Consider the following 903,407-nt stretch of genomic DNA (forward strand, 5'->3'; position numbering starts at 1 on the left):
ATCCCATGAAGTCCACGTGCAACTGGCTGCTTTCTGTGAATTAACAGGAGACACCAGTATTCAGAATACTACGATTTCTAGGGCAGCTTCAGACATATTAAATAACAGTCACCTGCCTCCCCCTTTCAGATATACAGAAGAACAATAATGAGGCTGCTTGCACCACCAACCAGAGTCTTGCAGAAGTGAACAACTTCATTACAAATAATGCAACAACCTTTCTTGACAAGGCACCGTCGGTGAATGCACACAAAGTCAACTGAACATAGAAACCTCATATGCAGTGAAACACCAATACATAATAATGCAATAGTGAATACACCCATGTCATAACTGACATGTCAATTCCTTGTGAAAGACGGTTCATAGTCAAAACCTCGAAAATCAAAATGTCGAAAGTCAAGTATAACTTTTACGAGAGCCAAAAAATAACTATAAATAAAAAAATAAATGATTCGACTTTTTTTCAGACTTTTTTTTCGACATTTTTGTCATTCGCCATTTTTTTCCGATATTTTGACTGCACACCGTGAAAGACTATTATTTAGAAAGCCAGCAACAACATATTCCAGACGTGAACACACTCAACTAGAGCTGCATAGTTCACTGAGATATATTAGCTCTGCCAGAGAGCTAAATCGATCTTCAGACAGACTAGAAAGCAATGACTACAGTACCACCAATCATCGAGCTGTGCGTTTTATTCCTTAAAAGAATATCAGATGTCTATCTGTTTCACTTCATATACAAAAATAAGAGTTTTTGGTTTCCTGATGCAAGTAGGTGCAGGTGGCATGTTCTTCAATGTGGCTGCAACACTGAAAGCGTAATACAATCTTTGAAAGACTGATGTCTGAAAGAAAAGAAAACATGTTTTAGTGAAAGATGCCGCGATTTCATCGGCAACTGAAGAGGAATTATACTATGAGACTAATCTTCCCCTGATTTTCTTTAAACTTAATCTCGTGCCAGCACGTTTATGGGTTTCGATATGGAGTAATGAACACACTGTTTTAAACAAGTTGATTTTAAGGGATGTCCTGAGTTAAAAAAATGCTCAGAACATCCTTTGGCTGTGCTACGTGAAAAGAGCATCGAAAGATAGTGGCCTGGCCCATTTGTGTAGAACCACACTTAATGGCCAAAAGCTCTAAGCATGTGTTGGGTAAGGCTATATCCTTAATGAACATCAGATTGTTATGTGTTTGAAGGATCACAATTCAATGGTTAAATCTGATCTCCTGCATCAATACAGTTCCAAGGTTAAATTGGATATCTATTTGTTACATGCATCTAAAAGCTATACTAGGAAATTAATCACTAAACTCTGGTTTCACCAGCTTCCCCCTTGCTGCCAATAAACAAGCTTAGAATAAGTTATAAACGAATGTTTGCACATGTGACAACACATCTATGGAATCTAATATGCACGTTATTTTGTTGTAAATGTTATGAATTGCCACATAAATGCTTTTTGATACCCTTTGAAGGATTCTTTAATTTTAGACATTGTCATGTTGTTTATTTTTACATTATGCAACGCGCAAGATGTCTGCACTTGTATTGCATTGGAACGTTTTTTTAAACCAACATGATGCATTTTAGGAAACTGAACTCTATTTTGGTATAGTACAATATTTATTTTATGTATTATTTTATGGTAAATCAGCCTTTAACACACACAATCAATTAACACATTTAAAATACATCTCAAAATGTCATACAGCAAATTCATTATTTATCAATTCACCAACAAATACAAAATATAAAAAAAAATATTATTTCATGCAGCTCTATTCATCTGTAAGATTAAAAAACATACAAAAACCGAAAGTCATCAGAATTAAAATTTCATTCAGTTGCACATTCAAGTAGCTCCAAGCTTTTAATGAAACCGACCACAGCTAACACCATGGAGGATGTCAGTCCAGCAAGAACAACAATCACTACCCGCTAAGTACTGCATGCTAGTACATTTCCTAAAATGGCCTGTGCGCTTCCATTTCAATGCGGGACAAGCAGTCATCCGATGCTTTACATCGTCTATGTCCGCTGCCCTACTAAATATACAGTTAGCTGATTCGGGAAAGAGATTCCAACAACATTTGTGCACGTTATCCTGCCCGGTCAGAGAGAATATCCAAAAGGGCTCTGAGCTGGCTTGGCCAGAGCACCAAAGTTGTTTTCTTTGCCAATTCATCATCAGCAGAACCATGAAAAGCTCAAAGCCATCATAGGGAAGGTCCGGTATTTTGGCCTGAAAATCCCACAGGAATGTGGCTCCTCTGGGCCAGGACGAACATCTCATGTCAGTGCCTAAGCAGTGCCATTTCCCTTGCAGCAGTGTTTACATAACATAACCAACATGTCTTGGCCAATAATGCAAACATCAAAGAGAAAAAAGAAAGGCCACTTGATGCACAGTAGAAAGCGCCCCTTGGAAATCTGCAATTTCCGACCAGAGCCTCTGATGAGCAGCAGCCAGCATAGTATCACCATTAGCCTGCTTCAAATACAAAGCAAATTAGCATAAACTTGTTTTGCCAAGACCATGCAGTATCTTTTCCTCCTTACATGGCGGGGCCAAGGAAGGATTAGAGGAGCATGCTCCCACTGCCAACTTGGAGAAGAGGAAGGCAGTAGCCATCGTTGAAGATGATGGTTGAGGGCACCCAGACAGACAAATCTTGTTCTAAGCTAGCTGTCTATATCCGAGGTCTAACTTTTTATTTACAGGCTTTATGGTGCATGGCTTCTGAGAAAACCGTTGCCACCTCAGCTAAAATGTCTTTTTATGATGGCATACTGGACCTGTTGGGCACACCCAACCCTACTACGACTCAGACGAACTGTGCTGAAGAACTCGGTGTGAGCAGGAGTCGCAGTCACAGGCCATCCATCCTTCCTAGCAATGAACTGTCTCCGGGTAGAGTATGTGTGGATCATTCACTGACACCCGGCATGCACAAGACATGCAGGAAGAAGAAGAACTGGCTCGTTCGGACATGAACCAGCACAGAGGCCAAGGAAAAATAAAAACAAAACAGATTAAAAATGGAAGAAATGTGAAAGGATAGTGAAGGAAAACTAAAAGCAATCAACCATTGCTGAGCAACCAATTCCATCCATGTAGAAAAAAGGATTGGTAGGCATTGCCTGGTGGCAGAGTTAGCATGTGTCGAGGCCATGCCTCACAAATGTCCGCTGCATCGTCATTCAAATATTATCTAAGGAAATTTGCTGTAAAAAAAAGGGTCCACTTCCATCCCCAAAATTCAGACTATCTAAGTATAGGGGAAAGGGGACAGGATGTAAGAGCAGTTGGAAGCATTACCATGGAAGTACTATACTTCCTGCTTTGGTGGTCTCGATGCTGTTGCTTCCATATTAATCTGCCCTCTGCCATGATATTTCATGGTAGGTGCAGAGCCTGTGACATTCCCTCTGGGACAACAAACACTCAAGTGGATCTGTGAACTTGGGTACATGTGGACTCCTTAATGGTTTGAGCGCATTGTTAGTTGCTGAACCTACCTTACCCCTGGACAAAGCATTGGATTTTCGGGCGATTTGCTCCAAGACAATAAAATGGCAAGTAAGAAAAACAAGCGGAGAACAGCCTTCAGTGTGGATGCTGAGGACTGACACATTGTGCCACTTTGAGAAAGGAGATGGGTCGCTCCCTCAAAATAATGCCACATAGGAGTGAATCCTCTGCTTTCGTATATAAAATAGTTGCACAAAGAGGCTGAGATACACTGCACATGACAGGCAAAGGGATTTAGAAACCCACTGATTCTTATTTTGGGCTATAACTGCCCTCCTACCCCACTGGATGCATGAGCTTTGAGCATGTTGGGCGCAGCTTCAGCGACAATATTTGTTAAAGGGAAAACTTATTTTTTTTAATCTAAGACCAATTCTTGTGAATCAAACATGTGAATGGCGTAGTAGTGTGTGATTAAAAAGTAGTATGGAGCCGAGTTGGAAACGTGCGCAATCTAAAATCATCTTTACCTGTGCCACGTACATTGGAATGGGCCACTCTAAGGTTGCCTTTACTTTCTGCTCATCCATCTGTAAACCATTCGGCGTATGCAGCTCAAGTAGTCAGCTGTGAGTACAAGAATGCAACATTTCCCCATCTTCCTGTAGAGTTAGTATTGCTGTAAGCTTTCCAGCACGGTTATTACAAATAACACATGGTCGGGTGTGCAGAATATGCCCCGACCTGAGAACCTGATTCATAAGAAATGTCATACTCTGCGGAAAATATTACTTTCTTGCTGTGCATTTAATCGCAATAATACGTACAGTCAGGCATGAGGAACGTAACGCTTCTGATGGGTCTAATCAAATAAACAACATCAGCCTCATTGGAATCTGTTTCAAGGACTAGGCTTTATCTCTGTGCCACCCTTGCTTTAAGAAAGTGACAGATCAGAAAGACAGACCTTCCACCTAACAACCTTGGAGAGGTCTGTGAAGGCATCATGAAGTTAGACACAGACAGCAGGTTCAAGATTGGTTTTCAAATGTTTTAAAATCATGGTGCACTAAGGCCTAACTTGCCCTAGGCTAAGGTGGGATTTCCCTACCTGAAGAAAACTAAGAATAGTCTGGGCCTCATTACAAGTGTGGCGGTAGCCTTGCCGGTAAAACCCGCAGGCTGCCGCCAAACTTGCGAATTTCTCCGGCCTCTGGCAATAGGGAAATACAGGGCCATTACAACCCTGGCAGACCCTGTATTTCCCCATTGCCAGGCGCCGGAATCCTTTACTCCCCATTCCCATTGACCCCCATAGGGCTCCATGGGAATGGGGAGGCCGTATGCACCGGCACCATTCAGAATGGTGCCAGTGCATCCGACATGCTCTGCTCGCGGGTGGCGTTCCGCCTGCCAGGTCCGACCTGGCAGGAGAAAAGGCACCCGCGAGCAAACTCTTAGTTTGCTGGTCCGGTAACTACAGTACCGGCAAGCTTACCGGTACCGTAGTTACCGGACCGGCAAACTTGTAATGAGGTCTATGTGTCAGGAAGTCTTAATCAAAAGTCTGTCTGCGTCCAAAACCTATATAGTTGCCCTAACAACTGTACACAATGTTTAGGGATGTCAGCATCAAAATAAATAGTGTTCAGAATACAGTTTCGAGCTTCTTCCAGCTCTTGGCTTATATTCAGCTTCTCTTTCCCCAACTTCAAAACAGTCCACAAAGTATCTGGGTTTCCTTCCCCAAGAGTTCAATTCTTCCAGCTTTTCCAAACAACACAATTCTTTGAGAAACTGCCCGCTCCTTTGACATCAGTTCAAAAGAACACAAGTCCTTGGGGCAGTTCCCAGCTCTTATCATCCATGCTTTTCACTGGTTCACATAGATTGTTCTGTTTCTTGACTTCAAAATCACATAGGCTGATGCAACAGCAAGACACAAGCTTCTTTATGTATGCTTTCATTGGATTTTCCTATACAGGGAGGCACTTGGTCTATGCACAGTTGTTGGACTACACAGTACACCCGATACCCCTTCTTGTCTGCTTTCCATCAACATTTGGCCACTGCCTTCCTTTTACAGTGAACCTTGATTCTTTCATCAGTGTCGCACTCTTCTAACAATTCACGATGCTTGTTCACCACCATGCACTTTGTTACACTTTCTGCATTCTCCTGGCTCTTGCCAAGACAGGTTTCCTCTTAACCTGCAGTCCCTTGAACTCTTATCTTTGGCCAATACTTGTTTTCTCATCTCATATCCTTCTTTGTATTCTCTTGGCTTTGCCAACACTTGTGTCTTAAACAATTCAATCCGTGGTATCTGCCACTTGCACCACCTTTCTTTCACTGCATTCAGATGTGCTCATAACTTGTTTTTGCTCTGTGCGGTATTCAAAAGTGCTTACAACGGCTTTCAGTTGGTTCGATATTCAAAAGCACTTGTCTCGGCATTCAAAAAGTGCTTATAACAACTTTGTTCAGTATTCAAAAGTGCTTGGATCAAGTTCCCGGAGCGCCCCGGTAGGAGTGTTTCCCTGTTTCCACTCACCGGTTGCATACGGCAGCTCCCTTCGGTCTCGATCCACTGCTCGCTCTGCTTTCCGGCTTCCAATAGCTCTGCACTTCTCTCGTAGAGGCCACAGAGAGCATCACTTGCTCTCCTGGAGTCTCATGGCATCTGGTGTTCTTCGGCGTCCCACAGCTCACGCTGCGTGCACCCGATAAGGAGGGCTGCAGGGCTTCCACGCCCTCTCACGGATGGCCTCAGGGCATCCCCATCTCCTGCTCGACACGGCTCCCGCTCCTGTGTCTCCAGCTCCTCTCTCGCCAGGCCGCACCACTCCAGTTCACTTCCCACTCTCCTTGTGCTGTGCAGCAAGGATTTATATATCCATTCGGCATGTTAAGTGACCTCATGTGTGGGTCATTAAGGCTAATTGCCCGACCATGGCGGAATCAAATAGGTGGATGTGCCTGGTTGTCCCACCTGTAATCCTCCATAGCCCTCTTCTTTGTCTCAGTACCAGAGTGGTGTTTGTAGAGGTTTGAATTAAAGGAACTGTGCATAACTCTGTGTTGTTTCCTCCTCGGCTTGGTACTTGACAGATGTGTGCATTAATAACATAAGGCTGATATATGTTGGTGTCACCCAAATGAGGATGTGTCCTCCTAGTTGGTCTCTTCCTCGTACCGGTGTTGAGGTGATGTTTCTAGGGAACATTTCGGGCGGAAGAAAAAGGAAAGGGCTGAAAGTAGCCAACAAAGGCTTGAGGAATAGAGGGTTCATTCTGAAAAGGCAAAGGGGGATATGTGAGAAATCAGAGGGTGTCTCACCCGCTAGTTCCCCGAGGACTTGTCATCCAGGTGGCCAGGACCAACCATCACTTTTGGATCCAGTTCCTGTGGGTGGGGGAGGATCACCTGGATGAGGGGCCCTATAGGCAGCGGGAGTGGGACACCGGATGGTGAGACGTGGTATCCCTCTCGTCCCTGTAACACCTTTATCCCATCTTACCCGATGGGATATTTAGAAACTCACTCCCCCACCCCCCTTTTACTGTACAAACACTTTCTCACGGACATCCCGCTCTGGGAGAAAACAGACACGAGCCATGTACATGACCTTTCCCAACACTATGGTCAGGCGAGGTCAGGCAATTATCGATAATCACTCACACCTGTATTCCATTACACTTCCCGAAACGGATAAAAGATGGAGCACGAGAACAAACTCTGAGCGAGGCAAAACACACGAAGGTACAGCATTTTCAAGTTGGCAGTTGAACGAGGGGAGAAAGACGGACAGTCACGGGAGGTTCGTGAGAGGGGCAACACCCTTGACCTCACTGACAGAACGCCGTTACTGTCAAGAAACATTCAAGGCAGAAAACGTAAGGCCAGGAAACAAAGCTAAAGAATCCTGCATTGTGTGTCGGAGATATCGAGGGTCCTCCTGCGTACCTGACCAAGGCAGGGAGGAGCAGTAGACGAAGTGGTATCGTTCTTGGCGCCAAGAACAAAGAAGCGACAGAGAAAAACACAGCCGGTGAGTTGGGGAGACCGGTCTGTGTTGAAGTCAAGGTTGCAAGCAACAACATTGTAAAGTGAGCTGTGAGAAACCTGGAGTTGTCTCACCCACTAGTCCTGGGGGATTTGCCATCCAGGATCCAGTTCCTGGGGGTGGACCAGTGCAGGAGGATCACCTGGATGGGGCGTTCTTCGGGGAGTGGAAGAGGGACACCGGATGGCAAAACGGGGTCACCCTTCCCGGTAAAACCTTTACCCCAACCTACCCGGTAGGATACGTAGCAACTCAACCCTCCCCCAGGTCCCCCTTTCCCAACTCGAATACTTTCTCACAGACAGCTCACCGTGAGCGGAAAACGGACTAACACCAGAGTTGTATACCTGACATGTCCCAATACAATGGTCAGGCAAGGTCAGGCAATTACTGATCATTACACACAACTGACTTCCATCACACTTCCCCACACAGATAAAAGGCAGAGCACGAAAGCACACTATGAGTAAGGCAAAGCACACGAGGATGCAGCAGTTTCAAGATGGCAGTTTAATACAAGGTGGAAGACGTTAAGACTGAAGAGGATTGCAAGGAGGGAAATACCCTTGAACTTTTCACCGGAAAACCGCATCTTTCATGATCCTTCAAAAGTAGAAAGTGTAAGACCCGGAATTTAAGCTTAAGAATCCTGCCTTGTGTGTCAGAGGTACTCGGTGCTCTCCCACACCGATAGTCAAGGCGAGGAAAAATGCTTGCCACTGTGGTAGTGTCTTTGGTTTCTACAACAAAGCAGCATAGCCGGTGAGTTAGGGAGACCGATACCAGACCTGTCTGTGTGGAAATCGGCAACATTGTGTGAAGATTATTAAAACAGAAGACGAGTGAATTAACTTTGAAGCAAAAATACAATACCATAGACAGAGTGGTCTGGCATCACGTGCATCCTCATTCGAAGGTCTCTGTCAGGTATCCATCCGGAAGGGTATGAACGTTAAAGAAAGAGAATTGTGAAATCGAAGTGGTCCTGTAACGGGTCAAGCCAAACCCTGTGCACATTGGAAAGTCTTCGATACTTGATGTAAAATTGACATTGGTCTGAGCCCGGCTGAGGGAAACAAATGGTGTAGAAAGGATCTGAGCCCAGCTGAGGGAGATCCGGGGTGAACCGTGAGTCACCTGAAAGGGAAGAACCTACGAACATTGTGTGACAGGCTCGAGCCTGGCAGACGGAAGCTTGTGCGGAACTTTATGCTAAAAGCATCTGAGCCCGGTTGAGGGGGACTGTCATGATCTCTGCTTCCAAAAGGTCAGGGTTTTCCCAACTCCCTTGGAAGCAGATCCATAACCCAGGTTCCGAGTGCCAACCAGTCCCAATTGGGACCTTTTGGACCCAGTCCTGGCGCCAGTGGCACCAGGCTCATAAATATGCCCAGTCCCAGCGCTGGAAGCGCCGGGCTCATAATGCTTGGGTGGACTTACCTGCAGCAGACCATGCTGCTTGCTTGCCTGCCAGTTGAGCCTCTGATCCTCTTTTGTTTGGATCTACTTTTCCTGTTGGGTGGGGCAGGAGCCACTCCCTAGATTCAGAACACGAACTCTTCTGGAAAGCAGGAACTCTTTTCTTACCTAGGCGTGGCTGTGGAAGGAGACACCTAAGCACTACAGGAGGCTATTTAAACCACACCCGATGGATGAATCTTGCTTTGCGTTATTCTGCATCCTCTGCAGCAGAACGCTCATCGTATCTTCTGCATCTGATCCTGGGCCTAAGGAAAAAGGCTTACCATCCTGAATCCAGTCTTCAGCAACACCTATAAAGACAAGAAAGAACAGGTTAGCATTACGGTCTTCAGTGACAGCTCTTCACTTACCAGGTCCATCGGCTGTCACCAACGCCTCGCGCTGCATTCCGGCATCTGAAAGACAAAGGCTTACTGTTAGGAGGTGGTTACATTTACTTCACTGAGTTTACAATCACATCAATTCAGCTGCTGCCATGTAACCTAGTTACCAAGGAACCTTTGTTGTTATGATTAAGCAAAGGTTCCACATTCTAGCAGCAGAGAGAGAGAGGATTGAGAGCAGGAGGACAGCCACAGCTGGGGGCCTTTCTCTTGGATGAACTAAAGAAATAAAGCCTCTCTATAAAGACAAGCATCAGCGTGAAGCGTGGTCATTTACATATTAACATTGGCGACGAGGATTGGGCCAAGGAGAAAAGGCCCCCAGCAGCAGCAACACTGCAGCAATATTGATTACAGTTTGGATGCAAATGGACGGAGTGTTACACTAGATGTGTTGTGTAATAGCAGGCGAGAAACACGGCCATCCTCCTGGAGCGGAGTAAACCAGCAAAGCGCATTTTGGAGCGGAGCACCAAGAAAGAAGTCAGTGCCTGGCAGTGGAGAGAACCATAAAAGCATACTGGAGCTGAGCACGAATATTGAGGAGGTTGGATGACCTATGGATCACAAATTGGATCACCTGTGGATTACGGAGGAGGCTGACCTGTGGATCACAAATTGCAGCTACCACAGACAGCGCTGACAATATCAGCACAGGTTCCACCTGAAATCACACCTTATAAAATTTAAGTACAAGTAAGTGACAGTGTGGCTGTGTAAGGTTTCCTACCTGTGGGTGACATTAATTAATTCACAACATGGCAAACGTCCCAGCCCCAATTTTCTTCCTGCCTACACCAGGTGAGCCCAGAGTGCGTTGGATAGACTGGAAAGAGGGTTTTCAAAAATATGCACTGGCAGCATTTGGACCCAATTTCTCCAATGAGCGCAAAGAGGCGCTCCTATTTCACTGTTTAGGTGCCGCAGGACAGGAAGTGGTCAAAAAACTACCAGAACCTCCAGACATTCCTGATGGGGGTCCATATGAGAAAACATTAGCAAAATTAGACAAACACTACCGTGTTGAAGAAAATATAATTCTTGAAAGGTACAAATTTGCCACGAGAACTCAAAAAACTGGAGAGAGTATTGAGGAATTTGTAACTGCTCTTAGAGGTTTAGCCATCAAATGTAGATTTGACCATTGTCGAGATGAGCATGTCAGGGACCAACTCATGATTAAGTGTTCTAATGATAACATCAGGAAGGAGTTATGGAAGGAAAGAAATCCTTCTCTTGATAGAGCAATTGAGATAGCGAAAATGATAGAACACACAGACAAATGTATACAAATGCTTCAAGTGGATAATACATCTCAAGATAAGCCCAAAACTGATGACAATGAAGCTGCCATACATAAGGTTTCGAGAGTGATGCAGAGAGGTGCGGCAACTGCGCGTCGCACTTGGCAAATGGGTAGGAGACCTGAGGGTCGCCAAGGTCCCTTTACCAGAGCATGGGGACAAGGATCATCTACCAGAGGGTCGCCCAGTGAGAATGTTACATTCAGGGGTGGCAGGGACTCTGGTTATCCTAGAGGTGCATCAATTAGGAGGTGTTTCAGATGTGGGAGTCTATATCACAAAGCATCTGACAAATAATGTTATGCATCAAACATTATATGTAATGAATGTGGGGTCAGATGACACATGGCTAGATGCTGTAGGAATTTTTATACCGCCCCAAGTCAAATACATGAAGTCAATGCAGATCAAGAATTTATATCAATTGATGATGCTGGTAGAGAAGTTATATTTTCAGTCAATGCCATTGATGGGAAGGTCAAGAAAAAGAAACCATATGCAACTGTGTTAGTTGGAGGGGTGCCAGTATCAATGCTCATGGACAGTGGAGCAGATTATACTTTGATAAGTGTGCAAGTGTGGAAGGAGAAATTTGGATGTTGTACATTGTGGGAGAATGTAGTCAGAGCAAATGCTTATGGAGATGTGCCCATAGAAATTTTAGGGTGCTTTGAAGCTGAGCTCCAATTCAAAGACAGGAAGGCGTTAGGGACTATCCATGTAGCCAACAGAGGTGGAGAGCTGTTGTCCTGGAGCGATCAGGCAGAGCTCAAGATAAGACTTGAAGCAAGCCACCCAGAACAGGTTTTGACTGTTGAAGGTGGAAAATCCGGTGGAAAATCGGTCTCGAGCATTGTTATGGAAGGGGCCAGAGGGCATATGAGTGGCACTAAGTTAGGGTGCTTGAAGGGATTTGTGCACAAAATTCGTTTGAAAAGGGATGCCATTCCCAAAGTTGCCAAATTACGGACCATTCCCTTGGCCCTGAGAAAAGATGTAGAGAGTGAATTGAATAAAATGGAAAGTGAAGGGGTGATAGAGAGAATTGATTCCTCAGAGTGGGTTAGTCCTATTGTAATAGTGAGAAAGAGCAGTGGATCTCTGCGGATATGCATAGACCTTAGACACCTGAATAAAAATGTAGTGGCTGACAAATTTCCTTTACCCAGAATAGATGATTTATTGGCAGGGGTGTCTGATTCCAAAGTATTTTCTCTTATTGACCTCAAATCTGCATATCACCAAGTAGAATTACACCCTGATTCGAGAGATCTCACAGCTTTCATTACCCCTATTGGCCTTTTCAGATGTATAAGAATGCCATTTGGATTGATTTCAGCAGCTAGTGTATTTCAGAACGTCATGTACAGATTACTGGGAGGAGAGAGAGGTGTCATGTGTTACCAGGATGATGTGCTAGTATGTGGGAAAAATGAAGCAGAACATGATAAAAGGTTAGAGAGAGTGTTGAACATATTCAAAGAGGCTGGCCTTACAGTATCGTTAGAGAAATGCATATTCAAAACTGACAAAGTTGAATATCTAGGTCATGAAATTACAGGTGAAGGGATCAAACCCAAAGAAAAGGCCATAGAAGCTATTCGCAAGATGGAAGCACCAAAATCCAAAGCAGATATACTATCTTTTCTAGGTCTGGTTGAATTTTATGGCAAGTTTGTTAGAGGGTTGGCAAATTTGTCAAGGAACATGAGGATGTTGACTCGTAAAGGTGTTACGTTCAAGTGTAATGAATCTTGTGAGGAAGAGTTTGGTAAGATTAAAGATGCTTTAGTCAATGCACCCATCTTGAAAACGTTTGAAGAAAGTAGACATTCATTACTATTTGTGGATGCAAGTGACTATGGTATTGGGGCAGTCCTAATGCAGGAAGATCAGGAGGGCTTACACACCATAGCATTTGCCTCTAGATCTCTCAAAGGACCTGAGAACAGATATTCAGTGGTAGAAAAGGAAGCATTGGCTTGTGTCTGGGGAGTGGAAAAGTTCAAAAGATATTTGTGGGGCAGAGAATTCACAGTATGTACAGACCATAAACCCCTAATAGGAATATTTACCAAAGGTGGTCTGGAGGGAGTCTCCAGACGCATCATGAAGTGGGTGACATCCCTACAAGGCCTGCAATATGATATGCTTCACATTAGTGGTGAAACCAACGTAGTTGCTGATGCCTTATCCAGATCAGTAGTGAGAGAAACAGTGTCTGAGGAGTCTCCTCTGACTCGTGAGAAAGGTGTTGACATATTTCAGGTTCATGAGTCAGTAATGAAAGAGGAGTGGGACAATGCATGTTCAGAGGATGAATTGTACCAGAGAGTTTTAACATTGGTGACGCAGAACAGAATAAGAAACTATATTGGTGATTTAGGCGGGTTTGCCAAAGTTAAGGAAGAACTCTGGATTGATAAAGGATACTTACATAGAGGACATCAGATGGTTGTACCTATTAAAATGAGAAAATTAATAATTGAGCTAGCTCATGTTGGGCATTTGGGACTGCCTAGAACCAAAGGCTTGGTTAGAGCAGAATTTTGGTGGCCTAATCTTGACAAAGACACTGAAGAAGTGGTCAACAATTGTTGTGATTGCATTGAAGGTAATAAGGGTCTCAGGATTCAAAAAGTACCCATGACTGTTAGAAAGCCATCCACAGTTCCATGGGATGAGGTTGCTTTAGACTTACTAAGGCCTTTCAATATCAAGGGTGGGAGAGACACCTATGTACTGGTTGTCATAGATTTATTATCCAAGTGGCCCGAAATATTTACACTAAGAGACATATCCAGCAGTAGCATCATTAAATGTTTGGAGCAATTATTTTGGAGAGAGGGATTCCCCAGAAAGTGTTTATCAGATAATGGGACCCAATTGGTTTCCAAGGAATTTAGAGAGTTCTTGAGTAACCATTGAATAGAACAAGTAACCACTTCATTATATCATCCCCAGACCAATGGGTGTGTAGAACGCTTCAACCGCACTCTCATGGATGCAATTAGAATTGCGGTAGCAACAGGAGGTGACTGGATCAGGACCATAATGGAGAGAACATTCCAATATAGACTAGCACCACACAGTGTTACGGGTGTATCCCCATTTGAACTACTAAGAGGGAGGAAACCTAACTCACACATGTGTCCAGGCTGGATGGGAAGGTCAAAATTCGTAGGAATAGATCTGGAGGGAGTGAGAGAGAAGATATTTGAATCTGGGGTCAGATCCAAGGAGCAATATGACAGGAAGAATGCTTGTAGAGAATTCAGTCTTGAGGAAGGTGATTGGATCAAGATCAAACTTCCCACCAAGGTGCGCAAAGGTGCATCCATATTTTCACAGCCCAAACAAGTTGTTAAAGATTTGGGATCTTCTGTGCTTGTTAAAGGGGGTGGGGTCTGGAACAAGGAGAGGATAGCAATTTGCAAAAAGGTAAACAACAACTTGTAACTGCACTGCAAGGTATTTAAAGCAATTTAATTATTTCTTCATATAGCGGTGTATCAGATACTATGTAAATAATGAACTACTTATGTTCAATGAAATCTATTATCTAGTTTAGGCAAATACTTATATTTTGGTAAAAGGAAGGGAGGTGTTAGGAGGTGGTTACATTTACTTCATTGAGTTTACAATCACATCAATTCAGCTGCTGCCATGTAACCTAGTTACCAAGGAACCTTTGTTGTTATGATTAAGCAAAGGTTCCACATTCTAGCAGCAGAGAGAGAGAGGATTGAGAGCAGGAGGACAGCCACAGCTGGGGGCCTTTCTCTTGGATGAACTAAAGAAATAAAGCCTCTCTATAAAGACAAGCATCAGCGTGAAGCGTGGTCATTTACATATTAACACTTACCTACTCTTCGTGCGCTCCGGAGGTCTTCACGCTGCATTCCGGCATCTGAAGGACAAAAGCTTACCAACTCTTTGCACGCTCCGGAGGCCTTCGGCGCTGCATCCCGCATCTGAAAGACAAAACAAGGTGCATTTAAAGACATTGGGGAACTTTAATACTCACGTGCCATTACTCCTTTCCACATCTAACCCAGTGGGTATTCCGGCACCCTGCAGCCGCTCCGAACTTGTACCTGCAAAATAAAAAGACAGTTAGAGCGCATTGTGAAGCAGGCAACAAGCGCTTACTTACGTGCTTCCAGGCGCTTCTATTCATCACACGGGCTCCATCTTCAACTCACTTCAGCCCGTCATCCGCCATCGCCGGAACCCTGCAAAACAAGAGACATCATTACTAAAGACTTTAAAGACATTAGAATTACTCGAAACTTACCGTTCGTGCAGTAAACGACGGACAGCAGTCCTCTGAAGTCAAGAGGCCTGCTCCCCTTATCCAGTGAAGAAACTGGTTACAGCACCCTGCCCCGAGGCAGATGGAGAGCACGGCGTTCACTTACCTAAGGTGAGAGCGTTAACCTTTGGGGTTCTACAGGAGAAGAGAAAGGGAAGAAGAGAGAGACATTCAATAACCCAGTTCCTTAATCCCATATTTTCTATCTGCAGACATCTTACCCTTCGAGTCAGACATACAGTGCACAGAGGTCCAGCCCAAAGAGCCAGCCGTGTGTTACACATCACCTTTGAAGATACGGTATACGCCCAGTCAAGACCGGCGCCTCTACGGGAATCAGGTGAGCGTTACAGAACGCAAAGCCTACCACAAATCTCCCATCCAGGGGCTATGGAAACCTCGGATACCGACCAGCTAGCCCAGTTACTTGGGGAACTAAGCGCAGAAGTGCATGCAGCCCGTCAGGAAACGACCTCGCCCGACAAGAATAGAGGTCCTCTTGCCGAGCGTGAAAACCAGTTCCGTGACCTCGCATTTCGTGATACCTATGGTCCTCATTAGCCCTGATAATCCGGATCGATTACATGCAATTGAAGCTTACGTCGACAGCGGTGCCATCGGCAATTATGTGGATCATGAAATGGTTTTGAGGATGAATCTAACTCTTTGTCCCAAGGCTGTAAAGGACGTCATTACTACGGTGGATGGTACGGAGATAGCCTCCGGGCCAGTAACACATACCACTCAAGAAGTGACGCTAGTAAGTCAAGATGGACACCATGAGAAGATCGTGTTCGATGTGATCAAGGCCCCTCAGTTTCAAATTATTCTAGGAATACCTTGGTTAGAGAAACACAATCCTCTGATCGATTGGGGAGCAAGAACGGTCCAGTTTCCAGAATGTGTCTCTACTTGTCACCCTCCACCTGGTGTTGCACTGGCAGCAATTTCTTCAGAGACTCCCCAGTTACCTCCCGAATACCTAGAATACCAAGATGTTTTCCGGAAGGATCAGGCTAACTCTCTACCTCCTCATAGGTCTTATGACTGCCAGATAGACCTGATACCTGGATCTACTCCTCCTTGTAGTAGAATTTATGCCCTCACCGAGCCTGAGAACCTTCACCTTCGACAATACCTGGATCAATACCTGGCAAATGGGTTTATTCGTCCTTCCAAGTCCCCTGCTTCTTCAGCTTTGTTCTTCTTTCCAAAAAAGGAAGGAGACCTTAGAACTTGTATAGATTATCGCTCCCTGAACCAGATCACCGTTAAGAATAGATATCCGTTACCTTTGATCCCTGAACTCCTGGACCAAGTCAGAAAAGCATGCATATATACAAAGCTGGATCTTAGAGGAGCTAACCACTTGGTACGAGTAAAAGAGGGCGATGAATGGAAGACGGCCTTCCGCACCAAGTATGGGCTATTTGAATATCAGGTCATGCCCTTCGGACTTTGCAATGCCCCGGCCGCCTTTCAATATTTTATGAACGATGTCCTCAGAGAGCTCATAGATGTGTGTGTTGTTGTTTACATTGATGACATCCTCGTTTATTCTTCATCGGAATCTGAACATCGGAAACACGTGAAAATGGTCCTCGAAAGATTGCGTCAACACAAACTTTTCGCTAAGTTGGAAAAATGTGTTTTCAACGTGACTGAAGTTGAATTCTTGGGATTCATATTATCACCTGGCGGAGTGCGTATGGATTCAAAGAAGGTCGATGCAGTTCTGAAATGGCCATCACCATCCTCCGTAAAAGGTGTGCAAAGCATGTTAGGCTTCGCTAACTTTTACCGCAGGTTTATCCCCGAATTCTCTCGAATAGTCCAGCCCATCACTGCCTTGTTAAAGAAAAACAAACGTTTTGAATGGTCTACCGAGGCGGAACAAGCTTTCCAGGATTTGAAGACTAAATTTATCTCTGCACCAATCTTAAAACACCCTCGCCCCGAACTCCCCTACATCGTGGAAACTGATGCTTCAAGCCTTGCAATGGGGGCAGTTCTATCACAAAAGGACCCGGTAACCAATCAGTTGCATCCCGTGGCATTTTGGTCCCGCAAATTCTCGCCTCCTGAAATCAATTACACGATTACTGACAAGGAACTTCTGGCTATCAAGTCTGCCTTTAAGGCTTGGCGGCATTATCTGCTGGGGGCCCGACACACTGTTACTGTGATTACGGATCACCGAAATCTGCAATATTTGAAAACCGCAAAGCCCAATCCTCTAGACAACTCCGTTGGGCATTATTCTTTGCCGAGTTTGACTTCATAATTACCTATCGACCTGGTACAAAGAACGGTAAAGCTGATGCCCTTTCTCGGATGGGAGTGGAAGAACACTTGATCAACCCTAAACCTGTACCAATCATTCCCGAACAAAGAATTCTGGGTGTAATTGCCACAGAATCCATAGAGGAAGTTAAGGATAAAGCCAGGCAACTTGTAACTCCAGCAGACATACAGAATTGGCATCTGCAGGGAAAGGACTTTGCAGTAAAGGACAACTTATTGTATCTCCAAGAACGATTATACCTACCCAGCACAGATTTACAGAAAAAAGTAATCTCTTGTTATCACGATTCTTTAATGGAAGGACATCCTGGTATCTAAGACCTCAGAAAAGATCAAGCGCTACTTCTGGTGGCCGTCTTGGAAAAAAGATATCAGAGACTTTATAATGTCCTGTGGAGTATGCGCCCAAAACAAGAGCCAAAAGGAAAGACCAGCAGGCCTCTTACGCCCTAGTGACATCCCACCTCACCCTTGGCATACGCTTTCTATGGACTTCATCACCGATCTACCTCCATGCTCCGGATACAATACGATTCTAGTAATCGTGGACTTCTTCTCCAAGATGGCGCATTTCATTCCGCTCAAAGGCTTGCCAACAGCAGCAACTCTGGCCCGAGAATTTCTCGAAAACATCGTCTGACTGCACGGTTTTCCTTCGGTTCTAATTTCGGATCGAGGCAGTCCATTTATTTCTCATTTTTGGCGAAGTTGCTGTCGGTCGGCTCAAATTGATGTGAGACTATCGACCAGTCACCACCCTCAGACAGACGGACAAACCGAGAGGACCAATCAAACTCTGGAACAGTATTTACGCTGCATGCTGCAACAAACTGAAAAAACTTGGAAAGACATCCTTTGGATAGCCGAATATGCCTACAATAACTCTGTCCATTCGGGAACGGGGAAAACCCTGTTTTTTCTTTTGTACGGCAGTCACCCTCGAACCTCGGAGTTGGATCCCCTCCAAGATCTTGAAACACCAGCAGTAGACTACCTGCATTCTACAATCACCCAAGCCTTTAAGGAAGCTGTTTCTCACCTTCAAAGGGCTAAAGAACAATACAAGAAAGGAGCAGATCAACATCGGAAGGCAGCCCTTCAATATCAAGTAGGGGATCAAGTCTGGTTATCCACCAAATATCTACCTCTAAAAGGGCCACGCACATTCAACCCAAGATACCTTGGTCCCTATTCCATCACTACCATAGTAAACCCAGTAGCGGTCAAGTTGGACTTGCCCCCGCACATGAAGATACATCCGGTCTTCCACGTCTCTCTATTAAAACCCGTGCAACCTCAAACCCGACGAACTAAATCTCCAAAACCTATCCTAGTTGATGGAGAACTCGACTTTGAAGTCAAAAGCATTCTGGACTCCAAGATCTCCAAATCTAAACTATTTTACCTAATTGACTGGAAAGGCTACGGCCCCCAAGAGAGATCCTGGGAACCTGCTGAATATGTCCACGCTCCTCGCCTAATCAAAAGATTTCACCAAACATTTCCTGACAAGCCAAAACCCCCGGAGAAGCCCGGTTTGGGAGGGGCCTTGAGGGGGGGTACTGTCATGATCTCTGCTTCCAAAAGGTCAGGGTTTTCCCAACTCCCTTGGAAGCAGATCCATAACCCAGGTTCCGAGTGCCAACCAGTCTCAATTGGGACCTTTTGGACCCAGTCCTGGCGCCAGTGGCACCAGGCTCATAAATATGCCCAGTCCCAGCGCTGGAAGCGCCGGGCTCATAATGCTTGGGTGGACTTACCTGCAGCAGACCATGCTGCTTACTTGCCTGCCAGTTGAGCCTCTGATCCTCTTCTGTTTGGATCTACTTTTCCTGTTGGGTGGGGCAGGAGCCACTCCCTAGATTCAGAACACTGGAACTCTTCTGGAAAGCAGGAACTCTTTTCTTACCTAGGCGTGGCTGTGGAAGGAGACACCTAAGCACTACAGGAGGCTATTTAAACCACACCCGATGGATGAATCTTGCTTTGCGTTATTCTGCATCCTCTGCAGCAGAACGCTCATCGTGTCTTCTGCATCTGATCCTGGGCCTAAGGAAAAAGGCTTACCATCCTGAATCCAGTCTTCAGCAACACCTATAAAGACAAGAAAGAACAGGTTAGCATTACGGTCTTCAGTGACAGCTCTTCACTTACCAGGTCTATCGGCTGTCACCAACGCCTCGCGCTGCATTCCGGCATCTGAAAGACAAAGGCTTACCTACTCTTCATGCGCTCCGGAGGTCTTCACGCTGCATTCCGGATTCTGAAGGACAAAAGCTTACCAACTCTTTGCACGCTCCGGAGGCCTTCGGCGCTGCATCCCGCATCTGAAAGACAAAACAAGGTGCGTTTAAAGACATTGGGGAACTTTAATACTGATGTGCCATTACTCCTTTCCACATCTAACCCAGTGGGTATTCCGGCACCCTGCAGCCGCTCCGAACTTGTACCTGCAAAATAAAAAGACAGTTAGAGCGCATTGTGAAGCAGGCAACAAGCGCTTACTTACGTGCTTCCAGGCGCTTCTATTCATCACACGGGCTCCATCTTCAACTCACTTCAGCCCGTCATCCGCCATCGCCGGAACCCTGCAAAACAAGAGACATCATTACTAAAGACTTTAAAGACATTAGAATTACTCGAAACTTACCGTTCGTGTAGTAAACGACGGACAGCAGTCCTCTGAAGTCAAGAGGCCTGCTCCCCTTATCCAGTGAAGAAACTGGTTACAGCACCCTGCCCCGAGGCAGATGGAGAGCACGGCGTTCACTTACCTAAGGTGAGAGCGTTAACCTTTGGGGTTCTACAGGAGAAGAGAAAGGGAAGAAGAGAGAGACATTCAATAACCCAGTTCCTTAATCCCATATTTTCTATCTGCAGACATCTTACCCTTCGAGTCAGACATACAGTGCACAGAGGTCCAGCCCAAAGAGCCAGCCGTGTGTTACACATCACCTTTGAAGATACGGTATACGCCCAGTCAAGACCGGCGCCTCTACGGGAATCAGGTGAGCGTTACAGGGACCCAGGGGGTATATTGAATCACCCAATGTGAATACTTGTGAAAATCTGAAAGGGGAAAATAACTTGTATATTTGGTTACATCAGGCTCTTTGAGAGAAGAGACTTTGGGAAGCAAGAAATCTTACGCCCCAGAGGCCCTGATGCCGATGAGTGAACTGCAACCTTGTGCTAACGAAGCCAGAGACAGTGCTATGCTCGAGTGAACCGCCTTATCCTGTGCTAAAAACGCAGGAAGGGAGGCCAACGGCCTGAAAACCTGACATATCATTTTTGAACAAGTCTTTCTTTTTCATAACAATATTTCCCACACTATTTGTATTTAGCGCTAAGGATTGGTAATCGTTTCTTTTAGAATACGCACTTTAATTTTGACAAGACACCACTAGGAATGCAGTATTATTTGATGGTCATAGCTTGCTCCCATCTGTAGATTTAGGATTAGATATGCATTTATCTCACCCTTATTTGAAGTTCAATAAACAACCTTGAACTGTGGTCACTTGTGTCTCTCTTACTGTTGATGCCATGCCTTCCTTACAGAGTGCTGGAAGGAACATTGTTCAATGCTTATGATGAACGATATGAGTGAAGCTAAATTGCTGGTGAATATTTGAACATTAGAAGAAAAGATACAATACCATTGACAGAGTGGTCCGGCACTGTGAATGTGCTCAAAGGTCTCTGTATGGTATCCTAATGAAAGGAAACAAAAGCAGAAAAGCAATATGAAATGTAAATTGTGTGAAGTGAATCGAAGTGGTCCTGTGACGGTTTAAGCAAATCCCTTTGCGCATTTGAAAGTCTTCGATTCTGATATCAAAAGGGGATCTGAGCCCGGATGAGGGGATCCATGGTCCGAACCTGAACGAAGATGACCAAGTTGTGAATCTTGTGGAACTTCAAGGATCTGAGCCCGGGGGAAGGGGATCCATGATCCGAGCCCAAATGAGGGAGATCAATCTTGAACTTGTGAAAGTGAAACCGTGACAAAGGAAAGGAACTTTTGTGTTTTGTTTGCTGTATCAGGCCCTCTGGATTGAGAGACTGTCATTGCGAGAGAGACTTTGGTGAAAGGCCCTGATGCCTATGTGTTGAACTATTACCTCGTGGCTAAGAATCCTGAGTGTGTGCGAAGCCTGCACATGCCACCTTGCCCTGTGCTGAAAACGTGGGGAAGGAAAGCTAACTGCTCAACTATCCTGACATATTATTTCTTGAACACTTTTCTTGTGCGTACATGGTTATCCCACATCATTTTGTATTTAGCGGTAAGGATTGGCATTAGGTTTATTAATATAGGCCCTTTAATTTGACAGACTCCACTAGGACTGTATTATTATTTGATGGTTGTAGCTTGCTCCCATCCTTAGATTTAGGTTTAGATAGGCGTTTTCCCAACCCATTGAAGTTCAATAAACACCCTTGAACTGTGATCACTTCTGTCTGTCTTCACTGTTGGATACCATGCCTTTCTTACAGATACCATGTCTCATCTAAGGATGTCCTCTCCCAGTCCCCAAATTCCCTCCACCCAGGTGATCCTTCCTCGCATATCCACCCCCAGGGTCAGGATCCAAAAGTGATGGCCCAGGCAAAAGAAGTGAGGACACCCTCAGGTTCCTCACAGGTCACAAACACCCATTAACGTGCACTGAGGGCATGTGACTGTGCCTGGGGAAGATGCAAAACAGTAATAGAACTGAATTGCAGAAGAGATTACACGGCATATTTTGTAAGCCCAGGTGATGTAAAATGAGTGTATACATGAGGAGTAAAAGACTTTAACCAATCTTTACACTGATTTCATCTCCCCTGTACATTTGCCCCTGACATTGATGTATGGCATTCACATTGTCCACGGAACTGAGTCATGCTTCATTCCACTGACCCCTTCATTGTCCAGGGAATTGTCACTACCCTAAGATATTATCCATATGAAATCCCTTTGCCCCATGGTACACACATTGCCACAAAACAGTCCATTGCTTTATCATATTGCTTCCTAAATTGCCCATGGCATTCAGATTGCTCCCATAACTGCTTCATCCAGTGTACCACTGGCCCTGAATTGCTCCATGGAACTCACATTTCCGCATGAAATGTCCCATTGCTGCAAGACATTCTTTGCCCCAAGTAGTACCAGGTCAGGACCCATAGCCCATTGAGCTCATATTGACCACAGATCAGCCCCAGGTGCGTCATGCCAGCCCCAGAACCACGCCACCTCATATCCCCGTTGGCACGCCCTTCCACTTCCTTCTCAAATAAGACTTACCAGAGCACAGCAATATGTCCCTTGCCGTCCTTACACAGGTGAGGAAAGGGACATGCAAAAAGAAATCCACTCTTACATGCAACTTAAGTTCCACTGTGCCAGGAGGATCCGGTTTGGATTTTGAAGTGGGGTTGCAGAGATCTGCTCCCTAATGATAAGCAGATATTGATGACTGAGTGTCTGCAATCCAGCGATCAGCATGCAGGTAATTATTATTATTATTATTATTATTATTATGGTATTATTATGGTATTTATTGAGTGTGGACCCAACTTAGAGAAGCAACAAACAGAGGGCTTTACAGAGATATACAACAATACAGATACATAACAGAGCGCTTTACAGAGCTAACAGAACAGATATACAGCGGGGGGTAGGATACAGAGGGGCACAGCTGTACTGGGTGGCGGGGAGGAGAGGGATGGGTGGTGTCTAGCGAGTCAGTTGGAGCGATGAACGACATGATGGCCTAGGTGTTGAGGAGGAGAGATGCCTTGAAGAAGTGTGTCTTGCGTTCTTTTCTGAATTATATGTGCGAGAGGGCGAGTCTGATGCCCGACGGGGAGGAGGTTCCAGAGTTTTGGGACTTGGGCATAGAAGGCTGATTAAACCCTTTGGTTAATTGAGATTTACACAGACCTCTTTGTAGAAACTTCTGCAAAGATTCTACCCCAAGATAAACCGTGACCACCGCCAGCCCCATTGCATCATCTACACCTACCAGGGCCCTCTGGCATCTACTCTCCTTGCCTACAGGTACATGCAACTGCTGCCTCCTAGTACAGCATGCCTTCAAGTTAGTCTCACCTCACCCTGCTCTACTGCACACTTCCTCCTATGACTACCTGATCTCCACTTACCTCTGGTAAACAAACATCACCACGTTGACCAAATGAAAAATCTGTCTGAATACCAGGAAGGTGGTCTATGTCAATGCTCACTCCATAACATTTTTTAAAAACATTGCATATCTTCTTTCATTGAGGACCACAACTTAAATGTTCTGCTTAGAACAGAAAAGGGGTTCACTGACAACTTCACCTCCATACTTATTGTCTCCTCGCTGAATACTATATGGTCCAGTGTTAACACAGCGATTCGAAATAGGGACTATCAGAGTCGACCTCCTCTCTTTCCACCCTCTCACTCCGCAGAACAAGTGGCTGTAAAAGGCAGAGTTAGCAAGCATTCCTCTACAACACCCATTGTAGTTCATCTCCCCATGTCAGGTTTTCCCTTATTTCAGATTCTATTTTTGCATTAATGAAAATTGTCTTAAATCTATTTTTCTGCATAAAGGTGTGGAAATGATATTCACTGAACGGTCGTTTTCGTTTCTCCTAAAGAGAAACTCAGCGCGCACTGTCCCATTGCTAGGGAACAGTGGAGTGCCCGGGCAAACGTGTCAAGAAACCTTTCTACTACTAACGCGACTGCATAATGTTGCAGCTCACGCCGGGAAGTTGCCGCTGCAGGAATAACAGTTAGCGCATCTGTTTCCCTTTGTCTGGTAGCATTTTGACTTTGCCTGAGTGCATTTCTCCATTTGTTGTGTGTACTGACTTTTTCCATTTGTCTGAGGAGACGGGAAGAGCACGGGAAGCGCAGTGACTGATTTGCAGCTGGAACGTCAAAAACATTTTGCTGGCAGCAGTCCTATTGAGTGCTAGTTCAGCGTTCAGTTCAGAGTTTCTGCTACATCTAATGTTTTGTTTTTATTTTTGAATGGAAACAAGTGAACTTTAAGACTTTGGGCCTCATTATGACTGAGTCCTATTGAGTGCTTGATCAGCGTTCAGTTCAGCGTTCTGCCTCATTAAATGTTTGTTTTTTCAGCTGAATGGAAACAAGTTAAAATACATTTTCAAAGTGTCTGATCTGAATGCTAAGGTACTATGGTTGAACTATATCCATAAGTAACTAAAAGTGAAATCCTATGTATAACGCACAAGAGAGACTAAAGTAAACTATATCTGCGCAAGGGCTTCTTGTTTGGAAAGTTATCAAGAGTTAAGTAAAGTGCCCTGCATACTTCAAGAAGTTTATTCAGGGTCACAGCAAATTCTCCTCTGGGCCTATTGAAGAGGAGATTGAGGTATATTGTAAAGTATAACTTAAGGGAACATAATTGGGAGTTAGGGTTAATTTAATGTGTTTCCTTTTTCCTCTATCCTGCAGATTTCCGTGTGATTGCAGAGAGGAGCCTGACTTTTTTACTTTATCCACGGGAGGAGTTGAAGGATGCTTTAGCTGGTATTATGGAGACGCCTCTACCTGTGAGGAATTAATTGATTTGGATTTTCAACTTGATTTTCATCAGGAAGAAAGATGAGCAGAGCGCAGGAGAAACCATGGAGACATAAGAAAAACTTTCAGAGGGGATCATCCCAGAATGGAACTTCTAAATAGGGAGGTTAAAGGAAGAAGTACAGAACAGATGATAGTAAGGCGTTCCGGTAAGCAGGGGTCTAAGTTGAGAGGGACTATAACCAAGGAAGAGAAGGAAAGAAGAAGGGCAAATAATCGGTTTTTGTACTGTGGCAGGAGTGGTCATTTTTTAGACAACTGCCACTATACACCCAAAAGATTCCAGACACCAATGACCAGGACGCAACAGGTGGCCAACATCTTGCAGGAAGCCGTACCTCACATTACAGTAAACGTAACTTTGTTTTTTGATCTTCCCTGAAGGGCCCTGTAGTCATCAACTGTGGGGCTAAGGGGACATTTATGGAATGGTGGCTGGGGGGGGGAGGGCGGTGAATGCCTTGGGTCTTCCCATTAAAAAAAAGAAGAGAGGTTGTGGAGCAAGTGCGGGTGGTGGATGGTACCTCTTACTTTGGGACCCATTACTCATGAAACAGATGTGCAGATTTTGGTTTTATCAGGAGGTAATAAGGAGATTTCTTTGGAATGAATTGATGCTCCACAAATGAAATTAATTTTGGGTATGCCTGGGCTTATTATGCATAAGCCCAGGATCGACTTGTGTAGGCGAGTGGTTGAGTTACAATCTTAATTTTGCTTAGAACATTGTTTGGAAGAACAGTTTCAGGAATCTCCATTGGAACAGATTGGTTTGGTTTCTTTGTTTCTAGCTGATGAAGGTGCAACAAGCTATTCAATAAGAGCTTTACAGAGGGATTTACCGGAATGTTATCAAGAGGTTTGTGAGGTTTTTGATGAGAAAGTTGCTGGTGAGTTACCTCCTCACAGGCTAAAGGTTGTATTCGCCATTCAAGGTCGCCTGCGACCTCCCTATTGTTTTCTGTCCCCAAGCCTGATTCTAGTCTTAGAACTTGTATTGATTACAGGGCGGCTAATAGAGTGACAGTCAAGAACTGGTATCCTCTCCCCCTTTAATCTCAGATATGCTGGATCAGATCCAGGAAGCAACATTTTTTTCCAAACTGGATCTTCGGGGTGGGGGCCTATCATTTGGCCAGGGTTCAGGAGGGAGATGAGTGGAAGTCAGCTTTCAAGATCAGGTTTGGATCAGACAAGTACCAGGTGATGCATTTTGGACTCTCTAATGCTCTGGAAGCATTCCAGCATTTTATTGATGAGGTGCTTCGGGAGTATTTTAATGTTTTTGTCATCGTTACATTGATGATATTCAAATTCTTTTTCAGGGATTGGAGCAACATAATAATCATGTCAAGTTGCTATTGCAGAAACTTCGAGACAATCATTTGTTCGCCAAATTAGAGAAAAGTCAGTTCTAAACGACTGAGTTTTTTAGGGTTTGTGATTTCTCCCAAGGGGTTCGAAATTAAACCTAGAAAAGTTCAAGTAGTTTGTGACTGGCCAGCACCTACAAAGGTTAAGGAGGTTCAAATCTTTCTGGGCTTTGACAATTTTTCCAGGTGTATTCAGGGTTTTTCACAAATCATTACACCAATCACTAGGCTTCTCAAAAAGGGAGTCTGTTTTGTTTGGGATCAAGAGGCAGAAGAAGCTGTCCAGTTGTTGAAGAGTTTTTTTTATCTCCAATCTGATTCTGATTCATCCGGATCCTTCGAGACCGTTCTTTGTCGAGGCTGATGCCTCAAATATGGCTGTGGGAGCTGCACATTCCCAGAGACATGAGGAAACTGCTCAGTTACATCTTGTAGCTTTCTTTTCTAAGAAGTTTACAATGGCTGAGATGAATTACACAATTTCGGATCATGAGTTGCTAGCTATCAAATTGGCTTTTGAGGAATGGCACCATCATCTAAAAGGGGCTAGGCATACTGTCACTGTGATAACAGATCATCATAACCTTCTGTTTTTAAAATCTGTGAAGACCTTGACCCCAAAACAGCTAAGGTGGCCATTGTTTTTTGCTGGTTACGATTTTGTGGTCCCGTTTAAACCAGGAAATCTGAATGGAAAGGCGGATGCCTAGTCTCGCCAGGTCCCCGGTAGTGAAGCTAAGTCCAGCTGCGAACCTTTGCCTTTAATTGCTTCAGAATGTTTTATTTTAGCTGGTACTCAGGAAGCATGGGATTTGTCAGCGGATGTCCGGAAAAGTATGCTGTTGCTGGAGATGGAGAATTGGGCGCATCAGGATCCCATCTGGAGAGTAAACAATGGTTTATCTTTCCAAGATGAAAGACTTTACTTACCCACTGTGGAGCTTTGAGAGAAAATCTTAAAGGATTGTCATGAGTCGGTGATGTCTGCACATCCAGGCTTCCGAAGGACTTTGGAGTTGGTCAGAAGAGAGTTCTGGTGGGAGACTGTTTGACGTGAGCAGTGTGTGCATGTGCTAAAGGCCAAGTAGGAAAGCCAACTGGTCTTCTGATGCCTTTGCCCATTCCTCCATGCCCCTGGCACACCCATTTCAATTGATTTCATCACTGACCTTCCTAAAGATCAATGCTGTTTGTCAATGTTAGTGGTTGTCAACCTTCTCTCTAAGGAAGGTAATTCCATTCCGATTAAGGGAGAGGTTACCGTGGAGAGTGTGGCACATTGTGTTTTACAGGGAGTGGTCAGGTTACACAGTTTGCCCAGTCAGATTGTTTCAGATAGAGGTTCCCAGTTTGTTTCTAAGTTCTGGAGAGCTTTTTGTAAAAGTTTGGGAGACGACATTAGCTTGGCTTCTGGTTATCAACGATAATCTTTGGACAGGTAGAGAGGGTTAATCAGGAACTAGAAAAGTATCTTAGATGTTACCTTCACAAGGGGAATGTTTGGGTGGATTCTATTTGGATGGTGGAGTTTGCCTATAACAATTGTGCTAAAGATTCTACATCCATGTCTCTGTTATATTTTGGAAGAGGATACCATCCTCGGATTTTGAGTAGAGAAGTGCGTTGTGATTCTAACTCTGGTAATCCAGCTGTTGAGGATAGACTGCAGGTAATGCAGTCTAATTTAGAGAGAGCACAGAAGGTTTTGCAAGAATCTAAGGCAAGGTACATGAAGTTTGCTGATGTAAGAACGAAAGCGGGACCGGAGTATAGGGAGGGTGATCTAGTTTGGCTTGCGACAAAAAATTTGATTAAGGGAAGAAATAAATTCAGCCCTTGATTTGTTGGCCCTTTTGAAAAATCGAAAGAGTGATAAATATGGTGGCTGTTAAGTTGAAGTTACCTGCTAGTCTTAAAGTACACGCAACTTTCCATGAGAGTCTCCTAAAGTCTGTTTCTGAGGGTAATAGGTTAATTTCCCTTACCCCTCCTATTTTACTTGAGAAAGGGTCTGAGGAATTTGAAGTGAAAGGGATTCTTGATTCTCTGAGAATTTGAGGAAGGCTCCAATATTTAACTGTTTGGAAGGGTTATGGTCTAAAAGAACACATTTGGGAGGATGCCTCAGATGTACATGTACATTTAGTTTCCAGATTTCATAGAAAATATGTTTTTAAACCAAGCCCTGAGACAGGCCTTAAATGGGATTTTCAGAGTGCCAACAGTTTCCCAAGCCAAGATGGAGGATCTCACTCTGGTCCCCGATTAGCTGCGGAATGCCCAAGGTCAGTTGCAGGACTCTTTCAACTGCCTTTCAATGTCAACAGCCGAGCTGAGTGGAGCAGGAAGTCGAGAGCTCCAGGTAAATATGAGGCCTAGCAGGTTAAGGTGGGGATAGGAGAGCAGGATTGGAACCCATGAAAAGGGCTGGTCAGAAAACTAAGTTAAGTGAATGGAGAAATCCAAAATGAGTAGTTGAAGTTAAAAGACAGTAATTAAGGAAATGGAGTAACTGGATTTTGGAAAATAATTCTTAGAAGGCTCTGAGTTAAAGTTTATTTTATTCTCCTGAACGTTCTCAGGCTCATTAGCCTTGTTTTGTTTGAACTCTGTTGGGTTAATTGCAAGGCACTTTGTTTTTAAATACCGTTCCTTCACTGAACGGTCGTTTTAGTTTCTCCTAAAGAGAAACTCTGCGCGCACTGTCCCATTGCTAGGGAACAGTGGAGCACCCGGGTAATTGTGTCAAGAAAGATTTCTACTCCTAACGTGACTGCATAGTCTTGCAGCGCAAGTCAGGAAGTTGCAGCCACAGAAATACCAGATAGTGCATTGGTTTCCCTTTGTCTGGTAGAATTTTGACTTCCCCTGAGTGCATTTATCCGTTTGTTGTGCGCAGTGACTTTTTTGTCTGAGGAGACAAGAAGAGTGCCGGAAGCGCAATTACTGATAAGCAGCTTTTTGAAAATATTCAAAAATATTTTTCTGGCAGCAGTCCTATTTAGTGTTAGTTCAGCATTCAGTTCAGCGTTCTGCCTCATCAAATGTTTGTTTTTTCAGCTGAATGGAAACAAGTTAAAATACATTTTCATAGTGTCTGATCTGAATGCTAAGGGACTAAGGTTGAACTATATCCACAAGTAACTTCAAGTGAAATCCTATGTATAACGAACAAGAGAGAGACAAAAGTAAAGTATACAAGGGTATCTTGTTTGGAACGTTAACAGAGTTAAATCAAAAGTTAAGTGCACTGCATACTTTAAGAAGTTTATTCAGGTACACAGCAAATTCTCCTCTGGGCATATTGAAGAGGAGATTCAGGTATATTGTAAAGTATAACTTAACAGATATTTAAGGGAACATAATTGGGAGTTACGGTTAATTTAATGTGTTTCCTTTTCCCCCCTATCCTGCAGATTTCCATGTGATTGCAAAGAGGAGTCTGACTTTTTTACTTTATCCTTTTCCCCACGGGGTGTTCCGTATCCAACTGTGTATTCTATCCAGTTGGGGATGTTACGCTCTAGGTCTGCTGGGGTTCAGCAGCTTCTGCTGACAACAGGACAAGACTCAGCCTGACAACGCCCAGGGCCTAAGTGTGCGCTCCTGGAGGATTGAATAACGTTTACTCATTGGCCAATTCTTTAGACCTCACATTCACATTCTTTTAGCACTAGTTAATTTTAAACTATGGTTCAATGACTTCCTCCAATACTGACACAGAAGATTGCATCAAAACATGACAAACCTGTCCTTCTCTCAATGGAATTCAATTGCTCAACACCACAGTCATACCACTGATCTGATTTTCACCCAAAGCCTCTCTCTCACTAAATCTGTAAGACTACGGTCTCCTGGTCTGCCCACCTCCTGGTCTCCGGTCTCTTCTGTAAAACCAACACAATCAAAAACCTAATAAAATCCTGCATCCTATGTCCACCTTCAGAGTCTGCATAAACATTCCTAAGGAATCCTTCGACAATAGCTACCTTCCTCCCCTGAGTGCATGCTTAAGTCACTGCATGAGGAAAACCTCAAATCTCTACACTCCCTAGCACTGTCAGTGATTAGGGAAAAATGAGGGCTCCCATCCAATAAATGGTCTAACAGAAAGCTGGTAGATTTCAAAAGACCGGTGAGGAATCTGGAATGCAGATGGGCAAAGTGCTTGGCAGGTGACAATTTTACAGCTTGTAAGTTACATGTGTATACATACCAACAAGCCATTCTCCCTAGGAAGAATGAGTTCTCCAGGAGGGCATTGTCAATTGTGACAAGGTGCCAGAAGCAGGAGTCTGACACAACAGTGGCATGATTCAAAGGGAAATTTATTTATATAAAAAAGAAAACCCAACTTTTCCTAAATCAAGAGGGATTCCCCTAGTGAATAAACAATCATCTTGGGTCAGTCTGTTCAGAATGTCCGTTCAACTAATAAATCTGTCCTCCATCAAAACTCTGTATCTAGTGTGAAGAATCCTGCAGATCCCTCAATGAAACCCTTCCTAAAGTGTCCTCCAAGGTAGCCATGGGAAGACAGTCCCTTCCTGATCCCAACCCTGGGAGTTGTGTACAGCAGGAGGATCACCTGGGTAGAGACAGGGCCCAGGGTGGTGAGGAGATTCCGTGGGATGAGACATAGTATTTTTCCTCTAACAGGGAGACTCTTACCTCTGTGCCAGAAGAGGTTATGGCTTATTGCCATTTTAATGTCTCTCAACCTCTTATTAAATCTAAGCTGGTAAACCCTAAATTTGTAACACCAAAGCATATTATCCCAAAAAAAAGAATCTTTTTGGTTTCTAAAATCTAGTGCCCTCCTCAATACCAATGAATGGCGGAAATGTTGTCTTCTCTAAACCATCTTTCTCTAGCAAAGTTAAAACCTACTGCCCCTACAGGAAGTAAAAAACCATAACTTTGATGAAGTAAACTACATGTCCCAGACTCATACAGGGATTGAGACGATGGCTGAAGAGACATGTAGATGTAGTAGTCAGGCAATTAGGACTAACAGCATTCGCCAGGGTCAGGCAAATGAAACTAATGGCTCACACCTGAAGCCAATTGCCAAACCTGAGAGGGAAACAGGCTGCAGTAGTAGAGGCGAGAAGCAAGGAGCTGGAGCAGGAGTTTGGAGGTTGGCAGTAGTAGTAGTAGAGCACAAGGGTGGCAATTCAGGAGGAAATGTTATCACAGAAAGGACGCCAGAACGTGGAGACAGCAGATTTCACCTCCAAGTTCTGAAAGGGTCCTGTGTTCTCAGAATCTGCATGGCCGTAGCTGCACCAAGGAAGACGTGCTGAGAGTGTAGTTTTCCCCCATGTGCTCCTAGTTGTTGTGATTGCAGAGCCGTGACCGTGCTGAAGCCCGAGGTCTATAGCAGAAGGCAAGCTGAGGGACTGAGGAATGAAGGAGACTCTCAATTGGCATGGCTGGACCGGAGACAGCCATGCTGCAGAAGGGTGCGAGTCCCAAGTGTGCCCAAAGCATTACTAGAAGCCGAAGAAGTCGTAAAAGTGAAGCAGCCCAAAACCGCAGTGTTCCTGGAGCCGGTGAGTGAAGTTCAGCGTTCAGGTTCACTCAGCAAGCCTTGCTGATAACTGCTACTGGATGTAAGTGGCTGGTAGATGGTTTTGTTCTTTTTGTCTCGTAATCCGCATTAAGTGGCGGATTACAGGTTGTTCCCGATTCTCGAGCCTCCTGATCCCAGCTGCTGTGCATCTTATGCTGGTCCCGTCTAATAGGGGTTTACTCTGTATGTCTATTGCTCTTCACATTGCCGCTTACAACTCGAGATTTTAAAAGTGGGATCGGGACGCATGTGCGTCTCTCGGCTCGTTACTTTATGCACCAATGGTACTGTCCTGGCAACAGAATTTTTCTCCTGTTCTTTAAATTTAGCAATCAGGTGCTTATGTTTTTCAGCCAGCGTAAGGACGGGGAAGCCCCCTGTCATGTCATTGGTTCAGATAGGTGGAGAGCTGTGGGCATGGTCATCCCAAACAGGAGTCAGTGGGGGTGAGGGGGTCGCTTCACCCACTGCTGATTCCCTTACTTTATCTTTGTCACTCCTTGTAGGAATATCTTTTTTGTTTTTGTCAAACGAATAGACGGATAGATCAAGGAGGGAATTATGTTCTCCCTGGGTAATCTGGTCTGCGTCTTCCTTTTGGTAGACTTGTGCCTTCATTTTACTAATCGGTTTCTTAACTTTGAGGGCTCTTGTCTTCCCCTATTGCTTGCTGACCGTCAGAGGCAATGATAGTTTTTTAAAGAAGTTTTTTGCTTCATTACCATGGAGACGGTGTGTAGTTCTTTGAGGGATAGATGTCGGGACCTTCTTTTTATTTACGTAAAGAGGGTAGATTTTTTTCTCCCTCCCTCTTATTGGTTTTGTTAGAATTGGGTGCTAGTTCCAGACAGGTGTACATATAACGTGGTCCACTATCTTGATCGGCTCTTTATCAGTGTTGTTCGTTGCAGTGCCCTCCTCAGAGCCAACCTCGGTGGTGGAACTCTCCAATAGGGTGATGCTCCCTTGAGTAGGTTTTTCACTAGGTAGGTTAGGTTCTTTATGTAGTTCTTTGATAGGGGTTCTCGGATTGGGTTGGCGTTCTATCGTAGAATTTACTGTGTTACTCTTCATGTTTCTCGTGCCAGATTCCGATACGTCGTCCGCCTCCCACTGGTTCTTAGCCGCTATGTAGCCGTCCATGATAACATTTTAGAATGCATCATTGCTACTAGAGTGGTGTGGTTAGCCAGTGTGTCGTGAATAGCTTCCTAAAGCTTCATGTAAGACACAATTGCAATGGTGATCATGGACATTCTGGTTAGGGTATCTTGTTTTGATGTCCTAGAATGGTTGGCATCTGGTAAGCCTGTTGAAGATTCCTTGTTGTTTTATTTAGTCTCCATAGTAGAGTAGTTGCGATTAGTGCTGGTAAGGTTTGGGTCTGAGGGCAAGAGGGGGGGGGCTGAGTGGACTAGCTCATAAGCTAGTGATGTGGGCTTTTGCCCTCTGCTCTCTATTGCCTTGCCCAACAACCTCTGGGTTTAGACTTGGGGTTCTCTCCCTTTCAGCTGGAGGTTCTTCATTTGGTGCAAGCATACGATTGTTTGTATTCCACCTTTTCCATAATACCTTTCCAGTCACCTCTTCCTTCCGCATGGTGTCTAAGGTTACAATCCTTGCTCTCAAGGCCTCAATATCCCGTTGTACATCTGCTATTGAGGTGTTAGAATGGTCCAATCAGTCTTTTACTGATCACTCTTTACTAAAAGACTGGTTATAATATTCAGTGGCTGCTACAGTCCTTGAGTCGATAATGGAATCAATTCGTTGTTGCTCCTGCCCTTCCAGTAGGGAAGAATTTGATTATAATCTGGGTCATTTATGCGCTTGCTGGTTTCTTTCGGTCAGCTCCTCGTGGTTGGAATATTTAATGTAGGAGCCAGCTGGCAGGGAGGAGTCTGGGAGATGGTCAACTTCATCCATAGTACCCTCCAATGGTATCTAGTCAATTCATCTAAACCCATTCCAACTAGTACCATTCCATCAAAATATTTCCATCTAAAAAATGTCCATCTAATGCATGTTTTTGGGGGGTAAAGGGTTAATTTTTGTTCAAGTGCATTAAAGGGTAAAAAACAGGGCTTTGGGGGGCCCAAAAAGAACAAAAAATGCATTAGATGGACATTTTTTAGATGTTAAAGGTATTTGTACTGCGCACTGTCACCTACAGAGTTGGTCCCAGGCACTCTGGCGGATCTGCAAATGAGAAGGTGGGATGGGTTAGTAGGTGAAGCGGGAGTAGGATAGTGAGAGGAGTGGTGTTCTGTTGGCAGCTTCAACTCGGTATACACCAGGTGCTGAGCTTCGGTGCGATTATTGGATCGAGGTCAGTCCTCGTGTGCTGTTGGTGTTGCTTATGTGTTGTTGCGGTGTTGTGAAGTGCATGCAGGTTGTTGTGTGGGTTGTGTGAGATTTTGAGTGAGATAAGTCTGCAGAAATGCTGACTTTTCTGTTAGTCGGTTGTATGAAGGTTAACAGAAGTTCAGAAATCTGTCCGAGTGTGGCACTCGCCAATCTTCCCAATTTCATCCGGGTGGGCAAATGGGCTACGCCTGGCAGGGTTTGGTTTGTGCGGGGCGCTCCCTGTGCTGTTCTAACGCGCTGGATGGAAACATTTAGATAGAATAGCATTAGATGCCTATAGTTTTAGATTAAATGACCATAAACCCCCTCCAATAATTTGTGATCTGTTAATTCAATCGAAGCAGTTTCAGCAGTGAGCTTGATTCCATCATCTTTCGGATGCCAGTTCTTAGACAGGATTGGTGATTGTATTGAAAGTTTTCTTGCAACCTGATCAGGCCCGTTATGCATAAGGGAGTTGTTTAGCCCTTTCACCTGACTCACTGGGCCTGCCCATTTCCATTTCAACAGTGACAGAGCTGCCAGGGTTGTCTTTGTGGTGTCTGAGGGGCTGGGTTTAGCAACTCTAGATCCCAATGAAAAGGAAGCCACAGCCATTGGTCGGCAGATCGCTCGACTTTCTTCGGGCCCACCATCTTCCCCTTCAGTATAGTCATCATCGTTAGTCATAGTGTGACATAGATCCACTCTTAAGTCTTGGTCGTCTGCTAACGGAAATATAGCTCTGGCTTGTTTTTCGGGAGTTAAGACTCTGTATTTGTTGGTGTCGCTTGGGGGATTATTGGCAGGGTGGATCTGTAGCGCCTTTTCAGAGGGTGAAGTCAGATTGAGAACGGTAGCCCCCAGGGTTGTAGGATTAGCCAGCACCTCCATTCCAAGGCACAATAGGCTTAAGGGGTCTTGGGTATTGCATAGACTGGGCTGGGAGGGATCCAAGTTTGAAAGCATTAACCCATCCCACTTCCCTATGTTTGTGTTAGGGCCCGCCGGAGTAAAAACCAAGTCTGTGGTTGTGACAGGCAAAGGAGGGCTGTTTGAGTGGGCCGGGGGGGGACCAGTGGGTTGTTTTCCACAATGTGGGGGGAACAGTCATCTTAGATTACGAAGTAACAGAGCCCGGTGCGGTAGGAGGGCTTAGTGCCGTCCCCTTTTCCTGTAGCGCTGAAGTAGAAGACTTTGTGTTTCAGCTGGCTTACTTGCCATCACGGGCTGTGCTGTGTTTGTAGTATTCACGGTATCAGGTGCAGTTGCAGCCTTTGCTACACCGTCTTCTTGCGGCAATGGGCGGGAAGATCAGATTTCATAGACTTGCTGCGCGGCCCATAGACCCTCTGGAGGCCGGCGGGTCACTTCTCCGTGCTTTCCTAGACATTGTCGGTTCTCCGGTGGTCCAGCCGCTAGGGACAGTCGGTTAACTGGCGAGTGACTGGACTCAACTCTGGACTCTGCGCTTGCTCCAGGCAGTTATAGATTTTCTTAAAGCGACAGCTCCCAGCAAATAGACAGTCAGTGAATGCTGGTCCTTGCAGAGAGTATACAAACAGTCATTCTAGCAGCCTATTTGCCGAGTGACTGGACTCAACTCAGGACTCTGCGCAGGTGCTCCACGCTTGCTCCAGGCAGTTATAGATTTTCTTAAAGCGACAAATCCCAGCAAATAGAGAGTCAGTGAACACTGGTCCTTGCATTCTTTCTGACAATGGAAATTTAACACGCGTGCTAAATACGTAAGCCGTAGTGTTTGCGTGTTCCTAATTAGAAAGGGAACTCTTGCTAAAAACCATTCCAAAAAGCTAACAGTGACTTTCCCAAGATCTACAAGTGAATGTTGCATCAAAGGAATGTCACGTGTGGCCAAGTGTATTTTCCGAAAGGAGTTTGAAACGATCTCTGCGATATTACATGGTAATACAATCACTTGCAGTCGTTTAAGGTTTAAGACTGACCCTTGTAGAATTTTAAACACTATTCTTTAAGTCCAGAGGTTCTTGTACGAGGAGAACAGGCAATACCAAGCCAAGAGGTGAACCCTTTTCACAGTGGAACAAGCCCCATTTAGATCCGTCCGCCTGATCTACAAGGTTATTTAAGGTCCAGTGTCATTTGATTCATGTGTGGCATTGTTCCCTGAAGCTGGAAGAGTGGCAGTACACTTCTGGGTTGTTACTGGGACCAAGAAATTGTGAGCAAAGCTGGGGAAGGGATCTGAATGCTTATAAAGAGGATTAATAAGACTGCTGAAGTTGAGGGATAGTCAGTCATGGGGTAGATTATACTTGTGACAGTAAGGCAGACAGAAGAGGCAACGAGGCTGCCCTTTTCTTGGAGTATAGGAAAGAAGAATGTCTTGCCTACCTGTAGAGGTTGAAGAGTCTTGTCTTTATATGCCTAATAATTCTGAAGTATAAAGTTGAAGCAGAAGTACCTGAATTGTGGTGGTGTATGAAACTGTCAGTAGATGTCACTTTGAAGTTGGTTGGAGTAGTGGCATACTGTGGATAAAAGGAGTCTGTTCTTACGGTAACAGTAGTAAGTGGGTGGTTGGCAAGGAGAAAGAAACAACCCAAAGAGAAGCATTCTGACAATTATACCAAATATACTGCAGAGGTCCTAACTAATTGTGAAGTTGGAGGAGAAGAAGTTGTTAACCTATTCTTTGAACTGTATCAAATAATCTTGGAAGAAGATATCCAGGGTTACCATTGGTGCTATTTTCCTGGCTGGAATTGGAGGGGGATCTTTTCAACAGAAAGCTGAAGAATTGTTACCAGCGGATTCTTGTTGATGAACTTTTGTTTTGATGTAGAACTGGTTTTAAGACTTTTCTTTCCTTTTGGAACATTTGGAAAGTTGACTTTGGGAAACCCTGGGGAACGGATTTACCAAGGACAGGTGAAGGTCATCCAAATACTGCTTAATTATTGTTTATTCTTTCTGTTGTTTATGATTATCTTTGAATGTGTTGTTGTTTAGTGTGAGAGCCAGTGTGTTTATGTTAGGAGTTATTCCCTTCCCCTTTAGGCCAGGTAGGGAATTCACTGATAGAGTAGGACAAGGGAAGATTTATTTGTCACTTTTCTATTTAATAAAATGTTTACTCTTGAGAAAACTACAAGTAGTTGCGCGCCTCGCATTAGTGACCCCTCACACTGGACCTATTGCTATTAACAGAAAATGACAAATAAATTCAGGTGGATGACTCCCTCCTCCTGATTAACAAAAGATTTTAACCTTCCAATACTAAACACTTAGAATTCAAATCGGGGTGCCAGGAGAATGACTCCTTTCTCCGGACTCAGTTCCAACAAAGATTTCCAACATTTTGGTTCGTCTGTTACTCTAGGTTCCAATTTGCCAACCAGGAGAATGCCTACCTTCTCCTGGTATAAATAGCTCCTTGGTATAATCAATAAAACACTCTTCATCAGGCATTGTAACTCCCGCCACAGTTCCCCCAATGAATTTTGCATGTTCCTCCTTTGTACCCTTGGTAATGGTCCAAAGATCTTCTCTTTGGTTCTCTGGTGATTTACCAATGATTCCCAACTTCGAACGGTATCTCTCTTGGTGAGATTAGTCTGAGGGAGTTTACTGTGATGGGGGAGACCACCCCCAGCGTCGAGATTATAGTTCTTTGCACCAGTGGCTTCATCTCCACCACTGGGCCAAAGGAGTCACAGTCTCTTTCACCAGTAGCCTTCTCTCTGCCACTGGGCTGAGGGAGATTACTCCTGATGCATAGATCACAGTTTTTTTCACTAGCAGTCTTTCACTCTGCCACCACCATATTCCCACCAGCTCTTCTGTGCTTCCCTTTACCTTCTTCTGGGCTGGGCAGATCACTGGTTCTTTCTGGGACTGGGTCCGTGTTGGCGGCTGCTCGGGCTCCTCTGTTCTGTATCTGCTGTTCCCTGATGGCTCTGCAGTCTTCGTCTTTGGACGGTGTCAGTGTAGTATTCGACCAAACGGTCCACCTCGTTGAGGTCATGCCACAGTTTCTCTTCTCTGGTCCTATAGTTGGGTCTGTTCCTGATAGACTCCCGCAGATCTCTCTCAGCTTGGTGCCAGCTTCCTCCGTTCTGAAGTCTGTCCTGAGAGTTTTTAACTCCCACCTCTGGTCTGCTCAACTCCTTCTGCTGTTCCCTGCTGGACTGGACACTTTGTTAAGTCCAGTGTCTCTTTTTATACAGTGTTACCAGTGCCTCACACATATTACCACCCTAAGGAGGGTTTTCTTATTGGTTAGATGCTGCACCACTCTAGCCTTACAGGGAAGGTCTCCCTCCTGGGGATAAGTGACATCATCCAATGATTCGTCACACAATGCTTGCCTACAATGAACAATCCTCGCCAAGCACTCTTCATTATAACACTGAAGAAACTTAGAAGTTGGCCAGTGTCTCAGATGGCCTAAAGAACACACCAACTCTCAGAGACAGTTCAAGGGTTTTTTATTTGGTTAAATGTCATGGGCTTTCTAAGGGTTGTCCGTCTCTATCTAATCTGGGATGGGCCTAACACCCTAACTCAGATCTCCCTCAACCTCAAGATGGTAATTAGAGATCGGTAACCCCTACTATTTAAAGCCACTCTGACTGGCAGTGATGGCCTAAAGGTAGGCTTTCTGGCTTTAGCTGAATCCGATAAGACCCTGAAAAACACCATTGGGGGGGGAAAAGCGCCTCCATGGGTTGAACTGAAAAACACTAACCCCCACCCATCCAATGGTACCATAGTGTGAGCAAGGATGGGAGGAGGCTTGGGGGTTGAAGGGGTGGCTGGAGAGCGGACTTGGCATACAAAAGGAGAAGGGCCCTACCTCCGCCCCCCAGTATGCCTGTATGCTTTCTCCCACGGCTTCCTGCTCTGTCCCCTGACCTTATTCAAAAACCCTGTGCGTTCTTTGTCATCATTGTTTTCTTTGTTACAAAATCTTTGGAAGCAGTCAGGGACTATTTGAGATATTGTAGACAAATTTATGTGGCCGATCCACGTCTCAAAATTGGCCAAAATACCTCAAAATAACCCTTGATCATTGACAAATATTTGTATTTACAAAAAATGGTTTAACATGTGGTTTGCAGTGTCTCTATTTGTTCCCCAGACCTCCTTTTCCACTCCCTTAAATGTAGGGTTTGAATAAGACATGCACACATACCAAAATATGTACTGTACATCATGTTATTGTAAAAGAAAGCATTTGTCAGTGCGCAGGTGCTTCTTTGTGCAATTGTAGCCTATTTTGAGCCTTTTCATGTACCCATGAATTCACGCACTTCTACAAATAAGCGTATTTGAAATGGTCACAATTCCTTAAAATAGCCCCCAACTAATGATGATGATAATGATGTGTTATTTATATAGCGCTTACGCCTAAGCGCTTTACATAGACCATATATACATACAATATAAATCAAAACAGAGCGGGGGGGGTGTCTGGGAAACTCTCTACCAGCACGAACAAAGCCCATTGACTTGTTCTTGGGTGGATGGACCCTGGGAGAGTCTCAACCAAGTCTTTAGCTCACTGTTCTTTTCACAGAGAAGACATATCCCCGCATATCAGTCTTTGTCCTGCCCAGCGGCAGTCCTGCACCGAAATGCTAGGCAATTCTCCTCTGAACAAGAGTACCACAGCAATGATGATGATGCCCAACTAGGCTGAAACACGAACGAGTATGGGGCTGCTGTGGTACTCTTGTTCAGAGGAGAATATGGTTACTGTCCTTAATAGCCGCTAGAGATCTATGTTAACGATCGACCTAGCAAGTAGCATCCAATCCATTTAGGGCAGAACCCAACCAGCTAAGTCTACCCCCCCCTTTCTTTCGGGAGACAGTTTGAATCATGCAGGGGCATTATCTATGCTCTGCTGAATTAATCAATCGCTAGGGTATGTAGACCCACTACCTATTTTGTGTTAAACACACCAATAAGTTGGCCAATTTACTCATATCTAAAGTCGCTAAAAACGCTGCCCGGTAGTTCCTGTCTAGTCTAAATTTCAATTCATCTGCCATCCACAATGTCCAACTCATTCCAATGTGAACATAGATGGATACCTTGAAAACTGTTGGCCGGATAAAATCTTCCGCTCCTCAGAGACCCTTGTGCCGTGCTGGCTTTATGAAGGATCACATTAAGTCCTTAGTCACCAGCCTGACTGCTCTGAAAGAAGCAGAGATAGTCTGCATCTTTAAAAAAGCCAGCATCGACCCCTCTCACCCCCATCAACTGTCACTGTATCACCGACCTATCCCTGAAAATACTAGAAAGCTGGCCTTGCTCCAAGTATAGTTTTTCAGAAAAGACAATACCATCTTAAATGAGTCAATCAGGGTTCCACCCCTCAAGAGACACTGAATTGAGGGTGGTGTATACAAGGGTAAATCTCCTGTGCTCTTTGGACAGTAACCACCTTTTAGACCTCTCTGCCCACTATAAGGCAGTGGAGCACCTGATCATCCACCACTGCCAAGATATGATTAGTATCAGCAGAGATGTCATCAAATGGTTTCAATTGTTCCTCAGCACCTGCCTGCTAAGTAAAACTGGGTAAAATTCTTTAAAACAAATGGATCTCTTCTTGCAGAGTTCCCCGAGGTTCACCTATCTCACGCTGGCTTTTCAACATGTTCATGAAAACCCTGGTACCCTCATTGATTCCTTTAAAATACCGTCCCAAATGTATGCACATAACATCCAGGTGATGATATGACTAGCATCTAGCAAACAACCCCAAGAAAACACTTCTCCTCTCTGGAGTATAGAGAAGTAAATATACGCCAGTTGCCTATCCCTAAATAGCAATAAAACAGAAATCATTCTCTTTGGTTCTTCAAAGCTCAACACACTGCCATTTTACTAGCCAAACTCGCCTCCTACCAAAAGCCCCCAAGACGGAAATCTCCGAGTCATCTTTTATGCATTCCTTTCCTTCATACTATAAGTGAACATGGCCAAGAACTATCCAGATACACATTGAAAACCTACCACACTTGTACTTTGCCTGGGCTCTTATCCTCCAACATGTGGAGTACTGCAACAACATCTTTGCTAAAACATCTAAGAAGCTTATTAGGCAATTGCATCTAATCCAGAACAGGGCAGCTTATATGAGAACAGGTAGCACGAGACAAGAGCACATTTGCCAAGTCTTTAAAACTCCTCAATGGCTCCTGGTGGAATACAAGACCAACTTCGAAGAAATCTGCATTATCCAAGGGGCCATCTGTAACTGTGGCCCCCAAATATCAGACTACCTTCACAGCTCTGTATGCCACTTCAAGGAACTTGTAGTCAGCCTCCAAGGACCTCACCTGGTTAGGCACTTTCACATAGATACAGACCAGCGCAGGCTGCTGTCATCAAAGACTCCCCAAAAAATGGAATGGCTTCACTGAGGCCTTGAGACTCCACATTCAAGAAGTCACTCAAGACACATCATTTCATCCAGGCTTGGTAGCATGTCTGCAATGACATCCCACCCACCCTGCCAACCTGCTGGCAGGCAGTATCACCCTTTGCCATGCCATCCCTCCTTCCGCATGCTGTTCTTTGTCCTTAGACTGAGGCAAGGCTTTCGTTCTCCAGGAAGTGGTCTTAACTACCCCTTCTATACCATATTTGATATGCCTTTAAATAATCCTATGAATCAGCTATGCATTATATCTATTGTAGGTTATCAAAAGTGTATTTTATTCTACAATATAATAAGCCCTTAAATTACCCGAAGTGAGACTATGGTTTAGCTATGACTCTATGACTGATTATTGCACCTCCTGTACATTACTATTCCCCTCGGCACTCTGAAATTCCCTCCACACATATAAAAAGAAAATAAATGTATGTGTTGTGGTGCCTTGTCTGGCACTAAGCACTACAAGGACGATGGCACAAGGGCATGTGGGTCTCCCTGAGCCAGTGGGTATGGGGACAGCTCCCAGGTCACCAATCCTTGGTTTCCAAAGCATGGCTAGGGACAGTCACAAAACCACCATGAGGGGCAATACAAATGCATTCTTTCCCCAGCTGAGCCTGAAGCTCTCTCTAAGCAGACCCAAAGCTCCAGCATAGGAAAATATACCTTTACCATTAAGAGCAATCATTTCCCTTCACTAGACGATGGTAGCGTGCATTTCAAAACAGTTTCAGCCTCACAAGCCACAACAAAAAGTGAATTCACTAGGCTTGCAGGATTTTCAATGAACTCGAAGCCTTCTGGATGCAATGTTCCTAATCTGCAGCTTATTGAGCTCTGAGAAGGCACTGCAGGAGGTAAAGCTACAGAAGTATTGTTCCATTGCAAGCGATTCTCATGTCAGGAATAAAATGCTTCAATGTCACGGCATGCACAATACGAAAACAAACATGGAGTGGTTACAGAGCTTATGCAGTGGGTTTCCAACATCTAATCCACACGCTGCAAACACAGGAGACCTCAAACCAGCACAGGCACGAGGAAGGGTCATAGGGAAAACAAACCTTGAAGTTGGTGGATAGACAGATTTGGTTCCGCCCCCTAATTCCAACGCAACCCCCCGGTGCAGTCAGGAACAACAACCAATCCCAGCCGTCACTCACTTACAAGACGCAGGGCCAGATCCTCTTTGAAGTTCCATCCCGGTGGAGGAGAACACAGTATATAAGCCACAGCCCCAGTTGGTCAGTGTGGGTTGTTGGAAACGTGGCCAGTGGTGAGAAAATGCTGGAGTCAGTATAGAGGAGTGATGAAGAGGTGCTGGAGATGAAAGGAGGAGAATACAGCAGCTGGAAGTCAGATTGTAAGAAGTGGTGGTAAAAAAGGAGGTGGGGTTTATCAAGAGAGAAGGAAGTAGTAGTAGCAGAGGAGGAGGAGGAGGACGTTTTTATAACCGTAAGGCAGGTGGCAACAAGAGAGGAGGAAGTAGGGCTAATGAAAGAACCAGCTTCTGGGAAGGAGGGAAAATTCTTAGCCAGAAAGAGTAAGAAGGTGTGAGTAAGGCAGGTTGAGGAGGCAGGCGTAGGAAGGAGATCTAGGCAAGGAGGACAGAAAAGAAGTAGTCAGGGTAATGATGAAGAGGCTCCAAGACTTCAGGGAGGAGAGAACGCAGAATTGAGGGTAGGCAGAGTGTTAACAGTCTGCAGCGGCAACCCTTTAACCCTCCGCACCCAGACAGAAATACTGGGGCTATATCAGCAATGGATCCAAGAGACAGACCAAATAAGTGAGAGACATTTTGCACCCAAGGAATGTGATCAGAAGAAAGGGTTTGAGAACCCCTGGGAATCCTGTAATGCCACAGGGAGGTGAGAGACTTGGCTTTTGTTTCATCATTCACCCAATTTTATAGTTGATTTGTGTATCAATAAAAGTCAACTACCCTTCCAGAAATAGTATTTTGAACATACTGCGTGGGACAAACATACAAATTACAAGTGCGGGAGATGAGATATGAGCAGGACAAGGAGCAGCACTAGAAAGTACGGTGAACGTTGGCGGATCGACACGACATATATCCGTCCCAAATCACACTGGTCTGTACTTGGCGGTGTTTTATCACCACCAGTACTGACCTAGCCAGGTATTGCCCGGACGATGGACAATATGTCCAAAAAGCATTAGCCTTTTAGCACATTGGCATGGGCCACTGTAAATTGGATTTCTTTTTGTTGTAAAGTACAGAGTGATTTTGCCTCAAATATTATTTGGAGTTGTCCTTACGCCATGAATGAATTTGATTGAAGTCACAGTTACGTTTTAAATGAATGTTACTCTAGCAATTACGCTAGACTCAGGGTGTGCACCCCTCACCGCTGGCTTTTCGAGCCAAGGTCCACAGTTCTGCCAATAAACAAATAACCCCATTCTTAATACTGTGACCACACTGGTCAGCAGTCTGTCAGGTGCAGGCCAGAGACCCAGCCAGCAGAAGAGCTAGCCAACTCGTTTGTATCAGTCTCAAAATGAGGTCTGCCTGGGCACTGTATTCTGCTGCTTACGGGCATGCCAACAAGGGCACATCATGCTGTTGAACCTCTTGCAACAAATCTTGGCGTCTTCTACATATGCTACACACATTTCCCTGTTGTCTCTTTATGCAGTTCCAAAATTGAATCAGCTTGCCTTTGATGTAAGAAGCAAGTAGTGACAGTCATTTTAACAGCGGACCACACAAGCTGGTTTATATGCCACTTTTTTCTGTTGAAATACAAGACCACCGATGAAAAGCACTTCCGAGGTTGCTCAATAGACATACCCAAAGGGTGTTTGGATTACTTATTGGGGATGAAATTTAAAAAGAATACTCCCTCTGGAAGAAAAAAAACAATTTGAATTGAAACCAGTTCGGTATTTATGAATAGGAAGTGCGTTTTTCTTAGACAATCTTCTTGTAATAACCCCTGGGCCTGGCACATGCCATGTCTTGTGAACGACACTAGACGAGAGCAGAATGCCATCATGCCCAGTAATTGTAGCATAGTCTTTTTTTTTTAACAGAATATCCTGATCTACATGGGGTTTTATGTCAGGACACCAGAGGGGAACCTTTCTTCGGACGCAAACCCTCCAGGGCTGCTCACTACAATGCAACTGACATCTTGTTAGGTATCAGGCTTGGCGTCGTGGGAGAAGGGGGCAAGAATAGAGGCAAAATGGGGAATGGAGACTGAAAAGTGCTCCAAGATGGGAGCTGGTGTTAGACAGACACAGGCGATAAAAATGCTTATGCGTTAAGGAACTAGAGTTAGATTCTAAAGGCTGACAAGATGGTGGTCCAGTGCTTGGTACCAAACAGCATTGTGTAGCTTAGATTACTTTTACCATTTTGGTCTGGTCGGGTTTTGGAGAGCTCTCTCTCTCCTAACCTTTGTCATTTGCTTTCTACATCTTTGTGCCCTCTTTGTCTCTGCTTTCTCTTGGTTTCTTCCTCTTTCTTACTTGTGTCTCATTGTATGTTACTTGTCAGCTCGGTATCCATTTTCCATCAAAGCGCTCCAGCTCCTGCACACGACATCTTTTATGGGTTCTCTTCTCTGAAACGTGTGGAGCGCATCCCACTCAGAAGCCTTCAGTGGCACGGTTCTCTCCTGTTCCACCCTGCCATGCTGGGGGTAGTGTCTAGTTCCAGGATTTATCGGGTCTTCATCTACCTTTGTTTACCTTTGCTTGCTTAACTTGCCAGAGGTGCAGGTTCTTATCCTGTTTGCCAAGCGTTTTCCCCTGCTGTACTCTGTTTCGTCCCTCCCTACTTACCCTATGATCTGAGTCCTGTAGGACCGGTGAGGCTGGGCCTCGGTTGTCTTATACTGGGCAAGTCCAGTAACCCCCTAGGGAATAAGCAAGAAGGGGGGAGTGATTGAACATATGGAAATCAGTTAGACCAGTATCTAATCTACGTAGTGTTCTATTTTAGGCAATCCTGCTAGCAACACTGACTTGGCTCTCCTGTGCAGTGTATTCCCCATTACCTCCACACCTGGAATATTAAACGAGGAATTAGTAGAGCCATCACCCCATCAAGACCTTGGTGGGGAAAAGGGGGATTGTCAATGAAGCTCCACAGAACACTACAGTCCTAACATCAGCTAAACTGCTCACAGCCCACGAGAAAAATCACACAACCCAGAGCCTCCAGATGGTTTCCAATGTTCTTCTCCATTGTTGCTTTTGTTAGTTAGCCACCCAAGAATGAGCTGTAACATCAGCCATGAACATTTTGAAAATGTAAGTAGAGCTGAGCCCAATGTGGCCCCACAAAAACATTTTGCTGGGTTCTAGAACGGATATCCTATCTGAGCCGACACGGTCAGGTCAGACAGGTCTTCAAGAGAACCAGACTTAGTTGAAAATTAAGTCAAACCAGGGGGTGTTTCAACTGTTGCAGCATGGTTTCCATATGAGGAGCGAAAAGTATTAGCCTCAGAGGGCCTACTCATCTTTTGGGATTATTCATTCATTCATAATGAACATACAACATTCTACTTCAATGTAAACTCAGCTTACTAAACATCTATGGGAACATGTGCCCACTCGTAGAATCATAAATCCATCAGTTGTCCATCAGATCATGTAACTCATAATAAGGCCATCTTCATGTAACATCATGTGCTACTCTACCAAATGAACTATCTACTGGATAAGGTAACCCAACAGAGATTTCAACCAGCCTCCTACCACATTACATGCACTTACATGGCAGTCCTTTGCTATCTCGGTTACCTATTCATCAAACGGTAACCTAATCAAAAAGGCTCCTGAAACCTGAATTGGCTAGATTGTCATCCATTAAATCAGTGGGTGGAATAGACCCTGAGTAGCGCACAGAAGGCAGGACTTTCCCCTGACCTCTGAATATTACAAAATTGGCCAGTCAATCAACCACAAGGAATCAAGGAAGTTCACTCGGCCAATCCAATAGCAGCCCATGTTGGTGGGACATACCCTCACAGGTCCCTATCAATGGCTCAAACAAACCAGAACAAGTGTGATAGTTACCAGGGGGAGAGGGCTAGACACCAGGAGGGGATAAGTACAAAAACGACAGAGCAGAAAAACTTTGCTGTTGCAGGATGACCTTTGTAGATTTCACTGGATGATACACCTGCAAACGCAGAGACCGAGGCAAACTGAAAAACCATAGGAGGATGCTGAAGACAAGCCCACTGAAATAAATCAAGACATCAGAGGACCTGAGAAGCTACAATCTGAGAGTAACCTGAGAGACTGGAGTCCCTGGAGTAAAATCTGCCCAGTATAGTCAACACATCCCGAGGTCAAGAATATCAGGGTTTGGCTGCAAGACTGAGCAGGATGACATATCCTCAACGGCATAGTGAGCTGGGCATATATCAGCCTATCATGAAGAGAGCTGGGAACTACACTCCTCGAAGTTGCAAATAGTGAGCTTGCTGCTAACACCCTGAGCCTATCTGAGAGTGGGCTGACCACGATATCCATGGGAGTTTACAAGAAACATGCTGGACGCTTTATCCCCAATACTGTTAAGGAGTTGAGAAATGTGCAGGGCTATAACCAGGCGACACAAATGACCTACAGAAGCAGATGGAGACCAGCATCCCTGCCAGACAGGATACCTCTGATGCACTATAGGTTATACTATCACTTTGCATTTTGTTCCACATGTTCAGAGAGAGTAACAGCTTTTTTAGTTCAAGATTTCAAGAAAAGCACTTTCAGTAAAGGGCATTTATCCAGTTACTCATCTTGACCAGAACAAAACCTTTTTGAAATATATCGCTTCATGTGCAGATGATAGACCACAGAGGTCCAAGAAGACCAGACATGTCCATGAAGGGAAAGGGAAAAGAAAACCAATATGGATTTTTCAGGCTCCAAATCCGCTAGCAGTTCAAGCTACCATTACGTCCCCACCAAGACTCTTGAGAAGACCTATTGCCAACTGTGAGTCGCACAGCGGAAAATCTGCAAGAGAGCCAGGAAGGAGGAGTTGGGTTATGGGAGAGGCAACCCCACAAAAATACTACAGCGTGTGGCAGGCACAGTCACATGCAGCAGTCACAGGAAACTGAAATCCCTAATCAGATTTCTCTGGAGCCCCAGGAATCACTCCCCGAGGGTTTAGCACATAGGTAGATAGAACAATGCAGATCGAATGAGCTGAATGCTGTTACTAGACAAGCATGTGTAGTACAGCGTCAGCAGCACAGTAGCAGTGCCAGCTCAACAGAGTATCCTCTTCACATTGTTGAAATAATAACAGTATTTTATTTCTGAAAGGCCCTGGCAGAGCAAACCCACAGTCATGTTTGGGAGGATAAGATGACCGTGCCATGTGTAGGGAGGTGGCGCAGTGAGGCCTCTGATTGATTGACATGCAAGTGGAAGCCAATATGTGTGTGCGAGCATCACGTTAGCCTCTGCCTGGGCGCAGTTACTCTCAGTGACGTTCTTGACATCAGAATTGCACAGGTCGTACACTGTGCTGCAAAGCAATGGCCGCTAAAAATTGGAGGATGTTCTGTTAAAACATTAATTGTTAATGTAGCTCAATATATCTTACACATTTTTCTGTATGAGGGCTTTGAGTAAGGCCCTATAACAGGGCTGCAAACTGAGGCTCTGTAGATGTTTTGGACTAAAACTTCCATAATCCCGCCTGTTGACTATGCTGGCTAGGGTTCATGGGAGCTGTAGTCCAAAATACCTGAAGAGCCAAAGGTTGCACGGCTGTCCTTTAAATACCCCATGGATTCTGTGGTTGAGGGTCACATATTTGGGAAAGGAGTTCTCTGCTAGTTTCCCAGTCCATGCCTGCATAGAAATACATTTTGTCGCTACTTTTGCTGCATGGGGTTGATTATTTATAGACAGATTTCCAAGATTCTACAGTATATACTGGTCCATGCTGATGTACTGCACTCTCAACGCATCCAACCTGCCCATGGAGTCCCAACAGCGTCCTGCATGCCGCTTTAGTTCTGCTACTGAAGCCTCCTCTCCCTGCTTGGATTTAGCTTCAGTGGTAGAAGTATCCTTTTTGTAAAACCAGAGCAGATGGTGCGGTGGTATGTATAATATGTATATTCATCCAGCAGTCAGGAACTTACTTTTACACCCCCTACCCCGCACTCCTCTTTCTCTAGGCTATTGCTTGAAGGGCATCCAAGACCAGCAGTTGCATCACGTATCAAATCACCACACTTAATATTCTACTGAATCATTGTGCTCTCCAAAAACCCATCTACCTAATCGAGAGTATGTACTTATTTGATATGAACCTGAATAACTCTTCAGGCTATGGGTTTACAGATAAAAATCAACCTGCAATGGATAATTCTAAACAGAGCAGGCTTGTGGGCTAATTGCAGGGAATGCTTACCCCCTCTGCTCCACAGAATGTACTTTATTTCGGACACTCCGGTTCGATGTCTTTCTCCATGGCGACTTCTTCAACGGGCTCTTCTTTGCGGAGCCTTGCTGCCTCACACATCACCTGCTCAGCCCCCTCTAGAATGACGCGATGAGCTGCTACAGTGTGCTTCCTTTGGGCATGTCTTACTGTTGTGGACAAAAAGAAGAGTTCTAAATTCCTGCTGTGTAAAACGATTGCATTACAGACGATAACAGTATACATTCAAAGAGATGTTCCTAGATATCTGAAAGGGGAAAGTGCCTAAATGGGAAAGGGTAACCGTTGAAGCTAAACTAAGAAATCCTACTAGACTTGTCAGTTTCCTTAAGAATATATCCATCTTTTACCTGTTAAACCCATGAATCCCGGAAATATAGACCATCACCATTCGGATAAAATATATTCCCAACAAGAAATAGGAAGGAAAATCATTACTTTATAGCAATAAAACAAAATGACAATTAAAAGGTTACAAAAAAAATACAACGTTCTAAGAGCTGTTAAATGCCAGCAAACCAATACTGTTGCCAAACAATGATTGAGGACGAAAAATACATTTTCAAGAAAAGACAAACAAATCCGCCCAGTGTATACAATATCTTTTTTAGAGAATGAGCAGCAGTAAACTCAAAGTGCGTTCAGTTAATCCAGGCCCTAGTATGCACTGGTTTTTAACAGACGATCCATTATTTCATGAGAACTTCGCCTTCCAGACGTAAAGTGACAAGGTGGCTCTATTCTTCAGATCAAAAAGGGGGTCCACAGGAAAAGACCCTGCTTAGGAAATGCATGGCACGTCTTTAGCACTACCTTCTCCGTGCAAAGGACATGATATGGACATATTCAATGATAAATGTGTTAGGGGTGCAGCAGAATTCCTGCTGCAGCTAAAGGTTTAACGCATACTCGCTGTACCCTTTGTCGATCCTTGGAATCAGGGCAAATGTATGCAATGCAGGTGCTGCATTCAAATCTCTTTGGAGCTCTTTGAAGTGCAAGGTCCTCTGTGGGTAGAATTCAAACCAGAGGAACACTGGTGGAAAATATCAAACCATGAACACTTGCTGGTCACTGTTTATTTATTTATTTTGCAATTTATATAGCGCACCCAACCCGGATGCATCTAGGCACTGTTCTTACAAGAAAATGGGCATTCAGAAGTACAAAGGTTACATAGTTACACAAGTACCAGACACACAAGGAGAAGATACACAATCCAAAAGTGCTGAGGTTACAAAGTAGCACATGTGCAAGTCAAGTAAAGAGCTAATACTACACGCTATTCTATAGGTTCTCTTAGCGTGGGGTGATACATATATAGCTAGCTTACAGGCTTAGTTACATGGTTCATGTGTAAAGAAACAGGTTTTCAGCTGTCTTAGGAAGGTCCCAAATGCATCTTCTGATCTAAGTTGGTCTGGTAAGGTATTCCAGTGTCTAGCAGCAATGGATGGGGAAACTGCTACCTCCAGCTTTCTGTAGTTTGTATCTCGGTGTGGCAAGCAGGTGTGCAGAGTGTGTGGGTTTGTTGGATTGGGATCTAGAGAATTTGTCGGCCAGGCAGGTGGGGGCTGAGTTATGTAAGCATTTGTGTGTCAGAGTAAGAGTTTTGAAGAGGATACGCTCTTGAACAGGAAGCCAGTCGGCGTTCATGCTTGTGGTGGAGATTTGAGCGTTTTGGGGAATATTTAGAGCTGCTCTGAAGGCATTGTTTTTTTATCACCTGTAGCTTTTTGATGTTTTGGATCTTAGTGCCAGCATAGAGGGCATTGCAGTAGTCAAGTCTTGACAGGATGAGAGCTCTGGCTAGAGTGACACAGCTGTCAGGTGAAAGAAAAGGTCTACAAGCAGTGATAAGCTTCGATGTGTAAGCTACTGCTGACACTGTAGAATTGACTTGATTAGTTAATGTCAGGGCTGAATCCAGGTAAAAACCTAGCATTTCTATTGCCTTAGCCACCTCAATGGTGTTGCTGTCTATATTGAAGGCTTTAAAGGAGTCATTGAGTTTGTTCAGGCGGAATTGCGAACCTAAGAGGAGAAGTTGCGTCTTTTCATCATTCAGACATAGGCCATTGTGGGCCATCCAGGTTTGGATCGTATGGTAGATGGCGTTGAGAGTGGCCGAGTTGGTGTCATGGAAGCCCGTAATGGGGATGAGGATTTGGGTGTCATCTGCCTAGTTGGTGTAGGTGACACCCAAATTATCCAGGCGGTTGAATAGTGGTTTCGTAAAGATGTTGTATAGAGTCGGTGAGATGCAGGAGCCTTGAGGAACACCTCAGGTACTTGGGCTTGGCTGTGCTGCTGCACTCAGCGAGAAAACTCTCATTGATCTGTCCGTGAGGAAGGATTGTATCCATTGGATAGCTTTTGGTGAGAAGTAGGCTGCTGAGCAGAGAGGTTTACAGAGTATATCATGATTGACCAAATCAAATGCTGCAGAGAGGTCGTGTAAGAGGAGCAGGGCTAATTTGCCTTTGTCTTTGAGCTCGTTCATTTGAATTTTTAAATCCAGAAATGCTGTTTCCGTGCCATGTCTAGGACGGAAGCCTGATTGACATAGGCCAAGGAGGTTGTTGATTTCCAAGTAGCTCGGTCTAGGATTTTCAGTAAGAAAGGCACTGTAGTAATGGGTCTATAGTTGGTCGGTATGTTGGGGTCGAGCCAAGGTGTTTTAGTAGAGGGAGCACCCACGCATTTGTAAGATTGGAGGGGACAATACTGCTTTCAAAGGAAGCGTTGATTAGTCTTTTGATGAAAGGGGTCAGGTCAGACGCACAGTCCTTGATGACCACTGCACGGCACCTTGATGGTTTGAGACTGGAGATAATTTTTAAGACTTCTAAATTGGATACAGGGCTAAATTTGAATTGTGGAAGCAAAATATTGCCTGTGCGGGTAGTAGTCAGCAGAGGTAGTTGGGCCGGTTACAGGCTTTTTTCAATTTAATTTTGGATTGTACAAGGGCAATTTTGTCAAAGAGGGCACCAGCTTGCATCTTTGTTGCAGACTTCTTGTGTTGGTACTGGGGACTCAAGTTCTCTCAGGATGGCGAAGAGTTCCTTAATCCCTGATTTGGCATTGTTTTAGGTCTTCAGGTGATTTTTCCCAGTTGGCCTCGGCTGTTCTCTTAGCGCTTCTCAGGGTTTTTAAAGTTGGTGTGTACCATGAGTTAAGATGAGCTGATGGCTTAGCTTTGCGCATGGATAGAAGAGCTACTTTGTCAATGGCTGCAAGTACCGTTTGGTTGACAAGGACAGGAGGGGTCATTGATGCCCAAGTCTTGGTATGCCATGATTGGGTGTAGTTGGTGGTAGTATATTGCTCGCTGTAATGTTGCGTTTATTTCTGGACAGGGCTGCTAGGGCCAGCAAAGGGGAATTGCTCAGCCCCGAGTTCCTGGTGATATTGAAGGTAATGATGTGGTGGTCTGACAAAGGGCAATGGGCAATGGGCATTACACGTAATGACAGTATTGCAGTTGAGGTTGGCAAGCCAGTCGAAGGTTCGACCTTTGATGTTTGTAGAATTATTGATACGGTGCATGAAGCCTAGTGCCGAAATGGTGTTAGCAAGTGCCAGAGCATTGTTATGCTTGGGGTCGTTGAAGCCTAAGTTAAAGTCACCTAGGAAAGATTGGGACCTAAGTTTGGTGTTGATAGAGAGGAGCTGGGCTATGTCGTCCTCGAATGACAGTATCGGGCCAGGGGGTCTGTAGATCTAGTGAACGTTAAGTGTAGTAGTGTGTGAAAGGGCCATTTTGACTGAGTATTTCACCAGAGTGGAACGCAGTGGGTGCTATTTCTCTGATGAGGGAGTTTTTGGCAATGATGACTACCCCTGCCCCCCTCCTTTGGCTGTTGGTCTGTCAGTTCTGTGGATTGTGTAGTTTTCCGGGACAGCTAATGCGAGGGCAGTTCCAGCCGTGACATGGAGCCACGTTTCAGCGATTGCCATAAAGTCAAGATTCTTAGAAGTAATGAGGTCTGCAATGACTAGGGCATGTGCGAGGAGTGACCTGGCGTTGATGAGGGCTCCCTGTATGACTTGGTTTTCTATGCTCATACTATTGTATGCTAGGCTTGCTGTTGGACTAGAAGGTAAGTCTACAAAAAAGTATTATCCAAAGAAATGTGTAGTAGCCACCTGGAAAAGATTCATGATATTCAGTAGCTGGCTTGCTTTTTACCAACCTTAACGACCTGGAAAGTAAATGTGTCTAGATTCAAGTCCAGTTTACGGTCTATTAAAGGGTGTGCAAACTGTGGCTCTCCAGAAGTTTTGAACTACCACTACCATGATCCCTCTTTATTGACTATTCCGACAAGGGCTGATGGGAGTTGTAGTCCAAATATCTGGACAGCCAAAGGTTGCAGACATCTGGTCTATTTGTTACTGGGCAAGCTTCAGTCAACGTGTGATCACACTTGTAAGAACAAAAATGCATTCGCTGATAGCAAAAAGATGTTGTTGCAACAGGTCGATTTCATTAGCAGAATTCAGTTTGTGAACACAAAGACATCAGGGCATGTTAAAGGACATGGGAGTAGCAGTGGTCCTGCTGATAGCCCTACTGCATGGAAAGCTCTGCCATGCCCACCAAAAGTATAAGAACACTCATTCTACAACCTGCACGCTTTGATTACACTCAGTTCACTCTAAGACCACTTGAAGGCAGATTCTGACCAGCCTTTGACTCATTCCTTATTTTTATACAGTATTTAATTGTGTGTACTTTATTAGATGGTTCTATTATACACTTGTGCTACAATTAGGCCTCTTTGGAACACTATCATTGAATGCAATCTAACCTCACACAAATATGCAAACATAACTCCAAATTCTGCTGCAAGGGTGGTATATTTTAGGACTATACAGCTATGTCAAATATAGATACTTCAGTGTACTCTGATGTCCACATACTGCATAAAGTATATACTGCTAATCCCTTTGCACCTGGAAGACAAATCAATTCAGCCATTTTAACAGAATCAACCTTTCCATACTCCAGATCAGTTAGTTATTATAAAAAGTGTTACATTTTGGACACAGTCAAGTTAACCTTCAAAAATAATATTTTCATATATGAAGATGAGTATACACGAAGAGACCAGGACCAGCCATGTGTACTAGTTTTGCTCCTTCGTGAGCCAAACATTTCTTGAGCAGGGAAGAAGACTGAGTGCTAAGGGATGACGCACTATACACACACTCCTTGCCGGCACGCACACTAGGCAGCCCTCTGTGCCAGGACTTGTTTACTGGACTTGATGTAGATGCTACATGGAAATTTGGGCTACATCTCGTGAGCCCAAATCTTATTCTTTCAGATTGTGAGATTAGGAACTCTACTGTTCCTGCAAACAGATTGCTTACTTGACCCCCTCACAGAAACTTAACCAAAATGGAGACATATTCTGTCCTTACTTCTATTTTCTCACATGTAGGATTTAGTAATCTCAGTTATTTTTCTCATACATGTCTACAGTTTGTGGTCCGAGTACTAAACTGTACAGTGGCTGTCTTGGAAAAGGGCAGAGGGCATGTCCTTCCTACCCCTTATTGGTGTCTGCCTATGACCCATTTTGATTATGTTCTCTTATCTTACAAGGCACTTTGGGGTTGGTGGGAAACAGCCCCATACCAGTGACATCAAGGAGGAGAATCGGATAGAAGGGAACATTGGAGGGGAGAAGGAGTGGATTAAAAAGGTGGTCAGAAGAGAAGTGTAGTCTGTGGACCCTCGGGGCCCTGTTAGGGTGGCTACATGCTTGTCCCCTGAGGGAACACCTACAAATAAAGATGCAGACCCCAGCGTAATAAAGGTTTTTTTTATTAAAAGTGTAGTGTATGTTTTATTTATTTATGTGTCCTATGCGTGTGTGTTTTGGACTAAACAAACCAGCCACCATAAAGCTGGATGGAATGTTTAGAAAGAAAAGAAGAAAGGAATTGCCCTGCCCAGGAATGGGCTGGGCATGGGAGAGAAAATAATCCAATGAGGATTTTTTTAAAAAGACAGTTGAAAAAGGACAGTTTGAGAAGAGAGAAAGAGAGGCAAACCAGAGACTTACCCGGGGCGTCGCTGCCTCGCTCAAGCAGCCCTCCCAGAGCTTAAATGCCTGAATATGGACCCAAGCGGCACGTGGGGAGTTGCCCTCAGAGAGGAATACAAGGGGGCCAAGCTAATAATGTCAGGAGTAGCTCTGCTGCCCCAGGGCTGTGGCAGATGTCTGCCCTTCTGGGTGCCAGACCAGATGGGCCAGCAGTATACCAGGCCCAGGCAGCATGCAAGGCGAGGCGAGCCCTTCGTTGAAGTCCTTCCGAGTTGAATATGCTAGGTGTAGCCTTTGGGGTGGTGCGGTGAGAACATCAAGTCCTAGGTTGGCCTTAGCAGCCAACTGTCAGGCCCAGGGGCAGAAGGTTATAAGTCTTACCTGTGTGTGTGCTGGGTCTTTTATTATAATTTCTCAGTATTTATGCTGGCCTTGGTTTAGGCCTTCACTCTTGTGCTCAGAGTAGGGAAGCATCCCCAAGCCAAGGAGGAAGATAACCAACATGCTGATTGGCTACAGTGATACCAAAGACCCTTTGACTAACATTCCAAACTACCTTACATTAGTTTTACCCAAGTGGCAGGTCATGCTTTCTGAGCTCACTTTAATTTAGGCCCTAGAAACCCCAGCAGCAAGTTTTGGCTGTTTGTACTTCCTGGAAGAATGATGGGAGTGAATCAGGAGTCAGGTGAGCAGTGAAGCAATGAAGAAGAAAGCAGCTTCAGCTAGAGAAGGCAGCAGCTAAGTTCGTATTTGCTCTTGCTCTCTTATTTGAAACATTTACGGGATTGAAATCAACAGGAATTCAATTTTACCAAGGCCTGTACTCATATGTGCCTGAGAGAAGTCGAGTGAGAGAAAATGTTGTGTCATTGACTAGTGTGGTGACAGTGCCATGTAGAGGGCGTCCTCTGTTACTGTAAAATAGCAGTAAAAGATTTTCACTTTCTGTTTTTTAACTTTTGACATTTTTCTGGATGCGAGGTTGGCGCGGTATTAAGGAATGCAACCAGAAAATAATATTTGTAAATAGTTACTCTTATTAATGCTTGAAAACAAAAGCAGATATTCAGGAATTGAAGAAGCAGAGTTATGCAGAAGCATATGTGAGCAACAAAGACAAACTACTCTCTTGAAGGCTGATGGAAGCAAAGAAACCAACTTTTGGAAACCTTAACTTTTAGGAGTGATCTAGCCAACTGTTGAGAAACCTTTTTAACAAGATGTTATAACTGCAAAATTCCTCTGGGTATAGAAGAGGGAAATTTAGGTAAAGTTAGTGAGTCACCAGGGAATAAAGTAAGGGGGCGGGAGGAGGTAATTAAGTTGTATATCCTAACTCGTTATTCTCTCTCGTCCCATGGCGATATCCTCCTGGGTCAAGGCCTGGAATCTGAACTGTTGGTTGTTTTATCCACTTTCCCTTGGGTGTGTTCCAGGCTCAGCCGTTTATAACTTGGTTGAGAGCGTAACATCTTGGAGAGACTGTGGAGTTCAGCAGCTCCTGAGGACATCTCGTAAAAACAGACATGACAGAATGAAAAGCCACACTTCAGATCCTCCTGAGCTGACTTGAACCCTACTGAGTTCAATATGGAAGACCTATGGGAATTAATTAAGGAGCTGAGAGAGGAGATGCAGGAAGCTCAAAGAGAGAATGTAGTTTTAGGGAAGAAAGTTGAGGAGTTGAGTGAAAAGGTGGATCAAATTCAGGTGGTCTCTAGTTCCAGGGGTGTCGATGCATGGCTTAGGGAAATGCAGGAACCCCCAGTCTTGGAGGGGGAAAGTCAAGGAAGAAATACGGTAGAAGATAAGAGGGCGGAATGGGGTTTAGGAGCGCTCCTTTTGCCAGAAGCAGAACAGTTTAGAGGGGATTCAAAGAAGTTCAGAACCTTTTTAACTCAATGTGAGTTACATTTTCTGAGTAGGCCAAAGGCTTTTTCCTCTGAAACAGCAAAGGTAACTTTAACCCTGTCGTATTTGTCCAGTGAGGCAGCCACATTGGTGGGGGTATTAGTCAGTAAAAGGCATGCAGCTTTATGGGATTATCAGCTCTTTCTATTGGAATTTAGTAACATGTCTGATAGAAGACCGGTTACGCAGAAGGTGGATGGGGAGCTCTTGGAGTTGAGGCAAGGGGGTATAGATTTAGTCAGTTATATCACTCACTTTAAATCTCTAGTTCTTGAGAGTGAGTGGCCGAAGGAGAAAAGGGCATCCCTGTTCTACCGTGGTCTATGGGAAGGTTTGAAAGATACTTTATCATCAGTAGTTAATCGGCCGACATCTTGGGAGACACTTATAGATTTAGTTGGACTTTCGTCTCAGGGAAAGTAAGGGAGAGCATAGGAGGGTTTTTGGAGATGAGAAGACAAATCCTCAAGGGGAAAGACCCAAGTTGGAGTTTTTAAATAACGAAAGTAAATTCAGGACTCAAACTGGGTGGTAGGGTTTAGAGGGTCTCAGTATAAGGGAGAAAAGAATAGGAGAAGGGAAATAACTTGTGCTTGTACTGTAGTAGGAGTGGGCACTTCTTAGGTAATTGTCCCAACACCCTCAAGCAATTCCTGACTCCAGCGATAAAGACTCAACAGGTTGCAAATACTCTTCTGGCTGCAGTTACTAACATAATGGTGAATGGATCCTTGTTTTTTGAGGCAACCCTGAGGGGAAGTAGTCCGGTAGTGATCGATTCGGGAGTCATAGGAAACTTTACGGATTGGGGAGGGGTCACAAAATCCTAGGGCATCCCCTTGGTACAGAAAGCCTTGGCTGGGCAGGTGAGGGCAGTGGATGGGTCTGCACTTACTTCAGGTCTCATTACACATGAACCGGCTCCTTTCACAATGATCATGGGGGGGAGAGTCATGGCCAGGAGTTGATCTTTGAGTTAATTGATACGCCACAGTTGAAGATAATTTTGGGAATACCTTGGCTCACCTTTCACAATCCTCAAATTGACTGGAGTAGGAGAGTTGTATCATTGCAAACTTATTTTTGTAAAGAGCACTGTATTGGACACCGACCGTTTGAATGGTCTAGGTTACTGGAAGCATCTGAGGCTAGAGGTTTGGCAGAGGCAGGATCTTCTTAGGCGCATTCAATTGGCGTGCTGGTAGGGGTGTTGTCAGAGTGTTATCAGGATTACAGGGATGTATTCGATGAGGTTATCACCCCATAGGCCGTTTCAAAAATTGACTTAGAACATGGATCAATTTTTACCTTGCAGTAAGGTCTATGCCTTGACAGAAAAAGAAAAAAAAAGAACCTCAAAGAATACCTTGCTGAGAATTTGCCTAGGGGATTTATTAGACACTCACAATCCACGTCTGCATATTATTTGTTCTTTGTGCCCAGAAGGAGGGAACTCTCAAGATATGTATAGCATAACGGGCGGTGAATATGGTCAATAAGGTCATAATAAAGAATAGGTATCCTTTTCCCCTCATCCAAGAGATGTTGGATCAAATTTAGGGAGCCTCCATTTCTACTAAATTGGATCTGCGAGGGCCTATCATTTGTTCGGAGTTCGAGAGGGTGATGAGTGAAAGACTGCTTTCTAGACCATGTTTGGCTTGTTTGAGTACCAGGTAATGCCTTTCGGTCTCCGCAATGTCCCTGCAGCATTTCAACATTTCATTAACAAGGTTTTGAGAGTGTTTCTTGATATTTATGTGATTGTCCATATTGATGACATTTTGATCTTTTCTCAGAGCCAAGAACAGGATCTAGATCATGTCAGGCGCGTCCTCTAGAAGTTACGAGAAAACCATTCGTATGCCAAATTGAAAGAGCCAATTTCACTCAGAATCTATAGAGTTTCTGGGTTTAGTGATACCTCCACAAGGTTTAGAAATGGATCAGAGGAAGCTACTTCCAGTTTGGGACTGGCCATCACCGACCAAGGTGAAGGAGGGGCAACGTTTTCTCGACTTTGAAATTTTTTATTGGAGGTTTATCGAAGGATTTTCGCGCATAATGACTACGATTACACTGCTCCTTAAAAAGGGAGTTCATTTTTCTTGGGATTCAGAAGCAGAGGGACCCTTTCAGCTGTGAAAGGATCACTTCACATCTGAGCCAATTATTCTACATCCTGATTCTACTAAACCATTTTTATTTTTGGCTATTTTGTGGTGCTGAAAGCGCTACCTATGAAGCTAAAACTATTGTCATTAAAATAAGAGTTTTAACATGAGAGCTTGAAATAGGGGCTTTGAATGTAGGTTTGTAATACTTTTCAATGCAGGTTGATATATGAGGATGGATATATGTAGTTTTGTTGTGTCCCACCCATTTAACACCCATTGCTAAGTGAAATCTATAGGATTTGCCTCCCATTCCCGCCCATTCTCCCTACAATCAAACCTCCTTTTGCACTCTTTGGCTCAATTTCTACTGTCTTGTAAATGTATCAGCCATTTCTACTCCCAAAATGGCAGCCACCATCTGTTCATGTTATTTAAAAGTTATTTGATTTGATTGATGATTTAAAATATATCGATTGCAGCTTTCAAGTTATGTTACACATTTTACAGTATTGTCTATTCAAAATAAATAAGGTACTGTAATAGTTTTGTTTGGGTTTAAAATGGCTGTGAAAATGTACATCTAGTGACTTGTGGGGGATTGGTCAAGTGTTTTTGATGTAAGCAGCACCTGACTGGTATGCAGTTGGTGATGTAAGTAGGATATGAATAGGTAACCAGTCTGCTTGTTTCCCCAAAGCAGACATGTTCTCCTCGACCACAGAGCCATCTGCGTAATGGGGCAGAGGCGAGTGTGCCCTTGTAACAGATGCAAGGTTGCCATGCTCCAGGTTCAGCTGGAACTGCATGCTTAAATGCGGAAATAAATCACACAGAAATTGTTGTCACTTCTGCCTCTCTACCTTCGCGGCAGAGCCTTCAGACGATGACTTGCTCTCATCGCCGTGGCTTTTAAATTAAAGTTTCATGTAGGGTGGGAGTCGCAAGGCATTTAACTGTTTGCCTACTGCCTTTTGTGTGAGAGTTGTTCTTTATCAGATGTTGCATGAAGTGAGTGTTTTTTCAGGCGATCAAGGCCCTTATGTGTATTCGACAGCTGCAGTGCCGCACCTGGCTGTGCGTACACACGATCTGTTTACAATACAGGCAGGTGTAAAAATGATACACCTCGTTGGGGACAGATAATGCCTGATCATTAGGCATGTTGGTAATTATAGCCTCGCAGCGCAGGAAACACAATCTGCACTGCTCTGGGGGTGGGGCGAGTAATCCTGTCGTTTAGCGAATTCCAGTCATGTTTGTGTAAGGAAGACATGGTATCAAAGTAAGACAGACACAAGTGATCACAGTTCAAGGGTGTTTATTAAACTGTAAAATTGGCAAGATAAATGCCTAACCTAAACCTAATTCTAAGATGGGAGCAAGCTATGACAATCAAATAATAATAATACAGTCCTTGTGGAGTTGAGCCAAATAAAAGGGCCTATACTACAAAAACTATTGGCAATCCTTACCACTATGCTACAAAAATGTGAGGGATAATGTTCACCAGAAAAGAAAGAAGTGTTCACAAATTTATAAGTCAGGATGTTATGGCCGGAGTCTCCTTTCCCCCTGTTTCTTAGCACGGGACAAGGTGGGACTTGTGAGCACAGCACACTCCTGGGCTTCTCCAGTACGAGGTTACAGTTCCTTTCCTCAATATCAGGACCTTCTGTGTCCAAGTCCCTTTCATGCAAAGTCTCTTGCTACAGAGGGCCTGATGTATCACAAATGACAAAACAAATGTTCCTTCTATTTATCTTCACGTTGGGCAATTACTCTTCACCCTTGGATCCTGCTCAGCCGGGCTCTGATCCTCCTCTCAACATTAGCCTCCCTCAGTCAGGCTCAGACCAACCATTCACTGTGGACATCCCTCAATCGGGTTCACGTTTGTCACCACAACATAGTTCACTTAACTGTTTCACCATGTGGGATTCATTTCCCTTAGCTTTTTTCACCTTTCGACCCTCAGTCGGGTTTATTACCGTCTTTCAATCGCAATCTCCTCCCTTTTAGTATTTAAATGTCTTTTTAAACAACCAGCTAGTTTAGTTATGTCCCGTTATCTGGGCTCAGAACAATTCACTTGCTAATACAGACAAAGGCTTCCAAGGGGTGCCCATGTCTCACTCTGTTATTCTCTGGCAAGTGCGCACTTCACAATTCACACAGCGTTCGCCTCATTCGGGCTCAAACGCCAGTTTCACACTTCCATATTCCTCAAAGACTTTTGCAACGTGCCAAGGACTTTTGATTGTACAAGTGGTTTGGCTTGACCCTTGTAAGACCACTTCGACAGCTTAGTTCAACACATTCTCCTCGAGGGGATTCAGTTAGGGTCCTTTGAGTGAACCCCGACGTGGCGAAAGACAGCTCTAACTGATACCTATTTTGCTTTACAAAAAAGACCTTCGTGCTTTAGTCTTCTTTCCTTATACAATTTTGCTCTTTGCGCCCTTGAGCCCAACACAGTCTGATCTAGTATCAGCTCTTTCCGACTCACTCGCTGTGTCAAGCTCTGCTGACGTCTCCTGCCTCTGTAGTCAAGGACGGTGATGGCAACCCCCTTCTCCCCTACCTGGCTATCAGTGTGGGAGGGTTCCATGTACCACTGACATCCTTCGTACCAATCGCCAGTTGCAAATCCTGGTCTTAAGTTTCCTTTGTCAGAGGCTTTGCAGGTCTGAGTTGAAAAGGGCAAGGGCAACTCCCTCCTTGAGGTACTTTCTGGTCTCGCCTTCTATCTCCTCCGTTTGAACTGCCATCCTGGAACAGCTGCTTCCTCATGCACCTCGGCCTTGCTCAGAGTGTGCTCTCATCCTCCGCCTTTTATCCCTATGGGGGAAGGGAAAAGAAGTCAGGTGTGTGCAATTATCGGCAGTTGGCGGACTCTGCCTGCCCCTTGTGTTGGGACATGTCGGGATATGGCTCTGGTGTTAGTCCATTGTCTCTCATGGTAATCGGTCTGTGAGAAAGTGTTTGTGTCAAGAAAGGGGGTGGGGTGAGTTTCTAGATATACTACGGGTTAGGATGGGGAAAAGGTGTCATAAGGAAGGGGATCCCGCGTCACACCCTTCGTTGTCCCACTTCCACTCCTAGAAGACTCCCCCCACCAAGGTGATCCTCCCGCACTAGTCCACCCCTAGGAACTGGATCCAATAGCAATAGCTGTGTCCCCCTGGGACTAGCAAGTGAGACACCTTCAGGTTTCTCACAGTTGCCAAGCTCTGCCAGTAATTCCATTATTTTCAGCTCTCCATTGTGCAGGGAACCAGCCGAATTCGGTTTTGTAAAACCGGACCGAAAAAAAAGGTCAGACTGTACTAAACAACCGAAAAATGCTACCACCAAATGTTCAAACACCAAAAGTTCGAACCTTTGGTGGTAGCATTTCAGGTAAGAAAACCTTTTTTTTTTTAAAGACTGCAGGGGCTGCGGGGTTGTCCCCTGCAACACCCCACTCACTATACTGTCTGGCATAGTGAGCAGGGTGTTGCGGGGGACACCCCCGCATCACACCCGCAAAAAAAAAAAAAGAAAAAAACGGGGGCTGCAGGGGTTTCCCCCGCAACACCCCGCTCACTATACTTTACGGTATAGTGAACGGGGGTTGGAGGGGAAACCCCTGCAGCCTCTGTAGTATGTAAGTGTGTTCGCATGAGAAAGGTGCAAACTTTTGGTAGTTTGCACCTTTCTCATGCAGATTTTCCGGCCGTGGCAAAATCAGCCATGGCCGGATCACTTAGAATCGTGGAATTCTGCATTCAGTCTTGCACTGTATCTCTCAGAGAGCCTGGGCACAAAAGGAGTGATCAACTGGTGCGCAAATTAATGCTTTGGAGAAATGTAGCCTCCAGCACAGTGGTGTTCACTGATTGATCAATTTACGATAGCTTGACATATTGTGACAGGCATAATAGCCAGAGTGAACACAAAAATCCATGGTTAACCTTAAACTGGAAATATTAGTATAGGGCGGTCTCCAGGCACCCCAAAGTCATGTAGGGATGGCATGGTATCACAAGTATGACACTGACACAATGGATAAAATCTGTAAAACCTTTATTGAAAATGTTGGTGTTGGAGAAACTCCTATTTTGCCCTAGGACTAAGATGGGAGTAGTCTTGAACATGAAATGATAAAGAATACAGTCCCAGTGAAGTCCGTCAAATCAAAATTGTCCATGCTAACAAAAAACAAATGCCTGCCCTATCTCAGGTACAAAAAGTGTGAAAAGGAGAAATGTATGCGAATGAAAAATTAGTGTTCAAAAGAATAAAGGCAGTTGAATCAGCTCTCCTCCTCACATTAAACCTCATGGAGTAAGGCTATCCTTGTAGGCAGGATGATACACTCTACCTCGGTTTCTGACACTCTAAGCAGTTCCAAACCGTAGATTGAGGCCCACCTGGCCTTCCAAGAGAAAGTCTCTTTCTTGACTCTCAAAATAGTATTCCAACATAAAGTTCACAAAGGTCCCCCTCTGCTGGGCTCAGACCTTACACCACACAGATCACGTAGGTCCTCCTCTTCCGGGCTCACACCTCTTACATCACAGTTTAACACAAACTTGTGAGGGGCTCAGGTCGTGTCTAAGTAGCCATGAGATAGGACGTGTCTCGGACTGTCTCCTGCTGAGCCTTTCAAGATCCTGAGATATATGGATGTCCAAACTGAGGCATGAGCTCCAGGAAAGCACCGGAGGCTGTGTGACATCATGGGGTACAGAATGGACGCTTTCCAGAAGGAAAGCGAACTGTGGCACTGAAGTTACGAAAGAAACAGTAGCAAGAGCGGACTGCGATGACTACAAAGGAAAATGTCGGCCGGACCCAGACAAAGAAAAAAGGACAGAGCAGATCAGAAGAGCATGCAGTGCGACCGCAATAGAAAGTGCCTGGGACCAATTATAAACACAGCGCACCCTGTGGGACTAGTGTGGACACAAACCCCCAGAGACCCGATGTGGGTGGAAATTGCTAAACGAGGGAAGGAGACGCTGGATTCATAGTCCCTGCAGAGTACCGGGCAGAACGCCGGAGCGCACCCTGCTCCCTGCAGCAGACCGCCCAAGGGAAGGGGCTCACAGGTAGTGGACATGAGAGCCTCCACCTACTATATAAGTCCTCTAGGAAGCACGGAGGGCTGCACGTCATTTCTGGACAGATCGAGTTGAACAGAGTGAGGGTTGCAAACTGAACTGGCCCGTACTGGAAGCTGTGAAGCCGTATGGGGCTGCAGCATTAGAGAGGACCGAAATAGCGCAAGTCGAGCCGCATGCTGAGGCAGGATAAAGCTTGGTTTGCCACTGCAGCACACAGAGCGGAGTACTGCCGGGATCCGAACAACAGATTGCAGTAAACAGGCAGACGCCCACTGCGTGGCCACTGCAACGGCCTGACAGGAGAGGCACCAACTACAGTTACATTTGCCGCAGCTGACAAGAGACACACAAAGTATGTGGTCAAGGTCGTGTGCGCCAGCAAGGTAAAGACACTTTTAACCGAAGACTGGGCGTGGCGCGGGAGTCGAACAATACAGCTGCTGAGCATGGCAGACCAAGGGAGGAAGTGCTCCATTTGGAGGCCAGCGCAAACAACATTGATACGGGGCTGCGCCTAGTGAAAAGTGAATCCCAGCAGTGCACCAAGCACGAAAATCTGCACAGGTGAGACTGACCTGGTGGGGCCCCCATGGGTGGTGCTGCAGAAGAGGGGCAAACAGGCCCCAAGGTGTGGGTGCATGGGAAACCCGTGACTGCGAACTGAAGCGGCAGGCAGACAAAGAACCAACTTAGTAATGCCGGGGGATCCCTTCCCCAAGCTCATTATACTTCGGGTTTACCTCAATTGGGCTTGGACCCCTTTCCCGGATGTCAGACTTTCAAATGTGCGTGGCTCTCTTTACAGACCACTGCAGGACTACTTTGACTCAAAGTTCACACTTCATTCACTTTCGCTTTTTAACTTCAAACAATGTACCTTTCACAGAGACTTTCGAATGGGCTACTTCCTTTCGCATGACAACTCTGATCTCACAGCTGCCTTTTACTTCAAAGTTCATTCACACGTCTGCCTTTCTTCACGTCTCATCTTAACACGCGCAACCTTTACTTGTGAGAAAATGTTTCTACTTCATTCGCTTTAACACACACCAGTCTCTAAGGTCGCTTGACAACTGGCTCTGTGCGCTTTCTTGTTCTGCTATTTCAAATTCACGGTTAGTACCACAGGCTTGGCCATGCCTCCCCAACTCTGCTGTTCACCCGGGAGGGTCGCTCGCGTCCTTGGAACACCATGCAATGTTCACTTGTGGGATCCGGCCTTCTCCACGTATCTTTCACGCGTCAAGGTTAGTACCAAAGGTTTCGCCAAGCCTCCCCAAACTCTGCCGTTCACCCAGGAGGGTCACTGGCATCCTTGGAACACAATGCAATCTTCACTTATGGGATATGGCCTTCTCCACATGTCTTTCACGGTCTGTCAGAGGCAACAACCTCCAGTAGGGAACCCTTGGGGTTTTCGGCCCACTATTCTCATCCCTTGGTCCATTGCTCTGCTCCAGTAGGTGTGCCTTCGTCCTGGAAGTTCTGCTCGTACTCCTGTTCCGCTTTGCTCATAGTATGTCTTTAGGTGTTGCCTTTCATTCGTGTGAGGAGAGCGTACAGGGATCATGTGTATGCACTTGGTGTAAAGTTCCTAACTTTGCCTGACCCGATTAACGGGACATGTCCAGTACGATGTGAGAGAGTTAGTCTGGTTACTCTCAGTCACAATCTTCCTCAGCCCAGTGTTTGTGTAAAAAGGGGGGGGTTGGCACTTCGGATAATCCTAAAAAATAGGATGGGGTAGATGAACAAAAAAGGGAGGAATACTGCGTCTCACCATTGGCTGTCTCACCCCAAGTCCCTGAAGGCCCCTCACCCAGGAAATCCTCTGGCACTGGTCCACTACCAGGGTCTGCATCCAAAGGCGATGGCCGTGCCCTGGTTTCACACAGTCACCAATATGTAACTTCAGAAAACTCTACATTAAAAGGGTCACATGTTTTGTCAATTACCACATTTAGTATCAGCGTGACTGTCAGACCAATGCCCATTCAACCCCTGGCCTCTTGAGATACTGAATTATCTTTCATATAGCGCTGCTACCACTTTTGTTGCTGTTGTGTAGCTCAATGAATTGTAGGCATTATAATCCCATTAACAGGACTAGGTTTATGGATCTTGTAGGATGAAGGGATTAGACGGATGTGACAAGATTTGAACCAGAGACTGGCAATATACATCTCAGCATGAAGCAATCATGGCATTTTGAGTGAACTAGGCACCAGCACAGTGGGGCATTAGACTGGGAGCAGCAGCAGCAGTGCTTGCCACCCACAGAGATCGCAAGCAGCCACCACACCGACCTAATCCCTGCCATAGTCAGCGGCACAACCCATGCCACATTGCTGAGTGCCCTCGGTTTCATCGTGCATGTGATTCTTATAATTAAAGACAAAAGCTTCGACGTGTATTACAAAGGGATAAACTCGGACAGCCTGCCACACTGATGGGACATGCTTGTGTGCCTGACCCAGAGAGTTTGCATCAAAACTGTTTTATAAGATACTACAGCACAGTGAAGTAATAGTTTCGCATTTACACTGTTAGGATGTCTATGCTGGGGGATTTGGTGCACACCTTTGGAGACTAAGCAGGGAGGACGTCGGGGCCTTTCAAACTTTTAGTTGAAAGGGGCCTCAGGAGGGGCCTCAACAACTGCCCCCATGTTGCCAGTCAGCAGTCTTAAAACAAGGCAATATTTATTAATTTAATTCGGGGGATTTCAAATGCGCTTTGAGCCCTTCCGGCCGGCTCTTCCCACAGGGAAGTGCTTTCACCTGGATGCCTTTTAACACCGGTTCTTCCACATCAGGCACTTGCTGACAACAGAGGATTTATAGCTTTCCAGTGGGCATTGTGTGTTTCAGCTCCCTGCTGGCTGGCCATCTCGTGATAATCAGTAGCTATTAAATATTTGCACCCCACCAGGTGCCGGAGACTGTTTTCCGCTCGAAGCAAAGGAGTGAGGAGGGGCAGCATCATATTGAAATGGCCCCACACACATCTTCAGCCTGTCAGCCTGGCTTTCAGGGACAGGGGGAGAAGATCAGGCTGTAACGCTGAAACCCAACAGCCTGGTAATGCAACACATTAGTGTAGGGAAAGTAGATGCACAACTTCCGCTCCAATGGTGGGGCTCCAAATTCAGCATTCATGGGGCGTCCGCAGAAAGGATTGTGAATATAAACGAAAAAGTTACTTAGCCCATATAACTTTCTTTCAACTGGATGTTCCTCCCACGTATTCCTCATCTTTGATATTCAATTCTGCTTACAGCTTGCTTCAGAATGTTTTTTCATAGGGTCGAGCGTTGTGCAGCATCGAATCTTGGTCCTCGACAGCCTTCGTAGCGTCCTTCGTGACGTTGATATATATTGGCACGCGCGCTGCCGTTACCTCAGTTCTTCGACTTTTCCCCTCCTTAAGTAGCATGCTGTGTTCCAGGAGGAACTAGACTTGACACTGCGAGAAAGGAAGGTGTAAGACACGGAAATTCTAGGCAAGAGGGGATGGATGGGAGGGCGATGAGGAATACATGGGAATAACATCCAGTCGAAAGAATGTTACCAGGGGTAAGTAACTTGTTCTTCGAATGGATTGTGTCCTCCCACGTATTCCTCATCTTTGATAGACTCCCAAAACAGTTTGAGTTTGACGGAGGGTGCTAAGAATGTACTTTATTTGTTAGTGTTATAGAGGACGGCTTTGCCAAATTTGGCTTCCTCTCCTGAAAAAGAATCTGCACAGCAGAATTTACTAAATGTATGCAGGGATTTCCATGTTGCCGCTCTGTACTGTTAGACCTTCAGGTGAATCCATGGCAGCCAATGAGTAACACTCAGTTATGCACATAGCAATCCATCTAGAGATGGTTTGTTTTGTGACAGCTAATCCTAATCTATGACCAGCATAACCAATAAAAAGATGATCATCTTGGCGAATATCTGCAGTCCTTGTGATATAGAAACTTAGAACTCTCTTTGGGTCTAAACAATGAAGTCTCCCTTCTTCCTTAGATGGATGAGGAGGAGGATAAAAAGATGTTAGTGCAATATGTTGTGCCAAATGAAATTCTGACACAACCTTAGGCAAGAAAGATAACCTAAGCCTTAAAACTATCTTATCCTTGGAGAAGGTCATAAAAGGTTGTTTGGAAGATGGAGCCTGTAGCTCACTTACCCTACAGGCAGATGTGATAGCCACTAATAAGGCAATTTTTATGGTAAGCATCCTCAGAGGGCACGAATGTAAGGGCTCAAAGGGAGCTCCCATAAGACCTCTTAGTACAAGGTTGAGATCCCATGATGGCACGATGAAGGGAGTAGGCGGGAACACATTTGTTACGCTTTTCAGATAGTTTGTCACAATCGGTACTTTGAAATATGATCCCTCATCCTGAGATCTTTTGAAAATTGAAAGGGCCGCTAAATAGCCCTTCACTGAGGCCACTTGCAACCCAGAATGGGTCAAGTGAAGTAGGAAAGATAAAACCTGGGGAAGTTTGCATGAGAAAGGATCCAATTTATTTTCCCTGCACCAGCTGCGAAATCTATTCCAATGGCACCAGTACAGGGATTTAGTTGTTTGTCTTCTCGCCAAAAGCAACACTTCCATTACGTCTTCCTGAATGTCCCAATCCGTATATCTCACCCTTTCAGATACCAGGTGTGAAGGTTGAGAGTCCTGGTCTCTGGGTGAAGAATGTGACCTCCCTCTTGCGAGATTATGTCTTCTCTTTGGGGAAGAAGAATTGGAGGGCAGATGGCCATTTCCAGAAGGTCCACGTACCATGTTCTCCTGGCCCAATCCGGGGCAATGAGAATCATGATTCTCCCGAACGTCCTCAACCTCCGTATTACATGAGGAATGATGGGGACTGGCTGAAACGCATACAGGAGTGGAAATTTCCAGTCCACTATGAACACATCTCCGAGAGCTCCTCTTGGGGGCACTTCCCTGGAGCAGAATAGCTTGCACTTCCGGTTGACACTGGTTGCGATCTTCCTGAGCTAGTTCCCACTCATGGGATATCTGCTCTGCCTGCTCAGAGCGTCCGCCTCTGTGTACTTTTCTCTGGCTAGATGAACTGCCAGAAGAGTTATTCCTTCTCTTAGTGCCAAGAACGGGTTAGGAAGGGCCCGTTCTGAGCTGCATTACCTCTCTGCACAGGGGCACTGACCCTACACCCCCCTCTCTTGTTGAAGTAATTCTTGCCCATTGTGTTGTCCGTCATTATCAGGCCACTTTTCTCCCGTATTGAGGGCAGGAAGGCCATCAGCCCTAGTCTGATTGCCCTCAGCTCCAAAAGGTTGATATGGAGTCAGTATCCACTTATTGAAAGCTCCCTCATGTGCGCTACCCATCCTGAGAGGGAGGCGTCCGTCACAGCTGTGGTCTCGGGTCATGGTTGCCAAAATGGTTCTCCTCTCATCAGATTCTCTCGGCCAGCCCACCAAAGGAGATCCTGGGCCACCTTTGTCGGGTCCTGGAGAAGGTCCGCCATTCTGCTGGAGAATCGAGACCACTGGGGTCTGAGAGCCCACTGAAGGGATCTCATTCTCAGATGGGCTTCTGGTACCCGAAAAATGCAGGATGGCATGATACCGAGCAACCTTAGGAATTCGTAGGTCGGAAGACGTTGGGCAGTCTGAGATTTCTGGACCACCTTCAAAAGATGTTGAGCCCTTAACTCAGGTGGCAAAGCTTTTTCCCCAAGGCTGAATCCAGGACTGCTCCAATAAATTGAAGCTTCTGAGAGGGTGTCAAATGGGACTTCCCTAACTTCAGGGAGAAGCCCAGTTCATGGAGGAGGCGGCAGGTCCGACTGAGATGATCCAGACACTGTTCCAGAGAAACAGCTCTGATCAGTCAGTCGTCCAGGTAGGGGTAGATGTGAACCCCCCCCTTACTTAGACTTGCTGCCACAACTGCCATAAGCTTGGTGAAAACCCTCGGGCGGAGGTGAGCCCGAATGGCAGAAGTCGAAAATGATAATGAGAACTGGCAACCGCAATCCTCGGGTACTTTCTGTGCTTCTGATGCATCGGCACATGAAAGTAAGCATCCTGGAGGTCCAATGACACCAACCAATCCTGGAGTCGAAGGGCCTGAAGGATCTGCGTAAGAGTTCCCATCTTAAACTTGCCCTTCCCGAGGAACACTTGTTCAAGCATCTCCAGTCGAAGATGGGTCGCACTCTTTTAGAAAGTAAGGAGAGTACCAACCTTGGTTACTCTCTGCTATAGGTACCAATTCTATTGCACCTTTCTCCAAAAGGGTGAAAATCTCCCGTTGGAGGAGTGGATCTGGAACCAAGGTTGATTTTGTTCTTTGGGGGGCAATAGGGAGATCTTTTCAGGAATGGAAGGCAGTATCCATATGCTACTGTTTGTAGGACCCATACATACGTAGTTATGCTTCGCCAACTCTGGATATGGTAAGACAGTCTGCCCCCTAACACAGTTTTGTGGTTGAAGAAGTCATTTTGATGTTCCACCTGCAGCTGAGGGTCTCTGTGGGCGCTGAACGGGGAGTCCTTCCTCTACCTCTTCCACGATAGGGCCTTCTTTGACCTCTTTGTGAAAACGGACCTCTTCCTCTAGATATGGAAGAATAGGAACGAAAATAACGACCTCTCCATCCTTGACCTGTAGATTGAGGTTGTCTTATCGCCGCCCCTAAAGATTTTGCTGCAGCTCTAGAAGCTTGCAGTTTTTCTAGACTACTATCGGCCTTCTCCCCAAAAAGAGAAGTACCGTCAAACGGCATGCCTAGCAGACATGCCTGGACGTCTGCTGAAAATCCAGATTTGCTCAGCCAAGACATGCATCTAAGCACTGTGCTGGCAGCCATGGCTATACTGGTCGAGTCCACTGTATCGAAAAACTAGATTGAAGAGATTGACTCATGGCATCTTTGCCATCTTGGATCAGGCTTAAAAACCATTTGCTCTCTTCAACCTCTGCTATGTGTTCTGCTGCTAAAGCAGCTACACCCCAAAGGGTATGTGTGTATTTCTCTAATGGACTGGCAGCATTGCCAGATTTTAATGTCATACTTCCTGCAATAAATACTCTTTTACCTAAAGAGACAATCCTCCTATCTTCCTTATGTGCTGGAGCAGAAGGATAGGCTGCAGCCTTTGAAGATGCTGTTGTTGCTTTAACCACTGAGCTTTCAGGCCTTCGGTGCCTGTTCAGAAACAGAGGATCTATGGAGGCAGTCTTGTATTGCTTTGTCAATAACATATTGACAGATGGAATAGAATCTGGTTTCAACCAGTTCTCCATTATCCTTACTCTCAGGGATGCATGGAATGGCAAAACAGCTTCCTTAATTGTCCCACTGTCTCAGATGTCAGTAAGATCAGTTTCTACAGTGGCTGTAGGTCTGGACCATCCCAGATATTCAGCTACTTTACCAATAACCATACTGTAAGAAGGATCAGTATAACCAGCTATCTCAGCATTACAAAATTCTGTTTCTGATGAGGTTTCCCAACTACTGGTTTCCTTTAATGTATTCACAAGATTCTGTATCTTGGACACATCTGAAATTAATTCTTCTGGAACATTTGGGGTTCCATATTCATACCCAAAAGGGGGCTGATTCTCTTCCTCCTCATCATCATCATCTTCAAAGATCTGAACCCATCTGCCTTAAGAAGTTAGGCCTTGGAATGGGTTGGAACAATTTAGGCTCAGGAATAGATTTTACAATCTTCAAGAGCAAAAGAATGCTCCGATGAGGTGTTATGACTTGCTGGTCGTGTAGATGATGAAACCTCCGTCCCCAAGTACCGCACGGGCAAAATGGTATTATTACTGCCCGAGCAATCTTTGAGGCCACAGGTGTAGAGTACCGTCAGCCTGGAACCAGGAACGCCGGAAGGACCCCCCCCCTGACCACTGCAAGGCAAGCAATGAGGTTAGACAAGGAACCCTATTCCAATACAAGCAATACAAGGGAGCAGAAAAAAGGCTTACCCGAATACAGGTGGCAGGGTGCCCAGGATGTGGCAAGTAGGCAGGGGTCAGAATGGACGACGGCAGTTGTGACACAGGATGGCACTCTAGTTGGAAGTCAATGGTACCTGAAGTAGCAAGGAGCATGGGCAAGAAACAATGACAGCAGGAGCCTTAAATCAGTCCAGCAAACGATCCAGGGTCAAAAAACATGAAGACAAAGTCAGTTGCAAGGGAAGATCCAAACACGTATCCAAGGAAAATCCGAGGTCAATGTTCCGAGTAATCCGAGATTGCAGAGGTACCAAAAAAGAGACGTGAAGGAGTCCGTGAAGCAGTCTGAGGTCGAAGTAATCCTGAAAACAATATCCGTGAAACGCCAAACACTACTGAAGAAAGCAGCTGTGAAGCGCTGGTTGAATGTCCGTTCACTCCTTATGAATGCGCAGGTGCGATCACATGATACGGTCACGTGACAGCGTTCCGTGTTGATGCTATGGTAAACACTTACTGGAGTCGGAACTCTTCCTGGACACGTGACTCGTGTTCCGCATCCTGCAGCTCCAGTCAGGCCGTTTCCTGGTCACGTGATGACTCGCGTGCCGAGCCCCAAAGCTGCGCCGCCGGTACCGCAGGCGTGGTGTGGCAAGGCGCCACGGCATTCGCCAAGCAAGGAAGGGAGACCGCACTGGGCGCAGGGTATCAGTGGAGTGCCATGAGGTGTCGCCCACTCGCCACCGTCGGGAAGGAACGGGTAAGTGGGACAGGGTTGGTTTGGCAGCTAACATGTGCTGTGCTAGCGGGGAAACTAACGGAGGCATGACAGGTTGAAGGTTTCAAAGGTTTATTTGACACGGTCGACGAATGTGTTGACACCTTATGTTGCTTTGAAGGCTCAATATGAATTACACGCCTCAAAGGTTCAGGTGACGAACATGATAGTTTCAATTCCTTCGAAGAAGGCTTCGTTGCGGTTAGTGAATGTTTCGAGTTAACAGACACCGGCTTTTCCTTGTGGGTCAAGGAAGATTCCTTCGATTTATGTCGAGGAACCTCTCTTCTCAGGCTCTTCGGCGCACAAGAATGGGACACATGGGACTCCCTACCGGTCTCAATAGAGGGGCGGCCACTTTTCTCAGACTCCTCTAGAGGAACACTCGGAGGAACGTGTCTTTTAAAAATGTCTAAAACTTTTAAGTGGAATTTTTCTAACTCTGCTGGCGTCGAGTTCTTTTTTGGGTAACTAACTCTTTCAGAAGAGGAAGATGAATACGATGAGGAGGCCTGCAATGCCAGTTCTTACTCTTTTTATGGGAAATGGATGACGAGCATTGTGAACCGAATCTCGAAAATGAATGTTTCGAATGTTTTTTAACAAGAGAAACATCTCTCGAGTCAGAGGACTTCCTCTTCGAAAAGGTAAAGGCTGGGGATTTGGGAGAGGGCTTACCTGCATCGAGTTTGCCCTTCCTTTCCCGCAAGGCCTTAACCGTCATCGACTGACACGAGCCACAGTCATCGACCTTGTGGCCCGATCCCAAGCACCACAGACACGCACACTGCGTGTCTGTAATCGACATCTTGGCTCCACAGTCCGAACACTGCTTGAAGCCCATCTTCGGTGCAGAGGCCATTCTAGAAGTAAAAGTAGTTTAATCGATGAGGCGAGTAGCTCCAAAGCACTCAGCAATGCAGAAAAAACAGAACTGAGGTAACTGTTAATGCACGTGCCAATATATATCAGCGTCAACGTCACTAAGGACGCTACGGAGGCCATCAAGGGCCAAGATTCCACACTGCACGACGTTCGACCCTATGAAAAAATAATTCCGATGCAAGCTGCAAGCAGACTTGAATATCAAAGATGAGGAATACGTAGGAGGACACAATCCATTCGAAAATCCACTTTTCTAGAAGCAACTAATTCGCAGGATGCCAGGACCACCTTCTGATGCGAAGCCCCAGTTAGCTGGAGGCCAGACCAATGCCAGTGAGTGACATTTCACATGCAGGCTCCCGGGCTGTGAAGAATTCACGGGGCACTAGGCCTTATTTCATATTTCGGTAATCAGAACACACACAATAGCACATGCAAGATGTTTTTTTCAGGTGCGTTTCTATTGCATTCACTTAAGTGTTTTCGATTCATTCACGCGTGTGGCAAGGGACCAGTGCCATGGAGCTTTGTGTAGAAGCTTTGCCTACCTGCTGTGTGAGTCTCGGGGGCATTGGCTGTAGAAACTCTGTTGGTGCACGTCATTGCAAATCTAGATACCACAAATGAACTCTAGGTGCGAGGCATGGCAAATTCCGGTAGCTTCGCTTGGACATTCGGTGGCACCTTCCGCAGATTATTTCGCCTATCTATGCTGTAGTTCACTTGTCTGAAAAGTTTGGAGTGCCTAGAAACAAACTGAGAAGCAGTACCTAGAACTACAAAGAAATAATACTGGGATTTGCTCACATGCACCCATAAGCAATTCAATTACCTCTCTTGAGGCTCCCTCACTCGCACAGCTACATTACACACAGTGAAAGCAACAGATTGTTGGGAAGCGGGTGCGCGGCCTCCTCCCCAAATCCATTATTTGCAGCAAACATTGTAGCATTCAATAGAAGATGGCAAAAAGTGTAACACAGTGGCTGTCTTTCTCAAATAGGAATACTGCCCACCCACCCTACATACACCCTTAATTGCACCACCTTACCTTACCATCTCTCCATATCCCCCTCATCCTTCCTCTCACACTCTCGCTTTATTTGTTACCCTCTCACTCCCCTTTTCTGCTCATATTTCCTCTTGCTCATCACCGGCCCTCTCTATCAATGGCTTCTTCCTTGCTCAATTCCCCTTGATGTTCTATTTCACAACTGCACCCCTTACCACATTCTCCTTTGAGACTTTGCACTCTCCTCCTTGCACGCTTGTGCCTATAAATGCAAAATGCAAACAGCAGTAAACACCAAAACTATTGCCATTGTCAATGCTTGTTTGTTGAAGCCGGTGCCTCGGATTTGGCCATGGGAACAGTACTGTACCAGAGACGTAGCGGGCAGCTTCATTGTGTTGTCTTTTTCTCAAAGAAATTCTCCTCGGCAGAAAGAAATTCCACCATAATTGACTGTGAACTTCTGGCAATCAATGCAGCTTTTGAGCAATAGCAACACTACTTAATTGCACATGCACCCATAAGCAATTCAATTACCTCTCTTGAGGCTCCCTCACTCGCACAGCTACATTACACACAGTGAAAGCAACAGATTGTTGGGAAGCGGGTGCGCAGCCTCCTCCCCAAATCCATTATTTGCAGCAAACATTGTAGCATTCAATAGAAGATGGCAAAAAGTGTAACACAGTGGCTGTCTTTCTCAAATAGGAATACTGCCCACCCACCCTACATACACCCTTAATTGCACCACCTTACCTTACCATCTCTCCATATCCCCCTCATCCTTCCTCTCACACTCTCGCTTTATTTGTTACCCTCTCACTCCCCTTTTCTGCTCATATTTCCTCTTGCTCATCACCGGCCCTCTCTATCAATGGCTTCTTCCTTGCTCTATTCCCCTTGATGTTCTATTTCACAACTGCACCCCTTACCACATTCTCCTTTGAGACTTTGCACTCTCCTCCTTGCACGCTTGTGCCTATAAATGCAAAATGCAAACAGCAGTAAACACCAAAACTATTGCCATTGTCAATGCTTGTTTGTTGAAGCCGGTGCCTCGGATTTGGCCATGGGAACAGTACTGTACCAGAGACGTAGCGGGCAGCTTCATTGTGTTGTCTTTTTCTCAAAGAAATTCTCCTCGGCAGAAAGAAATTCCACCATAATTGACTGTGAACTTCTGGCAATCAATGCAGCTTTTGAGCAATAGCAACACTACTTAATGGGAGCAAAATAACAGTAACTGTCTTGACGGATCATTGAAATCTACTCTTTTTGAAATCTGCTAAATCGCTTATGCCAAGACAGCTCAGATGGTTGCTTTTTTCACTGATTATGACTTTGTGATTACATTCAAGCCTGTAAGTTTGAACGGCAAGGTGGATGCTCTGACCCGGCAGTTCAACGTGGGAGAATCTGAAACAGGCCAGGAAAACAAATCCCTGCTTCCACCCAAGTGTTTTCTTTTGGGAGGAGTATCACATGAAGTAGGGTTGCGAGAAGAAATTACGAAAAGTATGATCAGGTTAGAGATGGAGAGGTGGAAACATTTATATCTGGCTCCAACACTGAACGATGGTCAGTCATTTTTGGATTCCAAACTATTTCTTCCCAGCGAAGCTCTGCGGGAGAGAGTCTTGGAGTGTCATGAGTCCACGCTTACAAGCCATCCAGGTTTTCACAAGACTATAGAGTTGGTTTGGAGCGATTTCTGGTGGAGAAATATGTGTGGATACACTCAACTTTATGAAGACATGTGACATTTGCGCACGATCAAAGAGTCAAGTGGAGAAAACATATGGATTGCTGTAACCTCTTCAAATACCTCCATGACCTTGCATACTCTATCTTTGGATTTTATCGTTGACCTTCCCAGGATCAAGGCTGTAAGATTGTTTTGGTGGTAGACGATGTGCTCACCAAGGGGGGCATTTTATTCCTATTAAAGTTGAAGTGACGGCTCAAAGTCTTGCACATTGTTTCCTTCAAGAGGTGGTGCGTTTGCATGGGCTGCCCAGTCAGGTTATTTCAGACAGGGGTGTGCTGTTTCTCTGTTTCTCTCTAAGTATTGGCAGTCTTTTTGTAAGGAGCTTAGGGTTAAAGTTAGGCTGCCCTCAGGATACCATCCAGAAACTAATGGACAGGTGGAACGGGTGAATCAAGAATTGGAGAAATATATTACCTGCAGGCCGGAGATGGTTGGGTGGATTTGATTTGGCTGGACAATTTTGAATACAACAATTCACATATCTTCTATGTCCCCATTCTTCTGTAGTAGAGGGTTTCATCCACGTTTCCTTACGGAAGAGGTCTGGAGGGAGTCAGAGTCCAGTGGTGAAGGAAAGATTGGGGGCTATGAGGTCAAACCTTGCCAGAACAGTTGAAAGTTTACAAAAGAGTAAAGAAAACTACAAGCGATTTAGTGATAAGAAGCGTGAGCCCTGTCCAGTGTATAATATGGAAGATTGGGTGTGGTCATCTATGAAAGCTCTGACAATCAGAGGGAGAAACAAATTTAGTCCCTGGTTTGTTGGCCCTTTTGAGGTTGAGACGGTGATTAATCCGGCAGCGGTTAGGTTGAAGTTACCCTTTAGCATGAAGGTGCAGTGAGTTTATTAAAACCGCTGCAAGAAGTACCTAGACTGGGTCCCATTCCTCCTCCAGTTCAGGTTGAGAATAATTCTGAGGAATATGAGGTGAGTGCTATTTTGGACTCTAGGAAACTGAGAGGAAGGCTTCAATACTTAATTGACTTGAAGGGTTCTGGTCCAGAGGAGCATTGTTGGGAGTCTGCAGTGGATGTACATGCGCCACTATAGGTGGCTAGGCTTCACTGAAGATTTCCAAGCAAGCCTGGCCTTGGGACAGTGCTGTGGAAAGGGGGTACTGTCAGGTCCAGAAGGGTATAAGTCTTGCCTGTGTGTGTTTGGCTCTTTTTATTATTATTTCTCTGTATTTATTCTGACCATGGTTTATGCCTCCACTCTTGTGCTTAGAGTAGGGAAGCTTTCCCAAACCAAGATGGAGGAAGATAACCAACATGCTGATTGGCTACAGTGATAAATACCCTTTAACCAACATTCTAAACTTCCTTTCATTAGTTTTACCCAAGTGACAGGTCATGTTTTCTGAGCTCAATTTAATGTAGGCCCTCGAAAACCCAGCAGCAAGTTTTGGCTGTTTGTACTTCCTGGAAGAATGATAGTAGTGAATCAGGAGTCAGGAGAACAGTGAAACGGTGAAGCAGAAAACAGCTTCAGCTACAGAAGGCAGAAGCTAAGTTCTTATTTGCTCTTGCTATCTTATTTGAGACATTTACGTGATTGAAATCAACAGGAGTTCAATTTTACCAAAGCTGTGTACTCATACGTGAATTCAATGTTTAAATATCACTGTTTCCAGGCAGGGCGAGTGAGAGAATATGTTGTGGCATTGACTAGCATGGCAACAGCACCATTTATAGGGCTGTTTCTATTACTGCAAGCTAGAATTAAAAACAAATCATTGGGCCTCATTACGAGTCAGCCGGTCAGGAAATAACTGTGGCGGTAAACCCGCCGCCACCTTTTTTTCTCTGGACCGGCTGATCTCGAGTTCTGCAAGTGGGAAGTGTCACTCCCGCCAGGTCTGACCTGGCGGGTTTAACACTACACGCCTGCAGGCGGACGTGGAAACACTGGCACCATTACAGCATGGTGCCGGTGTTTCCACTTCCCCATTCCCATGGAGTCCTATTGGACTCCATGGGAATGGGGATGGGGATTTACCAAATTCCGCCTCCGGAATTACCGGGCCATCGGGGTTGTAATGCCCCGGTGATTCCGGGAATCACAGAGGCGGAATGGTAATACGAGTCCGGCGGTAACCTGCCGATTTTTCAGGCTCGGTTACCGCCGGACTCGTAATGAGGCCCATTTTCTGTCTTCTAACTTTTGACAACAATATATTTCTGGATGCAGGGTTAGCGCGGTTTTAAGGAATGCAACCAGAAAATAATATTTGTAAATAGTTACTCTTATTAATTCTTGAAAACAAAAGCAGAGATTCAGGAATTGAAAAAGCACAGTAATGCAGAAGCATATGTGAGCAACCAAGACAAACTACTCTTGAAGGCTGATGGAAGCAAAGAAGCCAACTTTTGGAAACCTTAACTTTTAGGAGTTATCTAGACAACTGTTAAGAAACCTTTTAACAAGAAGTTATACCTGCAAAATTCCTCCAGATATAATAGAGGAAAATTCAGGTAAATTTTGTGAGTCACCAGGGAATGAAGTAAGGGTGAAAAGGTAATTATGATGTATAAGTTAACAAGTTACTCTCTCTCGCCCCATGCAGATATCCTCCTGAGTCACGGCCTGGAATCTAAACTGTGTGTTATTTTATCCACTTCCCATTTCCCTTGTGAGTGTTCCGGGCTCAGCCACTTACAACTTGGTTGAGAGCGTAATATGTTGGAGGGACTGTGGGGGTTCAGCAGCTCCTGAGGACATCTTGTGAAAACAGACCTGACACCAACCTGGATGAAGACGAGAGAGGTAGCCCCGGATGCTTCATTGAGCGGCTCGGGTGAAGAAAAGCACCAGGCCACCCAGCAGAGCAGCCCGTGTGAACATTGCAGGCGCTCCCCCTGTGTCTAACGAAGCGCTGCTGAGGGGGCGGGCCCAAACAAGGACGCGATGCGCAGCAGTGATCACGCTGGTGTCTCCTGTTGCCATGGGGACTCCGCCTGACCTCAACATGGCCCCGGGTTGCAGCAGTGATCACGGTGGAGTTGCCCATGGCAATGGGGATGCCGTCAGATTTCAAAATGGCGCTGCAGTGATGTCGGGTGGGCCTCCCAACCAACGGGGCCCACCCAGAAAATATAAACAATGCCACAGGTTTAGAGATGAGCGCGGGTGTGCCCCCTAGCCAATACGGCCCACTCTGAAAATAACAAAGGCCGCTGGGCGTGGTGGTGAACATGGGCAGACCCCTACTCACATAGGGAGCCACCTAGGGATGTATAAGAGTGCGGTCTGTATGGTGAGTGTGGGTGGCCCAATGCGGTGGATCGGCCACCCTGAAGGAAGAAGAGGGGCCAGGGGCCCCACATGTGTAATAGGGGATAGGCCCCTGACAACCACCAGGATCTGCCTTACCACCAGGATCTGCCAGGACTAGCTAGCCACCTTTCAGCCTTTTGTTCAGCCCTGCACCAGCCAGCAAAGAGCCAGCACCACCAGAGACAGACGTCAAGGTACTGAAAAGGGTTGACTGACTGCAGCAGTCATCCTATTGTGACATTGGCCCTTATTACGAGTATGGAGGTAGCCATGCCGCTTTTAGCGGCATGGCTAACCCCATACCGGGTACCAGGTCCGGGTCCTGCAAAAGGGGACTTACCGGGCCATTCAGTCCTTGGAGGGCCCAGTAAATCCCTTTCGCGGGACCCGGACCCGGTACATCCTGATTTCCATTTGAACCCCTATAGGGCTCAATGGGAATGGGGAGGATGCTAACAATGGGCCCGTTAATGATGGGCCTGTTAGCATCCTGGTCTGCTAGCGGGTCCCGCTAAGGACTCCTGGACTGACCAGGCGTTCCTTAGCGGGACCCGCTGAAGACCTCGTAATAGGGTGGTCCAGAATGAACGGTGCCGGTTCCTTACCGGCACCTTTAATTCTGTGGCCGCCTAGGTTTTAATGAGGCCCATTGTATTTTATGTAGTATATATGTTGTAAGTCAATGGACCTCGTTACGAGTACGGCGGTAGGGCGTTAATGCCACCGGTAAGGATGTAGGTGCTGTTAACTCCCTACCGCTGCATTCAGAGGTCCCTTAGCGGGTACCACTAGGGCCGGCTGGTTCTACCTGCCGCCCTTAGTGGGACCCGTTAAGGGACCAGGGAGCTAATAACGAGCCCGCTTTTTGCAGGCCAGTTATTAGTTCTTTCCCCATTCCCATTGAGCCCTATGGGGGCTCAAATGGGAATAGGGAATGGTTTTCAGAATGGGGACTTACCCGATCCTCCAAGGTTGGAATGACCCGGTAAGTCCCGATTCCGACTACCCGGACCCAGACACGGGTTTGGAGGCAGCCATGGTGCTAATAGCACCATGGCTGCCTCCAAACATTTTATTGAGACCCAATGTGTATATGCATGTATAGTTATATGTATATATTTAATGCTATGTAGGGTAATTGTTAAGTAGAGGGAAGTGTAGATATGGGGTAAGTGTTGGGGAGTATGTTATATATGGCCATTATTTACATAAAGTGGTAGAGGGGAGGTACTCTGGTATGAGGTAGCGGGATAGTGTGGAGGCCTACCTGACACTGTCTATCAAGATGGGACCACCCACAAAGGCCATCCTGCTGCCTCACACTCTGTTTGGGAGGTACCTGAGTTTAGGTAGGGGGTCTGTTGCGTCAGACTCATCCTGAGGGTCTCTGAGACCCTTCCAAGGAAGGATGAGCTGACGTAGCAGGTCCCCAGTCAGATAGAGCTCACGCCAGAGGAATCCTAGGGAAAATGTATGTGTTTTTTGTTAAATAAAGAGGGCTCCCATTTGGAATCACTAAACAATTCACTGTGGTGTCTGTGTCTCTTAGTGTTCAAAGAACTTAGGTATTTAGCAGGTGCCGTGCCCCTCCCTACCCAGTGGGCTGGAGGGTGGGCGGGTGGTGGTTTCCATGGGAACTGTCCCTGACCTAGGCCAGGAATGGATGCTCCCTGGCTTTGATTAGGGCTGGGAAGCAGGGACTACAGAAGGTTAAGAGGAAGCACAAGAGGAGCAGACACACCCTAAGGATGATGGGAGTGAAATTGCACTGGAGGAAGGAGAATGTGGAGAAGTGTCGAAGAGGCAGAAGAGAAAGGAGAGGAAAAAAAACAGGTCCAGTTCAAGTCCATTGTGACTCATTGAGGAAGTGGATGGGGTATCGGGGTCTAGTACCAAGGACCCTAAGACCTGGAGGTGGAGTGGGCACCCTGGTCCAAACTGTAGAGCAGCTCAGGTGATCAGCGTCATGGTGGAAGCATTGAGGCTTATCAGAGTATCAGCCAGTCACACCTTCAGCCATCATCCAAGCCCAGCATCAAAGATCCTGTGGCACCCAGAGACCCAGGCGAGGGGTCTCTCCCGAGGACCAGAAGCTGAGGACCTTTAAACTATAGAAAGAAGTGCCAAAGAAATAAGTGTGAAGGCAGGAAAAAAGAAATCCAGCCAGGACTGTGATTGGATAAGAAATTGATGATGTATCCCGCGAATTGACCCCTGTATTGTTGATTACGAAACACACAGACTTTGTTAATCTTTGTTATTGAACTCTGAGGCAAAACCATCTGATTGTTGAGTTCCATTTCCTTAGTTGTTCCACTATTGCAACAATAAAAGTGTGTTTAAAACCCTTAACCTTTGTGTGTCCCTTATATTGCTCCTACTTGGCTTTGTGACAGTATCTATGCCTCATCAGTGGGCCCTGTCCCATAAGGGGCCCCTAAGTGCTCAGTCATCTCTCTTATTTAACGTATGTCAGGCGGGTGTGGGAGGGGGGTGATAACATCTGGAGGTGTACAAAATGGTTACGGCAGGCCTGAAAAGCTATCCGACTGAAGACACCACATTGCAGGAGGCAAACTAACAGATGTTCAAATCAGACAAGACGGACACAATGAGGTTTCAGAAAGGTGACTGAAATTGGGTTCAGGTAAATTATGACCTGCCACTGGTTAATGGCATATGCTGTTTTACTGTATCCAGGTAGGAAAACTGGGAGTCCTGTTTGGCCAATGCCTCAGCACACATGCACATGTCACCACAGTGGCTATTGCAGGTTATTTTATCCTAAATATTCTCATAGATTTGCTGTTTTTCTCTCATCAGCTGACCTGGAATGATTGGTCTGTGCTGTTGTTGCAAAGCTTATGCACTAAACAAAATGTACTGTGTACTGCATGCCTAACACAATCTGTAGCTGGTGCAAAATGCTGCTTCAGGAAGGATGTGGCGCGCACTACCTCCATCCTGCTCAGCCTCCACTGGCTTCCACAGTCCTCCTTGTTAAGTACAAGCTGAGATTACAGCTTGAAAAGCTTTGCACGGCAGTGCACCAGTTTCCCTACAGTTATGAGTGGTGCACCCGTGTCAGGGTTGCTCCTGTCTGGAGTGTCTGTTCTAGAGTCTCAGGGTAGGTGATCTGGGTTGGGAAGGTAAATTGTGTGCTGCTGTCTGTCATATTTCCTATTAGGCCTTAACTTTCCTATTTCAGTCTGTGGAGTGAAACCCAAGCCAAGATGGAGGACAAAGGTAGTGGTGACCTGATTGGTTGGAATGTGGTCAGGGGCAGTTAGAAACTCAGTTAACTGCCTTTTGTTAGGGAGAATTCTCTGTTAAGGCTAATTTCCCAAACCTAGTGTGTCCCCCAGCAGCTTTGCTGGATTTTTGGGGTTTATTTTTTTTCTCCTGCTAAAAGTGAGACTCTTTTTCTCCCACTATTAGACATGATTTGAGATATCCTTTGACCTTGTAATGTGTTTTATGGGCTATGGGGTCTTTTACTCTATAGTGTTTCATGTATTTTTGGTAAGTGTGTTACACAACACCCTCAGTGCAGTAAAACAGGGGTGTCATAGTGACCCCCAAACAGAGTCCATACCCTGGGACTGACTTCTGTCTCCTAGGGCATGTAAAGTCACCATTGACTTTACTAGTCTTAAATTGTGAACAGAACCAGTACAAACCATCATATTGTGGAAGTACTGGTAGGGGTAATTAGATTGCCCCAGGGTCTGTTTTTCGAGGGGACACTGTGCAGTCCCCCCTCGTCGAGTTTCTGGCTGGTGGCAGTGGTTACCACGCAAAATATTCCACCGGAATATGTCCAATGGGATTTTCCCATTCATTTTAAACGCACCACTTTTTTGGTGCAATGTTAAAGATACCGCCGGGTTATTTATTTAATATTTATTCCCCGGTTGGGTCTTTTTGCCAAGGCTCGGTTTTAAAATGGCGTTTGTGTTCGCCTCTGTAACTCCAACCCAAGTCGAGCCCTTTGTTCCACTTTTTGCTGGGTTTCTCCACAGAAGCCTCCAAAAGTAGTGCCACTCCGTGTGGGTCTACAGGATGTGTGGGAGGGGGGTTTAGGCACCCTGGACTGAGTTGCCTACGCAACTCAAGTCGCACTCTTGTGTGATTGGCCCAGTGGTGAGCCGCCCGGCTCACCACTTAGCATGTTTGAGTGACAGCTAGGACTGATGAATGGGGGTTTTCTGCATAAAAGCAGGGCTTTGGGGACTGGAACTTCAGAAGTTGCCACAGGACCAAAGAATCCGAAGAGGGAGAAGCTGAGCCGACCTGCAACGACGACACCACCGGTGGAGCCCTGCTGAACCGTCTCACCACTTCCCAACGACAGAGAAGATCTTCATCCTGGAGAGTCTTCTTCCTCTGAACTGGCGGGGATAACCAGTTTGCCCTCTTTTCGCCTTCCTGGATCGTCCCGTGGTCGAATCGCCAGTGCCAAGCACCCCGGTGGCCGGATAGCCACGCTTCACCACTACCGCGAATAAAAGGGTAGTACCTTTTAACCGGGAAACTCAGCGGATGGTTTCTTCCCCGGCAGTGCAACGACCTCCAGCTTTCCTCCACGTCGAGACCTTCTCTTCCCCTGGACGAAGCACCGACTTGCACCCGCTGCCAGGAACAACTGCCCCCGCTGGAGCTTTCTCCCCATTTCAGGTACTGTGTCCCACCTGGTCTCCCTTGCAACAGACTGTTCAAGGTGTCCCGTAAATCCTTGACTTTCTATCCTGGGGTGACTTGGGACCTGCTAACTAACTTTTTCTGAACTGATACAACCCTTTTTTGAACTATCTGCAACGACTCTTTAAAGTACTATTCAACTGTGTGATCTTGGGCACATTCCGCCTTGCTCTCTCCAAGAGTGGGCCTGGCCTATGACTTTCTTGCTCCTCAGTAGACTCTGCCTTTTCTGACTTGCTCTGGTTCTCTTAAAGTGTTGGTATTGTGTATTTTCCTAATTCTGCCTTTTTACCTCCCTTTTTAATTAACTTATTGGAGTGCCATCTTAGGTTAAGCGCTCACCTCTGTCTGAAAATAAATGGTGTTTTAACTAAGACTTGTTCAATAAGCAATCAGGGATGTATATATATTAATAGTGACTGTGTTGGAACTTGCTTGCCATATTAGTGTTAGTGTATTTTACAAAGTGTGTTTTTAAATAAATAATTATATACTTTAATACCCAAGCTCTGGTCAGTGTTTGCTTGTGCTACTGTATTTTAGTACCTATCTTGTATACTCTATATACTGTCTAACTCTTCTTGAGAGAAGTCTGGCTGCTCAGCCACCAGGTAAATGTGGGTGGTACAGACTGCTACCAATTGGGTTTACTGCCAACACCTGTGGTCTTAAGCCTTTTGCAGTGGTCCCTAAGGGAACTGCACAGGTTTCTGCCTAACACCTTTCCTCGTTGGAATCACAGCTGAGTAGGAGGTGTTTCAGGAGTTCCCAGGTAGAAGGCCTAACAGTGCATAGAACTTTGCCAAAGGCATTGTTAAGTAGAAGAAGACAAGTCAAGTAATTAAAAGAAGAAGAAGGGTCAAGAAACTGAGCTAAGTAAAAAGAATTTGGTCATGTTATTTCTGAAGCTAAAAATGTAATTAAGAACTTCATCTGATAGTAACGTTTTACTGAACTATATATATTCAGGATTGTTGTATAAATCAACATAATTGACTTAGGCTATCTCTAAGAGAACATTGACTGTTTAGTAGAAAGTGTAGCTCGTAACACTGCAGCGCACGTTTTTTCTGTCTCGCGTCTGCATACCTTAGTCGTGTGTTTTCTTTTTTCCGCTTTGGTGGAGCTGAAGGGGTTTGCTTTATCCGACGCTCGACTCTTTGTTTGCTGTTCCTGCCAAGTGCCTTTATTTCTGTTGGCTTGTACTCAGGAAATAAATGCCGACACGGGCGGGTCTTTGTTTTGCCACGTGTCGTCTATTATGAAAGTTATTTCACTGTGCACTGAGCTCGTACAGGATTCTGACACTTGTCAGATGTATTACGAGCGTTTGTTTTGCTTTCCTGCACACATGCCGTCGCTCTCCAGGGCAGACTGCGCTGATTCACTGGCCAGAACTCTCGATTAATAGCCCAGTGAAAGACAGCAGCAATGTGTTGAATTTTTATTGCTTGTGTTAGATGTAGAGGGGTGACAGTATAATTATCTGCATTCCTAAGGAGACTGGAGGCTGCACAGTAAAGACAGCGAACATTCTGGCATTGGAAACTTGCTTGCAACCAGTATTTCTTAACATGTGAACACAGTAAAGACATGAATTACAATTATAGACTACATATGCACAGTCTTTTGAGGCAAGAGGCTACATGGACGTTTGACACGCTCTCTTTCGCTACTTGAGTTGGCTCTGATGAATAGATCTTGTCGCCGTCTCGGACGTGTATGTCTATGAGTCCCAGGGAGGAGGCCGTCCTGTAGCTGAGGAGGCATCTTCCTTTCGTTGGACTGCAAATTACGTGTATGCTTGTCGTTTTGGCACGGTTGCCGTGGATGAGGTGACGGGCGAAGAAGCCAATTGATTGTAGTGGAGTGTCGGCGCCCCATTGGTATATTTTGGACTCAGATGGCACTAAGGCTGGTTTCCTGGGAATTTGGTGGAACTCCTTTTCACCCATTTTGTTGACCGTAGCTCCTGAGTCAACCAGGAAACAGAATTGGTGGCCTCCTATTTCCATTGGTATCTTGGGAGCTTCACGTGCTTGTCCTTCATCCATGATGAGGTTGACATACTCATCTTGCCGATAGTGATCGTATTGATAACCTTCATCTTCGAGGCGTTGTTGGTCTGACTCGTAGTGAGAGATGGACGCTGGGGGCCCGTCGTATTCATCTCTTATGCGGGATATTTGTTCGTATTCTTCATTGTCTTGGGGCTCTTCCGATGGGTAGACGTCTTCAACTACTCTGACGTACCTTCTTGGGTTTTGTTGATAAGGGCGCGATTGGTAGCTTTGGCCTTGTGGATTTCTGTAGGGTATTTTAAACTGCGGGGCGACTGATGGTCTTTGGTTCGGGAATGGTTTGCCCTCTCTGCAGACCGATTGGAAATGTCCCTCTCTCCCGCAGTTGGCACATTTCTGGGACAATGCGGGGCACATCTCTGCATGGGGATACGGCATTCCACAGCGGTAGCACTGGCGTTGTGTTCTTGGGGTCGTTGAGTAGTTGAGATTCGGTCCTCTATCTGTTGTTCTGGCATTACTGGCCTGCATTGCTGCGATCGTTTCGTTTTTGTCATGTTTGGAGGAGGCGGTGCCAGTTATCTGCGTCACTTGTTTTTCGACTCTCTCCAGAATCCTTGCCATCTGACTAACTTCATCAATAGTGTTGGGTTTTTTAAGAAGTTGCTTCTTTAGTGTTTGGGATACACACCCTTCAATCACTCTCAACCTTATGGCCTCATCTAGGGAGAAAGCGTGGAACTGGCAGTTTGCACCTTTTATTCGTAGGCGGGTGATGAACTCATCGACCGTTTCGTCTACCCTCTGCGTGCACTGATTGAAAATGTATCTTTCATAGTCCCTGTTGGGTTCAATCACCAACCGTCTGTTCAGTGCTGCGATTAGAGCTGGGAAGTCAGCTTGTTCTGCTGATGGAATAGTTTTCAATAGTATTTTGATGTCGTTCCCCGCAAGGTTCAGAAACATGCTGCGTAGTCTTGGGGATTTCTCTTCCCCCGCGGCGTCTATGAAGGTGTTGAAGTCTTCCAACCACTCGACCTACCTTGGGCCTTTGTCTGCCTGTGGCATCATGGAGAAGGGGGGGGCATGCGCCATGCAGTGGTTGCTGTGCTCCCCGCTGGGGCGGGGGGGCTAGAGCCTGCTGGTCTTGGGGCGCGCTCATGGTGACGGTGAGCGGTGCGGTTCACCTGTGGGCGTCTGTCTCTGGGGGTCCGTTGCCTTAGTGGCGGGCAATGTGGACTAGCAGGCGGCGCAGGATGTCACCCACCTTTCACCGGGGGCCCGCTGGCGGTCACTGGAGCCTGGATGGTGTAGCTGGCGGATGGTCATGCACCCCGGAATAGGTGTCTTGCTGTCGGTGGCTGGGCCTGGGGGTCAGGTGCGCTGTCGAGTGCCTGGGATCAGGCCTGCTGCTGGAATCTGGGCCTGGGGTCAGGCTCGCTGGTGGGTGCCTGGGATTAGGCCTGCTGCTGTGCTGGGCCGGGGATCAGGTCTGCTGGAGCACACGTGGTGTTTTTTTTTTTTCGTTTTGCAGGCGGAGAAGGAGGAACCTTCAGGATGGCACACGCATCCTTCCCACGTGTCGCGGGAGCCGCGGAGGAGCGTTCTGCGGGCAGGGCCGGGATCGGTGCGGGGCAGCAGAGGTGGAGGAGGAGGCGGGCGCTCGCGGGCTGATGGTGCCGACGTGTGCTGCAGAGCGGGATGAGCGCCGGAGGCGAGGAGGAGGAGGACTCGGCAGCCTGAGGAAACACCTCGTCGCCAGTTGTTAGGCCCGGATGGGCCCTCGCAATGAAGGCAGGCACACCGAGGGCTGAGAAGCACGTCTTTATTTTTCCTCATACAACTTCTAACTAAAACTCTTAACCATCCCTCCCCCCGGCGTCACGCGTCACGTGTTGGGGCCACGTGACACAGTCCGTGTCTTTTAAAGAGACAAAACCAGTGTAACACTACACTCTACTAGAAACCTGATCAGGGACAAATGAACTGAGTTTCAGCAGTTATAGAACAGAGTTAGGATTTAGTTCTTTAATTGAATGTCAACAGAAGCAGTAAAGCCAGCACAACTGAACCAAGAGTGATGATAGCCCTCAAGGCTTTCAGCTGAGGGTGAACAGGTAACAGAGAATGTTTTGTGCCTTGTAAAATTGAAAATAACTACATGATAAAATTGCTTGCTTATTCAGGATTGTGTTTCCAGAGGTTCCACACACCAGATAATCTGTTCCTGTTTTTTGTGTTCTCTACTTCATGACCCACTTGTAGGTGATTTGCTATTTGACCCTAGACGTTCGTTCCAACACTTGGCTATGACAGGTTTTGTTTTGTTATGTTGTCTGTGATGTTACACTGTGGTAGGGCAGTGCTGTTATGAACAGTTGTTTTTGCTTCAGTGACAGCGGTCTAGAAAATGTTTGCTGCTGTCCTTATTCCATGTCACCTAGTTCACTTTTAAAGTCTGCATTTCTTCTCAGCACAGGTTGGCTTGGTTTTAGATGGTCCTCAGTGGCATTAGGCTGTATTCCATTCAGGCCATGTGGGGCTTGCACGTATTGGCTGCATTTTAGGCTGATTGCCCTTATATGTGTTTGTTTTCAGAGCTTGTTTCTGCATCTCTAAGCCATTGCATTCTAGCTTGTCGAGAGCCAATAATTACTGAGGCTCTATATCAAGGGTGGTCCTATGGGGGTGAAGCTTGTGCTGAACTTGTGACTTAAAGCCTTCTCACTAGCAGTGCTAGGTTGTATGTGACTCATTTAAGCAATATGTATCTAGGTGGGGGCAGGCTTTACCGCCTCATAGCGTCCCGAGCAAAGCGAGGATCGTAACCCAAGTCCTAAATTGTAAATGCCCTTAATTCATCCCACAGAGGTAAAAACTGCTATTAGCAGCACAGCCATGCAAGCCAGGGTGCTAACAGTTTTTTCCAAAGGGAATGTGGCTGCCAGCATTTTTGTGCATGCAAAATCCTCTTAAAATAACACAAACTAAGATACCCACCAATGAAATGGCAGCAGTGAAAGTGAGCCTAGCAGACGAGGTAACTGGGAGCCAAGAGCAGGGATAGGAAGACTTTGGGGGTAACGGGGGACGAAAAATAGAATGAGGGGGGAGAGGCATCGGTGGCCTGCATGGAATGCAGACTTTACAATAAAATGAAGTATGCGTTTCTGGCCACCTGATTGGCTTACACCTCTGCCTAGGATGCTAATATTATTTCTGTTTTGCTGTTTTTGAGGAGATGCCATGTATTCATCTTTCAAGTATTTTTGACATTGTCAGAGTTTACTGCAGAAAGATCGGCTAATCTCATTAGTAAACTGGAATTCCCGAGGGTTCAAGCACCTTCTAAACAATCCATCACAGCTCTCAACATATGACATAATATTACTTCAAGAAATGAGGCTCATAGAGCCTCCAGTGTGGAATGGCTTTGACCTTCAGGTAATTCCTGCTAACAAAGGAGCGCGGGGGAGGCCCACTTCTGGGCTACTGATTGCTGCTAAACAGAGCTCCCTTATCAAAACAGAATTTTTGGGCTTCACCGAATCCATTTACACAGTTAATCAGGGCGCAATATTATCTAAAGTCATTTGCCTTACTCAACTTTTATTGGAATCCTGAGGCCAATTCTGACGACAAATTTTTCGAAGACCTTGTTTTTCTCTTGGATGGGATTGTGCTTGATCCAAACATCTGTTACACTATAATTGTGGGTGATGTTAACCTTCGCTCCTTTTCTCAACAAAGTAATCACCAGAGCACGCGTTTGTTGAAATGGTTAAAATTGGCCAAATCAAGAAACTTTCTAGTTTTTAATGGCTCCCTCTCCTCTGATAATCCCCCCGAGAGCCACATGGCAGAGAGGTAATAGTGCTGGGATAATAGATTATATCTATGTTGAAGAAAAAATTATGGCACAAATGATTTCGTTTCAAGTGTTTCAGAACAATTTGAGCGATTACAACATGCTGTCCAGGAAATGGTCAGTCTCGAACTCCATAAACAAAGTACCATCTGATTACCTGAAGGGAAATTTAAGTGTAAACCCTACCCGGCAGAGATTAGCCTGTAATATTAACTCACTTGAGGCATTTGGAGACCATTATGCTGCGCTGTTTGTACAATCTAATATCAACGAGATCTGGAGGAAGTCATTTATCCAGATGCGAAACAGAAGTTCCAATCCTCCTCCACAACACAAACACAGAGGCAAAAGCCCCACTTACATTGCTTTACTAAGGAAGTCAAAGACAAAAAAACACAAGTCAGACAAGAAAAACGCCAGGCAGCTCTTCTTCCACTGGTTTCCCGACTGAAGGTCTTAAAGCAAATCCAGTTGAAATACAAAAACTGGATGAGAGCAAGGAAATCCTCTTTATATCAGATAGATGGAGCTAACATGCTGCACACTTTAAGCAGTAAAAACACCAGACAAATCTGGTCCCTGATAAATTTATCCACAGCGGGAAATCAAATAGCTTTACAGCTAAATTGCATAAATGAACAAATGTGGGCTCGGTACTTTACTAAAATATACAAACAAGAGGGAAACTTAAACACCATCACTGGCGTTGAACAAATTGGGATGTTTCATCTCCATTTTGACAGAGATGACATCTTATATTTCATAAACGAAGCCAGTAGATCGAAAGCCCCAGGGCCTGATGGGCTGTCAAATCATATGTTAAAAAAACATTCAGAAGTATGGGCCAACATATTGTTTGACATTTTCAATAACATCAATGTCACACAGAAGATTCCTCAGTCATGGAAATGTGCAATTATTATACCCATTTATAAAAAAGGAGATCGCAATAATCCGGCAAATTATCATCCTATCTCTCTGCTGGATGCATCAAGCAAGATATTTGCCCAGATTATTTTGCGGGAATTCAACATCTGGACTCAGAAAACCTTTAATCAAGATCCTTTGCAATCTCGGTTTGTGACAGGTTTGGGCACAATCCCAAATATCACGGCCTTAAATATGCTGAAAACACAATGTGCAAAGGAAGATCAAGTTCTATACATGGCCTTTGTGGACTTCAAGATGGCTTTCGATTCAATTCATCGCCATATGTTATAGAAAAAACTCCATCGATATGGTTGTCCGCCTTCCTTAATCGCATTGATAATACATCTGCACTCGGATATGCAGTTGCAAGTACGTTTGAACACAGAGGGACTTCTAACTGCCCCCATTAGTACAGAACGCGGGTTAAAACAGGGGTGCATCTTGGCGTCCACCCTTTTCATATTTTTTATAATTGACATTGGCAAAGCACTTCTATCCACTGCAGCTGACTCTCCTAGATTAGGAACTCGGAGCATACCGTGGTTATTATATGCGGATGATTTGGTCCTCCTGTCGCGGACCCCCGTAGGACTGCAAACATTATTGGATGGCTTGGCACATTATACCGATGTGAATTCCCTATCTGTTAATCAGGAAAAGACACAGATATTAATCTGTAATAAAAAAAAGTCGGTAAATCAAATATTATAAATATAACTGGTACATTCATCAAAAGGCGTTGCTTATAGTATCTGATTACAAGTATCTGGGTATACATATTCAAGACACTATGTCATATGTGAAACACTAATATTCTTGATTGTAAATTAACAATGCTAATCTCCCAAGCAAAAATTATGATTCATAAGTATGTAAACATTCTCATACAAACATATTCTGGCTTTCTATGAACAAAAAGTGGTGCCAACTTTGGTATATGGTATGGAAACACTACTAAACATTCAACAACCAAAATGGCATGTGCGGGAAGCCAGATTTTGGAAAAAGGTTTTAAGATTACCAATATGTACACCAATGCCTATTCTGCGATACGAATTGGGCTTGTCATCATTAGCAAACTATGTCATATGGCAAAGATGCGCCTTTTTCCGCAAATGTTTATTGAGTCTGCACCTGACCAACATTATGGGGATAGTAGCACATTATTTGCTGATTTCTAAACATTCTTTTTCACAACAATGGCATCTAGAAGTGTATAAAAGTCTATCAGACGCAAGTATTAGTGTGCAACTGTTGATTGAGAATCCAACGCAAACCAAAAAGAAATTGCACCAATACAATTGGATTGTGAACACAGACAAGTGTATTACATATAAAGATTTCTCTACTGCATTATTTGGACATAAGAGGCATCGCCAAATGTCGGACTATCTAGTCAAATTTCCATCTCCATATTTAAGAAATAAATACTTAAGATTCAAGTTAAATTTATGGCCTACAAATGATATTTTGGCTGAAAGGAAACAAATATCAACTGAGGAACATTTCTGCCGTTATTGTAAAAATAAACAGCAGAACGAGACACTGGAGCATATCATAGTGTCTTGCCCCAACTTGGAGTCACAGAGAAATATATTCTTTTCAAATACCTTACATATCTATGCACTGACCAGTCACGAGGACTTATGGCAACGTCTCTTCTCCACTACAAAATTTGCTGTGAGGAAAGCGATTGCCCATTTCCTAATTGGTTTATTTCCAGACTAAAATTGATAATTAACAACATTTTGTAAGATGTAAATTTACACATTGATAGACTGTAAATAGGATTATATGAATCATGTAAAGTTTTATTGTAAATACGAAAGTATGAATTATGAATTATTTTTCTTTTTTATGTAGTACTGTAAAAATGAATTGAAAAATTTGAAAGGTTGAATAAACTCAGCCAAACAAATAAAAAAATAAAAAACTATGTTTGACTTTTCACATTTCTAATTGTTTTGGTACACTTTTGCATAAATTATCTGGCATCTTTCAAAAAAATATTTAAGTAATGGAACGGGTGAAATAAGGTTTTCCTGATTACCCAGACAACATCTCAATTTCTCCAATTAACATCCTATGTCAGTAGACCTGCTGGGTCATTTCTAAAGGAAAGGAAAGCCAGGGATGCTCCTTATCTGGCTAAAAAAAGTCATGAGAAGGTGCGTTGACTCAGCAAAAAGCCACAAAAAAGAAAACATCAGACAAGCTTTTTTTCAAACGAAGCACCTAACGTCTAGAACAGTACAGGATTACCCATCAGACCAGCACCTTTAAAGAACTGAAGATACTGCTCTTCCAAGAATACATCATCCAACACAAATAAACCTTTCACCTCTGTAGCCATTGACGTTTTTTCACCTTATGGCCACCTCTCGGAACTGTACATTATCTTGAATAGTTCACTGGAGATGATCACTTTCCAGTTACCACATCTCCCATTCTCCCCTTTGGTGAACCAAATTCTCTTGCCACCTTAGGTGGCCCCCTTACTGTCACAAATATAGCAATGAAGCTTTGGATACAATCATGCATGTAGGCTCTTCTGTTGAGACTACCTTTTGATTGCTCTGGTTTGTTCTTTATACAATTATTACATTTGTTCACATTTATGACAAGCAGGACACCCCTATATTCTTATATTCTTGACTATCAACGCCTTCCTCAGTACCACATCCGATATATAGGTCTCTCTTATCTCCGCAATTTAAGTTAAGTTAACTCCCCCAGTGTAGTGAGTATTTGGATTGATGGAAATAGTTTTTGTTGTATGACTCATGTTCCAAAGGGAGTGTCAGGCAATACTTATAAAATGGATGGATGTGAAAGTGGCTGGCCAGGCAGTGCAGTAACACAGACAACAGGGTTGGAAACCTGTAGGTTCCACAGCAGGCCCTCTAAGATGAAGCCTCCTGGCAGTGGGATGCCAGTGGGAACTCTCCAACCCTGTAAGAGGGATACGAGTCGAAACTTCAAAAAGATTTCCTCTCAGGACATAGAGTCATGCTTGAACACGGTCATGCTGACCTCCACAGATGACGATCATGTAGACACCATAATAAATAAGTACAAGAAATCTTTCCAAACCATGATCAACCGCATTGCCCCTCTTCGACCAAAACATGTCTGGGTCAACCCGAGACACCAGGAATGCTTCACACCAGAATTTTCTGCCCTGAAGAAACCCAAACGATCACTTGAGGCTAAATGGCTGAAATCCCTGTGCAGGGGAAATAAGGACTCATGGAAAGCCAGGGACACTATCTACAAAGCAAAGATAGTTGAAACAAAAAAAGAACTTTCTCAATGCCCAAAAAAGAAGAGGCCCTGAACAAGCCAGGTAAACATTTTCAAATTTTTAAATTGCTAGAAAAACCTGTTGCCCTGCCACTTCTCATGTCCCCCTCAGTGGACGACTGTAAAATGGTCCAGGTGGCCTTTGAAGCAAAAATTATAAAAGCAAGGTATCAAGTTCTGTCTGCTCAAAACACTTCAAATCTCCTTAGAAATCCAAGGATGGCTCCTAGGGATTTTTCAAGCGCCCCCAAATTTGATCTAAACCCCATCAAGGTACCAGAGATGGACAAATTACTCTCCATCATGAAACTAAAATCCTGTGTAGAGAATCCACTAACCTAAAATCATCCTAGAGCATAGTGCAATCTTTGCTTCTTTCCTGTCATTTTCTCTTGAAAATCTTGGACAAAGTTCTAACATCACAGCTACAAACTCACGTTGAGACCAGTGACACATATGCTGGGGATCATGGAGAAGGGCAAGTCAGGGCTGCTGGTCCTTTTGGACCTATATGCAGCCTTTGATCTGCTTGACCAACAACGCCTTCTACATACTCTCGAATCCAGAGGCAATTGCTCTAGTGGAGTTATTGAATGGTTTCAATCCTTCCTGACCCACCATATGTTTTGTGTCAAACCTTTTCTTTAATCCACTCACCAAACATATAAACATACCTCGTACAGTACATTTGAATGCTTCCCAAACTATGTCAGATCTGACCTCTCCATTGCAGTTCTCCGTTACAAAGTATTTAATCTCATATGAAAGATTGTCCATCTCTTCTTTGTTGTCTATCAACATTGTATTCAATCTCCATGTATATGGTCTGTTCATACCAAAATCCCACTCTAAATCCATACAATGTGAGCGTGATCAGTCAACACAATATTTCCTATACTGCTTGTTTTATAATTCTGTGTTAATCCTCCAGCCATCAACAACATATCTATTCTGGAGTATGTTGCATGTGCTACGGAATAAAAGTTGTATTCTCTCATCAAAGGATTTTCAATTCTCCATCCGTCTTTCATATTGTGTTCCTCCATCAGGTCTTTCAGTGCTCGTGACTGCATGTCAATCCTTCTACAATGTCTTGTGCGGCTTCTATCTAAGGCTGAGTCAATGACCGTGTTGAAATCTCCATTTAAGATTATGTTACTTGACTTTAGATCCTGAATCACTTGTGCCACCTTTCTGAAAAAAGTACCATCATCAGTTGATTGCGCATAAATATTGCAGAAAACAACCTCTTTGCCTTGAATATTTGCCAAAATAGCGACTATTCTACCTTCCATATCGCATATTTCTTTAATAACCTTGATCAGGGCATGCTTCCTAATCAGTATGGCCACTCCCCTAGACCTTGACTCAAAAGATGATCCATATGCTCTCCCAACCCAACCTTTTTTTAGACCATCCAGATATGTCTTTAGGAGATGTGTCACCTGAAGAAAACATATATCCCCATTTAGATCATTCAAATATGACATAAGGAATTGGAGTCGAATATTAAAGCTATGACATGTGATCTGATGATTGATCCTACGAAAGTGAACTTGATTCCTGAAGTGAACAAATTGAAGAAAGAGTTGAAAACATTAATATCAAATCGAGTAGACAAAAGGTATTTTCAACAAAAGTGCACTTATTTTGAAAGAGGTGAGAAGTGTGATCGCTGGCTGGCTTTTAGATTGAGGAAGAGAGATGTAGATGCGGCTAAGGGAGACTTCCTAGCGAGAATTCAATTTCCAGAAATTTCAGTGGAAGAATCCAAGTTGCATGAAGAAACTATAACGGTGGAAGAAGTTAAAATTGCAATATCGAAACTGAATGTTGGTAAGACTCCAGGGCCAGATGGTCTGCCAGTTGAATTCTATAGATGGCTGCCTAATTCAGCATTGGTCCTGTTGACGGATATGTTTAAGACTAAAGTATAGGGAAATGTTCCCGGAGATGAATAGGCATGCAATGATTTCTGTATTCTTAAAAAAAGACAAAGATGAAACTCTGGTGTCAATGTGAACGATAAGATTCTGGCCAACATATTAGCAATAAGGCTGGAGAACCTCCTACCAAAGTTGATAGATCAAAATCAGTCTGGTTTTGTTAAAGAAAGAATGACGTCCAGCAATATGAGTTAACTGCTGCACACCATTACAATGGCATCAGAGCTGTCAGAAGACTCAGAAGTCCTCTCATTGGATGCTGAAAAGGCCTTTGACAGAGTAAATTGGCAATTTATGCTCAAGGTCCTTGAAAAGATGGTTTTGGAGTTCAGTTTAGATCGTGGATTAGCCTGCTGTACACTAAACCAACGGCTGATGTTAAAACTAATGGACAGAGATCAGAATCATTTTAATTGAAACGCGGCACGAGACAGGGATGCCCACTATCCCCTTTACTGTTTGTAATCGGAATTGAATCGTTGGCTATAACACTGAGAGCTGAAGAGGATTTACAAGGCATTAATTGCTGGGGCTTGCAACAAAAAATGTGGCTGTACGCTGATGATTTATTATTGGTCCTCAAGAATCTTGGTAAGTCAGTGCCCGGGCTTATGAACATTTTGGAAGCCTTTAACAAGTGCTCCGGATACAAAATAAAGTAGGCCAAATCGGAAGTCCTACCTTTGGTGCCAATATGTGACAAATATTTTATCACACAGTTGGGTTTTAGGTGGTGCGTGGAAAAACTACTATATTTGGGGGGGTGGATTTTGCCAAATGTTATTGATTTTGTAAGAGAGAATATGAATATGGTCTGTACTGCCTTCAAACCGGATTTGGAGAGGTGGGACTTGTTGCACCTTTCCCTTTTGGGGAAGGTGAATGCTTTAAAAATGGTGTCGACACCTAGAATAAATTTTGTACTGAGTATGATCCCGTTAGATATTGAAAAGAAGTATTGGTGTGAATTGGACAGACTTCTTCAGGATTTCTTATGGGATCAAAGACCACTGCGTCTTAAAATAAGTAAATTAAAGTTGCCTTTGTCTAAGGGTGGGCTGGGAGACCCACATTTCAGAGTCTATCATATGGCCTTCATGACACATACTTTACTCGCCTTCCTTAAAACACAGCATGATGACTGGTTGTGTGCAGAGTCTAGTCATATGGGTCCATTGTTGCCTAGGGCTTTGCTAACAACTAAACCAAACAGATCGGGGGCGGAAGATCCATTGACTAGGAGTTTAAGAACTTCTTGGTTAATTTTGAATGAATATTTGGGTTTTGATGCATTAAGAGATCCGAGTGCTTCAGTATGGATGAATCTGAGTGTGAAATATGAAGGGAAAGTTTTTTTCTGGCATGAATGGTTTCTAGCTGGGGTGCAATGGATTGTAGATCTTTTCAATGGGGTGAAATGGATGACTGCTAAAGAGATACAGACAAAGTTTGATATTTCGAATTTCTGCTTGGCAGACTATCGGAAGATTAGGAAGGCAGTAGGTGAGGTGAATATAGATGTTAGAATTAACATGGATCTGCTTGGATGGAAACCGGGAGTGGGCGGTTGTGGTCTAGTCAGCTATGTTTATAGACTGTGTCAAATTATAGGGTAAATGATTCATTGAGATTGCATTGGAATCAGAGGATTGGGGATGACATTACAGAAGATCATTGGTCACGTCTTTGTGAGAATGTCAAGTTATGTTCTTTAGGGCTGGCTGAAAGATCCCATCAAATCAAGATTTTAAACAGAGTATATTGGACGCCTGAGAGACTGGTGAAGAGGGGATTGTGTGAAAGCTCAGACTGCTGGGCGTGTGTACATGAAGTTGGCACCTTAGAACACATGCTGTGGGATTGTTCGAGAGTGAGGGGTCTGTGGTTTGAATTTGACAACATTTGAGAAAGCATTCTTGATTAAAAGATTTGCACAGATTTCAGGACGATTGCGCTTGGTAGTGATGACATGTTGGGAGATTTGACTACATCTCAGAAAAAATGGATCTTTCGAGGTGCAATGGTTGGGAAGAAATTGATTGAGATATTGGAAATCATCTGATCCGGTTACTATTGATCTGTGGATTGCGGAGATTCATATGTTGGCAGAAATGGAAAGAGTGTTGTATCGGAGGGAAAAGAAAAATGCTTTATTTGACAAGATCTAGGGAAAATGTCTCTTATTATATTAGGTATAGACAATGTTATGACTCCTTGGGGTAGAAATGTATATAGTTCAATGATTGCTAAAGTAGATATTGCATATTGTTTCTTCTTGTTTATGTTTTAAATATAATTGTTTGTAAGCAAAATAAAATTTACGAAAAAAATAATCCTTCCTGACCCACCATGTTCCCAGAATACATGGCAGATGCTTTCCCTCGTCCAATAACCATCTGTGGTGTACTGCAGGGGGCCAGCCAATCATCCGTGCTGTTCAACATGTACATCCAGCCTCTCTGTGCCCTCTTGGAGGGTGTATGGGAGTGAGGGGTCCCCGGCCCCCTCGCGCCGTACACTCCTCAGTACGAGGCTTGGACCACGTGCCTCCGGTAGTGGGATTGCCCCTTGCCCTTATGTAAAGTTAACCACGGTTGACCGCTACATAGATGGGACTACTGAGCAGGACACAGGGCATCCATCTTTTGTGCCCCCTTTCGACTCCATCTTGGGTGACCAGGCCTCACTGTGATAGTACAGCAATGCTCAGCTCCCCTTCCACCGCAGTAGCCAAGGACAGACACACACACACAAGGCGCGCAGGCAGCTGGCTGGCCCCCACCCTTGCACTCCCCCTGCGAAGGAAAGCTCTGCGCTCCCATTCTCACGCAGAAGCCGGAGAAAGTTGCAACAACCAATATGATACAGTTTTCTTCCTCTGAGATCACTGCTAGCATGAGAACCAGCATGTGAACCAGGATGAGCTAAGCACTTTCTGCTTGTTCGCCCCCATAAACGTGCAAGCCACCCACCCCCATTTAGAACAATTTATTGCCATCTTGACCCTGCGCTCCCTGTAAGGTATTTCTTTCAAGTGCCAGACCCTCGCCTGTGCTGTGAAACCCACCCAACACACCAAATACTAACCTTAAGCATTTTACTACAATATATGTTTTTACTTATACTAATAAGTCTGAAGTTTAGGAGATATGTGAAACACAGTTTGATTCTTTTACATGCACAATAAGGTCAAGGCCTCCAATTAAAGCCACGAATGACCCAATTGTACTGACAATAATTATTATATGTAACTTGTGTAGAAATATGAAAAGTAGCATAAAATGTTTTAGATAATTTATTTAGTGTTTTTCGAATGCAACATATTAGCTTAGGTAGTGACCACAGTGACCGGACCCTGACCTGCGTGGAGCACAAGATATTTGACGTCCGTCATCTCGTCAGCCACTCAGCCAACCAGAAAGAAGAGATGCCACCCACACCTACAGCACCACACCGCCTGGCCAATCGGGTCCATTTAGCATTTTTTGTTAGAGTTACTTTAATTGATATATATACAAGCACTGATGTAAATGTTGGTAGGGGTTTTTTGGGTTATTTCCTAGCTGGAGAAATAAACCATCCTTTGAACTCTTGCAGCCGGGTCTCAGTGCCTTCTTCCCCGAAAGGGGTTGGGTTGGTTATTTTATTTTCTCTCACACGTAGTAAGCCGGGGAAAGGCACCTACAAGAGCCTGGGTGTATATTTTACCAACCCACGTGGACGATACACAACTGGTCATGTAACTCAGCAGTGATTATTCCAAAGACTCATCCAAACTTCTCTCGAACTTTAATCAGGTTGAAACTATGGATGTCTGAGAATTGGATGTGTATTAACAGAGGGGAAAACAGAGTTCCTCATCATAGGCACTCCACAAGTCAGGAGTAAGCTTAGCACCAGCTATGATGTGTTTTCCATAAACAAAAACAGGATACCAGTTCAGACAAAGGTGACAACGTAGGGAGTTACTCAAGAAGCTGCTTTAGACTCGGACGAGCATACAAAAATGATTAGTACTAGCTGTAAATACTACCTCTGACCTATCAGGAACATTCAAACTGTCCTTATAGAGGAGAATGCTGCTACAATTGCACATGCTACTATTCTATCGGGGATGGACTATTGCAACGCTCTACTTCTTGCGGCTGGCAGTTCCAACTTAAAAAGATGTCAGCGGATTCAAAACGAAAAGGTACGAAATCATCAAAAGGCTACCTTGTAAGGAGCACATTTCGAAGCACCGGAAAGACCTGGACTGGCTGCCCATACTGGACTGCATCATTTCAAAATGTGCAGTATTGTCCACCGCTGCCTCTATGGTAATGCTACTTCCTACCTTAAAACAGCAGTAACTCCCTACGCCCCAGGTAGACGTTTACGCTCAGCAGACTTGGCCCTGGCCTCCTGCCCCACTTTCAAACAGACAAGGGGCCTGGGCAGATCCTTTCCAGTTGGCGCTGCCCAGCTGTGGAATTCACTTCCCGGGAGCCTGAGACAGGAGGAAAACTTCCTATGTTTCAGAGAAAACTTAAAGACAATACTCTTTAAATAATTGACATCCTAACTGGAGACCCGACCATCTCTGTGTCCTGACTTTTCTTTTCGTTCGTCTGTGTCTATGTGCACCGAGATGCCTGCGGGTTAGTCAGCGTGTTATAAATAAATAAATGTCCCAGATGTGTTACGCCTACTCTGCAAAGTAGTGAAATCCCACGAGGAGCTCTTTGCACCCCATGACACCAAACCCTGCCTTTGCCACTGATGAGCCACACCGCACAGCTACTGAATGAAGTTCACAGAGAAAACTAGAACAAGTATGTCAGACCCCATCACGTTTCCACTTCACTACCTCCCCATTGTACAGAAATGGCCGGTACAAACTCAACCTGCATGGCTTGGTGGAACTGAGAGAGTGGCCTTTGAGTGGGTGCCAAATGGTACATTGCTGCATTGTTCAAGAGTTATGGTGCCAGCCTCACTGTGGTTTAATTCATGCATACCGGGAAGCGAGTAAACTGGACAATAATCTTTATTTTCAAACTTACCAGTGCATCATCATGACAAGATCATATTAGTTTAGTGCAGTGTGTAATCAGTACTGAACATTAACACAAGGTGTAACATCATTATTTAAAGCTACTGCCCCATCATTTCAAGTACCCACCTCTCTCCTTAACCGAGCTCTTCTGCACCTCTGGAATGAGGAAACTGTAGACGAGCTCTGCCACAATCTCCTCCGACTGCAGACGTGTCTTTCTGAATATTGAACAAGAATGAAGAGATTAGTATCCACAGGATCCTTTTAGGTACATTCGTACATCAATATTTAACATGAGAAATATGGCAAGGATCCCACATCTCTAGGGGCGAAGGAGTGACAACATCACAACGAAAGATCTCGGGGTGAACCTAGGACCAAAATCTCTCCCCAGGATTTGGTACCGTTCTGCAGTTACAGGAATCATTTTAAATACCAATAATCACGCCAAACCTTTTGAGAACCAGAAAACTACAAACAAAATGAAAGAATAGGGGAATCCATGGACAATGCTTCATACAGAGCCGTAATCACTTGACCGCTCCCATTTTACCCAATCAGCATGGAGAGTAAATTAGGGTCCGTGGGTTTACAGGCAAAGCTAAGCCACCTTTTTCCACAGCCTTAGAAATCTTGGTAAACTGCCGAAAAAAGCGTCCGCCTGCATGAAATTGTTCACACAAGTCAGTGAATGAGGAAAAACAATCACCCATATATAGGTCTATACATTTTAAGCAACCACCCCTGATCCAATGGCTTACGTCGGTCATCAATACTAATTCTGCAAAGTGGGGTAAACACCACAAGAGGAAAGTATCAGCAAAGAGCTTAGCATCTCAGTTTCCAGATGGTTTTCTTCTCGATCTTACAACCTAATTGGAAAGCAAGCTACACTGCTTCGCACCAATATGTTCACCCTGCCCCAAATAATGCTCCCACTCTAGGGGATTTTTTCATCATTCATAAAACTGTGTTCTGACTGAGCTGAATGGGAGAACCATTGCGCTATAAAATGCAGCTAGGCTGCCAGGTCATTTTTTTAAATCGAGGCTTCCAACCCTCTACATGCCTAGCTTCGTTGAAGACTACAAGGGGACATATACTCCTACTTTTCTGCCCACAGAGCATCTTCAGTATTTCATCTGGTTCCTTACAACACTTGGACAGGCGCAACAACGTGAGTCTGAAAATACAAAGAACAGGCGCGGGAGAATCTGGATCTTGCCTAGCACCACTGTTTCAAATCATTGACAGAGGGTGGGGCAGCCAAAAGAGAATACGAGGAGGACACAAGGAGGTGCATTGACTCAGCTACGAATCGCCAAAAAGATTCTGTGAACATTACCATCATAACATGATTGTTGGTTTAGATATTGATTAATGCATATTTAAATGAATCTCGCGCCCACAGGATCAATAGTTTCAGCAAACCAGTCTTGCTTGCTTTTGCAAGTTTACCAATAGGGAACAAACAAGATTTGGCCAAGTTACTTCTCAGTCCCGAACATACTCAATAGTCCTCAATATCCTCCAACATCATAGTGGCCACTACAGCAGTTAAACTCAAGGAAAGGAGCATATCAACAGCATACACAGCCACTATATTTTTATTTCCTGGAAGGATGCCTCTACCTGCAAAGTTCTGTCTCAACCCTGCGACAGTGATTCAACAACTGATGCAAAAAGAAGGAGACAGAGAGTGCAGCACTGGCTATTGTCAAGCTGAACAAGTCAGCTTTCGGAAACAATCCCTCCTGTATTGATCCTAGCGAGTGGGAGGTGTACATAATCTTACTAGCTTTGAAAACTCTGAACCAAAATTCATGGCGTATAGTCAAAGGCTTTCTAATAGTCCAGGTCTGCTTACTAACATAACATGATAGTCTTCTCAAATTTGAAAGTCTTCTCCTAACTGGAATAAAAACGGAGTGATACCTACGGACCAATTCTGTCATGAAAGGCATTCATCTTTGCACCAGAATCTTACTCACAATTTTAGTATCTACATTTAATAACAATAGCAGTCTGTATGAGTGGGCCAAACCCAGTTTGGGCATTACGGATATTACTGCTTCCTTCATAAAAGGCTTTAAATTGGCTCTGCAGTAACTACTCTGCGTGCACCTGCTCAAGTTTTCAAGCCACAATATCCTCAAACCGAGAGAACACGTATATGGGAAAAGCATGTGCGCAGAGCATTTCCTCTATTCATGGAGTCGATCACATCTGATATTTCATGTGCCGTGATTGAGTAATCTAGGGCATTTCTTTGATCATCAGACAGCCAGAAAGCAAATCTTTCCAGATTGCATCTGATATCTCCTCACTACTAACTACCGGTTCTTGGGTGAGTGGTTGTTCATAATATTCCACAAAAACATCATTCATTTTCAGTTGATCAGTGACCATTTCTCCTAATCCACCTTTAACAGCCATGATAACATTACAGGAACCACAGCCATCTACCAACCATGCCGGAATTTTATCAAAACTGTCATTATACATATGCATAGTAAACACCAAGAGAAGAACAAGTTACTTCTTACCTGGTAACGTTCTTTCGATGGGATGTTCCTCCAACGTATTCCTTATCTTAGATAATTTGTCTCCAGCTTGCTGGCCTCGGAAATCTTTTCTCTGTAGAGGGCGCTGCGTGTCGACATCCGCCGAGTTGGTGTCCCTCGACCGCCACCGTATCAGCGCCGACGTCACCATACCCATAAATAGCCACGCGCGCCGTCCGTTTCTCAGTTCCATTTTGTAGCATAAGATAAGTCTTGCATGAATTGGCTATTGACCTTGAAGGAGCGTGAGCTGCAACCACAAGGGAAGTATTACTGTGGGGATGGATGGGAGGGGCGATAAGGAATACGTCGGAGGAACATCCCATTGAAAGAACGTTACCAGGTAAGAAGTAACTTGTTCTTCGAAGGGATTGTGTCCTCCGGCGTATTCCTTATCTTAGATAGACTCCCATAGCAGTGGCATGTAATTGGAGGTGGGAGTAAGAATGTCATGTATCCCTTTTAGGAATGAACCGAATGTAATACGGCTTTGCCAAATCTGGTCTCTTGACTAGCGGAAGAATCCAGGTTGTAAAATCTTGTGAATGTATGTGCGGACGACCATGTGGCAGCCGCACATATGTCTCGGACCGGTACCCCTCTTTGGAGTGGCCAAGAGGCTGCGATACACCTGGTTGAATGAGCCCTAAGATTCTGGGGGGGCTCTTTCCCTGCCAGTTTGTAACATTCCAGAATGGCCAAAATAATCCACCTGGAAATGGTCTGTTTTGTTATGGGTAGTCCCAACTTGTGACCTGAGTAGCCTACAAACAGTTGGTCTGCTTGCCTAATCCTAACCATTCTGCTGATGTAAAAGCTTAGAGCTCGCCTTGGGTCCAGCCTATGTAGCCTTTCTTCCTCTTTCCCTGGATGGGGAGGAGGGTAGAATGATGGTAAGGTAATTTTCTGAGTGATGTGAAATTCAGAAACCACCTTTGGGAGGAAATTAGGCTTCACCTGTAGGACAAGTTTATCCTTAAAGAAAATTGTATGGGGGGGTTTACAAGATAGAGCTTGTAATTCGCTCACCCTCCTAGCAGATGTTAGTGCTACTAAAGGACAGTTTTAAGAGTGAAAAATCTCAGCGAACAAGAGTGGAGTGGTTCGAAGGGAGTACCCATTAGGAAATGTAAGACTAAATTTAAGTCCCATAAGGGAACTTGGAATGGTCTTGGAGGATAAACATTAGTTAATCCCTTGAGAAATTGTATTACTAAGGGTAGTTTGAAATACGATGGTTCCTCCGCAGTGCGCTTGAAGATTGATAGCGCCGCGAGATAGCCTTTTACAGTGCCAACTTGAAGGCCTGAGTTTGCCAAGTAGAGTAGAAACGATAACACTGTTGGTGTACCGCATGAAAAAGGGTCAATATTGTCCTCTTTACACCAGCTGCAAAATTTATTCCAACGGTAGCGGTATAAAGACTTTGTTGCTGGCCTTCTGGCCGAAAGCAACACCTCGATGATGTCATCAGGAAGGTCCCAATCCTTGTACCTCAACCTTTCAGAAGCCAAGCGTGAAGGTTCTCTGGATGGAGAACCTGACCTCCCTTCTGCGAGAGAAGATTCTCTTTGAGTGGAAGATGGATTGGAAGGCAGATGGACATATCCAGAAGGTCCGGGTACTACGTTCTCCTGGCCCAGTCCGGGGCAATTAGGATCATGGTTTTCCAGAATCTTCTCAACCTCCTGATCATTTGAGGAATAACGGGGACTGGTGGAAACGCGTAAAGGAGTGGAAACTCCCAGTCCACTACGAACACGTCCCTTAGAGCTCCTCTCGGGGGAAATTCCCTTGAACAGAACAGATCGCACTTCCTGTTGGTGCTGGTGGCGAACAGATCCACCTGAGGGGTTCCCCAAAGGGTGAACATCTCTTGAAGGACTTCCTGAGCTAGCTCCCACTCGTAGGAGACACTGCTCTGCCTGCTCAGAGCGTCCGCTGTCAAGTTCTTCTCTCCGGCTAGGTGGACTGCCGATAGAGAGATTCCTTCCTGAATTGCCCAAAACCAGAGCTGCATTGCCTCTCTGCACAGTGGCAGTGACCCCACGCCTCCTCTTTTGTTGAGGTAGTGTATGGCCAGCGTGTTGTCCGTCATTATCAGGACATTTCTCCCCTGTACTGATGGCAGGAAAGCTTTCAGCGCTAGTCTGATCGCTCTCAGCTCTAATAGGTTGATGTGTAGCCTGGACTCCGATGGAGACCAACGACCGCTGATGCTCAAGTCGTTGGCATGGGCGCCCCACCCCGTGAGTGAGGCGTCTGTGACTACTGTTATCTCCGGCCATGGTTGCCAAAACAGTTCTCCTTTCAAGAAGTTCTCTGGATAGGCCCACCATTGAAGGTCGTGGGCTACCTTGTCCAGAATCCAGAGGAGATCTGTCATTCTTCCTGAGTATTGTAACCACTGGGTTCTTAGTGCCCACTGGATAGATCTCATTCTCAGGCGAGCCTCTGGCACAAGGAAGATGCAGGATGCCATGAGGCCTAGCAATCTCAAAAAGTCGAAGGTTGGGAGATGTTGGGCATTTTGAAACTTGTTGAGCATCTGCAGAATATCTTGAGCCCTCACCTCTGGTGGCGAGGCTTTTCCCAGGGAAGTGTCCAGGACCGCTCCGATGAACTGGAGTCTCTGTGATGGTATCATCTGTGACTTCTTTAAATTGAGGGAGAAGCCCAGTTTGTGAAGGAAGTGGCAGACATAATCTAGCTGGATCGGAGCTTGTTCCGAAGATACAGCTCTGATCAGCCAATCGTCTAGGTAGGGGTAGACGTGGATCCCTTCCCTCCTTAGACTTGCAGCCACTACCGACATTAGCTTGGTGAAGGCCCTCAGGGCAGAGGTCAGCCCAAATGGCAGAACTCGAAATTGATAATGAGAGCCCCCAATTGCGAACCTCAGGTATCTCCTGTGTTTGAGATGGATTGGCACATGGAAATAAGCATCCTGGAGGTCCAGAGATACCAGCCAGTCCTGGATCTGGAGGGCCTGAAGGATCTGAGAGAGAGTTACCATCTTGAACTTGTCCTTCCTGAGGAACTTGTTCAATTCTCGTAAGTCCAAGATGGGTCTCAGTCCTCCGTCCTTCTTCGGTATGAGAAAGTAGGGGGAGTACCAGCCCTTGTTCATCTCTGCTACAGGTACCGGTTCTATGGCACCTTTCTCTAGCAGGTCTACAATTTCCTGCAAGAGGAGCGGATCTGGAACTTTTAGAGAACTGTGCCCCGGTGGATGACACTGAGGGATGCGTAGAAAGGGTAGGCAGTAACCTTGGGCAACTGTCTCCAATGCCCAAGCATCTGATGTAATAGCCTGCCATTCCATCATATGGTGAGTTAACCTGCCCCCTACAGGTGTTTTGTGTGGAAAGACCTCAGAATGGTTTGGGGGCAGCTGATGCAGATGCCGAGGGTAAAGAGGCACCTGCTGCTGCTGCGGCCTTAGTACTTTTGACCCATCCACCTCGGGTGGATCTCCTTTGGCCTCTTTGAGCCGGCTGTCCTCTGCCTTTCCCGAATGCGGAATAATAGCGAAAGGACTTTACTCTCCCAGAGGTTCCTGAGGGGCGAAAAGGAGTTTCGCGGATTGCAGCTCCTAAAGATTTTGCTGCTGCTTTAGATGTTTGCAACTTTTCCAGACTGTCAGCAGCCTTTTTACCGAATAAAGAAGAGCCGTCAAAGGGCATATTCAAAAGTCTGGCCTGTACATCTGGAGCAAAGCCAGACTTTCGTAACCACGCAGCGCCTGCGGATTGTAGTACTTGCTGCCATGGCCCTGCTGATACTGTCAGCGGAATCGATGCCAGTTTGAAGAGATTCGCACATGGCATCTTTGCCATCTTTAATCATGTTAAGGAAAGCTACCCTTTCATCTCCTTCCGGTATGCAGTCAGCCGCCGATGAAGCACACTCCCACAGTGTGTGACTGAACCTGGCGAGCGTACAAGTGGCGTTGATGGACTTCAACGCTATACTACAAGCAGAAAATACTTTTTTTGCCATAGAATCGTACCTTTTGTCATCTCTGTCCTGTGGGACACTAGGATAAGCGGATCTGCTGCTTGATGAAGTTGCCGCTTGAACCACCAGGCTCTTTGGAGTCGGATGTTTTGATAAATATTCAGGGTCAGCCGCAGCTACCCTATACTTGGCTGACAATTTTTTATTGACTGCAGGGATAACCTCAGGAGTTTCCCAATTTGATGAAATCTTCCTTTGTAAAGCTGTATGGAAAGGGACCACAGGATCCTCCTGTGGACCTTTATCTAGTATGTCTGTAAGGTCATCCTATTGAAAAACAGGTGAAGGCGCAGACAAACCCATGAATTCAATAATTCTTGCCATCAGGATTCTATAGGGGGTTTCGGCATGTTCCCCTGGGTCTAGTTTGACAAATTCCACTTCTGGGTTAGTGTCCAACCCACTTGCCCCATGTAATGATTCCTGTACGTCTTTCAAACTTCTTTCTTCAGAGGTAAAATCCTCTGAAACAGGTGGTGTGGTCCTCTGCAGCCCGAAGGGTCTTTCTTGATCAGAATCCTCCCCTTCTTCATAGATTGAAGATAATCTGAGGTACTCTGACCTCGGAAATGGTGTAAAACCCGTTTCTAAAGCAGAAGGAGCCAAACTTGTCATTATTGGCCGAGAAAAAGTCGATGTCGTCGACGCCGATGTAAAAGGCTTCGAAGACGTCGAGAAAACTGGAAGAGGCCTCGAGGAATTCGAGAGGATCGGGATCCTGCTCGAGGATGTCGACGACGTTCTCAGCGTTGTACTGGAGGCTCTGGGTATAACCGTTGGCTGTGAAGTAGCCGTGTTTTTTTCTTTCATCGGCGTCAATGTTGGCGTCGACGATGGCAGCGATTCGATCAACCGATGCGTCGAAGAACCCCTCGATAATGGCGTCGATGGCGCCAATCCATGAGTCGCAGGGACTTTCGACGACGGCGTCGAAGATGATGCCTTCCTACCCGATGGCCCGTGGCGCTCTCGGGTGGACTCTTTTGCCGGGTGCAACGACTCATGGCGTTTCAATTTTTGGGGTTTTTCACCCAGGGTATCACCCTCTGCTGTCTTCGAGGGGATCGAGGCCGCTTTCTCGAAGACGCTTAGCATCTTTTTCCTGAATTCCTCCCACTCAGCCTGAGTGCTGTGTTTTGTGGGACAGGAGACCCTTTCTGGGGAAACAGAAGATGACGAGGAAGGGGATCTTCGACGTCTCTTTTTTGAGTGTCTAGATCTCGACGAGTGGTGGGAGCTACTTCGAGACCTAGAATGGGAATGCTTTCGACGGCGAGGAGACGAATGCCTTGACTCGGCCGAAGAAACTTTCGAGGAGGTTTTGACTGACTTACCTCTCTCGAGCTTCCCCTTGCACTCCTTCAAGGCTTTCGCCGTCATGGACATGCAGTCCTCACACTCCGAACAATGGTGCTCGACTCCCAACCACAAACAGATCCTGTGAGGATCCGTTAGCAACATTTTCTTTCCGCAGTCTCGACATTTTTTGAAGCCGGACCGCGGAGTCGTCGGTTCGGATGAGGAAGCCATCAAGTACAGGTTGGTTTTATCGAGGAAATATAAGTGGTTTATCTGACTGAACTGAGCAACGATATTCCGAGGCCCCACAAAGCGCGGAAAAACGGAACTGAGCAACTGACGCCGCGCGTGGCTATTTATGGGTATGGTGACGTCGGCGCCGATACGGTGGCTGTCGAGGGACACCAACTCGGCGGACGTCGACGCGCAGCGCCCTCTACAGAGAAAAAATTTCCGAGGCCAGCAAGCTGGAGACGAATTATCGAAGATAAGGAATACGTCGGAGGACACAATCCCTTCGAAGTTATCATACTTCTAAACATAGTCAAGGGCTTCTATATGGTATTTGCGATCCGCCTCCAATTCAGACTCTTGTTGACGACAAATTAGACATATTAACGTACAACTGGTTTATCGATTCTTGCCACTGCAACTTTATTCACTTGAATTACCTTAGGCCCATGGATAAACGGGTGCTGTAAAACAGAACACAAGCAATAACAACAGCAGAAACATAACCAACAGAACAGAGTAGGAAGTGTCTCAAAGTTTCAAACAATTCACAGGCAAAGAATAAGCAGGTTAAAAAACAAAAATCAAATCAATCCAATATAAGCCTTAGATTTGACGTAACCGACATATTACTTAGAAACTTACATTGTCAAAAAAACAGCGAACGGTTGCTACGGCCACAGCCGACCACAATAGTCAGTATCACGAACAGCACACCATTCCTTAATTTGTTTCCTCCTAAGAAGTATCAAATCCTGTGTTCTATTACTGCCTGGACCAGCCCTCAGGCCTAGCCAAGCGATAACCTTAAGTGCTTCACTCAGCTTGATCTTCTCAGGCTTCTCAACATTAGTAATGACAATATTTCTAGGATTCAAAAGGAGCTCTCTAAGATTTACATCAGAGGCCTCTGGCATACAGATCTTTCTAACACGAATAACCTTTTCATTGAGAGAGCTGGTTACACTAAGCACGATGGCCGTTGCATTCATAATCTTTTGAAGGGACAAAAAAAGACCACAAGATTGTTCTGCAAGAGCAGACAGAAATTGGACCGACTACTAAGCCCAAAGAGTCAGACTGGCCTTCCACAACGTCCTGAACAACAGGTGCCCCAGTTCTGGTTGTCTTCCTATCTAATTGGCAATCTTCAGCCATCCCACTAAGAGGAGTCTATATCCAGTGCATTTGACAAACTGTGTCTTTCCTGCCTGGGTATACCTGCATTGTACGCGTATGGCACAAATCAGTGACTTACATCCAGATCAGATTGGAAACATTTGTGTACCATATCAGGGTGTGCCTGCAATGTCACATTATCAATAGTGTCAACCCATAATCAGTAGTCCAGGAAGGTCTCACACAGCGTGAGATCAAGGATGATCTTTTCTTTAATGTGAAGCCAACTTACGCGATTCCTGGAACAATCCACCATCCCCTTATTCCCCGACTGGACCTGTGAAAGGGGCTCTGCAATGACAGTGTCCATACTTCTTGCATAGCCCTAAGCATAGCCAGAGATAGGTTGCCAATATTTCCAGTATGGTATAGCTGGGCACATTACATGAACTCTCAATCTGTTTGGGAGTTATTTGGTTGTATCCACCAGCTTCCTGGGAAACTTCAGGTTCTCCAATGTTCTGATCTTGCAGACGCCGTTTACGCTTAGTGTTCAACACAAGCACCTCTGATAGATGATTGCCTTCAGATAGAAAAGGGGTGGAAGGACTACTTGAATCTACAACAGCAGAGCTAGATTCCTTTATATTGGGTAAAGCCTGGAAAAACCCTCATCATGCGGCTTCGATTGATAGATAGGTTTGCCAGAGATCTTAATACCTTCATGAATTGCTCTCTTGAAGCTCAGTCTTCTACGAATACATTCACTCGTTAACATCACGTTATAAGCATCGCAAATCATACAGTTCAAATGAATAGGGCCCATAGTTATCCTGAAAATAATGAAATATGTCATCATGAATCAACTTAAAAATGACTGTGGTCATCTAGTGATTGTGCACACAGCTTCACAGAGGCTGACCAAATTTGGCCAGCCCTCATTATAGGCTGACCAAATTTTGCCCTCTATGGAGAGTGATCAGAAATCACTTTAGACAGAAAATAAATATCAGTAAAATCTAGTATTGCTCTACGAGAGGTGAAAATATCATCTTCATGAGTTTGCACTCCACAAGCCAAAGAATAATAGGAGAGTTCCATCTCTTTCAGGTGGGGCAATCTCCATAAAGCAAACCGAGCCAATTAGTATATCGCCTCACAGAGATTTGGCTGAGAGCGCTTCACAGATACAGAATGATCTTGAACTTTGTGCTCGACTAATGCATAGTTAAAATCGACCAGCCCATATGATAGTATCCCAGTCAAATTAGTGCTGTCACTAATGTTTGGGAAACGGTGTGGTGTTTCATATTCTTGTCATGTATGTTTGATAAACACTTTGGGGAGCTATTCAGACATCCAGATCTTATAACAATTCTACCCATGGCATCAGATTGGACCCTAGAAACCACCATCAGAACTTCTCAGGCAATCCAGATCATGACTCATCTGGCATACATGGAATAATTAGTGACATTTACCTTCCCAACCCATTTCCTCCTCAGTTCAGACTTAGTTGGGTGTGTCTCTAAAGGTAGGCTAATTGCCTTTGATTACAACACAAAAAAGGAGAAGATCCTGAACCTATCATAGCTGTTATTCAACCCATGCACATTCTGTGATCATATTGTTAGGTCGCCCATTCTACCGAACCTGCATATAACGTGTAACAGGTCATGGGGCGCCTCCCCTCTGGATTAAACTTGTGTTCTAAACCTTCAAGTGAGTGTACCCCAACACCCCGACCCATCGGGTTGGCTGCTCTCACCATGATACAGCAGGGATGTAACCATCCCTCTTATGTAGGCATTGTTTAGCATCACCTAGGTCAGGATCGCTTATTCTTAACACAATGTTGGTGTCTACTATAACATAAACCCTTAACTGGACAATAAAATTACATTTAGCCAACACCCTGTTATCTCCAAGGTCACCATGCACGCCATCAAGGAAAGTAAAACCGGTTGATTTACCCCCTGCGCGCGAGGAACAGGAGGAGAAAAAGATAACTCTGTCCACCATTTAGCACCTTATTAATGCAACAAATTAAAATTAACATACATGTTTAATAAGTGTATTCAACATCCAGCAGCAGTGAAGAGATCTCAACTAATAGTCAAGCTTAAAAGCAACGTCCAAGGCGGCAGCCCGTTTTAGTTCAGTTATTAATTAAGCATTAAGTCAATAAAATGCATTAATATGATTTTGCAGGAGTAAAACTACACACAGTCAGGTGAGTTCATCGGGTATGTCATCTGTAGGTGCATTACGCACCAGGCTATTCATAAAGGAGGGCAGAGTATTTGCAAAATAAAGTGACTCGGTACCAACCTGCTAGATGTTTACGTTCTGTTTCTCAAAACCAACTAAGAATTCCACATCACCGTAGAGTGCATTTCTGTGGCCGCTCTCTTTCAGTTTTGGCCCCCACTCTGTGGAACGCTCTGCCCCCGACACTGCGCATGATTCATTATAATGTTCGGTTTCATAGGGCTTTGAAGACACATCTGTTTTAGTCACTTTTTGGTGGAGGCCAGTCTCTCCCTCTCAGCGATTTGATGCCTCTGTGCCTTAGGACGCTTTACAAATACAATAAATAAATAGGATCAGTAACCTTCAGTGAGCTACACCCCATCACCTTAGTCACAATATTGTGTATTGTTCAAGCGGGACCACCTTCATCTAAAGGCAACTGCTGTGGCGAAGCAGAAGGAGTCAGACTTCAAAGGTGTTTATTTAACTTAAAAGAAAAATGCATATCTGTCCCTACTGCTATGAGTGATTTTCATTTCCATCCACTAAACTAAGCGTGCTCAGTCCAAAAACTATTAACTGCGTGGCCCTACCACTTTAAGGAAAACATTATTATATATATATATATATATATATATATATATATATATATATATATATATATATATATATATATATATATATATATATATTATATATGCTAGAGTGCTATGCCCTCTGCTCAGGCTTCTCTACCCCAGTTATAAGCTGATGTCTCAGGATTTCTTCTCGAGTCTGTGTTACAAGACCACTGCTCGTTTTCACAGTTCATCAAAGGAAAGTTCCTCAGTCTTTCTGTAGGTAATTCAAGAAAAAAATGGAAGTCTTTAAAGAAACCAGAAAAAAGTTTCAAGTTCTTTAAATGGAGTCTTGTTGGGGTTCATATTGGCTAAAAGGGCTGTGGCTATGGCCTGCAAGGCTACCGGGAGGGCCAGGATGGGTGATTGGCAGAGAGAAATGCGCATGTGGGTGTGGGCCAAAATGGATATAGGCTTACGGCGTAGTGCGCTGGAAGAGGACGGAACACAGTGTGGCATGCGGTCTGGGATAGGCTTGCACTGCGTCGGACTTGCGCCCGCCATAAATAGTGGGGGGAACCAGATTGGAAGAGGGTGGTTGATAATGTTCGGGGGGGGGGCACTGTGTGGCACATGGAATTGGGTGTGCAAGGGTGTTAGGGGATGACGTAGTAGGGGCAGGGGTGTGGGAGGAGGATTTGTGTTCCACCTCTGTTGGCTTGCTTGTATCCTGGAAGAGTGTCTGGCTGCTTAGCCGCGAAGGCCATGACAAGTTGTATGGTTAAAATGAAAAACAAAAGATGATTCCCTTAATCTGTCTCCACCAGTGGGGTCACTCGTTTTGTTGTTCTACTTGTATACAAAGGAAGTCTCTGAGTTCCCCTCGTTTCTCCTCTTGCCTTCTTTGAATGAAACCAACAGGTTCCCTTTCACAGATAGCTTGCAGGGCTCTGAAGACCCCTCTGGTCCTCTGACTTGCTTAGCTCCTCTCGAGCCTCTGCCACTGTCTAATACTCCGGTTTCTATGGCTCCTGTAACCCTCTAGCCTATTCTGTCTCTGTGAGTGGGACTGACCTGTGCATGCTTTTATTTCACTGGCTTTTCTTGCCCCGTACATGTTTTGTTCGTCACGCTTACCTCCTCTATGGACCAGAGTGACGTCCCTTGTCAATGTCCAATACTAGTGTTTCTAGGGCTCCTGTAACCCTCTGGAACATTCTGTCTCTGGTGGTCGGACTGACCCATACGCAGTTTCACTCCACTGGCTTTTCTTTCACCTATCAGGTTTTGTCTGGCTCACCTCCCTGGTCAACCCTGGTCCCTTCACGACCTTCGACAGACAAGGTATTTCTTAAAGGCAGTTCCTGATAGGAATGGGAGTCCTTATCCCTTCGAGGGGAGTCGATGGCAGTGAGGTCCTGCTTTCCCAACACCCTAGGGAGGGATTTGGGGAGTAGGCTCAACTCATTAGCCTAAAAGGGGGTGTCTCCCCTTTGAGAAGGGACGAATAACCTGGATTCATCATTCTCTACAGACTTGCCAGTGGTCAGTAGCTTTCCATGACTCTGGTCACTCGGATATCGTGGCTGTCTTCTATAAATCGCAGTTCTGACCCAGGACCAGAAAGCGGCTGATTCACACTAACACAGACTATCATAACCCTGTTCATCCAACTATTCCCGAACTTCACACGGAGTAAAAAAATAAAGTGCCATTGTGCATGGTCTCATGCTTGGCAGAACATAACATATTTGTTGTTGTAATGCCTTAGGGGTCTCTTGATTTCAAGGAATGAGTTCTTAGCTTTTTGTACAGAATACATATAGTCTAGGTAAATGAGTAACATAGCATTTCCCTCGCTGATTTTACCTTCAGTTCTGACAAATTTGATGATCTCTTCCTTATCCTAGAAATTATGGATTTTAGTGATTATTGCCCTAAGAGGAGTGACTGGTGGATGCATATTGTTCAGGGTCATCTATGTACTCTCTAAATTGCAAACAAAGATGATAAATGATAGAAGCCAAGGACCTTATGCAGAAGATTATCAGGACCGATGATCGATCCAATCCCTAGTCGCCTTCCAGCAAGCCTATGTTTTGGATGTTACTGTGTTATGTGCGGCTTTTGGAATGCTCCTGTCTTTTTTCCATGACCATCGCCTGTTGAGCATGACCTCTATGTGGTCAGTAATTTTCTGGACATTGTTATGGATCAAGGATGCCTGTACCCCATCTTTTCCTATTTGATTGTATAAAGACCCTTAGAATCTTTCATGGCCCACGAAATCTCACAGCCGCTCGGCAGTCTTATCCATATTCAGAGATTTTAGTGTTTCAGGCAGCGCTCCAGTGGCAGCGAGCGTACACTTGTGCCCAGGACATTTAAATCACTGAAGCAAGGAATGCAGGTAAGCTGCTGGCAGGAGCGATTTGCTCCTCTCAATGCGGATGAACGTCTGGAAGAAAGTCGGTGGAGCCAACCGGCCCAGGAAGCTGAAGGGAGAAGGTTGCTGCAAGCACATGACATGCAGCGAGAACACCAGAAGCCAGTGAAGGGAAAATTGGAGAACAGAGCTTTGCTCACCTGAATCTCATGTGAAGCAGACAAATGCAGAAGCAGCAAGAAAACCGTGGATAAACGGTTGCGAAGCAGAAAGCAGCAGGAGATCATCACCGGTGGACCATAGAAGAAAAGAAAAACGCCATCAAGAACCAGTGAGTCCACAAAGGGACAGAGGGACTACTGGGGCATATTTGCAGCCACGCCAAACAGATAATTATACATAGTGAAACCAAGAGAGAAAAGAAACGGTTTATGAAACCGGAGAGAGAAAGACTGAAAGAGCAGTTTTCCATGAGGAGAGACTTTCAAGTGTGTCAATGGACATTGCAAGTATACAAGAGACACACTAAAGAGGCCATATAAAAGAAACAGAGTATATTAGCCAATAAGGGAAACGAGCATAACCATTAAGGTGGGAGAGTGAGAAGGTGCTCACATATGAAACTCCCTGGCAGGAGAGTACACCAAGCAATTACAAGCATGGGGTTATAGAAAGCTCTAGAAGGGGCGTATACCAGGCAGAAATCCCTGTAGGGAAATACACCAGGTGAGTTTCAACTGAATAAGATACAAGAACTAGCCAGCAGGCTTTGTTGGTTTAAGAGACATTGGAACAAGAATCCTAGCAGGAGAGTACACCAGGTATCCCGACCACACATAAAAAGAAAATCAGTTTGAAGATTATTTTTGTTGTTGACCCAGGGGAACGTCAAGAGCTGTTAGTTGTAATCAAAGAAAATGACAAAGAATCCAGGGGAAGGGAAGAACCCTATGGAGCAAGGATACATATCCTTGCTAAACTTCTTTTTTTGTGGGAATTATACATTTTTCCTTTCTTTTGAACATTTACAAAACATTCAAGGTGTCACACTCACCTGGGTCTCTGCGGGAGCGATTAAGCCTTCCGGACCTTTCCCTGCTTCTATGGGACCTCTTCCCTGCTTACTCAGGATCCCAAGAGTTGCACCATAAAGCTACCTTGGGGATTAGTTGGGTGAACTCTCCATCCTGAACGAAGCAGGGGTGCTATGTCTCTGGAGCCCACGGACCAGTTGCTCCACTTGGTACCGGGTCTGGTATCTGTGTTGTTCAGCTCCACTGAGTTCCTTCACCCAGCGGGATTTCAGTCGTGCTGTCGCTGGTAAGTTCGGGAATCCAGTTGCTTCACTGAATACGGTGCTGTTTTCAGTTTGTAGGTAAGTATCTGAAGGTAAGTATTTGAAGCAGCGCTGACGGGCGTGGTGTAGCCTTGTGTTATGGCAAGTTCCGCATGCTGGGCCAGCGTGCATGCGGCTGTTCACAAAACAGACAGCGGATCAAGGTAAGCTGAAGTTCTTCAAGGTTTCTCACTCGGAGTCTGGATTGAGCAGGATCGCGGTGAGCGTGTTGCGTGAAGCTTCAGATGCAACACGAAGCACAGACCTGCCTTTGGGCGTGGCTTATAAAGCCAACCACGCCCAGAGACTAGAGCGTGCTGCAAGGTTCTTGAAGGGCTGTCAGGGCCCATGTTGGGTGTACAGGAAGTGTGGCTGAACTAATCAGGTTCAGCAAAAGGGGACAGTTGTAAAGTGAGCCCCATGGAGTGAGAGGATGGATGGGAGCAGTGGATGCCTGCAAGAGAATAGTGGATGTCTGCAAGGTGTGTCTAGTTTGTCAGGCCCTAACCCATCTTGCACCTGCCTGTTCCCCAGTGTATATGACACAAGGCCAGAGATGATATCCCTTTCACCATAGAATTAATGTATTTAAAGTGTGAGGGTCAGAATAGTACTTTGGACACAGACGGTTTTGTTTTGGACATTCTGACACAGACAGATCCTTAGTTTTGAGTTTAGGTAGGGCAAATCTGCTAGTGCAGGGACAGCAATGCCTTTCACCAGCCCCTTCTATGTTCTAATAGAAGTCTTTAGCCAAAGTCATGTCTTACTTGTGTCTGAGTATCATTCCTGACTCCTCACATATGGTGTCATCAGTGGGATTGGGCTCAGTTGACACAAACTGGGGATCCCACACGAATAGAGTAAACTCTAGCCCCACAGTTGTTATATCTGGGAAAGAGTGGATTAACATAACCTCTCCCACCAGTGGGTCATACACCCATGAAACCAATACAGGTTCCAGTTCCATAACTCTTATACCTGGGTAAAGATCTAAACAGGTGCTTTTTTTTTTTTCTACCGGTGGACTGGTTCCTATAGAAAGAATACAAAAGCCCCTTCCCCATCTGGGCCAAAGAGTAGTTGTTCAGTTTCTCCCCTTGACCTCACAAGCCATTTTTCCTACTAGAACAAATGTGGAGGGGAATACTTAGAAACCTTTCTTTCTGCATGAGTGCCCGATTTCCAGTAGGGATAAAATGATCATCTCCCTAGCACTAATGGTGACATTTCCTACCAATTCAGTTATTTATCTCATGCCTCTAGGTGAGAGCAGATGGAAGAACAGATTAAGAGAACTGCCTCTCCCATCTGGCAGAGAAGAGGTAAAAATGGCCCTCTTGAATTTTTCTTAAAGGCTGACACAGGTTCAGAGGGGCGAGTTGGTACGACTCTTGGTGTATGAATCCTTCTGCAAACTCCTATCCCAACTGAATTTTAGGACGGGAGATAGAAAGAGCCCAGAAAAACATGGTGGGAGGTGGGACCAAGAATTTGCTTTGTGTGGCTCGAAGCTGAAGGCAGAGAAAAACATGGACTTTAGTTACAATTGGACTGAGTGAAGACTACTAGGGGAAGAAATAAGAGCTCCTGATACCCCCATATCACGGGAGATCCCACTTCCCTTGAAAACAGAAAATGGTGACGATCCCGAAACTATGGTCGCTGTGTTATCTTCCCCAGAGAACAAGGAGCTTAAAACTCAATGTCCTCCCACAGAGGCTGACAATATTAGGGGATTTGGAGGCTGTGGGAATACCTCTTTATGCTCCAAGAAGGTTAGAAAATCTGAACAGCCAGTAGAGCCATCGTTAATCAGGATACAAGGAAAATAACAGCTTTCGCAATTTCCCACCACTAGGAATGTTTCCTGTCCCTCATAGGCAGAGGACTGCGAGGTTCCCAAGGCCCCAGAAGTTCTCTCCCTAATCCAGGATAACAGTCCGGTTACTTCAGAGAGGAAGAGGGAAGATATTTTTTCTCCTAAGAAAGATACTCTTTTTGAGTTATCAGTTCTGTTGGGGAAACCGAAAAACCTCAAATTAGGAGGAGAGGATGGAGAGCACCTAAGTTATCATCACTTACAGAAGACAAACCAGATCCCTCATGGGACATATATGGATTACCTCCGGGGTACTGCCTTTTAGAACAGAGGGAGCAAGTGCCGGGTACATGGGAAGGCTTGGGGCAAGGTCAAGACTAAGTACTAGGATACTCAGATGAGGGAGATTACAGATGGTGGCTTGCTGTTGGGGAAAGAGTAAAATGTTTTCTATTTTCCTTAATGGGCCCTCTCAGAGATCAACTGATTACAGTGCTCAAAATGGTGGATTGGGCTCTAACCCAGGCCGAGATGGTGGGTTAGCGCAGGAGTGATCCAATTTAGAATGTGAGGGCAGATTGGAAGTTCAGACTGTTTCTAACTGCCTTTCATACATGAACCTTGAAGAGTCAGGACATGTCATAAGGATTCCTTCACTGAGGCCCAATCCTTTGAAGTAACAAGACATAAGTGGAGCAGGAAAACGTGTGGAAGGAAGATTTACAGCTGGACTAAACTGGTGGGAGCGCAGCACATAGGAGAGCATAGCATTTAGTATTTTTGGAGTGAAAGCTATTGTTCCGTTATCTGTTCTGTTATTTTTTCTTTTTCTTTATGGTTATGGCTGAAAAACAATTCAACTTTTCAACGCATACAATTTCTTTAAATTCAACAAAAATACATGTACACATATTACCATAAATACATTTGACACAGACTTAATACAACACATAAGCATATTTCACAAATTTCCTCAAATACAATCTAAAAAAACTTTTCCTCAATCCACCTTAGTTAATAAAATATCTAAAGATAACCAAAACTGTATTACTGCTAAAATCACAGAAATGTGCTGTCCGGTAAAAATCCTCACCCATAAAGTATCTTCTGTTAAAAATCTATAATCCCTAAAAGAATAGTATAAAACCATTTTATTTGCTCTAGCAAATGTGTGCAAGCAACAACAATATGCCTTAACATCTCGATTTCATTTTTGTTCTTACATAATCGGCACAATCTCTATTCCTTAGAGCACTTTAACCGTGTACCTAGAATGTCCTTAGTCGGCCATAGATTAAGACTAAATCCTAATAACCAGGCTCTATATTAAGAACATATATTTTAACGTCTTGTAAATACTGCATTCCTCCCATGTGGACCTCCAACCATAATACCATAGTTTGTTCTTTGCCCAGTCTGGGTTTGTTAAGAGTAAGTATTGTGATGTCCGCTGCAGACATTGTAGCCAGACAATCCCGCTTCGAGGTCTGCAAAGAACTATCGATCTGACAACAAATGTGCAATTGCCGGGATTATTGAATTCCTGGTATGCTGATTTAAAATGCATTTCCTAAACAGAAATAAAGCTCACCATTTACTCATGATTTCTAATGATAATAGTCCTAGATCAAATCGTATAATCTGAACCGTTTGCTAGCAGGGACAAAACTTTCTTCCAATACAAGCCCTCCATTCTGATCCAGTCCGGCATACATTCAACCGTTTAAGTCTCCACCTCAAATTACTGTCAGTACAACCTTTTGTTTGAAGAACTTGATAACTGGAACATATGAAAATGTCTGTATTTCTTGTGAATAATCAAAGCCTGAGCGGCTGCTATCTCCATTTTTCGCCTAGTATCTGTTGTATATGGGGATTCTTGACTATTGTTGTTAGTATTCATTCCCAGATATCTATATTCATCAAGTACAGTTAAGGGCTTCTTATATAAAACACAACTTTACTAGATCTCTTACAGTTAAAATAATATTTGACTTGTCTACATGAATAATTGATTCTTGGTTGCATATTGCTCCAATGCCAATAGTAATCTCTGAAGTCCTACAGCGTCTTGTCTGCAAGGACTAGGTAGTCCGCATATAGGAGCCACAATATATGTGTCTTCCCGAATTTTACATGGGAAGAATTAACCTTCCCCAAGTATTCTCCAATATCGGTTATAAGTTAAAAAGGGCAGGAGCGAGGCTACACCTCTGTTTCAATCCTCTGGGCTAAAACTGGTTGTGATGAAAGGCCCTGTTGGTTTAAGCTGCCCTATATAGATGTATCTGAGTAAAGCTGAGAAATTAATGATGGAATATACGCCGGGCATGTAGCAGCTTTCATTTTTTTAAATAGTATGTCTGTTGGTACCAAATCAAACGCTAGCTTAAAATCGATAAAAGCCATATACTGCCTGGCCTGATTGAATTACCCTCAATCAGGCCAGGCAGTATATATGGCTTTTATCGATTTTAAGCTAGCTTTTATCGATTCTTTTAACTATGGTTAGTGCCAAGAGATGTATTGCTGTCCCCATGCCCGGAACAAAACCTGTTTGGTGGATGTCAAATTGTGCTGACTGCTTAACCTAGATCGTTAGATCTCGAAGTACTAGTCGAGCAAAACATTTACCCGGCACATCTAAAAGGGCTATTGGCCAATAATTCTGAGGGGATTTTCTGTCTCCCTTGTTAAATATCGGCATTATTACTCATTTTTTCCAGGGTTGGGGTATTTTATTAGTCTTCAGACCATGGTTGGAAATATAGTCAATAAGATCTTGGACCATGACTCTGGATACGTTTTTAACACAAGGTTTGTGAGGCCATCATGCCTTGGGGCTCCATATGTACTTTGTTTTTTTATTTGCATTAAAATGTCGTCCTGGTCAAAACCTAATGAGTCATCTGTATCCCGATATATCGGACTCCAGGAGGCATATCATTTTGTGACATACTGTACCCATGCTTGTTCTAGAATTGGGTTTATTTGCAAAGGTAACTGTAGATCACTATTCCCAGTTTTCAATAGAGTCCATATTGGGCACTACTCCTGGAGGCGATAGTTCACAGCATATTTTCTCCATTCTGCTGGAACATAGAAGCTCAATAACTTCTCACCCAATTATTATACCTTAATTTGATTTTTTTTTCATTAATGATCTAGAAGAAATATCCAAATGAGATATTGCTCCCAAATTTTAACTTAACTGATTTTTCTTATTCCTAACCTCTATATCAAAAACATGTTTATCTTTAAATATAGGTCGGGAACCCCCACCCCAAGTAATTTCTGCAAACAAACTAAGAGCAGCCACATAATCATCATCATTCCTAACGCTGTGTGTGTTGCATCTAGAAACGTTGTTACTTATACAGGTGAATTTATTCAATGATCTTTCAGACCATTTAAACCTGCGTCTACCCCACGTGACCGCCAAATTGAAATGATAATCTACCTGAGGCATTAGCAAAGGTACTTCCCAGGTGGCCATAGAAGCTCATAATCACTATTGGCCTGTGATATCACTTGGCGATCTTTCACATTTATAAATGCACTTGTTGAGACAAAAAAATAGTCAATATTAGCCACCTTTGCTACACGTCTCCAAGTTGGAAGGGCAAGGATATCTCCCATCTCTAAAGCCCTGTTCAACATAACGAGACATCAATTTTTCATTAATGTCAACCACTTCTATTGTTCTGTTATTGTAGTTAGCAGGTCTCTTGCCGTAAGAAACAGTTACATATTGGAGAAAAGAATCACCTTTGTGAAACTGATTAATTTGTTATTTCAAATCACCTGCTTTGCGCGCTGCAAACTACTGTTCGGAAAGGCAGCATGTCTCTTCGGAGCTTCCTATAAGCCACAGAGAGTATAGAAAAGGGCTTCAGAAGCATTTACATAATTTGTGAGGCGTAGAGAAAGTGAAGCTTTGAGGTTAGCTCAGAGCCGTTGGGCAATCGCAGCTCCTTGTGAGAGATGCAGAAAACATCATTAGAAAGCATGTGAGTCCCTGCGCAGCATGTTGGGGAACAGGACTTTATAACGAATCACGCGATTCTCCATGGAGCGAGTTGAATTCACATTTTGAAAGTCACTCAAATCACAGTGCAGCATGTTGTTTCCACAAATGTCAATACACTAAATGCTTGAGTGTTTACCCACTGTCAACAGAAGTTCTCAGATGAAGGTGTAATTCCAAAATACAGTCAGCAACACAGAAGAAGGTTCTTTGGGTCGTAGTAGCGCTTAGGAGTGCCATCGGCCATTTTGTTTTTTTAGATTCTGGGATTTGTAATTTAGTGGTGTGCACCAATTGATATTAAGACTAGGGAAGCAACTAAGGCAACGTTTTAATCACAGGTGACAGAATACTGAAAGGTTGCTACAAAGGCAATAAATATAAACTGTAAAGCAATTAAAAGAGGCAGAGTCAAAACTATGTGCTACATTTACAGGAGTCAGTAGTTTATTTAATATAACATTTCTGGTGAATAGGATAAGTAAAATCCTCTAAAGCAAAACCTATGTAGACAAGTCAAGTGCCAATGGCTATTTGAATGCTCTGGTGGTCAATTAGGTGCAATTCTATTTTCACGCTCATCAGCAGGACACAGTTTTAGGAACTGTTTTCCTCTGAGCAGGTGGCAGAGGAAGCAGAGGTAAATGCAAGCAAATGTAATAACTAAATATTTTATTTGTATTAATTAAATGTATTAACACATTTCATTGGTTGTTTCTCCACTTCCCCTTTCCCCTCAGGCTGATCTGTAATGCATGGAGTATGTAGTCTGTGGGTGCAGAACTGTCAGAGAGGGACTGTGGGCTTCAGCAGCTCCCACGGAAGGTGAGCAATCTGGGCCATGACAGCAAGAGCCATTCACCCCAGCGTTACACCTCTGTAAATTACAGTGATTAGAGACATTCAAACCACCCAAGAACTCAAGAACATCTATCACTGGGGCAAATCCTATCTTAGTAGAGCCTACTGAGGATATGATAGTACCGCCCCAATTCCACCTCGAAAAAAAATGTTATTCCTGTGGACAATACGGGCACCCAATCAAACCTTCACCCTGAGTAGAGGTTTGCCAGTATCCCACCAGTAATTTTGGCGGGATACTGCCAAACCTGCCTTACTGTCTCCCCTGCCCAATATCCCAGTATTACTGGTAGTATGGGCAGTGGAGAGCCAGGAGTCTGCTAGGACTTCATGGAATGGGATTTCCTGAATCACCGGCACCATTAGTAACGCTGCCGGTGATTCAGACATTTATTTGCCGATAGGGGCCTGAACTCTGGGCAGGTCAGGCCTGCCCGGGAGATCGGTGGCCTCCACCAGCAAACTTGAAGTGTACCGGTCTGTAAAAAATGACAGAGCTGGAATTACTGGCATTTTTTCCATGATTTTCCGGACCAGCACACTCGTAATGAGGGTCATTGCCCGTTAAATGTGCTTATACCAACTCCACTATCCTCAGACAAAAATGGCATAGGGAGTGAAAGTATTGGGCTAACCTATAACCAGATTAAGCCCAGGTTGACGAACCCAAGAATCCTGGAAAGAATGTCAGGAAGGGAAAGAGAAACCCACTGAGAAGAACCACCATTTCTCTACATACCAAGGTTAACACCACATATAGAGTTCCCGCCATTCTTAAAAAAATAAGTTTGTGCACATAGCCATGTTGAAAGATACCCTCAAATGCAAATCCCTGTCACCATCTTGGGAAAAGTGTTAACTTTAACAGTGGCTGTAATCCTTAACCTGCCAGCCCAGACAGTTATAGGAAGTAATGTTCCCCAGTTCGACCGATGGGTCTCCCAGGTAGCCAAAATAGGGATGGAAATAACAAACCCTAAAGAAAACCTACAAGGAAAAAAAAAAACCTTGCCTTATTTTCCTGGGAAAAGGGCCCTGCTAGGGACTGTCAACAATTCACCTGGTCCTTGTTCCCCTATAGACTTTAGGAAAAAAGAAGGGTTTACACCTGTAAGCCCTAGCTAGCAACGGGGAACCAAAATTGAAGAAAACACCAAATTCCTGGGGGGAACCGCAGGCCTAAACAAAAAAAATAGCCCTTGTGCGGGAAGCCCAATCTTAAGTGGAAGGATATGTGATGAAACCGAATGAGTCATCACTGTTTCTCCGGTGGTGACCTCCTCCCAGGTGGCCAGGGGATGGCAGCTGCCATCTCGTCCTGGCCATCGGGGCAGCTGCATGAGGGAGGATCACATGGGAGAAGATGGCCTCCAGGGAGATAGGACTTCATCGAATGAGACATGGTATTCCCCTTTCCTTTCTGAAGATACACCTCTGATACCCCATGCCATAATAGCTTATTGTAATACCTTCCCGCTTCCACCCATGGAGAGAAGCAAAAATCTTTTGTTACACTGCAAAGACCAACTCTCATAATCTAACCAGCCTTGTAAAATTAGGAAAGACTTTTCCCAATTCCTCATACTCTTCTTCCAAACCTAGTTTACCTTTAAATCCCATTGCAAACATTCATACAGTATTTTCAGGAAGTAACTATTACTGTCACAATCCCTACAACAATGGGATGAGGAAGAGGAGCGGAGTAATGCAGAGCACGGGAATCCACAAGCGCACACTTGTGCCCGGGATATTTACATCACTGAAGCAAGGAATGCAGGCAGGCTGCTGGCAGAAGCAAGGTGCTCCTCTACGTGCAAAGGAACGTTTGGAAGAAAGCTGGTGGAGCCAAACGGCCCAGGAACCTGAAAGCAGAAGGCTGCTGGAAGTTGATGACACAGCGAGAACGTCAGAAGCCAATGGAGGGCTCTTGGGCATTCGCCGGCATCAGCGAACAGTGCTTTGCTTACCGGAATCCCGGTGAAGCAGACGAGAGCAGCGGAAGCCTCAGGAGGCATGAAAACAGTGCAGAAATGGTCGAAAAGCAGAAAGCAGCAGGAGACAGTCACAGGTAGACCGCAGAAGAAACGAGAAATGAAATCAAGAACCAATGAGTCAACAAAGAGACAGAAGGGCATATTGGCAGTCATGCCAAATTGAGATAACTATACATAGCCAATCCAAGAGGAAAGAGGAGGAATGAAAGGGCAGTTTTCTAAGAGGGGAGACATTCAAGTTTATCAAAGCATGTTGCGAGCATATAAGAGAAACACTACAGAGGACATATATATGAAACCAAGTATATTAGCCAAAACTAACAAGGGTGGGAGAGTGAGCAGGAGCTCACATATGAAAAGCCCTGGCAGGAGAGTACACGAGGCAGCTACAAGTTTGTGTATTTGAGAGAGGCCCTGGCAGGAGGGTGTACCAGGCAGTTGTACATGTGTAAAATAAATCCTGGTAGAGAAATACACCAGTTGGAATTGAATAAGATACAAGAACTAGCTAGCAGGCTGTGTTGATTTAAGGGACTTGGGAACAAAAATCCAAGCAGGAGAATACACCAGGTATCCCGACCACACATAAAAAGAAAGACAATAAGTTTAAAGATAACTTTTGTTGTTGACCCAAGGGAACGTCAAGAATTGACCAAGAATCAAGCGGAAGTGAAGAACCCTCTGGATACACATCCTGGATAGACTTCTTTTTTGTGGGGGTTATACATTTTTCCTTTCTTTTGCACATTTACAAAACACTCAAGGCCAAAGACATTATCCTTTTCACCATAGAATTCATTTGTTTGAAGTGTGAGGGTCAATATAGAACTTTAGACACAGGACGGTTTTGTTTTGGACATTCTGACAACCAGATCCTTAGTTTTGAGGTTTGGTAGGGAAACACTGCTTGTGCAGGAACAACAAGACGTTTTCCCAATCCCTTTTATGTGCTAATAAACGTCTTTAGCCAAAATCATGTCTAACTTGTTGTCCGACTATCATTCCTAACTCCTCACACTACACAGGTGAACTTGGGTGTTAGGTTTAGGTCTGGCTAGTGATGGTTGGAGGGGCTGAGTGGACTTACTCAAACACACAAACTAGCAAGGATCAAGACAAAGCCAGACCAATAAAGAAGACACACACACATAGATGCCTCACAAGGCAGAAGGCTCTGTGGTAACGAAGACAGCAACACGACCGGGAAAGAAACCAGCAAGGGTCACAGGTCAGCCCAAGGGAGGATGAGGGAACAGCCAGCCAATCAGCAAAGGAGCCGTCCCACGACAAAGGCAACGGCTGAAGACAACACAAAATGTCCTGCAACAGACCTGCGGCAGAGCAGCAGCAAGCCATTGAGGCTAACAGAAAGACCAGGAGGGACCCAAATGTAGGTAATTTGGCTAGAAGGATGTTACTAGGTATTGTGAGGGTGCAAAAGCAAGGTTCGGACACAATGGTGGCATGTGTTTGGGTAGGAAAGTTTATTAAAATGAAAAAGGGTTGGAAAAATGCCTTTCTGTCCCTAAAATTAAGAGGGGTTTCCATGCCTCTAAGAAAACTAAGGAAATTGTCAGAATTTCCAGATTATAAATGTCACTGTGTCTCAAAAAGCCTACTTCTGTTCCTAACACTAATAACCAACTGTGCAAGGATGATCTCTTCTTAAAGTGTTCTGTGTAGACGCAACCAACAGAAAGGTTCCCAGTCTCTCGGGTAATCACAAGTGGCAAAAATAAACACATTTTCGAAAACTGTACGACTCAAGGTTAGGGTCATAGTCCTGTCCCCTAGATTCCCTTTACTGCGTTTTTCTCCATTTAGGGCCTTGCAGGCCCGTAATTGCTCATATGAATGTCAATAGGCAGTTCATAGGAATATGTTCCTTGCGCTTCTCCTGTTTATCCCAACAACTTGGCATACTCCTTTTGCCAAGCATAGGATTTGTTTGCTCAATGGATTCTTTACTTATTTTGGGTGCGGGTCCCAGACTCACAGCATTCCGATTGGCTTGGTTTCTTCATTGCCAAGCAAATGTTCTCTCATGGACTGTCCCTCTTTTGAGTGTGAATCCCAGAGTCGCAATATTACTGCTTTGTTCACTCTCCTGCCAACCAGTTATCTTTTCATGACCTTCTTATTTGAGTGCAGTCCCAGACTTGCAATATTCAAACCGGCCTGGTATACTCTCTTGCCAAGTCTTGGTCCTCTGAAGAACTGTTCTTTAGGTGCTAGTCCCAGACTCAAAACTGTCAGGAACTCAACCTCTTCCTTGTCCCTCTGACAGCGCTGGCACAAAAGACATCCGCGCTGACTTTTTACCTTCCCAAGATGGCAGAGACTGGGTGCAATAGTCTCAAACAAGGTTAACGTTGTAGTTGTTCCTCAAGATAGTACCCGGGAGCACTCAGATGCAGAGGACGCGGCACAATCACCTGGAGCAGCATATATACTGGAAGTTTAGGTGAGCTTTGTGCGTCGCTTTGTTTTTCTTACCAAGCACTGACGCTGTTTGACTTTGTGCTCTGTGTTCCTTGCTTCCTTCTTACTCCAGTTTGACACTAGGCTCCTCTTTGCTTCCCCTCCACCTCCTCCTCTCTTGCTCCCTTACCCATTCGCACTCTCTCCTCCGCTTCGACTCGCTGTCCGTCTCTCCTCTGAGAGCTCTGCCATTCAGGGACAGCTGCCTTGTGGATCAATCATTCCGGCCACATTATTTCACAAACTCCTTTTCCTTTGTGCTACTATTGAACATTCTACTATGGGATTGCCTCATTCCATTAACTGCAACCATTGAAGGATAAAAGGAAGGGCTTTTCCCTTACAAGGGTTTTTACCTTTTGGGCTTGGCCCCAGGAGCTCCTCCCGAGACCTGTTTCCTACCAGGGCTTGGGGGAGGCTTTTCTGCGCTTCTACCTACACTCATCATTGTTACTTGCTGTATCCCTCCGGCGAAGCACAGGTCAGTCCTTTTTACTGTCTGAAACATTACAGTAAGCGACGGCCAGCTCATTACAATGGACCAGATGCAACAGGTGATGAGTGCTCTCCAGGAACGTACGTAGGAAGTCCAACACTTGAAAAATGAAAATGCCACTTTACGCCAAATGGTGACAGCAGGACCAGTCAGATCTGAGCTCCCTCCAACCACCCTGGTATCGGGAAAATTTGAAGGTGACCCTAAGAAACTTAAAAGAATTAATTGAATCCTGTGTAGTACAGTTCACCTTGAAACCTTCCTTTTTCACGTCTGACTGCTCCAGGGTTAGCTATATGGTGTCCAATCTGGTTGGAGGTGCTTTGGCTTGGGCCACTCCTCTAGTTGTCACAAATAACCATATTCTTGATTCATATCCAGCTTTTCTAAACAGTCTTCAGGCTGTGTTTAATCACCAGGAACTCACCATATCTACTCAAGAGAAAGTGATGGATATCTTTTTTTTCATTTTTTTTACATTTTATTTGGTTTGTGTAAACCTTTAAAATATTTACATCAATACACAAGAAAAAAAAAAGAACACTCGAGGGCCAACATATGACATTTCCACCTAAGGTCTTCTGCCATGCATTCTCGAGAAGTCATTTGAGCCTTTTCTATTATCAAAACAAAAAAATAAAAAAAGAAAGAAAGAAAAACTGAGAACCCACCCTTTTAGTTTTTGTTTCGTTAAGATAGAGTGACTCCCTCCAAGTAGATTGGTCATTCAAATCCACTACTTGTGAGAGACAAAAGCTCTCTTATGTCCTCTGAAAAAATATTAAAAGCATAGGTTAGCTTTTTGTTTTGTCCATTGAACATCATTTGCCACTATTCCTCGCTGCTGAGAGTTTGTTGACTTTCAATGATTGACACCAGTCGTTTTGTTCTTTGAGCTTGAATGGCATTGCAAAGCAAAACCAGATGTTTCAGGGTTTCTTCGTGTTGGGAACAGAATCTGCAACTTAAGTCTTGGTTGTGATTTTTACTCCAAGTATTCAGTCTTGCCTTGGTTTTAAATGCGTTTAATCGGAAACACAAGAATGTGGATCGGTGGTGGGGAGTTGGAAAGCGCTCAACAAAGTTTGGACATTTGTTGAATCTTCTGGCTTCACATGGGACGTCCTTCATCAGTCTTTGACTCAATCTCTGTTCTTCAGTTGAGATCCAGTCAAGCCTCCAAAGTTTGTTTTTGACGGAGTCCGGATTATTTTGTAAGGTTAAACAATCTGTATCCAACTCGTTCAGTATGCTGTCACATCGTCTTGACCACTGTGTTAGTAAAGATTCTGGATTGCCATTTCTTGGTTGATACAGGATTGAAAATTGAGGGGCAGCGTCTTGTATTATGATTTTACGGTATAATGCAAGGGTGTTCCAACAAAGTTGTGCATTAAGAGAGAGAAGACCAAACTCATATCGTATACACACTGTGGCTGTCCCTTTTGGAATTTTCTAAACTTTTGTCCAGAATATTTTTTCCAAGGTTGTCCACAGTTCATGTGAGCACCCCAACGCATATTCAGCACCAAATATTAGGGCCGGGGTTGCTTTTTGGTTGTAAAAATGTATTACTGGTTTCAATGAAAATATTCTGTATTTTTTGTTGATATTGACAGCCTGGCATGCTAGCTGTCTACACTTGATTTTGGCTTTCTCTGCCCAGGGACTATCATCAATGTGAGCACTGATCTGCATCCCCAGGTATCTAGTGTTGGTCACAATGTTCAGAGTTTCCATTCCTAGTCGCCATTTAAGTTGTCTCCCTTTGGTTTTGGTTCTTAAATTCAGTAAAACCAAGATCTCGCACTTGTTCTAAATGAAGCAGAGGCCGTTGTCTTTGGCATATGTTTCTACAGCACCAAGCTTATATTGAAGACCAATCGGAGTGGCGTCAAAAAGTATAAGGTCATCGGCGTATAACAGCCAACTCACGTGGCTTCCGTGTATTTTGGGTTGAAATGAGCACACGTTTTCGATGGTAAAGCCGATATCAGCTATGAACATGTTGAAGATGATTGATGCCAAAGGGCACCCTTGTTTGACGCCACAAAATGTAGAGATCGCCGCTAACAATGTGCCAGCTTGGTCTAGGCGAATCTTAACATTTGTTCCGGTGTGTAGTTCTTTAATGGCCGCCAACAAGTCGGGTGGGCATTTCCAGTTCTTCATTTTGGTCCATAGAATTTCTCTATCTATGCCATCGAAAGCATGAGAGAAGTCAATCAGTGCCAGGTACACTTTGCCCTTAGATCTTATGGCCTCCATTTTTAGGAGATTTAGGATTAACAGGTTTAGCCCACATCCGACTCCCTTCACAAAACCAGTTTGTCTTAGATCTATATGTTGTGACTCAGAGATCCAGTTTAATAGTTTTTTATGTAGCGTAGTTGCGTACGCCTTCCCAAGGATGTCCAACAGTGCTATCGGTCTATAATCATGAGGATTTGCCCCGTTTCCTTTTTTGAATATAAGCACTATCACTGCACTTTTCCATGATGTCCGTGATCCGCGTTTTGAGTTGATATAGTCAAATAGGGTGAAGCATATTTCAGACCATTCTTCAGGGTTTTCTTTGAGGGTGTAGTTTGTAAGACCATCAGGCCCTGGTGCCCTTGAGGAGCTCATGTTTAAGATTTCTAGAATGTCGCTTTTTTTTTTTTATTCAAGGTTCCATTGTGTTAGGGCAGGCAATTCAGGTTCTGGAAAGTTACCTTTTTTTGTTATATAGCGTGCTATAGTGTTTAATCCAATCGGACTCAGATGCTATATTAGTCTGAAGTGCGACTTGTGTTCCACATTCGTTATTTAAATTCCAGAAGTCAAGTGGATTTTTGTTTTTTAGTTTTCCATCATAAGTTCTGAATCATTTTGGAGCATGATCTCATGATGCGATTTGATCCAGTTTTTATACCTTTGTTTCACAAGGTTTTTTTAAATTTTACATTCTACTGGATCATCAGCGTGGAGCTTCCTTAAGTCTTGGCGCATCAGTCTCTTTTGTCTACAGATTTCAAGATAGAATACGTGTTTTGGTGTAAATTGACGATGTTTTAGGCCCCGTTTTCTCTCAGTGTATTGGGTTAGCAAGGATCCGTATTCGACTTCGGTATGTTGTGCACAGAATTTTCTTGCGATAGAGTTTGTTTCAGTGTCAGTGAGATGAAGTCTCACTCTGTTTGATTCTACATTGACGTTCCAATGCAATGAGATGGTCTTTGGTTTTGCTGCAACTTTCATGGTCATCTTTAGCATCTTATGGTCACTATGCAGTCCGTCAAGGACTTTCATATTATCCACTTGTCTGCGTAAGTTAGCCGACACAAAGATGTAGTCCAGGACTGAGCACTGGCTCAATCGATACCAGGTATGTTGAGCTGGTATGTCACCTTTGATGTTGCCATTTAGCATATAGATGTTTCTGAAGTCCATTTCAAGAAACCAGCTATCCACAAGCTTTTCGAGAGTCGTTTTCTTTGAATTGAGACAGTTGATGTTCAGGTTGCCACAAACAATGAGTCCAGCTTTACTTGATTCTTCATAAGCTTCAACAATCAGGAAGGAAACTTGATCTATAAAGGACGTGGCGCCTGCTGCAATATGATGCCAATATAGGTTTATGATATAAATTAATCCTTGTGTTGGATTGAAAATCTCAGACATCTGTATATATGGAGATACATTGTTGATTTGATGATTCGAAAGCCTGATGTTTTCCGTACGAGCGTTAAGAGGCGGGCAATGGGTCTGCCTTTGGGGTTGCCTATCGCTGGATTAAAGGAAATCTCATTCATCTGACAAGGGCCGCTCCAAAAGCCAAGTTTCCTGCAAGCACATTATGGCAATCTCGCCCAGCCAATTATTTTGAAATAAGTGCTTGAATGCTTGAAGACTCTTGTGTTCCACGTTCCAAACTTGAGCAAAGACTCCTCCATGAAGTCTTCGCATTATGATAGTGTTTTTTAGATCTATCGCTGTTAGTGCATCAGCGAGCCAGTGCCACTCTTCCGTCTTTTGTTCAGTGCTCACAGTTGTGTCTACATCTTGAGCAATGACTCTAGATCTTGTGTCACATCCAACCATTATTTTGATTTGTTGTTTGTTAATCCAGCCATTTGTAGTAATTCTAGGCTCAGTTACCAGACAATTATAGTTTTTTGTTGTCACTGAGGGCTTGGTTGGTGTTGAGATTGTCGGAGACTTGAGACTCGTTTGTATGACTAGTTTATGACTCTTGCTCCGGTCCCTTTTTACAATATGAGGGTGTTGTTTTCCATCTATCAAGCCGATAATGTTGTGACTGATCTCAAAGATGTCAAAGTCCAGTGATAGTAACGCTGTGGTTGCTTCGAGCAGTATGTTGTATACGATTTTGGAATTCAGATGTAGTATAACTGTCGTTTTTAGTTTCTCCAACAAATTCCACGATTTTCAAATCGTCTGATACGATCGTTCTGAGGATGGGAATGTGATGGAGTAAACATAGCACGTTGTATCGATTTAAGATGAGATTGTCACTGCTTACAAGGCGTTCCAGACCCAATTTGTAAGCTGATTGTGGTTTAAGATCTGATTTTCTTGGATCTACTTTGCGATATACAGAATCACGGTTTTGACCATCACTTTCTGACAGGTGGACTTCAGCATCATGCTTTGAGGAAGGCTTTTGCAAGTAATGATGGAAATTAACTTTAGGTATAGTAGTGCAAAGTGGCGTTGATCTTGTTTCCGTGTTAGGAAAGGCCACGATGGTGCTTGCACTTAAAGCATCCTGCTGTATGCATCCAAACTGTTGGTCAAGTTTGTTCCTTCTCTCATTCAAGGTCATGAGAGTAGGATTAGGTGTTACCATTGTATTGGGAGGTAAAGACACCGTTGGATCAAAGTGCAAGTTCTTCCCACAGAGACTGCTTTAGGGTTGTCCGATTGGTCCATTAGTGATCTTTCTGGTGGAGTTATGTTAGTCTGTGCCTCATTCACAATTGAAGGGATTTCCAGTAATGTGTCTTCATGCGAGAGTCCGAGCCGTTGGTCAAGCTTATTCCATCTTTCATTCAGAGTCACAAAACTTTGGTTGCATTTGAGCCCTGTATTCTGTATGCATCAAACGTCGGTTGAATCAGAGTACATATTCTTCCCACTGAGACAGCTTTTGGATTATTAACTTGATCCGTTGCTGTCCGTTCTAATGTGATATGTTATTCTGGAACTCAGACTCAATTAGAGAGGTTTTTGAAATTTGGTCACTCATTTTGTGGGCATCCAAAGATAATGGTGGCAAGTTTTTATTTGTTAAATCAACTTTTGTAATCTCGGCCAAAGACAATGCTTCCTGAGTCTCTAAGCAGTCGTCATCATATGTCGATATATTCATCAAATCAATTGTGGTATCTTTGCAGTTAGCAGTCTCTATGGTTGGGCAGTTTTCCAGCTTTTTTGCATCCTTGACTATTTTTCTGAGCCCTTGTCTAGCAACAACATTCGTATTTACCGTAAGATTAACGGTTTTTATGTTGCGCAAGAATTTGCTCGAGCTGTTGCACATCTGGCGATTTTTTTAGCACTGATACTTTGTTTTGTTTTTTTTTTGTTCTAAGATTTTTGTCATGAGTTGCTTTGAAGATGACGCATTTTTATCAAAAATGGCAAAGTTTTCATTCATTTTTTTGCCCTTGGTAGAGCACGTGCCATTAACATCAATATTTGGCTTTGTTACATCCCACTAAGTTTCCTGAGGTGTTTGGCGGTTGATGGTCAAGTAAGTCAAGGCTTGTGGTCCCCTTAAAGCTTTGAACAGCGCTAGCAAATGAAGATTGCATGGTTAGAGCTTCAGTTGTTTCCGGTACTACAATCGAACCATCCAATATGTTTAAAGCTTGTCCATTGTGATTCGAATCTCCCACTTCTGTCGGAGTGGGTAACAGTGCTATGTACTCAAATGTTTTTTCCTGTAAAAGATTTTTTTAAACCAGTCATGGTGCCCAGTAGGATCAGAAACCAATGCATTTGCTGTTTGCATTGTGGATGCCACGGCGCTACTTGTTGTCCTTATGACCTGAGCGTCAGTGTTTTGAGTTTGGAATTCTGGGTTGTGCCCGTTTTCAATTGGTATTATCAGGGCGGCTTGTGACATCAATTCTTTTCATTTTGTAATGGTGACAATCTTTGACTGTTCAGTTTGTTTATGTTTCCCAATGGGTAATTTTTCATTTTAAGCAATGCTAAAGCTTCCTTTGCCACTTCGGCGAACAGTTTTTTTTCCACACTGCAATTTCTTTTCTGGTCCGTTAGACTGATCAACGAGCTTTCGATGCTAGCATTTATTTCATGGTAAGTATATTTAAATAGTGTGTTGTCGCTTTCAAGGTTTACCACTTTAGAATTCAGCAAGGACACTAATGTTGTCAGGTCTTTGATGTTATCATTTATTTGTTCGTATAATTTGATGAATGGCAAGATTGTTATTGCCAGAGTAGACATCAGTATTGCGCATCCTGTAAGATCTTTTTAATTAGATCTGTTCGTTCAACTTTCTTTATGCCAGTGCTGAACTTGGTTTTTCGGATTTTAGGGTATTTACGCTCCATAATTGAAGAGTCAGTTGAGGAGGAGGAGGAGGAGGAGTTATCCCTGTTTCCGATGGGCTCTTCCTTTCTATGTGCAGGTCCTTCCAAATGTATTGTTTGTTTTCCCAAGCTTCGTTATGAACAGGAAAATTGGGGTGATGGGCTTCAATCAACTCTGCTTCGTTTATTTGGGCCACTTTTCCATCTTGTTTTGGACTGTGTTTTAGAGGTGGCAGCTTTTAGGAATTTTGGTTGATTTTCATTAGCCACTTTTTCTGCGTCGAGACAAGACTCTTTGTTTTTGTCCATTTTGTTTATTTTGTTAAGGTGAGATAAATCGAGTAAGAGTTTATTCACTTATTCACGCAGTTAAGGCATTAGAGGCAGCGAAAAGAGGGAAAGAGGTTGTAGCTGCTTCGGCCACTTCAGCCACGCTACCTGTGTCAGAGTTAGCAGACTCACTGGTCTTGTCATGATAGACTAGCGGGGGAGCAATATATTGGGACGACCTGTGACGGCCGCAAGGAGGCACGCTCATGGGCCGAGATTGACTTACTTGAATTGCCTGTGAAGGAGATGATGCAGTGCACTGACCGCACTGTCCACATGCTAGCGCTTGCAGCACGCTCCTGGCGTTTTCCTCCATTTCAGTGGAGCCCAATGAACTTGCTCCAGAATTGCTCTGTGATTCTTCTTCCAGTTCTCGACGCACTTGAGCGCGCGTCTTTAATTGAATAGGGGCAGACATCAGTTGAGGGGCCATGCGGTTTTGAGCGGACTTGAGGGATAGACATAACCGCCGATTAGGCTCCGAGCTCAGAGTCTCCAGAGACTCCAAAGACTCTGCTTGACTCTGCGGTGCGAGTCGGTTCTTAAGCAGAGCAACGCCCACAAGGTGTAGACACAGAAAAGTTAATGCACAGTACTCCAGCCACTCCAGAGACTCTCCTTGACTCGGTGACCGCTCCGCGGTGCGTGTCGTTTCTTAAGCAGAGCAACGCCCAAAGGTGTAGTCACAGAAAAGTTACTGCACAGTACTTCAGCCACTCCAAAGACTCTGCTTGACTCCACGGATGGATATCAGACAAGGTTCTTTAGGAGTATTGGCATATATCACACACTTCAAAATATTGGCAGCTGAGACAGCCGGGCCAGATCACGCTTTGATGGCCCTCTTCCGTCGGGGGCTATCGGAGGAACTCAAGGATGAGATATCTAGTGCCCAGAATACCAAACCTAAAGGAGATGATCACTCTTGTGCTACAAGTGGATTTTCTTCTGCAGGAAAGATTGGCTGAGAAAAGCAAGAGCTGTGCACCTCAGTCTTCCAATTCTATCTGCCTACAGATACGACCACCTTCCAGCGAAGAACCTATGCAACTAGGCACAGCATGGGGACCACTCACCCCTGAAGAAAGGAACAGACAAAGGATATTAGGACTTTGTATGTACTGTGGTTCAGATAAACATATTCTTAAGGACGGTCCAATCAGTCCACCTCGCCTGGCGTGAAATGCCAAACCCTGTCCGTAAGGGGAACCACAGAACGGGGAGACGCAATATGTTCCCATACACAGATACCTAGGGAGACCCTTATGATGGTTCACAAAGTTGACGTTCGACTTGTGGATTCAGTATTCCCGCCCTCACAGGTTACGGAGCAGCTGGAAATTTCATTGATGATGAATGGGATGAGGAACATAATATTGCCCGGAAACCCACTGCAATACCCATACCCGAAGAAGGAGTGGATGGTAATCTTATCATCGGGACCTATTGTGGAATAAACATCTGAGTTAACAATGCACATTTCCTCACATCCAGAATCTATAGCCTTTGATATTATTAAGGCTGCTCATTACCCTATTATAGTAGGGATTCCGTGGCTCCGCCTACACAACCCCTGTATCAAGTGGATGGCTGGCACCATGTTTTTGGGATCTGAGCATTGCTTGACACATGGCCCAAATGAAGGCGCGATCGGATTTCACACACAAGTACAGATGCAGTGCAACAAGACAGTATTGCATCTGTCCATGTTACCGGAAGAATATCTAACTTACCATAAAGTATTTTCGGAAGAAGAATTCAAGGAATTACCTCCTCACAGAGCAGAGGATTGTGTCATTGACATTCTGCTGGATAAACAGGTGCCTTTTGGTAAGATGTATACCCTTTCTGAACCCGAAAAAGGAAGCTCTAAGATCTTACTTACAAACCAACTTGCAAAACGGCCTGATTACTGAGTCTAAGTCACCGGCGGGAGCGTCGTTATTTTTCATCCCTAAAAAAGGCACAAGAGAGTTAAGACTTTGTATTGACTACTGGGGTTTAAACCGAATTACTATCGAGGACAAATATTCTCTTCTTTTGATACCCGACATCCTGGGGCAGTTCCAGGAGCCTCTCTATTTACCAAATTGGATCTCAGAGGTGCTCATCACCTCATCCGGATTCGTAGTGTTGATGAGTGGAAGACGCATTTCCACACCCCATTCGGCCACTACGAATACCGCGTCATGCCTTTCAGACTGGCAAACAGACCTGCTATATTTCAAAGGTTCAAGAATCATTTATTCTCTGACATAATGCTACATTCTGTGATCGTCTATCTCGACAATATCTTTGCTTTTTCAAGATCTTTGAAGGAACATCGTTGTCATGTTTCAGAAGTCCTCTCGCGCCTCTTACACCACCATTTGTATGCTAAATTATAAAAATGCACCTTCCATAAACCGTCAGTGAGCTATTTGGGTTATGTAATAACTTCAGAAGGAGCCTCTATGGACCCTATCAAGGTCCAAGCCATTAAACGCTAGAAAGAATCATTATCTTTCAAAGACATTCAAAGATGTTTGGCTTTTCACATTTTTATAGAAAATTCATCCTATATTTCGCCTAAAAAATCCTACCCTTGACCGCTCTTCTGAAGAAAGGATCACGATTTACATGGAACGACACTAGAGGAAGAGCTTTTCGAGATCTAAATAACCTTTTCACGGAAGCCCTTATGCTACGTCTACCGGATCAACAAAGGCCATTTTGTTAGGCAGAATTATATGCAGTACCCTTTGGGAACGCCACACATAAGACTACAAGTGACAGTACAAATTCACATTTGGTACAAGCCTGTACTACACAGTTAAAGTGGTAGCAATGGCTGAGCAGCCAGACTTATCTGAAGAGTAAGTGAGCAGTATCAAATAGTTACACAAAGGACAGCAATTACTATGATTCAGGCAAACACTGATTCAAGGTTTTCAACTAAAAGAATATACCTTTATTTCACTATTCAGTTGTATAACATAACACCATTATAAGCAGTTTAAAAATCACACTCGTAATACACCACACCACTTCCCTTAAATTCCAGACAAGTTAAGCTCACAAAATAAAGTGGGAGCAAAATGGCACTCCAGTAATTTAAAAGGGAGGGAAAGACAAAGTTAATAAAAATTAACCACACCAACAGGTAAGTACTCAGGGCAATAGAGCAAGAGGAACTACAGTGATAGAATCAGGTAGAAAGGCTTAGGGCCAAAGTCAATAGGACAAAAGTCTTTTGCTGAAGATCACACGGTTCAGGGTAGTTCGCAGTAAAGTTTGTGCCACGGGTTTCAGATGAGGTTGGGTGGTAGAAAAGTTAGTTCAAAGAGAAGAGAAGGACAAGCCCTCGGATTGGAGAAACATTTCACAAACTTTCTCCGCGGCTGAACGAAACGAGCAACCGGGTTTTCACAGTACCTTAAAACGGAGACGAAGCTGTAGCTGAGGTGGACGTTCTGTCATGCTGAGAACCTGGTGTCTGCAGAAGCTGCTGAACCCCCGACAATCCACCCAAAATGTGGCACTCTGAGCTGATATATATATATAACTGCTCAGTTTACCTCACTTTCAGGGGAAAGGGGGAAGGGACAAAGAAACAAACACCAGGCTGGAAGCTATCAACTCGCTGGTTCTTCACCTGTAGTTAAAACATAAACATGCAATACACCTCATTACTCATGGGTTACTATACTAACCTTAAACTCTATATCCTTTACCAAAATAGTTTAAAAACCATACCTGGTACTTCTCTTCAGATTGCCCAGAGAAGTGATAAGCAGACAAGACTTCCTTACTTGTGGACCAGAATCTTATAGATCATTCAGCCTTCTCAGTAGGTCCATGAATGTAATTTAACTTTGTAGTTAGTCTGCTCAACCCTAAGATTCTTGAACAAGGTCTTCAAATAAGTTTAAGGAAGTTCTTTTAAGTTCTTGTGTTTGTTTTTAATATTTTCTTTGTAGAGTGTCTTTTACTCAGGAACGAATTTTTAACTTGCGATGGAATCTTCACGTGGAAAGCCAGCACACGCGCTGACAATCCAATTCGCGGGTAAAACGCACTCGCGCTAAAGTCCAAGACGCGATAAAAAATTACACGCGCTTTTCTCCAAGTCGCAAGAAATACGCACACGCGCTGACAATCCAAATCGCGGGAAAAAACACACGTGCTTTTCTCCAAGTCGCGGGAAATACTCACACGCGCTGACAATCCAATTCGCGGGTAAAACGCACTTGCGCTAAAGTCCAAGACGCGATAAAAAATTACACGCGCTTTTCTCCAAGTCGCGAGAAATACGCACACGCGCTGACAATCCAAATCGCGGGAAAAAACACACGTGCTTTTCTCCAAGCCATGGGAAATACTCACACGCGCTGACAATCCAATTCGCGGGTAAAACGCGCTTGCGCTAAAGTCCAAGACGCGATAAAAAATTACACGCGCTTTTCTCCAAGTCGCGGGAAATACGCACACGCGCTGACAATCCAATTCGCGGGTAAAACGCACTCGCGCTAAAGTCCAAGACGCGATAAAAAATTACACGCGCTTTTCTCCAAGTCGCGGGAAATACGCACAAGCGCAAAAAAACAAATCGCGGGAAAAAGCACACGCGCTTTATTTTATCACGCAGAAAAAACCCTCGCGTAAACGAACAGTAAACGTGAGTCCAAAGTTCACGCTCGCGCTTCACTCTCACGCGCAGAGACACACGCGCGGCCTCAAAGTAACGGGAAAAACTCACGCGCTAGTTTGAATTGACACGTAGCGATAAAAACAAACGTACGCGCTTCAATCTTTTTAGATACAGATTTGCGATTTCAATCCCTTAAATAAATATAACCTTTTTACAAAGTTCAACAAAACTGGAAAGTCACTTATCTTGTGATTGAGACTTGAAAACTTCTTTTCTCAGAAAATTGGAAGTTTCTGACTCCTGTCCTGTGTCTCCACCAAACTCCATACACGACTCCTGTTATACTTTCAGATTTTCCGCTCAACTGCTAGAAACTTGTCACCCTTGACCAAGTTAAGCAGGAGCTACAAGGCACACGACCTCTCGGCTGGGCAAGGACGATGAAAGGCAGTTTAGAATGTTCATTGTCCTCCCTATAAACAATCTCCAGCCAATTAGAATTTAGACTGAGAACCTCCATCTTGGCTTGGGGCAATTTCCATAGACTGCAATGAAGGTTAAGGGCAAAATTGGCTGTTTAAAAATATAACCCATAATAACTTCCTAAAACCTTTCTATACTAAATATGTGTCTCCCCTGACCCAATGTAAATGAGTATATGATACTGTATGTAAAGAATATGTCACTCCAACCTGACAGTACCTGACACGTTCCTGGTAGGTCCTGCTGGCTCACGGTTCCTGAAGCGACTGTCGGACTGACACAAAGTAGAAAGACTGGAGGGTCCTGCACTATCCAGGGAAGAAACCAGCAGCAGAGCAAAGCAACGAATAAAAGGTGCGCTCCTTAAAACCCAAGCAGGGTCCGACCTTCCGGGCTATCCGGGCACTGTAGCTCTGTACAGCGAATTTGACCCGAGGAGGGGTCCTGGCTTGCAGTTTGCACGAACTGGTTGGTCCCACCAGCTCAAGGGAAGATGTTTCCTGGAGGATGATCTCTGTCGTCAGATTCTGAAGATTTGGACCTGCAGCAGGGCTTCAACGGGCAGTTCAGTCGTTGAAGGTGGCGTCTTCCATCAGCTCCTCATTGGTTCTTTCGTTCCAGTGGCTACTATGCCTTTCCAGTCCCAGAGACCTGCTTTTTATGCAGGTTTCCCCCATTCATACAGCCTGGCTGTCAATCACACAGCAGGGTGGCTGTCTTGGCAAGGACAGTCCCCTTAATCAAACAGGAGTGCGACTTGGGTTACCGAGGGAACTCATGGAAGGGGTCCTAAGACCCCTCTCTCACATCCTGCCTATCCAGACTTTCAGGCGCCTTAAAGAGCGCTCCTGTGCAGAAGCCCGCGAAAAGACAGCAGAAAAAGGAATCAACCCCAGTTTGGCACGCAGAGAAGAACACGAGAAAGACTTTAACAAAAAGAAATGGCGAATAAACCCAGCCGGAGCCAAAATAAAATGTATTTGGTCAAGCGGGTTTATGTTCGAGGCTAATATGATAGCCTAAAACAATACCATGGTTATATAAGATTGCCACGGTAGAAAAGTTAGGGTAGTGACCACTGCCACCAGCCAAGTCTTGATGTAAAGGGAGTGAAACAGTGCTCCAAGAGACACAGACAAACAGGGATATTAATTAACCCTTTCCAATACTCCATGTAAGATGGGGTGTACTGGGTCTGCAGTTTAAAGAGACTACATAAAGTTAATGGCAACTTTACATGTTTCTGGGAGACAGTAGTCAGTCCCAGAAAAATGGAGTCAGAGATAAGTCTAAAAGACAACCCTCTGTCACTGCACTGAGGGTACTGTGTAACACACATAAAAAAATGGTGCTCACGGAGTATGTGAGGCTCCAGAGCCCAAGATCACACAAATGGTAAAAACACACACAGCAAAACACATGTAAGAGTGGGAAAAAGGCTCACACTCTTACCAGGTGAAAAAAATAAATCCTAGCAATCCAGCAAAGCTGCTGAGGGACTCATTAGGTAAGGGAAATTAGCCATTTATGAGAATTCTCCCTAACACCATTCATTTTGGAAACTGATGTATTTAATGCAGCCACTGGGGCTGTGCTCAAACAGCTTTCTGATGACAACTGTGAACATCCCATTGCCTACATGTCAAAGACCTTGCCGACCTCAGAACAGAACTACACAGTTCTGGAAAAAGAGCTTTTGGCGATCAAGAAGGCCTGCACTGAGTGGCGTAATCTCCTTACAGGTGCCAGACATCAAGTAACTGTCAGGACGGACCATCGCAATTTAAGGGTCCTACAATAACAAGAATGCCAAAATAGTAGGCAAGCCCGATGGGCGTATTTCTTTTCACAATATGACTTGCTATTTACTTTCTTACCCGGCATAGAAAACCAGATGGCAGACACCCTCTCCCACACCAAGTCATCTGTGGGATTTCTACTTTCTCACCGCGGGTTCATAGGGCTACAGACACTCAAAATCCAGACATATCCTTTGTCGTAAGAACATATGGATTGAAAGAAGAGCATGAGATATTATTGAACGATAAATCCCTCTATGTACCAACTACCTCCCTACAAAGAGAAGTGCTGCTCATGTGCAATGATGCCAAAACAGCGGGTCATCGAGGGATCCGTGTTACCCTAGACAATATCAGTAGACATTTTTGGTGGCCACAGTTCCGAAAGGAAGTCCGAGAATATGTGGCATCCAGTCTCATTTGCCAACAATGTAAGACACCTCACAGATTACCCTTGGGAAAGCCGTCTCAACCTCCTTTACCATCCCATCCTTGGCAACACATCAGCACGGATTTAGTTGTACAATTACCACCTTCAAAGGACCAGACCACGATCATGATCACAGTGGATTCCCTTACTAAGATGGCACATTTTTAGGCCTTACCACAAGTTCCTTCAGCTCAAAGGATGGCTGAACTGTTCCTGAACACTATTTTCCATCTTCATGGATTCCCGGAAACAATCTTGTCAGACTGAGAACCACAATACACCTCTAACTTCTGGAAACTACTATGTGAGAAATTGGGAGTACATAGAGCACTGACTTCCAGTTACCACCCTCAGTCAAACGGTTAAACCGAGATATTAAATCAGTCTTTGGAACAATATCTACGATGCTTTACCTCAGCTTCTTATGACAACTGGGCTATGTTACTACCCTTTGCGCAGTATTCATACAACAACGCCCTTCATTCTTCACTAGTAGTAAGTCCTTTTCTTTGTACCTATGGCTATTATCCCATATGCTTGCCTACCCTTGACACCTCTGTCATCAAGGCCCCTTCCGTTAATGAAGATACAAAAGGGACATGCAAAAGCTCTCCAATCCTTAACAGAGGCTAGAGCCTACAGTAAACAAACTGCATATAAACACCACCTACCCACACCCAATTTGACAGTAGGAGATCTGGTTTGGCTTTTGTCTCGATTCTTGCCCATACATTTGGCTCCTACCCAATTGGCTCTTTTTGGATCATTTAAAATCAGTAAACCAGTGGGTCCTGTAGCCTTTAAATTACAGTCTCATGGTCTAGGATTCACCTGGTTTTCCATGTCTCACCGTAGAAATCACATCTATATGATCGGTTCCACATATCTGATCGCTGAAATCCCCCTCCTGTCGACACCACATCTGGACCTGAATATGAAGTTAGGGCCATCTGTTATTCCAGCTACCACAGTGAAAAGTTGCTATACCTGCTGGATTGGAAAGGTTACACTGCTTCTGACAGGGCGTGGGCACCGGCCTCTGGTGTCCATGCATCTAGTCTCTTGCAGAGATTCCATCGTCTGCATCCATGGAAACCAGGTCCCTTAACTCCTCAGGGGGAGGGGGGGCATACTGTCAACCTCTTCCTGGTCCCTTGGGCAGGGATGGCGCAAAAGACATCTGCACTGACTTTTTACCTTCCCAAGATGGGGGAGACGGGGTGCAATACTCTCAAGCAATGTTAACGTTGTCCCTCAATATGGCACCTGGGAGCACTGCAATGCAGAGGACGCAGCACAACCACAAGGAGCAGCATATATACTGGAAGTTTAGGTGAGCTCTGTGCGTCACTTAATTCTTCTTGCCAAGCACGGACGCGGTTTGACTTTGTGCTCTACATTCCTTGTTTCCTTCTTACTCCCCCTCAACACTGAGCTCCTCCTTGCTTCTCCTCTGACTCCTCCTCTCTTGCTTCCCCTCCGACTACTCCTCTCTTGCTCCCTTACCTGTTTTCACAAACTCCTTTTCCTTCGTGCTACTATTGAACATTCTACTCTGGGATTGCTGCATTCCATTTACTGCAACCAGCGAAGGATAAAAGGAAGTGTTTTTCCCTTATAAGGGTTTTTACCTTTTGGGCTTGGTCCCAGGAGCTCCTCCCGAGCCCTGTTTCCTACCAGGGCTCGGGAAAGCTTTTCTGGGCTTCGACCTACACTCATCATTGTTAACCTGCCTTATCCCTCTGGCGAAGCACAGGTCAGTCTTTTTTACTGTCTGAAACATTACAGAAACACTCACATTTGCTTGGTATACTCTCCTGCCAGCAACAGTCCCAAAGTGGACTATGTCTTTTTGGGTGCGTGTCTCAGACATGCAATAGTCAACTTGGTTTTGTTTCAGTTTCCCATGTGTGTGGTTCCCAGGCTGGCAATATTCAGATTGGCTTTTGTTTCTGTGTCTCATATGGGTGTGTGACCCAGACTTGCCCTTCATTCCTAGGGTCCCAGATGCTCTTGATCCGGCTTCTGCCTTCACCGCCTTGTTCTCCCAGACCACCAGCACCACTCCAGTAACCTGCATACCTGTTTGCTTCTCTCTGGTAGATACCAGCATTTCCTGACCAGCTGCTGTGTCTTCTGAGGCTCCGGTAGCATTCGGTCTGCAGCAACTTTCCTAGCTTCTGCTACTCCCCGGATGTGTGTCCTCTCATGGACGCTTGCCCTGTGCTCTGAACGCACAGAGGCTGCACAGGTCAACAGCCCAAGAAGTCCTTGCTTCTTGGACCATGTTCGGCTTCTCGTCCTCCACTCTCAGCTTCCCTCCTGCTGGCTTGCGTCCCTTTCGCTGCACGGCTCGCCAGATTCCTCTTTTGAGGGTAGCTCTCTCTCTGACCTCCAAGCTGAGTTCTTCCAGTGAGAGATTCTCCTGCTTCCCTTAGCCCCTTGCACATTGCTGGCACTCAAGTGACACCCCACCCCTCTCCGGGAGGCACACTGGTCTTCTTGCTTCCACCAGTGAGGGAGACTCCAGCTTCCCTCAGTTCCCCACAGGTTGCTGTGGTTCAAGGTATTCCCCTCTCTCCGAGTAGTACAGTGGTCCACATCCCCTTCTGTTGCAGCAGAGGATTCCACATTCATATGAGGGCTAGCTCCCTCTCTGAAGGGAACTGGAGAAGAAATAGATGCAAGACACAGAAATGTGTGTTCCCAAAAGGTATTTCTTGCCACTGAGGCAAATCTCTACGTTGGAGCCAAAGGCTTCACATTTATTGTTGAGAGAAACTAGGGAGAAATAATGAATAAATCTGCATATTGCATAAATTAAGAAACAACAATAAAATAATATCAAATATAAAGTTTAATTTACAAATGTACAAACTGCTTTTCTTTAGAAAAAAGGCTGCCTATACAGAAAACTTAAAAGCAAAAGTACAAAAGATGCAATAATTTATAGCAATTGTGCATAGACACTAAAAACACGCCCCATCAACTGTATTGGCCAAGTAAAGAGTTCAAAGAAATGGCAAATCAACATCCACGTCAGATGTCTGGAACCTACTCTCCAACTTCAGTCCCACCTCTAATTGTCTAGACAAGCACTTCCTACGAACTGGGGGGCATGGAGCACCTAATCAATGTCTATCCAAGGAGAGGCGGGAAGAAGGGGGTAAATGCACATCAAAAGGTATACGCTACATAAACACATGTACCTCAGCATCACCTATCTAACTGTGATATATGGTAGTGTACACCAATAGATTAGAACCCATCCATCTTGGTGCATATAAACCAAAAATCAAATCCAAGGTACATTTAAACATTTCAGCGGTATCAATTATTTTCCCGATTCATCAGGACCCCGATTAATAGAGTACCCTGTAGATGTGAAAATTAAATTAAACTAATTAAAACAGCCAAAATACCCATTTTAAAATGCAAGTTGCAATAACCATCACCAAACATATAGGTCTCCATATGTGCACACCAATACCCAGGAGAGTGCCAGATACCTTCACATTAGATACTTAGCACCACGGGAATATAGTACAAATAGCTAAAAGCCCCAGTTACCATGTAAGAAGTAGCAACAATGGCAAATAGCCACGTTCCCAAACCATACACACAGTGAAACATATGTCAACGTACCTCGAAATTAAAATAAAAAAAGAAAGATAGTAATAATGAAGGTCAAGATTAGAAGAACAAAAATAATAAAAAGGACAACTCACCAGGGCAAGTGCCCCTGGGTACTGAACAGATGAAATAATGAAGAGACTCAAAGCCTATATCCAATGTATGGCTGCAGGGCCCAACCACAATTCACTAAGGCCGTAGCCCATAAGGTGAAGTTCGACCAGATCATCACAACACAAGTCAATCTAATACCTAGACGAAAAAAGAGGGAAAGAAGGGAGGAGAAAGAAAGAAAGAAAGAAGCACACTACATTACTCTAATTTGATAAGGAAAAAAATACATGAAAGAAAAGCAATTCCAACAATGATCTGCCACACCACAAAATGACTTTGAGAACAATGTCCAGGTTCCCAATAAATGTGGAGCCAGCATCCCATCCAAATTGATCCCTTAACAGGAAGCAGAGATATATCCTATAGAGCCTATATCAAACGTTACCATGAAATATGAAAGAAAATGATAAACAATAAATCCAAATGAGAAAAGCCTAAATGAGGCACTGACTTAAAAGATAGGAAAATACATGATTTAGGGAGGCTCAGACCAACCGCACTATGAAGATGGCGAAAAGATGTATAAATTAATGTTAACCGCCCAGGTTCCACGAGCAGGTAAAGTGGATCAAGGCTACAAAGGTCTTATTAATTTTGCTGAATCTGGGGCTGGTCACGTAATCCACATCTTGAATCAGCTCAAGGCTGAATTAATCAAGCAGTGATCCTTCCGTTCAAATGAAAGGCACATGGAACGCCAAATGAATACTACTATTTAGGGCGCTCCAATCAATTAATGAACAACAGAGGTGTACTCTAAATAAGCACTTACCCTAGTTCTACTGCGTGTGCTGTAACCGGCATGAAAAGTAGAAAATCTGCAGCCATTATCGCAGAGTCCCCTGTTTGTAAGATTAAATGCAGCTGGATCACATGATGCCGATCACGTGGCGGTCATTGCCAATGGGATCTATAGCTGAGAGACGACCACCTCAGCAGTGCCATCTTGGAATGGACCCAGATATTAACTTCCAAGTTCAGGAGGGCTAAAAGGATATGTATAAACCGCCACTGGGGTGGGTCCTTAAGTGAGCAGGGCAAAAAGATGTCAAGATTGGCAGTCCCAAAGCCAGGATCTATCACTATAAAACATAGAATGCACCTGACGGACTCTTAAGTGTACAGAAGTTTGTTCCTGCCTCACAGCAAGGCTGTGATAGAAATGGTGAAATAAATAATACATTGTATGGCCCCTAGGTGGAACACCATCACCTTAGGGGAGGGGTACCTGCCCATAGAGGGACTGAGGTCATCTAAATGGTGGGATATATAAACATATGAGCCCCAGGGTCTAAAGAAGGGGCTATAAGATGTCAAGGCTGGTAGAATTACATGCAAATTAACAAGGGGGGCGGTCCTGGGAGTCTCTCTGCCAGACATTAGTCCTGGTTACGAGAGATTTACACAGAGTCTTTAGCTCACTATCTTTCACGGAGAAGAAATATCCCAAACATATCAGTCTTTGTCCTGCCCTGGGGCAGTCCAGCACTGAAATGCTAGGCAATTCTCCTCTGAACAAGAGTACCAACAGCAACCCCAGACACGTGTTTCGGTCTGGTTGGACCTCATCAGTAGGGTAGAGCTGTGCCTCTCTAAGAATAGTGAGCAAGGGGTCCACGTCTGGATTCCCCTAGTAACTTAGGGTGAGACCCAAAGTTAAACATGCAAATTAATCTGCCATGTGTCCGACTTCAGTCTAGCGGGCCACAAGTGAAGCAGTGGCATTTTCACACCTAATGCATGACCTATGTTCAGTGATGCGTGTATTTACAGGTCTGGTGGTCTGTTCTACATACCTTAGTCCACATGCAGCACACGGCATAGGGCGTTTTGCTATTAGTATGGTTCTTGAGGTATCACTGTCTGCTATCTACGTCAAAGGATTTCAACTTTTTACAAAATGTACAAACTGAACAGTTACCACAGGGATAGTGCCCAAATCCCAAGGTGTACCGGTTGACCGACTCTCTTTCATCGTGGCGTAGACCAGATGGTCCCTCATATTTCTGTGGGGCTTGAGCGCGAACAATGGAATTGGTTCATTAGGAATGGTAAGTTGAACCAAAGGCCAACATTTTATTTATTTTTTTTTTCAAAACTTTACAGAAGCAATAGAACATAATACAATATCTCAAATGCACAAGGTGATACTTATTCACCCATAATTTCCTAAATAAATCTTTAAGAAACGGAGGGGAACTGAATACAGGGAGTAAGATGACAGAAGGTAAAGGAAAGAAATAAAATGAAAAAAACAAAAACAAAGCAAAATAAGAAACCTAGAACACGATCAAATATTTTAAGCGTAGAGATCATTAAATGCACCCCACATCCTCTCATATTTATCAAGCTGATCTTTTGCTTTAAAGGATATTTTCTCCCTCTTGGACAAAAGGGACAAACTCTGCAGCCAGTCATCAATGTTAGGAGAAGTATCACTTTTCCAAAATTTCAAAATCTGCTTCTTGGCTAGCAAAAGAGCTCTATAGATCCAAAACAGTTTACTTGTAGTTAAACCAATATTTGAAGGCAGTAAACCTAACACAGCAACAAGTGGATCTCTGGGTATAGAGATATCCAGAACCAACTCCATCCTCTGGAAAACACCATCCCAGAATAATTGCATTTTACCACATAACCACAACATGTGGAGTGTAGTGCCCACCTCCCTATTACAGTTCCTACAACAGTCCACATTACTCAATTTACTCATTCTCATCTTCCATGGGGACCAATATAAATAATGAGTCATTCTTTGTTGTGTATATCTCAAATCTAAATCCACTTTGTATTTATCTGGACCTGCACATATGTGGCTCCAATCAATATCCAACAATGTGCAACCTAAATCTGAATCCCAATTCCCTCTACCACACTGCGATGGTAACTTAGATGCAGAGGGTACAATCAATTCATACAAAGTAGATGCAGACAAGGGCACAGTCCTTGAGAGAACAAAAGTTGTAGGCGAGGCATGCATTGTAGCATTCAACGGCGAGAAAAGTACAACAAAAAGGTCCCACAGAACACTATATCGACAAATTTCAGACGCTTTCAGCTTATACTTAAAGTGCAGAAACTCAAAATCAACCATATTCTGACCATCATAAACCTGTCCAATCTTCCATATACCAGCTCTCTGCCACGAGACCCATGACAAGACACGGTTATTCTGTTTCACAGCCTGGTTTCTCCATAAACTAGAATCTGCACACAATAAGTATTTCTCCTCACGAATCTCATTACTTTTACGCCATTCCTTCACAAAGTCCTTTACAAAAGGCGAAGTGGTACCAAGAGACAGTCTCTTATCCATGAACAAAAGAACATCCGGTGGGATGGGAGAAACTGATTCCTCCTCTATTTTAATCCAACCTGCACAAGTACTGCGATCAGACATCAACCAATGATGCAACGCGCGCAGCGCAAATGCAGAGTGATACCGCTTTATGTCGGGAAAACCAAAGCCGCCTAGCTTCACTGATTTATAAAGAACATCTTTCGGAACTCTTGCTCTAGTTCCTCCCCCCCACACAAACTTATCCAAGTATTTATTGATACTACCTAATACATTTTATGAAAGTGGCAGAGGGAGCATGCTAAAAACATATAAACATTTCGGAAGAAGGGACATCTTAACTACGTTAACCTTCCCCCTTAAGGTTAGTTATAACTTCTCCAATCTACAGCAAAGACGGTCTACCTCTGCAACTTTCAAACGGATATTGTATGCAAGCAAGGACTCCACATCCCTATTTATATAAATACCCAAATATTTAAGACCCGACCCAACCCACATCTCCCGATCCACCCCGAACAACCCCCTATGACACGATGCTGAAATCGGATAAATCAAAGTCTTTGCTACATTAACTTTATAATTAGAGAATTTGCCAAATTCATGCAGAGTTGCTAAAAGCTCCGGATATGAACGCTCTGGGTTCGAGATTAGGACTAAGAGGTCATCTGCATACAAAAGTACTTTTGGACACATATTCCCCAAATGGAATACCCATTATATTAGGATGATGCCTAAGCATAATGGCAAGCGGTTCAATGAATAAGTCAAACAATAGCGGAGATAGAGGACAACCTTGACTAGTTCCATTTAAAATATGAAAGCACTCTGACCGACTGCCATTAACTATTACGGCAGCTTTTGCATCTCCATATAAGGCTCCAAAAAGTCTAAGAAAAACAGGCCCACAATTGATCTTAAGGCCAACATTTCTGAATACGTTTTTTACTGCAAAAGTGTGTGTATTATAAGTGAGGGCACACACCGATTTATCCTGCATCTTATGTCCCTTAGGTTGAACAGAGTCTCTCACGGTCTAGACCTTGCTCTGGCAGATGAATGTGAAATCAATTATTTAGGGTAGCCCCTCACCTTGACTCTCTCAGCCAAATTACTGGCATCTGTCTGGTAATCCGAAGTAAGCACGCAATTACTCTGAAGCTGTAGAAACTGGCCATACAGCAAGTTTTGTTTCTGGTTTCTAGGATGGAAACTGGAAAAATGTAATAAAGTATTTTGGTCCATCATTTGCTTATACAGCGAACATAATCTAGGTATCCTGTTGATTTAAGAAACAGATCTCCTGGTTAATGGTATTCATTGTAAAGTGAATATTTGTGTGACTGATTAATACAGATCAGGAATTCTCCTAGTATGTCAACTGGCCCTGTCCAAATAAAGATAATGTCAATGTAACAACGCCATAGAGAAATTATATGAAGAAAGGGGTTGATGCCAGAGAAGTACAAGCGTTCTTCGAACTCAGCAATACACAGAACCACTAGGCTGGATGTAAACGCAGCACCCATAGCCATGCCTCGTGTCTACAAATAAAACTGGTCTTTATATTTAAAAAGTTTTTTCTGCAGCGAGAGGGAGAGTAGTTGAAGATTGTACTCAATCTTGTAAATTCTCATGCACTAGAGATTCACGGGTATACTGAATTGCCTCCTCCTGGGGGATACTCATATGCAAAGCCTATATGTCCATAGCAACTAGGGTCTCCTGAGTAGGGTCAAAGCGCCCGCCCTTGAATAGTTGGATTACTGAGGAGCTGTCCCTTAGATAGGTTGCAGTACCTTGACTCAATGGCTGAAGGAACATATCAATGAATTTACATATAGCTTCCAATACGGACCCACACCCTGCCACTATTGGGTGCCCTGGTGGTTTGTTAGGGTGTTTATGTATCTTTGGTATTGCATAGAAAGAGAGAATACGATGTTCCAAATGATTAACATACCCAAATTCTTCTTCAAAGATCCACCCCCTTTGTACCAAAAAGGATGGGACTTCCAAGATTTCCTTCATGATCTCAGTTGATGGGTCCTTACGTATTTTAGTGTAACTATCAGTGTCATCCAAAAGTTATGATATGATAGTTTATTTATATAGCGCCTATACACAATGTGTTTCAAAGCGCATCAAGGCAAGGGAGGGAACAAGGGAAAATATAACCACATTCTTACAGGCCATGAACAGTAAGGATGTGAAATTAACTATCGTACTCGGCCTGACGAAATTTCAGATAGTGCAAGAGCTAAGACATAGATAAGGAAAGGAGGGGGAGAGTGGGAAGGAAATGGAAACAGACAGGCGACTACCGTACTAGGCCTGATGACATTTCTGGTAGAGCCAGAGAAAAACAAAAGGTGAGGGAGATGGGTGCAGAAAGGGAGGGGAGGAACAAAGCAAGCGACTATCATACTAGGCCTGACAACATTTCAGATAGTGCTGGAGGAGTGGTGGGGAGGAAAAAAACAGTAATGGGAGGGTGGAGGAAACAGACGAGGTTGCTATCATATTAGGTCCAGGGACAATTCTGATAGAGTAAGTGCACAGAAGAAAGTAAAGGGAGGAGATAGGGAAAGGGAGCAGGGAAAGGAGGAGAGAAAACAGAGTAAGCAGTCAAAATGAGTGGAGAAGCAAGAGTGGAGAGCGAATACAATTGCAGAAGTCAGTAGTAACACAATGTTGCAAGCCAGGGTACAAGATGAAGATGGGAACCGCATGATTCAGGGCCACCATGAGTACAAGATGCAAAGGAAGTCCAGCATGAGAGTTGAGAAAGAGTGACGCACCGTGAATGAATGAAGTCCATAAAAGTCAAATCCAGCATTGGCCACAAGACAGTAATGGTGAAGGAAGGCACCAAGTGGGCGGTGCTTGCTAAGTGGTGAAAAAGAGCAGCAGGCAGGAAGGAAGGTACCAGGTGGGCGGGGCTTAGGCCAGGTGACCTAGATCCACTTGCACCTGCTCCCCATCTGCAAAGGAAAAGAAGCTGGAGGGGTCCTTAAGTAGGGAAACAGAGCGGCAAGCAGGAAGGCACCAGGTGGGCGTGGCTTGCTAAGTGGTGAAAAAGAGCGGGAAGCAGGAAGGCACCAGGTGGGCGGAGCTTGCTAAGTGGTGAAAAAGAGCGGCAAGCAGGAAGGCACCAGTTGGGCGGGGCTTGCTAAATGGTGAAAAAGAGCGGCAGGTAGGAAGGCACCAGGTGTGTGGGGCTTAGGCCAGGTGACCTAGATCCACTTGCACCTGCTCCCCATCTGCCACAAGTTCTATGACCATCTGATGATACTGGTCTGTGTTGAATCCCTCCGTCTTTTCTGCTGGTTTTATAATCAGTTGCAGGTTGTTGGTAAGTACTTTAAGGACATTACGTTCCTTATTGGAAAGGTTGTATCTAGTAGCTTGTCTACTAGCTTACATGTTCTTAAGATCTTTGAGTACACATTTTTCAAAAGTGAGAATGTCACACGAAGTCTGATTATCCTGAGGTGTAAATGTAGACGGGGTACAAAGCCCTGTATCACTCGATGCTTCCCTTGGATCTGCATCTTTAAAGATCTCAATCGTGTTTTACGTAGGAATTTAGGGATATCAGATTCCATCATGAACCAGTCAGTAGGGGTAGCAGGGACAAATTACAATCCCTTAGATAATACCCTCAATTGTGCATTAGTGAGTGTCTGGCCTAATAGATTGAAAACTGGGTGCCAGAGTTGCAGGTTTACCTGTAGGTCACCATCCTCTTGGTTATCTGGTGTCTCAGGCTCGGTTGCCATGGGCGGTTGTAGACATACGGGTCCCATCCTTGGCCTTGTGGCTGGCTTCTTCCTACAAAAGGATAGTAGCCTCTAAAGGGAGGGAATGAAGGAGGATATCCGTACTGTGGGTTCCTGCTGCCAACTCCTCCAGGGAAGACTTGCACACTGCTTGCTCAGTCTTTCCTCCTTTTCTACTCTGTTTGAACCCATGTGCAGCCGGCAAATCACCAGACCGCTCATTATAGTTCTTAAGAATAATCCTCATGGTTGTGTTCCTCTTACTAGTGGTCATAGTATCATTCTTAGAACTCTCCCTTGGGTAGAATAGGATCGTCTCAGTACTTGGTAATGAGGCTCTATCTAGGTAGTTTCCGTTCTTCCTCGTCCCAGTACTTTTAAGGGGGAATGGTACCCAATAACCTGTAGTGTGCCACAAGGTTCTTGTGTCTCCCCTACAATGTATAATATATTCACAAAGCCACTGTTCGATGACCTAGACTATCTGGGTGTCACCTACACTAACTATGCAGATGACATCAAGATCCTCATACCTCTTTCAGGTGACTATGACAGGGACCTGGCTTTGGTGAATAAAATATACCTCAACATCCAGGCTTGGATGGCCGCACACAGCATATGCTTAAAAGCTGATAAGACCGAGCTCCTAATACTCAGCACCGTAACCAACCTCAACAAATTGAGTTTGAATTATACCTCCTTCAATATTGATGGCAACAATATTAAAGTACAAAAAGAAGTAATAACTTTAGGTTTTTACCTCGACTCTGCCTTTACATTCAACAAACAAGTCAAAGCCATGGCATCCTTTACAGATTACACTTGTAAGCTGATTAGGGCCGGCAAACCATTTCTTTCCAAAGAAAGCTGCACGACTCTAGCTAGAGCACTTATCCTCTCCAAGCTGGATTATTGTAACGCTCTGTACTTGGGGGCAACCAAAAACATCACCAATAAAATCGAAATACTGCAAAACAATGCTCTTAGAGCAGCTCATGGCATTCCAAGAAGAGAACAGATCTCACACCTGAAGAGACAGAACAAATGGCTCTCTACCAAAGACCAAATTATGCTCAAAACTCTATCACTAACGCATAAATGCCTTAACCAAGAAGCCCCCTGCTGCCTATCCGATAGAATCACCAAAAATTCCACTACACGTCCCACAAGGACAGCCAACTCAGCATGTCTGGTCGTGCCTAGACTCAGATTTAAAAAAGCAGGGGAAAGTAGTTTCCCTGTTTTGGCAGTGCAAGCTTGGAACTCCTTACCTCCCTCACTGAGAGCTAAACAACCTTTCTTCATGTTCCCTTTCTTCATGTTCAGGTGTAATGCCATAAAGTAGCTTGTTACGAATGACACAAATAGTTAGTTCCAGTCCTGCACCCACGAGGATATCCGACTTGACTTCTCTGACTCTGACAAAGTATCTTATTCTTGACTACCAATTTATTTTCCACGATACTTTGTGTATATTCCCAACTCAATCTCTATAACTCACTGGGGGTCATTACGACCCTGGCATTAAGGGTTTAATGGCACCGTAAAAGGTGTCGGCGCTGTTAAACCCTTAACGCCTGATTACGAGGTCCCTTTGCGGGACCCGACCTTAACGGCTGGTCTAGACCAGCCGTTAAAGTAGGGACCCGCAAAGGGACCTTGGTGCTAAGTACGGTACCGCAATTTGCGGTACCGTACTTAGCACCTTCCCCAGTCCCATTGAGCCCTATGGGGCGAAAATGGGAATGGGGAAGGGCCATGGTTCAATGGGGAATTACCGCCCCGCCAACCTTGGAATGGGGTGGTAATTCCCCATTGAACCATGGCGGACCCGTTACAACACCGGCACCAACCATGGTGCTAAAAGCGCCATGGTTTAGCGCCGGTGTTGTAATGAGGGCTACTGTATCCATTGTATTTTTTATATCTACTGTAACTAAGCTGAAAGTATACATGCAACCTCTTGTGTGAAAGGCGTCCAGATACCTCCGGGTCAGGTGCACCATACAAATAAATAAACAAACAACCAACAAACAGAAGTGAAGTGACCAGGGAAGGAGTATGTGTGGGATAGTGGTGTATTATCAGGGGTCTTACTCAAGACTAATCTACTAGGTTGACCTCCCAACAGACAATATTGGCAGTAACTGGGAAGGATAGTTTGGCTTGAAGGAAGAGATAGGGTCTAAAAAAGCGGGGGAATACCACATTCTCTAGGAATGGTCGTCCTGTCAGAGCTGGCAGGTGGAGGTGGCCTGTGGTGGTTCATAGAATAGGAGGTCGTTTTGCATCAATTCATAAGGTTAAGCTTTACAGGCTTCCCAAGCTAAGATGGTAGAATACAGGGCTTATCTGTTTGCTTGGAAGAACAATAGCCTGGGGTGTTTGGCTTGAACACAGGGTTCTATAACTGCCATTCATCCAGAGAGATTTTGTGACAGGTTGTGTAATTTATAGTTCCTTAATGTAGGCCCAATACAGAGCCCAGAATTCCCCCCACAGAAGTAAGAAGACATCTGCAGCAGTGAGGTTCAATATCTTAGAAGACCACAGGTGGGAGAATTTCAATTTGAGAGTCAATGGCCCTCATTAGGACCCTGGCGTTAAGGGGTTAATGGCGCCGTAAAAGGTGTCGGCGCCGTAAAAGGTGTCTGCGCCGTTAAACCCTTAACGCCTGATTACGAGGTCCCTTTGCGGCTCCCGATCTTAACGGCTGGTTTGGACCAGCTGTTAAAGTAGGGACCCGCAAAGGGACTTTCGAGGTAATTACAGTACCGCAATTTGCGGTACCGTAATTATCGCCTTCCCCAGTCCCATTGAGCCCCATGGGGCAAAAATGGGAATGGGGAAGGGCCAATGGTAAATGGGGAATTACTGCCCTGCCAACCTTGGAATGGGGGGGTATGTCCCCATTTACCATTGGCGGACTTGTTACAATACGGCAGCAACCATGGTGCTAATAGCACCATTGGTTACCGCCGGTGTTGAAATGAGGGCCAATGTTTAGAAAACATCTAAACTGAATGTAGCAGTTCATCCAGAGATTCTATGAAGAAAAAGAACAGTATGTACAGCTAGAGAAAACGCGCTGTGAATGTCATAGCAGAACAGCAGAACTGTTTTTCTTCCTAGTTAAATGTAAATAAGTTAATGTTTAATCTTTTACATATGCAATTGTTTGAACAAGTGCGTTGTATGCAAGATATTCTGTGCTGGTTCTTCAAGTATGTGCAGCGCGTGTTATAACAGCAGTTCACTGAGTCGCAGCAGCTACCCTTAAGGAAGGTGGATGTGTGGCGCGGGGCGGCGCATGCTTTTGAGGGAAGTCAGCATTGTGTTTCTTGAGCGAGTGACTAAGAGACTGCACGGCAATCTCAGGCGCGTGTCCTTTTGTACATTTTAGAGGCGCAGTGAGGTTTCGGGCAAGGAGAACAGGCAACGCGCGTGTCGTGAGGCGCAGCATAATATCACAGTGCGCGGTACCTCTAAGGACGCAACGGCGGCGGGTTAAAACATTCAGAAGAAATCTCTCGCGAGTTCGTTTCTGCGTAAATGCTCGCTTGACAATTTCTTGTCAAGAATAATTCAAGGAAATAGAAAGAGGACTACGCTTTTCATAAGGGTATATAAATGACGAGAATAATTTTATGCTTGCGGTGCTACAGTTTTCAACTAAAGTGCAACGAACAATTTATAGTAAGCCACATTGTTTTCAGTCTACAATTCCAAGTTAATGAAAAGACATTGCTTTCAGTCTACAACAGCGCCTAAGGATAAGGTATTTTTAAAGAAATTGAAAATGCCAAAAGTAACTACTCAGTAATAGTTTCTGGAAGAGACTAGTGATAACTCTTGCAAGCTTCAACTATTAACTGAATACATTAGTGTCAGTCATTTTAGGAAGTATTCTAACTAGTTAATACTACACCTCTAAGATAACAGCAGAGGCAGAACAGGTAACCGATTTATTAACTACAGATATTATTCTAGTACACATGTTCTACACTGTGCTTATATAATCAGGTGTATTTGTTCCACTACAGATACCAGACAGACCAGAAGGTTGGGAGTCTGCTGTATCTCGTTTGTTATTTTATCCACTACCCCTTTTCCCTTCTTTGTGGTTCTCGACTCAGCTGTGAATATAGGGTTGAGCAGGGAACTCCTGGTGAGGGTCTGTGGGATCAGCATCAGCTCCTGCGGATTCCAGCAAGCCTGTCATAACAGATAGGATCTAAAAAAGCAGAGGAATACCACATTCTCTAGAAATGGTCGTCCCTACTCCTATAAGGGGTTTCCTTCCCGATGCAATCCTCCTCTAGTGCACCACCCCCAAGGGGGACTGTTATGACTGGCTCTTGGTCATAGGGTTCACTCCAAGGGACACTCAGGATACACAGGCCAGGTACGCATAGTGGTTACTTTATTAGGGTTCTTCTGTTACAAGGATCAGATGTCATCATAGTTATTAGGAGATAAAGAAGAAAGGGACAGGAACCCGCTGGCTCCCACCACCCAGGCTCACTTAATCTAACTGCCTGGGTTAGAACCCATTCAACTCCAAACATTATAATCTCACACTCCAGACTCACAGCCTACATTCTGATGGTGACATCAATCCTGGCTCAGCACACATGCAAGTATAAGAGCCAACCCTAACACCTCCTTTCCTACAACAAACACACCTCAAACACACACTTGGAGGAAGCAACCCTAACACCTCCTCCTCTTGCATAAAGAACAACACACTCTTTCACAACAGCAAGACACACCTCACTCTCACCAGAGTTCCGCTAACCCCAGAGATTGAACAAACAGGCGTAACGAACATCCTACGACAGTCCCAGCCACCACAACTAACATTCCTAACCAATCAAAACATCCCAAATCACCTTCCGTTCCCCCCTGCCACAAAGGAACCTCGAACTGCCACTTTCGAGCACTAACCGCCCACCTCGGCAAACAAACCACAACACTACCAAGACCAACCAAACACAAAGCTCCTTCCGTTCCTCTCTGCCACAAAGGAACCTCGAACTGCCACTTCCGAGCACTAACTCCCAAAACCGGGAAAAACCAGGTACTGTCATAACTGCGCAAGATACTTACTAACAACCCAACAATCTACCCGGGTCACCAAGAAACCACAGTCACAACTCATGCCGCTATCAAATCCAATACAAAATTCAAGCAGCACAGACACACCTAATCACCAGTCACTCACCTCATCACACCAATAAAGAAACGCAACCAGCTGTCACTAAACAACCACCACCAGCATAACGCTACAAATGTTGGCCAGACAAATGAGCCCTTCAAAACCAAATAAACACCCCAAAGTGAACACAGCTGCAAATGAAATGTTGCCAGGCTTCTGAAATTAATCAAGAGCGGACTCAAGAACAATTCCAAAAGTCACCTAAAGTTAAAAGAAAACACTAAATGCAATGTCACTTGCATCTTCAAAATTCCAAGAAATCCCTGGACATTAACAACTCCAAGGTCACCAAAAACATCAAAGCTTCACACAGCTTCAAGTAAACTCAGCAGAGCTACACACCATCAAAAGCAATATAGAAGCTTCACACAGCTTTAGGCACTAGTCCCCTGCTAGATGCCTCTGGACTGCTCCGCAGAGCCACAATCCAAAACAACATAAAAGCTTCACTAAGTTTCATGTGAACTCCTCAGAGCCACCAATCACCACAACAACACAGCTTTGCAAAGCTTATGGTACTAGTCTCCTACTAGATACCTTTGGACCCCTCAGAGTCACTAACCAATTAATCAAAGCTCCAACTAGCTTCTATACTAGCCTACCACTAGTAACATCACTGACCCCACAGGGCCTCAAAACACCAAACACCTCCAACTCCGCAGAGTCCCCTGACCAACCCTGGTCATGTACATCAATTAAAACACATTCCAAAAAGCCCCAAAAGATTTTAAAAGATTTCAGTTGGTGCACTGGTCATGCACCAACACTAAAACATTCATATACTACTCCAACACACACATGAAATACAGGATGCTCAAAATACAGACAACCCCCACATAGATTGTTAACTGCTAAGGAGCGCTGCAGTCACTCTAGCAGTCATCATGGGTTGCACATCCATACACGCACAAACAAAACATCACGCCTACAATGTCTCAAAAATGGTTATAGTAAGCATTGCAATGACATACCAATAATCACATTATACATTGCAGATCTCATTTCCTAAAAGTCCATGTTGCCAAAACATGGGCAACTCTAAATGCTGAAATGCCTCAAAGATTGTGGTAACCATTAATGAACAACATCACTCTTATTGTGCTTTAAGATCACAAATCTCACACCACACACACACAAGCAAAACATAGTGTTAGGATGATCAGAACGTTGAAACATAGTACATCCAAGTCACATTTTCTAAAAGTCCATGTCGCCATTAAACGGGCAACCTAATATGCTAAAATGCCTCAAAACGTTATACTAAGCATAATAGGATCAACACCCTTTGATTGCCCACCTCAATCAACCTCATATGTGCCACTCACACACAAACCCTGTCACAACACAAATGTGGAAACCGACTTTAAATGAGACCTAAACGTCCATGTTGCCAACTCTAAAACCAACCTGCAATGCCTAAAAATGGTCACATCTAAAATAAAATGCATCTCCTATTCTCAGTGCAACATCATTCTCACTAATACTTCTCATGTTAATTCACTACTAATGCACAACAGCACTCTTCAGTCACAACTTGTCACATTGTTGCTCAATCCATTATGACATTTTACTTTTTAAATGAAACTCCAAAATTTCTTCTGCAAGCGTAAACTAATCATCCACAAAAACTACTATCATACCCAAACCCAAACAGTAACCGTTTTCTCATTGCGTGGTCCCCACTTCAGACCAAATCAGCATAGCGTCTATACTCATTAAAACCTTTAGCCTTACAGGTGCATAAAAAGGCACAATTACGCTTAATTGGCATGGAAATTACACTTCCCCTTTTTAAATAATGCTGGCATAGTCACTCAGGAAATGGTGGCACACTTGGGCAGCCTCATGCAACCCTGCCAATGTCTCCTCATGTACCAGGGGGCCTGGTCCTGGCAGACTCCAACAGGCCATCCTTGCCCCAGGCTCCATGGGGCAGGATGCTTCTGACACCCCTGGATGGCTGACTCAAACAGCCCTGGGTGCTTTCCATTTCTCCAGACTCTTGGCCTCAAACAGGGCACTCTGCCTTCTTCCCAGGGGTCTCCTCTGACAGGCTGTCCCTTCCAGCCCTGGTGGACTGGCTCAAACAGCCCTGGGTGGTGGGTGTAAACAGTCTATGGGGGGCAGTGGGCTCTCCCCCTCTCCTTGCATTCACTTGTCCTCTTGCCTGCACCCCCCGCAGCAGAGCCTCTTCTCCTCTCTCACATGACATCACACAGGTACCTGTATCTCCTTTTGCTTCACTTGGTGTCCACTCCAAGGTCCTCCTTCACCATACCTTGGACCATCCTCGTCGCCAATTGTTATGACTGGCTCTTGGTCATAGGGTTCACTCCAAGGGACACTCAGGATACACAGGCCAGGTACGCATAGTGGTTACTTTATTAGGGTTCTTCTGTTACAAGGATCAGATGTCATCATAGTTATTAGGAGATAAAGAAGAAAGGGACAGGAACCCACTGGCTCCCACCACCCAGGCTCACTTAATCTAACTGCCTGGGTTAGAACCCATTCAACTCCAAACATTATAATCTCACACTCCAGACTCACAGCCTACATTCTGATGGTGACATCAATCCCGGCTCAGCACACATGCAAGTATAAGAGCCAACCCTAACACCTCCTTTCCTACAACAAACACACCTCAAACACACACTTGGAGGAAGCAACCCTAACAGGGACTATTGTACTTTTGTACTCTGCATGCACCGCCCTGGCCTGATGGGGAAAGTCATTCCCTATGGGAGAAGGGACATCCACAGATTTGTCACAGGGTCTAGAAACTGCAGGCGAGAAAGGTTAAGCAAGACGAAAAAGAAAAGACCTGGTCAGGGTTCTACCAGCAAGGAGGAGCAGAAGACAGCACAAAGAAGTCAAAGTCCAGCCATGTGCCCAAGCAAGGTTCTTCAGCTGCAGCCATCTTTCAGATGTGGAAGAGATCTGAGGAATGCACAGGGCCTCTCACTGATACCACATTGGGCCTCATTACGAGGTTGGAGGTAGTCATGGCGCTATTAGCGTCATGACTACCTCCAATACCGGTACAGTGTCCGGTCCTGTTCAATGGGGACTTATCGGTCTATTCCGACCTTTGCGGGACCGGTAAATCCCCATTGAAAAACCCATTCCCCATTCCCATTTCAGCCCCCATAGGGCTCAATGGGAAGGGGGAAGATGCTAATAACGGTACCGCAATTATTAGCTCTGAAGTCCCTTAACAGGTCCCTTCCTTAACGCCTGGTAAAACCAGGCGTTAAGGAAGGGACCCGCTAAGGGATCCCGCAGTAGGGCGGTAAGGGATTGCCGGCACTGGTGCCCGCACCGGTGCCGGTAATCCCTTACCGCTCACCTCGTAATGAGGCCCATTCTCTCAGTGACTGGCCTAAGCCAGCCCACAAATCATACCCCAGGCAGCAAAGAAAGATTTTGGTGACCACCAATCTGGTTGGCCCAAAACACTGGCAAACACATAAGCACTCCAAAACTGGTTGTAGGTAGGACAATCAGGAGTACTTTAACCCAGTCCACACCTGTGCCTCTTGCAGGCTCAAGATGACCCATTCCAGTAAAAAAGCTATTTTGGCCACTCGTGGTCCATCACATAAAGAAATGGCCTAACAAATGCCAGGGAGCAGGACTTGAAAAGGTAAGAGTACCATATGGGTTCATTGGGCTACTAAAGCGGTAAAAGTGTTAAAATTGGCAACAATCCTAATGTAGCCATAGTTAATGTAACCATAGTTAAATCACAGCTGCCACCACCCTACTCCACAACACATTTTCAGGGGAAAAGAATCACCCTTGCACCAAAATAAGAGGCTTATAAAACACATCTGCACTGATAGCTATATGGGCAACCAAGGGCAGCTCACCAAATAAAGAGTTCCAGTGACATGGGGACTTCAGTAGAAGTCTATCTGGTCACAAAAGAAGAGCCACAACAACATGGAACCCATAAAATGCTTAGGGGACTGTTACGAATCCCAGGGTATTGTCACTGCTCCCATGGGGGGAGCCCATTCCCATGAGGCCAGGGAGGTGGGGCTGCTACCTGCTGCAGCTGGTGGTACTCGGCGGGTGGATATCATGGGGAGGAGAGGTCCTCCATGGGACCAGTGATGATCAGGAAAGGAATCAACCTACGCGGTACAGTCTACTAGAGGAAGCCCCGGCGATATGAAATAAGGAAGGACTGTGTACCTTGTCAACCTAGCCCTGGAGCAGCAAGGAATCACACGCTGGTTCCTTGGCGAGAGACCCAAGGAGAACAGAAGGAGATGCTGTTGAAGAGGGACAAGTGTCTCCAATAGCTCCATGGAGCAGGGACCTATCCAGTGACGGCGAAAGAGGAAATCCGGCTGGCGAAGCCAAAGCAAGGAGAAGGTGTGCAGCCGAGGACAGGAGAGAGAGCCTCCTGCTACGAAGAGGAGGTTCACCCTGAGTACCAACCTGGGGAGCGTAGGGCCAAAGAAAATGTTTTCTATCACTCAGAAAAGGAGACCGAAATAGACTAACTTGGGTCAGGATCAGACCGAAGGAGAGTCCTTGTGGGAAAATGCCAACCTTCCTAGTTCCCTAAATTCTGGGAAAGGTTCTACACCCCTTGGAATAGAAAACCATGGAATTCTGGAGTTTTAAGGCCCAGTGTCCCCCTATAGGGTTGACACCACTATGGGACTTAGAGGGGCTAAGAAAGCCCCTCCATACCCTGAGAAGGGTGAAGCACCCGAACAACCAAGGGAGAACGCCCAACTAAATCCCCTGACCAACATAACCCTAGGTATGGCCCCTACCAGGGAAAGCATCAACCACCCTATCGTCAAAGTAACGTCAGTAGCATTCATTGCGGAGCCTGTAGATAATACAGGGGAGAAGATGAAACACGAAAAACGATTTACCCTCTGATTATCACGTCCAAACACATACAATGTCCCACGGTACAGGGAAAAACTCCCAGTCTGTCGTTCTAAACCGAAAGACAGGAGGTCCTCCAAATCCATCCTGATAAAATGTCACCCCAACATAGCTTCCTGATACGACAGGAAGGAAAGGGAGAACCATCCACCCTGTTAAAACCTCCCCACAATTTCCAGAAATTAGAAAGACCTACAAGATCTGGTGATAGTGAATCAAATATCAATGCCCTCGAAATAGGAGATGAAGAAAAAGAGATGCCATTCTCTGTAAACCCATCTGTTACTCTAGATAAGAAATGCTTCACTTGTGAGGAGTTTGGCCACAAGGCGAGGTATCGCCCCATGAATAAAATGTATTTCCCCACCATCTCCTCGTTTAAAGAACACAGTCAGGAGCAGGAAGTTAAAATATTTATTACCAAACTCCCCTTCGCTAATATTCTCTATGCTCACACCCAATCAGATAAAGACTAAGAGGAGGAAAAATAAAGGTAGGAAAGACACCAAAATCTTTTTATTTACTGGGAATAAAACACAGTACAGAGTACCCACCACCCTCCAAGGAAAGAAAATCTGTGCCCAACTAAATAGTGGGAGTAGGGAATGCGCCATAAGATTGGAACTACTTCCCCAAAGGTGGATGAAGATGAGGAAAGAAAGTCGGGCATGTCCGTGGTCACATGGTGGGGTATCCCCAGGCCTGAATCACCATCAGCATCCAGGGTAAGAAACTATGGATCAGGGCGACAGTGATTCCAAATTTGCTGACCCAATTAATCATAGGTAGCACAGTACCCCAATTCAATCAGTGGATGGCTTAAATAACTAGAAACTCTGTCTTCAGCTCTAGCTAGGGAAGCTCATGAGGGAGAGGGTATGTAAGGAATCTGAGAGTATTGTCACTGCTCCCACGGGGGAGCCCATTCCCAAGAGGCCAAGGAGGTGACGCTGCTACCCGATAGTCCCCCTGGGGGTGGTACCCATTGGGAGGATCTCATGGGGAGGGAAGCCCTCCATGGGACCAGTGATGATAGCCTTTGGAGAATGCATTATATACCCCCTCCAGTTCTACCCCCTCTTTCCTCTCACCCCACTCAGTGCCCTGTCACCCCCCACATCTCTATGTATCTCTGTAAAGTAGAGGACTTCATTCATACAGCTCATCCTGGGACGAGGAAGAGTGAGGCTTACCCAGGTGGAGTGCATACAATCATTGACACGAAGAAGATCAGGCAAGGAGGCAAAAGCCCACCACGGAACCAACATATGCAGTACAGTATACTAGAGGTAGCCCCGGTGATAAAAAAGCAAGGGAGGACTGTGTACCTTGTCAAGCCAGCCCTGAAGGAGCTAGGACCACATGCCAGGACCGTGGCAAGAGACCCTTGGAGAAGTGAAGGAGATGCTGTTAAGGAGGCATGAGTGTCTCCAGTAGCTCAATGTATCAGGGACCTGTCTAGTGACGGGAACAGGGGAAACCTGACTGGCGAACCCAAAGTAAGGAGAAGGTGCACAGCTGAGGGCGCGAGAGCGCCTTCTGCTGCGGAGCTGCAGAGGGCATGACACCGAACATGGAAGAAGTACAGAAGCCCCACTCTACTGACAGGACAGACCAGAGACTGCAACAACATTTCCCGAAGGTAGGGAAAGGGTCAGGCCGAATGGTGGGACGGTGAAGGGCCAAATAGATTAAAGAGACAGATACCAATATCCTGAGAGGCAGAAAGGGATAGCGAAAGAACTGTAAAATCTGGAACAAATTTTACAACATATCCTATTTGGAACAGGAGAGTACACCAGGTCTGTTCAATTGGACATTGAGTGAAGCTGCGACAGAGAGCCCGCAAAAGCAGCACACCAGGGCCTGGGACCCATATGAAGTTTGGCGAGCGCTGAAAAAGCAGCACACAGGGGTCAAGGACCTACACAAGTTCGAAGAAGCACACAGTCAAGGAGCTGGGGCACAGAGCAAGGCAGGGAGATCCTGAGAATTAATTAAGGTGTCTGTGACCTGCACAAAAGAGAAACAAGCTACAGAACAAGATAGGGAGATCACAAGACAGCCCAAAAAGGTCTGAGATCCACATAAGAGAGGAGAGGTGCATGAAGCTAAAACAAGGAGTCAAGGACCCATTGCCAAAAGAAGAGACATTTTCTAGAATTCTAAAATGTATAGTCCAGTCCGGCAGTATAGTGAACCAGACTTGATGCTACATTTGTGAGCTAGAGAATGACTAGCGGAAGAGACTCCCCCCTGATACTTGGGAACTGTGTTTTGTGATAAGGTGGTCTACAGTCAGGTCTGGCCGGATAGTGAACCAAACTTGATGCTACAGTTGGGAGCTGGAGAAAGAACAGGGGAAGAAACTGCCATCTCCTGCCCCTCCACCCCCACTAATATTTGGAAACTGTGTTTGTGACAAGACCTACAGTCAAGTCTGGCAGGACAGAAAACCAGACTTGATGTTACATTGGTAAAAGAAGAGAAGAGACTCCCCTCCTCCACCCGCTGATACTTGGGAATTGCGTTTTTCTTTGTAATAAATAGAGACAGGGAAAGAAATGAGAGGGGCGACGATTCCCTGTTAAATCCTTTGGTGTTTTTGTATACATGTGGAGGAGCATCCAACGTCAAGAACTTTTAAGTTAAAGAACTTTTACATTTTCATCAATAACCAAACATTTGAATCTGTATCCAGAACGAGAGGAGCCTCCTTCTAAATCAAGAAGGCACCCAGTTTATCCTTAGTCTAGAGTCTAAGGGACGGAAATAGGTTTGGACACAGGACGGTGGACATTTTATTTTACTTTACTTGACATCCTAGCAGAGTCCTTAGTATTCTTGTTGAGATAGGACAACCCCTCATAGTAATTGGGCAAGACAGGTTTTTCCTTTTCTTTTACAATTAAAAGTCTTTGCCAACAAACATCTGTGAGGAGTCGGAGTAAGGTGATAGACACAGTGTTGGTTACTTCAGAATTTGTTTTATTTAAATCATAAAAGGGTTTGGAAAAATGCCTCACTAGCCGTAACTCTATGAGGGGTTTCCCTGCCTCAACAAAAGTAACTAATGTGACAGTTGTCATCAGGATGTCCAAAAACCTAATGTTCACCATCCTGAACCTAATCTGACCCTCACGCTCTTAATGCTACAAAAACATACTATAAAGGAAATATATACTGCCTTTTAGCTGCTGTCTTGGGCCTTCCTCAGTTCCAATACACAAAGTTAACTTAGCGACCAAAGAGTCCCAAAATAAAGTTCCAACAATGCTAAGGGTGACAATCCTCTTCCTGTGGTCTTTCCTGTGATTGATAATTGTGAATAATTGTTCATATAGTGTTCCCTAGTCTGTGGCAGACTTGTTTTACTCATCTGCCAAATAGTGTCAATTTGATTCAAGCACTACCATTGTGACTACCACAATATTCTCCTTTGAAGATGGATGTCTAGGTCATAGGCGTATGTAAATGAAGATGTGCAAGAGCAGGGACTCCTAAAGCTTTGAAACGCTTGAAAGAGTAATATGCACGCGCTGAAGGGCGCACAGCCAATCTGGTGCATGGCAATGATGCCGGAATCTGCCAGTGATCCTGCGTATTCTCGCAGCCACCTGAGTGCACCCCACATCTCCGGTTTTCACCTTGGTCACAGGTCACTCCCTACCTCCATGCACTTCCCCCATGAGTCTGCTGCTCCACCATCACAACCTAAGTTACCCCTTGGAATTGGGGCTACCTTCTCCCGGCTGCCACACTCCACACCGGCACATTGAAGTAGAAAAGGGTTGACCAACTTCATTTGTTTTTTTTTTAATGGGAGATTGGGAACATGCACTACAAACGCATCCCATCTCCCTTAAAAAATACTCTAAAGCTATTTGCACCCCAGAGATAGCCATGGGGTGCCAATACTGATCACCCCCATATTATGGGGGGATATTGGGCCAGTATCAGCCATTAGACCAGGGTTGTCCAACATGCGGCCCGATGGCCGCAATGCGGCCCTCCAAGCCATTTTATGTGGCACTCGAAGCCCAAGAGCACAGACAAAGCATTAGGGTTACTTTTGTACGTTTTGTATTTTTTTCAATGCAGTTGAGTATTGTGGCTGCAGTTTCAGGGTAGGAATCGTAGTCCACACACATTACGATTTCCATTGGCTGAGAAACAGCCAATGGAAATACTGTTAACATGCAAGGCAGGTCGTAGTAGTGGAAATAAATACATGCCTTGCACAGTAACATTATTTCCATTGGGCTATTTCCATTGGCAGTTTCTCAGCCAATGGAAATCATAATCACGGAATGTGTGTGGGTGGAGTGACGGGCACACAGAGCTACCTTCACACATCTGCGTTGCCGAGCCCAGGGCAGAGACTGCGTGAGCCAGCAGCTCAGCCCAGCCCAGGTTCACAGTGCCACATGCGGTGCACACCAAGGCCTAGATCTCCTTGCCTCCAGCAGTGGGAAGTACTGCCTTCTATATTTTCCGACGTAAGCTTGCGGCATGCAGTGCTTTTGAGCCTCCGAGATACTGCTGGCCAGATACACTGAAACACAAGTATCTGGCCAAAAGTATCTTGGAGGCTCAAAAGCAGTGCTGGCCGCTTTAATGTTTGAACATTCTCCCTAGGGAAGGAGGGTACAATTTGCATCACGTTTTGTCAACCCCCCCCCCTTGGGTACTGTTCAAATTGCGTCACAAAAGGAATGATTTTCCACATGATTTTACCGCATGTGGGAATTAATTCTTTGCCAAAATGGCTAGGCAACACAATCACGCCATCCATACTCGGAAAAGCAGCACAGCAGGTAAAATGCCTGGGGCTCTATCTAGTTTTTGTTTTTGCAACTGACAAGTGCTAATCTGGATGAGGCAAAACAGCCACTGGGAGGTGTCTGTGCCCCTGTTGGAGGAAGGCCAGCTGGGGAGTAAATTCTCAGAGCGCATACCACTGTAGCCCACCAGATCCAAGACACTGTGGGCTTTATAGCAGACACCATGAGGTCAATTCCCTCCCCTGTTCCTACAACATGGCCCTCAGCTCGGCTGGAGTGATCCGAGTACCGGAGCACCAGCCGCCCCTGGGCCCTGGGAGAGGAGGGTACCCGGCCATGTCTAGTTCTTCATACTTTAAGATTGTGCTCACATTGCGTTTTTTCAATTGGGTTCACCTTTGGGTGATCACTTTTCCACATTTTATCTCTTGAATTGGATTATGCTTCTTTCATTAACACAGAAGTAATGATGTGTATTACAGTAGATAAGCTGCCATATGTATTAGGCACACTGCACAGGCAGCATCAATCATTAACATAGAAGTAATTAATGTGTTTTACAGGGATATGCTGCCATATGTATTGGGCACACTGCACAGGCAGCATCAATCATTACCACAGAAGTAATGATGTGTATTACAGTAGATAAGCTGCCATATGTATTAGGCACACTGCACAGGCAGCATCAATCATTAACATAGAAGTAATTAATGTGTTTTACAGGGATATGCTGCCATATGTATTGGGCACAGTGCACAGGCAGCATCAATCATTACCACAGAAGTAATGAATGTGCACTGCAGAAATAAGCTGCCATATGTATTGGGCACACTGCACAGGCAGCATCAATCTTAACACAGAAGTAATGAATGTGCATTGCAGAAATAAGCTGCCATATGTATTTGGCACACTGCACAGGCAGCATCACTCATTAACACATAAGTAATGAATGTGCATTAGAGAGATAAACTGGCATATGTATTGGGCACACTGCACAGGCAGTATCAATCAGTAACACTGAAGTAATTAATGTGCATTACAGAGATAAGCTGGCATATGTATTGGCACACCACTGCACAGGCATCAATCATTAACACAGAAGTAATTAATGTGTATTACAGAGATAAGCTGACATATGTATTGGGTACACTGCACATGCTCAGGCAGCATCAATCATGCTCTGTACAGGAAATGCTGGCCTAAATATTGGGAACAGCCAGGATAGACATGTTGCTACAGTGGCATATTTTGAGCACAACCAGCATGACAATGTGTCACATCAGTGACAGTGCGGTCTTACATAGATCATTAAAATGTGTTGTGTTGTAAAATGTTCTTGTCTGCTGTTGGTGACATGGAATTTTCATGTTCCCGTTTAGAACTGATTGCGAACTTATGGCTTTTTAGTCACCTTTTCTGCTGTAAAATGCACATTTCGAACCAATATTTGAAAAAATATTCTTGGAGGGGGAACCCCCCCCCAAACCCTCCCTGGATCCTTATAGCTCCCTCGCTATTTCAGGAAAATATGAACACACATACACTGAAAGGAATCATCACAAGCAACCTCGGATCATTTGATGGAGGGGCTCCCTTAGATACTCACTGCCCCTGACACCAAAAGCTATCTTTGGGACTGCATGGCGCATCATTGCCTGTGATGCTATTGGGTCAAAGGTCACACAATATCGCTTTTTAATATACTGCTTTGGGTGAGGGTGTTGACTTTTGGCTCGCCGGCCCACTGGGTGACAAAAGGCTAATGCTTCGGCCCCACATTCAAAAAGGTTGGACAAGCCTGCCTTAGACCTTTCTGAGGTCTGGTGGGCCGTTACCATCCTGTACGCCCCCAAACGCTGGGGAGATCGCTACATTCAAAAAGCGGCACTTCAGTCTGTTAAAACATCCACTATACTTCATAGTAATAAGAATGGTATGGTTGCTGCACTAGGTAATTTAGTCTGCCCATATCAGTAACAAAATAACAGGCAACAAAATGACCTTTTAGGGACTACACAACAAAGAATTCATAGGTTGTACGTTCTTGGCAGATTAAATCAATGTTGAGTGTAAGTGAGACGGTGTCACAAATTATAAGAAATTGCCTTTTTGTGAGGGAGTGGTGGAGTGCTTACCCCATGCATTATATAATCATGTGGTAGGTGGATCTTCAGAGAGCTGCTACTTCTGAAGTATTTACCTTTAGGCCCCGTAAGGACTGTCTAATGCCGTGACACTAAACAATAAATCAACTGTGGATACTACAATCTAGGGACCTAATTTATTTCGGCCCTGGAGGAAAAAGAAGGTTAGCCAAGGGTTAGGAGCCCAGCGCTACAGATTCGATCCTTAGAGGATATAGGACTGATCATATGCCTTTACCTTGGGATGGTCTTCCAGTAGCAAGTAAATGTACATTTAAGAACATATTGAAATATAATGCTCAATCCTTGACATCACTAATCCGTCTCCCTATGTATTGCTTCATAATGAAAATGGTAACATATTTTGTGAGGTCGACTTGGTGATAATCTATGCCCTGTAGCACCAGCCATATACATACATATACCTATGTGGGAATTAACACATTGCTAATGGGGAACAATAAGATGTCTGATACGTTGCTGTGGTCTACTGTCCCACAAACAGAGCCTTAACCCACATGGCTTTAAAAGGTTTGAAATGTAAGCAAAATTAATACCAGACAGGTACCATATGAACTCATTAAAGGTAATGCAATGGATTTTGAGAAAACCTCTATGCACATACCTAGCTTCCATTTCATAGGCAATGTCGTTGATTTCCACAGCCATCTTTTGTATTTCTTCCCGTGCCTGTTCATCTGCGGTGCTCTCTGTCGCACTCAAGATAATGTCCTCCAAGTAGGTGTCAACGGTGCTCTGGTGCACTCGGACAACCTAAAAAAGGTAATTACCAGGCTTAGGGAGCAAAAACCACCAGCGAAGAAAGACTACCCAAAGAGCGAGAATCTAAAGAGTATACAATATCCATAGCTCTGCGCAGACTGAACAATGTACTACTCTATGCTTCCTAAACGCCTAGACACAATGCGAAGGTAGGACACAAAGGGACAGGCAGTTCCTGTCACACTAGCAAAGATATCTCAGCACATGGGCTTACAATGTCAATTTCGTTACTAGAATCCAAATGTTCCATCTGGTTTGAAGAAAACCTTGTACAGAGCGCCAAACAATCTATATGTGCTGTATGTGCTGCCATTTATATAGTGCAACCTAGCTCTGAAGCAACAGGTGCTTGCATTTGTATAGTGTAACAGTGCTCAGAAGCCAAAGACTGCTGGCCTTTATATAGTGCAACCTAGCTCTGGAGCAATAGAGTGATAGCATTTGTATAGTGTAGAATAGCTGTTTGGGCAACACAGTGATGGCATTTATATAGTGCAGCCTAGTTATGGAGCAACATAGTTCAGGCATTTACATAGTGCAACCTACCTCTGAAGCAACAGGTGCTGGACTTTATATAGTACAACTTAGCTCAGGAGTAACAGAGTGCTGGCATTTATATAGTGCAGCCTAGCTCTGGACCAACAGAGTGCTGCCATTTATATAGTGCACCTAGCTCTGAAGCAACAGAGTATTGGCGTTTATATAGTGCAACCGGGCTCAGAAGCAATAGAGAAATGGCATTTATATAGTGCAACCGTGCTCAGAAGCAACAGAGTGCTGGCATTTATGTAGTGCAACCTAGTTCTGATGCAACAGAGTATTGACATTTATATAGTGTAACTGTGCTCAGAAGCAACAGAGTGCTGGCCTTTACATAGTGCAACCGTGCTCATAACCAACAGAGAAATGGCATTTATATAGTGCAACCTAACTCTGAAGCAACAGAGTAATGGCATTTATAAAGTGTAACCTAGCTCTGAAGCAACAGGTAATGGCATTTATAAAATGCAGCCTAGCTCTGAAGAAACAAGTAATGGCCTTTATATAGTGCAACCGAGCTCTGAAACAACAAAGTGCTGGCATTCATATAGTGCAACCTAGTTCTGAAGCAACAGAGTGCTGCCATTTATATAGTGCAACCTAGCTCTGAAGCAACAGAGTAATGGCATTTATAAAGTGGAACATAGCTCTGAAGCAACAGGTAATGGCCTTTATATAGTGCAACCTAGCTCTGAACTAACAGAGTGAAGGCATTTATATAGTGCAACCGAGCTCTGAAACAACAAAGTGCTGGCATTCATATAGTGCAACCTAGTTCTGAAGCAACAGAGCGCTGCCATTTATAAAGTGCAGCCTAGCTCTGGAGCAACAGAGTGCAGGCATTTATATAGTGCAGCCTAGCTCTGGAGCAGCAGAGTGCTGGCATTTACATAGTGCAACTGTGCTCAGAAGCAACAGAGTGCTGGCCTTTATATAGTGCAACCTAGCTCTGGAGCAACAGAGTGATGGCATTTATATAGTGCAGCCTAGTTCTGGAGAAACATAGTTCAGGCATTTATATGGTGCAGTCTAGCTCTGGAGCAACAGAGTGTCTGCATTTATATAGTGCAAGCTAGCTCTAAAGCAACAGAGTGCCTACATTTACATAGTGCAACCTACCTCTGAAGCAACAGAGTGTTGGCAATTATATAGTGCAGCCTAGCTCTGGAGCAACATAGTGCAGGCATTTATATAGTGCAACCTAGCACTGAAGCAACAAAGTGCAGGCATTTATATAATGCAACCTAGCTCTGACGCAACAGAGTATTGGCATATATATAGTGCAACCTAGCTCTGGAGCAACAGAGTGATGGCATTGATATAGTGCAACCTAGCTCTGAAGCAACAGAGTGCTGGCATTTATATAGTGCAACCTAGCTCTGAAACAACAGAGTGTGGCATTTATATAGTGCAACCTAGCTCTGACGCAACATAGTATTGGCATATATATAGTGCAACCTAGCTCTGAAGCAACAGAGTGCTGGCATTTATATAGTGCAACCTAGCTCTGACGCAACAGAGTATTGGCATATATATAGTGCAACCTAGCTCTGACGCAACAGAGTATTGGCATATATATATATAGAGCAACTGTGCTCAGAAGCAACAGAGTGCTGGCCTTTGCATAGTGCAACCGTGCTCAGAGGCAATAGAGAAATAGCATTTATATAGGGCAACCTAGCTCTGAAGCAACAAAGTGCAGGCATTTTATAGTGCAACCTAGCTCTGGAGCAACAGAGTGATGGCATTGATATAGTGCAACCTAGCTCTGAAGCAACAGAGTGCTGGCCTTTACATAATGCCACCGTGCTCAGGAGCAACAGAGAAATGGCATTTATATAGTGCAACCTAGCTCTGAAGCAACAGAGTGCTGGCATTTATATAGTGCAACCTAGCTCTGACGCAACAGAGTATTGGCATATATATAGTGCAACTGTGCTCAGAAGCAACAGAGTGCAGGCATTTGCATAGTGCAACCTACCTCTGGAGCAACAGAGCGATGCAATTTATATAGTGCAGTCTAGCTCTGGAGCAACATAGTGCAGGCATTTATATAGTGCAAACTAGCTATGAAACAACAGAGTGCTGGCATTTATATAGTGCAACCTATCTCTGAAGCAACAGAGTACTGGCATTTATAGTTCATCTTCGCTCTGACGCAACAGAGTATTGGCATATATATAGGGCAACTGTGCTCAGAAGCAACAGAGAAATAGCATTTATAAAGTGCAACCTAGCTCTGAACCAACAGAGTGCAGGCATTTGCATAGTGCAGCCTACCTCTGGAGGAACAGAGCGATGCAATTTATATAGTGCAGCCTAGCTCTGGAGCAACATAGTGCAGGCATTTATATAGTGCAACCAAGCTCTGAAGCAACAGAGTACTGGCATTTATATAGTTCAACTGAGCTCTGACGCAACAGAGTATTGGCATATATATAGTGCAAACGTGCTCAGAAGCAACAGAGAAATAGCATTTATATAGTGCAACCTAGCTCTGAAACAACAGAGTGCTGGCATTTACATAGTGCAGCCTAGCTCTGGAGCAACATAGTGCTGCCATGTATAAAGTGCAACCTAGCTCAGAAGTAACAGAGTGAGGACCTTTATATGGTGCAAACTAACACGGGAGCAACAGAGTGATGGCATTTATATAGTGCAGCCTAGTTCTGGAGCAACATAGTTCAGGCATTTATATGGTGCAGCCTAAATATGGAGCAACAGAGTGCTGGCATTCATATAGTGCAAAATAGCTCTGGAGTAACAGACTGTTGGCATTTATACAGTGCAGTTTAGCTCTGGAGCAACACAGTGCAGGCATTTATATAATGCATCCTAGCTATGATACAACAGAGTTCTGGCATTTATATAGTGCAAACTAGCTCTGAAGCAACAATGTGCAGGCATTTATATAGTGCAGCCATGCTCAGAAGCAACAGAGTAATGGCATTTATATAGTGCAACCTAGATCTGAAGCAACAGGGTAATGGCATTTACAAAGTGCAACCAAGCTCTGAAGCGACAGAGTGCCGGCATTTATATCATGCAGTCTAGATCTGCAGCAACATAGTGCAGGCATTTATATAGTGCAACCGAGCTCTGAAACAACAACGTTCTGGCATTTATATAGTGCAGCCTAGCTCTAAAGCAACAGAGTGCTGACATTTACATAGTGTGACCTACCTTTGAAGCGACAGGTGCTGGCCGTTATACAGTGCAACTTAGCTCTGGAGCAACAGAGTGATGGCATTTATATAGTGCAGCCTAGTTCTGGAGCAACATAGTTCAGGCATTTATATAGTGCAACCTAGCTCGGAACCAACAGAGTGCAGGCATTTGCATACTGCAACCTACCTCTGAGCAACAGAGCGATGAAATTTATATAGTGCAGCCTAGCTCTGGAGCAACACAGTGCAGGCATTTATATAGTGCAACCTAGCTCTGAAGCAACAAAGTCCAGGCATTTATATAGTGCACTGTGCTCAGAAGCAACAGAATATTGGCATTTATATAGTGCAAATTGGCTCTGATGCAACAGAGTATTGGCATTTATATAGTGCAACTGTGCTCAGCAGCAACAGAGTGCTTGCCTTTACATAGTGGAACCGTGCTCAGAAGCAACAGAGAAATGGCATTTATATAGTGCAACCTAGCTCTGGAGCAACAGGGTGATGGCATTGATATAGTGCAACCTAGCTCTGACGTAACATAGTATTGTCTTTTATATAGTGCAACCTAGCTCTGGAGCAACAGGGTGATGGCATTTATATAGTGCAACCTAGCTCTGGAGTAACATGGTGATGTCATTTATATAGTGCAACCTAGCTCTGATGCAACAGAGCATTGGCATGTATATAGTGCAAGTTAGCTCTGATGCAACAGAGTGATGGCATTTATAAAGTGCAGCCTAGCTCTGAAGCAACAGGTAATGGCATTGATAAAGTGCAAACTAGCTCTGAAGAAACAGTTCTGGCATTAATATAGTGCAACCTAGCTCTGAAGCAACAGAGTGCAGGCATTTGCATAGTGCAACCTACCTCTGGAGCAACAGAGTGGTGGCATTTATATAATGCAACCTAGCTCTGAAGCAACAGGGTGATGGCATTTATGTAGTGCAACATAGCTCTGACGCAACAGATTATTGGCATTTATATAGTGCAACCTAGCTCTGGAGCAACAGAGTGATGGCATTTATATAGTGCAACTGAGCTCAGAAGCAAAAGAGTGCTGGCCTTTACATAGTGCAACCGTGCTCAGGAGCAACAGAGTGATGGCATTTATATAGTGCAACCTAGCTATGAAACAACAGAGTGCTGGCATTTATATAGTGCAACCTATCTCTGAAGCAACAGAGTACTGGCATTTATAGTTCATCTTCGCTCTGACGCAACAGAGTATTGGCATATATATAGTGCAACTGTGCTCAGAAGCAACAGAGAAATAGCATTTATAAAGTGCAACCTAGCTCTGAACCAACAGAGTGCAGGCATTTGCATAGTGCAACCTACCTCTGGAGGAACAGAGCAATGCAATTTATATAGTGCAGCCTAGCTCTGAAGCGACAGAGTGCTGCCATTCATAAAGTGCAAGCTAGCTCTGAAACAACAGTGCTGGCATTTATATAGTGCAGCATAGCTCTGGAGCAACATAGGGCAGGCAATTCTATAGTGCAACCTATCTCTGAAGCAACAGAGTATTGGCATTTATATAGTGCAACCTAGGACTGGAGCAACAGGGCGATGGCATTTATATAGTGCAACCTAGCTCTGCAGAAACAGGGCGATGGCATTTATATAGTGCAGCCTAGCTCTGGAGAAACAGGGTGATGGCATTTGTATAGTGTAACCTAGCTCTGAAGCAACAGAGTCATGGCATTTATATAGTGCAACCTAGCTCTGATGCAACCGAGTATTGGCATGTATATAGTGCAACCTACCTCTGAGCAACAAAGCGATGCAATTTATATAGTGCAGCCTACCTCTGGAGCAACATAGTGCAGGCATTTATATAGTGCAAACTAGCTCTGAAGCAACAAATCGCAGGCATTTATATAGTGCAATCTAGCTCTGGAGCAACAGGGTGATGGCATTTATATAGTGCAACCTAGCTCTTACGCAACAGGGTGATGGCATTTATATAGTGTAACCTAGCTCTGGAGCAACAGGGTGATGGCATTTATATAGTGTATCCTAGCTCTGAAGCAACAGGTAATGGCATTTATATAGTGCAGCCTAGCTCTGAAGCAACAAAGTGCAGGCATTTATATAGTGCAACCTAGCTCTGAAGCAACAGGTAATGGCATTAATATAGTGCAAACTAGCTCTGACGCAACATAGTGCAGGCATTTGCATAGTGCAACCTACCTCTGGAGCAACAGAGTGATGGCATTTATATAGTGCAACCTAGCTCTGGAGCAACAGGGTGATGGCATTCATATAGTGCACCCTAGCTCTGATGCAACAGAGTATTGGCATTTATATAGTGCAACTGTGCTCAGAAGCCAGAGAGTGCTGGCTTTTACATAGTGCAACCGTGCTCAGAAGCAACAGAGAAATGGCATTCATATAGTGCAACCTAGATCTGGAGCAACAGAGTGATGGCATTTATGTAGTACAACATAGCTCTGACGCAACAGAGTATAGGCATTTATATAGTGCAACCTAGCTCTGAAGCAACAGAGTGATGACATTTATATAGCGCATCCTAGCTATGAAACAACAGAGTGCTGGCCTTTATATAGTGCACCCTAGTTCTGGAGCAACATAGTTCAGGCATTTATATGGTGCTGCCTAGCTCTGGAGCAACATAGTGCAGGCATTTATATAGTGCAACCTAGCTCTGAAGCAACAAAGTCCAGGCATTTATATAGTGCAACCTAGCTCAGAAGCAACAGAGTGCTGGCATTTATATAGTGCAACCTAGCTCTGAAACAACAGAGTGCTGGCATTTATATAGTGCAACCTAGCTCTGACGCAACAGAGTATTGGCATATATATAGTGCAACCTAGCTCTGAAGCAACAGAGTGCTGGCATTTATATAGTGCAACCTAGCTCTGATGCAACAGAGTATTGGCATATATATATGTAGAGCAACTGTGCTCAGAAGCAACAGAGTGCTGGCCTTTGCATAGTGCAACCGTGCTCAGAGGCAATAGAGAAATAGCATTTATATAGGGCAACCTAGCTCTGAAGCAACAAAGTGCAGGCATTTTATAGTGCAACCTAGCTCTGGAGCAAAAGAGTGATGGCATTGATATAGTGCAACCTAGCTCTGAAGCAACAGAGTGCTGGCCTTTACATAGTGCCACCGTGCTCAGGAGCAACAGAGAAATGGCATTTATATAGTGCAACCTAGCTCTGAAGCAACAGAGTGCTGGCATTTATATAGTGCAACCTAGCTCTGAAACAACAGAGTGCTGGCATTTATATAGTGCAACCTAGCTCTGACGCAACAGAGTATTGGCATATATATAGTGCAACTGTGCTCAGAAGCAACAGAGTGCAGGCATTTGCATAGTGCAACCTACCTCTGGAGCAACAGAGCGATGCAATTTATATAGTGCAGTCTAGCTCTGGAGCAACATAGTGCAGGCATTTATATAGTGCAAACTAGCTATGAAACAACAGAGTGCTGGCATTTATATAGTGCAACCTATCTCTGAAGCAACAGAGTACTGGCATTTATAGTTCATCTTCGCTCTGACGCAACAGAGTATTGGCATATATATAGGGCAACTGTGCTCAGAAGCAACAGAGAAATAGCATTTATAAAGTGCAACCTAGCTCTGAACCAACAGAGTGCAGGCATTTGCATAGTGCAGCCTACCTCTGGAGGAACAGAGCGATGCAATTTATATAGTGCAGCCTAGCTCTGGAGCAACATAGCGCAGGCATTTATATAGTGCAACCAAGCTCTGAAGCAACAGAGTACTGGCATTTATATAGTTCAACTGAGCTCTGACGCAACAGAGTATTGGCATATATATAGTGCAAACGTGCTCAGAAGCAACAGAGAAATAGCATTTATATAGTGCAACCTAGCTCTGAAACAACAGAGTGCTGGCATTTACATAGTGCAGCCTAGCTCTGGAGCAACATAGTGCTGCCATGTATAAAGTGCAACCTAGCTCAGAAGCAACAGAGTGAGGACCTTTATATGGTGCAAACTAACACGGGAGCAACAGAGTGATGGCATTTATATAGTGCAGCCTAGTTCTGGAGCAACATAGTTCAGGCATTTATATGGTGCAGCCTAAATATGGAGCAACAGAGTGCTGGCATTCATATAGTGCAAACTAGCTCTGGAGTAACAGACTGTTGGCATTTATACAGTGCAGTTTAGCTCTGGAGCAACACAGTGCAGGCATTTATATAATGCATCCTAGCTATGATACAACAGAGTGCTGGCATTTATATAGTGCAAACTAGCTCTGAAGCAACAATGTGCAGGCATTTATATAGTGCAGCCATGCTCAGAAGCAACAGAGTAATGGCATTTATATAGTGCAACCTAGATCTGAAGCAACAGGGTAATGGCATTTACAAAGTGCAACCAAGCTCTGAAGCGACAGAGTGCCGGCATTTATATCATGCAGTCTAGATCTGCAGCAACATAGTGCAGGCATTTATATAGTGCAACCGAGCTCTGAAACAACAACGTTCTGGCATTTATATAGTGCAGCCTAGCTCTAAAGCAACAGAGTGCTGACATTTACATAGTGTGACCTACCTTTGAAGCGACAGGTGCTGGCCGTTATACAGTGCAACTTAGCTCTGGAGCAACAGAGTGATGGCATTTATATAGTGCAGCCTAGTTCTGGAGCAACATAGTTCAGGCATTTATATAGTGCAACCTAGCTCGGAACCAACAGAGTGCAGGCATTTGCATACTGCAACCTACCTCTGAGCAACAGAGCGATGAAATGTATATAGTGCAGCCTAGCTCTGGAGCAACACAGTGCAGGCATTCATATAGTGCAACCTAGCTCTGACGCAACAGAGTATTGGCATTTATATAGTGCAACCTAGCACTGGAGCAACAGGGCGATGGCATTTATATAGTGCAACCTAGCTCTGGAGAAACAGGGCGATGGCATTTATATAGTGCAACCTAGCTCTGGAGAAACAGGGCGATGGCATTTATATAGTGCAACCTAGCTCTGAAGCAACAGAGTGATGGCATTTATAAAGTGCAACCTAGCTCTGAAGCAGCAGGTAATGGCATTTATAAAGTTTAACCTAGCTCTGGAGCAACAGGGTGATGGCATTTATATAGTGCAACCTAGCTCTGATGCAACAGAGTGATGGCATTTATAAAGTGCAACCTAGCTCTGAAGCAACAGAGTGATGGCTTTTATAAAGTGCAACCTAGCTCTGAAGCAGCAGGTAATGGCATTTATAAAGTGTAACCTAGCTCTGGAGCAACAGGGTGATGGCATATATATAGTGCAACCTACCTCTGAGCAACAAAGCGATGCAATTTATATAGTGCAGCCTAGCTCTGGAGCAACATAGTGCAGGCATTTATATAGTGCAAACTAGCTCTGAAGCAACAAATCGCAGGCATTTATATAGTGCAATCTAGCACTGTAGCAACAGGGTGATGGCATTTATATAGTGCAACCTAGCTCTGACGCAACAGGGTGATGGCATTTATATAGTGTAACCTAGCTCTGGAGCAACAGGGTGATGGCATTTATATAGTGTAACCTAGCTCTGAAGCAACAGGTAATGGCATTTATATAGTGCAGCCTAGCTCTGAAGCAACATAGTGCAGGCATTTGCATAGTGCAACCTACCTCTGGAGCAACAGAGTGATTTCATTTATATAGTGCAACCTAGCTCTGGAGCAACAGGATGATGGCATTCATATAGTGCAACCTAGCTCTTATGCAACAGAGTATTGGCATTTATATAGTGCAACTGTGCTCAGAAGCAAGAGAGTGCTGGCTTTTACATAGTGCAACCGTGCTCAGAAGCAACAGAGAAATGGCATTTATATAGTGCAGCCTAGTTCTGGAGCAACATAGTTCAGGCATTTATATGGTGCTGCCTAGCTCTGGAGCAACATAGTGCAGGCATTTATATAGTGCAACCTAGCTCTGAAGCAACAAAGTCCAGGCATTTATATAGTGCACTGTGCTCAGAAGCAACAGAGTGCTTGCCTTTACATACTGGAACCGTGCTCAAAAGCAACAGAGAAATGGCATTTATATAGTGCAACCTAGCTCTGAAGCAACAGGCTGCTAGCATTTGTATAGTGCAACCTACCTCTGAAGCAACAGGGTGATGTCATTTATGTAGTGCAACATAGCTCTGACGCAACAGATTATTGGCATTTATATAGTGCAACCTAGCTCTGGAGCAACAGAGTGATGGCATTGATATAGTGCAACCTAGCTCTGAAGCAACAGAGTGCTGGCATTTATATAGTGAAACCTAGCTCTGAAACAACAGAGTGCTGGCATTTATATAGTGCAACCTAGCTCTGATGCAACAGAGTATTGGCATATATATAGTGCGACCTACCTCTGAAGCAACAGAGTGCTGGCATTTATATAGTGCAACCTAGCTCTGATGCAACAGAGTATTGGCATATATATATATAGAGCAACTGTGCTCAGAAGCAACAGAGTGCTGGCCTTTGCATAGTGCAAACGTGCTCAGAGGCAACAGAGAAATAGCATTTATATAGGGCAACCTAGCTCTGAAGCAACAGAGTGCAGGCATTTGCATAGTGCAACCTACCTCTGGAGCAACAGAGCGATGCAATTTATATAGTGCAGTCTAGCTCCGGAACAACATAGTGCAGGCATTTATATAGTGCAAACTAGCTCAGAAGCAACCAAGTGCAGGCATTTTCTAGTGCAACCTAGCTCTGGAGCAACAGAGTGATGGCATTGATATAGTGCAACCTAGCTCTGAAGCAACAGAGTGCTGGCCTTTACATAGTGCCACCGTGCTCAGGAGCAACAGAGAAATGGCATTTATATAGTGCAACCTAGCTCTGAAGCAACAGAGTGCTGGCATTTATATAGTGCAACCTAGCTCTGAAACAACAGAGTGCTGGCATTTATATAGTGCAACCTAGCTCTGACGCAACAAAGTGCAGGCATTTATATAGTGCAGCCATGCTCAGAAGGAACAGAGTAATGGCATTTATATAGTGCAACCTAGATGTGAAGCAACAGGGTAATGGCATTTACAAAGTGCAACCAAGCTCTGAAGCGACAGAGTGCCGGCATTTATATCATGCAGCTTAGATCTGGAGCAACATAGTGCAGGCATTTATATAGTGCAACCGATCTCTGAAACAGCAACTTTCTGGCATTAATATAGTGCAACCTAGCTCTGAAGCAACAGGCTACTGGCATTTATATAGTTCAACTTAGCTCTGACGCAACAGAGTGCTGGCATTTACATAGTGCAGTCTAGCTCTGGAGCAACATAGTGCTGCCATGTATATAGTGCAGCCTAGCTCTAAAGCATCAGAGTGCTGACATTTACATAGTGTAACCTACCTTTGAAGCGACAGGTGCTGGCCTTTATATAGTGCAACCTTGCTCTGGAGCAACAGAGTGACAATTTATATAGTTCAGCCTAGTTCTGGGGCAACATAGTTCAGGCATTTATATAATGCACTGTGCTCAGAAGCAACAGAGTGATGACCTTCATATGGTGCAACCTAGCTCTGGAGCAACAGAGTGATGGCATTTATATAGTGCAGCCTAGTTCTGGAGCAACATAGTTCATGCATTTATATGGTGCCGCCTAAATATGGAGCAACAGAGTGCTGGCATTCATATAGTGCAAACTAGCTCTGGAACAACAGAGTGTTGCCATTTATATAGTGCAGTCTAGCTCTGGAGCAACAAAGTCCAGGCATTTATATAGTGCACTGTGCTCAGAAGCAATAGAGTAATGGCATTTATATAGTGCAACCTAGCTCTGAAACAACAGAGTTCTGGCATTTATATAGTGCAACCTAGCTCTGGAGCAACACAGTGATGGAATTTATATAGTGCAACTGTGCTCAGAAGCAACAGAGTACTGGCCTTTATATATAGTGCAACCGTGCTCAGAAGCAATAGAGTAATGGCATTTATATAGTGCATCCTAGCTATGAAACAAAAGAGTTCTGGCATTTATATAGTGCATCCTAGCTCTGGAGCAACAGGGTGATGGCATTTATATAGTGCAACCTATCTCTGAACCAACAGAGTGCAGGCATTTGCATAGTGCAACCTACCTCTGAGCAACAGAACTATGCAATTTATATAGTGCAGCCTAGCTCTGGAGCAACATAGTGCAGGCATTTATATAGTGCAACCTAGCTCTGGAGCAACAGGGTGGTGGCATTTATATAGTGCAACCTAGCTCTGATGCAACAGAGTATTGGCATTTATATAGTGCAACTTCGCTCTGATGCAACAGAGTGATGGCATTTATATTGTGCAGCCTAGCTCTGAAGCAACAGGTAATGCCTTTGATAAAGTGCAAACTAGCTCTGAAGAAACAGTTCTGGCATTACTATAGTGCAAACTAGCTCTGAAGCAACAGAGTGCAGGCATTTGCATAGAGCAACCTACCTCTGGAGCAACAGAGCAATGTCATTTATATAGTGCAACCTAGCTCTGGAGCAACAGGGTGGTGGCATTTATGTAGTGCAACCTAGCTCTGAAGCAACAGGTAATGGCATTTATAAAGTGCAAACTAGCTTTGAGGAAACAGTTCTGGCATTAATATAGGGCAACCTAGCTCTGAAACAACAGAGTGATGAAATTTATATAGTGCAACCTTGCTCTGGAGTAACATAGTGCAGGCATTTATATAGTGCAAACTAGCTCTGAAGCAACAAGTGCAAGCATTTATATAGTGCAACCGTGCTCAGAAGCAATAGAGTAATGGCATTTATATAGTGCAACCTAGCTCTGAAACAACAGAGTTCTGGCATTTATATAGTGCAACCTAGCTCTGGAGCAACACAGTGATGGAATTTATATAGTGCAACTGTGCTCAGAAGCAACAGAGTACTGGCCTTTATATAGTGCAACCGTGCTCAGAAGCAACAGAGAAAAGGCATTCATATAGTGCAACCTAGCTATGAAACAACAGAGTGCTGGCATTTATATAGTTCAACTTAGCTCCGACACAACAGATTATTGGCATATATATAGTGCAACTGTGCTCAGAAGCAACAGAGTGCTTGCCTTTGCATAGTGCAACCGTGCTCAGAGGCAACAGAGAAATAGCATTTATATAGGGCAACCTAGCTCTGAAGCAACCGAGTGATGGCATTTATAAAGTGCAAACTAGTTCTGAAGAAACAGTTCTGGCATTAATATAGTGCAACCTAGCTCTGGAGTAACATAGTGCAGTCATTCATATAGTGCAACCTAGCTCTGAAGCAACAGAGTACTGGCATTTATATAGTTCAACTGTGCTCAGAAGCAACAGAGTACTGGCCTTTGCATAGTGCAACCGTGCTCAGAAGCAACAGAAAAATAGCATTTATATAGGGCAACCTAGCTCTGAAGCAACAGGTAATGGCATTTATAAAGTACAACCTATCTCTGAACCAACAGAGTGCAGGCATTTGCATAGTGCAACCTACCTCTGGAGCAACAGAGCGATGCAATTTATATAGTGCAGACTAGCTCTGGAGCAACATAAAGCAGGCATTTATATAGTGCAACCTAGATCTGAAGCAACCGGGTAATGGCATTTACAAAGTGCAACCAAGCTCTGAAGCGACAGAGTGCCGTTATTTATATCATGCAGCATAGCTCTGGAGCAACAAAGTGCAGGCATTTATATAGTGCAACCGAGCTCTGAAACAACAACGTTCTGGCATTAATATAGTGCAACCTAGCTCTGGAGAAACATAGTGCAGGCATTTATATAGTGCAGCCTAGCTCTAAAGCAACAGAGTGCTGATATTTACATAGTGAAACCTACCTTTGAAGCGACAGGTGCTAGCCTTTATATAGTGCAACTGTGCTCAGAAGCAACAGAGTGCTGGCCTTTACATAGTGCAACCGTGCTCAGAAGCAACAGAGAAATGGCATTTATATAGTGCAACCTAGATCTGAAGCAACCGAGTGATGGCCTTTATATAGTGCAGCCTAGTTCTGGAGCAACATAGTTCAGGCATTTATATGGTGCAGCCTAGCTCTGGAGCAACATAGTGCAGGCATTTATATAGTGCAACCTAGCTCTGGAACAAGAGAGTGGTGGCATTCATATAGTGCAGTCTAGCTAAGAAACAACAGAGTGCTGGCCTTTATATAGTGCAGCCTAGTTCTGGAGCAACATAGTTCAGGCATTTATATAGTGCAACCTAGCTCTGAAGCAACAACGTCCAGGCATTTGTATAGTGCACAGTGCTCAGAAGCAACAGAGTGCTTGACTTTACATAGTGGAACCGTGCTCAGAAGCAACAGAGAAATGGTATTTATATAGTGCATCCTAGCTCTGAAGCAACAGAGTGATGGCATTTATATAGTGCAACCTAGCTCTGGAGCAACAGGTTGATGGCATTTATATAGTGCGACCTAGCTCTGGAGCAACAGGGTGATGGCATTTATATAGTGCAACCTAGCTCTGATGCAACAAAGTATTGGAATGTATATAGTGCAAGTTAGCTCTGATTCAACAGAGTGATGGCATTCATAAAGTGCAACCTAGCTCTGAAGCACCAGGTAATGGCATTGATAAAGTGCAAACTAGCTCTGAAGAAACAGTTCTGGCATTAATATAGTGCAACCTAGCTCTGAAGCAACAGAGTGCAGGCATTTGCATAGTGCAAACTAGCTCTGAAGCAACAGGGTGATGGCATTTATATAGTGCAACCTAGCTCTGATGCAACAGAGTATTGTCATTTATATAGTGCAATCTAGCTCTGGAGCAACAGGGTGGTGGCATTTATATAGTGCAATCTAGCTCTGGAGCAACAGGGTGGTGGCATTTATATAGTGCAACCTAGCACTGGAGCAACAGGGTGATGGCATTTATATAGTGCAACCGTGCTCAGAAGCAACAGAGAAATGGCATTTATATAGTGCAAACTAGCTCTGGAGCAACAGGGTGATGGCATTTATATAGTGCAACCTAGCTCTGATGCAACAGAGGAACAAGTTACTTACCAACTGTACCGTTCTTTCGATTGGATGTTCCTCCCACGTATTCCTCATCTTAGATATATCCTTACCTTTAGGTTTTGCCTCGGAAAATGTTTTCTCTTGTCCAGCAGAGGGCGCTCCACTCGAGGCCGCGGCCTCGATGTCCCTTGGTCTGCATCCGTCGAGTATCGACGTCATCCCTCGTATAAAAGTCTCGAGCGCGCCCGTTGGCCTCAGTTCTGTTTTTTATATAGTCCATGGATCTTACTTCGCTTTAGGTATGCCTCTTTTGACCCAAGCCCTAAAAGAGTTTAGAGTGTAATACACGTAAACTGTACTGTGGGGTTAGGATGGGAGGGTCGATGAGGAATACGTGGGAGGAACATCCAATCGAAAGAACGTTACAGTTGGTAAGTAACTTGTTCTTCGAATGGATTGTGTCCTCCCACGTATTCCTCATCTGAAGCAACAGAGAAATAGCATTTATATATGGCAACCTAGCTCTGAACCGAGTGCAGGCATTTGCATAGTGCAACCTACCTCTGGAGCAACAGAGCAATGCAATTTATATAGTGCAGCCTAGCTCTGGAGCAACATAGTGCAGGCATTTATATAGTGCAACCGAGCTCTGAAACAACAACGTTCTGGCATTAATATAGTGCAACCTAGCTCTGAAGCAACAGTGTGATGGCATTTATGTAGTGCAACCTAGCTCTGGAGCAACACAGTGATGGAATTTATATAGTGCAACTGTGCTCAGAAGCAACAGAGTACTGGCCTTTATATAGTGCAACCGTGCTCAGAAGCAACAGAGAAAAGGCATTTCTGTAGTGCAACCTATCTCTGAAGCAACAGAGTGCAGGCATTTATATAGTGCAACCTACCTCTGAGCAACAGAGCGATGCAATTTATATAGTGCAGCCTAGCTCTGGAGCAACATAGTGCAGGCATTTATATAGTGCAACCTAGCTCTGGAGCAACAGAGTGATGGCATTTATATAGTGCAACCTAGCTCTGGAGCAACAGGATGATGGCATTTATATAGTGTAACCTAGCTCTGACGAAACAGAGTATTGGCATTTATATAGTGCAACTGTGCTCAGAAGCAACAGAGAAATGGCATTTATATAGTGCAACCTAGCTCTGACGCAACAGAGTGCTGGCATTCATATAGTGCAACCTACCTCTGAGGCAACAGAGTATTGGCATTTATATAGTGCAGCCTAGCTCTGGAGCAACATAGTGCAGGCATTTATATAGTGCAACCTATCTCTGAAGCAACAGAGTACTGCCATTGTGCAACCTAGCTCTGAACCATCAGAGTGCAGGAATTTGCATAGTGCAACCTATCTCTGACTCAACAGAGTATTGGCATTTATATAGTGCAATATAGCTCTGTAGCAACATAGTGCAGGCATGTATATAGTGCAACCGAGCTCTGAAACAACAGAGTGCATGGCATTTATATAGTGTAGCATAACTCTGGAGCAACAGAGTGCAGACATTTATATAATGCAACCAAGCTCTGAACTAGAAGTTACTGCAATAAGGGTTCAATGATAAAAATACAATTAGAAGGATGGAATATTGAGTGCACATTTGGACCGACACAGAGAGAGAAGGATTGGGGTACAGAGAGTTACAGGCAGGCGATACAGGTTAGGGAGGTAAAGGTGATAAATGTGTTGGTGGATCTGCAGCTGTGCTTCAGTTTACACTATATTCCTGTGAATGTTTCTGACAAAATAAGACTGAACAGTGAAGACCTTCCTTAACTGTCTCAAACTGTTTGCATCAAAACTCAGTTATAATGTGTTTAGAGATATTTTATATTTATATAAAAATGAAAAATGTGTTATAATACAATTGTTGGGCTATTTTAGTTTACAAATCCAGACTTTCTTTTACTTATCACATTACATTTTTGACATCGGATATTAATATTTGTAACCAAAACTAATTAGAGCCACGGACTAATTACCTGAACTACCATGAAGATCATTTTTGGTGACTGGACTGAGTTAAGACAAGATGACTAGTTTTTCAGATGGTCAAAAAAACAGACTCCGTTTCATCACCTCACTTATGGAACTACATTCAAGGTCTGCTTTTTTTTTTAAAGCTTTTTTTTTAATCTTCCAGGATCCCCACGCATATACAACACATATACAGTATTTTCTCTACAGCAATAACATTTTCTTTAGATACGTCATCATCCTCAGCACTCCTGTACTTTTAACCTAATCTTTGTATACTAATGACCTAACCTTGGCGACCAAACAATGAGTCACGATCCCCAAGAGGCCACTCTTTCCCATACCCTTACCCACGAATCCCCCATCTCCTCCATTCCACACCCTTGCGCCCATGTGCCTCCCAAATCCTTAAATATGCGTCTTATAATATAGAGAAGTTCTTAAACAACATTAGCCTATAGAAATGCTGTTCTTTATCTTTCACCAACTCATAAAAGGGAGACCACACCTTCTCCATAGCCAGAATCCCCCATATTTTCACCCACCATTACACAAGAATTGGTACACCTGCTGAAGTTCAACAGTGGGCAACTACTAGTTTCCCCGCGGTTAACAGGTGAGTAAGCAAAATCGCTCAGGCCCCACTTGCTGCATAGATCCCCTCAGTTACCGAGGCAACATAATGTCTGTCATATCCCTGTCATATCCCGGATATGACTCAGAATCTCCCTCTAGTAGAGTTGTGCCCACGGGCAGAACCATCACATATGGCCAAGATCCCCTCCAGCCCTCCCCACTGCATTCCCTCCAGCAAAGAGGTGAGGAGTCGCTTGTTATCCTAATAATGCGTTCAGGGGGTAAGATACCATTGAACACGGATTTTGTATGCCGGCTCTATAATTGAGGTGCTTTTAGAAGATCTAACAAATATTTTCTCACACCTCCTCCGATTTTGGGACCCCTAGTTCTCTTGCCCATCTTTCTATATACAATAGCCTATCTCCTAATGAGGTATTATCCAGCAATATGTCCATCCCTGAAACGCCTTTATAATCACTTCCTTCGTGCATAGTAATCTCCGTGCCCTCTGGCGTTCTATTATCAGTTTTCTTCACACCCTGATTCGTAATCCAATGCATTGTGTGTACCGAAAACGCTCATTTCCCCCTAGCTTGAATTGGCCCTTACATTATTCAAAAGAGTGGTATTCGCTCCCTATATAAATCTCTAATTCCAATTGATTTCCCGATATCCCATCCTCCCCAAAAGCCCTCGACCATCCCTGTTCCAAACTCAGAATTATGGCACACAGCAGCGACGATCCCCACCCAGTTGTCAAGCCTTTCAATTTTATAGCCCTATTCCAATACAATAGGGGGCACTTCGTAGTGTCTAGCAATGTACTCACACCTTCTCTTGCATCGCACCCTAAAAACAGGAGCTGTTCCAATGGGATTGACGTCTCCTCTTGTTCCACCTCACACCATCCTTTAATGCCCATTTGCAATGACCAGTCTAGCACAGGTGCAATTTGAGCCGCAATCAGATACCTTTTCTGATGTCCGGAATACCCACTCTGGCCAGCAGTTGGGGTCGTGTAAGCACCTGCCTGGATACTGTGACGAATCATGGGATCATGTCACTTCGCCCCAATGGGGGAATCCTTCTATATGAGGATAGTTAGGTGAGGCTGCTACCCGAGATTTCCCCTAGAGGAGGTAAAAAGCAGGAGGAACTCACAGGAAGGGATTTTTCTCTTGGGGATGCTGACTCCCATTCCATGATGGAATTCCCTAACCCGTTTGCCCTCGAGGCCTTATGACCTCCACAAACACCAGCTAACGAACCTGAGTGTAGTACTGTCATGTATTGTGATGCTAGTTCCTGTACTCATTTAGAGACTGACCAAAATATGACCAGGAAAAGATGAATAATGAAAAGAAGAAGGTCCAAAGAGTGATTCTGATTACTCCCTTGTCAAAGCTAGACAGTAATGAGAAGAGGAGGCCCTGAGGAGACGAAGATCACCCCATGGAAACCAGAGAAAGACTGACAGTCCACTGGGGAGGGATCAGCTTTAGAATTTAAAGAGAGAAAGGACTACGAAGAGAGAGAAGCCGGTGTGGATGCTGGAAACCCCAGAAAATTCAAACATGGGCGTGGAGAGCTGCAGAGGTCGGTCCTTGATGGAGAGGACAGAGTCCAGGTTGGAGGTGCACTCTGGAGAAGGAAGGTGCGCTCTGGGGAAGGCGGGAGCATCGAGGCAACCAGCAGCTGGAAGAGGGTCGTCGGTGGATTGACTTTGCTGAGGTGGACGTTCGGTCCAACAACTGCGCCAGAACCGAAGGACCAAGTGTAATGCTGGAAATGCATTGGAGGGCAATGCCTCCATGTCCTTGTACTGTAGTCCTTTATCATGTGTGTTCTGTGTTATTATCTGCACAGGAGTGCATGCAGGACTCCTGGCCGTGCAGCTCTTCCTCTTTTTTGATATGGTGAAAAGATCATTGGGATACCCTTATGGCACCCATAGGTGGAGGTACAACCCTGTACCCCAGTGTATGTTTTTGGGCACCTGTGTGTGGCCCACGGAGCAGGGTATGGGCTGGTGGCAGCTCCACGCTGAATTGACAGGTGCTCTGAGTATCCTCCATTCTGGGATACCCAGGCCCTGCTATTGGAATTAGTTGATTCGAAGTGTGTTGCCCAGAAGCGGGGACAACTTGACGTTGTGCCGCTCAATGACCGGAGCTATTACTCTCTCCCCTTTGCCTAAGACATTTGATTCATAATCGTCGACCACTTTGTCCGGCTGTAGAAAGTCAGAGTCGTCAACGACCTAGGAGAATCCGCCGGTGGGTTTCCTGCCACCCGAAGACCTCCAAGACGCTGCTGAAGATCCGACAGCCAGCCGTGGTCACGTCCCAATCGCCGATGACCCGACACCCTTGCTGGGCCGAAGTTCTTCATTCACTCTTTGCAGCAACAAATTATCGTAATCGAGGTATACAGCACACCTCATCTTCACAGGACGTTCACAAGCTTCCGTCAACGAGCACTGCGAGGATCGATGATGCTTCCCCAACAACCGTATTCACCTTTTCTTCACTTGGAATCTCGACGACCCGCGGCTTCTGCCTTAAAGGGAGTTCACTCAAGAAGGGCCCGTTGACGACTCATCGAAGAACTCTACAAAACCAGGTACATTTGGGTCGTATAATTTTTAGAAGGAATTGAGACCATATCGAGCATACCTGGACTGGGCTTGTCAATACGCTTTATTTACAGGTTGCCCAAGTGGGGAGATCCTCACACAGAACTGTGTCGGGTGGCACCGACCCAGTTTTCTGCCATTGCTTGATTTAACTTGCTTTCTTCCTGGGGTCTATCGCTGATTCATCTTATGATAAGATTCATATGCCATTTGAACTGTTAGCAGTTAATGCATTTCAAGGGAATCAATAGTTAAGAGTGGTGCCAGGTAGACCTGTATATATTTGCCATTATAGTATTGCCAAAGTACAAAGTGTGTTATTGTGATTGTGTATATAACTGGAACCTTATTTATATAAAGACTGTGTTTTTACTAACATAGTGTGTGGCCATTCCTTTGTAGGTGCTTGGGGACTACACTGTACTTAAGAACCAACCCGCATCGCCTCCTGACAGCTAAGCCTTGATTGCTCGCCCACGTTTTACCATAGAGAATCTTGGCTGGGGTGCTCTGTGCTTCGACTCTGCCATATAGAGTGCAGGAGTACAGATACCCCCCACCGGTCCTTTACACCAAGTACCCCGTAGAGCCTCTTCAGAGCCGCAAAGAACAGACAACAGAGAAGAATGAATGGCCAAGCGAAGCAAACAAATCCAAGAACCCAGGAAAAACCAGCGATGTGGTTCCACCAAGAAGAAGGTAACAGGGGCCATGATAGATCCGTTAAGGGCTTGGAAAGGATTAAAGGGTGCATCAGGAGTAATCTCCTCCATCACAGTAGCCACCCTAAAGCTACTGAACCTGAAGAGTACATCTGGAGTAGTCTCCCTCATCACAGTAGCCACCCTAGAGCTACTGACCCTGAAGAGTTCAATGGGAGTAGTCACCCTATCACAGTAGCCACCCTAAATCTACTGATCCTGAAGAGTGTATCAGGAGTAATCTCCCTCGTCACAGTAGCCACCCTAAAGTGACTGACCCTGAAGAGTTTATCAAGAATAATTTTCCTTGTCACAGTATTTACAAGGAAGAGTGCATCAGGATTAATCTCCCTCGTCACAAGAGAGCACTAATGAAAGTGTGAAAAGCCTTGGGAGCAATCTCCCTGGCTTTTGTGACTCTAAGGTTTGTAATCCAAGTACTTGAAGGAGAGCTTGGAAGGAGTTGCAGAAACCCTCAGGAAAAGTCACAAGAACTGTAAAGTGTTCATGATACCAGGAGACGGGAGCCATTCTCCTGGTTAGTAAATCAGACTCTTAATCAGACTATCTCATCAGACCAACGGGTTAAGCCTCAGAATAACCCAATATTATTTGGACTCTTCAATATTGGTGGAATATGTCATATCTGGAGAAGGGGAGTCATTCTCCTGATTCAATTGCAAGACTGTAACTACACTGAGCAAAGGAAATAGGGAGAGGTATGTTTTCTTTCCTTATTATTTAATAAAAGTTTGTAACCAAAAGGCCACCTCTTTTTCTGAACTCCTTCCTCCAGCATGCTACAATATCCTCGCCCTCTTCTTGTTCCATATAAAGGAGAACATTTCATTTTCTAACTTTTGTATCATCAGTGCTGGGATCAAGACCAGGAAGGCACAAAACACATACAATATTCTAGGATGGAGCGTCATTTTAATCGCTGCTATTCTAGAAAACCATGACAATTCTTGCAGGTCCCATCAATTCAGATCTTCCTGTGCTTTCTTCCATAGGGTGGAATGTTTTCCTTATATACATCCTTATATCCAGGAGTCAATGTCACCCCACGATATTCAAGTCCATCCCAAACTCAAATCAGAAGATTCTCCATACTCCATTCCTTCACCCGCTCTGGGTCCTCAGGTATATATCAAGTGCCTTCGGGTCAGTGAAAGCCCTCTGCAATGACTGATCTGTTATTTTTGCAAAAATTCAGGATATCATTCGTGTATAATGCAATTTTATGGAACCTCCCATTACACTGCACCCCTTAAATTAACGGGTCTGGTCTAATAACTCATCTAATCACACAATCAAGTGGCCCCCTCGCCATCACAAAAACCAATGGCGAAAGCGTACCTCGTTTGATGTGAATCGGGGTAGACAGCACATCATTTAGATTAATTCTCATGACCCGGATTAGGAAATTCACCAAAAAGCCCTGTGTAAATATAGGTCCAAGTCTGACCACCTCCAACATATGCTGCAGATACCCCCCAGTCCATGCTATAAAACGCTTGCCTCACATCTAATGATGCCTTAGCCAGTTAGACGCTGCATTTCTGTGTTGCTTGCACTATACTTAGTTAACTTGCACATTGCTTGGTAGATTTGTAAATATCCCCTTTCTAGATTCTAATTTTTATTACTGAACTAATTTTACTTGTTTTTAGTCCTTTATTGTGCATGAATTGCTGCTGAACCTTAGGCCCAGTAAACTTATACAGAACAGCCTCTGTCCGTGTATTTGCTGCCTGGCCTGCCTTGTTGATCGCACCTAGTGAATGCTTAGCACACAAACTACAACTCCAAATGGAGTTGTAGTCCGCGCGCCTATTTACATATTTATCAGGCACATCAGGGACTAGCAAGTCTGCGCAGGTCCGTGCCGACACTGAGCCCTGTGGGTGCCCGTTCTGTTGTGTGTGGAACAGTGGGGTAAGCTTTTGCTCTCCTTATGCGGGAGTAATATGGTAAACATCTGCACTGCACCTCCTAAAGTCCTTAAGCCCCATATGCAGGCCTCTAGCGATTTACGGGATTGTGCAGGAGAAGGCTCTGGCCTTGAAGAAAAAGATAAACCTTCATCCATAAAAATGTTACTTGTCAACACTAGATCCCTCGACAAGCATGTCCTTAATGTTAGAGACTACATATTGGATCAAGATATCGATATCATGGGAATTACAGAGACCTGGTTGTTGGAATCCAGTGAACTCAACATAGACTTAGCTACACCACCTGGCTACTCTTATTTTGGTCAGAATAGAAAGAGGGCAGGGGAGGGAGGTACGCCATTATATCCCGCACTTACCTCAAATTCTTCCAGACTCCCATAGTTTGTAGAGGATGTGAAATTCTCCTCCTTAAAACCACACCAACACTGAATAATTGTCTGAACATTATCCTGATATACTGGCCGCCCCCTCATGATACTCCCATGTTCTATGACGATCTGGCGGATTTATTATCCTCTTTACATAGTATTGGGGGATCTTAATAGATGGCTTGAGAACCCTTTAGATCCCGAAGCCGCCCGGCTTGCTTAATTATTCACCACCAACCAATTTGATATTGGGAGCGGTAGTGACCCGACACACAAGTTAGGGAATACGCAAGACTGGGTTACCAGTAAAAACCTGCCATTCGGCCATGTAACCACTCAACCCTGTATTTGGTCCGACCATTACTTTGTCAATTTTCTTTTTACATTGCCTTGTCCGATAGCCCAGAAAAAAAAACTCTTTGTACAGTTTCCAGTAGCAATTATAATAGGGTCCATCAGAAAGATTTGGAGACCTGTCTTCTCTCACTCATGGCACCCACTTTGGTTTCCACTCGCCCGACCACCTGGTCTCTGAATTTGACAGACACTTTGCTGAGCTATTAAATCGTGCAGCGCCGGTTACTTCTAAGTCCATCAGGGGGGAAAAAAACTGTATTCTGTAGCCTTGCTGGACCGCAAAAAAAAGAAAAGAGAAAAGCAGAAAGAGCCTGGCTGAAAGACCAGTCCATGGCCAAAAGGGACAAATGGAAATCAATTGAGAAATTGTATCGTACAGAGATTCTTCATGCTAAAGAATCATTTGTTGATAATGAAATTGCTCACACAGAAAATGACTCTAGGAAACTCTTCCAGTTCCTTAGGGAGCTAGAAAAACCTATGGCAATGTTACACCAAATCACTCCAACAACCTCAGACTGCGAAGCCATTCAGAAGGCTTTTGCCCCCAAAATTGAAAATTGATAATTGATTTCAATGGGATTTTGGAAGAAGCTTTAGATAATATTTTGACAAAAATGAGGCCCACAACCTGTGTGGAGAAGTTCTCCCTGCCAAAATCATTCTTAATAGAGAACATTTCCTCCCCTTTCTCATGCACCTTATCGATGCTAGCTTTAGGGACTGCTGTGTTCCCACGGCCCTGAAGAAAGTCTCTGATACCCCCTTACTTAAAAAACCAAGCCTGGGTCAAAAAGTTTATGCCAACATCAGACCCATTTCTAATGCCCCTTTCTTACTAAAAGTCCTGGATAAGGTCGCCACACCACAACTTCAGGAATTTTGGGAAACATTGGGTGCCTTTCACTCAAGATAATCAGGCTTTAGAGTGTGCTATGGCACAGAGTTCTTTATTAAATATGAAATCTGAAATGCTTCAAATCATGGATAATGGCAATGCGGGCTGCTGATGTTGTTATATCTGTCAGCAGCCTTCGACCTTGTCGACCATGATAAACTGTTACACAGACTAATGAAAGCAGGTGGATACTCAGCCAAGGCCCTGGCCTGGATTAAATCATTTCTGACCGAGCACTTAACCAGAATAGTTCTGGGCAGTGCATGTTCACTTGACGAGCCTTTGAAATGTGGTGTCCCACAGGGCGTCTGTCTGTCCCTTTCCCTCTTCAATGTGTACTGCCTCCCACTCTGCGATCTGCTGTTTTAACACCCAGCTTGTCGTCGAGTTCAGTGGCACGCACACAGAGGGCATGGGGTTTATCAACAAAGTATATGCCACAATTCAGAAGTGGATGGACAATAATGGGATGTGCTTGAATGCCACTAAAACCGAGATCATGCTGTTTGGATCATCACAGGCGAGATCCAGGCTGGTTACCCAGTATGTTGGCTTCCCCATCGAGAACCATCTTATTAAAATTGTAGGCAAGGTCAAGATACTGAGCATTATTTTTTTTTTGTTGTAAACTTTATTTATTGAATTTTGCAACACGTAAAACAGAAGAACAAAAACTGGTCCCCCCCTCCCTTCCATCCCCTCTCCCTTCCCTCCCCTACCTCCCGCCCCCCCCCCCCCAACAACGAGCAACCGATTCCCAAATCACCATTCCGCTGGGTAGGCATGTCACAATCATTGCAGGTCCAACAATCTCAGGCACTGCGGGCACCATATCACCCTAAAGTCATCTTTAAGAAACTCCAACATTTCGCCCCAATCCGCCGCAAAGCTTTGTAGTTTGTTAAGTATGGAGTAAGTTGCCCATTCCAGAGCCACTATTTCCCACATCTTACAGCCATTCCTGACACACAGGGACCTCAGCACTTTTCCACCTCTGCGCTATTAACATCATAGCTGCCAGCATCATTATCACCTTCGCTTTCTCCCTCCCTCTAGGTTCACCAGCCACCTCTTTTGTACGGATGCCTAAGAGAATGTGCACTGGTGTTCTATCATCCCCCGGGCCAAAGATCAGATCTTGTGCTCTCCGTATCTCCCCCCAAAATGGTGATATATTTGGTCATGACCACCAGATATGCTCCGCTGAGCCTACGAGGCCACATCCCCTCCAACATTTCTCAGATGCTGCGGGGTACATCCTATGAAGCCGAGCGGGGGTATAATGCCACCCGTACAATATCTTGTACCAATATTCTTGTAATTGAGATGCCTTGGCCAATTTAGGGACCTTTCACCATAGACTCTCCCAATCTGATCTATCAATCTCTCTCCCCGCTACCCGTTCCCATTCCCCCATGAAGGCCCACTGGGTGCCTGCAATCGCACTACTCAGAATTTTGTAAATGTTAGAGATTAGGCCTTTCGACCCGTCATTAGTGAGGAGAAACCGCTCGAATAGCGTTGGGTCACGAGTGGCCGCTTTTTTAACCCCTGGATGCAAAACCCAATGCCGAATTTGCGCATACCGCAACCTCTCAGTTTCAGGGATGGCGAATTCCCTCTTACAATCTAGAAACAACAACAATTCCCCCCCCCCCCCTGAACATATCCGCCAGTTTCCTGCATCCGTCTTCCTGCCACTGAATAAATGCCCCTTTTTCCATTCCCGGGGTGAAATCCCCATTACCAAAAATAGGAGTAAAGGGAGAGGGAAATGTAGTTATGCCCCCCGAGCCCATCAGTCTGTCCCAGCTATCCGCCATAAGCTTAGTGATTGCACTCTCATAGAGATGCCGGGGTCTGAGTGATTTGGGAAGCCATAGAATTTCTGCTAGGCTGCGATGCGCTACCGCCCTGTCCATCTTTACCCACAACTTATCGGTCAACCCCTCGTCGCCCAACAGCCATTCCCTAATGACACACAGCTGAGCAGCTTCATAATATCGCCGAAAATTCGGCAGCGCCAGCCCCCCCTCACTCTTGGTCGCCGTCAGAAGCCTTTAGGCCACTCTAGCCCTTTTCCCTTCCCAGATGAACCCTGTAGTGAGCGAGTCTAACTCTTTGAAGAAGGTTGCCGGGATAGGCAGTGGGACCGCCTGAAACAGATAGAGAAGTCTTGGCAACGTGACCATCTTCACCGCAGCAATCCGCCCCACCCAAGATACCAGTAAGTCTCTCCATTTTTTATAGTCTTTTTTTACCGCTTTGAGGAGCGAGGGGGGAAGTTAGCTGCATACCATCCTGTTAAAGATGCCGTGATTTTAACCCCCAAGTATCTAATCCCTCCCTGACTCCACATAAATTGCAAACCGTGCTTTAACCTGTCCCGTTCCTCAGCCCTTAAAGTCAGATTCAGCACTTCTGACTTGTTGGTGTTAATCTTCAAGCCCGAAGCCTCCCTAAAAGCTTCCAGCAACGTTACACTCGCATGGAGCGATTCTCTTGGTGCGGTCAACATTAACAACATATCCGTCCGCGAAAGCCACGACTTTCTGCTGTTCTCCCCCAAACGGGATACCCTGAACCTCCCTGGTCTCCCTGATAGCTTGGAGGAGAGGTTCCAAGTAAATTGGGTAGAGTATTGGGGAGAGTGGGCAGCCTTGCTTAGTTCCTCGCTGCAAACTAATTCGCCTCAAGGCCTTCCCATTAACCATCACCCTGATGTTGGGGTCCTGATAATTCGCCCTGACCATCTTCATAAAGTCCCCCCGAAGCCCATTCTTTCCATTACTTGAAAGAGGAAAGACCACTCCACGCGGTCAAAAGCCTTTTCCGCATCTAGCGCCACCAAGACCGTGGGAGTGTTAGTCTTTTGCACATTTTGGATTATATGGGCTACACGCCTGATGTTATCCGATGTTTGTCTACCTCTAATGAACCCGGTCTGGTCGGGGTGTATCAAGTGCGGGAGGATAGACTCGAGACGACTCGCCAGAATCTTAGTATAAATCTTCGCGTCGACATTTATCAAGGCTATCGGACGATATGAGAATCTTTCCTCTGGACTTTTATTGGGCTTGAGGATAAGGGTGACCTTTGCCTCCTCCATGGAGGGGGTAACCCTACCCGTATGCCTAAAAGAGTTAAACAGGGAGGTCAAACGTGGGGCTAACTGCGTGATAAATAATTTATAAAACGCAGCAGTATACCCGTCTGGGCCAGGGGCTTTATGCGCCAGAAGCGCCCTGATCACCTTTCGCACCTCCTCCTTCGAGATTTCTTGATTAAGGGCCTCCTGAGTATTCCTACTAATTTCCCCCAAATTCACCTTTTGTAGGAATGCCTCCTGAGTCTCGCTCTGGGGGCTCTGGGAGGTGTACAGGGAATCATAATGTTCCGCAAAAGCCTCCTGCAAGTCATCTTGTCTTGTGATCTGGGTACCAGACTCTAATTTCAGCGCTGTGATTGCATTCCTTGCCCTATTACCCCTCAATAAGCAGGCTAAATGTGCATCCGGTTTATTGGCTTTCATGTAGTATTTTTGCCTCACAGCGAGGAGGGCGCCCTCGGCCTTCTTGGTGCGCAAGAGTTCCAACTGACCCACTGCTTTTCTGTACTTCCGCATTGCCGCCCGGGAGGGGGTATCGCCCGCCGCTTGTCTAGCGGCCTCCACCTCGCCCTCCAGTTGCGCTTCTAATGATTTCAAAAGCTTCGCTCGGTGGGCCGCCGCTGCAATCAATTCCCCTCTGAGAGAGGCTTTAAAAGCATCCCACCTAATCCCCTCCCTGGTGTCCTCCTTATTAATGTCGAAGAATACCTTGATCTTCTCTTCGATATCCCTCCTAACCTCCGGGTCCCTCACTATGGCCTCAGAGAATTTCCATCCCCACAGACCTTTCACCCTCTGTCCCATATCCAAGATCATAGAGACCGTTTTATGGTCTGCTATTCCTATCGGCCCAGTATGCACCTCACGAATACTACCCACCAATCCTGCCAAGACCCAAATGTAATCAATTCTGGACTGCGAGCCGTGAACCCCCGACAAGAAGGTGTAGCCTTCCTCACCCCCCTTGCATTCCCTCCAGACATCGCGTAGCCCCACCATACTAATCCTGTCCTTCGTTTCCGCGGACATTACTGCTCCTCCCCCGTACGGGCGCTGACCCCCCCTGTCCCTCTCCCTGTCCCATGCAATGTTGAGGTCGCCCAGAAGAACGATCTGACCCCATGCCTCATCCTCTAATAACTTCAGGACTCGATGCAAAAATTGCTCTTGACGCGAGTTAGGAGCATATACTACTGCAACCGTATATTGGGCTTCTTGGTATTTCCACTTGGCTATTATATACCTCCCTTCATTGTCCCCGATCACTTCGCAAATTCTGAAGTCCATTGTGTTCCGAATGGCCAGGGCCACCCCCCTTGCCTTACTCGGGCCTGAGGCGTGGAGGACCCTGTCAAAGCCGCGCAGCTTTAATCTGCGCGGGTCCCCGTGGATCAAGTGTGTCTCCTGAAGCCCCATAATGTCCGGCCCCTCTTTCTGCGTAAAATGCTCAAGCTTCTTCCTTTTGAGAGGGGTATTCAGCTCTCTCACGTTATGCGTTAGCCACTTGAGCGAATACCCGACAATGTTTAGTCGCCATATTTGGTGACCTCGTAATTCCCCTCCTCTCAGCTGATTGCTCGTTGCCCCTCCCCCAAACCCTCCCCTCATCCCCCCCCTCCAACTCCGCCCCTGAAGGATAACTCCTTCCCGCCCTCTCTCCGCTCCAAACTCGAGCATCACGCCCTTTCCTTTCTCAAGATGGCTGCTCCACCAGCAACCTCATCGCCGTCAACCACCTTATAGAGGCCCACCACCCCTATCCCTGCCCATTTTTTGTAGGGATTTGTTCATTTTTGAGTACTCCCCTCGCCAGATCCTCCTGGGTACTGCAGACTTTTCCCCTATGGTTCTTTCCTTCGTTTATCCCCCACAGTTGACCACTCCCACACCCTCTAGCTCGGCATTTGCGTTTCCGGGCTTCGAGCTCGAGGGAGCATCCTCCAGGTCCATGCGCAGCAGGTCAGCTCCTTCTTGCAGTGATGTAATCCTCCTCTGGGCCCCTTCCCATTCAAAGAGCAGGCCAAATGGAAAGGTCCATTTATATCTTATAGCTTTATCATTTAATATCTTCAGAAGCTGGCCCATCGGCCTCCTCTTCAGGAGTGTACTGCTAGCCAGATCCTGAAACAGCGCGATCTGTTGGCCCTCGAACATAATAGGTTCCTTTAATCTTGCCGCCCTGAGAACCGCCTTCTTCTGAGCATACCTTGTGAAAGCTGCCAGGACGTCCCTCGGCCTCGCTGATTGGCCCTTGATCAACCGCCCCGTTCTATGCACCCGATCCAGCTCGAGCTTCCCCGTGTCAGTCTCGCCCAGGATATCGGCAAAGATGCCTTGAAGTACCTCTTTTAAATTCTTGTCCTTTATCATCTCCGGCAACATTTTCACTCTGATGTTAATTCTGCGGGAGCGGTTCTCAAAGTCCTCCATCTGCACCTCTAGGTTTCTAGTGGCGGTGTCCAATCTTTCAATCGCTTCGCTATTGGCAGTAGTGTCCTTGTCCACTTCTTGGAGGCCTCGCTCTAGGGTATCTGTTCGTTCGCCCAGTTGTCGCATTTCTTGTTTCAATTCTCCTAGGGCTTCGTTAAGATCTGCGCGCATCAATTGGAATTGCTCTTGAAAGGTCTTTGCTAGATTATTTTGGAAGGCTTGTAACTTCCCTAGGAATTCTTACCTATGCATTATTGCCATGTCCTCTGCATTCCCCTGGGAGGTGCCCTCTCCCAACCTCTCCCTGGGAGATTCGCTTCCATCCTTCGAAGCCTGTGCTGACCACAGATCGTGTAGGGTGCCATGGTTGTCTCCTGGGGCCTGGGGTGCCCTGGCCCCCCTCCCCTTGATCTTAGTGGTCATTTTGCTTGCCTCACCTCTCCCTGAGGCCATGATGCCGCACCTGCCCAGAGCCGAGGGCCAACCGTGCACCGCTGTGGACTCTCCACCCCCAAGCAGATAGGTTTCTCCGTAAAGCAGGTCCGCACCCTCTGTCCCACGGGCCTAGGTGTGTGTGCCACTCCAGGGACACCCTTAGCTGTTCAGTCAGGGCCCACCACTCAATCACTGACCCTGCTCAATAGATAGGGGTGGTCTCAGCACTGGGTTATGAGTCTCAGTGACTATGCTCCTCTTGCCACTCTCCGTGTCCTCCCAAGGCCTGGGCCAGGTACACTCTGTGACTGCAGACCTCGCACACTATGGTCCGGTGTCGCACACTCCACAACACCCCCGACCACCGCTCAAGACCGAGCCGCGCTCCGCTCAGTCGGGGGGAGCTGGGCCCACACACCCACCCAGGTCTCGCCACTCAGTAGACAGGACGGTGGCTGCCCCCCTCCAAGATGGCCGCCTACCTCCTCTTGAAGTTCCAGCCAGCCGGAGCGCTTCTACCGGCCAGCCGTGCTTCCTTGCCCACTGTGTTCTACGGGCCGCCTCTCCTCCAGCTCACGGGCTTTCCCGGCGCTGACACTCGCCTCCTCGCCACTCCGTGGCACGGTCACAGCTGCGGGCGGGTGCGAGTCCGCTGGCCCGCCGCTCATGAGCTTCCGCTGCCGGTGGCTTCTCCTCGTTTTGGGGCACCGGCTCCGTCCGGCCCCCGGGACCCACCTGGACCACACCAACAGGTCCAGTCCCGATGCGCACAAGACCTCTGCGGGGTAACCGGCTGGCCGCGCCCAGCCTCAACCAGCCGCTTCCGCACTCCTCCCGCCGAGCCTCCACCTCACTCCTCTCCCACGGTCACAGACGCCGCAGCACCTCGGCAAGCCGTGCAAATGGGCTGTACGGCCCGCAGCCGCTAGTCGCTCCCTCGGTCCTCCGTGATCCAAAACCCACTGCGCGCGAGTGAGGCTCCACTGGCTCTCCGATCACGGGCTGCCGTTACCAGTTGCTATTCCGTGCACCTGGGCTGCAGCCCTCTCACAGCCTCCGGATCCGAGCCAAGCTTCGTCCACCAGGACGCACAGCCTCCCGGTGGGTCCCCGCTACCGCAACCACTTCCGCTCCTACAAGCCGCAATATCTCCATGGGACCCCAGACAGGCCCCGTCCCACACCAGGCCTCTCCCTCTGATCCTCCGCTCCGACACTCCTCCGTGGCCCACACGCCGCAGCCCTCGGTAAATTGTTCGAGGGGACTGCTCAGTTTTAGCGCTCTGTGGGTCGTTGCTACACCAATCCCAAAGGTCTTGGGCCACTCGAGTCTGCTGGGAGCAGACGTTCCGGGGAGCGCCGTCGGCACGTCTACACAGTGCCGTCGGCCATCTTGGAAAAACCCTGAGCGTTATTTTTTAATCTGGTGATACCTTATGTTTCGGTAGCGAACTGCACCACTCTCGTTTGTGCCCTAATATGACTACTGCAATGCCTTGATGTTTGGGACTAGTAAAAATAGGATTAAGCACCATTAGGTGAACTGCATCATTAAAAACAAACAGACACTATCCTATTTCTGCTCACAGAACGACCCTCCATTGGCTTCCTATCGAAGCTCGGTCCACTTTAAGGCTTTGACAATTGTACATAAATGCCAATATGGCCAAGCCCCTGGTTACTGAAAGAGTGTGTCAAGGTTCACTACTCAGCCAGACTTTCCAGATCGAGTGATGGGGTCTGTTTATCGGTCCCTAGGATTAAACGTGCAAGAGGTTTGGGCCGATCTTTCACCGTTCAATCTGCCTCAAAACCTATGCGCCGAAAACAACCTGCTGAAATTTAGGAAAGGGGTGAAAATGATTATTTTTGAGTCAATCCCCCTCCCCCGCCTTAACCCTCCTGGCCCCATATTTTTTTGGCTTTCTTTCATTCTTTACTTCTCTGCGCCCCGATACCTGCGGGCTCCGGTGCATTACAAATGGACAAATCAAATCACTGTCATTTACATTCAATTAAGCTTAAATTGGACTCCCTCCTGTAAAGTATTTTCCTGGGATCTCAAAACATGTGCTCCCAAACCCCTAAATTCTTCTTCTGGGCTTCATATCACTAAGTTTAATATTGGTGACTATTTGACGTTGTAATGGTGCAGAAGTAAGGCTCGGACACAGTGGGGGCATATTTTTGGGTACGGACTTGTATTAATCAAGAAAGGGTTGGAAAAAGGCTGCCCTATCCCGAAACTTAAGAGGGTTTTCCCTGCCTTAAAAGAAAACTAGTGAAACCGCCAGGATGTCCAAGACAAAAAAGTCTGTCACTGTCGAGTCTCAAAAGCCTACCTCTGTCCCCAACACTAACAACTTAAACCAACTGTGCAAGGATGATCTCTTCCCAAAGTAAAGTGTTCAGAGCAGTGCAAACGAACAGAAAAACGCCCAGTCTCTCCGGCAATCAAAAGTGATCAAATAAACAATGTTCACAAGTATAGGATTCCATGGCCAGGGGTGTGTTCCTTTCCCCTAGACTTTCATTTCATTTGGGCTTCTGAGCCCTGTAGCCTTTTAGGTAAATGTCACTCAGTAATTCACAAGGATACACTTGCTTAGATTCACAGTTCCCGTCGCCCAACAACTTGGCACACTTCTCTACCAAGCATAGGATTATGTCCTTTTCAATGTCTGGGTCCTTAACCATCTTGTTCTCATTTTATTATGTGGCTGCGGGTCCCAGACTCGCAAGGATCTGAACGGCTTAGTTTACTCACCTCCCAAGCGGTTGTCCTCTCATGGACTGTCTCTCTTTCCCCTACAGGGTCCCAGACCCTCTTGTCCCTCGTTACTTCAGCTCTTAGCCTTTCACGTGGGTGCGGGTCCCAGACTTGCAATATGGGATTCTATCTTTGTGGTTTACTTGGCAGGAGCCAAGCATAACACTTTCCCTGGTTTGCTCCTTTTTCACTCAGACCCTCTTATTCTTGACTTCTCATATGGGTGTGCGTCCCAGACTCGCACTTTGTTGTTGTATCTGCTTGGTTCACTCCGCTACCAAACATACAATTCCTCTCTCTTGGTTATTTTTGGAGTCCCAGACCCTCTTATACATGGACTTTGATATGGGTGCAAGTCCCAGACTTGCAATGTCCCTTCAGGGTGCCAGAACATCTTATTCCTCGGGGTCCCATACCCACTTATGGTTTCGCTTTCATATGGATGCGGGTCCCAGACTCGCAATGTCCCTTCAGGGTCCCAGACCCTCTTGCTCCAGGCTCTTTCTTCACCCCCTTGCTTTCCCAGAGCTCCAATGCCTCTCGGGCAACCCACGTACCAGTTAGCTTCTGTGTTGTAGGTACCAGCGTTTCTCAGGCAGCTGCGTTGTGCTAGACTCTGGCATCGTTCGGGTAAGCAGCGGATTCTGCACTGGCTCTGCAGACAGCCCGGCTGTGCCCGGCTGTGCGCCCTTCCTCACAAGTGCTTCACCGGGGCATGGGGTGCCCAGAGGTTCTTCAGGGAAGCAGCGCGAGGGGTCCTTCCAGCTCAGACCAGGTTTGCATTATCCCCTCTCTGTTCACGGCTTCGCGTTTGGCTTCTGTCTGCTCACCACAGGCAATGGTTCCTGCAGTTCCTCCTCAGAGAATCGTTCTCCCCCTATGCATGTTAGCCTCCCTTTCAGCTTGCAAGCATGGTTCAGGGTGCATAAGGCAGGTATGAGGCGTAGGAGGGGTGCTGGTAACAGACTATTTGATTTTTGGGGTTTTCAAGCAAAGTTAATTTTTCCTCAACATTTCTTATGTAGGAGCCTGGAGTGATCCCAGCACAAGATGGAGGTAGTGGTCATTAGGATTGATTGGCTGAGAAGTATAGGAGAGGTAGTTTGTGATAAAAGTGCCTTTCATGTGAGCAGAAACGAGGAGGAAGACAGACACTTCAGCAACAGAAAGATAAGTGTTTTTAAAAAAGAAACAAAGAAAGACATGATTTACATTTATATATTAAATAGAGGTATTTAGAAATTCTAGTCAACGCAAGTTAGTTAGAAGCAAACCACAATGAATAGGCGAGAAATTATCATCTATATATCAATAAAAATGCTATTGGCAGCATTCCTGTTTACCAACTAAACAGGCATCCAGATGGTGGGGAGGTGGGTAAGAGGGAAAAGAGTGGGCATCTTCCTGTAAAAAACGAAGAAAATCGGCAATGCTGGTGGTAACGCTAATGGCCGGTGGCATGCTAAGGCAGCATTTTCATATAGAACCAGAATGGGGGTACACATATGATTTCATTCTTGGCAGGGCAAAGCAAGCCGTTTTCACTCTCTTAAAGCTCCAGGGACTGAACGTCCATGGGGCTGGTTCTGGGCAATGCTGCAGTGCCTCACAAAACGAGGCAGGGTAACTGCTGTTACCATCAGCAGGCCTGGAGAGGGGCAGCACGTCCTCTCCCCTTCTCTGCTCCTTTCCTCCCCCTCCAGTCATAGACACACAGTCTGTCCTGCACAAAGCTGAGGAAGGGTGAGGTGTCATGCAACTAGGTGCTAAGCACGAAGGACACCAACAGGCAGGCAGGGATCAGGTTCAAAGACCTGCCACCCCGGGGCCAGATAGTCGGCTATCCGGCCGGGGGCTGACACTTAACAGCCCCCACTACTATACACATCAAAGACCCAGGGCTCCCCTGGGTCTTATAAATACAGAGCGGCATGCTCTGAGAAAACACAATCAGTTTGTGGACCCTGAACGGGGACCCAAACACACAGGAGGTGCACTGTTTACTCAGTGCCTTCCAAACCTTTGCTTCTTTTACCACAAAACCCTCCCACCCTACAAATAAGGGAGAAGAACAAAGGAAAAGAAGTACAGAGCACTGTACGGTGCCCACAACAAGTCGTGGGACATAAGAAGGCGGGCACGGGCCAGAGGGGGTAACCCCAAGACCCGTTGCCCAAAAGTATTGTTTATTATCTTATGATATGTGATTATTGTTATTGGCATAACCATATCTGTACAATAAAAACCTACAGCCTTTTATTGCCAACACTTGACAAACAATGTGTGAGCCAAATTATTTCTTGGTAAGGGTATGGTTTCGGCAAAGTATAATGATGCATGCATATGGGTTCAGCAGTTATGGGGAGTTACCTGCTTGAAGATTTCATCCTCCTCGCGCCGCCGCCTCTGCTCCACCTGCCGCTGCCCGCTCTCCTCTGCTTCGCGGATTCGCCGCTGCCTTTCCGCCAGCATGGCAAAGGCGTGGATTTTCCGCTCTTCCTGCAGCCGCACCAATTCTTTGGAGAGGAAATCGAACATGTCTGAAAGCGCTCCACCTTCCAGCTCTGACAAATGGTCATCCAATGTGGACATCTTGACCGGGAAGGAAAACATATGGAGGGTTTCAGAACATCTGCACTACAATTAATGTATTCACACGAGCACTTCCGGTCAATTTACTGCTTATGACGTTTCGCTAACTATCACAAACATTTTCATGTAAATATTAACATTTCTCCAATCTAAAATCTGCAATATTGTGTGTGTTCCCACAATTTTAGGCAAAACTCACAGTAAATAGAAGAATCCACTCAGACCCCACTTTTCGGGGTGTATCCACAGCGCATATTCCAGTAAAACAACGGCGCTTCTTCAATCTTTACGCAAATGTCATCATTAAAGATGTTGCACGGAGTCAATGTACATGTTAACATCTCTGTGTCTCCAGTCCTTGGGCACAGCCCTGGCAGCAGAGCTGCAGGGCATGAAATGCTGTGCTTGAACACTACTCTAGACCTATCCCGTCTTAGGTGTGATGTTCGGATCTTTGTGAATACTGTGGAAATAAAAGCCGAAGCCCAAAACACCGATTTCTTTTACCCCTTTTTACGGCACATATATGTGGTCGAAGACCCCCGACAGCCACCCCAATAACCCTCCACCTTTTTTATTTACTCAACCCTCACAAATACATGTGGTAAAATGGGGGTATGGAATTTCAGTATTTTGGGCTTTGACATTCTTGCATAGTTGTTTTTGGTATGATACCCGATGTTCCTGTCCGCGACATAGAATTTAAAACACACAGGGGACCTGAGACCAGTTGTGACATCAACGGTTTCCAATTAACTTAACCAAAATCCAAGCATGTACTTGCTTTTACTTAAATGTGCCCCAAGAAACCTACCCTAGCTTTAGACGAAGACACAATACAATCTATTTCAAAGATATTCCTCTAAGGGAGATTTTGGACGATTTTCAGCCTTGAACATAGCATGAAGTTATACTCATCACTGATGTAAGAAAGTCTGAGTGGCTCTGCTCTATAAAAAGAAAGCACACACACACTAGACAATTGTATTTAAATGTGAGAAATGTAAAAGGTGGGACAGTTTGAAAATGGTTTGTTTCAGCGCTGTGTGGGAAATCCAACCACCCAGGGTTGCCACCTCAAACATTGCCGTTAATAGATTTGTTTTAAGGATGGTAGGTGTAAGTCCCACCCATCTTCCCAGGTAGAGAAACAGCAGGCTCCCAGCTCTTGCAACAAAGGCCTCTGAAGGAAATGGTGGCAATATTGTGTTGCGCTGCTATGCTGCGTGGACGGCACCTGTAAGCCTGTAGGCTCACAGCTCTGGCAGCGAAGCCGCTGTGGCGAAAGGGTGTTGCTGTTCTGTGGGTGTTGTGTGGCTGAATTGGTAGTATTTAGGATGGCATCCAAAAGAATGATTTCCCCCGATTTAACATCCCCAAAAGAAAAAAATCAACTTCAGTTGTCCTCCCAATTAAAAAAGCAAATTAACTGTTAAATGCAATTGTTGGGGAGTACAATCATGTTGGAGAATACCTCCAACTCCCTAAACGTGCACGAAAGTACAAGTTGCGAAAGTCACTCCGACAAAGGCACACAGCATAGTAGCGAGCAGCTCCACACAAAGAGACTTCCCTATGTGGGCCCAATAAAGCACTAGTAGCAATGCATCAGCGAGTCATAATGAATAAACCTTATATTTGACCCTAACCGTGTCCTTAATAGATACGGTAGCATTTAACATTAGTGAGGAAAATATAGAAAATCACTCATAATGATAACGGAAAGTAACCCTTTACACTAATTGAATAAACAATACATGTAGGCCTCAGGACTTAGTTAGCCACCTCACATGCATGACCTTCTTCACCCCCTCAGCAGAAACCATTAGCCAGGCCATTCCAAATTGCAACTTCCCAGAGCAAAATACTAAATGCTGCTCAGTAATGGTTTAAGGCAAGGGGGGGGGGGTGAACATCTTCCCAGGCCAGAGTTGTGGTAATGAGGTCACGAAAGAGCAACAAAGATAGATATCAGAACCCAGAGCTAAAGGACAAAATACTGCACACTGATTGGTCAAAGCACATCATCTTAGCTAAATTCCCAAATCTGTGTTCAAAGAGATATAACAATGTATGTTCCTAGGTAGTACATCAAAACAGATCATAATGAAGGTCACAAGTCAGGGTCGGATTGCCCCCTCAGCCTTTTGCCCCGTGGCCGGGCCAAAATCATCCCTGTGGAGTGAGGGCCGGTTTCTGGCCATGCCTGGGCCGGTTTGGAAGAAAAAAAAATAGCTTTTGTTTTCCCCAATTTTTTGTTCTTTTTTCAAAAGCCTTTCATCCTTCTTAGGTTGATAAATGAGTACCAACACAGGTTGGGTGATATTGTGTGCATATTTGTTCAAATAAAAAAGAGCTTAAGCGTAAGTGCTATACAATAACATTATCATTTAGCCTTGGACTTCTGCTTGGATTCACAGTAATTTAGTGTACTTAGGAACAATGCTATTTGATGCCACTTCCTGTTTTTTCAAGGGGTCAAAGGTTGTTTCATCGCTTCCCGGGATTTCACGTTTTGGGTGGGGTCATATGACATCACTTCTGGTGATGTCATCAGAGGTCAAGGGTCGTGAGGCGAGGGTCGGGCCACTTTTTTTTGGGTGACTGGGCCTATTTCTCGTCCCAGTCCGACCCTGTCACAAGTTGGTAAGAATCGAACAATGAGCAGTGAAGGATATGCTTGTCGAGACAGAATGATCAAGGTGCAACACTGCCCTCTGTAGGATAATATCGCACTAACAGAGCTCCAATTGCCAAGGATGTGCAAAGAAGTCATGCCAAACACCATTACATTTGAAGCAGAATTAATAAGTAAGTTGTGATTTTTATGGAAACTCATGAAACAAACTTTCACAGCACATGCATAATAGCAGCAGAAGGAAATGTATAAAGCCGCTAGTTATAGATATGAATATATATGTATATGTGCCTATGTCATAAGTGAATGAAGTTTTGCAAGCAGCTAAACCCCAGCACATAAGGTCCAAGACAGTGCAGATGAAATAATGAGAAAGGAAGGAGAAGCAAGTAATGTTTCCAATGACAAGTTGCAAAGTTGAACTGGCAATTAACAGTTCACAATGGTGAGAGTGGTAAGACAGTGCCAACCGATTAGGTCAATGATAAAGGATGTAAAAGTTATGTCCATGTCACACTGTCACATATCACATAGGGATTGGTTGAAACTTACTTAATCACTCACTCCACACATACTTCTTCTGGAACAACCAATTACATGTTAAATTCAGCTGATACAAGGTTAAAAGAGTATTGTCTAATCAGCACCATGAGAAAAGGGATGATCTCAATGCTAATTAGCTAACATGCCAACATTATAATCTGGTCACGAGGCTAGAATAATGAAAAACTAAAGGGAGTCCACTTCATTTTTTACACAGGAATCAAACCTAAGGGGGCAAAACAACTCAACAGTAACACCAATAAATGACCCCTGTTCCTATGGCTTACCACCTGGGAAGTAGTGTCATGGATTATCTTGGAAAACCAAATATATCCTATGAAAATAGGTAGTAAGGGTGATATTCGCTATTGATAAAAAATATTTCATAGAATAGAAAAAGTATTTCATAGAATAGGTCAACAGTAAGACAATATTGACAATAAAAATATGTATGGGTACCAAACCTAACAAAATACATGCATGCCCTAACACATTGTTGTACACAGAAGCTTAACATACAACATTAAAAAAGAAATAATCACAACAACCCTGTTGCGCTGACTGTCATTACAGCACCTTGTGATGTGCAACACACCTACTGTCTGCATTAACTAGTGATACTGTAGTGAATTGTTCTATACTATCTAGAACCAAAGACTCATGGTTCTTTTTTTTTGACTCTGCCCTCCATGTTTCAAACCACTGCGTTGGTGAAGGTTTTTTTTTCTTCAGTGGCTTTGTGGTTATGAAGGTGGTGCAGGCTTAACGAAGTTATCACCAAGGATAAGGAACAACAGTTAGGGTACAAAATATATCTTGTGTGCTGAAGTCTTTATTATAGTGCTAATGGATGCACATCTATTTTGGAAAAGGCTGTTTGTCCTTATTGTTGTGCTTCAGTTTATCTTGGTATGGAAATGACAGGTCAGTCCAAAAAGTATGGTACTTGGAAGTATCTTGGTACGTGTTGAAATTGCCAGGTTCAGAGTCCATATATTACTCGTGTATCTATTGTAGCCTTTCATGTGTTTGCCAAACCATTGACATTCTGACAGCGTTTCCCAGTACGGACCGCTGTCCTGGATGTGGCACTTAGCAGCAGCACGCAAACACATTATTTGGTGTAGGTTATATGGTCGCACTGATCAGCTCCCCGTGTGGAGCATCACTGGTGGGGGCAAGGCAGGCAGGGGCATTTGTAACACATTGTAGAGTATTTGAGGCATCACATTGTAGAGCATCTAAACATTGCATTGTGGGGTACCACTGGTGGAAGCAGGGTAGGCAATGGCATTTGTAACATCACATTGTAGAGCATTTAAAACATTTCATTGTGGAGCAACACTGGTGGGTGCGCGGCGGGCAGTAGAGTTCCACGTAACCTCTAGTTTGGCTTCACAGTTACATACGGGGTAGGCTATGGGCGCGTGTTCAATGTTCCTTGGAGTGTTACAATACATCCTGCAGTGGTTCACTGCAGACTTGGGCATGAGGCATATAGTGACATTAATACTCGCAAGTTGCCTTACAGCAGAGTTCGAGGAGCGGCGGTAGTGCCCTTTTCGGAAAGGATGTTGGAACTGGGGTTGCTCCCCACTTTGGCCGTGCTCACATTCCCAGAACATGGGCGGATTGCTGATGTGAAGGGGTTTATGCGTTATCTATGGGCAAGATAAGAGATTGAATACTTTGTTGTAATGGAGGCACCCGTTTCTGGGCAGGTAGCAGCCGGGGCTATGCTAATATAATTGGCTACCTGGCAGGGCGCTATTGCTTGGCAGTATTTGCTGGCACTATGGCAGGAGTGTTTAGGGGAATCGTTGGTGGGGGGGGGGGCGCTCCAAGTCGGGCCAACTGAGCTTAGCTGATACTGTTACGCTCACCTGGCTCCCACAGAGGCGTTGATCGGTACTGGACAGCTGCGGTCTCCACCAATGTGACGCGTAGGGCCGAGATGACGGACTGGACTGGCCCCACCTAGCTTCATTTGCTTGGCCCGTAGGAATATTCTTCTGCAAATGGAGAAAGGGAATTAACCACCCGTGGAGTTGAGCGTAAATCCCCCCACCCCTGCTGTTCTCCCCACAGATCACCTTTGATGTCCCCTCTTATAGTCTCACCTGATGGTTTGAAAAGATGAGCTCTCCATCCATCATTGAGCGCAGGCGCGCATTGATAACCAGTTGCTTCACTGGCTTGAAGGAATTGGTGAGTTCCAGAACAATATTGACTCCGAGATTCCCGGCAAGACGCCGTAAGTATAAAGTTCGTAAGAGTTCAAATGCCTGACTTTCACTCTTGTCCGATTCCTTGCAGGTTGCAGCTTGACCCTAATGAAGAGTTCCTCGTGGCAACCGGTAGTATTCTGGTAAGGATTTGTATTTTCCAACACAGTTCGATAAAATAATGCCAATATGTAACCTGTTGCTTTCTCCCTTATTCAGGCGCTGAGAGAAAGTATGAAGTCTCTGGGAATAATACTTCCGGCAGTAAAATCAGGTAAGTCTATTGTGGTGAGGAGGGTTCCCCTTGTTAGTCCCTTTGTTTCACCTTGCTGTCCTTTTGTTTTCCCTAGGGGCCGGGGTTTGGCGAAGATGCAGTGGAAGCTGCGCCGACCCGTGAAGAGGTATAGTACCCCCGGTGGTAAAATCAGGTAAGTCTATGGGGGGGTAACTAATATTCCTCTGTGTATTCCCTTGGCTCACCTTGCTGTTTTTGTCTTCTTCTTAGGTGCCGGAGTGCTGCGAGAACATGCAGGAGGATGCGGTGGAATGTGAAGATGCTGTGAAGGCCGGTGAGTTCAGCGCGGCGCTGCAGCAGGCGAGGCGACGCGCATAATAGCTTCTTTCTTCCAGCTCGAAGGTGCGATGGATCGGGAATTCAGGTAAGGATCAAAAGGTATTGCTCTTGTTCTAACCTTTTCTCCTTCTTTCTCCCTTTTTCTAGGAGCTCCAAACTCGAGGCGGGCGTGGCAGAAGGCTGGATGCAGACTTGCAGGCACGGTGAGCGTTACGCTGCTGGATGCAGAATAACGCGAAGCGTGTGCTGCTCTGCGGGCGTGGTTTAAATAGCCTCCAAAGTAGTCCCAGGTAAGTAATCCTCCCCAGCCCCGCCCGAGTAAAAAAAATAGTCCCTAAGTAAAGTAGTCCCTTCCAAGCCTCTTTTGGCTTGGAGCTCTTGCAGCATGGTCTGCATCAGGTAAATTTTAATCTATGAGCCTGGCGCCTATGGCGCCAGGACTGACTCTCCATATGAGCGGCGCCAGGACTGGACCCAAATAGCCCCTAGCAGGGTTGTTGGGCTTGCTTGGGATAACTTGATGCCTTCTTCCGGGGTTGCTGGACTTGGTCTGGGTCCCCGGGGGTAGGCATCATGACAGATACATGGGTGGTGGATCGGGCATCCTATGTTCGTGTTGGTAATGGATCTCAGGTTAGTTGGTGTTCAATTGCTCTGGCCAGGGGTTCTCATCCACAGGCAGCAGTTTCATCCAGCCACGGACGGGGTGCTGGCGACACTGATGCAGGACCATTTGCGGGAGGATGAGTGGATGCTATGATCACCCAGAGGTGCGAGAAGTGCTTGCGGGGTGATTGTTGTGGACAAAGTTCTTATAGTTCTCTTTGACGAGAGGTGCAAGCAGGGTGAAAAACGGTGTGGACATGGGTAGGTTCATATGGGGCGGTGCCGTGCGGTTGAGAGAGGCAGAAGGCTGTACCCGTGCAGTATTGGGAGGCGATCTAGGTAGAATGGACTATGGGTCGCATAGCTTACCTTTGTAGAAGCAGAGGGGTGCAGTACCGCACAGCGTGCGCTGCAGGTGCAATATCGAAGACGTTGCACGGCAGAGACTGGCAGGGACCGCATATGGCCTTAAGTAGTGGCCTTGAAATGCGGCCGGCTCCGCCATCCGGTGGGATTTCGTATTCTGTTGATAAGTTGAAGTTGGCCAATCAGGGCTTAGCAATTAGCTTAACAGGGCGTTCTGGTCGGGTGGCTTTTCAGATGCTACGGCGGTGACCATCTTAACAGTTGCAGCCTTATGGTTCTTTTCCAGGCTTCTTGTAAGCTGTTGCAGGCTGGAAAGTCCCTTGGGGGGCAGAGAGGCCAGTGGACCGGCAGAGATGGCATAAAGTAGCAGCTTTTAAATGCGGCCGGCTCTGCCCTCCGGTGGGATTTTGCATCCTGATTATAAGTTCAAGTTGGCCAATCAGGGCTTAGCAATGAGCCTAGCAGGGCAGTCTAGTCAGGTAGCTTCTCATATGCTATGGCGGTGTCCATCTTAACAGTTGCAGCCTTGTGGTTCTTTTCCAGGCTTCTTGTAGTCTGTTGCAGGCTGGAAGGTACCTTGGGGGAATGTCTCTTAGATCATTCTCGGCCTGGGCTGAGCCATAATACATTTATGTTTTTGTCATATCTCTTGCATTTTTTTTTGGCTCTTTTGGATTGATTTTTATTACTTGGAGAGGGACTTGCCTTAAATATTCTGGTGGCCAGTACCAGGAATCCAAGTTTTTCCGGAAAGCTATGAGCTCCTCCGCCGCACTTTGGGGCAAGCAGGGTCCACCTAGAGAGCAGTAGACTGCACAGAGCATAAGGAGGTAGCAGGCACGGGTTACCCAAAAGGCCTTCCGGATCGCTCTAGGCCCAGGCCCACCACCTCGAGTGCAGGCCATTGTGGGGAGAGGCAGCCCCGGAAGACTTCGAATGACCATTGCGAGCCAGTACACCTGATCCGAGAACTACAATGGCGAAGTGAGTATAAATGCAGAAGTGAAGTGAATGAGGGTGTGGGTGTGAACCACATGGTCCGTTTAGTCTGGATTTTCTTTTGCTTTTTAGTAGAAACTGAAGAGGCCTCCCATAGCGAGAAGCGGTGAAATCAAATAGTCTTTAAACTTGGTAAATGAAGTGTACACATACCTCTGTAAAGGAGGGAGGGCAGCGCTGCTTTAGAAATAAGAATGGGAAGTCCTGCACTAGCGAGCACTATACCCTCCGCCAGCAGTAAGGGGGCGAGAGGCAGAGGAAAAAAAATGGTGTATAGAACTGTGAATTTCCCTTGCATTGTACATATGGTATCGAGTGATTAGAGGTCATTAGTTGATGCGAACTTATGAGTGGGGGAAAATTGGGGTGGAGATCGTATCGGGGTGGGGGCTTGGAAATTTTGGTTATGCGCATTAGAGCACTGTGATTTTGTTTTCATGTGATTTTTGTATTGACTTCTATGTTTTTGTGGTTTTGAGGTATTTCAAGGGTGCGCCAGAGGGGGTTGGCCCTTTGAGGTGAAATTGAAGGCATTGTTTTGATCTCATTTGTTTTTATACAAAGAATAATACTGATCAGTTGTGATCATGTTTTATTGTGTAGAAGAAAAATTAGTACTCCCTTAAAGCATTTGTGTAAAGAGTTCCTAACTTAAAGGAAGAAAATATTGAAATACAATCATGAATGGGCAGTGGGAAAAGGAAAGAATTGTACAGCCTGGCCAGCTGAGGGCACCCAAGATAAGAGTATTAACGGACATATGTACACCCAAAGGGTAAAAAGTTGAACTGACAGAGTATATTAGACTTGTGGAAATTATACAGGGAAGATGCGAGTATCACTAAAGGAAAGGGCAATACCGAGGGTGCATCCACCCCGCCCCTGTCAGACACCACAAATATGTCACAGGCTTTGATGGCTGCACAGTCAGTGCTCCAGAAGAGTGTAGAGAAAAGCACCCAGTTGGCACAGGCTCCAGCACCTGCGCAGCCGACAGCTCTGCCCGTAATGGGACATTATCCCTTGGAGCCAGCGACAAGGTTTACAAACCCCCAATATAAACCCCGAGCATATTCAAAAACAAACCCAGTAAAGTGGACAAGTGCAATAATAAAGTTAGGAAATCAAGCGTGCAAGTATTTAGAAGCAGCCATACATAAGACAGAAGGGGAATTGCGTAGAGCAGCAAGGAAGAGAGAGGAGCCTTGCCCTATGGTGCATGCCAAAACGTGGGCAGCAGGAGAAATACTATTGAAGTTGCATAAGGAAGGGATAAAAGATGTAAAGGTAGAAACTGAAGAGCCAGAGCACCAGGATGTAGACTATGAATCAGAGATGACGAAATGAGGATGAGCAGGAAGAGAGTGAAGATAATTGGGAGACCGAAGAGGATCGTGAAAGAGAGGACTCCTTGAGACTGTTAAGGCCTCGCCCTAGAACAGTGGTTAGAGGGAGGAAGTAGTCTAGGAAACACTGTAGCCGAAAACAGGGAAGGTAGTTACCATTAATACAAAAGGAAGTGGGCAGATCGCAAAAAATATATCATGGCCACATATGGATAAGAATAATTTGATTAAGACTCTACCACCTCTTACAGCGGGAGCGGGTAAGTGGATCAGTGCACTAGAAAAACATACAGCAGGAGATACCCTAGCTATTGGCGTTATGAAAAGTATATTAGCCAACACAATCGTAGGTCAGACCAACACAATATGGGAACAAGCAGGATACCCAGGGGTTTGGTTAGAGAGTGATGGACATGATGGGGCTCCATTTAATAACTGTCAAGCATGTGGATGGGATGCATTGAGAAGGGTATACCCCGATAGACCGGATGTAGGTACCATAATGGCACGCACAATGAAACACAATTAGGAGCCAGCATTTCTAACGCTCATCTGGTATCCACGGGGACGTCACTCAGCCTGTTCTGACCTCTTACGACCTTCAACCCTTCCCTGGAGGCAATTCGACTGGAGACTGGGCCTGAAACACAGGATTGGTAGAGTTTAACTCCCTATTGTCTCTGTGTGCTTGAACCCCTTCTTCCCCGAGTTTCATCCCTTCCCTTTGATCCACAGCCCACATTGTTTTCTTGGATAGCGTGCTCTCCGTCCTGCTTTAAGCGCAGGGGTGCGTTGATTGATGCAGGCTCGTTGCTGCCTAGTTACTTCACTGGCAAGAGTCCGACAGGTAAGTATAATGAGTCTTTTGAACAGTTCTCTAACTTCGTTCCTTTCCTTCCTTAGATGATGCCCGGCGTCCGGGATGGCGGCGTGCTGCTGAGATGAGTAGCGCTGAAGGTGAGTGAGAGCGCGATGCGCGATACACCCCTTTCGTATTTGTATTGAACTGAGTTCTTTTTCTGTGTCTTTTAGGTGCTGCAACATTTTCAGCGTGGATGCCGGTTATGAAGAACAAATGCGGTGGGTAAGCGTGGTATGCGGAGCCTCTAGATGTTTCCACACTAACCTGGAGTGTCTTTTCCCTCTTGCAGATGGATGAGAAGTTCCAGAGACACAGTTCCCCCAGAGCGGCTCGGATTCAGGTAAGCGTTTGAAGCTCGTACAGTATTTAAAAATACACGAAGATTTGCAAAATGTTTACTAATGTCTTTTTTCTGTTCTTTTCCCTTTTCCTTAGGAAGCGGCGTGCCGGGATGGGAATGACACCACCGAAGATGCCCGCAGAACAGAAGGAGCGATGAATGATTGGCCGAAGCGCAGCAAGGTAAGGCTGTTCCTAACGGTGTTCTTGTTCTTGCAGGAGCTGAGCGCAGAAGAAAGATGCAGGCCTACTGGAGCCTGATCCGAACACGGTGAGTGTCACGCTGCAGGTGCAGAAAATGCAAATCATGTTTCTCAGCTTGGGTGTGGCTTAAATAGTCTCTGGGTATCCCAGGTGTCTCTGGGCTGAACCACACCCAAAAGACTAGACCGCACATGCAGTTCTGGGAACTGAAATATGTGGGGGCATCCATCTTGTCCCCATCAATGCACTACAAGTCCAATCCCCAATGTTATCCTATGGGAGTGAGTGAGTCTGGAGCCACAAGCGCCAAGTCTGACTAAGTGGGTCTTTGGAGGGATGGAGAGGCCTTTGAGGGCCATGTAGGTGATCGTGGCCTGGCTCCAGCCTGACATCTTGGACGGCTGATTACATGAGGGGCAGGAATTGTGACAGCATTATACATATAGTCCATACCAGAAATGTGGCGAAAAGAGACAGGGGAAACATGATATATGATATGATATGATATGATATGATATGGCATTTATTATGCGCCTATATACAAGTGTTTCAAGGCGTGACAAGGCAAGGGAGGGGGAACAGAGGGAAGACGGAGACAACTATCTTACTAGGCCTGGTGTCATTCAAATCGCGCAAACATGGGAAAAGAACATACCCTTTTTCTACCCTGTATTACGAAAAGGTCCTCCCACTGAAGTGCAAGTAGATCGAAAAGTAGGCAGGGAAGCAAAAGGATGGGGTGAGATACAAACCCACACATTACATTTCTGTAAACGGAATCATGAGAATGAGAGGGCAGCAGAACAAAAGGTGCAGCATGCAGAAGCAAATCTAGAGTAAAAGAAACTGGCTGAGGTTAGAAACTAGCTAAGGTTAGCATGGAGGGAACAGTTGTAACCAACCCTACAGATGTGCAGCAGCAGTCGGAAGCATCACAAGAATGGACAAATAATTCAGACAGCAATCACAGAGACAAGGGAGAGGTCAAAGGGGCTGGGGGTACCTCACAAAAAGGAAAAGGGGATGATTTGGGGGATTAGAACCTCAATTTGGGGGAGCATGTTGGATACTGGGAAAGATGGGACACGTGTCCAAAGATTGTCGAAGCAGACCCCCCCCCATGCAATATCACCCAGGAGCACCTCCAACTCCTTATTATGCACAAGGGCCAGCACAGGGATTTTATGTCCCAAACCAAGCCACAGCCCCAGTACAATGTATGCCCCAGGATCTGCACAACCCCAGAATGTAAGCCCGGTATAACTGATCACACCCACACAGGGACAGCCCATACAGTACCCAACAGCAAATGTTATGCAGAACGTCATGCAACAAGCTCTAGCACATGCAACTACAGTATTATGGGAGTAGAATGCCCTTCCACGAGGGACAGTTACACCCTACCCTGGAGCTAGTGCTTTAGGAAGCTATGTTTTCCCACTTCAAAGATCCAATACATACACACAATAGGACAGCCCACAGCAAGCCCTGACGTGCCCAGTTCTCTCAATCACTCCAGATGCAGACAAGGAACACAAAGTAGGGGTGTAGATAGTGAACAGACTATTTACCTTCATGGTAGACACTGGAGCTACCCGGTCATGTATAAGGGAAGGACAGTTTCCATTGACAAAATACAGTATGGATTTTCGGGGGCAATTGTAAGGGTTCCTTTCACAGAAGAATTACCCATCACAAAGGGGACTCAATAAATAGTCACACCATTACTATACAGCACATAGACACCAGTAAACTTACTAGGGAGGGATCTCCTTCAGAAGCTGAATATTACCATTTTATTCACTGCCAAAGGAATTGTGTATTCGACAGCAGGCATGCATTACAAAGAATAGCCACAATGATACAGCCCCTTTGCAGCACTAACACAATTCGAGCATTGTCATCGCCTGAGGCTCTATTTACATACGCAGTGACCATTTCGATCAGTTAGTTTCCATCTATACAAAATGTAATATTTTGCATGCAAGCAGAATTCGTATTTAGACCAGCAGTGTCACACAAGGAAGACCCAGGAACAATTTTCACATTACACATTGAGGCAGTGATCATGAGGAAAGACAGTCACCATAACAGATGAGGAACGGATGGAGTGGAGTACAGTCTTATGCATAGTCCCCACATGTCACTAAGAGATATCACAGATGAAGAGCTATTTGCAAACATGGAAACAGATGGAAAGAGAGTTTTTGAAATCATTATACCCTGCCACTTGGTAGTACGGCACAGGGAAGTGCCACAGACAATACTGGCAGCCACAGCAACACCCTTACAGATACACAAAGACCTGGCACAAGTGCCTAGTAGACTATGGACCAGCAATCCACATGACGCAGGACGACTGGCCAATATACGGGCAGCATTGCTGTACATTCATCAGCCACCATAGTCATGGGATGTCCGCTCAATTCGTACGCTGAGCATGCAGTGCTTTCCATCCTAGGAAGAAACAAATCAACCCTCACCACACAGAGAGCAAGTGGTTATGAGGTAATCTTGACAAATCCAGCCATCAGCATAGTGAGGTGCCACACATTAACCCAGCAACATACATTGCCACACCAGTTGAGCCCCAAGACCAAGGGCCTCATTACAAATGAGCTGGTCCAGAAACAAGGTGCCGGTAACGTAACCAGCACCTTTTCCAGACCAGCTCACTCCAAGTCTGCCAGTAGGGGCTGTGAACTACTGGCAGGCCTGACCTGCCAGTAGTTCGGGCCCCTAATGGCAGATAAATCACTGAAGGACCGGCACTGTTAACAACAGTGCCTGTGCTTCAGTGTTCCCATTCCCATGGCGTCCTATTGGACTCCACAGGAATAGGAATTTACTGTTCCGCCGCTGCCCGTAATATCTCGGTATTACCGGGATATCGGGTGGCAGAAACGGTAAGCCGAGGTTGCCAGTAGTCCCCTGGTACTATCGGCGGCCTACCGGCAACCTCGTAATGAGCGCAAAGTCATGTGTAGCAAATGAAGGAGAGCAAGACGAATACAGTAGGGTGATTGAAGACCCCCTTGAGACAGCAGAAATCTCTATGTAGATGGGTCATCAAGTATAGACCAAGAGAGTGGCCGAAGACACACAGGCACAGCAGTAATACAATATGGGAAGGACCAAGAAGAAGTGTCACGACTGCTGGCAGCTGGCGAGTCTGACGGAGGTGGAAACTCTGACGCCATTAGACTGTCCCGCCACGTTTCCTTGAAACGCTATCCCGCGGTCTAGTCTTTTTCCAACATGGCCACCGTCATGTATATAACCATTAGTTACTCGGCAGCTCAGCGCGTTGCAACTGTGCTTTCCCGTGTTGCGTGCGCTCCACTCTGTGATTCCTTCTGCGGTCTTAGTTCCGCCTACTTTTCCCTTTCCCCCGCTTCCTTCCTTGCTACCAGTCTACCTGTTTTTTCCTTGCCTCTTCCTCCTGGTTCCCTGCCTCTCCACCTTCTTCTTCGTTTCTGCTTATTGTTGGGCAGTTGTATTTTTCATCCTCACTCCCGTCTTGGAGAGCTCCTCCGGAGACTTCTGCTTCAGTTACGGAAAGTTACCTCTCATCGGATCAGCCTATTCGACAGTCCTCTTCGAAGCATCGTGGGGGTTTTTTATGCCCTTGTGGCTTTTTCCCGTGAAACATATCTGGCTGTCGCGGAGAGGAGTCATTGTGAATTTCTCCATATAGAGTGACGGTGGCTTCCTTTCGAGGCAGACCGTATCTGCTCACAAAGAAGAAGACTCCAGCGCGACAATCCCGAAGAAAGAAGCTAAACTATTCTACCTCATCAGGTGAGGAGGAGGAAGGGATTTTGGGGCTGTGCAGTAATTCTAGCAGTGAGGAGGACATTGCAGATTCTGAGGTCAATCCTGTAAAAGTCTGATAGTCTTGACAAGAAGAATTTGAAAAAATGATGCAACAGAGATTACCCTCACACTATTCAGCACAAGCAGCAGAATTCGTAGCACTCCCCGAGGCCCTACAAATATCAGCATATGATGATGTCTCCATTTATACAAATTCTGCCTATATGACATCTACAGTATATTCAGGATCATCAAGGTGGAAGAGGAGAGGTTACAGAAGGGCAGATGGATTACCAGTACAACATGCAATATTGTTAGTTAGGCTAATTGAAGCATTGAAAGGCCCCTTACACGTAGCCACAGTGAAGTGTGCAGCGCACTCCAAAGGGTTAGATTTAGTATCACACGGAAATACAGCTGCAGGCGCAGCTGCAAAAGAGGATGTTAGGTAAGAAATGGTGCAGTCACACTGTGTGAGACTACACACAACTTATCTGCTTGGTATTAGGTAACCCACCTTTTGGCATAGGTCTGTACAACACAAGTTGGTAGTGTCACTAAGCAGGCAGGCCTATCTCAAGAGGGTTACATGTGAGCTGTAGAGCTGTGCAGACGAAATCAGTAGCCAAGTAACACTTCTACTCAAGCTTTCAGTTATAAATAGTTATTTATTCAACATCAGTTTTAAATAAGCATTCTTTAAAAAAGCAATTGCTGGTAACAATGCAAATTAACTTTGAAATTACTTTTCAGTATTAGTCAAGCTAGTGGATCATCTTTGGATATGCTTCATACACTTCTCCTACAGCTTATGGTGACTTCAATCACAAGGATAGTATTTGCATTTATATATCACACCAATACTTTTGTAAATTCACCAGGGAATTCAAGGTCCAGGAGGTTGCAGAAGCTTTTCTTCTCAGTTTCTTCGTTGGAAGTTTCTTCCAGTGGTGGACTGTAGTCCCAAAACCTAGGCCTTTTAAGCAGATTTCTTCCATTCATGCGCAGCCTAGGTTGTCAATCACACATCAGGGCAACCAGCCAGCCAATCAGGACTAGTCTCATTCAGGCATTCCTAGAAACAAAGTAAAGGGGAGTTTCGGGTCCCTGCCTCACATCCTGTTCTTCCAGACACACTGGAGCCAGGGGCCCAGCTGAAGTCTGCCAAAGGCAGAACAAACAAAGGGCTCAAACCTGTCTCAACGCACAGAGTAAAAGCCAAGAAAAACCTCACAAACTGAAAATGGCAAAAAAAGAAGAAAAGGGCCATTTTGACAAAAAGTAGGATAAGGGGCTATTAAGTAACCTCCCCCCTCGCATCCCAGCACTCCACATAAGATGGTGTGTGCTGGACATACAAAGAGAAAAGGTAAGTAAACTCAATTTCACTTTACTATTCTTGGGAACTATAGTTCACCCAAGAAAAGGTATTTAAACCTTAAGAGAAACCCAAAGGATGTCTTAGTGACACTGCACTGAAGGTGCTGCATGTCACCATACAAAAGGCAGATGCCTATGGAGTTTGTCAGACTCCAAAAACAGTGAAATCACAGAATCCAAATCAGGAGAAAACACATGAGAGTGAGAAAAAGGTCTCATTCACTCCAGGGTTAAAATTAAAAAGTCCTAAGTCGAGCAAAAGAGCTGGGGGTCTCTAAGGTTGAAGGGAATTAGTACAGAAATGACAATTCTTGCTAACACAGGCAGCTTAGATGCCCTTTTCAGAGGAAAGCCAAATGCCTGTTACAGCAGTCCAGCAATGAAAACCACCAGAAGCGTTCCGTGCATTATCAAAAGGAACACATGATTGAGTTTCAAGAGAAAACCCCAGCAGAAGAAAAAGCATTATGGGTAAATAGAGGATTTACACTATCACCCACGCATATATCATATGGAGACAAAACAGCACAGGTAAAGTTAGTGATGGCCATAGAGCTATTAAACATTGCCCTAGAACAGCGCCACTTTCCTACGCATGCACCTAAGCAGCAGATTGCTGCTGACATGTGTCAGGACTGGTTTCTGCCTAACTTGGCCGAACGAGATGATACATGTGTGGTGAATTGTGCTACATATCAAAAGTTTCATCCTGGACATACACTCAAGACCCTAAAGGCAACACTACCCCATCCCCCAGGGCCATTCAAGAAGCTCCATATAGTATCGATTATATCGATATGGTGAACAGATGCAGCACATACATGTATGTACTAGCAGTAGTGTGCCCATATTCCCAATGCATAGAGGCAGACTCTTGTGTCAACGCAGATGCCAAATCTGCGGCACGCTTCCTTGTCAGGGAGGTGTTCCCCAGGTGGGGCATCTGTGATGTTCTGAGGTCCGATAATGGGCCTCAATGTGTAAATGAATTTCTTGGGAGGTCCCTCGGTTGTTAGAAATAAGACATAAGCTATGCACCGCAGGCGAATGGGGTAGTGGAGAGGTTAAACTGTTGGCTAAAAATGAAGTTGGCCAAGCTGTGTGACACTCTTAAAAAATAGCTGGCTCTACTGCCTGCCCTTAGCCCTGCTCATTGTGCAATCAGCAAAGCAAGGACCACCACCTGACACTCCATGAATTGGCGACAGGAAGGAGGATGCATGCCCTGGCTGTGCCCATACGAACAGTGTATGATGCACACAAATGTTCAAATTTATTGGGGGAGGAATTCAATGTATATCTTAAGAATATGTCAACCTGTGCAAAGTTAATTTCTTTGCAGATACACATCAAAGCACACAACCAGTCCCCAACGGATCAGTATGACACAGCAACAGAAGAAACTGTTCAGGAGACAGAGTCTACGCCAGAGAGCACATGCAACGTTGGAATCAACCAAAGTTCACTGGAATATTTGAGGTGGAGAGAGTAACACCAAAGGCTGCAAAGTTACAAAATCATCACGCCTGGGAGCACCTAACAGCATTGATGAGCAACAGACATTGGGACTCAAGCAACGAATACGCAATGAAAGTTGAGTATTACTAAGAAATAAAATAAATTTGCAATAAGTGAGTGAAGCACTCCCTTGTGCACTCTCGTCTTAAGAAACCCGCAGCCGACCCCTCCACAAGACATAAGCTATGCACCGCAGGCGAATGGGGTAGTGGAGAGGTTAAACTGTTGGCTAAAAATGAAGTTGGCCAAGCTGTGTGACACTCTTAAAAAATAGCTGGCTCTACTGCCTGCCCTTAGCCCTGCTCATTGTGCAATCAGCAAAGCTAACTACCGCCCAATCTTCATCGCTCCTTTCCTGGGCAAACTCCTGGAAAAGCTGCCCATATCCCAGCTTAATCTTCACACTGAATCTGTTGGTTGTCTCCGTGACCATCAGTCTGGCTTCAGAGCTGCCAGAAGCACGGAAACTGCTCTCCTGAACATCCATGAAGTCCTGCTCTCTAACCTTGATTCTAATCTCCCCTGTGTCCTCATCTTACTGGATCTCTCTCTTCTGCCTTTGACACGGTCAACCATGCCATCCTGCTCAACATTCTCCATGATAACCTGGGTATCACCGATCAGGCCCTGGCTTGGCTGACCTCTTTCCTCTCCGATCGACTCTCCCAGGTCCAACTTGGGTCCTTCCTCTCCTATATCTCTATCTCTACGTGTGGGGTTCCCCAGGGGTCTAACCTCTCTCCCTGGCTGTTCAACCTATACCTAGCACTTCTGCCCCACCATAATGCCGCGCTCTGCCCCAACTTTCAGTGCTATGCGGATGACACTCAGCTAATTTTCAGGCTCCCTTCCGCTACCTCTTCTCTGTCTCTCACCTCTGACTGTCCGCTATCCAGGAGTGGTGTGCCGTGATCTCTGCCTTAATGCTAGTAAGACTGAGATTCTCCTCATCGGCACACCTGCTCCACCCTTTCCTGTCACTCTCTGGGCGGCCTCTCTTGGCCCTCTTCCTGCTCCCACCCGTGAGGCTAAAAACCTTGGGGTCATCTTCGACTACACACTCTCTTTCTCTCCTCACATCACTGACATCTCTAAGAAGTCACACTACCAGCTGCTCCTCCTCAGAGGTATTCTTCCTTTCCTCCCCAAGAAGCTCACAGTCTCCCGAGCTCTGGTTCTCTCTAGACTGGACTACTGCAACAGCCTCTTTCTAAATCTGCCTGCTTCTATTCTCTGCCCCCTGAAACTCATCCAGAACAGGACTGCAAGACTTGTCCTTGGCCTCAAGCTCAGGGAATGTATCTCTCCAGGACTAAAATCTCTGCACTGGCTCCCAGTGGCTGCAAGGATTAAGTGCAAAACCCTCTGCATTGTCCATAATGCCTTCTTGGGCCTGGGGCCTCAATACCTTCAACTCTCTCTTCCTAAATATCTTCCTTCTCGAGCTCTTCGCTCATCCGCCTCCAACTCCCTAAGGGTCAGTCGGTTCTCCAAGCAACAAGTTGGTGGTAGATCGCCATCTTAGGCTGGGGCCTCCCTCAGGAACAGCCTCCCTGAAACTTGAGGAGAACCATCTCCAGTTCCAGAAGCACCTCAAGACCTTGCTCTTTGCTTCTGCTTTCTCTCCTCCTCTCCCCTGCTGAACTCCCGACTGAAACTGCACTGGTCACCTGGCTACCCTCTGATCTTGGGCCGAGATCCCCTCTCCCACAAGTTGCACACCTGCACTGCCTCCCGGGAAATCCTTGCACTTGGGGGCTGTTTTTGTATCCCTACAGTCCCCTATCAGCTCTTGACACTTGATTTCTGCACTTACCCCTGCACTTGCCACAAGCTGGCCGTACTTTTTACCTATTGTTTTTATTTATTTTTACTGGTGATCCTTTGTATTGCACTGCCCCCTCCCCACTTTCCCCCCAGCACTTTTCCATTTTCCACCTTACATGCACTTGCGCGCTCTCAAGGTCACCTGGCCTAGTTCGATCGCTGTCTTTGTCTTCCCTCTGTTCCCCCTCACTTGCCTCGTCGTGCCTTGAAACACTTGTGTATAGGAACGTTATTAATGCCATATCATATCATATCATATCAAGCCTTTTGGACACCGCAGAGCAAGTGCTGTGGTCAGTATCCAAGAGGCCAAAGTGAATAAACATAGAAATGTGAAAAATGCGTTTACAGGGATATGTTGTTTATTTTTCACTAATTGAACTATTGAAACTAGTTTTTAGAGGTAATAAGCATAATAATACAAAGGTAGAGAACGTACTTAGAAATAACCCAGTGACCACACACAAACGACAGTTGAGTGAGGAAGTCAATAACGTATTAGTTGAACATAATTCGGATGGTACCAATGTGTGCTACGACCTTATGAAGGCCGTTTTTAGGGCCCAGGTAAATGAGTCATGCTACATATGGGGGGGCATACCCCAAATGCAGTTGACACCCCTAGACTGTTCTTATCCCAGGAAGTGCCGACATTAGGGACACAGTGTTTGGCACATTTGATCATTTGTAGGATGCAAGGGCAATTTCAGGGGGACACAATTCAAATAAAAATGGAAAGGAGATCCAAATGTGACTGTGAAGGGATGGGGAAGTATGAAGAAGCACAGTGTCCAGCAAAACCACAAATGGTTATTGATGGTGCCACATTCTGGAACAAGAACTGGGTGAAGGGGCAGCCAGTGTGTAATGCAGATGGACTAATGGGATTTACAGAAGAAGAAATAATGCAAACTGACAACAGTTGTAGAACTATATGGGCAGCACAAGTAAATAAGTTAACCATTTTGCATCAACATGAACAACCTGTGAAAGTACAGAAACTCACTCAATCTTCATTCTGTTTCAGGGGCAAAGAAAACATGCCTGTCGGAAGTAACAACAACCGCAATTGTAAATACGTGATGCCAGCACTAGATGAGGGGACAGCCACTATCATGGATATCCTGTGGCAGTGCGGAACAAAAGCCTATATTTACCCGACACCCTCATGGAACAGATTTTGCACGTTGGTAACTTTGCATGCCACTGTGACAATGGTTCTGGAGAGTCATGTAAAACTGCCCAAAGGACAATCCCAGTCCCCTGGACTGCCCCTATGGGTTGTAGGACAAATTAACTCAAAAAGAGTGAAAAGAAGAAAATGCTCCAATTACTTTTCAAAGGAAGCTGACAAGGCCTTGGGAAAGATATCTGCACAATATAGACTGTTTCCAAAAACAGAAGTATTTTTAACCTCACTGCTAGCTCCTGGAATACAAACTGCAACAAACTGAACATGGATATATTTGTTGGAACCTGATGGAACTTTTGAATACCACAGAGAAAGGTCTCAATACAATATGCAAGGACCTTCGCACCCTCTGACTCATAGCACTGCAGAATCAAATGGTGCTCAAACTACTAACAGTGATGGAAGGTGGGGTCTGCAGGAAGATTGGCAGCACTTGCTGCACCTATGGGCCTCCTACCGATACAAACAATGGAACATTAACCCTTGCCACAAAACAACACAGTTGACAACAGACATGAAAAGAGCAGGGGGAATCATAGATGACTGGCTAGCAAACCTTACTTCACTGATGCCCCAGTGGCTCCTTAATTTCGGCCGAGTTTTGTTTCCTATCCTTATTGTCTTAATAATACTCTGGTATACTTATCAAATAATAACACATTATGTTTCTCATGAAAATAAACATAACCTCTTTGCAGTTATGACAGGTAGTGCCACTCCTCGTTGGAAAGATGAAAGCTGTCAAACAGACCTGGAACAACTGGAAGGGCGAATAAAGAGATACCCAACAGATAGACGCAGTTGCCCAGAAGATGCCATTTTGTCACCTCCCCCTGACCCACAACATTATTTACAATGATAAATTGATATAAATGCAGATTGACCAAATAGTTTCCTAAAATGCACCCATTGGGATTATGGAATATGTGGAGGAGATTTAAGAAATGTACATAAAATATGGATAACCAAGAGTGTATACCACTGCCAACAAGAAGAAGATAAATACAAAAGGGAATATGCAGAGCAATTCGCCCCTTATGGGACGAAAGGGAGGAATGTTAGGAAGTACAGTAATGCTGGAACAAATCCAATGCCCTAAACGTGCATGAAAGTACAGGTTTCGGAGGTCACTGTGACAAAGGCATACAGCGTAGAAGCGAGCAGCTCAACACAAAGACTTCCCTATGTAGGCCCAAAAGCACTAGTAGCAATGCTTCAGTGAGCCATAATGCATACACCTTATATTTGAAAGTAACCATGTGTCCTTAATAGATAAAGCAGCATTTAACATTAGTTAGGGAACTATGGGAGAGCACTCATAATGAATGATAGTAACCCTTTACACTAATTGAATAGACAATACATGTAAGCCTCGAGACTTAGTTAGCCACCTCACAAGCATGAACATTTTCACCCCTCAACAGAAAACATTAGCCAGGCCATTGCAGAGAGAAGCACACATCCCAAGTTGCAACTTCCCAGAGCAAAAGACTAAATGCCACACAGTGATTGGTTAACGCAAGTGGACGAACATCTTCCCAGGCAAGAGTATCGGTAGTGAGGTCATGAGAGAGCAACACAGAAAGATATCAGACCCCAGAGCTAAAGGACAAAACACTGCACACTGTTTGGTCAAAACGCATCAGCTTAGCTGAATTCCCAAGCCTGTGTTCAAAAGAGATGCAACAATTATGCTCTTAGGCAGTACATTAAAACGTATCATAATTGAGGTCACAAGTTGGTAAGAATTGAACAATGAGCAGTGAAGGATTTGCTTGTCGAGACAGAATTATCAAGGTGCAACACTGCCCTCTGTAGGATAATTCACACTAACAGAGCTCCAATTGCTAAGGAAGAAGTTGTCAAGGAGTTCTCCTCTTCTCACCTGGATCCGTTCCTTGTTGGGGTCCTTGGACGCTGTCTTCATGCGGATGGACCTGGCTTTCAATAAGGCTGCACGAGTCTCCTCCGACTCCAGGTTGCGTTCACTTCCGGGATCGTGGAATCCAGGAATCCAGGAGTCTTGAATGGAACCGACTTGCATGGGGATCCAAGAAACAGGAAAAAAGGGAAAGGGCTAGAAGAGGAAGGGAACGAGGACAAGGAAACAAAGCCGCAAACTAGGTACACACGTCTGGTAGCCACTTGCGATAGCATTGAGACGCGCAGAGCCGCGGAAGGTGTGGTCTATAAATAGAATAGGCTACGTCCAGCGCGTGGAGCGGAAAGAGGTGTTTACGCTGGACGGCCATGTTGTGAGTATTAGGGAGTGCAAGCCCCGTTGAGACAGGGACCAGGAAGTCCAAAAAGGGCATGCTCTGCGGTTCATGACAGCATGCCTCCTCCGAAGACCCCTTCCTCCAGGTTTGCCCGGGTGTATGAAGTGAAATCTTCTGAGTAGCCATGGAGCTTTGATATTTGATATAGGCTCCCAGGTCCTTTCACTAGGAGGATATCCTTTCCATTCGACCAGGTATTGAAGCTGGCACCGTCTGTACCTGGAATCACAGATCTGGTATATCTCATATTCCAGTTGGTTATCAACCAGTAGAGGAGGGGGTCTGCAGGGTTTCCGGGAGGAAGGAATGTAGGGTTTCAATAGAGATGTATGAAAAACTGGATGAATTCTTTTCCAGGAGTCTGGTAGTTTAATCCGGTATGAGACAGAATTTATGATTTCTGTGATGGGAAATGGACCATAGTAACGGGGGGCCAATTTGTTTGGACGTAGATGTCGGGGTAGTAATTTGGAGGACAACCAGAGTTGATCACCGATTGCATAGGAAGGCCCTGGTCTCCTCTTGGAGTCAGCATACCTCTTGGTCTGTGTTCTGGCCTTCTCTAAGTAGTCCTTGGCCTCCCGGTGTATGTTGACGAGTGTTTCAATCCAGGAGTCAACAGTAGGTACCGGTGTAGAGTGAGGGAGAACCGAAGGCAAGACCGAGGGATGGAAGCCAAGACTACAATAAAAAGGGCTGGTCTTAAGTGCTGAATGGTCAGAGTTGTTATATGCGAATTCAGCTACGGGTATCAGGAGAGACCAGTCGTCCTGGACCTTGGTGGTGAAACATCAAAGATATTGTTCCAGGGTCTGATTGACACGTTCTGTGGCTCTGTTGGTTTGAGGGTGATATCCCGAAGAGAGGGCACGTTGAATTCCTAGAATTTGACAGAGATGTTTCCAGAATTGTGAGATGTATTGAGGTCCTCAATCGGATATGATTTTGGAAGGGAGTCCATGCAAACGGAATATGTGTTCCAAGAAGATTCCTGCCAGTTCAGAGGAGGAGGGTAATTTAGGCAGGGGCGTAAAATGAGCCATATGAGTGAACAAGTCAATAGTAACCATGATGGTAGTGTATCCTCTGGAACGTGGTAATTCCACAATGAAGTCTGTAGCGATAATCTCCCATGGTCTTGTTGGCAATGTAGGTTGTAATAGAAGACCCGCGGGTCTCTTGTTATGTTTATTTTGGTTACAAACGACACAGGCTTGGATGTATCGCTCTACATCAAACTTCATTTTAGGCCACCAAAACTGTCTTTGTATAACACGGAGGGTATTGGTGATGCTGCGATGTCCCGAGTGGAGGGTATCATGACAGAGATTTGTTAATCTTTGCTGTAACTTCTGTATAGGAATGACCAATGCATTGTCCTTGAACAAATACCCATCCCTGGTCCTTAGATTCCATAGAATTCTTTTTGACGTATCCTTCTACAGATCAGAGGATTGAGTTTGAGCTCGAATTTCATCCAGGAAGTGAACTGCTTGAGCTACAAAGATTGTGGGGGAAAACATCTTGGCATATGCCTGGTCTTCAATGGTTTCGTATTCAGGATGTCGAGATAATGCGTCAGCGATTACATTTTGTGATCCAGGAACATGAGTGATGTGGAACTGGTACTGGGTGAAGAAATAGGCCCAGCGCGCCTGACGACTGTTCCTACACTCCATCGATTGAAGAATCTGGAGGTTTCGATGGTCCGTACGGACCTGGACTGGATATTTAGCTCCCAGAAGTAGGTGTCGCCACTCAGTGAAGGCTTGACGGATGGCTAACAGTTCCTTTTCTAGGACGAGTAGTGCGTTTCGCTGGGAGTCGGTGTTCGTGAAAGATAAGCAATGGGGTGTCCTAGGTAAGCAATGGGGTGTTCTAGCTTATCTTCTAACTCTTGTTTCAAGACCGCTCCTATTGCGTAATTAGAGGCATCCGTTTCCACTAGAAAGGTTCTGCTTGTGTCGGGTTGGGACAAGATTGGCGCTTGTCTAAAGGCTGTCTTCAAACGTTGGAAAGCCATTTCTTGTGATGTAGAGCAGTTGAAGGGAGTATCCTTCTTCAGGAGAGCTATGATCGGTTGTACTATCTCGGAAAAGGTGGAGATAAACTTTCAATAGAAGTTGGCAAGCCCCAGGAAGGATTGCACCTGTTTCACGGAGGTGGGAGTAGGCCAGGCCAGGATGGCCTTTACCTTTGAAGAATCCATACAGATTCCCTCTGGACTGAGGATAAATCCTAGGTAGTGAACAGAGGTGACGTGAAACAGGCATTTTTTGGGTTTGGCTAAGAGTTTGTGTTCTCAGAGTCTCTGTAGTACAGCCTTTACGTGCTCTTCATGCTTTAGAGGGTCCTTGGAGAAGATCAATATGTCATCCAGATAGACAATGACGAAAAGAAACAACATGTCCGAGAACACCCTATCCATGAAACGTTGGAATATGGCCGGGGCATTAGCTAATCCAAATGGCAGGACTAGAAATTCGTAGTGGCCAAAGGGTGTTCTGAAGGCGGTTTTCCATTCGTCACCTTCCCGGATACGAATCAAATGATAGGCACCGCGGAGGTCCAACTTGGTGAATATTACCGCGCCTCTCACGGCTTCCAGGATGTTCCGATATCAAGGGTAGTGTGTACCGGTCTTTGAGAGTACACTAATTTAGGCCGTGGTAATCGAGACAGGGTCTGAGTTCCTTGGTGTCCTTCTTGGGAACAAAAAATAACGAAGCACCAGCTGGTGCCATTTTCGAGGTTAGTATCCAGGTAATCTCTGAGAGCCTTTTTCTCGGGTTCAGAAAGGATGAACATTCTGCCGAAGGGAATCACTGCTGAGGGTTCTGTATCTATTGCGCAGTCTTCAGGTCTGTGTGGGGGTAAGGCCTGGAAAATGGCAGTCGAAAACACATCAGCGTATCCTTGATAGGCCTCAGGAACTTGTATGCTATTAGACACCATGAGCGGTGTCCGTTGATCTTTAGGCGATTCCTTTTGGGATGTTGATGAGGGTTCCAGGAACAGGCAGTGTGACATACAGAATTCCGAGCCTAGGAACAATGATCCCGCTGTCCAGTTAATGTAAGGGTTATGTTTTTGTAGCCAGGGCATACCCAATACCATGGGGTAATGGGCCAATTTAATAATATCAAACCTAATCAGCTCTTGATGGTGATTTATTGAGAGCTGAATTTCTTTGGTCTGCAGGCTTATGGGTCCTGAACTGAGAGGTCTTCCATCGATGGCCTCCACCGGTTGCATGGTACCTCGTGTTTCATAAGGAATCTGGTGGCCCGCAACCCAGTCTTGATCGATGAAGATTCCCATAGCTCCACAGTCTACCAAGGCCAAAATGGGATAGGTCTTGCTCTTGGAGGGTGATAGAAAGGCCTGGAGAATGATCAGCTTGTTTTGTCCAGGAGAGTTCAAGGATGGAATTGACGTGGAGCAAACATCTCTCTCCCAAAGCTCTGCTCCATCTAGGTTCGGGAGCTGGCGTTTCCCGAACGCAGACGAGGCGCTAGCGGACATTCCCTAAACAAATGTTTGCCCGAAGCACAATACATACACAAGCCTGTATGGATTCTTCTCAACCTTTCTTGCGGGGATATGGGTCCACGAAATGCTCCAATCTGCATGGGTTCTGATTCAGAGGCTGAATTTGGGTTATTATCCATTTTGACTGTGCTCTCAAAGGACATCTTGGTTGGATTCCCCCTAGACTTCTTCTTTTCAGCCTTCCTTTCCTGTATAGGGAAGTCAATCTGCATGGCAAGGTCCATTAGTGCCTGGAATGAGTTTGGTCGAGCCACTCTGGCCAACTCATCTTTTATCTCATCATTCAATCCTCTCCTAAACAGGGTAAAGCTCGCCTCAGAGGACCAATCGCCTTCCTTGGCTAATTGTTTAAATCGCGTCACATAAGTGAGCATATCCTGGGTACCCTGTTGAAAGTCTAACAAACGTTCCTGTGCAGTATAGACCTGTTCAGGACGGTCAAACATGTTCTTTAATGCCTGTATGAAGAAGCCATCATAGTCATCCAGGAGAGCATCGCCAGAGTTAACGAGGGGCGTAGCCCAGGTCAAGGCAATGCCGGATAGGTGGGATATAATGAATCCTACCTTGGCCCTGGGAGTAGAAAAGTAATAGGGCTTGAACGTAAAATGGACTAGGCATGAATCCAAAAATCTGCAAAGGGTTTTTGTCGAACCGTCATACTTGTCGACAATGCCACCCAAGAGGACCCCTTCTTTAGTGGCAGAATCCCTGGATAGGACCAACTGTTTAAGTGCGGCGTTTTCCGCCTTTAAGTTTCGGACTTCGGTTGATAGTTCCTGCATACGCTGCATCAAATCCTGAACGGCGGCTTCCATGACGTTATCTAGATGGGTCGGGTGGCGTCTCAAACTGTCAAGGAGTCCCCCCCCTTCTCACCTGGATCCGTTCCTTGTTGGGGTCCTTGGACGCTGTCTTCTTGCGGACGGACCTGGCTTTCAGTAAGGCTGCTCGAGTCTCCTCCGACTCCAGGTTGCCTTCATTTCCGGGATCCAGGAATCCAGGAGTCTTGAATGGAACCGACTTGCACAGGGCTCCAAGAAACAGGAAAAAAGGGAAAGGGCTAGAAGAGGAAGGGAACGAGGACAAGGAAACAAAGCCGCAAACTAGGTACACACGTCTGGTAGCCACTTGCGATAGCATTGAGACGCGCGGAGCCGCGGAAGGCGTGGTCTATAAATAGAATAGGCTACGTCCAGCGCGTGGAGCGGAAAGAGGTGTTTACGCTGGACGGCCATGTTGGGAGTATTAGGGAGTGCAAGCCCGTTGAGACAGGGACCAGGAAGTCCAAAAGGGGCGTGCTCTGTGGTTCATGACAGAAGTCCTGAAAAACACCCGAAACAGAATTAATTAGTAAGTTGTGATTTTTATGGAAACTCGTGAAATACCTTCACAACACATGCATACTAGTAGCAAGAGTACATTTATAAAGACGCCAGTTACATAGGCACATATACATATGTATATATATCTTTGTCATTATAAGAGAATGAAGTTTTGCAAGCAGCTAAGCCCCAGCGCATAAGGTCCGAGACGGAACAGATGAAATAATGAGAAAGGAAGGAAAACCAAGTAATGTTTCCAACGACGAGTTGCAAAGTTGAACAGTTCACTATGGTGAGAGCGGTAAGACGATGCCAACTAATTGGGCCAATGGGAAAGGATATAAAAGTAATGTCAATGTCACCCTGTCACATCTCACATAGAGATTGATTTAAATGTACGTAGTCACTCACTCCACGCATACTCCTTCTGTAACAACCAATTAAATGTCAAATTCGATTGATACAAGGTTAAAAGAGTATTGTCCAGTTGGCACCATGAGAAAAGAGATGATCTCAATGCTAATTAGCTAAAAACCCAATATTATGATCTGGTCACAAGGCTAGAATAAACCAATGAAGTTAGGAAATGTATGGTAATACCTATGGTGTAAATGACGATGTCCAATCAGAGGCCTGGAAAATGTAACATTTGGTATATTTTCTCTTCTGTAATTTACTATAAAACCAGCCATTTTATGTTTTACTGTTGAATGTCTCTTAGATCATTCCCGACCTAGGCGGTCCCATAATACATTTTTGTTTTTCTCATATCTCGTTCATTCTTTTTTGTCTCTTTGGATTGATTTGTATTACTTGGAGTGGGACTTGCCTTACAAAATAAACTTTCTGTTAAATGATTATAAGCACATAGTAAATGAGGAAGCAGCCAAAATGAGGTGACCTGGAACTGAAGTGGGCATGCAGGGTAACATGAAAGAAACTCCTTCCCAAAACACAACAATGCACACCATTAAATAATATGATTACTGTGGAAAGTCTGTCGCTGTTTGAAGTCCAGAGAGAAGCAGACCAACAAGGTGATCAGAATTCGTCTTTCCTAGCTGAGATACATAGGAGCAATGGTGACCCCTAAACTAATAGTTCTTTAGAAAATGTTGAAGGCGCATAACGCACTGCCTAGGCGTTTTTCTGTTGCTGAGGGTATTCATCTTACCAACAGGTTTTCGCCCTTAGCCAATGTCTCAGATAGAGTTGTCACCAGTGCCCATGGCAGCTATCACCCCATGACTGCGCATCGGAAATTTCTGAATGCAAAATGCTGAAGTTTGTAATGCAAATTTCGCAGCAATTATATGTGGGGGTGACCTAGGCCAATACATTATGTGAGGCGGTATGGGGGGCTCTGAGGGGTCTCCCCCCACATATAAATTGTATAAAAAGAAAAAATAAATGTAACCATTTCACATTCAGTATTTCTGATGTGCAGTAATCTCATAGCTCCCACATGGCACGGTGGATCAAGCTTGTTTTGATGTACACTGGTCTTGCTATCCCGGTTTCTGACCTGCCGGCAATATCAACAAGCAAACCCATGCACAATCAAAAGGACTGTAATACCAAAGCCAGTGGAAAGGACGAGAGCTGTCCTCGTTTCAACTTGCATCTTGTTAAGTATGATGAACCTAAAACATATCATTGTAACTGTCACGTTCTGCTTAATACATTAGTGACACCCACCCTAGTAAGGGATAATAGGGAAGAACATTGAACAAATGAGATAAGGGTTACAGCTCATCATGCTCCAACATGAAAAATAGATACTCATAATACTTTTACTGGACAGAATTTGCCACCGGAAGGGCAACAAAATAATGTTAAGCACAAGATAGAAAGTAAAGTCATTCAGAAACCTGTTAATTGGAATACTGAAGTGTCTTCAATGCCACTATTAAATGTTATTAATCATTTCACAAAAAAGAACAATCGTTAACGATACATGGATCCTGCCACACGAGTTAGATCATAATCAACTATGACCAACACACAGAATGCAAATTTGAATGTCCCCAAGTCTACTAACCCCTGTGTTCACACTGTTACTGTTAGTTAAGTCCAAAAAAGAAAATCTATTTAATCTAATCTACCACCAAATGTTAACTTAGCAAATGTCCCTAGCTGGGCAAACGTAAGAGAGAAGATAGGGATGCCTTAATAAATCTCTCAATGGATACACCATATGAAGAGGTGTTTATCTATTATTCACGAAGACATTTTAGAAGTGGAATGATGACCAGATCCTTTTTCGTCCAATCAGGGACATAATAATAATAGATCTTGTTGGTGAGCAGGGACGGAAGTCCCAGGCTCCTTAGAGTTTTCAGACGAGGCGATTGTAGGAGGAGATGTTGGGGAGCTGGAAAAATGGAGTGGTTTACGGGGTCACCTGTAGAGGCTGGATTGTAGTGGAAACATAGCACATTTTGGTATTAACGTCACATGGGTAGTGAGACTCCATTTTAGAAGTTAGACACCATTGTGAAATTGAGGCTTAGTGCCACAGCTGTGCCAATATGCTTAATCACGTCCCAAAGGTTTGAAGGGTGTGCATGCGCCTTTTGCTAGCAGCCCTGCAGAAGGTTAATTCATTAAAGGCACACAGTTCTTCATTGTGTTTTATCATTAGAGCAGGTAACTCCAGGACACAGGCATTTGAATCCACTGACCAGCCCAAGACCCCTGGTCATAAAAGTGTAAAGTGGCCAATCAATCAGGAGGATCAGAGAGCAGTAACGGCCTGCCCCCACCATTGGTTTACGTTATTTGTGCTGCGAGGGGCCAAGGGAGAAGGTAACAAATTTAGGGCAGCGGGTGGGAAAGTTGTGGAGGCGCCGACGTGTTGTCTGGGATTAGAGCAGGGGTTTGTGCAGTTCCGAAGAAGTTATCACAACCTCAAAAGTATCCCCCTTGCTCATTTCCTTGGTCCCAGGTGCACTGTAGAGCTATGAAAATAATTAATTATACAACTAAATTGTCAATTAAAGCCTTTGTACTTGATGACGGATGAAGAGGAAGATCCCCACGTGGAAGGAGATGGACAGAAGATGGAGGAACAAGCACCTGGCATCCAGTATAGGGCAGGCTATATGTGTATAGGGATGCAATAACCAGCTGCATGGATTTGTAACCTTTGTAATGTACGTCACTCGTGACATTATGTATCCTTAAAATCCATTGCTTATGCTGTTTTTGTCAGAGCGATCCGTGGCAGCAGAGTTCTTTGTTGGCATGTACTTGTATTTTTGTGAGATTAAACCTTGTTCTCTTTGCAAGAGGTGTGCTGGGTGTTTTCCCCTTGTGGGTTCTATTTTTTCTGGTGTGAGCGTTGAGGGGTCACTCTACAAATTGGTGACCCCAACGTGATCCCAGATTTTCCACCAGAGACAGAGGATTCCAGGCCGCACATCTGGAGAGGCAGCGCCCACCTGCAGCGACCAGTCCTAAGCAAGCAACCCTTAGTGGTGTACAGGACCCGTTTCGACAGAATTCCTGTCTGCTCTTTGGAGCAGGGGACAGCTCCTAGGATTGTGCAGGCCGTTAATGGGACCCTGTGACGAAGGAGCGTAGGTGAACATGCAGATGTAAGTACACCTCTTGTGGGCAAAAAAACCAGGAGAGGATGTTGGGAGGGACCTTGGGGAAAAGGTGTGTGTGTTTGTGTGTATTGAAGAAGAGGGTGAGAGTGTTTAGTGGAATGGTGTGTGACTGGATCGAGTAGTGTAAAAAGACCATTTGGCGGTTATTTATATTTTTATTATTATTATTTATTTATTTTTTAACTGTTTATTTTAAATCAAGGCAGGATGATAATTACAAACATTACAAGCAATGCTTTTTCAGGCATGTTGATCCCCAGTCCTTTTTTCCCCCCACCAGGCTTCCTCCCTCTCACCTCCCTCTGGCCCCTGTACCTCTTAGTTTTTGGAGGCGGAATTTTCCCTCCTGGGCTGCCCAGTTTGCGCTTTAGCGTCTATGTGTCTTCCTCAGGGCTCTCTTGGTTTTTCAGGATCCATCGGGCCCTGATAGGTTTATAAGTCCGGGCGGGGAAGCGCTGGTCGTATTCAAGCACTGGGGCCCAAATATTCTGGAATCGATGGAAAGTTCCCACCTGTGCTGCCGTCACCTTCTCCGCAATCAAAATGTCCCAGAGTTTAGTCCACCATTGGGCTATGTGAGGGCCTTCTGGGGATTTCCAGGCACGGGCCAACACCGTTTTCCCCGCTAGTAGGCAGTGTGTCAGTAATTTCGATCTGGTCCCGGAGCGCGGGTAGATCGTGGGGATCGGAGCTCCCAGCAAGACTGGTTCTGGTTCCAGAGGAATCGCCGTTCCGGTAATTTGTGTGATGGTCTCCAGGCATATCCTCCAGAACTGTTGGATCTTTGGGCAAGCCCACCACATATGGAAGAAGGAGCTTGGGTGGCCACATCCTCTCCAACAGGAATGATCCACTTGTGGGTTCATACGGTGAAGTCGAAGGGACGGATAATACCACCGCAGCAGCACCTTGTACGCACATTCCCTGTTGGTAATGCAGGTGGATGAGAGGTGTGTGTTCTGGTCCATATGTATACCCAGGTTTGGTCCTCTATTGGATGACCTAGGTCCGCTTCCCACTGGGCCATGCAGCAGGTCTTTGTGGTCAGGAAGTTGCTTAAGAAGTGCCTATATAGGGTGTATACTCTGCCCCGGGTCGGAAGGTCTCCCAGTGTGAGTTCCAAGGCGGTGGGAGGGCGTGTTGCTGCTTGCAGAGTTTGGGGGTGTGAGCACCAGTGGCGTAGTTGGATATAGGTGAATCTGTCCCTTTCCTGGCGTTGGAACTTCTCCTTACATTGGTCAAAAGTGAGGGGTATCCCTCCCATATATAGCTGGTCTATAGTCTCCAGCCCGCCTCCAGTTCCGAAAGTTGCGAGGATTCGCTCCGGGTGAAAATGTTGGGTTATGGAAGACCAGGGATCGTGGGCTCAGTCCTCTTGGCACTCCCTTTCGCTTTAGCGCCCAGTCCCAGGAGCTAAGGGTATGTTTGGTTGATAGAAGGAGGTCTCCCCAGTGTGTTCTGAGGGGGGGGCGGGATGTGTGGCAGAAATCGCAAGGGTAGGGGCACTTGTGATTGTTCCAGCTCTACCCATCTAGTGCGGTTTGTTATATTTTGTGTAGGGGAGGACTGGTCCAAGAGACCCCCCTTGCCTACATCCTCTCCCCAGGTGAGGGCTATGACTCATTGGGCGTCCCCTCATGCCACCCGGGCCCAGGTGGTGGAGGGTTCACCTGCTGAACACATTGCCCACACATATTGAATTTAGCTAGGCCTCAGAAACCATTTTGTCTGACAAAGATGGTGTGAGCTCAGCGCACTGTAGCGCGGCTCCCACCCTTGGAGAGTTTCAATTATCCCTGTTGCCGCAGCACCCTGGCAGATCCGCTGTGAGCCCGTTCCCACGAACAAGACGGACATGAGCTAGCATAAGATACGAACACTAACATTTCACCTTCCGCAGTACATCGCTGCGCCCAGCATGACCCGGTCAGCGAGGCCTGGGTGATGGGAAGAACTGTAAAATGGTCATCCGATGAAAGCAGAAAAATACCCACATACGAATGCCAAAAACTACTCGTAATACGCGTAGTCTCTCCACAATTACTCCTACTAAAGAAATATGTAAAGATGTGTAATTATTGTAGAAACGCATGTTTATATGACACTAGCAATGAAGGATCCACACTCCTGCAGGTGTGCACAAATGATAAAAAGCATTACGGGGGATAAATCTTTATATGTATCATTGAAAAACGTACACCCCGCAGCCCCACGCCATAACTGAACTAATGCTGCTAGAGTGCAGGGGAGAATGAATGCAACTATACATAAGGCTCGTGTGAAAGACGCGTGCAAATGCGCCAGTCATGTGTGTATATCTAAGCCCTTATATGCCATTACCGCCACGCACGGTGGCGGGTCTCGATCTTTATGCTCCCCGAACCACATTACTACCTCACTTAATGTAAATGTATATGCATATAACTAAATGCTGTAGTTGTTAAAATGTAATGTACTAGTAAAGTGCTCAGACTGGCTATATTCGAGAGACATGTAGTTAAGTTGAAATGTATGCTTTCAAGTGATCCAAATGAGTATTATAAGAATGTTTAAATGTTTATAATGTTCTCACCTAAAGTCGGCAACACACGAGAAAAATACCTTTGTGAATATGTGCAAGGCCATTTCCCCTCCCACCCTGCGAAGTCTGCCAAACCAGAGAGCTGAGGCCTGCGCCGCGCTGCTCCACCTCCCCCAACTAGGCTGGAGCCGCTTCAAAGATTTGTAGTCCCCTCTGCAGCACCCAAGGCCGCGGCCTGCCACCTGCATTATTTACAACCCAGCAGTAAACCTCCGCTTGAATACACAGATCCAAAGGCGCCCCCTCTTAAACCCCACAACCCACCGGATCACCTTAGACTTATGACCCTGTGCAATGAAGACACCCAATACTGTGGCAACATACAGCGGCCCATTCATAATGACTTCTAACGAGACAGAAAGACATGTACCGCCCGTCCCATGCACGGAGACTTAGCCCCTCGACCTATGGTACCGGTCAACAGGACACTGGTAACCATGCACTGATGAATCACCATCAAACCCCTCACAAGGTGCATTCCTCCTGTGTTGCATTAACCTGTAGAATAACCTATTGATAGATTTACTAAAGAAGATAATATTGCAATGACTGAATGACTGCGGTGTGCATGGCATAGGGCAACAAAGTCAGGAAAAGACATTCATCTCTGACACTGGCCACAATGGCACAACAACACCGCCCGGATGAACTCAGCCGACCTGCCAGGCCCAGCCCAACCCACGAGGCTGACCAGTGACGTCCTCCAGCCAAGGCCAACCACATCGCAGCAGCACCTATAGCTAGTCATTGCCACCCAATCCCATTGAACTTGTGCCCCCTATAGTATGTAGGTTCTTATGACGTTTTTTGTAAATATATACGCCTGTCTTTGCTATTGTCAGACAGAGCGCTCTCGGAGTTTGCAGAGTTCTTTGCATGCCCTATTCTGATTGATAAACTCCCATTTACGCTCACCCGCACTCTGTCTTGGCCTTATTCCCATCCTGGGAGAGTCCTTCATTGTCTCTCATTGCGGGGAGGATCGTGCTGGTTGGGGACGCTTGCCTTCAGTGGTGACCCCGACGTGATTTTTATTATTATTTCCTAACCTATAGCTACCGTCCCCTTTTGGCACGAGAATCTCCGGTCGAAAAGGGATACGCACGGTGGGCCGGCTCCAGAAGGCTGCCCGCCAACGGCGACCGGTACACTAAGAAGTGCGCACTCAACAGACAGAGGGTACGGGATCCCGGTTGAAAAATCCCCTTTGAGTACCGCTCCCCGGAGCCGGGGCTGACTGTTGAGCGGACGGCGACACTGCCTGGACGGACCCAGTTTCGGAGACTATCGGTTCAAGACGGGCACGTGAGTATTGAGTGCGAGCGATCATAAAGGGAGTGGAGGAGAAAATTTAGGACAGGGAACGAGGAGGGGTAGACAAAAAGAGGGGGGGCGCGCAGGTCTACTAAGGACTATCTTAGACTTTCTTTGCTCTTTTCTTTGCATATGGCCATTAGGATTAAGAGGTGAATAAGAGATAAAAGTGACGGGAACCTAGCTCCGAAAGGGGGTGGAAGGCGGCGCGGCATAGTGCTATCGTGACTAGTACTGGGAATATATGAAGAAGTGATAAAAGTGTCTGGCAAAGGGGGACACGGAGAATATATTAGTGACTGCTACTCTTTCCATTCTTTTCTTTAGGGTTGGGGGGAAAAAACAAAAGTGAGATTAGTCCGAAACCATAGAGACAAAATAAGAGACAGAGAGTCCTACTGTAAGAGTGAAGATCAAACCTGTAAATATATATATATATATATCTGAACAAGACGACAGGGACAGCCGGCCAGGGAGGAAAGGGAGGGCAAATTGAATTGCGCATAGAGTGTTACAGAGAGGTGTGTGCACATTGTATGCGTCAGGAGATAATTTGGTGTTGCGGGTGTGTATAAATTGTCATAAATGTATAGCCATTGAGTGGTCATGGTACGTGTGGCCGGATAAAGTTTCTTGAAGACAAAAAAAAAAAGACAAGGTGAAGTGAGCGTGTACGTTTCTGATTTTCGGGTTAATATTGTCAAAATCACTGATGGTTTGCTCTTGTATGTGCCCCCCAAGGAGAATAGAATAGAGACTGTGTACAGCCATTTTTGCATTGTGCAGGCAGGGGGAAGAGCACAAAGGAGCCCATTATTGAATGTGAAGTAGAAGACGAAAACTCATATTGGTAATACGTTTACATTGTAATTGTGGACGCACAGAGACACACAAGGACTAGGAAGGCACAAAGATGGGGGCCGAAACACCCTTATCACATATTTGTAAGAACCTGCCAGGGTACGCGGAGCGAATTAAGAAATATCATGACCAATGGATAACAGAGCTGAAGGGAGAGGGGTTACCCCAGATATGGCCCGAGGGGGGGTCATTTGACAAAAGTGTCCTAGATATGGTAGCCACATGCATTTGTTTGAAATACAAGGGGAAGCAGTTGCATAATAGGAGAGAAATATTAGATCTCTGGAGGTTATTTGAAGAGATACCACCGCCTAAAGCACCAGAAGTAAATCCTAACCTACCATCTACCACTAATGACCCACTAATGATACAGAAAGATGCTAAAGAGTTGCCAAATGCAGAACCACCAATAGAGGTAATAAGTTTGTACCCGATATTGAACAAGCCTGTGCCCGCAGAAGGGTACAGTGACCCCACTTATGTGCCTCCCCCGATAACTACTACACCCCACCGGCCAACTGCACCCCCGCCATATGAAAGTACAAGGGAGCGAGCCCAGGTAAATACACCAAGAGTGGACATAGAAAAGCTAACAAACGATCTGGAGTCGAGACTCTCAATAGCCAAGGATGAGCTCTCGAGGATAAAAAGTATATGTGAGCAGACAGCACACAGTGCAGCAAGATCAGAGCACACGTCTAGAGCACAGAGCGAGAGTAGACCACTTGAAGAGGGGTGGAAAAAAGGTGAGATACTGTTCAGAATTCAAGAAGAACCAACACGAATAATTGAACTAGGGACAGGAGGGGGGTGTACAGATGACGAAGAGAGGCCTATGGGGGAGAGGGACGAACTACTATGTGATATAAGAGACGATTTGGAAGAAAGCGACAGGTTGAGTATGGCAATGGGAGGGGGAAGTGAAGGGGTGGACGGTGCATGTTCAATAAGAACACTGGATGATGAGTGGACAGGGCGATTAAGAAACAGGGTGGGGAAAATGGCATCATTGGGAACAACAGGAGTGAAGACGGGAACAGATACAGCGGTGAAAGGAAAATTACAGCTCCCGCTGATACATAGGGGAGGAGGGAGGCCGAATTACATCCCATGGGCTCAGATGGACAAGGCTAATTTATTAAAGTTATTGCCCCCGTTGTCGGGAGGGGCGAGCAAGTGGATATATGCCTTTGAGAAACACACTGCCGGGGTACCCCTAGCAATAGGAGATGTGAAGAGCTTGCTTGTATCAGCAGTGGGGGATCAGGCTGATAGAGTATGGGTCAAGGCTGGTTTCCCAGGAGTAACATTAGACTGCGATCGCCATGATGGGGCCTCCTTTAACACAGTGCGTGCAAGGGTGTGGGATGCCTTGCGGGAAACGTTTCCAGACACACCAGACCTACAGTCAGTAATGCAGTGTACAATGAATGACGGGGAAGATGCTATGGATTACATTTTTCGGGTCCAAGAGATGTGGAGAGCAGAAACGGGCACGCCATGGTATCAATAGACATCTTTATTTTACTTCATTATAAAAAGGGGGCTCCCAAAAGAGGTGCAAAAAGCGCTCGACAAGATAGCAGGTATTGAAGCAAAAGGATGGCCAGAAATTCAGAGCATAATAGTACACCACTGTAAGAGGATCAAAGAAAGGGAGAAAGAGGTGGCGCAGAAAAGATTGGCAGATGAAGCGAAACTAGTGCAGACAAAGTTGGTGAAGGTCGCAGCAGCAGTAGCCGCGCTCCCACACAACAGGGAGGGAGATGAAGAGGAGGAGGGGCTGGTAGCAATACAAGGAAGGATGGCAACTAATTGGGCTGGAGCAGGACAGCGGCAGTGGAACGAGCAGGAGCAAGGCGGAGGACCACAGTGGCAAGAGTGGACCCCTCGAGGGGGACGAGGTGGGTACAGGGGCCGAAGAGGAGGTGGACCAGGGTACGGAGGAATGGGAGGAAATGGATGGCAGGGACCTAGAGGTGCGCAAGGGAGTTGTTGGAACTGTGGAAGATGGGGACATTACTCTAGGGAATGCAGAAGTAGACCCAACAACGGGTTCCAAGAGGCAGAACATTATGGCCATCCCCATCCGGGGAGCCCATATGGTCTCCCAATGGGACAACAACAACAAAGAAACCTAGGCCAGGGGCACGATGAGCAACAACAGGAGCATCAGTATAGAACACAGAACCACCCACAAAACAATGACAATATGCAGTACACGCCAGGCAACCCTTTTGCGACAACAGCAAACGGGGCCCCCGCACCAGCCCCCTACAGTGGCGTGTCAGTGGTTTCAGGGAGCGTTTTTAATCAGGGGGGGAAATGAGACACCCCGCATAGGACAGCCCACAGAGAACACTTGCGTGTCCTGTTCTATCTACCACCTACAATGCATCAGAGCAACCATTGGTGGGGGCTCAGATAGGAGACAAGCAGTTCATATTCATGGTGGATTCGGGAGCGGAGAAATCATGCATTAGAGAGGGCCGGTTCCCGTTATCTAACCGGAAGTTAGAGACGCAGGGGTTCTCTGGGGCTGTAATTGAAGTTCCTTACACAGAAGCATTGGATGTAACAGTGGGGGGCAAAACGGTAAAGACACCCTTACTGTATTATGAACACTCACCAATAAATTTACTAGGGAGGGATCTCCTGAGCAAACTCAACATGACCATATCCTTCACTGAGAGAGGTATAGTGTGTTCAACACCCGGAATATGCCCATTACGCGTAATGTTGGTAGTACAGGCGCACACAACCACACAAGAAATACGAGGTTTGCCGGAAAACGAGGAAATGTTATTGAGGTACTAAAGACATTGGCCCTCATAGTTCCAGAGTTGAGAAGGATGGATTGGAGGATTCCAGCAGAGTTCCTCTTCCGCCCAATAGTGTGCCCTGACACAGCACCAGGATCAGTGGTATCATTAGATTTGCATGCTGTACAGATATCAGCAAAAAGAATTTCTGTGATTGGAATAGATATGGAAGGGTGTGAGTGGCTTACAGTATTGTGTACAAATGCCAATATCGCCCTAAGAGACTTAACAAATGAGGATCTCTTCTCAGATGCAGAGGGGGATGGTGAAATAGTAATGGAAATAGCAATGCCCTGTGACATTTTGATTCAGGCCAGGGAAATCCCCGTTCAGCTGATGGCAGTGGTAGGAGCACCACCGTCATTCTTCGATGATGACATGAGGCTCGTACCAAATAATTTGTGGACAACAGGCCCCCATGATGAGTACAACCTGTGATAATTAAACTAAAACAGGGAGCAATTCTACCCCGAGTGAAACAGTATCCATTGTCCCGTGAAGCTGAAGAAGGGATAAAAGAGACAATAAATGCACTACTAGCACAAGGGATCATAGTGCCTTCAAATTCACCATGTAACACATGCATTTACCCAATCAAGAAAGCAAAGGGAGGGTCTTGGAGGATGATACAAGATTTACGCCCCTTAAATGATGTAATTCAGAAAGAGTTCCCCTTGGTCCCGAACCCTGCATCAATACTATGTAGCATCCCAAAACAGGCATCACATTTCACGGTGGTTGACTTGAAAAACGCATTTTTCTCCATCCCCCTGGCTGAAGAAAGTAGGTACTTGACAGCATTCACACTAGGGGGAAAGAGATACGAACATTGCAGATTACCACAGGGATACTGCGAGAGCCCGAGCATATTCAACCGCATATTACATGAAGACCTAGGGAACCTATCAGTTGAGAGCACCATAATTCAGTACGTAGACGATTTACTCGTCTGTGCACAAGACGAAGAGAGATGCAGAAAAGATTCAATAACACTCCTGACTCTATTGGCCAATAAGGGGTGCAAAGTGGACAAGGGAAAGCTACAGTACTGTCTGACAGAGGTTCTATACCTGGGACAGCTAATATCAAAAGATGGGAAAAGAATAATCCCCGACAGGGAAGAAGCAATAAGATCAGTAGGAGAACCCACAAGAGTAAAAGACATGCAAAAATTCCTGGGGATGTGCAACTACTGCCGATCATGGATATTAGATTATGCGGCATACACCAGACCCCTACTACAAGCACTCAAGGAGGCCCAACAGGAGAACAAAAAACTAGAATGGACGGAGGAGATGAGCGCCTCCTTTAAAGCATTAAAAGATTTAATTTCAAGCGCTCCAGTACTCGCAAATCCTGATTATGGACAAGAATTTTACCTGTTCTCACACTGCAAGGGAACACTAACGACAGCTGTATTGACACAGAAGACGTCCTTAGTACACAAACCTTTGGCTTACTATAGTGGCACTTTAGATGCTGTGATGCAAGGACATTTCGCGTGCGAGCAATCACTCGCTGCAGCCGCGTTCGCAATTGAGAAAAGTGCCACAATAGTAATGGGATGCCCCGTGACATTGTTTGTGGAACATTCCTTATTTGCAATACTTGAGAGGTCAAAAAGCACACTGACAACACAGCGGGCAACCGCTTATGAGATAATATTGTCCAGCGCCAATATCCATGTGGTGAGATGCAAGGCAGTAAACCCAGCAACCTTCATTACAGAAGCATGCACACTAGAGGACATGCAGGAACACGATTGTGCAATGCACAGAGGAGAAAGAGGGGAGGACACAGTGCTGTGTGAGAATGCTCTGAGCGAGGGGGAAGTGTACTTCGTAGACGGGTCAGCATCAATTGACATGGACACGGGAGAGAAACATGTGGGTATGGCAGTGGTGAGATTAGAAGACGGTGAGTATGAGACACTAGTGCAATACCGCCTCCCATCACATTACTCCGCACAAGCAGCAGAATTGATTGCACTCATAGAAGCACTACATGCAGCTAAAGGTTGTGCAGTGACAATATACACAGACTCGGCCTACATGACGACAACAGTGCATGGGGGTTTGGCATGATGGGGGCGGAGGGGGTTTCGACGAGCAGATGGAACTCCAGTGCAGCATGCAGAATTGCTAAAGGAGTTGATTGAGGCCCTGCAAAACCCCACAGTGGTAGCAATAGTGAAGTGCCAAGCACATACATCCAACACAGATGTTGTGTCTTTGGGAAACGCGGCAGCGGACGCTGCCGCCAAGGAAGCCTCCTACTTTCAGAAATTTGAAGCAGGTGAGTACATGCTGCAGCACAAGATAACCGAAGGGCTCCCAGAAGGCTACAATATGATGCCTATATCGCAAATACTAGAATTACAGGAAGGAGCTAGTGTAGAGGAAAAATTGATGTGGACCAAACGAGGGTGCAGCAAATCGGCAACAGATTTACTGTGGTGACAAAATAACTCAGGAAAAGTGGTAATGCCAGTAAAAGTATTGGAAATTGCGTTTCAACAACTACACTTCCCTGCACACAATACGAAACAACACATCGCAGCAGAGATACAGGAAGAATGGTTTGTGCCCGGTCTTCAGGAGCACATATCTCGGTTAGCACTGGAATGCACAACATGTCAGATATACAATTCAGGAATGACGTTACGTACACTCCGAGGAACAATTCCAAAACCAGTTGGGCCATTCAGAGAGCTACATATCGATTACGCGGACATGGGAGAAAGGTGTAATGGGGCACGTTACATGATCGTGGTTGTATGCCCATTTTCACGGTGGGTAGAAGCAGGCCCATGTGCACGACCTGATGCTAAAAGCGCTGCAAAGTTCTTAGTGAGGGAAGTGTTCCCGCGCTGGGGAATTTGTGACGTGATTCGCTCGGACAACGGCACTCACTTTGTAAACGAGCTCTTCAAGGAAGTAACTACATTGTTGGGGATAAAGCATAAATTGTGCTCGATTTATCACCCTCAAAGTAATGGCGTAGTGGAAAAGATGAACGGACTATTAAAAGGGAGGTTATCAAAACTATGCTTTTCATTAAAAAAGAACTGGATTTACTGTTTGCCCCTTGCGCTATTTGAGCTGAGAAATCAGCCAAGCAAAGACCACCATTTGTCCCCGCATGAAATTGTGACTGGGAGACGAATGCACACAGCACACTCCCCACTGCGCGAACACTCAGATGCACACAGAAGCGCCGCGATACTGGGAGATGAATTCACAGACTATTTGAAGAAATTGACAAGGGCAGCGCGCGCAATATCAAAGCAGCTCTCTCCACCATTCACGCGAGAGGAAGGAAACACAACAGGATCAGTTCCTACACCTGAACAACAGCTACAGCTGATGCCGGGTGAATTCATATATGTCAGGAGTTTTGTACGTCGGTGGAATGCACCACGGTTCCATGGCCCATACGAAGTAGTGTTTTGCATGCCCACAGCAGTGAAAGTGAAGGGCCTGAAGTATTGGGTGCATTTGACCGACGTACAAAGGGCATATAGTAACGTGCAGGAAGAGGTGGATGAGGAGGCACAGACAACAGCAAACAGTATAACTGAGCAGAATGTCTGAATGTGACGTGTGTATGACAGTAATACAGATGAATAAGTATTCAGTGTTTTTTTTTTTTTTCTTATGAACGTGTATATATATATATATATATAAGTAATGATATGATAAGATTGTGGAATGTTTTTTCCCCTGTCTGTGAATACCCTTCCCTGCAACCCTACCCGCTTCCATTCCCCGTCAATATATGATTGGCACTGGTAGTGCCAACAAAATGTTTACATTCATGCACTTAATGCACTTTTATATCTCGAACAGGAACTACCATGGCATCTAACGGGCAGCCTGCAACTGATAGATTTACTAGAGTTAGAGAGTGGTTAACTGAGAAATGCAGATATTGGTATGAATGTGGACTATCAGTGTGTATTACGTTGTTTTTTACACTAATGTTTGGCCTGGTTACATACTGGGTCATAGCGTTCATCTCTATTGAGATGAACGAGGGGGGAGGGACTAACAGCACTACTGTAATTAATGCAACCACGAGTGTAAATACTAAGGAAGGTAACTTCTTGGTATGGGACGGGACTAAACTTGTATGGGGTTACTATACAACACCATCCAATGCTGTCATCTCAAAAAATGAAGAGCTACAGGGTGAAATGCAAAATAACACAGTGTCTCCGCCAAAGATATCTAATTACAATGCTCACAGTTTAAACGACCGAAACCCCTCCGCCATATCCTGGTTGTATAACACCCCTACCAGACAACCTGCCCCCATAGCCATAGACACATTGTCGGATAACAAAATGGAAGAAAATGAAAGAATGAAAGCAACACATGAAATATTATATGATGATTGGGTAAAGGGGGGCGGGAAGGAGAAAGGGGGGTCTACTGTGTCTATCGCCCATGAAACCGGGAAGTATATTAGGAAAAGAAATAACAGGAGAAAAAGGGGAGCGGGCAGGAGGAAGTATGATGAGTATTATGGGTTAGGAATAGATAGAATGGAAGACCCACGACACCCCCACCAGACGAATAAATGGTATGCAGATATGAGTACAACAGCTAAACAAACAACAAATGAGAGCTGTTATGTCTGCTCCCTCATTCCCCATGCTTCAGGCACACCCAAGGTATTGTTGCCCAGAGAATTGCCTATTGTAGATGCCCAATGTCTCCTTCATCTCACGTTATGCAGGATTAAGAACACCTTCCAGGTACATGATGTTACTTTTAGAATGCTGCAGTACGAGAAGACTTGTTACCCAAAAACCGTAGGAGTGATATGCCTGGAAGAACCATTTTTTGTGATACAAGGAACACTTTTTTCGGACAACAAGTGGAAGGATGAAGAAGTACTGTGCAAAGGTGAAGCGCTGAGGGGTGTGGCACCAGAGAAATTGCAATGGATAGAAGAAATGTGCACACCAGTATGGAAGGAACACATTTCAAAACTAACTTGGGTAACAGCCATTGAAAAACCCTTCAAACTGCAGAACGAAATAGACAGTGAACTATGTTTTAGAGGAGAGGGAAAAACCACTATGGGGACAAACAAGAACTGTAACAAGACCCTCACCATCCCAGATCTGAGAAAAGGAACAGCGGCCCTGATGGATACGTATTGGGTATGCGGCAACCAGGCATACCTGCACCTCCCCCAGTCATGGAGTGGCAGCTGCTCAATGGCCACTCTGCACTCGGCCCTAATGGTGATACCAGAAAGCCACATTGATGGAAGCAAAAGAAAACGAGAAAGCACCCAACAAAGCGAGCCCCAGCTGACTGCAGAGTCACAAATCTATGTCTTATCTTCCGGGAGCAAGGAAGAGGTGCTATCCCAAAACAGACGAGCATCAAACTACATATCAAAGGCATCATCGGAGTTGCTGGCGCAGATCCCAGACAGATACCGATTATTCAGCTCGGCAGAGACATTTTTCGCCTCACTCATCCCAAGTATCCAGGCCAGAGCAAATGCAAAATGGCTCCAGATAACACGCTGGGAGCTGATCCAGTTGGCAAATGACACTGAAGAAGGGTTTAACGTAATAAAAGTGGAACTAAGAGCTTTACGATTGATGAAAATGCAAAACAGGTATGTCTTGGACCTGTTGACTGCGATGGATGGAGGTGTTTGCCGAAAAATCGGAAGTGCCTGCTGCACTTTCGTACCTTCTGAAGACGCAGAAAACGGCTCGCTGTCCCATGTGATTGAAACAGTACACAATCTAGGAGAAAGGATGAAAATGGAAGGTGGAGCAGAAGACAGCACATGGTTCGACAATATCTTCTCCTGGGTTCCCTCATGGCTGGGAATGACTGTGAAATTTGTAATGCCAACTGTGGTGTTCCTCCTCTTTATTTTTTGCCTGTGCCAGGTGGGTCTTCGATGTTGTGCTAACGCAGTACCTAATGGTGCAATGATGATGGTGACAATGGGCAACACCCGTGGTACAATACAAACTATGCAGGAAGTGCAGGTACAGACCGGAACCGATGACACACCAAGGTATCAACTAGTGCCTAGGTATCATGACAAGGATATCATAGACAAATTGTGGCACACCACCATCAGAGAGCCCCGTATACTAGAATGGTACCAGGAGGTGTGGGTAGACTTGGAAGGAGAGAGCGGATGTATATACCTGACCTGTACCCCAGATGAATATGCTAGGAGGGGAGAGAGCTTAAGGGGGGTGTGCAGAGCCTGGATGCCCATAAAAGGCACACCAGCATGGGATGAGGCAATTATGGACGAAGAAGAGTTTAGGAGATTGAATGAGTTAGAGAATTTGTTACTTAAGTAACAAAAGGGGGGAAATGTAGGGGAGGACTGGTCCAAGAGACCCCCCTTGCCTACATCCTCTCCCCAGGTGAGGGCTATGACTCATTGGGCGTCCCCTCATGCCACCCGGGCCCAGGTGGTGGAGGGTTCACCTGCTGAACACATTGCCCACACATATTGAATTTAGCTAGGCCTCAGAAACCATTTTGTCTGACAAAGATGGTGTGAGCTCAGCGCACTGTAGCGCGGCTCCCACCCTTGGAGAGTTTCAATTATCCCTGTTGCCGCAGCACCCTGGCAGATCCGTTGTGAGCCCGTTCCCACGAACAAGACGGACATGAGCTAGCATAAGATACGAACACTAACATTTCACCTTCCGCAGTACATCGCTGCGCCCAGCATGACCCGGTCAGCGAGGCCTGGGTGATGGGAAGAACTGTAAAATGGTCATCCGATGAAAGCAGAAAAATACCCACATACGAATGCCAAAAACTACTCGTAATACGCGTAGTCTCTCCACAATTACTTCTACTAAAGAAATATGTAAAGATGTGTAATTATTGTAGAAACGCATGTTTATATGACACTAGCAATGAAGGATCCACACTCCTGCAGGTGTGCACAAATGATAAAAAGCATTACGGGGGATAAATCTTTATATGTATCATTGAAAAACGTACACCCCGCAGCCCCGCGCCATAACTGAACTAATGCTGCTAGAGTGCAGGGGAGAATGAATGCAACTATACATAAGGCTCGTGTGAAAGACGCGTGCAAATGCGCCAGTCATGTGTGTATATCTAAGCCCTTATATGCCATTACCGCCACGCACGGTGGCGGGTCTCGATCTTTATGCTCCCCGAACCACATTACTACCTCACTTAATGTAAATGTATATGCATATAACTAAATGCTGTAGTTGTTAAAATGTAATGTACTAGTAAAGTGCTCAGACTGGCTATATTCGAGAGACATGTAGTTAAGTTGAAATGTATGCTTTCAAGTGATCCAAATGAGTATTATAAGAATGTTTAAATGTTTATAATGTTCTCACCTAAAGTCGGCAACACACGAGAAAAATACCTTTGTGAATATGTGCAAGGCCATTTCCCCTCCCACCCTGCGAAGTCTGCCAAACCAGAGAGCTGAGGCCTGCGCCGCGCTGCTCCACCTCCCCCAACTAGGCTGGAGCCGCTTCAAAGATTTGTAGTCCCCTCTGCAGCACCCAAGGCCGCGGCCTGCCACCTGCATTATTTACAACCCAGCAGTAAACCTCCGCTTGAATACACAGATCCAAAGGCGCCCCCTCTTAAACCCCACAACCCACCGGATCACCTTAGACTTATGACCCTGTGCAATGAAGACACCCAATACTGTGGCAACATACAGCGGCCCATTCATAATGACTTCTAACGAGACAGAAAGACATGTACCGCCCGTCCCATGCACGGAGACTTAGCCCCTCGACCTATGGTACCGGTCAACAGGACACTGGTAACCATGCACTGATGAATCACCATCAAACCCCTCACAAGGTGCATTCCTCCTGTGTTGCATTAACCTGTAGAATAACCTATTGATAGATTTACTAAAGAAGATAATATTGCAATGACTGAATGACTGCGGTGTGCATGGCATAGGGCAACAAAGTCAGGAAAAGACATTCATCTCTGACACTGGCCACAATGGCACAACAACACCGCCCGGATGAACTCAGCCGACCTGCCAGGCCCAGCCCAACCCACGAGGCTGACCAGTGACGTCCTCCAGCCAAGGCCAACCACATCGCAGCAGCACCTATAGCTAGTCATCGCCACCCAATCCCATTGAACTTGTGCCCCCTATAGTATGTAGGTTCTTATGACGTTTTTTGTAAATATATACGCCTGTCTTTGCTATTGTCAGACAGAGCGCTCTCGGAGTTTGCAGAGTTCTTTGCATGCCCTATTCTGATTGATAAACTCCCATTTACGCTCACCCGCACTCTGTCTTGGCCTTATTCCCATCCTGGGAGAGTCCTTCATTGTCTCTCATTGCGGGGAGGATCGTGCTGGTTGGGGACGCTTGCCTTCATTTGCCATGCCTGAACCTGTGCCAGTTGAGCTGCCACTCTGTAGGCCTGCAAGTCTGGGACCCCCAGTCCTCCTAGTTTGAGAGGGATTCTCACTCTCTTACCTTTCCAGATGAATTTCAGCATTTTCCTTAGGATATCCCTGAGAGTTGGTGTGGGAATCGCTACTGGAAGGGAGGCGCAGGCGTATAGGAACCTCGGAAGGAGGTTCATCTTACATGCTGTGATGCGCCCCAGCAGTGAGATCTCTTGGGTCTCCCATCGTTTCAGGTCGCCTTCCAGTTCTTTCAATAGCCGGGGGAAATTGGCTTTGTATGTGTCTCTTGGGTTAGCCGGGATGTGGACCCCTAAGTAGGGGATGGCCCTCTTTTCCCATGTTATCGGGCCCATCGCAGTCAGTGGCTCCCACACTGCTGGGGTGAGGCTGATGCCCAAAGCCGAGGATTTGTCGAAGTTTATAGTAAAGCCTGAGACCTCACCATAGATGGTGAGTTCCCGTATCGCATGTTTCAGGGATGAGTAGGCCTCTGAGATCGTGAGCAGAACATCATCCGCATATAGGGCGATTTTGTGTTGCATGGGGCCACTCTGTAGACCTTGGATTTGGTCGTTTCCCCTAATTATTTGGGCAAAAGGCTCCATGGTGAGTGCGAAGAGCAAGGGTGATAGCGGGCAGCCCTGCCGGGTTCCGCATGACAGGGGGATCGGAGCTGAGCTGTGTCCGTTGATTCTCAGGCTAGTTCTTGGGCTGTTATAGTTGGCTAGAACCATCGTTTGGAAAGTTGACCCGAAGCCGAAGGCCTCTAGGGTGTGTTTCATAAATGTCCAATCTACCCGATCAAATGCCTTGGCCGCGTCCAGAGCCACTAAGACTAGTTTCTGGGAGTTCCGGGAGGCAAGGTCCACCAGGTTCAAGGTTCTCTGTATGTTGTCACCTGCTGTCCGGTGAAGGATGAAGCCTGCTTGACCGGGGTGGATGATCTTCGGGAGGACGCTATTCAAGCGGTTTGCCAGAATTTTTGAATATATGTTTGCATCGATGTTTAAAAGTGCAATCGGTCTATAGGAGGTCAGACTCCTTGGATCCTTTCCTGGTTTGGGCAGGAGGATGGTGGTTGATTCCTGCATCGATGGGGTCACTGTTCCTGTTTCCCTGAAGGAGTTCAACAGGGTCACCAGGTGGGGGGTCAGTTGTGGCCTGAATAGTTTATAGAACCTGGTTGAAAAGCCGTCTGGGCCTGGGGCTCGTGTTTTAAGCGATTTAATGGCCTCCTCAACCTCCTCCCCTGTAATGGGCTCCTCCAATTCGTCTCTCGCTGTATCGGAGAGACGAGCACTGCTGCCTTCTGCAGATATTCCATCTGTTACGGTAGGTTCCGTGGGGTTGCCTTCATGATTTGGGTCAGGTAGTCTGTTGCGAGCCATTTCTTTTCAGGCTCTGCGTACCATGTGACCCCCTTGGAATCACGCAGACCCGCGATCGTGTTGACGCGTCTCCGCTTGGCTAGTTTGGCCACCAGGAACCTGTTCGCCTTGTTGCCCTTCGCGTAGTATGATTTTTTGGCCTTCGCCATCAGTAGAGCGGTTTGTTCCGCATAGTGGGCTTCTAGTTTTTTCCTCGCTGTGCGTATAATCCGTTGCGTCTTAGGGGACCAGCCTTTTTCCTTGCGGATTGCCTCGGCCTCTCTTAGCTCATCCTCTAGAGCTATCCGGGTCTGGCGTCTGTCCCAGTGGTAGGCCGCTCCTTGAGCAATCAGGGAACCCCTGATTATTGCCTTCATGGCTTCCCAATTATTCGCTAGCGAAGTGTCCGAGGCTGGGTTTTCGTCAAAGAAATTTCTTATCCCCGTTGCGATCTTGTCTCTAGTAGCCATGTCATTGAGGATCGGGTCGTATAAAGACCATTTACGTGTGTTATTGAGGTTGGGGTTCTGAACCGGGAGTTCCAGGATCACTGGAGCGTGGTCGGATATGGCTCTCGTGCCGATGGAAACCTCTTTGACAGAGGGGAAGGTTTGCGGGGAGATCAGGAACAGGTCGATCCTTGAGAAGGTGCGGTGGATGAACGAGTAGACGGAGTAGTCTATTTCGTCGGGGTGAAACACCCGCCATGAGTCTATTATCTCCAAGGACCTGAACAGCTGGAGGAGGCTGAGTGCCTGGGCAAAATCGCTTGGAGTCGGGGGGTGTGACCTGTCTTTAGTAGGGTCGGGAACCCCATTGAAATCCCCTCCGACTATCGTTTGGCCCTCCACAAAACTAGCGAGCGTCGTGCCCAAGAAGTCATAGAAGTGTGGTTGTCCAGTGTTAGGGGCATACATAGAGATGAGAGAGTATAGATCTCCCATTAGGAGGCATTTGACTGCTGTATATCGGCCTTCCGGGCATATTTTCGTTTCCAGAATTTGTGGGTTCAAGTCTTTCCTAAAGAGGATCGCAGTGCCTCCCTTTTTGCTTGTTCCAGAGGCAAAAAATTGAAGCGGGAATAGCCGAGAGCGAAGCCGGATCACGTCCGCCGGCAGCAAGTGAGTCTCTTGGAGCATGGCTATTGCTGCGTTTTCGTCCTGGAGTTTTAATAGAATTGCCTTTCGCTTGTTAGGGGAGTTCAGTCCATTAACATTTAGGGAGAGGATCCGCAGAACCTGGTGGTCCAATGGTGTCCCATTCTCCATCTCTCGGGTTGGGGGGGGGGGGGGGGTCGTGTGCCGGTGATTCAGCTGCCATGTTTGTCGTGAGATCTCATGATACCATCCTGCACTTCAGGTTTTAACGCGGATCCCCAACGGGGGGCGCAACTTTAACTGGCGGGTAGACCGACATTGTAAGTACGGGCGTAACCTTGGCCAACAGGGCCAACTGTCCCATCGCGTATTGAGTACTGTGGGTTTCCAAGGAACGAGAGTTGGAAAGTATCCTTAGAGTGGGTATGAACCGTGGGTATGGCCCGCCGTCTCCGCCTTCAAAGCTCATCAGTCCAAGTGTAAGGTGGCGGATCTGTATTTAGGTAAGGTCAAAAGAGCCCAGGCAAAGATGCTGTTGGAACATGGGGGCGCGGGATTGCCATTGTTCATCTCTTTCTGTTGCTCCGCTAAGTTGACGACCATGGCGAACGTTTAGGTTTTGGGGAGGGAGGCGGCCCAGAGTCCTCAGTTCCCTCCGGGTTTGGCGTGGAAAGTCCTTGGGGCGAGGCTGGATGCATGATTCTCTCTGCATCCTCCAAGTGACTAATCCGGCGTAGTGTGCCTTTATATGTGAATTCTAGAGCCGTTGGAAACAGCCATCTGTAGCGGACCTGCTGCTCCTGGAGGAACAATGCCAGGGGTCGGAGTGCTCTTCTTTTCTGAAGGGTGAATGGTGAGAGATCCTGATAAATTTGAAGTGGAGTGCTCTGGAAGGTGATCTCCTCCCCTTGGCGGCTAATCGCTCAAATCGCCTCTTTGGTTGTGAAAAAGTGGACCCTGGTGATGACATCTGGGGGGGTTCCGAGTCTACCCCTCGACGCGGGCGGAGTCTGTGGGTCCGGTCTAGCAAGAGCTGAGATTTATCTAGGTCCGGGAGGAGGGCCTTGAAGAAGCGTCCCACGTAGTCCGCTAGCTTGTTGTCAGGAACAGAGGTTGGGACGCCCCGAATGCAGAGGTTGTTGCGACGTGCCCTATTTTCAAGGTCCTCGTGTTTAAACTCCAGGATCTCGCATTAGTGATGCAGGGTGTCAATGGCTCTTTGCATTTCCCCTAGAGTGATAGTGTGATCCCGAGAGTGGTCTTCGATTTCTCCGAGCCTCTGTTCGACCTCCGTAAACCTTTGGTCCGTCTGTTCGACTTTGGTGGCGAGTTCTGAGAGGCATGAGCGAAACTCCGACTTAATGTCCGCCATGAAGGCTATCAGGCCCCCTTTGGTAGCGAGGGCTCCCCTGTCCTCCTGTGGTTTCTGTGGGTTAAGTTTAGGAGGATCTTGCTTCTTGCTTTTATTCAGTGCAGTAAACATGGTGGAAATATCTGCGCCCTTGCTAACCTTTGTTTGCCTGGACATGATGATCGTGTTGGGCGGTCTTGGCTGGAAGAGTTGCAGCGGGGACCAAAGAAGTGGGAGACGGCACACGGGGAGCGCACCGTTCTCAGCCCCTTCCCCACTCCAGGCCCGCAGAATTGTTGGTGCGGCAAGTCGTGTGCTTTCGCCGCTAGCTGCCCAGGAGTGTCCAAGCGTAGAAGTGTGAGAGAGAAGCTGGTGGGAGTAGCCGTGACCCCCGCAGTGGTCTAGGTCGCTGGCTGGGTGAATGGGCCGGGGCGCCCCAGGAAGTACTAGTGCAGGGACGATCTCAGTGGGACATGACTGGTGCAGAACGACCCACTGTTGCGTGGAGGGGGTGTGTCGCTGCGGTATGGCCCACGGGGGTCGAGGCTTCTCTGGGTAGCAGGGATTATCTCGCGGTCTCCGTATTTACCCCCCTGTCCTCACCGTATGTCAATCGCTGGGGGGGGTCTGTAATCCCTCTGTGCACCACCCGCATGTGACTCTGTAGTGCCGCCGGCTGGTGCTGGGCGGGGGGCCGGAATCGAGCTTCAGAGTGGGGGTGGGGAAGACCCCATCACTCCGTTGGTGTGTGCGTCTGGGCTCCGGGCCTGGCCAGGCAGAGAGGAGGGAGAAGGCTCCAGCGCTCCGCTCGTAGGCGAGCCCGCGAGCACGGCGTGTGTCATGCAGCAGCCGACGAGGAAGCTCTCATGTGCACTCCGGGCAACCCTGATATGATCCAGACGGCTCCGCGTTGGCGGGTCCGTCCGCTCCTCTTCTCCGGCGCTCCAGAGCCCCGTCACCACCAGGTGCGTAGTATGTTGCTGAGTTCCGGCGTGGCCTGCCATCTTGATTTCTTTGGTCGGTGACGGGGGAGAGATTCGGCTGCTAAGTTCTAGGAGAACGCTCCCGCGTTCGGAGGTCATCTTGGGCCAGGTTGTGCCGTATCGGTTCCGATCGCCGTAGATGGCATCGGTGACTCGGAAGCCCGATCAGAACCGCCAGAATTTGACGGCGGCGGCTGGCATCCCACGGGCAGCCTCAAGGGAGCGACCACATCGAAGGCGCTCTAAGCCACGCCCCATATTTTTATTATTATTATAAGTATATTAGAAGAGAAATAGAAAAAAAGGAATACTTTCTGAGGCAGGGAAGAAGATGGCACCATATTTTGAAATGAGATAAGAAAATACAAAAGTAGGGGCTCCATATAATTAGAGGGCTCAAATTCCTGTGCCCATTGTAATACGGGTAGGGGAATAAGGTGAAGTATTGCTTGTTATTTTAGCTTGTTGTTTTAGTGTTTTTTTATTTGTATTTTGTAGTAGGAGGGGGCCGAGGGAGGGCCTGTGGAAGAAGTGGTGTGGGGTGCGTGGAGAGTGTCCATGGAGTGAGTGAGAGGAGAAGGGGTGTGGCTAGGGGGTGACAGGGGAGAGGGAGTGACCTGGTAGGAATGCTTAAGACAATTTATAAGTTGCATATGGTGTGATGTTTGCATACATAAGGTCTTTCGACATGGGGGAGTAACACAGAGTACATGTGCAGCGCATTGCCATTGTATAAGGATAACATGGAAAAATATCACAAGCAGTGGGTGGCGCAGATATAAGGGGGAATGTTCCACCCATGGCTGGAGCAGGGCATGAATAATAGAGGGATATTGGAACACATGTACACATTTTTGGCTGCTAAATATAAAGGTAAAATGCTCAAAAGGAGGAAAGAGATTTTACAACTATGGAAAATGGTTGAGGACATAGAGGACAATCATGAGTGTAAATCCCAGTGTAACAATGACCCAACCCCAAGTGTTTTTCTTCAGATACTGCTGCTTTAATTAAAGTCAGCTGCACCCCCAGTAGGATGCTATCCAACCCTTCCTGCCCCTGGATATACCAATCCAACGTATGTGTCCCTGTCTGCAGGCTGAGGAAGCAAAACTAGTACAGAAACAATTAGCAAAAATAGCAGTTGAAGGGGCAGTTGTGGCAGTTACTCAAACTGACTCAGCAGAGCAGGGAGCGTCACCAACAGACGCAAGAATAGCAGCATTCTGGCCAGGTGGAGGGCAATCTCAATCACAGTACCCTGAGGGGTACCAAGGATGTCAGCAGCTAGGAAGAGAGGTGTTTCAAGGAGGAAGGGGGGCCAAGGTGGATTTGGAGGAATGGGGCCAAGAAGGGGAGCGGGACCAGTTCAGTGTTGGGGATGCAGAATAATTGGTCATTTTGTAAGGGAGTGTAGAAGCAGGATGAGAGCGGGATATCATTTGTACACTCATGCGGTCCCAATACCACAGCAACAGCATTTTCTGGGACCCCCAATGCCCACGTCCATACCATAGGAGATACACCAAGCGTATACACAGTTGCCCCTACAATCCCCTCAGGCATAACTGCCTGCCCCCCCAGTATCCCAACACAAGCTGTGCTACGAGGCCAATAATACGGTATCCAAGCGCCCGGTAGCAATGCTGTTCCAAATGGGACAGTGTCACACTACCGAGGAGCAAGTGTCATGGGAGGCAACCCTTTAGCGTTCCTGGGTACCAATACATATCCTGACTAGGGCAGCCCACAGAGAGCTCTTACATGCCCAATCATGTCCAGGACTACCCACCCAGAATGGGATCCCTTGGTGGGCACTGAGATGGGAAATAAACAATTCATCTTCATGGTTGACACGGGTGCCACTAAATCATGCATTAGTGAAGGAAACTTCCCATTATCAGGTGAAACTCTCAACACGCAAGGCTTCTCTGGGTCTGTGGCAACGGTTCCTTTCACAAAGACGTACCATTCAAAATTGGAGGCAAAGTGGTGCGTGCACCTTTATTATATTCGGAAATCTGCCCAGTAAATTTGTTAGGGCGTGACATCCTCAGCAAACGTAATATGACCATCTCCTTCACAGATTGAGGAATAGTATGTGCTACCCCGGAGCTGTGTGCTGTGAGAGCAATGATGATAATACATGCCATAGGAGGGGAGGTGGTGGTTCACAGCATTCCTGTCCACATCGATATGTTCATGTATGTGATTACAGTTATAATTAATGCAGTGCCCCAGGTCGGAAAAGTATGCTGGTGGATACCATCCGATTTTATCTTCAGACCCATTGTGTTCCCAGAGCTTGTGGCAGGGACTGTCATTTCACTGAATTTTGAAACATTGGTGGTGTCAGAAAAAAGGATTTTAGTAATTGGGACTAATTCAGACGGGGGAGAGTGGCGCACTGTATTGGGCACTGAGCTGACAGTACACTTGAAAGAAGTAGCAGATGCAGAATTGTTTGAGGACAGGGCTTATGATGGAGAGATAGTGCTGGCTATCTGCATACCCCGTCAGATAATGGTGCAATACTGTTGAGTACAGAGCTCCATTATGACCCTTGTATCAGCACCCCCTTTCACTGAAAATGACTTAACCCAGGTTCCTGAGAGGTTATGGACAACCAGCGTCCATGATGTAGGGAGTGGCATCAGTTCGGATCACACTCAAACAAGGTGCAGTGCTAGTCTGGGTGATTCAATATCGACTGTCCAAGGAAGCAGAGGAGGGGATAAGAGACACCATTTCCGCACTCCTAAATCAAGCGATTATTGTGCCCTCCAACTCCCCATGCAACACGGCTATCTACCCGATAAAAAAGGCAAAGGGGTCCCATTGGAGAATGATCTCCGACCCTTGAATGATATTGTACAGCCGGAATTTCCTGTGGTTCCTAACCCTGCGACCATTTTGTGCAGCATCCCAAAGCAAGCAACATATTTCACTGCTGTAGACCTGATGAACGCCTTCTTTTCCATACCCTTATACCCAGACTCTCAATACCTCACCGCGTTTACGCACAGGAGAAGGTGGTACAAGCACACAAGACTACCACAAGGGTATTGTGAATCCCCTAGCATATTTAACAGATTACATGCAGATTGGGAAAGATAAAGGTACCCAGCACCATCATTCCATGTGTAGATGACTTGCTAGTGTGCAGTGATAATGAACAACAGTTCTGAAATGACTCTGTAATGCTAACACAGCTGTTAGCACATAAGGGGTACAAAGTGGATAAGGCCAAGTTACGCTACTGCCTCCAGGAGGCTCTTTATTTAGACCAATTGATATCCGTCCATGTGAAGAAAATAACACATGAATGCGCTGCATCAGTGCGCAACATCCCCAGCCGAAAACTGTCAAAGAAATGCAGAAGTTTCTTGGGTTGTGCAATTACTGCAGAGCGTGCATCTTAGATTACGCTGTGTACAATAGAGCCTTATTACAAGCTCTTAAAGAAGCATAAAAGACAGACAATAAGATAAAATGGACAAAGGACCTGCTCACAAGCTGGTTATTTCCACTGCCCCAGTGTTGGCAACCCCCGACTGCACACAAGAGTTTTATTTGTTCACCTATTCTAATGGTCAGATAATGACAGCAGTACTCACTCAAAAGATCTCCATGGGCCACAAGCCATTGGCCTATTACAGTGGAATGCTGGACTCAGTAATGCAGGGGCAGTTCCCTTGTGAACAAGTGCTTGCCACTGCCTCATTTGCAATAGAAAATAGCTCCACAATCACCAAGCGGTATTCCGTAACATTATATGTGAAGCATGCAGTATTTGCCATACTAGAATGATCTAAATCAACGTTAACCACCCAGCGAGCATAATGCATATGGGGTAATTATGTCCAGCCTAAACATCCACATGGTGCGGTGCAAGACAGAAAACCCTGCCACTTTCCTGACAGAACTATGTACTGAGGAAGATAGTGCTAAGCAGGACTGTGTGACATTTGAGGGGAAGGAAGACGACATAACAAAAGCAAAACATAGCCTGCTTGAGGGGGTGGGGAATACCTTTTGTTGACAGTTCATTGACTATTAACTAGGGGACAGGCTTGAGATATACGGGTGCGGCAGTTGTCTGCCTAGTGGATGGGAAGTATGAAGTACGGGTACAAAAAAGGCTGCCCACACATTATTCAGCTCAGGCAGCGGAGCTCATAGCGCTGATTGAAGCACTTCTAGCCGCCCATGTGTGCCGGGTAACCATTTACTCTGACTCGGCCTATGAAACCACAACAGTGGATTCTGGCCTTGCAAGGTGGAAAAGGAGAGGGTTTAGGGCCAACAGGTCAGCGGTCCAACATGCTGCATTTCTGGATAAATTGATTAATGCCCTTTCCCAGCCCTCCATGACAGCGGTGGTTAAATTCACTCCCCATACAAATGATATGGACAATGTGTCAATCTGGAAAAGTGAATACCCTTCATTTGGATGATAGACGTATCTTGATGGCTGAAGGCCAACCGTCTTATGCACAGAATGCTATGCTTGACCAACAAGCGGCCATTTTAAACGTAGCAAGAATCGCTATTTTGCTTGTTAACCATTGCTCATTGCTTTCTGTCTAAACTGCTTTGCAGCTTGCAATTCTTGCGAATTCTGCTTACTCTGCTCAACTGTTAACATTGTTGTCTGAATATGAAAGGGCAAGGCCACGGGACTGAGGAGTTCGTTGAAACTCCTCATGAGCAGCCCAGAAAGGAATGCCCACACTCCCTCTCTGTAGCCTTGAGGGAGAGCTGCAGGGCATTTAATCATTTCACAGCTGCCAGCCAGTCTCGTACTGTGGTAGAATATATTAGAATAAAGCAGCTAAAGGCTTGAATTATGCTCTTCTTACGGCACCCCTTCACAAAACCCTTTAGAGCGTGTCGGCTCCCAGGACACGAATAGCACCTCATAGATAGCAAAGCTTGGAATGTGACTCTTCCCCCGTGTGCAGCTTGCTTCCAAGAACAGAAGCACCGTGTTCTGTTCAACAACTAGACGATGCCTCCGCACTTTCTAAATTGCACATTGTTACTAGAATAGACATCGAAAGTGTCATAATTGTCATACTCGTCGGAAATGTCCATCATCATCCCGATTTCAAAGAAACTCAAAAGGGGGGTATTAAACATGTCATAGCTGATTGTATGATGTGCATTTTGTATATATGTAACTGATGTACGTAATTCGCTCTCTTGCGTCCCTCGAGGTCTAGAGAATAGACGTCGCGGGGCGTGAGACCACAGTTGGCCAATTGGGACTATTTTGCTTGCAATAAACCCTAGCATTGGGAATTTGAACCTCGTGTCTGGCGCATCCTTTCGTGTATGCCTATTGCCTTGTTTCCATATCGCGAGGGACCCCTATGGCACCCGAATAGGGATCCTCCCCCACTTGCCCCTTTGTAAATGTAACGGAGTAGAGGCGGAAGAACGGCGAGGACGGGACGATCGAGCCGGGATCAAGAGGTGTACGGGGCGCCCTGTAGAAGTGAGGAGAGATTCCTTCGCAGATCTGCACACATCTGATCCCTGATCGACGTACCGGGCCAGAGGGCAAAGGAGGCGAGGGTCCCGAAACGAGGCAGAAGCCAGAGAAGCGCAGACACGACGTTGGGAGGGGTTGCGTCAGGACACAGGCGACTTGTTTTATCAGGTGAGTCATTCCCCGATTCAAACGAAACCCTGATTATTGGTAGAGTGTTGATTTTGCAAATTCAAACATCCAGAGTAAGGTTGGTTAACCAAGGGGAAGGTTAAAAACATGCCTGGAGTACTGTCCACTTTAGCGGGGCTTTTCCGCTGCGGTAGACAGTCCTTGGAAAATGGCCAAAGTGCACCGCCTGGGGGAACGCCGGCTTATGACATGTATGCAAAATATGGTGTGGGTGCGATAATATTTTGTGAAATTTGGCATATGCAAACTAGAAACCAACAGGACCATCAGTGGCCGATTAATGGTAGCTTTGAGATTGCGAGGATAGATAACTTAGAAAGGGTGTTGATAAGGGAAAAAGCGCGACCCGCAGCATTTGAGACTATCAAAGATTGGAGGAGGGAAGCAATGCTCCGACTTAGGAGTAGAGAGAAGCATGCGCGTAGGCACAAATCGAAGCTTGAGGTAGCAGAAGAAAAGGAGGAGGAGGAGTGGATGGCAAGTCTAAGACAGGAAGGGAGACGTGAGCAAATGAACATAGAAGGAATATACCCGCAGCGGGAACCAAACATAGCAGACGAATTAATGGAACATTTGTTAACCCATACGGGTCGAGGCCCAAAACCAGGATCGAAACCAAACATGCCAGTAGTGACTGCGCAGGCCCAAAATCAGTAGCTCTCATACCCCCTCCCGCAGCCCAAGCACTTCCCCTCACGCAAGCATTAACCCACGCCCCACCCACAGCTCGAGCCCTCCCAAAAGCGGAGACCGCACACGCGCAATTTCCCAGCCCCCAGCAAGGCCCTTCACAGATGCCACCTGTGTCACTTGTCCCATCCGCACCTCCCGCTCCAGAGACAGATTCAGCACCATCCGCCCCTCCCGAAGTCGAAATTGAGACCGGGGAAGCGAGAGGCGGGGCTGAAGGAACAGGATTTGGACGGGTAACTCGCAGCGCGATCAGCAAAGAAAGAAAGGTTGAATTACAGCAAGAGGCAGAAATGTACATAAAGGGAAATGATGGGATGGCAGCAGTGGCCTCATTATATGGGTACCGAAGAAGCAATGAGAGACAGATAGTGTTGGAATACTTGGGGGAATTTTTGGTGGGAGAATGGAAAAAGTTACTTGGGAATTTACTGCCACAACGATTGTTAGATTTGAATAAGTTAGCACGCAGTGAGCAAAGAGATGAAGATGTAAGAGAACATGTGCACAAACTCATTGAACTGAAAAATGAAATGGAAGACAGATATGCTGAAATGTTTGCTACACCAGAATATAGTCATGAGTGTATTAAGAAAGGTAGAAAGGAGGCGTCAAGGTTGTATATGCAAAAATCGTGGATGACAGTTTTTCCAGGTGGTGCAAAGCATTTGCCGGCACTGGGACAAATAGGTGATAAACAAAGATTGCAGGCATGGGTGGGGGAAACAATGCGATGGATGTCGAACAAAAGAACGTCAGTGGAGGAAGTAAGTGAGATGTGTAATGGGTACCCATTGGAGATGAGAAAAGAAGCGATGCAAATGATGGTAGGGGTGTTACTGCAGCAGGTAATTGGATACAATAGAGGTAGAGGAAATGCACAAGGCAGGGGAAATTTGAATAATATGCACAGGGTGTCATTGGGATTAAATCAATGTGCGTACTGTAAAGAGGAAGGACACTGGCGAGCGCAATGCCCGCACCTACAGAATAGAGGTGGGTTTGGCCAGAGAAGGCCTCAGAGGACATCAGGGGTTAAATGGCCCAAGCAGAAATAGCATGCAGCAGCAGCAGGGATATACCAATGGAGGTAATCAAAACCAATCCCATGGTCAAAACCAAGCTCAACAGAACCAGGCATTGAACCAAAGTGTTCCGAACCAAAATCAGGGCTGGCAGGGGCAACAGAGAAATGATCACAGTGGAGGACACCGAGGGGGAAATGGGAATATTTTTGATACACAGCCAAACACGTATTATAGCAGCAGCGGTGACTACACATCGGATGATGTGTTATTTTTGCAATAGGACAGCCCACGGCAGGGGTCGGAACCAGTGTCTATTCCCGTGAATCAGAGAGGACCCTACGTAGAAATGAGAGTCGGGAATAAGGAGCACCGTTTCCTTGTAGATACAGGGGCACAAAAGTGTTCGATAGACCACCACTTGGTTCCGGAGATCCCACTGTCGGGGCAAAAGAGTGTTTCTGTAGGGTTCGCATGTACACCAGTAATTAACCCCATGTCCGAAACTGTCCAAATTACAATAGGACCATTTACGGAACAGTGTCCATTTCTTCTGACAGAAAATTGTGGGGAGAACTTGCTAGGATTAAACTTGTTGAGAAAATTGGGGGCAGTTATACATTGTACGGCAGATGGGGTGTTCCTCACGATTTGGTCTCACGATGCACCGGTGACGGAATTTATGTCAGAAGCGTTACCAGAAGAGCTAAGTAGAGTACCAACATGTCTGTGGGCAATGCATGATAACGATGTAGGATGCTTGAAAATAGAGCCAGCAAAAATAACTTTGAAAGAAGGTGTTACATTACCACGAATTCCCCAGTATAAAATTTCTGTTGAAGGTGAGAAGGGATTAAAGAGTATTGTTACTGACCTGGTGAGATTGGGGGTGGTTGAAGAAATTGCAGGTAGCATGTGCAACAGCCCGATTCTTCCAGTTTACAAGAAAGGAGGCAATGAAGTACCATATTGTTTCATAATTGATCTGCGTGCATTGAACAAAGTGGTAGACCCACAATTCCCTTTGGTCCCAGATGTCACAACAATACTGACAATGATACTGGCCACTGCAGAATACTTTAGTGTAGTTGATTTGAAGAGCGCGTTCTTTAGCATTCCAGTGGATAAAAGCAGTAGATATCTGTTCGCGTTCACTCTAGGAGGTCAATCATTCACATTCACACGCATTCCACAAGGATACACAGAAAGCCCGAGCATTTACAGCAGGACACTAAAGGAACAGCTAGATATGCTAGAACTACCAACAGGTTGCGCACTCTTGCAGTACATAGATTACTTGTTACTAGCTGCTGACACAAAAGAGATCTGCAAAGAAAGTACTATATTACTATTGACACACCTAGCGACCCATGGTCACAAGGCAAGTTTGAAGAAATTCCAGTATAATCAAAAGGAGGTGTCTTATTTGGGTTACCTACTTTCGAAAGAAGGGAGAAGATTAACACCAGAACGCATAGAAAGTATTTCTAGTATGCCTTTTCCAAAAACTCGAAAAGGAGTGAGAGCTGTAATAGACATGGCCTCTTATTGTCGGCAGTGGATCAGTAATTTTGCGTTGATTGAGAAGCCGATGATAAAATTAACTAAAAAGGATGCAGTGATGTCTTTACAGTGGGATGAGGAATGTCAGAAAGCGTTTTAACAATTGAAAGTTGCATTATGTTCCGCGCCAGTTTTAGGCACACCAAACTACAAGAAAATATTTAGACTATTTGTGAGCGAGAGTGAAGGATGTGCATTGGCGGTTTTGACAAAGGAACAAGGTGGAAGAAATAGGCCGTGCGGCTATTATTCTTCCGCGCTGGACCCTGTAGCGTGCGCACTACCACGATGTTTGCGATCTGTTGCAGCGGCTGCTGCGTCAGTGAAACAAACGGAAGGAATGGTATTGGGGCATACTTTAATTCTGATGGTGCCACATGCCATAGACGTTCTGTTAAACAGAACACAGACGCAACACCTCACCTCTGCTAGACTAACAAGATATGAGCTCATCTTGTTTTCACCCCACATCCAAATTATGAGGTGTAGCGCATTGAATCCTGCAGAATTAATGCCACTGCCCATAGCAGAAATTGGTGACAACAAATCACCGCCCCATGATTGTTTAATGGTCACTGAAGAAGAGAAAAGGGAAGAGTTGATTTGAGCGACACCCCACAGAAAGTGCCAGATGGAGAGTTGTTTTGCGATGGCTCTTGTTTTAAATTACCTGATGGCACATCAACTGCCGCATATGCAATTACTACCCTAGAGAGTGTTGTAGAAAGCAGAAGAATCCCCTACAATTCGGCACAAGCCGCAGAAATAATAGCACTGACCCGAGCCTGTGAACTCTCTGAAAATTTGAATGTAAACATATATACTGACAGTCAGTACGCATTCGGGGTGGTTCATAACTTTGGTCGACTCTGGGCTGAGAGGGGTTTCTTGACATCACATGGGGCCAGGATTCAGCATGGGTCTTTGATTGTACGATTGTTGTCTGCACTCACGTTTCCAAAGCTATAGTAAAATGCGAGGCGCATAAAAAAGTAACATGTAAAGTGGGAGAGGGAAACGCATTTGCAGACAGGATTGCGAAACAAACAGCCACTGATTTGGGAAATAAATTGATGACAGTACAGACTGAGTAAGTACCTTGTATGATAGAGAATGGAGTTGCCACAGTCAAAGAAATGCAGGCTGAGGCCACGACCGAAGAGATTCAGGGGTGGGCTGAGGGCTCTGCTGAGTTAGATTTGGAAGGATGTTGGGTGGACAAAGAGACCAAGAACTGGATGTTGCCAAATTGTTACATAACCGCAATGATTACAATGGCGCATAGCCCTACCCACATTTGCGCAAAGAAGATGGTACAGCATTTATCCACAGTATGGAAAAATGAGCACATAAAAAAGAATGCAGAAAGGCTAGTGCAGAATTGTATTACGTGCCTGCAACACAATGTAGGGAAGGGAACCGTGACTCCAGTAGGTAGTTTTGGCCCACCCTCTATGCCATTCGAGGTGATCCATTTTGATTTCATAGAAATGGAAATGTGCCAGAACTACAAATATGTGTTAGTGGTGATTTGTGCATCTAGCAAGTGGGTGGAGGCATATCCTTTAAAAGACTGTACTGCCATGTCAACGGCAAAAGTAATGTTGAAGGAGTATTTCTCCCGGTTCGGGCTGCCCCGTGTCCTGTGGTCAGATAACGGCCCACACTTTGTGGGCGCAGTAGTACTACAGATCTGTGCAGGTCTGCAGATTGACAAGCGATTCCACAGCTCCAGGCATCAGAGTTCCGCCGGGCTTGTTGAGAGACATAACGGTATCTTAAAGTCAAAGATAGCTAAAATCTGTGCTGGGAGCAAGTTGAGTTGGGTGGATGCATTACCCCTAGCGCTATTGTGCATGTGCACGTCTGTGCAGGCTAAAACTGGGCTCTCTCCCTATGAAATTATCATGGGGAGACCAGCAAATGTATGGTGCGCACCGCAGCCCAAAAGATTATGTGAGGTCGAGCATCCTGTGTTAAGCACGTACTGTGGCCTTTTAATGGAGGAGTTGCATTTGATTCATCAGCAGGTGCAGGAGGCGTTACCAGTGCGATACACCGGACCGGGGCACGTGCTGGAGCCTGGAAACTGAGTCCTGATTAAAAACTTTCAACGGAAGACGTCATTAGCACCCAGGTGGCGCGGCCCCTACCAAGTACTTTTGGCGACACAGACGGCCATTCGAGTGGACGGTCGCAAGGCATGGATCCATGCGACACATGCCAAAAGATTCCCAGGAACGCTGATAACTTCCGACGACCAAAGAAAGGAAACAGTCTCGGAAACTAAAAGAAACTGTTGCCAGTCCACTGCCACAGCATCAGCCTGAGCGAGAAGTGAAAGTTGAAACAAAGCCTAAGCGAGAAGTGAAACTTGAAACAGAGCCTGAGGAGGCTGCCAGGGAGGGGAAAGGGCGAAAAAAGTGCCCCAACGTTGCTCAGCAGAAACAACATCACTGCCGAGAGACACAAACTCTGCATTGCAAACACGAGCAGAAACAACGCGTGTACCCCTTCGGCGCCCACCAGCTTCTGCAAACGCACCAAGGCCAGAGAAAGAAACTACATCATTGCCACAGCGCTCATCGCTACCCATCATTGTGCCGCAGGCTGACACTGAGCCTGATACTGGAAGTGCAACGGCACTATTCACGGATCATACAATACCAGGAGTGAAACGGTATAATTTGCGGCCTCGACAGGCAAAGTGATCCACAGATCTTTGGTGCTTTTCTTTTGCCTTTGGTTCCACTCACGGACGGAGTAGGAACCAGGGGCGTAGAGGAGAGAAGTGTGAGAGTTGTGCAAGTCGGACAATTCAAGACTCACAGCTCCTCGGTGCACTTATAATAAAGTACATGTGTCCTAAGCCAGAGCGGGACAAGCTGGATGCACATAGTACTCTGTCAATAAAGAACTGTTCAGAAATCGTCTGAGCAGTGGGAGAAAGAACAACTAATCTTGCTCGGAGGGGATAAGTGATCTAGGCTGTGAAAGGGCTGGCAGAATTGAACTGTGACATTTTCATTGAACTTTTGGCATCAAGAACGAGAGACATTTGCGACGAACTTTGCCAGCAAGAAGAAGGACGATGAAGAACAAATCAAGACCCGTTTCAGCCTCCTCCTGCACCCCTGCTGAAAAGATGATAGTTTTAGAGACTGTAAATTTAGGGGAAAAGCATGGTAAAAGGAATAAGGTACCAATTTGGACATTGGTCCTGTGTTCTCCAAGTATGGCAGTATCAACAATAATAGCTATTACACTATGGTTTCTGGAGTCCGCGTACCCATTAGAAACACTTTTGCCAAAAGCAGCTACTGAAAGCCCGGTTCATGTAATCACTGGTACTTTGTCCCCAATGGAAGAAAGACAGAGAAGGATATGGCAACAATACATTGTTGCTCATCATGAACATGACCCATGCGGTTTTAAAGAAAAAAGATTGCTGGGTTTGTGCCCATTTACCACAGCACGGTGGGAAAGGGATAGGCTGGTATGTACAACCGTTATCATTGGTTTATTCATGTGAAGTATCGTTGAGTGCAATGTTCTTTGGGAAATGGAACAAGAGTAATACGGGTCAGCTAGATGAGACCAATATGAATAAATTTGAGGAAGTGATCATGAGACCTGTGGGTTGTTCTATATTCCACAAAGCTCGCGTGTTTTCACCAGATCCCATGAGGAAAAATACACGAAAGACAACAAGACTAGATACATAGGCAGAATAGACCGACCCCGCCAGCAGAAGAAACATAAGTAATGACATTTCGAATGAGGGATGAATGGAATAAAGATGCTGTGCCCCCTGCCTATACAGTGGATTACAGCCCCATAACTGCTCCCCTATGTTTAAAGAAAAAAGGTTCCTATAAAGTAGGAACGTTTAGCAGCTGCCTGAACACAGTGGTTTTAAAGCACGAAATAGAACCTGTGTACGTAGGGGACTCTGTTTACTTTATATGTGGGGAAAAAGCATATCCATGGTTACCTAGAAACTGGGGTGGTACGTGTTACTTGGGTCTACTGTTTCCTGGAAACAGCAGAAGTAGCCAGACGAACAAAAGGTAGAACTCAAAGGAGTAGCGAGGACGGAATGATAGCAATGGATGTAGCCAAATCGTTTATACCATTCTTGGCCCAAAGCTAATTTCGATACTAGTGGTGGTACTTGGTATATTCATAACATGTTGCTGTTGCATACAATGCCTACCAATAGTTTGCACTGAGATAACTGGCGGATGTACTAAGGGATGTATGCACATGGTGTCGAGAGTAAAACAAACGCATGGCCGAAATAACAGAGACACTGATGAAACAAAAACAGTAAAACAATTCATGGCTATAGACATTAATGATGAAGATGATGCTTATGATAGCATGGAAGGTTCAGACATAGATACCCCAGACTTATTCATTCATTGTATCCTCCTCTGATGAGGATAAGACGTCTGGCATACGGCCAAAGGGAGGTTTTGTCAATCTGGAAAAGTGAATACCCTTCATTTGGATGATAGACGTATCTTGATGGCCGAAGGCCAACCGTCTTATGCACAGAATTATTAGAAATACAGACTGCTATGCTTGACCAACAAGCGGCCATTTTAAACGTAGCAAGAATCGCCATTTTGTTTGTTAACCATTGCTCATTGCTTTCTGTCTAAACTGCTTTGCAGCTTGCAATTCTTGCGAATTCTGCTTACTCTGCTCAACTGTTAACATTGTTGTCTGAATATGAAAGGGCAAAGCCGCGGGACTGAGGAGTTCGTCGAAACTCCTCATGAGCAGCCCAGAAAGGAATGCCCACGCTCCCTCTCTGTAGCCTTGAGGGAGAGCTGCAGGGCATTTAATCATTTCACAGCTGCCAGTCAGTCCCGTACTGTGGTAGGATATATTAGAAGAAAGCAGCTAAAGGCTTGAATTATGCTCTTCTTACGGCCCCCTTCACAAAACCCTTTAGAGCGTGTCGGCTCCCAGGACACGAATAGCACCTCATAGATAGCAAAGCTTGGCATGCGACTCTTCCCCCGTGTGCAGCTTGTTTCCAAGAACAGAAGCACCGTGTTCTGTTCAACAACTAGAAGATGCCTCCGCACTTTCTAAATTGCACATTGTTACTAGAATAGACATCGAAAGTGTCATAATTGTCATACTCGTCGGAAATGTCCATCATCATCCCGAGTTCAAAGAAACTCAATAAAAGGGGGGTATTAAACATGTCATAGCTGATTGTATGATATGCATTTTGTATATATGTAACCATTGTACGTAATTCGCTCTCTTGCGTCCCTCGAGGTCTAGAGAATACACGTCGCGGGGCGTGAGACCACAGTTGGCCAATTGGGACTATTTTGCTTGCAATAAACCCTAGCATTGGGAATTTGAACCTCGTGTCTGGTGCATCCTTTCGTGTATGCTTATTGCCTTGTTTCCATATCGCGAGGGACCCCTAAGGGCCCCTTTCATATGTTTCACTTGGTAACATCGCCACGCATGCAGCGGGCAAACAGGCCGCTTCTCTCCCAGTGCCTAACATTTCAGAGTATCCAGTAATAGCACGGGGCGAGAGCAAACGCCAGCACCATACACTTCACTTCCTAAAGCGCAAATTATTGAATTACAAGGACGAGCACCACAGAAGGAGAAAGAGGTATGGCAGAAAAGAGGTTGTAAGAATCCCCCACAGATTTATTACAGTGGCAAGAAAACACGGATAAAGTTGTCATGCCACACAAATTGTTGCTGGCCACTTTCAACCAGTTACATCATCTGTCTCATTTGCCAAAACAACATATCGAGTGGTTTGTCCCCAATCTGCAGGAAATTCTTACCAAGATGGTGATAAATTGCATTCCGTGTCAAACCTACAGCACTGGTCACACCCTGAGAACGATACGAGGTGCACTGCCTCGCCTTACTGGGCCATTTCGGGAGCTTCATCTAGACTACACTGACATGGGAGAGCGGTGTAATGTGTATAGGTACATGATCAGCCTTGTTGGTCCTTTCTCCCGGTGGGTGTGTTGGTTGTGGCAGGTCCTTGAGCACATTGACCTCTCTTTGCATCTTCCCAAGGCCTTCTGGTTACGTTAGCCTTTACCATTGGGTATTCTCCCAGAGTTTCCTGCGTGAGCACTCACGTGGTGTCGGATGCCTCTGTTGCTATGGCTTTCCCCCTCTTTCATCAATAGTCTCTTTAAACCTTTCAAAGTTCAAATTAGCCATTTGCTTCTTTTCGTTCAACACAGTTCTGATTTTTATCCTCTCTCTCCTCGAATCACCAGCTGTGATGAATCGCTTGGCTTTCTTCCTCTCTGGAGTCAAGGTTGGTATGACAGAGGCCGGCGTCTCCCCCCGGCATGGTTATCAGCGGAGGAGGGTCTTGTATACCGTAGACACCTGCTGCAACACACGCTGGCTATTGTTTGCGGCCTTATGATACCTTCTGTGGAGGTCTTGGTCGGAAAGGGCAAGGTCGCTTCTCTCTTTGTCACCCCCTCGGTATGTGCCGTCTTTCTCCTCCTCTTGAACTGCAGTGCTGAGTTATCTCTCACGTTGTGCAGTCTGGCTTGCTCATCCTGTGCTCTCGTGCTCCGCCTTTTATCCCTGTGGAGAAGGGAAAGGGCCTTCAGGTGTGTGTGTGTGCGATTCTGGTCAATTGCCTGGTAAACGGCTCTGGTGTTATTCCGTTGTCTTTCGTGTTGTGCGAAAGTGTTCGTGTCGGAAAGGGGGGGGGCAGTGTTTTGAATATCCTACGTGGTAGGATGGGAAAAAGGTGTCGAAAGAAGGGGGATACCGTGCCTCACCCGTCTGTGTCCCACTCCCACAGTACCCCCCATCCAGGTGACCCTCTCCCACTGGTCCCCCCCAGGAACTGGACCCAATAGCGATGGCAGTGTCCTGGCCACCTGGATGACAGATCCCCGGGGACTAGCTAGGGAGACACCTTCAGGTTTCTCACAGTGATTGTGTGGAATAACTATACTTCACAACCAGCCTTCCTCCCTTTCTTGAATTATGCCAGACTCCTCAGCTACAAGCTATCATTATAGTGTGGGTTGGTTCACATTTTGGTTGGGAATCTGGTTTTACCTTTAGGTTAGATGGTTCCACAACCCTCACCAGAGAACTGTGTGAAAATTGCCTTAACAGGGAGCATTGGAGTATCAGTAACACCCACAATAGAAAATATTTGGCATGTGTGCCAACACTTCTTACAGATGAAAGTTGCAGAAATCATTTTGCAAACTTTAGCTGCAAACAACTTGTTGATTCAATTTGTTGAAAAAAAATGTTTGATTCATTTAGAGGACATCAAAAATGTCTTTTCTAAAAACACTGGCGTTAGAATAGAGCAAATCTAGATCAACACTGCACTTGTCCTTGCGACAGAACCCATGTGAAAGGGACAGGGTCAGTTGCCAAACACTACAGAGAGAGCCTGTGGGGACATAAATGGGCCGTAGTTAGCTCTCCCAAGCTCTCTGGTGCAGCAGAGGGGTCGAAAGCGAGAGTGCCAATCATTGAGAAGGTTGCTTGGTGGAAGCATTGCTATAGTCCAAGTAGTTTGGAAAAAAATTATGGATTCGGGGTGGGGTAAGGGAGTGAAAAAAGCTGTGATCTAGAAGACTGATTGTAGTGTTTTTAGTTAGTGAAATACCACAGCCTGGCCAAAGGGGATGGGCACACTCCTAATATCAAAAAAGACATCTCAAGCTGAGGAAAAAAGGGAAACATGTAGGTGAAAGGTTCAGCAAAGAACTGGCTAATTCATTACCTCCTTTGACTTGTTTCTAAGAAGAAAGGCTTCAGTATGGAAAGCAGGAACGACTCTGGAGTAAGACAAAGCACAAGGCCAGTGGAAAACTGGCAAAGAGATGGTAGAGGTTACACAGTGGCCAATTCCAGAAGGGACAAGGAACTGGCCCACTATTTGCGTGCACATTGAGAGAAGCAGTAGCACGTTGTGGAAAGCACTCGGCACCATTGAAAAGTGAGTGCCACTAGGTTTTGAAGTGGAGAGGGCAATCAAGCACCTAGAACAATTAACCTCTTGAGTGCCAAGGGAGTGAATGTTCGTCCTGTATTCCCATAAGGAAGCTTGGTAGGTTCTGCCCACTCCCACAGACCAACTCTCTGCCTCCCACGCCATCCTTTCAAGAATCTCACACACACTCTAAAAATGGTGGCGCATAGAAGGAAACCTGGGTGTTGCAGCCGGAACTATTACTGATATGTACAGATGTCAATATGTGTTTATGTGTGCTTATAAAGCGCATATGACATACAGGCGCTATTGCTCAAATCTAAATGTATACTGTACTCTGAAATAGTGCAAGCAAGTAAAATATTAAATGCCAGTGGAACTTATCCACTGCTGTATTCTATAACAGAAGTCCCGTAAGCATGTCATCAAGAACGAGATGCTGCATAAACCATGTAGCAAAGGGGAAGACATACACATCTGGCAAATACATAAACATTTAGATTGCTTTCAAAGAAAGAAACAAGAACATTTGATAATGTCGAAAGCTAAACAATGTGCCTAAAAAGAGAAACTAGTCTAGGTATTTACTATAAAACTAAGCTTGCAGGGGTGCAATCCACAGAGGCTGAGGTCTATCTATCCATCCATCCATCCATCCATTCATCCATCCATCCATCCATTTCTTATATTGCACCACTCTCTCAATGGCCTCAAGGCGCTCACAAGACAGACAACACAAAAAAATAAAAGGAAAAGTGGTCGGACGTAGCAAGAGGAGTTTGAGCAGTAGCTATATGAGTTTAGCTTATCCCTCTATCAAAAAGAAAAGTCTTCAGGTGTTTCTTAAATTGAGTAGTTGATACACAGCCCCTGATATCCGGGGGAAGCAAGTTCCATAAAACAGGTGCCCAAGCATTGAAACCTGCGCCGCCAATCTTTTTTAAAAGGCCTTGCGGTTGATGAAGTGTAACGCTGTTATTCGAGCAGAAGGTCAGCCTGAATGGAGTTCTTTTCACTCTTGAAGAGAGATACACAGGAGCTTTGCCTACAAGACATTTAAACACCAAGACGGTGCCCTTGAACATCATTTTTTGTTCAATAGGGAGCCAATGCAATTTTCTCCGGGCCACAGGCACCAGAGATCAACAGCTTATCCCACAGACTGCACGCACTGCTCCATTCTGTGTCACATGTAACTTTCTTATATTTGCTTGAGAGGTGCCTACTAGGAGACTATTCCAGTAGTCTAATTTTGTGTTAACAATGGCCGCTGCAATCAAGGCTCTATTTGCCTCTGAAAGACAGGGGGGATCTGCCACAGTAGGTGAACATAGTAGGAGCAGGAGGACTTGAGATAGAAAACATGTTTCTTAAAAGATAGGTGCGAAATCAAAGAAGACTCCCAGTGTTTTAACAAAGTCAGAGACATAGGTTTTGCAAGAGCTTCTTTGTTCACCTTGTCATACCTTGTGATCACTCAAATCCCTCTGACGCTGCAGAGCCAGCATTGCTTGCTTCTCAGCTTTCTTCACAAGCTGCTTGTCCTCCTGAAGCGCATGCGTGGTGCGCATCTCCTGGATCAACTCCAGCCGTTTTTCCTTGCCTTCAAAGATCTGTAGAAAAAAGAAAATGACAAAGTACAAGGAGTGAAATAACAGAATCACAACGGCACAAAGGCTGCCCAGAAGATTGTAAATCAAGCAGAAGGCAAGATGACATAAGAATGTCCTAACTTACTTTCAATATTTGCTAAAATAGTGCGAGGCCCTCTACTGAGAATGAACACAGCCAAATAGTCTTTTCTCTGGTGTGGTTCCCACTCAGGTGGGTGTACATGCATGTTTAAGCATGCTGTACCTTACACAAACGAGAAACAGCCATTTGCACATCAGTCTGGTTCCGTCCACAAGGGCAGTCTTGCAAGAAATGCTAGAAAATTCAGATCTATGTGATTACTGCAAGTAAAAAATACAGACTGCAAAAATGCAGAATTTCTTTTTTTCGATTCAAGCAATAATATACAGGGGGAGACCCCTGCAGCCCTCCCTCCATACCCCTCTTACATAATTAATTACACATCTCCACCACCCACATATTTTTCCTGTGAAAACAAGGCACATTTGCGTTCAGGATTTTTGCACTCGCAGTAAACGAGTGATACCGGAAATTCAAGGGATGGAAATTCAGATATGATTAGCAGAAGCTAAAAGCAGCTCTTGAGTTTCCAGCACGCACCAATGACCAGGAGTTGCCACTGGGGAACCAGGAGCTTTTACATAGCAAATCTAACTTACACATAAGATGCAAACATATCACTTTAACCCTTTATTTATGGCCCCTAGTGCTTTAAAGGTTGTGTAGATGTGTCCTAATGCTTATTTATAGATTGTCACAAACGCCAGAGTTAAATCCACATAAGTGTTTTTGTTCGGCATCAGTAGGCCTGGGGAGCCAAACGTAGCTCCTGATAGCTGTTGATGTCAAGCTAACCAGGATCTTATCGGCTACAAGCAGGAGCTAAATAGCTCTCAGCTCACCTCAGTTTTAAACCCTGAATTCTTCTGTGAACAAACCAGCAACCCCAGCCACGTGATTCTGCCTTGTTGGGCGTCATCAACTTGACTCTAAGTTAAGGAGGGGCAACCCAGACACGAACCACCTTGCTCTCTGTGCCTAGAAAGACAGTTTTACATCACTGTTAACGCCCAACAATACAACGATGTAGTGGAAAATAGAAATGGTGCACATAGATGTACTGTAGGATGAAAACAGAAAGAGGGCACCATCTAGTAGAGGAAGCATTGGTGAGTTACAGGTGTTCAAATACATCAGACAGGAAATGTGGGGACCGCAGAGAGCGGTTTAATATTGAAGATACAGGGAAAGACAGTGGGGGTTATTTTCATTGTGAGGCCGATCAGTAAAAGTGGCGGAAACAGGGTCTACTGCCACTTTTACCAATCAACCTCATATTGCAGCATTTCTCTGGCGGAGTTGGACAACACAGCAGACAACCTATATTAGGCCAGCCTCCATTTCCCACTCCACAAGACAAATGCGGCTGCCTTACCGCCATCATGGATTTTCATCTAGGCAGTAATGCCAAGAATTTCTATGAAACCCGCCTGCAATTACCACCTGGCAAAAGAAGGCTGATAGCATAGGGCTCTGTTGTATATGCCTTCCACAATCCTTAATTGGGAAGGAGGGAAGAAGACAAATCTATACATTTGAAATAGGAACAAATAACCTTTTGTGGTGATTACATCACTTAGAACTTGCTTGTCCTCCTTTCTACTGACCTTCATACCACATTTGCAGGCGCAACCACAAAATGTTGAAGCTGCTTACTTTGGTGTAAATGAATTAACATTTTCATTTACATGGGTGTATATGAACACTTTCCTATACACCAAAGTAAGCAGCTTCAACGTTAAAGCTGCTTACTTTGGTGTATAGGAAACTGTTCATATACACCTGTTTTCTAAGCAGCATTTTTGTAAAATAACAAATACGTAGTTATTTTACAAAAATGCTGCAGAGATTTCAAGATTGTGCCCGTTATAACTAAATCAGGCGCAATACTGAAGTAGCGCTGTCGTGCACTACGAGGACGCCCAGGCCCACTTGAGGAGACTGGTGGAGCCTGGCCGTCCTCATTTGACACAGTGAATCGTGCTCGTTAGCACCATCACTGCGCCAAGTTCTGAATCGGGCCCCGAGGCCCCGATTCTCATCCTGGTGTTAAGTACCGAAAAGGTTGTTAAAAGGGTTAACAACCTTTTCGGTACTTAATACCTATTCTGAAGGTGGCGGATTCTTCCGAAGTCGGAAGGAATGCGCCACTTTCAGAATACATATTGCGGTTCCAAGTATGAGTTGGAATCCAACCTAGCAACCGTCACATGCGTAATCTGTTTTTTTGCAGTCGGTATTCTTGTGGCACTCCTCCAGTCTAATATGTGCACTAAAATAGCGCACATATACGATACCATTTTCGTGCCTTTAGACTGGGGGAGTGCTACAAGAAGCCTTGTTTGGTGTAAATGAACATGTTCCTATACACCCGTGCCGTGTATATGAACACTTTCCTATACACCAAAGTAAGCAGCTTCAACGTTGTAGCTGCTTACTTCGGTGTAAATGAATGAACACTCATTTACACAGGTGTATATGAACACTTTCCTATACACCAAAGTAAGCAGCTTCAACGTTGAAGCTGCTTACTTTGGTGTATAGGAAAGTGTTCCTATACACTTGTGTTCTCAGCAGCATTTTTATAAAATAACGAATATGTCGTTATTTTACAAAAATTCTGCAGAGATTTCAGGATTGCGCCCGTTAGAACTAAAACAGGTGCAATCCTGAAGGTGCACCGTCGTGCACTACGAGGACGCTCAAACCCACTTGAGAATACTGATGGAGGCTGGGCGTCCTCATTTGGCTAGTGAATTGTGCTCTTTAGCAGGTTCACTGCGCCAAGTTATGAATCGGGCCCTCAGAGGTTACCTCAAAGTGGGGTGGTATCCCCAGGAATGTGTCCTGAGCTTGCTGTACCTAGAAATGTAAGACACCTCACTGATGACTACCAATGCGAATGAAACAAACCTGGGGTTTCTTGTGGTCTTACGTATGAGTGATGTGACCTAGCAGTTCAGACTGAACTGGGCTTTTTCCGACCTATCCTCTTTTGCCGTCAATCTAAAGATTGTAGGCAAAAGAGGATACACACTACTATAGACTGAGACCATGGATGCTCGACAAGCCCCGGCCCATGCTACACACGAGTGTGCGCAAGAGTGCTGTGCGTGTGTATGTGGGAGAGGTGTGTGCTGTATGTGTGGCGAGAAAGGGAGGTGTGAGAGAACAAAGGAGAGCAAAATGGGCAGTTTGGGGTGCATGAAACCTCACAATTGTAAGTAAAACCCGTCAACACGGGAGAGGATGGGGGTGGAGAGAGGGGTACGGCCCGTTTTCCGAACAGGAAACAGAGATATATTGTCTTTCCCCTTCTGTAATGGCATGGCAGGCTGAAAGACAATGATCTGGAAGGTTGCCCTGAGCAATGCCAGAGGCTACGACTAATGGAAAACCTGTGCAATCAATGTCCGTTTTGCTAACAAGGAACTATTCAGGACACTGTTAGGCACCAAAGCTGCATTTTCTATTAGGAGAAAAGAACAGACTGTTGCACAATATAAACATGAAGGTGTAAAACCACAGTGGAGACTCGTTTTGTGATTATTCTACTAACAGATCATAAGATCATCTTTCTATGTAGCAATTTATTCTGAATTCTTTGTGCTTCTAAGTGCTGGTGTAAGGCTGAGCAATGACACCATCACCTGACACTTACTTGAAGGTGCAGCAAGCTTTTATTGACACACACCAGGTGTGAAAAGGATTGGATAAACACCTACAGGCTCTAAAGTCAGAAGTAGCAATAACAGACTTATCCTCAGCTGAACAGTGTGCAGGGCACATCAAGAATAATTTGTTGGGGGGAGTTGATGTCTAGCACCCGAGTTAGTTCTAGTTTAGCCCATACATTTTGTAGCCTAACCTTGCAGGTGTTTGTCTCCCTAATTGACATCGTAAAGTCCCAAAATAGACAACGAACAGTTCCAACACCAAATCTTAACAAGTCTTTTAGTCACCTAGCCACACTATGCTAACAGCACAAAATGTTCCAAGAATTAGTCCAACGCAAATGTTCATAAGCCCAGCCTTCAATGCCTGAATCTATTCTAATGTAACAAAACAGAAGTAGAAGTGTTCCTTGAGGATAGTACTTAAAGGAGTTACTCAGTTTGGCCTCCCCTTCAAGCCTCTCTGCTTTCACCTTGCTTCTACAGGTTTGCCCAGGATTCAGTTTTCACAGTTCCCTCTCCTTCAGGCTTCCTTCAGCCTAACCAGAATCATGTGACTGTTGTCTGAATACTTGGTTTCTTAAGGTTTTCTATAGGTCTCTCGTAGAACTTACTTGGATGGCCTCCTCGACCTTGGTTCCAGCAGGAGTCACAACATGTCCCTCCTGGACCTTGGCTTTCTCTCAGGATTCACAATAGGTCCCTCCTGAGCCTTGGGGTTCTCTGGATTCTCAACAGGTCCCCCCCATGACCATGGTTTTCTCAGGCTTCTCAGCAAGTCCTTCCTAGACCTTTGCTCTCTTAGTATTCTCAACAGGTGCCTTCTGGAGTGTGGCTTTCTTAGGAGTCTTAGCAGGTCCATCCTGGAACTTGGTTTTCTCAGGATTTGCTAGAGATCCCTTTCTGTATCTCAGTTATTTCATGATGCATAAGAGATACCCCCTGGGTCTTGTAATTCTCTGGATACTCTTGTTTCTCACCCCGACCTTATTAGAGTGCTTAATCTGCAGCTCATTTTCTCTGTAAAGACGGGGATTGCACTGGGTATTCTGGTGCACTGGGTATGCAAAGCTGCACACACTCTTTTGCACAGGTAAGGTTCAAACTCAGTTTCTCAGTGACTCACAAACACTGGAGGTTCACAGACTACATGTCCACTGCAATATCTAGACTGTTGCTTTGGTCCTTGGCCTGAAAATGCGCGTTGCAATGCTTCTTGGGAGATGTAGTCTGGCAGGTCAGTATCCGGCAATGGGACACCAGAGAGGGTACAATCGTATCTCAGGGGAGACAGTAAGGAACATTGGGTAGCGGCCGGTCCAGCCAGTCCCTATTGTATCTTTTCCCCCACACGTAAGGATGGGGAGTTCAGGCAGCTCACCAGAGTGCCCGAGTAATAGGTATTATTACCGAATCTAGTGGAATGACATAACATCAAAACTGCAAAGACTGATTTGGCCCTTACAGGGTTCGAACCAGTATCACTGACACAGTTGCTTAACTTGCTGAGCTAGCTTATTGGCTAATGAGTACTTGCACTGGTAACGTAGCCCTTTCAAAAATCAAAAATTGTACACACTCCTCCCTGATGGCAATCCTGGTGGGTCTACCGAACACCATCCTGTCTCTTACATGCATCACCGTCAAGATTTCAGCCCGAGTTGTTATGTGGATGGTCCCAACAAGAGAAAGTGATACCGATAGTTAAAGTTCGAAACTGATCTGAAGCCCCCTGGTTTCTTTGGGAACAAGGATGTCCCAGGAATGAGTTTTCGGATCTTCTGAGACTAACTTTATTTGTATGAAGAGAGAAGCTCTGGGATATCATGTGTTGTCAGTGAAGGAGACAAGGTGGAATATAAAGCAGATCTTCTACCAGGATTATTTGCAGAACCCAACTATTAATTGTCCGATTCACTACATTTGTAGAGCATTTCTGTAATTATTAGTTGCCATTAACAGTAAAAAAAAAACAAAAAAAATGCGTATCCTGTCCCCTACGTTCCTTGTTGCAAATAGAAAAATATCTCATCACCAAAAATACTCACATAATTGCCAATCAGCTGTAGGGGAGAGAGTGGAAATGGTTTTCTCACATTAACATTCTTAAAAGCCATAAAAGGCTGATGAGATGATTTTGATGGGACAGAATACTTTTCAATTAAAGACGTGACGGTAAGTACTTTCCGTCAGTATATAGAGAAAAATAGTAACACCCTACGATAAAAGAATGTGTAGGATTTGTAACCTTGAAGTTGCGACTGCGAAGCATTTGTTTACCACTTGTCCTCTTCTGATTAACAAATATGTCACGGCCTACTCTTCCTTTCTAAATGAGATATTTTTTATACAAGCTGACCAATTTTGGAGTATGATTTTTGAAGGAGAATCACTTATCACTTTGTCTGTGTATTTTATATGGAAGGAACGGGAGAAAACGGTCTTTGTTTGTTAATTTATTTCTATAGCGTGGCAAACCCAGAGGAATCTGAGCGCATTTACAGGTAATATTGGTTTACAGGTTGCACACATGAAAAGTTACAGTCAGTATATGTTTAGATCGAGTTTAGCATGGCTCTTTTATGAGACTGATGATATGATGTTTGAAATATAACATGTGAATTAGTAGTGTAATTTGTTTTGATAACTGCATGTGGTATGAATTCTTGCCTGGATGTGTAAAGGTTTGTATTTAACCAAACACACTGAAAATTAAAAAAATTAAAAACTAACACCTTATCTTGGGCATCAAAATGTTGACTGCGGATGCCTTTCCATACAGAACTCAGACAAACAAAAGGATTCATGGCCATGGCTGTAGCATATGCTAATTCTTAATGTGTAAAGGCTGTAAAGCAGCTTCTTTGCTTTAATGCAATGCAAAAAGAAATGTTATCTTTTATAAAACATTCTTAATTCCTGAGACAAGTCTCTAAGCACGGGACGGGGATTCGAATCTGTGTTGCTCTGTGTTGTCTTGCTTCCAAGACTAACGTGTTGCCCCTGGGATACCCTTCCGCCAAAGCCAAATTCTTCAGGAATATCCAGAGGGCAAAATTACATGAACTTGTCAAAGAGTCTAAATATGAAGACTGTAACAAAACATTATAGAGAGTGTTGATCCTTCTAGAACATTTTTGTGCTGTTAGCATAGTGTGGCATTTTTTTGGAAGGTAATGTTCCTTTGGAAAATGCAAGTTTTTGATTCCTTGTCAAGAAACACAAACCACTACAGCTGTATTGTCAGTCAGAACTAGAATATTCTTGCACGGGATCAGGGTTGGAATGCATTCAGCACAGGAAAAATGCACTGATCTGCCGAAAATGTATGTGCTCCTTGCAGTCCTGTGTGGACCATAGGCCAGTGATGGAGATACAGCCCATGTCAGCGACCTACATGAAAGGGGAAATATCTGGTCACCGTACCCAGAGGAATGACCGCCTGGAAATGAGACCGTTTCGGTATTTTGTCTGATTGGTTTAACCATACAAGATTGTCTACGACACACCAAGGAATTTGTAATACCATGCTGTAATTCCATTTATTGCAGGTCATTTTGAGTTCTGCGCATCTTGCACCTGGCTAGGGTTACTGCCACAGTACACACAGCTATGAGCCTAAGTCATTGGAAACATCATGTAGTGATGACCTTTATCAAATAAAGACTTTCGGCTGCTTGAAGAATCCAGATATTTTCAGGGGGGGAGAGGTAGGGGGATTACATTCCTTCAACTTAAGCATATCTAGGACAAAGCCGATATAGGTTAGGTATTGCGGCATCATGGAAGGCGACTTCTCATTGTTAGACAGACCCAGTGAGAAACTGAGTTGCAGAAGGCTCTGCAAAAGCTGGAGTTTCTGTGAGCGGGTAGCACAAACCTGCTAGGCTTCTAGATAGAAATGCACCCCTTAATCATGAGTTGAGCAGCCACTGTCACCATGAGCTTGGTAAAAAAACTTGAGGAGCGGGGGGCGTGGCCAGCCGAGGACCCATGTGGATGGCTCCGAGGTAGGCTCTGTGTCCCCTTCTCCGTTATGGCCCTTAACTACCCCCTAAATCGTCCGTATTTGGCTGAAAATTGAGATTTTGGTGGCTGAGCACCTTAGGCGTTGCTGGAGAAAAGACGAAGAACCGGAATGCTGCCGTGTCCGAGATCGGAGCGATTGTCTCAGACGTTCTGATCCTCCAGCCAAGATGGCGTGTCGGCACTGAAAGCTGCATTACGGCGGTTGAGGCATGGCGGTTGGTCTCGTCTTCCCCGCATGAGAGTATCACTGAACTCATCTGAAAAGGAGCACCCGGCCGCCCTCCCTGCACGAGGGCACCATCGCGCCTGAATGAGGTGGGGGACCTGGCGCCCTGACTGGGAGGAGTGAAGACGGGGTCGCAGCCTTGGAGGGGTGAGGCACCCCAGAGACCTGCTCTGGACCCATAGCTTGGCGCGCGAGTGCGCCCATCCACGGGGGACCCGGCGTGGCTACCGGGCGGTGCTCGCTGTGGGGTGGATTCGGCGGCGGCCGGCGGGGGTGCCAGGCCCCCTCGAGAGGAGAGTGGAGCCACCGCATTTGATCCCGGTGGGCAGTGGAGGCTCGATGCAGGGCTGTTGGGTTCCCGTGCTGCCGGCGGTGCGCTCCTGTCCCGCGCCCAACTGGTGACTGTGAGGTGAGAGGAGGAGGGAAGGCCCCCGGCGCGCATCGATGGGGAGTTGGCAAAGGGAGCGGACTGTCGCCATGCATATATATGGCCTGTGAAGCCCGGATCTCCTCCTCGCCCCGTTAAGTCTTGAGAGCAGGGGGACTCCTTGGGGGAGTGGGAATATCCCCAAATTAATGGAATTCAGGGGAGGAGATGGGGCATAGGAGGGAGAGACACGACATTGGAAGCCTTAATCAGCACATGTGGTGGAGTGTGTTGGGAGCAGCTCTCACATATACCTGCAGCATTGCGATTGGCTGATCCTCCTGGCGAACATGAGCAGCGACACAACTGAGGAATTGAGGACTGTGTGGCTTGGTGGTGGGGCACCCAACGGTGCAACCTAATACATCTAAAGAGGAATAGAAGAATCCAGGTCTTGGTGGGTCCCGCGTCCCCTTGCTGGCTGTACATAAGGAAGAGCGGGGACTCCCCCTCCCATAGGCATTACAACAGACTTTGCATCGGGGGCGGGCCCAACCTGACCCAGCCTGGGTGTGCTGGTCCTCCCCACACCGCTGACCCAACATGTCCAAACAAACCACTAAAGCCAAAGGGGGAGCACCGGGGGACATCAAGATGATGTTGCAGGCGGCAGAAACACAAAAGCGGAGTCAGATACAAGCTACAGCTCAGGTGCATCTCTCCCCATCAGAAGACCTGGCTGACACTTCGGACTCACCAATTCGGAAATCTGACCTTCTGGCGCTGCTTCAAGAATTAAAGAAGGATATTAAAGAAAGCGCTGCAGACTTGGCTAAGTCTATAGCTGATCTCAGCAAGGGGGTCATGGCAGCTGAGCGAAGGATAGATGAAGTCGAAACGGCGGTTGCCGTACAAAGTCATGAACAGGAGGAGCTAAGCAGAAGAGTGCAAGAGCTTGAACATCAGATGGAACGGGTCCAAAATAGGCAGGAAGATGCCGAAAACAGGTCCCGAAGGAATAACATTCGGATTCGAGGGGTTCCCAAATCGGTGACGGACCTGGACTTACACCAATGCGTAACAGACCTGTTTCGACATATCCTAAGTGTCGGAGAGGAGAAAGAGATAGTCCTTGACCGTACGCATAGGGTCTACTCGACGTTCCAAATTGATAAAAATCTTACTCCGGATGTCCTTACAAGGGTACATTTATTCCAAGAAAAAGAAACCATTATGCGGTCTGCAAGGAAGAAAGAACCTATACAGTTCAGATCGGCAACCATCCAAATATACCAGGATCTTTCACAAGCAACCCTCCTCAAGAGGAAGAGGTTGAGGGTTGTGACAAACTGGCTTCGGGCTAACAGGGTTTGTTACCGCTGGGCGTACCCTACTGGTCTTCGATTTGAATGGGAAGGACAACGTTACACGGTCACCAAGGAGGAAGAAATGGACAGATTTATGGCAGACAAGGAGACTGGGCGCGATGTTGGCGTGAATAGTTCCCCATCTAAGGACAGAATATGGGCTCGCCCGAGAAGGAACAATGGAAACCGGCACGCCACCGACCAAAGGGCCGCAACAAGGATACCAACGGCGCAGATCCTAGGTGACGGCATACGCTTCAATTTCAGGCGCTATCCCTATATCAGCGGAATTGAGGTTGATGCACAATGAACTTTGACAAGTTTGGGCGTGAACAGGGTAAAGAAATATGAAGATGGTGCCTGTAAAACCTGTCAACACCAAGAACATATAGGCACTTACGTAAGAGGGGTGTGGGGAGGAACGGGGGCGGGGGAACCAGACCCCACTTTTTCCGGGAACGGTTATACCCGGTATTTTCTGAGGTTCAATTCACTAAATGTTTGTAACAGTTTGGGAATTTACATGTTTTGGGGACAGTTTGTGTTTTGGGATGACGGTGTTGCAACATGTGCATGGTACTCTCCGGAAAAGGGAGAGACCCCTGGATCTTAACGGGAGCAGAAATGCAGGGCATGGCCATGGCTGATTTAACACTGGTTACTTTAAATGTCCAGGGGCTTAACTCTCCAATTAAGCGCAAATCGATATTAGCCAGGCTGAGAGACATGCAGGCCTCGGTGGTTTGGTTGCAGGAGACACACCTACTCAAGGCCGATGAGCATAGATTGAGACATAAGGCGTTCCCCACACAATTTTTTGCCACTAGCGGTACCAAAAAGAGAGGGGTAGGCATCTTGATAGCGAAAGGGATTATCTTTGAAAAACAATTCTTGAAAAGGGGCCCTGAAGGCCACTATCTGCTGGTGGGGGGAAATGTAATGGGGCAACAGGTGACATTGGTATCAATCTATGCTCCTAACGAAGGTCAAGACCGCTTTCTGAGAGAGATCCTCCCGATCATGGCACAATGGGGTTGAGGACAGATATTAATGGGAGGAGATTTTAACGGGGTGGTGGACGCTGCGATGGACAAGACCCTACCTGCCATCTCTCATGACCATATGTTTAGGCAGGCTTTCGCTAAATTTATCAGGGAATTGCATCTGATTGAATCCTGGCGTTTCTTCAAACCACAAGAAAAGGCTTACACCCACTATTCTGCGGTGCACAAAAGCAACATGGTGCTGATTTCAGACTCTCGGATTCCACAAGTTACGGGATTGGAGTGAGGTGCCTGTCAGATCATGCCCCAGTCCTCTTAAAATTGGAACCCATGAGCAAGCAATTTCGGCCTCGTAAACCATGGCGCTTAAACGAAATAGTTCTGAAAGATCTTGCCCTCAGAGCAGACATTGAATGCTCCTTAAAAAAATATTTTCAAGAAAATCTCACTCCTGGGGTTCACTGGGATACTATTTGGGATGCAAGCAAGGCGGTCATAAGAGGGGTATTTATAGGACAAACTACATTAGGTGAAAGGAGAGGGTCAGAAGGGACATGGAAGCTCAATTGGCAGAGGCTGAAGCAGAATATAAAACCAAAAGAAAACTAGAGCGGCTCTAGAGACCCACCTGGCGGATGAAGCCGCACTTCTCCTGGTGCAAACAAAACAGTTTCACTATACAAAAGGGGATAAGGCGAACCATTTCCTTGCTGCTAAATTGAAGCAGCGGAAGAATCGGAATCGCATAATCCAGCTCCGGAACGCAGAGGGGGATTTGCTATGGGGAGAGAAGGCAGCGGATGAAGTGCTCTACTCATATCATACTAAGAATTCACAACGGGAAAACCTGGGGAGGGATAAACAAAGTGCTTGTCAGGTCTCCTCTTCCTTCATTAGTCTCTTTCTCTACACTAACTCTAAAGTCAGGTTTCCTTTATTGCTTTATTAGTTAGGTTAGTTTGGGTGGGCAGGAAGTTTTCTATTGTGTTGGTTTGGCCTTAACTACTTATTACAGAATACAGGTTCTAGCCCAAGGCAAGATGGAGTTTCTCAATAACTGCTCTGATTGGCTAGAGAGCGGAACAGGACAACAAAGAACATTCTAAACTGTCACTTTCTGCCTTTCATCGTCGATGCCCCAGCTGAGAGGTCGTGTGTTGTAGCTGCTCCTGCTTTGGACTTGGGCCTTTTTGGATTCTAGCTTTCTGGCCCTAGCAGTCGAGCGGCTACTCATCTGGGGTTTCTGGAGAAGAATCTCGTTTGTCTGGAATAGGATTGAGACTGGAAAACTTGAAGTTCTTTGAAGATTCGTTCATGAGATAAGTGACTTTCGTTTGGAGTTTAAAAACTGTTGCTTGGTTTTTGCTCAGAGACATTTCAAGTGAGAGAACGTAAAGTTTATAATTTGAAAAGTAACTTTAATCCGTACGTTTGTGAGCGCGAACGTTGGACATTCGTTATTAACGTATGCGCAAGACCAGCTTGGGAACGTTTCGTTCGTAGCGTGTGGCGCGTGTGTTCATCAGCGTGTGGGTTTTCAGCGCGTGGAATCTTCAGCGCGTGTGTTCATCAGCACGTGAGTTTTATGTACGTGTGTTCGTCAGCGTGAGAGTTTCCTACGCGAGTGTTTGGTTGCACGTGAATTCTTATAGCGCATGTTTTCCTCAGCGCGCGTATACGTCAGCACGTGAGAATTTCAGTGCGTGAGTTTTTAATGCGTGGGTTCTTCCAAGCGTGAGTTCGTTAGTGTGTGGTTTTTGCAACGCGAGTGTTCGTTTGCGCATGAATTCTTTGGCGCGTTAAATTTACAGCGCTTGTGCCATTTTCAGCGTGCGTGTAAGTTAGCGCATGGGTTTTCAGCCATGAATTCTTTAGCGCGTGTGTTTTTTGTTTACACGCGTGAATTTTCTGCGTGTGAGTTTTTTTCCATGCGCGTGTGTACTTTATGCGCGCAATCTTCAATTTTCAACGCAATCTGTCTCCGACTGAACTTTTAAGAAAAGAAGGAAGAGCAGAATTCATTAAAGACAATTTCAAATGGAACAATATTCAGTTTAAGTTCAAGGCCTTCTAGTTGCCTAAGTTTAGAAGTAGCTGCTGAATTTCAAGAGACTCAAGTAAGGAGGTAGAAAGATTTTCAGCCACTTCAACAGTCTTCTCTAGGAAATTATAAGAGAAGAACCAGGTATGATTCTTAACATTTTAGTTATGGATTTAAAGTCTTATTTCACGACATGACTAGTAACAAATGTGAGGCCTTGTGTTGTTTATGTATTTACTGCAGGTTCAGTACCGGCTAGTCCTGACGCCATCTGCCTGGTGTTTTTATGTTATCCACTTCCCCCTTTCCCTTAGGAGTGTAGTTAGCAGAGCAGAGTTTAATTTAGCTCTGAGAATTACATTTCAGGGGGATTGTTGGGGGCTCAGCAGCTTCCGCGAACACAGGAATTCTCTCAGCCTGACAGTGCTTTCCTCGACCAGATATCCCTACCACAAATTAGCGATTCAGACAAACAAAGTTTAGAAGCACCTATAACGGAAGAAGAAGTGGGAGAAGCAATAAAAGGATTGAGGACGAATAAAACCCCTGGTCCAGATGGGCTTAGCAACGCATATTATAAAACATTCAGACCCACCCTAATAGGCCCCCTAACGAAACTGTTTAACTATATACGCGATACGGGTAGGATCACTGGGGATATGAGCCAAGCGACCACGTTATTACTCTTAAAACCAAACAGAGACCCCACTGATTGCTCGAGTTACCGCCCCATCTCATTATTAAACGGAGATGCAAAGATTTATTTGTTAATTCTAGCCCGGAGATTAGCGGGTGTACTTTTGGAGATAATTCATACTGATCAGGCGGGCTTTATACATGGGCGGAATACACATGACAATATTCGCAGAGCTATGAATACAATTGAGTGGGGCCGGAGAACAGGACAGCGGTTTTCTGTTTTGGCTTTGGATGCCTCTTGTGCATTCGATAGCTTGCATTGGGGATATCTGCGGATGACGCTCGAGAAGTTCGGGTGTAGCCCGATTTTCATACGTATGGTAATGGCCAACTTTGTTCACCCATATACTCAACTAATGGTTAATGGCAGATTCACAGATAATATTCCAATCCAAAAGGGCACGAGACAAGGGTGTCCATTGTCACCTTTAATATTTGCCATGGCCATGGAGCCGTTGGCACAAAGGATTCGCGATGTCCTAGAGATCCGTGGGGTGGAGGTGGGCGCTGTGGGTCCTCAAAAAATTGCGCTTTACGCAGATGATATTCTCCTGTTCCTTAAAAATACCACGCGCTCGCAACCCAAAACACTTGATCTCTTTGGGGAGTTTGCGAAGATCTCTGGGTTTAACATTAACTATGACAAGTCTTGTGCACTCAATATTACTGAGGGTGCTGAGCAAGTGCCGGAATGGGCAAATAGGTACCCCCTGAAGTGGGAGCGGAATAGGGTCAAATATCTGGGTATACAACTGACACCTAAATATGGTAAACTGTACGGGGCTAACATCCCGGACCTGCTGAAAGAACTAGCAGAAGAGCTAAAACACTGGGAGGCGCAGGAGTTATCTTGGCTGGCCAGAATATCAGCGGTAAAGATGTCCCTTCTCCCAAAGTTCCTTTATGTTGTAAGAGCCCTGCCAGTGCGTATCCCACCCCCAGCAATTCAAAAACTACAAAAGGAAATAATGGCATTTATTTGGAAAAGAAAGAAACCACGAGTCCCCAAAAAGGTCTTGTTTAGGCCTCAATTAGCGGTCCCTGAAATTAGCAGATACTTATGTGCAGCGCAGCTGGCGCCTAAGCTACAGTGGTCACCTAGAACCACCCAAATGTGTTGGGTGACTCTTGAAAAAGAGACAACTAGAACTCCCCTAAATAACCTCCCCAGCTTCCGGAACAACACAGAAGCAAAGAAGGCGTTCTGCTCGAGTCTACCAAAGCTTCTTTGTGGTACTGGGATAAAGCGCTACGACAAAGGGGGGTGAAAGTTGGTAGAGGACCCCTAGCACCAGTAGCCTATAACCCCGATTTTACTCCCGGAGTGGGACCTAATTTTTGGGCACAATGGGGCGGGAATGAGAGGTCACTAGTGATGGGAGATTTCTATGAGGAAGGCACACCACTGACCTTTGATAAATGTAAAACCAAATTTAATATTCCTGAGACCGACAGGTTTCATTATATCCAACAAAGGCATTGGATTACTAATAGAAAAGTCAGAGAAGAATCAATCCGAGAACCAGTGGGCCTAGAGCTCACGATGAAAGAGGGCCATCCTGAGAAAGGGGTGTCGAGATTGTACAACCTAATGGGAACATTAGACCCTTAAGAAGTGCTCCTTTATATGCAGCGGTGGGAGGCGGACGTGGGGAAACCGATCTCTAGTGACACCTGGTATCAAATTTGGCAAAGAACCGTGAAATGCTCCAAGTGCACCTCCATAAAAGAAGCAGCATACAAAATGTGCTTACTATGGTACATGACACCTGCACGTATGCACACCATCAATCCGGATTACCCCATAACCTGCTGGAGGAACTGTGGGCAACCAGGTGACTTCATACATATGTGGTGGACTTGGCCGCTGGCCAAAACATATTGGAAGGAAATCCTCAGCCACATCAAGGAGATAAATGGGACACAACTGCCCTTTGACCCTTTGGTGATCCTATTGGGGGAAGCGGTCGAAGGAAGCTATCCTAAATCGGGTCCAAAAGCTCACCTTATCACCCACATGTTAAACGCAGCTAGAATAACTTTGGCTCATAACTGGAAGAACAGACAAGGTCCGATAACAGCTATGTGGTGGGTGAGACTATGGGGGGTGATGGCCATGGAAAAGACTTCCGCCTTAGCCCACGGCTCTTACACAAAATATTTGGACATTTGGTTGCCGCTGCATGACTACACAATGGACAGAGAGCAAATGTACTTTAAACCGAGACTTTTGAGTAGCATTTCTGTTATTTAATTACACAAGCTGAACTGAGAAAGGTGCGATCCAGGCTACTTATTCGTTGATATTGTTCACACCGTATACATTGTTAGGATGTTTGGGGGGTGGGGGTTGACGTCATTGGGATTGTTTGTACTTATTTGAAAATTAAAATAAAGTTGATAAAAAAAAGAAACTTGAGGAGCTGCATTCGTGTCAACAGAGGCAGGAAGTCACCAGGGGAAAATCCCAGACATTGGCAATAAGGAGGCCAAATCAGAGCATCAAGGATGCATTCTTCAGATCCATGGGGTAAGTTCAATCACCTAACAAAGGGAGGACCGATATTGCACTGGTGGGATCGCCTTGGACCTCTCATGAGTAAGAGGTATTGCGGAAAGACAGGTACAGAATAGAATGCAGGCCTGCCTGGTTCTATATTTGGTACTGTAAACAATACCAGTTACTCACTGTAGAGACCAATGTACTCCCAGTCCACATTTCCCTTCCCCAATACTTCTGGTATGTCGTATTGGGGAAGAGGAGGGAACCAGACCAAAACCAACAATAATTGCCAGGGCATGCCCAATACAGCCCTCATCACTCGCTCATGTTCCCGGCCCCAACAGTCAGTCCCTTTAACTGCATATGTGCATTAACTCTTATTAGCAGGATAGATCAGAGCAAATGCTATCGAAGGAAGAAGTTACTTACCTGTAACTCCTGTTTTCCAGCATTGGTATCTTTCAGGGATTCACATGCTCATTGAATATTCCCCGTCGTCAGGCTGGGAACCCTTGGTAACGTTAAAGCAGTTTACCATTACATTTTAAAACTGCTTGTCACTTTAGTAGTCTATCAGTGTCACTTCGGGTCATACTGCCCACAGCCAATTAGACATGTCCTCCTTAGACCCACCCCGGGTGGCCATCTTCAGATTCGTAAGCGCACGTAATGTGGTAGTAGGAACCAGAAGAGCCATATAGGGGTAGACGGCAGGGTCACATGTGAATCCATGAAAGATTCCAACGCGGGAGAAGAGGAGTAACAGGTAAGTGACGTGTTTCTTCTCCAGCACTGGATCATTCACGGATTCACATGCTCATGATAAGATTATATAGCAGTACACATACACAACAAATGGGCTGGGGCATAGCTCTACAGAAGCAATTTTAACTCACTTTGGAACACTCAACTCACGAGGACAAGTTGCAAAGCACTGCTTGGCTGTCCCGGGTCTCCTCCCTGGAATCCCTATCAACACAGTAGAACCTTTTGAAGGTATGACCAGACCTCCACGTGGCTGCCCTGCAGATGTCAAGCAGGACTGAAAGGCTGTAGTACTCGATGCCACTGCTCTGGTCGAGTGTGCTCTTGGTCTTCCTGGCAGGGGTCTGTTGGCCAGCTGATGGCAGTGTGAAATGCATGCAGATAGCCATGTTGAAATGAAAGATTTTACCAGGGATTTGTCAAGTCACCAAACCGCTGCGATGACTAGCAGAATTCTTTTGTACAAGCCACATAAAACTTGAGGGCTCGTGCGACATTGAGAGAATGCAAGGATCGTTCTGCCGGAGAAGGAGAGCCAAAAAACACAGACAGTATAAGCGGTTCATTCAGGTGAAGTGCTGAAGGTAAATTTGGCATGAAGGAAGGGTTTTTCCGGAGCACAACCTTGGGCTGGTGAAAAGTTAGATATGGAGTCTTGCAGGATTTAATTTAATTTCTTTCATTTTAATATTATTTGTAAGGCACCAAAAAGAAGGCGTATGGGCATAAGGGCACACATGGGTAGAGAAAAAAGACAGAAAAGTACATAAGAGGAATATCTTAAAAATATAAAGACCAAGTGAACTCCAGCTTATGGGAAAACATATGTTTTAAGCCTTCTTTTAAAGACCTCTAACGAAGCAATGTCCCTCAATTCTGGAGGCAAGGAGTTCCAACGTATGGGAGCAGCAGCATAACAAGCTCCTTAAGTAACCAAAGCTAGTTTGGTTCTCGGAACTAGCAAAATATTGCTGTTATTTGATCAAAGTGACCTTCGATGTGAAAGTCTTACACGATTTTCAGAGAGATATGTTGGGGTATTACCAAATAGGCATTTGTGCGTTATGGTCATCACTCGAAATAAAAGCCACATGTAGCCAGTGAAGTATTGTTTTGGCTTTTTTTTTGGGCTTGAGTCACATGATCTTGCCTACCCAGCCTGCTACTGCACGTACTGCGCTATTCTGTAATATCTGGAGCCTTTTCAAGTCTCCAACAGCTACACCTACACCTTGAAGACGACTAATGCACTAGTAGTCTAATTTAGTGCCAATTATGGCTCTGGCGATAGTTGCACAGTTCTCGTTGTTGGCAAATGACCTACTCCCAGATAACAGTTTAATATAGTAGGCTGTGGAGGAAATGAAAACATTTACATGAGGTTTTATAGTCTGGTTTTTACTTCGTTCAGTGTGTTCAGTTTGCAACCTGCAACTACAAATGCTGATATTCAGCTGTACCAATGACCATGAGTTCAGTTTTGGAATCATTTGGCTGTTAGGGAAATTTATCATATTTATGCTTCATCACCTCTGCTAGTGAGACCCCCAGCACCTTTTGCTGGACATCTGGACCTTTTTCATTCTATCCTGAATGAGAGGAGCCTTTTTCTCCTCATTCATTCTTATTTGCTTTGACTTTTGGAACGCTGTTCTCTGTGATTTACCTTCACTATGGAGTCTACTTTGCTTCATATCTCTTTAAAGGCATCTGTGTTTAACTTTTGCAGCAGACAGCGCCTCTTGGGCAGTGTTGCTGGGAATCCTTTGGGTTCTTCTTTGAGATGCTTTCCTTATCCTACATACTACAATTCTTAAGGATAGAGCGATACCTTCCAAAAATGCTATACTATGAGAGATTAGCACACACCACATTACCTAGTATCCCCCTTCTTTCTGCTTCTGTGACTTTATAGTCATATACACTACCCTATAGCTATGGCTGGTGACAGTGGACGTGTTCGAACAACTATTGTGCTATTTTCTACGGCAGACTGTATTCACAATCTCAGTTGTGCACAATAGTGTCACCTATGTGCTAACATGGTGGCTCCTTTCTTTTTTTTGTCTTTTCTATCGTGGTTGTTCTTTGTTAGCCCTTCTTCTACCATTCTGAGAGGCGGAGGTTTGTGTGTGTGTTTTGCCTTTGGTGTGAACCCTTGGGTGTCCCTGCCGAGGCTCCAGTGCGTCTGGGCAAGCAGGAAGTGGGGGAGGAGTTATTCACTCCCCGCCCTTCATCTGCCTGAGTGCCTGCATGGAATCAGTTCCCACTGTGGGGGCTGGCTGTCCTGACAGGACAGCCACCCGCCCCCTTCTGTAAAACGCTGAGAGAGTTGGCAGAGGGGTGTGTGGGTAAACTCAATAAAAAGGTGAGGTAAAAGGCAAGTTGACCACTGGAACTGAAGTGACCAATGCTGAAGACAACCAGAGACGCCTGCAGACCCTTCAAATCACCGTGAAGCGACCACTGCTGTCCTGACCCAGTTTCCTACTCGACAGAGGAGCTCCAAAGAGGACGGCTCCTTCCCTTTGGATGATGGGACCAACCAGCCCTGAGATGAACTGCAATTTGAGCCATATCCCAAGGTGCTGTAGCTTTCCAGAGCTGCAGACCGCAAATACCAGGAGACCTTGCACCCATTTGCAGTTCCCCGTCTTTGAGAGGCCGAATCCATCCCAGTCTTTGCTGAGCTCCAGGTGAACCTCCAGAGACACGAACTGACTCCTCTATGTCCCCTCACTAGCGTGCAGGACTGCAGGATCGAAGAAGATCGACCAGGCGAATACCAACCTTAAGTTGGTGCGTAGAAAAAGGCAGCAAAACCACAGGCTGCCCGGGGAGACTGAAGAAATCCGTGCCAAGGGTCCTCTCTCGAGACTGCTGCTGAGACATCCCCTTCAGAGTCCTTTCTCTCGTCACCAGACCAAGGAATCAGGAGACCAGGTCTGTTGCTGCTGTACGGAGGAGAATCCAGCTACAAGTATTTCTTCTAACCTAAAGGTACTGTGAGGTGAAAGGTAGAACTTACCTTGAACCGAGAAGTCACGCCAGAGTGACCGGAGTGCGTGAAGAGGTGTCCAGGATGTCCTCTCTACCTCTAACCCAAGCTTGCCAGCTTGTGTCTCTTTAGGGAGTATTTTTACAGGGCCCCCCTCATTGCGGTATTTCTCCAAGTAACTTTTCCTAGAGACTAAAAGTATCCTGAGGAACGTTTGCTGTTCTGCTGCTTCTTAAGACCTTAAGACTTTGAATCCACTCCTACACTGACCTTTTCGTATAGTTAGGAATTGGACTTTTAAAGCATTCGTTTGTCAGAAAAATGTCTCTAGAACGTTAAGCTTTGCTGCTGTGTGATTAACCAACCTTTTTCTTTCTGAAAAGACTTTATCTTATGTGATTTTGCTAACTAAATATAATTACTGTATATCGTTGTCTTAATGGGAGTGCGCGGTAGTATCAATAGTACCAACTGTCAATAGTGTCAAAATCTGTAACAATTATACTGCAAGAAACTACAATTGAAGCAATGGCCTTTCAACAGTATTACAAATTCCTATGTGTATTGGTTAAGTGTATTAAGTATGTATCTACCTTCCTTGTGTAAATATAATGAATTGTATATTAATATAACATTGCATGTGTAAGTGTTTCTTTGGACTATTGTATTTACTGGGTTCAGTGCACTTACCTACAGCTCACATCTTCCTCCTATGAGAAGTCTCACTGTTTTGCCACTCTACAAAGGTTCCTTGGGTAGTAGAGACTTATACTAACAATTGGGGACCTCTATAAAAAGGATAGTTTTATGACGTCTTACCTCACTGGACTTTAGAAAAACTCCCCTAATAAGGGCCAACCCATTTACCACCATCCTCTGCTACCTGACGAAGGATTAGTCACTGTGTCACCCGCATAGTTGGTATAACCAATCCCTCTGTCGTCTAACAGCTGAAACAGAGGCATCGTAAAATATTGTACAGTGGAAGCGATACACAGGATCCTTGGGGCATGCAATATTGTATCATGCTGCATATCCGCTATATACCTTTGCTAAACGGTTTACAAGAAAGGAGTTAATCCAGGATATTGCAAAGGATCTAAGTGATCCAACCACGGTTGATTTTCCCACGACGGAAAGGTTTGCATGTGAAATGTACAAACCACACTTAGCAAACCGACTCACTTAGCAATGTTGGACACTGGACAACACCAACAACAAACAGACAGAAATGCACTTTACCCCATTATAACAATAGTGAATCTATGCATTGTGCTTTCATTAGACAGGTCAGTTAGGCCATCTATGTGGTTGTTTTTTTTTTCCTGAAGAAGTTCCCTCAATTTTCTGTAAAATATAGATGTGGAACGAAACAGGTTGGGTTCCAGATAAACACTGACATTGCAGTGTTTTTTTTTTTTGTTTTTTTTTTTTAACATCAACTACGCTGCTAATACTTGCACTGAGGATTAAGATTTAATTCATCTCTGAGGAATTGTTAAAAGCATAATTGTGGACTTTTTAAAATGGAAGGGTATAGTTTGTTTTATGAACACTGTGTATACAATTTGAACACATTGTAATTTGTATATGAAGTTTGAATTTTTTTTTGTACTTTTCAAAAGTCACTTTAGAGGTGATAGACAGTGGTCAATCTGTTTAAGCACGGGTCACTTTCTGATGCTTTTCAATCAATATTGTTTTAGAATATAAAAAGAATAAATTTGAACTACTGTTTAGAATGACGGTGCCTGCTTATTAAGGTTGAATATTCCTGGGAAACCTGCTACCGCAGTTGGAATGGAGGTTCAATACACGTGTATTTAATGGTGTGAACTTCTAGCTATTTTTTTACCATAGAGATTTAGGAGTTCTAGAGTATATATGTTCAATTTGAAACCAAGTGTGCTCCTCTCACTCATTCCCTTGATCCTGGTATCCCCTATTGTCAGGAATGTAAAGGTGTTTATGAGCTTCTCGATTGTGTGTACTATATCATTTGTTCTGAGATCACAATACAAAAAAGCTTAAAACTTTACACCATAGTGATGGGAAGATTGTGAGAAGATGTGTGTGACGATAAAACAGAACTGGCTCAGACAAAAATATTCGTGAACATTGTTTGCTAAATTTGGCATCTTGAGCTTGAATCAAGCAAGTTGTGTTTGCAGGAGGCATGAGCGAGGATCACTTGACCACATTCCAGACATCTTCCAAAGGGAAATGACATTGAAAAACGAGTGTTTCCACCTTTGCCCTCATATGATGAGCATTGATGCATGGGGGTAATTTTATAGATTTTTTACAGCCTCATCAAAGCAGTCCTATAACCACTGACGGCTCTGCCTGGTTCTACCTGGTTCCATCGAACAAACATCAAATTTTGTTTTTTTAATTTGGGGGGAGGTTCCTCCAAAAACTGACCCCATCCCCATCCCCATCCCTTTTAACCCCTTACTGACCCACATATATATATTTAGATTCATTTTTTCGATGGAATTCTTTCAGTAAAAATTCCATCGAAATAACAACTGTCAGCAAAAGGACGTTGTAACCTCTGCCTGTGGTTATGATGCCAAGCATATATTGCCTGAGTGAACCGTCCAACAACTCACATTAATTCTTTTATTTACAGCTTGGACTGAATGCAGCTTTTCCCAGACTTTTTGGGCTTACCTTATGGGCACCCTTTGAAGATGTATGACAGAATAAGCGTTGGAAAATCATTTTCTTCATAAGCAAGAGCTTCTGTCACAAGGACCTTCAAGAACTCCATCATAACCCCATGCCCTCTTGAAAAGGTGCAAATGAATGGTGGGATTTGTTCTTCCTGATCTTCCTTTGAGGAAGCGACTTCAATCTCACCATCATCCTACGGAGGCTGATCTTAAGTCAATGGCAAAGGTGGTTAAAGGGCAGGAGGCAGCAAGAGGAAGGGGTGATGGTCAGGGAGGAAGTGGCAGAGGCACCAGTGGTAGTTGTAGAGGAGCACTAGGGGCTTCTGCAGGCTAGGAAACAGAGGAAATTACAGATTGAGTTGGTGTAGATACCTCCTGGCTGAGGTTCTTGAAATAGGTATTGTAACTTTGGACCATCACAAGGTTCTGAAACATAGCAAACATCAGTGATCTACCACTAACCTAAAGGGTAGAGAGCCCACTTGGTTCAAAAAGTAGCCATAAACATAACCGGGGCCTCAGTGGCAGGAGTTTGTGAAACTACCCCCTCACAAGGGGCTTCAGCATGATCCCAATCTTTCATAGCAAAGTGATGTGTGGACCCGTCTCCTTGGTTGGAATCACTGTCTTGTGTGTCCTATCCAAAGATTTCCAAGGTTTAGAGGAACACTCGGTGTATTCCAGTAGCAAAAGGAGTATTGGGAGCAATCAGAGTAGGAGGATGGAGGCCCTCAAGGGACGGTCGGAGAAGGCCGTCTGAGGACAACTCTGGCTGGCCACAGAGTGCTCTTGCAGCCCCTTGAGAAGAAGCCTTATTAACAAGCTACTTAGAATCCTTGTCATGATTGCTGGTGCCAGCCCCCAACTTTCCTGGGGGAGGGGCTGCTTGGAAAAGCATTACCAGGGCATGAAGCTGGAGCTGCTTGGAAAGGTATCGCTGGGACATGGTGCTGGAGCTGCTTGGAAAAGTATCACCAGGTCCTGGTGCTGAAGAAATAATTGTAGTGGTAGTACCATCTCTTGCTTTTTCTTTTCTTTCAGGAAGTGAAAAAAGTCCAGTGGAAGAGGTTAATGGAAAATCTCACCCCAATGTTGCAACTGAGACCTCTCATTGGAAATGTGACGCAGAGCGAGCAAAAGTTCCACTTTGGTTGAGGCCTAGCTCGCCTTAAACAATATGTGTGATTGTTTGCGGACAGAAATTAGGCTGACAAGATCTGGAGAAACAATAACACTTATGTGGCATTGGCCATGGACAAGAAACTACCCGAGCCAAATGCAAATAGGGATGATAAAATAAAAGATTTAAACAAAATGTATAAAATAAATTGATAACAAATTAAGAATACAAATTAAGTTCTTCAATGATGCTGGGGCAGAAAATAGGACTAGCAGGTGAAGGGTGGGACAGAGGCCTGCTCATGCGTACCATCTTTGGTAATGCTGAAAGAGTTTTTTTGCTGTGTGTACAGACGTCTCGAAATAGATAGTGTAAGGGTGACCAAGTAAGGCTCGGGAGACAAAATGGTGGCATGTTTTTGGGTATAAAGTTGCATTTATTAAACAAGATTTGGGAAAATGCCACTCATCCCTAAAGCTAAGGGGATTTTCCCTGCCTCAAAGGAAACTAGTGAAACTGTCAGGAAGTCCAAAACTAAAAAGCCTGTCACTGTCGTGTCCCAAAGCCTACTCCTGTCCCTAACAATATTCTAAATCAACTGTGCAAGGATGATCTTTCTCTTCTCAAAGTAAAAAGTGTTTCCCAGTCTCTCTGGTAATAAAAAGTGATACAAAATAATGTTCCAAAATATAAGATTCAATGCTTGGGTTTTACTCCTTTCCCCTGGACTTCTTATCTTATGTCGATTCCTTGAGTGCTTCTGAGCTTGTTTGATCCCTTTTAGGTAAAGTGTCACTGGGCAATTCAGAAGAGAATGTGCCTTGTGCTCGCGCTTCTTTATCCGAACAGACTGGCACGTTCTGCAGTCAAGCGTAGGATCCCAGTTGCTAGAGTTGTGTTCCTTTCCTCTAGCTTTCTTTTTTATCTTATTTCCGTTTCTTTAGGGCTTCTGAGCCCCTTTTCTCTCTTAGATAAAATGTCACTGGATAATTCACAAGAAACTGTTTCATGGCTCCAAAGTTCTTTTATCCTACCAACTCGGCACACTCCACTACCAGGCTTAGGATTCCTTTTGTCAGTTGCAGGGTCCTTGACCCTCTTAGTCCCAGCCGCTCATGTTGGTGCGAGTCCCAGACTCACAGAATGGCTTGGTTCACTCTCCTGCCAAACCAGTATATTCTCATGGACCGTCTCTCTTTCTCTCTTAGAGTTACAGGCCCTCTTATTTTCAACTTCTCATGTGGGTTTGAGTCCCAGACTCGCGATCTGTTACGCGGCTTGGTTTACTCTCCTGCCAAGCCAGTGTTTCTTCACAGACTGTCTCTCTTTCTCTCACAGGCTCCCAGACCCTCTTAATCTCCATCACTTTAACCTTTGGTTTCTCATAAGGGTGCGGGTCCCAGACTCACACTGTTGTGTGGTATCCGCTGGGTTCCCTCTCCTGCCAAGCCCACTCTTTCTTTGCTTAATTTTCATTGAGGGTCTCAGACCCTCTTAATCACAACCTTTTATTTGGGCGCTGGTCCCAGATTTGCACTGAGGCGTGGTATCCGCTTGGTTTACTCTCCTGCCAAGTATACAACACTTTCGGTATCCAGTCTTTTTCTGAAAATAAAACTGTGGTTTTCCGTGGTAAGTTTCACCAACAATTCAGAAAATATTAATTAAATATATATATGGAAGTGGGGTAAGGGGTTAATATGATGGGGATGGCGTTAGGGCGGGGTTAAAAGGGTAGAAAAACTGTGGGTTTCAGGGGGTTAGTGGGTAGCCCCACAAATTAAAAAAGAAAAATTCTGTATTTCTTCAGCATTTTGGCCACTCCGAAATGTACTACTCTGATTTTACCTTAAGTAAAATCACATATAACCCAACTCTTCCTGGTTAGCCTTGCTTGCAATCAGGGTCCCAGACCCTCTTACTCTCAATGTCCTATTTGCCACAGGGTCCCAGACCCTCTCTTTCCTGCTTCGATGGGCACCCCATTACTCCATCGGACCGCCAGCACCTCCCAGTCAACCCGTGTACATGTTTCCTTCCTTCTTGCAGGTATCAGCGGTTCCTGGGCAGCTGCGTTCCTTTGTGAGGCTTCGGTAGCGTTCGGGTGTCCAGCAGGGTCTGCAGCGGCTCTGCAGTCTTACGATGTTTCCCAGCTGCACGTTCTCCCTCTCTCTCTCGCATGCTTCGCCAGGGCCTGGGGCGCTCAGAGGATTCACTTGGCAGCAACCCATAGAATTCTCTCATGCTGGACCACCTTCAGGTTCTCTCTTTCCTCTGGTTACTGCCAGCTGTTTGGCTCGTGTCAGCTGCTCCCGTGCACTGCTCCCACAGTCCCTGCTTAGAGGACAGCTCTCTCGTTTCCGTGTCCCAGCTGAGCCGCTTTCAAACTCCTGGGTGGGATTGTTGTACTGCTTCGGCAAATCACTTATGCTGAGAAGCTAGACCGCTCACTCCGCTTATCCAGCGTGATCCTTGGACTCCGGTCACCATCTTCAGAGAACCAGTTTTAAGAGTAAATGCATGGTTTATAGTCATATTTTTTAAATCAATAATTTCGAATGCATTATTGTCGAATCAGTAATGTCGAAAAAGAAATATTTTTTGTATTATTTTTTTTTATAGGGGGGTTCCCCCCGAACCCCCTGTTTTTTTAAATAACCCTTATTTTATCTAAACCCCAAAAAAAACATATCAAATAAAAAAAGAAATATTCAACATTTTTTTCCAACATTTTTTTTTCTAAAATTTAATGCATTCGAAATTATTGATTCGACATTTTGACTGCACACCTAAATGCATGATACTTTGTACTTTCCGTTTTTTTAGTCTTGTCAAGCATGTTAAGTTCACTAACTTGACAAGAACACATTGCAACTCAACTCACACACTGAACTTGTTGGTGGTCTCCACAACCATCAATCTGGATTTTGGGCATTCAGAGGCAGGGAAACTGCTCTTCTGAACACCTGTGAAGGACTGCTCGCATCTCTAGACTCCAACTCCCCAGCTGTCCTTATCCTTCTCGATCTCTCCTCTGGCTTTGACACAGTCAACCATTCCATCCTCAGTCAAGGCTCCACAATACCCTCAGTATCTCGGAACGGGCACTGGACTGGCTGAACCCTTTTCCTCACTAACCGCTCTTCCCAAGTCATCCTGAGCACCTTCTCCTCTCCTCCTTCCCTCTCCACCTGTGTTGTCCCCAGGGCTCTATACTCTCCTCCTGGCTCTTTAACATCTACCTTGCTCTCCTTGCACGCCTCATCGCATCCTTCTACTCCAACTTCCAGTGTTACGCAGATGACACACAGCTCTTTTTCAAACTCCCTGCTGACCCTCTTAGACCTTCCATCATCCCTGACTGCCTATCTGCCATCCAGTCCTGGTGCGCCTCCAACAATCTCTGCCTCAACGCCTGTAAAACTGAAATCCTTCCCATCGGGAACCCTGCTCCCTCCTTCTTCCCCTCACGCTGGCCTTGCTCCTTGGGCTCCCCCCCTGTGCCTTCAACGGAAGCCAGAAACCTTGAGGTAATCTTCCACTCCCCTCTCTCCTTCCTCCCTCACCTCAGGACATTGCCAAGAAGTCCCACTTTCAGCTAATCCTTCTCAAAGGAATTTTACCTTTTCTTACTTCCCCTCAGAGGTCCAATGCGAACCAAGCCCTAGTTCTCTCTAGGCTTGACTACTGCAATACCCTCTTCCTGAGTCTACCATCTTCCACTCTGCGACCCCTCCAGCTAAACCAGAATAAGGCAGCAAGACTTATCCTTAAGCCCAGGGACTGCATCTCTCCTGCACTAAAAGGTCTTCATTGGCTCCCGGTTGCTGCACTGATTAAATTCAAATCCCTCTGCGTCATCCACAAGTCTGTCTGGGCCCGGGGACCACACTATCTTCAACTATATCTCACTAAATACTCTCCCTCTAGACCACTACGATCCTCTGGCACCAATGTGTGTAAAGCGTTTTGCTAAACAGAGAGTAGGTGGTCGTTCACTTTCTGCGGGCTCCCTCTATGAAATAGCCTCCACCTCCCTCTGTGCTTTGAGCATGATCTTCTCAAATTCCAGAAGCTCCTGAATACTTTCCTCTTTTCCTCTTCTCCTTCCCTTCTTCTCTCCACTTCTAATCCCACAGTTGCTACGATCAGTCTCCTGGGCCCTTATGCATCCTCGGGCCCTGACCTCTCACACCAATCCTGCCCAGCTCCTGTCTATCCACAGCACTTGCATCTGCACAACACCTCCCGCGGCCCCAGTTCATGTACCACTCAACATTCCTAGCACTTAATCTGTGGCTCACCCACGTGCTCGGACTTCCCAGCACGTACCCACTCTTCCCTCTTCCTTGCTGCACTTGCACGTTCTGAATACTCATAAGGCATAGTAGGTTCGTCCCTTCTACCTTTCCCCCCTCTGCTCTTAAATATTGTGCTTTTAATGTTTTTTTCCCCCACCCTTGCCTGTGGGTGGTTTGAAACAGTATTTTCTTATTATATAAGTGCCTAACAAGCAAACAATAAAATAAATAATAATAACTTGGCTCTATCTAGAGATGGGGGAAGGAGAATTTAGGGTTGGAGAAGGTGTAAAGTGTATTGATGCGGGGTCATACCACGTTCTCTGATGATGGTCGTCCTCTATCCCACAGAGGGATTCCATCTGTCCCCATGTGATCCTCCCTCGGTGCACCACCCCGGGGGGACTATTGTACTGTGGACGCACTGCCCTGGCCCTATGGGAAAGGTCTCCCCCTTAGGGGAGAAGGGAGGACATCCTCCGATTCATCACAATATTCAATAACTATGGAGGAAAGGGGATGGGAAAAGATGCCCCACAATGATCTTGCTTATAAAAGACTGGTTATTCTGTTCCTACTGTGGTATACTGGTTCTGCTGTACCTAACTCGGGATAGATAAGTGCTCATTTACTGGTACTAGGACACAGGAGAAAGCCAAGCTTGCCTCTGAATGAAGGGGCTCAGTCAAAGCCTTAGCTACCTTATTGGGCAATTTGTCCCAAGCCTGGTTTATCCCACGGTGTGCCTATCATTCACTGGTTAGTAATGATGCACAAGCAACCTGCCAATATGGAGTGAACAGTCTATTCAGGGACGCAGGTTTGAAGCGACATGAGCTAGCCGCAGATGCCTACACCTAGCATGAGAACTCCCGAACGGGTGCAGGATCACAAAGTGGGGGAGCAGTTGTCGCACCCATACCAATAGGTGTTGCTTACTGATATATTGTGTCTGGTACATATCCAAAGTGCAAGGCCTGGTATATTGTGATGGAGTCTTAGGGGTGCCTGTGTTTATGGTCCTTCAACAAACCAGTCAGTTTAATTTTATAGAGATCTCAACTGCACCAAGCACAAAAGGTAGACTAATTTCAGGGCAGTCACTTAAATTCATCCTTCGCAACGAATTAGTTGGTTAATAGCACATACTGAAATGGTTTGAAATGTATGATTATTTGAAGTAAAATGCATTCAAAAGAGGATATTAAAAATGTTCTGTATTATTGAAAAACTTTCATGAAAGCAGTTACTGATCCTGCACCAAAATAGCTGCAGTCCCCAAAGATTATAAAGAAGAGCAGGCTGGATACATGAGAAGACACTGAGGCTGGACAAGGGTATGAGACAAAAAGGTAGAGGAACTCAGAAAAAGTGGCCATCATGGAAGAAATGTGCTTACCATATTCTGGATTGCTCTGCCACGTATCAATTTTTGCAAATAGATTATGGCCGCCTCTCTTTCTTCGTTTCCCTGGCAAGATAAAATAGAAAACATTTCGAGTCATTCTACAAGCAAGCAGAGTCCTTGCCATGCACTTGAATAATCATACTCATGAAGGAGGTCTTTACACAGCTCAGAGATAGGAAGAAACATCATTGTTTCCAAATATTAAACAATAAAATCTGAGGTCACCCAATGGTTCCTCCTTTACTGCCACTTGTTCATGCATGGTCCTTCACAATGTCCTCCAAAATGAAATTACTGAGATACAAGTAGTCAATAAGCCATTCCAGATAATGGGCCTCATAGCGAGTGTGGTTGTCATTCTGAGACAAATCTGATGAATTACTGCCAAACTAGTTTACCAGTGCCTTCACTTGGCCCTGTGGGTTTACCACAGGATTACAAGTGGTGGTAATTCCCCCTTTCTGGAGTCCCTAGGACTCCATGGTGATTTGGGCGGATTTACCACCAGCAGAATTACTGCACAGTAAATCTGCCGATTTATGGAGGCAAAGTTGTGGATTTTCCTCCAGTTTGTTGCTGGAGATAAATCCTCCACTTTACCTCCAAAGTAATAATTCGGCTGTGTGGGAAAAACAGTGTTAATTCCGTTATCGTCAAAAGAAGCGGCAGTAATGGAATTATCACCACTTTTTCCTGCACTACCAAACTTGTATTGAGGCCTAATGTGTTGCCTGAAAGGAGCCCATTAGGAGTTATTCAAAAAATATATTCTACTTTGTTAATGCCACAAAGATGTATAAGGGAGGATTGTAACAAAGTTAAAGGAGACTGCAGAGTCCCATCAATGGGGCTGGGAAGTGGGGTGAGAGGGCGGCCTAGGGGCCAGGGAGGCAACTCTCCAAGTGATGCTAATGCCAAATGAGGCATGCAAGGTATATAGGGATGCCCAGGACCTCTTCCTTATTCCCAACTTTGTTAGTTAAGCAATAAGCCAGAACCCAGGGCGGGGGGGGGGGGGGGGGGCATTGTTGCATCAGGTAATGTCCCTGGGCCCATAGTTACAGGCCTGAGCGTTCCCCAGCCCATTAGACTGGGGTACTAATAGTGACTTTTTTAAAGTTGCGTTATGCCTCAGATGTTGCGCAACAAAAAAATTAAAATAAATAAAAAATGGCCACCACGGAAAGAGGAGATGGGACTATACTTAGTCCCTTCTTCCTTTCCATGGCGGGCATTAAAAAACGAAGAAAAAAGTAAACACAAGAGACGGCTGCCAGGGAACGGGGAGAAGGGACTAAATATAGTTAGATATAGTCCCTTCTCCCTTTCCATGGCAACCAGGATACAGCTGCGAGCGGTGATGCAGAAAAGGCTTTGTCAGGCTGGTAACGACCCAGCAAGGGCCAATTAGCTTGCTGGTTACAAACTCATTATCCCTCGCTGGGTGTTAATGCTAAATTGTAGGAATGAGACAAATTTAAAGGGCTCCCACTTGCCAGGTGCCTGCGATCTGCAGTCAGGCATTCTGATCGCAGCCTGCTGGCTTTGGAGAAAGAGAAGGGATGCAAGAACGATTGCCATGACCACAAACTCACCTCTCTTCGCAGGAGACAGGGAATCAGAAACCACAAACAATTACTGGCAGTAATTCTGGAGAACCAAGTGCCACACATACTATGATCACAGGAAGCTGTGGTCGAATCAGATGGCTGCCACCACGACAAACTCTTGATTCCAAATTGGCAGATCTATTTATTTTCAATCCTGTTCCCACAGAACTTTGGGCTGGCAATCGGTAATGCCAAGGCTAGTGGCTACATATGTGGATGGGTTGGGGCATCAGGCCTTCATCCACTACCACGGCAAGGGCTGATTCCAAATGTTTATACTGCAGTCCTTGTTAGGTAAGATTTCCACAGAGCTGGTAAATCTTCCTTTCCTGGTTCAACTCCAGAACTTTTTGCTTTTCTAGTGGGATATTTTTCATTAATACCTCAGTGAGTGAGAACCTTTTTCCACACTCACCTGTCTTTAACTCTTTTTATGGGTGTCATTTTTAAGACTCTCCATAGTGTCTTTTTAAAGTTATCATCTCTAACAACGTATTGGCAATAAGTGCCTGTTGTTGCTGGGTTGCCCTAGGGGCTCCCCATTTAACTTTCTTGTGCTAACCTTGAGTGAACCACAGTTCCCAAGGGTAGAAAGGATCTTTGGATCCCTTTTACATTTTATTCTGTGAAACCAGCACACCCCACCTTATGTGGAGTTCTGGGGAGATACAAAGTATCCCCTTTCACATTTAAACTGTTATTATGTTACAGTGACAAGCTTACCTTTAATGGCTGGTGGCAGTGATACCTTTTACTAATTTGGTGCACCTTTACCGCGGGCTGTAATCACAGCTGCAGTAAAGGCACCTAAGGGTGCTCATTTTACCAAAATGGCACCTGTCTTCTTTTTCTGACATTTTAGTGTTTCTTGTTGTTTCCTGTTCCTTCCCCTGACATCCAGGGTGGGAAAGTCCTTTGTTTGAGTTTTGTCTTTGGCGGGTGTCCCCTGGACACCCCGCCCAGGCTCCAGTCAGTCTGTAAGCACATGAAGTGGGGGAGGAGTCCAAAACGTCCCCCTCTTTTGTCTTACGCCTTCCTTCAACTGGGACAAATCCCAGTGGGGGGCTGGCTGTCCTGATTGGACAGCCAGATGCCCCTTTCTTGTAAAATGCGGAGAGAGAAAATAAAATACTGGAAACCTGGAAGCTGAAGTCATGTCGACCACTGGAACTTAAACCGAAGAGGATGACGAAGGAAAAGTGGTGGGAATGATTTCCAGCGACCGGAGAGCCTGCTGTGTAACCAGAGCCTGCTGCAGCCCTTCCTTCCGATGGACCTGGGGTCTCCGAAAACGACGACCCGAACCCAGAGACTGGTGAGACTCACTAGGCTCAAGACGACCTTCATTTTGAGCCATCCCACGGGTTGCTGCGACCATGCGTTCTTGCAATAGCCCAATACCCTGGGACCTCCAGCCACTGTGCGGTGCACGGTCTTCCGAATTCCGAATCTCGCTGAAACTTCGTGGGCATCCTGGTGTATCTCCAGAGACACGAATCGAGTCCAAAATGTCCCCTCACAAGAGTGCTGGACCTTTGTAACGAAGAGAATTCAACCGCGATTTTCTGTCTTTTTCTGTGCTCCTTCAAAAGGCGACAAACCCACAGAACCGCATTCAGACGCGAGAGAAATCTTGCCTAGAGCCTTCTACATTGATCTCTGCTGCAAAGTCCCTTCTGAGGTCTTGTGTTCAGTCTCCAGGACAAGGAATCTACTGACAGGGTATTTGTCTGCAGTCCCTGACGTTCTCCTGCTGCAATCTCTTCTTCATTGCTGAGGTACTGTGTTGGCTTGGGTATATACTTACCTTAAGCCTGTTGGGATTTCTGTGTAGCTTTGGGGTGTCTTCTGTGATTGGGAGGTCCCTCATCCAGTGCACCCAGTCCCACTGCTAGAATCCTGCTGGGGTGTCTTCTGTGAAGCCCCTGGACCCTCTTCTAACCCTAGAAGTAAAGTACTCACCTGTTTGCCCAGTTTTCATAAGGAGCTCTGAATTTTGCTACTAAACAACTTATTCTAACACTGCCTTTTGGTCACTAATCCTAGTGACCCCCCTTCTGCCACTGAGAACACTCATGCTCTAAGGGAAAGACTTTGAAGGGATTGGGACTTCTGCCTAGAAAAGAAATCAAGTGTTTTACTTACTTGTAAAGAGTTGGTGGGTAACTGTAATTCTCAGAGTGAACAGTTACAAAAGTTCTTACTGATCTTGAATGTGTGATGCACTATTCTTAAAAGTATGGTTAACATCTTTTCTTCCTTAGCCACTGTTTTACCAGTCTAATAGAAAGTAGATGTAAAGGTATTTTACCCTCCTGTGATTAGGTTGTGCCTCTTTACAAAAGTAATGTGTTGGTTTCACCAGATTATTCCTGTAGGGTAATTGTATGAGTGTCCTCCAACTGTTGGTATCACCAGGTTAGTCCTGTTAGGATAACTGTATGAGTGTCCCCCAACTGGGTCTTGCTTCCCCTGACTTGCTGCTAGCCTGTCCTTAATAAGTCTACATTAGGTTGTTGCCTACCTAGAATAACTATTCAGTAAAGTGTGACATTGGGTTTTACTTTCCCCTTCATTGTCAAGTTAAAGTATGTGGGTTTTACTTACCTGTGTTTGCTGTGTGCCATCCAAAACAAGTTACCAGAGTTATTGCTTACCTCAATCTGGGGTTCCCTGATTTCCAAAGCATCTGTAATTGTATATTACATCCTGAGGTTTTACTCACCTGGTATAACTGTGTGTTATGACAAAAGTAGTTATAGGTTTTTACTACACCTAGAATAAGTGTTTCACTATTCACCAAATAGAATATTGTCCAGTTGACTGTTTATGTGATTGTTCCAAGAGTCACTGTATAAATGGAAGGGCCTACTGTCCTTGTATTACCAGAAGTAATCTAAAAGTAACCATTGGTCTTTTACTCCCAAAGAATAGGCTTGACCTATACTAAATGTGTATAACAAGGTTTTGACTTCCCTAGAACTACTGTTACGTGTTCCAAATAAGGTCTATACTTGGGTATGTGTACTTTCAAGTACAGTGTTGTGTTTTATATTGTGATTTCATATAATGTGTTAGTACTTACTTATCCCCTAGATTTATCTGGGCCTACCTGTATTTAAATAAATCCTTTATTTTTACAATACATAGTGTTTCAGTGTTTCTTTGGATCATCTGTATGACAATTTCATTTGTACTGTATCTACTGCCCTCTCGCCCTCCTAAGATAAGCCTGGCTGCTCTGTCTACGCTACCCGAACTCAGGTGGTACAGCCTTATACTAAGAGTGGAGTCTTGTACTGCCTCAGTAGAATGGTTTTGCTAGGCCCTTAACTGGACTTCAGAAAAACTATCCTAACAGTCCTTACAGCCCCAATTATCGAAAGGGCAGAAGTATAAATGGGGGCCGGAGATAAGCCAGGTTGAGGACGTTTTGGAGACAAGGTAGGAGCATGGAGCTGTATGAAAAGAGCAAAGCAAAGAGTGAAGGAAGGAAAGAAAAAGGGAAACGAAGGCATTAGAGGAGTGAAAAAGCAGGAGAGAGGAGGAAGGAAGAAAAAGAAGGCAAAGGAAGGAGTTGGAGGTGGGACAGAAGAGCTCAAGGAGGACGAAAGCGAAGAGCAAGAAATCGAGGAAGTCATTAGAGGAGGGTTGAAGACATACTATGGTAGTAGAGTTAGACAGCGAGGTCCAGTGAAAGTTACTAGCATTGACCAAACCAAGATATGATATAATAGGTTATTTATAACATGCCTAATACCCAGAGGTTTCTAAGCGCGAACCTGGGGATCGAACCTGTGGTGCTCTGTGTCGTTTAGCTTCCAAGGCGAGCACATTGCCCCAGAGCTATTCTCCTGAGACATGATGGCCAACAACTAGGAAGGGTTCCAAGGCCATATGGTTAGAGCAGTCACACTAGCGATGAGAAGCAGCCAGCGTATCAGGGCTTGGAGAGTTCAGAACTTTGGAAACCTAAGCTTGAAGTGCGGTGGGGGTTGGGGGGAGCCTGAAAAACCAAGCCAAACCGAGAAGTAGAAGTGTGAATAGTCATAGACGAGCCTAGAGCCCTATTCCAGACACTGGTGGAACCAGCAAACCCACCAAGAAGACTAAACCTACCACGTTTGAGAAAACCAGTCAGGGAAGGGAACCAGAATCAAATCAGAGAAGAGACACTGCAAGGCTTACCAGAGCCATAATGTGGATGCTGTCGGTGGAGAGAGCCACGACCCAACAGAGAATCCAAAGAAAGTAGGCTCCTAGATGAGGGTTCTTGCAGAGACTGAACTCAAGACGGCTCATTAAGAAACTTGAGCCAAGAGAGTTGAACAATTGCCAATGCAAAACTCAAAGAGGTCTTGGAGACCAGAACCATCTGGGCTCACTGAGGATTCTTTGGCTCCATCAGGAGCAGTGGGATCTTCTGATACTGCAGCCCTGTGCTGTCCCCTAGAAGCACCTGTACCATGATACTCCTAGGGATGGAAGCAGGAACCACTTCTGAAACCAGAATGCTGATGTTGCTGGCATGCTCCTTCATGGAATATCCTAGACCGGATCTCTGAACCGGTCCATCCTTGAGTGACCCTGCCGCATCCTGTCCTCACAGAAGCATCCTATAGCCTGTTTGAATTGGCCAATATTGTGCTTTGTCATGAACGGAACTGGATCTCTGACAGCTGGGATTGTTTGGGGCTGTCCCAAACATTCAATATGCCTTTGACAACCTTTACAGTGGTTGCATCAAGAAACAATTGCAAAAAGCAGTATGCAGTGCATTTACAAGTGGACCCTGCCCTATAAACAAGTGCAGTGATCACGCCAAGAAATATCTTTGTTCACATACAGCATATTAAGGAGAATGAGCATCATTATAACTAACACACATACAGATCTGTATAATAGAGGATAATAGAAGGCCCTGAGGAAGCTCTATGGGTGAAACACGTATAGGCCAAAAGCATATTTATCATGTATCCAGTTTTCATTAATACCAGCTGTAAAACAATGAATACATCTTTTTCAATTAATTGATGGGTCATTCTGTTTAGAATACATGCACAAAGGGGAGCTAAACATCTCTTAAAAGTTCACTTTAACTAAGCAGCATATTTTCAGTACATTGTTAATTGGTTCCTTAGGTGTGATCCCTCCGTACCTGAGAAAGTTCCCTAGTGTAAAGCAAAGAGACCTACTTCTTAGGTTCCGATTAAATATCTTGCATACAAGGGACACTACGCATTGATATGGAAACAAAGAATTGGATGTTGCCTGTCGGTTGTATAAAAAGGCTCCCGAAACTCTTAAACATTTGGTTTTATTTTGTCCTGAAATGAAGACTTTAAGAACACTCAGTTTTCTTGACAAAATGGAGGATCAATTTGGTACTGATGCAGAATGTTGGTGGGAGGTGTTGTATAGTGGTTTTATAGCCTAATTAAATTATGCATTGGTAAAGTACTTGGAAAAAGTAATGGAAAGATTTAACTGCCATGGGTTCCCTGCCCCCCCCCATTGCCAAGGCCTTTTTTGGTGATTTTGGTATTTCGCCATTCAATGCCTTATAACGTTTTCTGTTTCATTAATCCCTTAAATGCCAAGGACAAGGTATTTCTTCCTTGGCAACAGGGAGGTAATCCCAAGGACGAGATACCTCGCCCTTGGCACTTAAGGGAGAAAACTGATGTTTATTTTATGCTGTTATTGTTGAATGAATTAGGATAAATAGGAAAAAATCGGTGGGTTTTTGGATTGAAGTTGTATGGGATTTTTATTGTGCTTGGCAAAGGTTTGTAAATAAACTAAATGCTTAATAAAAAAAAATATATATTTTCAGTAATATAGTTTGGTGACCTTGCATTATTGTGTGCCGATATGCATGTACGCTGTACTTCTACAGGTTCAATTGTGCAAGCTCTCAGCAGAGGACTTATAGAAAATCTTCCTGACATTCATCAACATTTCCATGGTCAGAAAGGAGGCTGAAAAAAGTTGTATTTGCATTAAGTTTCCCATATAGCCACAAGCAAACACGCTTTAAGGGCACATCTTCGAAATTCAAGGCGGGTGGGTGCAGGCGAAGGGCCAAGGGAGGCCGGCCAGAGTGGGAAAGCAGGAGCAGGAGTCCCAATGCAAACGATCTCAGTTTTACTGGTGTTGAGCAGAGGTTGCTTGCAGCACACCATGACTGAATTACGGACAGACAGTCAGATATGAGTGAGGTAGAGGAGGTGGCTGAGGGTAGCCTGAATAACACTGGAAGTTAGAGGTGAAAGAGAAAATCACATGTGCCAGGCAGCCATGTAGCTATTGAAGAACCAGGGGGATAGGTTAGAACCATGGGGAGCGCCACAGGTTGAAAGAGTGATATTAGAGAGAAAGGACCCAAGTTCCACCTGCGATGGGCGGTCAAAAAGGAAGGAGGTTAACCACTCCAGAGCCTGACCTGTGATTCCCAGGGTGTCACGGAGATGTTGTGGTTTACCGTGGCAAAGGCAGAGGATAAGTCAAGAAGAATGAGGACAGAGGGAGTGTTAAGTGTCAAGATTTGAGAGCAGGCCTTCACAGGTGTTCAGAAGAGCAATTTCTGTGCCTCTGGATGCTCTAAAGCCAGACTGATGGTCATGGAGGCAACCAGCAGATTCAATGTGTAGGGTGAGCTTAGAGATAGCCCGCTTCTCCAGGAGTTTGCCTAGGATGGGGTTATAGAGATGGGGCGGTAGTTTGCCGGTAGTTTACAGGGAAGGGAATACCATGTCTCGTCATCCAGTGTCCCACTTCCAATCCCCGAAGACCCCTCATCCAAGTGATCCTCCTGCACTGGTCCACCCCCAGGAACTGGATCCAAAGCGGATGACCGTGTCCTGGCCACCTGGATGACAGATCCCCGGGGACTAGCGGGTGAGACACCTTCAAGTTTCTCACATAGACCAAAAAGTGATGTTTGGCAGAAACTAGTGCCAAGTTTTCAGGGCCTCCATATGACCAAATGGACTAGCTGGACCTGGTAAGGACAGTGGAACTGATCATTTGAGACCAGAAATTGTTATGGGGGTGGCAGTGCAACATCACGCGAAAGTGATCGGCAGACAGGAAGTCATCCAGTGATGTCACAAGTGGAAATAAACAGAGCACTGACTACTCCTGACTACGCCTTAATGAAGGGGTTCATTGTTTTTACAGGAGGTGGGATGAATGTGCCAGAAGGCCTAGGATTGTTTTATCGATTATTCTCAGGTCTGGTGAGCGTTCTCTAAAAGGTAAGTGGTCTTGAGTGCAGATCATGTCAGTCAAGTGGGGTCCCATTAAAAGCAGGATGCGGTTTTCCTTGACTTGCAAGCTAATTAATAAAATGTCTGTTTGCCATCATCGGAAATTGATGTGTGAGCCTGGTTTCACTGACAAAATGAAGGATGCTTCTGTGAGAAACATGAAGGTGTCTCACCAGCTAGTACCCGGAGATCTGTCATCCAGGTTGCCAATACCCGTCCATCGCTATTGGATCCAGTTCCTGGGGATGGACCAGTGGGGGATGATCACCTGGATGGGGGGCCTTTGGGGAGTGGAAGTGGGACACTGATGGGTTAGATGCAGTACCCCCTTCCTTAGAATACCTTTACCCATCCTACCCGTAGGATACCTAGAAGCTCTTCCCCACCTCTTTCCGACACAAACACTTTCTTACACCGTGGAAGACAACAGACTAACACCAGAGCCGTTTACCTGACTTGTCCCAACACAAGGGTCAGGCAGAGTCAGGCAATTGACAATAACTACACACACCTAACGGCCCTTTCCCTTCCCCACAGGGATAAAAGGTGGAGAACGAGAGCACACTTTGAGCCAGGACAAATGCACGAGGAAGCAGCTATTCCAGGATGCCAGTTCAAACGGAGAAGAAAGGTGGCGAGACCGGAAAGGATAACAAGGAGGAAAGTGCCCTTGCCCTTTTCAACCCAAACCTGCGAAGCATCTGTGAAAGGAATCATAAGACCGGGAACTACAGCTGACGTGTGGTGTAACAGATGCCAACAGTGTACAGGACCCTCCCACACTGATAACCAAGGTGGGGAAGCATGCTTGCAATCATGGTACCGTCCTTGATTCCAGAGACAAGAAAGGACAAGGCGGTCAGCACAGCTGGTGAGTCAGCGGGAGAACCGATAGTAAACCGGATGGTGTTGAGCGAGGGTTGCACACAGCAACTTGTTATGAACAAAGAACTTGTGTACTAGTGAACTTTTAAAGCCCAGCTACAGTGTGGTCCGGTGCCACGTCGGCAGCCCTTTTCTTGTGAACATTATAGTAACAAGAGGCCGTAGGAAAGGCCGGCCTTAAGAGTTAAGGTGGTCATACAAGGGTCGAGCTAAAATCCCTTGTACAATCGAAAAGTCCTTAAGGAATTACCAAGGTGTTGACATTGTGAAACGGGTGTTTACACCCAGCTGAGGGAAACGCTGAGTGAACGGTGAATGTGTGAATCCTTACTGGGGCTAAGGTGAAGCCTGACTGGGGGCTAAGAAAAAGCCTGACTGGAGCTAACGAGAAATCCTGACCGGGGGCTGGAAAAAGATATAAGGGAAGTGAATCCCACAATGTGTTGCAACCAAGCAAACTGTGTCCAACTGGCAAATGTGAACCTGGTTTTGGGATGCCCACGAATGAGAACAAAAAGTAACCTCCCGTAAACATTGTGTCGACAAGAGTGAACCCGGGTGAGGGATGTTCACAATGAACGTTTGTTTAAAAAGACATTGAGACTTGAATGTTACAAGTTGCTGATATCTTGAACGAAAGGCTGTAGTGAACCCGACTGAGGGAGGTCAACATTGCAAAAGGATCGGAGCCCGGTTGAGGGGGATACATGGGTGAAGGGAAATCACCCGATGGGAAGATTACTGAAAGGAACTTTTGATAATAGTACATCAGGCCCTCTGAGGCAAGAGACTTGGTGTAAAAGAAACCTGGCCACAGAAGGCCCTGACATTTTGGAAATTAACTGTAAGCTTGTGCTGGAGAAGCCCAGGAGTGTGCTGTGCTCGATAGTCCCGCCTTATCCCATGCTAAAAACATGGAGAAGAGAGACCCCAGTTATACCAGTTATACCATCCTGATTTATCATTTTGTGAACACTTCTTTCTTTTCGGATGACCATTATCCCACACTATTTTGTAACTTAGCGGTAAGGATTGGCAATCGTTTTTTTAAATATAGGCCCTTTTTACTTTACAAGGCGCCACTAGGACTGCCTTATTATTATTTGATGGTCGTATCTTGCTCCCATCTTAGATTTAGGTTTAGATCACTTGTGTCTGCCTTTACTGTTGCCACCATGAGTTCCTTACACTACCCTCAAACTTCTTGGGGAATATTGAGTATTTGGCCTGAGGAACCCGATTGTCCCCAGAGTCTTCCGTGCTTGTTTGGCTCATCACCAATGCTGCGACACAACTCTGGAGTACCATCCAAACCTTTTCTGGTGTGTAAAAGTGATCTGGTAGCACAGGCCAAATCTTAAAGCTTGGTGCTATCCTGTGAAGAGGTACTCACAATGCCCAGGACTGTAATCCCCTATGCCATCACCTGCAGTGGAAGGCCCCTGAACAGAGGAGGTGAAGTTCTCCATCAGTACCGACAGACGAGGCCAAATCAGATAGCTTTTTCCTGCACCTATCCAGCACTTTCCTCAAATATTTTAGGACTGGAGTTCTTTTTTATAATTATACCAATCCTAAAATATGTTAGGAAGACTGTTTAGTGGGGTCAATCCAGACAATGTTGATTTCACCATTAATATCAGATACATCCATCCAAAGTAGCTTTCGGGACAGGCCTCTTCCTTTAACATTTGCAGATGTGGTTTCAGTGGAATCACCTTAATCTTAGAACAAGACCTACTAGAAAAGGCCAGATAAAAGTCTCCCAGACAGTACACGCAGGCTCTGCAAGGGTCATCGGATGAAAACTGCTTGTAGAATCTCATTTGTTCAAACTCTGAGGTCAATGGCATGCGTGGCAGAGGCAGGCAATATGTTGATAAACATTCAGATTAAAATTTAAACATAACACCCCTTGAAGTCCCTGCCACAAAAGATGTGTGTGCCAGGAGAAGACTTCCTTGTCGCTCTGACAGGTGGCAAAAACAGGATCCGGGAGGTGACGATTGGTAATGCGCGGGTAGGGGCGGGCCCTCGGCACAGAGGAATGTTTGCACTGTACCCAGCCCCAAAAATATGAAGTGACCAGATTCTTTTGGAAAAGGTTTATGGACCTACCTGTGGTGCAGGCCTTCTGAACTAGTTAGGAAAAAAGTAAATCAGCATGAAAGAGTACATCACAGGAAAACATAAAAACATATTTTGCTCTTAAAGATGTAGGCTGTCGAAATGTAAAGCCTCACAAATATGCAGAATATTGCCAATGTAATTTGAACTCCACAAACACCTGGGAAAATGGAAACAACCTGGTGATCGCCAGATTCCTGGAAGTGCCAGCAATCAGGACACCTCTCTAGAGACAGCCTCAGTGGATTAAGTTCAACTTTCTCACCTCAGGAGGTTCCTCCACTTTGGGTGTGAGTGGACGAGGGGCAGGTTGTTCAATCTTTTGAAGGAAACGGAGTGGCTTCTCCTCCTCCTTGGCTTTCGTTCTTTTGTCCACCAGGGCCTAAAAAAAAAATAAAAAAAAAAGAAGACAGACAATTCTCTTTAGTTTATTGTTTCCACCCTAATGAAACTCCAAGCAAATGCCTGAAAATCTGCTGTTATGTAATTCCATAGGGGCGATTCAGGTTTGGCAGTTCATATCATGCACTCTGCACAAGAGTCTTGATATAAAGTAAACTCCATAAGGAAGTTCTATGTGATCCTCCCTACCGTCATCCACAATTCACATACTTGTTTCAGTTGTAGTCCCAGAAAGCAATGCAGGGGGTCATAAAACTACCAAATAACATAGTCAACCCACATGCCACCCAACAACCATGCACATTGCCTTCCACAAGACTAGTGTACCACTATCCATGGTCAAGCGAAAGTTCTCATAATGCTGCCTTGTTATGAAATTGATCATGCAATGTCTTGTTGACGTCTGTGGAACCCAAGATCATAATTGTTGAAATGTATAAGAGTCGCAATGTATGTATATGTGTAGGAATTTATGCAAGTATGTATGTATGAAATGTCATTTGTTGGACAATGTCAGATCACGGTGCTCCAAAAATTCCAGATGAGTGGAAGCATGCACTCAGAGACATCCCACAGCATGATAAGCCATACTATTGGTAGATGAACAAGTTACTTTCCCCTGGTAACGTTCTTTCGACTGGATGGTCCTCCCACACTTTCCTCATCTTTGACATGTAATGTCCAGCTTCAGCTGCTTTGGAAAAATAAATTTGGCAGAGGGCACTGTGCGTCGACAGCGTTGAGTCGGTGCTCCTCTAAGGCCTCAGTTGAGGGTGATTTCATCGAAGGGTAGATGTGCTCGCGCAGTGCTCATTGGCCTCAGTTCTGTTTTTCCCCTCCTCTTGCAGCAGAGATGCCCATAACAACGGGCATGACAGTACTCAGCCTTGGTGGAACGGAAGCTGTAATAGCATGGGAAATTCTACTGTGGGGTAGGTTGGGAGGGCGATGAGGAATACGTGGGAGGAACATCCAGTCTAAAGAAAGTTACCATGGGTAAGTAACTTGTTCTTCGAATGGATTGTGTCCTCCAAGTACACATATTACCCATCTTTACTCCCGAAGCAGTATTATATGTGAAGGAGGGTGTAGAATTGTAGATTAAATGTTTTCAAGGGCCAAGCAAAGTACTGCTTTGCCAAATGTACCACCCTGAGCATGGGAAGCATCCAGACAGTAATGTTTTGTAAACGTGTGGATGGATATTTCTAATTGGAACACCCCTTTGGAGGGCTGTAGATGTAGCCATGACCCTGGTGGAATGAGCTTGCAAAACTTCACGAGGGTCTTTCCCTGCCATTCTGTAGCATTCTGATATGGTGAGAATTAGCCACTTAAACAAGGTTTGTTTGGAACCAGTGACCCAGTTTGTGTCCGGAGAATCCAATAAAAAGTTGATCATCAACTCTCAATTTAGACATTCTGGAGATGTAAAAGCTTAGCGCTCTCATAGGGTCCAACCTATGGATTCTTTCCTCTTCCGTACCAGGAGGATAGAAGGAAGAAAGAACAATTTTCGGACTCAAATGAAAGTCTCAAATGACTTTTGGCTAAAAGGAGGGTTTAACCCTTAAAACAACCCTGTCCTTATAGAAGACAGTAAAGGGTGGCTTGGATGAAAGGGCCTGCAACTCGCTCACTCTACAGGCTGATGTCAGAGCTATCAATAAGACTGTCTTAAAAGTTAACAACCTTAGTGGACATATTGCAGAGTTTCAAATGGAGCACACATCAGGAATTTCAAAACCAGGTTACAGTCCCAAACCGGAACCTGGAAAGGAGATGGAGGGAACACATTAGTGAGCCCCTTCAGAAATTGAGTCACCAGGGGTATTTTGAAGTAGGAGCATTCCTCTTAAGAGCCCTTGCAGATCGATAGCGCTGCCAAGTAGCCTTTGATGGTACCTATCTGAAGGCCCGAGTTAGCTAACGATAGAAGAAAAGATAGGACCTCCAGTGTTTTATACAGAAAAGGATCAACATTATTTTCCTTGCATCAGTTGCAAAACTTATTCCAACGACAACGGTACAAAGATTTTGTTGCTGGCCTTCTGGCTGAAAGCAACACCTCCATCACGTCATCTGGGAGGTCCCAATCCTTGTATCTTAGCCTTTCAGAAACCAAGCATGAAGGTTGAGAGTTTTGACCTCTGGATGGAGAACCCAACCCTCCTCTCGCGAGAGAATATCCTCTCTTTGTGAAGACGTATCGGTGGACAGATGGACATGTCCAGAAGGTCCGGGTACCATGTCCTCCTCGCCCAATCCGGGGCAATTAGGATCATGTGTTTCCCGAACCTTCTTAACCTCCTTGTTACATGAGGAATGACGGGGATTGGAGCAAACGCGTACGGGAGTAGAAACTACCAGTCCACTACGAACGCGTCTCAGAGCTCCTCTCTGAGGGAATTCCCTGGAGCAATATCGGTCGCATTTCCGGTTGACCTCGGTCGCAAATAGATCTACTTGAGGGGTTTCCCAAAGGGTGAATATCTCTTGAAGGACTTCCTGAGCTAGTTCCCACTCGTGGGAGACTGTGCTCTGCCTGCTCAGAGCGTCCGCTGCTGTGTTCTCCTCTCCGGCTAGGTGAACTGCCAATAATGAGATTCCTTCCTGAATTGCCCAGTACCAGAGCTGCATTGCCTCTCTGCACAGTGGTAGTGACCCTACGCCTCCTCTTTTGTTGCGGTAGTGCATGGCCACTGTGTTGTCCGTCATTATCTTATCAGGACATTCTTTCACTGAAGAGAGGGCAGGGAGGCCTTCAGCGCTAGTCTGATTGCCCTCAGCTCCAATAGATTGATATGTAGTTTGGACTCCGATGGAGACCAATGACCGCTGACTGTCAGATTGTTGGCATGATCTCCCCAACCCGTGAGTGAGGCATCCGTCACTACTGTAATCTTTGACCATGGTTGCCAAAAGGTTCTCCCTTCAGAATATTGTCCTCGCAAGCCCACCACAGAAGATCCTGTGAGACCTTGTTTGGAATCTGAAGTCAGTCGGATATCTTTCCTGAGAACTGGGACCGTTGAGTTCTTAAAGTCCACTGAAGGGATCTCATTCTCAGGCGAGCCTCTGGCACCAGAAAAATGCAGGATGCCATGAAGCCGAGCAACCTCAGAAAATCGAAGGCCGGTAGACTGTGGGCATTCTGAAATGTCTGAAGCCCTAACCTCGGGTGATGAGCTCTTCCCAAGGATGTGTCTAGCACAGCTCCAATGTACTGGAGCTTTTGGGAAGGTGTCATGTGGGACTTCTTGTAATTAAGGGAGAGGCCCAGACTGTGAAGAGAGTGGCAGGTGACTTTGAGATGATTCAGAGCTTGTTCGGAAGAACGCGCCCTAATCAGCCAATCGTCCAGGTAGGGGTATACGTGGATCCCCCCTCTCCTGAGATCCGCTGCCACTACCGCCATCAGTTTGGTGAAAACCCTTGGGGCGCAGGACAGCCCGAATGGCAGAACTTGAAACTGAAAATGAGAACTGCCAACCGCGAACCTCAGGTATTTTCTGTGCCTGAGATGGATTGGCACAGGAAAATAAGCATCATGAAGGTCCAACGACACCAACTAATCCTGTAATTGGAGGGCCTGAACGATCTGACAAAGTGTGACCATATTGAACTTGCCCAAGTATCTCAAGCCCAATATGGGTCTCAGTCCTCCGGCCTTTTGTGGAATAAAAAAAATATGGGGAGTACCATCCCTTGTTCCTCTCCGCTACAGGTACGGGTACGGCTTCTATAGCATCCTTTCTGTAGCAGGGTTAAAATTTCCTGCACAAGGAGTAGATCCGGAATCCTCAAAGAGTGGCTTCCCAGTGGTTTGTTCTGAGGTCTTCTTATAAAAGGAAGGCAATAACCGTGTGCTATAGTTTCCAAAGCCCAAGTATCCTAAGTAATACCTTGCCATTCTTGCAGATGCTGAGAGACAGTCTGCCCCCCACTGGTGAACTGTGGTTCAAGACCTCAAAGTGGTTTTGTAGCGGCTGTTGCAGAGGACGATGGTAAGGAGGCTGCTGCTTGAGCTGGCTTGGCACTTCTACCTCGTCCACCACGAGGAAACTTTCTCTGGCCTCTTTGACTGGCTATTCCTCTAGCCCTTCCAACTGAGGAGTAGAAGCGAAAAGATCTACCCCTCCAAGGTTGTCCGCTAGGATGAAAAAGCTGAGGTTGCCTAATAGCGGTGCCTAACGATTTGGCCGCTGCCTTTGAGGTCTGCAACTTCTCAAGACTCTCGTTGGCTTTGTTGCCAAAAAGAGGAGCCCCTTCAAAAAGCATGTTGAGGAGCCTAGATTTCGCATCAGGTGTAAAACCTGACTTCTTCAACCACGCAAATCTGCGCATGACAGTGCTGGTAGCCATGGATCTGCTGATACTATCTGCAGAATCCATTCCTGACTGAAGGGACTCACACATGGCCTCTTTGCCCTCCTTAACAATAGCTAAGAATCCATCCCTTTCATCCCCTTCGGGAATATAATCTGCCGCCATGGAGATACAGTCCCCTAGAGTGTACATACATTTTGCGAGGCCACAAGTGGAGTTGGCAGATTTCAATGCCATGCTCCCTGCAGAAAATACCTTCTCTTCGCCTATCCATCAACGCGCTTGTTGTCCGTTTCTGGAGGGATGGTAGGGTATGCTGCCTGTTTTGAAGTAGCCGTAGCTGCCTGCACCACCAAACTCTCCGGAGTGGGGTGTTTCGACAGGTAATCGGGGGCGCTAGTGGATGGGCACTTTTTTTTTATTGTCAGGTTCTTGTTGACTGCCGGATTAGACTCCGGAGTCTCCCAGTTCCTGGCCACTCACTTTAGTGCCACATGAAAGGGCAAAATGGGATCAGTCTGAGGACCCTTGTGAAGAATGTCTGTTAGGTCGTCTTGGTCATAGGGTAGTGAGGGCCTACTACTACCTTTGACATAAGCTGACGATGGGAGGAGTCAGCATGTTCCCCTGGTTCAGGTTTTCCGAACTCTAGTTCTGGGGAGGTATCAATCCCACTTGCTGTTTACAAGTTTTCATATACATCTTGCATCCTGCTTTCCTCAGAGCTAAAGCTCTCTGGTACATCGGGTGTACAGTATTGCAACCCAAATGGTGCTTCCTCATTGTCCGAATGTTCCTCCTCCTCAAAAATTGAAGTCAGGGACTTGAAAAAATCCTTCTTCATGAGAGGAGCATAAATCTGGTGTGGTTTTGTAACCACAGGCTTCAACGTTGTCGAAGTCGTCGATGGATGAGGAGCACTAGGCACCGACAGCATTGTTGTCAAATGTGGCATAGCCGGTGTCGAAGACTTCGGCGCCAATGTCGACATTGAGGATTTAAGAGGCGTCGAGGGCCTGGCACGTCGAAGGCACCGCCGGCGTCAGTGGTGTCAATGATGTTGACAACCTTGACTTTTCGTGATGCTTTTTTTGATCCTGCCTTTTTTTAGACCGGGTCTAGAGGGCTCCCGATGGGGATCAGGTCTTTTATTCAGGCTCGAGGGTGCACAGGTTTTCGACCGAGACCTCTCCTTTCCGGCTTCATGGGACGGCACAGTTGGAGCATGGCTTTGTCTATCAAATATTTTTAACATCTGCACCCTGAAGGCTTCCCATTCAGCCCAATTAGAGGGACAGGGGAATCATCCAATGAAGAAGACGAAAAAGAATGGTGGAAACCACTCCTCAACCTATAACGCTTGGCCTTCTTCCTCTGAGGAGTGTCTTCCCTCGACTCATCGGTCGAAGGCCTAGCAGTTTGGTAGGTGACATTTTGGGGACTTTTCCTACCTTGAGTTTCCCCTTCTGCTCCCTCAAGGCCTTTCCTGTCATGGACTGACACTTGGCAGACTCTGTGGTATCGTGGCTCTCCCCGAGGCACCACAGGCGGATGCGTTGCAGGTCAGTAAGTGACATTTCTGAGCTACAATCTCTGCATTTCTTAAATCCAGACTTGGACGTCGACTGAGCCAAAAAAGAAGACATATTTTCAGTAACTTTAGTAATGTATGTCACAGAAGAGGCATGCCAAACTTCACTCGAATCAAACTGCTACATGGAAAAACAGAACTGAGGCCAATGGGCTCTGCGCAAGCTACATATACCCTCCGATGACATCACCCTCCACGGAGGCCTTCGAGGGACATCGACTCAACGTCGTCGACGCATAGCGCGCTCTACCAAAAATGTTTTTCCAAACCAGCTGAAGCTGGACATTACATGTCAAAGATGAGGAATACATGGGAGGACACAATCTAGTCAAAAAGTGCATTACAAAATGGCTCGCAACAATAACAGGGCCTTACAAAAACTCTCACTCACTTTTAATATTAGACTATTTTCACATGGTACCTTGTTCCCGATTTCTACCCCATCTACGTACTGTAGTGAGGAAATTACCTTCATGGAGAATCAAGTTTCCTTAGTCACCCTAATCTGACATGTATATTGTAGAAGCTGCGGACATACATGAGCCTCAGTTGTTGCAGAATGGCAGCCATTCTTTGGCAAAGGCAATCACGCTGGAACCGCAGCAATGATAGGGCGTGGCGTGGAACGAACAGCGACTGATTGCCAAGTGCATGATGTCAACTCAGAACCTACCCACATCAAAGGTCACACGCTCGACTGGGTTAGCTACCACAACTGCTCTGTTCACCAACACTTCTGTCCCATGGTCTGACCACCATTACCTACAATTTGACCTTAACACCCTTAAACGGCCTCCCAGTCCTGTGATCCCACTTCCCATGGCACTCACCAGAAGCTCACGTCAACTAACTGCAGAAAAGATCTCCCCCCTGAAGTGCCTTCATTGCAGCACCCCTTTCCCAAGGACCCTGATACCCTCTCCACGGCATTTAAAATCGCATTTACCCAGGCTGTAGACACCACTGCTCCTCTAACTATGAGGAAAGCAAAGAAAGCTAAACATTCCAACACCTGGTTCTCTCAAGAACTGCTAGAACTACGCTCCAAGAAGAGACGTGCGCTTTCAGCTTAGAAAGCAAACCCCAATGAGGTCTCAAAAAGGGCTTTTAATGCCATATCTAGAGAATACAAATCTAGGATCATCAAGGCCAAAGCAGCGACCTTCAATACCAGGATAACCAACGCCAAATCAGGGACTAAAGAAATCTTCACCATCTTTAGAGAGCTGGAAAAGCCATCCTGCCCACCGCCCACCTTCGTGAAGGATGAAAAATGGTGCAACATCCAATCGGCCATGCTCGACAAACTGAATACCTTACAATCAAAAATTCGAGCCCATCAAAAGGCCCTCACTCACCTTCTCTCTGACCTTCATAGCGACCCACTCAACACCACGCAAACCAAGTCACCGAACCTTTTAGAGTTTAAGGAAATGAGTGAAATTGAAGTCACTGCCCTCCTCAAAACCATTAAACCCTCTAATTGCAAAGGTGATGTGTGTCCAGCAAAGCTCATTAAAGACTGTGCCTCCACCCTGGTCCCTTTCCTCATAGCATTCATTAACGCCTCTTTCCAATCCGGCCATGTCCCAACTGGCCTTAATGAAGCCTGGGTCCGCCTGCTCCTTAAGAAACCGTCCCTCGACCCACTGCTCCCAGGGAACTATAGGCCCATCATCACGGTCCCCTTCCTCCTGAAAACTCTGGACAAAGCAGCCTACCTGCAAGTTCAGAAATACCTTGAGGACAACTGCCTTCTGGGCCTTCGGCAGTCTGGATTCCATCCTCGCCATGGCACTGAAACGGTTCTCCTCGACTTAAAGAATCAAATGGACATCCTTAGAGACGCAGGCAAACCAGCACTCCTCCTTCTCCTTGATCTATCGGCAGCATTTGACTTGGTTGACCACAACACACTCTGTCACCACCTTGCCAAACAGCCAATTTCTCCCCTAGGGCGTGAGACTGGATCACATCGTTCCTACAAGATGGGGCCATGAAAGTCTTCTCCGACTCAGCCTGTGCCACCCCCCGAGCCATATCAAATGCAGAGTCGCACAGGGGTCCTGCATTGCACCTACCCTGTACAACCTGTTCACCAGGCCCCTGTTCAAACTATTGGACGCCCTGGGCATCTCATATACTAATTATGCAGATGACACACACAGGTAAGTATCCCCCTCTCCGATGATTACCAGGCCGACAGCATCACCCTCAACTCAATTTACTCCAAGATCCAGTCATGGATAGCACAAAACTGGTTATGCCTCAACAGTGAAAAAACTGAACTTCTGTTGATTGGATCATCCTCCATCCTCGGCAAACTGGGCAATCAATATTGCGCCTTCGCTGTCGGTAACATCCCCATCGCGTTCTCCCAAACGATCAAAACACTTGGCGTCTACCTTGACTCAGACCGGACCATGGATAGACAAATCAGCACCAATGTCTCCTCGTCTGTCTACTTCTCCAAGTTACTGAATGCAGCAAGACCCTTCCTCTCCTTGCCCAATTGCTTTATCATTGCCAGGGCAATCATCGGATCAAGACTTGACTACTACAATGCACTCCTGGTAGGGACCACCAGCAAAAACACTGCCAAACTACAGGTGGTCCAGAACAATGCCCTCAGGGCTGCCAGTGGGATTTCCAGGAAGGATCATATTTCCACGGAGGCAGGTGCACTGGCTGCCAGTTAAAGAAAGGATCATCTTCAAAACTCTCTCACACGGGCATAAATGCCTCCATGATCTAGCACCTCCCTACCTGGCCACCCAAATTCAGAAACTCTCCTCTCGAAGGCCTACTAGGGTGGCCTACACCAACCTGATCTCCACTCCCAAAAATAGGAAAGTGCAGGCAGGTGGCACTAGCTTCCCCCATGGCCGCCTCATTCTGGAATTCCCTTCCTGCGCACCTTAGGATGATTGACTCCCACTTGGCATTCCGCAAAGCCATCAAAACCAGGCTATTTGTCTGAATTGTAAATCCTAAACTCCATGCTATCATTTGTTCTCTGTAACATGCCTATAACTAAAACCGTATCACTGTAATAACAATTAAGCTTCCTTACATTTACATGCAAAGCGCCTCGATGCCTTTGGGCTGTAGTGCGCTCTACAAATACAAATAAATAAAAAAATAAATAAATGTGTGCCCATAAGGAAGTATGAAGTAAGCCATAGTCTGGGACATATATACACCTATCTACATGCCATGCATTAGATCATGAAGGCGGGTTTAGCTGCCTGAGAAACAGAGTGCTGATCACATGAATGCTAATCCTACAGTTTTGTAGCATTAGGTGTAAAATGGAATGCTCCTGAAGAGAAGGTGGCCTATATCACATGGGTGGGCCGAGCTGTATTACATCAAGCTCAGACGGTCTTGTAAAGGAAGTCCATGTGTTAATATAACAGACCAAAGGCATAATACTGATTTTTCTGTATGAGGGACATTGTGTAAAACTGTATTAAAACCCTGAGATTCCCGAGCTCGGTGCCGACCTTTTTGTGACAGGGATGCACAGCTGTATGGAAAGAACCCTGTCTCTACCTTTACTGCCTGCCTCCTCATTGGATTATTTGGTGATGTGCTGCGGGTTTCTGCATTTGGTGTGGTGGATTTGCCATGCCAAGCTTAGATGGTAACAGGAGTAGCGGATCGCTTCCTTTTGAACCCCTGTGTGCACAAAATGACAGATATGTCGACTAACTGAAACTACTAAAGGGGTTTCTGAGGAGAGCCTCCCTTGAAGAATGGTGTTTCTCAATTGGCTGCATGCAATCTGCCATTATTAAACTAGAAGGTAGTGTGAGTCAATACAGGATATAAAATTAACTTTAGGGGAAGTAGTCGAAATACACAGGGGAAAACAAGAAATGAACCCCAAATAAATAATTGTAGGAAATGTAAAGGACAATGCAGGGGATCAGAGAATAATGGAGGAAATGCAAAACTGGGTGGATTGGTTCCTGAGGGCAGAGACAAGGGAAATCAGGTGCAGAGAGCAGGAGGCGGACATACCAACACTGACTGGCCCATTGAGGGGTATACCCCCGCTGCAGGTTTGTCGGACAATGCATAAGAGAACGATAAAGACACTTTAGTTTCCAAGTCAAGAAAGAGGCAACTACGGTCTAAAACATATGGCATGCCAATAGATAAGGGATATAATAACATAGAACAAGATGGAAAGAAATCCATCAAGAGAGACAGAACCTCCTAACAGAAGCACAGCAGCATATTATATGTTCATAAGCTACCATACAGAAATGGAACACACTGACAAAAGGGGATAGAACTCAAAAGGTTCCCGTAGACGGATCATTCAACATAATGAAGCGTTATTCAAGCTAAGGGTTCATTAATGAAACCAATAGAGTGGGAAGTCTTTATAAATGGTGTTGGGGAGAATTCTCACCCAAGTGCTAAATTCCCTCTACCTTAGAGACCTCTAGCTCTTTTGCTATATTTTGGGGACTTTGAACTTTTCATTTTCAATGTGTTTTACTTTTGTGTTCTTTGGAAATGGGGTTTTAAATAACTCCATAGGCATCATCTTTTTTTTGTGTGTCACACAGCACCTTCAGTGCAGTGGCACAGGGGTGTCTTTCAGACTCCCCAAGGTTTAAATACCTTCTCTGGGACTGACCACCGCCTCCCATAGCAGGTAAAGTTAAATTGACTTTGCTAGTCTTTTTAAATTCCTAGACCCAGGACACGCTATCTTCCTATAGAGTGCTGGAGGGGTTGCCTAGCATCCCCCGTGTCTAAACACTCTTCTAACAGTCAAATGTTACCCTTTCCTCTTGAAATGGCTGGTGGCAGTGGTTTTAGAATGAACTTCCATGATTTTTCCCGACCGCGAACACCAGTAGCTAAAAATCGGGTCAACCATGTTTTTCAATATGGCACCCATGACCCCCCTCTGTAAAAACAAGACTCTGGTCATCTTTTTCGCCGTTTCTTTTAGGAAAGGTCCTTCTTGTGTTTAACTCTGCGCGCTAAACCAGGTTTGGTCCCTTTGTTCGATGCTCTTTGGCGGGCTTCAGTGCTGAAGTCCTCCTCTGGCGCCTGAGTGTCTGGGGTGGACAGGATGTGAGGGAGGTGCCCAAAACTCCCTGTGCTTAGTCTCCTACGAGACCTGAATGCATTCTGACGCGATTGGCTGGCTGACTGTCCGGCAAGGACAGCCATCTTGCTGGGTGAGTGGCAGCTAGGCTCGGATGAATGGGAGAAAACTGTTTAAGAGCAGGTCTTTGGGACTTGGAAGGCAGAGTCGACCACTGGAACGATAGTACCGAAGACGAGCTGAAGGAAGACAACTGCTGCAACTCCTGGACCGTTGGTTTGCCCGGTGAAGCATTGCTGCAGGTCCGAATTGCCTGAAACTCCATTGAAAGCGAAGCTGCTACAAGGACGGCTTCTTCCCTTGAGCTGGTGGGGACAACCAACTCATAAGCCACCTGGACACCGTCTCCATACTGGTCGAATTTTCATCAGGGTGCTGTTGAAAACCGGATAGCCAGTGAGAAGGATACCAGTTTGTGGACTTTAAGGCACTCACACCTTAAACCGACGCTTAGCCAAGCTTGTGGCCTCTTCCCTGGGCATTGCAGGAACCTCCCGACATCCTCCTTGTCACCACGACTGAAGCTCAGGAACAGCGCGATCTGCAGGAACTGCCAGGATCAACTGCCTCAGCTACAGCTTTTCTTCATACCTAAGGTACTGTGCAAACGCGTTGTGGAAATCTTTTCGGCCGCGGTGAAAGTTTGTGAAACTTTCCCAACTTTCCCAACTTTGGAGTCTTGCTCGCTCCTAATCGACATAACTCTTTCTGGCAAACTACTTTCTCGAACATTGTCAAAGACTTAACCGTTTACTACCAGAACTGTGCTATCCTATCCAAACCTCTGAACCATTGACTTTGGCCCAGGCCTATTGAATTGCATTGCCAGTTGTAGTGAACTGGAACTATTTGCCCTGCCTATGAAAGTAATTGTGCTTTAATTCTTTTAACCTTTGTCTTTCTACCCCTTTTTGAAAGTTACTCAAGTGCTATTTTGCTCCCACTTCAGGGGAGCCTAACATTCAGAAACGTATTGGTTGTGTACTGTACTTTATTAAGATTGTTATATTAAGCTGCTTCTTACTAGTGGAATGTTTTCCAACTGACTGTGTAAATAAATGTATATTTTTTTACCAAGAAACCTCGAATAGTGTTTGTTTGAACTACTGTGATTGCAAGTCCTTTGTGTAACATCTTGTACTGCTCACATCCCTCTTGAGAAAAGTCTGACTGCTCAGCCACTGCCACCACATAACTGTGTAGTACAGGCTTGTACCAAAGGTGAGATTGTGCTTACACCTGTAGTCGTACTTGTGTGTAGTGTTCCCAAAGGGTAAAGCATGTATTCTGCCTAACAAATGGGTTTTACAGAGGGTTCAGAAATATAAGGGGGCTCAGTGTGACCCCGGTTTCCCAGTCTCTGGTCCATTCACAGGTGTGCTCTTCCCAGGGACAGCTCTCATGGATACCACCTCCCCCCACCCCCAACCCGCTATGTATGGATGCAGTGGAAGCTGCGCCGACCCGTGAAGAGGACTAGTACCCCCGGTGGTAAAATCAGGTAAGTCTATGGGCGGTAACTAATATTGCCTCTGTGTATTCCCTTGGCTCACCTTGCTGTTCTTGTCTTCCCCTTAGGTGCCAGAGTGCAGCGGGAACATGCAGAAGGATGCAGTGGAATGTGAAGATGCTGTGAAGGCCGGTGAGTTCAGCGCGGCGCTGCAGCAGGCGAGGCGACGCGCATAAAATAACTTCTTTCTTCCAGCTCGAAGGCGCGATGGATCGGGAATTCAGGTAAGGATCAGAGGTATTGCTCTTGTTCTAACCTTTTCTCCTTCTTTCTCCCTTTTTCTAGGAGCTCCGGACTCGAGGCGGGCGTGGCGGAAGACTGGATGCAGACTTGCAGGCACGGTGAGCGTTATGCTGCTGGATGCAGAATAACGCGAAGCATGTGCTGCTCTTCGGGCGTGGTTTAAATAGCCTCCAAAGTAATCCCAGGTAAGTATTCCTCCCCAGCCCCACCCGAGTAAAAAAATAGTCCCTAGGTAAAGTAGTCCCTTCCAAGCCTCTTTTGGCTTGGAGCTCTTGCAGCATGGTCTGCATCAGGTAAGTTTGCAGCATGGTCTGCATCAGGTAAGTTTTAATCTATGAGCCTGGTGCCTATGGCGCCAGGACTGACTCTCCATATGAGCCTGGCACCATAGACGCCAGGACTGCACCCAAATAGCCCCTAGCAGGGGTTGTTGGGTGTGCTTGGAATAACTTGATGCCTGCTTCCGGGGTTGCTGGACTTGGTCTGGGTCCCCGGGGGTAGGCATCATGACAACAGCACATCCAAATCCTGGTATGTCACCTAAACCCACCCAAACCCCAGGTCACCCGCCCGACACGGCATGCAATGTGAAAACTCCGAAATAAATGCACAACCGCATACAGCATGAAATGTATCAACAATGTAGACATGCAAGGCAATACATGAATAAGCAACATGAAAACATGCGCATTTTACAATATACAAACCACAATGCAGGCCAACCATGCCCTGGAGAAACCATCACGTTGCAATCCCCACTAAGGGTGTATACAGAGGTTGGACTTCAGACTGGCCACAAATATGACGGAAGCCCAATGCCTCTGTTTAAGTTACTGTCACACGGTGCCATCCTTGCGAGCCCATGGAAAGGGGAAGCAGGAGTGGAATATGTGTCCGGGCCCCAAGCCACAAACACTAACACGAGACAAGCCTGTATGGGCCCAGCCGGAACACACAGTGGATGCCTTTGGCTGCCACACAAAGCAACACACTAACATGAATGCACAATAGACAAAAAACGAAAAAATAAATTAAAATGGCCATGGTCGACCCGGGGGGGTGATAAGGGGGCCTGCCCACGCATATCCCCGGCATGCCCCTCCATGGCAGCAAGCATGCAGGTCTGGTAAGCCTGGTCCTGCAGGAAGATGGCACAGATGTCCCCATGCAGCACCTCACGTGTAGCATGGAGTTCCACCTGCAAGGTCTCACAGGTAGCACGGAGTTCTGCCTTCAAGGCCTCACGTGACAGATGGACCTCCTTGCATGGAGTTCAGCTGAGATGGTGCGTTCCAGCTGCTCCATCCGCTGTTCCACCCGTGTACCCTGGCCCATCAAAAGTGCAGCCAGAGTAGTTCTGAGGGAGATGTCTTCCCTCAGGGCCTCCCTGTGGTCCTCTGCCTCAGCAGCAATGGCTGTGCGCAGAGCCTCCAGTTCAGCCCGTCGGTCCCTGTTGGCAGCCAACGTGTCCATTCTGTGTGAGCGGCACGTGGACCGCGTTGCCTGCTGCTGGCGCGCCACCTGCCTTTCAGGGGGAGAGAATGGAATCGGCCACACGTTCCATGCCCTGAGCCATCATCTCACATGATGCCCCCTGTTGCTGTGCAACGGCATACATGGAATTCTCCCACACAGTGTTCCCCGGTGGTGCATGGCCACCGCTTTGCCGGACAGCACACCTGTTGGGCCCAAGGAGACCTGGTCCTTGCTGCGCTGGCGCTGCCTGTGGCTGCAGACTGCATTCCTCTGTTGATCTGCTGCCCCAGGAACAGGAGCAACTGGTGCGGAGCGTGGCCCTGCATCCGTAACCACCACAGGCGGACATACCAACACTGACTGGCCCATTGAGGGGTATACCCCCGCTGCAGGTTTGTCGGACAGGACAGCATCCACTACAGAATCACTCACCTGCGACGGCATGGATGATCAATATCCGATTCGGTATCAGAGGCAAAGAGATCCATAGAGGTATACCCAGAGCCAGCCCTGGACAGGATGGTCTGGAGCACCAATGGATGCTCATGGGCTACAACACCACGCCCTCCACTGTTGCTTTGTTGGTGCCCGAACCCTCTGCCATCTCTGCCATCTCCTCCTCCTCCTGCTCCTCCTATACTCCCAGTGCCTTACCACCTTGCAATTAACCAAAAGAACACATGAGCACACATGTCAACAGCATATACCACACACATAGGCATCACAATGTTGACAGCCAACACATGAAGCAGCCATGTCCCACATGACACAAACTCCAGCATGCACGCAGTGGCAATGAAATGGAAGGGGACCCTGAAAGCAGACATGGGCACGTGTCAAATGTGAAGCCAGCACATGTACTGCATGTTGCATAGCACCTGCATCACACACATGCTGCTGCCTGGCATAGACCTTACACAAAAATGACAGATGCCAACAAACAGATGGCACGTAGCATAGGCATGGCAGAACTGTCAACCAGCCCCATATGGAAGTAAAATAGTACTGTCCGTGACCCATGTAAAATGCATGTCACCATACAGTATGTGTAAATCACTACGACAAAAAGGACACGTGTCACAGGATGCAACAACGCTAGTGTGTTGCAATACAGTGAAGGAAGGCACATGGATACAGTAATGCTAGGTGACTTTTACATCACACAAGTGAATAGGCATGTAGAAGGATGAAACAGGGCTCAGAGGTGTGTGGGTGCAGTGCTGTACATGTGTATGGCCTCAACTATCAATAGAAACACAAACGCATTAATGGCAATGTTGTGTCATGATGGTGCTGTAAGGACAAGTGCAGTCATCATGTGCAAAGTGTTTGCAGTGGGTTGTAGGGATACAGTAACACCCCACCCCCATTTTGAGGAATGGTTGGGAGGCAGTGCATGGCTCAGACTGGTGGATCAGAGTACTGTGTCGTAGCAGACAGTGTGGGCAGGTGTCAATTGCATCATCTCAGTCATCTGAGACTACAGCAGATGAGGAGGACAGAAAGCACAACACATGAGGAATCATCAGACGTTCACCCAGACACAGAGAAGCTAAAACACCAGTTGCAGAGAGGCAGAGAGGCTGTACCAGAGGGAGGCTTACGCTCGACAGACAGGGACACCCTAAAAATGGCCGGGATGAGGAACTTACCCTGTGTGAGCATGAAAGGGATGACTAAATACCATGATACGGATGAAATACCGGAGATGGAGTAGAATGAGTAGCTTGACATGGACCCATAGGGGCCTTCTGAGAATGCACATGGTCCATGAATGAACACTCATGTCCACTGTGAGCCTGTGCCATCTGCACAGTCAGTCCAAGTGAGACACCCTGCATCAAGGACAAAGGATATACCACACAGTACAGGTTTGGCAGAGTAGCAGAGGGAAGTGTGCATACACACAGAATTTGGGGACAGGCCGTTGCAGTAGTCCAACATGTGCATCACCAGTATCATGGAGACAGTGAGCTGCTGGGGGACAGAAAGGTAAGGAAACATGCCCCTGCGGGGGACCAGCTTGCAGGGTGACCTCATAGAGACGTCAGTCATGTGACAACATAGGCCGAGTGTTGAGTGGAAGATCATCACAGGCTATCTGCAAACATGTCTGGGAGCAAGGATATGTACAAGAACGGCGGCCAAGTGTTTGGCATGTAAGGAGTGTGCAGGTGTGGTGATGAGAATTGGCTCTGTGTGCAGCACATGGCCTGTATGCAGACTGCATCACAACAAGCACATATCAGTCAACCATCACATGGGTCACACATGGCAGTCACAACTATGTAGCCTGAACTGGCAGTCAATCACAACACATCACACAATCAAAATACACATGGCCTGGACACACACGCATCAAAACTCACCGGACATTGCATCATAATCCATCATGTCTCCCACTCCTTGGATCCGACCCTCATCGATGAACCCTGCAGTGATTTCCTCGTGCGTAGTGAGTTCATCGTCCTCTGGTGGCGGCCCACTGCTAGTCACCAGAGTAGAGGCGTAATTAGAAGCCTGCTTGTTTTTTGCTCGGCGTCGGAGGTCATGCCAACGCTTATAGCAATCATCAGCCGTGCGCTTCTCAAATCCCATTGCGCTGACATGTTCCGCGATGCACTGCCAGTGGGCCTTACGCTGGGCAGGTGTAGTGTTGCACCCTGCCGTCACCAGCATTTTGCGGTCGTGTCCCGACACATAGCCCACAAGTGCGTCCAGTTCCACCTGATTGAAACTCTTCTTCCTTGACGTGTCGGAGGCCTGAGCCATGTCTGGGGTCCCAGCCTCTAGCGCAGGAACACACTTCCTCCTCTTCGTAGGTGGTGCAGACCGTGAGTGGCTTCTGCCGCTCAGGACAGTAGGGGCAGGAGCGCAGGTGGACTGGCAAATGGGAGCAGGCAATGGGAAGACAACGGAAGGTCTGACTGGAGGCATTGGCTGCTGGGTGCTGTTGCCAGGACCCAGCGCCACGACTGCCTCAGTGCCAAAGGGCCGTGACCAACAGTCCTGGCTGGCTGCCTCACAGCCAGGGTGGTGTCGGCTGCATCTGCCCCTGCAGCTTCCACCACCTGGCTGCTCGGGGCAGCAGATGTCACCACTGCCCCAGATACACGTGGCCTGGTCACAGCAACCTTAGCCACACGTGCCTTGGCCTTCTCGACATGTAAATTTACCTGGGAGTCTTCCTGTGCCTGTGCCAATACAGCCCGCGGTGACTGACCCAGAGTCTGGGTGGTGGTAGCCGCAACTGCACCTGCAGCTTCCACAACCTAGGGGCTTGTGACAGCAGAGGACACGGCAGCTGCATCACCCTGACCCGCGGGGGGGGCATAGCTGTCCCCAGCATGTGCCTGGACATCCTGCCCACGTCCCCCACCGTGGCCACCTTGGCCTCCCTGGACTCTCTTGGCACCCTGGCCATGTGCCCCACCACGGCCACCTCTGGGAGGTTGCCCAGCTTTGCCACCCTTACCATTTGGTGGCCTCCCAACCATGGCACTGATGGACTAGTGCGCATGGGAGGTGCACACAACAATTGTCCTGGGCAATTGGGGTTAAGGGGGCAGGGTACGTGATGGTAAACTTACCCCTGTGCTCCTACAAGGCTGTCTGGGACCCCCTGGGGAAATATTACGGGTCATACAACGCTCAGGCACCCGAAAAACAAAACAAAACTTGCATGTGACCCCTCGCTAGCCCATGTGCGTGGAATAAACGTCCCACAGTACGCCGTGGCACCCAGGAACACAAAAAATGCATATGCATGGAACAGGCAGGCTCTGACCTCGAAAATGGGGTACGCGACACACAGGGGCAACCACAGTGGGAAAAAAACACGTGCGACTCACCGTCTGCCTTGAATGAAAAAGAAAAACACACACGCGTGTGTGCGTAGGCAACTCCTGCTAAAACAAGAAGTACAAACTGTAACCGTAGTGAAGATATCGATATCGCGTGTGAACCCAGAAGCAGAAGAATCACATGTGTCGGTCCCCACAAAAAACACTTACAGCGAGCTGGTGTCCTACGCGGACCTTTAACCTGTACTGAAGGCAACGCCCACTCGCGCCGCGTCACTTACGCGGTTAAACGCCAAGGGCCTTTACTCGAATTCCACGCTAATGCGCTGTTTTTGCATGTACGGAGTCACTCTGCATCAAGCTGGCCACGCAACAAGACACGGAAGACCACGCTCCTGCCCACAAGGCCATTTACCTGCCCCCAATGCCCCAAGCTGCCTTTTACGAGCCATCTGCTGCTCCGAGCCCACTCGGTGTGCCTGCTGCCTACGTGCCCTGCAATTTGGTGCCTGCACAGAAGTAATTGCCAGGGATCCTGTTGCTGTGACCACCTCTGCTGACACAGAAGACTCCCGACTGCTGTACCATTGCTCCACAGCCCAGCCCCAGGACCCAGTTGCCCACCCACACCTGCCTCGGGGGTTGCCATGTCAGACCAAGCAACATCTGGGGCTAGTGGCAACCCCCCGCCAGAGAGGAGAGGGCTGCCAGCTTCAGTCCCAATGAAGTTGGCATCCTGGTGGAGCAAGTCCTGGGGCATTATGATGCCCTCTTCTCAGCATCGTGCCTCGGCAAGGAAGGACGGAGTAGGATCTGGGCGGACATCGTGGGTGCCACCCACGCGCTGGGGGTGTCACCCTGCAGCTACGACCGCGTCTGGAAGCGCTGGGAGGACTTCAGGTCCAGGACCCTCAACAAGGCCCAGCGCCTCGTTGAGGCTGATTAAGTGGGGCGCCGGGGCCAGTTGAGCAACAACCAGATGAGGGTCCTGGAGTGCATACAACCAGTGCTTTACCACCAGGTTCTACAGTTGTAGCTTTGTCTGGAGTCGAGTAATAAGTGTCCATGTGTTCTTGCCCAGCGTAGTGCATGTTGAGGTGTGGCTGGAGTGTGCACCTTGGCCTATGTCTGGCATGCCTCATGTATGGATGTCTGTGTGCAGGGCCATGACAGTGCTGCATGTGAGTCCAGTTAAGTATGTTCCACATCAATGGTGTCTGTGTTGCAATGCATGATGTGTACCAGCATGTGACGACGCACACGTTTGCATGCCTGTGTCTGGACTTGGCCATGTTTGGGGTGTGAAACATGCATGCTTATGTCACCTTCATGGACATGCATGGTGTACAGGTGCGTGTGTCTGAGTAGTGAGTGTGTGACTGCAAAACGCCATGCATGCATGACACATGAGCATCACGATGTGTGATTGACTGATGCGGCACAGTTGTCCATGAGTGCACTGTGACGGGAGGTAGAAATGGCCAGATACATGACTGTCCGGTGGTGTGTGTGTGTGTGCATGTCCCATGATGCATGTGAGGTCCAGCCCCCCTTCTGATGTTCCTGCAGTGCTTTGGACATGGATGTGAATGTCTGTTGCACGTGCCATGCTTGTTTGTGCATGTGTGTTGCTTGCACTGGCCTGTTTGTTGTGGAGGGAGATGATGGTTATGACTCATGTGCATTTGCTTTGTGTCTGGCAGACATTTGTTCGGTGCACCGATGCTTGTGTCAATGTCTCCCTACCTATAGCGCAGATGGAGGAAGAGGGCAGAGACGGCGGTGTGGAGCAAAGCGGAAGGGATGCCTCCACCAGCCGGAGACGCAAGGCCCAGTCACCCTCCCAGGTTACGACATCTTCCGGGAGCGAGGGGAGTGGTGCTGCGTCCACGACTACGGCCGCAGCTGCCGAGGGGATGTCCAGGAAGGCGAGGTTGGACGTGGGCTCCTCGGCAGCGGAAGTGACAGGTGAGCCCCCACAGGGGCAATGCGATGCGTAAGACTGTGCGGAGGCATCCAGGTCGGTGGTGGGCGAGGTGGAGGAGGAGGCCGCATCAGCCCCGCACATGGGGCCTGGAGGGGGTGATGCCACAGGTGCAACTGGTGCAGTCCAGGGGCAGGAGGCAGCGCAGGTCACCGCGGAGGGGCCTGTGCCTAATCCTGTCCCTGATCCTGCGACTGCATAAGTGGGCACCTGCAGGCATGCCTCAGACCAGGCCCGTCCGCAGGTAGAGGACGAGTCCATGTCAACTGACCTTCCTCTACCTGTGGACCAGACAATCTGTGACAGGGTTGAGCCCGTGCTAGTCAGTGTCGCGATGCGCACAGCCATCATTCGTGATGATGTGTGCGGTTCCTGGTGGGACCATAAACGTCATCCCGAAGAGGTCTGTGCCATCATGAACTGGCTAGGACGGCTTATTGTCGCGGGTTTGCTACATGTGCTGGGCCCTGCTGCCACCCCCTCCTCCACTATGCGCCAGTCATCCTCTCTGTCGTCTTCCGGCCCAGATGCCACCAGGGCCCCCTGTGGACCTGTCCCAGCCAAAACGGCCAGTCTAGTGGAGATCACATCCCTGCCACAGTTGGGGGTCGGAGGTTCAGCAGAGGTGGTCAGCCCAGCAACAGGACCACTGGAAACAGAGGTTGTGCAGGCACCTCCGAGCAGGGCATGTGCACGACTGCCCCGGGGGTGTCATCATCCCGGAGGCAGTCCTGGTGGAGCAGGCACAGGGCTTCAAGGCATCGGCAGGCTCAACGTAGGAGGCGTCAGGACTCGGGCCAACACCACCACGGGGGCAGGCATCGGCGGACGGGCAGGAGGACCCAGGAACAAGTGTGTCTTCCGCGTGGCAGCGGATGGGCCAGCAAATAGATGCAGAGCGGCGGCGGGCACAGAGGGCACGACTCACCATGGCCAGGGTGGAGAACTCCATGCGTCGGGCAGAGAGGCGAGCGGAGTTCCTCGAGAAGACTCGCAGGGAGTTTGAGAGGAGCATGACGGAGTCCCTGCGAGCCCTCGAGGATAGAGCAGAGTCCCGCCTCCGGGACACAGAGTTTGATGATGCCCTGGCCCAGAATCTTGGTAACATCTGTGAGTCGTAGGACTAGCCCACCGCCCTTGTATGTAGTTTTGTAGTGTTAGGTTTCCTTTTTTTTCCGTTTTATTTGGAGTCCATGGACTTAGCGCCACGATTTGTACATAGTTTCTTTTTTATAGTGTTGTTGGGGTATCTTGTTTTGTCTATTATGATCATGGACCCTTCATCCTTGTATATAGTTGGACTTCGTTGCATTTTTTTCTTATTATTTTCACCATGGATTAATGGTTTATTTTTCAATTTACATTTGGAACAGGAGGACTGGATTTGGACATGGACCACTTTCTGGATTTGCTTTCTTTTGGATTTTCGGATGCCCCGCAGGCAGCCCACACCACAGGGGACCTCCCAACACCCAGGATCATAGCCTGCAGACAGCCCTAACCACATCGAACCCCCCCCCCCCCCCCCCAACACCCATCACCACACGCGCAGCCCTTTCCACGCGATTTGGCTGGCGCGGGCGGGGTACGGGATTTCGCGTGGCATGCAAGGCCATTTTTACGCGTTTTCACTGCCGCGAGCGGGGTACACCCCGATTTTTCACGCGATTACGATGGAGGGGGGCTGTGTGCTGGGCCAAGGATAGAGCGGGGCCTTTGCGCCATATTGACCATTTCACTGGCTTTTTCTTGCGCAAGGGGCGGTGTTGGGGGCGTAACTGGCGCTGCTGGATGTTTGCTGTGCCTGGCTCAGGAAATCCATGAATACGCGGTGGGCGGAAATGCTGTTTTGCGCTGCGCGAGGCGCTTGCGAGACTTCTGGATTCCATTAACTATGCCCAGGGCTTTAAGTGGGCCGGGGCCTGCCGGGGCTGGGCCCCGGCAGGCTCCGAAATTTCGTTTTGAGGCGGGGGCCTGCCGGGGCCCAGTAATCTCCCCTGGCAGCCCCGGCCACTACACGAAATGGCATTTTTTTCTACAGCCTGAAACGCTCGCTCGTTTGCGAGAGCTTCAGGCTACAGAAAAAAATGCCTTTCAGCCATAATGTTGGCGCCGCGCCTGCGAGGCATCCCTTTAATCAAGAGATTCCCGTCGGCCGGCGCCACCATTATGGAAAAAACGTGAGGCCGCTGAAAGCAGAGGCCTTGCTTTCTAAATACTGGAGCTGCCGCGCATTCGCGGGAGTTTCAGTATTTAGGAAAAAGGCCTCTGCTTCCAGTGGCCTCACCCTTTCAGCCTTAATGGTGGTGCTGCCCCTCCCCAACTGGCGAGGGGCAGCACCACCATTAAGGCTGAATAGGCAGGCACTGTCCCCTGCCAGGCAAGCCTTCACAAAATAAATGCAGAGATGAGCACCCTCTCCCCCAGAGGGGAGAGGGTGCTAATCTCTACGAAAGGCTGCCTGGCAGGGGTGGCAGTAGCCCATTGAGCCCGGGCTCATCAAGGGGGCGTGGCCTAACGGGCCATCAAGACCCCCGCTGTTAGGCCACGCCCCCTCGATGAGCCCCGGCTCGATTTGTAGTGCCACTTAAGGCACTGACTATGCCTCTAATAAAACCCTTTATTACCCTGGTGTCTGAGTCTTTATTTTTAGGTGTTCAAGTAGGGGCAAGCATGTAGCCCCCACTAGCCGGGGGCCATGGGGCCATGGGCTACATCAGGATTAAGATATGTAGAAGAAAATAACATGAACGTTTGCCATAAACTAGAGAAGACAAGCAGCAGCAGCATACGAAGCTAAAAACCAAAGGGGAACGATGGAGCTCATCTGCACCCATGGCTAAGCAACTGACATAAATTAAAAGGAGTGGGGGGAAACAGATGAGTCAGGAATATAGAAGATTATTGAAATACTAGGGATGCATCGCTCTGTTTGTGCAGGGCGACCAGTGCAAGCAAAGCTAGCTAAACCCCAGCAAGCCCCCACCCAAAGGACGGTGAGCGCACAACCCTTGCCCCAAGATCCGGCCATCCAGGTAGAAAGCACGTCCACTACCAGCCCCCACCCATACCTGCACAGGTGTTTGGGTGAAGAAAATGCATACTTCTAAACTCCACTGAAAAAGTTACCAGGAGCGGGGCTGGTGGTGTTGGAACCGGTATCGCGATGATAACGGTACATGTCCCATGGACATCTGGGGTGTTAAGAAATGTGTGTAAAGAATTTCCAGACATTAGAAAGGAACCTGATAAATGGACGGAGGAGCTATGAATGGTAATATGGTGCTATAATGCCTCAAGGGCTGAAAGGAATCAGCTCACGAGAAGGATGATGCATGCTGAAGTGCGCCTGCGTTTCACGGGCCCTCGCAGGTTGTAGGATGGGGTGCTGAGCTGGATCAGATTAGAGAGGATTTAGCACAAGCTAGTGCTGCAGTGTTCCCACAAAGGACTAATCGGGGCACGATTTCTAATTATAAGCAAAGAAAGGATCAATAGCCAGCTCACTTTCTAGATCGTTTAAAAGTTGATTTACTCCTCGTTAAGGAATAAATTAGTCGACTAAGATGGTACAGGAAGAAATAGCAGGTGTATTTGTGTATGGACTGCTGCCTAAACTACAACAGCTCAAGTTAGTGTGCATTGGTTGGCAGACGAAGCCCCTTTCAGAGGTCATTTCGTCTCTGAATCTTTGTGTTTCAAGTAAAGAGCTTGTGACGAGTAGTGTCGTTTATTTCACCCCTCCTTTACCCTGCATGGCAACCAGAGCGAGTTCAAAGACCAAATAAAACGATGGCTAGGGCTGCCACGGGAACCCTGTCGTCACATTACAAGGATTGGTGCCAGTAGATCAGGAAGGGCCCTAGGTTCATTGCAAGATCAATGGTAAGGAAGTGCCATCTCTCATCTCGAACAGACACGGATGCGAAGGCCTAATGTTCCCCAATCCTCTCGTGGGCCTTGATTCCAGAATGGAGTTTGTAAGAATACGCAAAGGAGGGACATGATATGCCTGCTGCTTGCTCATCCTTCTATACCCAGAGTGCTGCTGGTTTACCTACGTGAAGAGGGCTAGAAACTATACAGTGTTTAGATCGAATACCCATATATCGAATATGTTATATTGAAAACCTTTATAGTGAATGTATTTAAGATGGGGTAATGGGTTAAATATTTTTTGAAAAGGTCGGGATGGGTTTTTAGGGGTGGGAAACGGTTAAATAAATGAATGCATTCACTATAAAAGTTTAAGTTAAAAGATTCGATATATGGACATTCGTTATGAATTACTTCGGTATAAAGACATGTAACCAGGCTAGAATTGCTTACCTTATATTACAGACACTGGTACTTTGAAGAGTTAAAAGGAGAGTAAATAAAACTTTAATGGATGCTGGACGCCTGTACTGGCACTGAGGAGACCACCTACTCCTGCCCTTTGCATTACCTTATGAACTTGCTCCAGCTCCAGCTCCAGTCTGGCTGCACGCTTAAGGAACCCATCCTTGGTGGTGAGTTTATGCTTGGGCGTCTTGATCCGGGGTTGGGTGACAAAGTCTGGGAGGTTGGCCTCGAGGTCCAACAATCCTGTGAACGGAAAAAGCCAACATGACTATCACCTTTTCTTTCAGTTGCCCGTTCTATCCATCCCATGTCACTATTGTGTTAACTCCATGCTGTCTTACCTTGGTAAGAACTGAGGAATGCATTTTTCACAACATATCGCTCAGAATTGCGATCAGGAAAGTAGCCGATGCGGGTGAGGGGTGCATATGTCTCAGACTCATAGCTTCCATATTCATGAATGATGTCCCGACGTTGCAGCTTGCCCTCGATATTCCTCATGCTCTTCGTCAACCTTCGGATTGCTGAAAAAAGCAAAGGTTTAAGCTGTAGCTGTAGTGCGTCAAACCTGGAGGTCATCGGTTTCAATCCTAATATGGCCACCTCATTCTATAAAATGAGTATCTTTACATTGGGTAATAACAGCTATTCGTTGAGTACCATACTGTCTGTGGTATGGTCCGTGAAACCGTTCATTATTAAATATACGTGGTGTGACAGTAATTACTCAATCAAGAACGACACATGCCATTTGAAGTGTTAATGTCAATCGTTACATAATAAGATGAAGAGGATAAGCCTAGGAGAGACATTAAACATCAGATAGCGCATCAGTCTTTTTTTAAAAGAAGCATGGCATGGCTGTTTTGAAATATCTCAGATCACAAGAGGTCAAGTGGTAGTGGATGGCGTGCCCTACAAAGAGTTAGGGACCACAAAGTACACCGAATGTCACCAATGCCCGCCTTTTCTCACTGTTAATCATGGCCATTAATATTTCAGATGCACCAACAGAGCTCATTTCCTGAGGAGGAAGGTCATTTTTTTGTTTTGGGTGGTTTGTAGAGACCTACAAGCCTACCTCTTGCCACTTGAAATTGCTTGTTTGCCAGAGGGACTGTGTCAACTCAGAAGATTGGACCTCATCTTGATTGGATATGGTGATTGTCCGATCAGCCTAAGGGGTAGTGTGCCTAGATTTTGAAGGAGAGTCACCAAAAGAGGGATCTTTGGGGCCAATTGCTCACCCGAGAAGTGGGGTGAGAGGGTTCTAGTCTTGCCCTCTTCGGGGCAAAGGGTGTGCTTAGGTTGTCATTTCTGAAACAACTGGGACCACTTAGAGATGGTACAGTGTTATGACCCGGTCTGGGTCATAGTGATATAATCAGGATACAGTTGCAGGTATGCTTAATGGTTGCTTTATTCAGGTACTTCAGTTACAGGTACAAATCAGGTCTCATCAAGTCCATAAGGAGATAGGAGGAAATCATGAGAGAAACCCACTGGCTCCCACCACCCAGGCTTCCTTAGATCAACTGCCTGGGTTAGAACCCATTCATACACAAACACTCCAAGCTAGCTCATGCATTCCACAAATGACATCACCACATACATACAGCATTCAGAAGGTGAACCATAGAAAGGAAGGCTAATCCTAACACCTCCTTCCCTTACAATCCCAAACAAACCAGTCTCACGCCTCAAGCACACCGTGACCTAAAGCCGTCATCACACCTAACCATCAGAAGGGCCTCAAACACCAATACCCTGCCAGTCCCTCTAAAAGACCGAGAAATTAACAGCTGGACAAACGGGCGTAACTAACAATCCGGTAACGGCACCACACCAACTAAACAACAAAAACTTCTGTCCTTCAAGAAATCGCGCATCACCTTCCACCCGTCACCACCACCAACGGGTCACCAGCCTGCCACGCCGGAGCACAGACCTGCCCCTCTGGGCTACTAACCAACACTCCATACACAACCTGGGGAAAACAAGACACCTCCTGTCCACCACTGCCACTGGTAGACCTCAGGGCTGCCACACCTGAGCACAAACGGCCACCTATATGGGCTGGCACGAAGTCCGCTACACACCTACAAGGAACATGTCTAACCTACTACACCAGACCGTAGACTCATGGCAACTAAAGAGACAGGCGCCTCCAATCAACCAAAACACACTCACTTGACTCATCCTCAACCACTCAACATCCATAGCAACACGGGGAACAGAGGCAACCAGTGGAGAACAAGTCAACCATACCACCATACTTCCTCGAGGAGTTGGCCAGACACCTCGAGCCCTCATGGCTACTAAGAGCAACCAGGTAACCCCACTACCAAGATGTTCTGTTGCCATGCTCCCAGAACCACCCAGAACAAAATCCAGAATGACCCCAGAAGCAACACTTCAAGTAAAAACAATAATAATCAATCACTCACCATCATGGCTCAGCACAAAACACTATCCTGACTCCTCTGAGCCACACAAATCACTACCCTGACTCCTCTTGAGCCACGTAATTTACCATCATGACTCCGCAAAGCCACACAAATTACTATCATGACTCCGCAGAGCCTCACCAATTACTATCAAGACTCCGCAGAGCCACATGACTAGACTACCACTAGTCACACAATTCACCATCACAACTCCGCAGCCGCTTGACCAGACTACCACTAGTCACACAAATCGCTATCAAGACTCCGCAGAGCTGCTTGACCAGACTACACTAGTCACAGAAATCACTATCAAGACTCCTGTGAGCCACATGACTAGACTACCACTAGTCACACAAATCACTATCAAGACTCCTCTGAGCCACTTGACTAGACTACCACTAGTCACACAAATCACTATCAAGACTCCTGTGAGCCACATGACTAGACTACCACTAGTCACACAAATCACTATCAAGACTCCTCTGAGCCACTTGACTAGACTACCACTAGTCACACAAATCACTATCAAGACTCCTGTGAGCCACTTGACTAGACTACCACTAGTCACCTACACAATGACTCCGCAGAGTCACTAGAATAACCACAACCAGTCAGAGCGCACACACACTTCACACTGGTTACATGCACGCCATGCATCTTCAAACAGTTTCGCAGCATAACCACTCCACACTTGACAAAAAAAAACATGTTGGTTATTAGCAGGTGAAAATTGTGGAGTGCGGGCAGGGCCCTACCCACACTCATATCAAAAGAACATGTTCCTACAATTCACTTAGCAAAAGCAAATACATCAATTTGACATTACTCTGAAGTAATGTCTGTAGAGTCAAGATCTATAAGTCCATGTTGTCCAATACATGACACAACGCTACAAGCTGCAAATCCTCAACATCATTAAACACTACATATTAGGCAGCATACAAATCAATTCCTTTTAACACACCCCACAAAATGTTACCCAGTCATCAGCACAAATACGCAAACTTGCATCTAACCTAACCTTTATGAATTCCTTGTCATATGATTAAAGAATGTAACTAAATACACTCTGCACATTTCAGCACGTTATTAAGAGTGTAAACCTCCACACTCATTGTGAATTTTAAAAGTCCAAAGCTGACCCTCCTGCAATGCCTCAAAATTGGTTAAACACTAACATGTTAATCCCTAAACCACAATTGCACCTCCAATCACCCACGCATCCGCAACAACCTTCCGTTCAAGGTAATGCTTCAAATGACATTACTAAGGTACAGGAGAGAACACTTAATTTAGTCATTTACGCCCCACGATGCAGTGCAATTTTCAAAACCTTGGTATTTTCATTTTCATCGGTTTGACAAAACAATGGGAGCTGCATAGCGTCCATAATGAGTATAAAAAATCAGCTTCAAAAATCTTTTACCATATAGATGGAGCAACTAGAGATCAAAAACAGCTTAATCCACTGAGGAGCAGCTGTTAACTATTGTAGCCGCTCCACACAGGTACGCTACTAGCGGTCTGCTTCTCACTTATCCTCATAAGTTTTGGCTGCCTCCCGAGAATTGCCCCGTGACTGCTCTACAGTCTACAAACTTAACGAAGATCGCTTCCTGGTCACGTTATGACGTTTTTTAAGGTGCCTTACTCCAAAGTCACTCTTCATTCTCACTAGTCTCCTCATTGCACCTCGTATAATCAGCGCCAGCAACACCAACCGCAACGAACTTCCCAGCGCGAATGTAAGTAGAATGATCATTCCATCTGATTGCCATATCCTACTGATGCTCACATGACGTCACCAGTCAGCCTCTGTCCTCCAGACCTCACGGAGCTCCGCAGCTCCAAACGGCCCCCTCGGTTGTCGCGGCCGGCGGAAACAGCAACTTCCAGCATTCACAACTTCACTCAGCGATCACTCTTCTAGACGCAGCACCCTTTCTATCTTCTGCCCTGGGGTCCCACTTCGCTCTCCAGTTTAAGGGCAACATTACTCATGTGAACTGCTGCCTAATGGAGGCACAGTGCTTGGCAGGATACTCTCTTCACAATCTACCGGGACAGCCTGCTTTACTGCCTTGGATGTCACTCTTGCTGAAACCTGGATGCTTACCAGTACAGCCTGCTTTACTCCGCCCTAGGTGGCTGTCCTTGCGCCTACCAAGGCACTGTCACTTTCTCAGCCCTGGGTGGTGGGACTCTTCTTGGACCATGGGGGGCAGTGGGTTCCCTCTCCTTGTACAGTCTCTCACTTGAGCTTCCCTCCTGCTCTGCACCCCCCACAGCAGTATCTCCTTACTCTTTATCCTGGACCACACACACAGGTACCTGTTGCCTTGTTGCCTTAAGGGTCCATCCATATCCAGTCCCCTCCAAGACCAGACCTCGTCGCCAATTGTTATGACCCGGTCTGGGTCATAGTGATATAATCAGGATACAGTTGCAGGTATGCTTAATGGTTGCTTTATTCAGGTACTTCAGTTACAGGTACAAATCAGGTCTCATCAAGTCCATAAGGAGATAGGAGGAAATCATGAGAGAAACCCACTGGCTCCCACCACCCAGGCTTCCTTAGATCAACTGCCTGGGTTAGAACCCATTCATACACAAACACTCCAAGCTAGCTCATGCATTCCACAAATGACATCACCACATACATACATCATTCAGAAGGTGAACCATAGAAAGGAAGGATAATCCTAACACCTCCTTCCCTTACAAACCATACAGGGGAAGGCTAATCCTAACATACAGCTTCTAGAGTTGTGCATCAACTGGAACCTAAACACAAATATATTTCGTACGCAGCGAGGTAATGCAGGAACTCACCTAACCTTACCTTGCATAGCCCACAGGCCCATTTAAGAGGGGACAATTCGCTAAAGTTCAGTGTGAGTGGCATTACTGGAAAAGACATCAAAACCTTTGACCCTCAAATCACAAGAAGTGATGCCACGTGAGCTTTGACCCTCAAAAAACATCACAAGTAGTGACTTAATTTGCATCAAAAATGGAAGAGCAGTAAGCAAAAGATTAAGACAATAACGAACAACTACTAAAGCAGACAAAAGGTGGATTTAGATGTCAATGAAATATATAATAGTGCACGGGTCAGCGCACTATAGTTGAGTATCAAGTTCCATAGGAAACCCGAAAATTGAATTGCTAATAACTTTTGAGTTGCATGACGGATTTGGCTGATATTTTCAAAACAAAATGTTTGCATACACCATGATTGCCAAACCCCTCCCCCCCCATCCCCTTCCCCTCTCCGGACTGGACATTTTGGGAAAGATTTGTTAAACAAAAATTAAAGTGAAAAAACACTGTTTTCGGCCTACTCCCATTCATGTCCTCATAGGGAAAAAGTCCAGCACACAGCAAAAACCTCTGGACGGAATTGGAACAGGTACTAAACGACTTGGGCACAAAGTGGTGACCCGATTTCCAGGAAGTGCACCCTTCTCCCAAAATTATAGCTATATCTCTCATGGTGCTTTGCAGGAGAGATTTGCAGAAAGGAAAAAGCCGCTTTTTTTTTTGTTTGGAGGAGGAAAAAGAAGGAAATGGCATCTGGCTAGAGATGGGGAAGCGTAAAGAGTACACCATGTGAAATTGGGGTGTTGGGAAGGGGTTAGGGACCAAGTTCAGAGCTTGAACTTTTTCGCATAACTGGAGTTATTCAGCAGGATAACCGGGGTTATAATAGAAAAAGCTATCTGGACTGAAAGTGCGCCACATGAAACGAGTGTTTGGGGGAATGGTAGGAAAAAGGACTTGAGGGGAGTGGGGAGAGCATGGCAAGAGGAGGTGGGGCACTTGGTGAGTTCATGGGAGGGCAGGGAAGAGTTTTCGATTTTGCATGCTTTTGATGGATAACCGCGATTATTTGTAGTCATTTATGGATAACCAGGGTTATTTGTAGTACATTGCTAATATAACTGCGGAAATGGGAAAACACTTTTTTTATTTATTAAAAAGACTTAATTAGATCAATACAAAAAAGGTGCAATTTTACAGCTAGAGTGAGGTGGGGGTAATGGGTGTGACTGAAGGATATGACTACTGGGTCACTTCAAGGAACTGAATGGTGAAATATGGAAAGTGGACACAGCCATGGCCAAAGGCCACGGCTAGTGGGCCCCAACGAAACCTATTGGGGCAACATATCAAGGGGTGGAATATGCAATGGGGACATGGCCTAAGGCCATCGCCGAAGGCTATGTCTAGTGTGCCCAAAAGAAACCTAGTGGTGTGGCCACGGCCAAAGGCCAAGGCTAGTGGGCCCATTTAGGAAACCTATTGCAGCAATAGCTAGAGTGGCCACGACTGAAGGCTGTGGGCAGTGGCCATGACTAAATCACATGCTAGTGGGGCCGGGAGAAAGCAATTGGGGCAACAGTGTTTTAAAATAAGTGGGCATGGTCGAAGGCCATGCTCACTGACCAAAGGCCCTGGCTAGTGTGCACAGAATACATGAATAGTGGCCACAGCCGAAGGGCGTGGCCAACTAGTGGATCCAAAAGAAACATATGCGGGAACATGTGCAGTTGACACGGCCTAAGGACATGGCCAGTGGCCCAGTAGTGTTTTAAAATATGCAGTGGGCATGGCCAGGGCAAAAGGCCCTGGCGAGTTGGCTCGCGAATCATTTGTAGTGGCCACTGCCAAAAAAAACATGTTGGGGGAACATGTACAGTGGACACGCTGAAGGCCATGGCTACTGACCAGTAGCTTTTTAAAATATACAGTGGGAGCCAAAGGCAGTGCTGACTGGGCAGGGCCATGGGCAAAGGCGATGGTTAGTGGCCTGGAAGTATTTTGAAATAAACAGTGGGCACGGCCGAAGGCCATACTCACTAGCCTGGACTGAAGGCCCCGGCTGGTGTGCCCGAAAGACATGTATAGTGGCAACGGTCGAAAGCCATAGCTACCTATTTGGTCCAAAAGAAAAGGCCCAGTAGTGTTTTAAAATATGCAGCTGGCACGGCCGAAGGCTGTGCTCACTGGCCAGGGCCATGGCTAGTGGGGCACAAAGACATGTATAGTGGCCACAGCCTTATGAGTGGGTTCAAAAGAAACATACTGGGAGAACATGCACAGTGGACATGGCCGAAGGCCGTGGCCCTTAAAAAGACAGAAGTATAACAAAACCCTTGCAATTCACTGAAAAAAACCTTAGTTAAGTTGCGCAGATTTAATGCAACAAAAACTTTGAAATTCAGCAGATGTGGGAAGGCATGACCAGAGCATTCCCGTTGCAAAGCCCATGAGCACATACATATAATAAGAGAAGGGAATCACAATGACGTTCAAAATGGCATTATGCGGAACATCAACGGTAAGTGCGCTGAGTGTCCAGATTTTGTCATTAGATGCCAAGAGGAGCCTCAAATGGTATTTTACGTCAGGTAAGGCTGCAGGTGCAACTGTATGAAAGGTACAGCCTTGCAGGTGACGTTCAACAATCATATGCCATGTGTGGTCTTAAATGCCCCAGTACCATGACCTAGCCAGACAGAATGAAGGTTCTGGCGAGCAAAGGTTTACCCTAGGAAGGCAAGACAATGGGCGAAGGAATGAGAACAGATCAGGGAGTGCACAGTAGGTTTTGAGAGGGGAAGGTGAGGTAGACTAGGGCCCATTGATCCTGTTTGGAGAGATCCCTCTCTAGCCTATCTCTCCCTGCCAACCATGATCAGTGACCTGTGCAATCAAGAGGACTGATAACAGTGTTAGTCCAAAAGGTAGATGCACCGGAAGCCTGCACCTAGAAACCAATGGAAGAAGGAGGTTTGGGAGACCCATGAATCTGCAACGCCAAAAGAAGGGAGGTCTAACAACCTCCCAAGAACTTGCCAAGACTGGAACCTTAACTCCAGTGGCCAAGGGTTCTGGCCACCTGCCAGGGCTAAAGAGGCTTTCCTACGAGGAGATCATCCTGAGCATTATTGTTGTTTTTATTACTTTTCATTTGTGTAGGAAGTGCCCTGCTACCCTTGGTTTGCTCACATTGTATATAACCCCCTAATAAGCCCAGAAGAACAAAAACACATGGTTCTTGGCACCTTTATTAGTCCCTGCTGCCGTACGGGACAGACACCCTTTCCTTGAATAGGTCTTCCCCTTCAGACTGCTTCTCCTCTAGGAAGAACTCAAATAACTATCCTTTTCAAAAAGGTCCTCTCTCACAGAGTGCATAATTGCCACTCTATAGAAGGCCCAGACTCATAAGGAATCGGAGTAGATCACCATTCGCACCCTGGCACTCAGCTTCCATTACTTCCTGTCCAGAAGTACAAGGATAGGGATCCCAGAGTCTCAGACCTGTGCCTCACTACTGTAGCCATGATGGAATATTGATGTAGGTGGTTTCTAAAACATACCAGCGCTGATCCAGGGATTTGCATCTTTTATGCCTAGCCAGCTGGCCACAGTGCGTGTCGGGATGAGGAGTCTGAATACCTGCTGGCTCAATGTTCAGTCCTTAGACATAACTGGCAAAAGCAGACACAACAGGCCCTGTACAGCTTTTCCATTAGAGAGCGAGCCCTGGATGTACATGTGCAAATAGCCTGCTACCATCAACATCAGTCCCTGGAAGACGATGCTGTAAAATGGTGGGAAAGTGGCAGTTGGAACATAATTTAGTGTCTACACCTCTCATGAAAGATTTTCTTCTTGGACTGCCTCCTGCGAGTGCACCGGGGCCTGTGGACAACCTGTGGCTCCCTCAACTAGTGCCATATAACTAGAACACCTGCACCATGTGGAATATATTGTTCACATTGCTCCCACAATGGACAGAGCTCTAATGTGTCTTGCAGCTCTCTCCGTGTCGCTGTTTCTCTGAGGAAGGACTCTTTGGCATTGACGAGGACCCAGAACAAGAACGCCTTGACACCGACAAGCAAATGGCTCTAAACCAGCGAGAATCTCTCGACTAAAACCAAGGAATGGATCTTCTCAATGGGGTCTAATGATGACAGTCTGACGATAGTGCGCCATGCCCGACTGGTGACAAAGGCAGTTCTAGTAATAAAGGGGTGACTCCAATGAGATTAGTAATCCTAGTGCCTCTTCGCCAGCAACAGTGGTATCAATGACAGCTCTCCCTAGAGAGGGCTATTGGAGCACCGGATACCTTACAGCCAGTGGCACTCGTGGAGCTGAACTCCTCACCACACTGTTCTTTTTCACCTTTGGGCGTTTGAAGCCAGGCCATGACCCTCCTAAAACGGCAGTAGTTTGGCCTGGATGACAGCTCTTCACATAATTCCCAGGATTCCTCCTCATTGGGATGCAGGTAGAAGTGACAGAATGTGTGAGGGTCCCCTTGTTCTTTCTCAGCATTTAGAGCACTGTGTTCCCGGTCTGACCAGAAAAGCTAGGAGTTACAGCCGCTGCCAAACACCGCCCACACCCCAACAGATCCCTGACAGACGGCAGCCAATCATCTACAAAACCTCTTTTAAATTAACTCTCCTACGCAGCCAAATAGAGCTTGGAAGAAGCTCATTTATAAGTGTTCCTTCACCAACAGGCAGAACAGAAACCTGAAAGTGTACCTGTGGGCCTTCAGCACTCGGTGTGTCAAAAAGACCTTGCTGTGTACATGCTCCTAGTTGTCACCTGTTTAGATAAGGTATGTTTCAAGAATAGAGAAAGAGGGGTCATTTTTCCTGTTAGTTATGTTCAAAAAGTTCCAGAGGTTCCGATCCTAAGACATGGGAATATTCAAAAGTATGTGAATATATTAAAACAACTAGTACTGGCTATTCATAGATACTGCCATCTCAAAGCCACCTCCCATAATAAGAATATAAAACCTACTGTGAATCCAGAAACCACATCCTGAATTTTACTGAGAACACAACAAAGGGACTACATCCTTCCCAAGTGAATTACAGCTCTAAGAGGCTACGGGATGGGGCCAATATATATGAGGTGGGTGCATCTGCTATATAGTGCGCCACTGGCTCGAGTCAAGACGGGCGCAATCATCTCTGAGCGTTGGCAACTTGGTAGGGGCACCAGACAAGGATGCCCGTGGTCCCCGATGCGGTTTATCCTGGCGTTAGAACGTTGGCGATATACCTGAGGCAATAATACGGGGAAGTGGGGATCCCTATGAAGGGGGGGCTACATTTGATCTCTATGTATGCTGATGACCTGTTATACCTGAAATACCCTGAAGAAAATCAAGCATACATATTGGAAGTGATGGATAGGTATGTATCGTTTTCCGGAAAATAACTGTGAATCTCAAGAATACAAGTATGTTTCACCTGAGCAGATACAAAAGAATATTACAAGAAGGGCTACCGTCACTCCAAATACAGTGGGCGACTGAGACCTTTAGATACCTGGGGATCGATATATATCACACACTGGAGGTTGAACATAAACACAATACGGAGAGGTTGATGGTCAATATTGAACGTAGCATGACATTTTGGGCCAAGCTTCCCCTGAACATGATTGGGGAGGGGCATTACTAAAAATGGTGGTATTGCCTAGGTTGCTGCACTTCTTCGGCAACATACCTCACATGATACCCAAGTGATTCTTTGTCAAGCTCCACAGCCTGTGCAGGGGATTTATATGGCACAATTCTAGAAATAGGATAGCACTATGGAAATTACAAAACACATGATAGGGGTGGCATCAGGTTGCCAAATTTCGAGACTTATTTCTTGGCCAGTCAACTGCAATATTTCGCATGGTGGCTCTCAAATGACCCGACACCGGAGTCTAGACTACTAAAGGCAGAATGCGCCCCGTTCTTTCTGAAAGAATGGATTTGGTTGCCAAAAGCACAACAGAGGGATGCACAAGGATGTTGGGTTTGGTCGGGAAGATATGGCAGAGAGCATGCCAAGCTATAGAGAACCCAGCCTTGTGCTCCCCATAGGTACCGCTAGTGACATTGAAGGGGGTGGATGAACAACTGCGGAAGATAATCCGCAGACACTGGGAACCAAATGGTATTGCAACGGTAGGGGATATGTGGCAAGAGGGGATGCTGATGGAATTCAACACGTTTGTGCAAAACACTAGGCTGCAGCGGGGATAACACATCACTTACACCAGGTTGGGCTGGATGGTACAAAATACGTGGGCGGACATAGTGTTGGAGGGTAAGCCTGACACGGTCATTGAAACAATCTATGATGTGTCAGATGGGGGCCATGAGATCTCCCGAATTTACGAGCTGCTCATGTCTCGGGTTGGTAAAGAGCTGTTCCAGTAAAGACGGGTCTGGGAGGAGAAAGCTGGGGAGCCTATGAGTGACGGGGTATGGGTGAGAGCCCAAAGATCATAAAAAAAGTGTCTAGAAATGTGAGATTGCAGCAAATCCAGTTCTATATTACACATAGGGCGTAAATGACCCCATAGAGGATTGCACGATTCAAGGATGCAGGGATACAGACATGTCGTAAATGTGGAGAAGTAAATGCGGGAATGTTAGACATGTTCTGGGGATGCCACGAAGTAGGAAGGTTTTGGCGGGAGGTGGCGCGTTGCCTGTTGGAGAGAGATATTAAACTGGAAGTAGAATCTTTGTGGGCATGCATGATAGGATAGTTACCCAGGCCGCGCAAGTTGAAACATGTATGCAAGCTCAGGGACCTGGCCTACATACTTGCCAAGCATAGGATTGCCATGGGCTTGAAAGCTAGTAACAGGCCGAAGACAGAAGTGTGGTGGCATGACCTTCAAAAATGGGTGGATGTTGAGACTGTGGTGTGGAGTGAAGCAGCCAGCAGGGGGGGGGTGATGACCCAGGAGAGATACTGATGGCCTGGAGACATTTAGTGGCAACATTGTTTGAGCCGGCTCAGTCTGGCGCAAGAGAAAACAACCCTTTGACAGGCGAAGCACAAAATATACCCTCAGAGTAGATGATGGGACTGATGATGTGGTGTAAGCTCGGGGGGGGTGGGGGGTAGAGGGATTTGGGGTAAGAAGGAAGTCATGTTATTGTTGCACTATGACGATTGTTTATTGTTTGGTTATTTGGTTGTTTATAGTGTTAAAATAATTAAAACTATTTAAAAAAAAAGAAAACAAGTGAATTACAGGGTTCCTTTTAAAGAATTGTGTTTAATACATATTGTTTGGGTTTTAATCAAAGTTCTTAATTGTTTTCACTGATGGGACTTTACCGCACACATAACCTTGATGGATAAATGCTGCCAATTTCAGGCAAAATGGCATGTTTACTCCAGGCTCTGCAGAAGGTGTGGGAACTGGCAGTTCGGCCTGGACTGACCCTTTGAGGTGGGACCAAGCATCATTTGCATATGGTCTTTCCCCTTTCTGTAATGGCTTGGCAGGTGAAGAACGATGGTCTGGAGGGTTGCCCAGATCAATTGCCAGAGGTTTACGATTAATTCTAAAACTTACAACCAACACCTCTTTGCTTTACTCCAGGCTCTTAGACATTCCCTTCCAGATGGCCCTTTACTTAATTTCTTTTCTTTTCTAGTAAAGGTACACAACAGAAGACTGCCTGACCTCCTTTCAGGTTACTGATCACTCACATATGTTTTTCTCATAAGTAAGCTCTCTCTTCATGAAATACCTTTAATGTGCTCATTCTTAATTAGTTTCACATGTTCTTCCTTCGCTCGTTGGAGCTTGCACCAACGGTCATCCAGGCGCTTTACGTCCATTTCACGTTGTGAATCCTCACGCTTCTGTAAAAGTTGCTTCAAGATCTCCAACCTTGCCTCCTGCAATCTTCCAGAAGATCATGTGTGAGAAGAGGAAAGAAGAGTTAAATAAAATGAGCTGAAAGCATGGATTTACTTGAAAGTCAGCCTCTTTTGCGAGCTACCAACTGACACACACACACACACATTACAAAAATTAGCTACTTGCCTCGCATGTCAATATTCAACCAACAACTGTTATATCCCCAGACATTGGCATTTCATCAACTGAAAGTGGAATCCTGATGTGTTAATGCTTAAGGGCAGGTGTTGGGGGAGAGGTGGTCTTTCCAGCCCCTCTCACCACTCCCGAATAGACAAATCTCACTTGTGCTGAAAGGGGGGAAAATACGCCCCCCCTCCCGCCAACTATAATCTGTATTAATCACCTACTAATTACCAACAAGGAAAGCATGTAACCAAGCTCTATTGGAGCGCAGAGACTCAATTTTCGGTGACCCACCAAATGCCATCTTTTACTAGGCCTGAAAATGATATGCACCGACAGCCCGGCGCCCACACCTTTGCCTCCTGCCAGCTTTGCACAAATCCTGTTCTCATGGAAGCCCAGCCATTCATTGTTGCAACCTTTAGTTTTTATTTGGTTTTATTTTATTCTTTTTTTTTCCAACTTTATTTAATAATTATACAGAAAATAATACAACTGAGTAACAACAGAATGGGAACAAGCAAGAGATTACTCCATATACATCAGTGCAACAAAATGCAAATTACTACTAAATTAACAGCTATTCAAAAGGAAATCCAAAAACATCCCCACCCACCTATCTCATGGCAAGACGTAACAACACAAAACACAAAAAAACAACAGGACAAAACATACCCCTACCAGCCCCCAAACCTCAATATCCACAAAATAAACCAAAGCCTACACCTCATCCAAATAAATCACTGAATGACCCCCATCTCTCCTCGTACTCAGTTTCCCAATGTTGTCGAACTGCCTGAGTCTTCTCATACCAAGAGAGCGTCCGCATATCCGACATCCAGTTCTCGCAATGTGGCTTCATCCTGGATTTCCACACCTTCATTATTTGTTTCATGGCCATCAACAACGCTCTATCAATCCATTCCGAACAATCCCACATCTCCACACTTCGACTATCAGTTGAAAGGAAAATCACTGACAGAAAAGTACGAGGCAGTGTCATACTAGTTACCATATCAATGCAATCCAAAACCTCTCTCCAAAAGTCCAGCGCTCATCTGTTCTGGGACCGCAACCTTTAGTGCGGTCCCAGAACAGATGAGCTCACTGCAACATGTGAGACCAGAACAGGGCCTGCCCGAGTGCCCATTAATCTCCACTAACCTGCCCGTGCCCCTTCTGTCCCCCACCCTGCCAAGTGCTGTCCGCCAGGCCCGTGCCCCTCTGCTCTTTGATAAAGATACACATCTGACCTCTCATAGTGACCAAACGAAGACACCCACAAGAGCCCTGACCCCAGACACTCATATTCTTTCTAATGCTAACACTTGTCTATTCGTTTCATGAGGCATTAGGTAGATCAAAACCTCCAAGATGGGTACCCGGGTCGGGGACGCTAGGTTTATGGGTAGCGGGGTGCAGAGGGTAGAATGCATATTGTCAATGAACTCTGAGAAACACCCACATTCCTACCAGACTTTTATGATTGTCATTTGTCTCATGCTATCAGATCCTGTCATTTTAGATTAGCTAGTCAGCGAGAGTATCATTTTTGCTAACACAACCTTCACCCCACGGAGAGGAGCCCAGCTGACCCACGTGCTGCGGGAGTAACACCCAAGCAACAGCCGGGGTCATCGCCTAAACATCTAATCTGTAAGTGATTTCAATCCGGCACTTCACCCAAGTCAATGCCTAGCGTGTAATGCACAACTGAAATCCTTATTTATTTGTGTCTAAAAGTTCTTTTATTCTGAACGATGTACCACTCGTATCACGCCCCTCTCTTGGAATCCCCTCCACCAGTCACACTGAACCAGGAATCAGGCTGGTTTGCAAAGTTAAAATAGTTATTTATGTAGTTACAAATTAATCACACTATGTTCAATGGGTATACAATAATCACCAATGGGGTGATGTAACCCTAAGCAATCTCTCTAATGCAAAAGGAGCAATAGTGAGCAAAACAATTCAGCACAGAAATAATACTTTTGTGTGTTTTCAGAACAGATAGCAGTGTGGTTACCATTTCCCCCTGCACACCCCTCAACCACCCAATAGGCAATGTAAAGAGATAGCAGGAGAAGAAGTTATGGACGTTTTAGTGGAAGTTGTTTTTCTGAGATAGGGGCAAGAGTGGGAAGCAGGATGGCACTTTAAAATGACAAAAAGGATGTCTTATACTAGATGATGACTATGAATAAATGAAAACCACACAAGAACACAGCCACTTGATCAGGGCAACTGCTTGCAGTGGAGCTCGCCTACTTCAGATGAGAAAAGATCAGCACAGAGATAGTTTTAACAATACTAACACAGGAGGGAAGATGGAAGGGATAGGATAGAGAATTCAGGCAATTCAAAAATATTTCTAACAATCCAGGTTCTGAAGACAAGATAGGATGGATTTAAGATATGGATTAGACTAAGCCAGGTACATAGGCGTGTGACACAGTTCTATTCTATAGATACTCACTAGATATGTTTTGAACAGAACCATCAGGATTCTGGTCAGGGATTCTGGTCAGGACAGACTGCTGGGCATACCGGACTGGGTCTGTTTACAGCACAGCACAGGACTGGATCGGGTCTGCAATGGCTCTGGTCACAGCTCGGCACAGGACTGGATTGGATCTCTTGGTTCTGATGCTAATTCTTTTAGCAGGCAAGCAGTATAGCACAGCCTGGCTGTTTATTTCCCCTTAGGTTTCTGGGGTTCTGGTTCTGGAATTTTAAGGCCTAGCTGAGAATGGTTCAGCTTTAGAATGGGCCTTTCTGCTTTGCTAAGGTTCTGGAGTCTGGAGCAAGTAAGATGGATGGTTCTGCTGCAGGGTGCTCCGCCAGCAATCGGTTAGTGGGTGAATCTGTGTGTCTTTTGAGTGCTGAGCTGTCTCTATGTATGCTTATGATAAAGGGGTGTGTTTGCTCGTTTATCCTAAGCGCGCCCCTTTGCCAGGGATTGGTCAGAGTCTCCTCTCTTCCTTGATAGGAGGAGAAAAACAGGGTGTCATCTTTATGATGTGGGTTTATGAGGCCTAGAGTCCACCCCTAGCCTCTTGAACACAAAATCTACTTTTGGTACAATACATATTTCCATGTGTACAACCTCTATAACAATCATATATACAGATCAAATATTTTGTGTAGCAGATACCCCTCCAAACCCTGCCGCTGTAAGATCTGTAAAAAGCAGGCACAAGAATTTTGCTCTTTTTATCCGGAACACAATGTCCAATTTAGGAGCAAATTTCTACAAATGTGCGCATTGAACATGGGCATAAGTGTATGAAGTTTCATGCTTTCATCAAAAATACATTTAGTGTAATATCACCTTTTCCGCTGTTTCTTCCTAGAACATGTCAGAGTTCCGGCGCCTTTTAAAATGTGCAGCCAATATTTACATTAACAATGCTGTTATTTTTGTGATTTAGACAATTTTACACAACAAGTTATCAGTCTTTTTAAAATGTGTCTTTGGTCCTTATTAAGCAACACATTGTTGTTTGTCTCTGCCACCTTCTATCTCCTTGCAGTTCAGCAGCAGTCTCCTCCCAGTTCCTCCTGGGCCCAGGCCATTTTACGACCCTTCACACTTGGCAGTTCCTGTAGCTGGAGGATGTCCATTGTCTCCTTCCCCCGGCAGACCAAATTCTCCTCCCACCCTATAATCATCACTTAGGTGTGATTTCCTGGTGGAGGGAAGCAGAAGGGAGAGGCCCTGCCTCTGTGGGGGAAGTGGTTATACTGGTTTGGTTGCTTTTGGTCAGGCTTAAATTCAAAAGTTATTCTGTTGCAATTTTCCTTTGCTTAAAACAACTTGTAATTTAAAACAAGCAGCTAGAACACTTATTCCAGATTCTAAAACATTGGATTAAACAGTTACAACATAGACTACTCTCAGCAACAGGCCACCTAGTTTTCAACCATTTGATTTCAGCTTGTACAAGTTTAAGGTTTATCGTGCAGGCTTCTGACAGCTGTCATCCAGGCAGCCAAGGGTACTGCGCCCAGATTTTGACAGATTCCACAGGCAGGCAACTTTTGCTGTGGATGTTTCTTTGACAAATTCAGATTTTCAGGATATTGTAAATTCACAATAATTTCTTGAACTAAGTGAATTGTAGCACCCAGCATGAATATTGGATGTTTGAGGGTGTTTTGTACCGGCACTCTGCAGTTTCAGCAACCAAGAAAAAAGGATTTAAAAGCAAGATTTTGGATTTCTTTCAGCAAAGCACTGCTTTTCCCCTCTGTGCTCCATTTTTACTTGTTGTGAAGCCCAGTGACATGTTTCAGGAGTGAGATCTCTGTTCCACCGCTGACAACCTGCATGGTAGATTTGGCAGCCATCTCTTTGTGTTGCAAAGTGTGATTTCCATTGGTTTTGGCGCGCACAAGGGTTTTGCAGCCATTTTGATATTTCTGGCACCAACAGAACACAGGGATGAAGCATGGCAGAGCAAAAGTGGGTCAAGACATCCCAGAATAACGTCCTAATGACTCAACCCAATTGTATTGTAGAATTGTGTACTTGTAACGTGGCATCATCAATGATGATTTTCTATCTTATAATGTGCTGCCCTTGTAATGTTTGGCAGATCTCTCTCTGGGCAGCAGAGTTCTCTGCGTGCACAATTTATCTTATATACAACTTTGTTCTACTTGCAGTCTATCTCCTGGTCTCATTCCCTACTGGTTTGTGTCCATTATTCTCAGTTTTGGATATTATGTCGGGGAATGGGTACCTTCATTTGGTGACCGTCCGACGTGATATTCCTTGACGCCCCCCGTACTGCGGCGAGATCCAGGGCTTCCCCGGAAGGGCGGTCCCCCACCTACGGCTGACCAGATTCAAACAAAAAGCGTACACAGTGAAGAAGGTTTTGTGGGTCCCAGCTTTGCGAATACCCAACGGCTCGCAGGAGCCGGCAGGGCCATAACGGGGAGGCCCCACACTTGTGGATAGACCGTGAATGGAAGGCTCTCAGAAAACCACAGGCACGTGAGTATTGATTGCAAGGGGAAGTAAAGGAGAGGAAAGGTATGGAGCAGATTAATTAAGGGAAACACTGAAGGGTTGGGTTGAGAGTGATTGAAGGGAGCGATTGTAGAAAACAAAGCACTTTCTTTTTTCCATGGCCATTAGGTTTTTACAAAAGAGTATGGTGAGAAAATAAGAGTAGATACGGGAACCTAGCTCCAAAAGGGGGTGTAAGGCGGCGCCACGAAGCACTGTCCCGACCAGTGCTGGAAATAAGGGAGGAAAAGGAATAAAGTAGGAGCCTCGTATATTTAGTAGGCTCGGTAATATGTAGCCTTTTATTTGCTTTACTATTCTATAACTCTTGTGGAGGTAGGGCAAGGAGGGCCAGGGGTGATGCGAGTGTTGGGTGCGGGAGAGGGAAATCCAAGGTTGAGTAAAAAAGGGATTAGGGGCATATGTGTTTATTTTAGAGTGTTTCATGTTCTTTGTTTGATGTTGTCGATATAATTGTTGGTTTGTCCTGTGAAAAATGTTCAATGATTTGTGTTGTATGTATCTGACATGACAATGCATACGCAATGTTTTAAAGTAAACAATTGAAAAAATGTGACTGATACTTTAGAAATTGAAGTATCATCATAGAGAAGAAATACAACAGAGGGAAAAGGTCCTTTGACAAATATGGTTCTAGACACGCCACTTTCACACATTTGTGGAGGATTTTCGAGGAAACACCCCCTACAAATAAACAGGAAATGATATAGAGCCCACAGCCATGCTAAACGGCCAAGGAGGAGATAAGAGAAAAGAAAAGGGTGAACCAAAGAAAATATACCCATTGCTTACAAGACCCGGAGAAGGTTACTCATTTTGTACCTTGGGCACTGATGGACAAGAACAATCTCCTCAAAGCACTTCCACCGCTTTCAGGGGATGCAGGGAAAATGGATATATGCATTGGAAAAGAATACAGCGGGAGTGCCATTAGCAATTGGGGACACAAAAAGTCTTAATATCTGCAGTGGGAGACCAAGCAGCCGCAGTGTGGGTGAAAGCGGGGTTTCCAGGGGTGACCATGGGAAATGACATGCATGACGGGGCATTCTTCAACAATGTGCGGGCCTGAGTATGGAATGCACTGCAGAGAACTTTCCCTGACACCCCACTTTTACAGTCGGTAATGCAATGTACCATGGGGGACGAGGAAGATGCTACGCAGTTCATTCTTCGGGTGAAGGAGCTGTGGCGGGCGGAGACGGGCACAGCTTGGGACCAGTCCACCTCCCTATTCTATTTTATCATTAAGCGAGGCCTCCCAAAGTAGGTTCAGAAGGACCTTGATAAAATTGCTGGGATAGAAGCCAAGGGGTGGCCAGAAATACAAAGCATTAGTGTACATCACTGCAGGAGGATCAAAGAAAGGGAAAAAGAAATGGCTCAGGGGAGATTAGCGGATGAAGCAAAGCTTGCACAGAGTAAATTAGTGAAGGTCACGGCAGTAACTGCTGCGCGGCACTTGGAACGGCAGGGAGAAGAAGGGTAGGGGCCACTAGTGCTGCAGGCTAGGATGGCAGCTACATGGGCAGACAATGGCCAGGAGCAATGGGGTGGGGAGGAACGGTACATGGGACCTCAAGAGGAAGAGGTGGGTATTGAGGGCAGCGAGGGGGTGGATATGCATGTCGAGGGCGAGGACCAAGGAGGGGTGGACCTGGACCATTTTGGTCATATGGGAGGTGGGGACACTTTGCAAGGCAAGGTCATATCTGACCTATGGCCAATTACCAGAATGCCCAGAGGTACAGTAGTGAACAGCAGTATGGGCACCCACACCCAGGAAACCAGTACGGACAACCCATGGGCCCCCATGAACCAGATGGGCAGCCCGACAATAGGCCCATACCGGGGTATACTGCACCCAGACACCCCCCGCATTGCTAACAGACACGCCCAACTCAGCAAAATTGCATCTCACACACACACACACATGCAAACCCATTCGCCACTACAGCTAATGGCGCACCAGCACCTTATCAGGGAACGTGTGTGCTAAGTGAAAATGTTTTCTCCTGCCCAGGAATAAACACCCACCTAGATAAGGACAGTCCACAGAGAGCACTTGCATGTCCAGTCCTATTCACTACCTTACGTCCAGACGAGGAACCACTGGTGGGGGGGCAGAGCTAGGAAACAGACAGTTCATCTTTATGGTGGACTCAGGGGCAGAGAAATCATGTTTATGAGAAGGCGATTTCCCGTTATATGGCGAAAATCGCGAGACGCAAGGATTCTCTGGGGCTGTGGTCATGGTTCCTTACACAGAAGAGCTAGATGTCAAAATAGGAGGAAGAACAGTACGAGCACCCCTACTCTATCATGAGAACTCACCTGTAAATTTACTGGGACGAGATTTACAAAGTAGACTGAACATGACCATCAAATTCACAGACCAAGGGATAGTATGTTCCACCCCGGGCTCCATACGAGCAATGCTTCTCATACAAACAATAGCAAAAGAGACAGATATCCGTGGGGTACCAACCAACGCAAACATGTTCGTTTATGGCAATCAGGTGTTAGCAAGGGTGGTGCCAGAGATACACAAGGATTGGAGGGTGCCTTCTGACTTTGTTTTCCGTCCAGTAGCAACCCTTGAGATACTGCCTTGCACCATCTTGTCTCTCGATTTGCTGGGGGTACAGGTTTCAGCAAAACGCAATTTAGCGATTGGCCTAGACATGCATGGCTGTGAGTGGAGGACAATACTGTGTACTGACCCAAACATACCACTGCGCAAATTGACTGATGAAGAGCTGTTCACTGACAATGACACTGAGGGGGAAATAATAATGGAAATATATATGCCTTGTGACATAATGATACAAAACAGACGAGTAACAAACCCCCTAATGGCCACTGTCAGTGCACCGCCTTCTTTCAGTGATAAAGACTTACAGCTAGTACCACCAAATTTCTGGACCACAAACCCCCATGATGTAGGATATTGAAGGAAGTAACCCCAATAAAAATAAAGCTTAAACCAGAGGCAGTGTTGCCCAGGGTCAGACAGTACCCCCTATCAAGAGAAGCAGAGGAGGGAATAAAGGACACCATACACGCACTATTACAACAGGGCATGATTGTCCCCTCAAATTCCCCATGCAATACAGCAATTTATCTGATTAAGAAAGCAAAAGGGGGGGGGTCATGGCATATGGTGCAAGACCTTCGCCCACTTAACGACATTGTCCAAAAGGAGTTCCCTCTTGTCTCAAATCCAGCATCCATTTTATGCAGTATTTCGAAACAAGCAACACACTTCATGGTGGTGGACTTGAAAAATGCCTTTGTCCTCAGTACCACTTGACCCAGGCTCCCAATACCTGAAAGCTTTCACTCTAGGGGAGAAAAGGTATGAACACTGCGGATTACCCCAGGGATATTGCGAAAGCCCAAGTATCTTTAAAAGGATATTGCACGAAGATCTCTGCAATATTGATGTTCAAAGCAACATCATTCAATACGTTGATGACCTCCTGGTGTGCAGTGAAGGAGAGGAAGCATGCAGGAGAGACTCTGTCACTTTCTTAACATTACTGGCCCACAAGGGGTACAAGGTAGATAAGAACAAACTTCAATACTGTTTGTCAGAAGTGTTGTATCTGGGCCAATTAATATCCAAAGATAATAAGAGAATAATTCCCGACAGAGCAGTGACGGTGCAAGTAGCAGCCAGACCTCACACAGTGAAAGACATGCAAAAGTTCCTTGGCATATGTAATTACTGCAGGGCATGGATCCTAGATTATGCCGCATATACAAAACCCCTATTACAAGACTTAAAAGAAGCACAGAAAGAAAACACAGCAATAACATGGATGCCTGAAATGCATACTGCTTTCACGACATTGAAAGAACAGATATGCACAGCACCTGTCCTTGTCACACCTGATTATGACCGAAAATTTCTCTTGTTCTCACATTCAAACGGAACACTGATGACTGCAGTACTGACACAAAAGATATAATTGGGGCATGAATCACTAACTTACTTTGGGTGCTGATCTCTACAAAAGGCTGCCTGGCAGGGGTGCCAGGAGCCCATTGAGCCGAGGCTCTTCAGGGGGGCGTGGCCTAATGAGCCAGCAGGACCACCACTGTTAGGCCACGCCCCCTTGATGAGCCCCGCTCATTTTGCAGTGCCACTTAAGGCACTGCTGATCATTCACTAATCTTGATATCCCTAGAACTGGGAACAGCTGCCCCTACCATCAACACATGGCGATTTAAGTCCTAAGCCCTGCAGGATATTGTATTCAAGGCAGACATCCTTGCCGACATCCAGTTCTATTTTGAGCATAATACACCCCAGTCCACCACCTTGTGAGTCCGTTGGGATGCTTTCAAAGCCTTTATCAGGGGAATGTCCATTTCTAGGGAGGCGGGAGTCCTAAAAACTATAAGAGCAGCTCTTACTCGCTCCGAAGACAAATTACGTGAACTAGAGCAAGCTCACCCAACGTCAGTTGACCCTGCTACTCTCTCCCAAATTAGCAAAGAGCTCCAATTTTTCAATGAACAGGCCACTAGGGAAGTCCAGTACTTCAGCCGTCCACAAGCTGCGCGGGAATACGGAGAGGGTGATAGACCCGGCAGAACACTGGGCGCTTTGGCGAGGGGTGAGTGGGGCCAAACCCAGATTACTTGGGTCAAGGATTGTCAGGGAGCAGTACAGTGGTCTGACCAGCAGTACCTGGAGGTCTTTACGAACTTCTACTCAGAACTATATTCTCAACCCCCCCCCCCCCGAGCACAGCGGTTCCCATATGCGGGACCTCCTTGAGTAGATACCTACCACCTGTATCTCCCCCGCAACCAGAGACCAACTAGACTACCCAATCCTATTAGACGAAATAGTTGAGGCCATATCCAGTTTCCCTAAGGGAACGGCGCCGGGCCCCCGATGGGCTAACGGCAGAATTCTACTAGGAGCATGTAGCTATATTGGCCCCCAAATTACTTGAAGTATGGAACGAGTCACTTTGGCTAGGGTCCCTTCCCCCAACACTACGTGAGGCCGTCATTACAGTCCTGCTCAAGCCTGGTAAGCCCAGCGATGAGTGCGGATCATACAGGCCCCTCTCGCTAATGAATTTAGACACTAAAATCTTTGCCAAAGTAATTGCCAATCGCTTCCTCCCAGTCATGTCATATATGGTCCATGATGACCAGTCAGGCTTCGTGCCCGGGAGATCCATGTCCCATAACATTAGAAGGCTGTTTAATGTCATGTCGCGAATTGACCAGGGTGCGAGTGCAGTTGCTGTCACACTGGATGCCCAGAAGGCATTTGACATGGTGTCCTGGAAGTACATGTGGCTAGTATTGGAAACTATGGGCATAGGGCCCAACATGATTGCATATATCAAGTTAATATACACCTCCCCAATGGCCAGGGTCCGAGCCAACTCCCAGACGTCCGGCCTGAACCCTCTCTTTAGGAGGCACCCGATAGGGCTGCCCATTCTCCCCGATCCTGTTCGCCCTGGCAATAGACCCAATGGTGGACCATGTCAGGGAGCGCCACTCACGTAAAGGGATACGGCTGCAGGATATTCCTGAAATGATTTCACTCTATGCGGATGACGTGTTATTGTTCATTAGAGACCCCGCTGTTCACCTTGACCCAATCTTAAGCGACATCACCCGCATAGGCACATAGTCCGGATTCACTATAAATTACACTAAATCCGAGCTTTTACCCTCTAACCAGCTCCACTCTACAACCCGCCACTGAGTACCCGCTCCGCTGGTCCACTAACGGGATTAAGTACCTAGGAGTTCAGGTGTCCCTGACCAAAGATACATTGCTAACAGACAAATACCTGGCCGCGGCAGAGCAAGCCGAAGCCAAAATGGCGTGTTGGCGCTCCCTTCCACTATCACTAGCTGGGAGACTCTCACTTGAAAAGATGATATTGCTCCCCAAGCTGCTGTACATATTCAGTAACGTACCTATTTGGCACAGAAAGAAATACTTTACAAATTTACACACGCTGTGCACTCAGTTCTTATGGCACTCTGGCGCTGTGCGTAAAAAATGGTCCGATATGACACTCCCCTACGATAGAGGTGGGTTCACCGCCCCTCATATGCTGTGGTACTGGATTACAGCACAGGCTCAGTTCGCTTCTTACTGGTACCCTGGGTCCCCTCCTCGCCCCCATGTCAAGCTGGAAACTCTGGCGGTAGCAGGCACCAATGTAATGTCATTAATATTACACCGGCAATATGAGCCGGACTCGCTCATTGACCTGCTCCAAACCACTGTGCAAGCCTGGGGTCAGATATTCGAAACATGTGCCGAACAACACCCACATTACAAGTGGCTCCCCGCCTGGAGATTTCCCGGGCTGGAACCCACATATGACACTGCCCTGGCGCGACACTGGGAGACCTTGGGGTACCTTGCCCTAACTGATTTCTACCCTGACGGGCAGTTCATAACACCACAGACGTGGAGGCCGGGTCACTCGGGTTCAGCACTGGAACTGCTGCAATTTTATAGACTCCATGCCGCCTTCCGAAATGCCTGGCCTGACTTCCCCAATGAATCCCCGGACTCCCCTGGGATTGCCTACATCGCCAATTTGGGTGGCGCCCATGGGGTGGTCTCTTCACTCTACAAACTTTTGCTGGTTGCTGTCCCACCCCAACCCTCCAAGGCCCGGGACGACTGGGCGTCCGAGCTGGAATTGGAGCTCACTGCCCATCTATGGGAGGAGATGTGCTCTCACACTAACAGAGTCTCCCTAAACTTTCACTATCGCACCATACAGTACAAATTTTTGAACAGGCTGTATTACACGCCGCGCAGGATCTCCGGGTTTGCGCGATCCGACCCACGGCTCTGTCCTCGCTGTGGTGCGGAGGGCACTGGCCATTTACACAAGTTCTGGGACTGCTTGAGGCTGGCCGCATTCTGGGACAAGATCCTGGAAACACTATCCGAAATCAGTGATGCTGTTGTTGACCCCGACCCAATGGGAGTTCTGTTTGGGGTGTGGCAGACTGAGGGGGCTAAAAGCTTGGCCAAATTCCTAAATGTGAGCTGTATAGTTGCTAAGAAATGCAATTTACAGAACTGGAAGTGCTCCTCCCCCCCCTCATTCCAGAAATGGTTAAACTTACTCACATGTCCCGAAATTGTGAAGAAGAGTTCCTTAGTATGATCCCAGCTTGTTCCCGCCCCAAAAATATATGGTCTGCCTTTAACAGCTACCTAAATAGCTTGGACGAGCCCTCTTCTGTGGACAATTCCTCCCAGACATCTCCGTTAAGTGCTGAAGCATTAGTCGCTCCGTGATACCTCATTCCCCACCTGCTGTTGTACATTGTTTTCGTATACCACTGTATTCATCTATATATGCTCTGATGTATGTGTATGCTATATGCCTCTGCCAACAAAAATAAAAGTTAAAAAAAAAAAAAAAACCCTTACTACATTACACAAAAATCGCACAATGGTGTCACCACAGCATGTGCTACTTGTAATGAATGAAAGTGAAGAACAAGTTACTTTCTTACCTGGTAACGTTCTTTCGATGGGATGTTCAACGACATATTCCACATCTATGACAGGTAATCACCACAGCTGTGCTGCTTTGGAAAATTTTCAGCGTCTGCGTCCTGCATCGATGACGTTGATACGCTGTCCTCGAGGGCCTCCGTCGAGCCGACGTCACCGGATGTTATAAGCAGTATGCACGACGCCCGTAGCCTCAGTTGTAGTTTTTTCCCAGAACGTGTGGCACCAATCTTCTGCCAGCAAGACTACAGAAAGCCTTGCGGAAACGAAAGCTGCAATCGCATAAGAAATTCCGTAGAGGGGCAGGTAGGGAGGGAGCGATGTGGAATAAGTCGTCGGAACATCCCATCGAAAGAACGTTACCAGGTAAGAAAGTAACTTGTTCTTCGAAGGGATTGGTTCCTCCGACGTATTCCACATCTATGACAGACTCCCAAAGCAGTACCAACGTAAGGAGGTGGGAAAAGAATTTAGAATTTTAGAATGCCCAATTAAATTGCAGAATAGAGGACCACCTTGCCAAAGGCCAAATCTTGCCCATGGATAGAATCCAGGGAGTAGTGTTTTACAAAAGTATGGACAGAGGCCCATGTGGCTGCTTCACAAATGTTACGAATGGGAACACCCCTCTGCAGGGCAGTAGAGGCAGCCACACCCCTAGTAGAATGGGCCCGTAAGCCTACTGGAGGGTCTTTACCCGCCAAGTGGTAACATTCAGAAATTGTCAAGATAATCCATCTAGAAAAAGTCTGTTTAATAACAGCTTCTCCCAAACGCCTTCCAGTGTACCCAACAAAGAGCTGGTCATCCACTCTGACGCGGGACATGCGTGAGATGTAGAAACTTAAAGCTCTCATAGCATCCAACCTATGGAGCCTCTCCTCTTCCTTACCCGAATGCGGAGGAGGATAGAACGCCGGAAGAATGACCTTCTGGCTTAAATGAAATTCCGACACAACTTTCGGAAGAAAAGAAGGACGAACCCTTAGGACAACCCTGTCCTTATGGAACACTGTGAAGCGTGGCTTAACGGAAAGTGCCTGCAACTCACTCCTTCTGTGAGTGGAAGTGACCGCACCTAAAAATATAGTTTTCAATGTCAACAGTCTCAAAGGACAAGAATGTAAAGTCTCAAACGGAGCTCCCATCAGGAATTTTAGAACCAGGTTCAAATCCCAACCAGGCACCTGGAACGGTGATGGTGGGAACACATTAATGAGCCCTTTCAGAAACTGAGAAATTGTCATGGTGCATGCTCCCAAAACCCTGAAACTGGTGAGCCCATCCCTGCCTCTGGCTTCCTTGGGGGCTTCTCAGGCCCCAGCTAGGCTTACCTGGACTCAGTCCTGGCGCCGCTGGCACCAGGCTCATGGTAGGTGTTAAACATATGGTCCATATACTTGGCTCTGAGATGCTAAGCCATTCAGTACAGGGCGTGGCTTGGGACTATTTTACCTGAGAGGCAGGATACAGTTAAGGGGACTATTTTCCTGGAACTACTTGCAAGGCTATTTAAACCGCACCCTGCAAACTGAACAAGCTTTGCGTTATTCTGCACTCCTGCAGCGTAACGCTCACCGTGTCAGTTCAGCTCTTGCTTCCCTTCTGCCACACCCATTCAGAGTCTTCTATCCATCCACACCTGTGAAAAGAGAAGAACAGGAATTATTCACGCATTGAAGGCCTTACCTGCAGAACATCCTGACCTTCTTCTTAACCACGGACCGCCACATCTGTAGAAGAACCGAACAGAAGGTACCCTCTTGGGTAACTACTCACCTGAATCGGCCACCTCCAGGAACTCTATCGAGCAGTTCATCATTCTGCATCGCGCCGCCACTCTACACCGTCAAACGGTTCTTACATCTTCTTCCTGGAATTGTGCCGCACCTGCCGAACAGAAAAGACAAAGCAGGTTAGTCGCACAAAGTAAAGGAAAGCTAAATAAAGCGAACAATTAGCGCGTCCCGCACAGCGCTATACTTACCGGCAGGAATCCTGCTCATCATTGTCAGAAGAGTCATCCCATCACCCGAAGGCCGCTTAATGCTGCACCTGAAAGACATTAGATACCTTGAGCAGAAAGACTTAAAGCAGCTTTTCCAAGGAGTTATTGGAATAGAGACTTACCTGCTTACTCCGGTCTTTTCCACTTCAGAAACCCTCAATCGGATCAGTGAAGTTACTTGATCCTGGAACGACAGTGTAACCGCGCCCCTGCCAGAGTGTGCAGGACGGAGAGCTCACCCATTAAAAAACCAAGGTGAGCCAGAGGAAGAGAAGGAAAATCGGAAGGAGGTGAAAACCAAAACCAGCTCCATTCAGTTGGCTAATATCTTGTTTCGACTTACAGGAGAACATCTCCGGAGGCAAGAACGAAGGGAAGACGCAAGCTAGCACCCTCATTTAAGCAGAGCAACACCAGTGCAGACATCATCCTGCGGACACGAGCACGCCCCCGTGGAGACCAGGTGAGCGTGACAGAAATCAAAGGAATTTTAAAATAAGAACACTCCTCAGACGAGTGCTTAAATATCGACTGCGCCGCCATGTAAACTTTCATGGTACCCACTTGCAGGCCCTTGTGGGCTAACGAAAGCCAAAAAGCCAGAACCACAGGAATGGCAAATGAAAAAGGATCCACATTCTTAACCCTGCACCAGTCGCAGAACTTCCTCCAACGGCAACGGTACAGGGACTTTGTTGCAGGCCTTCTGGCCGAAAGCAACACCTCCATCACTTCTTCAGGGAGGTCCCAATCCTTATATCTCAACCTTTCAGAAGCCAATCATTAAGGTTGAGGGACTTGACCTCTGGATGGAGAACCAGACCCATCTCCCATGAGAGCAGATCGTCTCGGTAGTGAAGACGGCATGGAGGGCAGATGGACATGTCAAGAAGGTCCGGGTACCACGTTCTCCTGGCCCATGCCGGAGCAATGAGGATCATTCGGGAACCGAACCTCCGTAACCTCCTCAGCACTTGCGGAATGACGGGGACTGGAGGAAGCTCATACAGCAGTGGGAAGGACCACTGCACTACGAACGCGTCCCCTAAGGCTCCTCAGAATCTTATGCACTTCCGGTTGACACTGGTGGCGAGGAGATCCACTTGAGGGGTCCCCCAAAGGGCAAAGATCTCCAGGAGAATCTCGTGAGCCAGCTCCCACTCGTGAGAGACCGTGCTCTGCCTGCTCAAAGCGTCCGCCGCCGCGTTTTCATCTCCGGCCAGATGAACTGCCGAGATCGAAATGTCCTGCTGGATGGCCCAGAACCAGAGTTGCATCGCCTCTCTGCACAGAGGGAGAGACCCTGCCCCCCCTTTTTGTTGAGGTAGTGCGTGACCACTGTATTGTCTGTCAAAATCAGGACATTCATCCCCCACACAGACGGCAGAAAAGCCTTCAGGACTAGCCTGAAGGCCCTCAGCTCCAACAGATTGATATGGAGTCTGGACTCCAACAGAGACCAACGACCGTTGACTGTCAACTCGTTGGCATGAGCTCCCCATCCCGTGAGGGATGCGTCCGTCACGATCGTCACCTCCGGCCAAGGTAGCCAAAATGGAACCCCCTTCATCAGATTGCCTTCGACGGCCCACCACAGAAGATCCTGGGCGACCGAGGGCGGCACCTGAACAGAATCCGACATCCTGCCGGAGTACTGTGACCACTGTATCTTGAGAGCCCACTGCAGAGATCTCATCCGCAGCCTGGCCTCTGGCACCAGGAGAATGCAGGATGCCATGAGGCCGAGCAACCCGAAGAACTCGAACGCCGGGAGACTCTGGGCATGTTGAAACTTGTTCACCATCTGCAGAATGTGATGAGCCCTCACCTGGGGAGGAAAACACAGCCCCAGGGATTTGTCGAGCACTGCTCCGATGTACTGGAGCCGCTGGGTAGGTGTCAAGTGGGACTTCTTTAAGTTGAGGGAGAAGCCCAGCCTGTGAAGGGAGTGGCAGGTGACTGACAGATGATCCAGGACTTGCTCAGTAGAGCGTTCCCTGATCAACCAATCGTCCAGGTAGGGGTAGACGTGAATCCCCCCCTTTCCTGAGATACGCTGCCACCACCACCATGAGCTTGGTGAAGACCCTCGGGCGGAGGTCAATCCGAATGGCAGGACCCAAAACTGAAAGTGCGAGTCACCAACCGCGAACCTCAGGTACTTCTTGTGCTTGGGATGAATCGGCACATGAAAGTAAGCGTCCTTGAGGCCGGGAGACACCAACCAGTCCTGAAGTTGAAGGGCCTGGAGGACTTGAGAGAGAGTAACCATCTTGAACTTGTCATTCCTGAGGAGCTTGTTCAAACCACGCAAGTCCATGATGGGTCTCAATCCCCCGTCTTTTTTTGGGATAAAAAAATATGGGGAATACCATCCCTTGTTCCTCTCCGCTACAGGCACCAGTTCTATGGCGCCTTTCTCCAGCAGGGATTTGGTTTCCTGCGCCAGGAGCGGATCCGGACTCTTCAAAGAGAGATTCCCTTGTGGATTGTCGGGAGGCCTCTGCCGGAAAGGAAGACAGTAACCGTGGGCTATGAACTCCAGAACCCACACATCTGAAGTAATGGCACGCCATTCTACAAGATGCTGCGCCAGGCTTCCCCCAACCGGCAAACCATGGGACATGGCCTCATGACTGAGCTGAAGCGGCTGCGGCAGTGCCTGAGGGCAAAGAGGCAACTGCTCGAGCGGCCTTGGCACCTCGAGTACCCTGTTTTCCACCTCTGTTACTCCTATGTTGGCCCCTTTGACTGGCCGCTCCCCTCGATCTACCAAAAGATGAGTAGTATCGAAAGGAACCTCCCCTCCATTGCTGTCCCCTAGGACAAAAAGGCAGAGGTTGGCGTACTGCAGCGCTCAACAACTTTGCTGCAGCCTTTGAGGTCTGCAACTTCTCAATGCTCTCGTCAGCCTTGCTGCCAAAAAGATGTACACCATCAAAGGGCATGTTGAGAAGCCTGACTTGTACGTCAGGAGCAAACCCTGACTTCCGCAACCACGCAAATCTGCGCATGACGGTGCTCGCTGCCATGGACCGGCTGACACAGTCTGCCACGCCCAGACCCGACTGAACGGATTCACACATGGCATCCTTGCCATCCTCAACGAGGGCAAGAAAACCATCCCGTTCCTCCCCTTCGGGAATATGTTCAACCGCCAACGACACACAATTCCGCAGAGTATGAGTGAAACGTGCTAAGGCACACACAGAGTTGGCTGTCTGTAAAGCCATACCCCCTAAAGAAAACACTTTTTTTGCCCAGTCATCAAAACGTTTGTCGTCCCCATCAGGAGGGATGGTAGGGTACGACGCCTGCTTTGCTGGGGCTGTAGCCGTCTGCACCACCAAACTCTCCGGAGTGGGGTGCATAGTCTAGAAGCAGGGGTCAATACTGGCTAGCCGGTATTTTTTAGGCAACGACTTGCTCACTGCCGGAAGACTCTCTAGAGCAGTCCAAGACGCCGCCACCCTTCTCTGTAAAGCCATATGGAATGGCAACACCGGGTCAGTGGGTGGACCTTGGTCAAGGATATCGGTCAGGTCATCCTGCAGAAAATCCACTGGTGGCGCAGACCACCCTAAGTACTCCGTCACCCTCGGCATGAGGCACCTGTACGAAGATTCAGCATGCGTACCAGGCTCGGGCCTGCCAAACTCGACCTCCGGGGAGGTATCAAGACCACTGGCGTCGTGCAAAGACTGACGCAGGTCTTCCAACTGGCTATGACCATCAGGAACCAAACCTTCATCAGACCCTTCATCCACCTCAGAAATATAATCCAGAGGCTGGAATGGGGGCACAGAAAAAGGCACATTTTTCGAATTGGCCAGGGCCTTCCTCGGGCATTCCACCGGTCTCCGGGGTAACTCTGATAAAGCCTCCTCAAAAGGCGTCAAAGGTGTCGACAGAATCGGCGTCGAAGTCACGCGTGGCGCCGATGGCTTCGACACAGGCGTCGAGGGCGGTGCTGCGAGCGTGTCCTTCGATGGCCTTGGTGCCGATGACTTCCTCGGAGGCGGAGCCTCGAGAGAGTCCCTCGACTGACATGGCGCCTATGGCGTCGACGTCTTCTTTGAAGACCTCACAGGCTCCAACGGTCTCGAGGGCGTTGAGGTCCGGGACCTGGAGCGGGCATGGCTAGAGCGATCCACCTTGTCCGATCGGGACCATGAAGGCTCCCGATGATCGCAACGACCACCCGAGCCCAAAGGCATGCGAGCGGCGCCCCTAGTACGTTCCCTGCCGGCTTCTTTCGAAGGCATGGATGGAACAGAGCCCTGCGATTGGAAAATCGCCAACATCTCCGTACGAAATGCATCCCATTCCGCAGGAGAAGAGTGCTTGTTGGGACAAGCAACCCGCCGACGGGCGGAGTCCTCGGATGAGGACGGGGAAGGCAACTGGTGACGGCGCTTCCGCGAGTGCCTCGAAGAGGCAAAGGAATGGCGAGAACCACTCCGGGACCGAGACCCTCTGGACTTACGCCGACAACCCAGAGAGTTGCCTATCGAATCGTCGGTCGAAAGCCCAGCGGATTTCGACTTTCGGGGCTTGGAAACCTTACTGACAGAAAGCTTCTTCTTCCATTCCCGCAAGGCCTTCGCTGTTAACGACTGGCAATCGTCACAGTCATCCGTGGCGTGGTCCTCACCGAGGCACCAGAGGCAGGCGTTGTGCGGGTCCGTAAGTGACATCTTGGAACCGCAGTCCCGGCACTTCATGAAACCCGACCGCGGGGTGGAAGAAGACAAAGACATGATATCTTCTCAACAAACAAGTTCGTAAGAACTGATAGAATAACTCAGAAGAACCGAGGTGCGCCGAGAGCTCCAAAGCGAACACGTTCGGGGAAAAAACAGAACTGAGGCTACGGGCGCCGTGCGTCCTACTTATAACATCAGGTGACGTCGGCTCGACGGAGGCCCTCGAGGACAGCGGATCGACGTCATTGACGCAGGATGCAGACGCCGAAAACTTTACGAAGCAGCACAGCTGTGGTGATTACCTGTCATAGATGTGGAATACGTCGGAGGAACCAATCCCTTCGAAAATGTAATTTATATACATGATGATAATCTACTACAGTAATGTTTACAGCACCACCAAGCGACTCGCACACAACCAGATATCCTACCTCAAATGTTAAAAATGTGTATACTCCTCCTATTGACACTTCAGAAGCGCTTTCGAGCCCTCAATACTGGCATCTTAGTCATGGTACCAATGTAAAATCAGATGTGGGTCTCTTTCAATGGCGCAAAAGGTCACCAACTAAGGGTAGAAATAAATTAATACACAGACGGAAGCGGCAATTAAAGCAATGCGAATATGATGCATATCATGGGTTGGGGTTGGATAAAGTAGAGGATCTTCGTCATCCGGACCAGTCTAACAAGTGGTACTCTAATATGAGCGCCACAGGGAGACAGGCCACAAACGGTAGCTGCTATGTGTGTTCACTGATACCTCATGCGTCAGGGACGCCTAAGGTTTTAGTGCCACAAGAATCCCCCCTAGTGGAAGCCAGTGTTTCGTTCATCTCACACTATGTAGGATAAGGAGCACCTTCCAGGCACACACAGTAAAACTACAACTGCTTCCTCCTGATGAAAAGCTATGCTCGAAGAAACCTGAAGGTGCAACGTGCTTCAAAGAGCCATCCTTTGCAATAAAAGGGACAATGATCGCCGAAAACAAATGGCAAGATGAAACAGTAATGTGCAAGGCAGAAGTGCTACATGGCCCATCGGACAAAAGACCTCAATGGATGGAAGACAAGTGCGCCCACATATGGTCTCAACACATCACAAAACAAACATGGGTCACAGCTCTCGAAAAACCGATCAAGATCCATCATGAAAAAAAATATGAACTATGCATCCAGGGGGAAGGAAGAGTACCCATGGGATCAAACACACGCTGCAACAGAACTCTTGTAATACCTGACATGCAAAAAGGAACTGCAGCTTTGATGGACCACTATTGGGTGTGTGGCAAACAGGCATACTTGCACCTCCCGTCATGGAGGGGCCACTGTGCTCTGGCAATGCTGCACTCTACACTACTGGTGATTCCGGAGAAGCACATCAAGGAGGAAGGGGTGCCCAATCCACGGCAACTGGCACTCAAACCTGCAAGTGAAGAGCCCCTGATCTATGACGTGTTATCAGAAGACAAGCTGCAAGATCAAGTGTCCCGCAGAAAGAGAGCATCCAACTATCTCTCTAAAGACTCTTCAGACCTCTTGGAACAGATTCCTGATCAATACAAACTCTCATTCTTTGCATCCCTGATCCCAGTATCCAAGCACGAAAGAAAGCCAAGTGGCTTCAAATAATTCGATGGGAATTGATCTAATTGGCCAACAACACTGAAGAAGGGTTCAATGTCATCAAGGTAGAACTAAGAGCACTAGGGCTGATGACAATGCAAAACCGTCATGTCCTAGACCTCCTCACAGCAATGGAGGGCTGTGTTTGCCGAAAAATCGGGAGTGCATGTTGCACATTCGTGCCTTCTTCAAATGCTGAAATTGGGACACTTTCACATGTAATATCAGCAGTGCATGAACTGGAGTACGGATGAAAGAAGAAGGTGGTGTTCAATCCAGTGACTGGTTCAGCACGGCTTTTGACTGAGTACCATCATGGCTCTGGACTGCAATGAAGTTACTGGTCCCCGTTATCGTCTTCCTCCTGCTGATCTTCTGTGTGTGCCAGTTGGGAGTACGATGCTGTGCAGAGGAGATTCCCAATAGTGCGATGATGCTGGTGACTGTGGGCAATCCAAATAAAAATGGGAAAATGCCTCATGATACTAGGGAAGCCCAAGTCCAAACAGGTGAAAGCGATGAACCCACATATCGCAAGTTATGTTATTTGTTATGTTATTTTATTTATAACACCTTGACTTTAGGAACAACCTTTATTTGGCTGCCGTCAATAGTGAAATTAGTGTACTGGTAGCCATCTATAACACAGGGATATAGTAAATACTTTATGGCACACAATCATCAAACAGCCCCAAGATCGAGAAAACCACAAGGAGGTGTGGGTTGCCCTGGTGGGGGATGGGGGTTGCATTTACATGACATGTACTTCTGAAGAATATGCATGGCGTGGGGAAAGTCTAAGAAGTGTGTCCCGCACATGGATGCCATAAAAAGGTACACCTGCATGGAATGAAGCAGTAAAAAGGGCAGAAGAATGCAGATGTACTGGAGGAGGGTATTCGTTACTTTAGGAGTAAGGAAAGGGGGGCGTGTTGGGGGAGAGGTGGCATTTCCCACCCATCTCACTACTCCTGTATAGACAGATCTCACTTGTGCTGAAGGGGTGGAGACATCCCCCCTCCCGTCCAACTGTAATCTGTATTAATCGCCCAGTAACTACTAACAAGTAAAGCATGTAACCAAGCTCTATTGAAGCGCACAGACTCCATTTTAGGTAACCCACCAAATGCCATCTTTTACTAGGCCTGGAAATGATCTGTAAATGCCTGTCCCTCCCCCTCTGCCCTGCGCCTCACACCGACAGCCGGGCCTGCGCCACAATGCCTCCTGCCAGCTTCACACAAATCCTGTTCACACGGAAGTCCAGCCATTCACTTTTGCAACCTTTAGTGCCTTCCCAGAACAGATGAGCTCACTGCACCATGTGAGACCAGAACAGACCCCCGCCTGAGTGCCCATTCATCTCCACTAACCTGCCCATGCCCCTTCTGGACCCCGCCCTGCCAAGCTGCGGTCCAGCAGGCCTGTGCCCCTCTGCTCTTTGATATAGATACACATCTGACCTCTCGTAGTGACCAAACGAAGACACCCACGGGAGGCCTGACCCCAGACACTCATATATTCTTTCTAATCCTAACACTTGTCTATTCGTATCATGAGGCATTAGGTAGATCAAAACCTCCAAGATGGGCCCCCGGGTCGGGTACTCTAGGTTTATGGGTACCGGGGTGCAGAAGGTAGAATGCATACCTATAACTTGTCAATGAACTCTAAGAAGGACCCACATTTCTACCTGACTTTTATGATTGTCATTTGTCTCATGCTCTCAGATCCTGGCATTGTAGATTAGCTAATCAGGGAGAGTATAATTTTTGCTAACATGACCTTCACCCCACAGAGGTGAGCCCAGCTGACCCATGTGCTGTGGAAGTGACACCCAAGCAACAGCCAATCCTACGTGGTCATCGCCTAAACATCCATACCGTACTAATGACTCAACCCAATTGTATTGTAGAATTGTGTACTTGTAGCGTGGCTTCATCAATGACGATTTTCTATCTTACAATGTGCTGCCCTTGTAATGTTTGGCAGATCGCTCTCTGGGCAGCAGAGTTCTCTGTGTGCACAATTTATGTTATATAAAACTTTGTTCTACTTGCCATCTATCCCCTGGTCTCATTCCCTACTGGGGTGTGTCCTTTATTCTGAGTTTTGGATATTGTGTCGGGAATGGGCGCCTTCAAAGGAAATGACGGGATGAAGCAGCACACACATGCCAGTTGCCACAAATGGAGCATTTTGGAACTTGCATCTAACAAACAAACAACTTCAGAATTGCAGACACTTGGAGGAGTTTAACCATTGTGTTTGGGTTCAAGTCAAACATGTGCTTCCTCCGCTGCACGTGTCAATGTGCTACATGTTGTTTTCCAGCCATTACATGTATAAATGCACGAATACATGAAATGTACTTATAGTATATGTACAGCAAGTCTTTGGCAACTGAAATGACTTGTTATGAGCAATGAGCACATGGCGGACTCATAAAAGATCTTTTTCTGGAGGAGAAGTGGTTGGCTTTGTTGCAATGGCCATTGGGATAGTGTTCCATATCTGGGCCAGTTGTCTGCGAAGATGAGCCTCCTGTCGATTTAGTAGATGGGAAGAAAGTCTATGTGGTATTAGAACCCTTGGAATACTGAGGGAACATCCTAATTGAACAGGCAGCAACCTATAAGAGTCGGCATGGCCTGCAGATAGTTTGAATGCTCCATTCTATGCTACAAGCAGCACAGAGAGCACCCGCAACAAATTCCCACCCACCTGCGCTGATTTCTGTACGAACACCTGCTATATACTTGAACATACATCAAATCATTTGAACAGCACAAGTTATAATAGCTCTATAGACCTCGCCCTCGGACCATACTGCGAGTCACAGGCCCATAAACCTCATTACATGCCCTTGCTGCACTTGGGCTTTTAATGCTGTCTTCTGGGGCCAATATCTATGAATCTTAATTAGAACCCCATGCGAGTGAATAAGTCGTTCCCAATGGTTAATTTGTTGTCAAATATGAGGCGGTGCAGTTCAGAGTTTTCGGACAGCCTGCAAATGTCAACATTGCTTGACTTTTTCTTAGCAAGGAGTGCAATAACAATGCTTCACCCTCCTCTAGTGCCCCATCTGAAAATGCCATTATCGTACTAAGACCATCCTTTTTCGTTTATTTTGTTTATATTGGTGAAAAGGAGAATTTATTATAAATAGGCATGTAATCTATTTTTGTCGGGATATATATTTTTTTGTTCACTTAAATATTCCCCATGGGGATGCTCCACTTACTTGAGATCAAATGTGTTCTTTTCACAGTGCTGATTTTGAAGCGCTGATATGAAAATGATATTTCCATCTTTTTGTGTTTGTGAATGACCATGGGTTATTAATAGCTTTATAGACCTAGCCCTCAGGCCATACCAGAGTTTAAGGCCTGTATACCTTGTTAACTCAGTCTCATGGGCCCATAACTTAGGTCTATAAAGCTATATTGTGTTTTTCTCTATAATTACTTTTTTGTGTTGACTTGAATATGTACACTTAATATGTACAGGTTCTATATTGCATATCAGTCCTACCTGTATCAGTTATGTGATGTGACCATCATTTTTGGGGCTCCTGTGCTAGCAATTGCTCCAAATCCTTTTGCTTGAATCCCTCATTTATATCCTCCTTCTGCTCATCTCCAGGCTCTGTCTGTGACAATTGTTGCTTAGTAGGAATGTCTAGCAACACTCCATACGGTGTACAATAAAAAGTGCACCTTAATTTGAGCAATAGATCTTGTCCCAATAAATTCAGTGCGGTTAACAAAAAAGTGTGGCGGCAGGTTTTCAGGTGGACAAGGGGGATTGGTTTCATTTCTGTTTGAAAGTAGTATTTTACCCAACTAGATATTTTTCAGGAAGTCGGTGCTAGCCCAATCCAAAATGGAGGTGAAGACCGGAATGTAAACTAGATGAGATGGCCAGTTTGGAACTTTCATGAAGGTTCTAAACTGCCTTTAGTTCTTCAGAGAGCGGGAGCTTTTTCTTAGGAGCTCAATGGGTTGGCCTCTTTAAAGACTAAGATCAAGAACTGAGGAGTGACTGAGACGATCCTTTGTGAGATAAGACCCAGATTACATGCTGGGACCTAACAATCTAGTCATTTCTTGTCAGAAAATAATGTTTTGGTGGGGAGTTTTATCAAGACAACAGTAAGGTGTTAGGTTAGGAAGCAATGCTAGGGAGAAATATTATGCAAGAGTTCAGGTGTCAGCTTGCGAGAAGACATAAGGTACAGAAATTAGCTACTTAAGGAGCACAACATGGATTTGAGCGCAAGTTTACCAGAGTGAAGTCTGGCGCATACTGTCTACGAAGATGGGAGGGTGAATTGAGGGGGCCTCAGTTTATGCGCGAATAGCAGGCAGCCACAAAGATCGTCCATCCTCACGCATGGTAGGGGCCAGAAAGGTAGGCTTATCCCTCTGTGTAATCACTCAGCTGCTCAAATGATTAAATAGATTATTTTTTAACAGAAATGTACATTTTGGAAACACTTCAAGATAGAGATGAGAGAATAATCTGCAGTTGCAGATAGTTGACCAGTTTCAGTTTAGTGTAGAATAGTTAGGTCTAAAGTAAATTCGACATTCTCAGATAAGAGACCTTGGAGGAACTCACGAAAGCAGCAGAGTCTGAAGGAGTAGCTTCTACATAGACTAAGTGAATGAAGCAATCTGAGAAATAGATAATACAAGTTTCCTAAATCCTCCCACCTCTGAGCCACCACAAGATGCATTACAGGAATGCTTTATGTCCGGAGCGGTGCAGGTGCTTAGATGATAGAAGGGTTCAAAATGTAGGATTGACCTTTTTTTATCTCTTTTCAGATCTCCATTTCAAGGAGACCACAGGCAAGACTATGGTTTTGTTATTTTGTCCAATGCCCCTTTCCCTTACAGTTGAAGAGTGCATAGACTGAAATTCAGGGGGCTGTGTGTTAGATGCTTAAGAGAATCTGTGGGATCAGATTCGCCTGCTACCCGATACATGCCTTTCCGTGATCTGGCCAATGGATATTGATAAGGGCTCTGCAACATAATGAACCATTGAGTTATTGGAAATTCCTACCTCTCTGATCATTTCTGTGGATAATTGGGTATCTGCAAAATCCTAACTTTTAATTGCAGAGTGATTTGCTCGGTATCAACAAGACAAGGCATGGGTTTCCCATTTTTTAGACAACTAACAAAGGGTCTTTCCTGATCAGTCGGAATTAAGATTTGCATTAGGACATCAGTTGCACTGTGGCATTCATATTCACAACCTGTTTGTTCAAAGCATTATGGGTTTTAACATTCATGTTTGGAACGGGTACTTGCGCCTGATCAAGTGTTTTGGGGAACAGGCTGTTTCGGGCACTTGCTGCTATAGTGGCATGTTGTACTGCTTATCACAAATCTACTGGCCTCAGGAGCCAAAGGCACCACCCGCACAACCCTTGCCCCTTCCCCCTGGGTCGTCCATTTCCTCTTGCGGCAAATACTCGCACCTCTACTCCCACATTCATAAATACTGCCCTCTCAACCACTGCTGCAATTCTGAAAATGAAGGGTCATCAGTTTACATTCATTGTTACTTTTTATTTATTTATCTTTTCGGAACTCAGTCCATCCTCAGGGCTGGACAATGGCTGTGTGTGTGGCCTTAAAGAACCTGGGAACATGTAGTCATCAATGTGACAGGCTGGAATAACCCATGTATTATTCCAGCCTATCTATGAGGTATGGGTTATTCCAGTCTGTCACATTGATGACTACATGTTCCCAGAGGCTTTAACGCTTTAACACAGCCAGTGTCCAGCTCCGAGGAGGGACTGAGTTCTGAAATGCATTGGGAAAAACTTTGGACATACACTTGGGATGCACATTGCCTTTTATGAAATAATAAAAGCAACATTGAACATTTTTACATGAAGATGTATGGACTATAATTTTAAAACTACGTGAACATTACTTGAACACTGAATGAACATTTGCAACTTTTTTGCAGGGCATAACAGGAGCATATTACAAGCTAAGAAATCTTTCTTAGCTTCTTTTGCTGATACAGGATCATTAATTGCGTCCAGAAACGACCCACGGAATTAAGAGCAATAAGCAGTATGAAAGCCAGAGAACAGAGCACAGTAGGCCACTAGTGTACACAGTTGCAAAAGGTTAGAACTACTAATCAAGCCCGACACAAGTTGGTAAAATTATTAAGACAGAAAAGAAATTGAAAATCAAAGGGAAAAATTGGCAAAAAACAGTGTGGAGACAGGAGTAGCTGATTTCTCAAAGAAGCCTTTCAGCTCTGAGCAAAGGCATTCAGGTACCAGAGCACTTTTAAAAGATATCACTCATAAGCAAACAGTGAGAACACAGTTAGGAGAATTGCAGGTGAACTGTGTATCTAATTTCCAGGTCAGTCATGTCTTCAAGCAATGTTCAAGTGTGCAGAGGGGGAAAGGGGAAGTAATGTAGAATATACTGAGGTATACAAATATCTCGGTGTCTTCTTTAACTGTAAAATTGGATAGAGGTATCTCATTGAGAACAAAATTAAGAGGGTCAAGCAAATTACTATGATGGTGCGTAAGTTTGTCAAGGAATATGCTGGCTATTCATTAAAAGGTATACTTACATTAAATCGTCAATGGTTCACCCCGGTTTTGGTTTATGGGTTAGAAGCCATCACTATCTCTGACCTTTCTTTTCTAGACAGGATTGAAGGCCTATTTTGGCGTACCATTTTGGGGGTACCTCAATCGTGTCCCATCCAATACATTAGGGTGGAACTCGGTTTACAGTCCTTGAGATCCACTGTGAGACAACAACGTGGTCTCCTCATTTTGAAAGCAATGAGTCACCCTGAGAGTGAATTGCTAAAAATTATTGGAACAAAAGCAGCAAAAATAGACGTTCCTATTTCTAGGAGCAAATATCTATCTAGTTGTAGTGTATACTTTCAAGAATTACAGTGGGTGGCTAAAACAAACCAATGTGGTTTTTTTCCTGTTATCAAAAAAACATTTAAAGCTAAAGCAAAGAGGATTGACTGGGAAATGAATTTTATTCGTATGTATGAATTGAAAAATGTTAAACAATGGATTGTACATGAGTATTATATGCCTCAAAGATACTTAATACGTTGTCCTGACCCTCAGGTACGGAATTTTAGGTTATTAATGCGCACCAATCAACTTCCGGTAAAGATATTGTCGAATGTGTCTGGACGTAGAAGAATCTGAAACCGTTAGGCATGTACTCACTTTATGTCCTGAAAGACGCAATTATTATATGTTGTATTTTGGCCGTTTTGTCCATAACACAAATTATATACAGTCGGAGGAATTCTGGAGATGGTGCCTGAATGTGCAATCTGAGGCAGTCTATATAGCATTATATAGAGTATGGAAAACATTCCCGCCCAGAAATAATGAAAATGGTTATGACAACTTGGTGACGACATGTAATGATAATGATTTAAGGTAATCAATACCAATATTGTAATCTATATGTATTTATGTACTGTAATTGTGTACTGTAGTATGAATGAGTATTTAATATTTATTCTGCTTCAATTTTTTCTACTATATAATTGGTTAATATGTGTTTAGTATGAATGTATGTAAAGTTGTAAAGTTTTATGAACTGAAAACAACTTAATATTAAATTAAATTAATAATGCTGTGCCTTTATTAGAAACAGATGTCAGCCGACACGTGTTTCGACAAAAAGTCGTTCAAGGCTGGCAAAATCATCCAATTGAAAACGAAATAACAAATGAAAAGGAAAACTTGTATAATTTAAATTACAAAGGCACCAAAGCCATTATGACAAGTAGTTCTGACATTTGTCTGCATTATTCACAATATGTTGTTGTCAAATATGATTGAAATACCAAAAAAAGTTTACATAACTCACATGTGTTTCAATCGTATATGAGGCATTTCAGAATGGCAGGAAGAACAAGATAAAAGGAAGGACATAGCCTACTAAGTTCACGTCACTTAATAATCAAACATATGAACAAGGTGGATTATTGTGCAGTGAAAGCGCAATCTGATAGCCCATAAAATGTGGCCCATCTCATCCAAATTGTTAGAATCCCAATCACCACATACTGAGGTGTACTTATATGACCTAAATATCTTCCTTCTCGAGCTCTTCGCTCATCCGCCTCCAACTCCCTCAGAGGCAGTCGCTTCTCCAAGCAACAAGCTGGTGGTAGATCTCTCTCTTCGGCAGGGGCCTCCCTCTGGAACAGCCTTCCTGCCTCCCTGAAACTTGAGGAGAACCATCTCCGGTTCCGGAAGTACCTCAAAACCTTCCTCTTTGCTTCTGCTTTCTCTTCCCCTCTCCCCTGCTGAATTCCTGGCTGAAACTGCACTGGTGTCATGATGCCTACCTCCAAGGAGCCAGACAGGCCCGGCACCCTCAGAGGCAGGCAACATGTATACTAGGGAAGTCCCAGCCACCCCAGATAGGGGCTCTTTGGACACAGTCCTGGCGCCGTTGGCGTCAGGCTCATAAGGGATAACAGTCCTGGCACCATCGGCGCCAGGCTCATACAAGATATGGAAGGAACAGTGTTTGGTGCAAACTTACCTGGCAGACCATGCTGCAATTTCCTTACCTGGCAGATCATTCTACAACTTCCAGATGAAAAAGGAACTACTTAACCACACGGGTGTGGCTGGTGGCAGGATACATACCTTCAGTGGAAGGATACATACCTGGGACTACTTGAAAGGCTATTTAAGCCACGTCCAGACAGCAAACCACGCTTCGCGTTGTTCTGCTCATAGCAGCTGGACGGTCACCCTGCCTGCTCCTGCTCCAGTCCTCGACCACGCCTGCCAGCATCCTGGAAACACCTAAGGATAGAAAAGGGAAGAAGAAACAGGTGAAAACAAACCTTACCTGTTAAAGCTGCATTCCGGATTCAGCGCGCGAACGTCCCTGCAAAAGACATCATTTTAAATACTCACCGCGTCGCATACATCTCGGCGCTCTTCTCTTACCTGCACGTGGTGCCTTCGGCTCTGCAACGCCCATCCGGATCTCCTGCAGCATTCCAGCACCTATGGGGAGACGAAGAGAAGAAAGCAAGGTGAGAAGGGGAAAATAACCAAGAAGCACTTACCCGCCAAGCTAATTCTTCTTACCTTCGGGTCGATGCCATTCCTTGGGCATTTCAGCACCCCGGCCCCTATGGGGAAAAAGCAAACATCACATTAGTGAATGCAAGAACCGTAGCAAACGAACTATTTTAAACTTACCTGCTTACAGGTCGGACTCAGCTTCTGCTTCGTACCAGCTCCATTTCTTCGGCATTATCGAACTCCGGCCCCTAAGGAAAAAGAGACAGGAAAAGACAGTGGTGGGCCTACACCAAAACTCACCTGAAATCAGGTTTTCGACGGAAACCGCCCTCAGCCCGGAGTCTTCCATTATCTGCAAAAGAGAAGAGGAACAGTTTAGACTCAAGCTTGCCATAAACATTTACGGTACTTACCGGAACAGACAAGCGAACTCGAACTTACTATCCAGTGACGTAACTGGATCCCAACGCGCCCCTGCATCAGAAGCAGGATGGAGAGCTCGCCTTTTCAATCCCTAAGGTGAGTCTCCACAGGGAATTACAGAAGGGTTGCAAGGAGGGTGAGAAGGGGAACGGGAGATCAACACAAAACCCGCAGAGTATTAACCCTTCCTTTTCGCTCACAGAAGGGTATTCATCCGAGCCACACAAGCCGAATTTGGGAACCCAGCCCACTCCATCTTCAGGGTGCTGAACATCTCCTTCGAAGAGGCCACTGCCATCCAGACCACGCCCGCGCCTCCGTGGGAACCAGGTGAGCGTTACAACTGGATACCTGGCCCCCCTTTCTGATCTCAGGCCCAGGCCTCGCCAGTTGCACACCTGCCCTGCCTCCCTGACAACCCCTGCGCCTAGGGACTGTTTTCTGTATCCCTACAGTCCCCCTACGTCTGCACTTAACTTGCACTTGCCACCAGCTGGCCGCTTTTTATTTATTTTATCTTAATATTCTACTACCCCATGTACTGCCCTTCCCCTCTCCCACGCACTTTTCCCTTTCCACCCTCTCTTGCACTTGAGCGATCTGAATGACACCTTGCCTAGTGGGAACGTTGTCTGTCTTCCCTTTGTTCCCCCTCCCTTACCTCGTCGCGCCTTGAAACACTTGTGTATAGGCGCATTATAAATGACATATCATATCATATAATCAAATTCAAGTTGATACCGCGTCCAAAAACCAGGACAATAAATGATACATGTGTCCTGCTGGTCATCTAATATGCATGCATGAGGAATGTGCCACATGAGGGTAATGAAGGAAAATGTAATATGCGGATTCTAGCTCACCAATCATCCAATGTTGTCTATTAGTTTTGGTATTGTATGATCGCCACAATGAAGTCGCATCTGAGATCATTCCAATATCAAGAGCAAATAATATAGACAAGATGCACAATTCCCGTGATTGACTCTTACACTATGTCAAGGAATGAGTACATAAGAATTGGATCCAAGCACTCGCCAATCCTCTTCATAAAACGCCCCTGAATGTAATTATGGGGCTGAAGTCTTTGAAATAGTCTTCTTGGTATAATCCCATTCAACAGATAAAGTATGATTCTATATAAACCTGCTGGCCAGAAACACATAAAAGCTGTGTAAATAAGAATAATGTTTTGTTGTATCCATAGCTACCTCAAAGTCTTCATTCTTACCCGATGGTTGCAGAAGTTTACGAGGGCTAAATCCCTGCGTTCACGTGAGTATCAGAAACGCGAAGTCTTAATGTGTGATGTGGGGAGGTGCGTGTGACGTGACATGCAGCAATTAGTGTTGCCTGACATGTCTCAGGCAGCGCACGCATGCCGAAGATAAACCTAATGTCTTCAATTGGAAGGAATTGGAAGACCGCAAACAATAGCCATCGTGTTTTGTAGCAGATGTCAATGGTACACGGGGCCCTCCTCTGCTGATGACTAAGCCGGGGAGAGACGCTTGCCACCGTGGTACCGGCCTTGACTCTAGAGATAAGAAAAGCCAAGCGGTTCATCACAGCCGGTGAGTCGAGGGGAGAGCCGATAAGAAACCGAACTGTGTTGAACAAAAAAGTAGCAAACGCTTAATTGAGTAATTGAGGAAAGTACAATGAACTGTTAATACGAGAGGGGAAACTCGGCTACAGAGGAGTCGGGCACCATGTGGGTGCTCACTCGGGAAACTCTGGGCGATTACCTTATTTTTGAAACTACCGTTACCAGAAGGCCTTGGCCCTGTAACATACAGGGGTGTTAGGGAGAATTCTCATTCTATGGTTAATTTCCCTCACCTAGTGAGTCCCCCAGCAGCTTTGCTGGATTTCTGGAGTTTATTTTTTCCACCTGGTAAGAGTGTGAGCTTTCCCCCCCCCCTCTTACCTGTGTTTTGCCATGTGTATTTTGACTGTCTTTGTCATTGGGGACTCTGGAGTACACCACTTCAGTAGCCCCACTCTTTTGTGTGTTACACAGCACCTTCAGTGCACTAACACAGGGTTGTCTCTTAGGCTTCCCACCAACTCCATTTTCTGGGGCTGACTATTGTCCCCCAGAAAAGGGTAAAGTTGCCATTAACTTTACATAGTCACTTTTAACCATGGATCCAGTACACCCCATCTTTTATGGAGTATTGGAAAAGCTTAATTCTTAGCCATTTTTATCTGTGCCTCTTGGAGCATTGTTTCGCTCCCTTAACATTAGGACTTGGCTGGTGGCAGTGGTACCTACCCTAATTTTCCTACCGCGGTTATAGTATATAACGTGGTAACGTTTTAGGCTATTTTAGTAGCCTCGAACTACCGCTTGCCTAAATACTTTTTATTTCGGTGCCAGTTGGGTTTAGTCGTAATTTTTTTTGTTAACATCCTTCTTGGGTCTTTCTTTGCGCGGCAAACCAGGTTTGCCTCCTTTGTTCACCGACCTTTGGCGGGCTTCTGACCAGAAGCCCTCCTTTGGTGTCTGGGTGTCTAGGTGGGCTGAATGTGAGGGAGGGGTGTAGTCACCCCCTGCACAGGGTCTCCTTGGAGACCAGAGTCGCACTTTGTGTTGATTGGCTGAGGTGGTTGCCCGGGCTGGACAACCCCCCTACTGAGTGATTGACAGCCAGGCTGTGTGAATGGGGGATTTTGGCATAAAAGGCAGGACTCTTGGGCTAGAAGGCAGAGTCGCCACTGGAACTGCAAGGAACCGAAGAGAAGCAGAGAAGAAGACAGCTGGTGCAACCTCGGATCCCGGTGAAGACCTGCTGCAGTCCTGAGTCTTCTACCCTTCAACGACAAGAGAAGATCCAGTCCAGAGTCTTCTTCCCTTGAGCCTGGTGGGATCAATCAGCTCACCCTTTCTTCAGTCAGAACATCCTCTCCTGGGTCGCAATCACTGCTGTGCTGTAGTGGTCCGGATAGCCATCAGAAGAGCCCTCTACTGATTTAAAGGAGCGCACCTTTTATTCATCATTGCCTTTTTCGCTGCTGCTGGCCTCATCCCTGGGTAGTGCAGATCGCTCCAGACGTCGTCCTTCTTGTCCCCACGACTGAAGCCGCAGGAACCATGAGTCTGCAGGAACTACCAGGAACAACTGCCGTGGCACCAGCTTTTCTACAACGTAATCGGGGTGAACCCTTTTCCTCCACGAAGATTTATACTTTCTTCCCTCCCATAACTTTTCCTTCCAATTGACAATATCTAAGTTCTCTTAACATCTCGAATCTCAAACTGTTCAACGTGTGATCCTCGGCAACTGAGCATCTGCTACATTGACACTGGCGCAGGCCTATTGACTTTAATCTGTATCATTGAACAAATCCTCCGATTCTCTTGCCTAGACAAAAGTATTGCCTGTGATTTTAACCGCTTTTTCCCTCGTTTGAAATTCTAAAGTACAAAGTGTGTTTTAACTTCGTGAGCATTTCTATCCGCGCGTACGCGTTAGTATCGCAGCACTGCTCTGTCAAATCCCAATGTACTTACCTTGAATTTGCTGGAACACGTGGAAGTGGTTGTGTGTGGTGCATTTTACGTGTGGTTTTGAAATTATAGAAGTGAAGTGTTTTATGAACAGATGGTTTTAAATAAATGTACTTATATTTTTTACCTGAAACCTTGAGTCAATGTTTGCTTGAGTCACAGTAATTGTGGTCCTTTGTGTAATCTCTACTACTGCTCATTTGCTCTTGAGATAAGTCTGGCTGCTCCGCTACTGCTACCACTTTAACAGTGTAGTACAGGCTTGTACCAAAGGTGAACTTGTATTACCACTTGTAGTCTTAATTGTGTGTAGTGGTCCCTAGGGGCACTGCACAGGATTCTGCCTAACAAGGGGTCTAGTCAAATTCTCTGTTCCGTCGAAAATCTTTGACCGGCAGATGATCGTGACTCTAAAGGAAGTGATTTCTGCATTGTAAAGAACTGTTCAAGGAATTGTGTGATTGACAAGGTTGACAAGAGTGAACCCGACAGAGAGATGATCACAGAGAACTATTTAAAAAGACATTAAGATTTGTGAATGTCACAGATGAGATTGTGTGAAAAGCCGTAGTGAACCCAATGGAGGGAGGTCAACAGTTGAGATGGATCTGAGGCCATAAAGGGGGGATCCTGGGGTGAAAAATCATCACCCCACCAACATATGAATGCAAAGGAGCAATCTTGTGAAGTGAATACGAGCCAGAGTGAACCCAACGGAGGGAGGCTGATATTTGAGAGTGATCTGAGCCCGGAAGAGGGGGACCCAGGGGTGAAAATATTTCACCCAACATACAAGCAGAAAGGAACTTTTGTTTATAATTTTGATACATAAGGTCATCAGAGGCAAGAGACCTTTTGTAGAAAAGAGACTTAACCACCGAAGGCCCCGATAGCTGAGAGTGGAACTGTTAGCTCGTGCTGGGAAAGCTTGAGCGTGTGCTGTGCTGCCGAATCGCACCGTGTCCTGTGCTCAAAACATGGGGAAGGGAGAACCCTGGCTAACACATCCTGACTTATTATTTGTGAACAATTCTTTCTTTCCTGTCAATCCTATCCCACACTCTTTGTTTGTATTTAGCGTAAGGATTGGCAATACGTTTTTCTTAGCATAGGCCCGATTATTTGACAAGACACCACTAGGACTGCCTTACTATTATTTTATGTTTGTAGCTTGCTCCCATCTTAGATTTAGGTTTAGATAAGGTTTTTTTCCAACCCGCATACACAGTTTTATAAACTCCCTTGAACTGTGTTTACTGTTGACACCATGAGTTCCTTACACACAAAGAAACTTGTCAACATCGCCAGGTCCTTCTACAAACCACTGTCCATACTCCTCCCCTCTGCTCTCCCTCCCACTCCCAAACATTCCACCAAATGGGGCACCTCCCACCCCATCGACAAACACCATCACCCTCACTGCCAAAACAAAACCTGCACACTTCCTGGATGACACATTCCCACCTCAAGACGCATCCAATTGCATCATAATACATCTGGTGGGGGAGCCCCTTGTGGGCATGCGTGGTTGGGGTCAAGATAACGTTATAAAGAATAGTGGTCCACACTGTAGACAACTCAATTTGTTGTGTAAATTGCAATTATTTTAAGTAAATCAAATTGTTCAAAAGTCACAGAGAGTATCTCAAATATTCAAACATCAAGTTTATGTGAAATAGAGAATTACATTATCGTGCATACAAAAACAGTAAAAGCAAGTAATATATTTGCATCACAAAAATAGACATAATGCTTGCTAAAACAAATGACAAACAATGACAAAAAGAAAAGATTATATGTATACAGGTAATACATTAATTCTTGTATAGTCCATACTGTTATATTACAAAGGGTATTTGATTTGTCAGATAAGTAAATATTCATGCACTCAGTCTGCCTACGTATGTGTCAAAAAAATCAAAATTTTCGCAATGCTCCTTTCTGTCATTTGGGCATATGCACACGTGTCAGTGCGCAAGCTGTTTGGCATCCATTAGCGCCTTCCTCAGGGCAGGAAAAAAACTATTAATCCACCCAAACTGATTAATAAATCCAAGAAACGAGCAAGATTTACCAACAGAGATGCTCTACTAACCCCCAAGAATGTTGATAACCAAGAGGACCTTCACATTCTAGAACCTCTCAGAACACTATTCAAGTCTAGTTCTTGGTCTGCTTCCCCCAGGGTTTGTTTTTTCCTGCCCTGAGCAAGGCGCTAATGGATGCCAAACAGTTGGCACGCCGAAACATGTGCATCTGCCCAAAAGACAGAAAGGGGCATTGCGAAAATTGAGATTTGACATATACGTAGGCAAACTGAGGGTATGAATATTTACTTACCATGCCAAATCAAATACCATTTGTAATATATGAATATGGCAAATCAAATACCATTTGTAATATAAGAATATGGACTATACAAGAATTAATGTATTACCTGTATACATATAATCTTTTCTTTTTGTCATGGTTTGTCATTTGTTTTATCTTGAATTTTGTCTATTTTCGTGATGCAAATATATCACTTGCTTTTATTGTTTTTGTATGCACGATAATGTAATTCTCTAGTTCACATAAAGTTGATGTTTGAATATTTGAGATACTCTCTGTGACATTTTGCACGATTTGATTTACTTAAAAAAATTGCATCTAATTGCATCACCGCCCTCGATTCACACTGGCTCAACATCAACTACTATCTCTCACATGGTACTATCCCAACTGATCTCAAAGCTGGACAAATCTTCCCCCCTCCTCAAAAAGACATCTCTTTACTCCACAAAAACTATTGCCCCATCACTATCCCGCCCTACCTCAGCAGATTCATTGAATGCTTATTCACAACCCAACTACAAAAACACATCAACACAAACAATCTCTTAACCCCCTTCGAACTTGGCTTTCAAACTAGACACAGCAGCACAACCACTACACTTTAAAGTAAACACTAACTCTGGATATGAAGCTGTGAGGAAGTCTTTATTGATTTCAGAGCTACGGGTCTGCAGCCATTCCTCCTCACCAGCAGCTTCCAACTCTCTTATTTAAAACACAACATTGTATGAGCTCTTGGCCATTCTGAAGCTCTGTGACATCAACAGGTCATGGGTAAGCAACTATGTACGAGAATGACCCTTTAACTGTATACACCATATAATACACTTCCCTCCCTTCAAAATAGCAGAGACGAAGGAAGGAAACTTAGAGCTGTGTGCATAACACAGCAAATAACATACCAAATTACAACAAACTAAAACCGTTATTAAACAACATCCACAATTGCAGCTGTGCTTGTTCCTGAAGTTATGATCTTTTGGCTTTGGCAATACGCTCCTTGTTCCATACTTCGCCTCCTTCCAACAGAACCGCATTGCCATAATCCTTCCACACTGTTCTCATCTCAGAAAACCTGGAATCAACCTTTCTACTCCACCCTGGAAGTCTAATCCTTACTTCATCACCTCTCCTGAGCCTCACCAACCAACATCCTTTCTTCAAATCAAACCTTCCTTAGATTTCTCTTCACCCAATCTTATTCTCTCATGAATCAGATCCAGATCCACCAATTTGGAGTGACCTATCCATCCTGACCAACAAGGTATTCGGCTTGCGCCCCCTCATTAATTCAAATGGAGATATAACTCACTGGATGAGGAGTGCACCTGTACTGGAATACCCTCCTTCTGGCACTCACAACCAGATCGCACCGACAGGTGGATCCCATCCATCACGGGTCTGTTAAAGCATTCCACGCACCCATTGCTCTGTGGGTGATAAAAGGATATCCGCTTATGCTTGACACTGTTCTCTTCAAGCCACTGCTGATACTCTCTCGATACAAATTGAGGTCCATTGTAGCTGACTAAGCAGGTAAGCCAACCCTCTCTCCAAAATATACCCTCCATAAACTTTATTACATTCTTAGACGTGATATCCTTAATCACTCCTACTTCTGGCCAGCTAGTGAGCAAATCCATAACTACAATGATATAGGAGTCTCTACTGCCTCTAGAATTTAACAGCTGTCAGGGCATCATTTGGACTAGAAACCAGAAAGAGACTGTGGGGTTCGAGGTTGAGGGTGAAGAATAGGACGTGTGCTGTTTAATGTGTCTGGGACTGGGCTGGATTTCATTTTATCCTTAACCTTTATGATAACAGTCAGGATTCATCCCAACTCAAGATGGTGGTTGCAGCCCATAGCATTTGGTGGTTGGCAGGGGCTGTGAGGTAGTTTGGAATCTTGGCCAAGATTCTAAACTGCCTTTCATTCAGTCACCATCCAGTGAAGGTTATAGTTTTCTGAGCTCTATGTTATTTTAGACTTAAGTTTGGAGAAAGTCCAGAACAAGGAACTTCATTGAGGAAGAAGACAAGTCAGAGTATCAAAAGCTGCAAGATAATCTGCTAAGCTAAGTGACTTATTTGCAGCCTAAGAGAAACTTTCAAAGGATTGTATCTCAGGTTTAACCAAGGCTGTTTGGGTAACAAAGGTTTTTAAGCCTAAAGAACTGAGAAGTTAAAAGCTGTACAAAGTTAATAATTTAATAAGCTAGATACGTTAGTGGATTTAATTCCGTATCCATTTTGAAAAGCCAAAGAATGTGCACTGCTATTTATTATTTTCTCAATGTGCATTTATTGTACACCGCTGCAAATTTCAAGTGAATAACACGAAATTACAAGACTGGTCACTTACTAAGTTGAGTTTATGTTATCCTACTAACTGGCACGCTCCAGAAGAACAAGTTACTTACCAACTGCTAACGTTCTTTCGACTGGATGTTCCTCCAACGTAGTCCACATCTTTGACATGTAATGTCCACAGCTGTGTACTTGGAAACTTTTTTCGGCAGAGGGCGTCCTGGGTCGATGGTGTTGGGTCGATGTCCCTTGAAGGCCTCTGTCGAGGGCGACGTCACTGGATGTTATATGTAGGATGCATGGCACCCGTAGCCTCAGTTTATGTTTTTTCCTCCATAACGTGTGACCTGCACATATCCAATGCCTGCTTGACTGCATATAGCCTTGAGGGAACGTAAGCTGCAATGTCATAGGAAATTCTCCAGAGGGGCAGGCTGGGAGGGCGATGTGGAATACGTTGGAGGAACATCCAGTCGAAAGAACATTACCAGTTGGTAAGTAACTTTTTCTTCGAATGGATTGTGTCCTCCAACGTATTCCACATCTTTGACAGACTCCCAAAGTAGTACCAGAAAATGGAGGAGGGAGAAGAATTTAGAATACCCAATCAGAAGGCAAGAGTAAGGAACTGCCTTACAAACGGCCATATCTTGACCATGGAGCGTATCCAGGGAGTAAAATTTGACAAAGGTGTGGATAGAAACCCATGAGGCTGCGTCACAAATATTCCTAATAGGAACTCCCCGCTGCAGTGCTGTGGAAGTAGCCACTCCCCTAGTGGAATGAGCTCGCAACCCTTCAGGAAGGTCCTTGCCCGCCAATTGGTAACATTCAGTAATGGTGAGGATAATCTACATAGACAAGGTCGGTTTGGTAACAGCTTGGCCCAATCGGTGTCCAGCATACCCCACAAAGAGTTGATCGTCCACTCTGACCCTGGACATCCTACAAATATAAAAGCTCAGAGCTCTCCTAGGGTCCAACCTATAGAGTCGCTCCTCTTCCTTACCAGTATGAGGAGTATAGAAAGACGGAAGAACCACCTTCTGGCTTAAATGAAATTAAGATATTACCTTAGGTAGAAAGGAAGGATGTACCCTCCGTACAACCCTATCCTTGTGGAACACTGTAAAGGGCGGCTTAGATGAAAGTGCCTGCAATTCACTCACTCTCCGAGCGGATGTAACCGCAACCAAGAACACCTTCTTGAAGGACAACAGTCTGCAAGGACAAGAGTGCAAAGGTTCAAAAGGAGCACCCATCAGGAATTTCAAGACCAAATTCAGATCCCAAACTGTCACCTGGAACGGGGACGGCAGGAAAACATTAGTGAGTCCTTTAAGAAATTGAGAAATCAAAGGAATCTTAAAATAAGAACATTCTTCAGACGAGCGCTTGAAGATAGATAGCACCACCAGGTAACCTTTAATGGTACCTACTTGAAGGCCCCTGTCGGCCAAGGAACACTGAAAAGGATCAACATTTTGTCCTCTGCACCAGTTGCAAAACTTACGCCAACGGTACAGGGATTTTGTCGCTGGCCACCTGGCCGAAAGCAACACCTCCATCACGTCATCCGGGAGGTCCCAATCCTTATACCTCAACCTTTCAGATACCAAGTATGAAGGTTGAGAGTCTTGACCTCTGGTTGGAGAACCCCCCCCTTCAACACCTCTCACTCACTCACCCCCCCATACCTCCTCACCCCCCCACTGATGGACATGTCTAGAAGATATGGGTACCATGCTCTCAGGCCCAATCCGGAGCAATGAGGATCATGTGGGATCCGAACCTCCGCAACCTCCTTAACACTTGAGGAATGACGGGGACCGGAGGAAACGGGGACAGAAGTGGGAATGACCAATCCACTACAAAGGTGTCTCCTAAGGCTCCTCTCGGAGGAAATTCCCTTGAGCAGAATCTCTCGCACTGCCGGTTGGCATGGGTCGTGAAGAGATCCCCAGAAGGACTTCCTGAGCCAACTCCCACTTGTGAGAGACTGTGCTCTGCCTGCTCAGAGCATCCGCTGCGCATTTTCGTCTCTGGCCAGATTAACTGCCGAGAGTGATATTCCCTGCTGGATTGCCCAGAACCAGAGCTGCATCGCCCCTCTGCACAATGGGAGTGACCCTACCCCCCTTTTTTGTTGAGGTAATGCATGGCTACTGTATTGTCCGTCATAATCAGGACACACTTCCCCCTCACAGACGGCAGAAAAGCCTTGATGTGGAGTTTCGACTCTGATGGAGACCAACGACCGCTGCTGGTCAAATCTCCGGCATGAGCTCCCCATCCTGTGAAGGAAGCTTCCGTCACTACTGTCACCTCCGGCCACAGTTGCCAAAACAGCTCCCCCTTTATCAGGTTCCCCTCGTTGGCCCACCAGAGAAGATCCTGAGAGACAGAGTGGAATCTGAACGGGGTCTGACAGCTTGCTTGAGAATTTTGACAACTGCATCTTGAGGACCCATTGCAAGGATCACATCCTCAGTCTGGCCTCTGGCACCAGAAAAATGATAGGATGCCATGAGGCCAAGCAACCTTAAGAATTCAAAAGCTGGGAGACTCGGGGCATGTTGAAACTTGTCCACCATATGCACAATGTGATGAGTCCTCACCTTGGGAGGCAAGCACTTCCCCAAGGACGTGTCCAACACAGCCCCGATGTACTGGAGCTGTTGGGAAGATGTCAATAGCGACTTCTTGAAATTTAGGGAGAAGCCCAGCTTGTGGAGGGAGCGGCAGGTGAGACCGAGATGATCCATCGCTTGCTCAGGAGAATGTGCATGGATCAGCCAGTCGTCCAGGTAGGGGTAGACGTGAAACCCCCCTCGCCTGAGATACGCTGCCACCACCAACATTAGCTTGGTGAAGACCCTCGGGCGGAGGTCAATCCGAATGGCAGGACCCGAAACTGAAAGTGCGAGTCGCCAGCATCAAACCTCAGGTACTTTCTGTGCTTTGGATGACTTGGCACATGAAAGTAAACATCCCGTAGGTCCAGAGACACCAACCAATCCTGAAGTCGAAGGGCCTGGATGACCTGAGAAAGAGTGACCATCTTGAATTTGTCCTTCCTGAGAAGTTTGTTCAAACAACGCAAGTCCAAGATGGGTCTCAATCCCCCGTCTTTCTTTGGAATAAAAAAATATGGGGAATACCATCCCTTGTTCCTCTCCGCTACAGGCAGGGTCAAGATTTCCTACACAAGGAGCGGATCTGGAAGCTTCAAAGAGAGATTCCCCAGTGGATTGTTGTGAGGCCGCTTTAGGAAGGGAAGGCAGTAGCCGTGGGCTATTGTATCCAGAACCCACGCATCCGAAGTAATAGCTCGCGATTCTTCGAGATGCTGAGACAGTCTGCCCCCAACTGGCGAACAATGGAACCTGGCCTCATGATTGTTTTGGAGCGGCTGTGGCAGCGCCTGAAGGCAAAGAGGCAGCTGCCTGAGTGGCTTTGGCAGCCCTATTTCCCTGACCACCATGGGTACTTTTACACTGACCCCTTTGACTGGCGGATCCTCTCGTTCTACCAAAGGAGGAGTAGTAACGAAAAGAACCTCCCCTCCACTGCTGTCCCCAGGACGAAAAGGAGAGGTTGACACAGCTGGGCTCAAAGATTTAGACGCAGCTTTTGAGGTCTGCAACCTCTCAAGGCTCTCGTCAGCCTTGCTGCCAAAACAAATGTGTGCCATCAAAGGGCATCTTCAAAAGACAGGCTTGCACATCCGGAGCAAAACCTGACTTCCACAACCACGCAAATCTGTGTATAACTGTGCTCACATCCATGGTCCGGCTAACACTGTTGGGCGTGTCCAAACCCGACTGGAGGGATTCACACATGGAATCCTTGCAATCCTGCACGAGAGGAAGGAACCAATCCCTTTTTCCCCTTCGGGAATATGCTCAGCCACTAGAGAAACACAATTCCACAGAGTGTGAAAATCTTGCTAAGGCACAAGTGAAGTTGGCTGTCTTCAGCGCCATACTCCCCGCAGAAAACACCTTGTGTGCCCAACCGTCAAAGCACTTGTTGTCCCTATCAGGAGGAATGGTAGGGTACGCCGCCTGCCTCGAGGTGGCCATAGCCACCTGAACCACCAAACTCTCGGGAGTGCGGTGAGATGAAAGGTAGCTGGGGTTGCTACCGGAAGGGCAGTATTTTTTTTGTTAACGATTTGTTAACTGCCAGAAGAGATTCCGGTGTCTGCCAAGCAGCCGCCACCCTTTTCTGCAAGGTCAAATGCAAAGGTAACACCGGGTCAGAGGACGGACCTTGATCCAAAATATCAGTTAAGTCATCTTGAACAAAAGCTTCTGGAGAACTAGACCAACCAAGATAATCAGTGACCCTAGCCATCAGTCACCTGTAGGACGACACAGCAGGAGCCCCAGGCTCAGGCCTGCCACACTCCACCTCAGGAGAAGTGTCCAAGCCACTAGCATCATGAAGAGATTGCTGTAACTCTTCTAATTGACTGTCCCCGGAAAAGAGAGGTGCCACATCAGGCTCAACAGGGTCAAATTCTAAATCTGACCTCTCCTCATCCTCATAGATTTCATCCAGAGGAAGGAAAAACTCCTGCCTCGGGACAGAAGAGGGTTTGGAGTCCTTAACAGGCCTCACAGACTTGGAAGTAGCCTTCCTTGGAGGATCCACTATACCAAGGACCTCCATCGGCAAATTCCAGCCAAATTCCGATGCCGACCTCGAGCCCTTACCAGACTTCTGCGGTCTTGCTGGGGACGAGGACCGAGATCTGGAAGCACGTCTCTGGCGATCACCCTGAACCTTGTCCAAATAAGGACCTTGAAGGTTCCCAATGAGAATCAAGCGGAGGACCTGAGCCTGAAGGTGCATGAGAGACTGATCGAGACCGTTCCTTGCCCTGGAACTGTGCCCTGTGCCCTGGGATTGGAAAATCGCCAGCATCTGCTCCCTGAAGGCTGCCCACTCCTACAAAGTCGAGGACTTTGTCGAGGACAAAGTCGAGGACTTTGTAGGACAAGCCACTTTCCTCGCAGTACCATCCTCCGAGGAGGATGGGGAAGACTACCAGTGACAGCGCTTCCTGGAAGGCAGAGATGAGGAGGACGAATGACGTGAACCACTCCGGGACCGAGATCCCCAGGACTCCTTCCGACACGGAGAGTTGCCCCTCGAATCGTCGGTTGACATCCCATTAGAAGGTTTACGAGACTAGAACCCCTACCTACCTGTAGCTTCCCCTTACGCTCCTGCAAGGCCTTACAAGTCAGCGACTGGCATTTGGAACAGTCGTTGGTGTCATGACTCTCGCCCAAGCACCACAAACAAAGGTGATGTGGGTCTGTAATCGACATCTTAGACTTGCAGTACCGGCAAGTCTTAAAGCCAGACCGCAGAGTCGGAGGGGTCGAATAAGAAGACATATTCACAAGGAATACACGAGGCGCGCGAGTCTCCGAAGCAAACACGTTTGCAGAAAAAACGGAACTGAGGCTATGGGTGCCGTGCGTCCTATTTATAACATCCGGTGACGTCGCCCTCGACGGAGGCCTGAGGGACATCGACCCAACGCTATCGATGCAGGACGCCCTCTGCCGAAAAAAAAGTTTCCAAAGTACACAGCTGTGGACATTACATATCAAAGATATGGAATACATTGGAGCACACAATCCATTCGAATTAACTTTTTGTCAGTGCGTGCGGCTGGAAACGTGTACATTTTTGTTTGTAGTTAGTGTGAGCTCCGGAGAAGGCCTTAGAGGAAAGGACCCCCATACGTGTATCAACGTACTGTGCACGCGCATCATTTTCTTTGTTGTCTACCTCGATACGACTGCCGTGTTTTGGTATGCTGATCTGCACGTCGGATGTCAGCCCGCTAACAGAATTACTGCACGTTTTCACTAAGGCATGCTACAGCGGTTTCTGTCCAGTTTGGAGCGGCCATTAAAGCAAACAAGGTTGAGATTTCTTTTTTAGATATCAAGCAATCAAGCAATTTTTTTGGTTGCAATATTAAAAAGAAAGCAAAAATAAGAACTATGGAAAAGTGAAGAAGCAGTTTTGAGTTCTAAGTCACTGATCTATTTTTAGGATAAGAGAGATCTAGTTCTGAAGAAAAAAGAAAATCACAACAGTTTACTGAAAGCCTTTCAGCTCTCTGCAAAGGCTAAACAGGTATTCCATGGGGAGTTTAATAGAGGGAAAATAGGTCACTCAGAGTCAGGTTAACCATTTATGTATTTTATTGCAGGCCTGAGTTGGCAAGCAGAGAACCAAGATGCAGTGGGAGGCTAGCAGAGAAGACCTAGTTTATTGTTTTATCCACTTCTCCTTTCTTCCGGGGGTTGCCGCCTATACTGCAATTCATTTATATAAAATTGTAGAGTGGCCAGACCTATGGGGCCATCGTCCACTCCTGCAGGAAGAAGTAGTTGGGACCTTAGAACGGCACAAGTAAATGAATGGCAATGGTGTCCCACTGAACTTTAGGAGCATCCGGTACCGCCATGGGCGGGGTCTTTGTCACTAACACTTTGTTGCTCTCCTTGCATCCTTGATTCTCATTTCAACAAATGTATCCAGGCCACCACCAGTCCATCTTTATGAGGGCTTTTGTCCTGCACACTCCCATATGGGAATTGTCACCAATGTCCACTACCTTCTCTTGCATCCCGACTGGGACTAGCAATCTTTGACCCCTACACACCAGACCATCTGAAACACTCAATTCTTCCCTCATCCTCCTAAACTCCTTGAGCTAATCACTCAAATCTTGATCACTGTACAGACTCCATCTGGCATCGATGAACCCCATGACCTTTTGATTTAGCTCATCCTCACTACACGCCTCACGCAAGTCATTCTCATTCAATGACTCTTCCACCACAAATATATCTTTAATTCCTTAATCAGAAAGGAAATTGTTGTGAGGTGCTTGGTTAGTCTGATGTGGTTTGTCATGTGATTTATGATGTCACCTGAGTGCCTGTGGAATGTTGATGTATGAGTGGGAGAATGCTGTGGTGAGTGTTCTATGTTGGATCAGTTGGGCCCTCCCTTCCTGGGTGATGGGTGCCGGTGTCTTTATTGTATATGTCTTATTCCTGATGTCCAAATCCTGTAATATGTAACTGAAGAAACTGAAGTAAACTTACTAAGAAGTAACCTAAAGCAGCCTGGACTGTGCTTCGTTACATTGGCGATGAGGATTTCTAACAGAAAGTATCCATGGTGCAAAGAGAAGGAGAAGACAGACTGAAGAGGACTGCTGCGGGGGGTGCAGTAGACATCAGGACCAGGAGAAGAAAAAGACAACACCGCCCCCAAGTAAGCAAACCCATCACCCAGGACGGATAAGGGAGGAGGAGGTTTTATGGACCATAAATGGTAGAATCAGCAGCCCAGCCCATAGTTCTTGGGAGTGCTGTGTCTTGGAAATAAGAAGCAAGAAGAGGTCCATGTGAGAAGGGTGCCCTGGTATTATCAGACATGACCAGCAGTCCTTATGTACTTGGGAGTGCTAGGTCAGTGTTTTCCAAATTATAAACTGGTGTGAAGGATGTTGGATATAATCCCTACACAAGTTTAAGCAGCACCAAAGTGTTCAGAGAAAAAGGATTGAAAAGCCTGTGTAGGGACTTGATAAAGTTGGTGAGCTTTATTGCGCAAGAGGAGCATTTAATGAGCGGCTGAAGTGAGCGCTGAAGAAAGCGTGATTTAATGCGTAAGAGGAGCAATTTTACAGTTGCGGCTGAAGTAAGCGTTTTGACATTGTCCAAAGGCGGTACTGGTGTAACGACTATTATTTCATGGGACAGTGCAGTGGTACCTTCATCATCTGTGCCACATTCAATTGTGATGATGTAACGTTCGAAATGGGGGTATCGGCGATGCATCAGAATGCTGCTTTCCCAGTGTTCGGCAGAGGCCGATTCGAAGATGCGCCATGACTCTGTGTTTTGGATTAAGTAAAGGACCTTGCTTAGCTCATGCAACGTGATGTGTCACGCTGCATAATACGGAAGTCACGGTTTCAGAAGAGACTTGGAGTTTTTCCGTTTAAAGTGTTCAAGCAGCGCTTCACGTTGGATGCATGCAGCGATAAATGCCGTGACAGTGGGTGTGTACAAGCCGTCCTGCCCGTTAGGGGCGTCTGGTAGCGGCCAACGGTGACGAAGTAAGCCCCAGGATTTCGTTTTTGATGAGGATTTATGCAGTGCGCATTGCTCCATTTATGTTCGAGGCTGCTGCAATAAACTCTGCTCTGCTTCTAAAGCAAGTCAAGTCTTTATGTATCGGTCATCGGTAAATGTCATGCCTTCACAAGAAATCGTGAGCTGATGAAGTATGTAAGTGACATTGTCATATGTTGAAGTGAGTAGTTAACATTGCACTAGGATTTTGCTAACGCTAAAGCCCGAGAAGTGAAGATGGCAGTGCGGGACATTTTTATTTAGTTTAACTAATGCTTGCCATCACTAAGTCACAGGAATTGAAGAAGGAAATGCGGGACATTTTGTTTAGTTTAACTAATGCAATGTTGTAGTTTGTGATCCTCTATGTTTGGCAATGAAATTAATGTGACAAGTGTAATGGGAGGTAAAATGTATTAGTGTCGTGTGTGAGCGATGGATGGCTCTTTGGTGAGTGAGGTATGTGTGAACTCATAATTGGTAGGTGTTCAGCAAAGTTTTAATTTCTTTGAGGATTTGCAGGTCAATGGACTAATGGACATTCTTTTTTAAAAGTGCGTTTTAAATGCAAATTAGTAAGGTGAGGTGTGCATTTAAGTATACATGAGCTGGGATAACACTTTGAGGAATTTTAGGTGTTAAGTGTTAAAGAAGAACATGGACCTATAGGCATTTGGTTTGTTTATAGGCCATGTACAACGAAATTTGTTATTTTAGAGGTAAAGCTTTAATTCAATGTTTTAAGATGTTATGAGAAATAATAACTGCTTTATTCACATGGTTGGAGAAGTGTGAGAGTGAATAAAAGCCTGCTGGTGATGTTATGAGCATGGTATGCCCAGTAGGAGAGTAAGCATGCTAGCTCAGAATAAAAAGTAATTATAATTTTGCAGGAATTGTAGTAAGTCTTAGGTACTGCAAAGGATAGGAGGTAGCGCCTCAGTTTGTGAATGTTGATGAATTTTAACCTTTTCTTTAGAAATGTTTGAGGTATGCACTACAGTGATTAGTGAGGTAGCGCCTCAATTGAGGGAGGTAGCGCCACCGGTTAGTGTGACACAATTGGCACTTGACTGAGGTAGCGCCTCTGTGTGTGTGTCGCTAGGGTAATTGATGTAAGGTAGCGCCTCCAGTCTATGCAAATAATTGTCGCTATGGTAATTGAGTAGAGGTAGCGTTTTGGATAAATGACTGATGTAAGGTAGCGCCTTGTTAGGAATGTAAGGGTGTAGTAGTGAGAGTGGCACTAAGGACAAGGGGTGTCCAAGTCTAGTGACTTTAGGCATGGCGGTAGTGCATTATTTGAAGAAGTCGACTCTTGTCTTCAGGGACAGCTGGTTAAGTTGGAAGAAGTGTGTTGCTGGTAGGGGACGCCCTCTAGTAAATACATTGGCGGAAGTTAAGGATGCTGTTCAAGATGAGGAGTCGCATGGTGATTTGCTTATCTTTATGTGTTATGTGTTAATCCTGGCTATTGTTTTTTGGTCAGGGTTTGATTATGGGACTGGATAGTACTGCCATTGAGAAGAGTGATAGAGTCAACCATATGTTTTTGTAGGTGGTCTTGGAGTTGACTGGCCAGCATCTTCAAGTTGTTTTAGGAGCTGTACACCATGGTATGGTTAGGTTCTGTTCGATTGGCTTGGTCCATTTGTATATTTGTGTTTCTGAGGCATGCATGCTGTTGGATATGTGTTAGTGATAGTTGTAGAGTTTTACTGAATCTCCTATCCGACTATGGTGATTTCGTTGTCATCCTGGATAACTAGTATTGCGTCAGGATGACAAGTGGTGCTTCAGGGTGGCAGCCTGAAGGCTCGCCTGTGGCGGGGGCGGGCAGAAGGACCAATGTTTTTCTTGTGTAGGTTATGGTATTGTTGGGTAGTTATAGCCTTGGATCTAGGCTGGTTGGTGTCTAGAGTGGGAGTCTAGAGTTTGCCTGTGGCAGGGGCAGACGGAAGGTGATCAGTGTTTATAATGATGGTGCTTGAAGAACGATAGGCAGAGTTCTGGAATTGCATAGTTGTGGGATTTGCATGTAGAATATCCATGGTACTTTGGACTGGGTGTGATGTGTGTTGTTGTTTAGGTGATTACATGCTTTGTGAAGTACCTGTTAGTGAGTGTGTTTGGTAAGGAGGGAGATGTGTTGTGAGGTGCTTGGTTAGTCTGATGTGGTTTGTCATGTCATGTGATTTATGTTGTCACCTGAGTGCCTGTGGAATGTTGATGTATGAGTGTGAGAATGCTGTGGTAAGTGTTCTATGTTGGATCAGTTGGGCCCTCCCTTCCTGGGTGATGGGTGCCAGTGTCTTTAATGTATATGACTTATTCCTGAGGTCCAAATCCTGTAACATGTAACTGAAGAAACTGAAGTAAACTTACTAAGAAGTAACCTAAAGCAGCCTGGACTGTGCTTCATTACAGAAATCAAATTCCTAATTTTCATAAATGGGATTCCTGGACAATGTATCCGCCACCACATTATCCTTCCCATTGACCTGCTGAACCACAAATGCCAAACCCTGCAATCTTGTAATCCACTTGGACATTCGTCTCAAAACTCCATTGAGTCCTTTCCTGTTAAAAATGACAACCAAAGGTTGGTGATCCGTTCTCACTGTGAACCCTCTTCCATATAGAAAAACTCTGTACTTGGTTATCACCCACAACACAGCAAGGGTCTCCTGCTCTATCACAGAATATCGCTTTTTGACCTCCTTGAGTGCCCTAGAGGCATATGCTATGGTATGCAAGCAATGTTCAACTTATTATTATTGGTTATTTATTATCTTCCTGCATGAGTACATGCCCTAATCCTAGTTCAGAAGCATAAGTGAACACAATTGTGGATGCATTGTCCCTGAAACCCTGCAAGATGGGAGCCTTTGTAATGTCCTCTTTGACCCTCTCGAAATCCTCTTGACAACTCACGTCCCATGAAAACATCAGACCTTTTTTGTCAGCCTCCTCATGCTCACCATTTTGCTGACCAGATTTGTAACACATTTGGCATAATATTCAATCATCCCAAGAAAGATGACACTTCTGCTTTGTTCCTGGGTGAGTGAATTACACAGTGCTCAGTTTGGGTAGAACACCATCCCCAGACAAGCAGTAACCCAAATAGCCTACCTATGGAGCCCCGAATTTACATTTCTCGAGGATCAGTCATCCCAGCTTCTTCTAATTTCTTCAGCACTTTTCGTAACCTATTGTCATGTTCACACCTAGCCTTTCCCCAGACCAAAATATCATCTTGGTAACATGTCACACCATCCATACCTCCTAAGATTTTGTGCATTACTCGTTGGAAGACACCAGCTGCTGAAATCAAACCAAACAGCATTATGACACATTTAAATAGTCCAACATGCGCAATGAAGGTAAGGACGCCATGAGAGGAAGGATGCATATTAATCTGATGATATTCAGATTTTAGATCCAATAAAGAAAACACTTTGGCCCCATTCAAATCTGCGATCATCTGGTCGATCTTAGGCAAAGGGTACAATCACAATGTTCTTATTGACTTGTCTGAGATCAATGCATAAGCGTATGGATCCATTGGGCTTCTTTACAACCACTATGGGACTAACCCATTCTGATGCCTCTGCCCTCTCAATGGCTCATTCCTTCAACATTCTCTCAATCTCCACCTCAACCTTACTCTTGCATGCTATGGGAAAAGGCGTACGCTTGGCAACAAATGCAACAGCATCCTTTCTGAGCCTGATTTTGTAAATAAACCTTTTTAGGCATCAAGCATCTGTTCTGAAAACATTAGGAGACCACTTTGTTACCTCATCCTCACAAAACTCGCCATACTCTTTTTTTAACACATTCCGATGAGGTCAAAGTGAAGTGACTGCATTACACCCATTATGGACCTGCTCCTGGCTATTGGGATCTAGCTTCATTTTGAGTGCGACCTGGCAGCTCCATGACAACACATTTGTTGGGTTTTTTGATCTTCACCTCATACCGCAGTCACTACTTGTATAATACTCAACCCTTCATGCACATCATCACAATCATCACTATCATCTTCAATCATTCCTACGTACCCACCCCAAAAACTACATTTGGATAAGTATCTCCTTTTTCCACATCGCCTACATTCAACATACTGCGCGGTACACTCTGCCTCTGGCAAAATGATCAGAATTCCCACATCCATGGCAGCCCCTAAATGATAGTCTTCCACGACCACCAAACACTTCTCTTCTGTTGCTTGGAGAACCTCTTAATCTCCCTCTGTTTCTGTCTCTGCTCCTGTATCCCAATCATTGGGTTTGTAATATTTCAACTCTCCTTTCACTGAAATTCTACTTTCTGGTTTGTCTCTCGTCACTACACTAGATTCAGCTTGCTCGAGTCCATTTTTGGGATGTCTAATACCAACGTATTTTCCTTTACCATTTCCCTGATGCATGAAGCTGTATATTCCATGTTTTCTGCTATTTCTATGGCTCTGTCAAGCATGGGATCCTTTTCCTTCCAAAGTTCCTCTTTAACCTGATCATCCGCACACTTGATAACCAATTGGTCCCTTAGTCGTTCCTCATGCAAGCACAGTCTGAACTGACACTTAACAGCCAATCCTCTTAGGACAGTGACAAATTCTTCAATATTTTACCCTTTGTGTTGATCTCTCGTGGCAAACCTTTATCTTCCAAGTATTATGTTTTCTTTTACCTTATAATGTTTATCTAGTTTTAAAATACTTTGGTCAAATTAACTTAAATCTAATCCCTCTTCAGTTGTTGGATCAGAAGTCTTTTCAGTACTTCCTGGCCTCCATGTCCCAAACGGTGATATAATAAGGCATGTTTTCTTTGTAAAGAGTAATTAGGACCATATACTACTAGAACAAACTTTAGGAAGTCCTGCTTTCAATCCTTCCATCTGATAATAAGTTCCCCACATGCTTAAGGGGGAAAGAATGCTGGGACAGGAATATTTGCCATTGTCCAATTCACTTGTGCGGGAGTGACTCTTGCTGTTGGTCACCAAAGATGTCCCACTCCGGTGAATGTTCGGGACCAGCGTGTTTGGCACACTTTTGTGTCCTTTATTTCTTTACTTCTTTATCCTTTTTCTTTTTTTAATTATAACTTTAAGCTTGTGTGATTGCGCTCCTTTTGGTTTCAGTGAGATAAAATGTTCCTTTGTTTCGGATGTAGCTAAGCAGTAATGAATGTGCCCACTAGCAATCAGTCAAAGTTTCCACTTACAGTTCGTAGGGGAAAGTCAAAGCAACCAGGGCCTGTCCTGGAATTATACTTGCATACTCACAGTCACTTGAAGACTGCGAGAAACCTGAAGGTGTCTCACCCACTAGTCCCAGGGGATCTGTCATCCAGGTGGCCACGACACGTTCCTGGGGGTGGACCAGTGGGGGAGGATCACCTGGATGAGGAGTCTTCGAGGAGTGGAAGTGGGACACCGGACGGCGAGACATGGTATCCCCTTCCCTGTAGCACCTTTTCCCCATCCTACCAGGTAGGATACTTACAGGAACTCAACCCCCACACCCTTTTCCGCCAGTAACACTTTCTCATGGACAGCTCACTGTGAGAGAAAATGGACTAACACCTAAGCCATATACCGGACATGTCCCAATACAATGGCCAGGCAGGGTCAGGCAATTAATGATCATTATACACATCTGACTTCCATCATACTTCCCCCATAAGGATAAAAGGCAGAGCACGAAAGCACACTCTGAGCAAGGCAAAGCACGCGAGGAAGCAGCAGTTCTAAGATGGCAGTTTAATACAAGAAGAAAGACGGCATGACCGAAAGGGTTGCAAGGAGAGAAACACACGTGACCTTTTCAGAGAAAGACTGTTCCTTTTAAGAGCCTTCGAGAATAAGAAACATAAGACCCGGATCAAAGCTGAAGAAACCTGCATTGTGTGTCGGAGGTACCTGGGGCTCTCTTGTGTCGATAGCCAAGGTGGGGAGGATCGTTTGCTGCCATGGTAATGTCCTTGGCTCCTACAAAAAAGCAGTGCCAGTAAAGTCAGCACAGCCAGTGAGTTAGGGAGACTGATACCAGACCGGTCTGTGTTAAAGCCAAGGTTGCAAGCTGAAACACTGTATAGAAAGAACTGAAGATAACAGTGTGTGAAGCGTATGTGACAAGCAAAGCAAATATAATTAAACAGCACATGAGTGACTGAACTTTTGAAGCCAAGATAGATACCGTAAACAGAGTGGTCCGGCGCCACGTGGGTGCTCATTTGAAGGTCTCTGGTAGGTATCCAACTGAAAGGTGGCAAATGTAATAAAAGGAATTGTGAAATCGAAGTGGTCCTGCAATGGGTCAAGCCAAAGTCTTCAATAGTTGATGCTAACTGAAATTTGTCCGAACCCAGCTGAGGGAGACTAATTTATTAAGAAGGGGATCTGAGACCGGCTGAGAGGGATCCGGGATGAACCTTGTGTCACCCAAGAAAGAATATTCTATGAACATTGTGAAAGAGGATCTGAGCCAGGAAGAGGGGGATCCAAAGTGACAATCGTGGATTTAAAGGCATCTGAGCTCGGCTGAGGGGGAACCAGGGTGAATAGTGAATCACCTGAATGGAGTACTTGTAAGAAGAAAATAACTGTTTTGTTGCATCAGGCCTTCTGAATCAAGATACCTTGATAGGCAAAGAGACTTAAGCACTGAAGACCCTGATGCTAGTGATTGAACTGTATCCTCATGCTAAAGAAGCCAGAGATTGTGCTACGCTCGAATGAACCACCTTGTCCCATCATGCTGAAAATGTGGGGAAGGTAGGCCATCCTGACATATTTTTGTGAACACTTCCTTCTTTTTCATAAACACTACCCCCACACTATTTATATTTAGAGGTAAAGATTGGCAATAGGTTTTTTTCAGTATAGGCCCTTTTATTTTGACAAGACACCACTAGGACTGAGTTATTTTTTGATGGTTGTAGCTTGCTACCATCTGTAGATTTAGGATTAGATAGGCGTTTATCATACCCTTGTTGAAGTTCAATAAACACCCTTGAACTGTGGTCACTTGTGTCCGTCTTACTTTTAAGACCATGCCTTCCTTACAGTACCCTCTGCAGTGCAGGTCCACCGCTGTCCTTCCCTGCTGCAGCCCTCAGACAACGTTCCTCATCGCCAAAGTGAAGTAAACACCAACTCTGTACATGAAGAAGGCTTTATTGATTTCAGAGCTACAGGGCTGCAGCCATTCCTCACCAGCAGCTTGCAACCCATTTAAAACACAACATTCTTTGAGCTCTTGGCCATTCTGCAGCTCTCTGTGACATCAACAGGTGATGTAGGAGTCTACACATGGGTAAGCAACTATGTACAAGAATGACCCTTTAACTATATAACACTTCACATCAACAACATCACACTAGTCGTCAACCTCTCTGCAGCCTTTCACTCCATACTACTCAGCATCCCATCCCACAAGATGATACTCTCAAGCACCATCCTCGACTAGTTCCACTACTTCTTCAATGACAGAACACACTTTGTTTCCATGCCCCCTTATCAAGATGACCCTACCTCAGTCAAGTATAGGACCCTGAAAGGTTCCTCCCGGTCTCCACTCTTCTTCAACATCTATGTAGTATCCCTCAGATAGACCCTTAGCAAGCACATTGTCCATTTACACCAATACACAGGCAACACGCAAAAATACATTCCAAATCTCATTCCCTCAAAACCCTCAAAAGCTGACTCTTCACCATCAACACCTGTATGGCTACTCACTTCTTCAAACTCAACCCTTCCAAAACGGTATACATCCTCATCTGCGCCCAGGCAGAAACCCAACCTCACCCCCTGGATGAAAGAACAAGCCTCTTGGCTTTACCATCGTCCCACAACTTTCCTTCACACACATCATAGCGCTGTCACGAAAGCATGCAATCTACACCTACGCCTCCTATGCAAGATAAGACACATCCTTCCACCCGACTACTTCTGCACCACAGTCCCAGCACTGGTTCTGTCCAAGCTGGATTACTTGAATGTTCTCCTCAGTGGACTCCCCAACAGCACCCTTACACCGCTGCACACCATATAAAACGCAGCAGAGACTGATCCTCCACCTACCAGAACATTCACGCATCAGCCCAGATCTTGCCCAGCTCCTTTGGCTCCCCATACCTCATAGAACTGCCTTTAAAGGACTCTGCATTGTATTTAAAGCCACCCACCTCAAAACACCATCTTACCTTCACGACAAACTGAAACCCATCAACCACACAAACACCAGACAAGAGGGCCAGCATCTTCTACACATTTCACTTTGCAAATGAACACAAAAACAAGCATTTACTCAATGTGCACCCAGAGGATGGAACCCCCTATCACTTCACATCCGCCCAACATCTTCACCTCCACTGCTACTGCAGGGAAGGTCTATATTAATCATTCTATCCTATCCTGAAAACATTTTGTAACTTCTGTTTCACCTCTCACCATTTGAACGTATGACCCTTGTGAGGATCTCTATCAGGTCTTCAAATCTCTCCATAATCTTTCTCCTATCTCTCTTTACTGCTTTCCTTCTATCCCCCCCATCTTGCTGTCTGCTCTCGCAGTGCCTTTTTTCCTTACTGTCCCTTGTCCTCCCAGGGCCCAATCCTGTTTCTGCTCCTTTACTTTCTACCCCCTCTATTTTCTACCCCCTCTCCATTGGAATGTGATCCTGCTGGATCTTTGCTCTCTTTCCTCTTACCATCTCTTTCGTACCCATCTCAAAGAACATTCTTTTCTCATGAGGACTTTATTGGTTTTCCCACATTGATTTGATGTACTGTTTTTATTGTACAACGCTTTGGCATATAGAGCTACATCTAAATACAAATAACATACAAATACAACCAGGACCCTACATGATCGAATACCATCAGTTAAAGAAGATCTTTTTTTCTCAAACAGATCTTGTAGTCTTTAAAGAGACACTTATTAGCTTTGGTGGTGATTTGTTTCCTTTATGTTTTCTTGGTTTCCATAAAACCTTCTGAAACACTAAGAACGAGGACATCCATAACAAACAGCTTCTTTCTATCAGCAGTGCCAACTGGAAAAACATATAAATATGTATAGACTTTGTTAACAAATAGAGAAGTTATAATAAATGGTACTTGCACAAACGAGACAGGACATTAAATCTATTGTAGAATGCAATGGCTCGTGAGGCAGGACATCTGAGGAGGTGTGGTAGTCTTCATTGTGCATGTCCTTGAAACTGGGCTCTATCTGGAGAAGATTTTTCAAATCAAATGTTCCGCCGAGGCCTTTGGAAACTATTGAGGTAAGAAGTTTTCAGAAACCTTGTTTATCCGAGGTAAAGATTTCAGTGGGGTCCAGGGCACACCTTATGATGGGGGGCTGTTGGAGGGAGGGAATTTTGGGGGCGGAAAAGTATCCACTTCAGGAATAAAGTTCACTCCACAATACCCTGTCAAGTAATTCATACGTGAGGCCACACAAGCTATCTGTCATGAACGTGCCTACACAAATGTTCCACAGGCGCCGATGCTGGCTCCATAGACCCCATATAGGCATCCAGTGTGGAACAGTTTTCTCTTTAAATACCCGTTTCAATCTCAGCACCCCTGGGGAAGGCCAATGGGACACAATACCAAACTCAGACACTGCTCATCAAGTGAGATAACTGCAGAGTAAACTAAAAGAAGAAATGAGCGATCACATTAGAAGGTTTTCACGCCTTGGCCTTCATCACTATTCTTTTTGAGCGTTTTTCCTTAGCATTTCCTGAATAGCCTCTGAAAGCTGCTGAGAGGCTGATAAATAATTAGAATTTAGTTTATTTTACTGAAAGGAATTGCTCTCTGTAGTGAGAATGCAAAAATGTAAAGGTTCTTCAAATTCAAACTCCCTTCTCCTCTTTAACCTGGCTTTATGTCCTTTAATCAGCCTTCTGTTTTTGTGTCCTTTAATCAGACTTCTGAGTGACCATTGCGAGGGATCAGAAATGTGAGGTGACCACATTGTGAAGTTTTCTCAACAATTGCCGTTTTATAAGGTTGGATGAATGCCTCACTATCCCTAACCGGACGAGGATTTCCCTGCCTAAAATAAACTAAAGGAAAGGATATCTGTCCCTCACACTCATACATATAACAAATAAATAAGGAAACACATGGCAGTTCACAACAATAGAGATAGAATTCAAAATGCAATCACAGTCTCTTTTCATAACCTGTGCGAATTCCCCTTCCCCAGGTTTAAATGTGATTCTGCTTCACTGTTCAAGAAAGAACACAAGAAAATCCTGATTCGCAACAAAAAGGACCAATAAAATTTGGGGTAACCAACTTATGAACAGAAAAGTTCCAACAAAGAAAATATTAGTCTCTTCTTCTTTATCACAATGATTGTCTCAGTCAGGGTGATTTGCCACTACAACTCAAAGAAATACAACTTCTCTGTATTGGCTTTGCATGGCTCTTCCACCGCTAATACAAACAAAATAAAGCATGTCTCTGTCAGGACCACCTTGTAGCACTCCAACTTTTACTTGGCTTGCTTTCCTACCAGGCCTATTATCTCCAACATTTAACCATTCAGGTATATTCTCCTGCCTGAACAGCTTTTCAGTACTACAAGTGCTTTTTGTGATCAATGTCAACTAATAAGAGGGTTCAACAGCTTCACAGTATTCAACAAATTGCAGCCTTATAATCTGCAAAAAGACTTTTCAGGGAAACCAAGATTCACATTGATGCTCTTCAATACCCTTCTGAAAATTATCCTCCTCTACTTCTGGATGTCTGCTTCCAGAAGGGCTTAGGTCACCACTGAACAAGTAACCAAAGTCTGTTTGAGATAGGGTTTCTTCCTCCCTCTCTCTGGGTTTTGGCAATGTGTATGTATCCCACCTTTTCCAGATGTTGTACACAATAAGGGCAACAAGTTTCAGAGTTCATATACTTTGCATTAGCCCCCTTCTGCTGTTGCCAATATTGGCTAGATTGTACTTTTTCTTTCAAGTTCTCTTGGCTTGAGCAATGCTTATTAATGTCAACTCTTATCAAAGTTGCCCCATGAATGGCTGGGTTTTTCCACACTTTCAAACTTAAGGTTACAGTCTGTTGACTTTGACTTCTTAGAGTTTTGCTGCTTTTTCCTGGTTTGGTATTCAAAAACAACTTGGGAATCACCTTTTCTCATAGGTAAACGCGGCTACCGCGGTTTTACATGTTGTGCACAAGTAACGTGTGATTCACTTTCATCCTCAAACGAGTGCTGATTCAGCTGTTTAATACTACTTCCATACGCATAGCATAGCATACGCGAGTATGCTTCACTCGCTGGGTGCCTGTTTCCAAAACACAAGCGAAGACAGAGCGCTCCGGGGTCACAAACAACCTGTACACTCACCGGAAAATAGACGTGCGCCTCGGCTTCCCTCACTGCTCACAGGACTTAAACTGCTGTGGCTCTTTCCGATCTTTTCACTACATGGTGAATATTAGGGAGGTTTCTAGTTTTATAGATCACGAGTTTCAGAAAAGCTTTGATTTCTCCCATCGCCTATGAGTGTCTTATTCATTTTACCCTTATTTATATGCATCTTTTGTGGAACAGCAGGATGATTATTACAACAAGCCATTACATACTGCGGAGCAATCCTCCTTAGAGGAGACACAAATACGGCGTCTCGTCCCATGGATTCCTCTCACCCCCAAGGTCAGGATCAGAAAGCATCTGCCTTTCTCTGGCCACCAGAGAGGAGACTTTAGGCAGGGAATCAGTGAGGAGTCCTTAGGATTCATCACCCCACACAGACTAGCCTAAAATTAACAATTCTAATAACATTCTACACTTAGGGTCTCATTACGAGTTGGGCGGTATTCCTGCGGTAAAGCCAGCGGAATACCACCCAACTGAATTACTGTTACCCCCAGTTGTTATCATTGGATTGCAGGTGGTGGTGGTGGTGGTGGTGTAAATCCCTATTTTTATGAGTCCATACGACTCTATGGGTTTTTTTTGGTGGAATTACCTCGGCAGTAATTCGGTTGCAGTAATTCTGCTGATTTTGTAGCAGAGAGTTGGAGGATTTAGCTCTAGCATGATACTCGAGGTAAATACTCCACTTCTGGGCCATACTCTTAGTATGGCGTAGCAGGAATATTGGCGGCAATTCCATTACCACCAATATTTTTCCACTCCACCATACTTGTAATGAGGCCCTTCATATTTACACTTTATGGCTAAATTGGTTCTTTTGCATGTAGTTTCTTTTCTTTCTGTAATTTCTCCCATTGCCTTGTCAAAAAGATTTATGAAGTAGGAAGACACTAACGCCTCTTTAAGAGCCAGGCCTTCTCTTAACACGTGTGCAGTGTTTGTTTTTTCTGATGGAGTTGGGCCTGTATGCTATGCCAGTAGAGCGCATTGCTAATCTCTGCCGCAGAAACCTGTTAATTGGCTGCACATGCGCACACCACTCCGGTCTATGTCTCCCTCACTGAAGGGTATGCAACTCAAACGCTCCAGTGCTAAAGAAAAAACAAATCAAATACAATCCGCAGCTTGTTCCACTATACCGTAAAGAATGAAATAATCTTATGTAAACTAGAGAACGTTCAAACTGTAGCATTATGTTGGTGATCACCTGATTCTCGTCATATTTAATCTGTTTTTTTTTTAATTATTATTTTTATAATGCACCACACGCCCGTAAGCCCCAAAGCACACAACTTAGCATGAATTATGCTGTGCTCCCATCAACTATACTGGAACTTACCCCACAAAGATTTATGTATTATTTATCGTTTATACAATAAGAATGTACTGTTTCAAAGCACCTACAGGGCAGGGAGGGAGTGAGGGGAATACATTAAAACATTACAACATAATATTTAAGAGCAGAGGGGAAAGAGGCAGGGGGCTGAACCTACTATACCTTGTGAGTATTCAGAATGTGCAAGTGCAGAAAGGAAATGGGAAGAGGGGGGAAAGTGCTGTGGAATCCGAGCCCGTGGGTGAGCCATGGACGAAGAGATAGAATGTTAGTGCTACACGGCCTGGGCCGCAGGAGGTGTAAGTGCAAGTCTCCAGTGTGGAGGGTGTGCAGATGCAAAGTGCTGTGGAAAGACAGGAGCTGGGATGAATTGGTGTGGGAGGTCAAGGCCCCGGGATGCATAAGGATCAACAACACAGATTCAGGAGCGATGAGATTAGCAGAGGAGGGAAGGGGGACGAAAAGAGGAAAGCATTAAGGAGCTTCCATAATTTGAGAAGATCCTGTTCAAGACGCAGGGGGAGGGGGAGGCTATTTTAAAGGAGAGAGCCTGCAGAGGAAGTGAGCTACCCCCTGCCCTCTCGAAGATTCAGTGGATCTTCCCAAATGTTTTCTCTTCAAAAGGTATCAATTTGAGATTCTCCAAAAGGTGACTTGTTCCCTGTACTGCTAGCAATAGCATGGGGTTTACAATACATGTGGAGGTTACATGTTACCCGCTCAGGGCCACTGGAGCAATCCGTATCCATGACCTCCCTCACAATCTTGGATAGGTTGAGGCACAGACCTATGGCGGAAACCCAGTTGAGGAAAGCACTATGAGAACCCATTCTCCTATACAATCACTTTCCCTTCTAGTCCCAAAAGTAATCTCCTGGCTCATCCTTGCACACTAATAATCTAATAATCTTACTGTAACCTCCCTAAATCCTCACTAACCCCACCATGGAAGAGCTGAATAAGTCACCCAGACCCCAGGTCAGGCTTGAGTGGATACCGATGTTGACACTGCAGTTAATAAAGGAGCGTGCACATCTTTTGTTGCCGCCCAAGATCTTTCCTCCATCGGGTAATTCTTCCAGTCTATCAACTACTGCAAAGTTCCCCGAAACATCCTTAAATCTAAAATAGCCTGCACTTCATACTCTTCCTCACCCTCCTCAGTCCAAATCGATAGTAAATCTCCTTCCACTTGCGTTCCCACTCTGCGAGGTTTCAAAAGACTAACATGAAAAGCAGGACCTGCTGGCAAACTTCATTTCATGGTAACTGGAATTGCAATCTTGAAATGACCTATGAAAGCAAGACTAGATTTATTTGTCCCTCTTCTATATATCTATAGTGGATAACACACAATGAGGGGCAGAACGGCATATGCGATCAGCCCACTCGTTATAGAGCTCATTGCTCATGTGTAAAGCCCTAACTACCCTTTTAAGACTTTCTTTTAGTATTCCATGCTTAGCCTCCACAGTAGCAACTCGAGACTCCTCTGTAAAAAAAATGGAAAGTGACCTTGATTGCAGAAAAAAGGGGACACAGACATCAAATCTTTTGTAGAATTATTGTAACAAAATTCCACTCAACAAACCTAACCAACTTTCCCTTGCATTCACATAATATTTTTCGAACACTTGATTCACGGTTTCTGTCTCCAATTGGTTTTCAGATGATAACCTAAGGACAACTGAACCTTGATCCCCAATTGCTTACAAAATACTTGACAAAATCTATGAGACCCTTTGTCCGGAAATTATCTGTGAGGGCAAACCATGTAACCTCAGTAAACTCTGCCCAAAGTTCTGAGCTAGATGATCTGCTGTAACCTGCGCTTTGACAGGGATGCACTGTCCAGCCTCAGTCAGGGGAAAGAACACAACCAGTATAGTTGAACACTCCTTGTCCAATGGAAGATTGGACAGTAAAATCCATAGATAGGGCGTTGAAGGACTTCGTAACCAAGCAGGCGATCAAGTGTCAGGTGTAGTCCTAGGACATAGTCCTAGGACAAATCACAGGAGTTCAATTCAATGTGTCCACATGAATCATTTCCCACCAAACCTCCCTTCAAAGTAACTCCACAGTTTTATGATAAGCTGGGTGAACAGCAAGCACATATTCATGACATTCCCTTAAGGTTGTCTGCTGCAACTCCTCCAATGGAATGTATAGCCTGGAATCCGCATAAGGTAGCCCATTCCTAACCTTCCTAACAGGATCCTTTTTGGCCCAGGTCTGCATTTTATCCTCTGACATGATTCAATGGCCTTCCTGAGGCAAATCCCCAATACCTCTCCTTGAACCAATAACAAAGTGCTCTTCTGAAATCAAAGCTCCAACTATCTCACTGGTCATCTTTTCACTCCCCAGATTTTGGCGTGACAAAGCGCTGCCTTCCTTTTCAAAGGCCCAGGCCTGTAGATAATAGAATTATTTTCTACAAAAAAACGAACACCAGCGAAATTGTCAAGGTGTGGGTTTAGGAGATGTTAAGAAGAGCAAATTCGGATGATCCATAAGCACCATCACCAGGTGCCTGACACTGATCAAATAATGCCTCCACTCTTGGAAGGCTGCCTTACTAACCAACAACTCACAATCAGATATTATATAATTTATCTCAGCTGTGTGACCTATTTTATTTTCAAAAATGCGAGACTGGATGAATCTGCCCAGTCTCTGGGTGATGTTGAGACAGACCTGCCACTACTACCAAACTATAAGCATCGTCCCCAACAAAATTAGTTGTTCCACATTTGAATGCAAAAAAGGGTCGAAACTAAAACATTCTTTGAGGTTCAAGAAGGCTCTTCTGCTCCTGACCTCCAGACACACATTACCCCTTTCTTCAACAATGCAGTGATGGATTCCACCTGGCAAGAAAAAACTTTTATAAATCTTCTATAGAAATGATTGAGCAAATAAAAAAAAAACCTTATATGTCCTTACACAAGTGAGAGTAGGCCATGTTTTCACTGCTTGCTTCTGGCATACATCCATCCATCTCCAATCCTCTTGGATATATAATAAAACCTAGAAACAGAGTAAAACTGACTTTTTTCTAATTTGGTATACAGATGAGGATTCCTCAGCTTCCTAAAACTAAATGCACTTGTTCTTGATGTTGGGCTAGAGGTTGCGAAAAATACCAGAATATCATCCATGTACACCACTACAAAAATATCCAAATGCTTTCTTAAAGACTTCACTTATGAAATACTGAAAAACTGAAAAGCTGCTAGGACATTACACTGCCCCAAGGGCATGACCAGATAAAGTCATACTTGGTCCTGAACGCAGTTTTCCATTCATTTCCTTCTCAAACCTGGATTAGGTGTTACGCACATTGTAGATTCAATGTCAAACACTGTGGCCCCCTGTATATGATTGTGCATAACTGCTGTTAGTGTAAGAAGATAACCATTATTGATTGTTGTTTGATTCAATTCCTTATAATCTATACAGGTTTGCAGTGTACCATGTTTCTTGGTGGTGAAAAAGAAGGGTGAAGCGGCTGTAGACTGAATGCCTAATAAAGCCCTTGCGTAAATCCTCCTCCAAATACTGTTTCGGAAATTTGTTTTCCTTCTCAGTTAAAGCATAAATTCAACTACGCAGCGCATGCATTCCTATGTATAACTCTATCTCACAACCATAGGATTGGTGCAGAGAGTTCTCCTGCCTCTTTCACATAAAAAACATCCTGATAATCAAAATAACAGGCCTGTAACTCTCCCGAGGCTGCTCCAATAATATGGTACTCGGCTATGATGGCTGCCAAACAAGCCTCTGCCGTCACCTCGAGATGTCGAGGATTCTCCATTGATGAAACTCTCTCTGAGGCAGACCTTATCACAGAACATGGGGTTACATGTCGTTCACCTGTCCCAATCAATATTTGGAGCATGTTGAGTTAACCATGGCATTTCCAAAATAAAACTTAACTGCAGAGCATTGATTAGTTAAAATAACCCCCCCCCCCCCAGCACCCCAATACCCTCTTTGCACCTCCATGCCAAGTAGAAAAAGGTCATAATTAAAAGGAGGGGTATTGCCTACTGAATTTTGCTTCCCATTAATTGATATGGCAAAAGGTATACCAAGGATGCCCATCCTCCGTAACAGCGAATTATGCTAAACCCATAAAAGGTACAATGCTGGAGATTTTCTTGTTATTGACCTAGGGAGGCTAGATATAGGAAGGGAACATGGAAAAACTGGAATAGGTGGAGTTGGAATAAGGCAGGATAGAGGGATAAAGATATTACAGGTCTCTGAAGATTCATAACTCCCTTTGAAGATGGTTGCCAGGTAGGACTAATGATTTGTATGTGGATTAGGGATGACAGTATTTCCGGTTTATGGGTGGCTCTTTCTTTATAACCCTGTAAGAACCTATGATCGTTGACAGTCAACAAATTCCTGCCATTTATCTCGGGTGCTATGGTTCCTCATGATCCCTGGCCGTGTTCCCTTTTCCTCCTTGACTGGGAACCTCCCTACTGTCCCTACCACTTCCTGTTCTCCCTCATCGGGTAGTCACCTCCTGTATTTTCTGTAGGACTAAAATTGCCAAAACCCTACCCAGTTGTGCGCAGGCTCTAGCAGTCTCTCCCACTTCCTAGGTCAATGATATCCCCCTTTCCTGTTGTTCGCTTTAGCTTAATCTCAGCTCTGATAGTGTTGTTCCCCATTCCCAGTGCAGTGTCACTACCCATTGCCCAGCAATCAGAGATACTCCCCAGTAACAAGCACCTCCATGGTTCTGCATCTTCAGTCTTCTGTGGGGTCGCTCTAGGATCACCTGTGCTCCAGCTTACTATGCTTCTCTTCCCCTTCACTGCCAAAACCATCTTGGTACCAGACTATTCAGCTGTACCATCCTTGGTCGCTGCTGTATTCCACTTCTTTTCATTATTAATATATCCCAGGTCACCTTGAAGCACTTTCCTTTTCTTGGCTATCCAGTTCATCTTTGAGTATGGGTCACTACTTTTTCCTCTTCTTACTAGGAAAGCTTTTTTTCCTGTAGTCCCTCTGTCATTTCCCACCCACTAGTAAGAGAGGAGCCAGTGGAAGGTGGTGAAGAAATCTGATACCGGGTAAGCTTTCTACTGTGCTATTTCTATATGGTCTTGTACTGTCTAAGACATCCACTGGAGTAATTGAGGTTACAAGGTTACAGTCCTGGTGGGTCCCCTTGGTGCTGTATCCGATTTCCCATTTTCTCCATTGGGGAGGTCCCAATCATTTGATCGGGGTTGAGTTGGTCACTGGTAGGGCATTTAAAGGATTTGCATTGTTTCTCATTTTCACAAAGTGCATCCTCCGGTCTGTGATACCTTCCTGTTGACCCATCAAGATAGGGTTAAGACTAAATATTGCTCCCCTCAAAGCCTTAAGGCTTTCTAACCTCAAATTGTGACCCTGCCACTGCACCTACATTGTTACTGTTCTTTTACGAGATGTAAAGCTTATTTTACCAAATATATTTCTGCTACATCTATTCCTTTAGTTAATGTAATACTGTGTTACCCTGTATTTATACCACATTCTCCTTCTGAATGCAGAAATGAACACTGTTCCTAAGGCAAGGATGGGGATTCTACCAAACACTGGCCTGGTATTTACATGTGTACGTTTGTACGTGTGTGCGTAAGTGAGAGGGTGTGTTACAGTATCAAAGATAGTATAGGACAGGGTGTCATGGAGCTTTTTGGAAAGGGTATTGGTATCGAACGGGCTTGGACCGAAACTTCGCTGCGCCATTAAAGCGCTATACAGTTCCCCCACGACATCAGTGACGGTGAACGGAGGCTATTCTCGTTGGTTTCCCCTTGAAAGGGGGACGAGGCAGGGCTGCCCATTGTCAGCAATTTTATTTGTATTGTCACTTGAGCCGCTGGCGCAAAAATTAAGACACGACAATAGGGTAAAAGGCATCACAGTAGGCGATCGGGAATACAAACTGGGCCTATATGCTGATATTTTATTGCACCTAACTGACCCCTTAGACTCGGTCCCGGCCGCGCTCGCTATAATTGAAGAATACGGTGAGTTGGCTGGCCTAAAAATTAATACAGGGAAATCTGTCCTCCTCCCGATCGACAAAAGTAGAGATTCCGAGGTCGAACGCTTTGCCCCCCTAGGAGTGAAAGTCAGTCTCACCACACTCCGATACTTGGGCATTAACGTCACTCGTGACTTGGGATCCCTATATGAAGCCAACTTCCCTCCATTGTCACTTACCCTGCAAAAAGATATACAAAGGTGGTCCAAGCTCACCATCTCCTGGCTAGCTCGGTTAAATGCTATCAAAATGGTCTTTCTCCCTAAGATATTATACCTCTTTCAAATGCTTCCCATCAAAATGCCCCCGGAATATTTTACAGACACGAGAAAATTGTTACTAGCCTTCCTGTGGCGCGGTCAAAAGCCCAGAATCCCAAGATCCCTGCTCCAGCTTCGTAAAGACAATGCAGGGGTGGGCCTTCCGGACTTAGAGACATATTACAGGGCGGCTCAACTTAGGGTCCTTGTCCCTCATTTCAGACAGTGGTTAGAGCCACAATGGATAGCGCTAGATAACTATCACCTCCGTCCCTTTATTTTATGTGAATGGCTATGGGTCCCTGGGCCCCAATTACGTAACAGCGTTAAATCTCACCCCATTATAGGTACGATATGGTCAATATGAAAACCAGGCAGGAAAATGGTGGGGGTTACGACATGGCCCTCTCCTCTGGGTCATCTTTGGTCCCCGGGGATCCGGGACGCAATCCCTGAACCGGGTAGTTATGAAACCTGGTACCAAGCGGGGTTAGAGAGGGCAGGCCAACTATGGCGCAATGGCGCTTTTATAACCATTCAAGAGCTCCAGGAGGCGCTCGGCATAGGCACGCTCTCGGTCTTCCTGTATTTGAGACTCAAGGGGGTAACGACAAGACCGATATGGAGAGAACAATTACAGAGGGATCTCACCCCATTTGAAAGGATCCTTGACTCATGCACGGGCTCCAGGGGTCTGATAAGTGCAATGTACCTGGCACTGATTGAGGTCGATATTACACCCTCACTGGCGCTCAAGAGCAGATGGGAATCAGATATGGGCAGGCAAATCTCTCAAAAATTATGGCTACAAATATGCAGACGAACGGCGAAGTCATCCATATCTTGTCAGTATAAATTACATGCCGTCAAGTTACTGTATAGATGGCAGTATGATCCAGTTCGGCTTGCCAAAATGTACCAGGGGGTAAGCCCCTACTGCTGGAGGGGCTGCGGGATGCGGGCTGATTACTGGCATATGTGGTGGGGATGTGCATTGGTTCAGACCTACTGGTCAGAGGTCCTTAGCTGGAACAAGGATCTAGATGATGATGTAAGGGAGGGGCTCCCGCTGTTCATCCTATTTGGCCTGACTGAGACAGAGGATAAGGTCGTGAAAGCACCCGAAATGGTGCATGGTCTGTTGCTGGCCGCACGCGCCTGCCTCACTATGGTATGGAAAAGATCCACGCTCCCCACCAAAACTGAATGGCTGGGGGTTGCCCTCAGCATCTACAGAATGGAATGCCTGACTGCTGCTTTACACGGGGATCGTACTGTTGTTGAGAACGCCTGGTCTGAATTCCGTGCCAAATATATACTGTGAAGTGATTGTGTGCAATACACTGTTGAGTTTCGTGTCAATTTCGTTAATGACAGACGGTGTCTGCTCTGCCAGTGCATTGGGGCATGTTGTCACTATCTGCCCGAAGTCATGAGTTTAAGGTTGGTTCACTGGTATTGTTTATTCCTGTTTTTCCTCCCAGGTCAGATATTTCGAGAGGGGGAAGGGGGGTGGGGTAGGAAAAAAAAAAAAGAAGGGTGGGTCTTGTTGACGTTATTGGTTGAATATGTGACTCTCAGAGAATCTAAGGCGTTGCATGAGAATATTATTTGCTATCATCGTTCTCTCTTTTTTTTGGCTCAGAGATGTATCTGCATGTACATGGCTGTCGAACCTTTACAAAACCAATAAAATTTGAATTAAAAAAAAAAAAAAGATAGTATAGGAGAGTGAAGGAGTGTGGGAGTGACAGTGTACTTGTAATATAGTGTGAGGGTAAGCATGCAAGAGAGTATGTATGTGTGAAAATGTAGGAGAGATGTGTGAGTGAGTGAGAGACTGAGTATCAGTGAGAGTGTGTAAGAGTGTGGGAGTGACAGTGTACGTTTAAGAGTGGCAGTGTAAGTGAGAGCAACAGAGAGAGTGTGGGGGTGGTGTGTATGTGTGAGTGGTTGTGTCCATCTGTGGCTTAGTTATACTGTTGGCACAGGAAAGTTCATTCTGTAGGCGTGGGAACTGTTGTAATTCTATTTATTGATCTGAAGGAGTGCAAATATGTTTTGTATTTTTTAACATGTTTATTGTTGTGTTCTTATAGTTGCCTCTGCCCTGTTATCATATTCCTTGAGACCCTTTTCCTGCATTACATTTTTCACAAAATAAATTGTTGTAAAAAAAGATTTTAAAAAAAGAAAAGGACTTGGACACTCTGAAAATTAAACTAGAATTATAAAGGGTTCCATGGAAGAAGGCCTGCACTATCAACCTCTCAGGAGTGTTTCAGCATGTGGGTGTAATGCACTAGCATGCAGCTGAAAAGCTATATGCAGCCATTATTAACTGTGAATTGGGAATATTTTACTTGCACATAAAATACAAGTTATCTTTTCGAAATGTCTTACTTCATAAATGAAGCATATTCCCCTCAGTTCTCCATTGACCATTCCTGTACCCACTAGGACACTGCCTCTCCATTACATAATTGCACTTACTTTCCTATTTCCCGTTCTCTGTATGCCCACTCTTTCCTCTCTTGCTCATCCATCATCTTTCTCCTCTTCTCCAGATAAGCAGTATCAGATGTATGACACAAGGGAGGCAGTGCTGCTTCCCAGGCACGTTTCTCCCGAGCACGCTCAATCATCTCCACCTCAGCCAATCCAGCGGGGAGTCCTCGACCTTCAGTTAAACAACAGAAAACATGGAGTATTGAAAAGTACACATGGATGCAAGGCATATTTGGATATACTTATGTATCTACTATTCAATTATTTACGTCTTTGTCCTTTAGAGGGCAATATCTCTTGATTAGTGGCTGATGTTATTGCAAGGATCAGTCATCTTTGGAATTAGGTTGTACCCACCTCCAGAATCACCGTTTTAAAGGGACACCAGCAGCGAAGACCTCTTTCTTCTCACCAGTATTCTCTTTCCCAGTTAAGTGGCCTGTGGAGGACAATTAAAACTGCATATTTTGGGCAGGCCCCAGATTTAGCTGTAGACCCAGTCATGGCTGTACCTCTGTTAGGTCATGGTGACCTGTGTCTCTGTTGCTGCTGCCTTTGCATGTGTGCAGGTCAGTACTGGGGCGAATGCCCATGTTACTAAAGACTTTGGCTCCTCACACCTGTTAGGCAGTTTGTTTTCCCAGAGATGTGAGACCGACAGAAAGGTAGAGTTTTCTCACATGATGCCATTTTATTAAAATAAAATAAGGGGGGAGATAAATGTCTATCTTTCCCTAGCCTAACAAGGGTGTCCCTGCCCAACAAACTCAGACTAAAGAAAATTACCTAGAGTCCAAAGTATCTGACCCTTACACTAATATACACCACAATATACAGGGTTTGTTTGGCTGTCTTAAGTTTCACAAAATGACATATCAATCCAAACTCAAAAGCTTCAGAAAATACTCCTTGTGACTGGGGTCAAAGTCCCTGTCTCTGGGTCAAGTCAGGAATACCTGGAGTACAGTTCAAGCTCAAGAAAGTTCTGTGCAATAACAATGTTCCATTCAATGTAGCACAAAAAGTATTTTCCATGCAATGGATTCTTATACTTGCAATTTGAATATCTTTCTTTGAAAAGGCTTGTTCATTCATAACTATTCATCTTCCACACTTTCTTGCTTGGCTAAACAAAAGTCTTTTCTTCAAACCACCAGTTCATAACATAGGATAAATGTTCTTTCTCAAAGTCAAGCAAGTATTAGCATATCATTCTTCTTCAAAAGAAACACGTCAATCAGGATCGCTTAGTAATCATACTTCTTTAAAGGAATCACTTTCTTAAATGCAACAGTTCAACAAGACAAGGTGGTGGATTGAACACTCCCTTTCCAACACACTTCTTTACCACAACCACAGTACTTTGAATCATCTTCTTCTTTCTTGGTATACTTGCCTGTCAGAACTAACTATTAATGGTCCCTTTCCTGGTTTACCCGCCTGCCAGGATAAAACTTCTTCTGCTACAATTGTACTCTGTGGTAACGCTTGTATCAAAATTCTCCACACAGGAATTCTAAGTGAGGAGGTTTGAACAACTGCTTCTCTTGACAGTCTCTAGACTCTTAACAAAATGGGTTACAGCTCTTCCCAAATCATTTGTGTTTCTGTATTATTCTTTTGTTGCCTCTTGGCTGTAGGCAAAGCAGGATACAGTTCTCTCCCTGTTGCCCTGTTGATCTCTCCCACAAGGAGTGCTTTGCTCCTGCGGCCTTTGTTTATAATTGTGCAACCTCTTGGCAGGCTGCCGTGGCCCATGCAGTCATTCACAGTCGCTTGGACAGCTTTGATTGATCTCTGATGCACATTCCGTACTGGAGCAGTCCACAGCGTGTTGGCAGCTTGTCTCCCACACAGCATAGCTTCTTTCAGAGCCGCTTCACACTGCGCATTCTTTGCAAGGCTAAGCTGCCTCTGTATCTACAGCATCTCCCTCACAGTGTCCTGTTACTGTTAATACTACACCATCAGCTTCCCCTCCTTCCTGCACCTGGAACCCATGTATATATTTAAAAGTCCCACTTAGCTGCTTCCTATCACAACAACTAGACCGCTCATGATGCTTCAACTCCGAGCCCCCCTTCTTCGTCCCAGTACAACAAGCATTATGGGACTTAAAGTCCTTAGCGGTTTTCATATCAGAATTGTCCATTTGTTCCTAATAGGCCATTGGGGCTTTAGGTTTAATGGGGGAATCATCCAGAGAGTTCTCACACGCCCCTTGCCCTTGAACATGAGTCTCCTCCCATGTTATCCTGCCGCATAATACCACCCCCAGGGTCAAGATCAGGTAGCGGCTGCCTTTCTCTGGCCACATGAGAGGAGGCCCATGTCGGGATCTTAGGGAGGATGTCACTAAATTCATCACACAGGGGTACAGAGCAACTGTCATTACCTTTAAGATTGTGTGGCGCAATAATCTACAAAAGACAGAAGAAAGAACAGAATCAGCTGTTCTTTTCCGTTTTCAGGGTCATGTAGCGTGGCTGCATTGTGGGTCAGGAGATTGGAAGACTAGAAGAAGGTAAGGAGTGGGGGGTCCTGATGGATCTGAAGTGCAGGAGATTCAGGAAAAGCAGGGAAGAGTCTAGGAATGCAGACCATTCATGGGAGAGGCAGCAGATGTCAGCTATGAAGCCTGTCAACAGCTGCAAGGACAAGATGAACATCACTTGCAGACAGCCGGAGAGCAGATGCCGCTCACATGGGTCAGAAGTGAGAGGTGTAGGAGTAACGCCAGACACTGTCACCACATGCCGCCACTGGATGGATTCCTGACTGGGAGCTGTATTCGAGTGAGTAGACCAAGAGACCGAAGAAAGCACAACCTGTCCTTATAGAGAGGGAGAATAAAGTCCATGGGACAGAGAGATCAATGAGGCAAAATGCAGAAAAGACATTTGAAAAAGAGACAAACTAGAAAGGCTGCTGGCCGATACTTAGGTGGAACATTTCTAGAGCCAATTGAGAAAGATATCAAAAAGAGAAATGCAGCAGTCTGGAGCTTGAAAGGAAAGTTCCTACTGCCAATTGAGAAAGAGCCTGGAAAGAGAAATATTGCAAGTTGAAATTTAAAGTCAAAGTTCCTCAATACCTTTAATCATGAGACAGGGAGGAAACAATGGGCCTCATTACGACCCTGGCGGTAAGGCAACAACGGCGCCGGTAGTGCTACAGGCGCCTTTGTTGCCTCACCGCCTCATTAGGAGTTCTGCTCACGGGGCCGCCCTGTACGCCTGGTCAGACCAGACGCGCAGAGTGGCACCCGCTAGCAGAACAGGATGCTAACAACGGTCCCGTCATTAACGGGACTGTTAGCATCCTCCCCATTCCCATTGAGCCCTAACGGGACTCAATGGGATTGTGGATGTACCAGGTCCGGGTCCCGCGAATGTGAATTACCGGGCAGCAAAGGTCGGAATGGCCAGGTAATTCCCATTTTTCAGGACCCAGACGCGAGTTTGGGGGTAGCCATGCCACTAAAAACGGCATGGCTACCTCCAAATTCGTAATGAGGCCCAATGGATCCTGGAACTTGGAAGTCAAAGCTCTTCACTCCGAGTGATGGAGACTAAAAAGAGGTACACATGAACCCTGGCACGTGGAATCAAATTTCCTTAACCACAATGCTTTGTAAGATAGCAGAGTTGAGGCAGAGCAAATGCATTTCAAACTTTGGATTTTATGGAAGGTTCTCCCTTTTATCCCTACAGCCTGCAAATCCCCTGTGGTGGCCGACTCAGTATTAAGTAGCTTGGACTACTGTAACTCACTTTATCTGGGCGATCCTCTTTATTTAACTAAACGTCTGCAGCTCCTTCAAAATGCAGCTGCCAGATCTATCCTCTGCCCGTCCTTTGGCACTCGTATGTCCCTGCTACTGAGGCAACTGCACTGGCTCCCCGTAGAGGCCCGTGTCATGTTTAAATCTATGTGTATGGTCCAACAAGCTTTCTACAGTATTGGAGCGGAGTATCTTCAAGCCAGATTTGTGCATTACACCCCTCCCGCCCCCTACATTCTCAATCAGCCTTCTTCTTGTGGTTCCCTGGCACAGGCTGGCTCGTTCAGGTGGTCGTGCCTTTTCTACTGTAGCCGCTAATGCCTGGAACAAACTTCTGCATGCTCTGCGGAGCACTGCTGATCATTTCTGCTTTCAAGGTAAATTGAAAACATTATAATTCTAATGGTTCTCCTCCCTGTTTTGTTTCTGCTAGCTGCTTCTAGCGCCATGATGCCTTCGGCGTACTTGTGCTCAATAAATTCCTATAACATATCATAACACAAGGAGCGTGGGCCAGAGAAGGTGGTGGCCCACATTGAAGTACTGACCTAATGAGGAGAAGAGGTTAAAGCAGCTGAAGCTCGGTAGGCTAAATCTACAAAGAAAAGATGCAGGGCCACTATATGGCCTGCAAATCAGACCACAGTGCCAAAATCCTGAGTACCAGACAAGCCCACCAGTTGGAGGATGCATCCCGGGAGGGGTGGGGGATTACTGCTATGGAGAAGAGCTGTGGCAGACTGACAACCTGAGGATGGACTGATACAAGATTTTGGAGCAGAATGAAGAGAAGCAGGGTGAAGCAAGCACAGAGGATGATTCAGTAAGCAAAAGGTAACATTCACAAACTTCAGGCTTTGAGCTGGAGGAAAAATCTGGCGAGTTTTTGCCCATTTGCGGCGCTATTACTGCGGCGCAGTCTCACCAACACAGGTCCGGGTGAATTCATCTGTGACCTTTGAATCTGCAATCTGCCACTGCAAGGCAGGTGCTGAGGGTGCCAGGAGACTTTCTTAGCAAATGGCATGTCTGCACTATAACTTTGGTATGTAGCATTTATGAAAGCGGGTCTGATCAGCAGATCTCCCTTTCAGAACAGAATTACGTGCAACAATGTATATCAATACAACTCAAAAAAGCTTGGGCTATCCTGCCCTTAGCAAATGGCCAATCTGTCACAGGAACAACACAGATACAAAAAGATACTTTCTGCTGGGAGAGGTAGAGGGAAGATACACCCAAAGGCGAAAACACTCAAGTTGGAAAACCAGTGGAGGTTAGGGGGAAATCCTGGTTCTATTTACAGCTGCTAGAGGCGTTGCAGGGGAAAACCCAGGAAGAATAACAAGAAATAGGCTCCCACCTAAACCAGGAGATAGACTTGGAGTTAGAGGTGGAGACTTTTTCGTAGGTGATGCAGGCAGTCTTGAATGTGATGCATTCTTAAAAGGGTGGTTAGTGCAGCTCCTTGAGGGTAGGGCTGATATGTACTGAATTTCCTTAGCCCTAAGATGAGGCATGCTGCACCATGCTAGACATCCTTCAGAGGGTCCAAAGTGGAACCTGGGACCCCTGCGAGTAGGCCATTGCCACCGTCCAGGTGGGAGATGACTAGGGCTTGGAAAACTGTTGTTAAACTCAGGGAACAGATAAAACGCTTGACTTTAGAAAAATGGCAGAGGTAATGGGTTGGTATTTGGCTTTCTCCGGTGGGGGACGGTGGGGGGGGGAAGAGTCCTGACTTCTTTATTAAGGGAAGCATTCAACCATTTTTCAGCAAGGAAGAAAAGGAATCTTGGCTAAAAGAAGTATTAATGAGGGGTAGCAAAAAACTGGAAATACTATCATGAATAGATTTAGTAAGTTATGATGGAAGAGAATCGCCAGAATAAGGGGTAGGTTTCATAAAGGATAGAAATGTCAAAAATCAGATTTGGAAACAGATATAAAAGACAGTCCCAAATTGGGAGCTTTTGTGAAAAATTGAGGGAGTGGGAGGAATGCAATAGGGAACTTTGCAACTAATATTGGATTGAATGTAAACACTTTTCAAGGAAATAAGAATTAAACGAATTAACCAGGGCAAGGGAAAACATGGTGGCTGAAACAGGAAAAGGATAGACATATGCTTCATAACTAAATGTGGTTGATTAAAAGCAGAGGACACTTGAGTAACTAGAAAGTGGGATTTGGCAGTATTGATACTGGCTATATAGGAACTCGGGAGAGAAATAGGCTGAACAAATAAAGATGGGTCTTGAGATTTGTGCCAAGATTTTCCAGTACTTCAGATAAGCTGTTTTTCCTTCCTTAACTAGGGGTAAACCTTGGAGTTGAGGGACATGACTGCATATAAACTGCACATAAATAATTGTACAAGAGCAAGCTGAGCTACTGCTTGGGGCTCAAGTCACAGGTAATTGGGGGTTAGGGTATTTATATTGCTCGAAGAAGAAAGAGCGGTCAGAACATAAAGAAGACAGAGCTTCATCTAGAATAGCAGGAGGCAGGAGAAAGGAGACATCCAAAGGTGGTAGGAGGACACCAGGATGTGCACAGGCCACAGTGGCTTTGCTTAGTTGATGTCTGGAGCAAGGAAGTGAAGCAACCGCAACCCATGAGGCCAGCCAGAGACCCCCCTGGAAGCATTGCATCAGTCTCCCGAAGATGACATCAAAGTCATGTATACCACCTATAAAGTCATGGAACGAACAGGTGAGAGAAATCTAATAATTAACAGGCAGAGAAGCTCTTGTAAACAAATTTAGGACAGGGCACTTAAGTTTGGGATCATTCTCCCTAACTTCCTCAAACTCAGCAAGTTAATTAATAAACCTGGTGCCCTTGTGGTGTGTGACTGTTTGTGTGTAGCATGACACATTCTTTACAGAATACTCTGATTTGGAAGATATGGGTCTAAACCGCCCTGTGGACGTTTTAGATGATCTGGACGGTGTAGTTTTGGATGTCCCTGGTGGAGAAGCTTTGAACAACCCCAATGGTGTAATACTGTGCCTTGGTGAAGATGCTGAGCTTGTAGGATCCCACCACTTCTACCCTCAGGTAGGAACATTGGGTAGTGGCCAGACCAACCCAGGCCTTTGCGGCTCACCCCCCAGCAAATAACAATATGGATAGTTGAGTTAACTTACCATAACAAGCCGAAACAGAGGGAATGAAGCAGGTGGGAAATAAAATGAAATCAGAAAATGAGTACATCCAAAACAACAAATGCTAAACAAAAGAAAATGGGTTGAAACTGAGGGCTTACACAAAGATACCAAACATAACGGACAGTGCTCCAGTGGAACGCTGGATTGTGGGACTGGGGTGCACCAGAGTTCAGAAGGTCAAAAGCACAGTGGCATTTTTCATGTCAGGGTTGTGTGGGAGGTGAGAAGTAAGAAAACCTATTCTATTTCACATTTTATTGTGGAGTACAAAAACCACAAAGATGTGAACATGCCCAAAGACCATTTTAATACTAGCAAAATGTCATCTTAACTGGTTCCCTTCCCTCCTTTCCTAACACCCACACCCCAGCATATCTTATTTGTCCCCATTCTTGAATCCCAACCACCTTCCACAAATCATAACTCAGATATTACCAGGGCATTCCAAGTAAAGTTAAACACATTTGTTTAAAAAAGAAAAATATAAATATTTAACAAGATACCTGACCATAGAGAAGGTAAGTCTATGGTAAAGAGTATGATGCATTATCTGCACCAGGCATTATTTCAGCCACAAGTCAGAAAAGTTTGCATGCCCACACTGCACACTGTCCAACTGCCACATACTTGAAATACAAGCTGGAAGAAAAAATAAGCAACATTGAAAATCATGTTGCGTGAACTTTGCTCCCAGTGTAAGAAAGTAGCAATGCAACTTTAAGGGTCTTCATTAATCTGCACATCAATAGAAACACGTTGTATAGATTTCCAAGGGCAATAAAACAATCTGGCTGCCTTTTCTGACTGTTCCTCTGTGCATGGAAAAGGGAAAGGGATTCTTCCAGGGGCTCCTTAAGACCAGGCCTTTCTGAAACAAGCTCATGATCACTGGCCTTCTAGATCTTTCACTTTGACCAAAACAATAGAGGTTCTCAGCCTTCGTTTGGCAGCTGTATTTAAGTGCCAAGTAGATGCCTTGTTTTAATGCTGTCCTAAAAAGGTAGGAGATTCCTAAGGCATGGTTTCAGCAGACGACAATTACTAGTGAGATCAGGCATGCAATGAAACAGCTTAGCGAGGACACACAAAAAGTCTTAAACAACCAACGAAATGCAAGAAAATTGTCAGTTGCTCTAATGTTAAGAGGAAGTTTTTCGCAGATTTATTTATTGTGCATTTGTTAGGCACTTATACAATAAGTAAATTGTGTTTCAAAGCACCCACAGGGAGGAAACATGGGATTGAAAGCAATATATACTATAATAAAAAAAAAAAATATATATATATACATATATATATATATATATATATATATATATACACACTGGAGGATAGATACCAACCAACTAGGCCTTGTGAGTACTCTGAATGTGCAAGTGCAGAGAGAGAAGATGGGATGAGGTGGCGGGGGGTAGTGCTGGAGTATCCGTGCTCATGGGAGAGCAGCAGATGTAAAAGCCAAGTATAGTAAGTGCTAGGGAGCATTGAGCTGCATCAAGTGGTAAGTGCAAGCCTACAGTGGCGTGGGCCAATGGGTTCTCGAGGCAAGTGCTGTGTGTAGGCAGATGCTGAGCGGATTGGGTGTGGGAGGCCAAGGCCCCGAAGTGCACATAAGGGCCCTGGTCACCAATCCCAGTGACTGTGAGATTAGCAGAGGAGGGAAGAAGGAAAGGAGGAGGCGAAAAGGAAAGTCTTGAGGAGCTTCCGGAATTTGAGGAGTTCCGGCTGAAGAGGGAGGCTCCATAGGATGGAGTCAGCTGAAGCAAGAGATCGGCCTCTGGCCATCTGTTTTGCAAAACGATTTACACACACAGAGTTGGTTCCTGTCAGAATTTGAACTTTCAGAAGAGTGGCTCACCTGTGTTTTGTTGTGTGAAGATTTACTTCGCCTTTTCTCCTTAAGTGGTTTCTGTTTGGTGCAGGTCTCATGGAGAAAGGGGCGAGCCTCCCCAGACGCCACCCTGCCTGAGGGAGGAACACTCTGGCAAGGGGACTCCTGGAAGACTGCCAGAAGCAGGAAAAACCCTCCAGCGGGGAAACAACCTGCACTGTGACCCGGCAACAGCAAATAGAGCTGGATGAGGCAGAACAAGGAGGCCAAGATGGAAGCACACAAGAGCCAGGAGGAACAAAGGAGGAACGAGACAAGGAACAGCAGCAAGGAAGGAAGGAAGGTAAGAGCTGAGCTAGCTATCAGGAATAACAGCGTTGAAGCAGAGTCTACCTAAGAGTCTGCAGTGTGGATGAATGAACCAGAGACTAAACTTTATCAACAGCAATAGAACATGAAAACCCTAAATATCTACTCCTGATGAAGGGATTGTATTTCCCGAAACGCATTGAGTTTTATGTATCACTATCTGTGAATTATAACAGAGATGGTTACACATTTTTTGTATTATATGAAACCAATATGTTGAAAATAAGGACAATTACAAATGTATGGCAAAAAGTGAAACTTGTAAGCTATGAGTATAATAGCACTTGTGAATAAATAAATATATTTTTATAGAATGTTCAGTGAAATCTACTCTTTACAAAAATTGAGAATAAGTTGGTTGTAGCAAACTGATTATTACACCTAATCTTTAGGTATACTTAATCTTTAGATACATTGACAGAATAATTGCTTTTGGAACTATACATATAAAATTATTTCTGAGCATGTTTACTTATATTTTTATGTACAACTACACTTAGAAAGCTATATAAATTGACTGTCACTTGACAGTAAACCGAGTGTGCAGGGAACGCGAGGGTTCCACAGCCTGTGGACACCCTTTCTTCTCTAGTTCTCTAACTCACAACCTAGTGTCAGGGTTGTGTTTCTCTCCTCTGCACCTCAATATCTATCCAAAAACCACAAACTGGTCAATTTCAGAGAAATCTAGGTGTGCATATGTGTTCATTTTTCTTTTGCCAGAGACTAGACACTCACATGGCCTTCCAGGAGTAAAACCGGGCACCATCTTGGAGAGAAAAAAGGCAACTGTGACTCGTAAACAGTGTCTCCAGGCTGCCCACAAGGACCAGGGGCAAAAAAGGTATGTATGACAGTACCAGATGGACGTAGAGGTATAGAGGAAAAGTATTTGGTAAGAGAAAGTTGCAGGTAGTGTGGTCCCGGGTCCCAGAAGGCCTTGTTGAAGATGCAAAGGGATTTGAATTTAATCAGTTCATCAACCGAGCGCCAGTGTGGAGTTTTTAGGGCAGAAGCGATATAGCCCCTGGGCTTCAGGCCAAGAGTAAGTCTTGCTGCCCTGTTCTGGATTGGCTGGAGGGGTCATAGAGAGGAAGACAGTAGATTCAAGAGAAGGCTATTACAGTAGTCAAGCCTAGAGAGAACCAGGGCTTGGGTAACATTGAGCGTCTGAGGGAAAGTGAGAAAAGGGTGGATTCCTTTGAGAAGAAAGAGTTGAAAGTTGGACTTCTTGGCAATGTCCTGAATGTGAGGGAGGAAGGAGAAAGAGGAGTCTAAGATGAATCCAAGGTTTCCGGCTTCATATGAAGGAGAAGGGGAGAGCCCATAGAGGATGGCCAGAGTGAGGGGAAGAAAGAGGGAGCCGGGGTCCCAATGGGAAGGATCTCAGTCTTACTGGCACTGAGGCTGAGTTTGTTGGAAGTGCACCAGGACTGGATGGCAGATAGGCAGTCCAGGATAAGTCAGAGGGTCAGCGGGGAGTTTGAAGAAAAGTTGAGTCATCTGCGTAGCACTGGAAGTTAAGAGAGAAGGAGGAACTGAGGAGTAGCAGTGGACCAAGGTACGTGTTAAAGAGCCACAGGGAGAGGTTGGAGTCCTGGGGGACACGACAGGTGGAGAAAGGGATACAGGAGGAGAAGGTGCCAAGGATAACCTGGGACAGACAGTCACTTAGGAAGGAGGTCAGCTAGTCCAGTGCCCCCTCCGAGATGCCCAGGGTATCATGGAGCCGTTTTATGAGGATGGAATGGTTGACCATGTCAAAGGCAGAGGAGAGATCAAGTAGAATGAGACCAGCGGGAGAAGAGTCCAGGGACGCGAACAGTTCTTCACAGGTGTACAGAAGAGCAGTTTCCATGCCTCTGGATGTTCGGAATCCAGATTGATTGTTGTGGAGACCGCCAACAAGTTCAGTATGAGAAGTAAGTTAGGGGAAAGCCAGTTTCTCCAGGAGTTTCCCAAGGAAGGGGGTGAGTGAGAAAGGGTGGTAGTTGGCTGAGCAGGTGGGGGTCTGCTGAAGGCTTTTTCAGGAGAGGGCACAGAAGGGAGTGCTTGAGGGAGGAGGGGAAAGATCAAGTGGCAAAGGAGTGGTTGCAGAAATTGGCAAGTGCAGGGGCAAGAGAGACAATGTTGTCCTTAATGGTTCTGGAGGAACTATGGTAGAAATGGCCCGGTCCCCTCTACGCAAGTAGCAGAATCAAGTGACAACCTGCAGATAGTCCCAGACTGAAGGACACAGTTAGGAACATAGGAGTTTTTGTTAGGGATTACAAAAGTGAGACCGGTTCAATGTCAAGCACTGTAGACCAAAGAACCTTAATGTAATTCTTTGGTGAATTAAAAACCAATGACATCTGACGAGCATAGCAGCCGTGATCATGTGGGTCGGGGCTCCCAGTGCAAGCTGGGCGGCCGCATTTTGAATTCAGTGAAGTCTACTGAGAAGACATTCTTTAAATCCAATATAGAACTTTGACTTAATCCAGTCTTTAAGATAGTAAAACAGAGACGGCAATGCCTTTCAGATTGGTAGGTAGAAAGGAGAGCATCTTCTTTTATATCTTCATTGAGTAGAAGCAGCCCTTGGTAAACTGTGACACAGGAACACATGAGTACACACAACAGTGGTAGAGACTTGAGTAAATGCCAAAACAGAGGACCCAAAAGTGAAAAGTTGCCTCATACAATCATCACCTCTATCTTATCTGCATTCAGATTAAGCCATGGGTTAGCAATCCAGTCATCAATAGTGTGCATCCACTCAATTAAATGGGACGAGGAGCAAGACCCTAATCCACAGAGAGAATGATTTGGGTGTCATCAGCACAGGAGAAAAAGTGGAGTCCAAGACGATGGAGGAGATGGTAAGTGGAGAGAGCTAAAGATTAAAGAGGAATTGAGACAGAGTAGAGTTCTGTGGATCTTCACAGAGTAGGTGGAGAAGAGAGGAGAAAAATAGCCCAAGCGTGGCAAGCTGTGACCACCCAGCAAGGAGGGACTTGAACAAAGCTAGCACTGCTCGGGCGATCCCCACAGTAGCCAGACATTCCACAAGCAAATTGTAGCGAGCACTGTCAAACAGAGTTGAAAGGTCAAGTATAAAGGTCAAGTATAATAAGAGCGGGGATCTGCCGACGTGTGGGCTAGGCGAAGGTCATCCATTGCAGCAATAAGGACAGACTGTTGCTTTCGCTGGGCAGAAGAGGGGGGGTCCAGCACCTTAGTGTCTTTTAGAAAAATACAGGGAAAGGGGTGGGGACACTTTGCCAGAAGATGGGAAATTAGCCGAAAGTTGGTGGGAATTGTAAAACATTCATGTACTCACAGTGGTCCAAGATGTGCAGAAACACCCTAACAATACTTCCTTACTTTGTCTAAACTGGCAAAACAATACAAATGACAGAAGAGACAAGCTGAAAGGTAACCAAGGGAATGATAAGACAAGCAGAAGGGTGAAACTTGGATAGTAGCAAAGGAGAATGTAAAATACAAAGATCAATCAGCGAAACAACAACACTCAGAACACCAGGTTTGACCTTATTTACCCTGAACATAAAACCTAAACGGGAGAGCAGAAAAAAAAGACCTTTTGTGATCTTTAGCTCAAGATATTGCTAAAATCAAAGACAAGACCAGGGATAGAGCCTAGAGAGAAAAGTGGTGCAGTATAACTGCTACTGAGAGAGTCTGAAGCAATATTTGAATATGCACAAATGCAAATATTTTGGCATATTGGTATTCAACATTAGATGCTTTGTAAAGGAGAAAACCTGATGATGCATACAATATTATATTTTACCATAGGTGACTCACCCCAGGTGAGATTGGCCAGAGTAAGCAGCTCTGGGACAGATCCAGAGCGGACAACGTAGTCTGGTGTGTAAGGATCCGTCTGAGCTTCACTGTCACGGTAATCTGTCTGCATACCGATAGTACGCACAAGAGGGGTGGGAGGTCGCTCTTCTCCAGTTCCCAGGCAATTGTAGGGGTCTGTTCTGAAACGTAATAAGGAACATGTATGTATTATTCTGCCCGTACATTGCATAATTAACTCAGAAGTATGATTACTGTGAGCAAAGGATTCTGTAGTTCTGAACATTTGCTAGACAGAGAGAGAGACAATCTTCTCTGGCAGCTTTCCAATGGTGTAGGGAAGCTATACAACATGCTCCTGCCTTTTACGATTTCAAGTGGCATCATGAGGCTCCTGGAACACTGGGACTCGTAATGCTCAGGTTCTCGATGGGACCACTCAATTGATCTGAGGCTGTGAGCAGATACAAGAAAGCTGGGCATCAGAACAAAATAGTAAAGATTTAGCATTGACCCTTTCAAGTAATGAGAAGAACTAGGGATACAGAGGAAGGATGTCATGGAAGGGGTTTGAAAGAGTCAAGGAAGTGGTAGGCAGTCATCCCAATACAAGTAGGTGGATAGGTGGAGTATGAGTAAGTGTTAAGGTGGATTTAAAGTGGCAGAGGGAGGACAAAAGGTTATTTACTCCTTTGCCTTTGTGCAATTCCCCGTGTGACTATGTCAGGGGTTCCAGTAGGCAAATAATACAGAAGGTCTGCCAAAGGAAGAAGAAATACAGAATCCTAGTCTCAAGACGTTTAGGGCTATTTCTAGGATTTTGAAATGGGATATTACTAATAAATCCTGCAACCCTCATCTTCACATAGCCTTATTTGGTTGATCCTTTAAACAACTACACAAATGGCACTGATGCAACTAGATGTTTAAATAAATGACAGAGGAACACATTAATGCTGTATTTCGTTGATGAGGGATAGTGATGAGAACAGACTGTAAGTCAGAATTGTCCAAGCAAACACTCCTGCACATGAACCCTACATACCTGCCCATTTCAAGGAGGACGTGTGGTGGGATTTGTTGAACAAAAGGAATCAAAGGGCTGGAAAAAAAGAAATTCAAACTCAATAAATGAACATTACAATTAAGATGCTTCACAGCAAAAAAATCATACATTCATCCAAGCAATCTTTAGAGTGGGATGAGCTGCACCAACAAAAGACACTTCACTATAGGGGGAATAACTTTTTCTTTCCATCATCTGCCATGTATAATTTTTAAATGACACTCTTTGAGCATAATTTTGCCTTCAGTGTTTTCCAAAGCAGACAAACAAAGCAGATTTTGATCACCATTTTTCTGACAAGCACTTCTTATAGTAGCATTTCGATTGGGTGCAGCACATTAAAAAGCTAACAGATTACAATTACTCTACTTTGTACAGTCACCAGGGACAATACATGGGTGGACTTTCAATGATTAAGGACAACCAATATTAGACATTTTTAAGTACAGGTAGGTGATACGGCCAGCTGTGTTAGGGATGTGACCCTGATGGATGAAGTGCTACAGTGGAGGGAGAGAAAGTGATGGACAGGACAGAGACAGGTTCGAGGCAAGGGAAAAATGCAAACTAAAAGACAAAGGAGAGGTAGGTTAAGAGGGTAACTTGGAGGCAAGGAGGTAGGCTTTTAGTTTTTAGTTTTGAACAGATTGTTGTGGACTGTTTCTCAGATGTCCGGAGGAAGAGAATTCCATGGAAAGGGAGCAAGTAGAGAGAAATAGAAGAAGTAAGAGTATAAAAGGGTGTATTGGTGTCCACTGTCAGAGTCAAAGCACGCCCATCATCTCTAAAGTTACTAGACTCATATATACAAGTAGTTATGTTCACGTCCTGCCTTTTTGAACCTTTCCTGGCATTTATAGCTATCAGACTGGCATGTTGATTCAGTGGCAAAGGGAACATATATTTTGAGCAAGTACCTCAAAAGAAAATCACGTACAAATGTATTTTTTATTTAAAATAGATTCTTTTGGAGATTCCAAAATGGCCGCCGCGGAGTCGAGACGCGACTAATCCGCGCTCGATCCGGGCCGCCGAAAAAAAGCACAAAACGAAGCACACCAGGGCGACTGAGGCCGATACACCCCCCCCGGAGACACCCGCGGACCGGGCGCGTCGGGGGCGCGGCAGAGGCGCGGCGGAGGCGCGCCGGATAAAGCAGGGCACGCCGCCCGAGGCGACCGCCCCTCCCCCACCGAGAAACCCACGCTGCGGATCCAGGGGCTTGCCGGCGCGAAGGAGAGCATGGGGGCGGCGGCCGAGGCGGTGCTCAAGCGACGGAAGGTGAGGTGATCCTCTCCCCCCCCACAAGCAGAGACCCGCGCGCGGCGGAATCCGGGGCCGCCCACTCCCCCGGCCCGCGCGCGCGGCAGAAACCAGGGCCTCGCGCACACCCCCGGCCCCCGCTGACACAGAGGGCTGCCGCGACGGCCGGGCCGCGGCGAACTGGAGCAACAAATATTTGGGGGACAAAACCGCCGCCCCCCGCCCCCCCCACCCTCCCGGGAATGCCGGAAAGGAGGCGCCCATAAAGGAAGAAGGGCAGAACAGAGAGCAAGGGACAACAGGCAAAGCAGGCACTAAGACGCCCATCTGGGCGCAATAACACGGACAGAAATACAGGCCTGGAAGGAACCCTCCCCGGATAACCTCCTGACAAAGTCCGACAGGGAAAAGGGGATCATCCGGAAACACAGCAAGCAGACCACGCAAGGGACCCGCCGCGAGTGCCAGGGGGATAAAGCCAAACCTCAAGGGGGAGACCCGGTGGCCCCGGTGAACCCCTGGACAAACCATACCATGTCAAGAGCCAAAAACAAAAACATCGCAGCCCAACAGACCCCACAAAATACGAGGCAAGAAGCAAACATTCTCCAACTGTGGTCCACGGAAGCTGCGCAACAAGCCAAAGGGAAGACACAGGACACCCAGCAAACGGAGGGAATGGCACAAACAAACCCCCCTAATATACCCTCTAAGGAGGACATGCAAACATGGTTCCAAGACCTCCAGGAAAATTTCATGACCACAGTACAGGAAGAGTTCATGACGATGAAGAGCGACATGAAACAAGCGATCCAAGACCTACGGGTCGATGTGGCGAAACTGGAGGAAAGAACCGACACATTAGAGAAAACACTACAAGGGATCGACGAAGAAACGCAGCACGTTAGCGAAACCCAGGAACATCTGGTGAGACTCACCCACAACCTCGAGATACAGTGTGAGGACCTGGAGAACCGCTCCAGACGCTCCAACATCCGCATCAAAAATATGGTGGAAACAGTACAGGACAAAGATCTGATGATGGCAGTAAAGGAGGTGTTTAGAGACATCCTGGGCGCAGCAGACCCAGTTGAAATTGGAGTCGACAGGGTCCACCGGGTCGGCCCTAAAAGATCGGGGGCACCGGGGGAGAGGCCAAGGGACGTTCTGGCGGCACTCTCATCCTACCCGCAAAAGGAACAAATTCTGAAGAAAGCCAGAGAAATGACCCACATAAGAATGAATGGGCAGGAAATTCAACTGTACCAGGATCTGGCGCTAACAACACTACAAAAGAGGAGAGCGATGGCCCCACTAACCAAGGCCCTACAGGAGAAAGAAATTAGATACAAATGGACCTTCCCGTTCGGCCTCACGTTTGTATGGGAGGGCAAACAGAGGAGAGCAACCACGTGGGAAGAGGGCCTCAACATCTTGGGCCTTCAAGGTGATACAGAGGAGAGGGATCAAACAGCACCCAGCGGGGAACAACGAAGAAACCCGAACGGATGGGAAAGGATCAAGCAAAAAAGGCAGGCCCCGGGAAGAGAAGGCCGCAGAAAGCAAATATGAAAGAAGGTCAACACACAGAAAGAAAGATGCCAATCAGCCGTCCCCGCGCAGGCTCCGGAAGGGGGCGAAAGAGAACATAAAAAGTCGCGCCAGGAACGAAACAGGCAGCCCGGGATGGAACACCCGGCTTGGAATCGGGTAAGATAAGACAGTAATGTGGGGTTTAGGACTCCCCATGCACATCTCCCCCGAGAGGAAGGAGGGCAGGGAGCTTCGGGCGCAACGCCCAAGCATCAGTAGGAACCCTCGCCCTACTCGGGTGCAACGAGTTTGGTTATGTTATTGTTACAGGTTGGGGGGGGGGGGGGGGGGGAGTTCAGAGGGTGGGCAGCTAGGGACCGGGAACACATCCAGAAGACACTACCGATAGAAGGGATCAACAGCACGTGGAACTTATGTCTTATTAAATGGGTAAGATTCGTATAGTGACCTATAACATCAGGGGAATGAACCATCCAACAAAAAGGGTGAAACTGGAGAAATTATTAAAAAGGGAAGAGGTGGACCTCCTCCTCCTCCAAGAGACTCATATCAGGAAAAAAGACAAACTAAAGGCAAGGGTAAAGGGATATACAATTTGGGCCCAAGCGAACGCCACCGGGAAAAGGGCTGGGGTCCTCATTGCAATGAAGACAGGAAGGGATGCCATTCTGGAGGACTCCATCACAGATAAGGAGGGAAGGTATGCCTTTGCCAATGCAGTGCTGGAGGGACAGAGAATCACCCTGGCGTCAGTATATGCGCCTAACGTAGGACAGGATGGATTTTTAAGGGACACCCTGGACAAACTAGAATCCTTCGCAAGGGGAGAGGTAATCTTGGGAGGAGATCTGAACTTAGCCTGGGACCCACAGAAGGACAGAAGCGCAGGAGGATCCCACAGCCATGGGGCACCATCTAAACTGCTAAAGCAACAAATGGACCAACTGGCCCTGGGCGATGTGTGGAGGGAACTTAGGGGGAACCTAAGCGGGTTCACATACTTCTCACATGTACATAACTCTATGTCTCGAATTGACTACTTGTGGGCCTCGACTGGCCTTATGGGCAAAATCCAGGGGGTAGAAAAGGGGACAATTGCACTATCGGATCATGCACCAGTGTGGCTAGACTTGAAACTGCAGGGGATAGCCAGAGGCTTATGGAGGTGGAGGATGCCGGAAGACATAATCCAGGACAAGGTAATGGGGGGAACCATAAAGGAAACGATAGAAGAATATTTCACCGAAAACGACACAGGGGAGACTTCAATAGCCACAGTCTGGGAGGCGTTTAAAGCAGTGATCCGGGGGAAACTAATAGCACTAAAAATAACGAGGGAGAAACAGAGGCATGCATGGGAAAAAGAACTGGAAAGTTCGATATCGGAGCTGCAAGGGAAAATTCTATCACAACCCACGAGGGAACTTAGGAGGACACTCAAACACACTCAGGGCCAACTGGAAATGCTCCGCACAAAGGGGGCGGAGAGGAGCCTCCTGTACCTAAGACAAAGATACTACATAAAAGCTAATAAGGCAGATAGGCTACTAGCAAGACAACTCAGAGCCAAACAGAAAGACATAACAATCAAAAACATCTCAAACACAAAAGGGGAACACATGACACGTACACAAGGCATTGGGGAAGTCTTCAGAGAATATTACCAGAAGCTATACAACTCCGATCACCCGGATTCAGACGCACAAGACACATATCTGGCATCCCTCACATTCCAACAAATCACAACGGCTGACAGGCAATCCTTAGAGGACCCCATAAAAGAAGAAGAGGTTAGGAAAGCAATAACCGAACTCCCAACGAATAAGGCCCCAGGTCCGGACGGCTTCACTGCCCCATTCTATAAAAAGTACGCGGATCACCTAACCCCAGTTCTTACCAGACTCTTAAACTCTTTCAAAGAAAGCGGCAACGTGACCCCAACAATGAATGAGGCTAAGGTCTTAGTTTTTCATAAACCAGGGAAGGACCCATCATCCGCAGCATCATACAGGCCGATCTCACTGATTAACTTAGACGCCAAGATATACACGAAGATACTAGCAGCTAGGCTGTCCCCGCTCCTTCCAAAGTTAATCCATCCAGATCAATCAGGCTTCATTCCAGGGAGACAAACCCATGACAACCTCAGAAGGGTCATTCACCTAGTGGAAAAGATAGGAATAAAACAAACCCCAGCAATCCTACTGGCAATCGATGCCGAAAAAGCATTCGACCGAGTCGAATGGTCCATGTTATTTAAGACACTACAACGCATGGGATTTGGGGAACATTTTATTGCTAGAATTAGAGCGAACTACAACACCCCTACTTGCAGAGTAGCCATCAACGGGGAGGTAACCGAAAGGGTAAACATATCCCGAGGAACAAAACAAGGATGCCCCCTATCTCCACTGTTATACGCCATCTTCCTAGAACCCCTACTAATGAAAATCAGGGAAGCCACGCAAATAAAAGGGATAGAGATGGCAGGCACGCAACATAGGGTAACCGCATACGCGGACGATATGCTGCTGATCTTAGAAGAACCAAACCGTACAATGGCAGTAACAATGGGAGAGCTAGAAACATTTGGGGCCATCTCGGGGCTAAAAATTAACAGAAGCAAATCAGAGATACTAATACTAGCAGGGGACGGGGAAGAGATTAAAAAGGAAGCAAAGACACTAAACCTCAAAGTAGCAGAAGAAGGTATTAAATACCTAGGGATCACCCTGACACATAAAGTGGAACAACTATACGGCAAAAACTACCCGCAACTACTCTCAAGCGTCAGGATTGACATAGGCAAATGGAACCCCCTGATGATCTCTTGGTGGGGTAGAATACAGGCGGTGAAGATGACCATACTCCCAAGGCTCCTATACTATTTCCAGGCCCTACCGGTAGGGATCCCCCGCTCCTTTTTCAGGGCACTCCAGAGGATGATATTGGCCTTTGTGTGGAAAGGGAAAACTCCAAGACTATCCAGGGCCGTCTTAACATCGGCAATACGGGAGGGGGGGATGGCACTCCCACACTTCCAAAAATATTACCAAGCGGCCCAACTGAAGGTGCTTCGGGAATGGCTGGGAGAAGACCCACAGCAGATATGGGCGGCACAAGATAGGGCAGTGGCTAGAACACCTCTTGGGGAATTACTTTGGAAACAGACACAGCATAGACACCCCAACATAGGGATCAGCGAAATACTGAGCACGACAATGAAGGCCTGGGATTCCCAAACACGTAAAGGCATAATATCCACCACGCTTGGCCCATTTACACCCATATGGAGGAATCCGCAATTTCCCCCAGGGACGGAGCACGGCACATCAGACGATTGGGAAGAGGAGGGCATAACGAGAATCGGGGAAATGTTCCACAACAAAGAAATTAGACCATTTGAAACATGCCTCACACTCCCTAATAGAACCACAGGAAACAGATACAGGTATGAGCAACTCAAGCACTGGCTAAAATCCCCCGAAGTCGTAAAGGCGGCAACGAGAACCCTAACCCCATTTGAGACTTACATAACATCCAACACAGGGGCAAAGAAATGGATCTCGACGCTATACACCTTTATAAATAAACAAGATGAAGAGATCAAATGGGCATACATGGGCAAATGGGACAAAACGCTGGGATCGGAGTTAACGAGAAACCAGTGGGAGGACACATGGGCCCTAATCCCCAAACTGACACGATCGGTACAGCTGAGAGAAACGTGGACTAAAATAATGACCCAATGGCACTACACACCAGAGAGACTGCACACCATGTTCCCAAACACATCTAACCTATGCTGGAGGGAATGCGGAGAGGTGGGGACGTGGAAACACATCTGGTGGACATGCAAAGGAATAGTGCCGTTCTGGGAAGAAGTGAAGGGAGAAATGGGCAAAATGTTTCCAGATGTGGAACAAATAAGCGACGGCGTATGGATGTGCGGAATGAGAGACAACACTACGAAAAAATACACGAAAACACGACTGAGAAGCTTCGTGGGTCTCCTCATAGCTGCTTGGACAACAATAGCACAAAGCTGGAAAAAGAGGGAAACACCACTAATATTCACGTGGCTTCAAAAAGTCTGGGCACAACTCGCAATGGAAAAAGTCACCCACACAATCCAAGGCACAAAGGACAGGTTTACCAAAGAATGGGGTAGCGTCCTGGAACACCTTCAGTCGGACTTTATGGAACAATGGTGCCCCCACAATATTAAGGTCACAGACATTTTCAACGCATAGGCTAAGTCCTCGGAGATTAAGATCACGTGTCCCCGGGGGGGGGGCGGGGGGGGAGGGGTTGGGGTGAATTGTTATACAAGTTGTTTACATGCTGTTCACTAAAGAAAATAATAAAGATATGTATTAAAAAAAAAAATAGATTCTTTTTTCTTTGCTTGGCCATTTTTTGAAAAAAAAAGGTTTTGTTTTGAAAAGGTAAACATAATTTGATTTATTTGCTTTATGCATTACAGACAGCCTAGAGTAATCATCCATCATGTCGACATTGTATATTTTTGGCATTTTATACAATTCTGTAAAAGAAATGGAACGTAATGAAAAATTTGAGGAACCTTTCAAAGAGGAGTAAACGCAAGATAGGTCTGCACAAATAAAATAAGTAATATGGGATTTTAAGTGATATGAAATGTTTTTTTTAATGGGCACCCGACATACACAGTTCCTTGCCCCAAATGGCAAAAGTCCCAGCGAGACAACTCTCAACCTGCCATTCAACATATTAAGGAAGGAGAAAGGAGCTCCTCTGGTTTACATCTCGGTTAGCTCACTCTCGGACTGAAAAGTTCAAGCCTCCCAGGAACCTCAGTACTTTTATTAAGGAGGATTACTCGAGTCTCCGGTCAGCCACCCTACACTAATCTGCCATTTCCCAATCCTTATTGCGCAGTTGTACAATGGATGTATTTGAGAGAGGGTGAGAGACGGTCTGACATTGGCAAAGTGAGAAATAAAAATGGGACGTATCTGCAGAGGTGTTATATGTGGCTTCTCAATTGTTTACGCCCCCTCATTGCCCTAAACATTTTAACAGACTTTACAGATCCTGCTCTGGACCTTTCTTAGCAAACTATCCCTTCTGTTTGAGGACTGGAGGGATAGTGTCCATGAGGGTGCCCTCCTGTGACAGGTAAATTCAATGTTAATATCCCCTGCTAGGATATAGAGGCGATACCTTTGCTCGATGGAGCTACCCGGTCCAAAAAGAGTAGGGGCCTGATGTGGATGTCTTTTTCTTTTTTTTTTTTTACTTTTATTTATTGTTGCACACAGATAGGACACATACACATTATGAAGTAATTACAGAACATTAGCACTACACTTCGTTTCAGACCATATTATTCCGGATATTCGGCCTCGGTTTTGTCGAATAAATATTGTTTGTATCTGGCCCATATATTCCTTGGTCTAGAGGTGGGTTGCACTGAGTCTATGTATAGTTCCTCAGTGTCGTTTGTCCATATAATATCCCTGTCCCATTCCGCCTTCGTTGGCGGGGTATTGCTTTTCCCCTTCATCAAGATCACCCTTTTAGCTATCAGTAGCCTTAAGTTCAATAGCTTCCGCCAAGTTGGATTCATCTTTCCTGTAGCACCCAATAGGCACAGCGATGGTGACCATTCGATGGGCTGATCAGCCATCTCGTCTAATGCTGTGCAGATCTCTGCCCAGTATTCTTTGAGTTTTATGCACGCCCATAGCATATGAAAAATGCCTGCTTCTTCGGAATGACATCTCGGCATGTACTTATCACTGTGGGGTATATGCGATTCAGTTTGGCAGGAGTGTAGTGTGTTCTGTGGACAATTTTATAGTGTATTAACTTATATCTGGCATTGCATGATATGTGTTTGGTTAAAGAGCATATCTGTTGCCAGTGGCTATCCTCTATTTGATGCCCCAGGTCTTGTTCACACTTGTTTTTGGCGTTATGCATTTCTGGAGGGCGGGTTTGAGTAAGTCTTGTACAGGGTGGATGCTGAGATTTTCCCTTTCTCTGCAGTGAACATATACCCCAGACCCAAATGTATCGTCGGTTCTGTTGGAAAGGTGGGCCATTTATTTGCAATGGAAGATTTAACGTGCACATAATGCATCTTGTGTTTGGGCACGTCGCCTACTATGTCTTTAAGGGTTTTGTGTGGGAGTGGCCGGGCCAGTCTGGCCCCCCCTCACTCATTCAGTTTAAGGTACATGCCACTTGCTCGACCAACAGTGGGGGGAGCCTCCTTTTGCCCCGGTGTACATAACCAGCCCACGTGCTGATGATGACGCAGGAGGGGCTGTTTAGAGACACTCGGCATCCATCTTGGACACCCCCGACTCCATTTTTGGATTAGGCCTCACTGCAATACTACGAAAAGGCTTCCCTCCCCTTTGCGGCGCTGCGCTCGGTGCTCCCAACGGCCCCCACCTTTTTTCCTGTGTCTGAAAGCCTTGCAGCTTCATTCTCGCGCCTGAGCCGGAGGTAATTGCAACAAAAACAAATGTAACGCCTCGCACTTCCTCTGAGATCACTGTCCTGCGTGTGAGCCGGCTCAGGCCATGCCTTGCGAACTCCTCCATCACCACAAACCTGTCGCGCCCCCTCATGCTCCCCCCCCCCCCCCCAAGGTTGGGAAATTACTGCCAACATAACCTCATGGCTCCTGATAGGTGTTCTCTTGATGTACCAGATATGTAACCTCTGTGTGATGCCCAGCCCAGTGTGCCCTTTCTAACACCAGCCCACCTCCGTCACCATATATTGCCCCTTAGAACTAACAAATGTCAGCGTGCCCCCAAGCTTCTTTGATGTGACCAGGCCTACCCCATGATCAACGATCCCACCTTATCCTCATACATGTTTGAGTGTTAGACCCAATCCGTTGCCAATAAGGTCCCCTATGTAACAACGTCATGTATTACGTTATTTCGTGTTATAAGCTTCCATCTTTGTAATGTGTGCCAGAGCGCTCTCGGGCAGCAGAGTTCTCTGGATGCCAATTCTTATAAAAATAGATAAACTTGCAGCCTATTGGTCTCATTCCCTGCTGGGGTTTGCCATATTCCTTTATACTTTGGGTGTCCAAGTCGGGGAGTGGGCCTACATTTTGGTGACCATCACGACGTGATTGTAGAGGTGTGCCGAGGCCTCCGTGCCGTGCGGCGAGATCTGGGACGCCCCCCATCAAAACCATCGCCTCCGCGGCTGACCAGTTTGTGCGCACCAAAGAACGGGTCCAAGGGTACTTGTCAAATACCCAACTAAAAACTGCTCGCCAGGGCTACGGCTTGGTTGGGGTGCGGATCAGATTGTGGCTAGACCGTGAACGGCGGCTCTCGGACCACCCAGCTAAACACGTGAGTACTGGCTGCGAGACTTTGTAGGGGGAAAAGAGGATTGGAGCAAAAAAGGGATTCAAATAACAGTGTAGGTAAAAATCTAGAACAGTGGGGACAAGGCAGAGGGTCTGTGTGAATGTTACTGAGGCTTTTTCTTGTCAATCCTTTATATGGCCATTAGGTTTTTTGGTAAAAAGAAGTAAAAAGGAGTAAGGAAGCATAGCCCGAATGAGGTAGAAGGCGGCGCTGCATAGCATTGTCTCGTCCAGTGCAGAAAATAAGTGAAGATAAAGAGGAAAAAAAAAGTAGGAGTCTCATATATATAGTAGACTCGGAGTAGTAATTTAGAATTTTTTCTGTGTGATCAGAAGTCTTGGAGAGAAAGTAAGACAGGGCGTGGAGGTGGAGAGTGCGTGAAATAGCAGGAGCTGGGGGTAATAACGGTATAAAAATAAAACGGCGAAGGAACAAAGAGGGAGTGTATGTTACATGGACTTTTGTGTTTTTTTGTGCTACCTGTTCGTCTGTCAGCACGGAATGTTGCATTTGTGATTTGCCAAATATACTGTCTAGTATAACAGGGTGTTAAAAGAATTGTGACGTATGGTCGAAAGGATTTTCACATTCAAGAAGGGTTGGAATTTTCGTGTGGTTTGTAAAGATAGAAGGTAAATTGAAAACGCCCATTGGCCCCAAACTACACGCACGCCAAAGAAACATAAGTGCCACTATGGGGGGGGGGGGACACGCCATTAGCACATATTTGCAAACATCTCCCTTTATATAGCGATAAAATACAGAAATACCATGATCAATGGGTGATGGAAATAAAAGGAGATAGCGTACGGCCAATATGGCCAGAGGGAGGATCCTTCGATAAACGAGTATTAGATTTGGTATCGACACATCTACTAGCAAAATATAAAGGTAAGCAGTTACAAAACAGAAGGGAAGTGCTAGACTTGTGGCGCATGTTCGAAGAAGTAACACCCAGCAGCGAGGTGAGTAAGGAGACAGCGATAAGGAAGGGCGAGGTACAGCAAGGGGAGACGGGTGTGCAGAGGGGGAAGGTTCAACACCATTAAAAGAGAATGAGTCAACATAAATGTACCCACTGCTGACAAGACCTGCAGTGGGGTATGAGGAGCCCTTGTATATTCCAGCGTGCATAAGTGAAGCCGCAAGAGTAGCAGCCGCATGTCCCTCTCCCACTGCCCCGACCCCCTATGAGACAGGACGGTTGTATGGACCAACTAGCACTCCCCCGGAAAATTTAGTACGCCAAACAAGAGATTTAGATCAGCGGCTCGCACACGCACAGATGGAAATAGCAAGGTTGAGAGCGTTATGCGACAGAGGACAAGGGTTGCCGAGGGGAGTGGAAACACTGCCATTGACCACGGGTGACTTCACCCCACCATCAAGTGTTGCGGGCTCAAGTATCGCTGGGGAAGGTCTTGTAGGGGGATTGCCACCCCCGCCACCACCGGTACAAATACCGAGAGAACAAGGACAAGAGTGGCAGTCTGGAGAGTTCCAGTTTCACCTGAATGGTAAACCTGTTTGGATAATACCGCCAGCCACTCCAGACAGCCAACAAGGAGAAGGACAGGAGGAAAGGGAGTCAGAAGAAGAGGTAGAGGAAGTATGGAGCGACTTAGATGAATATGAAGGTGGAGCAGCAGCGGCAGGACTGCCATTGCCGTTCACATTTGAGCAAGGGGATGTTAGATCGCCACCAGGATGGTAAGGAAGGTTGAGACAAAGGGCAGGAAACATGCTGGTAAGCAAAACGAAAAAGGGAGCGGTAAGTAAGAAAGGAGGAAAAACAAAACTACAGATGCCTCTAATACATAGGGGAGCTGGTAGGCCCAACTACATACCATGGGCACATATGGACAAAAACAACTTGCTGAAACTCCTCCCCCCACTTTCGGGTGGAGCGGGGAAGGGGATACACGCCTTTGAAAAACACACGGCAGGAGTGCCCCTAGCGATAGGGGATGTAAAGAGTTTGTTAGTATCAGCAGTGGGTGATCAATCAGATGCGTTGTGGGTAAAGGCGGGGTTCCCGGCGGTGACTATGAGTTGTGACCGCCACGACGGGTCCGCATTTAATAATGTCAGGACTATGGTATGGGAGGCATTACGAAGGCCTTTTCCTGACACTCCAGATTTACACATAGTGATGCAATGCACTATGGGAGAGGAGGAGGAGCCTACACAATTCATCCTCCGGGTGCAAGACATGTGGAGAAGTGAAACTGGTACGCCCTGGGACAATCAACAGCCTTATTTTACTTCATAATAAAGAAAGGGCTCCCGAAGGAGATTCAGAAGGCCTTGGATAAAATAGCTGGGATAGAAGCCAAGGGTTGGCCAGAGATTCAAAGCTTATTGTACACCATTGTAGGAGGATCAAAGAGAGAGAGAAGGAGATAGTGCAGCGAAGGTTGGCAGACGAGGTGAAGTTAGTACAGAATAAATTAGTGAAGGTCGCAGCTATGAATGCTACAACATCAGCAGCCAGACAGGAGGAAGGAGAGGAAGAGGGAGGCAGCGGCCCGGTAAAAATGGCAGCAACTTGGACAGGAAACGGGCAGGAACAGTGGGATGGAGAGGAACAGTACGTAGGACAGCAATGGCAAGGGAGAGCGCCCAGAGGACAAGGTGGGTACAGAGGGCTGAGAGGGGGGTTGGAGGAATGGGAAACAGGGGATTTGGAGGGCCTGGAGAAAGGGGAGGACCGCAGGGATCATGTTGGAACTGTGGAAGGTGGGGACATTACTTGCGCGACTTTAGAATGATACCTATGGGGTACTACCAAGGGCAGCCCCCAATGGGAAATGAGCAACAATATGGCCACCCACACCCAGGCAGTCCCTATGGGTTACCTATGGGAGGGAACAGACAACCAGAGCAGGGATATAATGAAACACAAATGCAACAAAGACAACCACTGCAGCAACAGGCGCAGCAGAGAAGTGCGCCACAACAAATGGCAAGACAAAACAACATGACGAATGCAAACAACAACATTTTTGCTACATCTGCAAACGGTGCACCAACACCTTTCAGAGGTGTAGCAGTGGTAGGAGATAATGTATTCTCTGTTCCCGGAACAGAGATATATGCAGATTAGGACAGCCCACAGAAAGCACTTGCGTGTCCAGTCCCATCTACCACCCTACGTGCAGAAGAGGAACCACTAGTGGGGGCAGCGTTAGGCAACAAACAGTTCATGTTTATGGTGGACTCGGGAGCTGAAAAATAGTGCCTCATGGAAGGCTGGTTCCCGCTTTCGAGCTGAAATTTGGAAACGCAGGGGTTCTCTGGGGCCATTTTAAAAGTTCCTTACACAAAAGACCTTGACATCACGGTGGGGGGAAAAACGGTGCGAGCAACATTATTGTACCACGAAGACTCGCCAATAAATTTACTGGGAAGAGACCTGCTGAGCAAATTGAATATGACCATTTCATTCACTGAGAGGAGAATAGTTTGCTCAACACTGGGGGTGTGCCCTATGAGGGCAATGTTGATGGTCAGCACAGTGACAAATGAGGTTGTGGTTCAAGGGATACAAATAGATATGGATATGTTTATTTATGGTATCAGAGTACTGGCACGTGTAGTGCCTGAGATAACAAGAAAAGAGTGGAAGGTGCCCTCAGATTTTGTTTTTCGCCCAATTGTAAATACAGACACTGTCCCTGGGACAATTTTATCCATTGATTTGGAAGCAGTACAAGTGTCAGGTAAACGTATTGCGGTGATAGGATTGGACACACATGGTTGCGAATGGCGAACAGTACTGTGCATGGACCCAAGCATACTGCTGCACGATTTAACTGATGAGGAGCTGTTTACTGACCATGAATGTGATGGGGAAATAATAATGGAAATTAGTGTACCGTGTAACATCATGATCCAACACAGAGAGATACACAACCCCCTCATGGCCAGCGTCAATATACCACCCACTATATTTGAGCAAGACATGGAAAAGGTATTACCAGAAATTTGGACAACAGGCCCGCATGATGTAGGGTTGCTGAAAGATGTGACACCCATCAGGATAAAATTAAAGCCAAGTGCCCTCCCACCAAGAGTGAAACAGCACCCCTTGTCACGAGAGGCTGAGGAGGGGATAAGAGACAATAAATGCGTTGCTAGAACAGGGAATAATAGTGGCATCACAATCACCATGCAACACGGCAATTTTCACAATCAAAAAAGCGAAGGGCGGGGCTTGGAGGATGATCCAGGAACTACGCCCACTGAATGACGTCATACAGAAAGAGTTCCCGCTAGTCCCAAATCCTGCATCAATATTGTGCAGCATACCAAAAGATGCTTCCTGATTGACAGTGATAAGACTTAAAAAATGCTTTTTCTCGATGCCACTCGACACCAACTCCCGGTACCTCACAGCGTTTACACTGGGGGGTAACAGGTACGAACATTGCAGATTACCACAGGGGTATTGTGAGAGTCCCAGCATTTTCAACAGAATACTTCATGAGTATCTTGGCAACATTTCTGTGGAAAGCCCAATTATACAGTATGTAGACGATTTACTCGTCTGCAGTAACAGTGAGGAACAAAGTGCAGGGCAGACTCGATAGCATTACTGAATTTGCTAGCCACAAAAGGGTACAAGGTAGACAAGGAAAAATTACAATATTGCCTAGCAGAGGTGCTCTACTTAGGACAGTTGATCTCAAAAGATGGCAAAAGAATTTTACCAGATAGAGCGGCAGCAATACGCCACATTATAATACCAAAAACTGTAAAGGAAATGCAAAAATTTGTTAGTATATGTAATTATTGCCGTGCATGGATTCTGAATTATGCAGACTACACACGCCCACTATTGCAGACCCTAAAAGAAGCGCAAAAGAATAATGTTCCAATAAAATGGTCGCACGAGATGATGACACAATTTTTCAAATTACAAGAGCTTATCACAAACGCACCAGTACTAGCAAAGCCTGATTATGATCGGGAATTTTATCTCTTCTCACATAGTAATGGCATACTAATGACTGCAGTGCTCACGCAAAAAACATCACTAGGCCACAAGCCACTGGCCTACTACAGTAGCACACTAGATTCTGTGACGGAGGGACACTTTGCATGCGAACAAAGTCTCGCTGCAGCAGCCTTCGCAATAGAAAAAAGCGCCACACTTGTCATGGGATGCTCAGTGACTCTGTATGCTGAGCACTCACTATTCGCAATATTAGAAAGATCAAAATCAACACTAACAACACAGCGAGCAACAGCATATGAAATAATTATATCTAGCCCAAAATGTCCATGTGGTCAGGTGCAAATCAGTAAACCCAGCCACGTTCATCACAGAGCAGTGAACGGTAGAAGACATTAAAATGCACGATTGCACAACATATGAGGGAGAGGAAGATGGCATACCAAAAGCAAGTGAGAATGCACTACAAGAGGGAGAGATATACCTTGTTGATGGATCTGCATCAATAGACAGTGACACGGGTGAAAGACACGTAGGGGCAGTTGTGGTACGATAGGAAGAAGAGGAGTATGAGGTAATTGTACAAAAGCGCCTACCTTCACATTACTCAACACAAGCAGCAGAATTAACAGCATTAATAGAAGCCCTGCGCACAGCTAAAGGTTGTGCAGTAACAATTCATTCTGATTCAGCATATGCTACAACAACAGTTCATTCTGGGTTGTCACGATGGAGACGTAGAGGGTTGAGGAGAGCAGATGGCACACCTGTGCAACATGCCGCTCTATTAAACGAGTTGATAGCTGCACTAGCAAAACCATTCGTAATAGCGTTGGTTAAATGCCAGGCACATACAGCGAACACAGATTTTGTCTCATTGGGGAACGCGGCAGCAGATGCAGCAGCAAAAGATGCCGCCTACTTTGACATGCCACGCGCAATGAATGCATCATTAAAACACCAACACGAGACACACTAGAGGAAGGGTACAACAATACACCAACCTCTCAAATAATAGAGCTTCAGAGACGAGCACCAAAAGAAGAAAAAGAGCTATGGACAAAGAGAGGGTCTAAGCAATCTGCAACTGATCTATGTGGAGACAGGAATTAACAGGTAAAGTGGTGATGCCATTAGAATTACTAGAGGTTGCATTTCAACAGCTGCACTTCCCTACCCATGTGACAAAACAACACATTGCGGCAGACATACAGGAACATTGGTTTATCCCCAACCTACAGGAACAATTGTCTAAATTTACAATAGAATGCACGACATGTCAAACATACAGTTCAGGGATGACACTGAGAACCTTGAGAGGAACCCTGCCATGACCAGTAGGTCCGTTCAGAGAGGTGCATATAGATTATGCAGATATGGGAGAAAGATGCAATGGAGCAAGATACCCAATTGTGATTGTGTGCCCGTTCTCAAGGTGGGTCGAAGCGGGACCGTGTGCTCACCCCAACGCCAAGTGTGCTGCTAAGTTCCTTGTGCGCGAGGTGTTCTCAAGGTGGGGAATCTGTTATGTGATGAGGTCAGATAATGGCACACACTTTGTAAATGACCTCTTCAAGGAAGTAACTACACTGCTGGGGGTCAAGCACAAACTGTGTTCGATTTATCATCCGATGGCCAACGGAATTGGTGGAAAAAATAAATGGCCTATTGAAAAATAGCTTATCAAAACTGTGTAACAAGTTGAAAAAGAATTGGGTATACTGCCTGCCCCCAGCACTGTTCCAACTCAGGACGTAACCAAGCAAGGACAATCACCTGAGCCCGCACAAAATAGTGACGGGCAGGCGCATTCATACACCCGTTTCCCCAGTAAGAGGAGCTTCGGCTGCACACAGGGCTGCTACAGTGCTCGGGGGCGAGTTCAAGGAATATCTTACTAACTTAACTTGTGCAATACGCAGAATATCAAGACAAATAGCACCACCTTTTACAGGAAATGCAACAACAGATACTGTCATGCCAGAGAATGACAGCCCACAGGGCCAGCTTATGCCTGGGGAACATGTATATGTACGAAGTTTTGTGCGTAGGTGGAATTCAACAAGGTTTCATGGGCCATATGAAGTGGTCTATTGCACTCCCACGGCTGTGAAAGTGAAGGGATTGAAATATTGGGTGCACTTATCAGATGTGAGAAAGGCACGCAATAGTACAGCCTCTAATAATGAGCATGAGGGCAACAATGAGGTTACATGCGGTTAAAGGAAAGAGATGCAAATAAAATACAAAGAAAACAAGAACAAATATTGAGCTAAAGAACGACAGAGAAAATGAAAAATTGTATATATGACATGGAGTATGGCGATATTGTACTATGAATATGACAAAGTGTGTTCTCTCTCTCTCTCTCTCTCTCTCTCTCTCTCTCTCTCGTCTTCACCTCTACATCTGTCACTCACTCTATTTGACTTCTTAACACGGTAAAACAACGTTTTTCTAAGGATATTAACAAAACGTTATAATGAATACGATTAAATAAATGATTGATGGTACCAAGGTTCAGAAGTAAAATGTAAAAATAACTTAAGTAGACAATGACGACAATGAAAGAATACATGAGAAATAGTATAAAATGTGCACATCAATAGCGTAGAGAAAGTATGATAGTAAAGTAGTATAGGAAATGAATAATGTATGTGTTGTGAATGAATCCAACCAATATGATGGGGATTTAATGTATACTGATGCACAGACATCCATAGAACCTGCCTCACAGAGCACTATAATGCACTTTAACATTGTTGCTACTAATAAACCAGACACGCCAGATCCACAGGCCTGGGAAGCTGCTAACAGAAATACTAACACGACATGGGCAGGGGTGTTCCCTATACATTACTGCAAAGTGAAAATGACCCAAAGTAACAAAGGGTGAAGGAGGAGACGAAAAAGGGGAGGCGGGAGGGAAGAGATATGACATCTACCATGGGTTGGGATCAGATGAAATAGAAGACCCCTGCCACCCGGATCAGTCCAACAAATGGTATTCAGACATGAGCGCAACTGCAAAACAGGCCACTAATGGGAGTTGCTACGTTTGTTCCCTTATCCCGCATGCATCAGGAACTCCCAAAATACTAGTGCCACATGAAGTACCCTGGCAAGACGACCAATGCTTGATTCATCTAGCATTATGTAGACTTTGGAGCACCTTCCAGGCACACACAGTTACAATAGAAATACTGGAGAATGAAAGAACGTGCACAAGCAGGCGCCAGTGAGCAATTTGCATCAAGGAGCCATTTTTTGTCATAAAAGGGACCAGATTCACAGACAATAAGTGGCACGATGATAAAATAGAGTGCAAGGCTGAGGCACAAAGAGGACTTACTAAAGAAAATTTCCAGTGGGTCAAGGAAACGTGTGCCCCCATCAAGTCCCAGCACATTGGAAAACTGACATGGGTTACTGCTCTCGAAAAACCCATCGAGACTCAAAAGGAAATATCACATGAACTATGCTTCCATGGAGAGGGGAAAGTGCAAATGGGCTCCAACAGACGGTGCAACAAAACTATCATCATATCCCCGACATGAAAAAAGGTGCAGCCGCACTCATGGACATGTATTGGGTGTGTGGCAAACAAGCTTACCTGCACCTAACAGCATCATGGAGAGGTACTTGCGCCCTGGCCACATTGCACTTGGCACTAATGGTGATCCCAGAAAGCCACATCCAAAGAAAAGGGGAATCGGCTCGCATATCGGCAGCAGGGTAATCGGCTAGCACACCGGCAGCGCCCCAACCAATACCCACAGAATCGTACATGTACGATATCGTATCGGAGAATAACCTGAAAGAAAGGCTGTCCCGCAGAAAAAGGTCAAACTACATTTCCACAGAGTCCTCCAAACTCCTGGCTGAAATTCCATCAAAATATAAGCTCTTCAATACAGCAGAGACATTTTTTGCATCCCTTCTAACACCAGGATCCCTTTTAACACCAGGACTCTAAGCGCGCACAAACGCCAAATGGTAGTAGATCGTACGCTGCAAGCTGATCCAACTGGCCAACGACACTGAAGAGGGGTTCAATGTCATCAAAGTGGAATTGCGCGCTCTGTGGCTAATGACAATGCAAAACCTGTACGTCCTAGATCTACTCACAGCAATGGATGGTGGTGTTTGCTGAAAAATTGGGAGCGCGTGCTGTACATTCGTACCTTCTGAGGATGCAGACAATGGAACCCTCACCCACGTCATCTCTGCAGTACACAGCCTGGGGGAAAGCATGAGGAAGGAGGGAGGAGTGGAACCGACAACTTTGTTCGACAACATGTTCAACTGGATATCATCATGGTTCAGCGTCATGATGAAAATGTTTGTTCCAGTTATCGTTTTAATTTTACTATTTTTCTGTGTTCCAACTAGGGATCCGATGTTGTGCAAAATCCATGCCTAGCTCAGCAATGATGATGGTAACAATTGGCAGACAAGCAACGGTAGCAACCACAATAGATGCACAAATCCAAACTGGAGAGCCCAATCCCCCCACTTATCGCATGACTGCAGTATATCGCCAAAATGGAGATAGGGTGGATAATTTATACCATACCACAATCAAAGAACCAACAGAGCTGCAATGGTATAACGGAAGTGTGGGTGGACTTGGATGGGGATGGAGGAATTTATATGACCTGTACACCTGAAGTATATGCCAGAAATGGGCATAGTTTGCGCAGTGTATGCAGAGCATGGATGCCCATCAAAGGTACCCCTGCATGGGACGAAGCACTGGCTGAGGAGTACTATCGCAATGAGGGTAAAAACAAAAAGTAATTCATTACTTTAGATGTAACGGAAGGGGGGAATGTGTGGGAGTGGCTGGGCCAGTCTGGCCCCCCCTCACTCATTCAGTTTAAGGTACTTGCCACTTGCTCGACCAACAGTAGGGGAAGCCTCCTTTTGCCCCTGTGTACATAACCAGCCCACGTGCTGATGATGACGCAGGAGGGGCTGTTTAGAGACACTCGGCATCCATCTTGGACACCCCAACTCCATCTTTGGATTAGGCCTCACTGCGATACTACGAGAAGGCTTCCCTCCCCTTTGCGGCGCCGCGCTCGGCGCTCCCAACGGCCCCCACTTTTCTTCCTGTGTCTGAAAGCCTTGCAGCTTCATTCTCACGCCTGAGCCGGAGGTAATTGCAACAAAAACATATGTAACGCCTCGCCCTTCCTCTGAGATCACTGTCCTGCGTGTGAACCGGCTCAGGCCATGCCTTGCAAACTCATGCATCCCCACAAACCTGTCGTGCCCCCTCAACCCCCCCCTCGAGGTTGGGAAATTACTGCCAACATAACCTCATGGCCCCCGATAGGTGTTCTCTTGATGTACCAGATATGTAACCTCTGTGTGATGCCCACCCCAGTGTGTCCTTACTAACACCAGCCTACCTCTGTCATCATATATTGCCCCTTAGAACTAACAAATGTCAGCGTGCCCCAAAGCTTCTTTGATGTGACCAGGCCTACCCCATGATCAACGATCCCACTTTATCCGAGCCCCCTGAGTTGTGATAAGCTTTATGAGACCCCAGTAAATAATGATGTTAGTGTAACCCTAAAATTTACTGCTATAATGATTTGCTCAAAGGAGCCTCAGTAATGATTATTTAGTGCATGCTTGAAACAATGTGTTATGTTAGATTAGCTAGGGCCTGCCCTGCTTCGCCGTGACCTGACCCTCACCCCTCCTGGATAACAGGCAACTGGACCTTGTGGGACAAGTCATCCCGCCAACAGAACAACCAATCCAGCAGAAGCAAAATTATACATTGTATACATGTTTGAGTGTTAGACCCAATCCGTTGCCAATAAGGTCCCTTATGTAACAACGTCATGTATTACGTTTTTTCGTGTTATAAGCTGCCATCTTTGTAATGTGTGCCAGAGCGTTCTCTGGATGCCAATTCTTATAAAAAGAGAAAAACTCTTGCAGCCTGTCCTCTTGGTCTCATTCCCTGCTGGGGTTTGCCATATTTCTTTTGGGTGTCTAAGTTGGGGAGTGGGCCTACAGTTTCCCAGGTGACAAAACGTTTGTCCATGAACAGTTGGCCCCATTGGACGATACCCCTGGCTCCCCAATGTGTAGCTGCCTCCTTGTCTAGTGTAGGTGGTATATTGGGGTCGCCCCAGATCGGCATGCTCGGATGATATAGCCTGTCTGTGCCATAGATATCACTGGTTCTGGCCCATGCTGTGGCCGTGACCTGAGTGGGGTCGATGGAGTTGTGGTGTTTGGGATGTGACATTGTCATATTGTGGAGCAGCTTGGCGGGTTTTGATAGATGTGGTTCCGTCTGCGTGCCCCTGGGATTGAGGAAGTCTGTAGCCCATTGGGCGGCATAGTGTGCTTGTGCGGCTAAGTAGTAAAGTTCAAAATCGGGCGCCACTAGGCCTCCCTGTGGATATGGGTCAGTGAGCATCCTCCAATTCAATCTAGAGTGTCCCCCCCCCATGTGAAATTGGTGCAGGCAATTTTTATTTTGGCAAAAAGTGCTCGACCTGGCCATACTGGGACTGTGCTGAACAGGTAGAAGAGTTTTGGAAGGATGATAATTTTAATGAGGGCGATTCTTGCCATCATTGAAATAGGTAGGGCGCTCCATCGTATTATTTTTGCGCACAGGGTGTCGGCAAGGGTGTTGTAGTTCAGAGCACGGGATAATGTAGCAGTCCTAGTCACGTTTGTCCCCAAATATTGAATGTGTATCGGGCTCCAAGTGAGTCCGCGAAAGTCGGTTGGTGCAACTGTTGCTTCCGTGAGTGGAAAAATTTCAGATTTTTTTGCGTTGAGTCTTAGGCTGGAAAACTCGCCAAAGATCTTAACCTCTGATAGGACCTTCCCTAGTGTGCGGTCTGGATTTCTAAGATATAACAAAATGTCATTAGCGTATAATGTAATGATTTCCAGTTTGCCCTCTAACCACAGTCCGCACGCGCTGTAGCGGGCCCCAAGTATGTCTGCCAGGGGTTCTATCACCAATGCGAATAGGAGAGGTGACAATGGGCAGCCTTGACGGGTGCCTCCTAGTAACTCCAGTGTGTCGGAAAGGGATCCATTGATACTTATCCTGGCGAAGGGGCGAGTATATAATATTTTGACCCAGTTGATAAAGTTGGGGCCAAAGCCGTAGTTCCGCAATACCCTAAATAAAAAAGGGCCAGTATACCGTGTCGAATGCCTTTTGCATATCTAAAGATACTGCTATCCCTTGTGTCTCTGCTGGTATTGCCATCATAATCTTATGGCAGCGTCTAATATTTGTTGCAGTGGACCTACCCATGATGAAACCAGCTCTTCATGGATCATATAGGGCATTAGTGAGGTTAGCCGGGTGGCCAGTATTTTCGCGAAGATTTTAGCGTCTGTCTTTATTAATGATAAAGGTCTGTAGGAACCGCATTCCTCAGGCAGTTTCCTGGGTTTAAGCAGTAAGGTGATAACCGCTTCTCTGGTGGTTTTGGCATTTTGTCTTTCTCTAAGGCCTCTGTCCATACTGCATTTAGCCTGGGTGCGAGGAGTTGGCTGAATTCCATGTAGAATTCTGCTCCAAGGCCATCTGTACCTGGTGCTTTCCCGTTGGGTAGTGTTTTTATGGCTTCGGATATCTCGGCCTCTGTAATTGGGTTTTCAAAGGCGTCTCTGGAGACATCGGCTAATAGTGTCGTTGGTATGCGGGAGGGATAGTGGTCTATTTCCTCATCAGTTGTGTCGCTCTGAGGGGAGTATAGTTGTTGTTAAAAATCATAGAATGCCTCCATTGTCCGTGGTCACATTACCATCTAATCGCTTTTTTTCATTCTGGCCAGTAGTCTCCCAGGGCGCTCACTCTCCCCGTATCGTCTTGCTGCTGCAGGCCTGTCGAAGTAGCGGATCTCGTGATCAGTGCTTTTTTAAATTTGTCGAGTTTAGTTTTGATTTCCAGTCCTAGTTGTGGAGACGGTGATTGTACATACTGGGTCTGTTTGTTGGCATTGTCTGTTTCACGGCGCGCTAGGTCTCTGCGGATATCTTTGATGACTCCATATTCTGTGGACATTGCAGTGCCCCTGATACAGACTTTAAATGCTGTTAGGGAGAATTCTCATTGCATGGCTAATTTCCCTTACCTAGAGAGTCCCCCAGCAGCTTTGCTGGATTTGAAGGGTTTATTTCTTTTTACCTGCTAAGAGTGAGACTCTTTTTCCCCACTCTAAGGCATTTTTGCTATGTGTGTTCTAGGCTATTTTTGTGTTTAATGCCTATGGGATCTTTTCTCTCACCCATAGGAACCATCTTTATGCACATGCGTTACACAGCACCCTCCGTGCCTTGACACAGGGGTGTCATAGCGACCCCCAAACATAGACTCTATACCCTGGGACTGGCTACTGTCTCCCAGGGCATGTAAAGTCTCCATTGACTTTACTAGTCAATTTTTATGAACTTAACCAGTACACCCCATCTTAATATGGAAGTACTGGAAGGGGTGAATAGTTTTTCCCCTATGTTCATTTTCGAGAGGGTACCTTAAAGTCCCCCTCTACAAAGTTTCTGGCTGGTGGCAGTGGTTACAACCTTTTATATTCGACCACAAATATTTCTCTATGGGATTTTCCCATTGTTCGAGGCTACCACTTTTACTGACAGCCTCTAACATACTGCCGGTCTATTTTATTATTAACTTTACTCCGGTAGGTTTTATTTGCCAGAACTTTGATAACACTTCTTTTTCGAGTCTTATTCCATTTTCCTAACCCAGGTCGGCGATCCTTTGTTTGTCCTTTTGGCGGGCTTCTGCCAAGAAGCCCTCCTTTCAGTGCCACTGAGTCTGGGGTGTGTCTGTTTGGGAGGGGGAGTAGAACCCCCGGACCGGGTTGCCACAACAACTCAGGTCGCACTCTAACCTGATAGGCTGGAGGGTCTCCCGCCAAGATGACCACTACACTGTGTGAGTGACAGCTAGGCTGTATGAATGGGTCTCTTTCTGCATAAAAGCAGGGTCCTGAGGAATGGAAGAGCAAGACGTTACCACTGGAACTATGGAACCGAAGGGGAGAGAAGCCAGAGACATCTTCAGCATCTACACCACCGGAGAAGCCCTGCCGGATCGTCTCACCACTTTTCTTCCACACGACGAGAGGAGATCTTCAGCGAAGTGCCTCCTTCCCTTGAGCTTGTGGGGTCAACCAGTTCGCCCATCGCATCCTCGGACCTGTCTTGGTCGAATCGACAGTGCCTCACACTTGGAGACCGGATAGCCAGGCAGCTATCGACCCGGACCGCGATTAAAAGGAGCATACCTTTTAAACTTATTTTGGCAGCACCACGGCTGGTTTCATCCCTGGGTAGTGCAGCGACTTGAACCTTCTTCCACGATGAGAGCCTCTCTTCCTCTGTTGGATCCCTCGACCTGCAGGAACTACCAGGAACAACCGCCACCGCAGAAGCCACTTCTCCACGTTTAAGGTACATTGTTCCCCCAGGCTACCCTTTCTCAGTGGTAGCCCTAAAGGTGTTTGAAATCCTTTAACTACTTGTGGGGTCGGCCGCCCTCTCTTAACATTGTCCTTCACCTTGCATCTACCTCTTCAAAAGTTTTCTACTAAAGACTTGACTGCAGCTACAAGAACATTTTTGCTCCTAAGCTCTTGGTCCTGTACCACTGACTCTGGCTCAGGCCTATTGACTCTGACTGATTTGTTAGATCTGCTCTCACTAGATTAGTTTTCAATGAGAAATGTGGTGATGCACCTAAATCTTCTAAACCCCTCTTCCTTCCTACTGTTTTAACCTGTGGAGTGCCATTTTGCTCAGTTTTCATTTACTTATCCTTTGGTTAAAGTGTTACTGTGCATTACTTGTTCACAAAACTTCAAGGAAGTGTTACTAGGGGGTGTCTGAGGATATTTCGACTTAACTTTCCCTCCCTTTCGTGGAAATGTTAGAGTGCCATTTGTAGTTGGTTTTCACTGTGCCGTTTTGCTCAGTTTTCACTATCCCGCAAACTTGTCTACAATTGAATAGGGAGTTGTATATGCTTTTCTTTTGACTAAACTTAACCTACTTTATTAACTGTGATCTATGTGTTGATTTAGAAGTGTATAAAATAAATATGTATTCTCTTTTTAATACAAAACTTTGGGCAGTGTTTCCTTGCCCCATAGTACTGTATTACCTATTGTGTCAACCCTGAATACTGCTCATCTCCCTCTTGAGATAAGTCTGACTGCTCAGCCACAGCTACCAACTAAATCTTTGTGGTACAGACTGATACCAAAGGGGATTTATTGCTCTCACCTGTAGTCCTAATCTGGGGTAGTGCTCCCTAAGGGAACTGCCCTGGATTCTGCCTAACACTGGTGTACAGCGGTGAGGATAAAAGTATTGGATCGACATTTTAGTGTGTTACTAGTGCCTTGGTGCAACTAACCACAAGGTTAACAATCACAAAAAGTTATTTTAACAAAAGTCAAAATGATGGAAAGTTATAGCCAGGAAACTCTCCTTACTAATACTGCTGATTATTTAAGGTATCTGTGTAGGTTTAAAGTAATGGGTAATCCCTATTTTCTGTTAACGGGGGGTCTAATCTGGAGGAAGGGACAATCTTTGAAGGAGAAAATCAAAAACAATTGACTACCCCTCTCTTTTAGTCTTGTATGGATCTTAAGTGAGAGTTAAGGGCCACCTAACTGCGTCATTGGTTAGGAAGTCGCTTGGTGGAGAAAAATTGCACTGGACGCTGCAACTTGTAACAAACATTTTATCTCTTTAGTGATTATAAAACATCTTAAAATACATTTCAAAATTGATTCTCAATCATATCATTCATTCTACATTCATCTCATCTAACAGGGGAGTTCTAAAGTTGAAAAAAGATTTTTTTGGCATAACATTTTAGTCAGAGTATGCATTTTTGACATGGGAAAAAAAACACTAGGTTTTCCTTAGACAGTCGACGTATGTTTCGGCCCGTTGTAATATACCACTTTTGTCAGCGGTGGTCACTAAAATAAGTATAGGGCCATCTTCAGGACACCAATTGCTTTGTGGTTGATCAATCTTGTTCCCCATTAGGTATCTGTGTAGACAGAAGGGTCTTCCTGTCAAAGGCAAATAACGAGAAATGATTGATAGACTGTTAGAGAAACAAAGTCTGGATAGTGGTGCTGTAGTGCCCACTACTCCAGCAAATGTGGCAAACAGTAATGGGGATAATGTTGAAGATGTTATTGTTGAGACAGATAAGGAAGAGGAGGATAACTATGTCACCCCCTCTGGTCCTCTGCCTGCTCAAGGGCCTCAACCTGTAGCTACTGGACCCTTACTAGGTCCCACATTAAGTCCTGAATTTATCTCCCTAGAATAAATGAGACTTGAACTTTAATTCAAAAGAATTAGTGCCCAAACTGAAAAGAGACACCAAGAACTAACGCTCAAAGAAATGGAGCTCAACCATGAGATTGAGATGAAGAAATTGTCTTTGGAAAATGCTTCTCTCCCCGAATCCTCTAGATCTTCCAGTCCAAACAGACCCCAGATGCGTAAAGAGATTGTGGGTATGTATGAACCTAAGGTGGATGTATTAGATTGGCTTGCTATGTTTGAATATAATCATGGGCTCCAGGATATCACAGGTGATCAATTGATCCCCTGGTTATTCTCTAGGCTCCCCCCTGTTGCATCTGATGTGATAATGGAGTTGGGGGAGGAAGAAAGAAAGGATTATGAATGTGTAAAACTAGCTTTAATAGCTAGATTTGGGAAAACTCCTTCCCAGTACCTTAAGAGGTTTAGGACCCTCAAAAAGCATGATAGTACCCCATCGGCTACTTGGGTGAATGAGTGTTTGAAGAACTTAGAGGGATGGATTAAGGGTTATAGAGTTAACACTTATGAAGGATTGAGAAATCTTGTTATGATGGAGTCTATCTATGATGCCTGCTCTCCTGAGCTCAGACGGCACTTAGCTGATTCAAAAGAGTTAGATTCTAAGAAACTGGCTAAGGCTGCTGACTTGTGGGTTGCCAACAGGGCTACTCACAAGGATTCAGGGGTAACTCAGAAAAAGGATGAGGGAAAGCAGCCAAAGAAAGACTACAAAGAGAATTCAAATAATTCCAATTCCAAAGAGGGCCACAAACAAAGTTCTAAGGGTAAGCTACCAGGGAAACCTACTCAGGCTAGTGTACCTTCTGGTCCCAGACCAGAAGGAGGTCAGAGCAAGCCACCATTCATAAAGACATTTGGAAAATGTTATGTTTGTGGCTCAACTGACCATGTGAAAGGGGATCCCAGATGCAAGGGTAAACCTTCAGGGATCCACACTGTCTCCTTAGCCTTCGCTCGAGAGGAGGAAGTCCAGATGGCCAGTGAAAACTTTCAACTACTAGCTGATGATCCCATTGGAGTCTCAGCTAGTGTATCTTTAGTATCTCTTGGGTTGTGGGAACAACAGAATTTAGATGTGTATAATTATATCCCTCCTAATACTAAAGAGTATTATAAAGACAGTGTCCTAGTCAATGGTCAGGAGACCCCTGCCATTAGAGACACTGGGGCCAGCATAACTGTGGTAGACAAATCTTTTTTCAATGTGGAGGATGTTGCCAAGGCACCCAAACGCCTCACCAAGTTAGCTGGAGGGCCTGTGCAGATGCTTCCCCAATTACCAGCTCTCATCCAGTGCAATTAAATGACTGTCAGGATACCTGTGAGTGTACAATCTGAAGTACCAGGAAGGGTGCTGTTGGGCAATGATCTGAAAGACCTGGGAGTAGTGTCAAGTACTCCCAGACCTCCTAGTAAGAGATCACAGGAGCTTACCAGACCTGCAAGGGAGAGGACCTTAAGAGGCTCTCCTGAGGAGATGATGGAAATCACTCCTACCCCACTGGAGTTACTTACTGCTATCTCTAAGCAACCAGAAGCAAAGGACAAACCCAAGACTTCCAAAAAGAAACCAAAAGAAAACACTCCAGTGCTGCCAACGAGGAGATCTCCTAGGTTATCAAAAATCACACCTGTGATTCCTCCTCCAGCTGAGGCTGAGAGTGAGGTACACGCCTGTGTGGTTGAACTAGAGCCTGAGGACTCATATCTAGTAGGAGGCCAGGAACTCATTGGAGATCTTGACCCTGTGGACCATCCTGAGCTGCAGTCGTTACTGGCAGAAGGTGGACCCCAAAGGGCAGACTTCAGTAAGGGACAAAGAGAATGTCCAACTCTGGAAGGTCTTCACCACCAGGCAGCTTCTCAGCTTGAAGGGCAAGAGCCTGGGAAGTATAGGTTACACTGGGAAGATGGCCTCTTCTATAGTGAACCAACAGAGCCAACTCCTGCGGACTACAAAAGACTTGTAGTACCCCAAGCAAACAGACTCCAATTCTTGCAACTAGCCCATGCGATACCTTTGGCTGGTCACTTGAGCTTCAAGAAGACCAAGGAAAGGCTCTCTCTCTACTTTTATTGGCCTAAAAGGGGGGCTGAGGTAGATGAGTATTGCAAGAGTTTCCACACTTGCCAAACCTCTGGTAAAAGTGGCTCCAAGAAAGTGGCACCTCTAGTGCCTCTCCCTGTGGTGGGAGTACCATTTGAGAGGGTAGGAATCGACATTGTTGGTCCACTTGATCATCCAACTTCTTCAGGCAACAGGTTTATACTTGTTGTAGTAGACCATGCTACTAGTTTCCCTGAAGCAATTCCTATGAGGATTGTTACAGCTCAGGCTGTAGCTAAGGCCCTCCTTGGTATTTTTACCAGGGTTGGGTTTCCTAAGGAGGTAATATCCGACAGGGGGTCAAATTTTATGTCCCACTACATGAAGGCCATGTGGGAAAACTGCGGAGTTACCTACAAGTTCTTAACAGCATACCGCCCTCAGACAAATGGATTGGTAGAAAGGTTTAATAGAACCATGAAGAGCATGATAGGAGCTTTAGAAGACCCCCTTAAGAAAAAGTGGGATCTTCTACTGTCATGCCTTCTCTTTGCATATAGAGAAGTCCCTCAGGAGGGAGTGGGTTACAGGCCCTTTGAACTTCTCTATGGCCATCCGGTTAGAGGTCCATTGGCCCTGATCATGGAGGGGTTGGAGAGTGCTCCTTCCCCCACACCAGTCAGAGTCACTGACTATGTGATAGGACTCCGGAGGAGAATGTCACACATGATGGCTGAAGCAAGTGATAACTTGAAAGCAGGTCAGGCTCTGGTTAAGCATTGGCATGACCTGAAGGCCAACATGGTTGAGTTCGCTCAAGACCAGCTAGTTCTTGCTATGGTACCCACAAGGCAGAGGGCCTTGCAGGACTAATGGATGGGACCCTTCAAGGTTGTGGGAAAACTTGGAGAGGTGAACTATCTGGTGGATTTAGGCAATCCCAAGGAGGCTCCTCGAGTCTTTCACATCAACCGTCTAAAAGCTTATGTCTCGAGACCAGAACTGGGAGCTTTGCTTCTAGCTTCAGCTCAAGAGGAGAAGGAGAGTGAACCTCTGCCTGACCTCCTCAGAGGCAAGCCTTTAGATGAGAAAATAGGAGTCAATCTCTCTTCTAATCTGACACCTGAGCAACAGGAGGAGTGCAAACTTTTGTTAAATCAATTTGCCCCCCTGTTCTCACTGACACCAGGTTTGACCCCTTGGGGCCAACATGATATCCAAACTGGTGACTGTCTACCTGTCAAAAGCAGGGGCTACAGGATGTCAGAAAATGTAAGAACCCACATCAAAGGAGAGGTCAACAAGATGCTTGATCTCGGGGTAATAGAGCCCTCTACTAGTCCATGGTCTAGCCCAGTTGTGTTAGTACCAAAGGCAGGATCTAAAGAGTTGAGATTCTGCATGGACTATATAGCTCTAAATGCAGTCACTAAGACTGATGCCCATCCTTTGCCAAGGACAGATGAGCTGGTGGATAGACTTGGTTCAGCCAAGTTCCTCAGCACATTTGATCTCACTCAGGCTATTGTCAAATAGCCCTGACTGACCATGCGAAGGAGAAAACTGCATTCTCCACCCCAGTTGGCTTATACCAGTTTAAGGTTATGCCTTTTGGATTAAAGAATGGACCTGCTACATTCCAAAGGATGGTTAATCAGGTTCTGAATGGGATGGAGGACTTCTACATGGCATACTTGGATGACATTGCAGTGTTCAGCCCTACTTGGAAAGAACATGTTGACCACCTAGGATATGTTTTGCAGGCTCTGCAACAGGCCCATCTGACCATCAAATTGGTCAGAGTAAAGTGGTCTACGTTGGGCATGAGATAGGAGGGGTGAAATAAGGCCTTTGCTCAGCAAGATTGAAGCTGTGCAAAATTGGGCAACTCATTCTACTCAAACTCAGGCGAGAGCCTTCCTAGGCCTCACTGGGTATTACAGGAATTTCATTGATAACTATGGATCCATAGCTTCTCCACTGAATGTAATCTCTTCTCCCAAGTTTCCTAAAAAGGTCAAATGGAATGAGGAGTGCAATCAGGCCTTTGAAAGCCTAAAGAAAGCCCTTTGTCAAGCTCCAGTTCTCAGAGCTCCTGACTACCACCAACCCTTCATTGTACAAACAGATGCTTCCAATATAGGTATAGGTGCAGTACTCGGTCAACTGGATGAGAAAGGTAGGGAACACCCCATTTGCTTCATCAGTAGGAAACTGAAGGAACCGGAAACAAGGTGGGCAACTATTGAGAGAGAATGTTTTGCCATTGTGTGGGCTTTGAAGAAGTTTAGACAATACCTCTATGGATCTACTTTCACCATTCAAACAGACCACCAACCCTTGAGATGGTTGATGCAAATGAAAGGGGAAAACCCCAGACTGCTAAAATGGTCAATCTGCCTCCAAGGGTTTGATTTTACCATTGAACACAGGTCAGGATGTCACCACCAAAATGCTGATGGTCTCTCTAGGATGTTTTTAACCAACTCGAGGTATGAGACTCATCTAGGAGTGGATTCGATCCTCCTGTCCCTTAGTCTGGGGGGCGAGTGTTAGGGAGAATTCTCATTTCATGGCTAATTTCCCTTACCTATAGAGTCCCCCAGCAGCTTTGCTGGATTTGAAGGGTTTATTTCTTTTTACCTGCTAAGAGTGAGACTCTTTTTCTCACTCTTAGGCATTTTTGCTAAGTGTGTTCTAGGCTATTTTTGTGCTTAATGCCTATGGGATCTTTTCTCTCACCCATAGGAACCATCTTTATGCACATGTGTCACACAGCACCCTCTGTGCCGTGACACAGGGGTGTCGTAGCGACCCCCAAACATAGACTCCATACCCTGGGACTGACTACCGTCTCCCAGGGCATGTAAAGTCCCCATTGACTTTACTAGTCAATTTTTATGAACTTAACCAGTACACCCCATCTTAATATGGAAGTACTGGAAGGGGTTAATAGTTTTTCCCCTATGTTCTTTTTCAACAGGGTACCTTAAAGTCCCTCTCTACAAAGTTTCTGGCTGGTGGCAGTGGTTACTACCTTTTATATTCGACTGCAAATATTTCTCTATGGGATTTTCCCATTGTTCGAGGCTACCACTTTTACTGACAGCCTCTAACATACCGCTGGTCTATTTTATTAGTACCTTTACTCCGGTAGCTTTTATTTGCCAGAACTTTGATAAAACATCTTTCTCGAGTCTTACTCTATTTTCCTAACCCAGGTCGGGGATCCTTTGTTTGTCCTTTTGGCGGGCTTCTGCCAAGAAGCCCTCCTTTCGGCGCCACAGAGTCTGGGGTGGGTCTGTTGTTTGGGAGGGGGAGTAGAACCCCCGGACAGAGTTGCCACCGCAACTCAGGTCGCACTCTAACCTGATAGGCTGGAGGGTCTCCCGCCAAGATGACCACTCCAATGTGTGAGTGACAGCTAGGCTGTATGAATGGGTATCTTTCTGCATAAAAGCAGGGTCCTGAGGACTGGAAGAGCAAGACGTCGCCACAGGAACTACGGAACCGAAGGGGAGAGAAGCCAGAGACATCTTCAGCATCTAAACCACCGGTGAAGCCCTGCCGGATCATCTCACCACTTTTCATCCACACGACGAGAGGAGATCTTCAGCGAAGTGCCTCCTTCCCTTGAGCTAGTGGGGTCAACCAATTCGCCCATCGCATCCTCGGACCTGCCTTGGTCGAATCGACAGTGCCCCGCACTTGGAGACCGGATAGCCAGGCAGCTATCGACCCGGAAAGTAGCGTACCTTCGTTTGGCAGCACCGCGGCTGGTTTCATCCCTGGGTAGTGCAGCGACTCGAACCTTCTTCCACGACGAGAGCCTCTCTTCCTCGGTTGGATCCCTTGATCTGCAGGAACTACCAGGAACAACCGTCAACGCAGGAGCCACTTCTCCACATTTAAGGTACATTGTTCCGCCAGGCCGCCCTTTCTCTGTGGTAGCCCTAAAGGTCTTTGAAATCCTTTAACTACTTGTGGGGTCGGCTGCCCTCTCTTTTAACATTGTCTTTCGCCTTGCATCTACCTCTTCAAAAGTTTTCTACTAAAGACTTGACTGCAGCTACAAGAACAGTTTTGCTCCTAAGCTCTTGGTCCTGTACCACTGACTCTGGCTCAGGCCTATTGACCCTGATTTGTTAGATCTGCTCTCATTGGATTCGTTTTCAATGAGAAATGTGTTGATGCACCTAAATCTTCTAAACCCCTCTTCCTTCCTACTGTTTTAACCTGTGGAATGCCATTTTGCTCAGTTTTCATTTACTTATCATTTGGTTAAAGTGTTACTGTGCATTACTTGTTCACAAAACTTCAGGGGAGTGTTGCTAGGGGGTGTCTGAGGATATTTTGACTTAACTTGTACTTTCCCTCCCTTTCATGGAATTGTTAGAGTGCCATTTGTAGTTGGTTTTCACTGTGCCGTTTTGCTCAGTTTTCACTATCCCGCAAACTTTTCTACAATTGATTAGGGAGTTGTATATGCTTTTCTTTTGACTAAACTTAACCTACTTTATTAACTGTGATCTATGTGTTGATTTAGAAGTGTATAAAATAAATATATATTCTCTTTTTAATACAAAACTTTGGTCAGTGTTTCCTTGCTCCATAGTACTGTATTACCTATTGTGTGAACCCTGACTACTGCTCATCTCCCTCTTGAGATAAGTCTGACTGCTCAGCCACAGCTACCAACTAAATCTTTGTGGTACAGACTGATACCAAAGGGGAATTATTGCTCTCACCTGTTGTCCTAATCTGGGGTAGTGCTTCCTAAGGGAACTGCCCTGGATTCTGCCTAACAAATGCTTGCCATAATACTGCGTGACTGTACACCGAGCCCTCATTAATGTCGAAGTATTCCCGTATGTGCTGAGCTAGTGTCGTCTTATAGACCAGATCTTGGAGGGCAGCTGCTTTAAACCTCCAGGGTGGTCTGTTTATTCTTATGTTGGGGATCCGAAGTGTTAGCCGTATGGGTGAGTGATCAGAGTATGTCCTTGGGTAAACGTGAGCGTCCGTAACCCAGCTTAATGCGTCATTGGCGATTAGGCATAGGTCTATTCTGGAATGCATATCATGCACTGAGGAGTAGAACGTGTACGCCCTTTTGGTGGTATTCAAGGAGCGCCATACATCTCTCAAGTTCAGGTCATTCATATGAGTAAGTATCGTTAGGGTGGATTTAGACAGTGCCCCTGGCTGATCCAACGTGCAGTCTAGTTGTACATCCAGAATGGTCTTGATGTCACCGCCGCATAGCAGATGAGCCGTGGGAAATTTTCCAAGTTTACCGTATAAAATGGAATAGAAGCCAGTGTCATCTATGTTTGGGCCATATATAATGAGTAGCACCACTTCCCTGTCATGGAGGGCGCCATGGACTAAAACATATAAAACATATCCCCCCCCCCCCGGGTCACATTCTGAGTGGAGAAATGTGAAAGGTATAGTTTTATGTATAAGGGTCGCTACCCCCCTTGCTCGACTGAAATATGATGTATAGTATTGGTGTGCTCCCCAACTTGGAGCGAGCTTTCCGGCTTGGTGGAGTAGTAGAACAAGTTACTTTCTTACCTGGTAACGTTCTTTCGATGGGATGGTCCGACGACGTATTCCATATCTATGACATGTAATCACCACAGCTGTGCTGCTTCGGAAACTTTTTTCGGCGTCTGCGTCCTGCGTCGATGACGTCGATGCGCCATCGTCGAGGGCCTCCTCCGACGTCATCCGATGTGATAAGTAGGACGCACGACGCCCGTAGCCTCAGTTGTAGTTTTTTCCCCCAGAACGTGTGACACTAGTCAACTGCCAGTCAGACACAAAGCCTTGCGGAACGTAAGCTGCAATCGCAAAAGAAATTCTGCAGCGGGGAAGGCAGGGCGGGAGCGATATGGAATACGTCGCCGGACCATCCCATCGAAAGAACGTTACCAGGTAAGAAAGTAACTTGTTCTTCGAGGGGATTGGGTCCTCCGACGTATTCCATATCTATGACAGACTCCCAAAGCAGTACCAGAGCAAGGAGGAGGGAAAGAATTTAGAACCAAGATTTAGAATAGCCAATCAAATAGCAGAGCAAAGGACCGCCTTGCCAAAGGCCAGATCCTGTGCTCGGATGGAATCGAGGGAGTAGTGACGCACAAATGTATGTACAGAAGCCCAGGTGGCTGCATCACAGATGTTGCGAATAGGAACACCCCTCTGCAGGGCAGTAGACGCAGCCATACCCCTGGTAGAATGGGCCCGCAAGCCAGCCGGTGGGTCCTTACCCGCCAAGCGGTAGCACTCCGAGATGGCCAAAATAATCCAGCGAGACAAAGTCTGTTTCGTCACAGCTTGCCCCAAACGCTTTCCAGCGTAACCAATAAAGAGTTGATCGTCCACTCTGACCCGGGACATGCGTGAAACATAAAAGCTTAAAGCTCTCTTAGGATCAAGCCTATGGAGCCTCTCCTCTTCCTTACCAGGATGGGGAGGAGGATAGAATGCCGGAAGAACAACCTTCTGGGCCAAATGAAATTCCGTCACTACCTTCGGAAAAAAAGAAGGACGAACTCTAAGGACAACCCTGTCCTTGTGAAATACAGTGAAGGGAGGCTTAACTGAAAGTGCCTGTAACTCACTCACTCTGCGAGCGGAAGTAACCGCAACTAAAAACACAGTTTTCAGAGTTAACAGTCTCAAAGGGCAAGAATGTAAAGGCTCAAACGGAGCACCCATAAGAAACCTAAGAACAAGGTTTAAATCCCAACCGGGCACCAGGAAAGGTGACGGAGGGAACACATTAGTGAGCCCTTTCAGAAACTGTGAAATCAAAGGGATTTTAAAGTAAGAACACTCTTCAGACGAGCGCTTAAAGATGGACAGCGCCGCCAGGTAACCTTTAACGGTACCCACTTGCAAGCCCTTGTGGGCCAAAGAAAGCAAAAAGGACAGAACCATGGGGATGTCACATGCAAAAGGATCCACATTCTGGACTCTGCACCAGTCGCAGAACTTACGCCAACGGCAACGGTACAGAGACTTTGTTGCTGGCCTTCGGGCCGAAAGCAACACCTCCATCACGTCCTCAGGGAGGTCCCAATCCTTATACCTCAACCTTTCAGAAGCCAAGCGTGAAGGTTGAGGGATCTGACCTCTGGATGGAGAACCTGACCCCCCTCCCGTGAGAGCAGATCGTCTCGGTAGGGAAGACGACGTGGAGGGCAGATGGATAAGTCGAGAAGGTCCGGGTACCACGTCCTCCGAGCCCACGCCGGGGCAATGAGGATCATCCGGGAACCGAACTTCCGTAACCTCCGCAGCACTTGCGGGATGACGGGGACTGGAGGAAACGCATACAGCAGCGGGAATGACCACTCCACCACGAACGCGTCTCCTAAGGCTCCTTTTGGAGGAAATTCCCGCGAGCAAAACCTTTCGCACTTCCGGTTGACACTGGAGGCGAAGAGATCCACTTGAGGGGTCCCCCAAAGGGCGAAGATCTCCAGGAGAATCTCCTGAGCCAGCTCCCACTCGTGAGAGATTGCGCTCTGCCTGCTCAGAGCGTCCGCCGTCACGTTCTCGTCTCCGGCCAGATGAACTGCCGAGATCGAAACTTCCTGCTGGATGGGCCAGAATTCGAGCTGCATCGCCTCCCTGCACAGAGGAAGTGACCCTGCCCCCCCCTTTTTGTTGAGGTAGTGCATGGCCACTGTATTGTCCGTCAGGATCAGGACACTCTTTCCTCGCACAGTCGGCAGAAAAGCCTTCAGGGCTAGCCTGATGGCCCTCAGCTCCAAAAGATTGATATGGAGTCTGGACTCCGACGGAGACCAACGACCGCTGACTGTCAGCCCGTTGGCATGAGCTCCCCATCCCGTGAGGGATGCATCCGTCACGATCGTCACCTCCGGCCAGGGAAGCCAAAATGGAGCCCCCTTCATCAAGTTGCCTTCGACGGCCCACCACAGAAGATCCCGGGCGACCGAGGGCGGCACCTGAACCGGGTCCGACATCCTGCCGGAGGACTGCGACCATTGCGTCTTGAGTGCCCACTGCAAAGATCTCATCCGCAGGCGAGCCTCTGGCACCAGAAGAATGCAGGAAGTCATGAGGCCGAGCAACCTCAAGAACTCGAACGCAGGGAGCGTCTGGGCATGCTGAAACTTGTGCACCATCTGCTGAATGTGAAGAGCCCTCACCTGGGGAGGAAAACACTGCCCCAGGGAAGTGTCGAGCACTGCTCCGATGTACTGGAGCCGCTGTGTTGGCGTCAAATGGGACTTCTTTAAATTGAGGGAGAAGCCCAGCCTGTGAAGGGAGCGGCAGGTGACGGACAGATGATCCAGGACCTGCTCGGGAGAGCACCCCCTGATCAACCAATCGTCCAGGAATGGGTAGACATGAATCCCCCTTTGCCTGAGATGCGCTGCCACCACCACCATGAGCTTGGTGAAAACCCTCGGGGCGGAGGTCAATCCGAACGGCAGGACCCGAAACTGAAAGTGCGAGTCGCCAACCGCGTACTTCCTGTGCTTGGGATGGATCGGCACATGGAAGTAAGCATCCTTGAGGTCGAGTGACACCAACCAGTCCTGAAGCTGAAGGGCCTGGAGGACTTGAGAGAGAGTAACCATCTTGAACTTGTCCTTCCTGAGGAGTTTGTTCAAACCGCGCAAGTCCATGATGGGTCTCAATCCCCCGTCTTTCTTCGAAATCAAAAAATAAGGGGAATACCATCCCTTGTTCCTCTCCGCTACAGGCGCCAGTTCTATGGCGCCTTTCTCCAGCAGGGCTTGAATTTCCTGCGCAAGGAGCGGATCCGGACTCTGCAAAGAGAGGTTCCCCGGTGGATTGTCGCGAGGCCTGTGCCGAAAGGGAAGACAGTAGCCGTGGGTTATGATCTCCAGAACCCACACATCTGAAGTAATGGCTTGCCACACTACAAGATGCTGCGCCAGCCTTCCCCCAACCGGCGAACCATGGGACATGGCCTCACGACTGAGTGGGAGTGGCTGCGGCGTTACCTGAGGGCAAAGAGGCAACTGCCCGAGCGGCCTTGGCACCACGGGTACCCTGTCGTCCACCTCTGGTACCCCTGCGATGGCCTCTTTGACTGCCAGCTCCTCTCGCTTTACTGAAGGATGAGTAATAGCGAAAGGAACCACCCCTCCACTGCTGTCCCCTAGGACGAAAAGGCGGAGGTTGGTGAACTGCAGCGCCCAACGACTTCGCTGCAGCTTTTGAGGTCTGCAACCTCTCAAGGCTCTCGTCAGCCTTGCTGCCAAAAAGGTGTTCACCGTCAAAGGGCATGTTGAGGAGCCGGGACTGCACATCACGAGCAAACCCCGACTTCCGCAACCACGCAAACCTGCGTATCACGGTGCTCGCCGCCATGGACCTACTGACGCATTCAGCTAAATCCAAACCCGACTGAACGGACTCACACATGGCATCCTTACCATCCTGGACCATAGCAAGGAAACCATCCCGTTCGTCCCCTTCGGGAATATGTTCAGCCGCCAACGCAACACAGTTCCACAGAGTGTGTGTGAAAAGAGACAAGGCACAAATGGAGTTGGCCGCCTGAAGCGCCATACCACCAGAAGAAAACACTTTCTTCGCCCAGCCATCAAAACGTTTGTCGTCCCTATCAGGAGGGATGGTAGGGTACGACGCCTGCTTTGCCGGGGCCGTGGCCGCCTGCACCACCAGACTCTCCGGAGTGGGGTGCCTGGTCAAGTAGCAGGGGTCGCTACTGGCTGGACGGTATTTTCGCGACAAGGATCTGCCCACCGCCGGGAGACTCTCCGGAGCAGTCCTAGCCGCCGCCACCCTTCTCTGTAAAGCCATATGGAATGGCAGTACCGGGTCAGTTGGGGGACCAACATCAAGGATGTCCGTCAGATCATCCTGCACAAACTCCCCTGGGGGAGCAGACCATCCCAAGTACTCAGCAACCCTAGCCATAAGGCGCCGGTATGAAGAATCGGCATGAGAGCCAGGCTCAGGCCTACAAAACTCCACCTCCGGAGAGGTGTCCAGTCCACTAGCATCATGCAGGGACTGTCTCAAATCGTCAAACTGACTATGGCCCGAGACAATTTCATCTGGAACCAGACTAGGAACCAGGCCATCAGAATCCTCATCCGCCTCTGAAATATAGTCCAGGTGGCGAAAAGAAGGCACCCGAGAGTGCTTGCTCTTAACCAGAGCCTTCCTAGGGGGTTCTCCCGTGCCACGGGGTAAGTCCGACACGAAAGGCGTGGATGGCGTCGAGTGAATCGGCGCCGGCGTCGAGAGAACCGGCATCGGCGCCGAGAGGATCGGCGCCGAGGAAATCGGCGTCGACGTCAGACGCAGCGCCTCCAGCATCGGCGGCGTCGACACAGCCCTCGAGGCCGGAGCCCCGAGCGTGTCCCTCAACGACCCGAGCGTCGACGGCCTCAACGACTTCCTCGAAGCCGGAGCCTCGAGAAAGCCTGTCGACGCCCTCGACGCCTCAGACGTCGATGTCTTCCTCGAAGACTTCACAGGTGCACACGGTCTCGAACGCGTCGAGGACCGGGACCTGGAACGGGTACGGCGAGAACGAGTCTCCTTGTCCGGACGGGACCTCTCCCGTGACTCGTGCCGACCACTCATGCGAGCGGTGTCTCTCGACCTCACACGACCGACCCCACTCGGGGGCGCGGACGGCGTAGTACCCTGCGACTCAAGAATCGCCAGCATTTTCTTCCCGAAGGAAGCCCATTCCTCCGGCGTCGCACGGCTGGTGGGGTAAGCGACGTGCCGGGCAGAGTCCTCCGAGGAGGACCTGGAAGACGACCGGTGTCGGCGCTTCCGAGAATGCCTCGAAGAGGCTGAGGAGTGGCGAGACCTACTCCTAGAAGGAGACCCACGAGACTTCCGGCGATGACGCGGAGAGTCACCCCTCGAATCATCCGTCGAAAGCCCCGCAGACTTCGACTTCCTGGGCTTGGACACCCGACCTACCGACAATTTCTTCTTACGTTCTCGTAAGGCTTTGGACGTGAGCGACTGGCAGTCGATACAGTCATCCGTGTCGTGGGCCTCCCCGAGGCACCAGAGGCAGGCGTCGTGCGAGTCCGTCACCGACATCTTGGACCCACACTCCCCGCACTTCTTGAAACCCGGACGCGGGGTCGAAGACGAAGTAGAAGACATCTTCAAAGGATTTACACAAAACGAACAGGTTCGAAGAACCGAGAAGAACAGAACTCCAAAGAGTCGAGGCGTGAACCGAGAATCACGAAGCAACACGTTCGCGGAAAAAACGGAACTGAGGCTACGGGCGTCGTGCGTCCTACTTATCACATCGGATGACGTCGGACGTCGGAGGAGGCCCTCGACGACGGCGCATCGACGTCATCGACGCAGGACGCAGACGCCGAAAAAAGTTTCTGAAGCAGCACAGCTGTGGTGATTACATGTCATAGATATGGAATACGTCGGAGGACCCAATCCCCTCGAAAATATGTTTCCTGTAAGAAAACTATCTTGGGGCCCAATCTGTTAACGTATGCTACATTTTTCTTCTTTTGATCTGGGAACCTAATCCCCGGACATTCCAACTCAACATTTTGATATCCTCATTCCTTGCTTCAGCCATCTTCTCGGATGTGTACATAATTGTGGTCAGTATGTTTCATCTCTGATTTGCGCATGTCTGTGTTAGTGTTAAGTACCTGTGTGCTTTTTATTATAATACCCTCTTCCCCCCCAACCGTTACGCAACAACCTTGCCCTGCGTCCCTCCCGCACCCTCATAGTTCCCCGAACTTTAGCTATGCCCTCATATCCCTCCCTGTCCCCACCCATTAACTCGGGATGCACCTGCTACAGAGGGAGTGTAGCGACATCCCGGGCCGCAATGATATGTTCTGTTTCATCGTGGCCAGTTCCGTTTGTTGTTGCTCTAACTCATTATGAACAGTGAAAGAATGCTCACAACCTTAACTTAAATGGACTCAATTAGCATCGCCATTACAGTGGAGCTTGCCCAGGCTGGGGAAGCCCAGGTCTTTTCCCACGTCATTGTTTCTTTGTCTTGTTTGTTTTCTGTTGTTGGGTCACAACACTTTAGGATTCCTCTTCAATTCTTGGTTAGTGAGTTGGTAATGGGATATGAGTCTCTACGAAGTTTGCGGCCTCCTCGGGAAATGTGAAGAAGTAGGTCTTGTTCTGATATCGTAGCTTTAGCCTAGCGGGGTACAGCATGGCATAGGGGATGTTCCGCTCGCGTAATAGTTTTTTGACCCCAGTGAATAGACGTCTTTTTTGTTGTACTGCCAAAGTATAGTCTGGAAAAATGCGAATAGTGTTGGCCTCCCATCTCAGTTCTTGTTTTTCTCTGGCAGCTTTCAACACGAAGTCTCTGTCTCTGTAATTTATCATGTGCGCTAGAATGGGCCTCGGGTATGCTCCGGGTTCGGGACGTGGCGCGAGAGATCTGCGTACACGCTCTACAATGAACATAGGTGACCATCCGGGATCTCCCAGAAGATCACGTAGAAGTTTTTCCACCGCTTGTTCCATGGGCCCTTTCCTGGCCTCCTCCGGTATACCTATTATGCAGATGTTGTTCCGTCGGGACCTGGCTACTAAATATTTGCATTTGATTTGAACTGTTCCCAGACATTGTAGTCACTGTTGTTTTTAACGCCTCCGTGGTAGAGATTTGCGTCTCAGCTTCCGTGATTCAGGTTGTGGTCTTGTCCAATTGCGTCTTAATGGAGGCAACATTGGCCGTTATTCCGTCTAATTTCTCGTTAAGGGAGGAGAATCCCTGCTGCATAGCCTGGAAGACTGCCTGAGGGTCCATCGCTGTTGCAGTCGCAGCTGATTGTGCTTGCGTGGATATTTCTTTGGACATCGTGGCTTCCGCGTCACGCCTTGTCGTCGTTGTGTACTTTTCTATGGCTCTTTTCCCTTTCTTGGGACCGAAGCCCTTGGGCATCGTATTTGTTCCTTCAGGGCTGGTCTCAGTGTTGCTTTTGGTTAGGTCGTGGCTTTGCACCAGGGTTGCGGCGCTTATATTAGTTCTCGTATCGTTTTTGCGAGGTAGGTTGTTGGGGGTCAGGGGAAGGTGGCTCCCAGTTCCTTCCGAGATATCGTACTCTTGTCTGTTTAGGCTGCAAGACCTGGTAGGCCTTTCTTCCGTCGCCGTCTTTTGTCGCCTTCGGTTGCGCTATAGGTGCTTACTTGTGTATTACGACTAGAGGATGGGGGTTTGTAGGTGTTGTGCGGCTTTTGAACCTTGTTTATGTCCAGGGTGCACCACCTTTTGGGAATGTATGGTGATTTCCGTATGTTCCAATTAGACAGTGGGGGTGTAGAGGCCCTTGTTGTTTAGGTGGAGGTGAACGACCCCTCTATGTGCTCTTTTCCTGTGCAGCCGTGTTCTGTCCTAAGAATGTAACTATCCGTTCCTGGGTGTAGAGACCTTAGGTTGGGCCTGGAGTGAGTTGTCCCCAGAGCGCCTATGAATGAGTACCTTTTTGTGGTATGACCAGTGCATAGGGGCCGTGTGTGCCTGTGAGACGCCGCTCTGTGGAAGTAGTTGGAGTCTCTTCACTTCCTGGAGGCGTTGATGTGGTTTGGTTTGTGGGATTAGTAGTCTACTACAGTTGGCATTGCCTGTGGATCGGAGGCGTCATTATTTGTGATGTTGAGGAGGGATGCGGGTTGTTTTTGTCCATGGTCTGTCCCACGGCGTTGCCTCGGTATTTGAGGGCTTTGTGCACCACAGGTGCCATGTGCATTGAGTGAAAGAGCGCCTCAGGTGTTCAACGACCGCAATGTCAGCCGGCCTTCAGTGCCACATGTCTTTGCTAATGGGTGACACGGGACCGGGGTCCCCTCGTCTCGTAGTGGAGCATTGATCTGGCGGATGGGGGGGGTTTGGGACGGATCACTGGATGGAAATCGGCCAGCGAGGGGGGGGGATCAGGCCGTTGGAAGGCGGGCCGGGAAATATGTGCACCTCAAGTGCACTTGTTCGCCCTTACGATCGTCGGGCGTCCCTGGGCCCTTCTGTTCTGCTAAAACCCCCGTCTGGGGGGGGCTGTGTTCCATTGGGTCTGCAGGCGCTCTACGAGAGTCTGAGCGCTCGCGACCTGCTTACTGGTGTCTGGAGGCCGCACCGCTTGATTCTCGGTCCTCAGGTTCTTTCGTTGCTGGGCTCCTCCCCCTGCACCACGGCGTATGCCGGCTGACTGCTCTCGCTGGCAGCGTGGTGGCTCACACACGGTGTAACTTCGCACCGGTGGCAGTGATTGGGACCAAAGTGTTCTATGGTAGTTAGTAAGCACTTATCAGAATTTCCAGTTGGAACCAGCCTGTTTGGGCTATGTTTTACGCATTTCGGCCCAGGATGTCTGTATAGCTCACACAGGAGCAGCCATTTCTCCTCGTGCGCAACAGCGCCCCCTGTGGGCATCTTTTTCTCTTAAATAAATGGTATTTAATGCAGTTGAATGGGAATGTTCAGGGGTATTTGGAGACATTGGTATAGTGGGAAAATTGCCCCCTTTCCTCTAACTTATTCCATAGTTGTCAAAAATGGATGCTAAAGCACTCAGTTTGAAGTGATCACAAAAAGCTAGTCACAGACTTTACTCTGGACCTTGGCACCTCTTATAAAGGGGGACCCATTGATTGAATTGTTAATTCCGGCAGGAACACCAAAAATACAGCAAGATTCAATGCTTCTGACAGAGATTAATTGTTGGGTTTGACATGGGATGAGAGCAATTGCATTCTATCTCCTCTTACTGTAAATGTGTTTCTGAAAGAGAAGCTCTCCCACTTGCAGATCAATTCTAAAAATAGGAGTGTAGAAAATCTTTGATGTTAAGGTCTCGAATATGAAGAAGGAGCAGAAAAAGGAACTGAATTGACAGGTGCTCTGAGTATCCTCCATTTTGGGATACCAAGGCCCTGCCATTGGAATCAGTGGATTCCCGATAGGAGACAAGATGGCTCCTGTGGCCTCTTGCTTCCTATCACCCGTTACCTTGTTTTCCCGAAGTCCCGGGAAGGACTGACTCTGTCCTTTCCCCATTCCATATATGGTATTGTAGGGAAGTCCTGGCCAGACTGGCTGGAGCCTTCCCAATGACTGTATGTTGAAGGTACACCCGTGGGGTGGGAACTGGTGAATGGGGTGTGTGATGAATACGCATTTCATGTTATGGGTGTCTAGTATCTGGTGTTTGACATAATGACTGAGACAGCCCTGCCCGAAACTAGTATGAATGCAGTGTGGAGTGCTGAATGGCAGAGTGCTTCTCCAAATCCACATTCCATGTTGTGAGTGTCTGGATGGAGAAGAATGGCCTGAATGCACTGTGAGCCTGATTGGCTGCCTGACTGCTTGAATGCGCTTCGGAATGATTAGTTGCCGGAGTGTGACCCAGCAGAGTGAATGAGAGATCAAACAGTATATCTGGGGACCTCTCACTGATGGAAATCGTTCAGAAGCTGAAGTCGAAACTGATGCTTACTCTCGAAGCCCAGCCGCAAGAAGGTTAACTGCCGTTTCCTTTCGATGCAAATGAAAGCTGTTGTGCCTTCAAGAACCTGATCCAAGAGAGGACATGGCTCAGAGACCTCTTCCCGAGCTACAAGGGACCATTGTGCACCATCTGATCTTTACCAAAGCTCCCTGGAAAACAGACGTACGAAAGGCTGCTGACCGTAGAAGGGGACTTCGCGGAATCCGAAGTGAAGCACCCAGACGTCCGTCCATCGTCGTTGACCAGGGTTCGCAGGTTTGCTATAGCCGCTGGAAGCCCGTCGAAGTGTGTTGCCCAGAAGCGGGGACAACTTGACATTGCACTGCTCAACGACCCGAGCTGCTACGCTCCACCTGTGCCTAAGACAAGACATTTGATTCAAGGACTCTCTTGCTCATCATTGTCGACCGCTTTGTCCGGCTGGAGAAAGTCAAGGTCGTCGACGACCGAGGAGTGTCCGCCGGTGGGTCCCCCACCACCGGAAGACCTCAAAGACGCCACTGAAGATCCGACAGCCAGGCGTGGTCCCGTCCCGATTGCTGATGCCCCGACGCCCTTGCTGGGCCAAAGTTCTTCATTGACTCTTTGCAGCAATTAACTATCATCGTCGAGGTATACCGCATGCCTCATCTTCACAGGACATTCACAAGCTTTCGTCAACTAGCACCGCAAGGATCAAAGCTGCTTCCTCAACAACAGCATATACCTTTTCTTCACTTGGAAACCCGACGACCCATGGCTACTGCCTTAAAGGGAGTTCACTCTAAAAGGGCACGTTGAGGACTCATCGAAGAACTCTGCGAAATCAGGTACATTGGGGTCGTACAACCTTTAGAAGGAATCAAGACTATATTAAGCATATTTGGACTGGGCTTGTCAATACGCTTTATTTACAGGTTGCCCAGGTGGAGGATCCTCACACAGAACGGTCTCATGGTGGTGGGATAGACTGTTCTGCCATTGCTCAATTTAACTTGCTTTCTTTCTGTGGTCTATCGTTGATTCATCTTACATCTGATTCGTATGTTATTTGGGCTGTTATACGTGGATGCATTTCAAAAGAATCGATAGTTAAGAGTGGTACCACGTAGACCTGTATATAATAATAATAATAATAATAATAATAATAATTAGGCTTTTATATAGCGCTACAAACCCTCAGGTATCTGAGCGCTGCTTATTATTACCCAGGGTGTGTGGTGCTCATTTATCGACCTCGGAAGGATGAAAGGCTGAGTTTGGCCCCGCCGGGATTCGAACCTGCGTTAACAGGCTCTGCACGGGTGTCAAAGCGGGCGCTCTACTCGCTGTGCCACTTGACCGGCTTATATTTGCCATTATAGTATTGCCAGAGTACAAAGTGTGTAATTGTGATTGTGTACATAACCATGAACATTATTTATATAAAGAACTGTGTTATCACTAACATAGTGTGTGGGCATTCCTTTGTGGGGGCTTGGGGACTACACTGTACTTAAGAACCAGCCTGCATCACCTCCTGAAAGATAAGCCTTGATTGCTCGCCCACGTTTGACCAATTAGAGAATCTTGGCTAGGGTGCTTCGACTCTGCCGTATAGAGAGCAGATACCCCCCTCCAATCTTTACATCAACCTATCTCTCAGAGCAGATCATTAGCAGCATGCTGAGCAAGATACCCACACCTGGGGCTCTCTTTTGGATATATACACCAAATGAGCCCTCATCACAACACACCTAAAACATATGAGCAGATGGGTCCCAGTTCCTTTTGATCTGTACAGATCAACACACAGCAAAGCAATCTTGCACTGCTCCCTTAACTCCTACTAACCAAACACAACCCATTTCCTCTCCGGTCCCAAAGCACAGGAGATCATGAAAATAGTAGCAGAGTACTACACAACCCCAAAACATAAGCTTCGGCACTACATGCCAGGTATTACACACATGAACAGCATTTATAACAAATATTTGCCTTCTCATTGTGCATTTTCCCAACAGCAGGCTTCTACAAATTTGGCTGCTATCTGGGTAAGTGAAGTGATTACTATGTTTCAGTCTGCTACAGGTCTTTGGCTTTTGATGCAATTGTAGATTCTCTACAACTAGGATGCCTTGAAACGTTATAGCTCATTCATTACAAACTCTAGATACATTCATATTCCAACGGGAGGGCAGCTAAACTTTTGCGTGACTCGCCCTCTTCTGCCCTGCCACATTATGACCTCCATCATTCTGATCCAAATATGAGGCATGAATCATTCAAATCCTCAAATATTCATTTACTGATTGCAGCAGTTGATCCTAGATAGAATTATTACAGATATGATGTAAGATGAGTGCTAAATAAAACAGATGTAAACATCTATGTTTATCTATCACATTTGTATTTCAATTAATAGTCATTTCAGACTACTAGCCTAAAACGGCTACCAAGTGTATTGTGGTCACTTAATTATTTACTCTATAGAATGGTGGGTGTAAAAGTAAATCTATTTTTAAGTCTTGACAAAGATCTGCAAGTAGTGAAACAAGTCAGCTGACACCCTATGTAGGGTGTAACGTGTCTGCCCTTTAAAAAATATTTAAACTGAAGTTTTTTATACTGGATGCTGGCCACGAGGGAGGAGTCAAGTCCTTTGTGGGTGGTTTCAGCTTTCAAATTCCTTTATAACAAACAGATTAGGTAATTATAGGTCACCTTTGGCCCAATTAATCTACTGTTGGCTCACTTTCCTCTTCTGACTATGAGGGGCTCCGGGCCAGACTCAAAGTTCACAAGGAAACCTCATCCATCTCTTTTTGCTTGCCAATTTCTTCCTTTCCTGCTTTGGACATATCACAGTTCAACTTCTCCCTCCAACCTCTCACTCAATTATCCAAATCCGGGTAGCTCTTGACTCAAGCTTCCTCTCTTGCTTCTTCAGTTTTTCTGCCATGTCCATTGATCCTTCACCCTCAAACCTTTCCCTCCTACACTTCTAAATCTCTACCCCATCCCACATCACCAAATTCAAATTCAAATGTGACTCTTTTTCTCCTTTTCTTGCCAAATTCAGGTCTTGCCTCTGTTGGGATGCATGTACAACATCCCGATAGGGGAAAGAGGTTTACGCTAAGTAAGTTGTATTAGTCCACATCGTGGTTTGTTTAAACGGAGTAATGTTGCAGTTAGCGTGCATTCTGTGTAGTTTGGAAATGTGGTATATATATGTTACTTTGTACCTAGTTTTGAATACATTTTAGTTTGCATCATGTAGGAACATAGCGAGCAATAATGTAATCGCAATGTGATCATGTGAGGTACAACTTTGTGGCGCATAGAACTGAGTTGCAAAGAGCTCCATGTTCACGAAGGAAGGGTTTTCGGTGGAGAACGTGACTGTAGGGGAACGCGGTAAGCTTGTGAAATGGATACATGGGGACTTAAAATGTCTTGGGATAAATATGCAGTTAGAGTACCATGTATCAAGTGTTCTGCCGTCCCTACATAAAGCCTTCTCCAAAGATTGCAGTCTTTTCGTAGTTCGAGCCTGCAGTTTCTGGTTTGCGGTGGCCAAGTTTCCTTCCCTCCATGAGTGTATTGGATGGCCAAGGTCAGGAGAGGGGGAGGAAGCAGAGCACCTCGATAAATGGCAATAGCAGGCCAACTGGTTGCTCCAGGCGAGAACGGAATGAACTGCCATTAGGTTTCTTTTAATGGTTAGATGGATGTGTGGATGCAGGGGACAAACCTCCTGGGATCACAGTCTTGTTATTGAATGGCCAACGGCTCTGGTTGGGTTAGTCAATAAATAAATTAAATGGATGCTCGAGGGTCGAGCTTAACTGGTGTTTTAGGATTCCATTTGAGTTCTCAGCAAGGTAAGCAGGATGCGTGCTAGGGAGGCCATATGATTTAAAATGGAAGTGGCATGAGGTGTTGCAAAGGAATGCTAAAGGAGCAGCCAGCGGGTCTGGGGTAATGAGGGGACTATTGTGCGATGAAAGGAATGGCCACGGTCTTTACTCCTCCCTCTCTTTGATGGGATCTTTTTGAGGTTATGCAGATCACAAACTGAGTTACAATGTCTCTGGCAAATGGGGTTAGTCAACTGTTGAAAATTGTTTGAGATAGCAGAGCAATTATATTTCAGGACGTCATGACTGGCAACAAATGAGACCATATGAATAAGGGATTGTGTTTAGTAAATTTATCCAAAGGGGTTAGGGAATATAGGGGATGTTAAGGTTCTTTGTATAGGGTTTAGTCAATGGGGTTTGTGGGATGACAAACTGTTATGTGTAATTATGTAAATTATTTGATTTTGTGTGTAAAAGCTGTAACTTTATTGAACACGTGTGGAGTCTTTCGTTTTCAGCTTTGCGAAGCTGTCGAACACCCTCCCCATACCGCCTAGCCGTTTGCATGTAATACATTTGCTTTTCCGGCAACATGCATTCACTCTCTTTTTGAGTTTTATCGTATATGGGTTTGGGTATGTCCTTCTACATTTGTTGACCCATTATGTGATATCCAGGATCTCTCAGACGCTAGAGGTTTCCTTTCCGCTCACTCAGCTGTGGCACCTATCTGCAGTGACCAGTCCACATGCACACTGGGAGGGGTTTGCAGTGCTGTGTTGTCTAGAGGTCTGCCTGTTTTCTGGGGCAGGGTGCTGTGGCCCAGCAGTGCAGGCCATTGGACGGGACACAGCTTTGGAGGACGCATATTAGATGAGTGAATTTGTGGGAAAACTGAGGGTGAACAGGGAAGGGTGAATATTTGGGGTTATGGGGATTGTTTGAGTCAGAGGTCATTGAGGTTAAATGGAGTCAGAAAGGTAGTCGAGATTGAATAAGAGTGAAAAAGGTAATTGTGAGTGTGGAGTGAACAAATGGTCCTTTTTTCCATTATTACATTGTTTATTATTTTCTTTTCTTATTGGTAGTCAAGTAGTAAAGAGGGATCTCCTCGTAGTCGAGGAAAGACAGTGTTGTAGTAGAAAGCGCTGTAGTTGCAGTCCATTATATGGATGATGCTCTGTACTTCCCCCGTCCCTATAAAAAAGGGTGTGTGCAGGGGTACAATCCTTTGTCTCGAGTAATGAGGTATGTGTTTTTTATTACTGATGTCGTATCTGTTTTATATGTAGGAGTGCTTAGTGTGGGGCAGTGAGAACCCAGAGTGAGGTGATTGAGATGTGAGCAAAGATGAGGTAAGTGATTATGGAAGGGTAAAAAGGTGGGGGGGGTTGTTTTTGTTAAAGGGGTTATAGTATTTTTGGAGCTGCCGCAGGATCGGCCTCTGACATTTTTTATTTTTTGGTTAAGCACAAGGTAGGAATTGGAAAGGAGTATAGAGACTCCATTGGGATGTATTTGTCAGTCGCTCCCACGGTATAAGGAAATCCTGAAGTACCACCATGAGTGCGTTCCGGGAACTAAAAGCAGGATGTTTTAATCTTGGCCCGAAGAGGGCACATATGACAGGGTTATTTTGGAGAACATCTACACCTATTTGTCAGCGAAACACAAGGGGAAGAAATTGGAGAATAGTCAGAGCATCCTTGAGTAGTGGAAAATGTTCGAGGATGCAGGAAAAGCCCCAGAGGATAAGACTGCGCTAGTTAAGTAGATGCCATGTATACCCAGAAACGTCCACCGCCCGATATGATCTCGATAAAGTAGTGGGGATTGAAGCAAAAGGTTGGGCTGAAATTCAGGCATCCATAGTTCATCATTGTAGAAAGAGGCAAGAAAAAGAAAGAAGCAGCAGAACAGGTGCAGAAAGCTGAAGCAAAGCTAGTGAAAAAAAACCTAGCTACGCTAAGTATGGGAGGGCGATGATTACTAGCCCCATGGGAGGACAGCAGGGAAGGCAAGGGTAGTATGTACAGAATATGGCACAGGAATAGGCAGATGGAAAGCTATAGATAGAAGGGAGATCGGAGGTTTTCAGACGGGAAGAGGAGATTTTCAGAGAGGAAAAGGGTTGGTTTCGGAGGGATGAGGCATAGGTGTGGCTGACAATTTGAAGGTCAGTTTGGAGGTCAGTGTTGGTCTTGTGGAAGGATGGGGCTTTAGCGCGGTATTGCAGGAGATTGTCATATTTTTATGATTCTCGCGCTAACCCAAAAAGATCAGCAGGTAGGTTTACGTATCATCCCTCATCACAAATGTAGTCCACAACTATGCCATATGACCCAGGATCTGTGCAGCCACAACAAGCACGGGTAGTTCAGTACCAAGGGCCTGGTGCCATGCGGCAGCCTTGGAAAGTATAGAACAAATGTAGAATCCATTGACCTTCCCGCACGTTTTCATCCGAACGTGCATCACCAGACTCATTTCCCAGACCAACATGGCCGCTGCCTGCTTATACTGAGGAGTCACCAGCTGCGAGCCGTTGCAACCCTCATCTTCTCCTGGGTAAGGCGCTTCGTAGTTCTCGCTCCCTGTCCCTACACTCTTTTGCCCTTCTTGTATTGTTTGCCTGCTGCTTACACTGTTCGCATCCGCGTTCGCTGCTTTCTTAGCGTTCGTCGCCCGGCGGCTTACACTGCTTTACTCTGTTGCCGCTTGTTTCATTGCCACCTTGCAGCTTTTCACTAATTGCTTCTCTGCCGCCTGCGGCATCCACTGCATGCCTTTTAGCCACCTGCGGCTTCCACTACAAGCCTTCATTGCCGCCTCGCGGCTTTCACCAATTGCTTTTCTGCCGCCTGCAGCATCCACTGCATGCTTCTTAGCCGCCAGTGGCTTCCACTAAAAGCCTCATTGCTGCTCCACGGCTTCTACATTGCTTAGCCGCTCACAGCTTTTCAATGGATCCAGTTCCTTCCCTTTGCGTTGTGCACCGTGCTGCATGAACGCTCCACCGGGCTGAGAGATCAGCTGTTAGATCTGTTGCTCGTCTCCTCCCGCTACACTGTGTGCTACGCTGCAGAAACGTAGTTGCCTGGAGATCCATCATGGCTTAGGTCCATATCCTTTTGATCCTTCTGTCTCTTCATCCGGACTCCCCTCTACTCCTCCTACAGTCTTTCTCTGTCTTTACTATTCCTAGTGCGCAGGCAGCCATTTCTCTGGAACACAACGGTCACTGGAATAAGAGGAGGTCATGTCCTTCCTTTGAATCCACCGAAGGAACACACCAACTTACCACCACTGCCAGGGTTTTTCTGCCTCTTGGCTTTTCCCTGGGCTGGGGCCGGCTCACCGGAGTACCCACTCCCTAGCAAACAGAAATTAAGGCACACTGGCCTCTGGGGGAGCTCGCCCTTATCTCTTCTAGAAGAAGAAATGGAAGACGTGGAATCTAGGAGAAAGAACTACTGAGGAAGCTCCAGAAACCTAAGGTGAGACCTGGGGGCTGTGCAGACCCAAGCACAACAGCCAGCTGTACCAGTACAGGCACATATACAATCATAGTGTAAGAATCCCTTACCCCAAGGTACAGTGATGTACTATACCGGAGCGAGTGACTTAGGGGGCAATACTTTGCCGCTCCTGTGTACAAGCACATATCCTACCTAGTGCAGCACACCGAGAGATTCTGACGTGTCGAGTCCAGTCAGCCACTACCAATCTGGAAGAGGAACCGCAGGTAGGTGTGACGATAGGAGACTGTACATTTACTTTTATGGTTGATACAGGGGCAACTAAATCTTGCATCAAGGAAGGTACGTTTCTTCTGTCAGGAAAGATGATGGACATGCAGGGATTCTCTGGGGTGACTGTCAGTTCCTTAAACAGAGGCTCTACTTATTATGGTAGGTACACAGGATTTATCAGCTCCTCTGTTGTATTCGCCAGATACCCCAGTGAATCTCTTGGGCAGAGATCTCCTGAGCAAACTTAATATGACAATCTCATTCTGGGAGGAAGGTATAGTATGCTCAACAACAGGTTTGTATCCTGCTAGAATAATGGTACTTCTGCAAGCATGTTACAGCGATAGCGCAGTATGAGAGGTGCCTGTAAATCCAGATGTTTCTCTACCAGGTGACGATAGTGCTGGGTGCCTGGGATTAGAGATAGAGCGTGGTGCATGCCTGTTGAGCTTTTATTCCGTCCTGCTGTCCTGCAAGAAAGAGTGCCAGGTACTGTTATTACTTTGCATCTAAAAGCATTAATTGCGAGAAAGGACAAGGTTGTTCTTCTAGGCATAGATGAGGAAGGAGAGGAATGGTGCACAATTCTATGCCTAGTGTAAGGAACCCATGGCTGCAACAGTAAAGACAGACAAGTGATCACAGTTCAAGGGTGTTTATTAAACTGTAAATGCAGGATGGAAACACACCTAACCTAATCCTAAATCAAAGATGGGAGCAAGCTTCAACCATCAAATGAAAATTAAGGCAATCCTTGTGGGGTTGTGTCGAAATAAAAAGGCCAATACTAAAAAAAAAAGCTATTCCTTACAAATAATTACAGAAAGAATGTGGGATAGGGTTTCAATAAAGAAAGAAGTATTCACAAATAGTAAGTCAGGGTGTGATTGCCAGGGTTCTCCCTTCCCCACATTTTGAGCATTTTGACATGGCGGATCTCCCAAGCACAGCACACACTCGAGCTTTCCCAGCATGAGCCGACAGTTCTGTTCCAGCTATCAGGTTCTTCGATGGTGAAGTCACTTTTCACAAAAGTCTCTTGCCTTCGAGGGCCTGATGTTTTCAACAACAAACACAAAGTTCTGTTCCCCGTATACTTTGGGTGATGGCTGCACCCTTAGGTCCCCCTCTTCCGGGCATAGACCTCCCACGAGTCATATTCAACAAATCAACTATACAATTCCTTTCTCAGTGAAGTTTGGGTGATGACTTTTCACCCCTTGATCTCCCTCGGCCAGGCTTGGACCTCAAATGACAAGGGGGACAATTAACTTCTCCTTGTCTTGCAATACTTTTTGTTTTCACAAATCTTGATGTCTTTTTAAACAGCTCCACAGGGTTCACCCCCGTTTGTCAGCCTCCCTCTTCTGGGTTCACTCTGGCCACCTGTTTCCACAACAGTTCACTGTGGCTATCCCTTGGTACAGTTCACTCCTGTCAAAACACCATTCACAGGGACCTCAGGCCTCGCCCCTTCTCATTAGCATCCCTCTGCCAGGTTCACTCTTGCCAACCTTTGTAACATACTGTTCATACGCTCATTTCACCAAGCGGGATTCATTTGCCTTAGTTTCTCAATCATCTGTCGGTCAAAGACTTTCGACATTACAGAGGATTTTGGCAGACCCCTGTATGACCACTTTGACTGTCTTTTCGCATTCTTACAAGGCCTGCTGGTTATCGTAGTTTCACCAATCGGGTAATCAACAGCATTTCCTAAGTGAGCACCCATGTGGTGCTGGGCTTTTCTGTTTCTGTGTGCAGAGGTGCTGCAGTCGAGGCAGGAGAAGCTGCTGCATCGTGCCCTTGAACGGAGTCCTGTGTGAGAGTCTCTCTATCAGCTTTATCTCACTGAAGGAGGAGACTATTTATAAGCACAGCCTGCAACGTGGAGCGTTCACAGAGCTGTGCCCAGAGGTGGCGCAGTCGAAGCAGTCCGAGCAGGAAGGTGCAGGACGGAGATAGTTGATGGACACTGAGATATAACCCGAGGTACCCAAGGCTGCAGACAACAAGTGAAGGGACGTGTGCACCGATCTGAACACCGGGAGAGTGATGGCTGATTTAGCAACAGACGAGGAGACCTTAATCATTGGAGTCGCCAACAACACAGGCAATCAGGTCATGCCTGAGAAGGTTAGCTACACCCGACTGCAAGGAGGGAGTGCTACAGACACAGACAGACGGGATAGCACCCCGCACCCACCCCAGCTGAATGTCAAAGTGTCTATTACAGCAAGCACAGCTATGTACATAGACAGCATGCAGGCAGAGCACTCAAATATAACCTTACCACCTTCGTGGACTGCTGGGGTGAGGGAGGGGGTTGACACGAGGGTTAATATGGCAGACAAGGGTGTGTTAGTAGACCAGACATTAAAGACTGCAGCTGCAGCAGAGCTGACTGAAACAGCTTAACCAGAAGACTTGCAAGCTAAGGGGGGTGAACAGGGTTGATATCAGAGTTAATCCGAACATTTGAGCAAACAACAGAAAGCGTTTGCACAGAGAGAGATAAAGTGGTGAACTCCAGAGTATGGGAAATGTCTTTCAATGGGAGACAGCTGCCCAAATCCAAAACAGCCCCCATATGGAACGTGTCACGACCTGATAGTGCGGAAAGCTCGCAGAGGTTTAATCACCAAAGAAGAAATGACAATCATAAACACCTGGGCGTACAAGGTGCCAAAATACAAGCCACGAGGTCACTAACGACTAACATTTGGAAACCCATGGCATTAAAACCACAAGATCATCTGAAAGTAAGAAGCTTCTTCTATCAAGACCCAAAACTGGGACTTCTAGGAGACCGTGCCACCGACCATACATAAAATTGTTTGGTGGGGCCGCTGGGGTAACGGACAGTGAAGTTTCCGACCAGCTGTTACTGGAAACTTCCTTGGTGGTGGAAATGGTGGGCGAGTGTGAACGGAGACATACACCGGGGACACACAACAAAACTATACAGGGATCAGAAACAAAGAGTACCCACCGAAGCCAGACCACTTAAACAAACCACAGTGGGAGCCCATAGGGCGGGGGGCTCTATGGCACATGTCAGCAACCCCTGATCAGTTGCCTACAATATGGAATCACGTAATTAACCAACCAGGCCCCCAGAAAAGAGGGAGATTCAATCCACCGGAAGATCAACTTGAGACAGGAACAAAATAATCAATTACAGTCTGAAAAGGAATTCAAGCGGATGAAGTAAGCCAGCAAAGGGACAACCCTGTAGGCTCATCTAGAGAGCTAGACTTACTAGCAATTTCAACCTTGACATCAATACTAGCCCCATTTAGGAAACCTTACGAGGAAATGGGCGAGCAATTAAAAGATCAAACCACGACGCTCACAATGCTTCATTCCAAGATGGTTTATGTACAGGGGTTTGTCACAGGAATCCAACACGATTTGGACACTGGTACAGCGAAAGCGTGGACCCTACTAGACATGGTTTTAGATCCCATCATTGCATTCGAGGCAGCTGAATTTCAGACACCAGCAATGCCGGTTTCAAAGCCCTCATCTATGGCGACGCAAACTGAAGATAAAGGACAGGCCCTGAGATCCTCAGGAAGCTTGGAGGACTTGGTCATCCAGGAGAGCGGTATGTTTGCGCCACAAGTTCCATTAAATCTTTATATAGATGATCAAGATGCTCCAGCTCAATCAGCAACTGGAGAGGATGATGGGAAGTCATCCTCACCCACGGGGAATCCTATAGCTAGAGAGGAACAATGCAGATTACAGACGTAACAGCAGACGGGACGAAAACATTAATCAAAGTGCAAGAAGTAACAGAGGTGAACATTAACAATTCACGGAAAATCTGCAAAATTTTCACCAATCTCAGAAAGGCCCACAAAGGGAAAGCACATTTACCACCATGTGGTGATAGTGAGAAGCAGGAAGAACAGATAAACACGAGAAGTGGGATGGGGGATAGGATAAACCAAGTTAAGAAAACTATGATACAAGCTGTGTATACAAGACAGTGGTCGAATGGAAGCAAGGCCTTCATTAAAAACATTACTTTACCGGAACCATACGTCTCCACAAGATCAATAACGAAAAACACACTGAAAGAAAAGGCGATCATCAAACCGCGTCACACCCAACCGATAAGAACTGAGACAGACAAATCGTACCAGACTGAAGACAATGAGGACATAACCGCAGCTGACCTGATGGATTTATCAACATTTACAATATCGGAGCCCAAGGAAGCTGACGCAGCATGTTCAGGACGCAAAGAACCCACATACGTTCCAGCAACATCAAACAGACTCCTGGGGCCCATAAGCCATGTTGGACCAAGCAACCATCAGGCCCAGCAGCCTTAAAACAAGCTCAAAAGGATCATTCACACAGGAATCCCTGTGTGAGTTGGCAGGACGAAGTATGTTCAGTGGAACCAAATGCTGGAAGTGTAGCGGCAAGATCCAGGGGTGAGTGGTCAGGCGACAATGTGAAGCTGAGACTTATGATAACAGCTCGAGACTACCAGAAGGTCCAGACAGACGCCGAGGATGCTGACAAAAGGGAGACAAGTCTAAGGAGAAACAACGATAACAAGCAAACAAGACCACCAAACAATATGACATTTGACATTCGGAACAAGGCTCCGAAAATGAGCAACAAGCAACCCAGAGGACAACCAGCAACAAACTGGTATGAATCTAATGTGAGAACCACTTCTAACAACAAGGACGCATATGTGATATTCCCTCTAAGAACCATTAGACCAAGAAACTAACTAAAAGGTATGCAGAGTGAAAAAGGAGGCTCTCACAAACAAGTTTCAAGAAAGAACAGATACAACTGAGAAAGGAGATCAAGGAAAGCCTGCTCTACAGTTGGCATTGGTGTGAATGATTCCAACGAATGATGGTTTAATCTTAAACATGGCAAACGTGATCAGGTTATTTCACCACCTTCCTACTCTCAGATTTCTAACAACGGACGACCTGGTGACAATCTAATTCCCATAAGAAGACAGAATGAACATGGTGATCCTCCACCCATGAAGTCTACTAATCAAACATCTGCTTATAGAGGAAGCTCAGCGATTGAGGCCCATAGACTTTGATCTAACGGAGCAGAAAGTGGAGAGTCCAGAAACCTTGGAATCAGCAAGCCGGAAGCTAGAACCATCTCAAACTAGGAGACGTGAACCAGACCACAAGAAAACGCAGTTGATAACCAGAGACACTGAAAGAAGTTCAAGAAGGGGTTGTGAACCCCAGGCATTGATCTCCAGGGCTAAGATGAACTCGACAAAAGACCAAGAAAGATCGGAAGAGAACTGGAAATGGTTAGCAGGGCTACTAGCTATGAAAATGATCAAAACCATAACACCAACAACAATTTAAGGAGACCTCACTAACACTGACAAGCTGGAATACACAGCGGTTCTCCCACCTGTTCCTCAATGGAGACCTGCTAAGAGGGAACTACGGTGTAATTTGTTTACAAGAAACATGGTTGAGGGACCTGCCGATCTTAAAAGGATACACTGTACATCTAAATCCAGCCATAAAAGGTGCCAAAGGAAGACCTATTTCTGGTCTTTTAATAGCAATAAAGAACAGTTTACATTTCCATGTCTTGGAGGTGAACAACCCCAATGCATATATTCAATCATTGGTCGGCAGGATACCTGTAGGACCTGGTGAGGAAACAAAGATACTGGCTTTCACAAACCTGTACTGGAAACCAGCAAATAAGGAGTGAAATGACTTTCCATAACAGGTGGATGATCGGATCGATAACCAGAGGGGAAAAATTGAACGATCAACCACTTTGTCCTGTGTGGAGATTTAAATGCCCAATGCTGGAACAGCGATGGACAGGAAACTGAAGAATACCCACTGAGAACAACGGAAACCAGGAAAAGGGGCCAATTGTGGAGAAAAGCCACTACATCGCGAGACATACAAATCCTAAATGGCAACATCAGTGGTGACATGCCTGGAAACATGGAAAGGGAAAAAGGGAGGCCAGATCATCGATTACATCTGTGTATCTCAAAACAGAATGACGGCAGTTCATAGCATGAAAGTCTCAGAGCGACCATAATCTCCTAAGTTTGAGCTGGGTTTTTCCAATGCAGAACACTGAACACAAATATATTGTAGATCCCAAGGTGATTCCTGGTAGTAATAGATTGAGGATTGGAACCATTGAAATAGCAGACCTAAAGGGAAAGCTTAAATCAGAAGTAAGGCTTATGCTCAGCCAAAGAACAACGCAAGTAGTTGACTACCCGGGCCATTTCAAAGCTTTTGAAGCCAAGATAGGGAGTGGAAACAAACCAGGCTTTACTCATCACCACACTTTTGACTTGGATACCTGGGAAAAAAGAAAAGCATCGGAAAACAGATATGTGCATTAAAAACAGAAGCGACAGTCCAGACAGCAACTAAGGCTGACAAATTGAGACAACATTATAGGAATTGGCCAAAGCAGCGGGAAAAAGCGCTTCTGCAACAAGATGCAGAAAATATGCTAGAAAATATAAAGACCAAAAACACATCGGACATTTGTCTATTATTAACACCCTCGATGCTCCTCAGGATGCACTGGTGTCCAACCCGATTCCAGCAACAACATGGAGAGCTCACTTTTCAAAATGTTTTGACCCAGAGGCGCTTGAATTCACATCAATTAAAAGCAAGAACAGCGCATGGGACCAAGTAGACATAAACATCTGAAGGCGTCAATCCAGAGTCCCTACAGCAACCTCAACTCTTCTCAGGGTAGAGTGTTGTCTGCCATTGGAATCAACAAACAGACTTTTCATTGGCCATATCGGGTCATTTTCGAGACTCGAAGTGCAGTGAAGGTAGAATGTCAGAAGTGTTGGATCCATCTTTCAGATATTAGATAGGATACCAGCAGCCACCCACATCCGCAAGAGCAAGACCTTAGTGGAAACCAACCCAAAGGCTAAAAAGATGGAGTTAGGAGATTTGTGAAATGTTTTAGATTTGAACGTCCTTGTGTACGAATGGACAATGATTTTTCTTCAGTTAATCAAGGTGCAGCATACAGGAACAAGAATGTTATTTATATGTGCCTGATTTTCTCTTTTTTCTTTTGTTTTTCATCTATGTGTAATGGAGATTGTGCGCTTGGGGGTTGGAGAGGCTAGGCATGAAAACGGTAATAAGGTAGCAATCATTAACGTAAGGTCTTATGATGTGCCAGTGCCCAGGAGAAAAAGGGCCACTGAGCAACAAAGAGTTTTTGAAAATTAAGGTGTTGTTGCTGTCATGGCCACTGGTTAAGGGCCAGTTACTTCACATCCTACAGGGTTCCAATGGACCCAGTCTTGTCGCCTATGGCACCAAGCTCATTACAAAGCGTGCTCTGCACACAGAATGCTGAAAGCATGTGCACCTAGGCCTGGCGGGGCCCTACCAATGCATGGAAAGCACGTGCAGAAGACAGGAGGAGTGGCAAGGTGGGCCCACAAGGCAGGTCTAAGGGGAGAGGCTGGGGCCAGGCAATATAAGCCGGCCCCACCCGCAGGCTGGCACTTCGCGTTAGTCTGCTGGAGCAGCGTAACACTTACCACCGTTAAGTAGATCCTTACCTGATTCAGCACGAGTTTCTTCATTCTCCGGAACCCTCCAGCAATTTACCTGGTAATCAGTCACGCCATCGCTGGAAGCACTGCTATCCGCTTCCATTCTGCAGCTGCCACTTGCATCTTACCTTCAGGTCAGCCACGCCATCGCTAGAAATCCTGTTACCTGCTTCCAACTCAGAAGTCTCCGCGCGCTTCTTACCCGAGTCAGCCACGCCATCGCTTGAAGTACTGCTACTAGTTTCCGACTCTGTAGCCACCGCACACATCTTACCTTCCTCTTCAAGTCCTCCGCAGGTTCTGCATAGCATCCTTACCTGTCCTGAACTCTCATAAACACAGGGCCATCTTCCTGCGCAGCATCCTCACGGATCCTCTCATCCCGGCAGCCGGCAAGAGTTCGGAAACCGCTCACCATCTAACGCCGACCAGCTGCACCTGCAAGGATAAAGGGAAACACAAGGTTAGCAATAACATAGACTAACACGCTAAGCAGCGCAACTCACGAACTTGCCACAGCCTCTGGAAAAGTCCACTTACCACTAGTGGGTCCTCCGGAATAGACTTTTCATCACCACGCTCTCGTGGGCCCTCTTCATACCTAGGGGGAGAGAAAGGACAATGTAAGGTTACGGACAATAATCATTGGGGAAAATTATCACAAAAGATACGGAAAATAATCACAGTTATACACACCTACCTTCAAGGCGGAACGGTCGCAGCCGGTCTGGACCTCCACGTTAGGGACAAGTGAAGCAACTAGGTCCATCCACAGCGCCCCTGCTGAAAGAAAGCAGGACAGAGAGCTCGGCCTTACATCAAAACAGGTGAGCTTGCATGGGCAAACTCTTGCTCACTACATTCTGGCACGAAAGGGTCGAGGGGGATCACGACACCACCACGCCATTCTCACTGCCTCTCATCTTCTCTCAGGAGCAGTGCCAGCATTCCGGGTCTTCCATTCTGCAGCGGCTGGGGGAGAGAGTCGGTCCGAGTAGCCAAGTCCAGGGAAGGCTACAACCGTGCCCCAACGTCTCCGCAGAGACCAGATGAGCGTAACAGTTTCGGATAGTATCGTAGATGATCACTGTGCCAATTCAGATAAAATGTGGTACAACCACATGAGAGAGGTTGGAAGGGAGAGGTCTACAGAATCCTGTTATATCTGTTCCCTCATCCCACACGCTACTGGCACTCCTAGAATGTTTATTCCAAAAGAAATGCCGCCTCAAACAGCACAATATTTAGTGCTGCTGGCCTTATGCAGAGTACGTGGCCTTTTTCAAGGACAATCAGTACAGGCTACTGTCACACCAACCGATTAAAATTAGTGTGTTTAAAAGGACAGGAGGGAGCAGGATAATATGTGAGGTGCAGCCTACATTCTCAGTTAAAATTGAAAGGTTCTGTGTTTCTGCACAATCAATGGTAGAAGGGGGTGATGAGTTGCAGAGCAGGAGGACTGTGGGGGCTCTCAGAAGAAGCAGTGGCACATATTAGTGAAAACTGTCTTGAGATTTGGAATGTATACATTAAAAACTGACCTTGATGAAGAAAAAATTAAAATCTGTTAAGATCCAGTTGCTTACACACTTTTCCTTGTGTTTCAGGGGTGATGGCTCTGCGCCAGTAGGCACCAATCAGAACTGTAGTAAAATCATACAAATTGCAGATCTTGCTGGTGGGACTTGCATGATCATGGATGTATACTGGACATGTGGAGACTTTGCTTATCTTCAGCTTCCACCAGCTTGGAAAGGAGTGTGTAATATTTCCACATTGCATTCGCCAGTACTTATAGGGCCTGATGCTCATTTCGCTGTTGTTTAGGTGCCACTCCAAGTTACATCTGTGTCCCCTCCCCTAGAACATGCCTAAAGATCAGTGACTTTTGAAGGACACAAAATGTTAGGGAACTTCCAGAGACATAAACACTCCAACTATGTTTCATCAACTACTTCAGAGACCCTAAAGAACAATCCAAAGCAGTACAAGCTGATCAGCAACACCTTCCTCCTGGTTGTCATGCTGCTGTGAATGCCCAACGTCTTCAAGTGACTCGATATGAACTGCTCCAAATGGCTAACCTAACTGATCATGGGTTTAACGCCATAAAGGAAGAAATGAGACTGATTAGGATTGATGATGCTCCAAAATTGGTTCATACTCCTTACTGCCATGGAGGGAGGGGGGAAGTCAGAAGATGGGTGACTCTTGCTGCACCTACATTCCTCCTAATGATCTAGATGATGGCTCTTTAACCTGTGTCATTGGAGCATTCCATAATCTTCGTATTGCCATGGACACTGAGGCTGGCATACAAAGCCAAACCTGGCTGGACTCTGTTTTTTTGGGAACCGTTTTGGTTGGGCCAAACTGTCAAAATGTTAGTGCTCACCGTTGTTTTCCAGCTTGTGATTTTTTGCTCCCGTCAGGTACTTCTGAGATGCTGTTCTGCAAGGCTACCTAGAACAGCTACTATGATGTTGCTTACTTTGACTGCAGTTAAGGCCACTCCCACCTTAAAGCATGTCAGCATTAAAACAGATTTAGGGATGAGCACCCCAGGTACTCTTCTGTAGTCTCCGCCTGATTTAGATAATTATACAGAGCATTGGGTAGATTGTGGAAGAGATGGAGGGTGTCTGTTTTTGTCTTGTACCCAAGAGGAGTAAGCTTGTAGTAGAGAGAGCATGCGTGATGTTTATAGGGTGTGGGTCCTCAAGGATGACTATCATAGAGAGGGATGCAGATAGATTAGTTAATGGATTAACTTAAGGGGGGGTGTTGGGATGCATGTACAGCATCCCGATAGGGGAGAGGGGTTTAGGATACGTGAGTTGTATTAGTCCATGGCACGGTTTGGTTAAATACAATAATGTTGCAGTTAGCTTGTATTCTGTGTAGTTTGGAGACTTGGTGTATATATAACTTTTGTGAAAAACCAGAGGATGTTTCACTGCCTAAACCCCAGGGACCAGGGACTTAAGTGGGCCGGGGCCTGCCGGGGCTGGGCCCCGGCAGGCTCCGAAATTTCGTTTTGAGGCGGGGCCCTGCCGGGGTCCACTAATCTCCCCGGGCAGCCCCGGCCACTACACGAAAAGGCATTTTTTTCTACAGCCTGAAGCTCTCGCTCGTGTGCGAGAGCTTCAGGCTTCAGAAAAAAATGCCTTTCAGCTATAATGGTGGCGCCGCACCTGCGAGGCATCCCTTTAATCAAGGGATGCACGTGGGCCGGCGCCACCATTATGGAGAAACGTGAGGCCGCTGGAAGCAGAGGCCTTGCTTTCTAAATACTGAAGCTCCCGCGGATTCGCGGGAGTTTCAGTCTTTAGGAAAAAGGCCTCTGCTTCCAGTGGCCTCACCCTCTCAGCCTTAATGGTGACGCTGCCCCTCCCCAGCTGGCGAGGGGCCGCACCACCATTAAGGCTGAATAGGCGAGGCGCTGTCCCCTGCCAGGCAAGCCTATACAAAATAAATGCAGAGATCAGCACCCTCTCCCCCATAGGGGAGAGGGTGCTAATCTCTACAAAAGGCTGCCTGGCAGGGGTGCCAGTAGCCCATTGAGCAGGGGGCTCGTCAAGGGGCGTGGCCTAACGGCCCATCAAGACCCCGTTGTTAGGCCACGCCCCCTCGATGGGCCCCGGCTCGATTTGTAGTGCCACTTAAGGCACTGCCAGGGACACCTTACTCAGGTGGCCAGGTGAGGGCCATCATGCTTGGATCCCGACCCCTGGGGGTGGACAAGCGAGGCAGGATCACCTGGGCATGGGGTCTTTGGGGAATGCAGGATCAACACCCCTGGCAGAGACATGATAGTCCCCCTTTTCCGACACACTGCTACTGAACACTTCCTCCACCTTTATAGGTTTTTGTAAGTCCTGTCCCATTGCCCCCTACCCATTTCCAACAAGTACCAACACCAAGGGGAGGCATAGAAGAACAAACACAACACCCGATATTTTACAAAATTGTTCCCCTTCGCCTGACAATATTTGTCATCTTTTTTTTCTACCACCACTCTCCTATACTACAACTCCCATAATTCCTCCCCACTGTTTTTCCCCAAAACCACTGGGACGAGGAAGAGGCAGAATGGAGCTGTGGAAATTACCCATAGCAACCAATGCACAATGGATTCCTATGGGCATTCTCAATTTTGTCCCGATAATGAGGCCAGGCAAGGTAAGGCCTCCCATTCCAATCATCCTCACCTGAAACCTGTTAACTTCCACACCTGGGATAAAAGGCAGAGTACACAGGCACACTTGAGTGAGCTGGGGGTGCTGGAGAAGGCACATAGGCCAAGAGGAAGAAACCTGAGCTGGAGAGACCCTGAAGGGCCTGGAGCAAGGAGGACTGCCAAATTACTGGACCTGTGAGTACAGGGGAAACTACAATATGGCAAGGGAGCTATAACTCCAAGGAGCCAAACCAGGGGCAGCTGGGGTTACCTGGCAGTGCCCACACCACAGCCCCCCCTCCCCCTGGGTGAAACAGGAAATCCCAGGCCTTTGAGGGGCAGCTGGCAAGACCCTGACCTCAACAATTATCCCGTTAAACTCCTGCAGCTCCCAAAAACCATGGCATGCCCTTTAGGGGAGCTGGTGAAGTGGAAGCAAAATAAGAACATTGCATTATGGGAGTTGAAGTCCAGAAACATTTTCTTGTGGTTAAACTTGGAACAAGGCGGTGCATGAGAAAGACAAGTTCTTCCAGGGCGGCGGCGAACCAGGTGGAGCAGAACGACAGGTCGAGGGGTGGAACCGAGGTATGGAGAAACCTTGGATACCCCAGCGAGAGACTGTTGCCTCCGAAGGGCCTTGAAGGATGCGCAAGGAAGCCCAGCTAGAGAGAAGAGACAAACCTCTTTTGTGTTTCAAGGATACCAGCCATGCTCCCAGGTGAACGGCAGAGCTGGAGAGGTGCATTGGCAGTTGTGGCATCAGCCTTGACTTCAGGATCAAAGCCGCGAAAGAAGAAAACAAATTAACACGCCCTTGTTCAGAGTTTGTGTTAATTGAAACTTCTTGGCAACAGTATCCAACGAATGAAGGTTGCACGTGTGCCGATAAGACGCGAGAGAAAGCAAAACATTGCAAAGAACTGTGAATTAAAAATACAAAGTAACAGAGTGGTCCGTCAATAGGAAATTGCCCAATTTAAAGTCTGTGAAATGTCCGATACCGTAGAAGCGGAGGGAAGAGAAAGAAACTGAGATCAAGATTTGAACTGTTATGTTTGATCCCAGCAGAGGGAAACCTGGATGTGAGAGATGTCTTTGAACTTTATATATAAATACTGTGCTCAAAACTACATTTACCAAGAGGCCTTGGTGTAGGAGAGAAAAAGTGATGACAGCGGAAGGAAATTGAAAGGAGGCTTGAGCCCGACAGACAGAAGCCTATGAAAGTGTGATTGAAGCTGGGGAAGGGAACCCCTATAAATTGTGATTGAAAGGTTTGAGCCGACGGAGGGAAACCTGTACTGAATTGTGGTAACCAGAAGGAAACACACTTTTGTTGAACTGTATTGCAAGCTAAAAGGTAACCTGGACAGGTGTGCGAAAAAGCCGAGAGGTCCAGCGGATAAACTTGTGACTTTTCATGGAAGGCCAAGCGGGCCCTGATCTACGAAACAAACTGCACCCTTGTGTCCGAAGCCTGAGTGTGACGCAAAGGTCCAAGTGTGCCACTTTACCCCGTGCTAGAAAATGTGGGGAAGGGAGTTTGCTCAGCCATACTGACATTTCTTTTGAGCACCGGTTTTCCTTTTGCATTACACATTACCTTTACACATGTATTGTATGAGAAATAGGGCAGACATTAGTTTTAACTAGTAAAGGACATTTTATTTTGACTAAGGACCGACTAGGACTGTATTTTCTTTTTTTTTGATGGTTGAGAATACTCCCATCTTAGTTACAGGCCAAGATAGGAGTTTTCCAAGCCCTTTTAAACCATCAATAAATACTGTGCTTCCCTTAGACTATGTATCTAGTTTTTAATACATTTTAGTTTGCCTCATTTAGCAACATAACGAGCAACAATGTAATCGCAATATCATCATGTGGGGTCCAACTTTGAGGCATATAGAATTGAGTAGCGAGGATCCCTGTGTTCGTGAGCGAAGGGCTTTTCAGTAGAGAAAGTGACTGTAGGGGGACGCGGTAAGCTTGTGAAGTGGATAAATGGGGACTTATTCCTAGACCCCTCTCAACTAAATACCAAATGTTGCCACACATTCCCTTCAACCTCCAGTTACTCACCTCTGGCCATCGCATCAGGGTTTCCATGCAAAACTGCTCCCTCTATATATTCACTGAAGACGATAAATCAATTCATCGACTGCCACCCCTTCTATCTATCCAACTCTGTTATGATACGCTCCTTTCTCGCACTCTGCGATCTCAAGACCTGCTCAACCTGTCCGTCCAGCACCAGACCTATTCTATAGACAGCTTCTAATCCCTTACTTATTTCTTAACACTGGAACTACCAGCCCCTAAAATTAGGATTACAACCACTATCTAGGGATTCCTATTAGAAGCAATGACTGCCTCGAAAAACGTCACATGTGTAAAGTGGCATCATCACCCCATTCCCAGTCATCCTCTACCCTGTTCCACCTATACAAAATTGTATAGCGCTGTACATCATTCAGATACTAGTATGTAAAGTCACCTTTTCAGGTTTCCCATTTCCACTTCAAACAACTGGTTTATGATGCCTAATCATCTCAATGCCCTAATATTGCAAAACACCCTGATACACAAATGCACATAGGCACGAACATGACCACCTATACTCTCTTGCATTCTCAAACACACATTTAAGCAAACACCCACTGTTTCCCACTATTCCCCGACTGTTCGCGTCAACCACAAGCAATTCTAAATTAAAGTGCAACTCTGCCTTCCAATGCCACTTCTTGCTTTAGATCTTTCCCCCGCCTGACCCGCCATCACTGGAACTCCTTGCCCCCTGAAATCAACAACATCCCTAGTGTCAGGGGTTGAAGATTGTTCTGAAAAGACATTTCCATGGAATGACAGCTGGCAAGACACATTGGCATCATGCCTCACTGATGACCCTTTCCCTAGTCTTAAACTGCACTCTATATTGTAACTATCGTACGTTTGTCTCCCTATGTATCTGTGCCGTGTTCCCCCTATATGACCAGTGCCTCACCATCACCACCAGGTTCTTGAAACATCCTCTTATCCATCTTATCTAACTGTAAAGCACCCAGCCATGGGACTGTTCCAGCTGCCAAATGCTCTTTAGTAAAGTGCTTCTTGTCGGAGCACTACACCCACCCTCATAAGTAAATACAAAATGGATCATAGTCAGTATATCCCCTGAAAAACTGTGGGGATGAAAAAAATACTTTCTCCTAGTAAAACAGCAATCTCAACATATTCTAGGACGGTTAAGATTATTTAACCAAACCCCAGTCCTGGAATATGTAGAGAAAGTGCTGGATAGTGGGAGGGAAAAAATATATTGTTTTGACAGCAATGTTCTTTCCAGGCAATATACTGACTGGATCCATACAAAATACTCCAAACATGAGGCTAGGGTTTGTACTGTGGAAGCCTTTTGGCAAAATGCTCTGTACATTGCTGAATGAAAATTCCTACGATCTGTTAGGAGTTTAATGCCAATCACAAGTACCTGAACCCCATTTTCAAAACAGATAGCAGCTTAACATCTATACTTCCTTGAATCCAACAATGAAATTGGAATGGAGGTACAGGTGAATGGACGAAACACATACATATATACATATACATACATATATAAACATATACACACATATATAGATGAAGAACTGTATACAATCCTTGGGACATGAATCTCCTCTTCTGCTTTAGTCTTGATTATGTCTTTAAGTTAGCAATTTAAGGAAACATCTTTTGTTGATTGTTTGATACTTGAGCTCGTTTTAACTTTAACTTTAATCTTTTCTACAATTTTTATATGTGTGTTCACTTTTTATGTAATAGTGAGAACTGTATAGCTTTTAGTCTTGACTTCATTCATCTTGGCCTTCGATATACCCCTGTTTACATTGCCCGAAATCCTGGCTTCTAATTTGCACGTTTAATACTGGCCGTGGTACTATTGTATTTTTACAGCACTAAGCACTTTAGCATTTTTCTATCTCGCTGCCAAAGAAAATTCATTTGACAATGTGTGAGGATTGATGTTCAAGATACTAACAAAGCACTTTGCACTATGCACTTTGAGGTTTTGGTTTGAGAGTTATGTTTACAGCACTATGCACTTTATAATCTTGAACTTAAAAAAGATCAAACGATCGGAATATCATAGTTCCTCACATATGTAAAGTTGTTAAATAGAAAATTAATTAGGGGCAGCGTGCAATTAATTTTATGATTCCAGTATTTGACTGCAAATTCAGGCCGTAATTGGGAATAATGTGTAAGTGTACAGCGAGCAGGTTTCGATTTCAATTAACAACTATCAGAGCGACAATATATTTAAAATTGTCACATAAACGAAAGTGAAAACCTGTCACTGCACACTGAACGGCACTAAAAAATGATTGTGATATCTCTAAATCTCTAAAAAATGCACTAAGCATGATAATCAACACATCTTAAAATGGCCGCATGCATTCAACACAGAATGCTTATGGGGTATTGCAAGAATTGAAAGAGAAGGAGGACAAAATGTGTAGGGCAGAATCATAGAGATCGAGCCCTTCTGTACTTAAAAGCACTTCACAGTCTCATTATGTTTTATATGTGAGCAAGAAACAGGAGCGTTGCGAAACGCGTCATAGGTTGTAATGCCTTGAATAAAACTGGATATGGCATAAGAACTTAGGAAATGTTAAGAAAAGTATGAAAATCCATAGTATGGAAATCCAGATCACGGATAAGGCTCCTCGTTTTCCATTTGTACTAATTTTTACATATAAATACAGGCAGAAATCACAGTTTCTTTTTAGTATTTGTTAAAAAAAGGAGGAAATACAGGTGTCTTGTTTAGCTCTCCAGATTGTCAACCGGGCCTTGTTGGACAATGTCTGTGTAAAGTAACATCCTTGAGAGGCTTAAAATGTGAAAATTGATCTTGGCTTGATGTGCAAGAACCCAGATCTGTGTACGAACTATTGTAGGCATCCAAGCATTACAATTTTATTTTCAATATATGTGGAAAGAAATGCTAGTTGCGACATATCTTTTGACAGAGAAAAAAATTAATGCGGATACAATGGCAAAAAAATAAATATGGATAGTCTGTATTTATCCGGGTGGCTAAAACATAAAATCACACATCTGAACTTATCTGTTTAGATCCATCATAGGTTCTTTGAGTTAATTCATGTAAAGCTCTGTGATACCTGGATCATGTGGCAGTCATGTGCTGTAGAAGAACTGGTCCTTTCCATGTATTGTATCCTTCCAAACAACAGTTCCCTTCTGGTGCTGACTGGATCTTGAGACTGTCTAGGTTAAGCACTCTGGACACATCACCCAGAAGACGGCTCACATTATAGAAAACTATCCACTGAAAGCATTGAGAAACAAATGTTGGGCAACATAGATACTTATTTTCCACTTTTCATTCACCCACCGTTCAAAATATTTATATCTGTTCTTTCCGGTCACATCCGCACCATCAGCAGAAGGCGGACAAATACAAGCTTGAGCTCTATAAAAATAGAAAGAAAATCAGTTAGAATTAATATAATTGTGTTTCCTCATTGCAGTTTGAGAGTGTATTAAAAAGTGCATTAAATGACTTAGTTAAGTTAGACTTGTACTCTCATTGGAGTGAGCATATGGCCCTTTTAGTAACGTGCATGCAATGGATGGGTATGCAGAATACCTCAGACACCAAATCGAACCAACTCAGGAAGATGGCAAAGGTGCTGTTCATTAATAATTATCTAACACAGGGAGTTACAGCGGACATCAACGGATATTCGCTTAAGCTCTCAGTGCATTTCTCCTAAAAACATCCTTATATGCAAAGAATACGTCAGACGTGATGTCATACTACGTGGCAAATAGAAAACATATGAAAGGTTGTGAGAGGCTTAAGGGGAACATCCAAGTATACATTGCACAGGAACTAGGATTGGGATTGGCTGCCCACTAGAAGGTGGACACGTATGACTACCTCTAAAAACATATCATCTTCAACACTATTAAGTACACAGTTTATCATTCAAACTATAAGGTCCTTTGTTATACGGCCCTCTATATTGGTTGACACGCTCATGCCATGTCTGGAAGATTTGATTCACTTAGCAGCATGTAAGCTCAGACCCAGGTGCCAGGAGGTGGACCCGACTTTACCTCCCCACCCAATTAGCCCAACATCTCTCATCACCCATGCCTTCTGCCATGAAGATTGTCTTTGAACTTGGCCTTGCAAAGTATTCTCGTCTCTGGGAATATATGGGAGTGTGAGCACTCACTATCGTTGTTCTAGGACTCCACGCTCCACTCTATTTCCATACTTGGCTCACATGACAGGACACCATGATTTGGTCCATTTTGCAGCATATAAATCTCTTAAATGAATAAAACTTGGCACGCTTGGTGTTCTTTCTTCGCACCTTAACAAGGGATGATTCAGCTTTGCACATTCACTGCTTTCAAGAATAGATAACCAACCTTGGCTGCTTCAACTTTGATACCAGGCCAGACAGCCTCGCCATTTGTTTCCACGATCTCAGCTTATTATTGCTGCAACACAGTTCTCGCCTTTTCTCTCCATGGGTTTTGGCTTACTAAACTCATAACACTGATGTCCAGTTTCTATAAAATGGTGGCTTTGCATGCAGTCTATTCACTACATATAGCCAGCTTCTAAGATGACTTAATCTACTTGGGTTACAGCATCTGTACAGTTATTGAACGGCTCAAATTTTCTGCAGTGCTTTGCATATGAAAGTTTACTCGATTCTTAACTTCGTCATCAGTTTCTATAAGATCCATGCATTCTCTTCAGCCAGTATTCCCACAGTGTCACGCTTGTCTTTCTTGACGTCACCAGCTCCTCTTTTTGCTCCTTTTCATATTCCTTCAGGGTGTTCCTCCCTCAGATTATTGGTTCTTCAGGATATATTCGATAGGGCTGTCTCAGTGAGTACCTTCTTTCGAATAATCGCAGTGGTATGGTCACAACTGCTGGTGTTAAGCATGGCACAATCTCAGGCTTTCAACATATAGGAGGTAGAGGGGTGGGATTTCCTGCAGAGGCATATAACTGCTCCTCTACAGGAGGTTCAGTTTTTCCTGCAGATACTTCCCATAAAGTAGTCCACAGCCACAAAATACAATTTTTGTAAAAAATAAGGCGACATATTGACTTCATCAACCTCACACCCAATTTGTTTGGGGCGTGTGGGTGGGAATTAAAATGAGATGTCCATGACCAGGATTGCATCCAAGAAAGTTATAACAATAATGATAACGTACTGTTCAAGAGTGCTTCAAACAGGGGTGTAATCATGATTCAACGCATAACTAATGTTACTGATGTTTGTGTAGTTGGAAGGCCACAGGGCAGCAGTGTCCCCTGGGCTAATAGGCTATTGATCATCTGGGTGCCCCACGTCTGCCAATGAACCCGATTCCCCCTGGTTCTCCATCACCTGCAGAGCACGCTCTCGTTCCCACCATTCAGTCGGCACTTTGGAAAGGCGTAGCCAAGGTTTCCAATTTCTCAACCTGCCAGAGCAGTGCATTAGTACCACAACCCTCTGGCCAGGAGGCACGATCTCCGTCTATGTGGCGCTACTTGCTCCAAGGTAGCTGCTGCAAGAACTGGGGCCCTTAAAAACTCTGGATTGGTGTTTTTGCCAAGTTAAATGGGATTTCTACTACAGGTAATGTGTTAACTGTAGAAATGTAGCTGGAGCAATCGACTCGACCTAAGCACCCATCTGTCATGGTGATGCGTCAATAGCAGCCACCCCTAATCCCCTCCATCTACCCCCCTGCCGGCAATTTTTTTTTTTTACTTGTGTAGATAAGCAGAGAGGTTCCTGGCTCAGTGCTGGCACGTCCTAAATGTCATACCCTGACATGAAGAAGTAACTCAGTAATTGGACTTTTTATATGACTCTTTCTGACCCAGATTCTTCTTTATACAAGCAGATCATCTTTTAAAATGAAGACTTTTTTTCTAAAACATTTATATACACGTCATTCAAGTACACTACCCCCACTTTACTCCATCTCAGTTTCCTACCACACCACTGTGAAACCACAAGCCTTTCCAGCTCCCGGATACAAGATGTATACCCTACTCAGCTGACAAATTCCATATCAGCATTATATAGGATCAAAACCTTATGCAGATCACTAAAGAAGGTATTCGCTCAAGCTATTCCACATATTTCCAAATTTCAATAGGCATCCTCTAGTTTTGTTTACCAACTCGTCCCATGCCATTATTTGATCCCTTCCCATTGTCCATCTAAATACATTTGGCAGATGAACTCTATTCCAGAAGACTGCAGTATCCTTCTTTGCAATGGCAAAGGGAGTGTTTAGAAAGGACTCTATGATCCTGTGTGTGACCGGATCAACACATAGTCCCTACAAAATCAACAACCAATCTACTGCGGGTGACCAAGTTATTATTAATGATAATTCCCCTATAGTTTTCTTCCAGTATCTGAATGTATTCCCAGATTGTATGTTAAAAAGAGCCCCTTTCCTTTCAGCACCTAAAGCAAAGAACATTCCTGCAATTCCCTGTTTTGAAAAAGGTATTTTTTGGAGCACAATACTTGGTGTAAATGCTTGATTTGAACTAACCACAACATTGTTCCGATAGCCACTTCCCTTGCGTGCTGTAATGATCCCCTCCACTCCTTTTCCGGCAGAGTGTTACAGCGATCCGACAGGATTCCCCCCAGGAACCTGGTCTGTGATCCTTATCATGTGGCCAGGGGAAGGCATGCGCTCTCTGATCCTGACCCTGGGGGTGGTGCACTGCGGGAGGATCACATGGGGGTGTGAGGAGAATCAGACCAGGAAGACTGGGAGGAACCCCTTTTACGTTTCCCCATAACCCGGCCCTTTTTATGGCCTTTTGCCATTTTAAAGAAGTGGAGGAATGGAATTTTCCTAAAGTGGACTGCATGTCCCAGAATTCCTCAGGGACTGTGAAGAAGAAGAGGGATGAAGAGTCATGCATGAGCCAAGGTCAGATAGGCAAACCTAATAGCTTTTGGCCAGGACAGGCAATTAGTTCTAAAGGCCTGTACCCGATATCAATTAACCCACCTAGGGAGGGTATAAAAGGCTGCAGCAGGGAGGGGCAGTAGAAAGAAGCTCGAGCAGAAGCTGGAAGGTTCGCAGTAGCAGAAGTAGAAGGAGCAGAACCAGTTGACAAGGAAGTGTGACCACAGAAGAGAGGCCGGAGCAGAGGAAGAGCAGATTTCACCTGCAGGCTCCGAGTAGGTCCTGTGCTCACAAACCCTGTTTGGCTGTGGCAGCATTGGAAGAGACAGGCAGTCTTTCCAGGTGCGCACAATTGCTGTGAATGCAGAACTGAAGTTGTGCATCCACCCAAGGCCCTTGTGCAGAAACAAGCCGAGGGAAACTGGAGAGTAGAAGACTCTCCCTTAATGGGGCTGGATCAGAGACACCTGTGCAGCATAGGGGTTTGGGTCCCAGGAGTGCCCGTAGCAGCAGCAGTCACAGAAACCAAGCCGAGAACAGAAGCAGCCTGCAGTCATTGTGATTGTGGAGTCAGAAAAGGAGAAGCTCCAAATCAACAGAAATACCTTGTTGGTAACTGTACCCAGCTTTATTCGTACTTGCGTATACATCAAAGCGAGTAAAAGTTGTTTGTAGAAGTAGGAAGTCTCTCTAACACAGGAAATGTAACACAAACTTATGTTAACAATACTGAAGTGCACGGATGCAGTGAAAGAATTTTGTTAGAAGTATCTGTTAAGCAGAACGTCTCGCTGGCGCTCCGTACCTGATGTTCCTGGTGATGGTGAGGTTAACGCCAGACTGCCTCAGGATCAGAAGAGAAGGTGACGTGATTAACCAACCCAAGACACACCAGAATGTGACTAGGGGCCCTGGATCAGTTCCCCATGCCACGGGACTGCACTTCCCAAATTTATGTGGCGCAGGAACAGTGCCAGCACTGGCTGGGAAGGCTGGTGATGTCATGTCCAAAAGGTCCGATCTTGAGTGAGTGAGTGAATGGAGACGTTGATCCAAGGTCCGGTCAAAAGGAGCAGAAGACAGCTGACCAGGAGCGGATGAGAGCAGACCGGGCATGATGACAGCAGACCAACCAGCACAGGATCCAGACCAGTGGCCCAAGAAGGAGAGGCAGACTAGAGAGGAAGGAAGGAGCAGGCAGCAACAGGGGGTAGAAGAAGGGTCCTGTGCAAAGGACAAACAAAGGCAGGCAAGGAGAAGCCGTAGGCTAGGGAACCAGAGACTCAGAGAGCAGGAGCAAGGCCATAAGGAATAAGGCAGCAAGGACAAGATTTCGGAGCGAAGCACGAGTGCCGAGCAAAAGCTAAGACGCAATGCACTGTGCTTCCCCGGAAGCTCTTATATCATCGGCACCATAACAAAGCTTGCAATGCAAGCCGCTGTTGCCAAGTGCCCGAAATACCTCGCATGCGCGGATTGAGGGATAGGGAAATCCGCGCATGCGCGGGCAGCCCGCACCAGACCTGCCCTGGACCTGCCGTGACACCACACCACGAAGCAGAGAGAACCGCCAATGCGGGTAGACGGCAGGATCCCGTCACTGAGGGAAGATGTCGGGAACCCAGCCCTCGTGAGGTAACTAAAGGCAAGCAGGGAGGGCTCTGAAGCGGGTGGCGAGAGGAGCCTCGTAACAAGTGGTGCGTAATAGTAACTCGTTGCCGAGCGGTCGCTTGGAGACTGTTGCCGGTAAACTTATTGAAGCGGAACTGACTTTCCTGAAATGTTACAAGCACAGATTAACATTTGAAGAGCTTGTGCATGAAACAGTGATTCCCCAATACCTTGGAAGTTTAATGCTGACCGAAAAGTGGGAACACATCTTTTGAAGTGGCAGTTCAAGATTAAAACTAAATCGTGTGTGCCTAATTTCATTTCCAGTATGATACTTGTATCTTGTAACATTGTGAATACTGAAGTAGAAGATGTGGAAGTGGCTAAAGTTAAGCAAAGAACAAATATTACCCAAGCCAGCGGGCCAGACCTTGTTAAGAGAAACCAGCTCATTTGAGACTTGCACACCATTATTGTGAATCGCTGAAGCAGTTGTTAGCCCAGAGTCCTCTGGTATAAAAGTGACAAAGTTATCCAAAGCTAAAAGAGTGATACTTTGGGATAACTACTGGAGAAAAGGGTATATATGAAGTTCGGGAAAGAAGCTGGGTACTTGTTACACAGACTACATTTAAAATCTGTAGAGGGGAGACTGTTCAAGTTGAAAGAAATAATCTGGAAGCTAAAGACAGATTTTATGGTAGCTACAAGACAGAAGGGAAGGCAAAGAGGCTCCCCATTCTTGCCATTCAATAGAAAAGAGTGCCTTGCCAAACTGCAGACGTTGAAGTCTTGTTGAAGTTGCCTAACACTTTAAGTTGCAATAGCAGCAGTAAAACTGTGGTGGCCAACATTCTCGTCAGAACTAAAGTAGTTGAATGTAGTAGAAGCAGAACTAAACTGTGGGGCAAAGGAGTCTGCTTGCACAGTGTCATTAGTAGAAGGGAGTTGCTGGAGAGACAGCAAACCCAACGCAGAAGTATCCTGACAAACTATATGTAAAAGACGCCACAGAAATTGTATACAGAAGAGTTGTACTTGAACAGAAGTGGTACTTTTGTTGTCAACTTTATCCATCCATTCTTTCCTGGAAGGAGGTTATCCAGGAACCCCCACTGGAGCGGTTTTTTGTGGAACTTGGAAAGGGGCTCTTTTCATTAAGCAAAGAAAGAACTGTTACCAGTGGATTTTTATTTATGTGAACTTGTGTTTCTTTGGAACTTTTCAAGACTTTTTTTCCTTGGAGGAATTTGATGTTGGGACATTTCTGGAGGGCGCAGGATCTGCCCAAGATGAGTAGAAGTCATCCAAGACACTGGTTGTTTGGTAACCTTTTATTTATGTTGCTTTTAATGCTTATGTTGTTTAGTGTGAGTTTTGGTGTTGTGCATGCTAGGAGGTTTTTCCTTAGATTCTAAACTAAGTAGGGAATCCACTGGTAGAGTAGGTTTAGTTAGGGTTTATTTTATATATTTTTTTTAAATAAAATGTCGAACCTTGAGAAAACTAAACACAGTTGTAAGTCTCGCATTACTGACGCCTGACAGAGCCCACATCCAGAGATCATCCATTCAGCCGATCTAGTGACCCGGATGAAAAGGACTGTAAAGCCTTCTGAAGGGTAGAGGTCAGTTCAGAGTTAATTGCCTCAATGGCATTTAGTTCAAGTGGGAGTCCTGAGGGATTTCTATTATTTGCCCAAGTGCCAGCCTCTAGAGCAAGCTCCTCTCTTAAGGTCGGGAAGTCTTTCACTTTCTCATTTGTTATGACATCTTCCATTCTTTTGATACCTTCTCTAAAGCCACACAAGCTTGAGGGCACCTGCAACATATGATTTGCCCATAAAGCTGATATCATGGTTGTTTGTGTCGTCACGGATTTGGTTTGTTGCCTGCTTCCAGATAATACCATTAGCATTTGTAAACTGCTGGATATCCCTACTATGGGCCTCATTACCCGGTAGGCGGTGAGCCATGGCGCTATTAGCGCCATGGCTCATGCCGGTAAAATACCAGCACCGCCTTGGCGGAAAGGGAATTTACCGCCCCATTCCAAGGTTGGAGGGGCGGTAAATCCCCCTTCCGCCATTGCCCTTCCCCATTCCCATTTCTGTCCCATAGGGCTCTATGGGAATGGGGAAGGCGCTAATTACGGCACCGCAATTTTGCGGTGCCGTAATTAGCTCCGAGGTCCCTTAGCGGGTTGGATTTTAACACCTGCAAAAAGCAGGCGTTAAATCCCCCAACCCGCAAAGGGACCTCGTAGTAAGGCGGTATGGATTTACCGGTACCGGTATTTTACCGGTAAATCCCTACCGCCATCCGTGTAATGAGGCCCTATGTCTTTTTCATAGAGTAACCTGCATTGATTACTCAATCCTGCCAACTCTAGGTATACAATCGTACATTTCTCCTTTGCAAACCACCAATCATTTACCACTGCCAATTATGAAGTGCATGTATAGACCTCTCATGCCATCTTGACCATAATCAACAGTGGGAGCTGCTTCCATTGCAATACATCAGCAGAAAAATGTCCAATTGACCAGGTTCAATTATAATCTCAGAACATCATTTTGTTTATCCCAATTTGTAGACCCGGGCACGTAAACTTCCAATCCACAAAGAGGGGAGTTCTTTCATAACTATGTCATTCCGCTCTTTGACAGGAACTCAATTGATCTCCCATTTCATCCAACAATGCATGGCATCTGAATTCTGTGATCATACCATTTCCCTTGGTCCAGAGAGCTTGGCGTCTCCCAAGTACAGCAAGATGCCATCTGCATACAGAGACCTGCTCCTCTGTCCCCCACAGCCATTTAATCTTGTTGAGCACCCATATATAACCATGTCTTTTTTCAGGATTACTCAAATAGTTGCCTCGTGATGGTAGGGGCGGAGGGCATGTCCCACTACCTAGTGTCCAGAAACATCTCCCATATGAGATTTCTCTCTTTCCTTTTAATTTCTTCTATAGTGCCCCACGTAAGCCATTTGGTCCTCCTTTCAACTGATCCATAGCAGCTTCAATATTCACATTGCTAAAAGTTTATCTAGGAGATCCTGCTATGTGGCTGATGACTGAGTAACTGGTTAAATCAGCCATGAAGGCTCCAAGTTCTTCACCTGAGCTCTCCTTTGTGGCTCATATAACAATTGATAATATTTAGCAAACATCTCCAATTTCTCTTGCCCCCAGACCTCGACTGTCTATACCCATTCATTATTCCCCTCTGTTATGCTCACCTGGTATCCACAGGGACGCCACCCAGCCGGTTTACTCGCTGGTATGCTTCTCAGCTTTGCCCTGATGTGGTCTGCGGGGAAGGTTCTGCCTGAAAATACAGGAGGACTGTGTTCAAGACTGAACGACTGGGGTAAGTATCCTCCCTCCACCCCCGTATGATTTCAGTCCCTCTGGCGCCCTCTCCTCACCTTGTGGTAGAATTAAGCGTGCTCTCTGTCCTGCCTTCTTTGCAGGGGCGCGTTGTCTTTCATGGGCAAGTGCAATCCAGTTCCTTCACGGACGCCGGCCCGTTTGATATTGTTCAGGTAGGTCTTATTGCTGTTCTTTAGTTTTGTTGCTATCCTGCATGCCTTTCTTTGTTTAAAATGTCTCTTTTTTTCTCCCTTAGGTATGCAGAGCTTCAGCGTGGCGAACTGGCTTGGTTGAGCCCCGCTGGTAAATGATGGCGCATTAAGAGCGCTATGATGCGGTAAGTAAGTGCTAAGCACAGCGCTGCGAAGTCTTGCCTTTGCTAACCTGTGTTTTCCTTCCTTGTATGTCGCGGTGTTCTTCAGTGCGAGTGGAATGTCCGGAGTGGTGCCAGCCGAGAGGCGACCAGCCAGGTAAGCCTTTTGAGCAGTTCGTAATTTGTAAATGTCTCTACTGCTTTCTTTAATGTTGCCTCCATCTTCCTCTTTCAGGTCGTTCTGTCCGGGAGGCATGCAGATTCAAGGAAGCTGTTCTCAGTAGCTGCAAGTGTTTAAAGATGAAGACTGCAGGTAAGATATTGCTGCTAATGATGTTCCTTTTGTCTCCTTGCAGGATCTGCTTCTCCGAGGTTCGAGGGAATAGCTGGACACGGTGAGCGTCATGTTGTAAGCTGCAAAGTAACGCGAAGCGTGTTGTCTTGCTCGGGGTGGTTTAAATAGCCCCAACAAAATCCAGGTAAAGTAGTCCCTAGGCTGCACCACCCAAAACACTAGACAGCATAGCTTGGTTCTTAGGAACCAAGCTATGTGGATGCCTCCATGTTGGCTGACAATACAATAAAGTAGTTCCCAAGCACATTGTTTTTCATGGTGTATGAGCCTGGCGCCATAGGCGCCAGGACTGGCCCCATGAGGGCTTTTGAAGAGGATGCCAGGCTCTAGAGGCCCGAGTCCTGACGCCACCTAGCCAACGGATTTGCCAGAGGGGGTTTTGGGCGAGGGTCGTGACACCCACACAGTTTTTCTGTTTCATCACCTTGCACATCTAGTCATCCAAATGTAACTTGGCCATAACCATAGTTTTCAACCATTTCCTCCTCCCTAGCTTTTTGTAGTTCACTCACACCTCTTCTGAAGTGGCAGGAACATAGTCAATCTCCAGTTGGTTAGCATTGGTTTCTTTCTCTTCCAGGTGTAAAAGTGTCCGTTTGCCTCGACCCCAAATCACCCAATGGCACCATTGAGAAAGAGAGAGAGAATTTTTACTTTACAGTGTTATGGGCCTCAACTACTTCCATGTCCAATAAATGGAAAGCATTTTGTCATCATATTCCTTTGTGTCGTCTTCGGAGCTAGATGACCCGTGATCCTGCCTAGATCTAGCACTGGGAGAAATCTGTAGTCTACTCTGGATAATTATCTGTAGTCTGCAGTTTAAAATTAGAATTCCTTCCTTCCAGGATGGACAGCTGGCCATGTGTTCTACATACTGAAGGTCAGTAAAAAGGCTGCCAGCACGGTAGGTTTAGTTCCTTTCTGCTAAATCATACATGATCCATCTAATTTGGCTTGGCCTGTACAACTGCGTTAAGTCCCCTGACACAATTACTAAACACATGGAGGGGAGGGATGGGCGAGCTCGAATTCCAAAATGTCTCATTTCATCCTAGGTGTCCTTCAACAAACTGAGCGGTGAATACACAATAATAAAAGTGTAGCTCAATATTCTGATACAGTCCAAGAGGCACACAAATCTACACAACGAGTCTAGTTCATTGCCTGCAATGGTAAACGGGAGCATTTCTATTAATACAATTGCAACTCCCCTACACGCAACATGAACCCTAGACTCTTCTGTAACGCACCCTTCCTCTAGACACCTACAACAAGTACACAAAGGGGGAGGGGTCTCCTGAAACAGTACTACATCTGGCTTGCACCTTTGAAAATACTTCTGGACTACCCTCTCTTCACTTTATTAAGCAATATGTTAACATTTCATAAAATATATTTCAAGCTGTCAGCTTGGGCCATCACCAGATTTGTTCAACAACTTGTTTTCCACATCTTTTACCTATTATCCGGCACATTAAATATGAAGCATTCAGTTGAGATAACCTGTATCTTCAAACCATCCCAAACCTCTCTGGTATCTGCCAACCCATTTCAATTAAAACCAACAAGCATACATTTATATAATCAAACCAATACAATTTACAGGAAACAAGTCTGTTAAACCCAAATGAGAGCTGGAGTCCTGCTCATTCCGTCTTTGTACATTTGCCAAATTACCCTCTTGAACAGTAAATCATCCCAAATCAACAGCACAGCCAACCCCAGGGTACCTTGTTCCTGCTGCTACAGAAAGAGTAGGATCTCTGATCTTTTTTTCCACTCTGCACCCCAAAACAATGACCATGTATCGATAGGCCCCCTGCAGGACACCAAAACAACTAAACACAAATATAAGAATCAGATAAATAGGACTTAGTGCTTGATTCACCACAATGGACGGGACATATTGTGGTATTGTTTTAAGAGGTTTCCCTACAGTATTTCGAATGACATTTTTTCGAATGCCATAATGTCGAAAACATTTGGCTGGAAAAAAAAAATTTTAATGTCTTTTTTTTCTGTTCGAAATGGGGGGGTACCCCAAACCCCCTTTTTTTAAACCCTTTTTTTACTCACAAAACCAAAAAAAAAAAAATGTAAATTAAAAAATAACATTCGAAATTTTGTTTTTTCAGCCAAATGTTTTCGACATTGTCATTCGAAAAAATGCATTCGACATATTAACTGGATACCGATTTAAGATGACTAGTGTTGTAACTTTTGCCAAATCCAGTACTGGCAAATTTAAGCCTCGGAAAACGAAGCCACATCCGAGGAAGAATAAAATGCCACCAGGACTTTATCGGCATTTTCAACCTAGACTTCTACTGGGAGCAACAAAGTGACACTCTCAAATCTGAACAAATTGTTGTCTAGCCTAATGATTTGCTTGTAGCACTATGTTAGGACAGGAATGGTTCTGTCTCACTTTTGCTGCTATCACGACTTTACATCTTCTCTTCGCTACTTTGGCTTATCATTCAATTTCCTTCTATGCATGCTTCCCCTTCAACCCCACACCACCGCCCAGATTTGAAACCTACATATAGTATGATTAAGGAATATGAATGTATAGGGTGTGTGTTTTTCTTCCTTTGCTTGTTATTTGCTTTTTTCTGTTTATGCCTTCAATGACAACAATTTTCTGTTTCATGCTTTATGCTGTTAATACAAAACTATTTTGTACTTTTTTACATAGACTGTGTGTTTCTTTTCTCACTTCAGGTACCCCATCTGTTTAGCCAATAGGACTAGATGTGATATTCACCGCAGCATTTATTGCAATAATTTTGGGTTAACAAAGGGTAGGTTACGAATATTTAGCCACCCGGTTTCTCAAAACACAAACCCATGGCACAGCAACACTCTTCATTCTATGATTTAAAATCCAGTACTTCAGGCCTCTGCTGTGTTCATCATTGTGCAAGTCTTCCAAACTTTCTGCTGCCTTCACACTTGTAGTTTCTCTCTCTGTGCATCCCAATCACAAATTATCTTGCAGTTCCTGTGAGTCTCCCAGAGGAAGCTAATCTATTACCTCAATTATATCAACATCTGAGATGGTTAATCTAGAGTTGTCAATCCCTGCTTTAACGTTTCATTGAGAAGCCACCCTCAACACAGGGAGTTCCTTCCCTCCCCACTCAACTGGTTAAGCAAAAAACTGTTTAAAAGATTCTTTTTTAGCCCTATTTCAGAAGCATATCATGCCCCTTGGATCCCTCTCGCCTGAGCCAACAATGAGCCAAGAACCAGGTCAGTTTACAGGAAATATATTGATATTTATTTAAATTTAAATTAATAGAAATTAGCACAAAAATGTCAAACACCACTTTATCCGTGGCACAACACAATCAACTTCTCACAGCATAAATACATCACAAAAGTGGAATTAAAAAGAACACCACAATCACAGTTCTTCACTTTCTGCAAATTTCAATTCACAAAATAATTACACTGATCAATAACGGAGGCAATTATCATGGAATGTTGTGCAATTTTGTGGCTTAAAAGGCTAGCAGTAGGATTTCATGATTGGTTCAAATACATATGGCAATTATGATTTTGCCCACACTTTTGGGTTAAAATAAGCACAGGGTGATTTAGCAATTTCTTTTTCAGGATCCCCCCACCCCCTTGCTTTGGACGATGTTGGAAAGTCGGGCAGAAAAATGTGAATGATTTGGGAATTTTGGATTTCAGACCCCCCCCTTACTGAAAGGCATGTGTTGTGGAAGTTAGATAAAAGGGTTGGACTGATTTAATAACAAAGATACCCCTCTTCCTCAAAGAAGTCGGGGTCAGCAGGACAGTAGGGAATATCCAATTAATTTATAAGCTATAGTTTTCAAAACACACTGGGAAGCAAGCCTTGTTAATTTAGAATTTTAACAAAATTCACTCTGTAGTGTTCTGCCAAATGGGGAATTGATTAAATGAATATTTTTGGTTTGCCCCCTCCTCCCCCGCCCACTATATAGGGAAATGATTCAAGGCAAGCAGACTCCCCCCCACCTTTTGGTTTCCCAGGGCTCAGTTTTACTTACATAGCAAGCCTGTGTTTAAGGTTCAGAAAGCCAGCTGCATCTCAGGACACTCTGGAAAGATAGGGCAGGAGTCTGGGTCCCCCACTCAAAGATGACCTCCTGCTGTCCACCATAGGATCCAGTCAGCTTTGAGGCCTTCCTATAAATAAACAGCTCTGCCCAGATGCACTCAGCAATCTCCTCTGGTGTCTCCTTCAAGCTGTCGGATGGTACATTTCAGCTGCCCTCTCGGTCTCCTGTCTGTCTTTGTCTTTCTTCTTTTTCTATGTGTCCCCTGTCCTAGTACAGTCCCACTTATATAGCAGGGATGACACCACCAATTTTACAATCTTGGGGGAAGTACCCTGCAATAATCCCTGCCACTAGGATTGGACAGTTACCCTTCTCTCTCCTCCCAAACTCAGCCTCCACGTCAGGATTGGTTTAGGGGTCTGGAGCAACATATGGCAATTCCCATTTGTCATCTTCCTTTGTTCTCTTTTCAACTTTTTGGCAAAAAAAATAGTTATGCATCACAACTTCATAATTCTACTAGCAACTGCAATACTATACATATTTTCAGATTCAGCTAATCATGGAGAATTAGATAAGCCGACCACCAAATCCGTACCATATAGCATTGCCATGTGGCACCTTTCTGCCGTTTCCATAAAAAGCACTACAGTTATGAATATGTAAGTTATTAAGCATATCCCTAATTTCATTTTCCTCCCCCTCTCCAACTCTCACATTTGGAACATGTTCGGATCAGCTAGAGACCTAGTCTAACTGGCCATTACAGTTCCCAGAGTCACAGATCAATGCATTTTATGTCCCCAAAATCGTCTTGAAATGACATTAAAAAATGGCACATAGATGAAATCCATCCACCATATGATGGCTGAGAAAAAGGCATTAATGATAATAGTGCTTTTAAATTAATTGTGAATCTTCATGTGGGACAAATGGCTCGGACTCCTGCCTTAAGGCCATTTGTTTTCACTGCGTCAGCCAGTGCCCAGAGTTCAATTTTTTAGCAGTCTCCTTTGTGCTGGAAGCTTGCTTTTTTAAGTGGGTGCCCCCATTTTCACACATATTAGTCAATGCTTTCAGAGCCACTGACTTTTTAAAACCGTTTTTATTTGCAAACACCTGTGCAAGGCCGTTTTTGTTTTGAATGTGTAAAAATCCTGTTTTCCATGTAACAGGGATCTTTGATTCCTCCTTCTTTTGTAAATTAAATGGTGCTCGTCCTTTGGTAATGACAGGTATGCCCGTTTCCACATGGCTCTTTAATTATACTTGAAAAACAACAACAAAGACTAGGCCGTTTTTGTTTCAGTGTTTAAAATCCTGCCATTCATGTGAAAGGGACTTCTGTTTTGGGTCTTTAAATACACCCCACACTGCTGCTGCTTTGTTCTTAGTTGAGGTGTGTGCATGTTTGGAAACTTTGTGCAGCATTTCATATCCTTTATCAAGTTATTTTCAGAAGAAGAGGGTGCCCGTTTATGTTTATTATTTATATTGCGCTACAAGGTACCCAAAGGCTTAAGGGTGCAGACAAACAAAGACCAAAAAATACAAAACAAGTCTTACATAAGACAGAAAAAAGGCAGGATATATCAACAACAATATACAAAAACGCACGACTGCGAAATAAAACAGGGAATAATGGAGACCCAAAAAATCAATTATACATATGGGCCGGGAAAGAGAAGTTTCCTTAAACAGTGTGGGTGATCAGATGATCAGATTACAACTGGAGGATCCCCTAGGGATGTATCTGCACAGTTTTAGGAACGCAGGTAGGGTACTAGTCCCACAACCCAATAGGACGCAATCATTGTTGCCTTGCGGGCTCCAGTCTTTCAAATCCAGCCTATGGAGAATTCTAAGATACGATAGTCTGACCCACCCAGCCCAGTTCTCTGTTTTAGCCAGGCTAGGACTTTAAACCGCAAGGCTTCTTTGGGTTCCTGACCATTAACCTTGCTGATATTAGTAATATTAAAGTTTCTCTGGTCCAAAACCAAGTCCTGAGTGCTCATGTCTTCTATTTTGGGCATGTGACACTTTCTTACACACAATTTCTGAGAAGATCCTAACTTGGGAAAGGCATTAATCTGTGTAGAGAGTTTATACGCCTCTTGGCCCGATTTCTGCATGGATGCTGGAATGGAGACAGATGGTTCCAGGGTAGAACTGACAGTGTTAGGCTTGGTGGGTATACTACTTTTGTTAATGATCAAAGGGGGCCTATCAAATGCTGGGACTTCCCTACTACAAGGGTCAGATTGTGAAGCCTTCTCTAGCAGCTCTTTTTGAAAGTTGACTTGACAGGCCTTGTCCAAGTTACCTGACTGGATCCCATCAGTTGGACTAAAGGATTCATTTGTTTGTGAGGCCATATTCTTGCTTAATGAACATGGATCCACAACCAATTTCCTTAGTGAATCCACTAAAAGGCCCAGATCGAAAGGGCTTGTGCATAGCAGTAGCTCTTTGGCAATACTGCCCATGAGATCCGGCCACTGATCAAGTACTGATTGATCTGAGAGGGATGGAAAGGACCCAGTCTCCTCTTTCGAGACACCAATAGATGACTTTGGATGCTCCATGTTATTTCCTGTATGATTCTCACCCCCTTCATGGGCAGAGGAGACAGCAGAAGTGATGGCATGCGCCATAGTTTTACTATTGTCCATTCTTAAGACACTAATCGGGGATACAGGGACTGTGGGCAATTCAGATTGAACATTCTACAATCTTTGTCTTCTTCGAGTTCTGAGAGTTAAGACCTCCAGTACCCGATCTCCTGCGGACGAAGGAAAAAAAGTAACTGGGCCTGCCTGTCCCATTTCCATCTGTCTTGTGATAACCTCATCACAAGACCCAGGGGTATAAAGTAACTGCTCCTGGTCCCTTGAACGTAAACTGTAGACACCCCATTTTCTACTGGTGGCCATAATGTATGCTATTAATTACACAAGTTGTTATTAAACAATGCCTAAGCGGGGCAAGGTGCTGCCAGGTGTGTATGCAGCCCCTCTCTCCAGGGAAAACTATATCCATATGAGAGACCACACACCTGCTACTTTCGTCTTCATATCCTTTTTCTCAAACCATTTATAGACTTCCTGTGGCTAAATGAAAATCCATGTCTTCCCCTTTGCAGGGAAAGAAGCATTTATTTAATAATTTCTGCTCTCCATTGGCTTTTTAGCTATTCAAAACAAGAGTCTCAGACGTTGCACTTGAATGATGTAGTACAGGAAGTTTGAGATGCTAGCATTCCCCTTCTCGTCTGGCCAACTGAATAACAACGTCCCTTACTTTGTAGTTGAAGAGGGTGTCCAGTCATTTGGTCGACTGAAAACTGGTCGAATGACATTTGGTCGACGCAATTTGGTCGAAAACCAAATGGTCGAATTTTTTTATTTATTTATATATTTATTTTTCGGGTTTTCGTTTTGTAAAAAAAGGGGGTTTTAGAGAAAAAAAGGGGGTTGGGGGGGACCCCCCCAAAAAAATAAAAAAAAAGGGTTAAAATAAAAAAAATAAAAAAAAAATGCGACCATTTGGTTTTCGACCAAATTGGTTCGACCATTTGTCTGGTCGACCAATTTTTTTCGACCAAATGTCTGGTAACCGTTGAAGAGTATTGAAATCACTGGGCGAAGCCCCTGCCGTGGGAGAAAGGCCTGTCCAGAACTTGATCCACCCTCTTCATAGAAAATAACTTTGAGTCTAAGTGGACAGAATCTCTCAGGGATCTATTTTTCTTAAAAAAGGTCAGCAGACCTGCCCTTCTCTCTGTCCAGCAGGCCCGCAATGTGGATGTTGCACCTTATTGACCTGCCTTCCACGCCTTCTGATCTTTCCTGCAGGATTCTCATGGCCTCAAGTCTTTCCTAAATTTGCCCTTTCATCACAGTCAATGTTTCTTCTAACTCTGATACGCGGACTTCCACACTTGATACACTGACCGTGACTGAGTGAAGGTCTGCCCTGATTAAGGATACATCCACTCCCACTCTGCCAATCTTTCTTCCAGAGCCAATATAGAGTCTTGTACTGGTCTGCGCAAAGCCGGAGAGAGCTCTTATATGCCAGTCAAATGGTTATTTCTTCAAGTTTCCCCCAGCGGATCAATCACCTCCTTCACTTCTCCTTGCTCCACGTGGCTCTGTAGTGAATTAGTTCATTGTATCTTGCAGGGTTCATGTGGTCTTATCTTTTCCGATGACGGTGGAAACTCTGTCATTCTCCTTGTCAATAATTGTGTGTATGGCACTGTCAACAATGTATTACTGTGGTGTCAATAATTGTGTATATGGCACTGCCAACAATGCATTGCTGGGGTATGCGTTTTCCCTTTGTTACTGTGCATTTCTGAGTTCCACTGGCTGGTTATTTCACTGTGTTCAATTCAAGGGTTCGGTATCAAGGAATTTGATTGAACCTGATCCAAATTTAATGTATGAAACAAATCATGATTTAATCTGCACTTGTAAAAAACAATTTACATAGCAGGAAACAACTTATTTGTCTTGGGCGGCACGGCCCAATGCGCGATCATGTGACACAATGCGTGATCACGTGCCTCAGCTGACGCGATTTGTCCCGACGGAGACTAACATGGCGCTGCTGAATACTTCTTTTGGCCGGAGTTTGCCTTTGGACACGTGACTGGCGGCCGCGAATGGGACAAAATCTTCTGTGTGCTTCAGGTAAGCGCAACGATGTTGGTTGTTGACTTTTAGAGGCTGCCTGCCATTAAGGGAGGTTTGTCCACATTTAGGTTACTACATGCTCGGTGACTATATATATATATTGCCACAGAATTTTGGGAGCTTTATTCATTTCTAGTCACCTTTCCATACCTTTCACGAGCCAACTCCAGCTGGCACTGCATGGTGTCAGAATTTGTCAGTTCTCACTGGGGAGTGTTTTTAACTAATGTGACTAGAATAAGTTCTACTTTTGTACATTAAAATGCCTGTTTGATCGTTCAGGCACGTTTTTACATCAGTGTGATTAGAATTAGTTTAAACTCTTGCATACTAAAATGCCTGTTTTTCGTTTAGGCACGTTTAACATCGGTGCAGCCCATTTTGGACACTTGTAGTTACTAGTATACCCATCCTCGCTTTTGTATCATCAATTGGACACATTTGGTAAGAATTGTTAGTTTACAACTCTTTATTCTTAATTTATACAGTGGGCCTCTCCCCGGTGGTGATTATATATCCATTAACACCTCACAGGTTGGAGCATTTCTGGCGCTCAGCATTCTTGTGTGCAGGAACTTTCCCTGGGACGCTGTCAATTAGTTCACACAGGTGGACCCAGCTACAAATGAAAGGGAGATACGAACAACCTCCCTATGTGTATGTGAAGGTTAGTTAATCTCCATTATTATATATTCTTTTCTCTTTCCCCGGTTTAGCATCTTGGGGCTTAATTACTAGTGTTAATACAGAGTAAGGCTAATTATGCCTTTGGGCCGCATCATATACCAGCATCACCACAGCTGGCTTAAGCACAATTGACCACATTGGGTTACACAATAAGTATGTGGCCTGTGGGTTTCCTTTACATTTTCCACCATCTGGGCCTGCTATAGCCATTCTACCTCTGTGCCGACACTTTTTAAATTATGATAATGTATTTAATTGGTATCGATTCTGCCCATGACCTGGTTCTATTGTGACGTTGAGACATCAATTTATGATGGTAGCACTTCTTTCTGTCTGACACCTCAGGTCCACCCTGGAGAATTCCATTCGGGCTGAGAGCAGGTTGTTGTTTGTGTCTACTAATTGATCTTTTTAATGATGTAATATACTGTTTCTTGAATTGGAGTTTATATATCGTTTCATGTCGTCACCAAAGTTAAGGGAATTTATGTATTTATGTTTCCCTTTTCTTTCTTTTTCCCTCCTCCCCTATTGTTAGAATGTAAACTTTTTACTCCTGATGAAGACGTCACTACAATAAAGTTCATACGTCGAAACCGGTTGAGTGTGGATTGGGATGTGGTCGTGGTCGGAGACTTCTGGGACACATCGCAATTGCTTAGGCCACTGATGCTATCTAGTGTGGCCCGACAGATTGATTGAACGTTCTTTCTATAAATGTTCCTGATGAATTATATGTCATGAATTTTCTTATAGATTTTATATTGTACACCCATTGGTGCTTAGTATGAGTGGATTGTTGGATGGATGCATGTGGATGAATGCTTGGACGATTGAATAGGATGAATTTTATTAATTAGATGTGGTTTTAAAAAAAAAAATAAGTGGTTTCCTGGTATGTAAATTGTTTTTTACAAGTGCAGATTAAATCATGATTTGTTCATACATTACATTTGTATCAGGTTCAATAAAATTCCTTGATACCGAATCCTTGAATTGTACTCTTTGGATGCCTTTCTGTGGTTATTTCACTGTGCATAGAGATCTTCAGCTCAACCAAGAACCCAGACGTGTGCCGCAAGCTCTCTGAATCTTCATTGGAGATCTTCAAGGAAGATTTACATTATGCATGGGGAAGCAGGAGGACACTACTGACCCTCTACTCCTGTTCCCCATGCAGAACCTCACACTCTCCCTCAGGCTAGGTCCAATATTGAATTATTCAACGCAGGGAAGGGCAGTGAGGTAATCAACTCCAGCCTTCAGGTTCTAGGTCTTGATACTCTGCAGATGCATTCCAATCCCCCCACACCTTAATACTGTTGCGGGGGCAGGGCAGTGCTCACCACAACGTTTGCTCCCCCTTTCCTGTAAGACATGCCTCGCTACATTAAGTGGATCATTGTCCCCTTCCTTGAGGGAGGTTTCCTCCTCCCTACAATCAGTCCACCAGATCGAGGGGGTAATCCCAGGAATACCTCCAAAATAGCAGTACGAGTTGCCGATTTGTGGAAATATCGAATGCAGCAATTTCCGACAATCCATATCCTTTATTTCAGCAGCTTCTGAGAAATCCTTCTCTACCGTCATTTAGAGGATGGAAATGGATTGCATGCAGTAATGTAAAACACCTCCGACCCTTTTGTGCATTGCGTGCCAAAGATGGGGAGACTTTGGCCATCATTAGTTCCCACTTTGATGGTCCCCATTCAAAACACTAACTTTTTAAAACAAAACAACTTTGAAGTTCTAAAAGGTTCCCCTGCAATTCGTGGGTGCAGCAAAAAGAAATTGAGTCTAAAAAAGTTATTTGACCTCACCATACAGCAGTAATTTTTTAAGACATGTGTCTAAGGAATATCACATTCAGAAATACTGCCAGGACCAACAATAGGAGGGTGGTAAAAATGAGTGAGATTTTTAAATACTGCTTGTTTGCACTTTTACTGCTGCCCATGGTAAATTTCTCCTCTAAATCCAGTTGGGAGGAGGGTATTTGAGGGAAAAGGCCCAATAGTGTGTTAAGTTGCTTATTTGCTCCATAATTCAAAATGTCTTTGTTTGCAGAATGGTTGATAGAAAAATGCTTCTATGGTAAAGGTTCTAAACATGTCTGTATAAATTAAAAACTGATTAAGGAAGCTTAGCATGTTTGATAGTTACTACATCTCCAAGCCATTGTTTCCATTTACTGTTTTTCCATGTTGCTATTAAAATTTCTAGCGTGATTTATTTGTTCATTCTTTTTTACGGTTTCTGAATTTAATCAGTAAGCTTTTATCAAGGCTTCCACAGAGCCAGACGTGGAGACCCAACAAAATTGAGAAGAGATTGATGGTATTGTTTTACCATTAACTTCTTCAGTGCTCAAACCAGACTCTGGATCTGTAACAAGCGCCTCAGCACAGTGTAAAATAAAATTTATAAAAGTCAGACTGGTGAAGGGTAGAGGATAAACTAGTGCCTTGCAATTGTTTGAGATAAAGATGAGATCAACTACGTATCACACTGCCTGAGATGTGCCTGTAACTGATATAAGAATTTGATCCCTTCCAATGTTTTCAGCAGTATATTCATTGCTGTGATCTAAGTTAAATTGAACAACTGGATCAGTAAGTTCAGGAGGCTTTGTGTGAATTCATAAAGTGTTTTGTTTTACATGGGATGGCATGCGTGTTTTACTTGTAGGTTTTAATTTAAAGTTTTGTTTGGTTAGAAGCCTAATCGATGAGAAACATTCAAAATAAGTGAATCTAGAAAATATCCAATGCTCGAGAAAAGTGCATTCTGGCAACCATTTGCAGAGTCTATCCTTTGGTTGCCATCACCAGATGAATAAAGCACATTTCTTTGTCATACTTTATACACATATGCTGTAGTTGCATTCTAGAAAAATGTTGATGTTTCTCTGTCATCCTCATTAGGAAGCATGTGGGGCAGTAACAATACAACAAAGCATAATGAAAACCCAAAAACAATGAGTTGTACATTTCTATTGTAGTCAGACTTGCACACCTCTGAAACATTGTATACCATCCCGATCCAGTTCAGTGCGAGAACCCAGTACTTTAGTGAAGCCATTGTTTGCATCAGATATAACATGTGACAAATATGTTACTGATATATACTGATATATAACAGCTCAATGCTTATGAAGCCATCTAAAGAGAACAAAACACATAGTAAATGTTTTCTCTAACATCAGTTGGGAGGAGATTTTGGTTCAAAGCTAAAATGAAAAAATTTCTAGCTCATGATGGGTTCTTAGGGCTGATGTACAAATGGCCCCTGTTACTGAAAGGGGTTGCCATATGATTTTCAAAGTAATCAATCATGTTCTCTAAACTCCAGCGAAGCAGCACCCCCTCAGCACACTTACACAGACAGGTGCTGTAGAGCAGCCTTGCTTTGAGCTGCTCGGCCTCTCCATCGCCGATCGATAAACTGCGGCACCGGGTTTTTCACCTCCAGACAGAGAGTGTAGCGAGGATGATGAGGGAGGTTGCTAAACATTGCTGGAAACTCTGGAACCTTTTTCTGGATTTATTTGTGATGAGAGAAAGACAAATATTAGGCACAACACAAGCACTCTTTTTTATCACTACAAATGTATTTCACAAATGTTAACAAACAATTGAGATTTTCCAGCAACTGCCCTTTTTCCAGATACCCTCTGTGGAAGGTAGTCAACCAATCACCATAGTGACATTTTGCTCTGCATCCTCCTGGAGCAGTTTCAAGTACTCTTCGCAAATGTGCATGCCCCATAATGTCGGCATATGTCCTGTGGTTTTGCCCATTCATTGCCCATTCATTTAAAACATCTACAAATTAAATGTATGCATTTAAAATCGATTTCTTAATTTAGAACATCTACCTACATTGCAATACATGTATATATAGATTGAGTGATAAATGTATGTAAATATGTTCTATTTGCTGTGCTTTGGCAAAAATGCTATATGAACAACAAATCATTATTATTCATAATGACAATTCCCTAGCTCATCGCATCTCACTCCATGCTGATCATCAGTCCTTCTCCTCAGCTTCTGCAACATAACCTCACTTGTTAGCCAGCGCTGCTTCTCTGACCTTCACCCCACCCCCAACAGAGCCACATCACCCTATTTTCTACAGCAATTGGCTTAACAGTCAGGTGTCCCTCTCCTTTTGTCTGGAGCCTTGCTTTACTTCGGTCTCCTGCTTTCATGCTTTTAATATGTAGCCATCCTACACAGGAATCACTTGGTTAGGTTTTGAGGGCCTGTTTGGTGCCTTATTGGAGGGAATGATCTGTTTTTACTGTTATTTTCTGCCCTGTTTTTGATCGGGACTGTTCCTAGAGGGTACTGTGTTTGGGGCCTAAGTCCTTGTTAGTTTCTCCACCTATTCCATTCATTGCAATTGGCTTTTTATTGAACAGATATATTTGTGCTTTTATTGTTATTTTCTGCCCAACAAACTATCACGGGTATTAGGAAATCCTTAAATGACCCAACCATGAACACAGGTCCAAAGAAAATCAAAAAGGTAAATATCACTGCTCGCATCGCCCCCTTCCTTATTTCCCCCTCTTCCTAATTCTCAGCAACTACAGGGTGGAAAGATGCATAGAAACCCCAAAAGATAGGCAGAAAGAACAACAAGAGATTTTAAAGCAGACCCCACTGCCATTTCTGATCAGGCATCTGGAGACTCTACAGGCTTCCCAGTACCTCACATCAAGAGTCCATTGACAGCTTTTATTTCCAGATACCTCCTAAAGCATCCAGCTAATCACAATGCTATGACCTAACACTGATTCGAGAAACAGGACTCACCAATTAGCTATCATTTCCTGCATTTATCCCGACAGCCATTCAACCATTCATCGGGCGGGAGCTGCAAGAAACTATATCTGTTACTCCATTCATCACTAGACACCCTGCACCATCCCCCATAACCACAAAGCAGTAACGCAGAGATGTAAAAGACCCCAAGAAGAACCTACTGAACCTCTTTGAATCTGTAAGCCTTAAAGTGGAGCCCTTGTAAACTAATGAAAGCACCATTGAACAACCCAACAGCACTGGCCAGAGAATTAAACCCACCCAGAAAGGCACAAGATGCCTCCTGATAAATGCACGTTCTGGTTAAAAGGAAACCTCTGACAATGATTCACTTCTTTCGAAAAACCAGATAGACTTACTCTTCATCACAGAAACTTGACTCTCAGATGATAGGTCCCCGGCTATCAACGAGAGTATCCCATTAGGGTTCAAGATCATCTGTGCTAATCGCAACAATAATCATGGAGGTTGCATAGTGCTGGTGCACAGAGACTCCTTTTTAGTCTCAACACCTGCACTGACACCGTCCCAGACTGAATCACTGGCTCTGACCTGCCCCATCTCTCCCACAGCTTCATTAAGCTTCCTCTTGATCTACCGACCTCCCTCCTACAACCCTCACTTTGCTGACAAACTCGCTGATGCTGCTGCCATCCTGTCCGTTGATTGTGAGCTACTAACTATACTTGGAGATTTCCACATCTGGCTGAGAAAGACGAAAACAATATAACACAGTCACTTGGCACAAGCCTTGCTGCATTACACCTTAAACAGATGGTCAAGGGGATCACCCACATAGCTGGACAGACGCTGGATGGATTTTGTAACGAAAACGTAATTACCATCTATGCCCATGTGCAAGTCCTTTGGGGGGGGGGGAAATCACTTATATTTCCCGTTCACAATATTCACAGAGACACCACGCCTCAATCATGACCAGACCATGAAAAGAAATACACATCAACTCCCTACTAGACAGACTAGAAGCAACCAAATCTACTGTACCCGCAGATGGACCAACAACCACAATGGATGCAAAACTCTACCACATTCACAACTATAGATTTCCGCATAGGACTGCATTGCCTCTAAAAAATCTTTAAAAAATGACTAATAAAAAAACTAGCCAAATTGTTCATCCCCAGACTAAATCACAAAAACCGGAAACTGGAGAAAATCTGGAGAAAGAACCATCTACAAACGAGCATATTTGCTTACCATCAACAGTTATGCCTTTATGGGGCTGAAGTACTCCAAGTAAAGAAAGCACACTACTCCAATTGCATTGAACCAGCACATAACAGCAAAAGGGACATGTATACGAACATCAGAGAATTAAAAAACTTTACAGCCTATTATGTAACTCCTAACCCCCTACACAAGATCTCCGTGACGAGATTGCAACATATTTCAGCCAAAAGGTTCTAGACATCTAGGATCACCTTGACCATAAAGGACCCTCCTACCCGCACACCACAGAGATCCCACCAACACCTCCCACTACCTCCTCTCTATTGTCTTTCTGCCTTCTGTTTGCGGAGGACCTAGAAGCTACCATTGACTCATGCAACCCATCAGGATCTCCTGGAGGATCGATGCCTGCCCCAACCTTTAAAAATAATCATGAAATATCTAGACTTTGCGCCCATCTTCCTATTCCTCCTCAACGACTCCATCAGCACCGGCAGAGTCACAGCTCAGTTGAAATCTGCATACATCAGACCTTTGCTCAAAAAGCCCAGAGCAGGCCCATATGACCCAGCCAGCTATCGGCCCACCTCTAACATGACTTTCATCGGGAAACTTCTGGAAAAATGTATATATCCCCAACTCCGGCACTTCATTGAATCAAACCAACTCCTGAATGAGGCACAGCACAGTTGTAGACCTAGGAGTACAGAATAGGCTCTGTGCTTCATCTGGGATACTCTTAAAAACAATGCGAATGAAAACTCAGAGTGCGCTCACCCTGGTAGACATCTCAAAAGCTTTTGACATCATCAGTGACGAGATCTTACTAAAAAGACTGGCAGATATTGGTATTAAAGAATCACCTCTACACTAGATCACCTTCGTCACGGGTAGAACGGAAACCACAATCGTGAGCCCCTGTAATTCCCGGTCTCACCCACTCACCTGCAGAGTACCCCAAGGATCCACACTCTCACTTCTAGCTTTTCCACATTTACATGTCACCTCAACTTGGCATCATCAATAAATATGGTATCTCCTGTTACAACTGCGTGGATGACGCACACAAATAATCTACAAATTGGTGAACCATGCATCACCAAACGCCCCAGACATTCAAAACAGCCTTGCACAGGTAGACTCATAGATGACAGCAAACAGACTTAAACTAAACGCTATCAAAACAGAGCTGATGCTCTGTAATCCTAAAGGTTCTAACACCACCACAATCCTATGGCCCAACGAGGTGGCATCATACCCAAACCCGCCAACCATGCTAAGAAATCTTGGAATAAAAATGGACAGCACTCTTATTGATAGCCATTGATAATTCTTGGGGGCTGAAGGGAGCGAATATTGAAAATCTGCCATTTGGGGCCCTGGGAATTGAACTATGTATGGGCAACAATAGGAGTAAGGTCCTCGTTATCGACATTTATTGGCATAAAGGGATAGCACCCTTAGCTGAGTTCCTGGGCACTATTGGGAATATTATTGATCTTTGGACCGAGAGAAAATTGAACAAAAGAATTACGGTGCTTGGTGATTTTAATGCTGATTGTGACCAACATGAACCCCTTTGGAATGGGGATGACATAATTGAGGGGGTGTTGGCAAAAAAATCACGAGGCTGCAAATGGAGATTGGGGTTGGAGGGGCGTGGTCTCCATCCTCTTGTGGGAGTCAACTCTAACCGAAACGTCACATTGTATTGGAATACATGGCATAGAGGCCCCTGCAGCTCTATCATAGATTACATCTTTGTAGACTCCTTCCTAATGAATCACTGTCACTCTTTTGTGGTAAAGTCTACTGGCTAGAGCGACCATTCTATTCTGATGGCCACATTCAACTGCTTTCATACCACTGTGGTCTCCATGACCCAGCCTCTTGTAACGTCTAATGTGGCTGGGAATGCAGTCAAGTGGTCTAATTGGAATATACTGTCAGAAACTGTTGCTGAAGGATCCTGCAGGAGTGAAGCTGGTCCTCTAAACCCCCTAAGCCTGCCTGCCCAACAATCCAGTAACTATAAAACTAATGGACAGGCAAACCCAAGGGGAAAGGGGAATTGGAGAGAGAGAAAGAAACAACAATTCTGGAACTCTCTGGAACTCCTACTGCTGGCACTTCGGTCTGTCTTCACTGGAATGACCCTGTATTTATATTTCAGTAGTGTTCCTAAAATAAGAATGTAATCTTTTAAAACATTTTCTACTCTCTACAAATGACTAAACTTTCTAATCTAATTGGTTCTATTACCTGTAGACTAAGCTTGAATTGCCGTTAGGCTGTTTATTTCCTTAAGTGGTTATGTGATTATATTGATTGTAGACTTCTGTAACTCTTTTCTTCACAATTTTGTAAAGTCAAATATCTTTTCTTTTTAAAGGTGAATTCTTCTTCAAAAGTTCTTTCAAATAAACTCTTCCTCAATAACCACAAATGAATATCCTTAAAAATAAACACCAAAGAACTTTATCACTATTACCATCCTAGTTTTATAGATTAAAACTTAGAGCATAGTCTTTTTTAATATTAAGTACCTGATGCTGTATGATATGAAGATAAGATTTGATTTTGTTATAGGGAACATCTAAATCGGTAAAATCTGCTTCCCAAAAGAGTGTTTAATCTTCAAATGTCCTTTGTGTGCAGCGACGCGCTCGCAACGAAGAAAAAACGAAATCCCAGATGGCTGTGACGCACATTCAACATCGTTAGGTCCTTTTCTCTAATCGCACGCATCAAAATACACACAGAACGTGCGGGCAAAACGAACACGACTCGCGCCTGTAGAAAAATGAAATGAATACTTCTAAAATGTTCTAAAGTTAATAACTCGGCGAATAAGAACCGCAAAAATGTACAGTTCCAAATTCAGTTGAAAACACTTAAACGATAAAAAGAAATATACTTGAATCCAATATTAAATCATTTCTGAAGATCCAAAATTTCACTTAGCTTTGTCTTTAACTGAAGGACTGGAATCAGCTGCACAGCATCAGAGTCACTTAGAAATTATTTCTTTCTTCTACTGTAGTCTTCATCTAAATAGAATACTATGCTAGATGTGTTGTGTTGAAAACTAAATTAAGTAATCTACAACCTTTTTAAATGAAAACAAAAACTTTATTTACTGGAGCTAACTATAACATGACCTACTCAGGTAAAAACTTTAATGAAAGGCAGTTTAGAACTATAATGAACATTCCAAGTGACAACACAATGTTGCCTGCTATAATCTAAACCAATCACTGCTGAGAAAGCGTCCCACCATCTTGGTTTGGGAGGACTTCATCTTTCTAAATGAAAATTAGTTAAGGGAAGATGAACAAACTTTCAAATGAAAATTATTACACTCCAACCAGACTTTGTCTAATATTTAAACAAACCTCCCTCGCTAGCTCTCCAGGAATAATATCTAAAACGCCCAATTCTCTTACGGTCCTTGCAAATGTGAGGTACATAATGTGCAATCCTGACATATACTCCAGCTCAATTCAAGGGTAAGGAGTGCCCTTGACCAGTCCTCCTATGAATGGAAGATGGGATGTTTTAACTCTATTGAGTTCCAAAACCTTGTGGAGGGCATAGTCACTGATATTGGGGCAGCTCAGGGGAGTAGATGTAAGTCGGCGATTAGACACACTCATGTCTTCAATTCAGTAGCTGCTGACGAAAAAGAATCTATGAGGAGAGAGATCCGTATGATTAGGAACAATCACCCTGAGCACGATATATGCAATGTCTTAATTAGAAAGATGAGACAGGCCTACAGGAACCGTTTTAAATCACGCAAGCACATTGCCTTACAACAGGATGCAGAACTGATGCTTGGTATACGGATGAAGGCTGATGTGAATGCGTTTTGGTATCTTGTGAAAGGCCAAGACCCTAACTACGCTGTGAATGTGCTTGGGTCAAGTTCTGTGCTGACCAGTAATATCCTAACGGTAACCACAGCTAAGAAAAACAACAGCTGGGACCCTTATTTAGACCATGCTACTATTCAGGGCCTAATAACCAGATCAAAGTATTCCCGGGCACCCGGCCCTAATGGGCTAACTAATGCTACTTTTAAGGGCGACCGTAACCTTTGGTCCAATCTCCTGTTCCTGGAATTTAGGATATCATCAGCACAGGGACTACCCCTATCTCATGGAATACGGCACACATGATCCCTATTTTCAAGTTTGGGGGCAGGACATATCCTAATAACTATCGTCCAATATCATTGATCGATGCGGACTGTAAAATCTTCTCGGCATTCCTGCTCTCTCACTTGGAAAAATGGTCAGCTATCCATCACCCGCTAAACCTATTCCAGACTGGTTTCAGAAAGTGTCATTCAACTAATATCAATGGATTGGCCCTGAAATGTATTCAAGAGGAGGCCTGGAATTCACCAAGGGGCTGCAAGTTCATGGCATCAATCGAACTGCCGCTTTCGACTCCATTGATCGAGGAAGGCTCTGGGCCAAATTGTCCAACTGGGGGTTGCCAGAGGGTCTGCTAAGACTTATTGCAGGGGTCTATGAAAACTGCGGTTTCCAGGTCCGATTGAATCAGAAAGGGGATTTATCGAGAAGAATTTGTTCTTTCCGAGGGGTACGACAAGGCTTTGTTTTAGCACCTTGGCTTTTTAATCAGTATTTCTCTGAAGTAACTATATTCCTGGCTAAGGCGGGCCTAGTTGCACCAAAAATTGGCAAGGAGAAAATTGTTTGCTTAATATATGCAGACGATATTTTGATCTTTGACTGCACTAAGGTAGGGCTACAAAGATCACTGAATACATTTGAAACCTTTGCTAATGAAAACGGGCTAGTAATCAATCCGACGAAAACAAAGATCCTGGCATTTAAAAAAAAGAAAGGCCAAACTCAAGGTTATGTGTGTTTAGTCGGAGATATGCCACTGAGGCTGGTGGATTCGATACCTATTTCAGGTTTTTGCCTCTAGATGCATTAAATCTGCAAATGAGATCTTGTTACACAAGGGAAAAATCCTGCAGTCCCAGGTTTTCCGAATTGATCGTAAGTTTGGTAGATTTTCTTTAAAACCCTCAAGGATGTTCTATGAAGGAAAAATAGTCCCCAAGATGATCTATGGACTAGAGTGAAGATCTAATAACCTCAGTGATATGTTGAATAAAATTGAGGGGAAAATCTGAAGGCACATCCTGGGAGTCCCGAACGGAGTACCAATTGCAGCTATTCGTTTTGAGTTGGGCCTAGTGTCATTATGGGCTCGGGTGAAATGGGCCTTGCTGGTTCTTTACTCCAAAATTATCTCACCCATACCCGACACTCTTTACCAGCTAATGTGGAGAAATCGCGATAATTCTCAGGTATTAAAGGCTTTAAGATGACGAGCAGACTCAATCCCGGCTGGGATTGGGATGACGGCAGAAACCTTAATCAATAATCCGGTGAGGACCAAGCGGGCCCCGTTTGATCATGATTGGGCAGTGAACACCAACCAATTCCATTCGCACCCATCGATGAGTCATCTGGCACATGAGCTTCGAAGACGAGGTACCTTATCTAGGATTTTGATCCAATTCCCTCACAGATTCTATCAAGGTATTCTCCCAAGGGTTAGATGTAACCTGCTACCCATTCGCGAAATCCAACTCAGGAGATCCCTTATCACTCTAGAGATTGCATCTTGTATGTTTTGCCGGGGTAAATTGGAAACTCTTAGACACTTGGTACTTGAATGCCCCACCTTACAGGGCCTTGGAGGTAATGTCATATTTTGTTCTTAATAAGCTTTTTCTGTATCAGTTTGCTCTATGACTCTGACTTGGGAACGCTGTACTACAGAGCTCTGATTTTTTAGGGAATATCTCATTTGGTTGTACCACCAGATCAAAATAATTGCTAAAATGTGAAATTTGTAATTTTTGGCTCTTTCTTTTTTATTATGGTGGTATTTCCTTTTTATTTCCTTTTTTTAATATCTTTTATTATCTGTGTTATGAAACAGTAGTTGCTGATCTTTTTATCTGTGTTATGAAACAGAAGTTGCTGATTTTTAAAAAAAAATGTTATGTGGTTCTCTATTTGTCATTGATTTTATGTGTTTTGTAAAGGTTTGAACTAACCAAATCAATTTTTTATTAAAAACACCCTTATTCTTGATCTATGGCCATAATTTCTCTTATACTATACAAACTAGACTATACCCACACCCTCTTACCTTGGACTCCCAGATGACCTAATAAGGAAACTTCAAAGAGTCCAAAATGCAGCAGCAAGACAACCTCTCAGAATGAAGTGGTTTGAACATAGCACACCTGCATTATGTGCAGGGTCCATTATTACTTATTAGGGTTGCATTATGTACTTTTCACTGGCCATCCATAAAGGGTGCATTTCAAAATCTTGCGCACAGCCCATCATTCATGCCACAGAGTGGGCCCTTCCTCCTTCAAAAGTACATTTAAACACTAAACTTCTTCCAGAACACTTAGGTGCAGCAATGCTGCACTAGTGCTATTTTTAGGGAGAATTCTCCAGAATGGCTAATTTCCCTTACCTGTTGAGTCCCTCTGCAGCTTTGCTGCATTTGTAGGGTTTAATTCTTCTACCTGGTAAGAGTGTTAGCCTTTTTACCCACTCTTACATGTGTTTTTGCTGTGTGTTGTACATTTTTGTGCTCATGGACTATGGAGTTTCACCCACTCCATAGGCATCATCTTTTTACTGTGTGTCACACAGCACCTTTAGTGCAGTGACACAGGGTTGTCATGTTTGACTTCCCACTTTTAACTCCATTTTCTGGGACTGACTACTGTCTCCCAGAACATGTAAAGTTGCCATTGACTTTACTAGTATTTTTAAATCTACAGACCCAGTACACCCTATCTTCCAAAAAGAGTACTGGAAGGGTTAATAAATATCCCTTTTTGTCCGATTCTCATAGAACATTATTTCGTTCTCTTTTCTCTAAGATTTGGCTGGTGGCAGTGGTATCTATCATTTTTATTCTATCGCGGACTATGAAATTAGCATTGGTACTGTTAGGGGCTATGGTGGTAGCCTCAAACTCTAACCCGCTGGACCACTTATTTTTTATTTGGTTCCGGTCGGGTTTATTCGCCATTTCTTTTTGTAAAGGTCTTTCTCGTGTTTTACTCTGTGCACCAAACCAGGTTTGGTTCTTTGTTTGCTGTCCTTTGGTGGGCTTCTGCACAGAAGCCCTCCTTAGGCGCCAGAGTGTCTGGGTGGACAGGTTGTGAGGGAGGGGTTTGAGGCTCCCTGCACAGGGTCTCCTTGGCAACCCAAGTCGCACTCTAGTTTGATTGGCTAGGTGACTGTCCTGCCAGGACAGCCACCCTGCTGTGTGATTGACAGCCAGGCTGTGTGAATGGGGGATTTGGTGCATAAAAAGCCAGTCTCTGAGACTGGAAGGCAGAGTCGACACGGGATCGAGAGAACCGAAGAGAAGCTGAAGGAAGACGACTGCTGCAACTACTGGACATCCCGGTGAAGCCCTTCTGCTGGTCCGAATCGCCCAAAACTTCAACGACAGAGAAGATCTGAAGGAATCTTCTTCCCTTGAGCTTGGTGGGACCAACCAGCTCACCAAACACCAAACGCCGGCCTCCCTCTCCTGGTCGAATTTGCTGTACATCGCTGCAGTGAACCAGATAGCCAGGGGGAACGGAACCTGTTTGGGTTTTAAGGAGCGCACATTTTATTCAACGTTTTGCTCCGCTGCTGGCTTCTTCCCTGGGCAGTGCAGGACCCTCCAGACGTCGTCGTCGTCCTCGTCACCACGACTGAGGCTTCAGGAACCATGAGTCTGCAGGAACTGCCAGGAACAACTGCCTAAGCTACAGCAAGCACTCTTCTCCATTTAAGGTACTGTGCAAATCTGGTCGTTCGTTCCGTCCGACCGCGGTGAAAGTGCTTGAAATCTTTCGCCTATCTGAAGGATTGTCCTTCTCTTCTCCTTTGAATAACTTTTCTTCCGACCAACTTCGTTTTGAACTCTTGGCAAAGACTTAACCGCAAACTATTCTGAACTGTGTGATCCTCTGCAAAGACTCTGAACCATTAACATTGTCCCGGGCCTATTGACTCGAATCCTAGTTGTAGTAGCCTTTTCTAGATTGCCCTGCCTATAACTCGTTGGTGTGGTTGATTTTGAATAACCTTGTCTTTTCTCCCTTTTAAATTGCTGGAGTGCCATTTTGCTCACACTTCATTTTGAGCTTAACTTGTCCAGAATTGATTGGGTGTTATTGTAGTGTATTAAGACAGTGATTTTCTGCTGCTTTATAATAGTGAACTGTTTTATAACTGATGGTGTAAATAAACGTATATTCCTTTACTCAGAAACCTTGAATCAGTGTTTGTTTGAACCATAGTAATTGCTGTCCTTTGTGTAACTTCTTGAACTGCTCACTTTACTCTTGAGATAAGTCTGGCTGCTCAGCCATCCCTACCACTTTACTGTGTAGTACAGGCTTGTACCAAAGGTGAAATTGTACTTACACTTGTAGTCTTATATGAGTCTGCCTAACAGCTAGTCCCTAACTTCAACAAGAAACATCCGGGAGGATCCCCTTTTTCAGTTCTAACCACCCAAACCTGTCCACCTGGAGGAGAACCACCTCTCTTTCAGGAAACAGCTCAAGACTTGGCTTTTTAACCAACCACTTTGAAAGAAATTAAAAATAATAGTAAACGACAAATAATTGCACCAGAAACGTTGTGCTAATTTACGACAAACATTTTTTGAAACTCTTGACACTACCATCTGCGGCACACCCAGTTGACTCAAGGAACCTCTCCTGCCTGGCACTGGTCGGCACTTTTAATTGCAATGAAATCTACCACCAAGAGCAAGAAGTGATAACACCCTCACCCCGCTCTCCACCCCCTCATCCCTCAACTAACTCCTCACTACTAAAATCTTGCATCCTTACACATCCTACGCTTCTACAGATAACCTCTTAGGTCTAGTATACTTACGATTCAGACCCCTCCCATCTCCTATCAACAACCATGCTGTCAATTTTTGCACTCCACAATCCGGGGGATTCCCATATGGCTAACCTGCCCAGTTGGTACCAACCACAAACAACTTGGAGATTTTCCTATCAACACACGGGTGGTAACGGGTACTTCCGACCTGCATCCATCAACACCAAAGGTTTCTGCATCTGCCTTCCTGCTATCCGACTAAAACATGCTGCCATCCTTTCTTACAGTGCCATGCGCAGCAAGGCCAACATTTTGGCAGAAGAGCGCTATGCAAGTTCTCTTTGCATTACATTAAATATTTAAAAGGCCTCAATTTATGAACAGTGGGAGGATTCTGGGGTGAGGATCCACATTCTCAAAACAAAGACTTGTGCCATCTCAGAAGCAGGCACTTAACCGTAATCTATTCCCCTGGCATAGAAAACATCAGCGACTTCCAAACCCTGGGGGCATTGACTAGCAATTGTCTTTGACACTTAAAGGTTTTACAGACTGCAGGCAGGCCCAACATCTAAAATGACTGGAGAGTATGGATGGAGACACCCTAAAATTATTGATATCATTGAAAACGAGCCAATGAATAATCTTAATCAATCATGCTTCTTGATGCACTAAACCAACAGTACTGTCCCAGACATTACAAAATCCTACTTCAAACCTATAAGATTTTATCAGAATTTAATAAGTATTCTAAAGTTCTTATTATTGTTGTGAAAAGGCCACTAGTTACTCAAGTTCTTATAAGCTACTTATGCAAATATTAAAATTGTATAAAGCAGTTTTTTAGGCGGCAGTGACGTGGGACGGTTCTTCGTGATTTCATTGCCGCACTTTTCATCGCAGGGTTTTTTGACGCGATTTTTCTTTCGAAAAAATCATCGATTTTATTAACCCCCCCCCCCCCTTTCTTTTTTTTTTTTTTTACATCCCGGACACCCAAACCCATTTTTTTAAAAATGTACCCCCCCCCCCCCCAACAAATCAATGTTTTTTATTGCGAAAAAAAAAATCGCGGCAAAAAACCCGCGATGAGAAGTGCGGTGATGAAATGACGGTATACCATGTGGGACACCTGAAGACCTTGAATCTAGGGGTCTGGGATGCCAGCAAACAGGGGTTCCTATAACTATGACTTTACCATTACTCCCATAACTATGACATTTTCCTTTCGGAAAAGGAAAAGTACGTTTTTTTCATCATCTCCCAACAGCAGCTCTTGAGCATATTGGAAATGTATGGGGAATGGACATTCCAGCTCTCAACAGTATGCCAACCTCTGTACATTACTAATTGATGGATTTACTGGCGAACAAAGAGAACACTCGGGAAGTAAAATCAGGGAAATGCATTCTAAGGCCAGATAGTATCACATGTGTAGTAGCAGTGTTAAGCTGAACTAAGCCATTTCTGTACACACTTTAAAGTTACCAAAACAGCAGACTAATCTTGAGAGGCAACCTTTATTGTAGGAATGACATACTACATGAAATGCTCAGATTATATTAAATTCGAGATGACCATTAAGCAAGTAAATACCCTGGACGGAGAGGTACCCTAGGTCACACAAAATGAATCCCAAAAAATGAAAGTCTAACTAGATGGCTTGTGGCAATCATGATGGACAAATACCATTGGAGAGGAGGAGACCCTGCCCAAGTCCATAATATGCATGTTGGTTTGCGCAATAGTGCAGAGCACAACCACGCCCAATAGGATCAATAAGGCAACCCTACTCCTATTGACAATCTCATGCAGATCACCCCTCGGGGATATCAAAGCAGGCTTAGTACCATGGCCCGGTGTAGGACAGGTCCTATACATCCTGTATCTCCAAAACTAAATATAAAATAACAGGAATAAAAACCCACATACTATTCACTCACACCATTTAAATGGGGTCTTATATAACACGGTTATGGACTTAATAGGTCAGGGGATCTAAATACTGATATGATTGTGTGCTACTTCAAAATTAACAGATAGCAATAGGTCAGGCCAACAAATTTCAGAAAAAGGCAATACGAAGCTATTGTGGCTGGTCTGATACCTTTGATGAGTACTTGAGATGAGGCAGATCACCAATTCATACAGAGGATACCTTGATTCCTCACCAGGGAACTAAATGTGGGTGAAACAAATGGGGGCATGATAATAGGGAAACTTTGCATGTCAGATCTTAGAGATGTCATTTTTATAGAGGTAATTATTGAGGTACTGCCAGCAGGTTGTCGCATCCCATTGTTCCCCAATCTACGCCTGAGTCATTACAGTGAAAAAAAAAGGAGCAGCAATCTATGTAAATGTGGGCATCATTTGGTTTCCCAGTGAAATTAACTTTTGATCACAAGGGCAAGAATTTGCATTTACTCAGGAATCAGCTGCCCTGTACTTCCTGAAGGAGTGAAGAGTGATGGTTGAGGCAAGTCAGTTATCTACTTGTTTTGTAACAAGTTATGGTGGGGATGGTAAAGGCCTCCTACGAAATTCCAAAATGGAGGGATCTTATAGGTACAGACCTTTCACATATAGGGTACTGCACATTGAAGTCATTTTCTTTTCTTCATACTGTTGCATAGCTGAGCAATGATGCACGTGACACTCGAGTGAGGTGGTAACAGCGCAACCTTTATTAACACAGCTATGAGACAGACAACAAATATATAGTTCAACAAAGCTTTATTAATAATCAGGATGGTGTAACGCCTAACTAACCCTATATAATGGTGGGATTTCCATGCCTAAAGAAAACTAAAGGAAGTCTATTTCAGCAAGTATGTCTGTGTCAAAACCTATGCTTGTCCTCACAACTGCAACAAAACTAGTGGGGAAATATTCTCAACTAAAAAGTCCAAAACAAATGTTCAAGGAGTGGCAATGTAAGTTCCTCTAAAGTTCTCTTGTTCAAGTTCAACACAGTTTCAATGCAATTTCCTCGCAGTAAGGACTGAGCTACTTCCGAAGTTATCTTCTGTAGATTCTTAAGTATTACAGTTCACATCAAAGGGGGCTCCCTTCCCCCAAGTTCAAAATGCAACAGAAGGTCATACACAACACTGTGGTCTTGGGACTTACTTCTGCCAAGACAAAGGTTTTCCAATTTCAACTGACAGGCTTCCCTTCCCCAGAGTCACTCAAAACAGTTGAGATTCACAAAATCACAGGGCATTAAATTCACGAGTTCACAAAGTATACACCAGGGTGTGCTTGACCCCTCCCTTAGTTAACTTCACCAATGGTTCACACCTCTTATTTGGTTGTCAAATCTTTCATGGCTTCTGGTCTAAGCGCAGTTGTCAGACCACACGGTCCACCCTTCACAGGTCATGTTCCCCATAGCTGATATTCAATGGTTCACAAGTTCAAGTCTTTCACTTTACTCTGGAGGTGTCTCTTTGGCAAAGATAGCGTAATACAACTTTTGTTGCGCAGGCTCATGCAGCTACTCTTCTTGCCAAGGTCAGCAATATATACAAGTGTTCACTGTAATGGTTCAGTAACCACGCTCATCTCATTCAGCATTCAATGTTGGTCACCTTTTCGTGACATTCATCCATTACGTTCAGGATTCAAGATTGCAAGCATTCAGCTTTTCCAATTCAAGATTGCAAGTGTCCCGCTTTTCGTTACATTCAGCATTCAAGATTTCGAGCATCTGGCTCAACAGCCCTTCCCGGAGTGCCCCGGCGTCCCAAGTGTCCACTGACACTTACTGGACTGCAACTCCGCTTCAGCGGGTGCTTCCTTCTGCACGTCCCGGCCTGTGTATTGGGTTCCACCTCTGCATTTCATAGCAGTCACTCTCCACCCACCTGCCAAGGGTTCCCAGTCCAGCACTGCACCCCCGGCGGGACTCCCAGGAACCTTGTCAGCATTTTGGCACTTCGGCTTCTCCTTCCCTCTGCACCGCACTTCTCAAGTTCTCCAATCCTTCTGCACCCTCTGAAGCGTTCGTATTTCTCAAACCTCTCTCTTTTCCACGTCACCTTTTATATGTTCCCTTGCTATTGATGGATTTCAGTTGGAACAAGTCATTCCCAATTGCCTGACTTTGTGTAAACTCTATAGTGTGACATGCCTGATCTTCATGGTTATATGCATCTAAACCTCTCTTCCTCGTCACAGTACCATAGTGGTTTTTACAATGGGAAATCTGCTTTGCTCCTAGTTGCCTCTTCTTCTTCCCAATACTCAGGGGGAATTTACGGGTGATGATGGAATGGGACAAGCAATAGCCCATAAAGGCTAAGGTAGGGGAGGGGAGGGTAGGTCAATGTCAATAAAGTACCTTCAGGTTTCTCACACAGTGCAGTAGGGTGGATGAATGCCTATCGGTTCTAGGGGATGAACTTCAACTGATAGGGGTTCTCCCAAGTCAAACAAGTGCACAGGCAGTATTAATGTAAAGTGGAATATTACTAGCAGTGTCCAACACCTTCAATACTTCTGACTGAAACAAAGTTCACAAGCTATAGTCCTCGTCTCTACCTTATCCCACCAAAGCAGCCTCAAAAGGATGACCAGCGAAAAAGTTCCAATCCCTAATCTTAGTAGATCCTTAGACTCTCGGCTACTCTAAGTTAATAAAGTACTCAGCTAGGAAGGTTCTTATAGCCGTTACTCACAATCTGGTCCCTCCCCCAGGCCTTGCTACTTCCACCTTGTATCCCAAGTCCTCTCCCAGGGTTTCAGCTTTTGGGTCTTCTCTCCTTTAGGTCACTCCTCTGTCTTGTAGGAATCAGAGTTCTACTTTTCTTAGCTCATGGTTTCACAAGATTCATAACAGTTCTTCAGCCCAGACCTCGGTTTTGTCCGTGTTCATAGTAGGTTTTCCTTCGAAAATCCCCTTCTTAGTTATGCAACAGACCTCCCTGGGTCTGTGCTTTCTCACATTTCGCATTAGCTCCTTTCAAGACCATGGGTTTTTCCAAAATTCACAACTAGTCCCTCCTACACCTTTGGTTTGTTCAGGGTTTCACAGCTGTTCTCTCCTGCACCTTGAGTTCAGCTTGTCAGGCAGCCGAAATTGTGGCACCCTCTGGCCAAAGGCCAGGTCTTGCATCTCATTACCTTGGGGTGTTTGGTGGATAGCCTCAGGCTTAGGTCTTCCAATTCCCTGAAGGTAGGCAAGTGTCGCTCAAGCATCCTGATCACTTGCTCCTTCCAAGGTATCCATGTCTGAACAACCACTAACCTGGACTCTAGGATCTTCCTCCAAAGGTTTCTTGCATTCCTCCAAGTAGTGGTTCTTTGTTGGGTTCGACTTCCAGAAGCCTTCCCTTGTGTCAAGGGAACACGAGCAGAAACATTTGCTTCGTCTGCTATCCTTTCCTACTCAGCTGCTTTCCAGAATCTTGTTTAGTCCCCAAGTTAGGGCGGGGCTCTTAATGTTACCTCCGATAGGTTCTTTCCTATAGCCATTTGAATTCTCAAACCTGATTGGTTATTCCCATGTCAGCCTTTAACTTCTGTTATTATACTATTATCAGTTTGGCCGTAGTATTTGTTACTTCCTTGTTGTGCTTTTGCTTCCTGTAGCGTGGAAGGAACAAGTTACTTACCTGTAACTGTTGTTCTCCAGCATGGGTCTGGCATGGATTCACATGCTCATGAATATTCCCCGTCGTCAGGCTGGGAATCCTCGGTAAAGAAAAAATCAGTTTCAGTTTTGTTTCTGAACTGTCTCCCTACTAGTAACCAATCACTGGTCTCTGGGTCATACTGCCCCCAGCCAATGACTGCCCTCTACCTAAGCCCCTCCTATGGCAGCCATCTTCAGATTTGGTAGCAAGTAAAGTGGCAGTACGACCGAGAGAAGAGCCGCAGAGGGGTAGGAGGGAGGGTTTGCATGTGAATCCATGCCAGACGCATGCTGGAGAACAACAGTTACAGGTAAGTAACTTGTTCCTTCTCCAGCATGGGGTCTGGCATGGATTCACATGCTCATGAATACAAGAATACATAGCAGTACACACATGCACAACCACGGGAGGTGGCAAGGCTCAACATTAAGCATTTCATCAACTCAACATTAAGCAACTCTTACCTCCTCACCAGGCCCACCTTCAGGCGAACAGGTTGCGCAGCACTGCCTGGCCGACCCTGGACTCGTCCCTGGAATCCCGGTCGACGCAGTAGAATCTCGTGAAGGTGTGCGTCGACCTCCACATAGCAGCCCTGCAGATGTCCAGCATGGGCACACCAGACAAGAACGCTGTGGAAGCAGCGATCGCGCAGGTCGAATGGGCTCTCGGACGGCCGGCAATGGTCGGTTTGCCAACCGGTGAAAGTGCATGATGCAGATGGAGAGCCATCTGGAAATGGAAGCCTTCGAGAGGGCCTTACCTTGGTTTACAGGTCCAAAGTTCACAAACAGTGGTGATGTCTTCCGAAGGCTCTTTGTGCGGTCCACGTAGAACTTCAGCGCTCTAGCTATATCCAGCGAGTGCAGTCTTCTCAGCCGGTGACGAAGGGAAGAAAACAGGTAACACCAAGGGCTCATTGAGATGGAAGTCCAACGGCACCTTGGCCATGAAGGAGGGGTGCGTCCTCAGTACCACCCTCGTCTCGTGGAACGTCATGTATGGAGGTTTACAGGAGAGGGCCTGTATCTCTCCTACTCGTCGTGTGGAGGTGATGGCCACAAGAAAAGCTGTCTTCCACGACAGGAACTTCAAAGGTGCCGAATGCAGCGGCTCAAATGGCGGCCCCATGAGCCTGGTCAGCACCACGTTAAGCTCCCACGCCGGGGCCGGAGCCTTCACCGGCGGGAACGATCGGAACAGTCCTTTCATGAACTCCTTCACCAGGCGATGGGACCATAGCGACGAACGCCCCGGAGCTCTGGTGTTGCGGGAGATTGCTGCCAGATGGATCTTGATGGAGGCATGTGCCAGCCCCGCCTTGGCCAGCGATAGCAAGTACAGCTGCACTTGAGAGGCCGTAATCCGCAGAGGGTTAATCTTCTGTGCACGACACCAGACAGAGAACCTCTTCCATTTGTGTCCATAGCACTTGAGATTCGAGGATGCCCTGGCCTTTGCAAGCAGCTCCTTGCAGTCAGCCGGGATATCGTACCCTCCAAACTCTAGTGCTGCAGGAGCAAGGCCTGCAGGTTCACTGAGCCCGGGTCGTGGTGGAGGATGGTGCCTCCTTCTCTGGCGAGAAGATCCGCGTCCGTCGGCAGTTTGACTGGAGGGGGACGCTGACATGTCCAGAAGGTCCAGGAACCAAATCTGCCTTGGCCACGCCGGTGCGACGAGGATCATCCTGCACCAGGACCATCTGAGTTGACTGATGAGTCGCAGCAACCTCACCCTGGCCACCTCCATGGTCGACAGCCATTGCACCTTGCCCAGGATGGCCCCTGTCCTTTCCTCCGATGGGGAGGCCAATCGTGCCACTGTGTTGAGTCTGGCTCCCAGGAACAGGGCGACTTGCGACAGTACCAAATGGGATTTCGCAAAGTTGATTGAGAATCCCAGATCCGCAAGCAGTGGGACGGTCTTTGCTGTGTGATCGACGGCGAGTTCTCTTGACTTTGCTCGGATGAGCCAGTTGTCCAGGAAGGGGTAGATCTGAATCACCTGCAGGCGCAGCCGTGCCGTCACTAGTGCCAGGCACTTGGTGAATACCCTGGGTGCCAACTTCAACCCGAAGGGAAGGGCTTTGAACTGGTAGTGCCGTCCCTGGACCACGAATTGTAGGAATTTGCGATGTCCCTTTAGAATTGGGATGTGGAAGTAGGCATCCTCCAAGTCCAGCAACGATAGGAAATCGCCTCCCTCCAGCTGTCCCAGCACGTGCTGGAGGGTGACCATCCGGAATTTCTGTGACTTGATGTACTTGTTTAGACGACGAAGGTCCAGGATGGGTCGCCAACCGCCAGTCTTCTTCCGGACGAGGAAGTACCGGGAGTACACTCCGGAGCCCCGGAGCCTTTTTGGGCTGAGTTCTATGGTTCCCTTCCTTAGCATCGCTCGTACCTCCAGAAGCAGTTGTGGGACATGGTTTTCCTTCCTGGCCACGGGTGGTATACGGGGACACTTTCTCTGAAATTCCAGGGTGTGCCCACGGGCCACGGCATCTAGCACCCAACGGTCGGTGAAGATGGACTCCCACACGCTGACTAATTTCGCCAGGCATCCTCCCACCGGGGTGCTTGGGTGGGGGCCCGACGCCATGGCCGGTTCAGTCCTACTTGGCCGCGTTCTTGCCACCTTGGTGACGACTGTGATGCTGGAAATGCATCGGAGGGACAGGGCCTCTGTATCCTTGTCCTTTACTGCTTTTTATCATGTGTTCTGTTGTGTTTTCCGTGCAGGAGTTCGTGTGGGACTCCTGGCGGTGCAGCTCTCTTTTGTTTTGGTGTACAGACCCATGGGATACCCTTATGGCACCCATGGGTGGGGGTACAACCCTGTGCCCCTAGTGTATGTTTTTGGGCACATGTGTGTGGCCCACAGAGCAGGGTATGGGATGGTGGCAGCTCCATGCTGAATTTGACAGGTGCCCCGAGTATCCTCCATTTTGGGATACCCAGGCCCTGCCATTGAAATCAGTTGATTCCTGATAGGAAACAAGATGGTCCCTGTGGCAGCTTGCTTGCTATTGCCTATTACGTTGTTTTCCCAAAGTCCTGGGAAGCCCGGACTCTGTCCCTTCCCCCTGACCGGCTGTTGGGTGGAAGTTCCATATACGGTGTTGTTGTGAAGTCCAGGCCAGACTGGCTGCAGCCTTCCCAGTGACTGTATGTTGTGGGTACACCCTGTGGGTGGGACCTGGGTGAATGGAGTGTGCGACGAATACGCATTCTGTGTTGTGGGTGTCTAGTATCTGGTGTTTGACACAATGACTGAGACAGCCCTGCCCGGAACTGGTATGAATGCAGTGTGGAGTGTTGAATGGCTGGGTACTTGACCAAATACACATAACTTGTTGCGAGTGTCTGGAGAGGAGTGAATGGCCTGAATGCACTATGCACCTGATTGGATGCCTGCCTGCATGAATGCCCTTCTGACTGATTGGTTGCCCGAGTGTGACCCAGCAGAATGAATGGGAGATCAACTAGTATATCTGGGGGCCTCTCACTGCTAGAATTCGTGTTCAGAAGCTGAAGTCCACTACGACGAGTAACTGGAGTGAAACTGAAGCTTGACCTTGAAGCCCTGCTGGACGAGAAGAATTGCTGTTGCTCTCCTTCACAATCTGAAAGCTGCTGTGTCTCCAAGGACTGACCCAGAGAGGACCTGGTAAGGCGCCCTCTTCCCGAGCTACGAGGGACCATCGTGCACCAGCTGATCTTTGCCAAAGCTCCCTGGTAGACAGACCTTCGAAAAGGCTGCGGACTCGAGACGGGGACCGCCGCGGAATCACAAAGAGAAGCGCCTGGACTGTTGTCGCCACCGTCGATGACCGCCGTCGCCGACTGGAGCTGCAGCGCTCCCGTTTGCTTAAGAACTTCTTTTGATCCGAGGACGCTCTCGTTCTGCATCGCCGCCTGCTTTATCCCGCTGGAGAAAGCCCGACTGTCGACGCGCCCAGGAGCATCCACCGGTGGCTTTCCCGCCACCTAAAGACCACAGAGACGCCGACGACTGGACGCCCTTGCTGGGCCACAGTTCTTCATCTTCTGTTTGCGGTCCAGAACTATCGTCACTGAGGTGCCCCGCACGCCTCTTCCTTGCAGGACGCCAATGTTCTGTCGTGGACGAGCACCGCTAGGAATGAAGCTGCCAATTCGCCGCCGTATTCACCCTATTCTCCGTCGGACGTTTGACGACCCGTGACTCCTTCCTTAAAGGGAGGGCTCTCCAAAAGGGCCATCAACGAATGCTACAATTCCAGGTACTTTGGCTCTGTAGAACTCTTGTAGAGGGAAATAAGACGCATAGAACAATACATGGACTGGGCTTGTGATACAGCTTTGCTTTACAGGTTGCCCAGGTGGGGGGATCTCCACTCAGAATTGTGCCTAGGTGGTAGGGGTCTGTATTCTGCCAATTGTTCAACCATCTTGCTTTCCTTCCTCTCTCTACTGCTGGTTTCCTCTTTATTGATCTGTGTGACATTTTGACAGTATAGTTGATGCACTTTAATGGGATCTGATAATATTTGTGTTACTACTTTAGAAATGTATATATTTACCATTGTTGATTTTCTGAGCACAAAGTGAGTTATTGTGATAGTGTACATAACCCTGAATATTAATTATATAAAGACTGTGTTTTAACTAATACAGTGTGTGGACATTCCTTTGTGGGGGATTGGGGACTACACTGTACTTAAGAACCAGTCTGCATCACCTCCTGAGAAGCTAGGCCTTCATTGCTCGACCATAGTTACCGAATAGATAATCTTAGCTGGGGTCCTCTGTGCCTCTCCTCTACCATATAGAGAACAGAAGTACAGACACCCCCCTCCAGTCTTTACTACGACGACGAGATCCTCATGTCTTGCCGCGTCCTCTAAGCTTCCTGCAACGAGGAGCGGGCCGCTTGGCTGTACGACGAGGAACCGCCGCCGAATCCTTTGGAGGCACCTTGCTTGCCTCTGGAGTTCCAAAAGGATGGCCATCGTCGCTGAAGAACACCCAAGGCCCGAGCCGTCTCGGTGTCCGCCTTGATGGCCTGCCGTGACTTGTCCACTGTCTTGCCGAACAGGTTGTTCCCGTCGAAGGGCATGTCCAGAACCCTGGTCTGCATGTCCTGGCGGAAGTCGGTTGCCTTGAGCCAGCCGCGCTGACGAAGGCAAACGCTGTTGCCCATCTGGTGTCTGCGATGTCCGTGGCCACTGTAATGGCGTGGACCGACCCCACCTCACCTTCCTGTAATATTTCCAGGGCCTCAGCCCTCATGTCGTCTGGGAGGAAGTCCAGCAGGGGAGCGATCTTAAACCATAGCTCCCTGTCGTAGTGTGCCACAATTGCGAGGGCGTTGGCCGCTTTAATAGTCGTCGCCGCCGACGAGATGACCCGCCATGGCATCCAGTTTCTTCCCCTCGCCGTCCGGCAGGGAAGTTGAAGCCATTGCCCCCGCCGCTTCCTTCTTGGCCGCCGTGGAGACGACCGAATCCGGGGACGGCTGTGCCCCAAGGCACATAGGGGCGGAGTCCGGGACCCGGTACTTCTTCTCGTACCGGTCCCTCTTAACAGGAGCCGTGGACGGGTTCTTCAGGAGCACCAGCCCCTCGTCCCAGATGCCATCCAGTAATGGAACAGTCTTCCTCTTGGCCTCCCGCCGTTGGTAGAGGAAACCTTCCTTCTTCTGCTCTTCGGGGCAGAGCTGGAAGAGCTCAGATGCCCTGGCGATTATGGCGTGGAAGGAGCCAATTTCGTCGGGAGGGGAAGCCCGAGCGGGTGGTGATGGAAGGTCCATTCCGTCGTCGCCCCGGTCGTCATCCGTCCCCGTCGTCGCTGTCTCCATTCCCATCTCATCCCTCGGAGGAGGGGAAGAATGTGAAAGCTGTAAAGGAGGAGGGGGATGGGTTCTCCTCCGATTGCTTGATGGGCTTCCTGACGGTCCAGGCTCCGCTGGATCGTCCGCTGGAGGTAAGGGCAACCTTGTCTTTATCTCCGTACACAAGCCCTGAATAGCCATCAAGATCGCTCCTGAGTTGTCTTGTGGCATAGGCACTGGTTGTGACGGTTGGGGAGCAGGATCCTCCGTTCCCTCCACGGCCCGTCGCTTTCTTCGTCCGCCTCGTCAGGATCCCTCCCGTAGGACCGGACCCCCTTGAACTTCTTGTTCAGGATCTTTGCGACGCCAGCCAGCTCCTCTTCAGAGGAGGTATGTGTGTCCGTAATGGCCACCGCCCCCCCTCTTTCTCCGCCTGGGGTTTCACGGGGGTCTTATCGATAGGTTGAAAAGAGGATTCCCTCTGCGGTGGCGGGGAAACTCTAGGCCCAGAGGTCGTCTCCACTGGGGTAGCCTCTGCAGGCTTTGCCAGGGCTGCCACGACTCCCTCGATCGAGGCCTTAGCTGGGTGAATCTGGACCTTCACTACTTTGGGCGCGCCCGAGGCCTTCACCTTGGAGGGAGGATCACCGCCTCGCTCCACCCTCGGCTGTCTCCGTGAGGGTCGACCGGGACTTCTCCCGAAGCTTACACGGGTTCTCCGATTTCCTCTTCCCCGAGCCAGAGCGTTGGCTCGTAGTTGATGGCGTCGGTGATAATGCGCCCTGACTGGCAGCCGAGGAGCCCGACCGATCGGTGCTCCTGGTGCCCGTGGACTTGCAGTGCTTTGCCTTTTGTTGGGCCCCCGTCGCCAGAGCGCCGTCAAAGGTCTTAGATGACCGCTCAGACTTCTTCCTCTTCTCACCTGCTGCTGGGTTCTTCCCCTCCAGCCAGTTGGTGAGTCGGAAATGACGATCCTTCATAGTCCGTTTGGACAAGTTCTTGCAAAAAGCAGTCCTTCTCCACGTGCGTTTGGTCTTCGTGAAGGCAGTAGAAGCATCGAGAATGCTCATCCTCCTTGAAGACATTTTGTAATCTGCATCAGGACAGCTCCTGAAAAGCTTGGAGCCGGGCGTCGGGTTTCCTTTGTCCTGGGCCATGTCCACGCGGGGTAGGCCTCAAAGATCTTCCGGAATCCTCCAAGAAGCGAAACTTGACGAAAACTTCGCCCTTGAGGGGCGTAGAAAATTCCAAAACGGGTCTCCGTTAATCGGAAGTAGAATTGGTGGAGCTTGAGGCTCGATTGACCGAAAAAATGAGATTAAACTCTTTGAAAAATCGCAAAAAACGCAGTAAAAGCTCGAGAGCTATAGCACGAGGACTCCCAACACTTGAACGTGCGCTAAAAATCCGAAGATGGCTGCCATAGGAGGGGCTTAGGTAGAGGGCAGTTATTGGCTGGGGGCAGTATGACCCAGAGACCAGTGATTGGTTACTAGTAGAAAGACAGTTCAGAAACGAAACTGAAACTGATTTTTGCTTTACCGAGGATTCACAGCCTGGCGACGGGGAACATTCATGAGCATGTGAATCCATGCCAGACCTCATACTGGAGAATGCTGAGGTTTTAAAAGCGTGTATTGAGTAAACAACATCTAGCAATTCATGTAGCGTGGCTCAATGGAGTTCTGTGGTTGCTCTGCTTTGCTGAGGAGTCTGCAGCACAATGCACGTGCTTCTTTCTGTCAGGTAAGCAGTGGTTACTCTCTACATGTTTGAGCACGCAGAGGTTTTGTTGAATTTGATGTTGTTCAAGCTGCATGTTTATTGCGCTGGTTCCCGGAAGACAGGGACCCTTAACAAGGATTTCTGGGAACTGTAGTTTTCAGATCCATGATCCCTCAACATGGATTTTTTTTGCTTTCAAACTTTATTTCTTATTCTCAACAAGAAAGAAACATGTCAAGTACAAAGCAAATGTTACTAGGCCAGCAGGCTATCATCCAGGTAACAACATAAACCTGAATCAAAGAATACAATAAATAATAACCTCGAAATACATATTAACCCCAACACATTTAAAAACATAGCCATGAGCGGTGGCCTGACATTCCCAAACATAACAAACAACACAAAACAAGAGAACATAACATCACAAGCACCCTCCCCCCCCAAAATGTATCCATTAGACGTGATGCAAACCCATTCTATTACACAATTCCGAACAAGATGGTTTACCCATAAAAATCATTGAAATTCCCCCATTGTTCATCATAACGTGCTTCTTTGCATTGCTTATAAAACATAGTCTTCTCATATTTAGATAGAACTTGCACATCTAAAATCCAATCCTCTACTGTTGGTTTCTTCTTGTCTTCCAGACCTGTAATATCTGCTTAGTAGCTACTAACAGAACTTTGGCAATCCAACACGATATTACCCAATCATATTTGCAACCATTCCTTGGTAATTGCAAAATGATTGCTAATGGATTCCGTGGATAGGTGATGCACCTGGTCAATCCTATCAACCACATCTCACCAGAAACGTGTCACTCTTTCACAACTCCACAACATATGAAGCAAACTACCCCTCAACATGGATTTTGAGGAGATGCTACTAAGTCTCTGGAGGGATAGCGAACCAGTGGGATGCCTCCTCAACCACCCTCTGGGAGCGACATCGGATAGCACCTCTAACCAGCCCAGACCCTGGGACAACTTTCCACAATACCTTCTTCCCCCTTTCTTTACTTGACGCAGCTGGACCAATATGTTAATCTGGGACTACATTCTTCGACTCTAGATTTGCAAGATATATGGATGGATAGATCATTTTATAAACGCGGCACAGCAAAATAAACCGCCTTTTGGTACTGATCATCATTGAAGAGGTAACCCAAGTAACATCATCTGATTTTGGAAGTCTTAAAGAGACAGGATGTTATCACAGGGAAGGTTAGGTTCAAGCTTAAAAGGGCGGGAAGAGCACTCCAAAACAACTTCTGCATCTAGTAGTGCAACGAAACATAGGCACCATCACTAGGCCTAACTGTACAGAGCAGAGGGCTCTTTCGGAGCAGTGACATCTAGGTAGGGGCAAACCCCCAGAGGTATTTATGTACAGGACAGAATATCTTAAAGGTGATTCTGTCTTTCAGCAGATACTTGTGGAGGGATATCCTGGCAGCTGTACCATGCTCATGTTTTAAATACCACAGACCAGTCTGATAGTTTTGCATAACTTGTAGTTTGGAAATGCTGACTAAGGGGAAGCCTAGTGCATAGATCATTGCAGTAGTTAATGAGGGAATTCATAACGTGAGACTTTGTGATTGCCCGATTAGAGGTAGGGAGGTATGGGAGAAGATTGCAAAGCAGCTTGATTTGAAAGAATCAAAAGATTTTTATGTTCCTCATTTGAGATCTAAGAATCCATTAGCACCCCCATGTTGCATATCTTGGTGGTCAAAAATGCAGATGTAATTAAAAAAAGAGGTTAATGGGAGGGAGTAGGAAAGAAGATTCCATTTAGTGTGGGGACCTAAAAGAATGATCTATGTTTCCCTGATGTTCAGGTGTATCCAGTTCCTTCTCTTCCATAACTGTGTAACATACAGGCATAGGCCCAAGTTGGAAAATCACCAGACTTGTCAGTAAGCTTCATGATGATAAGTTGAGAGTCATCGGTATAGGAATAATAAGCAATGCTAAATTGCTGGATCAGAATGATTAGGGGTCTAAGGCAAATCTTGGATGGGGGAAGCCTTGTAGAACTCTAAAGAGTTACTTTCAATCAAGGCGATCTATAAGGACCAAGGGTAACCAGTTGGGATCTGCCTGCTAAAAAGGAGGAGATACAGTTGGTGGCATTTGAGAATAGCAAACCTTTTCAATCAATGTCCGTGGTCCACCACACACACTGTCGCCAATAGGTCATGATGACAAGTCATATTGCAATGGGTAACACTGGCAGTGCAGAAAGTATAGCCCCAGATGTGAAGAAAGGATGACTCCATGATAGTCTCCTGGTAGAAACCAGGCTGACAGTTGTCATATATGTTGTCTTATCTAACAACAAATTGTATTTGGATAGTACGACTGCTTCCAGGAGTTTGGAAATAAGAGGAAGCACAGCAAAAGGGATCATTCACAGCATTTGCAGGATCCAAAGAGGTTTACCTGAGCAGTTGATAGATAAATGCATTTTTGCACGTGTTGGGGATAAAACCTTCGAACAAAGAGAAGTTAATGATCTTAGTTATTGGTGAAGAAAACATATCACGGAAAGTACAAATGAAGGAAGAAGAAATGGCATTGGCCATAGAGTTGGTGGTTCTCCTGCGTAGTGGCAGGGTGAAATTGAAATGTAACAATATCAGTGGGGTGGACAGGGGTGACAATGATGGGCCAGGCATTCTGGGCATCAATTGTATCATTCACGGTCCTTAGTTTCAGGATTTTTAGAAAGGAATCCTGGGTTTCATTGTCCAGCTTCACGGATGGCGTGCCTTAAATATCGTCATGAGTCTGTCGGCGTGTTCCTTTATTCTGCTTATGAAAACATGTACCTGTGAGATGGCATTATAATAGACAGCAAAGCTACTGTTGTAGGCATTTTTATCTTTCTCAAAGTCATTCTTGCTCCATTTAGTTTCCAAAGCTCTGGTTTCAGTTTCTTTCATGTGTCTGAAAACCAGTGGGGGGTCCTCTTCTTAGTTCTACAGGTTTGTAATGGTTCTTGAGTCATGTAGGCATTTGTTTATGGTGTCAATGCAGGGTTCAAAATTGCTAATTGCTAGGAGCTATTTAGCTCCTGATTAAAGAATAGGAGAACGTAGTTGGCTTGACACCACGATCACCAGGAGGTAAAATAGGCTCCCGAGGCAACTGGTGCCATACAAACATACCTAAGTGGCATTCGCTCTGTAGGTTTATGAATGTGTGTAAATGAGCATTAGGACACGTGAAGACATTTAAATCATAATAGATCACAAAGATGGAAGTTAAGTTTGTGTCATGCTATACAACAGCTCCTGCTTACTAGGTGATGCCGGATACCCAGGAGCTGCTTTGAGCTTCTGCAAATCAAATCCATATTTCAACCCCTGGATTGTACTGGGGCACTAGGATATTGGCATTATGTATAGCAGGGTTATCCTTCCCATTGGGACCCCTGCTTCCTCTTTTTTCCCCTCACTCTGGCCATTGTCTATGGGCCCTCCCCCTGCTCCTTCTACTGAAGCCAGAAACCTTGGAGTCATTTTCGACTCCTCTCTCTCCTTCCTCCCTTACACTCAGGATATTGCCAAGAAATCCCACTTTCAAATCTTTCTTCTCAAAGGAATTCTCCCCTTTCTAAATTTCCCCCAAAAGCTCAATGTTACCCAAGCCCTGGTTCTCTCTAGGCTTGACTACTGCAATAGCCTTCTCCTGAATCTACCTTCTTCCACTCTACGACCCCTCCAGTTAATCCAGAATAGGGCAGTGGGACTTATTCTTGGCCTTAAGCCTAGGTACCACACCTCTCCTACCCTAAAGACTCTTCACTGGCTCCCAGTTGCTGCACGGATGAAATTCAAATCCCTCTGCATCATCCACAAGGCTGTCTGGGGCTGGGACCACACTATCTGCAACTTTCTCTTAGTAAATACTCTCCCCCTCTAGACCTATACGTTCCTCTGGAACCAACTCTCTGCGTGTAAAGCGTTTAGCTAAATAGAGATCAGGAGGCCAATCTTTTTCTTCAGTTTGCTCTCTCTATGGACCAGCCTCCCCCTTCCTCTTCGTCTTGAGCTGGACTTCCTCAAATTGCGGAAACTCAAGACATTCCTCTTCACTTCTCTGCTAATCTCACAGTCGCTGTGATAGGTGACCAGGGCCCTTATGTATCCTTCAGGGTCCTGGCCTTCCACAGCCAATCGCCCTAGCCTCTGCCTTCCTTGCATCACTTGCCTCTGCAACCACCGGTCTTCGTCCTGTAGGCTTGCACTCATCGACCCAATGTGGCTCCAGGCTGCATAGCACTTAACATACTATGCACTTCATCTGCTGCTCACCCACATACACGGTCATTCTAGCAACCACCCCCTCTCCCACTTCCCCTCTTTTCACTGCACTTGCACTTGCACTTGCACTTTCTGAATACTCACAAGGCATAGTAGGTTCGTTATTTATCCTTCACTGTATTATTGTTTCAATTCCATGTTCCCTCACTGTTGCCCTGTGGGCATTTTGAAACAGAATTGACTTAATGTATAAGCGCTTCACAAATGCACAATAAATAAAACATTATAATTGAGACACAACCTTTGAAGACAGTGCTATGTACCACAAAGACTGTCCATTTGTCATCAGTATCAGTTGTGTGAGCGGCTACATGATAGAGAGGTGACTTACCATCCTGCCGTACGCGAGATGTGCACGGACGTTGGCCTGAGCATGGTCCCTCTCACTTGATAAGGTGTGCACAGGATCTGAAAAGGGAAATTCGGAACACAAACATTATGAGCACAATATGATTCAGAGCACGATGACGAAGAATTTAATTCAGCCATAACATTGCATCAAACAGCATTGGAATGGTGGTTGGCATAAGCAATGTGTGTTGATCTGCATCGGGTACATGTGCCAGTAGGACAGAAGGTAACATTCTAATATAGGTCCATCATAGTTTGTGTGTTCCGCTAGGACTGGGGTTAGATTAGACAGTAGATCGGACAAATGCAGACTCAGTGGTTTCATTGCTAATGCACCACCAAGGATCATGATCCAGCTTTCAGTGGAGTAACCTGCAGACAGACCCACGGCTGAATGATTAAACAAATATTTATTTTTGAGAAGGTCTAAAAATAAAAAAAATGTGGTTCAACCAGTTTACTGGTCCCCCACCCTATTCATATGCTGGAGACAGTATAATTTGCAAATGTTTACGCTCAGCACACTTTTGCAGGAATTGCATAATCATTCGACTGCCTCCAGCTTCACTTACTTCATCCGTATGCCAAAACATTTAAAGTTGAACTGATTGAAACACATTTGTTTCGTAAACCGTTTTTATTTATTCCTTATATCAGATTAGGATTATCTAGTACTAAATCGGGCATTCAACACTTTATAAAGGCCTGGGCCAATGGAATAGGATATGAATCACATACCGGCTGCTAGCCTGCCCAAGTGAAAGGGATAATTAATGATCTCCACAGTGTGCAAGCAACAGCCAAGACTATTCCTCTTTCTTCTATTATTCAGTCATTTTGTTTCTCCTTTCATTTCTATGCGGATGATCTTCCAATCTTTCCTTTTTTTCCTCACTCTTTACATTCTTGTTTTAAGACTTTCTGCTGTTAAACATCTGGGTGCTTGATCACTCCCCATTTTAGTTTTCCAAGAGTGAGATTCTCTTCTTTCATGTCTCTTCTTCTTACGATTGTCCTCCTCCGTCATCTATATCTGTTCACCTAATTTTCTTCCTCTGTCTCCCTGTGCTCCTAATTTAAGTGATAACTTTGATCTTTTACTTTCTTTTTCTCATTATACCTCTACTGTTCCTCCATCCTGTCGCTATCAGCCCTATAGTATTGCCAAACCCAGACATTTCTTACTTGCTCCACTGTTAATGTGGCTCTGGTATTTTTACACCTGGATTACCATTTCTTCTTGTTTGGTTGTTCGCTTGTGCCCTTGCTCCCCTTTAATCTATCTTCAATGCTTTAATCTATCCACGCACCCTCTAGTCGCACTTCATTGGTTGTCCTCTCCAGCTGGTCTTTATTTCATTGTCTCTGTATGGTTTTTAAATGGATCCATGGTCTTGCCCCATGCCACACCTCCACCCTTTGATATCAGTCTATGTTCCTTCTGGAACTTTGCTGTTCTTCATTTCTTTGAACTGTTCCTTGTCCTCCTTGTGTGTAATCTCACTTTAACCTTTTTCCTCTTTTTGCCTCTAAAATCTGGAATGCCCTTCCACTTCCTGCACAATCTTTTCCTACGCCAGGTTTTTGTTCTACTGTTAAAACTCATATCCTCACTTCATCTTGAATAAAATTGTCCTTCATGATTGATGCTTGCATTCTTTTGTAACAGTTGGTATAATTTTGTGCAGTTCTTTGGTGAAAACGATCCCTCTATCTATATTAATAAAACAAAAAAAATGTTTGTGGGTTTGCGGCTTGGAAAAGCGTTGATTGTCATACAATTCCACACCATTCCACTAGTCTGCACCAAAATGTTCATAGTTACCCATTAGGACACTCTGGACATTACGGGCCACATGTCATTTGAATACCCCACCTGTTTCCCCGGATTTCAGCACCTCCACACATGAGATGGTTGCCTGAAATCGGTGAAACCTCAATGTGGTTGTAGAAAGACCGGTCTCGACACGAGGAACAAAACTCGATGTCCCCATGGGGCCTCAAAAACCACATTTCAAGGCTCTAGGATGCACAGTTTGAGATATTTGCACTGCAATGCCCTGCAATGAACTGCACCACGCCAGGGTATGGCCACAGGTGGGAAGAGTGCACAGAAGGTCCGAGTATGCAGCAGCACACCAACTCTCGCCTACCCCCAACGTCTGCTCCGGGTTAATGTCATCCAACCACACATGCCCATTCTCAGTGCAGTTTACTTCAAGGTGCAAAACATCGAGCGAGGAGCGAATCAGAAAAGTGACCTACAGGATCATTGATTTTCAACAATTAATGAGAATGTTATCATGTCTGTCTACAGAACCCATTCGGAGAACACGCACTTTTTGCTACTTAATTTAAATAAATACGGATTTTGGTTATGGCTTTGCCAGGGTGTGAATGCTGGTCCTGCCTCCGTAGTAATACTGGTCTCAGCATGTTGCCTGTGCCTGACTCGTCACAGTACCTGTATTGGCCTGATCCAGGTTTGACAGATGGCACCGTCACAGTGTGTTAGACTCACCACCATAGCATTTGGGTGGCTGCAAATACACATATGAAGAGTACCGCTTTAGGTATGGATTTAAATGAAAAACTGTCATTCAATGGAAGTACAGATGCAGTGTCAATAGAGCTTCGTTCTGTGGTGTGCGAGTTACACTACTTTGGTCTGACTGTGTAACAAGGAATAGTATGGCCTGGGTTGTGAGAGCAGGTATGGCCTGGCTAAGAATGTACATCTGTTATTTGAGCCTTTGCTCATTTGGCCAGTGGTGTCAGTGTGAAAGTGTAAAAGTGACCTAATGTGTGTCAGTTATTACATGGTAGAGAATTGCATGAGCAAAAAAGCTTCTTCTGGACAACCACCTGAAAGGAACATGGCATGATCATTAACGAGATATGTAAACAAACTACAAATACAGTTGCTGCTAAAGGAGAAATCAAAATTAACTATACATAAAATCAATGTAAAAAGGAACAAGGTTAACAGTTAACAAACAAGTCATCAGCACAATAATGTGAAAGGGGACATTATTTTTCGATGGTTTGGCAGCCAGCGATTCTGCGATGTTTTATGAACCACCCCAGAATGTTGAACAGAGAATGATGGTGAAGTGAAGTGGACAGATGTGCAAAGTGTGGGCTCACTGACTGACAAGAAGACTGGCCTATCAGAAGCCTTCCTTGTTCATGTAGTTGTCGTGCTAGGGGCCTAGTGGCACACAATAAAGACCACTTTTAAATGAAAAAGAAATATCAAATATAATGAAAGTTTACATTTCATAACTGACCGATAGGAGATGATGAGGAATGAAATCTGGAAGGGTTAAGATACCTTTAATTTATTATATTATTATTATTGGACGTGAGGACGAGTGTGTTCCGTGTCCTGGTGATCTTTTTGGAGTCTGTCTACACCGGTTATTACTTGAATGATTACTTTTTTAATGACTTTTTAAGCGTTTACAAAGGACCTTCTTAAATCAACCATTAGTGTTCACAAAATATTTTTTATTTTTTAAGGGTGGCATACTGACTGGTTTTTATAGAGCTTGAAATTTTGTATTTTCTTTTTTTTTATTGCCTTAACCACACTGCACTGCACTTTATTTATGTTCGCAAAGGGCTTCTTTTAAGCTTATCTAACATTTTACAAACTGTTTTTAGCTTATTTAAAGTTTTATAAATTGTTTTAATAACGTAAGCAAAACTGACAATATACTGATAATACAGGAATACAAACGAGACAAATCACAATAGTGTAATGGGGAAAAGGAAAGCAAACTCATGTTTGGGTGAAATCAACGTAAAAAAGAATGTGGCCAATCGAAATAAGGGATTACAACCGCAGTGTCAATCAGTATTGTACAACTACCTTAAAGGCATATCTGGGAAACTAGAAAAACTAAAATTCGATATGTGGAAAGAAAATGAAGGGAAACCAAGTAATGTAGCCTTGTTGGCAGAATCAATGGGAGGCATGGGTGTATGGGAAAAGGCTACTGGAGCGATGTTAGCTAGTGCACAAACTATGGAAATAAATTGCATAGAAATGTTCCAACTACCAAAACAGCAGGAGAGCGCAAAGGTCACCTTTAACCAGGAAAACAAAGTATGACTGGAGAAGGTGAAACTCTATTCGAATCAGTAAAGGTCCGTGCGTCAGATGTGGAACAACTATGTGATAAGAGTGTAATGGAAGACCATGACACAAGTGCTGCATCTGATCAAGAGATTAGCTTGACTGCTGTAGGAGCTCTAGTGGAACAATTTAAAGAGTGTTTCAGAAAAATAATAAAAGATTCAATGCAACCGATATGGGATTTCCTAAAAAGGTTTAAAGCCACTCTATTAGCCTTCCTAAATGTGATGGACAATATGACAAGACAAACAAAAAATTAGAACATACAACGAAAACTGGAGGTTTGTTTGCACCAATTTATGAGCACTCAGAGACCCTTGTACATGCATTCACGAGTTTGAATCCAAAGCCAGAAGATCTAAGATTTAAATTCATTAAACTGGAAAGGATCTCCAAAAAGGAGATCGACAAATACTGAGAAATTATCTCACTTAAAAATTATCTCAGTAATCAACAAATTCCCAGAGGACTTCGAATTTTGATTTTTCCCAACTTTACCAATGATGAAGATAAGGATCTCGCTGAGCAGTGGGAGGACAATCTTAACAAAAGTTCTAGGGACATGCTTGAGTTTCTCATAGAGCATGCTACGAGAGCACAAAAAGGCTACAGCACAGATTGAAATAATTAAAAAGGAAATTGTCAAAATGAAATCTCTTGAAGTTCCTAAAAGAAGTATCTAAAACAAAAAATCCTCGAGGAATATCAGGATGACATTAAAATCAGGAAACTTTGCAAGTTTTTTCGTGATGAACGTGATTATCGAGAAGACTGTGCGTATTCTTTTCAAGAGAAATACAATAAGTATACAAAACCGCTGTCTAAAGCCAGTACACCTAACACATCATCAGGATCCTCTGATGGTGATGAAAGTCCAACTGTCACATCAAATCCGGATGGATCGGCACTGAATCTTGAAAAAAACGGCTTTATCAATCAAATTTGTAGGTATAGGAAAGGTAACAGATGTTCCAACCAAGCAGGTCCGTTTTCGGCTTCCCACAAACTCACCGAGTGGACAAACTATGTCAGGAGAAGAGGAAGGGGGGGGAAACATAAGAAATCCGCTGCTAAAGACGAATTCAAAAGGGCAAACACAAGAGATGCTGCAAGGAACCGGAAGTAAATAATCTGATACTCAATTTATCAGATACATTTCTCAAATTGGAAGAAATTGCAGTATTGAATAAAGGATTATTCTTCGCACCGCCGTGTAGATTCAATACAATTGATCTATAGATTGATTTGTTCAAATACATTCGCAAACTCAAATCAAAGTTTTTTGCTACAGAAGTCCAGAAACCGCTCAACAGCATAGGCAGGATAGTTATCTAAGCATACATGACATTGAAAACATACATCTATTGAGAACGCTGGACGTGCCCGAGACATACGAAATAACACATACATCACAAGAATTGAATGTAGTCCTGGGAACCTTGACAGAGTTAGAACTCAAGTCCAGATCTAAATTTATACCTCAACTGGCACCTGAGAACATTATCGATGTGTTTTACAAATCAGTCTCAAATGATATTCATCGGTTGGCAGATAAAAGCAAAAAAGACTAAAGGAATTCCTTGGAACTTGAGCAAAGAAGAAAAGATGGCATTGGCACACCTTAGACAAGACACAAACATTGTAATAAAAGAGGCCGACAAAGGTGTGAATATAGTAATCATGAACCGACAAGACTAACAATGGCATACCAGCATATTTCAATGCCGGACTGTTATGAGATACTTCCCACCAATCCTAAGACAACAATTGTCTCTGAACTACAAAGGATGACTACGATTTGGCACAGACAAGGTCTTATAATGGATGAAGAGAAAAAGTATCTGTATAGACAACATCCTAGAATTCCAACCATATATTTTTTACCAAAGGTGCATAAGCCATACCAACGCATCCAGAGGGAAGACCCATTGTAAGTGGCAATGGGTGGGCAACCGAAAACATATCCGAGTACATCGATAACTTACTCAGACCAGAGGTATCTAAACTCAAAGCCCATTTTAAAGATAATATGCATACTATACAGATCTTAAATGGAATCAGGTGGCAACCTCAATATGTCCTTGCAGCACTTGATGTGCTTGCCCTATATACTTCAATCAAATATGAATAAGCAATACAAACCATCGATTATGTGTTTAAGGATACCAGCGCCTCACATTTCCATCAGATACACATGCTCAAACAAATGCTACAAGCAACTCTTGATTACAACATCTTCATGTTCGATGATAAATATTATCACCAACGGGGTGACGATGGGTACGAAATATGCCCAGGCACTTGCACATTTGTTTATGGGGATGCTAGAGGACAAGGTAGTGTATACGGACATACAATATAGCGAGCACGTAATCTTATAGGCTCGTTATATTGATGATGCCATTCTCATTTGGAAAGGTGACATGGACCAACTAGAGCAATTCACATGCCGCCTGAATCAGAACAGCTTTGGAATTCAATTTACGTCACAAATGAGCACAATAATCGATTTTTTGGACCTTACAATATATGTTAAGAATAACAGTTTGTACACCAAGACTTTGTAAACCCACAGAGGTCAATTCAACCTTGTTTGCTACAATTTGTCATCTACAAAGAGTTAAGAACAATATTCCAGTGGGCGAATTCATTCGCGCAAGACGAAACTGTAAAGAACAATCACAGTACTTGGCAGAGTGCAAACCTCTGACGTCTAGATTTAAGAAAAGAGGCTATCAAACCAAACACATCAGAAAGGCAGTGGATAAAGCATCATCAATGACGCAGAAACACTTACGCCAAAACAGGTCAATGCTGTTCATCAACAAGAAGATGTGAGATTCATCACAGCATACTCCCATGATCACTTTGATCACTTTGAGATCAGAAAAATCTTAAAGCATTTATTACAACTCGACCCCCACATAGGCAAATTCATACAACATGGTCCACAAATTATTTTCAAAAGAGCACAAACATTGAGGAACCAACTCAGTCCTTCGCTTCTCCCACAATCCAATCTACTAATTGGCTGAACCAGGAGACCTATGGGTTTAGAAAATGTGGCACCTGTTCCATGTGTCAATATGCGTACGACAAAACGACGGACTTTGAAGATAATTTTGGTAATCAAACTACAATCAGGCAAAACATTAATTGCAGAACAAAATACGTGGTCTATGCCATAATTTGCATTTGCCATAAAAAATGTATAGGGAGTACTATTCGCCAACTCCAGATTCGCATCCAGGAACATCTGTCAGGGATTGGCAGCCAGAATTCTATGTTGCCATTGGCAGCGAGAGTACCAATTGGATGAGAAAAAAAGACATTAGATTTATTGGATTACAGAACGTCAGTCTTGGCAGAAGAGGCAGTAATCTTGAAGTAAAACTATGGCAGACAGAAGCACGTTTAATCTGCCATTTTCGAACCCTTAAATTGGGTCTCAACACGGACAGTGAATGTACAGTTTTTTGTAAATATGTTTAGCATTCATGATTGAGTAATTTTCACAATGTATATTCCCACGTGCAATTAAAGTATGACTATGATGCATGCTCCAAGGTGCCCTGCATTATCATCAGCATCGTAAAGTACCAAGGTTTGGGTGCATATTGTGAGTGGTTAACCATTACACCAAGTTGCACTTGCAATTTTCTCTTTCCTAGCTTTATTCAAATTAATGCAAAATATAATAACAATGCATTCAACAGTTAATTCATTATCAATCTCTAATTTAGCTTGCTGGTATCTGTTGCATGTAATGTTGATGTATATTGTTCATTTAAGCCAACAGGCACCGGTGCACAGACCTCACCCGAATTCATAACAAACACATTCAGTGATGAAGTTCTATCGGTCTTGCAAACTCAGATTTGCACCAGTAATATTGAGGATTTGCACTCCATTCATTTCCTTGATAATTACCCTTTATCACTGGTCTAATAATGCTTTAATGCAGTGTTTTATAGATATTAACAAATTCTTAACCAACATGGAACCGTAACAAGGTTTGGGCTAAGTCACGTATTTTACACTAACATTATCGGTCTCCCAAAACATGGCGACCAAGTTTATGGCAATTGAGGTAGGATAACTAGTTTTCTATGGCAATCGTTGTTAGGGAGAATTCTCTCTTTAGGCTGAATTTCCTAACCTAGTGAGTCTCCCAGCAGCTTTGCTGGATTTCTGGAGTTTGTTTTTTTCTCTCCTGCCAAGAGTGAGACTCTTTTTCTCCCACTCTTGGACATGATTTATGGTGTTCCTTTGACTGTTAATGTGTTTTCTGGGCTATGAGGTCCTTTACTCCAAAGGGTCTCATGTGTTTTTACTATGTGTGTTACACAGCACCCTCCGTGCAGTAACACAGGGGTGTCATAGTGACACCCCACCATAGACTCCATACCCTGGGACTGACTACTGTCTCCCAGGGCATGTAAAGTCACCATTGGCTTTACTAGTCCCAAATTATTAACAGAAACCAGTACAAACCATCATATTGTGGATGTACTGGTCGGGGCAATTCGATTGGCCTGGGGTCTGTTAGTCGAGGGGGCACGTCTCCGTCCCCCCTGATCGAATTTTGGCTGGTGGCAGTGGATACTACTTTTTATATTCGACCGCGAATATTTCCCTATGGGATTTTCCCATTGTTCGAGGCTACCAACTTTAATTATTTAATTCTCATAGCCTCGAACATACCGCCGGTTTATTTAATTAATATTAATTCGCCGGTTGGTATTTTTTGCCAGGACTCGATTCTAAAATGGCGTTTGTGTTCTCTTCTGTGACCCCAACCCAAGTCGAGCCCTTTTTTCCACTTTTTGGCAGGCTTCTCCACAGAAGCCTCCAAAAGTGGTGCCACTCTGTCTGGGTGCCACAGGTGGTGTGGGAGGGGGTTTAGGCACCCTGGACTGAGTTACCTTGGTAACTCAAGTCGCACTCATGTGCGATTGGCCCAAGTGGTGAGCCAGCCGGCTGACCACTTAGCACGTTTGATTGACAGCTAGGCTGAGTGAATGGGGGTATGATGCATAAAAGCAGGGCTTTGGGGACTGGAACTTCAGAAGTCGCCACAGGACCTGAGAATCCGACGAGGGCGAAGCTGAGCCGACCTACCACGACGACACCACCGGTGGAGACCTGCAAAACCGACTCACCACTTCCCGACGACAGAAGATCTCCCGGCTGGAGAGGCTTCTTCCCCTGACTGGTGGGCACAACCAGTTTACCTTCTTTTCTTCGCACCCTGACCGGTTTGTGGTCGAACTGCCCGTGCCAAGCACCCCGGCGGCCGGATAGCCACTTACCACTGAACCCCGAATCCATGGACCGCTCCTTGTACCTGAGAAACTCTGCGGCTGGTTTCTTCCCTGGCAGTGCAACAGACTCCTGTCTTCCTCTCCGACGAGATCCTCTCTTCCCCCGGACAAAGCACCGACTTGCATCCGCTGCCAGGAACAACTGCCCCCGCTGGAGTGTTCTCACCACTTTAAGGTACCGTGTCCGGCAGGCCTCCCTTTCTAAAGATTGCTACAAGGTAATAATAACCCCTTAACCTTCTGGACTGGGCTGGCCGCCTTGACCCTCTAACTGGTCCCTTTCTTTGGTCCAACTCCTTTTTGAACCGTTACAAGACTTTTGTGCACTGCAACCGTGTGACCTTGGACACATTTCGTTTTGATCCTCTTAAAGCGGATCCGGCCTACTGACTCTGAATTCACTGTGTTACTTTGCCTTCCTCTCTTGTTGTGTTCGTGAAAAAGTGTTGGGATCTGTTTCAATTTATTCTCTGCTTTTCTCTCCCTTTTAAAAACAAATTATTAGAGTGCCATCTACGTTAAGCGCTCACAGCCGCCTGAAAATAAGTGGGGCTTTACTTAAGACTGGTCTAATATTCTTTTAAGGGAGTGTATATCTTTTAGTGACCGTGTTTTTGAATTGCTTACTATTATGCCTGTGTGTTTTTCTAGATGTGGTTTTAAATAAATAATTATATCTCTTTTACACCAAGCCCTGGTCAGTGTTTACTTGTTCTATTGTGTTCTCTTGACCTATTGTGAATACTCTGTATACTGCCTAACTCTTCTTGAGGGAAGTCTGACTGCTCAGCCACAGCTACCAAGTGAATCTGTGTGGTACATACTGCTACCAAGTCGGTTTACTGCCAAACACCTGTAGTCCTAAATCTTTTGCAGTGGTCCCAAAGGGAACTGCACAGGTTTCTGCCTAACAATCGTCCACAACAGGAGACGAAATACTACTTAATGGCCGCAACCGGCCCGCAAAGCAGCTTCACAGATACAGCAGAAGAGCTGCCTATTTGTCGGTATGTTTCTAACAATTAATGTTTTCACTTTCCGGGTTAATGTGTTCCATGTGCACGGGTTAATATACTTGGGAGCGCATTCAGGATTTTTTTTAACTGAGGATCATATATTTAACTATATTGGTGTAATACTATGCAATACGGACATAACTATTTCCATTACACGGAACGTTGCAACTTATTTTTATGCAGCGGAAAGGCACAGCTGATCACGGCAGAATAACGTGATTCGTTGCATAGTCAATAATTAATCTGTGACCAATTCTTTGAACAAGAATGTTAATTTAAAGCAGCACACGGACGTCGTTATGGATCTTAGCCGTAATTATGTTTTTTTTTTTTAAACAATTTTTATTTATTTCCAACACACAACACAACCCAAACTTGCAGTACATGTTATATACTTTCAAATTTATATCACGCAAACAAGATCTACTGCTTCCCCGGTACCCTCTCTCCCACTGGAGCCTACTCTCCTACACGTTCTGTTTCTTCATCTTGCAACTGGAGTCCTTCTCCCGTATTCTCTGCTGGGTCCCGATCACTCGACCAGCCTTGCGTGGGGCCAAATAACGTGGCTAGTAAATGTTTCCAGGCTATCAATGTTTCAGTCTCCTCCTCCCCACAAGAATTGTTAGCTTCCTGCCATACTGCAGTTTCAGCTTCTGCCCATTTCTATGTGCTATTTCTCCCCAGAATCTCTCAACTACTGGGCACGCCCAAAACATGTGCACCATTCCGGCATTCTCCTCCTCACATTTGGGGCATGATGGTTTTCCCGCATTTTTAAATTTAGCTATCCTCCGGGGTGTCATGTAAGCTCTATGGGTTATGTATAATTGTATTTGTTGCAACCTTGCATTCCTTGACACTTTCTTGCGATACCCTTGGGCCCTCTCCCACATCCCGTCAGTCATAGGGGCGCCCACTTCTTCCTCCCAGTCCTGCCTTAGTTGTACCGGTTCTTTCCCCACTTTAGATATCACCATCTCATATATTCTAGATATCTCACGCCCCCCTTCTGCTATATCATATATTACGTCCAAGGTGGCGTCCGGTTGATCTTCTAGTACTATTTCGGACCATGTCTCATTAATCTGCCGCACCACCCCATGATACGTGATATACTGTCCCGTGTGCAACCCAGTTTCCTCCACCAGCCTCTCAAATTCTAGTATCCTCCCCTCTTGCCAGATATCTCCCATGGTTGCCACCCCTACTGGTTCCCAATGCTTCCTGATCATCATCCTTAGCGGGCTTTCTTTTCCCGCCAGCGCAACCAGTGGCACTTGCGGGGAACACGGGAATGTGTTCTCCATTACCCGACAGGCCCTATGCCATATCTCCCATCCCAATATCATCATCTTCGGACGCTCCTTCATATCCGCTTTAGGCAGCCACATCATTTCTTGTAGGAAGAAAGGGGCACATTCCAGCCTAAACAGCCTAGATTCTGGGGTTGGATCTTCTGATAGCCATTTGGCCACATATTGCAGTTGGCTAGCCAGATAGTAGATTTCGTAATTTGGCAGTTTAATCCCCCCTTTGTCATGTGAATTTTGTAGCTTCCAGAGGGCGATTCTTTTCCTCGTCCCACACCATATGAAATCCCTATATATGCTATGTAATCGAGCAAAGAATTGCCTTGGTATCAGGTATGGTATGTTGCTAAAATAGTGTAGTAGCCTTGGCAGGATCACCATTTTTGGCATTGCCCCTCTCCCCATCATCGCCAAAGGAAGCTTCACCCAGAACTTCATGCTATGTTCAATGCTCTGAATAGCTTTCTCAGTATTATGCAGGTGCTCTGCCTCCACTGTATGATAGTTATCCCAAGATATCTAAACGTGTCAACCTCCCAAGGAATCTGTAAAATGGATAACTGTTTGAGCGGGATCCCCTTGTATCTGCCCAGTGGGAATATACATGACTTTTTGGGATTCACTGCTATGCCAGACAGCAACGCAAATTGTTCCATCCCCTCTAGCACATATTGGAGGTTTTCTTCGGGGTAAGTTAGATACAACAGCATATTGTCAGCATACAGGGAGATTAAATGTGGCTCCCCTTTTATGGTGATACCCATTACGTTGTACTGCTGCCTTAACTATATAGCCAAGGGTTCTAGGGCCAAGATATACAGCATAGGAGACCACAGGCAACCCTGTCTGGTACCCCTACTAAGTTGCCATCTCTCCGATATTATTGCCCCCATTTTAACCCTAGCCAGAGGTACGCTATATAACAATTGGACCCATTTGAGATACCCAGGCCCTATCCCGTAATTGGTCAGGGCTGCAATCAGCCAGGGCCATTTGACGGAGTCAAAGGCCTTTATAGCGTCTAATGATACAATTGCCATTTCGTCTGCCTCCCCATTCGCATATTCAATAACTCGGTGGAGTCTTCTATGATTGTTGGTTATGTTCCTATTCGGGACATACCCGCTCTGGTCGGGGTGTATTAATTTGGTAATGACTTTTCTAATCCTGTTTGCCAGGACCGCTGTAAGTATTTTGCTATCTTGATTTAGCATGGACAGTGGTCGGAATGACCCACAGTCCCTGCCAGGCTTGTTGGGTTTCGGGAGTGGTATGATTATCACCTCTCTTAGAGTCTCTTGCAGCCATCCTATTTCATACGCCTCATTTAGCATTGCTAAAAACGGGGTGAGCACCTGGTTTCTGTACATTATATAAAATTTGCTCGGGAGTTCGTTGGCCCCTGGGGTCTCGCTGGTGGGTAGTTGCACTATTACCTCCCCTAGTTCTTCTAGGGTAATTGGGGCGTCTAGCTCCTCCCACTCTTCCGCACTACTCTGCGGCAAGCCTATATCTTCCAGGGTTTCATTTATTTTCCTGCAATCGCTTCCCTCCATATCGCCATACAGAATTTGGTAATACTCTTCAAACTCACGATTGACTCCTTCTTGAGTGTCCACTATGCACCTGTCTTCCTTCGTTATTGTTTCGATCGTGGGTCTAGGAGTCTCGCTCTTATATAACTATGCCAGGGTTTTTCCTGGCTTATCACCGCCAGCATGCTGTCTCTCTATATACTTTCTATAGTTTAGATCACACAATCGCTCCCAGTAACCCACACATCTTTGTGGCAACCTACGTATCTCTTCCTTGGTAGTGCCTCCCCTTCTCAACACTGATTCTAGTTCTGTTTCTGCTTCATGTATGTATGTATGTATGTATGTCAGTTAATATCCCTCCTTGTAGTCCCTTGGACTTGGCTATGTCTATTCCCCTTACCACTAGTTTAAAGGCTTCCCATAATGTACCAGCTGTCTCAACACTACCAGTGTTGATCTCAAAGTAATTTATTATTTCGTCTCTCAAATCTTCCCTGAAAATGTTATCTTTCAACGCCTCAGTTCTGAGGCACCACGTTGTTATCTTTGCCCTTGGGGGTCAGTATTGCCATTCCAAAACCAGCGGCGAGTGGTCCGATAGGACCCTCGCTTTATATTCCGTTTGCGCTATCTCCACCATCAACTCTTGTGTGACAAAACATATAATCCAGCCTAGTATGCAGATTTTGTGGGGTCGAGTAATGTGAGCATTGTCTCTCCTGCAGGTGGCGCACCCTCCATGTATCCTGGAACCAGAAGTCCGTCAGTAGTGTCTGCACCGCCCTAGCCGCAGGAGTGGGCCTGTCTATTTTGCTATCTGATCTATGAAGTTTCGGATTTAGTACACAGTTGAAGTCTCCACCCCAGATCACTGTTCCCCCCCAGGCACCTGCCCATTTTACTGTACAGGGTCCTAAAGTATGCCGCCGTGTCTTGGTTTGGGACATATGTATTAACAATGCTCACTTCTTTATTTTCCACCAGCCCTCTTATCATAACCATCTTCCCATCGGCTTCCACTGTGGATTTTAAGAGCTGGACCGGGACATGCAGTGCAACCCAGGTAATCACTCCTCTAGCATAAACTGAATATGCCACGCCTACAACTGTCCCTTACAATTTCTTACGGATCACGCAAGGTGAGTCTCTTGTATCAAGGCTAGGTCTATTTTTTGTCTGCGCAAATACAGCATAACCTTATTCCTCTTCAGGTAACTGTTGAGCCCTCTGACATTCCACGTAATACCTTTAAGGTCCCCCCATTGTCTAATAGTATCCCACTCCCCCACACCCAGCAAACCCAGTCTCTGTTCAGAATTGCATCCCGCTCCTCCCTTTGCAAGTGCTCCGGTTCAGCTTGTAGGCCCTCGCTCCCATATGCAGGCTCGTTCCCCCCTTCAAACTATCCCTTCCCTTTAAAATAGCTACGTCCCCAACTTCCCACTCTCCCACCTCCCTTCCCTGCCCCAACTCAATCCTCAACTCCCCATTTTCCCTCCACATTCCCAACTGTTGCCCAGCTCCATCCCTGGATCTCAAGCACCCCTGCATCTTGCCAGTTTCTTGGCTGTTGCCAGTACTCGGGGTATAGCAGGTAGACGATGCCCTACTGGCGTCTCAACAACTTTATCTATCGGGGGTAGGTCGTCCCGTTCTGTGTCTCCCACATTGACAATTATCTGCAGCGCATATGTGCTTATAGCTACCTTATACAATACTATATTCCAGTCCAACATTTCTGCCCGCTGAGTGCACATTAGTTCACGGCCGCGCATCTCAGCTCGCGGGTTACACCCATTACTGGCACCTCAATAAATTCTCTCCCCCCTCCTGCAACATCAAACATTGCGCCGTATCACTTATCCTGTCACTCCCGATCCTGCGACGTAGCTGTACCGTTGTCTCTGTACCAGCATGGTATAATCCGTGTATGCCGTGATGGTCGATTTAGCTCGCTTTATTGTTCCACCTTTCCAAAAAAAATCCAAGATCTTTTCCCTGTCTCTGTAGTTTAGTATCTTGGCGATTATAGCTCGGGGAGGGGCCCCAGGTTGCGGTCTCCTCATCAGGGCCCTGTGTGCTTGTTCAATCGCGAACCTCTGGGAGAGCTTGCCTGCCCCCATTTCTTGTATGAGCATGTTTTCCACATAGTCCGTGGGGTCCTGGCCTTCTTCTCCCTCCGGCAGGCCCACCACGCGTATGTTATTGCGTCTCGCCCTCCCTTTGACCTCCTCAGCTCCGTTTTCCACGTTGGACATTTGTTGCTTCAAGATATGGACTTCTCTGGCATTGGTTGTGCTAACATCAGTGTTGGTTTTGACAGCGCTTTCTAGGCCACTCGTCTGGTCCGCCAGTGCCCTTACGTCCTGTCTAAATAAATTGACCTCTATCCCCACAGCATCTATCTTGGTCTCCAGTGCTGCTTTGAGGTCTGCCATCGCAGCTCCCCACGAGGATTTTAGTTCCGTTATGGCCACCAGAATCTGGCTGTCGCCTCTCAGCAAGCGCATCTCCTCCAGTGTGGTATTCGCAGACCGTGCTGGTGTGGTCATGGCAGGTTGTGTCTTGGCAAATATGTCCATCGTTGGTTGCTTGTTTTTGCTTTTGCCCCCCCCTCCCCCCCCCGAGCAACATTTCACAAAGCGTTCCAGCTGCGTCAATTTTTATTTATGATGTAGCTCTGTCTGGGCCACCCCCTCCACTCCGCTTGCCCAGTCCCTCTGGGAGAATTCCATTGCTGTATAGGGCCAGGTCTGGTGGCTTCTGAGCGCTGATGCCCCTAGTTCAGTATCCACCGTGTTGAGGGCCACTCGGCAGTCTCAGCATGCCCTGAATGGGATGTCTCTCGAATTAGGCAATTCTCAGTGTCCAGCAGTGGGTCTGCGCACAGCAGCTCCAGCTGCCGTTTACTGCAGCGCAGCCCTCCTTAATGCCACCTCGTTTGTGGTGCTGGGCCGCACAGGCCTTTGCACTACAGTTGCTTTTGCTCTGTGTTATGCAGCAGAGCTGTCCTCTCTGTGTCCAGCTGGTCAGTGCCTGCCAGTTCCTTTTCCTCACCAGGTGCCTCAATCCTTTCTCTCCCCTTGTGCCTGCTGGCCCACTGTGTCACCACCTCGCTGACTGTCCCGCTTGTGGTGCAACTGATCTGACATACTATTGTGTGCCAAAGCACATATTTCGGAGGGCTTATCCTTGCAGCATTTTCCTCGCGGCCACACAATAGCCCACTCTCCTCCATTGCTTAATCTGCACTTTTATGATTGCTGCGTCATGTGCCCTGTGCGGAGGTGTTCGTTTGCACCCCTGGGGGTAAGTTCATGCTATTCGGGTTCATCAATTGTATCTTTGTTGCTTGCTCTGGCTCTTCCGAACAGCCTTGTCCTCACTGCGGGCCACACAACTTGCTAAGTACACGTGTATCCACCTTTGATTCAACGTATCCTTATATCTTTCGCAAGGATGTTGTGTGAGCGGCCCTAGCGTTGCTGGCCACAATCTGGCACTGGCAAACGTTCCGACAGCCCAGCACTGGGCGCCTCAGGGTATCACACACTTTTCTTTGTTCTTATAATGGGCCAGGCACCATCTTGTGCTCCCGACATCCGTGTACAAAACTGTACGTCCCTCTTCTAGCTTGATGGTATTCTTGATGCATCCTTTACATCAGCCTGCCCAGGTCTGATGCGCTGTGAGTCTGTACGCTCCATTTTCGTTTATAAATTAATATTTTCATTTTTTCATTTTTTTTTAAAGTTTATTTTGCTTTGCGTGTCTGTGCCTGGCCTGGCACCTTGATTCCGCTACATGCAGCGTCCGTGTGGCCAGTCGAAGCCACGCCAGGGCCCCGCACCCCAGCACTGTGCTGTGCTGTGCTGTGCACCGGTGAGCAGCCCAGGCGGGACCGAAGTTCAGCCACGGGTGGCCATGTGTGCCAAGTTGCCGTCCTGGCGGTGAGCTGCTCCTGGTTTCAGCACAGTCCGTCCTCGCCCCCACGCCGGTTTCACTGCTAACCGCTCGCGGCCCCCCGACGGCATCCGTGTCCACACCGAAGCCGCCAGCTATATGCTATATGGTGTCCGTGTGCTGTGTTGGTCAGCTCCTTTGTTGGTGGCCGGTCGCAATCTTGGGTCCCCGCTCGGCGAGCCGCCCGAGTCTTGCAAGGCAGCTTTCTTCGGAAGTATGGTGATCTGTGAGGTGCAAACCTGCTGCGGGCCTGCCTTGCTACTTCACTCATGTACGCTGGCGTTCTTATACTTTTCTGGCAATTTTTAGTGCGCTTTTGTGCCGGATCGGTGGAGGATCAGCAGGAGGTCCTCCGGGTACACGTCCTCCTACGTGGCCATGTAGCCAAGCCCCCAGCCATAATTATGGTTAACTTTATTTTCAATATATTCTTTCTTGCTCAAACCGTGCACAAAAGCAAGCCAGTATTGAGCAGCAAAACGTGGCATTTTGCAGCTGTGACCATGCCATGCACTAAAGCAAGCAAGCATTATGCAGCAATACATGTCATTTTGCAGTCATGACCATGCTATGTCGGTAAATCGAGTTAGGTTTGTGTTCAGGGGATTGAACCCAGTTATTACGAGGTGTCGCAGACCGCATAAGAAACATTATTGCTCGACAGAAATAAGGTAAATAACTATTTTAGCTTCTGTATATTAGAGATATGCTAACGCATGAAATGGGAGTTATGGTGGCTCACTTGGGTGCGTCATGCAATACAACTGGTAGTAAGGCAGATTGTATACACTGTCCATTATAAGAATCACTGGTGTTTTCCAAGGTATCTAACAATTGCGCTATTTTAATAACTATTTTTGGCAACACAAAGTTTTGTGGAAAAGGTTACACATTCTCTTATCCAGCACATGTGTTTTGTATTCACAATAACTATACTTAAAGTGAGAAACTTAAGTCTTCATTGTCCTGGTGTGTACATATGTATAACAGTACAAGTCATTAATTGTTTGTTTCCATTTGTGGTGTCATGTTCTGTTTTTGTTTACCCTCCATATCCCTCCCTCTTACCCATCCTTTTTCTTCTCTGTCTTGCACGCATACATACACATATTTGCTTTTTTTATATATGGTATTCACACAAACGTTTGACATAATTGTTTGCAATTTTGATATGTGATGTATAGCCCAGGTTTGAGAAAGGCAATCACAATTTGCCAAAACACGTGTCACCAATATAGGGCAAATTAAGATGCATCTCCAGAACTGGATGTGATAATAAACATCAGTTTTTGAATCACAGCACTCAAAGTGTGGCACATTTGTATGTAGGAGTGAGTGTTCGATGATAAACAAAAAAATGAGGTCTGTGGTTTGAAAATGGCCTTGGGGACCATAACTTTGGTGGATAAAAAGGACATGAATAGAGGGGGAAATGAGGGGCCAAAGAGCAATCTGGTCCAAAGTGAAGCTACTGAGAAGACACCCACAACTGGCCAACAGATAGTAACCAATGCTGTGTACAAGGTCAAATGAGATTCAAACTGGTAAAGGTGACCCAATCCCGATAATAAGTTCTGGGAGTGACTTGCACAACTACTGGGAAAATACTAATTCTGCTGAAAAGTCGCAAGGGAAGCGTCCTGATAATCATAGGGATGGAAAAGTGATTCTAAATCTTCCACATGTAGCGGCACCATTAGTGGGTATAATAGTAGGGGTTGATAACTTATCCAATTAATCATATGAAATCACAACTGGACTGATGAATAAAGTTGTCCAATGGATAAATACATGCTTATATGGACCACAAATTAATCCAGGTTCTGTATTAATGGCCAGAAGGGTGGGTGGGTTGGAGGTACAAACAAATCCATCAAGGTGACTGCATTATAGTTTCCTTTGATTCCCCGCAAGTGGAATCCTATATATTAGGCTCAAACTTAACCCATGCCTCAGGAAACTCCTTGTATAGGATGGTCCCTCTGGCATGTCTTTATCCTGACCTGGCCTTAGTTTCCCGACCTGTGAGAGATCTGTCCAATACATTTTCGAATAGGGAGACACTGGTGAGAGCCAACGAGACACAAATCACAAAGAGGTGGGATGCAAAAGAGAAAGTGGTGCAAAATAATACAGCTGTATCTAATTGATTTGATCCCTTATCGACCATTGAAGAATTTGATTGACCACAGATACCTCTCCCTACAATGGTCGAACTGAGATTCAAGGTGCGCACCCAAAATCCCAGGATGGTGAATTAATAGCATCAGGGTCAATAATATCATGGTGTTCCGTACTAGAACCTACTACAGACCGGCAGCTAGGGTGTGTGATTATGACCGATTATGTAGAAACTGTGTCAATACTGTCATGGAATATAGCAGGATCTAGGGGAAATTAACTGACAATGTTATAAAAGAGAAACTGGATGGATTTGTAATCATTCTCCTACAAGAGACATGAAAATAAGAGGTCTTTGATGGGTATTTTCTTAATCAGGTAAAGGCAAAAAAGGGGCCAAGAGGGGGGGGGGTGTATTATGGAGGTGTGGCGATCTTGGTGTAGGGTTCACTTGCCTGCGAGACAAATGAAGTAAATGTAGAAAGGGAAACGCTGATTCAAGTTCTTAAATTGAACCCATTGGAGGGCCTCTCAGTGTATTTTAATCAACATCTATAATAGCCCCTCAGAGAAAGATGGCCTATGACCAATTGAAGCCTTGAACGAGGTGACTGACAGTTTACGAAACCAAACAAGGGATAAAGGCATAATGATAGTTATGTTATGTTATTTGGCATTTATATAGCGCCTTAGCGCTGGTAGGTTGAACGCCCTCGGGAACCGTAGTTCAAGTCAGTAGAGGGAGAGAAAAAGAGAGAGAAAGAGAGAAAGAGAGAAAGAGAGTCATAGGGTGCGTGGGAGCACCGGATATGTGTGCAGCCGGTGTGGCAGTTGCATGGTAGCCGCTTCTTAGCGGTAGGTGTGGTGCTGGGGCAGTCAGTTGTATGTGTTCAATTCTGGTGGGTGGACGCCCAGGTTGGATTCTGGCTACGTTAGGCCTGAGGAGACGCATAAGCTAGCAGTGTGTGCTAGCTGTGTTTAATTAGGATGATGAGGGGTATGCAGCGAGTGTTAGTATGAGAACAGCTATACCGAATGAGTCATAGTATCGCTGTGTTCTAGCTGAGTCGTGGTGTGTAGGAGAGAGTAAGTGTGGTAGTGAGTTATGGTGGTTATCAGTAAAGCGCTTCCATCCACTCCATCTGTTCCATCCGCTCCTTCTGTTCCATCCATTCCATCCGCTACACCTGTTCCATAAGCTCCATCTGTTCCAACCAGTCATCTGTACCATCCACTCAACCTGTACCATCCACTCAACCTGTACCATCCACTCCATCTCTTCCATCCACTCCATCTGTTTCTATCCACTCCATCTGTTTCTATCCACTCCATCTGTTTTATCAACTCCATCTGTTCCGTCCTGTCTACTGTATCCGTTTCATCCACTGCATCCGATTCGCCCACTCGATTCGTTTCAACTATTCAATCCTTTTCCTCTGTTCTATTTGTTCAGCTTACTCCTCCTTTCTATATGTTCAATCTGCTCGTTCGCCTCATCCATTCAATCTACTCATCCGTTCTATCTGTTCCATCCCTAGCATCTACTCTGCGAGTTCCTTCCACTCCTTCAGTTTCATCTACTCCATCTGTTCCATCTAGTCCATTTGTTCTATCTATTCGTCCATTTCGTCCGTTTCATCCACTCGATCCGTTCCACCTATTCCATCCGTTCCATCCACTCCATCCTCTCGATCTGTTCTATCTAGTCTGTCCATTCTATCACTCATCCGTTCTATCTACTCCATCTGTTCTAGCCACTCATCTATTCCGTTGGTTCCATCCATTCCGTCGGTTCCATCCACTCCGTCGGTTGCATTTGTTCCAGACACTCCATCCATTCTATACATGGTCAATCTGTTCGATCTAGTCGGTCTGTTTCATCCGTTCTGTCCATTCCATCTGTTCTATCTAGTCCATCTCTTCCATCCACTCCATCGGTTCGATCTAATCCACCTGTTCAATCCACCCGTCTGTTCCATCCCCGCCCTATCCGTTCCGTGCCCACCTCATCCGTTCCGTGCCCACCTCATCCGTTCCGTGCCCACCCCATCCGTTCCGTGCCCACCCCACCCCATCCGGTCCCATCCACTCCATACGTCCCATCCACTCCATACGTCCCATCCACTCCATACGTCCCATCCACTCCGCCCACTCTTCCGTTTCATGCGTTCCATACACTTTGTCCGTTCCACATAGTGTGTGGAGGCGACCTTAACCTGAAAATGGGTAATGGCCTGACTGAACGTCTCTATGATCAGGATGAAGATGGGGTACTAGGAGTCCCTCCGCCACAAATGATGGACAAGAGGATGTGTGGTGCTGGGCTTAGATTCTTAGATAGTTGATGGAGGCAGGACTTACATCAACCAATGGTAGATTCAAGAGGGACATTCATGGTACAATTACCTTCAGAAGCATGAGAGGAAGGTCAACTATAGATTATTTCATGGTCTCTGTTAATATATGGGGACTGGTGAAGGATTTCCGAATAAGGGAAGATCTATACAGTGACCATTCTATGTCAAGACGGAGGCGAGCATTAAGCTTTCTCTTCTTTATTTTCCCTCTCCAGCAGTTTCAACAAATGACATACATTTTTTAAACTTTCTTTTTTAAAATATATATATTTATTTTTCCCGAAAAACTTCAACTCCCATCATTTCTGTAGTCCTTCAGTCTCTGGTCACGTGACCTAGTCCTTCCTTTTCCTCTGTACTTCCCCTTTTTTTCCTGCTCTCCACAAGATAAGTACCATTTTATCTTAGCTGCGTAGTGTTTGGCTAACAGTACGTGTTTTTAGGTTGTAAACTTAAATAGAGTCATACATCAGTTGAAAAGGATATAGTAGCCTATATAATCGAGCGCGCAAAGCAGCGTTAGTGTTTTTGTATTTAATACGGTAGAGGGAATCGGAGGCCCCATGTCATACTGTACGACACCTCAGGGGCCTGCCGAATTCCCTTTCAAGTCAGAGAAGCCGCAAGCCCACAGCTCCCACCTTTAGAAAGGTGGAGCTAAGCCCGAGCGGGAGATTTCCCTGCGCAGAACTGAAGAAAACAGCTCCCACCCTCGGGGAGGAGGAGCGGTCAGACCGCGTAGCTCGCAACGCGAGCGTACACTCTTATCGTGAACAGTCTCCACCCCTCGCGAGGACGGGCACGTGCTGGGAGTACGGCAATGGAAGGCACAGCGCTCCGAGCAGCGGCCCCCACCCTCGCGGGGGCGGGGCTTAATACACAACGCTCCGGAGGGGATTTCATCCCGTATCTCTATGCTGTTACGGAGCAGAGCCACACGATTCGAGCGAGTGATTAAAACAATCAAGAGTATTAATAGCCAGAAACAAAAACGGTATTCTTTTTCCCCAACGTTGAGGGGAACCACTGCCAAGATTTATCCTGCTAACATACAGCATACTGTACAGTGAAGGTGCAGCCTCAAAGCAAAGTGAATCTGTGGACGTGCCACTACACCTAGAAAGGTATTGATTCAGGCACCTGTCAGCACACAAAGAAAGATGTCAAACTTCGAGTGGAGCGAAGAGGAGCAGGAGGCAGTCTTTCATGAAGACTTAGCCTATAGCTTCAAGGAAGTGCTGGGAGATTCGCTGACAGAGGCAGTGGCTCAAGGAGTCAGACCCTTACAGGAAAGGCTAAATACCATAGAAATATTTCTGGGCCAGAAGGAAGAACGCACCAAGCAGGAGGAAAGCACGTCCACGAGGGCAACTTTTAAAGACCCTAAGGGGTGTAATAAGGCAAAGACTCTTCTGACCCCCCGGGCCAACCGAAAGGGGCGTGTACAAGAGCCCCAGAGGCTACTGACACATTCCTCAGACTAAAGGAAGCGTTCATGAAAGATTCTCAAGCCCCGAGCCTCCAGACCCCCTACCCAGGGGAAGACAATATGGGTTACCAAGAGGAGGTACCCCCAGAAGGTTTCCCAGAGGAGTAGCCGTCAATATCCCCTACATCCACTCAAGAGGATGCAGATAATAAAGGGGACGAGGGGAGCCAACCTCCGCCTAAGAAAAGGCAACGAAAGCTCCACCACATAGAAGAAGATGAAACAGTAGATATGATTCAGCCGGAAGAAAGCAGAAATCCGAGGTTCTCGGAGTGGGTACCTTCGCCGAGAGTGGCGAAGTATATGACGCAAAGATTGCGGAAAGCTCTGGAAAAAGAGGTTAGACAAAGACTGAGAGCTGAATGTCCAAGACCAAACCTGCCAGGCAAGGTCGCGGAAGCCCCGGAACTGGACCCTAAAATGTTGTCGTTTGTCTCCAAATCCAACAGAGACCCGAGAAACGGCATAGACCGCTCGTGGAGAAATTGTCAAGAGAAACTCCTCGACCTAGCCGGCCCTCTAGCTAAAATAATGGACCTGGCCGAGTGAGTCAAAGATGCAGGCGAGGAGGTAGACCCTGGAGTCCTGGTGAATTGGGCCCAATGGGCCGTATGCATGTTAGGAAATGCAAATTGCACAATTTCATCTGAGCGCAGGAGAGGTCTCCTACTGAAAATTGACCGTAAATTAGGTGATCTATCGTCATACGAAGCCGGCGAGGCAGCCCACGGCCTTTTGTTCGGAGAGACAGTCGGTAAAGAAATGGGGAGGTTTGTAGGGACCTACACCTCCCTAGACAAAGCACAGGCATCGATGAAGAACATTTTTCCAGGGAGAGTTTTTGGCAGGACAGGTCGCTACAGAGGTCGCTCGACCGGTCGCTACCAAGAATCTAGAAGGCCTCAAAACAACAGAAACCAATACTGGGATTCCAGGCAACCAGATACCTTCCCCCCCCCCCCCCCCAAGAGGCCGCTTCCCTAGAGGAAGGCGATGCAGAGGACAGGGAAGAGGACAAAACTTCCCCACAGGTGAGAAATTTTACATATCCGCCAGTAGGGGGAGGACAGCTATATTCTGGGAAAATTGGCGCTAGCTTTCCAGCAACGCCTGGGTCCTACAGACAGTGAAGGGCATGCGTATAAAATTCACAGACTCCCGTTCAGGAGCAGGCGCTGCGCCCCTTAGTCACGACACAGACCGAAAAAGAGCTGCTAGACGCAGAACTGCAAAGCCTAGCAGAGAAACGGGCGATCGAACCATGCATAACACCACCAAGATTTGTGAGCAACAAGTTCCTGGTTCACCGAAAAGACAAAGTGAGGCCAGTGATAAATCCAAGACACATGAACAGCTGGGTGGTCTACAACCATTTAAAAATGGAAGTAATCCACCAGCTCAGAGACACGCTCATACAGAGCGACTGGCTGGCGAGGATAGACTTGAAAGATGCTTATCTAACGATTCCTGTACAGAGGGACTTCCGTCCGTTCCTAGCGTTCAACTGGGACGGGCAATTATGGCAGTTCGAAACAATGCCATTCGGGCTCTCCTCAGCGCCATGGGCATTCACGAAAGTGATGAAACCGGTAGCTGCAACAATCAGAGAAAAAGGGATTTGGATGATTATATATCTAGACGATATCCTACTGATGGCAGACAGCAGAGAGACCCTAGCCTACCAGACTGACTGGGTGGTGAATCTCTTAACCTCGTTAGGTTTCCTAGTGAACCGGGAGAAGTCGGAGATGACACTGGCAAAGAGGATAGAATTCCTGGGATTTGTTATAAACACCAAGTCGGCGACATTGGAGCTTCCAAGCAAGAAGATCAGAGACATAAAAAGAGAAATAAGAGCATGTCTCAGAAAAACGAACATATCACTCCGCACCATAGCGAGAGTGGTAGGCTTACTAGCAGCATCAATACAAGCAATTTTCCCAGGTCCATTACACTACCGAGCCCTACAGAGGCTGAAGATACATCTTCAACAAAGTCTACACTACCACCAACTGGTACTCTTAGATCAGGAGTCCAGAACAGAGATGGAATGGTGGTTAGCGAACATGGAGGCCTGGAACGGGAGAGCCATTTTCGGCGACCACCCAGACTTGATAATAGAATCAAACGCCAGCAGAGCAGGCTGGGGAGCCCGTTGCGGAGATCTCCAGATAGGAGGGAGATGGAGCGCAACGGAACTCCAATTACACATAAACTGCCTGGAGTTACTAGCCGGATCCTTTGCCATCAGGGCGTTTACGAAAGGAAAAGTGAATTCCTGCATTCTGCTGAAAATTGACAACATTTTGTCAGTCAAGTACATCAACCATTTAGAAGGAACAAGATCCAAATTACTAGCGGAAATAGCCAAGGATTTCTGGCATTCCTGCTTAGAATCAGGGATTGCAGTAGTAGCCGAATACTTACCAGGTTCGTTGAATGTAGTGGTGGACAGGAACTCCAGACATCTCTCAGACTCCAGCGACTGGATGCTGGACCGAGTGATATTCCAGAAGCTGGAAAAGCTATGGGGCCCAATATACACGGATCTCTTTGCGTCCAGGCTGAACGCTCAGAAGAACAAGTTACTTCTTACCTTGTAACGTTCTTTCGACGGGATGTTCCTCCGACGTATTCCTCATCTTAGATATATCCTTCCAGCTCTGCTGGCCTCGGAAATTTTTTTTTCTCCAGAGGGCGCTGCGCGTCGACGTCCCTCGAGTCGATGACCCTCGACAGCCGCCGTATCGACGCTCGACGTCATCCTGCCTATAAAGGCCGCGCGCAGCGTCCGTTGCTCAGTTCCGTTTTGTAGCCCACAGTATTACTATTTGGACTAGACTAATCACCCTGAAGGAGCGTAAGCTGCAACAACAAGGGAAGTAAAACTGCGGGGATGGATGGGAGGGTCGATGAGGAATACGTCGGAGGAACATCCCGTCAAAAGAACGTTACAAGGTAAGAAGTAACTTGTTCTTCGAAGGGATTGTGTCCTCCGACGTATTCCTCATCTTAGATAGGCTCCCATAGCAGTATTCTATATTCGGAGGAGGGAGTACTGACTTCACGCTGTCTTCTATTGGTGAATAGAATGCAGTACAGCCCTTCCAAACCTAGTCTCTTGACTAGAGGAGGAATCCAGATTGTAAAAACGTGTAAAGGTATGGACAGACGACCATGTAGCGGCCGCACATATGTCTTTAATCGGCACGCCTCTTTTGCCGATGAAGCTGCAATACCTCTGGTCGAATGAGCCCTAAGGTTTTGAGGGGGCTCTTTCCCTGCCAGTTTATAACATTCCAGAATGGCTAGAATGATCCATCTGGAAATGGTCTGCTTAGTTATTGGTAACCCCAGCTTGTGACCTGCGTAGCCTACAAACAGCTGGTCTGCCTGTCTTATCCTGGCTAGTCTACTAATGTAAAAACTTAAAACCCTCCTAGGGTCTAGTCTGTGTAACCTCTCTTCCTCTTTCCCCGGGTGAGGAGGAGGATAGAAAGATGGTAGGATAATCTTCTGAGAGATATGGAATTCAGAGACTACTTTTGGGAGGAAATTAGGCTTCACTTGTAGGACAACTTTGTCTTTGTGAAAGATTGTATGAGGGGGTTTACAAGAAAGAGCTTGTAACTCGCTCACCCTTCTAGCAGATGTAAGTGCTATTAATAAAGCAGTCTTAAGGGTAAGAAATCTTAACGAACAAGAATGGAGAGGTTCGAAAGGTGTCCCCATCAGGAAAGTTAATACTAAGTTTAAATCCCATAGGGGAACTTGGAATGGTCTTGGGGGATAAACATTGGTTAACCCCTTTAGAAACTGTATTACCAAGGGCAATTTGAAATAGGATGGTTCCTCCGCAGTACGCTTAAAGATAGATAGCGCTGCGAGATAGCCCTTAATTGTGCCAACTTGAAGGCCTGAATTTGCCAAATATAGTAGGAAGGACAAAACCATTGGTGTACCACATGAAAATGGGTTGATATTCTGTTCTCTACACCAGCTGCAAAATCTGTTCCAACGGCAGCGGTATAAAGACTTTGTTGCTGGTCTCCTTGCCGAAAGCAACACCTCCATAACATCATCAGGGAGGTCCCAATCCTTGTACCTCAGCCGTTCAGAAGCCAAGCGTGAAGGTTGAGGGTTTTGATGCCTGGATGGAGAACCTGACCTCCCTTCTGTGAGAGTAGGTTCTCTCTGAGAGGAAGTCGAAATGGAGGGCAGATGGACAAGTCTAGAAGGTCCGGGTACCACGTTCTCCTGGCCCAATCCGGGGCAATTAGGATCATGGTTCGTCGGAATCTTCTCAACCTCCTGATCATTTGAGGAATGACAGGGACCGGTGGGAACGCGTACAGAAGCGGAAACTCCCAGTCCACTATGAACGCGTCTCCCAGAGCTCCTCTCGGAGGAAATTCCCTTGAGCAGAACAGGTCGCATTTCCTGTTTAGGCTGGTGGCGAACAGATCTACTTGAGGGGTTCCCCAAAGGGCGAAGATCTCGTGAAGGACTTCCTGAGCTAGCTCCCACTCGTGGGAGACTGTGTTCTGCCTGCTCAGAGCGTCCACTGTCAAGTTCTTCTCTCCGGCTAGGTGAACTGCCGATAGAGAGATTCCTTCTTGGATTGCCCAAAACCAGAGCTGCATCGCCTCTCTGCACAGGGGTAGTGATCCTACGCCTCCTCTTTTGTTGAGGTAATGCATGGCCACCGTGTTGTCCGTCATTATCAGGACGTTCTTCCCTTGTACAACTGGCAGGAAAGCCTTCAACGCAAGTTTGATGGCTCTCAGCTCTAACAGGTTGATGTGTAGTCTGGACTCCGATGGAGACCAACGACCGCTGATGGTCAAGTCGTTGGCGTGGGCTCCCCACCCCGTGAGTGAGGCATCTGTGACTACTGTTATCTCCGGCCAGGGTTGCCAAAACTGTTCTCCTTTCAGAATGTTCTCCTGACAGGCCCACCACTGAAGGTCTCGAGCCACCCTGCCGGGAACCTGAAGAAGATCTGTCATTCTCCCTGAGAATTGAGACCACTGAGTCCTCAGTGTCCACTGGAGGGATCTCATTCTCAGGCGAGCCTCTGGCACAAGGAAAATGCAGGATGCCATGAGGCCTAGCAACCTCAAAAAGTCGAAAGCTGGGAGACGTTGGGCAAGTTGGAACTTGGTAACCATCTGTAGAATATCTTGAGCCCTCACCTCTGGTGGCGAGGCTTTTCCCAGGGAAGTATCCAGGATCGCTCCTATGAACTGGAGTCTCTGTGATGGTATCATTTGAGACTTCTTTAAACTGAGGGAGAAGCCCAGTTTGTGAAGGGAGTAGCATACGTGATTTAGCTGGATCTGAGCTTGCTCCGGAGAAACAGCCCTGATCAGCCAATCGTCCAGGTAGGGGTAGACGTGAATCCCTTCCCTCCTTAGACTTGCCGCCACTACCGACATTAACTTGGTGAAGACCCTCGGGGCGGAGGTCAGCCCAAAAGGCAGTACTCGAAATTGATAGTGAGAGTTGCCAATTGCGAACCTCAGGTATTTCCTGTGTTTGAGATGGATAGGCACATGGAAATAAGCGTCCTGAAGGTCCAGAGATACCAACCAGTCCTGAAACTGAAGGGCCTGGAGGATCTGAGAAAGAGTGACCATCTTGAATTTGTCTTTCCTGAGGAATTTGTTCAATTCTCGCAAGTCCAAGATGGATCTCAGTCCTCCGTCTTTCTTTGGAATGAGAAAGTAAGGGGAGTACCAGCCCTTGTTCCTCTCCGCTACAGGTACCGGTTCTATGGCACCTTTCTCTAGCAGGTCTATAATTTCCTGCAAGAGGAGCGGATCTGGAGCTTTCTGAGAGCTGATCCCCGGTGGATGACTCTGAGGTATACGTAGGAAAGGTAGGCAGTAACCTTGGGCAACTGTTTCCAATGCCCAAGCATCTGACGTGATAGCCTGCCATTCCGCCAGATGTTGAGTCAACCTGCCTCCTACAGGTGTCCTGTGAGGGAAGTCCTCAGAGTGGTTTTGGGGCGGCTGATGCAGATGCCGATGGTAAAGAGGCACCTGCTGTTGCTGCGGCTTTAGAATATCTACCCCGTCCACCTCGGGTAGTTCTTCTTTGACCCCTTTGAGCCGGTCGTCCTCTACCTCTTCCGAATGAGGAGTAGAAGCGAAAGGACTTGCCCCTCGCAGAGGTTCCTGTGGGACGAAAAGGAGTCTGACGGATTGCAGCTCCTAGGGATTTTGCTGCTGCTTTTGAAGTTTGCAGTTTCTCTAAACTGTCATCCGCCTTTTTCCCGAACAAAGAAGAGCCATCAAATGGCATGTTCAAGAGCCTGGCTTGCACATCTGGGGCAAAACCCGACTTTCTCAACCAAGCGAACCGCCTGGTTGATGTACTTGCCGCCATTGCTCTGCTGATACTGTCAGCCGAATCAATGCCCGTCTGGAGGGATTCGCACATAGCGTCTTTACCGTCCTGTATAATATTCAGGAACGCATCCCTTTCTTCTCCCTCCGGGATGCAGTCAGCCGCTGTAGAAGCACACTCCCAAAGTGTATGGCTGAACCTAGCAAGGGTGCAAGTAGCATTAACAGACTTTAACGCCATGCTACATGCTGAAAAGACTTTCTTAGCCATAGCATCATACTTTTTATCGTCCCTGTCCTGTGGGACAGTAGGATAAGCTGTCTTGACGTCGGTAGAGGATGCTGCTTGTACCACCAGACTTTCTGGGGATGGATGTTTAGACAAGAACTCTGGGTCTGTGGAAGATACCCTGTACTTTGCAGACAGTTTTTTATTTACTGCTGGTATTACATCTGGGGTTTCCCAGTTTGTCATGATCTTTCTCTGAAGAGCTTTATGAAAAGGCACCACTGGATCCTCTTGTGGGCCTTTGTCAAGAATATCCGTGAGGTCATCTTGCTGGAAAGATTGTGAAGGTGTAGACCACCCCATGAACTCTGTAATTCTGGCCATTAAGGCTCTGTAGGGGGTTTCAGCATGCTCCCCCGGGTCTGGTTTAGCAAAATCCACCTCAGGGGAAGTGTCTAAACCACTTGCCTCATGTAAAGAATCATGAAGATCCTTTAATCTGCGCTCTTCAGAGGAAAATTCCTCTCTAATTGGGGTTACAGGTCCCTGTAACTCATCTTGTTCTGACAAATCACCCTCTTCTAAAATTGAGGATATAGTTCTCAATTGTTCTGAACTAATAAAGGGAGTAAATCCCATTTCCAAGGCAGAGGGTGCTGAACTTGTCATTATTGGCCTCGAAAGCGTCGATGTCGTCGACGCCAACGTCGAAGGCTTCGAGCGTGGCGTCGAAAACAGAGGTGGAGGCCTCGAGGACCTCGACAGAATTGGAATTTTACTCGACAATATCGACGCCATCGACGTCGAGGGCCTGGTAATCGTCACTGGATGTGTGGTCATCGTGACTTTTCTCGGCGTCGACGCCGGTGTCGAGGCCGGCGTCGAGTCGACAGACCTGTGTGTCGAAGGTCCCTTCGACAACGGCGTCGAAGACCTCGACGTCGACGGAACCTTCGTCGACGGCGTCGACGGAACCTTCGAGGAAGGTTTGGAGGTCATAGTCCTACTCGAGGGTTCGAGACGCGCTCAAGAGGTTTCTTTCGCCGGGTACTGCGACTCGCGGCGTTTTTGACCTTTGGGTCTTTCGACCAGAGCATCGCTCTCGGCAGTCTTCGAGGGGGTCGAGGCCGCTTTCTCGAAGACGCTCATCATGTTTTTTCTGAATTCCTCCCATTCAGCCCGGGAACTATGTTTCGTGGGGCAAGGGATTCTTTTTGGCGAAACAGAGGAAGAGGAAGACGGAGAAGGGGATCTTCGACGTTTCCTCTTCGAGTGTTTCGATCTCGAGGAGTGATGAGACCCACTCCGAGATCTGGAGCGTGAATGGTGACGAGGAGACGAATGTCTCGACTTCGTCGAAGAAGAAGTAGCTTTAAAAGTCTTACCTTTCTCCAGCTTCCCCCTACGCTCCTTCAGGGCCTTAGCTGTCATGGACATACAGTCCTCGCACTCCGAACAATGGTGTTCGGCTCCCAAGCACCACAGACAATTTCTGTGAGGATCGGTCAACGACATCTTTTTCCCACAATCTCGACATTTTTTGAAGCCGGATCGAGGGGTTGTCGGTTCCGACGAGGAAGCCATCGAGTACGATTCGAATAACTTGAAGTAAATAGTACTAAGAACTGAGCAACGGTATTCCGAGGCACCGAGTTAGCGCGGAAAAACGGAACTGAGCAACGGACGCTGCGCGCGGCCTTTATAGGCAGGATGACGTCGAGCGTCGATACGGCGGCTGTCGAGGGTCATCGACTCGAGGGACGTCGACGCGCAGCGCCCTCTGGAGAAAAAAAAAATTCCGAGGCCAGCAGAGCTGGAAGGATATATCTAAGATGAGGAATACGTCGGAGGACACAATCCCTTCGAAAGAGGTTCTTCAGTTGAAGATTGGACCCAGCTACAGCCGGAGTGGATGCCTTCCTACAAGACTGGAGGGAGCAGACACTTTACGCCTTCCCCCATGTATAATGATGAAACCAGTACTAGCAAAAGTACGCAGAGAGGCAGCGAACCTGATAGTAGTGGCTCTGATCTGGAAATCACAAGTATGGTTCCCAGCACTCATGGAGCTCATAGCAGATTACCCAAGAGTCCTGCCCCATGGAGAGAACCTCCTCACGGACCCAGTTGGGTCATTTCACCCTCTGAGAGTGTAGGGGACACTGCCATTGATGGCGTGCAAGATAGCAGGAGACGCTGGAATCTCCGAGTCATGGGCACCGTCAACTCGAAGGAGCTACGACGCAGCTTGGAACAAGTGGTCAACATGGTGCAGAAGGAGAAATATTCATCCCGTTTCTGCCACTCTAGTCGAGATCCTGAATTTCTTAACCAAACTCCTCCAAGACGGCAAGGCATACAGAACAATAGGGGTATACAGATCTGCGATCTCTGCAGGTCACCTACCCGTGGAAGGAGTACCAGTGGGAGAGAACGTAGCAGTGATACGGCTACTAAGAGGAATAAGATTCAGGAAGCCACCTCAGCTGCGATATGAATCTTTATGGGACGGATCAGTGGTACTGAACTATTAGCGGAATGGCCCGATAACCGGTATTTGCCTCTAGGACAGCTGTCAGAAAAACTGGCCATGCTATTATGCATGGTGTCATGCAGGGGAGTAGCAGACGTGCGAGCTTTAGAAGTGAATAGGAAAACGTACGGACCGGAAGGCGTAACGTTTAACCTAGCTAGAAGGACTAAACAGACTCTACTACGTTCATGCCGTACATGCAAGAACACCCGAAATGGTGTGTAGCAGCATGCATAAAAGAGTACGAAAATAAAACAGCCGAGCTAAGACCGACAGGGACAACCCAATTGTTGATTGCGCGCAGGAAACCACACAGAGGCGTAGCAACAGCCACCATAGCGCGTTGGGTCCGAAACATCATGAGTTTAGCAGGCGTAGACATGACAAGATTTGGCGCACACTCAATTAGAGGAGCAATGGCTTCGAAAGCATTAGGGCAAGGCGCAACGTTACAAGACATTATGAAAGCCGCAGACTGGGATAGTGATCCGACATTCAGAATGTTTTACTACCGACCTGTTAATGCAATGGCATAAGTGGTAGTAAGAAGCTTTGAACAAACTTAATGCTCACCTCCGTCTTGACAAAGAATGAAGATTCCCCCTGCTAATAGCGCAGGGAACTCTTGATTCTATTAAAGACAAGGAGGCGAGCATTAAATTCCCAGCCCAAATAAACAGATATGAGTCAAGCTGTAATGTTGTAATGAGGTACTGCATTAATCGACATGAATGTTTGCTTCCTGAATAGGGTGTATATTCCGGCCCTAATATGTATGATTATTTGTTTTGACAATAGGAGACGAGCAGAAGAACAGTTGATTACTTGAGAAACAAATTCCTCGGAGCTAGTCTGCAAGTTAAAATGCAGGAGACCAACTCAGCATGAAGCAAGAAGTTCAGAGCACAAGTTGACTCAGTTGGGGACGGTTTAGAGATGATTGCAGTTAGAAGCAGTCAAAGAAGAGGAAGTACGGAGGAAAAGGGAGGACTAGGTCACGTGACCAGAGACTGAAGGACTACAGAAATGATGGGAGTTGAAGTTTTTCAAAGAAAAAAAAAAAGATTTTAAAAAAGAAAGTTAAAAAAATGTATGTTATTTGTTGAAACTGCTGGAGAGAGAAAATAAAGAAGAGAAAGCTTAATGCTCGCCTCCTTGTCTTTAATAGAATCAAGAGCTCCCTGTGCTATTAGAAGGGGGAATCTTCATTATGCTCCAGATCTAGTCATAAAATGGCCGGGCACTAAGCGGAGAGGTAATCAATTTGACCATATCATAGAAATTGACTTTGAATGTAACACTACTAAAAGACTGAACTGGAATAACTCAACAAAAGGTATGTTGGGGAAAGATTGTGAAAAACAATATGACCCTCATTGAGGCATTGTTGTACCAGGATACTGATCCTGTGGTAATAGTACAAACATTAATGCACCTGATGGGGAACCTTGAAGAGGGATGTATGGGGAGATGCCTGCCTTAAGCGAAAAAGTGGCCTAAAGCGGGATGGCTTGACAATGAGTGTAGACTGGCAAAGGCAAACCTACTAAGCTTACTCAAAAACCAAGAGTGCCCTATGAGGGAGATTGTTCGGGCAAGGGCCAAGTATAAAGAACAGATCAGAAAACGTAAGATAAAGATGGACAATCAAGTATTGGATAGGCTAGAAAAAGCGAGTAAAAATAATGATTCACCTAACATTTGGAAAGAAGTCAATGGTCGCCGTGTATATAGCAAGCAATCAGTGGGATTGGAGTGTAGTATTTAAGACCACACATAGGTGGACAATTTTAGGAAGGTTTACCAAGCAGAGGGAGGGGAGAATAATGTGATACACGCCCTGCTGGAGAACTGTAGGCACGTGGACAATGTAAAGAGTGAAGTTTACCTATCACTTGCAGTGGTGATAAAAGCAATCCAAAACGCAAAAAAAAGGTGTGCCTCTGGCACTGATGGAATACCAGCCGAGTTCTATCAAGATAATTGTGAAATGTGGGATCCAATACTGTTTAATTTGATAATGAGTACGAAATTGATACCAAGGGAATGGCAAAGAGCAATTGTTCCAATCTATAAAAAAAAAGGCTGTAGAAAGACCACAATCATATCGGCCTTGAATACCAGCTTCAAAATGTTTGGGAAGTGCCTGCTCTCCAAATTAGAAGAGTGGGTAGCATCTAATGAAATTCTATCCCAATCCAACTGGGCTTTAGGCCCAAACTAGGGACAATGGAACAGTGTCTAAATGCGTATATGATAATTGCCCACTCCCTGCATATTAAACAGGAACCTATATATTTAGCATTTATGGACCCGCGTAATGGTGTGCGTATGGAAGAAAAGAGCATGTAAGTTCCCAGAAATATGGTGTGATGGATTAGTGAATCCAAGAGTGACCCAATTTGACTATTTTGGGGTGCTTTTTAATGAGAATTTTAATGGGCATGCACATGCACAGAAGCAGCACAGGCAGCAAATGCTTTGTATTGTGGAAAAAATCTATAATGCTCGCATTGTAAGGGCAATTAAATATGGTTCTGTAATCTGGGGGTATGGAGATTATGGCATGTGGCAAAAAGAGGAAAATAGTTTTGTGAAATCTCTGTTGGGCTTACTCATGTTGGTGCCAAATTTTGGTTCACAAGAAGAGTTAGGCTTGGTCTTTTTAGAAGATCAACTTGTCTTGGAGACTTGCAGGTTATGGGTGCGTGTATGGTCTAACCAAAAGGCTTACACAGAAACTGTTGAAGGATTTATTAGGAAAAAAGGGCACCAATAAAATTGGATGGCTAAAAAATGTAAAGAAAATGCTAGAGGAAAGTGAATGCTAGTAGTAGGACCATTGAATCCTTATTACTGAGAAATGATAGGTGCCGTCTCCTAACAGAGAAATTATTAGAGTGGAGGCGCGAGAGACATAAGAGCTACTGAAACCAACAAATAGAGATCTGATGAGAATATCATCAAATAATATAAAGGAATATCTTGTCTGGATGAAATGGAAATACTAAAGGGCACCTATTAAAGGGTGCTTAGAGTTGGGTGAGGCTCTAAGCCGTAGATCAGGCTGGGATTTTGAATCCAAATGCCCCATGTGTCATGCTGGGCATGAGGATAAAGTACATTTTCTATTCTTCCGTCAAGCATATTGTGGCCCAAGGATAAAGTAGTTGCTACCGCTGTTTATTTGGATGAGGCTTTTCCCAGCATAGGCCAGCACTCTATTTGTTGAATGCATCCTCGCCAGCATAGCCTAGAACGTATCCATACACATAAGAAAAGATTGGCGAACACGAGAAAGGGGCCAAAGTCTAGACACAATTGTAAGAAGTAATGATGAAACCTGTTGAGCCGATCTTAAACACTTTGTGATTGTCAAGGTGCGCATTGGGATTTACACAATGCTAAACTGTGTTATATATGCAATTTTACAAATGAACTGTTGTTTTTACCTTTTAGGGTGGGGGAAAAAATTGTTATGTAATGATTTTAATGAGCTTCTTTTGCTCCTTTTACTAGTATGAAATTGTGCTATGTAAGTGATATTGTAGTGAATGAATTATGCCTTTCTACTCGAATTTTTTATTGTTTGTGTCTAATGGTTGTAAATCTTTTATGGATTTTTAATTTAATTTGAAATTACTTTCCTTCGTCAGTTATATGAAGTAGAACGCCTCCCTTGAATAATTCATTGGTGTCATTATTGCAATGGCGGCATGTCCTTCTTACGGCTTTTAATTGCACACAAACCTGTGTTGCAGCTTACAGATTGGTACCAGAGGGAGGGAGGGAGGATGAGCCCAGGTGCCATGGGTCTGTTCACAGAAAGCAGTGACACACAGTGCTGTAATGGTGGCCTCCAGGGCAAAACATGATGGCTGTCCTTACAGCGGATCACAGTGGGCTCCTCCTGCTTTTAGAACATGTTACAAATCAAAAAGAGCCCATAGGAATCATTTCCTCTCTGCTAGCATCAGATTATTATTGTTGGCAGATTCCCTGCATGGAGCAGGAAAACCAAATGAGCGGATTTTACACCACTCAGTTCTGACTCTGAGACAAATCCGGTTCAAAATGGTGTGGATGTGTTGAGAACAGAGGAAGCCTGGCTTGTGTAGGTTTTCAGACATATGCACCATTTTGCACCCTCAGGACAACAAGCATGCATTTGTATCCTTAAACGTTGGCACACCCTACTTTTGTAGACTTGACCCTTTTCAGTACATGAATGTAACTTTTTCTTTCAGATACAGATTTGCCACAAAACCTTTGTGCAGTTATGATTAACTTATGTTAATAAATAAAAACACAGAAATTCATTAAATGTATTTGAAGGGACTCTATTGTTGTAGCACAAAACAACTCCCAGAAAAGCACAGATTATGATTCCTAAGGCAACCAAGCCTGGCCCGTCATCATTCACCGCTCAGGACATTACACATTGTGACTGTGCTCATTTTCTCAGATCCCAATCCAAGGGCCTCCATAGCTGGGTCCCTGCGTCACCACAGATACAATGCACACCGAGCTCTGAGCTCATGAAAGGATTCCACAGGCTCACAGGCCCACAGGAAGGCAGGTGTCACCCAGCTTCGGGAGTCATGGACCCCAAGCCAGGCCCACATAAAACCTGGCTGAAATGCAGTTTAAGGGCCCACTGCACGCTACAGACCTTGCTTGGGGCCAGCGGGCCATTAGATCTAACTGATGGACCTGGAGCCAGGGCTATGAGGAGGCCTATAATCAATTAATTTCTTTTATTTGGAGGATGGGTCAGACTGCACCCTTGCTAAGCTTCAGGGAAGCCCACAGGGGAGGGTGGCTGCAATATACCCCTTTACGACAGGTAGTTGCACAGACCCACTTGAAAATCTGAAGACAAAATAGCAGCTATGAAAGAATGCCATCTCCAAGGGTCTATTCAGAGTTTTGTTGTTTTTACTCAATAAGTAGCATTGGTTTCTCCACTGAGCAGACACACGTACTACATATACACTATGGCCAAAAAGTGATGTCAAGGTGTGACTGATTGCCATCTGCAAGGGTTTGAAAGTCTAGCTTTTTAAAATGTGTATTCATAAATAAAATGATTTGGGAAATTTAGTTTCTGAAAGGGAAGTCTGCTAAACAGACCCACTTTTCATAACATGGATGATCAAATTTGACTCATACAATTATCAGAAAATCAACATTCACAAAAATATTTTGAATAAATTAGACAATACAAATAGCTCAACAGGAACACAATTATAATTATTCCTTCTCTTCTTCGACTTTTATATGTCATTTAAAGAATAAGCAGAGGATACATAAGTATCACTCAACTTCATATTATTAATAATTCAGTTCTGTGAATCTCACATGGATATTCTCACATGGATATTTATTATTAATCACTTGGCTGACTTATGCTGATCCTCTTCTCAAGATATACTCTCCTGAGATCGTAGTTCGCTTCAAATTTCTTCAGTATCTCATCTCCTTATGGACCCAAGGATAAAAGTGGATCATGTGGGTAATCCTAGTACTCAAACAACATTGTTCTTATAGTCTATGTCCAAGAATAATCATACCATAAGGGCTTACCATTGGACTACCTACTGGCTCTGGTCAAGACCCTCAGTCTCTTCATTGAATCTTCAATGTACATTAATTAGAATAAATTGTTATTGGTGTGGATTCAAATGCTGTCGATTGGCTATGTAATTTTATCGGATTATGGTCATTTAGGAAATTATTAGTCAATAGTACTGATCAAAGAGAATGGTAACGCATCCACGAAGACCATTCTGTAATCAGAATCATCTCTTCAGAGAATCTGCCTTTGGATTGTTATAAACGACCACGATTATAAAGGGAAAACCAAGGAGGCTCAAGCACCCATTAAACAGAATTGCTTAAAAGCGGGAAACCCACTGTATCCACCAAGTTCCCATTCACTTTGCTCTAACATTTGTTAACATATCACCTTGATATACATGAAGGTCCTAAATTAGGATTACAAATATTTTTCTGTGATTTTCTAGCAGATAAACAACATTTGAATCCACACCAATAACAGCATATTCTACTTCCCACCCCCAGACATTGTCATATGTGTAGGAACCATGCTTGCTTGGCTCTGAAACATTAATAAGAGAGACACACGACCTTGGGGCCAATCATCACAATGATTTGCAACACCTTGCTTGGGACTGGGGGAGCCTGCTTATATTTACTACCACTACACCTTTCTTTTAAAAAACTGCATTGACTGTAACAAAACTATATAAATTACCAGCCTATCTGTAACATTTCATTCATGTCCAAGATCCTAAAAATGATTATCATCACCCAAGTTATGGAAGATCGCCATCTTGAGAGACAGTCTAGATTCAGAACCTTTAGATCCCAGAATCACCCTTACAGCTCATCAGAGAAGAGAATTTAAAAGGACCTGCCCACCTACACCTCTATGGTCCTTTTCCTGCTGGGCCCATTTCAGAATTCTTGCAGCCACACCCATTCTTTGAGTCCAAGCCTTGAGACATACAAGTTGAATGGCAATTTAACTTTAAGCAATGCGACTATATGATATGTCATGAAACTCCGGTGGACAACCTAACTATATATGCCATGTTATTTAGATATTTTGGATAATTTCATGCTATATTTTGGCACTTTAATGTCATTTGAGATGTTAATCAGAATGCAGAAAAATGGTATGCTGTTCAATTAGACTCGTAATAGACGTACCCTTTTCTTATATTGCTTGTGTGTACTTATTTAATAGATAGATATGATTTGATACAACTGGCACGATAGACCCGACCAGTGTCGGTCTCATTCCTATTCTCACCATAGAACATGGTGGCTCACTTCTAACTGCTAATGAGAGATGTCATTTATAGGGAAATGTGTTTCATCTCCATCTGGCTTTTCTGATTCCTCAAAGACCACTGTGTTCAAGTAAGAGTCTGTGTGTTCATATGATTACCCTTTTCTATTTATCAGAGATGTCTATACAGCCTCCCCCGCCCACCAACTGCCCCGCCCCAAAGCTCATCAATGCCTACATCAAACCATTAGCCTTAATAATCACTCTCCCAAATCATAACTATAACACCATTAGTTTTCTTCAATCAAATGGCTAACCTAGGAACCAATCAGGCCTTCTAGAAATTCAGGACTGGATGATCAACAATCAAAACTGAAATAATGCTCTTCAGCACCCCAACTAATCTACTGTTCATATGGCACAAACACATTGGCCCACCATCCATTACCTACAGTAAGGTAAACAATCTACATATGTCATACTTCACCCAGCCACGTCGTTCTCATCTTAAATCAATTAAATAAAACGCAAAACGCACTTCCGATTGCATCTGCTGTGAAAGATCACCCGCTACCTAGAAATGGCAACCAAAAATGCACAAATAAATGCAAATGTCTCGAGAGAATAGCTCAGGGGTAAGATGACACGGAGCACCACAGGTTCGACCCCCGGGTCTTCACTTAGAAACCTCTAGGTATTAAGCGCGTTGTAAGTAACCTATCATATCATATCATACATTTGAACTTACAGAAACCTCGCCCTCTGATGCTAAGACCACTGTCACAGCCTCCTCCTAGCATCCAACAAATCTACGATACTTCAACTTCAATGTATTCAAAATAGAGACTCTAGAACAGTGGTCTGCAACCTGTGGCTCTCCAGATGTTTTGGACTACAACTACCATGATCTTTCACCATTGACTATGCTGGCAGGGGCTGATGGGAGTAGTAGTATAAAACATCTGGAGAGCCAAAGGTTGCAGACCCCTGCTCTAGAAGGATCACTGGCTTATATGTAAGCAACTACATCCATCTGGGCTAACACCCTTCAATGGCTCCCAGTTGATGCATGAATTTATTTGCGTCACTCCTCACAGACTGTTCAACTAAGGTCTTGAATACCTTACATCTTATTTAAATACCTTCCAACATGTAAGAAATTGAAGATTAGTAGAACAACATAAACTCCATCCAGCAAAATATAAGATATGTTGTCGCAGAGTGTGATGAAGTCACACTGGAAGGACCTTTTGCAGAGCATTTGGGGACTCCCGAGACCAAGGATGCCCACAAGTGTGGCAAAGTGCTACCTTGAGGAGGTACAACGAAAATCCTTTCACCCTGCCCAACCTCAATGTGCCAGATAGTTAGAGAAGGCTGGTGAGTAGGTGAGGGTCTAGACACTCACTGAGGCAACCACTTCCCTAATGAGAGCCAAGACTATGCATTCTGTTAGTCATCCTCCTGATCCACACAGAAGCTTCAGAGTGTAGCACACTTTTCTCAGAGTCCCGTAGAGCTGATCCTAGCTCACACTGACCTCTCTTTTATAGCTGCATACCGGGGGGCGGGGAATTACCAACACTGATAGAGGACACGTCGGCACTGCAAAAGCTCATGTAGCACTGAAGAGACTTCTGAATAACCTCTAATGGCAAGACAGGGTTTTAAATCCCTGCCGCTTGCCATCAACTTTAGTGAGACAGCCAATCAGGAGGCAGGAACAAGGAACGGCCAACACCTAGACCAACGGAAAGTAGGTGAGAGAAAAAACCTGAAAGCCAAAACGTGAATCACAGACAGAGCCAATCACAGGAGCTGGGAACTGTGGTAATGAGAGAAGAGTAGAAAATGGCACAAACAAAATGGGGATTTGTATATGCTGCGTAAAATACATTTGTTACATGACAGAAGAATGTCATTCCAAGAGGTCTGTTGCTCTTAAAATTCATATATGTTTTCAACACACCAAAACACCTCATATCAAAAATTACTAGCAGATTTGTTTGGAAAACAACAAGCGAATGTCACGGTGAGAAAGACGTTTAATATGTGAAGGTTTGGAGAGTGCACAAAATGGGGGGTGGGATGAGTAGTGTACATTGGAATGTGATATCGCATTGCAGATTACTTTGGAGCACCTTATCAAAACTTTGCATTTATGAAAAGTAGATGAAATGCAAAAGCAAAGCCTGTAATCATTTAAAAGAAGGTGCAAAATGTTAAACATGGTAACTTTACCACTGAACGTTCTATACCCCCGATGTCTGTGACCTGCAAGGAGATAATACATATTTAATTAAGAAAAGAGTTGATGATGTGGGGGATTTGTCTCACGTGTACTGTGATGCATCAGGCACTAGTGTGTCCGATGCCAGCTAGAAGCCAAGAAAATATGCTGTCTCAAGTTGCTGTGGCATTTCTTTAAAAATAGGTTTACATGTTGATGCTAATTAACTACAAGAAATGACTACAAGCACAGAATGTTGCTATTACTCTCTCTACCCAACAACAAAACTACCGCTTGCCTTTGACTGTCATCTCCTGTTTATGGATAGGTGTTTGATGTGACTCAACGTATTGAATTTGCCAATTAGAATTGGCCAGGATGTCCTAGACAGCGGAGCATCCATTCTGGCACCATCCTATCTTCATGTGATCATGTAATTTATTAAGGACATTGAGCACTTGGGTCAATTTGCTTATCAAAAGACACATTGGCTTCAAAGTCATGCCACAATTTGTCTGCCCACAGCCCGAGACATCTTCACACATTGTGTGTCTAGCAGGGAAAACGCAGGGCAGTAAAATGCACAAAAGACAAGACACTGCCCACCCAAGTTCTGCCTACATGTTACATAAACCAACACCCTATATACAACAGTGCTTGCAAACACGCATTGACCAGGATGTCGCTCCAGCGTGTGGTACAGGTCTTAAAAGATGGCCCAACAGTCTTGTTTTTTACCATCAATTTGTTTATCAAAAAGTAAAATAGTTTCAAATACATTCCACCATCCACCCGCTCACCACCGTAGACATCTATACACAACGTGATGATCACATTAATATTTGCTGCAAAAACAGTGTTATTTTTTTTTTTAAATTGGAGATTTCGTTATTGTTCGTAAAATTCCAGCTTTCATTTTCTTCAGTTGTGCCAACACTGTACATAACAAGAAGCAAGGCATCACATTACATGTTTTCCCCAAAAATATTTCAAGTATCCAACAATGGCTACTGAACTGATTACAATCAGCCAGATTCCATTGATAGACCTAGTCAAAGTATTAATTTCTTGAATCAAAAAGGAGCACAATCAATTTCAAAACAATTAAAGGTAAGAAGTTTTTAGAAAATGTCAGATGCACAATGATCAAAAATTTCCTCATACGATATTATGAGGATCCAAGGCAACCTCTCATCTGGTATAAACCCTTTTCAAAAGCTACAAATACTAAAAATAATACAACAAATATATTTAATTAACCTAACTACATTATACAACAAATAGCTATACTTCTTTGCTTTTTACATTCCGATCATAACATATAACCATTGTTTTAAACTCTTAAATTACATAGTTAAACAATTGTAATTTTTTTTCAAATTCAATTTTTATTGGTGTATATGCAATTACAAATCAATGCAGATGTCTTGCGATCATGAACACATTTTAAATCACCAAACAATCATTCTGTGCTTTACACCCCTACCTTCACAAACTGTGTAACTGCACCCCCCCTCCCTAACCCCAACTGTTCTCGGGCGGCTTCAGGGCCTACCTTAGATCACTCCGGGTCATAATTTCTTATCCTTGTGAGTGCATACTATGATATCCGGGACTCAGTGGTGGCACAACAGTCATTCGGCATTGCCTCCCCTCACGGTCCACTGTTCATCTCTTCTATAGCGCCTACTTCCTGCTGTCTATTGGGGGGGGGTGGAAGGACAGCAGTACTCTCCTCCCTTCAGTTCCCTCTCACACGTGACTCTTCCCCTACTTCAAACTCCTGCGAGTTTTCGGGGTCATATTTTGCCAGAAAAGTTGCCCATTCCATAGCTCTAGTCGGGCCTTGATTATGCATTTGCCTGGTCTGTTCCTCCATCCTGTACAGGTCCAATGCCTTAGCTGCCCATTCTATCTCACTGGGGAGCCTCACTCTTTTCCATCCCCCTGCCACGCAGGCCCTTGCTACTAATAATAGATAATGTGGCATATGTGGGAGCGTTACCCATTCCTCTTCGGAAGTTTCCATCCCAAATAAGGCCAGTAGGGGATCCATACTCTTTTTCTATTCCCTCCAAGCCCTTTATCCACCCAAGCACCACCTTCCAAAATTGTTGCACCTTCTCACAGCCCCACCACTTGTGCCAGAAATCGGATATTTGGCCACAATTCCACCAGCAGTGGGGTTCTGCCCCTGGGAACATTTTCCCCAGTCTAGCCTAGTCCCACTGCCATTTATACAACAACTTGAGTCTGTGCAGTTTATATTGACAAGTCACTGACGTGCGATGGGCGTTTAGGCATAACTTCTTCCAATGCTCTGCATCCATCTCCCTCCCCAGATCCCTATCCAATCTCAATTTGAGAAAGGTCATGTCTTTCCTTTTTGCTTCCAGCAGCGATTGGCGAGTCTTGAAATGAGACCCCTAGTGCCACTCGCTGTGTCTAACACTCTTTCTGTACGTGTCAGTTCCCTCTGGAGCTCTTTCTTCCATCCCTCAGCCATAGGTACTCCCTTCAGTTGCAGATACTTAAAGACAGAGATGTTGCATACCCCAATGCGCATTTCAAGGTCCGCAATGTCTAAGAATGTATCCTTCGTTAATACCTGGACCACTCTCTCCAACCCCGCTTTGAACCAGTCTTGGAACCTCTCATGTTGTGGTATGTTATCCCGTATGGGGGGGCCCATATATGGCTCAGTGGTGATGGACACATCATAGCCCCTTCCATCTCCTTCCTAACTTTCCACAGCTTCCACAGTGGGCCCAAAATCCCATGCGCATGAACTCTGCTCGGTATCACCCTGAACGGGGCCCAAAGTCATTCCCCCAGCATGACCGGACAGAAGAGAACGTTTTCCATCTCCAGCCACTGCTTTTCCTTGTTCATGCGCAGGTGGGAGACCAGAGCTCTAAATTGAGCCGCCCTGTAATAGGTACAAATCTCTGGTAGCCCCACCCCTCCTTTCTCCTTGGGCTGTACCAGGAACTTGTAGGCAACCCTTTGCTTCTTCCCCCGTCACAGGAATTTTAGCATTTTCTTTTTCAAATCTGCAAAGTGTATCTCAAGGATTTCTACCAGGAGTGCCTGATACAAATATAATAATACGGGGAGAATTACCATTTTCAATGCGTTTAGCCGCCCCAACCATGAGATTGTCAGTTTCGACAATTTCTCTAGATCCTCAGAGAGTTTGCGTATGAATGGGGGGGGGGATGAATTCGTACAATTTATCTAGTTCCCTCGGTATTCTTACCCCTGGGTATCGTATGTTGTCCCTTTTCACCGGAATCCCCAGGTCGGACCATCTCATAAATTGTTCTTCCTGCCTTCTTCTAGCGGTAGGAAAGTTGACTTGCCAATATTCACCTTGAAGCCAGAAACTTTCCCATATTCCCTTATGACTTTGAGCGCCTTCTGTACAGACTCTCCTATGTCCGATAAGTACAGGAGAATATCGTCAGCATACATACTCACTTTGTGTTTTTCCGTTCCCCCACCTTGATTCACTTTATCAGGTCGTCCTTCCTTATCTTTTCACCCAAGGGTTCCATCGCCACGGCAAATAGTAGGGGCGAAAGAGGACACCCTTGTCTAGTCTCTCTTTGTAGGAAGAACTCTTTGGATCTCACCCCGTTGACCACCACTCTTGCTGTTGGCTCCAAGTAAATTGCTCTAATCGCCCTACACATTCTATCCCCTACTCCCATTTTGCTTAATATTGCAAAGAGGAAGCCCCACTCCACCCTATTAAAGGCCTTTTCGGCATCCAAGCTTAACAGTGCTTGCTCCCCGGGCCGCCCCCCCAATATATTCCATTAGGTCCAGCATCTTCCTAATTGCTTCTGGGCCTTTTCTACCTGCTATTAAGCCCATTTGATCCGGGTTTATTACATGAGGAAGCTTCTCTTCAAATCTCATCGCCAAGATTCTCGTAAATATTTTCTCATCTACGTTTAGCAGAGAGATTGGGCGGTATGAGGAGCAGTGGGTCGGGTCCCTCCCTTCTTTTGGAATGATCGATATCAAGACCCTACTAAACGTTGCAGGGGCTTTTCCAGTGTCTAAATTGTGATTGAACAATTTGACCATATGTTGCGTCAAGACTCCCGCACGTTTCTTATAAAACCCTATGGTGTAGCCATCTTCCCCAGGGGCCTTACCGTTCGGGAGACGTGATATTGCATCTTGGACCTCTTCAGCAGTAATCGGGCTGTCTAAGTGCACTATCTCTGGGTGTGTACATTTTGCCATATGTAACCTCCTTAAGTATTCCTCAACCTCCTACTCCATGCCCTGAGCTTCGGTAGCATATAGTGTTTTGTAATATTGAGCGAATCCCTCAGCATTATCCTTCGGTTCATTCGTTTTATTAACAGAAATATGGGTGATTCCCCCCCCCTCTCACCAGGGGCCACTTTGGAGGGATTGGTAGTGTCTCTCTCCAACAGTTCTCCCGTTTTCCCCGAGCACCTGCCCGGCCATCGTAGTCTGGGTCACAGCAGGTCACCCACCTCACTCGGTCGTCTCACTCAGTCTGCTGTTCTTGTGGTGGTGGCACCTCATGAACTTCCGCCCTGTCTGTCCTACCCTCCTCCTTTGTGGGCTCAACACGGGTCTGGTTCGCGCACCCGGACCGATTTTCCGTATCTGATGCGAGGCGCCTCAATGCCTGCTTTGCTTCCTCCACAGAGGTCAGCCTGTACTCCATTCCTTCAGCTTTGAATTCCACCGAGAAGGGGGAGTACCATCTGTATCGGAGCCCCTCCTCCCGCAGTCATGTTGTGAGTGGCCTGCAGCATCTTCTCCATGTCAATGTGAGGTTTGAAAGATCTGGATATAAAGATACTTTAGAGCCTTCAATTCTATCTTTCGTTGTTGCTTTGCTCTATTTAGAACCTCCAGTCTGTCCTTATAGCTGAAGAATCTGGCCACCATTGAGCAAGGGTCGTTCCTGTACGGTCTTCCTCCCCTTTGCGCTCTCTCAAGCTGTACCGTGTTGCCTCCTTCCGATTCAAAGAGTTGGTGCATCAGTGCAAGCACTTTTTCTTCAACCTGACGTGGGGTCTCCCTGTCCAATTCCTTCAGGCTAAAAACCCTTATGTTGTTGCGTCCCTCCCTATTTTACAGGTCATCAATTTTGAGCCTCATCTCCTCTTCTCCGAGATCCAGTTCCGTCATCCTCGCGTCCAATCGCAGTTCCAGCATATCAGTGTTGATCTGGTTTTGTTCAAGTCCATCAATTTTTTCTTCCACTGTGGGCACTCTGCCCGTCAAATCCGCCAAAGACGCCTGTATTTCCCCTCTAAGGGCTTTTATCTTCGTTAGGATGTGCCCAATATCCTCTTTGGTAGAGGACTTGGAGAGGTCGATTAATGTAGCCATTTGCGCTGTTAGGTCCTTCTTTCGTTTACCTATGTCCAAGGGAAATGTCCCCTGTCCCTATTTGTTGCAAAGTCTGTCGAGGCGTTGGCCATTCCCTTCTAGCTGTCATGGCCACTAGTCATTGGCCAGTCACTTTGCATCCTGCAGGGTCCCAATGGACCCAGTCTTGGTGCCTTTGGCACCAAGCTCATTATAAAGTGTGCTTTGCACACAGACTGTTGAAGGCACGTGCATCTGGGCAGGGCAGGGCCCTAGAAATGCATGGAAGGCACGTGCAGGAGGAGTGGCAAGGTGGGGCCTAAAGGGAGTGGCTGGGGCCAGGCTATATAAGCCGGCCCCACCCGCATGCTGGCGCTTCGCGTTAGTCTGCTAGAGCAGAGTAACACTTACCGCCGTTCAGAAGACCTTACCTGTTTCAGCACATGCATCCTCAGTCTCCTGAACGCTCCAGCATCTTACCTTGAGGTAAGCGACACCATCGTCTCACTTCTGCAGCTACTCCAGCATCTTACCTTGGAGTTCGGAAACCGCCCATCAAGCACCAATCAGCTTCACCTGCAAAGGGAAAGGAAACACAATGTTAGCACTTGCATAGACTTTCATACTCTAAGCAGCAAGCTTCAGGTAGAGGCCACTTACCTCTGGTAGCTCCTCCGGAGTAGACTGTCACCACATGTTCTTGGGTCATCTTCATACCTAAGGGAGAGAGAAAGGACAATATAGGGTTACGGACAAAAATCATGGAGGAAGATTAACACAATCAATACGAACAATAATCATAGTTATGAAACTTACCTTCAAGACGGAATGGTCGCAGCCGGTCTGGACCTTCACGACAAGGACCAGTGACGCAACTAAGTCCATCTACAGTGCCCCTGCTGGAGGAAAGCAGGACAGAGAGTTCATCTTTCAATCAAAACAGGTGAGCCTGCATGGGCAAACTCTTGATCACAACCTTCTGGCACGAAAGTGCTGAGGGGAATCCCGTCATCACCACGCCATTTTCACCATCTCTCAGGAGCAGAACCAGTGTCCTGGGTCCTCGATAATGCAGTGGCTGGCAGAGAGAGCTGATCCACGGGAGTCAGGTTCAGGGAGGGCTCTAACCGCGCCCCAACGCCCCCGCGGAGACCAGGTGAGCGTAACAGTAGCGAGGCGCTGTACCGGTTCCGTTCTTCCCCGCCTTGCCTCCGATTTCGTTTCTATATCTTCACTGTCCGTGGCCAGCTGCCTGCTGGGCTGTTGACTTAGTTCACATTTTTGCTCATGAATATTAATGAGGGCTATCCTAAAAACCTGTCAGGATTCCAGCCCTCTAGTTTGGCAAACCCTGGGTTAAGCCTAGAGTTTGACAAACCCTGGGTTAAACTATGTTGAATTCAAGTAAAATTGAGAATAAAAAGGTTATACTTGGGGGCATGGCTTGGCTGCGGCACTCTGCGATGATTCCTGCCTGGACCTAGTGGAGCTTCCTCAGCGCTGTGTGTTCCTTTAGCTGCTCCTGCTGTGTGAAGAACAGCTGCTGCCGAGTGCTTTCCAACACGGTTTGGGCCCGTCAGGAATTCAGCCTGACTCTAAGATGGCCGCCCTGCAATGATTTGAGGTTTACCTCACCGTACCCTGTTCGAGCAGTGGGGGACACTACTGCGTGTCCCTCTCGGTGGCGGTCTAGAGTGGATGACCGCTCGATTTTTAGCTCTGGCTCCCGTCGACCCCTTACTGTTGTGGGTTGCAGCGCGACTGCTGCCAGAACTCGCTTACTGACAGGGAGCATGATATAAGGTAGGGGGAAGGGAGATGGTCTCATAATACAGTGGTGACACCGCGTGGCTAGCACTCCCACCAGCCCCCTCCACCTATCCATTTTCCGACAGCATTTTCCTGAAGTGTGTTCTCCCAAGCAGATCTTGGGCTTTCCTCTTCTCCCCTGCTTTCCTTTACCTGCTCCACATCACGGCAGGATTGTCCGGAGGCATTTGGTCCTCAAGCAAGCCCATTGGACTCTAACTATCTGCGGCTGCCTGGAGTGTTTCTTCCTGCCAGAGCACCCACAGTTCTCCCACCCCCTGCTGGCCAGAGGGTTTCAGGGGTGCATGAGGTTCCTATGCCAACCACACCTGGATTATCACGTATATAAAGCCTCAGGGGGTATTGGCAATGGAAGAGAAATGACAGGAAGGATTGCAGGAAATGAATGCTTCCATCAATAGAGACGTGGATTTGCGATGCCCCTCTATGTGCTAACTTCAGTCTTTGGTGCACACTCTTTTTGAATTGATGGAGCCTGAGGGGGGTGACTTCTTACACCTTTCATGCTAAAAGGATTACTTCATGGCATGAACCAGCATCTCCCATCTTTCAGCTCTCCTTTGGCATATCTCCCATTTCTCCTTTGGTGCCATTCCCGAGAATGAGTGTCGAAAGCTAAAACTGGCACAGGGTGCTCTTTGATCAAGGCTCTGCTTCAGCCCTCTAAAGGGCCCCCAACAGGCTTCCCGTCCCTGCCTTTGCCCAGACTGGACTAGGATGACAAGGAGGCTCTTGCCACAAACGGGGATATCCAGCGTCTGCTGCTCTCTCTCCCCAAAAAGACATGCAGGCCTCTATGCAAGAGAACAGGAAATTTATTTCAGTTTTGGGTGTCGCTTCTCAGGCCAATGAACAGCGCATATCAGACTTGGAGTCCTCTTTCTATGACCACTCTCATAATCAAGCTGAGCTGGAGCAGCGATTTCAGGTTTTGGAGACCAGATTCCACTCCATAGGGGATAAGCTGGAGGACACAGAAAACAGATTCAGAAGAAACAATATCAGGATTCGGGGAATCCCTACTACGGTGGCCAACGCAGAGCTTGAGGGCTCTGTTTGAGGCAATCTTGAGTGACTCTGAAGGGGTTGATCTTACTCTGGACCGAACCCACAGAGTCTTCTTCAACTTCCAGCAGCGGAAAGGGTTGGTAACAGATGTTCTGACCAGACTTCACTTCTTTAAATCTAAGAAACCTATCCTGCAAACAGCTAGGGGGCAACAGCATGTCAGCTTCAGGAGGTCTGCCCTTCAGCTGTTTCCAGACCTAGCCCCATCAACCATTTTCAAGCATTGACAACTGAGGCCCATGACGAGTTGGCTGCAAATGAAAGATACCCTACAAGTGGGGGTTCCCATTCAAAATCTTCTTCTCCATTGATGTCATGAGGCATCATTTCTCCACATTGCAGGCAGTGGTGCCCACTTTGAAAATACTCACTTCAGAGATTCAACTCCCAGAGAAGTCAGAGGATCTGGCCCAGCGTCAGGATTGGTCTCCAGTAAAATCCAGAATAAGCAGATGAAGGGGCCAATGGGGGCCGTTGCAGGTCCACCGTGAAAGGAGCGTTGACTCTGCAGAACCCACCTGAGACACTACACTTTTTTATTGGCAGTATGTTGGTTCTCTTGTGGCCTACGTTTCCCCCTCCTGCAGCTGGGGGTATGGTATAGTTCTGCTGGGTTTAATTCATAAAGTTTGGCAGGTTTATAGTACAACTAAGGCTACGTTTGCCGCAGTTGCACTAGGCACCCGCTTCCCTCTACAGGTGTTGCACCTTATGGTCCCTCTTTTAGGGACTTTGATAGCTTGTTTTGTATTTTCTGTTGGTTGTTTTGTGTTTATTTATGGGGTCTTATTTTGTTTTGACAATCCCAGGGCCGCTCATGCACGTTATTCTCTTCTTGCTGGATCGGGTGGTGGAGGCTTGTGGGGCATGGACAGGGTTCCTGGGGTCCCTACGTGGGTTTCAGTGGGGCAATCCCTACCAGAAGTTTTGGTTCACCCTCCAGGAGCCACGGCTGGGTTTCCAATCTTGCTTTTGTTTGACGAGTATATAGAGCTTCATTTGAATGGTGCACATCTCCCTGAATGTCCACGGCCTCAATTCCCCCATGAACAGGCATAGTTTATTGACCAGACTGACTCAACTGGGTGCAGATATTGCATTGTTGCAAGAGATGCGCATTCTTAGACGGGACTGGCCAAGGTTAATCTCGGTTTGGTACCCTCACCAATTTTTCACCTTGTTGCCTGACAACAAAGCAGGGGTTGTAATTCTGGTGGCAAGGTCAGTTTCCTTTTCTAAATTGGGGATACTCAGAGACCCTTGAGGGCGTTATATTGGACTTATCATGGAGGTAGCTGGGAGAACCCTCATACTCTTCAGTACATGCCCCGAACCAGTGTCAGGACCAGTTTATGCTGATCTTCTCGCTAACGTGGTTCATTTGCAGAGGGGGGAATTTAGTTATGGCTGGGAACTGGAATGTCACTCTAGACGAGAATCTCGATTGATCCCGGGGTTGCTCATCGGTGGGAGCAAGCCGCTCTCCATTTTTAGTCCAAGCTACGACTGATTTACAGTTAGTAGATGCTTGGCAACACCTCCACTCTACAGAAAGAGAGTATTCCTTTTTCTTGCATGTATATCACCCGTACTCTAGATTAAACTGTTTTTTAATTTCGCACACCTTCCGCAGTCAGATTTCAGAGTCCACGATCGAAGTGGCTTTGGTCTCCGATCATTCCCCAGTTTGGTTTCAAATTTCATGGGACCCCCCCCCAGTTGAGTTTGGATATTTTGTGAAATGGGTTTTTGCAAATTATGTGCACCCTACACCTTGTATCAAATTAAAGGGGTCCCTTTCTGACCCAGTTCCCTAGTCCATAGGCACCCATCAAGGTTGTCTCTTGTTTTTGCTCTAATTATGGAACCATTGGCTCTATGGATTAGGTCCAATGCTCTTATAGAGGGGGTGCAGATAGGCCTGACTCACCATAAATTATCCCGCAACGCAGATGAGCTTCTGTTTTTATGCACAACCCTGCTACGTCACTACTACATATAGGGCCTCATTATGAGTCTGGTGGTAACCGAGGCAGTAAAACCGCCTGGTTACCGCCGGACTCGTATTACCATTCCGGCTCCGTGATTCCCAGAATTACCGGGGCATTACAACCCCGGTGACCCGGTATATTCCGGTGCGGGATGGTGTCAATCCCCATTGCAATTGAGTCCCAAAGGACTCAATGGGAACAGGGATCATGGAAACACCAGCACCATCTCGTGATGGTGCCAGTGTTTCCTCGTCTGCCTGCAGGCGGGCGGTGTTAAACCCGCTAGGTCAGACCTGGCGGGTTTGACGCCTCCGCCTGCAGGAGTTGTGATCACCCGGTATGGAAACAAAGGTGGTGGCGGGTTTACCGCCACCGTTGTTTCCATACCGGGTCGATTGTAATGAGGCCCATAGTTTCTGCCCTGGAATCGTTTCACTGGGTTAAAAATAAACTACTCCAAATTATAGATTTTAAATATAACGGAGTCAGAGAGGGTGGTTGAGGTCCTTAAGTCTCAATTCGACTTTTAATGGAGCTAGGACTTGTTGAGTTACTTGGGGATCCATCTTGCTAGGTCCCACTTACTTTTGTTTTCTAGTAATATCCCTGCCCTTTGCAGACAACTCAGGGATGATCTGGTGTGATGGGCCCACCAAGAGATCCATTTCTGGGTAAGATCACAGCTAACATGCTCTATGTGATGCTGGCCTTGCCTCTTATTCTTCCAAAGAAGACCCTGGGAGATTTATAGGCTCATGTTCTGCATTTTTTTTGGGCCGGGAAGACTCCCCGGATCTCTCCCCAGACTATGTTGGCTGTTAATATCAATGGTGGGTTGAGGGTTCCTGACCTACAAAGTTACTATTATGCCACCCAGCTTTCTCCTTTTATGGACTCGAGGGCCCTTGGTATTCAGAAGCATTGGGTAGAGATTGAGAGGGAGGGCTTGGGGCACGATTACATGAGTTGTGCTCGATTCCCCATGCACACAGATGTTACCCCATCTCCACGTTACAAGCCACTAAGGAATCTCTGATGGTTTGGCATAGGGCTAATAGACGGTATGTCTTTAAGACACCTTCCCCGTTTACCCGGTTCTCCGGAACCCGGCCTTTCCACTGGGTCTTGTACTCGGGGCCTCTTCGCACTAGGCGATGGTTGGTCTGTGGATTGGCCAATTATTTACCGATGTGCAGGCACTGTCATTCCAAGAATGCCAACAGTCCTTTCATCTTCCGGAGGTGGCTAACTATGCTTATTTGCAGCTGCAACATTGGCTTGGATCCCCTAAAATGGCAATTGGGGGGGGGGTAGGGCTACCCCTAAAGTTGAGGCTTTTTGTGGGTGACCCCCCACCCCCCGCATGGAAAATATCCACTCTGTGCAGGATTCTTAATGATAAATGCCTTAGGCCCCTCATTCTTCTATGGATTGGTGCACGGCTAATGTAGGGGGCGATATTGATGATTTAATGTTTGGGCTAGTGCCTCTAGGTCATCCTGTTGTGTTCAGTTGAAAGAAAACTAAGATTCTCACCCAGTGGTCCCTTACTCTAGAACGCCTTCACCACATGCATCCTACCACTCCATCTTCCTGCTGGCGATGTTGACAAGCCGTGGGCACTTTCATTCATGTTTGGTGGTCTTGTCATTTTCTTCAGTACTGTTGACTATTGGAAGGAAATACGATCGCACATTAAGGGCATTATAGTGGTGGATTTGCCCATGGACCCTTTAACTATCTTGTTGGGAAATGTCGTTCCGGGGTGGGGCGTGTATAGGCTTTCGAGTAAAGGTGCCCAGCTGGTTTAACACCTTTTGGTGGCAGCTCGGATTACCCTGGTGCATGACTAGAAGGGAAATGCATTCCCTGATATTCATGAGTGGTGGGGTAGGGTTTGGTTCTCTTTGGCTTTGGATAGAATTGATGCTACTAACAAAGGGGATTTGTCTTCCTATGTAATAAACTGGCGTCCATTTATCAAATTTGTGGAAAGTAATGATTTTCCGTTGATCCATCATAAACCCCAGAGCATGGCTGCCTTCACCACGGTGTAGGCATTTTGGGCCTGCTAGCATGTTCCGGTTGGTGTACCGCTCCTTTACACTCATTTGTTATGCACGTCTGTTCCATGTCCCCAGCTGTATGCAATTGCTACCCATGTACCCTAATGGTGTACTTCCCTCAGCATATGAGTCCATTCCCCCATGGTTGTTTTTATTTTGTTTTATTCTCTGCAAGCAAGAGCTTTGTATTGATTTGTTCAGTCTCTGCACCTCTAACCTCAGTTTCATTCTGTATGATTTCTTATTGTACACACTGTTCTGGTGCCAGTTGCTTCTTGTAAGATATGTTGCTGTTGTGTTTTAATTTGCTTTTGTCAAAATGAATAACATTTAATCTGATTTGTACTTAAAGTTTATTGTTTTAAAAGTATTCTGAAAAACAAAGTGCAGGTCGGAGGCCAAATAATGATACAGCCCGACTAATTTAGTTGCAAGAACGTGTCATGGATACCAAGATTAAAGCATCTGCTACCCATAATGACCCCCAATTGAGCCCTTGATATGTATGTGCAATAAAGCAGAAGAGAAGTAATTTCAAGTTTTCAATTCTCTAAAAATACAACAGTATCATAAAAACACGATCATCTGCAGTGTTGGAAATGGAAATAATTTACTGGGGGATCTCTCTCCTCCTTCGAGGGGCGGGGCTGTGGGGGCAGGGCCGAAGGGCATGGCCCCAAGCCAGATTACAACACAGTGTCTCTTCATAGACCTCAATCCTGGTGATTTGCATAAAGGCAAAGAGCATTATGGGAACATATTGTGAGGAAGGCATTGCATCGAGCAGTAGACATAGGCACAATGGATGCAAGTTTCAAAAACCTTTATTTAATATTTTAGTCAGGTTGGCAGAATTCCTAACTGGACCTAACTCTAAAATTTGAGTAATCTCGACTATTAAACAAATAACATACATCCAAGTCTGTCTGGTCAAAATAAAAAGGCCTATACTAAGAAAACCTAACCTTGCCCTTCTTCTCAAAATGACAAATGTGTTAAGCAAGGGAATACAAAAGGAAAATACGGTCTCAAAAAGAAATGTCAGAATGGCTTCAGTATTAACTCCCTTCCCCAGGTTGAACAGGGTCTGGAGAGTCTCTTAAAAAACAAAGGATAGGTGGATAGCACAATTATATCAGTCATGCACACTTTGGCTTATTGGTGTAATTCAGCAGTTCAATCTTAGGCTTCCAACTTCTGGTAGTTCCATCATTTCCTTAGGCTTCGCTCGCCTTGCCATCAATATTCAGTTCACATTCACTTTCTCACAGTTCTGCACAGGCTTCTCTCTTACGGGTTCAGGCCAGTCTCTCCTTCGTGGGAGTTCCCTTCCCCACGTTTTATTTAACGTATCTTTTCACTGTCGAAGACTTTCAAAACTGCAAGAAATTCAATATACCTCTGCATGACCACCTCAATCTCTCTTTCAACAATCCTTCAGTTCACAATCTTCTCTTTCAGCACCTCTTGGTACTTACTCTCTTTAGCTTGCCTTCTTGGCCTTTTCCAAAGTTCATATATTTTTCCCTCTTGGCATATTCACAGTTCACGTATTTCACTTTCCTCGTATACAACTTTCTTTCTTCATTGCAGTTACTTTCTTTCCTTCGATCTCTGCCGTAATAACTTTCAAAACTAACATTTCACAGAGACTTTCAAATGTGCGACTTCACCTCGCAGGACCACCCTGTTACTTTGTATCCTTTCAACAATTGCCCCTCTGACTGTCCCTCACTCTCTCCGTCCCACTTGATCTCTCACTCCTACAGCTTGTGACTGCACTGTGACTTACACCATCTGCTGCCAGCCTAATTTCAGCTGTTTTTTTCTAATGCTACTGCCAGCCTGATTACAGTTGTGTTTTTCTTCTGCTGCTGTCAATTTAATTAAGCTGTGTTTTTTTACCGCGGATAGAAATTGAATTTAGTTGTGTTTTTCTACTGCTGCTGCCAATTTGAATTTATCTACCTTTTTCTACTGTTGCTGCCAATTTGAATTTAGCTGCCTTTTTCTACTGCTGCTGCCAATTTGAATTTTGCTGTACCCTTGTGGTGTTCTGTGTGCTTTTCTCCTGAAACCTGGTTGGCACAGTGACTGCATTGTGCTACTCTGCCCCACTGTTGCCATCCTATCCCGATCCTCCTCAACTGCTTCCCCCCTCCATCTACTTCCCCCATGCTATGTCTCTCTTAACTTCTCCATCTGCTTCTCCATCAGCTATCAATCGCTTCTCACTAAGTCTGGCAGGAAGAAGTTCAAAAGGGATATATTGGTATCTAACTCTGGTCTCCCTATTGCTAACACTTACACCAGCGCTTTCTCCAGACAGACCCTCACCAACATCCTCTTTGTCGTTTCTTCGCTAGATCTATGGACTCTTCATATGGTCTCTCGGCTCTCTCCTTACTCCTCTCCTCCCATTATTGGTGGCACCCACTGGGAAACCCTCCTGGCCCCCTTAAACTCCTCTAAGGTCATCATTAATGTCTACCTGACTAGCACAGTCTTGGTCCAAGGCCCTCAGGCCAACCTCCTCCTCTTTGATAGACGCTTCCCATGCCTCATCAATTTCCTTTCATCTCCTGCTGTCCTCTATCTCTGTTACTCGGCCTCCTTGCCTCCCCCGTCTGCCTTCCCCTTGGCTATATGGCACTCTCCTCCTTCCTCTCCCGCCCCACCTCAGGCTCCATCTACACCTCCTTCTTGATGTCCTCGGTCTCACCAAGACAATGTTCATGGCCAGCTCGGTCACAGATTTGACACTCTCCTCCCCGACGGCTACAAGATCCTCTCTGCACACAGATCCTCCTCTCTCTTGGAGTGATCACGCTCTCCTTTCCTCCCATCTCTCCATCTCTAACCCTCAGGCCAAGCCAACTCCAACACTGCGTGTGTCAGTTGAGGCTTTCTCTGCCACTTTCTCTCCCCCTCCTTCTCCTCTGGCTGACTCACATCCTGACACAGCCCTTTCCATGCTCTACTCCTCTATCTCTGATACTCTGGATGTTCTTGCCCCTGTCATGAGGATCTGCTTGAAGCCCAAAGCTAAGTGCAACTCTTGGTACAACTCCAACCTAGCTATCCTTAAACGCGAGTGCAGGGTGGCTGAGAGGAAATGGCGGGCTTTCTGTAAATCATCCGACAAACTGGCCTGCCGCCTGCTCCAAAGGCAATACCAGCTCCTTGTCCAAACTAAGAAGAGAGCCCACATCCAAGCTCACGTCTCTGCAGCATTAACAACTCGGCCAAACTCTTTCAAATATGCAAAGAGCTGCAGTCTCTACCTCTCCTATTGCCTCCCAGGCCCTTTGCACAGTCCTTGCCACTCATTTTATCTAAAAAACCCAAGACATCCTGTCCACCCTCTTATACTCTTCTCCTTTTCCTGCTTCTCCATATCCTAACTCTGGCCCTCTTGCACTTGTCCCCCTCCCTCTTTCTCTTCCTTTCCTCTGTTCTCCCCTGACAAGGTTTTTAGACATGTCTGATCTATGAAAGTTTAGTCAAAACAGGTTCTTCCCTGTTTGTCAAAAACCATCAAGGACCACATTGACACCTTTGCCCCTGCTCTGGCCGACTTCTGCAACCTCTCTGTTGCCGCTGGAGTCTTCCCCTACCCTCTGAAGTATTCTCTTGTGCACCATCTTCTCAAGAAACCCACAGCCGACCCCTCATGCCCGGCTATCGCCCGATCTCCATCACCCCTTTCCTGGGCCAACTCCTGGAAAAGCTGGCCATCTCCCAGCTTAATCTTCACACCGGTTCTGTTGGTTGTCTCCATGACCATCAGTCTGGCTTTAGAGCTGCCAGAAGCATGGCAACTGCTCTTCTGACCATCTTTGAAGACATGCTCTCCAACCTTGACGCTAACATCCCTTCTGTCCTCATCCTGCTCGATCTCTTCTCTGCCTTTGACACGGTCACCCATGCCATCCTGCTGAACAGTCTCTATGATAACCTGGATATCACTGACCTATCGCTGGAGTAGCAGAGGAGTGGGTCAGCGTGTCGATATATAAACAGGAATTACCTTAGGGGCGGTCAGGCCAAACCCCTCACCCCCCACTAGCACAAACTGGGACATTGCCCAAGGCAAACCCCCATCATTGTTCCCGAGTGGCCCCAGATGAAAATAAGGGTGTGGGGCTCAACACTCTGTTGGTTGTCTCCATGACCATCAGTCTGGCTTCAGAGCTGCCAGAAGCACAGAAAGTGCTCTCCTGAACATCCGTGAAGACCTGCTCTCCAACCTCGATTCCAACACCCCCTGTCTTCTCATCTTACTTGATCTCCCTTCTGCCTTTGACACGGTCAACCATGCCATCCTGCTCAACTGTCTCTGGGATAACCTGGGCTCACTGATTAGGCCCTGTCCTGGCTGACCTCTGTCCTCCCTGATCGACCCTCCCAGGTCCAACTTGTGTCCTTCCTTTCCTCTAGCTCACTCTCTACCTGTGGTCTTCCTCAGGGGTCTAACCTCTCTCCCTGGCTGTTCAACCAATACCTGGCACCCCTTGTCCACCACATTGCCGCTCTATGCTCCAACTTTCAGTGCTATGCGGATCACATGCAGCTCGTTTTCAGGCTTCCCTCTGCCACCTCATCTCTCATCTCTGACTGTCTGTCTGCTATCCAGGAGTGGTGTGCCTCAGAGGTAATCTTCCTTTCCTCTCCTTCCCCCAGAAGCTTACTGGCTCTAGATCTCTGGTTCTCTCCAGGCTGGACTACTGCAACAGCCTCTTTCTAAATCTGCCTGCTTCTACTCTCCGCCCGCTGAAAATCATCCAGAACAGGACTGTGAGACTTGTCCTTGGCCTTAAGCCATGGGATCGTATCTCCCCAGCCCTGAAATCTCTTCATTGGCTCTCAGTGCCTGCAAGAATTAAATTCAAGACCCTTTGCATTGTCCACAAGGCTTTCTGGTCCTGGGTCCAAAATACCTTAAACTCTCACTCTGTAAATACTTTCCCACTCTAGCTCTTCGATCCTCCACCTTCAACTCCCTCAGGGTCAGTCGCTTCTCCAAGCAGTGAGTTGGGGGTATGATATGATACGATAGGTTATTTATAACACGCTTAATACCCAGAGGTAGCTAAGCGCGGACCCAGGGATCGAACCTGTGCTGCTTCGTGTCGTCTTGCTTCCAAGGCAAGCACATGGCCGCTGAGCTATCCTCCCGGGATCTCTTTCCTTGGCTGGGTGGGGCCTCCCTCTGGAACAGCCTTCCTGCCACTCTGAAACTTGAGTAGAACCATCTCAGCTTCCGGAAGCACCTCCAGACCTTCCTCTTTGCTTCTGCCTTCGCTCTTCCTCTGCCCTGCTGATCGATCTGCTTCGGCAATGTGCACCTGGTACCCTCTGAATTCGGGCCCAGGTCCCTGCCCACCTGACCACACACCCGCACTGTCTCCTGGCAACCCTTGCACTTGGGTCTGTATCTGTACCGCTACAGTCCCCGTACCTGCACTTATCAGACACCCCTGCGCTTTAAACCTTGCACTTGCCACCCTGGTGGCTGCACTACCAGTTGTTTGTGTCCCTTGCTCAGCACTTTCCACTCCACCTCTCCCCTTTCCCATGCACTTTTCCCCTTCCCTCTCCCCTGCACTTGCGTGTTCTCAAGGTCACTGGGCCTAGTAAGATCGTTGTTTTGTCCTTGCTTGTTCCACTCCCTTGCCTCGTCGCGCTCTGAAACAATTGTGTATGAGCGCCGATACGAATTAAATATATCATTGTCCTCTTCATTTGTGTTTCATCAGCACACGCGCAACCTTCAAATTACAGTCACTTTCCCTTTAACAGCAACCAGACTTTTGTTCCCTTCGATTACTCACCGTTCGTGTCAATTGGATTTCTTGAATCTTTTTCCTGCAGCTCAAGGCCGTTACCAACGCCTCCTTTGCTCCTCCCCAACTCTGCCATTAACCTTGGTGTAGCGGGCTGCGTTCTGGCAACATGAAGGTTAATTTCCTCTGCTCAGTCGGCTTTGTTCTTCGAATGCTCGCTGCTTCCCGAAAGCATGGAAATCTTGCCTGGCTTGATCCTCTCAACTGCGATCAGCCCGTTGGCTTTCCAACTTCCACAGTCTGGTTCACATCAGCCTCGGAAGAGTTGTTAATTCTCGTATCCAGCCTCGCTCAAAGTGTGCTTGTGTGCACCACCTTTTATCTACACAGGGAGAGTTAATAAGTGGCAGGTGTACATTGTTAGATCTACAAGCCGACACTGCCTGGCCGCATTACAGGGACAGGGCCAATGCAAGTCAGGGGAAGTAATCTTTCTGGCCTCATTTCTCATCTCATCTTTGGCGCAGTAATGTTGTTAAGATAAAGTGAGAATGAATTATGGGAGTTGTATTTTCCCTTAAAATAAGCAGGGATAGGGGCTAGATTGGTTGTGGGAAAAGGGGGATACCATGTCTCACCATTGGGTGCTTCTCCCCCACATCCCGAGGATCCCCTACCCAAGTGATACTGTCTCGGTTGTCCACTCCCACTGTCGGGATCCAACAGTAATGGCGTTTCCCTGGCCACCAGAGTACAGGATCCCCGGGGACTAGGTTGTTAAACACCCTCTGGTTTTTCACAATATGAATGACTACAATTATAAATTTGAAACATTTCTTATAGTGATTCAGTAAGCAACCCTTTTACGCGAATAATGGAAGTTAGACTCTGCTGTTTTGCTTAATCACAATACTCACCCTAACAAAGAGATGTCTGTAAATTACAGGACATATATACCAGTTTGGATGGGATTCGAAAAGTTCAGACTTCAGAGGGAATTGCGAATAGCCACGATGAGTAGCCTAGGATTGTCAGTGAGGTGTATATCTGACTTGTTTCACCTCAAAACGGGGCCAGAGGATGAGCAGTGCAGGTTCCTCCTTCAGAATGTTAGGGAGACTGGAAAGTGGGAGGAGCTTTAGCAGATGTGCGCGGCTGACAAGGGCAACTAACGGCAAACATCATCCTCCAGATGGAAATCGCCGGCTCCGGCCCTTGAGGTCTTATCCCAAGAAGAAGACAGTACAACACTGTATGTGTCTGTATTCAGTCTCCTGTCTGGTGTCATCTGAAAAGCGTGGGTTACTCGTGTGTGCGGTAACACTGCTTCAAAACAGATCAGGCTGGCAGTGTTCTGGCTATCAGATGGCCCTGGGGATAGGACAGCGCTCAGAGTTATCACATATGCGAGCCACCAGCGCTTCAATGAGCACACTGCTTTCAGAAGACTATGCAGTGCTCTGTTCGAGTCTTCTGAAAGCAGGTCTGCGTGTTGAAGCAAGGGATCTGTGAGTGTCATCTGTTATCCCCTGGGCCTGGGGGAGAGAGCAGCACTCTGGGATGACGTCTTTTGCCAGAGTGCCGCTGTGTCTTGTTCCGGCACATTTCCTGCGATGATCATCTGTAAACAAAGTGCTGACAAGTGCAGTCTGAACAATGATTCAATTTCCTTGTGAATACCCTCAGCTGTCCTCATCCTTGTGCCCGTAAAGGCGAGGCTGCTAGGCATGGACGTTGAACACAAACAGTTGCGCAATGCAAAGTGTGGATGAGTAGACCTGCAGTGATTGAGTCTCCTTGTGGATTACCTCTGCTGTCATTGTGTCCAGAAGGTGAGGCTTGTAGGCGTGGACGCTGGACACAAAAGCAGCAGTGCTGCATGAAGTGCGGACAACAGCATTCATGCTGACTCAGCAGGTGGTAACAGGTGCTAATTGAGACAAACACTTAACAGAAAGAAGAGCTTGAACAGGTCAAAGAGCTTGAAAAGGTCATTCATGGTGGTTGGCTGATAAGCAAATGGTCTATAAAATTTTGAAAAGTATTCCAATTCAGTGTTTTAGGATTCAACTTGCCCTCTTTTAAGCAAACTTCTACATGTGCTAAAATAAGTGAATATTTTCAGAGTGTGAGTAATACTTTTCCAAACACATGACAAGCAACAGTGGGATTGCCTCGTCTGTGATACAGCACTGGTCAGACCGTCTCACCTTTTGAAAGAAGAAATTGATTTATCACTTCTATGCTCATGGTTAATCCTCGAACAGGAGTAGGAGTCGAGCATGCATGAGACCGACCACAACAAGCCCAGTAAGACTAATATTTTAGGGAGCATGGAACAAAGATTCTGTTTCAGCGGGTTACTATGCGAATTGTCTTTAGTCATCACAACAATTTAAATATGTTACTGGTTTCTCCACACCAGCTTCCTCACCCTTTGTACACTCTGGTGCCCAATACTGGGGTGGGGGGGGAGGAGGTGGTTCACTAGGTCTTACAATCTTTGGTGCACTTACAGGAAAATAGGGGTTCCATATCATTTCCATGAAGAAAATTGTGTTGTGGTAATTTACTTTGTGGAAATAACTTTGACAGTTTACATAGAAATGTATGTCCCCTTAAAAACTCCTTTCCCCTTCACTACAACACTTCCCCACCCCCTTATGCCCCTAACCCACAAATAAATACATTTCGATGTAACCTGTTGAAGTAATTTCCACGAAGTGAATTACCATGAAGTAATTTACTTCATAGAAACAGGAGACCAAAATACGACAAAAGAGCTTGAACTACCAACACACACACACCCCCACCCACCCACACACACACCACACACACCCTACTGAAAATTCTTTTTGATACTTGCTTCAATAACAGATCAAATAACCCTTAACTTGAAGTTGGTTATTAGTGCAAGAGAGGCCGTTATTCCAATTATTCACATGGTCCCTTTACTCAGCCTTCTGGAGTGCTAACAATTGCCATAAAGAATGCCATATCAGTAAAGGTAAGAGCCTTGCAGATTAAAGCTGGGGAATTGGTACAGATCAACCTAATCTTGGATAAAGGAACCTAGCTTTTAATACAGATTTTATCTAGTCCACCAGACTAGATAAAAGCCCAGTTGGTGTGAGATGCTCTATGTGAGATCTAAGAAGTATGGTTTAGCAATACTTCAGCTTTCATGGTTATTGTTCTAGAAGATTTAAATGCAAGGTGCCATGGTGTGGTAAAGGGGAACATTGTAACCATGATACATCTCCATTAACAGATCTCTTAAACTGTGCTTTCTAGAAATGTTCAATAAGGAGGGTGCCATTTGATCCGATTTATTTTACTTGTGGAACCTTGGTATGTTGAATGGGAGAACAAGAGGTTCATGGACCTGGCAGTTCTTAAATGCTTGCCATATTTTATATTATGTGTTTCTTTCTATGCCTATATATAATTTAGTAGACCAATTGTGCTTTTTGGATCCTGCACAGAGTGATCAGAAATACCTTTCGTTAAAGTTCAATTATGATACCATGAGGGATGGGGTATATTGTTTTATCGGTAATTTAAAGGTAAATGCTGCTAAAAATAGATTTAGATGGTCATAAATCAATATGCTCAGATTGAATCAAGCTATACTATTAGAGCAACCTTTTATTGAAATGGAAAATACGTCTTCTCCATTCATTTTCCCCAGAAAAATGCTCTAATCTGATGGAGCAATTGGTGGGAAAGCTGCCTACCTCTTTGGACAATCATGAAGGTGTAGTCAGGGGTCCACCAATTAGAGCACAATAAAAAACACATACTCAAAAAGTAGAGTAAACACCGGGGCAAGAAGCAATGCTTTTTATTACAGCTGGGTGAGCACAAATCATACAGAACAGTGGATAGGCTCTGATTGAAAGGCTGACATCTGAATGGAATGCAAACAGTCGTTTTATACCAAGAAATACAGTGGTTGGAAATCCACTGAAACAGCCAAGTTAGAGTTCACTTTTTCTATGTTTCCCAGGGATTTAATTGGTTTACAGACATCACCTCCTCAAAGTTTGTTGATTAGTGAAGCGTAATTTGAAGCAAGCCGTTTAACAATTTCCCATTACAATGCCTCCACCTGTGGTACCACATTTATTCACACCCCACCCCGGAACAACTTGTTTTACTTAAAGTAACATTTGTGCTGATCGCCGGAACGTTAATACACTGTCATTGGTCAGCACCACTGAGAACCGAACATGAGACACCCTGCAGCTGGTGGGAAAGGGGACATTCACACGATACATGTTGGATGATGAACTTTGCGAACTCTGTGATAGATACTGGAGGCTGGCCACCTCCGCAGAGCTCACAAACATACCCGCAAGGTTCGAAATTGAGGGGAGCTGGGAGCTATTTAGCTCCTGCTCCTGCTTCTAGCATAGTAGAGCCTGGTTAGCTTGAAACCAACAGCTACCAGGAGCTACTTTTGGCTCCTAATGCCAACTTGTGCCTTCCAAACATGTAAATGTGACATTAACTTTGAGTATGTTAATAAACAATACACATTTAAACACAATAGTTCATATAAAATGGGCATAAAGTTAAAAGGAGCATCTCTGGTAGCTCCTGCCTACAGGGTGATGCTTGACACCCAGGAGCTGGTTTTAGCTCCAGCTCATCGAATCTCAATTTCAAACCCTGTTACTGTCTAATTGGTTCTCCTAGGAACACCACTCTGTCCAGCGGCACACTGGTACAGAGCCATCCTCACTGCTGCTGTGTGGAGCGGCTAGTTGGGTGACCACTCTGTAATTACATCATCTTGTTATAGTTATGCTGTTTTTTCATGTGATGAGTAGCTTAAGCCCCACCCCCTTTGCAGTTCCTGCAGTGTTGGTCACAGATTTCCCAGTTCCAGCCCACCCCGAGGGATTTACCACTACGTGCGTTTATGATGGTGCTATGGTTATCCTCCCCCCTCCTTTGGCTAATCATAGGACAGTATCTTGGACTGTGTGTACACCCAATGCATCATTACCCCCTACCGTTCCCTGTGAAGCCCTTTATACAGGCATTACCCATGTCATTTCCCATGCCCCCACCAGTCCCCTTTTTGTGCGTCCCCCTGTCTGGCACTGAATTAGCACCTTTAATACATTCCCTTTCGATCAATCTTTCTATCGACATTTCTGTCCCTCTCATCCCATTTCCCTTTTCTCTGTGCACCCTCACCCTCATTACCCTGGCTATGTTCCCTTCCTCCTCACAAGCATGGTGGAGGTGCCGAGAACATTATTTCTACTTCATTCTCTCTTTCATTCATGCTGAGGTGTGCCTCACCTAGTACCTCCTCGCGCTCAACTTTCTGTAATACCATTATGTGAATGTTTGTGTGCTGGTGGCACTTACACCAATGGATGATTAGACGACTGATGCAGGTGGTGATAAGGATCGTAACAAGTACACAGACAGTTATCTTAAACGCTGCCACAAGCCAGTTGGGTGCCCAGGTGAATAATGAATCCAGCCAGGTTGCCGCTGAAACGTCTTGCTTTTCTTTTACCATTCTCTCTAATAGTGTTCTTATTTCTTCTACTGCATCTGCGATTGTTCCATTTGCAGCATCATTAACAGGGATTGCAGTGCAGCATGTGCCCCCTCCCTCCATTACCGTCATAAGGTCCAACATGAAACTATTTTGGAGAGTCATCATTCGTAGAGACCGTAGTTCTTCAGGCACTGCGTTGAGTCCCTTTTCAGTTGCATTTGCCAGTTGAAGCAGTTTGTAGCGCGTGATCTGCAGCCATTTTGCATTGGCTGCAGTTTGTACTGCAGGAAGCAGGAGAGAAGTAATAAAGACGATGCTGAGCTGAACAATTTCAAAATGGGGTGGAATGTACTCTAAGCTCTTGGTCGATTCTGCCGAGATGTACTTGCTGCTGGACCTTTTCTTGTGTTTGTTTGTTTGAATTTCTGCTGGCACTTTCTCTTTAGACGCGGACAACTCATTGAGTGGTATCAGGTCTGCGTGGGGCACAATGTATATAGGTTAATGGAGTATTACCAGTGTGCACACCCCTTCCAGTCTCGTACTCTGAAACATGAAGAATACAGTGTGAGCGGCTTTATGTTTTCTGGATGTGGGATTTCGTTTATCCATGTTAAACCATGTACATAACTGTTCTAAATTTTTTTACATCCTGCATTTATTTTCTTAACCAGCCTTTCTTCGAAGCCCATCAGTCTTTCTGCATGGCACTCTGTGCCATTTGGCTTTTCCATTGTGCAGCACAGAACCCCAGACTTGCATCAAGGGTCTGGATTGGTCTTTACGCAACCACTTTGACCATGTACTTGTCACTCTTGTATCCAGAACAATTCCTTTGATCTGGCGAAGAGCCAACAATGCAATTCATTTCAGTCAGAAATATACACCCTCTTCATCTGACCTCATTAGGTTCTAGTTGTGTGGGTTGCGGATTGTATTACAAGTTAATTTAAGACATTGGTTTTGCATTATCTTGTTTTCCATATATATGTAACACAGAAGTTGCTCTGTATTAGGTGTATATGTATATATGTGTTAATTGTCTGACAGTGCACTCAACAACGCAATTTGTTTATTTCTCTGTGTATATGCTTTATCAATGACTGTTAAAGATTTTTGTTTGTTAGAAGTGTTATATAAACACAGTCAATTCAATAAATAGCGGCTACTAAGTCTTTCTGTCTCAACACATTCGAAAAGATCTTTACATGTGCCCTTGGCTTGTGCCATTTATTGAACATGGCACTACCCTGCCAATTGATTTGAATACTCAGGGCTGAGACAGGGTTCTCTTTCCCTCTCCTTCTTGAGGCTAATTTGGTTACAGCCTCCACTCCTCTGAATAATTCACACTGAAATCACAAGTATGCTAACAATATACATGGGAAGACCAGACCCAGTCTGTTCTTAAGTCAAGGGTCTGGAGTGACATCATGGCACATTGTACCCTGTGGAGTTCTTACAGTATATTCTTTTATGGAGAGGGGACACCCATTTTCCCTTATGTGCCCCTTCTGTTACATATTCCAGAACCATGTGCTTACTCTTTTCCCCATGGGCCATACTTTCTAGCTGTATGAAGTGGCCCCTTACACCTCCTCCCACACATCAATCCACTTTACTTCCACTGTACGCCCCTGAAACATACCCCTAGTTCTGCCGAAGCCATATGTATTAGACATCCTCCCTCTTCTGTTGTCGCCTCTTGTGGCACAAATGGCTTCGTCATTCCTGTGAGGTGTGGGATGAGTGAGCACATGTAGCATGTACCATTGGGGTTCGCTCGCCCGACCTTCTTCATTTCCCCATACCATACATTTTCTGAGGCTAGGTCCACTCCCTTCCGACTATTTTGTAGAATTCTTTTGGGATAGTTATACTTCGCTTAGTGCGTGTCTCCCCATTACCACCAACTGATGTGCCCAAATGATCCTTATGTGCTAAATGACAGAAAAGAAGGAGACAGAAAGCAAAGATGCAGAACAATACAACACTTTTTGCATTTACCCCCCTCTTCTCTTTAATCCCACCCACTCTTCCTTTTCCTTGTCCAGCCTCCACCTCTATTATGGGTCTTATAACACCTTATTATAGTACAAAATGTTAACGTAATTTGGCTAATGCTTCCCATCAAGTGATTTCTCCTCTTCCAGATGTGCTGCTGGTATCGTGCCAAACATCTGTGTGACAAACCCATGCATGTTGTTCTTTAATTTGCGCTGCCGTGGGTGTTGAGAAGACCACCTCAAAAAGGTCCACAAAACCGAGGCTCCTTCCACATTCTCAATGTGTTTCGAATAAGCACTTTGTCCCCGGGATAAATAGGCTGTGTTTGTGCAAATGCTTAACATGCTTGTGCGCACTCTTCAATGTTGGTTTGCTCACTTGTAGATTGCTGGACCTGGTGGGAGATGTAGCGAAGCACATTGGTCATCTCAATTAAATAGTATTTTATTGCTGAGCAAGGGTTAACATCCAAAATTGAACGTAAAGGAGGGAGGACGGGCACATGCATTCTCTTCCCCGTTACAATTTCATGAGAAGTCAGGTAGTGATCTGCAGAAGGTGAATTTCAAAGGGCAAAAAGTGCAAGAGGGAGTGTAAAAAAAGCCAATGTCTGCACATAGTAGTTGTTAGCTTAGCCAAATGCTCCTTAAGTAATCCATTCATTCTCTCCATAAGCCCATTGACCTGCGGCCGGTCAACTGTGCAAAGTTTGTGTTTGATCCCTCAGAGATGTCTTATCTCCTCAAAGAGATTGTTGGCGAAGTGTTGGCCATTATCTGACCTTACTTCCTCACATGCACCCGATCTTGGGAATACTTCCCTCACTAGGAACTTTGCTGTAGATTTGACATCGTTCTTTGCACAGGGCCCCACCTCAAGCCAATGTGAAAATGGACAGACCACCACGATTAAGTGCCTGTAGGTGGCACGTCTTTCTTACATCTCAACATAATCGATATGCAAGTGCCAGAAGGGCCCTTCAGGCTGTGGTATTCCCCACAAAGTTTTCAAAGTGTGACCAGATAGAAACTGTTTGCAAACCATACACTTTCCTATGAACTCATTCACTCACTCATGCATGTTTGGAACGTACCATCCCTCACTCAGCTCTGCAGCTGTACCTTCTTTGGATGTATTGGTGGGGAAATGCAGATATTCTAAAGCTACATTTAACACTTTTCTGGGCATCACAGGCTTCCCTGTGCTATTCTGCCACCAATTCAGGTCAGTTGGCAACAGTGAACATCCTCTTTTTAGCCATAGTTCTTTTTCTTCTTTTGGTACCTATCCATGTAATTCTATTATGTGCACTATGGGGATTGTGTTAAAGTTTTCCTCCCTTTCTTCCTCCCCACTCTTCTTCCTTTCTGCTGCAATGAGTGCACCATTCCCCCCGCCTCTGGGGTATCTCTTAACTCCCCCCTCCCTCGGGTAAATTGGCTGCTGCTTTTGGCGCTCTGTCAGCCGTTTCATTCCCCATTGATATCCTGTTTTGTTTTCCTGTGTGGACGGCGCATTTTATTATTGCCACCTCTACTGGGACATCACTTCTTTTGAATCCCCTCCTTTCCCATCATGCAATCCTGAATAGATAGTTCAGTCATCACAATTTGTTCCAATATATGAAATGGCCAATGTACACCATCTTTCCTTCCTCCTCCGCATCGGTATTTATTTATTTATTTATTTGCATTTTTAAAGCGCTCACATAGCCTGCGGGCATCGAGGCGCGATGAACAACTATTCATTCGATACTCCTGTAATTGTCTAAGTGGGATCAATGCACAGCACTGTTCGTCACTCTATGTTGTCATTGTTTGTTCCATGCAAAATCACCATGTCTTTGCGTATTACTGCGCTTCCAGCTGCAACACCATTGTTTTCCCCTTATGTCATCTTTCTGGCATTGTGGTCTGAATACAAAGCCTGTCGGAACTCCTTCTACTGTATTCCCAGGACCCATCCTAGCAGAACTTCGACCCCATACAGTACCACGATGTGGTATAGTGGCTGCGCTCGCAAGGTACGGTGCGCGTGTGCTGCCAGAGAAGAGCCGCTACCCGGGCATAGTGAATGCCGGTCGTGGAGCACACCATCCCTTTCTCGATTAATGATATGGTTGCATTCAGTTTGCTGAGTAAATCTCTCCCCAAGATATTGATTGGTGTGTCATTGGAGTACAGTAAGGAGGCTACACGGTCTTGTGTCTCTATGGTTAATGGTAAATCATTTGTTACTGGAACCACAACCACTGCCCCAGAACAGCCCTGCGTATCCATCACTTTGTTAGATAATGGAAGTCTCCCCGCACAGATGCAGGATTTGGTTGATCCTGTATCTATGAGAAACGAGAACTATTTTGGTCCTATTTTCACTGCTACCTCGGGTTCCTCTTCGGGGACCGTTAGTGACTGCTAAGACGGGACATAATCAGACTTGCTGTTTATTATTCGACTGGAAGGGGAAGGGTTCCCTCCAACCACGCTGACCCCTGTATAATGGGGCACCACGTTTTGCCCCAGCTCCACTGTGGTTCTGCCTGCTACTGCGGGTGGCTCAACCATCACTGGGACCATTACCCCGCTGTCAGTTGTCCTTCATTGGGGCTGCACTCCTTTATGCTGTGCTGGCATCTGTGCTGGTTGTATCTGCACTGGTGGACACTGCATCTGCTGCCACTGGAGCCCCTGCTGTTGCTATTTGGGTTGCCTGTGTCTGCTGCAAAAATGAAAGGTGCATGCCATGCCATGTGTCCCATGTTCTGACATATGTAGCATGGTCCAAATACCCTGTATCCTGTTCAATACCCCCCTCTTCTCCATTGTGAAACCCTCTCCTACAGCGAAGTATGAACCATGCATGTAATTCCCCTGTGGTGGTGTTCCCCCATTGTGGTCCATACTGCGGCTGCATGTACCCTCCTTGTTGTGGTGTTTGACCTGTGGGAAAGCGTCCCTCTGGTGGCGCCTGTCATGGCTATCAGGCAGGTAGTTGGGGCAAGCTGGGTGGAGGCTTGGCAGGCCTGGCATAGGCACACAAAGAACCCATAACAAATCCCTCCTTTCATTCCTTCCTAGTGTTTGTAGTAACTTCCTGGTTACCACTTCCTGTTACAAAACAGGAAGTGCATGATAACTCATGAGCTCTCTGGTGTTTGGGTGTGGCTGGCTATATAAGCCACACCCAAGATTCTTCCAGTGCTTCTTGTTGCTTACTGTGAGCTGTATCAGCAACACACTTGCCGTGCTCTGGATCATCCTGTTTCTGCTTACCTGCTCCAGATCATCCTGCTTCTGCTTACCGGCTCCGGATCATCCTGCTTCTGCTTACCGGCTCCGGATCATCCTGCTTCTGCTTACCGGCTCCGGATCATCCTGCTTCTGCTTACCGGCTCCGGATCATCCTGCTTCTGCTTACCGGCTCCGGATCATCCTGCTTCTGCTTACCTGGTTCTTAATCCACGCCGCAGCTATCTCCAGTCAAGAGGGGACTTCTGCACCGGCACCTGTAAGAACAAAGAAGAACAGCGTCAACACGCGCACATCAGTAACGCTGCACATACTCACTGAATCTTCCCGTGACGCTGGAATCCAGGTTAGTTGCACGAGCGCACAAATCCCTGTAAGAAAGAAGAGACATTATTAATTGCGCTCGCTCCAATAACGCGGACACTTATTTCACTGCACTCTCTCTCTCTCTACGCGGTGCACTTACCAAAAGCCTCCGTGCAAACTTACTTAACCACCAAGTCTCCAGTAGCGCTGAACCCGGACTCGAGGCGCTAATACCACATAATTTCTCCTGCAAGGGAAAGGGAGAGAAATTACCAGGAGCGCTCGAATTGAAGGCGCTGCGCAAACCTACCAGTAGCTAGCTTAATGTACTTAATGCATCAGTGTTAGCTGGCATGGAACACTGAGAGCTTGTGGAATGTTTACCTACAAGCCATAATTAAGAGTTCCAATGCTGATGGGACCCAGTGGTCTGCCTTAGATCTATCTTAGCTAACAGCTTATGTAACTGTAATAAAGTATTTACTAAATAACCTAAGAAGTCTCCTGAAACTGCATCTTAACACAGCGCTACTCACCCACAAAAATACCAGCAAACAACGACAATACGGACAATTTTGGACACTCAACATTCTCCGCGCAACGGTCACTTGTGGGAAGGGCTTTCTAGCCAGTGAAGAAACTGGCGCCTTGAACTCTCGGCCTCGCTGTGAAGGCATAAAACAGCGTTTGGCATCTGAACTCAGCCTACAGATATTGGCACCAATCACATGAGTGAATCGCGCCCCTGAAAATGCAGGATGGGGTGCACACCCTACTAAAGATCAAGGTACGCCCATAGGGGGACATCACAGCACACAGTAAAGAGAAGGGAAGGGAAGGGCCCAGGGGAATCGGGTGAATTCAGGTCTGAGTCTAGCCCTTGTATTTGACAGGTATTCCTCCAGGTGAAACAGGGGAAGTGAAGACTCTGGGTCAAGGGAGGCTCGTCCATCGCTCCTGCAGAGACACAGGTGAGTGTGACAGCGCCACAGCGGCGGCGTCTGGCACTAATAGTGCTCCTTCCATGGTGTATTTGGCTAGTTTCAGTTTCTTTTTCTATCTTCATGGCATCCTTGGATGCCTGCCTCTGGCTTTCCTGCTTCCTCTTACAGTAATGTACTATTGCTGCTTGCATTTCGGGCCAACCCTTAGCTTCTATACCTACTATCTTGTCCAAGGAAGCCTTCTTTTACTAGTATGTGATTGAACAATGGTATGCATTCATCCCAGGACCTTGACGTCCCTTGGGTCCATAAATCCTGCACTCACTTTATATATTTCTGCTGGGTCATTTTTATATGCCATTACTGTCCCCAGGTGTTAGGGAGAATTCTCATAAATGGCTAATTTCCCTTACCTACGGAGTCCCTCAGCAGCTTTGCTGGATTTCTAGGATTTATTTTTTTCACTTGGTAAGAGTGTGAGCCTTTTATCCCACTCTTACATGCGTTTTGCTGTGTGTGTTTTACCTTTTTGTGTCATCTTGGGCTATGGAGCCTCACCTACTCCATAGGCATCATCTATGTGTGTTACACAGCACCTTCAGTGCAGTGACACAGGGTTGTCTTTCAGACTTCCCACCGACTCAATTTTTCTATGACTGACTACTGTCTCCCAGAAACATGTAAAGTTACCATTAACTTTATGTAGTCTCTTTGAACCACAGACCCAGTACACCCCGTCTTCCACGGTATATTGGAAAGGGTTAATCCTTATCCCTTTTTGTCTGTTTCTCTTGGAGCACTGTTTTGCTCCCTTTCAATTAAGACTTGGCTGGTGGCAGTGGTAACTACCCTATTTTTCCTACCACGGTTATCTTAAATAACCATGGTATTGTTTTAGGCTATCTTGGTAGCCTCAAACTTAAACCCGCTTGACCATATTGATTTTAATATTGTTCCGGCTGGATTTAGTCGCCCTTTCTTTTTGGAAAAGTCTTTCTCGTGTTCATCTCTACGCGCCAAACCAGGTTTGGTTCCTTTGTTCAACGTCTTTTCGCGAGCTTCCGCACAGAAGCCCTCCTTTAGGCACCTAAAAGTCTGGGTAGGCAGTTTGTGAGGGAGGTGTTTTAGGACCCCTGCCATGGGTTCCCTTGGTAACCCAAGTCACACTCCTGTTTGATTGGCTAGGTGACTGTCCGACCGAGACAGCCACCCTGCTGTGTGATTGACAGCCAGGCTGTGTGAATGGGGGAAAACTGCATAAAAAGCAGGTCTCTGGGTCTGGAAGAACAGAGTCGCCACTGGAGCGAAAGAACCGACAAGGAGCTGACAGAAAAGGACCCCTACAACGACTGAACCGCCCGGTGAAGCCCTGCTGCAGGTCCAAATCTTCAGACTCCAACGACAGAGGTTCTTCCAAGAATCTTCTTCCCTTGAGCTGGTGGGACCAACCAGTTCACCCAAACTCCAAGTCAGGACCCCCTCTTCTGTCTGAATTCGCTGTACAGAGCTACAGTGGATCGGATAGCCAGGAAGGTCGGACCCTACTTGGGTTTTAAGGAGCGCACCTTTTATTTGTTGCTTTGCTCCGCTGCTGGTTTCTTCCCTGGGTAGTGCAGGACCCTCCAGTCTTCCTACTTCGTGTCAGTCCGACAGTCGCTTCAGGAACGTCCGCTACAGATACAGCTTCTTCTCCATTTAAGGTACTGTTCAACCTCCGATTGTTCATTTCGTTCAGCCGCAGGTAAAGTGTGTGAAATCCTTCTCCAATCCGAGGGGTCGTCCTTCTCTACTCTTTGAACTAACTTTTCTGCTGACCAACTTCGTCCAGAACTCTTGGCAAAGACTTAACCGCGAACTCCCCTGAACCGTGTGATCTTGAGCAAAAGACTTTTGTCCTATTGACTTTGGCCCTAAGCCTATTTGATTTGATCCTATCACTGGAGTTCCTCTTTCTAGATTGCCCTGCTTACTTACCTGTTAGTACTGCTCCATTTCTGCCCAACTTTGTCTTTCCCTCCCTTTTTAATTAACAGAGTGCCATTTTGCTGCCACTTCATTTTGTGAGCTTAACTTGTCTGTCAACTATTGGGAGTGGTGTGGTGTATTAAGAGTGTGATTTTTGAACTGCTTCACTTTAGTGAAATGTTATATAACTAAAAAGTAAATAAATGTATATTCTTTTACTTGGAAACCTTTAGTCAGTGTGTGCTTGAATCATAGTAACTGCTGTCCTTTGTGTAACTATTTGATACTGCTCACTTGCTCTTGAGATAAGTCTGTCTGCTCAGCCATTGCTACCACGTTACTGTGTAGTACAGGCATGTACCAAAGGTGAATTATCATGTCATAGCTTGCTTCTTAGAACCTCCCAGACATGTGCTCAACTATTGTTAAATGGACTTCAGTCATGAGCATTGGTACTCAATTTCACTCCTTTATAGCCAGCCTCATTCCAAATTGTATTTGCTTGTTCGCCTATAATTGCAGCAAACAAACTTTCCATATTCCCTATGGCCAGCGTCACCCCTGCTGTCTTTTTCGCGAGTACCTGTATCTATTTACTGGCCCCAGCTAAGAGGGAGGGCAGGCTACATATTAGGTGGTCCTGGTCCATTGTTTGCCAGGGCACAGAATGGGATCCCCCTCGTCCCTTCTGTAGTAGCAGCATTACCCATGTCTTAGATCCCATCCTTCCCTCTGACAGCTTGTGTTAACCCCATTTTTACCTTCCCTATCCTACTACGTAAGGAGGTGGACCAGTCTCTGTCACCGCTGTCACTGTCCTGTCGGTTCCACTCTTTTCTTCCCCTTCTCCTACGTTTGTCGGTTATCCATTCGTCACTGTCCCATCACCTCATTAGTCTCCTAATAACCCTTCATCTGAGGCAGCATCTTCCACATCACCTTCATTGTATTTCTTTGTTTCTTACTCTTTGTCCTCCCCATCTAATCTGAATTGTATTCTTCCTGATAGACATTCTCGCTTATCCCCCTTGCTCTTCCTCCTCTATTATCCGTTCTGCTTCACTGAATAATGTATCTACCTGTTGGCACCTTTTCATTTCGATGTCTGCTAGATATTTTCTTTTGCCGCATATGTGCATCTCCTCTCTTTGTGCTTCTTTCTCTTTCTCCCCCATTGCTTTCCTCTGGTCCCTCTTTGAGGTTTCCCGCCACAAGTTAGTGTACCTTGCGGCTGGTTGCAAGGTGGGATATAGCCCATAGGGCGAAGGCGGGGAGCTCAGTCCGCCCACTCCCATGGTCTCTTCCTCTTCTTTCTTCAATTTTTACTCTTTAGTCTCCTCGTATCGTTTCCAGAGACCCAAAATGTTTTGCCTGCCTTTTAGCTTACAACCTTTATATTTCGTTAATAGGTATGAGAATATCTCTATTATTTTACTGTCAATTGTCCCTTCCCCTGGTCATGCATATAATCACTGCCCTGCAGTATTCCCGGCCCACTGAAAATATTTTTATATTTTATTGCAATACTGGGGCAATTTGCGGCATATGTGGTCTACGGGGCTGTCCACATAAGCCATTATTCCTTTCTTTTTATTCTACTACCAGGTGTTGCCTTCTACTACTGTTCTCGAAGCTCTTCCCCTTTTTTAGTCCCAATTACACCTTGCTCACTCTGGCCCTCTCCACAGGCTTGGTTGCTCAATCAATGTTGGCACTTCACAGCCCTGTCCACCGGCTCAGAGCTCCCTATGTTAGCGCAAGAATGTCCAGTATCTAACCATGCATCACCATCACTCTTGTTGAAATGCAAAAGCCTGCTATTTTACACTATATACCTCTTGGTGCAGACTCCTCCACCATAAGCCCTCACCAATAAAAGACTAACTACCACACACGTGTCTCTTTCTACACACAAACCACCCCTAACACAACTATACAATTGCCTGCTCTACGCACCACTCCTAACGGAGGTCGTCGCACAATACGCACCCCTCCTGATCTACCGCAGGCATACCCATACAAGTGCCCAATCCCTACCAGGTGGTACGCTCCAATACCTACACTACTACGGCAGATCATCCTCCCTTCTCCGAGGATACATCCGATACACCATAGAAATAATCTATCCTGCCCCCTCCATAGGCATGCATTATTGTGCAGCGTCTTCTTGCACATTTATACTCATGTTCTGGATACTCTCGAGTCCCCTCGGTACTGAGCCTCCACCACAGGCTCACCCTTCCACTGAGCGCAGGATGGCGCTCGGAACCTGGCAGACCTATCGGCATCTGCAGGGCCTCCTCAGTGAGGCGCAGTGAACAGGTCTGCGGTTCCCTAGGGAGGGTGGCCTGGATACCCTCAGTGGTCTGGGGAGGACAGACATCTCACTAGGGCCTCCAAAAATGGAGTCAGGGGTCCACCAATTAGAGCATAATAAAAACCACGTATTCAAAAAGTAGAGCAAACACTGGGCAAGAAGCAACGCTGTTTATTACAGCTGGGTGAGCACAAATTAAACAGAACAGTGGGTAGTGTGAGAAACCAGAAGGTGTCTCCCCGCTAGTCCGGGGGGGGGGGGGGAATCTGTCATCCAGGTGGCCAGAACACGGCCATCGCTTTTGGATCCAGTTCCTGGGGGTGGACCAGTGCGGGAGGATCACCTGGATGAGGGGTCTTCGGGGAGTGGTCGTGGGACACCCGATGGTGAGACGCGGTATCCCCCTCCCTGTACCACCTTTATACCCATCCTACCGATAGGATATTTAGAAACCCCCCTTTCCCTTCACAAACACTTTCACATGGACAGCCCGCTCTGGGAGAAAACAGACTCACACCTAAGCATTGTACCCGACATGTAACATTACTATGGTCAGGCAATGTCTGGCAATTACTGGTAATCACTCACACCTGACTTCCATTAAACTTCTCCCACACGGATAAAAGGTGGAGCACAAGAGCGCACTCTGAGGCAAAGCACATGAAGGAACAGTACTTGCCCGAAGGCAGCTGAACAAAGGAAGGAAGATGACAAACCAAGAAGGGTACGCAAGGAGGGAGATACCTTTGACCTTTTCGCAGAGACACCGTTACACTTTATAATCTGAAGGGTTCTGGAAAGTAAGACCAAGAAACCAGACTAAAGAATCCTGTATTGTGTGTTGGAGATTCCTGGGCCTGCCGGCTGACCGAGTCAGGGAGGAACAGCAGCCACTGTGGTACTGTCCTTTGCTCCAAATTCAAGGCAGTGCCAGAGAGATCAACTCAGCCGGTGAGTTGGGGAGACCGATGCAAAACCAGTCTGTGTTGAAGTCAAGGTTGCAAGTAGCAACATTGTATAAATAGCGCAAGAACAAAGATTGAAACGCATGTGATGAAAGACGTAAGGAAAGCTTAATTGCTCATGAAGGTTTAAACATTAAAGGAGAAAGATACAATATCAATGACAGAGTGGTCCAGCAACACGAGGGTGCTCAATGGAAGGGCTCTAAAGTATCCAGCCAAGAAGTGGCAGAAATGAAAGTAGAAGATTAGCACGAAAATTGTGTGAAGTGAATCAAAGTGGTCCTGAGACGGTTTAAGCAAAACCCATTGCACATTCGAAAGTCTTTGATTTTTGATATCAAGAGGAAAACGTAGAAAGTGATATTACATGCCCGAGCCCAAATGAGAGAGACCAATTGTGAACATTGTGCTAAAGGGGTCCGAGCCCAAACAAGGGAGATCCATGGTCCGAGCCCGAATGAGGGAGACCAAATGTGAATATTGTGCTAAAGGGGTCTGAACCCGAGCGAGGTAGACCAATTGTGAACATTGTGATAAAAACAGGTCCGAGCATGAAGAAGGAGACCCATGATGAACACTGGAAGCATGAACTTGTGAATGTGAAAATCCTGATAAGAAAGGAACTTTGGTGCTTGTTTGTTACGATAGGCCCTCTGCAGTAAGAGATAGTGATTGGGAAAGAGGTTTTGGCAGAAGGCCCCGATACCTATGCTTTGAACTGTATCCTCATGGCAGAATTGCCAACAGTGTGTAAGAAGCTTGAACCTGCTGCCTTGCCCCTTGATGAAAACCTGGAGAAGGGAAGCCAACTGCTCATCTATCCTGACATATTATTTCTTGAACGCTTTTCTTTTTTGCATACACTATTGACCCATGCCATTTTGCATTTAGAAGTAACAGTTGGCAATAGGTGTATTAGTGTAGGCCCTTTTATTTTGACTGAGACTCGACTAGGACTGCATTATTATTATTTGATGGATGTAGCTTGCTCCCATCCTTATATTTAGGTTTAGATAGGCATTTAACTAACCCATTGAAGTTCAATAAACACCCTTGAACTGTGATGACTTGTGTCCATCTTCACTGTTTGATAACATGCCTTCCTTACAATAGGCTCTGATCGAAAGGCTGACATCTGAATGAAATATGAACAGTAGTTTGTTTTATGGCAAGAAATACAATGGTTGGAAATCCATTGAAACAGTTGCAAGTAAGATAGTTCACTTTTTCTATGTTTACCAGGGATTTCATTGGTTCACAGACATCACCTCCTCCAATTTAACATTGGTTAGTGAAGCATAATTTGAAGCAAACCGTTTAACAATTTCCCATTACAATGCCTCCCCATGTGCTACCACATTTATTCACACCCCACCCCGGAACAACTTATTACCGAAGTAACATTTGTGCTGCCCACTGGAACTTCAATACACTGCCACTGGTCAGCACCATTGAGAACACGAGACACCCTGCAGGTGGTGGGAAAGGGGACATTCACACAATGCTTGTTGGATGATGACCTTTGCAAACTCTGCGATAAATACTTTGGATACTGGCTACCTCCCCAGAGCTCATGAACATTCCATCTGATTAGTTCTCCCAGGAATGCCGCTCCGTCCACTGTCCCTCTCCCACAGCGGCCTAATGATACAGAGCCACCCTCCCCGCTGCCGTGTAGAGCGGCTAGTTTGGCTGACCGCCCTGTAATTACATCACCTTGTTCTAGTTATGTTGTTTTTTCACCTGAGTAGCTTAAGTCCCACCTCCTTTGCAGTTCCCTGTTGTGTTGGTCACGTGTTTCAGATCAAGGTTTCCCCAAGTCCAGTCCACCCAGGGGTATTTCCCACTATGTGCGTTTATGATGGTGTTATTTTTATCCATCCCCTTCTTTAGCTAATCATAGGACAGTATCTCGGACTATGTGGTATGATAAGTCATTTAAAACACGCCTGTACACAAGCGTTTCTAGGCGTGCCAAGACAAGGAAGGGGGAGATAAAGGGGAATAAAACAAACAATCTTACTAGGCCTTGTGTCATTTAGATCATGCGAGTGCCAGGGGAAGGGAGAGGAGAAGTTCCAGAGGGGAGGGAAAGGGAGAGTTCAAGCAAAGATCAAGTAAGTGCAGAGAGGCAGGGGATGTAGGGTTGCAGATATAGTCCCTAGTGCACAGTAGGCCTGTAGGCAGGGCATGGGGCTACTGGCCATGTAGGAGCCTGGGCCCCATAAGGTTCAGAGGAAGGCCAGGTAACCAGTTAATGCAGCAGACAAAGACATCATGGGGGGGGGGATGAGAAAGAGAGATGAAGAGAGAGAGAGGAAGATGAAGAGGAAGAGAGAGAGGGGAAGAGAGAGAGAGGAAGATGAAGAGGAAGAGAGAGAGGGGAAGAGAGAGAGAGGAAGATGAAGAGGAAGAGAGAGAGGGGAAGAGAGAGAGAGGGGAAGAGAGAGAGAGGGGAAGAGAGAGAGAGGGGAAGAGAGAGAGAGGGGAAGAGAGAGAGAGGGGAAGAGAGAGAGAGGGGAAGAGAGAGGGAGGGGAAGAGAGAGGGAGGGGAAGAGAGAGAGGGAAGAGAGGGAGGGGAAGAGAGGGAGGGGAAGAGAGGGAGGGGAAGAGAGGGAGGGGAAGAGAGGGAGGGGAAGAGAGAGAGGGGAAGAGAGAGAGGGGAAGAGAGAGAGGGGAAGAGAGGGAGGGGAAGAGAGAGAGGGGAAGAGAGAGAGGGGAAGAGAGAGAGGGGAAGAGAGAGAGGGGAAGAGAGAGAGGGGGAAGAGAGAGAGAGAGGAAGACAGAGGGGAAGAGAGAGAGAGGAAGAGAGAGAGAGAGAGAGAGAGGAAGAGTGAGAGAGAGAGAGAGGAAGAGTGAGAGAGAGAGAGAGGAAGAGAGAGAAAGAGAGGGAAAGGGGAAGAGAGAAAGAGAGAGAAAGAGAGGGAAAGGGGAAGAGAGGAAGAGAGAGAGGAAGAGAGAGAGGAAGAGAGAGAGGAAGAGAGAGAGGAAGAGAGAGAGGAAGAGAGAGAGGAAGGAAGAGAGAGGAAGGAAGAGAGAGAGGAAGGGAGAGAGAGAGGAAGGGAGAGAGAGAGGAAGGGAGAGAGAGGAAGAGAGAGAGAGGAAGAGAGAGAGAGGAAGAGAGAGAGAAAGAGAGAGGGAGAGAGAAAGAGGAAGAGAGAGAGAGGAAGAGAGAGAGAGAGAGAGAGAGGAAGAGAGAGAGAGGAAGAGAGAGAGAGAGAGGAAGAGAGAGAAAGAGTGGAAGAGAGAGGAAGAGAGAGAGAGGGGAGAGAGAGAGGGGAGAGAGAAAGAGAGAAAGAGAGAAAGAGAGAAAGAGAGCAAAAGAGAGCAAAAGAGAGCAAAAGAGAGCAAAAGAGAGCAAAAGAGAGCAAAAGAGAGAGCGAAAGAGAGCGAAAGAGAGAGCGAAAGAGAGAAAGAGAGAGAGAAAGAGAGAGAAAGAAAGAGAAAGAGAGAAAAAGAAAGAGAAAGAGAAAGAGAGAAAAGGAGAGAGAGATAGATCTTCGGCCCACTCTATGTCTGGAGAAGCATCTGACCCTCAGAGAGTTAGAGGTGGATGAGCAGAAGACGCGATAAGGAAAGTGCTTAGGAAGAGAGAGTTGGGTGTACTGTGGTCTCTGGCCCCAGAAAGCCTTGTGGACAATGCAGAGTGTCTTGAATTTGATCCTAGCAGCCACCGGGAGTCAGTGGAGAGATTCCAGGGATGGAAACATACTATCTATGGGTTTTAGGTCAAGGAGAAGTCTTGCAGTCCTGTTCTGGATTCGCTGCAGAGGGCGAAGAGTAGAGGCAGACGGATTTAGAAAGAGGCTGTTACAGTAGTCCAGCCTAGAGAGAACCAGGGTTCTAGAGACAAAAGGCTTCTGGGGGAAGTGAGAAAAGGAAGAATGCATCTGAGGAGGTGTAGCTCGTAGTGGGACTTCTTATAGATGTCCATGATGTGAGTAGAGAAGGAGAGGGTTGAGTCGAAGATGACACCAAGGTTTTTTGCCTCGCAGGAAGGCACAGGTCGAGGGCCCAAGGAGGGCGGCCAGAGTGAAAGAGGGAAAGCAGGAGCAGGGGTCCTAATTAGAAAGATCTCAGTCTTACTGGCATTCTGGCATAGATCGTTGGAGGCACACCAATTCTGGATTGCGGATAAACAATCAGGAATGAGTGGGAGAGGAGGCAGAGAGGAGCCTGAAGGAGTGCCGAGTGTCATACGACGAATACTGAAAGGTAGGAGAGAAGGTGGAGATGCGATGGGACAGATGTGCCAAGTAAAGATTGAAGAGCCAGGGTGAGAGGTTAGAGCTCTGGGGAACACCACAAGTGAAGAGAGAGGCGGGTGGAGAGGAAGGACCCCAGTTGGACCTAGGAGGATCAATCGGAGAGGACCGTCATTACCCCCGAACGTTCCCAGTGATGCCCTTTGTACAGGGGTGTCTGTGGCTTAGAATACCTGTGTCATTTCCCATGTAGCTGCTCCCACCGTCCCCCTTTTTCCACCCTCACAATTGGTAGGGGCATGCACCTATCTAGGGCAGAATTAGCAATTTTAATACAAAGGTATGGTGGGCAATGAAAAAAAAGTAACTTTGACAATTGTATTGGCGAGGGCAAGTGTCAACTGCGCAGAGCTTTACAAGCTCTGAATGAACACGTGGGATTTATTGGGCCTAAGATACATTCTCAGAAACATCTACTATATTAGAATTTTAAAAAATTGGATAATCAATCATAAATGGTCACAAGTATGGTCTCCAAAGTTTCTAACAATATTAAAGGATTATAGATAATTCCTACCTCCAAGAATGTATGGGTTTCTCATTATGCCAATAAATGCATTGCGTCTAGTCATAGGCGCTACCCGGTTAATTTAAACGATTTTAAAACTTGGTTGGCTGCTTCTCGTCAAAGAAGTCCTGGTTACTGGGGTGTTCACAGAGCACCCATAGTTGTGGGAGGGTATTTTACCCTCATTATTTGACAGCTGTATTAGAACTTCCACTATACCACCTTTGTGGAATAGATCCCATATTTAAGAGGGAGGAGACGCGACACACTGACAAATTATTGCCCAATAGCACTTTTGGAAACCCAGAAAAAAAGAATGTTCATTGTTGCTCTTAATAACACTTCGAAAGTGGATAAACACACATCATATTTTGAACTTTAAGCAGATGAATTTCAGAAGGGGCTTAGGCACTCTGAATTGTGGATTTATTTTGAATTGCTTAAACACTCAGCCTGTTCAGAAAAAAGTATGACTTCATATGTTGCTTCTTGGACTATAATTCTGCACTTGATACCACTGACAGCGATTGTCTGTGGGGGAAAATACAGCACTGGAATATACGACAGGGCATTCTAAAGCTTTCATTGTTATTACATTGTGGGACTTTCGTGCCGGTGCACTTAAATATCCAGGATTAATTTTCGGTGTCCATTCCATTCCAACTGGTAGGGGCTTGCTGTAATGATGCATCTTGCCATCCTGACTATGGGCCTTAATTACTGGCATGCCGGCATGCTGGTGCTACCGTGTCCGTGTGGCACTGCTGCCGGAATCAACAGATGAGTCCGAGTCTGCGTGCATGCGCATTCCAGCATGCCAAAAACGCTAGCACCGGCATGCGGGTAACACCATCATATGACCCAAAACCATACCGGCATCCTCGCGGACTCGAATTCTGGCTCTGTGCACACGGACATACCGGCACCGCAGTTACCGGTACCGGTATTACCGCAAAGAACGTGATCAACAGAAAATGAAATGTACCTGTGGCCATTAAAAAGACCACAATCCATTGCAATCCTCAGTGCACAAGAGCCAGAGCCATAGCCTGAGCACTGAAAAACGTACCCAGACATGTCTTCGAGGCAAGCTGCTACACGGAGGCGCAAGCCGCGATTCAGTTAACCCGAACTTAACATGTTGGCAGACACGCTGGTGGAGAACTCTGCAGAAGTCTTCTGCAGTGACCTACAGCGCCAAACCCAATTGAGGAAGAAGGCCATCTGGGAGGTGGTCACCCGGAAGGTGTCACCGGTGGGGACAACCCCCAGAACAGTTAGGGATTGCTGCTAGAGGGGGACGATCTATGTCTCCAGGTGCAGAACCTCCTTGCCGCACAGCGTGCCCAGGGCATGGCCACAGGAGGGGGACCACCATCACCAAACTCCAGGACTGGGAGGAAACCTGCAGCAGCATAACGCACCTGGAGGCGATCAAGGGAATTGCAGATGCAGAGGCTGGTCACGTCCTATCCAATGAGACCGGTGAGTCCCTGTAAGCCCAATGTTATATCACACACCTTGTACCCCCAATGCAGATGGGTAGGCCAACATGTCAAATATGTTGTACCCGAGGCCAGTATAGCCCTGTTGGCAGTCCACCCACCGTCAACCTGGTTACACACAGACATTGAATCTGCCTGCAACCCACACCCATGCACCACTCAGACATCACACAGGTCCCCTGTATTGCCCCCACAAGTTGCACCTGCAGGCACTCAGACACACATCCCCCTGACACTGCACAATGGCTGTTGTTACTGCCGTGCTACCACATGCCCAAAGTCACGTCAGTGCCAAGGACCCCCACCACCACCAGCTGACAAGATGCACACATCAATGATACATGTGGCACACTTGTACCACCCGCCATGTCCCATCCTGCTAAATCACCATCAACACAACTGCCATAGGCAGTAGACACATGTGTAAAACATCTGTGTCACAATCAGACAACCCCAAGCCATACAGCTTTTGTGGCACATCCATAACACCCAAAACAGAAAAGAACCACTACCCCAGGCAACATGCACTGCACACACCATGTACGCACATCGGACATTAACACACACAGCATCTCCGACACATGCATGTGTGCACCATGCCATGGACATCACCATGTCCATGACAACGCACATACATCTCAAATCACTAGTACTTATGTCTGTCAGATGAATCCACACCACCCATCACTGAAGCCCTGCCTTTCAGACCCACACAGGCACGTCATCTGGCAATGAGGCCGAACATCCGACCACATCGCGGAAACACCAGGGCACGCCGCCGCCCGCCAACCACCACCTCCACCCAGGATTCCAGTGCATCCGGCAGCAGAGCGGCAACTACTCCAGCCGCCCAGCCACTACCCCGACAAGAGGCACCTGCTGCCCAGCCATCACCCCGACAGGAGGCACCTGTTGCCCAGCCACCACCCCGACAGGAGGCACCTGCACCCCTTTTGGAAGGGTGTCTACCCGACGACATTGGGGAAGACGGTGGGCCAGATAATTTATCCAGCGACCACAATAGTTGTGTGGGCCCAATGAGCCCCCAACCCAGACAACCACCACCCCTACGCAATGTTCGTGACATCGAGTGCCGCCTGTCCAGTACCATAAATGGATATGGTCTTGTAATGGAATCCACCTAGATAAAAGGTAGCAATCCTAAATCACAAGCTTTGTGTTTCAATTTGTCAAGGGTTGATCCCTTTAGTTTAAGGGGATGCTTGTGGTTGATATCCTTTAATCTCCTTTTGTTGGATCAGGATGGAGGCACAACAAACATCTATGCACACAATGGTGCAACAATACTCGAGAGGCCCGGCTCATGAGGGAGACCCTCCAGGAGGACCGCACAGATGCTGGGCAGAGCCACACAAGGCATCTACCATCTGGCACGGCGTGTGAGGGAGGGGAATGGGCCAATCTCAAACCTGGTGGAGTCCATCACTGTGTTGGTGCAGACACTTACTGACCAATGGCACATGCCCTTGCCACTGGCACCATCCTCAAGTACCACTCCCACAAGTTCCCTATAAAGCTGCCCAAGGTGTAGATGGCAGCAGCTGACTCGCCTTGCAAAAGGGTGCACCCCTCCACATAAAAAGGGACGTAAATAGGAGACATACTGGGTGTGTGTGTGGGGAAGGATAGTTGGGGGTGTGGGGATAGTTGGAGTGGGATTGTAGAGGTAGTTAAGGCCTATCACAAATGTAAACAGTTACTTTGTTTCACAATATAGTTGGTGTTGCAAACAAAATCACGACTGGACATTGATCTTTCAGTTTGAGTGCATTTATTCATGTACAATGTCCAGTGCCCTCGATGTCCAGTGCTGTGTGTGTGTGTAACAGGTGCTCAAACGTAGTGGTGTATAAGGTCTCCACGTGTGGCACGTCCATCATTGCCATCACGGCGCTGGGCATTATCCTCCTCAGTCTTGTCCTCAGCCTCTGGTGGCAGCATGTCCATGTCGGGGAGCAGGGGGACATTGCACCTGATGCACATGTTGTGCAACATGGCCTATGCCAGCACAATTCTGCCTACCTTCTCAGGGCTGTAAATGAGGGCTCACCCTGATCTGCTGAGGCAGCGGAACCTGGCCTTCAACAAGCCAAAAGTCTGCTCAATGGTGCAGCAAGTGTTTTCCTTAGGCACAGATTACGCCTGTTTGTGCCTGTTTTGGGGTTGCCTGACGGGGGTCATTACCCATGGCATCAGGGGATACCCAACATCAAACTACACGGGATCAACAGAAAGGGTGCATGTCAATTTCATGTTGGCACAGGCTGTATTGTGTTAATTTGAGAAGACTAACATGTACAGACAGGATGCGGGTGTTGTGCGGTTTCATTCACATGGACCATTCACAGACAACATTACCTTTAACCATTTCCATGCAGCTGACACAAATGGATGTAAATGTCATTGATGTGTCACAGATGAAAATCAACTATATGTCCATGTACAACTGTACTTTTAGCATTTAAATGGTAAGCATTTGGGATTTAGTGGTAGTAACGGTATGCAGTCTTTATTACGAATCCTTCATGTAAACATGCTCTTATATCGTAACCCATATGACGAAGAACATATTTATGAAATTGTGTGTGGGCTAGAGGGTTAAATATTTGCAATAAGTGGGGGGTAATTTAGGGTTGGGAAACCGTGATCCAGGTGACGCCGCCACCTTAAGAATCATATATTAGTGGTAGTTAAGTATTTTCTCAATTGTGAAGTTTTGGTCTAAAATCATTCCATTTAAAGGTGTTCCTTATGAAGACATGGCACGGGTACTAACGGGCAGTGTACCTGTCAAATGTGTGTGCATACACAAATTATTTTGGGGTGGCAGCTTCTGGATGCTCTGGCTGAGCATCATGAGTTGTGGTTTTCCTTGACTGTGTTTTTCTCATCATTGTCACTATGGTGTGGTGCATTCTGGTACAAGTGGTTTTGGTTTATTGCTGGACCGAATAGATGTAGTTATGTATGCACTGTATATTTTACATACATGGAGACACGGATGTCAAGGCCTTGCGCTCTGGCATGCTACTACTGTGTTGCACCTTCACTTACACATTTCATGCCCTCACAACGCTGAGCAGGGTCATGTCATATTCAATGTGTGAGGTTTATTATTGTGACAATTGTGGGCAATGATGTTTCTTGCTCTTATTCCTCATCTACCTTTGCCTTTTAATGACCTATCCGACCTCTGCACTTTTACAGAGATTTGGTCATTGTATCAAGAAATTGCAGTAGGAGTTGTGATGGATTAATGCATGCAGTGTGCACATCCACTGGTCATGGGTGTCATACTGGGCCATATTTCAACATTCCACATGGCCTTGTAGTTAAGACTCACCCAGCAGCCAGGCATGATGTCCAGCGTGGTGTGCCTTTCACCGGGGCAGCGTGGAGTTCCACAGCAACATGGAGTCATGTGTAGAGCCTGGGAATCTTGCACAGCAATGTGTGATGAGGTGGCGGGCATCACACACCATCTGTACGTTGAGGGAATGGTAAAGCTTCCTGGTGCAGTACACTACCTCCACAGCATGCCCGACCACCATCTCCACATGTGTGCAGTCCACCACACCAATTACATTAGGCATGCCTGCAAGTGTATGGAATGTATTTTTGTGGCATTCACCTCCTCAGCGGATCGTGGTAAACTGATTTGGTCCCGTACATGGGACAGGAGTGCATCTAGCACCTGGAAGAGCACACAGGAGAAACAGGGTTGGGAGATACCATGCAGCTGCCCCACTGTGTGCTGGCATGTGCCTGTGGCAAGAAAGTGTAGCACAGACAATACCTTCAGCAAGGAGGGATGGCTGTCTGGATATTAATGAGGCTGACCAGGTCATTATGTATCAGGTCCACTATAGTGGTGATGGTGTCCCGGTCTAGCTGGTACAGGGTGTGGATCGCAGCAGGGGTGAGGTTGAATGGGATGGCCCTTAGGCGAGGGATTGGTGGCTGGCTGCGGGGTACAACCTGCTGCACATTGGGGATTTGCTGGGCCATGATGGCCCTCCTTCTCCTCATGCGCCTCTGCTGCATCCTCCACCTCACTGCCTCTTCAATCAGTAGCTCTGCAGGCATGTCCTCCAGCTCCAGTACGACTAAAGCTAATTCTGGCATTGTGGTTCTGGAATGGGTGTGGGGTGTGGGAGTGGTCCTTTTGTGCTGTGGCACAGACCATTGGGTCCACCTGTGCTCATTTTGAGCACCTGTGGTATTTTTCTGCACACCAGAATCCACTTAACGCCTGGTCATCGATGCCAGTGTTTCCGGCATCGTTTTCACATTGTTACTGGCATGTCCATGCTGGTGGTTGCCTTGCCATGCTCCTCGGAATGTGCACTTACTTATGCCATGCCGATATCACAGGCATGGCTGCCGCGTGTCTCCGTAGATACTGGCAACAGTGTTGTCGGACGCGGTGGGTCCCTTGCGATGCCAGTGTTACCGGTGTCCGAACTCGGACTACACCAGTCCTGAAAAAGATGCCGGTACGGATATACCGGCAACCCTATTTCCGGACCGGCAAGCTTGTAATGAGGCCCTATGTGTTAGGTTATTGGTATTTTACAAAGTGCAACGAGTTACCCCAAAGTATCTTGGGATTATAGAAATAACAGTGACTGTGTATGCTTATATACCAATGCAATATCATGGAAATAGGAACATTTTGAGATTTTCTTCTGAATGAGAGAAGGTTAGTTGACCTACGTAGTTGGCCAGGTAATGAGTTCTAAATTCTGGAGGCCTGGAACAAGAATGTACATCCACCCTACCTTTCTTTCCGATAATTCGAGACAATAGGTTTCCTGTCAAGAATAGATTGCAGGGAGCATTTGGAGTGTACAGCACATTGTCTATCACATAGCACTCTGCCGTAGAAGAGGTCAGTTCTTTGGCCGATTTGTCTATCTCAAATGGGCAACTGAATAGACAGATCCAGACGAAGATGATTATGTGCAAGACACAAAGACAAGAAACAGAGAGCATACCAAGAATCACGTGATCAGATATGAACAGCCTGGAGTGAAAGGAGCAGGAATCAGATGGGAAGTAAACAGAAGACTTGAGAGTCCAGGGAAATCTGCAGACTAGTTTGTAAATGGAAGAACAGAGGCCAGATTCAGTGCCATCTCCAGACGGATGGGAAGAAGGAGTGGTCATTTGCAGAGCCTGTGTAATAATTGGATTCTACGAACCGACAGTTGATCTTATACAGAATGGATGCAAGCCTCTCTGGCCGAGACTTGCCAAGCTATTGACATGGGTCGAGGATAGAGGAGGACCTTCGCAGATAGTACCATTGGAAGTGCAAAACTGTGCTTAAGAAATAAATGGCACAAGAAAAATTGGAGAAAATCAGAACTGTGGTCCAATCTTTGATGTGCCAGGAATTAAAGTTGGAACAGCAGTGATAATGGATCATTACTGGGCTTGTGGATCCAGAGCTTATATGAAGCTACCAGAGAAGAGGACTTTGCTCAATAGTAAATGTCCATATTCCAGCATTGGTGATTCCTAAAAGTGACTTAAACTTTTCCAGTTTCACAAAAGCAGATGCTCACCTGACAAAGAAGAGATCTGTGGAGTTGATAAGAAAAATGAAAAGAGAATTATTTCTCAGCAAAGTCGATAGAAGCTTTTGATTCTATTCCATATGAACACAGACTGTTCAGCCAGACTGCATCAGTATTCACGTTCATCTTTATGCCGAGTATCCAAGTTGGAGCAAATACCAAATGGCTGCAGATTACCAGATGGGAATTGCTGCAGACGATCAATGCTACTATAAAGGGATTCAGTGCTATCAGAGAAGAGCTGAGAGCCATAAGACCGATGACTCTTCAGAACAACTACATCCTGGACATGATCACAGCGATGGATGGAGGTGTTTGTGCAAAAATCGGGGAATCATGTTGCACATTCATACCTTCTCATGACGAGAATGGCACCTTGACGGAGGCCATAGAGGTGCTGACCAAGCTACACGTCCAGATGGTAGACGAAGTGAAAGACATGGCTGATGACAGTTGGTTTTCCCGGGTTCCACAATGGATGGCAGAGATTTTCAAGTTTCTTGGAGCCCTGATGGTGATGATTCTGCTTGGATTTTGTGTGATTAGGATAATAATCTCACAATGTAAGAAGACTGCAAAGAAAGCTATAGAGATGAAGATTATGATTGATGTTGAATTTCGTGAAGATCAGTATTCATGCACCTGAGGGAATGAAGCTCCTGTATCTGAAGAACCACACGAAGTATGTGGGAAGATGGACCTATTGCAGTCCAAGTGGACAGTGCATGCTCACAACGTGCAATGAAGACGAGCATGTGAAATCAGCTGGATGCCTGAAATGAGTAATCAAGATCTGGGTCCTGAAGATGCAATTCTTCAGACAAGGATCTCTAGATGTGAAGGATGATGTGAGAGAGGTCAATGAATCGCCCAGAGGGAGGAGTGTAGAGGAGGAGCCAAGTACCCCGACCTCAACCATCTCGCCCAAATTGCCTATATGTTGGGGACCAGAGTGTGAAACACGTGCAGTACCAGTAAGAATACTGATAACCAAGGAGAATCCTGGAAGCAAGGTTCCATTGAGAAAGCCATACCAGCATACGAGACAGTATGATGGCCATTTGAATTAAATCCCAGAAGAAGCAGAACAAATGAATGGAAGACCGGATTGGTGACGTCACACAAAGCAAGACAGATGTGCATAGAAGAGATGCAGAGACAAGAGAATGTATATGTTCTATAAAGCATTAAGAAAGTAACAAGGATAAGTGACATCTCGGGCTCGAGGTGAAGAAGCTTATGCCACAGAAATGATGAAGATATCAAGTTATTTTACACGTGTACAGATGCAAAGAAACGCAAGCAGGTCAAGTATTCTTGAGGCTAGCCATGTAGTGACTAGATTGTGGCAAGCACCAACGTATACATATATAGGAGCAAGTAAAGTTTGGATGATTCCACTATGTATTATAGTAGTGCTGGACTAGAGAAAGAAGGCCTTCCTTTCCTTTTTCAGTGTGTCGCAGTTGAAAAGCAATCGAATTACAGAAGTGAATCTTTGAAAAGCGAGGTTGGAGCAACCCCAAGAAGCCAAGGTCGTATCGAGCTAAAATGAATAGCAAGTAGTTACTATCGTGTGAAAGAATGAAACTCCTGTTCAGAAAACATGGACGAAAACAAGGAAGACGTAGAGGTCTATTAACCTCGTTAGTGCCAAGGACGAGGTATCTCGTCCTTGGAATTCCCTCCCTGTTGCAAAGCAGGGATCACACAAAACTGTAATCCAACCCCTGGGCTATGTGAGGGGGAGGTCCCCCCTCATTGCCAGGGGGCTGGATTACCTTCAGTTTCACGTCGGCATGCGTAAAAGAAATTTCACCGCAGCATTCGGGCTGCTGCAGTGAAAATAGAAGGTGAGTGTTCACCTTTCTCCCCCTCGATCTCCGGCTGTATTTCAAGCCGGCGATCGAGGGAGGTGTCGTTGGAAAGGGGATATTCTCCCCTTTCCAAGGACCCTGTGTGACAGCATTGCTGCCCGCGGACCACAGGGCGCTCGATGCGCGGGCAGCAATGCCCACTGGACCACTGTCATAAAGGCACGAAGACCATGCCCTCAGGGACAGGACAAGGGCAAGGTGGCTGAAGGGTTTGTGGGGGGAACCTCTCTGAGCCGGTGTCATCTTTGTCCCCTGTGTAGGTGTACTTGGTGTGGTGGAAAGGGGAGCTCAGGTGGTAAGACCACAGGAAGACTACATTTCCCAGCAGCCTTGGGCCTAGGACTACAGCCCTGCCAGCCCGGGTCTCGTATGAGAAGGAACCAGGCACACGGAGCCTGCAATCAGCCCAGGGAACGCCCAGGTCGACGCCCAAAGCAACACGCATGCGCGAGGAGGCCACTGCGCATGCGCGATCCCAGAACGCTTGTCCATGCTCAACGCTGCTGCCGAGAGGACGCACCTAGCAGAGCTCCAGATAAGCCACTCGCGGGGCCGCCCTTGCTGCCGGATTCCATCGCCAGGCCCCGCGGCTCAAGAGATAAGTAGACTGTTTCAATTTAATGCTTGCCGGAAGAAACTAACGCTGATAAGAGGCTCCGGTTGCCAGTGTGACAATCGGGAGAGCCTGCCAAGCTCCGGGGAAGCTACGCAAACTAATAACAATACTAAACTGCATGCTGATGTACACTCACCAGTTGCGGGTGATAACATAACGCTGTGCTAGCCAGTTGTGGGTGTTGGTGAAATGTTACTCGTTACTTGCGGGTGCTTGTGAATTGCTAAAAGGCATACGAGAACAAAGCTAATTATCTCCTTTCTTGTCAGGAGTTTACCGCCATCTACAGCGATCAGACTCCACGGCCCACAGAACTGCGGAGCCGGCGGGCGGAACGAAACTCATAGGAAAACCAGAGCTATGTTCATTATTGTGATCAAACGTGTTGTACTTGAATTCATGTTGATATTCTTGAGATCTGTAACCCTAATGTAGTGAGAGGAAAAACTCAGTGTCAAAGCCAAACTGAGTGCTGAAACCTCACCCAGGGTACTGTGCCAGTGGAAACTCTAATGCGGGGAATAACTCTGTGTATGACACAAACAGAGTGTTGGGTTCCTGTCTAAGGGTAATGCATGCATGAGATATGAATGCATGAGTGAATGGTTAAAAGCTAAACTGTAACTACAGAATGAAAACTGAACAGACTCTAAATGGTCAGAGTCAAGGAGCATGTCTATCCTAACAACCCCCATCCTGTCCATAACCTCTTCCTAACCCTCAACCCGGTCACCCGACCACCCCGAAACCCATCCAACCCGTGGACCCTAACCCTCTTTCCCCGTGGGGGTCGCGGCGACCTGTGTTAAATCTAATCCAGGCGCCAAGACCGTCAAGGGGAGGAAGGAGTTCTTTCTACTTCTGCGTTGGGACGGACTTCGCCTTGACAACCACCAGGGAAACGTTTGTGACGTGGGGGAGAGGGGGGCTGCTTACAGTAAGCAGCTCTCCACCCCACTGGCCCCCAAAGCATGGGGGCACAGATATAAAGACCCCTCGGGGCAGACAGGTGACCATCTGCCCCCAGGGGTGGGGGCATAAAAAAAGAAAAAATGAAAAAATGCTAAATACGTGATGGGAGGGGGGAGGAGGTTTGGGGGCCCAAGCCACCAGGGATTTTTATGGAAATGGAGATTCTCCCCTTTCCAACAACACCCTGTGTGACAGCATTGCTGCCCGCGGATCGGGCGCAGAGCGCTCAATGCGCGGGCGGCAATGTCCACTAGACACCAGGGATGTCTTTGAATGCGGGGGGCTTACAGTAAGCAGCCCTCGCCCCCCCAGCCCACAAAGCATGGGGGCACATATGTGTCCAACCATGGGGGCAGATGGCTGATCATCTGCCCCAGGGAAGGGGCAATTTTTTTTTTTTAAATACAATAAAAAATGGAAAGCAACGGAGGTGGGGGTTTGGTGCCTGGGATTTCTTTGCCCCCTGAAATGGTGGTGGCCCTCCCCCTCCCACACCAAGTGCGGATTTATGCCCCCAGGCAGGAGTACATGAGGTGGCCCCCCCATCCAATTGGGGGTTTGGGGGGAGGGCCACCAGGAATAAGTGTGCAGGCCCCCCAAAGGATGGGGCCTGCAGGTTAGGGCCCCCCCGGGGGCAGATGGCTGATCATCTGCCCCCAGGGAATGGGGCAAAATAAAAAAAATAAGAAAACAAAAACAAAAAAAACTAAAGGGAATTTTGGGTGGGAGTGGGGGGCCTCTAGCCACCAGGGATATATTTTACAGAAAAGGGCCCCCCCCCTCACCCAAGGGGAAATGGGGCACCCCTTGTAGCCCTCACTGGGGGCAGATATCTGCTCCTAGGAAGGGGCATCTGCCCCCAGGGAGGGCTGAATGAGATGCCCCCCATGCATTTGGTATGGGGGGGTAGAGGGTCACCCCCCATTACATTAGAAAATTACCTGCCGGTTTAGGGTGCCCCTCAGCACACCCGAAAGTGTAGCGTACCATTTTCCATTATTTTCTTTGTTAACTATACCTGCCTTGGCGCAGAGGGGCATATTGGTGTGCCAATCTGGCGCCAGGGTGCCCAAACCTTACTGTCACACCCACTGGGGGGCCTGTCCCACCATTTTTGGGGTCCCACTCCCCCCTGACCCCAAATGGAGGGGGGTGTACATCACGCAGCCATTTGTAGGCGGCCTAGGGAGGCCTGCATGAGGTGCCCCCGCCACCCATTTGGGGTGAGGGGGGAGAGGGCCCCCAAAAATGGTGAGAAAGGCCCGCCAGTGGGTGGGGCAGTAAGTTTCGGGCACCCCGGGGCCAGATGGGCACATCAATGTGCCTCTCTGCACCAAGGGGAGTTGGGTTACCAAAGGAAAAAAGTGAAAATGGTGGAACGCTTTTTAGGGGGGCTGCAGGGCACCCCAAAGGGTCAGGGAATTTGCTAAAGGGATGGGGCGTTGACCCCCCCTCCAGCCGCAATGGAGTGGGTGCCATGTCATGCAGCCCTCCCTGGGACCAGATATCTGCTCCTAGGAATGGACACCTGAGCACAGAGAGGAGTGCAGGACAGCCCCCCCTTATCTGCCCCTGGGGAGGGCTACATGAGATGGGCCGCCCCTCCAATTGGGGTGGGGGTGGAGAGGTGCACCCCCCTTCACATTAGAAAATTCCACAGCGGTGTAGGGGGCCCCTCCTCCCCCGCTAAAGGGCAGCCTGCCATTTTGAATTATTTTCTTTGTTTACTATACCTGCCTTGGTGCAGAGGGGAACGTTGGTGTGCCAATCTGGTGCCAGGGTGCCCAAACCTTACTGCCCCACCCACTGGGGGGCCTGTCCCACCCCACCCCAAATGGAGGGGTGGGGGTGTACCTCACGCAGCAGTTTGTAGGAGGCCCAGGGAGGCCTGCATGAGGTGCCCACGCCACCCATTTGGGGTGAGGGGGTAGAGGGCCCCCAAAAATGGTGAGACAGGCCCTCCCCAGTGGGTGGGGCAGTAAGGTTTGGGCACCCCGGGGCCAAATTGGCACATCGATGTGCCTCTCTACACACCAAGGGGAGTTCAGTTACCAAAGGAAAAAAGTGAAAATGGGGGACCGCTATTTAGGGGGGCTCTGGTGCACCCCAAAGGGTCGGGGAATTTTCTAATGGGATAGGGCATTGACCCCCTTTTCCCCCACCCGCAATGGAGTGGGTGCCATGTCATGCAGCCCTCACTGGGACCAGATATCTGTTCCTAGGAAGGGACACCTGAGGGCAAGGAGGAGTGCAGGACAGCCCCCGCCCCCTTATCTGCCCACAGGGAGGGCTACATTTTGCTGGTGTGACCGTAGGTAACATGTTTTTTATTTTGTTTACAGCTTTTTCTACCCGAGCAGCTGCAACGTTATGTGAGTACTGTTTTTTATTATTCTATGGTTAGGGCCCAATGTCAGTGGGGTGGGTGAGACTGTGGCTGGATTGTTGGTGGTGTGAGTGGGAATGGCCCGTCTGGGCAGATATGTTGGTGGAGGCTGGGACACAATTGCAGGGGCAGGCCACAAATTGCCCCCAGAACATTGGCGTTTCCCTGGGAGTGGATCCCTCCCATGTGGGTTGTCCGTCTGCAAGCCCAGGCTCCACCTCTGGCTGTGCTGCGTTACAGATGTCACCTCCGGGGAGGAAGGGGGATCCTGCTGGGGCTCCCTGGAGCTGCTGCTGTGCTCAGGGGACGGTACACCCACATGGTACATGGATGTCCAAGGCCAGGGACATCACCTCCAACTGTCCTGGAGTTGCTGCAGCCCAGCCGATTTTCCCTTCGGGGAGGTATTGGCACACTGCCGAGACTCATTGGTGGGGAGAAGCTGTAACGCAGGGCAGCCAGGGCTCCAGCAAAGTCGGCGGGAATATCCCTGGCCTTGGGCACCCTTCTCCCATGTGGGTCTTTGCCGGGGGTTCTGGGTAATAGATTCTGGGCCGATTTGCGTAAGTCAGACCTCTGTGGATTCCCACGGTTGTCCTCTTTTGGGAAATGCATGGGGTTCCCTGTTTTCCTTGCTGGCTTCGACACCCTAGGCCCAAAACTGTAGGTTGCCCACATGAACAAAATGGGCAGTGGCGAAAGGCTTGGGGTTACCAGTGGGTTACCCTTTTCCTTTTTTGCCCCCGGTAGGTGCACCCACACATGTGAGCTACCATTTTCATCGGGACCCGTGTGGGGACGCGGGAAAGCATGCCATGTGTTGTTGGCGGTGTGTTTTGGTGGGTGGCCAGAGCGAAATGTCTGAGAATTGTCTTAATTTCCAACCAATTTCAGAGACATTTCCCTGTGTACACTCACCGAAACACGTTGCCAACAACAGATGTCATACCTTCCTGCGTTCCCACACGTGTCCCGGCGAAAAAGGTGCCTCACATGTGTGGGTGCACCTACCGGGGGCGCAAAAGGAAAAGGGTAACCCACTGGTAACCCCAAGCCTTTCGCCACAGCACAATTTGTTCATGTGGGCAACCTACAGATTTGGGCCCAGGGTGTCGAAGCCAGCAAGGAACACAGGGAACCCCATGTATTTCCCAAAAGAGGACACCCGTGGTAATCCACAGAGGTCTGACTTGCGCAAATCGGCCCAGAATCTACTACCCAGAACCCCCGGCAAATTCCAAATTTGGGGGTAAAAAACACAATTTCCAGACATTTCAATCTGCTCAACCACCGAAACACGCCGCCAACAACAGATGTCATACCTTCCCGCGTTCCCACAGGTGTCCCAACGAAAACGGCACCTCACATGTGTGGGTTCACCAACCTACCCGCAAAGGGAAAAGGCTAACCCACTGGTAACCACAAAAGGGTTTGGGGAGATAACCTACAGATTTGGGCATAGGGTGTCCAAGCCACCAAGGAAAACTGGGAACCCCATGCATTTCTGAAAAGAGGGCACCAGTAGGAATCCACAGAGGTCCAACTTGCGCAAAGCGGACCAGAATGTTTTACCCAGAACCCCTTGACAAAGCGTTGGTGTCTGGGTAATAAATTCTGGGGCGATTTGCGCAAATCATACCTCTGCGGATTCCCACGGGTGTCCTCTTTTCGGAAATGCATGGGGTTCCCTGTTTTCCTTGGTGGCTTGGACACCCGAGGCCCATATCTGTATGATGCGCCCATCTGCAGAGAGTCTGAAATTAAGGTGTGAAAACAGACTTGGGGTTACTTGTGTTTTATGCTTTCCCCTTGGCGCCCAGGTAGGTGCGCCCACACATGCGAGGTACCGTTTTCATCGGGACACCTGTGGGAACGCAGGAAGTTGTGTTCGTGTGGTTTTCATAACGTTTTGACCCATTTGCTGGTGCCCTTTGTAACACAACCCTTTCATTTCCCAAATGTGACCTACATTTAGTCGCTGCTTTAGGCACCATACACTTTTGTAACCTGCACAAGTCACCTACCCTTGAAAAGGTCTGCCTGTGCTCTTTCAGAAAATGTATGCTTGCCGTTCCTCACCGCATTGGTTTTCCCGATTTACACGCTAAGTGCATTTGTTCAGGCCGTGAGCATAAAACTCATGTGTACCATGGCTCAGCGTTTGGCTTGTGGTAATGCTTGTTTTGTGAAACACTACAACAAAATGTTTGCTTTCCTAACTGCAAGAGTCGGGCGAATGTAGCGGAGCATTGCTTTTCTCAAAATTCATAGAAGCCAGTGCCGTACCAAGTCAACCATGTCCAACACATACCTTTTTTTCTGTCTTTTTCCCGCTTTTCCCCCAATCTATGGCATTTTCCCCTACCTAGTTGTTGCCCGGCCTATGCAAATCACCCCTTTCTGAACTTGGAATTTTGTCTACTTTTCAGAAATATATGCCTTTCTGTCCTCCAATTCAGCTTTCCTACCCTTTTCTTCCATTCCGTCCATGCATGTCCAATTGGCAAAAATGCCTACCTCTCACAAAACGGTTGATAACCACAACAAAATAATGTTTTTTCGTTTCCACCCAACCTGTTCCTGAAAGCCAGGAAATTGGGGAATTCAGCACAGCAAACCATTTGTTCCTAGCTCTTACAAGGAAAAAACCACAGGCTTCTTTATACATCATTTTATTTGCATTTTTTGAGAAAAAAAAACACATTTTCGCCCTTTTTGGTTCTTTTCTCTCACCCCCCCTACAGCAACCTAGGATTCCTGGGTGGCCTGCATGTGGGAAAAAAATGGAGCCAAATTTGGCCGAGATCTCTCATGTAACAAAAATGTTACGAGGCTTTGAATGGCACTGGGGGGGAAATACCCATGGCCGTTAAAGGGTTAAAAAATACTATTTTAGGGGGCGTGGCCAGCCGAGGGCGTCAACCGATGCCTCCTTGGAGACCTCTGAATCCCTTGCTTACCTGGATGCCCAAATCCCCCTCCAAACGTGACTTGCAGCCCGGGGGAAAAGCGTTATGGGTGTCAGAATACCCATGGAGTCAGCTGGGTGAAACTGTGCTGCTGCAGAGTCCTCCTGATGGAGCTGTGAATGAGAGAGTCCTTGAGCGGAGTAGACACCCTGCCAAGATGGCGGCCGGGATGTGGGACAGAGTCGATCCCCCGCCTCTGAGGAATGAGGGTTCTGAGAAGTTGGCAAATTAATCTGGCCCCTTAAAAATGAAGAAAGAACTTCTGCGGTAAGCAGTCTGTCACCGGCTGCGGTGCCCGACTCAACTGGCAGAGGCGAAGACAACCGCGTTGGGAAGCCCTCCCACCCCCCACACACAGGCAGAAAGCCTGAAAATAAGAATATGGAGACTGGAGAGGGAACTGCGGAAACGGCTAGTATAGGTGTAAGATCTCGGTAAGGAGACGCTGGGGGGGCCGGGAGCAAATAAAGCAAAATAATATGGCGGTAGCAAGGCAAAGCAGGACGGCAGATTGTGGAAGTCACGGAAGTCACTTGTGCCCAGTGCAGGAGTTCCGCAAGCATACCGCGGGGAAAGGGAACCCAGGACAGCTACAGGATGCAGCAAGTCACAGCGTTGGAGTGAGCGGCAAGGAAACTAGCGGTCCATGAGAGCGGCTAGGGCAACCAGGCGCTAACCAAAACAGGGGTGGGGGAGAAGAAAAGCAACCGCAAAGGGTCACACTATACAACGCATGGAGGTGGCAATGCTTAACAGCAGTACGCAATGACCGCATGACATCATACTGTTCCAAGTGCCCAAAGAAGCAATGAAGGACTAAGGCACATTCCTGGCACATACCTTGGGACAAAGAACTCCTTGGGGGAGGGGGACAAAAGATAAGCGGGGGTAGCCCTAGAGGCCCACCTGAGGCGGTTCAGCAAACTCCACCCCTGTCATAACAGGACAGACAAGGAGCTCTCGCAAACGCCCTACTGACCCACCGTAAAGCACCCAAAGGGGGGATGAAGACTGAGCAATAAGCACAACCTGATAGCAGGATGGCGGTCCCTGGACCGCAGGAACCCCAGTGGCACCCACAACACAAAAAAGCAATCACACATCGGGCCGAAAGGGGTACCACCCATCACTGGAGACCAGCAAAAGACCGGCACAACACCCTGGGCGCAGTAGGTCCAGGGCAAGGCAACAACTGGGACCACGACAAGACACTGCCCAATATTGAAACACAAGCCGGGACACCCCGTACCCCCAGTATAGACAAAGGATGGCCAAACAAGCCACGAAACAGAAAGGACCAGGGTCCGGAGACATTAAAGCCCTGATGCAAACCGCAGAGACTCACAAACGCAACCAGCAACAGGCGGCCGCCCAGATTCACTCCTCTGCCCCCGAGTGTCTACGGGAGATAGATGACCCACTTATACGAAAATCGGACTTACTGGCAATGTTGCAGAAGTTAAAAAAAAGACATCAAAGATAGCGCCACTGGCCTAGCCAAGTCCATCGTGGACCTTAACAAAGGTGTCAAGGCCATAGAGAAAGGGGTCGATGAGGTGGAGTACAGTAGCAGAACAAGGGTAGGAACACGATGAGCTGGCCAGAAGGGTACAAGAGGTAGAACAACAAATGGAGCGTGTCCAGAGCAAACAAGAGGACCCCGAAAATAGGTTCAGGTGAAACAATATACGGATCAGAGGATCCCGAAATCTATGGCAGACACTGACCTGCAACAATATGTGGTGGACCTGTTCCGGCAGATCCTGGGCCCGGCGGACGAAAGGGACATCATTCTGGACTGGACGCATAGAGTATTTTCTTCATATGAGCTCAACAAAAACCTGACCCCGGATGTGCTGACGCGGATACACCTATTCCAATTGAAAGAAGATATTATGCGGGCTGCCTGCAAAAGAGAGCCCATATGTTTACACTCAACACCCAACCAGTTTCACCAGGATTTAGCCCAAGCCACTCATGAAGAGGAAATGCCTAATGGTCGTCACAGACTGGCTGAGATCGATAAAAGTGCGCTACCGATGGACATTTCCAAATGGGCTATGGTTCAAGTGGAAGGAGCAACGATACACAATCTCAAAGTAAGAGGATATGGATGACCTCATGAGGGAGGATGAAGGACGCGGAAGCAACGACAGGGCAAGAACCCCACCTGGAAACATGGAAGAAGTTGATAGACCAGAGAGGGAGCAATGGAAGCCGGAGCGGCCTCGCCCGAGAGGTCGCAACAAGGAGACCAAAACAGCAGATCCCACATGAGTTGCAGGCACATGCGGAGTGAACTGGTGACTATATTCTAACTGCTGAGTATGTCATGGTTTGACAGCAAGAGGGTGTTCTTCTGAAAATGGGGGCTAAGTGACACATGGGTTAGACTTCCTAATAGCGAAGGTTGCTATGACTGGGAGTGAAAATTAAATAATTTCAAGAAAGGCATTGGGGGCTGAGCGGGACGGGGAGTGGACCCCAAATTTCCCAGGGGTAATACAAACCCAGTGACTCACCGTGGTATAATCATGGTGAATGTTATTGTTGAAGTTTTTGGGGATGTTGTAAGTTGGAGTGTTAATGGGTGGGAACAAAAGAATATGGTATTACGGTTGATGACATGCAGAATGCAGGCGGTCTCCTTGGGAGGGGGGGCGGTTGATAAGCTCTATGGCAGGATGGAGGGCACACAACAATATTCCAATAATGGCTGACCTGACATTTGTAAATCTAAATGTTCAAAGGGTAAACTCCCCAATTAAAAGGAAGTCAATCATGAGAAGACTCCGTACTTCAGGCTTCGGTGGTGTGGGTGCAGGAAACACTTGCTCCCTGAGGACGAACACAGGCTAAAGCACAGTGCCTTCCCCACACAGTACCAAACAAACAAACAAAACAAACCTCGCCTCAAGACGGGCTAAAAAAAAGGGGGAGTGGGCATATTGCTAGTTAAAGGGGTATGCTTCAAGAAACAATTCATGAAAAGGGACCCAGACGGCCGATACTTGGTTTTGGGAGGGACACTGATGGGCCAACAGGTCACTCTAGTGGCAATTCATGCCCTTAGTGTAATAAAAAACAGGACCGGTTTTTGCTGGGGCTACTGACTAAAATTGCAGAAGGGGGTTCGGGGGGGGGGGTCAGATCCTGAAAGGTGGGGATTTCAACTGTGTTATGGATGCCTCAATGGACAACGCCCAACGATAACATATACAGACAAGCCCTGGCCCGTTTCCTCAGGGAATTACATTTAATAGAAGCCTGGCAGTTTTTCCGCACACAAGAAAAAGCTTACACCTACTATTCAACTGCACACAAGGGCTTCTCGCGGATCGATATGGTACTAATCTCGGACACCCTGGTCCCACAAATGACGGGGTTGGAAATAGGGGTACAATGTTTATCGGATCACGCACCGGTCTCCCTGAAGGTGGAGCCGACGGCCCCGCTTCCAAGGAACTGAAAGCCATGGTGCCTAAACGAAATAATCCTAAAAGACCAGGCTCTTAGGATGGCTATAGAATCAGCCCTGATAAATTACTTCCAAGAAAACATCATGCAGGGGGTCGACTGGGGAATAATCTGGGATGCTAGTAAAGCTGTGGTCCGGGAGAGTTCATCACACACATGGCACATTTCTTAAAAAAGAAAGAAGGTGAGGCGGGAATTGGAACCCGGAGTGGGGACGGCTGAAACACACTTCAAAGATAAAGGGTCACAGAAGACCTGGCCGGAACTTAATAAAGCTAGGGCTGCCCTAGAGACACACCTTGCGGACGAATCCGCACAACTCCTTCTACAAACTAAACAAACTTACTACATAAAAGGGGACAAGGCTAATCGATTTCTGGCGGCCAAACTGAGGAAGCAGAAAATCCGTAACCATATCAATCAACTCAAGCACCAGGGAGGTGAACAAGGAGGGGGGAAGAGAGATAGCCGAAATCATGCACTCATACTACGCAAGCAATCTGAAAGGGGACAATCTAGAGAGGGAAGCGTAGGTAGAGTTTCTGGGGCAAGTGGAGCTACTGCAAATTACAATGACAGACAAACAAATGTTAGAGGCACTGATATCGGAAGAAGAAGTAGGGGATGTCAAACGCTTTGAAAGGAAATAAAGCCCCAGGCCGGGATGGACTATGTAACGCATATTATAAAACATTCAAGAACATTCTGTAGGCCCTTTAACAAAACTCTTTAACCACATAAGGGATACGGGGCGGACCTATGGGCACATGGGCCTAGCTACCACAGTACTCTTATTAAAAATGGATAGAGACCAATCAGATTGCCCAAGTTACTGCCCTATCTCATTATTAAATGGGGATGCAAAGATCTACTCCACGATCTTGGCATGTAGGTTAGCTAACATCCTCACAAAAATAACTCACCCGGACCAGGCAGGATTTATGAAAGGGCACCATACATACAATATCCGCAGAGCCATAGACTCCATCGAATGGGGACGGAGGACAGGACAGCGGTTTTCAGTGTTAGCATTAGATGCTTCTAGAGCCTTCGACAGCCTAGACTGGGACTTTTTACAACTAACCCTCAAAAAATGTTGATGCGGGCCGATCTTCACCCGTATGATCTTAGCTAACTACGGGAACCCAACCACAAGAATAATTATTAATGGACATCTCACAGATAGTATCCCGATCCGCAAAGGAACGAGGCAGGGGTGCCCACTGTCACCACTGATCTTTGCCATGGCCATGAAGCCCCTGGCACAGATGGCTCGCGATTAACGGGGAATTCAAGGGGTGGCCGCAGGAGCCAGTGTTACTCATAAATAAGCCCTCTATGCAGATGCTGTTCTACTGTTCTTGAAAGATATAACACACTCGCTGCCCGCGGCTATAAAACTGCTAGATACATTTGCAAAAGGTCTCCAGGCTCCATATTAACTATCCCAAATCCAAGGCACTTAACATTACCGAAGACCCAGAGCAAGTGTTAGAATGGAGGAGACGCTAGCCACTAAAATGGAAACATAGGTCCATTACATACCTAGGAATTCACCCAGCATCCACGTATAGGAGGCTTTATGGGTCAGATATTCCAGAACTGCTGAAAACGCTGACAGAGGATCTCAAAAGATGGGACATGCGGGAGTTGTCCTGGTTTGCACGCATAGCAGAAATCAAGATGTCCCTCCTCCCCAGGTACCTATATGTGGTTGGAGTGCTCCCAATATGAATCCCAGGTCCAGCTATTAAAAACCTACAAAGGGAAGGGAAAAAGCACAGGGTTCCTAGAAAGGTCCTGTTCCGGCCACAAGCACTCGGGGGGGTGGGGGTGGTCGGGGTACCAGAATTTCGCAGATATCTATGGGCAGCACAATAGCGCCGGTGCTGCAATGGACTCCCCGGGTCAAACAGAACCGATGGGCAACCCTGGAAAAGGAAACAACCATAACCCCCCTAGAAAGTCTAGGATTCCTAACCGCAAGACAAAGGGGTAAAGGGGGTGCATCACTGGAAACGACGAAAGCAACCTTATGGTACTGGGACAAAGCGTTACGGGGAAAAGGGATAAAAATAGGTGGAGGCCCACTCACACCAATGGCCCATAACCCGGACTTCACACCCGGCATGCAACCCAATTTCTGGATACACTGGGGAGGAAGGCAAGCCCTGACACGTGGAGATATTTACACTGAGGGGATACTTTTAACATTGGAAGGGTGTAAAGATAAGTTCCAAACACCCAAAAGTGAACGCTTCCGCGGCACCCAAATTAGACATTGGATTATGAACGTAAAAGTACGGTAGGGGGCATCCCGGGACCCAATAGGACTGGAACTTACTGTAAAAGAAGGGGCACCAGAGAAAGGGGTGTCAAGACTCTGCCGGCTGATGTACGGGGCGGATCCGGTAGTAATCTTACCATACATGCAAAAATGGGAACTAGATGTAGGGAAACCAATACAGGGGGAGGCGTGGAGCCAAATATGGCGCTTGGCCACAAAAAGCTCCAAATGTGTTTCAGTCAAATAGGCGGCATATAACATATGCCTGAGGTGGTATATGACGGCACAACGAATGCCCTACATCAATCCAAGCTACCCCTCAACATGTGGCGGGGCTGTGGGCAACCCGGAGACCTGATCCACATGTGGTGGGTCTGCCCAGTGGAAGAGACATATTGGAAGGAAATCTTGAGTCATATTAAAGAAGTGATGAGGGTACAACTGCCTTTTAACCCAGCTGTGGTTTTGCTGGGGGAAGCAGTGGAAGGAAGTTACACAAAAAAAGAGCTACCCTCATCACCCATATGTTGAGTGAGGCCAGAATCAATCTAGCGTATGCATGGAAAATAAACAGGGGCCGGTGGTGGCTATGTGGTGGGTGAGACTATGGGGAGTGATGGCTATCGAAAAGGTGACTGCATTGGAATATGGCTCATACCCGAAATACCTGAATACGTGGATGGCCGTCCACGAGTTTATGGACGACAAGGAACAAATGTTCTTCAAACCTAAGATCCTTTGCTGGGTTTCTATTCTGTGATTAAGCAAGCCCGAGGAGGGTAGACTTGTCTGCAATATATTCGAATATATTAAGCAATGATGTTTCTGTTCAACCGAAAGCCAATAAGATTAATTGGCGAAAGGGAGGATCAACCTATGGGTGATTTTACTACTGTTAATTCAGTCCAGAAGGAAACCCATATGGTACTAAGACCGATGGAAACTAGATCAATCAGGGAATTGGGAGATTTTTAATTTTCAAAGTTGTGTCGCTGGATGTGGCAACAAAAGTGTTTGTAATAAAACTGTACGTAAAAAATAAAAATTTAAATTTTAAAAAAGTCGAAAGGGTGGTGGGGAGGCTGGGAGTTATAACTGTTAAACTCGTGAGCCTTTATAAGACTGAGAGGAGAACAAACTGAAATGAAGAACAATGACAAGAATTCTGTATACGGTTTCTCAAATGTATGTTTGTAGCATGAGCTCTTGAGAAGAAAATAAAGTTTGTAAACAACTAATTATTATTTGTATTTTAAATGCACTAGAGCTCGAATTTGTGGTCTTCAGTCACGCGGGGGTGATGAAATCAGACAAACATGACGAACCACACCTACGCAGAGAGGCAGAGCGTGCCTCTACTCCCCTGGATTCTCCAGAGCAAAGAACATTTCCAAAGCAAAGTTCAAAGCCTTAATTGACATGCAGATTACTGAGGTGATGATGGATGATATGTTAATTGGTGGGAAGCAATGGTTATAACCAGCTCACCAGCACCTGGAAGTCCAGCCTGCGTGCTGCTAACGTAGGTGGAAAAGTACTGACAAATGTAAGAAAGCCAACCAATTGTACGGGGGCAAGTAATTAAGGGTCCTATAGTTTGTGTAACCAATGGGACGTTGTACATTTAGTGACGTTCATAGTGACATGTTTGAGGGGAAGGCTTAGTTTCCCCACCTGATGTTAAGGAGCCTATCACTGTCCTAGACTAGTATGGAAGGTATACCTAGATGTTCCCTGTTATCCAATCACTCTTTTCAATACGTTTTTGTAGTTTGCCACGTAGGAGGACGTTAGTAGATATGTAGGTTAATGTCATCAATGACGAGTTTTCACTATAAATATGATGTTTTTTTATGAAAATCATTGAGATTATGCGGTGGGACATCCGTTGATGTCCGTTGTACTGCATGTTTTAGATAATTGACATTAAAACAGTCAACTTTGCCAACTTACTGAGTCGTATCGATTGATGTTCGAGTATCTTCTGCGTCCCCATTCATCCCATGGTATTGCTACCTCGTCTTAAAGGGCTGGGTCAGCTGTCCCAGTTCAGGGAGCTCCTGTCACGTTTCCACATTATGTTCTTCACATTTACAGGGGTTCTGGGGAATGCAGGCGTTTCAGGCATTCGTTCCAGAGGAGTAGAAGAGGAGGTTTGTTTAAGTACTAGGTTGGGTTCAGGGTTTGTTGTCCTTAACTTTTCATTATCAGAAAGGCTTAGCTTTCGCAGGCCAAGATGGTGGATCTACATTACAGCAGTGATTGGTTCAGACATTGTGTTGTCACTTGCAACCCTCAGTGGAATTCTAAACTGCCTTTCATTTTAGTTTTATTCTGAGTAGGTCATAGTGTTGTTATCTCCAGTAAATAAGGTTTTAAGGTTCCTAGAAAGTCTTTAGATCATTTGTTTGTGTAAAGATTAAGCCCAATCAGAGTTTAGGAGAAAGAAGAAGTCAGCAGCAAATGTTTTCTGAAAAAACCCCGAGTGGCAGAGTAAGCTGATCAACAGTGACCTCTGACGAGCAGACTAAGCTAAGTGTGCTACAATTTAATGAAGATTTACTAAGTCTAGAAAAGAACTGCTTTGGTCTACTGAATCATTTCCCTTGTGAAAGAAGACTGTTAAGGTAACTTGAGAGGAGTTTCAGTAGCCGCATGTAGAAGAAACAGTATTCAGTGGGGGGAGCAGTAAGAACTAATAGCGTGTTTTCTTGTAATTTTTGCACTTGTAATTAATGTAAAGCTCACATGTACTAACTGGGCGAGCGGACGTGAATCGTCGTGTTCTAAAAGTTATTAACATTATAATATTGAGTACTAACGTTTGCTTTGAGGTTTTGTATAGGATGCTGGCGCGCGAGACGAAGGCTTCATGTTTACGCGCTAGTTAGAGAAAGGGATCTAGCGACGTAGCGCGTGCGTCGCAGCCATTTTGGATGATACATGTGTTAATTTTTTCATTGCGCTTCGCGACGTGAGTTTTGTAAACCTTCAGACTGAAATATTTAAAAGGCGAAAAGACTTCACGCGCTGCTGAGTGAGGTATCCATGAATAATGTTGGCATTCTTTCAGGTATGAGGAGGCAAAGGAAATAGGGGGGTCAGCACAGTGCGATCCATGTGATCACTGTGCACCACTGTTTTAGAATTTGACATTTTTGCCACCCCAAGCTGGGCGAGGAGCGTTATTGAATCACCTCAACACTGCACCTCTGAAGTGCTACAGACTAGCAAATTGTCCACGTACTGGTTTACTGCACTGGACACATCTACATTTCCCAAACACATTTGAACCACCCTGATAAAGACACTTGGAGATGCACAGTACCCCAGGGGCAACCTTGTGTTTTGAAACCTGATAGTATGGAAAAGCCTGGTTTGTTATTACTCATTGTTAGAGAATCATTACCCATTTGGGGATCCAGTTATCCATCATTGCATCCTACTTAGTTAGCCATCATACATTCTGATTAGTACTGAAGTAGTGACATCATTAGACTATCCACATTATTCTGCCACTTTGTATGCATTTGCAATTTGAATATCGAATGAGGCCTGTTATATTTGAAGTGCCATTTAGACACACGTTACACATGTAGAAATATGTTATGTATTATGTATGCATTGTAGAGAGACACGCATTGAGTGTGCACTTAGAATATGCATTGAGCTTTAAGTATAGTGCTTGGTATGAATGAATGTGTTCGGCACTACATTTGAGAATAGAAAGCATGAGGCCTATGGCATTATGAAGCCATTCCATTGAGACACCCAGAAGCTGTTTGTTCCGCGGAGTGCGGAGAGATGGTTATGAGTTACAGTGTACAAGCATTCGTAAACAGTTGCTTTGCAGAGAGATAACATGACCCTTGTTCTGAGTGGAGAGGGATGCTGGCCTTATCAGCATGGCTGGCTGTGCTTCGCAGACAGATAAAAGGTGGGGGCAGCGCCATGGAGAGAGGGAGAGAGGAAGAGCTTGTGCAGGGAGAGGCATGCACGAGAATGATAGAGGGAATGAATAGATGGTAAGATGGTGTACCATAGGCAGACAGAAGAAGGCCATGATATAGATAGGCTGAAATGTCACATTGACAAAGAACGCGCAGTGATTGCAAAGTACAAGTACATGAAACACAGACATTTAGGCACTGCTCAAATATAGAATTGCTGACAGACAGAGAGGTATGTTAGCTTAGAGCATGGGTGCACAACATACGGCCAGTTGCGGCCCGCCATGCTCTTTTGTCCGGCCCGGACAAAACACTGGTCCTCATTGGCTCAGCACACACACGCACCACGTCGCTCCTACGAGCCACGTAATGCGTGTGTGCTGCACCAATGGAGGGCCAGCACTACGGCTGGCGTGGTCCATAAGGCTTGATGCCGGAAGGCATTTCAGCCTTGGACCACGCCAGCCGTAGTACGATTCCAGCGTTCCAGTTTACCTGCCGCTTACCTGCCTTCCAGCACGTCTCCGGTAAGTGGTCTGTTTGTGTTTGTGTGTCGGGTTTGTTTTGCTTTATGTTTGTGTGTGTATGTTGCGATGGGGGGGTGACGGGGGTGTCGGATGTGTATGAATATTTGGATTGTAATGTTTTTTGTGTGTATGTTGAGATGCGGGGGTTAGGGGGGTGTCGGATGTGTATGAATGATTGGATTTTAATGTTTTTTGTGTGTATGGTGAGATGCGGGGGTGGGGGGGTGTCTGATGTGTGTCGGATGTGTATGAATGTTTGGATTTTAATGTTTTTTGTGTGATGTTGAGATGCGGGGGTTGGGGGGGTGTCGGATGTGTATGAATGTTTGGATTTCAATGTATTTTGTGTGTATGTTGAGATGCGGGGGTGGAGGGGGTGTCGGATGTGTATGAATGTTTGGATTTGAATGTTTTTTGTGTGCTGAGTTGGGGGGTGGGGGTTCGGGTCTGTATGGGTGCATGTTTGTGCGTGTTTGCCGAGTTTGGGGGTGGGGGTTCGTTTCTGTATGGGTGCATGCTTGAGAGTGTGTGTGCTGAGTTGGGGGGTGGGGGGTTTGGAGTTGAGGGGGGTGGGGGGTTCGGGTCTTTATGGGTGCATGTTTGTGTGTGCTGATTTGGGGGGCTGGGGGGTTCGGGTCTGTATGGGTGCATGTTTGTGTGTGTGCTGAGTTGGGGGGTGGGGGGTTTGGGTCTGTATGGGTGCATGCTTGAGAGTGTGTGTGCTGAGTTGGGGGGTTTGGAGTTGAGGGGGGTGGGGGGTTCGGGTCTTTATGGGTGCATGTTTGTGTGTGTGCTGATTTGGGGGGGATGGGGGGGTTCGGGTCTGTATGGGTGCACGTTTGTGTGTGTGCTGAGTTGGGGGTGGGGGTTCGGGTCTGTATGGGTGCATGCTTGAGAGTATGTGTGCTGAGTTGGGGGTGGGGGGTTCGGGTCTTTATGGGTGCATGTTTGTGTGTGTGCTGAGTTGGGGTGGGGGTTCGGGTCTGTATTGGTGCTGGTTTGTGTGTGCTGATTTGGGGGGTGGGGGTTTGGTTGGGGGTGAGGGGACCATGTGGCATAGTGTTTGGTTGGGGGTGAGGGTGCCATGGGGCATAGTGTTTGGTTGGGGGTGAGGGGGCCATGGGGCATAGTGTTTGGTTGAATGTGAGGGGGCCATGGGGCATAGTGTTTGGTTGGATGTGAGGGGGCCATGGGGCATAGTGTTTGGTTGGGGGTGAGGGGGCCATGGGGCATAATGTTTGGTTGGGGGTGAGGGGGCCATGGGGCATAATGTTTGGTTGGGGATGAGGGACATGGGGCATAGTGTTTGGTTGGGAGTGAGGGGGCCATGGGGCATAGTGTTTGGTTGGGGGTGAGGGGGCCATGGGGCATAGTATTTGGTTGGGGGTGAGGCGGCCATGGGGCATAGTGTTGCACTCCAAGAGTGAACCCAATAATAAAGCTAAAAAAGGCACAGTTAGGAGATGTTCATCTTTGGCTTATTGAGGAAACCTGACTCAACGAAGGCCATACTCCTCTTGGGCAACCCAAATAGCAAACTGTAGCAGTCCAAAATAACGGCATGTCCAATCTAGGGTCAATAAAATATATATAAGTTAATTAAACAGGCGAGATACAATAACTAAATAGAAATAAATTATAACAATGGAAAATGAGTAGTACAAAATGTAAGTTTGAAATGCAAATAAAAATCATTACCCCTCAAAAACATTCTTTTTCCATGTGTTTAGTACAAATTGGGGTTTTAAAAAGCCTCCTGCCATGCCCCGCCTACCGCCCCGCCCACATTTACTTTTCGGCCCACTATAGCCCTCATGTAAGGTACTTTCGGCCCTCTGTCAAAATCAGTTGTGCACCCCTGGCTTAGAGAGACGAGTGTAACCATAGAGATTTACGTACGTCATTGAACAGTATAATGAGAGGTGAGGCTTTTGGGAGTTCCTAGTTGTTGGAGGTGGAGATTTGAAGTAGTTGCTGCTCTCTTCTGGTCTGCTCTATGGGATGTTGTTGGAGATGCAGTTCTAAGATCGAGGGAGCTGACTCCGAGATGGGAGATGTTTGACGGTGGCATAGGAGAGACGCTTGGATGACTTTGAGAGAGGAAGCTTGGGGAAACATTCTGCAGCAGAGCTGATCAATCTGGCAGGGATCTGGCCCTGACACTGACTGACTGGTTGGTTGCAGAATTAGCGGGAGAGGAGAGACAGAGCAAAAAAAGAGAAAAAGGGGAGTACTGATGAATAAGACACGTGCATGGGGAATTAGAACAGACTCACACAGAGCTTTGGCTGACATGGTAGATGAGTGTGAAGTATGGTGTGGAATGGAGAGGAATTGTATTGCTTGAATTAGAAGCCTGTAAGGCTTATAGTTATTGAATTACATGGTATATTTGCACCAAAAGCATAAAAGGTGCAAATTCAAGGTTTGCATTATAGTAGTGTTTGCATCATGCATTGCTATGTATGAATAAAGGGGTTTCTATTGTTGAATCGATACATGCGTTTTCTTTGTGTCTTATGTTGATGTGTCCAGTGGAGTATGTTGTTAGGAGTAATCTAGGAGTAACAAAGTGCACAAAGGCCCTGAGATACAAGAGCAGGGGGGGCATAGTGATCCACACCCCCCTAGGAGTTTGTCTAAGACTGATGCATGGTCGCCCACTAGGGGTAGGCCAAAGGTAGATTTCTCTAATTTGCAGCACGGTCTCACAGTGTGCTCGAATCTCTGACCACGATACGTAAACAATGTGAGGTACTGAGGTACTGAGAATCGAGGTGTAAGGGGACCGAAAAGAAATTCATTTTTTAAATCAATCACTGTGAAGAGGGTTGACCCAGTAGGGATGTTACAGAGAATAGTAGCAAGATTCGGTACCACCGGAAATTCCACCTCAATATTATTTTGGGGGCGCAAATCCTGGACCATCCTCCAACTGGACCCCTTCGCTTTCTTCACAGGCTAGATAGCGATGTTACATGGGTTGTATTATGCTTTGCTTCAACAACGCCATAATGTTCTTGTTAATCCGTGGGGTATTTGTATTTTGTATTTACTGTTCATTTATAACGCGCTTAATACCAGCGAGTGGTTTCTTAGCGCGGGATCGGGATTCAAACCAGTGTTGCATCAATTTGTTTTGCTTCCAGACAAACACGTTATCTGTGGTAATATTGCACCAGGTTTCAATTTTATTCGCACTGCTCCAACATTCTTTAGCAGCCCCACATCATGAGGATTGCTGGTCTATACATGGTTTGGCACCTTTTCCAAATTCTCTTTCCAATGTGGCGATGTACTTCTAACAATGAGCATGGTCTGTGGTACTTCCCTTTGCTCTATCACTATCTGGCAAGGCACCCCAATTTCAAAGACCAGTTGCCCTGCGTCTTCGAACAATTGGTCGTCAAACACATCCCTTAGCGATAATGTTGGATCGATGCACAGAACTGTGCAGCACTCTCTGCCTTCCTCGTCAGTGCCTGAGAGAACCACCCTGTTTTTCTTGATCACTACTGTCTCTAAGAGAATACTTCCTGTGGTGTAAAAACCAAACAAAAACTCAGTCGGTACCCACCATGTCTGATTCCTGATCCCCGGGACGCAACTCAACAAAACCATTACCCGTAAAGAAACAAAGCTGAAAGTACATGCACCCCCCCCCCTTATCACGCTGTCACTGATACAAACCTGGATTTGAGCATAATATACCTTCCTCTGTGAAAGCAATCGACATCCGCAACTTACTCAAGAGGTTTCTTCCCAGAAGATTTTCTGGGGTGTCTGAACAATACAACAACGGAGCAGATCAATTTTGTGTACCTACCTTGATAAGTAGATCTTCAGTATAAGGAACAGACAGGATAGCCCCAGAGAATCCTTGTGTGTCTATCATTTTGCCTGACATGGGGAACTTACCTTCCTTAACGCATGATTTCATAGCCCCTGTGTCGACCATGAATGAGAACGTTTGGTCACCTACCTGCACTCCTATACAGGGTTCCTCTTCTGAATGGACAGTAACTGACAGAACTGCACACATCAGAGACCCCTGTGGGCTGTCCTACTCACAAGGGAGCGAAAAAGGACTCCCTCCAAAAACACTTGCTCCAGTGTAATGAGTAAACCGTTCCTTGAGGTAAATGATTTTTATCCCATGTCTGTACCCGTGCCTGTGCTAGCATAGTCTGTGGGATCCCATAGTTCTATGCAGTCCCAGTTGCTGGGTTCTGTTCAACCCATGCCTGCTGCAATTGCACAGAGCATGGGGCATATGTCAGGGTCGGTATGACATCTGCTGAGCTCCCATATTAAACGGTGACCTGTCTTGAAAATCTTGTAACACATGTCCCAACCTTCCACACAACCAACACTGAATCCCATAGAACACTCCATAATTATTTCCCATTGGCCCATTAAACCGGGGATCCATTCCTCCAAACCTGCGAAATTACCCACTTCCTTGTGGAAATCCTTCCCTACTCCACGGAAACCCTCTCATTTGCCTTGGAACAGGAGCATATCAGTCCATTCACACCTTTGTTATACCCATTTCACTATGTCCCTGTTGACCCAATTGCCCCTGCTGTTCCTCCATAGAGTTAGTAATTACTGCCCCTTCTAAACAGATCGCCATTTTTTTCTGAACAGGCTTAGCCTCTGCCTTTTGTGCCTGTTCCATACCCTCCTTTTCTTTTCCTTGCCTCCTTTTACAAAAATGCACAATGTATGCTTGAATTTCCAACCAACTGTTGTCCTCCATCCCTACCACCTTATCTATATTGTGCTGAACTTCCTTAGCATGTGGTTAATCATTGCCACACTCTTGTCCCACGCTTCTCCTGTCTCTGCCCTCCATATCTCCTGAATTAACTGGATGTGTGTGGTAGATCAACATCCAGTTTCATTGTTTTTGTTAAGAAAGAATGTATATCTAGTGTATTGCATACATAATCCACAGGTCTCCCAATACGTGTGCACTATAATTACTAAAAGCTGCTCCATCATGGGTATTTGCATCCAACTGAACTCACCGATACCCCGCTCTCCTCCAAAGCTCGTCTGACCACTCCCCCATCAGAGCCATGAACAGGTTTTCATATCGCCTATGGCCAACATGACACTGGTGGTATGTTTCTCCAATGCACAAGTCCACTAACCCCACCCCTGCAGTGAGCGAAGGGAGTGTGTTTATCAATGTATTCCGCTCCATGTGTGACCACAGGACATAAAACACCCTTCTCTGACCACTCTGGAGTAACGGAAACTGGAGTTACACCCGCTCTTACTGGGGCTTCCCCCATCTCTCCCTTGCTATCTCCTACGGTCATACGGATACCACAGTGCATTCTACGACCCCATACTGTACTCTCTATCGCTGCTACTGGAGTGGGAAGTAGGGCGGCTACACCCAGCTCTCCCTGCTCGACATCCGATTCCCATTCCGGTTCATCTCCTGCTCCTGTTACCACATCCTCTGACATTTCTACTGGTACAGAAGCATACTCAGCACTACCACAAGGTGCTCGCTCCCGTCCTCCCTGCTCAAACCCTGTACCTGTGGCAGTATCCCTGTTCTCCATATCCACATTGACTGCTTTGATAACAGATTTATCCAACCTAACAAGAACTCGCACATGCCTCCACCTACCTTCCTCTACATCCCTTACCAGTCTATTCTCTTCTTCCCACTCTTCATTTCTTTTCTGCCGTAACAGCATTGCCTCTCCCTCTGCTAGCCTCAGCACTTCTTTCACGTTTTTCTGCTCCTGTGTCTCTACCACTCTTCACAACATATCCTCTAATCTAGCAGTCGGGGGGAGTTATTCCCTTTCCATTCTCAGGCTTTCTGTAGCCCTAACCGTTGAAGAGAGTTAACCTTCCACTTTCCTCACTGTTCAATTTTCTAGGAAATTACCTGTGTCCGTCTCGCAACTGCTGGGGAAAATGGCTATCCGACCACTGGGTCTGTATACCCTTCTGCAGGATGATAAAGGATAGCACCCATATGGGTGTGGCGTGGAAGGAATTCCTGCACCCTCCTTTTTCGGCCCCTCTTCTGAGATTTTAACATTACGGCCCTTCCCGCCTTTTTCATACATCCTCCATAGCTCTAAAAGGATCAATTGCTCCTCTAATTTCGTGCCCTATGCCTTGTAGTTAAAGAAGTATGCAGGTTTTCCAATATCCCCTTATCAGAGGTCCCCTCGTTAGGCCAAGAATTTAGCATTTTACCCTTGGTTTCCTGCTGCCATTCCCAATGGTATTTCAGAACCTTCGCCTTATAACCAGGAAGCACCTGACGCAAATGATTCAACAGTCTTCATTCTCCAACCCAAGTTATCCAAAAGAATTTCACAAAAACACCAGAAGCCGAACCTGCAGCACAAACAATCTTCACCCAAAGACACCCCCCTTCTTCCTCTTCCTGGTTTCTTAATCTTCCCCACAATCACTCACTTTCACTGCAATGACCTCACTTAGCTATTACATTTAGTTACACTTCTCACTCTTAAAACACAGCATCTTGTCAAAAACACATGCCGGGCAATATTTTGAAGATATCGCCTTCACTCAAGCATAGAAGGAGCACAATGCTTTTCACTACAACACTGCTGCTCTTGCTCTCTTCATGACTAGTACGGTCTTCTCTACTATAATACCATCTTTCCCTGACGACGGTATGTTTTCCCTTCACTACTTCGCCTAACTAAGTAAAGCGAGGCAAGGGCTCAGTCCGCACGGTCAATACAGAATGAAGACTGCCAAGCGTATACTCCAGCAAGGTATCTGCAGTTGGATTTACCATAAAATGCCACCTCACCTCTAGGTGAGGACTCCAGCCAAACAGACAAGCAAACTGAAGGGTGTCAGGACAAACCTCAAAATGGACGTGCTGGGTAAGATACCAGCTCACACCTCTAAAATAATAAACGATGTATAAAAAAAATACAAAGGGCCTACAATGTTGAACAGTTTACTCACTCCTTCAAAGCATTTACCCTTTCAATCCCCGTAACCTCAGCTAACTCCATACACACACTCCAATTCCAGCCTTAGCAAACCTCTTAAATCAAAGAAAACCCCTATTTTTTCCCTTATCTCCCCCTCTTGCTTTACCCCTCAAAAGTGCACTCCCGTGAACCCACAGCACTCCGATGTGATGCTCGGTCCTTTTGCACTGCACAGCTGTACCACAGCATTATGCCTCTGGGGAACAGACGGGCCTTCAACCAATATGGCACCCGCAAACCTCTCTTTTTCACAGTGCACAGAAGACAGGTTCCCGCAATGAGGTGCTGAAGCCGAGTTGTGCGGACAGGATAGCCCCACTGTCTTGAAAAGACTGGGGTCCCTTTGTGGTCCCAAAATTTGTAAGCGTGATCCCCTAATCACCTTAACCCAAAGCGGACCCAGCACTTAAGGAACAAGTGCACATTTGTACATAAAGCAAGTTAATTGTACTATCGTCTGGGGAGGGGTTAGATGACGCCACAAGTCAAACTAACCCAACTCTCTCTGAACCACATAAGTAGACAAATTATATACATTCTTGCAAAAGTTGAAACACTCCCATATTTTTATTACCATCCACACCCTAACATGGATTGTTCAAGGCCTATACAAAGAAATCCCATCTTTCTCCAATTCCTCCATTCTCATAAGTAGCCGTTCTCTTAACTACCATCTTCAGCTCATGTGCAGAACACACCTCCTTTTAGGATTTGTCCATGGTAGGTCATGATATGACATCACAAAATTAAACATATACCTACAAACATAATTCATTACAAGTCCCAGCTGGTCTGAGAGCTCTTAATCTTAAATGTAATTTGCGCATGGTTTGCATGAATACTTCAAGCAACCTGAGATAGATAGCCGAATAAACAAGTTCACTGTGAAAGGTCGATAGCCATCTCCTCCACCCCTGCTTTGGCATCATTGGTAAAAATCTAATCTAACAACTACCATTTCAACATGCACAGCACATCCTGAATAAGAATAAAAACTCCTGAAAATTGGTCACTTCTGGCCTTGAGCGGTACTCCACCCCTTGTTTATTGCTAGTCAAAACAGTCTAAACCCTCTGACAAGCTTGCATGCCTTTTCAAGAGATTACATCTGCTTTTGGCGATACTACTAAACCATAAACAATGTGTCCTGTTGAACGGATTTATAAATTACCTTTGTATGTTCCTCAGTGTGCATGCATGTTTAATAAATATGATCTCTCCTTTACAGTGGGTTCTTCAGGACAGGCCCCCTTCCTCGCATGTACATTATAATACTCCTCGTTCCCTGCTTCTGGGCACTCCATGGCACACCATGTGTGAATCTCGTTTATATTTAATTTGTCGGTTTAAGCATTTTATCTTTCTACGCATGTGCAAACCTTAATGTGTATCAATTCAAACAAAAAGTAACACTAAAGTAACATATTGCATTCTTATTTAAATACACAGGATACATATGAAATTGCAACATTGCACTAACTTTGCTGTATCCCCAGTCACAAATATGGTGCGCGCAATATGAACCCCTCTGCATCGCTAGGAACTTTCCTGACCACCCCAGCATACGAATGCATTTTGGAGGAGACTGTTGATAGAGAAACACATTTCATTCATGATATCCATAGTGACAATTAGGGCTGCATTGATCAAAACATATTTAAAGAATGTTAGCATGTCTTATATGTTGCGACGATTCATTTTTTGTCTATTTAGTATGTGTGTACTTAAAATAATGAGCAGAAGTTTTTACTGTCAGATAAATAAACACGTTAATTCAAGCATAGTTCTTAGGCATGCCCAAAATTGTTGATTAGGTGCATGAAAACACTGGCTATGCCCACCTCTGCCCTGCATCTCCCCCCAGGGTACAGAACATAGACTTGGTCCAACCCTTTTTACAGATATCACTTACACTCAAACCACAAAGTGATATCCATTCACCTACATCTCATTGTAATCCTAAAGCAGTTTACCCCACTGACATGCACAGGAGCTTGAAGCCACGTAACATGCAGAACGTGCAAGAGGGTCACATTTCTACTGTATGTAGTGAAATATATAATTGTGGGAGGAGCATTTGCCACAGGTCACCCAGAGCCAGACTACAGAAACTTTGCACCAGAGCAAGTGCAAAGTTGTACCGTATTAGCAATAGGGCAAAGCTACTCCTACGCACCTTCACCTCCCCCTTTTGCAGGCTTGGAGCCCATTTCAACCGAAAAGGTTGAAAGGCCCCGTCTTTAGCCCTGGATAAGATTGCCTAGATCCCCCACCATTAACTATGCTTGCTAAGGCTACGGTAGTTGTAAACCAAACCGCCTGAAGAGCTAAAGGCTGCCTACCCCGGTTATATGCTGTAGTTGGTAAATAATACGATTGACTTCAATGGGTATATACAATATATTTACATTTAAATACTAATTTGTAGCTATAAACACTAACTGGTAGATATTGTAATAGTCTATATTTGCAGCCAATATTATCATATGGAAGCCAGGTCAGTGTGCGCTTAGTACAATGCAGTCCAGATGCGCAGTTTTGCTTTTTTTGTACATATATACTTATGCAAAACCTAGTTCCCCGTCCCCCACAACATATCAGGTCAGTGTTACTGGTAAAACAAATCTTAGACTGCCTGCAGATATCTGCATCCCAAAACAGGCGACAGTGGGGGCGCTGTGACTTTTCGTGAGTTTGGGAAAGAAAGTTGGTATTAGAGAAGGGGGCGGGGCCAGTAGCACAAATAGTGCCTCTATGGCCATCTCCATTCAAACCAATAGGACAGCGTTATTAGAGAGTCGTGTGTGGCACTCGCCTGCCGTTATACAAGAGCAGATAAAACGGTGCCGCCTTTGAGGCACACGTTAGCAGAGGGCGGAAGTCATGCTGCGTGGGCCAGGGATGGCTCATATTTCAAGCGCTACATACTTAGGGTATCCGGCAAAGCGCCTACTTTCGAAACCAGCACACCAGGGCAAACGGGCTCAGGAAGCTAAGGTGTCATTGTTGGAGGTGGTCGGCCCTCAGCAGAGCAGCACACAAACACAGGGCTCACCGTAGAGGAAGTCGAAGACCCTGCCGGGCCGGTACCCCCCGCCCTCATGCTGCTGCCGCTGCTGCACGGTGCGGGTCACCGACATGCTGCTGCTGCTGCCCAGGGTCCGGAGTCAGCGCCCGGTCAGAGTATCACTTGGCTCCGCTGCTCTCTAGCCCCACAGGCCGCGCCGGTACACAGTCGCCATGGCAGCGGTAACCAAGGAACGGGCCACGTGACGCGGAAGTGCCGACACGCACAACACGCAGCGCCAAGATGTTCACGGGGATCCGTTTTTTTTTTCGTGTCACACTTGTATTCGTTTTAAACAAACAGGTCACAACCACCACATCCACGTCTATACAAATGGTAGGTTCGGAACCCCGCCCACTTGCCATCCTTTAAATTAGAGTAGGCGTGGACGGACCCACGCAGGCGCTTCCCCATCCAATTGGATGATGTGCACCTATCCACCATTCAGCATTCAACCCACGTAAAACTCACAATTCCTCCCACCGCCCTGTCTGCCTCACAAAATCCAACATCACACTACTCCTCCTTCTGCCACTCACCCCATCACCTCCCAACAAAGCCTTCCCACTCAACTCAGCCACACCCTGCGCAGTCAATCGAACCCTCATCAATTCTCTCTCTACAGCATGTCTCTCACACCTAAACAGAAAATGTTCCACAGTCTCAGGCACTCCACACACCGCACAATCCCTCGATTCTCGCTTCCCTACTCTAAACAGATATTCATTCAGTCCCACATGCCCTATTCTCAATCGATTCAGCATCACCTCCTCCCCCCATCTCCATTCTAGACTTCCCGAATTCACCTTTACTGACACTTTCTCACGAATACCAAACATCCACCTACCTTTCACCCCACTCACCCACTTCTCCTGCCACTCATCCATGACCCGCCTCACCATCACTGCCTTCGTCTCATCCACACTCAAAGGTAATCTTACATCAACCGCTTCCCTTCTCATACCCTCACCCGCCGCCAGATCCACTAACTCATTTCCCAGAATGCCGCTATGACTGGGGACCCACGCCAACTCCAGATCCATCCCTCCACGAACACACCGATCAATCTTTCTGCGGCGCTTATGCGACCCACAAAACGTGCAGGAGGCGGACGTGTGTGTAGCTTGCGAGGCCTGACGCGCCTCGGAGGATAGCAGAGGACCAGGTGAAGTGGGAAAGGTGCAATTTACTAACCTCAGTGAAGATTATGAGATAAGCAAGGGTTGCAACTAATCCGAAGAATGGGGTGGGGGTCAAAAAATAATGTGGGGGCGGGTCCTACACGTCTTTTCCCACCCTCTGATTGGATGCTACTAAATACAGGCAAACACCCCTACGTGCAAGGTGTACACACCATGCATATTTTGTGCCACATATATTACGTCTTGTTTTTACACATTACATTTACGCTATGAAATGACACAGATGGGGGTGCTACACTGGTTTTTACTTCAACATTTACTCCTAAAAAATGCACCTGCTCAGAGCAGGTGTAATTTGTCAGAGCAAAATCGGACATGTACTCAATCAGGCAGGGTCGGTCTTAGGGGTGGGCAGCCCGGGGTGCCCTGCCATTAGTCCCCCAATTCGCCAGCTCGGGGGAGTCTTTCAAAGTCTTGCCTGAGCTGGTGTGGTGGCAGAATGCATGTCATGCGCCGCGGCCCAATTGAAATTAAATGAAAAAATGTGACACACCCCTCATGACCAGGTGTGCACTTGAGGTTGGGGAGGGCACGTTTTTGTATTGCCACCCAGGGGACTATGGCTGCAGCACTGCAATCATTGAGCCAGAACAAGACCGCAGAAACTGGCTTGTCAGGGTAGTAGACCTGTGAAAATCCTTTGCTCAAAGCAACAACCCAAACTGAAAGATTAAAACATTTCAAAGCTGTATATATGGCTCATGTTTTGCATACATTTTACTGTTATGGTGAATATTCTGACTGATGAAATGATAACCATACCAAGTATGTGTTGCATGCTCAGAAAGAGTGCACATTTGAGTTACTATCACAGACATATTTGATACATTGATGGTCATTTTATGTTCCCAAAATGCACTTTGTTTTTATGCAAAGCAGCCAGCATCCTATATTCAGTGCATCCCATTATTCAATACCTAGTTCTGCCCCTCAGTCCTGCCCACACCACTGACAATCCACCCACCACCTTCTAACCCCTCCCCCATGTGCTGCTCCAACCCACATGCAAAGTGGGCACAGGAGTGAGGTCCCCCAGTACATTTTGTCAATTTCCAGCACTGCACACAATCATCCCAACATGCCATGATAAGCCACACAGGCAAGGAACAACCAATTAAGTGGTGGTTACTGAGTAAAATGAACAGAAAGGAGCAGGCACACTTTTCCAAGCACCATTGAATAAGGCGTACCATTGCCACTTCAACTCAGGCAGATCAGGAGGAGGATTTCCCTGGTACATGTGGGCCATCAGCAGCCTCCACTCCAGCCCCCAATCCAGGAAGCCCATCATCCTGCACTCCAGCACCCAAACTAGGCAGCCCGAACCTGATCCCCTCTGCCCCTTCCGGGTAGCCTATCAGCCTGCACCTCAGCAGCAGCTCCAGGACAGGAAATGAGGTAGGAGAGCCTGGAGGCCCGACCAACAGTACAGGCCCAGGATCTCCCACCATGACCTAACAGACCAGCAGGTCCCCACAATGGAATAACACACAATTTGGGAGCCCACCTGTGAGCCAGGCTGAGGGCACGCCCAAGCTCCTCAATGACACACGAGACGCGCCACACTCCGGGCTGACCTGGACAACCTCACATTGCGCCCATGATGATCATGCCGCTGCAGGGGCCCGTGCACACTGCGCTAGGTGAAAGATGTAAGTATTTTTTTTAATTGGAGCTCAAATCTTTCACGTAGTGTAAAACCAAGGGGTAGTGCCTGGCCCCCAAATGTACCAGCCACCAGTGGCGGTTGATGAATTTTTTAATTGAAAGGTTGTACATATTTGCCACAATTATGTAAGAGCAACAAAACGTACATAGTGGGCCCGAACCAGTGAAAGCGGTTTCAGGAGTTTTCCCCCCATAGAAATTCTTTTGAATAATGGGTTACAATGGTGCATTATACAGCACACTTTCTGTAAAAAGGTGGGTAAAAAGCTAGACCGTTAGCAGTCGTTTGTGTAGGGTAACTCATGAATAAAACCAACAGGTGCACGTCACCAACCATGCACAGGAGCATTCCCCAATGCATTCCCATGCCTTTCCCCACACTTTATGCCAGTATAAAAGAAAAATGTCATGCTGGCTGTGCCCATACATTTCCATGCTGGCTGCATTAGTATATGCCATATATATACATGTTTGCTTTGCACATAATGCCAGTACCACCACGTGAGAACATACTCCTGTTGGCTTTGCTCTTAAGAATGCCATGCCACAGTAAGACGATCTTTCCAAACTGGTTCCAATGTAGGCCAATCTAGACACGTAAGAACACTTATGCTGCTTGCTTTATCAAGACACCGCAGCACCCAACGGAGAAGCCTCACGCCCCAAAGCCTGTCCCGAGCTTCCCATGGTAAGCCCACCAGGGTTTTAACCACCTGAATCGGAGCACCCGCTCCATTTAAAGATGACCACTGATGGCGCTCCACATCAAACCCGCAGACCTTGCTGCATTTGCTCGTTTCACTCCTTTGCCTGAGAGTGCCCTGCTCATCCCTATTGGCCCAATCCATCTACAAATGCTGAGGCCAGCAGTAGCAGGCCCCCTATCAAGCCCACCTACTAAGGCTTATGCCTGTTGGGCCTGTCTGGGAATGGATGGGCTACCCCGCACAACATACTCTAGGTATTTACATTCCCTCTTCCTCCAGCCATCTGTTTCCTACCTAAACCCTTACACTCCTCTGTCAACCCCATTCCTTTTCTAACTCCTGGCCAAACGTGCTGACGCTCCGCTGACCATTCATGCCATATTCCAACCATCGAGCGCATAAGCCTTCCACCCATGCATATCTGCCATACCATGCTCAGGTACACTCAGAGCCTACAGGCTCTCATCCTGTACCATCCCGCCACTGACTCCTTGCTCTCTCCCGCCTCGTTCCAACACCATGATCAAGTGCCGCTGTTTGCGTACTACCACCCCCTCCCCTTTCCCCGAATGCGCATCCCCCTACTCTGCCCAAGCAGGTCTCCCACAACCATCACCCCCTTAGCTTTCCTGCACACTCATCAACACAAGGTCTATAATTGAGCATGCAGCTGACGTCGGCGACCTCATCACTCATAACAAACTTGACCTCCTTGCCATTAATGAAACATGGTTTCATCCTGCTGCAGGGCCCGCTCTCTCTATTGCAATTCCCACTGGCTACACGATCCTCAGTTGTGACCGCTCATTAAACAAGGTGGTGGAGTAGCCCTTATCCACAGGGAAATACTGTTAGACCACTCTCCATGAGTGCGCCTCCCACCTACGACCTTATCAGCGCTTAGCTCTATCCCCAACCATCACTATCACCCTTCACAACGTCTACCGCCTTCCTGACCTCTCCAAAACATTTGAAGACAATCTTCTACAGACCAAGCACCAACGTAAAACCAGCCTCCAAAATACTCCTACTTGGAGACCTCAACCTGAGATTCAACGATCCCTCAGACAAAACTCTTGCCAACTCCTTAGATTCCTTAGGATTCATACAACGCATCACCGGCCCATTGCACTCACTAAACTGCACTATTGACTGGCTCGTTGATCTGAACTGCAGCACCACTATCACCTCCAACACCCCATACCCGTGGACCGACCATCACATGATCGCTTTCAACATCCCTTCTTCATCCCCACCACAGACTACTACCACATCTTCACTGCTCCTGCTCTCACACAATGTTCCTGCAACCTCACCAAGGAGTGCCTTCTCTCCCTGCTAACTGCAGATTGCACCCTTTCCCATCCCCCACCATACTCTAACCTCACTGCTCTGGTCGACCGCTACAATGCTGCCATTTTATCAGCAGTCGACACCACTATCGCCCCGCTCAAACCCTGAAAGGCCAAACCTATAGCTCACAAAAAGTCTTGGTTTACCCCCACTCTTCAAACCCTATGAGCCAAGAAGCGCTCTGTCGAATCTGATTGGCGCAAATCCCCCACAGCAGCTAGGAAAACATGCTCCAGACCATCTCCAAAGAGTACAAGCAGGCCATCCATACAGCCAAAGCCACTGCATTGTCAGACAGGATCACCAAAGCCCAATCCCGCGAACTCTTCACCATTCTGCATGAGTTGGAGACCTCTATCACACCTACATCACACTTCATCAAAGATGATGGCTGGTGCCAAAAAATTCAGACTGCCCTCAAGAATAAAATCACCACTCTTGAGGATAAAATTCAGAAGAAGCAAGACTTCATCTGCTCCAAATCATCCACTACCATAGTAGCTTCGATCTCGCCTCTCATCAAGAAAGCATCCCTCGATTCCCACCATCCCTACCAATCACCACTGTCCCATTCCTACAGAAAATTCTGGACAGTGCTGCCTACGTCCAAATACAAACCTACCTTGAAAACAACAAGATCCTCTGCCTGGGCCAATCAGGTTTCCACCCTGGTCATTGTACAGAATCAGCACTACTTGACCTTAAAAACCGTATGGGTGATATTCACGACTGGAAACCTATCCCTCCTACTACCACTTGACCTATTGGCCGTAATCGATCTGGTGAACCACCAAACACTATCACCAGTGTCACGCTGCACTGTTTTGGCAGCATTGTCTGCCTTTCCAAGATGGCTCTCCCCTTTGCCTTGGCACTGGAGTGCCTTTCCTTCTTGGTGGAAGGCTGTGATTTGGCCCCTCTCCTGCTTAGGCCCAATCAACAAGCCGGCAGACTAATGCTGGTGTCATGGCCACTTACCCAGGATCACAGGTGTTGTACCATCAGGTTGTGGGAGCAAGGGGTAGCTTGGGTCACGCACGTCCCTTTGGGACGTTTATACACCGGGGGCCTGCAAGGACTCAGTCCTGGCGCTTTTGGCGTCAGGCTCATGGAGAACATAAGCAAGACTCTTTATTATGGGCAGGAGTGCTTTTCAGGAACTTTCCATGTGTTTGCAGTCAGTCCGGGTGTGGCTTTCCATCTTGAGCTGCACGTGCAACTTTCCATCTATAAGCCGTACGTGCAACTTCAGGGTGTGGCAAGCAGAACAGAACTAGTGGGCATGGCCTTAAGAGGTCAGCTATAAAAGCCAACCCAACCCCAAGGCGCACGCTTCGCGTTAATCTGCATTCGCATGCAGTGTAACGCTCACCGCCGCATGGGATAAAGCAGCACTTACCTTTGGTAATCCAGTCTCCTGCCCATACGCTTACCTCCTGGAGTCGGCATTCACCTGCATTCTTCACCGCTGAGCCTGGCGTCCATTCTTCATCCTCTGGAACGTAGGACTTCAGCTCTGGGCACCGCAGCACGACATCTTCTTCATCCTTTCGGCACGCAGGACTTCAGCTCTGGGCCCCGCAGCATGACATCTTCTTCATCCACGAAGGCGGACCCTGTAAAAGGACAAAAGGCAAGTTTAGACATTACTTACTACTTTCAGTTTGAAGTTGCGCTTGCAAAAGTCTTCGCGCTTTTCCTTAAAAGCTCACTTACCTGCTGCCGGACCGCAGCGGGCTACTCCGCTCCTCATCTGGAGCCACCTCGTGCCCTGTAGCTCTGCTGGGCCGTAATCACACCTATTTGGGAGAACGATAGACATTATTACAGAGCTGACAACAGGCTGTGAGAAAGACAATACAAATACTGCAAGACAAAGAGAAAACTGAAAGACACTTACCAGAAAGGCGTGGAATAGTCGCAGCTGGACTGCACACCACGTATGAAGGACCAGTGAAGGAACTCTGTCCTCATCCTAAAAGCGCCCCTGCCCGAAGTAACAGGACAGAGAGCTCACCATTAACAATCTACAGGTGAGCCTTAATGGGTCGATGCATGCTCACAGAAACCACGTTATGGGAAGAAGGGTTTGAGAGGGAATCCACTCGCAGGCCAGCAAATCTACGTCCTCTCATATCTACACAGGAGCAGTGTTCCAATTCATCGCAGCAGCCCAGTCTATTTGCAGCGGGAGTAAGCAGACATGCGGGTTCTAATTCCTGGGAGGGCTGTAACCTACCCAAACGTCCCTGCAGAGACCAGGTGAGCGTAACAGAACGCAAAGCCACTACAAATCTCTGCCTGGGTGTTATCGATACCTCAGAGACTGACCAATTGGCCCTACTTTTGGGTGAATTATGGGCTGAAGTTCATGCTTCTAGGCAGGAAAGCAATGCCTTAAGAAGGGACCTTATTGTCAACCGAGAGCGTACTGATGGTTTGGAAAGACATTTACTCCAGGCACAAGCTGGCCAGGTCCCATTGCCAGGGCATACTCCCACACCGCACCAGTCACCACCAGTTCAGAAGGTTCTTCCAGGAGCAATTCCTCTGGCCCCGCCCAAACGTTTCACAGGCGACGGATTGCGTGGAGAACTCAAGGACGTTTTAGCTCCAGTAGTAAATCCCCCAGTTGGCTGTTCAGAATACATCAACCTAACTGTACAGCTCGATCACAGGCTGCAGGATCAAAAATGGATCGAACAAGGGCTGAAGGGTGACTGGTCTATGTGCGGCCTCGTGATAATCAACCCAAGTCACATGAACAGACCAAACCCATGCAATTGGGGGACTACGGAGTCCACTCACCAAGGCAGGACAAGAAAAAAGGAGACAACAACTTTTCTTGTACTGTGGAAAAGCGGGTCACTTTCTTCGAGAATGCCCGGTGAAGCCACCCAGGAAAATAGTCGGAGCAACAGACGAAGGAGAACAAGACTCAGAAAACTCCAAAGCCCGGCAAGCGTAGGGGTCCACTTGTCGAGCGGTAGAAAGGAACCTGTACAGACCTCACATCTAGTCATTCCAGTGCTCTTGGTAGACAACAACCAACCGTCAAAAATACATGCTTTGGAAGCATACATCGACAGCGTAGCTGTGGGAAACTACGTTGACCAAGATCTGGCTAGCCGAATAAGCTTTCCTCGCCGACAAAAGCAGTAATCGGAAAATGTCACAGTGGTAAAGATGTATCTCAACTTTCATCCTGCCTAGTAACACATTATACCGAAAAAGTCAAGCTGTTGTGTCAAGACGGCCACCAAGAGGACATTACCTTCGATCTCATAGGTGCGCCTCAGTTCCAGATATTAGGAATGCCTTGGTTGGAGACCCACAACCCTAAGATTGACTGGTGAAAACAAGTTCTGACCTTTTCCCAAGACTGTGTTGAAATCGGTTACACTCAAAGGCCCACCAACCCGAAGACTAAGAAAGGAATCGTACTGGGTCTCACTGACTGTCATGCGCCGCCAATGTTGGGGGATATGGTCGCGGTGGAGACTGGGCCGCCATTAGTCAACCCTTCACGTACCACCACGCACTGTGTTCAGCGGTCTAGTTGTTTCCGCAGCGCTTGCTTCGGCACGCCTATTTCTTTCCGTCACACCCGGAAGCCTGCGCGTTGCAACCCTCTCGCGTCAGGCTCCGGGTGAGACGCTAGTTTTCTCTGTTTTCCGTTCCCGTCTTCTGTCAGTTCTGCCGGCGCTCCCGGCCGGTGCATTTTCCCGTGCCTTCCCTTTGTTTCCCCGTTCTGTTCGTTTCACGCCCCTTTCCTCCTCGCCTAATTTCTTTCCCGCCTCTCTCTAGCTCTACGGACTTTCCGCTCTGGAGGTTCTCTATACTTTCTGCCTTCCATATCATCTGGAATCTACTCAACACAGCTACGCCGGGGGTTTTTTATGCCATCAGGCTTTTTCCCCCATATAGCGTGCTCCGGCAGAGAAGCCGCTTCTAGACCTTGTTGTATCAGGTCAGGGTGGCTTCCTCCCGGGGTAGGCCCTATCCTCCATCAAAAAAAACTGCTTGGTGGAAGAAGAGATTGGGACCGCCCAGGGAAACCATCGCCACAGGTGAGGAGGTGGTCGGAGGGTTGGAGTTAGAAGAGGAAGAGGGTGATTCGGAGTTTGACTCTGACAGATTGCAACGCCAGAAAGAAACTATGGCTACCCCCGAACAGCTGCAAGAGCTGATTCAAGCTGTACAAGGAATGAACGTTGAATTACAGAACGTCAAGGCTGAAAATGCAGCATTAAGACAAATGATTACGGCTCGAGAATCTAGGGAGACTGATCTCCCTCCCATGTCTTTGTCCTCTGGCAAATATGATGGATCGCCAAAACGTCTCAAGGAATTTCTCGAATCTTGTGCCATTTATTTTGCCTTTCGTCCTCATACCTTTGCCAGCGCTCATACCAAGGTGGGGTTTGTTATTTCAAATTTAATAGGAAACGCCCTGGCCTGGGCTTCCCCACTAGTAACCAGCAACAATCCAATACTCCAGGACTATGGCGCCTTTGTTACCTTGTTTAAACAGACCTTCGAACAGGCTGAGATAACTCACATAGCTGCAGAAGAACTGCTAGACGTTCAGCAGGGCAGCAGCGATCTCAGGACCTATATTTCGTCCTTCAAACGCCTAGCGACAGAGGCCGGGTGGCCGGAACATGTGCAATTTACAATATTTCATCGTGGTTTAAAAGAAGAATTAAAGGACGAGCTGGCTCGTTTGGCACTTCCCACCTCTCTATCTGATATGATGTCCATAGCCCTCCAGATAGAATACCGTCTCAGCGAACGGCGGGCCGAACGACGAAAGTTGCGCATCCCAGTCAACTCACCCTCCTCAGGAACCCCTTCTCATCTGTTACCCTCAGCATCAAGCAAAGAAGAACCCATGCAGATAGGCGCCGCAAGAGCCCCATTAACACCTGAAGAACGTAGAAGAAGGCGAGACACTGGTCTCTGTTTGTATTGTGGATCGGATACGCATCTACTACGAAAATGTCCAGCGGTTCCCCCCCGTACACCGGGAAACGACAGACCTCGGAACTAAAGGGGGCAGGTTTCCGAGGTATGTCTTCTCGCCCCTATGTAACCTTGGCTGTTACCCCCCAAGGTGATACTATGGACTCTCGTTTGATGGTAGTATCCTTACAGATACAAACGTCCACCAAGAAGCTAACTACGCTAGCCCTCATTGACTGTGGTGCTGCTGGAGTCTTTATGGACACCATTTGGGCTGATCAACAAGGTATTCCTTTGGTTTGGCGTGAGGATGTCCAGAAGGTAGAAGGCGTTGATGGGACCCCGCTTTCCTCCGGTCCCATCACTCATACCACAGAACCACTCACTGTGGTTATCCAACATCATACAGAACATATGAAATTTGATCTTATTCGAGCAGCCCACTTTCCAGTCATACTGGGTATCCCATGGCTGAGAAGGCACAACCCCTCCATTGATTGGTTCAGGAATACCATTACCTTTGAGTCGGGATTCTGTAAGGAACTCTGTATGCCACACCGGTCACAGGAAGTAGTGAAGGTCCTCGCGCCTGAAGCCACCACCAAGTGCGAGGTCTGTTGCATTCCAACTGAATTGGAGGAATTCCACGAAGTCTTTGTTGACAAGACGATACTAGAGCTACCCCCACATCGTCCAGAGGACTGTGCCATAGAACTCGCACAAGATGCATTAGTCCCCTTCGGGCGGATGTTTTCGCTATCTCTCACTGAAAAGGTAGCTCTACGAAAATACTTGGACTCCCACCTGACCAACGGATTGATCCGACCTTCCAGATCTCCCGCAGGGGCCCCATTATTTTTTATCCCCAAGCGCGATTCTACAGAATTAAGGCCTTGCATTGATTACCGGGGCCTCAATAAGGTCACAATAAGAGACAGATACCCTATGCCGCTTATTGCCGACATTCTGGAGGCAGTACAGGGGGCCACCATCTTTTCTAAACTAGACCTACGAAGTGCATATCATCTTCTCCGAATACGCGAGGGTGATGAATGGAAGACGGCATTCCGTACACCTTTTGGGCTCTATGAGTATCGGGTCATGCCCTTTGGCTTAGTGAATGCCCCAGCTGTTTTTCAGCGCTTCATGGATCGACTATTCTCTGAAGTCCTCTTTATCTTTACAGTGGTATACTTAGATGACATCCTGATTTTTTCTCGATCCCCACAAGAACACGACCAGCACCTACGAAGCGTATTAGATCGCCTTCGGGCTAACTGCCTCCTGGTAAAACCAGAAAAGTGTATTTTCAAGACCAGCACAATCTCCTATCTGGGATTTATCCTATCTAAGGATGGTGTCTCTATGGATCCTGGAAAGGTATCTGCCATACTACAATGGCCCACACCTACCTCACTGAAAGACGTCCAACGATTCCTAGGTTTGACGAATTTCTACAGAAAATTTATCAGTCATTTTTCTCAAACGGTATTGCCTATTACGGCTTTACTCAAGAAGGAAGCTGGCTCTTTTGTTTGGACTGACCAGGCCGACAACGCTTTTGAGCTATTGAAGAAATTGTTTTGCTCTGCTCCAGTGCTTCGCCAACCTGATCAAACTATACCGTTTGTAGTCGAGGCCGATGCCTCCGCTGAAGCTTTGGGAGCTGTGTTATTACAAGAACACCAGGGAATTGAGCACCCAGTGGCCTATCTCTCAAAGACCTTGTCGGTGAGTCAGAAGAACTATTCGGTTATAGAGAAGGAACTATTAGCACTCAAGACGGCTTGTGAGGAGTGGAGACACTTGCTGCAGGGTAGCGTCTCACCCTTCATTCTGCGTACTGACCATAAAAATTTGAAGGTCCTTAGGGGGATGGAATGCATAAATTCCAGACAAGCACGATGGGCGCACTTCTTCAGTCAATATGACTTTGTCATAACCTACATCCCAGGCTCCCAGAATGGTCTCGCCGACGCCCTTTCCCGGCGAAATACCCCAGGGATGGGTGCCACCTCTCCGGCAGAAGTTCTTATTCCCCGCAACAGGATAGTGGGTATCATATCGACATTCCTTCAGGAGGTTAAAACTGCAACCACTGAGGGCATGGAAGTCATCTTACCTCCAAAAAAGAGACAAGAGATAACAAGGTCAGGGGGGCTCCTTTGGTACAGACAGAAATTGTTCATTCCCACACAAGCTTTGCGCATGAAGGTTATGGGATGGTGTCACGACCATGTTACGGTCGGACACCGAGGACAGAAGGGCACTTTGGAGCTAGTATCTCGTACGTTCTTTTGGCCCTCTATGTCTAAGGATGTCAAGATGTACTGTAAGGCCTGTCCGGTCTGTGCGCAAAGCAAGGTTTCTGTATGTAAACCATTAGGGTTGCTAGAACAACCGGAAACACCATCACGTCCTTGGTCTCTTATCTCGATGGATTTTATTGTGGAATTACCCGTGTCCCAGGGATATACCTGTCTCATGGTCACTGTTGACTCTTTCTCTAAGTTGGCCCATTTTTCCCCTTTAGCTGGTGTCCCCACTGCCCCGGAATTGGCCGAGGTGTTTCTCAGGGACATATTCCGACTACATGGACTCCCTGATAGGATCATTTCTGATAGGGGGAGTCAGTTCACTTCTCGGTTTTGGACAGCCTTGTGCCATCGCATAGAGATTAACAGAGCTCTGTCCTCTGGGTTTCACCCCCAGACCAATGGCCAAACCGAACGACTTAATGCCACTATAGAACAGTATCTAAGATGTTACATAAATCGCCACCAGGACAACTGGGTATCCCTTCTGCCCACCGCAGAATTTGCCTATAACAATTCCGTACACTCGGCTACCGACCTTAGCCCTTTTTTTTGTACCTATGGGCTCCATCCCCGAGGAATTCTCCCCTTACTCAGTTCCCCGACAAACATACCCTCTATTGAGTCCACATTAGCTGACATTTCCACTGCCCATAAGAGCGCCCTGACCAGTTTGTCCTCAGCAAGAGAAAGGTATAAGTTACAAGCCGACCGACATCGCCAGCCGTGTCCCCTATGGAAGGAAGGGGATCGCGTATGGCTATCCACTAAATACCTACCTCGTTGGTTGCATCCTACAAAATTGTCCCCCCGTTTCGTGGGGCCGTTTAAGGTCTCACAGAGGGTAAACCCTGTAGCCTTCAGGCTCAGTCTTCCCAAGGATATGCGACGCATTCATCCAGTCTTCCATTCTTCTCTCCTGCGCTCGGCTGATCCCAATACCCCCAGAAAGAGAAACCTACATCTCCCTTCGGATCCCGATCCTGTTCCCAAAGAATATGAGGTTTCCCACATTAGGGATTCCAGATTTAGAAGGGGAAGACTGGAATATCTGGTGGCTTGGAAGGGATATCCCCGTTCGGAGGATTCCTGGGAACCGGGGTCTTTTGTTCATGCCCCCCTCCTTACCCAGAGGTTCCATCGTTTCCACCCTGGCAAGCCTGGGTGGTCCAGGTATAGAAGGGGGCATACTGTCATGCGCCGCCAATGTTGGGGGATATGGTCGCGGTGGAGACTGGGCCGCCATTAGTCAACCCTTCACGTACCACCACGCACTGTGTTCAGCGGTCTAGTTGTTTCCGCAGCGCTTGCTTCGGCACGCCTATTTCTTTCCGTCACACCCGGAAGCCTGCGCGTTGCAACCCTCTCGCGTCAGGCTCCGGGTGAGACGCTAGTTTTCTCTGTTTTCCGTTCCCGTCTTCTGTCAGTTCTGCCGGCGCTCCCGGCCGGTGCATTTTCCCGTGCCTTCCCTTTGTTTCCCCGTTCTGTTCGTTTCACGCCCCTTTCCTCCTCGCCTAATTTCTTTCCCGCCTCTCTCTAGCTCTACGGACTTTCCGCTCTGGAGGTTCTCTATACTTTCTGCCTTCCATATCATCTGGAATCTACTCAACACAGCTACGCCGGGGGTTTTTTATGCCATCAGGCTTTTTCCCCCATATAGCGTGCTCCGGCAGAGAAGCCGCTTCTAGACCTTGTTGTATCAGGTCAGGGTGGCTTCCTCCCGGGGTAGGCCCTATCCTCCATCAAAAAAAACTGCTTGGTGGAAGAAGAGATTGGGACCGCCCAGGGAAACCATCGCCACAGGTGAGGAGGTGGTCGGAGGGTTGGAGTTAGAAGAGGAAGAGGGTGATTCGGAGTTTGACTCTGACACTGACTCCTTGCCACTTGAATCCCTAGATTACCAGGATGTTTTTCAAAAGGAAGAAGCAAGCGTCCTTCCTCCGCACAGGTCTTTCGACTGCCAAATTGATCTCGTACCCGGAGCCCAGATACCCTGCAGTCGGATTTATGCTCTAACTGAGCAGGAAAACCAACACCTAAAATCTTACCTAGACCAGTACCTAGCCAATGGCTTCATCCGTCCATCCAAATCCCCTGCCTCCTCTGTGCTCTTTTTCGTGCCTAAAAAATAGGGCAACTTAAGAACTTGCATTGATTATAGAGCACTAAACCAGATCACGGTGAAGAATAGATACCCGTTACCACTTATCCCAGAACTCTTGAACAGGTAAAAAATGCTCAGATTTCCACCAAACTGGACCTACGAGGAGCCTACCACCTTGCAATGGTCAAAGAAGGAGACGAGTAGAAGACGGCATCTGTACTAAATATGGCCTCTATGAATACTAGGTGAGCCCTTTGGGCTATGTAATGCCCTCGCAGCATTCCATTTTTTTTTTATGAAGGTCATGCTCTGTGAATTTATTTATTTGTAATGCGCCGGTAACTCGCTAGAATTACTGGACGTTTGCGCACTTTTCTATGTTGATGACATTCTCATTTATTCAACTTCCAAAGAAGAGCATATTGATCATGTCCGGGCAGTTCTAGAAAAGCTTCGGCAACATCGACTGTTTGCCTAGCTGGAAAAGTGTTTTTTCCATGTAACAGAGGTCGAATTTCTTGGCTTTATTCTCCCACCACGAGACATTCGCATGGATACACGCAAAGTGGACGCTATCCTTCAATGGTCCTCACCAACGTATACAAAAGGAGTACAAAGTGTGCTCAGATTCGCCAACTTCTATCGTCGGTTCATACCCGGTTTCTCTCAGATTGTCCATCCTATTACCTCTCTGCTGCCAAAAACAAAAAACAAACCATTCTAATGGTCCCCAGAAGCTGAGGAAGCCTTTCAGAAACTAAAACAAGCGTTTACCACAGCACCAGTTCTACGACACTCGCAACCAGACTTACTGTTGTTAGGGTGAATTCTCTGTAAAGGCTAATTTCCCAAACCTAGTGAGTCCCCCAGCAGTTCTGCCGGATTTTTGGGGTTTTATTTTTTTCTCCTGCTAAGAGTGAGACTATTTTACTCCCACTCTTAGGCATGATTTGAGGTGTTCCTTTGTCTTTCCATGTGTTTTATGGGCTATGGGGTCTTTTACTCCATAGGGTTTCATGTGTTTTTGATGTGGGTTACACAGCACCCTCCGTGCCGTAACCCAGGGGTGTCGTAGCAACCCCCCAACATAGACTCCATACCCTGGGACTGACTACGGTCTCTCAGGGCATGTAAAGTCACCATTGGCTTTGCTAGTCCCAAATTATGAACAGAAACCAGTACAAACCATCATATTGTGGACGTACTGGTCGGGGCAATTCGATTGCCCCGGGGTCTGTTGTTCGAGGGGGCACGTCTCCGTCCCCCCTGATCGAGTTTTGGCTGGTGGCAGTGGATACTACTTTTTATATTCGACCGTGAATATATCTCTATGGGATTTTGCCATTGTTCGAGGCTACCATCTTTAATTATTTAATTCCTATAGCCTCGAACATGCCGCTGGTTTATTTGTTTAATATTAATTCACCAGTTGGTAGTTTCTGCCAAAACTCGATTCTAAAATGGCATTTGTGTTCTCTTCTGTGACTCCAACCCAAGTCGAGCCCTTTGTTCCACTTTTTGGCAGGCTTCTCCACAGAAGCCTCCAAAAGTGGTGCCACTCTGTCTGGGTACCACAGGGGGTATGGGAGGGGGTTTAGGCACCCTGGACTGAGTTACCTTGGTAACTCAAGTCGCACTCTTGTGTGATTGGCCCAAATCCGGCTCACTACTTAGCATGTTTGATTGACAGCTAGGCTGAGTGAATGGGGGTGTGCTGCATAAAAGCAGGGCTTTGGGGACTGGAACTTCAGAAGTCGCCACAGGACCTAAGAATCCGAGGAGGGAGAAGCTGAGCCGACCTGCAACGACGACGCCACCGGTGGAGCCCTGCTGAACCGTCTCACCACTTTTCCCGACGACAGAGGAGATCTCCAGTCCGGAGAGTCTTCTTCCTTTGACTGGTGGGGATAACCAGTTTTGCCTTCTTTTCACCTTCCTGGAGCATCTCGTGGCCGCCTTGCCCGTGCCAAGCACCCCGGCAACCGGAATACCACGGTTTACCACTACCGTGAAGAGAAGGGTAGTACCTTTTAACCGGAGGACTCCGCGGCTGGTTTCTTCCCTGGCAGTGCAACGACCTTCATCTTACCTCCACGACGAGACCTCTTCTTCCTCTGGACGAAACACCGACTTGCACCTGCTGCCAGGAACAACTGCCCCCGCTGGAGCTCCCTTCATACTTAAGGTACTGTGTCCCGCCTGGCTTCCCTTGCGACAGATCGTTCGGGGTGACAGTAAAGCCTCGACTTTCTAACCTGGGCTAGCCTGGGACAACCTAGCTAACTTTTCCTGACTTGATTTTCATCCTTTTTGTGCGAACTATCCACAAGACTCTTTGGGCATAACCCCACTGTGTGAACCTGGACCCCTTCTGCTTGCTCTCTCCAAGAGTGGGCCTTGCAAGTGACTTCCTTGCTCTCCAGTAGAACTCTGCCTATCCTACCTTACTGTGGGTCTTTGTAAAAGTATTGAAACTTGTGTGCTTCCTTAACCCTGCCTTTTTCCTCCCTTTTCTTTACAACTTATTAGAGTGTCATCTTATGTTAAGCGCTCACCTCTGTCTCAAAATAAGTGGTGTTTCTCACTAAGACTTGTCTAATAAGTGAATAGGGTTGTATATATATGATAGTGACTGTGTGCTGAATTTACTCATCTCGTGTTTGCTAGTGTAAATTACAAGTGTGTTTTTAAATAAATAATTATATACTTTTACACCAAAGCTCTGGTCAGTGTTTGTTTGTACTACTGTGTCCCTGAACCTATTGTGTATACTCTGCATACTGCCTAACTCTTCTTGAGAGAGGTCTGACTGCACAGCGACAGCTACCAAGTCTATCTGTGTGGTACAGACTGCTACCAAGTGGGTTTACTGCCAAACACCTGTAGTCTTAAATCTTTTGCAGTGGTCCCTAAGGGAACTGCACAGGTTTCTGCCTAACAACTGTATGTGGTTGAAACTGATGCCTCCAACAAAGCAATGGGTGCTGTATTGTCACAACGGAACCCTGAAACCGGACAGTTACACCCCATGGCATTCTGGTCCTGTAAGATTTCTGCTCCCGAATTGAACTATGCAATCACTGACAAAGAATTGCTAGCAATCAAGGCAGCGTTTAAAGCATGGAGACATTACCTTCTCGGAGCCAGACATACAGTCACTGTCATCACGGATCACCGCAACCTACAATACTTAAAGTCCACCAAGGCGCAATCTTCGCACCAACGTCTTTGGGCCCTCTTCTTTACGGAATACGACTTTATCATTACCTATAGACCAGGAGTTCGTAACGGGAAAGCGGACGCCCTCTCCCGCATGAGCGAGGAAAAGGAAGCTTTCACTACACCAGACCCTGTGGCTATCATTCCCGAAAAGCGGATCCAAAATATGATTGTTGCGGTTAACTGTCTAGACGATCTACATTCCGACTTGCGATGACTCATCTGGCAATCTGCCCAACAGGAATGGCTTCAAAAAGGAGACTGATACACCATTAAAGACGATCTACCCTACTTCCAAGGGCGACTGTACATTCCGGATAAGAAACTGCAAAATCGAATCATTGCCAACTATCATGATTTCTTGGTGGAAGGACATCCAGGAATAGCAAAAACTCAGGCTAAAGTAAAGAAACGCTATGGTGGCCCACTTAGAGAAAGGACATTACCCACTTCATTGCGACCTGTGGTGTCTGCGCTCAACTCAAATCCCAAAAGCAAAATCCTGCTGGTCTACTACGTCCATTGATGGTACAGCCAGCGCCTTGGCACACTCTGTCCATGGATTTTATTACAGATCTCCCTTCCTGCAACGGTTACAACACCATCTTGGTTATTGTGGATTTGTCCTCCAAAAGTGCCCACTTCATTTCTTTGAAAGGACTCCCCACAGCTTCTGCTCTTGTGACAGGGTTTCTGATAAACAGATTGTGCCACTGCATGGGTTCCCATCCGTATTAATATCGGATCGTGGAACTCCATTTGTTTCAGTATTCTGGAGAAAGTGTTGTAAAATTGCCAAAATTGACCTTCGGCTGTCCACAAGTCATCACCCTCAATCCGATGGCAAGACCGAACGAACCAACCAGACCCTAGAGCAGTATTTAAGATGCATGTTACAACAATCCGAAGACTCCTGGAAAGACCTCCTCTGGTTGGCGGAGTACGCATATAACAATTCCATTCACACCAGTACAGGGCAAAGTCTGTTTTATACTGTGTACAGACGGCATCCACGAACATCGGTTTTCGATCCACTCGACACATTAGAAATGCCAGCAATCGCAAACCTGCACAAAACCATCACCCAGGTTTTTAAAGAAGCAGCCGAGCATCTCGCCAGAGCCAAGGAGAGACAGAAAAGGTTTGCAGATCAACATCAAAGAGAAGCTCCCAGTTACCAAATCGGAGACAAGGTCTGGTTGGCATCAAAAAACATCCCCCTGAAAGGACCAAGAGCTTTCCGTTCCAGATGCTAGGGACCCTACACAATCAAAGCCATAATCGATCCTGCCGCCATGAAATTGGAGTTGCCATCCAACATGCGGATTCATCCAGTGTTTCACTTCTAAAACCAATGAAACCGGGTACACGTGTCGGCATTCCACCAGATCCTGAGATAATTGAGGGGAAGCCAGAGTACGAAGTCAACTCTATCCTAGACTCTAAGGTGGTACGATCCAAATTATACTACCTCATAGACTGGAAAGGATATGGACCTCAAGACCGTACCTGGGAACCCAGCGAACATGTCCATGCTCCCCGATTGGTTAGGCAGTTCCATCGCGACAACCCCAACAAACCAGGACCAGGAGGAGGACCACCCTTGAGAGGTGCCTTGAGGGGAAGTGCTGTCATGGCCACTTGCCCAGGATCACAGGAGGTGCACCATCAGCTTCTTTCAACAGTGTTTCGGGGGCACGGACTGGCAACATTTGAAACGGGTACAGTACCCTTGGAAGGAGGTTCATTTGTAATGCGTTAAGTCTCTCCATCCACGAAAGCTGTCTCTCACCCCAAGTAGCCATTTCGGTGAACAGCATGTCGAAAGGGGTTGGGGGGTAGTTGGCACAACCCATGTCCTCCCCTGGTTTAACAATGGTGACGCCAAGGTATCTGATGGTATCACACTGTATATGTAACCCCAGGGGCCTAGTGTCTCAGCATCCCTAAAGCCATCTGCAGCGAAGGGAAAGAGCATTGACTTCCCTTTATTGATCTTGAAGCCAGAAAACCACCCGCACTCCTCAATAATTAACAGGGCCGCGGGGATGGAGCTGGTGGGGTGTCACGCTCACCTGGTCTCCACGGGGGCGTGCTCGTGTGCGTAGGGTGTTGTCTGTCCTGATGCTGCTCTGCTTGGCTGGTGATGCTAGCTTGTGTCTCCCCTTAGTCCTTGTTTCAGGAGATGTTAGCCTGCAAGTCCAAACAAGATATTAGCTACCGAAGGGAGCTGGTCAGTGGTTTCACCTCCTTCCGGTCTCTCCTTCAGTTCTTCTGGCTCACCTCTGTTTTTTAATGGGCGAGCTCTTCGTCCTGCACACTCTGGCAGGGGCGCGGTTCACAGTCTTTCCTGGATCGAGTTACGTCACTGATCCGAAGGAAGTTGCTGAAGTAGAAGGCCCGGGAGTAAGCAGGTAGGTCACTATTCCAATAACTGCTTGGAATGACTGCCTTTAAGTCTTTCTGTTCAAGATAACTAATGTCCGTTATTGTCTTACAGGTGCAGCATTAAGCGACCTTTGGATGATGGATGACCCTCCTGACAATGATGCTCAGGATTCCTGCCGGTAAGTATAGCGCTGTGCTCGGCGCGCAAATGTTCGTCTCTGTAGCTTTCCTTTGCTACGTGCGACTAACCTGTTTGTCCTTTTCTGTTCAGCAGGTATGGCGCAAGTCCAGGAAGAAGAATAGAAGATCCGTGTGGCGGTGTCGAGCTGCGGCGCGCTGCTGAGTGAAGAACTGTCCGATGACGTTCCTGGAGCGGGCCGATCAGGTGAGTAGCTACCCGAGAGGGTGCTTTTCGTTCTGTTCTGCAGATGCGGCGGTCCGTGGGAAAGCAGGAGATGAGATCTGGATGTACTGCAGGTAAGGCCTTCGATGCTTAAATAACTCCTGTTATTCTCTGTTCGCAGGTGCCGATGGATGGAAGACTCTGGATGGGCGTGGCAGAAGGAAGCAAGAACTGATCTGACACGGTGAGCGTTACGCTGCAGGAGTGCAGAATAACGCGAAGCGTGTTCAGATTGTTGGGTGCGGTTTAAATAGCCTTGCAAGTAGTTCAAAGAAAATAGTCCTTCTCCGTATCCCTTCTCTCAGGTAAAGTAGTTCCAGGCCACACCCTGAACTGAATGGCTCAGCCTCTCAGAGCCAAGTTCATGGACCATGTAACTAACACCTCCATGAGCCAGGACTGAGTCCAGGTGAGCCTGGCTGACCAGTTTCAGGGTTTTGGGGCCTGCACCATGACATGGGGTTCACCAGTTGCAACAGTACGTCATACGCATAGAGCCCCAATTAAAATTCCCTACCACCCACCCTGACGCCCTCCACCCGTGGGGCCATCTGCAGCAGCTCTGCGAGTACCTCCATCATTAGTGTGAATAAGAGGGGCGAAAGGGGATAACCCTGCCTCGTCCCCCTCTGCAATTGAAAAGACCCTAACAAGCGTCCGTGAACAGTCATCCGGGCCTCAGGGGCCGCATAGAGTGCCCGTATCCCTCTCAGGATCTGATCACTGAACCCAATTTTATGTGGGACCCCTTATATAAAGCTCCAGTCCACCCAATCGAAACCTTCTCGCCATCAAGTGCAACCAGAACCGGATCACCCTCCTTTCTTGCCTAGACCTCCATTAAGTGCAACGTTTTACGCAGGGTGTCAGCCCCCTGCCTGCCCTGAATGAACCTCACCTGGTTCGAGTGGACCAGTTTTGGCATAAGTCCCCCCATACGCGTGGCCAGCACTCTGGGGAAGATTTTAGCATCCACGTTGAGCAGGGAAATGGGGCGGTATGACTTACAACTTTCCGGATCTCTACCTTCTTTTGGTATAACCGTTATCAGTGCTCTCCCCGTGTTCAGAATATTGTTAAATAATTTTGCCAGATGTTGGGCAAGGGAACCAGCGAGGGTCTGTGTACCCGTCATCTCCCGGTGCCTTCCCCAGCTTAAGCCCACCAATTGCCTTTAGCACTTGGTCCTGGGTGATTTGCCTCTCCAATTCACTGTTCTTGTAATTTCGGAGTTTCGCAAGGACCCCCCCCCCACCAAGTATCTGTAGAGCTCCTGCTCCTCAATCTCCCCCTCCAACCTGTAAAGATGTTCATAGAATTTGGCCAATTCTTGAACCACATCACCAGTTAGGGAGTGTAAACCACATCCCTGACACCCGTTACCCACCTCTCTACCCGTTGGCCCTGAAGCCTGGCCGCCAATAGGGCGTCAGCCTTATCCCCCTTCTCATAGTACCTTTGTTTCAAAAACATATCACTTTACACACCTCCACGTCTGTCAACTCCTGACGCTTTTCTCTCGCTAACCTCAAATCCTCCTCCTTCTCCCCTCCAACTTCTCTAACTTATGGATCTCTTCCCTAGGTTTCTCTGCCAGTAGAGTCCAGACCCTCTTTTTGGCTGCACCTTCACAAATAAGGAGGCCCCTCCAGGTCGCCATGGCCGCATCCCATGTCATGCCCAGTTCCACCTCCTTCATGTCATTAAAGGGAAAGAACTCTTCAATCGCCTCCTTAATTTCTCTCTCAAAAACAACATCCTTCAGCAAGACATCGTTGCACCGCCACAGTGATTCCCGAGGTCTTAATCCCGTCAGTACTAAACCCATACCCACCATATTGTGGTCTGATCAACTAATGGGGAAGTGGTCACTTGTAATAACCCTACTGGCTTGTCGCTGGTGAACAAACCAATAATCGATCCTTGTTCAGGAGCCATGTACGGGGGAGAAGAAAGTGAAGCCCCTTTACGCCGGGTGACATTCCCTCCGTACTTCGATCAACCTCTGGTCTGACATATAGCCCATGAGACCTCCTTCCGATTCTCCTTCCCCACCTCCCGCGAGAATCTGTCCACCACTGTGGCCCATGGCCCGGTCTGCCCACATGTTGAAGTCCCGCCCAGTAATAGTAAGCCCTCCGTGCGACTAAGTATCTCCCCCATGGCTTCCCGTAGGAACTGCATGTGTCCCGCATTTGGGCAATATATCAAAGTAGCGGTAACTCATACTCCCTCAAGGGTCCCAGAGACCAGTAGAGCCCTCCCGTCCGCCCTCCTCCAGACCAGTGGGTCAACCATCTGAGTTCTCCAGTTAAAAATAATGCCCAATCCTCCCCTCTTAGAGGGCCCTGAGGCCCAGAATGCCTGTCCAACATGTGCCCCTGGGACACCTCTTTCTTCCCCTTGAACCAGCCTTGTCTCTTGCACCAGGAATACATCGACAACCAACCTCAAATTTCCCTTCCCAACATTGAGCGCTTGGTGGACGAATTCAGGCCCTTAACATTCGGATGTATACGAATTGTTCGAACTACAATTGTTCGAATCACAATTGACCTTTGCACAATTGACCGAATTGTGAAGGTCAATTGTTACATATCTGCGGGGGGAAACCCCCCGCAACCCCCCCATTTTTTTTATATATATATATATATATATATATATATATATATATATATATATAAATATACGGTCAATTGTGCAAAGGTCAATTCGGACCCTTGACTTTCGATCATAGGGTCATTCGAACAATTGTGTTCGAACAATTTGGGTAATACCTAACAATTCAAGGTCCCCACATTCAGTAACTCGGCCTGGCCCCCGTTCTCAGAGTGCGCCATCTTTAGGTACAAACTCGCATCCCGACTGTTAGGGAGAATTCTCTGTTTAGGCTGAATTTCCTAACCTAGTGAGTCCCCCAGCAGCTTTGCTGGATTTTTTGGGCTTTATTTTTCTCTCCTGCCAAGAGTGAGACTCTTTTACCCTCACTCTTGGGCATGATTTGAGTGTATTTCTTTGACTCTAGATGTGTTTAATGGGCTATGGGGTCTTTTACTCCATAGGGCTTCATGTGTTTTTGTGATGTGTGTTACACAGCACCCTCAGTGCAGTAACACAGGGGTGTCAAAGTGACTCCCCAGTATAGACTCCATACCCTGGGACTGACTACTGTCTCCCAGGGCATGTAAAGTCACCATTGACTTTACTAGTCTTACATTCTGAACAGAACCAGTACAAACCATCATATTGTGGACGTACTGGCTGGGGCAATCCAATTGTCCCGGGGTCTGTTAGTCGAGGGGGCACATCTCCGTCCCCCCTGATCGAGTTTTGGCTGGTGGCAGTGGATACTACTTGTTATATTGAACCGCAAATATTTCTCTATGGGATTTTCCCATTGTTCGAGGCTACTATCTTTATTTATTTAATTACGATAGCCTCGAACATACCGCCGGTTTATTTAATTAATATTAATTCTCCGGTTGGTATTTTTTGCCAAAACTCGGTTCTAAAATGGCGTTTGTGTTCTCTTCTGTGACTCCAACCCAAGTCGAGCCCTTTGTTCCACTTTTTGGCGGGCTTCTCCACAGAAGCCCTCCAAAGTGGTGCCACTCTGTCTGGGGTACTTAGGAGGGGTGGAGGGGGATTTAGGCACCCTGGACTGAGTTGCCTAGGCAACTCAAGTCGCACTCCGTCCTGATTGGCTCAAGTGGTGAGCCAGCTGGCTCACCACTTAGCATGTTTGAGTGACAGCTAGGCTGAATGAATGGGGGTTTTCTGCATAAAAGCAGGGCTTTGGGGACTGGAACTTCAGAAGTCGCCACAGGACCTCAGATAACGACGAGGGAGAAGCTGAGCCGACCTGCCACGACGACACCACAGGTGGAGCCCTGCTGGACCGTCTCACCACTTTTCCCAACGACAGAGGAGATCTCCCGCCGGAGAGTCTTCTTCCTTTGACTGGTGGGGATAACCAGTTTCACCGTCTTTTTGCCTTCCCGACGTATCTCGTGGCCGCCTTGCCTGTGCCAAGCACCCCGGCAACCGGGATACCACGTTTTACCACGACCGTGAATTAAAGGGTAATACCTTTAACCGGAAAACTCTGCGGCTGGATTCTTCCCTGGCAGTGCAATGACCTTCATCTTTCCTCCAAGTTGAGATCTTCTCTTCCCCTGGACGACGACGAGACTTGGACCCGCTGCCACGAACAACTGCCCCCGCTGGAGGATCCTTCCCACTTAAGGTACCGTGTCCCGCCCAGCTTCCCTTGCCACCGACTTATATATACTTTAATACCAAAGCTCTGGTCAGTGTTTGCTTGTATTGTTGTACCTGAGTGCCTATTGTGTATATTTTGCATACTGCCTAACTCTTCTTGAGGGAAGTCTGACTCCTCAGCCACAGCTACCAGGTAAATCTGGGTGGTACAGACTTCTACCAAGTGGGTTTACTGCTAACACCTGTAGTCCTAAATCTTTTGCAGTGTTCCCAAAGGGAACTGCACAGGTTTCTGCCTAACACCGAACACTCAACCCGTTGTAATACAGTAATCTCCATCTTTACACTCATTTTGAGCGCTCTTGCCCCGCCCCCCCCCCCCGAAACTGGTTTCCCTTCCAAGACACCCACCATTAGTTGGGCCACCAGTGTTACGCTCACCTGGCTCCCACAGAGGCGTCGATCGGAACTGGACAGCTGCGGTCTCCACCAATGTGACGCGTAGGGCTGAGATGACGGACTGGGCTGGCCACCTAGCTTCGTTTGCTTGGCCCGTAGGAATATTCTTCTGCAAATGGAGAAAGGGAATTAACCACCCGTAGAGTTGAGCGTAAATCCCCCCACCCCCGCTGTTCTCCCCACAGATCACCTTTGATGTCCCCTCTTATAGTCTCACCTGATGGTTTGAAAAGATGAGCTCTCCATCCTGCATTGAGCGCAGGGGCGCCTTGATAACCAGTTGCTTCACTGGCTCGAAGGAATTGGTGAGTTCCAGAACAATATTGACTCTGAGATTAAAGTTCGTAAGAGTTCAAATGCCTGACTTTCACTCTTGTCCGATTCCTTGCAGGTTGCAGCTTGATCCTAATGAAGAGTTCCTTGTGGCAACCGGTAGTATTCTGGTAAGGATTTGTATTTTCCAACACAGTTCGATAAAATAATGTCAATATGTAACCTGTTGCTTTCTCCCTTATTCAGGCTCTGAGAGAAAGTATGAAATCTTGGGGAATAATACCTCTGGCGGTAAAATCAGGTAAGTCTATTGTGGTGAGGAGGGTTCCCCTTGTTAGTCCCTTTGTTTCACCTTGCTGTCCTTTTGTTTCCCCTTAGGGGCCGGGGTTCGGCGAAGATGCAGTGGAAGCTGCGCCGACCCGTGAAGAGGAATAGTACCCCCGGTGGTAAAATCAGGTAAGTCTATGGGAGGGTAACTAATATTCCTCTGTGTATTCCCTTGGCTCACCTTGCTGTTCTTGTCTTCTCCTTAGGTGCCGGAGTGCGGTGGGAACATACAGGAGGATGCGGTGGAATGTGAAGATGCTGCGAAGGCCGGTGAGTTCGACGCGGCGCTGCAGCAGGCGAGGCGACGCGCATAAAATAACTTCTTTTTTCCAGCTCGAAGGCGCGATGGATCAGGAATTCTGGTAAGGATTAAAGGTATTGTTCTAACCTTTTCTCCTTCTTTCTCCCTTTTTCTAGGAGCTCCAAATTAGAGGTGGGCGTGGCAGAAGGCTGGATGCAGACTTGCAGGCACGGTGAGCGTTACGCTGCTGGATGCAGAATAACGCAAAGCGTGTGCTGCTCTTCGGATGTGGTTTAAATAGCCTCCAAAGTAGTCCCAGGTAAGTATTCCTCCCCAGCCCCGCCTGAGTAAAAAATAGTCCCTAAGTAAAGTAGTCCCTTCCAAGCCTCCTTTGGCTTGGAGCTCTTGCAGCATGGTCTGCATCAGGTAAGTTTGCAGCATGGTATGCATCAGGTGAGTTTTAATCTATGAGCCTGGCGCCCATGGCGCCAGGACTGACTCTCTCTTGCTTAGGATAACTTGATGCCTGCTTCCGGGGTTGCTGGACGTGGTCTGGGTCCCCGGGGGGTAAGCATCATGACAACCAGAGGCAACTATCTGCCTCGACCATCATTTCAATTAACCCCTGAACCACCTCACCCGGTATCATCTCTTACGAAACATCATTCCCCACTCTACCATAACTTTACTAGCCCCTTTCCTTTTCTCAAGAGTCTCCAGACTTCTTCTGTGGAGGGGTGTTGAGTTCCTTGAACTTCCTGCCACCTGGCATCATCTTCTTTACACTCTGCGGACCCACCAGTCCACACTGCTCCACCGGTGCGGCCTCTGCTGCTTCTTAGCCTTCATTCAAGTCTTCACCCTTGAGGACCTGAAGCACCTGCTGGTCACCCGATAGTCTGCCTCCCCTCGCTGAAATGACAGGGCGAATGGAAAGGACCGGCAGTATCTAATGCCCCTTTGTCAGCCATTGTGTAAGGGGACAGCAGTCTCTGCGGCGGGTCAATGTGAGTCCCGAAAGGTCCTGGAACACCCTGATAGTATCATTCTAATATTGGAAGCTCCCCAAGCGGTTCGTCTTCTCCAGGGCTTCCGTTTTCTCTCTGTACCTTTAGAAAGCAGACTACTATTGATCTTGGGCCTTTGCCTCCTCCGCCTCCACCTCTGTGAGCCCTTTCCAATTGTACCTCCTTTCCGGCTCCCAATGCAAAAAACGGGATGATCAGTCCTTGTACCTTCCTTCCCACCTCCGCCGCTGATTCTCCCTTATGTTCTCTAACTCCAAGGATGCGTATGTTATTTCGGTGCACCCTGTTTTCCAAGTCATCCAATTTCAAGAGGGTTTCTTCCTCCCTCACCTCCAGATTAGTCAGTCATGCCTCATACTTCATGTCTAGGAGGTCCATTTGTAAGTGATTGTTCTCCATCCCTTCCATTTTGTCTTCCAGTTTATCTACTCGCCCTTGAGGTCACAGATCGATGCCTGGATGTCTGTCCGTATTGCCTTGATGTCTTGAAAAATGCTCTTTAGATCCTCTCTGGTCAGGGCCGGCGCTGGCGTACCTCCTCCTGTGGCCATCCTTTCTTGGTTAGGGTGAGTTCCTTCTGATCGCTTCCTGAGTTTTTCCGAAAGTGTTGGAGTGACAGTATCCCTGTCAGAGCACCCCCTCTATTACCAAGGGGCCCCTGGGGCTCCCCCAGCGCGACCGCAGGAGCCGATTACGTGGCACACCAAAAACCTCTGCAGGGCACCAGTGAGCCGCTCCTCAATTTCTAAAAAGTGGGTATCTTCTCGAGGCAGCTCATCCCCTTCCAAATGCCATCTCTGCACTGCCTCCAGTGTTGTTTGTGTGGGGTATCCGTGCCCCACAGCTCCTTTCCCCCACCACAGGCTCGCTCCTTTGTACGGGGTCACTCGCCCCACCTCTGCTGACCACACACCCTGAAATCAAGCGAAACTGTGACCCACCAGGCCCCCCCCCCGGAAATCACACCAGGCCTGGTAGTCTCTAAGCTCCCGTCACAATCCTGATTTGGTGAAGAGACCACTGCTATGGGGCCACACAGCCCAATATAGGGCTCCTGCCGATGTTCAGCACAATTGGCCAACTCTCCTGTCTTGACTGACGTGGGGAGCCCCAAAAGTCCACTGATCCAACTGTCTCCTCTGGCAATCGACATGAGGTCAGGACTCTACTCAACCACATGTTATCATTATAATGGCTTCATGTTTTCATGCAGCCTCCTCTAAGAAGTGCCTTTGCCCTGTTCAACAAGGCCAGCGTGTGCCTGGATCTGAGGCCATGAGCCAGCACTCCCTGGTTGTTCCCAGCATATTGTTATGGGAAGGTTTCACCGCCCTGTGCCCGGGTCGATTCAGCCCTGCCCTCTGTGGGCCTCAATCCTTGCCAGGGTCACCTCTCTGCCACCCTCCTGGCCCCACAGGGCCTCCAGCAGCACGACACTCCAAGGGGGAACAGCAGGCCGCTGCGACTCCAGGTCTACGCGGGACCACCGGATCCCCAGCAGTATGCCAGCCCCCTCAGTGGGCGGGATCTCCCCAGCCCCTCCTCCTCCTCCCCTCTCACCTGGCGGCACTCTGGAATGGCTCCTCCACTGAGTGCTTCCCTCAGCGCCGCCAGGACGAGGGGGGGCTGCTCCTCGGGGCCGGTCCGGTCCTGTCTCCCACACAGGCGTCCTTCGCTGCTCCACAGAGGCCAGCCCGACTCCAGGACTGAGGCCCAGCAAGACAGCACAGGGCTGTGGGAGGAGCAATTCCGCTCCCACGGGTCACTCTGGCCACCAGCTGCAGATGCACACCCCCCTGCTCAGTGGGGGGGCACCAGAATATTCTTCGGTTTGTCTGCGGCCCCATCCCACGCCTCCTGCCAGCACTGCAGAGGCCGCCTCAGCATTTCGTTCTCAGGGTCCCGTTGGGGACAGCAAGCAGACACCAGTGGCACCTCCCTGTTCCTGCGGGTTGGGACGTGTCGCTTTTTTGACTTAGCCATCACCGGGGGAGAGCCGAACTCTCATATAAGGCGGTGTACAGCAGAGCAGCTACTTCATGCAGCCATATTGGTCCGCGCCCCCGGTGGTCTCCGACATGAACACTTTTGCACAACACAAAAGACAACAGACTAACACTAGAGCTGTTTACCTGACATGTCCCGGCACAAGGGTCAGGCAGAGTCAGGCAAGTAACCAGAATTACACACACCTGACGGCCCTTTCCCTTACCCCCTCACTGAAAAAAGGTGGAGCAGGAGAGCACAGGAAGAGCAAAGCAGACTGCACTCCATGAGGGCTAACTCAGCACGGCAGTTCAAGAGGATGAGAAAGACGGCACATACCGAGAGGGTGACAAGAAGAGAAGCAACCTTGCCCTTTCCGTGCGAGGCCCATGAAACCTCTGCAGAAGGAAGCATAAGACCATGAACAATAGCCAGCGTATGTTGCAGCAGATGCCAACGGTACACAAGACCCTCCTCCACTGATTACCAAGCCGGGGAGAGACGCTTGTCTCTGTGTTGACAACTTTGACTCTAAAGAGAAAGAAAGCCAAGCGGTTCATCACAGCCGGTGAGTCGAGGGGAGAGTTGATAAGAAAACGAACTGTGTTGAACAAAAAGTAACCAACGACTAATTTGAACTTTGAAAGGTTTAAAGAAACTATTTGTAAAAGAGGGGGGAAAACCAGCAGCAGAGGAACCCAGCACCACGTGGGTGTTCAGGCAGGTAACTCTGGGCGATTACCCAATGGTAGAAGCTACTGTAACCAGAAGCCCTTGGTAAGAGGGGAGAAGAGGTCAAAGTGATCATACAGCGGTCTTGTAAAATCCTCTCTACCTGTCATGATGTCTACCCCCGGGGAACCAGACCAGGTCCAGCAACCCCGGAAGCAGGCATCAAGTTATTTTGAGCAAGCCCAAAAACCCCTGCTAGGGGCTGTTTGGGTGCGGTCCTGGCGCCAATGGCACAGGCTCATATGGAGAGTCAGTCCTGGCGCCATTGTAGAACTTACCTGATGCAGACCATGCTGCAAGCTTACCTGATGCAGACCATGCTGCAAGCTTACCTGATGCAGACCATGCTGCAGAGCTCCAAGCCAAATGAGGCTTGGAAGGGACTATTTTACGTAGGGACTATTTTTTTACTCTGGTGGGGCTGGGGAGGAATACCTACCTGTGACTACTTTGGAGGCTATTTAAACCACGCCCGAAGAGCAGCACACGCTTCGCGTTACTCTGCATCCAGAAGCGTAACGCTCACCGTGTCTGCAAGCCTGCATCCAGTCTTCTGCTACGCCCGCCTCGAGTCTGCAGCTCCTAGAAAAAGGGAGGAACAGAAGGAGAAAAGGTTAGAATAAGAGCAAAACCTTCGATCCTTACCTGAATTCGGGATCCACCGCGCCTTCGAGCTGGAAGAAAGAAGCCTTTTACGCGCGCCGCCTCGCCTGCTGCAGCACCGCGCTGAACTCACCGGCCTTCGCAGCATCCTCAGGATCCACCGCATCCTTCTGCACGTTCCCGCCGCACTCTGGCACCTAAGGGGAACACGAGAACAGCAAAGGTGAGCCAAGGGAATAAACAGAGTCAATAGTAACTACCCCCATAGACTTACCTGATTACCGCCGGGGGTACTATTCCTCTTCACGGGTCGGCGCAGTCTCCATTGCATCCTCGCCGTACCCCGGCCCCTAAGGGGAACAAAAGGACAACAAGGTGAGACAAGGGGACAAACCAGGGGAACTCTTCTCACCGCAATAGACTTACCTAATTTTACCGCTGGAGGCATTATTACCCGAACTTCATATTTTCTCTCCACACCTGAATAAGGGAGCAAGCAACAGGTTACATTCTGGCCTTATTTTATTGAACTGTGTAGGATAAGCCAAATCCTTACATGAACTTCGTCAGCTACCACGAGGAACTCTTCGCTGCGGTCAAGCTGCAAACTGCAAGGAATCGGACAAGAGTGAAAGTCAGACATGTGAACTCTTACGAACTACATACTTTTCGGAGTCAATATTGTTCTGGAACTCACCAATTCCTTCAAGCCAGTGAAACAACTGGTTATCAACGCGCCCCTGCGCTCAATGCAGGATGGAGAGCTCATCTTTTCAAACCATCAGGTGAGACTATAAGAGGGGACATCAAAGGTGATCTGTGGGGAGAACAGCGGGGGTGGGGGGATTTACGCTCAACTCCACGGGCCAAGCAAACAAAGCTAGGTGGGCCAGTCCAGTCCGTCATCTCAGCCCTACGCGTCACATTGGTGGAGACCGCAGCTGTCCAGTTCAGATCGACGCCTCTGTGGGAGCCAGGTGAGCGTAACAGTACCGTCGAAAGTCTTTGACCGACAGACGATGGTGAAAGGAAGGGAGATGAATCCCGCTTGGTGAAACTAGTGCATGAACAGTGTGTTACAAAGGTTGGCAAGAGTGAACCCGGCAGAGGGATGCTAATGAAAAGGGGTGAAGTCTAAAGTCCCATAGGATATGTTGACAAGAGTGAACCTGACCGAGGGATGTCCATAACAAACTGTTTGGTAAAGGTTGGCAAGAGTGAACCCGGCAGAGGAATGTAAACAAAAGGGGCAAGAAGTCCTTATCAATTGTGTGTTGACCGAAGTGAACCCGACCAAGGGGTTTCCACAGTGAACTGTGTAAAAGCTGGCAAGAGTGGACCCGGCAGAGGGAAGCCGACAAAAAGGGGCGAAGCCCGAAGAACTTTTTAAAAAGACCTTACAATTCATGAATTCAAGAAGTATTGGAAGACAAGGGGAAGTGAATTGTCCCCCTCGTCATTTGGGTCCGAGCCCAGCCGAAAGTCATCACCCAAAGTATATTTGCAACAGAACTTTGTTTTTGTTTGTTGGATACCGCAGGCTTTGAATGCAAGAGACCTTCTATTGAAAAGAGATTTAACTATCAAAGAACTTGATAGCTGGTATGGAACTGTTGGCTTGTGCTGGGAAAGCTTGAGTGTGTGCTGTACTCAGGAGATCCACTTTGTCCCGTGCTCAAAACCTGGGGAAGGGAGAACCCTGACAATCACATCCTGACTTATTATTTGTAAAAAATTCTTTCTTTATTGAAAACCCTATCCCTTACTCTTTCTGTAATTAGTTGTAAGGATTTGGCAATAGAATAATTTTTTATTATAAGCCTTTTACTTTGACAAGACGCCACAAGGACGGCCTCATTTTTCATTTGATGGTCAAAGCTTGCCCCCATCTTTAGATTTAGGTTTAGGTAGGTGTTTTTCCACCCTGCATTTACAGATTAATAAACATCCTTGAACTGTGATCACTTGTGTCTGTCTTAACTGTCGCCACCATGAGTTCCTTACACAGTCCATAAGCCTATTGTTTAGGAATGGCAGAGGAGTAATGCAGGTGGCACTGTTATTCCCACCCCAATAGTGCAATTCCCTACTTCTCAGATGAAACCACAGTGGTGATTTGACGGGATTTGAATACTCATGACTGTTTACATTTTCTCTTCTCCCATGTGTGCACTCAGGCATGCATGTTGGAATTAGATGTGCCACTCATTCTACTCTCCCTCCAGCTCTCTATCATCAAACACTGAGTCCATTCGTTTGTGGACACAGTGATGTTTGAATGCTGCAGGTGTATTAAATTGGTCTTGATATACTCTGACAAGGTCAGTAACTAACCCTGTCAATAGGAGATGCAATCCCTTCTCAGTCTGGTGTGGGAGGCCTATCAGTGAGGAATCCAGAGCCAATCATACCCCAGAAGGGTATGGTGGCAATTGGGAGGGGCCGAATGTCTGCCCCTCACCATGTGCCAGTTTGTTTATAGGCAGTACCCATCTGCATCACCCCATGTACCCATGTATACAACTCCAAATGTTGGCCAATGTTTTCTTTGTTTTCAGAAATGCAGGAGACATGGGAATGAGAAATTAGAAAATGATCAGTGCCTGCAAATGAGAAAATTATCAGTGCCCCACATAAAGGCATTGTTCCACCCTGTCAGAGAGAGAGAGAGAGAGAGAGAGAGAGAGAGAGTGTCATGAGAGGGAGAAGCAGTGGCCTGGCGTGCCTCTTTGGAGTCCTGCACGAGTGGTATGGGAACACTGCAGGAGCAAAGCGAATCAGTCTCTGACCAAGGAATCGGGGCTCCTGCATGGCTGTCTGCAAAGCTGCATGCCAACCTCAGCCCGTCCAGGAAGGAGATCGGTGCGGGCCCCATAGACCACTATGGACTTCGCAGGCAACCCAACCACATTTGTATTTATATTTATTTGTATTGCGCTTCGGGGCCCTCAGGCAGCTGAGCGCATATCTTACATGTTGTACATCAGTGGATATCAACAATTTACAGTATCATAAACAGTGGGGCGAATATTACAACGTAATCAAATATATTTGTGCAGGTATAAATATAAAATGATAAGTAATAGCCGTAACACACAGTTAGATAGTGTTTTGGTTCCAAAGACCTGATTTGACCTTATTCCTAAAGATCGTGAATGATGGCTCAGTTCTTATGGTAAGGGGGAGTGCATTCCATTTTTTAGCCGGGAAACTAACTCCACCCGCCCTTTGTAGGTTGAAGCGGGGTATGTTTACGCAGTGGGTTTGGGCTGTTCTCGTAGGTCTAACTGATGTATGCCTTGTAAAGGTGTCACATGGGTAGGATGGCGTTTGATTGTGAAGTGACTTATGTGTTAGTGATAGAGCTTTGAGGTCTATTCTTTGATTAATGTTTAACCATTTAAGGTTTTGTCTGGTTGTGGAGATGTGCTCTTTCCTTGGGATGTTGCATGCTGATTTGACTGCATTGTTCTGCATTACTTGCATTTTGTTTATATTTTGTTATGAGGTGCCTAAATAGAGCGCATTGCAATAGTCTAGTTTAGATAGCAGTAGTGCTCTAGCTACTGATATACAGTTATTAGTGTATAGGTAAGGACAATAAGCTGTGATAAGCTTGCAGGTATAATCTGTGGCTGATGCAAGTGCGTTAGTTTGTTTATTGAAGGATAATGAGGCGTCAATGTGGATACCCAGTGTGCTCACGCTTTGTGCTACATTAATGGAATTGCCATCGATGGTGAAGGTTTTGAAGGCAGTATTTAATTTGCTTAGTTTAGTAGGGGAACCAAGTAGAAGAAGTTCGGTATTGTCGTCGTTTAGACATAAATCTATTTACCACTCTGCTGTTCGCACCATCTGTCTCCTTACCTCCCGTGACTCTATCTCTACCTCTCTCTCCTACCTTGGCTGGCTCCCTTTTCACTCTCAACTTAAAATTCAATTTCTCTGTCTTGTCTTCAAATCTCTCCATGGTCTTGCACCCCCTTATTTCTCCTCCATTCTCTCCTTCTACTCTCCCTCTCGTTCCCTTCGGTCCGCTGACCACTTCCTTCTCACCGCACCTCCACCCCCCTGTGCCTCCTCCTGTTTTCGCTCCTTCCAACTCCTAGCACCTCTACACTGGAACTCCCTTCCTCTTACTATCCGTTCTTCCCCCACCTTCACTTCATTCCGCACTTCGCTTAAATCTCCCCTTCTCCATTCTCCTCCCTGAAACCCCTTCCCCTTCTGCTTTCCCCCTCCTCACTCTTTTCCCCCGACTTTCTCCCCCCTCTCCTGCCTCCCCTCTTCCACCCATCCCCTTTTCCCCCTCCTTCTCCTCTCCTCCACTCCCCCCCTATCCAGTCCCATCTCCCTTTCCTTCCCATCTCCTTCAGTTAATTGCTCTCCTCACTGTTTTATTGTTTAATTGATTCATATTGTAATTGCTTCAACTGTTATTTCGTTTATGTTTTATGTATTATGTTGTTCCACTGTACAGCGCTTTGGCGTAAGGTGCTTTATAAATCAATAAATACAAATACAAATAAACCGTGGTTGGCCATCCAAATTTGTATAATACTGTAAATATCGTTCAGAGTTTTGCTGTCTGCACTGTAGTCACCTGTGATAGGGATGAGGATCTGGGTGTCATCAGCATAGTTAGTATACGTAACACCCAGATGGTCAAGAATATCGAATAAAGGCTTGGTGAAGACATTGTAGAGTGTAGGTGATACACAAGATCCTTGGGGGGACTCCGCAAGATACAGGTGATGCTGAGGCGGATGGAGCAAAGACGCGCATTGATCTATTATTAAGGAATAATTTGATCCATAGGTTGGCTTGGTCGGAAAAGTGTGCAGCAGATGACAAGTGCTTATATAGTATATCATGGTTCACTAAATCGAAAGCCGCTGATAGGTCTAATAGTAGAAGTAAAGCAGATTTACCTTTATCTTTTAAAGCCTGAATTTGGTTCTTTAAATCAACCAATGCTGTCTCTGTCCCATGACTAGGTCTGAAACCAGATTGTCTTAGGCCTAGTAAGTTGTTAAGTTCCAGATAGTGCTGGATTTGTAGATAAGCTGCTCGATCCAGTATTTTCAACAGAAAAGGGACCGTTGTGATCGGCCGGTAGTTAGATGGGTTATTTGGGTCGAGTGTGGGCTTTTTTAGCAGTGGGAGTACCCATGCATCTTTTAAACTAGTAGGCAAATGAAGCATTAATAAACTTAGTAATGAATGGAGAAAGCACCGAAGCTGCTTCTTTAATTAGGGTGGCTGGACAGATATCTCCCTTGCATTTCGATGGTTTGAGTTTAAGTATAATCTGTTCAACTTCTATGATGGATAAAGGTTGAAAGTTAAATTGAGGCAGTGCTGCCAACAGTGGAGTAGGCGGACTGGGAGGTAGGGTGTTGTTAATGAGGTTTTTTTTACGTTAATTTTGTCTAATAGCATTGTGATTTTGTTTTGGAGAGCATTTTGAATATTAGTGCACCATTGGGTGTCTTTGATGCAAGGGTCTGGTATGAGATATGGTGACTCAAGCTCTTTTAGTATGTTGAACAGTTCCTTTGTATTTGAATTAGCTTTTGCTATACAGTCATTGTAATTATCTTTCTTAGCTTGGATAATGGCTATTTTGTAGTTAAGTGACACTGCAATGAATAAATCTTTTTTCAGTGTGGATGGGTGTTTTTTCCAATTAGACTCTGCTGCTCATTTCTCTTTTTTAAGGATTTTTAAGTTGGGTGTATACCATTTGTTTATATGGGCGAGAGGCTTGGACTTTTGGAGTTTTAGGGGGGCAAGCATGTTAATAACTTTGGTCATAGTTTCATTATAAAGATTGACTAGATCTGAAGGGTCAGAATGTCTCGAGTTAGCGGATGTAGAAGTGGTATCAAGTTTTCTAAGGTAAGGTTCCAGTTACTTCTTGCCATTAATGCTGGAGTCTTGGTAGAAGTGGTACGAGTTATTATTTTGTCAATAGTGAAGGTGATTAAATGATGGTCTGACCAGGCGCAGGGTGTGTTCCCCAGTATCTTGATGGAGCAGTGAAGATCTGCTAGCCAGTCTAGAATGCGTCCCTTACTATGTGTTGGACTATTTATGCGGTGTGTGAACCCCAACTCTGACATAGTGTCTTTAAGTGTGGAGGCTTTACCATCCTTAGGATCGTCAAGGCCTAAGTTAAAATTGCCTAGGATTAGAACTTGGGATTTGCATTTGGTATCGTCAGATAGTAGTAGTGAAATGTCGTTTTTGAAAATGGAGGAACCACCTAGTGGTCGATAGATCAGGTGCATTGTGATTGTAGCTGTGGCAGACGTGGCAAATTTAACTGTCAGTAGTTCTGCTGAGGGAAGGTGGTTGTAATTAGCTATTCGTAGTTCTCACATAGTTTTGTAAATGAAGGCTACTCCACTTCCTTTACTTTGATAAGTGTCTCTATCAGCTCGAAGGATAGAGTAGTTGTCCGGTAGGGCTAGTGCTAGGGCCGGGCCAGATGTAGGGTTCAACCAAGTTTCAGTTAAAGCAATGATATCTAAATCATTCTTGGTCAGAATGTCAAATATGTCCAGGGCATGGGCTTGGAGTGACCTAGTATTTATGAGTCCTACTTTTAACAGCATTAGGGATATTTTTGTTAGGTTGAGTAGATCTATTGCTTTTGTTTAACATTTTAGCTGTGGGTTACCTTTATAAGCGTGGTCTAATTTGTTGAACTCATGGATGGTAGGAGATAAGTGCAGTTGAGTTCTAGATCCTAGTCTCCAGTTTCTAAGTGATGTGTTGCAATGTTTATAAATCTTCTTAGTAGAAGTACAGTGACATGTTGGGTAGTTGGGCCTGTTAATATCTTCGAGGGGTTAGCTTTGTGGATGGGTTTTTGATGAGAGGTAGTATTGCCAAATTTGTAGTTAGTATTGGGTAGAAGGTGAGTAACGAGGACATACGGTGACATAACAGCACAAGGTTTTAGGAACGTTGTTGGTGGGATGTCAGTCGAGGCTGGTAGGTTAGATGACATGGTTAGCTTTGTGATCAGTGTGTTAGGAGGGTATTGGCGATCCATATCTGGATATTGGGTAATAATAGTGCTAGCTACTGAGTTAAGTAATGTGGAGCCGTAGGCAAAGTTATAAAGGCCTAGAAGTATAAGAATTAAAGTGACATTCTTATTGTGAGTTGTTTGTGTAAGAAGGCCTAGATAAAGGTGAGCTAGAGTGAAGTGGCAATCAGCAAAGGGCCTTTTCATACCATCTCGGCATTATTGATATAACTGGTTAGTATTAGTGCGCTGGCACTGGCGAGCTGGCATAAACACTTTACACTGTTTACTGGCGGGTAACCGATTTGTAACAATGCCTAAATTCAGAGGTCCGACATGGGCAGAGAGAGTACTAGCACTAACACTTTGCACTGTTGACTAAATTTGTAACAATGCCAGATTCAGAAGTCCAACAAAGGCAAAAAGTAGCAGTAACACTTAACGCTATTTCCTGGGGAAAGCAGAATTTTAACAAGGGCTGAATTCAGAAATCCAGCATAGGCAGAATAGTGCTAGTAGTAACACTTTGCTTATTTATTAGTATGTAGCAAGATTATATCAGCACCTGGGATCAGTGGTTCATACGGCTAGGTGCCGTCGAGGCAGTGGCCTCGGCTGATTGGGTCTGAGAGGAATGCAATGCGCACGGGACTGATCTATCGCTGGAGTAGCAGAGGAGCGGGTCAGCGTGTCGATATATAAACAGGAATTACCTTAGGGGCGGTCAGGCCAAACCCCCCACCCCCCACTAGCACAAACTGGGACATTGCCCAAGGCAAACCCCCATCATTGTTCCCGAGTGGCCCCACATGAAAATAAGGGTGTGGGGCTCCACACTCTGCTGGTTGTGTCCATGACCATCAGTCTGGCTTCAGAGCTGCCAGAAGCACAGAAAGTGCTCTCCTGAACATCCGTGAAGACCTGCTCTCCAACCTCGATTCCAACACCCCCTGTGTTCTCATCTTACTTCATCTCCCTTCTGCCTTTGAGACGGTCAACCATGCCATCCTGCTCAACTGTCTCTGTGATAACCTGGGCTCACTGATTAGGGCCTGGCTTGGCTGACCTCCTTCCTCTCCGATCGACCCTCCCAGGTCCAACTTGGGCCCTTCCTCTCCTCTATCTCTATCTCTACCTGTGATGTTCCCCAGGTGTCTAACCTCTCTCCCTGGCTGTTCAACCAATACCTGGCACCCCTTGTCCACCGCATTGACGCTCTCTGCCCCAACTTTAAGTGCTATGCGGATGACACTCGGCTCATTTTCAGGCTCCCCTTCAGCCACGTCTTCTCCATCTCTCATCTCTGACCGTCTGTCCGCCATTCAGGACTGGCGTGCTGCCAATGATCTCTGCCTCAATGCCAGTAAGACCGAGATTCTACTCATCGGCACACCTACTCCCTCCTTTCCTGTCACTCTCTGGCCGGACTCTCATGGCCCTCTTCCTGCTCCCACCTGGGAGGCTAAAAATCTCAGTGTCATCTTGGACTCCACACTTTTCTTCTCTCCTCACATCTCTGACGTCTCTAAGAAGTCACACTACCAGCTGCACCTTCTCGGAGGTATTCTTCCTTTCCACTCCTTCCCCCAGAAGCTCACTGTCTCCAGAGCTCTGGTTCTCCCAAGGCTGGACTACTGCAACAGCCTCTTTCTAAATCTGCCTGCCTCTACTCTCTGCAACACATCCAGAACAGGACTGCAAGACTTGTCCTTGGCCTCAACCCCAGGGATCGCATCTCTCCAGGACTGAAATCTCTGCACTAGCTCCCAGTGGCGGTGAGGATTAAGTTCAAAACCCTCTGCATTGTCCACAAGACCTTCTGGGGCCTGGGACCTCAATACCTTCAACTCTATCTTCCTAAATTTCTTCCTTCACGATCTCTTCGCTCATCCGTCTCCAACTCCCTAAGGGTCAGTCGCTTCTCCAAGCAGTGAGTTGGTGGTAGATCTCTTTCTTCTGCTGCGACCTCCCTCTGGAACAGCCTCCCCGCCTCTCTAAAACTTGAGGAGAACAATCTCTGGTTCCAGAAGCACCTCAAGACCTTCCTCTTTGCTTCTGCTTTCTCTCCTCCTCTGCTGATCTCCTGGCTGATTCTGAAACTGCACTGGTTACCTGGCTACCCTGTGATCTTGGGCCCAGGTCCCCCCTGCCAGTTGCACACCTGCACTGCCCCCCTGCCAACCCTTGCACTCAGGGACTGTTTCTGTATACCTACAGCCCCTACTAGCACTTGACACCTGATGTCTGCACCTACCCTTGCACTTGCCACCAGCTGGCTACACTTTTATTTGTTGTCTTTATTTATTTTACTGTTATCCTATGCACTCCACTGCCCCTTCCCCTTTCCCCCTGCACTTTCCCCCTCCCCTCTCCTGCACTTGCACGATCTTAATGTCACCTGGCCTAGTAGGATCGTTGTCTGTCTTCCCTCTGTTTCCCCTCCCTTGCCTCGTCGCGCCTTGAAACACTTGTGTATAGGCGCGTTATAAATGCCATATCATATCATAACAGACTATATAAAGAATTTCATGTATGTAATACTTCCCTGGTGGGGAAGCCGGGGCAAAATTGGCCAGGGAAAGCAAACCAATCAGATGACAGGGTGTTAGGCAGAATCCTGTGCAGTTCCCTTAGAGAGCACTACAGAAGATTAAGACTACAGGTATGAGCAATAAAATCCCCTTTGGTATCAGTCTGAACCACAAAGATTTAGTTGGTAGCTGTGGCTAAGCAGTCAGACTTATCTCAAGAGGGAGATGAGCAGTATTCAGGGTTTACACAATAGGTCTACAGCACTATGGCACAAGGAAACACTGACCGAAGCTTTGTATTAAAAAGAAGAGATATATTTATTTTACACACTTCTAGTTCAACACATACATCACAGTTTTTAAAGCAAGTTAAACTCAGTCAAGAAAAGTATGCACAACTCCCTAGTTAAATTGTAGACAAGTTTGAGCAAGAGTGAAAACTGAGCAAAACGGCACAGTGAAAACCAAACACAAATGGCACTCTATCAATTTCTCACAAGGGAGGGAAAGAACAAGTTATACAGGAATATACTCTTAGTCACCCTAGCAACACTTCCCAATAAGATTGTGAACAAGTTTAGGCAAGGCAGTACTTTAGCATGTATAATACTTAGGTGAAAACCGAGCAAAATGGCACTTCACAAGTTTAAAAAGTGGGAAGGAAGAGGTGGTTATAAGAGTTAGGCGCACCAACACATTTCTAGGTGAGAAGCAATCTAGAGAAGGCAGTTGTAACAGATTTAGCCAGAGTCAATAGGCCTGTGCCAAAGTCAGTGGTACAGGGCAAAGAGCCCAGGAGTAAAATGTTCTTTTAGCTGCACTCAAGTCTTTGTTAAACGATTCGAAAAGGTGGTTGCAGAGGGTGAAAGACAATGTTAGATGATAGGGGCGGCCAACCCAAGAGGTAGGTAAAGGATTTAAAACACCTTTAGCACTACCAAACGAAAGGGGGGGCCTGGCGGAACAAAGTACCTTAAAATGAAGAAGAGGCTCCTGTGGTGGCGGTTGTTCCTGGCAGTTCGGGGGATCCAGCAGAGGAAGAGAGACTGTTGTCGTGGAGGAAGGTTCGAGTTACTGCACTGCCCAGGGATGAAACCAGCCGCGGTGCTGCCAAACGAAATAAAAGGTACGCTCCTTTAAATCACGGTCCGGGTGGAAGGGTGCCTGACTATCCGGTCTCCGAGTGCAGGACATTGTCGATTCGACCAAGGCAGGTCCGGGAAGGCGATTGGCAAACTGGTTGGCCCCACCAGCTCAAGGGAAGAAGGCTCTTGCAGATGAAGATCTTCTCTCGTCGTGTGGAGAAAAGTGGTGAGACGCTGCAGCAGGGCTTCACCGGTGGTTCAGTTGTTGCAGATATCTTTGGCTTCTCTCCACTTTGGCTTCTTAGTTCCAGTGGCGACGTCTTGCTCTTCCAGTCCTCAGGACCCTGCTTTTATGCAAAATGATCCCCATTCATACAACCTAGCTGTCACTCACACAGTGGAGTGGTCATCCTGGCGGGAGACCCTCCAGCCTATCAGGGCAGAGTGCGACATGGGTTGCTGAGGCAACCCTGTTCAGGGGTCCTACTCCCCCTCCCACACAATGGGTCCACCCCAGACTCCTTGGCGCCGAAAGGAGGGCTTCCTGGCAGAAGCCCGCCAAAAGGATGAACAAAGGATCCCCGACCTGGGTTAGGATTTTTGAGAAAGACACGAGAAAGGTAAAGTTCTGGCAAATAAAACCTACCGGACTAAAGTTAATATAAAAATGTTAGAGGCTGTCAGTAAATGTGGTAGCCTTGAACAATAGGAAAATCCCATAGGAAAATATTCACGGTCGAATATTTTTGGTAGTAGCCACTGCCACCAGCCAGAAACATTTGAGAGAGGGACTGTACGGTACCCTCTCGAAAAAGAACATGGGGGAAAAACTATTAACCCTTTCCAGTACCTCCATGGTAAGATGGGTTGTACTGGTTTTGTTCATAAAGATTGACTAGTAAAGTCAATGGGGACTTTACATGCCCTGGGAGACAGTAGTCAGTCCCAGGGTATGGAGTCTATGTTTGGGGGTCACTATGACACCCCTGTGTCACTGCATGGAGGGTGATCTGTAACACATGTGGATAAAGATGGATGAGGGTGAGATAAACCCCATAGACATTAAACACAAAAGATAGCCTAGAACACACATAAAAAATATGCCTAAGAGTGGGAAAAAAGAGTCACACTCTTAGTTGGGAAAAAAAAAAAAAACCCTTTGAATCCAGCAAAGCTGCTGGGGATTCTATAGGTAAGGGAAATTAGCCATAGAATGAGAATTCTCCCTAACACAGGGATGGGGTTGAAAGAGTATCCAGAAACAGGAACGTTTGGGTTGTTCAGGTAAGGTCAGGGGAGGAGGAGGTGGCAGACCCAAGAGACCAAAAGGAGGAATGATGGTTGATGAGATTGTGGAGTCCATTTTTGGAGCAGGTGGGGCATTGGTTAGTGAGTGCAATTGGTACTGTGCTATGAGTTTGCGTGAAAAAGTGGCAAGTGTGTTTAGGAGAGAGGGTGCAGGGAGTGAATTTGAAGTGCTTGTGTGAGTGAAAGGAGGGTGTTTGAGCAAAAAGGTGGGTGGAGGAGTGTGCAGTAGTGTGGAGGAGGGTGCAATAGTGCGCGGGAAGGTGTCAAAGTGTATTGGAGAGAGAGTGTTAACATCAAAGGGTGGAGGTGAGACATTGGAAGGACAGAGGAAGCCTGTTTGGCCTGTTCGAGCTGATCAACGTTCGGCGCGACCGTCTGCCTGAGAAAGCAGAACTGCCACGGTTAAGTATTAAGATGGTAAACTGGGATACTGTTATTTAGTTTGTAAATATAACGAATGGTTACAGTGCTGTTAAATACAACACACTATAAAACGTACCCAGTATACTAGGCAAATATGTACTTTTGTGAGTCCCTGTTGAGGCTGAGGGATTCTCCGGGATTTATCAGCCTACATAGCGTGAATAAACACAAGACAGCTGGGTATAGTTAAATCTAGGAACACATTACACTCAGTTGAGAGTGCTACTGGATACAATCATAACCGCTGTCTGCAAAGAGCATTTTTCAATACTAGGTCTGCTGTAAAAAAAATGCTGTGGTTTTTGAAAGACCTGATCAATTCATTAAACTTAGACTGCCTTTTTATTACAGAAACGTGGTTTCCATCTAATTCCGTTTCACTGTTTCATTTACTTGTCCCTCTTGGCTTTTTGATAAAATTTGAAAACCGGGAGTTTAAGAAAGGAGGTCGGGTTGCTATCATCTTTTTATTTTTTTTAATTCAACTTTATTAACATTTTCGAGCCTTATAGAAACACTTGGGAATGCCCTCCCATAACTCCCCCCATGCTTATACCCCCGCCCCACGTCCTCCGGATACATATTAACACCACTACCTGACCCGGGTCAAAACATAAATATTAAGGTTCATCTCATCGATGCCACATTAGGTCCTGATTTTCGTTCACCCATCCATACTGCAGATCGTCCCCACCCCCACAGACCATAAAGTACAGTCCCCGCATCCCGTTCCTCTCCTCCTTCTCACTCTTCATTCAGGCCCCCAGCCCCCAACTTCACGCCCCCATAGGCATGTACCTGGCTCGAAATTCAGCCCACTCCAACTCGAGGTTTGCTCCTTTCTCATGTATTACCACTGTGATCCTTTCCATCACATGTATGTTCATCCCCACGTTTACCCATTCCTTCTTGCACGGGAGCAGTAGTCTTTTCCAGTGCATTGCTAAACATGATCTTCCCGCTAACAACAAAGAATGAGGCAAGCTCGACACTGATGTAATCCCCCTCATTACTTTCCAGACCAAACAGCACCAATAAGGGCGACTTTGCTCTGGAGACCCTTTGCAGTTCTTTAATCCACCCAAGCACCTCATTCCAGTAGACTTGAACCCTCTCACAACCCCACCACATGTGCCAGTAATCAGCCCGCTCACCGCATTCATGGCAGCAAAGGGGGCTCACCTCTGGGAACGTACTGGGTCATACGGCCATCTGTGAAGCAATTTGATCGCTTGAAGCTTGTACTTGAATGGAATGGAGACCCTGGATGCCCTACAACACATTCTATGCCATAGTGCATCACCCAATTCCAGACCCAAATCCCTCTGCCACTTGCTCCAGAGCTTTTCCGTAGTTCCCCTGCCAACTTCCACCACGGGCCAATATAGAGAGGCGATCAGGCTTTTCATCCCCATACTTGAGTCCAAGACCTTCTCTAAGGGAGTTGGCTTTCTTTGTACCATTTCCCTCCAGGACTACGCCGTAAGTACCCCTTTCAACTGCAAGTATGAAAACATAGACAATTCCCCTATTCCCAGGTCCTTCTCCAAGTCAACCAATGAGATGAACTGGCCTTCCCGCCATAACTGACCAACCTTTGTCAGGCCCACCTCGAACCAGGTCTGAAACCTTTCCAGATTCTGGATCCGGTCCTTCACCCCGGGAGCCCACAGATGAATGAGCGGAGGTGGCTAGGTTGTAACACCCCTCATCTCTGGGTTCTTTTGCCATATATTCCAAATAACCCCCAAAATGGGATGCTCCCTAATCCTCTTCGGAAGTCCGTCCCTCAGTACCCATATCCATTCCCCCACTGTCGCCGGTTTTAATAGGACATTATGCAGCCCCACCCATTGACAGTCACTTGGCTCCCTTAAGTGTGGGATCTGAACCCCTAAGTTGCGTGCTTTATAGTACGTGTAGACACCCAGAAAACCCACTCCACCTCTTTCCTTCGCCACCCTTGCTTTCTTTCCCTGCCACAAGAACCTCAGAAGGCGGCTCTTAACCTCATGAAACATGCAGTCTTGGATATGAATTAGAAGCATTCTGAAATAAATAGAGGATCCCGGGGAGGAAGTTCATCTTGATGGAGTTCAACCGCCCCAACTATGATATTGTCAGTTTACCCCATTTTTCCAGATCGTCAAATAACATCCCCGAAAGGGGCAGAAAGTTTGCTTCATACAAGCCACCTATGCACTGTGTAACCTTTATGCCCAGGTACCATAGCTGTTCCTCTTCAATCCTCCTTTCTAGACTGACCAGTTCTGTCTGTCCCCCACCCCCATATGATCCAATGGAAACAAAATGGATTTCCCTGTGTAAATCTTAAAACCCGAGAGGGTCCCATACAGTTGACTATCTCAACCACTGCCAGGACCGAAGACATTGGATTCCTAAAATGTAGCAGAATATCGTCAGCATACATACCCAATTTGAATTCCACCCCTCCCACAGAAATACCCTCCACACCGGGGTCATCACGTAGCGTCTGCGCCAGAGGTTACAAGGAGAGAGCAAATGAAATCAGTGAAAGGGGACAACCCTGTCTTGTGCCTCGACCCAACCGGAACCATCACAAAAAGTTTCCATTAGCAGGCACATAGCCCACCAGGTCCGAGTACAATGACAGAAATCCCAGCAGAAACTTGTGGCCCATTCCGAAGTCAACAAGAGTTGCCCTCAAAAAGGTCCAATCGACTCTATCGAAGGCCTTTTCTGCATTGACAGATAAGAGCGTTGGATTACCCCACCCCACTCTCGCATGGCTCCCGCAATCAAATGCAGATACTTGTGCATTGTGTCCGACCTCTGTCTACCCCTTATAAAACCCACTTAGTCTGAATGCACCAATTGAGGCATATGTGGATCAAGTCTCAAGGCAAAGACCCGGGGAAATATCTTTGCATCAACATTGAGAAGCGAAATAGGACGGTACGAGACGCATGCCTTAAGTTCCCTGCCCTCTTTGTGTATCACAGAAATAAAGGCCTGCACAACGGTCATTGGAGCTCTACTGGTTTCCAGAATAGTATTAAATAATTTAACAAGATGAGAGGACAAGACAGTCTCAAAAGTCTTATAAAACGCAACTGTGTATCTGTTCTCCCCCGGCACCTTTCCCGTTTGCAGATGGCAGATTGCCGAAAAGATCTCTTCACCTGTAATAGGTGCATCAATTTCCTCTGCCTCCTCAGTGGACAGCGTCGGCAACGACACCCCTGCCCGGTAGGCCTCTATCCCTTCCCCCTCTGGTCGGTCCTCGGCCCTATATGACACTTCATAGAAGTCTGCAAAAGTTTCGACCACACCCCTTGTTGACATCTCAAGTGCACCCCCAGGACCCTCCACCCCGATATCCATCGGTCAGCACGCTGACCATGCAGCCGCGCTGCCAACAGGGCATCGGCCTTGTCTCCTTTTTTTCATAATATTTCTACCTCAGAAACTGGAGCTTTCGGATGATCTTGCCTTCCTCCAGGAGCCTGAGTTCCTCTCTCTTGCCCCTGACTTCCTCTATCAATTCCCCTACCCCCTCCTCAGTTTCCTGTATCCGCCACTCCCAAGGCCCCTATATCCCCTCGCAACTTGTTCTCCAGCAGGGTCCTCTCTCTTTTCCTGCACGCCCCCTCCCTGATCAGCAGGCCTCTCCATGTCGCCTTCCCTGCATCCCAAACCGTTCCTTGGTCCACCCCCCCATATCATTCAAAGCAAAGTACTCCCATATAACCCTGTCAATCTTGGGCTTGTTAAGGGTGTCATCTCCAAACAAAACTTTAGCGACCTCGTGCACAACTCTCCGCACGTCTCTGCCGATCTCACCCTCCTTCTCTGGGACCCCAAGAAATCTCAGATTGTTCCTTCTTTCTCAATTCTCAAAATTGTCCATCTTGATTCCAAGATGGCCGCCGGAGCGAGGAGACGCGCGTGAGTCTCGCTCCCGCCGGGCCACTCATTAGTACCATAGAAGCTGCGAACCGGAGGGCGGCCGTTCCGCACACACAGCTCCGAGTGCGGCTCACGACACTGGCCGCAGGAGGAAGATGCCTCGGTCCCCACCCGCGCCGAGGAGTGGTGTTCCCCCTCCCCCATCGGGACGAGGCGCGGTCCTCGCACCGCGAAAGCGCGACACAGGCCCCCCCAGAGACGCGAAGTGGAGGCCGTCGGCGCGGGCGGCGTGGATCGGGGAGGCGCCACTGACCGGAGCCCCAGCGTTGCGGCGCCCGGGGGTCGGGCTTTCATCCGGCGGCATCGAGGGACGGGCCCGGCGCCCCCCGTCAGCAGCGGACCCCGCAGGAGGAGCGGGAGGGAGCCGGGCGTTGCGCCGCACACAAACAGCCGCCCCGAGGCGTCGGACACCAATGGCGGTCCCCAGTCCGGTGGACTATAAGGTGAGGCGCCCTCCCTGGTGCTCCCCGCGCCCCCCCCTGGAGCCCCGTGAACTTGGAGGGCCTGCCCCCCCCACACTGGCGGCTAGATTCGCACGAAGGCCCAACTCAGCCGAAGCAGAGAGGGCCCACCCCCCCCCCCCCACATCTGAGGGGTACGTGAAGGCGGCCAAAAACCGGAGCACCGCTGCCAGGCCCTCCCTGAGACTCAAAGAGTAGGCGGACGGCGCAATCACCGAGGGCAGCACTGTCCGAAGCCCCAACACTGCAGCGCACGTGGGGACCATACAGCAGGCGGCACAGCTAGGAGGCTTCCTTCCCAGTGGCCCCCCGAAGCCACCCCCTACAATCACCAGCAACTCAAGAAGGGACACGAATCTAGCAGCAGGACGCGCCAAGGCCTACCTTTCAAGAGGCATTTCCCCGACCATAGAAACAGGAGAGGGGGAAGGCCTGTCCGGGGGGATACTAAGGCAAGAACTCTTAGAGGAAGACATGTCTAAAGCGAAGGGGAGGGGGGGGGGTCCCTACAGATACAGCATCCCCCCAAACAAGACTCCAGCCTGATACAAATGTGGGCAGTGGACACCCCAGTGACAACTAGGAGCAGAGTACAGGAGGACCCTTCCCTGCAGACCGCGAACTCGTCCGAGGCGAGGGACATGGCCTCTGGCTCCCAACCCCCGACAAAAGACGATATGCACTCCTGGTTTAAAGAACTACAAGATAAACTAATGTCAACTGTCCAGGACCAGTTCGCAGCAATCAAGCAGGATATGCAACAGGCAATACAAGGAGTTCAACATGACATTGCCAACCTAGAAGAAAGGACGAACACCCTAGAAAAGATAGTACAAAACGCAGAAGAAGAGGCTCTTCAGAGCGCCGAAACACAAGAGCACCTAGTTCGCCTGACCCATAATCTGGAAATACAGTGCAAAGACCTAGAGAACAGGTCTCGCAGATCGAATATTCGCATCAAAAATATGCCAGAATCGGTCCTGGACAGGGATCTAAAGAAGGCGGTACAGGAGGTCTTCGGGGATATCATCGATGCTCAGGACCCGGAGGCAGTGGGGATCGATCGCATACATAGAGTAGGCCCGAGACGCACGGGGGCACCGGGAGAGAGACCCAGAGACGTCCTGGCGGCTCTGTCCTCCTATCCACAAAAAGAGCTTATTCTACGAAGAGCAAGGCAGATGGATCAAATCAGGATGAACGGGGCAGACATTCAGCTGTTTCAGGACTTATCAGCCGTTACACTCCTAAAGAAAAGAGAGATGGCCCCACTCACGAGGGAACTGGTCACAAGAGAGATAAAATATAAATGGACATTCCCTTTCGGTCTGCTGTTCGACTGGGATGGGAAACAAAGGAGGGTGACCTCCATGGAAGAGGGGCTAACCATATTGGACATCCAGTCAGGGGAGTCCTTGACCAGAAAGGATAGAAAAAAGGGGGAACTACAAAACAGACGGGGGGGATGGGAAATGGTCCGACAGAAAAGAAAACGGCGCGGAGGGGGAAGGGATGGGTCAAGCGTAATAAAGTAGTGGATGCAAATATAAAAGAACATGAGACCTGGGGCTCTATAACTGAAGGCAGCTTATGGAACGGCACCCAATGATGGAATTCGCAAACGACAGACATAGTTGGCCCGGCATGGAGCCGGAACAACCCACATTAAGGTCAAGGAATGATGCGGGGTTTAGGACTCCCCACGAAGTTAACCTCGAGCCTACAGAGGGCTGGGAGCGACAGGCGGAACGCCAGGGCTACCTTAGGTACCCGTGCCCTCCTCGGGTGTAAAGTTGGAACAAAGTTTATGGTTGAGGGACTTATTTACAGTTTGGGGGGGGGGGGAGATCTTCCGGAAGAGAGAAGGGGAAACTTAACTCGGGCTTAACACATGTACAACCAGACTATCTGAAATGGGGAAGATACGATTTGTAACTTTAAATGTAAGGGGCCTGAACTCCCCGGTGAAGCGGAAAAAAGTGGAGATCATGTTAAGAAGAGAAAAGGCGGATGTGCTATTGTTCCAGGAGACCCACATTAAAGCTCAAGATAGGGGGAAAATATGCCTGAGAGGCTACGAGATAATAGCACAATCCAATGCAGCGGAAAAAAAGGCAGGAGTGTTGATTGCTGTGAAAGGGAGTATAGAAGTAAAGGTGATCGACAAAACTTCAGACAAGGATGGAAGGTATGTCTTTGCCAATATCAAACTACACAACGCCCTTCTGACACTGGCTTCCATTTATGCCCCAAACTCGGGCCAAGATGGCTTTCTGAGGGACACGATTGGGAGGCTGGAGGGGTACGCGAAGGGGGAAATGATTATAGGAGGAGACTTTAATATGGCCTGGTACCCCCACTCTGACCGTAGTGCGAGCGGACCCCTCCACCAGAGCGCCCCCTCTCAGCGTCTGAGAAAACAGATGGAAGGTATGGCCCTGTGGGATGCATGGAGGGAACATAAAGGTCAAACCAAGGGATACACCTACTTTTCACACGTTCACAACACAATGTCTAGAATAGACTACTTCTGGGTGTCAGTGGGGATCCTGGGTAAAATACAAGACCTGGAACTGGGCCCCATTTCTCTGTCGGACCATGCACCCCTCTGGTTGGATCTGTCGACTCCAAGGAACGAAAAGAGAATATGGAGATGGACACTCCCACAAGAAATACTATCTGACCCAGTGATGGGAGAATCCATAAGGGAAAAAATAGAAGAATTCTTTGATCATAACGACACGGGGGAGGTCTCCCTGAGCACCGTATGGGAGACGTGCAAGGCTGTAATCAGGGGCTACTTAATAGCCCTCAAAGCGACAAGGGATAAACAAACACGGCAGTGGGAATCAGAACTGGAAAAGAAGCTGTCAGATATCCGGGAAGAATTAATGGCAAACCCCACAAGAGACTTAAAAAAGACACTCAAACACACCGAGGGTCAACTCGAACATCTCCGTAGCAAACAAGCCCAGAGATCTCTCCTATACCTCAAACAGAAATACTACATAAAAGCCAACAAGGCAGACCGGCTTCTCGCCCGACTGCTCTCGTCGAAGCGGAACGTAACGACCATCAGGAATGTCAAAAATGCGCACGGGGATACGCTAACGAACTCCGAGGATATAGGGAACACATTCAGGGAATTCTATCAGAACCTGTACTCCACAGAGAACCCGAATGAAGCTGACCAAAACAGATTCCTGACATCGATCCCCTTTCAGAAAATATCAGAAGAAGCCAGAGTAGACCTGGAGGCCCAGATAACCGAAAGTGAAGTGAAGAAGGCGATAATGAGCCTCCCACTCAACAAAGCACCCGGCCCGGACGGCTTCACAGCCCCATTCTACAAAAAATATGTAGACATCCTCGCCCCATTCCTCACTAGACTACTAAACACCTTCAAAGATAGTGGGAATGTTACCCCATCTATGAACGAGGCAAACATTTTGGTTTTTCATAAACAAGGGAAGGATCCCTCCCTCCCGGGCTCATACAGACCTATTGCCCTGATTAACCTAGACTCAAAAATCTACACCAAAATCCTGGCGGCCAGGCTCTCCCCACTGCTCCCCTCCTTAATCAACCCAGATCAATCGGGTTTCATTCCGGGAAGACAGACACATGACAACACCAGAAGGCTAGCCCACCTTATAGAGAAAATTAAATTCTCCCACACCCCAGCAGTACTACTTTCTTTAGATGCCGAAAAGGCGTTCGACCGTGTAGAATGGTCAATGCTCTTTAAAACTCTGGCGCACATGGGATTTGGGAACCAATATATTAACATGATCAAAGCCAATTACTCCTCCCCCTCTGCCAGGATAGCGGTAAATGGAGAGATAACGGAGAGGGTGGAAATCTCCAGGGGAACGAAACAGGGCTGCCCGCTTTCACCACTCTTGTATGCGCTATTCCTAGAACCCCTACTTATTAAAATTAGGGAAACAGACCAAATCAGGGGGATCGAGATGGCGGGGAGACAACATAAGGTTATAGCCTATGCGGATGACATGCTATTGGCACTGGAGGACCCAACCCACTCAGCCCCAGCGGCGTTCCACCTACTAGAGCTATTTGGGAACATATCTGGCTTAAGAATAAATAAAAAAAAATCAGAAATGCTTATATTAGCTGGGAGCAGTGAAACACTGGGAAGGGAGGCAGACCACTTGGACATAAAGGTCGCGGAAGAGGGCATAAAATATTTGGGCATAACACTCACTCACAAGGTAGAGACATTGTATAAAAAGAACTATCCCCCACTCCTTGCCAGGATTCAAAAAGATTTAGAGAGGTGGAATCCCCTAAATATTTCTTGGTGGGGGAGAATTCAATCGATAAAAATGAACATCCTCCCTAAAGCGCTGTATTACTTCCAATCCCTGCCGGTTGGGGTCCCTGACTCCTTTTTCAGAGCCCTAGCCAAGTCGGTCTCATCCTTCATATGGAACAGGAAACCCTCCAGAGTATCCAGAACTATCCTCACATCCAACATCAAGGAAGGAGGCCTGGCACTCCCACACTTTAAGAACTACTACCAAGCGGCCCAGCTCAGGATCCTGAGAGAATGGCTAGGGGATAATCAACGAACGATATGGGTGACACAGGACAGGGCAGTCGCTAGAACGCCACTGGAAGACCTATTATGGACACCAAAGCAGCACAGGCATCCAAATCTGCGCATTAGTGAGATCATGAGGACCACGCTGAACGCCTGGGACGAGCAAACACGGAGAGAGAACATCACCACGGCTACTGCCCCGTTCACCCCAATCTGTAGAAACCGGCAGTTCCCTCCGGGGACTGAGCAAGGGGCTTATGGGAACTGGGAGGAAGCTGGTTGCAGGAAAATAGGGGAGATGTTCGTAGACGGGGAGATGAGATCGTTTGCCGACTGCAAATCACTCTGGAACCTCACAAACGCGGACAGGTACAAATATGAGCAGCTCAGACACTGGCTGACCACGCCTGAGATCACCCGAGCGGCGACAAGAGAGCTTACCGCCTTTGAAAAGTTTCTCCTCACCAACTCAGGAGACAGAAAACTAGTCTCCAATCTCTATAGGTTCATGAATACTCAGGGAGAAGACATCAAGTGGGCATACATGAAAAGATGGGAAAAGACGCTGGGGGTAGTCATCACCACACAGCAGTGGCAGTCGCTATGGGCCGATATCCACAAACTGACCAGAGCAGTTCAAACCAAAGAAATGTGGATTAAGATCGTCACGCAATGGCACTACACCCCGGAGAGGCTAAATAGCATGTACCCACATACACCTAATCGCTGCTGGAGAGGCTGTACAGATGCAGGCACGTGGAGACGCATCTGGTGAGACTGCCCTAAGGTCAAACTCTTCTGGACAGAAGTAATAGCTGAACTGAAGAAGATCTTCCCAGACGTGGATCGTTACACAGAGAAAACCTGGCTCTGTGGACTCACAGAGCACTATGACAACACACTCACCAAGGCGCAGCGAAAAAGCTTCATGAGCCTACTCATAGCGGCCTGGGCAACAATCGCACAGGGATGGAAAAAGAGAGACCCACCGATGCTGTTCACATGGTTACACAAGGTCTGGTCCCAAATGACCATGGAAAAAATCACACACAATCTCCACGGAACACATAGCTCCTTCATAAAAGAATGGGGAGGAGTGCTAGAATATCTCCAGTCAGACTACATGGCACAGTGGTGCCCGCACTCCATAAAAATAACGGACTTATTCACCTCTTAATCGGCCACGAGTACAATGGAACAATGACTATACTTCCGGAAGAGGGTGGGTGGGGGAGGCGGGACGGGGAGTTGAGGGATTGTTTACCTTTTGTATCACTTATAAACTAATAAAAATATGTTTAAAAAAAAAAAATTGTCCGTCTTAATGGTCATCTTCCCCCTCTCTGCTCTCCAGCTTTGCCATCCTCATGTCCATCTGCGTTTCCAGTGTATCCAGGGATGGCTTGTTGTGCTCCACCGCCTGCAACCTCTCCTCCATTTTGTCGATTCTGAGGCTAATCTTATCCACCTTACCCCCTCTGTCGGCTCTCATTCCCTGAATCTCTTCCAGTATTGAGGCAATGTCTCTCTTCATGGACACAGGGTCGTCTCCGCCCTCCAGCATGTTCCGCCTGGGGTAATACTGCTCGACCTCAAACTCTGTGGGTATTCAAAATGCTGCAATTTTAATTTCCAGTCCATGTGGAGCACAGGTGCGCCAGACCGGGCAAGGACGACCCCCCCAACCCCCCACAGCAGTGCCCCCACACCTCCTCTCCAGTAGGGACCCCCTCCAATCTTCTTCACAAGCTTCTTGGCGTTCCCCTGGGACCGTATCCCTCCAGGGGACCCCCAGAGCATCGGATAGTGTAAGTCACAAGTCTCACTCCCTCTCCATGCAGGCCTCTGTCTATCCAGACCTTTAGTGACCCAATCGCCTGCCGTAAGCCTTCAGATCACAGGCCCCCCTCAGCAGGGCTGGGTCCAGTACCAGATTCAAGTTGCCAGTCCTCTCCTACTCCAAGTGTGTCCCAGGTCCCTCACTCTGCAGATCCAAGCACCCAGCTCCTACCACTGACCATTAGAGACAATCAGGGTCACCTCCCTCTCTGACCACTCTTCACTGTGTCTCCTAGTGAGGCTGGAACACGCCCCTAAGCCGGGTCAGGGGGCCCACACCTCACTGATGGGAATCCTCAATCCATGGCCTCCCTTAGTCTGTGTCCCCCAGGAGTGCGTTGTGCCCCTCACGACCGCACTGCCTGGCTCCAAATGATCCCCCAGTGTTGCAGGCTGCCAGGGCCCCTCAGGTGCACCTCCACCAGTGCTGTGCAGGTTCACAAGTGTGTCCGAGCTCGAGGGGGGAGAGGAGCCCACACCCCCCTGACGGTATGCAAGGTCTCCCTCCGGCGATGCCAAAACAGGGGGTGGGGGAATGGGGCGCCCATCTCCACTCACCGGCGTCGCCCTGCTCGGGCCCCCCGGCCTCCTGCTTTCCTTATGAAGGCTGCAGGCTGCTCCTGTGTCTTGCCTGCAGCTCGCCACGACAGACAGGCAAAGTATTCCATGCAACATCCACCAAGGCGGGCACACGCCCCAGGTCCGAACCTGGGAGCCGTTACCTTGTCGCTGCACTCCTTGGGCGCTGTTCCCACAATTGCATAACTTCTCGAGTAGCAGGGGCACAGTGAGGCGGGCACATGCCCCTCTTCCTGACCAGGGGGCCCACCCCTTAGCCACCTACATCCAAGCTCTCATAGACTGAGAAGTGTGGGTTCCCTTTGCCCCTGTTACCTGACCCCTACCTGAGCAATAACATAGCAGACAACTCTTGTTTTGTGGAAAAACCATAGGCCGTAGGCAATTTATTTTCTTACAGAAAATACACAATATACACATATATCACATAATTTGATTTTGGGCACATTGTGTCCAGTCTGGAGATGCCCAAGGCTTCTCCTCCCAAGTCTTTGTTACCCTTTGGCATCCGTTCCTGGGCACATGCCGCCTACGACTTTCTTTTGGACCGTGTACTGATAGAAAGTACTCAGCATTCCGGCTCCTGCCTGCTTCCTCCTTTTCCGTTATCTTTGTAGGGTGGGTTGGGTGGTAGACGTTTCTTTTTCACTTTTCCAGGCCCTAGGAGCTTACCCGAGGGAGGTGAGCTCCTTGCCTGGTTTGTGCCTTGTTCCTTTCCCTGGGGTTACTTATACCCCAAACCCTCTTTGTTCCTACCTTGGGGGCCGGGTTTCGCCCGGCTCCCTGTTGTTACCCCTCACACCTTTCCCTGTTGCATTTCCTGTGCCAACCTATGCCTATTGTGTTGTTGGGCGCCACTTGGCCGCCCCTCCCCACGGCTTTCGTGCCATTTCCCCCCACCCCGTGCCTAAACTCCCAGAAGGACGGCACGGGGCCTGGGGCACATTCCTCACTCAGGGCTTTTATGTGCCTGGGGCTCCTAAGGCCGCGAGGCAGCTCCCTCTGGAGTCTGTGTACCCTTGGGTGCCTCTTGTCTGCTCCCTGGGTGTTGCTGGGTCCCTGGGAGCACAAACTTCCCGCTGCGGCGCTGGGCGGGATTGCCACAATGTCCCTCGATGTCTCTGTGCTTGTGGGGCAAATGGGGGGCCCAGGCAGAATACGTGGGAAGCTCGGTTCAGTCACTCTGTGGCCCCTCTCACAGAAGGCCCCGTTGCAGCCCAGCAGCAGTTTTCCAGGCCGTCGTCTCGGAACTCTGAGCCAGGAGGGATGCTTTGACTTTCCTGCTGGCTTTCGCACCTCAGACAACTGGGCTCCCCGAGGCTCAATCCGCTCTGTTTTTCAACATGTGGCCAAGGTCATAAGGGGCCACCTAGTCTCAAATTCCTCTGCCCCGGGGGAGGGAGGGATTAATCCACTTTTCAGCCCGGTGTGTCGGGCGACTCGCGCTGAAGCTATGATCATGAGAACGCCCCCTGGTGGCCTCCGTTGCTATCATCTTTAAATCATCCTTAAGCCTTTGGATACCAGGAGCGCATTACAAATTGATGAACATAAACATTTGTAATATTTAATTTTCAGGTCTTAAAATGGGTTGAGCAATCCCAGGTCTTTGCTCACACCTTATCTACTTCAGCAAATGAGTCCATGCGGGTACTTCTATGTTACCTACTGCCAGGATTGGCACCTTTCTTGAGAAGCTAAACTGTAACTTGGCTCGGAAGACTTACAATGTTCCAGACTTATGACCCTTGGGGATTTCAATGTCTGGTGTAATGCTTCCAACAATACGGATTGGTCAAGGCTGAACTAAATAATGGTGGCACACAATGTATCATTGTTAACCACATCAGCCTCATAACTTAGGGTATTGCTTGGACATAGTCCTATCTAGGGGCCTGAATATAACCCACCAGGAAAATATGGCAGTCAAATGGTCAGACCAGCTGGTTGTGGTATTCTCCATTATTATCGACCATGTCAGTCCTTCGAAAGTCACCCCAACACATTTTGTAATTGCCGTAGCAAGAAGGCTCTCGATGCTATTAAAGGACGTCAATTAACTGCAGAACTAATACCACTCACTGATGTAAAAGACTGCAAAAAATATTATCAGACCAACATGTAATATCTGAAGAAATGTTGTAATATAAAGGCACCCTTGAAAGCGAAAAAACAAAGTAAAAACAAGAACAATCATTGGTTCTCTGACTCTTTAAGAGAATTAAAGCAAAAGTATCGAAAGAAAGCATTTGATTAAAAATGAAAGATATATCCTCTTGCCAAAATGTCAAATTTACATTGGCAGTATATAAACAGGGAATTGTATTGGCGAAATCTCAGTTCCTTCAAAGGCAAATTGATACCTCAAAGAATCGATCTAAGGAACTATTTACCATAATTAAGAACCTTACATAACCTGAATGTGTATCACTTAGTCTACCTCCCTCTTGCAGTTTGGCAAATGAGTTCAATTTTTTTTAACAACAAGGTTGATTCTATTCGTATGGACATCTACTCACAAACTATCACTGTACCAACTTCCAGCCAGACCCAGGATTTTCCAATAATACCTTTGGCCAACTGCTGACTAGACTCTCTGAGGTTGCCCAGGTTTCGGAAGGCGCGTTGAAGTGGTTTGCCTTCTTTTTAGAAAACCAGACTCAAGTAGTTAAACTTGAAAGCCTCTACTCCGATGACCTCCCTGTCCTATGTGGAGTACCACAGGGGTCGTCACTGTCCCCGATATTCTTTAACGTCTATCTCAGGCCACTGATGGACATTTGTTTTCTAGGTTCATACTGAACTATCACTCTTATGCAGACAATACGCAAATCTATGTCAGATTAAAATTTGCACCGGAAGCAACAGAACGTATTTTAGCTTGTGCCAATGTTATTAAAAGTTGGATGATTGAGAGTTAGCACCAGCATAACCCCCCCAAAATGGAGGTTATTTTGTTTGGCCAAAACATCTTCTCAGGAACTACCATGTGGCTACTCCTTGTCCTGCCATTTTCGATGCAGCCACACCCTTCTCGTGGCAGGCATCCTTGGGCTGTAATGCCCGTGTTTCAGAGGTTGTCAAATCTGTTTTTCTATCAACTTAGGCTTCCAAAATCCATCTTGCCATTCATTTCTGAACCGACTGTGCTGTGGTTGTGGGGACAATAGTAAATTCCAGACTTGACTACTGTGGCACTCTTCTTCTGGGAGCACCAGAGAGCCAATTACAACGGCTCCAGGTAGCCCAGAATGTCATTGTCAGACTGGTATACAATCTGCCAAAAAAGGTCCCCATCTCCATGTACCAGAGGAGATTGCACTGACTGCCTGTTTGGAAAAGAATTGAATTTAGACTACTGTTTCCTATACACAAGTGTATTCAAGGAACAGCACCTAGGTACTTGGTTTAAAAAATAAAGCTCTATGAGCCTTCACAAGCTTTGCGCTCTTCTGGCAAAAATCTGTTGGCTCTTCCTCCTTCTCATTGCGTTGCTCAGGGTGATCGATCTTTCTCCGTTGGGGGCCCCTGTCTTTGGAATTGTGTAACATATCTTCTATCACTTTTTTCCAGGAAAACCTGAAAACGTACTTGTTCCAATGATTCTTGGTCTCTGTGGTAACATCTGAAGTGGGCAAAGGAATTTAACTTCTGTGCCCAGGTCTCTGTTTGGTTCTGTAAGGATATGAGTGTAACAACTCCTAAATCAAATCAAATCAGGAAGACATAGAAAAAGAGGAGCGGGTGGAGTTGAAGGAAGGAGAACACTACAGGGAGAACCTCAGGATGGAAGAGAAGGAGAGGAGTACGTGGGCACCATAGAAAGGAGACAGAATCGGGCATTGTTTCTGAAGGGCACAATTCAATACTACCTTTTAGGTCATTAGCCACCGTATGGTATAGTGTCAGTCTAGGAAGTCCCTGAGGGAGAACAGATGGATACGTTGTTTGCCTTTGGGTCTTCACCACGAGTAGAAGTTAGAACCTAGATAGTAGAGGTTAACCAATGATATTCAATAACCTGGTATTAGAGATGCCTTGGTTAGGTAGGAGGTGCTTTTCTAGGTGAGGGACAGCCCTAGGGCACTGTGAAATTTTAGTAAAAAACCCTTAAACCATCTGTGAGACTTAGTTTTGAGCCATCTGTGACAGTACCAATGCATGCATCAGTTACCTCTGCACTGCTGCACAGAAAAAGGGTAAGCATCATGCTAGTAAATGGTGGCATGGAATTGTAGCATGCTCATCCAGTCATTTCAGATACATTCACATTCTACAGCAGTACATGCAGAGTTTCTTGCATTGTTTTTATCTTGGGGGACGGGGTCGCCCAGTATTTCATCACTGTGCAAGGCACAAGAGCCCTCATTTGTACAGAGTGCTGGAGCATGCATATCCATAATACATCAGTATACACAACGGTTTCTGCATGTGTTGTGCATGTCAAGGGCATCCTTTTTTGCAGTTGCCATTCATTTGTGCACAATTGGTTCGGCTCATTGTGGACATGAAGGAATGAGGGTGGCTGGTGTGTGTACTATATCACCACCCTTTATGGCAACAACATATGTACAATGTGTCCGTCAGATGTGCTTCTATGGGAGAGTGTGATCTTGTCATGTTCTTGAAGTAATAGAAGTCAGGTCGCTCTAGGGGCAACAAGTTAGTGGGCCCTAGGGGCATCGGAAGCCAGGGGACCGTGGGGGGCAGGTGGATTTAGGTGTTCCCGGGTGGTGGAGAGGACAGGTGAGTCAGGGGTTTCTTGGTGCAGGTGGAGTCAGGGGGTCCTTGAGGCTGCTGTAGTCAGGGTTTCCTGGGGCAGGTGAAGTCGGGGGTCCTGGGGGCTGGTGCAGTCGGGGAGACCTGGGGCAGCAGTTGCCAGAAGGGCAGTGTATTTTAAAACATTTATTTTGGCTCCACAGTTATTTTCACTGATTATGCCCAATGAGGCGGAAACATGTCTGGGGATGCTTGTGGTCTCATGCAGAAGGGATGTGACCTAGTAGTTTGAGCTGTACTACCCCTTTGGGGGTGGGACCAAGCCTGATTTGCATATGGTCTTCCCCCTTTCTGTAATGGCTTGGCAGGCGAAGAACGATGGCTGGAGGGTTGCCCAGAGCAATGGCAAAGGTTAAGATTTATTTTAAACCTTCCAGCCATCACTTCTTTTGTTTTGCTATTGTCACCCCGAGTGGGACGGGTATGCCCAGACGTGGGTCCCGTGCCTGCTGGGCCTAGGGTCCCAAGCTACTCCTCACTGATGAGGCCCAACAAGGCTGAAACATGTCTGGGGATGCATGTGGGCTCGTGAAGAAGGGATGCGACCTAGCAGTTCGGGCTGGACTGCCCCTTTTGTGGTGGGGCTAAGCCTGATTTGCATATGGTCTTTCCCCTTCTGCAATGGCTTGGCAGGTGAAGAACGCGGGTCTGGAGTGTTGCCCAGAGCTATGCTCATGGTTATGAATGATTAAAAGCTTTCCAGCCATCACCTTGTGATTTTCTTAAAAATACCCAGACACCTGAGGATTGCTGAAGAGTTTTTATTTTGTACAGTTCAAAGGATTGCGACCCTTGATGGAGTGCAAAGGAAATGTGGCACACTAAAGGTCTCGCTACAGGTTTGGGAGTCAGTTGGTGGTAAATCTGCCAAATTACTGCAAACTCGCTTACCGTTACTGCCACTTGGTCTCGTGGGTTTTCCACAGAATTATAAGTGGTGATATGGTGGTGTTCTTTCCCTTTGGACTCGGGAGTCAGCTGAATTGCAACCAGCGGTAATTCCATAGAGGTAATTTCACCAAGATTTGTCCTCAAAGTGTGGGATTTACCTCCAGCATGATGCTGGAGGAAAACCTCTACTTTAATGTCAAATCTAGAGTTTGGCGGGGCAGTAAAAAAGGGTGGTCACTCTGTTACCACCAAAAAAGGTATCTGTAATAGTATTAACATCCCTTTCTTGTCTCCTGTGGGCTTTCCACCTCCATTGCCCAGGCTTCCCTATTCCCCAGGTTGTCGTCATGTCAAATCACTTTCCGAACATTCACATTCTGCCAGTATGTCTTGGACTTGTTTCTCAATATCAATCAAAAACAAATCTGGCCCATCTTTTAACATGGCACACAGGTCTTCAGACAGGGAATTGCATGCAGGTACCAGAATAAATCGAAAAAAAGATAACATTTTCCACTCCACATGTGAATGAATCGACTGCAATCCCAGCTCATACCTTAACATGCTATTGGTAAACACCATGGCAAACTGAGTACCTGTTTCCACAGTTTTGCCTCCAACCTAAGCAATCTACACTCTTTTTTGATGAGATTATATCTGTCCCATAAATAAGTGAAGGGGTGACCTTCCCCTTATAGAACTTTAGCAATGGAGCCACTGAAAATGTACAATACACATGGTTTCATTTTCTCATTTGGCATCCCAGTTGCAATAGTTTACCTTCCCTATTCAGTGTCTCATTTTTTTGCGAAGGGAAAGAACTCAAATGAAACTCTAAATCGACAACCTCCTTCACCAAAAGTACAACCTGATCATTTACCCATCATGTAAATGGAGGCTCCCTCTTCAGCAGTATCTTAAATATGACAATTTTAGATTTGGAGGGATTTATCATGAGGTAATTTGCCCTGGCATACTCCCCCCGGTGCCCCAGCAGACGCTGGAGGCCTATGGGGGTGTAGTCCAGCAACACAATGTCATCGGGATATGCCACCCAGTTTAACCTCTGCTGCCCAATTTTAGGATTCTGCAAGCCACACCCCTCCAAGGTAGCTGCTAAGTACGACAGGTAGAGGTTAAAGGAGCAGGGAGCAATTATGCATCCCTGCCTTACTCCCCTCCGAGTTGGGTCAGTGAGATTTCCCTGCATTTCCATCCTTACTGTACAGGGGAGCCTTCATGACGTTCTACTATAATTGCCAGTAATGGCAGCTGCAACCCCCACTCCCTTAACTTTTTCCACAGACAAGATCTATCGACTGTGTCGAAGGCTTGTGACAAGTCTTTCCACGCTCCTAACAGACTAGGACCTCCCTTAACGAACGAGCGGCATGAGACCGTACTCCGCATCAAACCATTCAAGGATGTGGACAGACCCCTGCGAAAACCTGTTTGGTGCCTGGACATAATGCCTTTTTTTCTCCAACCAGATTTCTAATTCTTCTAACACAATACCTGCAAAGATCTTACCATCTACATCTAGAAAGGAGATTGAGCGGTAATTTACTGGGTCCGCCCAATTTCCCATCTTCTAGATCGGTATCATGATGGCCCTATGCCATTATTCTGGGATCCGCACAGTCCGCACTGCCTCCCTAAACTGAAGTACCAATATCTTTGACCACATAGCACTGTCTGCTTTAAGGATTTGATTGGTTAGCCTATTGGGTCCTGCAGCCCTATAGGGAGAGGATTTCTTTATCAAGTCTTCTACGCTATCCCTCGTGATGTCCAACTCCCACCTTACTGCTTCTGTAGGGACCCTGCTATGAGTAGATCCTCTGTATAGTGACAACAGATGTTCCTGCCAAACTGAGGCCTGGATTGTGTTTGTCTGCAAAGCACATTATCTTGCTCCAGCTGAGTTAATAAGCGACCAGAGCATTTGTTCCCCATCCTTGTGATGTTGCATATATTTATGCAACCTTAACCAATGTTTGTAATCTGCTCGCAATGTTCTCGCCTTTGCCACGTAGTCCCTTATGGGCAAAGATTTGTTTTTTTAACATCCTCATCTCTCTCCTGCGGCTCTTTTCCTCTCCCACGTATTTTTCAAAAGCACGCCTATTCTTTGATTTTATGTCTCCCCCCGCCCCATTCTCTTAGGCGGAGCTACCTTCCACAAGAACTCTACAAAGCTTTGGAGATTGCCGATCACACTCCAATTTCAGACCCCAATGCAAAGAAAAGGCTTCCAACAGACAACTGTTCAATCTTGCCCCATTCCCAACAAACCTAGTCACTCTCTTTCTACTATTGGTGACACTTATGTCCCCCATCTGACATTTTTCTTGGATTTCCATGGGGCAAGCGAAAATACCAATAAGCATATTCTGGTCACTGCTACCCTTCATTCCCACATGAAAGTATGAGCATATGTCAAACATAGACTTTAACAAAAAAAGATAATCAATAATCAAACTAGACACTCCTCTGGACCATGTTGTAGATGACGGGACGCCCCCTTCAATGTTTCTGTTTGCTCTCCTTTATGAGGGAGTAGAACTTATATGGCAAACGTACACCATTGGAGGTTGGTTCATGCCCCCGAATATCATTACCTCTTACACTCCCACACGGAGAATTCAGATATCCTGTCAGGATTAAATTGACAGCACCATACACCAACTCAATTTACAATAACAAGTCTGCCAGGGCCTGTCAGAAGACTGATAAGGGAGAGTACAAGGGGTTCCAGTAGATGGAAATCACAACCAGAGAAGAGCTGCCATTTTTAGTTCTTATGTCTGTTTTAAGGACCAGGATTCCAGGTGTTTTATTTCAAACCAGAGTCGAATTAAAAGTTTGGGAGTTACGAATGGCACTCAAAAGCCCACCTGCTGGCCACCCTTTTCCCTGACCCTGGGCCAATTGTTCTATGATTGTAAACCCTACAAAACTGGACGTCAGCCATGTCTCCTGGAAAACTATTATATCAAAATAATTAAATATCTCCTCTCTGGTCTGTCTATTTTTAAAAGAACTGGAGCCCCTTGTGTTCAATCGATCAATTTAATGTTCTGACCAACTAGAGAGACACCCTGTATAGCCCCAATTTATGAAAGATCTGGAATAATATCTCAGGAACGCGGGTCCAAACATTTTCTCATGGACTCAGCCTTGGTTTCTTAGACTCGTTAGATCGTGCTGCCGACCTTTGGTCACAATTACTGAGCTCCCTCTGATTGGGCCACCCACCAGGAGTATCCCTCCTCTCAATTATTATTCCCCATTGAGCAATAATGGATTTTCGGATATCTGTAAGCCCTGCTTGAAAAGGACCACACTTACAGCCACCACTGCATTGGCCCCCAACCTTGTCTTGAATCCTATTTCCACTATATGGGTACATTTGATGTGGGGTAAACAGACAAACTCTGTCTTGTGAGAAGAAGAGGAACAACACATCCACTTTTCTGAAAGTTTCTAAAATACAGCTCCGATTTAGGGGACCACCGACTCTATTATACCCATTCAGACTTTTCATCCACAGTGTCGAGATTTCAAATGGTTTAGTAGTCAGGCAGTTTTCACCATTATTTCTATTAGTTCTACACATAGTCTCGTCTCTTTGCGGCCTGGATATAAACTGCTGAGATTCCGTAGATTTTTTATTGTTCTCATCCTTTGTTTTCAGTCTTCCCATGCTCTCAGTCTGTGAACCTGACAATGACCATTTGATAGGACATAACAATGCACTAGAGCTTGGCCTCTCCTCCGTTTGGGTGCAAGCCACTTTCCAGATTCTCAGCTGCTGGGCATCGCTTACCGCCCCCATACCCTTCCCTGTTCTCTGGAGGCAGGACTGATCGCCCAGCCTTGCTTTACCACCAGCACCACTGCTTAGTGGCGGTTGGTTAAGGCGTGCAGAACCCAATGTATGTTTTGGCTCTGCAGAAAGATTGGGCCACCAGTACTGGCTTTTGTTGGATCTCTGTTTGAATCCCCATGGAGGCTGTCATAATTACCAGACCAGTACTGAGCAGCCCTTCAGTGGCCCCGCTCTTCGGTCATGTGGCTGATGTTAACAGGCCATTTTATTTTTCAGTTTGCGTTCCTCACCTGTGTGGCTCCATTGCCTTGTTTCTTACTTTCTTCAGTAGATGGCAGATGTATTGCACGCACAAACTGCTTTGTAACCTTCTTCTGACTCTTCTTTATTTTCTGGTGCTTTGTTTTTTGTTCCTGCATGGAAACGTTCTTGTCATCTAACTTCCTTTCTTTCCTCATACTTCTACCATTCATCTTCCGTGGTCTGGGCTCATTTTCGTTCTTTCCCTTTCGAGTAATAGAGGCGGGCTCTTTATTTTCACCATGTTGTCCATTCGATATTTGAGCCAAGCGTGTCTGATAACTGGGTATCATCAAAAGTATTCCCTATGTTCGTTTGGCCCCCATTGACCCACCTGGACCTTCTCTGATATTATATTAATAATTTCACGTTCTCGTTCAATATCTCCATTTGCACGGTTAGAGCCGACCACTTGCCCTGCAATTCCGTGACTTGACCAGACTGTTGTTTGATGTCAATTTTCACTTCTCTCTTTAAGGAACTCATGATAGCAAAAGTAAAGGCGGACACAAGTGATCACAGTTCAAGGGTGTTCATTAAACTGTATACATGGGTGAGAAAAATGCCTAATCTAAACCTAAATCTAAAATGGGAGCAAGTGACGGCCATCAAATAATAAGGCAGTCCTAGTGGTGTCTTGTCAAATAAAAAGGACCTATACTAAATAAAACTATTGCCAATCCTTACAACCAAGTTACAAAGTAGTGTGGGATAATGTTCACAAGAAAAGAAAGAAGTGTTCACCAAATGAAAAATCAGGATGGTAGGGCTGGAGTCTCCCTTCCCCACGTTTTTAGCACGGGACAAGGCTGGACCTTTGAGCACAGCCCATTCCTGGGCCTCGTCAGCACAAGGGTGGAGTTCCTTTCAACAATGCCAGGACTTTCTGGGGCCAAGTCTCTTTCCAATCAAGTCTCTTGCCTTAGAAGGCCTGCTGACCATAAACAATAAACAAACAAAAGTTCCTTTCAAATCTTTAACGTTGGGAAATTGCTCTTCGCCCCTTGGATCCCCCTCAGCCGGGCTCTGATCCTTCTTGCAACGTTAGCCTCCCTCAATTGGGTTCACTACTGCCTTTCACTCAAAAACATATCATTCAACAGTCTCAATGTCCTTTTAAACAACTATCCATTGTGGATATCCCTCAGTGATATTCATACTTGTCGTCACAATGTTCATGGATATATCACTGTTTACCCTCAATTCCCAGGCATCCGTCTGTCTGGTTCACATTTGCCACTTTCACAGTTCAATCAGTTTTCTCCAATGTGTCAAAGACCTTTGAGTGTACGTGGGGTTTTGCTCGACCCTCGTAGGACCACTTTGACACTTTGCACTTTGGCTTTCCAATTCATTGCTATCCACCGCTTGGCCAGTGCCCATGCCAGGTCTATCATCTTTTTTATTGCTCTGTCTTTCCCTGGAGAGAACATATACTAACCCCACCAGTCAGTGGAAGCGATAACAGACATGCGGAAGGGCTCCAAGATGCCATAAATAAAGAGGAGGGGGGAAACAGGCCGGCAAACACGGCATAAAGACAGGACAAAAGGCAGCAAGATAGTAAACCCTGAACGTTGAGTAGCCCGGACCCAGGAAGCCGCAGGAGGCACGCCAGCTTCCTGACAGACATACCAAACATTAGAAGCTCAGGTAAAAATGCCCGATCAAGGGTCCCTAAAAGTAGACAGAAGAGAAGGGGAAGTGAGGTTGGAGCCAGAGAACACATGAAATCGCACAAGTACCCCATAAAGGCACTGAATTCTTAGAGAGAGTACCAACCATTGCGATGCCCAGAGCCAAGTCACACACAATTAAAAGCACAAGCAAAGTAAAGAGAACCCAGCACTCCCCAGACTAGTAAGAGCGCAAGACACACCGTCGACAGGAGATTGGAACACGTATCCAGTGCAGGATTGAGCAAGGCTGGATCGCACGACGTTCACAGAACTGCCACTGAAAGCTTGAATCCCCTGCAAGAGGCTTAGAGGCTGGAATAAAGACAAGCAAAAATGGCTTGAGGAAAGGAGAGTGCAGCCAATCATCCCAAATGTTGTAGGGAAGGAGAAAGACAGTCGGAGGGAAGGAGCACCGCAGATTGCTCATGGGCTCCTGGATATGTGGGGATTGTAATCGCAGTGATCAGTTCTTTCTGCTGCACACAGGATCGCAGTATTTGGGATCAAGCAGGAGAGCTCTCTGAGAACACGTCTGCTCTACATTACAGCTGGCCACACACCCTACTAGAGTTTCTTTAAAGTTCAATTACACAAGTTCTTTGTTCAACAAGGTTGCCGCCTGCAACCTGGGCCCAGCACAGTTCGGTTGTACTATCTGTCTTCTCCGACTCACCGGCTGTGTTGAACTGTTGGTGTTTCTTGTCACGGGAGTCAAGGACGGCACCACAGCGGCAATCGCTTCTCCCCACTTTGCCTATCAGCGCGGGAGGGCCCTGTGTGTCATTGACACCTGTCACACCACACGGCTGCTGTACTTCCCGGTCGTATGATTTCCCTTTCGGAGGCTTCGCGAGACTGAGTTGAAAAGGGCAAGGGCAATTCCCTCCTCATTGTCCCTCCAGGTCTCTCCCCCTTTCTCCTCCGTTTGAACTGCCGGTCCGGAATGGCTGTTTCCTTGTGCGTTCGGCCTTGCTCCAAGTGTGCTCTCCTGCTCCGCCTTTTATCCCTGTGGGGAAAGGAAAGGGCCGTCAGGTGTGCATAGTTATTGTCAATTGCCTGTCTCTTGTGTTGGGACGTGTCAGGTAAATGACTCAGGTGTTAGTTTGTTGTCTTTGATGGTGTAAGAAAGTGTTTGTGCCGGAAAAGGGGTGGGGGGTAGGACATCTAAGTATCCGACGGGGTAGGATGGGGAAAAGGGGTTAGGTGGAAGCGGGTACCGCATCTCGCCCATCAGTGTCCCACTTCAACCCCCTGAAGATCCCCCCCATCCAGGTGATCCTCCTCCACTGGTCCACCCTGAGGAACTGGATCCAATAGGGATAGCCGTGTCCTGGCTACCTGGATGACAGATCTCCGGGGACTAGCAGGTGAGACACCTTCAGGTTTCTCACATCTCATATTGTCCCCCAAATTGGAGTTCACTGCTGATGTTAGCCCCATTATTGAGCTTTCACACTCACTTACTTGTTTGGTGAGTTACATCAACAATCCTGTGTGAGATTGATCGTCTCACCCCTCAAAAGATCAAAAACATCTAATGAATTCAGGACAAAATTCAAAGCTGATAGGGTGACGCCACCTATATCGTTATTGCTTTGCTTTGGGGGCACTGCTGTGTTCTGTCCAATGCTATTAGGAGTTTTAGGCGCTGCCGGATCTTCCCCATCCAGGTCCAGGCTTGTAACCAAAATGGGGCTTAGCACAAGTGCTGCTGAGAGGGCTGACTTCCTTGGGCTGATCACATTGACCTTTCCTTCCCCCCATCATACTGTCTATATTTTTTTCAGGGAGTTTTAAAGCTGTCTCTCGCTAGACGACTCTGGTCTGTTGCTTCCCTCGCATTTCCTGGGATGCTCTGTTTCCGGGCCCCCCTCATCCTTCAGACTTTGACATTTCCTCGTTGAAAAGAAGTCTGTAATTGTTTTCTTCATTGTGGTGGCCGGTCAAGGTGTATTCGAATCCCGTTTCCTGCGCCTTCCTTGACCACAGGATATTCGGGGAAGAGGCTGCACCTACCCCAGGATCTTCGCACCTAAGTTGACCTGAGGTTGAGGGCTGCTGATTGTCAGACACAATCTGTATTTGTTCGAGATGGACAGATTGTTGAAAGTACTCAAATGATTTAAAGTGGTCCCTTATTTGTTTCCCACTTGGAACTGAATCCTCCAGTTCCGGAACCCTTAAATGGTCCACTAGCAAACCACTCCTAAAATGATATATTCGTGACATTGACTCAGTTCCTGCTCGGATATTCCAATGCACAGCAATGGCCTGTATGGCCACCATGAATGAATATTAAATTCAGATGAACTTATTCAATTAGATTTGTTTAAATGTATTTAAATGTTTGTCAAATTTTAACTGCCGACCATTACGTTGTTAGGACTCTCCCGCCCCCTCGGAATGGAAGGCTGCAGAGAGCACACTGCTGCCTGTCAACAGTTACTGTCAGATCGTGCTGAGCATTAAACCTGCAAGCCCAGGGCGGGTAGTAGAATTGAACAGTTGAAGAGTTGCGGGTCCTTGCTTCAGCAAAAATAGAACCACATGTCAGCCACACGCCACACTGATGATCACGGATACTCACAATGTTCACGATTCCAAACTGTTCACCGGGGGTTCCTGGATGAGTTCCTGGGTGGGTGCAGCTTATCCACGCCGGGTGTACTTCAGTCTGTCTTTCGGCCTCCAGGAACACTCCACTTTACTCTGCGACGCTGCGTGACCAGGGTGAGTTTTTGATTAGTTGGCCCACCTCTAAAACAGTAGAAACAAGCGAAAGACCGCACAGTGAAAGCTCTGAACACCAGGAACACGCCACTTCACTCTGCAATCTATTATGACAGGAAGTTCTCCTTAAAATTTGACAGGATCTGCAAGTATTTTGGGAAGGTTTGGACAATGTTAAATCAGTGGTGCTCCATGGTGCATGCACAGTCACTCATTTCTTGCCTGCCCGGGCATCTGTAATAAAGAGTATGCTCCAGCATTGGTTTGGGGAGCAGTATTAAGAATCCCTTCAAAAGTAGAGGATGCTCTCGAAGTAGGAGAGATGTAAAAAAGGTTAGGAATTGGCCATCTATCATGTAATGAGTCAAGGGCTGAAAGTGATCTTGAGACAGAATCTCCTAGTGATTGTATAGGGAGTAAATTAACTACATGCTGGAGGTTCACTGAGGGATTAATCTGGGCTTCACAGTTAGATCTGTCCAACTGGATGAGTGGGCAGCACAGAGTGCGTGGTTGAAGTTGGTCTTGTGCCTGATCTGATAGAGGATTACGTATGGGATTAGTAGAGTAAAGAATTTCCCCCAGAGTTTCTTTTGGTGGTGGTTTCGGTGGTGGTACTTCTTGGAGAGCTGGCTGACTATAACCTTTCTTGTTTTTATGAAATGCCTACAATCAATATTCTTTAAGTTCTCTCAGTTGCTCATGTAGTTTCCCTTGGATGTCTTTTAGGGCTTGGATCTTGGAATCTGTGCATCTGTTTTTTTTCTTTTTTACATCTTTTTATTGGTTTTACAACATATAAACTCATTCCCTCCCTCCCTCCCACCCACGGAGGCAGATTCCACGCAGTCCTCATTCCATTAATTCTCTGGATCGATCGCAGAGGTTCACTGTAGGTCCAATAGTCTTAGGCGCTGGGGACACCACCCCACCCGGAAGTCGTCTCTGAGGAAGGCTAGGGATTCCCCCAGTCACTTGCGAAAGTTTGGATCTTATTATGCATGGCATACGTAGCCCACTCGAGAGCCACAATCTCCCATATTTTCCGTAACCAATCTTCTACCATAGGCACCTCTGTACTTTTCTACCTTTGCGCTATTACTGTCATAGCTGCGAGCGTGAGGATCACTCTTGCTTTTCCCCGGGTTCTGGTTCCCCCTCCTCGGTATCTCCCCTAAACCCTAATAAGATTTGCTACGGTGATCTATTGCCTCCCGGCCCTTGGGCCTGTTCTTGCGCCTTTTGCACCTCTTGCCAAAAAGATTCTATTTTTGGGCATCTCCACCAGATGTGCTCTGCCGTGCCTGCCATACCACACCCCCTCCAACAGGCTCCCGAGGTGTCTGGATATATCTTATGGAGGCAGGCCGGCGAGTAGTGCCAGCCAAACAGTATTTTATCCCACTCCTCTTACAGTTGGGATGCTTTTGCTAGTTTGGGTATCTTCCTCCATAGTCTCTCCCACTCTTCTCTTCCAATCTCCCTCTCCAAGATCTGTTCCCATTTCTGCATGTATGGCCAGTGTTGTCTAGGTAGTGCGCTATCTAGGATTCTGTAGAGGTTTGATATTAACCCCTTCGACCCGTCATTGGATAGGAGATACTTTTCAAATTGTGTCATATTCCTGGTCGCTGCCTGTTTATTTCCGGGGTTCAAGACCCAGTGCCGTATCTGTGCATACCTTAGCCTTTCCCCCTCCTTCACTCCGAATTCCCTCTTACAGTCCACGAATGAGAGAACCTCCCCATCCCGGGAACATATCCCCCAGCTTTTTGCAGCCCCCATCCTGCCATTGTTTGAATGCCCCTTGTTATAGCCCAGGTGCAAAGTCCCCATTGTTAAATATGTGTGTGAAGGGGGAGGGGAAGGTCGTGATTCCTTTGGTTCTTACCAGTTTATCCTAATTGTTCGCCACTAATTCTGATATGGTGCTCTAATAAAGATGCTTGGGCCTGATTTGTTTTCGGGAGCAACAGGACCTCTGCCAATTTATGGTGTACGACTGCTCTGTCCATTTTTACCCATTGTTTATTTTGCACAGATTCCCACTCCCACCCGCAGTTGCGTCACCTCAAAGTACTGTTGAAAGTTTGCAGGGCCAGCCCTCCCTCCCGTTTAGGCGCCATCAATAATTGCCTACCAATTCTCACTTTTTTTCCTTCCCACCAAAACATGTTGGTTATCCTTCTTAGTTCTCTGAAAAAGCCTGCTGGTATCGCCTGCGGCATTGCTTGGAAAAGATGCAACATGCGGGGGGAGTGTGACCATTTTAATTGCCGCCACCCAACCCATCCACGAAACCCAGAGGTTTCTCCACCTATGAAAATCATGCTTGATGTCCTTCAGCAGCGGGGGGTAGTTGGCGGCATACCAGCCATCTAGAATTGCTGTGATTTGTATCCCTAGATATCTAATCCCCCCAGGCTCCATACAAAGGGGGTGGCTTTCTTCAGTGAGTCACGCATCCCTGCTTTCAAGGTCAGTTTCAGGAGTTCCGATTTGCCCACGTTGATCTTTAAACCCGAGGCTTTCCCAAACTCCTCTAACAGGGTTGTACTAGCTTGAATAGATTCCAACGGCATCGTCGGGGTGAGCAGCATATCGTCTACGAATGCTGCCACCTTCTGAGCAATCCACCCAAATGGAATGCCCTGTATCGCTCCCGTTTCCCTTATTGCTTGTAAGAGTGGTTTACAGATAAATAGCATATATGATATTGGGGATAGAGGGCAGCCCTGATGTGTGCCCCTACTCAATTTAAAGGGTCTTGACATACCCCCATTTACCACTATCCTCATGGATGGCGTTTGATAGTTGTCCTGCACCATTTTCAAGAACTCACCCCCCCCCCCGCACCCCCGGCCCATCTTCTGCATGACCCTAAATAGGAAGGACCACTCCACGCGTTCGAACGCCTTTTCTGAGTCTAATGCCAACAAGACCGCGGGAGTGTCCGTCCGCTGGGCCTTTTCCACTAGGTGGGCCACCATCCTGATGTTATCCGCTGTCTGACAACCTTTTATAAATCCCCCCCTGATCCGGGTGGATCAGTTCCAGGAGGAAGGGCTCCAGCCTGTTTTCCAGGATCTTCATATAGATCTTGGCATCGATATTTATCAATGCAATGGGTCTGTATGATGTCCTTTCCTCGGGGTCCTTGTTGGGCTTAAGAATCAATGTTAGCTTAGCTTCTTCCATAGACAGAGTTATCCTCCCTGTTTGCCGCAAGGTGTTAAACAGGGACGTCAGGTGGGGAGCTAGCTCTACTGGGAACATTTTATAAAAGGCTGCAGTATAACCATCCGGGCCTGGAGCCTTATTTGATGGTAGGTTACGGATCACCCCTCTTACTCCTTCTTCCGTGATTTCCCTGCCAAGAAATTCTAGTAACTCCCTCCCAACTTTTTCCAACGTTACCTTTCCCAGGAACTCTGCCTGCAAGTGGGCCTGTGGGCTCTGTGATGTATATTCGTAATTTGTAATATTCGTAATATTCTGCCAATGTTTCCTGTATCTCTCTCGCAAGAGTGACCCGTTTCCCTGTGCCTTTCTTGAGAGCTGTAATCGCGTTACTAGATTTTGCCCCTCTCAGGAGGCGCGCAAGGAGTGCATCAGCCTTATTGGCTTTTGCGTAATATTTTTGACGAACTCTAATGAGCTTCTGCTATTTTTGTCCGGAGGACCTCCAACTGCCCCAGTGCTCTCCTGCTCCCGTCTTTTGCCTTGCCATCTCCACCTCCGCCTCTAGCTGATCTTCCAGTGCCTTCAGCTGTTTTTCCCTCTGTGCCCCCTTCAGCTCTCCCCTAAGTGTGGCCTTGAAGGCTTCCCATCTTATCTCTTCGCTCGTGTGCCCCTTCCTATTTTGTGTGTAGAAGTCCCTAATTTTCCCTGCCGTTTCTTCACTAATTTGCTGGGTCCCTAAGAAGGCACTTCGGGTATTTCCAACCCCACACCTCTCTTTTCTTGCGCCCTATGTCCATAAGCATAGATACCACCTTATGATCAGCTATGCCAATGGGGCCCGTCTTCACCTCTCCAATCTGACCCAACAGACCCGTTGACACCTAGATATAATATTTTCTGGACTGCAATCCATGAACCCCCGATAGGAAGGTGTAGCCCCCTTCACCTTTTTGCAGTTCCTGCCAGACATCTTTTAGCCCTGCGCTCCCATTCCTATCCTTGAGCTCTGCAGACATCGCTGCACCCCCTCCACTCCCCGCGCCTCCAGACCTGTCTTGCGCCTTATCCCAGGCTATGTTGAGATCCCTCAGTAGAACTATTTGCCCCCAGGCCTTATCTTCCAGAACTTCCAGGACCCGTCTCAGAAATTGCTCTTGGCCTGTTTTTGGTGCGTACACTACCACCAGGGTATATTGATTGTCTTGGTATGTTCCTTTAACTACAATGTACCTACCATCCTTGTCCCTTGTAGCTTCAGCGACCCCAAAGTCTACCGGGTTTCTGATGGCTAAAGCTACTCCCCCCCCAGATCTGCTCTTCCTGGAGGCATGCAATATCTGGTTGAACACAGGCAGCTTCAGGCGACCCTGGTCTTTTAACCAGTGATGTGTTTCCTGTAGCCCCAGAAATTCTAGGGCCACTTTCCTTGTAAATTGTTCCAATTTCTTCCTTTTGAGGGGGGTATTAAGCCCCCTAACGTTATGCGTTAACCACTTGAACGGGTATCGGCCTGTGTTTGTTCCCCGCTTGTTATAACCCTCTGTCCTTCTCTCCCGTGGGTGCCCCCAGGCTCCCTTTGCCCGATCCCACCCCAGTGGTCTCCCTTTTTGTCCCCTAGGATTCCCCGGACCTCTGCCTGCTGCCTCCCATGTCCTGTGTGAAATCCGCCTCCTGCCCGGTCCCCCTCCCTCCCCTACCCCTTCCCTCTTAACGCCCTTACCCTCACCCTCACTGGAGGAACTTGCCCTCCCCAGTGCCCCACCCCGCCTGCCTCGGGCTCCCTCGTCCTTATCGATTCTCAGATGGTTACTCTCCCCCGGTGCTCTATTACCACCTTTAGAGGCCCACCACCCCTAAAATGTTGGTTTCATTCATGACTCCTCTCGTTCTGCCGTATCCATTTCTCAAACCGGTGCCTTGCTCCCGTCTTTTGGCAGCAACTTGGTCAATTTTGTCCCCCTGTCGAACTGGAAATCATATTGTGCCTCCTATACTATATGAATATATGTGTATTGGCCTACGCCAAGCTGCTTATAAACCGCTTGCGAAGAAATCCGCGTTACAAGGTCTTGACCTTGATTAGTGTAAGCCGCCATTTTAGGTCTATCCGCCATTTTAGATTCCCTCTTTGGAAGTCACCCTGTGTTCTTAGATGGTGAACAGTGTAATTCCGAATGTATCATGGCCGTCTTGACCTCTGTGTCTAAGCTAATATGCAATCTGCCTGCAGGCCGCATGTTGGGGTCATGAACTGAGACCATGTCCTTCGTTGACCTGTGTATAGAGGATTACCTGTGCCAACGAAGCTAATCCGCGAGCACATGTTGAACAATGTATTCTAATACTGAACTGTGAACACTTGTTTAAACTACATTGTATAGACCTTTGAGAAGGTGTAGCAAGAAATCCGAAGGCATACTGTTGCCATTGTGGCTTGTTAAGTGAATGTATTAAAGGTAAACCCTAAACGTATAGAGGTATGAACTCGGCACGAACCCTAGATCCGTGATGTATTAACTCATATTAACTTGAAGGAGGGCTGAACATCATGTTTTCGACAGTATATAAAGTGCGACTATTCTAATGTACAGTCGCACTCACTGAGTACACTGAACCAAGCTGGAGTTCGCTGTGTTGTACTGAGGGCCGATAGCTATCTGTTGCTTTAACCTTTGAAACTGTTCAGTATAAAATAAAGATCTTTGTATTGTCCTTTGTAACCCGCGTTTGGTGCATTTCCTTTTGGGGTACTCAGCCTCGATATCTTATTTTTGTTTTCACAGATGGCGCCCGATTAGGGACCCTCAAGATTGATGCCAGCTCGTTGAAGGTTGACTCAGGCCATCAGACCGGGATCGGACGGTGTAACAAAAAGAAAAGGGGCCCTTTTCTGAAAGAGACGCAACACCTCAGCAGCGCTGCACGACCCGATCTCTGGACGGTGAGCTTGTGGTCCGAGTCGGCATCTTGACGAGGGTCCACTTATTGAGGCGGGCAGATTTGCCGAAATCACCAAACACGAGGTAAGATCAGTTAGAAAAGAATCTTTGAAATCCGATCGGACTTCCTTAGGCTTGATCAGGTGAGTCGTGACCAGATTCTTAAGTATCCTGATAATTTGTTTTGGCGCATTGTATCTGCAAATACAATTATTGACCAGGTAACACCAGTGTTTTGATATGCCTGGGAAATTGTCTACCTGCTTCAGGGCGTTATTCCGCAGCGATAGACAATCTTTGGAATTTAGTCACCCGGCACCACAGGAGGGGTCGCCGGCTTGTACTATGTACTGTAAGCATGGCATTGGTAGTATAGTGTTTAAAGTATAGTGTTTAATGATATTTGGCACAGAGAAACTAGACATGCTTCCGAACTTCTGTGGCCAATCAATGGTAGTTTTGAAATCCCTCGTATTGAGTATTTAGAGTCAATTTTATTAAAGAAAAAGGCTACACCTGCAGCATTCGTTGTTTTACAGAATTGGAAAAAAGAAGCTTTGCTACAACTTAAGAGTAGAGAAAAACATGCACGCTGTCATAAGACGAACGCCGAAAAAGCGTTGTTATATGACCAAGATAAACAGTCTGAGTCGGCTAGGAATATGGATAGGGCTTTCTCACTTGGCATTCAGAAAATGTATCCTTCTAAAGACCTTCATGTTTCTGACGAATTTATTGATAAATTGTTAAATGAACGAAGGCCTGGTGCCACTGCGTCACCTCCGTATGTTCCTCTTCCTGCTGCTTTGCCTCTTCCTGCTGTTATTCCTGCTCCTCCTCCTCTGCCTGTTGTTCCTGCTCCTCCGGTTGTCCCTCTTCCACCAGTCGTTGTTCCTCCTTTTGTTGTTGCTCCCCTACCTGCTCCTCCGCCTCTTCCTATTGCGCCAGTAACAGTATCTTCATTAAATGTGCCTGCTCTCCCTCTTCCGAGTGGTTTTGGGTGAACAATTCATTTATCTAAAGGAAGCTGGACTCCATTTCGGAAGGTGTGGCAACTGCTTCAAATTACTTTTTCCCATTCTCACAAGTTTAAGACAATGGCTGACGTATAAGGAAGTCTGTGACAGTCTTCACAATAGCCTGCACGACTGCGCAGAGACACTTTTAGACACGACAACGGCTCATGACTGCTGCTCAGTCACCATCCCCAACGCAACAGCTTTGAGACACAGGGCCTCATTACGCAGCTGGTGGGTCGGCGCCATCCTCGTAACACCAAATCTGCCGCCTAACTTCCCATTGCCACCGGGACATTACAAGTCCTGGCAGAGCGGGAAGTATGGCAGTGGATTTGGTAAGGCCCCATTCCCGTGGAGTCCCGGAGGGCTCCATGGGAATTGGTTCACGGAAACACCGGCACCGTTGCTAACGGTTAGACATGCCGGACGCAACGGCCCAATAAGGCAGAGTTGGAGTGTGGCGGTCCGGAAAGGGTGCCGGTATGGTGCGACCGACACCCTTATTTCCAGACCGCCACACTTGGAATGAGGCCACTGTCTATATTGAAATAGCAGTTCCGAGACGGAGTAGGACAGGAGACAGAGTTGCACAAATGTGTGGGTAGACAAACAGGTGAACCAATTCAGATTCCATTGGTAGGATAGAAAGGACGGATAGAAAAAGAACTAGGTGAATGTCCCTGGCGTCACTTTCCCAGTGGGTACCGGAATCTAAGGTGACAAAAAAAGGGCATCCCTGTCACTGGTGACCGCTATTTGGAGAACATGGGATCTGGGGTGATTGAAAAGGAAAATAATTAATTCCTCGCCAAAGTCATAAATGCCATGGGATCCAAGATCTGGCTGCACAAATCATTTGGGTTTGTGGAAAGGTGATGGATTAACAACAATAATGCTTTCACACAGTATTCAGTAATAATTATTAATTGTTTATTTTGAACTGCAAATGATTAATAAAACAATACAATGCAGACAAACAACAATTACAAAATAGAAACACTAAATGGCAGATTCACAAAACATGTTGAGGTTGCTCATCTCATCACTCGCACCAAAAAAAGGAGCAGCACAATCTACAAAGGACATCTGAATGAGCGCATCCTCTTTTACATCCCTTTGCACATTTCTGCATCAAGGGACACTTCTGGAATTTAAAAGTGCATCCAGAATTCACTACTGTGGAATTTTACTGCTGTGAAAAACATAGTCCCGTACTCCCAGGCAAGATTTCCAGGCTTTCGGGAAGCAGTGAGTGTTCGAAAAGCAAAGCTGAGGGAGCGGGAGAAAGAAACCTCAGATCGCCAGGAAGCAACCTGCCACCCTCCTATGTGAACGACAGAGTTGTGGAGGAGCAGAGAAGGCGTTGGAAACAGCCTTGAGCTGCGAGAGATGATGGAAGACATTTTATTAACACTACCGATGAGTTATCAAGAGCAACATAAGCCTGGTTGATGTTAAAGAGAAAGTGATTGAGGTTTTTGCAAATTCAAGGTGGCATGTGTGCCGATAAAATGCCGATCAGAAGAACTATTGTTAAAAGAGAGTGATACAGAGTAGCACAGTGTTCCTGCAAAAGGAAATCGCACATTCGAAAGTCTCTGTGAAATGTTATGAAGTTTGATGAGGAAATTATCGCAGAGATTAAAGGAAAGAAAATTGAGGAAAACCAAAGTGAAAGATATGAACTGTGAATATGGCAAGAAGGCAAAGATGGACATATGTGAACGGTGAACATGCCAAGAAGGCAAAGATGGAAATATGTGAATTGTCAATGTGCCAAGAAGGCAAAAGTGAAGCATTAGAACTTTTGAAAAAAGCAAATGAAAGAGGCATTAGTGCTACAAACATTGTGAATTGAAAGATTGTTGAAAGAGAGGTCGAAGTGGTCATGCAGAGGTTTGTGGAAATGCCTTGCAGTTTCAAAAGTCTTCGACAGTGGAAAAAGATACGTTAGCTAAAATGCGGGGGAAGGGAACCCCACAAGAGAAAGGCAGACTCCAGCTTGGCAGAGGGAAGCCTGTGCAGAACTGTGAAAAGCTGAGAAACATCTGAACTGAGCATTAATAACACTTGACACAGAGTGCAATAATGATGACATTGGACCAGTGAATGCAGGTGGTTTGGGAGTCGGGTCCAGACCTGTACACATGCCTGAGAGTGCGCCACAGCATTCCATATGGAGGTGGATAAATGCCATTGAACAACAGCAGGTGTGCATAGAAAACATTGCAGAATTGCAGCTCCAACATCTCCAGGCAATCGGGGATAAGGTGCAGGGCTCATCCCGCAGGATTGCTAGGTCCATGGACCAGCAGTGCTGCCACCTCTCTGTAGCAACTGCTGCCAATGCATTTGTGGGCCAGAGGGCCAGAGAGGTGACAGAGGCCATCTCTGTATTTGCGCAAAACTTGCAGAGCACCATGCTCCTCACCCTCCAGCACATCCGTGCCAGGAATCTGAGGATTCCATTTCTGCCCCCCCCCCCTCCTTGGCAGCCTCTGCCGCCCCTCACAGAGGAATGTGGCACGCGCACTGCCTGAACTAGCAGCCATGCCCAAAAGGGCATGGAAATTACCCTGCATTTGAGTTGCCATTCATACCGGGCACAAGGTATGTGGGAGGGCATGGGTGCTGGGGATTGAGGAAGGTTGGAGAGCATGGATGTTTTGCACATTTTAACTTGAACAAATGTGAGGACAATGATTTGTGAGTGATTGTGAACATTTGATATGTGCCTACGTACAAATGAGTGAGGTTGGTACAAAGAAATGTGTTCATAAGAAATTGACAATGAGTTCTTGCCACACAAGACGTCCGTCCTTGCATTCATCACATTCACTGCATGGCAGTGCTTGATCACCAACATGTCTGTTGTTCTCCTCTGGGTGGAGCCATGTCAGCGTCTGGGGGGGGGGGGGGGACATGTAGCCTGATGCACATGTTGTGTAGCATTGCAGAGACTACAAACATTTACCCCACCTTCTCTGGCCTATGCATCAGGGCGCCTCCGGTCAGGTGACGACAACAGAAATGTCCCATCGGTAGTCCTAAATCTGCTCAATGTACAGCCTGATCCTGGTCCTCGTTGCAGGCCACCTGCTGTGGTGTGCGTGGATGACAGACATGTGTTATAAGCTACAGCAGCTGTGGGTATCCAGAGTCGCCTACAAGGGCAAAGGGCACAGGTGTCAGAAACAGGAATATGAGGAATTTGTTCATGGCATGTTGATAAACACTTTCTATATGAAATCAGGCTTGTATATCCGTACATTCATCTATGTGTCATGTACTACGGGGGGACATGGCGCATTGCCACTTCGGGATGTACCCTTTTACACATCACTCAACCACCAGATGTAACAGACATACACTGTGACAGGATGAGCAAGGTACATGTTGCCTGCGGTAGTCCTACGATGGGCTCTTGTGCATGTGCCCTTAGGGGTTTATGGTTCTTATTGTGAATTTTTTTGTGTTTGTGTTCCTGTTATTGGAGATTTCCATTCATGGTTTGCAGCATTCATGCCATCACTGTCTGTCAGTGTTGAGCTATCATCATGCATTGTTAAACTGTCATGCTAATTGTGCACATATGGTTTCCCTGTGCATTGTGGTACCGGTAGTTCATTCTTAGTGGATTTCTTACTTACTATTCTATTATGCTTTACTGTCCTGCTAAAGCATTTTCCAGCAGGGCCCTGTCCTGGTTGCTCTTATGTGTGGTGTGAGAGAGCAGGTCCAGCATGCATGGGGCAGTGACAGGGCATGCATTGATTTGTCAATGTAATGGGTGCCCCCACCCCTTCCTTCTGGATCCATTTCACTTGTGGTGCATGTATTTAATGTGTGATTGCGCTTGTTCTCACCAAGGGCTTCATGTGTGCAGGCAGTGTAATGTTCCACAGGATCATGGCGTCATGGGTAGAACCTGGGAAGTGGGCGCAGCAGAATGTGACAGTGTGACCTGCATCGCAGAACGGCGGTACATTCAGGGAATAGTACTGCTTTCTGTTTCTGTAGACCTCTTCCACTACATGGGGGGCCACCATAAGGCCATAAGCGTGCAGTCCTGAGCAGCAATTACATTGGGGAGGTGGGCTGCAGAGTAAAATCGTGCCTTTGTGGCATTTATCTGTGTGTGGGTGGCGGGCAGGGAGATGTGCTGAGGTGCAGGCCGGCCACAGTAGTGCATCCAAGCATGTTGGAAAGGGTGGGCAGCGACATGCCATGCAGCATGCCCACAGTGTGCTGGTAGGTGCATGTGGCAAAGAAGTGCAGCACCGACAGGAGCAGTGGTGACATGGCAGTTAGGATATTGATCCTGCTCTGCATGCCATCCTGGATCAGGGAGAGTAGCTCAGCAATAGTCACCCTGTTGAGCCGGTACAACGTTATCAGCTGCCCATCTATTAATGCCCAGAGTAATGGACTGACCTAGCTCGCCTTGCATGGCATCTCCTCCGCCCTTCTGCTGCATGTGCACTGTGCTGCTGCCGTTCCTGCCAATGCAACTCAATGTACCGTAGGAGGTGCTGGATTTCAAGGTTAGGATCTACTAGTGGCAGCATGGTGTTGGGACGTGTGTTTGGGGAAGTTGTGGGCCTTATGTACCCTTTCTCAGTCTATTGGGTGCACCTGTGACTTCATTTGGCTCAGCTCTTTGCATTTATCTCCTCCTTTTGGGTGGAGGTAACTGCACTGTGTTTTTGGCAGAACAACCACCCATTTTTGGCAGTATTTTGGCAGTATTTCAACAGAATTAACTCCCAATTTTTGGAAATTCCTAATTCGGCAGAGTGGTTAAAGTGGCGGTAATTCTATTCTATTACCGCCACTTTTACTATTTGCCGCCAAACTTGTAATGAGGCCCATTCTCCTTTCTCACGAGATTTTGAAGATTATTGAATCCTCAAAGTTCAGCCCCATACAGAGCTAATGACAAGTACCTTTAAGGCCAGCGCCACTATCCTATTGCCGTAGGTTTCAAAAAGCCTCTGCAGCTCTTTGCCACGGTAGGTTCACTTCTCCTTATTTGATCGCTCTACATATCCCTCTGGGCAAAACTTAAATCCAAGATCCTCGTAAAACAGAACTCTTTCCATTGAGGCACCAGCGATGGATAGAGCGAAAGTCCTAGGGACTTTTCCCTAACAAAGGGACATTTAGTTTTATCGATGTTGACCATCAGGTGGTGTTTTGGTGCAGAGTTTGAAAGAGCACTTAAGTTGCTTCTGCAGTTATTTGGAGGTCTTTAAAATTTTAAAGTAGGACAGCACCATCTGAAATCAAGAACAACCCCCTTTTAGACCCTGTAATCCTTGGGGCATCGACTTCTAGATTTAAGATTACCTTGCAATATCATAAATATAAAGTAAAAATAATAAAGGGGCTAGGACACATCGTTTGCGGACACCCCTGGTCACTAGACATAACTGAGTCGTCTCACCCTCTGATCCGTGTCTTACCGGATCACTGTTGGCGTATACACCTTTGATAGCTATTAAGATACTGGTAGGGACCTTAATCTCACATAAGGCCTCGTAGTAAATCTCTGAGCACAGAATCAAATGCTGTCCTGAGATCCACAAGCCAAACATAAAGCAGTTGCTTCATTAGCACAGAGTGTTGTTGAAAGATCATACAGAGGCGTAACGCTTGATCTGTGGTGCCAACGCCATTTTGAAATCCAATGTGGCAGTAGAACAGGACATGGTTGCTGAAACCCAAATGGAAAGACTGTTGCACAAGACTTTCCCATACATTTCAGCAGTGATGTCTTTTGGGGAAATAGGCATAGTAGTCGCTGCTCTCGTTCTTATAGAACAGCAAGCAGTCACCACTAGCTACCGACCTCAACCACGCAATCGGTGCAGGATTTTCTAATCAACCTGAGGTATTCAATATCATCAAGTTACTTGTTCAACCAAGGCCATAGTATCAAACTCATATATAAAAGAAAACCAATACATGCGAAAGTTTTTAACAAATTGGCACAAAAAGGCACAAAGAATAAAGTGAAATCCACACTTTTAGCTGTTTCTCTAGCGAATGCAGATATAATTCATATGCATTGTTTGGTTATGTGATGTTAGTAACAGTGAGTGAATCCATGTCAGGATTTTTAGAACATGGAGTGACAGCGTCTACAATCTAGTGTGTTTCTGGGACAAGGGACAGCACTGTCGTAGTCTAAATTTCATTATGGTGTCTCAGAGCCGTCTTCAGGATGCAGATGGTTTGAAGAATGGTCAATTACACTGAATGCGTGGAACCTGTGCATCAGTGTTGAGACCTAAAAACAAATAGAATAAACTAAGTTTGAGAAACTCTCTTAAAGAAGACCTTGTGAATAGTCACACAAACATTGTGAATCAAAGGGTAGAAGTCCTACTAACCTTATAGAAATTTATTTTTGGGTGTGAAGGGTAAGATAGAATGAGTTATCAATAGAACCTAACAATAGGTTCAGACATCTGGGTTAATCAGCAACTGTAAACAAACAGATGAAATATAAGTGTTGGATGATTCTGTGTCCACAAGCACATTGTTACTACATATATGTGTATATTGATAGATAAATAAATAAATTGTTACCGTCTCTAATTGATGGGAACAGAGAGATGCCTTCCAACAGCACGTTTTTAAAGTCAAGTTCTCTCGGAGACAAACGGGCTAAGGACTACGTGTCCCATACTGCACCACAATGTCCTACGGGAGACATAATAACAAACTGTATTGTATCTGAGCGCCGTAGTTGCTAATGCTATGCGTGCCCATATATTTCTTGACTGACTCAGAGAGAAGCACTTATTTCAATCCATTTACTTCAATCTCTCGTTCTGTATGACCGCCTATACCCAGTATGACCGCCTATACCCGGTTATAATGTGTGCCTTGCAGGTTAGGTCTAAAGGTTGTCAGACAGATGCATTGAAAAATAAACCAAAACAAGAAAGTAAAATAACAAATGCATTCAACCAAGAATCATTTGCACAAACATGCTGACTCCATATGCTACGAAACTCCACTTAGCTTTTTGCATGTGGATGCAAGTGCTTAGTGCAACAGCCGGCTGTTTCCTTTACCAGATGGAGTTTTATGGGTGCTTTTCCTGACCAGACCCAGAATAACAGTTAACAGAGATGGACACAATAAAACAGATACAGACATGTCACATTTTGTTCCCCAGGCTATGGCTTTTGGTGAGACAATGTAAATGGGTCTCATTACGAGTCACCCGGTCTGGAAATAACGGTGGCGGTAAACCCGCCACCACCGTTGTTTCCGGACCGGGTGATCTCGAGTTGTGCAGACGGGAGGTGTCATTCCTGCCAGGTCTGACCTGGCGGGTTTAACATCACCCGCCTGCAGGCGGACATGGAAACACCGGCACCATCACGAGATGGTGCCGGTGCTTCCACTTCCCCATTCCTATGGAGTCCTGTGGGACTCAATGGGAATTTTCCGAATTCCGTCTCTGGAACTCCTGGGTCACCAGGGTTGTAATGCCCCGATGATTCCGGGAATCACGGAGGCGGAATGGTAATACTAGTCCGGCGGTAACCTGCCGGAATTTCCAGCACGGTTACAGCGGGACTCGTAATGAGGTCCATTGTCTTCTTCTAGATGCTGGGGACCAAGGAAGATGACCGGGGGAGCCTCACCATACCGCCCTTGGGCCTAACCGCCACAGGAATGTAGTGGAACCCTCAGTCCCTTTTTGAGTGTGCACAGAGCAAGCTGTTGACACTGCAGGGGAGTTGTGTGGAGTTGTGTGGATGAAGTGTCGTCCTTGCATCATGAGGTGCTTAGTGATCTGTAATGAGAGACAGAAAACACTGTATCAAATGTCCTAGCCTAGGTCCTTGACCCCTCTTGAGGTAAGTGGTTACCTCACGGAGCCTTGAAGAACTTGCATGTATCCGTGTATGCCCAAATACCTATCTTCTGTGTATAGCAGCAAAGACCTGATACACTGGCTTCTCAGAGAATTAGTAGTTAGTGGTTACAGAGAAGTGCTTTTTCAATTCTATGTAGAGATTCTATATTGTTCAAAGTTAGTTGTTGCAGGTTAGTGTCTGTCGTGGGTGTCAAGGTTCCATAATTCACTGGTAAACATGAACTCTTTGCAGGCTTCCTAATATGCCATAAGGTGCGCATTGTGCAACACAGGCCTCCAATTTTGTGTTGGGGAGAATTCTCATAAATGGTTAATTTCCCTTACCTACTGAGTCCCTCAGCAGCTTTGCTGGATTTCTAGGATTTATTTTTTTCACCTGGAAAGAGTGTGAGTCTTTTTTCCCACTCTTACATGTGTTTTGCTATGTGTATTTCTACTTTTTGTGTGATCTTGGGCACTGGAGCCTTACCTATTCCATGGCACCATATTCTTCCATGTGTGTTACACAGCACCTTCAGTGCAGTGGCACAGGGTTGTCTTTTAGACTTCCCGCCAACTCCATTTTCTGGGGCTGACTACTGTCCCCCAGAAAAGATAAAAGTTGCCATTAACTTTATTTAGTCACATTTACCACAGACCCAGTACACCCCATCTTACATGGAGTATTGGAAAGGGTTAAATCTTATCCCTTTTTGTCTGTGCCTCTTGGAGCATTGTTTCGCTCCCTTTACATCAGGACTTGGCTGGTGGCAGTGGTATCTACCCTATTTTTTTATACCGCGGTTATCTTAAATAGCCATGGAATTGTTTTAGGCTATCATAGTAGCCTCAAACATAAACCCGCTTGACCATCTATGCTTTATCACGGTTCCGGCTGGGTTTATTCACCATTTCTTTTTGTAAATGTCTTTCTCGTGTTTTTCTCTGTGCACCAAACCAGGTTTGGTCCCTTTGTTCATGGTCTTTTTGCAGGCTTCCACACATAAGCCCTCCTTTAGGCGCCTGAGAGTCTGGGTAGGCAGGATGTGAGGGAGGAGTTTTAGGACCCTGCCATGGGTTCCCTTGGTAACCCAAGTCACACTCCTGTTTGATTGGCTGGGTGACTGTCCTTGCCAGGACAGCTACCCTGCTGTGTGATTGACAGCCATGCTGTATGAATGGGTAAAAACTGCATAAAAAGCAGGCCACCGGTCAGGTGACGACAACAGAAATGTCCCATCGGTAGTCCTAAGTCTGCTCAATGTACAGCCTGATCCTGGTCCTCGTTGCAGGCCACCTGCTGTGGTGTGCGTGGATGACAGACATGTGTTATAAGCTACAGCAGCTGTGGGTATCCAGAGTCGCCTACAAGGGCAAAGGGCACAGGTGTCAGAAACAGGAATATGAGGAAATGCGGTATTTGTTCATGGCATGTTGATAAACACTTTCTATATGAAATCAGGCTTGTATATCCGTACATTCATCTATGTGTCATGTACTACGGGGGGACATGGCGCATTGCCACTTCGGGATGTACCCTTTTACACATCACTCAACCACCAGATGTAACAGACATACACTGTGACAGGATGAGCAAGGTACATGTTGCCTGCGGTAGTCCTACGATGGGCTCTTGTGCATGTGCCCTTAGGGGTTTATGGTTCTTATTGTGAATTTTTTTGCGTTTGTGTTCCTGTTATTGGAGATTTCCATTCATGGTTTGCAGCATTCATGCCATCACTGTCTGTCAGTGTTGAGCTATCATCATGCACTGTTAAACTGTCATGCTAATTGTGCACATATGGTTTCCCTGTGCATTGTGGTACCGGTAGTTCATTCTTAGTGGATTTCTTACTTACTATTCTATTATGCTTTACTGTCCTGCTAAAGCATTTTCCAGCAGGGCCCTGTCCTGGTTGCTCTTATGTGTGGTGTGAGAGAGCAGGTCCAGCATGCATGGGGCAGTGACAGGGCATGCATTGATTTGTCAATGTAATGGGTGCCCCCACCCCTTCCTTCTAGATCCATTTCACTTGTGGTGCATGTATTTAACGTGTGATTGCGCTTGTTCTCACCAAGGGCTTCATGTGTGCAGGCAGTGTAATGTTCCACAGGATCATGGCGTCATGGGTAGAACCTGGGAAGTGGGCGCAGCAGAATGTGACAGTGTGACCTGCATCGCAGAACGGCGGTACATTCAGGGAATAGTACTGCTTTCTGTTTCTGTAGACCTCTTCCACTACATGGGGGGCCACCATAAGGCCATAAGCGTGCAGTCCTGAGCAGCAATTACATTGGGGAGGTGGGCTGCAGAGTAAAATCGTGCCTTTGTGGCATTTATCTGTGTTTGGGTGGCGGGCAGGGAGATGTGCTGAGGTGCAGGCCGGCCGCAGTAGTGCATCCAAGCATGTTGGAAAGGGTGGGCAGCGACATGCCATGCAGCATGCCCACAGTGTGCTGGTAGGTGCATGTGGCAAAGAAGTGCGGCACCGACAGGAGCAGTGGTGACATGGCAGTTAGGATATTGATCCTGCTCTGCATGCCATCCTGGATCAGGGAGAGTAGCTCAGCAATAGTCACCCTGTTGAGCCGGTACAACGTTATCAGCTGCCCATCTATTAATGCCCAGAGTAATGGACTGACCTAGCTCGCCTTGCATGGCATCTCCTCCGCCCTTCTGCTGCATGTGCACTGTGCTGCTGCCGTTCCTGCCAATGCAACTCAATGTACCGTAGGAGGTGCTGGATTTCAAGGTTAGGATCTACTAGTGGCAGCATGGTGTTGGGACGTGTGTTTGGGGAAGTTGTGGGCCTTATGTACCCTTTCTCAGTCTATTGGGTGCACCTGTGACTTCATTTGGCTCAGCTCTTTGCATTTATCTCCTCCTTTTGGGTGGAGGTAACTGCACTGTGTTTTTGGCAGAACAACCACCCATTTTTGGCAGTATTTTGGCAGTATTTCAACAGAATTAACTCCCAATTTTTGGAAATTCCTAATTCGGCAGAGTGGTTAAAGTGGCGGTAATTCTATTCTATTACCGCCACTTTTACTATTTGCCGCCAAACTTGTAATGAGGCCCATTCTCCTTTCTCACGAGATTTTGAAGATTATTGAATCCTCAAAGTTCAGCCCCATACAGAGCTAATGACAAGTACCTTTAAGGCCAGCGCCACTATCCTATTGCCGTAGGTTTCAAAAAGCCTCTGCAGCTCTTTGCCACGGTAGGTTCACTTCTCCTTATTTGATCGCTCTACATATCCCTCTGGGCAAAACTTAAATCCAAGATCCTCGTAAAACAGAACTCTTTCCATTGAGGCACCAGCGATGGATAGAGCGAAAGTCCTAGGGACTTTTCCCTAACAAAGGGACATTTAGTTTTATCGATGTTGACCATCAGGTGGTGTTTTGGTGCAGAGTTTGAAAGAGCACTTAAGTTGCTTCTGCAGTTATTTGGAGGTCTTTAAAATTTTAAAGTAGGACAGCACCATCTGAAATCAAGAACAACCCCCTTTTAGACCCTGTAATCCTTGGGGCATCGACTTCTAGATTTAAGATTACCTTGCAATATCATAAATATAAAGTAAAAATAATAAAGGGGCTAGGACACATCGTTTGCGGACACCCCTGGTCACTAGACATAACTGAGTCGTCTCACCCTCTGATCCGTGTCTTACCGGATCACTGTTGGCGTATACACCTTTGATAGCTATTAAGATACTGGTAGGGACCTTAATCTCACATAAGGCCTCGTAGTAAATCTCTGAGCACAGAATCAAATGCTGTCCTGAGATCCACAAGCCAAACATAAAGCAGTTGCTTCATTAGCACAGAGTGTTGTTGAAAGATCATACAGAGGCGTAACGCTTGATCTGTGGTGCCAACGCCATTTTGAAATCCAATGTGGCAGTAGAACAGGACATGGTTGCTGAAACCCAAATGGAAAGACTGTTGCACAAGACTTTCCCATACATTTCAGCAGTGATGTCTTTTGGGGAAATAGGCATAGTAGTCGCTGCTCTCGTTCTTATAGAACAGCAAGCAGTCACCACTAGCTACCGACCTCAACCACGCAATCGGTGCAGGATTTTCTAATCAACCTGAGGTATTCAATATCATCAAGTTACTTGTTCAACCAAGGCCATAGTATCAAACTCATATATAAAAGAAAACCAATACATGCGAAAGTTTTTAACAAATTGGCACAAAAAGGCACAAAGAATAAAGTGAAATCCACACTTTTAGCTGTTTCTCTAGCGAATGCAGATATAATTCATATGCATTGTTTGGTTATGTGATGTTAGTAACAGTGAGTGAATCCATGTCAGGATTTTTAGAACATGGAGTGACAGCGTCTACAATCTAGTGTGTTTCTGGGACAAGGGACAGCACTGTCGTAGTCTAAATTTCATTATGGTGTCTCAGAGCCGTCTTCAGGATGCAGATGGTTTGAAGAATGGTCAATTACACTGAATGCGTGGAACCTGTGCATCAGTGTTGAGACCTAAAAACAAATAGAATAAACTAAGTTTGAGAAACTCTCTTAAAGAAGACCTTGTGAATAGTCACACAAACATTGTGAATCAAAGGGTAGAAGTCCTACTAACCTTATAGAAATTTATTTTTGGGTGTGAAGGGTAAGATAGAATGAGTTATCAATAGAACCTAACAATAGGTTCAGACATCTGGGTTAATCAGCAACTGTAAACAAACAGATGAAATATAAGTGTTGGATGATTCTGTGTCCACAAGCACATTGTTACTACATATATGTGTATATTGATAGATAAATAAATAAATTGTTACCGTCTCTAATTGATGGGAACAGAGAGATGCCTTCCAACAGCACGTTTTTAAAGTCAAGTTCTCTCGGAGACAAACGGGCTAAGGACTACGTGTCCCATACTGCACCACAATGTCCTACGGGAGACATAATAACAAACTGTATTGTATCTGAGCGCCGTAGTTGCTAATGCTATGCGTGCCCATATATTTCTTGACTGACTCAGAGAGAAGCACTTATTTCAATCCATTTACTTCAATCTCTCGTTCTGTATGACCGCCTATACCCAGTATGACCGCCTATACCCGGTTATAATGTGTGCCTTGCAGGTTAGGTCTAAAGGTTGTCAGACAGATGCATTGAAAAATAAACCAAAACAAGAAAGTAAAATAACAAATGCATTCAACCAAGAATCATTTGCACAAACATGCTGACTCCATATGCTACGAAACTCCACTTAGCTTTTTGCATGTGGATGCAAGTGCTTAGTGCAACAGCCGGCTGTTTCCTTTACCAGATGGAGTTTTATGGGTGCTTTTCCTGACCAGACCCAGAATAACAGTTAACAGAGATGGACACAATAAAACAGATACAGACATGTCACATTTTGTTCCCCAGGCTATGGCTTTTGGTGAGACAATGTAAATGGGTCTCATTACGAGTCACCCGGTCTGGAAATAACGGTGGCGGTAAACCCGCCACCACCGTTGTTTCCGGACCGGGTGATCTCGAGTTGTGCAGACGGGAGGTGTCATTCCTGCCAGGTCTGACCTGGCGGGTTTAACATCACCCGCCTGCAGGCGGACATGGAAACACCGGCACCATCACGAGATGGTGCCGGTGCTTCCACTTCCCCATTCCTATGGAGTCCTGTGGGACTCAATGGGAATTTTCCGAATTCCGTCTCTGGAACTCCTGGGTCACCAGGGTTGTAATGCCCCGATGATTCCGGGAATCACGGAGGCGGAATGGTAATACTAGTCCGGCGGTAACCTGCCGGAATTTCCAGCACGGTTACAGCGGGACTCGTAATGAGGTCCATTGTCTTCTTCTAGATGCTGGGGACCAAGGAAGATGACCGGGGGAGCCTCACCATACCGCCCTTGGGCCTAACCGCCACAGGAATGTAGTGGAACCCTCAGTCCCTTTTTGAGTGTGCACAGAGCAAGCTGTTGACACTGCAGGGGAGTTGTGTGGAGTTGTGTGGATGAAGTGTCGTCCTTGCATCATGAGGTGCTTAGTGATCTGTAATGAGAGACAGAAAACACTGTATCAAATGTCCTAGCCTAGGTCCTTGACCCCTCTTGAGGTAAGTGGTTACCTCACGGAGCCTTGAAGAACTTGCATGTATCCGTGTATGCCCAAATACCTATCTTCTGTGTATAGCAGCAAAGACCTGATACACTGGCTTCTCAGAGAATTAGTAGTTAGTGGTTACAGAGAAGTGCTTTTTCAATTCTATGTAGAGATTCTATATTGTTCAAAGTTAGTTGTTGCAGGTTAGTGTCTGTCGTGGGTGTCAAGATTCCATAATTCACTGGTAAACATGAACTCTTTGCAGGCTTCCTAATATGCCATAAGGTGCGCATTGTGCAACACAGGCCTCCAATTTTGTGTTGGGGAGAATTCTCATAAATGGTTAATTTCCCTTACCTACTGAGTCCCTCAGCAGCTTTGCTGGATTTCTAGGATTTATTTTTTTCACCTGGAAAGAGTGTGAGTCTTTTTTCCCACTCTTACATGTGTTTTGCTATGTGTATTTCTACTTTTTCTACTTTTTGTGTGATCTTGGGCACTGGAGCCTTACCTATTCCATGGCACCATATTCTTCCATGTGTGTTACACAGCACCTTCAGTGCAGTGGCACAGGGTTGTCTTTTAGACTTCCCGCCAACTCCATTTTCTGGGGCTGACTACTGTCCCCCAGAAAAGATAAAAGTTGCCATTAACTTTATTTAGTCACATTTACCACAGACCCAGTACACCCCATCTTACATGGAGTATTGGAAAGGGTTAAATCTTATCCCTTTTTGTCTGTGCCTCTTGGAGCATTGTTTCGCTCCCTTTACATCAGGACTTGGCTGGTGGCATTGGTATCTACCCTATTTTTTTATACCGCGGTTATCTTAAATAGCCATGGAATTGTTTTAGGCTATCATAGTAGCCTCAAACATAAACCCGCTTGACCATCTATGCTTTATCACGGTTCCGGCTGGGTTTATTCACCATTTCTTTTTGTAAATGTCTTTCTCGTGTTTTTCTCTGTGCACCAAACCAGGTTTGGTCCCTTTGTTCATGGTCTTTTTGCAGGCTTCCACACATAAGCCCTCCTTTAGGCGCCTGAGAGTCTGGGTAGGCAGGATGTGAGGGAGGAGTTTTAGGACCCTGCCATGGGTTCCCTTGGTAACCCAAGTCACACTCCTGTTTGATTGGCTGGGTGACTGTCCTTGCCAGGACAGCTACCCTGCTGTGTGATTGACAGCCATGCTGTATGAATGGGTAAAAACTGCATAAAAAGCAGGCCACCGGTCAGGTGACGACAACAGAAATGTCCCATCGGTAGTCCTAAGTCTGCTCAATGTACAGCCTGATCCTGGTCCTCGTTGCAGGCCACCTGCTGTGGTGTGCGTGGATGACAGACATGTGTTATAAGCTACAGCAGCTGTGGGTATCCAGAGTCGCCTACAAGGGCAAAGGGCACAGGTGTCAGAAACAGGAATATGAGGAAATGCGGTATTTGTTCATGGCATGTTGATAAACACTTTCTATATGAAATCAGGCTTGTATATCCGTACATTCATCTATGTGTCATGTACTACGGGGGGACATGGCGCATTGCCACTTCGGGATGTACCCTTTTACACATCACTCAACCACCAGATGTAACAGACATACACTGTGACAGGATGAGCAAGGTACATGTTGCCTGCGGTAGTCCTACGATGGGCTCTTGTGCATGTGCCCTTAGGGGTTTATGGTTCTTATTGTGAATTTTTTTGCGTTTGTGTTCCTGTTATTGGAGATTTCCATTCATGGTTTGCAGCATTCATGCCATCACTGTCTGTCAGTGTTGAGCTATCATCATGCACTGTTAAACTGTCATGCTAATTGTGCACATATGGTTTCCCTGTGCATTGTGGTACCGGTAGTTCATTCTTAGTGGATTTCTTACTTACTATTCTATTATGCTTTACTGTCCTGCTAAAGCATTTTCCAGCAGGGCCCTGTCCTGGTTGCTCTTATGTGTGGTGTGAGAGAGCAGGTCCAGCATGCATGGGGCAGTGACAGGGCATGCATTGATTTGTCAATGTAATGGGTGCCCCCACCCCTTCCTTCTAGATCCATTTCACTTGTGGTGCATGTATTTAATGTGTGATTGCGCTTGTTCTCACCAAGGGCTTCATGTGTGCAGGCAGTGTAATGTTCCACAGGATCATGGCGTCATGGGTAGAACCTGGGAAGTGGGCGCAGCAGAATGTGACAGTGTGACCTGCATCGCAGAACGGCGGTACATTCAGGGAATAGTACTGCTTTCTGTTTCTGTAGACCTCTTCCACTACATGGGGGGCCACCATAAGGCCATAAGCGTGCAGTCCTGAGCAGCAATTACATTGGGGAGGTGGGCTGCAGAGTAAAATCGTGCCTTTGTGGCATTTATCTGTGTTTGGGTGGCGGGCAGGGAGATGTGCTGAGGTGCAGGCCGGCCGCAGTAGTGCATCCAAGCATGTTGGAAAGGGTGGGCAGCGACATGCCATGCAGCATGCCCACAGTGTGCTGGTAGGTGCATGTGGCAAAGAAGTGCGGCACCGACAGGAGCAGTGGTGACATGGCAGTTAGGATATTGATCCTGCTCTGCATGCCATCCTGGATCAGGGAGAGTAGCTCAGCAATAGTCACCCTGTTGAGCCGGTACAACGTTATCAGCTGCCCATCTATTAATGCCCAGAGTAATGGACTGACCTAGCTCGCCTTGCATGGCATCTCCTCCGCCCTTCTGCTGCATGTGCACTGTGCTGCTGCCGTTCCTGCCAATGCAACTCAATGTACCGTAGGAGGTGCTGGATTTCAAGGTTAGGATCTACTAGTGGCAGCATGGTGTTGGGACGTGTGTTTGGGGAAGTTGTGGGCCTTATGTACCCTTTCTCAGTCTATTGGGTGCACCTGTGACTTCATTTGGCTCAGCTCTTTGCATTTATCTCCTCCTTTTGGGTGGAGGTAACTGCACTGTGTTTTTGGCAGAACAACCACCCATTTTTGGCAGTATTTTGGCAGTATTTCAACAGAATTAACTCCCAATTTTTGGAAATTCCTACTTCGGCAGAGTGGTTAAAGTGGCGGTAATTCTATTCTATTACCGCCACTTTTACTATTTGCCGCCAAACTTGTAATGAGGCCCATTCTCCTTTCTCACGAGATTTTGAAGATTATTGAATCCTCAAAGTTCAGCCCCATACAGAGCTAATGACAAGTACCTTTAAGGCCAGCGCCACTATCCTATTGCCGTAGGTTTCAAAAAGCCTCTGCAGCTCTTTGCCACGGTAGGTTCACTTCTCCTTATTTGATCGCTCTACATATCCCTCTGGGCAAAACTTAAATCCAAGATCCTCGTAAAACAGAACTCTTTCCATTGAGGCACCAGCGATGGATAGAGCGAAAGTCCTAGGGACTTTTCCCTAACAAAGGGACATTTAGTTTTATCGATGTTGACCATCAGGTGGTGTTTTGGTGCAGAGTTTGAAAGAGCACTTAAGTTGCTTCTGCAGTTATTTGGAGGTCTTTAAAATTTTAAAGTAGGACAGCACCATCTGAAATCAAGAACAACCCCCTTTTAGACCCTGTAATCCTTGGGGCATCGACTTCTAGATTTAAGATTACCTTGCAATATCATAAATATAAAGTAAAAATAATAAAGGGGCTAGGACACATCGTTTGCGGACACCCCTGGTCACTAGACATAACTGAGTCGTCTCACCCTCTGATCCGTGTCTTACCGGATCACTGTTGGCGTATACACCTTTGATAGCTATTAAGATACTGGTAGGGACCTTAATCTCACATAAGGCCTCGTAGTAAATCTCTGAGCACAGAATCAAATGCTGTCCTGAGATCCACAAGCCAAACATAAAGCAGTTGCTTCATTAGCACAGAGTGTTGTTGAAAGATCATACAGAGGCGTAACGCTTGATCTGTGGTGCCAACGCCATTTTGAAATCCAATGTGGCAGTAGAACAGGACATGGTTGCTGAAACCCAAATGGAAAGACTGTTGCACAAGACTTTCCCATACATTTCAGCAGTGATGTCTTTTGGGGAAATAGGCATAGTAGTCGCTGCTCTCGTTCTTATAGAACAGCAAGCAGTCACCACTAGCTACCGACCTCAACCACGCAATCGGTGCAGGATTTTCTAATCAACCTGAGGTATTCAATATCATCAAGTTACTTGTTCAACCAAGGCCATAGTATCAAACTCATATATAAAAGAAAACCAATACATGCGAAAGTTTTTAACAAATTGGCACAAAAAGGCACAAAGAATAAAGTGAAATCCACACTTTTAGCTGTTTCTCTAGCGAATGCAGATATAATTCATATGCATTGTTTGGTTATGTGATGTTAGTAACAGTGAGTGAATCCATGTCAGGATTTTTAGAACATGGAGTGACAGCGTCTACAATCTAGTGTGTTTCTGGGACAAGGGACAGCACTGTCGTAGTCTAAATTTCATTATGGTGTCTCAGAGCCGTCTTCAGGATGCAGATGGTTTGAAGAATGGTCAATTACACTGAATGCGTGGAACCTGTGCATCAGTGTTGAGACCTAAAAACAAATAGAATAAACTAAGTTTGAGAAACTCTCTTAAAGAAGACCTTGTGAATAGTCACACAAACATTGTGAATCAAAGGGTAGAAGTCCTACTAACCTTATAGAAATTTATTTTTGGGTGTGAAGGGTAAGATAGAATGAGTTATCAATAGAACCTAACAATAGGTTCAGACATCTGGGTTAATCAGCAACTGTAAACAAACAGATGAAATATAAGTGTTGGATGATTCTGTGTCCACAAGCACATTGTTACTACATATATGTGTATATTGATAGATAAATAAATAAATTGTTACCGTCTCTAATTGATGGGAACAGAGAGATGCCTTCCAACAGCACGTTTTTAAAGTCAAGTTCTCTCGGAGACAAACGGGCTAAGGACTACGTGTCCCATACTGCACCACAATGTCCTACGGGAGACATAATAACAAACTGTATTGTATCTGAGCGCCGTAGTTGCTAATGCTATGCGTGCCCATATATTTCTTGACTGACTCAGAGAGAAGCACTTATTTCAATCCATTTACTTCAATCTCTCGTTCTGTATGACCGCCTATACCCAGTATGACCGCCTATACCCGGTTATAATGTGTGCCTTGCAGGTTAGGTCTAAAGGTTGTCAGACAGATGCATTGAAAAATAAACCAAAACAAGAAAGTAAAATAACAAATGCATTCAACCAAGAATCATTTGCACAAACATGCTGACTCCATATGCTACGAAACTCCACTTAGCTTTTTGCATGTGGATGCAAGTGCTTAGTGCAACAGCCGGCTGTTTCCTTTACCAGATGGAGTTTTATGGGTGCTTTTCCTGACCAGACCCAGAATAACAGTTAACAGAGATGGACACAATAAAACAGATACAGACATGTCACATTTTGTTCCCCAGGCTATGGCTTTTGGTGAGACAATGTAAATGGGTCTCATTACGAGTCACCCGGTCTGGAAATAACGGTGGCGGTAAACCCGCCACCACCGTTGTTTCCGGACCGGGTGATCTCGAGTTGTGCAGACGGGAGGTGTCATTCCTGCCAGGTCTGACCTGGCGGGTTTAACATCACCCGCCTGCAGGCGGACATGGAAACACCGGCACCATCACGAGATGGTGCCGGTGCTTCCACTTCCCCATTCCTATGGAGTCCTGTGGGACTCAATGGGAATTTTCCGAATTCCGTCTCTGGAACTCCTGGGTCACCAGGGTTGTAATGCCCCGATGATTCCGGGAATCACGGAGGCGGAATGGTAATACTAGTCCGGCGGTAACCTGCCGGAATTTCCAGCACGGTTACAGCGGGACTCGTAATGAGGTCCATTGTCTTCTTCTAGATGCTGGGGACCAAGGAAGATGACCGGGGGAGCCTCACCATACCGCCCTTGGGCCTAACCGCCACAGGAATGTAGTGGAACCCTCAGTCCCTTTTTGAGTGTGCACAGAGCAAGCTGTTGACACTGCAGGGGAGTTGTGTGGAGTTGTGTGGATGAAGTGTCGTCCTTGCATCATGAGGTGCTTAGTGATCTGTAATGAGAGACAGAAAACACTGTATCAAATGTCCTAGCCTAGGTCCTTGACCCCTCTTGAGGTAAGTGGTTACCTCACGGAGCCTTGAAGAACTTGCATGTATCCGTGTATGCCCAAATACCTATCTTCTGTGTATAGCAGCAAAGACCTGATACACTGGCTTCTCAGAGAATTAGTAGTTAGTGGTTACAGAGAAGTGCTTTTTCAATTCTATGTAGAGATTCTATATTGTTCAAAGTTAGTTGTTGCAGGTTAGTGTCTGTCGTGGGTGTCAAGGTTCCATAATTCACTGGTAAACATGAACTCTTTGCAGGCTTCCTAATATGCCATAAGGTGCGCATTGTGCAACACAGGCCTCCAATTTTGTGTTGGGGAGAATTCTCATAAATGGTTAATTTCCCTTACCTACTGAGTCCCTCAGCAGCTTTGCTGGATTTCTAGGATTTATTTTTTTCACCTGGAAAGAGTGTGAGTCTTTTTTCCCACTCTTACATGTGTTTTGCTATGTGTATTTCTACTTTTTGTGTGATCTTGGGCACTGGAGCCTTACCTATTCCATGGCACCATATTCTTCCATGTGTGTTACACAGCACCTTCAGTGCAGTGGCACAGGGTTGTCTTTTAGACTTCCCGCCAACTCCATTTTCTGGGGCTGACTACTGTCCCCCAGAAAAGATAAAAGTTGCCATTAACTTTATTTAGTCACATTTACCACAGACCCAGTACACCCCATCTTACATGGAGTATTGGAAAGGGTTAAATCTTATCCCTTTTTGTCTGTGCCTCTTGGAGCATTGTTTCGCTCCCTTTACATCAGGACTTGGCTGGTGGCAGTGGTATCTACCCTATTTTTTTATACCGCGGTTATCTTAAATAGCCATGGAATTGTTTTAGGCTATCATAGTAGCCTCAAACATAAACCCGCTTGACCATCTATGCTTTATCACGGTTCCGGCTGGGTTTATTCACCATTTCTTTTTGTAAATGTCTTTCTCGTGTTTTTCTCTGTGCACCAAACCAGGTTTGGTCCCTTTGTTCATGGTCTTTTTGCAGGCTTCCACACATAAGCCCTCCTTTAGGCGCCTGAGAGTCTGGGTAGGCAGGATGTGAGGGAGGAGTTTTAGGACCCTGCCATGGGTTCCCTTGGTAACCCAAGTCACACTCCTGTTTGATTGGCTGGGTGACTGTCCTTGCCAGGACAGCTACCCTGCTGTGTGATTGACAGCCATGCTGTATGAATGGGTAAAAACTGCATAAAAAGCAGGCCTCTGGGACTGGAAGAGCAGAGTCGCCACTGGAACGAAAGAACCAACGAGGAACTGACAGAAGAGGATCCCTACAACGACTGAACCGACCGGTGAAGCCCTGCTGCAGGTCCGATTCTTCAGAATCCAATGACAGAGAAGATCCTCCAGGAAACTTCTTCCCTTGAGCTGGTGGGACCAACCAGTTTGCCCAAACTGCAAGCCAGGACCCCTCCTCTGGTCCAATTCACTGTACAGAGCTACAGTGGGCCGGATACCCAGGAAGGTCAGACCCTGCTTGGGTTTTAAGCAGCGCACCTTTTATTCGGTGCTTTGCTCTGCTGCTGGTTTCTTCCCTGGGTAGTGCAGGACCCTCCAGTCTTCCTACTTCGTATCAGTCTGACAGTCGCTTCAGGAACCGTGAGCCTTCAGGAACTACCAGGAACGTCTGCCTCAGCTGCAGCTCCCTCTCCGTTTTAAGGTACTGTGCAAATCTGGTTGTTCGTTTCGTTCAGCCGCGATGAAAGTGTTTGAAATCTTTCTCCAATCCGAGGGCTTGTCCTTCTCTTCTCTTTGAACTACCTTTTCTACCAGCCAACCTCGTCCGGAAACCTTAGCACAAACTTTACCACAAACTACCCTGAACTGTATTATCTTGAGCAAAATACTTTTGACCTATTGACTTTGGCCCTAAGCCTTTTCTATCTGATTTTATCATTTGCAGTTCCTCTTGTTCGATTGCCCTGAGTACTTACCTGTTGGTGGGATTCAATTTCAGTTAACTTTGTCTTCCCCTCCCTTTTTTAATTGCTGGAGTGCCATTTTGCTCCCACTTCATTTTGTGAACTTGTCTGGAACTTATTGGGAGTTGTGTGGTGTATTAAGAGTGTGCTTTTTAGACTGCTTATAATAGTGTCATGTTATACAACTGAAGAGTGAAATAAATGTATATTCTTTTACTTGAAAACCTTGAGTCAGTGTTTGCCTGAATCATAGTAATTGCTGTCCTTTTTGTAACTATTTGATACTGCTCACTTACTCTTGAGATAAGTCTGGCTGCTCCTCTACTGCTACCACTTTTCTGTGTAGTACAGGCTTGTACCAAAGGTGAAATTGTACTGTCACTTGTAGTCTTAATTGTGTGTGGTGTTCCCAAAGGGTACTACATATAATTCTGCCTAACAGGTGCGCATTGTGCAATGCAGGCCTCTAATTTTCTCATTAGTCTTGAATTGTATTGCAAGACTCCTTCAAATGTAGCCCTTGTCGCCAACAAGAAAGCTATAAATAAGCATGCTACGCTTGTTGCTCATTTGAACGGTCGATTAGTTTCTTCCGTTACAGGCGCTGATGCGCGCAATGGTGAACGGGAACATTAGAAATCAGGAGTGATGCTGAAGAATAAGGCGCTGGAGTAGACCCCTTATTTGCATACGTAATGATATACGTGGCATCACAGAAAAATACATCACAGAATGAGTCTTTGATACTTATGGGGATTATCAGAAGTTACATTAAAAGTAGTTGCCAGAAGTAAGCCAACAACAGATAAAGTTTGTGATGTGCATTATATGAATGTTCACTGATTTTACCTATATGGCAATGTCATGAGTTAAGCTTTTCCTGAGTAGTGAGCAGTGTGAGCTAATTCAGTCCCAGGGACATCTAATATTGGCAAATAAGCAGTGGCAGCGTATGATTGGAGGGGTATAAACATTTCACTAGAATACATGTGAGTGGCCAAGTGAAGTGAGGGAGTACAAAGCAACCAATGATGGGGTTCTCCCTCCTCCCTGAGAAAACCTTTTGAATAATGGCTTAAAATGGTGCATTGTACAGCACACTTTCTGTGAAAAATTGGGTAAAATTCCACACAGTGCTCAATCACTTTTGTAAGGTAACACATGAAAAGATCCAATAGATGCCAAGTCGTAAACATTGCCCACCATATATGCCAGTGGTCATCCAGTGTAAAAAACAAAACTGTTCATGCTGGCTATGCCTATACATGCCCATGCTGACTGGCTGCATCAATATATGCCTCTATTGCCACATAAGAACATACTTATGTTTGCTTGGCTCCCATAGTATCACTAATGATAATATAAGGAATATACTCCTGACGGCTTTGCCCAGAATGCCAGTAAAAGAAATCTGCCACTGTAAGAAAATATAACCATACTGGCTGCACCAGTATAGGTCCGTATGCCCACATAAGAACATAAATGATGTTGTCTTTGCACATAAACCAAGTTAAACATGCCATGCTACTGTAAGAAAACGTCCATGCTAGCTTCCCCAATGTAGGACCCCCTCCAACTCCCATATAAGAACGGAGCACCAGAAACTGGTCCAGAAAATGTGCGGAAGGTGGAGGAGTGCCTCCTTTTCTCATTTGGCCCTGCAGTTCCCCAGCCCAATTGCCCAATGAGCTATATAAGGCTGAGGAAGAAAACACCCTACCTTGCATGGCCGTCCATGTGTGGCCAGGAACTGCCAATTGCAAAAGGAACCTACAGAAGTGTATTTCGCTCAATTGTTTAAGAGCGACTGCTGTCTCGCTATCGGACTGCTTCGTTTCTGTGTGCCCTTGGCGTTTGCTGTGGACGCCTGTGGAACTGTCAACAACGGACCCACGTGACTTTGCCAGTGAGATCCTGTATCCAATAGGACTGTGCGGTATGGACTTTTGAACTGCAAGACATTTGTCTTTGAACTGCCAATTAGCTGCAACTGCTGAGTTTCAACTTCTTTTTCCCTTTCTTTTTCTCTCTCCCTTTCCCTCCCAGTCACTGACGTGCACTACCTCCCAGAATCCTACATAAATTTAATGCACGCCCATTTGCGCGCGCGCATTTCGCAGAAGTGCATTTCGCTCAAGTGTTTTTGAGCGACTGCTGTCTCACTGTCTAGTGGGAGTAGCGTGAGGGGTGAGGTCTCTTAATAACTGTGTTTATATCTGTTTATTTATTTTATGTGCTTGTGTTATTGTTATTTTAGTTTATCTTAGTATTTTGTTTGTACAAATCCAACGTTCCCCTCACGAAAATAGAAGATAAACGGCAGCCGTGCTTATATATTATTTGATATTATTATTATTTAAATTATTATTTGTTCTTTTATTTAATTGAGAAATGTCATTTACGCTGAAAACAGGCATGCCAGCGATAAATATAACATTATTTAAAGATGGGGCAGAAGTGATGCCTAATCCCGTGGTCCCCGCCACGGCCACTTCCTCAAAACAACAAAAGAAAAACCCAGTGAATCGCACAAGTGATAGAAAAATGGCGAATAAAGTTAGAAATCTTTTAGTCACCAAAGGATGTGATATTCGACAATACTACAATCCAGGGGCTGTCATTGGTGCTAAGGGAAACAAACAGCTCCCAAACAAAGCTATTATTGGTAAACTTGCTAACCTTTACGAATTAAACACTCGACTTGACCTAGAAGTAGCCACCATTAAAAACAACGCACAAACAACTGAGTGCATAAAAGGCGCAAGCATGATATCTGACACTACAGTGGAAAAGGAAAGTAAACGCTGTGAGAATGATATTCCAGGTCTAGGCAATAAACTTGACACAATTGCTGAGAGCCCGCCCAAAACATGTACTGTCGAGGCTCAACATAGATTAAGGGAAGCATATCATAATACACGTATAACTGGTCAAGTAGACGAGGATGCCCTTAACTTTATGGATTTATCTGGAATGTCTTCTAGTGAGGAGGAAGTGGTGTTTGTACATTCTAACACAGGTGACCTCATGCAGATTGATGATTTATCGCCAATTAGGATGCCAAACTCAAGCAATCAGGTTCCACTAGAGGTGACAAACGAGGTCTGTGAACCTCAAAATCAGACAAAGAAGCACTCCCAGGTATCTCCTAATACATCTGTAGTTTCTGCCTCTATAAGTCCATCATCATTTTCCCTGCCCACTCCGAGACAGGTAAAGAAACCATGGGAAGGACACGCCTCTGTGGGATTTAATAATAACCATCTGGAGGAAAGTGTTGTACAGGTAGATATGAGCTCAACCATTCTGACAATGAACTCAGCCTTACTATCCCTGGCCAAATTATATGAAGCCATGGATCAAAAAATGTACTATCAGACAATACTGTTCACCAAATTAATAAACAAATCTAATGAAAGAGATGGTGTGTCCTCCTCCAGAGCATGTCAACCCCAATTTGAGATCTTCCGACATTGTAGTGTGAAAGATTCAGAGTCACAAACTAATGGTCTAATGGATAATGGCTGTAAAGAGAAAGCTCAGTACAGATATTTCATATTTGGTGAATGCAAAGATGTAAAAAATGGGAGTGCCGAGGTTGAGCTGGAAACTCAGACCAATTCAAACAGCGATGGCTCAAAAAATGTAGCGACTGGCTTGGTCACAGTGATAACTGAAGACGCCCCTGATAATGTGAGAGGCCAGCCAGAGATAATTGATGTCCCAATGAAAAAGCTGCTAGGTGATCCTTGTAACAGCAAAAAAGTAGATCTCCGTAAAAAGAAAAAAAACAACAAAACACAGGTGAAGCCCAGACGATTCTTAAAAATAACCAATGCTAATCATGCTGAGGTCCCCAAAGTTAAGAAGAACGATGATTGCAGGGACCAATCGAACCAACTACTGGTGGCAAACAAGGGGAAACTCTCCTTTGGGTTATGTTACAAACCTTTAGATGATCTGGTGGCTGCAAATGAGGAGGCAAGTGTGAAGGAAAGTGTTCAATTGCAAACCTCCCATTCTGATTTGCCTTCGTCTGTACAAGCAAAGATAGACGGGCGTGGGCTGTTAGATGCGCAAATGCACAAGGAAATAAACAAGAAAATTGAACACTACATTGCAGAAAGACAAACGGAGAATCTCAAAAGGGACACTGAGCAGACAAACCAGATATCATGGAAATCTAAACCCGATTCTGTACTGCCTCCTCCTAATAATGAAAGGTTTTTGCCAGAGTCAGCGAGAACAGTGGAAATCAAGTAAAAGCTCAACCCATCTGTTAACTCCGAAGGTGAGAACTATGGGTCAAAACAATTACCACGGTTTCATTCTAGAATGTAGAGAACATCCCTATGATCAGTATGATCTCAACCGATCATGCATTCTTAATATCTGTAAAGAGATAGCGGAATTGAGAAACATAATATCTTCTGACATTGACAGAGTGGAATTCTTGAGTGACAAGGATTTGTCAAGGTCGAGGATTATGTTTCGGTCAACACTGTTAGCTGATATAGTATGGGAAGCTAGAAACTAATTTCTCCACATGGGCTTCAATATCTATAAAGAAGAGTGTCACGAATTAGCAGGTGAAAGGATGGGTTAAAAAAAATTGGCCCCCCGCATCTTTGGGTCGAATAATAGAGGACAAAACACCTATAGAAATGAAAGATTTGACCACGCATAACAATCCAACATTAAAGAAAAAAGCAACCTCTTATGATGGAACACACGGGGTTTCAAACATTTTATCAACACCAATAGCTCAGAGCTCAATGAGTTTGATATTGTAGTAATGCTGGAAACCTGGTTGGTTGAATCACCCATCTGGAATGGATTTGACATAGTGATAGAACCTGCCATTTCACCTCTAAGGGGAAGACCTATGGCAGGACTTCTTGTAGCTATAAGGAAATCCAAAGGATTTAAAGTCACAAACCTGAATTCTGGCACTCCCTTCATTCAATTTATCAAACTGTCAAGCAAGACCCATACCTTCCTTCTAGTTAACATCTATTGGGGGAAAGCTCATCTGTCACCAGACTGTTTTTTTGAGCACTTGGAGGACATTTTTGTGAGAATTGCTCTGGAAAAAAATGTTACCTTTGTGCTAGTGATGGGAGACCTCAATCTGCATCTGGCTCGGAAAAACAAGAGAAAATTAGTGAATGATGAAATAAGGTGGAATCAATGTATGGAAAATATGCACTTGTTTATGGTCAATGGTGCCCTGGAGGGTGATATCCCACCAACGAGCACATGGCATAATGAACTATTTGAGGCTACTCTTGATTACATTTTTGTAAACAAAGCAATGATGAACATGATCCAATCCCTGAATAAGTGACCATCACCAACTCTGCTTAGAATGGGAATTGGAGACTGAGCCTGTGGTAAAGCATGGGAGGACTTACAATGGCAGTGTGATTGCCAATAATGCAAGAAATCGATTGAAATGGTCTGACGCCTCATTAATTCGATTTAATAAACAATTGTCTTGCAATTCTGGGAGGGATTATGTGTCTTCTATGCTTTATTATGTGACAACCAAGAACTCTGTACAAGGCCAAAGCCATAAATATATACATACATTTGATATAGAGGTGAAGATTAAAAAATCAGAGCTCCGACTTCAGATACGCATGTTAAAATGTCTCCCAAGGGAGGAAAAGATGTTACAAACTAAAAAACTCTGTATGAGATACAGAAACTGGCAAAAAGGAAGAAAGCCTTATGTTTTCAGAGAGATAGTGAATTCATGTTGAAAAGAATTGCCTCCAAATCGACGGCTGAAATATGGGGTGTGCTAAATGAGGCAACTTATAATGACCAAAATTCGGTCCAAATAAACCCTATTTCGGCTGAAGCCTGGTGTGCGTACTTCTTGCAAATATATCAATCTCCTCTGAGTGACAGCCAAATTGCAATTGAAAGAGAAAGTAAAAACTGGAATCATCTAATAACATTTGACCGGAATGATATACTGCTGTACATAGCAAAGCTTAGCAGCTCCAGGGCTGCTGGTCCTGATGGCCTTAGCAATAAAATGCTCAAGGACAACCGGGAAATATGGTCAAGCATTCTCGAGCAAATAATTAATGAAGTGATGCGATCTGGGGTGGTACACTCTTCATGGAGGAAGTCCATACTTATCCCGCTATATAAAAAAGGCAATAGATTAGACCCGGCCTCTTATAGGCCTATTGCCCTCCTTGATTGCCCGGGAAAAATGTTCGCATGTTTAGTGCTCTGTGAATTTAACGGGTGGCTTGACAATAAGGGACTAAGAGATCCTTGGCAAACTGGTTTTCTAAAAGGCTTAGGTACAGGGATCAATTTGTTATGTTTAAACGCGATTATTGCCAACCTAGCCAAGCTAAAACTACCTTTGTATGTGGCCTTTGTGGATTTTAAAACCGCCTTTGATGCGCTTCCAAGGGAACTTCTAATCATGAAGTTGAGGAAAAACAACTGCCCTTGGAACATCCTCAAATGGATTATTGATCTACACACTCAGACCTCAATACAAATCAGATTGTCTAAAAATGGGAGTCTATCTGACCCGATTTACAGCTCTAGGGGTCTGAAGCAAGGATGTATTCTTGCGTCATCTATTTTCAACTTTTTCATCCTTGACCTCGGTAAGAATCTTGAGAATATTGTGACTGATTCCCCTAGGCTAGGCTTGTTTGAGGTGAAATGGTTGTTATATGCTGACGACCTCCTGTTGTTATCCAAAACACCTATGGGCCTCAGAAACATGCTTGGTGCCTTGGAGAATTATGCAATACATAATAAAATGACCATCAATACCAAGAAAATCCAGGTGATACAATTCGGTAATTGTAAACAAAGAAGCAAAAAGTTGGGATGGAAGTTGTATGGAGAGGAAGTAGAAGCAGTAACCGAGTATATATATCTGGGCATAAACATCAGCAACAATCCCAACGACTCTCCCTATGATTCCAGTCTAAACGCCAAGTGGAAGAACCTGATATCTCAGTCAAAAATCATCAGTGCGAAGTATTGCAAATTCACCATTGCTCCCCTACTAGTTTACTACAAACAAAAAGCTCTGCCAATCTTGTTATATGGTGCTGAAACCAAAGCAATTCAAACCAGTAAGTTTTGGAACATGAAAGAAGGGATGTATTGGAGAACACTGTTATGCTTGCCCCCATCTGTACCCATAGCCCTGATAAGGCATGAATTGGGTTTAACATCTATATATGCCGTTTATAAATGGAAAGCATGTATGCTTTATAGGAAATGTGTCCTGGAGGAACATAGGAATGGTCTTGTTGTACAACTAGCTCATAATATACAAACATCCAAGGATGCCTATATCCTCTAATGGAAACTACAGGTGCAGAGGTTCTTGCAAGATGCAGAGATAACAGAAAATCTACTTATTCAAAATCCTGACAAAGCCAAATGTAAAATGTGGGAGACGGATTGGATAGCAAATAGAGAACTGTGCTGTAAGTACAAAAACTTCAATCAAAACACCTTTGGCCTTAAAGCTTATGGTAATACAGAGGCGTATCTTCTGAAATCCCCTAGTGTGATGCACCGTGCTGGACTTTTGCGCCTGAGATTGAACCTATGGCATACAAGAGCTGTAACAGCAAAATGGGTCAAGGATGTAACTGTGAATAATATCTGTCAGTTTTGTAATGCTGAAGTTGAATCCCTTGAGCATATAATCACGAAATGCGACATGTTAAAGGGCCTGAGAACTAAGCACTTAAAAACTTTATTTGAACACAAGGTGAACATGGGAGCAGAAGACCTTTGGAAATATATATTCCATGTGTATTCTAAATCAGTTGGGTATGCATCAATCAATTTCTTGAATGAGCTAAAACTTGATAGAGATGGTATAGATGAAAAAAAGGGGAACATAGTGACAAAACAGCTAAAGCCGGCATAAAGCTAGCCCAAGATTTGAGTTTCATCTCTGTCGTGATGAATTGGAAAAATCTGAAAGAGGTTGTGTTTCATTCGCTTTATACCTGTGTTTTTTTGTTCTGTTTTTTTATTTATGTATATGATGTAGATGATGACGTTTTATACTGAGTGCTGAATGGATTTAAATGATAAATGTAAAAATGTATTTTAATTTTGTATATTGAAAGCTTGAGTTTCTCAACGATACCAATAAAAAAATTTATTTTTAAAAAAAAAGGGAACCCACATTTCCCTGCTTTTACTGTCTCAGTTGTGTTTCCTCCATAATGGGTGGCGGGTCAGCGACCCATTGCCCATTATGGATGAGCCACCACTCCAAATAAGGTAAATTGAAATCATATAACTTGCCTGGGAGCACACACACTTTGGTTAAGTGGCAAAGCCGTGATTTGAGACAATGGCCCTCATTACGACCCTGGCGGATTTTTTCCGCCATCGGCGGACTTTTCCGCCATGGCGCAAAGTCCCTTTACGCCATGGCGGATGGCGGACTTACCGCCCCATTCCGAGGTCGGCGGGGCGGTAAGTCCCCATTGACCCATTTACCCTTCCCCATTCCCATTTCGGCCCCATAGGGCTCAATGGGAGTGGGGAAGATGTTAATTACGCCACCGTACACTACGGTGGCGTAATTAACACCGAGGTCCCATAGCGCCATGGATTTTTACGCCCGCAAAAAGCGGGCGGAAAAGTGACCATGGCGCTCTGGGAACTCGTAGTTGGCGGTAAGGGGTCGGCGCAGCTAACGCTGGCGTAAACCCCTTACCGCCAGGGTCGTAATGAGGGCCAATGTTGCAACTCAGGCACTTGAACACACATCTTCCCAGCTGCAGGTGGCAGAAATGTTGTTTGTAACAGTTTTTGCAACTTGGTTTGAATGCAGTGCAAACAATTGGGACTGTGCTTTGCTAACTGAAGTAAAGTTTTTTTTGCATCAGTTTCACAATTGCTTTTCTTCTAATGGTATGTTTATGGTGTATTACAATCATCATGACTCACATGAGAGTGCCGTGAACACAGAGCTTGCGATGTACCAAGTTTCAAGAGTCTCCTCGAAACGGCGGTGGTCAGAGCAAAGGTCCTGCACAAGCTGGTCAGCTCACTGGTTGGCCCAGGGACACTTTCGAGAAGGCTTACTTGCAGGGTTTGATGAAGGTCCTGAGAATAGTTAGTCCCACTATTCCCATGGGTCAAAGCGTCTTCGCGGACCTTCTAGTCCGATCAGATGCAGATGGTCCAGCAGGACAACAGTGGGCTCAGGGTGCCAAACCTTCCAGCGGGTCACCAGCGGTTCCTCGACCCTGCTTCTTAGTTTCCGTATACTTTGATCCTATCCATCGTTCAGTGAGAACTCAAGAGATCGACCTGGCATGGGTGTTTGGAGCCTTCTTTTATCCAGAATCTCCATCACGCCAAAACGAAGAATACCCACACCATACGTGGACCAATCACGGACAACGGTGGTCCCAGGCATTCACAGCACACCAGACTCTCTGGCACCCAGCATGTGTATTGGAACCAGACACTCCAACCCACATCCTGGAAGCGCACACACAAGGCATTCAGAAGCCCGCAAAAGCTTGGCGTTTCGCGGGAGAATGCATGCCCAAATAAGGACTCACCTGGGTTGGCTCGACCTGGGGAAGGTGAAGGGGCAAGATGACCAAAGGACAGGACAAAGAACCTCATGGCATGGCCATTTTGGAGCCAGGCCACCTTTCTGTGCCAAATGCGCTAAACAAAGTGTCAGGGCCCGGCAGGGGCCCAGTGCAGCAGCTACTAGTATGGGAATGTTTTTATCCAGCAGACGCCATCTCTGTCCCACTTGTAGAACTCTCAGATGGGGACCAATGCAGCATCAGGAGCAGGAAAAGGCTCCTAAAATACGATCCTCAGCAGCCTCCGGGAGTGGCACACCCAGAATCGAGCATACTGGGCTGGGAGCCCCACACGTACAACGTCCCAGCAACCGCGCATGCGCGAAAAAGGATCGCTCATGCACAGAAGGCGAAACCTTGTTCGCGCTCGACTTTCCTCACGGGCGGACGCACTTTCCTGAGCTCCGAGGAAGCTAAACTCTTACGCGGGGCCATCCTTCGCTCTAAACTCTTCACCGCGGCCCCGCGGCTCAAAAGCTAAGTACAATTGACCCTTGCATGAAACGCTAAAGTCTTTGTAAACCCCCTGCACTACTAACTGCATGACAGCACGGGGGCTTTGAAATTCGGGAGGCACCCGACTAACGAAGGGCCAAAGCCACATAACAGGCATCGGGTGCATGTTTGGAATTCAGACGCATGTTTGGCACCAGGCACACGTTGCTAATCGCATGAAAGAAAGTGTTCAAGGGCTAATTACTGGTGAACTTAGCAAATAGCCAACCATAAACTAATACTGTTTCATTTGGCAGACGCAGCGCCCAGTTTCAAAGGCATCGCCAGGGCCGCCGACGAACCAGACCTCAGACAAGCACCGAAGCTAAGTCATTTACCATTTTACTGGGGGGGGGGGGATCGGTGTTGTGTAAACCTACAGCCTGGTATTGGGTCCAGTACAAAACCAACGTTGGGGGGCACGTGTGTTAGTGTATGCATTCATATGTTGTGCAGTTAGATTTGTGTTCAGTGTCAAGGGGTTCAGCCTGTGATAAAAACAGGGAAGCACTGTAAATTGAATCCACGTACCACTGTTTGATACTGTGATAATGCTGATAGCCAAGGTAGGCTATGAGGGAGCCAGCTTCTGAATAGGTGTCAAGAGGCTGAGTACCCAGGTATGCTCAGTGCAGTTAACTGAGTGTGCCCCTTGAGAGAATCTGGAGTGTATACCAAAGTGCCCGCAAGAGATCAGGAGCATGTTTGGCCCCGAATCCCCGACCCATCCATAACCTCTACCTTACCCTCTACCCGGTGATCCTACAACCCCCGTACCCATCCAATCCAAGGACCCTAACCCTCTTTCCCCGTGGTGGTTGCGGTGTCCTGTTTGCTTTAGGTCCCAGGTGCTAAAACCACTGAGGGGAGGAAGGAGTTCATGCTACTTCTGCGCTGGATCCAGGGACCCTGACACACAGTTAGCAGGGCAAGAAAGGGTTACAAATATATGAAAAGATAAGCTGCCACCAGCCCTGTCCAGGGCACATCCGCACTTCTCCAAAAAAATCCTACAAGAGTATATAGGGCCTTTGGAAATGACAGGAAGACCCAGGTGCACTGTACTGTAAGGTACATTGTGCACTTGCAACACGTTGCAGAAAAGTTGCAACATTGACAAGGACTAAGGGAAACAAAGTCTCCCAGTACTGACTGCCTTAAGGGCATGTCGGTTTCCCCATAACAAAGTGAGCTAAAAGCCCAGGGGAGTGCAGCTGAAGGCTGTGCTCCACTGGTGAAGTCAGGTGTTAGACAACAGCAACAAGTTGGGGGGGTTACACAACTGGAGGGAAAACTTCACATAAATGGGAATCTTTCCTTACACTTGCCCCTCCCAGACCAAGGACAGGGGGAATTAATTCACCCCTGTATGAGTCTCATGTTCAGGTCGGTTAAACATTCCGGACAACTCATTAGCATTGCTATGTTGGACACCTGGCCTATGCTCAATAGTGAAGTCAAAGTCTTGAAGGCTTACGGACCACCTGAGCAACTTTGAATTCTCTCCCTTCATGTTCATTAGCCACTTTTAAGGGCTTATGGTCGGTTTGCACAGTGAAGTGGGTCCCATAGAGGTATTGCCTCAGCTTCCATAGTACCCACGCAACAGAGAAACATTCTTTCTCTACTGTGGACCACCTGAGCTCTCTGTCCTTAAGCTAGTGAATAATGAAGCCAGTAGGGAGTTCCTTACCCTTCTCATCTACTTGTGATAGTACAGTTCATATCCCAGTATCAGAGGCCTCTGTCTGCACAATAAAAGGTCTTTGGTAATTAGGGACCCTGAGAACAGGTGCCTCGCACAACGAGTCTTTTAAGCCATTGAAGGCCTTCCCACACTCTTCAGACCAAGTTAACTTCTCAGGTTTCTTAGGAGTTGTGAGAGTAGTCAGAGGGGCAGCTATGGTGCCATAGTTGCCAAGGAATTTCTCTAGTACCCAGTGAGTCCTAAAAAGGCTGTTACTTGGGTTTGTGTAGTGGGGGTAGGCCAGTCTTGTACTGCTTGTACTTTACTGGGTAGAGGCTGTATCCTCCCTCCACCTACTTCATGCCCAGACCGCTGAACCTTGTCCAACCTGGCACTTACTGGCCTTTATGGTCAAATGGGCCTTGTGAAGTGCCTGCAACCCAATCCTAAGGGGTTTCACATGGTGGCCTTGAAAGTGCTATATCATCCAGATATGCAAGACAGAATTCATTCAACCCATTAAGGGCATGATTCACAAGCCTCTGGAAAGTGGCAGGTGTATTCTTCAACCCAAAAGGCATTACCCTGAACTGGTAAAGACCCTCTGGTGTTGAGATGGCTGTCTTCTCCTTGGCATGTTCTGCAAGAGCTATCTGCCAATAGCCTGGAGTGAGGTCAAATATGCTGAGGTACGTGGTGGCACTCAAGGTTTCCATCAGCTCATATGTTCTAGGCAAGTGGTGTGCATCTATCTTGGTGACAGCATTCAGAGCCCTGTAATCCACACAGAACCTCAACTCAGACGTACCTGCCTTTGGAACCAAAACCACTGGGCTGGACCAAGGACTACTAGAGGGTTCAATCACCTCAAGATCCAACATTTTGTTGACCTCTGTCTTAATGTGAGACCTTACTTTGTCTGACATTCTGTATCCCCTACTTTTAGTAGGTACACTATCTCCTGTGTAAATGTCATGTTTGCACCAAGGTGTCAAACCAGGAGATTGTGAAAACAAGGGGGAGAACTTCCCCAGCAAACATTTAACCGCCTCTTGTTGAACAGAAGTCAGGTGGAGGGCCACTTTGACACCCTCAATGGAGCTGTCTGAAGGACTGCCCTGGAACAGGTCAGGTAGAGATTCTGACTAATCCTCCTCAACTGTCATGGGTACCAGGCAGGTAGTTGGGGCAAGCTGGGTGGAGGCTAGGCAGGCCTGGCATAGGCACACAAAAAGCCCATAGACGATACCTCCACTTAATTTCTTCCTAGTGTTTGTAGTAACTTCCTAGTTACCACTTTCTGTTGGCAAACAGGAAGTGCATGACAATTCATGAGCTCTCTAGTGTTTGGGTGTGGCTGGCTATATAAGCCACACCCAAGATTCTTCCAGTGCTTCGTGTTGCTTACTGTGAGCTGCATCAGTAACACACTTGCCTTGCTCTGGATCATCCTGCTTCAGCTTACCTGCTCCGGATCATCCTGCTTCAGCTTACCTGCTCCGGATCCTCCCGCTTCTGCTTACCTGCTCCGGATCATTCTGCTTCTGCTTACAGGTACTATGTGCTTTCTCCACGCCGCAGCTATCTCCGGTCAAGAGGGGACTTCAACATCAGCACCTGTAAGAACAAAGAAGAACAGTGTTACCACGCGCACTTCAATAACTCTGCGCATACTCACCAAATCGTCCCGCGATGCTGGAATCCAGGTCAGTTGTACGAGCGCACAAACCCCTGCAAAAGAAAGAAGAGACATTAGTCATTGCGCTCGCCCCAATAACGCCGAGACTATTGCACTGAGCTCCCTCTCATAACGCAGTACATACTTACCAAAGCCTCCATGCAAACTTGCCAGACCACCAATCTCCGATAGCGCTGAACCCGGATTCGAGGTGCTAATATCACATAATCCACTCCTGCAAGGGAAAAGGGAGAGACATTACCAGGCGCGCTCGAATTTAAGACGCTGCGCTTACCTACCAGCCGATGACCTCTACACGCAGCGCTACTCACCCACAAAATATCTTTGCAAACAAGACAATACGGACAATTCAGGACACTAAACATTCTCCGTGCAACGTTCACTTGTGGAAAAAACTTTCTAGCCAGTGAAGAAACTGGCGCCTTGAACACTCGGCCTCACTGTCAAGGCATATAACAGCATATGGCATCTGAACTTAGCCAACAGACATTGGCATCATTCTTATGAGCGAATCGCGTCCCTGCGAAGGCAGGATGGAGAGCACACCTCACTAAATATCAAGGAATCCCTCTGGGTGAAAACAGGGGAAGTGAGAACTCTGGGTCAAGGGAGGCTCATCCATCGCTCCTGCAGAGATACAGGTGAGTGTTACATCAACATCTGAAGCCAGCCGCAGTGCAGCTATTTCAACTCTTGGGATGAGAGCCTTCAGTCTATTCACATGGAACACTTTTGGAGCTTTTTCAGCCCTTGCAAGGTCCACTAAATAGTTGACCTCACTCAGTGACTTCACCACTGTGTAAGAGCCTCACCATTTGTCCTGTAAAGCTCTAGGCCTTATAGGATTCATGATCAGGACTTGCTGACCTGGTGTGAAATTGATGAGGGCAGGCTTCTGGTCATACCAATGTTTCACCAGTGCTTGCCCTGCCGTCAGTTTCTCACTAGCCAGACCCATCAGGATTACCATCCTTTTCTGAGTCGCAGCGCATAGTCTACTACATTGGTAGTGACACGGGAAGTGGGAATCTCCCACCCCTCCTTGGCTATTGCCAAGGGTCCCCTCAAAGGGTGACCAAACAGAAGCTCAAAGGGGATGAAGCCAACACCCTGCTGAGGTACTTTTCTGGAGGCAAACAGTAAGCATGGTAATAGAAGATGCAATTTTCTTCTTTGGAGCTTGCTCTTAAGGGTCCTGTTAAACTGCTCAACCTGATCATTGGTTTGCGGGTGGTATGCGGATGAAAACTTATAGGTGACACCACATTCCTTCCACATGGCCAGAATATACTTTGATATAAAGTTGCTGCCCCTATCAGACACAGCTTCTTTAGGGAAGCCAACCCTAGTAAAGATGCCAAGTAAATCTTTTGCAGCTGACTTGACAGCCAGTTTTCAATAGGATGGCCTCAGGATACCTGGTGGCATGGTTGATCAGCACCAGGATAAACCTATTGTCTGAGGATGTTTGGGAGTGAAGGGGACCAACAATGTTAATCCCTACCCTCTCAAATGGTACCCCCACAACTGGGAGTGGTGCCAGTGGAGCTTGGATTGTTGTGCCACTCTTCCCAGATAACTGACATGAGGCACAACTCCTGCAGTGACTTTCTACTTGCACCCCCATCTTGGGCCAGTAGAAGTGCATGGATAACCTTTGCTTGGTTCTCTTGATGCCAAGGTGACCAGCAAGGGGGTCTTCATGTGCCAACTGCAAGAGGAAGGGTTTTACAGCAAGGGGAACCACCAAACTCCTATGGTCTCCTTCTGTAGACTCTGTGGGCTCACCGTAGAGGAGTCCACCTTCCCAATGAATCCTGCGCTTCCCAGGAGGTTCACCCTTAAGCTGGGAGCTGACCTGACTCCTTAGGCCTTCCAGAGATGGGCACTCACATTGGCCCTTACTGAAATCAACCCTGTCAGGACCACCTTCCACTAGTAAACTTTGTAGTTCAGGATGGTCATGGGGATTGAGGATTTCAGGCAACACCTCTTCCTCGTAAGGTTCAGGTGTTTGACCAACTACCTCCACCTCAGTGGTTTCCCCTTTGGCTTGGGCTTGGCATTTGACTTGGCCAGTGCAGCCCTTGTTTGAGAGCCTGTGCAGGTCTCCTGGGACATCTCTCTGAATACTCACTGGAATCCTGACCACTGTACCATTTTATAGTAATATTTACAGGCATAACTGGCAACTTGAGAGGGGGCCATCAGCTAACTTAGTTGGTAACAGAGGAGCTCTGGCAACTTCCTCTGGGTCTACCTGATTCCATTACAGTTCTGCTGTACCCACTATCCCTAAGGGCAGGAGTGTCAACTCCATTGATCAGCACACTGTCTTTAAAATAGTGCTTGGTATTATCAGGAATCCTACCATAAGCCTCTGAGGCTTTAGGCTCCCAGGAACCAATGGAAACTAAAACTACCTCAGAATCTATCCCACTGGGGAATGAGTCTGAGGAGAAGGATGCCCCTGTGATCTCTTCTTCCTCATAGGAGGAGAAGGCCAGATTCACAGAGTGGACCCCTAAGGTTTTGACCTTACATCTGGGGTCCCCCTTCACATGGTCACTTGCTCTACAAGCCACACAAGATCCACTGGGTTGTGGGACATAGGGAGGCTTACTGTAACCAGAGTTCTGTTTGGAAGGATAACTTCCACTATCCTGTGCATTATCCTGTGACTTACCCTTACATTTCTTTTTGTGGCTCTTTTGGGAGGAAGTTTTATTAGATTCCTCACCCCCTTTCACTTTTTCCGCCCAAGCCCAGCGGCAGCACCCCCAGCCGTCCTGGAGCTTTGGCCATGCTGCATTACAGCATTTTCTTCCTGGGAGGGACGGGGACCTTGCCGGGTAATCCGATGACTGCTGTCGAGCTGGGGGTGGAGGGGGCAGTTTACCCATGTGCAAGGCAGCACCCCCAGTCATCCTAGAGCTCTGGCCATGCCATGTTACAGCTGGGGCTCCCTAAAAACTGCGCTGTACTCGAGGACGGTTGACCACATGGTAGACAGGCGCCCAATGCTGGGGACATCACCCCCTACCATTCTGGAGTTGTGGCAGGGCTGCGTTACAGCTTTTCCCTCCAAGGAAGGATGGGGACTCTGCCAGGGCTCCATGGGATCACTGCTGAACTTGGAGACGGTCGACCAACAAGGGAGACGGGTGCCCAAGGCCCGGGACATCACCCCTGGCCGTCCTGGAGCTCTGGCATTGTCGTGTTATAGCTTTTTTCTCTGGGGAGGGATTGGCACACTGCCAGGGCTCCCTGGTGGGGAAAAGCTGTAACGCAGGCCAGCCAAGACAGTCAGGGCTGCTGCCCGTGGCCTTGCGCACCTGTCTCCCATGTTAGGTGACCATCCCCAAGCCCAGCAGCAGTCCCAGTGAGCGCCGGCAGGGTGCTCCTCCCTTCCCGGAGGGAATTGTTGTAACGCAGGCCAGCCAGAGCTCCGGGACGGCTGACGGTGCTGCCTTGGGCTTGGGCACCTGTCTCCCTTGTTGGTCGACCATCAGCGGGGGTCTCCAGTGAGCCCCGGCCAGGGTCCTCATCCCTCCTTGTAGGGAAACCTATAACGGAGGCCACCCAATGATCCTGGATGGTCGGAGGTGATGTGCCTGGCCTCTAGAGCCTCTCTCCCATGCTGGGTGACCATCCCCAAGTTCAGCACCGGTGAGGGTCCCCATCTCTCCCTGGAGGGAAAAAATGTAATGCAGGCCAACCAGACCTCCGGGATGGCAGGTGGTGCTGCCTCTGGGCTTGGGCACTTGTCTCCCTTTTTGGTTGACCGTCCACAAGTTCAGCGGCGGTCCCAAGGAGCCCCGACAAGGTCCCCATACCTCCCTGGAGGGAAAAGCTGTAACGCAGGCCAGCCAAAACTCTTGGATGGTCGGGGGTGATGTGCCCGGCCTTTGGCACCTGTCTCCCATGTTGAGCGACCATCACCAAGTTCAGCGCCGGTCCCAGGCAGCCCCGGGAGGGTCCCCATCCCTCCCTGGAGGGAAAAGCTGTAACTCAGGCCAGCCAGAGCTCTGGGACGGCCAGGGGCGCTGCCTCCTGGCTTGGGCACCTGTCTCCCTTGTTGGACAACCATCCCCAAGTTCAGAAACGGTCCCAGGGAGCCCTGGCAGTGTGCCAGTGCCTCCTCAGAGAGGAAGGCTGTAAAGCAGCCAAGCCAGAGCGCCCCCAAGTCCAGCAGCAGTCCCAGGTAGCTCCGGCAGGGTCCCCATCCTTTCCTGAAAGGAAAAGCTGTAACGCAGCCCAGCCAGAGCTCCAGGACGATCAGGGCTGCTGCCCCTGGCCTTTGTCACCTTTCTCCCATGTTGGGCGACCATCCACAAGTTCAGCGGTGGTCTCAGGGAATTCGGCAGGTTCCCCATCCCTTCCTGGAGGGAAAACCTGTAACGGAGGCCAGCCAAAACTCCTGGATGGTCCGGGGTGATGTGCCCGGCCTTTGGTACTTGTCTCCCATGTTAGGTGACCGCCTCAAGTTCAGCGCTGGTGCCAGGGAGCCCCGGCAGGGTCCCCATCCCTTCCTGGAGGGAAAAGCTGTAACGCAGGCCAGCCAGAGTTCCGGGACGGCTGGGGTTGCTGCCTTCTGGCTTGGGCACCTGTCTCCCTTGTTGGTCGACCATCCCCAAGTTCAGCATTGGTACCAGGGAGCCCTGGAGTGTGCCAATGCCTCCCCAGAGAGAAAAGCTGTAACACAGCCCAGCCAGAGCTCCAGGACAGTCGGGGCTGCTGCCCCTGACCTTGGGCACCTGTCTCACATGTTGGGTGACCATTCCCAAGTCCAGTGGTAGTCCCAGGAATCCCCAGCAGGATCCCCATCCTTTCCCAAAAGGAAAAGCTGTAACGCAACCCAGCCAGAGCTCTGGGACTGCTAGCGGTGCTGCCTCTGGCCTGTGGCACCTGTCTCCCATGTTGGGCGACCATCCCCAAGTTCAACGCCAGTCCCCGGGAAACCCGGCAGGGACCCATTCCTTTCCGTAGGGAAAAGCTGTTTTGCAACCTAGCCAGAGCTCCAGGATGGTCGGAGCTGCTGCCCCGGCCTTGGGCGCCTGCCTCTCTTGTCGGGTGACCGTCCCCAAGTCCAGAGGCAGTCCCAGGGAGCCCCAGCAGTGTCCCCATCCTTTCCCGAAAGGAAAAGCTATAACGCAGCCCAGCCAGAGCTCCTGGACAGCTGGCGCCTGTCTCCCATGTTGGGCGACCATCCCCAAGTTCAGCGCCAGTCCCCGGGAACCCCGACACATTCCCCATCTCTTCCTCGAGGGAAAACCTGTAACGGAAGCCAGCCAGAACTCCTGGATGGTCGGAGATGATGTGCCCGCCCTCTGGAGCCTGTCTCCCATGTTGGGTGCCATCCCCAAGTTCACCGCCGGTGCCAGGGAGCCCCGGCAAGGTCCCCATCCCTCCCTGGAGGGAAAAGCTGTAATGCAGGCAGTCCAGCCAGATCTCATCGACAGCCGGTGGTGCTGCCTCCATGCATGGGTGCCTGTCTCCCTTTTTGGTCGACCATCCACAAGTTCAGCGGCAGTCCCAGGGCACCCCAGCAGCGTCCCCATCCCTCCCTGGGGGGAAAGCTGTAACACAGCCTAGCCAGAGCTCCAGGATGGTCGGGGCTGCTGCCTCCGGGCTTGGGTGCCTGTCTCCCTTTTTGGTCAATGGTCCACAAGTTCAGCAGCAGTCCCAGGGAGCCCTGGCAGTGTGCCAATGCCACCCCAGAGAGAAAAGCTGTAACGCTGCCTAGCCAGAGCTCCAGGACGGTAAGGACTGCTGCCCCTGGCCCTGGGCACCTGTCTCCATGTTGGGCAACCATCTCCAAGTTCAACACCAGTCCCTGGGAACCCGGACAGGGTCCCCATCCCTCCCTGGAGGGCAAATCTGTAACAGAGGCCAGCCAGAACTCCTGAATGGTTGGAGATGATGGGCCTGCCCTCTGCGCCTGTCTCCCATGTTGGGTGACTGTCCCCAAGCGGCAGTCCCAGATTGCCCCGGCAGGGTCCCCATCCTTTCGCGAAAGGAAAAGCTGTAACGCAGCCCAGCCAGAGCTCCGGGACTGCTTGCAGTGCTGCCCCTGGCTGTGGCACCTGTCTCCCATGTTAGGCAACCATGAACCCCGGCAGGGTCCCCATTGCTTCCTGTAGGGGAAAGCTGCTGTGCAGCCTAGCCAGAGCTCCAGGATAGTCAGAGCTGCTGCCCCCGGCCTTGGACGCCTGTCTCCCTTGTTGGGTGACCGTCTCCAAGTCCAGCGGCAGTCCCAGGGAGCCCCAGCAGTGTCCCCATCCTTTCCTGAAAGGAAAAGCTGTAACGCAGCCCAGCCAGAGCTCCGGGACAGCTGGCGCCTGCCTCCCATGTTGGGCGACCATCCCCAAGTTCGGCTCCAGTCCCAGAGAATCCCCATCACTGTCCCCATCCCTCCCCGGAGGCAAAACTGTTGGCGGTCCCCACCTCTCACTGGAGGGAAAAGCTGTAACGCAGGCCAGCCGGGGCTCCGGGACGGCCAGGGGGTGCTGCCTCGCAGTGTGGGCACCTGTCTCCCTTGTTGGTCTACAGTCCCGAAGTTGAGCATTGGTACCAGGGAGCCCTGGCAGTGTGCCAATGCCTTCCGAGAGAGAAAAGCTGTAACACAGCCCAGCCAGAGTTCCAGGGCGATCGGGGCTGCTGCCCCTGGCCTTGGGCATCTGTCTTCCATATTGGGCGACCATCCTCAAGTCCAGCAGCAGTCCCAGTGAGCCCCAGCATATTCTTTTTTAGAGGAATACAAGAAACACAGGCAATGGAAATCACAAATTACAACCAGATCACAGTCAATCAAGAGCAGTTCAAATTCTCAAACCCACGACAAAGATGGAAACCGGCAAAAAGAGGCCACAGGAGTAGAGGGAGCATCCGGAGACGTCGGAAAGGAACAAAGAATTTAGGTCTAGACCTAGATACAGGTCTAGCAGACACAATCATCTCTTAAAAGAAAATTAACAGTTCATCCTCAACTACCGGCGGATAATATTATAGATATCTTCCAAAAGGCAGTACTAGAAGACCTATGTAAAAATTATCTCAAACAAAAAAAGTCAAAGACAAGCAAATCGAACTTAACATTTGCTGAGAAAAAGGCAATATAAGAATTGAGTCAAGATGACCAAATCACAGTGAAACAAGTGGACAAAGGAGGAAAGATTGTCCTCCTAAATACAGAGGACTACATAAAAATGGCGGAAAATCACCTGAATGATGAAAAATGTTACAAGAAATTAAAAGAAAATCCCATTTCCAAACTTATTGAAGAATGGAAAATGCTGAGTAAACAATGGAATGATGAAGGACTCCTTTCCGATGAAGAATTTGACTTCATGAAACAACAATATCCCATCATATCTAGTATCTACTTCCTACCAAAATTCATAAACATTTTGACGTATTACCTCAAAGCAGACCCATAATCAATAGCATAGGCTGTCTGACTGAAACTATATCAGAATATATAGATTCTTATCTACAGCCACTAGTTCAAGATCTATCATCTTTCATTAAAGATACAGCCTATGCCAATCTATATATGGGAGCATATGAACTCCAACTTGCATGGGTACATAGCTTTTTCTCTGAAACTCATCAAATAATTTATTGGGGCAGGTACATAGATGATATTTTGGTGATTTGATAAGGGAGCAAAAAATCGCTGAAAGATTACCACAAATACCTCAACAACAACACATTTAACTTAAAATTGACAATGGAGGAAAGTGATGAAAGAATCATTTTTTTGGATCTAGAACTATACCCCAAAGACAACAAAATACAATCCACGCTATATGTCAAACCATCTTCAGGAAACAGCATATTGCATGCTAAAAGTAATCATCCTTCACATATAATTAACAATATTCCCTATGGTGAATATTTGAGAATTAAACGAAACAGTAATGAACAATCAGAAATTGAGAAACACAAAACAGCAACAACCACATTTAAACAGAGAGGCTATTTCAATAAACTTCTGAGCAAAGCACAAGTGAAAAGTGATGAAAGATCAAGAACAGATCTACTGAAAAACAAAACTAAGAAGATAAACACAAATGATAAATGGAAACTAAGATTCTTAACAACCTATAGCTCGGAAGCAACAAATCTAAAACGCATATTGCAAAAACACTGGTATTGCTTAACATGGTTCCAGATCACCAACCCTTTCTGGAGGATCGCCCCAATATCACCTTTCGAAAGGCCAAAAACCTAAAACAAATTATAAATCCATCACACTTTGTACATCACAACAAATCTAAAGGAAAAACACAATTATGGAATACAACTAAACTAACAGGCAACTTCAGATGCAGGACCTGCACAATGTGTCAATATTGTAAAAACGGCCTCACGAAAATACAGATGCCCAACGGCAAAGACTACAAGTTAAAAGATTTCATCAATTGTAAATCAAAATACATTGTGTACGTTTTGAAATGCCAATGCTCCAGAATATATGTAGGTAGCACCATACGGTCTCTGTGCCCATAAAAGGTACCCGGACCTTTCGTCCAAGATATCTAGGACCCTATACCATCGAATCAGTGATAAATCCAGTGGCCGTCAAGTTAGCCTTACCACCAAGCATGCAAATTCATCCGGTGTTCCATGTGTCACTTGTAAAACCTGTACAACCAGGAACCCGAGTCTTAACACCACCAAAACCTGTGTTAGTTGATGGAGAGCTTGAATTTGAAGTTAAAAGCATCCTGGATTCGAAACAAAGCAGATCTAAGCTATACTATTTAGTGGACTGGAAATGGTACTGGCCTCAAGACAGAACTTGGGAACCAAGTGAACATATTCACGCACCACGTCTGATTAAGAGGTTTCACCTGGATAACCCCACCAAACCCGGACCGGACAGGAAGGATACCATGAGAGGAGCCTTGCGGGGGAGTGCTGTCCTGACCACTGTGAGGGGGCACAAGTTGAGCCACAAGCAGGCTCCCACCAGAAACCTGAGGGCCTTAAAACCACTGCAAAAGGGCTCCTGGAGCCAGTCCTGGCGCCTTTGGCACCAGGCTCATATGTAGGAAGGAAGGGCTGTTCAGACTAGGTCCCATCTATGTACATAGGCCTTTAAATCCAACATGGAAGCACCCACACAGTCTAGTTCTAAGAACTAAGCCATGCGGTCTAGTGTTTTGGGTGTGGCAGGCCTGGAACTACTTTCTCAGGTACTACTTTACTTGGGCTATATAAACCACACCCTGACTGCAGAACATGCTTTGTGTTATTCTGCAACCAGCAGCGTGACGCTCACTGTGTCCAGCTCCTGGTCTTCAGCATCTTCCTGTAATCCTGCAAGAACAAGATTATTATGTTTTACCTGAGGAAACGCCATCCAACACTCAGCATCTCAACTGGGCTGCAATCTGTGGAAACCGAGAGAAGAAGAAACATCACTCACCTGTGAGTACTAGCGAAGGACTGCCGGCAAACTGCTACCACAGCTGCTGTTCGAACATTGCGACCTGCAATAACGAGAAAGGGAAAAACCATATTAGAACGCGCGCTTCCAAAACATCGAATTCCATCAGTCTTATCTGAATTCCATCGTGCTATGCCACGCTTCCATCCGGAGCACGACAGCGGCCTGTTAGAAGAAGAAGAAAACACAGGTTAGCTTCAAAAGACAATAAAGATGCTGCGCTTCGCGCTTTCTCTTACCTAGAAACGTGCCTCCCCATCCGGCACGCCAGCATCAAGACCTTTGCACCCGAAAAGAAGGAGATAAAGGCATTAACGAATTCCCACCATAAACAGAACAAAGACTTACAATTAACAAACCTACCTGCCTACCAGCAGATTTGGGGTCACAACAGGCCTGGGCCCAAGGAAGGCGTACTGCACCAGTGAAGCGACTCGGGCAGTTCGCCAACAAACGTCAAGCGGCCCTGCACAAGAAACGCAGGACGGCTAGCTCACTCTACAAATAACTAAGATTCATCAGCACTGGGCAACTACGCATCCAGGGTTCCAGATCTCAGAGCCTTCCAGACGCCCCCCGGGATATTAGGTGAGCGTAACAATCGCAGAATATATCAGAACTATCAAAAATAAAGACTTCAGATTCCCCCTGGGACAACATTTTTTATCTTAACACACTGAACAAAAAGGACAAAATCAAATTCTATGGTGTAGAGAAAATAGAGACACCTTCCAGAGCAGGTAATACAGAAAAAATACTGAGACAGAGAGAAGCATATTGGATATGTACTTTGGACTGCTGCCACACAGGACTCAATTCCGACACAGAATTAGGCCACTTTTTATGATCCAATGAAAAATTGGAGATCACCATCTTATATCAACTATCAGAAGAATGATCTTGCTGGAAAGAATCAGGTTGAACAATGACTCATAATTGCTATTTGCAGAAATATTTAAGTACACAATAATGTCTACATTTTGAAATCATATTGAAGTTTTCTGTTTATGTGATGGATGACATTAGAATTGCTATCTAACTCTGTTATATATCAGTGTTACAAAAAGTCAAGTGATTTCATCAAACTATACTTTTTTCCATGATATTTTTGTATATATCTAACTTCTTGTAAATTAATGTTCTATTCAGCATCTAAAACTGTTAAAAGTGAAGCCAAGGATTTTGCGTTACAATGTTAACGCACATATACGTACACAAGATGGAATTGGCACAACATGCTAAGACCAATCCAGTATGGCGTCTAACACGTAGTAACGTCATACGCATGCATTTGTGTGCTGACGTCATGCCGTTTTATTTAAATACGGCCATTTTGAACTACGAGAGTTCTCTGTTTGAAAATAATCACGCCGCCAAAAGAAGCGCCAAACTAAACCTTTGAAAAATAAAGCTAAGAGATTACAATCCACTTATGAGATGGACCAGTTTAACATATCGCTGTCTAAATGTAGTGCCATTAACTATGACAAACCAAAAATACTCGAAGCTAATGGGTAAAACATATTTATTTTATAGGCACACATCCTGGACTTCTAACCTCAATTTAAGTGGGAGAACTCAAAACATTGATTTGTTTAAAGCAACATTGAAACTAACATGATAGAATTTCATGCAGAAAAGTAAGTTGATGAATCACAACAACCTGTTTATCTATATATATTTACATACTGAAGCGGTATTGATACACTGATTCTGGTTTTTGTAGAAATGTGACTAGGATTCAGTATTCAATCTTTATGGACTCAAGCACAATATCTAACAGAGTGTTTTGAATATTTGTACTTTCCTTGTAACTTTACTCAATGTTGATAATTTTGACATTGGAAGATTCAGATATGTGATCATGAATTTGCAAACAAACGTACATTAGTAGGTACAACAATGGATAGACTGCCTCTTATTTTCTTTTCTCATTTTCTCAACCCTTTAGATTTACACAACTCTAACGAGTGTTATTGAACTATCAAAAACCCTCCTGATGAACCACATGATTTGTGGGGAAACGTGTGTCGAGGGGATTGCCCAATGTAATAATTAATAAAAAACATAAATACCTTATCGGATCATGGAGACTGTCCTTTACTTCTGTACATTATCTTCAGAAGCACGGATACCGATTTGATTATATTGCTAATTAAACAATCACAGTTAAATCAATTTGGAGCGCTAGAATCAAGTGACTGGACCTTCTTCTTGCTATAATTATTTGATCCATTCAGCTGTCTAAATGCAACCGGCCACTTCTATTGCAGCTCCAACATATTAATAAATTCAAACCATAAGGATCCCACAATAATAGTCAGTTCGCTATCAGTTGTGAAAGACTGCATAAATTAAAGCTTCCCGGAGGGAAAACCTGTAAAGGAGGCTAGCCAAACCTCATGGATGGTGGGGGGTGATGTGCCTGGCCTTTGGTGCCTGTCTCCCATGTTGGGCGACCAGCCCCAAGTTCAGCGCAGGTCTCAGGGAGCCCTGGAAGGGTCCCATTCCTATCTGGAGGGAAAACCTGTAAGGGAGGCCAGCCAGAACGCCTGCATGGTCAGAGGTGATGTGCCCGGCCTCTGGATCCTGTCTACCATGTTGGGTGACCATCCTAAAGTTCAGCGCTGGTGCTAAGGAGCCCCAGCAAGGTCCCCATCCCTCCCTGGAGAGTACAGCTGTAACGCAGGCCAGCCAGTGCTCCGGGATGGCCAGCGTTGCTGCCTCCCGGCTTGGGCACCTGTCTCCCTTGTTGTTGATCGACCGTCTCCAAGTTCAGCAGCAATCCTAGGGAACCCTGGCAGTGTACCAATGCCTCCCCAGAGAGGAAAGCTGTAACACAGCCCAGCCAGAGCTCCAGGATGGCAGTCGGTGCTGCCTCTGGCCTTTTGCACCTGTCTTCCATGTTGGACGACTACCCCCAAGTCCAGCGGCAGTCCCAGGGAACCCTGGCAGGGTCCCCCTCCCTTCTTGGAGGGAAAAGCTGTAACGCAGCCCAGCCGGAGTTCCAGGACAGTCAGGGCTGCTGCCCCTGGCCTTGGACGCCTGTCTTCCATGCTGGGCGACTGTCCCCAAGTCCAGCGGTAATCCCAGAGAGACCCCCGAAATGGTGATCATCCCTTCCTGGAGGGAAACCCTGTAGCGGAGGCCAGCCAAAACTCCTGGATGGTCGGGGTGATGTGTCGGGCCTTTGGTGCCTTTTTACCCCATGTTGGGCGACCAGCCCTACGTTCAGTGCTGGTCCCAGGGAACACCGGAAGGGTCCCCATACCACCCTGCAGGGAAAAGCTGTAATTCAGGCCCGCCAGAGCTCCGGGATTGTTGGGGCTAATGTCTGTGGCCTTGGGCGGCTGTCTCCCATATGGGGCAACCATCCCCAAGTGCGGCAGCTGTTCAAGGGATCCCCGGAAGGGTCCCCATCCTTTCCCTGATGGAAATTCTGTAACGCAGCCCGGCCTTGGGCACCCATCTCCCATGTGGTTTTTTAGGAGAAGTGCAGATGTGCCTTGGACAGTGCGGGTGGCAGCTTATAATTTCGTATATTTTTAACTCTTTCCTGCCAGGTTAACCGCCATTACCGCGTTTGGCACAAATAGGTGGCCTGGCTCCAAAATGGCCATGCCACGAGGTTCTTTGTCCTGTCCTTTGGCCATCTTGCCCCTTCACCTTCCCCGGGTCAGTCCTTATTTGGGCATGCATTCTCCCGTGAAACGCCAAGCTTTTGCAGGCTTCTGCATGCCTTTTGTGTGTGCTTCCAGGATGTGGGCTGGAACGTCTGGTTCCAATACACATCCTGGGGCCAGAGAGTCTGGAGTGCAGGGAATGCCTGGGACCACCGTGGTCCGTGATTGGTCCATGTATGGTATTCCTGTATGTGAGCAGATGTCCCATTGGCTCCTCTTCGTTTTGGCGCCAAGGAGATTCTGGGTAAGCGAATGCCCCAAACACCCATACCATGTCGATCTCTGGAGTTCTCACTAAACAAAGGATAGGATCCAAGTATCCAGAAACTAAGAAGCTGAGTTGAGGAACTGCTGGTGACCCGCTTGAAGATTTGGCACCCTGGGCCCGCTGTCGTCCCGTGGGACCCCTCTGCTTCTGGTCGTCCTAGAAGGTCTGCGAAGATGCTTCGACCCATTGGAATAGTGGGACCAACTAGTCTCAGCACCTTCATCAAACCCTGCAAGTAAGCCTTCTCGGAAGTGTCCCTGGGCCAACCAGTGGGCTGACCAGTTTACGCAGACTCTTTGCCCTGATACTGCTGCCGTTTTGAGGAGGCCCCCGAAACTTGGTATATTGCTAGCTTTGTGTTCACGGCACCCTCACACCGAATTTCGTACACTTGGTGTTCCCAGGTCTGAAGTGAGACAAGTGCGCACAAACCGGACTATACGCGGTTACCGTGTCGCCCAGCCGTGGTGACAACCTTTACAGGTGTATTGCATTTGTGCCCCTCTCGCCCCTGAAGCCTGCTGTAGTGAAACTAGCCTGATCCATCCACCAGGAGTGAAGAAATCCCCACTGTCCCGTTTGGGAATCATTGCTGTATCTTCGTCGCTGAAAGCTGCAGAGCCACCAAATTGCAGCACTTGAACCTGCAACCGAAGTGGACTCCCTGCCGAAGTTTGGTCCGGAGTGCGCCAGGGGTCATGAGTAATCGCAACCCTAACCGGTGGCCATAGCACCTCCATACATTTTTGCACACAAGTGGCCCCTGGGGGCCCCTCACCTTTCCACTGCTAGTACGAACCAGGGAACTATTCCAAACTCTTGGAATCAACTCTGCCCTGAAGTGGAGACCCTCCTCTAATATTGGGAACCTATTCTTCATTGCCTCACCCACCTTCCGGAGTTGCTACAGACCCTTGAAGAGCCCATTTGAACTACAGCGTGTGCTGGCATTGCTTGTACATTTGAGCATTAGGCTCCACTCTTCTTAGGGATTGGACTGCCTCTTAGGAGTCTGTTGGATGCAGAAGGGACTAAAGACTATTTGCACTGCACTGCCTGTTTCCTTCCCCTTTTAGGATGTGGACCCATTTCGTGCATTAACCCTTTAGACCCCATTGGTCTTGTATAGATGTATTTAGATAGGATTGTATTGGCTTAATAGTATTACTGTGATTTGATTTGTGTGTTGCAACTCAAAGGCCTTGAAATAAATGTATTTTGTATTTTTAATATATCTACACCTGTCTGGGAGTGATTTATAAGTGTCCTTTGCTCTGTGTGCTCATTGAGGTCTTTCAGTCACCCTCACCCCTCCTGAGACCTAGTCTTGACTGCCGCCAAGATACCTTGATTGGTCTGGCTTGTCCAGAAGGTTACCCTGTTCCAAGAAACTAGACTGGCCTTCTGAACTTCTGGCCACCAGGTCAGAGTTCAGAAATCCATCTTAACACGGACAACCTACAGATTTGGGCCTGGGGTGTCGCAGCCACCAAGGAAATCAGGGAACTCCATGCATTTCTGAAATAAAGACACCCGTGGGAATCCACACAGGGCTGACTTTCAGACATTTGCCACCAGGAAAGCACTGAAACACACCACCAACAACACATGCCATACCTTTCCACTTTCCCACAGGTGTCCCAATGAAAACTGTACCTCACATGTGTTGGCTCCCCTACCTTGGTGCAAAGGGAAAAGGCTAAACCACTGGGGCAACAATGGCTGAATGAATGGGGTTCCCTGTTTTCCTTGGTGGCTGCGAAACCCCAGGCCCAAATCTGTAGGTTGTCCACAAGACCAAAATCCTGCAAAATGTGCTCTCCCGAAACCCGTTGGTATACCAGTGGTTTAGCCTTTTCCCTTTTATCCCAGATAGGTACACCGGCACATGTGAAGTACCTTTTTCATCGGGACACCTGTGTGAAGGTGGGAAGGTAGGACATGTGTTGATGGTGGCCCTTTTTTTCGGTGGTTTCCTGGTGGCAAATGTCTGAAAACTTAGTTTTTCCCCCTACATTTTGGACTTTGCCAAGGTTTGTGGGTAATTAATACTAGGGCGATTCGCGCAAGTTAGACCTCTGTGGATTCCCGCGGGTGTCCTCTTTTCAGAAATGCATGGGGTTCCCTGTTCGACATCCCAGGCCCAAATCAGTAGGTTGTCTACAGACCAAAATCCTAAAAATATGCTCTTCCGAAACACTTTGGGATACCTGTGGTTTAGCCTTTTCCCTTTACGCCCAGGTAGGTGCACCCATACCAAGAAATGGCAACAAAGTGAAAGAATAAGGTACTGGACTTTTCCAGGGCTTGTGGGTAATAAATTCTAGGGCGATTTGCGTAAGTCAGCCCTCTGTGGATTCCCACGGGTGTCTTCGTTTCAGAAATCCATGGGGTTCCCTGTTTCCCTTGGTGGCTGAGACACCCAAAGCTCAAATCTGTGGGTTGTCCACAAGGCCAAATCCAGTCCTCCCCAGGGCATTTAATGTACCAATGGTTTGGCCTTCTCCCTTTGCGCCCAGGTAGGTGCACCCACACATGTGAGGTACCGTTTTCATCGGGACAGCTGTGGGAAAGTAGGATATTTGTTGTTTTCTCTTAGTTTTGAGAACGTTTTCATACATTTGCTACTGCACTTTGTTACACAACCCTTTCATTTCCCAACTGTAACCTACATTTAGTTGCTGCTTTAGGCACTGTACGCTTTTGTAACCTGCACAAGTCACTTATCCTTCAAAAGGTCTGCCTGTGCTCTTTCATAAAATGTATGAATGCCATTCCTCACCACATTTGTTTTCCTTATTTTCACATGCTAAGTACATCTGTTTAGGCTGTCAGCATAAAAATCCTGTGTACCATGGCTCAGTTTTTGGCTTGTGGTATGCTTGTTTTGTGAAACATTATGAAAAATGTGTGATTTTCTAACTAAAAGAGTCGGGGGAATGTAGCAGTGCATTGCTTTTCTCAATATTCACAGAAGCCATTACCTTACAGGTCCAAACATTTGGCCAGCACATACCTTTTGTGCTGTAATTTTTCCAATTTTTCCCCAAACTATGGGAATTTTACCTAGATAGTTGTTGCCTGACCGCTACAAATGACCCCTTCCTAAACGTGGAATGTTGTCTACTTTTCAGAAATGTATGCCTTTCTGTCTTCGCATTCAGCTTTCCTACACTCCTCTTCCATTCCGTCACGCATGTACTATTGGAAAACAAGGGAAAAATCGCCAACCTCTCACAAAACTGATGGTAACCTTATAAAAATGTTTTTTTGTTTCCACTCAACCTGTTCTTGAAAGCCTTAAAAATGGCAAATTCTGAACAGCAAACCATTTGTTCCTAGCCTTTACAATAAAAAAACACAGGCTTCTTTGTACATCGTTGTATTGGCATTTTCTCTTTTTTGTTATTTTCTCTCACCTCCATACAGCAAACTAGGATTCCTTGATGTCATTATGACTGCCTTCATGTGGGAAGAAAAGGGCCACATTTGGGCCAGATATCAGATGTAGCAAAAAAGTTACAAGGGATTGAACGGCAAAATATCAAAATCACCAAAAAAGGACTGGGAGGGACGGTGTGCAGTCATAATGTCGACAGTCAAAATGTCGACAGTCAAAATTTCGAAAAATAAATGTCGAAAAAAATAATGTCGACAAACAATAATGTCGAATTTTTTCGATATTTTTTCGAAATTTTGAATTTATTGTATGAATAAATAAATATATATATATATATAAGATGTGTTGAGTATGAGGGGTGTGTGGGGGGGTGGCAGGGGGGTTTTGGGTGAGGGGGGGTTGGGGGGGGGACCCCCCCATAGTAAATGATACTATTTTTATTTATTTAATTATTGACTAAATAAATAAATAAATATATAATTGTTATGTGTTGAGTATGAGGGGTGAAAGGGTGGTTGGAGGGGTATGGGGGGGTGGCAGGGGGGTGTTGGGTGAGGGGGGGTTGGGGGGGACCCCCCACTAGTAAATGATCCTTTTTTTGGTTATTTATTTATTGAATAAATAAATAAATATATAATTGGTATGTGTTGAGTATGAGGGGTGAAAGGGTGGTTGAGGGGGTGTGGGGGGTGGCAGGGGGGTGTTGGGTGAGGGGGGGTTGGGGGGGACCCCCTCCATAGTAAATGATCCTTTTTTTGGTTATTTATTTATTGAATAAATAAATAAATAAATAAATATATAAATAGAATGTGTTGCATATGAGGGGTGGGAGGGTGGTGGTGGGGGGGTTGCAGGAGGGTGTTGGGTGAGGTGTTGATAGTTTTAAGGGTTTATAGTCATAATGTCAAAAAAAAAATGTCGACTTTTTTTTTTTCGAAAAAATGACTTTTTACATTATAAGTATAGGATGTCGACATTATTATTTTCGACATTTTTTTTTCGACATTTTTGTCTGTCGACATTTTTTTTTCGACATTATGACTATAAACCGGGAGGGACAACCCTCAGCAGTTAAGGGGTTAAACATTAATTGCACTTTCTTTTCGTACAATTTTTGTTTTCCTATTAAGCAGCAGCTCATACAGAATGTACAATAATTTAAGAAAAAGTCCCATAGAACACTTCATGAAAAGTTTCATCAAAAACAATACTTTATCAAACTGTTGTAGGAGAAAACATATAAACTGTGTTCACGTTTATAGAAGTGAATGGTCTTTAATCGTCCCTATGCGTGGCATGCAGAAGATTGTATCCAATGCTTGAGAGGTCCGGGACGCCTGTGCAGCATGTACTGTTCTGGTCAAGTGTCTCCTTCTCCGATGATTGTGATGTTGGGGACTCCTATCTCCAGCATGTAATATGAAAACATACCCTTTTCTTGGATACTCGAAGAGTAGGGACCTACTATGTCCAGCATGCAATGTTTGTCAAGTGTCTCCTTCTCAGATGATTGAGCAGTAGTGGAATTGTCTAACCAACAGTCATTGAGGTGCTCACTTCCTCATACAGGGAGTCAGTGTCATGATGCATACCCGCGGAGCACCAGGACAGGCCCAGCACCCCTGGGAGCAGGCATCATGCCCTCGGGTAACAGCCCAGCGGCCCCTAATAGGGGCTCTTTGGACTTTGTCCTGGCACCTTTGGCGCCAGGCTCATGTTGGACATCAGTCCTGGCGCCATAGGCGCCAGGCTCATAAAAGAGGGTGTTTGGTGCACTTACCTGACGCAGACCATGCTGCATGAAGCCTCAAGCCAAATGAGGCTTAGGAGGGACTATTTTCTCAAAGGAACTATTTTACTTGGGTGGGGACCGCGGAAGAATACTTACCTGGAACTTCTTCCAAGGCTATTTAAACCACGCCCGGACTGCCACACGTGCTTCGCGTTGCTCTGCATCTAGCAGCTGAACGCTCACCGTGCCTGCTCCTGCATCTTGCCTCCAGCCACGCCCGCCTCGATCTTGGGATACCTGAAAGGAAGGAAGGGAAGAGAAAAGGTGAAAACCAAGAACTTAATCTAATTTCTTACCTGTCTCCGGAATCATCACGCCAGCGATCCTTAAGATAGACATTCTTTAAAAGCATTGCGCTACTTGTAGCAGCGCCGCGCATCACTCACCTGCCTCGTGGACTCTTCACTATCCACCGCGACCTTCTGGGCATTCCGCCACATCTCTGCACCTGCAGGGGAGAAGAAGAGACAAAAGGTGAGCAGGAGGAACAAATGAGGAAAGCCTGATTTTCCGTCACAAGACTTACCTGGCCATATTTGACGGAACCACTCCTCATTTCGGGTCGTCGCCACTTCTTGGCCTGGTACCGCACCCCGGCCCCTAAGGGGAAAAAAGAAAGACATTACTAGAGGGATTCAAAGACATTTAAAGGGATCATTTTATCACAAACTCTCCTGAGTTTATCTCCGGCAATATCCTTCGAAGTATCACTTCCACTCTGCACCTGAAAATAAGGACAGATCGCAGGTTAAGAAAAGCAAACAAAGAGAAGACTCTACTCTGGAACTTTTTAAACTGCATACTTACGGCATTTCGCCTTCCGAAACCAGTGAAGTAACTGGTCAAATACGCGCCCCTGCACTAGAAGCAGGATGGAGAGCTCATCCATTCAAACATTAAGGTGAGCCTTGATTGGGGATTTCGGAGGTGGTCAGAGAAGAGCAAAGGGGAGGTGGGAAGCAATCACAATACTCTGCAGTCAGTTAATCCCCTTTCTCCACCTACAGAAAGATTTTTCTACGGGCCAGACAAGCCAGATTTGGGGGTCCAGTTCAGTCGGTGTTTCGAATCCTGCGCATCACGCTTGAAGAGGTCACAGCAATCCAGACCAGGTCAGCACCTCTGTGGGAGCCAGGTGAGCGTTACAGAACGCGAAGCCTTTCTACAAATTCCCACCCAGGCGCTATGGAAACTTCTGAGACTGATATGTTGGCCCAATTACTGGGGGAATTACGGGCCGAAGTACATGCCGCTCGTCAAGAGACTAATGCCCTCAGGAGGGAACTAATCGTATCTAAGGAACGAACTGATGACCTGGCTAGGCAGGTATTGCAAGGTCAAGCTGGGCAAACCCCTCTACCTGGTTCCGGGGGGAATTCTGTTCCTGTGGCTTCAAGTAACCCTGTGCAAATCAATCTACCTGGAAATATGCCGCTGGCCCCACCTGAACGCTTTGCTGGGGACCCCAAACGCTTCGCCGTATTCATGAATCAATGTCGTTTGCATTTCCTATGCAGACCTGGGGCCTTCCCTAATGACCAGACCAAGGTAGCTTTTGTGTTGTCATACCTTAGCGGCTGTGCTGCCGATTGGTCAGTACCACTGGTTACTCAAGATGACCCAATCCTCCGGGATTTCCAAGGATTTCAAGCAAGCATGGAGAGATTATTTGCTCGACATTCTCAGGGACAAGCTCTGGATGATGAACTTCTATCCCTGCGACAGGGCAACCAAGACCTCCTCTCCTACATAGCAACCTTTAACAGACTAATCGTGGAAACTGGGTGGCCAGAGGATAAAAGAATCACATTATTCTATCGGGGTCTACGCGGAGAACTTAAAGATGTCTTGGCCCAAGTCGTAAATCCGCCCCAAGAATGCACAGAATATATAGACTTAGTGGTCCAATTGGATCACAGGCTCCAAAACCGAAAAGCAGATCGGTCCAAGTTTGAAACCAGGGTGTTGGTCAAGACCCACGTCACTCCCAAGGGTGCCGATGTCTCCGAGCCTATGCAAATTGGAGGGGTTAGAGGACCTTTAACCCAAAAAAAAAAAAGAACGTGAAAGGAGGCGGCAGTTAAAATTATGTCTTTATTGTGGGAACTCTGGACACTTTCTACGAGATTGCCCGGCAAAACCGCCCAAGAAGGTGGTAGGAGCCGCTGATAAAAACCATGAAGACTCTGTTTCGGGAAACGACTCTGCCCGACAAGCGTAGGGGTCAGCTTGCCGAGCTTGAAAACTAACTCTCAGACCTCGCATTTCATTGTGCCAATGGTTCTCGTAGATCCGGAACAGCCTAAGCGGTTGCATGCAATAAAGGCATACATCGATAGTGGGGCTATAGGAAACTATGTGGATCGTGAATTGGTCTCTAGGATTAACCTCCCTCTGCGTCCAAAAACCAGGAAAGATGTCATCACCACAGTCGATAGAACTGAAATTGCCTCAGGACCGGTAACACATTCCACTACTGAGGTGACTCTTATTGGTCCGGACAGCCATCGGGAGGCAGTTGTGTTTGACGTAATCAAGGCCCCACAGTTTCAGGTTATTCTTGGAATTCCTTGGTTAGAGACACATAATCCTAGAATTGATTGGCGAGCTAAGAGAATAACCTTCCCGGATTGTGCACAAACCTGCTACCCAGAAAATCTGAAGATTAGTCTAGCATCTGTAACCTCTGTCTCCATGCAACTACCTCCGGAATACCAAGACTTTCAGGACATCTTCCAAAAGGAACAGGCCAACACGTTACCCCCCCACAGATCGTACGATTGCCAAATCGATCTGGTGCCCGGTGCACAACCCCCTTGTAGCAGGATTTATGCCCTTACTGAACCTGAGAACCGGCATTTGAGACAATATTTAGATCAATACCTAAACAATGGTTTCATTCGCCCGTCAAAGTCCCCGGCATCCTTGGCTTTGTTCTTCGTGCCCAAAAAAGAAGGCGACCTTAGAACTTGTATCGACTACCACGCATTGAACCAGATAACGGTTAAAAACCGTTACCCTCTGCCTTTGATCCCTGAACTCCTTGACCAGGTGAAGGACACTTGCGTATACACCAAGTTAGATCTTCGGGGGGCTTATCATCTGGTGCGAGTAAAAGAAGGCGACGAATGGAAAACGGCCTTCCGTACAAAATATGGTTTATTCGAATACCAGGTGATGCCTTTTGGGTTGTGCAACGCGCCTGCTGCCTTCCAATTCTTCATGAACGATGTCCTTCGGGAACTTATCGATGTTTGTGTTGTCGTATATATCGATGACATTCTTGTGTTCTCCTTTTCGGAATCTGATCACAGAAAGCATGTCCGGGCCGTCCTTGAGAAATTGCGCCAGCACAAACTGTTTGCTAAGCTGGAAAAGTGTGTTTTCCATACCACCGAGGTGGAGTTTCTTGGATTCATCCTGACACCTAATGGGGTCCGAACGGACTCACGGAAAGTGGAGGCCATCCTCAAATGGCCATCTCCTAGCTCGGTAAAAGGGGTCCAAAGCATGCTTGGTTTTGCCAATTTTTATCGCAGATTTATTCTGGAATTTTCACGTGTAGTACAACCCATCACTGCACTTTTGCGGAAAAATAAACGTTTCGAATGGACCAAGGAAGCCGAACAGGCCTTTCAGGAATTGAAAGCTAAATTCACGTCTGCACCTATTTTGAAGCACCCGCGTCCCGATCTCCCATACATAGTCGAAACTGACGCGTCCAGTTTAGCCATGGCAGCTGTCCTGTCTCAGAGAGACCCTGAAACCAACCAACTGCATCCTGTAGCATTTTGGTCCAGAAAGTTCTCACCCCCTGAGGTAAATTATGCAATTACCGATAAGGAATTATTCGCCATTAAGTCCGCCTTTAAGGCTTGGCGGCATTATCTTCTTGGCGCCAGGCACACCATCACCGTGATCACTGATCACCGAAATTTACAATATTTAAAGACTGCCAAGGCTCAATCATCACGTCAGCTCCGATGGGCTTTGTTCTTTGCTGAGTTTGATTTCGTAATCACTTACTGTCCCGGCTGTAAGAATGGCAAAGCAGACGCACTATCTAGAATAGGAATGGGAGAAATAGACACTAATTCAGAACCTGTGCCGATCATTCCCGAACAAAGAATTTTGGCATTAACCTCCTTACAAACCTTTGAAGACAATCAAGCACGAGTAAAACAACTCCTGGACTCTACCGCCTTGCAGGATTGGATCCAAAGGGGGTCTTACTTTTCGGTCAACGATGGCCTACCTTACTTTCAAGGACGCTTATTTCTGCCAGAAAAGGAATTACAAGAACTGGTTATTTCCCGTCATCATGATACCCTGTTGGAAGGACATCCTGGCATTGCCAAAACTGAGGAAAAAATTAAACGACAATTCTGGTGGCCTTTCTGGCGAAAGGATATTAAATCTTTTGTGATGTCCTGTGGAGTTTGCGCCCAAAACAAAGGCTAAAAGACAAAACCCGCCGGTCTTCTTCAGCCTTTAGACATTCCACCAGCGCCTTGGCACACCTTGTCACTAGATTTTATCACGGACCTGCCCCCTTGTAATGGATACAATACTATTCTGGTTGTGGTGGATCTATTTTCTAAAATGGGTCATTTTATTCCGTTGAAAGGATTACCTTCAGCTTCTGTCCTTGCTAAGGAATTCCTCGAAAATATCATCCGCTTGCATGGATTCCCGTCCATATTAGTCTCCGACCGGGGAAGCCAGTTTATTTCACATTTTTGGAAAAGGTGTTGTCAACTGGCACAAATCGACGTAAGACTCTCAACCAGTCATCACCCACAGACCGATGGTCAGACGGAGAGAACGAACCAGACCCTTGAACAATACCTACGGTGTATGTTGCACCAATCGGAGGGTAATTGGAAAGATTTGTTATGGGTGGCCGAATATGCATACAATAACTCGGTGCACTCTGGAACTGGACAAAGCCCCTTTTACACCCTATATGGACATCACCCTTGTACTTCAGACCTGGACTCTCCTCTGAGCCTTGAAATGCCCGCAGTAGACCATTTGCATTCCACTATAACTCAAGCATTCAAGAATGCAACTGCCCACTTGCAACAAGCGAAAGAAAAATACAAGAAAAATGCAGATCTGCATCGGAAGGAGGCGCCTTCATACCAAATAGGAGACCAAGAATGGTTGGCTACCAAACATTTATTACTCAAGGGACCTCGAACTTTTAATCCAAGGTATTTGGGCCCTTATTCGATCAAAGCTATCATTAATCCAGTGGCAGTCAAGCTCGATCTGCCAGCTAACATGCGGATTCATCCCGTTTTTCATGTGTCACTTTTGAAACCAGTGCAACCAGGAACCAGATTAATAAAGCCACCAGAAACAATTCAGATAGATGGGGAGCCTGAATTCGAGGTGAAGAACATTTTGGATTCTAAAATTTCAAAATCAAAACTTTTCTATCTAATTGATTGGAAAGGGTACGGACCTCAGGAAAGGTCTTGGGAACCCAGCGACCACGTACATGCACCTCGGCTGGTAAAAAAGTTCCATCGGGATTTCCCAAACAAACCGAAACCTCCAGAGGGAAGGACCTTGGGGGAGGGGCCTTGGGGGGGAGTGCTTTCATGATGCCTACCCCCGGAACACCAGGACAGACCCAGCACCCCCGGGAGCAGGCATCATGCCCTCGGGTAAAAGCCCAGCGGTCCCTAATAGGGGCTCTTTGGACTTTGTCCTGGCGTCTTTGGCACCAGGCTCATGTTGGACATCAGTCCTGGCGCCATAGGCGCCAGGCTCATAAAAGAGGGTGTTTGGTGCACTTACCTGACGCAGACCATGCTGCATGAAGCCTCAAGCCAAATGAGGCTTAGGAGGGACTATTTTCTCAAAGGAACTATTTTACTTGGGTGGGGACCGTGGAAAAATACTTACCTGGAACTTCTTCCAAGGCTATTTAAACCACGCCCGGACTGCCACACGTGCTTCGCGTTGCTCTGCATCTAGCAGCTGAACGCTCACCGTGCCTGCTCCTGCATCTTGCCTCCAGCCACGCCCGCCTCGATCTTGGGATACCTGAAAGGAAGGAAGGGAAGAGAAAAGGTGAAAACCAAGAACTTAATCTAATTTCTTACCTGTCTCTGGAATCATCACGCCAGCGATCCTGAAGATAGACATTCTTTAAAAGCATCGCGCTACTTGTAGCAGCGCCTCGCATCACTCACCTGCTTTGTGGGCTCTTCACTATCCACCGCGACCTTCTGGGCATTCCGCCACATCTCTGCACCTGCAGGGGAGAAGAAGAGACAAAAGGTGAGCAGGAGGAACAAATGAGGAAAGCCTGATTTTCCGTCGCAAGACTTACCTGGCCATATTTGACGGAACCACTCCTCATTTCGGGTCGTCGCCACTTCTTGGCCTGGTACCGCACCCCGGCCCCTAAGGGGAAAAAAGAAAGACATTACTAGAGGGATTCAAAGACATTTAAAGGGATCATTTTATCACAAACTCACCTGAGTTTATCTCCGGCAATATCCCTCAAAGCATCACTTCCACTCTGCACCTGAAAATAAGGACAGATCGCAGGTTAAGAAAAGCAAACAAAGAGAAGACTCTACTCTGGAACTTTTTAAACTGCATACTTACGGCATTTCGCCTTCCGAAACCAGTGAAGTAACTGGTCGAATACGCGCCCCTGCACCAGAAGCAGGATGGAGAGCTCATCCATTCAAACATTAAGGTGAGCCTTGATTGGGGATTTCGGAGGTGGTCAAAGAAGAGCAAAGGGGAGGTGGGAAGCAATCACAATACTCTGCAGTCAGTTAATCCCCTTTCTCCACCTACAGAAAGATTTTTCTACGGACCAGACAAGCCAGATTTGGGGGTCCAGTTCAGTCGGTGTTTCGAATCCTGCGCATCACGCTTGAAGAGGTCACAGCAATCCAGACCAGGTCAGCGCCTCCGTGGGAGCCAGGCGAGCGTTACAGAACGCGAAGCCTTCCTACTGATTCCCACCCAGGCGCTATGGAAACTTCTGAGACTGATATGTTGGCCCAATTACTGGGGGAATTACGGGCCGAAGTACATGCCGCTCGTCAAGAGACTAATGCCCTCAGGAGGGAACTAATCGTATCTAAGGAACGAACTGATGACCTGGCTAGGCAGGAAGAGAAAGAAGTAATATCCAGTACAGCTGCAAAGTCTGCCACTGAATCCGAGCCTTGAGGGAGGTAAGCCCCAGCTAAAATCTGATGCCAGCTATTGGAACACAATTGGGAACTCCCAGTATCCTCCTCCAAGTTTTAGTTTCCAACTTGTCCAACCAATTGGGAACCACCTTAAAATTTAATTCCAGTGCATATCATTTTGGGGACAAATTTCCCTTTTATTTTAGCACTGGCTTAATAGAGTAGCGGCTGAATATTTTGTTCATTATGAACAATTGATTAGAAATAAGGGCTGCCTTCTGGCAAAAAATGTCGAGGGCTGGGGCGGCAGAGATGGGGAAACCCAAATAGACCATACTGGGTGAGGGACGGAAAACCACGTTCTCAAGGGGGTGCTTTTCCTGGTGCGACTGAAGACAATTTTTGTTTTCGATGGATTCCTGTATAGCAAACTTTGAGAAGGAGTCCAATAGTCTTCTTATGCCCGCTCTTGAGTTATCAAACAACAAAAAATCATCAGCATATGGAACTTTAACGTTGTCCAGCTTAGGCTGAATGAAGTAGGCAGAGCTTAGGTAATCATTCACATCTCATACGTATAGGTTGAAGAGGAAGGGTGCCAAGGAACAGCCCTTCGTTAGGCCAGAGGGAGTCGGGATATTGGCCGACATGGACTCTTCCCTGTTCAATCGAACCCATACTCATGGGTTCTCATGAAAGCCAATAATGAGTCTTAGCAAGCCGCTAGGCACTCCCCAACTAGCCAACTTCCACCAAAGACGCTTGTGATCTACACTATTGAAGGCCCCGGATAAATCTATTGATGCAACTTAAGTTGGTGACGTTTTACTAGACCAGTATCATTCCTGAATAGACCTTACCACAGCCCATTGATGTTGGTGGAGCTGGCTTTCCGACAGCTGGTCTGAAATTTCAAGAGCCTATTAATCGAAGTGGCCCATTCCTCCAGATGGATTAATAAGAGGAATGCAAAGATTTTACTGTCCGAATCCAAAAATAAGATGGGTCTATAATTCCTTACATCGGATCTTGCACCCTTCTTAAATATAGGGGCAACAAAAGCAGTCTGCCAGGATGCAGGAAAGGCATTCAGCTCGATTATGCTATTGAACAAAATCACTAAATCGTTCGTCCAGTTATTGATCATGTATTTGTTGGTACAATTGATAGATGCAGTCCATTGTTTGATCATCATATAGTTGTATTCTTGTTATTCAACCTAAGTTTCCAATCATTTTACATACACTTATGGTTAATGCTGTCCAAATATGTTGATGTGTATTGTCGTGTTTTAATTTTTGTTTTATTCAATGCGTGAATTGCTTTTTGGTAGTCTGTTCTTGTCAATGCAGTGAATTGTGTTCATCTATCAATAAACCTCTATCCATGCACCGAGGCAAGGACCGGAAAGGACCACTTTGCCACAGACGACTCCTTCAGCCTCCTCTAAGCATTTTATTTTGGACTTATTTTGCAGCCCTGTGAAGAGGTGATGATACCTAAGGACTTAGAAACAGCATGACAAGTATATATCACTTAAGGATAGTTTGATCATTTACTTGTATTTACTTGTTTTAGGTTCAACCCTTTGTTGTGTATGTTCACAATATCAACACACAACTCCGATTGATGTGAATCACGAACTTATAAGTTTATTGATAGGAGCCCCGGGAAGGCCAACCTCTTCCATCAACATCTTCGTATATGTTTCCATCAACATTCTGGAACCATATACGAAGATGTTGTCATAGTAACAGAATGTTGTATACACGTATTAAATGTGAAACTATTCTTACATCTCCCCTCCTAATAAAATAAACAAAATTTGAAACTCATTGAAACTCAGAAAACCATTATAATAATCTTACTGCTATGTTGTAAAATATTACTATGCATAATAACTTGAACATTGTCTGCTTATAAAGGATACAGTATCTCCATTTTATCATGGTTGTAATTTGTTATCTGAATCTAAATATTCATTTTCAAATCCTCAATAATACACATAGTCAGGTTTATGGTTCCACCATCTTCTCCTGTGTCTTGGTATTGTCTGAGATTTGTCACCCCTTCCTTCTTGTGGTTTTCTTTGGGTTTTCTCATCTTGTAAATTACCTTTACGTATTACACTTGCTTCTTCAATATCATCTTTGGATATCTTGTTCTGGAATGTTTCCCCATACCAGCCTTGTTCCCCTTCATTTCTCATTATCTCCTTTTCCTTTGCCAAAACCACATCATCGCATGACCATTTCTTGCCATCCTCCAAGATCACAGATTTCTTTGAACATTCTTTCACTCTTTGGGGAGGACGATATCTTGATTCCCCTTTCATCACCCTGTTTGGCTCTTTGACTCTTACCCAATTGCCTGTTCCAATTTGGCTTTCTTGAACATGTTTTTTCTTGTCATAGTATCTTTTATACTCTTCTTGTTTTCTTTTTACTTTGCTGACAATGTCTTCCAAATTTATCTCTTTGTTTCCCTTTTTAGTCATCCAAGCAGGCCTTAGTCTATTTGTAGGTGTCCTTCCTCTCATCAATGTGAATGGAATTTCCTCAGTAACTGAGTGTGGCGTGACTTTGTATGTGTTGAGAGCCTCTTTGAGTGTCTCTTTCCAGGGTAACTCATTTATTATGGCTAGTTGAATAATACCTTTTATGAACCGATTCATCCTCTCTACCAACCCATTTCCCATTGGATGGTACAAAGCTGTGGTGCTATGTTTAATGACCCTGTCCTTCAAAAACTTCTGAATCTCTACAGACATGAATTGAGCTCCATTATCCGACACCAGTTCTTGCGGTTCTCCTTCTCTGTTAAAGATTTCTTCCAGGAATTTCACCACTTTGATAGCCGATACTGAATCCTCAACAATGCCACATTCCACCCACTTGGACATATAATCTACCAACACTATGAGGAACACTTTTTGTGATTCCAATGTCTCATAGGGCCCAGTTATATCAATGGCTAATTTTGTCCATACTGTACTAGGAATATTCACTGGCTGCAATAGGGTTGTAATTTTTAACTTACTCTTGTCACTCACTGCACATGCAGTACAATCTCTGACTAAAGTTTCCATTTCACTCCACATGTTAGGCCACCAATAAGCAGTTCTTACTCTTCTCTTTGTCAACATTCTCCCCATGTGACCTTCATGGGCAATGTCCATAATCCTCCTCCTCAAATTAGTTGGAGGTATGATACGTTCTCCTCGATACACACAAACTTTATCATTTGACAACTCATTTTTAAATTTCTCCCAGTATTTTGCATTGCCATCAATGTTTTGCCATCCACTCCCAATGGCTCTTCTCAACATTTCTTGTTCAGGATCAGATTCACTAGCTCTTATCCATTCCTCCTTTGAAAAACTGGGATGCACTTGAGCAATAATACAATCCATATTTTGTTCTTCCATCAATGTCTCATTTTCCTCACCAACCCCTGCTACCTCCTCACACGGTAGGCGAGAAAAACAATCCGCTACCACATTGTTTTTCCCTGGAGTATATTTTATCATCACATTGAACTGCATGATGATCAATATCCATCTTCTTATTCTAGGAGAAGTCATATGAGGATTTTTTGAATTCAAAACATGTACGAGTGGTTTGTGATCTGTAATAATGTCCACTGGAATGCCCCAAATGAGACTCTTGAAATGTTCCAATATCCATTTAACACCCAAAGCTTCTTTTTCTATTGTTGAATAATGTCTCTCAGCACCTCTTAACGTCCGTGAAGCAAAAGCAATAGGCACAATTTCACCAGCCTGAACCTGTTCTAGAACTCCTCCCAGTCCTATGTTGCTTGCATCCACAGATATTCTTGTTTTGGCGCTTGAATCAAATAACTTTAACACTGGTGCTTTATTGATCAAAGTTTTGATTTGCTCAAATTCCTTTTTGATATCTTCAGTCCACTCAAATTTTATACCTTTGCACATTAAGCTTCTCATTTTCTCTGTTTTGTCTGAATAATGGTCAATAAATTTCGAGTAGTATTCAGATAATCCCATGAAACTTCTCAGTTGGTCCTTATTCTTGGGATCAGAAATTTTCAAAATGGTATCTACTAATGAGTCTTTTGGCATTATTCCATTAGCAGTTATTCGATGACCCAAATATGTTACCTCATTTTTCTTGACTTTGCATTTCTCAATTTTTAATGTCATTCCTTTCTGTTGTAGTACCTGTAATACTCCCAATAACTTTGCATCATGTTCTTCTTGAGACATTCCTGACACCAATATGTCATCCTGAAAATAATGTACTCCTTGTAAACCTTCAAATAAATGATGCATCAGTCTCTGAAACACTGCGGCTGCTGAAGCCAACCCAAAAGGCATTCTCTTGTACCGGAAAGCTCCTAAGGGTGTCACAAAAGACGTTAAATGTCTGCTCTCTTCTTCCAGCACTACCTGGTGATACGCTGACGATAGATCTAACGTCGTAAAATACTTTGCCGGTTTCATGGTAGTCAACATTTCCCCAATGTTCGGCAAAGGATGGCGATCTACCCAAATGTTAGCATTTAAATCTCTTAGGTCCACGCACATTCTAATGGATCCATCCTGTTTTTTGACAATTACAATAGGGGATAACCACTCCGAGCTTTCAATAGGTTCAATGACATCCTGCTTGCATAACCTTTCTAATTCAGCCTTCAATGCTTCCCTGGTACCAATGGGTATATTTCTCACTCTATGTACCACTGGCTTCGCACCCCTTTTAAGTATGATTCGATGTTCAAATCCTTTGAGTAAACCTATTTCCTCATTAAAAGATAAAACGTTCAAGTAGATCTAGAGCGGCAGGTCGGGATGGCCTAAGTAATTTTATGTTCAAAGCAAATCCATCACTTTGGGCAATCATTCTGGATAAAATCTTTAGAGCCATTGTAATTGACAGAAGCATACCTGACTCCTGGTGAAACTCGATAGTGCTACCCATTTTTAAAAAGGGTCATCGATCTATACCCAATAATTATAGACCTATTGCATTGTTAGATGCACCGGGCAAGATTATTGCAAGAATAGTCCTGAAGGAATTTAATTCTTGGACAAAATCTTGTCAAAAACGCGTCCCTAATCAAACTGGGTTTGTGCCAGGTATGGGCACTTCCATCAATCTGACATGTATAAGTGCAATCAAGAGCCAAGCACGAGCCAGCAAACAGACAATTTATTTGGCATTTGTTGACTTTAATCCTGCCTTTGATTCAGTTTCACGTTCCCTATTAATGGCCAAACTGTCAATAGCAAATTGTCCAGACACGCTAAAAGACATTATTTATGCACTTCACTCAGAAACCTCTATACAAATGAGACTTAATGCAGAAGGATTACTTTCGCCATCAATTAAAACTGCTAGGGGCCCGAAAAAAGGGTGCATAATGGTGTTTGCACTGTTTGACTTCTTTATTCATGATATTAAGGAGGCATTTAAGAATCAGTTAACATATGCGCCTAAATTGGATGGTAGGTTGTATGCAGACGATCTAGTACTTTGCTCCAAAAGCCCGATAGGTCTACAAACTTTATTGACTCTTCTGTCCCAATATATACAAAATAATCATCTAAGTATACATTTGGGGAAAACTAAAATTCTTATGTATGTACCAAAAAAGACAACTGGCAATACAATGAATTGGGCCATACAGGACATCAAAATCGAAGTTGTGAGTCAATGGGCCTCATACTGAGTTGGGCGGTAAGGGTTAAGGGGTAAGGAGACCGGTGCCATTAAACCCTTACTGCCCAATTCCGAGGTCCCTTAGCGGGAACCGTAAAGGACGTGTGGTCTGACCACACGTCCTTTACGGGTCCCGTTAAGGGACGAGGGCGCTAATAACGGGCCCGCTATTTGCGGGCCCGTAATAAGCGCCTTCCCCATTCCCATTGAGCCCTATGGGGGCTCAAATGGTAATGGGGAATGGTTGGCTGAATGGGGACATAATGGGTCCTCCAAGGTCGGAATGACCCGGTAAATCCCCCTCCAACCAGACCGGACCCTGGTTTGGCTGCCTCCAAACTCGGAATGAGGCCCAATATGTCTACCTGGGAATTACTATTGGCATTAGCCAATACAACCAAAAATCATATACAAAGACTACAACAAAAAGTCCAAATAGCAATATCACAAACCAAAATCATAATGAGAAAATATGGTAAATTCTCAATAATGCCAGCTTGGACCTACTACATCCAAAAATGTACTCCTGTGCTGTTATATGGTATGGAAGCATTAGAACTAGTTGAAGATCATATATTTGACAAACTGGAAGCCATATACTGGAGACAGACTTTACATCTACCTTAAGGGGTTCCTGTTGTATGGATCCGATATGAATTGGGTCTGATTTCGCTCGCCGCTCGGTACCATTGGCGCTTATGAGCTTTATTTAGAAAGTGTCTTATGTGTTATGATACAACTCCTCTTCTGAAGACATTGCCATCTTACTTGTTTTCATCCAATCATGTATTTGCTAAAAGATGGTTGCGAAGTATCTATAACACATTAGCAACTGCGAATGTTTTAAAAAAAAATAAATATTTAAAACATTTCCAATTTCAAGATACAAGAATAACAACAAAGCAATATACATTAACCACGACAAGGAACATTAAACTATATACATACAAACCCACCCCCCCAAAGAGTCACAACCCATTCAAAATCGGGCCTAATACAATAAAAGAAATGTACCCCAGATCTTGTTGAATAAAGCATTTTTCTTCTCCATTTGATATAATACTCTTTCTATATCTGCTAGAATATGCATCTCTGCGATCCACATCTCAATCGTAACAGGAGCAGAAGTTTTCCAATGTCTCAAAATCAGCTTCTTCCCCACCATCGCCCCCGGAAATACCCATTTTCTCTGGGAAGTACTCAAATCATCCAGGTCATCATCACTGCCCAGCACAATGGTCTTAAAATCCATGTGAACCCTTTCATCAAGAACCTTCTCACAAATCTGGTCATATTCGAACCACATACCTCTCACCCTTGAGCATTCCCACAACATGTGTTCAAAGGTGCCCACCTCATGTACACATGCCCAACATTCAGAACTGTCACTCATTCCACTTTTCAGCAGTCTCTCCGGCGTCAAATATGTCCTATGTACAATCTTGAGTTGACGCGATCTTTCAGCAAGACTCAAAGAACACAACTTCACATTCTCACAAATTTGTGTCCAATGTTCTTCTGTAATATCCTCACCAATCCTCCGGTTCCAATCCAATCTCAAAGCATCATTTGCTCTATAGTTCGACACAATTAGTCTATAAACATAGCTAACTAGGCCACAACCACTCACCCCTGGCTTCCAACCAAGCATATCCACATTGATTACCTCTTCCATATTCACTACACCCACCGCCTTCCTGATCTTCCGATAGTCTGCCAGACAAAAAGAAGGAATATCAAACTTCATCCGCATCTCCCTAGCCGTCATCCAATTCAAACCATTGAAGAGGTCCCCAATCTACTGCACCCCAGCCAGGAACCAATCATGCCAGAACAAAACTATCCCTTCATGTGTAACACTTGGATTCAGCCAAACTGAAGCACTTGGATCTCTCAATGCATTGAAACCCAAACATTCAGTCAAAGCCAACCACGAATTCTGTAAACTCCTAGTCAAATAATTCTCCATCTTTGTTCTGCATGGCTTACTCGTTAATAGAGCCCTAGGCGATAATGGGCATACATGGCTAGACTCATCACACAACCAGTCCTAATGGTCTGCTTTTGAAAAGGCAAACAAGCCATAAAAGCCAGATTTTATGCTCTGAAATTTGGGACTCCCAACCCACCTTTAGACAAAGGTAACTGTAATTTACTAATCTTCAAACGTGGTGGATTATGATCCCACAAAAAATCTAGCATGAGTTTATCCAATTCACGCCAGCATTTTTTTTCAATATCCAATGGGATCATACTCAATACAAAGTTTACTCTAGGAGTCGACACCGTTTTAAAGCGTTCACCTTCCCCCAAAGGGAAAGGTGTAATAGATACCATCTCTCTAAATCCGATTTGAAGGTAGTGCACACCATATTCATATTCACTCTCACAAAATCAACACCATTAGGCAAAATCCAAACCCCCAAGTACAACAATTTTTCAGCGCACCACTTGAAACCTAACCGTGTAATGAAATGTTTGTCACACAACGGCACCCCAAGGGCAAAACTTCTGATTTCGCCCAATTGATCTTGTATCCAGAGCATCGATGAAAGACTTCCAAAATATTCATGAGTGCTGGCACTGATTCACCCAGGTTCTTGAGGACCAATAACAAGTCATCAGCGTAGAGCCAAACCTTTTGTTGCAATCCCCAACAATGAATGCCTTGTAGGTCGTCTTTAGATCTCAGTGTTATCGTCAAAGGTTCAATACCCAGGACAAATAATAAAGGAGACAGTGGGCAACCTTGTCGCGTGCCATGTTCCAGTTCAAAAGGTTTTGACCTCTGACCATTAGTTTTAACATCTGCTGTGGGCTTGGTCTATAGCAGTCTAATCCAGGAACAAAATTGATTCCCAAAACACATCTTTTCCAGTACCTGAAACAGAAACTGCCAGTTGACTCTATCAAATGCCTTTGACAACTGATCTTCTCGTGAGAAATCCAGTGAAAGCTAAGTTACAAATTTTCACCTCTAACTGGATTCAGACAAGATACCTTTGTTTGACCTACAAACACTTTGATGGCAATTGCATGATTGACAAAAGGTATCGAATAATGACATCTTATTTATTGAAAAGTCCATCTTTGGCTATTCGATCTGCAATAATGTGCTTGAGATTTAATCTATGGCCAACAAGAGAAGTTTTAGCAGATAGACGAATGATGAAGGAATCAGATAACATCTGTCGGTTTTTCCAACTAAAAGATAAGAAAGAAACTATGCAACATCTAATCATTGAATGCTCAAATTTGGCCTCCTTGAGGAAAATTTGCTTTCTCACAGAGGTAAATCAGGATTCACGATGGAAAATAATTGTTTCTGCACGCTTAGTGGGAATTAGAATTGCAACCGCTAATTACTTGAATGCTCTGAAACTATGACATGCAAACTAGTGCAAACATGTGTTTTTTGAATGTATAAAAAAAAGTATACAAATGTCAAGTTTAAGTGGTACATTAGAGAAGAGTTCTGTTTTGCACTTGTACGTAAGCTACACTTGTATTTAATTTTCGCTTGTGTTTTAACATGTAAATAAAAATTAATTTTGTGATTTACCTTTTTATGTTAATAACAACATTGTAAAAGTTGAATAATTCAACTAAAAACAATAAAAAAATAAACCTCTTAGTCTATTTCCATAGTTCAAACTGCTTTCTGTTCAATGAGTTTATTTATTTTATTATTAGTATTTTCTTTTGTACTTATTTCAGCGCCCAAAGCCCATGGCATCTAGGCGCTAGTTACAGAAAGTGCATAGTACATAGGTGAAGTGCAAGAATATGCATATAGGTTACAGACAACGAGTACACAGGCTGGCAAAATCTCGGCTCATAGTGGTGTGGGTCTCCATCAGGAATTAATGGTAGGAAAGAAGCAGCATTGGTATGGGTGCATGATTTTGAAAGCCTCACCTCATGGTGCAGGGGCCTACATCAAGTATGGAGTTACAGGTCAACATCACATATGCAGTTACAAGTAGGTAGTACAAACTGGCTCAACTCCTTGCACGGGGGGGGGTACTTCAGGTGAGCAGACAGACATGAACGACAAAATAAATAAGTGCACACAGACTGGCTGGTTTTTTGCCCTGCATGTGGGTGTGGACGAAGGGCCAAGGTAGGCCATCCAGACTGAGAGTGGAAAAGCAGGGGGCAGGAGTCTCAAAGCAAACAACCTCAGTCTTACTGGCGTTGAGGCAGAGGTTGTTTGCAGCACACCATGACTGAACTATGGACAGACAGTCCGATATGAGCGAGGTATAGGATGTGGCTGAGGGTAGCCTAAAGGAGAGCTGCGTGTCATCCGCATAACACTGGAAATTAGAGGTTAAACTGGCGATTTCAAGTGTGAGGGCAGCCATATAGACATTGAAGAACAGGGGGAAAGGTTAAAGCCCTGGGGGATGCTGCAGGTTGAAAGAGTGATGGTGGAGATAAAGGACCCAAGTACTAGCTGGGATGGGTTGTCGGACAGGAAGGAGGTTAGCCACGCCAGAGCCTGACCAGTGATTCCTAGGATGTCATGGAGACGTGCGATCAGGATGTTGTGGTTTACTGTGTCAAAGGCAGAGGAGAGGTCAAGAAGAATTAGGACGGAGGGAGTGTTAGTGTCAAGATTTGAGAGCAGGTCGTCACGGGCGTTCAGAAGAGCAGTTTCCGTTCCTCTGGCTGCTCTAAAGCCAGACTGATGGTCGTGGAGGCAACCAGCAGATTCAGTGTGGCGGGTGAGCTGAGAGATTGCCGACTTCTGAAGAAGTTTGCCCAGGAAAGGGGTGATATCGATGGGGCAGCAGTTTGCTGGAATGGAGGGATCGGCAGAGGGTTTCTTAAGCAGAGGGTGCACAAGGGAGTGCTTAAGAGAAGTAAGGAAAACTCCAGTGGCAAAAGAGAGATTGCAGTGAGAAGCCAATGTTGGAGCGAGAGAGTTAATGTTGTCCTTAATGTTTTTGGAAGTGCAGGGGCCCACTTGTTTGGATGAGGCCTTCATAGACCGGACTTGCCTGGCAACCACATCAGGTGTGATGGGAGTGAGAGAAGAGAGGAGAAGTGGTGGAGGAGGAGATTTTGCGGAGAAGTGAGAAGCCAGGGGCAAGCAAAGGTCCTGGTCGGTGTGACAGAAGAGGAGGCTGCTGCAGGATTGGCCAGTTCCTTACAGACTTTGAAAACTTTGCATGAGAGTTTTTGCTAGCATGTCCTTCACTCTATCCTCTGAAGGGGTAACGGTGCAGGACAGCATTGTGCTGATGAGACAGTGGAAGAGAGTCTGCCCAAATCAGCCAATTAGCATGACATGGGTAGATGCGCACCCGCGAGCGAAATAGATCAGTTGTCACCGGAGCCAAACACTTTGTGAATACCCTTGGAGCCGAGCGGAGGCCGTAGGGCAAGGCCCTGAACTGAAAATGTTGTCCTGCAATGGTGAATCGTAGGTACTTTCAGAGTCGGAGATGGATCGTGACATGAAAGTACAGGTCTTCTAGGTCTAAGGACAATAGCCATTCCTGCAGCTGTGTGAGAATATGCTGGAGAGTGACCATCTTGAAGGTTTGAGCCCGCAGGAACTTGTTCATGAGGCGTAGGTCAAGAATGGGTCTCCAACCCCCTGATTTTGTCAATATGAGAAAATATCTCGAGTACACTTCTTGACCTTGTTGCTGGCGGGGGATGCACTCAATGGCCCTTTTGGAGAGGGGAGACTGAACGGCTTGCAGGAGTAAAGGCAAATGTCTCTTCCTTTGGCAAAGGTGGAGTGGAGGGCGCGCGCCCATTGAATTCCAGCGTGTGGCCCTGCTAAATCAGTGACAACACCCATTTGTGCATGGCGATGGAACGCCACTGCTTGACAAACTTCGAGCGTCGCCCTCCCACTAGGTTGTGAAAGTGGAGGGACAAGAATGGAGCTTAATCAGGCATGCTTTGAGGATTGGCCTCTGGGGTGTGAAGAGCCCCGACAGCAGTGGTTTCACATGTAGGTTTGAAACTCCGCCTTGCAGCTCTGAGATGCGGATTAGGAACTGGACCAGTAAGCCTGAGATCGCTATGAAGGCCTGTAATTGTGGGACGTCATTGAACAATGTGTCTTCCTGCACCAAAAACGACTGGCATTGTTGCTACAGCATGCCCAGTGAGTGGGCGGTGTCCGTGTCCGCCTTGAAGTGTTGAAGTGTGTGGTCCACCTTCTTACCGAACAGGTCTTCCCCATCAAAGGGCATGTCGACCACCTTTGATTGTACCTCCGGTTGAAAGTGGCCTTGAGTTAACCTTGATGGTGAAGGACAGCACTGTTATCCTTTTGCCGGAAGCCAGAGTCCGCAATATCCACTGCAACTGAAATTGCGTGATCAGAATCACCATCCCCTTCACAGAGGAGGGCAAAGGCTTTATCCTTATTGTTGTCTCGCAGGAAATCCAAGATTTGGCCCATCTTAAATCCGAGGTCCCTGTCATATCGGTAAAGGATAGCTATTGCAGTAGCCGCCTTGATGGTAGTTGCTGCTGTAGAGATGATGCACTTCTCAAAGGAGTCTAGATGTTTTTCCTTCTTGTCGGGTGGCACTGAAGACAGCGAGGAAGTATTTTCGGAATGTTTACGAGATTCCACTGAAACCACACAGTCTGGACTGGGTTGTGTTCACAGACATCTAGGTGCTGAATCAGTTGCTGATACAAGAAGCCTTCCTTCTTATGCTCTTCTGGCACAAGATCAAACAACTTGGCTGCCCTGGACACAAAGGTTTGGAAGGAGCAGATTTCATCAGGATGAGAATAAAGAAGAAGGTCCTCTGTTTTGCCATCCATTGGCACTACAGGATTGAACTCATCCGAGGTATTAGTGTGGGTATAAACATCCCCTTGGGACACGTCATCCTCTGTACCTGCATCTGTAAGGTGGGCTGGTGTGTGTGTGTGGAGGAGCAGACAACGGCCCCACTGGGAGTTCCTCATGCTGCAACTCAGTCGCCAAAGTTTGCAGAGTGGATAGGATGTCCAAGGAGAGGTTGCAGGGCTCCAGTAAAGTGGGAACTGGCTTCAGAAATGGCACAGCAGGAACAGAAAGTGCACTCGGGCCGCAGGCCGCATATTTGTGGAAACTCCAGCCGGAGCAGATGGAACACATTCCATATGAGTGTCATCAACATGGGTGTCATCGGAGAAGACACCTCCCTGCTCAAACTGGCAGGTTGCAAAATTTCCTCAGGTGGAAGTACAGTAGAACCAGGAACAGAAGAAGAGGAATTACAGGGCCAGTGTAAACAGTGCATAGGTACGCGTAGGCCTTGTCAGTGCAGTAAGCACAGAAGTAGATTTTCTACCCACTCTCAAGACAGCCAAGCTATTCTCCAACTTCCGGAGAGTTGCCATTTCCTGGCTTATTAGCAAGAACTAACTGAGATAAGGAACTCTCACCCTTCTTGTCTCTTGTCTAACGCAAATGTATTACCATGCTCAAACTTTACTACCATTCTCAATTGTATTTCTGTCATGCCCAACTGTACTACCATACTCAACTGTATTCTTACCATCTGTACGTCCACCTATGTAATGGCAATCTGTCTACTGCCTATGTTCTGTAACGCTACTACTGTGACCTAACTTGCCCAGATACCTCAGGGTCCGGTGCGCTATAGAAATAAAATAAACAAACAAACAAACAAACAATTGATTGGGCTTAGTTCTTGCTATTTCAAGCACTTTGACCGGAAATCCTCTTTCTTTAAATCTCTGAATTTGATCATCTACTGCTCTGTTGTAGCTGGTTTCTTCTGATTCTTAGGAGCTGACTTAGTGGAAGGTTATTCTTAAGATGTTGTGGATGGTAGCTGGTATATTGTAAGCTGTTATTTACATCCGTTGGGTTTCGAAAAATTTGTGTCATAAGTCTATTATTAATTGGAGTAATCTTTACATCTAGAAAATGTACAGATGGAGTACCAATTTCCAGTGTGAATTGGATTCTCAGGTTACAAGTATTCAGATAATTTAAAAATTATGGTAGTTCTGTTTTCGCCCCTTTCCATACTCCAAGGATATCATCAATAAATCTCTTCCATGTAGCTAACTTCTTGGACAATATAGGGTGATTTATTATGTGTTCTGATTCGAAGTAAAACATGAAGATGTTTGCATAGGCTGGCACCATTGCTGTGCCTATAGAGGTGTCCGAAATCTGGAGGTAAAATTGATCATTATATCTGAAGAAATTGTTATACAAAATCATTTTTGCTATTTCAATTGCAAAAGTTCTGTTGGACTGAAAGTATTCTTCTTTCAGCAGTAACCATTCTAGGGCTTCAATCCCTTCTCTGTGTGATATTGAAGTGTATAGGCTCTGGACGTCTAGGGTGAACAGTGTCCAATCTTCCTCTATTTGTTGTATTTCTTCAAGTATATTCAGAAAATGTGTTGTGTCTCATAGGTAAGTGGTTGTTTTCTGAACCAACGGTTGTAAAAGTCTAGAGGATTTCCAGACAATGTGCTTGAAATAGCAAGAACTAAGAGCCAAATCAATAATCAACAAAGTCTGCTAAGGCCTAACACCAGACCCAAAGAGGATCCACCTCTGATTTACTTAACGAAATTCTCACAACAGAGTATGCACATTTCAAGAATACTACTACACAAAAATTGGAAAATCACCAGATTGGATTCACAATTAGTAAATTTGTGATTTATGGACTATTTTGCCGATGTGGCCAATTTTATGTGGGTCAAACAACAAGAAAAATTAAAGAACATCTCACAGAACACAAGTCCAATATAAGAACTAAAAATAATTAATCACCGGTTTTCAGACATTTTGAATTAAAACACCATTCATGAGTGAGATTATGGCCAGAAGAGAGATGGTTTGGGTCCATAAATTAGACTTGTTGGAACCCAGAGACATGAATGAAGAATTTTCACTGACTCCATTTCTATAATTTACACTTTGAACACTAGCAGATAACAACCACTTAAAAAAGGACTGAATACAACTATTGGAAGTCAACCAACGATGTATGTGTTGAATCACTATTACTCTCAACATCTCTGAAAAACACTGGGCATCAATCAGCGGAAACAAACAGAGTAACCCATGATTTATGATATATGGAGTACATTATGACTCCAGTAAATCGTACCTAGTGATGATCTTTGGAATATATTAGCCTGTAAAGGATGATGCACAATACTATTAGTGAACACAACTGGAATCCTTTCAAATAGTATGTCGGCAAAATTCATGTAAAACACAAAACGTGAAAGAGACAATGGGTCAATAGCATGAGGAATGCTTGATACAATTACCAATAACAACAATGCTGCAACACTTTAATTATTCAACTCGTAATTAATATTGGAGTGGTAATTTTAATATAATATATGAATAACAACAACTACATCCCCCAGAAGTCCAGAGAAGAAGGAGGTGTAATGTAACGGCAGAAAGTCGGGTTTAAGTTTAGCGGTTGCTTGGCAACGGTAAGCACTGCGTCAAAGCTACAAAGCTACACGGAATACTCCACTGAGAATACCTTGCGAGTTCCTCGTGTCGCTGCAAGAAAGATAACAATGTAAATTCACTAAGCTCGATCGTTAAAACGCTGAAGTTATTAGCCATATACAGACGTTATCAGGATTGTTATTGACACAAACTAAATGTAGCGTTTATTGTTTTAGAAACACACTCAGTCAAACCTGAAGTAGTGATCCTGAACATGCAAAGAATCAAACACATAAAATCGTACGTTTTTGACTTTTCAATACAGTACCAGACTATTTGAGAATATTGAATATATACTGAAAGCAGCATTCATTCTTTTAGTATTATATACGGATCAAAACAACATATGAGCAAGACGCCCAAGGGACATTGAGCAGTTCAGATAAGCGACACAGGCTCATATGTACACATGGCTCCCGTAAGTACGAACAAATGCTAGTTTGAACATTAGAACCAATGCAGAATATTTACCATAGAATAGTAAAAGGTATATTTCTCGCTTATGATATACAGCAACTCTGGACAAAAATCCGGCAGGTGAAGAAAAGGTTAAAAACCTGTGACTTCCACTAACACGCTTGAAGGTAATTTGACAAATTTAAAAGCCACTTTTACAAATATTAAGTCAAACAAGTTACAGCGGGCTGATCAAATTCCCTAATATGCAATAAATGGACTCTCCTTAGGACTATTGCCGACAGGTGATTTAGCAAGTTAAGTTGATAAAACCCATGAGGGGATTCAATTGACTGATGACCGACTCAGCATAAATAAATGAAGAATAGGTGAAGTATAGACATCAGACAATGTGATATACCACACAAAAAAAGGTAGAGATGTCGCAAATGACGCGAGATCAGTAATTCTGATTAAAACCTTTTGAATTTGTTGTAGAAGATTTGTTGAGAGCAGAAGATAATCTGTTGTGGCTCCTGAAGAAGAGATTGTTTCTTGAAACGCATCAAGCCCTCTCCTTGTTTAAAAATGTAATTCTGGAAACTTTTTTGAAATGATAATTTACAACTTTAAGATTGTGATATTATATTGTGTTGCACTAATTATGAATTGTAATTGAAAACACTTTGTATTGAGTAAAATTGAACACGAGATTTACAAACTGAATAAAATCAAATTGTGTTATTTGAAAAAAACTAACCTTGATACAGGAGTGTCCATATATTGTAGACAATAGCTGTTTCCAAAGTCAGGCAATTGACTAGAATCACAGACACCTGACGGCCCTGTCCCTTCCCCATAGGGATAAAAGTTGGAGCACAAGAGCACATGGCGAGCAAGGCAGACCGCACAACGTGAGAGGTAACTCAGCAAAGCAGTTCAAGAGGAGACGAAAGACGGTGCATACCAAGAGGGTATTAAGTAGAGAAGCGACCTTGCCCTTTTCGACCAAAGCCTGTGAAACCTCTGCAGACGGAGACATAAGACCACAACCAGTGGCCAGCGTGTGTTGCAGCAGGTGTCAGCAGTACGCAAGACCCTCCTCTGCTGATTATCAAGCCGGGGAGAGATGCTTGTCTCAGTGGTACCAACCTTGACTCCAAAGAGAAGAAAGTCAAGCGGTTCATTACAGCCAGTGAGTCAAGCAGAGAGTCAATTAGAAACCAAACTGTGTTGAATGAAAAGTAGCCAACGGCTAAATTGAACTTCGAAAAGTTAAAGAAACAATTGGTGTAAGAGGGGAAAACCATAGCAACAGAGGCGTCCGGCACCATGTGGATGCTCACACAGGAAACTCTGGGCGAATACCCGATGGTAGAGACCACCATAACCAGAAGGCCTTGGGAAGAGGCGAAGAGAGGTCAAAGTGGTCATACAGCGGTCTTGTAAAATCTTCTGTACTGTTGAAAGTCTTTGACCGACAGATGATTGTGAAAGCCAAGGGAAATGAATCCTGCATGGTGAAATGAGTACCTGAACAGTATGTTGAAAGGTTGGCAAGAGCGAACCCAACAGAGGGATGCTAACAAGAAGGAACGAAGTCTGAAGTCTCATGAACGGTGAGTTGTCGGGACTAGCGTATGAACTGTGTGTCATAAAGGTTGGCAAGAGAGAACCCGGTGGAGATATGCTAACAAAAACAGGTGAAGTCTAAAGTCCCAAAATACAGTGAACTGTTTAGCAAAAGTTGGCAGAAGTGTACTCGGTGGAAGGATACTAACAAAAAGGGGTGAGGCCTTAACGTCCCTATGAACAGTATGAAGACAGAAGTGAACCCGACCAAGGCATGTGCACAGTGAGCTGGCTAGCGAAAGTTGGCAAGAGTGAACCCGGTAGAGGGAGGCCGACGAAAAGGGGTGAAGCCTCAACTGTTTAAAAAGACATTAAGGGCCTCATCACGACGTGGGCGGTAACGGTAACGCTATTAGCGTGGGCAGTATTAGCCCTACCACCGAAGTCCCCGGCGCTAATAGCACCGGATCACGAGTTCGTCAGGGTAATGTAAGTCCCCATTCCCCACTGAGCCCATTCGGGATAGCCCCATTCCCCATTGGGCTCAATGGGGAATCTTTGCGATAATACTGCCGGCGGATTTACCGCCGGCGGTAATAGCGCAAATTTTCGCCAGATTTCCCCCCAGCTCAGAGATGGGGCGAAATCCGCCGAAACCCTGATTCGGCGGACCCTTAAATCCGGCGGTAATAGCGCTTCCGCCGGATTTAAGGGTTACCGCCGAAGTCGTGATGAGGCCCAAAGACTTGTGAATGCAAGAATCTGAGGGGTCCGTGCCCGAGAGAGGGAGATCCAGGGGTATCCAGGGGTGGAACGTCCTCACCCAAAGTTCATTGAGAAAGAAACTGTTTAGTTGATATTGTTAAATGCAACTTGTGAGGGGTCTACGCCCAGAAGGGGGTACTCAGAGGAAAAGTCTTCACGCAAAGTATACGTGGGACAGAACTTTGTGTTTGTTTGCTGAAAACCTCAGGTCCTCGAATTCAAGAGACTTTTGTTAAAAGAGAATTAACCATCGAAGAGCCTGATAGCTGGAACAGAATTGTTGGCTCGTGCTGGGAAAGCTCGAGTGTGTGCTGTGCTCAGGAGATCCACCTTGTTCCATGCTGAAAACGTGGGGAAGGAACACCCCCAGCAATCACATCCTGACTTATTAGTTGGGAACACTTCTTTCTTTATTGAGAACATTATCCCACACTTCTTTTTGTATTTAGAGTAAGGATTGGCAATAGGTTTTTCTTAGTATAGGCCCTTTTATTTTGACACAACACCACAAGGACTGCCTTATTTACATTTGATGGTCGAAGCATGCTCCCATCTTAGATTTAGTATAGGTCAGGTATTTGTCCACCCTGCATTTACAGTTTAATAAACACCCTTGAACTGTGATCACTTGTGTCTGTCTTTACTGTTGCTACCATTAGTTCTTTACACCACCTACATTGTACAAGTACCATGATAACCCCAGGTTTGGGTGCTATATCAAATGAAATAAATAAAATAAATACATCTAAAAAGTATCATATGATTCTGCAATGTCATGATCTGAAGCACATGTATCTTTTCTTGCACGGCATGAAGACCATGCTCTGTGGGATTAGCGAGCTGGACCAAGTCCCAATGGACGATTTGGAGCCATTGGCCATTTGTGGATGCCTGCACTCCAGGGGCCAAGTAAGCTGCAAAGATTAGTTCCGTCTTTGTGAAGAGACGGTATTGCGTCGGTATCTTCTGCAAGGCTTTGTTTGCTTCTGTGCTAAAATAATTTGATATTTTTCTGTGTGAAATTTTCTGTGAATCATTCTCTTTTTGCACGGTTGGTGCACTGTGTGGGACTGGGGTTTACCGTTTGGGATCACAAGGTGTTCTTCTGGGATTTAAAGGACTGGTTCATGAAGGTTCACCAGGCAACATACCCTGTTGCACGATGATGGTAGATGGAAGTAGGCTTTGGTTCCTCACTGCAAAAAGACATCCATTACTGTAGCTGTGCCATTGTGTAATGCCGTAATGGTGAGAGTTTTATTGCACTCTGTGTTCTGACCAAAAGGTATGCTTCCTTCGCCATCTTCAAGATGTTAACAATTAGGAGATTTAAGCTGCACCCAACGCCCTTGACAAATCCTGTTTGTCTATGGTCAATGTGCTGACTGATGGTACTCCAAGATAGAAGCTTACATTGCAATAAAGTAGCGTAGATCTTCCTCAATGCATCCAGAAGTGCAATAGGGTGATAATCTTTTGGATTAGCCTATTTCCCTTTTTGAATACTGCTACAATAATTGCACTTTTCCAGGATGCAGGTGTCGCACATGCGATTGTGATGTTCTTGAAAAGAGAATAACAGAATTCTGCCCAGGCCTGTGGATTTTCTTTTAATGTAAAGTTGGTTAAACCGCCCGGGCCAGGGGCACGAGACGTGCTTATTCTGTTGATGGTTTCCAGGATTTCGGATCTCTCAAATATCAGGTCCCATGTGTCTAATACGGGGAATAGAGGTCATACAAAATTCCCCTTCTTCTTAGCAATGGCTCATCAAGTCATTCTCAGTCACCATGTTTGTTTGAAGTGCAGCCTGAGAGCCATCTTGTTCGTTGATCAGGTTCCAAAAGTCACATGTGTTGTTATTTCTCATTTTGGACAACATTAGTTCTGCATCGTGTTGCAACATGATACCTCTGTGTGATTTAAGCAAGTTTTTATATGACTGTTTTATTGCTTTGATTTTGGCTGCATCTTGAATTGTATATGATTTTCCACATGCTCTGATGTCTGATCTCGTCTTACGTTTTTGTTTCATCACGTCAAGATCATATGCGTGTTTGGCAATAAATGTGTGGTTTTTCAAGCCCTGCTTATTGTCCATGAAGCTCACAAGTAAGTGCTGATATTCCAATTGGCAGTGCTCATCCTGGTAAGTGTTGTTAATGGTCTTAACACCGTGTTCGGTCAATCTAAATGTGATTCTGCTTGATTCAACCGCTATTTTGTGCTTCCATGAACAATCAATATTGTTCAGTAGGCCAGACATGCATAGTAATACCAGGTTATGATCGCTTTCAGATTTTGGGACTATGTGTAGAGATTTGACTTGCATGTGTAATGCTTCTGAGACAAAAAAATAATCTAACGTTGACTCCTGTGATAGTCTCTTCTAAGTTGCGTTAGCGGTTATGTCACCTGTAGTATTACCATTTAAAATGTGTATGTTTCTCATTTTCATCTCTGAACATCATTGCTCAGCAGCATTCACGGTGGTCAAGTTTCCATGTCGTGATTTATTGTTTAACTCTAGCAATTGATGTTTAAATCTCCACGTCAAGATTTTTGGAGCTAATTCCATCTCAAAAATGGTATCTATTATGGTTGTAATTTGATCGACAAAGGATGATTTACTGGTCGCTTTATGTTGCCAATAGATATTAATGACATGGAGACGGTCTATTTCGATCTGTTTTACGCTTTCAGAGACCAGAAGTATTGTCTTAGCTTCCTGGATTTTGTAACCAGAATTCTTTTGTGCGAACGTTAGTAGTCCCGCTATAGGCCTACCCATGGCCTTTTTAATTGCGGGATTTGGTGCAATTTCAAATCCTTCTATCGTTGGGCACTACACAAGCCAGGTTTCTTGCACGCACACTATATGCAAGCTTTCCAACCAATTTGACCAAAATAGGTGTGAAAAGATGCAGGTGTTCCAAAATCCGAACTTGATGAGTTTATTGAATTCTGGTTTGCACCATTAGCTTCGGTTCTGGTCAGCTAAGGCTTTGGAGATCCAACTCCAATCATTGGATTCACCACTAGGACTGGAGGGTACACAGTCCCCTCTAGTTGTCGATCCTCCATGTACAAAGGTTATCTTAATAGGTTCCATGTTTTGTGTCATTTTGTAGTTTTCTGTTACATCTTTTTGATGTGTTCTGTCTTTTACGCTGGATTCTCCCAGACAACTTACATCCCTCCCAGATCGAAAGCATTCCAAGCCTTTATGAGTTACTACTTCATTTTGATTCCTGTCTGGGATAATCCTCGCGCCACAGTCAGGTTGCTCAACTTCAAAGTCTCGATGATTTTCAATTTCTGTAACGTCAGGACCCATGGAGATTAAAGTTGGCGCAGCCTCTAATATGATGTTACATTTTATTCTAGAATCAATGTGAAGCTTCACTGCATCATTTTGGTCCTCCTTGAAGAATTCCACAATTTTTATGTCATTTGTGTTAATCATTCGGAGACTCGGCACATAGTGCAGTAATTGTAGGACATTGTTACAATTGAGGGATAGGTCATCTTCAATGTCTTCAATGCGCTCCAAACGTAGGCAGTACTTGGAGTTTAGATGTTTACTAATGTTTTGCTTCTCATTTTTCTTTTTCAGATTGTGTGGATTTTGGACTTGTTTTCGCCCCGGACCATGAGGGCCGCCCTCCTGGGTTTTAATGTGGTTTTTATTACTCACACTTTCATCTTGAAGTTTTTTTTGAGAGTGCTTAGGTTTTTCACTACCAACATTTGTGTGTATACCCACTTTTTGTTTTGAAGGCTCAAAGGACCCAGCGTCATGTTTCTCAGCCACTTTGTCCCATTTCTGGCCTAAGGGTACAAACGGGGGACTCTGTGGTTTTTCAGTCGTCAAAGGTATAGTGGAGATGGGATGTATTAGCGTACATACTCTTGATGATTTAGTGATTGAGATGGGTGGCAAGGAGGAGGGAGCGACGATTTTGGCTGCCTCGCCATTATAAATCTTTACTTCTTGCTCAGCCTCTACGTCAGCAGCTTCCTCATATTCATAAGTAGATAGGTCCAACAGATTAATTGAAGTTTCGATGTTAGAGGGAGGCGTGTCTGAGCTTGCGTTTTGCGTTAAAGCAACCTCTTTGGGTTTATTTGACTCCAGTGATGTCTCCTGGGCACATGAGAAATCTTAGTTTAGAGTAAAGCTTACAGTCTTGCTGTTTTGAAGACATTTTTCTCGAGTTATTCGACATTCAAGTTTTCTTTCCCTTTAGGTTTTTTGATTTTTTTGTTTGCGCTGGTTTTGATTTAACAGTATTTTCGGCTTCTTTTTGTTGTGCTTTAAAAATCAGAAACAGATCTTCTGTGGGATCTGCAATCACAATGACAGGCATTGCGGGACCCTTTAGATCAGCGTTTAGGCCTCTGAGATCCGCAGAGGTGGAGGGAGATTGTAAGTCAAAGTTTGCGCTATTTCCACAATGTTGGACGCTTTTCAGTGCACCAGCAGAACTTGTGATTTCAGCCACCGGAATTGCACAATTTGCACACATCTGCTACAGTCTGCGGTTGAGGAAAATGATTGCAAGTCGTCAGTTGCGCTGTTTCCACAGTGTAATATACTTTTTAATATAGCTGCAGCAGGCGTAATTGCAACCATCGGCACTTGCACTATGCCCACGCCATTAGAAGTTTGATGGGTTTGGACCCAGGAGGGCTCTTCCTCAATGACAAAAGGTTCTCTATCAGAGGGCACTGTGTTTGTTTCTTTGCTGGATGTACTTCTTGTTACCCTCTTTTTTTCAGGTTTAGCGTGGTTTGCCAGGACCTATTGACAGCTTTCCTCACGAGAATAGCGTTTTTGTGGACGTAATAGGCCAAATGCTTCCTTAGTCACTTCCGCCAGAAGTTTTTTGTCATCGCTTTTATTTTGTTTTTGATCTGCCAGTGATGACAGAGAAGAATCAATTTTATTAGTGGATTCATAAAACATTTGTTTGAAGCGATTGTTGTCACATTCTAGATTAACAACTTTGGAGTTCATCAGGGCGACCAGCATAGTTAAGTCGTTAAAACTGTCTTTCATTTGTTCGTATAATTTAATGAACGGACATAGGATCATTGACATTGTAGATGTTAGGATGGGTTGTAGATCTCAAACAGTTTTTGTCGTTAGTTCTTCCTGATTACGGTGTCCTTCTGATGTTTGCAATTTCGCCCTGTATTGTAGTCTCCTATTTTGGGATATCCCCGTTCCATGAGCGACAATTCGGAGGAAGAGTCATTTGAACTGGACTCATTTACATTGTCCGAGGGAAGCGATCTTGGTTCTGCCGTTGCAACGCTGTGTACAGGTCTTTCATTAGACAAGGCACATTGTCCCGAGTGTGCCGTGTTTTGGTTCAAATCCTTCCATGCTGTTTGTTGAGAGCAATGACTACCCGGAGAGTCACTGTCCTCAATCCTTCTGCGTTTAGAAGGGGCACTTCATCCCGTATTATCAATTATGATCTTTGTTTTTGTTGGAGACAGGTCATTTCTTACCGGGAGCTTTGGACTTGGAAGTGCTGCCAACTCATCAAATTTTGTTCCATTACGTGCTAAGTTAATCTTGGTTAGATCTTGTAGAAGTTTGTTGACAACCTCAAGTGAGTTTTTTCTTGTCTTCTGGCTTGGAGACTTTCCCTGCAAGCAAAGGCCCTCTTCTTTTGTCAAGACAATGCTAGAGGGGACTTCAGAAAGTGTGGGATACAAAGGCGTTGTGGCGTTCAGCTGTCCTAGCCCCTCCACTTTCCCATTAGGACGACTTGCAGGGCTGGAGCCCCCACAAAAGTCATATGAGAGGTCAACAAAAGACACCTGGGGAAGGGTTCCCTAGTCTTAGAGCTTATTGCGTCTGTGAGTGAGAGAGCCTCCCTTAAGTCTATTTGGGACCTAGAGGAGACAAACACTTCATCATGGAGTGTTGGTGTGTCATCTTTGTAAGTCCTGTCATTCACAGGCACCTGTAGCATTTTGTCCGTGTATGAAAAATGGGTGGTTTTCATTCCAGACTTGTAAATACACTTTGGGATCTCATTTGATCTCTTGTTCGTTTAGCAAGCTGGAGCGAGCGGAACTTGTGGGTCTTCAAACGAGTCTGAAGCAGAAAAAAACAGAGTGGCGTGCAAGGGGCGCTCCTTTCTCCAATCCTCTGCTTGCTTCCCGGGACAGGCACACTGCAGCCCCTCGCGAGCTCCGAGCATGCGCGCAACCAGGACCCGCAGATGAGGAAAACACAGCACTCACTCGGCACGCCTGAAGTGCCCGCTGTGTCCAGGTCCACCGGCCGCTCACAAGACCATGGAGCCGCCGCGAGGGCAAGCGGATGTACAACGACCCGATGAGCTGTAAGTATTTGCTGACTAAGCAGGCTGTTTTTTTGGAAGCTATTGTCAGAAGCACAGGGAACATTCAGCCGAGCTCCTATGTTCTGGGGGCAAGGTGATGTGCCAATTGGCGACATGCTAATAGTACTTGGAATGTGAGTGGTCATAATATTGGCGGGTACAATGTTAGAGGCGCCACTTAAATTCAGACTAGTCACAATATTAGCGGGTGCATCAGGCGACAGGCTTACTTGAAAGAGGGGTTGGGCCACCTCAAGGATGGGTGGTGCTGCACTTGCTCCTTGGCGCAGCTGCAATTGTGTCAAAGGTTGTTGGAGGACTCTTCCTCTAGTACGTATTGGCAGCTGCGAGTCGGCCATTGTCTCAGTGACTTCTCCACCACTCCTCCAAAGAGGAGTGGTGTCTTATGGTGCTTCAAGAAAATTTTGCTCCGCCTCCAGGGAAGAGCAACGGAAAAGCAATGGAGAAAGTTCCTTACAGCACAGCAGAACAGAAAGACTCCTAAGACTCAGCTGACTCTGCGTCCGCTCCGCGGTTAGTCTTGAGTCTTATGGTGCTCCAAGAAAAGTTTGCTCAACCTCCAGGCAAGAGCAATGGTAAAGCAATGGAACATGTTCCTTACAGCACAGCAGAACAGAAAGCCTCCTAAGACTCAGCTGACTCGCCTTGATCTTTTCCTTTTTTGTGTTCTACAGTGCAACAATAGGATTCTAGGTCTAGAAACCAGTCTTTGCGTTGGCTAATCTAATAGGGGTGAGTGATCTGTAACGAGTGTGAATTTTCATCCTAATATGTAGTATCTAAGATGGATGATGGCACATTTGATGGCCAGGGCCTCTAGTTCCAACACAGAGTCATTTATTTCATGTGGGAACAGTTTGCGACTGGTGAATAATATGGGTGTTCTAATCCATCACACACCTGGGACAAGACGGCTCCTAACCCTGTAAGGGAGGCATCTGTCTGTAACACAAACTCTTTAGAGGAGTCAACTACCTTGAGGATTGGGTTCTGGCACAGTCTATTATAACCAATCTCATCATCTCAATTCCAATGAGGTTTCTGTGGTTCGGCATTTTTAAGTTTATCTGTCAGCCGGGCTGTTTTGTCCAAGAAATTGGGGATAAACCTACGGTAACATCCTATTAACCCGAGAAAAGCTCTAAAATCTCTTTTGGTCTTGGGGGTTGGCGTATCTAGGACAGCTTTTACCTTCTCATGTTGGGGCTGTACGTTCCCATTCCCTACGAAGAAGCCCAGGTACTTTACGGCTGACTGGGCCAATCTGCACTTAGCTGGATTAGCAGTTAGGCCAGCGTTTCTAAGGCCTTTCATGATGGTATAAAGATGGAAAGATGGTCTTCCCGAGTTCTGCTATAAATGACAATGGCCCTCATTACAAGTCCGGCGGTGGACCATGGTGCTACTAGCACCATGGTCCATGCCGGATTCCGCCATGGTGGATGGCGGAATTACCGCCCCATTCCAAGGTGAGTGGGGCGGTAATTCCCCATTCACCATTTACCCTTCCCCATTCCCATTTTTGCCCCATAGGGCATAATGGGGATGGGGAAGGCGCTAATTACGGCACCGTAAATTACGGTGCCGTAATTAGCACCAAGGTCGCTTAGCGCCTTGGACTTTAACGCCTGTAAAAAGCAGGCGTTAAAGTGTGAATCAGGTGTTAAGGGTTAACGGCGCTGACGGCGCCGTTAACCCCTTAACGCCTGACTTGTAATGAGGGACAATATCGTCAATATAGGCTCCACAGAAATCGGAATAGGGTTGTAGGATTTGATCAAGGTGGCGTTGGAAAGTGGCTGGCGCGCTGTGCAAGCCAAAAGGAAGGCCTTTAAATTGGAACAAATCCAAAGGCGTTGAAAACGCAGTCTTTTCCTTATCTGGCCTAACACAGGAACTTGCCAATACCCTTTAGTTAAATCTAGGGTAGATAGAAAAGTGGCTGCTCCAGGTCATCGATGCGTGGCTGGGATAGGCATCGAAGTCTGAAATAGCATTTACTTGACGGAAGTCTAAGCAGAATCTCCAAGTACGGTCAGGTTTAGTGAGCAACACAATAGGAGAGGACCATGGACTTGAACAAGGCTCCATAATATTGGCTTTAAACATTTTGTTGACTTCCTCGATCACTATCTGTTTACGAGCTTATGGAAGTCGATAGGGTTTTAAATGAACCAATTTACCTTTAGGTGTTCTAATATAGCGGTATGTACCTATCACTCTTCCTGGTTTTTCTGAGAATACATCGGGAAATGAGCCCACTACATCCTTTAGATCTTCTTGTTGTTGGATATATAGTCCAGGAGTGCGGACGTGAGTGTGTTGCAGTCACTGCAGTCTACACAGTAGGTTTTCCTTGCCTATTGCTTGCTGCCTCCAGCAGGAGGAGCCATGATCCAGCATATACCAGCTCATTCCGGTGGAGCGGGCCGCGGAGTGTGGACGTGAGTGTGTTGCAGTCACTGCAGTCCCTGCACGGCCATGCACCAGGGCACCTACTTGCTGGCCCCTATGAGAAATTGCTCCACTTCCGTCTAACTTACTCATCGGCTGCAATAACTGACGAGCGGAGAACAGAGACCCTTGGCGAGCCTCGTTACCACTGAAAAGGAAAGAGGTGAGAAAGAGCTGTTGCCAGTTTACGATAGAAATACTTGAGCCGATCACGTTACCACCCCGTGAGAGTGGCTCCCCCCTCACTGAACAGATCATTTTATATCCATCGGGAATTTTGCAGTTAAACAACGTCTTCCATCAAACATTTCACCAGACTGCCAGACTGTATCTTACTCCCACCAACTTCCCTGCGCTTACCTGCATCCCTGGAAGCTGTGACAACCAATTGAATTCTCTGCATGCGAAGACAAAGCAAAGTGCTGCATTTGTAGTCGCGCAGCCCTGATTACATCTCCACGATCCATTGCAAAGGGTCTCCCGGAAACACCTTCGCCATAATAATCAAACAAACATGTATGTCTCCAACGGCGAGAGCATCCTGGGGACTGCGGGCCCCCGGCCTTAGACCCAGGAGCCTCCGACTAAAAATGACAGTACAAGACCCCCTGCCAGTCTGATTGAAGCTCAGAGAGACACTGTAAAGCCAGAGTGTGGGCAACTCGAAAAGGCTTCGTAACCTTCTGGAGTATGGCCAGAGAACTCGCTGGTGACTGCGGGCCATCGGCCTTTGACCCAGGTGGGGCATCACTTTGCGGCCACTTTCCTCTTCCATCTTAAACGCGTAGTTGTAATTTACCCTTTTACACCCCAATCAGGACCACCTGATTATTAGAGTCCGGGGAACATTGTCCATGATCTAATAACGCTGAAAACTGCTTAAACAGTGCGGAAATCTCTGACGGAAACACACCAGCTACTGAAATCAACACCCCTTTGCTCTCCGACTCCACCACACTATGAAAAAGGCAGTGAATATGAAAGAAATTCCAACAGAGATACCAACGGGCCCTAGAACAAGACAGCACACCAAAACGACATACAACATGGACTACCCTACATTAGAGGACCCTAAATCCACCAAAAGATCTGCAGGCGCAACTAAGCAAAATAAGAGCTTTATGGAGTCATCACCTGGAACACCATCGCATGAATAATCCAAACTAACAGATGAACCTCCTCTGAGGCCTGCTTCAATATCTACGAATCTGAAAAAAACGATAATCAATGCAAATCAAGAACGAAGAGCCCTCGGAAAACATAAACAAGAACACTCCCGTACTAAGTACTAGAAACAAAAAAATACACAACATCAAGCATACTCACGAAGAAATGGAGGTGCCACCACTCAATGACAAAGTGAAAGAAATTTGGACCATGACATCCCAATGGCAATGAGGCCAGAGACCGACTCAGACAGGCAACTGCTGGCGAAGTCACCAAAAGGGCAGCAGTCTCCGACAGAACTTCAATCAATAAATCAGATCATAAATACAATTGCCAGCTCGATCAACCACCTACATATGAGATGTCTTCACAAACCATCTCGCAAAAGGATAAAGCACTCCTAGCCAAACAAAGGTGACAATCTCTCTATGAGAGACGGAGACAATCGCATGAAATAACCCAATCCGCCGCAGCTCATCAAAATCCCAGAATGGCGCGCCTCTCGCTGGACATGCTAGAGATTGAGGCCCTTATGCAAAATCAGGAAAAAAAGAAAAGTGGTATTTAGCAAAGCACAACAGCAAACAAATTGCATACCTCCTCTATTCTTTCCTATACAACCACAAAGGCAAACAAGCGTATTCAAAAACCACATATTCTCCGACAAAGGAGTAACCGCCAGTACTCCCATGGATAGACAGCCAGGTAAAGACAACAAAAAAGAAGAAAGAGAAAGATCCAAAGAATCAGAAGAAATTAAATGTTCCTGCACAGCGAACACAAACACTCCTCCAGCATCTATACCCCCGACTATGTTAGACTTGCAAAATACGCCAATAGCCACAACTTCTCAATCTCTGATTCCCTTCTTAAAAATCCAAGAGGCAAATGTTGATGCGATTAAAGACCAAACGACCATATCAGCACTAATACACACCAAACAAATATATATGGAAACCTTCATGGCTAAAATACAAGACTGTCTCGACGGCGAAGCAGAAGCAAGTAAAATGTGGCAAGCCTGTCTATTTGACATAGCCAGAAATGACACAGCAGACAAAACACACCTCACTAAAGCACACATCACCATGATCACGGCTATAAACACCCAGACTTCAAATAATAAAATCTCTACTAATTCTGACACAGCAATGCCAACAGCTGCCCCACCTGGAAATCGCAGCGCGCTCATTGAAGAAACTAAGACCAGACATCAAACCTCAGCACCCAAAGAGATACCTGAAATTTTATGCATTGACATTAATGCATCAAATAAGCCAAATACAACATTGAATTATCATATCTCTGAACAACCTTGAAAAAACGCAACACCCAAAACAAAGAAAGATAATCTGATAAAACCAAAAAAAAGACAAAGTTTGCGTGTATTCCTGAGACACATTACCAGTCCCAAACCTCAGAATAAAGAAACAGGACCTCAGAAACAAAGATCGACCACCCTCAATTGAATGCACACGAGAATCCCATATCACAAGTAACCCTCCTGCCCCAGCGGATACACAGACGCATTTGAATGAGGAAGTGGCACAATTACAGATCCTACCAAACCTGACCCAGCACTTCGATGAAGAGCTGGAATTTTCCGAAGAAGCACAAATCCAGATGAGTGACCACTCATTCATCATCATTGACCAATACGAACAATCCACCTTGACCCAGATATTGCGGATAGCTCTGTCATGCGAAGGCGAAGAAATATCAGAAACCAGTATGGCCACAGACATCAACGGGCAGATGACAAGCCAAAACCCTATACATGGGAATAATTTATCAAGATCAACAGCAGTCCGACCGCTCTACCAACAAAAACTCAATCGATTGGACACACAGAGAACGAAGCATTAACTCTACCAATCTTCATTAAACCACTTAAACCAATAAAAACAAAAGCTTTGAATCTGATAAGAATTACTCCTAACTCCGACTGGCTAATACTGAATAGAAAAAATGTTCTTCGGCTGTATACAGCTATACCAAACGCCAAACCAATCACTACAACGGACATTCAGACAGTGGAATTCATTGACGACTCAAAATTGTATAGAGTTTGAATACATTTCACATCAAGTGCTGCCAAAAATCTAATCGTAGACAACAAAAAAACAATTCAACGTCCGGGGTTTCGAGATTCAAAGAATTGAACAATCGAATGGAAAAGAATTAGAACAAAGAATGGAACAGAACCACAGTCAAGAAGACTTGTGTCTCACCAAAAAAACTAGTTACAGCAACTCCCGACAGAGGACAGAGTCCAGTAAACGATACAACAGAGAGTATGAAAAAAGTGGACAAGAATATCGAAACACAGACAAGCCACGAACCATACCAACTATGACATTTTGAGAGATATGGAATGGTCTCCATCCAAGCCACGTGAGAAATGATTTGAAGATCTATAACCACCACAGGAAGTAATAAATGACAAGATTCACCTATGCTCATGGAACACATGCAGAAATACTCATCTATTTCAAAATCAAAGACTCGATCTCGCCAAATTTGAAATCATATGCTTACAAGAATCTTGGATTGTCAAGCAATCCATATGTGATGGCTACATTACACTGATCAATCCCGCCATAAAGAAATCTAAATGTCACCCCTCGACGGGCCTACTGACCCTAATCAAACTGGGGGTGAATCTAGAAAATGTGGATTCATGCAATATTCACACCTGGATTTAATTAACTATACTACGACAAATAAGACTATCACATTTTAGATCAAAGGAGAAATAGCAACCAAACATAATAGAAACCATCAGAATAATTAACAGCTATTGGAATCCATCTGCCATATCTGATGAAGCCTTCATTGGTCATGTGTGCTCAGCAATTGATGGCGTGTCTATAAAATATACATGCATACATTTTATAATATGTGGCGTCATAAACATTCACCTGTTCGACAAGAAGGGAGCTCTATTTGAATCCAACATGCTAACTCCATGAGCCCTCCGTTGGAAAACAGAAATTACAGCAAGAGACCTAACCAGAGTGAATATCAAAGACAAGGATACAAACCTCCCGAGTCAGACATGGGCCCTCATTACGACCCAGGCGTTGGACCATGGTGCTAACAGCACCATGGTCCATGCCGGTAACTTACCGACTCCGCCATGGCGGAATGGGGAATTACCGCCCCATTCCGAGGTTGGCGGGGCGGTAATTCCCCATGCCCCCATGGCCCTTCCCCATTCCCATTTCTGCCCCATAGGGCTCAATGGGACTGGGGAAGGCGCTAATTACGGCACCGTAAATTACGGTGCCGTAATTAGCTCCTAGGTCCCTTTGCGGGTTGGTTTTTTAACGCCTGCTAAAAGCAGGCGTTAAAGTGCCACCCGCAAAGGGACCTCGTAATCAGGCGTTAAGGGTTTAACGGCGCCACCACCTTTCACGGCGCTGTTAACCCCTTAACGCCTGGGTTGTACTCATGGCTCGACGTCGGCAATAATCGACTACATTTATCACTCGGCGCAAATTCATGAAAAAATCATCAACACCGAAAATATTAAATCTATTCATAGTGATCACATCATGATGTCAATTTCATGGGCAATGACAAACACTCAGAATGATAAACTCATGTTAACTAACCTCACAATGAACACTGGGATGAACAGGTGGCAATGTGGAGTAGCTCTTTGACTTTGGGCCATAATCTTACTCATAAAATTCGAACCCTTGTCTGTTAGTATTTCCTTGTGATAACCAACCCTGGAGAAATACAATAGAAGGTGCTTAAGGATCTGCTGTGTGGTGCTGTTTCGCATTGGGAATGCCTCAGGATATCAGGTCGCATAATCACCAGGACATATTTATTGCCTAGTCTGGATGTTTCTGGAGGGCCAATTATTTCCATACCAATTCTTGAAAAGGGGACTTCTATGATCGGCACAGGTTCAGTGGGGCAGGCAGTGGGACGTGCGTGCTGGTCTTTTGACATATTTTGCACGTTTGGATGAAGGTCTTTATATCGGAGTGGATACCGGACCAGTCAAATTTCCCACTAATATGCGCCTAGGTTTTAGATTGTCCTAAATGCCCCCCCGGTAAGATGGGAATGCGCGATCTCCAGCACAACCTTTCGGTGGCTCTTGGGTATTACCAATTGTGTTTTTATTAAACCTTCCATAGATGTTCCTATTTTTATGAAGAAAAAGTGGCTTCCCTTCTCTAAGCCTTCTCCTTTGGAAATTGGTTGTAGAGAGCTTGATCATTTGGCTGGGCGAAGGCTAAGTAGTGATAGATGGTGGGCTCTTCTCCCTTTCTTTCTTCGATGTTAAGAGATTGCGCAGCTTCCCCAAAGCCTAAGTTACCTCTTTCTGTTTTACCTGCTTCACTTTCTTTAAACTGAGGAAATAGAGCCCTTTCCAAGATTCCCTGGGCAATTTGATCACCACAAGGTACCACTAAGGGGATCTCTCTATGGGCCTCATTACGAGTGTGCCGGTCCAGTAAATCTACCGGCACCATTGTTACTGGACCGGCACAATACGAGTCTGCGGGCGGGTGCCGTTCTGCCAGGGTCAGATATGGTGACCGGAACGGTACCCGCACACAGACTTTCATGGAAGCACCGGCACCGTTATTAACGGTGCCGGTGCTTCCGTCATCCCCATTCCCATTGAGTCCTATGGAAATGGGGATCAACAATTTACCAGCACCTGACTTCCCGGAACACCGGGGTCGTGATCCCCCAATGATTCCAGCAAGCCAGGCACCGGTAAATATTGGGTTACCGCCGGACTTGTAATGAGGCCCTATGATTCTGTAAGAAAACCTTCACATCTCCCCGAAAGTCGGGATCAATAACGCCTGCTAAGATGTCTATCCCGAACTTCCACACTAGGCCAGATTTCGGGGCCAATTTTATGTAACACCCTGGTGGGGGTATTAAAACCAAATCTGTAGGAATCATTCCTCTTTTCCCCAGGGGAATTATAACTTCGCTACTGCTACAGATATCGCACCCTATTGAATCCTTGGTGGCAATGGAAGGGTTAGGAGCTCTCTGACTACGTTTTTGAAATTGTAGGGTTCCCCAATTAGTTTCAATTGAGTCACATCACATCCCACCTCTGACACCATATGTAACGAAGGCATGGTATCAAGAATAGACAGACACAAGTGATCAAAGTTCAAGGATGTTTATTAAACTGTATAGGTAGGTTGGAAAAATGCCTAATCTAAACTTAAATCTAAGATGGGAGCATGCTGTGACCATCAAATAATAATAAGGAAGTCCTAGTGGCGGCTTGTCAAAATAAAAAGGGCCTATACTAAAAAGCCTATTGCCAATCCTGATAACTAAATAAAAAAAAGAGTGTGGGATAAGGTTCACAAGAAAGAAAGGAGTGTTCATAAATGAAAAGTCAGGAAGTGGTAGCCGGGGGTCTACCTTCCCCACTTTTTGAGCATGGGACAAGGCGAGACACCAGAGCACCGCACAAGCTTTCTCAGCACGGGACAACAGTTCCAGGTTCAGCTAACAGGCCCTTTGGTGGTTAAGTCTCTTTTCTACAAAAGTCTCTTGCCTCCGAGGACCTGATGTTGTCAAAATAACAAAGTTCCTTTCCAAATGTACGTCGGGTGAGGACATTTGACCCCTGGGTCCCCTCTTCTAAGCTCAGACCTCTTTCGAATATCAGGCTCCCTCCATCGGTTTCACTGCAGCCTTTTCTCAACACAGTTTCAACTGTGGCATTCGCAAGGCTTAATGTCTTTTTAAACAGTTCACTGTGGGCATCCCTCTGTCGGTTTCACTCCTGTCAACACACTGTTCATCAGGACTTTAGACTTTGTATTGTATTGTATTGTATTTTGCATTTATATAGCGCCTTATATACCATTGGTATGGTCTGAAGGCGCTGGTAGGTTGAACGCCCTTGGGAACCGAGGTTCGAGTCAGTAGAGGGGGTGAAGAGAGACAAAAGGTGCGTGTGCGCACAGAGTATGTGTGCAGCTGGTGCGGGGTTATTGTGGTAGCTGCTTCTTAGCGGTAGGTGTGGTGGTTGAGAGGTCAGGAGAATGTGTACGCTCTGGCAGAATTAATCCAGCTCGAGAGTGGCTGCGTTAGGCCTGAGGAGAAACGCCTGGCTGGGGGTGTTAAACCAGCGGTGGTTACTTAGAGTGATGGGGAGTGAGCGGGAGATGTTGATATGAGAACAGTTATACCGAATGGTGTCATAGTATCCCTGTGTTCTATTTGAGTGATGGTGTAAAGAGGAGAGTAGGCGTGAGGTGTGGTATGATATATGTTCATTCGAATGTTCCCGCATATCAATGCATATTATGTACGTTCCTCACACTCAGCTATTCCCTACACTCAGCCAATTCCTACATTCAGCCATTCCCCACACTCAGCCATTCCCACATACTCAGCTATTCCCCACACTCAGCTATTCCCCACACTCAGCCATTCCCACATACTCAGCCATTCCCACATACTCAGCCATTCCCCACACTCAGCCATTCCCCCCACTCAGCCATTCCCCCCACTCAGCCATTCCCCCCACTCAGCCATTCCCCCCACTCAGCCATTCCCCCCACTCGTCATTCCCCACACCCAGCCATTCCCCACACCCAGCCATTCCCCACACTCAGCCATTCCCCACACTCAGCCATTCCCCACACTCAGCCAATCCCCACACTCAGCCATTCCCCACATTCAGTCATTCCCCACATTCAGTCATTCCCCACACTCAGCCATTCCTCACACTCAGTCATTCCCCACACTCAGTCATTCCCCACACTCAGTCATTCCTCACACTCAGCCAGTGCCCCACACTCAGCCAGTGCCCCACACTCAGCCATTCCCCCACACTCAGCCATTCCCCCACACTTAGCCATTCCCCACACTCAGCCATTCCCCCACACTCAGCCATTTCCCCCACACTCAGCCATTTCCCCACACTCAGCCATTCCCCCACACTCAGCCATTCCCCCACACTCAGCCATTCCCCCACACTCAGCCATTCCCACACTCAGCCATTCCTCATATTCAGCCATTTCCCACACTCAGCCATCCGCTCTCCAGACCCATACGCTCTCCAGACCCATCCGCTTTCCAGACTCATCCGCTACTCACACTCATACACTCCCCACACTCATATGTTCCATACATTCATACGCTCCCCACACTCAGTCTCTCCCCCCATTCGGTTGTTCCCCACATTTCTGCGCTCTATATGTGCCTCTGTTCTCAGCGCTCTTTCGTTCTGTATGATCTTGCGCTCTGCATATTCTCCAGGCTCATTTGCCAACAGCATTTATCCTCACATTCATCCATACTCATCTATACTCATCCATACTCATTCGTTCTTTCTACTCATCTGGTCGTGCCCTCTAAGCTCATCCGCTCTCCTTGTTCATCCGCTCTCCACGCTCTCTTCTTTCCATTATTCAGTGATTCTTTTCTATTTAATCATTTCCCTGTTTAGATCTAGTTTATTCGTTTTAGTTCTGTTTGTCAATGTAGGTTACAATCTGGTTCGGTTACTTTATTTATTTATTTAATATATATATATTTTTTTTTTTTGGGATGATGGTGGTTTAGGGCTGGTTGGTTTTAGGGAAAGAGGCAGGTTTTCAGTAGTTTGCGGAAGGCCGTTAGGTCCTGAGTTCGGCGGATGTGGGGTGGGAGCGAGTTCCACAGGGTTGGGGCCAGGGCTGAGAATGATGCTCCGCCTAACCTGACTGAGTTTGTTTTAGGAATTACTAGGAGGCCGGCTGAGCTTGATCTAAGGGTGCGGGTAGGGTGATAAGGTATTAGCTTTTTTTGAAGATAATAGGGTCCAGTTTTATGTAGAGCTCGGTGGGTGAGGCATAGGGTTTTGAAAGCTACCCTACGGGCTACTGGAAGCCAGTGCAGTGTCTTAAGGGCTGGGGATACGTGGTCCCTTGGACCGAGCGCGAGAAGCACTTTGGCTGCTGCGTTTTGTGTTCTTTGTAGTTTATTCAGTTGGTAGGCATGAATTCCGAGGTACAGGGGGTTACCATAGTCCAGTCGGGATATGACGATTGATTGGACCGCGGAGACTCTGTTAGGGAATGAGAGATATGGAAAGATGCGCCTAAGGTTTTTGAGGTGGTAGTGGCAGGACTTAGAGACATTGTTGACTTGGCGCGAGAGTGTTAGGTCGGAGTCCAGGGTGCACCCAAGATTTTTTACTGTGTTAGAGGGGGTCGGTGAGATGCCCATGGCGGGTGGCCAGGGTAGTGGGTGCGGAAGAAGATCTGAGTTGCCGCAGACCATGATTTCTGTTTTGGAGGGGTTTAACAGGAGGTGGCTTTGGGTCATCCAGCGCTCGATGTTGAGGAGGCAGGAGGTCAGGTCAGGTTGGGAGTTGGGTTTCGCGTTCAGGAACTTTAGAATTAGTTGAGTGTCATCTGCGTAATTGTAACACAGGATGTTGTGAGCACGAATTATTGGTGGGAGGGTGATCAGGTAGAGATTGAACAGGAGGGCGGATAGACATGCTCCTTGTGGGACTCCTGTGTTAACTGGTCGGGCTTGTGATGTAAAGTTGGAGAGTGTCGTTATTTGGTGCCTGTCTTTGAGGAATGAGGCTATCCATTTAAGGGCGGTTCCACGGATTCCTAGGGAGTGGAGGCGGTCAAGGAGTATTGAGTGATTGATCGTGTCAAAGGCGGCTGATAGGTCGAGAAGGATTAGTGCGGCGCATCCTGCAGAGTCAGCAGTCATTTTTAGGTCATCCCAGATCGAGGTTAGGGTGGTTTCAGTTCCATGGCAAGATCTGAATCCTGATTGGGCGGGGTCTAGGAGATTGTTGGCTTCAACAAAGGCGTTTAGTTGGGAGTAGGCTGTTCGGTCAATGAGTTTGGCAAGGAACCTGGTGTTAGAGATCGGGCGGTAGTTTTTTGGTTCGAGAGGGTCGAGTGAGGGTTTTTTAATCAGAGGTTTGACGTACACTAATTTGAATGCATCTGGAAAGATACCGGAGGAAAGGGAGGCGTTTATGATAGATCTTGCGTGTTCTCCTGCGCAGGTGGAGGCAAAGATTTCTTTAAGGGTTGTGGGTGGGCAAAGGTCTAGTGGTGATCCAGATGGCTTGCGGTCGGATAGGAGTTTGAGAAATTGTTCTGGTGATATTGGACTGAAGGATTCGAAAGTTGGTTGCGTAGTGGTCGTAGTAGGGGGGCTGGCTGGTACGGGCTGAGGATTGCCTGGTGGTTGTAAGAGAGCCTGTTTGGTGGTCAGAGATTTTGTCCTTTCAATGGCCGTGGAGTAGAAATGGAGGGAGAGTGAGTCACATAGTGATTGTGACGCGGTCGGGATGGTTGTGTTACATGCCGGTTTGGTGAATTCGGAGATAATTTTGTGAAGTTCTTTGCATGGGTTTTTGCAGTTTAGGATTCGTGAGTTGTAGTGGGCTTTTTTTGCTTTCCGGATTTCGGCTTTGTACTGGTACAGGTGTTGTGCCAAGGTGGTCCTGCTGTCTTGGGTTTTCTCTTTATGCCATTTGCGTTCTAGGTATTTGTAATGTCGTTTAGTGTTTTTTAGCTCAGGAGTAAACCATCTGGGGAAAAGGCCATGTCGGGTTGATGGTTTGCACGAGGGGGTCAGGCGCATCAGGGATGAGTTGAGCCATGAATCAAAGGCCTCAGGGGTTAGTTGATTGTTGAGATGGTAGGTAGGTTGTGGGGACTGGAGGAGTGCCTCGGCTAGGTCAGGGGTGACTATTAGTTTCTTCCAGCTTTTGCGAATGTTCGGAGGTTCAGATACGAGTATGGGAAGGGGTTCAGGTGAGTGGATGGCGAACGAGAGAATGAAGTGGTCGGACCAGATGATAGGTGTGGGCGGCCTTAGATGAATCAGGGTGTTGGAGCTGAAGATGGCATCAAGAGTGTGTCCTTTATAATGAGTCGGGCCGTTTAGTGGGGTTGGAGATTAATTGCATCTAAACCGTCAATCAGGGAGTATGTCATGGGGTTGGTGGGGATGTCGAGCCATATGTTGAAGTCTCCAAGAAGGGTGAGGTTGGGATGGTTTAGTTGGAGGGTGGAGATGGAGTCGCAAAGGTTGTTTGCGAAGTGTCTATCATAGCCAGGGGGCCTGTAGATTATTAGGAAGCTGTACGAGAGTGAAAGGGAGAGGGATAGTTTAACAAGGAGCGATTCGCAGGATGGAATGGAGGGTTGGTTGTCGATGATTGAGGCGCGGAAGAGGGATTTGAAGACGAATGCTATCCCTCCTCCCCTGGACGTGCGGTTCAGTGGGATGAGGGAGTAGTCCGGAGGAAAAGCTTCATTAGCGATTGGGCCGAAGTCATCAGAGAACCAGGTTTCGGTGATGAAAACTAGGTCTGGTGTGGCAGAGGAGAGGAGGTCAAAGATGGAATGTCTGTTTTTTGCTACCGATCGGGCGTTAAATAGGATGCAGTTCACATCGGCAGCTAAGGATGGTCTCGGTGCTGGAGCGGGACGGGGCGGTGGTGGGGGGTGTGGGCGGAAAGGGGTAGGGTGGGTGGTGATAGATGGGAATAGTGGGCGAGCAGTGAGATTGGCAGGGTTCGGGAGGGGTTGGGAGGCAGTGTGTGATAGGATGGTCGGGTTTTGATTGGGGGGTTTGAAAGAGGGATGTTGGCGGTTAGGAGTTTCAGTTGGAGTTGATGAGAAATCGAGGGAGAGGGGTTTCAGGTAGGGAGAAGCGACGGGGGAAGGAGGGGATTGCGGGATAGAGGTGATGGGTCGAGCCAGGGGAGGCGAGGAGTGCTGCCCCTTTCCATCAGCATCCCGCTATCAGTTTCACTCATGGTAATTTTACAGTTCCTTTGCTCCTTTTGGTTTCTAATTGTTTGCTGGTCAAAGACTTTCGACTGTACAGAGGATTTTACAAGACCCCTGTGTGACCACTTTGACCTGTCTTCCTGGCTCGCCTATGGCCTTTTGGTATCAGTAGTTTCAACAAAACATGGGATTAACCAGAGTCTCTTGAATGAGCACCCACGTGGTGCCGGACCCCTCTGCACTTGGATTTCCCCTAATGTCAACAGTTCTTTGAACTCTTCCCAATTCGCCACTTTGCGACTTTCATTCAACACGGTTCGGTTTCTTTATCGGTTCACCCCTCGACTCACCGGCTGCAATGAACTGCTTGGCTTTGCATTATCTGGAGTCAAGGCCGGTACCACGGCAGCAGGCGTCTCCCTCTGTCCTGCTTATCAGCGTAGGCATGCTCTGTGTACCATTGGCATCTGCTGCAACACACGCTGGCTATTGCTTGCAGTCTTACGTTTCCTTTCAGGGAGGCTTCGCAGGTCTCAGTTGGAAAGGGCAAGATCGCTTCTCTCCTTGTCACCCTCTCGATTGTGGCCACATTTCTCCTCCTCTTGAACTGCTGTACTTAGATAGCTCTGTCATCGTGCGGTCTGCCTTGCTCGTCTTGTGCCCTACCATTTATCCCTGTGGGGAAAGGAAAGGGCCGCCAAGTGTGTGTGGTTTTGGTTGATTGCCTGACTCTGCCTGACCCTTGTGTTGAGACATGTCAGATAAACGGCTTTAGTGCTAGTCTGTTTTCTTTCGTGGTGAAAGAAATTGTTTGTGTCGGACAAGGGGGCAGGGGGTAGAGTGAGTATCCTACTTGGTAGGCTGGGGAACAGGTATTACAAGAAATGGGATAACGCGTCTCACCCGTCGGTGTCCTGCTTCCACTCCCCAAGGACCCCCCATCCATGTGATTTTCCCTCACTGGTCCACCCGTAGGAACTGGATGCAATAGCGATGGCCGTGTCCTGGCCACCTGGATGACCGATCCCCGGGGACTAGTCCAGGAGACACCTTCAGGTTTCTCACAACTGTGAGGGGTCAGAAATGAGAGACTGACACAATGTTGCCGAATTCTGAATAAAAGACCTTTTATTAAACAAAAATGGGTTGGAAAAATGCCTCTCTAGCCCTATTCTAAAGAGGAATTTCCCTACCTAGAAACTAAAACTCAGGATCTGTCTGTGTGAGGATTTCAGTAACTGAAAAGCCACCCTTGTGTCCAAAACAACTTGTCCTGACCCTCACACTTATACATAAACAAAACAAGGCGCAAGGAAATGTCTTTAACCTGATGGTAGTAAAAGTGTTCAAACCCAAAAGTGCAAAAATGACTCAAGCAAAAATGTTCTCCAAGGTGAATACCCTTAGATCCAGAGGAAAGTACCCTTCCCCTGGAGTGTTAAACAGGATGGCAAAATGTCTCTTTAGTTAACAGTTCCTTGGTGTCTTTACTGGACTTGCACATTTCTTCTTTAACCAAAAGGTTCTGCTCAAGCAAAACTATTCTGTAACAAATATTCCCTGCCAGGAATCTCTATACAATTTCTAACTACCTGGTGTACCCGCCTGCCAGTACCTCTTTTTAGGATTGTCAGATCTCCTGGTGTACTCTCCATGCCAGGAATCTTTGTGCAATCTTAACTGCCACGTATACTCGCCTGCCAGGACTTCCTATGTGTTTTACAGTCCTCAGATTCAACATCAGCTGCCTGGGGTATTCACCTACCAGGGTTCTTGTGCACTTCACAGTTTTTTGATATACCACAGTAGCATATACCATGTGCTTCTTGGTTTATCAGTTTGTGGTAATGTTTTACTCAAACGTACTAGCTCCGATTTCTCCCCCATATTGGCATCTCATGCTTCTGTATTTCTATTGAATTCACCAGAGTACTGCATGGGCAGTCCCTATGTGGTGGCTGCTATCTGCATTGGGCCTGGCTTTTCATGAGTCATAGGCAGTACATTGGTTTGGGAGTGTTCCTGGATGATATTGCATGGGTGGCCTGCTTCAGCAATCTCACGCTACATGCACTACTTTTCCACATGTTAATGTTAAAGGATATTTGTACTGCGCATTATCCCCTGGCGCTCTGGCGGATCTGAAAAGGGAAGGGGGAGGGTGAGTTAGTGGGAAGGAGCAGGAAAAGTGCAAGAGAGCAGTGATGTGCTGTTGGCAGCTTCAGTTCGGTTAACACTGTTCGCTGAGCTTAGGGTGCTTTCCGGGTGGTAGCTATCGTGTGCTGTTGTGCGAGGCTATGTGTGGTTTGTTTTGTTGTTGCGGTGTAGTGAAGTTTGTGCAGTTTGTTGTGCTTTAGGGTTGTGGTTGTGTTTGGTTTAGAGTTTGAGAGGTGTGTGCAGAGGGTTGAATGTGTTGCATGTCTAACACATTCCTCCAAATCTTGGTCTCAACCCTCCGAATCCTCCTCCTTGCACTCTCTGGGATTTACCTCTTGCTCCTTGTACCCCTCTGACTTTTCCTCCATTATCTGTCCAACCCCTTGGCGGGTCCTGTTCTTGTTGCCTATCTGTGGCATTCATGACTACCACTCCCTTCCATGCTCTCATTTGCTAGCTTTACTAACATTGCTTCTGCTCGCTGGGCTTGCTCTTCATTTTCTCTTTCTTTTTCACGCTTTTGCTTACAATAGTGCACTATGTGCGCTTGTAATGCTCCCCATGCTTTAGCTTCAATGCCCACGATTTGATCTAGTTCTGCTTGTGTGTCTTTTGGGAGACCTCTGCGAAACATGTTAGAATATTAATATGGTTTTTTCCCATGCGTCACCTATTTCCTCCCTCCACATTTCCTGAATTGAATGAATGTATAGTGCTGGGTCTTCACAGGCGCGCATTTTGCGTGCCATGTTTGATCATAAGTCAGGTTTGTCTGGGTACCTCTTCACAGAGCATCCCATACATGGGCTCGACAATTGTTAAATGGAGCCCCATTGTGTGCACCATTTTCTAATCAAATTCCTGGGTACTGTGCCCTTTCCCCAATGGTGTTTGTCCGTTCCCCTAATATGGCGGCAAGTAAACTCTTCATGTCTCCCACTGCTAATGTGACTCCTGCTGTCGGCTATTCAAGTGCACATCCGCTTACCCGCTCCTGCTGTAAGAGTGGGAAGTGTCTTAATCAAGTTGTTTTTGTCCATATGCTGCCAGGGCACATATTGTGACCTTCCTATGCCCTTCTGTATTAATGGAAATTGTGTCCCCTTTTTCCCTTTGTTAAACATCTATGCCCTTTTCTTCCCTCTTGCCACTGCTATCGATAAGAGTTGTGGTCTAAGCCTCTCACCCAATGGAGTTTGCTCCCTCTGTTTCCCAGTCTTTTCTGCCTTCTTCCTAATTCCCGTCACTTTCTGTTGCTTCTGACTCGTAGTCCAAGTTTTGCTTATTCTGTCCCCTACGCGACATGCTCCCTTCTGTCTGCATATCTTCTTCTGTTTCTACTTTCACAATCCTTAAATGCTCTATTAATTTTCAACAATACTTCCTCTGTTCATCTTTGAAGCACTTACTGTTTTCTGAATAGTTGCTTCTAAATCCCTACTTGCTTGGTTTTCTAGCTTCGTAATGATTGGGTCTCAAACTTTATTATTCTCGGAAGAGCCCTATGTGAGTATGTTCTGGGTTTGTATATCCCGCTGTGGGTTTTACAGGATACGTTCTAATTGTGGGATGGGCTGTCGGCAGCGCAGGCACTGGAGCCTGTGCCGAATTGGTGCTTTCTCTGAGTGGGGGTGGGACTGACTGCGCAGGCGTCACAGCCTGTGTTGTGCTTATTCTGTCTCTGAATAATGGTGGGGCGGAGGCTACAAGTAGTGTTTTCCCTTCTGCTCCATCACCTCCTTCAAACTCCCTGTCTACCTCATCGTACAGCTTCCATTGTTCTAATATGCTGTGCCTCCTTGTCAGCTTTCTACCTTTTTAAGTTGATAACAAATGCGTGTAAATGTGTTCGATAATGCCTGTATCTTGCGTGCCTTCCACGGGCCACTCTGTAAACATTTTCCCCTCGGTCCCTGCTGCACACTCATCATTATACTTCATGATTTTCTCCCTATATGTCGGTAGCTCCTTACACTTATGTTCTGCCGGTGTACACATTTTGAGCAATAACAATGTCACAGTGACGTACGGGGCAACAACCAAGTACCACAATAAAACGGAACGCTGAATGTAACCAAACAACAATCTACTGAGGCCGCCCCCTACGGCGCCACAAAAAGAACACAAAACAAAAATTCAGCTGACCGTGCGTCTCCGCATGACAACAACCCAACAAAACATCTGGTCTACAATTCGTTCTTTTATTTACACTCTATGCCCACTCTTCACACTCACACCAAACTACTCTCGCCTTTGATGAATTAACACCTTTTTTTGTCTGCACATTGTACAGCAGAGTGAAAAGATCATGACTTATATACACAATGGTTTATTTTTGCTCCTCTCATTCCCTTATCTGTGGAACTGAGGGATACAGTCAACGCTATTGCGGGAATTCCCATTCTTACTTAAGCAGCACTGCCTTCCCTCCTCTTCCGAGGGATGTTATACTGCAATACCCACAATTACTACTACTGTGACATAACCGCATCTCCCTGCTGGTGCCCTCTTCTATTTCTACTAAAATCCCAAAATGTAACTCTAAACATTTATACCACATGGTTTACTCTTCACGCACTCCACTCTCATTCGTTCTTGTGTCAGGTGCACTTCGCTCACTATGTTCTTCTGAGGTCTTCCAATGCCATCTCTCCTCATCAAGAAGACCTGCACACGTGGGGGCGGCGACACAGCTTTCAGTGATCAGGTAAGCCTCTGGAAGATCCCAGCGCTTGCTAGCCTTCCTCGTTGGCTGCACAGTTTCTGCTCCCTGTGAGCAGGTGCCGCTTTAACCAGGGAATGCGGCAGAAGAAAATCCTGGAATCACGTCAGGGTCCCAAAATAGGACAAGGCCCAAAAATCAATATTATAAAAGTAATCCAATGAGCCAATGAAAGTGCACAGAAGCAAGAAAAAACAAACGTTTATTACATGCATCCGCAGCTGGGAATAATTCATAAATCATTCAACATGATATCAATTCATGGCAGCATTTAAAATGAGAAGTGGTGTGAAGTTTTACACACTGTTTCAAGATGCACACCAATTCACATTCGCTGATTGGACAGTCTTGGTTGCTATATAGGCAATTCCATAAAATTCCTAGTCCAATTGGCCTTTCCTATCAATCGTGACCATTCTAATGACTACCTTTTGACAATGATCTCATGATGGGGTCATCTAGCTTCACACAGCTTTGATTGGACAGTTGACAGGTTAAAATGTTTCACATACAACTTGATTGCTGATTGGCTAAGGCCCTTCAGATGTCCTGGGGAGGGGTGTCGCTTACATCATAACTAGCCAATAGAATTGTGAGGTGTGAACAGTGTGGCAACAAAAAAAGAAAACATTCACATCCTTTCACACGAGACCTAAAAGGTTGGCACCAACTTACCATTCCCACCCTTGTGACTATTCAAGTGACAGTTAATATTGAGATTTGTCATTGGAAACATGTTACCCTTCTTCCTTTCTCATGATGTGTCTGCATGCCTTCATGGGGCGTGCTTCTTGGTCTCTTGCTCTGGGACCATGCACACGTCTAAATAGTGCATCTTTGACTGCGTGGAAGTGAATGCCCACATTTCTTATGCACCTGAGGGATTATAAGGAATCAATGTATAATCTTTAATATATTATCTATTATGTAATAGGACCTCTTGGCTCCTCTTGGTCCTGCACATTTATTTCTTCCTGGGCTGGGGGCTCACGTTGTTCTGTATTTGTACTTCCACTCCTAGTGGATATTTTCCTACAGGAGGAAGTATGTGTCTTATCCCTGATCTACTTTTCTTGTGCATTCTTCTGCTCGGGTCTTATTCTTTTCAGCTGTGACCTTCATCTTGCTAGTTTCTAAAGCACAGGATAGGCATATTACTTGTTCCATGTTTCATTTACTCAGGGCCTGGAAACCTACTGCCCTTCTGCTTCTTGCCCATCCCCAGTGAATCTCTTAAACTCTTTGTTAGGGAGAATTCTCAAGAATGGCTAATTTCCCTTATCGACTGAGTCCCTCAGCAGCTTTGCTGGATTTCTAGGATTTATTTTTTCACCTGGTAAAAGTGTGACCCTTTTTTCCCACTCTTACATGTGTTTTTCTGTGTGTGTTTAACATTTTTGTGTTCATAGACTGTGGAGCCTCACCTACTCCTCAGGCATCATCTGTTTACTGTGTGTTACACAGCACCTTCAGTGCAGTGACACAGGGTTGTCTTTTAGACTTCCCAACTCAGACTCCATTTTCTGGGACTGACTACTGTCCCACGGAAAATGTAAAGTTGCCATTGACTTTATTGGCCTCTTTTAAATCCACAGACCCAGTACACCCCATCTTACATGGAGTACTGGAAAGGGTTAATCCTTATCCCTTATCCTTATCCCTTTTTGTCTGTTTCTCTTGGAGCATTGTTTCGCTCCCTTTTCAGTAAGACTTGGCTGGTGGCAGTGGTAACTACTCTATTTTTTCTACCGCGGTTATCTTAAATAACCCTGGTATTGTTTTAGTCTTTCTCGTGTTCGTCTCTACGTGCCAAACCAGGTTTGGTTCCTTTGTTCACCGTCTTTTCGCGGGCTTCTGTGCAGAAGCCCCCCTGAGGCGCCTGAAAGTCTGGGTAGGCAGGATGTGAGGGGGGAGTTTTAGGACCCCTGCCATGGGTTCCCTTGGTAACCCAAGTCGCACTCCTGTTTGATTGGCTAGGTGACTGTCCCAGCCACCCTGCTGTGTGATTGACAGCCAGGATGTGTGAATAGGGGAAAACTGCATAAAAAGCAGGTCTCTGGGTCTGGAAAGGCAGAGTCGCCATTGGAACGAGAGAACTGAAAAGGAGCTGACAGAAGAGGACCCCTACAACGACTGAACCATCCGGTGGGCGAAGCCCTACTGCAGGTCCAAATCGTCAGACTCTAACGACAGAGAAGATCTTCAAGGAATTCTTCTTCCCCCGAGCTGGTGGGACCAACCAGTTCACCCAAACTCCAAGCCAGGCCTCCCTCCTCTGGTCGAATTTGCTGTACAGAGCTACAGTGAACCGGATAGCCAGGAAGGTCAGACTCTGCTTGGGTTTTAAGGAGCGCACCTTTTATTCGTCGCTTTGCTCTGCTGCTGGTTTCTTCCCTGGGCAGTGCAGGAACCTCCAGTCTTCCTACTTCATGTCAGTCCGACAGTTGCTTCAGGAACCGTAAGCCTGCAGGATCTGCCAGGAACGTCCGCCTCAGCTACAGCTTCTTCCCCATTTAATGTACTGTTCAACATCCGGTTGTTCGTTTCGTCCAGCCGCGGTGAAGGTGTGTGAAACCTTTCGCCAATCCGAGGGCTTGCCCTTCTCCATTCTTTAAAGTAACTTTTCTGCCGACCAACTTCGTTCTGAACTCTTGGCAAAGACTTAACCGCGAACTACCCTGAACTGTGTGATCTTGAGCGACGTTTGTCCTATTACCTTTTCTAGATTGCCCTGCTTACTTACTTGTTGGTGTTACTCAATTTCTGCTTAAACTTTGTCTTTCGCTCCATTTTTAATTATTGGTGTGCCATTTTGCTCTTACTTCATTTGTTGAGCTTAACTTGTCCAAAACCTATTGGCAGTGGTGTGGTGTATTAAGAGTGTGATTTGTCAATTGCTTTACTTTAGTGAAATGTTTTACAACTGATGTGTAAATAAATGTATATTCTTTTACTCAGAAACCTTGAGTCAGTGTTTGCCTGAATCATAGTAATTGCTGCCCTTTGTGTAACTATTGATACTGCTCACTTGCTCTTGAGATTTGTGCTGCCACTTGTAGTCCTAATTGTGTGTAGTGTTCCCAAAGGGTACTGCATATAATTCTGCCTAATACTCTTACTCACGTGCTTTTCACAAAGTTGAAACACCTAATTAAGTAACTACCCCTCATCCGGAGCTTGGGAATTAACTTCGTCTCTCTGCTTTGACCAATAGCAGTGCGACTTTACACCCTATCCGTGACCTTATCTGTGTGTCTCTCTAATATGTGCTGGAAGGTTTCAGTTACTCACCTGTAACTATTGTTCTCCAGCATGGGTCTGGCATGGATTCACATGCTCATTAATATTCACGATGGTCAGGATGGGAATGCTTGGTAAAAGAAAAAACAGTTTCACTTTCACTTTAAAACTGTATTTCTCCTCTAAACCAATCACTGCCCCCCGGTTTATACTGGCCCCATCCAATGACAGTCCTCTACCTAAGTCCCGCCTCTGGCAGCCATCTTCAGATTTGGTATGCACGTAAAGTGGCAGTATGACCAAGAAGGGCCGCAGAGGGGCCGGAGGGAGGGTTTGCATGTGAATCCATGCCAGACCCATGCTGGAGAACAATAGTTACAGGTTAGTAACTTAAACCTTCTCCAGCATGGGGTCTGGCATGTTTCACATGCTCATGAATAACAAATACACAGCAGTACACATTACACCACCACAGGAGGTGGCAAGGCTCAACAGAAGCAATTAACACTTACCCCTGGAACACACTCACCTCAAGCAAACAGGTTTCGTAGCACTGCTTGGCTGACTCTGGACTCCTCCCTGGAATCCCGGTCATGCAGTAGAATTTCTTGAAGGTATACGTAGACCTCAACATTGCAGCCCTGCAGATGTCAAACAGGGGCACACCAGAAAGAAATCTGTTGTCGCAGTGATCGCTCTGGTGGAGTGGGCTCTCGGACGGCCCAGCAGCAGCTGGTTCGCCAGCCGATGACCGTGCATGATGCAGGCATAGAGCCATCTCGAGATGGAAGCCTTACACAAGGCCTTCCCATGGTTCACAGGTCCAAAGTCCACAAACGATTGAGCAGTCTTCTGAAAACTCTTCGTGAGTGCCACGTAGAACTTCAGAGCACGAGCAATGTCCAGCAAATGCAAGGACCTCGCCACGGGTGACAAAGGTTTTGTGAAGAAAACAGGCAAAACCAAAGGCTTGTTGAGGTGGAATTCCGACTGAACTTTCGGATTGAAAGGGGTATGGCCCTCAATTTGTGGAAAGTCAGCTACGGTTGCTTGCAGGATAGGGCCAGGACATCACCGACATGTCTGGCAGAGGTGATGGCCACAAGAAAAGCCATTTTCCATGAGAGAAACTTGAGTGGGGCTTGATGCATAGGTTCAAAAGGTGCCCTCATGAGCCTTGTTAGAAACACGTTGGGTTCCATGCCGGGGCGGAAGTCTTCACCGACTGGAAAGATCGGGAAAGTCCCTTGAGGAACTCCTTGACGAGTCTGTGGTACCACAGCAAGGATCTTCCCGGAGACCTGGAGTAGCGGTAGTTGGCCGCCAGGTGTACCTTGATGGATCTGTGAGCCAGTTCAGCTCTTGCCAAGGACAGCAAGTATGGAAGGATCTGTGGAGCCCTGACCCTCAGAGGGTTAATCTTCCATGACCGGCACCACGCAACAAAATGCTTCCACTTATGGCTGTAGCACTTTAGAGTCGACGATGTCCTGGCAAGGACTTCCTTGCAGTCTGCCAGCAGCTCATAACTTCCAAACTCTAAAGCTGCAGGAGCCTTGCCTTCAGGTTCAGCGATCCTGGGTCTTGATGACGGATTGCGTTCCCCTCTCTGGTGAGCAGATCTGAAAGTACCAGCAACTTGACTGGAGGCGACGCAGACAGGATGAGCAGGTCTGAATACTATATCTGTCTCGGCCACGCCAATGCGATGAGTATGATCTTGCATTGACACTGTCTGAGTGTGGTGATGACACGTAGCAGGAGAGGAAACGGGGGAAAAGCATACAGAAACAGGCCTTCCCATGGGAAGGAAAACACGTCCCCCAAGCTCCGTGGTTGATGAAATCTGCTGGCAACCTTCTGGCATTTGGAGTTTGCCGCCATGGCGAAAAGATCAATCGGGGGTCTGCCCCATTTGACGAACAGGTGGTCCACCTGATCCTGACAAAGTTCCCACTCGTGGCAGGAGTGCAGTTCCCTGCAGAGGGAGTCTGCAATGGTGTTCTTGATGCCTGTAAGGTGGAGAGGAACGAGGAACATCCCTTGTCCGATGGCTCAGTGCCACAGGCCCTGAGCTTCCTTGGAGAGCGCTGGGGACTGAGTGCCCCCTTGCTTCCTGATGTCGAACATGGTGGTGGTGTTGTCGCGTGAAGATCCTCAACACCTTGCCCTTCAGAGACGGTCGGAAAGACTTGAGGGCCCAGAACACTACCTGTAGCTCCAGGATGTTGATGTGCAGATCCTTCTCCTCTGGAAGCCACAGACCTTTGGCGTGTTGACTTCCGGCGTGAGCCCCCAACATTTCAGAGAGGCATACGTGGTGACCATCTCCTGGTATGGTGGGGTTTGAAATCTCGATCCTTGGTTGATGTGGGAGCGCACCCCCCACCCCTCTATCGCTCGCCGGAACTCCCAGTTGAGAGGGATCTTGTCCAAAAAACATCTGGACACTTGTATCCAACATGTATCCAAGAATTCCTGTAGGGGTTACATCTGCAATCTGCAGAGACGAACTATGTAGATGCAGGATGACATCATGGCCAGCATTGACTTGATGGCCGGTACCATGGCCGTCTTCGCAGATGACAGCCGTTGCACCTTCCCTTGAATGGGCGCTTGCCTCTACTCCGAGGGCGGCACCAGACAAGACACTGTGTTGAGTCTGGTGCCGAGGAACAGTGTGTTCTGCAGTGGCGTCAAGCAGGACTTCGGGTAGTTCACGGAGAAACCCAGCTCCGTCAGTAGTCAGACGGTCTCCTTTGTAAACACCCTTGGGGCTGATTTCAAGCCGAATGGCAGGACCTTGAACTGGTAGTGCTGGCCCTGCACTACGAACCAAAGGAACTTTCGATGTTTCTTGTGAATGGGGACATGGAAGTAAGCGCCCTCCATGTCCTACGATGTCAAGAAGTGCCCTTTTCCAGTTGGCCGAGCACATTCAGCAATGTAACCATCCTGAATTTTTGGGACTTCAGGTACTTGTTCAGGTGGCGTAGGTCCAAGATGGGCCCCCTGTCTTCCGTCTTACCAGAAAGTATGTGGAATGGAGACTCAAGAGTCTTTGGGGAACAAGCTTTATCGCCTCTTTTTGTAACATGGCTCGCACTTCCGCCAGGAGTTGAGGAATGTGCTGCTCCTGTAAGGGAACAGGTGGAATACGTTGCAACTCCGAGGTATGCCCCTGTGCGAGAGCGTCCAGCACCCATCTGTTGGTGGTGATCTACTTCCACATGCTGGCAAACGTTGTCAGCCGGCCTCCCACCGGGGTGCAAGAGTGGGGACCCCGACGTCTTGGCCGGTTCAGGCCTGCTTGGACGACGGCAAAGCTGAGCTCCGATCAGCTCCGATACCATAGGCCTGGGAGCGGCCTCTGTAGGCCTCCTGTGTGGAGGATCGGGGAGGTTGCCTGTAAGATGAGGAGATCCCTTTGGATGATCTGCTCGACTTTCCCATGGAGGAGCGAAAAGAAGACGAGCGATGCTGCTGAAGGATGCCAAGGGAATGTGCCGTCTTCGTATTTGTTTTTATGGCTTGTTGGGACTTGTCGACCACCTTCCTAAACAGATTTCAAGCATGTCCAGCCCCCTTGCATGAATGTCCTGATGGTGGTTAGTGGCCTTCAACTATCCCTGCCGACAAAGGCAGACTCTGTTCCCCATCTGCCAGAAACTCATATCTGCGATGTTCACTACAACTGAAATGGCAGGGTCCGAAGCCACTTCCGCTTCCTGAAAGAGGGCGAGAGCTTCCATTTTCTTGTCGTCGGGGAGGAACTCCAGGAAAGGCTCCTGCTTGTACGACAGCACCCAGTCATACCGGGGTAAGATAGCCAGGGCGTTGGCCACCATGATTGTGGACGCCGCCGTGTAAATGACCTTCTTCTCCATGGCGTCCATCCTCTTTCCCTTGCTGTCTGGGGTGACTGATGACGATGAGGCCGGGTGAGCCAAACGTTTCCTTGCGGCAGCCGACACTACTGTGTCCGGCGACGGTTGAGACCTCTGGCATTTGGGTGCGGAATCCGGCACCCTGTACTTCTTCTCCAACCTGTCTCACTTGTCTGGAGCCCTGCATGGGTTCTTCATGAGGGCCAGATCCTCCTCCCAAATCCGTCCAGAAAAGGTCCCACCATGATCGTCTCGCTCTTGGATTCTTATCGCTGATACAAGAAACCCGCCTTCTTTGTTTCCTTGGGCGCCATCTGAACAGCTCGGAGGCCCTGGAGATCATAGAGTGGAACAATCCCACCTCGTCTGGTGGAGAAACTCTATGAGAAGCATCCAAATTTGGCTATTCATCATCCCCCGGGACGAAGTCCTCATCTTTGTCGGTACCCTTGGCCGTTTCCATACCAGTGTCCGTATCCGGGTCCACTGGAGGAGTCGGGTACCAACGTGGTGGCGGAGGCTGATGCAGGGGCGTCGTATGACGCTTCCTCTTTTTACTTGGAGGCTTGTCAGGAGCCTGAGGTTGCACGGGTTCCAGTGCTGGTGGCAACCTCTGTTAAATCTCTGCCACCAGGGTGTGGCGAGTCAAGAGAATGGTTACTGAAAGTCCCTTGGCTGAGGATGGAGCGATAGAGCGCTAGGCCCTACAACGCTGTCGTCATTCTCATGGACCGTATGAACGGACTGTCGGTAGTCTTCATTTGTGGATGAACTGTCCATGGGTTGAACATCAGCTTTGGAGGGCTGTTTCGGGGCCTCCTCGCCCCCTCCCCCTTTTTTCCACCCTCAGGGCCTTGAGCCGGGACCTGGACCGGTGTCTTAATCCCTCCATGGGTACTTGTAGCCTTTGCTGATGCCTCTGCGGCCGCGTTTCGCCGTGGAGGCAGGGACATCGCTGCGGTTGTCATCACTGTAGTCGTTGACAAAGCTGCCAATAAGAACTTTGGCTGAGCCTGTGGCGCCTGTTTGGGCTGAGTGGCCTTCTTCTCTTCCGGCCTAGGCCTGTCTGACTTCTCCTGCAACTTGGCTGGGCTGGATGACCTCCTCTTTGAGGAGGAGCTCGATTCCCGGCTGGCTATGGAGGCGGACGGTGATGGTGATCGTGGCCTATCCAATCTGGGACCCGCGGCAGCGGCAAACCCGGTGGCTCGGACTTGTGGCTCTTGGCCTTATCTTGGACCCACACAGATGGGGCGACCTCAAAGGACTTAGAAGAGCGCTCTTCAGACCGGTCTGTCCTAGGGAGGCATGACCGTGCTCGGAGCACAGGGCAGAGGCCTTGTTCGTGTTAAGCCATGCCGCCAGCCTGCTGTGCCTGTCTTTCATCGTCTTCTTCGAAAAGCCCAGCATATCTCACACTCCAACTCCATGTTGTCCGGGTGCAGGCAGTAAAGACACTGCAGATGTTTGTCTTCCACAAAGACATTCCTTAGCCTGCATTTGGTGCAGGGCCTGAAAAGGGTCCTTCACTCCTTCTTCTCCTCGAAATGGTCGGATGGCGCGACATAGGCCCAAGAGGGCCTTCTGGAAACTTTGATGAATCATCGCCCTTGAAGTGCGCAAAACTTCACCGTCAACGGATCCCCATTGCCAGCCAATGAGGAAAAGGGCATATCGGCTCTTGTACACAAAAATCGAACGTTTCAGTAAAAGAATTTGGAAAAACGTACTAGATAGCTTGGAGAGCCAACTCCAAGTGACTCACCAAGTGACTCCCAACACTGAAATGTGCAGTAAAAATCTGAAGAGGGCTGCCAGAGGTGGGGCTTTGGGAGAAGACTGTCATTGGATGGGGGCAGTATGACCCCGAGGACAGTGATTCGTTTAGAGGAGAAATACAGTTTTAAAGTGAAAGTGAAACTGTTTATTCTTTTACAGAGGATTTCCAGCCTGACGACAGGGAATATTCATGAGCATGTGAATACATGCCACTCCCCATGCTGGAGAACGGGATGCATTTTACTGTATGGAATTCTGAGGCCTAGTGAATCTAAATGGCATATGAATCTACCATTACTCTGAGGCCTACTCTATGTGTTACATACTGCAACAATGTTAAAATGATAAGTTAAAGGCATACTCTAGTAAAAAAATTTATTTCAAAAATAGATAGCCCACATTAAAAAAAAAATACTAGCATCCTCCGTTTTAAAACTTCCTATGTAAAATTTTGAGATATTTAAGCTCAAAAGCAAGCACAAGGGCGCCGCCATTTTGTGAAATGGAGGCCCTCCTGTGCTGGCTTTTGCGGCACTAATGAAGGAAAAGCCAGCCAGCTGTAGTAAATAAAGTCTACCGCTGGGTGGCTTTCCCTTCATTAGTGCCGGGACTCGGAGGACGCGGACCGGAGACCAGAGCAGGAAAGCTGCAGCTGAATCTCGGTAAGTGCTATTTATTTATTTTTACAAAAAATAAGCACTAGCTGCGTTTTTTTTTCTAAGTTTTCCGGGCTGGAGGAGCCCGGAAAACTTAGAAATAAAACTGCAGCTTTAAAAACGTTGTATTTATGTTTGCGGTCGCTTTTGAAGAGTTTTGCAAGACCCGTCAAATGTTTCTTGACTATAGGATTGAAGGATGAGAAGATCCCCACCTCCGAGTTCCTGTAAACCCCGAAAGCTGTGAGGTATGTACCGCAGGTGTCCACCTGGACCCATGAGTGGGCGAGGTGCACAGAGAAGGAGAGCACGTCGTCCAAATTACATGCCAGGGGGTCGATTTCCTTGGCGTCTGCCCAGTGGCAGAACCTGGTCTACTTACTTTTATATTGGGCCCTGGTATCCTTGCTCCTAGCGCCCTGTATGATTTACAGATTAGCCTGGGAGAGTCTGAGGTGCCGCAGCGTTACCTGCTCATGCATCATGCTTTGAGGGCTAGTTTCAGAGGCACAGGGTGGATGACCCTGCTCCCCTGCTGCGCCAGAAGATGTGTTGGGCCCGTCGGGAGGTCAATCGAGGCTGAGCAGCTCTGAAAACCATGGCCTGGCCAGCCACCATAGAGCTTATTAGAATGATGTTGAGTTGGGGAGACTCCTTGATCTTGCAAATCACTCTGTGAAATAGCGGAGTGGGTAGGAAGGCATAAGCCGTCATGCCATTCCACTGAAGCCGAAATGCGTCGACCATGGAGCCGAGACCCTGTCCCTACCAGGAGGCGAACTGAGGGCACTTCTTTTTGTGCCAGGTGGCAAAGATGACCCCATCTGTTGAAGATCTCCTGAATAACGAGGTCGTTTAGCTGCCACTCGTAATTGTCTGCGTAATTGTCTGGTCCCAACCTGCTGAGCCTGTCTGCCTCCAGGTTGGATTCCCCCGGGAGGTGGACTGCCGTGGGGTAGATGTCGTTTCCAGGGCCCACCCCCACATGCTGATTGCCAGTCTGTGCAGAGGAGGGAACCTGGTGCCTCCCTGCTTGTTGATGTAGTACATGCTGGTCGAGTTGTCTTTCTGGATGAGGACAACCTTGCCTCTGAGAAGTGGTAGGAATGCTCTGAGCGCTAGCCAGATGGCATTCAGCTCTAACCAATTGATGTGGTATTCCTTCTCCTGTCGGGTCCAGGTGCCGTGGACCAAGAGATCGTCCAGGGTGGCTCCCCAGCCCTCGAGTGAGGAGTCTGTGGTGATGGTGGCCTGCGGGGGGGGCGGCCGAAAGGACTTGTCCATCCGCAGGTTGCAGTCCTTGGTCCACCATGCTAGGTTCGGGTGGAGAGATGGAGGAACGTTGATCATCTGGGATTGGGAGCCCCGCTCCTGGTTCCATGAGGCCGGGAAGTGCAGCTGAATCCTCCTCATCCTCAATCACGTGTGTGGGATGGCTACTAGGACTGCCACCAAGAGACCCAGGAGATGGTGGTGCCACCATGCCGAGGTCACCTCTCTGCTGAGTGTTGGGGGTCGGTCGGGCCCCCATGCAGTCCCGTAAGCCCCCGCTCCCGACAGACACACACACACACACGTCTTGCCGGTTCGGGCTTCCCGGTCGCTCTGTCGCGGCCGGGAATGCCCCGTTTATTTATACAGTACGTGGCGGCGTGCAACGTCACGCCGCCGCGTGCGAGTCACATCACAGGGCAGTGCCACACTCCTCCTTTTTCCAGGAGAACACAAAACTATGTTAAACACACTATAATCCACACAAACACAAACTGCTTCACTCAATAACACAACTTGCCCAAAACCCCTTTATTGTCAACCACCCGGATCCCCTTACTCAGGTTGGTTAACCAACAGTCCCAAAATATAATCGCTGAGGTAAGCGGGTTTCCCTCGCCCAGCCCTCTGGGGGTACCTCCCGCTCACCTCCAGCACGTGAAGTCTTTCAGCAGGCGTCTCCCTGACAGGGGATGCAGGGGTGCCGGAGGGACCTCCTCCATCCTCCGGTATCTCCCCCACGTCTGGTTCCAGCGGCGGTTCAGTTCTTGAGTCACCCAGTTTCTTGAAGAAGCTGACATTCCGGGTGACAGCAGACCTTCCGTCGGATGCAGTTACCATGGACCCCTTTACGGCCACCACATCCAACGGCTCCGGCTCATAGGGGAGCGACAGCTTTCTGTGGGGGTGTCGATTACGGATGAGGACTTCGTCCCCCGGTTCCAGCCGCTGGGGGCGGATCCCTCTTCGCAGGTTTTCCTGCTCAGTCCTCACCCGCCGGTCTGCCTCGACCTGTTGATTGTCAATCACCCCCGGTTCCTTCTCTCCGACCTCAGGTAATAGTCCCCGGGGGCACCGCCTGAACAGGGCCTCTGCTGGAGCGACCCCCGTGGATGCATGGGGGGTGTTGCGGTACACCCTAAGAAACTGATACAGTGCTCGCTGTAGTGACTGTCCTTGTCCCTGGGCAATTCTGAAAGTCTTGTTGAGCGTCCGCATCAGTCTCTCAGCATCTCCGTTTGCCCTGGGCCACAACGGGGATACCTTCCAGGGCTGGACCCCACAGCTCTCCATGAGTTCCGCAAAACGCTCACTTTGGAACAGCGATCCATTGTCCGAGCAAAAGGTGTGGGGAAACCCATGAGCTGCGAACACTTTCTCCACAGCCACGACCACATGCTCGAAGGCCACCGACTCGACAAACTCCACCTCCGGATATCGGGAATATTCATCCACGATTGCCAGAAAGTGGGTGCCCACAGACGTCGACCCGAAGTCTGCATGGACGACCTCCCACGGCCACGTGCCCCGGGGCTTGCTTCAATTGCTGGCTCTCGCTGTAAAGGAGACGCTGCCTGACACCATATGTAGGCCGCCACAAAGTCGTCGACCTTGCGCTCCAGTTCAGGAAACCAGACCTTCAGACGCAGCCTAGCCTTGGTCTTGGCAGCGCCCTGGTGCCCATGGTGAGCCAGAGCGATCACGTCTTGCACCTTTGCCTGGGGGACCACGATCCGGTCGCCTCGCAGCAGCAGGCCAGACGCCGAGAACGAGAGCTCCTCCCTAACCTTCCACAGCTGCTCGAGTGCTGTCTTGGCCTCCTGGGTCCGCCCCGCCAGGGATTCTAGGACAGACTTCCAGGAGCCGTGCTGCATGGAGTGCTGGAGGATCTTGAAACACTCGTCCTCGGCAGCTTGTGCTTCCAGCTCTGAGAGAGGCATTGCATTAGGTGTGGCTGCCTCCACCACCATACGGACGTGAACGTCGGCTTCCTCCTCGCAGGTGTCGTACTCCTCTCCCCCATGCACTCCAGGATGTCGTGAGAGATAATCCGCTGCGTTGTTGGCCCCTGGCCGGTACACCAGTGTCACTCTGTATTCGAGAAGGGCGAGCATCCACCTCTTGATTCTGGCCGGTGGCTTGGAGGATGACCCTGCCAGAATGGGCAGCAGGGGCTTGTGGTCCGTCACCACCATCACTGGATGCCCCAAGACGTAGAGGCGAAAGTGTCTGCAGCCCCAGAGGACCGCCAGCGCCTCACGCTCGATCTGCGAGTATCTTTGTTCAGTTTCGGAGAGCGCTTTGCTGGCGTAGGCCACTGGCCGGATGCTCCCGTCCCGGTCCACCTGAGTTAAGACGGCCCCTAGACCAAATGGACTGGCGTCCACAACGATTTCCGATGTTAGCGCCGGATCGAAAAACGCCATTGTGTCCTCCGCTGTCAGGGCGCTTTTGATGTCTTCAAAGGCTGCTTGCTCAAGCGGGCCCCAGTGCCAGGCTGACTCTTTTTTCGTCAGGGCCCTGAGCGGTTCTGATCTCGAGGCAAGGTTCTGGATGAAGCGCCCACAGTATGTCAGCATGCCAAGGAAACTCCTAATGTCCGACGCCGACTCTGGAGGCTGCGCCTTCTTAATGTCCTGGACCTTCCTCGGGTCTGGTGACACACCCCCTTCTTTAAAGACAAAAACGAAGAATTCGATGGAAGGGCGCAGGAACTCACACTTGTCCCTGTGTAGGGTGAGACCTAGCGATTGCAGTCTTTCAAAAGTCTTCCCCAGCTTTCTCAGATGGTCCACCTCGGTCTTTGCGAACACCAGAATATCATTGCTGATGTTTAAGACACCCTCCAGATCTGCGAGGGCACCTCGAATAATATTCTGAAAGACCTCCGCAGCCGATGATACTCCGAAGCTCAGTCTCTTGTATCGGTAGAGCCCCCGGTGAGTGGTGAAGGTGGTGATATACCGAGACTCCGGATGGAGAACGACCTGGTGATATCCCGCTCAGAGATCTAATTTGGAGAAGAAACGAGCCCCTTGCACCTCCGCAATAATGTCATCGATGGTAGGGGTGAGATGCCGCTCCCTCTTGATGGCCTTGTTGGGGAGCCTCATATCTACACAAATGCGGACAGAGACAGGTTGCTTGGGCTTCCTAGCCACAACAATCGGGGATACCCAAGGAGTGGGGCCCTCCACCTTTTCAATAATGTCCAAATTCACCAGGTTGTCCAGCTCCTTATCCACCTGCTCCCTGAGATGGAACGGTACCCTCCGGTGTTTCAGGGCAATGAGCTGCACAGACTCGTCGATGTGCAACCGCACCGGGTCACCAGTCATCATTCCAATGCCCTGCAAGAGGGCGGCATATTTATTGAGTAAGTCATTGATGCCTTCGAGATACACCGAGTACGCGAAGCTGACAATTCCGAGGGCCTCCGCAGCCGCACAGCTTAGCAGAGTGTTATTGCTCACGGGCGTCACGTAGAACCGGACTTTGATCTGCAAGCCCTCATGCTCCACCTTTACTACGAAGGCACCGTCTAGTGGTATCGGTTCAAGTCCTCCAAACGCAAATATGCGGGCCCTCGGTGTGAGCAGCTTCGGGGGGGATTCAAGGGTATCATAGTGCCCCCTGGCCATCACATTGACCGAAGCTCCCGTGTCCACCAGCACCGGGACAGGCGAATGATTGATCTCAACCACACACCTCGGCTGCCTTCGGTTCTTTCCTTTTAGGACCTCCACACTGGAGACAAAGAAAATGTTCTCTTCATCCTCCTCTGCCTCCTCCTCCTGGGCATCCTCCCCGCCCTGGTCCACCTGGGTCACATTCGGTGGGTGGTTCTGGTGCGGGTCCCAAACCCGAGCCTGTCCTCTCGGTACCAACACGGGCAGGGCAGCCCTGCATACCCTCGAAAAATCGTCAGGCAGGCCACACCTACCACATGTCTTTCCAGCTGCCGGACACTCTGTCGGGTGAGGGAGGTCGTATCCGCACTTCTGGCACGAATCCCCCACTCTCCCTGCTCTGTTCCGGGGTCCCACCCCAGGTCTTCTCACTCCTCTTCCACCACACCACATGGCACACACCTCCTCAGACTTTACTGAGCGGGATCCCGCCTCCATCTTAGTTGCTCGAGCTTCTGCCACCTCATGGCAGCGGCCCAGTTCCAGTATGCGGGGCAGAGTGATACCCGGCTCTCTCAGGACCTGCCTCCTGAGTTTGCCTGAGGAGCACGCCTGAATTAGCATCGTGCGAATCATGTCCTCCGCGTTTCCCCACGCACAGCCCTGGGAGAGGCGACGCAGGCGTCCATAAAAAGTGTCCAATGTTTCATCTTCCTTCTGCTTGGCCGAGAGCATGACAAACCTTTCATAGTCCACGTTGGCAAGGGGCAGGAAATGGGCCAGGAGTGCCGCCTTGGCTGTGTCATAGTTGCCATCCCCCGCAGGAAGCGACTCGAACATTTCCTGGACCGTCGGCCCAGCGGAGTACAGCATCGTGGCCACCCTGCTGTCGTCATCCGTCACCTGTGCGGCCCGGAAGTACATGTCGAGACGACCAACCCATCTCCTCCACCTAGGCCCCATGCTGGACGGCGGGTCCGACGCATCAAATTCTGGGATGGGCTGCAGGGCTGCATGGGCTCACGCTTGGGCCATGATGGGAGGTCCTGGCTGGGCAACTGGCTGCATGATCAGTGGCCCTTGAGGCGCAGGAGCTTGACTGCCTACTTGAGGTTGAGGGGGTGGCTGTGGAGCGGCCACTGGCTGTATAGCTGGAATCACTGGAGCTTGAGGAGATTGTTGTTGACCTCCCGCTTGGCCACCGTCCTGGGGAGGTGGTGCGGCTGCAAGGTGCCCACCGTCTTGCCCACCAGCGCCACTCAATGGCCTGAGCGCACAGGCACCCCCACACTGGGACCTGGGGGCCGCAACTCAGTCACCCACCACCACCACGCACCTGGATGCCCCTTCCACAGGCACAGCGACAGTCCAAATTGGGAAAGGTATGGTGGAATATTGCCTTCGGCTTTGATGAGTAGAAGAGATGACTGCCCACTGCAGTACTCCGCCCTGATGATGAAGAGGACGAAGAAGAGGCCACAGCAGCCTGATGATGAAGAGGATGAAGAAGCACAGTGCCCCTCCACTGCAGCAACACCAGTGGTGTAAATGTTCCAAAAATTGGCTGAAGGACAGAAGAAGAAAAACTGGGCTAGGCAGGCCCTGCCATGTTAGCCCTTCTCGTTGCTCTCACTCGACGTAGGAGGCCCAAATGTGAAGTAAAAATCAAAAATTGGGCATGTATATGCAGGTTAGATTGCCTGCACGCAGTTTGTCCAAAAATTAGACCTGGATCACCTTCCCATCCAAACCGGAGCTTGGAGAAGTTCCACGATCGTTTTGACAAAATGGCCACCAGCCGCGTGTGAGATCCGCAGCCACGGCGTGAAACGAAATGTCATCCGTTCCGTTTCGTTTAGAAAAATTGTGACATCGATCACCGCCGGGCCCGGGCATCCGCATCCACCCGTCGCCACTGTTGGGGGTCGGTCGGGCCCCCATGCGGTCCCGTAAGCCCCTGCTCCCGACAGACACACACACACACATGTCTTGCCGGTTCGGGCTTCCTGGTCGCTCTATCGCGGCTGGGAACGCCCCGTTTATTTATACAGCACACGTCGAGTCACATCACGGGGCAGCGCCACACTGAGGAAGTGGGTGGTGGCCCTCTTGATGGCCGAGATCTTGTCCTCCGACAGGAATACCTTTTCAGAGCACGTATCCCAGATGAGGCCCAAGAATGTCAGAGTCTGCATGGGCTGCAGCTGCGACTTCTTGAGATTGACCGAGAAGCCCAGATCGCGCAAACCATGTGCTCTGAGGGGGCTGAGTTGAGGCCAAAAGGAAGGACCTTGTATTGAAAATAGTAGCCCATGATCCTGAACCGTAGGAAAGAACGAATGGGCTGCCAAATTGGGATGTTTAGGTACATGTCCTTTAGCTCCAGGGAGCACATCCAGTCTCCCCTGCACAATGTCTCCGCTATAAAAACTGGCGTAACCATCTTGAAATTTTGTTGGGGTAAGGAGAGGTTGAGGGTGGAAAGGTCCAGCACAACTCTCAGGCCCGCCTGGTCCTTCTTCTGAATGGCAAAAATCCTGGAGAAAAAGCCCAAGCCTCGCTGGGAGGCTGGGACTTCCTCCACTGCCTGGCTCTCTACGAGCGACCGGATCGCCGCCAGAAGAGTTGCTTTCCCAACCTGAGGGAGTGAAGGGGGGGAGGGAGGAGAGGCTGGGCTAGGTAGACGGTGCCCCATGGATACTACAGAGAGGATCCAGGGGTCCGCAAAATTCTGGCACCAGAAATGTGCATGGAGAGCAAACCTGCCCCCTACTGGAGACATATGGACCCGAATGGGCGTGTCATGCCTTCTTATCCTCTGAGGCTGTAGCGGAGGAGGAGGACTGGAAAAAGCCCTTACCCCCACCCCTTTTTGTTGCTTGCGCCGGTTCTGAGAAGGCGAGCGGTCCAGCTGCCTGGATCTCCGTTCCTGGAAGCCGCTGAATCCCTCCATATGTGCGCCCCCTGTCGGAGCACTGCTATGGCTGGGTGTATGTCTTGGGCGTTGTCTTTGTCCAGATGGATAAAGACTTGGCCGTTTGTGAGCTGTGTTTCTTCTTGTCCAGTCTTTGTCCGTGGTGGAGTGGAAGAGGTCCCCCCCCGGAACGGTAGATCTAATATGCATTCCTGGACGTCCGGGTTGAATTTCATGGCCTGGAGCCAGGCTGTCCTTCTCATTTCCGTGGCGATACAGATGGCACGGCCAGAGGTGTCAATATGGGCCACGGTGGATTGCATGAGGTCCTGCGCCACGAGCTTGGCCTCTGCCAGCCCCGCCTTAAAATGCGATTGGCTCTGCGTAGGGAGTTCCGGGAGGAAGTCCTTAATTTCCCACCATAACCTTTGGTTAGCGGCAGCCACCATGGCATTGGCCTGAGGAAGATGCAGGGACGTGTTGGAATAGAGTTTCTTTCTGTACGCCTCCAAGATCTTCTCCTCCTTGCCTAGTAGAGCCGGAGAGGAGGAGGCTGAGGATGACTGAGGCTTGGAGTATAGTGATGCCGCAGCGATCACCGAGGAGTGTGGTTGAAGATGGGCCGACAGCAAGAGTGTATCGCCCTCCATCTGCCTGTACTTTGCGTCCAGGCATCGATTGACTGGCTTCTTGGCCAGGGAGACTACATCGGTCTGCAGAGGAATCCCCGTTTTGGCAGAGGGGCGTCGCGTGAGGACTTCAGCCAGAACCCCCTCTGCTGGGCACTCAACCTCGGGCTGGGGTAGGCACAGGTATTCTGCCAGCCCAGCAAGACATTTGTGGAAGTCCCTGGCTGAGGATGGCGTGTCCGGATCCTCCTCGTCATCCATGTCCTGTGGATCAGGAGGATCCTGCGGAGGTGGAGGAGTCGCTGGAGCCAGAAGCTGGGGCATAGGGAACGCAGCAGGAGGCTGAGGCGGGTACGGAACCGCCTGAGGAGTCAGCTGGGGGCAGCAGCTGCACCAGAGCCGGGGGCGCCGGTGGAGGCGCTTGGGGTGCCACTAGCATAGTCGGGAGGACTTCCATGATGGCGTCCTTGAGGATAACCCCCATCCGAGGTGACTTCATAAACCCGAGGAACTTCTCGAAGATCCCCTCTTCACTGGCCTGAGGGATCATAGGGAGTACTGACTGTACTGACTGGGTAGCCGGGGGCTGCGGGAGCCGCTGCATACCCTGCCCGTATGGACGCAGTGGGAAGATGCCATGCGCATAAGGAGGATAGGCTGTCGGTCACATACCTGGTTCATGCCAGTGCCACCTTGACACTCATTCTTTGCCAAACTCCTGGAATGGCGTCGGACGGGTGCCTCTGTCTGGCGCTGCAGCCATCTTGCCAAGCTGCCACCACGTGCCTGCGACGTGTTGCTCGGCTCGCTGGCCCAGCCTCCCCCAGGACTCTTGTATGTGGATCACGAGACCTACCCTGCTCCTTGTGCCTAGGCCCGGTAGGTGAGACACCCTTGACCCGGGTATCGGTAGAGCTGCGTTTAGGAGCCACTTTGGATGTATTGCCGGTACTAGGGCATAGCCCCTTAGCCATATTGCCGGTACAAGAGCAGAGCCCCTCGGATGACAATCCGGTACAAGAACCTTCCGGTCCCTCAACACTGTCACTGGGAGGATTCGAGGATCCCTTGGCCCGAAGGCCGGTAACTGTAGCAGCCTCGGTGCACATGCTGGTACAAGGACCTGAACGGTCCCTCCCGTGTGGGAGAGTCCTTGGAAAGGAGTCTCCTTTGTGGGGAGCAATGGAAAATAGCGGCCCCTCCTTGGGCCTGGCTCTGTGTTTCACAAAGTTCGTGAGGTCCTCTGGAGGCGACTTCTGGGAGAGCTCCCACCACCTGGCTAGTCTGTTCTTCAGCGCTTTCGATGACAGCGATCCACACGCTGTACAAAATTGCCAACCGTGGTCTGGGCAAAGGCAACGTAGGCAGAGGGCTTGGGGGTCTGAAGTTGGGAAGAGCCTGTTGCAGGATGGACACCTGCTGAACCCTGTGTAAGTCGACATGCGCCGGGGAGGAGCTTGGCGCCTGAGGACCGAGTACCTGAATGATAAAAGACAAAAAACAAAGACAAAGAGAATAAGTTCCCACGCGTGGAATTACATGGCCGAAGCCAAACCCAGGAGCGCTGGTGAATTCGTCCCGTTCCCGTCGGTGCGGAAAAGGGGACTGGGGTGTGGCGCCGGAGGGCAGAGCCAACCGGTGGCAGTGCATGATGCAGCTGGAGAGTCATCTGGAAATGGAAGCCTTCCAGAGGGCCTTCCCTTGATTCACAGGTCCAAAGTTCACAAACAGTTGTGATGTCTTCGAAAGGCTTTTCGTGCGGTCCACGTAGAACTTCAGCGCTCTAGCTACATCCAGCGAGTGCAAAGTCCTCTCAGCCGGCGACGAAGGCGACGGGAAGAAAACAGGTAACACCAAGGGCTCGTTGAGTTGGAAGTCCGATGGTACCCTGGGCATAAAGGAGGGGTGCGTCCTCAGCACCACCCTCATCTCGTGGAAAGTCAGGTATGGAGGTTGACAGGAGAGGGCCTAGATCTCTCCCACTCGTCGTGGGGAGGTGATGGCCACAAGCAACGCTGTCTTCCACGACAGGAACTTCAACGGTGCTGAATGCAGAGGCTCGAACGGCGGCCCCAAGAGCCTGGTGGGCACCACATTGAGCTCCCACGCTGGGGCCGGGGCCTTCACCGGCGGGAACTATCGGAACAATCCTTTCATGAACTCCTTCACCAGGCGATGGGACCATAGCGACGAGCGCCCCGGAGTTCTGGTGTAGCGGGAGATAGCCGCCAGATGGATCTTGATGGAGGTGTGCGCCAGCCCCGCCTTGGCCAACGATAGCAAGTACGGCAGCACAGGAGGGGCCGTACTCCGCAGATGGTTAATCTTCTGTGCACGGCACCAGACAGAGAACCTCTTCCATTTGTGTCCATAGCACTTGAGAGTCGAGGACGCCCTGGCCTTTGCAAGCACCTCCTTGCAGTCTGCCGGGATATCGTACCCTCCGAACTCTAGTGCTGCAGGAGCCAGGCCTGCAAGTTCAGCGACCCCGGGTCATGGTGGAGGATGGAGCCTCCTTCTCTGGCGAGAAGATCCACGTCCGTCGGCAGTTTGACTGGGGGGGGGGCGCTGACATGTCCAGAAGGTCCAGGAACCAGATCTGCCTCAACCACGCCGGTGCGATGAGGATCATCCTGCACCGGGACTGTCTGAGTTGACTAATGAGTCGCAGCAGCAACGGCAACGGTGGGAACGCATGCAGGAAGAGGCCATCCCAGGGGAATGAGAAGGCATCGCCCATGCTCCCCGGCTGGGGAAACCTGCTGGTGAACCTCCGGCACTTGGCGTTCATTGCGAATAGGTCGATCTGGGGATTGCCCCATCGTCGGAATAGGTGATCCACTTGATCCTGCCGTAGCTCCCACTCGTGGCACGAGCGCAGCTCCCTGCTGAGTGAGTCAGCAATGGTGTTCTTTATTCCTTCCAGATGGAAGGGTACTAGAAACATCCCTTGGGCGATGGCCCAGTGCCACAGATCCTGTGCTTCCTTGGATAGGGCTGGGGATCTGGTGCCTCCCTGCTTCCGGATGTAGAACATCGTGGTGGTGTTGTCGGTGAAGACCCTTACCACTTTGCCATTGAGGGACGGAAGGAACGACCTGAGGGCCCAGAACACTGCTTGGAACTCCAGGACATTGATGTGTAGTGACCTCTCCTCTGGGAGCCAAAGGCCTCTTGCGTGGAGATCCCTGGTGTGCGCTCCACATCCCTCCAGGAAGGTGTCCGTCATCACCGTTTCCTGATGTGCCGGGGTCTGGAAGTCCATGCCCGCCGCCAGATGCGCGCGGGTGCCCCACCACCTGATCGCTTGGCGGAAAGTCTCGTTGAGTGAGATCCTGTCTTCGAAGCTGCTCGCCGCTTGCATCCAACGGGCGTCAAGGAACTCCTGTAGTGGTCGCATCTGCAGTCTGCACAGGCACACGAGGTAGATCCACGAGGACATCATGCCAAGCAGGGACTTGATGGACCTCACCCTGGCCTCGTCCATGGTCAACAGCCATTGTACCTTGCCCAGGATGGCCTGCGTCCTGTCCTCCGGCGGAGAAGCCAATTGCACCACTGTGTCGAGCCTGGCTCCCAGGAACAGGGCGACTTGCGACGGTACCAAGTGGGATTTCGCGAAGTTGATCGAGAATCCCAGATCCGGCGAGTTTTCTTGACTTTGCTCGAATAAGCCAATCGTCCAGGTAGGGGTAGACATGGATCCCCTGGAGGCGCAGCCGCTCCTCCACTGGTGCGAGGCACTTGGTGAACACCCTGGGCGCCGACTTCAATCCGAAGGGAAGGGCCTTGAACTGGTAGTGTCGCCTTTGGACCACAAATCGCAGGAATTTTCAATGTCCTTTTAGAATGGGGATATGAAAGTAGGCATCCTCCAAGTCCAGCAACGATAGGAAGTCGCCCTCCTCCAGCTGTCCCAGCACGTGCTGGAGGGTGACCATCCGGAACTTCTGGGACTTGATGTACTTGTTTAGACGACGAAGGTCCAGGATGGGTCGCCAACCGCCGGTCTTCTTCCGGACGAGGAAGTATCGCGAGTACACTCCGGAACCCCGGAGCCTCTTTGGGACGTGCTCGATGGCTCCCTTTCTTAGCATCGCCCGTACCTCCAGCAGCAGTTGAGGGACGTGGTTTTCCTTCCTGGCCACAGGTGGAATACGGGAACACTTCTTTAGAAATTCCAGAGTGTGCCCGCGGGCCAGGGCATCCAGCACCCAATGGTCGTTGGAGATGGACTCCCACATGCATGAATTTCGCCAGCCGGCCTCCCACCGGGGTGCTCAGGTGGAGGCCCGACGCTACGGCCGGTTCAAACCTGCTTCGTCGCGGCCTTGCCGCCTTGGCCTCCTTGGCGACAACAATGAGATCCTCCTGTCTTGCGTGTCCTCTGTAGGCCTCCTGCAATGAGGAGCAGGCCGCTTGGCGGTACGACGAGGAACCACTGCCGAATCCTTTGGAGGCACCTTGCTTGCCTCCGGAGTTCCGAAAGGACGGCCGTCGTTGTTGAAGAACACCCAAGGCCCGATGTCATACCCTCTGCTCATTCCACTAGTGAACCCAGGTCCCCTTCAGCCCGACTGACTCCACAACCCCCACAACTCACTTCACGTAACTCTCATGGTTTCCGGGGCTCACGTTGGCAATCCGGTTTTGCCCGCGGACGGGCGCAACATCGGCCCAAGGTTTGCACCCTGCATTCATGCCTACGATCCTTTCTTCATTGGCAGTTGCCCTGGAGACTAGGAAGCAGCAGGCTTCGAGGAACGCATCCTCGCCGCGTTGCCGTTTCCACCCATTCACGTGACCCAGAGTCTGGTCACGTGACACGTTCTCACTCCACGTGACCAGGAAGCGTTCAGTACAAAAGCTGTAATTTGCTTTCGTACCGCGCTTTCAAACTGTTTTTTCTTCGGAAACTCTGTTTGGCTCTTGTGCTTCCTGTGTTTGCTCTTGGAACCTGTACCCGGCTTCGTCCCACGGATTGTGTTTGGATTACCCTTGGCTTTGGATTGGAACTTTGAATTTGCTACTTGCCTGCCGACCTCGGACCGTTTTATGGACTTGCTTTTGGATTGCCCCTGGCCTTCGTCCTACTGACTCGGAATTCTACGGACTCTCCTGCTATCACGTGCTCTTGCCAAGTACTAAGTAACCCGCTCCAGGAACGAGCCCAGGTGGGGTTTCTTTCCGGCTGCTTCCGTGGCATCTTGAACCTGTCTGCGTGAGTCCTGGAACCCTTCCACACCCCTAGGTTTCCCTCAGTACTTCTGACAACACTTGCTAAGGTCTCTTGTTTTACCTACCTTTGCACAAGTTATTCCTGCTTGCCTGGTATTTAACCTACGTTTCTTTTCAGCTTCCTTGGGGTTTCCAGCACTCGGCGGCGTCGGATCCCTCCACCTGTGGCCTCAAGGGTTATACAGGGAGTAGTATTATATCTCCCTGTGTGACAGTTGGGGACGGGGGTCTCACATATCTGCACGACGATCAAGGTCTAACAGACTGTGAAGCCTTTATCGTGCCGGATATGGAGGGCGCCGCAGAGGACCCCATGGCTGCTGTAATTCAGGCAATCACGGTACTTCGGGCAGACATGGTTGCTGCTAATACAGCAATCCACCAACGTCTTGATCTGTTACAAAGTGCCCAGCATCCCCTGCCCTCTGATCCGGAGCTCGGGGATGCTGCCCCGCTACCCCCACTGCCCATAGTCCCGAACCCAAACATCCCGAATCCCGTTCCTGTAGTGCTACCTTCCCCTTTCCCCTGGCAGCCCCCGAAAGGTTCCAGGGAGACCCTGGGAAGTTCAGAACGTTCCTTAATCAATGTAAGTTGCACTTCCTATGCAGACCCCTTGCTTTCCCCGATCCCACTACAAAGGCGGTATTTATCATTTCACACTTGTCTGGCATAGCTGCTACATGGGCCAACCCTCTGTTAGAAACCGACCACCCCGCCCTCTATGATTTCGATCTCTTGATAACTGAAATGTCACGTGTGTTCGATACCAGACACAAGGCGCAGTCTCATGACTTAGAACTGTTAGAACTCACTCAAGGCAGAGGGTCCCTTATCGAATACATCACTCGATTTAATCAACTAGTGGCGGAAACATCATGGCCGGAAAATAAGAAATCAGTAGTCTTCTATCGGGGTTTAAGTAATCCGATGAAAGACGCCCTCTCAGTGGTCCCATCCTTGCCTACCCAATTTCCTGATCTTGTTGATTTGACTCTAAAAGTGGACGCTCGACGTTCTGAACGGAGGGCCCAGGCTGGGTCTCCCTTACCCTCAGGTACACCCACACCCACGTCCTCTTCTGATGCCTCCGGGGAACCCATGCAGATCGGAGGGGTTAGGTCCCCTATTACTTCAAGGGAAAGAGAGAGTAGGAGAACAGATAATGCCTGTTTCTATTGTGGCTTGAACGGTCACTTTGTTAAAGAATGTCCCCGTCGACCTAAACCAAAGACTCAGGTTTTTCGCACAGCTCGACCCTAGAATTGGGGCCTGGATCGAGCGCTCTCTGTCAGACCCCAGACTCTGTTCCCGCATTCGGCCGTGTTAGGCCCATTCAGGTACAGGCCACCCTTCAGCCTACCCCTGGCACCATCCATCCAGTCACTATCATTATCGATTCAGGAGCCACAGGGAATTACATTGATATCACCCTAGCCCGAACACTGAACCTACCTTTAGTTAACAAAATCCGACCAGAACCTGTACAAGCAGTCGATGGAACTGCATTGACCTCTGGTCCCATCAAACAACAAACAGCACCACTCATGTTAACAATCCAGTCCGTGCACAGTGAAACCATTCATTTCGATTTGATCGCCATGCCCCAGTTTGGGCTGATACTAGGGATACCCTGGTTACGGGACCATAACCCTCATATCAATTGGGGAACGGGTCAGGTGCACTTCGAGTCGGAGCTATGCCAGAACTACTGCCTCTCTATGGTCAGAGAGGAAGGAACACCTGCGTCAGTATCGGGGGCTATCGCCCATCTCAGGGTGTCAGACGACCTCGAATCTCCACATATAGTGGGCATGGTTGCCGCTAATGTCCCCGCGGTGAACCATGATTATGCTGAAGTCTTTGACCAGGGTTCTTCCGAGGTACTTCCCCCGGATCGCCCCTATGATTGTCCCATTGATCTAACCCCTGGGATCCCAGTACCTGTGGCTGGAATCTATTCTCTGTCCCCATCCGAGGATCAAGCCCTTAAGGACTATATTACGAAATCCCTACGTTTGGGCCATATTAGACCTTCCAAATCATCAGCTGCCAGTCCAATCTTCTTTGTCCCGAAGAAGGAGGGCGATCTTCGTCCCTGTGTGGACTACCGACGTCTCAATGCCATTACGGTTAAGAATCGGTATCCCATACCACTTATCTCTCCCTTATTGGACCGCCTAACCAATGCTTCCGTTTTCTCCAAACTGGATCTACGGGGGGCGTATAACCTCGTCCGAATGCGCAAAGGGGACGAGTGGAAAACCGCCTTCTGTACACAATATGGTCTTTTCGAATACTCTGTCATGCCTTTCGGGCTCTGCAATGCCCCGGCCACGTTCCAGCATTTCATGAATGACGTTTTTTGTGATATACTGGACGTGTTCGTGGTAGTATATTTAGATGATATACTCATCTTTTCGTGTAGTCTGGAAGAACACGTACAACACGTTCGAGAAGTGCTCTCTCGCTTGAGGAAACACTCCTTATTCGCTAAACCTGAGAAAAGCCAGTTTCATGTAGATAACATCGTATTCCTGGGGTTCAACATCACACCTGGTGGCCTGGCGATGAATTATTCCAAGGTACGAGCGGTCTTAGAATGGCCAACTCCGAAGACCCTAAAGGCCCTACAATCTTTCTTGGGTTTCTCCAACTTCTATTGCCGCTTTATCTCTGGGTTCTCTTCCACAGTGTCACTGCTTACGTCCCTTACGAGCCCTCACACCCCTTTCGTCTGGACAGAAATACACCAAAAGGCCTTTGAGGATCTAAAGACGGCCTTTACTACCGCTCCCGTATTGCAATATCCCGATTCCGAACGTCCATTCATTGTCGAGGCAGACGTCTCCTCATTTGCTCTAGGGGCAGTTCTGTCACAAACCTGTGACTCCACTGGTCGTTTGCATCCCGTGGCCTACCACTCCCGTAAGTTTAGCTCCACGGAGGCCCATTACACCGTCACCGAGAAGGAGCTCCTGGCGGTTATAGACGCCTTTCGGGTTTGGCGAAACCACCTCTTGGGGGCGAAGCATAAGACCACTGTGTTTACCGACCATCAGAATCTGCAAGACCTAGCCTCCCTTAAGTGTGTGAATAGCAGACAGGTTAGGTGGCATCAGTTTTTTGCAGCCTTCGACTTCCAAATCAGGCATCGCTCTGGCATGGCTCACGGCAAGGCTGACGCGCTGTCTCGTTCTCCTGGGGAGGTTGCGCTACCTGTCTTCCCCGAGACACTCCTACACCAAGGAAACGTTATCTGTACCTGTACACCCCCACTGGCGCTACTTGACACGATCCGTACTTGGGTACTGCAGCACCCCGATCAGGCATCAGAATGGGACCCTGTATATTATGATGGATTCCCTTATGTACAAAACCGTCTAGTCCTACCCACCAGCGAAACCAGAAATATAGCCCTGGAGTGGTCCCACGACTCCCCTGTCAACGGCCACCCGGGTCAGGACCGTACTCTGGACCTCTTGAAACGCTGGTGCTGGTGGCCCTCCATGAAGCGGGACGTGGTACAGTACGTACAGACATGCTCAGTGTGTGCCCAGTGTGAACACCGCAGGAGCCGACCGGTGGGCCTCCTACGACCACTACCCATTCCACCAAGACCTTGGCACACTCTGACCATGGATTTTGTAACTGACCTTCCTAGGGTCCGGGGATTCGACACTATCTGGGTGGTGGTTGATACCTTCACTAAAATGGCCCGTTTTCTTCCCTGCCAGGGCATTCCATCAGCCCCTAAATTAGCGAACCTGTTTTTTGAGTCCATTTTTTGTTTTTTTGGCCTGCCATCGGTACTCATTTCGGATAGGGGTTCCCAGTTTACGTCCCGTTTTTGGCATGCCCTGACCGGCCTTCTCGGTATTGACACGCGCTACTCCTCTGCCTACCACCCAGAAATCGATGGTCAGACCGAAAGGACGAACCAGTCAATGGAACAATACCTGCGTTGTTTGACTCTGCAACTACAGACAAACTGGTTGCAGGCCCTCCGGTTTGCAGAGTTTGCCTACAACAATGCTGTCCATGCTTCCACCGGTTCCTCACCCTTTTATGCTTTGTATGGCCAGAATCCGCGGGTTTATCCCGTCCCCGATATCTCTTCGGCGGTCAATCCGGCCGCTGCTGCCTGCATTCGGGATATGTCCTCCGTTCATGCACATACCATCACTCACCTCAGAGAGGCGCAGGCATCAATGAAATCCCGGGCGGACGCTAAACGTGACCCGGCCCCGGTATATATTCTGTGGGGTCCCGGGTATGGTTGTCCACCCGTCACCTTCGCTTGGCGGGTTGTCGGAAGCTGCTACCCCGTTTCATTGGTCCCTATGTGGTTTCCCGAGTCATCAATCCCGTGGCTTACCATTTGGTACTCCCGTCCTCTTGGCGCATACATCCCGTCTTTCACACATCCCTGCTCAAACCTTGTCCGGACACTTCCCGTCTTCGTTCCTCTCCTGCCCCGGTGTCCCTAGGTTCCCCTGATGTTTTCGAGGTTTCTGATATCCTGAGTTCCCGTCTCCTTAGGGGTGGCTTGCAGTATTTAGTAGACTTGAAGGGTTATGGTCCAGAAGAGAGGTCCTGGGTTTCCGCTGCAGACGTCCAAGCCCCCCGTTTGGTGGCCCGATTCCATCGGGAACATCCTTCCTGCCCACGACCCTGGTCCTTTGGGGGGGGCTCTGTCATACCCTCTGCTCATTCCACTAGTGAACCCAGGTCCCCTTCAGCCCGACTGACCCCACAACCCCCACAACTCACTTCACGTAACTCTCATGGTTTCCGGGGCTCACGTTGGCAATCCGGTTTTGCCTGCGGAGGGGCGCAACATCGGGCCATGGTTTGCACCCTGTATTCACGCCTACGACCTTTTCTTCATTGGCAGTTGCCCTGGAGACTAGGAAGCAGCACGCTTCGAGGAACGCATCCTCGTCGCGTTGCCGTTTCCATCCATTCACGTGACCCAGAGTCTCGGTCACGTGACACGTTCTCACTCCACGTGACCAGGAAGCGTTCAGTACAAAAGCTGTAATTTGCTTTCGTACCGCGCTTCACAGCTGTTTTTTCTTCGGAAACTCTGTTTGGCTCTTGTGCTTCCTGTGTTTGCTCTTGGAACCTGTACCCGGCTTCGTCCCACGGATTGTGTTTGGATTACCCTTGGCTTTGGATTGGAACTTTGAATTTGCTACTTGCCTGCCGACCTCGGACCGTTTTATGGACTTGCTTTTGGATTGCCCCTGGCCTTCGTCCTACTGACTCGGAATTCTACGGACTCTCCTGCTATCACGTGCTCTTGCCAAGTACTAAGTAACCCACTCCAGGAACGAGCCCAGGTGGGGTTTCTTTCCGGCTGCTTCCGTGGCATCTTGAACCTGTCTGCGTGAGTCCTGGAACCTTTCCACACCCCTAGGTTTCCCTCAGTACTTCTGACAACACTTGGTAAGGTCTCTTGTTTTACCTACCTTTGCACGAGTTATTCCTGCTTGCCTGATATTTAACCTACGTTTCTTTTCAGCTTCCTTGGGGTTTCCAGCACTCAGCGGCGTCGGATCTCTCCACCTGTGGCCTCAAGGGTTATACAGGGAGTAGTATTATATCTCCCTGTGTGACAGTTGGGGATTGAAGTCTCACATATCTGCACGACGATCAAGGTCTAACACCCGAGCCATCTCGGTGTCCGCCTTGATGGCCTGCAGTGACTCATCCACTGTCTTGCCGAACAGGTTGTTCTCATCAAAGGGCATGTCCAGAACCCTGGTCTGCACGTCCTGGTGGAAGTCGGTGGCCTTGAGCCATCTGCGCCGGCGAAGGCAAACGCCGGTGTCAGCGATGTCCGTGGCCACTGTAATGGCGTGGTCCGACGCCACATCTCCTTCCTTTAGGATTTCCAGGGCCTCAGCCCTCTTGTCGTTCCGGAGTAAGTCTAGCAAGGGAGCGATCTTGAACCACAGCTCCCTGTCGTAGCATGCCACGATCGCGAGGGCTTTGGCCGCTTTAATCACTTGGCCCCGACGAGGTGACCCGTCGTCCCATGGCGTCCAGCTTCTTCCCCTCGCCGTCTGGCGGGGTTGTTGAAGATGAGGCTGTCGCCCCCGCTTCTTTCTTCTTGCCCGCCAGGGAGACCACTGAATCCGGGGACGGCTGTGCCCTGAGGGACATAGGGGCAGAGTCCGGGACCCGGTACTTCTTCTCATACCGGGTTCTTCAGGAGCGCCAGCCCCTCATCCCAGATGTCGTCCAGTAATGGGGCTGAGAGCACAGTCTTCCTCTTGGCCTCCCACTGTTGCTAGAAAAAAACCTTTGTTCTTCTGTTCTTCGAGGCAGAGCTGGAAGAGCTGAGATGACCTGGCGATCATGGCGTGGAAGGAGCCAATTTCGTCGGGGGGGGGGAGGCCCGAGGAGGTGATGAAGGGAGGTCCATTCCGTCGTCACCACCGTCGTCTGCCCCTGTCGTCGCCGTCTCCGTTCCTGTCTCATCCCTTGGAGGAGGGGATGAGGTGAAGGCTGGAAGGGGGAGGAGGATGGTCTCGTCTCCACTTGTTAGGCGGGCTCCCTGACGGACCAGGTTCCACTGGGTCTTCGCCACATCTTGAAGGGCCACCTGGGGGACCCTCGCATGAGGCAACAAGGCACAATCACCACACACAAACTGATACGCCAGACACGAGGTTGTATTCCCAAAATCTAGGGTTTATTGCAAAGCAAAGTAAGTTCAGTTGGCCAACTGGTCTCATGCCCCGCGACGTGTGTCTATCAGACCTCGGGAGACGCAAGATAGCGAAAATCATACATTAGTTACATATATACAAAACAAGCATCTTGTAATCAGTAGTGTCACATCCAATACCGCCCCTCGTACTTTTCCTTTGAATTGGGCACGATGATTGACAACTGTGACGAGTATGACACCTTAAACATTCGTTTTAGCAACAATTGCAATTTTGTAACACCTCAGACATAAGTCTTTGTTGAAGAGAACATTATGCTTCTGTTCTCTATAGCAAGCTCCGTGCGGGGGAAGAGACACATTCCAGGCCTTCCTATCTCCTAGTTTCTATTTGGATCCTGGGGGTCGACTCGCTCTCCAGGAGTCTACAGGGCTCAGGGAAGGGGGGCCGCAAAGAAGAGCATAATTCATGCCATTTAATGTTCGCTTCTAGTATTACTACCGTTTCAAGACTTGCTGGCACCTGTGAGCTGATTAGGATGCCTCGCTGCTCTCTTTCAAGGAGAGCGCGCGGGAGGAGACCGGGCATTTCTATCTGGTTGCTATGTTATGTTTCAACATGTCTGCCTTGGCCTTGCATTGTGCACTAGCAAAGCAGAATATTCTTTCAGCGAAGCAGTTTAACAGAAAGCAAAAAGCAAACGTTAGAGAAAACAAAATGGCGATTTCAGTCACCTTAAAATGGCCGCACTTTGGTCAAGCTTATGGTTATATATCTTTAGTACTGAATACTTGAGATGGTTGGTCTTCGGCCAACATGATACATAACATCGTGATCGAGGGGTGCCTACTTTTCTAGATCGACAAACCCTCCTTTTGGCCGTATGCCAAACGTCTCTTCCGTACATTGCATCCTCTTCTGACCAAGAATCTGACTCTGATTCTGAATCTGACTCTGAATCTTGTGCATCGTTAGTTTTCTCTTCATTGTCATCTATATTGATTGACATGAATTCTTTAACTGTTTTTGTTTCCTCATTACCATGGGTACTTGGTTTAAAGGTGCTCTTTTTTCTAGCATCTACGCATCCTTCACTCATTTCGGTGCATATTACAGGTAGACAATGTATGCAGCAACACCATGTCATGAATATTCCTAGTATTGTTTCTAGGATCGCAAATAGTTTCCATCCCCATGAATATAATAAGTCCCAAAACCAGGAACTTATATCCCAACCGCCTTCTTGGGTATGGAGTTCAGAGCTCAAAACGTGTAATTTCTTATTGCTTCGAAAATCGTGGGAGAGGAGTCATTTACGAATACGCAGCACGCTGATCCCGCGATTTTGCAAACACCGCCACGATCAACCAGGATTACGTCAAGAGGCATTCAGTTTTGAAGTGTCATTAATCTAATCCCTTTCTCCTCTAATGTCATGTTGTATAATATATCTGTTGTTCCGTTTATTATTTTTTCTAAGATTCATGATAATCGTCGAATATTATAGTTTATTGCTAGGGCCAAAAATGGTACAAATGATTTTGCTACGTCTACTGCCATTAATCCCCCTTCAGTACTTCTTTGTGGCCTGGATCTAGATAGTTTGGCTATGTCTGCTGTTTCTAAGAAAAACACTCCTGGGAACAAAAGTCCTAAATAACATGTACCTCCCCAGTTTCTAGGTAACCAGGGATACGCTTTTTCTCCACATATAAAATACACAGGGTCACCTACATACATTGGTTCTACTTCCCTATTAAGAATCGCTGTATTCATACATCTAGTGAATGTCCCTACTAAGTAGAAGCCCTTCTTTTGTAAACAAAAAGGAACAGAACGTGGGCTGTAGTTTACTGTGTAAGAGGGGGGCACTGCATCTTTATTTCCTTCTGATCTTATGCGAAATATGATCACAGATGATTTTTCTGGTGGAGACAATCTATCTTGTGGAATTGGGTTGGGCGTAGCTTTTGGTATTATCATTCGTGCTCTATGAAATATAGAGCAACCTATGGGTCTCATGATAATCTCCTCAAATTCATTCATGTTCGTTCTATCTAACTGACCCATTTCACTTTTATTCCATTTTCCATAATATAATGTACGCAGAGATGCACTGCATGCAGAACTTAATGTTAGTGGTTGCACGTACCAACCTATTCCTTTGCCACCATGTTGTGGCAGATGAGCACACACCCAACAGTTATTCTTTTTCAAAATTGAATGTGTCATGTTCATTATTTGTAGTAATGTGTTATTCCCATACCCCTCTCTATGTCTTTCTTCCATTGGGGACAGAGTGTAAGTAATTACGTGGGCAGGACTTTCAGTGGTGGAAATGTTTCTAATAGGCAAGCGTATTTCTAACGGCTGCATTTCCTCTAGATACCACAATACTAATGCTGTCGTTACTGGGGCTATTATACTCATTATGCACATGATTACTGTTAAAATCAGCATACAATTTTTCCGATAACCCTTTTTGTGCAATTTTTCAGTTTCTATGTTTGATTCATTGTTAGCCTTATCAGCATTGGTGCAGGAGGGGGCAAAAGCTGGTTCTGGCATTTTCTCTCACGGTCCGTCTTCCTCAGCGATTTTTGTCGTGGATATCTCTCCTCGCGGCACTCGTCCGAATGTCAATGAGTTTGATAAATGTCAACTGTCTATTCTGCCAGTTCTCAGCAGCCTGGATTGCTTATACGTTGGGCAAGATCTCTATGCGTTAGCACACTGCTTAAAGAACTCCAAAGCAGTTATCAATTGCCTTTTGTACCATGTGCGCCTCGCTTGTCCGCTCGGGTTCAGGACACATGGATTTATGTTAGCACCGAGGAGTCTCGTTGTTGGGCTGTCTGATTTGCACAACCCTCACGCCACTCTCCTCTAGGCCTCCAGTTCCTATTTCATCCGTGAATAGGAAACAGAGGCAGCAAAAGATCAACAAAATGAAGATTTGATCACTCCTTCTTTTGGCGTCGTAGATTGTACCGCCTTGCTCCTGGTACCGGGTGGTCGATGAACAGTGTTGGTGCACTTCCAGACTCAAGCTCGGAGTCAGCCTGTGGCGCAACGGCAGATGCTGGTGGGCGCCACAGTGATGATGCAGGTTTCGTTTCAGGCTGCGGCACAATGGCAGATGCTGGTGGGCGCCAAAGTGGTACACGTTTCGTGTCGTCCAGCAGTGATGCAGATTCTGCTGGCCAACATTGGGGCACTCTTTGCCCTTCCTCTTTTACGGCAATCTTTTCAGGCTTTCTTTCAGGATCAGGCAGATTTTGTGGCAAAGAACTGGCAACCATGTCTTTTGTTTCATGAACCGCTGCTTCTTTCTGGTCACCTCGATCAAACAGTTTTTCAGATGGTGACGGGACCTTCTTGGCGTGGGTTGCGTGTATCCACGGCTTGCGCCCATCCACTCGAATGGCCGTCTGCGTTGTCAGGAGTATTTGATAGGGACCACGCCACCTGGGTGCTAACAATGTTTTCCTCTCAAAGTTTTTAATTAGCACCCAGTTTCCTGGTTCCAGTGCGTGTCCTGGGCCAGTAATGCCTCCTGCACCTGCTGATGAATCAAACGCAATTTTTGAATCAAGAGATTACAATAAATGCTGAGCACAGGGTATTCAATCTCCCTAAGCCTTTTCGGCTGAGGTGCATACCAAACATTCGCTGGTCTCCCCATGACTATTTCATTTGGGGAGAGCCCAGTTCTTGCCTGCACAGATGTTCGCATGCACAGTAGTGCTAATGGTAACGCATCTACCCAATTTAGCTTGCTTCCTGCGCACATCTTGCTAATCTTAGATTTCAAGATTCCCTTGTGGCGTTCAATAAGACCGGCCGACATCGGATGTCTTGAACAATGGAATCGCTTATCGATCTGGAGACCTGCGGAAATCTGTAATATTACTGCGCCCACAAAATGTGGACCGTTATCTGACCATATGACACGGGGCAGGCCAAAACGGGAGAAATACTCCTTTAACATTACTTTCGCCGTGCTCATGGCAGTGCAGTCTTTCAATGGATATGCTTCCACCTATTTGCTAAATGCACATATGAACACTAGGACATACTTCAAGTTTTGGCATCTCTCCATCTCTATGAAATCAAAATGGATTACCTCAAACCGCATAGAGGGAGGGCCAAAACTGCCTGTTGGAGTCCCTGTTCCCTTCCCCACATTGTGTTGTAGACACGTGATGCAGTTCTGCACCAACCTCTCAGCATTTTTCTTTATGTGTGCATTCTCCCATACCGTGGCTAGATGCTGGACTATTTTTTTGGCACAAATGTGAGTGGGGCTGTGGGCCATCGTGACCATCGCAGTTACATAGGAATTTGGCAGCATCCAGTTCCTACTCTTCTTGTCCACCCAACAACCCTCTAGATCTAATTCTGCAGAGCCCTCAGCCCACCTTTGGATCTCATCAGCAGTAGCTTCTGCCTGCATCTCTTTGACAGTGGCAATTCCATTTTCTATCATGCATTTTCTATCCATTTTCTATCTAGATCTAATTCTGCAGAGCCCTCAGCCCACCCTTGGATCTCATCAGCAGTAGCTTCTGCCTGCATCTCTTTGACAGTGGCAATTCCATTTTCTATCATGCAGGGCCCTTCCTCCGACTGTACTGTCAACATTTTGGTATCCAGGTCAGTGGCAGTTTGCTTCGCAATCCTGTCTGCAAATGCGTTTCCCTCTCCCACTTTGCATGTTACTTTTTTATGCACCTCGCATTTCACTATTGCCAGGTGCTTTGGACATGTAAGTGCAGACAATAATCGTACAATCAAAGGGCCATGTTGTATTCTAGCCCCATGTGATGTTAGGAAACCTCTCTCAGCCCATAGTTGGCCGAAGTTATGAACCCACGCCAAAGGCTTACTGACTGACAGTATATATATTTACACTCAGGTTCTCTGAAATCACACAGGCTCTGGTCAAGGCAATTATCTCTGTGCTGCTTGTGCAGAGTTGTAGGGGATTCTTTTACTCTCCACAATACTATTCAATGTGGTTATAGCATAGCGGCAGTTGATGTGCCATCCGGCAATTTAAAACAAGAGCCATCACAAAACAACTCTCCATCTGGCTCTTTTTGTGGGGTATCTGTTAAATCAATTCTCCCCTTCGTTTCTTCCTCAGTAACCATTAAACAATCATGGGGAGGTGTTTCATTTCCATCAAGTTCTTCCTTGGGCAGTGGCATTAATTCAGCAGGATTCAAAGCGCTACACCTCATAATTTGGATGTGTGGTGCGAATAGGACAATTTCATATCTAGTCAATCTAGCAGATGTGAGGTGTTGCATCTGCGTTCTATTTAATAGAACGTCTATACCATGTGGCACCATCAAAATCAAGGTGTGCCCCAATACCATTCCTTCTGTTTGTTTCACTGTCGCAGCAGCCGCTGCAACAGCTCACAAACATTGTGGTAATGCGCACGCTACAGGGTCCAGCACAGAAGAAAAATAGCCGCACGGCCTATTTATTCCACCTTGTTCCTGTGTTAAAACTGCCAACGCGCAGCCGTCATTCTCATGCACAAACAATCTAAAAAGAAAATCATAATTTGATGTGCCCAAAACTGGAGCAGAACATAATGCAGTTTTGAGCAAGTCAAATGCTTTCTGACAATCTTCATTCCACTGCAAAGGCATCACAACATTCTTTTTTGTCAACTCCACCATTGGTTTTACAATTAAGGCAAAATTGCCAATCCATTGCCGACAATAGGAAGCCATGCCTATTATGGCTCTGACTCCTTTCTGTGTTTTTGGAATAGGCATACCAGAAATGTTTTCTATTCTCTCTGGCGTCAGTCTTCTCCCTTCTTTCGAAAGTAGGTAGCCCAAATAAGTCACCTCCTTTCGAGAATATTGGAACTTTAAGCTCGCTTTGTGGCCATGCGCTGCCAAATGTGTTAACAACAAAACAGTACTCTCTTTACAAATTTCTTCTGTATCTGCAGCAATCAACAAGTCATCTCTATATTGTAGCAATATGCATCCTGTTGGTAACTCTAGCATATCTAACTGTTCTTTCAATGCTATTCTATAGATGCTTGGACTTTCTCTGTAGCCTTGAGGAATGCGCGTGAAGGTGAACGATCGCCCTCCTAATGTGAAGGCAAACAGATATCTACTTCCTTGGTGTACTGGAATGCTGAAGAAAGCATTCTTGAAATCAATAACACTTAAGTATTCTGCTGAAGCTGGAATCATTATCAAAATTGTGGTAACATCTGGGACCAATGGAAATTGAGGATCTACTACCTTGTTTAGTGCACGCAGATGAATTATGAAACGATATGGTACCTCATTACCTCCTTTCTTATACACTAGAAGAATGGGGCTGTTACAGGTGCTGCCTGTAATTTCTTCAATCACCCCCAATTTTACCAAATCAGACACAATACTTTTCAATCCTTTCTCTCCTTCTGCTGAAATTTTATACTGTGGAATACGCGGCAACGTTACTCCTTCTTTTAACATAATTTTCACTGGCTCTATTTTCAAACATCCCACATCATTATCATTTGTTGCCCATATACAAGCTGGCACTTCACTCAATTCCCCTAGCAAAGGTTTGGACAGAAATTCTGATACTGGTACATTCTGTGGCGAAATAGTCAAAAATACTCCATCTGGTGTACAGTGTATAACTGCACTGAGTTTTTTCAACAGGTTTAAACCTAACACATATTCCCGCAGTTTTCTGTTAAGAGAAATGGACAGTATTCAGTGAATGGACCTAATGTTACTGGTACTGGTTGAGACTCTGGATTGATTACTGGGGTACCTGCGAACCCTACTGAAATATTTGTATGCCCTGACAGTGGTATCTTCGGAACCAAGTGATGGTCTATTGAACACTTCTGCGCCCCCGTATCCACAAGGAAGCTGTGCCCACTATTCCCGACTTTCATTTCTACGAAGGGTCCTTTCTGATTCACGGGAATAGACACTGGTTCCTACCCCTGTCTTGGGCTGTCCTATTGGGGAAATAACACATCATCCGATGTGTAGTCGCTGCTGTTATTATAGTACGCATTCGAAGGAGTATCGAAAATGTTCCCGCCCCCTCCCTCTATTTCCATTTTGCATATTCTGTTGGCTCTGATTCTGAGGAGGGGTTTGACTTTGGGTTTGGGCACCATTCCCTTGACTATTTTGGTGTTGCTGCATATTATTCCTGTTATGCCCATTTGCTCCTCGATGCCCTCTATGCTGTCTTCTCTGACCGTACCCATTTCTATTTTGCAGGTGTGGACATTGCGCTCGCCAGTGACCTTCTTCTCTACAATAAGCACATTTATTCAATCCCAGGGGCCCTCCATGCATGTTCGAATTACCTCTGCCCTGGGCGTTTCCTCTCCCTCTATTGTGTCCCGCTACTTGTTGGAGTAGCACCTCAACCATTGTTCGTAATGCTTCTACTCTCATTGGCAAGGGGTATTCAATACATACTTCATTTATCTCCCTTACGGGAATACTAGGATCCGAAATCCATTTCAACGCCTCTCGCATACACACTCTTAGTCTGTCGCCTGTCTGTCTTGATGACGGCAGATATCGCCGCTGTATATATGGCTCTACCGCTCCAGTTCTATCTCTCCTAATATCCCTATTCCTATACCCAGGTGTGGCAAACATTTCAGTATGTTCATCGTCAAGTTCACCTTTTAGTTCAAAAAGAAAAAGATTTTGATTTATGCCTTACCCTTGGCAAATCAACCTTACACTGGGTGTTTGATTTTGCAAAATCAACTCTCAACCAATATCAGGATTACTTACGAATCGGGGCACGACTCACCTGATTAATCAATTTGTCTTTTCAAGACACAATTTGTCCGTATACTGACGCAACCAATGACGTCGTGTCTGCGTATCTTGGCTCACTCTGCCTCATTTCGGGACCCTCGCCTCCTTGTTCTCTGGCCGGACACGTCGATCAGGGATCAGATGTGTGCAGATCTGTAAAGGAGTCTCTCACCTTTTCGCAGGGGCGCCCCGAACACCTCTTGATCCCGGCTCGATCGCCCCGTCCTCGCCGTTCTCTGCGCCTTCCTTATTTTACAACGTACACGATGGAACAAGTGGGCGAGGGTCCCTATTCGGGCGCCATCTTGAAGGGGCCCCTGGGGGACCCTCGCGTGAGGAAACAAGGCACAATCACCACACACGAACTGATACGCCAGACACGAGGTTGAATTCCCAAAATCTAGGGTTTATTGCAAAGCAAAGTAAATTCAGTTGGCCAACTGGTCTCACGCCGTGTGTCTATCAAACCTCGGGAGACGCAAGAGAGCGAAAAACATACATCAGTTACATATATACAAAACAAGCATCTTGTAATCAGTAGTGTCACATCCAATACCGCCCCTCGAACTTTTCCTTTGAATTGGGCATGATGATTGACAACGGTGACGAGTATGACACCTTAAACATTTGTTTTAGCAACAATTGTAATTTTGTAAGACCGCAGACATAAGTCTTTGTTGAAGAGAACATAATGCTTCTGTTCTCTCTAGCAAGCTGCGTGCGGGGCAAGAGACACATTCCAGGCCTTCCTATCTCCTAGTTTCTATTTGGATCCTTGGGGTCGACTCGCTCTCCAGGACTCGGGGAAGGGGGGCCGCAAAGAAGAGCATAATTCATGCCATTTAATGTTCGTTTCTAGTATTACTACCGTGTTTTCAAGACTTGCTGGCACCTGTGAGCTGATTAGGATGCCTCGCTGCTCTCTTTCAAGATTAGCGCGCGGGAGGAAACCGGCCATTTATATCTGTTTGCTACGTTATGTTTCAACATGTCTCCCTCGGCCTTGCATTGTGCCCTAGCAAAGCAGAATATTCTTTCAGCGAAGCAGTTTAACAAAAAGCAAAACAAAAACAAAATGGCGATTTCAGTCACCTTAAAAGGGCCGCACTTTGGTCAAGCTTATGGTTATATATCTTTAGTACTGAATGCATGAGACAGTTGGTCTTCGGCCAACATGATACATAACATCGTGATCGAGGGGTGCCTACTTTTCTAGATCGACACGGTGGGGGGTAAGGGCATCATTGTCCTTATCTCCGTGCACAGGGCCTCTATAGCCATCAAGATAGCTCCTGAATTGTCCTGTGGTACGGGCACCGGCTGCAATGCGACCGACGGTTGGGGAGTGGGGTCCTTAGCAGCCCTATCTTCCTAGTCGGCTCCCCCGTTGCTTTCCTCATCGGCCACGTTGGGATCCTTCCAGTGGGCCTTGAATTCCTCGAACTTCTTGTCCAGGAGCCTTTGGACGCTCGCCAACTCATCCTCAGAGGTGGTATCCGTGTCCATTATGGCTACCGTGCTCCCCCCTCTTTCTCCTGTTGGGGATTCACCAGGGTCTTCTCGATAGGCAGAAAAGATGATTCCCTCCGGGGTGGCAGGGAAACTCTAACCCCTGCAGTCGTCTCCACTGGGGAAGCCTCTATAGGTTTCACCAGGGCTGCCACGACTCCCTCGATCGAGGCCTTAGCCAGGTGAATCAGGGCCTTCACAACCTTGGGCGTGGGGTCGCTGCCTCGCTCCCCCTCGGCTGTCTCTGTCGGGATTGACCGGGGCGTCTCCCGAAGCTTACCCGGGTTCTCCGACTTCCTCTTCACCGAGCCAGAGCATTGGCTCGTGGTTGATGGTGTCGGTGATAATGCGCCCTGCCTGGCAGCCGAGGAGCCCGACCGATCGGTGCTCCCGGTGCCCGCGGACTTGCGGTACTTTGCCTTTTATTGGGCCCCTGTCGCTGGAGCGCCCTCAAAGATCTTAGAAGACCGCTCAGATTCCTTCTTCTTCTCACCCGCTGCTGGGCTCTTCCCCTCCAGCCAGTTGGTGAGTCGAACACGATGATCCCTCATTGTCCGTTCGGACATGTTCTTACAAAACGCACAGTCCTTCTCCACGTGCGATTTGTTGTCGTGAAGGCAATAGAGGCACCGAGAGTGCTAATCCTCCTTAAAGAAATTCTGAAGTCTGCATCCAGGGCAGCTCCTGAACAGCTTGGATCCAACAGGCGTCATGCTTCCTTTGTCCTGGGCCAAATGCACGCGGGGTAGGCCTCAAAGATCTTCTGGAATCCTCTGAGAAGTGGAAAACACGACGAAAAAGTGCCCTTGAGGAGCGTAGAAAATTCCAAAAACGGGTCCCCGTTGATCGGAAGGAGAGTCGATGGAGCTTGAGGCTCGATTGACCGAAAATATAAGAGGAAACTCTTCGAAAAAACGCAAAACGCAGTAAAAGCTCGAGAGCTACAGCACGAGGACTCCCAACACTTGAACGTGCAGTAAAAATCTGAAGATGGCTGCCAGAGGAGGCGCTTAGGTAGAGGGCAGTCATTGGCTGGGGGCAGTATGACCCAGGGACCAGTGATTGGTTACTAGTAGAAAACAGTTCAGAAACGAAACTGAAACTGAGTTTTTTTCTTTACCAAGGATTCCCAGCCTGACGATGGGGAATATTCATGAGCATGTGAATCCATGCCAGTACCCATGCTGGAGACATTTGTTGACGTTAGGGCCTGGACAATGGTAGATGATTGACCTAAATCATTGCCGCTTTTGCTTTTACCTCCACAGTTTTATGCCTTGTATGAAGGTCTGGTGGTCTCTTCGCTGGCCTAGTCCTCTTTTGAGGCTGGGAGGTTTTTAGGGCTGTCCTTGCTGCTGCACATTTGAAGGATTCTGCCACAGATTGGGGGCATTTGCCTCATTGAGCCAGCAGACTAGCCTCCTATGCCTTTCTCTAAGTGTTTTGCATTAAAACTTGGCATATGTCCCAGTCATCTGAAGTGTGGTTGGGATATAGGCAGTAAAAACATTATTTATGCCTGTAGGCGCTCACAGACATTCTTCAGAATAGGACAAAATTACTGAGGTGGAAAAGTCTGACCTCCAAAAGTCTGACCCACATTTATTTGCATATGTATTTGTGGGGGGTAAAGTTAATGTATAGGTGTAAGGTGGGGGGTTGTGGGGGATCTCCCCTGTTAGGCAGAATCCTGTGCAGTGCCCTTAGGGACCACTACACCTGATTAAGACTACAGGTGGCAATACAAGTTTTACCTTTGATACAAGCCTGTACTACTAAGTTATAGTGGTAGTAGTAGCAGAGCAGCCAGGCTTATCTCAAGAGTATATGAGCAGTAGCAGAGATTACACAAAGGGACCACAATTACTGTGACTCAAGCAAACACTGACTCAAGGTTTCAGGTAGAAAATATAAGTACATTTATTTTTAAACCATCCGTTATAAACACAACACCTCTATTAAACTTTAAACAAAACCACACGTTAAATATACTACAATTAACCAATTCACTTTGTACAGTAAGTCTCAAGGTAAGTACCCTGTGTTTGAATGAACCGGTGTTATGAACAAAACACGATACCGCGGATACGGTTGCGATCACTTTTTGACAGTTCGGTCTACTAAATAAACGCGTATCCGTGACATGAAAAGCTACCGGGACGAAAACACACTTAGCACCTGAGATACCCAGAGGGAGTTGGAGGCAAAAATCACAGGTAGGTTTTAGGTTAGGCAGACAGTATCGGGAAACACTCAGAAACAGTTCAGAAGTCAAAGGGTCGGAGCCAGGTTTAGATGACACCGGAGGCCTGTGCCGAAGATCACACTGTTAGACAGTTCACGATTCTGTATAGCCCAAGAGTACTTGAATTTTGTCAATGTTAGGAAGCAAAAGTTATAAGAAGGAGGGAAGACAAGGACGAGTTTTGGAGATGAAGAAAAAGGGGGTTCACTCAGTTTCCTTGAGTAGAACACAGTACCTTGTTTTCACGATGCAGCAGGAGCCCTGGCAGTTGTTCCTGTTGGTTCCCCGCAGACCCACGATTCCTGGAGCTTCGTTATGAAGGAGGACGTCTGAAGGGGGTCTGCACCAAACAGGGATGAAGCCGGCAGCAGGGACAACAAAAAGGTGTGCTCCTTAAAAACAGGAGAGGCTCAGCAGGTGGCTATCCGGACTACTACAGAAGTGTGCAGCGATTTCGTCCACGGCAGAGATCTCTGGCTGAAGAAGATGAGCTAGTTATCCCCACCAGGCTCAAGGGAAGAAGTCTCCGGACTGGATCTTCTCTTAGTCGTCGAAGGGTAGATAGCTCAGGACTGCAGCAGGGTTTCGCCGGGACGGGATAGTTGCAGCAGCTGTCATTCTCTCCGCTTCTCTTTTGTAGTTCCAGAGGCGACTCTGACTTCTAGCCCAAGAGACCTGCCTTTTATGCGCAATAACCCCATTCACACAGCCTGGCTGTCAATCACGAAGCAGGGGGGTTGTCCAGCCGGGACACCCACCTCAGCCAATCATGGCAAAGTGCGACTTGGGTTTCCTAGGATACCCTGTGCAGGGGGTGACTACACCCCTCCCTCACATTCAGCCCACCTAGACACCCAGGTGCCTTGAGGAGGGCTTCTCTGCAGAAGCCCAGCAAAAAGACGGTGAACAAAGAAGGCAAACCTAGTTTGCCGAGCAAAGTAAAACACAAGAAGGACTTTAACAAAAAGAAATGGCAAATAAACCCAAACTGAGCCAAAAGAAAGACGATTTGGTCAAGCGTGTTTATGTTCGAGGCTAATATAATAGCCAAGAACAGTACCACGTTTATCTAATATAATCGCGGTAGAAAAGTTTGGGTAGATACCACTGCCACCAGCCAAGTCTAAATGTTAAAAGAGCAAAACAATGCTCAGGGAGGTACAGACAGAAAAGGGGTACAGATTAGCCCTTTCCAGTACTCCATGTAAGATGGGGTGTACTGGGTCTGTGGTCAAAATGACTATGTAAAGTAAATGGCAACTTTACCTTTCTCTGGGGGACAGTAGTCAGGCCCAGCGAAATGGAATCAGAGGGAAGTCTAAGAGACAACCCTGGGTTACTACACTAAAGGTGCTGTGTAACCCATACAAGAACAGGGGCACTTGGAGTGGTGTGCTCCAGTGCCCAAGATCACACAATGAGTAAAAACACATAGGCCAAAACACATGTAAGAGTGGAAAAAGGATGTACACTCTTACCAGGTGGAAAAAATAAACTCCAGAAATCCAGCAAAGCTGCTGGGGGACTCACTGGGTGAGGGAAATTAGCCCTAGAAGGAGAATTCTCCCTAACATCCCCCCCACACATATGCAAAGAAATGGGGGGGAACAGATGTTTGGTTGTTGGACTTTTCGACTCAGTAATTTCACACTGTTAGGCAGAATCCTGTGCAGTGCCCTTAGGGACCACTACACACAATTAAGACCACAGGTGGCAATACAAGTTTTACCTTTGGTACAAGCCTGTACTACTATGTTAGAGTGGTAGCAGTAGCGGAGCAGCCAGGCTTATCTCAAGAGTATATGAGCAGTAACAGAAATTACACAAAGGGACACAATTACTGTGGCTCAAGCAAACACTGACTCAAGGTTTCAGGTAAAAAATATAAGTACATTTATTTTTAAACCATTTGTTATTAACACAACACTTCTATTAAAATTTAAAACCACACGTTAAATACACTACCCCTGACCAATTCACTTTTTACGGTATAAATCAAGGTAAGTACCCTGTGTTGGAGAGAACCGGTGTTACGAAACAATACACGTTACCGTGAATACGATTGCGATCACTTTTTGACAGTTCGGTCTACTAAATAAACACGTATCTGTGGCAAGAAATGCTACCGGGGCAAAAACACACTTAGCACCTGAGATACCCAAAGAGAATTGGGGGCAAAAATCATAGGTAATATGTTAGATATGCAGGCAGAATCGAAGAACACTCATAGACAGAAATACAAGAGTCAAGAGGCCGGAGCCAGTGTCAATTGGAACCGGGTTCCTGTGTCGAGGATCACACGTCGGATAGTTCGGGATTCAAAGTTGCCAAGAGTACTTTAGATATTGTCAAATGTTCGGAAGCAAAAGTTATACGAAGGAGGGAAAAATAAGGGCAGGCCTTATAAGTGAGAAATAGGGATTTCACCCAAAATTCCTCAAGCAGGACACAGTACCTTTTCAAAGAAGAAGCTGGTGCCACGGCAGTTGTTCCTGGTAGTTTCCTGTAGACCCACGTTTCCTGGCTTTGGCATGAAGAAGGATGATGAAGGGGGTCTACACCACACAGGGATGAAGCCGGCAGCAGCGACGATGAATAAAAGGTGTGCTCCTTAAAAACAGGAGAGGCTCTTCAGGTGGCTATCCGGACCACTACAGCAGAGTGCAGCGATTTCGACCATGAAGGTGACCTCTGGCTGAAGAAGATGAGCTGGTTATCCCCACCAGGCTCAGGGGAAGAAGACTCCGGAATGGATCTCCTCTTAGTCATTGAAGGGTAGATAGCTCAGGACTGCAGCAGGGCTTCACCGGTATGGGATAGTTGCAGCAGTCAACCTCTCCTCCACTTCTCTCCGGTTCCTTGTAGTTCCAGTGGCGACTCTCTGACTTCCATCCGGAGAGACCTGTCTTTTATGCGAGAATCCCCCATTCACACAGCCTGGTTGTCAATCACACAGCAGGGGGGTTGTCCAGCCCGGACAACCACCTCAGCCAATCATGAAAAAGTGTGACTTAGGTTTCCTCGGATACCCTGTGCAGGGGGTGACTACACCGCTCCCTCACATTCAGCCCACCTAGACACCCAGGCGCCTTGAGGAGGGCTTCTTGGCTCAAGCCCGCCAAAAGACAGTGAACAAAGAAGGCATACCTGGTTTGCCGCTCAAAGTAAAACACAAGAAGGATTTCAACAAAAAGAAATGGTGAATAAACCGCACTGGAGCCAAACAAAAAAGTTTTTGGTCGAGCGGGTTTAAGTTCAAGGCTAACGCAAAAGCCTACAATATTACCACGGTTATATAAGATAACCGCGGTAGAAAATGAGGGTAGATACCACTGCCACCAGCCATGTCTAAATGTTAAAAGAGCGAAACAATGCTCTACGAGGTACAGATAAAAAGGGCTAAGAGTTAACCCTTCCAGTACTCCATGTAAAATGGGGTGTACTGGATCTGTGGTTAATTTGACTAGGTAAAGTTAATGGTAACTTTACCCTTTTCTG

At 46.3% G+C, this 903,407-nt stretch overlaps 1 protein-coding gene across 1 annotated transcript; it reads right to left on the minus strand.

The window, feature by feature from the left end:
• Positions 1 to 683: 683 nt before the first annotated feature.
• Positions 684 to 678,564, minus strand: CFAP91 (cilia and flagella associated protein 91). Its single transcript, XM_069635853.1, has 18 exons — positions 678,209 to 678,564; positions 560,371 to 560,447; positions 530,937 to 531,094; positions 508,875 to 508,952; positions 439,934 to 439,990; positions 438,889 to 439,070; positions 425,904 to 426,090; positions 357,241 to 357,398; positions 344,544 to 344,726; positions 344,306 to 344,445; positions 319,652 to 319,768; positions 307,485 to 307,556; positions 278,085 to 278,231; positions 207,424 to 207,645; positions 172,021 to 172,169; positions 101,951 to 102,042; positions 49,106 to 49,284; positions 684 to 853 (listed from the first exon to the last, which is right to left on the minus strand). Exons 1-17 carry the CDS (start codon positions 678,291 to 678,293, stop codon positions 49,130 to 49,132), a joined length of 2,259 nt encoding a protein of 752 aa, XP_069491954.1. The 5' UTR covers positions 678,294 to 678,564; the 3' UTR covers positions 684 to 853; positions 49,106 to 49,129.
• Between the last annotated feature and the right edge of the window lie 224,843 nt (positions 678,565 to 903,407).

Source organism: Ambystoma mexicanum, chromosome 7p (genome assembly GCF_040938575.1).
Source record: "Ambystoma mexicanum isolate Mex_15411 chromosome 7p, UKY_AmexF1_1, whole genome shotgun sequence".
Taxonomy (NCBI): domain Eukaryota; kingdom Metazoa; phylum Chordata; class Amphibia; order Caudata; family Ambystomatidae; genus Ambystoma; species Ambystoma mexicanum.

Bases quoted from the DNA above. Each gene is read 5' to 3' on its own strand.
- CFAP91 (XM_069635853.1), bottom strand. From the start codon at position 678,293: ATGTCGGTGACCCGCACCGTGCAGCAGCGGCAGCAGCATGAGGGCGGG. The intron at 560,448-678,208 runs GTGAGCCCTGTG...TTCCCTTTTCAG, and splicing joins GGTCTTCGACTTCCTCTACG to ATCCTGTGCACACCTTATCA. The intron at 508,953-530,936 runs GTAAGTGTGCTG...CTATTTTTATAG, and splicing joins GCTCTACAGCACCTGTCTGT to AGCTCAAGCTTGTATTTGTC.